General features: G+C 43.9%; 9 protein-coding genes and 1 pseudogene across 32 annotated transcripts; 5 read left to right on the top strand and 5 right to left on the bottom strand.

Annotated features, from left to right (window-relative positions):
- Positions 1 to 182,855: 182,855 nt before the first annotated feature.
- LOC149865571 (U2 spliceosomal RNA) lies at positions 182,856 to 183,022 on the bottom strand (annotated as a pseudogene).
- A 608-nt stretch (positions 183,023 to 183,630) lies between these two features.
- NAMPT (nicotinamide phosphoribosyltransferase) lies at positions 183,631 to 226,938 on the top strand. Its single transcript, XM_090042022.1, has 11 exons — positions 183,631 to 183,790; positions 195,883 to 196,039; positions 198,638 to 198,741; positions 201,520 to 201,648; positions 204,186 to 204,344; positions 204,680 to 204,816; positions 210,479 to 210,704; positions 213,310 to 213,429; positions 216,758 to 216,898; positions 217,074 to 217,208; positions 224,087 to 226,938. Exons 1-11 carry the CDS (start codon positions 183,743 to 183,745, stop codon positions 224,198 to 224,200), a joined length of 1,470 nt encoding a protein of 489 aa, XP_089898148.1. The 5' UTR covers positions 183,631 to 183,742; the 3' UTR covers positions 224,201 to 226,938.
- Positions 226,939 to 302,223: 75,285 nt separating this feature from the next.
- Positions 302,224 to 309,543, top strand: SYPL1 (synaptophysin like 1). The gene is made up of 5 exons (XM_090046299.1): positions 302,224 to 302,292; positions 303,501 to 303,619; positions 304,766 to 304,970; positions 307,760 to 307,948; positions 308,845 to 309,543. The coding sequence occupies exons 1-5, from the start codon at positions 302,224 to 302,226 to the stop codon at positions 308,974 to 308,976; spliced, it is 714 nt and encodes a 237-aa protein (XP_089902425.1). The 3' UTR covers positions 308,977 to 309,543.
- A 42,092-nt stretch (positions 309,544 to 351,635) lies between these two features.
- CDHR3 (cadherin related family member 3) lies at positions 351,636 to 466,625 on the bottom strand. Its single transcript, XM_090041057.1, has 19 exons — positions 466,382 to 466,625; positions 412,786 to 412,988; positions 405,039 to 405,207; positions 398,327 to 398,412; positions 393,729 to 393,823; positions 393,521 to 393,625; positions 386,145 to 386,293; positions 384,091 to 384,280; positions 380,947 to 381,119; positions 378,894 to 378,992; positions 378,652 to 378,750; positions 376,797 to 377,023; positions 372,261 to 372,432; positions 370,362 to 370,606; positions 367,546 to 367,727; positions 365,159 to 365,172; positions 363,308 to 363,339; positions 358,591 to 358,639; positions 351,636 to 352,854 (listed from the first exon to the last, which is right to left on the bottom strand). Exons 1-19 carry the CDS (start codon positions 466,623 to 466,625, stop codon positions 352,463 to 352,465), a joined length of 2,925 nt encoding a protein of 974 aa, XP_089897183.1. The 3' UTR covers positions 351,636 to 352,462.
- ATXN7L1 (ataxin 7 like 1) lies at positions 466,462 to 662,254 on the top strand. 3 transcript variants are annotated; one of them, XM_090042021.1, is made up of 13 exons: positions 467,033 to 467,062; positions 504,334 to 504,409; positions 506,063 to 506,190; positions 535,715 to 535,819; positions 599,318 to 599,540; positions 621,672 to 621,955; positions 631,758 to 631,840; positions 632,752 to 633,008; positions 636,394 to 636,586; positions 642,415 to 642,536; positions 645,500 to 646,433; positions 654,161 to 654,235; positions 659,590 to 662,253. In XM_090042021.1, the coding sequence occupies exons 4-13, from the start codon at positions 535,717 to 535,719 to the stop codon at positions 659,629 to 659,631; spliced, it is 2,316 nt and encodes a 771-aa protein (XP_089898147.1). In that variant the 5' UTR covers positions 467,033 to 467,062; positions 504,334 to 504,409; positions 506,063 to 506,190; positions 535,715 to 535,716; the 3' UTR covers positions 659,632 to 662,253. The 3 variants fall into 3 exon arrangements, with proteins under 3 accessions (XP_089898145.1, XP_089898146.1, XP_089898147.1); XM_090042019.1 differs by lacking the exons at positions 504,334 to 504,409; positions 506,063 to 506,190 and adding an exon at positions 466,462 to 466,738 and having other exon boundaries at positions 466,994 to 467,062; positions 659,590 to 662,254; XM_090042020.1 differs by lacking the exons at positions 504,334 to 504,409; positions 506,063 to 506,190; positions 535,715 to 535,819 and adding an exon at positions 466,462 to 466,738 and having other exon boundaries at positions 466,994 to 467,062; positions 659,590 to 662,254.
- A 1,341-nt stretch (positions 662,255 to 663,595) lies between these two features.
- Positions 663,596 to 667,008, top strand: EFCAB10 (EF-hand calcium binding domain 10). Its single transcript, XM_090042017.1, has 4 exons — positions 663,596 to 663,738; positions 665,372 to 665,536; positions 665,902 to 665,986; positions 666,446 to 667,008. The coding sequence occupies exons 1-4, from the start codon at positions 663,642 to 663,644 to the stop codon at positions 666,480 to 666,482; spliced, it is 384 nt and encodes a 127-aa protein (XP_089898143.1). The 5' UTR covers positions 663,596 to 663,641; the 3' UTR covers positions 666,483 to 667,008.
- A 634-nt stretch (positions 667,009 to 667,642) lies between these two features.
- RINT1 (RAD50 interactor 1) lies at positions 667,643 to 692,831 on the bottom strand. 4 transcript variants are annotated; one of them, XM_090042014.1, is made up of 14 exons: positions 692,701 to 692,831; positions 691,441 to 691,636; positions 682,766 to 683,007; positions 682,004 to 682,177; positions 681,248 to 681,397; positions 679,308 to 679,464; positions 674,507 to 674,617; positions 674,104 to 674,329; positions 672,783 to 672,920; positions 671,763 to 671,962; positions 670,090 to 670,304; positions 668,674 to 668,854; positions 668,457 to 668,575; positions 667,643 to 667,944 (listed from the first exon to the last, which is right to left on the bottom strand). In XM_090042014.1, the coding sequence occupies exons 2-14, from the start codon at positions 691,615 to 691,617 to the stop codon at positions 667,728 to 667,730; spliced, it is 2,307 nt and encodes a 768-aa protein (XP_089898140.1). In that variant the 5' UTR covers positions 691,618 to 691,636; positions 692,701 to 692,831; the 3' UTR covers positions 667,643 to 667,727. The 4 variants fall into 4 exon arrangements, with proteins under 4 accessions (XP_089898140.1, XP_089898141.1, XP_089898139.1 ...); XM_090042015.1 differs by having other exon boundaries at positions 692,406 to 692,805; XM_090042013.1 differs by lacking the exon at positions 692,701 to 692,831 and adding an exon at positions 692,476 to 692,618.
- A 946-nt stretch (positions 692,832 to 693,777) lies between these two features.
- Positions 693,778 to 750,797, bottom strand: PUS7 (pseudouridine synthase 7). 7 transcript variants are annotated; one of them, XM_090042008.1, is made up of 17 exons: positions 750,764 to 750,797; positions 722,467 to 722,547; positions 719,215 to 719,611; positions 715,622 to 715,706; positions 715,419 to 715,520; positions 714,397 to 714,541; positions 705,085 to 705,196; positions 703,228 to 703,305; positions 700,688 to 700,816; positions 700,321 to 700,446; positions 699,980 to 700,041; positions 699,622 to 699,782; positions 698,556 to 698,682; positions 698,252 to 698,353; positions 696,535 to 696,664; positions 696,202 to 696,293; positions 693,778 to 694,828 (listed from the first exon to the last, which is right to left on the bottom strand). In XM_090042008.1, exons 3-17 carry the CDS (start codon positions 719,580 to 719,582, stop codon positions 694,692 to 694,694), a joined length of 1,956 nt encoding a protein of 651 aa, XP_089898134.1. In that variant the 5' UTR covers positions 719,583 to 719,611; positions 722,467 to 722,547; positions 750,764 to 750,797; the 3' UTR covers positions 693,778 to 694,691. The 7 variants fall into 7 exon arrangements, with proteins under 7 accessions (XP_089898134.1, XP_089898137.1, XP_089898132.1 ...); XM_090042011.1 differs by lacking the exon at positions 750,764 to 750,797 and adding an exon at positions 725,445 to 725,579 and having other exon boundaries at positions 722,467 to 722,516; XM_090042006.1 differs by lacking the exon at positions 750,764 to 750,797 and adding an exon at positions 725,445 to 725,578.
- A 4,668-nt stretch (positions 750,798 to 755,465) lies between these two features.
- SRPK2 (SRSF protein kinase 2) lies at positions 755,466 to 1,034,787 on the top strand. Of its 9 annotated transcripts, XM_090041996.1 has the most exons (19): positions 755,466 to 755,652; positions 755,729 to 755,810; positions 850,956 to 851,019; positions 929,656 to 929,739; positions 931,963 to 932,105; positions 943,318 to 943,426; positions 944,023 to 944,110; positions 944,362 to 944,449; positions 955,910 to 956,016; positions 975,873 to 976,038; positions 983,995 to 984,020; positions 988,689 to 988,935; positions 998,041 to 998,523; positions 1,010,531 to 1,010,631; positions 1,010,732 to 1,010,839; positions 1,024,897 to 1,024,966; positions 1,025,665 to 1,025,757; positions 1,026,256 to 1,026,348; positions 1,033,160 to 1,034,787. In XM_090041996.1, exons 3-19 carry the CDS (start codon positions 850,982 to 850,984, stop codon positions 1,033,342 to 1,033,344), a joined length of 2,229 nt encoding a protein of 742 aa, XP_089898122.1. In that variant the 5' UTR covers positions 755,466 to 755,652; positions 755,729 to 755,810; positions 850,956 to 850,981; the 3' UTR covers positions 1,033,345 to 1,034,787. The 9 variants fall into 9 exon arrangements, with proteins under 9 accessions (XP_089898122.1, XP_089898125.1, XP_089898127.1 ...); XM_090042001.1 differs by lacking the exon at positions 929,656 to 929,739 and having other exon boundaries at positions 755,469 to 755,652; XM_090041999.1 differs by lacking the exons at positions 850,956 to 851,019; positions 929,656 to 929,739 and having other exon boundaries at positions 755,468 to 755,652.
- A 2,295-nt stretch (positions 1,034,788 to 1,037,082) lies between these two features.
- On the bottom strand, positions 1,037,083 to 1,127,863 carry KMT2E (lysine methyltransferase 2E (inactive)). 5 transcript variants are annotated; one of them, XM_090041989.1, is made up of 27 exons: positions 1,127,599 to 1,127,863; positions 1,112,308 to 1,112,373; positions 1,107,794 to 1,107,978; positions 1,096,114 to 1,096,228; positions 1,095,017 to 1,095,246; positions 1,092,780 to 1,092,860; positions 1,089,320 to 1,089,378; positions 1,083,388 to 1,083,560; positions 1,081,854 to 1,081,892; positions 1,081,103 to 1,081,315; positions 1,078,257 to 1,078,387; positions 1,077,543 to 1,077,660; positions 1,076,791 to 1,076,900; positions 1,069,050 to 1,069,314; positions 1,066,947 to 1,067,045; positions 1,057,701 to 1,057,865; positions 1,055,458 to 1,055,766; positions 1,053,700 to 1,053,954; positions 1,053,320 to 1,053,464; positions 1,051,386 to 1,051,639; positions 1,050,764 to 1,050,820; positions 1,048,149 to 1,048,709; positions 1,043,127 to 1,043,431; positions 1,040,595 to 1,040,683; positions 1,040,375 to 1,040,494; positions 1,040,137 to 1,040,228; positions 1,037,083 to 1,039,349 (listed from the first exon to the last, which is right to left on the bottom strand). In XM_090041989.1, the coding sequence occupies exons 3-27, from the start codon at positions 1,107,862 to 1,107,864 to the stop codon at positions 1,037,835 to 1,037,837; spliced, it is 5,571 nt and encodes a 1,856-aa protein (XP_089898115.1). In that variant the 5' UTR covers positions 1,107,865 to 1,107,978; positions 1,112,308 to 1,112,373; positions 1,127,599 to 1,127,863; the 3' UTR covers positions 1,037,083 to 1,037,834. The 5 variants fall into 5 exon arrangements, with proteins under 5 accessions (XP_089898115.1, XP_089898117.1, XP_089898120.1 ...); XM_090041991.1 differs by having other exon boundaries at positions 1,112,308 to 1,112,370; XM_090041994.1 differs by lacking the exon at positions 1,040,375 to 1,040,494.
- Between the last annotated feature and the right edge of the window lie 25,570 nt (positions 1,127,864 to 1,153,433).

Raw genomic sequence — 1,153,433 nt, 5'->3', positions numbered from 1 at the left:
TTGATTCGGAGGAGATATGGCCCCATTCGGTGGCTGAATTTCTGAATCTGAATTGAATCAGGGGACCAATTAAAAGGTCTGAACTGATTCAGAGAGCTTTAATGATTTGGACAGTCCCTAGTGGCTACAGCAGGGAGCTGCAGCCAAACTCCAAGCTGGTAAGTAGTGGGTAGGGGAGGCTAAAGTGGTGGGGAGAGGACCATGGGGGGACCCCTGCCAGGCCTCATCCCCTGCCTGCTCCTCCAGCCCCCACAACCTCTGCCTCTGCTCCCCCAGCCCCCCCAACCATGGCTGCCCCACCCGTCCCAGCTTCTGGCCCAACTCACTGGGTGCTGCCAGGCGGGGGATGATCCCTGCTGCCCCCCACTGCCCTGTGCTGCATGGGGGACTCTGCACAAGCCCACTGACCCCCCTCACCCCCCAGCCTCCCCATGGCTGCCCTGCCTGTTGCGGCTCCAGCCCTTTAGGAAAAAAAAACTGAGAAAAACCCCAGGATTCACCACTCCTGCAGTAGCCTTGGAGCTTCAGGGGGCTTGTACAGAACCCCCCATGTGGCGTGGGGCAATGGGGGGGCAGTGGGGATCACCCTCACCAGCAGGAATGGTGAGTCCAGGGGGGGTTCTTGCTTTTTTTTCTTAAAGGGCCAGAGCCATGGTGCAGCCATGGGGGGTGGGGCAGGCATGGGGGGGCTGGGGCAACAAGGGGAGGTTCGGGGGGCTCATTCAAATCAGATTCATCCGAATCAATTTGAGATGGTGATCCAAATCACTGAATTGAATCACTGTCCCCCAAATTGGCCGAATCTGAATCCGAAGCAAATACTAGCTGCTTGGCACAGGCTGAATGTCTCCTCCTTTGTTTATACACTAGATACATAAAGGACAACCCCAACAACTCATGATTCAGCAGATATGTTTAGTTTTTGGCTAATGGCTTAAAGTAAGTGTAAGAGGGTGGAAGGCTTAGTGATGGCAGCACAGCTGCAGGAAGTTAAAAATGATAGTACTGGATCTGCATGCTTGCTGCGGGGCCTGCTGACAGCAAACAGTGTCTGGCCTGGCAGAAGTTAAAAGCTACCAGGAAGAGGAGCTGCAGGAAGAGAGGGAAGAGGGTGGTATGCAGGAGATAAATGATGGTGTCCTTTTTCAGATTCTGAGGATGGACCCTAGGCATGAGTTAACCCTTTGTTCATTATATCGTTAGGTACTTGCTTTGTTATGGATAGTAATTTCCTTTTGGGGACAAATTTGCCTCAGTAAAAAATGAAGAACTAAGTGATATCCCACTATACGTAGTGGAGAACGCAAGCACTCTAAACCCTAACATCAGCCATGCTAACCCTGCTAAAATGTCTGGAGGAGCTGCAGCAACAACAGCAGCAGCTATTTTAGCAGCTGTGAACCCAGCAGCAGCAATTCCAAAGAGAGCAGCAGCAACAACTACAGCAGTTTCAGCAAAATTGGATGCGAGACTGACCCCCACCCACATGGACAAGATACCAGATTCCCCGAGATTAGAGGGAGGAGTCTTCACACTGATGGGACTAGTAGATGATCTGGAGGCTTTTCTTGCCACATTTGAATGGGTGTTAGAGGCATAGCAGTAGCCACAGAACACATGGGCTGTGAGGGTGGCTCCCCAGTTAACTGGGGAGGCCCAAGTCACTTACTAGGCCATGGGAGCAGACCCAGCCCAGGATTATAGGGCCTTCAAAGTAGCTATACTGGACCAGTTGGGACTCACAGAGGAAGCTTATCTCTGCTGGTTCTGGGTGGAGGCTTGGGACCCAAAAGTGCAGCCTAGGGCTGTGGCCCAGAGGTTAAAAGACTTATGCACCTGGTGGCTAAACCCAGATTCCTGGTCAGTTGCAGAGTTTGTAGAAATAGTAGCACTGGAATAATTCTGTGCTAATCTACCCCTTGGTGGTGGAGCGAGACTAAGGTTCAATGGCCCAATGAAGCCAACTGACCTTGAGAATCGATAAGGCCCAGATGGACCCCAACTTCCAAGAACCAAAACTAGGGGCGATATTTCCCTTTTTTGACCCAGAATTTTTCAGATCACAACACTGGTCACACTGAGGTTGGTGATGGGTCAGGTAGGAGGCTTTCATGAGTCAGAAGAAATGCTTTAGAAAAGGAGTTGGGGTGCAGTGTGATCTGAAACCCCCTTTCAAAGGAAGCAGAGGATCAGGAAACCTCTGGCGTTCAATAGGAGGGTGGATTAAGTCAGGTAGGGGAAGGCCAAGATTTCAAGTGGGATCAAGGAAAAGGACCTGATATATGCCCCTCTGCATGTCCAGTTGGGATAAGCCAATGGGGTCAGAGTAGATGCATGTTTAGCATCCCAAGATGCTTTTTTTCAGCTGTAGTGGGAACTCCTGACGAGGGTGACCAAAGACAAGGTCACCAGGGCCTGGTAATCCCAACTGTTGGTTCTGAAACAATACTGCTGCCAGGTAAGTACAATAAAAACTGTGCTATCTGGCATTTTACAAGCTGGCATGCTCCACTAACCAGCATGCCAGCTTGTAAGATAAAGTGAAACCAGAAGAGCCCACTGCGGCACTTCCGGTTTCTCTGAGCCCCCACAGCCTGGGGCAAAGCAGCCTACGCTGCCGAGCCCCCATGGCCTGGGGGCATACCAGGCTGTGTGAGGGCATGCGGGGCCCACCTCCCTGTCCCACTGGGCCTGCAGGGCCCGCGGGACGGGTGCGGATGTGATGGGAGGGGCAGTGATGCAGCAGGAGGGGCAGAGGGATGCCCCAGACACGGTGGGAGAAGCGGCAGCTGGGGCCACTCAATTAACCAGCATATTTTGTTATCCAGCATCCCCCATGCCCAGGGGATGCCGGATAACAGAGCTTTTACTGTACATGAAATAATCTGGGTGGGGAGGACATTTAGGGATGGAAAAGTCCCAAGACAGAGTGTTGGCAAAGTTTTTTTGGCCTGAAATATATAAGGAAATTAAGGAATATCATCTTTCCTGCCCTGAGTGTCAGCTGATTGTTCCCCACCTCAGCCATAGGGCTCCACTGGTGCTCATCCCGCTGGTTGGCATACCATTTGTGTGGCATGGGGTGAACTTGATGGGACCACTAGAGCCCATTGCAAAAGGATATAGGTTTATTTTGCCACCTACCACCTTGAGGCAGTTGCAATCTACTTGGCAAAAGCACAAACAGTAGCCACAGAGTTACTATTGGTTTTCTCCCAGGTGGGCATCTCTAAAGAGGTTTTAATGGACCAGGATATGGCCTTCATGGTTTTGGTTGTTATGGGAGGTCTGGGGCATATTGAAAGTTCACTTGGTAAGGACTTCAGTGTAGCATCCCCAAACAGATAAACTGGTTGAAAGATTTAGTCAAACACTGAAGGGGATGCTGAGGCAGTTCATCTCTGAGGAACTGTGAAATTGGAACTACTTACTACCCTACTTGTTGTTTGCCATATGAGAGGTTCCACAGGCCTCCATGGGCTTTTCACCCTTTGAGTTACTATATGGGACACAACCCTGGGGCATGTTAGACCTCCTGCAAGAGTTTTGGCAGGCCTAGGACACAGCCACCCAAAACATAGTTCAGTATGTTTTGGAAACTGCAGGAAAGGTTAGACCTAATGGGGGCTCTTGCAAGGAAAAATGTTGACGTAGCCCAACAAGAACAAGAACAACAATATAACACAAATGCTTGGCTCTGGGTCTATCAGCCAGGAGAGCAAGTCCTACTGTTGCTCCTCTCATCCGAAAATAAGTCACTGGGAAAGTGGCAGGGTCCTTTTGAGGTCCTGGGGAGGGCTGGCCAGGTGAATTATTGGCAAAGGTTTGCTTAGTGGGAAAAAGTCAGGGGGTGCAAATATATCACGTTAACCTGTTAAAGCCCTGGAAGGTCTGCAAGGCCTCTCTGGTTTCTACATGTTCACTGGGAGATGAGCGGGGAAGTACAGATCCGTTCCCAGATCCGATAACTGGCCTCATGCTGGGGGAAAGTCCAACTCAGCAGGCTGAAATCCAAAGCCTCTTGGAAAAATATAAAGAAATGTTTACAGTGACTCCAGCCTGAATTACATTAATCGAATACCAGATTATCCTCAAGCTGGGCTGGAGCATTCAGAAGGGACACTCAAGAACTCCAGCACAGCTGAGGGAAACAGAAGAAGATGTTAGATGTAGGGGTAATCAAGGAATAGGCCCATGAATGAATGGAGTAGCCCAACTGTTTTGGTGCTGAAGCCTGACCACTCTGTCTGGTTTTGCATGGACTTTCACAAAGTCAACACAGCTTCAAAATGTGATGCCTACCCTATGCCCTGAATAGATGAGATGGTGAAGGGAGTAGGGAACACAAAGTACATAACCATTGTGGACTTGACCAAAAGATATTGGCAGATTCCTTCGGACCCAGAGTCCTAGAAAATTACAGCCTTTGCAACAGCTTGGGGGCTATATCACTTCAACACCTTACATTTTGGTCTACACGGGGCCCTGGTGAATTTTCCAGCATTTAATGGATTAAGTACTCTGTCTGCACAGGGCACATGCCACTGTCTATCTGGATGACATAGTAATATTTACCAACACATTGGCAGACCACCTCCAGCAGGTAAAACAATGTTGCAATCAAGACAAGTGGTGGGTCCCACAGCTAACCTGCCTAAATGTTACCTGAGTCACACAGAAACTAAATAGCTGGTATATGTACTAGGCAGTAGTAAAATCAGGCTGCAAGTAAACAAATTGAAGGCCTTGGTGGAATCACCAGTGTCCGCAACCAAAAGACAGGTGAAACCATTTCTGGGCTTAGCAAGCTATTACCAGTGGCTCATTGTTCAATTTGTTGCCATCACAGCCCCACTAACAGACCTGCTATGGAAGGGAGTGCCACAAAGGGTCCAGTGGGCACCCAGGTGTGAGGCAGCATTTGGGACAGTAAAACAACTGTACTGTGTAGTGCACTGGCCCTGCGCAGCCCAGACTTAACAAAATAATTCATAGTGCAGACCGATGTCTCACAGCAAGGCCCAGGGGCAGTTCTCTCCCAAGAGTTTGAGGATGGAGAACACCCCATCCTATATCCCAGTAGGAAGCTCCTTTCCTGGGAATAGAAACACGCAGTCATTGAAAGAGTGCCTAGTAATTCAGTGGGTGGTTGAGGTCCTCCATGACTACCTCCTAGGGACTGGGTTTCCCTTGGTTACTGATCATGCCCTGTTGACATGGCTCAATGTCTTGCAGGAGACCAACCACTGGTTGACAAGGTGGTCCCTGTCCCTGCAGCCTTTTGATTTTATGATAGTGCAATGTGCTGGGTCTGCTTACCCAAATGAGGACATCTCCCAAGGGAGATGGGTGCATGCAAGGCTTAGGGGACAGAAGCACAGCTGCTGGTGACTAAAAGTGATAGTTTGCGTGTTCTGTGGGGACCAGCTGACAGCAAGCAGTGTCTGGCCTGGAGGAAGTTAAAAGCTCAAGGGGAGCAGAGCTGTGAGGCAAGAGGGCGAGGACGGTGGGCAGGAAATAAGCTGTCTGTGGAGGAAGCAGCCTAGCTGCGAGTTAACCCTTTGTTGATTGTCTAGGTGTTTGTTTAAGTACTTGTTTTGTTATGGATGTTGTTTTCCTTGTGGGGACAAGTTTTCTCCAGGAAAAGTAAGGAATGGAGTGACAACCTGCTACAATAATATATTCTGTTCTTCTATTACTAGTTTTTCAGAGTTATCCCACTGTATGAACAAAGCCATTACTGTACACTGTGTGATCAGTGTAAGATTGCTGCCAGTAGGTGGGGTCCAAGTGGAATTTTTCATTGCTTACTCTGTTATCTTCTAGAGCTTTAACTATTTGTTCTCAGGAGGTAATTGTACCTAACTTGAGGAGGAATTTATGGTGGTATCTAGAGAACAGGTTAGCATTTAGGGATATAACAGCTGAAGAAGGCCATCTGCTTCACTGTCTTAGGGAATGTTGCTTTTTACTGTTTACATCAAAAGTATTTCTCACTAGATATAGCCCAAACACACCTGGACTTTGGAACAGGCTATAGCAAACTGCATGAATAGGGTCCATCTTTGTTTTTGTATGGGACCAGGACATAGGCAGCCTGGCCTAGTGGTTAGGGTGCTAGGGAAGGGCAGGAGCCAAACTACAGGCTCCATCTGGGAGCAGGAATTGGGGACCACGGTATCAGATCCAACTGGAAATCCAAAGGCAGAGTCCAAATGCAGGCTGGGTCAGGAGGCTAGAACCAAGTTACCAGAACAAAGGGGAAAATATGCAAATCAGAGTCCAGGAGCTAAGCAAGCAAGTTCCAGAAACCAAGAAACAGATCCAAGGGGAAATCCAAACCTGGAGTCTAGGAATGGAGCCAAACCAGGGTCAGGAACCAAGCAATCAGAGAGCACAGGAACTGAAGAACTCACCAAAGTCAGGATTGTTGGCTGGCCAAGAGACTGCTGCCAGAGGTAGGACTAAAAGATAACTCCACTCCCAGCAGCCAATCAGGAGACCAGCCAGTTCAAGGCAGCTGTTTCTACCTAGGCAATTAGCCCAGGCTGGCCTGCCTCAATACCATCCCTGACAGTATTATGAACAGTAATCTCAAACTGGACATTTCCAGAGTTTTCAGGGATTGTTATAAATTAGGAATAATAGATTATGGCAAGGCATCCTAAGGTATGACATTATGTACTGGTCACCAAAGGGGTTCTTGACATTGTCTGGAAAATAAAGGACAGCCTGGGCCCGGTGTAAAATGATGAGACTCTCGCTTTACATAGCCAGAGCAGTGACATTTCCGCCTTCTATCCAGAGGGTCTCAAAGAGCTTTTCAAGAGCGCATTGATTAAGCCAAACAATCACCCTGTGAGACAGGTATAATATATATTATCACTCCTATTTTACAGACAGGAGAATTGAGGCACAAAGTTTAAGCCTTTTAGCTAAAACCCACATCAGTGGCAGTGGTGGTGATCCCTCACAGTGAAGTGTGATCACTCCCATGGGTCAAATAAAGGGATGTAGATAAGTCTGTTGATGGCTAAGAAGGCCAATCCTAGAGCTGCACATTCTCTGGCAGACACCACAGATGGTGGTTGAAGGGAGGTTCGGATGATGGATTTACCAGTCTTGTTTCCTTTCCTTCCAGTTATGTCATTTTTCTGTCTCCAGGGCAAGACAGTTTTCCTCAAAGCTGTACCTTCTCTCACAAGGCATCACCATGTAGCTCTGGCCCAGGCTAGTTTTTTTAATTTGTGGTACACTAGTAGTATATAGGCTCACCACCCTTCAATACAAATGTGACAGGTGGGTGGGACCAGAAGTCCTGCTTCCTTAGCCCCACCCCTTTCCCATGTATGGTGTGTGATACCACCAGCCCCACCCCTGACCCCAGTCACGTGGTGCATGACATTACCAGCCCCGCCCCTGACCCCAGTCATGTGGTATGTGACATCATCAACGCCGCCCCCACCCCAGTCATGTGGTATGTGACATCAGCAGCTCTGCCCTAACCCCAGTCACATGGTGCATGACACTAGCACAACATGGTCCATGACCTCAGAAGGCCAGCCCATGCAGATGCCCAAAGCCCAACCCCTCAGGCTGCAAGAACTGCCCTAGATCATGTGGTGTAGTTATGGCCTATCAGGTCCCAGACTGATTTAGACCCCTGCCAGAGCACAGGTGTGGTCTATGTGGTGGCAGGGTGGTGGTGTGACCCCTCTAACAACCCGCCCCACCACTTCCAACCAACTGGCAGAGGTTTCAAGGCCTCAGACCTCCTAAGAACAATGGTGAACCAATTGGAATAAGTAGAGGTGGCGGGATTTGGGTGGCAACCCCACCAGTCTATCTGCTTTCCCAAATGACCCCTCTGTTTATCTGAGACCATGCTAAATAAAGCAGGGGCAGATATGGATTCGTTCACAACACCTGTAGGCCCACTCACTACAATCCCAAGATGGCCTTATAGAAAGTGTTACCATAGAAATAATTTTGAGGAGGAGACACAGCCCCTTGCCCAACAACTCTTTGAGATGCCTGACCCTGTTCGGGAAGACCCAATGAACAGGCAAATGGAGGAGGCCCAGACCCTCGAAGCAGACGTTGAGAATTTGGAAGAGGGTATCTTTGTGCCAGAACCTGCATGCGAAGTTGAGGTCATCACAGAGGAGAGACCAGTAAGGCATTTGGAGCATGTTTGTGGGGGCACTTGGGTTTTCAGGGTATTGGTGTGGGTTCACTCCATGGCACGTGTGTGTTTGGAAGTAGCTAAGGACTGATTAAACAGCAGCTAACTAACTAAGTCCTTTATCTGAACTCCTTTACAGTTAGATGAAGCCTTTTTAATGACTCCAGAAAACCTACTAACAGTACACAAGAAGGAGGTGGATGCTTTTGCACAGAACAAAGACCGGATGAGCCTGAAGAATTCAGAAGCACCTAGGCATTGAATCAACACAAGCTATTACATCACACAAATGAAAAGTCTTTATCAAGTCTCTTGTTCGTGTTTCGTTTTATGGCATAATGAAATACTGCTTGAGTAAGAGACTTTTTGACCTATGTTGGGGGTGTACATTTGACCAGGGGAGTCAAGAAGCCCACAATTGTATTACTTGGTTAGATGAAGACATAAACCAAATAATTCAGGATCTTTGCCAGGAAATATGTCTTGATGGCATTTTCAATGCTGTTATAATCATTGGGTTTGCCAGGAACATTCTCAGAATTACTGTGAAATACTGAATACAGGTTAGAGAGCTTCTAAACACTGTGTATTCTGCAGAAGATCCTAATGCTGCCCTTTGTGATTTGATCACTGAGGAAGATAAAACACTTATACCCCATATTGAACACTTAATTGGTACTAGAGATTATAAAACCCTGCTTAAGAGAAGGGCTTAGCAAAAACTGTTTAAAATGGGGTGGCGGGTTATATCTTTTGCTGATCTTGGTGGGAGGGTGGGGGGTGTGAGGTTGTAAAGCACATCAGCAGTTTTCTACAGCTAATGTACATTAGCATTTGCTTTAGTGTCTTGGATCTTTAATCACATACATATAGACTTTTTTGTAAAGATAAAACCATAAGACTTAATAACCACTAGAAACGATAAAAAAAAAAACCTTCTTAGGAGAAGGGGTAACAAAATAAACTAGTAAATATTGTAAAAGTTTTGCTGGAAATAAAGACTGAATTTAAAAATATATATTCTTACAGCTTTTGTATGGATGGGGGGGGGTGTTATAAAGATAAATCAGACCACACAAAAAAAAAGACCATTGTGTTCAGAGCTCTTCTTGTTTTAAGACTAAAGGAGTTATCTTTTACCAAAAGGCCAGCTGTAAAGATAAGACCAACAAGGCTTAATGGTCACAGGAAATGATAAAAAACACTTCTTAGAAGAAGGTTTAACAAAAGAAATCAGTAAATTATTACAAAGTTTTTGATAAATACAGGCTGAATTTAAAAATATATATTCTCACAGATTGTGTATGGTGTGGAGTGGCGGGTGTGTATCTTAAAGATAAATCAGATCAAAATAAACAAACAAATAAAAACTCATCTCCACATATTTTAAGTCTAAAGGGGTGGAGTTGTCTTTTAGTGGTGACTATTTTAATACAGTTATATTTTACTTTATACGTACACTATTTTGCTTAACCTATAATTTAAATTTTAATACAGAGAACTTACTTATTGTATCATTTCATTTATATTACAGAGAGCTTATCAGGTGGGGAAGCCCCGTGCAATTTTACCACAGCAAGGTAAAAATTTCATAGATTTCATAGACATCAGGGCTGGAAGGGACCTCGGGAGATCATCGAGTCCAGCCCCCTGCCCAAAGGGCAGGAAGTCAGCTGGGGTCATAGGATCCCAGCAAGATAAGCATCCAATTTACTCTTGAAGGTGTTCAATGTAGGCGCTTGAACCACCTCCGCTGGCAGACTGTTCCAGACCTTGGGGGCTCGGACAGTAAAGAAATTCTTCCTGATGTCCAGCCTGAAACGGTCTTGCAGGAGTTTGTGACCGTTCGACCTTGTCATCCCATGGGGTGCTCTGGTGAACAGACGTTCCCCCAGATCCTGGTGGTCACCCCTGATAAACTTATAGGTGGCCATCAGATCACCCCTGAGCCTGCGCTTTTCCAAGCTAAAGAGTCCCATGGCTCTCAGCCTGTCATCGTAAGATCTGTTTTCCTGACCTCTGATCATGCGCGTGGCTCTCCTCTGGACTCTCTCAAGCTTCTCCACATCCTTTTTGAATTGTGGAGCCCAAAACTGGACGCAGTACTCCAGCTGCGGCCTCACTAAGGCCGAGTACAAGGGGAGAATGATGTCCCGGGATTTGCTCGAGAAGCATCTATGGATGCACGCCAGCATTTTGGTCGCTTTACTAGCCGCAGCATCGCATTGGAGGCTCATGTTCATCTTGTGGTCTATGATGACCCCCAAGTCTCTTTCTTCTGTAGTGCTATCCAACGTAGCACTGCCGAGCCTATAAGGATGCTGCAGATTTTTCCTCCCAAGGTGGAGAACCTTGCATTTTTCGGTGTTAAACACCATCAGGTTCTCGTCAGCCCATTTGCTGAGCTTGTCCAGGTCAGCCTGGATCACCCGCCTATCTTCTGGCATGGATGCTTTGCCCCAAAGTTTGGTGTCATCGGCGAACTTCGCCAGTCCACTCCTGACTCCAATGTCCACATCGTTAATGAAGATGTTGAACAGTATGGGTCCCAGGACAGAGCCTTGAGGGACCCCACTGGTCACAGGGCACCACGATGAGTGACTGCCATCAATCACAACCCTCTGGGTCCGACCACGAAGCCAGTTTCCCAGCCAGCGGATCGTGGTGGAGCCAAAGCCACAACCAGCCAATTTCGCCAAGAGGTGATCATGGGATACCAGATCAAAAGCTTTTTTGAAGTCAAGATATATGATATATTTCAAATTATTTTAAAATGGTGAGTTATTTGTGGCTGTGTTACTCTAATCACACTAAGTTTTAACAACTGTTTGTTTTCAGACAGAATCTCTTCTTCTAAAACTGAAAAGCAGAACAAGCACATACAGTCATGTTTTTATCAGTAGTAAAAGGTAATTTTTCTGAAATCAGCTTCTGAATCTTTGTGTTTCTTGTGTAGCGGGTTAAGCAAATTTTCAATTTGTAGTGTGTGAGGAAAGTGAATTCTCAAGGCTGAGATATAAATTTTATATTTCCTAAGTGATCACACGCACCACTCCCAAAGAAGAGCGGGGGTCTGGGCAGAGACCTCTAAAAGCACAAGCAAAAAACCCCCAAAATGCTCAGCCTGCAGATCATAATACCCAAGGATCAGAAGACCACAGGGACAGAGAAGAAGGGTATGATTCCTTAGAGGAAAACAAGCCACATACCTCTGAGAAAACCATATGTAAAAAGAAGGATTCATACCCCCCAAAACAGGTGATCTGGACCCCTTGAATAAGAAACTCAGGACTGATTACTAACACAATTTAGAGAAAGAGGAGAGTTTTTCTCTTTTTTTGAAAGATCATGATTATTGTGAAAAAAAGAGGGTGGATTTTCAGGGTGGGTGTAACCACCTTGTCTTGAAAGATACTTAGAAACCCCGAAGAACTCTTTGGCTACCTCTTTTCTCCCACCTATGAAATTTCATCTGCGACTTTATTGATGATGAGGCAGCCTGCGTGTCTTGGAAACACGCTAAAGAGCGTTACACTGTCTCTGGTAACACAAACATCTTTATAGCCTGTTTCACCACCGCTTATGCACGCTTAGAGTTGTACGAGCTGTTAGAAAGCTTGCAAGACCAGTGATATTTGTGAGCCGTGAGGGAGATTGGAATCACCCCGCCAGGCGATTATTTAGGCAAGCTCACCAGCAAAATCCCACCAGATGAACACATCACAGAGTTTGTGCCGGCCGGGCCAAAAACCTACGGGTACAAGTTGTCCAGGGGAAAGGTTTGCTTGAAGGTCAAAGGGATTACCCTGAATGTGGCCAACTGTGAAAAAGTCAACTTTGAAACCTTGAGAGATCTTGTTCTAGATTATGGGGCAAACCCTGCTATGGACACCCCTACAACAATCATGGTACAACAGCGCTCTATCATCAGGAACAAAAGCAAGTGGACGATAGAAACCAAAACCTTGAGAAGAATGCAGAAAATCGTTTATGACAAAAGGGTCCTCACAGAAAACTTTAACAGCCTCCCCTATGGTTTTTAAAGATGGATATGCATTGGAAGCGCCCCTTTTCTGTGATTTTGACAGGCCCTAGCAACTGTGGTAAAAGTTACTTTATAAAAAACCTTTTGGATCACGCTGATAAAATGTTGTCTGTTATGCCTGAGAATATTGTGTGGTGCTATGGCTGTTGGCAGCCTTTGTATAAAGAACTGCTATGTAAATACCTTTTTTTCACGTTTGTGAAAGGTCTACCGAACAGTCTCAACAACGACTGTTTGTTTCCTCCTAATAAAATAAATATGGTTGTAGTATAGGCTTTTCTCAATGCAGGGCTGCGTAGGGCTATTTGAAACACATCCAGTTCAGATTTGGCGCATTCTTCAGGCCCGCAGTGAACAAAGGCCATGGCAGTTAAAATATATTTCTGTTTCCTCCAGGAGAGCACCCCTTCTTTCTCCCAGGCGGCTTCTTGTTTTTTTGTGTCTGGCTGCCCCATCGACTTACCCTCTTCTTTTTTAAGGGGTTGAGGAGGTCCTGCATGTCTGGAGTCTGTTGCGTCTCTCTTTCTTTTAAGGCTCTTTCTTTGAATATACATGAGATCGGACCCCTCCTGCTTTGCCGGCTTGACCACCTTATCTAGGACAGCTTGGGAGACATAACCAATCACATCTTTGGCTATGTTTTGTGCCACATTTTTAGCGTGGGGCTTAATAATCTCCAGACCCCTTCTCAAAAGCAGAACGGCTTTTTTAAAGAGGCTGCGAAATATGCCTCCCACACCAGCCCTGTACATCACAGGCACCCCCTGATATCTGGGAAGACCATACCTAGCCTGGGCTTTATAATAATTTCTGTACAAATTAGGGTCCCCACGTTTTTTACCATCACCATCGTGCATTTACTTATTTTAAAATCTCAAAGTCTTCCGGGGCATAGGTGAAGCGTAATGATCACCTTACCAAAGCGAAATGACACGTGTTTGTTCTGATCCGTCTTTATTTCAATGCTGATTGTGTTGATGTGGTGCTGGCTGATGGGGACACAATGAGGGTTGTCATATATGATGGTGACAAACTCGTTGTTGCTCCCACAGATAGGGATGCAGTGTAGCAAAGGTACTGAAAACTCCCCGACAAGCTGATGTTCCACAATGTCCTTGTAGACATACAGCGAATTGAACTCACCGGTAATATCAGCAGGGAAGGGTGGTTTTTTTAGCAGAGACTCCGGGTAGCATTCCCAAAATATAGGCTAGCTCAGCATGCGTATAAAAACCATAAGAGTTCTCTCTGGATTTAAGTCTCATTTTCCTGAATGCTCGGTCATAGTGCATAACTAGTTTGGGTAGAGCAGGATTGGTGGTATTTGTATTGTTTATAAGATCCAGTAATTCTGTGATGGTTGTATAATACCCCTGAGGCAGGCTGTACCCCCATTTTTTAGTCCCAGAAATGATTTTGAAAGGCGTGTCTTCGTTGATGATGTTCCAGCTGTGCAGGTATTGTGTTTCTGCTAACCCTATCTCCCAGTTCCCCAGCAGATCCAGAGGTTTAACCAGTTGTATGGTAAAGCTTGAGCTGGTGTTCTGCGGAAAAATGCTGGTACATGCGTTGCTGGGCAAAGTAATGTAAAAGTCGCCATCACACATCTTGGTCTTCTGTTACAAACTTGGTTGGCTTCCACCCAGCTATTAAATTTAGATGGCCACCCCAACCATTGCACCAACAACCGCTTCTTTCTTCCCTTTCCTTTCGTTGCTATAACTTTTTCAACTCTGTCAACTCTGTCCTGTTTGGGGTTCACTTTTTGTAGTTCTTCAGGGTAGAAAGAACCCTCGTTAAGTTTGTCTTCGTAATCTTTTAGGCAGTATACAGACATCTGCACACGTCTAAAGACTTCATCCACTATGAAAATCTCATCGGTGAATGTTTGTTCATAACCTTTTTCAAACCTCCTTTTGGTCCTAGACACTCTCATGTGGTCTCCTTTTCTAAACATGGGTGCTTCTGGTTTTAATTTGAAATAGCCCCTGTACACAGTTTTCCACACCTGTGGAGAGTTTGAGAAGTTCATGTCAACAGGCGTGGTGCAGATAGTTCTGTGAAAACTGTGGTTGTAGCTCTTTATAAACTCTGGTAACACATTAATGTAGAAAAAGGTGTTGCAGGCTGCAAAATACTTCCACATCTTTGATTTTAATGTTCTGTTAAACCTCTCTACCACCACCGCTTTCACTTCACTATTCATCACAAAATGGTGAATGTTTTAACAGCTTGCTTAAAGACTGATTTAAAAATTCTTTTCCCTGATCAGTAATTTTCGAGGTACATGGCCCTCTGTAAAAATGGTTTTAAAGGCCCAAGCTATTTCACCACCTGACTTGTCTTTTAGACCCACGGCCCAGGCATACTTTGATAATATGTCTATCGCTGTTAAGATGAACTTAACCCCACCATTGTGATTGGAAAACTGCTGCATATCCACCAAATCTGCCTGCGCATCAATATCTGAAACAACAGTCTTTTTTCTTTTAAAACGTCTTCGTGCCAGTTTGTGTAGGGTGTAAGCATCCTGATCTGAAAGTCAAGCGGCCACCCCACTTCTGTTCAGAACCTTGTTCTGCCTTTTCGTGACTTCAAAAAGCGTGTTCACCCCGCCAAAACTGCCAGCTTCACCAGGAGAGTAATAAACTTCCTTTAACATAGCATCCTGTGTAGACATGTCTGGTAACCTCTTCCCCCAACACCCACCCCCACACTAACATTCAAACGCTTGAGGACAAATTTAAACCATGGCACAAAGATACCCTCTTCCAAATTCTCAACGTCTGCTTCGAGGGTCTGGGCCTCCTCCATTTGCCTGTTCATTGGGTCTTCCCGAACAGGGTCAGGCGTCTCAAAGAGTCTTTGAGCAAGGGGCCGTGTCTCCTCCTCAAAACTATTTCTATGGTAACACTTTCTATAAGGCCGTCTTGGGGTTGTAGTGAGTGGGCCTACAGGCATTGTGAATGAATCCATATCCGCCCCTGCTTGCCTTAGTACGGTCTCAGATAAACAAAGGGGTTGTTTGGGAAAGCAGATAGACCTGGTGGAGTTGCCACCCAAATCCCACCCCCTCTATTCATTCCAATTGGTTCAGCATTGTTCTTGGGAGGTCTGAGGCCTCTGAAACCTCTGCCAGTTGGTTGGGAGTGGTGAGGTGGGTTGTTAGAGGGGTCACACCACCACCCTGCTACCCCATATACCACGCCTGTGCTCTGGCGGGGGGCTAGATCAGTCTAGGACCTGATAGGCCATAACTATACCACATGATCTAGGGCAGTTCTTGCAGCCTGAGGGGTTGGGCTTAGGGCGTCTGTATAGGCTGGCCTTCTGATGTCATGGACCATGTGGTGCTGGTGTCACACACCACGTGACTGGGGGTTGGGGCGGAGTTGCTGATGTCACACACCATGTGAGTGGGGGTGGGGACAGAGTTGCTGATGTCACATACCATGTGACTGGGGCAGGGGTGGGACTAGTGATGTCACACACTATACAAGGGAAAGAGGCGAAGCTAAGGGGCGGGACTTCCGGGCTCCCCACCTGTCACATTTGCATTGAAGGGTGGTGAGCCTATATACTACTTACACGTCTTAATATTTGCCTTGAGGGTGTCCTTGCAGCACTTCCTCTGGCCCTCACATGTCCTTTATCCTTGGCTAAGTTAGGAGTATAGCACTTGTTTTGGCGAATGTACATCAGGCATGCATGCATAGTGCCTCATTCACCATAGCTGATGTTATATAATCAATGCTTCTATTCTGGTGAGGACACTGGCATTTGTGTGACGAACCTCCTACTTTATGCCAAGCATCTTCTTGGTAGTGAAGGTGATGGCATTCCAGGCTTTTCAGGTGACCCCTGTAGGTCACCCAAGCTTCTCAATCATAGAGAAGAGTAGGGTTTACCATAGTCTTTTACAGTAGGAACTTTGTTTGAGTTCTGATGTTGTGATTGTTAAGCACATGGTGATACAATCTTCTGAAGGCAGAGCTGGTACATTGGACCCTAGACTGGATCTCCTCGTTGATGTTGGCCTTCTTTGAGAGAAGGCTGCCGAAGTATACAAAGTGTTCAACATTGTCCGGTGCCTATCTATCAATAAGGATCTTTGCTGGGGAGATGATTGGCCTGGAGCAGGCTGGTGAAGCACCTTTGTTTTTCCAATGTTATGGGTCAGTCCCAGGAACTGATATGCTTGAGAAAAGAAGTTAAATGTCATTTATAGATCCTCCTCCATATGTGCAATGACAGCACAACCATCAATGTACTGAAGTTCCAAAATCGAGGCCGAAGTAACTTCGATTTTGGCATGGAGGTGGGAGAGGTTGAAAAGATTCCTGTCTATCCTGTACTCAGTGCCAATGCTATGTGGAAGATGGTTATGGATGAAGATCTTGATGACCATAAGAAAGATGGAAAACAGAACTGGAGCAATCATGCAGCCCTGCTGGATGCCAGTTCGAATGGCAAAGGACTCCATAATGGAGCTACTGCATAGGATGGAGGCAATCATCTGGTCATGAAGGAGACCTAGGATGGTGGTAAATTTCCCTGGGGAGTCAAACTTCAATAAGATCTTGCATAGAGCCTCACGGTTAACAGAGTTGAAGGCTTTGGTCAAATCAATAAAGGACATATATAGTTCCTGGTGTTGTTCTCAGCATTTTTCCTGGATCTACCAGCTACAGAAATCATGTCTATGGTGCCACTTGATGGTCTGAAGCTGCACTGAGATTTGGCAAGAGGGAGTAGTTGGTTCAGCAGAGTTTGAGCATGGATCTTTCCAGAGATGGAAAGGAGGGTGATACCTCAATAGTTTCCACAGTCAGATTTATCTCCTTTTTTTAAAATGGTGACAGTATCAGCATTCCTTAGTCACTGGGAATTTCCTCAGTGTTTCAGATTTTAAGAAACAGTGTGTGGAGCTTGTTGGCCATAGCTTCCCGACCAACTTTGAAGACTTCAGCTGATATACCATCAGGCCTAGATGCTTTGTTGTTCTTCATCTGTCTTATCGCCTGGTGGATTTCTTTAGAGGTCAGTGGACTGGTGAGTGCTTCTCTTACTGGATGCTGTGGGATGGAATTGATGGATTTAACAACTTTACGAGCACTCGTTGTACTCTGGTGAGGTACTGGAGGACTGGAAGAGGGCCAACATGGTCCCCATCTTCAAAAAAGGCAGGAAGGAGGACCCGGGAATCTATAAGCTGGTTAGTCTTACCTCGATCCTAGGCAAGCTGTTCAAGAAAATTATGCTGGCACACATCCAGGAGGGGCCAGCAGGGGACTGTATGTTTAGGGGCAACCAACATGGGTTCATTAGTGGCAGGTCCTGTCAGACCAACCTGGTGGCCTTTTACGATCAGATCACCAGATCATTAGATGCAGGGGTAGCAGTGGATATAGTCTTCCTGGACTTCCAGAAGGCTTTCGACAATGTCACTCACCCCGTTCTCATTAAGAAACTGGGGGGCTGTGGTGTAGACACCCACACAGTCAAATGGGTTGCCAAGTGGCTGGTGGGCCGCACCCAGAGGGTGGTAGTAGATGGGTCCTTCTCAACCTGGAAGGACATGGGCAGTGGGGTTCCGCAGGGCTCGGTCCTCGGGCCCGCACTGTTCAACATCTTCATCAGTGATTTGGACAAGGGGGTAAAAAGCACCCTGTTCAAATTTGCTGATGACACTAAGATGTGGGGGGACGTGGGCACACTGGAAGGATGTAACAGGCTACAATCAGACCTAGACAGGTTACAAGGGTGGGCGGACGAGAATAGGATGGGTTTCAACACAGACAAGTGCAAGGTGATGCACCTCAGGAGGAACAACCGGCACCATACCTACAGGTTGGGGAACTCCCCTCTTGTCAGCACGGAGGCAGAAAAGGATCTGGGGGTCATCATTGACTCCAAGATGAACATGGGCTGGCAGTGTGGAGAGGCAGTTAGGAAGGCCAGCCGCACCTTGTCATGCATCCACAGATGCATCTTGAGCAGGTCCAAAGAGGTGCTCCTCCCCCTCTATGTGGCACTGGTCAGGCCACAGCTGGAGTATTGCGTCCAGTTCTGGGCGCCACACTTCAAGAGGGATGTCGACAGCATGGAGAGGGTCCAGAGGAGGACCACTCGTATGATCAGGGGACAATAGGGCAGGCCCTATGAGGAGAGGCTACGGGACCTGAACCTGTTCAGCCTCCAAAAGAGAAGGCTGAGGGGGGAACTTGTGGCCTGTTATAAACTAGTCAGGGGGGATCATCAGGCATTGGGTGAGTCACTGTTCCCCCCGAGCACCGCCAGGAGTGACCAGGAATAACGGTCACAAGCTGGCAGAGGGTAGGTTTAGGTTAGATATCAAGAGGCGCTACTTCACGGTCAGGGCAGCTAGGGTCTGGAACCAACTTCCAAGAGAAGTGGTGCAGGATCCTACCCTGGGGGTGTTTAAGAGGAGGTTAGATGAACATCTTGCTGGGGTTGTTTGACCGCAGTATTCTTTCCTGCCATGGCAGGGGGTCAGACTAGATGATCTGCTCAGGTCCCTTCCGACCCTAGAAACTACGAAACTATGAAACTATGATTTTATTGATAAAGGAGACGAGGTTGATGTTATACACCTAGATTTCAAGAAAGCCTTTGACTTGGTCTTCCATGATGTCCTCATGGTTAAGCTGGGGAACTGTGGCCTCAACCCTCTCATGGTCCAATGGCTGGGGAACTGGTTCTGGGGGTGGACCCAACAAATACTAATTGATGGGAGCAAATCAACATGATGCAAGGTGACCAGTGGAGTTCCTCAGGACACAGTTCTCAGGCTGGTACTCTTCAACATCTTCATTAATGATCTGGATTCAGGTGTCAGATGTGGACTGGTAAACTATGGGGGAAGGCAGCCACACTAGAAGACAGGCTGGGGATACAGACCTACCTGGACACCCTTGAAAAGTGGGTGGACCAAAACCTGATGGTATTTAACATAGAGAAGTGCAGGATGCTCTGCCTTAGGAGGAACAACCAGCACCATACTTATAGTCTTGGCAGTGCTACACTTGCTGGCACCATGACCGAAAGAGACTTGGGGGTTTTGATTGACTACAAGATGAACATGAGCCACCAATGCAATGCCATGGCTGGCAAACCTAACTAAACTCTAGCATACATCCATTGATGCATCTCTAGCAAAACCAGGGACATCATCATCCCACTTGACTTGGTCTTGGTGAGGCTGCAACTGGAGTACTGCATCCACTTTTGGGCCCCCCAGTTCAGGAGAGATGTGGAAAGGCCTGAGAGAGTCCAGAGGAGAGCCACCCATATGATCAAAGGTCAAGAGAGTAAACCTCTTAGGGGGAAGTCTTAAAAAAGATTATCAAAGAAGCCATTCTTAACAGACTGGCCGAAGGCAACATCCTGAGGGATAGCCAGCATGGGTTTGTTGCAGGTAGATCTTGCTTGACCAATCTTATTTCCTTTTATGACCAGGTGACCCCAGCTGACTTCCTGCCCTTTGGGCAGGGGGCTGGACTTGATGACCTTCCGAGGTCCCTTCCAGCCCTATTGTCTATGAAATCTATGAATGTGCGCTGTTTGCTACGTTATATTTTAAATTTAAAAACACAACAAGCTAGGCAAAAAGAGTCAGAATAGTCAAAAGCTATTGTGTCATTAGTCCTGTGGTCATTATAGCTAAATATATGTCTCTTTTTCAGATTCAGAAAATAAAACCTAGCCTTCTTGACCATCTTGACAGATCCTTCAATGCTTCACTGTCAGTCATTTTTCCATTGGAGTTAATGTTACAATACCTGAATTAAGGTTTTTAGCTAATCTAAAAATAGTTTGCAACGCTGTGAAATAGAAGAGAACCATTACCAGGAATGGCTAACAGACATCAAAATTACAGAAGAAAGAATAGCTTAAATAGTGGAACATCAAGATGATTGAAAAGTATAGAACGTCATTGTAGTGGAATGCTGCCTGATGGCCTCTTCAATGAGGCTTTTGCTCCCCAGGCATCTCTCAGCAAGCCTCAGTAATATGCAGTTTTTAAGCCAGCTGGCATTTGCTCTCCAGGGCATCTCTCAGTACACCCTAATAAAAGCAAATCAATAAAAAACCCTTATTGCCCTAGACACTGAGAGGGCTCCACTGTGGTTCTGGCCTTCGTAGAGCAGGCTTAGTCTTCTCATAGTCCAGCAGCCTCCCATTTCTGGTGCTTCTCCTCCATACCTCCCTCTGATTCTGCCTGTTGGGTTTTTTTGGCTCCCAGCAAGCCACTCCCTCATTACCCTTAACACAGCTGCAGCCTGTTAGCCTCAGTCAGGCTGGCAGCCTCCTCTTAAGGGGATGGACCACTCTGTTACAGTCATTAACACGGTGAAGTGGAGAGAGGTTGGCAAGAATCAAGAGATGACAATGAGCCACAAAGTCAGTTGACTCTATCAGCACTGCCTGAATAGAAGTGCTGCTGCTCCTCCTAGGCTGTTGGTTTTAAAGTTTGGGAGGAGCAGGAATCAAAAGGGAGTGCAGCTGCATCACTGCAGCTGCTTCTTCCCCCCAGATCCACCCTGGTTTTGTCTATGTTTAAGTGCACTGGTGGACCTCTTATTTCCACGGGGATTCAATACAGCACTTGGACTGATTGCGCTACCTTTTTCAGTGTTCAGGTTCCATTCTCTTGCACAACTCCAGAGCATATGTTGGCTTCCTTCACCTCCGGTTCTCTCACACTCTCCCAGTTGTTAATGATATGCAAGCCGTGACTGCCCTCTGACTGCCGATTCCTGGGTAATTAATAAAGTGTCATTTGTTTCTTTTCAGGAGAGAGAGAAGGTGATATATAACTTTGTATATTCAGGTCCTTTTTATGGTTAGGGGTTTTCTTTACCTCCAGATACCTCAAGAGATTAAAAAAATGCTCATTGGTCATTGGTAGTCATGTAACTAGGCTGGGGCCAGCGTGGTAGCTGCTGCAGATGCCAGCTATAATGCGGAGTCAGACTCTCCCATCAGGAGTCTTTGCTACTACAGGGGAAGCTCTGGTCTCCTACAGCCATAGGAGCCAGGCAGAGCAGCACTGCACCAGTCAGTATAATTGGGGGCTTGGGGACAGTATGATGACTGGAATGGTGATCCCCTTCCCCCAACCTCCTGGAGCCTTTTCACGCATCAGGAAGCCCTGTGCTGCACCTGCCCAGTCATAGGAACCAGGCAGCGTGGTGCCGCACCAACCAGTGTATTTAGGGAGAAGGGGGGTGAGTGGTCCTTCCCAGAAGGGTCCTTCCCACCCTTGGGAGCCTTTTCCAGAGCAGACACAGCCCTGGCCCCAGTAGGTATCGAGGGAGTGAACAGGGAATCAGGATCCCCTCCAAGGAGGTCCGGCCATGGGAGGGTGGACAGTGTGGATGCTGAACAGCAGGAGTAGCCCCAGCAGGTAAGACTTCCCATCCCTCCACTGAGGCTACACCCCCTCACCCCCCAGTTTCCCCAAATACTGTGGGCAACATAACCTTGTCCCCCCCACCCGTGCTCAAGGAACTCACTATGTCAGTCATTAGTAATATCCCCAAAATCCATAAGATTAAAATTGAAATTGTGGTTCCAGCCTGTCTTTTTATTTTTGAACTCCCAGTGTCCTAAGGCAACCAAATGTTTTGCATTGTTTGGAACAGTCTTAAATTTTGGGGTGATGTCTCAATGTCCCAAAAGAGTCCTTGGACATTTCAACATGCTGCATGTCCCGATGACACCAGACACTGCTCTGTCTGACAGAAATATAGCCAAAACGGTGCTACACCCAGGGTTATTAGGTTTGGTAGAGCTAATTATCCAAGCTGCAGCGTCACACTAAAACTGGTTGTACTAACCAAAGCAGGAAGGGGGATAGACTAACTGTGGTTCCAGAGGTAAGCAGAGAGCCTCAGAAATGTACAGCATCTATGTCCTGTATTTTGTTACCTCGAAACTGGCTGCTTTCCACTGTCCCTGCCCTGAGCGCATGTATATGACAGAGCTGACAGCTCTTTCAGGTATACATAGTAAAATGGCTTTGGCCCACATAGCAAGCCATCTCCCTGGCAGCTGGTTGTTAGAGATCTCCCAGCTTCCCTCCAAATCCCAAGATCCAAATGAATTAATTCTGCATCTGTCCAACTCCCACATCTCCCTCCAGTAACCTGGAATTTATGGTGCCAGGCAGGCTAATAAATTCTGTCACTCAGCAGTGCTAATTAGCCCACCTGCAAAGCCACATAATGTGGCTGCATTGTTTCTAGTTCAGGAGGTAGCCTGCATGGAGCAGCTCATTGTTTCTGAGGGGACTGCTACTTGGTCTGGTAAGTTTTAGGGAGCAATGTCCTCAATTCTTTTCACCTCTTGGGGCAAAACCCTGACCTCCTGGAAGCCAAACTGAGTTTAGTGGCTCCAGGATTTCCTCCTTCAGTCTGTTGTCTCTATAAACTAATATATTACACATGTGATTCATCTGGAACAGAAAAGACTACAATGTAATACTGTTAATAAAAAGAAATATAATTTAGACCCAAGCCTTAGATAAGAATCCCAAAACAGGCATCTGAAATGCATTTCTATTCTGATAAGTGATTCTAAATATGGAATGAAGGCAGGTATTTCATGTTTTAAGTTTTATGTGTAGAAGTCCTGGGAACCAAATGCGAAGTCTTGACCATCAGATCCTTGCCCATTCACCAGTCCACATACTTTCCTTGGCAGAACAAAAAAGTGCTTTACAATATGTTCCCCAGAATATCTTATCTTCCCCATTTGCTCTGTTGGCTAGTGTTCACATGCTGAATTTTGGTGATGCTGTAATGTCTCTCCCAGGACTGCAACTCAAAATGCTATGTTGACCAGTTAACACAAAAGACAATACCTGACATAGTGTTAACTAACATTTAGAGACATTTACACGGACCTGCATAAGGCATAAATCAAACCATAAATGATGGATAGTATTCTGTAAATGTTAGTTATGTATCTCTAACTAGTTCAGAAAAAATAGGAGGATGCAGTCTAAGCAATGGACAAAGAGTGTAGCTTCCTTTATCCCAAAGTAAATACAGGTAGGGTTCAAAATGGACTTAGGAAAAAGTCATAAATATTATCTGTCAAGCACAAACCTGAAAGATGAGCAATTAAAATGTTTACTATACCCACAGATCATTGCCATCCAAGATTGCAGACTTAATTTTTAGGCACTGGGGCACACGGGATGTTCTGGGAACAGTCTGTGTTCCTTATCTGCCACAGCATGCCATGTAAGACTGTGATAAAATGGTCATTCTCCTTGAAGCTCTGCTCTTGCTTGCATTGCTAGCAATCATTCTCACTATTCTGACAATTATAAAAATGTTTTATGGAAGAATCAAGGTCAAGGATTTTCTGGGGGACTCTGTAGCATTTTCTTTAAATGCTGTTATTTTATTACTTAGTCTCCAGAAATGATACTGGTAGAAGCAGTAGAATGAGTTGACATTTAGATTTTCGTCATTTCATGCACCATCTGTTACAACAGCATCAATAGCAAATGAAACAGGCTGTTTCATCTGCACCTCTGAGAGCTACTCGTAGTTGGAGGAGTGTTATGTTTCTTCCCGTCAGTTTTCAACCTCTTTCTGTTAGAGCTCTAAAATAAAACCCAGTACATTTGTTGAGCAGAAGTGGCCATACACTGATGTACTGAGTTCCCCACTATTGTATGAGGAAATACAACCAGTGGGTGAATAATGTAACAAGCCCTGAAACAGTGGGTTATTAAAAGGAATCTTTGTTCAGATACCAGCCCTGCCTGTTTGCTAACCAAAAAGAGGCATAACAAGTAAAGGAATGCACTGAACAACCAGCAGCTAATTAAAGATCCCAGGCCCAGGCTAAAATGAAAACACCTGTAGTTCTAAGGAGTTAAAAGTTCAAAGTACTCTGTAATTTAAGTATAAAAATGTTTATAGGAATATTATAATTATCCCCAAATGAATAATTATAAACCCAGGAAACTCAGGGATAAGCGTACACTTGAAACAAATCCCATGTCAAGATACACAACTGCATAATCAGGCTCCCAAATGATCTTAACTCTGCCCAGTAATGAGACCAGGCAATAGCCATATAATAATGTTTAGCATTGTGGTCCTAAAATAAATAAAACTGGGCACATCTACACAATCAATTAATGCAAAACAATAAACTCTGGAGCTTATTTCTCCAGAGTTTATTGCTCATGGGCATGCCATTTGAACATGCACCTGGGACTGCAGCATGTTGAGCCAGGTTAGAGCAGCCCTGGCTGGCAGGGGCCTCCAGAGGTCAGCCTGCCAACCCAGAGCTGCTTCCCCCTGGCTCAACATGCTGCAGAGGGTCTTGCTGGGGCATAAGGGTGCTCCAGTGTGGGAATAGCTAGTAGCCAGCTCCTGCAGTAAAGTACCCCCATGCCCCAGTCAGCCAGGGCAGCATCTGCACATGCACTGCTGAGGAGTAAAAAAACCCTGCAGCAGGATAGCAACTTTCTGCAGCACAGTTAATTAGTTTACTCCAGCTTAATAGAGATGCATGTAGGTGTGCAACATTTACTGTGGAGCTAATCAGTCTACTCTGCAGTAAATATCTTGTGTAGATGCTCCCACTGATCTTTAAAGATACATAGGGGGAGGGAGCTGTTTATCCTCATAGTGGTAACCATAACCCTTTATTAATTTGATGCTGTGTCTTTTGAATTTCTGTATGTTTTTGATTATTAAACATTAAGCAGTAGAATGGAAGGTAATGCTGTTGTGCACTATTTGTAATGATATCAAGATTTACTATCAACCATCTTTCTTTTTTTTTTTTTTTTTTTAATTTTTAACTTGGAAGGGCAGCTTTGCTGGTATGCCAGAACATCGCAAAGCAGCCAGAGCATATTGGCTATTAAAGCTGGATTTCCAACTGCATTGCACTGCTAGGACTGTGCACAGTAGCTGAAGCATACCAATGAATTCAAACATTCATTTGATTCACTGGTTTATAGGGCTGTGGTGGCCAGACCACCACTACGTGAAATGATGTAGGGGGAATCCCAGTCCCTGCATCTCAGTGTCAGTCTCGTAGGGCAGGGATGTTAAATATACAGCCTCTGGGCTGAATTTGAACTGCAGAGTCATGTCATCTAGCCTGTGGGGCTCCTAGATAGGACAGGTGAGTGGCAGCAGAGCTCTACTGCCACATCTGGATCTGGCCCAAGAGGAGTCCCAAAGTCTGAATCCACTCACAAGGAGGGGCGAGTTTGACATCCCAGTCTTAAGGGACTGGCTGTTCTTCTCCCCCATCAGTGCTGCCTTGCTGCGTAGCAGAGAATTCAGCAATGAGAAGCTTTTCAAACACTGGCACAAGCACAGGGTTTTGGAAGAGCAAATATACTCAGCATAGCTTTTGGTTGCTTCCCCATTTTCTCACCTAAGTATTACCTGGAGTTCTCATCTATAGTCTAGTCCCAACAAAACACAGTGCTCGATTTAGGCTTAAGCTACAGCTTAGGGCCTCTAATAAGAAAAAAACCTTGACTCAATATCAAGTTTTATAATAATCAGTTGGTAAATTAAGGAGATAAAGGAGATATGGGAAAATGACTCTCTAAATATGGACATTTTCATTCTAATATGACAAGAATATACATACATTGGAATATTTTTATTGTTTAGGGCCTCTTAAGATGGTGGGCACAGGACATGGCAGATATTTTGTTCTTCACATAAGAACAATAATACGAAGTAACAGCACCACAATTGGTCTCAAGTAACTGTTTACTAACTTTGAACAACTATTCAGGGCCAAGCTATCAACCCACTGTTTCCCTGGCAAGGTTCAGGGGGCTTGCTCCCCTGGAGACAGCTGAAGCAAGTAGGTCCCATGCAATTCTTGTGAACTGTCTATGCACAGCCACACATGAAGCTGTGCTTCTTATTTTACCCGGTGCAGGGACTTGCATGTTCCCTGCCACAGCTATTAGTGGCAATGTGGAACACTGCAATCCACAAGCTAAGACAGCATTTTCTAGTTAGAGATGTTCTGTTAATGCAAAGGTTAGTAGAGAGGAAGTACATTATCTACTTGTGGAGCTTTGCACAGTCTAATTAAATCCAGTGCTGGCAATTTTCCTTACAGTATTTGTCAGAAGTTTCATTGTATTTGGGGTTTTTCTTTAAGTCCAAGCTTCTAGAGTCAAGTGATTAGGTCACAGTTCATATTAAGAACCCTTTAATAAATACTACACAGAGAGTTAAAAGTTATTAAGAAACACAGCAGGCCAGGATGGCACCTTAGAAACTTAACTGGTTCAGAGAAGCATAAGCTTTCATACACAACAGCCTACTTTGACTGAGTAACCTTTCTCTAAAGCACCTATTATTAAAGATAATTTTATAATCAAAGAGGTTATTAGTTTGTTTCTAAGAACAGCTTATGAAACTTTCTACTGCTGTACTTATGACTCCCCATAACACAGATTACTCTTCTCCGTGACATGATTATAAAATCATTTAATCATTTATTAACCTTTTAGAAGTTTCAGGCAGAATCTTAATATAAAATGTGACCAGTGATTCCAGGAGAAACTCAGCATTCGTTTTAAAAAGTAAGTTTCTAGTCTTCTGGAAACAAAGAAAAACTAGTTCAAAGTTCAAAAGAGAGAAAACAAATAATCACCCCAAATCATTATTTTTTTTTAGAAGCGCCATAATTTTAATTCCTCTCAGGATTTTGATGCCTGATTCATGATTTTGAATGCTTGAGATGAACAACGCTGAATCCATCTGTAAGCACATTACCTAACCTACTAGCTTCTGCAGGCAGGCTTCGTTCCCTGAAGAGCTCCTCAGCCAATTCTTTCAAGTAACTCAGTCTTAGACAACAAACAAACTAAGCAAAACCTTTCTAATCTGTCCTAGGCACTTTAGAACAGGGGCAACTGGTGCCTCCTGAGTCGGGGGGGAACTTGCTGCCCCGGCAGCCCTGAAGCCAGTTGCGCCGACTGGGGGGGGTAGGGATGTTCCTCCATGGCCAATAGCACTGACCGGGGAGGGTGGTTCCCCCTTGGTTGATTGTGCCACTGGCACTTCTGAGCCTACACAATCAGTTGCAGGGGGACCCCCTCCCCACCCCAGTCAGCACGATAGGCCACAGGGAGACCATGGGCATCGCTTCTCCTGGCACCCCCACTCCTCAGCTGGCACTGTCAGAGGGGGCACCGGCACTATTGTCTGCCCCCCTGCCCATCACCTATGTGGGGAATGCTGCTGCTAGGGGGTGCTCCAGTGCTCTCAGGGGGTGCACGTGCAACTCCATGCACCCCCTATGCATTGCCACTGCTTTGACAGTCTGAAGACAGCAAATTTAAGTCTGGCACTCTGTAAAGCATGTATTGCTTTCTAATACGTTACGGTTTCTATTCTTGATTCTTCCTCTAACTCCCTATATGTTACAGAGATCATTGTTGCTGATATACAATGGCCTCCTCACATAAGAAAGAGTCGTATGCAGGCTTCTCCCACTAGATCCAACATCTACCACAATAACCAATCACCAATACTCATAATCTCTACAAAGTCCTGCAGTGATGGGACAGAAGGGTAATTTGGCAGCTGCAATCATGACTGAACAGTCCTTTTTTGGATCCCCTCTTCTCACCCCACATGGGGTCGGGACTTGAAAAGGTGACCCAAACATAGGCTGCCCCACCTTATCTTACCTGACTGGATAGCCGCTTCCAGGGGAATCACTCAAATTATGCTCAAAACACAAAAATGTCCTTTGTGTCCTGGAATGTACTAACCCTACTATATGACCTGAACAGTGACAGACCTGAATATAAAAAAGTAGTCACTTCGAATTTGGACTCAGCCAATTTGTGGGACAGTGATTTGATTCAGTGATTCGAATCACTGTCCCAAATCAATTCAGCCAAATCTGATTCGGAGATTTAGCTGCTGCCAAATCTCCAAATCACCCAGGCCCCATCCCTCACCTCCTCTCCCAGCCCCTGGCAATGGCTGCCCTGTCCACCCCACCCCAGCTCCTGGCAATTTTTGGAGAAAAAAAAAGCCCGGGGTCACTGGGTGCTGCTGGGTGTGTGTGTGGGGGGGATCTCTCCACTGCCCCCCACTGTCGCATGCTGCATGGGGAGCTCTGCACAAGCCCCCAGACCTCCCAACCTCCTGCCTCACCCCTGTTCCAGCCCCTCCATGGCTGCCTTGTCTGCCCTAGCTCCAGCCCTTTAAGGAAATAAACCCCAAACCCCTGAAATCATCAGTTCCTGCCCAGCTGGGGGTGATCCCCACTGCCCCCTGCTGCCCCATGCCATGTTGGGGGCTCTTCCATTAGCCCCCCAAGCCCCAAGGCCACTGCAGGAGCTGGTGAGTTCAGGGTTTTTTTTCATTTTTTTTTCTTAAAGGGCTGGAGCTGGGGCAGGCGGGGCAGCCGTGGTGGGGGGGAAGCCGGGCAAGTGGGCGGGGGCCAGTGGGCTCATGTAGAGCTCCCCATGCAGCGTGGGGCAGTGGGGAGAGTGGGGAACACCCATCCCCCCGCCCGACAGTACCCAGTGAGTAGGGGTGTTTTTTAAAGTACTGGGAGCTGGGGCAGGCGGGACAGCCATGGGAGGGGCTGGGGGAGTGGGCGGGGGTTGGGGGGTGTTCAGGGGGATTGGGGGAGCAGGCAGAAGATGAGGCCTGACAGGGGTCCCCCCATGGTTCCCTCCCCTCTCCTGAGTCCTCCCTCCCCTGCCTCCTACTTACCATCTCCAAGTCCAGCTCCAGTTCCCTGTTGCAGGGGGTGGGGACTGCCAGATCAAATCAGCACCCGAAGCTTCACACAGCCCTATAAAAAATCTATTGTCACCTAACTCTTGCAATACAACATCAATATCACTCATCTCAGTGAGACCAGATGTGCAGATGAAGGTCATCTGAGGGGAGTGGCTAAATGTTCTTTTAGAAAGGGAAATCTGCAAATGACAGGCAAATACATGGGATTTTCACTATTAAGAACCAGATTGTCAGCTGAATGACTGAATGCCCTGTTGGCTTAAAAAGTGCCTCATGACTCTCCGCCTCCAACTGACCAACAATTCATTTGCTACTGTCATCAGCGCATACAACCCAACACTCCATGCTGAGGTAGAATAGAAAGAACAGTTTATGCTTACCTTGAATAAATCTTGACTATCACCCAAAAGAGGATAAGATCATCCTCCTTGGAGATTTCAGTGCAAAAGTTGTCCAGGATTTGATATGTGGAGGGGCACTATTGGGAAAGAAGAAATGGGCAAGGCCAATTCCAAGAGCGTCCTCCTACTCATTAGATGTGCAGACCATGACCTTGTCATTACTAACACTATCTTCAGACAATGTGACAGGTACAAGACAACATGGCAACACCTCTGCTCAAAACAATGGCACCTCTTCAACTATGTCATCATAAGAGTGCATGATCTAAAATACATTTTTATCATGCATGTTATGAGAGGAGTTGATGATTGCTAGATTGATCACTGTTTAGCTGGACTGATCTCATTGCTTAGTGAAATCAATCGTGTCCATTAGGATTGTATTGAAACATTGAAAGCAACCCAAATCAGTCCAAAGACAGTATAATAGCAAATGCCTTCACACCCCTAGGCACCAAAAAGCCCTCCAAACATATCTCAGCAAGAAGCTCACCAATCTTAGGACTGAATATAATAACACTTGTGTTGAGGAAGATTTGAAAGCTCTAAAGAGATCATTCATAAGGCTTGCATGGAATCAATTGGTTTTATTATCCAACGCCATCAGGACCAGTTTGACAAAAACAACACTGAGATCCAAGCCCTTCTTGATTAAAAAAGAAAAGTTTTCTGTGGCTCACAAAACCATCCTATGTCTAGTCAGAAGTAGAGAACTTTTTGACGGCGAAACATGGAGCTCAGAGGAAGATTCAAGAAATCAAAAACAAATGGTGGGTAAAGAAGGTGAAAAAAATCCAATAATTTTTTGACAATCATGACATGTGGAACTTGTTCAGTGCAATCAAGGCTGTGTAAGGAACAAATTCTTCAGGCTCACCCTGCTTTGATCAGAAGATACCAGTACACCCCTCAAATGCCATCAAAAACTGCTGGAAGGAGCACTATCAAAAGCTCCTGAACCAAGAATCAGTGGTGACTTATAGATGTCATAGACATTAGGGGCTGAAAAGGACCTTGTGAGATTGAGTCCTCCCCTGCCATAGACAGGAAGTCTGGGGGGGATTAAATGACCGCAGCAAGATAAACACCCAAACACCTTTTGAATGAGTCTAGAGTAGGTGCTTGCACCACCTCTGGGGGGAGTCTATTTCAAATCCTGGATACTCAGACTGTGAACAAATTTGTCCTCATGTTCAATTTAAATCATCCTTCTAGGAGTTTCTGGTTGTTGGACCTTGTTATTCCTTGGGGTGCTCTGGTGAACAATTGTTCTCCCAGATCCTGATGCACTCTCCTTACATACTTATAAGCTGCCACCAAGTCTCCCCTGAGTCTTCTCTTCTCCAGACTGAAGAGTCCCATGTCCCTCAGCCTTTCCTCACAAGGTTTTTCATAGATTTCATAAACTTTAGGGCTGGAAGGGACCTTGGAAGATCATCAAGTTCAGCCCCCTGCCCCAGAGGCAGGAAGTCAGCTGGGTACATAGGATCCCAGCAAGATAAGCATTCAATTTTATCTTGAAGGTGTTCAACGTAGGTGCTTGAACCACCTCTGATGGCAGGCTATTCCAGACCTTGGGGGCTCAGACAATAAAGAAATTCTTCCTATGTCCAGCCTGAAATGGTCTTGCAGTAGTTTTAACTATTCAACCTCATCATCCCTTGGGGCACTCTGGTGAACAAATGTTCCCCCAGATACTGGTGGTCACCGCTGATAAACTTATAGGTGGCCATCAGATCACCCCTGAGCCTGCACTTTACCAGGCTAAAAAGCCTCATAGCTCTCAGCCTGTCATCATAAGGTCTGTTTTCCTGCCCTCTGATCATGTGCATGGCTCTTCTCTGGACTCTCTCAAGCTTCTCCACATCCTTTTTGAATTGTGGAGCCCAAAACTGGATGCAGTACTCCAGCTGCGGCCTCACCAAGACAGAGTACAAGGGGAGAATGATGTCCCGGGATTTGCTTGAGAAGTATCTATGGATGCAAACCAGGGTTTTGGTCACTTTACTAGCCACAGCATCACACTGAAGGCTCATGTTCATCTTGTGGTCAATGATGACCCCCAAGTCTTTTCCATAGTGCTAGCCAGCGTAGCACTGCCAAGCCTATACGGATGCTGCAGGTTTTTCCTCCCAAGGTGGAGAATCTTGTATTTTTCAGTGTTAAACACCGTCAGATTCTTGTCTGTCCATTTCCTGAGCCTGTCCAGGTCAACCTGGCTCACCTTCCTGTCCTCAGGTGTGGATGCTTTGCCCAAAGTTTGGGGTCATCGGCGACCTGAGTCCAATGTCCACATCATTAATGATGATGTTGAACAATATGGGTCCAACGACAGAGCCTTGAGGGACCCCACTGGTCATAGGACACCATGATGAGTGACTTCTGTCAATTACTATCCTCTGGGTCCGACCATGGAGCCAATTTCCCAGCCAGCAGATCAGCGGACCCAAGGCCACAATTGGCCAGTTTCGCCAAGGGGTGATCATGGGATACCAGACTGAAGGCTTTTTTGAAGTCAAGATATATGACATCAATCTCTTCTCCCTTGTCCAGGTGATAGGTCACCTGGTCATAAAAGGAAATAAGATTGGTCAAGCAAGACCTACGCACAACAAACCCGTGCTGGCTATCCCTCAGGATGTTGGCGTTGGCCAGTCCATTAAGAATGGCCTCTTTAATAAACTTTTCTAAGACCTTCCCCAGGATAGAGGTCAGGCTGATGGGCCTATAGTTTGCTGGATCCACTTTCCTCCCTTTCTTGAAGATAGGCACCACATTGGCCTTCTTCCAGTCTTTGGGCACTTCACCAGAGTGCCAAGAGTTCTCGAAGATCTGTGCCAGGGGCTGGACTATGATGCTCGCCAGCTCCTTGAGTACCCTGGGGTGCAGACTGTCAGGGCCGGCTGACTTGAAGGTATCCAGCCTGTCAAGGTGTTCCTTCACAAAGTCAGCATTGATGGAGGGCAGGGGATCTCCCTCACCCGGACCTCCCTGTCCCGTGGTGGGCATGGGCGTCCCATGGGACTGATGAAAGACTGACACAAAGTACCCATTTAATAGGCTGGCTTTTTCCTGGGCGTCAGTTGTCAGTTGCCCCATCTGGTTTAGCAGGGGTCCAACATTGCCCTTGCTTTTCCTCCGGCTCCCCACATATCTGAAAAAGGACTTTTTATTGTCCTTGATACTCGAAGCTAGTTGGAGTTCAGTTGCAGCCAACAGCTATATTTGGTTTTGCTTTGATCACAACCTGAATAATATAGTGCTAGCTCCCTATCTTATTAGTAAACCTTTTAGTTCCTTTTTTACTGGAGAAAATAGGTGTTGTGTTATATTTGATGATGTACCATGCCATCTATACCCCCTCCTTCAAAATCCTAGGTCTGCCCATGGACAGCGCTTGACATTTGTATACTCTGATGGTTCAAAATGTCCAGTTAAGTATGATTCCCCTTTAAAACATATTTTTGGCAGAAATTGTTGATGCTTTTCTGTAATGTTACTCCTGAGGCCTGGGTGGTTAGCCAGTATTACGAGCCTGGGACTAGGTTGTTTCTGCTACTGTAAGAAATTAATGGTACAAATGAGGTACATTCTTTGGCATCACCTTATCTTTTTATAGAAAAATACTCACACATCTGCTTTCCCTGAACACAGTAGAAATGGGAGGCAGTTTCCTGCCTGAGAACTGCCCATAAGCAATGGGCAATTATCTGCTAGAAGTTCTGCCCCAAAGAAAATTTACATCTGTTTCTTCTCAGGGTCATTCTTGAATCCCCTGCATAAAACAGGACATGGGTAAAGTGATTTATCCCCCTCTCCACCTAAAAACATGCAGTTACTAGCAGTAATGAAATAAAATGTAATGGAATTGGAGAAAGTGGAAAGACTTCAAACCATTAAAGTTCAGGTCCTAGGTGGTGCTGGCATGTGCCTTCTACTATGTTCTTCAGGTATTTACAATCGTATATGCTGCATTAACATCTTAGAGGTGATGGATCTTGTTTGACCAAAAATATACTGTATTTGCCCCAGAGAGCTTAAAATCAAACAGACCAAAGGCAGGGGGAATAGAGCATCATCATGGCAGTAAGCTCCCTTGGCTGCTGACCCATGGCTGTACTGTGCTGTGGCTCCTCTCCCCTCTCTGAGGGAAGCATGGAGCACAATGCAGGTCATGGTCCCTGATCTTGGCTAGCGACGGTTCTCTCTTGTGTAGACAGCACACAGCTTAGAGCAGAACTCTGACCTCTCTTCCCAGCAACCACTCCTTTTACTCCAGAGTTTATCTGTCAAATAGATCTGTTATTGTATAGGTATTCAAAGACCTTCACAGCAACTTCCTCATTTAAATCTTGTTCCCTTGCCCACAGGATCAGAGTGTGATGAAGATGATTGTCATGGAAGGAATGATTTATTAAACCCTACCTCATTAACTAGATCTCCTGAGTCTGCATGAGTCAAAGGCCAGGGTTACTAAAAGTACAGCTATGGTTTGTGGCAAGCCAGCTGGTTTCCCGATTCTAGCTCATTGTTTCTACATGATAAGTTGTGTTAAAGGGCAGATGATCCTACCTGAAATACTTGCTTCATATTATCCAGTGGTTCTCAACCTTTTTAGACTCAAGGCACCCTGTGGGAAATGGCAGCTCTTAGCTTTCACTTGTTTTTTGACTGTGAAAAATAAGAGAGCAATTCTTTTGATACAAAGAACTCAGAAAGAGCACAGCAGGTCAGAATGTGTGTGACACTGTGGCTTCCTATTTGAAATCTTGAGGTTCATCTTGTGAATTATGTGAGTTATTTGCATACATCACAGTGCTCGGGCCCCCTTTAAAAGGATCACAGGGAACCTCAGCAGCACCCTGGTTCAGAATTACTGATGTAAGCCATGTAACCTAAAGCAGTGATTCTCAGCCTTTTTTGGACCAGGACCCATTTGTAAACATTGATGGCCAGTCCTGACCCAGTGCCCCTCACTCCTGACCTGCTACCCCCTGCCCCACAGGGTGTGGGGTGGGGAGGGGTGTATAGGGAATTGGGGGGGGAGGGGGAGCAGCCCCTTGCAGGCTGGAAATCTGACAGCCCACAAAAGAAAAGCTGTGGGTTCCCACATTTTTCTCCTTTAAAAGAGAATCCATTTTTAAAGTTTGCTCATGACCCTTTCATATAGTCTTGCAACCCACTTTTGGGTTGCGGCCCACGGGTTGAGAAATGCTGACCTAATGTATTAAAGGGGAAGGAGAATTTTGCTCCCTCTAGCAGTTAAATGGAGAGGGGGGATAGGGATGAAAATAGCCACGAACTGCTTCACACCTAAACACTACTGATATTTAATCAAGTCCTGATGGACTAACACCCCAATCCTTCAGTCTAGAAGGGTTTTAAAGTGGTCAAGAAGAAAGTTTTAACACTGGGTTTTACAGACAACTTTATGTTAAAAGTGGAGGTGGGGGCAGAGCGAAGTGGGGTGGGGCCTATGGAAATTAAACATACAGCTGTTGGAGGAGGAGGAAGTGTGTGAGGATTTTAGAGAGCTGTATGGGACAGATGGACACACAAAATCTGTTTTAAAACTCAGTGAGACAGGTGGTAAGCAGTAAACCAGAAAACGAGGGTTTTTGTGGTGGAGGGGTATAGAAGAATGAGAAAAAAGAAGGAGTTTAAAAAGCTGCAGTGTAGATTTCAGTGTATTTTTAAGTAGGAAGACTGGGGCTAGGAAGTGAAGGAAGAACTGGATGCCACAAAGACAGCCTTGGAAGAAGAGTGTTTTTTAGCTAAAGAACAAGGAAAGAAGTTTTTAGTGCATGGCACATGGGTAGAGAGGGCTGGTCCAGCTATGTCTCTGCCAGGATGAAGAACAGCAGAGGAGATATAACCACAATGGCGGAGGAAGGGGAAGCACAAATAGAAAGCCAAAAGGAGGTGATGAAGATCCTGAAAGTTTTATGCTGGATTGTACCGGGGTGGAAGTGGAGGACGTACAATTGCAGAGTTTTATGTGGGAGACAGGGCACTTGTACACATGCTGGGGGTTTAGTTCTCCCTAAATTGAAAACAGCGGGTTTTGAATTGTGTTGATTAAAAACCCACCTTTTCAATTAAGAGACTTCTCTCGCTATGACAGAGCAGTGATGGCCCCATCAGCTCATGCCCCCGACATTCCCACCACAGGCAGGCTCCGCCAAAGGGAAAAAAAAAAGCAGTGAGGAGCCTGATCCTTCCTCCCCCTCTACTCCCCACAAGCCTCTCCCGCAGCTGGGGGGCGAGCTGCCAGTGGGCCCTGAGCAGTGGGGGACCTCAGTCCTCCAGTACATGGAGGCATCCCCTTGGGTGGCACCTGGCTGCTAGCAGCTTGCCTGGGTAGTCCTGGGGGTGCCACTGCTGCGGAGGGAAGCACCAGGGCTGCGTGACCTGGTGGCAGCTTGTGCAGGTAGGATCCTCTGAGGGGAAAAAAAGGGAAGAAAATGGTGAGAGGCCTGATCCTTTTTTCCCCCCCAGAGCCTGGCAGTCTCCCCCACAGCCGATGGGTGAGCTGCCAGTGGACTGAGTGGCCCCTGAGCTGAGGGGGCTGGTGCTTCCCTCCATGGCAGTGGTGCCCCCGGGACTACCCACGCGCTATCTGCGCGGGTGCCGCCATTACAGCGGGATGCATCAGGGCTCCCTGCAGCTCAGGGGCTGCTTGGCCCACCAGCCAAGCATCCATCTGACCATGAGAGATGTGGGCAGGTCCCACTAGAAGAAGACAAAAAGCGGGCCCCTCGTCACTTTTTTTCCCCCTTTGGTGGAGCTTGCCCACAGGAGCTGCTGCTGGATCACACGACTCTTGAGCTGCAGGGGTGGATGAGGACAGTGCTTCCCCCTATGGTGTCAGCACCTGCCAGGACTGCTCAAGTGGGCTGCTAGCCGTATAGGTGCTGCCCCAGCTTGGAGGCAGCACCCACCAGCTCCAACCAAGCACCCCATGCACTATCCACCAACCAAGCACCCTGTGCACTTCCAGCACCCTGTGCGCCTGGGATTTTCTGGGAACAGGCTGGCGTGCCCTGGGGCAGTGTGGGAAGGTGGTAGCACGGTGGCAGGGTGTGCTGTTAGCTGAAAAAGGCGGTGGGGATGGTGCATGGGGTGGTGGAAGCCTGCCAAGCCTGAGCTTCCCGAAGCACACCTGGGTTTCCAGCACCCTGTGCACTATTCCCACCACCGTCTCTTGATAGGGCCCTTGTACACATGACAAATATTGCTGTAATTTGTTACATAGCATGCTAAAATACATAGGATGCGTTTTACACTGTTATGTAAAAAAGTCAGTTAAATCGAAATACACCACCAAAGGTGTACACTGTTATGAAATTTAATCATAATATGCCACCGAACATGTATACTGTTACCCAATCAAACTGTTAAAAAGGGCAATTAAACCACTAAAAGGGGCAATTTCATCGCGTGTACAAGAGTCCATAGAAATGAAGATGAGGAAAGAAGATGCAGCAAAGAGGGTGGAGGTGATGGTTTAATGGAAGTGGGGGGATGTTTGAAGAATTTTAAAAAGGATAAACCACAGGGTAGGATGGCCCAGCAACTGAATTTTACCAAAGGTTTTGGGATTTGATGGGGACTAGGCCTGACTGAAATTTTTAAAGAGGTGCTTCAAGGGAGCATGGTGGGTAAATATTTTAACCTGGGAGTGGTTATTTTATTAGGAAGGGAAACAGGGAGTCCCTGCATAACTAGAGATCCACAATGCATTTAAATACCAGTTACAAACAGAAATGCTGCTTCTACATATCTGAAAAATGCTGGCAGAGATGCACAACGTGTGCCGTTGGCAGCTGGGGGGGCATGGCAGTGCTGGCAGTGGTGGGAGCACAGTAGCGGTAAGCAGGGAGCTCCTGCAGACACCGCCAGTACTGTTGGCAGTGGGGTGGGGGTGAGCGCCGAGTTACCACCTGCAGACACTGCTGGCACACCAGTGGCGATCACTGACCGCCCGCAAATGCTGCTGGAGGTGTTGGTAGCGAAGGCTGGCAAGCGGCGACTACCTGCAGGTGCCGCTGACAGTGTTTCCCCCAACATGGAAACAGGCCTTGCAAATTCAAAGGATGAGGTGTGTGATTTTTGGCAGGCCAAGAGCATTTGGCATGGCTGAAACTTTTAAACAGATGCTGGCAGCTGGATGGAAACTCCCAAATATAGGCCAATGTGTGTACACAAACAATATGAGCACATGCTGCTGAGTTGCAGTATGTGAGCATGAAGGGAAAGGAACATGAAGGCTACAGGTTTTACTTCATATTTCACACCATGGCTTTTAAAGATGTGGAAGGTTTTTAAATGTTTGGTTTCCTGAACATTATGCATGGATAAAGAGGTTTTAAAGAAGATAGTCTTGAGGGGTTGGAACCAATGATTTTTAGAAACCATAGGAAAATAATGGAAGCCATGAGGGTGAAGGATAGTGTTTCCCCTGTGGGCAGTCTCCCCTGGAAGATGTCAAAGGAGTTGTAAGAAGGGATCACAGGCAAAAATCTGGCAGGGGAACATGCAGACTTGGTACTGGATGATACCTCATGGCGTCATGCCAGTAAGGAAAATCCAATATGAACGGCATTGGGTAGGACTTCTTGGGTATCTGTGAGAAATAGGGGGAGGGGGAAGAATCCATAATCCATGTGTTTTGGCATTGTTTTATCACAAAAACGAGTTTGGTGTAGGCTGGACAAATGGTTGGCCAAAATATGGTGCACAAAGGCCCTTACAGAAGATATTGTTTTATATGAGCTAGCCCCCAAAGGGCTAGAGAGCACCTTTTTAAGGACACTTCTGATGTTTTAAAATGAGCCTGTGGAAGGCACAGAAGCTGCTGGTTTTTAAGAACCTGTTTTTTGCAGTCAAAGATTGTTTGAAATTTGGATCGAGTGAACTGAGGTTCTATAGCACCCAGGATCAAGAGAGGCTCTGACAGAAAAAAGCAGAGGGAAAAAATGGAAGGAAAAGGACTGGGGACTTTTATTCATGGAGGACATTGGGACTACATTTTACTGGATGAAAGGAAAGGAATGTACTTTACAGATTTTTAAAAGGAAAACAAAAAGCTTAGTGTTTGAGCTGTTAACTTTGAGAATGTCCACCAGGATGTGTGCTTGATACACTTGTGTGTGTAAAGTGACAAGGAATACTATTTTAAGAGCTATATATTTCCTGTGGATTTTAAGCCTTTAAATCAGCGTGCAAAGAGGTGGGATATAGGAGTAGGCTGAATGGTGTGGCCAGTAGGGGCATACGTGTAGTGGGACACTGTGAAACAGAATTTGGTCATGGCAAAAACAGTATTATTAGCCTACTCAGTTTTGAGGGCAGAGTAAGAGGAATAAGAAGAGAAATGGGAGGAAAAGGGGAGGAGGTCGGAAGCATATGAAGAAAATGTGCAAAGTTTGAAAGGGAAGAAGAAAGAAACTGTTTGATATTTTTGTAATTATATTAATAATAAAAAGCCTTCCTGGATCCCATGCTCTCAAACCCTCGCTTGGCCTACAACTTGAACTGCTCTGGAATTGCCCCTTGGCTTGGGTACCTTGGACTCTAACTCCTGTCCCTGATCCTCCCCTGGTGGCCTACCCACTAGGCCAGACCACCTACATCCTGGTCTTTACAGTCTTTAGTGAGCTCAACAATTCTGGTGGGGGGCTAAGGCCCATGGAGTATGAAGTTTAAATGGGCTGATTCGCTTTTTAATCCTGGTCCTTGTTGCTGCTGTGAACGGCATGGCAGAAGGGGATACAGTTTGATTACCAATGAGAGAGGAAAGGGTAAGGGTGCAGTCCAAGCTATGAAAAAGTTTTTGATTTCCCACTCTGCTCCCCTCATTAACATATAAGAACAAGTTTGCCAAAAATGAGGCAAGTGTTTGTTTTTGTTTTTGAAATAGAAAGGTTTGCTGTAACTCAGAACCATGCAACTGATTCACTGGATTTACCTGGAGTTTTGGTACCAGGCCTTAGATCAAAATGGAGCATGGCAATCTTGCTCTTGGCACAGGTGAAATTCAGGTTCTTCTAGTGATATTTTCCTTGGTGTGGCTAGTGTCATATCTCAGTTGCACACTTGCTGGTTGGGGCACAGGCTGGCTGGGGCCTTCCAAAGATTTGATATGTCCATACTTGCTTCCAGCTCAGAGTGGAAACCATGCAGGGTGCAGACAGAGGAGAAACCAGCAATGAAGAGTCATGTCAGCTGGGATGACCTGCTGCCAAAAATAAATCAAGGGAAAGAGTACACATGACATACAGGTATTTCAGTGTGGGTCAGTTGTGTCATAGGCCCTGACCCTGCTTGGATGCAGTATAGCTGATGGGATTTTGGGAATGCACCACTGCACCTCAGGGTCCAATAGCAGTATCAAATCCAATCTGTAAGAGCCTGATTTTTGTGTCTCCTCTGGAGTAATGAGTAGAAGAAATAATCTGAACTCTTTAAGGATATTGGTCTCCCCTGGTATAATACAGCTGTGTGGGTGGAATGGAATGGGTATCTGTAGAACTATTTACCGCGTACAAATGTGATGTCCTGCCAGGCAGTAAAGAAGACAGACTAATCCTAATAAGGAGACTAAGAAGTGATGTTCTCTTTGGTTTTACTCAAAAGAATATATTTTTAAAGAGTCTTTCAAGGCTATCCTTTTTAGCTTCATTTTTTGGGAAAGTTACCTCTTTCAGGTATTTCAACCAACCAAGATGTGAATGGACCTGTCTTCAACAATTTCTGATCTGGTTGTTCTGAGGCCATCCTGAAACTACAGACCAGTGCGTTACATTTCTAGTTTAACCTAGGAAATCGGCTTTGCTTCTTTTGTATGCAGGACACAACACTACTCATCTAGTCCAGTGTGATGGCCAGAACCAGAAGGGTCAAATGGGCAGCTTTCATTGGAGAGATTTGCTTTTTGAGGTATCTGCAGAAGTGTCTGATGGAGCAGTTTCCTGTCTGCCTGGAAGAAGATTTATATATAGCTTTGTGTATTAATCTCCAGACGGCATGAACTTTAAAAAGCACAACTGAAAATTATAGCTGCAGACATAGCTAATTTATTAAATTTTGCTTAGAATTAGTAAAAAACTAACAAATGTAATCACAAGCTATACTATAATTAACATAGGGGGTTGAACTTAGGTGGGGACATGTTAATCTCAGACCCCAAAGTGATGTAGTATAATTTGCTTGTTGGGTAAACCCAAGCTTGGGCAGTGACTTATTGTAATGATTTCTAACACCTTTTAACCCCATAGGATAACAGCTATAAAGTAACACTACTTTTTATACTATATAACTATAAAATTAGCATAAATAGGGTATAAAAGAACACGCACATTAAAGTAACCCTCCGGAAGGAACAGAAGGGTCATTGCTGTTCCATACCCTCACGGATCTCTCTTACTCCCTGAGAGAGCGAAGACCAGATCCTGACTAAGGTGCTTCCCCCAGCTCTCCCCTCCGACAGCCCAGTTCAGAGACCTCTGACATTGCTGAATCAACTTGATGTGTATCTTCTAACTGAGGGATTATCGATAAATTACTAACCAAGTGGGAACTCTTGGTTCATTTCTGTATCTGTTTTATTATCACTGTCAATTTTAATCTGTATTGTTAAGTTGTCTGTTTATTAGATTAATCTTTTTACTAACTGTCATATGTGCAAATTATATCTTTTGTTGTCATAAGTAAAATTTATTCTTTTTTATAAATGAAACTTGTCATTGCTTTCCTTCCCAAAATCACCCCCTCGATCCCGAACCAAAATAGCCCAGTGGCTAATAAAGTTGCAGTGCTCAGTCAGTCTGCAACTAAATTGCTATACTCACAGCGCCCAGCTGGCCTGTAACAGTCCAGCTAAAAACCAATGAGTCTTCCACACAAAAATGGACATAACATAAGCCCTGGATAAGAAATGGGGAAAGGAAGCAGAGGAAGAAAACACACCCCAGGACCAATCTGACATAGAAACACTACAGGTAAATCAGAGAAGACAATTTTAAAGTCATTGCCAGAAACAATCAGCAAGCTTATAAAATGAATTATCAAAATATTTCTGCAGGACACTGGAATACGAACCAGTGAAATGAAATTTGTTCTGTGATGTACTGTATGTAACCTATGCTGGCACACTAGGGCTGGGTGATGAGCTGGATTTTGGGTCCTCAGGGTGCCAGTAGCCCTGACAGCCCCTGAGGCAGACTACTGACTGAGGTGTCCCTTGGAGAGCTGTGTCCCTCACCCTCACCGCACAGGAATTTGTTCTGAACCCAATGAACACGTTATTCTTTATTGTACTCAACCAATTCATATACAAAAAATATAATAAAAATAGTTAATAATAAAACTAACATCTACAATATTAGGTGGATACTTCCAGCACACTGGGTGATCCCCCTGGTGTTAAATAACTTCCATAAATTAAATTCACTTTGTTAGACTCCTTTAAATCCCCCTCATAAGCTAATTGATTTCCTTCGGGTCAGAATCCACTTCCCATAACGAAGTGATCAGTAAAGCTAATCACACTCTATCATGCATTAGCAAGTGCATCACGAACAGGTCTAGGGAGGTGATACTTCCCCTCTATACAGCATTGGTCAGACCGCAGTTGGAGTACTGAGTCCAGTTCTGGGCGCCGCACTTAAGGAGGGATGTGGAAAACCTTGAGAGGGTCCAGAGGAGGGCCACTCAGATGGTTAGGGGCCTGGAGGTAAGGTACTATGAGAAGAGATTGAGAGACCTGGATCTCTTCAGCCTCTGCAAGAAAAGGTTGCGAGGGGAACTAGTGGCCATCTACAAATTTGTTGCGGGGGGAAGCAGCAAGGAATAGGAGATGCTCTGTTTACCAGGGCACCCCTTGCAGTTATTAGAAACGACAGCCACAAACTGACAGAGCAGATTTAGATTAGGCATCAGGAAGAACTTCACGGTAAGGGTTACCAGAATCTGGGATGAGCTTCCAAGAGAGGTGGTGCTCTCCCCTACCTCGGAGGTCTCTAAGAGGAGACTGGACAAGTACCTGGCTGGGGTCACCTGACCCCAGCGCCCTTTCCTACCCAGGGCAGGGGGTCAGACTTGATGATCTACTAAAGTCCCTTCTGTCCCTAAACATCTATGAAATCTGTAACAATAGCAACACAGCTATAACTATGATCCACCACCAGATGGAGGAGGCGAGGCTTCTGCTGCTCCAAGAAAAATGGACTCCTTTAATCCTTCTGGGTAACAGGGAAATAAACAGACTCTGAACAGCTGCTGCAGGACTCTCTTTTGTTTCCTTTATTGACAAGTTGTTCTGTTTAGCAGTTTCCTTCTGGAAATACACTTCCTGCAAACACTAGTGATTAGGTGTTTCCTCACACACCCATGCTGGTTTGTTTTCTCTCAGCTCACTCGCTTTCGGGGCTCTTCCCACTTCCCATCACATCCACCCACAGACAGGGGTTTCCATTTCCCACTGCAGGTCTCTGATTTTCCACCTCAACCCTTCCCTGCTCAGATAGGGACTTCATTCTGCAGGTCTCTGACTCGGCTGCTTCTCCCAGGTCCAGCAAGCCTACCAGCTTTGCTTACCAACCCCTCCCCACTCCTTCCCTGGCACCTGTGTCTCTGGTTGCACAGCTCTGAACTCAGTGGGGAATCAGCTTCTCATGGGATAATATAGGCTCTCCCCCATTCCAGCGCCTGCTCCCTGGGTGAGTTTCATCTTGGTTACCCCTGGCTGTGGCTGAGTCTGCACCCCCTCTCTCCAGGACTGGCGTTTACTCCGCCCAACTTATCTTCTTTTCCCTTCCTCAGCTTTTATGGATCAGCACTGAATCGAAGCCCCCAGTTTGCAGTGTGGGCTCTGGTCACAATTTAAATACTCCAGAAAGAAGCATGCACCTTTGCACTGCATACCCTCCCATCTGGTAAAGCTTATGCACCCTCTGCAAAGTTTTGCTGTCCTTTTTTTGCAGGGGTCTTAAGCACAGCTCACTTGCTCGGCTTGCAGCTGTTACATGTACATATTTACTTTTTTGACTGACATTATAACCTCCTGTTTGTGTAAGTACTATGAATGGCTATGTGCATTAGTATGATAAAGGAAACACTGACTGATAAAGGAAATGCAAGACAAATAGCTTCTACTGACTGTTTTTTGACCTTTGAACATATTTTGGAACCAGAAATCTGTATCCCCTCAATATTCAATGACATCACCTTTGTACTGAAATACAGGCAATGTTGTCTATGTAGGGGCATGTAAAAAGATTTTTCTAAAAAATGATCAGTACCTTCTGTAACATTTACCATGCAGCTATTGTTGAAGAGCGTGGAGAGTCTAACAACATTTCTTTACATTCTAAATTTACTTGGATTTAGAATGCGTCAACCCCTAAGCTAAGCAACTCCTCCCCCTTGTCTGCATCTGTGTGCAGAAGTCTAGCTCGTGCCTGTCCCCATGGTGGGTCCAGGACAGGCAGCTGAACACCTGCAAAGCACATGAAAGATGTGCATATGAGGCACTAGTGAAATAAAAAATGTTACAAGCTGTGGTTGCAGCCTCTGGACTCAAGCTGTACACTGTGGACTCCTGGCACCAGGATCTGTGAGACCGGGATGAGTACCAAAACACAATGTGTACAGGGAAAATGGACAGGCCGGAGGGAGGGGGGGCGGCTTCTATGAGTGCTGCTAAGTCACATGACTGTGGGCTCCAGATAGCCACCCAGTGTTTGTAGGACCACCCCACGGTACAGTGGAGCTGAAAGTCACAGCACCAGGATAGGGAGTTAATGCACACAGTCCTGGACTGCTGGCAGTCGCCCTGTGTGCCCTGGCCCCCCAAGCAGGTCCAGGCCAGTCCCAAAGGGGCACAGGAGCTCTCAGGATGGTGGGGAGAGTGAGGCCCATGAGCCTGCTGAGCCAGGCAGTTTCTGGGGCAGGTTTTGGCAGCACTGCTCAGCGGCCCCAGCTCATCCTCCCACCACCCAATAGACCTGGGAGGGAGCTCTTCTGCTCCCCATGGCCCCACTCCTGGGCCAGGTCCCACTGTGGGGAAGTGGCACAACCTTGGCGGGGATAGGTAGCCCTCTGGCTTGGGCCAGCTGCCTGACACAAGCCCCAGGAATTGGAAAGAACTGTGGATCTGTGGTCCTTGAAGAGGGAGACATGGCCATGCATGTGTGTGTGCACATGCCCACACACACACGGCAGGTGCAGGGTGTGCTGGGTGGCCATGCATGGGATGACTGTCTGGTAGCTTGCGGGCACAAGGGTGCATGCTACAATAAGCTGCTGCTGAATCAGGTCCAGGTAGATGTCTGTGATGTCCTGCAGCCTCCAGAAAGACTCACACAGGATGACCAGAAGGACCTGCTGCAGCTCCTGGGTCTCCCTACTTGCTTGGTCATGCAGGCCTAGAAACAAAGGCAAGTGCAAGTCATGATGGTAGGAGGCTTGGGGGTGCAGTGGCCCATGCCAGGCAGCCATTTGGGGTGCCTCAGCCATTTGGCTCTGTTCAGGAGTCTTTGGCAGCCCAGGGAGCCCACAGGGTACACTGGGAGGCATGCAAGATCCCCTGCTACCTGCTGGGCTTGGCCTGTCCAGACAGGCTCTGAGCCCCACCCCACCAAAGGGCTAATGTCTGTTCTGCTTGCTCCTGACCTAACCTTTAGTGCTTAGAGTAAAACTTGCAAGTTACTTAAAAGTGCCTCAGGCTTCTTGAACACCTGTACTTAGCCTAAGGTGCCACCTGCCTTATCTTTGTCTGACTTCAAACCAAGATGGCGAATCACCTCTGTTGGCCTACAGTCAGTGTTGATGAAATATAACCTATTTGCCTGAGTATGTCCTACTTAGTTACCCATTTACAGCACTGGGTTTCAACTTAGCTCTGCCAGCTGCACATAACTGTTGGCTTTTTGTGAATTGAGAGCTGTCATCTTTATTCCCTTTTAGGCGTTCTTTCTGTACCGAGTCTTGCTCTACATCTACTTGGAGCCCACTACTTGATCTAATCTGTTGGTTTTTTTCCTGCTGCCAAACCTGTCCTTTCCTTAATCTCTTGCCCTTGTGATTCACAGTACTATACTGATTCATTCTTTTGGTCCCATCAATTCAGCTACATATATTGCTGTTCTCCTACATATACCCTCAAGAAAGACTGTTCTTCCTTTATCCTTTGTGAGTCTATGAGCATTAGAATTTAACTGATTTTTCTTGTAAATGCAGAGGCAGTATATACAGAAGTTCAGAGAAAGTATCTTGTGTTTTTCTTGAGTGTGCCCTGTAGTTCACCAAACACACACTTTGGAATTATCTTGACATTATGAAAGGGATGGCATCAAGCCTTTAACATCTGAAGGAAGTGTCACTCAGAGGACTCTGAAAGAAATTTAAGGGTATGGAATGGGAACACTGTAAACATGCCAGATACTTCTAATATACTCAAGTGGTTTGCAAAATTATTGATGCCATTTTTATTTTTAAGAAGCTTTAGTCAGTGCAGTTTATTCATTCATCCTGTACTGATCCTCTTACCACTAGGGAAGTCCTGTATACTTCAGTCCAGGCAGCAGTGATGCCATTTTTTTTCCAGGTCTAAGAATATTGTAGAATTGAACTGCTGCTCAGTCTCCTAGTCTGAGAAGTGGAAAATAGAACCTAATCCATTTTTTTCAGGGTGATTTTCAGAATGTGCTGAGGTCCCTGGTTTATTTGTAGGCCTCGACGTGTTGCTTCTCCTTTAGGTGGATCTGTGCTGTAATGGATAATCACTGACTACAGATCAGGAGCTTGTAGGTTGGGCTCCTGTTTAGCTCACACATAGCTTTCATGGACAAGGCACTGGCTTTCTGCATTAAGGATTGTGCATTCAAGTCCCATCTAGGATGAAAAGGTTCCCTAATCTGGTTTATCTACAAGAAAGCCTCTGAAACAATCTTGCCTTGAACAGGGGGTTGGCCTAAACGATCTCTTAAGGCTTGTGCTAGTCCTATTTTTCTAGGATTTAACAAAGAGAAGTAGGATTGTAGAGAGAGAATATTGAAATAAACCCAGCCTCGATGTTCAGTAACCTCATCAGCCTTTCTGCCCTACATATAACACTTTCATAGACCTGTATTACGCTAAAGTGTATGGTGCAGTCACACAAGGGGATGCACTTCCAGCAACTTGATTGCATTTAGTTTGCACTCTTTCATGTGACGGGGTGGATCATGCTCTTTCTTATGGAGATAGAGTAATTTTTTTCTCCCTCCCTTAGGCCTAGTATGCACTACAGAATTGAACACGGTTGTGAACAGCTGACTCAACTGACACAGTGCTGAACAAACCTTGTGAGAGGTATAGCTTGGAAAAATTCATTTACCATCATGTTGTTTAACTCCATCATTCAAACTTGTGCCTGATATGGTCACATTTTATAATCTATACCAGGCCTTACCAGTGTAACTCTCCTCTCACTTTAAGTACATACTGGGAGAACCCCACTGATTTCAACGAAGCTATTCTTGATTTCCAGTGAGGCACATAGCAGAAGAATCAGGCTCAAAGGAGAGGCAGCATTATTCATGCAAACTGTTTTTATCAGATACCAGTTAACAAGACACCCTCCCTACTAGACTTCAGAGGACACAGTATGGAAGACTTGCCAACTCTATCAACTTCTGCTTCTTATCTGGAGCAGAGGAGGCATATTTTGTTTCTGAAGAGAAGCTTTGTTCTTTGCTGCTGCTTTTTATGGCTGACTGTACTGGAGGACAATTTCCAGCCTGGCATTTGTAGAAATCCCCGCTGGTTGTGTGCATGCTGCTGTGTCACTTGCAGCCTCAGAGCTGCTTGTTTATATTGATAGTCCTTAGAGCCTGTGGGAAAGCCCCAAGGCAGCACTGTGGGATAGTTACAGGGGACCCCAGAGCCTTTTCATAAGCTATATTTTTGCTTAAATGCCATTTCTAAGGTTCCTTTTTTACTTGCAGCCATTCAAATAAAAACTATGACTCTGCCTGCCTAACGCAGCCTGTTACAAACTGAAGGGCAGGGGTATGGGGGGGTATTCATAGTTTCACAGTTATTAGTGGCTGGAAGGGACCTTACAGACCATCATGTGTGCAGGTGTGTGTGGTGCATTCATGCACACACGGTCCTGCCAGTAGGTCGGGCTATTCCATGTCATGTTTGTTTCCTGATGCAGTTCTACTTGAAGAGCATTCAGTAAGGCCCATTTTGTTATACAATGCCTATGGTTGCTGTTTTGCTCCCTGTCTGACCTCACTGGGACAAACAAACCCTGCACAAAACAATCCAAACCCTGAAATAGGCCAGAGGCTGGGCCAGGCCCTATGCATATGAAGTTCCCAAAGGTGCCTGCCATTCTGGCGGCTTTCCACACAGGGTTCCCTATGATGAGCAGGCCTTTCTACCACCCTTAGCAGGTCATTAGGCAACACAGTCCACCTGCTTTGAGTAAGTCAGACACAAGCACAGCTGCTCTCTTGCATCCTGCAGAAGCTGCGGAGGAGGAAGGAGTTCATGGCTGCTACTTGCTCTGCGGTTGTTCCTCTCTTGCCACAAAACCAGCTGGGATCCAGAGAGGAATTTGAAACCACTTCTCTCAGTTCCTCTAGTAGGCAAGTGTCTAAAGGCAACCTGGTATCACTTTCATGGGTGGGTGATTTTTAATTCTAGGGCTCTTTTGCAAAGAGCCTCTGTGCTGTCTCTCAGCATGCGTTCAGCAGGTGGACGTCCACCCCACCCTTTACAATTATGCTCTGGCTGGCAAAAATGGAACCAAAAGGTATCCGTGTTTTATAGATAATATGTTAGGAAGAAGCAGCTGCTATAGTTTGGTGGATGTCTGTCAAATTACACATTTGTTTTATTTTGTCAATACCACGTGGATTAGAACATCCATTTTGTAGTGGAGGCTTGACCCCTAGTGGGCAAAGGACTGAGATGCTGTCCCAGAGCAATAACAGTCATTACCAGAGAGTTACAAGGCTAGAGGTTGTAGCTGTGTTGGTTTAAGGGCATAGGCAGACAAAGAACCTCCCCAAAGGACCTTGTCTGCCTATCAGCAGAAAGTAACTTTCTCAAGGGAACCATGGAGTTTCTACCAGCAGGCAAGGCTGGGAGAGAAGCTGTTATCAAGACCTCCCTCAGCCTGCCTTTAAATTTACACAGAGGCTGGCACTGGCTTTGAAACAGGTGCCTCTGCAAGTAAGAAGGCCATATTGGAAGCAGGATAGTCACCCAGATCAGGAAAGCCAGGGCAGCCTGGTCTAAATGCTCAGCCCAAACCCAGGACTCGCGAAGGGTAGGAATTTCATTCAGGTGCAGGTTTTCCCTAGATCTGTACTTCCTTGTGCTTTTGTAAGAGTCAACTGTTTGTGAATAAGAGCTTTGCTATGGCTGTTTTCATTGTTTTACTGCCTTTGGTTCATGAACGATGTAATTAGGGAGCCAGAACTGCCTCTGTAAGGACTCTGGAAAGAAGGTGCCTAAACAGCAGGGTAGGATGAGCTGGAAAACAAGAATTTTCCATCGTGTGGAAAAACATTTTTAAAAATTTGGAATCTGTCTCCGTGTTGCACTGGAACAGAAACCAGTGTTCAAAGTGACTAATGAAAATGAGAACACACAAGAGCCTGCAGCTCGGGCACTTATCTCGGGTGCAGGAGGTCTCTGTTCTTCCACGTCATGCCGTCCCAGGTCAATGCCTTTGTCATCAGTCTGTACAACCAGATATTCTTTCTGGCCTGATAATTAGTTAAATTTATTCCAAGTGAAGCAGCTTCATCAGAGTTTGAGAAAAAGAAGATCACATGTGTCTGACAGCTTTCTACACAAGACTTGGCTTCTTACATGACTTGGCATTCTACAACAGCAATATGTTGAAATGTTGTTAATTATCTGTACACCTGGGGGCTTGGCAAAGCTGTTATCCTAATTCCAGTGCATAAGTAGCTAGGTCACAGGATCACGCTGCCTGAGAAGTGTGTCAGTGTTCCTGAGATACTGTAAGCTAGGGACATGGGGTTTTGGTAGTGACTAGTTGCATGACCTAGAAGCAGCAGGGTTCAGCAGCTACGTTTCTCTGTAACCTGTTGGTGTACATCCAAAGAGCTGGATGGGGTCAGGCAATGATAGTTGTGTCTAACAGCAACTCAGCTGTGGCACATCATGTCATGCCAGTGTTTCTGTTGTAAACACAGTTTCTCAGAGATGTATTAACTAGGTAAAAACCTTGCTCAGTGATGTAGCTTGGCACATAAGATATTGGTTTAGAAGCAAACTCTACACCTCTGCAAAGTGTGGTGAGTTTTAAAGGAGCACAGTGTTTTTAAAACTAGTACAAATATATTGACAATTCTGGAATTTTTCTTCTTTCAGAGTGTTACTAAAAGGTTTCCACTGCTTCTTGTAAGGTGCCTTCAACATGTGTAGCACAACTATTGCTTGTATGTTGTCAGAGGCTGGGGCCTGGGTAATCTTGACTGATGGTCACTCAGAGCTGGATTGCAAACTGGGTGTCTGAGCCAGAGCTAAGTTTGGGAAGTACTGATCTTCACCTAAGTGAAGGAACTGAGAAGGTGTGGAAGAGAAGCCAGGCCAGGGGGAGAGCTGGTGCAAGAGTCACGGCAGGCAGGAACTGGAGACGTATTAAGGCAGTATTCAAGACAGAAGCTGGAGGCAAGGCTTAGCTCGAGCAAGGCTGCTCATGGTATGGAGGAGACGCATCTAAGCAGGCACTGTCAGGAGTCTGCCTACTTCTTGTATGGCTGACTGAAGAAGAGGCACGTTGTGTAGGGCAGGGTTTTGTACAAGGTGTGGCCTAGAAGAGTTACAATATGCTGAGGATGTGGTCATGCAGATACGGTAGTCCCCAAGCACTCGATTGTAAACATTTAACAGGACTAAAGGTTACTGCAGTGGTTCTCAGCCTTTCTAGCCTCAAGGCACTTCTCGTTGGACTCGAGGCCTCTCCATAACTCTTATGAATTGAACAGCACCTCACTTCAAAAATGAATTTATTCATTATAGGGCTTGCCCCTTGCTGCCTGGCCCCTCTGCTAGGAAGCAAGGAATTAGCCAGGCAAAAAGAGCCTGAACTTGTCCCACTGGGCAATGATCTACTCATTTCTTTATACTTCTGCTGAACCCTTCAAATGATCTTGTGACACCCCATGGTGTCTCAGCACCCTGGTTGAGAACCCCTGGGTTACTTCCTAATGATCCTACTCAGCAAAAAAATCCAGCCAAGATGAAAGGCTTTGAGCAATGGGGTTTGGGGAGGGGAGGGTTCGGTTTTGTTTTGCTTTGTTTTTTTGGGGAGAGGAGGGGAGTTTGCATGTAGTAACTCCTATTCCATGTTTATTATTCATAACTTAGGTCTGCATTTACAGCATGAATGAAACCAGCAAGGCTCTTCATGTCTTTAACAAACAATGGCCCTGACTCTTCACTAGCTTGCGTCTAGATAAAGGAAGTGTAAAAACCCCACCTTATGGCTGCATTGCCTCGAGCTTTCCACAAGTTCCAATGCCGACACAAGATGCAAGGCGATGGGCAGCTGTGTTCTGTAACAATGCGCAATTCACTGAGAGAATGGATCAGATTCTGCAATCTGGTCCATGTGAACACTCCTGTGCCTCTGTACAGAGCCCACTCATAGGGGGAGAGTCATGTCTGCCTGCACCAGTGGATCTGAACTATACAGCTAGGGACAGAAGTTACACGCAAACCAGTTTATGTGATCAGAAACTGATTTAAATCTGTAACATAATGTAAGTTCAGGGCACATAAACCTGTTTCAAAATGGCCAAAACTGGTTTGCAATAAGCGTGATTGAATGTAGTATGAGACTTAACTGACTGAGCTCAAACCAGTTTCTCTCTCAGACCCCTTCCTGGTTAACTTAAACCAGAGTCCCCCAGCATCCCAGCATGCTCTGCAGCCCTGGGTGGGGCTATGCTCTCTGCTCCAGTGGAGCAGGGCTGGCCCCACGCCTCTGCTTCTTAGCCAGAGCAGGGGTGGGGATCTGGCCAGATGCAGGCCCCCCTGAGGTGAAAGGGGCACCGAAAAGGTTTATTCCCCCTTCCCTCCCCTGTCCTACCAGCACGGGCCCCAGAGCAGTCTGACAGGCAGGGACGCAGGAGCCACTGCCAGGCATTTCTCCACTTGCTGATCCGGTGGCAGGGAGTGGCCAACCTCGGCAGTAGCCTCAAGTGAACTGGCAGGGACAGGATTTAATTTCCTCCCTCCCTGTCCCACTGACATGGACCCAAGCCAGGGTCTGCCTGGCACTCCCCCATCGCTGCTGCAGGGGTGGCCAGACACCAGCTGGGATGGCCCCCTGAGGCAGAGGGGGCAGGGAGGGAGGCTACTGAGGAAGGTTATTTCCCCTTCTGCCCCCAGGGGACTGTAGCTGGGGTCTGCCAGCCCTGACCACCGCCACTGCTGGTCACTCCCTATGTGGGGTGAGTGGCAGGATAAGCTCCTTCCTTGCCCCCTCTGCTAGATGCCAGAGGAAGAGGGAGAAATAACCCCCCTTTCTTCCCCCTCACCTAAGGGGGCCATGCCAGCCGGCCTCTGGCCTTGCACCCACCCCTGCCGCTGGAGCAGTGAGGGGGCAGGGACCATGATGGGGGCAGCACCCGCTCACAGTTTCCTGGGGAGCGCAAGCCTCTTCCTGGTGGCGGGGCTGCACTGTGGAGTGAGCAGTGGCACTAGGAAGGCCTTGGGTGGCTATGGTCACCCTTCTGAGTCCCAGTGCCACTGCTTGCCCTGTGCAGACTGCAGCAGCTCTGTCTCCCCTGCTCCACCCCACCCACAGCACAGCCCTCCTCTGGAAAGAGCCCTGAGCTCCCAGAAAACCATGAGAGGAGGTGCTGCCCCCATCACAGTCCCTGCCTCCTCATTGCTGCAGCGGTAGGGGTGGTGGTGCGGGCAGAGGCCACCTGGCATAGCCCCTTAGGTGAGGGGGCAGGGAGGGGAGTTATTCCCCCCTCCCTCTGGTGTCTGACAGACGGGGCAGGGAAGGAGCTTATCCCACCGCTTGCCCTGTGCAGGGAGTGATCGGCAGCAGCAGTGGTGGGGGCTGGTAGGCCCCGGCTGTGGTCCCTCAGGGGCAGAGTGGGGAATAAACCTGCTCCCTACCCCCTCTGCCTCATGGGGCCATGCTGGCCAGCATCTGGCTGCACACCCCTTTCCCTGCAGGGGGGGAGTGGCAGATGGACCCTGGCTTGTTCCTTGCAGGTGGGATTGGGGTGGGGGGTCTCACTGGCCTGTTCACTGAAGGCTACTACTGGAGCTGGCTGCCCCCACCCCCAGCACAGCTCCCCTGCAGCCAAGGGCTGCTTTAGTGCCTCCCAAACATCTGGCCTGAGCCACTGTAGGCCTCTGCCTGCATTTCCTGAATGTCTGTTCACTTGCAAATTGGTTCAATCTGGGCAGGTTAGACTAATCTGCAAAGATTGAATCAATTCAGGCTCCAGATTTTGAATGTCTCTCCCTAGCCTAGAAGCGAGGCCCTGATTAGGTCTGTTTTAGATTTTTTTTCCCTTTTAAATGTCACAGTAACAAAAAGATCAACTGATAGAATAACTTTAAATAGGGGGTTTTTTTTCTCGCTTGAGAGCACGTAAGCAAGCTGAGGTTCTGTCCTTTGCATTGGATAACTTACCTGCTCTCCAAACTGCTGCAAAACATGCTAACTAACATGCAATATCTCTGGTTAAGAATGATTTGTTTATAAAAGATCTCACCCAATTACTTTGTTGAATCCGGCAACCACTACCATAAATGTTAACTGAGTGTTTCTTATAGCATGTACAATAACTGCATTCCCACCCCTGCCAAAAAAGACCATACACAAAGGGAATGTACATCAACATGGCTGTTTTGCTGTACACGTTAGCTTTGTTTCTCTTGACCCTATAATAAATGTTTACTTATTGATTCCTGGGAGCTTGATATCATTTCGATATTAAGGCATTGAATTGTCAGTAATTTGGGTTGAGTGAAAAGGGGAAATATTTCTGTGTTTCATAAAAGACATACCCATCATTTACTGTAGAGGGAGAGTTTGAATTGCACTGAGCGCACAAGTGATTTGTAGGTAGTGTTTGTGTGGAAGTCAGCGTGAAGTAAGGTAGATGGTAAATTTACAGTGCACTAACTACTCCCTACTCACTCCCTGTGCTGCCACCGAGCTTTCGGTGAGGACAGTGTAGCTTATTCCATTTTAAAGACAGGTTAATGCAGGATAGCTAGTGCCCTGCAAATTCTCTCCCCAGCTTACTTTGCAGTAATTTCCCCATGGAAACAAGTCCTTACAGATGGAGATGAGTGGCCTTATATATAGCAGCTCTGCCATTTAGCCAGGAAGTACATGTATGCTCAGGAAAGTGATGGACATGAAACTAAGAATCTGCAATGAAAGACAGTATCATGGATAAGGGAACAGCTGTCACAGCTCCAGCCTGGAAGAGGTCTGCAGTATTTTTAGAGGGGTTGAATAGCTGGGGGCTGCTGTCTGCATGTGCTGCAGTCACGGGAGTCCTGGAACTCACTAAGGACACAGCTGGGTATGTTTAAACTATAGCTCTTTATTAAAAATAGTAAACATCGTGTATGTGCTGTGGTTCAGCCAGACTGAACTCTCCCTCTGTGCACCTTCACATCTGAAATGTTTTACTAGTGGGAGATGTGCCAGCAAATGCATAATTTTAAATAGGTAGCCCATGGTCTGCTACACTATCCTAGCAGCTTTGTGTCAGAAGGGAGTTATGCATAGAACAGTCTTATTCTTTAATTTAGCACTGGATTATTTCCCCCATCTCTTCAGGAAACATCACTAATTTTTCCCCAGGAGTTCTAGGCAGGGAGCTGATTATATATTTGTGTAGTACCTTAATCATTCAGTAATTCAAGATAAGGATACGAGAGCAATAGATTTACTGGCTCTTTTTTGGTATCTTATTTGCAATGCATGCTTCTTTCTTTGTAAACTCCCATTGAGGGATTTGACCTAACATAGCTATCTTGGTGTAACTACTGATAATTGCTTAAAAATGAGCACCCTTCTTCCATAAAGGTCTGCTGTAAGAAAGTGTGTGGTGGGGATTAAACAATGTTGAAACTTTGGAGGTCTTCATCTCCATGCTTCAGTTCTCAATCTGACCTCTATTAGTACTGACTTATAGCAGTTCGGTTGGGGTGGAGTGAGCTTGTAGTGTCAGTCCAGGGCTTGTCTTTGCTGACTCGAGATGTGTTTTGGTGCAGGGTAATTAAAATATCAGCTCTCATGCAAAGACAGTACAATCAAAGACCTTGGTTGTACTCTGAGGTGTGCTAAGTTAGACCAGACACAGGCAGGAGTGTATTGCTGCCCTTTCCTAGCTGCCTCATGGGAAACCTGTATGCATGGAGGATTTAACAGCAAGGTTGCTACTGGCTAGTTGTTACCTCATTGTCCTTGAAGCTTCAAGGACACCCTCAAGGCAAACAAGAAGTGTGGCATTGTCTCCACAAATTAGGAAAAACTAACCTGGGACAGGGCTACCTGGTGACACCTGGTGAGAGAAGGTGCATCTTATTTTGAGGGAAACCATCTCACCCTGGAAGCAGAAAAATGGCAGAAACAGAGGGAAAGGAAACAAGACCTAGAAACTTGCAGTTTGACCCTCCCTTTGGCAAATGTCACAGGTTGTGGTTAGAGAGTCCTCTAATCATCTTTTACCCTTTCAAAACCCCTGGGCTAAATCACTGCCAGCTCTAGGATGGTCCTTCTTAGCCATCATGGACTCATCTATAACCTTTTACATGACCCACGGGAGTGATCATCCTAAACCAGGAGGGACTGCTGCCACCATTGATCTCATTGTAAAATGGCACCTCTGTAAGCAGGGAAGACAAAGCTTCAGTTCCTATCACCCATTGTGGGGTAGATATTTGCCCATGTTGCCAGTCTCAGAATAACTATCCAGATTAGACAGGGCTATGGAGACAAGCTCTTCTGGGCAGGTTTAATGCACCTAAGAATTTATGTTTCTAACTGGTAGCCTTCTTATGTCTTGTTAGGCAGAGAGCTCCAGACTGCAGGTCTGCCAAGCTAGGACCTTTCACTTACTGTAAATTAACTGAAACGATCAAACAAGACTTTTGACTTCCCTGACTATTACTTCTCTCTCTTTTCCAGGGGTCAGGGTGAAATGTCACCATCACGTTCATATTTTGATTTCAATCCCTTGTTTGACTGGAGTGTAAATCAGCAGCTGTGTTCTGGGAAGGGTCTTGCTTATTTTCATCAGGCCTGACCTTATACACACAGAAGCATAAAAACATGCAAGCAAGAATCACAGGGGAGCAAAAGCCAGTAGCAAGATCAAATGACCTCCAAACACCACAGCAGCAACCGAGCCATGTGACAGGTCCAGTGGTGGCAGTCTGCCAGGAAATTAGATGCTGTGGCTGCAGGGATTCACTTTTTAAAAATATGTCACTTCACATCTGTGCAGGAATGCTTTCTAAAAGGAAAGGGAACATAGACCAAGATGGAGTTTGGCCATTCCACCAAGCAGCTGCTGAAAATTGTCTTCTTGGCAGTTCGTCTGTCTCTAACAAAGTTGTTTTCTAACCTCTAGGCTTCAAGGATCCTGTGTTTTGACCTTTGCCCTTCATATCTTATAATGCTGCTTGGAAATATATTTCCCTTTTGGCTGATTTAGTGATAAGTGACGCTTGCTTTCACCTGTTTTTGATTCGCAAAGATCATGGGCAGTCTTTGCAGATGTGACCGGCTAGCTGGCAGTGATTTAGCCCAGGGGTTTTGAAAGGGTAAAAGATGATTAGAGGACTTGGGATTCCCTTTCCTTGCCAATCTGGTAATGATTTGGCCCAGGGGTTTTGAAGGGGTAAAAGATGATTGGAGAGCTTGGGATTTCCTTTCCTCACCAATCAGGCCCTGGAGACTCACCCTCCATGTCCCCTGATTGACCCCTTGGGTCACCTGGAGGGGAATAAAAGAGAGTTGCCCCAGATGCCCCTGAAAAAGTGGGACCTGCAGGCAGCAGCGGGATCCTCAGCAGCGTGGCATGCAGCCAGCAGGAGAGGCTCCCCGCTGGGCTCCAGGATCCCCTGGGAGAGGCTGCAGCCAGCAGGAGAGGCTCCCCAGCTCCAGCAAGGATCTGAGCAGTGACCTGAGAGGTTCCCAGCTCTGCTTCCAGCTCCTCCGATAAGAGGCCAGGCAGCTTGATGTGAGGCCGGGGCTCTGGGAAAGTCAAGGCCCCTAGCAAACTGGAGCAGTCCTAGCACTGGTGGCTGTGTGGTAGAGTGGGAAATCTGAGTTCAAGTCCTAGCTGGGGTGACTTGGGGTGAGTGAGATGACAGGGAGAAATTCTTGTTGCAGTGGGAAGGGGTCATTGTGTTGTCCCCCCTTCCTCCCCCTCCAGGTACCTAGGCCCTATATTCCTTGTTATTTGACATTTTGTATTTTGTGCCTTTTATATTTCACCAACCAGTATTGTTTGTTCTGCTGTTTGTGTTTTATAGTTTGTTAACCCTGTCTTTTGTCAACTACATGAATATGTCTGTGATTGTAAGTATCTAACCTTTGTTGAATCCTGCCCCCTCGGGGCATTGTAGTATCCCCTATGCCCCCTAATTTATACTGGTTATGTTCCCAGTACTGTTGTCTCATTAAAAGGTATATGGTTAAGTCCGCATTGGCAGTCTGGTTCTGCTCTATAGGGGGAGGAGAGTCCCTATTCCTCCCACAGCACTTGTGCACCTGCTTTGATCCCTTCAGTTGGAGAGGGGGTACTGCTTGGAGTACTGCCCGGGTTACACAGCGCTCCCTGTTCTGCCTGCCCCAGAGCTGCCTTTTCATTATCCAGATCATGTTTTCTTTCACATCTTTTTGTATGAGAATTAGTTTCCAGAGGTCCCTGTTACAACCAGCCCAGGTTTCAATTTTACAAATATAACATAGGGAGTGGAATGAATGCAACCTTTTAATGCCATTTTTATCTACCCAGGAATACTTTTCAGCTAGCATGTACAAAGCTTTTTCAGCACCCAGGGCAGTAATGTGTGTGTGTTGGGTGGGGGAGAAATTATACTGACCACTGGGGAGTCAGGGTTTAGGGAATGGTGGAGAAGAGTCTTACCTGCCCTGGATTTCCTCACTTAGATACCAGCTGTTGCTGCTGCAGCTGCTGTTGCTAGAGGACAGGCAATTGTGTGGGCTCCTGGGCACTGTTTGTGGTGCTGTTTGTTCCTGCCCCCAGCACAGAACAGTGCCTTGCATGGCAAAACCTTCTGATGGTGTCATTCCAGCCTTCTCCCACACAGAAACGCTATTGGGCATGGGGTTGTATCTACCTGGCTCTTATGGCTGCTCTGCACAGGGCTGGGCCTGTTGAAGCAAAGACTTCTTGGGGGAAGAGGCCATCCTGATGCCCCCTCTAAGACAGCACGCAGGCCTGGTGCCCTGCTGCACCCCTCCCCTCCACTCCCCTCCCCTCCCCTCTCCCCAGTTAAATCTGCCACTGTGGAAAGCAGTAGTGTAAGATTTATTGGGGACCTGGGCAAATAGAAAATTGGAGGGCCCTCACACACCAGTGGGAACTTCAGCAAGGGAAGGGGCCCTTTCCCCTCCTGGTGCTGCCACTGCCAAGGACAGGGTGCCCTGTGGGGGAGGCTGGGTGGACCCAGCCAGGCTGGAGGAGGGGTAGCACCCACTTGCCTCCCTGCTTCCCTCCGTCCCCCCCCATGGCCAGAGTGGAACAAAGCCAAACACGGCAAGGGTGGATGCTGTGTGCTCAGGGCTGTCTGCCTTGCTGCCTTTGCCCTGGGAGCCCCATGCCAGCTGTACACTGCTGCCTACCCAGCAACAGGAGGCACAAATTGTGGCTCCTACTGTTGTCAGGCAGGCAGGGGGCATGAGCAGCATGCAGCCAGTGTGGGGATCCCAAGGCAAAGGCAGCAGAGTGGAGAGCCCTGAGCCCACAGCAAGCAGCCTGTATCCAGCCCACGCACAAATCAGGGAAGGGGGCATATGCCCCCCCCCCCAGGAGGTGTACACAGTGGTGGGGACCCCCCCCGCCACATCCCTTGGATGAGCAACTAGTGGCTCCATCCTGCTCCCAGCCCCAGGTCCCACACACCATTCTGGGAGGGCAGTGCCTCCAGCCCCTGCCTCTGCCCCACTCCCTCCTTCAGCATTGGGCCTGGGGGCCTCAAACTACCCCTGTAGACTTACCGGCAGGGCACTGCTCTCCATACTTCCCAGCTGCATTCCTGGCCACACATGTACACAGCACCCTCTGCATCCCACTCCTGGCAGCCCCAAGCAGGACCCCCTACAATGCTGCCCACCTACAGGGGGAAACCTGCTGTTTCTTGAGGGAACCCAGGCATCCAGAGGCCCCTGGACCTGGGCCCATATGTTAATCCACCTGTGGCTTTCCGGCCTAGCTGTTACTTTCCAGTCTAGAAGCAGCCTTTCTAGGTGGCTTATTGAAACTTCTTCAGTCCACTTGTGCAACCCTGGGACCTTTCCTGATTTAATTTCTGTGGGATTCATAATACCACACACACGTATGTTTTTGCGAGGAACAGAGTTCTGTTCAGGACAGATACTTGTAGGACCCAAACCATTGTTTTGGATCCTACAATAAAAAGAATGCTAAGAGGAGAAGATAAAAAATGACTTTTCCTCCAAATACATTTGCTTTTCAAGCTGACTTTTGCCTGCTGTTTCTGAAGGGCAGCTATCATTCAGCCTAGGTATTCAAGTCCCTTTTTTGCTTGTAATTGCAGCCACTCTCTTTCTCCAACCTCCCCTCCCTCCCACCACCTTCCTGCAGTAACTCTGGCTTTTAATTCTATAAATAAAAATGTTTGTGCCGCTTTTTTTACGTGTGTACTTTGTAGTACTGTGAACACATGGTGCCATTCACATGGGTCAAAACCCTCTTGGGCTCATGCTGTGCCTTGATCTCCCTCAGCTAAAATCTGGGTTGTTGCCTGGAACCCTGCAGAATGGAAAAGCTGTGCATTTGCCATTATATTTGTTTAGAACTGATCCTAGGTGCTCTGTCTCATTTTTCCTTTTAGCTTAGGTTGGAGATAAACTGCAGTTCCCAAGAACTTCCATTGTATTTGCACAAATAGACATCTATGCCTGCTGCGCTATTGTCCTCCCAGTGAACAGAACCCAAGGACATTTCACCTTGGATATTGGATCACCCTTGGGCATTTGTACATGGCCCAGCAGTGTCACCATTGCCAATCAAAATAATCCTTTTGAATGTAAAGGATAATGAGACAAGTGTAACATTTCCATAAAGCAACTGTACTCAAGGACTGTACTTCATCTGGTAACAAAGCCCTAACATAGCAGTCATGGTGGGTAATGCACCACAACCACTCCTGCAGCACTATGGGAGACAGAATAAGGGCCCTCCCATTCAAAAATGAAGTCTTCTTGCTACTCTACAGCTGTTGGCTGAATTCTCATTTAAAGTCATTGAGGAGAAAAAAGGCACAACAAATCAGGAGGTTCTTATTTTAAAAACCTTACTTTGATAGATTTAAAACCCCATAAAATTTTTCCTGACTTTTCCTTCCTTTCAGGTAACCAAGGGGGTCATCCTTTCAGAGGACTTTTGTTTTTCCCTGAATTCTGTTCTGAGTTGAACTCTAGTCCTATATTCCACTTAATGTGGCCAGAGTCTAGAGACCACATTAGGTGGTTTTGGTTCAGATCAGTATATGCATCATGCCTTTCCTACATTTCCCACTAGAGTTTCCCTTCCCTCACCCATATTGTGTGCATGTATATTTCTATTTAAATAATAAATTTATTACCCAAAGTTTCTCCTGGCTAAGGGCTACCAACCATAAATGCAAAGAGTTACGATAGACAAATACATAACAACTTCCTGCTCCCCGTGGGATGATGGGGTGGTATAGTGTGAGGCCACCAATAGTATTAAAAGTCCCCTTGCACAGCTGAAAATGGGACTTACTGGAAAGCCCTTCTTCTAAAACTAGAGAACCTTCAGACAAGGTCAAATACAGGCACCCAGAAATCAGCATAGGAAAAAAATTGCAGCTCCTGCTAACAAAGTGTGTGCTTCTTGGGGGGGTGCTCTTTGTTGTCCTAGAGCAGTGGTTTTCAACCTTTTTTAATTTGTGGACCACTAAAAAAAATGTAATGGAGGTGCAGACCCCTTTGGACATTTTAAAGGAGGTGCAGACCCTTTTGAATGGTAAGTGTGGCTATTCACATACTTTGATTCATCATAGTAATCTTTTGTGGACCCTTAAGACATAGTCTGTGGACCTCCAGGGTGCCCAGACCATAGGTTGAAAACCACTGTCCTAGAGTGAGGCCTGCTGCTGATCATCATGTTTCAATAATTCTGTCTGCACCACTGAACGACTGTGCCACTGATATGCTTGACTAGCTAACTTTAATGCCATAAAACTGGTTCTCCTGTCTGTGAGGTAGATGTTCATTGTATAAGCTTGTTGGCATATTAGCCTCCATCACAACAGTGAAACAGAGCTTGAATGTCCAGAAAAGTATTTCCCAGGCAACTGAGGTGTCATTTGTTACAGATTTGCTGCTTAGCTGGCAGATGATTTAGCACCTATGACAGCACTAAGGCCAACTCCTGAACTGAAGCTGAAACCTGAAGATGAGGACTTCAGTGAAAACTAGAGTAAGTGTAAGCTCTTATTGGGAAAACAAAAAACCCCAAAACAAAACACTATGAATCCAAGGGAAATTCAAGCTAAGTAACCAGACAAGAAAAAAGGAGCAAAGAAATCAAAGTATTGGAGAGGGGATTTTATGAGTCCATGGTGCTCTTGGTATGTTAGAAAGCTTAGGCAACCAGGTGGGCTTCTAGCAAGGGGAAGACAAGATTGGGTAATAGCGGATGTATCTACATGAGACATTTCCTGTGCAGTAGACTAATTAGCTATACAGTAAATGCCTTGCGTCTACACATGCACCCTTATTCAGCTGAAGTAAACTAATTTACTCTGCAGCAGGAATAAAAAACTTTTACTGATTTTACTGTGCATCAGAATAGTACTTGCAGAGTAAAAAAACTTTGCGGCAGCACATGTGTAGATGCTGCCCCAGCTGGCTGGAAAAACTTCTTTACCATCCAAGTCTCCAGAGTCTGGAATAGATACCCCCCAGAAGTGGTGTAAGCACCTACTCTGGATACCTTTAAGAAACTCTTGGATGCTTGTCTTGCTGGAGGGATCTAACCCCAGCTGACTTCCAGCCCCTTGGGCAGGGGGCTGGCCCTGATGATCTCATAAGGCCCCTTCCAGCCCTAATGTCTATGAATTCTATGAGGGTGCTTTAGTGTAGGCACTGCCTGCTGGCTAGCCCCACGCTGAAGCACCTTTGTGCCCCAGCCAACCCCTCCACAGCACATTGAGCCAGGGGAACAGCCCTGGGCTAGCAGGCTGAGCCCCTGGGCCCCCTGCCAGCTGGAGCGACTCTAACCTGGCTCAACATGAAGATGTGCACCTGGGAGCAGTAAACGCCAAAATGTATTCATGCATATTAATATGCATGAGTAGACTTGCCCTGTTAATTATAGATGTACAAACAAAAGGTGACCAGGTCTGGCCTAAGGAGTTTAGTTTCTCTGGTGTGTGGAAATTTTAAGGAGTTTGATTACTGTACCTTTCCAGTATGGAACATCTGGGCAGAAGTGGTCAAAAACACTTGACAACAATATCATCAGGGTAGAGACTGCACCTAGGGATGGAGTGGTGCTCTTTACCATGAAGACCTTTTCACTGTTTGGCCTCAGATCACTTGTGTAGTTTATTTTTATCTTCATTCTTATCTAGCTGAACTGCTTTTTTAATGAACTACAGAGATATAATATAGGATCAGACCTGGGTCATATCTTAACAGAGCAAGGACAAATGCTAAGGAAAGAGAGAAAATGACAGAGGAATGACAAAGCAGAAAGATCAGGAGAAGTAAAGCAAGCAGACCACTTTTTCTTTTCTTTCACCCCTCCCTCCAAATCAGTGAATCACTAGAGTTGATTTGTTTTGTTTGGCAAGGAAAGAAATGACAAGGGAGGGGAGTGTAATTTGTGAACAAACCTAAGCGAGACAGTGGGAAGCACCCTACCAGAGGCAAACAGAAGAGTTGGGCAAAACTTTTCAAGCAAATTTCTAATCCCCAAAACATGTGCTTTCAGGGCAGCCCAAACTGTTTGCAAATGCAGGATGAATTGCCAGTTTCAATATGACAATGGCAAAATGTTTCAGAAATACAAAAAGAATCTGATTTGTAAATGTGAAATTACTCTGGCATTTCCAGAATTAACTGCCTTGTTTTGGGGCATCTGTAATAACATAAAGGGCTAGATACACAAGGTTTCTGTAGAAACAAGTGCTTTCCCTTTGGCCCAGTCCCTATCAATTAGAGCACCCAACCCAGATAAAGGAGATTTTGGTTCACTTCCTTTCTTTGCCTAAGGGAATATAAATGTCAGTTGTCTACCTCTCTAGGGTGTGTCCTGACAACTATTCTGTAGTGTGTTGTAGACTGGCTTTCTCACAGTCTCTCCTGTTGATGCTGGCCCACTTTTCATGGCCGCTTATTCCTCATGATTTTCTAATCCAGTGGCTGGGGCCCTGTTCTGGGAAGTGGAACATCAAATTTTAAATCCACTCCCCTTGAGTCAGAGGTTGGATGTGTAGTGTTTCCCACACACTCAGGAGAGTGCCCAGGCCACAGAAGCATTCTTCTGGCTCAGTGAATATTTATGGAGTTCATGCAAAATGGAGTAGCGTTCATGGAGATTGGGAGCGTTATCCCTGTCCCGGACGATAGGGTAACCGTGTGATCACTTCTCTTTTGTGAGGTGGATGATGGATATTCAAATCATCTCCGGTAGAAGAAGGAATTGAACCTTGGCTTCCTATAGCCCTACAAGGCTATTGAACAAAAGGAAACCATCATCCTTTATAAATTTAGCCTTTGCTTTTTAGTACAAGTACCCAAAACAAAATGTTTCATCTGTCCTGAAATGAAGTTTATTTGTTGGGGGTTTGTTTTTTGGGGTTTTTTTTGTTTTGTTTTGTTTGTGGGGGGGAAGGTCATTTCAATGAGGGAAAAATATGGTGGGTCACCCTGACCCAATTTTTTCACTTCGATCTTTTCTTTTCCAGTTCAGCAGCAAAACTACAGTACATAATGCGAAGCTGCTCAAAAGATTTCAGTCAAAACTTTTTTTAAATTGAAAAATAGATTTTTACCTAAATGATCAACTTATGTGAAAGTAGCTGCTCTCCTTGAATGTTCTTTGTTACAAAATCAGAATGCCCCAAACTAAAAAAAATCAGTAGTAAGTGAATTTCTTCCAAAAAAAATTCAGATGTAATGAATGGCATCAGGTGTTGGGGTCCCCCCCGACAACTAAATGTTGAAATGTTGAGGTTTGAGAAGAGATTTAAAAGGCTAGGTGCAGAGTGTGAGTTGTGTTGAAAGAGGGTGGCTATTTATTTCTGGCATGATGAAAGTGCAGAATCCCAAGTGGGAAGAGCAGAAGAAAGGAGAATATAGGTGGCCTAAGCTGACAAAGTGAAATGTGCGGGCAGAGGAGCAGCAGGAGATGAGAAGTGACATAAGAATTTGGGGGAAGCCTTGAAGATGAGGATGCAAAACATGGAGCTTTCTGGAGCTGCTGAAACACCCTTGTGAGCGTGTCAAAGAGAAGGAGAAGTTTTTGTAACGAACAGAAAGCAAGAAACTTGAGGTAGTATCTCGTTTCACCATCAGAGTCTGATCAGCTATCAGGTCTGGCATTAGGACACTGTCATATGTTATATGCAATATGCAATGGCAGAAAAGGAAGTCTGTTCTTTAAAGGGTGTATTGAGAAAGTTGAAGGACAACACAAGTCTCTAAAAGGTATTTTAAATACGTGGCTAGTCCCTGAGCGGCCACTAGGTGGCATGTGAGTTGCAGCTGAAGTTTAGCTGAGGTAGCTCTAGCTTCAGTAAATTAGAGAAATTAGCAGTGGCTGCACCACACTAAACATGACGGTGGCTCCACTGGCCTGCAGACTGATTACACTGTGCAAATGTCATTTGTTTTAGGAGCTGAACCCCATAAAGCAGGGGTCAGCAACCTATGGCCCGGGGGCCAGTTCTGGCCTGTGAAGAGTTTGGATCCAGCCAGCAAAGATCCAGTCAAGCCTGGGGAGACGCAGAGGATCAGACATCTGCACCATGACCCCTGTCACCTCTGTAGTGCCCCTTCAAAGCCCTTCCCGTGACACTTTCATGCCTGCAATTATTGTTGCCGCAAAATTTGCCCCTTTCCGTAGCTGTTGGGGATGGGGATTGGTGGGGAAGTTAAGTGCAGATGGATTGGGTGTTCCAGGGGATGGAGACTTGCCACCCATGGTCTGGGCTCAGGTTGGAAGCAGCATCCTGTAGTAGTGAAAGATTGCCAAGCCCTAACACATCACAAAATGTCTAGGTCTTGGGGTTTCCTCTTCTCTTGCCTTTAATGTTTTGATTTTCTATTTTTAGAAAACATAGCAAGTGTGAAAGCTGCTGCAACAACACCTTTGCAATTGACTCCTGCCTCCTACAAAACACTCTGTCCTCGGGCCTCTGTGATTTTTCTGGAGGGAATCTCCCTACCAGAGAGTAGTTCTGTACCCGTGCCCATGACGTGTTTGGACTCTTGCTACACTTACCAGTGAGTGCCAGTTGTTCTGTATTATTTTTTCCCCATGCGTGGATATTTATCAGCTCAGAGCTTGACCCAGGTCCCAATTTATTTGATAAAAGTCACTGATTAGACTGCATCAGCAGTCCACCACTACTGATGGGGGCAGCTTTGAAACAAATAACTAGGCACATGAGGCCAGGTATTAGGGCTGTGCAAAGCTTTGGGTGCTGATTCAATCTGGAGGAGTTTTGGCCCAATTCAGTGGCTGAATCTCCAAATCTGAATCAAATCCGGATCAATGAAAAGGTCTGAATATACTTGAAGCTCTCCGAATCTTCAGAAAAGATTTGGAGAGCTTCAGTGATTTGGACAGTCCCTGCCCACTGCAGCAGGGAGCTGCAGCAGGACTCAGAGCTGGTAAGTAGGGGGCAGGGGAGGGGGGAGCTGGCGGAGGGGCGAAGGGATCATGGGAGTACCCCTGCCAGGCCCCATCCCCTGCCTGCTCCCCCAGCCTCTTCCATGGCTGCCCCGCCTGCCCTAACTCCATCCCTTTAAGAAAAAAAAAATGAGAAAAACCCCGAGACTCACTGGCTCCTGCAGTGGGCTCGGCGCTTTGCGGGGCTTGTGCAGAGCCCCCCCATGTGGTGTGGGGCAGCAGGGATCACCACCCACCCCCGCCTGGCAGGAACAGTGAGTGTGGGGGGTTTTGTTGTTGTTTTCTTTCTTAAAGGGCCGGAGCTGGGGTGGCAGGGCAGCCATGGGGCGGGGGGGCTCATGCAGAGCCCCCCACACAGCATGATGCAGTGGTGAGTAGTGGGGATTGTCCCCTGTCCCCTGGCAGCACCTGCTGAGTCGGGGCTTTTTTTTCTTTTCAAAGTGCTGGGAGCTGGGGCAGGCGGGGCAGCCATTGCTGGGGGTAGGAGAGCAGGCAGGGGATGGGCCTGGGTGATTTGGAGATTCAGCAGCAGCCAAACCTCTGAATCAGATCCAGCTGAATTGATTCGGGACAGTGATTCAAATCACCAAATCGAATCACTGGCCCCTGAATCGGCTGAATCCAAATCCAAAGCGAATACTAGTCATATCGCAGAGGCCTACCAGGTATTGCATCTCCCACCTCCTGAGCCATGTAATCCCCTGCCTTTGAACTTTTTGTACTTAACAAACTAAGATTTCAGGCACACCCAAGTCATTTAAATGAAGTTATTTTATTTCTGCCTGAAGACATGATCAATCATATGTTCAGTCTTTGGCTACTGAAGCCTGAGAGAGAATTGGTGCATCTTGCTTCTGTGCTTGCTCATTCCCGTGTAATTCAAAAATAATTGCACTGAAGTCATTTGAGTTGCCTGAGAACAGAATAGACGTAAACAGGGCCAAGAACAGGCCCTTCACTTCTAATCCTTACAGAGCAGGATGATTGCTTCTTTGAGTTCTTGAGCTACAGGGCTTGTCTCACTGGTTTATGAAACAAAAAAATATTTAGCTTATAAACCAGCTGAAGGAATAACATATATGGCATGGAGTAAAGGGCAAGGAGTATTGCTGCAAGAATGAAAAAACACTTAGTAGAAAAGGCTAAATTTTACCCCAAATATACACATTTGAACTTACTCGCATCTCAAAAATGTAGAGGGAGATTTGCAAAGGCACAATGTCTGTTATCTTGAAAATCAGCTGGAACTGGGCACCAAACGCCTACTGGTACCCTTGAAAATCTACTCTTCCCCCATTAATTCTTAGGATTGGGTTTAACAAAGTAGGTGGCAGGGAGATTCTGTAGGTTTCACCTCTCTAATTTATTCATAAGGATAAGGAACATTGACCAATAATGATAACAAGGACTGCTGGTAAGTGTTTTTACCTTTCCTGTCCAGTACCTGGGATGCCTTATTTGAATGTACATGACTTGTTTTCTATACAGATTTATGATTAGAGGTATCATGAATAGTATGTAGACTAGCAGGCTTTCTACAGCTGAGGCTCTCGATTGTATTTATAAATGCTGTAATGATTTGGAGGCGTTGGAAAGAATGTTCTTGTTTCGGCCATGTATGCGTCCATTGCAAAAACGGCACAGAAATGATTGCTCTTATTTTTTATCTTATTAGGTAAATGTCAAAACTTCCTTTTCTGTAGTTTCCTTTCCTCTGCTGTGTGCATGCAGTCATGATTTGGGTTGATTCAGCAATTCATAAGAGTCTGCAGAAATCCTTATATTGCTTTTACAAAAGCAACCCCACCCACCCATTTAGTGTCTTCTAGCTAAACTTCATCTGTAGCCCTAGTTCATCCTACAGAAAAAGCTGTATGCTAGATGGTGGTTCTCAGCCTTTTTAGACTCCAGACACTCCTCCATAACTTTTGTGAATTGAACAGAATCCCATTTCAAAAACTAATTTATTTATTATAGTATCTATCTCCTTGCAGATGGGCTGGGCAGTGGGGTAAGGGAGTGGCCAGACAAATGAAACCTGAGTCTTCTTCAGTCTGGATGCAGCCTGCAGGACCAGATGAGTTGGATGCCCCTGTTTTAGACAAAGCAGGCTCTTTGTTATAGAAAGTGTTTCCTGAAAAGCTGTGCAGGAAATGACTCTCCTGTTTTAAAAAAGCTTGAGATTTCAAAAAATTTCCTATTCTTTGAAAAACCCAAGACCTTTTGAAGTTTGGACAGGAAAAGTCTTCAGTCAACCTAGTCATAACTACACTGGGGGCTTTACTGACATAGCTGTATGTCAGTACTTTGTTGGCTAGGACTGGGATATTTTTGTGCTCTTAGTCAAAACAGTAGAGCTGTGCGAAGCTTCAGCTGCTGATTCGATTCAGAGGAGATTCAACCCAATTCAGTGGTCAAATCTCCAAATCCAAAACAAATCAGGGGACCTATAAAAATGTCCGACTCGATTTTGAAGCTCTCCAGATCTTTGGAAAAGATTCAGAGAGCTTCAATGATTCGGGCAGTCCCTGCCTGCTGCAACAGGGAGCTGGAGCCAGACTCCGAGCTGATAATTAGGGGTGGCAGGGGGAGGTTGGAGAAGGGGGGAGGGGACCATAGGGGGACCCCTGCCAGGCCCCATCCCTTCTTGCTCCCTCAGTCCTACCCCATGGCTGCCATGCCCACCCCTGATCCCGGTGCTTTAAAAAAAAGCCCCACTCACTGGCTGCTGCCAGGCAGGGGGGTGATCCCTGCTGCCCCCCTACTGCCCCATGCAGTGGGGGAAACAGCTGGGACAGTGCAGGGGCAGTGGGGCACTCATGCAGAGCTCCCCATGCAGTGGGGGGCAGCGGGGATCACCCCCCCACACCTAGCAGCACCCGGTGAGTTGGGGCATTTTTTTCAAAGTGCTGGGAGTTGGGGCAGGCGGGGCAGCCATTGTCGGGGCTGGCTGAGTGGGTGGAGGATGGGCCTGGGTGATTCGGAGATTTGGCAACAGCCACATCTCCAAATCAGATTTGGCTGATTCGATTCAGGACAGTGATTCGAATCACCAAATCAAATCGCTGTCCCCCGAACAGGCTGAATCTGAATCCGAAGCAAATATTAGCCACTTCGCACAGGCCTACAAAACAGCTCTGCCAGCAAGACATAGTATAATCCAAACCTAAATCAGCTGCTTTAGTCTATCTTGATTATTGGAGCAAAACTATAGCCTTCCTTACCACAAAGGAAGAGAGAGAAAGATACTTGGGCAGGCTTATGGTTTGGGCAGATGACTCACCTGAACATTTCTGGGGGCAGGAAAGACTGCTTGGGTCAAATGACCCCAGCAACGTGCGCGTCAAGTCTTTTTTAATCATAAATTACAAATTGTAACATACACAGAAGTAAATATGTTTAATTTACTGAGAGCTTGGAGGTGGACAAAAAAGAATGTCACAACCTAATCTAATGTTCTTTATGTAAGAAAAAGCAATTGAAATTGACCTGTTCATAAGAGAAATTTTGATTTCAAAAGACATGTATCTTTCAGCCAGAAAGTTTTTGGCCATCTCTCACTAAGATTTTAGTAGCCAATCCAAATCCATACATGTACCAGCTATACTGTTTTTTCTTTAGGCTAATTCCCTCAACTGCAGCACTTTAAATAAAAGCTGTGCTGATGCATGGATGCACAGTCTCCTTTGAAATTTGGCTAGGAACATCTTACCTGGAGTGCCTTCTTTTAAAATCTAGTGCTATCATTACTATAAAATAACTCTCTTTTCTTTCATCTGTGACCTACATTACAGTAATTTGCATAAAAAAGCACAAACATCTTCTGAAGTAACCAATAATAAAAATCTCATATATAGCACCTTTTGGCCAAGATCTTGAAGTACGTTACAAACCTTAATGTATTAAGCTTTATTAGACATAACATTCCCATTGTAAAGATAAGGAAACTGAGTCATGGAGGGTATAGGATTGGTTCATAGTCATTCAGCAATAAGTAGACTAACTGACAATGGATCCTAGGAGACTTGACAGCTGGCTCTCTCATTAACCAGGGTAGCACACTTGTCATGGGAGGATAAAGGATTTACTGAAGGGGGTGTGTCCTAATGCCCCTTACACCATGGGGCAAAGGAGGTGAGGTGTGACTGGAGCCTGCTGAGGACAGTGGAGAGCTGGGCAGGGAGCAGGTGCACAAAGAGGGAGGCCCTTCCCTTAACTTCCTGCTGACACTCATTTGTCTCTCCTGAGGCAGCTCTTGGAGACCATAAAGACTAGGGAAGTGGTAGTCATGGGGGACCTAAACTACCCTGATATCTGCTGGGAGACACAGACAGCAAATTCCCACCGTTCACACAGGTTCCTTTCCTGTGTGCAGGACCTCCACCTGATGCAGGAGCTACATGGTCCCTCTAGGGGGAATGCCTTACTGGACCTGGTATTGGTAACAGGGGATGACATGGCAAGGGATCTGCAGATCAGTGGTCACCTGGGGGACAGTGACCAGCAAATAAGAGAATTCACCATGAGGCATAGAGTGGGTAAGGTAACTAGTAGGGTGGAAGTGCTAGACTTTAGGAAGGCTGACTTCAGCGAGCTCAGGCGTTTAGTCAATGATGCACTGCAGAGTAAGAGATTTGGCGAGATGGGAGCCCAGGAAGGGTGCTGTGCCTTAAGGAAATGATCCTTCAGGCCCAGAGGGAGACGATCCCGATAAGGGGGAAAGGGGCCAAGAGGCTTCCTTGGCTGACCAGAGAAATCTAGAGCAGCCTAAGGACAAAAAGGGGGGCATATAAGTAGTGGAAACAGGAGAAATTACTAAAGAGGAGTACACCTCCTCAGCTCGCAATTGTAGGGAGGCAGTTAGAAAGGCCAAAGCTACCATGGAGCTGAGGATGACATCCCAAGTTAAGGATAACAAAAAAATGTTTTTCAGATATATAGGGAGTAAAAGGAAAGGCCCAGGGTGGAATAGGACCACTACTGAATGGGCAAAAGCAATTGGTGACAGACAGGGAGGACAAGGCTGAACTCCTCAATGAGATCTTTCCCTCAGCCTTCCTAAACAAGGGGCAAGACAAGTCTCACAATGAGATCATAGAGCGACAATAGCATGGTGCCAGACCACCAAGCGTTGACCCTGAGATAGTGCAGAGCCACTTGGAAGGACTGGATGCGTTTAACTTGGCCCGGATGAGCTCCATCCAAGAGTACTGAAGGCACTGGCTGACGTCATTGCACAGCCACTGGCAAGAATATTTGAGCACTTGTGGTGCACAGGCCAGGTCCTGGAGGACTGGAAAAGGGCCAATGTGGTCCTTATTTTCAAGAAGGGGAGGAAGGAGGGTCCAAGCAACTACGGGCCAGTCAGTATCACCTCCATCCTTGGTAAAGTCTTTGAAAAGATTATTAAGACTCATATATGTGAGAGCCCAGTAGGAAAAATTATGCTGAGGGGAAATCAGCATGGGTTCGTAGCGGGTAGATCATGCCTGACTAAGCTGGTCTCTTTTTATGACCAGGTTACAAAACACCTGGAGGCAGGAGTAGGCCATTGATAGGCCACCCCATACCGGTGAACAAATTAAGAGGCTGTGACTTGGATGATTACACAGTCCAGTGGGTGGCAAATTGGCTAGAGGGTTGTACCCAGAGAGTGGTAGTGAGTGGGTCGGTATCAACCTGGAAGGGAGTGGGTAGTGGGGTCCTGCAGGGCTCAGTCCTTGGACCGATACTCTTCAATGTCTTCATCAGTGACTTGGACAAGGGAGTGAAGTGTACTCTGTCCAAGTTTGTGGATGATACAAAACTGTGGGGGGAAGTGGACACACTGGAGGGCAGGGAACAACTACAGGCAGACCTGGACAGGTTGGACCAATGGGCAGAAAACAATAGAATGCAATTTAACAATGAGAAATGCGAAGTGCTGCACCTAGGGAGGAAAAATGTCCAGCGCACCTACTGCCTAGGAAATGACCTGCTCAGCAGCATGGCAGCGGAAAGGGATCTCGGAGTCCTAGTGGACTCCAAGATGACCATGAGTCATCAGCGTGACGAAGTCATCAGCAAAGCTGATGGCACTTTATTGTGCATCAGCAGATGCATGACAAACAGAACCAAGGAGGTGATACTTCCCCTCTGTTGGGCGTTGGTCAGACCGCAGTTGGAGTACTGCGTCCAGTTTTGGGCACCACACTTCAAGAGGGAAGTGGATAACCTGGAGAGGGTCCAGAGAAGGGCCACTCATATGGTTAAGGGCTTGCAGGCCAAGCCCGACAAGGAGAGACTAGGGCACCTGGACCTCTTCGGCCTCTGCAAAAGCCTTGTGGCTGCCTATAAATTCATCATGGGGGGTGCAGAAGGGAATTGGTGAGGCTGTACTCACCAAGGTGCCCCTGGGGGGTTACAAGGAATAATGGCCATAAGCTAGCAGAGAGCAGATTTAGACTGGACATTAGGAAGAACTTCTTCACAGTCAGAGTGGCCAAGGTCTGGAATGGGCTCCCAAGGTGCTTTCCCCTACCCTGGGGGTCTTCAAGAGGAGGTTAAATAGGCATCTAGCTGGGGTCATCTGAACCCAGCATACTTTCCTGCCTATGCAGGGGGTTGGACTCGATGATCTATTAAGGTCCCTTCCAACCCTAACATGTATGAATCTATGACACGACTGACACTGTTCCTGGATGACATGGGGTCAGGGGGAGATGGCCCAGAGCCACTCCTACCTTGCTTCAGCCAGGGCCTGTGGGAAGAAGCTGCATGGGGTGCTAGGCTCAGTTGTGGACAGTGGTGGCACAGTTTCCTCCTTTCAGTATCTGCTCCCTGCTCATCCTCCCTCCCCTCAGTATCCTGCATTGGCCAAGAGCAGGTGCTGGAAGGAGGAACCCACCTGCAACTGTCCCCTGCTGAGCCTGGCACCCTGCACAGCTGTAGCCCATGGTTGGAGTGGGGCAGGAGTGGCTCTCGGGCTCCCGCTTCCCTGAGAGCAGCAGAAGTGGGGGTATGACTACACTACCACATCCATCCTGGATCCATTCCTAACAGTCACTCCCTTTAATCCATAATCAAGTCAGATTTCCTTTGCCTTCCCTACAAAATAGATCGTGACAATATTCGCCTGGCGCACAAACTGCAAAACATTTTAATACCTGTTTTATCTTTCCTCAACTAACATGACATCTGTTGGGTTTCACTGTCAATTGCACAGTAATATTTTAGCAACTCTAAAATCACCATCAACTTAAAATGCAGTTCATTTAAAAAAAGAGAAGGTAAAATAGTTCTAGATCCTACACTCATCCCCGAGTTGGCCTACAAAGTTTCATGGGTTTGTAACTATGAGGGTTTTGGGTGTTTTGTTTTTTGTTTTTGTAATTCTTCTCTATCACAGGGTTGCAGAAATGCAAGGGTAAATTAATTGACTCTTCAGAGAAACAATGAAAAAGACTAGTTACAAAATACTGTCAACTGCACAAACATAAGAAACTGAAAGAGGGAGATGATTCTCCTGCCAATCACAGAGCTAACCACACTGAGAGATTCCAGGAAACAATAGAACGCACAACATTTGCACTTAGACTGTTCCCTTTTTAGAAGGTCTTATTTCTTCTCTATAATGAAGTGAGAATTACTTTTTAAAACATAAATATCACAAACAGTGAATATTATGCCATATTTAAGACTTATTTAATAAACAGTATGTACAAACTCCTGAACACTATTTTTTTTGCGTACCATTATAGCATTCACACCTAATAATTAGTATAATTAGTTTTACAGGAAAAGTTTCCTGAGTGTATCTTTTTTTCTTCCTTGATTCCCTGAACTTTAGGAAATGCAGTTGATGATAATAGCAGCAATCATAAACAATAATTAGCACCGTTGCTATTCTGAGTTCAAATTAAGTTCCTTAAATATGAAACTTCTATGGACTGCAAATTAAGGAGAGGCTACATTCCAGTGGGAGCTTTATTGGATTCCTACTCTACACAAAAGGTTGACCAGTAGTGACAACTACAGTTTTCCCATCCATTATTTATCAGGTTTACACTAGTTTAGTTTTGCCCTGTCTGTATCACGTGGCAAGTGGAATAATAAACCACTATACGTGGAGCGTGGCAGTGATTTAACACTCCATGGATTGATGCCAAACTAAGATAGGCCTGCATCAAGATACAGGCAATGTGGACCACAGAGGCCAATTTTGTGGATGAAAGGGGTTGCCAGATGCTTCTTTTGTTGGCAGCGCTTCATTTTATCTTTCCTTTTTAAAACTAGAACATCAACACGCTTTAAATTGAAAATTTCACAGGCAGCTCACTTGCCCATTCCTGCTGGAGAGGCAGGGGACGCATGAGTCAAAGTACTCTGGGATTGTTCCAAGAGGCACTATAACAGCTCTGTGAAGTGGTCCTTCTAGGACTGCTCCTGCAGAGTCTTTCCATGAATGTGTCTTGCTGCTACACTATTATTCTGTAAGGTTTTATTTCTCAGGACACTGTGCGTTCTCACAGAGCCGTCGGCATGGGAGGATATCCTAGTGACTTTTGAGGTTCTTTGTTTCGTTACCCTCTTGCAAAAATTAGCTTGTTCAGATAAAACCCAGGCAGTAACTTCAAGAAAATCCACAAAACTCTGCAGGCTTAATTAAAATTAATCTATTTAAATGGTTGGAAACCCTTAATGCTGATGAAGACTCATGCTGCCGTGTGTGGGTGGCAACCACCCCGTGGCTTGTCAATTTCAATCTGGCTGGGGGCTCTAGGGTGAGTCTACACTGCTGATGTAAGTAATTTTCTCTGGCACTTGAAAAATAAAAGTACTTGTCTAAGGACAGGCCCAAGTCAGTCCTTACTGAAGCAAGTATTAATGCTAATGAAATCAATAGGCAAAGGAAGACGGGAAAAGACCAATACCAATAGAAGGCTGTAATCACCAGATGCAGGAGAGGATCTAAGGCAGGGGTGTCCGACCTTTTTGAATGTGGGGCTGGATCGTGAACTTTTTATCACCCAGTGGGCCGGCGAGCTACATTCAAACACCCTCTGTCCTGGGCCAGAGAGACCCTGCCTGTGCAGCCCTACTGCACCTGCCCCTTACTGCAAGGTGCATGGTAGCGGCTGGTGGGCTGGGCAGGAGGGACCCCTTCTGCATCCAGGCAGCTCCTGCCCCAGAGACTGAAGGGGAGAAATAAATAGCTTCACATCTCCATCCCCCGAGCAGCGCCGCCCCACGACCCGGCGCTGCCTGAGGGGGACTGGAGCGAGGCGGCCGCTGCCCCGCAGGCCCTCAGCGCCGCCCTGCCCCGCGGCGGGGCCCGGCCGCAGCCCCGCTGGCCTCAGCGCTGCGAGGCCGGAGCACGAGGTCCGGCAGACACCGGCTCCCGCTGCCTCGTCCGGCGCAGGTCACGCCAGGCCCCTGTGCTGGCTTCCCCCGTGCTGCTGGGGCCGACGAGCCCCCCGGGCGGCCCCAGGCAGCAGAGGCGGCGACGGAGCCGCGTGCCCCTCGGCACGGGACTGACCGGCGCGGGTGGGGAAAGGCAGCTCAGCCCCGGCTGCTCCGGCCGGGCTCGCCCTGTCCCGAGGGCACGCGGCTCCTGCCCTTCCCACAGCACCGTCCGCAACGTCAGGTGACGCGGGCGTGTGGGAGCCTTGTCCCTTCCCCAGGCCTTCAGCAGCCATGAGGGAGGTGCTGGGGCGCTGGGGAGGGACACGGGGTGCTTTCCTGTCGCAGCACCGCGGGCCACAGAAAATGCTTCGGCGGGCTGCATGGCGGCCGTGGGCTGTATGTTGGACAAGCCTGATCTAAGGCTTTAAAGGAGGAGGCTAATATTAAGGGTGAAATGTGTGAGAGGCCAAGGTGGCTAAATAAATAGATGCAGTTTTCTTATTCCTGGTAGTGGATGGGTGAACTTTAGATGCAGTTAGAGCTGTACCTGCTTACACCACATCTGTCTGAATGTCAGAATCATAGGATTAGAAAGGACCTTGATGATCATGTAGTCCAGCCCCATGTAGGAATGCAAGATTTGACTTACCAGTCTGTCAGACTTGGAGGGGAGTCTTAGCAGAAAGGACCTTCCTCATAGCCATAAACTTTCTAGGTAATATTCCTGGCACAGGGGGTATGAGCTGTGGGAAGGGAAAACCATTGCCAGTACTTATCTGTGCTTTATTATACCATGTTTTCCACAATCTTATAGGGACCCTAGCACCTTTTTCCTTTTCCAGACAACCCTACTGGAGCAGCTTTAGTCGCAGGAAATTCGAGCGATGTAGTAAGTTGGCAGTGGAGCAGCACTGCCAAGAACCTGATGATGGGATTGGTCAAGGATGGAGATAAATCTCCTGGCCCTCCGGAGGAGGCATTGGGGTATTTCTCAGTGGAACTTTTCTCCTATACATTTTCTGCAGAGTTTCTCTCCTGTGGAACAGGGTCGTCTAAGTGATTGTGCAGTGGGGAAATTTTCCAGCCATCTCCTATAAACTACCAAATGGTCCAAATGGAAGCTGGTCACCATGTACTTGTGCAAAGATTCAAAGAGATGCATGTTAACTTCTAAAGAGCCAAATGTGGCTCCAGAGCTGCAGGTTGGTCACTCCTGGACTAACCTGTGAAGACTGACTTGATTTGGCCTTAGGGGTTTTGACAGGAAGTCCAGGGCAAGAACTGGTACACATGCTGTAACCTGTCAGGACGCTATTACCTGTGTCACCCCACCATAGACAAGGAATGAGAATCTTGAGAGCAGCTCGGGATTAGATTTTCAAAATGCAAGTACCAAGATCTTTAACACAGGAAACGACTGATATTCGTGGGTTCAGCATTTGCGGTTTCAAATATTTGCAAATGCTGAACCTGCATTTTAAATACACTTTAAACACTTACCAGGTCTCCTTCGGAGCTCTGCACTTGCTGCTGCCAGGCTCCCATCGCTGCAGGAGCCGTGCCCCCCCCAGCTGCCGGGGGCACTGCATTCATGAATGCAGACTACGTTCGTGAACACAGTGCCCTATTTGTGGATTTCACCATTCGCGGGGATCACGGGAACGTATCCCCCTGAATGGCGAGGGTCGCCTGTAGTGGTGTTTCTATAATGAATGCATTACAGAGAAAATCAAGGTTTGCCCCTTGCAGTTGGTGGCTTCAAATACATTTGACCAAAATTGGAATTGTTTTCATTTTTATGAGACATTTTAAAATGAATTTTTAGATTTTTATGAGACTCTCTCTTACACTCAGACCAGTTATTTAGGCAGGCCTGAAGTGCACACAGTATATCTGGTCACGCTTAAAAAATCAGTTTATAACTTCTTTTTAAATCCCTAAGTAATATATCCTCACAGCCATCTAAGATGTGATTTACTCATTTGTGTTATTTCTCCTTATGAATAATGCTCTGAACCTCCAGGGAACCACTGTAGCTCTGGGGATGCCCTGAAGGAATGAGGGCAAAAGCCCTTCAGGCAAAGTCTGGCTAAATGCCCTATGCCAGGGACAAGCAAAATACGGCCCATGGGCTGCATCTGACTCACCAGGCCATTTTATCTGGCTTGCAGGGCCCCTAAAAAATTTTGAGAAAATTAATATTTATCTGCTCCTGGCTACCTGTCAAAGTTGACAGATGACAGGGGCAGTAGCACCCAGGGGAAGCTGCTGGCAGGATAAAGTTGCTGCAGAAGCAAAGCCTGGCAGCCCCCCGACCCCCAGCCAGAAGCCCTGTGCAGAGCAGAGAGTTCTGCCCTGGGCCCCTGGGGCTGTTTCTGCCTCCCTGCACTGAAGGGAAATTCAGATAAGAAGTGGGAGGGGGAGGACTGTGGGCAATCACCCTAGTCCTCAGGGTTGGGTCAAGTCAGCTGATGTGGTTCCAGCACTGGAGCCAGGAGCCAGGTGGTGCCAGAGTGGCCATGGAGGCAGGGGGAGGAGGTGGTAGAGAGGTGTGGTGGCAGCTTGTGGCAGAAAGCCACTTTGGTTTCTCCCCAAAATCTCTGCCCTGCGACAATGTGATCAAGATGGGCCAGCACAGAGGATTCACACCTCAGCCTGTCTCTTTAGGTAACCTGAGCTGGCTGCATTCCTAAGGGAGGGGGGAAACCTCTGCCTACGTGACTGGCATCAGTTACCTGGGTGAGGGGTTTCTACCTGGTGAGCTGGAATCTGCCCAGTAACAGGTGATGTATTTCATATTGGTTGGCTGACAGCCAACTGGGGCTGACCTTCACTGGACCAGGTGAATGAGGTCACGGGGGCTATATAAGTTAGGACGGGCTAGGGGGCGGTCTCTCTCTTCGGCCATGAGGTGAAGCAGCATCCATGCGGGAGACAGAGAGAAGCCTTACCATCTGAAACTGTCTCTCTCTCACCCCAAAACTCATGAGCAAGGAACTGCCTGCCTCCAAAGGGAAACTGCACCTGCCTTTGGAAGATGCTCTGGTAGCTGGTGCCAACCACGGAGCCCAGGCTGCTTGCAGCAGGGCACACAGCTGAGCCCACCTGACTCCCACCCACTCTGGGCTTCCTTCCACCAGGATGAGGTTGGCACTGCCCTTTTCCAGGAGCACTGCACCTTTTGCCAGCTTAGCAGTGCGGGGTGGGTGGGTGGTTGGGCTTATGGGCAGGCTCCAGGCCGAGGGCTGGCTCCTGGGGAAAGGACAGGGGTTCTTGCGGGACCAGGGCACTGTTGGGTCGGACTTTCTCCAGTGGCCCAGGAGCCCAGCTCCGTGCGCCTGCGGATCTGGTTCTGTGTATTTGTCTGCCCCTGTCTGGTTCTGTGTGCCCACACGTGTCTGGTTCTGGATGTGTGTGTGCATGCGTCTGTTCTGGGTGTGTTCTGGGTCTCTGTGTTTGTGCATGTGTGCATGTGTCTGGTTCTCTCTCTGCTCTCCTTTTTCTTTCTCTTTCTCTCCTCTTTCTCTTATTTGTCTCATTTTTCTCTCTCTCTTGTTGCAACATGCTCAACAAAAAAGGAATACACAACAACAAAGCCAACATTTATGATTATTAAATATACTAATATGCAGTGTGTCCTGTCATGTACCCCCTTCCTGCCCCTATTTTGTTTTTATGGCATGCTGGCACTCCGACACCTTCCAAGGTAGATGTGTTTTTTTTCAGAACTCTGGCCAAAAAACATTGCCTACTCTATGTTTTTTGTAGAGTAGTGCTCTAGGACTTCTTGTTTCTCACAGCATGCCTTCCTGTGAGAAATGGTCTCTTAGGAACTACAGTCCCAGAGTTCCTTAGTTCATGCTAGCATTTTCTGTGCATTTGCAGAAGTGAACAGGGCAGCCAGTTGGCTGCAGCGGAGGGAACAAGCACAAGCAAGGAAAGACATTGATCCCAGTAAGAGTGTGGGCAAGTAGTGAGGGTGAAGCAGATGATCACTTTTTAAATTTTAATGGAGATCAGAACCAGCAGCCCCAGGCCAAGAAGTTGAATATTACTTCTGATCTGTGAGAAACTTATTTGAGTTGTCACTTGCTATGAAAAAACAATTCATCTGTTATAACACAAGCATTCCCTCATCTGTCCGTGTACAGCGATTGTTCAGTAGTGGGGGCTTAGTTTTGCAAGACAGAAGAGGAAAATTGTCAGATGTAAATTTTGAAATGCAGCTTTTGTTGAGGTTCAATAAGCATTTTTAAACAGTTTCTGCTATACAACTGAATGTTCTTTTTCTCATTTAAACTGATTTTTCTTATTTCAGTCATTTCAATTTTCAGATACTGTCATTATTTCTAATTCAGATGTATTTCATACCCTTTTGTTACCTTTTGAGCAATAAAAATTGTAACAACAGAGGTTTTCTGTGGAAACACCTTTCATTTGTCATCTGGTTATGAATTTCTCCTTTCTGTTATTTTGGTATACCTAGATGATGCATTGACTTTTACAAAGTACTTCACATGGAGAGGGTGAGAAGGATCTAACATTACATAGGTATTGGTAAATTGTTATTCTGAAAACTATATGACAAGTATAACATTGTTTTCAGGTAAAGCAGGGTGAGTGCTGAGTAAATGAGTGTGCTCCTGTCAACTTATGGAAAAGAAACCCACTCATTACATTTGAAAATGAAAAATGATGCTAAGAGGCAATTCACTGTGTTTCACACATTTCTCATGAATCAGCTTAACTTTTAACTAGTTATTCTCTTTTTAACTTGCCTTTTAACTTGTTGAAAGTGGAACTATTTAATTTTTAACTTAACTCAAAATGATTTTAAAGGCTGCTACTTTTAACTTTAACTAGTTACATTTTTCATAAACTTTTCCCATGACTGGAGGCTAGGGGTGGGACTTCTGGTCCCAAGATGGCAATCAGGGTGAGGCACCTGTCAAGGGGAGGGGCTACCCATGCAGCCCTCGACTGCTTGCCAATACTCGGTAAGTGTTCCTCTGCCAGAAATAATTGCCTGCCCCTGCTCTATGCAGAAGACAGCTTCCCCTCTTCACACTCTAGCATGGCACCTGCAGTAGCCCTTCTTGCCATGCTGGGGTATGGGTTCAATACTAACTCAGTGGCTCTTCTTTTCAAAGCTCTTTAAAGCCTTTTCAAAGATGGCCATGTTTCTTCTCTCTTTGCCAAACTAGCTTCAAAAGAGCATGACAGGAAAGGAGGAAGCTTCTTAAAAGAGGCTTTTAAAAAAACCTGCTGACAGGAAATAAGGCAAATACTTTTCAAAGCTTCACGTAACATTTCCCCCCCATGACCTAGCTTGTTTCTTCCTGCATTAAAAGCTCTGGGATGCTAGCTCTTTTGTGAGGAACCTCAGTAGGGGTTTCCTGAGACAGATTCCTAGTCCTGGGCCTGGCATTCCTTCGTGGACAATGGGATTGTCTCACAACCCAGAACCGGTGTCTCAGCTCTCCTGAACCCCCAATTGCTTAAACAAATTCCCTGGATCCAGCTGGTTTTGGGAGCATTCTCCAATGGGCACTGAAGCTTGCTGCCCCTCAGCCTGAGATTTGTGGGAAGTGGCCACCATCCTGACCTCTGATTATCCTGACCTCTGATTCTCCACTGCCATTCTGTCTTTACTGTTAAGTGCTTTCCCGAGACACATTTCACAATGTTTGGCATAGAATGGCCACAGTGATTATTTCTGCCATATAGATTCTGAACTTTACCTCTGATAAAATCCGAGAAAAAAAGGGTAGATAGTTCATTGTAACTCAGTGGAAGCTGAAGATACCTGGAAGCGAACAGACCAAAGTAACGTGTGACATGAGGGTTGGGCAGTCTCACCTGATAGTATTCTTGAAGCCAGTTATTTTTGGCAGTGGGGGAAAATCATGTTATATCTGATTCTAATTGTATTAGCCCAAATCTACCCTGAGGACACCGTACTGATTATTTTCATTCTCTGAAGAGTTCCCTAACCCTTGCCAAAAAAAAAAAAAAAAGCAAGAGATGATGAAAATAAAATTAAATGGAAGCTGCCAGAACTTCCTGAATGTGATTCAGTCTGAGAGTGAAGGGGTGAGGGAATGGCTGGCTGGCTGATTTTTTTTTTTTTGGTAGTAGACTATTGAGCAAGACTCAGCCATAGACTTTCACTTCCCATATTTGAATTCAGTAGTTTGTTACTTGTGTTACAATGTTAAGTTGTATAATAGCAAAGCTAGCAGTCCTTATGCTTTACAGTTTAGCTTGGATGAATCACTTGTATGGTACAACATGCACTCTTGACTTTCAAGAAATCAAAACATGAATTATGTGAAAGCTCTTAATTCTTGGAATCTTGATCAGGAACTAGAGCAACATCAAGCTCAAATGACTGTAAAGTAATCAAGGGTATTTACAAGACCAGGAACTTAGGAAATCAATAAATCCTATGAATTGATCTCTGTCCAAAACTGCAAAAACAACATTGGTAAAGTTAAGGGAAGAGAATTTAGATCAATCTAGAGTCAGCTGATAAGAATATACAAAAGTCTGAAGTGTCTAATGATAATGGTACTATTTTTATTGAACACACTATGTACCATGCCCCACATACAGATTAGACTGAAAGCTTTAGACATCAAGGTCAGTGCAATTATTCTGCTTGCAACTTGGCCTGTCTCAACGTATTTAGTTCATACACCACATTCCTTAGCTTTCATGGACTGTACTGTAATGCTCATCTGCTGAAAGGCTGATCTAATCCCAAAATAGCTGTTGGTTTATAGAAACTTCATGGGCTGTCTCCTGGTAGTAGACACAGGACACACTGACGTCACTTGTGGCACTTAGATACCCTGTCAGTGTCTCCTCACCACTGTGCATGCACCAATCTAAAAATAAGGTGGTGAAGTTGATCTGGGGGCACTCACCACTGCCTCTCTTGAGCTTTCTGTTTCTAGTGTTCTTGAGAGCAGCAGCAGGGGGCACCTTCAGGGCAGTATTGATGCCTTACTGCTAGGTTTGGCCATACTAGTAGGGTATTTAGCAGAACCACTGAGACTGTACAGACATGGCCACAGAAGCTAATTGCATTTCTTATCAGCAGCCACAGAATACCTTAAATTAAGTATTCCAAGGTACCATGGACCCATGTTCAAAGACCCTGATTTTATATGGCAGGGGTTTTCAACATTTTTGGATCAATGTATCCCCAGCCAGGAGTGGCACACGGCTGGTGGCATGCAGCTGGATGCGGAGTGGGGGTGGGGGCTGGTGTGCAGCCGGATGCAGAGCAGGGTGGGGGTGGTGAGCTTCCCCTGCCTACCACATCTGGCTGGACAAGTGGTGTCTGCATGGCAGCATGGGATACTACATGATTGCGGTCTGTCCCTGCCCATCTGCATGTACCCACTAGGGCCTTCCCAAGTACCCCCGGTTGACAACCCTTGCTATATGGTCTCACTACTGTTTTTATGGCACCTGCAACATGCTAGGTCAGGGTGTCAAACATACAGCTTGTGGGCCAGATCCAGGAACTGGGGGCATAGCTATAGTTGGGTAATGTCCTGAGTCTTTGTTGGATGTGGCCATCAGCATCAGAAGGGGGCAAAAGAGAGCCTGCTGCTACTTGTGTGCCTCACCCGTGACACAGGTTCCTGGCTCATAGCCATTTGCATGGTCCATGGTGGGTTTTTTTTTCTCTGTGGCTACTTACCAGGGGGGTTGGGAGCACACTGCTGAAAGGCATGAGGAACGATAGGCCTGCTTGAGGAAGAGCACTGGAAAGAGGGCTCTAAAACAGTGTTTTTCAACCCATGAGTCTTGACCCAGAAATGGGTAAAAAGAATATATCAAACTTTAAAAATTGATTCTCCTTTCAAGGAGAAAAATGTATGAAACAGGGCTTTTTCCTTGCAGGCTGTCAGAGTTCCAGCCTGTGAAGGGCAGCTTGGGGCTACCTGTGCCCCACACACATAGGAGGCAGAAGGCTGGGGCTAATGGGGCTTAGCCCCTCCAAACACAGGGCAGCAGTGGCAATGGGTAGGGCCACAGGACAGCCCAGGCATGGGCTCCAGGAGGCTGCAGCAGGCAAGGAGGAGCACACACAAAGACACAGCCAGAGTCTCTAGCAGCTTAGCAGTGTGAGGTGCACTGCCCAGCACACCAGATAAGTCTGTTGTGGTGGGAGGAGGGGGCAGATCAAAGTCCCTTTGGTGAGCGAGAGAGTGGGGCAGAGGTAGGGGCATGGGCTGGGGTGACTGGGGCCCTGGGGCCAGGGTAGGTCATGGGATATTCAGAGCCCAGGTGGCTCATCCAGGGGCATGGGGGGAGGGTAGGCTCCCACCACTCCATGGACTCCAGCAGAGGCCCATGCATGGGGCAAGGGTGGGCTGCCACTGTGTGCTGGGCTCTGGGCCCCATGGATGGCACGCACATGGCGTTGTGCTGCTCTGGGGCACCAGCAGCAGGTTGCAGAGCCCCACACCGCAATGGCAGCCCACCTTCACCCTGCACACAGATCCAGGGGGCATGTGGTTTCACCCGCCAGGGTACATGCAGTGTCGGGAGCCATCCTACATCCCTGAATGACCCACCTGGGCTTCAAGCATCCCACAACCCATCCTGAACTTGGGGCCTCATTCATCCCAGCCCCTGCCTCCGTCCCACTCCCTCCCTCACCATGGGGGCCTTGAACTGCCCTCCGAATGCCACTTCCCCATGACAGACTTACCTGCTGGGGGGAGTGTGTGTGCATGCACAAGCGCAAACATGCTCATAGATTTCATAGACATTAGGGCTGGAAGGGACCTCGGGAGATCATCGAGTCCAGCCCCCTGCCCAAAGGGCAGGAAGTCAGCTGGGGTCATAGTATCCCAGCAAGATAAGCATCCAATCTACTCTTGAAGGTGTTCAATGTAGGTGCTTGAACCACCTCCGCTGGCAGCCTGTTCCAGACCTTGGGGGCTCGGACAGTAAAGAAATTCTTCCTTATGTCCAGCCTGAAACGGTCTTGCAGGAGTTTGTGACTGTTCGACCTTGTCATCCCTTGGGGCGCTCTGGTGAACAGACGTTCCCCCAGATCCTGGTGGTCACCCCGATAAACTTATAGGTGGCCATCAGATCACCCCTGAGCCTGCGCTTTTCCAGGCTAAAGAGTCCCATGGCTCTCAGCCTGTCATCGTAAGATCTGTTTTCCTGACCTCTAACCATGCGCGTGGCTCTCCTCTGGACTCTCTCAAGCTTCTCCACATCCTTTTTGAATTGTGGAGCCCAAAACTGGACGCAGTACTCCAGCTGCGGCCTCACCAAGGCCCAGTACAAGGGGAGAATGATGTCCCGGGATTTGCTCGAGAAGCATCTATGGATGCACGCCAGCATTTTGGTCGCTTTACTAGCTGCAGCATCGCATTGAAGGCTCATGTTCATCTTGTGGTCAATGATGACCCCCAAGTCTCTTTCTTCTGTAGTACTAACCAACGTAGCACTGCCAAGCCTATAAGGGTGCTGCAGGTTTTTCCTCCCAAGGTGGAGAACCTTGCATTTTTCGGTGTTAAACACCATGAGGTTCTCGTCTGCCCATTTGCTGAGCTTGTCCAGCTCGGCCCCCTTCAAATAATATTTTCTCCCTCTGCCCCAGACACCAGGGAGCTGGGGCCTAGGGGTAGAGGGCAGCAGGTCAAGAGTGAGGGGCACTGGATCAAGACTGGCCATTGATGTTTACAAATGGGTCCTGGTACAAAAAAGGTTGAGAATCACTGTTCTAGAGGAGGAGGAGGTGAAAGCATTGGGACAGGGAGGAGATTCCAGGACAGCAGGTGGGGACAACCGAGAATGCATCATTTGAGTGGGTAATACCACAAATGAGGATGTAGAAATGGGTAGCTTGAGCAGTGCAAATGGACACATGTATACATAGAAACCAGGCTGCACCTGGATTTTAGGTGAGGACAAAGCCCAGATTTAATTCCAGGCATGAATTTTGAAGTGGGACTGGTCATGGAGTGATGGGCAAGGAAGACATTTTCCCTGAGGGTGCTCCACTGTATATGGAGTATTTCTTCTGGGACTCTAGCTGGCTAAATGTCTGTGAGCCCCTTGATGCTCCATTGGTGATATGGTTCCATGCTCTTATCTCTCCTGATACTATCACTAATAAAGGAAATGCAGTAAAGGAGCTGTACATGACCCAAAGAGGCAACTCTTACAAATGTACAGTGACCAGAATTTCTGTACCACAGCACTGTAAGACATTTGTTTAAACCAAACAAAAACCTCTTCTGAACTATGCAGTCTGCTGTCTATGTGTATAATACCCTGGCTATTTGTGTGCCCAACCAGCTGTTGTGGTTCAGGCAGAATCCTTATCCACCATGTGGGAGCCCTGGGTTCAATTCCTGGACAGGCATATAACTGCAGCCATGGAGGTACTGAATGTCCAGACTCAGTCTGGCCTTTGGATCCTGGCTCAGTGGTCTGAGGGGGGATGGAACATCTGGGCAGCCTACACTCCTCCATACTCCTGCCTAGGCATACACAGTGAAGGTCCTGGTGACCTCTCATGCATACACCATGATCCAGAAGGACTGAGGGTTGCCTGCTATTCTTTGTGTGTCAAATAAATTGGTGTTCAGTGACAAGCTGGAAGGATTGAGTGAGGGAGCTGGGAAAAGTGTCAGAGTCTGTATAAATGTGTCTGTAGGGTGGGAGCTAAGAGCCTCAAAGGTACCTCCTATATCTGGAATGAGGTTTTCATGTTGTGGGGGCCTTTGGGGGGGGGGGGGGCTGTATAAATTGTATGGCATCAATGGGAGGAAAGGGGGTTGAGAAACTGGGGAACTAATTGATGGAAAGTAGTGAGTATGTGTGGGTGGAAGGAGCAGGGCTCAGAGGAGAAAAAAAAAAAAAAAAGAGGACAGAGGTGATTGTGGGTATCTGGGGGTGCAAGTGGTAGGAAAAGGTAGGGGGAAGAGCAGGGGCCCATGTGGGCACAGGGTATGTGAGAGGGATTGAGCCAAGGGCATGGGTTCTGGTGAAAAGGAACGGGGAAAATGAAGGTGTGGGAGGGCTTGCCATGAGGAGTGATGTGGGTGGAGACAGAGTCTGTGGAGAGGGCCTAGAGAGCGTGGGGTGTGGGCAAGGGGCATGGCAGGGGGTGATGGGAGGTGTGGAAGAAATCAGACTTCGCGTTGTGGTTGAATCAGAACTGACAGAGCCAGTTTTTCTTTATTGAGGGCTATACTGTGATCACAGGGAGAATTCCACACAGCAAGGGAATCACCCACTTGTCTGTTTCAAAGGAATCCTTCCCCTTCTTAAGTTTCTAAGCTTTTTGATACTTACAACAGATAATGAGGAAAAAAATTCGACCTTGAAGGAACTAAAACAAACTTACTTAATTGGACACCTGTGCACAGAGTAATAATGCAGGAATTTTTATTAGTTTTTTAATCTCAAAACATATAACTGAAATAAGCAGTATTAGCACTTCTGGTCTCTGTCTGTTTTTTTAGTCAGAGAGGCCAAAAGCCTGACTAAATTCACTTTAACATTCCCTAATTTTTTTTTTTCAACAAGTTAGATATTTATAGCCATTAGCCTTTCAACTTCTAGTTTTTCTTTACTTTCTGCTATTTCAACATACAAATTACCGTATTTTTCGGACCATAAGACGCACTTTTTTCCCCCCAAAAGTGGGGGGAAAACGAGGGTGCGTCTTATGGTCCGAAGGTGTGTGTCCCGGGGAGACGGGGCGGAGCTTGCCCGCGGAGGCGGCGGAGCCCGAGCGGGACATCCGCCGCTTGTTTACACTGGAAGCCGGCGCCCGTGCCGGTGGCCGGGAGCCGGCAATAAAAATGGCCGGCCACCGGCACACATAGTCTCTCCTGCCATAAAAACTGGGTGCGTCTTATGGTCCGAAAAATACGGTATATACTTTGTTTCTGGTTGATTGGCTATTCCTCATTTGCTTAACAGCACAGTTTAAGCAACATTGGATTATCATAAACCCTAGGCATACTCCAATAAAAACAACAAACAATATCAACAAACTATGAATGACGGTAGAGCCTAAGGAACTGAAAATAGAGCTAAACTAAGTACTCAAATACCAACTATCTGACTCATGCAATTTAGCTGCTGCTTTTCGAATATGTTTACTTAAATCCTGGATTTCTTCAGAATTATCAGGAATATAAGGACAGCATTCTTTACCTATTAAAGCACAGACTCCTCCTTTGCTGGCTAGTATAAAATCTAACGCAAGTCGGTTTTGCGATGTCATTTGTCTTATTTCTTTAATTTCTGTATTTATTTTATCAAAACTATCAGCAGTAGCATTAGCAATCTTTTCTAGAGATGCTGCAACTTTCTTTATCTTGGACATAGCTAAGCCTGCGCCATAGCTGGGGAACATTATACTCCAAAACCTTTTGATCTTCTGTAACTTCACGAACATTGCGAATTCTTCCTTAAGTGAGATTTAATAGTAAAGGCAGGATATGCTGCGGAGACATAGCATGTTCCTCTCCACCCGGAGGGAAGATTTTTATAGGCCTTATCTCCACACACAAAATAGTGACCAGCTAGTGCAGTATATCCACCTGTATTACAGCGTGGGGACATCATCCATTGTGAATAATAGCCTGAAAATTGACCTGCAGAGGAGTCATTAGATATCCAGGAACCACTAGAAAACCAAGCACCATTTATCTTAAAAGTCTACCTTGCACTTACTGACTCCTGCTACAACGCAAGATCTATTACAGGTCTAACAGAACTTTCCAGGGGTGGCATACGCTAATCGTACATAGACTGGTTGCAACTTACATTCTGCCAAGTTTCTTTTCCATGAAAACCTGAATAGTAAGGGGCTAACATCCGAGTTGGATTCAAGGGTAGTGGTATCATGGGTACTCCTCCGGTAGAATAGATAGGGACATGACTACATATCTAACAATGAGAGACATTTAAATCTATCCCAATTTGATTAACTAAAGACAAGAACATATTTTCATGAAATGATCTTCTTTGTCAGTGTGGAAGTGTAGTTTGGTTTACAGAGTTTCTTATAACTGATGAGTCAAGTTCATATAAGATGGCCCAAAAGGAAATACTGAGAACTACCCAAATCATGACTAACCAACTTCACCTCGGGAACCAGGAACTAGGTAGAGGTCTTTTTCTTTTCCTGAAGGGCATTGTCAGGGATCACTGTCCCCTGTGGACCTAACAGAGGCCGCCTGCCACTTGCCTAGGGTGTCATCAGCTATAATTGGGGTCCCACATGCGTACGTTTCACCTGCCATGACTTGATATTAATGGAGTTGGTTCAGATGTCTTAGTGTGTAATCCAATTATGAGTCTCCCCAGTGTCTCACGAGGTCCCGAGTTTCTGAGGGCTCTGCCACCCCTACACCCTTGCCCGTTCCACTGGGTGGTGGCCAACCGGTTGGTCTGGCCACGTATCCTCAGTTCCTCCCAGATAATCCACAAAAGAAAGGTCAATCAAAACAAACATGACAACCAAGAAGGTTCCCCTGATCTGTGTAGCTGCTCCGTCTGTCTGCAGCCGCCTTCCAACTCAAGCTTGACCTTTGAGGGGTCAAGCACCCCTTTGTTGGCTCTCGGAGAGCCCCCTTGTAGGGCTTGATGAGATTCCTTTAACAGCTTAAGTTCACTATTGAACTGTGCTCCTATTACAGGGACTACGGTACCCAAAGCCAAAGGTGCCCCTCTATTAGGGTTATTACGGTACCCTTCTCCTGCAGGGCTCAGCCAGCTCTGGGCCAGTAAACAAACAGTTCTGCTCCCGCAGGGGCCAGCAAACTGGGTTCCAAAACCCCCCTGGGGTTTTGCTCTCTGCCAGAGGCTCCTACCAGCACTCAATGTTGCTTTCAGCGTTCCCTGCAGTATGCGCCGGCGTGCTCCACCTCCTCCTCCTCTTTCCGGTTCTGCATTGCTGCCGCTTTCCGGTCCCGGCCTCTTCTTTATACCGGCGGGGGAAATATCGGCCCCTCCCTTCCCAACACACCTGGGTAAGGGGAATTTCTGCCGGGCTCCTTGGGGCTGCGGGCCTGGGGCCGCTGACCCTCTGCTTAGCCCGGGAGCCTTGGAGCCTGCTGGCTCCTTCTCCCTCTCACAGGCATAGTGGTGTCGTTGACGCACATCCTCTTCTCTCTGTAGTGGCAAATCCTCTTCGCCAGTAGGTGTTTGGCTCACTGCTGGTCTTGAGCTCTCCTGATGGCAGGCGCTAGGCTCACTACCAGTTTGTGGAGGCTGATTACAAGATTGATATGGAGGAGACTCTGGGTCTAACAGGGCTGATGTTTTATTACTGTGTGAAGTGTGGATCCATGTCTGGAGTCCTTGATACTTTATTGCAGTGTTGGTGGTCAGGAGTACCTGGAATGGGCCTTTCCAGCAAGGTTCCAGCAATGACTTTCGTTGATGGACTTTTATATGGACCCAATCTCCAGGCAGGATAGAATGGCACAGCTCATCTGGTTCTTTGGGGAGAGCTGCCTATACCTGTGAACGAAAAGCCTTAACACACTTCATTAGTGCCTTACAATAGTCCAGAATAGTATCATTAAGTGAATGTATATCGCAAAAGTGGGAGGCAACAGGTGGCGAAGCGGGAGCCTCATGGGTCTTCTCATTAGAATTTCATGTGGGTTAAGCCCAGTCTTTTGGTTGGCAGTAGATCTCATACTCATAAGGGCTAGGGGAAGTACACCTGGCCATTTTAGGTGAGTCTCAGCACAAATTTTGGCCAGTTTATTTTTCAGAATGCCATTTTGGCGTTCCACTTGGCCGGAGGCCTGCGGATGGTATGGGCAGTGAAAGTTCTGTTGGATCTGCAGTACTCTGCAGCTTTCTTTCATTATCTGTCCAGTAAAATGAGTTCCTCTATCAGAGTTTAGGGATAAAGGAATACTAAACCTTGGAATAAAGTCTCTGAACAACTTTTTGCTTACCGTGACGGTGTCAGCTTTTGCACATGGGAAGGCTTCTACCCATCCAGAAACTTACATACAATAACAAGACCATATTCATAAGAACAACATTTCTGTATCTGAATAAAATCTAATTGTAAATTTACAAACGGTCCCCAAGGTTGGGGGTGTGCTGCCTTCTTTGTTTTTACAGGCTTTCCTACATTATGGGCTTGGCAAATAGGACAGGTGTGGCAGTACTGTTAAGCCACAGATGAAAAAGTTGGAGCAAACCAATCAAGCTTAACAGCTTCTATCATCCCCCCTTTGCTCACATGTGCCATGCCATGGTGTATGCGAGCCAGATGAGGAAGAAGGACCACTGGGGCCACCAGGCGGCCGTCCGGGGAGCGCCACAAATGGTCAGGGTGTAACAAACACCCAGTCAGTCTCCATGTATGTTTCTCTGGTTCTGGAGCCTGATCTTGGAGGAGGGCAATGTCTTGAAAACTTGCCAATGGAGACCGGTCAGTTGGAATAGACAAAAACAGGGGTAGCTTGAAGAGTGGAAATAGCTGCAGCTTTGGCAGCGGAATCTGCCAGAGCATTCCCACATGTAACATCATCATAAGGTTTCCGGTGAGCTTGGCATTTAATAATAGCAACAGCAGAAGGTAATCGTAAAGCATTCAACAAGGCATTTACGTATGGACCATTTCTAATCTTGGCACCTCCTGAAGTGAGGAAGCCTCTTTGTTTTTAAAGTTGACTATAATTGTGTACAATACTAAAAGCATAGCGAGAATAAGTATAAATATTAACACAGGCGCCAGAGGTTAGCTCTGGTGAGGGCCACAAGGTCAGCAACTTCAGCTGAATACACATTAGGTAAATGATGGCTTTCAATAACATCATATTGGGAACATACTGCATATCCTGCAACAAGGGAACTTTTTGAGTTTCTCTGACACGATCTATCAACATAGAATACTAGATCTGGGTTTTGCAAGGGGTTTGATAGGTGAGCAGTAACAAACATGCAATCATGAGGTTTACCATCTGAAGGGATAGGTAACAGGGAAGCAGGGTTTAAAACAGGGCACCTAGTTAGGGTGACATTTCCAGCAGAGAGAATCAAGATAAGGGGAGAACCTAATACAAGGGTGGAGGAAAGTTCAACAGTGACGGCGGCTGCAGCTACAGCTCGGAGACATGGGGGAAATCTGGCTGCAACTGGGTCAAGAGCAGAGCTATAATAAGCAATGGGACGGTGCTTGTCTCCATGTGTCTGAGTAAGTACCGCAAGTAAAAATCCATCCTTTTCATAACAAAAAAGAATAAAAGGTTTAGTATAATCGGGAAGGCCTAAGGCAGGAGCTTGCGACAGAGCTTGTTTAATAGAGGTGAAAGTGGCTTCGATCTCTGAAGTCCAGGGTAAAGGCTCAGGGGTATTAACAAGAGTCAGATTTTACAACAGCGTGACTATAGAGGCATAGTCAAGTATCCACTGATGGCAGTAGCCAGCCATGCCTAGGAAGGTACGCATTTGGGACACAGTAGTTGGTCTAGGAATTTTAAGAATAGCCTCTATTCTGGAAGAGGAAAGCAGTCGTTCTCCAGCAGAAATATGACCTAAATAGTGGACACGAGGAAGACAAAGCTGCAGCTTTTCTTTAGATGCTTTATGGCCTTTCAGGGTAAGCGAGGTGAGGAGTGTTAAAGAATCAGTTTTACAGGCTTCAAGGGAGGTAGATGCCAAGAGCAAATCATCAACATATTGCACAAGCACAGAATTTTCTTTAAATATTATGTCATCTAGATCTTTCTTCAGAATTTGAGAACGAAGAGAAGGGGATTCAGTATAGTCCTGGGGCAATCGCGTCCAGGTATACTGAAGTCCATGATAGGTAAGAAACTGGCTATCAGGGTGTATAGGAATAGAGAAAAATGCAGAACACAAGTCAACAACAGTAAAATAACAAGATTTAGGAGGAATACAGGCCAAGATAGTAGCTGGATTTGCAGGAAAAATAGCTAAAACTGCAGAATTTACCTCATGAAGGTCTTGTACAAAGTGATAGGTATTCTTTCCAGGTTTTTTACAGCAAGAACAGGCGTATTACAAGGGCTCTTAGTCAGGACAATGATACCTTGTTTTAAAAGGGCATTTATAACGGCGTATTCCTTCTTCAGCTTCTGGACATAAAGGGTATTGAGCAACTTTGGGTGAAGGCTTAGCTGGGTTTAATTTAATTTTTACAGGCTGGGCAGTATGGATTTGTCTTACTTCATGAGCATGCTGGGACCAGAGAAACTGAGGGACAGCTTTTATGATTTCTTCTTGCAACACAGAAAGATGAGGGAACTCAATTTCAGGAGGTGAACTAACTAAAGTAGCAAGTACTGCTATCTCATAAATAAACACCATTGGGAGAGCAATAGATAGTACAGCCGAATTTACAAAGCAAATCTCTGCTTAATAAATTAACCGGAGAACAAAGACTAAGGAGAAAGGCATGTTGATCAGAAACAGGACCAGGAGAAACGTGTAATTGCTGGAAAACAGGATGAGGAACTATTTGTTTTGAAATTCCTACAGTGTTTACAACATCAGAGGAGAGGGGAGTTGTGTAAAATTCTTCAGCTTGAAGAATAGAGCGGCTTGCACCGGTATCTACTAAACATTTTGTAGAGATGCCATTTATCACACAGGAAACAAAGGGATCATCTTGATTAAGTGGGAGAAGCGGGGCTGTGATGATGTTACTATTCCTCAGGCTGACCTAATAGGAGGCTCCCTGATTCGGAACTGAGAACAGAGTGAGAGGAGGTGGTGGCAGGTTAAAGGTCATCCCCGGCTGGCCAGGCCGGTGAGGACATTGAGCGTTCCAGTGTCCTGGTTGGCCACAATAATGACAACTGTCATTATTTTGGGACTGATATCCTCCTTGTCCCATCCCACGACTACGTCCCCTTCCTCTGAACTGTCCTTCATGGAAATTTCTGCCCCTGCCTAAAGTCTGTAATTGTAATGACATGAGCTTAGTTTCCATGGATTCCTTTTTCTTTTCCTGGCAGATGTTACAATGATTTGCAATGGTGACTAGTTCTGCAAGTGGCTTAGTTTCCCAACCTACCGCAATTGTGCACAACTGTTCCTGGACTTTAGAAAGAAGTCCGTGGACAAAAGCGAAAGCAAGTGCTTCTGGGGCAGTTTCAGCTGCATTTTCAATACCAGAATGTCTTTCAAATACTAGTTTCAAATGGTCCATATAGTCTGCTGGGGATTCTCCTTTATTTTGTTTACAGTTAGGTATTTTGGCCCAGTCAGTTTTCCTGGGGCAAATTTTAAGCACAGCCTCAAGGAGGCATCTTTGGGCATTTGTTAAGTGATCTCTTATTCCGAGGTCTTGAGTAGGCCAAGAAGCCTGTGCAATGAGGCGGTTGCAGACCTCAGAGGGCAGAACACTTCTCATTAATTGGTTCAAATCTGCCCATGTTGGATCATAACATTGGATTACAGTGTCTAATTCATCTCTAAATTTTTGGGGTTTCTCTCTGATGTTGGGAAATTGTTTAACAAGGTTTAGGAGATCTCCTGGGGTCCAGGGGATAGGGACTGTGATTGTAGTTTCCCCATTTGGACTGTGCCCTGGAAGTTGGCGTAAAGGCATAAGCTGAGCCTTTTTAGATTTTAAAGAAGGGGCTGGACCATACTGGGTATGAGACCTTAGACAAAAGGAGGGGATTGAGATTTCAGGAGACAGATGCCATGCCTCTGGTGGACGTGGGCATGCCCCGTGGGCAGGTGACGGTTGTTGAGTGATAGTTTTCTGGTGAGGTGGGCTAATCCTGTCAGAAGAGCCCATTTGGTTACTTTGGACTTCTTCAGGTTCAGATTGTGCCTGAGGCTGATATGGGGGTGGCACGTTAAGAAAATCAATTATATCTTCTACAGATTCATTCTCAGTTATTTGTGGATAAAGTTGTTTTGGTGCTGATGTTTTAATTCTTTTATCTGAGATTTCAGTTTCTCTTGGGAGTCCTTAAGATGCCGAACTTTAGATTCTTGATGTCTTTTGAAAGCTTCTTCATACCAATCAAAAAATGTGTCCCACTGAGTCTGTGGTATATTACTACCTCTTAACTCTGTGGAGATGAACAATTTTACTTAAATCAAATGTTCCCTCCAGGGGAAACTGCCAGCTAAAATCATCTCTGGTATACCAATTCCATTTGTCTAGAAACGTACAACTTTTATGGCCATAGTGTGTGTACATGTACAATGCTGGAGTCCCTTTTGGTGGAGCCGGTATGTCTTTAGACTCTCTGCTCCCCATATCTTTAAACTCAATTCACACAGGTCTTTCATACAGGAATGGCTTATTGAGGATGTCCGGTCAGGTTGTGAGATTTGCTAGTGGCACAGAGATGCTGTGGCTAATGTTCAAAGACAAGACTCCACTGCAATAACAGCACACAATGCAGTTACTCACAGTTAGACACGGCTCATTTATGAGGGTGGGGAAAGGGTAAACCTGTCCACTGGGTCACAAGGTTCCAGTTGCATTCAAGACAGCCTGGGGTGGCTGAACCCAACCTTGGTCTCAGACCGGGTCAGTGGCTCATATTTCTCAATTCATACTCTCAATTCACACAGGGGAATTTCTGCGTTGAGGCGCAAGGTTCAAGAGCATTTCTTTAGTCTCAGCCTTGGTCAACACTTATTGTGGAAAACACTCCCACCTTAAGAGTTTCCACCTTGCACCCTTGCTTTCGAAGAGCACGCAGAACAAGTCCGGTGTCCTCGGAGCGGCTGCACAAGGTTTCCACTCCTGGCCTCAGACAGACCTCCTAGTTCTTTAAAGAACTTAACTCAATTCACACAGGGAAGTACTTGCATTGACAACAGCAACACAGAGTCTTTAACCTTAACTCTTTCTACTCAGAGTTACTACTTACACAGTGGGTTTGACAGTTCTGGCAGAAAGTTTGGATAGGGTGAGCCTTAAGCAGTGAATCAGGAAGACACAGAGACAGCCTCTCATTGAAAAGCCCCAGTAGAGATTTCAGAAGGTCTCTTACCTTGGTTTGGTGCCAGGGCTTCAGTGAAGAGATGTCCCTGTCCCAGCTGATCACTCTGGGCATCTCTATCCGAGTCACAGCACCAAATTGTGGAAGAAATCAAACTTCGTGTTGTGGTTGAATTAGAACTGACAGAGCCAGCTTTTCTTTACTGAGGGCCATACTGTGATCACAGGGAGAATTCCACACAGCAAGGGAATCACCCACTTGTCTGTTTCAAAGGAATCCTTCCCCCTCCTAAGTTTCTAAGCATTTTGATACTTACGACAGATAAAGGGGAAAAAATACGACCTTGAAGAAACTAAAACAAACTTACTTAATTGGACACCTGTGCATAGAGTAATAATGCAGGAATTTTTATTTGTTTTTTAATCTCAAAACATATAACTGAAATAAACAATATTAGTACTTCTGGTCTCTGTCTGTTTTTTTTAGTCAGAGAGGCCAAAAGCCTGACTAAATTCACTTTAACAGAGGGAAGGTGTAAGGGTGAGTGCCCAGAGGAGGGGTTCCAGAGTGGTGGGGGAGTGTGTGGGTCTGCCAGGGCCTAGAAGGGGAAGAGGCGAGAAGGCATGGGGCTCTGGGGAGGCAGGAGGGAAGGGTTGGAAGAAGATGATCAGTTTTTCAGTCTTGGTATTTCCTCATAGCCCTGAAAATAATCTGTCACTGGAAAAACCAAGAGACTGGACCAGCGAGGGCTGGTCAGGCGCAGGATAGGCAAGAGGAGTGTCCTAGTGACTTTGCAACTATGTCATGTGCCATGCTCCCCCTGCTTATTTGCATAGCACAGGCCTCTTGCTTGAATTGAGATGATCTATGATTTCAGCAGGGCCCTTTCCTTTGGCAACAGAGTCTGTCACACACCTCAGGTTGCTGGATCTTGATAGGGATCTGTTCCAGGGTGCTGCTCACTTATTTTGTAGGATCTGCTAGATCAGCTGCTAAGCACCCATTGCCATCTCAGTCCTTTCATGAGTCTCCTTCAGCATTTTGCCCAGACTTCCTGAGCTTAGACAAGATAGTTTAATGCAGAGACACTTTGGCTAATAGGGCTGTGGGGTCTCTGGAGCCAACAAGTACAGGCCCCTGCTGTCACAGGTACCACATCAGATAGAAAAACAGGGTTTGGAGCAACCTGGGGAGATCATCTTCTCCTTCTCCCTGCTCAAAGCAGGAACAGCCCTGTCTGACAAGTCTGGGCAAATGTTTGTCTAACCAGCACTTAAGAACATCTGAGGACTGCAATTCCACTTCCTCCTGTGATCCGGCAGGCAGATTGGGGGGCCCACACATCCCTAGGAGGGCTTGTTGCAGTTTTCGGTGTCTGTTTGGGTGTAATTCTCCCGTATGTCCTCCTGGTGGCGCTGGCTGACGTACGGGGGTGGTGACTTGCGTACAGCAGGTGGCGCTGTTGCGGGAGCCCGGTTCCCGGTGGGAGGAACTATACACGGCGTTTTTCCGGAAGGCGGGCTCGGGATGGGTGGTGCTGGGTGTCGTAACATCAGCACTGGTTTTGGCGCGCTGACAGTTTGGTCGGCGCCATCTTGTAATGGTCGCTCGGCCAATTTTTGTCTCACAGCTCTGGTTGCTGCCATGAGCTGGGCCCTAGTGTCAGTTAGCTCCCTCAATAAGGCAACGTACTCCCGGAAAAGAACATTTATTATATGGCCTTTCTTCCAACGGGGTTCCGACCATTTTATTTTTCTGCCATCCCTTTCTGAGCACTCTCGCAGCTGGACCAGGAGCTCATGCCCCCTAGACCCAATGGCAAGGGTCAGGCAATTAAACCCGTCAGGAGGAGTATCCTCTCCACCCTCCTTCACGTACTTTATGCACCGGGCGAATTCTCGGTCCGGGCCTGAGGTTGCCATGCCCGAAGGTTTCTTACGGGCCGGGGCTACGGTCCCGGTCTCCCCCCTTGGGCGGTAAACGGCCCGAGGATCCTGGATAATGCAACCCAGCGCACTTGGGGTGAGCCGAACGGCCCATTCTTCCCCACTTTCTCCCCGGAGGGACAGGTACCCGCTCACAGTTCCTTCAGCCGGTGCACCCTGATGGAAAGCTATGTGGTCCCATAAGTTCTCGGCACCGATGGTCTGCCAGACTCGGTTGCTCCATGGGCAACTCCTTATAATATCCGACTCCAATACGCCTCCCATGTATCCTGTTCGTGACGCCATGTCGGGGAAAACCGAACTGAATGGATCGGGCCCCAAGGTCACGGTGGGCCGGGTTGGCAATCAGATACGGACAGGTGGGATTATTGGCGTAGAGTCAAGAGATACGGACCCGGAGCGGATTGAAATTAAGGTGGATTTATTTGACTTACGCTTCAGGCGTAGGCAGTGATGTCTTCAGTTACAGTTAGGAATGTACAAACAACAAAGGGGTCTGTTGGCCCACAAGGTTCAGTCCGAAGACCTAGTCCCAGGGCTGGTCAACAGCTCATTAATGGGGAAAGACACAATAAAACGAAAACTGTAACACATAAACGATGAACCGCGTGACGCCAGTCCAAGGTGATGGACAATCAAGTGGTCGAAGGAGAAAGCCGAGGTCGGAAGCCAGGAGATGATACAGTGGAGACGTCAGTTCAGAGGGATGAGCAGAATCGTAGTCAGAGAAGAAAGCCGAGGTCGATGATCCGGAACCGGGTTATAACAAAGTCCAAAGGGTGATCCTAAATCGTAGCCGTTAATCAGTACCGAGGTAAATCAGAAGCCAGGCAAGCGTAGTCAGAACCGTAGGGTAACGAGTGATACGAAAAACAACCAGCAATGGAGGCAAAGGAGGAGATCTATAGGCCCTAAAGCCTGACTGAGAGACAGTCCCTGCAGCAGCAGCCTCTGTCGTCAGCTTACACAATCTCCCCCCGAGGGAGGGGTTCACTGAACTTTTATATGAATTTGGTAGCCAATCAGAACCCTCTCCGCAGAGAAATTTCTAGTCAGATTACCTCATGTCAGGTTCTGAATGAGCATGCTCTCAGTCAGAAGCTGACACAATCTGAGCATGTCTGTGGGGAAAGTAGGTCAACAATGATTGACAGGTCCGCAGGTCACCCAGGGGGCAAGGGCTGGGTGAGCCTTGGAACTTTCCACTCACAGAATCAAACCCCGCATGTCAGTCCAGCTCTTCTGTGTTGGCAGCATATACTCAAAATTTTCTCTGACATAAACAAGCTAGTTTGGGTACTAGGAGCATTGTAGCTAGGCAGGACGGAGGTCAGGAGGGCTTCAAGCCAGTCCCAGAAGCTGGATGTGTACCCTTGGGCATAGGGTCCCAGCTCTGGTCCCTGCTACTGTAGCTACATTTGTATTAGCCCTTGAGTCGGCATGGAGAACTCTGTTTTGCACTGCAGACACCTGCTGCCTGTCTGAACAGGTCTTCTCTGCCTCCTCCCACTGTTGACTTGTCAAGCAAGATCAACACTCAGGATCTCAATATTGTGCTGTTAGGCAGGAGGCATGACACAAAATTATATGCAACACACAGACACACGATGCACATATAAAAATTACCGATTCATACACACACAAACAGGTGAACACCCATTTAGGTTACAGTGTGTTAATGTTTGGGGGGTGCTTGGTGACTAGGAGAGAGAAAGAGAGATTCTGGGAGCAGAGCTGGGAGCGGGGTGAGCAGGGAGCATGTTGGGAGCCGGGGTTGGAGGTGGCAGGACAGCTGGGGTGAGAGACGGAACAGGGCCCGCAGACGACAGAAAGAGCTGGGACGGGGGTCTAGAGGCAGCAGAGAGAGAGAGAGACGGGATAGGGGTCAGAGGGGCGGGGAGCAGAGATTGAAGTAGGGCCAGGGATGCAGTAAGACAAAACCCAACTCAGGGTTCCAAATAACAGTTTCATTAGACCATAAAGGGGTAACACAATATTTGGATTACAAGTTATTGATTCCTACACACACACTTACACTCATGCACTCACACAACAGTAGCAGGGGAGAAATGGCTTAGCAGAGAGACAATACAAGATGGAGACTTGACATTACTTTAGCTAACTTACAAAAACAGGCCTGAATCATATAATATCAATATAGGACAGTAAAAATCAATAGTAAGAATAGTGATCACACAATATAAAACAGTAAAAATCAATACCAAAATAACAGAACACTATTTACAGTGATACATGGACAATAGAAAAGGGGATTGTTACAATAGTGGAATACAATGTCTATGCTATCCTATGTCTTATCTTCACTATGTCATATCATAACTACTTATAAGGAATAGAGAGGCAAAGAGAAAGTCGGAAATGGTTGGGGAAAGGGAATATATTTCTCTGTACAAAAAACAAAAAAAAGAAAAACTGAGGGTTGTGCTACACCACCAGCACTTTCTTCCTCTTCTGTCTTGTGGGCCACAAATATAAAAGCTGTGGCACTTGTGATTAAAAGGCAAGAAAATACTAGGCTAGTGGGACAAGCCTGGAGGATTCCCTGTGTGCTACTCAGCAGCAGGCTTGGGGCACTCAGTCACCCTGCAGAAAACCACAGATTAAACCTTATTTTGTGCTACAGGTTCGGCCTATGGAAAGCCACAGCAAGTCCTTCTACTGGTGGCGAGGGCACTTGGTCCAGGGCTCTACACCATTTAGAGTGCACTGAAGAGGAGGGTAGACTTTGGAGAAGCAGAAGTGATTTCCTCAGCACTCAACAGTGCATCAATGAGGGAAGGATCTTTTTCTCACTAAGTGAAGACCATACCAATGCCCAATGCTTTCTCTCAGAGAAAGGACCTTCATTCAGTGTCAGGCCAGATTTCCTTCCAATCATCTTATGGATGAGCTGAGCAGAGCGGACTCAGAGTGGGACTGGATCCCTTGGGAGCTTTGAGATAACTGTCTGATAAAAATTGCAGCTGGCTAATGTTTTGCAAATCCATAAAAAGTCCTCCTACAAAAGCAGTTGGCTTATTCTTGTGTTACACTTAAATCTTGGCTACCTTGACTGGGCACACTGGTTCTGTTTTAATCTGAAGGGGGAAAAATGCAGTCATATGCAGTCAGTGCAGGTTCCATATGGCTCTTTTTAATTGCTCTCATGTATTTAGCTCTCTGTTGGATACTAAAATTTTTGCATGACCTGTATTCTGAAACAACATAGTCACTTAAATCTGAGGGGAAAAAAAACCTTCTGTAGTTGGCAGTGGCTTTGGTGGAGAGAAGTATTCTCCTTGTAAAAGTAAACAGGTAAATTTTATTTGCAAGTTCAGAAGCAGAGGGGGAGAAGTCACAGGAAGTTGGTAGTGTTGCTGCTTCCAGCATTTATTAATGATGTACTTCCAGGAGCCCTACCAGGAGTCCACTGGCGTCCAGGCTCTACGCCAGGGGTGTCCAACCTTTTTGAATGTGAGGCCGGATCACAAACTTTTTATCACCCAGTGGGCCGGCGAGCCATATTCAAAGACCTCCTAGGAAATGGTATCACATCAGGAAGTGATGTCACATGACCTTTGACACCAATGAAATTATAGGAAGTGACAATAAAATGGGTCTGGAAATGTGCCTAGGAAAATTGTGGTTTTCAGAAAGTATGTATGTTTGGTATGGCTTAGGAACAGGACATCATTTTTCTGTGCAGGAGGTTGGACTAGATTAGGGCTGCCCAGCTGACTACCTGCAAGCCACATGTGGCCCACAAAGGGCCAGGATGTCGCCCACAGTCTACACGGGGTCTGCAAGCAGTTAATATATAGGGCATGGGCCTGGGCAGCCACCTCTCCCACTGCTGTGCAAGGCGGAAAGGCCTGTGGGTGTGGAGGAGTGGTCCATGTTCTGATGGGGGTCTGCATGCTGCTGGAGCAGGCCGTGCAGTGAGGGGGTCCTAGAGGCCCACCCCCACAGCGTGCAGCCTGTGCAACACATGCTGGTGTCATCTGGGCCCACAGCCTCACCAGATCTGAGCAGCCCTGGACTAGCTTATTCTTGAGAGCCTTTACTAACTTGATCATGGTCACTGTGGTTAATTAAATAGAAATTGTAGGCATATACTGCAGCAGGCGTGGAAGAGATCTCAGGGATCCCGCACCACGCAGCCCTGATGAGTCCGGCCCCGTGGGGGTAAGCAGCTCCCCTCTCCTTGCTACTACCTGTGGCCTGCAGGCCAGCCCTGCCTGCCTTGCTGCCACCGCCGCGGCTCTGTGCTCCATGGCGGCGGTGGCTCCACGCTTCACAGCAGCGGCTCTGCCGTGGCTCTGCACTTGGCAGCGGCTCTGCACTCCGCGGCAGCAGCTCCACAGCGGTGGCAGCTCCACGCTTCACAGCAGTGGCTCCACCGTGGCTCTGCACTCGGCAGTGGCTCTGTGCTCTGCTGCGGCGGTAGTACCACAATGGGCCAGATAAAATGGCTTGGCGGGCTGCATGGTGGCCCGCAGGCTGTATGTTGGACAAGCCTGCTCTATGCTGTGGTGTTCTTTTGTGCTGTACATGCCTGTTCTGCTTCTTTACTTGTCAAGGAATCAAGAGGTAAAAATGCCAAGGGAGTTAAGTGTTGATTTCAGGGCTGGATATACCATTAAACAGACAGTCAGCATAGAAATAACTTCTTTCTTTTAATTTTTTTAAGGTTTATTCCCTGAGATATTCCTGCTGCTTCCTTATTTCCTGAAGAGGTTCCAGAGTGAGGTATTATGAATGACACAAGATAATACTTCACATATTATATATAGGTGTTTTTTTATAAATCTCAAGGAGTTTTACTGAAGTAGGAAAATATTTCTTTCTCATTTTACAGGTAGGGAAACTGAGTCACAGAGCATGCAAGTGATTTGCTGTTGGTTATAAACAGGGATCTTGGTTTTCCATGATAAAAAATTGCAAATTCTCTGATAAAACACCCAAAATCTGTGATTAAAATTAAAACCCCCTCACAGCCCCCCCAACCCTGCTGGTGCACCTCACTTTCCCCCCATAGCCTCCTCAGACCTGCTGGTGGCCCTCTTTGCCCCCACAACAACCCCCCAGCCCTGCTTATATCCCTTGCCCCCCACCCATTGCCGCTGCCAGGGCTATGAGGCCAGGGACCAAGGCCCACAGCTCCCTGCCCCCAACAGAAGACAGCTGCACCAGGAGCACAGAGCTGGCTCCCTCGCTGCTGCCTTCCTGCTGCTGGCTCCCAGTGCCCGTGTGCACTCCTGGGAGGCCAGGAGCGGGGAGATGTGAAGCTGGCTGGGCGCTCTGGCTGTGAGCATGGAGGTGCTGGGGAAATACACGGAGTGCCTGGCCAGCCCCACATCTCCCCACTCGCGGTCAGAGTGCCCATCTGGGTGCACGTGAAACCGAATTGGCTCTAACAGCCCTTAAGGGAAGCCAGACATGGAGGTGCTGGCCAGGAGTGGGGAGATGTGGAGCCAGCTGGGCACTCTGTGTTGTTGACTCCCAGAGGGCAGGGGGGACCCGTGCCCCCAGATCTGTGCGGTGGTCAGGGTGTGGGCTTGAGTTCCCGCCTTTCTTCCCTCTTGCAGGGACGCTGGTTTTATCAGAGAAAACACAGATTTGAAGACTGTTATCAAATCCCTCCTAAGTCTTCTGTTCTCCAAGTGAAATAACCCTATTTTTTCCAGCTTTTCCTCAAAAATCATGCTTCCCAGGTCTCTAATCACTTTCCAGCTCTCTGCTGGACTCTTTCCAAACTGTCTTCATTGGGGTGGGCAATTATTTCAGCTGGAGGGATGCTTAATGAGTTTTGGTAAATTGTCAAGGGTCACAACCGTGGCCCCACCCCTTGATATCCGTCCTGTCCCCAGATTGCCATCTTGGGACCAGAAGTCCTTTCCCTAAACCCTGACCTTTGCCACCTGCAGTTCCTTCCCTTGCCCCGGGAGTACTCTGGAGTGGGGGGTTGCCATCTTGAAAACAGAAAAAAAAAATATACTAAAAAAATCAAACATTTATTATACTTACTTTAATATAAAAAAATATTTTGTCCCTATTTATGGGTGTTTGTGTAGAAGTGATTACATAATAGCACAAAATACAGTCTTACTTTTGTATATTGTGTGTGGGGGGGGTGTGGAGGATAGGTGTGGAGTGGTATGGGTACAGGGTATGTAGTTGGGGGGGGTAGTGGGGTGTGTGTGTGAGGGTGGGTTTGTGGGAGGGTGTGGGTGTGTGTTGGGGATGCAGTGTGTAGGAGGTGGGGGGGGTGTGGGGGGGGTGGTCCTAAGAGTCCTCAGATTGTGCAAATTCCTGAAGCTGCAGGTGAAGCTGCAGATGGTGGCAGTGAGCAGGGCCAGCCCTGCCTGGCCCTATAGCGTGCAGCTCCTACCCGAGTTCCTGGCCACAGGTGGGGGCAGTGTTCAGGGCCAGCACCACCAGGACCCATAACATGCAGCTCTCACCCAAGTCCCTGGCTGTACACGTCGGCAACATGAGGAGCCCGTTCCACCCAGCCCAATAAATCTCCCACCCAATTCCCCAGCCGCACATGCTGGCAGTGTGCAGGGCCAGTCTGGCCCTATAACGTGCAGCTCCTGCACTCCCACCCTAGTCCCTGGCTGCATGTGGTGGTAGTATGTGGGGCCAGCCCAGCCCAGCCCAGACCCATAGTGCTTGGCTCCCCATGCTCCCAGCCCCTTTCCAGTATGAAGCCCTGGTCACAGCTTGATGGGCCCTTACCTGAATTCCCAGTCTCACAGGTAGGGAGGGCTGGAAACAGCCATGGAGTCACCAACAAAAGCCTCTCCCAGGTGGAAGCTTCTTGTTTCTAGTGCCCCTGGGCTCAGGGCTGGGGTGGGTCAGCCAGGAGGTGGTGGTGGGGTGTTACATAGCAACCAAGGACACACTGGCTAACAGAGGGGGCAGCCCAGGGCCAGACTTACAGAGGGCTTACAGAGGGGTCCCACAGGCCAGATGAAATTGCCTGGCAGGCTGAATCTGGCCCATGGGCCATATTTTGCCTGCCCCTGGTCTATATCCTTGAAGTGTGGTGCCCAGAACTGGACATGGTACTCCAGGTGAGGCCTCACTAGTGCCAAATAGACGGGGGGAAAATACTTCCTTTAATTTGCAAGTGACACTCCTTTAATACAGCCCTGTATGGTGCTGGCTTTTTTTTTTCAGTGAGCATACTTTTGGCTCATATTGATATTATAGTCTACTGTAACCCCAAGTCTTTTTTTGCAGTACTACAGTCTAGCCAGTCATTCCCTAGTCTATATTTCTACATGCAATTATTTCATCGCAGGTGCAAGACTTTGCACTTGTTGTTATTTAATTTCATCTGATTAATTGTGAACCATTTGTCCAGTCTGTCCAGATCATTCTTTATCGTAGCTCTGCCCTCCAGAGTGTGTGAAACTCCATTCAACTTGGTGTAATTCACAAATGTATTAAGCATGCACTCAATCCCATCATCTAACTCATTAATGAAGATGTTAAATGATACCAGAACTAGGACAGACCACTGGGGGAACCCCACTTGGTACCTCCTGCAACTAACCATCAGTGACTACTCATTGAGCACAATGATCCAATCAGTTATGTATTGATCTTACACTGCTTTCATCTAGTCTATTAGCTGGTTTTAGCTTGTTAATGAGAATGCCATGGGAGACTTGTATTGCTGTCCTCTGCATTTGCTAGGGCTGGCCATTGAGTGCTATTGGCCTTTCTCAAGGATACAGTAGGGGTTAGTGTAATTGCCCTCAGATGGCTTTAAGTGAACCTCACAAACCACGAGTATAGACGGGTTCAAGCACTTCAAGAGGGATGTGGAAAACCTTGAGGGTCCAGAAGAGGGCTAGACAGATGGTCAGGGGCCTGCAGGTAAGGTCCTACAAGGAGAGATTGAGGGACCTGGATCTCTTCAGCCTTCACAAGAGAAAGCTGAGAGGGGATCTAGTGGCCATCAACAAATTTGTCAGGGTGGGGGACAGCAAGGAACAGGAGATGCTCTGTTTACCAGAGCACACCTTGGTGTTGCTAGAAACAACAGCCACAAACTGACAGACCGCAGAGTTAGATTAGACATCAAGAAGAACTTCTTTAGGGTAAGGGTTACCAGAATCTGGAATGGGCTTCCGAGGAAGGCAGCGCTCTCCCCTACCTTAGAGCTTTTTAAAAGGAAACTGGACAATCACCTGGCTGGGGTCAGACCCCAGAGCTCTTTCCTGCCTAGGGCAGGGGGTCGGACTTGATGATCTACTAAGGTCCCTTCTGACCCTAAACATCTATGCAATCTATTAACTCTACCTATGAAGTATAGAATCATGCAGATCCTCCTTCTCCAGAGCCCTCACTGGAATCCCAGTGGCAGGGGCAAAATGGACTTTAAGTGTCTTTACACATGTTCCAGGGTGGGAAGGGGGGGGAGGGTGCTTTAGCTATAGCAGCTCTCGGGAGCCCCTCTAATTAAAGCATCTGCAGTGTCTCATGTATTCAGCACCCTGTGCTTCAGAATGGCAATGGGGGTGCTTTAACTAACGCTCGTTCAATGAGCTTTAGTTAAACTCCCCTGCTGCCATTCTGAAGCGTGGGGATGCTGAATATGCATGACACAGACTGCTGAAGTATGCTAATTAGCATGTTTCAGCAGACTCAGTTAATTAAGTCTGCTCCAACATGAGCTAATTATTATGTGGCACGTGTGTAGGTGCCGTAAGTCCTAAGTAACAAAAAGTGATTCAGATGGACCCCATTCGTGCCTTCTGACATGTTTGTAAAGTGCCATGCATGCAAGCAGTGCAATATAAAGGTGCTTGAGTGTACTCAAAATCACTTTAGGCACGTAAATTCATTTGGTGCCTCCATTGTGACCTGATAAATTCCCTAGGCTTAAGTTGCTGAGCATGCTCAGAGGTGATTTGATTTGAGGAAAGTGAGCATCCGCCTCCTATCTAATCTCCACTGAAATCCATATTGGAGCGGGGAGATGCCAGATTCACACCGTTGCCATGAAGTTCAATGCAAAGGTTTGTGGTCAGAGCACTTATCCAGGAAGTGGGAGACCTGGATTTGAGGCCCTTACTGGGTCTTCAGACTCACATCTCCAGCTTCCAAAAGAAGCAAGGCTTGATGGGGCATCCTCTACCTTCTTTTTGAAACTGGGCTGTTGTTGTACAGCCCAGACTACAAGAGTCATTGGACCAAACGGAGAACAAGCAAGAAGGAGCCTGATTCTGTAGCCTGGAGACAAGGTTGCTCCCTTGGGGGTGGGATGGACTCCTGGGTTCCAGTGCCTGCTGCCAGGATTATTTCTGTTTTTTAAGCAATGACTGAGGTAAAATAAAAAAATAATCCTGGGCTTGGGGATGAGAACCTGGGCTTCCTTCTGTTAGAAATATTATTAAAAATGCATTATGAATAGTGTTGTTAGAACAGCACAGCTGCCAGCTCTCCCTGGTGGGAGGAGGAGATTGGAGGAGAAGCTACTAAGGGCTCTTTGTATTAAAGTATCACTCTCTCTTTGTTTTGCAAATTTACTATCTCTTTGTAACACTAAATCACACATACCTTCAAACTCCTCTGCCTCTACTCCTGTAAACTACAAAGGCTGTGATTTAATTGACTGTGTCCTTGGAAAAGGGGGGGGGGGGGTTTGAACTTTTGGTATCCTAAAGTACTTTCTAAGCAGGCGTAATTAACTAATGCATATAAGCCTATCCGCCCCGCATACTTAAGTAGTTAATTATAATACACATGCGACGGATGACGTGACGTCATTTCATATGTTTGTATGAACCGGAAATGAGTTGTAAGAGTTCCTGCTTCTGCACACGTGCTCGGGAGAGAGGGGATAAAGCCTGCTGAGAAGTTGTCCCCGCGGGCAGTGTGGTCTTTTGTCTTCGCTCTGACCCTATTTGCAAATATACCTTTTGTATTGCTAATAGCGTGTGTCTGAGAGTTCTTCGCCTCCCGAGAAACGAACCGCAGCCATTTCTGCAACACTTCTTTGAGGGAAGTGCCCTCCTCGCATTGCCACAGAAAGAGGCTCCTTTGTACTTGCTTTAATTAATTAATCTTGTGCTTTTGGCTGCATAGGGGCCCAGCTTCAACAGGCCTACTTGGTGACTGAGGCCGTGAGCCTAACCAGCTTCAACAGAAGCGGTTAAGGATAGCTCTCACCCAGTCTCACCTATAGCCTGATGGTTAGGCCAGTCCCTTGGGAAGTGAGAGGTGGGTTTGAATCATGTAAGGGATAGGAGTGCTTATAACTGAGGTCTCCCATTTCCTGGACAAATATTGTAACTGCTAAGCCGCTATGCAGAAGGTGGGTAGTGCTATTACCACCATAAATCATGTACATGTCTACCCTGTGGATATCCTGAAACTAGACATGATGGAGGCACAAATGCACAGTCCTGACTCTGGTACCAAAGCTCTGGAGGACCAGAGGTTCTTGATGCTGTTGTGTTTAATGCCTCTTACTGACTTGCTCTAAGTACCTCTAGTTTGAAAGGCCTTTGGAGGTGTCCAAGTCTCCCATTGATTCTATAGTGACCCTAGGAGCTGAAGTCTGTCTGTTTAGATCACTCTTCTGGGGCCAGACACCTGTCTTTTAAGTGTTGCAGTACCTAAGTGGAGATGCCTACAAGGTCAGCCTGTGTATCTACTAATCCCTGTTTAGATGCCTAACTCCTACTGAAACCAATGTGAACTGGGGTGGCCAAATACTATTGAGGTTCTGCTCCTAAGCAACTTACTTAAGGGTAAGAGAAAGCCTTTGTTGGATGAGGGAACTGGAGTCAGGCTCCACCTTGACCTCAAATCCCTTTCCTCTCTCTTGCTGGAGGGAGCTGCATAATATCTATGTAAAATAAGCAAGTTACAAGAAACATTAGCCACAGAGTAGTGCCTTGTCAGGTACATAGATTTTGATTAAACAGGTTCCTTCATTTTGCAGGACAATTAGTATTTGGATGCCAGTTCAAAAATTCCTGGCATTCCTTCATATCTTAAGGATGTGATTTTTCTTTTATTGTGGATTTTGAATTGTTACTGTTTTGCAATCTTTTAAGTCAATATTCTAGATGTTTCACAATTTTTTACCTGTCATGTTGCATTCTGTAGCATCTTTCAAGAAAAAAAGGAACCTTTAACATCTTCTCTGTAAAGAGAAAATATATTGCTTCTTCATAGAATTGCATGGAAGGAGACAGTAAATACTGAGACTTCATGCTTTGCTCAGTAAATGGGCTATTGTATGGTATGTTCTCTTCTGGGCTGACTTATGTTTAATGCATTGCTATTATCATTTCTAAAGCTTGTATTTTGCAGGGTTTTCAAATTATATATTTTACCCTGTGTAACACATCCTTTCATCCACAGACCTTGCTTCCTTTCTCTTCTTTTATTCTTTTGGCAACATAGTTTGCTGTACTTGAAACTCTTGCTCATCCTCGTTAAACATGACAGTTTAACATTGCAATTTCTCACACCAATAGTTGGTTGCATCAACCCATATTAAAACCCAAGCTGCTAAGAACCTATTAGTATGAGTCAGGTCAAATATATTTGTAACAGCTGCTACTGGATTTGCAGCAGGGCTTAGGATCCTTGCAAAGGTAGAGTGGGAAAGTTTGCAGAAAGTTGTTGCTTGCAAGAGCATATGCATGTTTTTGATTGGCTCCTGAAGCAGGACAGGGGCGGGAACTCAGGCCCAGGGACTCAGCCAGGCTCAGGGAAAGGAAGGAGCAGGGCGGGGTTTACAGAGCCTGAGGGGGCAGAAGCAGCCTGGCTGTGAAGTGCACCTGCCCTTAGTGATGGGGAGAAGCTAATCTGGTATCCTTTTTCCCCTCTGTGAGGCAGAGGGACCCGTGTGGAGGGAAAAGGGTGGTAATGGTAGACTTGTCTAGGAGGGCAGGGTGTTGAACTGGGAAGGCTCTGGGGAGAGTTAACTGAGAAATGCCTGTGGCTGGTGGGTGATAAACCCAGGTTTGTTTCAGTCATGGGTGACTGGTGCCTCCCAAGTCTGGGGGGGATTTCTAGGGGGTGCATGTACCAGTGGTTTCAGTTATCAGCACAAGGGGCTGTATCTGGGAATTGGAGAAAGGTGCTCTTGGGGGGAGGGGACAGCGTGTGTTTCTTAGCAGATACCACAGACAGCTGGAGCAGAGGAGAGCTGCTCTTCTCCATGCAGGCTCTAGCCACGTACACGAGCAGGCCTTTCTGAAGCAGGGGCACCAGCCATGGGTATTGTGTTGCCAGTGTGAAGAAGAGCTGATGTTTGTGGTAACCCTGTGTGCTCCTGCTGAAATTCACTGGAGGCTCAAGGTTTAAGCTGGGGACTTGTACTGAGGGTATCTTTGATTCAATTTGTATAGAGTGTTTTAGTTCATTGATACCTGCCTTTGGCAATTATTGATGTTCTGTTCTGCTGTTATCCTCATTCATATGTTGACTGTTTTGTAACTAATAAAGTATGTAAATAGTTAGACTGTATGTACTCCCATGTGTGGGGAAAACACAAGAAAGCACTCCACGGAGAGGTGGCCCCAGCTTTAGGGGCTGGGAGGTTGACCTAGGCTATTTGACATCCTAGGATCCTGAATTCAGACATGGCTGCAGGGAGCACCATGGCTAGGGTTTCATCTTCAGCAGAAGGCCAAATCCAGTAAAGGACGTAGGTGCGTATAGGCTCCTGACCCCTGAAATGGAATCCAGTATCCTGTGTTAAGCCTCTGTGCTCCCCCAAGCTGTGCCTACAGTTAGGCATCTTGGAACAAAATCTGTCCTGACCAGCACACCAATTATAGAGCTGCCTAAAAGGACAATTTCAGTGCACAGCCACCTAGAGCTTGCCAATAGGAAATGCTGAGGACCAATGCAAGTTTCACACCCTGTCCAGAGACATGCACTGTCCTCTTGGGATGCACAATCCTGAGCCCTCTCTTGAAGCTCCTAAGACTTCCACAACACTGAGCATGGCTGAAGGAAGAAGTGGGGGTGCCAGTGACTCCTCCAAGGAACCACTTGAGTTCTCTGCATGACAAATTAAAAGCTACTTGCATGTGATGCCTTATCTAATAGCTTTTCTGAGCATTACGAAAAATACTTTTTCTAATCTGTGTCTCAGATACACATAGTTTCTTTTCATATTCAGCTGAACCCTACTCAGTGATTCTTTGTTTTTATCCTCTAAGGCACTGGAATACTGTAAGGAGCCCCATCCTTCTCTGCATCTGTATTCCTATCAGACTCATTTTGTGAGGAGCCTAATCCTACCATAGGTTGTTAGGTATGCTCTGAGCATGCTTACCAGCTTCAGCCTCTCAGAAACCACAGGTAGAAGAACACCTGGTTTCTAGATCCTGACTGGATTTAGATGCTGAACTGCTGTCAAAAGGAGCAAATTTTGGGCAGACAGAGGTGCAACTTGAGGTCCTTAAGTGTAGGGGAATCATTTCGAAGGTGCAGGAGTAGGAGGCTGAGAAGGCAAACTTGAACTTGGGACTATTAAACGGGTATCACCCCTTGGAAAATGCAAGCTCTTCATGTTTGTTTGTTGACTTCAGAAAAATAATAGAGCAATGTTTCTGTTGCAAAGAAATCAGACTGCAACAGGTCTGAAGGTTTTTAAAATTATGGATATCTGTTTGAAATCTCTAGGTTTATTTTGTAAATCATAGATGCTAGGGTCGGAAGGGACCTCAACAGATCATCGAGTCCAACCCCCAGCCTGGGCAGGAAAGAGTGCTGGGATCAGATGACCCCAGCCAGCTGCCTGTCCAGCCTTCTCTTAAAGACTCCCAAGGTAGGGGAGAGCACCACCTCCCTTGGGAGTCCATTCCAAGTTTTGGCCAGCCTCACCATAAGGAAGTTTTCCCTGATGTCTCGCTCAAATCTGCTTTCTGTCAATTTGTGACCATTGTTCCTTGTTACCTCAAGAGGTGCCCTGGTAAACAGAGCATCTCCGGTTCCTTGCTGCGCTCCCCTAATGGATTTGTAGGCGGCCACAAGATCACCTTTCAGCCTTCTCATGTGGAGGCTGAAGAGGTCCAGGTCCCTTAGTCTCTCCTCATAGGGCTTGGCCTGTAAACCCTTAACCATATGGACCATCACTATGTTTGTTAAGTGGCCATGTTCACCAATCAGAAAAGTTACACAGAGTTATGTAACAGTTGTTAGGCAGACTATAGTTGTTTTTCTGCCAGCAATGTAAGAGATAAGCGGTAGCTAGAACTTTCCACAAGGCAGAGTCCAGCGCCAGTCAGTCAGTGCCGTGGGCCTATCGAAAGATGCCTCACACAAACACACCACTGCACGTCACCTAAGATATAAAAGGAGCCTGCACCTGATCATCAGGGTCCTTTCTGTGTCCAACAGACTCGGAATGATTCACGGCAGATTAATACGGACACGGCTCGGCCTTTGGAGTGGCCAACCGAAGGAGGACGCAGAGACCCGCCTGATCCCGGCGACCTGAACCCCTAGAAACTACTCACCAGCCAGGTTCATCGGTCTCGCGCACCATTAGGGCGCATGAGGCGTGGTGAGTTCTAGCCGCTGCGCGGCTACATTGATAGTCACTAATAAAAGCTACCAAGCCTGTTCACTGTTCTCCCGCCTATTTGTGATCTGTGGTAAGCCCGTCCAGGGAAAGCTCCTGTAACAGTATCCACATCCTTAAAGTACAGCACCCAAAACTGGATGCTGTACTTCAGCTGCGGTCAGACCAATGCTGCATAGAGGGAAAGTATCACCTCCTTGGTTCTGTTTGTCATGGATCTGCTGATGCATGATAAAGTGTGGTTAGCTTTGCTGATGATTCTTCACACTGACAAAATCATATTTGCACACCTAACAGTTCTAACATTTTATGGTATCCCGCAGCACCCTTGTAAAGATCTCAAGGTTCTCCAGTGTGCTCCCTGTGCACCTTAATTGAGAATTATAAACCTATGTGCTTTATTAAAGACTATAGTCAAGCAATAGATACCCCTTTCAAGGATGAAGTATAATGCATAATTCATTTTTGCCTAGCTGCTTTCATGGTTCAGTTAGCAACTAAGAATTTAAGTATATGTATCTACAAAGCAGTGTCAAGGTAACAAAGGAAAAGCGTATGCTAAACGTGCTTTAGTAATGTTTAGCAAGAGTACCTGATGTAGGTGTCTGAAAATGAAGCCTCAAATAAAAACAGTGGCTTCAGGAATTTGGATATGGTGCTGATAGTCTACACAATAGATCTGAGACAGTGGGATTATGGGAAGGGCTTAAACTGGAACACCATTTCATAGTTCATCTGAAATTGCAACACAGGGCCAAATCTGGTTGTATAAGTTAATTAAAACATCCTTTATTAGATGAGGCGCTATAGCAGATCCTCAGCTGATGGAGCTGCTTTGTTTTCACTGGGGCTGTGAAAATTTACATCTGAGAACTGAGGATGATTAGTTAAACTCCCTTTTCTAAAGAGTTTGTTTTCTTCCTTTGACCTCTGTGCTGAGCAGTGTTGCTATTTAGGAGGCGTATCTACACCAGAAGCTTTACTCCGCAGTGGGCTAATCTACTGCTCAGTAAAGCATCACTATCTACACGTGAACCATTTACTGTGCAGTAAATTAGTTAGTAAACTAACTGCACAGTAGACACTGCGCAGTAGTGCATGTATAGAGGCTGACTGGGAGCAAATTTCTTCAAACACTAGGGGGTCACATGTATAGATGCTGGTCAGGAGCTGCCCCACAAGTGGGATAGATCCTGACCAGCCCCCAGCTGCACATGGAAGCTCTGCTGGGCATGAGCTTTGTGCCTGTGTATATGGGTCTTGGGGAGCTCTCCAGCAGCAGCTGTTTCTCAGCCCTGTGCACTTTAGGACCCTTCCTGATCTGCACAGTGCCAAGAGACAGCTGCTACTGCAGCCAGAAGAGCTTTCCTGGCCCTGTGCGTATCAGGACCAGCCCCATGCTTTCTGCCATCCCCTCAGCTAGCACCCCAGGGGAGCCTGGATCTCCCCCTGGTTGCTTCAGGGGGCCAGATGCTAGGAGCAGCCCTGTACCAGGATGCTCTTATGGGGAGCATGTATAGACATTCTCCCAGAGACGGTTTAGTGCACAGTATTTCACTGTGCAGTAAGTCTTTATAGCATTAATAGCACATGTAAATGCACCCAGGTAGTAAAAGAATTCTGTTAATTTCCCAACTGTTTAGTTGTTCTTGCCATTAGGCAGGCAGTGCCACAGATCGTAACTATGCTTATTTGGGTCTCTGATTAAATTAGATAATCACTAGATCAAAGAATGGTTTATGTAGGTTTTATTGTTTTTTTTTTAATCTGATATAGGAATTAGACTGGTGTTTTTTCTTACAAATCTCCTTCTGGATAAGACAAGATGGCTCTGTTGCTTGTATAGTGCCTTTCATGGTCTATAGACATTTTCTTGAAGAGTTGGTGGGTAGTGTATTCTACTTCCAGTTAAATGCAGGATACATTTCATACAAATCAGGGACTTCAAGAAACTGAAGATTCCCAAAGGGCTTGACTGAGTAAGTAGCAGGGACTCAGGTTTAGAAAAAGACAGTTAAATCAGAAAACACAACAGAAAAATCTCTATTTGAAACCAATAGGAAAGCCTAGTCACCGCAATGCTGCAGTGACTGGCATTGCTTCCATCAACAGCAATGTGGCAAGGTTTCCTTTCAGCCTTCAGTGTGACCCTTTACTTCTTAAATGGTCCTGCAAAATGCCAAGGGAGGTATTTGGTATAATATTGGATCAAGCTGTCTTGCTAATTTAATGGAGTGATATGGAATGTAGTTAGTTCAGAACAAATGTTTTAGAGCAGGGGCCGGCAACCGTTTGTGGCATGGGCCACCCTTTATGACCTGGTCTCTGCAAGTCCCCCAGAGTCAGCTGCTTGCACTTCCCTTGCTACTGAACCCCAACTTCTCTGCAGCAAGAGCAAGCTCAGCTATAACAGGCCTTGCAAAGAACTGTGGAGGGGATGGGTGGCAGAGTTGAACTCTATGCCACTGATCCTCCCCGGGCTGAATCAGACCTCTTCACAGCCCATCTGTCCCATGGACCATAGATTACCAAACATTGTTTTAGAGCTTGGCCAACTTATCTAAATACATGTATAATTCTAGACAGTCCTTAGAAATGGAAAGGATCATAGAAGTGAATTTTAGTACTGGATAAGGGAACTAGAGGATATTTAGAGATCAGAAGACTAAAAAGCCACCTTGCAATTTCATTCAGGACTGAAATGAACTGCACAAGCATTAGAACAGGCTATCTAGAGAAGTTGTGGAATCTCCAGCCTTGGAAGTTTTCAGGAGCAGGTTGGACAGACGCTTAGTTGGGATGGTTTAGTCCTGGATGTTTCTGCCTGGAACTAGATGACCTTAGAATCATAGAAAATTAGGGTTGGAAAGGGCATCAGGAGGTCTTCTGGCCCAGGGGTGGGCAAAATACAGCCTGCAGGCCAGATCCATGCTGCCAGGCAATTTCATCTGGTGCGTGAGTGCCCATCAATCAATTGTACCATGCCCAGCCCACACACCTCGCTCCGACCCTCATGCATGCATGGGCCTAGCCCAGCTAGTACTTGGCTTCTGGGTGGTGTTGCTGCTGCCACTGCTACAGCCACTGAAGGACCTGCTCAGCTTTCCCAGCAGCTCCTCCTTGTCTCCCTGCTGTGGTACATGCTCTAGGCAGCAGGTAGGAAAGCGGTAGGGTTGGGGGCAGAGGGGAGCTGCAGCTGGGTGGGGGCAGGAAGCATGGGGCTGAGGTTTCTGGGAATGCAGAGCCCATGCCCGGGGGGGGAGGGTGTGGGTGTGAGGGAAGGTGGAGGGGTGGGGACCCTCCACATACTCTTATCCATGGTGCACAGCTCCCACTGGTGGCAGTAGGCACAGCAGGCAGGGGCCCTTGGGGTGCTCATGGCCCATGCAGGCCCTACTACCCAGCGGTACATGGGTTCAGCCAGAGCTGCACATGGCTGTAGCCAAGCCAGACTGCTTCTATCATGCTGGGCTCCTCATGGTGTACATACAGCTCCTGGCACTCGTGCCACCAGGAGGAAGTCCCATGTGCTGGAGCTGGCCGCCTTCTCTGCTCCCTGCCACAGTGGAAGCAGGGGTCAGGGCTGCCTACTACTTTCAGCAGAGTCCTGGGATCTGCATGAGGGAGCAGGGCAGGGCAGGCAACCAGCTCCATCATGCAGGGCTTCCCCCAGTGGCACGTGAGTGCCAGGAGCTGCACGTACACCATGGGGAGCCCTGTGTGATAGAGGCGGGCCGGTTTGGCTGCTCTTCTTGCTGCCATGTACAGCTCTGGCCAGAGATGCATGCCACAGGCAGCAGTGCCTGCACAGGCTACAAGCACCCTGAAGGCCCCTGCCTGCTGCTACTGATGCCAGCAGAGGCTGTGCACTATGGGGGGGGCATGTGTGAGGGGGTCTTCACATCCCCCACCCTCCCTCACACCCCATAAACCCCACACACCCACACCCTGTCCCCACAACTTCTCTACCTATACATATACCCCACAACATACTCTAAACCCCCCCACACACAGCCACATCCTCTTACAACCCCCCACATGCCCCATCATACACACCCACCTATCTCCAACTGCACCCCACGCACTGTCCCACACAATATACAAAAGTAAAACTTTTTTACTTATTATGCAATTACCTCTATAGACACAATGCAAACACAAGTCATGACAAAAATATTTTTTGTAATAAAATTAAAATGTTATAGTAGGTGTTTGACTTACAGTATATGCTTTGTTTTTTTTCCAGTTCAGAGATGGCAACACCCCCCCTCCCTCCCACCTTCCGCAAAGGAGTACTTCCAGGGGCAAGGGAGGGACTTCCAATGGCAAAGGTCAGGGGTTAGGGATAGGATTTCCAGTCTCAAGATGGTGACCAGGAGTTGGGGCACCTGTCAAGGGGCAGGGCTACCCTGTGGCCCTCAACAGCTAGCCAAAACTCATTAAGCATTCCTTCAGCTGAAATAGTTGCCCACCCTGATCTAGTCCAACTCCCTGCTCAAAGCAAGACCATCCCCAACTAGATCATTACTGCCAGGCCTTTGCCGAGCCCGGTCTTAAAAACCTCCAAGGATGGAGATTCCACCACCTATCTGGGTAATTTCTTCCAGTGCTTCACCGCCTTCCTAGTGAGAGTTTTTCCCAATATCCATCCTAACTTTCTCTTGCTGCAACTTGAGACCATTGCTCTTTGTTCTGTCATCTGCCACCACTGAGAACAGTCTAGCTCCATCCTCTTTGGAACCCCCTTCAGGTAGTTCAAGGCTGCTATCAAATCTCCCCCAGTCCTCTCTTTTGCAGACTGAATAAGCCTAGTTCATCAGCCTCTCCTCATAAGGCATGTACTTCAGCCTCCTAAACATTTTCATTGCTCTCCACTGGACTCTTTCCAACTTGTCCACATCTTTCCTATAGTGGGGGGCCCAAAACTGGACACAGCACTCCAATTGTGGCCTCACCAGTGCTGAACAGAGGGGAATAACTACTTTCCTAGATCTGGCAATGCTTTTGCTAATGCAGCCCGGTATGCCATTAGCATTCTTGGCAACAAGGGCACAATGCTGGCTCATATCCAGCTTATTGTCCACTGTAACCCCCAGATCCCTTTCTGCAGAGCTGCTGCTTAGCCAGTTGGTCCCCAGGCTGTAGCACTGCCTGGGATTCTTCTGTCCCAAGTGCAGGACTTTGTACTTGTCCTTGTTGAACCTCATGGGATTTCTTTTGGTCCAATCCTCCAATTTGTCTAGATCACTCTGAATCCTAGTGCTACCCTCCAGCATATCTACTAACAACCCCCCTCAGCTTGTAGGGTCCCTTCCAGCCCTGCTTTCCTATAACATTCTGTTTCTAGTACACTTGCATTTCAATATCACTTCTAGTTGTGCACTGTTCAGAAAAAGCAGAATACCATTCTAGGTTTATGACTGGCCAACATGTTGAGACCCATTTACTCAGTAAAACAGTTTTTCAGAATCTCTTTGAGGAGGCCTCTCTTTGACCTCTTTGAAATCATGACCCTGCCTATTTTAGACTTTGTCTTAACATCTTTCTTTTTCTTCTAGCAACATGTAAGAGTTAAGCAGTTCCCTGGCTTGGTAGCTTCAGTAGGTTGAAAAGTTGAAGTGGGCAGTTGAAATATGTACTGGACTAAAGTAGCCATATTTAACCTCTGCCTTCTGAGTAAGTTTTGGGCTTGTGATTTGTCACCTCTGAGTTCTGATCTGATTATCTAGGATACAATCAAGCAGCTCTGTGATGGGCTTTGCATTCTGGTGCTTCTGCACTGATCTCTTTGTGACAGCTACATATGAAGACCTGCTAGGCCTTCAAATGGATGCTGCTATTTAGGAAGAGTGTGGTAAACTCCTACCAGCTCTCTCCATGTCTTCAAGAGGCTGAACGCATTTTAAAAGGTGGGCTGTGCTTCAAGAAGCACCTATTAACAGTGTTATGTCTAGAATTTTACCTTTCCTTTGGGTGTCTTTGGAGATGACTATTTGAGAATGGCCATGCTGTTGGAGTTAAAAAGTGTCAAGCTAGAAAGTGTCAAGATAGCGTATCTATTGCCTTGACCTAGAACAGTGGTTCCCAACCTTTTTTTCCTGCACCCCGCTGCTGGGAGCAGAGTGTGGCATCAGCGACCTGGGGGCAGGGGAGCTCCTGGCACACAGTGTTGCTCCTCTTTTCTGTGCGGTGCTACTGGCATTGCCCCCTGCCACCCTCATTGGTTGTGACCCGGGGTTGGGAACTGCTGACCTAGAAGCAGGAAGTGCTGGGGACCCTGCAAAAGAAGAGACCTTCAAGGAAAGCAACTGATTTCACACACAAAAGCCATATGTAACCCTGAGTGTAACACTACCCATGCCCTCACCTGAATAGTAGGATCCTGGGGTACCTGGTAGCTAGTGGCCCTACCCAGCTCCCTGGGTAGCTGCTGCAGGGGCCCTGAGCAGAGGGCCTCCCTTTACAATCAAACAACTTCACAGACCATTATAAAACTATTTACAGGATTTAATTAGTTACAAGGTAACATATAACCAATGCAATAGAACAAATGTTACACCGCATGACCTGGTGATGGTACCTTAAGGGTTAATGCTTTTTGGATACACATTACACTAGGGGAAGGTATACAAATTACCTATGATAAATAAGGAACCAATAAATAAATATACTGATACTCCAACTAATAAACCATCAAGAACTTACACAGTCTATAACTTGTACCCTGTGTGCTGAGGCTCCTGTGTGCACTGCCCCTGGCGGAGTGTCTCAGGGAGCAGGACTGTGTCTGTCCTTGGCACAGGATCTGTGGGTGGTCCCTGGTGCTGGCCCTCCCACAAGCTCCTGAGGTCTCAGTGCAGAAGGCGGTGGCTCCTCCCCTGCAGTCCCTGCAAGACAGCTGATTCCTGCCCAGACCCCTTCTCTGGCTCAGCTGGGAGCAGTGTCTGGGCTGCAGGTTGTAACAGTTTCCCTTGCCCAGCACAGCCTACAGCACCCAGCAAATGCAGTGCCTCCCTGGGCCCTGCCTGGCTCCCTGCTTCTGATGGCTAGAGCAGACCCTGCCCCTCTAGCCCAGGGCTCCCTCCAGCACCTGAGCCTGCCCCTCCCCAGTGCCTTCTCACTCAGGGGAAAAAACAGAGCAGTCTCAAGCAGTCTCCCCCTGGCCCTGTGTTCCCCTCCCTTCCTGTACTCACCCAGCCACACAGGGGTTTGCAGGAGGGTCTTCCCAGGCTCGGAGTCTCCTCATAGGCAGCTCCTTTTTTGTGCCTGGCCAGGCAGGGCTGGGAGGGGAAGGTAGGGAGAACAGACATAGTGCAGCACTCTCAGTGCAGCCTCTCGCTGCTACTTCTGCAGGGCTCTACCAGGGGCTCTTGGAGGGGTGGCCGTGGGGAGATCCTGTCCCTGGGCTCCAGCCTGTCTCTCACCCCCTCTTTCTCCATTCTCCCCCTCTGGAAAACTCCCCTCTTTTAACCAAGCCTGTCAGCCAATCACAGGCCAGGACTCTTCCCAGGCTTTTGCTAATGTCTCTATGATTCAAACCCTGCTGGGGTTACATCACCCCTCCCACTTAAAAGAGGGCTACCTCCAAAACAGCTTCACTTACCCTCAGGGCAAACAGTGTCCCTACCGCACGGGTGGGCAAAATAGAGTCCACAAGGCCATTCTATCCAGCTTGCAGGGCCCCTAGAAAAATTTAGACAATTAAAATGTATCTGTCCTTGGTTCCTGTCAAAGATGGAGAGGGGTCACTTTTCTCCTGCACTCAGCACCAGCTTCTTACCCACCCCTGCTGCCAGCTTGGGCCCCACAGTGGCCCCCCTGCTTGCTGCGCCGGGCAGTGTTTGCTGCTGGTGCCAAGCGCGCAAGTTCTGGGCGGGCAGCACCACCAGCAGCAAACACTGCCTGGCATGGGAAGTAGGGCTGCAGCTGCTGCCGCCATGCGCAGCCCCAATGGGCAAGCCCAGAGGCAGCGCGGGGCCCAGGCTGGCATCAGGGGGCGGGTTACAAGCTGGTGCTGCGCAGGTGAAAAGTGGCCCCACTCCTGTCCCATGGCTGGCGCCCTGCACTGCAGCCCCTCGCAGCCCCATGGAGCCGCCTGTGCCTGCTCAGGACAGCCCTGCATGGGCTGCAAGCAGCTGCAGCTGGGAGTGCTGGCCAGGGGGTGGGCAAGGGGCTGCTTCTCCTGGTGCTCAGCACTAGCTCCTTCCCTGCTGGCGAGCAGGGGGTCAGGGCTGCACGCTGCCCTCTGCCTGTACCGCAGGTCTGGGGGCCACTGAGAGTGAGTGGGTGCATGGGGCTCATGCCAGCATCCCAGGGCCAGTGCCAGTGGGGCCCAGAACATGGCGGCAGGGGTACAGGGTCCCAGCCGGCAGGGGCTCTGTAGAGCTGGGCCAGCTCCCCCCGTCCCTGCTGGTGCAGCCCAGCCTGGCTCCACAGGCCCCTGCCAACCTGTGCCCTGCTCTGGGCCCCACCAGTGCTGGCCCTGGGACACTGGTCCCAAGACATTGGGACATTGGTCCCAAGATGGTGACCAGGGGGTGGAGCACCTGTCAAGGGGCAGGGCTACTCAAGTGGCCCTTGACAGCTTGCCACAGTTTGCTAAGCGGCCCTCCACCCAAAATAATTGCCCACCCCTGCCCTACTGGGACAAACTCTGTTTCTTTGCACTCTGTCCTTCTGCAGGACAGCCCTATTTCTTCAGGTGGATCCATTTTTAATGCTATTACACGTAAAACTAATATAACATTAGTGACTACTTCAAAGTAATCTAAAGTAATCAAAGGGGTTCTGTGCTCTGTAGTGCATAATGGGCACACCATTCCAGCCTTCTGCTTTGGCTCCTTACCCCTCAGTCAGATTTCATCATCTGAACTGTTTGGCTGATACATATCACCCTTGAGAAAAGCCTTCATTTTATCAATGAGTTATCAAAAGCCAAACTTAATTTTAACTGCACTTTTTTATTCTGGACCTCAAAAAATGTATTTGGAACCTCCATCAATTTGTCATCACCTTTTTCCAAACTCTTGTTATTAATCACTTCCAATACATATTCTCCTTAGTCAACAAAATTATACCTTACCTGGTGTCCAGTGCTCCTGATATTCTGCACATTAAAAAATGTTCCTGTGGAAAATCAATACATTTTACCTCTTATTTATTATTGGATTAAGTCTTTTAAATGATATATGACAAATTAAAACATCCAGTAGTACTGTTGTGTGTGATGACTATTCCGGAGCTCCCCCACTTACCACCGCTGCACTCCCACTGCCGCTGCAGCACTCCTGCTGGTGCCGTGTCACCCCAGCCTCCAGGGGCACAAGTCATTCACGTGTGCATGTGTAAATAATTCAAGGGTATGATAATTTTGCAAGTATCTCCATCCTCCTTTATACAAGTTGCCTTTCTAATAAAGCTCTTTAATCATCTAATCCAATCATAATTTAATATCTAAAAAATCCTGTTGCCCACAATCTAACTTCTTAAACTAATACAGGTAGAGTACTAAGTCTTTATTATGAACAGACAAATTTTGGGAATAACATAACCCATGTCACAGCTCTTATTGTCCAATTCATCTTTGGAGTATTCAGTGCAAGCAAATACATCTTTAAAAGATGGTATTCTGTGTAAATGCCATATTTAATATTTTCTCATATATAACATGTAACTTTCCCCCCCATATTGCTCCCCTTTCCCCCCCAGAATTGTGTGTGTGTGTGTTAAGCAGGGAAGCTGGTTTTTTCTCTGGAAGAGAAGCACTCCTGTTTACTGTTAGAGTCCATAATTTTGTTTCATTGTCAGATTAGGTACTTTCAGGTATATCATACAAATACATTGATTTGGATAGATTGGTTCTGTCTCTGTCCTTGTGCCCCCACCCCCCACCAAGGATTTATTATATATGATCAGACATTTGAGCAGTTTACCCTCTGATTGTTTTATTGGTCAACTTGCAAATCTTATAATTGGATTTTAACTTGTGTATATATTAGGTAGGAGATGTGTTTTGGTTCAACCACAGTGGCTGGACGTGGAGCAGGAGTTAATTCAGAAAACCCCCATAGACAGTGTTATAGAGCAAGTCAGACTAAATAATCTCAACAGTGCCTTCTGATTTTAAGATGAGTGGCAGCCAGAAAGGTGGTCTTTGAGTCACTTTAAAACAAATCTGAGTGTGATACTTCATAACCTGCTCACTAATGTGTGAGAGACCAACATATAAAGGGACCTGTAGGGGTCACCTATATTAGTATCTAGCACCCTACTTTATGGAGCAGTGGGTAAGCTAGGCACTATATAAAAATCCAAACTTGGTGCAGTCATGACCCTGGTCCCTTAAACTGCCACATTCATTGCCTCTTTATTAACTCAAAGGAATGCTCCTATCTGTGTGATTCTTTGCAAGCTGGAGAAAGCAACGCAAGCCTGGCTGCCAGTCAAATGTACCTGGGGCAGTTCACTCTGGTTCCAGCTGGCTCTGAATGAAGGCACTGCTCCATTATGCATCACTGATTATCTCCTATAGGCACTAATGTTAGGAGCCAACAAAGACTCACAATGTTTGCCTTCCTTCATCACCTATTTCCACAATCTAGATCACAAATACGCCTGACATTAGTACAGAATCATAGAAAATTAGTGTTGGAAGGGACCTCAGGAGGTCATCTAGTCCAACCTCCTGCTCAAAGCAGGACCATTCCCAATTAGATCATCCCAGCCAGGGCTTTGTCTAACTGGGTCTTAAAAACTTCCAAGTATGGAGATTCCACCTCATCTCTGGGTAACCTGTTCCAGTGTTTTACTACCTTTCCAGTGACCTTTTTTTTCCTAATACCTAACCTAAAACTCCCTTGCTGCAACTTGAAACTGTTGCTTCTTGTCCTGTCATCTGCCACCACTGAGAACAGTCCAGCTCCATCCTCTTTCCAACCCTCCGTCAGGCAGCTGAGGGCTGCTATTAAACCCCCTCTCAGTCTTCTTTTCTTTAGACTAAATAAGCCAGTTTACCTCTGTGAGAGAGTGCTTATGCTAAGCAAGGCCTAGCATTAAAAAAAATGCACTAAAACTCCCAGAATGCTTCAAGGAGGTTGAGGAGTCAGCGATTGACATTCTGGTAATCACTTTCTGACCCTTGGATAAAAATACTGAACTTCTGACCTTTAAACAAATGATAAAAATAGCAGACATGCCGCTTACCCTGTCGAGAACAGGAAACCGCATGGCTAAACCGCAATGACGAAACCCCCCCCTGTATATTATGGCAGTTTTGACATTTTAACCCTGCAAAACCCAGCAAAACATATAGATGAATAATGTATTTAGGTTATAGAAAATTAGCATAAGAAATATAAAGGTCATTAAGAATTAACATAAGAAGCATAATGATTATAATACAAAGCGTATCACCTGATATTATAATATAGATAAGTTAACTAAATAACCAATAAAAGTAAGAATTAGAAAATGCATATGTATAAGTGTTATCATATATAACTAATAGTAAAGTTATGTTAGATGCCTCACTTCCACCATGGGGACAGTTTTGTATCTTTTGCCTAAAAAAAGATAAGGGACTCCTTTTAAATGAGCAGTTGACCAGTTCTGGGACTACTGAATCAGGCAGCCGCACCTAGCCTCCGGGTTAGAGAGCAAGGGCTTGATTTGGGAATCTCGTGAACCAACAGACCTCCTTTAGTTTATGACTTTGTGAAACAATAAAAGTTTTAAATTGAACAGGTCTGAGCCTGTGCTTAATTCAGTCCTATATAATTCGGCATCGAGCTCCCACAACCTCAGCCTTTCCTCATAAGTCATGTGCCCCAGCCCCTCACCATTTTTGTTGCCCTCTGTTGGACTCTTCAATTTGTCCACATCCTTTCTGTAATGGGGGGCCCAAAACTGAACACAGTACTCCACCTGTGGCCTCACCAGTGCTGAATAGAGGGGAATAATCACTTCCCTTGACCTGCTGGCAGCACTCCTACTGATGACGCCCAGTATGCCATCAGCCTTCTTAGCACACTGCTGGCTCATATTCAGCTTATTTTCCACTGTAACCCTCAGGTTGTTTTCTGCAGAGCGGCTGCCCAGACAGTCAGCCCCCTGCTTATACTGGTGCATGGGATTATTTCATCCTCAATGCAGGACTTTGCACTTGTCCTTGTTGAACCTCATGAGATTTTTTTTTGGCCCAATTCTCCAATTTGTCTAGGTTACTCTGAATCCTAGCCCTACCATCCAAGGCTAATACTTTCCCCACCTTGATGTCATCTGCAAACTTGCTGAGGCTGTACTCTATGCCATCTTTCAGGTTGTTGATGAAGACATTGAATAAAACCACCCCAGGACCGATCCCTAGGGCACTCCACTTGATACCGGCAGTCAACTAGGCATCCAGCCATTGATTACTACCCTCTGAGCCCAATGTTTCAGCCAGTTTTCTATCCTCCTTACAGTTCATTCATCCAGCCCATACTTCCTTAGCTTGCTTGTGAAAATCTTGTGGTAGACCATATTAAAAGCCTTGTTAAAATCAAGGCAGACAAGGTTCTTTGGGTAAATCTGATATCTTTTATTAGACCAACTGAAATAGTTGGAAAAATTATTCTTCACAAGCTTTCAGGTACAAATACCCTTCATCAGACTTAGGAAGCATCTGCAGTTGGTGTGTGCCCTTCCTGGATGGAATTAATAGTAAAAAAGCCAGAGGCTAGTATGCAAGACGAGTGGAAACCTGGACACGTCCGGCCCCATGGACGTGTACATGTCCAGCTTTTCTAAGTAGTCCCTAACCTGTTCTTTCAGTACTAAGGACTGTTCATCTCCTCCCTAAACTGCTGCCTGGTGCAGTAGTCTAGGAGCTGACCTTGCCTGTGACGAATGAAGGGGAAAAAAAGCACTGAGCACTTCAGCCTTTTCTGCATTGTTTGTCACAAGATTGTCTCCCCCATTCAGTAAGGGACTCACACTTTCTCTCATCCGCCTCTTGCTACCAACATACTTGTAGAAACCCTTCTTGTTACCCTTCACGTCCCTTGCTAGCTGAAACTCCAGTTGTGCTTTTGGCCTTCCTGACTTCATCCCTGCATGCCCGAGCAATCCTCTTATACTCCTCCCTATTTATATGTCCAATTTGCACTTATAAGCTTCCTTTTGTGACTTAATTTACTGAAGAGTTCCCTGCTAAGCCAAGCTATACTAGGTAGTCTTCCGGCACATTGGGATGGTTTGTTCCTGCACTCTCAGTAAGGCTTCTTTCAAGTACAGCCAGCTCTCCTGGACTCCTCTCCCCCTCAGGCTGGGTTCCCAGGGGAGGAGAAGAAAATGCATGCAGAAACCTTAATGCAGTGTTTCTTAACCAGGGTGCCATGACACCCTGGGATGCCTTGAGATCCTTTCAAGGAGAGGTGCTATCCAGTGTTAACAGTTTTGGGTGTAGAAACATGATTCACAAGATAAACCCAGAGATTTCAAATAGGAGTCCACATTGTTAAGAACATCTTGACCTATTGTGGTCTTTCTGAGTTCTTTGCACCAGAAAAAAATTGCTCTGTTATTTTTCTCTAGTCAAAAAACAAGTGAAAACTAAGAGCTGGCATTTTTCTGAGGGTGTGTTGAGTCTAGAAAGATTGAGAACCACCACCTTAATAATTGCCACATCTTCTGGTGTAGGAGTAACTTTAAGACAGGTATTCTTCACTAGATAAACAGTATGTGGGTATTGCGGTATTGGGATTTTGATATTTTTTGCACCTTGCATTTCATAATTTACCTACTGTTCCAAACCAGCAATTGGTTTGGGATTTCATTTTCCTGCTCTGTACAATAAAACATACACTTGCCTGACACTGTGCTTCCCGTGAGGTCCATTGTTTTACTGTAATTCACACGGTTTAAATATCTGGCCTGTTTTTCTTACTGCTGTGAACTCCGTGTACACAGTCTTGTAAATACACTGCTTGTGAAAGGTACTAGACCAATGGTTCTTAACCTTTTTAGACTCAAAGAACCCCTCAGGCTACACCAGCTCTTAGCTTTCACTCATTTCTTGACTATGGACAAGTAACAGAGCAATTCTTCTGTGGCATAAAACAGACAGACCAGAACAGGTTAGAATGTTTTAAACACTATGGATTTCTATTTGAAATCTCTGGGTTTATCTTGTGAATTGTGTGTAGATGTTTCTATACCTAACAGTGGCAAAAATTGCACAGCACCTCACACAAATCTGAAAGGGATTGCATGGCACCTTGGTTGAGAATCACTGTATTAAACAGAAAGCTGTAAAGAGACAAAGCTTCCCTCAGCCCCACTTCCCCTCCAGCAGTGGCAGCATGAACTTCCTTTCCCTTTTACATCATCTTGACCTGGATAAACAACTTCTTGGTACAGTAAGATACTTAAAAGTCAATTTTCAGTCTTTCAATAATCTGAACTAGATTGGAACAAGTAGTCTATAGAGAAGCCTCGGTCTCTCCAGGATGGTCACTTGAAGCAGCTCAAAACCCAATTTTCCCTTTGATTATTTTAGTTAAAAATTCTCCAAACTCTCCAAAATTCTCACATACTTCTTATACTAAAAATTCAGTACACATTCAATACACATTGCATTTAACAGTAAATAGCCTTAGACTCAAGTTAATATGACTCAAGTTAATATAACTTTGATTGCTAATTTTTAAGACCAAAAAGCCATTAAGCCCCAGAATTAATAGGATTGTCCAATGCCATGGCATGATAGAAATATGCATATATGCAAATGAAAAACCAAATGTCATCAGTGTTCTATTTCGTGATCAGATGGGCATAAACATTAGGAATCCAAAACTATTGGGGACTCAACTTGCTTTCTATTACTTCTGGTTCCTATTTTCTATACCATTTCACATGGCCAATGTAACAGAATTCAACAGATCATTTTCTCCCTTCCTGGCTCAGGCCATTAAATGCTTCAGAATATATGTACTCTTTCCATCACTATTTTTGGATTAGCCTATTCTATTAGCCTAGACACAAAATATATTTTCTAGAAGTGATGAGACTTTCAGTAGAATGAAAGATTTAAAAATGTTTTGATCCTCTGATAGCAGAAGAAAACTTAAATGTGAACTGTTGCAGTGAAATGCCTGGCTTTGTTGTTGACTGTCATATAACATTATTAAGCAAGTCTCACAAAAAAAGGTGCTATTAAGGTTTCAATTTTATTCAATACTATACACATTGAACCATGCTGGTATAAATAGAGTTTAAAATGAGGTCTTTGTGGCCATTGAAAATTACTTTGTTTTGCACTACAAATGATAGTTGCTAGTCAAGTGTTTTGACTTGCATAAATAGGGAAATTGATTAAGACTCTTTAATCCAGTAGAAATCTCTCTTGCCATACATTGGGACCCATAAAAATATAGAGACATAAGCTATTCTTAAATTATTATTGCCATGTGAGATAATTCCAAATGTAGGGAATTGGAATCTGGAAGATCTGTCCTTAATGGGTTATTCAGACATCACAAAAGGAGGAAGAATATTTAAAATGAATCCTTTCAGATCACTCTAGCCCAGTGATTCCCAAACTTTCTGGACCTGCGGGCCATTGTCAACCCTCAAAATTTCTTTCAGATCACTATGTATCTGCCAAATTCTTGAGTTTGGGTACAGATCATTTAGTGATGCCTTGCACACCATGATTTTCACAGGATAGCTTTGGATATTAAACTGCAAGCCCCTTGGAGACCCAGACTAAGTTGTTTTGGGCATGTCTACACGTGCTATTAGCAACTGACAATAAATTCCAGTGCATATCACGCCAGAGTTTATTACTCCTGGGTGTGCTTTTTGAACATGTGCCTGGGACCACAGCATATTGAGCCGGATCAGAGCAACAGTAGCTGGCAGGAGGCCTGTGGGGTCAATCTGCCAGCCTGGGGCTGCTCTGACCTGGCTCAACGTGCTGAGGAGAGGCTGGCTGGGGCACAAGGGTGCTTCACTATGGGGCTAGCTGGCAGGCAGCCCCCACGCTGAAGCACCGTCGTACCCCAGTCAGCTGGATCAGAGTCTACATGTGTGTTGCTGCAAATGAAAAAAAATCCTCAGCTAGTAACTTGTATTTACAAGTACTATCCCACTGCAGAGTTTATTAGTTTCCTGCAGACTAATAGAGCCACATATGTAGACACTGAGACGTTTACTGAGGAGCTAAGTAGGTGGCTTAGTAGTAAATGTCTCATGTAGATACGCCCCCTATGTAGCACAATAGGGGCTTATGGAGGTATTCACTATTTGCTGGCAGAATGCAACTGTGCCTCAGTTTGCCACTGAGCCACACTCTTGCAATGGTTTAGTTCAGCCTTACATCAAAGCCAAGCACATTTCCCTTTCTAGGTAAATAAAGTCCAAATGAAACAAAAAGGGCTGACCCAGAGTGGTTCTTTACTGTTCATTGGCTAGAGCCTTCTCTAGGGTCCATTCAGCATTATCCTTCCCCACCTGTACTGGAGACAGGGGGAAGGCAGACTTCAGCCCCCTTGTTGGCCTCTGTCTGCCTGCATCTTCTGCCTCTCTCCAGCCACTCCACAGCCTTCTTGGGCCACTTGCTGCTCAGCTAGGATCTCCACAGTAGTCCTACCCCAACCCTCACTTTAGTTGACTGCCTTCTAAAAGTCCTTCATTACATTGGGCAAATGGTGCTTCTTTTCCTTCTCCAGGCATCAGGTTTAGTCTCCACCTGCAGTTCTCACTAGCTGCAAACCCCAGAATGCCTTGGATCTGGGTCAGACCCAGTTAACAAGTCTGCCCTAATCAGGGTCCACCTCTCAAGAGCCAGAAGGTCTAGGTATAGGCCCTAAAAAAAATACAGAATAACAAACTATTGCTTATACTTCAGAATATGTATAACTGATTCTGAAGCAGTTTCATGTAACTATTGCTATAATAATTAATTCAGTCCCTGCCAGCACTGGTGCTACACACCTAGTGTAAATGTATTAGAAGTGAGCTGGTGACATGTTAAGGCTCAGGTATTTTCCCCATTTACAAGAACATCCAGGCTGTTACTAGCAGCTTCTGAAATAAAGACACTAATTCTTGTTAATGCAGACAAAGGTGTCTTAGGTGTCTGTATTCCCTGTGCCAGAACGGGATTTAAATCATTCCTGCCTTTCCTTGGAAGTAAATAAAACTGGGATCTTGAGCTTTGTAGTGAAAAAGTGGAAGTATGAACATGGTCTGCCTGCTTTGAATGAAACCTGAACATAGGACAGGTATAATGCTTGCCTGCAAGAACCGTACTCTTAGAGATTTTGCATTGGGGTATAAATTGAAACCCCAGGCACTCTGTCACTTGCTGGAATCAACTGGTAGACTATATGTTACTAAAACAACAGCTGTGGCTCAGGCAGATCTTCTGGAGACTATATGCATACTCTAGATCTCATCATTTAAAAAATGTACTTAAACAGATGGCTGACACTTATTGGAAGATATTAATAGCAGTGCTTTGGACGCAGTTGTGTTGCTTTGGATTCCCTGTGTGGGAAGCCAGAACAGGAAAAAAGGGAAATGTTTGTTTTAAATAGTAAATTTAAACACAGAATCCAATCAGGATTTGGTTTACTTTGTTCCTGGAAGGTGCTCTACCAATGCAGAGGTAGGAATGGTCATTACATTAGAGAGTTATCAATCTAAAATCGGAATAATTTCTCTTAATAGTCAATCAAATGCAGTCTTTCCTAAATAACTCAGATGGCATTACACTAGCTAAAATGCTACACTTCAGCCAGTTGAGCACAGTTCCAGTAGACAGACTGAAATAAGTAAAAAATGAATGCCAATTATGTGAGGAATATGAATTGTCTTTAAATGTACCAAGAAAGAAGTAAGTGTTCTGAGAAGATTTCTGCAAGAGAAGAGATATAAGATGTAAAAGAAAATTCCAGTGCTTAATTAAAAGCAGGACAGGAAGGTACTCAAATTGTCATTAATATGTTGATGCAAAATGAAGCTGAATGCTTGCTTACAGACCCATTAAAAAGTTCAGCAAAATCTTGAAGTTATCAGTGAAAATCAAGCTTAAAAGACTCATTTAGATAAACTAAGATATAAGACATACCTTATAACAGCCTGAAACCTTCCTGATATGGTGGGCTTGCTGGTGGCAGCCCAGTGCGCTGGCTTTGGAAACGTTTGAAATGATTGGTGGGGTATTTCCCTTTACCCCACCAATCAGGTGAAGGCAGAGAAGTGGTTAGCCCCACCCCTACTGCTGGGCAAGGTGAAGAGCTGGACCTAAGAGGGGACTAACGCTCCCCTCTCTCTGACTGGTCCATTTCCAATCAAGGGGAAGAGCCCCCAAAAGGAATAAAAGAGCAGCTTGCCTGCACATGGGCAGCTGTGACAAGGGACAACGAAGAGGACAAAGAACAGCTGGCAGAGCTGGCCAGCGGGGCAGAGCGGTTGCCCAGAAGAGCCTGAAGAGACTCGCGGGATGGGGAGCAACAAGCGTCTTCCAGCCCTACTGCATGGGAGCACAATGTTGGTGCACGGCCCCTACATGGAGGATCCAGGAGGGACCAAGACCCTGGGAGCTGCATGAGGCAGCTCAGGTCTCCAACCCCCTTGCACAAGGCAGGGTGAGTGGTCCACAGCTGGTGCCCAGAGGGTCTGGGAGCGGACCGAGACCCTGGGAGCTGCACGAGGTAGCTTAGGTCTCCAACCCCTGGCATGAGGCCAGGGACATGGTGCATGTATTGGTGCATGGAAGGTCCAGGAGGGACCGAGACCTTGGGAGCTGCAGGTGGCAACTCAGGTTTCCAACCTTGGGATGAGGTCTGGTATCTCCAGTGCATGGGTTGGTGGATGGAAAGTCTGGGAGCAGATCAAGACCCCAGAGCTGCGCAAGGTGGCTAGGGACTCCAGCCCCAGCATGGGGCCAGGTACACGGTGCATGGAGGGTCCAGGAATGGACCAAGACTCCAGAACCGCATGAGGCCGCTAGGGTCTCCAGCTCCTTGCACAAACCAGAGCCTGTTGGTACACGGGGCAGTGCACAGGGCCCAGAGAGGGCCCCAAGCCAGAAGGGCCTTTAGAAACTGAGGACCCCCTACAGAGGGAGGAGACACCTTGGCTGGAGGAACAGAAGGGCCTTGTTAGGTATGGGAGAATCGTGAGTTACCGGAGAGAGGGTTTCCCACAGGGAAGGAGGGTCTTCCCCCCGCATCGTTTGTGGCTAGCAGCTGGAGGGCCAGCCCCAAAGGGGAGAACTGGGTTGAGGTCCCCTTGTGGGTGATTCAAAACAGGGTCACAGGGGCCTATAGGCCACAGAGAAACTTTTCCCTCTTCTTATCCTTGGGGCACTGTTATTGCATCAGGGTAACATGGGCTATGCTTTTGTTTCTTGAAAATCTAATTTTGCACCTGCCTTGCTCTGCATCATATTTTGTAAAAACTGCACCTCATATTTTGGAGCCTGAGCCTTATGCTTTGTAAGCCTTACACCACATTAGAGTATAAGTTTGCATGACTGTTAATGAGACCCTTCTCTGACCTCTTGATCTCTCATCTGTATAATATATAGAGTACCTGTACAGGTATGTGTATAAAATGCTTATAGTTCCTATATTTTGTGCATATATGTATATATTATTTTTTTATCTTATTAAATTTGTGCATAGTTAAGTTTTATTATGTGTCCAAGCCTGACTCTATAGCGGAAGGGGGGAAACTACGTGTAGCAGGCAGTTTCACCCCACAGCGCACCTGCCCTGCTAACATTCCCTTCAGTTGGAGAGGGGAGTGCATAACTGTGTACTCCCTTGGCTACACTTATTTCCTAGGCCTTTTAATATGAGTAGAATAGTGGTTCTTGAGCTTTTTATCCTCAAGGCCCCCTGCATGAATTTTTCTGAATTTTGCAGGACCCCAGTTGAGAATTACTGAGCTACAGTCTAAATTCAGAAAAGATGTGGAGGGAGTCTTGAAGTTAAATAGGCTAAGAACTTCTGGTCTAGCTGGTGGCAGGTGAAGATGGCAAGGGCAAGACCTCATCCTTCTGTGTCCTTTCCTCTTTCCACTGTGTGTCCCTTCCCTATCCTCAGCCTGTACCTGAGGGGTCAAAGGCAGCCTCCGCTGCCAAGGTAGCTCCTGCAGGCTCTCACATACCAATGACTGTCCCTGTGGCCCCACTTACCAGTCCAAGAGCATGGGAGGAACAGAGTAGATGAGCCAAGCTGCAAAGTGCAGCTCCAGCCCTTTGATGGGTGGATGCTCATCAGCCCACCTGCAGCACAGCATACTGCTGGGAGTGTGGGGACAGCTGGCAGGGGTTGCTGGGAGTCGGAGGGAGGTGCCAGACAGGGGGATGAGAGTATTTACCTCCTGACAAAGGGGCCAGGTGGCATGGGGGTAGAGTCCTGTGGTTTAGCTTGGATATTTATCAGATTCTCCTCTTTCAGCAGGATAAACCAGGAGAATCTACTGAGGTAAATGAAATGATACTGGTGCACAGAGGCAGAATAAGCCTGATGGAGTCTAAAGAATTGCACAGTATCCTGTGACACGCCCTTCACTTGCTTTCACAGTATTTTTTAAAAAGTGGTCCTAACTATTTTACATCTTAACATGTGAACCAAACCTTTTCATACCTATTTATTCAAGTTAGCTTGCTCATCTCTTATGACTCCTGATTTATGATGTTGGATTGTAGATGGGGGTGGTTTTGGTTGTTTTGCCAAAATCAGAAGAACAATTAGCACGGAATTTGTAAAGCATTTCATATCAACTAATTGCATCTTATGCCTGTTTATGCTTTGATGCAATGTGTCTCTTTATTCTTCTATTACTCATCATCATTGTGTAACTTAATCATCTTACAGACTTTCATGAGGCTACCTCAGGTGCAGAAGAGTATGTAGGAGTCAAGCATTAGGCTTCAGTTATGCAAGTAAATGATAGTGCCAGCACAGAGACCTCAAATATCAGATTTCAAACACTCGAGCAGTTACAAACATGCTTATATACATAGTCCCATTGACATAAAGAAGGTGGTGGGACTCTGAACATAAGCATTAGACACCTGTTTAAACAGTAGTAGAATTGAGGCCAAGGGCCTGATCTTGCTGTGCTATAATGAGGCACAGATTTCACTGAGCCAGTTAATCATGATCTTTAAGATAAGTAAACACCTTCTCAGAACAATTATCCATTCAGAAACTTACAAGTAATTACAGGCACATCTTTTAGAGGCTGTAAAGTATGCATATGCTAGGAGTTTATTCTGACATACTTTCAAACAAATACTCAGTTTATCTGATCTATTGTAAAAAAATACTCAGCAAAAATGTATGTTTGTTTATTTGTTTTAAGTTGTTAAAAAAATCTAACGGGCATATTTCTCATGTACATCAAGGCCTCTACCCTGATTCCATTTCAAGGGAAGCTGACTCTGCTAGGGTGGTATATAACAGAGGTGACCAAGAAACATCCTGTAATATTTGACTCCTACACACATGGATCCCAACATTTGGTGACTGGGGAAGCGGTGGCATCATTAATTGGTGTGGCATCCAGAAATGATGCAATTAATGCTGCCACCAAATTTCTGGACCTATGGAAAGCCCTGTGGACTAGATGAAATAGATCAATGTGCTGGATCAGGCCTTCAGACTGGCCCTACATCACTCATTCAGCCTGCAGACTGGCTCTACACCACTAGTCCAGCCTCTGGGACTGGATGACTTGAGCCCCACTGGGGTACAGAAGCATTTATGTAAAGATATGTTGGGCCTTACTCACGATCAGTCTAAGTCTAAATGACTTCCCTAAAGCAAGTTTACCTTCTATGTGTATTCAAACACTGCAAAAAAAATGATGCAAAATCAGTGTGTATATATGTAGAGGGAGAGAGTACTGCTTAACCTGGCATGCAAACATCGTGGATCAGAAATAAAACATGAATGCTAATGCAATTTATCACTTTTATACACAAGCTAAACTTTAAGAACATGTTTAAGTGTATTGAGCTGAGGGCAGAGAAAGTTGCATTATATAGGTGGCTTGTTTGCTCAACTCCTATCAAAATGGATTTTAAATCCTGCTGTGTCATTCACTTTAGAGTAAGGAGTTTCTTATGATACTGTAGTATCAGACTCAGATCTTGGACGAGTATGAACCCTAATTTCATAGTACACAACTTGCTAGTTCTAAGGGCTTCTCAAGAAATCTGTCCTTGCCTAGAAGTGTTCTGACTTGTGGAACTGACAAAGCGTTTGGTTTTATAAAGTTCTTAGGCTATTTTTTCCACTACAGAAAAGACAGTGGCAAAGGGTATTTTTAAAACCCTATTTGTAAATCTCTTGTGTAGCTAGTACGGCTCTGTCCCAGAATGTGTAATTTTTTGAAAAGTCATTTCACAAGATTTCAACAGGCCGGGTTTTGAACTAAGCAAATGATGCTCTGTACATACTGGCTCCGTCTACATGAGACGCTGACTGTGCAGTCATTACTGTGCAGTCATTTAGTACTTGTGTAAACAAGGGCTTGTACTAAATGACTGCACATTAACTGGAGTTACTGCATAGTGGTGTTGCTGAATGGCTTTTAGGTGATGCTGACTGCACAGTAGCTCATTACTTCTGCCCAGTAGCATCATGTCATGCTTCCTGCTACATACGCTACTGCCCAGTAGTAACAAGCTACTGTGCAGTCAGTGTCTTCTGTAAACGCACCACTGACCTGCTATAATCAGTATTTTTAGATGAAATTGGAAGTTTCCCTAAAACAGTATTTCCTCTCCCCCACTTTTTTTCTCTGTAGTGTAAACAAACCATCCATCCATTCAGTGATGACTAGTCATTTGCATGGAAAGGATATATTATGTTCACCATGCTATCTATATTAATTCTGGGGAGGGCTGGTGATAGAAGGTGACAAGATTGGGAAACACTTCTTGTGCCAAGCTGAGAATTTTTTGTATTATGTGTATGTATATATGAGGGGCGTGGCCCTTTCAGCCTGCTCCTGCCTTGTGCACTGTGCACCAAAAAAATGTAGTAGCAAATAAGCCTCTGAGTGATTCATTGTACTTCTCTGCCAAACTCTGGATGGGATGAGAGAGCAGTCCTGCAGTAAAAGCATTTCATGTAATAAGAGACTATGACATAGGCAACATGTGCCTCCTGAGGCTGTGGGGGGGATGGTGACTGCCCGAAGGCGGAGGTGGTGGTGTTGGCAGTGGGGGCATGGCAGCAGCGAGCAGGCACCACCCGCAGGCAGCCGTGCTGACATCAGCGGCGATGGTAGGCTGAGCAGGGACCATCTGCAGGTGGTGGTGGCAGTGTGGGGGAGGTCCCCCATGGCTGATCGCTGACTGGGGGGGTGGGGTGCCCCCATGGCCAGACACTAAGACCAGAAATGCCAGTGGCACCTCTTGCGGGGGGGGACGGGACCAGTGCTCCGCTTGCCTGTCCTACCCATTGCCTAAGCCAAGACTGCTCACTCTTAGCAGGACACCAGCGCTCTCAGGGGGTGCATGTGCACCCCCATGTATCCCCTATGCATCTCCTATGGACTACGGGGACATCTACATGAGATGCTTTACCATGCAGCTGACTAATTGACTGCACGGTAAAGCATCACCGTCTTACTGCACAATCAATTCATCAACTGTGGGCTTAATTTGCAGGTAGCAAATTAACCATGCAGTAGTCCATGTGTAGATGGTGGACTGGGAGCAGATTTGCTTCAGGTCAGCCCAGGCAGCATGGGGCAGGAGAATAATCCCCTCCTCCGGGAGCTGCCTGCTGCCAGGGTGGCTCCAAGTACAGAGCCTGGCCGGGACAATCTCCCCCTGCCCTGGCAGCAGGCAGCTTCGAGCACCAGCTCTTTGATTGCAGCCAGGGCCAGGAGATAGCTCCTAGGCACAGTGATCAGCCTGCTACCAGGGTGGGCTCCAAGCTTGGAGCCTGGGCTGGGGCAATGTCCCCCTACCCCAGAATCAGGCAGCTCCTGACCCCGGCTGCTCATGGAGCTGGGAGCTGCCTGATGCTGGGGCAGGGGGACATTGTCCTGGCCTAGGCTCTGAGCTCAGAACCCACCCCTGCAGCAGAGAGCAGGCAGCTCCCAGGGGCAAGGAGCAATCTCCCAGCCGCTGCTCCAATCATGAAGCCAGGGCCAGGACTTCCCTGCACAAGGAGAGTTCCCTGACTAGCTCAGGGCTGACTGGGACCTGCCCCAGAACAGAACAGGTCACAGACAGCCCCAGGCTGTGTGGGGAAGCCCTGATGGGCACAGGACTTGTCCCCATATGCACAGTGTGGGAGAACTGTGCAGCAACTGCTCTTCCACCCTGTGCACATGAGGACCCCTCCAGGAGCAGCTCTCCTGGCCCTGTGCGCCCCGTGCCCCCTGCCAGCCTCTGGGCTAGCACCCAGCCTGGAGCTCCTCCTGGCTGCTGCAGGAGGGCAGAACAGGGTGGGAGAAGCCCTCTCCAGGCTGTTCCCATTGGATGCAAATCTGCTCCCAAGAAGGAACATATGTAGACATGCTCCCCAGGTAGGCTAACTGCGCAGCAAGCCTACTACAAATTGATAGCACATGTAGACGCACCCTATGATAGTGAATACACAGAAGGGCTTATTGGCTCAGGAGCCTCCAACTATAATCTGTTGCAGAGATGTGTTGCATTCAGATGCTGTACCCATAGGCAACTGGTAGGGGATTAATGGGGGTGCACATTCCCCCCCGATGTGGCCGGTGCCCCCCAATGGCTGACACTGATGCTGTCAATAGGGCTGGTGCCCCCCTGACAGGGTTGGTGGCTTCTGTGGGTGCCTTCCCAGATTCAGGAGGCACCAGTCACTCATGGCTGTACCCAACTGAAAACATTTTATGGAGAACTGTGTCCTATCCTGAAGTCTCCTTCAATTCAAGTCCTGTTAAGAGGATTTTTATCTCACCTTTTTGAAGCAATAGAAAGTAGTTTTAAAGGGATTTTTCCTTCTATGCACTAGCTCTTTTGAAGAGAGTATAACATACTTCCGTTTAGGTCTCATGCAAGGATAGTGACTCAACGCAGATGAAAGAAATAGGTTTCTTTCCACTTTCTAGCTAGGATCTCTTTCAACTTTTAAGATAAGATGGACTAAGTCCAAAAAGGGGGATGAACTTTTATTACATCAGTAATAAAAACTAAGCTTTCATGGAAAACATGAAAGGGATTTAACAGGCTTAGCTAAGATTGTGAAACTCTTGAACTGGCCTTTGGATTTGGTCACCCTGGAACAGTTAAGAGGCAGCCGGAAGGCAGTGTCAATGGTCAGATCTACTGTATTCATAAGAAGGAAACTACAGTTAATTTCCCTTAGCAGTTTGCCAATATCAGGAGTTAGTTGTCTCCTGACAACACACAATACAGTTTAATTTTCAGGATTCAACGTATAGCTTAAATACTTGCTGCTTAGCTATTGGCATTACAAGTGAATGTTGTACCTTCATCATCCTAGCCCCTCTGACTTTTCAGTATCATTTCCACAGATACCTGTTTAGTTTTGTGGTGTCAATACCCTGCCTGTACAATCATTCCAGTCCCAGTGTTGGCCTTGTTGCTTTTGGAAAGTTTCTAAGGGATACAACAGAAATAAGAGTCCTGAATAGGCGGAGATATAGAAAGGCAGTGTGAAGAATAGGTGCAAAATTGATAAGCAGATACAGGTAGAAAAGTAGCTGGAAACCCTATCAGGGCCACAAAATTTTACAGGCTTCTTAGTGACTTGTGGGTTGGATGCATGCCAGTGAATAACACGGAGCTTCTATTGGAGAGGCTTTCTGCAAAACAGGTGAAATTTTAAGGAAGCAGAAGTACACGTGGCAGCCATGTGAAAACCATCTACCAAACTGTTAGTGGCTATTCAGTTTCTGTCTAAAAGAGCAGTCCTACCTCAGAATTAAAAAAAAAAATTAAAAGGGCCAGAAATGGTGATGAGAGAAAATCCACCTACTGTCAACAATATACCCCAGTGCAAACAGCAGTAGGTAGTAGGCCTGTGCGAAGTGGCTAGTATTCACTTCAGATTTGGATTTGGCTGATTTGGGGGCCAGTGATTCAATTCAGTGATTCGAATCACTGTCCCGATTGGATTCGGCCGAATTTGGTTCGGAGATTCGGCTTTTTTATTGGTCCCCTGATTCGATTCGGATTTGAAGATTCGGCCACTGAATAGAGCCAAATCTCCTCCAAATCAAATCAGCATCTGAAGCTTCACACAGCCCTAACAGGTAGCAGAGAACAGTTTTCCACTAGGGAGGGTGTGAGACCAAGGCCCTTTTTCAATATCCGAAGAAAATTATAAGAGGATTAGACAAAGCAGGAGCATTTTGACTGAAGTTTCAGGAGAATAGGCTACTGCTCATGAAGCATTGGCTAAAAAGTGTGTGTTTATACTACTGTGTGTTGGCAGAGCCTAATGTGGATTTATTTAGTACCTCTTATATTGGGGGTACTACATTTAATGTACATTAGTAAAAGAGCATTAAGGCATGTGTTAGATGTGCCCAGTGTTTGGCAAAATTATCAGCAAGTGTAAATGAATCTTACATGATAATAAGCATGCCCAGATACTTACTTATATTTGTTAAATAAGAACAGCATCTAAGATTCTGTTCAAGTAAATCAAAATGATGAATAATAATCATAACCGTGCAAATCTTGCCCCCCTCCCCAATATCCTGCAATTACCTTTGATATGTTGTAGTTACCATGCTCCCACCAGAGGAGTGTAGCTCCAGAAAACAGTTGCTAGTTGCTAAGAGTTACAACCATTACCCAGAATCCATAGAAGTGTAAATAATTGTGGTAAACTTGACATTAAAAAACAGACATTAACTTTTCTCCCCCAAAATTGTTGTCATTAAAGGTCTCCACAAATTCTGCACAATTTTTAGATTATAACAAACTACATTTTGGGTTTCAACTGATCATTCTAGGTCTGTAAGAATGCTGGAAGTGAATGATGGCTTTGTTTTTTCCGATTTCAAACAAAGATGTGTGTGTGCCTGTTCTGCAGTAACAAGCATGTCAGGGAACCATTTGCCTTTACTGAGGCAGCTAGGAAAATAACATTTTGTTTAAGAATGCAATTCAAGGCCAGTGCATCATGTCAAATACTGATCTTTGCCTCTGAGCAGACTACTTCTTGAGCTGCATGCTGATTTTCTTTCACTTCTGTTTGGCAGGACTAGTCTCAAATTTTTCTCAGAGGAGAAAACTTTTGACCTAGACTGAAATCATTATTTCCTATAACAGTGATACATATCACATACAAAGAAAGTTAAATCCTCTTTTATTTTAATTTTTCTAATGTAAGCTCTTTGGGGAAGTAGCTGCTGTATACTCTGTGTTTGTGCAGCCCAAGTCCCGTAGAGTCCCAGTCCTGATTGGGGTCTCCTTCCCTACAGCAATATAGTCTCTGAGTCTGCAAACAACATACCATCCTTAAGCTCTTATACATCTGTGAAATTCTGAAATAGGCAGAAACTGCCTTATTCTCTCTTCTCCAGACTAAATAACCTTAGCTCTTTCAGCCTTTCCTTTTAAGTCTGAAACTGAATGTATGCTGACAAGAATTCTCACCCTCCTTGCCCTTCGCTGCAGTCTACGTTCCTCCCCTTCAGCTCCACTCTGCCTTCTACTTCTGCTGATCCGAAGTGGCGCCTTTGGGCACAGTATCTAGAGCCTTTGTGAATAACCTTAAATGTTGGTCTTGGTGGTGAATGGGGCATGCTGACAAGCACAAATAAACCCAGTGAGGCCGCTTTTGGCTGCAGGTATGCTGGGTACTGGCCGTTTCTGCTGTATCTGAGGTAAGTGCTGATGGAGATACTGTGCGGGTATAACACAGGGATGATGTGACAGATGGGCTCCACCTCAGCAGCTTCTTTTATTCATGGAGACAAAACACTGGGCTGGAACAGGGTAGGGTAGAGGGTGGAAGCAAACAGGCCAGAAGTGGGCGGAAGAGTAAAGGAAGAGAAAGAACCTGATTGGTGTGTACAGCAGCGAAGAGAAATTCAAACCGCGGCCTTTAAATGCTGCGGTTTGATGTAGTTCCGGCAATCGGGAGCCAGGAGCAGCAGGGAGAGGAAGGACACAGGCACATGTGTGTCTTACACACGTGTGCCCCCTTACCGGACCCGGAGCAGAGGTGAGAGGAGCAGCAGAGGCAAGTGGAGCAGCAGCAGGGGCAGCAGCAGCTGATCCCCCTAAGGTAAGTGGGGCAGAGGGACCAACGCAGCTGAGCCGGATCTGGAGGGGAAGCCCCCCGGATCCCTCTTAGCTGAGTCGGTACGGAGCCGTGCTCCCGAGCCGCACGAACAGAGCGCGCCGGCGTTTGCGTCGGTGTTCGCGCCGGAGGGAGAGCAGGAAGGGCCCGGAGGCTGATTCCTGAAAGCACGGGCAGAGGCACCACACCCAGCTAGTAACAGGCAGCAACTCCTACGATGGTCTCAACACCGAGTGCTACCAGGGCCCCTGCCCGGGGGGTGCGGCCTTCCCAGGGCTTGTCTGAGGCCTCCACCCAGATAGAGCCCATGGGGGGGGCTGGCGTCCCCCAACCCTCTGGCCTGCGGGAGCTGCCCAGCCGGGCCTGGGGGGGCAGGGACTGGGGACACCCACAGCTGTCCTGCAGGCGCCCGCCTTAGGGCCCTGGAGGCGCAGGTGAGGGAGCTCCAGGAGGAGGTTAGCAGGCTGAGGGGAATCTGAGAGGCAGAGGAGGAAATTGGCAGGTATTTTCTTTCCCTGCAGGGTTGTATGACCAAGGAGGATGCACCTCAAGAAGTGCCCTCCACTGTTAAGTGGCAGACGGTCACCCCCTGTGCCAGGGCTGCTTGTAACACGGCAGCACCAGTTCCTCCAGTCCAGCTGGAGAACAGGTACGAGGCCCTGGCAGCCCTGGAGGAGGAGGAAGGAGAGGACAAAACGGGGGCAGAGGTAACTCCACGGTCACCGTGTCCTGAGCAAGCTGGAGGAGACAAACAGGCCAGGAGGAGGAAGTGTCGCATGATCGTCATTGGCGACTCCATCCTGAGAGGTACAGAGGGCCGCATCTGTCACCGGGACCCCTCGGCACGTGAGGTCTACTGCCTACCCGGAGCGAGGATTCAGGACGTGAAACGGATGCTCCAGACCGTAATCCGGCCCACCGATTATTACCCCATGGTCCTAGTCCATGTGGGCACTAATGATGCGGCCAGGAGCACCTCTGATCGCCTGATGGAGGACTACCACGCTCTGAGGCATGTGCTGAGAGAGATGGGTGCACAGGTGGTTTTCTCTTCTATCCTGCCAGTGAGTGGACGAGGCAGACGGCATGAAACATGCATCGCAGAGACCAACTGGCAGCTACAGGAATGGTGCTTCGAGGCAGCCTTTGGCTTCCTCAGCCATGACCAGCACATCACGACGAGAGACATGCTTGGATGGGATGGGCTCCACCTTTCCCCTAAAGGTAAGCATGTGTTCTCTTCTAGGCTGGCGGACCTCCTCCGGCGGGCTTTAAACTAGGCTCGTTGGGGGAAGGGGAAGATGAGGGCAGAGGAGACATCAGACTGCCAGACCAAACAACACCCACAACTACAGCCCAGCCCAGCCCAATGAGCGAAACGAGCAAACAGGTAAGCAATGGGGGCCAGGGCAATGCTGGGACTAGGGGGGCAGTACACACATCCACAGGAAGCCTCAAATGCCTCTACACAAACACTTGTGGCATGGGAAACAAGCAGGAGGAACTCACCCTCCTGATGGCTGACACCAGCCCGGACATAGTGGGGATCACGGAAACGTGGTGGGACTTTATGCACGATTGGACGGTGAATGTCAAGGGTTATAGGTTGTACAGGAGTGACAGGATAGGAAGGAGAGGTGGGGGCATGGCACTCTATATCAAGGAGGAATACACATCCTCATTAATTAGCAAGGTGTCAGAGGAGGGGCACTCTGAGGTGCTTTGGGTTAGAGTACAAGGCAGTCGAGGGGTGAGAGATTTAACAGTGGGGGTCTACTACAGACCTCCCAACCAGGGAGAAGAGCTTGACCAGGAATTCTTAGGTCAGCTCACAGAGGTGGTGAAGGCTAAAGATGTGGTAGTCATGGGGGACCTGAACTTTCCGGATAACTGGTGGGAGGAGCAATCAGCCAGGTCTGACCGCTCACGTAGGTTCTTAGGCAGAGTGCAGGACCTCCATCTAACCCAGGAGGTGCACAGCCCCACCAGGGGGACGCCTCATTGGACCTAGTGCTGGCCATGGGTGATGACTTGGTGAGGGGGCTGCGGGTGCTCGACCACTAGAGTGACAGCGATCATCACTTGCTGGAATTTACTATCCAGCGCAAGGTGGCAAAGGCATACAGTAAGGCAGCAGCCCTAGACTTTAGGAGGGCGAACTTCAACAAGCTAAGGAGGATAGTTGGGGATATGCTGAGGTCCCAGAGGGGAGGGGAACAAGATGTCCAAGGAGAGTGGTCGCTCCTTAAGGAGGCAATCCTCCAAGCCCAAAGAAAAGTAATCCCAACAAGGATCAGAGACCTAGCGGATCTAGCAGAGACCTAGCGGACCTACTGTGGCTAAAAAGGAAAGCTTACAAAGGATGGAGGACGGGATTCACCTCCAAGGAGGATTACTCCGCGCTGGTGCGGTCCTGCAGGGACCAAACCAGGAAAGCCAAGGCTGCAACTGAACTCCAGCTAGCTTCAGGCATCAAGGACAACAAAAAGTCCTTTTTCAGATATGTGGGGAGCCGGAGGAAAAGCAAGGGCAATGTTGGACCCCTGCTAAACCAGATGGGGACACTGACAACTGACGCCCAGGAAAAAGCCAACCTATTAAATAGGTACTTTGCGTCAGTCTTTCATCAGTCACACGGGACGCCCATGCCTGCTATGGGACAGGGAAATCTGGGTGAGGGGGATCCCCTACCCTCCATCAATGCTGACCTCGTGAAGGAACACCTTGAGAAGCTGGATACCTTCAAGTCAGCTGGCCCTGACAATCTGCACCCCAGGGTACTCAAGGAGCTGGCGAGCGTCATAGCCCAGCCCCTGGCATGGATCTTTGAAAACTCCTGGCGCTCTGGTGTAGTGCCTGAAGACTGGAAGAAGGCCAATGTAGTGCCGATCTTCAAGAAAGGGAGGAGAGTGGATCCGGCTAACTACAGGCCCATTAGCCTGACTTCTATCTGGGGAAGATCTTGGAAAAGTTTATTAAGGAGGCCATCCTTGAGGGACTGGCCCAGGCTAACATTCTAAGGGATAGCCAGCACGGGTTTGTTGCGGGTAGATCTTGTTTGACGAATCTCATTTCCTTCTATGACCAGGTGACCTATCACCTGGACAAGGGAGAAGAGATTGATGCCATGTATCTTGACTTCAAAAAAGCTTTTGATCTGGTAACCCATGATCACCTCTTGGCCAAACTGCCCAGTTGTGGCCTTGGCTCCACCACGATCCGCTGGGAAATTGGCTTCGTGGTCGGACCCAGAGGGTTGTGATTGATGGCAGTCACTCATCATGGTGCCCTATGACCAGTGGGGTCCCTCAAGGCTCTGTCCTGGGACCCATACTGTTCAACATCTTCATTAACGATGTGCACACTGGAGTCAGGAGTGGACTGGCCAAGTTCGCCGATGACACCAAACTTTGGGGCAAAGCATCCACGCCAGAAGATAGGCGGGTGATCCAGGCTGACCTGGACAAGCTCAGCAAATGGGCGGACGAGAACCTCATGGTGTTTAACACCGATAAATGCAAGGTTCTCCACCTTGGGAGGAAAAACCTGCAGCTCCCGTATAGGCTCAGCAGTGCTACGTTGGTTAGCACTACAGAAGAAAGAGACTTGGGGGTCATCATTGACCACAAGATGAACATGAGCCTCCAATGCGATGCTACGGCTAGTAAAGCGACCAAAATGCTGGCGTGCATCCATAGATGCTTCTCGAGCAAATCCCGGGACGTCATTCTCCCCTTGTACTCGGCCTTGGTGAGGCCGCAGCTGGAGTACTGCGTCCAGTTTTGGGCTCCACAATTCAAAAAGGATGTGGAGAAGCTTGAGAGAGTCCAGAGGAGAGCCACGCGCATGATCAGAGGTCAGGAAAACAGATCTTACGATGACAGGCTGAGAGCCATGGGACTCTTTAGCCTGGAAAAGCGCAGGCTCAGGGGTGATCTGATGGCCACCTACAAGTTTATCAGGGGTGACCACCAGGATCTGGGGGAACGTCTGTTCACCAGAGCGCCCCAAGGGATGACGAGGTCGAACGGTCACAAACTCCTGCAAGACCTTTTCAGGCTGGACATAAGGAAGAATTTCTTTACTGTCTGAGCCCCCAAGGTCTGGAACAGTCTGCTAGCGGAGGTGGTTCAAGCACCTACATTGAACACCTTCAAAAGTAAATTGGATGCCTATCTTGCTGGGATCCTATGACCCCAGCTGACTTCCTGCCCTTTGGGCAGGGGGCTGGACTCGATGATCTCCCGAGGTCCCTTCCAGCCCTAATGTCTATGAAATCTATGAAATCAAAGGGAGCAGGAAAGCACACAAGCCTCCATGGCTCACTAAAAGCATCTAGGAATGTCTCCTTGCTAAAAAGGAGGCATATACCCAGTGGAAAGAAGGGGTCATCACCAGGGATGACTATTCTGCATTCGCTCGAGGTTGTAGGGGGGCAGTTAGGAAGGCCAAGGCAAAGATGGAATTAGGACTAGCTTCTCAGATTAAGGACAATAAGAAGTCCTTTTTTAAATATATAGGGGGCAAAAAGAAGGTCCCGGATAACGTGGGGCCCTTTCAGGACGCTTTGGGGAATTTGGTCGTCACACCAGACGACAAAGCTAACATGTTTAATGATTTCTTTGCCTCTGTCTTCCTAAGTAGGGACCAGAACAGCCACCTCCCTGCTGGGCCCCCCTTGGGCCCCAGGGGAGGCACACCTGGGCCAAAGGTTAGCGTGGAACTAGTTAGGGGGCTTCTGGAGGGGCTGGACATGTTCAAGTCAGCCGGCCTGGACGATCTCCACCCTAGAGTCCTAAAGGAATTGGCCAAGGTCATTGCAGGACCCCTGGCACGGTTTTATGAGCACTCGTGGTGCTCTGGTGTGGTGCCAGAGGACTGGAAGACGGCCAACGTGGTTCCCATCTTGAAAAAGGGGAGGAAGGAGGACCCAGGAAACTATAGGCCAGTTAGTCTTACTTTGATCCTAGGCAAGCTGTTTGAGAAAATGATGCTGGCACACATCCATGTGGGGACAGCAGTGGACTGCATGCTTAGGGGCAACCAACACGGGTTCATCAGTGGCAGGTCCTGTCAGACCAACCTGGTGGCCTTCTATGATCAGATTACCAGATCATTAGATGCAGTGCAGGGGTAGCAGTGGATATAGTCTTCCTGGACTTCTGGAAGGCTTTTGACACTGTCTCTCACCCCATTCTCATTAAGAAACTGGGGGACTGTGGTGTCGACAGCCACACAGTCAATTGGGTTGCCAACTGGCTGGAGGGCCGCACCGAGAGGGTGGTAGTGGATGGGTCCTTCTGAACCTGGAAGGACGTGGGCAGTGGGGTTCTGCAGGGCTCGGTCCTCAGGCCCGCACTATTCAACATCTTCATCAGCGATTTGGATGAGGGGGTAAAAAGCACCCTGTTCAAATTTGCTGATGACACTAAGATGTGGGGGGATGTTGGTACACTAGAAGGAAGTATCAGGCTTCAATCAGACCTAGACAGGCTACAAGGGTGGGTGGATGTGAATAGGATGGGATTCAACACAGACAAGTGCAAGGTGATGCACCTGGGGAGGAACAACTGGCACCACACCTACCGGTTGGGGAACTCCCCTCTTGTCAGCACAGAGGCGGAAAAGGATCTTGGAGTCATCATTGACTCCAGGATGAACATGGACTGGCAGTGTGGGGAGGCAGTCAGGAAGGCCAACCACACCTTGTCATGCATCCACAGATGCATCTCGAGCAGGTCCAAAGAGGTGATCCTCCCCCTCTATATGGCACTGGTCAGGCCGCAGCTGGAGTACTGTATCCAGTTCTGGGCGCCGCACTTCAAGAGGGATATGGACAGCATCGAGAGGGTCCAGAGGAGGGCCACTCGCATGATCAGGGGACAGCAGGGCAGGCCCTATGAGGAGAGGCTACGGGACCTGAACCTGTTCAGCCTCCAAAAGAGAAGGCTGAGGGGGGATCTAGTGGCCTGTTATAAATTAGTCAGTGGGGATCAGCAGGCATTGGGGGAATCACTATTCCCCCGTGCACTGCCAGGAGTGACCAGGAATAACGATCACAACCTGGCAGAGGGCAAGTTTAGGCTAGATATTAGGAAGCGCTACTTCACGGTCAGGGAGGCTAGGATCTGGAACCAACTTGCAAGAGAAGTGGTGCTGGCTCCTACCCTGGGGGTTTTTAAGAGGAGGTTGGATGAACATCTTGCCATGGCGGGGGGTTGGACTAGATGATCTACTCAGGTCCCTTCCGACCCTAGAAACTATGAAACTATGACCTGTGACAGTGTTAGGCTGTGACAAGGCAGGGACACAGGGACTTCCTTCTTACAGACTTCTAAAAAGAAATCTTCATTTTCTGTGCTGCTGGCTGCCTCACCTTCCCTGAAACTGTTCATTGTCTGCTACCACATCCTTTTAGAGTCCCCTGTTTGTAATGATTTTCAAGGCCTTATCTTGCCCTCTCCTAGAGCTTGCAAGCACCTTGAAGTAGGGACAGTGTGACAGGCATGGAGCCACAAGAAAAGACTTACCCCAACTGGGCGAGGAGTGCCCCGGAACAGAAGCTCAGTGAAATTGAAACTGTGGCAGGGAAAAACGCCATGTTAAAAGAAAAAGAGGAACAGGAACAGCAGAGCCAGGAGAAGCCAGAGCTGGCTCCCATGTTAGCAGGGGTGTGCTTTATGGCAGCGTGATGGTGCCAATTTGCTGGCTCCCTGAGACTGGGATAAAAGGCCTGGCAGAAGAGCAGCTCAGGGGACTGGAAGTGAGTTCCCCGACAGGCCCAGCCCCACTGAAGGGATGTGGTGGCTGCCCCAGGAAGAGGCCTTCAAAGATAAGCAGAGCCATACAAGGCTCAGTGACTTACCTGAAGGAACACTGTGGACTCCAGATATCTCCAGCCCAGTTTGGATCCAGCCAAAACCTGAAGGGACAAGGAGAGACAGATGTCTGAGCTGCGGCAAGTATAGAGCTGAGAGAGAGAAAGAGAGACGCCAGGGAGCAAGGTAACCCGAGGTTGGGAAGATGCTTAAGTGGGACTAAGTACAGTCAGGGAAAACTCGGACAAGATAACATCTGAATCCGACCAGGATATAGTCAGAGGACCAGAACACCAGAGTCTATACTGTACCAGATCTAGCAGACCAGAAACAACATCCTTGGTTGGTGTTAGGTGGAGTGTAGGGGAGATGGAGACCCAAGCAGTTAGATGGTTGGAAAGACTGAAGGAAGGCACCAGGAAGAGCAGGACAAACCATCTTCCTCCCAATTAAAATAATTTATTCCAGCCAGACATGGGAGACAAGACTCCCTGGGGAACCTTTCAAGATCTGACCCTGTAACAAGCTGTCTCTTTCTCAGGCAATGGCAAAACCAGAAAAGCCCATACGGACAAGATGCACAGGTGAATGGCATGGGAGACTACAGACAGGCAGTTTGGTCTGAACACATTTCTGATACACAGGTGATGTTTACATCCAGTGTTTCAGCAGTTTGATGTAATTGCCTACCATACTGTCCCTTGGAAGAGAACCCTGCTTTGTCTGCTTACCAAGCAATTGTTCTGTTCACATCTTGAAGCTGTGCAGTTAGAAGCTGCTGCTGCTGCTGCTGCCATCTGGTCCCTATGCTCTTCCAGCTCGGAAGACATCCCAAAGATCAAACAGTCATTCTGGGCACGCCAAGGGCAGTGAATCTAATTTTAGTCTGTAGGACTCTGAGGTGGTGAAATGCTGAATTGAAAGTTCATCAGGCCTTTTGTGGGGTGGACTTTGAAAGGGCATCCTATCAGGAGGTGAAATGAGAGCCAGCAGCATTTCTGATGCACTGCACTCAATACACAGGGTAGGCAATGGAAAAACTTGTTATGGCTCAATTGCCTTCAGGTGGAAGGGAACCAGGATAAGGGAGTGAGATTAAAGTGAGTCAGAGGGAATTGATATTTAGCTGTCTTTCTGTCTCACATATGCTGGGATTCTTTCTCCAGCATCCATAGACAGGGTGCTTCTACATGTTTATTAATGTGTTTTTGCTACTGCGCATTAAATTTAATACCTCTAAAGTGAGGTACTAACTAAATGCACATTAAGCTGTCCTAATGCACAGTAGTGAAAGCACACACTTTTTAGTGATGCTTAATACTCTGTAGCCTAATTTTACTGTGGTTTAGCATATTAGTGGTGGTTTTTGCTGTAACGCTTTAATGTACAGTAAAATAGGCTACTGTGTATTAAAGCACACATGTAGATACACTCACAGTGTTACAGCCTAGATGGAAAAACACTTCTTTGCTCAAAAACTTATTTTGCAGCTGCAGGCTTCTGTCTTCCCCCTTTAGCTCAGGCAATGTCTGCATACTACTAAAAAGCAGGAGCTTGCTTTATTCACACATTCACTTTTCTTTTCCTTGCTGGGACATGAAGAAGAATCCTCATGTCAACTTGTTTGCTGGGAATAAGAAGGATGAACAGGGAACAGGGTGTGCTGGTGGCCTGAACTTTCCTGGCTAATGTGCTTGAATTAATTTCCTCCCAACTCCAGGCAATATGATGTGGTGAGCCTTGTGCAAATTCTGCATAATCCCTCTGGAGAAGCTTCTGCTTTTTGAGTGGCGTTCCAGCAGTCCTGCATTTTTGCTTGTTGGGGTGATGCTGGTGACAAAAATTCCAGGTCTGAGACAACCAGGGAGCAAGTTTGGAGCCTGCTCTTATAGAAATGTGGCTGTCAACAGAGGATGCTCCCATTTACCTGTACAGGAACTGTCAGCACTTGTTCCTCAGGGTGCTGAGAAAGGTTGAACCATGCTGTGGGAGGGAGAATTGGTGTGATAAACAGGAGCACGTATGGGATTTTATCATAGTTTCCCTGTCTACTGGTGCATTTCCGAGAGTTGTGTTTAATTGTTATGAAATCTCTGGTTTCCTAGAGCCCTGGAAGGATGTTCCAATGGACCTCTACACCCAATGTGACCCCCTGGGGGACCTCTATGCTAGCATTCACCCTGTTTGCCACAGTCTCTCAAAAGCCTCTTTTGTGACCTAGACCAGCTGGACTTATACATAAGCTGGGCAGTCAAAACTGAAGAGGTGGCATGTCTAGAACTGATCACTGACTTCTGTTCGACCAGAGAATTTGCCTACATGACTGTGGGAATAGGATAGCAAGAGCTTTGTCAAGAGTGATGTAATAGTGAGCTGGTGAAACCAGACCTGTTAGTGACTTCTGCTACCAGCAAACTACTTTAAGACAAGTTTGGGCACCACTATGGCCCCTGCTTTAGCTTCTGTGACTGTAGTATAGACTAAGCTTTCCTCTTATTTGCTTGTAAGTACTACCATGGAATGGTGCGGGGGCTGGGGCACATGACTTCTGAGGAGAGGCTGAGGAACTTGACTTATTTAGTCTGCAGAAGAGAAGACTGAGGGGGGATTTGGTAGCAGCCTTCAACTACCTGAAGGGGGTTCCACAGGAGATAGAGTTAGACTTTTCTCAGTGGTGATAGATGACAGAACAAGGAGCAATGGTCTCAAGTTGCAGCAAGGGAAGGTTAGGTTGGATATTAGGAAATACTTTCTCACGAAAAGGGTGGTGAAGCCCTGGAACAAGTTACCAAGAGAGGTTGTAGAATCTCCATCTTGGGAGGTTTTTTAGGCCCAGCTTGATAAAGCCCTGGCTGGAATGATCTAGTTGGTGGATGGTCCTGCTTTGAGCAGGGAGTTGGACTACATGACCTCCTGAGGTCCCTTCCAACCCTAATTTTCTATGATTCATTCTGTGTTACTGTTGGCCAGGGACAAATACTTGTAGTCTGTGATTACTGCAGAAAGTTGTTGCTCCAGCAGAGCTCAGAAGCATTTAGCATGTGTCTTATCCCCTTTCCCATGGCACAGGGGAGCTGAAGAGCAGGAAGCCAAAATAAGACCCAACCCCAAATCCACAAAAGAAATTAATTCTGTTTGATTCATCAAGGACTTTGAAAGGTCCAAATATGCTTCTTCCATTCCCCGAGACTGACATAGCAACAGTCCCACAAAGCAATCACCTGACTTAATTGAACCAATTGGCTTGTAAAAGTCAAGAGAAAAAGAAGCCCAAAGCTAGTGCTCCTATTAGTAGAATGTTGCGGCCAAACAGTGATTCACCAACTAATCTTATTGTACACTGTGGTTGCAGCGCTTAGTAGCATAAATATCCCAGACAGCTTAGTTGTTTCTAAGGAAGTCTTAGGTGTAGCTAACTAACAGAACAAGTTTAATTGTATGTATCGTGCAAAGTGGTTATAAAGTAATTCCCAAGGTGTATTTCAGAGAGTGTGTACACACAAGATGCTTTCCTGTGCAGTAAACTAATTTGTATGGGTGTGTGAAGCAGGCCCTAATCAATTTGGATTTGGATTCAGCCAGAATCAGAGACAGTGATTCAATTCATTGATTTGGATCACTGTCCCTGATTCAGTTAGGCCGAATCTGAATCTGAAGATTCGATGCTGATTCAGAGAATCAGTGATTCAGACAGAGACACAGCTTTAAATGTTTTTTCTACATACCTTGAGGTACCAGCACGGCTTGTGAATGCTGCGATGCTGGGGTGGATGGAGTGTCCCACAGGACACCGGCCCTCCGCATGCTTGGTGGCAAACCTGGAAGTGGACCAGAGGTATTTCCGGTCCACTTTTAGGTCTGGAAGGGAGCATGCTGGGGGGGCCCCCCCACACACTCCCCCAGCTCAGTGATCAGTCACGGGGGGACCCCTGGTGCCCCCCTCCAGACCCAGGAGGCACCAGTTGCCAAGAGGGTGTGGGGAGGCCCCCAGCGCACTCCCTGGAGGACCCAGAAGTGGACTGGAAGTGCTTCTGGTCCACTTCTGGGTCTGCTGCCAAGCGTGCTTGGGAGCCCGCCACACTTCTGTGGGACACTCCATGCACCCCAGCATTGCAGCATTTACAAGCCACCTGCTACCTAGAGGTACGTAGAAAAAACAGTTAAAGCCATGTCTATGTTTGAATCACCAAATCTTTGTGAAACTCTCCAAATCGATTTGGAGGGTTCTGATTTGATTTGGAGAGATTAAAGAGTCCTCTGATTTGATTCGGATTTGGAGATTTGGCCGCTGAATCTCTGCTGAATCAAATCAGGGACTGAAGCTTTGCACAGCCCTACTAATTTGCTGCACAATAAAACGGCATCATCTACAAGTGCATGGCAATTAGGGCACAGTAGAGTAATTTACTGCACTGCCAGATAGTCTTCTCAGATACAAGTGGTATTTGGCAGCACAGTAAATTACTATGCTTAAACGGACATGTAGACAGTGATATTGGGATTAGTTTACTCCAGCTCAGATGAAGACAGTTTATTCAGTTACATTAATTGTACATGTAAACACACCCAGATGCTATCACAATTCGTTCCTGGAGTGATATGATCAATTCCAGGTGCAATATTATGAATTAAAATCCTGCTAATCAATTTATGCATATATTCTAAACACCCACATTCACAAATTATAAGCTCCTACTACTGTTCAAAAAATTACTGTAAAAATATTTTTACAGCAATCCTATTGAATGATTCATATCATTACACACCTCTATAAATAAACCACTAGTGTTTCCCTTGCCCATAACTACTTGATTCACTTCAGTTACTAATTACAGTAGTTGTTATATAAACTTGAATCAGAGAATTTTTATATTCTCAAATGAAGGCAGTTTGATAAGCAACTGTGTTTCTGCCTCTCAGGAGGGAGATAACACAGTGGCTCAGTGCCTATTAAATGGGGTTCTTCACTGAGGATGGAATATGGGCTTGCTTCACAAAACCCCAGTGATTTGACTGTGTGTGGGGAAATCCAGGGAGAGCACACAATGAAATTCAAATTCCAATCCACACAAAGACTGCATGGTAGCTAATGCTTTTCTGCACACACAGGACAGAGGTTCAGGGCCACTGGGTCTATAGCTATATGCAGAGACGACCGTAGCAGGGTGCAGGGCCTGTGGCAAATCAGCCTGTGCAGGGCCCAGACGTGGCAGGGTAGTGGCCGGCAAGTGGCCAGCAAGTGGCCAGACGCAAATCTGGCCTGGCTCTGCAGGGCCCCCCAAAGTGTGGGGCCTGGGGTAGTTGCCCCAATTTGCCCCCACCTAGGGACAGCCCTGGCTATACGGTATCAAAAACCCTACTACATTTGTATACTCTAAGCTCGTTCAGAGGCCTCCTCTGAACTACATGGCTCCTCCTATGTAGTTGCTCTAAATGTTTCCATTTGGGGTGAGGGTTATGATGAGTGAGAGGACTCTACAAAGCCTGCTACACTGGGCTGAGTTACAGCTTTGTTGTTTGCAGTGATTTCCTTTGAGTTTTGTTCCCAGATTGTCTTCGCCCCTCATTGATTTGTACCCTAACATTTGGCTAATGCTATGACCTGACTCACTCCATCAAATTTACTTTTCTAAATAATATTTGACACCTACATTTGTACTTATCTGCATTTATAAGGCACACTGTCAAGTCCTATACCAAACAGATGCACATGATTCATCTCAGTAATTCTGAGAAAAAACATACAATATGCTGATTTGTTACACTAAATACTGTTATCCTTAGTGAAAGCCAAAGACTTTATTCTGAAGATACTTTTACGTGGAGAGAAAAGTAGAAGAACTTCATTTTAATGCTGATCACCTAATCTTCCAGTAAATCAAAACTAGAAATAAAATTGTCCTATTATACAGTTGCAAAGGCAGTTAATTCTATTTCCATCAGTTGTAGTGGTTAAAAATCTGCTTAATCATAGACATATGATGTCTAAGCAACAGGTTTCTGGGTAAGCGCAGAAATACCAGTATGCACATAAGTATTAGCAAACATTCTGCTTAAATAGTGCCTCAAGACTGGCAGTTAGTAGCCAGTTTCCAAGAGGACTTGAGTGGTAAATACATATACGGTATCTTTAGAATGTGAGTGACACCTTATCTGCAAGAAAATGACCCCTGTCTGGAAGAAATGCCATATAAAGGTCAAAGTTTATCCTCTGACACATTGCGTTTGTTGACTATGATGGCAGTGTCCCTGTTGAATTCCTGGGTCTGTATCTAATCTGGCTCAGCACTACTTACAGTTCTTCAGATAAAGTTTTGCGTGTGGACTTAACTAGCCAGGGACAGTTATAGACCTTTACGGAGGTATAACCCCCAGGTTTCTTGCAAGGAACAGACTATTCTTGAGATTGTTTTGTTCCTTTCACAGAGGGATATTTCTGTTGCTGTAAGCATGCCTGCTACTGCTCAGTAGGGTGCTTTAGGGCGAATTCTGTTAAATGATGGTGGGGTTCATTTCCTCTAAGATGCTAAACCTGTGAGTGGCCTTAAGACCCCACACAAAACCAGTGCTCACCAATACCAACTTTTTGCTGCATCTTCTCTCCAAGGCCAGGAGGGCAGGTATTCTTTGAGGATGTTTTAAGGTACTCTGACAGCAGACCATTAGCTAGTGTATTTTTTTAGAGATCACATTAAATGTCAGCACTACCGGGTGCTAGAAATGACTCCAGCTGCTCTTCTGGATTTGTATTTGTACATTCTCTGGACCTTCTGATGTACTTAATCTAGAAACAAAGGGTTAATTAGTTTTAAGGCATGCACATGGGCCACACTGACATCCATGTGAGTTACTATGTTCCTGTTGACTAGAGGTGCTATGGAACAGCAGAGGTGATATGCTGCTGTACCTTGTACAAGGCTGTGGCTCTCTATTTAATTTGTTGAAGTTTAGATTGGTCGGAGTCACTAGAACTAAAAAGTGCAAGAAAGTGAAAATTGCTGACTTGTCTTACTGAGTAATTGGGTAGTTACTGAGAACTACCCAAATCATGACTAACTCCACCTTGGGAACTAGGAACTAGGTAGAGGCCTTTTTCTTGTCCCGAAGGGCATAGTGGTGTCATTTGGGCACATACTCTTTGCTCTGTAGTGGCAAATCTTCTTCGCCATTAGGCGCTTGGCTCACCTCTGGTCTTGAGCTCTCCTGATGGCAGGCGCTAGGCTTACTACCAGTCTGTGGAGGCTGATTACAAGATTGATATGGAGGAGACTCTGGGTCTAACGGGGCTGATGTTTTATTACTGTGTGAAGCGTGGATCCATGTCTGGATTCCTTGACACTTTATTGCAGTGTTGGTGGTCAGGAGTACCTGGAATGGGCCTTTCCAGCAAGGTTCCAGCAATGACTTTCGTTGATGGACTTTTACATGGACCCAATCTCCAGGCAGGATAGAATGGCACAGCTCATCTGGTACTTTGGGGAGAGCTGCCTGTACCTATGAATGAAAAGCCTTAACACACTTCATTAGTGCCTTACAATAGTCCAGAATAGTATCATTAAGTGACTGTATATCGCAAAAGTGGGAGGCAACAGGTGGCGAAGCGGGGAGCCTCATGGGTCTTCCCATTAGAATTTCATGTGGGCTAAGCCCAGTCTTTTGGTTGGCAGTAGATCTCATACTCATAAGGGCTATGGGAAGTACATCTGGCCATTTTAGGTGAGTCTCAGCACAAATTTTGGCCAGTTTATTTTTCAGAATGCCATTTTGGCGTTCCACTTGGCCGGAGGCCTGTGGATGGTATGGGCAGTGAAAGTTCTGTTGGATCTGCAGGACTTTGCAGCTTTCTTTCATTATCTGTCCAGTAAATTGAGTTCCTCTATCAGAGTTTAGGGATAAAGGAATTTTGGAATAAAGTCTCTGAGCAACTTTTTGCTTACAGTGACGGTGTCAGCTTTTGCACATGGGTAGGATTCCACCCATCTAGAAAACATACATACAATAACAAGAACATATTGGTAAGAACAACATTTCTGCATTTGAATAAAATCTAATTGTAAATTTACAAACGGTCCCCAAGGTGAGGGATGTGCTGCCTTCTTTGTTTTTACAGACTTTCCCACATTATGGGCTTGGCAAATAGGACAGGTGTGGCAGTACTGTTGAGCCACAGATGGAAAAGATGGAGCAAACCAATCAAGCTTAACAGCTTCTATCATCCCCCCTTTGCTCGCATGTGCCATGCCATGGTGTATGCGAGCAAGATGAGGAAGAAGGGCCATTGGGGACAATGGGCGGCCGTCCGGGGAGCGCCACAAATGGTCAGGGTGTAACAAACACTCAGCCAGTCTCTATGTATGTTTCTCTGGTTCTGGAGCCTGATCTTGGAGGAGGGCTTGCCAATGGAGACTGGTCAGTTGGAATAGACAAAAACACAGGCATAGCCTGAGGAGTGGAAATAGCTGCAGCTTTGGCAGTGGAATCTGCTAGAGCATTTCCATGTGTAATCATTATAAGGTTTCTGGTGAGCTTGGCATTTAATAATAGCAACAGCAGAATTGTAAAGCATTCAACAAGGCATTTATGTATGGACCATTACTAATCTTGGCACTTCTTGAAGTGAGGAAGCTTATTTGTTTTTAAAGTTGACTATAATTGTGTACAATACTAAAAGCATAGCGAGAATCAGTATAAATATTAACAGAGGGACCAGAGGCCAGAATGCAAGCTCTGGTGAGGGCCACAAGGTCGGCAACTTGAGCTGAATACACATTAGGTAAGTGATGGCTTTCTATAACATCATATTGGGAACATACTGCATATCCTGCAACAAGGGAACTTTTTGAGTTTCTCTGACACGATCTATCAACATAGAATACTAGATATGGGTTTTGCAAGGGGTTGTCCTTTAGATCAGTGTGGGGCATTGATAGGTGAGCAGTAACAAACATGCAATCATGAGGTTCACCATCTGAAGGGATAGGTAACAGGGAAGCAGGGTTTAAAACAGGGCAGTTAGTTAGGGTGACATTTCCAGCAGAGAGAACCAAGATTTCATACTTAATTAATCTAGCATTTGAAAGGTGTTGGGTTCTTGTTTTTAGTAAAAGGGCTGCTACAACATGTGGGACAGCAACAGTAAGGGGAGAATACAAGGGTGGAGGAAAGTTCAACAGTGATGGCAGCTGCAGCTACAGCATGGAGACATGGAGGAAATCTGGCTGCAACTGGGTCAAGAGCAGAGCTATAATAAGCAATCGGATGGTGCTTGTCTCCATGTGTCTGAGTAAGTACTGCAAGTGCAAACCTGTCTTTTTCATGACAAAAAAGAATAAAAGGTTAGTATAATTGGGAAGGCTTAAGGCAGGAGCTTGCGACAGAGCTTGTTTAACAGAGGCAAGAGCGGCTTCGATATCTGAAGTCTAGGGTAAACCTGTCCACTGCTCATTTATGAGGGTGGGGAAAGGGTAAACCTGTCCACTGGGTCATGAGGTTCCAGTTGCATTCAAGACTGCCCTTCTGGACAGCCTTGGAGCGGCTGAACCCAACCTTAGTCTCAGACCTGGTCAGTGGCTCGTATTTCTCAATTCATACTGTCGATTCACACAAGGGAATTTCTGCATTGAGGCATGAAGTTCAAGAGCATTTCTTTAGTCTCTGCCTTGGTCAACGCCTATTGTGGAAAACACTCACACTCTAAGAGTTTCTACCTTGCACACTTGCTTTTGAAGAGCACATAGAACAAATCTGTTGTCCTCAGGGCGGCTGCACAAGGTTTCCACTCCTGGCCTCAGACAGACCTCCTAGTTCTTTACAGAACTTAATTCAATTCACATGGGGAAATACTTTCACTGACAACAGCAACACAGAGTCTTTAACCTTAACTCTTTCTACTCACAGTTACTACTTACACAGTGGGTCTGACAGTTCTGGCAGAAAAAAAATATTTTGGATAGGGTGAGCCTCAGGTGAATCAGGAAGACACAGAGACAGCCTCTCATTGAAAAGCCCCAGTAGAGATTTCAGAAGGTCTCTTACCTTGGTTTGGCACCAGGACTTCAGTGAAGAGATGTTCGTGTCCCAGCTGATCACTCCAGGCTTCTCTCTCCGAGTCATGGCGCCAAACTGTAGAAGAAATCAAACTTTGTATTGTAGATGAATCAGAACTGACAGAGCCAGCTTTTCTTTACTGAGGGCTGTACTGTGGTCGCAGGGAAGATTTCATACAGCAAGGGGAATCACCCACTTGACTGTTTCAAAGGAATCCTCCTCCTCTCTAAGTTTTCAAGCAGTTTTATATTTAAGACAGATAGAGATAAAAAAATATGACCTTAGAGAAACTAAACAAATTTACTTAATTAGACATCTGTGCACAAGGTAATAAGACATGCAAGAATTCTTATCTCCAAACATGTAACTGAAATAAGCAGTATCAGCACTTCTGGTCTCTGTCTGTTTTTCTAGTCAAGTAGGCCAGAAGCCTGACTAAATTTACTCCTACACCATGGCACAGAAGTATAGGAGTGGATATGGGGCTTCTGGCTTGCCCCTGGGCCCGTCCACAAATTGTGCCCCACCAGAGTCAGGAGGCACCAGTCATCCCTGAGGCCGTACCTCCTTCAGTGGTGGTCCTCTGACCACTTGCCTTTCCCCCAAGCACCTCTGCTCTATGAGTGTCAGCAGGCAGGTGCCAGCTGGAGAGCTTCCCTAGCATCCTAACCCTGTGTCCATGTCCTGTCCATCTGTCCCTCCCCACCCCGTGTGTTCTCTCTTCTCCTGTGGTAAGTACAGAAGATTTCTTCTCTGTTCTGGGACCTGTCCTGGCCCCTAAGCTTCTTCCATCACGGACCAGCTCTAGAGATATCCACCCAAATAAGCCATGGCCAGCCAGGCAACTCCAATCTTCAGACATTTCTACCTACTCAGAAACCGATAACTTCTAGAGGCCAAGGTCTTAATGTTAAACGCTTCTAATAGACATCAAATTAAATGCATTCAACATGATTTTATTCATAAGCTAAGTTACCACATCAGAAGCTACTTCAGTACATGATGATATATAAAGAGCTTTTCATCTTGAAAGTATTTTACAAAAAATAAAAATTTCTTATAATCTTTGCCAGGTAAATTCCATAAGGAAGCATTATCTCAGTTTTTCAGGTGAAAAATCTAGCAGTGATTCAGTGACCTGCTTAGAGGCCATGGAGCAAGTCAGTATTACAGCCAGGATAAGAACCTAGGTTTTTGTGTCTCTTCAGTCCTGTGCCTAGACCACAACATAATTCTGTTTCTTAATGGGAGAGTCTTAAAGCAGCACACTAGACCATTTAGTTACCTCTGACTTTCCCACAGCCCGTAAAAGTTCATGAAAAAACTGCCACTGCCTTAATTTGGCTTTGGATCCAAACTAAGCTGACATTGGATTTGGTTTGCATGCAACATCCAGTAAATCTTGAATAGCTAACATTATTAAAATATATTTATTTACGTAAAATAGCGGTGTTATAGAAAGTGATTGTGGCATCTCATTTGGTACTTGGAAACACTTAAAAACCTTAGTTTCTATGAGAGACCTGTTTCTAATAACTAGGGATCTTTCCAGAACCAGGAGGCAGGTGGCCAATTTCATGGGCAGATCACAGCACCACCCCCACCCCATTCTTCTGATTGGCTGAAGGGCCCTGGCAGTCCCACCCCCCTGCAGATTGGCAGATGGCCTGAAACCATGGGTTAATTACCCTGATTATACCCACGGAAATCATTAATGGAAACATTAAGCAATCTAAACATTTAATTACACTCTAAACTGAAATGTCTTATGAAATTAAAGCTGTACACAACATGAATTGTAATTAATACCATGACTGTACTATAGAACAAATATTTTGAAATGGTCCATTAATGAAAAACCCTTTGTCTTTTATGATAGCTTGAATGAGGCAAAATAAGTTAGTTCTCTTGAAGTATGGAAGGGACTTTTAACCTAAGTTCGCCTGATTCTGTCCTATTTACACAGATTACATCATGTTGCAATACTGACTTTGTAGAATGGAGATTAGAAGAAGGCTCAGGTGGTTTAACTGTACTTCTCTAAACACACTCCTGCTGTTTGCTCAACAAAGATGCATGCAATTATAATGGATAAGGAGAGTGAAAGTTTAAGCTTCAGAAGTGCCCTTTTAACCTGAAAGGCCTGTACTTGCATGATTGTGTTTAGTTACCTGATACTTATTGGCAGACCTGGATGGTAGAAGATTAAATTACTTCACTTACAGTTTCTTTACTCAGTACTACTGTCAAATGTAGGCACTGGTGGATGCTACAAAGAATTTTAACTGAAATATTTCTGGGTTTGGAGCATGTAAGCAAAAGTAGCTGCATGGGGCATGCTCAGGGCAGGCCATCCTGACTGGGACACCTGCTGCCATGGCACAGTAGACTTATCTAAAAAGCCCTGTAACGATGGATGAGTGAGGAGCTTCAGAGTATAGACTCCCACACTCACTTAACTTTTTAAATGAAACCGGATTTATTTTGTTATTATTTTCTTAACATAGGGAATCTTGAAATTTTGATTCTTTATTCCAAAATGGCATTTTTTCCCCACAGAATCTTCCACACAACAGAAAGTTTAGTTTTCAGCTATACTTGCTCCCGATGCATTTATCAGTGTGACAGGAACGAGAAAGGAATGTATTATTTTCATTGTGTGGATGAAAAGGAAATGAAACATAGCAGAGCTCTCACATCTTAGGAGAGTGTTCTAACCACTGGACCATCCTTCCACTCACATGTCTTACCTTCTACCTGATTTCAAGACTCCAACTTAGAAACATCATTTGATGTATTGCTGCTTACACACCAATACCGTACAAGTTCTCTGCTTGTACTTATAGTATGTTTCTTTTAGAAGATCTACACCTGCTTCCACCATCTGGCCTTACAGGGTTTGAACTTGCAAGATGATTAATGATCTCAGTGAGACCCTTTGGAGAGTATTCAGCCCCAATAGGGCCTTGACCCATAGTTAATTTGCTTAAAATGGGGGTGTCAAACCTCTGGCCCATGGTTGGGATCCAACCCATGACATTGCTCCATCTGGTTCATTAGCCTCCTGGGATGTCAGGGAGTTTGAGGAGTGGCCAGTTATGGGCATGGCCTACTTCAGAATTTGGGGCCACTAAAGACATGGCTTTTGGAGGCAGATGTATGAATTAGGACTGTTCTGACACAGCCCTGCTTATCCTAAGGTCAGTAGGCCTGCCACTTGCACCTCCTCTCTTGTTGCCCCTGCTGATGCCTCTGCTGCCATCAATGTTGCTGCCATGGATGGATCTAGCCTTTGGAAAGTGGGGTGGGGGGGCAGATGGTATGGTACATCATCACATATAACACAACACACTTTTTTCTCCAGGTAAGAATAAACTGAAAGCCTTATGCTAGTGGCCTAGGGCTATATTATTCAGTTCAAGATCAAAGCAAAAAACCCAAAACTATAGGAATGTGCATTCATTTGATATATCCTATATTATGTATAATACACAACAAACTAGGCAAAAACAATCAATAGATGTTTCTTTAGTCCTGTTGTAATTAGAATTAAATGTACATCTCAGATTCATAAAACACTATTTAGCCTTCTTAAACATCTTGACAGTGCATCCAACATTTCATTGAAAATTATTTCCACACCTAAATTGATGTTCACCTAAGCTAATATTTTTGCTCCTGAATTAATGTTTTTAGCTATAGTTAAAAACAGTCTTCAGGGCTGTGAAATAGGAGTTACATTAAGAGGTGCAACTAATAACAGAATTGCAGAAGAACGGATAACTTAATTAGCATCAAGACCAGTAGAAAAAGAGATAGGTTTATTAACACCCATGGAATAAAGAGGTTGGAAAAATTAGGTAGATCATAACAAGCCATGAAGCCAAGTGACTCTCTTGCAACTGCCTGAGTAGAAATGCTGCTGCCACTACCAAACAGTTAGTTTTAAACTTTAGGTGGACCAAGAATTAAAGGTGTGGTGTGACTGCATATACCATCCTGGATTCACCCCTGCTTCCTGCCACTGCCATTGCCACCATTGCCTCCACCACTTCAGCCACTGGCCCTCTGTATCTGTCACTTGCCCCACAGATCAGGCCCACAATTAGCCCCACAGTCTGATCCAACCTGGGGCACAGAGTGAGTTTGACACTCCTAACTTAAAAGATAAGTATCTATTCATCAAGTAAACCTCACCAACTCCATACAGCAGCTTGTTTAGCTATGGGGAAAACCATGTTAAATGCATTTTGGGAGTTCAGACAGGTTGGATAGGAGGCTTTCACCCCTGTGAGCTCTGCTTGGAGCTTGAGTTACAATTTGCCTACTTTGCAGTAACCTGTGTAAAATGAGCTAGTGATCTCTGTCAAGTTCCTGCTGGATAAGAGTGCTCATGTAATTGGGAGGTAATGCAGCGACAGTCCTTTCAGTCAGACTTGCCAGGGTGCCAAGTCAGGGACGGAAAACATTAGCAGTATGCTTGGGAACGATTTCCCCACCCCTTCCTGTGCTGCAGCCATTCTAGGGATAAACAGGAACTTCATTTTCTGGAGAACTGGTCCTATACCATGCTTTCTGTTCAGGGTTCCCTGCAGTGGTGACCGGGTTCTTGGGGCCTTGGGCAAGAGAGTCATTTGGAGCCCCTTATAGCAGGGGTGGGCAATTATTTCAGGCGGAGGGCCACTTACTGAGTTTTGGCAAGCCATCGAGGGCCTCATGACAGGCAGCCAGGGGCAGATAAATATTAATTTTCTCAATTTTTTAGGAGCCCCGCAGGACAGATAGAATGGCCTGGAGGGCCACATCTGGCCCACGGGCCACATTTTGCCCACCCGTGCCTTAAAAGATTAATTTTGATGACCTATAAACAAATTGGACATTTTCAATTTCAATTTCACTTTGCCCTATCTATGAAACTGCAATGAAAGTATCTTAATACAATATTGATAATACAAATATTTGGTGTAATTAATTTTTATTTTTATAAAGTGTGGGGCCCTGGGCAGTCACCTAGTTTTCCCTCCCCTAATGCTGCTACTACTCCCTGCCCAGGGTCTCTTGCTGGATCCCTCATTGTAAGCCTTAGACCTCACTCCCACTTTGGTTTATATTTTTTCATGCTCTCAAGCCTCCTACTTGATCTGTGTTCCCTTGACCCCTTGTCTCCAAGAAGTTCTTTGCAGTTTCCAGACATGGGAATCAAATAGGATTGAGGTGTAAAGCTCATTTAAAAATATTTTTTAAAGCTCCCAGTACAGTATATAACTTTTTTCTTCCATAGATTTACAGAAGTGTCATTTGACTAAAAAATTTGCACATTTTATATCAGTACAAATTTGTGGATTATTTAAATATTGAACTGTTTGCTTTGGGAACTGAAATCAACTGATCAACACCAGCCAGAACACCTTTGTGATAACATAACTAAGCAAAAGTGTACACATACTTTTAGATAATAAAAATCCAAATGACATTGCAAGAGGTTTATTTCCCCTTGTAATGAAGTAGATCCATTTCTACCACTATAATTAGTTTATACAAGAGGGGAAAATCTGATATTGCAACAATTTAGCTTTTTTTTTACTCAGAGTAATTACATATAGCAATGCTGAGAACTCAGACAATTTAAGATTGCATTTGGTAGTAATGAGCATGACTGGTATAAATCATTGATTTTTAAAAATGAAATGGCATTCCCCCAGTCATTTAGCATAACCAGGCAGTTGATTTTTATGCTAAAGTAATTTATTATTGATTTTTAGGCCACATCCATTTTAAAAAAATACTTTTCAAAATTTGGATATTAGTCACTTATCAGTTTACAGACAACAAAATGTAAAATGGTGGAAGGGCGATTCATAGGTTGTTAGTGGCTGGAAGGGACCTCGGAAGAGGCTGTCTTAATTCAGAAAAATTAACACGGGCTAAGACTTGTTGTCAATTTTACCTGACAGCAGGTAGTGTTACAGGACAATTACTGAGCTTCCCACATTTGCTAGACACTATTTACCACAAGGCTAGTGAGTCTGAACTAGCACTTGCTTCCTGATCAGTTCAGCCCATTTTTTTTCTGAGCTGCAGAGTGTCCCAATCTCAGGTTTAAAAAAATAATTCTGCAACAAGGATCAAATTGTTTTCTAACCCCATGGAACAAGCCCAGTACTGTGAGAAGCACACAGGTATTATCCCAGAGAGCTTGCAGTCTAAGGGCCTGCTTTCCTGACCTCAAGGCAGCTGGATCAAACCTCAATAGACAGAAAACAAGAAGAGCAATGTGCTGAGGAACCCAGAGGAAGGAATAACTTGAAGGAGGCTCTTGTCTTTATTATTTTGCTGCTGCATTTTTAAACTTTGCATTTCCTACTTATGAATGGGGAAGAAGAAATGAGACTTTAGGTGTGAGTGGAACGTAGAAAGGGCTATAGCTTGGCAAATCAGAGTGGCTTTCTAAGCCTGGTAGTATTCAAATCCACATCTCGCAACTCCAAAAAGTGCTGCACCTACCAAGCTATAGCCTGTCTGTGGGGTAGTGGACAATGTGTTACCAGATTTGCCCGTTGCTTTGGGGTGTGCTCGTTCATCACGGGTATGTTTCTGGGGTCTCTGTAATTCTATCGATGTGCTGCTTGTGTTACTTGTGTTTCTATATGGAGCTGTATCTCTCCCTTCTGCAAGTCCTCACCCCCAGTGGAGCTATCTTGCAGGACTAAGTTTCACTGGGGCTGGGTTCCTCCAACCATCGAATCAGTCAAACATATATATATGCACATACACACACATTAACAGGGCTGCCTGAGCCAGGCTGGCCTGATGAACTCAGTTCATCAGGACAACAATAAAATGCAGTCAGACACAAGCATATGGGTTAACAGAGCGTATCTGAGTCAGGCTTGGTTATTCAGCACTAGCAGGCTGACACCTTCTTGTGCCCTGCACTCAGTTCATCCCTTATTTCACCAGGACAATGATAAATGCAGTTAGACACACATACACACATGCTAACAGAGTATGTCTGAGCAGACTGGGTCCTATCAGCACTTTCAGCTGATACCCTCATGAGCCTCAAAACTCAGTACATCCCACTCTCTTATCACAATGGTCCTAGTAGTAACTCCCTTGATGAACAGATCCCACCATAGTTTTGGGCATTACAGGGATCTTTGGCTGGGGTAAAAGAAGTGTTACTGCAGAGCAAATGGGGAGGTCAGGGAGAAGGAAGAGTAAGTGAGGTTCAGAGAGAAAGTATAGCAACAGCTTGACCACAAAAGTTATTTATTGCCAGGTATATGAACTTATGATAATACCAGTAGTAATAGCCATGCAAGGGAGACAAAACAGTTACAATATTGCATAGTTTCAATTAGGCATTTGGGGAAGTATAGCTCAAGTTTGATCAGCAAAGTCCAGTTTAGAAAGTTGTGCCTGGAATAAGAAAGCAAAAGTTAGGTTCCTGGAGTCAGAAAGAGAGAGAGCAAGAGTTGGGATCTCACCACTCAGCAAAGCTTGAACCAGTCGAGGTTCCCAGGTGTTTGTTGGAGATTGGAGACAAGCAGAGCCCTCAGCATGATTAGTGGAGGGACTCCAGGCAGAAAAGGAGTGGAACTTGTGTAGCTTTTGGATCCAAGCACCAGGACAGAAACTTGAGCTTGGGTAGGGTTTTTTTTGTAGAGAACTAACAATGGCTCAAGGGAGAACACTAGGTTTGTTTATGGGTAAACAGTGACTCATGTGCTGGTTAGTAGGAGCTGATCACTCCTGGCTATGGGTGGCATTACTCTGAGGGAGCTCACAGTACAGACAGGCAGATTCAGTGTTTTGGGTACCAATAAAGGGATCATTACTAGAATTGGTCTGATAAATGCTGAGCTGCGTGTGTGTAGACATGGGTTGATCAGCATTTGGAGCAGGGATCCCCCATCATGCAGTGCTCCCCTGCTTCTCTGTTTCCAGAATTCAGTGTGGTCCTTGCCTTGGAATCTCTGTTCTCCATCCTGAATGCTAATGAAGGTGCTTTCCTGTCCCATTTCCCAAGTAAATGAGACCAAAGGCATTGCTTCACTCCTATCACCCTTGTCTGGAGCACTTTATATGCGTCTCCCATTGCATCTTCATTGTCTTTTGTAAGTCCTTCCTCTAATTAGTTCTTGTTCAGGCTGGGGGGAGGCTACGTATTGTGCTAGGGTTTCCCAAGAACACAAAGCTGACAGGTAACAAGTGGGGGATCGTAGGAAAGTAGGACCAGAAGAGACCTCACAACATCATCTAGTTCAGCCCCCTTCTCAAGGAAGGATCATCCCTGACTAAACCATGCAATCCAAGCATCTGTCCAATCTGCTCTTGAAAATTTCCAGAAGATGGTGATTCCACAATTTCTCTAAGTATCCTGTTCCAATGCTCAACCACTCTCATAGTCAGAAAGCTCCTCCTATTCTCCAACCTAATTTCTTCTGCCACAGCTTGAGGCCATTACTCCTTGTTGTCTCCCCTATTGCCACATTGAAAGCCCATCTCCATCCTCTTTGTAAGTTCCCTTCATGTATTTGAAGACTGTTAACAAATCCCACCCCCAGTCTTCTCCAAACTAAACAACCCTAGTTCTTTCAGCCTTTCCTGATAAGTCTTGCTTTCCAGACTTCTGATCATTTTTGTTGCTCTCCACTGGACTCAGTCCAACCTATTTACATCCTTCTCGAATTGTGGGGGCTTGGCAGCAGACCTGGAAGTGGATCAGAAGCACTTCTGGTTCACTTCCAGGTCCGCCGGGAAGCGCCTTCCCCCCCCAACACACACATACTCTGCTGGTTCAGTGATGGTGCCTCCTGGAGAGGCATGGGGGGAGCTCCCCAGCATGCTCCCCAGTGGACCTGGAAGTACTTGAAAGTAGACCAGAAGTACTGTGGGATGCTCCATCTGCCCCAGAATTGCAGCATTCATGAGCCACACCTAGTACCTCGAAGTATGTCAAAAGAACATTTAAAGCTGTGTCTATGTCTGAATCAGCATCAAATCTTTAGATTCAGATTCGGCCGAATCAAATCGGGGACAGTAACCCCAATCAACGAATCAAATCACTGTCCCTGATTTGGGCCAAATCCTAATCTGAATCAAATATGGCCTTCTTTGCACACCCCTACTCCAGATAACACCTCACCTTTGACACCTTTGCTGAAACTTCCCTTGCTTTGCAAGTGATACTCCTACTATACAACCTAGGATGCTCGTGGCTTATTTTGCAACAAGAGCACATTGCTGAGACTCCAATAGAAACACATTGCTAAATGCTGAGCTGCCTGAATCCTTCATGCTTCGGGAGGATTTTAGATTATTTATCTTGGAGAGAAAGAAAATGACAAAGCAAAAAAACGTAAAGTTCACTCAAATGTACACATGGACCTCCAATGAACATTAAGCTTCTTGCTTTTGGGTTTTATGAAATAAAATTACTCCTGTTTCTTTTCCCTTTCACATGGTGGTAGCCCCTTCTTCTCATTCTCCCATGCACTGTTTTTCTAACCCATATGTTCCTGCATGATAAAAGGGATTGCTTATAATTTATGTGAAGTAGATACTCTTTTTAGGCTGCTGGATATAAAAGAGATCTTTAGTTTTCTCTGACTTGGCAGCTCTTTGACTAATTAAACACAGACCAATATCACCATGCAACATGTCCCAAGGGCCTGATCTGGAATTTGTATTTGCAGAAGAGGTTAGCTACATCTTTATTAGTCCCAGTGCTCCACCATTTTTCTGACCTCTTAATCCTCCATGCCTCTCCACTACTGACAGATGTAGCATATCAGAGGCTGGTTCTAAGGCAAGTTGATCTACTCATTACATAAAGCCAACAAACAAACCCAATCTACAGTAGAGTGGCTGAAATTCATGCCAACTCTTCTCAAAATACAGAAATACTATCTTATACAGGCGTACTTCGTTTTATTGCGCTTCGCTTTATTGCGCTTCACAGATATTGTGTTTTTTACAAATTGAAGGTTTGTGGCAACCCTGCGTCGAGCAAGTCAAGGAATCTACTCCTGGTGAAGATGCTGTGAACATTGTTGAAATGACAACAAAGGATTTAGAATATTACATAAACTTAGTTGATGAAGCAGCGGCAGGGTTTGAGAGGATTGACTCCAATTTTGAAAGAAGTTCTACTATGGGTAAAATGCTATCAAACAGAATCGCATGCTACAGAGAAATCTTTCGTGAAAGGAAGAGTCAATCAATGCAGCAAACTTCATTGTTGTCTTATTTTAAGAAATTGCCACAGCCACCCCAACCTTCAGCAACCACCACCCTGATCAGTCAGCAGCCATCAACATCGAGGCAAGACCCTCCACCAGCAAAAAGATTATGACTTGCTGAAGGCTCAGATGATGGTTAGCATTTTTTAGCAATACAGTATTTTTTAATTAAGGTATGTACATTGTTTTTTCAGACATAATGCTATTGCACACTTAATAGACTACAGTATAGTGTAAACATAACTTTTATATGCACTGGGAAACCAAAAAATTCATGTGACTCATTTTATTGCGATATTCACTTTATTGCGGTGGTCTGGAACCGAACCCGCAATATCTCCGAGGTATGCCTGTACACTAAAACAGTGGCTGTGTAATCTTGGGGCATAAGTGCATTTTGCATGAGAACGCCAACGTGCCTGTGACACACAATGTGGAAGTCCCCCATGCTTGCATATATTAGTTATGGATTACAGTGTATAGACTTTGTGTCAGGAAGACAAATGCGCATTGCTACTACTTTTTAAAAATTCACAGAACTACTGTATAAATCAGATTCAACATTTATTTTAATGAATGCCCTGTCATTTATCTCCCAGATGACTCTCAGCAGTCGCTGGAGTTTTATAGCTAATTCCTGGAGACTCCACAGCAATACTGGATGGTTGGCAACCCTAGAGACTGTCCCCCTTGCCCGGCAAACCCCAGCTGGGGTCTGGGGCCTGGGAGAAGGGGTTAGCACCCCTTCCCCCACTGAAATTTACTGGTAGCTGCAACTGTGGACTCCAAATCTCAGATGCAATTAGAAGTAGGAAGAGCAAATGATGAGCAAACTTGCAAAGCCCTGCTGCTGTAATTCTGGACTACAGATCCCAGAGTCCTCAGGAGCAGCAGGAAGAGGAAGTAAACACACAGCCAGAGAGCCCTGCTCTAGCACACCTAGGCTTTTGGCCTGAGCCACTGCAGGGTTGTGACTGCATTTCCTGAATCAAAGGTAAATGTCTGTTCACTTCTGTTTCAATTTAATCTGTGCAGTTTAGACTAACCTGCAAAGACTGAATCGATTAAGCCTCGGACTTTTTGACTGTCTGTACTTAGCCTTTGTGTTTGTAGGTAAACAAGATGATGGCATGCTGCTACATTCTGGTAAAAAACAAAACCAGATTAAGAAGAGTTTGAAAAAGAAGAAAAACTATGTCCATTCATTCAGTTTGGTTTGGGATGTATTGTGTTAGATCAGGGATATGAGAGGCAGCACAGCAACAGATAGGGCAAGAAGCAGAAGGCAGAACATGAGATGGGCAAGGGAGGGGGATCAGAATGGTACTTGGGGAGGGTATGGAGCTAATGTGTGGTGCACCAGCCAGAGAGTTTGGTCCTCACTATTTTAGGTGATGTATCTGCACAGAAGTAGGCATAGTCCTGGCTCCAGGGGATTGTCATTCTATTGCTATGATTTGGGGACAGCTAGATTACTCAAGAGTGTTGAAATAGTTATTGAATTATGCAGATCATTTTAGACAAGTGACAAAACCCTTTACACTATATCCCCTCATTATGAATCCTTAGTAGACCAAAAACTACTAAAAAAACTTTAAAATGCTTCAAAGTTTTAAAGAATTTATTGGGATGCTTTTTTAATATTGCTTTCTACAGCCAGATGCCTATATTGCCATGAGTCCTAAAGTCTGCTGTTCATTCTGGGCCTCCAGGCGTTGTAATTCAGTGGGGGAAAACTCCATGTTTGAGGCAAGGAAAGAAATAGTTTTGTGCCTGTCAGATGTAAAAGAAAAAGCACCAAATGCTTGAAGCTGCTTATAAGTCTTGAATCTTAATAGCCATATAGGAGATGAATTAGTGGGCAGAGTGCAGGGGAGTCAGCCATAGATTCATGTTAGCTTTAGTTTACCAGGATTTTGCAGTTTTTTCTTCACCAGTTAAATACTAAACAGTAACACTTATTATGTTGTGGGACAAGCAGAGGCCTCTATCATAGTTATCCACTCTGCATGCTAGGAATACATGTTCATGTGATGTGGTACATTATATTAAAATTAACCAAACTCCTCTCTCTACCCTTCTCCCAAGAAGGAAATGAAAGAACAGCCTTACACTATATACAGAGCTCTGGAATAAATATATAAATGTACTTCTGAAAGTAGTGCTTGGAGGTCAAGTCCCTAGAGTGTTTAAGGGACTCCTAATAATGGCTTAGGCTCCAGAGTCTTGCTTCCTGCTGATTCAGGTTGTTCATGCACACTACACAAATGGACAGGCTGCGGATTCTGAAAGTCATACTACATAATAGGGCTGTGTGAAGCTTCAGTCCCTGATTTAGTCAGTGGAGATTCCGCCTGATTTGGTGGCAGAATCTGCGAATGAAATCAGAGGACCCTTTAATCTCTCTGAATCGAATCAGAATGGTCTGAATCAATTCGGAGAGATTCAAAAAGATTCGGTGATTCGGACATAGATGCAGCTTTAAATGTTTTTTCTACATACCTCAAGGTACCAGGGGGCTCGTGAATGCTGTGATGCTGGGGTACATGGAGTGTCCCACAGAAGCACGGGGGGCTCTCCAGTATGCTCAGCAGCAGACCCGGAAGTGAACCAGAAGCACTTCCGGTCCACTTCTGGGTCTGCCAGGGAGCACGTAGGGGGGCCACCCTGCGCCCCCCCAGCTCAGTGACTGGTGCCTCCTGGTTTGGAGGGGGCACCTGGGGTCCCCCCATGGCCGATCACTGAGCTGGAGGAGCATGGGGGGCCCTCCCCAGCACGCTTCCTGGCGGACCCAGAAGTGGATTGGAAGTAGTTCCAGTCCACTTCTGGGTTTGCTGCCAGGAAAGTGGAGGGCCCCCCTGCACTCCTCTGGGTTGCTCCATGCACCCCAGCATCACAACATTCACAAGCTGCACTGGTACCTTGAGGTACGTAGAAAAAACATATAAAGCTGTGTCTATGTCCGAATCACTGATTCTCTGAATCAAATTCAAATCTTCAGATTTGGATCCGACTGAATTGAATCAGGGACAGTGATCCAAATCAACGAATCAAATCACTGTCCCTGATTCAGGCCAAATTGAATCAAATAGGGCCTGCTTCACACATCCCTACTACATAATAGGCAGACCAGAGAGCTTAGTAGACAAGTAAGCAGGATACTCATAGTATATTAGATAATATACACGACTGAAATATTGAAATGCACAATGTATATTTCAATGGACTATTTCCAGAATAAGATACCAGTAGTGTCATGCATTGTGATTGGCTTTGTTCTTGATGTTGGATGAACAGTCCTACTGTTTCATTTTCATTGCATTTTATACAGTTTTTTTTTAATACAGCCCATGTACCAAAACACTTTTAAATTTCCTTTGAGTTATGGTTTAATCAGTTGTCCACCCTTTCTTTTTGATAAACTACAAAAGATTAGCATTATTAGTGTTGCTATAAGAGTACACTTAATGCACTGTTAAAAAAAACAAAACAAAGCCTTCCTAATTGGTTCATTGAAGATGACTAAAAATGACATATCAAGGATTTCTTGTTTATTTCCATGCAAGATAATTTCTTATTTCTTTGATTTCAGGTGAATGTTTGGGATGCTCAACAAAGCCTTTGACGAACACAGTCCAGCTTATGAATGCTGCAAAAGCACCTTGCTTAATTAGCTAGTTCTTATTCACATTTAGGCAGTATTAAGCTCCTAAAATGATGACTGAAATCAAGGTTCTTTACACACTCCTGCAAAGTTAAAGGATGTGCGGTAGAGTCTGACTGAGCTCTCTGCAGATGAGGGAAGGTCACTGTAGCACTGAGATTGAGTTCAGTGAGGATGGTTTTGGAAATGGGTAATATAAGATTTGAGCAGTCTGAGGCCTGTTTTAGGCAACAGACATACATTGATGTGGGCCCCATACTTTTTCTTAGTGGCGGTCCTCTTGTGGTCCAGAACATGAGCTTTCTTTGTAATAGTCATCTGTACTGGAGTAAATCAATGCCATGATTTTTACCTGTATTTGAGGACAATATAGCAATAGTCTGCAGAAGGGATATTGTTCCCATTCATTTCCACACAATGTTATCTTTGACGTTTGAATTATCATTTACATTACAACATTTGCAATTTTACTGCCAGACAAGATATGCAAAAAGGGACAACAGTACTACAAGTAACTGACTGTCAACAGTTCCTTTGGTGGTACAAATGGGTAGAGCCTGGATTGTGGACAAAATTTGAAAGAGCCCTTGTTTTTCTAAATTGACCTAAGTCTCTGATACCACCTCCTCAAAAGCCCACCACAGAGAATTTCTTGAAGAATGAGGAGACATGGGAGGGAGCGGCGTGTAATACCGTATTTACTTAAATCTAGGATGAAGGGGTTTTCCCCATTCAGCATGGGGAATGGGAGAAAAAATCCTTGTCTTAGATTCAAGTATAGGACAGGTAAACATCTCCTGTTGGAGCCAGGGTGGCCCACGTGGCAGGTAGAGGGTGCATAAAGTTGGGCAAGAGCAGGGGAAGGGGCATGCAGTACAGGAGGGATTGTGGGGGGACAAGGCACATGGAACTGAGGGAAGTGCAAGGAAGGGGTGCACAGTACAGGGGAGAGAGCAGGGAAAGAGCACATGGTGTTAGGGGGAGCATGGAGAAGGGAAGTGTGGAGTGAGGGCATGAACACTGTGTGCTTCCTGAGGCTGGGGGGGCAGGGCGAGCTCCTGTAGGTGGCAGCAGCTGTGGCAGCAGCAGGGGCATGGTGGTGGTGAGTGGGGAGCTCCCGCAGGAAGCGGCAGCAGTGTCGGCAGTGGGGGCAGAACATGCAGGGAGCTCCCACAGGCAGCCATAGCAAGGCGGGGAGTGGTGAATGGCGACTGCCTGCAGGTGCTGTTGGCAGTGGCCAATCACAGGATTTTACTGCCAATCTCGGGGTGCACATGCATCTGCATGGACCCTCTATTTCTCACTAGTGAACAAGGGGAATGCAGGAAAAGGGCACAGGGGGAAGGGATGTGCAGAGCGAGGGAAGCACACGGAAGGGGGCATGTAGTGCAGGGGGAACAAGAGGAAAGGGATGCACAGAGCAAGGGGAAGTTTAGGAAAGGGACACACTGAGTGAGGGGAGTATGGGAAAGGGACGTGTGGAGCAGGGGGGAAAGCTCCTGTGGCTTTGAACCCAATCCAGGCTGGAGCAGAACCAGAGCTGGCATCTGTGCCCCTGGTGGAGACAGTCAGACCAGCTGCAAAGGTAAGTGGGTAGGGGGCAAGTGGGGGGGGGGAAGACACTGTGGGGGTACAGGTGGCAAGGGAGAGACATGGGGCATGGGGCAACCCGCCTGTCCCCCAGCCACTGCTTTCCCTGTAGCAGTCATTTGGGTGGGGTAGGTGGCAAGTTGAAGAGGACTATCCAATAGCTAGATTCTAGGCATGGAAAATTAAAACCAATTTATAATTGTCCATGTCTAGAATCTAATCATTGAGGGGTCATTGTGACAGGACTGGCCCTCAGAGGCAGCCTTGATGTCCCTGGTGCCACATGGATCCTGGCCTGCTCCAGCTCCTCCCTTTTCTCTCACCTGCCATGCCTTGATGGAGTAATTTTATTATAAAAAGGAAGGCTCCCCCAGGATCTCAAGAGCAAGCCCTTGTCTGTTCTTCAGCCAGCAGGTCCCTCCAGGCCCCACTGATCCCAGTCCTCAAGCACTAATTGGTGCCCTCCTGGTCCTGTCACCTGTTGCCTTAAGGACTATTCATGGTCTCCTTCTCCCCCTACAGCCACGCCAATGCCTCACAGATATTACTTCATCCACAGCTTCAGTCTTTTGTAGAGGCCTCAGCCCTCTTGGCTTTAGCCCCACTTTTCTCTGGCTGTAGGCTTTCAGCCCTGGCCCATTGATTCGGGCCCAGCTCCCTCAGCCTCAGCCTCAGCCCTCTCTTAGTATCTGGTCTCTGAGTCTTTTGGCCCTGTCTTACACCTTGTCTTAGCCCCCCTGGCATCCCTGACCCAGGGCAAGATAGCTCTTGATTCAACTCCCTCTAAAGTATTTAGGTTGCTGCCCCATGCAGCTCACAGGGTCCCAGACCCTGGAAGGGCTCTATATTGGGTGCCCCTGCAGCACCCTGTGGCCTCCAATCCATCCTTTTCAGCCACACCTGGTCCTCTGATGCTTAATCTATCAATGCATGTCAGGCAAGACCCAGGAAGTCATCCTCCTGCTTTACTCAGCCTTGGTGAGGCTGCAGCTAGAATTCTGCATCCAGTTCTGGGCTCTGCACTTTAGAAAGGATGTGGAGGAGCTTGAGAGAGTTCAGAGGAGAGCTACGTGCATGATTAGAGGACAAGAGAATATGTCTTATGAGGAGAGGCTGAGAGCCATGGGACTCTTCAGCCTGAAGAAGCGAAGGCTCGGGGGGGACTGGTGGCAGCATAAAAGTCTATAAGGGGTGTGCATCAGGAACTGGGAGAACATCTGTTCACTAGGGCACCCCAAGGGAAGACGCATCTAATGGTCACAGACTCCGGGAAGATGATTTTAGGCTGGACATAAGAAAAAACTTCACCATCTGAGTCCCTAGAGCCTGGAATGACTCCCCACTGGGGTGCAAGCGCCTACTCTGGACACTTTTAAGAAACAGTTGGATGCCTATCTTGCTGGGATCATTTGAACCCAGCTGATTTCCTGCCCCTTGGGCAGGGGGCTGGACCCAATGATCTTGTGAGGTCCCTTCCAGCCCTAATGTCTATGAAATCTGAAATCAGAACAAAAACGCAAGCCCCACTGCTTCCTGTCAGATGGCTCTCCAGCCACCCACAGGGGTTTCCATTTTGGTCTGATAGCTGGCCTGCGTTTCTCTGGTGGCTCAGCTGTGCTGCTTGTAGTTCTTTGCTCCCTTGCAACCTAGGTGCCTACCCCTTGTGCAGCTTACTGCTTGCAGCTAGTTCCTGGGGTAGTCACCCCCTACCAGGGTAGCCCTTGTCCTTTCATTATGGGTCTGTTGACTTACTGGTGGTAGCCCTCCAGCACAGGGGAGGGAAATGTATGGCCCGCGGGCCGGATACGACCCATGGAGCGTCTTTGTCTGGCCTGCGGCAGATCCCTTGGTCCTTCTTGGCTGAAGTGCCATCCAGCCCATGGTGCATCCTGCCATCTCAGGCATGCAGCAGGGCTGGGGTGACTGCAACTGGACTGCCTTTCTAGGCAGCCCAGGTGGTGGTGGCTCCTTCCAGCTGCCGCTGCCACTGGCCTCAGCCCCGTGTTACCAGCTGGGACCTGTGGGCACAGCCCCGGACACAGCCCGTCCCACCCCTGCTCCACACTGCCCACCCTTGCTGAGCAGCAGCAGTGGTGGCTGGGCAGAAGCTGCTGCTCCACCCTGGGGCAAAACGGCCCCACCCCCTCACCGCTGCCGGGCAGTTCTTGCTGCATCCGTCCGGGCTGCCCTGCAGCTCCTCTGCACTGTCACTGCTGCACCATGGGGCAGCCTGGTGGCAGCAGTGATAACAGCAGAGAGGAGTCACAGGGCAGCCTGGGCATAGACTCTGGGCAGCTCTGGGCAGCTACGGCAAGAACGACTCGGCAGTGGTGAAGGGGAGGGGCTGCCCTTCCCCTGCACCAGCAACAGCTTCTGTCCAGCCACCGCTCAGTGTGGGTGGGCAGTGCGGAGAAGCTGAGGGCTGGGCTTGGGGCAGGGCTGTGTGCATGGGTTCCGGCTGGTCTGCTTCGGCAGGGGTGAGTCTGGAGCGGGTGCAGGCCAGGTTGGGGCTGGGGCTGCATGGTGGTGGTGGTGGTGGCAGGGAAGAGCGACAGGGATCTGGGCTGTTGGGGAAGGGGTGTGCTGATCAGCTTAAGGGGGCATGTGGCTTCTCCTGGATCAGCTCCTTTGCAACCATCCCTTCTCCCCCACATGGTAAAGCCGTTAGGGCTGTATGAAATTTCAACAAGTGTTTTGTTTTGAAGCCGTTTCAATGCGTTTTGAGCTTGAAATGGTGAAATCAAAATGAAACAAAGGCTTCAAAACAGCTTTGAAATGAAATGAGGGCACTTAAAACGTTTTGGAAGTTTCAAAATATTTTGAGTTTTGAAGCAGCCCCATGGCGGGAGGCCAAGGAGAGCCAGGTCTGCATTCTGCCTCCTGCCACCGAGCTGAGCTCCATGGCGCTGGTGGAGCCGCTCGGAGTGTAGCCCTGGATCTCCCTTGGCTCCTGCCACTGGGTTGAGCTCCATGGGGCTGGTGCAGCCAAAGGGCAGCCCTGGCTTTCCCCTGCCTCCCACTGCCAGGATGCACTCCGAGTGGCTCCACCAGCCCCATGGAGCTGAGCCCGGTGGTGGGAGGCAGGGGAGAGACACTGGCCAGGGCCGTGCTCTGAGCAGCTCTATCACTTGCTCTCCCGCCACCTCCTGCCACCAGACTGAGCTCCATGGGGCTGGTGGAGTCACTCGGAGTGCAGGTGGGAGGCGGAGAGAGGCATGGCTCTGCTCTGAGGAGCTCTGCCAGCCACATGGGGCTCAGCCTGCCCTCCTGGTGCTGCTGGACTCCTCCTGGGGCATGGGCCCCCAGATTTGCATGCAGAATGACAGGAGGCGCTTCCTGCCCAGCGCCAGTCTTGGGCAGCAGCGGCAGCCTCCCATCATCCCGAGCAGATCCAGGGGGCTGCACCCCCAGGAGGAGTCGGGCACAGCCCTCTCAGGGGGGCAGGCCCCTAGATCTGCATGCAGGATGAAAGAAGACTGCCGCTGCCAGCAAGTCACATGAGTTTTGCTTGTCAGCACCTTGAGGTGCAGTTTCCCAGAAACCCCTGCACCTATCTCCTTGAAACTTGGCAGGCATCATACCCCCAGAAAGGGCTACCATCCCTGCTATTTTCATCCAAATGAGGCAAGAAATGACAAAGTTATAGGCATTTTCATTATTCCCCATGATAGCTATGGGTTACGTCGAAACAGCAAAACAGTTTTGAGACAACAAAATGGGACAGTGCTTTGAAACTTAACAAAATGATGAAATGAAACACTGTCCCTTCAAAATGGCAAAACAGAAGTCGAAATGAAACAGTGTTGTTTTGCACAGCCCTAAAAGCCATGCTAATCCCAAGGCTTGGAGGCGGCAGCCCCAGGAGCTCGCGTATATTGCACCCCTCAGCCTGGGCCCTCCAGCTGCGGCTGCTGTTGCAGGGGCTCTTTGGCTTCCATAGCAACAGCGGAGGCAGGAAGCATGGCAGGCCTGCGCCCAGGCATCCCCAGTTGCTAGGGGAAGGCAGAGCGGAGGCTCCAGTAACCGGGGCTGTGGGTGCTACAAGCCACCGCCAACAGCAGCCACAGCCCTAGGGCTCAGTGGGCCCATCTGCCCTTCCTTGCATGCGGGGAGGGCTGTCACCCTGGTGCACAGTCATACACACCCCACCATACCCATACATCCTCCCCCACAAGCCCCACACACAATCAGTCTCACCCCCCACACACACCCACAGCCCACCACACACACATCCAGCTCCCCAACCAAACCCCACACACAATATACAGGATTAAGACTTTATTTTGAACATTTTACACTACACAAACACATAAATAAGGACAAAAATATTTTTTTGAAATAAAATGCTATGTTTGATTTTTAGTATATAATTTGCATTTTTTCTGGTTCCAAGATGGCAAATGCCTCTCCCAAAAGGAGTACTTCCGGGGGCAAGGGAAAGGACTTCCAGTGGCAAAGGTCAAGGGTCAGGGGTGGGACTTCCAGTCCCAAGATGGCAACCAGAGGGTGGGACACTTGTCAAGGGGCAGGGCTACCCTTGCAGCCTTCAATAGCTCTCCAAAACTCTTTAAGCAGCCCTCCACCGAAATAACTGCACACCCCTGCTCTAGCAGGTAGCCCGCTTCCCAGCTGCCAGACCCCACGTAGCTAGTGTAGGCTGCTGCAGCATCCTCTTACAATGACAGGAGCCCTCTGACTCCCTGTTACTGTTATAGATTCATAGATGTTAGGGTCAGAAGGGACCTCAAGAGATTGAGTCTGACCCCCTGCCCTGGGTAGGAAAGAGTCCTGGGGTCACTCCAGCCAGATGCCTATCCAGCTTTCTCTTAAAGACCCCCAAGGTAGCGGAGAGCACCACCTCCCTTGGGAGCCTATTCCAAATTCTGGCCACCCTTACTGTGAAGAAGTTTTTCCTGATGTCTAGCCCAAATCTGCTGTCAGTCTGTGAACAATGTTCCTTGTTACCCCAAGAGGTGCCCTGGTGAACAGAGCATCTCCAATCCCTTGCTGCATCCCCCTAATGAATTGGTAGGCAGCCACAAGATCACTTCTCACCCTTCTCTTGCGGAGGCTGAAGAGGTCCAGGTCCCTTTGTCTCTCCCCATAGGGCTTGTTTTGTAAGCCCCTAACCATGCAAGTGCCCCTCTTTTGGACCCTCTTGAGTATCAACATCCTTCTTGAAGTATGGTGCCCAAAACTGGATGCATCACTACAATTGCAGTCTGACCAATACCACACAGAGGGGAAGTATCACCTCCTTGGATCTATTTGTCCTGCATCTGCTGATGCACGATAAAGTGCGGTTAGCGTTGCTGATGATTTCGTCACACTGATGACTCATGTTCATCTCGGAGTCTACTATGACTCCGAGATCCCTTTCCACTTCTGTGCTGCTGAGGAGGTCACTTCCTGGCCAGTCGGTTTGCTGGATATTTTTGCACCCTAGGTGCAGCACTTTGCACTTGTCCTTGTTGTACTGCATCCTATTGTGTACTGCCTACTTTTCTAACCGGTCCATGTCTGCCTGCAATTGTTTCCTACCCTCCAGAGTGTGCACTTCACCCCACAATTTAGTATCATCAGCAAACTTGAACAGAGTACACTTCACACCCACATCCAAGTCACTGATGAAGATATTGAAGAGTACAGGCCCAAGGACTGAACCCTGTGGGATCCCACTACACATCCTCCCAGGTCAATACCGACCCATCTACTACCACTCTCAGAGTGTGACCACTAAGCCAATTTGCCACCCACCAGACAGTGCAAACATCTATATCACAGCCTCTTATTTATGAGAATGGGATGAGATACTGGATCAAAGGCCTTGCTAAAGTCCAAGAAAAGGACATCCACCTCTACTCCTGCGTCTAAGCATTTTGTGACCCTGTCATAAAACGCAACCAGATTGGTCAGGCATGCTACAAATCCATGCTGGTTTCTCTGCTGCATAATTTTTCCCACTTGAGTCCCACAAATATGATCCTTCATAACCTTTTCAAAGACCTTTCCAAGGATGGAGGTGAGACTGTCTGGCCTATAATTACTCGGATCCTCCTTCCTCCCCTTCTTGAAAATAGGGACCATGTTGGCCCTTTTCCAGTCCTCCAGGACCTGACCCAAGCACCACAAGTGCTCAAACAGCCATGCCAGTGGTTCTGCTACAACACCAGCCAATTCCTTCAGTATTCTCAGATGCAGCTCATCTGGGCCTGCTGACTTGATCACATCCAGTCCATTCAAGTCAACGTTGACAGGTGGTAGGCTGGTGTCCCTCTGATGTCCATCTAAGAACCCATTCGGTGACTTATCTTGAGCCCTGTTTAGGAACACTGAGGCCAAAAACTCATTGAATAACTCAGCCTTGTCCCCCCTTTCTGTCCCTAATTGCTCCTCCTTGTTCAGGAGGGGACCTATGCTGCCCTGCGCCTTCCTATTACTCCCTACAAAGCTAAAAAAAGACTTTTTCTTGTCTTTAAACTCAGCTTTGTAGTTGCTTTGGCCTTTCTAACTGCCTCCCTGCAAGTGCAGGCCAAGTAGGTATTCTCCTCCTTGGTAGCTTCCCCCTGCTTTCACTGCCTATATGCCTTCTTTTTTGCCCTTAGGCTCCCCTGGATTTCCCTGTTTAACCAAGGAAGTTTTTGGCTTCTTTTCCCTTGTACTAGGATAGTCTCCCCCTGTGCCTGAAGGATTGCTGTCTTTAGGAATGACCACCCTTTGTGGACTCCCATCTTGCCAATACTCTTCTCTTGCAGTGCGACATTGACTAGACTCCTAAGCACACTGAAGTTAGCTTTCCTTCCTAAAGTCAAGCACTTCCACTCTACTAGTTATCTTACCCACCCTATGCCATCATCTTAAAGTTGAAGTTGTTTTGAATTTGGGTAAGTACAACACTTACTGTATGGTCCTTTGGAAACAGCTACCAACTGGTACAGATTAGAAAAGCCCCCCACAGTTGCTCTAACCTGCCCTATGCCTAGAGCTCAAGTGCAGGAAGCAGAGAGGCTGGACATTTAGCTGCACATTTTGATAAAAATGAAAGTTAATACCTTCATTATCAGTAGGTTTCAGAGCCAACAGTGAAACAAATAGCTCAGGTCTATGTCAGTTCTTGCTGCAAGCTGCAAGTAGACTCATAACTGAACAAACAACATTTTTAAGTTGAAACTTAAATTCTGTAGAAATCCCTGGTATGAACCGAAATTCTGTTTGCTCACATTTCCCACACCATCACTTGCGACTCTGGTGTATCTTGATTAGCAGTTACATGCTAGAGAGGCATAGCTCACTAGGCACTAGATTGAAAACATTTTTGTGGAATCAGTTTTCTCCTGAATATGGCTGGTAGTTAAATTCTCCATACAAAAATGCTGATGTGACAACTTCAGGCTGAACAGAAATGCATTTATTAACTGAAGTCCCTGGAAAGCAACACATCCCTAGACTAGTGTGAATTCACCTGTTATTCTCATGGGGTCTTCTTCCCCACTTTAAAAACACCTATAATGAATTGTTTTAAGAGTTCTCTCATAGAAGAATAAAATGCTAAATGATGCTTCCTGACCACTGTGGCTAGATTAGCTGGACAAAAGCTGACAGAAACAATTTAGATAGAATCACGTTTAAAGTGCAAGTAAATTTGGTTCCCAGCCCAATGTGGATAGAGGTTATGGCCCTGCCTATGCTACTAATGCAAACTGGTTCTATGCAGTTGTTTCCTCCCCTTGTTACATCCTGGTTTCAGTTTGTAGCATAGACTATTTCAAAGTCTATTGCAGGTATTAACTAACTAGTGCAGCGCAGACGCAGAGCGTTTTTGTCCTTAGATTCACCTCTCTTCTCCATTATAAATATACTCCCATAATTCAGTACGGCACCAGCAATTGTGTTTAATCTTTGCTACCATTTAATCTTCATCTGCTGTTTTTCCCCAGCAAACTGTAATTTAGAATCACTTTGTTTAGCATAGTACTACCTTCTATTAATACTCCAAAGTGTTCTAACATTCCAATATTTCATTACAGATATGACTTCAGATACTTTCACCTAAGCTAAATTAAATCATTATTCAAGCTCTGACATGTTGTCAGATGCAACTGGGGAGCTTGGGGCAGGGGGAGGGGAAAGATGCTGATGATTAAAAATTCTGTCTGAGCAAATCATCATTAATCAGGCTGCTGAAGTTTTGACAATGCACTAGCCAAAGCCTTCGACAGAGAAATGTCATGACTTTTAAAAACTGAACCCCCGTAGGATTTCTTTTTCCCAGCTTGTTTTCCAGTTTTCTGCAACTGTTCAGACAATGTACTTTTTCTTCTTTTGATCATTTATAACTATTCGCTTTTATTCCTGATTGTGCCTACACTACACTAGATAGGGAGAATGCAAAGAAAGATGGAGGCCCTTCCCCAGACATTCTAAAACAGTAACCTGGGGGGTCGCAAGAATATATGAAAGATTTGTGAACAAACTTTAAAAATGGATTCTCCTTTTAAGGAGAAAAATGTGGGAAGCGATGGCTTTCCCTTGTAGGCTGGCAGAGTTGCAGCCTGCAAGGGGCTGTTTGGAGGCCCCCATGCCCCACTCACACTCCACCCTGCCCCACACTCACTTCCTGCCCCACACACTAGGAGGCTGGGGCCTGGGTGCAGGGGGCAGCAGGCTGGGAATGAGGGGCACTGGATCAGGACTGGCCAATATTTACAAATGGGTCCTGGTACAAAAAAGGTTGAGAATCACTGGTCTAAAGATAGAGACGGTGGGTAAAGCAAGGCAGTGATTACTAAGGCTATGTGAAAAGGCGCCGTTCCGTTTCGACTTGCATTTCGACAGAACTGCATTTCATTTCAACTCAAAACCGGTTCTGTTTCGTCAAAACCATTTTGCTGTTTTGACACTTTTGACATTCACCCATAGGCTATAATGGGGAAGCTCAAAACAGCTTATAAACTTTGTCATTTCTGGCCTGGTTTGGATGAAACTTTTAGGAATGGTAGCCCCTTCTGAGGGCATGAAGCCTGCCAAGTTTCAAGGAGATAGGTGCAGGAGGTTTGGGAAAACTGCACCTCAAATTCTTGAAAGCAAAACTCATGTCACGTGTATGTGTTAAGCCACAGCAGGGTCAAAACTGCAGGCTTGCTAGCTCCTGCTGAGGCCACGAAGCCTGCCAAGTTTCAAGGAGACAGGTGCAAGGGTTTTGGGGAAACTGCACCTCAAGCTGCACACAAGCAAAACTCATGATGCAGGTGACACTGTGTTAAGGTGCAGCAGGGTGAAAGCTGCAGGCCTGCTAGGCCTGGCTGCGGCCACGAAGCCTGCCAGCTGTCAAGGAGATAGGTGCAGGGGGAGTCTGGGTTCTGGGGTCCTGCACCCCTAGCTGCTGACAGGCAAAACTCATGACATGGGTGCTTGCGAGGGACCTCAGGAAAGGATGACAGTCACTGGCCAGCTACACAGTCAAAAATGAGAGAAGTCCTTCCCCTTTCCTCTCCTTACTTTAGTTTCTGTTTCCCTGCAAGCAAGCCCAGCTTGAGCTTTGTAACTGAACGTTTCAAAATTTTTTACGTTTCAACTTGCCTCATTTCGTTTCAAGGCTGTTTCAAAGCTCTCCGTTTCATTTTGATTTTGCTGTTTCAAGCTCGAAATGAGTTGAAACAGCATTGAAATGAAATTGCTGGCAAAGTTTCACACAGACCTAGTGATTAGCTGTGTCCTGGCAAGATCAAGTTTTAAGGACATAATAACTAACAATTGTATGTAGCGCTAATCCCGAAGGTCCAAATGTCCCCATACCTATGCTGCCTGTATTGCATTAGGGATGGGCCCTTGGAAAAAATTTAAGTGGAGAAAAAGTGGTTTAGAAAAGGTGTTTCATGATCAAGGGTGATAGGCAAGAAGGTGAAAGGAAGTTCCTGAAGCAATGGTGTTCTGAGACTAGCATGTTTTTTGTTGGAGCACAGCAGGTGCGAGCTGGGTGAGTGATCCTGGTTTTCTGTTTAAAAATCACACATTCTGATACAAACTGCAAATTCTCTGATTAAAAACCCCCAAGTCCATGTTTTTCCATGATTAAAATCAAGTGCCACTATATATGTCAGGTATCAGCTGAACACTGTTTCATTGATATATTTACAATGTTAAAGCAATTTGGAAACCTACCAGTGCCTCAATCACTGTAATACAATTCTAAATACCTGTACATTTTGGTGTTTCATTTTTTGGGTTTTTATCATGGAAAATCAGAGCTCCCTCCGCCCCTTTGCTGACCAGGATGCAGGTCTAGCTGTAACTGTCTTCCCTCCCTCCCCCCACAGCCTCTTTCTGGCACAGAGCAGCCCTGATATGCCAGTGCCCTGCCCATGCCATTGCCCCTCACTCCCAAGCCACAGTCCCCCAGCCCTGCCAGGGACCCTCATTCCCCACCCACAGCTCCCCAAACCCCCAGTCCTGCTGGAAGGGGGCCTCAGCTGCCAGGGCTATGGTTGCAGCCCCCCCGCCAGCCCAGTAGTGGCTCCCCCTCCCCCACGGGCAGCAAGGCTGGAGTGGAGCCCATGGCAAGTGCAGGATGCGGCTCCCTGCGCTGCTGCCCTTCCCCGGGGCCTCCACAGCCGGGGGGGAGCAGAGTGAGGCAGGGAGCCCTGTACCCACATGGCAGCAGCGGCGGCAGCAGCAGCAGCAGCAGCAGCAGCAGGGGGCCTTTTTTTTTTTTTTTTTCCCCTGTTTTTTTGCACCGGTCCTGGAAGTACTGCAATACCAGGTCAATGCATGGAGTGGATGGAGCACGCTCCGGTTCCACCACCCAATACCAAAAAGAATCTGCTCAATATAGACCTCCTATGGAGGACATATCAGAGACAATTACCAAGCCATTGTGGTGATCAGGGTATTATTTTCTTGCCCACCACCAACCCCGCTGCTGCTGCTGCTGCTGCTGCTGCTGCTGCTGGGCAGGCAGGGGGAGCCTCGCCATGTTGACGCGGGGCTTCGGGTTGTGGCACCTGTCCCGTCAGGGCAGGATGGGGCGCCGTGTACTGGACCTCCCCGTCTCGCTCCCGGGACCGAGGCCCCTCTCGCTCGGTCGCCTTGGCTCCCTCCCCCGCCGCCCGGCTTTGATTCATGGCACTGCGAGCGGGGGGGCACCGCAGACTCCCCTTCCCGGCAGCCCTACCCTGCGCCGGAGAAACGAAAGCGGAGCGCAACCAGCGCGCATGCGCACATTCTCCCCTCCCCCCAATCATCTCCCCACGCCTGGTTCATGGGTTCTGCCCAATGGGGGCAGCGCCTGCGGCCGCCACCCTTGTGACGTCACAGTCCCTTCGCCTTTGCCAGGAAAGCGAGTCTCACGAAACAGAACGTGAGCCGTCTACCAGCCTCGGCCCCACCCCTCTCCCGAGCCGAGCATGCGCGAGACGCTGGCCCCGCCCGCTACCTTGCGTGACCTCACGCCCCCGGCCCAATCCAAGAGAGGCCTCGTTCCTGGGCCCGTGATGTCACGGCCCCGCCCCCGGGTGCGCGGCGCTGGGGTAGCGGCGGGCTGTGGGGAAGTCCAGTTGTGCAGTGGCGGCGGCGGCAGCGGCGTGTGGGGCCGGGCCGGGCCGGGCCGGGCCATGGCGGGCGCCGAGTTCAGCATCCTGCTGGCCACTGACTCCTATAAGGTGCGGGCAGGCGGGCGTGCGGGTGGGTGGGTCCTGCCGGGCGCCCAACCGTGCTCCGCAGCACGCGGCCCTCGGGGGGGCTGCCGGGCCCCCGCGCAGTGAAAGTGAAAGCCGCGGGCGGGCCGCGGGGAGGCTCCCGCGGGCGGCGGCCCCGGCCGGGCTGGGGCTGCCGGAGTGCTCGCGAGTGCCCGGCTTGGGGCGGCCTCTGCGGGGATACAGGCGCGCTGCGGACGCGGGGCGGGCGTGGCCGCCTGGCCCCGGCCTGGCCCTAGCGCGCGTGCCGCGGGGCGGCTCCCCCGGGGGCGGCGGCCGGAGCCGTGCAGGTGCGTCTTGAAGCCCCCTGGCGCGACAGGTGCTTTTGCTCCTTTCCGGAGTCTGCTGAACCTGGCTGTGCTGCCTGTCCCGGCACGCTTTGCAGTGGGAACCAACGTGCCTTGTTGCCAGTTTGAAACCCTGTCTCCAGCCACTGTGGGTCCGCGGCTTGTCGTGCTGCCTCTTCTGTAATGAGATATCCCAGGCTGGGGATGTCACACTTGCTGTGATCCCTGGGAGGATCTGCTTCCCACCTGGGTGAGCAGCCTCAGATCTGGCACAGCACAGCTGTGGCTCCCATGGCGTGTCCTGTGTGGCTTGTGGCATCAGCAGCCCAGGAGCTGGGGCCGCAGCAGTGGTGATGGATGAAGTGGCCAAAGGGCAGCTGTATCAGCCCTCACTTGCCATCCTGCTTTCAATGGCCGTATCTACTGAAGCCCCAGGGTTCTTCAGCACTCGCACCCCCAGCTCCCAGTGGCCTGTTGAGAGTCCAGCTGGCCAGACTGAGTTGCTCCATAGGCCAGATCTAACTCATGGGCCTTATGTTTGACAGCCCTGCCCTAACGCTGAAGTTGCTGTCAGAGGAGTTACACTAGTAGCAGCAAGTCTGAGTGCTAACGCACCAAGAGGCCAATTTGTTCCAGCTACTGTGAAATGCTGCTGGTATTGCTTACTGTACCTGTTCCATAAACTCTGACAGCTGTGGATGTTTTAAGGGAAGATTTATGTAGGATGCATCATAGTTTAAAACTCATAGTTTGGATAACACTTCTCACTGCAGTTAGAGCAGCTGTTTCCAATCTGTGGTACAGGTACCACCAGTGGTACACAGACAACCTGTCAGTGGTATGCTTTAACAGATGATTTATTATAATTACTTTATCACAAAAATTTGCTGGTGGTACTTACGGTTGTATCGTTTTAAACTGGTGGTGTGCAATCTGTCAGAGTTTGGGAACTGCTGAGTTAGAACATCCTCTGTTGTCACAGCAAATGCAGTTGGGAGCTGCTTTCCTTCATTATTTTCATAAGTAAGAAGTGTAACTTGCAGATGTGCCTGCATCTCCTCTCTGGTGCCTGTGTCTTTGGATTGTGCTTAAATGATTTCCTGGGTCTTGGTGGATAACACAAGCTGCATTACTTCTCTCCTCCTTGGACTATGCTATCACTTTTCTAATCGATCAGATTTATTCAGTGGAAGCATTTTTGTAGCAATCTCACAAAAACATCTGGCAGTTCATAAAATCCAGCTTTAAAAAAATTGCAAACCCCACTATTTTTAGTACTAGAGTATTTATCAGGGGAACTGTCATGTGCACTACTAACATGTCTGTCAGTAATATAAAGGAATCCTGTAATATTAGATGGATTGGGGAACCTCTGAAGAAGCTGTCTCCAGTTGAGATGTTTACCTCCTAATCCTATCCCAGTGACTGAGTTCTAAGCAATTGCTGTCAGTCACATGTGGGAATGTTTTCTCTATGTTTTGAGAAAAGCCACATACATAGGACAGCCAGTTTGCCCTCACTGGGGCTCAGTTTTCTGTGTGTACCAAGGTGAGATCAATAACTGCCTGTGCTACCTTTAACCACCCATGAATTTGAATTTGATAATGAGGCTTCATTATCATGAGTGTCTTTGAATGGTACTAGCATGTAGGGCTTGGGGTGGGGTGAAATTTGGGAGCTCACCCTTTATTTGTGCAGGAGTTTAATGCCATGAACTATGAAATGAACCCTGAAATAACTTGGCTATCAGGGATTACTGTGTTGACATTAGCAAGTTGTCACTTTCTCCTGTATTTGTTTTTGTACAGCATGGCGGGAAGGTCACTTCTGGTCCTAGGAATGTTAGAAACTAGGAACTGAAGTTTTAATGGTTTTGATGCCATTTGCATGGCATTGTGTTGCCATGCTCACTATCAGTATTTTAAGTAGTTTTAGATGGTGGTTGACATCTGCTGGATGAATTTCAGACCTTTGTAGACTGGACACAGCTTTTTCTTGGTGTTGACCTTGCATTATGAACTGGGTCTGTGGAAATATGCAACAAATGGTACTAGATTTTTAAGTAGATAACTTAGTTACACTGACTGTCTTCCATTGATCCATGTAGCAGGGCACTAGGGTGCCTGCTACTGGTAATGGTAATGGTAACATGGGCTTAGCTGCCACTCAATAGGGCAGCACAGATGTGCATTGCTAAAGCAACTGATTGTGTCAGCTGACCGCCAGGGGGCAGGGCCTGGCCTTGATAAACAGAGGATGCTGAGGCCAGAGTTCAGTTCCCCTCTGGCTTCCTAAGGAGTAAGAGCTCTGCTAGAGTGAGCAGGGCAGTGTTGTGCACCAGCATGCGGATACAGGGTGGAGAGGACCCTGACAGGGATGAGAGAAGGTTAGCCAGGTTGGCTTAAGATTTACGTTGTAGCCGAGTTTTGGGTTGTTGTGATTATTAGACTGGAGGACCAGGCGAGACTGTAGGGGTGGAGGAGGCCTCATCAGGAGCTCTCCAGTAAAGTGGAGGTGCTCCTGGCACCACTGAGGTTGCCGCGATGTGGGGGTGTCCTGACCCCAGCCCAGTGTGGGCAGTTTCGGGAAGAGCTCAGTAGGGTGCAGGCCCAGGAAGGCGGGTCTGAGAGTGGGGGGGATCCCAACCCCAGCCCAGCGGGGCGATATTGAGATGAGCCCCAATTGGGAAGAGACCGAGAAGGTGGGTCTGGGGCCAGGTGAGGCTGAGGTCGCCTGAGCCCCAACTGTGGGAAGCCGACGTTGGGTGCAGAAGGCCCCAGTGCGGGCTGGGGGGTCGGGGGGGGGGGCGCGAGGAGCACGGGCAAGGGGTCCCAGTGCAGGCTGGGGGGGCACGAGGAGCGTGGGCAAGGGGCCCCAGTGTGGGCGGGGGGGAAGGGGGGGCGCGAATATTTTGGAGCAGACCCTGGGAGAGGGCATGTATATTGGACATTGGATAGGCCCCGGGAGAAGGTGCGTAGATTGGACATCAGGAAGAGCCCCAGTGGGGCACGGCCTGTGAGGGGAAAGCCCCGGGGGGTGGGGGGGGTGAGCCCAGTGGAAGGCCCCCAGAGAGAAGGAATGAGTAGATCGAGTAGGCCCGAGAAAGAGCGGGCTACTTAGAACGGAATCCCGGTATAGCGAGACCAGCCCCATGCCAAGGAGGGCAGGAAGGCAGCCTCCCATTAATAATAATAATAATAATAAGATCAAAGATGTGGCAGGTGAGAGAGAGGCTGCACTCAAGACCCAGGTTGGCACGGTAGGCAAGGGCACTAGGGGAGGGCATGGCACCCCTAGGGATGGTCCTGCCACAATCCGTTAATATAAATATTTTGATAACAAAGGAAAAATAGTGGGAGAAATAAATTATTCCTGTGCTTCACATTATTGCATTGTTTTCACTCTCCATGCTGTGTATGACCTGCTTTCTGGTAAACTTGCACATACTTTGCTTTCTCATTACTACCCCTAGTATATAGTCCTGCTCTGCTGACTCTGCCTACCTCATTCTCAAGGTGTGGGACAGCCTCTTAGACATACTGCAGTAATGGGCATTCTGTAATAGTGGGGCAGGTGTCTTGCAGGTAAGTGAATACCATCTTTGTTTTAGCGTGTTGTTCTTTTATTGTGAAACAAAGCTTTCAGGGGTGTCCTAAATGTGTTATTGCACTGAAGAGTCATTTAAAGATGCTTATAGCAAAGAAGTGTCTATTCATTTTTGGCAAACTTAATTGCAAAGTATCATGACTTCCATGTCAGTGCTCTTTTAAGACTTGTTGAAGCAATGATAGCATCTGAGAGTTGATGTGGTGGTGTAGTTATCTGTAGTGAAACACCACACCATGTAATAGCTGAAATGGGTGGAGGGGGGACCCCTTCTAATGTAAGATACTATATTTTCTCATATGACACATGCCCCTTTTCGTTGGGGGGGTCCTAAGCATGGAAGCTGCTTTTGTTGGAAAAGGAGTAAGTGTGGAAGTACTGTGCATGCCACGCAGCTGCCAAGATAGCTGTTGCTTTGGCCTGCTCAATAAATTGAAGGGGCAGAGTCCTGTATTACCCTTGTCATAGCCATAGCTGTTGGCAGAGCTCTGTAACTTGTGCCCAAAGTATCGGTGCTTTCTATAGAGCAAGCTTGTCTAACATATGGCCTGTGGGCTGCCATGCGGCCTGCCAAGCTGTTTTGAGGCCCGAGGTGCTGTGATAAGAATTGAAAGTAAACACTACTTTCGTTTGTGGGGGGGGACTGATGTGATACCACTTCATGTGAGATCTTTGAATATGGCTCGCCAGCCCACTGGGTGATAAAAAGTTCATGATCCAGCCCCACATTAAAAAAGGTTAGACACCCCTGCTGTAGAGGAACCTACATAAAAAAACTACTGACACTAAAGAACTAATAGTCTTGTTACTGCCCTTGCAAGAGTTTGGGGCCTAATCTGGTATGACCTCAAATAAGTCCTCCTGGGAACTTAGGGCCCAGGAAATTTGGAATTGCAGGGGATGGATAGTTCACCACACCAGGAAGTTCCTGATGCTATGGTTCCTGGATACTTTGTTTCCAGGAGGACTTACTCTGTCTCACAGTTGGCCCTGACTGGAAAAAAATGTTTTTGGAAGGCTGAATGTCGAGGGGTGTATGTGCGCGCTGTTTGGGGACATGTTTTTGCAATTCAGTATATTGGCGGGGGGAGGTATGAGAACACTGGTTCTGAACATTTCTGGCCTATGGCAGCACTACTGAATGAGTAATGCACTCTAAGCAACATCCTCCTTTCTGATCAGCCTTAGTTTTATGTCTTCAATTTCCTGTGGCTAAAAGCCATGTCCAAGAGTCTCATGGGCAACATCACCTGTGAGCTGGGAATAGGAGACCACTGAATAAAAGGGTTGCTGGCCTGCCTACTTCTGTAAGTTTCATGCATTGCAAACTGTTTCAGGAACAACTTTTAAGTCCTCTGTTTTGTCAGTGATCTCTGTCATTTTTCCATATCCCTGTATTTTCAGGGCTTCATGCAACACCCCTCTTCCCCCCCCATTCAGTGTGCTTTGTACCGGTGGCTTTGTCTACACATCATCCTTCCCATCCCACTTGTGCTTTCTCCACTATGCTAAAGTCTCTGCCTATCATAGCTTCCAGGTCATGGGAACTCCAGTTTCTCATTTTCCTAGTTCAGCCTTTCTCTGCCACCTGCCAGGGACTGTTTGGATATTCCAGTTCCCCATAATATTGGCCTTTCTTTTCCCCAGGTAGGAGGTTCTGTGTGCCCTTCATTCACCCCTTCCTCCCTTTGAGAGTTTTTTTGGATGCCGTCTAGATTGTTACTCCCAAATTCTGATGCCAGGTGTTCTGGCCTCCTTCCCATTCTTATTTCACTTCTTTTGATGTAAGAGATAAGTCAAAACGCTGCCAGAGATCAGCTGACTACAGATGGAAGGGTCTTGTTATGGTAATAGTGGTTGGCACCTGCTGATTCTTTGCTCCAAACACCATTATAAAGCTAGTGAAACCTGTTCAGGCTGATAAACAAATGAAAGGGTTCCTATGCTTTCCCATTTCTCCATTCTGGTTTTCTAGTTTTCACCAAAATCAGCAGAATTCTGCTTAAAATGTACTTGACCATAGTTTCAGAAAACAGTGCACAAAACATGCTCAGCTCAAAGGAGTTTGAGCTGTTATGCAGCCAGACTTCATTTTGCACAGGTAATTGCTAATTTAGTTTTTACCAGCGTATTATCCTGCTTCTGTATGGAATATTCTGTAAATTAAATCATACAGGGATAAGTTGCCCTGCGAGTACTGCAGAGGCAGAGTTCTTTCACTAGTTAGGCTGCTAATGAGGTTTTTTTTCTTCAAATAGATATTTTTTGGATCCTCGTAATCAAGCTTGTTAGCTATTTTAATCCTTTAATTTTGTATATTAAAAACTCATTGTTGTCTCACTTCTTGGTTTCTATCTACCTACTAACTCTGTACCAATAGTGTGGTGGCATTTGCTATTCAAAATGTTTTATAGGCACTTAACACTCAAGGTGAATGCCTGATTGGTTGAACATTCTTTAGTACTTCATAAAGGAAACATGAGTGTAAAGAGCAAGAAAAAGGTATGTCATTTAGTTTTTGTTTCTTTGTGCTTGCTTAGTAATTATACCCACAGACTATTCTTGCCCAGCTGCTCAGAGGGTTTTTTCCCCCCTTTTCATTATTCTGCAACAGGAAACTTGGATTTTCCCCAAACTAGCCTTTCTTTGAGTAGCAAGTCTTACAAAGTATCTAGTCCCTTTTACACCCTCCCTGTTTTCTACAGTAGTATTTTAAGCCATGTTTGTGCTGTAAACTGTTCCAAACCTAATGTCATAAAGACTAAAGGAACACTGAAACCAATTCCTAAATTATTGGTTTAAATATTTATTTTCTTGTCTTAAGGGATCCATACCCCTATAGGAAACCAGGCAGCTAACTGTTTCCAAAAGAACAGAGTAAGCAAACAGGTTCCCTCCCACCCCCAAATCTTTCAGTACAGTGACGGGAGGTGCTTATAGAATATATGAATTACCACAATGACCTGTGTTGGCAGAGTTCCAGAAGATTAATTTTACTTAATTCAACAAAAGCACTCCGTCTGTCCATCTGTCTCTTTTTTGCTCCATCCCAAGTGAGATTCACACTTGTGCCTCTGAATCTGTAGGAAGTCAGGTCAGCTGTCTTGCTGCTGTGCCCTGGGTGAAGGGTTGCCATTGAATATTAGACTGTCGCTTAATAAAACAGTACTTATGTTATTCTTTAACGATCATAATATTATTTGCTTGTTCTTGACCGCTGTTGTATTGGGCAGGGGTTTTTTGTATCCATAGTGACGCTGCAGTTTTTCATGAGTTTTTGCAGTTAACTTACTGCTAGATTGGTGGTTCTCAACCTTGTTACACGTGGGGTACCCTTCCACAACTTTTGGAAGTAAGCAGCATCACTGCTGAGAACCACTGAGCAAGAATCTGTCTGGTGCCAGGTGAACATGGCAGGGGCAAGACCTCATCCCACTGTGCTCTGCACTTTCCACTCTGCCCCCTCACAGCCCCTTGTCTTTACCTGAGGGGGGCAAGAGTAACCAACACTGCTATGGATGCTCCTCTGGCTACTTGCACACTTGCAACCAGAACCACAAGCATCTGTTGCTCTTCCTGCCAGGTCTGGGGGTGGGGAGGACAAGTGAAGCTGAGAAATGCAGCCCCACATCTGCCTGCCTGCATTATTGCATGCTGCTGGGAGCATAGAGGCTGCTGGGGAGTAGCTGTGGGCACTGCTTGTCTATGGGAGGACGAGTGATCTGGAACAGGCTGGATTGTCACAACACCCTTGAAAGGGTCTCATGACACCCTGGTCGAGAATCATTGCAGTAGGTATTCCTTCTTCCTTCCAGGGAGTATTAGCTTGTACCTGGCGACTGAATTGCACTCGCAATTGTTGCCCATTTCTCTTGCTGTTAATCCTCTGAAGATCCAGTCTTCTGTATTCCTACTTCTCCTAAATAATGTCCGTGATAAAATTTACTGCCTAATTTCTCTCATACTTTTTCAGACTGTTACACATACAAGCCTGTGAGGCACCCCAGTGTTAATACCTCTGTGATGTATTAAACGGAGGCCATTAATTCTTGTTCTTGCTGGTCTCTTCACCAATTTATAATTCATGACAGCACTTCTACCTCTCCTCTTGGGGCTATTGACTTTTCTCAGTCTCTTCTTTATGAGGAGTATCAACAACATTTTTATGAAAATTCCAAATAAACTGTCAGCTCTGGGTTTCTCCACCACTTTGACATTTCTTGGATCTCAGTAGATTAAAAGGGCATCTGTGAGGCTTTCACAGAAATGGTGACAATTTGTCAAATGTTATCATGTTTAATATAAATCGACTTATTGCAACCAGTTAACTTATGGCTGCAGTGAAACTCACATGATTGTGAAGTTGCTCAGAAATGACTTGATCTAATTCTTGGGATTGCTTCTAGTAAAATAGAGGCTTTTTAATGTTTATTGTACTAGTTCTTCAGTGTCTTAACAGGCTTTAACCAGAGATTGAGAGTGAAATCCTTGCTCCTTTTTTAAGTCTGTTGCAATTCCCATTTGTTGCATCAGGATCAGGCTTTTTCCCTCTGAACTGTCTATTTATTTATTATTTTTATTTATTCATTTTTAACAGCTCAGTCTTGTCATTCCTGTGGACCTGGTGCCTTTGGTTTTTATCTGCCCCAGTAGATAAATTAGCTTGTCCTGTGTTGTGGCTCTGCTACTTGTAATACTTGACACAGGAGTGTTGATCCATCGGAAGACTCCAAGTGGTCTTAACCTTGGTGCTGAAATAGTAGTGGTGATGACACTTGTAGAAGAGATCTCTAGTATTAACAGTCTTAGTGGCTCTTCTGTCATTACACAAGGGCTATGTTTAAAAAGTAGAATTTCTTCATTTGACCCCACTTCTTTCCTCATACCATTCGACTGCTGTGGTGGTGTAGTTTCTTTTCTATCACAGCAAAGTCCAGAAACTCTCTAAGACTGATGTTATGCAAATCAGCAGGCAAGCCTGTTGCCTGTGCCAAAAAGGTGAGCTGGAGGAGAAAGGAAAAGGAAGGGATATTTGCTACTATTTTCCAGGGATTCTATGGCAGATCTAGGAACTGAATCCAAAATTCCTCTTGCAGAAAACCAACTTTCCCTTCTGCTTAACTTGTTCCATTTTAATACAGGCCGAGTGATTATAAACAACAGGTAGGAAGTATGAGGTATCCCAGGTTGTAGCTGTATTGGTCTACGGGCAAAAGGAATCAGAACTCATGGTAGAGATGATGTCTTGTATTAGACCAACTAGATTTTTGCAAAAAAAAAAAAAGCTTTAATTGCAAACTTTTAGGAACAAGAACCCTTCTTCAGGCATAGGAGAAAAGATTGTAAAAGTTCTCTTGTAGAAATGGAAGTTCATATTTCATAGGAGAGTTTAGCAGGAGATGTGGGAAGTATGGCATCTCCAGACACCTCAAAGATGCATTCTGTAGCCAGAGAGCTTATAACAGCGATTCTTAACCTTTTTAGACTCAAGGTATCACTCAGAAAAGGCCAGTGCTTACTTTTTACTCATGTTTTGACTATGGAAAAATAATAATTGTTCGGTTACAAAGAACTGAGGCCCCAACAGCTCAGAATGTATTTAACAGTATGAATTCCTGTTTGAAATATCTGGGTTTATCTTGTGAATCATGTGTGCCTAGCCAACAGTACTAACATTGTGGAGCACTCTGTGGCACCTTTGAAAGGACCTGAAGACACCAAGGGTGCCAGGGACACTGGGAAATCACTGGTTTATAATCTAGAGAAGCCAGGGAAGTCTACGATTATGAGTCTTGTAGAAAGTTAAAGGGAGTGCATGGGTTCCATAAGTTAGAAGTAAAGTAAAGATTACTCGGGACATCTTTATATAATCAAAGTATAAGAATCCTTTTCTCTCTAACTGATTTTCGGTGTTGCCTGTGTGGGAAATAAACTTAAATTTTTGAAGTTCAGTTAAATGTCCAAGAATAAAATGTTAATGTCTTTAAATATTTGAGGCAATGATGGTACACCACCATCTTTATGTTAAATCTTGCGAAATGTTTAAGGGTTTAAACTAGACAAGAGTAGCGAATCTAATTGACTTCCGTGCCTGATTGTTTCATTTAAGTATCTTGCATGCCATTCTTTAACCAACTCTGTTAGTGGCTCAGTGCATGTTTTCTTAAAGACTAATTCTATTAGTCTAATACATATTTATTTATATCTATAAGCAGTAAGTGGTCAGCTCCTACATGAACCATTTCAAATTATTCATCCTTTCAAGCTTGTCTACATTTTGAATAATTACTCTGCAAAAGTGGCAGCGTAAGTTCCATGTTGTGCATATCTAGATTCCTGGTAAAGTTTCTCATGCCCCAAATTAAAACTTGGCTTTTTTCCCCTATAAATGTCAGCTGAGCAAATTGAGTTGTATCTGAAAGTCAACTTGTGTTTTTGGTTCTGACACTGCTAATAATAAGCGCTCTGCCTCTGGAGCCGTTGTGTTGTGTTGTTAGAACGGAATTCAGTTCATGCTCCATTAGCTATAGCAGCTCTGCAGTGCTTTGTGCATTTTGAAGTAAATATGTAGATATCTAAAAATACACTGGCAAGCCATGTGAAGCTATCAAGGCCAAAAATAAAGACACATTTTTTCATTATTTTTTCCTTTTTTTGTGAATTTTTTTTAAAATTAAACCTTCCCTTGCAGCACTGGAAACCCAAATGTAACATAAGAGAACCAGAAAGTGATTCTGACCAGTCTAGTTCACTGTCCAAGCTGAGGGAAATGCAAAAAATAAACAGCATAAGTGGTGAAAAGGAAAATTTTGGATTTTTAAAAGCTTTTAATCTACAGTTTTTTAGTAACACAGGTAAGGGGAACATTTCACATGCATTATTTTGACAGTGTCAGAAATACTGGTTAAGAATAATATGGGGGACATTTCCCTAAAAAGATGGCATGACAAACTGGAAAGATGCACAGAAGCTAACATTTATTAGATGGTTTAATAAATTGGTTCAGTAACAGTAATGAAAAAGGTATTACACTACTTAGTGACTGATTTACAGGCTCATCACAGAAATTTACGTCTTCCTCTTATTTTTCTTACAGTATACAGATTATTGGAATTATTTTTAAAAGTTCTGACATCAGAAATCCCATCTTAGAACTGGACTTTGTATGGCCAAGCAGGCCATACTTGTATGGAAGAGTAGAGACAGTAGCCCAAACTTCTGAAAAATAATACTATTATATTCATGCTATTGTGCTTATTCTTTTCAATGCGTAATAATGGGTTGCGTCAGTGTGTGAATTACATATTTCAAGATGAATGCCATGTTTGTGGGTTAAAGCCCAAAAAGGCATGTTTATTGGATGGAAAGTTTGAGCTAAATCTGTTTGAGGTCTGTAATGAGGAAAAATGGAAATGTTCTGTTAAATGAGGAGGATGGGGGGGAATCTATATGATGCCTTTTAACACTACAAGTAGGAAGGTCTGAGGCTTGAAAACTGGGGTGACATAACTGAAGCTTGAAAACTGCGTGCCTCTACTTACCTAGGGTCAAGGGATGTGGTTGGTTGTTTTCTGGCTTGGTGCCATCACCTTCAAAATCTGAATGGGTTTATAAAACATTGTCAAGGTTTATGATGATGGCATCATATCAGTGTGCTTTTTGTAGGTGTGTGGAGGGCTAACTTTTGTGACTCTCCACTCTTTCTGCTGCTTAGCTTGTCTAAGTGATGGTGAAAACTGACCCGTCTTGTTGGTTTTCGTTCCTGGCATCCAAAACTGATCGCTTCACTCTGCTTATTTGGTTGAAGCTACGGTACCTGAAGAAGCCACTTGCTGAGTGGGGAAAGACTTGCATAGGTGAAAGGAAGAGGTAGAGTATCCAAGCTTCCTTGCTCAGTTAGAAATTGGAAGAGTGAATAATCAGTGGATAACACCCCCATACCCTCTCTCTATCTAGGATGGGTAGAGTATGGAAAACTGAGAATACTGCTCTTCAGAGCAGCCTGAAAAACTTGGAGTCATTTTATCCTTGTGTGACATTTGGAGTCCTGCAGTAAACTATAACATGTCTAACTTACTTCTGATCTCTGTCTTGTCTGAGTTGTTGTTGTTGTTGTTGTTGATGATGTATTTCAGCTTTTACTGAGGTTTCTGTCTCTCAACGCAGGTTACGCATTATAAGCAATATCCACCTAATACAAGCAAAGTATATTCCTACTTTGAATGTCGTGAAAGGAAGACTGAGAATTCCAAATTAAGGAAAGTGAAATATGAGGAAATTGTCTTTTACGGGTTGCAGTATATTCTAAATAAATACTTAAAAGGTAAGTTGGTGAGAGAGAGAGTATGCGATTATCTATCTCACTTTCAAGTAAAACCATTATCTGTACAAAATCTCTTCATTTTTTTTTTTTCTCCAATCAAGCAGTCTGAATTATGGTTTGGTGCAGTATTATTTTTCAGGTGTGGAGTGTGTGCGAGTGATGCATTGTATTTACTAGAGGTGTACCAGTAGAGATTTTGAGGGCGGATACAGATGGCCAATAGTTTAAAAAGGCATATCGGCTAATACCGATCTGATTTTTCTGATCAGTTATGTGCAGCTTGTAAGTCTGTTGTGGTGGGAGGGGAGGGAAGGGGCTGGGGGGGGTTGATCAATTCCCCCTCCCCCCCCATGGTGAGGGAAGGAGGGGCAGGACTGAGGCACAGCTCATGAGCAGAAGGCAGCTCCTGCCACTACTTGTGCCCCAGGAGGGTGGAGGGTGCCCCTCGGATCTGCGCAGGGCAGGCAGACTGGAGCTGTCGCTGCGCAGGGCTTTTCTTGGTGTGGGCTGGGCTTGGACCATGTGCCAGTGGCACTAGGAGGGGCTGCAGTCACCCCAGATTTTGTCGTTGCTCTGCCCCCAGCCCTGTGCCACTGGGCTCCATGCCCTGCCTCTCCACCCATGCACTGGGAAGGGTCAGGGCTGTGCCAGGCAGCTAGCAGCAATAATGGCACTGGGAGTGGAGCTGTGGCAAAATTTGGGGTGGATGCAACCCCCTCCCAGCACTGCTGGTGCCCATTCCAAGCCCAGCCCCCCCTGAGAAGAGCCCTGCACAGCACTGGCTCCAGCCTGCCTGCCATGCGCAGATCTGGGGGGCACACCCCCACCTCCCCACCCTCCTGAGGTGCAAGCAGCAGCGAGAGCCACCCCCCAGAAGCCACACCTCCATCCCCTGCCTCCCCAGGCAGTGCCTGCCCCACCCCCTCCTTCCTTCCCTCACCGCCTTCCAATTTAACAGCTGGAGGCAGCTCTCCATGCTGCCCACTCTGCTCCATGCTGCACTGCAGCTACATGCAGCATGGGCATTTATCAGCAAAATTATTGGCCCCATTGGGCTGACATCCAATACAGCAATTTTTTTAATATTAGACTAATGTATTGGTGCATGTCTAGTATTTACTCAGCTCTTCAGGATCTTTTAATGGTCTTGTATTATAAATTCAGTGTCCTCTGCTTTGTTTTATGCATCAATGGGATATAAAAAAAATAAGTTAAAAATGCTGTTTTTTCTTTTATGAAGGGTCATCTTAAATGTAACACACCTTTGAAACAAAAGATGCATTACTTGAAATAAATCAAATTGTAGGAGTTCAATTCTCTTTGAAATTCAGTTAAATTTAGTGTTTTGCATATTAGATTTGGAAAAACTTGAAAACACACACACACCCTTAATTTACATGCTTATGGTTTGTAACTTGTGTTTTAACTTGGTCTTTTATGGATCTTTTACTAGTGCTAAAGAATTCAAAATGTTGAATATAGCACTTGTGTTCACAAGTTTAGGGTTTTTTTTCTTAATTTAGTTAGTTAAAGGCTTTCATCTTTATGTAGTGCTGCTGTTAGGCTCATGTTTAGAGGTGCAACTGTTTGTTTTTCACACTTCAAGTCAATACCACCTGGTTCTTCCTTGCTGTGTGGGTCCTGTCACGCACACAACTGTTTCTGCAGTTTGGTCATGTGGCCTGTTCACCTTTTGTTCACTTCAGGATCTGCAGAATTGTCAATTCCAATTCTTGTCAAATCTTGGAGGTCAAATAAAGCATGTGGCAATCCCGTTTTTTGTTGTTGTTGTGTTTTTTGCCAAAAGCAACGTGTAGGGCCTGAACTGCTGTGTACTGTGCAGGCTCTCAGTAGGAAAACTGTCCTAACCTAAGGGTCCTTTAACTCAATCCATTATCCTTAATTTATTGTCTCTCATTTTGGAGATGGTTGTCAAAGGCTAGTTGATATTAGTAGGACATAAGCTTCGTTAGCACTAGAGAATTACAGCAGAATATTGAACTTAAGTGGATTCAGTGTTTTATGAAAAGTACCAAGTCAACACTACGTCAGTTTCTTAATCAGCACCAAGAAGAGTGCAACTGAGGCCAGCAGCATTGGAGGCTTTCTTAGAGTGCCTAGCTAAGGTGCCAGAGCCCCCTGGAGGAACCTAGCTTAATATCCTGTCTGGCCTTGATGCATGTGCCAACTATGTGCTTGTAATGCTCCTCTAGGAATTACTGAGACCATCAACTCTTTCCCTCTCCCCACAACCCCCTAAAAAGTTCTAATTGGCCATCTGAATTACTGACCTCAGATTATTACCAACCTGCACTGCATTTGAACCACTGAACTAATGTAAAAAATGCCCTTAAATTTCCTAAGCCATCTTTTCCTTGCTTTCATTACAATTCAGAAACAAACAAAAAATGCTTTTAGACATCATTAGTGCATTTGATGACCGGTTTGCTGTCCATAACACTTCCATGTCTGGGAGGGGATGTGTATAATGCTTATCACGTTTATTTCATTTAGAATAATTTAAGTACGAGTTTTTAAAGTTAGAAATAATTAAATAAAAATAACTTCAGAAATAGTAATTATTTTTTCAAATTTCAGGTAAAGTGGTGACCAAAGAGAAAATTCAGGAAGCCAAAGAGGTGTATAGGGAGCATTTTCAAGATGATGTCTTTAATGAAAAAGGATGGAACTATATTCTTGAGGTACAGTTCAGTGTACATGTATATTTCAATTCAGGATAACATTATGAAGGTTTTGTAAATTAGTACATTAGTTATTTTTTTGCCATCTTTCAGATATGCCTGTTGTAGTTTGACCTCTAAACAGAAGCTATTTTAGCCATGACTGTGTGTGAGAGAGAGAGAGAAATCTAGCTTTGAGTTCAGCCTGCAAGGACTAGCAGCTGTCACAGAGTACTCCAATAACTGTAGGTCTGTAAAGGAAAGTTAGTTTTTCATCCTTTCAAAACCCAAATATGGCTTTCCAGGTAATAGGGATTTATTGCTGCCGTCACTGAGCTAAAATGAGTAGGACTTGTTGGCAAAATTCCTTATGTAATACAGTACTCTGGCTGGTTGTGCTATTTTTATTGCTTTCTGTAAATAATCCTAGCTTTTTTTTTTCTACTAGTGTAAGAAGTTGCAAAACTTCCTGCATAAGTGTATGGAAAATAAATCCTAACTGGTATATGAAAATCAGTAGTTTGTAAATTTTGCAGTCATCCTTAATCCGTTTCATTTTGAAACGCGGAGAAGGATTAAGCTTTTGTGAAAACACAAATCTGAATTTAGCTCTGTTCTTTTCTTTTCTCAGTATAAGCACTATTTTTCTGATAGTGGGGAACACCTTTTTCCTCTAAGAGTTAGGCACATGTAAGCAAGTAGTTTTAATAACTTCTGTTCAGGTCCCTGAGGTTGCATGGTGCCGGTATTCAGTCTAATTGGAGCCCACTGCAGGCCCAATCTGGACTTTGCCTGCCTCTGCTTTAAGGGCTTGTCCCACAGGGACACTCGGGAGTATTCATTCAATTAGCTAAAACTGTGATTTTTAAACAGGTTGGTTAAATTGCATTAAACATGGTCTGAACAGACTTGGGATAGAAAGGTCTTTGTTCACCATTAGCTAAAATTAAAGCTGCTATAATCCTGAATAAATCTGTCTGTACTGTATAATGCAGAAATTAGACTTCATAATAAAACAAGTGTCTGCACCAAACAATGGTGGGACTTAAAAAAAAAAACAAAAAACAAAAAAAACTTGCCAAGTGGCCTACACTTGGTGTACATAAAAGTACAATATCAAAGAGAACTGTCAGGCACAACTCTTGTAAAAAGCACTTCTTTGTTCCAAAAATGGCCTTTAAAAACAGCAGAGGGGTCTCCTTAAGTAAGTGTTCAGAGGGTAACACTATTAGTTGGTGCAGTAGTTGCACATTTTTTCATAGTGGCCACTTATGAATTCAACCTTTTAATTCTGAATCAACTTTCCCAAGTTTCCTTGTGCAAACTTATCTTATTTTGATCAGTCTTTATTGCTGAAACAGGATAAATACCCTTCATTGATCCTTCAAATATGCCACCTTGGTTTGTTCCACTTTTCTTTTCTTTTGAAGTGAACCAGAGCTATGGGTGACTTTTTAGAGCAGTGCAAAGCATGTAGTTGCACAGGCCCTTGAGCTGGTTCTTGGTGTTTCTGATATCGTGCGTAGTGAAAAAAGAGGTCTGAAACAGAATCCTCAGCCCCTACCCACACTTACCAAAACCGGTGGCATTTTCTGTCTTTTTCTCTCCATTAGGCTGTCCCTTTTTAATTCAGTTAGCTCATCTGCAAATCCATTTTTAGCCTTTTACAAATTATACTTATTGGCAAATAGTCACAGGCTTTTTTTTGACCTGGCTAAATGGATCATTGTTGTATGTAAATCCAGTCTGTCAGCAAGGAAAGGAGAGAGAGGAAACTTCTCTAACTGTAGCAGTCTCTTGGAAATGTCTGGATTTCTTGGATGCATCTTCGCTTACTTGAAAGCATTTTTCAAATTCAGAATGGCAGGATTGTATAAAGATTAGCTGATGCTGGTACAGCTGGAGTTGTCAAAGAGCTTGAGATGTATTGGGCTAGCCATGGAGGATGTATATTTTTACTGGTTTAAATAATTGCATCATTTTGGTAAAGCAGCACATTTTTGTCATGAATATTTTATTCTGAATACTTTGTGGAAACTCTAAAGATATATTTTTCTTTGGCTTTATGCAAGCTGCTGTTTATCAATTTATCTTATGGTACTATTTCAGAAACGTATACTAGTTATTGTTTTTACAGTTGCTGTCTCATGATTTATTCTACTGCAAACAGGCCCATACATCATATTCCACATGGTGTTAAGTCTTTCAAGCATGAAAGTTAATGCTGACAATCCTTTGAAGTTGAAAGAATAAAACTGAGACTGGACTTGATGTTCAATGAATAGACTAGATGAAATCCTTTTTAAAATGAATGTTCAGTGATTCCCTCTTAAAGAAATTAGACTTCATAATAAAACAAGTGTCTGCACCAAACAATGGTGGGACTTAAAAATAACAAAAAAAACTTGCCAAGTGGCCTACACTTGGTGTACATAAAAGTACAATATCAAAGAGAACTGTCAGGCACAACTCTTGTAAAAAGCACTTCCTCTTTGTTCCAAAAATGGCCTTTAAAAACAGCAGAGGGGTCTCCTTAAGTAACAGTGTTCAGAGGATAACACTGTTAGTTGGTGCAGTAGTTACACATTTTTGTGGGACTAGAGGATTTGGTATATTTGTATTTACAGGCTTTGCATTTGTGTTCATGAAGGAAAAATTGTTCTTTCTTCGGTTTTTAACAATTTTAAAATGTAAATTAAATTTTAAGTTTTTTTAACTGATTTCAGCTTGGCTGAAGTCAGTTAGTAACATTGGTCCAGGGCTTTCTACCACCTAATGATATTGCTGTGTCTTCTACAGAAATATGATGGGCATCTTCCTATAGAAATAAAGGCTGTTCCCGAGGGCTCTGTCATTCCCAGAGGACATGTTCTCTTCACAGTAGAAAACACGGATCCAGAGTGCTACTGGCTCACCAACTGGATTGAGGTTAGTTTCTGAAAGATAAGCTTTCATGGCTGTAAATGTTAATATGTTAAAAATGAAGAACAGATTCTTACTTGTTTTATTAAACTTGGGGTGAAAATTTTTCAACCAACCAATTGGGTGTTGCTTTCAGCACATTTAGAATCATAGAAAATTAGGATTGGAAGGGACCTCGGGGGCACACATGGAGGTATGTGTGCTTTGCAGCAGCTCAAATAGAAGCGGTGCAAATTTGAGCCAGGGCTTTTTGCCTCAGCACTTGTGCCCAGACTTGCACTTTGGTTTGGGGCAAATTACATCAGTTGGGTGTGGGCTACTAGTTAGCCAGGTGGGACTTAAGGCCCACTCTAATTGGGTGTACAGATAGGAGCTTCTGGGGCCTGGTCAGTTGGTACCTGGGGATACTAATCCTTTGTCAGCTCAACTGCTACAGCAACACCCCAAATCCGTTTTTTAAAATACCCCAAAATCCATGTTCTTCCACAATTAGGATAAAAGATGTGTGTGTGTGGAGCAAGATCAGTTTGTAAATATATCAATAAAGCATTGCCTATGTTAAAGCAATTTGGAAGACTATCAGTGTTCCTGTCATAGTAAAATAAATTCTAAATATCTGTGTTGATGTGTGCTTTTGGTTTTCTACTTGCATGATGGGTGTGTGCTGTTGGTGGGGATGTGGAGTTTGCAGGAGGGTATGGGAAGAGGTAAGGGGGGATGCGGGTTAGTATGTGGGTAGGTGTAAGGGGTTTGCAAGGGGAAAGTGTGGGGGGCTGCTCAGGAGGGGTGGGTCCCTCTTGCCAACCTGGCAGGGGTCTCGCCTCTCCTGAGCAGCCCCCCTGACACCCATCCTATAGAGCACATGGACAGCCCCCACCCCCAGGTTCCAGCCACTCCACAAGACCACCACCTCCACCATGCAGGGCCCACAGCTTATCCCCTGCAGCAGCAGTGGGAGTCGGGCACTTAGGGCCTGCTGCTGCCAGCCCTCCTGTGGCCTGTTGCCACTGGCACTGCAGCCACTGGGTGAGGGAGCAGCCATGTGGCAGCCCCTGCTTAAGCCCCTCCACAAACCCACCCACATATGGGACATCCCCTCGGCCACTCCTGACATCCCCCGATACTCCGTGACATCCCACCCTATGTCCCTAACTTACCCTTGACAGCACTGGGGGCAGTAGGAGCACCACAGAGATGCTCTGGCCAGAAACCTAGAGGACTGACTCCTGGGTTGCCTCTGGGCATGGTCTCAAACCATGCCTTGCCCTGCTGTTTCATGGCATATTTTTTTAGATACCTTGATATTTAGGTGTCAGATTTTGCCCCCGTGCTGCAAATATGCAGCACAAGGACTGGTTTTTTTGTTCCCGCACATGTGTGGATGTGCCCCATGAGGTCATCTAGGTCACCCTCTGCTCAAAGTAGAACCATCCCTAACTAGATCATTCCAGCCAAGGCTTTATCTAGCCAGGTCTTAACCTCCAAGGATGCAAATTCCACAACCTCGCTGAGTCTTCTGTTTCAGTGTTTTACTACCCTCCTTGTGAGTTGTTTTTCCTAATACCTAACTTCCCTTGCTGCAACTTGATACCGTAGCTCCTTGTTCTGTCATTTTCTACCATTGAGAACAGTCTAGTTCCATCCTCTTTGGAATCACCTTTGGGTAGTTGAAGGCTCTTATTAAACCCCCTCTGTCTTCTCCAGACGAAGTAAGCCCAGTTCCCTCAGCCTCTCCTTGGAAGTCATGTGCCCCAACCGCATAACCGTTTTGATTGCCTTCTCTTGGACTCTCCAATTTGCCTACCACTGTTCTGTAGTGGGGGCCCCAAAACTAAACGCAGTACTCCAGATGTGACCTCACCAGGACTCAATAGAGGGGGGAAAACTCACTTTTTTTTAATGATTTAACTTTTATTAAAAAAAAGAAGCATGGGGAAATCTGCAGCAAGGCTCTTGTGGTTTGACTCGTGTGCATTTTTCTTCCTTTATTTTCTTCAGCTTCTTTTTTTTTTTATTTCCTTCAACTTGTAAAAGATGATATCTGCAGTAGGCAGTTATTACGTGACCTGTCTTGCAACAAAACAGGGTCTTATTTATGAGGAAGTTTCCAAAAACTAATGGCAATTTCAAAATAACTAGAGTGCAATGTTTGCTTACTGGACCACATCACTTCTCTATGTAATCATAAATGAGGGTTGCATTCAACAGAGCTGCTGTTGCATTCAGCAGTGTTCCTCTGCTGCGTTGCAGTTTCCTGCTCATTGCATGTAAAATAGCTTTATTTCAGAATTGCCATGATTTTCTGAAATACCCTCATATTTAAGTTTTATTCTAAATGGAGTTATTGAGTGGTGCTGAGAGATTTCCCTCCCATGCTCATGTGTTCCACACCTAATCTTTTTGTTCCCTTTTGCAGCTGTGTACATTTTAGAATTCCTTTGTCAAAATGCCTTTATATGAGACTTGGTACCACCTAGGGATTTTTGTGACCTACTCAAACATGGCTTTGTGTTTCTGATAGATTAATCTGATTTTTATTATAGACTATTCTTGTTCAGTCATGGTATCCAATCACAGTGGCCACAAATTCCAGAGAGCAGAAAAAAATTTTGGCAAAATATTTGCTGGAGACTTCTGGCAGCTTAGAAGGACTGGAGTACAAACTGCATGACTTTGGCTACAGAGGAGTTTCTTCACAAGAGGTAACACAAATTGCCTAATTTCTTGTTAGAGCATTTCAGCACATGACTGGTCTGTTTTTGTGATCACTTTGTTGTCAGGTAAAACTATATAAGGTGTGGGACATAACATGCAGTAGTATTTTTTTCTGGTTAAATCCCTCCTTGGGACTTGAACTGCAGTTTGTTTGGATATGTACTTGGAGAGCTTTTCTGTTTGTTGAAAGTATATGAAGTATCTGGAAGAAATCAGAACTAAACTATGAACAAGTTCTGCTGTACAGAAGTAATTGCATAAAGTGCTTGATAATTAAGCTTTCTGATTTGGTTGGATAATAATTTGTGCCTCCATTTCTTAGACCGCAGGAATAGGAGCGTCGGCTCATTTGGTCAACTTCAAAGGAACTGACACAGTAGCAGGAATTGCTTTAATCAAAAAGTACTATGGAACAAAAGATCCAGTTCCAGGATATTCTGTTCCAGCTGCTGAGCACAGGTACAGTTTCCCAACTATTACAAACCTTTTCTTCTAAAGTCCCTTTTTGGTGGGTTTCCATAATTGTATTTTATTGTTCCCTTTTTCTTACCCAGAACTACTACTTTCCTTCCACAGAAAATGGGAAGGTTAATTACATAGTCAGTTTTTCATGTTATACTGGCTCATCTGTTAAGTAAATATGTTCTATGCCAACCTCTGTCTGTACAATGTGTTGATACATAGCAGTAGCATAGTTTAACTTTTTGAAAATGTACTTCTTGATTTTTGAATTTTAAAGAGTCACATCCCATTATTGACAGTCAGGTTATAAAGTCATAAGTAAGCTTGCAGATTCTTGTCAGTAGGCAAAAATATGGCTGTAGAGCCCAATTCTTTTATAAACTTGACAGATAGAAGAGAAATAACGGAAATTGCCAGCCTTGTGATATACAGCAAAAGCTCTGTTATCCAGCACCCATGGGTAATGAGGGTACTGGATAACCAAATATGCCGGTTACCTGAGAGGCCCGAACAGGCATCTTTACCTGTTTGGGCTGCTATCCCTCCTGCCACATCTGGTGCGCCAGTGCTGCTCCCTGGCATCAGTGTGCCAAGGGACAGGGAGTGGGGCCTAGCGGATGCTGCTTTGCCCTGGGCCATGGGGGCTCAGCAGCGCAGGCTGCTTTGCCCCGGGCCGTGGGGGCTTGGCAAAACCGGAAGTACCACAGTGGGCACTTCAGTTTCACTTTTGTTCTGTCAACCGACATGCCACTTAATAGAGCATGCCAGCTTCTAAGGTGCCAGATAACATGGCTTTTACTGTACATTGATTTTAACAGAACTTTTTTGACAGTCTCTCTCCTGACAATCTTACTAGCAAACTAAGGAAATGATGGGTGATCACTGACGAATGAGTAAATTAAGATCCAAGGATCTTAATAACAAGTCTCCAGATGGCTCCATAGCCCAATTTTAGATCCACATGTCTTGTTACAGTGAGGACAGATGTTTCCAGGAGGAATGAGCGCAGTGTTGCTGCATTAGATGTTCTGATGTTCTTTTCAACTGTTCCTCTTTTCCTCTTCTGCCTGTTGACAAGCTGTTGCAAAGTGTTGAGGCTCCTTCCCAAAGAGTCTTTCTCCATTTTGGTTGTTCCTGAGCAAGAGTCTCTCAAATGTTGTTGTTAAACCTCTTCATGTTTGCCTTCAGGGTGTCTTTGAAGTGGTTTTTTTGCCCTCCCATACTTTGAGCTTCTTTCAGCTCTGAGAAAAAGATTCTCTTTGGCAGATGGGAGTCAAACATGCAAACAACATGACCTGTCCAGTGAAGTTGGTTTTAGATGATCATGACCTCAGTGCTGTTGGAATTTCCTTCAGCCAAGATGCTGATATCTGTGCGTCTATCCTCCCAGCTAATATGAAGGATCTTGCAAAGGCATTGGTGGTACTTTTTCCAAGCTCTTGAGATGTCTTCTGTATGTGTTTCAAGTTTCCAAGCCATACAGCAGAGTTGGAATGACAATGGATCAATAAACCAAGAGCTTCATTTCAGCAAGGATGTCATGATTTAAAAAGACACTCTCTTACTTGGATGTCCAAAGGCTGCGTTCGCATATTTCATGCGGTATTGTATTTCCGCATCAATGTCTGTCTTTGATGAAAGATGGCTTCCAAGATAGATGAAGTGATCCATGTTCTCCAGCAATTCTCCATTGATTTGAATGGACGGGGGTGTATGTTTTTCCATTTGGAGCAGGTTGGTAATGGACTTAGGTTTTGTTGATGTCTAGAGTTAGGCCAATACTCTTGTAGACTTCCAAGAGGTACATTAAGAATGGTTTGGAAGTCCATTTCAGATTGAGCAATGACAGCATTATCATCTGCATACTAGAGCTCCATTATGGATGTTGTGGTCTTCGTTTTGGACTTGAGTCTGTTGAGGTTGAAAAGTCTTCCATTCATTCTATACAGTTTCAATTTCAGGTCGGAGCTTTCTGTCAACAAGGTGCATTATGGTGGAGATGAAGACGGAAAACAAAGTTGCGGCAATGACGCAACCTTGCTTCACTCGGGTTTTCACCTCAAATGATTGTTTGACTCCTGTTACTGAGAACCCTTGCTGACATGTCATGGAGAAGTCTCAGAACACTGAATTTGTTTGGGCAACCAGTTTTGGACAAGGTTTTCCGTAGGGCTTTACAGTTTACAGAATCAAAGGTTCTAGAGAAGTCGAAGGCCAAACAAAGAGGTCAGTTTTGCTTATGACACTTCTCCTAGATTTCACGTACTGTAAAGATCATGTCCACAGTTCCTCAAGATGGTCTGAAGTCACTTTTGAGATTCTGGAAGAATTTCTTCCGCAAGTGGGAGGAGGCAGTTGGTGAGGATACGAGCTATGCCGTTGACTTTCCCAGCAGTGGCCAACAATGAGATGCCTCAGTATTTTCTGCAATCAGCTCTGTCCCCCTTCTTGAAGATAGTAATAATCAAGGCATCCCTTAGGTCGGCTGGGATTTCCTTGTTCCAGATTTTAAGGATGAGGACATGAAGTTGATGCATAAGTTGTTCTCTTCCTCCTTTTGAAAATCTCTGTAGGTATTCTGTCGACACCAGCTGCCTTGTTATTCTTCATTTTCCCAATGGCGTTCCCAACTGCTGCCAGGGTAGGCAGCAAACGGAGGTCTTCTCTGATTTGCTTTTTGCGGAAAGTTGTTGATCTCATCTTCATTGACAGTTGAGTCGCAATTCAGAAGGTCCTGGAAATGTTCTTTCTGGCAAGCATTGATGTCTTTCAGGAGTGTTGTTCCATCCTTTGATCTTTGAGGATTAAGGCCTTGAGTGCTAGGGCCATAGACAGCTTTGGTAGCACTGAAGAAGCAACAAGTGTTACGGATGTCAGCAAAATGTTAGATTTCTTTTGATTTTTCTGAATCCACCACTCATTCTTCAGTTCTCCTTTGCACTGCTGATTTTTGCTTGTTGGTGTGCTTTTTTTTTTCTTGATGGCAGAGTTGATGTCATTCTGTCAGGTATAGAAAGTTTTCAATTTCCAGTCAATGAGACCTCTCTGGGGATCACCACCTTGTAGTGGTGGAGAGGCTTGCATGTTCCAATGATCCTGAGAGCAATGTTGTCAGGAGCTTTATGCTCCTGGTAGGGTCACTTATGGCGGCAAGTTCAAGGAGGAGATTTCCTGAATAAGAGCTTATCCAAGAAGGTCTCAGTGACAGGACAGATGGAAGAAAAGTATAACTCCCTTTTCGGTGACTGTGAAGGCGGATGAAGGCTACAGCATTTCAAGGGTCTCCAATCATCTCAGATTCCATGCCATTTGACTTGGATCCCTATTTGTCAAGGACTGTGCAACAATATCCTCACACTAAAAGAAATCATGCATAGACATCTTCCTTATGGGAACTATGCATTTGCTTTGCACAGTGGAAGTCCTACGGCAATCAGCTAGTGGCAAGGGGGACAGGACTGAGATCTGGAAGTTCTTAGTCATGGACCGGCACATCAGCGGTGGGTGTTTGCTTCAGTTGTCTTGTTCGGGGAGAAAGGCAGTATGAGCAGTTCAGCAGCTGCACCCACAACTGAGAAGTCCTATTTAGGATCTACTCTGCTCACTCCACATGGGGAGGGGGCTAGAAAGGGTGCCCCAAACAGTCTGTCTCAATCAGTTCCTGGCTGGATAAGTGTCCAGTGGGATCACCTCTATCTGGTCACTAAGATACAAAAATGTTTTTTGGAACCTGGAATGTATGAACCTTAATGAACTACATGAATAGTGATTGCCCCGGGCGAAGGAGAGCAATCGTCTCTCGTGAACTGTGGAAGTTCAACATCGACATTGCTGCCCTATCTGAAACTTGACGTGCTGGAGAAGGGCATCTGAAAGAAGAAAGTCGAGGATGCACCTTCTGGGGGGAGAGAGAGCAAAAGAGGAAGCACGGACACATGGAGTTGGTTTTGCCATCCAAAAAGAACTTGTGAACAGACTCTCAGAACTCCCAATTGGTGTTAATTGACTACAGGTCCAGTACTGTGTAATGTCTTCACTGATGATTTGGACAATGGGATTGAATGCACACTTGTCACATTCTTTAGGTGACATCAGGTTAGATGGAGATGCAGACGCTGTAAGGTAGAGGCAGGATTCAGAATGACCTAGGTACACTGAAATTGTCCACAATCAACTAGGTGAAATTCAACAAAGACAAGGTCAGAGTCATATACTTATGTTGGGACATTGCAATTATTCCAATCCAGACTGAGAAATGATTGGTTAGGCTGTGGTACTGCAGAGGAGGACCTGGTGGTTTCAGTGGACCATAAGCTGACTATAAGCCAACAGTGTACACTTGTTGCCCACCCCAAAAAGCCAACAGCATCTTGGGTTGTATTAACAGAAGTCTCTCTGAGAAACAGCTACCACATCCAAGGAAGGCAGCAGGCTTGCAAATTACCCACTCCCAACCCAGAGAGGTAGTGATGAAAAGTAACAATACAGAAGTCTGAGGCACTGGTGAAGCCTCAGCTGGAATACTGTGTCCAATTTCAGGCGTTACGCTTCAAGAATGCGGACAAATCGGAAAGAATCCAGCAGAAAGTAACAAAAATGAATAGATACCTGGGAAGCAAGACTTTTTTGCAGAAAGGCTGAAAGAGCTACAGTTATTTAGTCTGGTGAAGAGAAGACTGGGTGGGGGGGTGTTAACAAGCTTTGAATATCAGAAGGGAGATGACTGAGTGGATGGAGATGGGTTTTCTCTGTGGCTGTAGGGGGATAGAGCTAGGAGTAATGGCCTCAAGCTGTGGCAAAGGAAACTTAGGTTGAAGATTAAGAGAAGTTTTTGAACTGTGAGGATGGTCAAGCTACTCGGGGAGGATGTGGAATCTGCATCGGAGGAAGTATTCAAGAGCAGGTTGGATGGATGCTTTGCTGGGATGGTCTAAGTCAGGGATGATCCTGTCTTGAGCAAGGGGCTGAACTAGATGGTCATATGGGGTCCCTTCCAGTCCTATTTTTTTCCTATGATCCTATGTTTGCTAGAATCTTAGATATCAGTGCTCTTTTTTTTTTTCTTCTCTCCCCATTATAGTAGGTTTCACGAAAGTAAAATAAGATTCCCTGATTGTGACAGCCCTTAATGCTGGATTATTTTAACTGCAGATTAAAAAAAAACAACTTAAAAAGTTAATCTTCAAACTTGGTTTTCAAAGCCTCTCCAGGTTTAAACTAGTAAATCAAATTGCTTCACCCTGGCCAACTGCAGGACTGCTGCAGGAAGAAGACATGGAGCTGAGTGTGAATGCTTGTTAGTAATCTCTTAGCCTGGAGATTGAGGGGGCTGATCCTGAGAGAAACTAGGATGCAAGGTTGTTGCGTCGCTCTGAGATGGATAAATAAAAATGCTGAGGTGAGGTAGAATACTTGAAAAGTTTCTTTGCTAAACTGTATTGTACAATATGTAAATCGCTTGAAAAGTCTGAAGAATTAGGCTAGTTTGCATTATAATTGGCTTTATTGGGTACCTTTCTATACACTACAATATAAAACGTAAGTTTTGATGCTTGAAGTCCTATCTAAAATAGCTCTCTAATCTTTATTCCTGTTTTGGTGTGTGTGTGTTTTGGGTTTTTTATTTTTGTTTGTTTGTTTGTTTTTTTTACCCCTCCAGTACCATTACAGCTTGGGGGAAAGATCATGAAAAAGATGCTTTTGAACACATAGTAACACAGTTTTCTTCAGTGCCTGTATCTGTAGTCAGCGACAGCTATGACATCTACAATGCTTGTGAGAAAATATGGGGGGAAGACTTAAGGCATTTAATTGAATCCAGAAGTCCAGAGGCACCACTGATTATTAGACCAGACTCTGGAAATCCTCTTGACACTGTGTTAAAGGTAATATGTTTCAAAATAAATATTTTGTAAAGAGTTTTTAAATGTCTGGCTAACAACTATGGAGAACTTTTTGTATTAATTTTTTTTAGTAAAACTGATAGCTTTTTCTGGGTTGAATCCAGAAGTGTACCTCACTTACACTGGTCTGAGGCAGTGATTCTCAACCCAGGGTGCCAGGGCACCCTTAGGTGCTGCAAGATCTTGTCAAGTGTCCCAAAGGAAGTGTGAGGAGATAAGCAGATAATGGCAGGCTCAGGCTCTCCCTGCCTGGCTGCTCCTGTGCGCCCTCTGCAAGATGGTAAGCACTATAATAACTTTTGTTTTTTAATTGGGGTGCTGCTCAGTTTACAGAAGTTATGGAGGCAGTGCCTTGAATCTAAAATAAGTTGAGAACCATTGATCTAAGGAAACTCCTATCCTGCATTCTAAAAAGTTCATTTCTTTTTACTGGATTGGCTTAATGGCCAAGAACTCTTTCGGAGATATTTGTCTCACTTTAATTCTGAATGCCTCCAAAAGCAGTCAGTATGTATTGTTCTGTAAGTTGCCTTCAAATCTTCAAGTATGATGTGCAAGATTTCTTGGATAGTGCATTCTGTTCTTTGATACCATCACTATATAATAGGCAGTAAAAAGGAGGTTGACTAAATACTAATAAAATGAGAAAATAAAGGAAGCTTTCTTGCTACTTAAGGAAAAACCTGGAGACTCAAAGGCCTGTGATATTGAAAGTATCAGCTGCCCTGAGCTATAGGTGCAAGGAAAAGTTCCAAACCTGTAAGGCTCTGATATTAAACTAGTGGCACTTGGCCTTTAGCAAATGAGCCATGAGTCACCCCACAGAATAGTGGAATGCTTGGAAAAAAATTATATAGATTTCATAGACTTCAGGGCTGGAAGGGACATCGTAAGATCTTTGGGTCCAGCCCCCTGCCCAAGGGGCAGGAAGTCAGGTAGGGTCAAAGAATCCCAGAAAGATAAGCATCCAAATGTTTATTGAAAGTGTCCAGAGTAGGTGCTTGCACACCTCTGGGAAAGAATCTATTCCAGGCCTTAGGGGTTTGGACAGTAAAGAAGTTTTTCCTTATGTCCAGCCTAAAACAGTCTTGCAGGAGTTTGTGGCTGTTGGACCTTGCCATCCCTTGGGGTGCTCTGGTGAACAGGTGTTCCCTGAGATCCTGATGCACACCCCTTATGTACTTATAGGCTGCCACCATGTCTCCCTTGAGTCTGGGATGAAGAGTCCCATCGCTCTCAGCCTCTCTTCACAAGACCTGTTCTCTTGCCCCCCGATCGTGTGTGGCTCTCCTCTGAACTCTTTCAAGCTTCTCCACGCCCTTCCTGAATTGTGGAGCCCAGAATTTGATGCAGTACTCCCAGCTGTGGCCTCACCAAGGCAGAGTACAGTGGGAGGATGACATTCTCGGTCTTGCTTGAGATGCATCGGTAGATGCAAGCCAGAGTTTTTTTTGTTTGCTTTGCCAGCTGCGGTATCGTATTAGTGGCTCATGTTAATCTTGTGGTCAGTCATGACCCCCAGATCTTTCAGCTGTCATGCTAGCAAGTGTAGCATTGCCGAGCCTATAAGCATGATGTGGGTTTTTTTCCTGTGAGGTGGAGCACCTTGCATTTCTCTTGATTTTGAATGCCATCAGGTTTTCACCCACCCATCTTGCAAACCTATCGAGTTCAGCCTAGAACACCAGCCTATCCTCAAGTGCGGACACTTCCCAAAAGTTTGTTGTCATTAGCAAACCTGGCGAGTCCACTTCTGATACCAGAGTCCAGATCTTTTATGAAGACATTAAAGAGTACAGGTCTGAGAATGGAGCCTTGGGGAAGCTTCATGGGACGCCATGTTGATTCGGTTCTGTCAGCTACCACTCCCTGGGTCCGACCTCAGAGCCAGTTCCCCAGCCATTGGACTGTGGTGAACTCGAGGCCTCGGTTGTCCAATTTTTTCCATGAGGACATTGTGGGACACCAGGTCAAAGGCTTTTTTAAAGTCCAAATATATGACATTAACCTCTTCCCTTTTGTCCAGGTGATAAGTCACCTGGTCATAGAAGGAAATGAGATTGGTCAAGCAAGGCCTACCCACAACAAACCTATGCTGGCTATCCCTCAAAATGACACAAGCCTAACTACCAAAGTTTGGATCAGCAGAAAGAAAGGGGAGACTAAATTTTGATCGATTTCTTTAAGTATGCATCTTCCTGGGCCTTGTGGTATCCTGAACCAGGGGCCAGCAACCCATGTATAACAACCCACCAAACAAGCTCATATGGCTGGTAAAGCTGGACTGATGGTGGCAATTTAACAGCAGGAGCAGCGGTGGCCAGGTTGCAAGTTGTGGCCTGTCTTCGGAGCAAACTGTTCTAATACAGCCCTCCATTTCTAAAAGGTTGCCAACTCCTCCTGTTTTTAAACCATTTCCTTGTTGCCAGTCTCTGCAAAATGGCTGCAATACTTTGTTCTTCCACAAGTATGGTTATGTGATGCAGTCATTTTCTTACAAAAAGTAATTCTGTAAGTATAGTAATATATGTCTTTCCTGGAATGGGGAAGTACAAATGATTGCCTCTCTTGGGTTTTTTTCCTACAGGTTTTGGAGATCTTAGGGAAGAAGTTCCCTATTGTAGAAAATTCAAAAGGCTACAGGGTGTTGCCACCTTATATCCGAGTTATTCAGGGAGATGGCGTGGATATCAACACACTGCAAGAGGTATGAATTAATGTATCTGAGTGGAGCTAGCAATTCATCTCTTAATCTGGAGTTTCTTAAAACTAGTTAAATGTTTAAAGCTGCTTTATTGACCTCCACCTTGGCCTTAATTCCAAACGCTGGCAACAACTAATAATATATAAAACTAATTTATTGAAATCCCCAAAAGAATTTACAGTGCGAGTTACCAAAACTCATTTTCTAGTGTTAGTGTTGCAACTCATATGCTCCCAAGCCATCCCTTTTGTTGCATCCCTTCTGTTGAGTGTTGTTTGTATCCTCTCAAGTACACTATATGAGTATATGGTACCTTAGCAGTAGTAGTAATTGGCTAGCTTGGATTGTCAGCTGTGTAATGCCTTAAATGAGTATCTACATTCAGATTTAAAGGGGTGCTTGTAGCTTTGAAGGGGACGCTTTTTTAAGTATATGCAAAGCAGGTTAGAAACTATTATTAATGTAAAAATCTGGTGGAGAAGGCAACTTAAAAGGCAAGCTAAAAAGAATAACTGAGCCATCCATATTTTATTCAAAACCATTACATATTAAACTGCTGGTGCCTGACAGTCTGGTAGGTGAGTGCATAACCTTTTTCTGCTGAAATTGTACTTTTAACATTTATCACAGATGAAATCAAAGCATGTTATTTCAAAAATGCTACATACTGGAAATGGAACGTGCTCTTGTCTGGAATTAAATACAAAGCAGGACTGACTGTACTTGGAGTGATTGTTGCATTGTACATCAAAATATGTGCATCCATTGCTGGCTATAAAGGCCAAGCCAGCACAGAATTAAAGCAAGTCTCTCTTTTTTCTTCTTTTCCTGCTTGAAAAAGTAGTAATCAGCTTTGTCTCAGGGTGTCATCATCTTCTGGCAATTACATTCGCTCTTGCTCTCATATATACATGCACACAACTCCCAGCTTCAAAGATTCTGTTCAACTATTCTTACTTTGTCTATTTCTTAGACAGTGGGAGTAAAGCAATGGCATGCAAGAGCTGTAATTATACAGGTACTTGACTTGATAAATCGCCTGTCATTGATGCATCATTTGTGACAGAGGTTGCTAGTATTGAATTTTAGGATCTTGAATATAGGATATCTAACAAGTGAACCATTTGTGGGAACATTACCTTGCTGGGGAAGATGGCTAGCTCATTCTGTGACTACCTGAAAAGAAAATCTAATTTTCTTGTGGCTTGTTTTAAAATGGTATTGCATTGAACTTCATTCTTAACATGAACTCTATGTGCAAACTTAAAAGTTAATAACTGAGTTTGAAAAAAAAAAAAATCCCCTTTTCAGACATGGCTCGCTTGCTTGCTTGATTTCTTCTATGTCTGTCGAACACAGTTGCTCAAAAGAATCCAATTATGAATTAAACATGTAATATTTTAAGCTGATTTATCCTTGGTATGGCTTGGTGCATGGAGCTGGACCCAGTGATCTTCCAGGGTCCCTTCCGGCCTTACAATCTGTGGATGACTCTATGACGTCATAAAATGTCAGTTGGGCTACTGCCACATGAAATATGGCTTTCTAAATTCATAGTCTTCCCAAAAGCATTCAGGCTACCTTCTGGAACCTAAAGCTGACAAAATTTGGAGATGCATCAATTGGTGTCATTGATTAAACTTTGAGATCTGCTAATCCTTACCAAGAATATTTTGGTGGGGAAATGCCTTGTTTTTCAGAATATGGAGATTCAGTGCTGTACTGGAACTTCAAAATAGGCAGGAAAAGTGGTTCTAAGGATGAACTAAAGAAGACAGGAATGAAAAGGATAAGTCTTCACTTAGCTTAAAATGAAGGAAGATAACTTATGTTGGAGAAGTCAGCACACTCTGGCATGATGGGGTGGTAGTCACTAACCTGTGCAAAGTCTTGATGGGCAAAAGATCTGCGCAGATCCTTAAGAGGTCATAGCTCAGCTGCTGTGGTCTGCCAGTCTTTCACTGGTTACCATCTGTTGGCCTCTCACCTAATAATATTTTATTAGAATGTATCTTGCAAAACCAGTCTAGATGCATGGGGAAACTCTGGGACTCTAAAATCCTTCTATGGATGCAGTCCCTTACTGACCTGAATTTGGCTAGTGGCTTTTCACCCTGCCTGGAACTGAATCGCTTTTTGTTCTGCTCAAGTGCTCCCTTAAAAGGCACTCTAACTTCTCAGTCTGTTTGGCCTTGCTGTCCTCACATTTCCTTTTGTGAACTGAGGCCCTGAAGAAATCAAAGCAATGGAAAATTCCAGAGTATTTGACAAGCCCAGGAAATTGCCAAAGACTTGCTTTGACCGTAGCAGCTTTCGATCTGACACTTCCCATTTAAACTTCTCTCTCCATGCTGTTCTTCCCCCTTCCCTCTTTCTGGATGGCCTGGTATATGAAAGGAAGATAGAAATTTTAAATTTTGTTATGTGCCTTCCTCTTCATAACAGAAAAATCTCCTTGCCTGGAATTTGCTAACAAAAGTAAGACGTGCAGGCATAAGTGGTTGGGGGCTCAAGCGCTGACCAATTCTAGACTGGGGCTATGATGTGCCTCTGCTATAACAGCCTAGAAGGCAGTCCAGGCAAACAGATCTTTAACCACTGTTGTTCTGTGGCCATTGTGGGTAGGGCTATCCAATCAATCTCGACTCCAGACTAAAAGCTTTGTGTATTTAAATTGCCTGTTGATAGGGTTACATTTAACCTTGGTCTTGTAGCTTTCAGAAGAGATGACAAAACAACTGAGTATACCAAAAAAATGCTCAAGAACTTTGAGGGCAAAAATGAATGTTTTTCTTTATGAAGCCTATCCTTCCAACCTAGTACAGCGTTTCTAAGGGTGCACGATCTAGAATTAGATGCATTACAGTTCTCCTTTTTGTGGAGTTGGTGGTTAGTGATCAGTATTGGTCCAAACAGTTGAGGTTTCTTGAATGCTGAAGTCTACCTGCAAGCCTGACAACGGTCTGAACTCTGAGTGCTATGAGAAGCCAGTTAGGACAAAGGATGAATTCTGCTTTTGAGTTCTGCGGCTGTCTGGGCATTGTACTACTGTATCCCTCTGGCTATGGGAAGTGGGGAGAGGTGGCATTCCATGTTCAATATTACAGTGCGGATAATGGAGTTCTCAAGCAGTAACACTTTATAATTATCACAGGCTAAAGTCTCTTAAAAACGTCAAGTATTGACCTGAGTTGTTACATGTATCTTCTTGAAACTTAATGTTAGCTGGTTTAATTGTCAGTAAAAGAACATCTTGTTAAATAATGTAATAAGATATGGGAAGTGGCATGCTCTAAAAATACATTCCTTTATCACTGTTTATCTTTATTAGATTGTGGAGGGAATGAAGGAGAATAAATGGAGTATTGAAAATATTGCCTTTGGATCTGGTGGAGCTTTGTTGCAGAAATTAACTAGGGATCTCTTGAATTGTTCGTTCAAATGCAGTTATGTAGTAACCAATGGCCTTGGGGTATGTATTCTCATTCCGTAGTTCATTTATTCAGATCTGAATTGTGTCCATTTTTTTTAATGCTGCAGTTGGGCTGGTCCCATCTGCATGATGTATATGAGCACTCACTAGAATATTTGCCTTTTTAAAAAAATATTTAAATCATGTTACACTAACTTGTTTCTATGATTTCCAGGTGAATGTCTTCAAGGATCCAGTTGCTGATCCTAACAAAAGGTCAAAGAAGGGCAGATTGTCGCTGCACAGGAAGCCTACAGGAGATTATGTTACTTTAGAGGAAGGCAAGGGAGATCTTGAAGAATATGGGCAGGTATGGATTTTATGGCTTATCACTTTAGCAGAAGATGATGATTTCAATCCCATTTCTAACGCAGAGAAAACGGTCTCTGTGTTTCAGCTTAATTTCAGGACTTGCTTACAGTCTTCTTTGTCTGTTGTCCTATAAACACTAACCTCTACCCATAATCTCAGAAGCTCCACTTATACCAAATTCAATAGAAATAGCACTTAAGTTACCATTTAGTTCTAAATTTCATAATTACCAGTTGGGACTGGGAGGGTAGAAAGACATGAGAAATGCTGTCTGCCGTTCTTCTAAACCAGAAGAGTCTGTTTACAAAGTAAAGAGAGTTTTTACAAGACAGCATGCAGATAGGTCCTCAGCAAATAAAATACTGTTTAAATAATCCATTGCCAACCTCCGTGTATTTAAATTGTTTACAAATACATCCAGGGTCTGATAGAACACCCTTTAAATCGGGGTGGTCCAGACTAAGTGTTATATGCAGCTGTGGAGAGTGGAATACATGGAATGGGGGCAGGGCATTGAGTGAAGAGAGGTGAGACAGGGCCTGAGGATGCAGGGGTCTGTTGCAGCTCTGTGCCTGGGAGGCCAGTAGGAGTGAGGGGGTTAGGGCCCATCGTGCCTACTGTGTTCTGCTCACCTGCTTGGCTGCTCAATGGCAAACTTGATCTGGAGGAACCAGGCTGGCTGAGTCCCATGCAGTTGAGCAGGTTTGCTCAGGGAAGAGTCCTGCTGCCCAGCTGGAGAAAGAAGGAAAAGGCCCATGCTGCCTGGCCAGAGGCAGTGGGGGCTATGGGAATGGGAAGAACTCTGTATTGCCTAGCCAAATGCAGTACAGAGTGGGGGGGGGCAGTAGGGGGGAATAAGGAAAGAACCCATGCTGCCTAGCTAGAGGAGCTGGGTGCAGGACAGAAGCAGCAGCACTCAGGTCTTTGCCTCCAGGGACAAATAAAACTTCCCCTTACCTCTCTGCATTATTTGGCACTTCGGACCATGGTGCCACCCCCACCTCCCCCACACACACGCACAGAGTGTGTGTGGGGGGGTTGTCCAGAATGCAAAACTTGTAGTTTGGCCGGGGGGGTCAGGCCAACTTTCAGGATCTCAATATTGTGGTGTTAGACAGGAGGGTGTGACAATTGCACATATATAAACACAAATCAATTAAGTGCACACACTCACACTGTCTCTACTAGCTCAGGCACATACACATCCAAACCAGCCTAGGCTCAGGCATACCCATCACCAGTTCAAGCACATACACTATATACCCCAAAAGTTAGACACAGATCACTAATTCGTATATCATGCACACAGTGCCATATATATATATGTGTGTATATATACATACACACGGGTAAGTTCCTAACTTGGATGGTACAGTGTGTATGTGTGTGCTTGGGGTACCTGGGATACTTGGGGGAAGGTTCAGGTGAGGGAGAGAGTTACCAGAACTGGGATTAGAACCAGTGGACTACAGAGAAGCTGGCTGAGGAACTGAGGCTTGGGTATACTTAAGGTAGACTAGAGCTGGAAACGGGCAGACGGCTGAGATATTGGGGTGGGGGGGGGGGGCAGATAAGTGGTGGCAAGGAGGAGAGAGCCAGGAAAGAAACTGAGGCAGAAGCCTGGTTGCTCAAGGGAAAAAGAAAATGCAATGGGGATAAGACGGTGGCAAAGAAACAGGGGTTTGGAGGCAGAGAGAAGCTCGGGACAGGTGTTAGAGGTGGCAGTGAGCCAGAAGCAAGAGAGGGAGAAATGAGACAGAAGTTAGAGGGGCGAGGAGCAAAGATTGGAGCAAGGCTGAACCATAGTAAAGCAAAACCCAATTTAGGGGTCCAAAATGACAGTTTTATTACACAGCCCCATAAAGTTATTGGTGTGCACATGCACAATGGCAGCAGGAGAAAGAAACTCAGTGGAAGGGCTGGAGTCTAGGTAGGGAAGAGAAGCAGAGTCCAAGTCCTTGGCTGAAGAGGGAGTAGAGGGTGATAGCTAGCTATCGAGGCTGGAAAGGGGTCCTTGTCCGTAGGTGTTGTCCAGAGGGGGTTGCCAGCAGGGCCTCTGGGTGGATAGGTGGTGTGGCATGGTGCTGGTTTAGATGGAGAGGGTATCCCACTGGGTCTGTCTTCAGTGCCTCTTTTTAAAGGGGCAGACCTTGTGTGACCCTAGTGACAGGAGGCATGCCCAGGCAAGGGTCAGCTCCTGGCATACTGAGCATGTGCGCTCCATGCAGGGATGTGCAGTTTTGGGTGTCTGTAACGGTGAGGTACAATGGTAGAGTTGCTGGTTCTGCAGGGTCTTTTGTCTTTCAAATGCTGGGTTATTGTCTCTGCTGCTGGATGAGGTCTGTGGTTCCTGGATGAATCAATGCGAGTTGATGGCCCAGTCCTTACAGCAGTAAAGGCCTGCTACCATTGTATTTCAATCATTCCCAATCACTCTCATTCATCTGGGAACCAATTTACATGGGATATGTGACTCATACAGTTGAGACAAAGGGGATGCCCAGGCAGAGGACACAAGATGGAGACTTGATGTTACTTTGATTTGCTTACAAACACAGACCTAAACCATAAAATATCCATATGAAACAATAAAAATCAATGTGAAAATGATAATAATATAATATACAACATGAGAATCAATACAAACCTAATAATACAATATAAAACAGTGGATATCCAAAACCAAAAACTTGCTACCAAAATAAAAATGTTAAAGCTTATCCTAGGTCTGAGCTTGCTTATGCTTGTTTACAGGGAATAGAGAGGGAGAGGAAGAAAAGCCAGAAATAATTAGGGAAGGGGAGGGAATGCATATCTATCGCGTGTGTGTATGTGTATTAAAGAAAAAAAACTGGGGGTTTTCCTATAGTAGTTATGCCTTGGCCCAGGCCAGTCTGGCTGTTCCAGATCAGGACTTGCATGCCTACAGCTCTGAGTCTGGGGAGTCCAGAGGTTTGCCCTGTCACTGCCCCTACCCTAGGGACAGTCAACGTTGGATCAGATGAGATTTGTCTGTTTGCAGCCATAGGGAAGACCTTGTTACTATTCAGTCCAGAATTCTCCAAGATTGTTCAGGTTTAAAATTGGGCCATACACATTCCTCTGGCTCGGGGAGAACTGCTGTTCTACTGTGTTCTAGTAGCTTATTTATTTGGTGCCGGGTGGGTGGGTTGGTTTGTTGGTTGTTAAAGTCACTGAATGGGCAGAATGCAGTTGCTGACTAGGCCTGGCTGACTGAAATTGCAGTTCCCTGTGATAGCAGCTATACTTGGTGATCTGCATGACCTTGTTTGTAGTGATATTCCATGATGTGGAGCAAATACAAAATCCTACTCTGTGTGGAATGCTCTGCTGTTCAGTATATTGTTTGTACATGCTGCATTTAACTCAAGGATGTATGCAGAGGGCCTGGTGTCAACAAAACTAGCTGTGCTGTGAACAGAACCTTTCCTCTACCCCTCTAAGTGGGGGAGAATGCCTCTAGTCTCCAGCCACACTGAAATGAGCTACAGATCCTCTTTGCATGTTGTAAACCATAGCTCCACTTAGGAGCAGGTCAAGAGACCTTCCTCTTTCTCTAAGGGTGCCCTAATAGGATATGAAATAACTCTTAGTTTGCACTAGGCCAATCCCAAGAGCATACCAAAAGTTGACTTTCACTTTCTGGGAGGGTTTAGCACTATAAAGAACTAGTACGATATGGCTTAAATTTTGTGCCCTGTTCTATTAATACTCTGATTTTCATAGACTTTTGAGATTAGGGCTGAAAGGGACCTCAGAAGATCGAGTCCAGCCCTCTGCCCAGAGGGCAGGAAGTCAGTTGGGGTCATAGGATCCCAGCAAGATTAAGCATCCAATTTGCTCTTGAAGGTGTTCAATGTAGGAGCTTGAGCCACCTCCGCTGGCAGACTGTTCCAGACCTTGGGGGCTCAGTCGGTAGTCTTCCTTATGTCCAGCCTGAAATGGTCTCGCAGTAGTTTATGACTGTTCGACCTCGTCATCCCTTGGGGCGCTCTGGTGAACAAACGTTCTCCAGATCCTGGTGGTCACCCCTGATAAACTAATAGGTGGCCATCAGATCACCCCTGAGCCTGCGCTTTTCCAGGCTAAAAAGCCCCATAGCTCTCAGCCTGTCGTCAGAGGTCAGGAAAACAGACCATACAATCATGCGCGTGGCTCTCCTCTGGACACTCTCAAGCTTCTCCACATCCTTTTTTGAATTGTAGAGCCCAAAACTGGACACAGTACTGCAGCTGCGGCCTCACCAAGGCCGAGTACAAGGGGAGAATGACGTCCCGAGATCTGCTTGAGAAACATCTATGGATGCAAGCCAGCGTTTTAGTCGCTTTAGTAGCTGCAGCATTGCATTGCAGGCTCATGTTCATCTTGTGGTCAATGATGACCCCCAAGTCTCTTTCTTCTGTAGTACTAACCAACGTAGCACTGCCAAGCCTATAAGGGTGCTGCAGGTTTTTCCTCCCAAGGTGGAGAACCTTGCATTTTTCAGTATTAAACACCATCAGGTTCTCGTCCACCCATTTGCTGAGCCTGTCCAGGTCAGCCTGGATCACCCACCTATCTTCTGGCGTGGATGCTTTGCCCCAAAGTTTGGTGTCATCGGCGAACTTGGCCAGTCCACTCCTGGCCCCAGTGACCACATCATTAATGAAGATGTTGAACAATATGGGTTCGAGGACAGAGCCTTGAGGGACCCCACTGGTCACAGGGCACCATGATAAGTGACTGCCATCAATTACAACCCTCTGGGTCCGACCACGGAGCCAATTTCCCAGCCAGTGGATCATGGTGGATCCAAGGCCACAATTGGCCAGTTTCGCCAGGAGGTGATCATGAGATACCAGATCGAAGGCTTTTTTTGAAGTCAAGATATATGACATCAATCTCTTCTCCCTTGTCCAGATGGTAGGTCACCTGGTTGTAGAAGGAAATGAGATTGGTCAAGTAAGACCTACCCACAACAAACCCATGCTGGCTGTCCCTTAGGATGTTGGCGTTGGCCAGTCCATTAAGGATCGCCTCTTTAATAAACTTTTCTAAGATCTTCCCCAGGATAGAAGTCATGCTAATGGGCCATTAGTTAGCCGGATCCACTTTCCTCCCTTTCCAGCTCCTTGAGTACCCTGGGGTGTAAACTGTCAGGGCCGGCTGACTTGAAGGTGTCCAGCCTTTCAAGGTGTTCCTTCATGAGGTCAGCACTGATGGCAGGCAGGGGATCTCGCCCACCCGGACCTCCCTGTCCCATAGCGGGCATGGGTGTCCCATGGGACTGATGAAAGACCGACACAAAGTACCCATTTAATAAGTTGGCTTTTTCCTGGGCATCAGTTGTCAGTTGCCGCATCTGGTTCAGCAGGGGTCCAATGTTACCCTTGCTTTTCCTCTGGCTCCCCACATATCTGAAAAAAGACTTTTTCATTGTGTTTGATGCTCGAAGCTAGTTGGAGTTCAGTTGCAACTGATGTTAGTATTCAACATTGAAATGCAAGAAGTGATCTCTTACCAGCCAAGGCCCTAGTTCTGCAAACATTTATTTGGCTGCTCACTCTTGCTACACAAATTAAATCCTTCTTGAAGTCAGTTGGATTATTTGAATATAAAGTAAACCCCATGCATAAGTTTTTAAGGGCACAGCACTGGAGCTTAACTTCCTCCTCATTGTGTCTCCAATCCAACCTTCCTATATGGTCTGCTTCAAATATTTTGTGTAGACCACTGCTTCTGGTGTTGGTGTTGCCAAATCTTGTGGGGTGCATGTGGTGGTAATATGGTCAGTAGTGTGGTAGAAAACAAAGCTGTGTCTCAGTGAGAGATGATGGTGTGCAGGTTGATGTTCATGTAACGGGTGATGATCGTCTGACTCTTGTACCTGCCAGTCAATGTCACCTGCTACTTTCCTCTTGATGTAAGGGGGTACTGTGCCAGATAGTGCGTGCATGCATGCAGGCAGGGAACAGGGGTGGGTTTTAGGCAGCCTGTTCTAATTCTGCATGTATCACTTAGGGCAGTATCACTATGTTTCCTGTGACTTGAGCATCCCCAGGTGGTGCAGGCATATTCAGCCACAGAGAAACAAAGCTAAAGCTTTGTGGTGCGTAGGCTGGATGAATGTGCTCCCCACTTGGAATTTGCGGGCTTATGCAGAATGTTGTTTTGTGTGTCAGTCTTGGCTTTGGCATTCAATATGTGCTTTTTTTTAAAGTTAAGTATATGGTCCAGTGTTACCCCCAAGTAGACTGGGTGTTTCTGATGTTTGAGACTCTCATTGCCACAAGTAACCTCTAGGTGTCATTGCACATTCCCAGTTTCTCAGATGGAAAGCACAGATTTGGGTTTTGTTGCAGTTGGGTTTGAGATTAATTATTTAGGTAATAATCTGACATCAGTACCTTGTCCAGGATCTTCCCTGTGTCCTCAATTCTCCTGCTGTGTGGTAATGCAGAGATCAGCAGCATGAATGCAATGGTGACATTTGGCAGGAAGAGGTACATTAATGTAGATACTGAATAGAAGTGGGGCAAATGCACTGCCTTGTGATAAGTTGTTCTTTTTGGGAGCTCCATCTACTTTTTCTGGCCACATAGTTCCAGAGTTTTTTAGTTCCACACAAGTGTCTGTTCTCCAAGAGGCTATGAATGGTCTGGCTTGGATCCAAGTCAGACGTCATGAGGTACAGTTTGTGGATCATGATGCGGTGTTGGACAGTACTGTATGAAGCAGATAGGTCAACAAATGCTGGAGCCTAACTTAAATATATAAACATCTACCAGCATAACTTTGCAAGTGTCTGGAATGTCTCCTTGAAAGACCACCTGATTTTTTTCAGACATGCTAAAATCAAATGGTGTTTTGTTGCAGGATCTCCTTCATACGGTCTTCAAGAATGGAAAGGTTACAAAGTCTTATTCGTTCGATGAAGTAAGACAAAATGCCAGACTGAATAACAGTGAACTACAAGGGACACCTCATTAAGTTTCATTCCACGTCTATGTGTGGTGTGTAACAAGTATGTACTGCATAGCTAATGGGTTTATTGTACAGATCTGTGTGTTTGTGTTTTACGATACATTGCAGCCAAATTATTTGTTGGTTTATGGACATACTGCCCTATTTTTTTGCCAATCCTTAGAAAAGATGCAATCAGGAAATGGTACTTACATTGTCAAACATTCAGTGCTGAAGTGTGCTTTTTTTTTAGGGCCCTTTGCCAGTAGTGATTCAATCTGGTATTGATCTTTTCACAAATGAGATGGAGCTGAGAAACTTTTTTATATATAACAGAATACCACAAAATGGATTTACATAAAATTCTCATGATTGCTTTATGTTTATATTTAACTTGTATTTTTGTACAAACAAGATTGTGTAAAATATATTTAAAGTTTCAATAATTAAGTCTTTCCAACTTTTCATGATTTTTATGAGCACAGACTTTCAAGAAAATATTTGGGGGGAGGGGGAATCCATTGCCTCTTGTCCATTAATCAGCAAATAAAACATGGCCTTAAATTTGTTGTGACATTGTACCATTTGAAAGTTAAATCAGGACTTGTAGCTTCTTAAGACCCCATAGAACTGCTGACCTCACTGTTTCTTGTAGTTATCTGTATTAATCATTCTCCATTAAGGAAAATTTACTGTTCTTACTAGAAGGTTTAGGTACTACAAACTTAGGCCTTGCCAGCAAGGTAAGGTATATAAAGGGAATGCCAAATTTGAAAGAATTCTCTTCTGCCACTTACCTTGTCAAGTGTAACCCACTTGGCTTATGCACCTCAATATTTTAAGAGTAATGTTTTTAAGAGCTCTCCTCTTCTACTAATAAAATATACAGATAAATGTGGAAGTGGTGTATTTTAAAATAATTACATGTCTGGGTTTATTTTCATAGACTGTAAGTGACACGACGTTAAATACTGGAACTGGGTAGTGCACTCTTTTACTTTTTGTATTTCTTCATTGATTTGCCTTTTTGTCAGACTGGATGGGTATATTGTACAAATGTTTTAACTAGTTTTATTAAAACTGTTTAACAAAAAATTACATGAGCCAAAACTTCTACATGATACCAGACACAACCCTATGTGAGGGTTACGATGCAGAGGGTGACTGATAACTAAAGGTGTGAAAGGTACATTTTGGATGACTGCATTTGGTTGTATTCACTCTCTGCAGAAACTAGGTTACCTACAGGAGAACAAGATTGTCTAATTTTGTATGATGAACTATAGTGAGTGTCCATATGTTTGACAGTATTGCAAGGTAGCTTTTATGAGGAAGAAAAATGGTTGGTTTTACTTATGTTAATGAGTGACTATAAATCACTGATTGTTGTACAGATGTTGCATTTTTTTTTTCTAACACAGTAGCAGATAATGTCACAAGGCAAGATGTCAGAAATAGTCTAAAACCTAACCAAAATCAACAAAATGGTATTGCAAAACACTTGTTTCTGTAAAGGATGCTTGAAAAGCCATACTTTGTTTTTCTCACCAAAAAGGGCCACAGAATACTTGTAACAAGTAACCATGTGTTCCCAGGGGGCTTGTAGTAAGACATTCGTGCCCAGTCTTAATTGTTTTGCTTACTAAAAATGATTTTTCCACTCTTACTGTATGTGATCATACGTTTAAGTGATGCATCTAGAAACACTGGCCTTTCACATCAAGGAACTGCCTTCCTGTTGCTGTTTAAACATGATATTTGTTCTTGGTGAAGAAGGATGTATCAAATCCAGAGATATGATTAATAAGTTAAATAGAGCAGACTATTTCACTCATTCATTTGATATGTATTAGGAATTTTATGATGTATGGTTTAAAGAAATAAAGTAAAATGCTGCTTTCATTCTGTACCAATAAAGATTTTGATAACTATTGACTACCCATAATTGATATTTTTGTATTTTAAGAACTGGGGATAAGCTGTGGAAGCACTGTGTTCTTGTGTACTGCAAGATACATGAGTGATTTGTTTGGTTGTCTAACATAAGTTTATTTGGAAACTCTCACCTAAACTGTGTATGTCACTATCAGAAACTTGTCTTTTTTTTTTTTTTTTTTTTTTAAATGTTAGTATTTTAAAGCCACCTGGTGCTAGTCAATCCTGAACTCATGCCTCCCAAGTGTTTAGTGTTTGGCAGTTAAAATCTAGGCATCAAGGGGTCAATATTGATGTCAAATATAACTTACTGCAGTGCTTGAATCTTACAATATCCTAATTCTTCCATACAGAAGCAAACAGCATGTTTGGGTTTGCTTTAAATAATTAGGTTTTTAGCCATCAATATATTTTAATTATCCTCCATTTCATAATATAGGACCGTATTTGTATTTAAAAATAGGAGTTGGGAGTTTTGTGTTAACACTCTCTAAATAATTTGTTTGTAACCAGTATCTAGCATAAGAAATGGATTTTCTATGCCTATTTTTTCCTGAGATGTGTGGTTATGAAACTGATGCTAAATCTTTTTATAACAAGATTCATCTTGAAAGATCTGAGGAGAAAATAGAAAAATATTTATTGTTCTGTTTTGCCAAAATTCAAAAAAGTTAAATGGTTTTTCTATAGTTTTACATTCCTTCTTAACCTGTTGAGTGGAGAGTAAATACTCTTCACTGAAATCTTATGTTAAAATAATCTAATGTACTTGGCATCAAAGACAAATGTGTAATAAACATGGAAATAAAGTTTTAGTTCTGGTAGTGAAACTTCAATATCCATTTGACTTTATTTTAAAGCGCAGGTGTTGACTTCACATGCTGCAATATACCAGGGTGTAAGTGAGGTGCTACCATAACCCACTCTAGGATAACTGAACCAACCCATGTTTATATATTGAACTTGTATTTCACCACCTTTCTAGGGAAAGAGAAGAGAGTTGCATGCATCACTCATTTGTTAATGGGGCTTGAGCAAATCTTTTATAGCACATCATCCACTGTAGTTGTTTGTATAGGCTGAAATGAAGTACTTCCAGGCAAGCTTGATATATACAGCCACTAGAACACTTGGAGCAAAGACTCATGTTGTCCTTTATTTATATTTTATACCATTCAAAATGATATGAAAATTCTCTTTAACATTTTTAATGCTTCTAAAAAAGCTTTTGTTGGAAGTAAATTTTAACCTAACAATTTCAGCTTTCAAAGGCCAACCCACCCCGCTTTGAAATCCGAGCTCTACTAAGGAACTGAATAGCTAGGTATGCCTATCACTTTGCAATGAGCACTGATTCTGCCCCCTACCCCTGCCCCACTCCATAACTGAAAAAATGCTTTGGAGTCGGATGCCTATAAATGACAAGCCACTGAATGAGTAGGGACAGTGGAGCCAGCCAGCCCTAATCCATAGTGCCTTTTGGCCATAGTGTAATCCAAGACTGACTCTTACCTGGCCTGGAGAAGAATAAACACTAATGTGGTGGTGTAACTGGGCATGAAGTTGCAGCTATCTTGGTAAATGTATGGCATAATTAGCTTAAATGTTCCAGGTATCTGATTCTATCAGAGAATTTTTGTGGGTTAAGTCCTTATCTGAAAAGACACTGGGTGATTTGTATTGACCATCTTGTACATTAGTTTGCAATTATAGTGTGAGGAAAACGCTAAACTGAATAATTTTGTATTCAGTTCTAAGATGACTTCAAATTTTAATATGACTCCCAATAATTAGATTTTAGACATGAAAAATTAAAAGTTTGCTTTAATTTTGTGTCTAGAATCTAATTATAGGGGGGTCAGCCTAAGTTTTGTCACCCACCGCCCTCCAACCACCACCCTGCTGCTATGGCAGGGAAACCAGCAAGGGAATAGGAAAAGCAGAAGTAATGAGGCTGGTGGGAGGGGGAAAAGCAGAGGTGTGGGTAAGAAGGTGGGGTGAGGAGTAAGAGGTAAGGAAAGGAGGCATCTTGCCCCTCATCTGCTCCCTGGTCACTACCACCCCGCCATTTACCTCTTCCTGCTGCGTTCCCTGCTGATCAGGGCTCGAGTGGAGCTGTAGAAGGCATCCTGCTGCACACTGAAGGAAGTGGCTGTGCTTGGGAGCCCATCTCAACACTCTGCAGATTTTTCCTTCCCTGCCCTAGTAAGGAGGGATTATCTTTGACTGGCTATTGCAGATTGAGAGATCATGAGAAATGTTTTGAAGGCTTGTCCTTCATTTGACTTATTCAAGAGAAATTTAAGGCTAATGAGAAGGAGGCTTGGAAACTCTGAGAAACAGCTGGCACAACTTCTCTACTGCAGACTCCCACCTGTGCTTCTGGCAAAAATGATCCTCAAAACTGTGAGTACTTTGGGGAAACATCTGGCCAGTGACCAGCCCAGATGCAAGGAAGAAGAGAATGCCAGAACTGGCCTGGTTGCTTTGTTTTTCAGAAGTACATAGCTGGCTGCCCCTACCAGGGAGCAATAAGGAGACAATGCATGAACATGGGGAAGAAGCTGACTGCAGTTCCATAGCTTTTATAGCAGTGAGGTAAGCATTTCTTGAAAAATCTTCTCTTCCAGTTTCACATCCCCTCACTAAACTAACTTGCATAGTAGACATAGTTATTATTTACAGAGCTGAGATGCTTTCTGCCTCCTCAGGACTACCTAGACAGTAATCCTTGCTAACATTAGTATTGAGGCTCGCTTTCTCTTTAAAGCATTTGTTCCATCATTGTTCATGGGTCCTTATTTATTAATCTAACTTATCAGATTTAACACTTAAGAATCCAGTCACCTAAAATGTACATAAAGACAGACATTTATCTTCTATAAACAGTGCTACCATAACCCAAATCGGTGTCCACAAGTCTCTTGTGTCCTTTGTCGTCTTTTTCAGTCTGCCAGTTCCTTTGGTTCTGTCTATGTTAAGCTTTTGTGTATTGTCATCTCAGTGTAATAATTCATCCACTACTTTCCCCTGGAATGCTGCATAATATGAATTTCATTATCTACTAATCTGCTTTCTCTTCTTTTAAATTGTCCAGCTGCATGCATTTGGTACAGACTCCTTTATACAGTGACTCCTTTTTATACTCCTTTAATACAGTGTTCTGGTTACTATAAATGACTCAGTTTCTTTGTGAGGTTACCTGTCATCAGGATGTGGTGACCTCCACCCTGCTGGAACTGTCATACGTTTTTTTCACTTTTTTCCAGTGAAGTCTTTTACGTCCAGCCCTTCTACCTAGAGCCTGGAGGCGGGCTTATGAAAGAGGACACCTTTTACAAAGAGGGTGGCATCTCTGCAGCAAGGCTTTGCATCTGGGAAGCATAGCGAAGAGTTCTAAGTGACAGCAGTGACCAGAAACTAAAATCCTTTTTAAGGAAGTAACAAAGCTGGAGATGTCACATGATTCAAATTTACTGTAATTATAGGGAAGTTTGACTAATCATGATGTTTTTTCTCTTGCCGTCAGTGCAATTAACCTCTTTCTTAGTGGCCTTTTAGCATGAGAGTGCAACGCTGAACGTTGTCTCTTCTCTTTACTTCATAGGAAATGAAGAGGAGCATTTATCTGTGGCAGAGCAGAGCACGCTTGAAAAATGTGTTTCTTGCTGGTTTTTGTAGCAATGTGATCCAGAGCAGCTGAAAATAATCAGCAAGAGTTCTCTGAAGTGGTGTGGTTGGTTTGTTTTCATCTGTTGTATTGCTCTTTAGTCTCTGTATTCAACAGCTACACTGAAATATTTCTGTGCAGTTGTAGAAATCTGTTTCCCACAGAAAAGAGGTTGGATACTGAATTCTATTTGTCAGGAGGGAAATATGGGTGTCCAATCTCTTATCACCTGGGAAGGCAGCATCTCAGTTCCTTTGGAACCTTCTTTTCCTTTCTAACAAAGGGGTAAGAAGGATATGGGCACTTTTCCTGGTCTGTCTGTGGGTCAAATTTGGAAAGGTATGAGTTGATGTAACTTGCACCTGCCAGCTCCTGCTGCATCTTAGGCCCACAAAGGCAGTGTCTGTAGTATGAGAGCTGCTATGACATCAACACTAAGGCAGCCAGGCTGCTTGGTGTGGACACATCTCTGCCAGCAGAATGAAATCTATGAAAGATTCTTAGACATTATGACTGGAAGGGACCTCACAAGATCATCAGGTCCAGCCCCCTGCCCAAAGGGCAGGCAGTCAGCGGGGGTCAAAAGATCCCAGCAAGATAGGCATCCAAGTGTTTCTTAAACATCCAGAGTAGGTGCCTGCACCACCTAAACAGGGAGTCTATTCCAGGCCCTGGGAACTCAGACAGTAAAGAAGTTTTTCCTTATGTTCAGCCTAAAATGGTTTTCCAAGATTTTGTGACCATGGAGTCTTCCCATGGAGCGCCCTGGTGAACAGATGCTCTGTCCTCCATAATTGACCAGCTCCTGTGAACAGCAGAGCTTTGCCCTATAACCCCACTAGAGGTTTTGCTGGCATAGCTATGTCAGTGACAGTCTGTGATTTTTGTCACATCTTTAACTTAGAATGATCATGGTTCTCAATCTTGTTAGGCTCTAGGCATCCCTCAGAAAATGCCAGCCCTTATCTTTTACTTGGTTTTTGATTTTGGAAAAAATAATAGCAATTTTTCTGTGGCACAGGACTCCGAAAGATCACAACAGGTCAGAATCTTTATGACGCTATGAATTCCTATTTGAAATTTCTGGGTTTATCTGGTGTATCGTACAAACATCTTCACACCTAACAGTGCTAATATTGCACCACACCATTAAAAGGATCCCATGGCTTCCCTAGTTGCAGCACCCTGATTGAGAATCACTGGTTTAGACGTAATGTAGGTAAGGTCTATGACTTTCTCCAGATTACTAGACTTCCTTGCACTGATTTTTCTTGCACCCACTAACTAATATATAACATTATTTGCGCTCTACACATTAATGGTTTGGGTCCATTAAATCTGAAGGTCTGATTCTCATTTACTCTGTTCCTGGGCTCTCAGTAGAAATTGGTTGGTATTTTAACTATTTAAGCACTATCACTAAGCATCTTGATCTGTTTTTCAGATGATTCTACTGCAGGTGATCATTTATCTCTTTTTTTTGCAGTCCTATTTCTTCATAGGGTATAGAGTCAAACTGCAACTCTGCAGAGGTTTAAAGAGTAAAAACAAGTTTAAGTAGCTGTAACCCAGGAAGTATGACTGGGCTGGGGAGAAGTTCTATACTATCAGGAGAGATTTGCTGCTCTCCCATAACCCTGGCATTTACCTTCTGTTTGGGGAGGGTGTCAAGGAAAAAGAAAATACTTCTAAAAAATATTTTTAAACATGCTATGTTTACAGTCTTTCTAGCACATACAGTTTACCTGGAAAGCTCAACCTTCTCAGTCTTGCACATCTAAAACTTTTCTTTTACTTCCATAGTTAAAAACCATCTCAGTCTTGCACACAACTGAACAAGCACCTTCTTAAGTAACTGGATTTGGACCTAATCCTGCAAGTTTTATGCAGGCACAAAACCTTTAGGCAGAAGAAGAGCTTGTGAGTAAATGCCACTAAACCACTGCAGGACTAAGCCCCTTCTTTCTCCCCCCCACTCCCCAAGAGAAAATATTCATGCAGCATAGTGGCTGCTATGTTACAGACCCTATTCTTAATGAGCGTTGTCTTCAGTGCATCTTATCTGAACCAAGTATGACACCAACTCTGTTCCTACAGAATTTCAGTGGTGACCGATGTGGCTAAAGAAAACATGCTGTGTACGCTCAAATCCTGACCCATTCTGCACAGTAAGTATTTTAATTATTGAAGATTCTGGAATGGATGTCAGTAGCTTTCCTTTGTTGCAATAGGGCCCTGCCCAAGGGCATGTTAGCACAAAGCCCTGTGGGATGTCAACAGAGATGAGCTGTCCAGGGAGCACAAAGGGTGAGTATACTGGTTCTAATTCCTCCTGTGCATGTACTCATAATGCTAAGCATTATGTTGAGAGAGAAACATTGTCGAAGAAAAGCTGGCATAGACTTTGCAATGAAGAGAAGTTTATCAAGCTGTGGATTGGTGGAGGGTTGTCTTCTGTTCTGGAATGTGTGTGTAGTGCTCTCTTCCACCTGACACTTTTTTTGCCATTAGTCTCTCAAAACATACTTGTGTCTTTTGACACTCCCCTGCCAGGCTACTAAATATGATTTGTCCTTACAAAGAATTTGGAATTTGGAACTCATGATATACAAGATGATGTAGATGATTCTACTTTGCGATGCTTCATATGATACAGGCCAATAGAGACCATTAGATCATTAGACTGACCTCCTGTGTATCCCAAGCTGTTAAATTTCACCCAGATATTGGTGTGTACCAATGTATTGAGCTCAACTCAGGAACTAAGCATCTTGATTATTGTTATTATTATGGTCAAACTGTTGCTTTTCAGTTGTCAAGTGACTAAACTGTTGTGTACTGCAGGAAGAGAACAGAAAAGAATGAGGTAGTCTATTTAAACAATTACATTTTATTTCAAGGCAGAGTCTATCCAACTTGAACTTCTATCTTGCTATGCCTTCTGAGCCTCCCTATTCCTGTGATGACTTGGAAAATGTCTGTGCAACTTACAGCTTCTGCTCTATGATTATGAACTATCTGTGCATGTCAGTGTTCAGGTGTAGGTGGTCTTGCCTAATGGTTAGGCCATGAGGAAAGGCTGGGACCAGAGACTGAGTCAGGGTTTGGGATCTAAATTACCTGGACTAGATGGAGATCTATGGGCAGGGTCTGGGAATCCGATGCTGAGTTACCCGAGTACAAGGGACAATCCACAAGCTGAAGTCCAGGAATAGAGCCGCTCTGGTGTTGGGACCCAGAAGGCTTGCCAAAGCAAACAAGTCAGAACTGTTAGCTGGCCTGGAGTCTGCTGCTACAGCTGGGACTAAATGAGTAGGTGGTGCTCCAGTAGCCAATCGGGAAACCAGCCAGTTAATTAACTGAGGCCAGGCCTGGAGTAGGGTGTCCAGTTCTGGGCTCCCAGCTACAGAAAAGATGTGGATAAATTGGAGCGAGTCCAGCAGAAGGCAACAAAAATGATTAGAAGGCAGGGGCGTGTGACTTCTGAGAAGAAGCTGTGGGAACTGGGCTTATTTAGTTTGGAGAAGAGAAGACTGAGAAGGGATTTTAATAGCAGCCTTCAACTACCTGAAGGTGGTTCCAAAGAGGATGGAGCTGGACTGTTCAGTGGTGGTGGATTACTGAACAAGGAGCAATGGTCTCAAGTTGCAGCAAGGAAAGCTAGATATCAGGAAAAACTTTCTTTCAGGAAAGATAGTAAAGCACTGGAGCAGGTTACCCAGAGAGGTGGTGGAATCTCTATCCTTGCAGGTTTTTAAGACCCAGCTAGACAAAGTATTGACTAAGGTAATATAGTTGGTAGTCCTGCTTTAAGCAGTGGGTTGGACTAAATCAGGGTTTCCCAACAAGTGTGCTGTGGGACAAAAGTGTTGTCAGAAATGAACAGGTGCGCACGGAATTTTGCCATGACAATGAGCTACACTAGGTATGAGGGTGGGGAATGCCTTAACCGGCGTGCCGTGGAAAATTGTTATTAATGTAAGTGTGCCTTGGGCTGGAAAAGATTGGAAAACGCAGGATTAGATGACCTCCTGAAGTCCCTTCCACCCTAATTTTCTATGATTCTTTATGATTCTACCATGCTTTGGGCCATCCTTTTCACCCTTTTTAAAAAATCTTGGAACTATGTTTTCTCTGAAATTTCTCCAGTTTTTCAAGATTTGTCAATAACTAGCAGTAGTTAATTAGTTCCTCCTCAGCTAGTTCTTCTGCAACTCTGAGATAAGCAGGGATCCTGGTTTTCTCTGTTTTAAAAATAGCGAATTCTCCAATTAAAACCCCCCTAATCCATGATTAAAATGAAACACCACTATATATAGGTAGCAATTGAACACCAATGTTTTGTTGATATATTTACAACTTTAAAGCAATTTGGAAGCCTACCAGTGCCTCAATCACTATAATATATTATAAATACCTATAAATTTTGGTATTTGATTTTGGGTTTTTTATCATGGAAAATCAGAGCTCCCCTGCCCCCTTGGCTCACCAGGACACAGGTCCAGGTCCCTCACTCCCACCCCTCAGCCATGCTGGAGAAGGCCCCCAGATGCCAGGGTCCCGGGTCTGCAGCCTCCCGTTCAACATTTCTATCTATCTTTATATTTGCATCTAGCAATGTACCTATTTGCAACATAAGATATATTTTTCTTCCCGGGATGTTTTTAAAAATTGGCTCAGGTTTTTAACTCATTGCCCATTGGCACCTTTAGCTTTCATTATCAATCACCTGTGTATTTCACTTTCAATTTTTATTCATTGCTATTTACTTCCATTTTCTTCATCCTTTATTTGTTCTTCCTTTCAGTACAAGTTTTATTACCACTTCCACATCTTTTAATCTGGGATGCTTCTTGCTCAGTGTAAGTTTGTTTGTGGGGGGGTATCTGTGTCTGTGTGGAGTTGTCTTTTGGGACATTCAGTGGGATTTCTTGAACAATTTCTATTCGTTACTAATGCTTTTCATTAATTGTTCCAATCAGCCATGCCAACAATTGCTTTAAGATTTGGAACTTAAAAAATTCCAGATATGTACTATTATCTCTTAATAATATTTGTTTAACCTCTAATTATATCAGTTAAATGATTGATGGATAACAGTAGCTGGGACACAGCTCCTGCTGGGAGGCCTTTCACTGGGGGAGGAGGCAACCTCAGCCAAACACTACAGCTCACCTGAAGCCCTGGCTGGGAGGGAGGGAGCACCTGTGAACAAGCAGCTAATTGCTTAATTGATGAATCATTAGGTTGCTTGCTGTTTTTCCTCATAGGCTATAGGTACTAGTCCATCCTCACCCACCTGCCCTCCCTCCCTTCCTCCTTGCTTCTTCCCTCTCCTGCCTACCCTGCTGCCTTCTGATCCCTGCTGGGGCACCACATGTCCCTCCCTTCCATGCCAGACTGAGCCTCGCTGGAGCTAAGGAATAACCAGTAAGCTAACCACTTGTCAATGCACTGATCAGTTAAATGATTGATTAATCATTTAACCTTTCACATCCCTAATATGTATGTTACTGATTAGTACCATACTCTGCTGTTTGGGTAAAGTACATTTAACCAGATCATTATAAGATGTACCTAGCAACTGCAGTTTTTACGTCAATGATTAGCTCTTCTTTCTCTGTCAGAATTAAGTCTAGTACTGGCATTGGGCTTTCTATATGAAGACATTTTAATCTTTTTTTGGAAGCCTGAGAAAATTGTTACCAGTCACTGGAGCTGTCTGGCAAATGTCTCCTAGATTTGAAGCCATTCAGTGTAACTACTTTTCTTGAGACAGATACTCAAAGAGCAGTTCATCTTGTTCTTTAGTGAAATGTGGTGGTCTGTTAAAGATGCCCACCCATTACTCTGTTGTCTTAGTTCTGCTATTTAGAACTTTAGTTCTTTAGCAAGCAATGTCCTGTGAGTCTGAATGGTCTGTGACTATAACAGGTAATAGTCTTGGATGTAAAGTACCACCCATATCTCACCTCACACTCTCCTGATGGGGGAGGTTGTAACAAACGCACTGTACTAAATAGTTTATAAGATCTGTCTCACCAGCTTTCAGTATTATCAGACTAATTGTATTTTCTCTTGTTTATGAGTATCTTCCACACCTCCTATTTATTACCAAGGCTATTACCACTGGTATATAAACAACAATATTGCTTTTAAGTCTCTCTAACTGGTAAGTAGGATCAACCTTGAGGTTGTCCTGAAGCCCATGTCAACCATAATTTGGAGTGTAAAACCCTAAAGTAAACCCTGGCAGCTGTCCAAGGTATCTGCGTATGAAATCCATGCTGCTGCTGCTGGCCTTGCATCCTCTCCCCTTTCTGCAGTATGTTTGCACTTACTCAAGCAAGCAGCCTTCAAGCACCAGAAATTTGCCAGCAGCAATCCTGTAATGCTCTTCGTAATTCCAGCCCTTCTACACCCTTCTGCCCCTCTTTACTGCCCCAAGTAAAAACAAGCCCTGAAGTGACCAGAAGCTCTTTGCATGCGGCAGTGAAAATAAGAAAGCAGAGAAGTGAAAAATGCAGGCATTGCATGGAAATTACTGGGGCTGTGGACAGCCACTGACCAGTGAACGTAATGGTGCTAGGCTACTGGGCCTGTGAAGCAAGCAGTGATGGTGGCACCAGATGCAAATCTGACAGGGGCTACAGAACTTTTGGATGGGAAAGACCCCAGTCATGGAGTTACATGCCAAACTCCCCCTTTGAGGATATATTAGAAAGACAGCTGCTTTGCCAGTCAATACAGGTATCATTTGTGCTTTGGAAACCTGCAGCTCTGAATTGCAATTTGGCAGCTGGCAGTCAATTTCATGGTACAAAATCTCCTGTGTGGGGACAGGGATCCAATGGCTTCCTAACGTGTAGTGTGACAACAGTTGAGATGCATATCCAGGTTCTACTTCCCCACAGGCCTCCATCCATACACATTGCTTCTTCATATAAGCAGAAAGGGGTGCATTTCTCCAATTATGAAAGCAAAGTGGATCACAGAGGATGTTTCTCAGGCATTAGCACAGGTGTTCAGGGCAGGTGAGTAAGGCTTATTCTCTTCGAAATCTAGGACTTCTGGAGAAGCTGCAAGCAGCAATGCTTTTCTTACACCAGCGTGTTGGTAGGGTTGAAATATCAACTGATAGTCGCAGGAACTTGGGGTGCTTTTGCTTCCATGACTCATGAAGCCTGAAACTGGGCATCTGGCCAGCAGCAAAGAAAGATTCAACTAACATGTGACCAGGTGCAAGGTGAATGTTTACTGTGCTTTTGATGGATTGAAAGGACATTGGAGGTGCATGGTAATGACTCAGTTGGATCTCAGAGTCGAGTATTCCTATTGGTATTGCTGTTTGTTACCTTTCACATAATATTTGCAAAGCAGACAATGTTACGGTCAGGTTAGAAGGAGAACCAAGAAGACTGTCTGCTGACTTTTGATTGAGTAGCTAGACCCAAAGTGTCACTGAGCATTTTGCTTTGCAGTATCTGCATGTCCTATGGGAGGAGCTGCATGTCATGGTGGATTTCTTCATGTACCTTTTAGTCCTTATGGCTTTCCTGCAGCTTGTGCCCTCCTCTTTGGAGCTCTTGAAGATCATAAAACATCTCTTCCCTTGTTAGTGTCTTTTCTCTCAAGTCATTCAGGTATTTGGAAGAGGTGCCTCCTGAGGATAACCCAGACAGAACAGATGAGGCTAAGATAAATGGACATTGATAGATTTAAAGGCTTATCAGACAGGAAAAGATAATTTGGGAACATTTTCAATATCTTTCTCATAAAAAGAGCTGTAAGTAATATGAAGGGGGTCAAAATTACTTCAGGGCTGCATGTTTAGACTAGTTCAGCAGGTCCCAGTGCAGTGAGTATATGGGCAACTCTTCCAGTGGTATGGAAGATGTCCTACTGCAGTCAGAGAAATGAAGGAGCCCATCCTAGAAATGTGTGGGCAGAGTTTAACAATCACCTACAGAACTGTAGTGAGAATGTATTGGAGGGCAAGGGTGCTGAGAAGAAGGATGGCTTCTGTCACTTAGTTCTGCAAACTAATTCAAAGCCAAGCACCTGAACAAGCAAAAAAAATCTCTAATTCTTCCCACCACTGAATCCAAGCACAGCAGATAAGATACTTATTTTATTTAATATCAATATCAAATTTTAGCCATTTTTAAATGAAATCTTCATGTTTTCCAAAGCAGAAAGCAACTCTGATCACCTGAGACACTGCTGCTGCCTTCATTTCAAGATAACTTGCATCATCACAGATCCTCACAGGAGGCGAGAGGCTCCATACCAGCTTTGAACTGCCTGCCCAGAGGAGTTTTCCATCTATTGACTCCTCTGTCAAATCCTATGAAATATGAACTTTCATTTCTACTCGAACTTTTACAATCTTTTCTCCAATGCTTGATGAAGGGTGTTTGTACCTGAAAGCTTGCAATTAAAGAACTTTTTTTGCAAAAATCTTGTTGGTCTAATAAAAGATATCATCTCTGCTATGAGTCCTGATTTCTGTTTCCTCTAGACCAGTACAGCTATAACCTAGATACAAGATACTTACTTATATTGCACTCAGACAAGAGAAGCAAGGAACAACTATCTTATATTCATTATGTTTATGCACTTTCTTTATACTTCTTTATTTGTGGAATTGAGGCCTCGGTTACTCAATCGCTTGAAAGGATTTCTATGCATCTTTGTTTGTCTGTTTTAGTTGTGCAAGTTTTGATTTTAAATGGTCAGGTACCAATTTTAATGTCTACCTTTTATTTTATTTTTTTAATTTATTGATTTATTTTGCTAGACATTTTCTTAGCCTGCTCTGACAAAAAAATGTGCATTTGGGGAAAGTTATGGATGTTAAGAATATTGTGTTCTCTCTCTCTCTCTCTCTCTCTCTCTCTCTCTCTCTCTCTCTCTCTCTCTCTCTCTCTCTCTCTCTCTCTCTCTCTCTCTCTCTCTCTCTCTCTCTCCTTTTTTATTTTTATTTTGTTCTGACTGCTAGTGCATGTTGTTAAAATAAGCCAGATTCTTAAACAGGCAGTTCCTCTGATTCCTGCCTATGCACATTCAATTGCCATTTTAAGAGGGAGCGGGGGAACAAGGGAGACCATTTCAGGACTGTTCAGCAAACTGTGTAAGGAAAAAAAGCATATAATAATATGGTAATACACATAACCAAAATCCCTTTCTCTTCCTTCAGTTCCACCTCTGGGCTCTTCTGGGTTGTATTTAGTTGTTTTTCTGAGAACTGTCTGCATTCTCCATCCTACACTTCTCCTTTCGACCAGCTTATGGTTGCTGGCTCCTGTGGATTTTTTCCATCTAGGCATACCTCAGCAGCCATCTCTTAAAGAAGGGCAACATCAGTGAGGAGATCCAATATAGCAGGGGTTCCTAAAGTTTTTATGCCATGGCCCAGTAAACCACACAGCTCAGAAATGGCCATGGCCTAGCAAACTGGTTTTTGATGGACTTATTGTCTTTGAATGTACTGCCATTTTCAGATCTAAGCAGGGTGAGCCTGCAAGAATTTGATCTGTATGTACATTCTTGATTGCACTGAAGAAGCTCTGCTGCATGTCATGATTGTTGGATTTCTTTCGCCTTCCCATCATTTGTTTTTTTGATTTCTCTAATCTTCCTCTGGACTTTACCTTTAAGCCATCAAAAAGTTCCCCACTTCTGACTAGATCGTTTTGCCAACCACAGAAAGCTTTTCTTTTCTGCTTTGAAAAGGGCTTTGATCTCAGCATTTTTTTTCATCAAACCAGCCCTGATGGCATTGGGTGATTTTAAAGCCAATTGATTCTGTGCAAGCCTTTTGGATGGTTTCTTTTAGAGCTTGCCAATCCTCCTGAAAATAAGTGTTATTATTTTCAATCCTAGGATTGGCAAATTTTTAACTGAGATGCTTGGAGAACCTTGCAGTATCTAGGGGCCTGAAGGCATTTGTTGTACTGTCTTTGGACTGATTTGGATTGCTTTCAAGGCTTCAGTACAACCCACATGGACATGATGGTTCTCACTAAATGATGATCGATCCAGCAGTCATCAGCTTCTCTCATGATGTGTGATATGGACATCTTTTAGAACACATGCTCTTGTGATGATGTAGTTGAGGAGATGCCACTGTTTCGAGTGAGGGTGTTCCCATTTTGTTTTGTACCTGTCACGTTGTCTGAAACTAAGGTTAGTAATGACAAGGTCACACTCTGCACATTTACAGAGTAAAAGGATGCTGGTAGAATTGGCCCTGCCCACTTCTTCCTTCCAAATAGTGCCCCTCCACATATTTAAAGTCCTGGCCAACTCTTGCATTGAAGTCTTCAAGGAGGATGATCTTGTCCTCTTTCAGGATGATGATCAAGATTTCATCAAGGTCAGCATATAACTGTTCTTTCTATTTGTAGCAGGGCACTAGGGTGCCTGCTACTGGCATGGGTAATCGGGCTTGGCTGCCAATCAGCAGAGCAGCACAGCTGAAGGTTTCTTAAGCAACAGATTGGGTCAGCTGACCGAAAGGGGGCAGGGCCTGGTCTTTATAAACAGCCAGGCCGAGGCCAGAGTCAGTTCCCCTCTGACAGGCTGAGAAGCAGGAGCTCTGCTGCAGAGCAGAGCAAGGCAGAGCTGCCTGAGTGAGCGTCCGTGGGTTGATGGGATGGAGAGGCCTCTATCATGGAGGCGCCCAGGGGGCGTGGAATGTTATAGCCGGTAGGCTCATTTTGTGTTACAGCTGGTGGGCTCAGGGCTTTGTTTGTTGTTGTGATGTTTGTGTAAAACCGGAGGGCCAGGTGAGGCTGTAGGGGAAGGAGGAGGCCTCAGGGGAGCTCCCCAGCAGAATGGGGGGATTCCTGGCGGTGCAGAGGGTGCTGCTTTTCGGGGTGCCCAGGGAGGGCACAGCGATTTGGTGCCAGAGCTGGCACTGTGGATGAGGCACAGTGTTTTGGGGTGTTGTGACCCCAGCCCTGTGAGGGCGGTATTTGGTAAAACCCAGTGGGGCGAAAGACCCAGAAGAAGAGTCAGGGGGCCAGGCACAGCCAGAGGCCACCTGAGCCCCGAGCGTGAGGCATAGGCCCCAGAGTGGGCGAGAGCACGAAAAGGCGTGGGGAGTGCGAGAAGCGCGAGGCATAGGCCCCAGTGAAGGCAGGGGAGCGAGAGCGCGGAAGGTGTGGAGAGCGCAAGGCATAGGCCCCAGACGGGGCAAGAGCGCGAAAGGCGCGAGTGAGGCCCCAGTGAGGGCAGGGGAGCACGAGAAGCGCAAGGCAGGCCATAGAGCAGCTGGGAATAGGGAGCCCAGGTAGGGCAGACTAGGTTCAAAAGCCCCAGAAGGGCGGGCGCGCGGTTGGAAGCCCGGGGATGGGCGGGCGTGCGGTTGGAAGCCCAGAGGGGGCACGTATATTGGGGAGGCCCCGGAGAGGGGGTGCATATCAGAGAGGCCCAGGAAAGGGCAAGCATAAGATTAGAGCATCCAGTGAGGACGAGGATATGGGAGAAGCCCCAGACAAGGGCGAGTCGATTGGGAAGCCCTTGAAAGGGGCGAGGGCAAATCTAAAGAGCCTGGAAGCGCATAGCGTGCAAGCAAGAGCCTGGAGAGGGCAGAGTGCACAGCTAAAGGCCTGGAGAGGGCGCGCATATCAGAAATCAGAGAGGCCCCGGAGAGAGCACGCATATCGGAGAGGCCCCTGAGAGGGTGCATACACAGAGACATGAGAACGTCCGGAACACCGGCGAAGCTTGGGCATGGTATTGGGGGTGGAAGGAGCCACGTGACACCCTAGTGTGGGTGCACCAAGAGAGATCCGTATAGGGCAGGAGCACCGGGTCAGAGAAGCCCAGGAAAGGCAGCCTCCCATTAATATTACATAAACAGCAAAGACGTGGCAGGCGAGACGAGGGTGCTGGAAGGGCAACTTGGCACGGTAGGGGTGCAGGAGAGATCACGGCCACTCCTGGGCCCTGCCCCATGACACTGTTCTTCCTCTGCATTGAGTGTTTGGGTGTACATATTGATGTTGGTAGCAAACAAATTGTTCGTCAGTTGGAGGCAGAAAGCCCATGAGGCACTCATTTAGGCTAACAGAATTCAGTCATTCAGCTGACAATCTGGTTCTTAATGGTGAAACCAACACTATATTCACCTGTCACTTGCAGGTTTCCCTTTCCAGAAGAACATATAACCCCTGTCCACCCCCCCTCCCCACTTGGCCTTTGTCTGCATGTCTGGTCTCTGATGGTAGTGGTATCAATATTGATATCATGAGTTCTCAGGTGACAATAGCTGTTCTGAATTCAGATGTCGCTGTCTGGGTCATCTAGTAGGGTTTGTACATTCCAGGATACAAAAGACATTTCTGTGTTTTGACCACAATTAGAGTGATTCTCCCAGAAGCAGCTGTCCAGTCAGGTAAGGTAAAATGGGGATAGCCTATGTTGGGGGGCACCTTTTCTAGATCCCTCCCCATGCAGGGTGGGCAGAGGGAATCCTAAAAAGGATTTCTCAGTCATGATCACAGCTGCCAAATCACCCTCCTGTCCCATATCAAGGGTGAAGCAACCATCATTTAACCACTGCCTGCAGTGGACTCCTGGCAATGACTTCATCTGTCCCCATCACCACTCCTCTATTGCTGCAGGACTTTGTAGAAGTTATGGGTATTGGTATTGATTATTGTAGTAGATGTTGGATTAGTGGGAGAAGTCTGTATGCGACTTGCTTTATGCGAGGAGGCCGTTGCACATTGACAACTGCATGATTCTTGGTGGAGGAGAAACCTGTGTCCAGTGGCAATGAGATCGAAGGCAACTGGAGCTACTCTTGCACTGCAGTCTTTGTCTGCATTCACAGGCATTGAGAAGTATGCCTTCTACATCTGCCTGTTCCACTGTTGAGGTCTTTTATGTTGTGTTGGACTGCACTTTTATCTGAAACCTTACCACCGTGGGTGACCCTGCCCAGGAGTGCAAGACTCTTGACTCTGTTGCTCTTAATGTCATTACTACACACACACCTCTCCACCCTGTCAAGGTGACATTCCCTGGAGAGGGGTGCCATAATATCCCGTGTGCTCCCAAGGGAGTAAATATAGTTTAGCAGGATGTGAGATGTCCAAAGTTTACTAGAGAATTTTCCTGGCAGGGACTGGGAGGCTTCTGGTCCCTGTGACCTCTGGGCAGCAGAATTCAGAACTGTATCCAGAGCTGTCGTCATTGTCTCAAGGTAAGGAAGCTGAGGAATAGTTACTAAAGGATTGTTTGCATCAATACGGTCAATGCAGCATCCACACAGGTGTTGTATTGGCAGAACATTGATGGTGCACAATGTGTGATGTTGGGGGAGATGGTTTTACTCAACTAGCATAAACTCAGGATTTTCCTGATAATACTGAAAATTGAGTGTGGGTGCAAGGCCAGTGGGGTAGGCCAGGTCGGAGTCAAAAGTAAATCAAGCTTTCAGGGTGGTATTAGGATTTTAGTCTAAAAGTATCATGCCCATGTAATGACCCCAGCTGACTTCCTGGCTTCGGACGGGGGCGGAGCTGGACTCGATCTTCTGAGGTCCGTTCCAGCCCTAATGTCTATGAAATCTGTTTTTCCAAGGGTCTTCCATTAATCCACTCAGTTATCTTTCTACCCCCATAGGAGTGGGTTCTGAGTCCTTCCTGTCTTCTATGTTGGCATTTCTGATGACAGTATTCCCACTGTTCTCAGCCTTTATTGGTACTTGGTATGTTTTGTGGAGTTTATGGTCCATGTTTAGTGTGTCCCATTCCTGTATATTTCAGATGCACATGCTTCTAAAAGAGATGCACTCTTACAAGTTTTTCTTGTAGATTTGACATCTAGCAGTACTGGACTGTACACAAACTAAACTGTGTTATTGCCAATAAAGGGAAACTTAATTTCAGAGGTTGCAGAATCCAGGAATCTTTCCTGCCTTCCTCTACTGGCTGCATTATAAACCACTAGGTCAGAACATTTGTAACTAAAGCCTTCCCCATATTTTTAGCAACTGATCTATGAGATCATTTTGCTATTCTCAGTTGTTTGTGACTTAGAATATTCCCAGCAGAGAAAAATAGAGTTGGAAACAAGTATGTACTTTAGGCTTCCAGCTCAGGCCTGACCAGAAGCTGAGCACCATAAACAAAGCTTGTTTTCTAGTCATGTTATCCTGGTATTCCACTGATGAAACCCAGAGCATCAGCGGTAGCTTCAGAAAGAGCTCCTTTTCTGTTCCTCTGCAAAAGCAGGACACTATCAATGAGGATGGTTGGGTAAACCATTCTTTTTCTCCTCTCCTGGGTACTGGTCATATGACTTTTTCCTCTTGTGGTTAATTACAGGAACTGGTGTATAGCACTTCTGGCCTTTGAGTATGTCATGGGAATGTAAGTGAGTTTAACTCCATTGTAATAGTCAAGAAGTCATTGTGTGAATGATCCTTAGAGCTTGCAAAGTCTGTTCAGTGAAGGGCCCACAGGTAGGGAGAAAACCACAGCCTGAAATCGTGCTGAGTCCCAGCATTTCCACATTCAGATCAGGGTGCAAGACTCATCTCTCTGGCATTGTTTTAACTCACTGTCACACGTTGCCTGGCCAAGGCAGTCTTGGATCCTAGCTGTGGGAATCTGACTATTTTAAGACAGCAGCTGAACTAAGAAAGAGGAAAGGGAAAGTCTTATCTTGGTGTGGGTAACTATTTTGTAATATGTCTGTAGGATGCCTAGAGACCAGAGTTATGGTTAATTAGAAATGCATTAATCAAGAAAAAAACAACAGATCTAGAGAGCCAAGCGCACACATTTATTTGAAGAGATTTAGAGTTGTTAATGGAAATAGATGCCTCAGAAAATGAAATACTATACTGACAGTGAGTAATGAATAAACATTATTCCACACATGCAAAGAGAAGAGTCTAGCTTAGCTTTCTAAAATGGTATGGTGGACTGAGTAACTAGTTGTTGGCCTTAATCACAGCATTTCACATGAATGAAAACTTGGCCACAGTTAATGACATATGGTTTGGGTTGACACTTATGTGACTAAACAGTATGAATAACTTATGTAATGATCCGAGAGGCCTTTTCAGCCTTTGACTACTTTGTTTCAACTATAGTCTCATGATATTGACTCATCAGTGGCATTCTTTTCATGAACAGGGGCAGTCATCTTCTCATTTATTTCTGCAGTGTCTAGCATGAGAATGACCTGGCATAGACTGGGGTTACAGGTCACTACTACAATAAAAATAAATAATCATAATACTTAACTGGAAAAGGCAAGAGGAAGTAGTATCTGTGCATAAACCCCTGTTTTCCTTGATCATCTTAACACTTGTTAAAATTTTAAATTTGCCTTCTCCACACCTGGTTGAAAACCTAAATAGGCTTTTTCTCCTAGTGAAGACACATTGTCTGCACATTGCTTAAACCAGGGCTGTTAATGATTTGGATGCAGCCCCATGCATGGACACTTGGTCCGCAAGTATAACTAGCAGCGGTGCACCTTGTGCTGCCTCTAGTTGTCCCCAGGTAACACCTGTGCTACATGCACCCTGGTGTACAGCAAGTTACTCCAGATGGGGTAGGCGAGGCTGGAGCCAGCACTGGGCTGGCCCCAGCTGCCTTATTTGGGATTCTAGGGATAATCCCAGGGCTGCAATAGCAGCAGTCCTGCTGCATGGAGCCTGGGCAACAGTGGAGCGCAGCTCCGGCCAGCCAGGCTCCAGCGCTGGGCATTGCATGCTGCCACTATGCATAGCTCTGCTTTTGTTTTCCATGGGTTTTTTTTGACCCCTGGATATCCAGTGATCAAAAAAAACCCTCTCTGCTGCTTCATTGTAGTGTGGGGAACAAACTAACGTGTGGTATGTGGCACGACGGACATGTCTGTGATGCTACATACTACATGGTCGTGCTCATCTGGATTCAGTGTGCGAGTTTAATGACCTGGACTGCAGTACTTCCTGCAGGTCCTGCACTGGCCCTGCATGCTGCACTCAGCTTGCATCAGCCCTAACCTCACATCCTTTCTCAACCCTGGCATGGATTCACCAAGGGCATGTCATGCCTGACAAACCTGATCTCCTTCTATGATAAAGTAACTGGCTGTCTGGATTTGGGGAAAGTATAATATACCTTGGCTTTAGCAAGGCTTTTGAGATTTGTCTCCTATAGCATTCTTACAAGCAAGATAAGGAAGTATGGGTTGGATGAATGGACTGTAAAGTGGATAGAAACCTGGCTGGATTTTCAGGCTCATGTGTAGTAGTCAGTGGCTCAATGTCTAGCTGTCAGCCACTGTCAAGTGGAGTGCCCCAGGAGTTGGTCCTGGGGCTAATTTTGTTAATGAAGATATTATACAAATCTGGAAGATGGAATGGATTTGTGGATGACACCAAGCTGGGGGGAGTAGTAGATACACTGGAGGGTAGGGCTAAGATTCAGAGAGACCTAGACAAATTGGAGCATTGGGCCAAAAGAAATCTCATGAGGTTCAACAGGGACAAGTGCAAAGTCCTGCACTTAGAATGGAACAATCCCATGCCTTAATACAAGCTGGGGGGCTGACTGGCTGGGCAGCAGCTCTGCAGAAAAGGACTTGAGGGTTACAGTGGACAATAAGCTGGATATAAGTCAACAGTGTGCCCTCATTGCCAAGAAAGCTACCGTCATCCTGGGCTGCGTTAGTAGGCACAGTGCCTGCAGACTGAGGAAAATTAACTGTTTACTGTTTAGGCCACATCTGGAATATGTGGGACCAGTCATATGGCACTCGCACAAGACCAGCCTTGCATGCCTCATGCAAGTACATCCCACATTGGCCCTATGCTCTCTGTGCAGTGTGTGCACAAGCTCCAGCCCTATGCACCATGTGGAGTGTATGCCAGCTTGCAGCACGGAGGGGCACAGGGCACAAAGTCATGTGCTGCATAGAGTATCTATGCTGGATAAGCCCTGTGCATCTGGTGTACAGGACTAGTCTGGGGGGCCAGAAGAATTTGATACCTCTAACTTAAACCATATCTACTCTGCTACCTGGCTAAAGCCAGGAACACCAATGAGAAACAAGGTCCTCCCACTTGCCCCCTTGCCCACACCTGTGCCTTTAAGAGGTTCTTTAGTGTATGCACCTGTGCCACTCTGTCTTTCCCAAGAAAGAGAAACTCAAACTCGTGACTGCTCTAAACTGTCTACTCTGCTGAGCTGCTAGTCTTGGGTACATGGAGAGAAGAAAAGAGCAGCGTTCTCATTTCTGGGAGGTGGCTCTGAGCTTAGTCTGGAGAGGATATGAACATGGAATTAGTTATCTGCTCCAATGTTAAATTGAATTTTAGTCTCTTATTTTCATTTATGTTTCCAAAGATTGTATTTTTCTTTTATTTCTTTGCAGAACCCTCTGTAGCTTTTCAACTCTTTCAAAATGTGAACATCAAACTACACAATATTTTGCTCATGGCTTCATCTGTCCCTCTACTTGTCAAAATTCCCATCACACAAGGACTGCATTAGCTCTTCCTCACATCATCATGCTGGAAGCATGTGCTGTTAAATTTGCTGGAGTATAACGGTCCCAGCATGTGTTCTGTCAGTCCCACAACCCCCCTGAGCCCTTCACTGGTTTTCAGACTGCAGTTCCACTCTGAAAACTAATCATATCAAAGTTTAGGGACATGGAAGAGGTTTTCTTTTGAATTGACTTCTGTATCTGAATTAAAGTAAATCATCTGAGATTTGTGGATGTGTACTAATGCCCCATAATTTTAATACCAAGGAGCTGAACTTCCTATTTCCTGAAAGGTCAACATGCTTCAGAAGATTAAGTTCAATAAAATATAGTAACATGCTCATTGACCCTCAGCAAGTCATGTAACATAAACCTCAGAAGAGCCTTGAGCTGCAGTACAAGGTTAAAAACAAATGGATCTAGTTTTCTCAGCTCTTGGGAACCTATATTTTCAGAGCATTGTTTTTACCAGTGCACTATTGTGAGCCAGTCAGTTACAGAATTTGTTAAGCTGATTAATTACCATTTGTGCAGTGCTTTGAAGGCGCACAGCGCTAAATAGTATTACTGTTACACAAGGAAAAGGGGTTATCAGGTTTTCTTAGTGGTAGGAGGAAAGGCTTTCCCCCTAAAGAAAACAGACAAAATTCTGAATGTTATGAAAGTAGTGAAAAAATAAGATGGGCAGCAAACAGAACTGGCTGGGATTTTTCCAGTATCTTTTTCTTTGGAAAATGCCAGTTTATCAAAACCAGAACTGTTCATGCTAAAGACCTGGTTTCAATGAATCTCCAGACTCCAAAAAAAATTGGAGGTGGGGTGGGAGGAGGTTCAGAATTTTTTAAGCAACCCATTTGGACTCTTGTCTAATGACTTTTCAAAATGTTAGTTACTATATATCCAGACAGATGGAGTTTTTAAAAAAAGAAATGAAAATGAAACATTTTGAGGTTTTTTCTAAATAAAATGTTTATATTGGCCCAATCCAGAGAAGAAGAAAAACCCAATCTGGATGATCAGTTCTTGAAAATTTTTGAGATTTTGCATTTTTGTCCCCATTTGGCACAAAACAGGATTACCTGTTTCATAGGACAGAAAGTTTCATGCTTGGCTGTAATGGTGACAATCACAATTTGCTGATATAAGTAACGGTTGTACCCTTTTATCTCCATGCTTTAGAATCAATTGATACTTTTATTTCTTAATAGCTATGTATTCCTTCAGATTTCTTCAGCAGAGGCCTGTTTATGTATCTGATTCATGTCAATGGTGGTTTTTAAAAAAATTATGATTGTGACCTTGGTTAGTCATTGTGAATGACATGAATCTTGACTCTCTTGATGAAGCACTACCTGCATTTAAAGCCTTCCCTAAAGAAATGTATATAAATGAATTATGATTACCAAATATGATCACCAGAAATAGGGGCATATAATTGCAAGAATAGTCCAATTTCCAGTACATTTTGACTTTATGCTATTTTAATTTTATGCTATTTTAATGTGTAGTACAGTAATTATGTTTCTGGGTCATCTTGGAACCTAACTGCAGCATGGAGGTTTTGGCTGGTTTTCAGATTTCCTATCTCTTCTCCTCTTGCCGTGGAGACTTTTCCAGCTATCTCCTGCTTCACTGCATTTGAATTTCACTTTCTAATTAGATTTGTTACAAAACCTTAAATCAGCTCCTATGATGTTTCCGTTTCCATTTCCATTTCCATTTGTTTTCTAATAAAAAGTGAGAATTTAAAGTGGCAGGTCAAGCACTGTTGAGAACCCTGCTGATGCCAGAAAAGGATGGAGGATCCAAGAAGCCTGAAGAATGGGAGAATAAATATTAAGATAACTCTGTGTGCAGATGTGCTGACTTTTTCTAGGTAGGCTCTGAGCCCACATAAGTTCTGTTATTGATTTCAGCCTAGGAAGAAGAAATTTTAGGCTGAAATTAGTAACAGACTCTGTTTGTCCTCTGCTCAACAGAGATCCTGGCTGCCCATTTCATAACTGCCCTGTGAAAGGAAGCTGGGATGGGAGGGAGAGGGGAATCATTACCATGGTTTTACCTCACCTTTTTCTTACTACTTTTCCCTGCCTTCCACAGCACAGAGGTCCAAGAAAACGCACAGGAGCAATTACATTAGAACTAATTTTGATAAATGTCTCTCTTTAAATAAGACTTGTAATAAGCCTTTCTAGTGCCTGCATTAAGGAACTAATGGACTTCTCAGCTGTTGAAATTACTCAGTTGTTGGCCTTGTGCCTCAGCAGGCACCCAAAGTGTGAACCATTGGCTCATTAAGACACCCTTTATTGAGTCCTGTGGCTGCAGAGGTGACGATAATGACTTACATTTGTATGGCACCTTTCAGCTGGTATTGGAGATTACAGTTGAGCAGACTGTATGCAGCTGTGCCCTTCTTATTCAAATTCTTAAGTAACAAGTTAATGTGCTATTTCTTGGTTGTTGGCGAAGACATGAAATGGCCCATTTTTTCCTTTATTATTTGATATGACCCCCTGCAGTGATGGCTACTGAGCATGCTGATGTTCATTTTTAGTCTCTAGGGTTTTAAATTACATTTTAAAACTAGCCAGTGTATAATCGCCAAAAACATGCCTTTGATTAGGTCCCTGATGGATCAAGAAACTAATTTTATTTGAGCCTCCCCCCCCCGCTTCTCACTTTCTCCAGCACTCAGTGATTTCTGAACTAGTCTTGCAGAGAGCTCTGTATACAGCGTTCTTACTAGAACTTATAACATCTCTTCAGAAATAATTGAGTGTGTCTTCCCCCTTCTAACCTCAAAAATATACTGAGCTAGGTCTTCTGCTCATATTACCCTTGCTGCCTTCATAGAACTGCTGGTTTATACGACGATGATGAATAGAACCTGTACAAAAGCTATTAAGTGAAGGCAGGCTCGGTGTCTGAAATGCATCCTTTGAATGTCATAATAATAAAAAATGTGAATTTGGGGATCTTAAGCAGCAGCTAATTTTAAAAAGTAATATCCATGCTGGCATCAGACCCTGCTGAAATCTAGCTCTGCCCCAACTTTGATGTTTCTCTTAAAAATTCACACAGTCCCAGGGCATTCGAGGGCAGCAACATCCAAACTGTATTTTTTATATGAATAGTATAATGACAACCATGAGGCCCAAAAGAAACCTGCTGGGCCTAAACAATCCAGATCTCAATGTGTGATCTCTCTCCCCCTTTCCTTTGGCTGTGTAATAAATTACTCCCATAAAAACATGCTTTCCTTTCAGACTAGCAGTACAGCAGAGGAATGTAATGGCTTTCATTGGAGCTAGTTTTGATTTACCCTAGAATGAGAGGAGAGTCTGGCTCACACATGCATGTGCTTAGCTTTATGCCTACAGGATTCAGTGTCCATAAGAGCCAAATGGAGTCTTTCTATTGACTTCTGTGGCCTTTAGATTCAAATCAAGAGTATCCTTATTAAAATTGTTTTAACTTAAATGCATAGAAGTGTTTGTAAGATTAAGACTTTATATTTGCTCTTGATGGGTTTGTAAGTGCCATGCACATTTCTTCCCTGAAGAAACAATAACAATGAAATAAAAATAACATTGCCACCCGTTTAGGGCTTGCTCTGTTTTTACCAGTGGTTTGTGTGAAGGCTGGGCCCTATCTAGCCTCATTCCATCTATGACCATCTCCTCCTTCCTCGCATGCTCATTTGAGAGTTAAAAGTACTATCAAACAGTCTTGGAGGCCTCTGCCTACCTATGTCTAATTCAAAAAGCTAATAACTTAAAATTAGATTGCAATTAGCTCAACTTTTGCACTGTAACCAAGGACATGACTCAGCTAGGGGTTTCCAATAAGTAACTGCCAAATGTTAAGAGTTTCCGAGTCCTTCTCTTTGTAAAGTGCAGTCACTATTTATTTGTGTGCTCTCATAATACAGTAGACTGATACCCATTTCACTCAGATTTAGTCAAGAAATTCTACTGACACCCCAAATTGAACCAATCAGACCTAAAGCTGATTTGTTTTGTTAGTAGGCTTAAAAAGACAACTCATTTGGAACCTGTCGTCTTATTCTGTGCACCTGTGTGTGTCAGATCAGCCATAAGAGCTTCGAATACAGACCTTCCTGCCCGATGGGATGGCAGCTAAGAAGACTGTCTTAGAAGTGAGGGTATCAGGAGCACCCTACAAGCAGTTTCCAAGTCAGAGGTGAGATTCATGATAAGAGAGACTTTTTCAGTGGATGGATAGATATGCAGCCAGACTTCAGTAATTGAGTTATCATAGACTGTTGAAAAAACTGAGCTGGACTAGAGACATGCTGAAATTTCTGTAAGGTGAACTTTGGAACTGAATGAGATCCTAGATTGTTTTAAAATGCAACATAATCTAGAACAGGGATGGCTAACCTGCAGCACATCATCACAAGTGGCATGGATATCTTGATCGTGTGGTATGTGATAGATTGGGGAGTTGGTAGGCAGCACAGTGTCAGGGAGCAGAAAACAGAGCAGCAGATGGGGGAAGACAGGTTCTTATTCTGCTTTTCCAAGCTACTGCATATGATTTAGATGCAAGCTTACTGATAATGGATTTTTTACCAGCTTAAGCATGTATTATTTGTAACTCATGCTTTTGCTAGGTCGGTGGTCTGAACTAGTTAGTGTGTACTGTCAGTCACTGACCATCTCTGATGCTGGTGAGAAACCATGTCAACTCTAGGCGCAGACAGAAGTGACCATTTTTGCCTGATCTGGCCCCTGAAAGCACTCTACAGCCATGACCAAACACAAGTGCATGGCTGTACAGCACTTTAAAAGGGCCCAATCTCATGAAAATCTGAACCCTCAAACCCTCATTACATGAGGGTTCAGATAAAGGCGCTTTAAAATGGAGCACTCTCAGTAACTTTTGTCTGCACTTGCCAGGAGCAGGGCTCCACTGACGCAGCCCAGCCCTGGTCCCGGTGCTGTTTGCAGAATGGGAGTGGGGGGAAGGGAGCAGAGAGAGCTCATTCTGTGGGTTGCCTAGCTGATGCTGGAGGGCAGGATGGGTGGATTGGAGCCCCCTGAGGTGGGGGGGACTCCAGTCCACCCATCCCTCCACTCCAGCATGGCTGGGAAGAACCGAAAATGGACCTCCATCCCCTGCCTTCTCCTTCCATCCTAAGATGGAACTGGAGCTGGGAGAAGGGGGTGGAGCTAGGGGAAAAGGCTGCAGACTCAGCCTCTTTCTCTGGATCAGCTCCAAATTGGAACTCAATTCCCCCATCCTCCTGACCCAACAGCTAACATCTCTTGGGTCAGGAAGATCAGTCTAACTCATGAAGCACCATTAATTAGACCTAAGAGCTGCATTTCTGTCTGTACTTTCTGAGAAGGACTATGGGTGTATACAGAAGTGCTCCATGCATGTTTTACAGCACTAATTTAGAGAAATTTTATAGCACTATAAAGTTACAGCGTTCTTAAACAAGACAGAAGTGCAGCGTTTATGGGTGGGGGGAGGCGGTGGCTGTCCTCTATATATTGTATATATTGATTGTCTCAGTACCAGCTGCCGGTTCCATGAATGATGCTAGAGTCTTCACTACAGAGTCTTATTTCAAGGCTGATTTTTCTTTTTCTTAGTGCCGGATCTCCTTGTAGAGTACCTGTTGTTGGGACCTGTCAGCATAGGCGGCAGAAGCAGGGGAGCTAACAGGGCTTAGCTTCCCCAAACATGGGGCAGCAATAGGGCCACAAGGCAGCCTGGCTACAGGCTTCTGGCAGCTGCACAAGGGGTGGAGAGGAGTGCGCACACAGTGGTGAGGGAGAGTGGGGCTGGGGTGAGGCATGGGACTGAGCCACAAGTGGCTTATCGGTGGTGGGGGGGGTGGTTTCTGCTGCTATGTGAACCCCGGGAGGCATGAAGGGCATGTGTCCCTGGATCTGTGCAGGGTGGGGCAGGCTGCAGCTGTGGGCTGGGGCCAGGGAAATGCTGGGCTCTTGGGGGAGCAGGGGGACTGGGCCACACAGTGCTTGGAGCAGGCAGCAGCAGTGCTGGGAGTGGGGCTTCAATGTAGCCCCCCCAAGCCGCCCCTCTCAGCACTGCTGCTGCCCACGCTGAGCACGGTGCAGCCAAACCCCCCACCCAGGAAAAGCCCAGTGTAGACCTGGCCCCAGCACACAGCAGCAACCCACTCTTGCCCTGCACATATCCTGGGCACATGCCCACCCATGCTTCCCAGCATGCATGCAGCAACAGGAACTGCCACCCCCTCTGTGTGCTAGGCATCCCCTGGACAAGCTTCTTGTGGCTCTGTCCCATACACTGCCCCAGCTGTCCTGGACCTGCCCCTTCCCCTCCCACCACCCGTTCCCCCACAGACTTACCAGCTGGGGGGTGCATGCACATATGTGCACACACACACACTCAGCCCCCCCACCCCAATAATTTTTTCTCCCTTTGCCTATGTCTGTCAGTCAGAGGTGTAGTGACGTCCTTCAGGGCATAAGGAAGGAGTGGGAGAGGGAATTACGCAGATTGTTGGATAGCATGGAGATAGGCAACAGGAATGCTCTCTGTGCTCAAGCAGCAGCTGCTGCTGCTGTGGCAGCCTAGGCTTGCACTGCTGCCATTAGGGGACAGGCTTGCTGCATGTCAGCAGATTCATTGTGTGGGATCCCCAGGAGCTGGCCCTGGTGCCCCATTCTCTTCCTCCCCTCCCACACAGATATACTGCTTGGCTCCCTCCCCTGTCTCCCAAATATGCTACTGGGCACATCAACATAAGAAGTTTACTGTGAGTAGACCAATTAGCTCCACAGTAAACATTTCACAACTACACATGCAGCCCTATTAGGCCACAGGAAGCTAATTAACTCTGCTGCAGATTAGTACTTGTAAATACAAGTACTATTCTGCTGTGGAGTTTTTTATTCTGCAGCAGCATATATATAGACACTGATGCAGCTGGCTGTAACATGAGGGAGCTTCAGTGTGGGCTGCCTGCTGGCTAGCCCTGCACTGGAGCACTCTTGTGCCCCAGCCAGTCTCTCTGCAGCATGTTGAGCCAGGAGGAGTAGCCCCAGGCTAACAGGCTAGTGCCACACTGAAGCACCCTCATGCCTCAGCCAGCCCTTCCACAGCATATGGAGCCTGGTTGAGGCAGCCTTGGGCTAGCAAGGTGACCCTCTGGGCCCCTGACAGCTAGGGCTGCTGTGACCCAGCTCAATGCACTGCAATCTAGGCCCACAAGTAAACTGTACTCCTGAGAAGTTCCCAGGAGCAATAAGCTTAATAGCGGTTCAGTAAGCTCCACAGTTTATTGCTGTGCATTAATGGCATGTACAGATGTGCCTGCTGATCTCTCTCTTATTGATTATAGGAGTAAAAAAAAGAAGGAACTGCAGGCTGGTTGTGGATGCTCAGCCTCTATGCCTGTGGAGCAGTGGCAAGGGCATATATGAAGAAAAATCTCCAGCTTCTGGAACCCTGTTAAGTGAAGAGAAGCTCAGCTTTCAGTGGGATGAAAGCAACTTCATAACCCTCTTCGCTGCAGAGAAGCTTGAAAATGTGACCTTGGTGACTCTTCCAGGTATATGTTTAAATCTCATGATTTTTAAGTCACTCTCAATTTTTTGCAGGCTTTCCTTGTGCTTTAGGAACACTTGGAGTTGGTAATACTTGTGAATATGGTGAACAGTATAAAGAAAAAAAGAAGTCTTAGATCTCTGTCTCACCTCGCTTAGATTGGCATAAATCTGGAGCGATTCCACTGACATTAATGGATACATGTCACTAAGTGGGAGGAAAGAATCAGGCACTTCATATGACTCTTTTCTCTGTCTGTCTTAATAGCAGTTCAAAAAACATTAATTAACTTTTTGGTACCAAAATGTGAGAGTGTGTTAACTTTCTGGGTTTGAAAAAATAGATAACCTCAACAACAATTACAATTGGAAGTGTTAATAGAGCAAGACTTAGCATCTGTTTACATCTACTGTAGGATGTAAACAAAGACTACAGAGCCGTTTTGGTGGGGAACATTGATTTTCCCCCCCCCCCAATCAATTGTTGCAAAACACTTAGCAAATATTCCCTGCCTTGATTTTGTTCAAGGTTAAAATTTACTTGAATTATTGACAACCAATCTGATTAAACATTAGGCCTTTTTTCTTAGAAATATAATGAGAGTAAATGGAAATGAAAAAAAGAAGCAAACGTATGCATCCTTGCCAGGAGGACGGTTTTTAGATGTCCTTTGATCTTGTGCCCAGGATGCCTTAAAGGGCTATAACGTCTTTCTCTGCAAAAAGCTCCAAGTATTTCAAAACTTCCAGGCCGAAGCAGCCTCTTTGACCAGCAACGCATCTTTCTCTGACTTCCCAGAAGGCAGCACAGGGGTTAAGAACTCAAGCAGCTGCTGTCAAGTGACAGAACTGTAAATCTGTCTCAAGGGCACTGGGAATGAAACTGCTGAAGTATTACTGGAAAATCCTTACTTGCTACTTACCTTGTTGAATTGGAACAGACTTAAAAGGCTAATTTTTCTATCCAAAGCTGTGTGTTTTGTAGATAAAGGAAGTTAAATGCTTAGGGATTGATTTCCCACCCCCCACCCCCAACTGCCTGGTATTGTGTTTAGCCCTTGACACTTGTGGAAAGTGAGCATTAAAGAATATTCGTCAGCATGGGAGGGAGGCTTGTTCCTGAGAATCCGTACCTATTTTCACTGAAGTCACTTTTTTTTTGCCAACCAAGGAAGCCTGCAACGTCAACATTACTGTCATAGGAGAAGCATAAGGAAATAAGTGATTTCCCGTTAGGATGCATTTGCATGCCCTGCATTTTATTTCTGTGCTTCACCACAACCATGTACTGAACTCCACCCTTTGCAGTAATTGTTTGCCTGGTTTTGTCCTGCCAAAGGAAAAAGGTATGGAGGAAGAGTGGAAGCAGAAGAGGAGGAACATTCCACAAGATGACACTTATGAAGTTCCTTCCCTGGAAAACCAGTGTTTACTCCAGGCCCCTGGACTTCTTGAGATGCAAGCCAAGGAAGTATAGTGCTGAGAAGCTCTGGGTGTGAAACACAGGTACGAGGGGCTGGTTTCCTGTGCCGGCAAACCTAGTACATGCTACATGATGTTAAGCACAAAGCAGACATTTCACGACTGCAGTCCAGAATCCCATATTACAACTTCCCTGGAACTCCTACAGAAGACCAGTTCAAGCATCAGCTTACATGGAAGAGAGCCAGTCATCTGTTTCTCAAGGTGCCCAAATTACTATCCTTTGAAAGTACTATGCTGTGCTGGTCATCACAGTGTAGTTTATATTACAAGGCCAGTAACATGAATGGTATATAACCAACTACTATTTTAATCTGCCCCCATGAGGTGGTATCTGAAAGGATGGTGGCAATTTAGGTTCGTGAAAGCCTGTGCTCCGTATATCTATCTTTAATTAGTCTGTAAAGGTGCAAATCTACCCTGCCTTCTGAACCCACTCTGCCATTCTCAGAACAGCTACAGGAATTGGGTTTGCTGCTGCACTGTTCTGGCCATGTTTATGCTGTAAACATATGGTGCTTGGTCCAGTGCTTTTCAACATCTTTATCAATGATTTGGATGTGGGGGTGAAGAGCTCACTGGCCAAGTTTGCGGACAGCACCAAGTTATGAGGGAGCGTAGTCATACTTGAAGATAGGCTGCAGGTACAGCAGACCTAGACAGGCTGGCGCGTTGGGTGGATTGGAACCAGATGAAGTTCAGCACTGAGAGGTGTGAAGTGCTCCATCTGGGAATGAACAATAGGACTCTGGGAAGCTTTGGGTGCTAATTCGATTCGGAGGAGATTCGGCCTTTATCTTGGCCTGAGATTCGGAGGCTGAATCTCCAAATCCGAATCAAATCAGGGGACCAATAAAAAGATCTGAATTGATTCAAAGCTCTCCGAATCTTCAGAAAAGATTCGGAGAGCTTTGATTTGGGCAGTCCCTGGTGGCTGCACCAGGAAGCTGTAGCCAGACTCGGAGCTGGTAAATAGGGGCGGGGGCAGGGGAACATAGGGAGATCCGTGCCAGACCCCATCCCCTGCCTGCTCCCCCAGCCCTGCCCCATGACTGCCACGCGTGCCCCGGCTCCTCATGACTCACCGGGTGCTGCCAGGTGGAGGGGTGATCCCCACTGCCCCATGCTCCATGGGGGGCTCTGCAGGAGCCCCTTGGCCTCCCCCACTCCTCCAGCCCCCATGGCTGCCTCGCCTGCCCCAGCTCCAGCCCTTTAAGAAAAAAACCTGAGGAAAAACCCTGGGACCCTCCACTCTTGCAGCAGCCTCAGGGCTTTGGGGGGGGCTCATGGAAGAGCCCCCCATGTGATGTGGGGCAGCAGGGATCACCCCCCACTGGGCAGGCATGGTGAGTGCAGGGGGTTTTCTTTTTTTTCTTTTCTTAAAGGGCTGGAGCTGTGGTGGGCAGGGCAGCCATGGGGGTGGGGGGTGCTGGGATAGTGGAGGGGGGGGCTCATGCAGAGCCCCACACACAGCAAGGGGCAGCTGGGATTTGCCCCCATGCTTGGCAGCTCCCGGTGAGTCGGGCGTTTGTTTTTCCAAGTGCTGGGGCTGGTGGGGCAGCCACTGCTGGGCTGGGAGAGCGGGCGGGGGATGGGCCAGCCTGATTCAGAGATTTGGCAGCAGCTGAATCTCCAAATAAGATTCAGCCGAATCTATTTGGGACAGTGATTCGAATTGTCAAATTGAATCCCTGTCCCCCGAATTGGCTGAAACTGAATGTGAAGCAAATACTAGCCGCTTTGCACAGGCCTAACGAACAACCCCCAACATACTTACAGGCTCACACCATGAATGAAAAGGACTTGGGGTAATAATAGACCATAGAACATGAGCTGTCAGTATGATGCTGTCGCCAGCAGCACAAACAATACTCTGGTGTACATCAAGTGATGCATCTCAAGCAAAACCAAGGAAGTGATTCTTCCACTTTACTCAGCATTGGTGAGACCACAGCTGGAGTACTGCAAACAGTTCTGGGCGCTGCACTTCCACAAGGACATGGAAAAGCTTGAGAGAGTCAAGAGAGGAGCCACTCATATGATCAGAGACTGGCAAGACAAGCCATACGAGGAAAGGCTGAGGGACTTGGGCTTCTTCAGCCTAAAAAAGAGAAGACTGAGAGGGGAATTGGTAACAGCTTACTGCTACATCCAGGGAGTACATTAAGGGATCAATGAACCAGGGCACCATTGGGGAAAACCAGGAGTAATGGCCACAAACTCCTGGAAGACCATTTCAGGCTTAATTCTAGGAAAAACTTTTTCGCAGTCAGGCTGTCCAGACGGTGGAATAAACTCCCTCCAGAGGTGGTACAATCACCTATCCTGGAAATCTTCAAGAGGAGACTGGACTGTCACCTCACTGAGGTACCTGACACCAGTTGTCTTTCCTGCCTAGTGCAGGGGGGCTGGGCCCGATCTTGCGAGGTCCCTTCCAGCCCCTAACAATCTATGAATCTGTGTTTTTGAGCATAAAGTGTTCTTCCTCAGGTCACTTGTCTACCATCTTTCCAAACTATAGATGGTCCAGTGAAAAATACCACCAAAAACTCTTGCTATTCCAATTTAGAAGGCGACCGAGCAGTTAGAACGCATACACTCGGTTTACCATGTAAGGCTAACTTCCAACTTTTTAGTGATGGGAATATCTTCTAGTTTAACCACCATCTGTTTTCAGGTTCCATCAACTCCTGCCTCATTCTTGAATATTTTTTCTATTCTGTTAAGAGAGAGCATCCTGAGAGTCCAGCAATATAATTTCCTGAACTATCTTTACTCCATGCCCTCAGGTAAAGAGAATAAGCAACCCTAATGGCTACTTAACTGTTCTGCCAGCACTGGGGAGAGCTCATTGAGTGGCTTACCCTTTGCATCTCCTTTCTGGGGTCTTACAATATGGTCTTTAAACTACAGTTTGCAGGTATGCCATGTCTTCTATGTGCCCTTGACATGTACATTGATCATTTTTGAACTATCACAAGAATGGAAAATAGGATACCCAGTGCATGCAAAACGTGTGCTCATCAACTGCTCCTTCACAGCCTGCCACCTTTTGCAAGAGCTGTAGATAACAAGCATTGTGCTCTTGCACCAGCTCAAACAGGAAGCATGAGCTGGAAGGAATGTGACCTTCTATATGCTGAAACAACTCTTGCAGAAACAAGTCACTATTGACTTTGCAGCATTGAAGGGCATCTGCAGGAGCTACTCTGTATCCAAATCTCTTTTTCACAGAGGTTCATGGAAAATGCTGTTCTTTTTTGTCAGCCCCAGGTCTGAAGAACCTGTGACAAGAGCTCCCCAAATACATGAGATTTTTCTTTCTTGGCCAAACCCAAAAAATTGGGAGAAGAAAACAAATCTGGACCCAACATGAAACATATTGTCTCGATTTGTGTGGGGTTCTTTTTACCCTTTGTCTTTATTAAATAGGACACATTTCTGCTAGAAACGAGAAACACAAACACTTCATTTCAAAGGTGTCAACATAGATAACAGTTTGGAAAAAAAAAGTCAAAATGTTTACATTATTTTTAGGGATGTGGCTTTTGCAAAATGTGGCTCTAATGAGTTAATAGGTTTGCTCAACTCGCAACTGCACTATATGGTGGTTTGAATTATTTATTTGAAAAATGTAGTCCAGCTTTACCTGTAACTTGCTGTGATTTTACTTCCATAGCCATGAGTATAGCAGCTGGTGGATCTAAATTCACTGTGGGCGAAATTCTGTGCTTCATATAGGATCCCCACAGCGTCTTCTGCATCACCTCAGTGTATAGGTCTTACCAAGCTAGTGCTTGCCCACTGCACCAGCTTGAATTCGATCCTTTAAGCAATCCTCCCTTTTATATTACATTATCTCTGGGTCATTAATCACTACAGGACTGTGCTTTTGTAGGCGATCACTAAAGTGCTGCCAACTCTTGGCTAATGAGTCATGCATTTGGTGATCTCAAAGCTCCAGCTCCTGGAGTCCTGCGATTATCTGAGAATCTGGGCTTTCCTTAAAATAAGCCTTGCTAGATGCAGAGAAAATATAGACTCTAAGGCAAAACTACAAGAAAAAAAATCATAAGAATTTAAATGCATTTAATCTCATGATTTTTAATATTACAGTTTTGGGGAGGGCCTGACTCCTGATTTTAAAGCCCTGACTTAATAGTAATGTTATAAGAGGGTGATTGAATAGTGAGAGAAAACGGTGCCTTTGTCTCATTTCCTCCTTCTTTCCTGCCTCTTCCCCTTTCCTCTTTGTCTCTGGTTTCTTTTTCATTTCTCTACATGCTTTTAAATTCAGAGATGTGACTGGAGTAGTGTGTTGTTCATCAGTCATATGGGATTGGCATACTGGGGATTTTCCAGCATTACAAAACGTTTTCCTTGCATTTGCCAAAGCTAATAACAGCCACTGAACATGTGCCACTGGAAAATCACAGACAGGACCACTGCCAAGTATTCAGAGCTCTTCTGAAAGGGGAGTGTCAGGGTCTTATCAGTGTGAAAGGACATAGCATAGTCGGTGCCAGCAAGACAGAACTTTGGGCAGGTCTCTAGCATGTGACACAGTAGATAATTAGATTTCCATCTAGAGACCTGGGCACCAGCCAAAATCACTCTGTCTCCAGTGCAAGCAGTTGGACTTCACATTTAAATGAGCATTGTGCATTCTCTGCCCACTTGCCATCAGAAGAGCAAGTTTATTTTTACTTGGACGGCTTAAGTGGAAATAGAGTGGGCAGCCAGAAAAAAACAAAACAAAACAAAAAACAATCCCTGTTCATGGTTTGCTGATATTCAGTCAGATTTCAATGGTGAAGAAACCCAGGTGGAGAGCTGTTTGCACCTTTCAAGTCCTGAGGCCCAATGTACTAAGCCATTAAACACTCCTTACACTGAGAAGATGGGAACTGCCAGTAAAGGAATAAAGAGAAATGTGGACAAGAGGTAGCTTGCAGGGAGTCTGCCAAGGAGGGTGTCGTTGTTGCGATATTGGACATTGGACCTTTTGCAGGGGCATAACTAGCAAATTTGGTGCCCTAGGCAGAGATGCTGCTGAGAACCAGAGATCAGGAAAGGAGACCAGCCCAGGAGAGAAGAGAAAGGGAGCGGAGCCACAGCCACAGGAAATGGAGGCTATAGAGCTGTGCTGGGAGTCTACTATTTCCCCTGTCCTTTGAGAGGGAATGGGGGAGCAGAGCTGCAGGTTGCCCAGTTCCTCTCCATGTTGTCCCTGGTTGGAGAGTATGTCATGGCAGGGAGCCACAGTGATTTTGAGGTGCTCCAGCCAGGGGTGCATGACATATGCTGTGGGTCTGTCTAGTGGCTGAAACACTGGGTTGTTTTTTTTTAATGTTTCCAAATTCTTCCATTTGGAAACATCTCAAAAGTTACATCTGTTCACACTCTAAGGTGCAGTTACTTGTACAGATTGGCACTGAAAGACAATGACAGACTAATAACCAGGGACAATTCAGTTGCAATCACATATAAGCAGTGGTTTCTACTCCCCCTTTTTAAATGGAACCATTGATTTGCATGTGATTTATATTACCCATAAATGATTCATGAAGTAGTTGGCACTTTCCATGCCTAATTGGAAACACCCAAAGTTTTATTTTGAGACTTTATAAAAGTTCTGGCTTAGAAGCTTTCTTTTGCTACTTAGTCTGAAATTACTCATACCTCAGATTCCCACTCACATGGCTTGTAGGTTTCTATCACTGGTAGATTTTTCAGAACCTTGGGAGTCCCATTCAGGAGGGTCAAGAAATGGTCTCTGAATAGAGGATTTTCCATCTAGCCTACAATCATAAAGTAGCAAGGTGACAGATCAGTCAGACTAGTTTAATAATCTGGGGAAGCATCTGCCTGCTTCTGACCCTACTAACTATGAAACTATAACAGAAAGAAGGGACCTGAGCAGATCATCAAGTCTAACCCCCTGCCATAGCAGGAAAGAGTACTGGGGTCAAATGACCCCAGCAAGGTGTTTGTCTAGCCTTGTCTTGAAGACCCCCAGGGTAGGAGCCAGCACCACTTCTCTTGGAAGTTGGTTCCAGATCCTAGCTGCCCTGACAGTGAAGTAGCGCCTCCTGATGTCTAGTCTGAATCTACCCTCTGCCAGCTTGTGACCAATATTTCTAGTCCCTCCTGGTCATGCTTGGGGAAACAGGGATTCCCCCAATGCCTGCTGGTCCCTCTGACTAGTTTGCAACAGGCCACTAGATTCCCCCTCACCCTCCTCTTGTGGAGGCTGAACAGGTTCAGGTCCCGTCACCTTTCCTCGTAGGGTCTGCCCTGCTGCCCCCTGATCATGCGAGTGGCCCTCCTCTGGACCCTCTCCATGTTGTTCACATTCTCTTGAAGTGCGGCGCCCAGAACTGGATGCAGTACTCCAGCTGTGGCCTGACCAGCGTCGCATAGAGGGGGAGGATCACCTCCTTGGACCTGCTCGAGATGCATCTGTGGATGCATGACAAGATGCGTTTGGCCTTCCTGACTGCATCCCCACACTGCCGGCCCATGTTCATCTTGGAGTCAATGATGACTCCAAGATCCTTCTCTGCCTCTGCACTGACGAGAAGGGAGTTCCCCAGCCTGTAGGTATGGTGCTGGTTGTTCCTCCCCAGGTGCTTCACCTTGCACTTGTCAGTGTTGAATCCCATCCTATTCTCATCCGCCCACCCCTGTAACCTGTCTAGGTCTGATTGCAGCCTATTCCTCCCTTCTAGCGTGCCCACATCCCCCCACATCTTAGTGTCATCAGCAAATTTGAACAGGGTGCTTTTTACTCCCTCGTCCAAGTCACTGATGAAGATGTTGAACAGTGCAGACCCAAGGACTGAGCCCTGGGGGACCCCACTGCCCACATCCCTCCAGGCTGAAAATGACCCATCCACCACCACTCTCTGGGTGCGGCCCTCCAGCCAGTTGGCGACCCATTTGACTGTGTAGGTGTCGACACCACAGTCCCCCAGTTTCTTGATGAGAAGGGGGTGAGAGACGGTGTCAAAGGTCTTCCTAAAGTCCAGAAAGACTACGTCTACTGCTACCCCTGCATCTAAGGGTTTTGTGAACTAATCATAGAAGGCCACCAGGTTGGTCTGACAGGACCTGCCTCTAATGAACCCGTGTTGGTTGCCCCTAAGCATTATCTCCCCTGCTGGCCTCTCGTGGACATGTGCCAGAATAATTCTCTCAAAAAGCTTACCCAGGATCCAGGTAACTGGCCTATAGTTTCCCAGGTCTTCCTTGCTCCCTTTTTTGAAGACGGGAACCACATTGGCCCTCTTCCAGTCCTCTGGCACCACACCAGAGCACCACGAGTGCTCGTAAAGCTGTGCCAGGGGTCCCACAGTGACCTCAGCTAGTTCCCTCAGCACTCTGGGGTGGAGATCGTCCGGACCAGCTGATTTAAATACGTCCAGTCCCTCCAGAAGTTCCCTGACTAGATCCTCACTGCCCCTTGGCCTGGGTGTGAACTCCCCTGGGGCCTGAGGGGGGCTCAGTGGGGGGACTGATCTGGTCCCTGCTCAGGATAATGGAGGCAAAAAAGTCATTAAATAGGTTAGCTTTGTCATCTGGTGTGACAATCAAATTTCCTAGCGTGTCCTGCAGGGGCCCCATGTTACCTGGTACCTTCTTTTTGCCCCCTATGTATTTAAAAAAGGACTTCTTGTTGTCCTTGATCCGGGCAGTTAGTCCCAGTTGCATCTCCGCCTTGGCCTTCCTGACTGCCCCCCTGCATCCCCGAGCAACTGCGGTGTAGTCCTCCCTAGTGATAGCCCCTCCCTTCCATTGAGTGTGTGCCTCTCTTTTAGCTAGGAGACATTCCAGGATGCTTTTGGTGAGCCATGGGGGCTTTTGCGCCCTCCTGCTCCCTTTGATTCATGTTGGGATTACCTCTCTTAGGCTTGGAAAATTGTCTCCATAAGGAGCAACCACTCTTCTTGGACACCTGGCTCCCCTCCCCTCCGGGACCTCAGTGCTTCCCCAACTATTCTCCTTAGCTCATTGAAGTCTGCCTTCCTGAAGTCCAGGGCTGTTGCCTTGCTGCAGGCCTTTGCCACCTTGCGCTGGATGGTGAATTCCAGCAGGTGATGACTGCTGTCACGCAGGTGGTCGAGCACCCGAGCACTCACCAGGTCATCGCCCGTGGCCAGCACCAGGTCCAACAAGGCGTCTCCCCTGGTGCAGCTGTGTACCTCCTGGGTTAGATGGAGGTCCTGCATTTGGGCTAGGAACCTATGTGAGCGGTCAGACCTGGCTGACTGCTCCTCCCAGCAGATGTCTGGAAAGTTCAGCTCACCCATGATAACCACATCCTTTGACCTAACTACCTCCATGAGCTGACTTAAGAATTCCTGGTCCAGCTCTTCTCCTTGGTTGGGTGGTCTGCAGTAGACCCCCACCATTAAGTCTCTTTCCCCGTGACTGCCTTGTATTCTAACTCAGAGCACTTCCATGTGCCCCTTCTCTGACTCTGTGCTTCCTGGTGAGGATGTGTATTCCTCCTTTAATGTAGAGTGCCACACCCCAGCCTTTCCTCCCTGTCCTGTCCCTCCTGTACAGCCTATAGACCTTGATATTCACTGCCCAGTCATGCGTTGGGTTCCACCACGTTTCGGTGAGCCCCAGTATGTCTGGGTTGGTGTCAGCTAGCAGGAGGGTAAGTTCCTCCTGCTTGTTTATCTTACTGCAAGCATTTGTGTAGAGGCATTTGAGGCCTCCTGTGGATGTGTGCACTGGCCCCCTAATCACAGCATTGTCCTGGTCCCTGTTGCTTACCTGTGTATATGTTCCGCTCATCAGTCTAGGCTGGGCTGTACTTGTGAGTGCTGCTTGGTTTAGCGGTCCTCCTCCCTCGTCTTCCCCTTCCCCCGACGAGCCTAGTTTAAAGCCCGCCGGAGGAGATCTGCCAACCTAGAAGAGAACACATGCTTACCTTTAGGGGAAAAGTGGAGCCCGTCCCACCTGAGCATGTCTCTCATTGTGATGTGTGGGTCATTGTCGAGGAACCCAAAGCCCACCTCAAGACACCATTCCCGAAGCTGCCAGTTGGTCTCTGCGATGCACATCTCATGCTGTCTACCACGTCCGTTCACTGGTAGAACAGAAGAGAAAACCACCTGTGCACCTATCTCCTTCATCACACCCCCCAGAGCGTGGTAGTCTGCCATCAGGTGATCAGAGCTTCTCCTGGCCCCATCATTAGTACCCACGTGGATTTAGGACCATGGGGTAGTAATCGGTGCGCTGGATCACGGCCTGGATCATCCCCATCACATCGTGAATCTTTGCTCCGGGTAAGCAGTAGACCTTGCTTGTCGAGGGGTCCTGGCGACAGATGGGGCCTTCTGTACCTCTCAGGATGGAGTCGCCTATGACGATAACTCGACGCTTTCTCCTCTGGGACTGCTTAGCTCCTTCGGCCTGTTCGGAGCATGGAGAGTGTGGAGTTGCCTCCTCTCCGGTTGCCTCCTCTCCCTCCTTCTCCTCCAGGGCTGCCAGGGCCTCGTATTTGTTCTCCAGCCCGACTGGAGGACCTGGTACTGCTGTGTTATGAGCAGCCCTGGTTCTGGAGGTGACCGTCTGCCACTCTGCAGTGGAGGGCACTTCCCAAGGTGCTTCTTCCTTGGGTGAGTGGCCCTGCAGCGAAAGGAAATAGCTGTCAATTTCTTCCTTCACCCCCTGATTCCCCTCAGCCTGCTAACCTCCTCCTGGAGCTCCCTCACCTGTGCCTCCAGGGCCCTAAAGCGGGTGACTGCAAGACAGGTGTTGGGGCCCCCAATCCCTGCCCCCCCCCAGGCCTTGCTGGGCAACTCCCACAAGCCAGGGGGTGGGGGGAGCACCAGGTCCCCCGTGGGCTCGGTCTGGGTGGAGGTCTCAGACAAGCCCCGGGTAGGCTGCTCCCCCTGGGCAGGGACCCTGGCAGCACTCCATGTCGACACCATAGTAGGAGTTGCTGCTTGTTTTTAGCTTGGTGCAGTGTCTTTGCCCTGCCCTAGTAGGAGTCTCCCTCCTGGCCCTTCCTGTTCACCCACCGGAGTGAACACCGACGCAAATGCTCTGTTTGCGTGGCGCGGCTTGGGAGCGCGGCTCCCTACCGGCTCAGCTAAGAGGAATCTGGGGGACTTCCTCTCTGGATCTGGTTCAGCTGTGTCCAGTCCCTCTGTCCACTCACCTTAGGGGGATCAGCTGCTGCTGCCCCCACTGCTGGCTCCGCTGCTGCTGCGTCCACCTCCACCTCGGGTCTGGAAAGGGGACACACATGCGTGCGGGACACGCATGTGCCTGGATCCCTCCTCTCCCTGCTGCTCCTGGCTACCGAGAGACTAAAAAAGTCCTCTAGCAGCATTAAGTTACAGCATGTTTCTCTACAGAGAAAGGAAGTGCTGCCAGAAAAAGGTGAGAACAGATGAGGGATACCTAGCACTGTTAGGACTGACATTTTTAGTAAGGCTCATTGGATGAATGAAGAGCCCTGTAAGAATGGGCTCTTTTAGTAAAATGAGATGGTCCAAAGAATCAATGCCTTGCATTCAAAAGCTTGTCTAACCTTATCCCAACCATGCAGTTGGTCCAATAAAAGATATCACCCAAAAATCCTTGCTTCTCAAGGAATCAAAGTCTTTTCCCTTTTCTTCTTGTGTCATGGTGCTATCCCAGCCCCACACCTTATTAGTAAAGGGTTCTGTTCCCAGTTTCTCACTTCACTCTGCTCTTCCTCAGGATCTATGAAAGGGCCTCAGGGAGTATACCCTTTTTTTTACTTTAAAAATCTAAGGAGACTCTCAGACAAAGCTGGATTTTGGAATTAAAAAATAAAACCTTCCAGAATGTAATTAACCTAAACATTTGAAGATCTCCATTGACACAGGAGCAGTGCAGCAGACTTCCTTTTCTAGTTCCACTGCAATACTGCCACTTACAGGATAATATAGAGATGCTACCACATCTTTCCAGCTAAGGCATTCCGCTGGCTTTATTTTTGTTAGCATTCTTAATCTTCTTCCAACAATGTGGAATAAGGATGCAATGGATAGGAGTGTCAGTAAGTGACTTCTGTTTCCTGATTGGTCCAGGATACAGAATTTTTATCCTGTCACATATCAGGGGTCAATTTGCACTTAGCTAGGTGCTGTTATATATCAGGTGATGAAACAATCCTGAAGGAAAGTCATTAAATACATATCTGCTGAGAGAGGGAATCTAAAGTACAGTTTGCCTTTTCCACATCAGCTAGGATCTGCCAACCCCCTGGCTTGAATCCCAAACTGAAAATAATCTTGCATTTGGAAGGATTGTTAAAATCTCCTGAACAGTTTTTACTGAGTAGCACTCATATTTAATAGCTTTATATAGATCATTTAGATCTAAAAATACTGCTTTTTTCCCTGTAGTGGCTAAATCTTTAACTCAATCAGATGATATCTGGATTCACTCAGTCACACAAAATATTTAATTTTACTATGCTGTCTAGTTCAGCATTTTATTTTTTTGTTGTTATTGGGAGTCTTATTGGTTCATTTATTCCTGCAAACTGTGATCTATAGGAAGCTGATATATATAGTCTTCCTATTCCTTTAAACATCTCAGTGAATTCCTGAAGAAAACCTATTGCATTCTATCCTGTAGAAAAAGTATACATCCAAATGAGCCTTTGCATTTATGGACAGCAATATGACACAAGCATATACAGGCAACCCCCAATTAATATTTGCAGTGCAAACCCCCAAAATGCTGTTGTGTCATAATGCTCATTTTAAATTGATACCTGATGCCACTTAGCGCTCAGTGAGTTTCGTTATAATGCTCACAGTTGCCATCTTGGGCCATTAAAAACACTTGTGGTCACCATCTTGGGTCATCAAATACCTTCAGTTTCATTTAATGCTCATTTTGCTTAATGCTCAGTTTTTCAGGAACCAATTAAGAGTGCTAAGCAGGGGTTACCTGTAAAACTTCATTCCCTGCTATTTTGAACCATAAGAGGTATGTGTACTGTTAAAGAGATTAATCTTCATTTCTTGATCACAGCTTCACAATGTAGGTTAGGGTTATATAGGTCACTTGGCAGTGCTCATTATCCACTAGTTTCAGGTGCCATTGTTACATGAATAGTTAATATTCACTATTACTAATAACAAAGTGACTTACACAGTTAATGCTCACATCCTGAAGTGCATATATAACTCAGTCTGCCTAAAAACCTTCTAGGGTATGTGTGTTTTAATCAGAAATATCTCATTTCGAACTCAAGATACCTCCATACACTTATCTTGCAAAGTGTTAGAGAAAGGTCATCAGGGAGTATGAAGATTAGGTTTAGCATATGACAGTTATCTGTATTAAGATTATCATAATAAAATATTAAGTTCATCTGGAATGGAAAATCTGTTTACACCCTCAAGGTTTGTTTGTTTTTTCAAAAATCAATATAACAATTTGTAGTTGGATATTGTTTCAAGATAATGCCTCTTGAGCATGTTTCTTTTTTTAATTCCTGAAATGTTTTCAGAGTATTTCCAGCTGGGAGAATAGTCTTGTTTATTCTGGAATGCCTTGGTTTATTTGATGTCTTTGTGTTGCATACCACATTGAAATCATGCAAAACAGTTTCAAGACAATAAAATGACTATGAATAGAACAAAGCCATAAACAACATCACTTCATATTGAAGCCATTAACATGCCCCTTGTCAAGAGCAGGGAAATCTACAACCTAGAAAGGCAAATTTAATGAATTCAATTTAGTCGTATAATGAAATTGTAAATAAACTGTTGATGAGATTTGGTTTGAAATACAGAAAATGTTTGCAGTGATATTGGTCCACTGTGCAGCCGATATTGCATTTATTCAACCTCTAACTTGTTTAAAATACATCCACTTTCAAGCTTTTTAAGCCCCAAAACCAGCGTTTAACAACAGACTCTTTGAGGCCTAAAACATGTATATTTGTAAATCAAATATAAGATACTAACTTTGAAGCTCCTTAGGAGCAGGAGGGGTGGTGTTTGTTATGTGTACATATAGCACCAAATACACTGGGCTCCCAGAAATGGATCGTGCTTGTAGGTGCAGCTGGAATACACGTAATTGTAATACATAATAATACTTGGTGCCCAGGGCCAAATGAAGAGATGCAGCATGTATTACATGTAATGCATTTTAGAAATGGAGAGAGAGATCTTACAGTTCCTTACTGTCAAATGGTAGGAACAAGCTTTCATTGGACTCCCTACTTGCAGTCATACCTTTCAGTCTGTGAAGCGGTAAAATATTGAGCAGTAAGCCTTCCTAATGGGAGCAGCCTGGTACAGGGCTGTTCCTACCCTCCTCTAGCCCCCTGCAGCAGCTAGGGGGAGCTCCAGGCTCCCCTGGGATGCTAGTCCAGAGGCTAGAAGGGAGCATGGCACCAGTCCCCATGCATATGGGGCCAGGAGAGCTCTGCCAACTGCAGCATCAGCTGTCTCCTTGCCCTGTACACATCAGGAGTGGTCCTGATATACAGGGGGCTGACAGACAGCTGCTGTTGCAGAGCTTTCCCAGCTCTACAGAGCTCTCCAGCTCTCTGGGGCTGGCTGGGAGCTGTCCCACCTGTGGGGCAGCTCCCAGCCAGCTCTAGGCTGGGTGAGGATTTCCGTAACAAGCTGTGCAGGGCAGCAGAGAGCCCCCTCCCTAGTCCTGGCACTGCTAGGCTCCCTGCTCTGGGCGTGTGTGTGTGTGGGGGGGGGGGGCCAGGCAGAGTGCTTCCCTGTCCTGGCGTTGCTAAGCTCCCAGCTCCTGGGGGACAGCCAGGAGCTGAGCAGCATCAGAATTGGGGGAGTTCCTCATCCCCTGTGGCCCCTAGTGTTTGGGCTAACCAGGACAAAATTTGCTTCCAGCCAGCATCTGTACATGCATTGTCGCACAGCATCTACTGTGTCGTTAGTTTACTACCTGTATTTATAGGTAATAGCCAGCTGTGCAGTAGATTGATTTTACTGTGTAGTAAATGGTGTGCACATATAGATGGTGAGAATTTACTGCACAGTAGATTAGTTTACTGCACAGTAAAGCATCTTGTGTAGACACGCAGTAAAATAATATGCAGTAAAATACAGAATAGGGTTACTTAAGTAGAATTTCTTTACTATTGTGATGGGTTGGCTGGCAGTGACCTGGCCCAGGGGTTTTGAAGGGGTAAAAAGGTGATTGGAGGACTTGGGATTCCCTTTTTGCACCAGTCAGGCCCCAGAGCCTGGGAACCCTTCCACTCCCTGCAGGGGAGGAAGGATTTGATTCTTGGCTCTCCCATATTCAAGAGATTTTACTGACTTGGCAAATACCTGATGAGGATAAGCGACGCCGTCTGCTGGAGGTCCTGAGGGAGCCTGCCTTTGGGGTTGTGAGAACTGCCAAGCTCCAGAACCCTGCTATCAACACCCAGCAATGCGTGCAGGTCCTTCAGGTTGCTTTTGGCCAACCCACAGGGAGTGGGGGAGCATATTACGAATTGCTGGGAACTTTCCAGCGCAAGGGCGAGACTCTTTCAACGTATGTCCTTTGCTTAGAGCCCATGCTACAACACCTGGTGACCCAAGGAGCACTTAGTCTCACTGACGCCAATCAGATACAGCTCTGGCAAATTCGTATTGGGGCACGGTATAGCTCGAACTTACTCCGGAACCTCAACTTAGCGGGGAGCAGGAGCAGCCCACCTGACTTCAGTCATCTCCTCCGAGAGATTCGTGAAGGGGAAGAGATATCCATACTCTGAGAGACTATGTGGGTCCCAGAGGATGTTTCCCCCTGGAGAGGACCCCAGGGTCAGGTGCTAATGGTAGCTCCCCATGAGGGCACCTTGTTGGGAGTGGAGGAGGAGCCTGTGGCTCCAGCATTAGCAGCTGCCATGTCCAGAACGCCCCCGCAGGGGTCAGCCCTTGCCCCGTCCTTGTGCCTCGGGAGGACCTCAGCCCCATACCTGCTCTAGGGCTCCGGGTTTCTGCTACACAGGTGGGGAGCCAGGGCACATGGCTCAGGAGTGCACCCAGCCTGAGAACCCTGAATTGGTATTTGAAAGGTTAAAAGGGCACTGGGCACCAGGAAACGGGAAGAGCAATGGAGTTGGCTCCGCTCTGGACCCAGACAGACTCCCGCACATTACCAGCAGTAAATTCACTGCCAAAGGGTCTAGTGGGACCCCATGCAGAGGTCCCCATGATGGTGAATGGTCGCCCATGCCGGGCCATTCTAGACAGCAGGTCCCAGGTTACCATCCTATTTGAATCCTTCTATAAGGAACATCTGAGACACCTGCCTTTGCTTCCCCTTATGGGGTTGGGACTTTGTGGCTTAAGCCAGGAACAGTATCTTTACAGGGGTTATGTGAATGTGAGGCTAAAATTCCCTGCTGAAATAGCTGGGGTGGAGGAAGAAATGTCAACCATCGCTCTAGTATGCCCTGATCCAGGGTGGATGAAAGAAAGGGGTCACTCTCATTGTAGGGACCAACTCCAGCCTTTTCCAGGTCCTTGCTACTGTAAACAACAGGCTGGCCCAGATTACCAACAGTTAAAAATGCATGCCTTGTGCTCAGAGGTGTATGACCGATAGGAGCATAGAGAGATGTGGGGTCACCCTGAGGTTGTGGGGACCCTGCACTTCTCTGGAGCAAAGCCCCAGCAAGTCCCTGTGCAGGGCCAATGGGCTTTGTCTACTGTATACAATTGGATTGAGAGGGATGAAAAGAATAAGCTGCTGGTGGTGAAGACCCCCACTGGGAGAGAGAGACCCAGTGCGCTGAGGGTCCCTGATGGTGTGATCGAGACAAAGGGGCTCAACCAAGACCCGGTTACAGTGATAGTGGTTAACCCACAGCCCTTTCGTGAAAGGTCTCAGCGCATTCTCCTTGTGGAGATGGGGGAAGTAAGACATTATCTGCAGGAGCTCATGGACCACCACATGATCACAGAATCTAAGAGCCCTTATGCCTCTCCCATTGTGATTGTGCGGAAAAAGAACGGCCAACTCTGTATGTGTATTGATTGGACTTTGAACGCCCGGACCATCACTGATCAATACACTGTCCCACAGGTGCAGGAGGCTTTGGACTGTTTAGCAGGTAGCAAATGGTTTTCAGTACTAGACCTCTGCAGTGGCTACTACCAGATACTTCTGCAGGACGAGGACAAAGAGAAGACTGCTTTTATTTACCCCTTGGGATTCTATCAGTTTGAACGAATGCACCAAGGGATATCCGGGGCTCCTGCCACCTTCCAGCGACTAATGGAGAAGGTGGTTGGGGATATGCATACGACCCAAGTACTGGTTTATTTAGATGATATTATTGCTTTTGGAAAGACCCTGGAGGAACATGAAGAAAAGCTACTCCGGGTACTTGATCGGCTGGAAACCGGTGGACTTAAGTTGGCCATTGATAAATGTAAGTTCTGCCAGGCTTCTGTGAAGTACATAGGACATATTGTATCACAGGAAGGGGTCAGCACTGATCCGGAGAAAGTAAGTGCTGTGACCACCTGGCCTCGACCCAAGAACTTTAGGGAATTGAAAAGGTTCCTGGGATTTGTGGGTTTCTATCAGCGATTTGTTAAAGACTGTGCTACAATAACCGGACCTTTTAAATGCCCTAACTCACGGACACCAGGTGGGAAGGTCACCCCACAAGAAGAGGCAAAATAATAGCTTAAATGGGCTTCCTGCGACACGAAGCCCTACAGAGCCTTTTGCTCCGCGGTGGGACTCATGGTGTGAAGATGCCTTCCAGGAGGTGATTCAGCGGTTGACTTGGGCACCTGTGCTGGCATATGCTGATCCCAGCTGCCCTTTTATTTTGCATACAGATGCTAGCCTGTCAGGACTGGGAGGCTGTACTGTACCAGGAACATGAGGGACACCGGCAACCAGTGGCTTTTGCCAGCAGGGGATTGTCACCCAGCGAGACGCGCTACCCGGTACATAAGCTTGAATTCCTGGTCCTCAAGTGGGCCGTCACTGAGAAATTCTGGGACTATCTGTATGGAACTACCTTCCAGGTGTGGACAGACAGTAATCCCCTTACCTATGTGCTCACCAGCACTACGTTGGATGCAACCGGCCAGCGCTGGATTGCAGCACTAGCCAACTACACATTCAGCCTGCACTGTTGAGCAGGACAAAAGAACGTGGATGCTGATGCCCTGTCTCGACAACTCCCCAGCAACCCTGGGAGTGTTTGGAGCCCCGAGACAGCGAAGACCATTTGTGACCTGCAGATACAAGACCCTGTGGGGACGAGGGAAAGTACTGTTTGCATGGCTGAGGTGTTGGGGTTGCCCCCTGAGGGGATCCCACAGGCCTGGGTTCAGTACGCCACACTGACTCCCTCTTCATTGCCACAGAATGGCGCAAGAACAGGACCCAGATGTGCGAGAGGTGCCGCGTGCCCGGAGATCAGGGAATACCGCCCCTACACCTCCCACAGCACTTGTGCAATAGGCAGCCAGAGATTCCCAGGCTAAATCTATCTTCCTTTGCTCTAACATATAGCCTGGGCCCGCTCTGCCTACTTTCCTGTGGGTTGCACTGCCCTCCGCTAAACATACCACAGCATTCACCTTACTTTTGCAGCTCCGAGACATCTGCCTGGCTTCTCCCCACCCCAGATATTTTTGTGGTTTACACTGCAGTATTCTAAATATATTACAATGTTCCCTTTACCTAGGTCTGCAGCACTGAGGCTTTCATGTGGCTTCCCCTCACCACAGGAATCTCACAATCAGTTCCCCAAAACTGGGTTTACTACATAAGCAATAATAGAAATTTGTATTCTTTAACTGTACCTGGAAAATCAACACTTCCAGCGCCGCACTATCCTGCTTGCCACTAGATGGCATAACAGGACTCTATCTAGTCAATGATTTTGCAGTTAGTTAAGTTCTCACAAGCTATTGCTTTTCAGTAGCTGACTAAATTAATTCTGACTGGAAAGTTTCAAGATTACAGCTTTTAAATTATATTGTAATGTAATTATTTACATTATATACTTTGTCTTTAATAGTAAAACAGTGTATTCTACTACTCAACCTGTCTTCAATTATAGCACTTGGATACTTTCTTTTTTTTTAAAGGCACTTCACAGTTCAAAGTACTGTACAAACATTAACTCCTGTGATGGAAATATGTATCACCTCTGTGTTAAAACATGGAAAGTTGAGGTGTAGAGAAATGTAATTAATATGCACGAAATCAGTGGAAGACCAACCCTAGAACCCAGGAGTCTCCAGCCTACATCACACTGCCTTTCATGCAAGGTTGCCTCCCACATTTAGTAAAGGACCCACACTTTCCCTGACCCTCTTCTTGTAGCTCTCATATATGAGCAAGATGCAGCAATCAGTCTGCACAGACTTTGTTCAGTCACAGCTGGACTCTGCATTCCCAAAACTCATAACATTTGACTGAACACTCTAAAAACAATGTAATTTGGTTCAAAATGGCCCAGGTACTTTGGATGCTGGTGATGATGGTAGCTGCTGCTTTATTTTCTGCCTCTCACTGAAATGAGGACTTTACTGGAAATGAATGAGGAAAGAAAACTGAGCAAGAGTGCACAGTCAGGTTTGTATGGAAAACTAAGAGAAAGCAGAATTAGTTAATGCTTACCAGTGAGTGAAGGAAGTGGAGAACTTTTGTGAATACAGGGAGGGAAATTAACAATAGAGAAATCAGGCTTACTAACAAGATAATGATCTAAAATAGTTGAGGTAAAGAGTAGGGCTGTGCAAAGCGTCAGTTGCTGATTCAATTTGGAGGAGATTTGGTCAGATTTGGTATCCAAATCTCCAAATCCAAATCGAATTGGGAGACCAATAAAAAGGTCCAAATCAATTTGAATCGATTCAGAGATTTGGACAGTCCCCAAATGTGAAGGCTCAGGCAAATGCAAAGGCTCAGCTGAATGTATACTTTTTCTACAGGACAAAAAAAGCCTGTGAGCTCACCACTGCAGGGAGCTGGACCCGAGCTCTGTGCCAGTAATTGGTGGGGGGAAGAGGACCATGGAGGTACCCCCACCAGGGCCCATCCCCTGCCTGCTCCCCCAGCCCCCCCCTGAGTGCCCCCTGACCCCTACCCATTCTCTCAGCTCCACCAATGTCTGCCCCACCCAGCCCCACCATCCTGGCACTTAAAAAAAAAAAAAAAAAAAAGAAACGAAAACAAGTCCCGCACTCAGTGGTTGCTGCAGCAGCTGTCAGGGCCTCTGGGTGCTCATGGCAGAGCCCCCCATGCCGTATGGGGCAGTGGAGGCAGCAGAGATTGCCCCCCCCCCCGAGCAGGACCTGGTGAGTGCAGGGTTTTAAGCGCCGGGACGCTGGGGCAAGGTGGGCCTGCCATGGACAGAGCTGGGAGAGGGGGTGGAGGGATGGGGCCTGTTTGATTCAGCAGCACCCAAATCAGATTCGGCCAAATCGATTCTGGACAGTGATTTGAATCACTGAACTGAATCATTGTTCCCTGAATCAGCTGAATCCAAATCTGAAGCAAATACTAGCCACTTTGCACAGGCCTAGTAAAGAGCTGCTTTTAGTGGATGAAGAAAAGGCAGTAGGTGTAAAATTCTTGGAGTTTATTAAAATACTTGACACCATGTTTCCCAAAATATTACTCAAATTAAGTGAAATTGGCTGGGCTTTGACAGAGCAATGTTACATGAACTGAAAAATGGCTCAAAGGCAGCAAAGGACAATGTTTAATAGCAATCTCTGGAGTCCAGGAGCAATGGTGAGAAATCTGACAATAGACAACCATCAATCCTCTGGATGATAGGGTATGTGTAAAAGGTCTAGTCAGGTGCTTGATAAATCCACTTGTGACTGATGAGCCGAATTCAAGGGCGATCTAGCTTGTTACAAATTTCACAGATCCATATGTTGCCTAAGTTGGAGTCCAAGTTTACAGCATGCTGCTTCCTTCTTTTCACTTTGCTTCCATCCTCTGGATGAAAGCTGCTGCATGTTGAGTCACACCCCGAGCCAGATGATTCTTCCAGATCAGACAGGATTCAGCACACTATTTCCAGCTTTCTACATTGATGTTGAACAACTTCATTATCATTTTTGCACATGTTGTGGTACCAGCATGGAGGGTGACCCCACTTTCTAGAGCCATCTCAAATCTCACTATTCAAAATATTCTTGGGGATACTGTCTCCTCCCATTCTCCTGAAATTGCTGAGCCATCACAACCTCCTATTCTTTATATAATGGTTTCTAAGTGTATCGGCCCTGTGTGCTCCAGAACCTGTGTTTGGCATTTTGTTTTCCCACTTTATTTTCTGGATCTTGCATGGGTATCTCATGTGAAAGCTGTTCAGTCTATGTGCCTAGCATATATAGTCCATGTTTCTGAACCATAAAGCAGGGATGATAGTAAGCAAGTCTCATAGATTTGCATCTTCACCTTAGTTGATAGTTTGTTGTTATTCCATGTGCATTTCTGTAATGGCCCCAAATCCTTAGCTGCTTTTCTGATCCTGTTAGTCATTTCAGTCTGAAGGTCAAGATTCCTGCTGACTGTAAAACCCCAGTAGCAAAAGGAGGCTAGGATGTGTGCCCAGGATTTATGGCTGAAACTCCATGGTGATATTTAGAAAGCAGCTGACACAGGTGATAGCTGTGGAATGTACGAAGGCATCAACTGAGCACTTGCTCTAGTCAAAAAGGAGACTGCTCCACTGAAAGACTTAAATGGAAATGTCATCACTGATAAACAAAAACAACTTGAACGTTGGATCAAACACTGGAATACTATACTCCAGTGAGACTGAAATCAAATATGAAGGGCATGAAGGATTACCACAGTTTGAAGCTATGATGGATTTGGACAGTGAGCCTACATTAGGAGATTTGCAGAAAGCCATTAAATAGATTCATGGGAACATTGCATCTGGCAACGACTGCTTGCCTACTGAAATCTACAGATGTGCCAAGGATGAATTATTTAGCAAGCTCCATGAAGTTATACTGCTCTGTTGGAAAGAGTAAGCGGTACCATAGGATTTCAAAGATGCTTGGCGTAATGGGCCTCCTCAGGGGTGGTCATAAAGCCCCAGGAGCTCCCTTATCTCTTGTCACCTCTCCTTTCTTTAGGGCCATCTCCCCTTCAACTCACCCCACAAGCCTTGCGGTAATTATACTTTTTGAAAAGGGAGGCTGCCCCAGGGCTCCCCAGGCCAAATCTCATGCTCATGGGTACAGGTATCCCTACTCATTGCCTTAAGAGCTAATTACATGGCCTCCTCATCTGGGGGGTTGCGCTTTATGTTAGGGAACAGTATACCAGTTCTACCTTCCAAATGGGACCAGAGGAAGGCTTAACTGAGACCCTGTGGATCAAACTTCAAGGAGGGCAGGGGGAGAGGGATCTGGTGGTAGGGGTTTACTACAGGCCGCCACATCAGGAGGAAGAGCTGGATCTGGAATTCTCCAGGCAGCTGGGGGAGGCCGTGCGTGCAAAGGATGTTGTGGTCATGGGTGATATGAATTACCCTGACACCAACTGGGAGGAGCAGTCGGCCAGGTCTAGCCACTCATGAAGGTTCCTGACGTGCGTTCAAGACCGACACCTCATGCAGTAGATACTCGTACCCACTAGGGAAAACACCGTACTGGATCTGGTGTTAGCCTCTGGGGACGACCTGGTTGGGGAGGTGCTAGTACAAGGGAGGCTCGGGGACAGTGATCATGAAATGATCCAGTTTGCTATTCAGAGAAAGGTGGGGAGGGTAACTAGCACAGCGCAAATGCTTGACTTTAGGAAAGCCGACTTCGATGTGCTCAGGGCAGTAGTCAGGGAGGCGCTCGGAGCCCAGGGGGTAGCTAGTATGGGGGTCGAAGAAAGATGGTCCTTCCTCAAGGAGGCTATCCTTGGGGCGCAGCAGGACGCAATTCCTCTGCTCAGGAAGGCGGGAAAAGGGTCCAAGAAACCTTCATGGCTGAGCGTGGATATCCAGTCTGGCCTAAAGACAAAGAAAAAAGCGTACTGGTGGTGGAAGCAGGGGGCAGGGACAAAGGAGGAGTATACCTCCCTGACCCAAGCTTGTAGGGATTTGGTGAGGAAGGCTAAAGCAGCTCTGGAGCTTAGATTAGCTTCTGGGATTAAGGATAACAAAAAGTCCTTTTTCAAGTATATAGGTAGCAAGAAGAAGCCTCAGGGTAACATTGGACCCCTACGAAGCAGGGCAGGGCAGTTGGTGACGGATGTGCGAGAGAAGGCAGGACTCTTCAACAAGTTCTTTGCCTCCGTGTTCCTGTCTGCTGACAAGATGGTGCTCTCGGGTGACAGCATAGAGAGGCCCGGGAAGGATGCGAGTCCCCCGACTGTTAGTTCAGACCTAATTAAGGATTACCTGGAGGGCTTAGATGTATTCAAGTCGGTGGGCTCGGATGACCTCCATCCATGGGTGCTGAGGGAATTGGCTGGTGTCATTGCAGAGCCATTGGCACGGCTGTTTGAGGACTCCTGGTGCTCGGGCCAAGTCCCTGAGGACTGGAAAAGGGCCAATGTGGTCCCTATTTTCAAGAAGGGGAGAAACGAAGAGCCTGGCAACTACAGGCCAGTCAGCCTCACTTCTATCCTGGGGAAAGTCTTTGAAAAAATTATCAAGGGCCACATTTGTGAGAGCCCTGCAGAGAAAGTGATGTTGAGGGGTAACCAACATGGGTTCGTGCAAGGCCAATCCTGCCTGACTAACCTGGTCTCTTTCTATGACCAGGTAACAAAGAGCTTAGATGTGAAGGGGGAAGTCGATGTCATCTTCTTGGATTTCCAGAAGGCCTTCAACACAGTGTCCCACCCAATTCTGGTGGGCAAGCTGAGGGACTGTGGCATTGATGAATGCACGGTCACGTGGGTGGCAAACTGGCTCCAGGGGTGAACCCAGAGGGTGGTGGTGGACGAGTCAATGTCGACCTGGGAGGGTGTGGGCAGTGGAGCCCCCCAGGGCTCAGTCCTTGGGCCGGTGCTGTTCAACATTTTCATTAGCGACCTGGACGAGTGTGTGGCGAGCACCCTGTTCAAGTTCACTGATGACACCAAGCTGTGGGGTAAAGTGAATACACCGGCAGGCAGGGACCACATCCAGGCAGACCTGGATAGGTTAGAGAAGTGGATGGATCTGAACAGGATGTGGTTCAACAAGGACAAGTGCAGGGTGCTGCACCTGGGGAGGGGGAACCAGCATTACGGTTATAGGTTAGGGGCTGACCCTCTCAGCAGCACAGAGGCAGAGAGGGATCTTGGAGTCAGGATTGACTCCAGGATGAATATGAGTCACCAATGCGATGAAGCAATAGGCAGAGCCAACTGCAGCCTGTCATACATCAACAGGGGCATCACTAACCGGTCCAGAGAGGTCTTGCTCCCCCCTATGTGGCGCTGATCAGGCCGAAGCTGGAGTACTGTGTCTAGCTCTGGGCGCTGCACTTCAAGAGGGACATGGAGAACCTGGAGAGGGTCCAGAGGAGGCTACTCATATGGTTGAGGGCCTCTGTGGCCAGCCCTGTGAGGAGAGGCTGAGGGACCTGAATCTCTTCAGTCTCCGCAAGAGGAGACTGAGGGAGGGATCTTGTGGCTGCCTACAACCTTATCAGGGGCCACCAGCAGGGATTCGGGGAAAGTCTGTTCACCAGGGCCCCCCTTGGAGTCACCAGGAACAATGGTCACAAGCTGAGGGAGGATAGGTTTAGGTTAGCTATTAGGAAGAACTACATCACTGTAAGGGTGGCCAGAGCCTGGAATAGGCTTCCCAGAGAGGTGGTGCTCTCACTTCCCTGGAAATCTTCAAGAGGAGACTGGATAGGCACCTGGCTGGGGTCTTATGACCCCTGCCACCCGTAGTGCTCTTCCTGCTCATGGCAGGGGGACAGACTCAATGATCTGCCTAGGTCCCTTCCGACTCATTGATTCTATGATTCTAAGGGGGACAGAAGTAACTGTGACCTTAAATATAGAGGTATCGCCCTATTGAACATCATCAGAAAAGTTGTCATGCACATTATGCACCCTTGGCTGCCATCTCTAGGTTTATTTCATAGATTTCATAGACATTAGGGCTGGAAGGGACCTCAGAAGATCATTGAGTCCAGCCCCTGGCCCAAGGGGCAAGAAGTCATTGGGGGTCATAGGATCCCAGCAAGATAAGCTCTTGAAGGTGTTCAGTGTAGGTGCTTGAACCACCTCTGATGGCAGGCTGTTCCAGATATTGGGGGGTCGGACAGTAAAAAAATTCTTCCTTATGTCCAGCCTGAAATGGTCCTGCAGTAGTTTATAAACATTCAACCTCATCATCCCTTGGGGCGCTCTGGCGAACAAATGTTCCCCCAGATCCTGGTGGTCACCCCTGATAAATTTATAGGTGGCCATCAGATTACCCCTGAGCCTGCACTTTTCCAGGCTAAAGAGCCCCATGGCTCTCAACCTGTCGTTGTAAGGTCTGTTTTCCTGACCTCTGATCACGCGCGTGGCTCTTCTCTGGACACTCTCAAGCTTCTCCACATCCTTTTTGAATTGTAGAGCCCAAAACTGGATGCAGTACTCCAGCTGCGGCCTCACTAAGGCCAAATACAAGGGGAGAATGACATCCTGGGACTTGCTTGAGAAGCATTTATGGATGCAAGCCAGCGTTTTGGTCGCTTTACTAGGTGCAGCATTGCACTGAAGGTCAATGATGACCCCCAAGTCTCTTTCTTCCATAGTGCTAGCCAGCATAGCGCTGTCAAGCCTATAAGGATGCTGCAGGTTTTTCCACCCAAGGTGGAGAACCTTGTATTTTTCAGTGTTAAACACTATCAGGTTCTCGTCCGCCCAATTGCTGAGCCTGTCCAGGTCAGCCTTGATTGCCCTTTTGTCTTCTGGTGTGGATGCTTTGCCCCAAAGTTTGGTGTCATCGGTGAACTTGGCCAGTCCGCTTCCGACTCCAATGTCCACATCATTAATGAAGATGTTGAACAATATGGGTCCAAGGACAGAGTTTTGGGGGATCCCACTGGTCACAGGGCACCATGACGATTGACTTCTGTCAACTACCACCCTCTGGGTCTGACCACGGAGCCAATTTCCCAGCCAGCAGATCGTGGTGGACCCAAGGCCACAACTGGCCAGTTTTGCCAAGAGGTGATCATGGGATACCAGATCGAAGGCTTTTTTGAAGTCAAGGTATATGACATCAATCTCTTCTCCCTTGTCCAGGTGATAGGTCACCTGGTTGTAAAAGGAAATAAGATTGGTCAAGCAAGACCTACCCACAAAAACCCTATGCTGGCTGTCCCCCATTATGTTGGTGTCAGCCAGTCCATTAAGGATGGCCTCTTTAATAAACTTTTCTAAGACCTTCCCCAGGATAGAGGTCAGGCTGATGGGCCTGTAGTTAGCCGGATCCACTTTCCTCCCTTTCTTGAAGATAGGCACCACATTGGCCTTCTTCCAGTCTTTGGGCACTTCACCAGAGTGCCAGGAGTTCTTGAAGATCTGTGCCAGGGGCTGAGCTATGATGCTAGTTGGCTCCTTGAGTACCCTGGGGTGTAAACTGTCAGGGCCGGCTGACTTGAAGGTGTCCAGCCTCTCAAGGTGTTCCTTCACGAGGTCGGCATTGATGGAGAGCAGGGGATCTCCTTCACCCGGACCTCCCTGTCCCGTAGTGGGCATGGGTGTCCCACGGGACTGATGAAAGACTGACAAAAAGTACCCATTTAATAGACTGGCTTTTTCCTGAGTGTCAGTTGTCCCATCTGGTTTAGCAGGGGTCCAATGTTGCCCTTGCTTTTCCTCCCACTCCCCACATATCTGAAAAAGGACTTTTTATTGTCCTTGATAGTCAAAGCTAGTTGAAGTTCAGTTGCAGCCTTGGCTTTCTTGGTTTGCTCCCTGCAGGACCAGACCAGTGCAGAATATTCCTTCTTGGAGGTGAATCCCATCCTCCATCCCTTGTAGGCCTTTCTTTTTAGCCTCAGGAGGGATGCTAGATCCCTGGAGAGCCAGGGGGCTGCTGTGCCCTCTTGCTGCCTTTCCTTCGAGATGGAATAGACTTAGCTTGTGCATTGAGGATTGCTCCGTTGAAGAGCAACCACTCTTCCTGAACTCCCCTCCCCCTGGGGTCGTGGTCCCTTAGACCCTCACTGACAACCCTCCTGAGCTTGTCAAAGTTGGCTTTCCTTAAGTTAAGGACTTCAGTGTTGCTGACTGATTTGCCAGCTTTACGGTGAATGGTGAAGGTGATCAGCTCATGGTCGCTGTCACCCAGCTTCCCATTGATTACTAGGTCGCCGATTAGGTCATCCCCCATTGCCAGTACCAGGTCAAGCAGTGCTTTCCCTCTCATTGGCCCATAGACTTCTTGAGTCAGGTAGAGGTCATCCGTGCACAATAGGAAGTTTTGCAACCACTCAGATTTTGCTGAGTGATCCTCCCACAAGATGTCTGGGTAGTTGAAGTCACCCATGACAACCACGGTCCTGGAGTATGCAGACTCAGCCAGTTCCCAGGTGAACTCCTGGTCAAGCTCTTGACTTTGGGTGGGAGGTCTGTAGTAGACTCCCATCGTTGTGTCCCCTGTGCCGTGTTCCCCACGGATTTTAACCCAGAGGGTCTCCAGTCATCCACCCTGGTCACCAACATCTGCTTGCAGGGACGCATAGCTTTCCTTAACGTAGAGAGCTACACCCCTGCTCTTTTTATCTGCTTGATCGCTCCTGTATAGGGTATAGCTATCTATACCCATGGTCCAGTCATGGGTGGAGTCCCACCAGGTCTCCGATATCCCTATGACATTGTAATTATTTGTGTTAAGCAGGAGGATGAGTTCCTCCTGCTTATTCTCCAAGCTCCTGGCATTTGTGTACAGGCAGGCAAGTGTCACCTTGGGGGCTCTTGCCTTGCCCACAGATTGTACCAGGGCTGAGGCAGGGGTGGGCTCCCTTAAGTGCCTTGGTCTGCTGGCTTTGTAAGGGTTGCTCAGTGGGCCAGCAGCGGTTGTAGTGTCCCCCCCCCCCCGTCCACCAACGGGCTTAGTTTAAAGCCTGGTGGAGCAGGTCAGCCAGTCCAGCTGAGAAGAGCCTCCTCCCCAGCAGAGAGAGATGGAAGCCATCTCTTCCCAGCAGCTTGCTGCCTCCCTCGCCAAAGAGCGGGCTGTGGTCATGGAAGCCAAAGCCTTCCTGATGACACCAGTGCCGCAGTCTTTGGTTAAGTACCTGGATCCTCCTCTCCCTCCTAGCCCATACCCCGAGACTGGGAGAATTTAAGAAAACACCACCTGTGCCCCTAGACACTTTAGCCCCACTCCCAAATTCCTGTAGCACCTCATGACCCAGCTGGGAGCGCTCCAAGCCATGTCATTGGTGCCCACATGAATAAGGAGCATGGAATAGTAGTCAGTGGGCTGGAGGAGCTTAGGGATCTTCTCTGCCATGTCTTGGATGCGGGCCCCTGGGAAGGTGACAGAATCTATCCTGAAATTCAATGTATTTTTTGCTCAGGACACTCCACCCTTGATATGATATCTTCAGTCAAGCACCTGCAAGAGAAGCATAGAGAAAAATGAATACTACTGTACATAGCCTTTGTGGATATGAAGACCTTCAATACCATCAACAGACAGGGACTTCTTACTGTTCTCAGGAAACAGGGTTGTCCCTCCATACTATTGAACATCATTTGCTCACAACGTCAAGGTATAAAGGCAACTATAGTGTATGAAAACAATAAATAAGATGTCTTTGACATCAACAGTGGGGTGAAACAGGGCTGTGTTTTAGCCCCCATGCTCTTTAATATCTATTTTTCACTTCTGCTTCTTATGCATTCAAGGACAGCAACAATTGCATTCATCTTTGAACTAGACTAGTGCAACATCACAAGGTTTACCAAACCAAAGTGAAGGAGCTGATTCTGAGAGATTCCCTGTTTGCAGATGATGTGGCCTTTGCTGCCCACAGTGAATATTTCCTGCAAAATCTCTTGGGCAGATTTTCTGCATCATGCAAGAGCTTTGGGTGGACAATTAGTCTTAAGACTGCAATCATATAGGAAGGGGTGGAAGAACCAGTGCCTGACATCACTCAGGAGGGTAAATCTCTTGGCATTGTTGACAGTTTTTGCTACTTGAGTTTTATGATCAACAGATCTGACAAAGATTGGAGTAAAACGGTTTAATTTAGCATTGCTATTAATGATCCAGAAAGGAGGTAAACAGCACATTACATACACACATGATTCTGAAGTGAAAAATGTTTGGAAAAAAGAGTGGGTACAAATAGTACAACGGACTGCAAAGATGTTTTGAAATATAGCTAGAAAAACTAGAGGAAAATGCATGCTAATCCACCTGGGAAAATTGCCCAGGCAAGATGTACTGTATGTGGAAAACAGAAAAGTCAAGAAAAGACCTAGAATTTATAGTAAACAGTATCCAGAGATCAGGATCCCCTGCTATTATTTAAGATGACTTCCTGTCCAGGACAGACCACAGGATTTCTCTGAATGAATTTCTGTTTGCACTATATGAGAACACAGGACTTGAGACTAGCAGGGACATCCTGGATCATCATGTCTAGTCCCCTGATCTCCCAGGGAACTACCTTATATCTTCCCATTCCTCATTTATTAATCTTCATCTTCAAACTAGTTATTTTTCCCCATGTCACTTGTACTGCAGAGCTGTTCTAGTCTTCATCGTCTGATAGCTAAATCCTTCTCCTAATGTTCAGCTTAAATTTATTACGCCCAGTTTATGGTCCATTTGTCCTTGTGCAAAAGTTGTACTTTATCTTAAAAATTCTTTTTCTTGGTTTCTGCCCCCTCCTCCACCTACTTATAAACAACAAATGTATCACTTCTCCACCTTGCCTTTGCTAAGCTAAATAAGCCCCTCATAAGATAGGCTCTCCATTTCCCTGATTGCTCTTCCTAAATTGCCTTTCACTGCAAGTGTTCCAGTTGAATTCACATTCTTGAACATGGGAGACTCGAATTATACAGTTTTCCACAGGAGGTTTTACCAGCCCCTTGTACAATAGAACTAACTTTTCCTTATCTCTATTGGAAATACTTCTCCTTCAACAGCTTCTGACTGCATTTGTCTTTCTCAGGACCACATTGCATTGATTGTTCACAGTCATTCTGTGACTGGCTAATGTACTCAGCTTATACTCTTTCACTTCCAGCTGATAAGTTTCCAGCTTGAAGCAAAAATTATTTTTTATTACTCCTTAAATCCTAGATCTGCAAAGGGACGGAGGTTTCAAAAAGTGGCAGTTAGGGAGATAAATCCAAAATTTAGATCTTCAGAACCACCATTGAACTGCTGTCTAATCCTGCAGTTATCAGAATTCCTTAGCAGATGCCTACGTTTTCACCAACAATTCTGCTTCTTGGCATACACTCAGTTTTTGACCAGATTGAGCATTAAGCCACAGTAGGATTCCTTTGACCATTTCTACTGTGGGGCCCAATCAGGTGGTAAACAATACTTAAATATTCATTGGAGCACAGCTTAGAAGCTAGGTCTCCTACATGAGAACATTAGCCACCCTTAATCTATAGCATCAGTCACTCTATGGCCCAGTGGTTATATATAATTATTTATACAAAGTGGAACAAGTATTTATACAAAGCTAGACAGACCCCTTTCAGAATAGCCTGGTGGTTAGGGAAGTCTTCTGGGAGCTGACAAGTCCAGATTTAAATTGCTGATCTAAATCAGAGATAGGATTTGAGCATTCTTCTCCCTCATCTCTCAGGAGAGTGTGTTGACCACTGTGCTGCTAGGTCTAAGGGGAACAGCTTTCAGCTGTCTTTTTTTTGGTGACAAGGCACTGGCCTAGTTTAGGGGCATAGCTCCACAAGGAATGGAAGGTTCCTGGCTGTGACTATGGAGTGGTCATCACTAGGCTGATATCCTTTTTTGCTGAACTACCCATTTTTGTATTTAATTGTAGGCTGTTTCCTTCCAGGCTAGAGTTAGACATCCAAATCTCTGCAATGGGTTAGCCCCAGTCTTCTCCTTCTGAGTATCATAAATGGTTCCCTACTCAGGGTGCAGGCATTTATGGATCCCGTTTTTCAGATACCTGACTTTCTCCATGCACTGTATAGGGAACCTAACAGTCTAATTCAGGACAATAGATTCCTCTAGGTAGTGGTGCACCTCAGAAATAAGTGCTGTTAACACCAAACTTATGTCCCTTCTGTGAATATAGCCCTAAGTGCACGACTTTGAATTTTGTACTATTACATTTTATGCAATTTCCATTATTTTATTCCTAAAGTTATCCATTTCTTCCAGTATGACGTTCCATCCCTCCTTTGACGCCCACTTTTATGTCACTGGCTTATTTCATTAGTTCATTCCTATTTTATAGCATGTTCTTTATGAAAATATTAAACAATATTCATCCCAAAACTGATGGCTTAAGGAACCCCATTAGTAATCTCTTTCTAGCTGAAAAGTTTCCCCTTCAGCGACAATGTTATCATTTCCCTATTAGTCAATTCCTTATCTGACTTACTGTTCTTGTACTAATCGCCATCTTCTCCAGTTAAACTAAAATTTCCCCTGTGGCACCATATGAACTGTTTTATTGAAGTCTAGATAGATTAGATCTATCAATTTCCCTTGTCTGAAAATCAAAGAAAGCTCTCAGATTAGTATGGCATGATCTACCTCTACCTATAATACATTTGATTCCATCTAACTCCATAGCTTTATTTAAAATTCTTTTCAAATTTGTTTTAAAGCTTTAGTTAGAGGAGGTCAGATTACCAGCTTGGTAGCTGCACAGGGTAGGACAGTAGGAGGAGAAAGGCGAGCGGCCCAGGTGGCGGGGGAGTTTGGCGCAGGCAGCAGCTGGACTCGGCCCCAACCCCAATTTGGGGTCAGAGCCAAAGCTGCAGCAGCTTCCTCCCCCGGGTTAAATTGGTGGGGGGAGGGGAAGGCGGATCTTGGAATCGAGCTCTATACGCTATTTCCCATTAAAATGGTACCATCTCCCATTTGCTAAATGTATTAAAAATCCTTGTTACCAGACTTGCTGTTTCAAGTGCTAGTTATTTTAGCATTCTGGGATAAATATTATCCAGTCCATTCAATTTAAGCATATTTTATGTTCTCTTAGTATTGCTTCTACCTCAGATGAGGTCATTTCCATTTCTATACCCTCATTTCCATTAGCTGTCTCACATTTCTTCCTATGTTCTCCTGTATCATCCTTTCTGAAAACAGAGGTAAAGTAGTCATACAATTTTAGGGCAGCACCTAAACTATTTTCTTAACTTCTCTGTCACGACTTGGCAGCTCACTTCGTTTCTTTTTCTGTTATTTATGTGACTGAAGAGTCCTACTACAGTAAAAGCTCATTAATTCAAAATGCAGGAGATCAAAAAACACTGACTTCAAAATAAACCGGTTTGAAATAAACATGCATATGCTAAATTGCATATATGCACATTAATATGGATATCCACAAGCTTAATTCACCCACCATGAATGCATTTTATCTTTTTGCAAAATACAGCAAGTTTCAGCACAGGTATTCTTCAAGCACATTTCTGAGCAGCACTTTTGTACTTGTTTATACATAATACAAACTTTGCATGATATTAGTTCAAAGCCAAAAAGCTTATGATTTAAGATAGAGTTCATTGGGCTGTGTCTCAGAAGAATCATCAGCGCTTCAAGCCATGGTGACCCCACAACCCAGCATTATTCAGTATGTGTGTATTCCAGATACCTCCTACAAAGGATCCATGTTCTAATTAACACCCCAATCATGACTGGAACAGGGTGTTCTTGACATGAGTGCAAACCTCCAAAAATGTATATGCAGATAAGACATAGGGCTGCCTAGGCTGCCTCTACCCCATGGAGGGCTGGGCCACACTGGTCATACGCAATGGGCCAAGAGAGGGAACAACAGAGCTTCTCATCTCTGTAAACGTTTGGTGACATTTGCTGGACATTTAAGGCTGATGAAAAAACAGAAATAATTGGAAACAGGAAAGAAAGGTGCTGCTTAGTAATGGGAGTAAACAGGAAGTCAAAATGTATTCAGTATAGTTGTTCGCTATGACTTGAAAAACAGTTGGTGCTGAAGGGGACTGAGTGCAATGACTAGTATGTCTTATTCAGATGGGCTGTACTAATCTATCCTAGTGGTAGGTCCCCATCAGCATCTTGGCTTTTTGGCTAAGGACCAGATGCAGGCCTGGAGATCCCCAGACCTGCTAGATCACCAGTCAGATACTACGGACAGCCCTCCAAGCAAGGTATTTCAGCCCAGACATGGTGAGCAATGGTGAACCCCAACAGAGCCCAGGTCCACCAGGATACCCCAAAAGATGGCAGCAGACTCCCAAAAGGAGAAGAACTCCCTGATCCCAACAAAGAAGGAGCCCTGAATGATGAGAGACCCTGTTGGACAGTGAAGAACTCCAGACTGCAGTGGACCCAATGTGATGGAGAATCCCCAGATAACAGAAGGACTCCATCCCTGATGTCAAGGAACCCTGGACGATGAGTGATTCCCCCAGGGCATTGACGGAGGACCCCCCCCAGACATCAGAGGAGGACTCCCTCAGATGATGCGGGACCCACCCCAGATGATGAAGGATCCCCCCCCAGATGGCCAAGGACCCCCCAGACAGCAAGGGACCTTCCTGGACAATGGAAGAATCTCCCCAGACAACCCTCGCAGACAGCCAAAGACACCCCTGGATGACGAGGGACCCCCAGATGGCCAAGGACCTCCCGGAACAACAGAAGAACCCTCTGGATAGAGCCCCCCAGCCACCAGAGGACCACCCTGGATAAGAAGGGACCCCCTGGACAATGGAAGAACCTGCACCCAGACATCAGAGGACTTGCCCAGACAGTCAAAGACCACCCCTTCACCCCCCAGATAACAAGGGACCTCCCTGGACAACCCGCTCTGGACAATGAGCTACCCACCTGATTAAGGGAAGTCACCTCCTGGACACTGAGGGACCCCCCTCTGGATAATAGGAGGCCCCCTTGCAGGATGAGGGACTCCCCCGACAGTGGAAGACCCCCAGACTGCGTCAAAACCCTCTAGATGATGGAGAACCTATCCCAGACAGCAGAGGACCCCACCTGGATGAAGAGAGACCCTCCCTAGATGATGAAGAACCCCTCCAAATGATGGGAGATCCCCAACAGAAGAACTATGGAACATAGCCATGCCCAACCCCCCTGCTGGCAGCCCAGGTAATGGAGCAGAACCACTCTGATCTAACTTATCTCCACTTCCCTTTCCCACAGAAGCCGGTCTGCCCCATCTGCTTCCCTCCCAGAGAGTACAAGACTCACAATGACCTCCAGGAACACCTGAGGCAAATCCACCAGAAGTGCCTGGCCTCCTCCTGTGCCCCCTGCAAGACATGATTCAATGCACTGAAGCAACTAAAGATGCATCAGAATACATGCCAGGGCCAGGGCCAGGGCCAGGGAGCAGTGAGGAGCCCCACGGCCCCAAGGCCCACCACCCCACCCACTCTGGTATGCAGAACATGGCCACAGTGAGAGCACTTGCGAAGCCAGTGACACCAGTGACCCAGACCAGGTGACAAGGGATCCTCCTTCAGTGAGGCCTGTCCCAGCAATGCTGCCTTGTAGGACCCCCACAACTGGATGTGACCCTAGCCTGAAGCATGGAGCCCTAGAGCTGTTGGAAGCCAATGGCCCACCTCTCCAAGATGCCCCTGAGCCACTGAGAGAGCCCACTCCTTCTCAGAAGCTGTCCACACCCTGGCAGGCCATCTGAATGAAGGAGCTCTCCAAGGCTACCATCTTTGACACCTTCGAAGCCTCAGTGACCCAGCTCATCAAAGAGTTGTCGGCAGCCACCTGACCTAAGCAACCCAAGGTGAGCAGTGGATTGGCAGCCAGGCTAGCACTACATCAGCACCACCCCAAATGTTGTCCTCAGCACCAGTGCTATGACCTGGAGGCAACTTCCAGGATCCAGAAGATGTACTAGGCCAACTCTCCTAAGGCAATGTGGGAGATCCTGGAGGGACCCTCAGCATTCTGTCAGATCCCCTGGGAGACCCTGTTCACCTACTTCAATTACATCAACTCTCAGACAGAAGCTGTTACCCCATGTCCTACATCTGTTGAACTCCTGGCTCCCATTGGCTCCATGGAGGGACTCAAGGCAGACTTCATGCACGAGGAAGTGGAGGCCCACCTGAGCAGGACTAGAGATTTTGCACTTGACAATGGCAGCATCAGGTACACCCCACTGAAGAACCAGTACAAGGAGTTCTGCCACATGCCCAGCTCCTGGAAGAAGGTGATGACAGTGCTCATACACAAGAAAGGTGAGCTGGATAACCCAAGCAACTGGAGGACACCATCACTTGTGCGCCACAGTCTACAAGCTCTATGCCAGCTCCTTGGTGGCCCAGATCACCAACTGCATGGTAAGCAGGAAGGTCATCAGCCTGAACCAGAAGGGCTTCCTGTTGAACAAGGGTTGCTATGAACATACCTTTACACTCCAGATGACACTGGACAATGCTTGGAGGGCCAGAAGGTAGTGTGCAGGGGCATGGCTGGACATCTCTGACATTTTTGGCTCCATGACCCAGTGCCACATCTTTGACATCCTCTGGGGGCTCGGGATGCTGACAGAACCATTGACCTCATGTGGGAGCATTATAAAAGCTGTACCACCACCATCCGGTCATCAGAGGGCAAGACGCACAACATCCTCATCTGGTCTGGACTGAAGCTGGGCTGTCTGTTTAGCCCCATGATCATCAACCTGGCAATGGAGCTGCACCTATAAGTGGTAGCAGGAGGCACCAGCAGACTCTACCCCTACAGAAGTAAGATGGGCATCCTGGCCTAGGCGGATGACCTAGTCCTCCTCACTGGTAATGCTGAGCAGCTGCAGAGGATGTTGGATGTCAGGTCCAAGGTGGCCAAGTGGATGGGACTCCACTTCAACATCACCAAGTGCACCTCCCTGCATACTGACTACAGGAAGACAAGCACCATCCTGGACTCCATCACCAAGTAGATGAGAAGCTTGAGAGACAACGAGAGCTACATCCACCTGGGGACACCCACTGGACACCGGATGAAGCAGATGCCGGACAAGAACATTCATGGGATTGTGCAGGATACCCACACCCTTTAAAAATACAAACCTTGGTTACTGGCCTATTATGGTTTATCTTTCTGTCTAATTTAAACTGACAATTTGTGATAAGACAATCCAAGATTATTTTCCATGACCAACTCATTAATATCCTTACTACTAACCAAAAATGGCATCATTATTTGTTGGTTCAACAATAATTTGAAGAAGAAAGGGCAGCTACCACATCCAGGAATAATTGGACCCTAAATAATTGATAGAATTTATTCTCAAATCTACATTTAGGAAGAGGGAAATCTCACATAATGACCAAGGATCCTGGTTTTCTGTGTTTAAAAATTGCAGATTATCTGATTTTTTTTTTTTTTTTTAAACCCAAACCTGCATTTTTCCATGCTTAAAAGTAAAGCCACTTTATAGGTATCAATTGAACACAATGTTTTATTGATATATTTACAATTTTAAAGCAATTTGGAAGCCTACCAATGCCTCAATCACTAAAATAAAATATATTCTAAATGCTTATAAATTTTGGCACTTAATTTTGGGTTTTTTATTAGGCCTGTGCGAATAGGGAACTATTCAGTTCAGATTCAGACTCAGCCAAGTTGGGTGCCAGTGATTCAATTCGGCCAAATCAGCTTTGGAATATTCGGAGCCGATTTGGAGAGATTTGGAGATTCAGCAATAGAGTATAATGGGGAATCAATTAAATATCTATAACTTTGTTGTTTTTTGGCCAATTCAGATTAAACTTGCAGGGGTGGTAGCCTCTGCTGAGTCTGCCAAGTTTCAAGGAGATAGGTGCAGGTGTTTCTGGGAAACTGCACCTCAAACTGCTGCCAAGCAAAACTCGTGACATAGGTGACACTGTGTGTGTGTTAAGGCACAAAGGGGGGTGAAAACTGCAGGCCTGCTAGGCCCTGCTACAGCCACAAATACTGCCAGCTGTCAAGGAAATAGGTGCAGGGTGGTCTGGGCCCTGCACATCTGGCTGCTAACAGGCAAAAGTCATGACATAGGTGCTTGTGCAACTGTGTCTGTCTTGGGATATGGGGGGGTCTACTGCAGGCCTGATAGGCCCTGCTGCAGCCACAAAGCCTGCCAGCTGTCCAAGAGATAGGTGTAGGGGGAGTCTGGGTTCTGGGGCCTTGAACCTCTGGTCACAGGCAGGCACAATTCATAACATGGTTGCATGACACTGGTGCGCCCTTCTTGGTGCTGGGGCCTCTGCACAACATGGCAGTGTGCCCCAGTGAGGTCTCCTACTCCCCTACAGCCTCAGTCTGGTCCACCATTGTAAACAGCAGCAGGTAAAAATAACATAGGTAGCTCACTACCAATAGCACCAGCAGCATCTAAGGTAGCCAAACTGAACTGTCAGGCCCTTCTTTCCCCTCAAGTACCACGCTGGCTGGGCAGCACCCCCAGCCCCAGCCCTACCCAACTCCCTCCCTCACTATGGGGGCTCCTCCCCCACAAGCCAGACTCACCTGTGGGGAGCTGCAGGAGCTGCTCTCATACTACCTGCCCGCCACATGCACGTGTACATGCACGTGGCACCCCCTGCCTGATCCTTCCTCCCACCCCACCCCAGCCCACCCACCATTTCCCAAGTTTTTCTCTTTAAAAGAGAAAATTCATATTTTCTCCAAAATCTGTGTTTTTCCACATTTTTCCATGCCAAACTGAAAACCCAGATCCCTGATAATGACAAAATTCTAGGTAGTATATTTCATAATAGTAAATGGGCTTACAGCCAAATCCTGTACGGGGTTAGGGGCGTCTAACCCCGTAGCAGAATGTTATCACTATCCCAATGAATCCTCTTTTTAATTCTTTGCTGAGGAGGTTTTGACCCATGTTTATATTGTCTCTACCCATACTATCATTTCTTATTTTTTACAATTTACTATATAATTAACATACATCCTGTCCTATCACCTCTACCTTTATTTCTTTCTTGTGTAGTACATATCCTTTAAAACCTGCAGTCCAATTATTCTTCCTGTTTCACCATGTTTCTGATATATTTATGATATCCTATTTCATGTCTGACTCTGCTGTTTGAGATCCTCCATTTTACTGTGCAGGATCTATGCATCATTGCCCTAATATCTTATTTGCTTCTCTGCAGCAATTTCCTAGCTATATTTGGTACAGTCCTTTCAGTAACTACATCCCTTACCAGACTATTGCTCCCATGAATATTACTACTGTTTCCTTCTGTTCTTTCTTATACTACTGCTGTGATCACTATGTTTGTTAAGTGGCCGTGTTCGCCAGTCAGAAAAAAGTTACACAGAGTTATGTAACAGTTACTAGGCAGACAGTAGTTGTTTTTCTGCCATCAATGTAAGAGATAAGCGGTAGCTAGAACTTTCCACAAGGCGGAGTCCGGCGCCAGTCAGTCAGTGCCGTGGGCCTATCGAAAGGTGCCTCACGCAATCACACCACCGCACGTCACCTAAGCTATAAAAGGAGCCTCCACCTGATGGTCAGGGTCCTTTCTGCGTCCAATGGACTCAGAACGATTTACAGCAAACTATTACGGACACAGCTCGGCCTTCGGAGTGGCCAACCAAAGGAGGACGCAGAAACCCGCCTGATCCCGGCGACCTGAACCCCCAGAACCGCTCACCAGCCAGGTTCATCGGTCTTGCGCACCATTAGGGCGCGTGAGGCGTGGTGAGTGCTAGCCGCTGCGCAGCTACGTTGATATTCAGTAATAAAAGCTACCAAGCCTGTTCACTGTTCTCCCGCCTATCCGTGATCTGTCGTAAGCCCGACCAGGGAAAGATCCTGTAACAACTACCTGGTAGTCTTTCATCCCAGTTTAACTGATTATCTTCTTTGTACATTTTAAAATCAAAAGAATCTCTCCCAGTCTTCTTCCTACTTTCTTAATGTAAGGCTGTCCAGCCTTACCCTAAACCTCAATCGCAGCCTCAGCCACAATCCCAGAAGGCTAGCTTAGCTCCCCAGGTGAGAGAAAAGTTCTTTTTCTATGAATGTCACTCAGTTGAATGGCCCAAAACCTTCTCATAGAATCAATCCTTGAGCATTTGTTGATCCTATCCCTATCATGCCTTCACTTCCTTCTCTTGAATAGAAGAATTCAGTAGCTACTACATCTTGAGTATCTTCCATAGCTTGCCACACTGTCATTGACCCATTCTAGTGGGAATTCCAGCATCATTTCTCTCAGCATGAGCAACAAATAGATTTTTTGTTCCTGTCAGTATTTTTTCAGTCCTAGGTTCACCTTTCCTAACCTGGCTCCTGGCAGACAATAGTCTTCAGATTTCTGGATTTGCTTTGGTCACAGGCCCATCAATTCTTCTCAGTAGAGTCCTCAATCTTATAGACCAGGGGTCGGCAACCCCTGGCACACATGCCATTAGTGGCACATGGAGACATTTTTCCCAGCATGCCAGGAGGCATGCAAAGAAATTGTTTAAATTGTTTTTTTCAGTTGCTGCTCAGGGCTCTCCCATGCAGCCGCAAATCCCAGCACTGCGGCAGGCACCTGCCCCTGCCCCTTACTCCCAGGCTGCACCCTCCAGCCTGGCTGGCCCCTGGAGAGAGCTGCAGGTGGACAGGGCTGGGGCTGGGGCAGGCACTGCACAGGGTCACTGCCCAGGAAGTTTCCAGTGGATGGCAGAGCCCTTCCCAAGGGCCTGGCCAGGCCAGCCTTCCCACAGTGACTCCCCCAGTGCCTGCTGCTCCCTGCTTCCCTCTCCCCCTCTCATCACAACAAGCTTAACAAGAAAAAAATATCACAAGTACAAAGGCAGTACATGAAGTTTCAGTTGTTGTCATCAGGTTTTGAATTTTTAGAAAGCCTGGTATTTACTGTAAATAAATAAATAAATAAATTTTAAAAAACAACCTTAATGATTATTAACTGTATTAAATATGCAGTACATCCTACCATGTACCCTCTCCGCCCCAGTTTTGTTTTTGTGGTGTGCCGACTCTCTGGCACCATACAAAGTAGACATTGTGGTCTTTTCAGCACTCTGGCCAAAAAACATTGCCTATCCTGCTATAGACCAAGGATGTCAAACTCATTTTGTGCACCAGGCCAGATCCAGACTATAGGTCACCTTGTGGGCAATATCCAGCCCAGAGCACAGGGCAGCAGCAGTGGCAGCAGCAGCAGTCACTGCATTCCAGGATAAAGCCTCCCACCCCAAAAGTATTGCCTGTATTCTTTGTTCTTAGATGCATGACTTTATATATGATACTAATGAAATGCATATTATTTATTTGCAACCAGTTTTATCAAGTGATGCAGATCACTCTGTGTTGATGATCTGCCTTCTTTGTTATTTAGCATTGTTTCACCAGCATCTGTCATCTACAGACTTTATCATCAATGAGTTTGTTTTCTTCCAGACTGACAAAGATAACAGATTGCAGAACCTAGACCTTTATTCTTGCTGGAAACCATTAGAAACATGTTCACTTGATGATGATGTCCTATTTACAGCTATATTTTGAGATTTAAACATTTTAATCACTGCATACGATATTGACTTTTGCATTCTTTCTAGTTTCTTAATTAAAATGTACAAAGTCAAATGCTTTACAAAACTCCAAGTAGATCATATCAATTCTAGTTATCTTTATCAACTAAACTTAGTCCCAAAAAATTAAATTGACTAAATCTATTAATTAGAAAAAATTAAGTTATTCTCCCTTAATACATCACCAGTTTGAATCTAGATCAGTCAATCTATCTTTTTATCAGGGACCAAGGGCAGATTGACAGGCCTTTCATTATTCCAGTCATCCAATTTATTCTTGTGATGAGTATATCCCAAGGTATCTACATAACTACATCCTCAATACAAGGTAACCTCTTTAAACAAGTACTTGTCTGGGGTGGCTAAGATGAAGATAATCCTGTCGGTGCTACATGCTGTAAGTGTTGATTGCTTTCACTTTCCCTGTCTGCTGCCGGCTGCTTTTCTTCTGACCTCCCCTGCCTAGCACGTAAGGAACCTCAGGGCTTTTGTTAACTCTCTCTCACTCCTTCACAAGGCCTGAATAAGGACAGTACACTGTCTGAACCAGGACTGTGATTAGATGCGGGATAAGGCCCAACCATGGCCGATGGACTTTGTTCTAGCCTTGGTCAAGGACTACCATCATCTCTGGTTGGCTTAAGGCAGGGTGTAGTGGTGGTGGAGCCCTGAGACAGTAATCCAGGCAAGGAAGCCGAAAGAGGGAACCAGGAGAGGCAGGATTCAAGAACATCCTCCCAGCAATAATCTGTAACAACAAAATGTGGCAGGAAAGAACCCCTGGGGACCTTTCAAGGCATCTTACTGGAAGGCAAGCTGTGGACTGGAAAGGGGACAGCTGCGTCTAAATGGCCAGAAAAGGAGAAGTGTTCAAGTGAATGTCACAGGAGGCTATACCTGCTAATCTCACTCTGCTCCACAGGTGTTAATGACCTTCAATCTTTTTTAGTGGTCTTGATGTTCCACTATTCAAACTACCCTTTCTTCTGCAATGTTGCTGTGTTAGCCATTCTTGGTAATGTCTCTCCTATTTCACATTCCTGCAGACTATTTTTAGCTCCAGCTGAAAACCTTAACTCAGGTGTGGTAATATTGTCTCATGTATGGAAATGACTGACAGTGATGCACTGGAGGCACTATTGAGATGCTCAAGAAGGCTAGATTTTGTTTTATGAACCTGAATAAGAGACATACATTTAAGTTTAATGACTACAGAACTAATGAAACACTAACTTTTGACTATTTTAACTATTTTTACCTAGTATTTTTTAAAACTTTATATGTAATCCAACAAATTAGTGTACATTCCAACAGATATATTTGTTTTTTGCTTTGATATTAAACTGAATAATATAGTGCTAGTCCCCCTGAGTATTAGTAAAGCTTCTAGTTTCTCTTTAATTGTAGAAATGTGTGTTGTGTTATACATGCCACACTACTTGCCCCTCATCTTTCAAAATCCTAGATCTGCCCATGGGTAGTGGTTAGGTGAGGCAAGGGAAGCCATCTGGCAGGTGAAGGTGGAGGTGATGGCAGGGGAAGAAAGACAGGGGGACAAGTGGAGAGGGTTGGGCAGCAGCTGCAGTTCCAACTCTGACCCCAACCCTGAGGCCAAGCCTGGGTTGGAGTCAGTCAGAGGCACAGCAGCTGCCTGCCCCCTGCTGCTCCCACCCCAACCTTGTGCTTGAATCCAAGACAAGGAGCTTTCTCCTTGCTATTTAAATGGGGGCAACCCTCATCTTGGATTTGAGTAAATGTGGTCATTCTCAGCTAAATAACAACTAGGAGGTGAGAGGGATAGAAGTCTCTAGAAATATTTGTAGGAAAAGGCATTGTTTATGATGCTCCAACTATAAGTTTTGTGATTAAAAAATGAGTGAAGGAATATTTCATAATAATAAAGTTATGTTAGAATGTGGACTAAGTTTCCAAGGATAGTGACGAAAGCCCTATTGTGAAACATTTAAACAAAACTAAGCTTTTGTATTCAGTGCATATTCGGAGAGTCCTACACTGGTCAGGATAGGGGATGGAGAATGTCGTCAGTAGATTTTTCAGCTCTATTTTTGATAACCAACTTTAATTATTAAGGTACCTTACTATAGCTCCAGAGCAATAAATTCAATCCTTGTTCCAGATCCATGCCAAATCCCATCCCCACTTGTATATAGTTGCCTGATCATTTGGGCTGGTGACTCAAAGGCAGCCAGACGTGAGGCTAGCCATATCACCATTGTTAGCCATATGAACACTGGCCAAATGGGACCTCCAGAGGCCCCTTCAAGTCCTACTTCACTATGATTCTATGATTCTATCTAGACTCAGGCAGACTTTTGACTTAGTTTCACAGCTGATGGGCCTCTAGCTTCCAGAAATGACCTGGATTCATATCGGCACATCTCCAGGAGTTTTGTTTGATTCCTGTTCTAGGTAGCCACTATGGGGTATAGATGCTCTTCTTTACAGAAGTTTAGCGGGCTCATCTACTCTTTATTTAACTGAAGTGTTGTTATATTGGACTGCAATAGCCTGGGTGTTGATTTAGAGGGCACTAGCAGCATCCTGTACTGTTCTACACTCCCTGTTCTTTAACACTTGGCATTTGTCCCTACCCCTTCCTGTCCATCTTGGCAGACCAGAATAGCTAGTTTCACCTTTGTAGGACTGTGATGCATTCTCACATCAGACTGGGCATTTTCAGATTCAAGGAAGGAAGGATCTGCATCTTTCTCACAGATCGAGTACACAGGCTGGAGCATGATTTTACAACATGGCATGGTCCCATCTGCACAGTCGAGATGAAACACAGCTTGCTTCCTATTGATATAGAAGGCAGTGGGAGTTTTGCCATTGACTCAAGTGGGATCAGGAGTAGACCCAATGTATTTAAAACAGCAGCAGCCAGCCCGAAGTAGCACTCCTGCCATTGTGAAATTTGAAGGAAAATACTAGTGTACACTAATATACAGCACCAGATGATGAATGACTCCTATGCAGTTCTCCCTTCATCCCTGCTTACAGAGATTCATAATGGGACTTATTTCCCAAGAAGAAAACAATGGATTAAGTAATATATCCACCCCTGGGAATTGCACTGTGATTCTTAAAAATGTTTTCTCATGTCTTTTCTGCCAGTTCCTGCAGCATTGCAAGCCCATTTTTAAGGACTGGTTTGTCATTACTAGTCTCAGATTCTGCACCTCTTTCCATTCTTGGCCAGAAGCTAGCACCTTTTATTCAAGTATCATCACTCCTCCAGAAGCATTTCAACTTCCAATAAAGGTCACTGTTGTCACTTTTCTGTCCTAAGGTACTAGTAGCCCCCAAAGTGCATCATGACTTAAAAATAAGTACTAAGGGCTCTGAAGGTGTGTTGTGGTAGGTCCTAATATCCTCTCAGACACATGAATGAAGTAAAAGGGTAAGAGGACTTGTGCCAAGAAAGGGAAAGGTGGTGAATGCCCATAGACAGTGGCTATGATTAAAATGAAACGATAGCTGTTCTTATTTGAATCCTTCGGAACAGTCCAACAGGGATATAGAGCTCATCAGGTCCAGTGCCCAGGATGCCTTCTCCTGTCCAATCTTCCATTAGAAAAAGACAGAAGCTTGCATACTTCTGAGCCAGGATCAGTTATTGGTATGCCCAGGCTCTGTTGCATCTGTTGCACAGCTCATGCTCAGGAAGGAGATAATTGAAGTTACAAAGATCAGGGTAGATGGACAATGGGGACAGTAGTTCTGCGTCTAACCAATTAATTCCATAAGTTTTCTTTGGGGGGAGAGAAGAGCGAAAGTTGGTTATCCACATTAGTCTGAATTCAGGAAGAAGGGAAAAGGGGAGGGGGAGGGGGAGGGAGAGGGCACCTTAGTGGTTCAGAAAGGCATGAGTTTTTATAGGCAACAGCCTACTTTGTCAGATACTCTGAATGGACTAGCAGAAAGAAGGACTTTTATATAGTAGGGGAAAGGACATAAGACTTGTGAATAGTCTACATTTTAGGATTTTTTAAGGATCAACCACCTGTCCTTCTTTTCCTTAACTGAAAGTTTATTCTTCAGAAAAAACTAAACTTTTAAAATCTCATAACGATTATTGCTATCTTTTCTTTTCAAAGGGATGGAGGCCATAGGCTGTTCTTAGGGAAGACGGCCACCATCTCTATTCACCAGGTCCTCAAGAAGTTCATCCCTGTGTCCTGGCACCACAAGGGATCAGCAGTGTCCCTGAGAACAGCTTGATTTCACTTTTCTATGAAGAAGTGGCTGTCCTTAGAGAGAGCTCAGTGGAAGGCAGCCTGGAGCCTAGTTCACACTGAAGAAAGTGGGAGGTGATAACCACTATGGCAGAGCTTGATTAACCCATGAGTTTTCTGATGGCATGTTTAGTTCTCTATCTTCTGCTGAAAAATAAACTTTCAGTTTTGACGCACAATCATAAACACAGATGATTAAAAAATCCTAATATAATTGATGCGCACACTTCCAATAACTTAATTATAGAGGTAGTTTAAAGAGTCTGCATCATTCTGTCATCAAGATCATTCAAGGCCAAAATCAAACTATGCCACTGGGTTTGGATAAAGAATCAATTTTCACTTTAACTCCTAAATTAAAAGATTCATTTGTAAAATCTCAGAAAATTCATTCAAAACTCAGTAAGAGCTAAAAAAATTGGGAACAATAAGCTGTAATTTTCATGCAGAAAATAAGAGAATCCCTGCTTTAAGTTCAAAATTTACCTTACTCATAACTATGGAGCTGCTGCTGAAATGCCCAGGAGGGGATTGTATCCTGTCTCTCTTTCGTCAGCATTCAGGTAGATAATCCTCTCCATGTTCCCCCACCCCCTCAAGTTGGATCCTCTAGGGAGGAGCAAGGGGTTGTTTCACTTAGTACATGGCCCAACATACATCTCATCTGATTACCTACTCTGACTACTTGCACTATTTCTCCTCATGTTATCATTAGAGAGCAGTTTCCCTCATCTCCCTTCAAGGGGAGGTGGAAGCAGAGAGTGGGATAAAACAAAACTGAGAACTTATCAGGTCTGCGCACAGCAGCGCTGCTGACCCACATCCCCACATAGACCTCCTGTCTACTTCCTTATTGACCCACTGCCTAGAAAATTGCTTGAAACTTCATACAGTTCTTTGGATATGGTGATCACAACATGATTTTCAGCCATTTTGCAAGGATTGCTTCTGAGTTACAGGCCTAATGAGGCATTCACATCCAGAAGGTGGTCTCTAAGAGTGCTCTCACAACTCCAGGTAGCTCCCTAAATCAGCTGCCCTCACTCAGTGGACTGCAAGCCATAATGGTGCCATAAAGGTATCTGGCAGATTGCGCTCATAGAAATGAGAGCTGCAAATTCTCAGATTGTTGAGGCGGATTTGAGCAGAGGGCCGCCTCCTGTAGATGTAGCTATGAAGGCTGCTGTCTCTATTTTGTATGTACCTCTCCCCCACCCCCCAACTGGCTCTTTGCTTTACCCACACAAGGACAGGCTGTGAGACAGGGAAAGCAGAGCTGCAACGAAGCCTTCCCACCCCTGCAGACCTAGGTCTCCTCTTCTCTCAGCAGCTCACCCAGCCCAGGTGCACCTCACCCCCCTCATTGCACTTGCTCATCTCACCAGCTCCACCTCACCCTCCCCACCTTTAACAGAGATTGCAGCTCAGGCAACAGTTAAACACTGTTCCTGTGAGCCTATCTCTGCCTTCCTGTGTGCCAAGAACCACTGCCCTGAGCCCAGCTCAGCTCTCACATCATGAACATTTCCTTAAACAGTCCATGAACCCCCACAGACACTAGTGCAAGGGCCCTACAATGAAGCAGGCTGCAGGCAGCAATCAGCTTTGCTGCTAGAGGCCTTCAGAGCAGGGCAGCCATGCTGCTCAGGGGAGGAGCCCAGCAGCTGCCCCGCCCCCAGCCCCATTGTGAGGTGATGGGTGGGGGTGGGGCAGGAGGAGTGTGAGTGGCGAGGGCTGTGATTGGATGTGGTAGGACCAGGCAGGCCACATAGGGAGGTGCCCTGCAGAGCCCCTCCACTCAGGGTGGTGGGTTGTCAGGGGAGGATGTTGAGCAGGGTAGGTGGGCCTGCCTGGGCCTCTTTCTTTCTCTAGCCCTTCTTGCAGTATCTTTTTCCAATTCCCCCTTCTGCTTGATTGATTGCTGTCCTTTTTCTTCTCAGAAAATGCACGGGCTCCTGGTTGATGTCAGCCTGTTCACAGAGCCTCTTGGCTTTGTGAGGGTCCTTGAATGGGTGAGTTTTTGATGGGCAGAGAAAAGCCTAGCGGCAAGTTGTTTTCTCCTGTGCTAGCTGGTGGATAAGAGAGGAAGAGAGAAGGGGTCCAAGTCTCTTCCTTGGGGCTGTCTTTGCCTGGGAAGGCTCCTGTTTCCCTGTCCTGCCTCATGGCTGCTGGGCTTGGTTTACAGCGCTCCTTCTGATAAGAGCCAATGCTTTCAGCTGGGTAGTGTTTGCTTGGGCCTGACTTATTTATGTGAATTGTGAAGGTGGTAGTATGCTGTTTCTAACCAAGATGTATGATCCATTGTCTGCTAACCACTATTTCCAAGAGAGCTGTGTGTCCCCCTCCCCTTCTTTACAAAAACAAGGAAAGTAAGTGTAGATTTACTATGCTGCAGATGGGGTTGATTGTGTAGTGGGTGTGTGTGTGCAGGGGGCAGGTTTATTGAGTAAGATAAAATTAAAAGCCTTTCAAACAGTTGCATATAAAAGCTGAGTTTCATTGATATAAAAACTGTGGGTTTGTGGTAGATTTATAAGTGATGCTGTGAGCACCTGCTGCTTCCACTTCCCCCTAACGGGAGGCTGCATGTGTCTGGCACATCTGAAGGCAGGCTTTGTTTCTCTGGGCAAGTGCATGACTAGTCTGCTCTGGACACAAGCAGTCCAAGTTAAATGATAATGCTGAACTCAAAAAGGGGGAAAAAAAGTTCTAAAAGCAGACTTTTATCATTGTGTTACAAGTACCCTGGGTCACTTAAATTGACCCTTTTTATTATTTTTTTCCCCCCTCCCTGTTTGTACTTCTCAGAAGTGGGGAGTGCAACAGGTGCTTTCCACAAATAATCAGTTTCACTTTTAAGTTGACTCCGCTTTTTTTTTAAGCGGCAGTGGTATGTTTAAACCAAAGCATCTCAGTTAACATGAGGAAATGCACATTTCTTGTCAATCTATTTAAACACTGAGTTTGTACTGCCTGCAAAGGAAGAAATCTTGTAAGTATAATGATGTGTATGTGTATCGAAGTTTGATAAACAGGTTAACTGCTTATATCTCTACAGGCTAGTGTTTCAAAACTTGCCTAATGGAGCCCTGCTTTACTGGGTGACTTGCATGGGGAAGCTGAATTTGATGAACAAAAGCTTTGTCAATGATTTATCTTCCTCCTGGTGACTCCTTTGAGTGTGAAAACTAGTACTAACATTTTCTATCCCTTTCTATAGATTTTTTCCATCTTTGCCTTTGCCACATGTGGAGGCTATAAAGGTGCAACTACAATTTTAGTTTCCTGCCAAGGTGCTATAAACAAAACAGCTACAGCTGTTTTTGCCTATCCTTTCAGGTGAGCTCATCCTTTTTGACTTGTTTTAATTACTGTTTCCTATGCTGGTTAATGTTTCCCTAAAACATGCATCTGGTTTGCTATTCAGTAGTCATACAGATGTGAATACTGAAGATGCTAGTCTCCATCCTCTCCAGATTGTGTATTTTGATACCTGAATTAGACTTTTTTTTTTCCCCTGGAGTCCCCTTCATTTTTGTCTCCTTATTGATGTTGTCTTTGAAATCAATACTACTGACCCCCTCACCCCCCAGTGAAGTATGTTTGGGGGAGGGGAGTAAAACTAATTACAGAAGTCTTCTGGATTTTTTTTTTTTCTGTGGATTAGATTTAGTTATACTGAAGGACCCAACTTAAACAAAATGCTTTCCCCGTTATGGAAAAAGTCTAAGGGCTAAATGGGAAAATATACACAGTATTTTCCATAGTTAGTGGATTCTGACTAGTATGGCAAGGTTAACATTGTAATTGTAACAAACTGCAGCAAGAACTGAACAATATTTTCGTAGAAACGGGAGAGGGAGACCAAAAACTAGTAAGGAGACTCCTTGGCAGAGATGAACAAGGAAGGCTAGAGAAATGAAGAAGAAAGTCAGGCCAAGGCCCCAGTCCTTTAAGCATGATTTGGGACCTAGCATGAGCCTGAGGCTCTAGCTGGTGCCTGCTACTGACTAGTAAAGCCTGTAGGATTCACTGCCCCAGTGTCCAGGGCAAATCATCCATTTGGTTGGGTGAGGGGTGGGGAAGGATGGATTTATTTAATTAGTCTGCTTATTGAGTAGTGTTGAGGGTTGTGTCATGTTTATCAACAGCTCTGCTGACTACTGAACTTGCCTTATGGCTGGTGAGTCTTGATCAGCATCTTGTACCTGGGACTAGTATGTTTAAGTAAGCTTGAAATAGCTTAAATTTGGGTCATAATTTTCCTTGACCGCTTGTTTTAAATGTACCTTGTAGCAATTTCTGCACTGAGGTTTTAAATGCATAAACATATTTTAAACTGTATGCAACTTCATTTGGTAGTCAGAAAACTTGGCAGTTCTGAGGAACAACTGGGATTACTTGAGAGCATTTCTTCACTTTAAGTTGAACCATGTTGAGGTTTCCAATTAGGCAACCAACACTAATGAGACCTGTTTTTTCCAGACTGAATACAGCTTTATTTAGTGCACCAAATCCCACACGATGCAACAGCACTTGGACTGACACTTATCTTGTGGGTGACTTCTCCTCTTCTGCACAGTTCTTCGTTGCTGTTGCAGTCTTGGCATTCCTATACTGTATTGCTGCCCTTGTTCTCTATGTTGGGTACATGCATGTGTATCGGAGCAACAGCAAAATCCCACTAACTGTAAGTTATTTTAGTTGCTTGTCTTTGATTATCTTTTGTGGATTTCTGTTTTGGAATAAGTATGGCTGAATACCAGTTTTGCATGGGGTAATTATTCATTAAGTGAGCGGGACTCTATTTGAGTGGATGGGAAAGACTTGTAATAAGAGTCCTAGCTTAAATTATTTTATTGTATGCCTTCTTTGGAAGTACTGGATGTAAGTTCAAATTCCCTTTTGTTAGAGCAAGGAATTGAACCCAGGTCTCTTTCACCCTGGATGAATGTGATAACTTTTTTAAGCTGCTGGATAAAGGAGGAGACTCCATACTCTCCAATGTAGTGTGCAGCCCATTCTGCTATATGCTCTGAGGATATCTACTGGGCTCAACCTTGCAGGTGACGCAAATAGAAGATTGTCTAGTTTGCAAATCTTACTTGATTAACTTTTGGTATGAGATGCCAAACTGCTTAGCACAGTCAAGACTGAGGCACTTTTGAGCAGGCTTAAAAGCAGAACTGCAAGCACCTGCTGGAAAGACTTCATGTCAACCTGGGTTCTTCCAGGTGGTGATAGTTTTTTGAGGGTTTAAATTTTGCATATAAATGCCTGCAGTAGCATTTAGGCTTAAATTCCTTTGTGCCTCTAACCCTGAATGACCCCCCTCCCCCCCTCCAAACAAACAAAACAAAACAGCAAGGCATAGATTCTGCAATGGCATCTGCACATGTGGGCCTGTAATCAGTAGGAATCTGTGAGCCAGGCCCCAAAGATCTGCACTTGCTGCCGCCACCCCTGCCCCCCACCATCAGATCTGCAAGTTAGTACCGCAATTATAAATATATGGTGTAATTGTAGACCCGTTGAATGGATGTGTAAAGGTCACTATTCTTTACCCCCCCCATCTTTTTTTACTGCTTTTGCTTTTTAAAATAAAAATTGGTTTAAGAAAAACTTCTGGTTTAAAAGAATAGTTGATGGGAAATGGTATATAAATATTTCACATGTGTATAAAGGTGGAGTGACTTCTCTCTTGCAGAAACACCCATCTGCAAGAAGCTCTCTGTATGTTGGTCCTACAGTTCTTTTCTATCTGTGGTCATAAACTGCAGAGGCTTTCCTTTGTGGTGGGGGGGAAACAACCTTCAAGGCCAGGAATATTGCCTGTGCAAGTTAGGGGACCAGCTGGATAACATGACATTACTTCTAATTTACAATTTTAAATGCAAGGACTTTTGGAACTAGAGCACTTATGGAACAAAAGTTAAACTTCTGTGGTATGGTAGGTAGCTCAAGAGACCTGTCTGTAAAATCAAGTCCTTGGCCACAACATGTCCATTTCTGCATTGGAGAGCTCTTGCAATCTTTGCTATACCAGTATGATTAAAGAACCAAGTCCCTATCTTGTAGATGGATGCAACTATAATCATAGAAAAGTATTTATAACTTATTCCAGTTTGGGAGGCAAAATAAGAGCAGTTTAAAAATTAATCACTGTTCTAGTAGCCATTATTGTTTGATGTGCAAATAATTGGTGGGTCTTATTCAATTTTAGAATGAAACAAAACAAAATGGTGGTTGTCTAATACAACACTCCAATCAAAAACCAGAGGCCTAGTGAGCTCCTGCAGAGCCTGGGCAGCATACCAACTCCTGGAGGACTGAGGTGGTAGGGTAGGGGGGGATCCTCACCTGCCCCAGCTCTCGGTGTAGTCTGGCGGCGGCGGCTGCTGCTGCTGCTGTAGTACCATGGGCTTAAGCTGCTACAGCTGAGAAGCAGACTTTTCTCCCACCAGTTGTAGCAGAGGGCACTGGCATATCCCCTCCTCTCCCTCTTCCCCAGAGTCTTTGCTATGCTAGGTGCAGTTCTGGGCCATCCAGCCATAGAAGCTGCACAAGCTGTTCTCAGTAGATTGGGGGTGGGGATTGAGCAGAATAGTGTCCTCCCTGCCCCCACTTTTTTGGGTGTTCTTTGCCACTGTCGGTGGCTCCTCCTCACCCAGTAACATATTTGGGGGGAAGGAGTGGTGAATAAAATGGGCACCAAGGGCAGCCCCTGGGGAATTATGCCACAGGGCTGCTGTAGCTGAGGAATAGGGTTGGCACATACTGGCAACAGCAGCCCTGAGGGATAGGGTCCCCAGGGGCTGCCTCTGGTGAGATGGTCACTCCCCACCCCAATATGCTACTGAGTGCAGAACTGCACAAGATGCCTTCCTCCCTGCCCCCTTCCTAGTGTATTGAGAATTACGCTGATAAAGCTTCATGTTTTCTAATACAGCTTTGTTTCACCCCCCTCTCTCCCTTTCCTGCAGCAATTCAAAATGGTCCCTGTATACTAAAATATAATTACAATATAATACTAATGAGTAAAGAAATGTAATGCATTGTTTTTTTAATGTGTATGTATATGTATAATATTTTTAAAAGGGGGTGAGGGAGTGGTGTGGTATTATGGATGGGAATAAATTAAGTTAAGAGCGGTCTGAAATGCTGTTCTTGTTTTAAATAATTACTACTTTGGGAACAGGTACTTGGAGAAGTTCTTTCCTCCCACCTCAACTGCTAGGTTGAATGCTTAGAGCTTGAGCATACAAGAGATGTAAGGGGGTCTGGTGTATACCAATGTTACCAAGATTGCAAGAACATGAAATTTGTCTGCTTTTCTTGTCAATGCCTGATGCTTTCATTGTTTCCCTTTCACATGAAGGTGGCTGAGTTTTGTATGTGTGGTTCTTGTTTTGTGGCATGATTTTTCTGTAAATTAGTAACTGATTTTGCAGTTCTTTTTTTTTTTTTTTTTTTCTGTAGGACTTTGTTGGTACTGTCATTGGTGCCTTTCTATGGCTGGTCAGTACCTCAGCCTGGGCTAAGGCACTTACTGATATAAAAATATCCACTGGTCTCAGCATTGTTCCAGAAATTGCAGCTTGCCAAGTGCCAGGATCAACTTGTTTGTTTGCTTCAGTCACCAGCATGGGAGGACTGAATGTGTCTGTGGTATGTATGTAAAGCCTTGCAATGCTGTCATTCTGCACTAATACAAGCAAGACCTCTTTTTCTGTCTACCTGTAGAATTTCATCCAGTGAAGATTATAGGTGTTGGTGACCACTTCGGGCCTGACTGAACTTCTTCATGGGCTTTGTACTATTGCAAAGCACTTACTAAAATGCCTGCTTCCTCTTATGATTTACCAAGAACTATTTTATTCATGAAATAGCTTCCCAAGTTACTGAAAATACCTCTTCCAGTACCTTCCCCTTTTAGCTTTTTACACCTTCTCTCTTCACAGCCTAGAAGTCTCTTTTGGAGTAATCAGATTTGTCCAGTACCAGTGTTTGTGATCATTGTTTGTCCCAAGTAGAAGTAAATTCTTGACTCCTTTTTATTCTTGGTATTGAGCCTGGTCTTTGTATTAACCACATCTACCAAGTTCTTTAAACCCCAATATAAAGATTCATTTTCTGTGAGTTGGCACAGCAAAAGTTGCATGATAATTTTCCGGTAATGGATAGACAGCTTCCCTCCCACCTCTTGCTGAAGCTTAAGGACTAGTGCCAATAGCAGTACCCACAACTTTGCACTGTAAGAAGTAGAGTTCACATAAGCTGTTCACTAAACCGGTGGGGATTGGAACAATAATATGTTGTTAGGAATACAGAGAGTTCATTCAGTGAATGAGGGAATTGTATAATGTCTTGCATCCAGGTAACAAGGATCTCTGCAGGATGGGTGCTTTCCAGCCATCCTGCTGCGATACTGCTAGCAGACCCTCACAGAAGAAAGATCATTAACTGGGCTATTCATAATTGCAGAGTGCTTCAATGCTATAAGCCAAATGCTGCTACTTGCATTATAAGGAGGTTCTTAATTTTTACTTTTTTTAAACCCATAGGTTTTTGGATTACTTAACATGATTTTGTGGGGAGGAAATGCTTGGTTTGTGTACAAGGAGACCACTTTGCATAATCCACCAAACGCAGCTTCTCAACATCCAGGAATCTATCCAGCTCAATCAGGAATATAACAGATAGGTGAGGCACATCCGTTTTTGTATCCTGTTGCCAACTACTTGGAGCCACTGGGATTATTTTTGTAATAATGGATGGTAGACAAACTCTTGCTTTGTCCTTAAAGCCCATGCTTTGCATAGAAACAAGGATGAAAACTTTGAAACGTTTACTTCATTGAAATGCATACATGGTGCCTTTAAAATGAATGCAGTTTCTTCATTAACTTCTGAATAGCAAAATGTTCAAGTCTTCTTAGGTGCAAACTCTCTCCCCTTCTCAGCAAGGGGTTTTTGCTAAAGTTTTTGGGAAGAAGCTGCAACTTTTTATAGTTAATATAACATTGCTCTTTCTTTAAAAGAAAGTGTGATGATTACAACCTTGTTTAGGAAGTTTGGAATTCCAGTGTTAAAGGTGATCAGTCAGATGTTATGCATGAACAGTTCTTTCAGAGAACAGAAAATAAAAAGCTTTTTCTAAACTTCTGCTTAGCTCTGGTTGCAAGTCTCTCTGGCATACTTCTGCAACCATCTTATTAGGCCTTCCAGTCCAAGGTAGCTTTTTTTTTTTTTTTTTTTTTTTTTTTTTTTTTTTTTTGAAAGAAAAATATAACAAAAGTTCAGTCTGCAAGCAGAATGTTTAGTCTTGTTTAGATTTTGTTTTTCTTGTGTTTTGTTACTATTTCATGCTTGGGACAAATCTCCAAATAAATATGATGAAATTTGAATTATTTTCTTGCCATAATTTAAGGAGAGAAATGGAAGCAAGTTATGCCCTTACTGATCAAATGATTGTGCCAAGTTAGTAAGAAATACTGTGGAGCCCAAAACTCACTCATTAGTAAATTTAGTGCATGTAAATATGTCCAGGCATAGTAACAGCTAATCTTTATAACACACTGTCCGAGGATGGACAACTCTTGATGAATTTTTCAGATGTACTATCTTCTGTTAAGTTACTACTCTAAGTTACCTTATTTATTTCTCTGTCCATGCAAAATGTACAAGAAACATGTTTGTTCTTGATTTAAATTGTATTAAAAAAAAAAAAAACAACTTCAAACTGTCAGTGTCATACTATTTTTAAACAACAAATTTTTCAAGAATCCCCACCCCCCCAACTAAGTATAAATATATTGGCATATTATAATGAAATCTCAATCACTTTAATTCCCCCCCCCCTTCCCGCCGCGCAGTCCTACTTCCATCTTGTCCCTCTTCTAACATTTACCCAAGTTATCTTAGAGGGTGAGGGGGAAGTTTTGTTGCATGTTCCCTGGAATTGCTAGAGCAAGACTGTCATATGATGCATAGACTAAACTTATACTGGGCCTGAATTCAGCTTGAATAGTCAAAGAAGTTCTTTCAAAAAGAACCCAGATTTCTTGCAGAAGTTAAGAAATGCTTAGTGAAAGAGGCAGATGATTGTAGAAAGAGAAACAATGGTCTCATGGCTGAATGCTACCCTGTGGAATGGGATTCTGTCCCTGCCTCTGCTCTCAGATACTTCAAATGACATGAAACAAGTCACTTAAACCAAACCTTTTCAAAGGAGGCTACCAGTTGTTGTGTTCTGCTTGTGAATATCAAGCTTCAACCACCCAGTTCTGTATTACAGAAATGCTGAGTACTCAACAGCTGCAGCTGAAGTCAGTGGAAGCTGTGCTTTGAATGTAGAAAGTGTTGCATATGGCCAAGTCTTCTGAAAAATCAGACCCTAGGAGTCACAGATTGGATACCCCCAAAATAGCAGACACTTGTAGTAACTCTGGCTCTCCAGGCATATGGTCTTTAACCAGGTGAAGGTGATGGATCATTGTGTGTTTTAATATTCACATTTATCTAACTGAGTGTAGATAGCACAAATACATTGCCAATGACCAGGTGAAGGGAGACATGATCAAGAGAAAAAGCTAAGTTGTAAATATGTGATAAGTATGTGTATAATACAGTGCACTCTTTTATGTGGGTAAGTAGAGCTTATAGTAGCTTTTATCATGATTAAAAGCCATGGGCCAAATTTTTTATAATATGTATAACTGGATAATATTGATACATGCTCTAACAGCAACTGTTCAACTGTAGAGAACTATGATTTTCAAAGCATCAGGCTTTCTTTCCACTCCTCATCCTTCCCATCAATTTAAGTTTCCATTTAATAGTTTAAAATTATGGAACCCTCAGCTCCCCTAGAGCCTCACTCCATTCTCCTTCATTATGTGTTTTTCAACTTCAAGGTTTGTAGGCTTTGGGTTTCACTGTATGCATTAGCAGTAGATTTCAGAAGGACAGGAATGAGTACCCCTTGCCTATCTCTGTCTACTGGCATACTCCTTGCCAGAAGTTCATCCATTAGACTGCTCTAGACCAGTCTCCACTCCTGATCTCTTGGTCCCTGGTAGCTCTGAGAGTGCAAGCCAGGGATGAATGCAGAGGAGTATCACAAATTAATTTTGCTTCTGGAGTGCATCAGCAGTCTTGGGTGGGATGTGTTAAATCCCATCCTCTCTGAGATCTTCTGTTGACATGGTATAAATAAGCCAGTGGTTCTTAACCTTTTTAGACTCAAGGCACTTCTCCTTAGACTCACTGAGTATTTCCTCAGAAAATGCCAGCTCTAATTTTTCATTTGTTTTTTGGATTACAGAAAAATAAGCTAATTCTTCTGCTGGAAAGAATTTGGACCACAACAGGTCAGAATGTTTGTTTTTTAAAGCCATGGATTTTTATTTGAAATCTCTGGGTTTAACTTGTGAAACATGTTTGCATACCTAACAGTCCTAACATTACATGGCACCCTGCAGCACCCCTGAAAGGAACCCGAACCACCCTGGTTGAGAATCACTGAAACAAGCCCTGGACTCTCTCACTCTTATGTAGTAGAGCATAAAAACTTTATACAGTGGGTTAGGGAAGTCACTTTATCAAGCCATTTATGGGCCACAATCCCACAAAAACAAACCTATTAAAGTTATTTTCCAATATAGAAATACCTGTTGGCCTTATAGAAACTCAGTGAGAAATTTCTCTAAATTAAGTGGAGTCAAGAAGAAGACTTCTACACCTCCATAATCTGGTAAACTAGCTCAAGGATTTGATTCTTTAGCAGTCATTATTCATGTTGGGACTGAACCTGTATACATTCATTTATATCGCCACCTTTACTCATATATCTGTTAAGCGTTTAAAGCTGAAACAAGACTTTAGCCTACAAAACAAGAGATGTCCCTTCGTATTTTTGTAGCACTAAAAATCCCCATTATTTTTCTTTACAGTCTACAAATAGAACTAATTTTATAAACCAATGTTTCTTGAGAGTCCCCTGTTTGTCTCAAACAACACAGTCCTTTGCTTATGAGCAAAGATCTGAAATAAATTTTCTCTTTATTTTTACGTAATCTGTGACAAGTGTTTAAAAATAAGATGAACAAAAGTGAATTCAACTAGAGTTTTTTGGTGAATTTTTTTAGTTCTAAGCTTTTATTTGAAATGTAGATGAATGGTTTTTTTTCTTGCTCTTTTATGTGCCTAAACCTAAATTTTTGTCAAGTGAATGTATGTGTTTATCATGCAAGGCCCCAATATTGAAACACTTACACATGCTTAACTTTATCCATTGAATTCAAAGGGACTACTCATTTTTAAGAATGTTAATCACCAGCACCTTTGCAGGATTGGGAATTAACAGGCTAGGGACAGACATTACACATAACCCAGTCTAAGTGATCAGAAACTGGTTTAAACCTGTAACAACAGATGTTCAGTGTTCATAAGCCAGTCTGAAAATGACTGAAACCGATGTGAGAGAAATCTGGTTGAATGTAGTATCAGGCTTAACTGATTTGGGTCAAACTGGTTTATGCAATGTCTGTCCCAGACCCCTTCCAGATTTAAGTTAAACCAGACTCCCCCAGCATCCCAGCATGCTCTCTGGGTTGAGCGGGGCACTCTGTTCCACAGCAGAGCTGCTCTCTCCCTTCTGCTTCCTGGCTGCAGCTCTGCCAGAGCCTGTAGGTGTCTGCCTGGTTCCCCCCCACCCCTCATAATTCCCTCTTAAGCAGGGATTTTCCCTTCCCTCTGCCTTGCATTAGCTAGCAGACTACATGCTGGCTATGGTCAGTGCTGTGGGAGACAGGACTGTGTCCACTTACAGCATTTTGGAACTAATCAATAGGTCAACTGCTACATCCCACCTTTTCTTTTTTTGGAATAAGTTGCTTAAGAAGAGCTTGAACTAATGGGAAAGGCTTTGTTTTCTAATGGGATGATGAATGCTCTGTTACCAAGCAGGGGAGGGGGGAGTACCCCTCCCTAATCGGAGTGTCCTGCCAGGGTCTGGCCATACCCCCTCATCTTAACATTGCAGAAGCAAAGAGAGGGCTGCTCTAGCAACCCCTGGCTTCTAGCCTGAGCCACTGTAGGCAAGTGCCTGCATTTCTGGGATTTCTGTTCAGTTATAAACTGATTCAGCCTAGCCAGGTTAGACTAACTTGCAAAGATGGAATCAATTCAGATTCAAGCTTTTTTAATGTCTGTCCCTACCCATAATGAGCAGAATATAGAATATGAATGAATCATTGGCATTTAGGAGCTAACCCGGGGTGGGCAAAATGTGGTCCAAAGGCCAGATGTGGCCCACCAGGCCATTCTATCCAGCTGAGAGGGCCCCTCAAAAATTTAGAAAATTAATATTTACCCGCCCCTAGCTGCCTGTCATGTGGCCCTTGATGGCTTGGTAAAACTCAGTAAGCAGCCCTCCACCCAAAATAACTGCTCGCCCCTGAGCTAACCTGAAGGTGAAACCTAAGCCAAGTCTTTAATTGTCATGAGCTAATTTCTTTCACTGATATGAAATAGTAAACTTGATATCACTTTATTTAAAGATAGGAGTAGTGACTACAAAAGTTATTTGTCATTAGCACCTGCCATTTACCAGACTCTTTTCAAAGAATATAAGAAGGCATGACCAATGCACCAAGGAGCTTGCACTGTACTCTTCAGGCAGCATGGGAAGTGGTGTGTACTTAATTAACAACACAAATACATACTAAAAGACAGACAAAGTATACAGGGAAAGGGCTTCCAAAAAATCTTTATTTTTAGTACAATATGAGGCTTGTTTCTAAATGTCCCTAACCTAGTTATAATCTTGGGGTTGTAACAAAGTGAAATAATCCATTTTCTTCTGTCTGAACACTAGCTACTAAATGCATATACCCCGAACTCTGTTACCAAGCAGTTTTTTCCCCCATATGTTTTGTATTCTTTTTTCTAAGCAAATCTACTCACTTATACTCTGTGCAAGTGAACACAGCAGGATCTACACTGCTACATGCTAGTAAGCCACAGCTCATGGCTGTGGGCTGAGCCCTCCATAGTGTGATATGCATTGCATGGACAATAGAGCAAGGAAAAGGAGGCCTGAATCACCTCTGCTCGCTAGGACAAGTACTTACTTATTCTGCCCTGGTTTCCTTTTGCCTTGCAGAGGTCAGTGGCTGATGCAGAATGCTGCTAGTCCTGTTATCTCTGACAGAGTCCTACAAGACTGAGGTGGAATTGAGGGCAGTGAGCTGCAGGAACAGGCAGCTGCTCTCATTTTGTGCTGGAAGTTCACCAGGTGGTAAGAAGCCTGTCCTTGTCAGCTTGCCTTTGAATTGACATCACCTTTGCGCTGTCAGCTGTATGATGCTTTGTCTTATTTTTGCACTTGCCAAAAAAAAAAAAAACAACAACTCTGTGCTAGCTGATCTAACAGCTTTATTCTGACTGCAGAAGAAGCACTGTACTGGAAAAGCAAAGACTGAATACCTGATTGTGCTATGCCATAGGCAGATCAGTTTAGAAGCCGTGACTGGAGACAGGGGTGACTGCATCCTCACTCCCAGCTTCCCTCCCGCCCCACTGGGGTAGGTGGATCATGTTGTGGGAGCAATAGCTGGAGACTAAGTCCCTGATCAAGTAAGAACCTGACTCCCTCCTGCTCTCAGCACCCCTTCCTAACCCCTCTGTGCTTAGTAGGAAGCACATCCCTTCCCTTCCCTTCCCTCCCCCTGACCACCACTATTGCTGTTCACAGCTGACCTGGGGGCAGTGAAATTTCAGAGCTACTTCTGCCCTGCTCCAGCTAGGCCATGGCCGGAGCCTGGCTCACGAGCAACCACAAGTCAGTTCCCCCTCCTCATGCCTGCTCCCAGGCTGATAGAAAACACCCAAGGGACCAGCTCCCCATGCTGCCCAGCTGGACACAGGCAGGAGAAGCTCTGGCACTCCCTCTATCCCTGTTTCAGCTGGAAACAGTGGTAGCGGTGGGTGGGGTAAGGGAGGGGAGGTGCTGCTGAAGGTGGAAGAGGAGCGGAAGGGAATTCTTATCCGTTTTAGAAACTTACAGATGTCCCCAGCTGTTGCTCCTATGGTGTGGTCCAAAAAGGTAGGATGAGACCATACCACCACATGCGCTTTATATCTGTCCCTGTACCATAATGGTGGAACAGAGGAAGTAGACAAGTGTCAGGTTCCTCTATAGGAGATTCTTTCAGTCTACAGTGTCCCCAGCTGGAAACAATCTCCTGTCAGTGGAGGGGGCTCATTTGGTGAGTGTAGTCAAAATCATCTTGTACTCCTAAAGAAAAAGACATTACTAAGTATTTTTCAAAAGTGAAGCAGAACTGGGCACATTGCAGCCACAGTGAAAACCCTGGGGGAAAAGGCATTTGAGATGGTGGGCAGGAAGAAAGAATCTGAAGAGTCAGATTAATATTAATAGGCTTAAACTTCTGGAAGAGGTTGCATGGTTGTATAAGTATTACTGCCTGTTTAGAGAACTGAGCTTTCTGTGGTTTAGAGGTTTTAGTGATCTGAAAGTCAGTCCTGTCTCTAAATAATGAGGAAGGTATCTGTTGTACTAATTAATTCCCAAAAGAGAGCCCCTGGCCCATCCCCATAGCAGGGCTATTAAACTGGGCCTGTAAATTGCTGGCTAAGGTCTTTGCCACTATATGGCATAAGAAGTTGCAATATTTTAGTTAAGTGATATTTGGGAAGTTCATATTAGCTAATAAAAAGTTACTGTAAGAAAATGAGAAGCATAGCAGAGGCCCAAGAAGCAGTCGTATCTCTCACTCCCTTAAATCAATGTGGGACAAAATCCTAAAATTGAATTTCAAAAAGAATTTAAATACCATGTTTTATCACATACAACATACCCCTGAGTTTAATGCACAGCTTGTTTTGAAAGGCAGAAAGAAGAACAAAAGATTTTTTCCAGAGCTGTCGAGCAGGGACAGAACCTAACCTGGCTCACCCTCCCTTTCCTGCTTAACTGAAGCTCAAACCCCAGCTGCTGCTAAAAACTGAACTCATGGATGGATCTATGATTTTGAAAAGAGTTAAAGAGTTTCCAGGACTTGAAATAGGCAGAGAGACACCAGGAGCACAGCACACAGCAAAATTGCCTGATTAAAGGTCAGTTTGATTTGTGGAACACCAAGACTATTGAAAAGGAGAAATGATTGTTAATACCTGTGGAGTGAAGAACAATGAGCCATTAAGTCAGCTGTCTCCCGTAGTTTCAGCATTTTGGAATAGGAATCAAAGTCACATATTTCTGTCCTAGTCAGAAAATCAGCTTCTCTGCTTACTACACATGCCTGGATTCAGGGAGGTGGGGGGTGTATTTTCTGTGCAAGAAAATATGGTACTTAAGTCTAATTTTCATGTGATCCACATGACCCTTTCTAACTATAAGCACCTGAGTCTGAAGGTGCCCAGTTTTTGCAGTAAAATCATTTAGGGTCCTGCAGCTCTGGTAGTGTGCATGCCTAGAGGTATTGCTATCTTGCCCTGACCTGAACTTCTTACTACCTAAATACGTTTAGGATGCATAATCCAGACCTTTTTGCCTCTAAATTGCCCAGAGGAACCTAATCAGCAGGCAGGCTGGATGTATGTTGACAGCCCGGTGCATCAGCAAAAAAGCACAGCAGCCACAACTGCTTTCGTTTGGAAAGGCGAGTAGTCGTACATGAGAGAGATCCCAGGAAGGACTAATGTAGATTAACCTGGAGATAGTGGGCAAGGCATTGTGTATATCTCCACTATGTCATCTCCTAGTTCCTGGATGTGCTGGAGCCTGTGCCTTTTATCACCTGGATGGAGACGCAGATATACAACCTCTTTTTCCCTTCCCCAAGCTTTACTCGGGATTCTGCCACAGAGAACTTTACCAGGCTGTGTTTCACCACCCTGTGGGTATACAGTGACTTAAGACTGGGGCCCAAACCTAGCTGCAAAGTCTTCAGAAGCTGAGCAGAGAATATGCCCTGGGAATAAGTCTTAATACAGCCATTCTTTGCCTTCTGCAAGGAAATTTCCATCAAAGTTATCATCTGCTTCACTTTTGTGTCAGTATTTAGTGCAAGCTCATTCAAAACAGCTTTGCATGACACTGTTGCCTAAGACAAATGAGTTATTCCCAAGTATGACAATGGTCTTTGCTATTTTATCATCATTAGATAGTAATTTGAATAATTTAAATGATTTATGAGTGTTACATGGAAGGTTGCCTCTTTGCAGGTTAATGTTCTGCTGTAGAATTAAAACGTAGGGCATGCAAACTACCTACCTTTAAGGTTCAATATAAAACAAAACATACACATTTAACAGCAGGTAGTCAAGCACATCATTAGGAACAACTTCCAAATGGGGAATAGATGGCTCCCTTCTCTTTTACTCTAGCAAGTAGTTCAAGTGTGTTTACCATTCCATTGGTAAATCATTGATGTGCAACAGGACTATGAGGCATATGGCCAGTGAAGGGTTAATACGTGGCCCTGGGGCTATTGCTCTGGCTGTTGCTGCAGTCAGGAACTGTAAGCTCCCTCTCTCAGCTTTAGTTTCCTACTTCAGGTCAGGAGGCGAGGCAATGCAGGCCACAGTGCCAAGGGAGCCTGTGGCACAGTGCAGTGCAGGAGACGAGGTGAGGAGAATCTGTGTGAGAAGTGCAGGGGACCCCAACCTTCCTTCATGTTGCACTGGCTGCCTGTGTATGCAGTACAGGGGGGGTAGCCTACTATCTTGCAGTAGTGCAGTGCCCAAGAAGCATGGCCCTTACTAATGTGTCCTGTGCAGTATACAGCACCCCACCACCACCACTTACAGTATGGTCCAATGGGTGCAGAGCAGTTCTAGATGGCAAAATATCTCAGTTCTGCTCTTGAATGGGCAGGTTTCTTTAAGTTCTTTTCACTATGTGGGGCTACCAGCACTCACCCAAAGTCCTCTTCAAAAAGCATCTTGATGCTTATCTTATTGGGGTCATCTGACCTCAGTGGTCTTTCCTACCCAAGTGCAGAGGGGTTGGACCCAGTGATCTGTAAGGTCCCTTCCAGCCCCTAAAACCTATGAAATTGTGAAACTCTAACCAAACATTTACTGGCTATCAAAAGTTTCATTCTAAACCACTCTAGAGCCAGGATATATTGTCTCAAAGCATCTCTGTGCTCATCCAGAGGTAGCAAGAGGCCTTTTACTCTTAATCTCTGAAAGAGAACAATGGCCCACAAAATAGTTTCATGCTAAACTTGATTGACTACATTTCCAGTTCCAACCCCAAACTCAAGTGGCACTTGGGCTGGAGTTCTGTTCTCTGCCTTCAAGCGCTGTTCTGATGTGTACCAAAACACACAGTCTGCTGCAGGAAAAGTACTGAAGATACCTGAATCCCACAAGAACTTGCTTTCTATTGAGAGAGTACATCAAATGCATCCCCCAGGGAGAGAAGGCTTGCACAGAAATGGGTCAAGATAAGGTGTGATTCATTGTCACTCAGCACCTGATTCAGTCACTCAGACCAGATCAAAGTGGGGGTGCAATCAATGTCAGCACTCATGAATGCCACATGCCCCTGCTGAGGGTGGGGGGGGGCACTGAGCTCCCACAGGCAGCGGCAGTGCTGTCAGTGGGGGGGGGAGGAGGGGGGGTGCCAACTGGCGGTCAGTGACCACCCACAGATGCTGCCAACAGTGTCAGCAGCAGCCAGTGGTGATAGGGGACTGCCCACAGATCCCACCAGTGGTGCCAGTAGCAAGGGAGGGGGTGGCAAGAAGGAGTGCACCACCAATCTCAGGGGTGCGAATGCACCCCCTACACATCACCAGTGTTAGCACTGTACACTCTCTCTATGCTGCTCTAACAGACTGCACAAGGGGTAGGGCAAACTGGACCCACAAAACTTACAGTCTGGAGTTTGGTTTATATTTGATGTGGTCTTATGTATTTGCCAATAGAAATGGCTTCCCTGCTTTTACAGGGTTCATCTTGGAAGGCCTGCAGGGGGCAACGTGGCCCATCTGAAACAGCCTGAACTGTCTACTCCTGTTCACATGTTCCAAACCCAGAAATACACCAGTAAAGGCACTCCAGGATTGTCCCCAGAAACCACTTTCAAACACACCAGAGAATGAGGTCTACAGCACAGCCAAATGGACATTCTGGAGTGTCTTTGCTGCCATATTTTCAGATTTGGATTGTGCATGAGAGACCTGGTGGGTGGAACATGTTCATGAACAGTCTAAGCAGGACATACAGCTGCTGCTAGGCTCTAAGCTTCCAAAATGTATTGTTTCACTGCAGGTGCTTTCTGATATTACCAGGGAAACGTGCATATACCGGGCCACAATTTAAAAACATGTTAATTTCCTTCCTTTGAAAATGTATGGAAAACTCTTACATTGCTGCTGTATTGGGTTTTTGTACCAGGTTGCAGGAGGATGCTTTTTTTCACTGCATATTGGTGACCAGATGCTTAGCTGGTGTCAACTGGAATAGTCCATTAAAGTTGAGAAGAAGTGTATGAACTAATACCCACTGGAGATCTGATGAGAAATACTATAGTACACATAGGGCAGATCTACACATGCAAATACTGCTGGATTACTCCAGAGTAAATCCACCCTAGGCAGGCATCTAAATGTGTGCTCATTTGGGAACAGATTTGTTGCTCCTAGCAGCAGTCTGCTCCCGCCCCCTCTGGCCCTGCATCAGCCCCCTGCAGCTGCCAGGGGTAGCTCTAGGCTCTTCCTGGGTGGTGGGCCGGGGCTTCACAGAGAGCCCGGGGCCAGGAGACAGCTGTCTCATGGCAGGGGCTGAGAGATTGCTCTGTGCCCCTACCTGCTGCTGGGGCAGGCTCCAATAGCAAAGCCCAGGTGGGGACAATGCCCCCCTGCCCTGGCAGCAGAGAGCTCCTGGCCCCAGGGCAGGGGGCCTAGAAAGAGCTGAGGGGGAGGGGCAAGAGTTGTGGTAGGGAGCTTCCTGCTGCTGAGGCAAGGGGACATTGTCCCTACCCAGGCTCCGGTGGCAGAGTTTGCCTTGGTAGCAGGCAGCTTCCAGGTGCAGAGAACAGTCTCCTGCTGCCTGGCTGACCAGGAGCAAATTTGCTCCATCAAATATAACCCAAACCCAAATTTGCTCCTGGTCAGCTGTCTACATGTGCCTTACTGCGCAGTAATTGCTCAGCAGTTAATTTGCTACTTACATATGCCGGTAACAAATTAATTGTCAGGTAAAGCAAATTACTGCACAGTAAGGATCTGCATGCATAGATGATGACACTTACTAAACAGTAATTTTCTCTACTGTGCAGTAAAGCGTCTCATGTAGATGTGTCCACAGAGAGCAGTAGAGGGCACAGGCCATATGGTCTGATGCTGTATCATAGGGTGATCTGTAGAAAAATGTGCTACTGTGACTTCAAAATAAAATTGTGCTGTTCTTGTATAAGTGTCCCTTGGAAAGTCATACAGTAGCAACCGCACAGCTCAAAAGACCAAGCACTGTCTTTAAGTGGTGAACAGGCATTGAGCTGTCTGTGCTGTTGCTGGAATAAGATATGTTTGCTTCATAACAATGCATTTTTCACATGAAGGCATGCTGCATTAACTAATGAGGAAGAGACCCCTGAAAGAATAATATTGTGAAAAGAGAAAAAGGAGCAACACAGTAATAAATGCAGAGCAGAACAAGAGAGAACTAAGAGAATGTTCTTATTTAACTTCATACAGTACTGTGTCCAGTAGCACCTACAATATGTCTATCAGCCACACCCAAGGGGAATTCATTGCCAGAGAGCTAGAAGTGGGGTAGGGAGCCAGGATCACGAAGGTCTTTCCCTCCACTATGTTTCCCTATGATCCTGAACTCTGATCATTCTGCAGGGATAAAGCGTGAGTGGCAAAGATACATCCCACAGGCTGGATCCATCCTGCAGAGCCCTAGTATCTGACCCCCAGTATTACCCGTAGGTCTCAGAGCATGTGGGGTATGCTAGATGGTTCTGTGCACTGCATGCAGCATCCACTCTGGTCTCTTTGCTGCCATGCCAGATCCAGCAGTGCATGCCAGAGGGGCCAGCATATGCAGCACAACTGCAGCCCCAGAGCAGCTGTGTGCAGTGTAGTCCCAGAGTGGCAGAGAGGCCACTGCATGCAGCATGGTCTCACAGCCCCAGAGTGGCTGCTGCATGCAGTGTGGCTCCAGAGCAGGGGCGACACATAGGGGGTGCACCTCCTGGAAAAAGGCACTGCCAACACTGTGGGTGGTATCTGCGAGTGGTCCGTGCGGGCTGGCAATGCCTGCGGGTGGTCACTGGCCCCTGGTTGGTGCTTGCCACCCCCTGCTGCCGCCAGTGCTGGCAGCATCTGCAGGAGCTCCCAGCTTACTGCCACCACCAGCACAGTCATGCCCCACCCCCAGCCACCGGGGGCATGCACCGTTCATGCCCCAGAGCGATCGAGCATCTGCCACATTCAGTATAGCCCCAGAGCAGCCAGAACAGCACTTCACCCCATGTCACATCCACTCCAGCTGCTCTGGGACACATGCTGGATCTGGCATGTGTTGGAACCTGTTGGGTCTTATCTGGCCAGTGGACCAGTCCTACACTACTCATCTGGCCTCATGAGCCAGATGAATTTGACACCCTTGAGAGAGAGCATTTGAAAGAAACCCCACTTCTCCTATGGACTGATCTGCTGAGAACTCCAAAGGTGGGAACTCGAGCATAGGGGAAAGGGAGAGCTGCTGGTAATACCCAGCAACAAGTTACATCTTTCTAAAAATAGGTGTGCAAATAGGAACCAATATTATAGCTTTCTACACTGAAGCTTGATTTTTAAAATCTACATATAATTTCACTGCAGCTGCCTGGCTTTGAGGATGTGGGTGCTTTAAAAATAAATACATCCCCTATTGTAGGTAGTTGCAGGGCTTCTGTAAGCATAATGGACTCAGCATTAAACAGTAACCTAATTCTTGATAGCCCTGTGGCTTTTGCAGCCATTCTTACTGGTATAAAGCAAAAACAATGCTAACAAAATAGTGGCATAGTTGACATCCACTTTGCAGACACTATCTGTGACTATTCAAAGTGTACACTGTACAGCTACTCAAGCCTTTTGTGTACAATATAGATTAAACCATATATAATAAGATACCACTAAGAGCAGTAATAATTATATAATCTGGAATGCAGACCCATAAAAGCCTGCAAGGGTTGAGTCCTTGCTGGAGGCCACAGTTGACAGTGTCTTATTTTTGCTGACAAATTTCCACTCTTTTAATTCTGGTGAGAGAGAAGGCAGAATGTCACTACTTTTCATGAACAGAGAAAGGTAGTGAGTCATGTTAGTCTGATGTCAGAAGGCAGGGTGGATTTGTACTTTATGGACTAAATAAATCAGAGATGTGCTACATAAAATAGCCTATGCATCTGATTTAATTAGCCTATAAACACATCTGATTTTAATTAGCCTGTAAACTGCAAATCTACCTTGCCTTTTGCCTACCACCGTTTTTATCACCTCTTTTGGTGTTTTTTAGCAGTTCAATGCTAGCGCATGTTCTGTGCATAAGCAAGTGACATCACTGTATTACTATAGCTCTAGCTGTATGAGGAAATCTCTGGACAGTCCACCTCAGCTCCTGCTTGTGCATCATAATTGCATCAGCAGCGGTGTCTCTTCAGAAAAGAAGCAACTTGAAAAGTTGAGTTGAATCATCTGTGTCTATTTGCCTAGATTCTCCAGACACAGCATAGCAGCAGTGGCTAACAAGTAGGGCAGGCAAAAAGCTTTGGTCGCAGATTTGATTTGGTGGAGATTCAGCCCGATTCAGTGGCCAAATCTCCGAATCTGAATCAAATCAGACCTTTTAATCTCTCTAAATCAAATCGGAACACGTCAAATCATTTTGGAGAGATTTGGAGCGATTCAATGGTTCAGACATAGACACAGCTTTAAATGTTTTTTCTACATACCTCAAGGTACCAGGCGGCTTTGTGAACGCTGCAATGTTGGGGCGGATGGAGCATCCCACGGGAGCACAGGGGAGTCCCCAGTGCACTTGGCGGCAGACCCGGAAGTGGACCAGAAACACTTCCGATCCACTTCTGGGTCTGCCGCAGTGTGAGTGGGGGATACCCACCCCCCTGGCTCGGCAGCTGGTGCCTCCTGGGCCTGGGGGACACCCAGGGTCCCCCACAGCCAATCGTTGATCCAGGAGGGGGTTGGGGAGTCTGCCGCCAAGCATGCGAGGGATCCCCCGCAGTCCTATGGGACGTTCCCACCATTGCAACATTCATGAGCCACGCTTGGTACCTCGAGGTATGTAGAAAAAACATTTAAAGCTGTGTCTATGGCCAAATCACTGATTCTCCGAATCAGCATCAAATCTTTAGATTTGGATTCAGCCTAATCAAATTGGGACAGGGATCTGAATAAACTAATTGATTCACTGTCCCCTGATTCGGGCCAAATCCGAATCGAATGCAGCTCATTTTGCACACCCTACTAACAAGCATAAACCTGTGCTGCAAGGCTTTTAAAGACCTAATTTGTGGAGCAGCAGCAGCAGCTGCCACCCAGAGCTGCTTGAGAGTTTTATGTCAATCAAGGTCCGGAAGGGGAAAGTGTCTTCTGCTGGCCTCTATTGGAAATCAAGGGGAATTAACCATATGAAATTATGCCTCATTTATATGTCTGTCAGGAGATGGTTTGCACTTTGGAGCAATGTTGTCAGGTACAGTTAAGATCTCATGTTAAGGTAAAAAAAAATGATGTTTGATAATAGCTGAGCAAGAGAACTGCACTCCCTGTGCTGGAAGTGGAAGGTCACCCTAACCTGTACAGCCTGTATTAACTAGGCAAAGAAGCTATTGTGAGAAGCAGAAAATTTGTATTATATCTAGAGCTGTTTTCTTCTGTGGAAAAGGGGAGACGTCATGATTACAAAGATGCCTTAGTTTAGGAACTTTCCTGAGCAGGAGCTATGGGGGCATGTGTAAAGATGCCTGCCAAGCTAAACTGCTAAGAAAAGGATACTACAGGCTAGATGTGTATTGGTGTTTGGATTTGGGATTTTATTGGCTAGAAGAATTTAGTGTAATGTTACAAAACATTTAAAAAAAAATAAAAATGTCTTACAAGGGTCTTGGTTTATCACTGATTCCTGTCTGGAAAAAAAATCAAGGTAGAAGCTGTCTGAAACTGAACAGTAAAATTAAAACAGTGTAAAAGTATCAACTGCAGCAGAAAGCCAGGAGAGCAGGATGGTGGCAGTGGAAGAAAGCGTCATGGCTAGGGACAGACATTACACATAAACTGGTTTAAGTGATCAGAAACTGGTTTAAACCTGTAACAGAACAGATGCTCAGTACACATAAACCAGTTTGAAAATGTCTGAAACCAGTTGGAGATGCATCTGGTTGAATATTGTCATCAGACTTAACTGATTTGGGTCAAACCAGTTTATTCAATGTCTGTCCCAGACCTCTTGCTGGTTTAAGATAAATCAGAGTCCCTCAGCATCTCAGCATGCTCACTGGGCTAGGCTGGGCTGGGTGGGATTCTCTGCTCCACAGCAGGGCTGGCCCCTCCCCTCTGCTCCCTGGCCATAGCTCCTGAGACTGTGGGCTGCTCTCCCCCTCCCCTTCACCACTCCCTGCTAAGCAGGAATTCTGCCCTCCCCTCTGCCTTGCAGAGAGGTGTCTATGTATTAGCTAGCAGACCACATGCTGGCTACGGTGCTGAATCAATAGGTAGCTGGTAATGTCCCTTTGTTGTTTTCTTAATGGGGTGATAAACACTGAGTTAGGGATGATAAACACTGTTATCAATTCCCTGATGAGATAATCAGAGCGTCCTGCCAGGGCCTGGCCACAACCCCCACTCAGCTCAGTGCTGTGGGAGGAAGGGAGGGCTGCTCAAGCCCCCCTCCCCCTCCCCCTCACCCCACAAGCTTCTAGCCTGAGCCACTGCAGGGATGTGCATGCATTTCTGAGATGTCTGAGCAGTTACAAAGTGATTTAGCTTAGACAGGTTGGACTAACATGCAAAGATTGAATCAACTGAAGCTCAGGCTTTTTGATTGTCTGTCCCTAGCCCATGTGCTGAAACCTCCCAAGAATAACAGCCTAGAGTCAGATGATGGACTATGGTGAAAGCACCAGAACTGCAATTGCTTATGCGGGGTAGGCAGCAGAGCTCCTAGAACCTGCACAAACCTCAAGATGAGACTCCTGTGAGCCAAGACAATAAATGGGGAATGGCGTGGGGAAGGGGTCAGCAGTAGTTACATCACCAGTGACTTGCAGGTATGTGGGGAGGACTGGCTACAGGATTATTTCCAAGGTTCTGTGGGATGGAAGTTTCATTTATCATGACTTACTCTTCAAGATTGTCAAGTTACTGGCTTCTGGTGCCTTCTTTTCCCTGTAATGAAGTACTGGAACTCACTGCTGGTGGGGGCCCCTGCACAGAGACCATGTCCTTCAGTTTCCCAGGTTTCTGGATGAAGACTTGAGCCTGTGTTCTATAAGTTTTTGAGAGAACTGCAGTAACTGAACCCAGCCCTTTTTCCTGACAGGCATTGTTTGACTGTAAGGAAAACACAACCAGTTGTTGCTCTGGATTCTATGGTTCTTCTCGACCTAGACCTGGTTTAAAGCAGCCCCGAGGTTACACTAATTTGCACTAGCTGGCAATTATCACAAAGAGTTGACCCATTACCTACAGATAGCTGTTCTGTTCCCTTTCTCAGCTTGCCTTACTTTGACCCTTCAGTAGGTGAGGGCCCAGGGGCAGAAAGAGGGCAAATGAGGTGTATAATATGGCTGTTTTTCCACCTAATGCAGATTCCATAGTACCCAGGTAGCCCTCCTCAAGGCAGTTTCAACTGGTAGTCTTTCCTAGTACAGCAAAGAGACTGCCCCAGAGTGGTTTTCTATTGCTATTTATGTATTAATTTATTTACTTTGGGAGATTTCTAAAAAATCTTTATATGTCCCCCCTAACTTGATATGGCACCCTTACACACATGGTCCATTCCTACAGCTTGGCAAAATGCTTTGGGCCCTGCTTGCATGCACACAAGGTTAATATCCAAGAATTAAAGCAGGATAACTTGTACTGTAGGAAATTTACCTTTTTCAAGGAGGAGCATGTTCGATCATATTAAGTAACATGTATTGCATTACCAAGGGATTGCTCCAGAGAGATAATCCACTGATTGTGGGTCCTAACCCCAGGATTGCATGAGAGTCTCTAACTGGCTCTGATGGGTCCCCAGGCTGGGACCAAAACTCAGCTAATTTTCAAGTCAGCCCTAATTGCATCAAAGCTGGTTCAAGACTCTGGTGCAGTACTATGATTTATATTTAGACTGTAGTAAGTATTGATGTGTGAGTGCTCAGGATAAGTCAAATTAATGCTTACTGAGTTCTAAATATAATACATGGTAAGTGTAACAAAGCTCTTCCTCCTCGCATATCGATAGGTTTGCTTTAAAACACCCAGGTTGGGCAAGATAGTCAAGGGAACATCTAGTCTGTGCTCTCCAGGCAGCTTAGATGTGAGATAGGCATCTACCTGCTCAGCCTTGTCAGGATTCGGACAGTTTTGGATCTGTCCAGAACTGGTAGCGAGGGACCTAGGGAACTTTACTGATGGGAACTTTGGTACCTTGGAACTTCAGGCACTTCCAGGGTCAGTTGGTAGTTGATGAGGGGTTTTTGATCTAAACTTTGGATATGGGCGATGTCAATGGCATTTAGACTGCACTTTAGTGAGTCATATTTTTTGTGGCTCCAGCCTCCTCAAAAAATATAATATGGAAAATGTAAATCTCAGCAGAAACTAATCAACTACTATCAGTAAAATCAAATGGGTTGGCAAATTAACTCACTGAAAAAATAGGTAACTTGCAATGAGATCCATTGGAATTATGTATTGCTCTGGATGCACCTGTTATCTTTCTCCAAAAGCGAGTAGAAACCAAATTGATGAGCTTTTGTGGTGTTTCATGTGAAGTTCAAAAGCAGCACAGTTTACTCCTGGTGAAGATGCAGGAGGAGGATGGGCAGAGCCCAAAATTATTGCATGATATAAAAAGATTTTGTCCTATGGAAGCTCAATGACAGTCATTTGCAGAAGCTTGAGTTCCAGTAGTTGTGTCCACTTGAACTTTTTTTCTGAAATCCTGCAGTGTTGTCCCTGAGGATTTATCCTGGGATTTCAGATGCGTTGGCTTTTTTTATATGCTATGCATCCTTCTGCCCACCAACTTGACTGCATGCAGCTGTAAATCTGCTATGGCCTTTCCTGTTAAGCTCAAGAGCGTGTTACAGTGATGGCATAGATCAGGGATGGTGGGTACAACCGACAAAACACAGTCTCTCCAGCCAAACCATAAATACAGCAGTTGTGCTGCCTGGAAATGTAAATGTGGCTGTGCCTCCACCCTGGTTATACATGTTCTTATGTCTATATTAGTGTACTGAGACTTGCACTTAGTTTCATGCATCTCCCATCCATCACAATTATGTCTGTCACATTTAAGGACATCTTACCCCTTAACAAAGATTTATGAAACCAATACAAACTGCTGCCAGGTGTCTTTTCCCCTAGACCAAAGTTGACAAGTGGTTAAACTTATCCAGCCTTTGCTGAAGATAAAGCTCTGTTTCCATGGATTAGTGTGGACACAAAATATTTTTTAAATGCCAAGTGCCTGCTTCACTTTGCACGGTAACTTACAATATTACAAACCAGGGTGTAAAGCTCCACCAGTCTGATCTGGGAACATTTTACCCTTACTCTGTTAATGACTATAATATAAGAACAAGGTGGGCCCTGAACCATGGACACATGCCCAAAGCCCATTGAAGTTCATGGAAAGGCTCTTCTTATCTCTGGTTATCACTGGATCATGCCCTAGATGCTTAACAAGTCTTATTTACCAGTTTGTTGATTAATTTTATGAATGATACTTGAGAAACAGAAGTCCCTTTAATTGAGTCATTGCATCTTGTATTCTCTAGGGTCATAGCATTCCCCTGAAGTGCCACAACCGAAAACACAGGCCAAATTGTGGAAATGGGAATGGAAAGATTATTTTCCTTTCAATATTCAAAAAAAGGGCAATATTAGCATGCAAAAGGATGTACAGGTGGGATGAAGGAGAAATGCCATGGTAAAGTTGGCAACTGCATTGTCTGGTGCTCAAGAAACATTCCAGACAACATTTCATTCTCTACTGTCTTCATCTTTCTTTATGCCTGGGCAAAGCATATGTACTGTAAAACATTTGCACGCTAGTTTTGTACAGCTTTATGCCTGGGACAATGGAAGAAGCTACCTTAGATAGTTGTGGTAGCTCCTTCTTGGGAGTGTTTCAAGAAAAGGTTGAATAGGCATTTGTCTGGGATGATTTAGAAATAGCGTGTCCTGCATCTGTGCATGGAGTTGGACTTCACTAGGTGGTCCCTGAGTTCTCATCAATCCCATAATATAACCTACCATTACTTTGTACAGAAGTCATGAGTAATTGATGGAAGACAACAGAAAATCAGACTTATAGTCTATAGAGACATTAAGAAAGGATTAATTAGATCTGCTGAAATGGAAAGCACAATAGCAAATAGATACGTTAACTGTTTCCATTTTTCTCTATTGTATTGCAGATTAGCCTGGGTACCCCCAGAATAAAATAAATTGTACCAGGATCACCAGCTCACAGAAAGTAGAAGGAGAATCTGTTCTATCATCTGTCCTATCTTAGCAAGAGCCCTCTTTTTGCTAACCCTAACCCTAAGCCTCCACAGACCCCCCACTCCTCTCCCCTGGCTTTTCTTAAAAAATCTGCTAGAACGCTTCTGTTCAAGAGCCATGCCAAGCTTGCAGAATCTGTATGTTCTTTGCTTTTTCCTCCTCAACTTTCCTTCAGACACAGGTTAATGAAAACTTTGACCTCCTCTCTCCCCTGTTTGGTTATCTGTCAAGGTTTTCTTGTGCACCTTTCATATGTAATTGTAAATCTATGCAGTCTTTTTTGAATCAGAAAAATAAGTCTGATCAATTTCTTTCCTCATTAATTTGATGAACCACTGGGGGTCACTGTTGTTCCATAAACTATAAAAGCCTAGTACTGTATTTTGCTAGTCTGTTTTCCATCAACACCTCTCACATTTCTAACTATTTCACTCACACCCTTGGGCTATGAATTGTTAATTCCTGAGAAAACCTTTGACTTGAGCCATAGGGCTTGCTTTGCTTGAAATAACCAAATTATTTTATCTCACACCTCTTATTTCAAAGCACAGCAAGCTCCATAGAACAGAATGAGTTCAGCAATATCTCTGGACAAGATGAATTTACTGGTAATGTTAACTTGCTTTCCCCTTGCCCTGAGGTTGAGCACTTCCAACACGATCTATTTGCTACTGCTTTAGATACTAGAGAATAAATGTGCTATTACATTGAAGTACATGGTGAGGAACATTAATTCCTTTCCAGCTCTCACCTAGCAGTTCTGTAACCATGAAGACGATAAATTCTGAGAGTGCAGCTCACAAGATGCTGCTGTTGTAAAACTGTCCTCTTCTAGCTTTTTAAATAACAAGCCAGTTATTTACAACACTAGTGAATTTTTTATCAAGAATGAGGGGGGGTGGGGGGAGAGCTTGTGCTGCCACCACCACCAAGGAGCAGGGCTGGGGAGGGAGAGGAGTGATGCCAGCAGTGCTGGCCTGCCCCCTTCTTCCCCCCCCCCCATTCTGCCCCTGTTATCCCTGCCATCATGGGAGCAGGACCGAGGCAGGGCGAAGCTAGCAATGCTTCATCCCCACCATCATGGCAGCGCTCCGCTGCACCGCTGCCTCCTGTCAGTAACCAATCAGAGTGCTCCAAGACCGTTACGGACAGACAGACAGACGGACTAAGTCCTTTATTATATTAGATACTCAGAATGTCAGTCTCCTCTAAACTTGGCTTGGGACGTGAACCTTTAAAATGGTGAGAGGAGAGCTAATGTATAGGACATTGCTGAAGGGCCTGATACTAAAAAAGGTTGAGACAAACTCCCACAGGCTGTAGAGGAAGCCGGGTGTATGCTTTGTGCCTCCTAGGAACAGGCAAAGGCTTAGTAAAGCTGCTACTCCAATGGCTGTGGGAAATCTTTAAAGAACTGACAGTGGGCGTGTCACTCAGCACAGAGGATTCTCTGATATAAGTGTCTTGGCAGGCGGGAACGGCATGAGCCATAAAAGGAAAAAGATTAAGGAACCTAAAGGGATGTAATCAAGGAAAGAAGAATTCCTATTTTGGGAAAGTAATTTCCCCTCCCCTACAAGCTAGCCATACTCTCAGATCTGAAGTGGAGTATGGCTGCTGCGCTGGCCTAGAGCTTGGTGCTATGTATGGGTTTAGGTCCTGCGGGGACTGAAATCTAGAGGTTCCTGGCTAAAGGGCCTTGCCCCTCTGCTCAGGGTCAGACCAATCACTGTATTTGGTGTCAGAAAGCAATTTTACCCCATGGTGAGACTAAAATGGACTTTTCTGCTGAAGTACTCTGCCTCCCTCTTTTAGCAAGAGACCCATACTTTTGCTGACCTTTCTTTTGTTGCTGACATACTTGTAGAAACCCTTCTTGTTACCTGTCATGTCCCTTGCTAGCTGCAACTCCAGTTGTACTTTGGCCTTCCTGACTTCATCCCTGCATGCCTGAGCCCAAGCCTAAGCCAAGCCATTTTTGAGTTTCTTATCTGTTTAGTTGCCATTCTTTTATGTTCCTAAATTAATGTGAACAGGGGATGGAACCCCAGGGATCCAAGCCACATGGCAAACGCCTAAAATGTCCCAACAAATGGCGATAACACCTGAGCAGAAAGAGGTGGGGTGTAGAGGAGGAGGAGCTCCACACTAGACACACCACTGTGGTCACATGGGACCCTCAGATAATCGCTCGATCCCCTCCAGGCGAGTACAGGGTTATCTTGGAACATCAGGCATGGCAGGTGAGTGGGTCAACTGTGATATGGTTCAGGGGCACAGGTCACACCCACAACATTGGGGCAGCAGTACCAGGCATGAGCCTGTCACAGGTGGGTAAGTTAAAATGCATTCCACACACTCTAGGATTGTTTTATGATGGATTGTGGTGTGCTTTATTTGGTAGCTTCCCTATTCTATAGAAAATATTGCAGTGTTCCTTTTTAATTATGTTGTTAAGTCATTGGATAGAAAAGCCTAGCTTCTAGCTACATGAACAAGGTATTGTAAAGTGAAATTACGGTGCATGAGCTACACCACAATTACTGCCCATAAGTATGCTTTTACCTCACAATAAATGTGACATAGCTTGCTTTCGGTAAAAATATGTAAGCTACCTCACACTTACCACAAAGTCAGAGCAGGCACATGGACAAGTACTGGAAAGCGCCTAATCTACTGTAAGTTCACACCCTAAATTCCTTCTTGGCAACTCATTTGTGTATTCATATCCCTAGTAACCATCTGATTATCTTATTATATTCTTTTGAAAGGTACTGAAAACAAATGAAAGTCTTCAACTAGTGTACAGCTTTGACCCGCACGTGCCTCCAGTGGAAAATTGCTCTTGATTCCCAGAACTTTATCAAGTTAGGCTTTGTTTTTAAAAACCCTGTTCAATGGTCTGTTAATTTTGAAAGAAACATATAGTACTGGCTGATGTCTCAGATAACTGCATAGTAGGACCTTGTAAGTATAACAAATAAGATGTACTTTGTAGTTCTATAACATTTTCTAGCCAAGGGACACGATCTAAAACTCATTAAAGTCCATGTTAGTCTTCATGGGCCATTTTGCAGATGTGCTCACTATTTTCTAAACAACTTTAACTGATTCACATCACACAGCTTAAATCAAATTTTGATTTAAATGAAGAGTTAATAGAAGATAGAAGGGTTTGCCCCCTTCTTCACAGACCAGTAGCCTGTGTGCTTGGACAGGGCGAGGGTCTTAGTCAGGATACTAACACTTAAGTCATGGTAAGTGGTGTTGGCACATTTGACTTTGTAAAGGTATTACTTTTTCCCTATTAGCCTCTCTCATGTTGCAGAAACCCAGCTGAGTTTCTCTTGAGGGGATTAATATTTTCAATGCTTATCTGCATTCCTAAGGACTTTTTTCCTAAAAGTATTGCCATGTGTACTAGGGCTGTGCGAAACAAGCCCTATTCAGTTTGGATTCAGATTCGTGCTGAATCAGGGGCAGTGATTCGATCTGTTAATTCAGATCACTGTCCCTGATTCAATTTAGCCGAATCCAAATCTGAAGATTCAATGCTGATTTGGTGAATCAGCAATTCAGGCACAGGCACAGCTTTAAAAGTTTTTTCTACATACCTTGAGGTACCAGCGCGGCTGTAATCCCTGCGGTGATGGGGCAGGTGCAGCATCCCACAGCAGCACGGGGACTCTCCAGTGCGCTTGGCAGTGAACCCAGAAGTGAACAGGAAGTACTTTTGGTCCACTTACGGGTCTGCTGGGGAGCATGCTGGGGGGCCCCTCGGCACCCCTCCAGCCCAGCAATTGGCTGCAGAGGGACCCTGGGTGCTGCCCCCTGACCCAGGAGGCACCAGTCGCTGAGCTGGGGGGGGCCCTGGGGACACCCCTGTGTGCTCCCCACTGGACCAGGAAGTGGACTGGAAGTGCTTCTGGTTCACTTCTGGGTCTGCTGCTGAGCGTGCTGGGGAGCCCCCTGCACTGCTGTGGGATGCTGCACCTGCCCCAGCATCGCAGGGTTCAGAGCCCCTACTACCTAGAGGTATGTAGAAAAATCATTTAAAACTGTCTCTATGGCTGAATCTATTCGAATCTATTCGAATCAATTTGGAGGGTTCCAAATCGATTTGGAACGATTAAAAGGCCATCTGATTCGATTCGGAGATTCGGCCACCAAATTGAATCATGGACTGAAGCGTTGCACAGGCCTAATGTGTACATGTTAAGTAATAGCATTTAAATTGCCTCATTTGGACTGCAGTAGTCTGCATTAACTTTAATCCTCATTTTAATGAAGATTAGTTCATTTGGACTGGAGCCAATTTTAATTCAGATTAGACATCCACATGTATATAGTGATGGCTGTAATCTGAATTAAACCAAGGAAAAAAGTAATGTCTATAAACAACCCATTAGGCTTGAGGTCAGGGTCACAAAGCTCTGTGTTATTTCTACGAAGCTGTATTTTTAGGAAGGCAGGCTGAGCCACTAAACAATTGCAGGGTAGACTGAACAAAGACTTTAGACATCTAAAGTAGGATTTGGTTGGAATTTAGCTCCCTAACTGCAAATTTAGACCATAATGTCCCCTTCCCTGCTCACCTGCCCCCTAACTCCAGAGCCATTTACCATTAAAGAGTCTTTTTAACATTAAAGTTCCCTGGGGTTGTGTTTCTGGAAGTAGCCAGAACTGCCCTAGTCTAAGCAGCTCAGTGCCTGGCTCGCATCAAGCCTGCTCAAGAACCAGCAACCAAGTGTTCCTCAGTCTAAGTTCTGTGAGAGACCTGATCCACTGGGCATTCTCAAAGTGCATCTGACATGCCATCAGGCCAAGCTGCCTACAAAATGCAGTTGAGGCTACTTTTCTTTTAATTTTCAACATGGTGCTGCCCTCAAACTTTGATATGGTAGCCTAATGGTTAGGACATTCATCAAGAAAATAGGAGACCCAGGTTTCATAGACTCATAGAAAAGGAAGGTTGGAAGGGACCTGAGGTCATCTAATCCAGCCCCTTGCCCAAGGCAGGATCATCCCTAATTTAAATGATACCAGTTGATTGGTTGTGTCTTCTGCTGCTGAAAACATTTGGAGATTTCAGAACCTCTCTTGGTAGCCTATTCCAATGCTTAATCAACCTCATAGTGTGACATTTCTTCCTAATCTTCAACCCAAATTTCCCTCACTGCAATTTTAAGACTATTGTTCCTTGTTTTGTCCCCTGCAGCCATAGAGAATATTTTATCTTCATTCTCTAGTGTCCCCCCACTTCCACCCCCAGTCTTGTCTTCTCCAAACCAATCATTCTGGTTCTTTCAGACTATCCACATAAGTCATGTTTTCCAAGCCTTTAATTGGTTTTTGTTACTCTCTGTTGAATCTTTCTTATTTGTTTCCATCTTTCTTGAAGTGAGCGATCCAAAACTGAATACAGTACTGAATATATCTGGGGAATCAATTCCCTTGATTGAAAGTGATGTTCCTATTTAATACAGCACACTGTGCTGTTGCCCTTTTTTGTAATTTCTTATCAGTAATAAGAATGTCATGGGAGACAATGTTAAAAGCTTTGTGGAAGTCAAAGTGTATCACGTCCACTGTTCTTTCCCTATCCACAGAGCCTGTCATCTTATTATAGAAGGAAATTAACTTGGTCAGGCATGACTTGCTTTTGATGAATCCATACAAGTTGTTCCTGATCACCTTGTTCTCCTCCAGGTGCTTAGAAATAGACTCTTTGACCTGCTTCATAGTCTTTCCTGGTATTGTTGTTAGAATGGTTAGTTTGTGATCTGCCTTCTTCCCTTTCTTAAAGATGGGCACTATGGGCATTTATACACGTGGTCTGGGAGTGGGGGGAAGGGGGTGTTTCCAATTAAAACAGCTGCAAGAGTGGCTCTAATTAAAGTGCTTGGAATGTCCTCCCTTAGCCCCCCAAAAACTGTGCCAGCTGGCCCTTCTGTACATGCGCACAGTTTAAAAAGGGCTGGGCAAGGGCAAAAGCCTCATTAGTGTCCTGGCTCCAGTGCGAAACACACAGGTGTAAGCCCTCTGTGCCCCCATGAGCCTAGGAACCTCAGCAGAGACTCCAGGACCCCCAATAGGCCCATGGAGGGAGGGACCTAGTCAGCTGGGAGTGGGTTGAGTGGGCCGAGGAGGGTCATGCCCCCCCACCCGGCTCCTACTTTGCCTAGCCCCCCAGGGAGCCACGTGAACAGGCTGCACAAACAGGTCTGCTCCTGGGCCCGATGCATAAGTTAGCATGGGAGTTTGTGCAGGAGGGCACACGGGAGTGCCCGAGGCCCTGCCTGTGAGCCCCCCAGAGTAGGCAGTCTCAGCTGTAGTCAGCCCACCAGCGGCATGACATGGATGGGCACATGCCACACCCCAAGGGTCCCTTTGGGGTCTGCGGCCGCCTCCTCTGGCGTCTCAGAGGCCTGCACCCAGATGGAGCCCATGGTTCTGGGCTCCACACAGACGGAGCCGCTGGCGGGGGCTGCCTGTTGCTTTTTCAGGCTCTGGAGCCCAGGAGCATGGCCACCTCCCCATGTGGAGTCTGCTCCCTTTTGGGGTCTCTGGTGCACCAGCTGGAGGAGCTCCAGGCCACAGTCCAGAGACTGTGTGCCATCAGGGACTGTGAGCAGGAAATTGACTCCTACTGCCAGGCCCTTCTCCCCCAGGAGACGGAGGGCAGACCACAGTCTCCCTCCAGGACAAGGGAGGACTTGGGGACCTCCCTTACTGTCCAGCCCAGGGGTTGGACCAAGGTGGTTAAGGGCCCCAAGGCCCACTGCATCAAGGCCCTGCCCCACTGGAGCTTTGCAACTGGTACGAACCTCTTGCAGCCCCACCAGAGCCTGCTGAGTTGCCAGCTCCCGCAGGCATCACAGGCTCTGCTGTAGCTACTGCCCCCGCTCTCCCCAAGACAAAACACAAAGTGTTTATTGTGGGAGACTGCATCCTGAGGGGGACTGAGGGGGCAATCTGCCACCCAACCCCTTAGTCTGGGAAGTCTGCTGCTTCCCGGGAACCAGATTCTGAGACATTGCAGAGAAGATCCCTAAGCTTCTCCAGCCCACAGACTACTATCCCATGCTCCTTATTCATGTGGGCACCAATGACACAGCTTGGAGCACTCCCAGCCGGGTCATGAGGCACTACAGAGATTTGGAAGCGGGGGTAAAGGGTCTGGGGGACAGGTGGTGTACTCATCGATCCTCCCAGTCTCAGGCTATGGGCTGAGGAGGGAGAGGAGGATCCAAGTAGTTAACCAAAGACTGTGGCACTGGTGTTATCAGGAAGGCTTTGGCTTCCATGACCATAGCCTGCTCATTGGTGAGAGAGGCAGTGAGCTGCTGGGAAGAGTTGGCCTCCACCTCTCTCAGCTGGGGAGGAGGCTCTTCTCAGCCAGACTGGCTGACCTGCTCCACTGGGCTTTAAACTATGCCCACTGGGGGACAGGGGGACCACCGCCACTGCTTGTCTGCTGAGCAACCCTTGCAAAGCCAGCAGACCAAGGCACTTAAGGGAACCCACCCCTGTCCCAGCCCTGGAATGAAAAGTAGGTAAGGCAAGGGCCCCCACGGGGACACTTGCGTGCTTATACACAAATGCCAGGAGCTTGAGGAACAAACAGGAAGAACTTGTCCTCCTTCTAAATGCAAATAACTATGATGTCATAGGGACAACAGAGACCGGTGGGACTCCACCCATGGCTGGACCACAGGTATAGATAGCTATACCCTTGACAGTGGGATCAAGTGAACAAAAGTGGCGGGGGCATAGCTCTCTATGTCAAGGAAAGATACCCATCCCTGCAAGCCAACATTGGCACCCATGGTGGACTTGAGACCCTCTGGGTTAAAATCCGTGGAGAACACGGCACAGGGGATACTATGGTGGGAGTCTACTACAGATCCCCTACCCAGGGTCAAGACCTTGACCAGGAGTTTACCAGGGAATTCACTGAGGTCACATGCTCCAGGTGTATGGTTGTCATGGGAGACTTTAAGTACCCAGACATCTTGTGGGAGGAGTGCTCAGCCAAATCTGAGTGGTCACAAAGCTTTCTCTTGTGCGTGGATGACCTTTACCTGACGAAGGAAGTCTATGGGCCAACAAGACTGCTCAACCCAGTACTAGCAACCGGGGACAACTTAATCCGTGACCTAATGATTGATGGAAAGCTGGGTGACAGTGACCACAAGCTGGTCACCTTCACCATCCACTATATAGCTGGCAAGTCAGTCAGTAATACAGAAGTCCTTAACTTCAGGAAAGCTGACTTTGACAAGCTCAGGAGGCTTGTCAGTGAGGCCCTAAAGGGCCACAACCCAAAGGGGAGGGGAGTTCAGGACGAGCGGTTGCTCCTCAAGGGAGTGATCCTGGATGTGCAAGCAAAGTCTATCCTATCTCAGAGGAAAGGCAGCAAAAGGGTACAGCAGCCGCCTTGGCTCTCCATGGAACTAGTGAACCTCCTGTGTCTTAAAAGTAAGACCTACAAAAGACAGAGGACTGGAACCACTTCCAAGGAGGAATACTCTGCTCTGGTCCAGACCTGCAGAAAGCAAACCAGGAAAGTCAAGGCTGCAACGGAACTCCAACTAGCTACAAATATCAAGGACAATAAAAAGTCCTTTTTTAGATATGTGGGGAGCCGGAGGAAAAGCAAGGGCAACATTGGACCCCTTCTAAACTAGATGGGACAACTGACGACCGATGCCCAGGAAAAAAGCAAACTTGCTAAACAGGTACTTTGCATCAGTTTTTCACCGGTCCCATGGGACGCCCCTGCCCACTGTGGGACAGAGAGGGCCAGGTGAGGGCGATTCCTTACCATCCATCAAAGTTGACCTTGTGAAGGAACACCTTGACAGGCTGGATACCTTCAAGTCAGCCGGCCCTGACAGTTTACACCCAAGGGTACTCAAAGAGCTGGCAAGCATCATAGCTCAGCCCCTGGCACGGGCCTTCGAGAACTCTTGGCACTCTGGTGAAGTCCCCAACAATTGGAAGAAGGCCAATATCGTGCCTTTCTTCAAAAAAGGGAGGAAAGTGGATCCGGCAAACTACAGACCCATCAGCCTGACCTCTATCCTGGGAAGGTCTTGGAAAAGATTATCAAAGAGATTATCCTATACAGGCTAGCTGACGGCAATATCCTGGGGGATAGCCAACATAGGTTTGTTGTGGGTAGGTCTTGCTTGACCAATCTCATTTCCTTTTATGACCATGTGACCTATTACCTGGACAAGGGGGAACAAATTGATGTCATATATCTTGACTTTAAAAAAGCCTTTTATCTGGTATCCCATGATCACCTCTTGGCAAAACTGGCTGACTGCAGCCTCGACCTCACCACGATCTGCTGGCTGGGGTATTGGCTCCACAGCAGGACCCAGAGGGTGGTGGTTGATGGAAGTCAATTGTCATGGTGCCCGGTGACAAGTGGGGTCCCCCAAGGCTCTGTCCTAGGGCCTTTACTATTTAAAATCTTCATCAATGATGTGGACATTGGTGTCAGAAGCAGGCTGGCCAAGTTCGCTGATGACACCAAACTCTGGAGTAAAGCATCTGCACCTGAGGACAGGAGGGTGATCGAGGCAGATCTTGACAGGCTCATGAAATGGGCGGATGAGAACCTGATGGTGTTCAACACCAAAAAATGGAAGGTTCTCCACCTTGGGAGGCAAAACCTGCAGCACGTTTATAGGCTCACAGTGCTATGCTAGTTAGCACTACAGATGAAAGGGACTTGGAGATCATGACTGACCACAAGATAAACATGAGCTTTCAGTTTGCTGCAGCTAGTAAAGTAACCAAAATGCTGGCTTGCATCCATAGATACTTCTCAAGCAAATCCCGGGACGTCATTCTCCCCTTGTACTCAGCCTTGGTGAGGCCACAGCTGGAGTGCTTCATCCAGTTTTGGGCTCCACAATTCAAAAAGGATGTGGAGACCCTTGAGAGAATCTAGAGAAGAGCCATGCACATTATCAGAGGTCAGGAAAACAGACCTTATGACAAGAGGCTGAGAGCCACGGGACTCTTCAGCCTGGAAAAGCTCAGGCTCAGGGGTGATCTGGTGGCCACCTATAAGTTTATTAGGAGTGTTCACCAGGATCTGGGGGAATGTCTGTTCACCACAGCACCCCAAGGGATGTCAAGGTTGAATGGTCACAAACTCCACTGTGACCATTTCAGGCTGGACATAAGAAAGAACTTATTTACTGTCCAAGCTCCCAAGGTTTGGAATAGACTGCTGCCAGAGGCAGTTCAAGTGCCCACTTTGAACACCTTCAAGACACTTTTGGATGTTCATATTGCTGGGATCCTATGACCCCTGCTGACTTCCTGCCCCTGGGCAGGGGGCTGGACTTGATGATCCTCTGAGGTCTCTTCCAGCCTGAATGTCTATGAAATCTATGAAATCCCCATGTTTCAAAATGGTGGTGGGAGCAGTTTATCTAAAGCACCCCCACCACCATTTTGAAGCACAGGGATGCTGGTACATGAGATGCAGGAGGCTGCTGAAGTACAGTAATTGCCACACTCCAGGAGACTCAATTAATCGAGTCTGCTCCAACATGCTGGAATTGCAGCATGTCAGAGCAGCCTCTCTGCTTGTGTATAGGCACTGTATATTTTCCCCTTTCTAATCATCTAGGACCTTACCCAATCTCCACAAGTTATCAGAGATGATCTCCAGTGGCTCTGAAACTACCTCAATCAAGTTCTACCCTAGGGTGCATGCTGCCCAACCCCCTGTGAAGGGGGTCCAACTTGTGTCTCCCTCTTCCTAAAATGCCCTAACCAACAGGCTATAGGCTAAGGTGGGATGGGGGCACTCTCAAGCCTCCTGTTGAAGCTAGGTCACTAGTCCAAAAGGCAGTCAGAATTAATTGGCCAGAAACCAAGCATAAGAAGGAGCCTGACTCTCTGTAGCCTAGTGATTAGGGCACTCAGCTATGAAGCGGGGGACCTAGCTGCTCCTGGGACTGTTTCATATTATGCATTGTGCGTCTTTTTCAATGACTGTTTAAAGTTCTTGGAGCAGAGATCAGGAGTGAGAAGTCTCTCGTCCTAGATAGGTGGAGTAACCGCTAGACTGGACCCCTTCTCCTCCTTCACAGAAGGGAGCCCTGTTCAGTTTCTGAAGAACAGGTGTAGGCACCTACCCCTCAGGAGAGCAGCTAGATTCCAGGAGAACAAAGAAGCATCTTCCTGTAGTCCTCAGTAAGATGCCTAAACCCCACAGAGAAGCAGGATTTTGGACTTGCCTTTGTGCCTGAGGTCCCTATTGACTAGCTTTTAGGTTCATTTTGCTATCTGCTTCAAACCCAATTGATAAGGTGCCTCACTGAGCTCCTCGCTCAGGGTTTGGAATCCAGTCCAGGGGCCAGGATCCTAACTCTGAAGCAGTTAAATCCTTTACTGTTATATAGCCCTCAGTGACTTGCCCAAGAGGTATTCAGGTGAGCAAGCTCTAACCACAAGGCAATGGTGACTGTGCTCTTGTTCAGAAACATTTCCTGCACACCAATAAATTTGTTGTTTGTTAAAGCAACAGGCTTTTTTTTTCTTAAAAGGCTGTTTAGAAAAAACAGATCACAGCTGAAGAATAAATTGGGCAGGGAGGTTAATGTGATCAGTGTTTTGTTTTGTTCTGTTTTGCTTTTTTTTAGACCTAAAAATAAATAGCACGAGCTTTGTGGTCCCTCTGTGGCAACTAAAATGGCTAGGCATGTTTCAAAAATACCACGAACAAATATAGTAAAATCACTTGGGCATTCCTTAATAAATATAATGGTAGTTGGCCAGCAGCTAGCTGAGCCTTATGATGTTTGTATTATAAATAGTATTTGCAATAAACATGAAAGCAAAGGGTTTAAAGGTTATAAAACCCATTTTTTTAAGAGGAAAAACAACAAAGATCTGCCAGTATGACCACAAGCAAACTACGTTGGGGAAATCAACCCCTTATTAGGAGATCTGACTTGCACTCTCCTAAATTAACTCTTGAGACCTTTGTGTTATGTTTGTTATGTACATTTCAAGGTACTTCAGAGCCATGAATTAAATCACATAATATCCTAATGAGCTGTTATGGTGCTTAACATGAAGATTAGCAAACAGAGATAGGCAATGGCGTGGATTTTAAGCCAATGCCAGAATCTGCAGTGATGTCAGGAGAAGAATCTTGCATGTATTCACACAGCAAATGGTGAAGAGTCAGGAGCTTTTGACTCCACATTCCTCGCACTCTATTCATTTGCCTATGCTCCTCATTGTAACATCTTGTAGTTTGCATTTCCAACCAAACAGTAATGTCTGTCATGAATAAGCGACACTTGAACCTTTTTAAACCAAGCAGATAAGTGCAAGAACTAAGGATGCAGATAACATAATATTTGAAACATTTCAAAAGGCTAGCATACAAACAGCCATGTGGTATAAAATGTTTCAAAACATGATAAAAGTACCTGGAAGGAGCAGGTACTATTTTGTACCATTTTGTTCCATTGTATATGTGTGCAGTAGGTTGGTCCTCCAGGCATCCCATAATGTAGCCCTCTCCTCCCAGCTTCATGGTCTTCTCTGTACCTTGGTCACTAGTGCCCACAACCAAGACTCCCAGTAGGGCTGTGCAAAACGGCACCATTCCATTTGGACTTGCGTTTCAAGGCTTCGACAAACAGCATTTCGCTTTTATTTCATCTCAATTTGAAATCGATGTTTCATTTCGCCAAAACAGTGATGCTGTATTGACCCTGTTTTGATGTTTCACCCATAAGCTATAATGGGGAATCTCAAAACAGCCCCTCTCATCCAGTAGGCAGATCAGCGGCCTGCAACCCTGGGAGACCTGTGGGGGCTGTGCCAGTCCTCCCGGGGTTGCGGCCCCTGATCTGCCTGCCAGATGAGGGAGGGAAGCTGGGTGCTGCCGCCTGGGACCAGGGAGCTGGGGAAGGGAACTGAGCTCAATTGCTCAGTTCTGCTCCCCAGCCCTACAATCAAGCTGGGGAAGGCAATGTAACCCAGCTGAGCTGAGTTCCCTTCCCAGGTGCTATGATCAGGCTGGGGAAAGGAAATCAGGCCTGAGTTTCTTTCCACAGCCTGATCATAGAACTGGTGGGCTCAGTTCCTTTCCCCAGCCCCATGTTATCACTGGAGAGGGGAACTCAGCTCAGCTGGGATGAGTTGCCTTCCCCAGCCCATCGCAGCACTGGGGAGGGGAACTGTGTCTGGGCTCAGTGCCCTTTCCCTGAGCTGCAATTGGCTTCCCGCAGCCAGGCCATGGGAGGTAGAGAGCCAGGGCTGCGCTACCTGCTGGGCTGAGCTACATGGGGCTGCGGAGCCACTGGGAGTACAGCCCTTGTTCTCCCCTGTCTCCCACCACCTGGCTGCTAGATGCTTTGAAACTCAAAACGTTTTGAATCTTTCGAAGTCTATGGGCCAATGAGAGGCAAAGCGCTGCTCAACCTGGTACTGGCTACAGGGGATGACCCAATGGGCGACCTAGTGATCGATGGGAAGCTGGGTGACAGCGACCACAAGCTGATCACCTTCACCATCCACCATAAAGCTGGCAAGTCAGTCAGCAACACGGAAGTCCTTGACTTCAGAAAAGCCGACTTTGACAAGCTCAGGAGGCTTGTCAGTCAGGCCCCAAGGGACCATGACCCCAGGGAGAGGGGAGTTCAAGAAGGGTGGTTGCTCCTCAAGAGAGCAATCCTCAATGCACAAGCTAAGTCTATTCCATCTCGAAGGAAAGGCAGCAAGAGGGCACAGCAGCTCCCTGGCTCTCCAGGGACCTAGAAGACCTCCTAAAGCTAAAAAAGAAAGGCCTACAAAGGATGAAGGACGGGATCCATCTCCAAGGAGGAATATTCTGCACTGGTCCAGTCCTGCAGGGAGCAAACCAGGAAATCCAAGGCTGCAACTGATCTCTAACTAGCTTTGAGCATCAAGGACAATAAAAAGTCCTTTTTCAGATATGTGTGGAGCCGGAGGAAAAGCAAGGGCAACATTGGACCCCTGCTGAACCAGATGGGGCAACTGACAACTGACACCCAGGAAAAAGCCAACCTATTAAATGGGTACTTTGTGTTTTTCATCAATCCCATGGGACGCCCATGTCCGCTACGGGACAGGGAAGTCCAGATGGGGGAGAGCCCCTTCCCTCCATAAATGCTGACCTCGTGAAGGAATATCTTGAGAAGCTGGATACCTTCAAGTCAGCCGGCCCTGACAATCTACACCCCAGGATACTCAAGGAGCTGGCGAGCATCATAGCCCAGCCCCTGGCACAAATCTTTGAAAACTCCTGGCGCTCTGGTGTAGTGTCTGAAGACTGGTAGAAAGCCAATGTGGTGCCTATCTTCAAGAAAGGGAAGAAAATGGATCCGGCTAACTATAGGCCCATTAGCCTGACTTCTATCCTGGAGAAGATCTTAGAAAAGTTTATTAAAGAGGCCATCCTTAATGGACTGGCCAACGCCAACATACTAAGGGATAGCCAGCACGGGTTTGTTGTGGGTAGGTCTTGCTTGACCAATCTCATTTCCTTCTACGACCAGGTGACCTACCACCTGGACAAGGGAGAAGAGATTGATGTCATATATCTTGACTTCAAAAAAGCCTTCGATCTGGTATCCCATGATCACCTCTTGGCAAAACTGGCCAATTGTGGCCTTGGGTCCACCATGATCTGCTGACTGGGAAATTGGCTCCGTTGTCGGACCCAGAGGGTTGTAATTGATGGCAGTCACTCATCATGGTGTCCTGTGACCAGTGGGGTCCCCCAAGGCTCTGTCCTTGGATCCATATTGTTCAACATCTTCATTAATGATATGGACATTGGAGTCAGGAATGGACTGGCCAAGTTCGCCGATGACACCAAACTTTGGGGCAAAGCATCCATGCCAGAAGAAAGGTGGGTAATCCAAGCTGACCTAGACAGGCTCAGCAAATGGGTGGACGAGAACCTGATGGTGTTTAACACCGAAAAATACAAGGTTCTCCACCTTGGGAAGAAAAACCTGCAGCATCCTTATAGGCTCGGCAGTGCTACGCTGGCTAGCACTATGGAAGAAAGAGACTTGGGGGTCATCACTGACCACGAGATGAACATGAGCCTTCAGTGCAATGCTGCGGCTACTAAAGCAACCAAAACACTGGCTTGCAGCCATAGATGCTTCTCAAGCAAATCCTGGGACATCATTCTTGCCTTGTACTTGGCCTTGGTGAGGCCGCAACTGGAGTACTGCATCCAGTTTTGGGCTCTACAATTCAAAAAGGATATGGAGAAGCTTGAGAGAGTCCAGAGGAGAGCCACGCGCATGATCAGAGGTCAAGAAAACAGACCTTACGATGACAGGCTGAGAGCTATGGGGCTCTTTAAAGCGCAGGGTCAGGGGTGATCTGGTGGCCACCTATAAGTTAATCAGGGGTGACCACCAGGATCTGGGGGAATGTTTGTTCACCAGAGCACCCTAAGGGATGATGAGGTCGAACTGTCATAAACTACTGCGAGACCGTTTCAGGCTCGACATAAGGAAGAATTTCTTTACTGTCCGAGCCCCCAGGTCTGGAACAGCCTGCCATCGGAGATGGTTCAAGCACCTACATTGAACACCTTCAAGAGCAAATTGGATGCTTATCTTGCTGGGATCCTATGACCCCAGCTGACTTCCTGCCCTTTGGGCAGGGGGCTGGACTCGATGATCTCCCGAGGTCCCTTCCAGCCCTAATGTCTATGAAATCTATGAAACATTTCGAGTAGCCTTGTTTTGTTTTGAGGCTGTTTCGAGGCCCTTTGTTTCATTTCAGTTTAGCTGTTTCAAGCTTGAAATGAGTCGAAACAGTGTGAAAACAAAACAGTCGGTGATATTTTGCACAGCCCTAATTCCCAGGGCTCCCCATGCTCAGGGTGCTGCCAGATGCAGGAGAACCCATACCTCCTTACTGGAGCTGAGAGGCTCTGAAACAGTGAGACCAGAGTCTCTGTACCTCACACTAGAGAACCAGGATGCTCCATTTTCAAATGTCTCAGATCCTGCTGTTCTTTGAAAGTTTTCAGTATTATGTCTGTCTGCACCATGATAAATTAGTGGGCCACAAGGGGCCCAGTCTGAGCTCCTGCATAGAACACGCCATAGAATTTCTACTAGCCATTTCTGTGTCAAGTCCACAACTATTATTTGTGTTGGATCACACTTAAAAGAAATGCCCAATCCTGATTTAAAGACTCCAATCAATGGAAAATCCTTTATGTCCTCAGCTAATTGTTCCAATCATTAGTTGCCCTTATACTTTAATAATTGTATCTTATTCTGTGGCTGAATTTAGGTAGACTGAACTTCCAGTGACTAGTATCCTGATGTCTTCCAAATGGAGCATATGCCAAAATTAGTCCAGCTAGGATCTATCCTCCTCCTCCACATATGGCTAGAAGCCCAAACATGCTCAGTGAATATGTTATATCATATTCACTGAACATGTTTGGGCTTCTAGCCATATGTAGAGGAGGAGGACGGCTCCTAGCTGGACTTTATATAGAAATAGATATAGATAGATCCACACATGTAAGGAGGTTCATTCAGTCTTTTCAGCCTCTGTATTTTTTGCTGTGGAAAAGATATGCTAAAGAAATAGATTTTTTTTTTACTATGTTCAGAAACAGAGGGACCTGCAGTGAGCCTCAGCTCCACCAGAAGAGAGGTTGTTCTGCAGCACTAGGGCAGCACCTACTTGTCCCACTTGCACAAGGCTGACACCTTCCTAGTTCAGGTTGCTACAGGATATGCCTCCTGAGCAAGAGTCATTTTTAGCTTGGCCTGGACCATGAAAGACTTAAAGCTGAGAAGATGGAGCTAATGCAGGGTGCAAGCATTCAGGGCAGGGCTGCATACATTCAGCAGCCAGTGTCACTAAGGAAGTAAGCTGCTATGTGTGAGATCAGCCAGACATTTAAGGTAGCTCCACTTGTTCCCAAAGTTAGTAACTTGCATGAGTCTTACCAAGCCATGACTTATACTGCCTGAATCAATACTCAGCATTAATGAGGTATAACCTCCCAACTGCCACAAACTGAAGATGCTGTTTGGGGCATGATTAGTGCTGGGCTTCCAGAAATGGTGGATCCCTGCCACTTAACTGAGGGCTCTAAAAAGCAGTTGTATTGGGGACAAACTCTTCAGAACTTCTACAACAGTGATTCTCAGCAGGGGTGTTGCAAAATCCTTGTACAGGTGCTGTACAATATTGGTGCAATAGGAATACAAACACATGTATGTGATTCACATGATAAACCAAGACATTTCAAATAAGTTGTGTCAAAAGCATTCTGACCTCTTGTGGTCTGAGTTCTTTGCCACAGAAGAGTTGCTTTGTTATTTTTCTATAGTCAAGAAACAAGTGAAGGCTGAGGGGGGATCTAGCAGCCTGTTACAAACTAGTCAGAGGGGACCAGCAGGCATTGGGGGAGTCCCTGTTCCCCCGAGCACTACCAGGAGTGACTAGAAATAACGATCACAAGCTGGCAGAGTCTAGATTCAGACTAGACATCAGGAGGCGCTACTTCACTGTCAGGGCAGCTAGGATCTGGAACCAACTTCCAAGCGAAGTGGTGCTGGCTCCTACCCTGGGGTTCTTTAAGAGGAGGCTAGTTAAACACCTTATTGGGGTCGTTTGACCCCAGTACTCTTTCCTGCCATGGCAGGGGGTTGGACTTGATGATCTGCTCAGGTCCCTTCCGACCCTAGAAACTATGAAACTATGAAGTGAGAGCTAACAACTGGCATTCTCCAAGGGGTGCCTTGCATATAACAAAGGGAGCCTTGAGACTACAAAGGTAAAGAATCACTGATTTACACCTTTCTACCAAAGTCATTGTGCCTCTCTCAAGCCAAGTTTTAATCAGCTGTTTTTCATCCAGTTGCCAATCCTGGGCAGGGACCAAGATACATGGGTGACAGCACTATTGGCAGTGAAGGTATGGACATACAGACAACTTGACACTGGGCAAAAGGAGAAGAGTTTTACAGCCTGTCAGCTTCTCTGAGGTAATTGTTTATGGACATATTCTTACCTTTTCATGGCTGGAAGCCAACCTACAGTAGTTCAATCTTGTTTCATTGAGGGCTAAGATATTATAGCTTAGTTTCTGCTTACTGGTCAATAAGAGCATACATATGTGTGGTTACTGTGGAGAAGTAGCCACACACGTGGTCCTTTTTAACCTTGCAGCAAATTGTATGTCCATACAGAGCTTGGTCTCATCCGTGCTGAGACGGAAAGCACCATATCTTGCAATCTTCTAGTGAGAGGAAGGGAAGAAGAATCACTTGGTTCAGGCACAGTAGTAGGAATTAGAAGAGCTGTTTTAGTCTCCACTCTTCCATAAGCTTCCTCAGTGATGCTTGGCCCTACCTGTGCCTCGATGTCCCAGTCTATAAAATGGAGATAATTATTGCCTGCTTGTGGCGGAGCACCTTTGGGGTGCTTGCCATGTGGCAAGGGCTGCAGTAGGCTGGGGCAGAGCCCAGCAGGGAAGACAGCCAGGTGAAGCCCCTCAGATCTCATTCAAAGTGGAGAGGTGTGTAGGAGACACCTTTGGGGTGCCCGCCACTTTAGGGCTCTCACAGACTCTGAGGGGAGCCTGCCTGGAGGAGCAGTAGGGGAAACATCCCCCATGTACCATATAAAAGGGGAAGGTCTGTGGCAAGGCACCATTGGTGCCTGCCACTCTAAGACTGGGGCCAAGTAGCCAGCAGGTGCTTAATTGCAGCAGCCATTTTAGAGCTCTGGCAGCCCATATAAAGAGGGCAGTTTGCTGCTGGCAGCCAGGCAGCAACATCACCATAGGGAGGTAAGGAAGGAGCTGTAGGGGACAGCTAGGAAGCTCCTGGTCCCGGGAATGACCTAAAACTGCACCCTGCTGGAAGTGGGTGGCCTGGTGGGGCTCTCAGTAGTGTGGGAGCCCCCAGGAAATGCCAGGCCAGTTATCACCCCAGTGAGAGGCGGGTAGAGGCACCTTAATCCTAGCCCTCACCTTTGGGTGGGTTAAGTAACACTAGAGGTAGTTGGGGGCCAGGCATGGCTGAGGCTGTGGCAGGCCAGTAGGGGGCGCTCCTGCGTTTAGCCGCCCACCTCCCTGCGCCTGACCACCTTCCAGACTCCGAATGCCTCCCTAGGGGCGCCTTATGCTTGGCCGACCCCTCTCCCGGAGCACACTCGCTAGTCTGGGGGTAACGTCGCCGCCACCACCCCGAGAAGGGACTGTCTCGGCCCTGTGTCCTCAGGGAAACACAGGCCTAATAGTCCGACAGGTACTTGACCCGGTACAGGCACTTGGGGCACTTCCCCAAGTCAAGGGGGCAAAAAGTAAAGTCTCCCTTAGTCCGCAGACCTAAGGGGTCTCTTAGGTGTAATTTAGACCCACCCCTCAATAAGTCTCCCACACCAGTCAAAAAAGAGAACTTTATTGATTACAAGGGGTAGGGGAAACTAGGGTACAGGACTGAGCAATATCTTAGAAATCCTAAAGAGCAAGCAGTGTGGCTGAGGTAGCCTTTTGATTACGCATCTGTGTTACTGCCAGCTAAATATCTAATCCGATTGAGTAGCTTACTCACAAGCATCTTCCAGAGTTCTCCAGTTTCCCCTCTGGAGTCTTGGGGTGAAAGAGAGAGCTAGGTCCAGATAGTAAGGCTTCTCTGTCTCCCCTGCTTTGCTGCTGCTTCACCTCATGGCCGAAGAGAGAAGAGCGAGCCTCCTCCCCCTCCCAACCTATATAGCCCCCGTGACCTCATTCACCTGGTCCAGTGGAGGTCAGCCCCAGTTGGCTGTCAGCCAACCAATTTGAAATGCATCACCTGTTACCAGGCAGATTCCAGCTCCCCAGGTAGAAACCCCCCACCCAGGTAATTGATGCAAGTCAGGTAGGCAGAGGGAGCAGGTTTCCCCCCTCCCTCAGGAATGCAGCCAGCTCAAGTTACCTAAATAGACAGGCCAAGGGTGTGGTCCCCTGTGTGCTGGGCCCACCCTCATCAAATGGTTGCAGCTCAGAGATTTTAGTCACAGTGTCACAGGGCAGAGATTTTGGGGAGAAACAAGGTGGCTTTGTGCCACAGAGGCCACTTGAGCCCTGTGGGGTGCAAGACCCCGAGAGACCCTGAGGAGAGAGAGTGGGGGCCAGGCATGGCTGAGGCCACCTGAGCCCTGTGGGGTGAGAGATCCCAAGGAAGGAGAGTTGGACCCAGGCACGGCTATGGCCACCTGAGCCCTGTGGGGTGCAGGACCCTGAGGAGGGAGAGTGGGGGCCAGGCATGGCTGAGGCCTGATGTAGAGTACCTTCAACTGGTCAATGCTGGGCCTAGGACCAGAATGGTCAAAAGAGCCAGGGACCCACCATGAGGGACGCCCAGAGCTGAGGCCCTGGGGTCCCAACTGGCCTTGGAGGTGAGGCCACAGCCTATATGGCCGAAGGTCCTGGGGGGGACCATGCCCGAGAGGGGAAATAACCTCTTCGGGCTAGGTGGCCCGAATGAAGGCTGGGTAGGCTGCCAGCATGGAGGGATCTTAGAGGTGTCTTTGAGTGGACAATTCTGAGGCCCAGTGTGGGGCTGGTGAGATCAACAGCTGGATGCCATCTGTGAGGCATGGGCTGAGGTGTATGGGTGGTATAGAGCCACAGATAGCGCCCCCTGGCATTGGGGCACAAATGGGCAGCCTCCCACCTTAATTAACAACAATTAATTAATTAAGAACAAGGCATGGCAGGTGAGTCAGGTGGGTGGCGTGCCCAAAAGCAAGTGGGGAACCTAGCACTGTGGCTAGGCAGGGAGCCCACTTTGCCACACTACTTTACAAAAGTATTGGGAGGGGCTTTCAGGAACTGGTGAGCAACCATAGGGACATGTACAAGCATAAACCAAAAAGCACGTCTTCCTGGAACAAATATAACGCAACTCAGTTCATTTGTGGATAGAAATTTATAACTGCAAGGTGTGCCTGCAGGTTATTTTGAATGATGGTGAAGAGATTAGAGTTACAATACCAAGACCAAGTTCTGCAGCACCTCCCATTACTCTGTAAGGCCAGTCATGGAAAAATAGAGGATGTGTTTAATTTACCAAAAACCAAAGCAAACAATAGCAGGTTGGAGCTCTGAACAGGTGACTAGTGCTGTGCTAAAAGATCAAGTAACACTAACAACCACCAGCATGGATGCATTATATCGATAACATGTTCAGGCTGTGCAAATCACTCTTTCCAATCTCTAACATTGTGTTCGGGTAAAGTGGGTTACTAAATTGTTCAGTGAAACGTCATGACTGAAGGACTTCTCTCTGCTTCCTCCTTTTTCAGTTGCAATTGATGTTGCAATTGATGTAAGGAAAATGGTTCCTGAGTGAAACCCTTCCCTGTCCCTTAGAATCAGCATACAATGGCAATACTACAAGAGACAGCCCGTCAGACCCCACTGAATTTGCTGTGCATCTCCCCATTAAGTCCTACTGCTGGGAAAGCAGTTCAATTCTTATACATTTTTCCCTGAAATCCTAGAACATTAGACTGGCATTGCCAAATTTGAACCGGATATATAGTCACTGCCCATATAATAAGCTAGAACCTGATATCCTAAAATTATATCTTAGGATCTTCACTAAAATTAAATCCAACCATTCTGTGCTGAGGTTGAGGTAATGAAGTAATTTCCTTGACACCAAACAAAAATGTACTCAAGGAAAGAATCAGAGGATGTTTGAAAATTAACATATTATTTGTAGATATTTTATCTTTAAATCAAAACTGTGTCCTGCAATCATGCAATATGTTTTTCTTGGTTTAGTATTGTATAAGCAGGACTATATATACAGATTTAGTATTTTCAACTAAGATGCTATGAGATCCTTTTTTACAGGTGTTGTGGGGTGCTAACACCTACACACAATTCACAGGATAAACCCAGAGATTCCAAATAGGAATCCACAGGGTCAAAACCATTCTGACTTGCTGTGGTCTTTCTGAGTCATTTGCAACAGAAGAATTGCTCCATTATTTTTCCATAGTCAAAAAAAGTGAAAGTAGTGGTATAATATGGGGTGGGGAGAAAATAGGGGCAACTACCCTAAGCACCAACTGGGGAACGGAGCGGGGGGGGTGTAAAAAAAGTGGCTGCTGCTGGCAGCTGCATAATCGTGATCTGGGCGGCAACTGGAATTCAAAGCTTCCTCTTTGCCTCAAGAACATGGCTGCATCCCTACACTGCTGAGTGAAAGCTAAAAGCTGGCACTTTCTGAGGAGTTCCTTGACTTTAATGAGGGGTTTCTTAAGTCTAACAAGGGTTGCCTTGACTCTAAAAAGGTTGAGAACCACTGGTATACAGCATACATTTCATACATGCTTACACTTGTACTTATTGCAACATATATAGTGAAATCAGTTTCTTTTGAGTATTTTTAGCTTTATTTTGCAAAACAGAAAAGGTCTAGAGAAACTACAGAAAGGAAACAAATTGGATAGCGATAATACTATAAAAACAAAGTAAAATGGATATAGTGTCATAACAAACCAGGTTTTTTCCATTCAAACATTGCATCCCCTTCAATATAGATGTAATTATTTTTGGAAAGTAATCTTGATAAGAACATATTTAAAGAAAGCATTCCTCACTGTTACCAAAAAACAGACTAGTTTACTGCATTTTTTAAAATCTAACTGGTCTTTCTGCTGTCAGTTTTCTTTTTGCCATTAGTATGGTTCTTTCAGCTCCTCTTTCTCCTGTGCATTAAGAAGAGCTGGAGGCTCTTGTGTTCAGGCCTCTATCATGACAGAAGATTCAGATCAAGACACAGCTTGTTTCCAGTATAATTTATAAAAACCTATTCATATTTAAATTCTATGATTTCCTTCCCTTTATGGCTGTCAAAAAGTACAGTTGTGCCTTTCAGGCAGTGGTCCATGTTAAGAGCAAAGTGGAGACCCCAGAGGGAGGCAGACAGTGCCTTCTAGACTTCTCCCCCTTCTCCCAGGAAGAACATGCCAGCTGCTGCACCTCTGAATGTGGTGTAGCATGTACTTCCTTACGAGCCATGGGTCTCACCTCCTCCCCCACCCCTCTTCAGGATGGGCAGTAACAAGCAGCACTAGCCAAGACCTGCCTTTAGCAGAAGGACTGCAGGTATGTTTGGGTCTGGAAACGCATTACACCCTTCCATCCCCCTGCAGCTGCGTGTACCTCCATAGGGCAGGTACAGTATGTTCCTATATCTGTGTCTAATTTACACAGTAGCATCTCTTTAATGTCTCACAGTGTAAGAAATGTAGTAAATAACATGAGAATTAACCGTGAAGTTGAGGGTAAAGGTTTTCTTAACTGGGATTCAGTTGGGAGGCTCCAAAGAGTCTCACAGGTCATTGTTTAAGGCTGATTTTGGTGGCAATTGGGGGTATACTTTGGGAAAAAGGACTGGTGATTTTGGGGGGGGGCGGGCTGTCAAAAGTGACTCCCTGCTTAAAGCTCCCTCTTTTGGCTCCTGTAGTTTCAGATTACCCTGGCCAGAAGTTGTCCCTTCTGTGGGCTTGGCTGCCATGTTTTCCACTTCTGGTGCCTTCTCATCAGCCCCAGCCTCTTTTTTGCTTGGAGTCCCTGTTCCATCTTTCTCTTCCCCGCCTTCGGCTGTGGCACTTGAAATTACCTGTACAACTGGATCTGTTATTTTTGTCTCAGTCAGCACCTTTGTATCTTTCCATCTCCGGGCCCCAGATTTTGAATTGAATTCATACATTTTGCCAGTGACTGGTAGAAGGAAAAGAAGAACAGTTAAAGCATTCCTCCTTAGAGCAGACTAAACAATGAGGGTTTCATCAGTGTGCAAAATTACCAATGGGTAAATTTCACCAAAACACCAGGAAACTTTGGTTAATTTGGAAAGCCTAACTCTACCCCCTAAGGCACTGTCTAAAGGAGGAAGTTTTGCTGTTTGATATTGGCTTATTGAAGTGCCAAAATGACTCTAGTTTGGATCCAGAGCTACCAGCATAAAAATGATCTTCGTGAAAAGTTTTTCATGAAGAGAGATAAATGTGATCAGTGTAAAGCATCTTTATAAATGTATACTTTATAAAATACAAGTTTACAGATAACACCAAGCTGGAGTGAGTAGTAGATATGCTGGAGGTTAGGGCCTCAGCAAGAGACCTTGACAACTTGGAAGATTAGATCATAAGAAATCTCATAAGATTCAATAAGGACACGTGCCAAGTCCTACAGCAAAGACCGACACTTAGGTACAGGCGAAGCACCGACTGGCACTAAGCAGCAGCTCTGCAGAAAAGGACCTGGGGATTACAGTGGACAATAAGCTGAATATGAGTCAAAAGTGTACTCTTGTTGCAAAGAAGACTAAAAGCATACTGGGCTGCATTAATAGGAGCTGGCATTAGTTGCCAGCAGACTGAGGGAAGTGATTTTTTCCCCTCTATTTGGCACTGGTGAGACCACATCTGGAGTACTGAGTCCAGTTTTGAAGCCTTCAGCTATTTGAAGGGGGTTCCAGAGAGGATGGAGCCTGACTGTTCTTAGTGGTGGCAGATGGCGGAACAAGGAGGGAGCAGTGGTCTCAAGTTGCAGCAAGGAAAGTTTAAGATAAATATTGGGAAGAACTTGTCCACTGGGATGGTTGTAAAGCTCAGGAACCAGTTACCCAGAGACGCTGAATCTCCATCCTTAGAGGTTTTTAAGACCCAACTAGACAAAACCTTGGCTGGGGTGTTATAGTGGGGGAATGGTCCTGCTTTGAGCAGGGGGGTGAACTAGATGACCTCCCTTCCAACCCTAATTTTCTATGATTCTATATAATTGTGTCCACACTAAGGCTTATACTGCTCTATCTAGATCAGCATCCTAACCAACCTCACTATACTGTTCTAAATATTTTCCTCTAGACCAGCCCTATGGTTCAAGTCAAAACTTTTTCCTTGTCTAGACTAGAAAAAATTCTGCATACACTTTAGATTTTCAAATCAACTTGGCCAGTTTAAGGTAGTGAAGCCTATTTGAATCATCACCTGGTGTGGAAGTGTAGACATAGCTCAGTACCTTTTGAATCATGGTAGCTGCTCAGAGAACTGGCATCCCCAAGGATCTCATCTATATTTGTTGATTTGGAATTTGGCCTAAGTGCTTTTCTGCTAAGATGCTCTCTGTGTTCTTATGAAAGGCAGGTTACTAACCCAACCAAAGAATGTGCTCTGTTTATATATGAGGTGAATATAGGCTGTGTCTATACAGTAAATTATGATGCCGTTTCCAGCAGCAGCGTACTCACGCACACTGCGTGGCTTCTTGTAGCCTACCTCCTAAACTGGAAGCAGGGTGGCTGCATATGCACAGCATGTCAGAGGCACTAATTTGCAATGCTGAGTGACAGCGCCACTCATCCTGCCTGCAACACCAAGTACACTACTTTCCATTTGCAAGGCAGCCCAGCTGCAGGAGTGCAACATGCCTACTGGTGCCATTGCCAGCCTTGGTAAGTTTGCCATGCATACACAGCCATAGTCACGTATATTGTACTTTCAAATTCTTGGTCCATTAGCACCCAATCCTGGATTACTTTGTTAGAAAGTACTTGTACCCTCTAAAACTGTAATAGAAATGTTTAATTTACACATTGGAAATAGGTTATCTGCTACTTCAGCTCATTTACTACCCACAGATAAATAGGGAATTTGCCTTGTTTCCAGTGTGATTACCTCAAGATCTAAATTCTCCTTACTTGGTAAGTGAACAGGAACCAGGAGACACAGGGGCACCTCCTATAATTAACCATTGTTTTTACTGGATACTGTGAGACAAAAAGGACTTTTAAGGAATGGAGACAGAGAAATGAAGGTTATACATAAAAGTTTATATCAGAATTAATGGATTCTGACACATTAATGTAATTTGGGCAATTAAAGATAAAATTGGACCTCTTCTCACATTATTTTTATGGCTTCTTACAGATGAGGTACTTTAGAGTGTAAAGATAAAGGAATGTCTAATAGTCCCGAATGTACTCACCAGCACTAAAGGTTACTGCAAAGGGCACTAACTTCTGAATCTGGATCCTTATATACCTCTTGTACAAGGTTTAAATAGTGCTCAAATGTAGTTTTGAGGATGCCTGTACCAGCTTCTTGTCTGCTGAACTGAACTTGCATGAATGCAGGTGTTGTAGACGTATATGATACTGTCACCATGTGTTGATGTCAGCTCAAGGAGCACGTCTTCAAGGAGATGTGCTTTATGCTAAATAGCAGAGTGTAGCCAACTGTCCTCTGCACATGCTTGGAAGGTGATTCCCCACATCTCTAAGCCAGTTCTGCTCCATACACCCAACCCTCTTGATCCTCCAAAACTTTGGAGACTAAAAAAGTCTTGTGAATAAGCTAATTGCATAGCTAGTGCCAGTCTTCCTTCTTCAGGATGCATTTCAGACCCATGTTTTGTGAATGTCACCCTCTGCAGATGCCCTTCCATTCTTTCTGCCAACAAACCTTTCTATGCTGTTAGCTCCAGAGTTTTGCATTTGAATGCTAAACAGAATTAGCAGTACTCCCAGGCTTTCTGAACATTAAGTCACAGATGCCATGGTAGCCACTCTTTTTGGCAAAGAACCAAGCACTACAAGTATTGGTTCATTCTGTGACTTGTAATTGCGCCCCTCTTCCTGCTTGACCTACTATGTGTTTTGGAGAAGCAGCCTATCTACGAGGTACCTGCTTCCCAGTGTTACACAGTCAGTAGCTGACACAACAGTGTAGGGGTGTGTGAAGTGGGCCATATTCAATTCAAATTCAGCCCAGTTTGGGGGACAGTGATTCAATTTGCTGTTTTGGATCACTGGCTCAATTCAATTCTGATTCAGAGAATCAGTGATTCGGCCATAAACACAGCTTCATATGTTTTTTCTACGTACCTTGAGGTACCAGGTGCAGCTCACTAACGCTGAGATGGTGGGGCAGATGGAGCATCCCACAGGAGCATGGGGGGAGCTCCCCATGCAGTCAGCAGCAGAGCTGGAAGTGGACTGGAAGTATTTCTGGTCCACTTCCAGGTCCACTGCCAATTACACGGGGGACCCTCCCTGCCCCCGCACTCCCATGGGACACTCCATCTGCCCTAGCATCTCAGCATTCACAAGCCATGCCTGGTACCTTCAGGTATGTAGAAAAAACATATAAAGTTGTGTCTGTGGCCAAATAGTCAAATCTCTCCTAATCGAATCAGAGCCTTCTGATTTGATTCAGAGAGATTAATGGGTTTCCTGATTCGATTTGGATTCGGAGATTCAGCAGCTGAATTGGGCCAAATCTCCTCCAAATCGAATCAGTGACCAAAGTTTTGTACAGCCCTAGTAAGTATTCAGAAGAATATTCTGTCTATTTTCTACCAGGATTCTTAGGGCCCTGGGTGCAATGGGAGCTGTGAATTTTTGAAGCAGGAGGGGAAGGCAGACAACAGGACAAGTGTGCAGGAGGAAGCACCCATTGTGCTTTCAAACGGAGGTTTTGACGGTGAAGTGATCTGTTGTACTATTAATCTATAAGCCATTTTCCAGCCTGTGTGAGAGTTGTCCTAATAGTATAGTGGAGCCTATGGCATGGAGCAGGCCAACTCCCCCCACACCCTGGGAGAAGGGTGTCCTCTCTACCCCACTGGCCTGCATCCCTGTGCTCAATTAATGTATTCCAGCTTGCTCAGTGAACAGGACTTGTCCATCATGTATAAACCAATTATTTATTGTCTTCAAGAGTTTTAAATTTCATAGATTTCATAGACATTAGGGCTGGAAGGGACCTCGGGAGATCATCGAGTCCAGCCCCCTGCCCAAAGGGCAGGAAGTCAGCTGGGGTCATAGGATCCCAGCAAGATAAGCATCGAATTTACTCTTGAAGGTGTTCAATGTAGGTGCTTGAACCACCTCCACTGGCAGACTGTTCCAGACCTTGGGGGCTCGGACAGTAAAGAAATTCTTCCTGATGTCCAGCCTGAAACGGTCTTGCAGGAGTTTGTGACCGTTCGACCTCGTCATCCCTTGGGGCGCTCTGGTGAACAGACGTTCCCCCAGATCCTGGTGGTCACCCCTGATAAACTTATAGGTGGCCATCAGATCACCCCTGAGCCTGCGCTTTTCCAGGCTAAAGAGTCCCATGGCTCTCAGCCTGTCATCGTAAGATCTGTTTTCCTGACCTCTGATCATGCGCGTGGCTCTCCTCTGGACTCTCTCAAGATTCTCCACATCCTTTTTGAATTGTGGAGCCCAAAACTGGACGCAGTACTCCAGCTGCGGCCTCACCAAGGCCGAGTACAAGGGGAGAATGACGTCCCAGGATTTGCTCGAGAAGCATCTATGGATGCACGCCAGCATTTTGGTCACTTTACTAGCCGCAGCATCGCATTGGAGGCTCATGTTCATCTTGTGGTCAATGATGACCCCCAAGTCTTTTTCTTCTGTAGTGCTAACCAACGTAGCACTGCCGAGCCTATACGGGTGCTGCAGGTTTTTCCTCCCAAGGTGGAGAACCTTGCATTTTTCGGTGTTAAACACCATGAGGTTCTCGTCTGCCCATTTGCTGAGCTTGTCCAGGTCAGCCTGGATCACCCGCCTATCTTCTGGCGTGGATGCTTTGCCCCAAAGTTTGGTGTCATCGGCGAACTTGGCCAGTCCACTCCTGACTCCAATGTCCACATCGTTAATGAAGATATTGAACAGTATGGGTCCCAGGACAGAGCCTTGACGGACCCCACTGGTCACAGGGCACCATGATGAGTGACTGCCATTAATCACAACCCTCTGGGTCCGACCACGAAGCCAATTTCCCAGCCAGAGGATCGTGGTGGAGCCAAGGCCACAACTGGGCAGTCTCGCCAACAGGTGATCATGGGATACCAGATCAAAAGCTTTTTTGAAGTCAAGATATATGACATCAATCTCTTCTCCCTTGTCCAGGTGATAGGTCACCTGGTCATAGAAGGAAATGAGATTGGTCAAACAAGACCTACCCACAACAAACCCGTGCTGGCTGTCCCTTAGAATGTTAGCCTGGGCCAGTCCCTCAAGGATGGCCTCCTTAATAAACTTTTCTAAGATCTTCCCCAGGATAGAAGTCAGGCTAATGGGCCTGTAGTTAGCCGGATCCACTCTCCTCCCTTTCTTGAAGATCGGCACCATATTGGCCTTCTTCCAGTCTTCAGGCACTACACCAGAGCGCCAGGAGTTTTCAAAGATCCGTGCCAGGGGCTGGGCTATGACGCTCGCCAGCTCCTTGAGTACCCTGGGGTGCAGGTTGTCAGGGCCAGCTGACTTGAAGGTATTCTTTCATTTAAAATGTCTTGGCGTTCATTATCTATGAAGCATAACTCCTATTTTTCTTGGAAAAAAGCAATCTTTTAAATATGAAGAGCAAATGTCTCCCCATGTTTCATCTCACTAACCTAGTTTATTTTGAGCCAGACACTAGTATTACAGTTTAATTTTTCTCTTACCTGGGTCTCTTGCTTCTCCATCAAAGACGGTGTTTAACTTGGTCATTTCCTACAAAAGAGAAACAAATGTGAAATCCAGCCTATGAATTAGATAAGGAAGGAGAATAAGCAGTGACTTGGAAATTCTGACCTATATGGACTGAAACAGATTGATGTGACCTACATGTTGTATTCTTGTAGGCTAAATTTAAGCAGAACAGGCAACAAAAACCATTCTGGCTACTGAAGAAAATGAAGAACTAATCGGGTCTGACATGCTGAATGACTCCAAATGCACAACTACTAGAAGGATCATCTTCACTACAGAAATAGTTTGGAAATTCCTATCAAAAGCACTGAGGGAAAGTGAGCAATATAGGGAAAGGGTTTTCACACGCACCATTTTTTATCATTGAGAAAAAAAAAGGCGCCTGTGTTTAGGAATAACAAATTGCTCTCCAACTAAATGAATTGGGCTTTGCCAGAACCAAAAGATTTAGAGCCTTATTCTCTTCTGCATTACATTCGTGCTGGTCAGGGACAACTTTTACTGAAATCAAGGGAGTTGCACTTAGTTTAAAAGAGAAAATGGGTCCTTTGTTATCATCCTCATGCTTAGCCTTCAAATGTTCTCCTTTCTGACCCTGAACTGATTCTCTTGGTGTAGAGAGATTGGAGGTGAGCCTAGATTTTAAAAACCAGGGGCACACTGCAGTTAAATTATAGCTCCCATGAGACATTATGACAACATTTATGACCAGAAAAAAATCAGTTTGGGACCCAAATTCCGGAGAGGTCAAGGTGTTCTTTTTTTTAAAAAATAAAAAGTTAAAATTCTTCCTGAAAGCAGATGGGGGGAAAAAACTATTTAGTCAAAAATACTGTATTCCATTGAAGAACAACTTTGATGAAAAATGTTTAACCAGTCCTAACAACAGTATCTTGTCCCTTAATTCTGATGTTTAGTCCGTGCTTTTTTAGGCTCTAATGTCACATGTTGAGCCACATTTATGAAAGACTTAATAAGCCACACTGGGGTGAATGTTTCAGTGTTACTATGTAAGAACCCTGATTTACTTCATCTCAGTTATTCCCTTTCTTCTGCCAAACCTTCATCAAATCACAATTTTCCCAAAATGACTTTTCCCTCCATCCTCTTTTCACATTAGTCCTAACAAACTAGACCAGTGGTTTTTAGACTTGAGGCACACCTCAGAAAATGCCAGGTCTTCATTTTCATTCTTTTTTACTATAAAAAATAATAGAGCAGTTCTTCTGTTGCAAACAGCTCAGATCACAACAGGTCAGAATGATTTGAATGCTACGGATTCCTACATGAAATCTCTGTGTCTATCTTGTGAATCAGTTTTGCACACCTAATAGTGCTAACATCATGCAGCACCCTTGAAAGGATCTGAAGTTACCCTAGTTGAGAATCACTGAACTAGACAATAGAAAACCCCACGACAAATTATACAACTATCCAACCTTTTATATGTCACCATTCAGTGACACTGCCTTACACTCTATCTTGTTTCTTGTCACTAGGGACAGTAAATTCTTTCAGGCAGAGATGTGCATGAAATATTGGACCTACTGAAGTCAAAATAAGGTTTGCCTTTCACTTAGTGTTCATCCAGTTTCTATAAAATATTTAGCATACTGCTGGGATAAAACAGTTTGCCTAGCTCATTGAATAGAGCCTGGTTATAAGACCTGGGTTTGAGTCCCACCTTTATCACTAGCCTGCTGTTTGACCTTGATCAAGTCACTGGTCTCTGTGCTTTAGTTTCCCTTCTAGTCCTTTGACTGTCTCATCTATTTATATTAAAAGCTCTTTAGGGAAGAAGTTGTCTCATCATATGCATATCAGTACTGAGGACAATGGGACTCCAACCTCAGTCAGCAATTGAGTGTTCCTATTATATTAATAACAGCCCTACAGACTTGGTCAGACCAAGCTTTCATCACCTGACTAAGACTGATTAGGACCACATATGGGTTATTTATTCACTAGCTGCTAGTGTCTCTAATGATATGTGTGCATTATAAAAATAGAACCATTCAATATTTATGAAACATTGGGTTTGCACAAAACGTGTGTCCAGCAGCAAGCTTGCTAAGAACTCTTCCTTGAAACCTCTTGTATTAGTTTATAGAATCGTAGGGTGCCTATACGAAAGCAGCAACACTGCTCTGATGTGCTGTAATTACACACATCAGAGTAGACTCGATTAATCGAGTATAATCGAGTCTGCTGGAGCATGGTAATTACTGTGCTCCAGCAGCTTCCAGTGTCGTGTGTATCAGCATCCCCACAATGACAAATGGTGCCGGGGTGCTTTAACTTAAGCTCGTTCAATGAGCTTTAGATAAAGAGCCCCCACTGTCATTTTTCAATACAAGGGACACTGATACATGAGACACTCTGGGCACTTTAATTAGAACAGCTCTAAAAGCTGTTCTAATTAAAGCACAGCTCCTCTCCCCACACACACACACACACACACTCCCAGAGCATGTGTATAAACACCCATAGAATCATACAGAAGTAGGGCTGGAAGGGACCTCTGGAGGTCGTCTAATCCAACCCTATGCCTGGAGAAGGCTCATGGGCGGATCTAGGATTTGGAGAAAGTGGGGGTGCAGATGGTGTGGCACATCGTTACATATAACACAATACATGTTTTTCTCCAGTTAAAGAGAAAGTAGAGATGCTGACAAACATGGGGGAAAGAAATGGCGCTTTACTGGAAGAGGAAGCACGTTAGTTTTACCCAGCTCTCCAGTGTCTGTATAGATTGGGTGCTTCAGCAGAGCTTTTCAGTGCCTTTATCTAAAGCTGGTTCAATCAACTTTTAGATAAAATTGCCAAAAAGCCCTACTGAAACACACAATCTACATAGACATTGGGCAAGCCGGGTCGAACTAACAGTTTTGGGTTTGTTACATCTGTAAGCAATCTCGATCGGGGTGGACAAAATGTGGCCCGTGGGCTGGATGCAGCCCACCAGGCCAGTGTATCTGGCTCGTAGGGCCCCAAAAAATTTAAAAAATTAATATTGATCTGCTCCTGGCTGCCTGTCATGCAGCCCTTGATGGCTTGCCAAAACTCAGTAAGCAGCCCTCCACCCAAAATGATTGCCTGCAACTGGCCTAGATGTTTTACTAATGTGCTATGGGGCTAGCACTATATTACTCACTTTAAGATCAAAGCAAAAACAAATACAACTATTGGAATTTGTATTGATTTGCTAGATTATATATAAAATTTAAAAAGCACAACAAAATATGCAAAAGGTAGCCAAAATAGTGAAAAGATACTCTGGCATTAGTTCTGGAGCCATCATAGTAAGATGTACATCTCTTATTCGGATTCATAAAACAAAATCTTGTCTTTTTGGAGCATTTTTGCAGTGCCTCCAATACCTCACTATCAGTCATTTCTACACCTGAATTAATATTACCACACTTGAATTAAGGTTTTTAGTCAGAGCTTAAAACACTTTGCAGGGCTTTGAAATAAAAGAGGGACATTACCAGGAATGGTTAACAGACAGCAAAGTTGTAGAAGAAAGGGTAGTTTGAATACTGGAACACCAAGACCATTTACAAGGATAGAGAGTCATTAACACCTGTGGAGTGAAGAGAGACTAGGAGGAGTCAGGAAGGTGGCAATGAGCCATTAAGTCAATTTACTCTCTCAGCACTGCCTGAATAGAAATGTTGCTGCTGCTTCTCCCAGGCAATTCGTTTTAAAGTCTGGGTGGAGCAGTAATCAAAGAGGGGTGGAACTGTACCACTGCACCTGAAGTCCACCCTAGGCAGGATCATCCATACCCAAATCATTCCAAGCAAATCCTTGACTAACCTACCACTAAAACTACATGAGCAACCCTGTCAAACAGCCACGAGGCATAGCACTCTAACCTGCCACAGGTAAAGCGGGAGTGGGGGGAGGGGGAGGACAACAGTGGCCAATGTCTTGCTTCTGCAAGGGTTGTTTAAATATGCTCAAGAGATCCAAGGAAGAGGGCCATGCCCCATGCTACAGAAGGCAAAACTCCCACAGTTTGTACTAATCTAACCAAGGAATAGAATTCCTTCCTGACCCCAAATACGGTGATCAGTCTGACCCTGAGTGGATGAACAAGACCCTGTAGCCAGGAACCTCCTGGTTTTAGTCCCAGCAGGACCACTGGTACACCCCAGTCAAAATTCCCGGGCTGGGATGCAACCAACTCCTAATGCTTCTGAGGAAGGCAAAAAAAAAAATCCCCAGACACATGTAGGAACAGAAGGGGGGAGGGGGGGAAGAATTCCTTCCCACCCCCATGCAGCAACTAGCAAAGCCCAGAAGCATGGTGTAGTATAGACACAGCTACATGTAGATCATTCCTGAACATATCGAATTTCCATAGGTCCCACGCAGAGCCATTCCTTGGGGGGGGGAGGCAAATTGAGGTGACTGCCCCAGGGCCTGCGCTTTGGGGGCCCCGCAGACAGTGCTGTACAGGCCCTGCCAAAGGCACCACCACTTTGCACTCCAGTTGCTTGCCATGCCCCCCTCCCCTCCATGTCCCAGCTGCTCACCATCCTCCCCTTCTCCCCGCCCCAAACACAGGCTGCTATGCCCCAGGCCCCCATACCCCTAGGGTCAGCTCTGGTCCTATGACCACACTGTAAGCCTGATGCGGGCAAAAAGCTTTCTTTTATTTTTGTTAGCTGCAGCACTTACCAATACAATTTCTTTCTTGGGATTCTTTTTTTCTGTAGGAAAGAACATACAAATTCTAAGCAATCTGATTCTAAGCGATATTAAGATCCAGTTCTTCAAAAGGGATTATTGATTCTAGCTTCTCAACTCTGGAGTCATTTTAAAGCGGTCTGATTTCCAAAGGGCAGGTGCTTAGCAATTTTGGGGGGAAAAAACCCTGTAAGGTATTTCAGTTTAGGAACCACAAGGTTGCTAGTCACCCTTGCAAAGCTTCTCCTTGAAGAGACATGAAAGAATAATTTGCAGCAAAGAATTTCCTCAACAAGTTTCCCTTTCCATAAACTGTAGGAGAGGGCTCACAAATTCAAACGTGTTCCTTACTCTGAATTTTTTGCCCATTTCTTTTGTGAAGAATTCTTCACTTGCAGGTTATTTAAATGTGAAGTTTTACCATTAAATTTGCTGTGGGGAGTGAAATTTGCCTTTCTACAGGCAGTAATCACTCAGACTGTGCACAAATTAACTGCCAGTCAAGCCATATTCTGAGCCAGGAGTTGCTCCATGGCCTTGTGCTAGCCCTTTTATCAGAAAGTGAATTTTACTCTGAAGGAATTTTCAAAAACCATATGCAGCTTTGTCCAAACCCTTTACTCGTCAAGCTTGTGCATTTGAAGTTCATGGAAGACAAAATGGGAAAAGTGCTGCAAACCCTGTCAAAATTCATATCCAAGAGCAAAGTATATATTTGTAGATACATTTTTCCCATTATTCACTCAGGCCACATTGGTGTGTTTATTGCAGCAGTACCATGAACTGTGCTACAGCAAGGATCTGGAGATGGGATCTCATCTGTTTCTTCAGGATCCTTTCATTCACACTCTGGGCGCCATATTTAATTCCCCTTTTTGATAAAACAGCATCTTCAGCTATCAGTGGTCCTTGTTGCTCAGCATGTCATGGCTTAAAATGTACTACTGTTAGAGATAAGCAAGAATCTGAATGATTCCTTCTAAGGGTCTTCCTTGTCATCTTCACAGCCTCAGTTTTGAGCACCTGATTATTTGAGACAGTGCCAAGCACCAACCTCTGGAAATCACTTAACTGTAAAATTCCTCAAGTTGGGTTCCCCACATAACTAGTTAGTTCTGAAAATCCTGCTCTTCCAAATTGCAATTTCTTGGTCATGTGGGGGCAGGACCTAAAAATTTCACCCGATTGAGTCAATGCAAACTATACACACTAAAGAAAACTAACAAGATAAAAGATATGGAAAAGGCTGACTCGAAACATTTGAGGCGCTTTTTATACAAGTGCTCTGGGAGTAGCGGGGAGAAGGGTGCTTTAATTAGAGTGGCCCTGAGAGCCGCTTTAATTAAAGCACCTGGAGCGTCTCATGTATCAGCATCCCCACACTTCAAAATGGCAGCAGGGGCACTTTATCTAAAGCTTGTTCGATGAGTTTTAGATAAAGCACTCCTGCGGACATTCTGAAGTGCAGGGATGCTGACACATGAGGCACGGGAGGTTGCTGGAGCATGGTAATTGCAACGCACTGGAATTGCAGCATGTCAGAGCAGTCTCCCTGCTCGTGTATAGGCACCCATGCAGCTTCGCCCAGCCATGCCAGAGTACTGGGGGAGGCCAGGCTTGATTTTTTTTCCAAGTGACTTAATAGATTTTTAAGTTTAAAAAGAATTATAAGGTTATCTCATATGGTGTCCTATACAACACAAATCAGAGCACTCCATCTGGGTACTCTTACATTGAGCCCAAGACATTACTTGTCTGAAAACGGAATGCTAAATTTCACTCTGATGAAAAAAGAGAAGTTGCTTTTAAGAAGTGGTAAAAGTGAAGAAAATACATGCATACCTGGGGTTTTTGTCCTGAAATGAAAAATAGAAATGATCAACATTATTAATTACTGCAACATCTTTTATACTTGCATAAAAAATCCATGTTGCGGTTCTAAGCCCAGGAACTCTGTTATTTTACACCTGGCATACAGGGAATATTTCCTTGTGCTTTGGTTAGTTTAGTTTTGCCAAGTTTGCTTTTACAGAGCCCCAGCATTTTCTATTAAGGTACCAGAAGCTGTGAAACAGTCCTAAATATTGCTCCTGTCCCCCATCCCCAGTGGCCATATTTTTGTGATCTTATTTATATATACCTTTATATACACTTACAGTGTTTGATTTTAAGGACTGATTACTCCTCCAAAATTATTATGTTAAAAAACTAGCTGCCTCTTTCTATTCTAGCCTTTATGGCAGGTCAAGTTTTAGATTTCCTGTGCTGAGATAACACCTTGTCAAATACTGGGACTGTTTAAAATGTAGTTTCAAAACATCAAGATTTCTATTCAGTGTGAGAGCCTGACTCCCACTAAATTATTAGCACCTATTAATAAATAACAACAATAATCTCTAGATTGTATGCCACTATGGTCATTTGTCATTCCTACCACAAATTGTTAAATTCCTTGAAAAGGCTTGTATAATAATAGCTTATAGTCATAGTTATTCTCTCTCATTCTAAATTATCTTGGTATACTTTACAAATTTAAGCCCAGATCCTGAAAGCAATAATGCAGTACTTAATTTTAAGCACAAAGCAGAGCTACTCTTAATTCAACATATTGCTACTCTTAATTCAACATATGTTAAATAAAATATCAGTCTGTATAAACTAATGAGCCTGACTTAGGCATCCTAAACCAGAGATATCAAAGATCTGACTCGTGGAGCTCTGTCATCAGTCCCCAGTGCCACCCCTGGCTCTGAGTTGACCCACACACCAGTGGACCAGCCTTGTGTACAGGACCTGGGATGTGTGCTGCACACAGTGCCAACTCTAGCCAGTCCAGGACCCACACTACATGTGGCACCCATGCCAGCTGTTCTGGGACTGCACAATGCATGGTGCCTGCTCAGGGACCCATGCTGCATGCCGCACCCACCCTGGGCAGTCTGGGATGTGTGCCCCACACAGCACAGAGCCCAATCCAACTGGTCTAGGACCTTCATTGTATGTAGTATGTAGCACAGATCCTGGACTAACCAGATCAACCGTCATAAGCACTGCAGGTCCCACAGCAGCTAAGCATGTGCTGGCTCCAGCAAAGGGATAGGGAAGGGAGCACTGGGGCGGGCAGGGGAAAAGTGGTGGGGGAGGTCTGTGGGCCGGTTTCATCCCTGGATCATCCCTGTGCCACTCATCCAGCCTATAGGGCCAGATGAGTTTAACACCCCTGTCCTAAACAAGTGTAAAGCAGGGATTCTCCAGCACAGAAAAATCAGCCATCTCTGGGTTCTCCTTGCACTAGCTTTTGCCTACAGGCAACCTCATGAGTTCATACGAAGCTTTGCATTAATTTAACGGGGTGTATCCTGTACAAAGCTGCCATTAGAATCTATCACATTTTTTTTCTGAGCCAGGAATTGAGGATCAGTGTCAATATTAATGAGGTCCTTTGTGATCCTTGATCCTGACTGCTGCCTTTGGGCCCTCCTATCATTTAAGTCAGGTGTGTGAAATTCATCTCATGCCTCAGGTCAGATCCAGACCACAGGGCTCCTTGCTGGCTAGATGAAGACTGGGGTATGTGGTGGTCCCAACCCAACAAGGCAAGTGGTGACAGTGGCAGCAGCTGGGACTTTGGCACAAGAAATGTGGCAGCTGCTCCAGTACAAGGTGACAACGGTGGAGGAATTTGGGCAAGTGCTCAGGCCAAGCAGCCACAGGGTAACCAGGACTGTTTCACCCCTTTCTTGCCCTCCTGCCACTGATGGCCATGTCAGTCATGGCCTGGGGCCCCCAAATTCTTCAGCACACCACACTCCAACTTCCAGTAGCCCAACAGGCCAGAGTGGCTCCAGGGGCCAGATCCAGTCCACAGGCTGTATATTTGACACCCCAGATTTATGTCAAACAGAAATTAGGTTTGTTTTGGCCCATGGCTTGTAAAGGCTGGTGGCTGCTGCATGAAACCGTATGCAACTCCAGGAAAAATTTCCATTTAATTTTCTTTTGACTTTTATCTCTTTAAAGAATCAAAATGCTATTACAGGTAGCACCAGCAGTTATTCCTGCAAATGCCATATTGCTATAAGATATTCAAAGGCAGAAATTCCATCACCTTTTCTGAGCTCCAAGCTGTCTTTATCAGTAACAGGTATTTCTTAATAGTTTAAAAAAATTGACTCCATTTCTCAAGGAGTCTTATGATTGTATTAGCAGAGTATCATTGGATTACTTACAGTGTGCGTTTATCTGCCTTGGGTTTTGGTGGGCAGTGGGTACGGATATACTTTGCCAGAAGGAAGGTTAGGTACCCAAGAACGCCAAGGAGTAGCATGCTTCCAAGGCAAATGACAAAGGACACATACCAAGCTGATGCAGAAAAAGTGTTTTCTCTTCTGTTCAGAAGCGTAAAGCCAGGCTTTTAAAATAAGAAATAGATGTACATATAAAAGGTTCTTAAATACTGCATACTTGGCATTTCACTGACAAGTAGCATAAAAATACATTTCTGATTGTGACAAAGTGATGTTATATCAATACTTTTGTTTAAAATATTTAGATTGCCTTACACAACTGGAAGATACTACCTCGGAATCTTAACAGAGGGGGGAAATATTGGATACCACTACTACTAATCTAAAGCAAAATAGGGATGTTTTAAAGTACTACCCTTGCATGTAGTTCAATGTCAGAGTAAAAAAGAAAGTTCCCTTCATTCAAGGTTTTGGATATAGAAGAATTCAGTCATAAAAATAAGTCATTGCATAAAAATAAGTAAAACCTGAAATTTTCAATTTTTTACTCTAGAAATGTTTCATTTAACAGCTGTTTCTGAGTTCCCCCAAAATTAATGTGCATTCAGAGTGAGTTTTGATTTGGCCAGCTATTAAAGAGTTAATGGCTCTTTAGTTAGGCTTGCATTTTTAAATCAGCTAAATATGGGGGGAAAATCTATTTTCTTTTCTCTACAGGTAGTGAAATTTCACACAGTATTAGTTTTTATGGTCTTTAGATTTCCTATTTTATTTAATTTTGCATGATAATTTTTAATTGGTCTCTGTACAATAATTTGCCAGCATTAATAGCTATCCAGCACTGATTGATATCTTAAAAGAGTGATTCTTAACCCAGGTTCTGCAGCACTCTGGTATGCCATGAGATCCTTTCAAGGGTACCGTGGGATGTCACACGATGTTAGTGCTGTTAGGCGTGCAAGTATGAGTCAAGATAAACCCCAAATAAGAATCCATAGTGTCAGAAACATTTTGATCTATTGTGGTCTTCCTGTGTTCTTTGCAATAGAAGAATCACTCTATTTGTCCTTAGTCAAAAAGTGAGTGAAAACTAAGAGCTGGCATTTTCTGAAGGGTGCCTGGACACCAGCCTTCCAGCATCTACTTCACCCAGTTCCTATGCCAGGCATTTATGACTAAGAGTGGTGGAAGAGGGTAGTGAGCAAGTGGTGTGTGAAAGGGGACTTGGAGGGGTGGCCTGGTGCTTGTAGGCTGGTATCCCTGGGGAGGCAAAAGTGAAGGTTGTGGCATGTAGTCTGGCCTGTATGGTCTCACAGTGTGGAGGAGGAGCACAGAGTGAATACTGTTAGGCAGCTTAATTTCTCATTTCAGTGGTTTTGTGTCAGATCACATATGCATACATCTTGGGGTATAACCCTTTCACTGCTGGGTGCTTTGTGTGCTAACAGAGATGGGAGTCAGTTGGGAAGTTTGTCTGGCACGTGTAACAAAGCTCTCAGAATTTCAGATGTGGTGTGTGTGGGATTCCAGGGTTCTGGTTTGGGCCTTTCTGTTTGCCTTACTTATGGGTTTACTAAAGGCTAAATTTTTTGTCCTTTGTCCCCATCTGCAACATCCTGGGACGTCATTCTCCCCTTGGGCAGGGGGCTGGACTTGATGATCTTCCGAGGTCCCTTCCAGCCCTAATGTCTATGAAATCTATTCTGATACATGAGGAACATAAAGTGCTGATACCACTAGGAAGGTGGGCAAAAAGTGGGAAGACCATGGGGCGCCCATCTCTCTCTAAGAAAAGTGGTGTGGCATAGCAGAAGGGAAGCATCCAGCCAAACAGTGGCATAAATGTCCTCTCTCTTGGAGTGAGGTTAGGATACAGAAGAAACCATGACTACAAATCACATTTCTTGGTGTGGCTGAGCTGTGGACCATGCAAATACACTACAATGAGCAAAGTTCCATCTGGTGCATAACATTCCTGGTACTTACACTTTTGTGTGTTTTAAAAAGTAATCAGGCATTGAGTGAGGGTAAGGGTTGTTGGAGGTGTTTAGAACAGCTTCAGTTCCTGCACACCCAGTCACTGGGTACAACATTTGGGTGACAGAAAACAGTCTTTCCTGGTTGGTGGATAGTGGGTTTTTAATCTTCAAACACATGAGTTGGTGCCCTGTCACTAGGATGTGCAAATCAGACAAAGAAATAGGTATCTGGGAATTAAAAAACAGTCTCTGCCAAAGGCACAAATTGGTATTAGTGTCTCATGCAAAGTTTAATTCCTACTCTCTCCCTATTAATGTAGCTGCCAAGCCTTTAACTTTTCAATCCTATGTTCTGCATGTGAGATTGTGATGATCTCCACATCACAGGCTGTGTAGCTCAAGCTTGAATGGGTGTGGGGAGGAAATAGACTGCAGAGTTGAATGCAGATAGGGTATTGGTTTTTTGTTGGATTCATGGATTGATTTTTGTCAAAGGGTCAGGCTGCTCTGGGTGATTTTTTGCATTGGAGTGACCTTAATGGCAAGGTGCCCAGACCTTATGAGTGAATGCCTTTGTACTGAAAAAATTGAAAATAAAATATAAATATTATGCAACTGCACCTGGAACCCAAGCCTATAAGACACTGACCACCCACAGTTTCCAACTGAAGTTAGTATTTATCTTTGCCCAAGACCAGACCCCCAGTACTTCTTGTGCCCTTTTATGTGCATATATCCTCAGCCAATTTTAATTTTATTTAATGTTTTAAAATTCCAAATAGTCCTTCAGTAGCAGATTGAGGAGCTCAGTGCACTTACTGTAGTAGGAAGGAGAGTAGTTGGGTTTGGGATAACTTTGATGCTTAATGTCACTGTTCCAGTTTCAACACGGACTGTTGCTCTGTCTCTACCAGACAGCAAATTGTCATCTGTTATGTAGATGCGCAAGCTGTAGGCCCAGGTTGTATCCAAACCATTTTCATAGTCAAACCTGGATGCAAGAATCAACCGAGAGCTGTTGGAGCCAGCACTCGGTGAAAAAGTGAAATGGTTATTCACGTTGCCTAGAAGTAAAAGCAAAAATACTCGTGTAAAGACACATTCAAAATATGGTAAAGAGAACCACTGATTCACTTGTTTCTGGATGTTTGTCATTCCCATTGGCAGTTTGTTACTAATTAATTACACAATGATTTTGCTTTATAGTACTGCATTCAAAAACTGCCGTTAGGTATGGAACGCTCTAGTAAGTTTAACACTGGAGCATTTATGGCATGGCTCCAGTTACTAGAAGCTAATTGTGTGGACTATCATGGATAAAATATTTTGTAGCTACAGAACTATAAATGAGGAACAAATGCCCCTACTGAGCACACATCTCAGGCAGATGATTTTCAGCTGGAACGCTAGGGGCCATTGCAAGAGACTCTCACAGCAACAAAATGAGTTGGCATTTGCCTCAGGTGAGTTCCTGAGGACCACTTCTAACAAAAACAGCACAGGGCTTCTAGCTCAGGGGAGAGGCCTTTAAGCCACCTTTATACCCTTCAGAGTCTAGATTGCTCTGAGCCCCTCTGCGTAGTTTAAAGCAGAGGTGGGCAAAATATGGCCCACCAGGCAATTTAATCTGGCCTGCAGGTGCCTACCAACTAATTGTACCCCATCCAGCCCTTCTGCCCACAAGGATGGGAGTGAGGTGCCCACATATACACCCCCTTCCCCCCCCGAAGGGCCTGGCCCAGCCAACACAGCTTCCAGCCAGGGCTGCTGCTGCCACTGCTGCAGCTGCTGGGGGACGTGCTCAGCTTCCCCGACATCCAACCTGCTCCGGGCAGCAGGTAGGGAAACAGCAGGGGTGCAGGGTGGGGAGCTACAGCTGGGCAGGAGTGTGGAGCATGGGGCTGGGGCTGAAAGCAATGTGGAGCCTGCACCCAGGGGTGTGGTGGGAGTGCAGAGCTCAGGTGGGTAGGGTCTGAATGTGAGGGGTAGGGGTTATGGAGACCCCCCCAGCATATGCCCCTCATGCTGCACAGCCCTCACCAGCAGCAGCAGCAGGCTGGCACTTGTGCCCAGTGCAGGTGCTGCTGCCTGGTGGCAAGCAGCTCTGGCCAGTGCTGCACATGGCAAGGAGTGCAGTCTGGCCAGCCCGCCTCAATCACACAGGGCTCTCTGCAATGCACGTGCAGCTCCGTGCCACCAGGGTAAGTCCCATATGATGGAGCTGGTTACCTTTGCCGCCCCCTGACTGCAGGTCCCAGGGCTCCACCAGAAGTGGAGGAGAGCCCTGGCCCCCGCTTCCCTGCAGAGTCCCCAGACCTGCACAGCAGGGGGTGGCGAAGGCAGCCAGCTCTATTATTTATCTGTAGTCAACAAACAAGTGAGTGCTAAGAGCTGGCATTTTCCAAGGGCTGCCTTGAGTTTTAAAATATTTAGCACCACTGTTCTAGCCTAACACTGAAAGCAGAATTTGGCCTGGCCTTTATGAATGACAACTAAAGTCAGTGTGAATTTTACCATTAATTTAAATGGAAGCAGGATATCCAGCTATGTTTTAATGATTTCTGAAGTATTGGGCACTACAGAATTGAACTACAACCACTGTAAAGGTTAAAATGTTAAATATTGCTTTTTTCCATAAAATCAAAAGGGAATGTCAATGTCTAAGAATTTTCCCAGTGCACATGATAATGAAATTCAAGTATCAAACAAGTACAGTACCTGAGTTGATAAAATAACGGAAAGATCTGGGACTAGAATCAGGATCATGACACAATATACTGAAACCTTCAATATTGGTTCCAACAGCTAGGTCTACTGGAACTGCAAGTGAATAGGAATTGGGTGTACAAACTGGTTTTTCATCATTCACTTCAAGAACATTGACAGTTACCTGAAAGAGAAGAACAGCTGCTGAACTGGAATTCTTCCATGGTGATGTAACAGAATACTACCAGTGCTACTAACTGTTGGGATTTGTTCTTTTACACACATTTGAGCTGACAGTAGTTGAAGAAGACTAATGGATCCTCTGCCCGTCTAGTTTCTACCGTGAAATTGTTGGCCTTCATCTAATTTTTTTTACTCATGTTCCTTTGAAAATATTAGAAACAAAGGAAAGTTTTCTTAAGGTGAATTATGTGATAAAACTACAGTTTCCTGTAGCTAGTGTGTCTGAGTTTTTTAAATGTTTAAATTATGGCATAGTCAGAATGGAATATAATAGTACTAATTTGCTCTTAATACATACAACCTGTCACACAAGGACTTCAGAGCACTTCACAAGGACTAATGTGAAGTATTCATTCCCCACAATGGATAGGAGGTGCTGGAAGAAGAGGGGTACCTGGGTGTGTTGGTCATTCAGAAGTTAACCATAAGTGGTGTCCAAAAAAGGCTTATGTAATTCCAAGGTAAATTAGGTGATGGATATTTAGAAACAGCAAGGAAGCATTAGTGCCACTGTACAAGGCATTGGTAAGATCTCATTTAGAATATTCTATATAGTCCTGGTCTCCTATGTTAGAAAAAGTTTAAACCGGAACAGGTGCACAGACCAGCTATTATGATGATTAGGAGAAAAGTGAATCTATCTTAGGAGGATAGATCAGAGAAGTTTTGCTTGTTTAGCTTACCAAAATGAAGGTTGAGAAGGGATTATGATAACTCTTTATAAATAGTCATAGGATGAATATTAGGGAGGAAGAAGAGGTATTTAATAGAACTGTGTGAAGCTTCCATCCCCGATTCGATTCAGTGGAGATTTGGCCTGTTTCAGCAGCTGAATCTCTGAATCCAAGTCCAATCAGAGTACCCTTTAATCTTTCCAAATCGAACTGGAACCCTCCAAATGGATTCAGAAAGATTCGGTGATTTGGACATTGAGACAGCATAAAAAAAATTTTCTACATGCCTCTAGGTAGCAAGGAATTGTGAGTGCTGCGATGCTGGGGTGCATGGAGCATCCCACAGAAGCGCAGGGGACTCCCCAGCGTGCTTGGCAGCAGACCCAAAAGTGAACCAGAAGTACTTCCGGTCCACTTCTGGGTCTGCTGGGGAGTGTGCTGGGGAGCCCCTCCATGCTCCCCCAGCTCAGCAACTGGTGCCTCCTGGAAGGGGGGCGGGGCACCCAGGGTCCTCCCATGGCCAATTGCCTGGAGGTACGTAGAAAAAATATTTAAAGTTGTGTCTGTGTCTGAATGGCTGATTCTCTGAATCAGCATCAAATCTTCAGATTCGGCCAAATCAAATCAGGGAGTGATCTGAATTAATGAATATGAATGTGAATTGAATAGTGCCCACTTCGTACACCCCTAGGATTTAACTTAAGGGCAAAGTAAGTTCAAGATTAATTGGCTACAAACTGGTCACAAACAAATTTATCCTGCAAATTCAAAGATCCCTAACCATTAGAAGAGTGAAATTTTGGAATGGTCTTCCAAAAAAGTAATGGAGGCAAAGAGCCTGAATTGTTCAGGGGTTTTGAGTATCAGGTGTCCCCTTCAAGTGATGAAGAGAAACTCAAATTTCTGTGTGGGTGGCTTTCATATGTGGGATGGTGTCCTGTAATCCCATACTGCTGTCTTTCTGTAGTGCACCAGGAAATTCTCCCACTCACCCTCCCTGAATGCATTATTTGGCTCCTGTAATATTTTTTTCACTCCCTCTGAAGCACAATAGGGAGACCATGACTAGAGATAGGCAGCTTGGCTTGTAACAGTTCTTAGAAACCTCTTGAAGCTCTGGCCAGTGAGTCTTGTTCACTTACTTCACAGCAACAATCCCTAGATTTCCTGTTGGGAAATAATTTTTCTTTATGTCAGACTGGCAAGTTCTGTGGAAGAGGCGGGGGAGCTGCCTTCCTCTGAAGCGCAGAGTCTGGTTCTCTTCCTAGGAAAAGAACTCCCTATAATTACAGTGATGAGATATTAGTGGCTGGGGACACATCCAGGCTGCGGGGAGGTTGGCTATATCCTTCTTCAATTCCTCTTTCCTTCCTGCCACCTACAGCAGCTGAGGGCCCAGCCCTGCCAGAGCTGGGCTACCTGGCCCCTCTTCCCAAGCCAGGTGGACAGCCTGTCAATCCTGCTAGCCTGGGATGCCAAACCGTTCCCCTTTCCAAAATTCAAGATCTCCTGTTGTCGGTGGCACTTGTTTCTCCTGCTCTTTATCTATGGTACATTATAGGGTTTTTCCCCTTAAAGGCTGGATGTGTGAAAGGGGCCATTTCTGTGAGCCCCTTTGTATGCATGGGTGGTACTGTACACAGGGGATGGGACTCAATGGCCCAGGAGACCCCTTCTAGCAGTGACGTAACTAGGATAGGACAAATAAAATAACTGCCTCAGGTGCCGACTTGGTGGGCAAGAAGTCGCTGCTGCCCCAACTGAGCCCCAACAGCACTGTCCTTTAGTCTTACCTTCCAACACATTTAATAGTAATTCAAGGCCTGATCTGTGCAGAGAGGGAACGCTGCTCTGTAAGTCAGTCCTCCCTGATGTGGAAATGAGAGGCAGAGAGGCAAACACTCCCCTCAGCTTCCTTCACACAACATGCTTGACTGGAGTGGAGAGCACTTCCTTGTGTGCAACGTCTGTGTGTGGCCAGCCTCCACAGCTGGGGTCTTCGTGACAACCCAGACTAGCGATGGCAAAGCACACACCATGTTGCATATCACTGATGACTGCCCATCGACTAAGTTCAGCGGTGGACTACAGGAACTGCACATGGCCATTGAGGATGCTACCACATGGCTCAGCAATTACGCACAAGCTGACTGACTGACTTCTCCCCAAAATACACTGGTGAAATCTAATATGAGGCAGTAGCAGAGCAGAGATACCCCAACCAATACAGGGCACAGTTTGCACACAGTAAGTTTAGTGCTTTATGGATACAAAAGGAGAATTGCAAGCTGTGGAGGGCATAGAAGGAATACTTACTGCCATAGGCGCTGAGTACGCAGAGGCCCAAAGGCCCTGGCCCCTCTTGGGAAGATGGTAGGGTGAAAACCTGTCCTTAATTGAGCAGGACAGTCCCAAAATGAAAACATCAAGTCCTGGTCCTGGGCTGCATGATTCCAGGACAGAATTTGTCCCAGATTCCTATTACTGTGCAGGCATCCAGGTTTTCCATTCACGGTGGAAAAATGTGGGAAATGGTGGGTTTCCCCATGCAGGCTGACAGAGTTCCAGCCCACAAGGGGATGTAGGGAGTGGGACACAGTGGACATGTGTGTACATGCACAGGAATACAGCCCCAGGCAGCAGAGAAGAGCAGCTCCCCCAGCTGCCTGCAGGTAAGTCTGTGGGGGGGAGCAGATAGAGGCCCCCACAGTGAGGGAGGGAGTGGGGCAGGGGCTGGGCCTGAGGGCACTGCCCAGCCAGGATGGTGCATGGGGGCTGGAGTGGGGAGCAGGACAGAGCCATGGGTGGCTTATCCAGCAGGTGGGGGGGCAGCTTCCTGCCACTGCATGCACTCTCAGGGAAAAGGCATGGGGGGGCATGTTGCCCCCAGATTTGTGTGTGGGGCAGGGGCAGATGTGGGCTGCCCTCTGCAAGCTCAGGGCTCCCGCCCTCCTGCCCTCTCCCAGGAGACCACCGCCAGCCATGCCGCCAAGGCGATGCGCCCTCTGCCTGCTCAGCAGCAGCAGGGGTACAGCATGGACTGACATTGCTGCCAGGTGGGCAGGAGGCACCTTGCCAAGGTAGTGCAGCCAGCACAGGCCTCCTTGGGGTGGGGGGAGGGGGCAGCAGGATGGGGAGCCCCAAGCTCGCAGAGAGCAGCCCTCATCTGCCCCCATGCCCCCATGGGCTCCACTCAGCTCTGCTCCAGCTGTGCCAGCAGGTGGAGGGGGACGACGACATCATCTTAGGCCCCCACCCCAACCCTAGCAAAAATAAAAGTCACAGCAATGCTTACTGCACCACAAAATGTCAAGCAGGGAAGACTAACAGGTTGATAAAATAGTATTTTAAAAGCCCAACAAACCATAGAATAAGGCCTTAAATTATTTTTAATAAATCATGGCATCTGTGTCAGAAAGTGAAGGAAGGCTTCATCTTTCCTGAAACCAAGCTCTGTGAAGGGACAAGCTTCAAGGCCTCTGTATCACTTAAATGGGATGTAATCTATGGGGTGAATTTTGTCTCCTGATGACCAATGTGTTTCACTTAATTCACTATTCTTGCCAGGAGCAAGGAAGAAAATAGTAGATAAAGACAGTCAGGCGCAGAAAAGTGGGGCAGATTTACTCACAGAAACTGTAGCAGTCTTCTCATTGTCAGAGGCCTGCACCTCGAGAACGTACCTCTGAGTTGTTTCATAGTCCAATGTAGCTATAATTTTCATATCTCCTTTCTCTGGGTCAATCCAGAATATATTTGTGTAACCAAAAGTGCCACCCCCACCTACAATAGAATATGTGATTCCAGCGAATGGCAAATCTTTGTCTGTGGCACTCAGTCTTCCAATTTTAGAAGTAGCTGAAAAGAAAAGAATTTATGTTATTTTAGTGGTTTTAACACATTGAATACAAAGTAAAATACAAAGAAGATCAGGTTCTCCTAAATGAGTTCCTAGTTAAGATGATGTAGGCAGATGATGTTAAATGAAGGAATGTGTTTAGATTTAACAAACAGGGAAGAGGAAGAAAGACAGCCAGACATTTTCTATATTCTAGAAATATTTTGGGGGGTGGGAAACTTCACATCTGAAGTTCTTGCAAAAAGGTACTTTTTTGCCAGAGTTAAACCAGTTCTGTCCCATCAAACAACTTTCCTCCAACATTGTACTAGCCTAATTTGGGTTTCATAGTTTCATAGTTTGTAGGGTCGGAAGGGACCTGAGCAGATCATCTAGTCCGACCCCCTGCCATGGCAGGAAAGAGTACTGGGGTCAAATGACCCCAGCAAGATGTTCATCTAACCTCCTCTTAAACACCCCCAGGGTAGGAGCCTGCACCACTTCTCTTGGAAGCTGGTTCCAGACCCTAGCCGCCCTGACCGTGAAGTAGCGCCTCCTGATATCTAACCTAAATCTACCCTCTGCCAGCTTGTGACCGTTATTCCTGGTCACTCCTGGCGGTGCTCGGGGAAACAGTGACTTCCCCAATGCCTGCTGATCCCTCTGACTAGTTTATAACAGGCCACAAGATCCCCCCTCAGCCTTCTCTTTTGGAGGCTGAACAGGTTCAGGTCCTGCAGCCTGTCCTCATAGGGCCTGCCCTGCTGTCCCCTGATCATACGAGTGGCCCTCCTCTGGACCCTCTCCATGCTGTCGACATCCCTCTTGAAGTGCAGCGCCCAGAATTGGACGCAGTACTCCAGCTGCGGCCTGACCAGTGCTGCATAGAGGGGAAGGATCACCTCCTTGGACCTGCTTGAGATGCTTGGTGTAAGGTGAGGGAATGGGAGGTTTTATGCCCCGGGGTGGTAGATTGGGACTCAAGGGGAAGATTCAGTGCTCACAGACCATAGGCAGAGAAGCTAAAACAAATATAAACCACTTTTGTATCCTCTTGGTAATGAATCCTCAAAGGGTTGCAAAGGCTGCCAAAGCAGAGATGCAGCAGCCTGCACCGGCCATTCTCCGAGCAGCAGCACTACCTGGGATCTCTGCCATACACTCCTTTCCCACTGCTGATCACATTCACTGTGTTGGTGAGGGGTCTTAGAAGGCAGCTTTATGGCCATCATTTACAATGCTTGTGCCAAGACATTTGCTGTCAGCTGAACCAAGACTTTGGGGACCCATTTATGCTGCTCTAGCCCTCCTTACCTGGTGCAAATTCTGCAGCGTAGGAATGAGGCTGTCACCCAGGAGATCTGAGCAGAATTTTTGGCACTTCCACAAATTTCTTAGATTGCCTGGGGGAATTGTGTAATCTCACCACATCTCAATCCCCCATATGCAGGCTAGGAATAACAATACTTTCTTTCTCCCACCCTTTGTATGTTTTGTTTGTTTGAAGGCTAACTTGTTACTAGGTGCCTGTGCAGTGCAGCCTCAGTCTTTGAGGTGCTACCTTAATACAAATAAATTACAAAAATAAAAATGGACAAAAATGTACCATGAAACATTCTTTTTGTAGCATAGCCTTTACTTACTGTACCTGGAGTAATTTCTGGAACATTAAATACATATGATGAATTGTCAAAAACTGGATCAAACTCGTTCACTGGAAGTATTTTAATGTAAATGTAGATATTATCTGGAAACATAATGGAAGATTAAGTGCTGGTTAAGTGTGGCTGTGAAATTTTTTCTGGAACTTAGTCAAAATTCACATACATCTTTTCCCATGTAATTATAGCACCGGAAAAGTTTAAACAAAAGAATAAAACGGATACTTGCTCATATAATTAGGCCATGCAATATCTTGCACCACAACTGTCAAAGAATATTCATCCTTCATTGCTTGGTTAGCTGCATTTTCAAAATCCAGATCTCTAGCTGACTAAATTAAAAAGAAACACAACTATGTTTACACTTAATTCTATAAAGCCATAGTACACACTTTGGAAATGATTTTTTTAAGAGCTTACTAATTTATGTACCACTGTCCTTCATATTAGTACATGCACTTACAGCCTCATTATAACACAGCTTGTTTATAACAAAACCCCAAGTTTAACAATCCCAACAGCAAAAACCATCTTTTTTTGTTATTTTGCTGTAGCAAATTGACTATCCTATTATACATTCTGGTAGTGTTAGAGTGATATTGTAGCCATGGTGGTCCAGGAATTATGTGAGAGGCAAAGATGTGTTTTTTGTTTGGGGTTTTTTTTGTGGGGTAGGGTATCTTTTATTAGATGAACTGCATGGTCTTAGGGGTCTGAAGAAGGGCATTTGATAACCAAAATTTTGTCCAGTGTTGGCCCAACTATACTGTTGGTTGAGTAAAAGGTATCACAAAAAATCCCTGCCTTTTGAACATTTCCTGGACCATCACAAATACCACAACACTCCAACCCTACTACACCAATGTAGGCAAAACTAAACTAGTTTAGGGTCTGTGTGATTCATCAGCTACTTTTTTATAAAAATATAATGCCAATCACACCATGTAAACTACCATTTTTATGTGTCTTGTGCTTGCCGGTTAGTGTAGTCTTCATAGTTTTTAATCAATGAAATAACTACTATTACACACATGAAGCAACTGGATGTGGATCTTGTAGCTGCAAATGTTGAAACTGATAATGGCACAAGGAACCCATTCTTATTTCACGCAAAAAGCACAGGTGTGAATTGTAGTGTGCATTTGTCAGGACCCTGGGTCTTCCACACTGTCAGAGGGAAGCCTGGGCAGCAGTGCTACCCAGCACCTGGATAAATATCAGCTTCAGCCCAGCCTGGGCTCTCCCGTGAGGTTCCCAGTGGGGGACCAGTTGACCTGGGAAACACAATGGGAGCTATGAGCCCTTGACAGGAGGGCTTTAAAACCCTCCCACTTCCTCTAGGGCCTTGACCCAGCAGCACTGTTTTCAGGTAATCCTGTCTTGGACTCCTTCAGCCTTGTTCCTGTCTCAGACCTCCTGGCCTTGATCAACTGCTGCTCTCACCACAATCTTGTCTCAGCCCTTGTTTGACACCTACCAGTCAGACAGATAGTTGGCTTCTAGTAAACCCCTGACTCTGGGCCTCATATCCCAGGCCCTAATCATTGTTTCTGGTTTCCTCTTCCCTATCCTACTTCCTGAATTCCTAGCTCTCTTCTTGTTCTGGCCCCTGCCAGTTCATCCCTCCCCATCCCCAACTGCCTTGCTGGATCCTGACCTAACCTGGAGATTTCTTACATCTTGGTCATAGGATTGACAGCATCTATATAAATTTACTATTTTGAGTAATACATTCTTATCAGTGGAGTAAGGAGGTGGTAATGAATTTGGGGCTTATGTTATGAATATGGTCTTTCTTCTGAATTGCTAGGACCTTACGTGGCACATCACAAATACAAAGGTAAGTCTTGAGTCAGCCTACAGTATTTAAGTCACTGAGATTTATCTACACTCCCATATAATTGTTAAAAAATGAATGTTAATTTAGTGTTGTGAAGCTCACTCCTGTGTGTCTTACACTCCTTAGGAAAGACATTTCAAACAAGTGTGTGGGTTTGGTTAAAAAAGGGGGGAAACAAACTACTTTCTGATTTTTAGAATAAAAAGCAATTTTGCTTCATCATTTCTATAATACACAGAGAACATTTCCACAGAGGATTTTGTGGTACACTTTCTGTCAAATCAGTCATTCACCAGCCTTCGCTTCATTATGACATTGATTACACTAATAGTTTTTCTTGAAAAGTTAATGAATCCAGGGTGTGATCTAAAGAAATGCCCTTAATTAGATATAACAAGCTGCCTCCTTAAATGAGACATACTAAAATAAAATCATAATTAACTGACCACAACTATTCCTGAGCCAGCTGGATCCAGTGTAAATGTATCACTTCCAAGTCCAGACAATCCTGTGAAGTTAAATTTATTGTTCGGTGGCTCAACATCATTATCATAGCAATAATCTCTCAGGGCAAAGAGATGTGTCCCAAGGGTAGCTGTTTCAGGTATCTCAAAGCTGTTTAAAAGAAACACATTTTCCATCATGCCTTTTTACAGTTTTCCCCTGAATAGCTGCTTAATGGGTTTTGAACTGTACTGTATGTTGACTTCCATTTACTAGTCAAATCAAAATCCCAGGTTCAAACATCTGAATGTGAGAATGGAGCTGGAATTTGTTGCATATTACACTGGCAGTTACAATCTCTGTACTGGGCAGAATGAAAATATGGAGCTGGACAGAAACCAAGGGCCTATTATACCCCTCAACGTGGATACCTGATTCAGGATCTTAATTGCCCCTTTAAGTTTTAACAAGTATCTTTTTTAAAACATGTATTTCCTCCATAGATGGACTATCAACATGCTGAGACATGTTGCTTCATTTGACCTTTAACTGATACATACATGCCTTTGGTTTGCTGTTTATCAAAGGCCCTGAAGCCAGCAAAACACTCAAATACGTGCCTGCTTACTTATTTGAGCAGTTCTCTTATAGTTGATATAGGACCAAATTTCAGTGGGATTATCTGCATGCTTAAATTTAAACATATGCTTGTTTAGTCCTACATAACTCTTAAACTACACTTGAATTCGATTTCACTCTTCCCTGAGAAAACCTTATGGTATATTTTCATAAAAGTATAAGATCATGACCTGTCAATCAGAAGAATATCTAATGCATTAACCAAGGCAATTCTCCCTTATCACATCAGTTTTGAACAGATAAAAAGTGCTTCTTCAGTGAATGGAATATCAGACAACCACAGAGTTGCAGACAGAAGTCCCAATGTTCTGTTACAATTCTTGTCATTGTGCATGCATCTACATGAGGTATTAAAGCAAAGCAATAAACTCTGGCACTTACCATGTTGGAGTTTATTGCTCCCAAGCACCATGTTTACAGGTACTCCCAGGACCACAGCACGTTGAGCCGGGTCAGAGCAGCCCTAGCTGGCAGGGAGCCCAGGAAGTCAGCCTGCCAGCCCAGAGCTGCTCTGATCCAGCTCAACATGCTGTGGAAGGGCTGGCTGGAGCGTGAGAGCACTCCAGTGCAGGGCTAGCCAGCAGGCAGCCCCCACTCTGAAGCAGCCTTGTACCCCAGCCAGCTGCATCAACATCTACACACATGGTGCTGCAGAGTAAAAAAACTCCACATCAGGACAGTTCTTATATTTATTAAGTCCTTCTGTGGAGTCTATTAGTTTCCTGCAGCCTAATTAGGGCCACACGTATAGATATGAGATGTTTACTATGGAGCTAATTAGTCTACTCTACAGTAAATGGCTCCTGTAAATGCGCCCTGTATATTGGTGAAAAGCTCCAGTGCCAGTTACTTTTGTACATTTGTGCTTTACACACAATATCTCCTTTCCCTCTCCCTCCATTCTTGCTCCTGGCTGACATGGAATGGGATCAGAAAAGCTCCAGTCAATTTACCCAATACTGCTTGAGCAGTCAGGTGTTTATATCTGTGTCAAGCACCATGGGAAATATATCCTTGTAACTGGTGCTCTGCCTTGGGCACAGACTCCTTGGGCTCTGAGTGACTCACAGAAGTCAACTGAGTTAGATCCAGGTTAAGGTGGGTGTGAGACAAGAGCAAGGCCCACAGAATCCCACTTGTAATCCTTGTTCAGGCACAACTCCCTGTGACTCGGTTACAAATGGAAGCACTTATAACAGCCAAAAGCTATAGTCATGAAATGGTTAATTAGACTCACGAAGGGTAAAAGAGTCCAAATTGTGAGAAGATTATTGTATCTGGGGTCATAATACTTCATATTCAATATTTGTAAGTTTGGCTAACCATAACTGGTAGGGCTGTAACTTTCCATGCTGTTCATGCTGAGTCTGTTTCAGGCTCAGTCTTTTTTAAAAGTACCTGAAAAAGAATTTAGCCATTTCTGAGAACAAGGTCAGGGGAAAATTTACTGTCATGCAATAGTTAAAAAAAAAATTAACCACCTTCCCTTTAAGAAACTCTAGCGCACTCATAGTTTGGAAGCAAAAATCTGCTATTTCTCAGAGTGGTTAAGAGTATGTATTTTGCTATTCCTGTGAAAATCCACCCAAATTAGGCCACATTATAAACCTATGAAAACTCCCAGTTCACACATGCCCTGTGGAGAGCTCTTCAGAGTACAGCAGCTACAGTCTCTGAAGATGCCCATCCCCACTGAGCATGGCCCAGCCCCTCACAGCTTCTAGTACTGATCACACTGTGCATGTGCCATCACCACCTAGCCCCACTTACAGGACAAAAGGCTGCACTTAGACTTTCCTGTAATTGCTGCAGAGGTCTGTGAGGTGGCTCCAGCCCTGCTGATGACGTGTAAGGGAGGCCAATACAATGCCACATGTCAGTTTTTGTTGTTTGCTTTAAAAATAATTTAAAAAAAACTTAGGGAGTTCATAAAGCAAAGCCTGTTAGCAGAACTTTGTTAAGGTTGCAAAACCAAGCATTCAAAAATTAAGCAATCTCATGGCACAGGACTGAATATAAAGGAAGGGAGGTGGGTAAAGAATGGCAGAAGCTTAAAACAAAACAGCCAGAATAGTTTGACAATTGCCCCTGGAAATCAGCAGCATAGAATTAATCCACTTAATATATTAGCATAAAATGAGAAAGGAGAAAAGTCTTTGTATAGATGGAAGAGATGATAGACAAGGTGATCTGCAGAAGGGCGTGTAATTGAAAGCTTATCTCACATCTCTCCCAACTATACGATGGATCCAATAAAAGATATCACCAAGAAAACCTTGCTTCTCATGTTGCACAGATATTTTTGGGTTAAGATTTCAAACCTGAACAAATCAATGTTCACATCCCATTCACAGTCAGCGTTTACCAGTAACAGCCTATAGTAAATAACCTGCTTGAACACCTGAATGTAGCCACTGGACGCTTCACTGAGGTGAGATGTCCAAGATCGGACAATGGTCTCAATGTATGTGTGTCATACAGGATGGTATGACTAGCTTAGTACCTGAGGGTATACGGGTTGCATTCTGGTGGGTTGTCATTGATATCTTTAATAATCATTGTTATCTCTTTTTCGTTCATTTGTCCACCCCTGGGACTGTCCTCCACACGTATTATCAACGTGATTCTTGGATGTAGCCGGAATGTAGAAGCTTCACGATCTATTCGTTTAGCCACTTGGATGACACCAGTTACTGCAAGGAAAGGTATCAGAGGGTAGAGCCTTGCTGTAGGAAAACTACGAGCACTAGTGTTTGAAGAGCAGATGGTCTCCTCCAGGACCCAGTGGATCAGAGAGCTGGTAATAGGGTAAAGAGCCTTTTGAACAGCTGCAATACAGCTGTTCATCTAACTCTGTGAAAGGAACAGGCATGTTCCATCCCCTTGCTCAGTGAGTAGGTGTCCCCAGCACAAGAATATCACAGGCAGCTTGGCAGAGACCAGTCACTGAATGGGCATGGATATTAGTTGCACTAGCAATACACCCATACCAGAGTCTCCTCAAGTCAGGTTTGAAGCATGTGGGCAGAGCAGTTTTGGGAAATGTACACTACTAATGCTCACACTGTCCCCACTCTGTGGCTAGTGAGATGGTTTCATGTTTTGGTGTCGTCCTTTCAATATCCTCTACCAGCGCTAAATCTCACTTATAATGGAGAAGAGCCATTCCAAGCTGGGATGTCGTGTGTAAATTCTGGTGTTCAGCCATTCTTTATTAAGTTATGTTGCCCTTTGTCAGCCACTTTTGGAAGAACTAGATTACTTGTCAACAGTCCAGGACTATCACCAAAAAGCTAAAAGAAGGTAAAGAAATGGATTTAAGCACACTCTTGGTTGTATAGTGTACTAATGTGGAGTTCTGCCAAAAGCTACAGAAAATCAAAGATTTTTGAAAAAGGCTGAACAGTCAAGGAACCCAATTCTCCATTACCCTGTGTCATAACTAGCAACTTGTAACTGTGGTACTAATTCATGCAGAAGTGCCAAATCCAATGGGTTCAAGGCACAGTGGCTTTCCTTTCTCTCTCATACCTGGTCAAGTACAACTCAACTGACTAATGCTGGCTTGTCCAACATACGGCCCGCGAGAGCCCGCCGAGGCATTTTCTGTGGCCCGCGGTGCTGCGACAGGAAAGCATGCCGTGTCCCTCCCCAGCCCCCCAGCACCTCCCTCATGGCTGCTGAAGGCCTGGGGAAGGGACAAGGCTCCCACACGCCCGCGTCACCTGACGTTGCGGATGGTGCTGCGGGAAGGGCAGGAGCCGCGTGCCCTCGGGACAGGGCGAGCCCGGCCGGAGCAGCCGGGGCTGAGCTGCCTTTCCCCACCCGCGCCGGTCAGTCCCGTGCCGAGGGGCACGCGGCTCCGCCGCCGCCTCTGCTGCCTGGGGCCGCCCGGGGGCTCGTCGGCCCCAGCAGCACGGGGGAAGCCGGCGGGGGCCTGGCGTGACCTGCGCGGGACGAGGCGGCGGGCCGGAGTCTGCCGGACCTCGTGCTCCGGCCTCGCAGCGCTGAGGCCAGCGGGGCTGCGGCCGGGCCCCGCCGCGGGCGGGCGGCGCTGAGGGCCTGCGGGGCAGCGGCCGCCTCGCTCCAGCCCCCCTCAGGCAGCGCCGGGTCGTGGGGCGGCGCTGCTCGGGGGATGGAGATGTGAAGCTATTTATTTCTCCCCTTCAGTCTCTGGGGCAGGAGCTGCCTGGATGCAGAAGGGGTCCCTCCTGCCCTCGCCCACCAGCTGCTACCATGCACCTTGCAGTAAGGGGCAGGTGCAGTAGGGCCGCACAGGCAGGGTCTCTCTGGCCCAGGACAGAGGGTGTTTGAATGTGGCTCCCCGGCCCACTGGGTGATAAAAAGTTCATGATCCAGCCCCACATTCAAAAAAGTTGGACACCCCTGGATCTAGCAAAATCCTACACATTTCTCCTCCGCAAGGTGCCCACAGAAGGACAAATAAAACTTAAAATGGGAGCAAAAAGATCTTCCCAAGCCTGAGTTGCTGCTTTTCTTTGCACCAAAATGCATGGCTAGATTGAAGAAATGCTTTTTGTGTGTATTTTGTCTTACATGGGTTTATGGAGAAATACTCATTAGGAGGACTGATGCTGTAGGTCAGTCTGCTTATAAAGCCTTCATCGTCTGGATCTTTAGCTGTTATATTGACAACAATAGTTCCTGGATGCTGTTCCTCAGGAATCGTGTAATTTATCTGTTTCCTACAATAGAAAAGGAAAGTCAACAAATGGGATGTCCGTGATGCTTTGACAGCTTTGCACTGTACACATCCTACTGCTTGCCTTATACTAGCTCAAGGACTGGTCTGCATGCAGTAGTGTGGTGTTCAGCCCGGTCTGCAAAAGCCTGCCTGAAAAGCACAGTAAACACTAGCTCCATGCTGCAGCAGGTAGACTGCTACCAGGATACAAGCTGTATAGTTCAAGCATGACTGTAGCATAGATGCAGCTGAACAGACAAATAAAGGCATGTCTATACTTTTTCCTAACCATGCTAGGGAGCATAAAGCCTGGCACTTGGCATGTACCAGAAAGCTTGCTGTCTCAAGTGTCCCTATTTGCACACATCCAGCACTGCTCTGATATGGTTATATTACCTGTTTTAAGGGACAGCATATATGAGATGGCATGGCAAGCTTCATTGCAGCAGAAAAGCCCTCAGTGGCCCTGCCTTACTGTTCTCCCCTGCCTACAACCACAGTTAATGGTAACTGTGACTTGACATTCATGTATTCACAGGAGGTGGAGATAGAAGGATCATGTAGTCCTTCTCTCCAAATGCATTAGCTGCTTTACTTCTATCAACATGCTGGATAAAATATAAAAAAGGGCATCAACGGAGCACTGATTCTCACTGTGAATGAATACTGTCAAGTCTGCCAGAACAATATTATTTTAAAGAGCTTTTTTCAATGGTGCAACAAACTCTTAACGTGCTGGGACTTCCTGACTGAGAGTTCTCCATGCTCCCAGAAACATTAGATGTGTTTTGTACAAGATCAGCTTGGTTGTCTTCATCTCTTAGAGTGTCTGTAGGGCCAGACTTCTCATGAAGTGTGGCTTGTGCTGTAGATACTGTTTTGCCTTCAGATGTATATGGTTACTTGTGAAGGCTGCAGTTGCAGGGGAAGTGAGTGTTTTGAGGTACAGTTAATAAATACCTGTTCAAAAGCAGACAAGGGAGATCATGCACAAAATTATCAGAGGTCCAAGGACTATCCAAGCACTATTTAATGAAAATTTGACCAATTTTGTTGAAAAAGCACACAAGTTAGGGAGTTGGATTATGAAGCCCACTCCCTTACAGATCGCATAGGGTTTTCAATTACAAGCCACCTGAATTTCATCCAGCAGCAAAGAGAAAGCTGGTACAATCTATGGAGAATTGGTACAATAGATCACCATCTTATCTCCTGTTGCTTGCCTTCTCCCCCATCTGTTGTGACTCCTTCCTGAGTCACTCAGGAAGAAAAGGATAGCAGCAGATTCCCTGATTCTCCATTCTCTGTAGAGCAGACACCTCTCCATAACACCTCCTATATCTGAACAGGGGTCTGTAGGAGAAACAGCTCCAAGTCTCACTAATTTTGAATGGAGCACCCTATTTCCATCACTCTTGAAGAAAACCGGTAGATCCTGAGCCTACTGTTGGTAGAGCTGAACACTAATACCACTGTGCAGTCATTCCACCCACTTCCAGATGAGATTTATCTAGACTGCGTCCTGTTGATGACCTGCCTACTATCTGTCAGTGACTTCCTATGTAGTGCTTCAGGCAGATCCTTTAGAGTGACAAAGACAACAATTTAATGAAACAGAAAATACAAGGGGGGGGGGGTAAGGGGGTTGTCTTCTTTGCATTCCTCAATTAAATGTTTCCATTGATTGTTAATAGTCAGACTTTCAAAAGGTTGGATACCAATGTAGGATTATGAACACCAAAAACAGATGTACTTGCAAATATTGTGGGCACAGTTAAAAAGGCCCTTTGAAACTTTGGCACTGAGAGCTTTGATTTGGAGAAAATAAAGGTTTGCTAACTGGTTGAGTTTTCCCAAACTTTCACAACACTATTAATCATGACAGAGTCAGTAAATACAAAGCCTGGCAGACAACTCATATTCTTTTTTCTGCATATGATCTGTGAGGAAAAGTGATGAGCAGTGATCTGTGAGGAAAAGTAAAGAAGCATAATTTAGCCTTTGCCATCTCAAGCTCTTTATGAAAAGCATTTTGGTTTGTAGTGCCAGGAGAAATTCCAGCTCATTAAAGGAAGAGACCACTTCCATTAGGGATCTTATGAGATACTAGTGATTCTCTTTCCTTTAATTAATTACTGTTTTTGCACCTAAGATATTTTGGATGCTGAAGTCATTGCTGTTAGTAGGTAACTAAATATTTAGCACAGTCCCTATGATATTTCCAGACATGTCAATAAAATGACAATAATGGTAACATGTGGAGGAAAAAATCAGTTTAGAATACAGTATGGTTTTACAGATACAAGCGGTGGTTCTGGAGTGTCATTTCCTCCTGTTCATGTAACAAATATGATTATATTTAATAGATTTCATAGACATTAGGGCTGGAAGGGACCTCAAAAGATCATCGAATCCAGCCCCTCACCCAAAGGGCAGGAAGTCAGCTGGGGTCATAGGATCCCAGCAAGATAAGCATCCAAACTTCTCTTGAAGGTGTTCATTGTAGGTGCTTGAACCACCTCTGATGGCAGGCTGTTTCAGAACTTGGGGGCTCGGACAGTAAAGAAATTCTTCCTTATGTCCAGCCTGAAACAGTCTTGCATGAGTTTCTAACCGTTCAACCTCATCATCCCTTGGGGTGCTCTGGTAAACAATCATTCCCCCAGATACGGGTGGTCACCCCTGATAAACTTATAGGTGGCCATCAGATCACCCCTGAGCCTGCGCTTTTCCAGGCTAAAGAGCCCCATGGCTCTCAGCCTGTCATCATAAGGTCTGTTTTCTTGACCTCTGATCATGCACGTGGCTCTTCTCTGGACTCTCTCAAGCTTCTCCACATCCTTTTTGAATTGTGGAGCCCAAAACTGGATGCAGTACTCCAGTTGCAGCCTAACAAAGCTGAGTACAACAGGAGAATGACATTCCAGGTTTGCTTGAGAAGCATCTATAGATGCAAGCCAGCGTTTTGGTCGCTTTACTAGCCACAGCATCGCACTGCAGGCTCATGTTCATCTTGTGGTCAATGATGACCCCCAAGTCTCTTTCTTCCATAGTGCTAGCCAGTGTAGCACTGCCGAGCCTAAAAGGATGCTGCAGGTTTTTCTTCCCAAGGTGGAGAACCTTGCATTTTTCAGTATTAACCACCATCAGGTTCTCGTCCACCCATTTGCTGAGCCTGTCCAGGTCAGCCTGGATCACCCACCTGTCTTCTGGTGTGGATGCTTTGCCCCAAAGTTTGGTGTCATCGGCGAACTTGGCCAGTCCACTTCTGAGTCCAATGTCCACATCATTAATGAAGATAATGAACAATATGGGTCCAAGGACAGAGCCTTGAGGGACCCCACTGGTCACAGGGCACCATGGCGATTGACTTCTGTCAATTACCACCCTCTGGGTCCAAGCACGGAGCCAATTTCCCTGCCAGTGGATCATGGTGGACCCAAAGCCACAATTGGCCAGTTTCAAATTGGCCAGATTACAAACAAATATTAAGTATTTGTTTGTAATCCTTCCCAGTTAATTGTTATCTTCATGCATTTCAAGTTTCAAATGAGTAGGAACAAATGTCACAAGCTTCTGTTATAATACTTTGTTCTTCTGTCTCACCATATCTCAGGCTTTACAAATCATGGGCCAGATCCTTTGCCTCAACCACAGCTGTCCTCCCTATTTCACAGAGAAAGCAGCAGCTTGTCCTATAAGGACAGCTGAAATCTCTTCGCATGATGGTGACACAGTGCACCTGGCTCTACACTGTCTTCTCCCTCCTTGCTCTAGAGCAGCGGTGATCAAGATATGGCCTGTGGACCAAATACAGTCCATGGAGCTGTATCATCTGACCTGTAGGGTTCCCCATGGATCCAGAAATTTGGAAGCAGGATGAGTGGCAGCAGCTGGATGAGTTGGGCAACACTGACTTAGGGAGCAGGAACGGTGCTTGCTATACTCTGGCATATCCCCATGGTTTTAATGGCAGAAGGAAGGTACAACAAATTGGCATAAATTAGAGCAACTTTTGGCCTGCCCTCACTTGCACTAGAAGTTGATTTGGCCCTGGGATACCCCCAGGATCAAGAGATTTTTGTGCAGTTGAAGATGAAACCCTTTAATTCTTGCTTTGAGACGTATATGTATTATATCCATTTTATAGAAGTTAAATGATTTATCTAAAGTCATTCAGCTAATCAGAATCAGATCAATCTCTCAGAAGTTCTATCTACCAGGCCATATTCTTACCACTGTAGTCCACATTTCTTTCCTTTGCAAAATAATCCTTTTAGTACCAAGTCTACACTGTCCTCCATTTCTGAGAGTTTCAATTCTATTGCTTGTTCCTGCTTTGAAAAAAATCTGTTACTTTGCAGACTCTATTTCTGAGCCATGTATTATGAAATAGCAATTCCCTGGTTATGATACAGTGGGAACAGCTACACGTGTGCCAGACGGCATAGTTGTTACTGTGCAGTCATTGAGTACTTTCTTAAGTACTTAATGACTGTGCAGTAACCACCATTCCTGTGCAGTCCCAGAGCCACACAAGTCATTTCTGACACTACTGCGCAGTAGCATCAGTGTCATGGTTCACGTCTGCCAATGCTATGTTGCTGTAGCTCATTGCTGTGGCAGCATAACATCATGTAGATACACCCAGGGACACAGTCAGGGGCAGCAAAGATGACTGTAATGATTTACTATTGTATGTGTCTAGGAAGAGAACAAGGCAAATCAAAGTGAAAACCTTTGTATGTCTAGACATGTTGCTGCATTAATAAGCAGCATGAGAGTAAATACACATAGTTATGAAGTGTAAATATTGTATGAGTTTATTCACAAAGGGGGACTCTACCTCTCAGTGGGCGCATCTACACATGCAAATGCACCTGGGTGGGTTTACTCCAAAGTAATTTACTCCTGCCCCACAACCTATACCACCACCTGGAGGGCTACCTGTGGCTATGCTACACGTCCCTGTTTTCCACAACCGAGGTGTTAGAGGACCATGGCCTCCAAGTTGTGGGGGCACAGGCTGCTCAATAAAGTTTTTCACTGTCTCCCACCTCCCTGTATGCTGTGGGAGCAGGGAAACCCAGGACCAGGGGAGCATGGCCAGGCTGGGTGGGGGGCAGGGGCAGAGGCAGGAACAAGGGCAGGGGCAGGAAGGGACCTGCCCCCCGTGCAGGGCTTACTAGGTGGGCTTGGCAGGCATGCCCAGTGGCTTGAATTAGCCCCCATTGGTTGAAAGGACATGTAGTTCCTGGTGATGTCCTGGGATACAGGGGTGCAGCATCTGGCTGCCCAGGCAGGGGCCCCCTCCAGGGAGAAGCTGGTAGATTGTTGTGCCTTGGCTGTCCTGGCGTCCTGGGCAGGGTTGCTTGATTGGAGCTGGCAGGGCTTGCACTGGCCCAGGCATCCAGAGCTTCTGGAAGAGGCCAGGGGCAGGGAGCATGATGGAATGGGTTCCTGGTGGCCTGAGGAGCCCTTCCCTGGTGATGCATTGCCTTAGGTGCCAAGCCACAGCAGAGGGTTGGGCAGGCTGCCCATGCTTGAGTAGACAGCATGTCTCAGGTCCTGGTCCTGGGGTGCAAGGGTGTCATCCAGCTGCCACATAAAGGGCATTACCTTGCAGGCAGCCCCTGACTAACAGTTGTGGTCAGTGACTGTGACCTACTGTGCCTTCAAGACCTTGACCTTTATAAGGCACTGGCACACCAACCAGTCATACCCACACTCCTGCATGCAGCCTGACAGATGTTGATGTTTCATAGTTTCATAGTTTCTAGGGTCAGAAGGGACCTGAGCAGATCATCAAGTCCAACCCCCTGCCATAGAAGGAAAGAGTACTGGGGTCAAACAACCCCAGCAAGGTGTACATCTAGCCTCCTCTTAAAGACCCCCAGGGTAGGAGCCAGGAAGTTGGTTCCAGATCCTAGCTGCCCTGACAGTGAAGTAGTCATCTTGCATCCATGTCCATCATGGAAGAAGGAAGTACAGTTTACAGGGGCGAGGCAGAAAAAAAGGAAGCAGTAGAATATGGGGCTATCATGGTGGTACTGGATATTCTCTGAATCTTACCAGTTACGCGTAGGTGTACATATTATAGGGGCCACTGCACAAACTGGCTAAGGACCTCAGCTCCTCCCCATAGCACAGCCAGGTCCTCAGTCTCCTATTGGGACCATTTGCAGCCCCAGGAGGCAATGTGTGGCATTTGAGAGGATGCCACTGTGGCTTCCTCAATGGGTCACTGGGTCTCCATGCAGCAGTCCCAGTGCTGGTGGGCCTGGGCAGGCACATGCAGTGTCTAGTGCAGGGACATGGCATGGGACAGGCAGGCATATGGTGATGGTGTGCCAGGCACCAGTAGCAGAGTCTGGGCAGGCTTTTGTGGGTGGCCTGGAGACAGCTGGAGTGGGACCTGGTGGCCAGAGGCTGGCTGCAGGTGGCCCAGGGTGCTGCCAGGCCCAGCAGCTGCCTGCAGCACCCAGTGCAGGACCACAGCATGGAACAGGCAGCCATGCAGTGACACGGTGCCAGGGATCAACACTAAGGTGCGGGCAGACTACTGCAGTTGGCCTGGGGCCTCTGCAGAGATATGCAGTGGCCAGAGGCTGGATTCAGGTGACCCAGGGCCCTTACATCCCCACAGGCTTTTAAGGACCTGGGGTTGGGGCAGACAAAGAGCTGTCTCAGCCCTGGGGCTAAGCTGCAGGTGGCCTTCTGATGGTAGGGCTGGCCAGGGGCAAATTTGCTCCCAGTCGGCATCTGCATGTGCATTACTGTGCAGTAACTAATCAAGAGTTAATTTCGTACTTGTGTTTACAGGGAGCTAATTAACTTACAGTTAGACCAAATTACTGCACAGTAAGCATCTGTATGTGTAGACAGTGACACTTATTACCCAGTAATTTGGTCTACTGCTCAGTAAAGCATCTCATGTAGACACGCCCAGTCTGTGCCAGCACAAAGGTCTGTATGCCACTTAAACAGATGTCAAATAGGCCATTGCTTTCATTTCAGTCCTCTGCCTAGGAACAAATTTTGTCCCAAATCTAGCATAAATAATGGATATAGGGATAACAGAAAGAAATGACAATGAAAACTTCCAACAGGAGACTTAGAACACAAGTACTGTTTTAGCAATAGCCAGATGTCATATCAGGTAACGGTTATACTATAGCACACCTGAAAACTATCCATATTTTTTACACTATATTGATGTTTCACTCACGTGGTAAAATACGGTGCTTCATCATTGGTGTTAATTATGTTGACTATCACAGTTCTGGTAGTTTTCAGCCCTAAGTTGTCTGTCACGGTTATATTTAAAAAGTAACTGTTAAATAAAAGCAAGCAAGAATCACTCTTCGAACTGTCAGCATAGCTATTTGTGTTAGTTATGAATTACTAATAACTAAGTGTCCAAAGTTAATTCTTACCAATGCTGATCTTTCTCATAATCAAATTGTCTTGTGGTAGAAATGGTTCCACTGTTAGACACAATGAATAGGCCTGAGGCAGGGGTCAACGAATACTGAAATACAAAGAATCTCAATTAGTCCTTGTATTTTTTCCTAAAACATCTGATCCCACATGTCTTATAGAATGGACATTTGCACATTGATGGGGTATACCCATTTCAAACATGTCCCTCAGATTTGTGTAATGAAACCAACAGGAATCGTGGCCACCAAACATAGGATGTTAAGTCCAAGCCCCTGTCACTAAAACTGAAGGACTTGATGCTGGTTGACAGTAAGCAGCAAGGTGTGCTTCTCATTGGTGCCAACCAGTAGAAGGAGACATAGCCACATAAGATAAGTCAATCATTGTATTATACTGATATCCTAATTATTCTCTGTACCTTATGGTCATCTCTTCTATGAAGAGAATGCAATGTATCTACTGGTGCATGTGTGTGCCTATATCCACCTGGTGGCTGGGCTACAGGAGATAACAAACTCCATGCCCAAGGAGACCACCAGTGCATTTAACTAATATTCTACATGTCATTTAAAGTGTCTTTTGGCACCATGACTATTAGCACATTAGCTAGATCATTTTCTGGTATGAATTGATCATTGACAGTAGTTGGTAACCCAGTGAGCTATTTCTGTTGCACGTGCTTTATACCCTTATCTCCAGCAGGGAGGTAGACATAAGGTAGACAGGAACAAGATTATTGATACTGTGCACTTGTACAGTGATTGTAGGCTTTTAACCAGAGGACTGTCCACAGGACACTTACCACAGGAAATACCATGGACATGGTTCCTCCTTCACCTCTTCCCTTTTAAATGGGGTCTACAAAACAATTCTTCTCTGTGCCAGCAGTCCTGTGAGGAGATCTTTACTAATATGGCAAGTAACTTCCATAAACTCTAGACCAGTGGTTCTCAACCTTTTTAGACTCTGGAGGCACCCCTCATTTGATTGCAGGCATTTCCCCATAACTTTTGTGAATTGAACAACACTTCCTTGCAACAAGTTCTTACCTCCTTGCAGAGCAGCCAGATAGGGTTGAGTTTGAGTGTGCACTTATCCTCTTATACCTGCATATCTACTTACACCTCGAGGCACCCTTCAGAAGATCTTGTGGCACCCCATGGTACCCAGTTGAGAATCAGTGCTCTGGACTACACAACACTGAGTAATCTTACTAATCATACATCATAATCATAATCAGATGATGTGTACAGGCCTACACCCTTATAGAAGACCCATTCCATTGATTCTACTTCCCCAGTGTTGCTTCTTTAGAAAAACAGAAATTAAAGAGTACTGAGTGTAGTCATTTCCTACTGTGATTTGTTTAAATGAAGTTTCTGCAAAAAAAGCTGAGTAATGAGCACAATAAATCTACAAATTCTTATGACAAGAAAACTCTTGTTTCCCTAGTGGGAGTATTATTTTACTAGCTGTCCAACATTTCTACATTTGTAGCCTCTTATGGGGATGGGGAAACAGTAACTGGAGCCTACTCAGGGGCCAATATACAGGAAAGCTCCATTGACAATGAAACCAAGCAAGCCACTCTCACAGGAGCTGAGAAAACAGCTCCCCTTCAATGCAACAGGCAGCCAGTGACCTCAGTAGAAGGACTTAGGTGGAAGGACACCAATGCCAGAAGTCCTCCTGCTTTCCACTGGGCACTGTGATCTGGTAGGGATCATGGAGACCTGGTGGGACTCCTCTCATGACTGGAGCATAGCCATAAAGGGCTACGTTCTTCACAGAAGGGATCAGGTAGGGAAGAGAGGTGGGGGTTTTGCCCTTGATGTGAAGGAGCAGTACACCTCCCTACAGGCTGATGTCAGCCCTAAAGAAGAACAACTTGAAACCCTCTGGGTCAAGCTACAGGGGAGGCGTGGTGAGAGAGACCTGACTGTAGGTGTATACTACAGGCCACCTAACCAAGGGGAGGAACTTGATCTAGCATTCGCCCATGAACTAATGGAGGCCCCACATGCATGGGACATGGTTGTCATGGGTGACTTCAACTACCCAGACATCTCCTGGGAGGAATGCTTAGCCATCTCAGATCAATCACGATTCTTCTTGACCAGTACCAAAGAGCGTTTTTTGACTCAGGAGTTGCACAAGCCAACTAGAGGCAATGCACTTCTTGACCTGGTCCTGGCCAAAGGGCATGACCTGATGACCAACTTAAACATAGAGGGCAGCCTAGGTGATAGTGACCATGAAATCATTATGTTCATGGTCTGTCACAAGGCTGACAAAACAGATACCAAGCTCAAAGTCTTAGACTTCAAAAATGCAAATTTTAATAAGCTCGGGTCACTAGTAGAGAATGCCGTGAGAAACCAAGGACCACAAGTAAAGCAAGTGCAAGAAGAATGGTAGTTCCTTAAGGACACAATCCTTAAGGCTCAAAGAAAATCCATTCTCATATGGAGAAAAAGTAGCAGAAGGGACAAAAAACCCTCTTGGCTAAGCAGGGAAGTTGCAGCCCTCCTACAGAAAAAGAAAGAGGCATATAAACAATGGAAGCTTGGGACGGGCTCTAAGGAAGACTACTTCACAATGGCCTGCAGATTAGGCAAGCTAAGGCAGAAACCGAACTAAAACTAGCTACAAGAATCAAGGACAACAAGAAGTCCTTCTTTAGCTACATAGGGAGTTAAAGAAAAACTAGTGTGATTGTGGGGCCGCTGCTCAATGCCTCAGGATACCTGGTCACTATCACTCAGGAAAAAAATGGAACTCCTAAAAGACTACTTTGCCTCGGTCTTTCACAAGACCAAGGGGAACAACACACCAGGTAGGGCACAGAATGAGCAGGGCGGGATTAACACTGTTCCCACCATTGCAATAGAACTGGTGTACGATCAGTTAAAGAAATTAGACGTGTATAAATCAGCAGAACCTGATGAACTCCACCCAAGAATGCTGCAAGTGTTGGCCAAAGTAATCGCAAAGCCCCTGGCAAAGGTCTTTCAAAAATCATGGGCCTCTAGAGAAATCCCAGAGAACTGGAAGAGGGGCAGTGTTGTGCCCATCTTCAAGAAGGGGAAGCGTGAGGACCTGGGAAACTCTAGGCCAATTAACTTCTATTCCAGGGAAAATCCTGGAAACATTCAACAAAGAGGCTATACATGACACACTTGCAGAAGGCATGATACTGAATGACAGCCAGCATGGCTTTGTAGCAAGAAACCTTTTTGCCTGCCCCCTTCCCCACAGCAAACATGAAGCTCCTCCATATGGCAAAAGCCCCTTTTGCAGTATTTGCCCCCTTTTGGGGATGCTTTCTCTTTTCTACCTTTTCTTCCTTCCTCCCTCTTTTTCTTTTATTATATTATTATTATTTTTATATAATGTGTATTTGTAGTAAAAATAGAACTTTTAGATAGTTTTACAAATGCACTTTAAGTTTAAAAGTCAGTTGTACCATGTAACAATGGTACCAAGGGTAGGAATCTCTGTATGGAGCCAATCCCTTAATGAATCCTGGCTGATTGTGTAACACAGTAGCTAGTCTGGATAAACAAGTTAATGAGTGGCAATTAATACCTACAAAACTACAGACCAAGAAGAGGAAAGAATCAATACAGAGACAGGAACTCCCTGAAACTTAACTGTCAAGGGTGCGGAAGCACCTGTTTGAATTAATCAACACTGGAAACAGACCCTTGGGGCTGAAATACACCATGATCAACCACTTCCAGACAACTAGGGTGTCCAGACTATGGAACAAGCTCCCTCCAGAGGTGGTGCAATCATCTACCCTAGAGGTCTTCAGGAGAAGACTGGATGGTCACCTGGCTGGGATCACCTGACCCCAGATGTCTTTCCTGCTCATGCAGGGGGCTACACCCAGTGATCCTTTGGGGTCCCTTCCAGCTCTATGATTCTAGGATTATAACTGGTATTTGTCACAGGTTCAAAGATTTTTGTATAGAAAATGAAACATTCTCAGCAGTTATGTTTTCTCTCATTGACAATAGTAATCTTTGGCTAAATCTTGAGGTCTTTATTTCCTGCCTTACTTACTCAAATCCACACTGACTTCAATGGGAGTGTGATTGAGCAAAAACCTCAAGAATTCCATTTAAAAAAATGTTCCAAGCTGAAGTGACACCCCAAGTTTCTGTTCTAGATCATGCTGTTTCTTTTTTCTCAAAGCAACAGTTTCTGAAGTGCTGTTATTTTTTCCTTATCTGCAACAAAATTCCTCTTCCAAAATTTTTGCTGATATGTAAAGCCTTTCAAGAAAAACTTGAATTTCCTGCTGATATCTATGAGGTGTCATATTTAATCCTTGCCTTCAAAGCCTGTTGACCTAGCAGTGTTAAAAATTTAACTGATCTATATCCAAATGTTGAGTGGACTTTTATAAAAAACAAGTTCAGTTGCTATAAATTATTATTTAAAATACTGCATGTTAACTGACTATACCTAAGTTTCTTTGTTCCTGCTTAGCACATGTATATGAGAAAGCTGGTATCAATTATGTGAGAAAGCTGCTAGCAAATTCAATGGGTTGCATCAGCTCTTTTTTATTTATTAAACTTACCTTAAGTTCTTGCCTTTCAGGATCTATCGCTTCAATTTGGTAAATATTTCCAGCTCCAGTTTCCTCTAAGATATAGATCATTATAGCTATATGAATAGAAATATAGTCAATGTTAATTTTATTAAGAAAAAGAGGACATACTAGCAAATATACAGAGATACTAACTATGTCCAAACATATTATAACCTGATATATATACTCACTCTATCTAATTCCAAAATAATCAGGAAAATAGACAAAATTAGACAAGCCAGAAGATGTAGCCAACCATACAATTATGAACTGCATGAACGAGACAGGCACCATATAAACCCTGTCTTGAACTGGTCTTTGGTATATGGTTTATATTGGCCTGATTTTTTGCCTAAGAGTGCACTACACCAACTTCAGTTCAGTCCAATGTGTATTATAAGCTGTCAGGGTTAAGATCTCCTGCATGGTATCATTGGGAATATAGGAATCCTGTCTTTCCTAAGATGTACAGAAATCATTTCTAGAATAAGTGGTTAATGAGACCTCAGACCTTTAAATCACATTATTTACACAACACACTAGCATTTCTATTGTATCCTGTTTCTAGAATATTAACCTGCTCTTTGACCTTTCCTGGTTGCTTTTTTCCTAAATGAGAATCCCAGAACACTGTAACAAGTATTCCCAGATGAAAGTGATATAAATATACAGTTTAATGAATGAGATACATTTTAATAACCAGCAAATGTACAGTTAACATTAATTGTAGCCGGCGTTGTTAACTAATGCCAGGCAGTTAGATAGCTCAGATATCCATGTTCACTGATTTATGGTAGCTCTAGCTGAGACTTAAGATGATGGATTTCTTTGCACAAAGCTCCCACGTACAGCATGTTTCATGCTGTGCTGATCCCCTGGAGTGTCTTAATGTCAAATATCATTATTATTTGTTTCTGGTAGCACCCACAATGTGCTAGGAAGTGTCCATGCACAGAAATGACATAATCCCATCCCCAAAGAGAAGTTCATTTTGTCACTGGCACACTGTAGTGTATAAAAGCAGGAACCCCGGAGGTGTTTACTTGCAATATGTTAAATTGGATGACTTTCAAGTAGACTTAGATGTGCACTAAATCTGGCACTAGAACTTTGGGCTGGGTTCAAGGGAGGACTTAGGGATCTGGAGCAGGACTTCGGGAGACACCAGCTACAGGCACATGTTACTTTCATCATGCTGTATTTGCATTTAGAGCACTAGACAATGCAAATGTGCACATGTCCAAGCTATTCATAGCGCGACAGGGATGACAGATCCTCCACAGAAAAGTTCCTTGTGCACAGTGAGGATCTCTTGGCCTCCCACCATCCCAGAGTGCTCTGCTCTCACTCCTTGCTTTCAAGGGGGAGGGAAAGACAGATGGCTCCCTGATGGCCCACAAGGAACAGAGCTGCAGCTCTACCACACACTGTGGCTGCTATAGAGCCATTGCTGCCCTGCTTAGTCAGGATGGCAGCAACTACAGATGGGTGGCAGAGGCCACTGATCAGCTGTTCTCAGTGGGAGAGGGAGGGGTGTTGCAAGTAGCTCCATCAGCTGTTGCAACCCTGTGGTAACAGTTGAGGGGGCTGCTGGCTGCAACACCAGCTAATAGTGTGCAGGAGAACCCCCAGTCAGTGTTATCACTGCAGGAGGCTTGCAGGCACCACAGGGGATGATGCCAGCTGGAGGAAGTCCCAACAGAGATGCAGCCTCTCTGCCTTGGCTGCCGCACTGACAGGTTTCTGCGGGGGCAGGGGGAACAGCTGCCTATTGCCCCCTGGCTGGGAGCATGATTTTATCGTACATGTGCACTCCCCTAGAGCACTTCAGTTTTGTAGTGCTACAAGTTCCTCAGCTCTTAAAATTCAGCACCTAAAACTCATGACGTGTCTCTCTCATTTTGGCCTGGACATTCCTGAGGCATCTGGGGCTGGAGTTCAGAGCATGCACAAAACTGCCGGAGCCTGAACCTGTGGGAATCCTGGAGTGGCATTGATGTCCCCTGGGGAGCCAAACCTGGTGGACAGACTCAAAGCCTGAAACCCATCAGTGGGACTGAGTCCCTCATAAAATCCAATTATAGCTGCCTAATTTTAAAATGAATCCAGAAGAGGTAGTAGCATTGTCAACCTTATATAATAGCCTAGGACATAGGGGACATAGGGGTGCTGAACCAAATCCAGCCCACAAAGCCATGTCATCCACCCTCAGGCCCCCCATGGCTCCAAAAATTTGGCAGAGGAGGAGCAGTGGTAGCATTAACTGCCATTTCCCAGCTGTCAAATTTCCATGTGCATGGGAAGCCCTGCAGGCAGATAGCTTGGCCCTTCGTGCTAGATTGGGCACACAGAGCTGGGGCTGCACAAGACCCTACCCAGGTGGTACAGAGCTGGATCCAGGTGGCACAGGGCTGGATTCAGGTATGCAGAGCCCAGTCCAGGTGGCGTGAGGTGGGATCTGGACAGCATTAGCTGAATCCAGATGCATGGGGCCCAGTCTGGGTTTGCGCTGACCAGCCTTGTGCATGAAGCCCACTCAGGCTTCAGCCTGCAGACTTTTCCCATGCCACTCATCTGGCCCATGGGACTAAAAGTTTAAGGATTACTTACTGGCCTAGGAAATGGGAGACTTGGGCTCACTTCCATCCTCTGCTTGAGGAAGTTCAAGCCCATACCCCTCACAAGAGAGCCCTAACCTCCAAGCTTTGGGAATGGGAAGCACCTCTGGATGAAGCTGTGCCACAGTGCAGAGGAATGTGTGGGGTCTCGAGGCCAGAAAGACAGCACAAGAAAGAATGAGAGTCTATAGGCTAGTAGCAAAGATATGCGGCTTGGGGAGGAGTGGGAGTGGGGGTAGGGGAGAATTTTGGATCCTGGTCCTTATTCCAATTGCTGTTTATATATTTTACATCAAACAGTTACTGGATAAAAAGAGACCAGAAATAATTCAGCTCATTCTCCAACACATTGGCCAACTGCTGGAGGGGATAAGGTGTTCCAGCCTCCCTGGAGGTCTGGAAGGAGGCAGGGGCAACATCAGCTGTCACATGAAAGAGATGGAATCCTTTACTTCTTAGCAGGCACTGTCACAGATCACAACCCCAGGACCTCATGTTTACATTTCTTGCACGTTGGTGCAAATCCGTTGTGTTGCTGTACAGTATCAGTAGAATATTGTTATTGTTTATCAAAAGCTCAGGTAATGAATAAAGTGTTTAAATGTTGTTGTTTCTCCCAATCCAAGTCAGTATTTCACAAACTGCTTGAAGTTACATCTATGACTTAGGGTGCCTATGTTTAGGTGTCACGCATGAACTCATGGCACTTTGCACAGAGCACCATGAGTTAGAGCCCCTTTACAACAGATGTTTGCCTTCTGGGTCTGGGTCTGGGTCTGGGTCTGGGTCTGGGTCTGGGTGGGAGGACGGGGGAGAGGCTCTAGCCTCCCCGTACCAGCCCTGGCCAGCAGGGAGGAGATCTCCAACATCCTCTGAGGAGGTTGCTGAACCACCCCTCTCCCAAGTCCTGCACCCCCAGCTCCAGGGCAGTCAGCAGGAGAGGGAGAGGGAGAGAAAGGGAGCAGCACACAGCAGGACCCAAGAGGTGAGGAGGCTTCCTTCCCCAAACCCCTGCCCAGGCATCTTAGCAGCAGCAGCTTGGCTTTGCCATGGCTGGAGCTGGGTGAGAGGAAGAGGTGGAACAGAGCCCCCTCACCTTGCCCGGCTTCCCCCAATAGCCCAACTGGGTTAGCTGTGGGGGGCCTGCAAGGTGAGGGGGCTCTGTTCCATCCTGCCCCCCATCCAGACAAAGCCCAGCCAGCAGCTGTGTGCTGCTCCCTCCCCGCTGCCAGCCCCCCGCCCCCCCCCCCCCAGGGCTCAACGGGTGCTTGCTGATGTAATCACCAGCCTAAATGGGCAAAGACATGAAAAATTAACCCTCGAGGAAGCACAAGTTCCCTAAGGTCAGGTCCCAGAGGACTGGAAAAGGGCCAATGTGGTCCCTATTTTCAAGAAGGGGAGGAAGGAGGAGCCGAGTAATGATAGGCCACTCAGTCTCACCTCCATCCTTGGAAAGGTCTTTGAAAAGATTATCAAGGATCATATTTATGGGAGTCCAGCGGGAAAAATAATGCAGCAGGGAAACCAGCATGGATTTGTAGCAGGTAGAGATCATGTCTGACCAATCTGGTTTTGTTTTATGGCAGGGTCACAAAATGCTTAGATGCAGGAGTAGAGGTGGATGTCGTTTTCTTGGATTTTAGCAAGGCCTTCAATAGGGTATCTCATCCCACTCTCATAAATAAATTAAAAGGCTGTGATATAGATGTTTACATGGTCCAGTGGGTGGCAAATTGGATTAGCAGTCGCACACAGAGTGGTAGTAGACGGGTGGGTATCAACCTGGGAGGATGTGTGTAGTGGGGTCCCAGACGGTTTAAGTCCTTGGACCTGTGCTCTTCAATATCTTCATCTTGCATGTGGGTGTGAAGTGTACTCTGTCCAAGTCTGTGGACAATACTAAATTGTGGGGTGAAGTGCACACTCCAGAGGGTAGGGAATGATTGCAGGCAGGCCTGGACAAGTTAGAAAAGTGGACAGTACACAATAGGATGCAGTACAACAAGGACAAGTACAGAGTGCTGCACCTAAGGTGCAAAAATATCCAGCACACCTACTGGCCAGGAAGTGACCTCCTCAGCAGCACAGAAGCAGAAAGGGATCTCGGAGTCATAGTGGGCTCCAAGATGAACATGAGTCATCAGTGTGACGAAATCATCAGCAACGCTAACTGCACTTTATCGTGCATCAGCAGATGCATAACAAATAGATCCAAGGAGGTGATACTTCCCCTCTGTGCAGTATTGGTCAGACCACAGTTGGAGTACTGTGTCCAGTTTTGGGCGCTGTACTTCGAGAAGGAAGTTGACAGACTCAGGAGGGTCCAGAGGAGGACGGCTCATATGGTTAGGGAATTATAGGACAAGCCCTGTGAGGAGGGACCTGGACCTCTTCAGCTTCCAAAAGAGAAGGCTGAGAGATGATCTTGTGGCTGTTTACAAATTCATTAAGGCAGGGGTGTCCAACCTTTTTGAATGTGGGGCTGGATCATGAACTTTTTATCACCCAGTGGGCCGGCGAGCCACATGCAAACACTCTCTGTCCTGGGCCAGAGAGACCCTGCCTGTGCGGCCCTACTGCACCTGCTGCCCCTTACTGCAAGGTGCATGGTAGCGGCTGGTGGGCCGGGCAGGAGGGACCCCTTCTGCATCCAGGCAGCTCCTGCCCCAGGGACTGAAGGGGAGAAATAAATAGCTCCACATCTCCATCCCCCGAGCAGTGCCGCCCCACGACCCGGCGCTGCCTGAGGGGGGCTGAAGCGAGGCACCGCTGCCCCGCAGGCCCTCAGCGCCGCCCGCCCCGCCCCGCTCACCGCGGGGCCCGGCCGCAGCCCGCTGCGAGGCCGGAGCACGAGGTCCGGCAGACATCAGCTCCCGCCGCCTCGTCCCGCGCAGGTCACGCCAGGCGCCCGTGCCGGCTTCCCCCGTGCTGCTGGGGCCGGGACAGCACCCCGGGCGGCACCAGGCAGCAGAAGCGGCGGCGGAGCCGCGTGCCCCTCGGCACGGGACTGACCGGCGCGGGTGGGGAAAGGCAGCTCAGCCCCGGCTGCTCCGGCCGGGCTCGCCCTGTCCCGAGGGCACGCGGCTCCTGCCCTTCCCGCAGCACCGCGTCCGCGACGTCAGGTGACGCGGGCGTGTGGGAGCCTTGTCCCTTCCCCAGGCCTTCAGCAGCCATGAGGGAGGTGCTGGGGGGCTGGGGAGGGACACGGCGTGGGAAGGAAAGTAAACCGTAGAAAATGCCTCGGTGGGCGGGCCATATGTTGGACAAGCCAGCATTAGAGGGATGCAGCAAGGGTTCGGAGATGCTTTGTTCACCAGGGCACCTCTTGAGGTAACAAGGAACAATGGTCACAAACTGAGATTTAAGCTAGATATCAGGAAAAACGTCTTCACGGTAAGGGTGGCCAAAATTTGGAATGGGCTTCCCAGGGAGGTGGTGCTCTTCCCTGCCTTGGGGGTCCTTAAGAGAAGGCTGGATAGACATCTGGCTGGGGACTCAAGGATCTGTTGAGGTCCCTTCTGACCCTAGCATCTATGAATCTGTGAAGGCGTTTGGTTCTATAATGCTTTCAGCTAACAGCTGATTTGACAAGGGTTAATTTTTCATGCAATTGGCCATTTTAAAAGCACTCTTCAGCCATGCAGTTGTGTTATGTTGTGGCTGTAGAGGTCTTCCAGAGGCCCAATCACACGAAAAATGTAACTTGTGTAAGCACCCCAAGTGACTATATCCCTGTCAAACTTTGAATTTCTAATACCAACCAGTGATGTACTTCAGCTAATCAAAAATAAATCATAAAATATTTCTAGCACAAATGGTTCTTTCTTTTCACTTTTTCAATGTTTGAAAATGGAAGATTCATATTTTGGTGCATATCTCAAAACACTTTCACCTCCTCAGTAAGATCAATTGTACCAAATATGAACTGAAAATATACAACTTCGATAACAACAATAACCCTCTAAAATGGAAATATTCAACCAGAGGCATTGCTCTACACTCTATCTGTAATCTTTAGCAATTCATGTTTGTCACTATTTCAAGTATTCATCTCCACAGTTCCTTTTAAGCAGTCCTCTTACTTTGTGTTGCCATATTGCCTTGAAACATAGGAGCTTCATTAACATCTTCTATTTTGACAGTAAGTGTTTGCAGGTCAGTTGCCCCAGCTGTATCCATAACATAGATCTGCAGATCAAAGAGATGTGGCATAGCTTCATAATCCAGGATGGGATTTTCAGTGGTAACAACCTGAAATATAACAGATTATTATTAGCACACTATGCAGTATGAATGGATGGATAAGTAGGTAAAAGAACATTTTACTTTGGTAAGCAATGAGTAGACTTTTTGTTATGTTTAATTTGCTCCATAGTATTGTACAAGAGTCTAGGTACTTTTAAGTAAAATGCCATGTATTGTACCGTGTATTCTTTCCCCAATTTTTTCTTTAGGACATGTTAGAGACCAGCAACCAAATGAGAAGATTAACTTAATATGAACTAGGCCTGTAAAAATTGTGAGAGAGATTGAAGTGATATAGTACTATGTTTCATATTGTCTTAGGTTTGAGCCTTCTCTTGTGTCATGCTCTGGCTGGGCTCTGCCAGCTTTGCCCAGCAACAGGTGCCGTCAGCACTCTCCTCACGATCCGGGAAAGTCCCTGTTCAGCCTGCTACATGGCCCCTGGCCATGCGCTGGGAAAACCCCGTCCCCTGAGGAAAAGCCCACGAACATTTTGGCGGGAAAATTCCACCAATCAGGGTTTGAGGTTGGGCTTGTCATCTGGCCTATAAAGACTGGGGTGGAGTTTCCACCTGGGGCGGACGCCAGAAAGATACCGCGCGGAGGCCAGAGCATCCATGGCTCTGAGTCCGCTAGCAGGAGCAGAAGCCAGAGCTTCCACTGCTAAGTGGGTAGGCCTGGCCAGCTTCCCACGGTTTCTTCTGTCTCTGAAAAACTGTTTGTTTGCTGATCGGCTTGTTTTGGTTCTCGGGAAGTCCAGCGGTTTATTGTTTTCACCCTCACCTGACCCGGGAGCCGTTGGTTTACCTTACATCCGTTCCATCGGAACGGGACGGATGCTCAATTATTGATTATCCCCCACCCGAACCAAGATCCAGCGTTTTGTTGTTTTCTTCCCTTCGTCTCTCACCTGAACTGGGATGGAATCCACCCGTGCAGCCACATTCACACCGGTGGTACGCGAGTGAGAGACTTTATTTGTCGTTGTTCGGGACTGAACCAAGTGTAACTGCCTGCGCAGCCACATCTCTATCAGTGGTGCGTAAGTAAGAAACAAAATAAAGCTTTCTTTGGAACAATTACGAGTCTACCTCTCCCTCTTGCAAATTAACACCAGGGGATAGAACCCACCAGGGCAACAGCCACAACCCAGCTCACGCCCCGCACATCTTGGTGCCTGCAATCAGTTGAATAAGTAAGTCTACAAACCAGCACTCCTTGGGAATGTCCTCATTATTTTAATGGTATCTGCAACATGCTGGGCACTTCCCAAACAAGACAAAGTACAAAGCCCCTGAGGAGTTTGTAAACTGAGGAGCATGTAAACTGATCTTGGACATGACACAGCTAGGTGGGAAATAAGATATTCTGAAGGAGAAGAAAGGAAAGAATTGTAATAATCAATTAAATTTGCATAGATAATCTGCAAGGCTTGTGCACAACTGATGGAGCCACTTGGTTTTAGTAGAATTAAAATATTCATCATAGAATAAATAAGGGGAAAAACCTTAACTGGCAAAGTTCTTGTAGGTTCCATAGCAGAATGAGGGAGTGGAAAGACAAGACATTGTGCCTGTGGAAGTGAGTCTCATGCACAGGGGACAGATCAGAAGGAAAAGAGTCTTGAAACACTTGTCCCCTCCAGGACTTGACTGTCCCTCTAAGGATAGCACGCACAAAGTTGCTCTGATTTCTGGCCCTTTTTAAGGGCAGGTGTTTAGGAGATGAAGAGTTGTCATGTAACTGCAAAGTAGAAGTAAGGCCTTCTGAGAAAAGAGAGTACAACTACATAAATGGCTGTCTTTCTCTGGGGGTGAGATGTAGTCTCCAGTCTGCACTATAAAGGCCTGCTACATGGTGGAATGTGTTTGGTCTAGTCAAGCCAAGTAGTAATTCCTAGTGCAGAATGTGTGTGGGCAGGAATTAACAGAGTACTGCCAGCAAGAAATGTGCCACATGATTATGGCATTACAAGAGCACCCTATACCTTCCTCTATGTAAACAAATAGCAAACACATAATAGAGAATTAGGGCTAGAAGGGACCTCAGGAGGTCATCTAGTCTAACCCCCTTTTCAAAGCAGAACCATCTCCAACTAGTTCATCCCAGCCAAAGCTTTGTCTACCAGATTTTGAAAACCCGCAAGGATGGAGCTTCTACCACCTTTCTGGGTAACCTATTCCAGTGTTTTATTACCTTCCAAGTGAAAAAATTCTTCCTAATATGTAACCTAAACTTCCCTTGCTGCAAGGTGAGACCATTGCTCAGGCGCGGTGTGTAGGGGGTGCAAGGGGGTGCATGTACACCCCCTGAGAGCACCGGTGCACCCCCTGTCAGGCTGAGCTCCCTGTTTAGCTGGTGGGCAGGGGGCAGGCAGGAGCACCAGTGCCCCACTGCAAGCACTGGCCAAGGAGTGAGGCCACCAGCAAAAGTGGCTACACTGCTTCTGGAAGTGGCCACTACGGTGAGTGAGATCAGCTGCGAGGGCTCCCCCCCCCGGTTGCTGACTGGTGTCAGGGGGGGCCTATGCCCCCCCTGACTCAAGAGGTACCAGACACTCATGCCGGTGCTCCTTGTTCTGGCATTAGCCACCACTGTAACAGTCCAACTCCATCCTTTTGAACCCCCCTTCAGGTAGTTGAAGACTGCTATTAAGACAAAGGAGAAAGAGGGATTTTTCAGAAAATAGCAGCAGAAGAGGAAGAAGTAGCTAGCAAAAGGGTCAACTGGATGGGTGGAAGATGTTGAGCTAAAGCTCCTGCCACTGCCAGGTCTTCCTCTGCCTGTACGCATGTGAGCTCTGTCCAAGTGAAGTACCAACCACCAAACCACAATCCCAGATCATAGTCTGGCATTCCAAGGCTGCAACCTGACTATTCCTGCTAAAGATGATTCAGGTTCAGGAGGTGTTTGCAGTATGAGTGGGGCCTCCTGATGGATTCTCTCAGAAATCAGGTAAGGGAGCTTTAAGGGGAGGTGGCTAGGCTCAGAAGCATCCATGATCATTAGGTCTTTATCATGTTGGCGCACAATGAATCTTCCAGCATCATGGAAGAGGAATAGGCCAAGAAGGCATTGGAAGACGAAAAAGACTCAGAGTGGAAGGTGGAAGCTGGTAGCTTCTTAATTCTGGCACCAGACAGAACTCCTCCTCTGAACCTGTAGCAGTTCAGGTAAAGAACAGGTCCTCAAAGCCCTAATGTCAGACAAGGAGGAATCTACTCCAGTGGTAGTAGATGCCAAGCCACAAACCCCCAAGGTGTGGGAGGACTGTGACCACTGTCACCAAAAGAAAGCAACAGGTCAGGGGCAATTGGTGCCACCTTAGGGGGAGCACATGCCCCCCAGTGACCAGTCACTGACCAGGGGAGGTTTCCCGCCATGGTCAGTCTCGCCAGCCGGGGGTTAGGGGGCACTTCCACTCCCTGGCCAGCACTCTCAGGGTGGGAACCAGCACTCCCCCCTGCCCATCACCTGAGTGGCACATGCAGCCTGTCAGGGGGTGCACCAGAGCCCTCAGGGGGTGCACATGCACCCCCATTACCCCCTACATGTCACTACTGCACCAGGTGGTGGTGGTTGGTGACTCCTTCCTGCGGAGCACGAGTGCGCCCATCTGCTGGCCTGATCTGTTGGTTCAGCAGGTCTGCTGCCTGCCAGGAGCCCATCTCCAAGATGTCACAGAAAGGTTGCAAACATTCATTTGTCCCTCTGACAATTAATGGTACTGCCAGGGGCAAACTTGAGCAGATCAAAAGTGAGTACGTGGCTTTGGATACAATGATAAAGTGTACAGGATTCCATGTGGTGTTCTCATTGATCCTTCTAGTCAAGGGCAAAAACCTGTGTAGGAGCAGATGCAGCCTGGAGATCAACATGGGGCTGCATAGATGATATCTCCAGAAAGGCTTTGATTTCTTTACCTATAGGGTGATGTTGCAAAAAGAAGGATTACTAGGAAAAGATAGGGTCCATCTGATGAAGATTGTCTTTGCATATAGGATCACTAACTAAGGAGGAATTTAAATTAGGTTCAACAGGGAATGGAGAAAAAAGTCAAGAGGTAAGTAAAGAGGTAGAGCAGAGGTGGCCAAACCGTGGTTCGGGAGCCACATGTGGCTCTCCGACACTGTATGTGTGGCTTGCTAAAAATTGGCCGAAGCCCCACCTATTTCTCACAAGACTGCTAGCTCAGGCACTGGGCTTCCAGGGCAGGGGCTGCAGCTGCAGCTGCACTGCTTACCCCAGTCTGCACTCCCCTTGGGGAAGCTGGAACAGCTCCCAGTTGCTCAGCACCCCCGTCGCCGTGTTCCACTCTGGGTCATTCAGCACCGCCCCCACCTCTCCACTGTGGCACTTGAACTTCCACAGGGGATCAGATGTGGCTCCTAGGGTGAGTAACTCTGGCCAACCCTGAACTAGAGGACCTGAAAAAAAAACCAATAAGGAGATGCAAAATTAAAAGCTTTGGCAATGTGCCTATGGAGAAAACAGGACAATCAGTTATCTGAAATGTTTATATACTAAGGCATGGGGAATAAACAGGAAGAACTGGCAATCCTAGTATATTCTCAGAAGTATGATCTAAGGGATTACAGACCTGTGGTGGGATAGTTCACATGACTGGAGTACTGTCATGGATCAGTATAATTTGTTCAGGAAAGACAGGTAGGAGAAAAAGGAAGAGGTGTTGTCTGATATTTAAAAGAGATGTACATGTGTTCTGGGGTACAGTATGAACTGAAAGGTAGGTCTGTTGAAAGCTTCTGGGTAAAAGTCAGTGGGAACAGCAGCAGGGGGCTGTCATGGCGGGCATGTGCTACAGGCTACCAAACCAGGAAGATGAGGCAGACAAGGCCTTCTTTAAACAACTGGTGAAAGCTTCTAAATCCCAGGACCTGGTTCTCATGATTCTTTTTAATAACCGTGACATCTGCTAGGAGGGAAACAGCAGTACACAGGAGGAACTGGTTAAAGAATGTGAAAGTAGAAGGTAACTTGTGTGATAATGACCATTAAATGATAGAGTTCAAGATCCTACGGGCAGCAGAATAAAGACACTGGACTTAAAAAAATCAGACTTTAATAAACTCAGGGAAAAGGTAGACAGGATTCCCTGGGAGGCAGCTCTGAGGGGAAGGGAGTCTGGGAGAGAAGACTGTACTTTAAGGAGGTCCTATTAAGGCTGAAGGAACAAGGTATTCGGATGCAACAGAAGAGTGAGAATTGCAACAGGAAAATGGCCTGACTAAGCAGCAATCTCAAAGAAACTCAAAAAGAAATACTACAAAAAGTGTAAACTTGATCATTTTACTAAGGAAGACTATAGAAATATTGCACTGATGTGCAGGGAGAAAATCAAGAAGACCAAGGCATGATTTGAGGTGCACTGGCAAAAGTTATAAAAGGCAATAAAAGGGATTCCACAAGTATGTCAGAAGTAAGAGGAAGACCAAAGAAAATGTAGGTCCCTTAGTGAATGCAAAAGTCAGTTTACTTATTGATGATGTAGAAACGGCTAAAGTATCAATGATTTTTTTTATTTCAGTCTTCATGAATAGTCATCTGTCAGATGATGAGCACAGTTGATAGCAAAGAGAGGGAAGGAGATACACAGCCTGGAGTAGTGAAAGAATACTTTAGGGTTTACTTAAACAAACTAGATGCTTTCGAGTTGTCAGGGCTGGATGGGATGCACCCTACAGTACTGAACAAATTGGCTGAGGTAATTTCAGAACCGTGGGGTGTACTTTTGAGAACTCATGGAGATCAGGCGAAGTCCTGGACAATAGTGTAATGAAGGGGAGGCAAATGGGTCATTGGCCCTAGGTGGCAACCCTGGGGGCAGGGTGGAGTGGGAGGCATCCAAAAACAGAAGCAACTGCATTTCCAGTATCACTACCACTGTGCCAGTGTCAGTGCAGTGCATCCACTGATGCCACCCATGGAGCTGCACAAGGGCGCTGTTGCACAAGCTGATTGAAAAAGGGCAAATATAGTCCCCATCTTTAGGACAGGGAAGAAAGAGGATCTGGAGAATTACAGATCAGTCAGGCTATTTTGAATTACCTAGGATCAGGAACAGCCAGCATGGATTCACCAAGAGAAAGTCAACCTGACCAACCTGTTTTCCTTCTATGAAGAAGTGACTGGTTCTTTTGATGATGGGAAAGCAGGAAGTACTTGTAGGAAGCAATTTTTTAATTTAGAAGCATTGGGGATTTCAGGATTGGGTCTGTAGTTGAAAGGTGTATGATTTCTATTATGGCACTTAGTGAAATAGTGTGGAACTGAAGGCAGAGTCCTGTGCACCCTGGTAGGGATGAAAGAATGGGATAAGATCATTGAACTAAGTGAGGATGGTAAGACCATGCTGTCCTAAGAAGAGAGCTCTGTCCAGTAAAGGGAAAAGATGAGGTGGATCAGGGCGGATGACAGCCTGCTGGTGAAATAAAGGACTGAGCATTTTTTTAATTTTATTTTTTAATTATTATTGTTGCTTTGGACTCTCTAATGTTGCTGTGGTAGCTAGAGGGTGGTCCTGAAGTCCTCTGAGGCCACCCAAAAGAAGTCCCAGTGCTGAAGACCAAAAGCAGGGTAGACAAACACTCGACAGAGTTGATCCTGCCTTGAACAGGGGATTGGACTAGATCATAGGTATCAATGATACAGATCACAGACCAGATTTGGCCTGTGGAGCCTCATAATCCAGCCCTTGGTGCTGCGTCTGGGTTCAGAGTGGACCAACATGCAGCACATAACAAACACTAGACCAGCCCCATGTGCAGGGCCCAGAGTATATACCATACATGGTGCCTGCTTCAGCCACTCTGGGTTCCACACTGCACACGGTGCCTCCCCCCACCCACACTTAGCTACTCCAAGGTGAGTGCTGTGTGCACTATGGATCCTGGAATGGTCCTACATGGGTGCTGCATGCATTGGATCCAGCATGGGGGAAGGGGGTTGCAGCTCCATGGACTTTATCCAGTCCATAGGACTAGCCACATGCCATTCATCGAGCCCATGGACCAGCTCTGTACCACTCATCCAGCCCATAGGGCCAGATGAGTTTGACAGCCCTGGACTGGATGATCTCTTGAGGTTCCTTCCACCTCTATTTTTATATGACTCTATGATTACATAGGGCTGTGGTTCCAGCCCATTAATGTGTGTTAGTTAGGTTCTAAAATAGTACCCCACATTGGTTTCAGTGGAGCCTGATTCTGATTTCACAATATCATGATCCTTGGAGACACAGAAAAATTAATTCAAACAAATGTTAAAAGTAGATTAATCAAGACTACACTATACCCTAGCATGGACTCATTCAGAATTAAAGGGCCTTACTTTAGCTTAGTTTAGTTTACTTGGAAACAAATGTTGATTCCCCCCCTGCGCCCTAGAAGCACGTCATGTGTCATACATTTTAAACTTATTGTAATAGGTAACTTGATCTGCTTTTTCAGCTTTTTTCTTATGATTAAAAGGGAAGTGACTCTCTTCTATCCAGATAGCAGCTCTCAGTAATCCAGTGTCAGTCTTCATGACCTAAACATTGCTATACGTAGTCTGAAAACTCACCTTGTATACAAGTTCACTTTCAGGAACAATCTGAAAAGCATTTGTAAGTGGATTTGAATTTATTATGATAGGATATTGTACAGCTACTCTTGCACGAGATGGTGATAACTTGACACTGAACACGTGAACTGAAGCATTGGCTGGAGAATTTTCTGCAATGTTGCCTGTAGTTGGTAAGTTTTCAAGCGACAGAGTGCCTCCTCCTGCAAATTTGGAAAGGAATGTGAAATTACTTTTGTGAGTAAGAGCGTTTATCTTGTACTAAGCACTTTCATTGCTGAACACCAATGGGCTGGTGCTCTTCCTACTTCAGCTGTAGTGAATTGTGGCATTACACTGCTATAGATGCTCTGCAAATGACAGGGAAATCAAACCATTTATTTTATGCTTAAGTAATGCAGTACTTTCATTAAAAAGGATTGATGTTTAAGGTAGTTTCATTATTACACTGCTTACATTCATGCAATATCTAGGAAACACAAGCTGTTTCCATCACCCAACCAATCACCACTGCAGCACCATCTATCACTTTTCCACATGAATCACAATAAAAATAAATTAAGTGAAACAAAAATGTATAGTTAAAAAAGTGATCCCAGTTTCTTTGTGAATTCTGCTCTCAACAGCTCATGTTTTCTTCCTTTCTCCTTTACCACTTTTTCCAACGTGCCTTGTAAATTAAATCAAGAAAGGTAAGGCTAATTCTGCAACATGCTAATTAGCACCACCTGGAAGGCTGAGTGCTCTCAACCCCTGGTAAGTTGAGTGCATTGTGATAGGTTGGTATTACCTTGTAAGCAATTTGGATCCACTACCTGGGTTAGGTTTTGGGGGAGATTTGTGGGGGCAGGGGGTTGGTTTTTTCCCCTTAAAAGTTCATATACTTGGGTTCCAAGTTCATATTTCTTCTCCTAATGAAGTGACCTGCAACCACCAGCGGACTGAAATGTAGGACTGGAAAGGGCCCCCTTGGCCCTCAACTCCAGTAACAAATTTTCAGGCAAGTATTTATCCCAGGGAGTCTCAATAGCTTCTTCTCAATAAGGCCCCAGAAACTGCAAGAACACACTATGCTATGTCATAAGTTAAAAGCAGGAGAGATGAGTATAGTTCCAATGTCCTGCCACAGCAATGCCAGGGGAATAGATAATTGATATATGCTCATAAGATTCTAGCAAGGAGCCCCTACCCCTGCTACTAGAAGTGAGTGAGTGCAGTGCTACAGGGAGGCTAACTGTGAAGTGGTAAGCCTGTTGACAGGAGAGACAGGCAGCAGGTGTAGATGGTGAAGAGGCAGGCCAAGGCAATAAGCTTGTTAATTACAAAGAAAAAGAAACCTGGCCCTGGAGACTACAAGTCTGGTGACTGGAAGATAAGGAAGGAAGGGCTATGAAAATCTTGCCCAGTGCTGGCCCTAATGGAAGGAAGAAGAATAGTTGAGTACTTCCTAGAGATAAGTGCTTTTGTATTTGAATTGTTTATGTCCTAAGACCAGGAAACCTGCTAGTGAGTGCCACATGTGCCTTGGCACTTGATCTACTGTAGATGTGTCTAACGGCTCTTGATATAACAGCATGGCTTATTCTGCAGAGACACCTGCTTTTAGCTTTGGAGGTCCTTGGTTCATTCCTTGGTGCTGGCCAAAATAGAGGCAGCCACCACAGGTCATCTATGGCCATGTAAGGATTGGTGATCTGGAAGGGCCCAATATGAGCCCCTGGTTAGTAGACAGTCAGCGGACAGCAGGATTTCAGGTTATATTTTTGTCTTTATTTCTCCCTTCTTTTCCCCTTCCCCATGTCATAAAAATCTATAGGCCCTTAAGATTGTGGAGAAGAGTCCAGGAAATCAATTGAAAAAGATTGCTAGAGTGGAAAGGAATGAGCAGTGGGACTACAAAGCCATGTTTGTTCAGAATATTTACTATGCCCAGCAGCACTGCCCTGAAGCATGCTGTGCTGCTCCACACAGGCTGCTTCTTAAACGAGTAGTGCAGCTGTTTCAGTACAGGCAGGCTGTTTGGCACATGCAGAGGGCTAGCTGGCATGGTCACTCAGCAGTAGCCTGCCCAGCCTACAATATGAACACAGCTATGCTGCTGGTGGTATAGGACGCAGCCTGCAAGGAACATCTAAGTCTCTGCAGCAGGAGACTGGAGAGGAGGCCCAGAAGTCCTTGTATGCTTTCTCATTAATCTATTAATTTTATACATTAATACAAAAGAAGCATTTTCCTAAACCCAAACTTATGAGCTGATTCTGTGTGCAGCAATGGGAACTTGAGAGGCAGGAATCCAGAAGCATAACTCAACGTTAGTGGCGTAGGCAGATTAGGAAGCGCTGAGCTCTTACCCCTTCGCACAGAGGCTGCTACGGTTGCAGCAGCTGTGGCATGGGCTCTTGCGGCTGCTGCTTTGGTGTGAGCTCCCAGAACATGGGTCGCTGTTGCAGAGGTGCAGGCTTTCTGGGGACTGCCATTCTGCTGTCCCCTCTGAATCAGTGCCCCAGGGCTGGTGCTCTGCTTGCCCACCTCTAGTTACACTAATGCAAGAATCAATTATGTTAGTAGTGATGGTGGTGGAGAAATATGACCACAAAAAAAGCCCAAATGCTGTTAGTATTCTTTCTCTGAGGCTGAAGGGACCCAGCTGTTTTCTGACTCAGGTAGCTGCCATGCTACAAGTGCACCCAGTTGTTGTAGCAGCTGGTCCATGTAGTCCTCACACTCTTTGGACTGCCACTATAGCAGGCATAAGGAAGAGAGAAGAAAGGGCCAACTCTACTGATCTTGATCCTCACCACTGCCTGTATGTGACCATGCCCAGCCTGTACTTGGGAATGAATCTGTTCCTTTATTATTCCCCCTGTACTCTAGAGGAGATTGACTACTCCATCCAGCCCATATAGTCAGAACATGCCTGATCTTCCCAGGTACCAGCTAGCACCACTCCAACAGTAGAGGGGGCAGGTCTGGCTAACTGGCATGCAAAGGTTTTGAGGAAATCCCATTTACATTTTGGCAGGACACCACTGGCACAAGGAAGAGATTCTGAGTGTAAAGCTGTTGTAGAACAGAGAGAATTTTTTTCACAGCTATTTCCACTTTTCCTTAAATTCCCTAAAGCTTAGATGATGTCCTCTAGCTTTTGAGCTCTTCATTAGTGTATGAAACTTTAGTTTTATCACTTCAAAACTAAAATCTGTTATCCCCTTTTCACCTTGCAATAACTTCAGGTCTCACTTTGCTCAGTGTACGCTCCAAGGCAGAATCTATATTCTGTAGGGCAAGAAGTCAGTTCCAGCGCTCTTCAGTGAAATTTAGAGGGGTCCAGGTGAAACTGATTCCATACTCTCTGAAGACTCAATTCCCCTGTATTCTATATCCAGCCAAAATTTATAGTCACTTAGGGATAGCTTATTTTTGGTCCTTGTATAGGTACAGAAATGGCACAGACAGAAATGGCAGTTTTTGCCTGACTTGGCTGCAGAAAGCAGTCTATAGCTGTGATCAAACAGAAAGGCTGCAGACTGCTGTAAAGGGCCTGATCCCACAAAAATCTGAATCCACATTGCATGAGAGTTCAGACAAACACACTCCAAAATGATGCTTGTCACTTGTGGCTGGGGAGCTCCCAGCCTGTCACTGTTTTCAGAATGGCAGAGGGGAAAGGGAGTAGAGAAAATCTGGAGTTTTTTCAGCTGGTGCTGGAGGGCACCACAGGTGCCCCACCCCCCAAGGTGGGGAGCCTCCAATCCACCCTGCCCACCCTCCAGTACTACCTAGGGAATCCCAAGAAGCACTCCCTCTGCTCTGCTCTCTTTTCCCCCCATCCCATTCTGAAAACAGCATCCTGGCTGAGATGGGGAACTGGCACTGGTATGGAAACTGAACTGCAGGCTCATGGCAAGCAGCTGGAATCCCCAGCTCCCAGACCCAACAGTGAAATGCTTCATGCGAAGCATTATGAGTTGCAGCGCGGAGCTGCTGTTCTGTCTGTGTGCAAAGAGGGCATAAGAGACCTATATACACTTACTTTGTATGCCTTCTTTGCAAAGAGCAGGAACTTGGTGGGTCCAGGAGAAGGGTGGCACTGCAGTCATGCTCCCTCTACCCCATTAATCACCAGAGCCAAGTGACTGTGGAAAAGTGCATATCCCCCACTCTAAGGCATGTACATCAACTGTTCCAAAACTAGGAGAGGTAGAATTGGGATAGCTATAAATAAGGTCACAAGTCTGACTGAAATTGAATAATGGAAGTAGGGTAACAACCAAAACCAATTAAAGAACCTCTGGTACACATGTTCCCACTCCCTTGCACTAAAATGCCCTAGGTGGCAATAATGCATTTTGTCACCAGATGGTAGGAGAGAGCAGATGCTGATCTTTGTAGACATTTACTCTAAGCTGTTAAAGACTGACACAGTCTGGGCTCAATATAGACACACCACTAGAATATTAACCTCTGATTTATTAAGATGCATTTCTTCTCTGGATTGGATAAAGTTGCTCTGTTTTAGGGGTTTTTGTCATCTGCCTACAACTTTTCTCCACTGGTGTAGTACTAATTAAACTGGTGTAAACATTTTGTCTTTCTTGGGCCTTAATCCACATTTCCAAGCTTTTCTCTGCACCCACAAGGACCCCTGAGTTAATTTTTCTTTAAATGAAGGTTGAGAGTCTTCTGTAGTGTCCTCATTAGAGTAATTGGGGCTTCAAAGAAAACACGAAATATTGAGAGATGCATGTGATTTGGCAACGTGACACTACCAATATATAGTTACTGTGCCCTTCTGCAAGCACCAGTAAGTGCTCAGTCATCCACTGACCACAGTTTAAGAAGGCTCACCTTTAAGTTACTGAAGTTATGCCTAAGGGGACAGACTGCAGCTCAGAAAGTGTCATGAGTTAGACTGATCCTCCCGACCCAGTAGACATTAGCTGTTTGGTTGGGAGTGTGGGGCACCAAGCTCCAATTTGGAGTTGATCCAGAGAGAGAGGCTGCCTCTCTGCTGCCTCTTCCCCTGCCAAGTGGAGCACCTTCATGAGCTTGTGTCTGAGCACACCTAGATCAGGGCTGGGCAGGCAGGGGAGGGAGGTCCATTCTGGGGTTTCCACAGCCTGTGGAAGTGAAGTGGGGGACTTCAACCCATCTACCCTATCCTCCAGTGCCCACTGGGCAACCCCCAGAATGAGTTCCCTCTACTCCCTTCCTTTCTCTCCCATTCTGAAAACATTGATGAAAGCAGGGCTGAGCTGACAGAAATCAGCCCTGTTCCCAGTGGGTGTGTCCAGATGAGCGGGTATGTGCCTCTTGCCCCATCACAAACCCCTTTGAGGCAGGGCAAGAGGCACACGCAGGAATGAAAAGATGTTCCCCATGCTGCAAACTTGCAGTGCGGGAAGAAAATTAGACTCAGGTCAAACAAAAACCTGGGTCGAAAAAAACAGGTTAGGTGCCCTGAGGCAACTGGAGGTTCAGTCCTCCAGAGATGCTCTGGCACAGTGCCAGAGCATCTCTATGATTGGCCCTTTCCCCACTCCTGAAGCACGCTGCCTGCCTGTGCTGGGCAGGCAGCAGTGCAAGCTGCAGGGACTCAGACCCAGCTTTTGCAGGTAAGCAGGGGGTGGGGAGGGAGGGGATGGAGGATACCTTGGGAGGCTGGAGACAGCAGGGGAATGTCTCCAGGGGGAGTCTCCAGCCTCCTGCTCCCTCCCAAGGCTGGAGACAGCCAGGGAGGTATTCCCCTACCGTCTCCTGCTCTGCCGAGGCTGGAGACAAGCAGGGGAAGAAGCAGGAGGCTGGAGACAGCAGGAGAATATCTTGCTCATTCGCCTGCTGTCTCCGGCCTCCTGAGAAGAGCTCCTTTCCGAAGTGGAAAGGATAAAGAAGAGTACCACAAAGCATCATTTGAGGACAGGACAGGACAGGACAAAATGCCCTTTTAACTAAACAAATTAATTTCTTCAGGAGCTAATCAAAAGAACATCAACAGATAGCTTTATTACTGTGTACAAATAGGCTCACCGGGAGAGAATACCAGGTACCAAAGAGTTCTTAAACCTAGCAGAGAAAGACATGACAAGAACCAGTAGCTGGAAGTTCAAGCAAAAAATGAGGCATACATGTTTAAAAGTGATGACAATTAACAACTGCCAAAATAATTCATTTTCTGTCTTGTGAAGTCTTTAAATCAAGACTGGATGTCTTTCTAGAGTTACTTTAGTCAAATACAAGTTATAGAATGAAATACAGAAAAATCTGGATGAAATTCTGTGGCCTAAATTATAGGACGTTGCTCTCAAAGGGTGCGTCCAGACAAGTGCACACATGCCTCTTGCCCCACCTCAAACCCTTTTGAGGTGGGGCAACAGGCACATGCGGGAATGAAAAAACGTTCCCCACGCTGCAAGTTTGCAGCGCGGGGAGAAAAGTAGACCCCTGGATATACAGGGATCTGAAAAAAATGAAACAAAAAAAAAGCAGGGCAACCAGAGGCTGGGTCCTCCAGGGAGATGCTCTGGCTGCCAGAGCATCTCCATGGTTGGCCCCTCACCCTGGAGCTGAAACACTTGGCCGGCCAGGGCTCCAGTGATGGTGAGTGAGGGGTCAGAAGGGCTGGAGGAGGGGGGAGGGCACCATGGGGGGGGGGCCCCTATGGCCCCACCTGCTCCCCCAGGCCCCCCTGATCCCTTCCCAGCCTGGCCCTGCCACCCTCTGGGCCCCTATGCCACCCAGCGGCAGGGCAGCAGGACCCAGCGCAATACACGGTCCCCATATGCCATGTCGGGTCCTGCTTCCCTGGGCCTGGCCCGGCCAGGGGCCCCGAGGGCTGGCAGGACCCAGCTAGCCCTGTCATGAGGGGACCGCATGCTGCACTGCGTCCTGCCACCAAGGGCGCAGCCCGGCCAAGTGGCAGAGGGGCACCGAAGGTGACAGGTCCTGCCAGCAAGGGCCTGGCCCGGCAGCAGAGAAGCCCCAGGACCTGCCTGGGCCTGGAATGCGGTCCCCATGTGCTGTACCAGGTCCTGCCAGCAAGGGCCTGGTCCAGCTGGGCAGCAGACAGCCCCCAGGGCCAGCAGGGCCCGGCTGAGCCCAGCGTGCAGTCCCCGCGTGCCACGCCGGGTCTTGCCGCCATGGCTCAGAGCTCCCCACTCCTGCTGCTGCTGCTAAAGGTAAGTTATGGGCCCTGGGCGAGGGGTCAGGGGCCCTCCAGGGTGCCTGGGACTCTGAGCAGTGGCCGTCCAGGGGGAGCTGGGACCCTGGGCAGGGGGTCTGGGGCCCTGTTGGGGGGGGCATTGCATGTGCTGTGGGGGGGGCTGCACCCTGTGGGGGCCAGGGGACCCACCCCTCCTGAGAAGTCCCCCCAGCAATCACCCCACACCAACCCACATCCCTCCACACACGCACAGCCCCTTCCTGCAAACACCCCATCCGCCTATCACATACCCATCATGTGCGAAGAAAACCAAAAATACACTTCAACACATATAGACATTTAGAATTTATTTTATCATGATGATAGAGATACGGGTAGGCTTCCACATTGCTTTAACATTCTAAATACACTAATAAAGCATTGCCCAACTGATTGTTGTCTCTCTGTCTAGGGTGTGTGGGTGGGTATGCGTTGGTGGGTGGGTGGAGTGGTCTTTTGTGTTAATTGTGGAAAAACATGGATTTGGGGATATTTTTAAAAATAGATTTGGGATGCTGCTGCAGCAGTCCAGCTGTCACAAGGGGTAGTGTCTCCAGGTACCAAGTGGCCAGGCCCCAGATGCTCGGGAGAGTGAGTAGCCCTGAGCTGCTTGCCAGGGCAGCTTTTTGTACAGATGGGGCCAGGACAGGGCACCACAGGTGCTGGTCCCAGGCTCTAGTTCCCCCTGGCTGCGGATCAGAGAGGAGCCAGCCAGGGTAATTTTGCCTCAAGTGCCACAATTTGATCCATGCCAAAGTGCATGTCCAAGCATGTGTGCTGAGGCAAAAAGCCCCAGCTCAAATTTGCACCACTTCTATTTGAGCTGTTCAAAGTGCACATGCTTGCATGTGTGGACGTGCCCAATGATATATAAAAATATGTCTAATCCACTGTCTTTATTGTAGTACCATCTGTTCTAAGAGTCTCCTTTAAAAGAAGTGAATTAGTGTTCCTGATGGATACATACATGTCTTTTGGAGTTGGAAGCTGGCTGGAACACCTTTTCTTAGGCAACAGGAGAGAGGAAAGACTTTTGTTTCATTCTAGGTAGCTTGGTAACCAATAGCATTGAAGATCTGGCAGCAGGGTCTTCATGATAGGCTACATAAGCCTACTTGTGCCCCAGGGTTCACTGGGATGCAAGCATATGCACTGTCTGCTACCCGAACTGGCTAGATTAAAATTAATTTGGGCATGGTTGCACATAGTACATTGACACCAGCAATTGCAATGTGGATACAACCTGCTTATCAGTGACAGGTACCAGGCAAAAAAATAGTGCTAATAACCAGGGATCCTGGTTCTCTCTGATTTTTAAAAATCCCCAATTTTTGGATTTAAAAAAGTAACACAAAATTTTTCTGTGATTAAAATGAAACAGTAAAGCTCCTGAGGTCAAGTAACCCTGAGCTGGTGGCCAGGGCAGGTTTTTGTACTGGTGGGGCCAGGACAGGGCAGCTTTTTATACTGCTGGGGACAGCACAGGTGCTGACCCCAGGTTCTAGCTCCCCCTGGTTGCAGATCCAGGAGGAGCCAGGCAGGGTTTTTTTGCCCCAGGTGGCACAATTTGCTCCACAACGAAGTGCATGCCCGAGCATATGTGCTGAGGCAAAAAGCCCTGGCTCAAATTTTTACTGCTTCTATTTAAGCTGCTGCAAGTTCACGTGCTTACAGTGTGGGCAGTTGCAAGTTAATGAAGGTGCTTTACTTTGGAGTGCCTTCATCTGAACCCTTGTGAAATCAGGCCCTTTTAAAGCACTCTGCAGCCACACACTTACGTTGGGTCATGGCTGTAGGGCACTTTCAGGGGTCAGATCAGGCAAAAATTGTCACTCGTGTCTGCACCTTAAGTTATTAAGAGCCACACAGGCAAAAACACATGGAGCCAGCAGCATATTTTTTAGCAAGCTTGTTAGTTTGCAAACCTGTTGTGCTTGCTATATTAATGCCTTTTGTTTGACTAAATGATACGGTTAAACTTATTGCTGATATTAAGCTGAAAAAAAGCACAGGGCTTGTCTGTACATACTGTTATTAAAAATTTTGGGAATATCTATTTGAAAATGAGTAAGCTAAACAGGAATAAGATATTTTCTAGTTTAGAATAAGAGTAGGTCCACACATGATGTAATTTACGAATAGATATTTCATTTTCAATTCACTCTTTAATCCAACCTCACTTTCAACTGTACACAATACCTCAGTTCTCCTAGCTGTACTTTTATCTTATTTGCACCTTGTGCAGTCATATACACTTGTGCAAAATGCAACCACAAATACAAGGTTAGCCCCATAAATTTTTTTGCAGGACAATTCCATACCTCAAAAATTGTCACAAGCATTGGCCAAGGTAATAGAATTTTAACATCTCCCTCAAACTAATTCTGAGGTACTCTAAAACTTAATGCTTCCAGAACACATATACAAAAAGAAGTCTGCACCTAAGTAAACCAGTCTTGCTCCTTTGAGAACTCGCCTCTTCTCCCACCTCCAAACTCTCATATGGAACAGTAGATAGTATATTCTGACCCAGCGTATTACTATATTGGCACTCAATTCATCACAGTAAGCCAAATTCTATGTCCATTGTACAACTCCATAGTTGTTTTCTTACTGAAGTACATTGACCTATAACTATAATTTGTTTAATCAAGATTTCTGATTTAAACAAAAGTATATATACATATATAAAATACCCATAAGAAAAACTATACCAGGCAGGTGTGTTCTTACCAGCTATTCCTCCTAACAAAATGAAGAAAAAGAACATGTTCTGCATCTTCCCTGACATCCATACCCCTAGGATGTGAACTAAAGGAAGATTTTGCAATAGCTTCCTCAGTCTAGATCAGCCACACTTAATATTTCCCCTTGTCACTCTGTTGCATGAGAAATCAAACAAAGGTTTTGCTGTAGCTAAGGGAGTTTCAAACACCGTCATTCTGTTTGTTCTTCAGTGGACTGCTCCTTGCTGGCATTCTGTGCATAGGACTGTCATACCTGGCAAAAAACATCTTTAATATGCCTTACATCTGAATTCTCTTAAAATACCAAGGAGACAAAAAATCTAGCTGCTTACAAAATAGCAAACATAGTACTGGTTTGATAAGCTCTGAGGAATGAGGTATACTCTGCAGAGACCAGATATCACGCGCTGATGTATAACAGTTTCCCTGGTTGCTCCATGTTATTTTACACTTATTCTGGGGGGAGGATCACAGAGTTCACTAAGCCTTATATACACTACAGTCAGAGGCATGATAATGGCTCATGTACCCATAGCCAAAGTAGATATGCCCTAATGAGCCCAATCACCCATAGCAATGAAGCTATGGTGTCATAGGCTGCCCAACCCCTGGAGATCTGCAGAGGGGACTAACATACAGCTTGTACCACTGTGGGTTCACTGCTTTTGGGTACCTAAGCTTGATTAATCAGAGCTGACTCTGGTATTACCTACACAGGCTGCTATCACAGCTCCAATGGTTGGGGTTAAAGGGGAGTTTGATGATGCTGTTATATTGGAATAGTTCTATGAGCAAAAACTTCTAGCGTGAACTGAGTTAGAGCACTATATCTTGTGATAGTTTGGGGAAATATAAATATGGTTATACTGCTATAACTGCTTTTCACATGGGGCTTTTACTAATGTGGCTATGTTATTAAAAATCACACTCTTGAAAACCATAGTGCAGATGCCATTATACTGGCAAGAAAGTCCTTTGGCTGGTACAGATTATTCCATTTAAGGAGCTGGTTTAATAGCATCACTCAAGGAACTCTTTGGCAGTTTAAACTTAATCTTCAATTGGAGTGGGCTGTCAGCTATGGCTCTACCATCAAACCCTTTTCAGAAGCACACAAGCCATGCATTCCTTGGTCTTTTTCTGGAGGCTTCCAATAAGAAACTTTCCACTTCTGTGTAGACTTCCAGCCAGGCACAATTAATACCAGCTGTGGTAAAGGGGTCTGTGTATAGACACCTCTCCCGTGAGAATTGGACTGGAACCACCAATTTATTATATATGGGCCACAGAATCTTCTTAAACTTTACAAGGGAGGTGAGTGTAAGAAGGATAAGTCTGTTTAGTACACTTGCCTAGGACATGGAAGACTTGGGTTTAGTTTATTTACTCTGCCACAGATTTCATGTGTGACCTGAGGCAAATCACTGAAGCATCTTTCCCTATCAGTAAAAAAGGGTTAGTAGTGCTTTTCTTATTCACTTACACATTGTGAGGCGGAGTGCAAATTTGAAATGTTTGGTGATCTCCTTATGAAAAGTGCTATCTCAGAGGAGACCAGTGCACTTGGCTTCTGTCATGGGAAAATTTCATAGGACTAAGTGGGAGGAAACAATCTCATGGCTCTGTTCATGGCATTTTCCCACTAATTATTCTGTTGGGGGTACAGGTTTTCCTCCCCTGGTCCCCCATACAGGCTGCAGGATGTGCACCTGATCCTGGGGGTTCCCTGAGATTGGCAAGGTTACCTGTTAGAGACTCCAACTTGGTTTGTGTTCTGGATAGTCTGCCCCTCAGCAAGACTAGCCCTGACTCAGTCAGTCCTCTTCTTTGCTTGCAAAGTCAATGCTCTGTCCTTTGACCCATGAAAATACCTCTATGAAGTGTCATTACAGAGGTAATTAAATTTGATAAGGTCCACGTGTGTGGAAACCCATCAATGGACAGATCTGAGCATGTGAATGTAAATCTGGAACCTTTAATTTTAGTAAAACATCTTGTATGTTTGTTTCATTTTAGTGGTTGCTTATAGTCCTTTCAGTTAAACACAGATGCCTCCTAAACACCCAAGAGAACTATAGGAACTGCTGGGCTAAGGTTTAAAATAACGGATACTTTCAGCTACCAGAGTTTTCATTTGTTTCATTTGCAGTGTGAGAGCACTGGGCTTCCTCCTTTCCTGTACCTGTGAAAAGATGTGAGCAGGACTCCCCCTCCTCCCTGCTCTGAGGACAGAATTTTTTGTCCTTTCTCCTAAGGCTATTTCTTCTATAAATACATATCTCAGACTATTCATTTGGTCTTTCTTATGTCTGAGTGCCCACACAGATCCCATTGGCAACAATAGTTCAGTACTCATGTGCACAATTACATAAATCAGACTTTTCCTCGCACATCAAACCTTTCATATTCTGCAACAAAGAAAAGATAAAAACAACCTCTCCGAGCTCATCTTGTGAATGGACGCAACACTAGGAGACAAGAAACCTGGGCTGGATTGAAATTTGATTTATGCATTTGCTTAAATCTTTATGGTTTTCCCTCATGTATGTCTGTCCCTCAGTACAAAAGCTTATGATTTGCATGTTAAGAAAGTGCTACATGAAAAAAACAAACATCTGCATAGTTGTCTTGTGTTTGTTTGTTCTTTCAACATGTTTCCACCGTCGTCAGGTTGTTACTGAAAAGCCTTCAAGAGGTATGTGTGCTCTGAGCAGAGGACCTGAAGGTAAAGGGGGAGAGAAAAGGAGTGACAAGCATTGCCTGCAAAAAAGGTGTGGTACAGAAAAGGAAATGGTAGGTGAATAAAAGAAAAGGCATGTGAGAGGTTCATGTACAGGAGAAACAGGTTCTCTTTCCTCTACCTTCCCACAGTCCCCAGCAGTGCCTTTCTGGACTCCTTCCTCAATTCTCTCTTCCACTACATTCTTCCACAGAGTATCCCATGAGACTGTTTCATTTGTCTGGAGATGTTGTCAGTTTTGCAGTTAAGTCAGAATTAAAAGAAACCTGAGGCTGTGGGATAACACTGAAAAACAATGAGTAAATCATTGTGTCAAGTGTGGCAGCCAGTTAGAAAAGTATGAATGAAGGGGAGAGACCTCCATAGCAAGTCATGTGGAGGGGGTCACTCATGAGGTTCATCAAAGCAGTTCTGATGCAGTGGAAATAATATTTTATGGGATATGAAGCAGGTGAGAGGAAGTCAAGGCAGAGAAAACAGTGATATACTCTAAGATTTTGAAGATCAAGTGGAGCCGGAAAAGTCCAGGGTGGGGTTATTTCTAATTTTTTTTCTTCATTTTTGCTTTCAAAACTAGATAAAACAAGTGTTAGTTAGAAAAAGAGATGTCTAGGTGATCAGGAGAATTAGGGAAGCGAAAAGTATGAGAGAAACGTCATTCTCCCCTTGTACTCGGCCTTGGTGAGGCCGCAGCTGGAGTACTGCGTCCAGTTTTGGGCTCCACAATTCAAAAAGGATGTGGAGAAGCTTGAGAGAGTCCAGAGGAGAGCCACGCGCGTGATCAGAGGTCAGGAAAACAGACCTTATGATGACAGGCTGAGAGCCACGGGACTCTTTAGCCTGGAAAAGCGCAGGCTCAGGGGTGATCTGATGGCCACCTTTAAGTTTATCAGGGGTGACCACCAGGATCTGGGGGAACGTCTGTTCACCAGAGCGCCCCAAGGGATGACGAGGTCGAACGGTCACAAACTCCTGCAAGACCGCTTCAGGCTGGACATAAGGAAGAATTTCTTTACTGTCCGAGCCCCCAAGGTCTGAAACAGTCTGCCAGCGGAGGTGGTTCAAGCACCTACATTGAACACCTTCAAGAGTAAATTGGATGCTTATCTTGCTGGGATCCTATGACCCCAGCTGACTTCCTGCCCTTTGGGCAGGGGGCTGGACTCGATGATCTCCTGAGGTCCCTTCCAGCCCTAATGTCTATGTCTATGAAATATGAAAAATGCTGTTGCTGTCAGGAAATGGGCACAAGAAACAGACCGACTGGTTGGAATGTGAAATAAGAAAGATGTAGGCTCAGAGAAAAGATAAGGGGCTGAGTGAGGGAGGTGGAAGGTTTGGGCGCAGATAGAAGTTACGTTTGTCATGTGATTGGCCCCTTGAAAGTTCTCTACAGCCATGTCCTTACAGAAGCACATGGCTACAGATCACTTTAAAAGTGTCTGTGACAGGACGGGAACCTCAGGGTCACTGTGCTCCCCCTTAGTTACCCTCTATACCATGCCAAGCCACCTATCCGCACCCCGCAATCTAGCCTGCCACGTCTTGGTCTTATGTGTATTATAGGGAGGCTACCTTTAGTCTTCTTGGCCATGGTTCTCCTGTCCTATATCAACCCTGTTTTCCAGAATGGGGTTCAGGTGCACCCCAGCCTTATGGGCTCTGCGTGGCTCCAACCACCCCTGTACCACGCCCCAAGCCTCACGATCCTCCAGTTGACAACAGCAAACAATAACACAAGCCCCTGGGCTATAACACAAATTTAAACCACTTGGCTAACCTCCTTTGAGTCACACTCTGCGGGTGCTCCATCCTTCACCAGCTTAACAAACTGCTTGTGTTCAGGCCTTTCCCCTTTTCTTATTTTGGCAGCACTCCACCTCCTCAGCCTCCAGCCTGTGCTTTATAGGAGTCAGTCCTGCCCCTTCCAGTCAGCTGACTCAACAGGTGTGGGCCCCTAGCTCCTCCTGGTTGTCCTGGCAACCAGCACCTGGTAGCCATTCCTGCTCTTCAAGTAGCAGGCACCTTAGTGCCCTGCTACAGTGTTCAATCACGTGACAATCTGAACCCTCATTACACAGGGGTTCAGGTGAAGTGCTCCGAAGTGGAGTGCCTTCATTAACTCCTGTCAGGTGTTCCAAGATTGGAGGTGGGGGTGTTGCCCCAATCCACCCACCCCACACTCCAGTGTTGGTTTGGCAAACCCCACACTGAACTCCTTCCCTTCCCCCCCCCATTCTGAAGACAGAACTAGAGCAGGGGTGAGGGTGGGCAGGGCTAGGGCTCAACACTGGAGCTCAATTCTCCCAACCCCCCCAGACCCAACAGTGAATGTCTGTTGGGTCAGAGGTGGGACACTGTAACTCATGGCTTTTCTTGCAAAGCGCCATGAGTTACAGCAGGGAGTTGTACATCTGTCAGTGCCCAAAAACCTTTTGCTAGCATCACTGAGGGAGGGATTTCAAAGAGACTGTTTGCATGAAGGAAGTTGCAGGACTGAGACCTTGACCTTATCTCTGTGGATTTCTTTCTAGTTCTATTTGCAGTCAGCTTATACAGAAGAAATGTTCTCTCCTTCTCAACTGTGTCTAAGGTTTAAGACTTGCCACATTTTCCTGTTAATGCTTCCTTCTTCAGCCAGTGCAACAACACTCTCTGAAATCAGCTTATTTCTCTGTTGCCAAGCTGACCCTGGAGAAAGAAGCCATTTTAGTTGTGCTGTAATAATTTCCTGTTAGAATTTAGGCAGCCACTTCTAAATAAATTAGGAACTTTCACAAATTGATCCATGGCTCAGTCAGAGAATGGTTATTATTGTTGTTATCATGATTAAGTCACCTAAACTATTAGTTTTTATCTTCATCTCTTTCCTTTTTTGATGGTAATAGTTGCCTATTAGATGCTTTGGTAATTTTTCCTAACACATTAAAGCAATTTTCTGACAGCCTGCACCAAGAGGTTATCCGTTATTTCTATTTGATCCTTGTCTAGCTTTAAGGTTCCCCATCTAGCATCTCACATAATGTATCTGTTATGTCAATGAAAGTCCCCTAACTTTTTATATGAATAAATATAGCCACAGATGGTTTCATTTCTTTCATATGTATACACACACACATGGCAGAATGAAAAATGTGATTCAAGAGACAGATGTGATATTCCAGTGATTCTGGATCCTTTCTCTCCTACCCTCTCCATCTCCTGTTCACCTTATCTTTGCATCCTCTCTCAAATTATTACTTACAAGTATAGGCTGGGCTAAATTGACAGATTACAGGGAAAGGGGCAGTTTGGCCAAATTAATTCAGAGGGGACCCTGGATGTGATTGCAGCAGCCCTGCAGAGACTCAAGGGCTAGAGCCAATTAAGGACTTGGGCACCTGAAAGTTAAATAGTGCAACACATAACTTTTAAGTGCTAGTTTCCCAGAGTGGATTCCCAACCCCGAATGTAGGCACTAAGGCTCCTTAGGTTGAGGAAGACCAGTCAGAAATGCTGTGCTGAAAGGTGAGTTGGAAACCCCACTTCCCTTTCCGGGGCTGCTGCCAGGTGCCTCCATTCACCTGAGATCCAGAATCCCAATTACTCCCTTGAGGGTAGGTGCTTATAATTGCTCTTTAAAGGCATGAAGCAGAGCTCCCTTTTTTTTCCTAAAATACAACTGGAGGAGATGCTGGTGCTCCTCCTTTACTGTAATATAGTAGTGAGAGCATTTGCCGAGCAAACCAGAAACTTGGGTTCAATTCTCTTTTTCCTGGGGTGGCGGGGGTAGTATCAAACCCACATCTTGCAGCCCAAGGGAGTACCCCAACCACCAGGTACATCCTGAGCTAAGTGGAGCATGCTTCTTCCTGTTGAAAGGTGGCACTGTGCAGAAGGAATGTGGCCAGAAAGACCGAGGACAAACTGTAGGCTGACTCTGTAGCCTAGTGGTTAGGGCACTTACTGGGCCCCAGCATTGCTCAGAAAATGTATATTAAACTGTCATTGAATTAAAAAAACAACCAGTTCTGAAAGTAGAGGCTATCTTAAATAGTCACAGAAAAGATTAAAGCACCAATACATGCAGCCCTGCCTTAAAAACAAGTGACTGAAATTGCCTATTATATGAGGCCCAGTTCTGTGAACATGTGGTCACTGTGTTCAGAAAAGCCAAGTGAATCAGTCCCCTCAAACCTTGTCATTACTGTAGTGATCATCAGGTTCAATAAATACAGGTAAACAGTGAATGAGAAGAACTAAGCAAGTGTTACTGTGCAGCAGTAGATGAGCTGCTGCAATCCATTGGTCTGTAACTACTGCAACTGAGGGACCATCTTGCAACTTCCAAACCCTGTAGTCTTCCAAGCAAGGAAGTGTTTAAATTATAGCTTCTATCGCTACAATTACCACATCAGCACTAGGCTGCAAGGAGCATGGTCCTGAGCATGTTCCACCCAGGCCCTGCCTGCCTAAGTCTACTGATGCCCTCCAAAGCTAGAAGTTTACCTGTGAGGCTGCTCCAGACTCATCCCTAGCACCTGCTCTCAAGCCCTCGGCCTTCGGTAAGCTTGAGAGTAGATACTGAGGATGAGTCCAGCCTCACAGACAAACTTCTAGAGCTGGAGCACGTTAGTGGACTCATCTGGGTTGAACATGTTCAGTCCTGTTCTCCTGGAGCACTGCTGATGTGAGATAAGCAAGCCCTCAGAACATTTTGGCACCATTCTGCCCAATTTCTGGATCTGGGTTAAGCAAGACTGTGCATGACAAGAAAGAGAACTGCAGGTGCCAAAGGGGCTGAGTGAATTGTAGGCACTCCTAGGATTAGGCAGTTATTGAGCAAGGAGGATTGGATTGCAGTTTTGGATTTAAGCACCCTCAATGCTCTCTTAGGGTCTGCCCCTTGCCCAAGTCCAGAAAGCCAGTCAGCAGCATGGTGGAAGTCTTGTCTCCCATCCCAGTCCAGCCAATGAAATCTGGAACAGCATGCAAGAAGCACACATCCATGATTTCACACACACCAGCTGCTGTGGTGCCCATAGAAAATTATCATTTTCCCTTTTTAATGACCTTTTCAAGAGGCACTGCTGGCATCAGTGATTCAGTGAGTCATGGTTCTGCTATTTGCAATGTATTGTTTTAAAGATAGAATAGTTGTATTACACAATAAAGGTAAGTGCCATATATTGCATTTAGTGTCTACATGGAATTTCCACTGGCATCCCTACCAGTCCCACATGTGACTTGAAGCATGATTGTTTGATTTGTCTTAAAGTCTGAAGGCAGCTAAAGGCCTGATGTAAAATACACTGAAGTTGGTCAGAACCTTCTTAATAATTCCCTGAGCACTGACTGGATCAGGGAATAAATCCATGTGGCAATCCACTATATACCTCCTGCTACTACATGTAGAGTATGTTACTGGTTTATTTGTTACTATAATTGCTTAGCCTTCTGACCCGATAAGGTTGGTAACTATACAAATAGGCACTCAAAGTAGCAGATGATGCAAATGCTGTATAAACACTGTTATGGAAACTCTAAGTTTTCTGTGTACACAATGTGATGTACTATACTGTAAAACGTGTTAATACACCTCAGGGAATGAACTAAAAGCCTGCTCTACTATGAAAATATTTTGCACATAAAATATTAATGAAGGGTGCCTTTACAGGGCAATGTAAGGCAATCAGAATATTTTTCCTAGTCATCTCTATAAAGGTTTGCCTGATATTTAGCAGAAGGGAGCTTGACATAACACAAGACTGGCAATCAAGAGAGCTGGATTCATTGCTGGCTCTGCCACAGGCTGACTAAGGCTCCCTCCAGACATTGTTTTTGTAGCGCTACAAAAAGTAAAGTGCAATTAGACAGCCACATATTCAAAGCCCTCTAGCTGGAAAGCAACAAAGTTGCAGTGATCTCCTTCCAGGGGGCAATAGGAGTTTTTCCACCCCCATGCCCAGGTCTTTACAGGGCTTGCAAGCTGGATAGGCTCACCGATGAGCTTCTAAGTTCTGGCTCATGGGCAACCCAAAAAATTAGCTGAAGCTGGTGTTGAGCAGCCTGAGAGCCTTTGAAGTTCCCAGGTTCCAGGAAGTGCCATCATCCTTGTTGCCAGGTGACCAGGGTGACAGGACTCCCCATGAGTCTCCTAGGATGGCACGGGTTAGTGTGGGTTCTGCTGCCCCATACTTCCATGATGCTACCCCTGTTGACCCATGCCTCATGCAGAGGCATAAGTCCCAGCATGTAGACCCAGGGCGCTAGGGATTCCCCAGTTCCCATGCCCCCTGTGTGCCAGGACCTGATTTGTCCCATACCTCTGCATAGGGTTACCATATTTCCAGTTCCAAAAAAGAGGACACCTGTTACAGGGAAGAGAGGGGAAGGGGGTATATGATCATGGGGGTCAGTGATATGCCGGTGCCCTGCCCCTGCCCATTGTTGTCCCCTCACTCCCAAGCCACAGGCCTCCCCTGCAGTTCTGCTGCTGCCCCTCACTCCCGACCTGCAGACCACTTCCCCTGCCAGTGCCCCTTACTGCCAACCTGCAGTTTTCTGCCCCTCATTCCCAAGCCACAGCCCCCCCAGCCCTGCCAGTGCCTCTCACTCCTGACCTGCAGCACCCTACTTCCCCCCCAGCCCTGCAGTGTCTCCTGGCCGCCCTTCCCCTGCGAGCACAGGCACTGGCCCTAGTGCTGCTGGCTGAGCCACACAGCTCCCTGCTACCCCTGAAGGGCCTCCCCACCCCTTTCTTCCACCCCCTTCCTCCTCTACAGAGGCAGGCACATCCCCCTACCTCCCCTGCCTTGCTGCAGCCCTGGCGGCCGGACAGCTTCCTCCAGCGCTGGTGGGCACCCGACCCCTCACACAGGCACACACAAGCACCCCTTCTTCTCCCCCCAGACAGTCCCCAAGCCCTGGCCCTCCAACCTCCAACCCCCACAGAATTACCTGCATCCAGCTGCTGGAGCTGCTCCCATCACCCTGCCTGGCTGCATGCCGGCCATGTGCATCTGAGCCCTACCTCCAACCGCCCTTCCCCCTCTCGCCCCAGCCCTAAGCAACTCTTTGCTAGGGTAAACCAGGAAAAACTTCAAAGCTGAGCTAAGCAAAATCCCGGACATCTGATCATATTTTAAAAAACCACCTGGATGGAGATTGCATTATGCAAAAAGAGGACATGTCCTTGAAAACCTGGATGAGGCACAGTTCAGTCTGGGTCCCAGCGTGGAGACCTAGATTCATGAAGGCCCAGGGTGCCTGTGTTTCCCCAGGCTCTGTGCCTCCATGCCAGGACCTACACAGGCCTTCCCCACTTGTGGAGGTGAGTCCTGGAAATCCTGGGGTAAGTCTATAAGCAGGGAAACCTGACTTTCCCTGCTTATGCAGATGTGCTCCAGGCATTTCTGTAAGTGGGGAAAGCCAGCCAGGTGCTCTGGGGGCCTGAGAAACCCAGGGTACACAAGCCCCTGGGGCACATGCCTGGGCTGATAGGAAAGTGTGGGCAGCTCTGGGCTGCTTGCTGTCCACTGCCACAGAACAAACAGACGCCTGCCACAATAAAGCAGCACAATTTATTAGTACTGGTTATGGCATAGTATTAGTGGCACAACAGAGTAAGGACATCTATTTGCTCACCATTTGTGCTCCCATAACAGTTGTTATGGGAGCACAAATGTGATGTCAGGCACTGTCTGTTTCTATTCCTGTCACTTGAGGACTCACTTGTGCTTTATCTCAAGCTTCAAACCCAAGCGCAGCAAGATGTTCTGCTCCCATAGTCTGAAGGCAAACCATGCCTGTGAGGGCTCCACCGTTCTAGCCCTAGACCAGAGGTGCCAACTCCCAGCCCACAGGCCTGATACAGCCCTTGGCATCACGTCATTCAGCTTTAAGCACATAGGATGGTGTGGAGACTGATCTTAGTGGGGCAGAGGCAGTACAGGGCCTCTGGAGCCTGATCCCTGAGGGGCAGAGGCTTCATGGAGCCCCAGTCCCAGTGCAAAGGGGTGGCACAGAGCCTGATCCAACCCTCAGACTGGCCCTGTGCCATTCATCTGGCCCACAGAACCAAAACAGTGAGAGCCACTGCCCTAAGCCAATATTTAAAATGTGGCAGGAAAGCAACAGTGATATTCTGGATGCAGACAAGCCCAGTGTATTTTTAGTGCAAACACTGTGAAGCAACCTGAGACTAGAAAAGCTTTTGTAATGAAAGCAAAGTATCTATTGCTAAAAACATATTTGTTCAACAAAGGTTTTGACAGAGATCCATCAAATTCTGAAGCTAAACTGATGAATACACAGAAAGAAGGGAAACTTCTCTGGGCCACATTCTGCTCACCGACTGATGTAGCAGGAGCGGTGTGGGTGTCAATGAGGGCAGAATTTAGCTCTGTGCTATTCACTTCTCCCATGACTCTCCTGTTGGAGCTGAGGGAGCGTTGCCATCTAGTGTCGCACAGAAACCCAGCTTTTCATACAAGGAAAATCATTGTGTGATATGTTCAAGACAAGCTTTACAGATCACACTAAAAGTGTTTTATCACCAGGGATCCTGGTTTTCTGTTAAAAAATGAAAAAAATGCTGATAAAAAATCCAATATGTTCTCATTTAAAAATCCAAAATCTGTGTTTTTCCATGATTAAAATGAAATGACCCCAGCTGACTTCCTGCTTCTGAGATCCCTTCCAGCCCTAATGTCTATGAAATCTATGAAATACTTCTATATAGATACATATCAGTTGAACACAATGCTTTATTGATACATTTACAATTTTAAAACCATTTGGTAGCCTATCAGTGCCTGAATCATTATAATAAAATAAATTCTAAATACCTATATATTTTGGTGCTTTATATTTTTCTATCATGAAAAATCAGAGCTTTCCCCTGCCCCTTCGCTCACCAGGATGTCAGTCCTGCTTTGGAGCTGTTTTGTGGTGCTGAGGAGCCCTGATATGCCATTGCCTCTCACTCCCACGCTACAGCCCAATCCCCCCAGCCCTGCTGATATTCCTCACTCTCAACTCACTGCTCCTGTCTGCCAGGCCCCAGCCCCACAGTGTATGGGGAAGTGGGAATGGGGGTGGGGGTGCTCACTGCTGCATATTCCTCCCCTGGCCCACTGTGCACACACACTGCCCTGGTTGGGTAGTGCCCCTAGCCCCACTTGCCAATCTTGACCCACTCCCTTCCTTACCATATGGGCTCACCACAAGCTGCCGCCACCACCTCAATCTGCTGCCTGGCTGTATTGCTGGCCACATGTGTCTGTGCATGCACACATATGCACTTGGTGCCCCCTGTGTCTGGTCAGCCTCCTCTCACTCCCCCCAGCCCCAAGCAGCAGCTTGCAGGCTGGAACTCTGCCAGCCTGGAAGGGGAAGCCCATGGTTCCTGTATTTTTCTCCTTTAAAGGAGAAAATCCAAGTTTTACAAAGTTTTTCTGTGGCAAACAGAAAACCTGAATCTCTTATTATTGCCTTTTTCATGAGATCTTCTTAGAAATTTAATTTTTTCTCTTTAAAAAAATTAACTGTATAATTGAGGCTAAGACAGATCAGCACATGGCTGTTCAGGTATTCATCATCAGCCACAGGCCACGTGAGGTTTTAAAGCACAAAAATGTCCCTAAAAATGTTAGTATACTGCAGTCAGAATTATGTGAATTAGACAGTTTTACAGTGCATATGCATTTCCTATGCATACATGTCACATGCATGAGACATTTCACATGCTCGTGTCCATTTATTGCACCCAACTTTCCTAAAAACTAATGGAATCAACTGTGTAGGCCCTTACTCATGTTGGTGAGCATTTATTCACACAAGTAGTGCAAATGACTGCAATGAAAAGCTATTCAAATACCTATATTCCTGCAATATTCTATATTGCATTTACCGGTCTTGAGAGCTGACAGAGGACAACATCAGAGCCCTACATCTTTTATATAGTGAAAGACAAAACGTGATAGACATAATTAATTAAAGCTTCCACGCATTGTCCCACCAATCACCCCTAACCTCAAGAGATCCATCGTGGGAGTGAAATGATAGTTCTGTGCTCCCTGCTCATTGTTGGCCTTAGGTGAGCCAATTGTGGTGTTTTTGAATGTGTGCATTTATCTGAGATACTTCACTGAGACCATCAATTCATTTATAGAGGCTATGAAACACATGCCAGATTGCAATGATTTTCAGTCATTACCAGTCTGCAGCAGATTCAGCCTAGATACGAACATAGGTGACACTTAATGCTGCCAGTGTGGGGGCACAATGCTACACCACTTCCACAGTGGAGGGACACAACTCTGCCACTCCCACCATTGCTGCTACTGCCAGGCTCTGGCTCCAGCCAGGCTGCAGCCCTGTACCTGTGCCCTGCCATTGGAGCAGAAATTGGGGTGGGGGGGCAAGTGCCCCTCCCCCCTATCCCCTGAGGCATTACCAGTGGTTGTAAACATATTTGTTACTCTTGAAATAATTAGAATACCAGAGTCATATTAATCAGGCAAAGCTTCCAGTTGTAAACATTATACAATCTTTTAGCCCAATGGTTTTCAGCCAGTGGTCTGCGGACCTCTGGAGGTCCACAGACTATGTCTAAAGGGTCCATGATAAATGACTATTATCAATCAAAAGTATGTGAATACCCACACTTACCATTCAAAGGGGCCCACGCCTCCATTTGAAATTTTCAAAGGGATCCACAAATGAAAAAAGGTTTAAAATCACTGTTGTAACCAGTGCCTCAGTGTTTGCACACGTGCTGCTTTAAATCTATTTCATGATACCATTAGTGTCTCTGGGCTGCTTGCTAAGCTACTGCCAATGGTTATGATTTAAGTCTCAATGGTGCCCCCTAATAACGGAGAAACAGGATTCAATTCAGGGAGGTAGTCACATTCAGTTTTAAGAAATACTGATAATGATATTTTCAGCTTGAAACAAGAATTGCTGTGACACTCAATCTCATTAACCTCACAAAAGACAAATAAACTTTTAGATGCATGATAGATGTGTCTGCAGGATTTCAGGTTTTTCATTCATTTTGAAGGAGAATGGGGCTTTTTTTGCAAAGTGCTCTTCTGAGGTATTTGGGGATACAAAGTGCCATGGACTTAACGGTCCTTAATGTCCCCGCAAGTGGTGAATTAAAATCCCTTACAGTACCTGAATAACAGGCAAGGGAGGCATTATAAAGATGTTCTTAAGCATGAGCAAATTTAACATTCAGAAACCTTCACACTCCTCATGTAATTCCCTAGTGCTTAAGATCGGCAAGACTCTCGAGCTAACAGCCATACACAGATAAAAATGTCATGAACTTGTCATGGGTGGTTATGAGTAAAGGACAATCAATGCTGGAATTCACTCCCTTCCTACTAGCCCAACAGAGCCAGAGTTGATCTTTGGGGAATACTGCTAGGCCCATCTATTTTTTAAGACTTTTTATTGTGGTAATGGCTGGGCTAAAAAGCTTGGGGAGCTCTGAACAGGTGGGGAAGAATTTTTGACATTGGTTCAATTTGAGTTAAGTATTGTGTTTGCATGCCTGTGCATTTTCTCAGGGCCTGATCTAGAGCACAGTGAAGACTTCAGAAAGTTTGGGATCAGGGTCTTGGAGAAATATGGGCAGTTCAGCATAACTGTCATAAGTTTCCTAACATTTGCACCAGCTGAGGATCTATCCTAGGACATGTACAATTTCTTAAAGATCAGAAATAAATTGAAAATGCAAATCATTTTTCTACCTCCAGTGAAAATGGAACAAGATGGAATTCTATCCCTATTCTCAAGTCAAAAGAAGTAGAGACAGCAGCCTGTTCAGACAGGAGAGCAAAACAGTTTAGTGATCAGTCTTAAAACACAGGCAAATAGTTGTTCTGTATGTGTTTAAAGCAGCTATTGTTGTCTAAAGAACATCTGTTTCAGCTGGCACTTGTGCACAGCACTGCTTTTTAAAAAAAATACTTATAAAACCCCCCCAACTACACCAGTAGCTGCAAAAGCACAAAAGCACTTCTATCACATGTGTCTGAAAGATCTGAGGTAACACTGATGTAAGCCACAAATTGTTGCCCTAACATGTTGAAATCCTGGAGTTTACCAATGTGTCTGGATTTAAATTTAATTACATAAAAATGAGTATCTGTAGCTTTTTCCACCAAAATAGATATATGCTGTTCTAAAGGATAGTCAGCTAAAAGTTTTGGTTGATGCAAGTTACTTCCCATTCCGAAAAAAAGAGAATTGCTGCTGTAAAAATGAATTTGTTGCCTAAAATTATTTATAAATCCTCTCTTTTAGGGATGAGTGAGCTTCATGAAAGTTTTTGCCAAACTTTTGACTAAATAATTTGGGGGATTTGTAAAATTTGAGGTTCATTAACTCTTTTCCTCAAAAAGTAAACCAATTTTCCACTCAGTCTAAAACAAATATTTTTCTAAGTGAAGAAAAGCCTGTTTACTGGGGAAAGGAATTTCCATACATACCTCAGTGCCCAAACTAAACCTAAGTTCTAGCAGGGAGAGGGGCCTATACTTAGTACATATATAGGAATCGTGTGTGGGGCAGAACTGTACTGCTATCCAGTGCATCCACAGGTGGCAGACAGGGGAATGACCTTCAGGGAAGATCAGCTGTGAAATAAGCAGAGGTAACTCTGACGAACAAGCAGTTATGGACCAAGCAGTAGCAGCACCACCAGGATGTGGTGAGGACAGCAGAGGCAACAGTTTCCCTCCTGAAAAGCCACATATATCCCTTGACAGTGCTGTAACCTGGCAAATACAGGTTGCCACTGTAATAAGCCTGTCCAGCCCCCAGCCATGGGTCTACAAGTCCTCAAGGCTGGAGCAGGCAGAAGATGTTACAATCTCAATGGCTGTGAAGGCAGATGAAAGCTGCAGTGAAATGAGATCCCCAGTTGCCTTGGTTTCCTTGCCATTGGATCATGGTCTGGTCCTGTCAAGAGTCATGTGGAAGCTGATGTATGGCAGCTTCTCCACGATAAAAGAAGCCATGCCTGAGTGTCTTCCATGAAAACAGTTTTTCCAGTATATTTCTCAAGCCCTTTGGTGACCACTTAATGATGACAGGAGCATGACTGTAAAGTCTGGAAGCTCCTAGTCATGAACTGGCACAAAAGCAACAGTTACAAGACGGTTGTCTAGCACTTGGACAAGACAGGAGTGCAATTCAGCAGCTGTAACTATGACTGGGCAGCCCTCTTCAGGATTCACTCTGCTCACCCCACATAGCGGGGGACTAGAAAAAGTGCCCAAAACATACCCTGTTTAATACAGTATTCTGTATTTCTTCCTGACTGAATAACCATATCCAGTGGGATCACCTTTACTGAGGTTGAAAATACCAATGAAGACACACCAGGCAAGGTTCTTTCATTATTAATTATTATGAATTATTATCAATATCTTTTATTATGAAGACACACCATCATTTTCGGGACCTGGAACATCAAGACCCTCGTGGACCACCCTAAGAGAAGAGTTGTGGAGGATCCTTCTGAAGCATGGATGCCCACTGAAATTTGAGACCATTCTCTGCCTGCTCCATGATGACATGCAAGTGGTGGTTCTCAGTAATGGATCTATCACAGATCCCTTTAAGGTTAAAATGAGAGTTAAGTAAAGCTGTATCATTACTCCAACACTCTTCTCAATATTTCTTGCCACAATGCTACATCTGACCACCAACAAGCTTCCAGCCAGAGTGGAGCTAAACTACTGAATAGAGGGTAAGCTGTTTAACCTCAGCCAAGTCCAAGCCAAAACCAAGATCACACTGAGGTCCAGTACGTTGATGATGCTATAGTGTATGCTCACTCAGAAACAGACCTTCACGCAATTGTCAATATCTTTACCAAGGCATACAAAAAATGGGACTGATACTTAACATTCAGAACACAAAGGTTCTCCACTAGTAAGCTCCTAATGAACAGTCCCCAGCTCCAGTAATCTAGATCCACAGTGAGACTCATCCTCAACTGCAAGGGACTGCTGGAGAAGGACAGAGACAATATTTGTATAATCATTAGAATCCATTTCCCCAGTTTTTTATTTTCTTTTTTCCTCTATATCCAACAAATTTGCATGGAATTTGCAAACCCATGCTATATCTGTGTCTTTTCTAAAGCTATCAGCAGACAAATAAATTGTCCTGAATTAAAAGGCAATGGAAATTTACCATGTGTTAGCTGTTTCAAATTAACTGTTGTGTGAGACCACTCTACTTCATGATAGGTGAAAGCTAAAGTGTGGCAATTTAGTCCTGTTTCATTAATAGCATGAATAAACAGTTATATTGCTTCTAAGGGGAAGGGATTTAAAGTTCTCTTGAATCCACTGTACCTGTTTTGTGTATCCAATCTTTTTTGGAAAGTGTAAGCTAAACCTAAATGAAAGAGAGTTAAATCACCATTGTTAAGCTTTGCCTTCTGCAGGATATGAGTGGACAGGCACAATAGGTACACCAGATCAGCCAATGTGTGTTCATGAGCAGTAAATCCTCCCTGCATCTTTAAAGCGTTATAAAGGTAGGTAAGCAACCTCAATTTAGCTTCCATGTACTGCAGAATAGGAACAGATGCACAAAGCAATAACTATGGATTAACTGGTGTTCAATAGTTATGCCACCCCTGTAAGTATCATGTGCTTTTTGTGGATAGCCTCAGTTAAGAAAAGTAAATTAACTAACAATTAATGTCTATAATGGTGCTGACCAGTAAGCAATGGGAAAAGTCCTTTCATGGGTTCTCCTGTACAGTTTGGGCCAAAAGTGTTCTCTGACAGGCAGTGTGATTTCTGAGCAGGATATTGTACCACACCCATGATCTTTATTTCCCACTAACTTCCAAGAAAAGGCATGTGAACAATAACAACTGCTATATATGTCTTGTACTGACCTGACCACAGGTTTTGATAGAGAGGTGTTGTGCGTTTCCCACAGGAAAGGGCTAAGCATGCTACAGTAAAAGCTCCGTTAACCAGCACCTTACAAGCCAGCATACTCTATTAACCGGCATGCTGGCTTGTAAGGTAAAGTGAAACCAGAAGTGCCCACCGTGGTACTTGTGGTTTCTCTGAACCCTCACGGCTCAGGGGAAAGCAGCCTGCACTGCCAAGCCCCCATGGCCCCGGGGCATAACAGGTTGTGCAGGGCCCGCTTCCCTGTCCCACCTCCCTATCATCCATTCAGTTCAGCAGCAGATGTCCAAGGGAATCATCTGTGCAGTGTGCCTTCTGATAAGGACAGGTGTCACACAAGGAATGTCTACTTTTTACTTCTTTCCTCGCTGCAGTTTTTGCTGAGACCACTAATAAGTCACTGGCAGGTAACTACATCCAGTTGTGATATAGTAAATTCTCCAGCCTGTCATGCCTGAAGGCAAAACTAAAGCTGACAAAGATCCTGTGCTTTTAGGATGCTCTTTGTCTTGCTGAAAGGGCACAGTAGTAGAGCAGTTAAGGTGTTCTGGTAGAGCCTACAGGCCATAAGTCCAAACTGCTCCAAAATCATAATGAAGGTATTTGTCATCCTACCTGGTCATCCTACCTGTAAATGGGTCATTTGGGCTGGGGAGTCGGAGTCAGTTAGACGTGATGCCAGGCACTTCTCTCCCTTGTGCACTGTTGGCTACAAGACCCTGACATGCCTTAACTGTGCTAGCCCAGTGGGTTGCTAGGCTTCAGTCAACCTTTGATTCATATTGCTCAGTCTAATTAGGAATTCCATGTAGTAGATATCCCTGTTAGTACAGCAACAGTCAACACTTCCACTAGTCAGTTAAGAAAAGGCAGCTTTTCTGTAACGCATGCTATTCAATTAAACTTGAAATTTTCTTCTGTGACCAAACTCTTAGAGTGATGTTAGTGGGGAGCATTGCATTGACAAATGCTATTATTCCATGGATGCTGAAACCATGAGCCACATTAACAAAGCGCATGCTGCTTTGGCAGGTCCAAAAAATGTGCCTACTTAAAGATCATGGATTTCACAAAGATGCTAGATTTAAAGAATATGAGGCAGTAATTTAAAACATCTTGCCTTGTGGTTGTAAATCTTGGCTATAAGTATGAAATCAGGAAAACTGATGCTTTCCACGTGTGTTCCTTTAGACAGATTCTCAGGATTACAACTGTTAAGACTTTTGATTGTTCAAGTGTGCCACAAGCTAGTGGTATCCTTAATTAAATTAAACTGTGTCGGGCATATTCTTTTAAAATCATGCAGGGTGCATTTGAATAGTGTCTCCTATAGTCAACTATGTGAAGTTGCATGTTGGCTTGGGTAAGCTTGTCTGTTTTAAAGACAGGCTCAAACATTTGCTTCAAGAGGCTAACACTGCAGCTAACAGCTAGGAAATCCTGGCACCGCGTCCACATGAATATCTTCCTCTGTGTTTGCACAGTGTTGAGCACACTATCAGCACTGAATAACTAATAAGCAAAGAAACCTAAAGTTTTCCAGGAAACAGCAAAGAATGAGGAGCTTATAGGCAAAACTCTGAAACTGGAAACCCTTTTGTTAGGATTCTGGGAAAGCTGTTGTTTTACTTTCCCCTTTCTGTTGTTGCCATATTTTGCTCAATATCATATAGGAATGGTGACGATAAAGGTACACAGAAAGAGTTTCTTCTCTAAGAAACTATGTCCCTGGCAGCAGGGAATTTAAACTAAGATTTACATCAGCAATGTCATACTTGCCTAACTCATGAGATCCTTGAGAGGAGTAGCGTCTATAAGAACTCAAACTTCGACTCTAAAGGAACCCATTACTCATTTAAAAAATAGATATTAAAATGGAGTGCAAATATATCATATGTGGGATGAGTAATTGGAAAATAGCATTTCACTAGACCATCTTCCTTTAGAGAAAATGGGGATGAAAGCAACTTTTTCCTTTTTTGGTGGGATCTCTCAAAACATATAGTGTTGATCTCAAATCTTTGAGTCAATTAATGACATTCTTGGGGGTACTTACAGGAATACTAATAAGGGGGAACACTTGAAAATCAAGTTGATTTCTGCTGACGCTTATTTAATTCAAAGTTTTCAGAAACATCTGGGAGAAGAGCTTTCTTTGTGAAAAAAATCAATACTGTTTCCTCTTCTGTTGAAGAATGCAAAACTTTTGCAGCCTGTTCCTCTGCTATATACAGGGTAATTATAGACTTGGTTTTTTAAGGTACATAAGCTGTTTTTAAAAATGCTTTAACTCTGCCTTTATGGTAATTAGTACAGATCACAAGTACAAAACATTTAGTTTTCTATTTATTTTCCACATTGAATGTAAAAGGGTGCCCGTCATAATAAAATAGCATTCATGTTAGTTGAGGATTATTTTTCAAAAGGTAGTTAGTAAAAAGCAGATATTCAGGGTTATAAGCGAAAAGTATAAACTGAAGACAGAGCATGCCAAAAATCACCATCTGTTGAGATGACGGAGTACTGTGTTCAAAGCTTTTAAGGTGTTACTAGAGTTGTTCTATGCTACAATATTAAACAGTTAATTGTGGTTCATGGATTTTAAGCAAAAGGACAAGAGTCTGCTTTTTACCATAGCAACCATAAAATAGAAAACCTTTTAAACATCTTATTAACATACAACAACAAAATAAGATAAAATTAAAACACTTACCATTCAGAAATTAAACTACAGTATTATTAATTCAGAGAAATTCCTTTTTATATTTGGGACTATCCTGAAGTGGGGGAAAACATTAATTAAAAAGTAGCATGCTGCTACCTTTCCTCGGGTAGGGAGGGGAAAAAATCAATAATCTGTTGCATTTCGGCTCACTCCTGTTAATATTATTCCTACTGTTTAAGAAGACATGCACATGAAGGGAAGAGAATGGATAGGAAAGGAAGGAAAACTCCTGGCTGGCTGACAAGGTTCTTTGGGTAAATGTGATATCTTTTACTAAACCAATTAAATAGTTGGAGAAATTGTTCTTTGCAAGCCTTTAGGCACAAACACCTTTCTTCAGGCATAGGGAAAGCCTGCTGGTGTTTTGTGTGTTCTCCTGGATGGAATAGAAGCCAATAGGCAAAATACAGGTCTGTGAAAATGCAAATGCATGGCAGGGAGGAGCAGAGGCCATGGGAGACAATAAGTGTGAGACAGGTAGATGTGGGGGGAAGGGAGGAATGTTGACCTGGTGATTGAATGTAGCTGTTAACATGTAGAAAGTTTACCTGGGGTTATCAGATGTCATCCAGGTTATAATGTGCCATAAATTCAATGTCTATATTTAGTCCATGGTTTTTTGTATCCAGTAGATTTATAAAGTGAAGTCCATAGGCTTGTCTACAAAAGGTGTTTTGTAAATTCACTTTGAAGACTAAAACTGAGAGATTGGAGAGAAAGTGGTTGTCTGGTGAGAAGTGTGCACCCACAGGTAATTGGATCTTTTTGTCTGTGATAGATTTTCAGTGTGCATTCATTCTGGTACGCCGTTGTTGCTTAGTTTCTCCTACATATTTTCCATCAGGGAATTTAGTTCACTGGTTAAGATATTACATTTCTGGAGGTGCAGGTGTGAGATCCAGGAATGGCAATGGTTCTGTTGTGAATGTAGTTATTGTGGAAGTGGTGGAGATACACTGGCAGGTTTTTACATTTCTTGTCCTGCCATGGTCTGGATCCATTTGGTGTGTTTTGGGTCGTAGGAAGTTTGCTTCTGATGATGAGATTGGCAAAGTTCAGTGATTGTTTAAAAGGCTAGGATGGGTAATTCTGGGAAGATCTGTTTATGACTTGGGTCTTCTAGTATGGGTTGCAATTGTTTGAGGGTCTTCTGTGTATGTTCCAGGGAAGGATGGCATGTCATAATTAATGGTGTGTGATACGTTGGGATTTTCTTTTTGTACTGCAGTAATTCTTTACATGGTATCCAGGTGGCTCTTTCAAAAGTGTGATCTATCTCTCTGGAGGAGTGTCCTTGTTAAGTGAAGGTTCCTTGGGTGAATCTGATATCTTTTATAAGACCAGCTTAAATTCTTGGGAAAAAAAATCCTCAAACAACTGCAACTCATACTAGAAAGAGACCCTATTCTTAAAGAGGTCTTCCCGGAGCCACCCATCCTAGCCTTCAAACAAGTACCGAACCTCGCTAACTTTATCACCAGAAGCAAACTCCTTACAGCCCAGAACACACCAAATGGATTCAGACCATGCCATGACAAGAAATGCAAAACCTGCCAACACATCTCTACCATCCCCACAATTACTACACCCCACAACACAGCCATCAGCATTCCCAGATCTTACAGCTGCACCTCCAGAAATGTAATACATCTCATCCAATACACCAAATGCCCTGATGGAAAACATGTAGGAGAGATGAAACAACAACCGCGCACCAGAATCAATGCACACTGGAAATCTATAAAGACAAGAATACCCAATTACCTCTGGGGGCACATTTCTCACAAGAAAACCACTCTCTCTCCAATCTCTCAATTCTAATCCTCAAAGGTAACTTACAAAACACTTCTCAGAGATGAGCCTATGAACTTCACTTCATCAACCCCCTGGATACAAAAAATCATGGAGTAAATATAGATGGATTTATGACACATTATAACCTGCCTGACATCTGATGCCCCAGGTACCTCTCCACTATTCATCCCCCATCTCCACCCCACCCAGACTGGCTTTCACCCACTGAGTCCTCAGTTTACATCTTCACTGACTGCCTGTCTTCCATGCACACCAGCCCAGCCTCCGGCTTCTTTGCTTTTCATTCTATCCAGGAAGAGCACACACCAACTGCACAAACTTCCTCAGCCTGATGAAGGGCTTTTGAACCCGAAAGCTTGCTTAAATTTTTTTCCCAACAATTTAAGTTGGTCTAATAAAAGATATCAGATTCACCCAAAGAACCTTGTCTGCCTATGTGCTTAGACCAACACAGCTACAACCTACACCCTGGTTGAGTGAAAGCCTTTTTGAAATTTGTGAGGTGACAATCACGGATGTCCTCTTCAGTGCAAATTCGGTGGTATTGGAGGGTTTGCCTGTACATTACAGCTTTCTTGGTTTAGGGTGATTGCTGGTTCTGTGCAGATATGTATGTTGGTCCATGCATTTCTTGTATTTGGTGGTTTGTATTTTACCATTCTGGATAGTGACCATAGTGTCATTGGTGCTGGAGTATTCAAGAGATAGTCTGATGGAGGGGTGATGATTATTGAATTTATGATGAAAACCAATCAGAGATTGCAGGTTTTTGGTCCAAATGATGAAGATGTCATCTATATATTTTAATTACAGCATGGGTGCAGTTCTTAAGGAATTCTTCTTCCAGGTGGCCTGTAAAAAGGTTGGTATATTATGGAGCCATTTTGGTGCCCATAACTGTGCCCATGGTCTGGAGGAAGTGTTGGTTATTGAAAGTGAAGTTGTTGTATATGAGGATGAAGTGTATTAGTTCAGTAATATCTTTAGGTCTGTACTCTGCATTGGATGGCTGATGCATTGCCATCCATGCTGCAGGCAGAATGCAGCACAGATTAATCAGTTGTGATCAAACATGCAGAAACTTCTTGACCTTGACTGTCTTTTCCATATGGGGCATCTGCATGACACATTCTAGAGTCCTTCAACCAGTCCTCCTTCACAGGGGGGAAGACCATTTATTTTGTTTTACCTAGGTTAGCAGGTTAAGGCACTTGTATCATGAGGTTTATTTAATTACAGCCTAGTCAAGATAAGAATCCATTAGATAAAAAAAGAAGGAAAGAATACCAAAATAAAATGGGATGATATGATATGCAAAGAGATAACAGCAATCCTAAACTTTACACCCCAGAAATCACTAACTGCAATGTACCTACTGGCTCAGACCTAACTGGATGTTGTTGCCCACATACTACAAGTTCAAAATTCAAGGCATAGCCAAGCAGCCCTCCCTCTGCCACCTACTGGCAAGGCACTGTAATAGTTGTCTTCTGCACTACACACTTTTCTCTGGGATAGTTACACAGCTGCCCATTCTGGATCCCACTGTAATTTATGTTGGTATACAAAACCAATATAATTTATACTGGTGTAAACTTGTGCTGTGTCGTAGCCTGCAGACAGAAGAGACTCCATAAACACCAAAGCATAGAAACAGGAAGTGAATGAAATCAGAGTACCAAGCTCCAGAGGGAGGTAAAGAAGAGCTGTGGGGGGAATGGACATTCCATCTTGCAAAGGATGTAAAAATCTTCCTTTTGCTGCAAGCAAACCCAAACTTCACAACTGGAGCAAAACTGAACATTTTAAAAGGGTCCACAAAGGGATGTTTTGCTTTTCTTTTCTTTTTTTTTTTGAAAAGGGATTTATTGAAACATTCAATTTCATATAATTAAAATGTTTCATATTGCTTTCAATCTTAATTTTTAACTTGTTTTCAACTCTTAATTTTCTATAATATAAAATGTTAATACTTTAAAATTAAAACATTGAATCCTTTTCTTGTAGAAACAGCAACCCATTTTTGTCAGAATTCTTTCTCCCTGGTATTTTCCTGAAACAAAACTGGTGAAATAGGCCCAATTTTATGAAGTGGTGGAATTTCCATTGGGCTATACATTTTAACAGAATAAATTTCTATTGAACTTTCTGCAGCAACTCTAAGTCCCAAAACAGATGACAGAAGAAGCAGTAGGCTAGACAAGCAGCCTGGGAACGAGCTAACGAGGCATCTTGAGAGGTCAGATGAGAGGTTTGAGAGCTGGAGATCTTGCTGGCAGGATAAAACCAGATGCTATACCACAAAAACCATAGTCAGTTGGTTGCAGGAAGGAGGATAATGTGGATGTTCTCACCTTTTTATCCATGAACTGCACTGGCTAAAAGGCTGGATAAGGAACTGTTTCAATCATTTACTGTAAATACTGAAATCAGTTATGTCTAAGATATTTGCATCATCTGCTATTCCAGTGTAAAGCATCCATTGTAACTTTTAAAGTGTGCACATGGAAATTCAGTGAGTGTTTGGATTACCTGGTTTCTTGGCTCCTGGTATACAATTTGCTACTAGATAGGCAGAGAGGACACTACTACAACTTGTACCATGATATTCTGCAGATGGGATAGTTACATGCAGCCCATCTGATGGTGATGGCTTGGCATTCTCATTTCTCCACTGATGTATCAAAAGAATTCCCTAGTGTTGATAGGCAAAGATAGTTACCCATAGATGCGATGGTGAAATTCCCTGATATCTGAACACTTCTGGCACCCTGTGTTTATTTCTCTTTAACATATGTAGAAGAGGCATGGTCAGACCTTATTGCCTCCATCAGTTGTCCAAGACAGACCATTTCCAGGAGCCCAAATGTAGGCATTTCTTTATAAATCAGGGAATTTACCATCTGTTGTTACATCAGCTTTTGTGATCATGAAACCGCATGCAGGTCTTTTCACAACCATGTTTCATTACATATTCATTCTGCTCTTCCTTCTGTCCTGCATACAAGCAGTGCCTGCAGCTGCTCGCTACCCTTCCTCCTCCCCCTGGCAGCCCCCCACTCCCAGTAGCTTGCTTTGCCATGCACATGGATGGGCAAGGGATGTGGAGCCATCAGGTCACACTTTTCAGCCAAACTCATCCCCTGGTTCCTTCCATGTTCCCAGGGCCAGCAGGATGGGCTGCGAGTGCAAGTGGATATGGTTGCCATCATGTGAGTTGCCAAAGGAACAACTCTGGTGGCCAAAGCAGCTCTACAGAGCAGGGAGGGGGAGGGGGAAGGGGATGGAAGAAGCAGAGCACCATGGGGTGAGGCCCTGCCCACCTTCCATCCCTCACCGGGCACCAGCTACATTCGAGCTCAGTGTTTCTCAACCAGGATGGTGCTAACTTCCAAAAAGTTATGGAGGAGTGCTTTGAGCATAGAAAGGTTTAGAACCACTGACTTAGGGGCAAGATAACTTTCTTTCTGTTACTCATGCTGACTTTGCTGGGGTCCCAGACATATTTTAAAGTCTACAATATTATATAGCTCATTTCAGCATATATTTAGTAAAATGCTACTATTTATTTTGCAGGTGACTTTGATATTACTGTTGTATATTACTATTAGGATAATGCATTATTAATAATATTATTAATAATAAATAACAATAATAATTGTTAAAGGAGTGCATAAGGGCCAACTGAGAATGGGTCTCCATTCTGCTGTACACACTCAGCAGACCACCCAAAGAGCTTGCAATCTAAATATGTATCTTGGAGAAGAATATCTTCGGTTAGATTTACTGCTCACTCTACAGGATGCTTTTCACTAGATTTTTCTGTACTGTGAATTGCAATTTCAATAACATTCTTAAGCAATTAGTAAGTGTGATGCCGAGGACAAAAGTTCCACTAGTGCAGTAAAAGAAGCTGGTTTTGCGTTACCAAATTATTACAGGCTTCTTGGCTAAATAGTATCTAATATTTTACATTTAGCATATTTCAATACATGCAAAATAAGAATTCACTTCCACATAAGGGAGCAGAGGAGTTTGTGTTTGGTAACTGGGCTGAACTTGAACATTTTTATTTGAAATTATTTTTATTATTTAGCAAAATTAAACACATACAGACAGAGGGAATCCACAGATGCCCACTGTCTCTTAAAGGAATAGCATATTTTTGTCTGTCAATAAAAGGAAGATTTTAAAAACAACAGCTAGCACTGCACCCAGGACTGCAACCAAACACATGGGAACAGCCCCAATTGACTTAAAATATATCTGAAGGCAGAACTACATTCAGAGATTTTACTTAAATGGTTATTTTATATGTTTTTTGTTGTTGCTGTATATCTCTATAAGATTGTATTGTTTAGTTTTTCATTAGTGTTACAGTTTCTATGTATACTAGGTGTCACTGTATATATAGAAAGCAAGAATCACTTGTATAAGGTGCTGGTTACTAGATGGTATTATCCTGTTAAAAAGTCTGAAGGCCTTAGATCCAAAAAGATTTATTTAGGCCCAATCTAAGGAATCCGTAAGCTGTCTCAGCTGCCCATCTTGCATCCTTTACCAGCAATATCAGCATACCAGCATTCATTAATAAATAGAGAGCTGTAGTTTTAAGGTGCAAATCTACTTTGCCTTCTATCTTAATAACAAGGCCAGCAGAGGTTGACCTGCTTATATCATATAAAGAGAAATATTTGATTCAAATGTATTATATGTAAACAACTGCTTAAATGTCAGACATATTGCTGTATTTCAGTTAGTTTTCCTTTCAGGAACATAGTTAACTGTGCCCAAATAAACAGTCAGGATTTGGGGTTTCATTCAGATTGACATCTAGAATGCCAGGTGCCTTTCTTAAGATTATTCACAAGCCAAGCACCTTGAATCTGTTAGATTGGACTCACTGGCAAGGCATAGGGGGTGCATGCAGGTGTGCTGCTGGGGGACCCCCCCACCCATTGGCGATGGCCAGTTGGGGCCCCCCTGCCCATCGGCGGTCTGGTGCCCCACCCCAGACTCGGGAGGCACCAGTCGCCCATGCTTGGACTAGAATTTAAAGAGTCTTGTAAATTTAGCACTCAGATATGGGAACCTATAAGATGCTCTATAAATACAATAGATAAGATTCAATTGATTTTTGGCACTTCTACTTCCAGTCTTGGCCAGAAATACAAGAAAAACAGGCTTCCTCCTTCAATTTTGACACTTCGGGTTCTTATACAGGCTGGAAATAGGCGGTACCACAACAACTGTCAAATCATTTCAGAACCTCGAGCAAAATTTCATTTGAGTTGGTTTCTGAAAGTGGGCAAGAACTGGGGAGGAAATGAAGAGCTTTGTTTTATCCAAACCAGTTTGTCTTTCTTTTCTGTCCATTATTTAGGGCCAAAATTTGGCCTACATTGAAGCAGGTGTAATGTGAGCAGGAACCCATATCCAACAACTGCAAACCTTCAGGAAGTTTGAACCCATGTTCAAATCCAACTCTCTCTCCTTGTTTGCTTGTTTTTGTAATGGGCTGAAACAACTCCAGCTTTCCCGAGGCACTGGGGAAGATGGGATCCAAATGCAGGCATTCATTTTGTGGCTTAAAGCTGACTTTCAGCAGTAGGAGGCACCATTCACTCTTCACAGCCTCCCTGGTGTGCCTGAGCCTTGCCTCTGCACTGAGCAGGGACTCTGATGACCTCCAAAAAGCAGGGGGGGTGTTCTGGTCTTGACTTTGCTGACTGTTTCCCACTTGCTCTGAGCATCTTGAGCAAAACAAGGGCAACACCAGCCTTTCCAGCCAGGAGGCCCTGGAGGGGGCCTGTAGCTCTCTATCCCCAGCAGGGAAGGTTCAGGGGTATCTCCCCACAAAAGTGTATGTGCAGGGGGAGACCACGTGTACCCTTTCACTAGCTGGAGGGGGGAAGGTAACAGAATGGAGGAAACTTAGGAAAAAAGGAGGAAAAATGCTGCCAGCCCCTTCTTTCTGTCCTCCCTGCAGGAAGAGGGCAGAGGAGAGGCTGAAGGAGAAGCCAGAAGCCTGCTGGGGGGACCCACTGCTGGGAATGGGGAAAGACACTGAACAAAGGAATGGGATTCCTAATGGACAGGGAACCCAGCGCACAGGAGGGAAGCCTGGAGACACTGGATACTCCTGCCTTCCCATAGGAGGCAGGAGATGAAGCAAGGTCCCCTGGGCAGGAGGCAAGTCCTGAGAGGTCAGCAACTGCAGAGAGACCCATGAGGGGAGACAGTGAAGACATTCTCCATAGGTTGGGAGGTCCCTAAGGAGTAGAGAAGACATAGAGAAAAGGCTTCCCTTGCGGTTGGGGGCAAGAGGGATGAATGAGGGAAGCTGGTGATGAAAGGGGGATAAAAAGGCAGGGAATGCTTAAGTTGCAGCAAGGGAAATTTAGGTTAGATATTAGGAAGAATTTTCTCACTAGGAGGGTAGTAAAACACTGGAACAGGTTACCCAGAGAGGTGTGGAAATCTCCATCCTTGGAGGTTTGGAAGGCCTGGATAGACAAAGCTCTGGCTGGGATGATATACTTGGGGATGGCCCTGCTTTGAGCAGGGGGTTGGACTAGATGACCTCCTGAAGTCCCTTCCAACCCTCATTTTCTATGATTCTCCAGAGGGAGAGGTTGTGAGTGAAGAGAGAGATCCAGAAAGCAAGGGAGAAGGGGAGCAGTCAAGAGAAGTCAGGAGGTGATCTGGAGGGTGATGAGAAAAACGTATGTTAAAATACTTGGGAGAGTGGAGAGAGACAGAAAGCAAAAGCAGAAAAGAGGCAGAACATGTAATCAGGAGGAAAAGACTAAGAGAAAGACACAGGAGAAAAATGTGGAGTGAAAGCTAGCATAGAAAGGAAGAAAAATATCAAGGGGGACACAGTAAGTTACTGTTACTCATTTGTGTATCACCAATAGCACTGTATATGCTGTAAAGACTGCTGTATGTGCAAGATATCAGTCCAGAGAAGTTTACAATTTATGAACAATATGCGAGTGAAGGGAGATGAGAGGCCAGAAAAGCCAGCACAATTGCAAGATGAAGTAGAGTACATAGTTTTGCTTGGATTCCACTCCTCTTTTCCCTCCCATCCCAGTTGAAAAGTTTGATGCCAAAATATTGCCACATGTAGCTGGTTAGATGTTACCATATTTTTTTTGCCTATAACCTGAATCTTTCCCCCAAAAACCAGCTGGTGAAAATTGGGTGCACATACATTTTATGTGAGAAAAATGGATCACCACAGGTCCAGAAATTTGGGAGTGAAGGAGCAGTGGCAGTGTTAGCTGCTGTGGCTCTGGGAAGCACAGTAATTAATGCTGCCACTGCTCCCCTGCCACCAAATTTCTGGACCTGTGGGGAGCCCCCCATGCAGATGAGAGGGCAACACATACTGGATCAGGCCAGTGTGCAGGGTTGGTTCATTGCCAGACCAGGCATGCAGGGTCAGCCCCATTGCATGGCCCAAAGCCAGCATGCTAAGTTGGACCTGGCAAGCGGCTCTGGAGTCAATAGGAGGGAGGCCAACTCAGCGCATAGCCCCAGAGTCAGTGGATGGGGGTCAGCTCAGCATGCAGTCCCAGACTCAGCAAACACAGTCAGACCTGACACATGGCTCCAGAGGCAGCACATGGAGTCAGACTTGGTATGCCAGGTTGGTCCATGAGCCATTTGGTGCATGGGGCTGGCAGCATGCTCTACTTCCTAGCAGCAGCAACTCACTTGCCACAAAAGTTCTTTTCCCTTCAGGCTCCCCTTTGAAAACAAAGAGTGTACTATATACAGGTGCATGTTGCATGCAAGAAAATGCAGTACATAGCAGGAACCTTCCAGATGGGACGGTTGCATGAGCGGCGCATGCCCCTGGCAGCTGGGGGGGCATGGCTGCACTGGCAGCAGCTGGAGCGCAGTCAGTGGCAGCAGAGGGAGCGCAGTGGTGGCAAGTGTGGAGCTCCCACAGATGCTGCTGGCACTGTCGGTGGTGGGAAGTGGAGGGGTGACTACCCACCAGGAGTTGGCGACCACCCGCAGACACCACTGGCAGCATCAGCGGCAGCCAGAGGCGATCGTGGACTGCCTGCAGATGCCGCTGGCGGTGTTTGCAGCAGGATGGAGAGCAGTGACCACCTGCAGGTACCGCTGACAGTGTTGACAGTGCCTTTTTGCAGGGGGTGCACAGCCATGCTCAGGAGGTGCATGTGCATTGTCTTCCACTAGGGGTGCACAGAGGACCCAAGCGGCTGGGAATTAAAAGAGAGAACCTACTTTTTCCGAAATTTTAGAAAGCAAAGCTAGTTTTTTAGTAGCTTTATTGCATTTTTCTATACATGTCTTATGAGAAATGTGTGAAGGTGTTTTTAACAGAGGAAAATTTGGCAAAGTGGCTCCTTATTCAAACATAGACATAAGAGAGCCATCATGTAGGGTGTTTACAAGGGGTTTTGTGTATGTGTGTGTTAATATTTTACAATCCAGAGTACCATATAATCTTTTTCATTTTTTTTCTAGCAAACAGCTGTCACTTCTTTCACTTCTTTTTCTATTTTAACTTGCCCTGACTTGAATGGATGGCTATGAGCCGGCTTCTATATCTTTTTAATTCACCAAGACAATTTAGAACATAGCCACCAGATTGAGTTTAACTGGCTTGAAAAAAATGGTTCATGTATCCATGCTAGCTCTGCTGATCTACCTTAAGCCTTGTATTGTTCTTCACATCTATATTATGTTATCTTAAAATGGTTCAGCTGCAGGACCTTCTGGGCACCTCTCTCAGTACAAGGAAATGGAATCTTATATATGCAAATATCCATGTTTTGTATTCCTCTGAATACCCACGTGATAAAAAAATCCACACATGGTGGTTTTCTACAATAAATATATTTATCTCTCTAGCCCCTGTCCCAAGCCTTCCTGTCACAGTCTTAGTCTGATGAACCACTTGTGTTTTGTCATTTGAGAGTGATGATGAACAATTAGAAGTTTGGGTGTATGATCCACATGGGGTGACATCTTAGGGGATGGATTATATGAGGAGGGAAAGGCCAGTGTTAGTCAGTGAACTTTAGGCAGTTTGCCAGACAGAACAAATGCAGAAAGAGTAGAATTAATAGCCTGGTTCCTGATACGCCTCTTATACAACTCCCTGTCCTCAGACAAGATCAAAGAGTATGTCTACATAGCACAATACAGAGCCATAAAGCTAGCTCGGGCATTTGTAGCAGTCTAGCCAAGGTAACCTAGAGCTCTGTGGGTGCATCTACACATGCAATTAATGCACCTGAATTTTCTTCACAGAAAATTCAGGCTCATTAAAGTGCTCCCAGAAGCACATCTACACGTGCGCCCCTGTCGGGACCAAATTTGCTCCCAACAGGAACAGTTCAGGCTAGGGCTGCTCCTGACCTCCTGCTGCTCTGCCATCTGCAGCAGCCCAGGGGACCTTCAGGTTCCCATGGGTGCCAGCCATGGGCTGGCAGGGGGCACAGGGGCCAGGCCTGGGCTCCGGGGAGCTGGGGAGAGCTGTCCAGGAATGTAGGACAGCTCATAGCAGCACAGAACTCAGGATCATAGCCTGGCTCAGTAGTGCTGGGTTGGGGCCATGTCCCTTGCCCAAGCATGGGAGTAAGCAGTCCTGGGACCAGGGAAGAGACACAGGGGGAAAGCAGCACTGAGACCCAGGGGGAGACACAGTGTGCTCCCCATATATCCCTACTCACAGAACCTGGCCCCAGCCCTGCACTGTTAAGACCCTGTGGCCCTAGGGTAGTGACAGTGCAGAGCCAGGGCCAAAGCCAGGACAGAGCCATGATTCACTCCCTGCACATCCCTGCCCACAGAACCAGCACCTGATGCAAGGGCATGTGGGCAGTGGATCATGGCTCTGCCTCGGGACGAGGACCCTTGTCCCACACTGTCACCGCCCCAAGATCCCAGGGTCTCTCCAGCCCCACATACCTGTCTTGCTCCCAAATGCTACCCCCCCACCAGTCCAAGGCTTCATCTCAGCTGCCTGGCCACATGACCTGTCTGTCCAGGTCCCACCTCCAGTGGTGGGTGCAGCGCAGATGGGCCAGAGTGCCTGGGCAGCAGGACTGGGTCCAGCAGCAGCAGCTGAAGGAGACAGCGCTGCTGGGGCTGCCTGGAAATGGAGTCTGGCCTCCCCACCACAAGCTAGGCAAAATCCCTGCAGGCCAGATTTTGCCCAGTCCTGTGCTACAGCATGCTACAGCCTGAGGTGGAGCAGGGATGACGAACACTAAGAAATCCTCCAAGACAGCCAAATACATTTCAGTGCTGGACCATGTAAGACAGTGTCCTGCAGGGACCTTCCATGCAAGTGGAGACAGTCTTCTTTACTGCCTGCTATGTAACTCTGGATGTGTTGAAGAAAACCAACATAGATCAATGCTTAGGGCATGTGTACACATGATTGTGCTGTGGCCCATGCATTTGTATAAATGGCAAAATGTGCATCCATGCTGAGAAAATGGTGGCGGCACACTTTGGAACTAAAACACATTGAAGGTGTTTTAGTTCAAAAGTGCGCCGCTGCCATTTTCTCAGCACTGACGCACATTTATGCTGTTTATACAAATGCATGCAATACAGCACCAGGCGCACAAGCTTGCGTGCAGAGCAGACTCAATTAATTGAGTCTGCTCTGACCTGCCAGATCTCTGGCACATTGGAGCAGGCAAATGTATGTGCGTGGCAGGGCACTGTTGGTGCCTACTACTTTAAGGGCTGGGTCAGGCATTCAGCAGGTGCCTGATGGTGGCAGTCATTTTGAGACCCTAGGACATAAAGGCTGCAGTCTGTTGCTGCCAGCCAGGCAGAAACATTGCCTAGCTGAGCTGCAGCAGGAACAACCCTGGAGGTAAGGGCAACTGCTTATGGGGATGGATAGGAGGTTCTTGGTCCTGGGCATGACCTAAAACTACACCCTGCTGGGGACGGATGGCTTGGTGGGGCTCCTAGTGGTGTGGGAGCCCCCAGGAAATGCCAGGCCAGTTACCACCCTGGTGAAAAGCGGGTAGGGGTGCTTTAACCCCAGCCCCCACATCCTAGTGGGTAACCTGGCAAGGAGGTCGGCAGGACCAAAGGGGGTCAGAGGGGGGCAAGGTGCCCAGAGCAAATGAGGGGCAAGGAGGCCAGAGTTTGGGAAGGGGTGTGGGGCCCAGCAAGGGGGCATAGAGGCTAGCAAGAGGCAAGGAGCTCAGAGGCTAGGAGCCCTGACTGTGTGTGTGGGGCAAGGAACCCAATGAAAGAGGCCAGAGTTAGGGGCCAGGCTATGGTTACAACATGTGGATGCCATCTTCAAGGCTTGGGCTGCAGTGTAGGGGAGAGCCACAGATAACACCCCCTGGCACTGGTGCAGTAATGGGTAGTCTTCCGCATTATCCCAGCGGTTTATGGAAACAACCAAGTCATGGCCAGGTGAGACTGGGCAGATTGCCCATAGAAACAGATGGGCAGGCCAGCACGAGATCTGGCCCTGAGCTTGCCCCCTGTTACATATGGTGTATAAATGCCTTTAGAGTCTGACAAGGTTCTCTGAAGCACATATGAAGAGGAAGGCTGTTGCAGAAGCAGAAGGTCAGAGCAAGAAACAAGCAACCATGTCCTCAGTCTTTAAAAGGACCACAGAAAGCAGCTTTTCAAGGCAAGAGGTGGTATTTTCCCTCGTGGAATCTTTCACAGCACCAAACATGTCACCGAAGAAACTTGATCACCCTAAGTTAAGGGACTACCTGAACCAAAACATGCCAAACGCTGGCAGTTTTCTGTGTGGCAACAAGCTTCACCAAGACTATCTCCCTGCAGTGATTTCTTCACATGTACAGTCCACAAATGCTGCCTTGACAGAGTATGACTCCTTCTTTATTGTTTCTGATGAAGGTACCAACCTTCAAGATGACAGACAGGGACCTACCTGTGTTTCAAACAGAGCCAGTCCACCTCACATCTGTCAGTTTTTCTACCCTGTCTCAAACCATTCTGAAGGTAATTGTCAGCTCTGGCATAGACTTTGGCAAGATCTTCCATTCCCGTCCAATAACACCATGTACATGTGCAAGACTTTCTCTGATATGCTCTAAGGAATGCTGCCCAACACAGTTCACATCACCTGCAATGCACACATTTTGACATTAGTAAGTGACATCTGATGCATGCAGTTCCCTGATGTGGATAGCCTGGTGTCTTCTTTCAAGAAAGCCTTCAAGCACTGTCCAGGCCATAAGGTCTGGTACAGGGAGTCCATCACCACTCAAAGTGGGGACTTGCATGGCATTGTACTGCTGCGACCAAAGCCTGTGATCACCAGGTGGAATTCATGGTTCATTGTGGTCTGTTACCATGCTAAGCATATGCAGTAATACCAGCAGTTTGGGAGTGAGGAGCTGAAAATCACACCCAGCACACAGTGCATGTTTAATTTTTATGCTCTCTTAGGGTGAGGCAACAGTCAAAATCAAGTGAAATTTGTGGCTGACAATGCCACCTGGTTCATGGAGCTCCTAACCTGGTTTGAAGGCTGGCAGGTTGTGATCCACCACACATACAACAAGCTTATGAATTTCATAAGCTGGGTTGAAGACAGGGCATCACAAGAACTATCAAGCTATCCTCGTGAAAACCAGTGAAGAAGGTTCCAGGCAATACCTGAGAAGCTGAATCAGTACTATAAGTACAACCCACCACTGCCATTGTGGTTCATACCTTCCTTCATGCTGCTTGCATTTTGGACCACAAACAGGTGCCTGTTTCTAAGTTGTGACCCTCCGCTACTGAAAGCAATCCTTGGATGTTAGAAAGAGTGTGCCTGTGAATATGTTGTTTATATGAACTTTATCAAAAAGTGCCAGATAGTTATGCCTGTGCCTGTGTTTTAGGACTCTATGACCAGTTTCCACATCTCTACACCCTAGCAAGATGCTGCTTCATCATTCTCGTGAAGTGAGTGGGGGCTGATCATGCCATGTCAGTATATGGACAAGTGCTCACCCCACAGAGACAGAGACCATCTACAGCAACTGCAGCTGGATACAGCTTGATTGCATTTAATAGCTAGCATGAACTGCCTATCTCAAGATTAGCATTCAGTTTCAGTAAAATCCTTTTTATAATATCCTTTAATAAAGTGTATACAGTTGGTATTAGTTACAATTCATGGTGTGCATAGCTTTATTTTAATAAGATATTTCAGTTTAGAGTTTAATTAAGTCCTTAGATTGCTTAATTATGCATTAATTAATGGCTTCTGTGGGCTTAATCCCCTGATTATGCCAATGGAAGTCATCAAAGGAAACATTGTTAAGCAATTTAAGTGGTGGTTTGGGACCATCAAGCAATCTCTGCAGAAAGGCAGGACTAATGGGCCCCTTGGCCAATCAGAGGCACGGGAGGCAGGGAGGGGTGCTGCATTCAGCCCACAAAAATGGCAGCCAGCCCCTGGATCAGCCTGCAAAATCGGCCATCCGCTTTCTCTAGTTCAGTAGACCCCCTACCTATAAAACGGACTGTGTAAGAACCTAAGAAAAACACATGGGGTGTATCCAGACAAACTCGCACATGCCTGTTGTGGCATCTCAAAGCACAGGTGCACATTGGGAATGAAAAAATGTTCCCCGTGCTGCATATTTGCAGTGCTGACTCTAATGTTGGTACTGAGGAATCCAGGTATCAAAAAAAAAACACCCTGAAAAAAGCAGCGCAGGGCATACTCTTGAAGTGTGCCCTGAAGCAACCAAATGCTGAGTCCTCCAGAAAGACACTCTGGCATCTGGCCAGAGTGTCTCTATGCCTGCCTTGTGCCCCTGCTGCTCCAGAGCACACTGCTGCAACATGCTGGGGCAACAAGGAACAGGGCAAGGCTGCAGTGGTGGATTGACCCAGGCTCTGTCTTGGGTAAGCAGGGATGGGGAGTGGGGGTGCTGTGTGTGGGAGGGAGAGATTATGGGGAGGGCCTGTGGGGGGTGGGACTGCTCAAGAGGGGTGGGTCCCCTTGCACAGTACACAGCTCACCCCGCAACAGCAGCAGCAGCAGCTGTTGGGGCTACTGGCAGAGCCCCAACCTGTGCAACATGCTGCTGTGCTGGCCCAGCCTGCTCGCACACACCTTCGGTCAGAACCAAGCCGCTCCTGCTGTCACCCAGAATACTGGCACCACATACAGGGGCTGCGCACCCTTGCACTGGGCTGGTTCTGACCTGGATGTGCCCTCCCATGCCTTCAGGCCAGACCAGTTCCATGCAGCCAGGACCTGGCCCAGCACGAAGGTGCATGGCCCCTGCGTGCAGTGCTGGGACCTCAGGTGACAGAGGAGTGGCCTCATTCTGGCCGAGAGCGTGAGTAAGCAGGCCAGGCCAGTGTGGTGCCATGTTGCATAAGCGGCGTTGGTTGGGGCTCTAACAATAGCCCCAGTGACCGCAGCTGCTACTGCTGCTGCAGGGTGGGCTGTGTGTCATGTGGGGGGACCCACCCCCCCAAGCAGCTCCCCCACTCCCACAATCCACCCACCAGCCCCACCCCCCAAACCCATGCACAATCCCCATATCCTCTACAAGCCCTACACCTACCCACAAACCCACCCAAGTCCCACAACCCCCACACCCTTCTCCCCCAAACCCCACATCCCCACCACACATCTTACACTCTGCATGCCCAGCCACCAAATGGGATGGGACAAGACCTGCTGGCAGGAGCCGCAACTGCAGGGGTAACTGCCACACTGCGCCCCTGCCCTGTGCCCACACCGGTGCTGGGACATACAGCCCCAGCCGGGAGCGGCGGGGGCCTCCTCATTCCAGAAACCACTTGGGGGATGTGATAAGCTGGGAGGAGGGGTGGAGGTAGCAGCAGGGGTGTGTCTGAAAGAGAGAGATAGATTTCAAGGGTGGGGGAGCAGTCCAGGTAGGAGAGGCCGCCAGAGCCAGGCTTCGAGCCCCACCCCCTTTCCCTTCAGCAGTCTGTGTGGAGGGAGGCTGGCCTGGAAGGGAAGGGGCTTACCCAGTCCAGTCCCTGAGCTCCAGTTGAGGGCATCCCAGGAATGTCATGGGGATTACTGGGGCCTGGGGACTGGCCAGGAAGTAGAACAGCAAGGGCTGGCACTGCTCAGAGCCACAAAACAGTGGGTGGGACAGCAACAGCTGGACTCACGTCCTGGTGCTGGGATGGAGCTACTGCCAGGAGAGAGCTAGTGGGGGCAGGCAGGGGTTGCAGGTCAGGAGTAAGGGGCACCTGGTGGGGCTGTGAGTTGGAAGTGAGGGGCAAGAGTAGGGCAAATACCTGAACCAAGGCCTGATACCCTATTTTCACCAAAAATACCCCAGAATTTTGTACTGTATCAATTATGGATGAGTAATATAGCTACATTAATGTATTATATCGTAAATAGCAATCATACTGATTTGGAAGGACTTCTTTGAGGTGACTTTGCTGGACTTTTTGAAGGGCTCTTGGTTGGATTTTTTGAAGGGTTCTTGGCTGGAGTCTTCTCAGGAGTCTTGGCTGCAAGTTTTTCTGGAGTCTTGTTTGTCTGCTTACTTAAAGAAAGTGTCCAAACAAGGTTGGATAGATGTTCTCCAGCAAGCTAAGCAACACAGCAAACTTGTTTGCTGGCATGGCGTCACATCAGATCAAGCGTTGTAAGCCAAAATTGATGTCATAAAGTTGAAACAGGGTGTCAATTTATAAACGTTGTAAGTCAAGGACTGCCTGTATATCAATAAAACATTGTCCAACTGGTCTCTCTATAAATAGTGGCATTTCATTTTAATAGCAGAACACAGATTTTGGGTATTTTAATAAGAAACACAAATTCTCTCATCAGAGAATTTGCAATTTTTAAACAGGTTACACTAGGATCTCTGCTGGTGAGGCAAGTATTGAAACCCAAGAAGAGGAGCCTGCCCAGGGCCAGCACCGGGGCGCCCAGTTGAAGGCAGATGAGGTAGCTGACCTCACCATTAAGGGCCAAGATAGTTCAAAGAGGGTCACTGCACATCTTCTGGGCGAGAGCTGCCCAGATGGCAGAGTGGGGGCACTGGAAGACATGACAGCAGTGCTGTCCAAAGGCCAACTGTGCAGTCATGGCCCACTGGCTGCTGGCCCAGATATGCAGAAGGCTCTGCTGCAGTGCCCATACCACAGCCCAAGCAGCCGTGCAATCCCAGTCTGGGTCTGGCAGGCATGCAGCTATGGGGCCACAGGTCCAAGACGGGGGATGCTGTTGCAGGTGGCAGTGGGTCACAGCCAGACAGCAGCCTTCTCTGCCATAGGCTGCAGTGGGTAGAGGTGCAGGGGCCACTCTAGGTTAGGGCTGCTTCAGCAGTCCAGCTGGCACAAAGCGCTAGTGGCCCCAGATACCAACTGGCCAGGCCTCAAAAGTTCCTGAGGGCAAGTTGCTAGGACAGATTTTTATACTGCTGAGGCCAGAACAGGTGCTGGCCCCAGGCTCTAGCTCCCCCTGGCTGAAAATCTGGGAGGAGCCGGGCAGGGTCAATTTGCCCCAAGTGGCACAATTTGCTCCATACCAAAGTGCATGTTCATGTATGTGTGCCAAGCCAAAAATCTCTAGCACAGATTTATGCCACTGCTATTTGAGCTGCTGCAAGCACACATGCCTGCATGTGTGGACGCACCCAGGTAGTCTGTCTAAAATATGGCTTTGGACATTGGACTAGAAAGTGTATCTGTTTCACCTCTTTCATACTCGTTGCATAGCTGTTCCTCTTGGGCTGGCAACATATACTGATTCCTGTTTTCCATCTCATGTTTGTGGTCACTGATTCAGTATCCAGCAGCAGTCTGTTTTAGCTTTTCACATCTCACTTTAATGATGTTGTGTGCAGGGATCTGTGGCAGTCTTAGATTTGTTCTCCAAGCAAATGTCTAAGCAAATGTCTGCTTAATCCATTTATCTATCTAGGTTCTCCTATGACAACCATCGCCATGGTATCTGGAATTCCTTCTGAAGTTACGGCATTTATAAATAACTTTCTTGCACTTCTCTTTAAATCAATAGAGACTAGGTTTTGTGGCTGGGGAGGATGCTTCCATTAGAGAAAGGGTGGGTCAGAAAGGTGGGTTTTGCATTTGGCTATGTAGATGCTGAGTTGGCATTCCTGTCTAGTATTTACTTACAAATTGAAAGATGTAGGGTTTGCTTTTTTTTTATTGGAATGTTGTTCACTTTGTGAGTATGGGACACATATTTAACTATTATATAATAGAATAGGTTAGACTGTGCCGTAGAAGCAACTTAGCAGTGGGATTATCAGAGCACATCAAGATTTTTGTGGTGGTTTTTGCATTGTCTCAAGCTTCCCTATCCCTCTCAGCTGAGATGGACCTCAAGTAGGAGCTACAGTACATTTACAGAAAGAAAACCGAAAAATTAAATTCAGGCAGGATATAAATAGAGACCTTAAAGAAAAAAGTTCAGGGAGGTAAAATACATCCAATTGTGTTCCCCAGAAAAATAAGATTGAAGTTCCTATGCTTCCCTTCTGAGAGCTAGCTAGTTTCCCAGTGCTGTCTCTGCATGAGTTCAGTGACTGAACTACAAAGTCCCATGACTCATATTTAGAGTTCCATTCCCACCAGGTGGACACTTGGGCCTCTTCTGTAGCAGATAACCAATATGGCCTCTAAGGAATCATTTCTATCCATACTGGAAGGAGTTGCTGTTGTAGTAAACCCATTCAAAAGTAACATTCTTAGAAATACTAATGAATCTCCTTCTAAACTGCTAAACTTTAATGGTTGTGTTACAAAATGATTGGCTTTACATAGTTCCTTTAAGACATTAAAGGTCATGATATAGCTGTTTCTTTTAATACTTGTACAGATAGTTTGAACTTTCTTACTGCACTTTTATAAAATATTATGTAGACTATGTTTAATTTCTATGTCTATAAATTTTGTAAAATAATACAAACAGGTAAATCTTAACTAGAATCAAAGACCAGAGCATAGAATTGGGCCTTCAAGATTCACCTATACGGATCATTTTACAGAATTCACAGAACCAGAATCTGAACCCATGTCACCGGAGTCCTAGCCTAGAACTACATAAAAGCCTTCTTCCATACCTGATAAATCGATACCTGGATTTAATTTTGCTATACATTTGTTTTACTGGTTTCATTTTGTAGCCATGAAAATTCCAGCAAAGGTGCCAAGTGAAGTCAAAACTTTTAAAATGTCTGTAAAGCAGGAAATATCCCTATAGGGTCATAGTTTAATTATTCGTTTCTCAGTCAAGTCTAATTTATTTGTATTACCATGTTGGTCAGTTATGTTACTATTACAATGTTGAGACTGTTACAGAATAGTTTACTGTTGCTGCTAACACAGGTGTCTACAGGTGTTTGGGCTGAGGACATTTCTACTTTTGTATATTGGGATAATTATTCCATTTGATTATATTTTAAGGAAATTTCCAGGTTAAAGAAATGTCTAAATAAATTTTGGGATATGTTCAATACTTTGTTTCAGCATCTTCCTTAGTATTATCCTGTATACATCATTTCCTGACCTTTGGCTTTTCAATTTTTTTTAATGTCCATGTTGTTACAGACCTAGCCCAGCCTCCCCTCAGGGTAGGATCACCCCTGGCTAAACCATCTCATTCAAGTGTCTTCCTACCATGTTCTTGACAATTTCCAGGGATGGAGATTCCACAACTTATCTGGGCAGCCTGTTCTTCCTAAAGTTCCTCCTAATCTCCAACCTAAATTTCCTCTGTTGTAGTTTGCTTCTAGTCCTGTCTCCTACAGGCACAGAGAAAAGGGTATCTCCATCCTCTTTTATAATCACCCCTCTGATATTTGGGGACTGTTATTACATCCCCCCTCAGTCTTCTCCAGACTAGTCCTAGTTCTTTCAGCCTTTCTTCATATGTCATATTTCCCAGGCCCCTAATCATTTTTTTTTTACTTTTTGTTGAACTCTTTCTAATCTGTCCACATTTTTCTTGAAGCATGGGGCCCCAAATTGGACACAGTACTCTAAATGAGGCCTTAGCAGTGGTGAATAGAGCAAAAGAATCCCTTCCCTTGATTTTTCAGGTGACGCTCCTCTTAATATGATGCAGTATGCTGTTGGCTTTTTTTGCAACAAGAGCACACAGTTAGCTCATATTCAGCTTATAGTTGGCTCATATTCAGCTTATACACCTTCAAGTATAATAACATGTATTTCTAATGATGCATTTTGTGGGAGGAACAAATTCCTTTGTGCATGCCATGGAAGTGATTTGCTCAAAATTGACCTTCCTTGATTGTTGAGGTTTGTTTCTTTCCAGGAAGTAATCAGACATATTGCATCTTCAATTCATGCTAATTTTTCTTTCATATGGTCTGATTTTTGCTTCTGTTAAACCATGGATTGCAGCTCTGCAGTGTGTCATGATAAGCAGCATGTAGATTAGTGCCATGTGTTGAAGTTGGACAGTTCCCTCATAAATTTCTCTTAGTTTATGGCAGCTTGTATCCAACTGTTTTTGTTCCTCCTTTATTTTTAGTTGAAATCTTCCTTTTTTCAGGTTAAGTGCTTAAGAATTGCTTTGCTGCTCTGAGAACTCTGTATCATCTCATAGGGTGTTTGGTCATACATATTTTTCCAGCAACCTTAACTGGGTGTTCAGTGACCAGGATTTACCTGGTTTTCATACCTTTCCTTTGAATCTTGTCCTCAGATGTAGACCTTGAATAACTGGTAGAGGTTTTATGGTGTGATGCTTGTCTGGTGTGACTTGTTTAGCTGGCTGTTGTCTGTCTGACTCCTTTAACTGTTAACATTTATTTTGCATAAGCTTAAATTTATTGTATGATAGTCCAATCTCGCTTATAGCCTTTACTACATGTAAAGCTGTATCTTCTTAAGAGAGTCCAGCTTCCTTTCGTAGTGAGAACACATTGACAAAGGCCTTGACACATACCAAGGACTTTCTTTCCCATTGTGATGACACCAATGTTGAAACCATAAGTGAATTTAAGAGGGGTTTGGTAGGGAAGTACTTCATTTTCAAATACATATTTATTTTCCTTTGTGGAGGTTAAGATTGGTTCATTCCTCATTTCCTGTATGCTTCAAATGTACTTGGATATTTTGATCCATGGCCATGCATGTTGTTTTTTTATGAAATGACATAGGAACATAAGACTAGAAAACACCTTCTGGGTCTTCAATTCTAGATGCCTGCTATTGTAGGCAGCCATGTTAAATAATCCATTTCATAAATTCACCAAGCACCATCTTAAAAGCTAATTGTTTCTTTTGTCACAACTCTTCTACTAGAAACTATCTAGAACCTCACTCTGATAGTTCAAATCTTGTAATTTCCAACCAAAATGTATTCATGGCCAGTTTATACCGATATGTTCTAGTAAGAACCTGGTCTTTTCACTTAAGTAATTCTTCTCCCTTCCTGGTAGTTTTAGGCAGCAAACAAAGCTCCTCTATCTATTCCGGTATGTATTCATCTTTTTTTGAACACAGATGAACTAGTGTCCCAAATGAGGTTTCATGAGGGCCTTGTTCACCGGCACTAGCACTTCCCTACTACCTATTGGAAATACCTCTCTTGATACACCCTCAAATAGCTTTTGCTTGTTTCCCAGGTGCATCAGGTTGGTGGCACTCAGTCATCCTGCGGGCAGCTCATTTTTCTTTGAGACATAACGGGAGACCTGTAAAACATTCCAGCGCCTTTACCCTTTGCTCTTGCTACAGGTCTCGGGGAACGCCGACCAGCCAGCTCTCGCAGCACAGCAGGAAACACTCTCTAAATGCAATCAGAGATTTCAAGTTGGCTTTAAAATATTAAGGATGAGGCTCCTAGATGCCAGCTGCTTCTAGAAAAAAAAGACGTAGTGGATGCCATTTGACAGGGCAGGCGAGGCCAAGGCTCTTTCCTGCAATGTCCACTCTGTTACGGACAAATTACTGCTGGATCTCCTACAACTGAACCTGTCCGCGGCGCTGCCACCACCCTCCCCAAGTGGTGCTGACCCATTTGGAGCCAGCAGCACTGTAAGGTTGATGCTCGCCCAAACCCCCAAGAGAGCCCCTCGCAGGCTCCCAGGAGAGCATGTGAGATGCCTGCAATTCTCCCTATGCCTGATGAAGGGCACTTGTGCCCCAAAGCTTGCAAAGAACAATTTCCCCAACTGTTTTAGTTGGTCTAATAAAAGCTATCCCACCAAAGACGTTGGCCTGCCCATGCCCTTACACCCACAGGCTACCTTCCCCACCCAGCAGGTTTGCCCTCTGGGGTCAGCAACAGCTTCACACGCTGGCTCTGCAAACTCCTCCCAGGGGCACTCCCAAGCCCAGAGCCCACGCGATGGCCGGGAGGGTGCCCGGGGCAGCCCCGGCCCCGCCCCCCCTCAGGTGCGCCCCGCCCCGGCCCGGCGCTACCCGCCCGGCGCTGCTGAGGGCAGTGGCTTCGCGGCGCGCGGCGCGCAGGCGCGGCGCATGCGCGCGGGGGGCCGGGGAGCCCGATCTGATAGGGAGCAGGGGCTGACACTACCCCCGTGTGGGCGGCGGAACGTCCCGAGGATGACGTGCGGCGTTCTCGAATCCCGTGCCTCGCTCGCCCGCTCGCCGCTGCCGGAGGAAACGGGGAAAAGCAACAAGGAGGCAGGAGCCGGAGCGGCGCCATGGCGGCCCTGGAGCGGCCCGTGCCCAGCCCCGAGGCGTTCCTGGGCCAGCCCTGGGCCGCCTGGGTCCGCGAGGCCGCCCCCCCGCACGCGCACGGCGCCGCCCCCCCGCACAGTAAGGGCACCGCCGCGCGCGGCCACCGGCCGGGTCCCCGCAGCGCAGCGCAGCGCACGCCCGGCCCAGGCGGCCGCGGCCCCTGCCCCCGGGGGCCCCGCCCCGCCCGGGGATGCGGCGCCGGGCGGGACTGGGATGCTGCTGGCGGACGGGGGCGGGGGCCCTGCTCGGGCTGGTGCTGGTGCTGTGCTGTGGCGGGGCTCCCCAAACGCGTCCCCTCCTCTCGTGACTCTCCACTTGGCTTCCCCTCTGCAGGTGTCGACGTAGAGGAGCCTGGAAAAGAGGGTGGGAAAAGCCGCGAGGTGATGAGGCTTAATAAAGAAGGTAAGTGCAGCGCCCCTGCCTCGCCCCACCTGTCTGGTCCTCCCCGGCGGCTCAGCCTCAGCCAGGGGTTGTTGGGCCGGATGCCTCCCGTGCAGCAGGTCAGAAGAGGACGTGGGGGAAGAAATGCCAAAGCTCGTGCTGGATGGGGGTCTGGCATGGACTTTTTCAGGGGCAGGCCCTCCGCAGAGGGCAGTGGGGGTGGGTGCGCGGACACACGGTGCGAGCCGTGTAGCGGGTTTTTGGTGTGCTTTGAGCTGCCCAGTGAAGCGCGGGGGCCACTTGCCAGTGTTGGAGGTGGAGGTATGCATATATATTTATTTATAGCTATAGAAATACATATTTTTGCAAAAAAAAACCAGGACGCCATCGCTCCGCACTAGCTTCTGAAGTAGAAACGTGGTGCGGGCTGTGAACGGGGCATCAGGCGACTTGAGGTGAAAGTTACCCTCCGTACAGCAGTGGCCATGTTGGATTTCTTTCTAGGTTTTGTCTACTTTTATGTTTTATTTTTATTTTTTTTGGCACAACCCTTCCCTCATTTCAGTGTGGAAGAGACACACATGTGCAGCACTGCACATTTAACACCTTCACCTCATTAGCAGCCACTGCTGGAAAGACGCCAGTAAGGAGCAGGCTTTGCGTGCTGCAAAAATGAGCGTGTGATAATATTTAAATCGGCTCACATTTGACCGAGTTGTGCTCGGTTTTAGGCAGTCGTGCGGTGAGTGTGATTACGCGGAGTTGTGCGGCCGATTCCTGATCACAGCTAATTTGAGTAATCCTTAGTACTGAAAAACAGGCCACATCAATCGCGTGAAGAAAATTTAGGCGTAAGGCTGTCATTTAAAATATTACGTTTTCTGGTTTCATGAGTATGAACACACAGATAAATCCCAACCTACTCGCATGTGCAAATATGCTATCTTTAACAGGAGACCATAAGTTTGTAAGCAAAGCACCTTACATGGGGGATAGTAAGGACTGAAAAAGACAGATTTGTTTGTGACGTTATTTACTAAGATGAAGCTTGTGTGATGAAATTCATGAACCAGCATTTTGGAAATGTTTGTGTGTGGCTGCAAATTGAGGAAGCTGTGCTGGTCTGTGTTGGTTTGAATGAGGTTTTACAAAGTTTTAGCCTAACTGACACCAAAATATTTTTGTGAAATTGGTTCATAAAGGACAAGCCCGTAGTCGTAAAACTTTTATGATAACATACTTAAGTTGAGAGAGATCCCATTTTTTATACTGGATACTTAAGTATTATAATAACAGTTTTTTAGAATATATATCATGGCATTATGTGAACTAGACTTTTACCGTGTTGTCAATGTCACTGTATTCATGCTAATGTCAATGAATGCGGGTGACTTAAATAAAAGGTAAAGAAAATGTTTCTTTTCAAGATCATTCTTGAATGGAAAAAAAATCTGGTATTCATTAAATGAAAAGACTATCAAGAATGTGTGGAATACTTCAGTGACATTTTTTATTAACATAATTTTAAAATTCATATTTAGATAAACTCCTTAGCCAAACACATATGATGGCACCTGAATAGAGGTTTGTAAAGTTTGGCAAAAATTCAAGGGGCTCATAGCTCAAAAAACTTTGACTTGTACTCTTTCTTGATTTTATAAAGAAGACTTTTGCTCTTTGACCTTATCTTCTATAAAAAGTTTGCTTTGAGATTATATCCCCTCTTGGAAGAGCTCAAATGGCAAATCCATGGTTCAAGAACTTGGCTTCTAGTCATAAGTATCCTCTGTTCAGTGCAACATGCAAATAGCTTAGTTCTTTAGAATACAGCTCACAACCTATATAGAATTAATCTTTTTCTTTTTCATCATCTGCAGCTGTGTCTTATGGACTACTAGGGTAGTTTAGTTTTTTTGTTTTGTTTTCACATATATGCCATCCAGTAAAACACATTACCAAGTATGAAATGAAGGTCTTAAACTTTGTTACCGAAATAGTAGTAGCTGAAAGGTATAACGTATTAATAGCATTTACACGGTAGTACAGTAAAATGCCGTTATTGTCTCTAATCAACCCCAGTTACATTTAAAAATAGAACACTTTAGAAATCTCTCACTGCTTCCAGATAGGAACTTGATTTGGGCATCTTTTGAAAGCATTTTCAACCTGCTTGAATACATTAGCATGTGTTGAAATACTTGTGCCTTATTCATTAAGATAATATAATTTTAATGCCCCACCCATCACTATCACTTTATTTCCATTGTAAATCGTGAATTGGCTTGTGCTGCTCTTGTTCTTCAGGATTCTTTGTACTTTTATTAACAAGAGTCTGATATGTAGAATGTACTGCACACATGTTTGTAATGGTACTTGGGAATGTAATATGATGTCAGATATGCTTGTCTTCTGTGGTTTTGAAAGTGCTGTTTGACTACGACCAGGAGTTGTGAATCTAAAGGTCTTCAGTTCAAACCCCAACTCATTTTTGTTTGACCTGTTACTGTTGACATCCATGTCTTCTGATGTCCCTGCTATGTTTGTTCTTTCTGACCATTTGTGAGGTTACTAGCATGTACATTTGTGGACAGAGGATTTCAAATGCAAATACCAGTGTTCATAGAAAATAAAAATGTGGATGCATGCAGATTTACCAAAAGAACATATTTGCTCATGTGATCAGGAAGCAGAAGCAGGATCATGTGACACTTCTGACAAATCATAACTAAAATAGTGACTGTCAAAGAAGTGGAGGACTGTCTGGGATTTGTATGCGTAGTAAGAGATTGAATAACAAATTTGAGAAAATGAAGATTTACTGGTGGGTAGTTTGTGTACAATATGCTAAATTCATTGCATAAATTATTCATTGTGACACAGTCACTAAGCTATAATTATGTGAGTATGAAGGTGATACTGAAGGATAACCTTATCCACCATAACCCGTAATTGATTTCAGATATATTGTGCAAACACACCAAATATCTTTATTTCTTATTATCTTTCTTATACAAATACACATTGTATAAAATGGGAACATGGTGGGTTTTTTTTAACGCACAGAAATCTTCTTAAAAATGAAAAATATACAGATTGGTAAACAATGTGCATGTTTTTGTACTGAATTATTTTTAGGTAAGTATTGGCTGCATGGAGCTAAAAGACATTTTGTGTTGACTTCAACAGCATTACATCAGGGATGACTTTGATCCATCATGCCCAGATCTATAAGTGGTGCTCTCTGCACAGAAGCTATGTTCCATGGTCCTCCATTCAGAACTGCAATGATTAATGTTGATGCCATAATCAACATGTACATCCTTACTTCAACAGGTTCTAATATTCCAGCTTGAAGCCTGGGATGTTTGCATTTTGTCTTACATTATGCTTTCCCTACTAGTTTCTGACTCAATGGGGTATATTATTTTAGCATATTATGCATATGTTTTTCATTATAGCAAACCGAATTGTATTCTGTTACATTAAAACTTGGGGTTACCTGGATTGATATACTACCACATGCTCAGTCTTTGGGCTCTGATTATGTGACTTCACTTGCATACTGGCTCCTGGAAAGGCAGGGAAGGGTTATCCAAGGGAAAGATTAAATGGGCTGCATGATTACAAATATCCAGAATTTTTCCCCTTTGCCTTCCTGCATCTTAAAGCCATCTTCAGTGAAGAGCTACAGGAGCAGCAGAATAAAAATTGTAGAAGATGCATCAGTTTTACTTTCAGCATTTTTTATGTGTAGGAAAATAAACTGATGATTCTGTTGGAAATAGATAGGATGAGATTTTATCATTCTTGGAAGAGAAGGAAAGGAAAAAGTAGGGAGATGGCAAAAAACATGTTCAGCGGGAAGGGGAATGCAGAATATAGCTGTCTGTGAAGGGGCAAAAGGGGGAAAAATACATGAGGGGAAGGGGCAAAAATATGTATAAAAATTACATGGGGAGAAGACGCTATCTAACAGCCACCAGTTTTATTTTATGGCAATATCAAATAAAATAATGCTCACAAATGTGTGTGTATTATTATTAGTGCCTGCACATTTAGTAAGTCAGTTGTGGTAGGTGCTGTACAATGCAATGTTATAGAAGGTGTCAAGAAGAACTGCTTTTTCTCAGTATGATATTAGGGATATGTGGGACTAAGAATGTTATCTAGTTTTGATTATTTCTGGTCCCATTATGAATATTTCTCTTTCTGGTGAAACTGATCATGGGGCTGAATTGTCCATATTATGATGTTATATGCCTGAATTTCTTAGGGTGGTATTTATTTATTTATTTTTTGGACCAACTATGTACTTGGGATAAAGTTAGACAAACTTTTGAATGCAAGACTTCCATTACAGATGCAACATCACTCTTATGCTACTGTTAAATACCTGATCACTTGAGTTTTTGCAGTGTTTTCAAGGATTCTGCTCTGACATACCATGCAACACAGAGGCTCCTTTTTGGAGTGTGGACAGTGGGATGCATACCTGCCAAGTCTTGGTCCTAGTATTTCCTGCTTTATTTCATACATCTGGATGGAAGAGCGGGTGGTATTTCTATGATGGCACTGTCAGGCTATAAGCATTCAAAAATTCAAAACAGGCTTTCGAATTCATGACCTGAAACTGTTGCTCGAAGGAAAGACTCTTTTCAGAAATTCTGTTTTATACTTAAAAAGAATTTGCCTCTACGCTAAAACAACTTCTTTGTTTTACCTAGGTTGTCTTTGAGATTTGCGAAAGATTCAAGTACAGTGTTTCTAGCAATTTTTAAAAAAAAATATTTGTTTTTAACTTACCAGAGGTCTTTTTGGACAAGATGAACATCCATACTTTTTTAGTAAGTTACTGCACTGAGAGCTTGTGTAAGGCATGTGAAAGAATGAGATAGATAGCAATTTAGAGCTCCAGTACTGTCCAGATTCCATGTAAGAATCAACCTTGGTACAAGTCTGGGGAGTCTAGGTGGCATCAGGTGACTGTCTGTAATATTTCTTTCTTTTTGAAGATAGACTCTGGTTTTTACTGTGTTTCCTTCCCTGATGCTCTTCAGGATAGAGTTCTTGAATTTCTATGGTTTTCTGTCTATTGACAAGCCTTTTTTGACAAGTCTGTCTCCTGCAGTACTCCTTTTATTCCTTATACTAAAATAGGAGTTAGGAGTGAGGGAGTGAAAAGGTAAGGCAGTTGCTTCAGGGGAGTGTTCTACGGACCTTTTATGGGACAAGGGGGAAGAGACAGACTCGTAGAACTGAGAGCATCAAGTCATAGTCTCCAAGAATAGGTCTCAGTGCTGTCTGACTGACTGACTGACATAGCTAGCTGCTTTGCATCACAACTGTAAGCTAAGACAGATATAGGGAAGGGAAAACCAGCTCTTTTCTCCTTGCTTTTGGGGCTTTTGATAATTTAAGGGTGTATTTTATCCTCTGTTGTAGTGCTTATGTGAGGTTATGTTGAAAGTTCCTGGAGCTGTTGTAGACTAGGGCTCCTTGAGTCCTCATGGCCTTTTGTTCAACAGAATCTGAAATGTCTTCTCAACTACTGGGCTATTATTCAGTCATTTTCTTCACCATTTTACTCTCAGTATTGAAGTCCTAAATCGCGTGCTCTTTAAGCACAGCATACCTGTCCGCTTCCTTGTGATGTTTGACAGCAGTTCAGTAGGGTTTAGAATCCTTTGCTTTTACCCCATTGTATTTGTAGTAGCACTGCTGTTCTATTTTGTTTTCATTATTGTGTGTGTTGGGGGAAAAAATGGTGTTTTCCCAGAGCATTCCCTAAATAATGGGTGCAAAACCCTGCAAGCACTGCTGGGTTCTCCACACAGTTCTGCCACTGGTTTACATCTGTTTATCTCTTAACCGCTGAGCTTCAGTTGATCCATTTATAGAGAAGCAACGTTATTGTGATTGAAGGGCACAGGTTAGTCCTCAGTATACAAGGGGTTAGCACTCTGACTTCCATTTTCCTTCAGATTTGTGCACGTGTTCAGGACAAGAGATAAAAGAATGGCTGCTGAAGAAACAGGAAAAGGACAATGTTTAGAGAAAGGCAGGACTCCCTCTCTCAGCTCTGAAGGTGGACTAGATCCCTGTTTTGTGGCACTCCTTATTTTACTTCTGTCAGTTCTTGTTTGATGAAGTATTTCTTCTGCTCAATGATTCTTGTTGGACTTTGTGTATTTTTTATTATTATTATTCAGTCATTCCACCTGTTTTCATGTGGATATAGAGATGGCAGGGAATTTGAGATCACTTGCAAGTTGAGTAAAATTAGTACCACAACAGTGATAGCTGGTGAATAGGTGACAGTGCATCGACAAAAACGCATTCAAGAGCAGTTATACTGGAGTGGATGGAACAGACGTCTCCAGTGGTTAAACAAGGTTAAACAAGGTGACTGGGATCGTGACGTTCTCTTAAATTAAAGGAATTCTGACCAAAATGGGAGCTGAAGTGAACTGTCCTAAGGCATATTTTAATGCATCTGAATCTCTGACAAGCACTCTGGTCTCAAGACAAGTGGGTTGTCTTCAGCTGGCTAAGGATCTCTTTTGCTGGTGTTTCAGACCTGAAATGTTTGTCCTGGGCACAACAGTTCTGGGACTCCTACAGATGGTAATTGAAACCAAAATCTTGTTCTTCTAGAGACTGTAGTCAAATATATAAACCTCATTCACTGTCAGTGAGGGGAAAAAGAGTTAACTGGTATCTGGCCAGTGACCACTTGTGGTGCAAACCATGCTATGGCTGCAGATTAGAGAGGCAGTCAGTCATTCAGCTTGAAGCCAGTCAGGCTAAAGACCAGGTAGCCAGAGGTGCAAACTAAAGACAGCTAGGCTGAAGGCCAACTAGCTCAATTGCCTGCTGACTTAAAAGAGATGACCTAAGGGCAAGCTGAAAGGAGTCAGGTGGAAGACTGGATAGCCTGAGGGTCAAACAGAATCCTGGAAGGCCGCTCACTAGGAAAGACTCTAAGGTTAACAGAAACCAGACTCTTTCCCTTTTTTTATGGTTTAGAGTGATGCTGAGGACTCAAAACCAACTCTAGAGAATGACAGAAAGGGGGAACAGAAGCATGAGCAGGGACCATGAAGATACCAATTAATTAGTACCACTATGGGATTTCTTTTTATTGCTGTTTCTTCAAGGTGAGTGATTTAGCCCTGTACCTAGGATGTGCTCGCTCTGATTCAGTCACCAGTGAGTGTCCCTGACCTCAAGTGTGAAAGGAGCCAACCACATGTAAACTATTCTTCAGTTTTTAGCTCAACAACAAACCAATGCCCTGAAGTAACAGGTGGCTATGTGAGAGCAAAAACAGTTGCAGACATTGGTGTTACAGCTTGTGTAGGTCCACAGAAATAGAGTGAAATGCAAGCTGCAACTCAACAGCAACAAGAGGCCCACACTGTGGCCAGGCCCAGGAACAGTGCTTGCTGGAAGTGATGGCTATGCAAAAAGAACAGTGAACCAGATTGGTACCATCCCTGACAGACAGTATGAGCCCTCCAGTGCCAGGAGAAGGGATGATGGTGGTACCTGGCATTCGTTATCTGGAACTGTCCAAAATAGCACTTGACAATGACCTAAATGCTTTAATGGAGACACTTGAATGTGTGGCAGTCTGTTTTGCCTGAATCCCAATTCTTGGGCTTTTTACCTTTCACGTCTGTTGAGAATTAGCCTGTGGAGCTTTGGATAGGCAGGCTGTCATGAACTAACCTTTGGTGAGCATCACCATCTTGAGCTATTTGGTGATAAATGAACAACTGATTCATGTTTCAAGCAGGAGACTTATCTGCAAACACTGCAATTCTGTCTCCTTCCCAAAGGACTAAATGACCTTGGTTTGGAATTGAAATCTGACTTGCAGGAAGTAGCTGAAGAGGTAGAACTGGAGCAGTTCCTTCCCATACCCCTGTAATGGGTCTAGAGGAATCTGGCAGATTCCTTGTGGCAGCACAGTCCACCTGACTGAGAATTGCCTAGTTATTCAAAAAAGGGGAGCCATTACAAGATGTCTGAGAGAAGTTGCCTCAGTTACCACCTGCTAACTTGGGAAGAGGAAGAGCAGACCTCAGAGTTGTTCCTCCACAAAGAGAAGCTGGGAGCCCCCTACGACCTTTCTTGACTTCATGTCCGTGAAGATTTGAATTCTGTGGCCTTGTGAATCTGAGCAGCCTTGGGGTCCAGATCATATTGATATGGAAGACATAGCTTTCAATATGGACAGCTGGTCCATGGTCAGAAGAAAAACTGCCTGGAAATGGAGTGTAACTTTGGATGTAGATGAGAAAGTAGCAGTTGTAGTACTTTCTCCTCTTCTGGGTGATTACTGCAGCGATCCCTGAAGAGTCCCCTCCTTGGTATATTCCGGTTGTGAGCAAATATCTGTGACAGCCGAGTAGCAGTGCCTGACGGGGATAAAGCCACTTGTCTGTCTACCTAGGGACAAGGTTTATTTCCCTTGCATGGTACTCCAGCTGATGGCAGGTGGCTAGACAAATCTGACCATGGGCAGCATGACAAAAAGGCTGTCGTGGCTCACTGGGGCTTCAAGAGTAGCTGCAAACCCTGACAGAGCCAGAAAGGGAAAGGGTGTCCCAGGAAGTGGACCCAGAGGATTATTTTCCCATTTGTTGATGACATGTCATTTGTCATGGCATAGCCCAAGCCTTCCAAATTGGACAAGAATGGTGGTTGGCTGTTGAGGAAGATGAAAGGTTCACAATAACTAGTACCAATATTAACTGAGGGCAGATCCTGTGGCGGGGGTGTCCACCACTGAACCGCATTCAAATTCCCCACTGAGTTCTCCAGCGTAGTGGGACAGGAGCAGAACTCAGATTTAGAGAAGCTGCTACACTGAGTCTTGAACTGGATCAGTACCACAAGAATGCCTTCCCCAGTGCATGAAGAAAGCTTAATGCATGTAGATGAAATGTGGTTAGATCAAGCTGAGACGCACATCTCCCCACATCCATACTAGGTTGTCCAAGGATAGGTAGGAACAGAAAGGCTCCTCTATAGATTAAAGAAAACCACTCTAGCCAATGGGAATCAGTGCTCAGTCTAGACTGGGGCAGGCAATTATTTCGGGCAGAGGGCTGCTTACTGAGTTTTGGCAAGCCATCAGGGCCGCATGACGGGCAGCCAGGGGCAGATAAATATTTATTTTCTAAATTTTTTTAGGTGCCCTGTGGGCCAGATACAATGGATATGTACTTGCTAGTGCTGAGCAACTTGGGAGGGATTTATTTGAGGTTAGCTCAGGAAGTGTCAATAACAAGGTGCCTTAGGAGGGAGAAGGCATTGTGGCAATCTTTACCATACCTTTTTCTGGCTGAGAATCAATAAAATATCCACAGCTCCTGAGTCGTGCCTTGACTGTCAACTAATTGGTCTAAGTTCATCCCACATAGGCCTCTGGTTCCCTTGTCTTTGCCAGAAATCCCTTTTGATGGGATCATGTTATGTGTAATGGGGCTCATTGAAAATAATTGTACTGGGCATTTGTACATCCAAGTGATAGACTTTGACCCCCTTCCTAGAATCAGTGTGATAGCCACAGACTTACTGAAGATATTTGCCTGTAAAGGTCTTCCTAATGAAACTGTAACAGACAAGAGGACTAATTTCACTATAGAGTCATAGAGAAGTAGGGCTGGCAGGGACCTTCAGAGGTCATCTAGTCCACCCCCTGCCTGAGGCAGGATCATTCCTATCCACACCATCCCAAACAAATCATAGCAGCCAATGTCCTACTTCTATAAAATGTTGTTAATATACCCTCAAGAGGTCCAGGCCATACCCCCTGCTACAGAGGAAGGCAAAAACCCCTACAGTCCGTACCAATCAGACCTCAAATATGGCAATTGGTCTTGCCCTGAGCAGAGGTGCAAGACCCGGGAAACTCTGGCTTTGCTCCTAGCAGGAGAATCAACGCACCTCAGTTGAAATCCCTAGCCTTGGATGTAGCCAACCCCCAATGCCTCGGGGGAGGCTTAAAAATATCCCTGACACACATAGCAGAAAAAAGGTGGGAAGAGCAATCAGCAAAGCCCAAAATCATGGAAAATACCCATGGTAGAAAATAGGCATAGCTATGCCTAGATCATCCCTGACCAATGCCTGTCCAGCCTCTTCTTGAACATCTCCAGTGATGGAGTGTCTGCAAGTTCTGTAGCCAGACTATTCCACTGCCTCAGTATTCTTCTCACAGAAGAAATTTTTCCTGGATATCCAGTCTAAACTTACTTTGCAACTTCAAGCCATTAGTCTGCATCTTCCTTTGCAGCAAGAGAGAAAAAGTGTTTTCCTTTTTTTTATGGCAGAGCTTCAAGTATTTGCTATTGTTTGCTATCATTTCCCCTCTTAAGTGCCTTTTCCACAAGCCTAGCTCTTTCAGCCTCTCCTCATATTACCTGCCTTCCAATCCCTTCATCAACTTTGTTGCTTGCCTGCCTCTGGACCCTCTCTAACTTCTCCATGTCCTTTTTAAAATAGGGAGCCCAGAACTGCAAACAGTATTCCAGCTGATGCCTAACCAGTGCCAAGTACAGAGTCATTATCACCTCCTGTGTCTTGCACCTAATGCTTCTACTGATGCAGCCCAAAACAGTATTTCCTTTTTGTGTGGTTGTACCAGACTGCAGACTCATATTGCATCTGTGGTCTATCAAGCCTACCAAGTCCTTTTCCATAGAGATGCCAGCCAGCCAAGTTCCCCCCATTTTGTATTTATGTTCTTGATTTATTCCTCCCTGAGGTGTAGCACCTTCATTAGTCTGCATTGAATTTCATCCTATTAGCTGTAGCCCAACTTTCCAATATGTTGAGATCCTTCTGAATTGCACTTGCATCCTCCAGTGTGTTTAAGATCCTTTCCAGATTTGCTTCTTGCACTTCCTGGCCTGAAAGAGATTCTGTTTCAGAGGAGGGAAATTTGTCCCCACTTTTTGAGACCCCACGATGTCTCTGGAATTTGCCTGAAGGATGGATGGTGTGGTAGACGCGGGCACAGCTCACGAATCTCCCAGTCGTGATCAGGTTTATTTTATAGGCATTGTAGATTGGAGAGTTCCTAAGGAGTGTTGTGAAGGGCAACAAAGGCACAGCTTTTGTGGCTGTTTATACAGAGTTTCTTCTGAGTGTAAAGGGCAGCTTTGGAAAAAGCATGAGGTGTTTGTTTGAAAGTTTAATAAGTGAAGGCTAGAGGCTTGCCTCATGGGTCACTTGAAATGGGAGTTGACATCTTGATAGCAGATAGGACTGGGAAGACGCCAGTAAAGCCTTGTAAACAAAGATTGCTTGATGCAGGAGAACAGTATGTGTGCATCACTGGAGAGAGATGCTAGTAGAGTGGACAGATCAAAGCGATGGAGAAGGAGAATGATTTTTCTTAGAAACATGAGCAGAACAAGGTTGCATTTCTGAAGCCTAGAGCAAAGAACGTTGCCAACAGGGTGGATTTGATTTAAATCAAATCAATTTAAATCACTGGTCAGGAAACCTTGATTTAATCATTGTTTTTGCATTCTTGTTGTTTGATATCTTTTATTGATTTAACTTCTTGACCTTTGCGCTTTTAGAGAAAGGTAAGGGCTTGAGTGTGTATACATAAATTTGCAGAGACAATAGGGCTGATGGGTGGGTAATCAGGTCTGTTACCTACCATCTCCGTATCCTGCTGTTGACAAAGATGTTATCTCTGGAGATGACAAACTCTCTCTATGCCTGATGAAGGGCGTTTGGGCCCGAAAGCTTGCAAAGAACATTTTTTCTAGCTATTTAGTTGGTCTAATAAAAGATATCACATCTACCCAAAGAACCTTGTCTGCCTACGATCTCTGGAGACAAAAATCCATACTTCAAGAACTGAAACAAAGCATCATAGAAATGTTTAATGGGATTGTCTAGACCAGGGGTGGGCAAAATGCGACCTAGCAGGCGGTTCTATGCAGCCTGCAGCGCCCCTAAAAAATTTCAGAAAATTAATATTGATCTGCCCCGGCTGCCTGGCATGCGGCCCTTGATGGCTTGCCAAAACTCAGTAAGCAGCCCTCTGCCCGAAATAATTGCCCACCCTGGTCTAGACTGAGCACTGAGTCCCATTGGGTAGAGTGATTTTCTTTGATCTATAGAGGAGCCTCTGGGAACCCCATAAGTTTGGGCCTCTAGTCCATGGCCTGTTGTGATTTATTTATAAAACTTCTAAAAAGGTTATATGAATATATTGTCTCAAATAGTATATAATTAGAAGTTATAATCGCTATTCCATGAAGATATAGTTGAGCTTCAATGTATCTTAAAATTATCTTTATATAAGTTTTTTTGGTTTTTTTTTTTTTTTTTAAAGCATCAACAAAAAATTTAAAAATATAATTAAATTAAAATCTGATTTAATGGGGGAAAAAAGGTTTTTTTGGAGGAGGGCAGGGGGTTAATCATTGATTTTTATCCACTGTGGTTGCCATGAGGATGCATAAGAAAGTTTGGGTCTTCGAGATTGCCCAAACAATTGTCAAGATTTAGACATAGCCTGAATCTGAGGATCGAAAATGAGGTCCCAGCTATAGTTGATAAATGTTACAGGTCTGAGTGAGAGGCAAGGTGATGGTGACATTCTCAAGTGCTTGAGAAAGGAAGCAGGGCAGAGGGACTGAAAAGTTGAGCCCCAGCCTCCCAGCACTTTAAAAGGAGGGCTGCAGGGCTGTGGCGGACTCCTCCCAGGCTCCTGGATCTGCACACGAGATGACAGCAGGCTGCCATCCCCCCCCAGAGCACTGGGATTGGAAGGGACCTCAGGGACAGATTGCAGACACTGGCCAGCTACAGATGTCAATATGAGAGCAGTCCTTCCACCCCTCTTTCCCCCTCCCTTCTCTGTTTCTGTTTCTCTGCAATCTCACCTCTGAAACAGTTCCGAAACATTTTGGATGGTATTGTTTCATATCGGAAGCTTTCATTTCATTTTGGATTCAGTGTTTTGGGTGCCAGAATGGGTTGAAACACCTCAGAAATGAAACACCTGCTGAAATTTCGCACAGCCCTACTGCATACGAGTCAGCAGTGTGCCCTTGTTGCCAAGATGGCTAACAGCATACTGGCCTGCATTAGTAGGAGCATTGCCAGCAGATCGAGGGAAGTGATTATTCTGCTCTATTCTGCACTAGTGAGGCCAAATCTGGAATATTGTGTCCAGTTTTGGGGCCCCCACTATGGAAAGAATGTGGACAAGTTGAAGAGAGTTTAGCAGAGGGCAACAAAAATGGTGACAGGGCTGGAGGACCAGACTTATGAGGAGAGGATGAGGGAACTGGGCTTATTTAGACTGGAGAAGAGGGGGGATTTGATAGCAGCCTTTAACTACCTGAGGGATAGTTACAAATAGGATGATGCTAGACTGTTTTCAGTGGTTGCAGATGACAGAGCAAAGAACAGTGGTTTCAAGTTGCAGCAAAGAAGGTTTAGGTTGGATATTAAGAAAAACTTTCTCACTAGGAGGTTGGTGAAGCACTGGAACAGGTTATCTAGAGAAGTGGTAGAATCTCCATCCTTGGAGGTTTTTAAGGCCCAGCTCAACAAAGCCCTGGTTGGAATGATCTGGTTGGGGAAAGTCCTGCTTTGAGTAGTGGGTTGAACTAGATGGCCTTCTGGGGTCCCTTCCAACCCTAATCTGTGATTCTATGAAAGTGTGCTTGGGGTTCTGTGCTCAAGATGAACTTTCTTCAAAGTTAATTTGAAAACTCCAACAGTATGCATTTGTTACTGAGCTTCCAACACATTTAGTTTCTAACAGAGGTAGTGACTTAGAAAAATATTGCACAGATGTTAGTTGTTCATCAGAAAGATAGACTTCCTGTTTACTTCCTGATTGGGGATACAATTTTGTTTCCTTCCTTACAAACACGCACTAAAATTCTTGGCTTCTGATTCCAGTTTTGACAAAACACTTTTGACAAAGTACTGCTAATATCAATCTTCAGAGGGATCCTAGCAGGTCAAATTTTGCTGTAAAGTTAGGGGGTTTTTGTATAAATAAACTCTTTAAAGATCAATAGAAATGTATTCATTGTTTTCAATTTATTTGTCTATTGTTCCAAGGGATCTTGCAGTATAGTTCAGAAACAGATATAAGCAGTAATTATTGTGTAGGTATGAGTCAGAGGTGGCATCTAGCAGTAGCCAGTATTGAAAGACTTTATGGAGCAACTATTTTAAGGAGGAGTTTGAAGGAGGTATGTACAGAATGTTGTTTGGCGTATAGAAAGAACACTGTTCCAAGATGAAGGGGTCACGTGGAAGATGTTTTAAATACAAGGGGGAAAGATTATGCAGCAGATGAATTTAAGGGAGACAAAAACTTCCTTGAAGGGTTAACAATACCATGCTTAATGTGTGAGAACCTGGAAAAAAAACTCATTAGCAGTTGATCAATTAATTGTAATTGTCTAAGCTGAAAAATATAGGAGGAAAAATAAGTATCTTAAATCATAAAGACAAATTTCAACCTCCTTGATTGTTTCGTCCCAAATACCCCTTCTAATTTGCTTATTTCATTAGACTTCAGTTAAACTCCACCCTACCTACTTTCCTGAGTCATGACCTAATTTTAATATTAATTAAAAACTCTAGAGGAGCTAACAGGATGTCTGTGCCACAATAATCCTCTCTCATTCTTTCACTTTTTATGGCCTTCTTCCTTATCGTGCGTCTCCCTTACTCTTTCATTGTCATTCTTGCCCTGCATAAAAAAGTAAGTTAAAGAGGCCCATTCTGACTTAATGCACACACCTCTGTTTCTGCGTACTTTTTCAACCAGTTACATAAATAATGTAATGCAGTTATCAACTGAAAGAAATACACTTGGTTGAATTCCATTCTGAATTTGGTGAGGTGCTAAGGGAGATTTACATGGCCATCCAAAGAATAGGGGGAAGTGTTTTAAGAGGAGAAAGAGCCTGCCTCATGCACAAACTCCCTGAATGACACAGTGGCAAATGCAAATGCGTTTTGGATTTGTGACTCGTGATACAATATTGCCAATGCATATGACCTTCCTGAGATCATTACTGAAATTCTTTGTTTGGTTGTTATCCATACTTTAAAAAAATAATTTTGGAAAAATGTGAAACACTTTAGAAAAGGGCTACATGACTTATTTGAGGTGTAAAAACCTGTATTAAAGTAAAAGATTTAAGAAGCTCAATCTTTAGTTTATGAAAGGGAATGTTAAGAGGTGATTTGATAATAGAATATAAGTACCTAGATGAGGGGATGGTCTCTGACAGCTAGATGATTCTTTAATCTAGCAGACAAAAAGCATGATACAATCCTGTGGCTGGAAGCTGCTACTAGATCAATTCAGGCTAAAAGCAAGAAGCAGATTTCTAACAGAGTAATTAACCATTGAAACAATTTACAAAGGGATGTTGTGGATTCTCCATCTCTCCTAATCTTTTAATCAAGAGTGGATGTCTTTTCTGAAAAGAGGCAGACAAGGTTCTTTGGGTGAATCTGATATCTTTTATTAGACCAACTTGAATAGTTGGAAAAAATTTTTAGCAAGCTTTTGGGGTTTAAAAACCCTTTGTCAGGCTGAGGAAGTCTCTGCAGTTGGTGTGTGCTCTTCCTGGCTGGAACAAATAGTAAAAAAGCATTTTTTTGTGAAAAGATACACTGTGGTCACAACTGTAAAATAGGGGCGTGATGCTGGAATTACACAAGGTATAGAATTTCACCTAGTTACGCAAGGATTATGACTAATATAATGGTTCTTCTGGTCTTCAAACTTATGAAGCCGTACAAAACGCACAAAATATTCTTTTTTCTCAAGCTGGATATGCAAATGAAATATATTATGAAGTGAAAATTTGCCTCCTTTTATAGTATTTTCACTTACTACAAGAAAAATGCATACAATATACTTGAAAGTAATCTTGTGGCTCTAGAATTTAAAATTGGGGTGCTGTCGCATAGCTCCACCTTGATGTTAGTGAAAATGCTAGACTTCATTTACATCCCTCAAATACTCTATGAACTGTGAATTGCAGAAGTCCTGTCTCAATTCCTACGAAAACTTGCTCTGTGGCTAAACCCATTTGACATAAAGAAAGGTGTGATGGTCCTGATCCTATCCCAAAAAGTGACTTTTATTACAAACAAGTTCAGGGAGAGGACAGAGTTTTCATCTGAATTGACTTAACCTGAAGGGTTGCATTACTGCTTGAGAATCCACACAAATATCGTGGAGTTGAGGCCCATCTAACCCATCTGTTGGAGCGTGTTCCACAAAATGTGTTAGCAGTGCCTTTGCCTCATTCCCTGCCCCCCCCAGAAAATCCCCTCAAGATCATCCCCTCTTTTCTGGAACATAATGTATTTCTGGAAAAATGGTGCAGTCAACATGAAGTGACCCTACTGACTACGCCTTGAAGGGTTTAGCAGCAGCGTAGCCGACCTCCTGAGCAGAAGGGTAGCAACCACTTAAAGCTGGCCACAGCAATGACATAATAACAACAGAAACCAATGCTAATGTTTGAATTTCTGTAGAGAAGGTGTGAGCTCAAGTTCCCAGCTGGGTACTTCCTGTCTTAATAGTTTGGGCACTTGTGGTTTACTGTAGATTTCCCACTGATCTTTAGAATAATATCTAAGATGAGATGGGGTAAAGATCAGATGGTTGACCTAAACTGCCCAAGGCAGCTCTGGTTGGTTGTGGCTGTTTCACGTGTTCCAGCAACCCTTTGTGTTCCTGCTCTGCCTCCGACTTGAAGACAGGTAGCTTATTTTCCTAAGCGACCTGAAGACATTTAGCCACTCTAAATGTCCTTCAGCAGTTCGACACTGACCATTTGTTGGCAATTGCTCTGCCCCCCCCAGATCTGTCCAGTATCTGACTAGGTGGGTGACCACCATTTGTATGCAGGAATACTGGCACAAAGTATTCATTAAAGAGTTCAGCTTTTTCCTTATTGTCTGTTATCAGCTGTCCTGTCCAATTCTGCAAGGGTCCCACATTTCCCTTGTTCTTACTCCTGTTCCCTGTGTACTTAAAGAAGGACTTCTTATTGTCCTTGACTTCGGTTGCCATCCCAATCTTGGTTGCTGCCCGTGTCTTCCTTATTCTCTTCGTACAAATATAGGCTATACGTGTGTATTCCTCTTTGGTGTCTACCCCTTGTTTCCACTGCCTCTAAGCCTCCTTTTTCTTTTTTAAGCACTCCTTGACTCCTCTGGTAAGTCAAGAGGGCTTCCTGGCCCCTTTACCACCTTTCCTGCCTGCAGGAATGGACCTTTTTTGCGCTCTGAGGATCACTCCTTTGAGAAACGACCACCCTTCCTGAACTCCCTTTTCCCTCCAGTCCCTCTTCCCATAGGGTCTCTCCCACTATTTTCTTAAGCTCACTGAAGTGAGCCTTCCTGAAGTCTAGCACCTCTGTCCTACTGGCTGACTTCCCTGCTCTACAACAGGTAGTGAATTCTATCATCTCACGATCACTCTCTCCCAGATTACCCTTTATCCTCAGATCTCCCACCAGGTCATCCCCTTTGGCTAGAACCAAATCCAACAAAGCCTTCTCTCTGCTTGGTCCGTTTACCTCCTGTACTAAATAAAGTTCTTCCACACAGGTCAGAAACCTATGTGACCAGTCAGATCTGGCCAAGTAGTCCTCCCAGCAGATATCAGGGTAACTGAGGTCACCCATGACAGCCATGTCCCTTGAACCTGCAGCCTCCATCAGTTTTCTGTGAAAATTCCAGATCCAGCTCCTCCTTCTGGCATGGCGGTCTGGAGTAGACACCTACCATCAAGTCCCCTTCTCCTTGTCCTCCCCCCATATCTTGACCCACAGGGTCTTGAGTTGCCCTTCTCTTGAACCAGTTTGGGTCTCCAAGGAGGCATACCTCTCCTTTATATAGAGAACTACACCTCCTCCCTTCTTCCCTACCCAAGCCCTTTTGTACAGCCTGTAGCCCTCTACGTATACAGCCCGGTCATGCATGACATCCCACCAGGTCTCCGTTATTCCAACAAGATCATATTCCCTATTTGCTAGCAGGACCTTTGGACTTCCCCTCCTCCTCAGGGCCTCATAAAACCTGAGCCTGAACATCATTCAGGAGCGATGTAAGACTTTTCTATTTGGTAAAGCATGTAGCAAGTAAAGCTAACCTGTAGTATTTTTTTAAGGAGATTTTTGTTTTGTATCTTAGTATTCTACCTGCTTTTATAAATGATTTTGTCTTTTACTGTAAGCTTCCTTGAGCCTTTCTTGGGAAGAGTGGCATATACATCTAATAAATAAATAAATAAAATAGCTTATGGAGGCAGAGCAGTCTTACGTGACCCCGATAACCAAGACTAGGCCAACAAAAATCTGGTCTCCTATGCATAATACACGTGGACATCTATAGTGCTGTCCACATGAACTTGTCCATATGTCCAAAAGAACAATGGGTACTTTAAGGTAAGTCAGTAACTGTTCTCTCATATCAGTTCCCTACAGGAATTTGGCTTTTTAAGAAAGACATCAACTATCACAAGACTTAATAAAAATATGAGAGCTGGCATCAGGAGTCAAACCTGTCTTCTGCAGGTCACCTTTTAAATCAACATGCTTGATAAACTGGCTGCAAAATCCAAGGGGAATACAATTCTCCAGGCTGAGGCAGGCGTCAGAATGGTGGATCTAAAGCACTTGTAAACTTTAGAGGGTAAGGTAAATAGTGATATTACAGCTTTGATAATTTTATATACAAGAAATCCATGAACACATTTACTTTACAGCAGGTATCCTAAAAATATTTATTACAGCTTTGTCTGTACTGAAGCAATGTGATATGATGTTGCCTTAATTTAAGAGGTTTATTACCTGAAATAGTAAGCGATTTAAAATAGCGTTTTGCTGTTGTTCGGGTTTGAAGAAATTGCAGGGTCTGACCTAGTGATTTTTACAGCTTTATTTATTTTTACCTGGATGAAAGCTGCTTTTTAGCTTTGGTGCACTAGAATATTGACTGACCTTCAGCTTTTCATGCTTTAAAAATTACAGGAATGATTATGCTATTGTAACTTACTACCATGTTGATCTTTTTAAAGTTGTTGTGCAGTTGTTAGCAAATGTATCTTTATTTTAATAGCAGGTTCTTATAGTAACTGTCTACGTATCTACAAAGCTATACCTAACTACTCTTATATGGTAGTTTCCATTCTTTCTGCCTACTGCATGTTGTGTGCATGTGGAATGATGTCGTAATGCAGTGATATAGGATACACTTTTAGATCATTCTTATTTAAGCTCCCTGATTTTTGTTTTAGATTAAATGTTTCACCCTTAGTGTGAGTAGTTTTTTTTAAGGTTCTTCCTCTAGTCTCGTGGTAAAATACATGTGCAGTAAATAATGATCGAGTAAAAGTTGGTTTGGTAAAGATCTCAAGCCTCCGAGTGAATGTTCTTTATAAGTGAGGTCTAATGCTTTAATGCCATGTATCATCAAGGGTCTAGCATACTGTCTTTAGCAGTTGTTGAAAACTGTTTGCCCTTGTCTCTGCTAGCATCCAGACAGTTTTCAGCCCCCGTTGGGAGATGTGTATGTGACATCTGCTGTCAATTAGAGATTGTTGACAGGGCCTCCCTGTGTAGAGGGCTTCCCCTGTGGCCTGTAGACAGTGAAACTGACTATGCCTATGTCACTTTCACTTAGTGTGTCTGTTTATTTCCCCACCTTTCACCCAATCTAGTGCTGTCTCATAAGGTAGAAATAAATGGAGAGGAGGGGGCAGGGAGGAAAAGAAGGATTGCCCATGATCCTATACTGAAATGAAAGATTAAAGTTTGGAGACTGTTTCCTGAAGATGAGTCAGATGAACACAATATCTTTGTATTCTTCCTGTACAGCCTTATGTTAAAATAAGGCTAATACCCCTTCTTTTATTTCCAGAATCATGGTTTATTTTTTTCAGATGCAGTGCAGCATGTTCCCTCCGGTCTAAAGCACATTGCAGGCCGTTAATAAATCAAGCCTTCCAGTCCTTTGTCCCCATCCTGGGATATGTCTAGCTAAATATTCCCCCATTTTACAGACTGAGAAACTGAAGAATAGAGAGTCTGAATGACTCACTCCAAGAATACAACACAGGTTTCCCAATTCCTACGTTTGTGCTTTTTCACCACTCCCCCGTATTGATTGCACACGCATATCGGGGACATTCAGCTTTGCATGGACATTCCTTGACCATAACACAGTGAAGGATTGTGTATGCCTGCTTTGCATTCACTTTTTGTGATTATTTGTATTTGTACCAAGTGTGGAACGCCAGGTCTCATGTTGCAGCACTAGGGTGTGAGACATGCAATAATTTCATGGTCTTTGCTGCTAGCAGTTTAAGTTCAATACTTCAACAGTGTGTGGAGAAGGAAATACATTTCTGTTAATATCTCTCTTAAAACTTTGCTGGGTCAGGTAAAATCTCTCCTCTGCAACAGTTGTTATAATTGGAGTAAGTGTGTGTTTTTTGTTTTTTGTTTGTTTTTATTGTGTGTGTAGTACTCCAAAGCAGGGTAGGTGCTTCATAAAAGCACAATAAAAAAAAAAAGCCAAAAAAAAAAAAAAACACAACAAAAAAAGCACAACAAAAAAACCCAACACAGGCAGCTTGCAATCTAAAGAATGTTTTATGCTCGGTTTTACTGATATTATTTTGTTTTTAAGGAATGTAACTTTTTTTTCCTAAGTCATGCTAAAAATTCAAGTATTAGATATGGGTATGCTGGTATTAATTCAGCCTGCAGGTATAATTTTCAGTTTCAGTTACCAAACTGAAATATGCACTGATCAAGAATATCTTTATATCAGAGTAACTGCATCAAGGGGAGTGCATTTTTCACTTCTCTAACTATGCTGGTATAGTTAAAGTAGCAAAACTTCCAAGTGAAGGCAGGTCCTCACACAAGCATTTGGGAAAGGGATACAAACAGGGGCAGATGATTGTTGGGTCTAATCCGAGGTGTAACAAGATGGGTTTACACCCTGAGCAAATCCTATGGGAGAGGTGGGGTGGGGGTGGGAGGGACACATGCATATTCCAAGAGCAAGGGACACATTGCTGGGAGCTCCCAAACAATCCCTGGCTGCTGCCCTGTACTCTGTCCAGTTGGTCCACCCTTCATTTTAAAAGCAGCAGTACCTGGATGTCTGTGCATCAGTTGCTTCTGTAAATGCACTGTAGGGCTCCTGCTGCTGTGGCATGGACTCTGTAGGGGTATGGGATAATTTTGGCCTGCAGGGCTCGTGCCCTCTCACCCACCCTTAGTTCTTACTAGTTTGTAGTTTTTTTTCTAGGCCTCTTTCAGAGGAAGCATAAAGGAAGCAGCCTGGGACCATATCCTTTAAATGTCTAATTCAGGATGGTAGACCCAGGAGGGGAAAGGAGAGGGCTGCCTCTGGACTACCTTAGTCCTATAGAGTACCCTATAGAAACCCTTCTCTTTTTCCTCTTTAATTGGTCACTTGCCCATTTAACTCCTATTTTCTTTGCCTTGTCGCTTCACATTGTGATCCCCAGCCCTGCTTTCTCTATTTTATAAGCTAGACAGAGTCCAGAATTATGCTGACTCTGGGTCTTGTAAAACTGAGGGTGTCAGTACCAGCAGCTTCTGGCTCACTTCTCTGAAAGTAAGTCAACATTGTTGGTTGTTTGGAGTATCGTAGTGTCTCTAGGAGGTCTAGTCAACCCCCCTTGTACTGACTAGATGTTATATAGACAGAACAAAAAAGATGGTACCTGCCCCACACAGCTCGCAGTTTGCATAATAAGATAAAACAGATGATGCCATATAGACAGAAATCTGAGGAAACGGTGAGAGGTTGATCAGCATGCATCCCAGAAAAGGATTGTTCTGTGGAGAGCTTTGAAAAAAGCTGAAAGAGAACTCTTCCCAGCTTGAAGAGCAGGATGGGGAGAAGTATAAAGCAGGTGCGGGATTCAATTTCTTCCCTGCCCATACAGGAAACTAGCAGAGGCCTCTCCCACAGAGAAGTTTCCTTTCAGTCCTTTCATGGGACTACCAGGTACTTAAATCTGTGTATAACAGGCTGTAATTCTCACTCCCAGAATACCTTTGTGCTATCATAAGATGATTGATTTCAAGTTCTGTGTTCATAGATGTGCTATCAGATGACAAGTCACTTAACATTTTTGTGCTTCTGTTTTCCCACCGATAGAATGATGTTAATTAATACTTGCCATGCTTTCATGCTTTGAGATCCTTGGTGAGATGATGATGATGAAGTCTGAGGTAGTAAGTATACTCTCTGGTAAATTTTCAGTTTTCTAGAAAAATACATTTCTGTGCCCCTTGAATTTGTCTTGTCGCTCCAACTATTTCCTGGTGTGAGCCTGGGCCTTGGATCAAGAAAGTTCAGTTTCTTTCACTTTCGTATCACTTAGTCCCAGCTTCTCCAGAATTCTCAGACAGTTGCAAGAATCTGAGAGCAGCAGTTTAATTTCACCATTAGTATTCCACATACTGGTAGAGAGTCTGTACATCTTTGTTCCTTTTTTTCATTTTATTTGAGCAAATTGGCCCAACATGTTTTTGTGAGTTTGGGTTAAGTTCAGGAATTCTACAACATGGATCTGAGAATTCTGATAGTAGTGTTGCACTCTCTGACCTAGTTTTGAGCTGTTACAGACTTTTCCTTTATAAGCTTGGTCTGCTCTGTTTCTCTCTTGCCATGATGTATAATTTTGGGGGCGTTCTGTATATTTTCTCCTGTTCCTGGATGGTGTAACTTGCCCTCTTGCCTAATTTGCTCACTTTATGTGAAGGTGATTCACTTATGTTTAATAAGGATGACATGGAAAATTGTATGACCAGGATTTGTTTAGCAATTTGTTAGCTATCTTTGATTTTACAATCATCGACTGTTGAAATGTCTCCCACTTCTCTTTATTGGCAGAGTAGATTGTGGAAGAGTTTTTTTTCTGCTCTGGACCGTCAGTGATGTTTATTTTGGCTTCAGGGAAACCTGTCCATCTGATATGGATTTCAGTACTTTTGCCAATTATTCAGTTTTTGCTTCTCTTCCACTCTAACAGTGTTTATGTCTGTTAGGTAGCCTTTTACGGTCCTACTGGATACTCTCTCATAGTTTTGGTCTGGAATTCCCTTAGGATGCATGTTTGATCCTCTCTCCTTTCAAAGAGGTGGTAAAGCTCTAATTGACCACAAGATCAGGCCAATAATTAACAGCCTCAGTTGCCTCCTCTACCAACAACCCTTTTTAATGATTTAGGATTTTTCTCTTTGGAAATGGGAACTGAATTTTCAAACTCAATTCAGTTCTTGTGAATGTCACTGGGGGTTTTTTTGGTTAGAGTGGTGCACCTCACTTAGAAAATCTTTACTTTTTTATATGAATGTCAAGGTGGTATTGTACTGTTCCTGTCATGAAGTTCTCAAATTGGCCTCCATTTTTGCTTTCTGTAAATTGGATCACATATGATTTCTCAGACTAGAACAATATGTTATTAAAGTTGGAAGAATACTTTTAATAAAAAAGTATATTCATGTTAGTAATGAAAGAGGTACTTATTCATCTTTTTCTCTAGCTTAATGGGTGGAATTTTTGTTGATATGACTCTGCTCATAGCTTCATCAGCAGTTTTGCAATCAGCTTGACATTTTGTAATGCTGTTTCCAAAAAAGGTCTTTGTAAGGTTATTGAAACATCCAGTTGTAAAGTGCTTGTAAATTATCTTGGAATGTGAACAGTGATACTAAGCCAGCTATGAGAGCATTATTTTAGTAAGGAATTCAGATGTATTTTGATACTCGGCAGTTGGGCGTGAATGCTTACTATGTTCAATACATGAAAAAGTGGCTAGCAATATAAGCCATATAGCCTGTGTGATGGGTTTCCCTTTTCAGGGACAAATGGAATTTTATAACTCTTTTTATAATCCATGGTGGTTGTATTATTATTGTGGGACTTCCTCTTTCTAGCCAGACAGCATGAGTTAATTGTGGAAGACTAGACATAGTCAAATGAAAAACATGGACATTTCACTTAGATTCTAGATCACATGGTACCAATCCAAAAATTATTAATCTCTTGGAGTTCAGTTGGTAGATCATTATAGAATTTACCTTGCTGTGAAATAAACATTTTAGGTGAAATTAAATCTTCCCTATTTGTATAGCCACAGTTACATGTTGAGATGTCGGGCACACACAATACAGTTTAATTTTAGATTTGGAGCAGTTTTCTGTTAAGAAAGGTGTTCTTAACAGAATTTTTAGAATCTGGTTTTAGTTCAGGTTGTTAGAGTGGATCATGGAGATTAGCCATTAATTTAAACACACACATGAACAATTAAGTGAGCAGGTTTTGGTTCTTATTTATCAGGCCATAAACTAATTTGGTCAAGAGAAATATAAATAGAAAAACTGTTTATTCCCAAGCATAGTACTGTGCTAAAATGGAGTTAATTATGCCACCTTAAAGTTACTTAGAAGGACTTTCAAATCCCCAGACCAAGTATAGTAAAGCCTGGAATTAATATTAAGGTTAAACTTAAATGAAGTGCAGTGATACCAAAGAATGAGTATACTGTTACAGTTAATGCATTTTGGTGTGCAGTTCCACATCAAAGAGATCTGTTTTTTAAGACATGAGTTTTTTCCCTATTTTTCCTTTGAGAAAAAAGAAATTCTTTCTTAACTGAGGGAAACCGAGTTCAATTACTGTATTTACTTACATACCACACACCTTTTCCCCACAAAATCAGTCTTCCAAAACTAGGGTGCCTGTCTTAAGTGGGGAAGCTGGGTTTTTTTTTTTTTTTGGCTGAAATACAAGCAGGGAAGAAAAGAAGCAAACAGACACTGCCAGAATGGTTGCAAGTTCTCTCTGGAGCAGCAAGCAGCAGGGCAGAGTCCAGTATTAACTTGCAGCAGACAGTGGTGAGGCAGTAGCTTTTGGCTAAGAGCCACTGAACTGGCTGAGGGCAAGTGAGCTGCCTTACATATACACACCCCCACACCTTAATTACTCATATCTAAGACTACCCTGAATTTAAGATCTCCCCCCAGTAATTAGATTCTATGAATGGAAAATTGGTAAATTTGTTCTAATCTTCCAGGTATAGAATCTAAGTATCACAGAGCTGTCTTGAATTCTGTTGGTATGCCAGGGAAAGCAGTGGGTAGGGATACAGGTGATTGGGAAGGTCAGGCATCCTCTGCCCCCAGCACTCTTCCCCTACAGCCTTCCTGCCTCTCTGCCACCTGCACCCCTCCCCTCCACTCCCCAATTTCTCTCTTCCCCCCTCCCCCTCATTCCCTAGTCTCTCCCTCTCCCTCCCCACCTCCCCTCTGCTTACTGTCAAATGCTTTGCAGGTTCTGTTCTCTCCCCCAGGCACAGCACATGGAACAGCAGACCCTGCAGCAGTGTCGGCACTGCTGATTAGCAGGGCAGGGGGTGGAGTTTCCACGTGCTCCATGCTTGGGAGGGAACTCAGCCCCAGCTGGAGCTTTGCTGTGCCTAATAACCAAGGGGGAAGGGCACAGAGGGTGGTAGACTTGAGGCTGCTATGGATCTGACTAGCCCATTGCAGTGTCAAGGCCAGAATGAGAGCCACATCTGCCACCTCTCCCCCCCACCCCACACAAATCTAAGATGAGGGGCTTTCCCCCAATGCAGAGGTCAGGGGAGGGGAACCTTATCTTAGATTCAAGTAAATACAGTATATATTAAAAACATATAACTTAACATATTTTAATTGTTAGAAATGTTAGTATGCTACATTTTGGTGAAATACATATTTCTTATTCACTAGATGATTAGCTTTCTTGCACATATTTTTATCAAGCTGCATTGAGACGACAACTTGAATTTAATTAAGTACACAATACCAGCACTTCAGATTTATTGAACAAAACTTTCGCATTTTGGATACAGAAACTTTTTTAAAGCCAAACACGGTACACATTTACAACTAACTAATTTATTTAAAACTAGTATTAACTGTTATAGTATTAGAAGTATTACCTGTGGTTAGTGAATTAAACCAATTATTTCAGTCACCTTGGGGAAAATTTTCTAAAATGCCTAGTTGAAAATCATGTGAGCTTAAGTTTGCCTAATTCTCTTTAAAATGGGAGTCATTTTTACCTAGACTTTTTGAAAATTTTTGCCCCATTTCTTTCAGTTATTTAAAACTTATAAATATCATCCTGCTCTCTTCTTGTATACATAGAGTGGAAGAGAAAAACAGACTTTCTTGTTTTTTCAGCTCCCAAAAATGTATAATTGACAAATGCTCCCACAAACTAGCATATTCTTTAAATTTTGACCAGGAACATTTTGAAATTCATAAGTAATCCCCCCAAAGTAGCTAAAGTTATTGTCATAAATTTCTTATTTATTAGCATTGTAATGTATGGTAGTCAGCCCAGAAGAATGGTTCAAAAATGGTAAGTTTACTAACCAGTTGATCCAGATGGTTCAGACATGTTCCCATCACTGCCAACTTAGAAGCATATTTCATAATGGTTGATTTGGGCTACCAGCCCCTGCATTTTCTTGCAGTTTACATTTAGCACATGTTCTCTTTCTCAGTGGCACAGGAATTTCTTGAAAATATTTCCCAGATCTTTGTTATGACCTGCAGCCATGGCAATTTTTTCCTTCTGCTTCCATATGTTGAAATGAAAGTACTCTGTTCCATAGAATGTTGCTCCTTTTCCTACACTATCTTGAGCTTGATATTATCCAGGTGGGTTTAGTGGATAATCTTGATCAAGGAGTACACAAGACGGTGTCTGCTGGAGTTAGAGACCAGGTTCCAACAGCTGTGATGACTTTGGTCCTTTGCATCCAGTAGTATAGATCCTGCATCCCTTGCAGGGTCAAGCCTCTAATACATGAAATATTGTGTTGTATTTTTAAGGTTGACCTCAAAAATAGGTACTTTCCCCCACTTTCCTATGTAGAAGAAAATCAGCCTTTAACTCCAAGTTTTTAATGGTGGTCATTGGTGGAGGCAATCCCTCAATTCATTGATGATACCATAGCTCACTCACTGATGGGCCTTGAGGTGACTTAAAGGTCTAATCACTGAGAGACAAATTTGTCTGCAGAAGTTGCTAGTCTTTCCGCTGCAGAGAGTAGGTCATAGGCTAGGATTTCTCTCCTTTTCCTGCCTCTGATGTCTGTCTTCTGCTTTGAGGGCAAGACACTTTACCTTGAAGCAGGCTGCTGCTTGGTTGAGGTTGCAGTACCACTGTAGTTCATTAGCAGTAAGTTCTGCCCAGCTTCTGAGTCAGCATCTGTTTTCTTGAGGCATGTCTTCCATGTGTCCTTGTAGCTTTTCCTCTAGCCACAACAGGCTCTTAGGCAGCAACTAAGCTGAGCGTAGAGCACTTGTTTTGTGAGTCAAAAGTCAAACACCTGCACACGCTGTCCGGTCAAGCAAAGTTGGTGCTTGAGAATCAAGGAAGCTTGTGTTTATGAGGTGAAGTTCCCATCTGAAGCGGGATTTTCTGCAGGTATCATTGCTGATATCTCTCCAGGCTTTTGAGACGATGATAATGATAAGTCACCCATGTTTCATATCTCTAGAGAAGAGTGGTGATGGCATTATAGACCTGGATCTTGGTGTCTTTCCAAAGATCACAATCATTAAAAATACACCAGAGCAATTTCCCAATGGAGCTCCATGTGGACTAGATCTTGTGCTGGTTCTCTTCCTTAGTGTTCAGTTTCTGAGGGAGATGGTTACCCGGGTAAGGAAAGTGCTTGACTAACTCCAGGGCCTTTCAGTGGTCACATTCATGGCCTGGAGCAGGCTGATAGAGCACATTAGCCTTCTTGATGTTGAAAGAGAGGCCCGATGGTAGACTTCTGCAAAAAGACCCAGCGTAGTCTGGAGGTTTTCCTCACTGCTTGCAAAGATGGTGCAGTCATCACTATATTGAAGGTTAAGAATGGTCATTTTGAATATTTTTAGTCTTTAAGTGAAAATGTTCCAGGTTGAAAAGCCCTCCAAGTCTTCTGGTTTTCAGTATCAGTTCCAGAGGGGAGTCAGTCCTTAATGAGAACCAGGATGACAGTCAAAAAAAGGGAGAACAGAATTGGAGTTATGTCACATCTAGTGGACCTCCTGCATCTAAAAAGAAAGACCTACAAAGGATGGAGGACTGGATTGACCTCCAAGGAATATTCTGCACTGGTCCGGACCTGCAGGGAGCGAACCAGGAAAGCCAAGGCTGTGAGAGAACTCCAACTAGCTACAAGTATCAAGGACAATAACAAGTCCTTTTTTAGGTATGTTGGAAGCCAGAGGAAAAGCAAGGTCAACACTGGACCCCTGCTAAACCAGATGGGACAACTGACAACCAACGCCCAAGGAAAAGCCAATTTGCTAAATGTGTACTTTGTGTCAGTTTTTCACCAGTCCCTGCCCATTACGGGATGGGAACACCTGGGTGAGGGAGATTCCTTACTTTCCATCAATGCTGACCTTGTGATGGGGAACACCTTGCGAGGCTGGAGACCTTCAAGTCAGCTGGCCCTGACAGCTTACACCCCAGGGGACTCAAGGAGCTGGCAAACATCGTAGCTCAGCCCCGGCATGGATCTTCAAGAGCTCCTGGCGCTCTGGTGAAGTCCCTGAAGATTGGAAAAGGCCACTGTGGTGCTTATCTTCAAGAAAGGGAGGAAAGTGGATCCGGCAAACTTGCCCATCAGCCTGGCCTCTATCCTGGGGAAGATCTTGGAAAAAATTATCGAAGAGACCATTCTTGGGAAACTGCCTGATGGTAACATCCTGAGAGAGAGCCAGCATGGGTTTGTTGCGGCTAGGTCTTGCTTGACCCATCTTATTTCCTTTTACGATCAAGTGACCTATCACCTGGACAAGGAAGAAGAGATTGATGTCATATATCTTGACTTCAGAAAAGCCTTCAATCTGGTATCCCGTGATCACCTCTTAGCAAAACCGGCCAACTGCGTTCTTGGCTTCACCACGATCTGCTGGATGGGGAATTGCCTCCGTGGTCGGACCCAGAGGGTGGTGGTTGTTGGAAATCAATCATCATGGTGCCCTGTGACCTGTGGGGTCCCTCAAGGCTCTGTCTATACTATTCAACATCTTCATTAATGATGTGGACAGTATCAGAAGTGGACTGGCCAAGTTTGCTGATGACACCAAACTTTGGGGTAATGCATGCACACCTGAGGACAGGAGGACCATCCAGGCTGACCTTGACAGGCTCAGGAAATGAGCAGATGAGAACTTGATGGTGTTTAACACCAAAAAATGCAAGGGAGGAAAACCCTGCACCATGCTTATAGGCTTAGCAGTCTACACTGGCTAGCACTACGAATGAAAGGGACTTGGGGGTCATGACTGACCACAAGATGAACATGAGCCAGCAATGTGATGCTGCAGCTAGTAAAGCGAGCAAAACCTAGTTTGCATCCATAGATGCTTCTTAAGCAGATCCCAGAACATAATTCTCCTGTTGTACTCGGCCTTGGTGAGGCCACAGCTGGAGTACTGCATCCAGTTTTGGGCACCACAATTCAAAAAGGATGTGGAGAAGCTTGAGAGAGTCCAGAGAAGAGCCATGCACATGATCAGAGGTCAGGAAAACAGACCTTATGATGAGATGCTGAGAGCTAAGGGACTCTTCAGCCTGTAAAAGTGCAGGCTCAGGGGTGATCTGGTAGCTGCCTATAAGTTTATCAGGGGTTGCCACCAGTACCTGGGGGAACGTCTGTTCACCAGAGCACCCCAAGGGATGACAAGGTGAAATGGTCACAAATTTCTCTGACCGTTTCAGGCTGGATATAAGGAAGAACTTCTTTATTGTCCAAGCCCCCAAGGTCTGGAATAGACTGCCACCGGAGGTGGTTCAAGTACCTACTTTGAACGCCTTCAAGAGACATTTAAATGTTTATCTTGCTGGGATCCTATGACCCCTGCTGGCTTCCTGCCCCTGGGGCAGGGGGCCTGACTGAAAGATCTTCCGAGGTCCCTTCCAGCCCTGATGTCTTTGAAATCCTTGCTTGACCCCAGTTCGGATGACAAATGGATCCACAACAAAGAAAGGTCGCAGTCTTCTGTACGTGTAGAAGCTTCAGGCTCTTGATGTATTTTTTCAGGGTAGCCAAATCTGGCGAGTACTTACCATAAGGCTTTGTGCCTGACAAGAGTCAAAGGCCTTAATAAGATCAGTGAAGTCCATATACTAGTTAATATGTTGTTCCTGACACTTTTTTGAATCTGGGGGACAACCAAGATCATGTCAGTTGCCCCATTGGATAGTCTGAAACCACACTGAGATTCTGGCAGAACTTCCTCAGGATGAGGTATAAGACAATTCAGAAAGATGCAGTCAAGAATTTTTATCCGATGTGGAAAGGAGGGTAATACCTTGATAGTTCCCCCACTTTATTTCCTTTTTTGAAGGTAGTCACAATGCTAATATTTCTCACATCCCCAGGGACCTCCTCATTGTTCCAAATTTGAAGAATAAATTCTTCTCAGTCCCAGTTCCTCACCACCATCCTTGAAGATTTCAGCAGGTATGCCATCCAGTCCAGTATCCTTGTTGTTGTTCTTAGTTTCTCTGATGACACACTAAACTTTTTTTAGGATATGAGTGTTGGCAAGAGATCCGCTCTTGGGGTGCTGGGGGACTGACTTGATGGTGGCATCCATCACAGCTGACTCGCAGCTCAGGACTGCCTCAGAGTTCTCTTTCCATTTAGCCTAGATAGATTGGTTGTCTTGAAGGACAAGACTTATTTAAAGAGCCATCCTGCAGTCACAGGAAGTTGAACTGTAGATGACTTTTGGTGCTGGGAAAAAATTGTGCATGTCATGATTGTCAGCATATAGCTGAATCTTCTTGGCTTCGTCTTGCCACAACTGATTTTTGATTTCCCAGATCCTCCTTTGAGGAGCTGATGTGTCGTCTTCTGCAGAGATGAGGTGTTATCTTGCCAAAAAGAATGCTTGCTTCCCTTCTGGTCAAGGAGGGCTTAGCATATCACATGAGCCATGCAAGGAACCAGTGAATGAATACTAGACAGATGATAGTCTTTTCAGATCAATTATGAATATCCAGCTTGTTCCAAAACACTGAAAACAGCCAAAAGGAATGTGAAGGATTTTCAGCATCATATCTCTTCAAGGCCTGAAGGTCTGCAAGGATCTCCAACACTGTCTTCATGAAAAGCTCTCTACCCTTCCCACAACTGAAGGCAACATTGAGGGAATTCAGGAAGGGTTTTTAAACTGCCATCCAAGTGGCCTGTGCTGAATCTGTTGGCTTGTACCCCACTCATTTACACCAAGAATGGCTCAAAGAGAGCATCACCAAAGAGTTTTTAATAGAGGTCATTGACTCAACTTATTATTTTATTTAAATTATTTTAATAGATTATATTAAATTTATACATTAGCCTATACTGCATTACATTCAAATTTAATTTTAAGCAGGTTTAATATTTAAACTTAAATATTATTTAAATTAAAACAATTTTAAAAATCTAATGTACATTTTAAAAATGTTTTTAATTTGATTTTTTTAATTATTTGATTTTTATCCACCCCAGCCTGAAAAGTGTGCTAGACTTCTGTTCCAATTATACAATTGGTCCAATAAAAGTATCACAAAAATACCCTTACATCTGGAACAGTTTTATAAATCAATGACCAGATAACTGATATTTATTTTCAGTTTTCCTCTTGTATATTTGGGAAAACTGAGCTAGAGAAGTGAGGTAACATGGCCAAGAGAGCACCCAGTATGCTTGTGAGAGACAGTAGTGCCCAAGTTTTCTGAGTTCCAGGTCACTGTTCCCTCTTTGAGGCAGCATGGTTAAGAATATAAGAAGCACCATAGTGGATCAGACAGTGGGTCCATCTAGCCCAGTATCCTGTCTTTGACAGTGGCAGGAGTGGATGCTATAGATGGAGAGCACTGAAATGGAGATAACTAGAGTGATCTATTCAGTACCTTCCCTGGCATCCACTGCTACAGGTTTAGAGATGTCACAGGAAACATCTCTAGTCATTCTGTTCAACAGCTGTTAATATGTCATCCGTTACTTGATCTAGTCCTTTTTTTGAACCTGGCTATGCTGTTACCACTTCTTGAGGCAATTAATTTCACAAGTTAACTACACATTGTGGGATTTTCTCCTGTTAACTACACATTGTGGGATTTTCTCCTGTTAGTTCAGTGGGTGCTCCTTAGTTTTAATATTTTGGGACTTGGTGAACAACGGTTCCCTGTTCACTGGTCCACACACCTCATATTCCCCATCAACTTTCTCCTTTCCAAAATGAAGAGCCCTAGGCTTTCTAGCCTTTCCTGGTAAAGCAATTGCTCCATGTCCCTGATCATTTTGGTTGCCTTTCTGTGTACCGTCTCTAATTCTACTACATACTTTTGACGTGGGGACCAGAACTGCACACAGTATTCAAGAAGTGGGTGCACCATGGATTTGTATAATGGCATGATGATGCCATTTGTATAATGGCATGATGATGCCCTCCATCTTGTTTTCAGTTCCCTTCTTAATAATGCCCAGCATTTGATTGGCTTTTTTAGTTCCTGGCGCATACTGAGCTGACACTTTCAGAAAACTGTCTAGAAGGACTCCAAGGTCTCTTTCCTGAGTCATAACAGCTAGTTCAGAACCCAGCATTGTGTACTTATACTTGGGGTTACATTTCCCCATGTTCACTACCTTGCACTTGTTGACACTGAAGTTGATCTGCCTTTTTTTTTTTTTGCCCACCCACTTAGCTCAGTGAGACCTTCCTGCAACTTCTGTCCATCAGCTTGGGACACGATTATCCTAAATACAGGCAGTCCTCGACTTACAGGATTTTGTGTTGCAAAGTTTCACACTTACAACATTTATAAATTGACACCCTGTTTCGACTTTATGACATCAGTTTTGACTTTACAACGCTTGATCTGATGCAATGCCATGCTAGCGAACAAGTTTGCTGCGTCATTCATCTTCCTATGGAACATCTATCCAAACTTCCTTGGACACTTTCTTTAAGAAAGCAGCCAAGACTCCTGAGAAGACTCCAGCCAAGAGCCCTTCAAAAAGTCTAACCAAGAGCCCTTTAAAAAGTCCAGCAAAGTCACCTCAAAGAAGTCCTTGCAAATGAATACATGAATGTAAATATATTACTCATCTATAATTGATTGAGTACAAAATCCTGGGGTTATTTCTGGTGAAAATAGAGTATCAGATCTTGGTTCAGGAACCAATCCCCCATTTATAACATTTTCATATGAAAAAATTGGTTCCAGGTTATAATGTTTCAACTTAAGATGCAGTTTTCAGGAGCCGAGGACTGCCTGTAATTTGGTGTCATCTGCAAACTTGGAGAATTCATTGTGCAGCCCCATTTCCAGGTCACTGAGGAAAACGTTAAACAAAATTACACATCTCTGCAAGACCCTGATTTTGACCTCCTGCCTTCCTGAAAGATGGCCATTTAGCCCTACCCTTTGCTTCCTATCTTTTAACCAGCTCTCAGTCCACAAAAGAACCTTCTCTCCAGTCCCATGACAGTAGCTGTTTTTAAAAGCTTTTGGTGAGAGACCTTGTTGACTACTTTTTGAAAGTCCAAATACATTGTCAACTGGATCCCCTTTGTCCATGTGATTGTTAAAATGCAAGGTATCTCAGAGAAACTCCAGCAGATCTGTGAGGCAGGATTTCCCTTTAGAAAGAAACATACTGACTCTTCTCCGACAAATCATATTTGTCAATGTGACTGGTGTTTTCATTCTTTATTGTGGATTCTACCAACTTGGCAGGGATGGAAGTGAGCTCACTGGCCTGTAGTTTCCAGGATGACTTTTGGAGCCCTTTTTGAAGATGGGTGTTATGTTGGCAACCCACCAGCCCTCTGGCATGGAGGCTGTTTCTAACAATAGAGTCTATACTATTGCCAGCAGTTATGAACTTTAATCTTTGAGTTCCTTCAGAACTCTTTTGTGAATGGTTGCTACTTGATACACAACTTTCCTCACTTTTATGGTGGAATGTAGTTAATAGTTGTGCCTGGAAGTGTTTGGAATATGTGGACATGGCTGGTGGGTGAAATCTCTGACATGATCCATGTTGCAAAATCTTGATAGCTTTGTAGTACACTTGCTTACACAGTTGTTATGCACATGAGAGAAGAGCCATGCGTTTCAGCAGCTGAGTTCCACAGGGAATTGATCAGAGACATATTTGATCCGCTAGTGGATGGAAAAAAAGAGAACAGAATGTGAGCTATAGGAAAAAATGAATTATCAGGTAGCTCTGTCTCAGAAATTTCTTGATCAAATGAGCCCATGTTTGGATCACTTCTGTTAACCTGAATGTTCTTGAGGTACACTAAGTTTCAAGGCAATGTAAGTGACCATGGTGGCTACTTAAAGTTGCCCTTTAAACAGAAAGAGCATTTCATCCTTAACTGTAGTGGAGCTAATGCTCTGCTATGGTGCATCTCATTCATCCTGAAGTACTGCAGTATGTTACTTGTGTCATTACTTTATGGAAAGCCAAGTGGCATTGTGCAAAACTATTGCTTATAAACTTGCTTGCGGCTGTCGCACATTTAAGGTAAGATTGGGGGAAGATAAGTGACGTGTTTTGATTTTAAGAAATTTATCCAAAAATGTCCAGAAGGTAAGTTTTCCCAAATCTCCATAGTACTGACTTGAGCAGGTGAAAATGACTGTGTTGTGGGATTTCTGTGCATTAAATAAAAGGGCGAAGTTTGCATAAGCAGGTATCAGAAAATCATTTCACGTGTATCAAATTACGACACCCTATTAATACGAAGTAACTGAACAATAAAGGTTCTTCTTCCTTACTTTAAAGCACGTCTGTTATATTCAGATAAGTTTTTAATAGGTGCTGTCTCATGGAGCAACAATGCTAAATTGGTGATTTGTGTGTTATAATTGCATATCCTGTAGTACAGAACATCTTATCCTGACCTAAACAAGTAGGGCATATGTTCATTTCAAGTTTATTTCCTCTTTTTCCTTTTGTTGCCTCAGAATTACCGGTACTAGATGGGGGAACCTTGCTCGGAATTACTCTTTATATTCTTAGTTTTCAGAGTAAACATGCACCAACACTTCAAGGCTGGGGAGAAGCACCTTTATGATATTTTTTTCTTTCTTAGCCAATAATAAGCTTCATAAGTGACTCAAGACCTTCCCCATTACTTGTTTTCTCCTGCTGAAAAATGAATCCTGGCAGCGCATGCTAGGATGAAGTTCTTGCAGGGAGCATCCTTTCTAGTTCCAGAGTTCTAGTGTGAGCCAAATATTTGTCTTTCTATGGTTCCTGCAGCTCAGTTGATAGGCCAAGTCAGAGAGAAAAGAAGAACATAGTGTGTGTGAAGAATGCCTGTTGCAGAACTTAAGTGCCAGTTACAAACTGGTCATACATTAGGAAGCTCTGCTGAGTTTGGCATGTAGGCTCTTGAGTAATATCAGATCTATTCTACAGGCTTGCTGGCACACTTCCCTCAGAGAGTTATGATTCTGAATGTGTTGGCTGTGTTGGCAGAAGTTTCTCCTGTAGTTGCAATTAGACTCCAAAACTCTGATTTTACCTGTATGGTTTAATTTTTTTTGCAGGGCAAAGAACAGCTATGCCTGTTTAGTTGCATCCATGCCAGGAGTGCTTTGCCAGTATAATATACTGGTATTTCTATACCTGTAAAGTGCTCTGAGTGGAGATAGCTTGAGACAGCATAAAACTTATTGTACAGCTAGAATGTGAAAGGGGGTATGCTTATTCTTTAGATTCCCTAGCTGGAGTATTTGCTCTTTGAACTTTGCTGTCCAAGGGATAATTTGTCTACAAATTGCTTTTAAAACAAACCAAACCAAAATAAAACAACACTTTTTTTATTTGGTGGTGAATAGTCTTGACATGATGTTTGTGTGTACCTGTTGGTTAATAGGAGTTAAAGTCAGCAAAGATAAAAGGTGCTTTTTTTGGATTCGCAGTGATGCCAGAATATGCATTTTATATTGGCCTAAACCTTTTTGGAAGAATCTTTTTTTTTTTTTTAGTGGTCTTCAGCACATAACTTGTACTTCATGCTAGGATAACATCAGGCAGTCAGTTCTATATTTGACATTCCTTAATCTTGTAGTAATGTCATCTGAATTTTAATAGCTGTGTCTGTAATTTTGGGTTTTAGAACCTGCATAGGAAAAATGTCTTCATTACTATTTCCACAACTAGCTTTGGTTTAACAGACTAAGCATTATTACTTCTATTTGTGTAGTTCCTTACAGTGAAGTAAAAGTACAGTTTAGAGCTTGAAAACATGTTGTTTTATCTGTAACTGAGAAGAAAGCGTACAAAGAAACACTATGCCATTTCCAAACTCGGGAACCTTAGAAAAAATATTCACAAGAGGGAAGAACCTAACCTTAATTACAAACTGCCAGCTTCCTGTGTTTTGGTGTGTTGCTCCTAATATAATGTTGTGTGCCAGAACTAAGGTGCTATATCTGTGAACTACAGTTTCTAATATTAATTTGTATTGCAGTGGTACCCACTGACTAGAGACCTGTTTGAGACCAGCACTTTCCTCAGTGCTTTGCAGACACATGGGTAGACAAATATGGTCCCTATCATGAAGAATTTGAAACTGAAGGCCCTAAAACTACAGAGAGATGAGCATATAGTTAAATTTAAATACATCTATAAGTCCTTAACTTTGTTGTTTTTTAGTTCTGATCCTGCCACATACAGAGAGTATAGAGAAGGATAAAATCAAAGCATGCAGGCCTTATTTGTGTACACTTTATGTGGAATAACAAATGAAAATCACCCGAGTGATTTACTTTTTATTTGGTACATGAAATCCTGTCTAAATGACAAGGTGCAATTGTCACTTCGTAAAAATGGTTCTTCAGTGCCATCAGTGTACATAGCATTTTCTGACCAAATACACGAAGAAAAGGTACCTATTCAAAACAAGTTTTCACTCTAAGTCCCAATCTTATAATATATTGAATAAATACAGGCTCCTGTATACGTACAGAAATTTGTCCATGTATAAGAGCAGGGCCTTTGCTGATGCTGTACAATGAGAGAGTAAGAAGGAAATGGAGATAAAGCATATGTGGTGTTGCATCTGTCTATTTTGCTTGTAGTTGCAAGATTTTTTTAAAGTTAGTTGTAAAATACTATTTCATTGCAGGCAAGAGAGAGAGGAGCGCTATTGTTGGAAGGCTGGCTGAAGTGGTATTTTTTAGGAGAGACTGGAAAAATCAGAGGTAACTAAAATATTTTGGACCAGGAAGTTTAACCCAGGCTTCGTGGGGGGGCAGTCTGAAAAACGGCATAGAGTTGTGGGTGAAAGGAAGGGTTAAATGAAAGAACCTGCATGGAAGGAGGAGTTTTACTTCAATTCAAAAGTCAAAGGCCTGGCTAAGTCCAGGTGATCCATTCGGCTAGGTTGGTCAGGGCATGTAGCCAATGGCAGAGAGGGGCCTGGCTGCCTTTGACTCTCAACCTGAATAACCAGACACCATTAATAATGGTTTGCATAGGTGTGGTCTTTGATGCAAGTCTTGTGAAGAGATAGATCCATAATGACAAGTCTTAGCTGCTTTCCTACCACATTCTCTCCCACTTCAATAAACAATAATATACATATTTTTATGTAAGAAATGATCAGACATGCTGCAAGGCTTAATTGTAAGCACATCTGAGAGGATAGCAATGTTTGAAACAAGACCTGAAGATGCTGTTTGTCTGTGGCTTTAAACAAAAAAGGAGCAGTTAAAAAGAAGCAAAACAATTAGAATGCCACCTTTGGCTATGGAAAGTCATAGGGATAGGGAAGAACAAGGTTTCAAGACGAGAGAAGTTTTTTAAAATTTTAAATTGAATTCCGAAGTTGCACAGTGATGGATATCCACTAGTCTACTTTTTGTTTTGTTTAATCTCACAGCTTTCCCAGTTCATGTAATACCTATAGACTGCAAGAGACAGGGCTAGTATAGTTCCAGAAGGAGCTTCTGGTTACTTTGAGGTGCCAAGTCATCTTATGCTCAAAGTTATACTTGTTTTTTAACTTTATGATTTTTAAAGGCAAGTAGTCCTAGAGAAAACTGTAGAATAGATTCTGCACAGCAAAGAAAATTACCACATAGTCTTTTTAGTGTACGTCAACTAGACCTGGAAAGCCTACCTCTCTAGGCAAGTAGATAATTTAGTTTCCTAGTCTTTTCATGGCTGAACAATTGTAGCATGGCCAACAATCGTTTCATGGAGTCAGTTGTAGTAGTATCTTTCATATTGGAGACGTCTTACTTAAATTTATTTCATGCTGGTCACCAAACATCTATCACACCGAAACAGTCATTAGTCAGTGGCAGCCTAGAGGTGAAAGGAGCTGTATCCTATTACCAAACAAACTTGTAATCTCACGCTGCCTTTTGTGAGTGTTATTAACCACATTTTATATAAGACTTATTGTCTCTATAAGAGAAATAACTTAAATGTAAAAATGTATATAATACGCTCCAGGAGGTGGGAATTACGTTTTTATATAAAAGAGCAAATTTGTTGCTGAGATATCATGGTAAAAGTAGAGATGAACATTTTTTATTCCACAGTATTTATTATCAGTCTTTTGAAGTAAAACATGGTCCTTTTTATTCCAACAGAATTTTTAAATGCCCAATTCCCTTTGGACTAACAACCCTCTGTTTTTTGTCAGAGTGTTTTAGTATGTTTTAACACTAGTGGATAAAGCACCCACTCTGTTTTTCCCTCCTCCCTATTTGCTCTACTGCCTGAAGCTAGAATGCAAGAGGAAATTTGAGAAAGACTCAAGATGCTGTTGTCCTGTATTGACTTGGGGGAGAAAACAGATTTTCCTGCTTAGGCAGCAGTGGCGGAATCATTTTCTCTTCTTTCAGATTTAGTCCATATCTAACGTTAAAAGAAGAGGAGAAACTAGATTGAATTTTCTATGAATTGTCTGATGACCGAGTGGTGGAATATAAGGAAAATACTTTCTTCAGCAGTATTGGATGTTCTGACAGCAGTAAGTAAAGGAATCCATAATAACACTTAATGAAATGGGAAAGCTCATGGGTTTACTTCTCCTAGAGACTCTTCCTATACTGGAGAGCATACATATGATTAGGTTTTTGTGAAACTGATGTATATAAAATTAGGGTATATCTTTTTTTAGGATGAATCTTTTTATCTGTGATGTTCTTTGTTAGAAAAGTTGTGAGATTTCAAGCATTAGCCATTGTCCCAGCAACATTCTCTTTTAAAAGTAGTAACTGAGATCAAGGCTCCATTGTGGGGGGTTTTGTACAGATGCATGATAAGGAAACAATGAAAAGCACTACCTAAATAGACAAGGTGGGCAAAAGAAGTATTATCCCCGCTTTACAGATTAGGTACTGGGGTCTAGAAAGACTTACACAGGGACACAGAAATACTCTGTGGCAGAGCCAGGAATTGAACCCCCAGCATCTTTTAATGCTAGTCCAGTGCCTTAACTGTAAGATTTAGAGACTGACATTGCGACTTGCCAAATTAGCTTACAAAAACTGCCCATATTTTGTGTTATGATTTAGAAGAAAAACACCGGGTGAAAATGTAAGGGTTGTCACAAACATACTTGCATGAGAACCTGCACACAAAATAAGAATTAGTGACACATTTTATGCATTCAGCTTCTCTCCTGAAAACTGTTCGACTCTCAGACAACATAAAAATAACATTTTTATTGATTTGTGTTGATGGGGAAATAGGACTAAGAAACCTGCCACCCTTACAATATTTATATTGGTACACAACAGTAGATGTTATGTTCTTAACTCTTAAATTGTGAATTTACCAAAACAAAAGATTACTTATACTCACCATTGAATTGTGTGCAAAGTGTTTCTGACTGTATGCTTACCTGAAAGGTAGATTACACTGTATTATTCCCTACAAGAGATTTCTGAGGCATTGCCTAATGGAAAATAGGGGAGAACTAGAAAACATCAATACACTTTAAGTGGAGCAGCTTTTCAGATGTGTTTAATCTTCCTTTTTAGACTACCTAATCTAAAACTGTAGTTTAAATACAGGAAACAGAAAATATGATAAAAGGAAAGGCTTACCGCCCACAGACTGTCTATAAAGTAGGTGATGGTCATGTACTGCATTTCTGATACTGTATTCACAAGAGAAAAAATAGACTATAACTTTGTCCTGCTTATAGTGCATGTACTTAAAGCTTTACATTTCAAGAAGTCACTTGTAGAAAATTCTTGATAGTTTGGGATTCAGTAGTAGAACACTTGTCATTAGGAAATGCTTATTTATTAAGCTGAACCCTAGGGCAGTTTGTGGCATAATACAAAACACTGATTGACAGTTGTTTGTGTTGCTTCTCACCTCTTCAGCTTGTCAAAGGATAAAAGTGACATTTATGGTGAACTAAGAGCTAAATGAGCAGAGGTATAACAACACAGTCAGGCACCTGGGGCATCTGTGATGCATGGAGGCTGTGTTGACTTCCAACTGCCAGGAGAAAATTGTGCTGCTAGCAAAATGGGCAGCTGGAGCAGCAGCAGTTTTTTTACTGGTTCCCTCCCCAGCAGTATCTGAGACTTTGGGTTATGTGACACTTCTGAAAGTATTTAATGTTTTTTATCTTTTGGAAGGGCTCTTTCCTTTGTTGATGTGTTCTACTCCAGTGTGATCTTATTTAATGGTCATATACCCTCCAGGATCAAAGTTCCTCAAGAGCATTCTTCATGTTTTCCTTGTCATCAGGGACTCAACTTTGACATGGTACTTTCACATTGTCCTCAAACTTACGGCACCTTCCTTTGAAGACAGTGTTTGAGTGCTCAGTACAGAACCTTACCATCAAGACATTGTTTCTCCTGACCATTACATCAGTATAAAGAGACTACAAACTCCATGATTTTATGGTTGGACTGCCGTCAACAGAGCCAAAGTTGTGGTGGTGATAAAACCACTCTCTAAATTAATTCTTAAACTCATTCTGGAATTCCATCTGAATCATGCCTTACCGATCTTTTTATTTTCTTGCCCAAAGTTGTACTCAATGCCGGGAGAAAATTAGCTGTATACTCAGGATGTCCCCAGCACTTTGCTCTTTTACCTCAGCTGTACCAAGCTCTTCAGGATGTCTCTTGCCAACTGACATGCATAAGTTGTCAGGCTGGGGCAGAGGAAGGTCAGGCAGAGGCACTATGGGTCAAACTTCAAGGGGGGCAAGGCGAAGGGGATCTTATGGTGGGTGTCTACTATAGACCACCCTGCCAAGGAGTTGAGTTGGACCAGGATTTCTCAATACAGCTTATGGAGGCAGTTGGGTCTAGGGATGTCGTTGTCATGGGAGGACCTAAATTACCCAGATACCTGCTGGTAGGAGCAATCAGCCAGGTCTGACCGTTCACATAGGTTCCTAGCTGAAATACAGGACCTCCACCTCATCCAGGAGGTGCACAGCCCCACTAGGGCCTTGCTGGACCTGGTCTTGGCCACTCAGGGTGACCTGATGAGAGGACCGCAGGTCCTTGATCACCAGGGTGACGGTGTTCATTGCCTGCCGAAATTCACCATCCAGCGCAGGGTGTTGAGGGCTTATACCAAGACTAAAGCCCCTGACTTCAGAAGGGCCAACTTCAACGAACTGAGGAGATTAGTGGGGGAGGCACTGAGGGCCCAAAAGGTAGAAGATATGGGAATCCATGAGGGATGGTTGTACCTTAAGGGGACAATCCTCCAGGGTCAGAGTGTGACAGTCCCCGAGAGAAAGAAGCGGGGTAAGAGTGCTCTAAAACCCCCAGGGCTCAATAAAGACATTTGAGAATGCCTGAGGGCCAAAAAGGAGGCATACACTCTCTGGAAGAGAGGGGCTATCACCAAGGAGGAATACTCCTCCTTGGCCCGTGAGTGTAGGAAAGCCAAGGCAGGGATGGAGCTCATTCTAGCGACCAGGATTAAGGACAACAAAAAGTCCTGTTTCAAATACATTGGGAGTAAGAAGCGGGCACCAGGTAATGTAGGGCCCCGTTAGACTCAAATGGTAAACTTGTGGCTACACCAGACAAGAAAGTCGAAATCTTTAACAAGTTCTTTACCTCTGTTTTCTTGGACAGGGAACAGGACAGCTCTCCTGTCAGGGGACAGACCATCTTGAGGATAGCACTGCCAGACCTCGGTTCTGCGCAGAAGTAGTTAGGGATCTTCTGGAAGGGCTGGATGTTTTTAAATCTGCCGGCACTGATGCCCTCCACCCATGGGTGTTGAGGGAGCTGGCGGTGGTCATTGTTGTGCCCTTGGCCCGGCTGTACAAACGATTGTGGTCCATGGGCCAGGTGCCCGGAGATTGGAAACTAGCTAATTTGGTCCCCATCTATAAGATAGGGAGAAAGGAGGACCCAGGAAACTATAGACCTGTAAGCCTCACATCAGTCTTGGGGAAAATCCTTGAAAAAATTATCAAGGAGCACATCTGTGAGGGGCCAGCAGGGGAGATCATGCCCAGGGGAAATCAACATGGGTTCATCAAAGGCATGTCCTGCCACACCAACCTGATGGCCTTTTATGACTAGGTAACTAAATCCCTGGATGATGATGAAACCATGGACATAGTCTTTCTGGACTTTAAAAAGGCCTTTGACACTGTCTCTCACCCCATTCTCATTAATAAACTGAGCAACTGTGGCATTGATGCTTACCCAGTTGTGTGGGTCAAAAATTGGCTGATGGGGCGCACCCAGAGAGTGGCGATGGATGGGTCGTACTTGACCTAGCGGAATGTGAACAGTGGGATCCCCCAGGGCTTGGTCCTGGGGCCTACACTGTTCAACATCTTCATCAGTGACTTGGACAAGGGGGTGGAAAACACGTCCAAGTTTGTCGATGACACAAAGATGTGGGGAGAGGTAGGCATGCTAGAAGGGGGGGAGAGGCTGCTATTAGACTTAGACAGACTATAAAAGTGGGTGGATGGTAATAGGATGGGCTTCAGTGTATGGATGAACAACTGTCTGGGCTCGTGTGATCCCAGTGTGTGCTCCAACCAGTGGCGGGGGGTTACAGTAGATTCAGGTCCCTTCTGACCCCTAACTACTATGAAACTATAGGTCACATGATGCTTTCTTATTTCCATCTATTAACTTACAGTTTGTTTGTTTGTAGTTTGTATAGTTTGTAGTTTGGATAGGTATTTTGTTTTTAAATATGACACTTCCATGTAAGCAATTTCTGCTGTTGCCAGAGTAATGTTTTAATTCCACATGGAATGGAATAGCCCATTCAATCAAAATGTGTGAAAGTAGTGATCCATAAGATTATACAAGATGTCCACACAAATAAAAGTTTGAGAACCACTGTACTTTGGTTTGCAGGTCATTATTTTGATGATACCAGTATCATTGCAACCCTTAGTGGCTTGTAATGGCCTCTGTGCCCTCTTCCTCACCCCCATCCCACAGTGTTTGCTATGATACACAAGCATTCACACGTTCATAATGATAGGACTTAACAGAACTAAGCACCATGTCACTGAAATGGTGTAAGTAGTTTTGTCAATGGAGTCCAACAGTGCTCCTGCCTCCCTTTTAGTGACCTTTGTGATCCAGGCACAGGCTCTGTTTTCTGCCAGGCTTCTCCCCTGCCTTCAACATTTTTACTTCGCCTGTCTACTTTCCTTGTCCTCCAAACTCTCCTTTGCAGCCCTGAGAGTAGCCAGTGCAGTTAAGAACTGATCTTTGCTCTGCCTAGGTCCTCTTCTAGGGCCACTGACATGACATGTCCAACCTTGAACTACAAAGAGGATTAAAGAATAACATAAAACTGAATTAATGTGTTTTTTTAATTATGTATTTTAATTTATCTAGCGGAAATTCAGCTGCAAATACAGAAGACAAAAAATTGTCAGACATATTGGCATCCATACCAGACCACAAAATATCTGTCTTCTGTTTAGAATTGCTGTGGTTGCCCTAGTGCTCTCATCTAGGCTCATGATATTAAAAAACAAAAACAACCTTTGGTCAGAGGACACATAGAAAGAGCTGCAGTGGTGCCTGGGGACTAGAAAGCAAAAGAAAACCAGTAGGGCTACGATGCTTCAGTCACTGATTCAATTAGACAGGGATTTGGCCCAATTTGGGGGCCAAATCTCTAAATTGAATCAGGAGACCCTTTAATCTCTCCAAATTGAACTGGAATCCTCTGAATCGATTTGGAGAGATTCGATGATTTGGACATAGACACAGCTTTAAATGTTTTTTTTCTACCTACCTCAGGGTACCAGCGGTTTGTGAATGCTGAGATGCTAGGGTAGATGGAGCGTCCCACAGGAGCATGAGGGGGTCCCCAGCACACTTGGCAGTAGACCTGGAAGTGGACCAGAAGCACTTCTGCATCTGCCAGGGAGCGCGCTGTCATGTGTTTCCCCCCTGCACTCTCCCAGCTTGGCGACTGGTGCCTGCTGGGCCCTGGGTGGGGACCCACGGTCCACTTCGGTCCACTTCTGGGTTCACTGCTGAGTATATGGGGGGGATCCCCTGTACACACTCCATCCGCCCCACCATTGCACTGTTCACGAGCTGTGCCTGGTACCTGTGGCTGAATTGCTGATTCTCCCAATCGGCATCAAATCTTCAGATTTGGCCGAATCAATTTGGGACTGTGATCCGAATCTACTAATCAAATCACTGTCCCCGATTTGGGCCGAATCTGAATTGAATATGGCCCATTTTGCACAGTCCTAAAACCCAGTCCAGTTACAATGTCTAAGTTCAATTCAGTGTAAAAACTGTATAGTGAAAAGCAAAGATTTATAATTTGATGATGTTATCAACCAACAAAGAGTTTTTTAAAATGTGATATTGCCATTCTGACTATATTGATGCAAGATGAATTAATAGTTTTGGCTACTGCTATTTTTATTTCTAAACAGAGCAGTCAGAGAACCACTGTTGTTTGTTTTTTTTTCTGGAAGGTGGTTCTTTGGAGTGAAGTGTTTCTGCATGGAGCTCGGTGTTTCTTGATCTGTCATTCAAACGAGTTCATATAGTTGGGTAGCCAGAATATGGAAGCCTTTTATGAATGGTAGTCATTCATACTTGTCTTTAAAAGACAAAGAACTGAATTTTTGTCAGGATGTTCTTATTTAGTCTGAACCAGCTCCTGCTGAAGTCAATAGAAGGAATTCAGTTGTCTTTAATTGTGATTGAATTAAGCACAAAATGGCTTTTGTCAGAAAGAAAGCTGTGCACTGAGAAATCTAGATTTTGCTCCTCATCCCTGGTAACTTTCCCACTTGCAAGGATTTTGTTTAAATGTTTGATTGGTTTATTTGAAATAAATTAACTACATCTCTGGCCAACTGGATAAAAAGAAGCATAAGATCTCAAATGCTACCTGAAAATAATTGAAGAAAAATAAGAAGGTACAATGAGCAAGACTTCAGGTGAACATGTATAGATATAATATCTGTCAGTGGTGTCAAACAACCCATCAACTTGGTATAGTCCAAATGATATATTTATATGCCTCTCTAGGTATACTCAGACTGTGCATAATTTTAGCTTTTACTTTTAAAGTTTCTAGGCATCTGTAATAGGATTGAGCCCCCAGAGGCAGCCAGGACGGCCGCTGGTGGCCACATGGCTCCTGCCCCACTCCAGCTCTTAGACACCTTCCTTCCTCCTCTCACCTGCCATGCCTTGATGAAATTAGTTTGAATGATGAAGACAGAGGGTGCCCCAGGGTCCCGGAGTGAGCCCTTGTCTTGTATCAGTCAGTGGGTCCCTCCCAGACCTAGCCTCTCAGGTGCTAAGTGAGGCACTCCTGGTCTGTCCATGCTCTAGCAGACTAATTGCCTTAAGGACAAATTTTGTGGCCTCTGACATCCCCTATAATCATGCCCATGCCTTGCAGATGTTACCAGTTATAATAATAATGGGGCATCTTGCCCTCAAGACAGTGTCAGGCCCCCACACCCTTGTTGGGCCTTGGCTTTCCCAGATTCTATCCCTCTTCTCTAGCTGGGCCTTTTGCCCAGGCCCAATATACTGGATCTGGCTTCTGGGCCCATGTCTTGCTCTGTCAGGCTCTGGGCCCTTGGCCCTGGTTTCTGCCCCTCTTGGGCTTTGGGCTCTTGGTCCTGATGTCTGCTCCTCTTGGGCTTTCAGCCCCTGGCCCTGGTTTCTGCCCCTCTCTAGCCCTCTTGGCTTCAGGTCACCTCATTTATTTTTATCTGTCTGGCTTGGATGCTCTCAGTCTCCATCTGCACGCATACTGATTCCTGCCCCTGGCAGGGCCCAAAGTACCCACATGCCCCTGGGGCACCCCTGTGGCTTGTGCCCCTGCCCCGAGGCAGACTCAAGCCATCACATTCCCTCCGACACCCTCTGTGGCCTCCAGACCTTCTCCAATAGCCACAGCTTGTCCTCTGGTTGTAAACTCTATCAAGCAAAACCAAAAAGCAAGCAACCGTTTAACCAAAACCTTCCTCCCTGCTCAGGGTTAAACAGTCAACTATTTGTATAGCCATTCTCCTTCGGTTCTCGCCTCCCTTTCTATAGCGCAGTGGTTCCCAATCTGTGGTACAGGTACCACCAGTGGTACACGTTAACAAGTTTATTATAATTACTTTATATGACAAAAATTTGCTAGTGGTACTTAAGGTTGAACTGAAAAATTTGCTGATGGTACTTAAGGTTGTATTGTTTTAAATTGGTGGTGTGGGTGACAGCTAAAAGTTGTGTCTATATAGTGAAGGTGCTTGCTGAATGCTCTGTGAGGATTAGACCAGATGTTTCTTATCATTTGTTCATGCATTGTAAGCTGTATGTTGTGATGCAGTTAAAATTAACCTTATCAGAAAATTGCAAAAGCTTATACAGCTATTAGTCAGTCATAAGGAAAGTTCGTAGTGTAAGAGTGTGAGTAGCTGAGTCAACAGTGTAACTCAAAAGTTATAAATTGGCTAGCACGTCCGGAAATCAGCAGAAGGAAGATGCAGAATTGTGAGAGAAGCCGATAAGTTGCCAACGCAAATTGTTATCGTTTGTCATTGTTGTCTTGTTATACTACGTGTAGTTGTGTGTTTGTTAAGTCAATAAACCTTTCTTACCTTTTTACTCCCAACCACTCTGTCAATCCCAAACCCTCCCACTGATGGCTAAAATAGTATTCAATCTCTCAGAGTTTGGGACCCGCTGCTCTAAGGCATTTAGTGCTCATCAGTTCCTCACAGGGAGAGCTCCTCCCTGATGGGAGCACCGTTTCACTGCAGAGCTTCACTTGTGGCCAGGCATTGAGCACTCTTTTCCCCACAGCCTGGCAGTGAGGAGAAGGGCTGGCCCACGAATGACCGTATCTAGGTTATTGCAGTTTGCCCCAAGAAAAAAGGTTGCTGACTGCTGACTTAAAGTATAATAGCCCTACTCTGAGACACTTCAGTGCACTTATGAGCCAGGGATGCTCTGAAAAAGCTGATGCTGCAGAGAACCTGGATCAGCCTGTGGGAGGGCTGTCAGCAGTGGTAGGAGCCATGATTCTTCTGCGCATATTGAGGATAGATTGCAGAAGAACTTAATTCATGCTGTCCCTGCATTCTCTTACTCATGTTCTATTCTCCAGTTCTTCTTAACTACTTCCTCTCATTCCCTTGAAGCCTCCATTTTTTCATCTCTATGCTGACACAGCCCTAAGATACCTGACTACTGCTGCACCTCCTCTTCCCTTGCAGCTTTAACAGCATAAAGGAAATTGAGAGTAGCTGAGAGAGAACTGCTGTCTTAAAAGCTGGTGCCACACTAACCTCCATTGTCTGGGAGGAGCCATTGCAGAGGTGGCGCTGCTCATTCTCAGCATTCTTGCTCTAAACCTGGGTATATACAGAGGCTGGAACGAGCCTAGAGAAGTTCTGGAAGGAACTGCCATTTATTTTTAAGATTGTAAACCACGATCAGAGTTTCAGCCTTAACCACAATTTGAGATCATGGCATGTATCAGAGGTGGAATAACAGAGAGAATGTAAAAAGTTCTTTAAAGATAATTAAATTGAAGCTCTTTCCTGAATACTTTAAGAGACTTGTATGAGTTTTGGGTATGTGCCCAGCCAAAAATAAGGAAGTACTAGAATTCCTTCTCTGAGGTAGGATGTGTGTTTAGCTGTCACCTGAGTCTCTCAAATATTTTAAGATGGTGAAGGAGCTGAGGGAGGGAAGGATTCCTGTTGACTGCCTTAAATGTCTGAAGTACATTCTAGAGACGTGTGACTTGAAAACTTCTGTCCAGAATGCTTGTCAAAATTTGAAGTGGTATAGGCACATTTGGTGCTGTGAAGCCAAACAGTTCCACATTTTGAAATGGTCAGACATAATTTGCATTCCTATAAAATGTTAAAATTCTAGAGGACAAATTCCTTTATAGCGGTCTTCCCTATTTTTTTTAGTTTAAAATTCAAATTATATTTCATATTAGAAAGTTACTTAAATAATGGGTAGCCTAGTTTATCACCTGATCCAGTTATTGTTACCTCTGAAAGTGTTCTGGATCTGTGAATCCAGAAAAATTTCCATTACAGCACTGACTTCAATATCAGTACATACTTTCTTTGTTATGCTTGGAAATGAACGCATCTCTGAAACTATGGTACACTCTTTCTAAGTCTCTAGCCCAGTGATTCTTAATCAGCATGCCACAAGGCCCTTTTTAAGGTTGCCCGTATTAGCACATTTGTTGCATCAACACATGATTTGAAAATAAACCAAGAGATTTCAAATCAGACTCCATAACATCCAAAATATTCTGACCTGTTATGGCCTTTGTTGCCGCCTTTCTTGAGCTCTTTGCAACAAAAGCATTTCTGTATTTTGTTCCCATAATCAAAAAAAGAAAGCAAAGATCTGGCATGTTCAGAGGCGTGCCTGGAGTCCAGTGATGGGTTCCTAACATCTAACAAAGAGTGTCTTGAATCTGAAAAGGTTGAGAGTCACTGGTGTAGCCATTCAGTCATACAAGGAGTGTCAGCACTTGACTGTGCAGTAGAGCTAATTACTGTGCAGTAAGTGTTCACGTCTACATGTATAGACACTTACTGCACAGTAATAGGTTCTAATCATGAGTATATTTGCTACCTGAGAACTGTACTCTAGGCTCCCCTTGTGGGACAGCTCAGGGGCCAGGGAGCTTCCACTTCAAGTCCATGACTGGCCTGGACTGGGAGATTTTTATCTCCCAGCATCAGCTCTGCAGTTGCAGGGCTGACTCCGGGAGATTCTGGTATCTCAGCCCAGATCCCCAATTGTGAGGCTCTCCCCTCCCAGGCTTCAGTGGAGAAGCCTGCCCCAGCAGCAGGCAGCTCCTGGGGGCAGGAAGCAATGTCCCGCACCCCACCAGGAGACAACTACCTCCTGACCCCTGGGCTGTCGCACAAAGGGAGCTTAGAGCTCCCCCTGGCTGCTGCAGGGGCCCATTGCAGAGCTGCAGGGAATGGGAGGAGTCTTGCTAGGAGCAGCAAATCTGCTCCCATGTCCCTGCAAATGTAGACATGCGCTCAGGAGAGTTTACTCTTGAGTAGTTTACTCAAGGGTAAACTGCTCCCTGATTATTTGCATGTGTAGGCACACCCACAGTGTAGTATAAAACCTTCAGTCACTGGGAGGAGAAGACTTCCATATGTAAATTATAATTTAATGAACTATTTCCAGCAACTCATGCTACATTTAGTCTGGGAGGCAGCCTCCCTTCTGAATTATCTCTGTAGTTTAAAGTTGCTGTCATGCTCCTAGGACATTGGTCAGGTTTACTGGCTTCCTTTTTCATTCTGTTGGCCTCCATTCACTCCCTTCCTTTTGGCAGCTATTCTGTTTGGCTTTTTGTTGCCTATGCTCAAGTCATTTGTCATCTACTTGCTTCTCTGTAACTATTCATGTAGCAGTCTTTTTGCAGTTTTGATTTAATATTTTTGAATCTGTTGCTTTAGATTTTATCTTTGCTTCCTTGTCTTATTTTGTATTGGTACCCAAATGGCCTTGATCACAGTTGGGGATAAATAATAAAATAAATAAATAGCTAAATACTGTATAAAAACACACAGTTCTTGCCCTGAAAGACTTGGTTTATTCATCTAATTTAATGCCCTTGACTTCTCCCAGTTACTTTAACAACAATGTTCAGCCTTTTTTCTTCCAAAAAAAGAATTGGTTTGTGTGCTTGATGCAAATGTAGTGCTCCTGGTATTGGAATTAACAAAAATACTCTTCACCTAAGTGACTTCAGATGACAAATCCCATTACTTTTATCGGGACTTAAAATCCCAAATTGTCAGCTGAAAAATCCCACCTTGTTTTTCTGCTGGCTAGTGCTAGCATTTCACAGTTTGAATTTAACTCATGAGGGCTACTTTATCTGTTAATATTCTCTGATTTATTTATTTTTGTTCAAGAAAATATGGTCTTCCATAGGGACTCAGTGTTCAGATACTTAAGAACTCTTTCCCTGTGAACTTCTTAAGAATTCCTTTGGATCATCATTTCTTTGCTGCTCTCATCTTCTTCCAGTGGTACCCCCATAACTCTTGAATGATGAAATGTCCTGTCTATGAAGATTAAGTTCTTGAAGTATATCAGGTTATCTAAACACGACACTTGTGCTCCTTGTTTCCTTTAAAACTCTTCATTTTATTAATTTTTTAAACATGCATTTTTGAGGGCAAGACAATTAACTACCTTTTTTAAATTGTGTAATCCTTGAAAAAACCAGGATCTAGAATCTTCAAGAATAATATGAAACCATTATCAGACAGCTAAATGCTGCAGTTAAGTTTGTGTGTTCCTACTTAAAGCTGAATTTAGGTAGCAGTAGTGGGCCTTCTCTTCCAAAGATAAGACAGACTCCATGGCACTCTGTGTTCTGCTGCTCTCTGAATAACATGCTGCAGGGATCTTTATATTGTTTCAGTTTAGGTTCCAGTGCATTTCTCAAATCACTTTGATTTGAGGTATAGGTTTGTCGCTGATGTAAAAGCAGCAGCGACTATAGCAGAAGTTAACTCTAGACTTTAAAAATGTGCTTCAGGTTATGGATACATGTACATCTGGAGATGTTTCAAAATGGGAATATTTCAAGAGCGGCAGCAGCTCATATTTTAATTATCGTGTGGATGATCTGGGAAAGATGCAAATTGATTTATCTATTTATTCATTTATTTATTTGATTTTATATGCCTCCCTTCTCAACAAAGGCTCAGGATGGCTTACAGTAAAAGAGCAGAATAACTTACAGAACAGGAGAACGACAAGAGAATAAAACATCTTATAAAGGAGCTAAAATATCAACATAAAGCAGAGAGCCCCCCCTAAAAAAACAAATCTCAGCCTAGCTTTTTTTGCTAGTAGTAGTAGATAGCTGTCTCTCGGGACACTAAAATTGCACAGAGTGAGGCATCAGCTTGCTGAACATGAAAGATAAAGCAAAGCTGGAGCGACCTCTCCAGGGTGCAAAAAGTCTGGGCAGTATATATGGAGAAACTGAGTTGCTTACACATTAGTGTCACCCTCTTGGCCTTGCTGGCCTAATCCAAAGGAAAGACAAGTGCCAGTGCATTTGGAACCAGTTTGGCTGCTGGAGCAAAGAAGATCATCCACTTGACTGTCCGTCGGGGCTCAGTTCCTAGACTGGCTGCTGACCAGCATTATAAAACCTAATTTTTCCCCTTATGGAGTGGTCTTCAGTTCTACAACTTTTTGGCAGCATTTCCTCAGCCTGGGGTAAAACTGGTACCCCTTCCCCTCTTAAGTGCTCTTCTGTACAAAGCAAACTTCTGTCCAAATAGGGAAGTCTTACAGTACTTCTGAAAGGTATCCAGGCTTGTGCTCTGGCAGGCCTCAAAAGGGAGGGAGTTCCAGCGCTCAGGAGCAACTGCTGAGAATGACCTCCCAATGTAGCAGAACTGCTCCAGTTTTAAACTGAATGACACAGTGTTAGAAGTAGCTCCAAATGTATGTGCCCATACCCTTAAAGAACGTAGGGCATTCATTATTTACTTCTTTTCACATTGTTAGTAGATGTTTTTTCAGCATGCTTCTAATTGCATCTTTGTCACGCTAAAGGAGTATGACTTCAATATTTATGTACTGTGTAGAGTCAGCATTTTCAAAATATAGTATCAGTATCTGTTAAATGGTATAATTATTACAAAATAAAGCATGCACTGGTAAAAGAATGGATGCATTCCTTTCCTGACCTTAATTTTACATTTGGATATAATAGATTATAACAATCTGTTAATAGAGAGGAAGGGTCATGTAAGTCATCTGAGCTTGATCGTTATTAAAAGTAATAACGAGTTTATGTACGTCATGGTAAAAAAATTAGAAATCCTATCTAAAGTCTGCATTTTAATGTTTTTGATACCGTTTATAAAGATAACGTTGTCATATGTTACTGTGATTTCTGTGTGTGAATGAACTTATTACCAAAATAAAATCTGCCAAGTCAGATCACGTTATGAATGCAGCTATCTTATTGTTTTCAAATGTTACAAAAATAAAAACTGTGAGTTCAAGTTAGTTTTATTCTATAAACAGCACAATAAATTATGGTAATAGAAATACTGTTTTACTATTTTGATCTATCAAAGTGAGGATTTTTACAATCCTCTCTTTCCTCCAACTTTATCCATTGTCACGTGATCACATAACGTGGGACATGTTGTTAGTCACATACTTCATTTTCAATTAGCATTATATCCATTTATAAATGCTTTCTGTGGTAATTGTAATAAATGTTCAAATTATACATGCGCAATAGTGTATGAAAGAATTATATTCTGTATTGTTGTTGTTGCTGTTGCTAATCAACAGATTTTTTTTGTCAAAACATGGTTGGTTTTTTAGTTTACCACTAGAGTCGATTTTTAAAAACAATTAAAAGTCTATCATGAAAATTTGCACAAATTTTGTTGTTGAACGGATTGAAAATGGGTAGTGATGAATTTCTGTGTGCTTGAGGTCCTTAGCTTTCTATCTGGACTGATTTTATTATAATGGGTCAAGTGAGTCTTAATGTTTTAGTTGCTCTAGTTCTGCATTTTCTGAGCCTACTCATGTGGTAAGGAGAGTAATGAGAAACAGATTTCCCATAGTATCTTAGAGACAATGGTTATATTTCCTGTGTTCTTCAAGATATTAATATAAATGGGTGGAGTAGGGAACAGATCTACAGTCTTGATTGGAGAGACCATAGGAATAGAAAGGAATTGCTTAATTCCTCCCCCACACCTGTTACAAAAAAACAAAAACCTCACTCAGCTTATTACAGGTATTGATGGTCTGCATAGTGGCCCCTAAAAACACTGAAGTAGAAAACAGTCACTCCACGGTTTTAAATTTAGACATCAGTGCTTACTTAAAAGAAGATAGTGGAAGGAGATTGTGTGGAACCAGTGGGTGGTTTGGCTTGGCAAAGTCATCAGAGGTTTGGATCATTAAAGTAATGTTCACAATTGGCTCTGCAGAAGCTGGGTTAGCATGGGTGGAACTTATCAGTCTAGCAGCGAGTCTTGTGATAAAATGTATCTAGCTGTTTGGGTGCATTTTGTTCCTAACAGGACAGAGACAAGCAACTCACCTGCTACACCACTCTGAGAACTGCTATGGCATCAGCATCAAGCTTGTCTCTCTTTATCTGTGCCCATAATTCCTATTTGTCTCATACCACCTTGCCCACTTTTAACCCTGTGTTGTGTTCAATAGAATCAGTGGCCAGCAGTCTGATAGAATGATACCTGGGAAAGGAAAACCTGAGGACCTGGGAAAGGAAAAATGAGTTTGCAGAGAGAATGGTAATGCAGCAGAAAAAGTCTGAAGGGTAACGTCCTCCATCCTGGTGGATGCCAGAGCTGGATGCGTTATCAGCACTACTATGAATTATACAGCAGTAGATGTTAGATGTTTTAGCTGTGCAAAATTTTGCCAGCTGTTTCAATTTGACACTGTTTCGACTAATTTCGAACTTGAAACAGCAACAACGAATTGAAATGAAGGGCTTCGAAACAGCCTCAAAACAAAGTGAAGCTAGTTGAAACATTATAAAAGTTTCAAAACGTTTTGAGTTTCAAAACAGCCAGGGTGGTGGGAGATAGGAGAACCAGGGCTGTGGTCCCAGCAGCTCCACAGACCTGTGTGACTCAGCTGGGAGTGCAGCCCTGCCTCCTGTAGCGGAGCTGCGGGAAGCCGCTCACATCGCAGGGGAAGGGCACTGAGCCCAGGCTCAGTTCCCCTCCCCAGTTCTAGGATCAAGCTGGGGAAAGGAACTCAGCCTAGCTGAGCTGAGTTCCTTTTCTCAGCCCAATCTAGCTCAGCTGGGCTCAGTTCCCTTCCCCAGCTCCCTGATCCCAGGAGGTAGCACCCAGGTTCCTTCCCTCATCTAGCAGGCAGATTGGGGCCCACAGTCCCGGGAGGACTGGCACAGCTCTTCCTGGGTTGCAGGCCCCCATCTGCCTGCCTCATGAGAGGCTGTTTTGAGCTTCCCCATTATAGCGTATGGGCGAAACATTGAAACAGCATCACTGTTTTGATTAAATGAAACAGAACAGTGGTTTCAAATCAAAATGAAATTTGAAACAAAACACTGTTCCATCGAAACCTCAAAAGTCAAGTCGAGATGGAACAGTGCCATTTTGCACAGCCTTAGTGGATGTATCTTTGTCTCCTACTAAAGGGCCAGAATTCTTTCTATACTTATGGATACATGTTCCCTTTCTGGGTGTTCATATAGCCCTTGATGAATATTGGAACAATAGTCAGCTGTGCCATGGGGTGTGCCTGTGATCTGTGTCCTTTCATAGACGTTAGGGCTGGAAGGGACCTCAAAGATCATCAAGTCCAACCCCCTACCCCAGAGGCAGGAAGTCAGCTAGGGTCAAAGGATCCCAGCAAGATAAGCATTCAGATGTTTCTTAAATGAGTCCACAGTATGTGCCTGCACCACTTCTGGAGGGAATCTATTCCAGGTCCTGGGGGCTCAGACAGTAAAGAATTTTTTTTGTTATGTTTAGCTTAAAACAGTTTTGGAGGAGTTTATGACCGTTGGTACTTGTTTTTCCTTGGGGCACTCTGGTGAACAGACGTTCTCCCAGATCCTGATGTACACCCCTTATGTACTTATAAGCAGCCACCAGGTCCCCCCTGAGCCTGTGCTTTTCCAGGCTGAAGAGTCCCATGGCTCTCAGCCTCTCTGCATAAGGCCTATTCTCTTGCCCTCTGATCATGTGCTTGACTCTCCTCTGGACTCTCTCAAGCTTCTTGACTTGCGGAGCTCCTTCTTGACTTGCGGAGCTCACAGTTGGATGCAGTACTCCAGCTGTGGCCTCACCAAGGCAGAGTACAGTGGGAGGATGACATCCTGAGATTTACTTGAGAAGCATCTATGGATGCAAGCCAGAGTTTTGTTTGTTTTACCAGCTGCGACATCACATTGGTGGCTCATGTTCATCTTGTGGTCAGTCATGACCCCAAGTCTCTCTCAGCCGTGGTACTAGCAAGTGTAGCACTGCCAGGCTTATAAGTATGCTGCGGGTTTTTTTTCCCTCCAAGGTATAGTACCTTACATTTACTGGTATTGAACATTATCAGGTTTGTATCCTCCCACTTACTAAGTTTATCCAAGTCAGCCAGGATCACTAGTCTGTCCTCAGGTGTGGACGCTATGCCCCAAAGTTAAGCATCATTGGTGAACTTGGCCAATGCGCTTCTGACATCAATGTGCACATCATTGATAAAGATGTTAAAGAGAACCAGTCCAAGGACAGAGCCTTGGGGGAATGCCAGTGGTCACAGAGTGCCATAATGATTCGCTACCATCGACCACTACTCTCTGGGTTCAACCTCAGAGCCAATTTTCCAGCCATTGGACTGTGGTGTAGCCAAGGTCACAGTTGGCTAATTTTTCCATGAGGAGGTCATGGGACACCAGATCATAGGCTTTTTTAAAGTCCACATATATGACGTCAATCTCTTCTCCCTTGTCCAGGTGATATGTCACCTGGTGGTAGAAGGAGGTGAGATTAGTCAGGCAAGACCTACCCACGACAAATCCATGCTGGCTAGCCCTCAGGATGTTACCCTCAGCCAGCTTATCCAGAAGGGTCTCCTTGATGATTTTCTCTAGAATCTTACCAGAGATTGAAATCAAGCTGATTGGCCTATAATTCCTGCAGTCTACTTTCCGCTCTTTCTTGAAGATGGGTACCACATTGGCCTTCTTCCAGTCTTCAGGTACTTCACCTGAGCACCATGAGTTTCCAAATATTTTTGCCAATGGTTGGGCTATGACACCTGCCAGCTCTTTGAGTACTCTAGAGTGTAATCTGTCAAGACTAGCTGACTTGAAAGTGTCCAGCCTCACAAGGTGATCCTTTACTAGATTAACACCAATGTTGGATATAAATACGCCCTCACCCTGTCTGTCCCACATCTTGCTAGACAGGATGATCCCATTGGACTCATGAAAGACCGATGCTAACTACCCATTAAACAGATTGGCCTTTTCTTGGGTGTCAGTTATCAGCTGCCCCGTTTGGTTCAGCAGGGGTCCAATGTAACCCTTGCTTTTTTCCAACTCCCTACATATCTGAAAAAGGACTTTTTGTTATTCTTCATATGTGAAGCCAGATGCTGCATGTTTTTAACTTAGGCAGCAAGACCTAGATGAACGTGATTGAGTCCAGAAGTACACCAGTAAACTGCGCTGTTTGCCATGGTCATCATCTTAAACTAGTGATTCTCAAGTACCCCCTGTTAGGTTCAAGGCACCCTACCACAACTTTACTGAATTTAGCAGCGAGGGTGGATTTGATTTCATAGTTTCTAGGGTGGGAAGGGACCTGAGCAGATTATCAAGTCCAACCCCCTGCCATGGCAGGAAAGAGTACTGGGTTCAAATGACCCCAGCAAGGTGTACATCTAGCCTCCTCTTAAAGACCCCCAGGGTAGAAGCCAGCACCACTTCTCTTGGAAGTTGATTCCAGATTTTAGCCGCCCTGACCATGAAGTAGCGCCTCCTGATATCTAGCCTCAATCTACCCTCTGCCAGCTTATGACCATTATTCCTGGTCACTCCTGGTAGTGCACGGGGGAGCAGGGACTCCCCCAATGCCTGCTGGTCCCCTCCGACTAGTTTGTAACAGGTCACTAGACCCCCCCTCCCCCCAGCCTTCTCTTGTGGAGGCTAAACAGGTTCAGGTCCCGTAGCCTCTCTACATAGGGTCTGCCTTGCTGCCCCCTGATCATGTGAGTGGCCCTCCTCTGGACCCTCTCCATGTTGTCCACATCCCTCTTGAAGTGCGGCGCCCAGAGCTGGATGCAGTGCTCCAGCTGCGGCCTGGCCAGTGCCACACAGAGGGGGAGGATCACCTCCTTGGACCTGCTTGAGATGCATCTGTGGATGCATGACAAGGTACGGTTGGCCTTCCTGACTGCATCCCCACACTGCTGGCCCATGTTCATCTTGGCATCAGTGATGACTCCAAGATCCTTTTCTGCCTCTGTACTGACGAGAAGGGAGTTCCCCAGCCTGTAGGCATGGTGCCGGTTGTTCCTCCCCAGTGTATCACCTTGCACTTGTCAGTGTTGAATCCCATTCTGTTCTCATCTGCCCACCCCTGTAACCTGTCTAGGTCTGATTGCATCCTATTCCTCCCTTCTAGCGTACCCACGTCCCCCCACATCTTAGTGTCATCAGCAAATTTGAATAGGGTGCTATTTACCCCCTCGTCCAAGTCACTGATGAAGATGTTGAACAGTGCGGGCCCAAGGACAGCCCTGCCCACATCCCTCCAGGTCGAAAATGACCCATCCACCACCACTCTGGGTGCAGCCCTCCAGCCATTTGACTGTGTGGGTGTCAACACCACAGTCCTGCAGTTTGTTAATGAGAATGGGGTGAGAGACATTGTCAAAGTCTTTCTGGACTTTTGGAAGGGCTATGTCCACTGCTACCCCTGCATCTAAGGATTTGGTGATCTGGTCATAGAAGGCCACCAGGTTGGTCTGACGGGACCTGCTACTAATGAACCAGTGTTGATTGCCCCTAAGCATAATCTCCCCCACTGGTCCCTTGTGGACATGCACCAAAATAACTTTCTCAAAAAGCTCGTCCAAAATGGAGGTAACACTAACTGGCCTATAGTTTCCTGGGTCCTCCTTCCTCCCCTTTTTGAAGATTGGAACCACATTGGCCTTCTTCCAGTCCTCTGGCACCACACCAGAGCACCATGAGTGCTCATAAAGCCATGCCAGGGGTCCCACATTGACCTCAGCCAAATCCCACAGTACTCTGGGGTAGAGATTGTCTGGACCAGCTGATTTGAATACATCCAGTCCCTCCAGAAGTTCCCTAACTAGTTCCTCACTAACCCTTGGCCTAGGTGTGCCTCCCCTGGGATCTAAGGAGGGCCCAGAGGGGGTTTGGCTGTTCCAGTCCCTGCTCAGGAAAATGGAGGCAAAGAAATTGTTAAATATGTTGGCTTTGTCGTCTGGTGTGACGACCAAATTTCCTAGTGTGTCCTGCAGGGGCCCCAAGTTACCTGGAACCTTCGTTTTACCCCCTATGTATTTAAAAAAGGACTTCTTGTTGTCCTTGATCCAGGAAGCTAGTCTCAGTTCATTATTCGCCTTGGCCTTCCTGACTGCCCCCCTACATCCCCAAGCAACTGCAATACAATCCTCCCTGGTGATGGTCCCTCCCTTCCGTTGGGTGTACGCCTCCCTTCTAGCTAGGAGACATTCCTGGATGCTTTTGGTGAGCTGGGGCTTTTGTGCCTTCCTGCCCCCTTTGATCCATTTTGGGATTACCTCCCTTTGGGCTTGGAGGATTGTCTCCTTAAGGAGTGACCACTCTTCTTGGACACCTGGCTCCCCTCCACTCCGGGACCTCAGTGCTTCCTTGACTATTCTCCTTAGTCAAATCGATTTAAATCACTGGTCAGGAAGCCTCAATTTAAACATTGTTTTCTACAAAAAGTGCTTTTTTTTTTTTTTTTTTTTTTGCTATCCTTTATTCATTTAACTTCTTGAAACTTTGCACTTTTAGAGAAAGGTAAGGGGTTGATTGTGCGTACAAGAACTTTCAGAAAGACAGGCTGATGGGTGGGTAATCTGGTCTGTTATCTCTCGTCTCCATATGCTACTGTTAGCAAGGATGTTATCTCTGGAGATGAGAAACTCTCCCTATGTCTGAAGAAGGGTGTTTATGCCCAAAAGCTTGCAAAGAACAACTTTTCCAACTATTTAATTGATCTAATAAAGGATATCACATCTACCCAAAGAACTGCCTGCCTATGATCTCTGGAGAAACAAATCCACAGTTTGAGAACTGAAATTGAGCATCACAGAGATGCTTAATGGGATCTTCTAGACTGAGCCCTGAGTCCCAATGAGTAGAGTGGTTTTCTTTAATCTTTACTAATCTATAGAGGAGCCTATGGGCTCATAAGATTGGGCCCCTGATATAGTCCATGGCCTATTGTGACCTATTTATAGAACTTTCTCTAAAAAGGTTTCATGAATATATTGTTTGAAATAGTATATAATTAGAAGTTATAATCCCTATTCCATGATACCTTTGAGCTTTAACACATGTTAAATTAAAGCTACTGCTTATATGTTTATTTTTTAAAAGCGTCTTAATAAAAAATACAATTAAATAAAAAATCTGATATAAATTTAAAAAATGAAGTTTTAATTTTTTCTTAAATTGTTGATTTTTATCCAGCTTCCTACTTCAAAATATTGTTGAAAAATAAGCACTAACATGTTTACGAATGTGTGTTAAAGGGACTTCAGAAATGGTTTTACCTTAGCTTAGATCTCTCTCTCTTTTTAATCTTTTTTTTTTTTTTTTAATTAAGAGCATGGAAACCAAGCAGAAACACTACCATTAAGGGAGTATTATAGTTGAGAAGTTGTGTACATGAGAAGTCAGAAAATAAAACCCTTCAGAGTCACAGCCCCATAGTTGCCTGAGTTAAAATGCTGTGACTAAATGAGAGGAACCAAGGTTTGCAGTGCACTTGTGAGCAACAGAAACTTCATTTACTTACAGAGACAGCCACATTCTCTTGCATTCTCTTCCCCTGCTGCCAGTTCGGCCCTGCAGTCCTGGGTCTCTTTGCCCCCTTCCTCCCCTTCTCTACTCCCCTGCTCCCTGTTCACACTGCAATTCCTGATTTTTCCCTGTGATGCTTCCTTGAAATCTTCTCTGGCTCAGGGGAATTGCAGTTTATTCTCCATTGGCTTGTCTTCCCTAGATTCCTCCATGGGCACAGTGGCCCACCATCCAGTTCAGGCTGGGTGGACCTAGGCAGCCTCTCCCAAAAGGTGCAGAGACAGGCCACGCTGGGCTGCTTCTGGGACTCTACACATACCCCGTGGTAACCTTAGAAGCGTGTTGCAAAACACTGGTTAAGAACCGCTTTCTTAGATCTGGTTATTGAGAGTTAGAAATTCTGGTAGGGCTGCTAGAGCCTTGAGCAAAGCATCAGAGACCGGCAGAAAAAACCAGTGGTCTTCCAGGAGAGAGACTATTAAATCCCCTTTGGCTTACCTGAACAACAAGAGGTTAAAACTGTGTCACTGCTCCTGGTGGAAGGGGATTTCAAGGCTTTGATTGACTACCACTGGAGGCCAGTTTATATAACATGGGCAGGCATGAAGCTAGTTGTCCCTCCATGGCAGGATATGGCTGATTCTGGAACCGATGACTTTGTCACAGTCTCTTGTGTAGACCTATGTATCCCAGGGCTGCAAAATGCTTTGGATTAAAAATTTGTTCAAGCAGATAATTCTCAGTGGACCACGAATGGACAATCCAAAATAATTGTGCCATCTGAAACGTCTTTCAATGGCCTGGTCAACAATAAATAAAACTGTTCACAACAGGAGAGAACAAGTAGTATCTTTTGTGCTTGAGAGAGGGGCCTAAGGCCCAGATCACTGTGGGATGCATTCCCCATTCTGTGGTTTCTGTGATGATTTACCTTCTTGTTACTCTCATTTGGAAGGTGTTAGAATGAGATTTGGCCATGATGTTCTTCACAGCCGCTATCTGGCTAAGACTGTAATCTCTCTGGACTTTGGAAATGTCTTATATCCCGGCTTCATGCATCTCACAGATTCAGAGTTAGCTGGATAATTGACATGCAGAGAGTCTGCTGTTTGGACATTAAGACTATTCTGATCCAAAGTATGAAAGATTCTATCAGATTAATGTATTTAGCTAAGTGAAAGACTCAGTATTTGGTTGAATGCTGCTATTTTTCTTGTTCTGTTGGCTCCCAACTCCTGTCTGTTCCAAACTATATGCTGACAGCTTAGGACTGTGTCTCCATTTGATAGACATATCAAAACAACTCTGCATTTGGGGCTGGGAAGATTTTTTGCCATCCTGCAGAAGGTACATTTCTAAGGTCTTTTACACACATTCCTTCCAGTTCAGGAACCTCCTTTCCCAGAACCTCGATATTGTCCAGATGGGAGGTTTAGTGGGATCCCCATTAGACTCCCTTGTTCATGAAAATACTCATCCTATCAGCAGTTATACAAGTCCAAAGAATTGGGGAAATACAAGTACTTATGGCAAGTCTTTTTAATATGATACTTTGTAAGGATAGGTCACGCTTGGGACCTGTCTCAAATTCCTGGCTAAGACCATGTCCAGTTTTGCCTTGAACTAAATAATTTGTTTGCTTGTGGCTCTTCCTAAATGATATTTAAATTAGGCTGAGGCTAGATTGCATGCACTAGGTGTCCTCAGAGCCTTAACATTTTACATGTATAGGAGCAACTCATTTAGAGTTTACTGGAGACTCTAATAATTGCAGATGGGGGGAAAAAGACAGGTCATATCAGACTCCAGAGGCTGTCCAGATGTATGGGGAGAAGATTGCATGAACTCTGTCAGCTGGTATAGATTTTCCAGCACAGATTGTCTCATTCCACTAGAACTCGGGCAGCCTTTGCAGCTTCTTTGAGAAGCATACCTATCTCAGAAATACACAGCTCAGTCTGTAATTTATGAGAGATTTATTCCTAGTGAAAGTGTCAAGATCTGATATTGTGAAGTAAGGCTGTCCAACTGGTGGCCTGTAGGCTGCATGCGGCCTGCAAGGAGTTAACTTGCAATCTCTGGGCTCTCGTCTGGCTGCCATTCCTCCTATAGCTCTGGCTTACCACTTCTTGCCCTTACCCTGGGGGTGCAGCAGCATGGCAGTGCAGGAAGCTGAGGGTCAGTCTGGGCCACAAATGGGGAGTAGGGGTGGAGATCCTGCAGCCATTTGGGCTGCTTACAAGGACATGCATTGCAGTGGAAGTGGGGAAATCGCCTACGTGGTAGAGCATTGTGGGGAAGGGTGGTGCGTCTGCATGCAGTGCAACCCCCACTGATGTGGTCCCCGGGTTGTGTGGTCTTAGGGCTTAGAAGTTGGACATACTTATTTTAAAATAGAGCGAGGCTGAAATTGTTAAATACAGTCTAAGGTAGGGGTGGGCAAAATGTGGCCCACCAGGCCATTCTATCTGGCCCACGGGCCCCTAAAAAATTTAGAAAATTAATATTAATTTGCCCCGGGCTGCCTGGCATGCAACACTCAATGGCTTGCCAAAACTCAGTAAGTGGCCCTCTGCCCAAAATAATTGCCCGCCCATGGTCTAAGGTCTCACCTCTGTTTAGTAGGTTTTACTACTTGCGAGTCATCAAAAGAGGAATGTAGATGAAGAGATACTTGGAAGAAATGAGTTTTCGTTAATTGTGGTTTTTCAAGTTGTATGTGCGTGAGTTGAAACATTTCATGATCTGCCTTCACTCTAGGCTTCTACTGTTTGGATTCTGTACTGTCAAAATGACTGAGGAGATTAAACTTGCTGGGTTTTTTTATGCCCTTGCATAGCAGGACATTCAAGATACGTGTACTGGCTGAATGATTCTGAAGCGCACTCAAGAGCAGAATATATATGGAAAGAACCACAGTTATGGAATAGTAATCATTTCTTCCTGGTTATCAAAGGCCTGTTCACAATTTTTGCAGGACTTGGTCATGTCTTTTTGCAAGCAGCCTCCAAAGGGCTCCAGCTGTCATCTGAGCCATTGCCTAGTTCTGCGGAAAGGTCTAGCAGCTGTTTCCTCTTCTCACTTGCACCTCTCCGTATTTTGAGTTTGGGAATGGAAGCAGTGCAGGATCTGATATGGATCACCATGACAATGGAATGGAGCATATGGGATTTAGCTACTTTTGTCTCCTCCTCCAGGAAGGGGTGATGGTACCATTACAAAATATGGCCTTTTACAATCTCCCCCCATTTCCTTTGCTTTGCTAACGATGCCAGTGTTTTAGTCGTTGTATTAACTTACCAACAAAGGTGTCTGCACTGTCTTCCATGCTGTCTTCTTGCATATGGAAAACCTAACCGAGTTGACAAGTAAAGGTTCTGCTCATCTGTAGAGCCTTTAAGCATTAGGATAGCTAGGTAGTTGATTATTGTACAATTATTGCTTATTACCCTAATGAGATGCCTCAAAAACGAGATGCCTCTTTACCTGTGTTTCCTGTTCTGTTTGCATCTAATTGTCATCTTTCAGTCTATACTTGGGCTATCTAGTCTTTGCAATATGTACAGTGTTCAGCATATTGGGAATTCGATTGTGTTCTTTAGGCATTGCCACCCTACAAATATATAATATAATCCAGGTTGTTTTGATAGAAAGGGATGGTGAACTCCTGAGTTTGTATATTTTTGTTTGTTTCTCTGCTTCCTTTTCTCATTTTGCACACTGCTTGTCATATAAAATTGTAAATTCTTTGTGGCAGAAATTATGTTCTGTTGTTATTACAGTGCTAAGCACAATGACTTCTAGATTAGATATGTGGCTGAGAATATCACCAACCAGATAATTACGTACCAACATACAGTACATACAGTTATTAATGCAAATAGTTCATTTGTGTCCAAGCGAAAATGGTTACAAACCATGAGCCAGCCCAACTTTGCTAACTCTTATATGTGCAAGAAGGCTTACTGAAGTTAATGACCCTATTGAGGTGAGTAAAGCCTAGTCACACTTGTGTAGGACTTGTCACTGTCTTGCATGTGTTAATAAAGGTTGTGAGACTCCTGCCTGGGGGAATCAGGTGTAGTCTGTAATACACTCTAGAGTGCATGCCTAAATTAAATAAATAAATCCATACTCATACTAGACCACCAGTAATGAAGATTAATTCTGTGGATTCAGAACTGTTTGGCAGACAATCATTCCCAGTTGAGTGCTCTGATACTTAGAGGGCTTTCTGTTGCCTTTGTGTACCCTGTCTCTCTAACTTACTTCCCCTTTCTTGTCTTCTGCCACCTCGGTATCACCAAAGAATTTATTATATACTTTATTTCCAGTTCTTTCTCCTTTATAATATTTGGTGAAAATGCAAATGTTTCTGTGATACTGTGAGCTGATCTGATTTCTTACTCTATTCATGTCCTTGGCTCCTGTTGTCCATGTCCATGTCATGTTCATGTCCTAATTCTATTCATGTCCTTGGCTCCTGAAGTAATAATTCCTTCTATCCTATAGCCATTTCCTACAACTGGACTTGTACTGATATTAACCTCATAACTGGGCATGTTTTGAAGATATACTATTTGCAACATGTCGTATGAGGTTTGAAAAGGCTTACAGAATTTAAAATGGTAATAGTATTGTTTTCAAATCCTAGTTTTATTTGGAAAGGGGGTAGGTCCAGATGTGTGGTGGGTGCCTTTATGTTTTTTGTTTGTTGTGGGGGGGGCTTATAACTCAAAAATGGTTTTTTTGCTACTCGAGGGTAAGAATATTAAAACACAAGTTTTTGTTTTGAGCTGTTACGAAGTTTATAAAATGACTGAAAGATTTTCATAAGTAATTAAATGGCACACTTGAGCTGAGAGCTTGGGTCATATTTCCTTCTAGAGGGAAAACTGGAACTAGAAGGGAATTACTGGTTTTTAACAGAGGCTTTAACATTGCTGTCTGGGCTGCAGCATGAAGTGATCTGTAATGGACTTAATCTTCAGGTTAGACTTGAATTAACTACTTCCAGAGCTTTTAAAATTTTGAAATGGTTAAATGAAAGGCCTGCCAAATTGCCCCCTTTTTATTGAGTAGAGATAGTAACCCTAAAAATAAAATGGACTTACTGTTCAATTTTGGTCCTACCTGCACTAATCTAGTTAAAAGGCTAATTACCATAACTAGTTAGAAGACCAATTACAATATGAAAGATCCTCATGGGTTGCAACATATGAATTTTAAAATATAGATATTAAAAAAATACAGGAATACTAGGCAAAAAACTTGGACGGTCCAACACTTTAGTATGAATAAAAGGCTATAGTTAGGACCTATGTGAGCCCTAATGATCAACTGTATTGCAGCTACGTCTCCTAACTTTGTAATTATAGATGTATAGACTGGTGGCTTCTGTTTTTCCTGGAGTTGCGAGCAGTCATCCACATCTTTGTTAGAGCTGTTAGTACAACTGGAAATTTGTTACCACTATTTCTGGAAAAGGATAATTGAATTGAGGGTCTTTTGTTCTCCATTTCTCTTTGGAGAGTTGAAGCTTGAAATAGAATTCTACAAAAAGTGGAAGCTTAGCCATATTATAGGGAAGTATATAAGAATTTTACACAGGCATGCACGGAGAGGACCAGGAAATCCAAAGTAGGATTTGAGATGCAACTAGCAAGGGATGTGAAAGGTAATAGAAAAGGTTTCTGAAATAAGAGAAAGACTAAGGGTCAATACTAGGACGTATTATGGAGTAAGTATCAAGGAATCTGTTTCTAAGCACCTGGATGGGAAAACAAGTTGGTCAGCCACAGCCCCCATGGATTCATCAAGAGCAAGTGAAGCCTCAATAACTGGAATTTCTTCTATGGTAGTGTTGCAGGTGGAGATCAGTGGATGTGATATACGTTGACTTTAGTAAGGCTTTTGACGCTGCCTCACGCAGACTTGCAGACTAGATGAAAGTACTGTAAGGTGGATACAAAACTGGTTGGACCATTCAAAGGCCAGGATTCAAAATTACCATGATAAACTGAAGAAAATGGTTTGAAATCTGTCAGGTAAAATTCAGCAAGCACAACTGTAATTTCCTGGACTTGGGATAGAATAATCCCGTGCACAAATACAAACTGGAGAAGGACAGGCTAGGCTACCACTGCAGAAAAGGACCTGAAGAATCACAGTGAACCCTAAACTGAATATGAGCCAGCATAGTGTGCTGTAGTTGCAAAACAGGTCAACAGCGTACTGAGCTGTATTAATAGGAGTGTTACTTGCAAGTCCAGGGAAGTAATTCTCTTCCTATATTCAGCACTGATGAGGCCTTATCTAGGGCATTGTACCCAGTTTTGGGCTCCACACTTAATTTCAAGAAAAATATGGACAAATTAGAAAAGAATTCAAAAAAGTGACCAAATGATTTAAAGGTCTGGGAAAATATGATTTATTTGGATATGCTGAAAGAGCTAGGATTATTTTGTTTGAACCAGAAAAGATTGAAAGAGTATTAGATAATAGTCTTCAAGTACAAGAAAAGGACTTTTGTGGATGATAGAAACCAAGCTATTTTCTGTGGTCACAAGGAACGGCGCTCATAAATTGCAGATAGGGAAATTTAGGTGGATATTAGAACTTATTCCAAGGGTCATTAAGCATTGGAGCAGGCTACCAAGAGAAGCTATAGAATTTCCATCCTTGGATATTTGCAAGGGCAAGTTAGGCATTTGACTAGAATGTTTTTAATCTGAGATGGTTCTGTCTTGAACAGGGATGGACTAGATCAGTGGGGGCCAAACTTTCTGGCAGGTAAGCCCCGCACTGGCCCAAAGCACCTCTCATATCCCCTCCCCCTATCCAGTCTGTTGCTTTTTGCTCTCCCCATGTTCCCTGCCTAATCTGTTCTGCTTTCTGCTCCAGGCCCTATCTGCTGCTGTATTCCCTGCTCCTTTCTTAATCCTGCTGCATGCCACACGCACAGGCTGCCTGTACCACTTATGACGTATGCTGCAGGTTGGCTACCGGAGAACTAGGTGACCTTATGTGGTCCCTTCAATCCTACTGGATGATTCTGTGGACTCTTCGTGGGTGATGGAGGGGATGCTGTACTCCTTCCCTCCTTTCATTTTCCTAGAGACTGAAAATACTTGTCACTCCTAATGCAGCCAACATAAGGCTTTACATTAGTCAAAGTGTGGGATATCTGAGAGCAGTGCAAGCTCACACAGTTTTAATGAAAACCTACCATTCTAATGTTACCACTATAAAGAAATAGCTTCAATAATTTTGCTAATTCACCTATTGAAAAAGCAACTGATTTTAGTAAGTAGGAGTGGTATGTTTGTGGCCTGTCTACAGGTCTTGTCAGAAATTTGGTGTGTGTGGGCGCGTGTATCACTAAAAGCTGTTATTTGTGGGTGTTTCATAGTTTTCCTGGAGAACCCTTTCATTTTTGTGTTGTTGCTTATACTAGATGTTTTTTTAATTTTAAATTAAAAAACAGATTTTGTCTGGATAGTAACATGGGGCTGAACTGAAGGGATCTGCACCAGAAGTAGCATTTGCCAGCTTTCTAAAGGACATCTCGGACATCATATGTAGTACTGGGGTGCCATTTTGTTATTCCTTCAAATAAGTCATATGCCTTAATGGGTAGGGTGTCTCCCATTTAATATTGCATATGTAGGGAGATGCAGCCATGGGCACACTAACTCATTGTTTGGCAAATTACCACCAGTTAATGTTGATTAATTACATGAAAGCCTCTAGATGGTCAATGAGGAATCCTGTATTGCCCATCCTTATTCCCACAGTCAGGAAACCTAACGGGGAGCATTACTTTTAATGCCACCATCTGTCCTAATCAAGGAGACCCAATTCAGCAGCTTTATTTCTTGATATCAACACAGTAGGGGATTGGGGTGGGGAGACCTTAACTCAGGTTTTTTTTCTTTTTTTTTAAGTTGTAGAATCTTTGACTGTGAACAGTATCTCTTAAATAGTCAACTCTGCTGATAATCTATAACAAGCCTAACTCTAAGCAGTTGGAACATGTAGCAACTGTAAGAACTCCTCCTGCTCCCTGTTCACTGGAAATGATCAGAAATTAGAAGTGGAAGACATCTGTTCTATTTTGTTCACACCTTACCAGTGCAGGATTGTTCTTGAAGGCCTTGTCCAAGATTACATACATTTCTAGTTAATATTGAGATGAGAGTCCTGCTTCCTCTATCCTGAGTCTCAGAATGAGCTGTCCAGTTTGTACCTTAAATAATGGAGTGTAGAATTCAGAGCTGGAAAAGATCTATTATAACCTATTTTAAAAGCTACTCTTATAGAGAATTATATAATTTACTCTGTTTTTACAAATATAATACTAGTAACCCTGCACTATCTTTAATTTCTTCTTAATATACTCTTAAAGCAAAATTTCTAATGCTTGTATATATTTTTTAACTTTCCCACAGATATGCACTTATTTGGCCATTATCCAGCTCATGACGATTTCTATCTTGTAGTGTGCAATATCTGCAATCAGGTAGTCAAGCCACAGGTTTTCCAGTCACACTGCGGTAAGTGAAAATTTTCATTCCTGAATTACAGTGCCAGATCAGTGTGTGGATCTAACAAGAATCATTGTATGCAGTCAGGACAGATGAATTACAAAGATTACTCCTCTTTGTATCATATCTGTATTCAGTGCAGAACATCACAAATGCCTGCAAGTAGGTTTTATGTAGGGAAAGTTAAAACAATTATTCCTGAAGCTGGGCTTTTAAAGTTAAACCACTTATAACAAATTTGATAATTTCTGTAATTTACAAGGAAGATGCCAACTACACTAACTGTTTTGATGTAACCTTGGATTGGTCTCTGTAAAACATCACTAGTGGGGTCACATTGTTATTAACTAAAGTTCAGAGGGAAGGCTTTCAAAGCAGAGTTTATCTGTAGGAAGTTTGACATTGGTGACCTGATAAAACAGCAATGAAAATTTGAATGCCAGGAGTTGTAAGTTCTGAATATTTTTTGTCTAAATTAGGCTGTTTACCTTAAATTTTTGTCCTGCAAATATTTCTTGTTTGAAATATGTGGGATGCTATATTTCGCATTAATTTGTTTTGTGAAATTTCTGCAAAGCTTCAGTTCTCATCTTGGCTTATTATTTGTTCAGTATTTTGACTTACATAAATGAAGAAGTGATAGCATGGTTTGTTCAGGATGCTAAGCTGTGAGCTAAAGGTTTTTGTTCATCCCTCCTGTGAAAACTTTAACCAGTTATTTTTGAGAGAGGCTTGTGTAGCAGTGAAAAATAGCTAATACTGAAGAAATTATTGATTTGAAATGCGTCACGAAGCAAAATTTAAAATGGCCTAGCTGGATGCTGTTCATTTATGTTCACAAATTCTATATCTCCATCAGTCTTGTATGCTGCAACGTATTAATTGAGTGAAAAATCTTGAACAAATGTGCTGCAGAAAGGGAAGTATGAAAAATCAGTTTGTCCATTTTAGAGGGAAGCTTACTGGAAGGGAATGCTCTGAAAATCCATCTTTTCAAGAGCAGTGACCAACACCATAATGAAAATCATGCTGAGGGCAGATTTGTGCCATAGGTCAGCATGGCTATTTCCAGCTTAAGGACTTGAAAATCCTAGAGACTAGGGTGGAGAAAGCGGAACACCAGCCCTGGGTATCTACTTAGAAGGGGCACCAGCAGCTTCTCACTTGGCAGCATCTCTGCCCAGGGCACCAAAATTGCTAGTTATGCCACTGCCTGGAGAAGATTTGGGAAGCATGACTTGTGAACTTAATTACTTCTGAAGGACCAATTCTAGTGTAGTAACAAGTTATTTTTCTTAAACATTCATGCTTACACAAATCATGAGATTTCTCTTTTTCATCCAACTGTTGCCTCCCAGCTACATAATACATTCATGTTTTCCCAAGATAGACAAGGATGAGTTAGAGACGATCACTAGAAGTTTAGGTACAATAAACAGAAATACTCAACCTGTATGTTAATAAAAGGCTTGGTGTAGTATAGAAAAAGTATGTATACTGTAGAGTTTCTGTTTAAGAAAAGTTTAAATTTGTTGTAGTTGTAGCATGTGTGATTTATGCCCTTCCGTAGCCATGACATGTTGTCTTGGGGTTCATGTGAAGCCCAATACTGAGACTGATAGTATGACTTCTTTATACAGTCACTAAAGTTAGAACACAATTATGAAAGCAGCCAGTTGCTGAAAGGAACTGACAGTAAATGACATAAATCTAGTCTAATTTGTTACTCCTCAAGAAAAGAGGAAGCTGACGTAAACTAAGGAGGTGATTCCTTCTTTAAAAAAGTAATAATGCCCTCTGGTTTCACCACCAACAGGGGAAGCTGTGTAGATCTTTGGGTATCCTGGCTCAGCAAAACTGTATGGAAAAATAGAAGAAAAAATGAAGGAGAAATCTAATAGTGCCAAATTACTGTAATTAGAATCAGACATTAAGTGACGTGAGCATCCCATGCTCAAGTCAAAGTATGCCTGCTCCTAAGCAAAAATCAGGAAAAATGTGTAGTGGAATGGAAAATGCACAAAAGTATTTTCAGGCCTGAAATATTATCTGTTAAGTGGAAAAACAGCATAGTGAACTCAATAAAAAAGATTGTAAATTACAGGAAGTAAATTGTAAGATGGAAATTAGGAGGGTTAAGAGAGACTTTGTATAGCTAGAGGCCAGTGTCAAATAGCACATAACAAGGATTTATTTAGGCATGTCAAAAGAGGGTCAACTGATTTGGTAGGGTCCAATAGTGTGAAAGAAAAGAAGTACAGCAAAGATGAGGATGTTACAGAGAAGACGATTAGATTTTGCATCTGCATTTGCTACCTGAACCTATTTCTGTGAATATCAAAGATAAGTCTTTCTTAGGTACAAAATGCTGCTAAAAAGGAATTGGAACCAATGTTAGACCCAAAGTTGTACACCCAAAGGGCCAGTGTTCTGGGTGTAACTAGCCTGATTGAAAACTTGGATATAATTCCTGAGCACTTCATTGTGCTGCATAAGTTGAACAACATAGCTGTGGCCTTATGTTTTTAGCATAAGTTTAGCTGTTAAAAAAAAAAAAGGATATTACCAGGCCACGGGCCACCATCAGAAGGGGTCACAAGTAGCATTTTCGTCAGCGGCCATGCTTTGGGAATCCCTGATCTTACAGATCACCAAGACCAGATGGATTATGTTCAAAAGTTGTGAAGGAACATAAGGAAAAAAATGGTAAAGCTGTTCTAATAAAAATATTGTCATTAGAAACAAATATTGTTTGGGAAGATAGAAAGGTAGTGGATAATTGTACCTTTCATTTCAAGAGTATTAGTCATGGTCCTGAGAGCAACAGACTTTGAGAGAAGTAACTTGTACAGAATCAGATGCAACCAGCAGGGCACCTGCAAAATATTATTTTCACATTAGTTTTGAACAGTTTAAGGAAGTCAGAAAAATCATTGACCTAATGGTATTTTATTGTTTAAGACACTAAGTTGATTCAGACCTGTCAGGGAACTGGTGTGTCTGTGGGCAGCTAACTTAACGGTGACCCCCTAAATTGGTTCCCTCTCTCTATAAGTATTTTTGTCACAGAACAGCTGTGAAGAAAAGCTTGATGTGTTATGATTAGGGGCTCTACCCAACTTGAGGAGGCAGCCGACCAATTTTGTGGGCAGATCACAGGGCACCTTCCATTTTTGAGGGGGTGATTTTGGCTCCCCCCCCCACACACACCCCCCACCTCTGGCTGATGGGCCACAGTGGCCTCACCTCTTGCCAGTGATTGCCTGAAAGGGCTGTCTGTCATACACCCCCACCCCTTGCTGCTAATTGGAGAGGGGTGGGGCTGCATGAAAGGCAGCCCTCTTAGCCAGTCAGCAGCAAGGGGCAAGGGCAGCGGTCATCTTGAACTCCCCTGTGTGCTGGCATCCCCTCCCACTCCCCGCCCTACTCGAGGGCTGCACAACAAGGCTGCTGTTCCTTCTGGGGAGCCAGCATTTTATTTTCTGTAAGTTTTTTTCTTCTTTTTGCCGCAGCTTTTGCAGGCAATGCCAGATTTTATGGTTTCTGCAAAATCCGCAAAATCACGAATTTAGTCAGTCCCTACATATGAAGTTCAGTTTAGTTACTATATGAGGTGCTCAGAAAGTATCATTTTCTGTTCTTATATTTCTTAAGGTGACTGTTTTTAAAAAGAAAGTAGAAGAAGCCAAGTCGTGGAATAGAAGGTGAAGTTATTTCATAAAGAGAAGACTGGTTTAAATATGAAAGGAGGCTAACAGTTGAGTGCCTGTGATTCAAAAATTAAGTTCAGTGTTTAGTTTGTTAAGCATCAGGACAGTGGTGTGAAGAATAAAGGTGGCAAAATTTATAGATGGCATGGTTATAGGCTAGTCAACTAGAAAAGACTATAAGGAGCTCCAAGAAGGTTTTAATAAAGCTAAGCAGTGAAATATGATAGTACATGAAATTCTCTGTAGATGAGTGCAAGGCGGTGCTCATTGAAGGGAATGATTTGAGCTCTCCATATCAATAGGTCCTAAATAAATTATAATTATTCTTGAAAGTAGAATTACCATTACAAGTTGATACAATTGGCTACGTTTGCAGCCGTGCTCTTGAAAACAGTATAGATTCCTTTATAAAAGCAGTAGAGACTATTGGAAGTATTGTACTGCTATCAAAATTAATAGTGTCCTTACCTTGAATATTGTATCTGGCTCTAGTCACCTCCATTTCAAGATGGACCTAACTAAAAAATGGAAAATGCGCAGAAAGGGCAACAGTTATGTAGAGGTATGCAGTGCCTCCAGGTGAGCGAAGATTGAATGGTTAGAATTAATTTCATTTAGAAAGGAGACAGAGATCGTTTGATAGAGGTAAAATAAAATAATGAGTAGAATACGGCAGTTGGGACTCTTGCACATCATTATAATAAAAATACGATGCTAAGAAAATTAAAAGCAAAATTTAAATGGATAAAAATACTTTTCTGCATAAGAGTATCAATTAAATCTGTAGTTTCACTACTTAGGTTGAAAATTATTATAAACTTTCACACTGTTGGACAGAAGTCAGCTGTCAGCTGTGTGGAATAGGAACAGTCCTTCTCAGTGGATCTATCATTGTCATATTTACCTGAATCCAAGCTGAACATGAATTTAAGATGACCCCCAGATAATTAGATTCTATACATGTAAAATTAGTTTTTAGGTTTTATATATGGAAAGTTACTGTTGGAGGATCATCTTAAATTTTGTCGCCACCACCACTGTAGTGGGAGAAAGCAATAATGAGGGGGTAGGTGGTTTAAGTCAAATAATGGGGGAGTAGTGGGTGGACAGGTGGGGGGGGGACCAGCTTGCCCCTTGCTACCTGTCCTTCTCTGCCCCTGACCCATCCACAGACTAATTCCCCCTCTGCTTCTGTACCCTGCAGCTTTGGGGCATTGCTGTACTTTCCTCTGTCTCCCCTCTCCCCCACTGCTTATCTTTGCTCCAGGGGTGGCAGGTTCCATGCCCCAGGCAGGAGCAGGGTTGGAGACTCTTGGTGCCAGAGCAAGGGTAAGGGGGGGGGATGTTGGGGCAATGGCTGGAGGCTGTGGGGAGGGGAGGACACAACACCAGGGGGAGGTAAGTGGGGTGGGGTGAAAACAGGTGGGAAGAGGTAAGCTGCTTGCACCCCCCCCCCACACATGCACAGTCTTGGGGCCCCAAGGCTGCCAGGGGAGAGGCAGGGCTGGAGGCAGAAGCTGCAACTCCAACCCCTACCTCATGTTGGGGCCAGAGCTGGAGCCACAGCAACTGTCTGCCCCCCTGGTACTTGATTCCAAGATGAGGGTCTCTCTTCCTCATGTAAAATGGTGGGGAGGACCTCATCCTGGAATCAATTAAATACAGTACATAACAGCCCATTATGGGAAGGGGTTTAGGTTTCTGTAAAGCATCTGGTACTGGGCACTCCAGATAGGAAAGTGTTCATCCTCTCCAGTGTAGATGAAATGGAAATATTTCACTTTTCTGATTTTGTTTTGAGTTTCATCAGCTGGAAAGATAAGAAATTGATTTGATGGATCAAATTTTGTTTAAATGCAGCATGTAGCAGTATACCCTGTTATTCTGTATGTAGATTCAATGATGCTGAACACCTTGGAGGAGAACTTGAAGATACATTTATACCTTCCTACTTAGGCTTACATCTATGATTTTACATGTTTTGAACTACATACAGCTACAAAGTGGTGGAAGAGGTAGAGACAGTGGAAAGAACTAGAGTATTTTGCTGATTTTAATTTTAAGTATAGGTAAAAATAAAACTCAAGACAATACTGGGGTTTTCTGTTTCACCATGCTCCTTTCCTACATCAAATGGTAGACAGTATGTTCATTTAGACCCTACATTTGATTAAGTATTTCTTATTACCGATTGCAAATTTAATCAGTGCAAATTTAAAAATTATTTTCAATTAATGTAATCTGATCACATGGAAGAACCCTGCTATTTTACACACTGGAAAAATTACTTTAAAGTGTCCTCACAATTGCATGATTACTTAAACATCATGGCATTTAAAAAAAAATAATGACTATATTGTTTTAAAGTATTTTAAAAGTGTTATATTAAATTTGATTCAGAGGTTGGAAAAGACCATCTCAGGTGGCATCTTATTAAATACTTAACTGAAATCCAGGTTTGATTGTCTGCATTTCCTTTATATAGAAAACTTAGATATCATTTTTTAAGGAAAGTATTTGTTTATTCACTTTGGAGAACACATAGTAAGTTGTGTTCCATTTTCTGTTTACAGCCATGCTTTTAATTATTTTATTCCAAATTTATTCTAAAGGCTTGTATACTGTTGCGATAAGATTAATAGCTTGGTAGTTGCACAAATCACTTATATCCTCCTCCTTTTAAATAGAAGTACTATATTTGCAATTCTCTACCATACAGTACACCTTTCAGCTTGATCCGTTTTTAAAACTCCTTTCTATCACCCCTGCAATTTCACAGGCCAGTGCTTTAAGGATTCTGGGATGGAAATGATCTGGTTCTTCACTCACCCCTTTCTTAAACACATTATGGTCTCTGAGTTTTGCTTCTTCCTCCGATATAGTCATTTCTATTTCCATTCCCATTAGCCATCTTGCCTTTTTCCACATGCAAAGTATTCCTTTCGTATTTCACCCATACTAAGATAATTTTTAATCTACCCTATCCATGCTGTATAATGACTTTTCATTTCTTGTTCTCTTTATATGGCTAAAGATTATTTTAATATTGGTTTTCAATTTTCTTTGCAAAATAACTCAACTTGACTTCTGGCATTTCTTATGGTAACTATGCATACAGCTTACTTTGTTGATCAGTCTATTTCTTCATGCCTTTTAGGCTCTGCTTGTTCCTAATGTTCTTTTTGAAGTGGTTATTGATCCAGCTAGGCCTGGAATCCTTCCTTACATTCTTTCCCCTCTTTGCTTGGGATACAGATAGTTTTTGTCCCCTTGACTTAAAAAAATAAACTTTGTCCATATGTAAGTCTTTGGGTTCCTCTCACAAGTGGATTTCAATATCTAATCTAGTTCTCTTAATTTCTCAGAATGTGCCCTATGGAGATGAAGAAGCTTAGTTACAGACCTACTTTAGTTTTTTTCCTTAATTTTAACGTAAAATTTATCAGCTCAAGATCACTTTATCCAAGTACATTTTCCATAGTCTTTCTTTAACGTCATTGCCTACCAAAACCAGGACAAAAATAGCATCTCCTCTTGGTGAAAAAATCTGTTGATAGCTGCATTCAGGAACATCTGGGCTTTACTGTTATTAATAGCATTTGTCTCTGATCTGTGTCTGGGAATTCAGTCTTCCATAATGACATGGTTCCTAGCGGTGGGGTTTTAGGGCTGTGTGAAACAGAAGCGTTCCGTTTTGACCACTGTTTTGACAGAACAGTGTTTCGAGTCGAAACAGCTGTTCTGTTTTGTTCTGTCAGAACGTTTTTGCTGGGACTCTTCAGCCTGAAAAAGAAAAGGCTAAGAGGGGACTTGGTTGCAGCTTACCACTACATCAGAAGTACATCTAGTGCTCAGTGAACAACTAGGAGTAATGGTCACAAACTCCTGGAAGATAGTTTCAGGCTGAATATTAGGAAAAACTACTTCACAACTAGGGTATCCAGACTGTGACCATTACTCCTAGTTTTCCCCAAGGGTCCCCTGGTGAACAGTTGTTCACCAAGCCCTAGATGTACACTTCTTGATGCATGCCAGCATATTGTTGGCCCTGCTGACTACAGTACCGCACTCCCAGCTCATGTTCATACTGTGGTCAATTATTACCCCCAGGTCTGTGGTGGCAAGTGATGGGGGATCTTCCTTCAGTCCTGCTGCCTGATGAAAGGCAGCAGTTGTTCAAGCACCCGTGTCATGAGTTTTGCCTGTCAGCAGCTAGGGGTGCAGGGCCCCAGAACCGCCCCCTGCACCTATCTCCTTGACAGCTGGCAGGCTTAGTGACTGCAGCAGAGGCTGGCAGACCTGTAGCTTTAACCCTGCTGCACCTTAACACACAGAGTGTCACCCATGTCATGAGTTTTGTTTGTTCGCAGCTTGAGGTGCAGTTTCCCCCAAATCCCTGCACCTATCTCCTTGAAACTTGGCAGGCTCTGTGGCCTCACCAAGGGCTACCATCCCTGCATTTTGACCCCTCTGTGGCTTAACACATACACGTGATACAGGTATGGCTCTCAAGACTTTGGGGTGCAGTTTCTTCAAACCCCCTGCACCTATCGTCCTGAAATGTGGCACGCTGCATGCACTAAGAAGGGGCTACCATTTCTACAAGGTTTATCAAAATCTGGCTATAAATGACGAAGTTATAACTTTGCAAATTTATAACAAGTTTCAGCCTTCCCCATTATAGCCTCTGGGCAAAATGTCGAAATGGCAAAATGTTTTGACTTGCCTCATTTTGTTTCGAGGGTGTTTCTACCATATCTGTTTCATTTCAATGTTGCTGTTTCAACCTCGAAACAGGTCAAAACAAAACAGGTGGTGAAATTTCGCACGGGCCTAGTATTTTTATATCTGGTAATATTACAGAGATCTCTGCCTATGTCCAGATTCAAACCTTTGGCATTCTAGAGCACATGTCTGTCAGTTCCAGAGTTCTCCATCATGATTGCTACTGTATTTTGTTTATTATCCCTGTAATGCATGGTTTTATATCCTATATCAGCATTCAAACTCTTCCATTTGTATTTAGTAGTATAGTGTTTAGCTCTTACTGACCACATTTAGTTGCTTACCTAGATTAGATACAGTCCTTTCACTAGCTGTACCTCCTACCTGCCTACTGATCCTATCAATAGTAGTATTTTCTGCTTGTTGCCCATCCTCCTGCCCATAAGAATTTCTTTATCCTCTGATGTAGCCTCATTTCCCCCCGGTCTTTCTCCCCAGTTCATCCTGCCTCTTCCCCCCCCCTCCCCCCACCAAATCCCTTCTGCATATTAAAACCAGGCCTGGAGGATGAGTTTCTCCTCTTGTCTTTTAAAGTTCTTATCAGTCCTGCCAGCCTTGATCCTAGATGTTAGTATCCAGGTGCTCAGGTGGAGTCAATCTATTTAGAAGAGACTTCTTTCTGTGAATGCATTCCAGTGATCAAGTATTCCCAAACCTTCCTTCATGGCATCCAATGATCTGATAGCCTCCTTAGCTGCCTGATGATCTTCGTTTGTCTAGTTTTGCCTTCACCCTCCTGTTTTAGGGACTAAAAGAAATCCACTGAGAATGACTTGAGCCTTCACTTCTTTGAACATCTTCCCTAGTTTAGAAGAACATCTTAGACAGGTTAGACAAGTGGGCAGAAAACAACAGAATGCAGTTCAACAAGGAGAAATGCAAAGTGCTGCATCTAGGGAGGAAAAATGTCCAGCACACCTACAGCCTAGGAAATGACCTGCTGGGTGGCACGGAAGTGGAAAGGGATCTTGGAGTCCTAGTGGACTCCAAGATGAACATGAGTCGGCAGTGTGACGAAACCATCAGAAAAGCCAATGGCACTTTATCGTGCATCAGCAGATACATGACAAATAGGTCCAAGGAGGTGATACTTCCCCTCTATCGGGCGCTGGTCAGACCGCAGCTGGAGTACTGCATGCAATTCTGGGCGCCGCACTTCACGAAGGATGCGGATAATCTGGAGAGGGTCCAGAGAAGGGCCACTCGTATGGTTAGGGGCCTGCGGGCCAGGCCCTACGAGGAGAGACTAGAGAAACTGGACCTTTTCAGCCTCCGCAAGAGAAGGTTGAGAGGCGACCTGGTGGCTGCCTATAAGTTCATCAGGGGGGCACAGAAGGGAATTGGTGAGTATTTATTCACCAAGGCCCCCCCGGGGGTTACAAGAAATAATGGCCACAAGCTAGAAGAGAGCAGATTTAGATTGGATATTAGGAGGAACTTCTTCACAGTTCGAGAGGCCAAGGTCTGGAACGGGCTCCCAAGGGAGGTGGTGCTCTCCCCTACCCTGGGGGTCTTCAGGCGAAGGCTAGATGTGTATCTAGCTGGGGTAATGTAGGCCCAGCACTCTTTCCTGATTATGCAGGGGGTCGGACTCGATGATCTATTGAGGTCCCTTCCGACCCTAGCATCTATGAATCTATGAATCTTCCTTGTTCTGTTCAGCCACAATCTGGTTGTGCCGTTTGTTCTAACATGAGGGACAATCAGTGAATTTTTTCTGCTCCCACCAGATTTCTTTTTCAGAATTTGTTTCACATCTTGGATCCGTGCTCTTGGCCAGTAGCATACCCTTTTCTTTTCTGGATCTGTTCTGGTAACCAGCCTGTTGATTCTTCTTTGTAGCATCCCAAGGCTCGCTGACCTGCCACCTCCTGGTGTTGGTGTAGCATTTCCACTTGTCTCCCAAGATAAGATCAGTGAGAAGCCAGGCATCCTTCTTGGTTTTGTTTTTATCTTTTTGCCCCCTGCCCCTCCTCCACGTTCTAGTATAACTTTAAAAAAACAAGTAATAATTGGGTGGGAATCATAGGTAAAGGGGTTTGGAGTTGGTGTTAAGGCGATGGAGAGAAAACACTTCCGTTACAAGGAAAGCTGTCTCTGTTTAGGATGAATGCATATATGAAATGAAGACCCAACTGATTTATTGACAAGTGCACGACGTTATATGGATACATAATTCAAATATGCTTTTGCTGTAACTGCTCAGTGATGCAGGCACTGGAGTTGTTGCTAGTTGTGCTTTGAAGCCATTTGCAAAATGATGCATCAGTTAGAATCTGCTATGAACTTAAGAGTCTGACAGCTTAGCGTCTGCTTGTGAACTTTCCCCTGAATAGCATAGATGCCGTGCTACTGCACTGAGTTACCCAGCCTCAGGGCTGTCCAACTGGTGGTCCCCATGCTGCATGGGACCTGCAAGGGGTTAATGTGTAACCCCCCAGGCTTTCCACTGTTCCTTCAGCTGCAGCCATATTCTCTATGCTCCCCTCCCTCAACTTTTGATTTTTGCTTCAGCCCAGGGGGCAGGCTGGGACAGCTCACAGCATTGGGTAAGCCTGCAGCATGGTGAAGAGAGGGAGATGAAGTGTGGGCTGCTCCTGCCTACCCTACCCCTTGGTAGTGCAGGGGGTGCAGCCTGGAGGTCCGTGACTCGCAGTAGGGTGGGTACTCACTGGTGCACCTTGCACCAGCCCCTTTAGAAACTGGGCAGCTCTGCTTTAAACTATCATTTATATGTATTGCATGCATAAACATCTTGAATTGCAATAGTAATACTATGCTATGGTATCATAAGTTTTGGTGAATGTCTGCTTCTGGCCTGACTGCCCCTAGAGTATTATGTTTTATTTAATAAAAATATTAACAGAAGTGTATTTATAAATTTGGGGGAGTTTGAGAGGAGAGCAAACCCCACCCCCACCCCAAAAAACCCCCAAAAACCAGGGAGTATGAGAGGCTGATTTGAGAAACCGTTGAGTGACATATATTAAACTTGGGTAAGTAGTAACTGTAACAATGGACCATGGGCTTGTTTTGATAAGTTACAATATTTTGAAGACTGATTTGAAGTGCCAGAAAGGTGTTCTGTGTACTACTGGTTCTTTTAATTTTTCTTCTGGTTTTAATTTGACAGGTACTAGTTTTGAGTAGTTGTCCCTGCTTATTTTTTAAGAAATGTAAAATGCAAATTAATTTGCAGGCTGTAAACTCCACACATGAAGATAAGTTTAGGTTAATAAATGGTGATAAAACTAGAAGTTAATACATTCAAATCAAGAGAGCAAACTTTAGTCAGCTTTTGAAAAAACGTCTCCCAGTGTGTCTATGGACAAATTCTAGGGAAGCAACAGAAATCCTGTTAGGATAATTAGAACTAGACTGGGAAAATATTAGTATAATGACAGGTAAAAGACTGCACACCTTTGACTTGTCTTTTTCTCTGGGTTATGAATGCCAGGGTTGCCACACCTGTTTCTTCATGATAGTTTGGCAAGGATAATCTCCCATTTGACTTCTTTGCTGTAGTAGCATTACTTTAAAAGAAAAAACCCAACACCTAAGAAGTCATAGAATAGTCTAAACTATAAATAGCGCTTTCCTCTTTCAGTTAATAGCCCATTGCCCTGAGAGATTGTATTTTGAACGTATTTATGACTGCTTTACATAGTGATGGCAGCTTAGTAGAATTTTATGAATTGTCCTTCAAAAGAAGGAAATTTGAGCTACAAAAAGAGTGAATTATGGTTTGCTTTTTGGAAAAAATAAAACTAGCTGGAGTATTTGCTTTGTAGAAGAGCTTTGGTATTGATATAAATACAACATTGTGTTGGAACCACTATCAAAATTGCAAACAATTTAATCTAGAGCTGTCTAATTGATGGCTGCTGAAGGGTTAATTTACAGCCCCTAGGTTCCCCCCTCATTCTGGTTGCAACAATAGCCATGGCCTCCAGGAGCACTTTTAAAGTGCTTTGGGTGTAGTGGGGGCGGTGCTTCAGTGAGAGCGGCTCCGAGATCTGCTCTCATTAAAGCGCTGCTGTGTCTTGTGTACCCATGTCCCTGTGCTTAAAAATGGCAGCAGGGGCACTGATGCACAAGATGCAGGAGGCTGCTGGAGTGTGGTAATTGCCACGCTTCAGCTGACTCATTCGAGTTTGCTCTGACACACTGGAATTATAGTACATCAGAGCAGCCTCCACACTTATGTATAGGTGCCTCAGGATCACCTTCTCTCCTCCAGCTTCCAGTTTCTGCCCTCGCCCCAGAGAGCAGTGCAGCATAACCCGCGGGGCACAAGGAGCCCGCAGTCTGGAGCAGTCATGTGGGGAGCCTGTGTCATGGGGAGTCATGCGGCATGGGGAGCTTGTGGCCAGGGATCTCAGGGCTGAGAGCCAGGCTGCCACATTCCATGCAGCAAGCTAGTGAGCCCTAGTGGTAGTGTGGCACCTGGGGCTCATACTAGTGTGTCTTGTGCTGTGTAGCTCCTGTTGGTGCATCCCACGTAGAAGTTGGACAGAACCAACTTAATATATCAGGTGTATCTTCTGTATTAATGAAGCATAGCTCTTTTCTGTAAATGTTAAATTTTGTCTGCTGTATTGTGACCTTTTCGTAAGAAATTGCTTGTCTCCTTCAATGGACAGAAAAGGAAGTTTGGCTTCTCATTCTTCCCTGTCTGTGATCATTTAATTGCATCATCAAAGACTGAGTAATACGACATTGATAATCTTAGTAGGCCAACTTTTTGATTGTCATTTAATGGTGGTAGATTTTGCTCCATAAAAGTTTGAAAATGATTAAAATAAGGGTGTCCAACTTGCTTTGGGTTGAATCTAACCACTTTGGTTGAATTCTTGGGCTTCTGCCAGTTCCTAAGTGTTCTTTGTACTTTACTTCTTTAGTGTATTCATTTTTAGTTTTATTTATGGTAGTGTCCAGGATGTATTTAAAGGGATTTTACTTAGTGTTTTTCATTTCCCTTACCTCAAAGCAGGTATACTTAGTAATAAGAGGTACTCCTTCCTTCTTGGTAAGAGTGGGAAGATGAAATCCAGTCCTCCCTGGGGTAAGATATTAGGCAGCAGTGCAAGCATCCCATCCACAGTTCCAATTTTTGGTTACAATACCAGCTATAGCACCTCCAAGATGTGTAAAAGGTATTTAGGATCTCTTACATTATCTAACACCCATCTCTGCCCTTCAGCCTGGTCTGTGTGGAACAGAGGCCACTTACTACCATCCGTTTTCCCCTCCGTCCTTGCACAGTCTCACTGCAAAAGCCATTTACAGGCCATCCACACTGATGTGAATTCCAACTTGCAGGAGTTGCAATGATACTACACTGCCTTTTAATTCATTCTCTCTGTTAGTAAGTATAATATTACAAGTGCCTAATAAGTTGAATAAAAATTGCTTCTTCCCCTTTGTATCTGTTTCTGGACAGATACATTTCCAAATGTTTTCAATTAAGTTTATACAACTCTAACATCTTTGCCCTTCCCTTAATAATCTTCTCCATTAAAATCTTCCCCCATAAATTCCTCAAGTACTCTAAGATTTGATAATGCCCATCCTAAATGATTTTTTTGAAAGATTATTATGGAAAGAACTGCATAAAAAAGTGATAATGACCATAGGCTTTTCAGAAATACTACAACTAGAGTGCTTCATTTTACAAATATTTTCTTGAATTAGAACTTAACTTACCTCTTTATATACCACATTAATTATTAGTATTGTTTAAACCATGTTAAATGATATGATGCGTGTTTGAACTCTGCATCATAACCAGTGCATTGGTTGGAGGTAGGCATCCCTGATAATTTGTGTCTCAGACAGAGCTTTAATTGAGATGTAGTTTTAAATAGTAACTAGCAAGAAGGATTTCTCTCTTAAGGGGTATCCATTTATAGGACTCAGCTGTTGAAGCTTGAGGATAGCATTAGGCTTAAGTTTAATCTCCTGTATACTATAATTTACAGGACCTAGTTTAGAGCATCACACTTCCAACTGTTTCAGTCATATGTCTAGCAGAGGAACTGTTTTGATGAACTAGGAAAACAGAATTTCATTCTCATTAGCAAAAATTGAATGATAGACAGGGAGTAGACTGCTGCCTACTGTTAAGGTTGCCTGATACTTCCCATTGTAAGACCTGTTTTCAATTGTTTGCCAGATTTTAATGGTTGGAGCTGAAATTTTCCAAACCAGTTGTCTGAATATTTTGGAAAACTACAGCCAAATAGTCCAATTGTTCCTAAGAAACAGGTTAGGGAAAACCAAATGCATTTGTCCGTATTGAAAAATTCTAGAAAGCTGTTCTTGGAACAGCTCAAGCATCACCATGCCTTGTAGCAGGGACTTGAAATTTGGCAGAGATGTGACCTTTGCATCAGGGATATGCTCTTTACAGCCCTTGGAAAATTCTAGCCATATTTGGCCACGTTATTTTCAAAGGTTTATATTTTGTGTGTGCATGCTCAATGAATACTTTGATTTTTAGCAGCATAACAAGATCCCTTCAGTCTCCGTTACAGGGAAGAAGGGCCCTTTAAGGAGAAGGCAGACAGACTAGAAACCACACCTCTGAGAGCACTAGTTAAAGGAAGGATCCAACAGCAAAGAAGGCAGGAGCTCTGACGTGCACACCACCGGGCGCCAGCGCCTGCACAGGACCCAAGTGTCCTAAGTGCCCCCACCTGCTGCTGCTGCCAGCAGCAGGGGATGTGTGCCATGTGAAGGAGTGTGGGGGCAGGTCCCCACACCCCACAAACCTTACACACACACATACACACACCCTGCCCCCACAAGCCCTTATACCCTGTGTCCCCTATGCACACCCCACCATACACACACACACACTTACCCTACACCTTAACATACACACCCACACCACACCTAACCATACACACACACACTCCCCCACACCATACATTCACATAATATATGAGTAAGACTTTATTTTTGAGTTATTATTATGCAATCCTCTCTATATACAGCGTACAAACACAAATTATGACAAATATTTTTGCAGTAAGAGTAAAGCATGTTATAGCAGGTGTTTGACTTCTAGTGTGTGATTAGTTTTTTTTTTCTGGTTCTGAGATGGCAACCCTTCCCTCCCAAAAGGAGTATTTCCATGGGGCGGAAAGGGGAGGGACTTACTGTGGCAGGGGGTGGGTCTTTCTGTCCCAATATGGTGACCAGGCAGTGGGGCAACTGTCAAGGGGCGGGGCTACCCATGCGGCCCTTGACAGCTCACCAAAACTCATTAAGCATCCCTCCAGCCAAAATAATTGCCTACCCCCAAGCTAGAGTATCTGAAGATTCGATCTTCACTGAGCACGTTCCAATTTCTTGCTGGTCCTACAACTTACAGTACTGTGCTTGTGCCACCCCCTTAAGCTGACAAAGCCTTTTCCAGCCAGACTTCCTCTATAATGACTGCTCCGAGCTGATGTAGAACTAGGTCCTGGAACAGAGAGCAGGTACCGTCTCTTCTGTGCTCTCAGTAACCCTCCCTGCTCTGCCCCTGCCAGCACACAGGAAGGGTAGAGGAAACAATGAATATCAAATGCAGATGGGATAAAAGCTGGAACTGGGGTACAGGTACAGGGAATGGTTTAGACAAGGAGTCTGGGACTTGAAGTGATAAGACCTGGGATTGGGGTCTAAAGTGAGGTAGGATAGGAAGGTAGGATAGTTTGTATATGTATAGGGATGAGCAGGAAACACTAGGATAGTACAAGTCTTGAAAGAAGTGGGGACTGGGAACCTAAGGCTCCTGAGTTCCATTGTTCCTCTGTCATTGATAAGCATCTGTGAAGCTCATTGGTAAACTGTGTGTCCTTCTAGTGCTGCTCCATATAACACTGGTGGTTTCTTATCATCCACCACTTGCTGCATTAGCTCACACAGCAGAGGTCTGTGGTGGATCTCAAGTTTCTAATCCTGCTTGGTCAACTACGTGGGTGTCAACAGAATGCTGCATAATGATGGGACAATGTCCTTTAGTTTTAAAAAAAAATACTCTAGGAAATTACACTTTTAAAAAACTACATTAAAACAGTTTTATAGCTGTGAAGTCAAGCAGTTAGAAGGGTAGGAGATGCCAGAGTTAAGGTGATTTGTGCAATCTTAATTTGTCCCCTTTCCTCTCCCTGCGTATGTGCATTATGATATTGCATCTAGTTATGTGGTCCCATATCATTTTTTCCATTCAGTGCACAGAGTGCATGTGCTTTGGGGATGAGTCTGTGTTGCGCAGTAGTAGAAGATGTTATCTTCAGGACTTATTTTTTTGTTACAAAACTTGGAAGGCATGTAATGAATGTCAGGATTGCTAGGAGAGGGAAAAGAGGGTCTTGTGGCTTATGCCAGAGGTCGACAACTGTGGACTGTGCGGTGGACTCGGGGCTTCAGTGGCATTTGACAGTGGTGGTTTTGCATGTGCTGTGCTGTGCTGCAACCAGGTGCTTTGCTTATGTTGCACTGCAGCTGGGCAGCAAAGAAAAGTGGCAGTCGAGAGAAGTGCCAGTCCACCTTCCACCTGAGCTGGGTCATTCTGGCCCACTGCCAGAAAACATTGCCCACTCCTGGCTTTAGACCATTTAATGCTATCCTGAAAAACTGGATTCTGCTTCTATGTGATGTTAGCAAGTTACTTAAACCACATTGCACAACCGGTCAGTGCTTGTTATGTACCTTATTTCCTGTGTCCGACTTGAGACTGTGGGGTTTTATTTGCAGAAGTGCTTGGCACTTGTAGTTGAACTGAAATAAATGCAAGCTGTGATTTGAACATAAAATGTTTAGTACTGTGATGAATCTGGTCTTAGACATCTCAGATTAGGCAAACAAAGTTAATAAATACATTTTACCTTAATCCTACTGAGCCTCAGTCCCACAGCTGCAAAATGGAGTAATACCATCCACTCACCTTACAGAGGTATGGTGAAGGCAACATAATGTCTGCAGAGCACTCCAGTTCTAAAATGGAGAGTGTCCTAGAAAAGCTCTCAAAGAAATTAATAATTCTTGAATATTGTGCAAGAAATACTGTCTATTGAACAATTAAGAGAAAACAAAATATTGCATAGCTTTTAATTAAGGCCCAGATTCTAAAGGCACCTAATCCACTACACAGCATTATCACTGCATTATACCAGCTAAAATTTAGGCATGTGTATTCATAAATGCTGTCTAAATAATGAGTTATGCACATCCTGAGTCTCCATGCCATCATAGTCATTGCACTGGGGGGGGGAGGGTAGGCATCCCCGGTAATTTGAATCTCAGACAAGACTTCAAAAGAGGTATAGTTTTCTCTTAAGATGTATCCATTTGTCTGGAGACATTCCAGTGCTCTTTGGTCAGGATCCACACCGCATGCTGTGCAAGGGGATGCATAGGCCATTCAGTAGACGTGCATGTGAGGACTCCTTGCCCTTTTCTGGACTAGTGTGTTTCAGTTACTGCCTGCAGCCCTGAGTTCAGCGTTTCTGTTAATGTGAGTTTCAAAATTCAAAACCTCCAACTAGTCTTAATTACTTAAAGGCCTAGCTGTATTGAAGCACAACCAGGAGAGAGAAAGACCTGCTCCCCACCAACTTGTGAACCCAATGTTATTTTAGTATCTCAAACAGTAGTTAATATAAAATGCAAAAAAAAAAAAAATTCCCCAGGGTCAAAACCCAGAGTTCCCTCCTTTCTGGTTTACACTGACAGGCTCCCTCTTGCTTGTCCTGTCTATGAGAGCAGCTGTGCCTTTGGCTACCAGGTGAGCCAGACAGGCAAGTGGAGGGATGGAGACTGCATTCAGCTTAACTTAGCCCAGCCCATAGTCTGGTGGTGAGGGAAATTTCCTGGGAAGTGATAGATGTGGGTTCAACACCCCTATATCTGAAGTGGGCCTAGAACCCAGGTCTCCCACTTCTTGAGTAAGTGTCCCTGTACCTTGGCTTGTGAACAAAAATTAGGGGAGTCCTCTCCCGTGTTAGATTGTACCTAATAAAGCAGGCCCCTCGGGAAACATAGGCACAGAGTGACTTTGGGAATCCCAAACAGACTTATGCAGGATTCGGGCAGTAATGCCCATGTCATTCAATACGGCTGACATGACATATCAGGTATGCACAAAAGCTATATTTTCTAACACCTGTACCTGTTCCAACCTAAGCAGTAGTAGGCCACATGGAACTACACTGAAATGCTGAGGGCTTTTGATATGCACTAACATTAATGTGACTAGCATGCACACAAAAAAACTTGGTCCATGCATCAACACTTTTACTGTATGCAACTGGGAGTGAAAAGGAAAGAAACCTTTGTCTCTTCCACAACTTCCCCCTCCCCCCACAAAAATCTTCCTTCAGAGGTCTGCAGTACTTCAGGAACTGCTGTCCACCATTACTGTCCATTAGTATTCTGAGCACACTCTCCAGTTCTGCTGTATTTTGGAGTCCATTCATAGTACCTGGCAAAGTCCATTCATAGCATCTGATGAAGTAGGTTGTCGCCTATGAACACTCATGCCTATCAAAACCAGTTAATTTCTAAAGTTCCACCCCCGCCCCCCAGCCTACTTTCTGCCTGACTTCAGATTAACATGGCTAGCTTACCTGCATGGACAAAAGAAATTGGATGGATCAGAAAGCAACAAGCACTTTTCCAGAGAGAGATGTGATTGCACCTAAATCAGAGGTATATCAGAGCTGATGGAGTGTTCAAACATAACATGAAGCACTTTGCAGAGAAGTACTTCAGAGTTGTTCCTGTTTTTCTAGGATCAGTTTTGAAGTGGAAAGGCCACACATTGGGTATATACCTTCTCATTTTGGAGTGCTTTAAAAGGATTTGGAGCACCAAAGTCTATCCATGCTTTGAGGAGATTTCTTAAAGAAAATAAATGGACAGCCACAGATTACATATGTCCTTGCAGAAGACGTTCTTGATCATTTTTGGAAGATTTCTGCCTAACATAGAAACCATTTTACTAATTCACAGCTTCTGAAAAGCTTGGCTTTAAGTAAAGGAAAATGTAATCCTCAAATCCATGATTAGATCGCAGTTTATAAATCGATCGTTTTGTCCTAGTTCATGTGCCCACCATATCACTAGCAGCATTAAACCTTTGGGCTAGGTACAGAAATTACACATAAACTGGTATAAGTGATCAGAAACTGATTCACATCTGTAACACGACAGAACTTCAGTGCACATAAAACATTTTCAAAATGGCTGAAACGGATTTAAAATAAACCTGGCTGAATGTAGTACCAGATTTAACTGATTTAGGTTAAATCGGTTTATTGAACTTCTGTCCCAGACCCCCTCCAGATTCCAGTTAATTCACAGTCCCCCCAGCATCCCAGGATGTTTTGCGCCTCCCCCACAACCCTTTCCCCCTCCCCCATTCAGAGTGAGCAAGCTAGCCTTGTCCCAAGCTGTCTGCTCTCACTGAGCAGGGAAGTGTGCTGTAGCACACTGTCTTCTGGCCTGAGTCACTGTGGGCATCTGGCTGCATTTCCAGAATCAAAAGTGAATGTCTGTTCACTTGCTTATCTGTTCAATCTATGCAGTTTAGACTAAACTGCGAAGATTGAATTAATTCAGCCTCAGACTTTTTGGCTAAGTACAGATGGTCAAAAAGCCCAAAATCGATTCGGTCTTTGCAGGTTAGTCTAAACTGCACAGATTAAATTGAAACAGAAATGAACAGACATTTACCTTTGATTCAGAAAATGCAGCCACATGCCTGCAGTGGCTCAGGCCAGAAGCCAGGGGGTGCTAGAGCATGACTTTCTGGCTGTGTGTTCAGTTCCTCTTCCTGCGGCCCCCAAGGTCTCTGGGATTTGCAGTGCAGAATCACAGCAGCAGGACTCCGCAGGATTACTAATCACTTCCTCTTCCTACTTCCAGGTGCCTCTAGGATTTGTAGTCTGCAGTTGCAGCCAGCAGTAAGTTTGAGCAGGGGAAGGGGTGTTTAACCTCCCTCCCTGGCCCCAGAACCCAGTCAGGGTTTGCCAGGGGAAGGGGGGGCAGTTCCTCCCCTGTAGACTAGGTTGCATCCCCAGCCAGGCTTGCCCCCCTCACCTCCTTGTTATCCAGCCTTCACTGCTCCAGCTAGGGAGCAAAGGGGTGGGACCAGCCCTGTTCTCTGAAGCAGACAGCACAGCCCAGCCCAGCCCAGGGCTGGAAAGCATATTGAGATGCTGGGGGACTTCTGATTTAAATTGAACTAGAAAAGGGTCTAGGACAGTTTCATAAACCGGTTTGACCCAAATCAGTTAAATCTGATACTCCATCCAACCAGGTTTATGTGCACTGAGCTTCTGTTCTGTTACAGGTTTAAACAAGTTTCTGATCACTTAAACCGGTTTATGTGCAACTTCTGTCCCTGGCCTTTAACCATTTGTATTTTGTCTTGGTCATCTGAAAGCTGAGCTCAAAACGAGATATTAGCATGCCCAAAATACTGTGTGTAAAATTTTCAGTATTCCTGATACAACTGACATTGTTGTCTTTGTTTTTCCATTCAAGAATCCTGTAATGAATCACTTAATTGTCTTAATAGTTTAATGCCATTCTGTTTAACTACTGGTATTAATGTAGTTCTTATCATAGTAAAATTAAAAGATATTTAATTGATCGTTGTTCTGAAATATATTTGGTTAATATAGACAGCCTAGAAGGACTGAACTGTTTTAAAGTAAATTTGTCATATGCATCTAGATAGAATAATTAACCATATTTAAGATGACATTTAATGAGAATATGATTTAAAAGATGAGGGGCAAGTCTCCTCTGTTCCATATCAAGTAATGCTGACTTTGTTCAGCATATAAACACGTGCTTTCACTTTATATACAATTTATCATAAATTTATGGTGTTTGTTTATCCCTGTCTGACCTGGGATGTCTTTCTTCTGTTAAATTAATCTGAAACAATGCAAAAGCAGCTTTTGCTGGCTAAAAATCTTATTTTTAGAATTGACTTTGGGGTTGGGGAAGTTTGGAAGTACACCTAAGTGTATGTTGCAATCTGTAGTGTGGAACATTGAGGGCATGTTGTATGTTAGATTTAGAATGTGTTAACTGCTTAAAAAGCAAGTATCCACATGTTCAAGCAGTGAAACATGCTAAATGCAATTGTATCATAGCAAAGCTACGACTTTTCACGAGAGGAGTATCTCTAAATCATATTAAGTAACACAGATTTAGCTATTGTCTGACTGCTCCGCAGAGCTGATATGAGTTCAAGATTCTGGTGCAGAACTGGGGGCTGGGACCAACAATAAACTGACAGCCCCAGCCCCAGGACTACATTGGAGCTAATTTAAGGTATGGGTCCAGCAGCAAGAGTAGCATCCTCTCTTGGGCTCCTCTCCCCATTCTTCACTCCACCTGCGGCTGAGATGTAGCTTGCCCCAGCATGCCGGGGCAGGCATTCCTGGACTGGGTGGTGCTGGGCACATGGCAGGGACAACATGGTCTCTGGGCATGGGAGTTGCATATCGTCATGGGGAGACATGGAAGCTGTGGTGCCTGGTACCGGGGCCAGTGTTGGGAGTAGGGGGAGGAGAAGGAGAGCCAGGTCCAGCCCTGCCAAGAGCAGGCTGGGATCATAGTAAGCAAGTACCCTGTGGCTGCTCAGAACACAATCTAACTCTTAATGCACTATTGTAATTCTTAATTCAGATTAAACATTCACTGTCTCATGTAACAAGTCCCTGAGTCAGAGTTGCATTAATCGGTAGGTCAACACTTGGGGTCAACATTCAGCAGACAATAATGAAAAGATCTGTCCCTACTTATTTATGTTTTAGTTTGGCTTTAACCACGGTGGAATCATTTCAGTAGTTTTCAACACATTCTTGCATGTACATTCTACATATATTAGCCAAATTCAACACGAGTACCTATGCATAGTACTGGAACTGGGACCAGGTGTTTCCTTCTGTTAACAAAGACGAAGATGGAGAAGGGCAGAGGCAGTGTTTTTCAGTCTTGGTCTAGGGCAACAAAAAAAATAATCCATCAGTGTTTAGTTTAAATTTTTATGTCACTACCTACTACCAAATGAATTCACCAGAAATGTTGAAATGAGACTTAAATCTTTTGACACTCTGTAGAAGGGCAGGAAAGGCACATTTAGAGTCTGGCATGCAAATGTAGAAAACAGTATGGTGCACAAGAACATACTGTGAGATATAGTGTTTCACTGTCCATTAACTAAAGACCTTGTATGTAGTCATTTCAGATTTGATGCAGGAAGTGACTGCAATAAAACTTGGACTTGTATAGAAAGGCTACACTTGAATGAAAATAATCTTGTAGGATTCTAAAAGCTTATACTTGTAATGAACTGAATTAGATGGAACTGCTTGAAGTTAAGGTCCGTGTACCTGTCACAAATCACTTTTAATTTGATATAATTTCTTCTGCTACTTACAAATTAGAATATCCCAATAGTTAAAAGTCCTTTTAGATAGATATGGAACAGGGGTGGGCAAAGTCCAGCCCATGGGCTAGACTGGGCCCACAATGGACTCCATTTCCCAGCAGCCCCTGCCTGGGTTGCTGCAGCCAGTTTCCATGGAGACCCCAGCAACAGCAAAGCCATGACCCTGCAGGATCAGGATTTCCATGAAGACTGGCCCCAGCAGTGCTGGCAGGCGTGCAGCTAAGCAGGGAACCGCTCTGGGACCAGGATTTTGTGGTGGTGACAGCATGGTCCAGAGCCGGGACCAGTCTCCATGGAAACCCTGGCCCCATGGTGTCGTTGCCCTGCTGCTGCTCTAGTCTCCATGGAAACTGGCCGCAGCAAGGCAGGCAGGGGCTGCTAGGAAGTGGAGCCCAGCTGCCAGCCAGATTCACCATTTTGCCCACCCCTGATAACAGAACCACCATAATGAAAAACAACCTTGAAAACGTCTAACATATTTTAGGCTGGATGCAGACTTGGAATACTAAGTTCATCCTACACTTTTCATTTGCAGTTAGAGTACAAACAAATTAATTTTATAATGAAAAACATGAGGACTTGGTTACACCTCTAGTGTAAGTTCAGTATCTTGATTCCAGTGTAATCTAATGGAGTGAGGCATTTTAGAAAAGAAATTCATCATCTTGTTTTCTTTCAGCCTCTTTAAAAAGTTCTTTTGAGTGTCTGCCTGTTTCCTTAGTGCTGTATCCTGTCCCAGAGTAGAGGAGGGCCTCTTAAACCCAGGAATTCAAACGGTGCCATGGTATGTGTACAGACAGGAGGCATTTGAAGAGGGGCAAATTGTGTATTATCTGCCCTATTTGTCCACACTCACTAAATACATTGAAATTCAGCTCTGCCAGGTCTGGGAGAAAAGCAGTGGATTCTCATATTGCCTCAGGTGAATTGAGAGACTGAGGGAAATGCAACTAGCAGGGCTGGATGAGTTCCACTGCTTCTCCTCTGGGGGTTCTTTGAACAACTGTGAGGGGCTTGGGTTTTTTTTTAAATTGGCTGCCAAAAAAGGAGACAGTTTGGTTTGGCTCAAACCAGCTGAATAGTTTTTCAGATTTTATCATCAAAACCATAAAAGGAAAAAAATAATTTTCTTTACAGGAGGTTTCTAAGCTGTTCTCCAGTCTGTGGAAGAAAAAAAGGAAATGCAGGCCTAGAATCTCAAAACTGCTGATGGCAACACCTTCTACTTACTCACTAGTTCAGTGATTAGCACTCTGACCAAAGGTATGGGTCACCTTAAGCAGGAGATAAAGTAGCATATTTTCTCACATACCATATGCCTCCAAATAAAACATGCACCTTGTTTTTTGGAAGGCAGAATGCTGGAAAACAGTGACAGAAATATGGAGTGCCCAGGAAGTGTGACATCCCAGGCGACAGTTCTTTCCTTATTCCCTCACCTCCTCTCATTGGAGCTATTCTGCTTCATATGAAGTGCATGTAGAGACAACGAGAGAGAGAGAAATAACCCTGCTCCATCAGACTGCATAGTTATGTTGTCACTTTCTCTTCGTGTGTGTGTGATTAAACAGCAAGGTCCAAAGAGATCCCAACTCTCAGGTGAATAGCTTGCTGCTGGGCAATAATATTGGGTTAGCTGATAACTCAGTTACTATACATGTATCCTTGATCACATCTCATCACTTCTGAAATAACATTCAGTGAATCTTAGATGTCTAGCCTTGTATATTACATACATTTACTGAAGCATGCTAACAAAACATTATAGGGATTCACCAAAAAGTGACTTTGGCTTTTAGGGCTGTGCAGAGCTTCAGTCACCAATTCAATTAGGTGAAGATTTGGCCTGATTCGGTGGCTGAATCTCTGAAGGGGTCTTCTGATTAGATTCAGATTTAATCTCCCTGAATCGAATTGGAACCCTCCGAATCGATTCAGAGAGATTGAATGATTCGGACATAGACACAGCTTTAAATGTTTTTTCTACATATCTCAAGGTACCAGGTGGCTCATGAACGCTGCAATGGTGGGGTGGCTGGAGCATCCCGCAGAAGCACAGGTGGGTCCCCAGTGCGCTCAGCGGCAGACCTAGAAGTGGACCAGAAGTATTTCTGGTCCACTTCTGGGTCCACTGCTGGGTACAGCACCCCGCCCCCTCCCCGTCCACTTCTGGGTCCACCGCCAAGCACAGCACCCCCCCTCCCACCTATACTCCTGTGGCATGCTCCATCTGCCCCACCATTGCAGCATTCACTAGCTACTCCTGGTACCCCAAGGTATGTAGAAAAAACATTTAAAGCTGTGTCTGTGGCCAAATTGCTGATTCTATGAATCAGCATCAAATCTTCAGAAGTCCGATTTGTCCGAAATTGAATTGGGACAGCGCCCCAGATCAACAAATCGAATCACTGTCCCTGACTCAGGCTGAATCTAAATCGAATACAGCATGTTTTGCACACCCCTATTGGCTCACATAAAAGAACAGGAACTTTTCTCTCAACATAAAACTTTTTTGTCTTCCCCAGGCCCATAGGGGATATGTAGCAAAACACTGCAGACATATGTGCACACTCCCAAGAACCCTAAAGCCACAATTCAGATTCTCCAGTTTGCAGTCTTGCAAAGTTTTATCCAGCACCTGCATCTTAACTGCCCCAGCATTCAGAAGCTTTTAGCATTTTTGGGGCACCCTTAAATTCAAGAAAACTGTTTTTACCTAGTCTTTTTTTCCCTGTTTGGCCCTAGACTGTCCTCTTCATTGCAAGCATCACTTGGCCTTTCAGAAGTGAATCAAAGCACTTGACCCTGGTCTTGTTTGTCAGGCCACAGTCTCAAACCTGCAGCCTTTGCATGATAGCACTGCTACTCATCTCAGCCTGACATCCTAGGCTGCTTAAAACTGGTGTAAAGCCTCCAATATGACCTAACCCTCTGTCCACTCCCTATCACCAGAGTGGCCAGCTGGGGTCAGTTGATCCTCCACTTGCTGCATATAAACCCCTAATCCAAAACAGAAAGTGTTTGGCCAACAGGGCAACTTGACCCGAAAACTGCTTCACCCTCTGATCTCCTTGGCTCTTGAGTTGACCTGTCCCTAGACTTTACTCTGTTTGATCTCCTGGCTTCTTGACTCAGCTTTTCCCTTGGACTTCACTATTGGATAGACTCCCTGGCTTCCTGACCTGGTTTGTTCTTGGATTTTATTCATCCATCCCAGCCCCTGTTGGTGAGCAGCCCTAGACTTGTCTGCCCACATCCGAGTGTGACATTGCTAGGACAAACCAGCTGAGTTTTTGAAAGGCAAACTTCAACAAAATACAGCATAAGACAAAAGAAAAGAAAAAGCAAATCTGGATGATCTTCCATACTTTATCATGTTCACAAACTCAGTTATATCACGTGCAACTTAAATTTGATAAACTGCAGAAGTGAATCCCCTAAGCACCATGTCATACAAAGACATTAATAATTCTACTGTAGTGGCAGAAACAAGTCATGGGTACCTATACAAAGACCTTGACTGTTGGATTATGAATCTTAATTCTCAAGACTGTTAATTTAGAATGAAGCATGTACAAGTGCAAATTCTACCACTCCAATTTCTCAGTGTAGGAAATTGCATTAAATTAATCTGCTTCCACATGTCACAGACATATGCACACACACATCCAGAACCAAACACATGTGCACACACAGAATCAGAGGCATGGGTGCACAGACCCGGGCTGCTGGGCCACCAGGCAAAGTCTGACCTAACAATGCGCTGGGTCTGTTGGAGCCCCTGTGCTTCCCTGGGGAGCCAGCCCCCTGGCTGCAGTGCAGCCAGCCGAGGCCCTGGCCCAGAGCCTGCCCATCAGCCCAACCACCCACTCCACACAGCTAAGCCTGCCAAGGTGCAGCACTCCTGGCAAGGGGCAGTGCCAGTCTCATCACAGTAGGGGAGCGAGCCAGCCCTGGGCTTGGAGTGGGTGGGAATCAGGCGGGTTCAGTTGCAAACCCTGCTACAAACAGTCTGGGCTCTAGTTGGCAGCAGCTACTCAGAGCTGGTGCTGGCTGCAGCCAGGAGGTTGCAAACGTGCCTTGGAGCAGACAATGGTGGGGGCCTGAGGCAGCACAACCCTGGCCTCTCCCCTGCTGCCAGCACAAAGATCATGACTGGGCTCCGGAGCCCAGAGCAGCTGCTTGTAGCCACTCTGGGCTGCTGCAGCAGCAGGCAGGCTGCAAACAGCTGTGCCAGGCTCCAGCATCAGCTGTGTACTGGTGTGTGCACGTGCGCCTCGGAGTGGGCCTGAGGCAGTGCAATCCCAGTCTCTCCCCTGCTCCCGGCAAAAAGATGATGGTGGGCCTCTGGAGCCCAGCTCAGCTGTTTGTAGCCAGCCTGGGCTCTGAACAGCTGCAGCAAGCAGCGGGCAGGCTACAAACAGCTGTGCCAGGCTCCATAGCACCAGCTCCATGCTGGCAGTGACTCCAGTGACCTTGGAGCGGACAGTGGAAGGGTTGCACTTCCTCAGGGCCAGGCCCTATCCCCGCAGTCCGCTTCGAGGTATATGCACAGTCACTGCCAGCATGGAGCTGATGCCAGAGCTGTAGACAGCTGTTTGCAGCCTGTCTGCTGCTTGCTGCAGGTGCCCAGAGCCCAAGCTGGCTACAAACAGCTGTGCCAGGCTCCAGAGCCCCACCATCATCTCTGTGCCCAGAGCGGGGGAGAGACCGGGATTGCGCTGCCTCAGGCTCCTCCCACCACCCGCTCTGAGGTGCACGTGCACACTCTGGTACAGAGCTGAAGCCGGAGCCTGGCACAGCAGTTTACAGCCTGCCTGCTGCAGCCAGCCCTGGATCTGGGTAGCTGCTGACAGCCATGGAGCCCAAGCTGCTTGCAGCAGGGCTTGCAGCTTCCCAGTCACCTGCTGGGAACAGCCCAGGCTCCGTGGTTGGCAGCAGCTACCCAGAGCTGGGGCTGGCGGTGGTGTGTCGAGCAAAATGGCCTTGTGTGCCATACTTGGCACATGTGCCAGAGGTTGCTGACCCCTGGTCTAAGGCAAGGTTTATGTTAGGGGAAACAGAAGCCTTGAGGAGGGGGAGCCATCTCCTACACAGCTGTATTCTTCTCTTGGCCGTGGGTAGGCTTTTCTCTGAGCCAGTACATGGGCACACCCATTGCCACCTCATTTACCAGCATGCAGTGCTTGAGCATGCCATAGGGAGGTCAGACCAGGTCCTGGCAGTCTGCTCAACTTCCAGCTATTGCCCCATCACTGAGGCAAGCCCCAGCTCTGCTGCGCAGCCAGTCACAGAGCCTGCTGCCACCATGCTCACCAATGGCAGGGCCCTGTCCCCATTGTATGGATATCCCAACCTGATCAACCTAGCACTGCTTCCATAGGGAAGACCTGGCTGAGGTGAACGTCTCCTCATCTACTGTGTCATAGCAGCAGCAGTGTTGATGACAAGTGGGAAACCATTTATTATCGCCTCATGGATCACAGTTTTGAGAGCCTTTGCTTTATATTGGTCTACTGAGCAGTAAGTGAATGTTTGTTTATATAAAAAAAACTGGCTTTAATCAGGAAACTTCACTTTGTAAATAACTGCACTTCCAGAAACACAACAGAATGGAGTGCCATATGGATCCATTCATTGCTATATTTATCCTTTACTGCTATATTTTCAAGTCACTGCAAGTTTTTTGTGTATGTCTCCAATTAAAGTGAAGATGGATCATACAGCTAAAATACCACACAGCTGTTTTTAAGTATAGAGGTTAATGTTTCTTTAATAGATTTTTCTTATTTTAGGCCTTTTTTTCAGTAGTAAGACCATTTTGGAGTTAACATTTAGCCACTGTCATAAAGTAGTTGAGAAATCAAGATTCAGGTTAAGTCTAGGTTTTAGTGTACATGACTGTTGACCTCTCTCATGGTGCAGCCCCTTCCTGCTCACTCTCTCATTTGCCGCTGAAGTTATATTGGGGTTTTGATCAGATGAAAGCACTGAAAAATTTTTAAAATGGTGTGTTGATATTAAAGTACTGCCTTCTTGTCGGGGGCCATACGTGTACTAGCCTTTATGCAGAACCTTGTTTGTATATGCAGTTCAAATTTTTGACCAAGTGATAATTACTTTAATATTTATATATTTTCATAGTTTACATCACAGGAATAATGGACTGCTCAGTCAGGCATTTCCTACAAATAAAGACCTCTGCTTCACTGAGGGGCACTCATTTCTCCAGCTGATCATGAAGTGTCAGGCATTGTCCCCCTTTTTTTGAGTCATTGCCACCTATGTCAGTGTTTCTCAACCTTTTTAGACTTCAGGGACCCTGAATGAACTTGAGCCATCACTTGGAATAATCCAGCTCTTTGTTTTCACTCTTTTTTTGCCTATGGTTTTTCTGTTGCAAAAAATTCAGAAAAATCAAAGCAATGGATTTCTGTTTAAAATTTCTGGGTTTGCTAGGAGTCGTGTTTACACACCTAACAATGCTAGTGTTATGTGTCACTCCATGGCACCATTGAAGGGACCTCATGGCACCCTGGTTGAGAATCAGTGCTGAGCACAGAAAACAGTTTTTAGCAGTCATTTCTAGTTCAATCTATTAAAGATTATTCCATTATCCTCTATTGTACTAGTGCCTTTGGCCAAGTATTTACCAAAGTCCAGGTTGTTAAACACAGTTATTTTTACATAAAGATAAAAAATGCCTTAGAAATAAAATACGATTTAAAACTAATTTGATAAAATGTTCCATTATTTCTTTAGGTATTGCAAAAGAAATGTGTCTTTCTGCTTATTAAAACTCCCCCCCCCCAAAAGCAGATACATAAACCCTAATTAGAGTTATTAAAATTATTCTGAAGCTTTGAGTTTATATTCAGCACTGGCTACAGTTGTTTTCCAAAATAAAAATAGTATAAATCAGTGAAAATGATCAACATACACTGATCGCAGAGAAGACTAAACAATTTTAAATGTAATTTACAACAATATTATATTAAAACAGAAGAGATTGCAACAACTTAGTCTTAAATTGTTAATCCAAGTGTGAATAGATTAATTAATATACTGTACCATACCATTGTATCATAGTTAATCTTTTAATATGTAGTACCCGTGAGCTTTAAAGCTGTTCAAATCACTTACACAGGTTTGGCTGTAGTTCTTTGCAGTAGGTTTCCCCATTTCTGTTCCTACAATGAATTATCTCACCATGTTGTTTTTAAAATGTAATATGTCCATATCTATGAAATGTTTTCAGAAATGTAACATTTAATGTTTAATGCATTCAGTGTACTTGCATTTTAATGTTTAGCAGTATGAGATCATCTGAATACATGTGCAATAAGGTAAAGAAAGCACCTACCTGTAGTTGCATATCCATGGCAAAATTCCTGGTTTCTGCTAGGCTCTGATGTCATGCTGCAACTAGTGGCAGCTTCCTCTAAAATAAGTGGTGATATGACCTGAATGATCTTTAATGACCTGAGTGTGAAAATGAATATAAAAATATTGTGGCCCCTGTTAATTTTGATTTTAATTTTTCCCCTCACACTTTGAGTGTATAAAATGTATTTGGGACTGTATCATAGAAGTTATTATGTAAGCTTTGAATACCATATTTACTCAAATCCAAGAGAAAGTTTTTCCTCCTTCAACATGAAGGGAAAGCCCCTCATCTTGGATTCAAGTACAAGTAGGGGGCAGGAGTCAGGGATAAGTGGCTCCTGCATCTCCCACTCTGCCCGCAGTTTAGGGTCAGAGCCACAGCAGTCACCTGACCCCTCCACACCCAGCTTCCCCCCTTTCTCTCTCTTACCTTTAAATTTGCATAGATCAAGGATTTTTTTCTTATGTGGTATGAAAGGAATTTGTGCTATAGTTACTGTCTGTTCAGTATAAAGAACAGCAGCATGTCTCTGGTGTGCACTGATCACATTATAGTGGCAACGTCATGTTGTTTTAAAATGGGGCTGCCCAACTGGCAGCCCGTAGGCTGCATGCACACCATGTGCAGTTAACTTGTAGCACCCAAGCTCCCACCCAGCTGCCGCTAGCTACCCTTTGGTCCAGCTGTACCTAACAGCCCTTCTCTCCTGGCTTCTGTGGCTGACCCAGCCCAGGGGGTAGGGTGGGACATGTCCACAGTGCCAGGTGAGCTGGTAGGCCAGAGTGCCCATGTGGCACAGTGCCATAGGGGGGCCCACAAGAAACTGCAGGTGAGGCAGAGTATGGGGGCAGTGGATGTGGGAGTACCTGCCTTTACATGGTGCAGACAGGTAGGGAGCACTTGCACCTGTGTGGTGCAGTGGAATGTGGGGAGTGTTTGCCTAGATGTGTGCATGGCATGCATCTGGGAGGTGCGGGGGGACGTGGTCCTCAACTGTGCATAGTTTCATAGTTTCTAGGGTCGGAAGGGACCTGAGTAGATTATCTAGTCCGACCCCCCCGCCATGGCAGGAAACAATACTGGGGTCAAACAACCCCAGCAAGATGTTCATCTAACCTCCTCTTAAAAACCCCCAGGGTAGGAGCCAGGACCACCTCTCTTGGAAGTTGGTTCCAGATCCTAGCCGCCCTGACCATGAAGTAGCACCTCCTGATATCTAGCCTAAACCTTCCCTCTGCCAGCTTATGACCGTTATTCCTGGTCACTGCTGACAGTGTACGGGGGAACAGTGACTCCCCCAATGCCCGCTGATCCCCCCTGACTAGTTTATAACAGGCCACTAGATCCCCCCTCAGCCTTCTCTTGTGGAGGCTGAACAGGTTCAGGTCCCATAGCCTCTTCTCATAGGGCCTGCCCTGCTGTCCCCTGATCATGCGAGTGGCCCTCCTCTGGACCCTCTCGATGCTGGCCACATCCCTCTTGAAGTGCGGCGCCCAGAACTGGACGCAGTACTCCAGTTGCGGCCGGACCTGCTTGAGATGCATCTGTGGATGCATGCCAAGGTGCGGTTGGCCTTCCTGACTGCCTCCCCACACTGCCGGCCCATGTTCATCTTGGAGTCGATTATGACTCCAAGATCCTTTTCTGCCTCCGTGCTGACAAGAGGGGAGTTCCCCAACCTGTAGGTATGGTGCCAGTTGTTCCTCCCCAGGTGCATCACCTTGCACTTGTCTGTGTTGAATCCCATCCTATTCACATCCGCCCACCCTTGTAGCCTGTCTAGGTCTGATTGAAGCCTGATGCTACCTTCTAGTGTGCCCACATGCCCCCACATCTTAGTGTCATCAGCAAATCTGAACAGGGAGCTTTTTACCCCCTCGTCCAAATCGCTGATGAAGATGTTGAACAGTGCGGGCCCGAGGACCGAGCCCTGCGGAACCCCACTGCCCATGTCCTTCCAGGTTGAGAAGGACCCATCCACTCCCACCCTCTGGGTGCGGCCCTCCAGCCAGTTGGCGACCCAGTTGACTGTGTGGGCGTTGACACCACACTCCCCCAGTTTCTTAATGAGAACGGGCTGAGAGACAGTGTCGAATGCCTTCTGGAAGTCCAGGAAGACTATGTCCACTGCTACCCCTGCATCTAATGATCTGGTAACCTGATCATAGAAGGCCACCAGGTTGGTCTGACAGGACCTGCCACTGATGAACCCGTGTTGGTTGCCCCTAAGCATGCAGTCCCCAGCTGGCCCCTCATGGATGTGTGCCAGCATGATTTTCTCAAACAGCTTGCCCAGGATCGAGGTAAGACTGACTGGCCTATAGTTTCCTGGGTCCTCCTTCCTCCCCTTTTTGAAGATTGGAACCACGTTGGCCCTCTTCCAGTCCTCTGGGACCACACCAGAGCACCACGAGTGCTCATAGAGCCGTGCCAGGGGTCCTGCAATGACCTCAGCCAATTCCTTAAGGACTCTAGGGTGGAGTTCATCGCGGCCGGCTGACTTAAACACGTCCAGCCCCTCCAGAAGCTCCCTAACTAGTTCCATGCTAACCTTTGGCCCAGGTGTGCCTCCCCTGGGGACCAAGGGGGTCCCAGCAGGGAGGTGGCTGTTCTGGTCCCTACTTAGGACGACAGAGGCAAAGAAATCGTTAAACATGTTAGCTTTGTCATCTGGTGTGACGACCAAATTCCCCAACGTGTCCTGCAAGGGCCCCACGTTACCTGGGACCTTCTTTTTGCCGCTATGTATTTAAAAAAGGACTTCTTATTGTCCTTAATCTGAGAAGCTAGTCCTAATTCCATTTTTGCCTTGGCCTTCCTAACTGCCCCCCTACAACCCCGAGCAAATGCAGAATAGTCATCCCTGGTGATAACCCCTTCCTTCCATTGGGTATACGCCTCCTTTTTAGCAAGGAGACTTTCTCGGATGCTTTTGGTGAGCAATGGAGGCTTGTGTGCCCTCCTGCTCCCTTTGATCCTCATTGGGATTATCTTCCTTTGTGCTTGGAGGATCGCCCCCTTAAGGAACAACCACTCTCCTTGGACATCTGGCTCCCCTCCCCTCTGGGACCTCAGCGCATCCCCGACTATCCTCCTTAGTTCACTGAAGTTTGCCCTTCTAAAGTCTAGGGCTGCTGCCTTACTCCATGCCCTTGCCACTTTGCGCTGGATGGTAAATTCCAGCAGGCGATAATTGCTGTCGCCCAGGTGGTCGAGCACCCGCAGCCCCCTCACCAGGTCATCACCCGTGGCCAGCACTAGGTCCAACAAGGCGTCCCCCCTGGTGGGGCTGTGCACCTCCTGGGTTAGATGGAGGTCCTGCACTCTGTCTAAGAACCTACGTGAGCGGTCAGACCTGGCTGATTGCTCCTCCCAGCAGATATCCGGAAAGTTCAGGTCTCCCATGACTACCACATCTTTTGCCTTCACCACCTCTGTGAGCTGACCTAAGAATTCCTGGTCAAGCTCTTCTCCCTGGTTGGGAGGTCTGTAGTAGACCCCCACTGTTAAATCTCTCACTCCTCAACTGCCTTGTACTCTAACCCAAAGCACCTCAGAGTGCCCCTCCTCTGACACCTTGCTAATTAATGAGGATGTGTATTCCTCCTTGATATAGAGTGCCACGCCCCCACCTCTCCTTCCTATCCTGTCACTCCTGTACAACCTATAGCCCTTGACATTCACCGCCCAGTCATGCGTAAAGTCCCACCACGTTTCCATGATCCCCGCCATGTCCAGGCTGGTGTCAGCCATCAGGAGGGTGAGTTCCTCCTGCTTGTTTCCCATGCTACGAGCATTTGTGTAGAGGCATTTGAGGCCTCCCGTGGATATGTGTACTGCCCCCCAGTCCCAGCATTGCCCTGGCCCCCATTGCTTACCTGTTTGCTTGTTTCGCTTGTTCATCTGGGCTGGGCTGTAGTTGTGGGTGTTGTTTGGTCTGGCACCCTGATGTTTCCTCTGCCTTTATCTTCCCCTTCCCCCGATGAGCCTAGTTTAAAGCCCGCCGGAGGAGGTCCGCCAGCCTAGAAGAGAACACATGCTTACCTTTAGGGGAAAGGTGGAGCCCATCCCATCCAAGCATGTCTCTCGTCGTGATGTGCCGGTCATGGCTGAGGAAGCCAAAGCCCGCCTCGAAGCACCATTCCTGTAGCCGCCAGTTGGTCTCTGCAATGCACATTTCATGTCATCTGCCTCATCCACTCACTGGCAGGATAGAAGAAAAAACCACCTGTGCACCCATCTCTCTCAGCACACGCCCCAGAGCGTGGTAGTCCTCCATCAGGCGATCAGGGGTGCTCCTGGCCGCATCATTAGTGCCCACGTGGACTAGGACCATGGGGTAATAATCGGTGGGCCGGATTACGGTCTGGAGCGTCCGTTTCACGTCCTGACTCCTTGCTCTGGGTAGGCAGTAGACCTCACATGCCAAGGGGTCCCAGCGACAGACTCTGAAGATGGAGTCGCCAATGAAGATCACACGACGCTTCCTCCTCCTGGCCTGCTTGTCTCCTTCAGCTCGCTCGGGACGCGGTGAGCATGGAGTTACCTCCGCCCCGGTTTCGTCCTCTCCTTCCTCCTCCTCCAGGGCTGCCAGGGCCTCGTACCTGTTCTCCAGCCGGACTGGAGGAACTGGTGCTGCCGTGTTACAAGCAGCCCTGGCACGGGAGGTGACCGTCTGCCACTTAACAGTGGAGAGCACTTCTTGAAGTGCATCCTCCTTGGTCGTACAACCCTGCAGGGACAGAAAATACCTGTCAATTTCCTCCTCTGCCTCTCGGATTCCCCTCAGCCTGCTAACCTCCTCCTGGAGCTCCCTCACCTGCGTCTCCAGGGCCCTAAGGCGGGCGCCTGCAGGACAGCTGTGGGTGTTCCCAGTCCTTGCCCCCCCAGGCCCTGCTAGGCAGCTCCCACAGGCCAAGGGGGTGGGGGGCGCCAGCCCCCCCATGGGCTCTGTCTGGGTGGAGGCCTCAGACAAGCCCTGGGAAGGCCGCACCCCCCGGGCAGGGGCCCTGGTAGCACTCGGTGTTGAGACCATCGTAGGAGTTGCTGCCTGCTGCTAGCTGGATGTGGTGTCTCTGCCCGCACTTGCAGGAGTCAGCCTCCGGGCCCCTCCGACACAAACGCCGGCGTGCTCTTACAGAACGCGCCTGTTTGCGCGGCTTGGGAGCGCGGCTCCCTACTGGCTCAGCTAAGAGGGATCCGGGGGGCTTCCCCTCTGGATCCGGCTCAGCTGCATTGGTCCCTCCGCCCCACTTACCTTAGGGGGATCAGCTGCTGCTGCCCCTGCTGCTGCTCTGCTCGCCTCTGCTGCTCTGCTGCTCCGCTCGCCGTGGCTCCGGGTCCAGTAGGGGGGCACACGTGTGTGTAGGACACACATGTGCCTGTGTCCTTCCTCTCCCCGCTGCTCCTGGCTCCCGATTGCCGGCAGCAACGTCAAACCATGGCTTGTAAGGCCGCGGTTTGAATTTCCCTCCGCTGCTCTACCCACGAATCAGGCACAGCCTATGGGATGTGTGGCCTGTGGCTACTGAAGTTGGACAGCCCTGTTGTAAAGTTAGTAAGATTCTGTTTCAAACAAAAAGCTTCTGTTAGCATTAAAATCTCATCACCTATCTGTTTTTGGTCTACTAGCCAGGATGCTGTCCTTTTTACTAAAACATTCTTTACTATAAACATGTTCTATTCACGAATAGATTTGATGAGAGTGACTGGAGGAAAAGAAAACAGTTCTGGATACAAGTGTGAATTCTTTTACCCAGCAGTGATAGTTTGGTGTGCTGAACTGGTTCAGATTTGAATACTTTCTGCCTGGCTGCTCAGAATCAGTATAGACACTAGAATTTCTCCAGATTGCTGGGTGTACCAATGAAGAAATGACAAAATGGATTAATTTACTCTCATGGCCATGCAGAATGTATGCTGCCTTCCTCTAGCAGCATTAGGTTGGCGCTAAAGGTGCCTGAATATGTGTGCTGCCCCTCCCTATCTATATCTCACTTTGTGGTCCACATTACAATTCTTCACATTGTGCTTCCTGTTCCTCAGTCGGAGCCCTTGTAGGAACCAGGTTGCAAATCACTTCTGTCTTCTTTTCTCCTTGCTTCTGTGTACAAGCTGTAGGGACTGCAAGTGGGGAGGGAGCAATTGCTGGCAGAAGGGCCAGCAATCGGGCACAAGCAGTTGTGGAATTGTTGATGGCAAGGCTTCCTGTGCTTACAGCCTGCAGAACCCAGGGACGTCCAAACACATTGCAAGTAGAGGCAGGTTTGACTTCAGTCCCATAGTTCAGCAGAGCTCCTGGGGTCAGGCTGGACTTCTGTCAAGGGTTAAACTTGGGGGTTCAAAGTAGATGGCTGGTGACTGTGGCCTCAAGGTCAACCCTAACTAGTAGTGGAGACATCCCCTAAAGGTAGTGGTGATCAACATTCTGGCCCTGTGAGCCAGAGGAAGGGGATGGGGCCTGTCCGCACCCTGGGATTGGGGGTTTCAGGCCCTGAGCACCTGGTCTAACATGCAGGGCTCCATGGGCCAGAGGAGCCAGAACTGACTCTGGTATGCAGATCAGGAGTTGAGCATCCCTATCTTAGAGTGCCTTAAGTAGATAGATCACAGGTATGAAATAACATAGAGGAACAAGTGTAGAACATCTGAAAGCTTGTGGGATCCTGGGTATGGCTGCATCAGATATCAAAAAGGAGGTTAACTTTAAACGAAAGGAATAAGGAAGGAGTTGAAGATTTAATCCAAAAAAAAAAGAGGGGGGGGGGGCAAGAGGCTTAGAAAAAAACAAAGGTTCAGCAGCATACTCAAAACTTTTAATTGTTTCAACACTATGTCAAATGGGTTTGGCTAAAGACTGCATTTGGCCATCCATTAAATGAGTGACTATATCAAGCAAGACAGTACCAGAGATCCTGTGGGGGGGCGTTTCTAAGTCAAGTGATCCGAAGAGGTCTTTGATGGTACCTAATTAGCAAGGAAGGGATATAGTGGGATTGATATAAGTTCTTAATATTTGTTGGTTTTAAAATAAGTCTGTGGATTAAATTTTCTGGGAATTATATATATAAGGAATGCAGCAAAAAAAAATATTTTCTGAAGCCTAGAGGCAATTCCTACAATGCTAAAAGAAAATGATGGGAAAAGATTGCACATGGTTTCTGGAAGTAAATGTACAGCAGGTGATTGTATATTTGCTTAGAGGTCATGAATTCACTTTTATACATCTAAATAATAAATTCTGAACTGATCTTTCTGAGCAGGTATAAATATACTTTCCAGCACAGTAAAAAGGAACCAAAAGCTGAATACCACTTAGATAATTTGTTTAATAGTATAGTAATACATAAATTTATATACATCTTCAGTACCTAATAACATTTATATAAACAGGTGGCTTACGAATTTTAGATGAAATAAAATACAAATAAAACCGCTGGCTTTAATGCAATATTAAGAGCCCAGGCCAGCAACTCTTATATTGATGGTACCCTTTCAGTTAGAGGAAATACTGTAATTAGGGTTGTTGAATCCAGACTTAAGGCCAAGAAATTAAGTGTAAACTTTGGGAAAGTGAAAAAATAAGGTTCCTGCAGAAATTTAAATGCTACTTTGTTGTACATGTCCCATAGTTATATTTGAGACATGTCTAACAGCATAAAAGGTAAAATGCCTTTGACACATACTGTATGCTCTTGCATAATTTTCTTGCTTGTACTTTAAAGAAACGTTAATGAGGGCACAGGAACGAATCATCCCAATGTGCAGGAAGACTAACAAGTATTGCAGAAGACCAGCTTGACTTAACAGAACTCTTCAATGAGCTAAAACACAAAAAGGATGCCTGAAAGTGGAAACTTGGACAAACAACTAGGGAGCAGCATAAGAGTATTACTTGGGCATGTAGGAATGAAATCAGGAAGGCCAAAGCTCAATTAGAGTTGCAGCTAGCAAGGTACGTGAAGGATAACAAGGTTTTCTACAAATATGTGATCAACAAGAGGAAGATCAGGGAAAGTGTGGGTCCCTTACTGAATGGGGGAGGCAACCTAGTGACAGATGATGCGGGAAAAGGCTGAAGAGTTCAGTGCTTTTTTCACCTCACTCTTCACAGGCATGGTCCGCTCCCAAGCTACCGCACCAGGCAGCACTGTTTGGAGAGGAGATGAGCAGCCAACAAAGGCAAAAGAACAGTTAGGGACTATTCAGAAAAGCTGGACATGTACAAGTCCTTGGGGCTGGATGCAAGCACCTAAGGAAGCTAAGGGAGTTGACTGATGTGATTGCAGATCTGCTGGCCATTATCTTTGAAAACTCATGACAATTGGGAGAGGCCGTGGATGATTGGAAAAGAGTGCTAGTGAGGTCACACCTGAAGTATTGTTGATGGGCCCCCCACAGCAGAAACTATGTAGAGAAATTGGAGAGACTCTAGTAGAAGGCAACAAAAATGGTTAAGGGGCTCGGGGCACATGATTTATGAGGAGAGGCTGAGGGAACTGGGTTTATTTAGTTCGGAGAAGAGAAGACTGAGAGGGGATTTAATAGCAGCCTTCAGGTACCTGAAGGGGGTTCCAAAGAGGATGGAGCTAAACTGTTCTCAGTGGCTGCAGATGACAGAACAAGGAGCAATGGTCTGAAGTTGCAGCAGAGGAAATTTAGGTTGGATATTAGGAAGAATTTTCTTACTAGGAGGATAGTAAAGCACTGAACAGGTTACCCAGAGAAGTTGTGGAATCTCCATCCTTGGAGGTTTTTAAGACCTGGGTAGACAAAGCCTTGGCTGAGATGATCTAGTTGGGGATGGTCCTGGTTTGAGCAGGGGGGTGGCCTAGATGACCTTCTGAGGTCCCTTTCCACCCTAATTTTCTATGATTCTTTGATAATATACCCCCACCCTCCCAAATAAGACATGCACCTTGTTTTTAGGAAGTCAGAATGAAGAAAAAAGGATTTTTCAAGAGTTGTGGCCACATGAAGCAGGGACAGAGCCTCATCTTCAGCTCACTCGCCCTCCTTTTCCTATTCAGTTTTAACCCTTTCACAGGTGAACTATCAGCAGCTCTTAGCTGCTCAGCCAAAAGCTGAAACTGTACCTGTTGCAAAAGGCTGGACTTTATAGATGGATATAGGATTTTGAAGAAAGCTAAGAGCAGTGCGTGGGAAGAGAGAGACTAGCAGTAGCTAACAGGAAAATTATTAAAGGGTAGCTTGATTAGTGGAACATCAAGACCATTAACAAGGAGAAAGGGTCATCAACACACATGGAGCAAAGAGCAGTTATCAGGCGTCAGGTAGATTGTGAACCATGAAGTCAGTTGATTCTCTCAGCACTGCTTTTATAGAAATATTACTACTGCTATGGGGCAGTTGGTTTAAAATTTGAGAACAGGAATCAGCTAGGTGTGACTGCAGTACTATATTCCCCCCTGCCCACCCTCAGATCTACTCCTGATGGACTCCATGCACATGTTGAAGGGGAGAAGGAAAAGAAGCAGCAGCCCTCTTACAGCACCTCCATGTTAATTGGCTAGGAGGCAAAACCGTAGTTTTAAACATGCTACAGTTTTTGCCTCCTGCTGCTGATTGGCTGAGGGGCCCCGGTGGCCCTGCCACTTGCTACTTATCTGCTGGGAGGCAAAAATTGCGTCATATTTAAAATCTCTGCTAGTCCTGATCTTGACTAGGAATTTTGGGCACTCTTCCATAATCTGGGAAATAACCCAGAACTTTGTGTTGAGTCATCAGCCATGTCTTACATTGTCCTATGCAATTTGTCAACTGCTAGACTCTCTTAGATAAACTCTGAACAAAGAGTTACTTGAAAGCTTAAAAATCTATGCTTAATGTTAGTTTTATATTTGTTGTGCCTGTTAGGCCATATCCTGAAGTATTCAAGTCAATTTTCAGTTCTCAGACAAGCCAAGGACTAATAAACTAAGCAAAGACCTTGAGATTAAAACCTTCAAATATTACTTGGTAATTTCAACTTTAAACTTTTTTTGGTTTTTAAACATCACTCTGAGTGTAGGAGAAAAGAATGGGTCCCAAGTAATAGGAAATGTACATTCCTTCATATATCACATTTAATTACTTCTTCATTCTAGACAAGCATCAATGTTGTCAGAGTACTCAAAGTAGCTGTTGAAGCTGATCATTTGTATAGATCCAGTAGAGGGAGCTCACAGCCTGTTTTGTCAGCCTTAAACTCGCACTCAAGATGACTAAGCTAAGTTGGTTTTTAGGGTTGTTTGTTTTGTGTGTATTTTGGGGGGAGGGGTTGTTTGGGTTTTTTAAAATCTAGAACCTGAAGTGTATCCTGCAACAGCTGGAAGGGAGCATGTGTTCTCCTCTGTTCCTACTGTCAGTAGGGGAATCTGTCCACTGATAGTTTGGGGAATATCAACACTTACAGGTAGATTCAAGTGGGGCCTAATCTGTTGGAGGGTTTGTTTTTCTGTTGTCCTTCGCATGAATAGAAGTGAATAATGGTGGTAAAATTCTGAAGGTTAAATGGCTTTCTAATATGGGTCTCGGTACTTTTATGATGCAAATGAACAAATGCCAAATTAAATATCAACTAAGCCAACAATTGAAGCATTTATTGCCTGTGAAAATAAATACATTTATCCTTTTCTTTTTCAGGAAATAACCCAATTGAGATTTATTCACGTCTATCCTGAATTTAGACCCCTTGTTTTTTCTGTTTATTTAGACTGGGGTACTCCACCTCTGTATCATGGGCCAGATCCGGCCCATGGAGCCATGTCACCTGGCCCACAGGGTTCTCCATGGATCCAAAAATCTGGCAGCAGGGTAGTGGTGGCAGCAGTAATTGCTTCTCCCCTACTACCAAGTTTCTGGACCTATGTGGAGCCCTGCAGACCAAATAACGTGGCCCTGTGCGCTAGATCAGGTGTACAAGGCTGGAGCAATGCAGAGCCCAGTCTGGGTAGCATGGGTAGGTGCATGGGAGGTGCGAAGTGGAATCCAGATATTTGGGGCCTGATTGAGTTGGCACGTAGCAGGATCTGTGTGGCCAGTCCCAGAGCAGGATCTGGGCAGCACAAGACAGAATCTGGCAGTGTAAGGCCCAGTCCAGATGATACAAGGCCCGATCTAGGCAATGCAAGGGTGGGATTTGGGCACTTATTCTGCAGGCTGGCCCCCCACCACTCACTCAGCTCACAGGGTCAAAAGGTTGAGCACCACTGGCCCAGATGATCATAGTGTTGCTCAAATACTATAGTATAGTTTTCTCTTAAAATCTTACATATGTATATGGCATGTTTGTAATTTCTAGTTTTCTGACTACTCAAAAATTAGGGAAGCTGTTTTAAAGTATATATAATTTGTCAGCAGCCAGAAATTGCTTCATGTTCAGCCAGCACCACAGTGGGTCATAAACATTATTCAAGAGCAGAGGCAAATAACTGTAAAGGCAAAGGAGCAGCAAATATAAGTGGTCAGTGTATTCCAGCAAACATTCACTGTTGCACACTCACAAGCAATGTGTAGTCATACCTCCTGCACAACAGTGGCATAAATAGGGCAGGACAACTGGGGCAATCACCCTGTGCACTGAGTAGAGTTGGGGCAGTGATGCCCCCTGATGGCCAAGTGATTCCTACCCCACTCTGGCTCCTTGGGGTACCCTCCCTTTTTACCTCACCTGCTGTGCCTTGGTGGAACTTTTATAATGTTTAGAGAGGCTGATGCAGGGTTCCAGAGTAAGCCCCATTTTGCCTTAGGTAGCTGGTACTTCCCATATTTGGGTAAGTTCTGTAACCTAGGGGTTCTCAACTTTTTTCTTCCCAAGGCCCCCCTTGCATGCTTTAAAAACTCCACGGTTCACCTGTGCCACAACAACTGCCTGGCTCCCCAGCATTGCCCACATGGCCCCAGGTGCAGCGGCCAGGGCTCAGCAGCAGGGTTTACCTGAGCAGCCTCTCCTGCCCACCTGCAGCACCGCCTGCAAGGTGGAGACTGTGGGGCCTACCCCCACACACACCCCCTTTCCTCAGGGTTCACCTCATCCCTGGGGAGCCAATACGGCTCCTTGTGCCAAGCCACGCCAGGCAGACCCCCTGAAACCTGCTCACATCCCCCCAGGGGGCCACAGACCCCCATTTGAGAACCACCTCTGTAACCTGTATTATGAAGGTAATCAAACTAGAGGAAAGCAGTAGACTTTTTGGCTTTTGATTCTGCAAATTACACTGTCCTCATAATTGTTATCTCTAAACCCCCTCGGGGCTCACATTCTGTTGGTGATTATTTCAGTCAGGGGAATCAGAAAAGGGGTGAGAGAGTTGTTGTAGAGAGAAAATTTGGAGATGGGAAAATTGGGAGAGGAAGTTTGAGCAAATGTGGATTGGAATGTATTTAAAAACTGTACACTTATGTTAGCTAGGAACAGCTGATTAAACTTAGTATGGCAATAATATGCCATGAGGAGAAATGTCATGGATGGCATTTGCTCAAAGTTTAACACTTGGCCAAGACACTAAGGTTGTTTAATGGTCTCCTTTCTCAGATATTGAAGTCATGGACATTCTAGCTGTTGCATAGCTGTTCCTTCTGGTCTTCTGCCTGCTGTAATAAATTTGAGTTGACAGTTTAGTCTATTTGCTTAGCAGAGGAGGAGGAAATGTAGTTATTTTTCTTTATTTTGTACTTCCCTGCATCTGCTGGAAGTGGTCTTAGAGGGTCTGAGAAGTGAGGTGGGAAGTCTTTCAACAACGTTCCTTTGAATTCATCCTTTTTAGAATTAAATTTAAGCTTCTTTTTCTCGTTAATTCTCATCATCTGTGGTATTACAAAGAAAATGGGATCTGTAAAATACAAGCCAACAAAATTCTTTTACATTCCCTTAAAATCTCTGATTTTTAGATCTGCAATAACACCCAAAACATGCTAGATTCTCAATACCATGATAAAAGTCACTACTCTAAAGAAGCTGAGCAAAATTGGCAACAAAGCCATACCTCCACCCCTTTTCAGGCTTTCCTTAAGGTCTGAGGAGCATCTAATATTCCTAAAACTTCCAAACTCCTCAAGCTGAGAACTGTGGCAGTCATTTTCTTTTTTCACTGTTGGATATAATATACAGTTTGTAAAACATGTTTAAGGACAAGGGACAATAAGGAAGTAGCCTTGAAATCTTTGACTTGCTCTAAATATTGCAGTTGTATTTGTCTTTCTCTGTTGCTCCTGACATGACTTTGGGTAGACCTGCATTACAGACTGCAATGCAGCATAGATACCTGGCATAGGTGTGTAGGGGATCATAAATAGGTTCCAGCTTTGGTACCCTAAGTGGTTTAGTCATGACAACATGGAGCCCAACACAAGCCCATCTTGCTTACCTTACAGAATTATCCCATACTCAGCTTTGTACTGCCATAGTTAGATTGCTTTGGGTACCCAGCCTAACTCATCTGTCTGTGTGGTCTGCAGTCTGTATGTATATTCCCTTGGTGTCTAATATAGGAGGTGGATGTGACCAGTGTCAGATAGACAAAAGGCAATATCCAGCTGTGATAAGCTTAACTATGGCTGTCTCTTGGCTCTGTTGCCCATTTCTGGTTAACTCAGCTGTAGTTTCTGGCTACCAGCTGGACAACTTAGCAATAAGCTTTATAAAACTTGCTCTGTGATCCATCTGCCAAATGTAGACTTCAGTTCCTCCTCTGTAATTAAGCAGGAGCCAGCTGATCCCAGCTGGTATTTTTCATGCCCACTATCTCTGCATGTTGTCCTTTCTCTGCCTCCAACTGAGTTACTATTGTAGCTGAAAAGCAGTCAGTTAAACCTTAAACTCCTTTATTCCAAAAAGACCCATAGCTATCTGAGCAATCTGAGGTCCTTTTCAACTGTGGGACCATTCATTTAAGGGAGAATCTCCAGAAGGGTCCGAAGAGCATAAAAATCTCTTCTGGTATTTGCTGCCTCTAGACTGACAACAAGGACTCAACCCTACAGTCTTTGTTGGAATAGCCTAGCTCAGAGAGAGGAAGTTAACAGGTAGGAAACTTGTTTTGACTTCCTGCCTTGTCCCTTTTTTGGATTTCACTGTGAAATTTGTATGATGTTGGCACAGTGACCAAGCTTAAGTGCCTCAGTCTGCCTTGTATTGTCTTCTGCCTTGTTTTCCTTTAACTGTAAAAGCTTTTCTGATAAATCTTTTAGTTTTTTAGATACCTTAAGTTAATGTTATGGTTTGGAGCTCTTTCACACTAGTTAATACTATATGCATCTTATTTTAATAGGGAAGTAGCACTAAGTTTTCCACTGTATTATATCAATTGAAGGACTTGTCATTTAGGGGTAGGGGAAAGGATGTTTCTTTAGTTAAGGCAGTAGCCTGTAACAGAAGTGATCCAGGTGAAATTCCACACTCTGGCAAATACTCTGTATGACTGAGTTGCTTCAGGTAACATTTGCAAAGTGATTTAGATGACATGACACTAACCATTCCCATACCAAAAAGCTGGGCATCCAGCCCTGGGAGTGGAATCACAAACTCAGTTAGATGCCAGAGTTCCACATACATTGAAATGGAGAAAGCTATGCCTATAGGAATGGGATTCTCAGACATGCATCCTGCTGAGGAGGAAAGAAGGCGTGTAATCCAACCAAGAGAAAATGCAGAAGGGAGGGGTGCGTCTGAAAGCATGCCTCACTCAGTGTTGCAGTTAGGCATTTATGTGAGATTGGGATTCATAGCTCTAAAACAGCAAATAGACTGAGGTATATAAATCATTGCCTTGTTTACCAGTGATTCTTTTTTCTTTGAAATATGGTCATAGGTTGTAGGAGTTTTGGTAATAACTTTTATGTAATAGTATAATGGCTGGCTGGGAAGTGAGAGGCCTGGATTCTAGGCTGTGAGTGGGTATGTATTCCCAGCCTACAGCTGTAGTGTAGTGCCACTGATCTCTGTCACGCTCTCCTGCTTGCCCACCACGCTGTGATGGCTTAGTTCTCTTAGGCAGGTTAGATGAGTCTTCAGGAGAAGATCCGTCAGGGTCCTGGTTCTTCTGCAGGGCTCTACCTCCCTACACCCTGTCCCTTTCCTCTTAAACTCTGGTGAAAAGTCCCTGTTGGTCTTGCATGGGGAGGCCTATCTGGATTGAATCTCTGGGCTCCTGTGTGTCCCTTGGTCCATCGCTCTCTGGCTCTTGTCTATGCTCCTGTGAAATCTCTCCTGGGGGCTTGCTCATCTCCTGGGTTCTCCCCAGACACTTTTTCCCAGTGCACCGGCTATGCACAGCCCTTCCAGACCTGCCCTGGTAAGTCTCTTGATGGCATACCCAGCCCCATGGGTCCGTGGTAGAGGCTTGCCTCCAGTCCCTGCTACTTAGGCCCTTATCTTGAGGGGGTTCAGACTCCTCTCAGGAGTCTGCCCTGATTACTAGGCTATAGAATAGACTGGGCTAAGGGTTCTTTCCACCCCTCCTGGTGAAGCTGGGTCTCTGCAGAAAAGACTGCTAGACTTGTGGAGGGATGCTTCTGAGTAAACAGGGAAACTGAGGCAGGTGCTTCCAAGTCTTGAAGGGAATTCCTGGGATGTGCAGAAACAAGCCCTTTCAGCTTGCAGAGCCCCAGTCCCTGGACAGCTTTGCACTGCCCATGGTCTCCTGCCCATAAACAAACAAATGTGGACTGCAGTAAAGCAGCCCAGTTACTACTACCTTCTGTCAGAGCCACAAATTTGAGCATTTGAAGCACAACAGAAGGTATGGGCATCTATCTGCTTTCACTTTGTGCTGCCATAAAAGTGACACATGCCCCTTGCAGGCTTCTCTCCCAGGCCTACTACACAGGAGTTCTGGAAAGCTGCTCAGCCTAGGTTACCTCCTATCCCTTTCTTAGCTGTTTGTCCTGCTCTTTAGTAGGGCTCTCACTCCAGCTATCCTTGGTGTCTTCCCTTGACTGACCGCAAGCTGCCCTTATCTTCCAGCAAGACTAGTTCTTAGTTACCACCATAGACCTTTGTACATTCGTGCCTTCTACCTGAGGAGTTGGATCAGTCCTGTCTGATATGAGGCTAAGTTCCAACTCCATGAGAAATTAGGTCACCCCATGACATACTGTCTTAATACAGAGTTGGCAACCTGTGGCCTGTGCGCCAGTTCCGGCCCACCGAGCCATTTTATTTGGCCCAGGGACCTGGGCCGCTTCAGTGGAATTTCTGCAGCAAGGTTTTGGCCTGAGGCAGCCAGATAGCAGGGAGAAAGGGCAGCTGCTGCCCTGTGGGGAGGAGTGGTGATTGTGGCTCCAGCTGGCCAGGTTGGAAGTGGTGCCCCATTGCAGAAATGTTGCCAACCCCTTTCTTAATGTAACTGTTCATCAACATTGTACCCTAATTCTAGTTGGTGGCACACTAGTATAAAGCTCATTTAGAACTTGATACCATTGATCCATTCATTTATTGCATGTCTGCCTTAACATTATATTAGAAGCTGCTGTTCCTATAACACTGCTGATACCAAGTCATGTGGCAGAACCAGTGATGGGCGAACTTTCCCATGGGTCCCATATGGGAGGATTAATGACTTGCACATGGTCGCACAGGATGTCAGTGGTAGGGCAGAGAACTGAACCTGGGTCTCCCAAGTTCAAGGCCAGTACTTTTATACATCTTGCACGTTTAGTGTATAGGAAAGAGTGCTGCTGCACTTGTGCATGCATGTTCTGGCAGCAACTTGCCAGTATATGCATCAGTCAAATACCCAAAGGCAGAAATTAATCCCTGTCCTTTGTGTGGACCTGCTTGCAAGCCAGAGTTTCCTCTGAAAATCGCCAAGCTTGATTTGACTTTCGTGTATGAAAAAAATGTATAGATCAAACAAATTTAAAATGAGCATGAAGACTTACTTCTGTCCATTTTAAAAGCCACTGATGATCTCTCCTCATTGAGAGATCAGTTGTTTTGAAAAGGAATAATTTTACGCTTAGCTTACAAATCTCAATTCAGTTTTAATGAAGTTGCTTAACACAAGCATAACTGTAATGCACACAAGCTTAGAACACATTCTAGTGTACTCTGAATGACATTTTCTGTAGTTGTGGTGAATATTTGTAACTTTATATAGTCCCTACAATTCTTCTTACAGTTCTTTAAAATATTGTGTCAGTCTTGCCTACTTTCCAAAACTAGGAAACTTGGTTATCGTATAAGTAAAAAGGTTGACAAAATGAAAGTTTGAAATAAGTGTAGTAACTTTTATTTTGCATAAGGTCAGGAAAATGAATCGATTGGTGATTGCTGTTGAAAGAGACCAGAGTCTGAGTCATCTTTGTTAGTGATAGGACACATCACAGCATTGCTATGCCATGATTTTTATGTAATACAGTTAAAGTTTCATATTTTCAGGAATATATTCAGCTGAGTTTTTGTCATCATCCTCAGTTTACCAATTGCTTGAAGTCTCCTGGTACAAGGCCGATTCAGGCTTCTCTGTTCCTAACAGCTTGTTGTTGCAAGATATACAGGCAGTCCCTGACTTACAATGTTTCAAGTTGCAACCTTTTGCACTTACAACATTTATAAATTGACACCCTGTTTCAACTTTGTGACATCAGTTTCAACTTTACAGAGCTTGATCTGATTCGACATCACACCAGCGAACAAATTTGCTGCGCCACTCATCTCCGTGGAGAACATCTGTCCAAACTGCCTTGGGCACTTTCTTTAAGAATGCAGACAAGACTCCAGAAAAACCTGCAGCCAAGACTCCTGAGAAGACTCCAGCCAAGAACCCTTCAAAAAGTGCAACCAAGAGCCTTTCAAAAAGTCCAGCAAAGTCACCTCAAAGAAGTCCTTGCAAATCAATACGATTGCTATTTACAATATAAATACACGAATGTAACTATATTACTCATCTATAATTGATTGAGTACCAAATTCTAGGGTATTTTTGGTAAAAATAGGGTATCAGGCCTTGGTTTAGGAACCAATCCCCCATTTATAACATTGTTTCTTATGAGAAAATTGGTTCCGAGTTGCAATGTTTCAACCTAAGATGCAGTTTTCAGGAACCAGTTGTGTCGTTAAGTCCAAGGACTGCCTGTAGAGGGCTCCAGACAAGAGAAGAGCATGTGGTATGGAGGCTCTGAATTCTAATTTCTATTGGTCCACTAATTCAGCTTTAACCTTGGAAACTTACTTCTTCTCCATCCCAGGCTCCTGCCTGTACAATGCTGAATTGCCTAACCCAGGTTTACAAATCTTAATTGTATTGCTGCTTGTTTGTACAAACTTTGAAAGTAAATACTTTGGTACTCTCCAACCAGAATCATTGTATAAATCAAGAGTAGACAAAATGTTAAAATCATGACTAAGATAAAACTTTGCCCTTCAGGCAATGACAGCAAACTGCCTTAGGAAGAAAAAACACCAGCATATACATGGACAACTATAAGCAATGCTTGTTTTTAGTGTGTGAAGTTATATGAAATATGTTTGTGGCCAATTCAGGGTCATCATGGAACTGCTTTGCACTCTGACTTCTTGCATCTACATGAAGTCACTGTCATAATGGGCAACTGGGTCTAAGGTGTAAATTGCACTTTTGAAGTAGGAAATTGTGCAGGGTAAAGCAGACATCACCTTCTGGTCAACTTGCTGGTGACACTTTTGCATTTCATGAAAGCAGGTATCATTATAACCGAGGAAACTTTAAAAAATAAAAAAGTTGAGTGAATGTAGGCCTGAAGATTTCCCTAAACTATTGTGGTATGTAATGGGAGGAATCTGAAGAAGTTGCCTACAAAGGAGTAATTGCATATGCCCATTGAGGCAGTGTCTGTATCTTCATCTCTGTTTAGAAAATGCTCGACACATTGTGGGCATTTGAAATAATGGGCTTTTATTGAGCCCTGTGAGTCGTGCTAAGAGCGAGTGAGCTCATAGTCTAACATATATGAGAAAATACTGTCTATATATTGACACCTAAGTTGATTTAATAGCTCAGTGGATTTGTACAGAATCACACTTAAACATAAAACTCACTTAAGCTTTAAAAAGAGGGAAACCTTAGCTGAGCAGACCGGCTCTTTTGTATGGGAAGGCTAATTCAGAGAGATGAACACTGGGAAGAGTCTGGGTGGACTGTTGTTAGGCCTTTGGTTAAATGTGACATTACATTAGATGACCTCTGTGGTTGACTGCAGTCTGTTCTCTAGAAAAGAAAAGATAAAATCTTGATCGGAAGTGGGGTGGGATAAAAGTGTGAGATATGGAGAATGTGGACTAATGTGTGTGGTAAAAGATTGCATTCTTCTAAAAGGTGTTGCCATGATACTAAATGGAGGGCATTTAGGGTCATGAGAAACATCTAATCATGACAAATAACATGAACAAGAAAACAAATGAAAAGCATAAAGTATAGATTTTAATATTAATGTAAAAAAATCTAGGTTGTTTCACCTAGGCTTACTATACATCTGGGTTTTCCTGAACATGTCATCTTTTTGGATTCTCCGATCTCCATCCAGGCAGTTTTTTGAAACATGATCAAACGTCTGGGATTTTTCTCCGTTCAACAGCAATGTTTTTCCTGGCACTTCTAGGTTTGCTCTAGCAAGGACTGGTGCTTGGGGCTGGGAGAAGCAGGGAGAAGGCAATTGCAGGTAGGGGGAACCACATGTGTTTGCACACGCACATGCACGTGGCCGGCATACAGCCAGGCAGGGTAGTGGGAGCAGCCCCAGCACCTGGATGCAGATGAATCACCTCCTTTCACTGGATTCTTGTGGGGACCTGTGAAATGGGGTTCTGATGGGGGTGATGTTAGCGTCTGTCATTGAACAAAACTGTGCTGGATGTTACTCATGAAAGTACAACAAGAAAACTGTCTTCTAAAGAAGTGTTAAGCTTTTCTCAGTCATAGTCTTGGACTCGGTTTAAGGTGGAGTTCTGAAGTATATTTTCCATCAGTTAAACTAACTGAGTCTATGGTGGGTCTACTTTCCTCTGTTTGTAGCAATCCTTTTTAAGGACTTGTAGGGGCAGGGTGAACACTGCCCAATGCTGCATGCAAAACGTACATTTAGGCAATAACATAACATCCAGCACATTTGCCTGAGAAGTTGTTTTGACTACATTTCAGTGAAGAACCCGGGTGCTGTTCTGAGAGCTTTGGTCTGATGCAGTGAAGTTCTCATCTTAGGTTTTCTGAGTATCCTTGAGAAAGCGACTTTTACTTATTCATTTTAACATGTCATTTTAATATTTCTGCAGCTCAGATAACCTATCTGTGAAGTGGGAATAGCACTTGCCTGTTTCATGGATTAGTTAATGCTTTTTAAAAAGCATAAATACCAAATTCTGCTAAGAGTATTACGGTAGCACTGTGGGTGAGGTGCAGGAGGAACGTTTCTTGCCTCCCACTGAAGGTCACCCCCAGCTGACCCAGCTGTAAGTGAGCACTTAGTCTCTTAAGATGGTGGTTGTGGGAGGGCAGCGGTGGTTAGCCATGATACTAGCCATATCACCGGCTTCGTCTCTCTCCCTGTACAAATAAGCATGCCTTAGTAGTGTTAGTCCGGTAGACCACTAGGTTTAGGTGAACGTTTTTACTTCTGTCATCAGAAAGTACACCAAATGAAACACACCAGCTAATCCAACAACCGTTTACAAGTCAAATTAATATCTTATTGCCTCTTAGTGAATAGCTGTTTGTTAGCAGAGTTCCAGGGAGAAAATGCATGCAAGTGTAATCCCTGCCAGCAAAGTCCTGAAAAGAAAACCTGTGTTTAATTTTGACACTGTACTGGAGCGAGGTGTGATTAATCATGGTTTGCTACTGGTAGAAATGAAAAAGGAACTCACTTGCCCACAGCCTGAAACATCTCTCTCTAGTCACCTTTCCTTTTGGATTTGACACAAACTTAAGTCAGTGTCTGAAATAATCCTCTGAGCATGTGAGATAAACATTTCTGTAGTCTTTTTCTTCACTGAAATGTGGTCACCACTAGGATGAAACTGTTAACAGGTATATCTTAACAGTTTGCCAGAAACCAAACACCCTGTCCACCTGGAAATATAGGAGGTCTTAGATCTCAGACAGTAGCTACCCAAATTGTTGCTTTGTTCTTGCAATCAGTATGCAGGGTACTTAATTTACAACTACTGATCACCAGGGATCCTGGTTTTCCCTGATAGAAAATTGCAAATTCGCTGATTTAAAAAAAACCAAAATCTATTATTATTATGAAAGGCCCCTCACTCCCCCGTCACAACCTGCCCCCAGCACCACTGATACTCCTCACTCCCTCCCATGGTCCCCTGGCCTTGCTGATGTCCGTCACTCTCCCTCTGCACAACCCCCTGGCCCTGCTTGTGCCCCTTACTTCCCCTCCTTCCAGCCTCCTGGCCCTGCTCATGTCCCTCACACACCCTCCCCCCTGCTGGTGCCCCTCACTCCCGGAGGGGCAGAGGGGACCCGTGCTGCCCAGATCTATGCTCAAGGTGGAGGCAGGGTGGGCTGCCCACTGTCGGCTCAGGTGCCTGCCTTGCTGCCCTCCCCCAAGGCCTCCACAGCCCAGTGGGTGCAACCTGGCACTAGAAGGAACAGGGGGGCCACAAGGGGAAGTTCGTTGCTGTTATAAGCTCTGCACTGCCCTGGCAACACATCCCCTGCATGCACAACAGCAGTGAGGGCCACAACCCCATGCTGCCAGCCCTGCTGCCACCACGTGGGCAGGGGATGCATCGCCAAGCTAGCATGGAGCTTGCAGCAGCAAGGAGATTCCTGCACAGCTCTGCTGTTTCCTGCAGTGCTGAGTCCCACCCATTGGGCTGCAGAGGCAGGGTGGGGAGCCCAAACCTGCAGCAGGCATGGAGCCTGCTCCTGCCTGTGCCTCCCTAACCCCAGGAGTGCACACAGTGGCAGGGAGCCAGCCCCCTCCCCCCCACCTTCCAGACAAATCATCCGTGGCCCTGTCCTACTCCCCGCCAGGGCCCTGCAGCCATGCATTGCAGTCCTGGGGTCCCAAGCCCCATGCACTGCCTGGCTGAGCAGCAGCCCCTGCCCCAGCTAGTGGTGACGTGTAGAGGGTGCACATGCACCCTGTGAGATCGCTGGTGTACACTGTGACAGACCGCAATCCCCGCTTAGGCAATGGGCAGGGGGGCAGGCAGGAGTGTCGGTGCCCCCCTTGCAAGCGCCAGCTGTGGAGTGGGAGTGCCAGATGAAGCACCGTGGCCACTTCCAAGAGTGCCGCTGCTGCTTCCTGGGTAGTGCGATTGGTCACTGACTGGGGCATGTCCCCGTCCCCCCCCCCCCCCCCCCGGACTAAGGTAACACCAGTCACCCATGGCCCCAGCCCTGTCCACCTCCCTCCCTCCCTCCCCTGACTATATAGAGGCCTCAAACCCTGCCTCTTCCCCCCCCCCCCCCCCCGCCCTTACTCACGTGAGCTGCTTTCCAGGCAGCTTGGGCCCATGTGCATATACAGGTTTCCCTCGCTTCATGCTGTACATGCATGCCTGGAAAACGGTGCATAACCACTTTACAATGTAACAAATAGGGATATGTCCCAAGACCTTGACTGTACTGACCCCCAGACCCATTTCTACCACTTTTACAAGACAATCTTGGTACTCACCAGCAGCAGACAGTATACACAAGCGTAGGGTGGTGGTGAATATTATCATAATGGTAATGGTAACTACAGAAACACGTTGCAGACGACAAGTGAGGAGAACAGATCCACACGGGAGTCTATATTTTGGTGCACATCACTCCCAGAATGCACCACACAAAGGAGCTGACTGCAGGCTTCCACCATATCAATCCCATAAGAGTGAATTTACCTCGCATATAACGAATTTTTTGTATAAAAAGCGTCATCGCGTAAGAGTGAATTTGCACACATAGAACCCGCATAAAGCGAGGGAAACCTGTACATGCACATGATGCCCCCCTGCCTGACTGCTCTTTTCCCACTCCATCCCACCTCCCTGCAGGCTGAAACTCTACCAGCCTGCAGAGAGGTCTTTGCAAAACTGCTTTCTCCGGTAAAATAAGAAATCCGCATTTCCCTCCATTAAAGGGGGAAATCTGTGGTTTTCTCTGTTTTTCTGTGGGAAATGGAAAATCGATCCCTGCTGATCACAACCTTGATTCATATGTTTGAAGAAAAGATAACATAAATACAGTGTTTCCCAACACCCCTCAGAAATATAAGTGAAATTTGAGTAATAACCTTGATGTGATGATTGTTTTCTAAACAGAAGACATAAAACCAGACAGAATCCTAGGGCAGGGGGAGGGGACAGGCAGCAGATACAGTAGGTAGGAGAGCAGCAGATTGGGCAGGGAAGGGGATCAAAATGTCACTGGAGGAGGGTTTGGGGGCAATTCATGACCTGCCTGCTAAAATGCTTCGTCCCCACTGTCCTAGAGAATCATGTCACACCTGAGGAGGTGGTGCTCTCTTCTACTGTGGATGTCTTCAAGAGGAGGCTAGACAGATATTGGCTGGGGTGTTATGACCCCGGCACTCATTCCTGCCCAGGGCAGAGGGTTGGACCTGATGATCTGTTTAGGTCCCTTCTGACCCTAAGAACTGTGAAACTGTTAGCCACCTGAGTTTTCCTTGGAGATCTTGTATTGAACTACAAGCCCATTTTAGATTATGAAATTTGTTGAGAGAACTGCTCAGCATGGCGTAGCTGCACTCTATAATCATCATGTGAGACATTGCCAATTTACACATTTGTATGTGGTTAGAGGAGTCTCAGATTTTTGCCTGGGGATTTTTTTTAAATCTCCTTACCACTCTGAGGGTATAAATAGATGCTGCCGAATGAAAAGGATCAGCTGAGTTGGGATGTATCAGCATAGCTGATCCATTTTATTGGGTGAAAGGCACATCACCTGTTGTGCTGCTTATTGATCCTGTAGGATGACAGGTGACACGGTCCCTCTTTACAGGAACAAATGTCCAGGGAGTCCCAAATGGGGTAGCCCAGGCAGGTGTCCTTAGAGCTTCATGAGCCCAATCCTTTGTGCCCTAGGATTGAGAACTCCTTCTCCATTGGGCTCTCCAAAGTGCCTGCCCTGGCAGCTGGAGAGTGCAGGCAACTTTGGGCTGACTGATCTCCTGCCATAAACTTAAGAGACATCTGCCGCAATAAAGCAACACAAATCAATACTACCTATGCTGTGGTACAGATTTTGGACATTTGTGTGCAACAAGAGGTCTAGATGTCTGTTTGCTTGGCCTTTGTGCCGCTATAAAATTTTTATACCAGCATAAAGACAACATCTGTTTCCACCCTGACACTAGTGATTTTCTCCCCTGTGTGAAACTATTGCTGCCTTTCTAAAATGCCATATATATCCTTTGTAACTTTTGACATATCTGCACATTGTTCTAGGCAGACTATCATAAATGACAGGTTCAAAGTGTTTTTCCTCCCTCTCAAAAATGTAAATATGTAGTGCCCAATTATGCAGTCTTACTCAAACCTAACCTCCAGGTGACATTACAGAGGTTTGCTTGAGTAAGGACTGCAGAAACAATGGGAATTGTGAGGTAAGTGCTTCAGCAGCTGTTTCTAAAGACCCCCAGGGTATTCTTGGAAGATGCTGAGCATATATTCTTTATCCCTTTTTAAAGGAATTTTGCTGTTTCCAGTAATTTTATTAGTGGTTTTCTATACATTATCCCTGATGGCTAGTGTATGGTTAGCTTGGCAAAGCTTCAGAATCATTCTGTAAATTAAAAAATACTCCAAGGAAGTTTGAGGTTTGACCCACTCTTTGCTGAAAATAGTCTAACCCCTTTCTTCCCCAAGAATGAATAAAGTAAAACCTACCTATAAAATCTATTTGTTATTCGTGCTGCCTGCGATCTTGTTTCACCATTTTGCAGTTACTTGCATTGTATAAACAGTTAAAAAAAAAAAAAAAAAAAGCAGCAGTCTTCAGAGCTTGTTGTTCTTGGCACAGGATCAGTTGTGGTGTCCAACTGGTAGGACCTGAAACTTGGTGTTTAACAAACGCCTGTAGTCAAAACAGTTGGTGTGTGCAAGCACTGATCTGGTATTTGCTGCAGCGGGTCATCTGCCCAATTTTTAACACATGCAGAATACCTAATCACGTTGCTGTATTGCTCTGACGGCATCCATGGTAATGTGAATCATTTCACGTTCCAAAAGTACAACATGTTTACAGTCGTCGTAGAATCAGATTAAGTTGGCAGCGTGTTCCTCTCTGTAAGTGGTTTTGGTTTACATTTCTTCTTTTAGCAGGATGTTTTGCATAATTTTGCTGATACTACTTTATTTATAGACTTTTGGAAAGAGGGAACTGTTTTAGCCATTTAGTTTCAGAAAGTGAAGCTTGTATTCGTTGCAAATAAACATGTGCAGCACGGTGGTTATTTTTGCAGTTGATCATTTCCCAATTATGTCACTTGACCTAGTCCGAAGCATACACTTCTTGTACTGTCTTTTTCTCAACTATATTGATACTCTCCTTTGAGTTGGCAGTTTATTTCCTTTGTCAATTTACAAAAAGGATGAAAATGAAACTGACTGTGCCATTTCCTTTACAGCGCACAGTATAAGGGTGGAAACAGTTTGCAGATATTGTTTCCAAACTTTTCAACTGGACTTGGAACGGTTGTTTTGTTATACTTGCTGGTATTGTTAGCTTTGGATCCTAAAACGGTGTGCTGTAGTTTGTTAGCATCAAATCTACTTTAACTTAATATCACATATTTGGTTTTGTTAGTTTTTTTAGATTGTGGCTGCAAAAAGAAAGGTTAAAAAGGTATTTATGAACTCCAACTATGAAGAAACTGCCAGTTATTGCAAGATGACATATTTTGCCAGTCCTTCAGTTTTCTAGTTGCTAACTATAGTTTTGTTTTTAATTGGAATCTATGCCAAATATATTTTCAAACTTTGAACTGGAATTAGTACAGTGCAGAAAGTGTCATGTAATAGTCACTGAAATAGTAGGCTGTAAATTGCTCGACTTTGCACAGTGAATGGCTGTGCAATCAAATTGTTTTGACGTGTAGAGTACCTAGAAATCATGTGCTATATGTACAAACTGTATGGAATCATCATAAGTAATATGTTCATCAATATAATGGCTACAGTATTCGTTTACTAAACTAGAGTCAGACTGTAAATGAGATAATACATTTAATCAAAGCCCTGGTTAAATATTTTAAACAAAGATAGATCAACAGCATTTATAAAATGCCAGAAGTAATCTGATTATATTTTTGAGCCACAGGAAGTAATTTGGTGTTGAATCCTGAAAAGAGTAAGACAGACCAATACTACACATCTCTATTAAAAACTTAGAAACATTAAGATTAATTTTACTGTATTGTAATTGATTGCTGATTGCAAAATATTTGCATACATTTCTTTAATTAATTCAGTATTGCTTATTCTAATCTAGTATAATGCAGAACTACAAATCAGAGGGCTGGTCTCACTGAATTGTTCATGAATCAAACTTAATATGAGCAATGCTATCTTCAGCTCTTCAGGAGATTATTTTATTTGACTTGGAGGATTATAATCTTGACAAGAGAAAGTTTAAAAAAAAAACTAGAAGATTTTGCTTTAGGCCCTTCTTGCAGAAGAAGCAGAACTGCTAAACTAGAATTGTGTCCTACCTTGTCTTCTCTGACTAGGGGTACTGATACCTACTTGGAGAAGATTGGAAAGAATGAGAGTTTCTCATTTTTCCACCCCTCTCTCTGACCTATCCCTCTCTGCTCTCTCCCTTTTCGACCATTCACAACACTTAGTTATTTCCTGCGATGCAAAGATGATGGAGTGTTTTTGTTTTTTCTCAGAATTACTTACCCTGCTGACACAAAAGAATAAAAAGGTTAGAATGAATGATGAAAGAGTCATACCTGTGTTTTCAGTTTTGTGAAAAGCTGGTTTTAATGTCAAACTAGGATCTGTTCAGAGTAGATGAAATTGCCAGGATGATCCACCTAGAAAAATATGGTTAGCACATATAATCAGCTTTAGTGAGCATCAAATTAGTTCATTTGTTTTTGACTCATATTTTGCATGAGGAACAGATAGTATATAGGATTTTTTATCTTACAGGCATAGTCAGATGTCTAGGGACAAGGAATTAAAAGGAGGGCTTTTAGGCTTGGAGTTTCAGTATTTTTCCCTCTCTTTTCCCACCTGTGCTGGTCTGGTGGAACCTGAGTTTGTTGGCCTTCAGGGCATGATATTTTTAATTCCTTATGCTTTTTCTTCTGACAGCTTTCTGGAGCGCAGCTGCAGCTGTACCCTAATAACTACCTGATTAGGACCCAGTGGAAATAAAGATACAAAGACCAGATCATGAGGTCTGGGGCAGCTGCAGCTGAAGATTCAGGAAAAGTTGCAATTCCCTTTTTTGGTGATACAACTGGAAAAGTCTCATGGGTTGGGAGAGCCTCATGAGAGATTCGGGAATCATCCAGTCTTACTTCCCCAGACAACATAAGGACTTCACATCTGGCATGCACAAAATTCAAATTTGGCTGAACCTGTTGGATTACATCCATGTTTCCATGGGACATGGAGAGTCTCTTGGAATAGTTCAGTGATCATTTGCTGTGCTATTCAGAAGGGTGGACTTTGTTATGTAGCAATAAAAGGAAGTTTCAGATCAAAAATAGAAAATACAATGAATACCAAGCTGAACCTGGTGATCCTTTCAGTACAAAGACAGTTAACTCAGTAGGGGAAAGTTGAATTTTGTTTTTGAAAATTAATGCCACTAAGATGTTAACTCCTTGACACCAGGAGCCAAACTTGGCTGCTGCTAAGTCAGTTGTCACAGTAGATGCACCAAGACCTGCAGGCAGGCACAAAAGGATTAATGTGACAAAGAGGATTGCAACCTCAGTTGCATTCAGTCTGACAGATCACAGAGGCTTGTGGGTTTGGCAATAGTTCTTTTAGAAACCAGTTTTATAATATGTAGAATATGTCATTGTGGATGCAGAATAGGAATGTATCATTTTAATAACTTTTCCAGTAAATTTGTGACATTATCTTTTCAATTCTGTATCTGCCTGAGTGAACAAACAGAATTGCAAGATGTCTGTGGAAGTCAAACAGGTGCAGGATTCAGCTCAGTATATTAATTGCTTAATTGGACTTATGAGTGATATTTCTGTGACAGTCTAATCACCTTCCAAGATTTTTAAGCAATAGTAGTATTCTGGGATGAGTAGGGTATTGGGTATATGTGCAGAAGTTGTACTGTTTCTTCTGTTAACGTAAAGAAGCTCAACCTGATTTTCAAAAGGTTGTGTATGTATACATACTTGTATACACTTTTGTACCTAACTTGCATGCACAATTACCTCATGAATGTAGAAGTAGATTACCATCTATATGTAGAAATCCAACATTTACATGCATAAATACCAGATACATCCTTAACAAGTTATTGTGTGTACAAATGCCTAATTTACTTGCTCAAGAAAGGACACAGCTGTTCTATTTAGGTAGCTGACAGTGATAATGGATGGGCTTTTGATTTCTGAAATGTATTAGAGGGAAATGTCTGTCTCTAGACATTTGGATCAACACCCAAAACTCTTAGACCCTTTTACCCATAGGATTTCCAGCAAGTCCAATATCTCCTACAGAGGCAGGCCCCAGCCTGTGTCCAACTTTTCCCAATCTCCATACCTTTTTCTAAGGAAATTGTGTCTCGTTGTTTCTCATTCAGTAACGTTCTCTTGGTGCTCCTTCAGCATCTCAGACCACCTGGATATTACTTCTCCTTCTGCTCGCCTGCGGTGAGCTGAGGCTGGCTTATTTAGGCCCTTGACCCTTCCTACTTCCAGCAGCCCCTAGGGAGAGTAATGGTTAATTGGAGCCAGCTACTTAGGTTTTCCAACCAATATCATTTCAGTCTGTTACAGTTTCCTATAGGCTTCAGGGACATTTCAGCAGTCTCCAAATTATAGTACTGATCATTCTCAAAAATATCTGCTTAAAATATAGGATGTCGTTCATAGCCAGGTTGGTACTGATCACAAGAAAGACACCAATTCTGTTATGCTTTATGTAAAACACTAAAGTTGTCCTGGTAGCTTTTCATCCCCCATATCTTATGTATGTGCCTTCTAAAAATGTAAGGATGAACTTTATTGTACATCTGGATTGGATTTCTTATTTCTTCTGTTTCCTTGTCAGATTCAAAACTCCAGTGTGAATGTTTGGAGTTGTTGAGTGGAAGAAGGGTAGGAAGTCCAAATTCTGCTTGCATTTGCAATACAAGTAGTGAAGGCTACCAAAAAACCCCCGAGGCATCTAAGGCATGCGGTTCTTCAGATGACTAAAAGATTTATAAAATGGTCAAGTGTCTGTCTCTGTAAATGAGATGGAGAGTTGTGTTTCCAGGTTAATTTTAATTGCTTAAAATTGAAAGGTATCTTCTTCGAATACAGTCTTATATATATGATGCTAAAAGTATTATTTGCTGGTATGCAGTCAGTTTTGACAGTACCATGACTGTTGTGATAGTCTGCAAAGTTCATGCTGATTACTTAGAGAAAAAGACTACTAAGTTTTACTCTACTGTCTTGCTTAACTTTTATTATGGGGTGATTGTTTACGTAACTATTGCTCATTATTAATATATCAAGACGCCAGTGTTAAAATTTAAAATATCATTTATTATGTTTTGTAAGGTAATTAGATTTAAATATTTCTTTTTGTTACTATGGTCCAAAACTGGGGCAAATAGAAAAAAAGTTCATGTGGTTTAAATAAGGAGACTAGAAAAGAAACTGTTCACTTAAAAGGGGGGGGCGGCGCTTACCACAGCTAAAACTGTGGTTGTCAAAAGTTTGGAATCCAAAAGTCATAAAACACAACTGGTTACCATTTAGTTGTGTCCTGCAAAAGATTCTTTAAAATTGAAGTTTGTGCTGTTTCTTTCTATTGAGGAGTAAGGGAAGGCTAAAAAGTACTTTAGATTTGTACATTTTTTTTTACAGCTTGTTTGTTGCCTTAACAAGTTGGGAATGTCAAGTTTGATTTTCCGAGGGTTATAAGAAGGCTGTTAGGAAGTCTGAGGCACGTTCATGAAGTTCTTACACCTTACCGGAAGAGTTTGGAGTGCCATATCCTAAACAAAGATTTATTTCAGGGCTGTCCAACTTTTAAGAACCTGGGGGCCAAGCAGGCCACACAAGTCGAGCCATGGACCACTGGGCCATGCAGATGCTTCCCTTTCCTTCCCCCTTCTTCTCCCTTCACTCCACATGGGCCTCCCCTCCCACCACTGCACCCAGTGCCCCACCCCCGCTGCATCACGTGGGCACATGAGCACAACTCCCCCACTGCAGTGCATGGGCACGTGAGTGCGATTCCCCCCACACACAGAGCAACTCAATACCTCACAGGCACTACCCAAACACCATTGTTCTACCTCGCATGATTCCCACCGACCCCTCACCACATTGCTCATGCCCCCCACATGTAGCCTCATGGTTCCCACCCCCCCCAGCTCCCTGTGCTGCTCACCTCGCTGTCCCACCCTGGGGGCAGGGGCAGGGGCAGGGGCAGGGGCAGGAAGCAGCAGCTGGAGGAGGTAGGGGTTGCCCAGGAACTCCAACTGCTCTTGCAGCCAGACCTGTGGGGGAAGTGGGAGACAAGCAGGAGGCTGCCGTTTAGCCCCACTCTAGGCCCCATATTAAACAGCCCTGACTGACTTAATTTGTGATGATGTAGGTCATCAAAGCCATTCACACAATTTTAAGTACCCCAAGACAGGATATAAATTGCTACTGTTTTTAAAAAAGCAAGAAACCTGACAGCAGACATAAATCCTTTTCTGTCACCTTTACACATGAAAGGTCACCTTAAGCATTCGTGAAAACTGTACGCATTGATTGGGACCGCTGTCTGTTATGGATGTTGTGTTACTCTTTGCTGCTTCAGTAGAGAGCAGATTAGAGAAACTGGCACTATGCAACAGCTAGGAGTTGAGCTAGGCTTCCAGCTGAAATCAGTGTTAAAACTCCCATGATTTATTTGGTAATAGGATCGTGCTCTTAGAGGAGAAGGGAGTGTGGCAAGGGATGTGAAGACGACTTATTTGCTATGCTTATTGCATTCTAAATCATGGAAAATAGTTCCTGCAAAGAGTGGCTTTGACTAGAGCACATGCCAGCAAAATTGTTTCAATTACTTTGACCCTCTTTTAGAAAGTATTAAATATCCTTAAAAGCACCAAAACCAGAAAACAAAACTGTATATAGGCACAATTAATCATTCAAATGAAAAACTTCTGCTTTGTGCACCATGATGCTCTTGGCTCTCTTCAGTGTGCTTTTGGTTAAAGGAATGGCATTTTATAGCAGTGGAAAAGGGTAGTACTTGATTTTTTCCTTTTTTAAACTCCTTAGAATAAGGGCTCAGACTCGATCTATTGCCATGCATTGTGACCTGAAACTTGACTTAAACATTCTCAGAGTAAATTCTTCTATTTACAGCTTTCAGTTAAAATTATTTACTACTTTCATTGGTGTTGAGATGAGGAAATGCTTTTTGCTGCATAGTATGTAAAAACAAAACATTAAAATAATTTAATAATATGCTAATTAAGATGAATTATGGTCTGGGCACTGGAGTTTGGGGTGAGGAGCCTGCCGTAGTAGCTTTGTTCACCTTATTCTCCTAACACTGCCAACCTAGGGTTCTGCTCAGCTATAGGAGTTGGTTAGGCAGGCCTTATTCAGCCCTCCACATAAGTCTGTGGGCCACATCTTACCTTTGTCCTCCAGAATCAGTAGTCTCGTCTCCCTTCTGTGGGTTTCCTCCTCCTCTGTCTAGGTCTTCATGACCCCTAAGTCTTAAGTATAATCTCCAACCAGGAAAATACCTTCCCAGGCAGTTGTCCAGATGCCTAGAAGCTTCTGTAGCTTTAGTTTCTAACCTGGAGTAATGCCTCCTCCCTTCCTCCCAATCTTTGTAGTCCCAGAGAGAGTGGAGCTGGGAGTGGTCAGTCACCTGAATCCTGAAGGGATGTCTGCCAAGGCTTTACCTGAAGTCCTGCTCTTCTGTTCCTGTTTGGGATTTACAGATTGCATCACTCTCCTTTGGCAGGCTGTATTTTTGTCACTCATAGACTAGACCCAGGACTTCAGTACCCAGTACCCTATGTATCAACCACACAAATCCAGCAGGTCTGGCTGGGTTCAGCACCTGTGGGTTTTCCCTTAAGGACTTTACCTGTAATGGAATATAGTGACCCAACAACCTTCATAAAATGATGTAGTATTTAATAATACTTTAGAGATGCATTTAGGGAAAAGAATGTTAAGCTAAGCATTTGTGTGCAGGCCTGTCTTTCCTGAAGCCCTTCCTTGTTTTCTGTGACCAGGGGCTATCTTAGCTTCTTCAGACACCTTGATGGGCCCTATAGCTCAGTGTGAAAACAATTGCCTGACCTTTGAACATAGTCTTACAGTACCCAGGATCGGCCCTGCATGGTGAGCAGTTTTGTAACAGCTGGAGCCTGCAGTTAAAATTATCACAGTTCACAGTTCTGGCATAGCTTCTTTGCCACGGTGGAGGTTGCTTATTTTGAGCAGTTTTGTTATTTTTGCTTGCTTTTTCTTTAAGTTACTATATGAGCATGTTTAATAATGAGCAGCCAGACAACGTAGAGCTTTCTTCAGGTATTGCTAAGTATGCCCGTAAGCAAGCCCTTCCTAAGTCATCTGTGCACTGGACAGTTTCCCGAGGTTAACTTTTCATTGCCTCAGTTTCCCCTTTATTCTAAAATGTAAGGACAGTAAAACAAGTCTGCTGAGCCATACATAGATGTTGATGGATAGTTAATGTTTATAAAAGGTTCTCATGAAACCTGGTGAAATTTCCTGGGCAAGTGTTTGGTTTTGCTACTTAGGTCTTATATGGCATCTTGTATTTTCAAAGCACTAGACAGCATTGGTTTTCTGTGTAATAACCTGGTGATACCAATAGATATTTATTTCAACAGTGATTAACTGGAGTAATGTGGAGCGCTGAAAGCTCTTATTTCAGCACTGGCTGGCCCAACGTCCTGTTTTCTAACTGCTTTTGTTTACTTACTTTTTTGCCTGTGAAGTGCTATAAGTTCATTTTTTTCCCTTTGCAGAACGAAGACACGGTTCAATGTGTAAACCTTCCCCATCTCCAACTTCTCCACCCTCCAATCCCAGGACATCACTAGTACAGATGAAACCGAAATCCTGTATCAGTGGCCATAACCCTGTCAGCAGTAACTCAAAGCCATTCAAAACGCCCAAAGACAATCTACTTACCTCCAGTAGCAAACAGCACACTGTCTGTCCTTCAAAAGTATCACGGGATAAACCCTGGTAAGTACCATTGCTGTGGATAGCTGAACTGTTTGGTTGCGAAGCAGACTTCTGAATATTTATCTCATACAAACACACATTCTCTTCTGCATATAAAAATTAAACTCTTGCAATTCCTCTGGGAGGAAATGGGAAATAAAGACTATTAAAAGCAAAGCAAAAAATAAAACAGTAGGATGAAAAAGGAAGACCAACAGCTCACCTATATGACGTACCACAAAAGGTATGCTTCTTTGAAATGCATGGAGCAAGTGAGATGTCTTTTGAACTCAGTAGCTTAGTTCCACCTAACACCACAAAAGCAGCCTTTAAAATTAATATTGCTAAATATTGACCTAACCAAAATCAATGAGAGCTTGTTTACCTACTTCCCCACCATTTATCTTGGGCACCAGCTGCCGTTACACCTTATTGTTTTGGTGATGACTGCATGTTTGAATACACAGAGAGAATGTAGTACAAGGAAAGGTTAAGAGAACTAGGCATGCTTAGCTTGCAGGAAAGGCAAGTAGGGGGATATAATAGCAGTCTTCAAATATCTGAAGGGCTGCCATTAAGAAGAGAGACTACAACTTTTGTCCCTTGCTCCAGAGTGCAGAACCTTCAGTGGCTTCAGATTGCAGCAAAGTAGATTTATTTTGGGTATCAGGAAACAGGTCCTTGCTGGTAGAACAGTGGCATAGTCTGCCCAGGTAATTTCCTTGTGCAACCTCCATTGGAGGTTTTCAGGAAGAGATTGGATAAACATTGGATAGAGGTTACTTAGGAATAAAATTCCTGCAATTTGAGCAGAGGGTCCTCCAGATGACCCTTGAGGTCCCCTCCAATCATGTGAGTTTTATAATCTGTAAAAGTCGCTGTTCTCTTGGTCTTACAGTGCACGTGTATGTTTAGGCTATGCAGTTGCTGAGAGAGTACTCTTATGTCTTCAAAGCACAGTTGTATAAATGTAAGCAAAAGTAAACTATCTTTGTATCTTAACAAATGAATTAGTCTTCAGTTACACAGAGAAGGGAAGCTGTTTTGATTATGGTGCTAATTTGTTACTTGCAAGATCTCAGTTCAGTTCTTGGCTCATACACAGGCTACTTGTGTGACATAATGTCTCTGTTCTTAGTTTTCCAGCTATAGAATTAAGTTAATAGCACTACTTTTCTTATTTGTCTTGTCTCTCTATTGTATGCATTCTTTGGGGCAGGGACCTCTCTTAACAATATTTATGTCTTGTATCTAGTATAGTAGGGTCCTGATCCATGTTAGGGTGCCTAGGCACTATGGTCATACAATTAATAAATAAGCAAATAAGTAAAATCTAGAATGCCAAGTTCTCTTAAAGAACAGGCCACATTTTTCTCTGATACAGTATGAACTACAAACAGAGTTTAGCTTATTGTAATTGTGATAACAGAGCTGATCCAGTTATGACTTTTTACAAACAGTCAAATCCTCCAGTTCTACATGACTGAATGCCCCAAACAACTATGGTAAAAACTGACAGAAGATACATCTCCTGACCTTTAAAACTGGTAATAAAAAGATCTGAAGTAGATTTTACCCAGTTATAATGTAGCTCCTCTCACATACTGTGCAGTACTGCTACTGACCGCAGGTCCATTTTTTTTAACTAAGACTTTTTTTGTTTAACCTTGCTCATGAAAGTAAAAAAAAAACCCGTATAGGATTTCAAAACATCAACCATGCTGAGCTTTCCAATCCCAGGAACCTTCACAGCAGTTTTTCATCACACTGACACCCATGTGGTGCAAGTCCTTCTGCTCAGTGTCATGCACATCCTTCGCTGTGCCAGCAGATAGCATTCCTTAAGTCAGCAAACGCCCAGAGTTCAACAATGTGTCAGTGCAAACTGGCTCTGAATGGCTTTATTCAGAGACTTGTAAAACAAAATAACCATTTCTACCAAGAAACAAATTAGGAAATGTTTCTTAGTCCTAATAAAGAAGGTAAGTTATTTTGTGCAGTGAGCTAGTACAGCCATTATTAACTTAGGGGTTCTGTCCACAAAGCATTTGATGTGTTTACAAGTAATCCTCACAACTACTTGCAAAGGGTGGTAAAGAAGTCTTGTTGGATTCCCATTTTACAGATGGAAAACTGAGGCACATTTTGGTCAAAGGGCCTGTTCATGAGTTTATTTGTCACAATCTGATACCTGGAACTCTTGAGCCATACTGCTTATTCCCAAAAAGAGACGGGAAGATCTTTGCTCTTCTGTGGGCGTCAGCCAGTTTCACGAGCCTTAGAAGAGGAAGGATAGTATTCATGGCTGTGTTAGGTTTTCTCTTTGGAATCGTGCAGAAGAAAGTCTGCTTATAGCGTGTTGTAAGTTACTGAACATTCAGTGACTTGGGTGTTTTTGATTCATTTTATATTTTTTAAAGCCCAGAAGGTGCCCCACTGATCACAAAATCATAGAAAGGCTGGAAGGGACCTCAAAAGATCACGGCCACCCTCCCCTGCTCTGGGCAGTAATACTGCTGAGATCAAATGATCCCAGCAAGATGTCTGTCCAGTCTCCTCTTGAAGATTTCCAAGGTTGGGGACTGCACCATCTCTTTGGGAAGTCTATTCCAGATTCTGGTCACCCTTACTGTAAAGAAGTTCTTTCTTGCATCCAACCTGAAAACATCCTGTAACACAGGGGTTTTCAACCTTTTTTAAGGAGTGAATCCTTTTTAGTGGGTACCCCTCCTGGACTGTATCCCCTGGATAAGTGGGCGAGGGTCCACCAGTGATGGGGTGGGGGAGGTACTTGGGTGGCAGTAGCGTGCGACGGCGGCAGGAGAAGCTGGGGTACTTGAGAAGTACACCCCTGCCGCTGCCATGTGGTAGCACTCTTCCCAAGTACCCCTGCTTCTCTGTGCCACTGAGTACCCCTGGGGCCTTCCCAAGTACCCCTGGTTGATGACCCCTACTCTAACAGTTTATGGCCATTGCTCCTTGTCCTCCCTTGGGGCATCCTAGTTGAACAGTTTTCTCTCAGCTCCCAATATTAACACCTTATATACTTACAGATGGCCACCAAGTCCCCCTTCAGTCTTCTCTTCCCCAGGCTGAAGAGTCCCAGATCCCGTAGTCTTTCATTAAAATGCGGTGCCCAGAACTGGACACAGTACTCTAGCTGGGGTCTCACCAGTGCCAAGTAGAGGGGAAGTATCACTTCCTTAGCCCTGCTTGTGATGCATTTGCTAATGCATCCTAGTATGCTATTAGCTCTGTTGACTACAGTATTGCACTGGCGGTTCATATTCATCATGTGATCAACCATAACCCTGAGGTCTCTTTTAGCCATTGTGTTGGCCAGGACATCTCCTCCTAACCTATATTCATGTCACTGGTTATATCTGTCCAGATGAAATACTGTGCATTTATCTTTATTGAACTGCATCTGTTTCTGCTTCTGCCCACCTTTCCAGCTTGTCCAGGTCTGCATGGATCCTCATCCTATCCCCTAGCTTGACTGCTTTTCCCCATGACCTAGTATTGTCTGCAAACTTGGACAGTGTGCTTTCCGCATCCTCACCTAAATTGTTGATAAAGATGTTGAACAGCATGGGGACAAGAACTAAACCCTAGAGGACACCACGGGTCACCTCCTGCCAAGACGATACAGTCTCATCCAATAACACTCTCTGGGTTTGACCCCTAAGCCAGTTCCCAACCCACCTGACTGTGGATTCTGCCAGCCCACAATCCCCCGGTTTTTTTATAAGTGTGTCATGGGAGACCATATCAAAGGCTTTTTTAAAATCCAAGTACATGGCATCAACCGTGTCTCCCATATCTAAGCAGTTTTTTCTTGATAATAGAGGCTAGGGACAAAAGTTACACATAAACCTGTTTAAGTGATCAGAAACTGGTTTAAACCTGTAATAGAACAGAAGCTATGGGCACATAAACCAGTTTCAAAAGGCTGAAACTGGTTTAAGATAAACCTGGTTGAATGTAGTTCAGACTTAACTGATTTAGGTCAAACCAGTTTATGAAATTTCTGTCCCAGACCCCTTCCTGGTTCAAGTTAAATCAGAGTCCCCCCAGATCCCAGCATGCTTTATAGCCCTGGGCTGGGCTGGGCTGTGTTTTGTTATCTGCTCCATAAAGCAGGGCTGACCCTGCCCGTCTGCTCCCTAGTTGGAGCAGTGAGGGGTGGCTGACAAAGGGAGGGGTGCAACCCAGCTGGGATGCATCCCAGTGTATGGCAGGGGGTACTGCCCTCTCGAGGTAAATCCCGGCTGGGGCCAGGGAGTGGGGTTAAACACCACTTCCCCAATGCAGACTTATTGTTGCCTGCAACTGTGGACTACAAACCCCAGAGGCACCTGGAAGCAGGAAGAGAAAGTAATGAGCAACCCTGCAAAGTCCTGCTGCTGTAATGCTGGACTGCAAATCCCAGAAACCTCAGGGGGGCAGCAGGAAAAGGAAGTGAACACTCAGCCAGAGGTCTGTGTTCTAGCGCCCCCTGGCCTCTGGCCTGAGCCGCTGTAGGCATGTAGCTGCATTTCCTGAATCAAAGATAAATATCTGTTCACTTCTGTTTCAGTTTAATCTCTGCAGTTTAGACTAACCTGCAAAGACTGGATTGATTCAGCCTTGGGCTTTTTGACTGTCTGTATTTAGCCAGAAGGAGATGAGGTTTTTCAGACATGATCTGACCTTTTAGTCTGACCTCCTGCATAACATCAGCCAGAGAATGTCTCCCTGTAATCCCTGGGTAGGGTCTATAAGTTTTAACGAACATATCCTTTAGAAAGAAATAACTTCACATTAAAATATAAGCCTGATTTCTAGTCTGAATTTGTCTAGCTACAGCTTCCAAATATGGTATACCTTTGTCTCCTAGATTAAAGCTCTCTGTCAGAAAGATGATCGCTGATTTAACAGCCATAGGATCATAGGGAAGGAGGACTGGAAGGCACCTCACAAGGTTATGTAGTCCAGCTCTCTGCTCAAGGCAGGATCCCCCTGACTAGAGCATCCCAACAAAGTGTCTATTTAACCTGTTCTTAAAAACTTCCAAAGATGGAGATTCTGCAGTTTCTCTAGGTAACCTGTTCCGATGCTTGGCCACAGAAAGTTCCTTCTAATCTCCAAGGTATATTTTCCCTGCTGAAGCTTGCAGCCTTTGCTCCTAGTCTTGTCCCCTACAGCTGCAGAGAAAAGCTCATCTCCATCCTATCTGTAATCATCCTTCAGGTATTTGAAGATTATTATCAATCCCATTCCCCACCCCCTCCAGTCCTATCTTCTCCCTCCGAGGCCCCTAATCATTTTTGTTCCCCTGTGCCAAACTCTTCCCAAACTGTCCACATCTTTCTTGAACTGGACACATTACTCTAGGTGGGGCCTTGCCAGTGCTGAATAGAGTAAAAAAAATCATTTCCCCTGATTTGTAAGTGACATTCATCTTAATACAACCCAGAATGCCTTTTGCAACAAGAGCACACTGTGGGCTCATATTCAACTTATGGTCCACCTAACCCTCAGGTCCTTCTGTGCAGTACTGCAACTAAGCCAGTCATTCTCCAGGATTTTGCATGTGTCCTTGTTGTATCTCATCTGGTTAATTGTCATCTATCCAGATTATTCTGAATCCTAGCCCTGCCTTCCAGGTTTTCTGCAGCTCCACTCTACTTGGTGTCATAAACAAATTTGCTAAGAGTGCACTCAAGTCCCATCATCCAAATCATGAATGAAGATATTAAAAAATGTCGGACCTGGAGAGCAGCTTTGATACCTCCTCCCAACTAGACATTGAGCCACTGATGACTAGTCATTGAGTATGATGATCCAACCAGTTACGTATCCACCCTACAGTACTTTTGTCATCTCTTAAAAAAACTCAAACATTAACTTTATTCAAGAGTAAATTAAGTCTCTTACTATGAGGCATGAAACTATTTTTTAAGAATGTGTCATATTTGGTCAGACCATGGGTCCATCTAGCCTAGTATCCTGACTCTCTGTGACAGAGAGTGAATGCTAAAGAAAACAGTATTTAAGTAGGACCTATCCAGAACAATCCATTCCTTTACCCTCTCCCCATTCAACTTCTAGCATTCAGAGACCTAAGAGGAAGTCCTAATTTTGAGGTTGGACCCCTTACTGTCAAGCTTGACACCTGCTGATTAACCTATCCTCCATGTATTTGTGTAATACCCTCTTGGACCTGGTTCACTTATCAGCCTCCACAACATCCTGTGACAATGAATTAAGTTTACATTGTTTGAAAAACACCTTTATTGTTTGTTTTTTTAATACCTGCTGCATAATTATTTTATTGTATGTTTTCTAGTTCTAGTTTTTTGGAGCCCTTTCTGTTTTGTGACATCCATTTTTAAAATATGGAGCCTGGAAGTCGACCTTATAGTTGGTCTCTGCTATGACCTGGCCCAGTAGATTGCGTTACTGTCATCAGTGTGTTACTGGTGTACGTAATCACTGGCCAAAGGGCTTCCAAAATGCTTTGATTTTTTGGTAAAATCTAATCACTGTTTCTAGCATTCGGTCTACAGAGCATACTCCCAGGCTCTTATATGAATCCCTTCTTTGGGACCTGAGGCATTACAATCTAGTTACCATAGTCCAGTGATTCTTAACCTTTTTAGACTCAAGGCACCTCTTGGAAAATGTCAGCTTGTAGTTTTCACTCGATTTTTGACTACAGAAAAATAATAGAGCAATTCTGTTACAAAGAACTGAGAAAGACCACAACCAGTCAGAATGTTTCTAAACCTATGGATTCCTATTTGAAATTTCTGGGTTTATCTTGTGAATCACGTTTGCATGCCTAGCAGTGGCTAGGGGTCAGCAACCTACAGTGCATAGGCCAGATCATTGGAGTGGGGGACAGGATGCTTCAGCAGCATTTGAGAGCAGGGGCTTCTCTGGAGCTGTGGCAGAGAGAATGGCTACAGCAGCCAGCTCCTGCCTCTGACCCAGGGTAGGTCATTACAGCTCCTAGCCTGAAAAAGTTGTCAACTACTGATTCAGGCCTAACCCTTTCTGGGACTTTGTGGCAAGAATGCAAGGAATACAGGCAAAGACATTCCTTAATTACAAAGATATAACTCTTCAAGCACTCAAAAACTACACATCTTTGAAAACAACACAGGTTTGGATGCACCATTGCCTAGTCTGATCTCACCCCTACAGCAAAGCCAAAGTCCATTGGTGCTTTGGGCTCAGCAGTGTCCACCCATTCTGTCTTAGACGTGGTGCTGGTTTCCCCTTTCCTCCCTCCTGCACAGAGTAAAACTCTGCTATTAAGAAGGTCTCTTCTCCGGTCATTTCATCAAGTGACAAGCTCCAGCTCCCCCCCTTGTAACATATGCCCCATCTGTGAAGTCTGAGATTTGTTCTGGGGAGGGAAAGGAATCATCAGTAGAGCCAGTATTTGAAAAATAGTCAGAGTTGGCAGGCTTTAATTGCTATCTTGATGACTCCCCTATGTTACTTGATCAATAAACTGTGAAGCACCTGTTCTGGAAAAGGCAGGTGTCTGGAATACACTATGTTAGCATCTCCTCAGGCAAGTTTATTCATCCGTTCAACACAATGCTAAAATGGAGTTCACAATTAGATAGACATTTCCCTCACTGCTACAGTCATATTAACATTGTATACAGAGGTAATACCACACCACTACTTCTGTTTTTTGTAATCTCCTGCTTATACATCCAATGGTGAGGTTAGTGATTAGTCAGAATCACCCCTGAAGCTCATGTTCAGATTTTTATCCACAATCTCCCCAGCCTTTTCAGAGCCATTGTGTTCAGTGATAGTCTCCTGTTCTGAAAGTGTGACCTGTATTCTTTGTTTCTGTATGCTGGGTTTGACTGCTTTAAGACACATGTTCAGATGACATCAGTTTTCCATGCAACGCTCATAGTTTCATAGCTAGTAGGGTCGGAAGGGACCTGAGCAGATCATAGAGTCCAACCCCCTGCCATGGCAGGAAAGAGCACTGGGGTCAAATGACCCCAGCAAGGTGTTCATCTAACCTCCTCTTAAACACCCCCAGGGTAGGATTCCCCAGGGTTGGAAGTTGGTTCCAGATCCTAGCCACCCGGACCGTGAAGTAGCGCCTCCTGATATCTAGCCTAAATCTACCCTCTGCCAGCTTGTGACCATTATTCCTGGTCACTCCTGGTAGTGCACGGGGGAACAGGGACTCCCCCAGTGCCTGCTGGTCCCCTCCGACTAGTTTGTAACAGGCCACTAGATCCCCCCTCAACCTTCTCTTGTGGAGGCTGAACAGGTTCAGGTCCCGCAGCCTCTCCTCGTAGGGCCTGCCCTGCTGCCCCCTGATCATGCGAGTGGGACCCTCTCCATGCTGGCCACATCCCTCTTGAAGTGCAGTGCCCAGAACTGGATGCAGTACTCCAACTGCAGCCTGACCAGTGCCGCATAGAGGGGGAGGATCACCTCTTTGGACCTGCTTGAAATGCATCTGTGGATGCATGACAAGGTACGGTTGGCCTTCCTGACCTCATCCCCACACTGCCGGCCCATGTTTATCTTGGAGTCAATGATGACTCCAAGATCCTTTTCCGCCTCTGTACGGACAAGAGGGGAGTTCCCCAGCCTGTAGTTATGGTGCCGGTTGTTCCTTCCCAGGTGCATCACTTTGCACTTGTTGGTGTTGAATCCCATCCTATTCTCGCCTGCCCACCCTTGTAACCTGTCTAGGTCTGATTGTATCCTATTCCTTCCTTCTAGCGTGCCCACATCCCCCCACATGTTCGTGTCATCAGCAGATTTCAACAGGGTGCTTTTTACCCCCTTGTCCAAGTCACTGATGAAGATGTTGAACAGTGTGGACCTGAGGACCAAGCCCTGGGGGACTCCACTGCCCACATCCCTCCAAATCGAAAATGACCCATCCACCACCACTCTCTGGGTGTGGCCCTCCAGCCAGTTGGTGACCCATTTGACCGTGTGGGTGTCAACACCACAGTCCCCCAGTTTTTTAATGAGAACGGGGTGAGAGACAGTGTGGAAGGCCTTCCTAAAGTCCAGAAAGACTACATCCACTGCTACCCCTGCATCTAAGGATTTGGTGACCTTGTCACAGAAGGCCACCAGGTTGGTCTGACAGGACCTGCCTCTAATGAACCCATGTTGGTTGCCCGTAAGCATAATCTCCCCTGCTGGCCTCTCACGGACAAGTGCCAGGATAATTCTCTCAAAAAGCTTACCCAGGATTGCTCGTCATTCTGCAAAATGCAGTTTTTCCAGCATTTGTCATTCATCAGTTTTTTTCATCATCACAGTCTTTACCAGCAGTGATTTTCAGGGATCCGGGCTATCCATTCACCAAGGAAAAACGTGGTAAAACCCGGATTTTCTCCTTTGAACAAGAAAGATGTGGGAAGTGGGTTTCCCCTTGCAGGCTGGAAAAGTTGGGGGGTAAGGGGCACCGGCAGGACCCAGAGGGAAGTGGGTAGGGAGTGAGGAGCACTGGCAGGACCCGGGGGGCTGTGGGTAGAGAGTGAGGGGCAATGGCATGGGCAGGGTACTGGCATATCCAGGTTTCTCAGTGCAGGGGCAGCCACAGCTAGACCCATGACCTGGTGACTGAAGGGGGCAGGGGGAGCTCTGATTTTCCATGATCAAAAACCCAAAATCAAACACCAAGATTTATAGGTATTTAGAATGTATTTTATTATAGTGATTGAGCACTGGTAGGCTTCCAAGTTGCTTTATAATTGTAAATATATCGATAAAACGTGTTTAACTGATCTCTCTCTCATGCATGTGTGTATAGATAGATAGATAGATATAGTGGCATTTCATTTTAATCTCAGAAGAACATGGGTTTTCGGGTTTTAATCAGAGAATCTGCTATTTTTATAATTGGAGAAACCCAGGATCCCTGATTTTTATATTTTTCTTCGTATTATTGAAAAGATATTGAACAGTATTTGCTTATAAATGGATAGAAAACCCTATGATAGGATAGTTTTCCAGTTACAGTTATTTTTTCAGTTCCATCAGTTAGACATTTTTATTCCAGGTAATGAGCTGCATAGATTTTTGTAAAGTGATGATTGTTTAATCAGAATTTCTTAGGGAATAGATACTCTGCAGACCATCTAAAATTCTGTGTCAGACAGTTACCTTTGAAATTACAAATCTGACTAAAACCAATATTGATTTTCATGTGACAGGGTCTCTCTTTTCCATAAACTTGATTGGGTTAATTACACTGTTATCTTTTAAGTCCTTATTCCAGGACTGGCCAGCAGATATTCTGTGGGCTGCATTCAGCCTGTGACGGTTTACAGTGCGGCCTCTGGTGACCCACCCAGCTACCACCTCCCCATTGCTCCAGCTGCATCAGCTGCTGGGGTCTCCAGCTTTTACTTTCTGTTCCAGCCCCAGGGAATAGGATGGAGTGTTGTAGCCCAGCCCATGGTGCTGCAGAGGAGCCTGCGTTTAGGGAGGTGACAGTAAGGCAGTGCATTTATGCATGGTGCAGCAGGGTGTGCAAGGAGCCAGCCTGTAACCCCCATTGGTGCAGCCCTCCAGCCACTAGATGTTAGCCTTATTCATTGGGACTGAATCTGTGTCATGCTAACAGTTTAGTGTTACATGGGTCATCCCATTTACCCTCCTAAATGTTGGCACATTTGATTTCTCTCACAACCTTGCAGCTTTTCCTTTATTCCAATATCTGTTAAAATCAGTTTCAGTGATTCATACAACTCGTTGGTCAATTCTTTTAAAACTCTTAAGTGGAAATTATCAGGCCCAACAGATTTTAAAATGCTTACCATAAGTAGTTACTGTTTAATATTTTCCTTTGTTACTGTTGGAATAAAAAGTATTTTGTTACTATTGTTTCGTTATGTGAGATCAAGAAACCCCATCAACACTGGAGCTCAATTCTGTTGTACAAACATAAAATACTTATCAGAAAATCTCTCCAAAGCCTACCATCTAGATGGAGGCAGTAATAGGAAGACTTGTTTGTAGTTTTTGTAGTTTTTATATGTTGGCTTCTTAGTTTTGTTTAATCAAATAAACAAGAGATACTGTATTAATGAATCACTAACCAGGCACCTTCTAGCCACTCTTATTAATAAGCATTTTACTGTTGGGAACATGATAGAGCTGTGTCTTAAGAAGGAATTTGAGAGAGAACAGATAAGTGGCTCTTTTCTCCATCTGCTTCAACTACATTTTCAAAAGGCATCTTCGAAAAATACATATTCTAAGAGGAAAAATTACCTGCCTGCTGCTCAAAAATGTTTTCATCAAGTGTGTCCTAGGTGCTTTCTTCTGCAAAATGGCTGAAACATTAATGATAGGGATTAAAGCTTAGTGCCCAGGTTTCTACTCTGACATATAGAAACTTTATCTGGAATCTTTATCATATGTTCCCGGGGTTGACATGGGCCATAAGTTAGGTGGTGGTCACCTTATCTAACTTAAAGCACAGTGATGTGGCTCATCAGAACTGTTTACAAAAGGATGAGAGAAAAACTATAGCCTCTGTTTTCCTTCAAGTGATTGCTCATATACTCATTTCACTATGAATGCTATGTGCTTCATCATGCACATGGGCTTAAAGACTTTGACTACCAGTAGCTACAGGGCACATGTGCCCTAGTTATTCCCTGTTACCTCTAAAGAGATTAATGTTCAAGTGTGTTTGAATGTTTTGTGTGAAAATAAATGGAGCTTCATGTTAAGAAGATCAGAGTGAAAAATCAGGAAATATATGCCAGGGAGTAAGGTAGAACATAAGAGGGCAGGTAAGGGACTTTTTGTAGACAGTCAGGAAGGAGGGGGAGTTTGGTAGAGGGCAAAAGGATTTCTGCTCCCCTGCCCTCACTAGGCAGCAGCACAGCAAGGCTGGGGGTAAATAAAACCAGGATTACAAAACAGGTTTTTGGAAACCCTGCTGGGAGAACGAGACTGTGCCTCAAAGGCTGGAGTTCGGGGTGTTCTGGGACAATTAGTCACATTGCTTGCTAGGGAGAGGCTAGAGCAGAAAGCAGGCCTTGCACAGGGTGGTGTCTGATGTGCACATGTTCAGCCAGCTTGTTTCCCAGGCAGCTGTCCAGTAGCTCTTTCACAAGTGGTGTCTGACAGGGTTACAAAAACCGAGACAAAGCAGCATTTTTTTTTTGGTAAAAGTAACAGGAACACCCAATTAGGCCTAGTTTTTCAGCACTCAGTATAGCACAAAAACAGTGGATTGTCCTGTCTTCTCAACCCTAAACCAGGTACTAAGACTCTCTGTAAAGGAAGAGAAATCTTATCCAGAAGGAAAGAGCAAAGACTGGATAGGACTGGCAAAGATGATAACTACTTTTTATCATTTATAGCCAGTCTCATGTAGCCTAAATCTAGGCTATGAACCAGCAAGAGAACCTTTCTGAATTCCAGCCCAGAACTAACTCACTTTGGGCTATATGAAGAAAGCAGCATGTGGTTTGTGAATGTCAGAATACTTCTGTTCTTTAAAGTAAGGTAGCTGCTTACACTAGAAAGGGAGGATAAATATATCAGACATATTTCAAGAAAAATGTATGTCTAACAGAAAAACACAAAAGGAATTTACAGAAGATATTGTCTCTTGTTGACAAAGCAGCTTCTATTATGAAGAACCCATGTTTTCTGTATCAGAGCTGAAGAAGGATTATCCCTTCCACCAGAGCCTCTCTCCATGATGGAAAGAAGCAAGGCGATAACTAAACCCATTAAATTATACACAGCAAGAAAACGCTGTGCACCCGCAGGTCTCAAAAGAATTTGTTCCAAGTGACTAAAAACAGCGTTGTAAAAACAGCAAGAAATAGAATAGCATCCACCAACTTTCTCAGTGTTTTCAGTTTGAACAAAGGAAACCAGATTGACATGCCCAGGGAGGTATGGAGAGCCCTGTTTAATTTGGAGAAGGGAATGGTTGGAGTGTAGTTTAATGCACATAAGAACTACTTTCTGGGGAATTACTAAAACAGAGAGTAAAACAGTAATCTGCTAAACCAAGAAGTTAAGTAATGCTGATCACTTAATTTTTAATTATTTTCTTAGGAATATTTAGTAGTAAATAATGAGACTCAATTTTTAAAAAAATCAAATAAATATACCAAGATATGTGAAAATACTATTTTCTATGGTTATTTTTCAAAGCTGTATGCACCATAAGACCCTTTTACAAACTTCAGTTTGTGGCTGGTCAGGAGGGCATAGTGGGAGAGTTGTCAAAGACGATAATCAAATGCTAAATAGACTTTTTAAGGTCTGTGATCTTGCAGTTGGACAAAGAATCAAATAAACCCTGTTATTGCCACATTCCACCTCAAAACATACGTATATGCAGGCTCATTCCTCTCCCCTTGACACTAACTGCAGCTACGAGACTGAGCTGTTGTCTTCCTGTCTTTCCTTGGCTCCTGTTGGGTGCTCACCTTTCCTGCTTGTTGCTGGAACCATATCAACTGTAAATTCTCCTGACTCCTGTTTTATAATCCAGCTCTGACTTAATTGAATGGTGTGCTGGTACCTGCTTTCTATCCTGCTTTGCTCATGGTTGACTTGCACCAGTACGCTCTTGTAGCACCTCTAAAGGATACTTCTCTTCTTGCAGTGCAAGCATGTGGTAATGTGGAGCAAAGAAAGGTAATGCTGATGCATGAAAGAACAGGAAAAGTAGCTTTCCCACTCCTCCAATTCAGGAGACATTCCAGTACCCAGTAAAGGGAGCTGAATATGAAGAAAATGTGTTGGAAATTGGAGTCTGTCGAAATGTAGGGAGCTGGCAACCTTGCTTTAAATAGGAGAAATGAGAAGAGATCAGAAAGATGCCCAGAGTTGAAAAAACCGCATCTGTGGTATAAACATAATGCTGAATAATTAGAATTTATAATGTTACTTTCAAAAGATTCCCAAATCACGGAACAGGAAATGGAAGACTTGCTACTTTGTCATCTATAAATAGCTTGATCCCCACTTTAGAGATTGGAAACTGAAACTAAGCAAAATTCAGTAATAATGTAACACAGCAGATCAGAAACAGAGTTGGGAATAAAATGCATAGATCCCTCTGCTAGCCACTAGACCACCAATTGTCAGCTGTTCTGGCAATTGTATTACATGGATGCTACAGACAAATCAAGAATTGCAGAACCAAATAACAGCAGGATAACATTCAAACATTTTAAGATGCATGTTAGGTGTTTGGGGACTCCTGTTTCATTTTAAAGAGATGCGGTTAAACATTTGAGATGTGATTGAAATTGGAGAATTAATCCAGAAATTGGTGACACAACAGAAATAATATTGTGCATATATAAAGTAAAAATAATTTAATAGGCAAAGCCTAAAGAAAAGTGGACAAAGGTGTGATATGGATATTAGTCTACAAATATCTGAGAAGTATTAAGGTGTACTGGTCAGTTCTGTTACTTGAGAATGACAGGAAACGATGCAGTGGCATAGAAGTAAAAGTCCGATTACGTGTTGGAGGGAGAAATTCTTAACTGTTAAGACAGTTTGTCCAAGTTCTTTTAAAGAGGTACCATCAGCTAGTGTCTAGAAGTAGGTTGGAAATGTGATGAAATAACGTAGAGAGTTTTTTTTCCCCTGTTTCTTGTCTTGGGGTGAATTGAATGAATCCAGCCTCCTTCCCTTGGTAGATTGTTGCACTGCTTAACCTTCCTCATTGTAAAAAATGTATGCTTTGCTTCAGCTCCCAGAGATGGTTTCCTTTTATGCCTTTCTTCCTAAGGGTATGAACAGATACAACAATTAAAATATTTCAGATACCTTTTAATGTTTCAGAGGGGTGGCTGTCCACAGATACATGCCCTTTGAAATGACCTAGAAGTATCTGAAACACTCCAAAATGGTACCTGTTTACATGAAGTGCTATTTTGAAGCATTTCACTTTTTTTAATTATGGCTGAATGAGTACTTAGGACCCATAGGTCCTCCAGAATCCCACAGTGCTCTTATCTCCTCCCTCTCTCCCTGACAAAGGAACGAGAGCTGGGTGGACCATCTGGCAGTCTGAATGAAAGTTTGCCAGCTGTCCAGCCAGCCACTGAGTCCTGCTTCTCAGACCTCTACCAGTGCCATGTGCTCTGGCCCCCGGCACCTCTACCTCTGTGCTGGAAGGGGAAGGGAGCAGGAGAGGGTCAGGAGATTTGGGCCTGGGATTCATGTGGGAGCTTCTCGCCACTGCCACAGACCCCTGCTGACCTGCACTGGGTCTCCCCATGTGGGTAGCATTCCCCACCCCCCTTCCAGACCCTATGCTCAAGCTGTCCCTAAGAGCCTAGCTATCCAGGCCCTAGCTCCTTACTCCCCTGCACCTCTCTACTTCCAGGAGGGGACAGAAAAGTGGCTAGTGGATTGACAGCTGGAACCAGCAGTAGGGCACCCCCAGCTGCCCCCTCCCCTAGACTCCTGCTAGATGCAGCCCTCCCTATCCCCTGCTAGACCCCTGCATCCCCACCTTAGACCCTTGGCAGACTCTTGTGCCCCCACCACTGCCACTAGACTTGGGATTTCAGCTCTCCATCCCCTGGTCCTCCTACCTCTCTGTCCCTTCAGCCTTCTGTAGCATCCCCCAGCAGGAGAGCAAGCAGCTGCATGCAGCAATTTTGAATTGTTTCAGCTGGGGTCAGGACAAGAGCTGCACATGTGTTACCCATCTGAAACAATTCCTTTTTTGAAATATTCCAAATGTTTCACTTGAAAACATTTCAGTAGTTATGTCTGTCCACACCCTAAGCTAAAGAGGCCTTTTAGCAATTGGTATTTTCTTCCTGTAAAGATGCCTGCATATTGAAATCAAGTCAGCTTTCTTGTTATTTTTTTTGGAACAGCTAAGCAAGATGAGATATTGAAGCCTCCCACTGTAAGGCTTTTTTTCCTTTTCTTTTTTTAAGCTTTCGAATCATTTTGTAAACTCTTCTTTGAACTCACTCTAAGTTCTCAGCAGGGATCCTGGCTTTCTCTGTTTAAAAATTGCAAATTCGCCAATAAAAATGCAATTTATCTAAGTAAATAACCTAAAATTGTGATTAAAATGAAACATTACTATAAGTATATATATGTATCAGTTGAATGCAATGTTTTATTGGTGTACTTACAATTTTAAAGCAATTGGAAGCCTACCAGTGCCTCAATCACTATAATAAAATACATTCTAAATATCTATACACTTTGGCATTTGATTTTGGATTTTTTATCATGGAAGATCAGAGCTCTCTCTGCCCCCTTCACTCACCAGAATGCAGGTCCCGGCCCCTCACTCCAAGCCACATCCCCCCCACCCCTGCTGGTACCCCTCACACCCTACCCACAGCCCGCCTGAGCCCTGCCAGAAGGTGCCTCTAGCTGCCAGGGCTACAGGGCCACAGACCTGTGTCTGCAGCCCGCTGCCCGAGCAGACCTGGGTTTGCAGTGCCTGAGCCCCGGTTGCCACCTGTGGAAGGCTGTGGTTGCTGTGGCAGAGCAGGGCTCAGAGCCAGGCAGCCGGGGGGTGCTTCGCCATGGCTGTGTGGGACTTGCAGCGGCAACAGCAAGCTTCCCTGCCCCTGTCTGGCCTGCCGTGCTGCGTCCTGCCCTCTAGGCTGCAGAGGGCCTGGGAGGAGGGCAGCAGGGCAGGGAGCCTAAGTGTGCCCCAAAAAAAAACGGGGGGGTATGTGCCCTCCATACCCCCTCCCGCCCAGGACTGTACACAGCAGCAGGGAGCCAGCCCCCCTCTGCCAACCTACAGTTGAGTCACCCTTGGCTCCACCACGCTTCCCACCTGGGTCGTACGGCTGCTCATGGCCCCAGACCCTAAGCCAGCTGGGCAGCACCCCTAGTCCTAGCCAACTAACTCCCTCCCTCACTATGGGGGCCTCAGTCCCACCACCTTCCCCCACCCTGCAGCTGCCAGACTTACCTGAAGGAGCTGCTCTCCTGGCTGCCTGGCGGCTATGTGCATATACATGGACGTGGCACCCTCTGCCTGACTGACCTCCTCCTGCTTCCCCCCCAGCCCCTTGCAGGCTGGTACTCTGCCAGCCTGCAAGGGGAAACCCAGAGTTTCCTGCATTTTTGGTTTTGGTTTCTCCTTAAAATTAGAAAATGCAGGTTTTATCATTTTTTTTCTCATGGCAAGCAGAAAGCCTGGATTCCTGGTTACCAGTATCTTTCTTGAAAGCTGGATGCTATGATTGAACCTGTAGCCCATTATTAGGCCTACTACCATGCAGAAGAAAAATAAATTCCCTACTTCTGCTGACTTTGCGTGCAAAGACAGGATTTTGGTTGTAATATAACACTGTGAACCCATTATATTTGGTCACTATAACCCCTATGTTCTTCTCAGAATCACTGTTTTCCATGATGCAGTCCCCAGGCCCAGTAGGTAGGCATGGTCTGAGAAACATTGTCTATTACTGTGTAACTTTCCATTCATTTTGAATGGGTACGTTTTGCAAGGTGATCCAGAAGGACTTGTACAGTAGCCCTGTTCTCAGACCACCAATCTCAGTGGCATCCACAGATTTAATCAACAGTAGTTTCCTGTTTATTTCCCGATCGTTGATGGCAATGCTGAACGTAATCATATCAATCCTTCAGCATCTCCATGCACTCAGTGAATGATGATTCCCAGCTGACAGCTACTTTTTGTGATCTGTCTGCCAGTTCTTAAACCATTTAATATTTACTTTTTGATATTCTACATATAGTGCTAATTGTTTAATCAGTGTCGTGCAGGGGTAAGCGACATGCTTTTCAGGAACCTGTCACATGAATACAGTTATTTTTATCAGCCAAACTTGTAATGTCATCAAAGAATGAAATCAGATTTGTTTGACAAAACCCATTTTCCTTAGAACTGTGCTGGCTGTCAGCAATGATACTCATACCCCTTAGTCCTTATCCACTGACTCTTTTGCTTTTCTGTCCAGGAGAGCTGTTGGAGGCATCCTGCTTACCTTTTCTGACTAGGAACACAGTATTGGCACTCTTCCAGTTTTGCAGAATTTTCTCAGTATTCCCAAATTTATTTTAAAAACATCTTCAGGAGTACTGACAGCTCTGTAGCTAACTGTCTTTCAACTCCTGGCTGCAGATTATCTGGGCCTGTTTATTTTAAAATGTTTATCCCTAGCAGAAATTGTTTAATGTCTGGCTTAGTTATTAAGGGTCTGGAAAGTATATCATACTCATGTGATATTATATTGTCTTCCTGCTTCTTTGAAAATACAGAAGAGAACTATCTACTAAAAGCTTTCTTTTTTGTACATCATCATTATTAATAATTTTACCCTCTCCATCTAGACAGGGAATTACAAGTTTCTTAAGATTTTAGGATTTATTTTGTTTGTGAATACACTTTAACTTCTTACTGTTCAAATCCCTGCCAGCCACAGGTTTTTCCCTAATTGTCTTTGGCAAGTTTCTACACAGCATGATATCTCATTTAAATCAGTTCCTGTCTTTCCACCTTCTTTTTATTTGTTATATGTTGTAGTTTATTTCTGATCGTTGCTTAGGAAGTTTTCCCCACTGAACAGAGTGGGCTTTTTAACCAAAATTTTCCCTTTGATTGTGTCTTTTTCATCATCAAATAAGCTCATCCTAACATGCAGCTTTCATTGATGTTTTTGTCTAAGTTTTTCCTCCCAGTTAATTTCACTCAGAATTTTCTCAACTTCTCTTGAGGCACCAAGTAGATATGCTGCCAGTTGTAACTGTTCTCTTACTTCCTGTATTGACTATAAATAGGTCAGGATCACTCGTGCTTGCAGCCCAGGATTAAATTCATCCTGATCTGTCAAAATGAGGTCCAAAATTTAGTTTCATCCTGTTAAGCACAGTACTTTTATTTTAGGAAGTTATTGTCTATAATTTATAGAGACATTAATGATTTACTAGCTGCTGCTTGAGATTTCTAGCATGTCTTCTAAATTGAAGTCTCCCGTAACACACCGATTTTTCTTTCCTCACGTTGCAGAAAGGTACTCGGGGAGTAATTCTTCTTCGTCTCTGGTTCAATCTTGTTGTCTGTAAAGCCCTCATCTGCTGCATTGCCACCTTTGGTCTTTGTTAGCACATTGTTTATTCCAGAACCTGTGTTATCCATAACTCTAAATATGTTGTCTTCCATTACTCTTGCATTTACATTTTTTCAATACTGAAATATTGTCTGTTACCAAATAAAATCTTATTATTGCACATCATTATTTTTAATTTAAATATATATTAAATTTGGATGGAAGAGCTCAGCTTTATTTACATAATAAGCAAAACCTCCCTGATTTGGCTTCATATTGGCTATGTTTCCTGCTGTTCAAAATTATTGCATTTCAGTCATTTGAAAAAAAAACATTTTCTCTGCAAGTTTGGTGATGTTATAATTTGTGTCCTGTCTTTTCACTGAAAAAATTCAAGGGAGGGAAAAAATTCATGCAGACTATCAAATTATGTGAGATAGTTGAAGTGAGACTGTAGCAGGAGAAGCAGGTATAAGTACTCTGCTTTATCTTGCACAACTCTGTTGCTAAGGGTAAAGTTGGGATGTAAGTTATACTGCAAAGTTATTTTGTAAAATTATTGAATGCCAAAAGGGTATAAGTTCTACATTGACCTCTGTTTCTGAACAACTTATTTTAATGTTTATCACCAGAGAATTTGTCCGTCTTGGTTATAGCTAGCACACACCAAATCTAGATTTTGCCCTGGCGCACAATTTTTCTTTTTCAGTTGATATGTGTAGCATTTTTCTATATTGGTTTATGTAATTGATCAGTGTTCTAGATAAAAAGTCAATTACATTGATCAAGCTTAAAAATAACTTTCCAACATTGGGAAGTGGAAGAGTGAGTCTGGTACAGCCACAGATCTAAGAACTTTAAACATCCCAATTTTCTGAGCTCTGTCCTCAGAAGCCCCAGGAAAGAATGCCTTTGAGCATGCCTTCAAGGTCAGCAGACTTCAACTATTTTGGATCTTGACTCCAAATTGCAGAGCCTCTCAGAGAGAATATCCTGTCAGGATTTCATTTGCTTTCTAACTCAGGGAATCCCAGCCCTAGCACTTCCACCCACTCTGGCAGTGGTACTTGGACATAGGTATTTTTTTTCAAATAGATAAGTCTCAAGTTAACCAGAGCTTTGAGAGTGAAAACAGGTGCCTTGAACACCATTAAAACCACCAAACAGCCACTGCAGATCTAGGAGAATGGCTAACATTGACTCCCGACAGAAATTCCCTTTACCAGACATATTTGGCATATTTCACATCCCATGTGGATTCCATAGTAGGTGCATAATGAACAATGCGACATACAAAAAACTAGAACTCTTGGTTCCAAAATGATGCCTTTTATTAGACCAACTGGAAAATGGCAAGAAAATTATCCTTTTCTGCAAGCTTTCGGGATCAAAGTGCCTTCATCAGGCTCTGGGAAAAGTGTAGATAGTAGAGGATGGTAAACAGTCCCCATAGGTAGGAAATAAACTTGATTTTTGCACAGAGGGAGCTGAAGATGAAAGTCTGTCCTGCTGGGTCCATGAGAGTGTCTAATGAACCATGCTAAACTTTGGAGAAGTAGCACAACTGTAAATATCCTCTGTACTCTTAAAGTGTTTGTAGTGATGATTTCCTTAGCTTTTTGATGTTTCCTTGAAAGAGTAGTTTATTAAGTAAAGTTTATTAAGTTTTGGTATGGAGCAATTTGTGTTGCACAAAGCCAATTAATAAATTTTCTTCTGTTTCAACCATGATGTGTATAACAGCTTAAGTCTGTTAAACAATAACTAAACATTTTCGTATTTTTTCAACCCATCAGAAGTGTTTTTGTCTCAAGTGATTGTAGCAGAGACACAATACATAGGTGTTAAGCATAAGCTTAAAAGGCTGAAGAGGTGATCCTTGTACTTCCTGTTGAAGTTCGTGATTTATTCTGCTATACAAACAGCACCCTGCATTCATATTTAAGAACAGTTCTTGAGTTTTGGAGGGAATCTGTCTTTTTCCTCAGTGTAATACCCAGGGAATCGGTTTGGATGTGGTCTAGGTATTTCTTGCTAGAGAGACAGCTCAGAAACTCCTCAGAGAGGATAGGGAAATGTGGAATGTGAAAGATGTTTTCAGTTGTGGCTTTCTGGCAGATCTGAGCTTAAAGCTCTGTCCTGCTATATCCCTAAAACAAAAGTTGATATTTCTGGACTGACTTCCCTGAGGGTCTGGGGCAGCCTGGAGGAGTAAATGTACTATGAAGTGGGAGAATGACAGGAACTTAATGAAAGCTATGTTAAACTGGGGGAAAAAAGGCTCGATTTCCTATGTATTTGTTCATTTGAATGTCAGTCAGTAAAATCAAAACATGTTAGGATTAAAATAAGCTTCTATATTAAACTTAAAACATTAGTTCTAATCTTGCTCCTAGTTGAGAATGTCGCATTTGTTAGTTGCATAAACTTTGCTATAAAGTTGAACTAGCACACAGCTTGTTATTGGTGAGCCTATTTAAAAAGAGCAAATTAAGCTAGTAACTGCACTGTGTATGTAATGCTTCATATAAGCTTTAATTAAAACACATTTTAGTTTGGCTAAATTCTACAGGAAGTACTCTCTATTTAAAGGGGCTATCTTAAGTTTGCAAGATAGAAAATTTATTTTTCTTTTGTTCCCAAAATTCATAAAACCTTTTGGGATACTGCTGTGCAAGTGACTATTTTATGGATATTAATTTATTAATTAATATTAAAATTGTTAGTAAGCTAGCATGCAGTAATGATCAGCACTACCTATATTGATGAGACCAAGGTTTATATAGAGAGACTTAAGTTTTGGTCTAAAGAGGAATTATAAACAGTGGTGAAAAAGCATCTTAAAAAAGGAAAAATATATATATTTCATCCCTATAGTTTGTTCTCAAAATGTTCATGCTTTGGAAAATAGCCATTTATATAAGCAGGTGATCTAACCAAGTATTAAAGATTGTTACAAAGTTTCTAATGTTAGTCTAGTGACTTAATAAAGTTTTGATCACTGACCATAGTGCCTAATAAAACATGGAAGGAAGTTGAGAAACTGTAAATTCAGTGATACAAAAAATACAACTTGAAGACTTTTTCTTTGGTTTTGCAGTGTTCCTGTTCCTGTAGTCAGTCTAGAGAAAATTCCTAACCTAGTGAAGGCAGATGGTGCCAATGTTAAAATGAATTCTACAACCACTACCACCATCACCTCCTCCTCAGCCTCTTCATCCACCATACCTGCTCCAACTTTGGTTAAATGTGGTTTGACATCTAAGTCAGTGCCACCATCACCAGAAAAGATTCTGAACGGCAAAGGAATTATAGCTCCATCAATAGACAAGAAACATCAAAATGGCACTAAAAGCAGTAACAAGCCTTACAAAAGAATCTCAGGTGAGTAATGTTGTAGTGCAACTTTTCAGACAGCCCATCATTCTTTATTAATAATTTTTGTAGCTGGGGAGTGATATCTTGGAACATGCTGTAGGCTGTTTTGCTATAAGATGCTGTTTTGAAATTGCAAATCATTACCCTAATAGCTCTTACTGTATTTGTAATATCTGTCCTTTACAAATACAAGTTTGTTTTGTGTTAGTATTAATGTGAGTTAAAATGTGAAATATTTAGGGGAAAAACCATTAAAGTAAAAAGACGGTGATTCTCTTAAACTATTGTTAGTTGTATAAATCAGCTTCCTGCCAACTAGTATACGAATAATCAGATTACCAATGCCCATGTTCTCCAGTCTCCAAAACTATTCTTGAAATTTGAAATTTTAATTTATAATAGATTTAGTTAGTTCAACTGAGAAATGTAACTTCTGCCACCCAGCAAAGTTCATGTTGTTAAAGGGGAGCGGGGTTGTTTTGGTCTTTTTAAGAAAACTGTTATTATGGGTCCAGTGAGTTAGTTGCATAAATAAATGTCACTCTAATCTGAAGGGATTTGTCCCTGTCACATCGTAACATTAATACACACACCCTCAACCTGGAGGCTGGTTTCTCTGTGTGGAGAAAAGGAGGCAGGGCTTGGGGAGTCTGCAGTAGCTGTGGGCCTGCACATCAATAGCAGTTAAGGTGAGCTAAGGTTACGGTCACTTAATCTGTCCCTGTACAGGTCAACCAAGTATTGTGGAAGCATTTGTAGCCTAAGGACATAGTGTCAGTTAGATGGTGCCTATTCCTCCACAGCCTGTCAGGAACATTTCTTCCCAGTCTTCCTCTTTGTCCCCTCAGAGCTGAATCAGGCCAGTTGCTGGACTGTGGGCAGGGAATTTGCTCCAAAAGTAAAACATGCATTTATGTTCTTAAGGAAGGAAAACAAAATGTCTGAGCTCACGTTTTCTAGCAAAGGTAACTGAATCAAGTTTACTGCATTGGAAGCTCTGTACAGAGTCTGTTCGTCTGTTGGCAGGATTTTAAGACTTGGGCAAGAACTTTCTCGCGTGTTTTGAAAGACTCATTTTTGTAATGGTAATGCTATCCAAGCTGTACCATCCATTTGATAGAAAATTGATTGATTCAATTTTATGGGAGTGTATGAGTTGCACAAGATGACTGCCATTATTTTTAGTTCTTAAGTGTGACTTGTTTGTTTGAGACTGAATACAAGTTTGTTTTGTTTTTCATTTTCTTACATTTGGCAGCCAGCTCTGTGGCACAGCTAACATGGCTTGATTCCAAAACAGTGAGATGCGTTTGCAAAAACTGTGTGTGGCATGGCACAATGCCATTCCTCTGAAGCATCCAATACAGCGACTTCTTTCTTAACTAGTTAAACATGGCTCATAGGAAAATTAAGCAGTTGTCTGTGCTTGAGTTCTACAAAGCTGAAAATTTTTAAGAAAAAAATCAAGGATTTGGCTTGTTTCAGCCTAACATTTTGTTTCCAGGGGTTTGATTTACTATCCCAATGAATAAATACAATGCATTACAATTCATAACATTTGAAATAAGCTTAAAATAATGGGGCGGGGGAAGATTTACAAAAAACATTCACATTTTGAATGGCTTAATTTAGAGAACCAATTTACCGCTCTTCCTGGGGCACGTAGAGTTGGTAAACTACGTCTTTGAGCTGCCAGGCTTTCCCCCACATCACCCTGTACCAAAGGACTGGAGGTTGTGTAGACACTGATTCAATACTTGATATTTACTGCATTAGGCCCTTGGCAGACATAATTTCTGTCAACAGGTAATGTTGCTTGATGGAAACTTGCAGTGTGACTTGCTTCATGTTCACAGGGGAAGCTATCCACAAGGAGGAAGTACCCTTGGAACTAGCTCTAACAACACTTGCCAGCAAGGAGAAGCTGTCTCTCCCCCCAGTCTTGTATGGAGCAGGCTCCTACAAAGGGTAGAGGTGGTGGGGATAGGAACAGCAGGACTGGAACTCCCCCGGGACACCTTATAAGATGCTTTTATATGTGTGTTTTTCCTCTCTCCACAACTTTTGCCTGTAGTTTTCTGAAGAAATCATTGAATCATAGAAAATTAGTGTTGGAAGGGATCTCAGGAGGTCACCTAGTTCAACCCCGTACTCGAGTCAGGACCATCCCCAACTAGATCATCCCAGGCAAGGTTTTTTCTAGCCAAGTCTTAAAAACCTCCAAGGGTGGAGATTCCACCACCTGTCTGGGTAACCTGTTCCAGTGTTTTACTGTCCTCCTAGTGAGAAAATTCTTCTTAATATATAACCTAAACTTCCCTTGCTGCAACTTGAGATGGTTGCTCCTTGTTCTGTCATCTGCCACCACTGAGAACAGTCCAGCTCCATCCTCTTTCGAACTGCCCCCCTTCAGGTAATTGAAGGCTGCTATTAAGCCCCCTCTCCATCTCTTCTTCTCTAGACTAAATAAGCCGAGTTCCCTCAGTCTTTCCTCAGAAGTCATGTTGCCCAGCCCCCTTTCCGTTTTTGTTACCCTCCTCTGGACCCTCTCCAATTTGTCCCTTTCTGGAGTGCAGGGTACAAAACTGAACACAGTACTCCAGATGTGGCCTCACCAGTGCTGAAAAAAGGGGAATAATCACTTCCCTTGACCTGCTGGCAACACTCCTACCTATGCAGCCCAGTATGCCGTCAGCCTTCTTGACAACAAGGGCACACTGCTAGTTCATATTCAGCTAATTGTCCACTGTAACCCCCAGGTCCTTTTCTGCAGAGCTGCTGCCCAGCCAGTCAGCCCCCAGCCTGTACTGGTGCATGGGATTGCTCCATCCTAAGTGCAGGACTTTGCACTTGTCCTCATTGAGCCTCATGAGATTTCTATTGGCCCAATCCTCCGATTTGTTTAGGTCACTCTGAATCCTAGCCCTGGCCTTCAGCATATCTACTACTCCCCCAACTTAGTGACATCTGCAGAGTTGCTGAGTGTGCACTGTATACCATCTTCCAGGTAGCTGATGAAAACATTGAACAAAACTGGCCCCAGAACTGACCCCTGGGGCACTCCACTTGATACTGGTTCCCATCTAGACATTGAGCCATTGGTTACTATTCTCTAAGCCCAAGTCTCCAGCAAGTTTTCTATCCACCTTACAGTCCATTCATCCAGCTCATACTTCCTTAACTTGCCTGCAAGAATGTTGTGGGAAATCGTATCAAAAGCCTTGTTAAAATCAAGGTACACCACATCCACCAGTCTCCTCGCATCCCCAGAGCCAGTCACCTTGTCATAGAAGGCAGTCAAGTTGGTCAGGCATGACTTTCCCGTGGAAAGGGAATTTCCAAGGCCTGAGGTGAGGCTGATTGGTCTGTAGTTCCCTGGATCCTCCTTTTTCCCTTTCTTAAATATGGGCACCACTTTTGCCCTTTTCCAGTCATCCGGGACCTCTCCTGATCGCCATGAGTTTTCAAAGATGATGGCCAATGGCTCTACAATCACATCAGCCAACTCCCTCAGCAGGTGCATCCCACCCAGCCCCATGGACTTGTATATGTTCAACTTTTCTAAATAGTCCCTAACCTGTTCTTTCGCCACTGTTGGCTGCCCACCTCCTTCCCAAAGTATGCTGCTGGTGCAGTAGTCTAAAAGCTGACCTTACCTGTGAAGACTGAGGCGAAGAAGGCATTGAGCACTTCAGCCATTTCTGCATCCTCTGTCACAAGGTTGCCTCCCCCATTCAGTCAGGAACCCACACTTACCCTGATCCTCCTCTTGCTACTGACATACTTGTAGAAACCCTTCTTGTTACTCTTCACATCCCTTGCTAGCTGCAATTCCAATTGATCTTTGGCCTTCCTGACCTCACCCCTGCATGCCCAAGCAGTGCTCTTATATTCTACACTAATTATTTGTCCAAGTTTCCATTTCTTATATACTTTTTATGATTTAGTTTACTGAAGAGATCCTTGCTAAGCCAAGCTGGTCTTCTGCCATACTAGGTAGTCTTCCTGCGCATCAGGATGGTTTGTTCCTGCACTCTCAGTAAGGCTTCTTTCATGTACAGCCAGCTCTCCTAGACTCCTCTCTCCCTTGGTCTGGCTTCCCAGGGGATCCTGCCCATGAGTTCCCTGATCGAGTCGTATTCTGCTTTTCTGAAGTCTAGGGTCTTTACTCTGCTGCTCTCCACCCTTCCTTTCCTCAGGATCCTGAACTCAATCACCTCATGGTCACTGCTGCCCAAGCTGCAATCCACTACTACAGCAATTCCCAAACTCTGTGACAGATTGCACACCACCAGCTTAAAACAATACCACCTTAAGTACCACCAGCAAACTTTTGTCATATAAAGTAATTTTAATAAAACTCTTAATGCATATCACGAACAGGTTGTCTGCATACCACTGGTGGTACCTGTACCAGAGTTTGGGAATGGCTGCACTACCACTTTCCCCACCAATTCTTCCCTCTTTGTGAGCAGCAGGTCACAAAGAGCATGGCCCCTAGTTTGCCACTCCAGCACTCTCCAGAAACTTCCTGGATTGCCTGTGAATTGTTGTATTGCCCTCCCAGCACATGTCAGGATGATCAAAGTCCCCCATGAGAACCAGGGCCTGTAATGGGGAAACTTCTACTAGCTGTTTAAAGAAAGCCTCATCTACCACATCCTCCTGGTTTGGTGGTCTATAGCAGACCCCCACCACAACAATACACTTGTTGTTCTCCCCTCTGGCCCTAACCAAGAGACTTTCAACTGCCCTATCACCAGTTTCATACTCGAGCTCTGAGCAGTCATATGCTGTTTGACATAAAGTGCAACTCCTCCCCCTCTTCTCCCCGGCCTGTCCTTCCTGAACAGCTTGTACCTATCCATGGCAGTGCTCCAGTCATGCGAGCTCCCACCATGTCTCTGTTATTCCAATCACGTCACAGCTATGCAAGGACTTCCAATTGTTCCTGCTTGTTTTGCAGGCTCCGTGCGTTTGTGTACAGGTGCCTAAGGTAACTAGTTGATTGCCCTGATTTTTCTCAGGAAATATGAGAGCACCTCCCCTGTTTCTCCCTCCTGCTTGCCCTTCCTCTAGATCTCCCACTTCCCCACTTACCTCACAGCTTTGGTCTCCATCCCCCAGCAAACCTACTTTAAAGCCCTCCTCGCAGGCTAGCAAGCCTGTCTGTGAAGATGCTCTTCCGTCTTCGTCAGGTGGATCCCATCTCATCCCAGCAATCCTTCTTGGAAGAACATCCCATGGTTGAAGAAGCTGAATCCCTGCTGGTGACACCACCTGCTCAGCCAGGTATTGATCTGCAGGATGCACCTGCTCCTGCCCAGGCCCTTTCCCATGACTAGAAGAACTGAGGAGAACATGACCTGAGCCCCAGACCCCTTCACCCTTGCACCCAGAGCCCTGTAAATTCTCTCCCCCCTTTCTGAGATTCCTGTTGTGTGCAAGGAAAGCATGTTGTGTTGAGTGTTTGTCTACCCTCTGCCTGTCACAGGGAAGAGGAGCTAAATGGCTCCTTAAAGAGGCTGCTCTGGAGCCTGGTTGGGGAAAGGGAGGTGGGGCAGAGAGTCATGATATCTCCTTCTGAGGCACCCTGGCGCAGCAGAGTTCAGTGTCAATCACAGGGAGCTCCCTTGCAGGAAGGAGGTGGGAAGGGAGATCACCCTAGGATTCAGGAGGATCTGACCAAACACTATCACACTCTGTACCATACCATGTATTCAACTTAGAATGAGATGCAAACAAGCTGCTAAAATAATGTACATTTAATAGGTAACATTTCTGAGGAGGGATCACTATTTATTTTTTGTGGCTCTTTATCAGGTGATAAATTGTTTGAGCACATGGCATGTTACAAATGTATTAGTCCACTAACACATTAATAGCACTTTATTTGTAACATCTGCCAAGGACCATAGAGAAAAGCATTCAGGTAGATGGGGGTTTTTTTTGCAGAGATTGTTATGGGGCCTTCCTTCATATTGCTCAGCCAAGGCTCTAGTGAGCAACCCCACATTGGCACCATTTCAGCACATTTTGCCAGTAAAACATATCTGCCAATGAGACAAAAAAAATTCACTGGGTAAAAAAATCCAGAGACGATGGAACTCTGCTCTACAACTGCCTCGGCTGTAGTCGTTTTTCCACATGAATACCTTGACTATCTTGCTGTCTCAGCCTCTCTTGCTGATGTGGCATCACAGTACAGTTTGTGGATATTGTTTATTCCAAAGATTTAAAATACTAAGCTGTGAAAACATAAAGAACTTTTAAATGGTGGATTCCTGGCCAGCATTACGCACATCTGTGCACAGGCTAAGCTAAGATGCTCGTATGATTCTTTGGGATAGATCTCAAATACAATCTGTTTGTATTAAAAAGTAAAGGGATGGGGGGAAATGGAATAAGCAAGGGAATTGTTAGATTCCTCATCTCCTGTTGCAGGTGCCCAGCCATTTGTTTTTAAAACCTTAGCAATGAGCTTAAACTGGTCTACATCAACTTTCCATCCTTCTTAATCCTCAACTCTCTCCTCCCATGCCCCTGAATGGGGCTAAAGCTGTTTCCTTTGCTAAGAGTTGGTGATTCTGATGCATAATGAAGGAGGCTGTCTGCTTTCCTGCAGTAAAGATCTGAGCCAGCTGGGAAATATCAAAAGGCAATCAGACTTGCAATGCCCACCACCAGTAGGTCATTGTCCCTAGTGGCAAATAGAAAAAACTTAGCACAGAAAAATATAACATCTTCAGTCCCAGCTTTCTTATGGAAAAGCTGAACAACTAGAATACCCCATTTAAATAAATTGTTTCTGCTAGTTTGCAACCACTGGAGCTTATATTACATGTTTTCAGTCAGTCCAGACTGTCATGTTGCTTACAGCTACCCAGTGGAGCTGCATAGAAGAAATGCCTACACTCCCCCATTCTAGAGAATTGGAGCGTCGTGCTTACAACATGAGCCAACTGAGTGAAAATCTGTAAGAATCCACCTTTACTACCTAGGACCCTTTCCTATCATGGATACTGGTACTCCCAGGGAATCCAAAAGCTCTGTTCTATCACAGATCACCAAGAAGGGAAAAATCTTTCATCTTATATGTGAGTCTCATCATAGATACTCTGCCTCGCAGTTAGGACTACAGGGCTACTCTTAAAGGAGCATTCAGACTTCAGATGGAAAAACAGGCAAGTTTCCTGCTTGCTTAGCACTGGTGTTCACATTGAGTATAATCTTGTCATTGCTCCCTAGACTGTGCAGGCTTCCAGTTTTTCTAACTGCAAATCATGAAATTAGCTTTTATCTCTGCTTATACTCCGTTTGCATCCTAAAACTTGCTTCTTTTCCAGCTGCATTGACCAGTAGTTCCTCCTTTTGTGTTTCCTGAAGCTGGAGACGGAATGTTTTCAGGGGTGCACTCTTGATTTGTAGACTTTGTTTGATATCTTTAGTTTCAGGTGTGCCAGTTCGGTTTGGTTTGGTTTGCTCAGATAGGTGTTATATATGTGACCCCAGAAACCATGATAGGCACAGAAACAAATCCAGGATTTTATAAAGCAGGGTGTGGTCACAGCACCCAGTACTGCAGAGGTGGCTGGCTGTACCCCCACCCTCAACCTCCTCTCCCTATACCTCCCCCCCACCCCCAGCAGGCAGCACTGCAAGGACTGAAGTCCCAAGGAAGGTAAGTACTGCCCCCTTCCCTTCCCCTTTGCTCAGAGGCATGTCTCTGCCCCCTTCCTTCCCTTCTTATTCCCTGGTCCCTGCCTGTTGCTGCTGGTGCTGTCCCAGGCCCAAAGCTTCTGTCCCACTCCAGCTGGGCTGTGTGGGGACTGTACTGAGCCCAGGACTATGGCAGGAGAAGGCAAGTTCCCCTTCCCCACACCTGCTCCCAGGCCTCTAGGGAACACCTTGGGGGAGCAGGTAGGGAGTGGGAATGCTCCTGCCACACTCCTGTGGACCCAGACTTGGTGCAACCCAGCTGGAGTGGGCAGGAGCTCCCCTCGCCCCCAGGACAACATGGATACAGCAGTGGCAGACTGGAGGGGGAATGGGAGGGGAGGAAGATGAGAGGGGAAGGAGTGGTCTGCCTTTGAGCACAGAGGGGAAGGGGTGGGGGGAGTGCTTATTTTCTTCAAGACTTAAGTCCCTGGCTGATCCTTTGGCATCATAGTCAGAAAGGGGGAGTGTGGCCATACCACTGCACCCCCTCTGGGTCTGCCTCTAGATAGGCACATACTTGGAAAAAGAAGTTGAAGAACCACCTCCTTCATCTGGCCCGTAGGACACAGTGTATTAAATACTCCTGCCTTTTTGGATCTACTTACTGGTTGTACGTATCTTTTACATTCTGCTGTGCTTCAAAATCCACAGTAGCTTCCACTTCTTGTGACAGACTTCACTGTCATGGAAGGTTTTCCCAACAGTGACACTGCAGATCATTAGTTCAGATATACAGTTCTTGAGTTCAGGAATGCCTTGCATCTTAGATATGATCAAGAGAGTTTCCCCTTTTCCATGGGTTCAGTAGTGTTTTATCCTATCTAGTGTTTTTAAAAAAAAATCTTTTAACAATTCCTTGTAACAGTACTCAGAACCACCAATCACCTAGGACATGCAGGAAGCAGATGTTGTTTAGTACAGAGCACTGGGCATCAGAAGTCGTGCTGCTTCTCCTAGCTCTGCCACTTACTCACTCTTTGGCTTGAGCAGGTCTCTTAAGGTCTTTGTGTGCTTCAGTTTCCCTGTCTGTAAAATGGGGATAAAAATGCAGACCTCTCAACAGGGAATTTTTAATAGCTTGTAAAAATTTTCAGATCCTCAAATGAAAGGTTCTGCATAGGTGTGAAGTATTAACTAATTGTATTTGAAGACTACGCCATTCTTTCACAAATATAAGCCCAAATAAATTATTAAATAGCTGTGTTGCTTATTCATTATTATCTTAAGGAGGCACAAAAGACTATGAAAAAATTACATAGATGTAAACTAAAGCATCCATTCTGCAACATAAAACTGGAAAGCCATTTTACATGCAAGTTATGGGTGATCTAAACAAAGTGCACAAATAAAATTTAAATTGATGATAAAATATGTAAATTCAGTGCATTCAGCATGAAATACACTCACCTTTCTCTATAGGTGGTTACTACTGCTTCTGATAATTAGAACTCATGTAAATCTTCCTTGAAATGCACTACACACAATTAAGTTTAATGTGTCGTTGAAATAGGGTGATAATGATTAGATCCTTGTTTTATACCTGATGATTCATTTAGATCAGAAATTTCAAGCATATTTTGTACTTTTGTGTATGACTTGAGACACCAGTGCATGATTTTTTCAGAAGATCTGAGCTGCTGTAGCTTTCAGTTTCCAGTGGAAAATTGGATAATACTTCTAAAATTCAGTGCACAGATCTGTTAAGACCAGCACCCCAAATCTGACTCGGCTCATTATACAAAACTCACCTCTCTGGTCCAAGCCCCTAAATAAAACAACCTGAAACTGCCACCCCCAAAAGACTGTTTTCCAAGTGTATTTTTTCCCAGCATAAGAGCAGGTTTTGTGAATTCTGTGAAATTCTGCTCTTAATGGTGGGAGCCATGCCCAAGGACAGGAAAGAAGCCGGATTGCATAGCTGTGCATGTGATACATGTTAAAATGTGCTGGCACTGAGCCATGTAAATAATACTGTCAGGCAGAGCTTATTGAAGTTTCTGTAAAGCTGAATATAGTGAGGAAGCAATCTTAATTCACATGTATTAACATGTATTTTGAGACTTTCTTTTCTTTTCATTCCCTCAAACAGAAAGAGAATTTGACCCAAATAAACACTGTGGAGTACTGGATCCTGAATCAAAGAAACCTTGCACAAGATCACTCACCTGCAAGGTATTTTTCTTAGAAGATAAAATAGCAGATGCTATGTTGTAGTTTAAATGGCACTACAGTAATATGAGTGCACTCAGGACACTCCTGTCTTACAGACAGTGGGTATGGTATTCAGACACTCACCACAGGTAATTCTTTATACAGTAATCATATTCTGTTTCTTTGGTGAATCAGGGCATCTGCATTATTACAGTAATATTTTTGACAGAGGTTTTTCATGCCACTTATGTAAAAGGTATTAATGTTGTATACAAACACTAAAGAATACTGTTTGTAAATGATACTTTTTTGTTCATGTGTATAATAGCACTGATGCCTACTTCACTTTGATTTAAGATGAAAGTAATTTTCTTATTAAATAGCTTTAAAGGTTCCCACTTGATAAAGTAAGTCTCATACAAACAGAAACAAGATGAGACATTTAATAAAGACAGACATACTACTGCTTGTCTGTAGAGGTGAACAGAAAGGAAGAAACCGTGTGCAAAATCACTCGCCTTTAAAAGCATTTCATCTGTATGTTTAAAAAATATCCACTTATATACATTTTTGGATATAAATCAAACCAAATCAAATTATTATTTGTAGCTTAAGAGCTGTAATGACTAAATTCTAAATTTTAATAACACTAGTACTACTCAGGTATTATTTTCTGTTTTGGAAAAGGTAAATAAATAGTTTCCATTGTGAAATTTGTTTCTAAAAGTATTTCTAAGCTAAAAGTGAACATTTCTGAAAATAACTATTTAACTTACCAAAGGTGGAATAATAGCTTTTAATTTGCCTTGGCTGTATCTAAAGTTTTTTTAATGTAGATTTTTACCTCTTAGGGTTGTATGTCAGAAATTTACAGAATTCACAAATAATTTTATCCGCACACAAACCACCCTTTTTATCCACCCTGTTTTTAGACTCATTCACTTAACCATCGGCGAGCAGTTCCAGGCCGTAAAAAACAGTTTGACATCCTTCTAGCTGAACATAAAGCTCGATCCAGGGAAAAAGAAGGTGCAAAAGACAAGGAGCATCCACAGTCTATAAGGGAAAGCCATCAGAGCCAACCCACACCAGCACAAGATTCTCTGTCAGGATCTTCAGTGACCTCTGGACAAGAAACAAAAGTAACGTCTCCTGCAAAATCTAAACCACCCAATTCTTTACTTCCTAGGTGAGCAGTGCTCAAATATGTGTAAACTAAATCCTGAAGCTGCTGTAGCAAATGTTCCTGTGCCTTATACACAGCTGAAGTAGGATTTTCTTTATCCTTCTCTGAATTATTCCCTAAGTAAATATTAATATAAAGGTTTTTTCTCTTGGTACCTAGAAATAACCAGTGTCTAGTTGGGAGGAGATCAAGTGGGGTTCTCCAGGGGTCCATCATGAGTCTGGTACAGTTCAACGTGTATCATTAATGTTTGGGATGATGGGATTGAGTGCACACTTAGCGGCTTTGCAGATGACACCAAGTTGGGTGCAGTTACAAATGTTCTGGAGGGCAGGGCTAAGATTCAGTATGACCTGGATAGACTGGAGAAATGGTCTGCAGTCAGATGAGAATCAACAAGGCCAAGTGCAAAGTCCTGCACTTGGGACAGAATAATCACATGCACAAAGAAGGACTGGGGAATGATTGGCTAGGCTGCAGGACTGCAGAGAAGGACCTGAGGGTTAGAGTGACCAAAGCTGAATGTGAGCCAACAGCATGCTTTTGTTGCAAAAAAGCCAACAGCGTACTGCGTTGTATTAACACAAATGTCACTTGCAGATCAAGGGAAGTGATTCTTCCACTTGATTCAGCATTGGTAAGGCCTCACTTGGAGTACTGTGTCCAGTTTTGGGCCCAACACTTCAAAAAGGATTGGAAAAAGAGTCCAGCAAAGATCAACAAAAATGATTAGGGGCCTGGGAGGCAAGACTTATAAGGAATGACTGAATAAACTACATTTTTTTAGGAAATGAGGAGACTGAGGGGCCATTTGATCACAGTCTTCAAATACCTGAAGGGCGATTACAGAGAGGATGAAGATGGGCTTCTCTCCATGACTGTAGGGGACAGAACTAGGAGCAGTGGTCTTAAGCTTCAGCAAGGGAAATTTACTGACTCCAAGACAACTTTGAATTTAAGACAGCCACCCCAGTAATTAGATTCTATGCATGGAAAATGTATCAATTTGTTTTCCATGTATAGAATCTATTAGAGGGTCTTCTTAAATTCATGCCCCTCACACCACTGCCACCACTGCAGGTGGATAGACTGGGGATAGGGGAGGGCAAGCAGGGAGCAGAGGAGTCAAGTGCTTGACCCCTACCTCTTGCACCCTGCTTCTGTCCCCCTTTCCACTTACTCCCACATGCTGCCTGCCCTCCCGATGCCTGTGTAGCACCCGCCCCACACACTGCCTGCTCCCCCATGACTTGCCTCACTTCCTGTCAGTGCCCCATGCCTGCACCCTGTGGCTCCTTCCCCCCTTTACTCACAGATTCATAGATGTAGGGTCAGAAGGGACCTTGTAGATCTTCTAGTCCAGCCCCCTGCCCTGGGCAGGAGAGAAAACTGGGCTCAAATGACCCCAGCTAAGTAAACATCAAGTCTCCTCTTAAAGACCCCCAAGGTAGGAGCCAGCACCACTTCCCTTGGAAGTTGGTTCCAGATCCTAGCTGCCCTGACTGTGAAGTAGTGCCTTCTAATGTCTAGTCTAAACCTACTCTCTAACAACTTATGGCTGTTATTCCTTGTTACTGCGGTAGGTGCTCAGGGGAACAAGGTCTCTCCCAATCCCCACTGGTCCCCCCTAGTAAGTTTATAGATGGCCACCAGGTCTCCCCCTCCATAGTCTCTCCTCGTAGGGTCTGCCCTGCTGTCCCTGGATCGTGTGAGTGGCCCTCCTCTGGACTCTCTCAATGCTGTCCACATCCCTCCTGAAGTGCAGTTCCCAGAACTGGACGCAGTACTCCAACTGCGGCCTGATCAGTGTCACGTAGAGGGGGAGGATCACCTCCTTGGCCCTGCTTGTGATATGTCTGTGGATGCACAACAAGGTACAGTTAGCCCTCCTGACTGTGAACCTCACATTGTTGGCCCATGTTCCCTTTCTGCCACCATGCTTTCAAGAAGGGAGTTCCCCAGCCTACAGATATGCTGCTGGTTCCTACTGCCTAAGTGCAGTATTGAATCCCATCCTATTTTCATTTACCACCTCTGTAACCTGTCCAGGTCCCACTGTAATCTGTCCTTCCCTTCTAGCTTGCCCATCTCACCCCAAATCTTGGTGTCATCTGGGAACTTAAACAGGTTGCTTTTCACCCCGTCATCCAAGTCGCTAATAAAGAAATCGAACAATGCGGGCCCAAGGACTGAGCCCTGGGGGACTCCACTGCCCACTTCCCTCCAGGTCGAATATGACCCGTCCACTACCACTCTCTGAGTACAACCCCTCAGCCAATTTGCAATCCATCTGACTGTGTAGGCATCAATGCCACAGTCATCTAGCTTTTTAGTGAGGATGGGGTGGGAGACGGTGTCAAAGGCCTTCCTGAAGTCCAGAAAGACTACATCCACCACGACACCTGCATCCAATGATTTTGTGACCTGATCATAGAAGGCAATCAGGTCAGTCTGACAGGACCTGCCCTTAATGAAACCATGCTGGTTGCCTTTGAGTATCATCCCTGCTGCTGGCCCATCACAGATGCTCTCTGATAATCTTCTCAAACAGCTTTCCCAGGATTGAAGTACAACTAACAGGCCTATAGTTGCCCAGGTCTTCCCTTTTTTAAAGATGGGGACCACATTGGCCTTCTTCCGGTTGTCCGGCACCTGGCCAGAGCACCACAAGTGCTCGTAAAGCCGTGCCTGGGTTCCCGCAATAACCCCTGCTGATTTCCTCAACACCCTGGGGTGGAGAGCATCTGGACCTGCTGATTTGACCATGTCCAGCTCCTCCAGAAGTTCCCTAAATTGGTCCTCCCTGACCGTAGGCCTGGCGAAGTTTCTTGCTCTCCCTTGCCTACACCTGTGCCCCTGCAGCTCCCCCCAGCTACCTGCTCCCCTGCTACCTCTGCTCCCTCCTTGCCAACAACCCACATCATGTCTGCCACCTCCCTGCCACCAGCCTCCCTACCACTGGCTGAGCCCAAGTACCACCACATCCTCCTGACCCAGGTTCAGGTGCCACTTGTCCCCTCCCCCCACCCCCAGCAGGCACTGCTTACCCTCCATGGCTCTGTCTTCAGTGCAAAAACAAAATGTAATAATACTTAAACTCATCATTATGAGTCTCAAGTGTAACACAATGTTACACAAAGTTGTACAATCCAACACAAAGTTGATGGATTCCCACTTTTATTACTGTATAACATTGGCAAGAGGGATTGTGAAGGTGATGTTAATTTTTAATTGGATATACTTCCTCCACACAGGTTTTGTTATTGTTTGGATTATAACAATTTTTGTGCCACTTGCTTTGAAGCTTAGACAGTTGTGCTCAACACATGAGCTTTGTCACATTTTTTCAAAACATTGACAGTATAAATCTTTTTTTTTCTCCACTTAGACCATCATCTGCAAACAGCATAAATAGCAACAGTTCTTCAAACCATAGTGGGTATGCACCAGACCTGCCACTGCCTTCTGGGGGAGGAGACATCGCTAGTAGATTGTCCAGTGATGAAGGAGAAGTGGATGGTGCTGAAGAATCTGAGAAGTTAGACTGTCACTTTTCCAGCCACCATCCGAGACCTCTTGGGGTATGTCTCTCTCTCTTTGACATTGCTACTTATCACTGTCATATACAGGCAACCCCCACTTAGCACTCTTAATTGGTTCCTGAAAAACTAAGCATTAAGCAAAACGAGCATTAAGTGAAACTGACCAAGATGGTGATCACAAATGTTTTTAATGACCCAGGATGGTGACCACGAGCATTATAATGAAAGTTGCTGAGTGCTAAGTGAAATCAGGTATCAATTTAAAATGAGCGTTATAGTGAAACACTGAGCAAAACAGCATTAAGCGGGGGTTGCCTGTACACAATGCCATACAAGTGTTTGACATTCTGCAGACGTGTAAGTAGGGCTCCGTGTCCAAAAGCATGCAGCCTAAGTAAGATAAAGTTGTCTGATGTGACAAAAGACAAAGATTGGTAGGAAGAAATGAGACAGGTTAGTGTATATGACATTAAAATATTACAGGATTATGGGCACAGGAAAGGATCAGCTGTTGAAATCAGAATTTTAGAGCCAGATTCCCCTCTGCGACAGTAGTAGAAATTGGGAGCAATTCTGTTTAAGTGAATAGTTATGTTGGTGTAAAACTGCCATGAGAAGACAACCAGTCTTTCATGTCTTACTTAGAAGGTTAACTGAAAGCTTCAGAATAGCCTTGAAAATTGTATGGCAACAAAGATGGTACTAAGTGATTGAACTCTTTATGTTCTTGAGGATTTGTAACCCACCTTTAAGCAATAACAGTTGAGAAGCACAGTTTGTACAACAGTACTTACATTTTGAACTCGTCGTCTCATTCATTTAACATGGAGTGTCCTCTCCTGAGCACAGCTTAGCCCAGCCACTATGAAACCACTTTGTCCAAATGTGCTAGTCTGGCTGCTCCCATGTTGGTTTTAAGTTTTATTGTTATCAGTAAGTGCACCCTTATGGCACTGGATCTGAAAAGTGTGTTTATTTATGTAATACAATGTAAGCAGTAATTGGAGAACTCTTGAACTCCTGAGCTTTTATACACTTTAAGCCAAGGAAATGAACAGATGACAATTAGATGTCTCCATCAATATATTTTCTATGTAGTATGCACAATTAAGAGAATGTGTTTGCATATTGCGCTGTATAGATATATTGGAACAGTGAAATTAGTGCAGTGTCGACTAATATGGTAGCCTTAAGTGGGTAGTACGCCCATGGGGGGATATTAGAGTTTATACCTGTGTTACTACTCCAAGAATCAATGCTAAATTCCACAAAAATTAGCATATGCTTACAATAATTTCAAATTAAATTTAAATATAGCTCCATTTATGTGTTAATTTTCCCAATGTTTTAAAGAATAGTCTATTAGAATTTATCCTCCTTTACTTCTCACATCTGGAAACAACCAGTGCTTGTTTGCTCCATGCTACTATGTGTTAATAATGCAACATTGTAGATGGCCATTTGTCAGACAGATTATACAAGCTATTTGAAGACCTGAAAAGTGAAGTAAACTAAAATTATTTTAAAATAGAAAAAACCCCTCATGTAAAAGAAATAGTTATTCTAAAAACAAAGTATATACTATGGTGTGATTCCTCTTCTTTTATTAATTTGGGATGGCCTCCAGTTCCAATCAATGGCTTTCTTTCATCTGTGCAAGACAGTGGATATTGTAGTCTATCACGTAGATGATTTGAGCCAATTCCTTTCATGAACTTTAATGCTGCGGTGGAGACGATGGTGCCGATCACTTGCATGTGTCTTTATAACAAAGCTTGGGGCATCCTGCTGTTCTTGTTTCCTCCGATAGTTCTCCGTATAGCATGTCCTTGGGTATACGTCCATCTTCCAATCTATTCAGATGGCTTCGTTAGTGCAGTTGTCTCTGTCTGACTAGGACTGTCACATTGGTAGATTTGCCCTTTGAAGAACACCTGCATTGGTAACTTTATCTTGTCGTTTGATGTTGAGTATGCGGCATAAACAGCACAGGTGGAAGATGTTTAATCTTTCTCTTCATATGCATAAGTTGTCCATGTTTCCCCACCATATGTGAGTGATGAGTACACAAGCTTTGTACACTAGCATTTTGGTCTTGATGGTAAGCTTTGAGTTGTCCCATGCTCTTTTAGTTAGTCTGCTGAAGGTGGTGACAACCTTTCCAATGTGAACATTAAGTTCTTCATCCAGTGAGAGGTTGGTGGTCACTGTGGAGGCTAGATAGCTGAACTCTTGAGCTACTTCTAGCTGGTTCTCTTTAAGGGTGATTGATGGATCTTATGGAACTCCCTGGCCTAGCACAACTGTTTACTTTATGCTGATAGTGAGAGCAAATGCCTGACAAGCTTTTGAAAGGCAATCCATGAGTTCTTGTAGTAGCTCTTCATTGTGGGCTATAAGGGCAGCATCATCAGTGAATAGAAGCTCCTGATGAGCACCTTTCTCACTTTAGCCTTTGCCTTGTGTCGTGACAGGTTGAAGAGTTTCCCATCTGATCTTGTGCGAGGGTCCACTCCACCTTCTGTGTCTTTAAACTTGCAGTTTAGGAGTACCGAGAAAAAGATTCCAGAAAGTGTAGGGGCAAGAATGCATCCTCGCTTCACTCCGCTTTTCATTGCAAAGCTGTCCGAAGTGGACCCATCAAACTGAACAGTTTCTTTCATGTTGTCATGGAAGGAACGTATAAGACTTAACAGGATTGGTGGGCAGCCTGTCATTTCTAGAACTGCAAATAGGCCTGCTCTGCTGACTGTGTCAGATGCTTTGGTTAGATCCATGAAAGTGATGTGCAGTGGTTGGTTTTGCTCTCTACACTTTTCTTGAAGTTGACACAGGGAAAATATCTATGTCTATGGTTGATCATCTGGCCTTGAAGACATAACTCACCAGCTGTTACAGGTGCTCCAAATCCAGAGACTCTATAAAACGAAGTTACTCTTAAGGTGGGATCCCTACCTTTTGAAAATATTAATCCTGTCACAGTGCCTACTCACCATCATTATATTTGAGTTTGCATAAGAAAGCATTAACAGTAAGTATCATGTGTTGTCTGGGCACTGGTATTTGAATATTCTATCAATGGGCATTACTGAGAAGTTCAAGTAGATTAGATTGTTTGTCTCATTTCATTTAGAACAATCTTGTTTGTCACACAAAGCAGCACAGAAAACAACTACAGGAAAACTGCTACAGGTAGCACTGACTACACAATAAAGGAACTGCTAAACACTGGGCATCTGTGGCCCCATGGCAAGCATTACATTTGTTGTGTTATATGTGAGCATCAGGGAACAAATCATAACATACCAATAGGCCACACGTTAAAATTATCACAGGATACTTCTGCAACACAAAGAAGTTTCTGTGCAAAGATCAACTTCTTTGTGGCTGATCCGAGATTTTTATCCAAGGGTATATATGGTTAACATCTGGCAAGTTAGTTTGTCATGTATTACTCATAGTTAATGTACAATAAATGTAACTAACATTTATTGGGGTCTGCATGTATATCTGCAGAAATATCCAAGCTAGACCGAGTGTGTCAGTTCTGGAACAGGCAAGATAGCCATGTTAGCATAGCTTACGCCCAGGTGAAAAACCACATATCTCCACTGAGCTGCATAGCTGTATACAATATACCTCTACCCAATCTGTCTAGCTATCTTGGCAGTGCCTTGTGGGAGTCCCATGTTGAATTGGTTTCTCAGCTTTTCTTTCAAGGGCTGCCAGGTGTTTGGGGAGCAATGGAAGTGGTACATTCAGTCACTGGAAAGGCAATGCACTGTGTAACTGAATAGCAGCCGCCTCCCCAGTGTAGGAGCTGCTCAGTAATAAAGTATGTATACTGACTGACTGACTGACTTGGCTATTGGGATGTTTACATCAGGATTGTCTAACTGGCAGCTCACAGGGTTAATTTACACCCCCAGGCTCTCACCCAGCTGCTGCTCTTCCCACAGCTGTGGCTGCTGTCAGCTTGCATTTGTAAGCATCTTCTTCCTCCCCTAGGTGCTGCTTTCTGTCCTGGCTCCAGAAGCTAAGGCGAAAAGTGCAAGCAGCTGCTTGTTTGACTGATTAATTACTTCTGTGAGGAATTAGTGTAACTAGTCTTAATTAGGTGCTAACAGGGAGATGGCCTGTGTGGGGTGTGTGTAATGTTCCAGAATCAAATAGCAAGGCATACTTAATTCATTTTAAGCAATGTGTTTCATATAGAACAGTGGTGCTCAACCTTTTGGCCCTGCAAGGACAGTCTGCAGACCAGATCGGGCCCTGCACTGCCTCCACCCAAACTACACCCCTGGCTTGGGCCCAGCACCGCCTCTGCCCAGCCCTACATACTCGTATCTGGCTGTGCATGCCAAAATCAGACTGTGGCACCCTGCACTGCCCCTGCCTGGCCCTGTGCACGGAAATCAGGCGCCATGCACTGTAACTGGACCCCACATAACCCCTCGCACACTAGGATCAAGCCCCATGCCACCTTCCATGCCTGGTACAGCACACAGACCCATGCTGTCTGGCCTGTGGTGCTCCCCACAGGTTAGGAAATCTGGCATCAGGGGAGCAGCCACCAGCTGCTGGGGACTAGACTTGACCTGGGGCTCAAGGTTTGGGCACCCTGATATAGAAATTGATAGGATTTGACAAATAGCTTATACCACTTGTACCATTTTAACCAGCTGCCTGTGTTACTGAGGGGTGTGTCTCGGGTGGCTTTTACTTACTGTATTGGGTAGTTCAACCTGAAAATGGATATGTCAGCCATCTAGTCCCAGCAGATACTTGCAGTTAAGGGAGCATGTTAGAGCTGTTCAATGAGGATCCTGGTTCAAGCTTCTGCTGAGCCTTACAGGAACCGTTTTAAGTAGAAGAGTCATGGCCCACAAGCTCTAAAGAACAAAGGCAAGATTTAAACGACACCCTCTTCCAAAAAACAAGCAGCAATTATTCTGGGAAACTAGTGTGCTACGGGGACCAGCCAAAGCTATGTGAGGAAGTTAGGCTTTTCTCTCGTACCATTGGGGAATTATAAGTCTTTTAGGTAAGAGAGCCAGTATAAATTTGTTACTTACTTTTTTTTCTCTAAAAGCTGTTTACTGCCTAAGTGAACAGTGCTTTGATTTTAAGAGGGCTGTCTGATCACAGACTGTGGAACAGAAGAGTCAAGAGTGCCTAGATTCAAACCATTGTGCTAGATAAGCACAAGTGAGACACAGGATACAGTGTAGGAGCAGGGGAAATGCAGAATTCTTCCCTAGCATATGTAAATACAAAAGATATAATAGCTATGGGCTATTATCCAAGGGTATTATCACTCAGAGCAGAAAGAGAAGAGTACAGCTAATATTGTAAACATGACCATGCTTGTTTCAGAGATAGTCATACAGTCATCCTTATTCAGGAGAGTAATAAAGAGAATGCATTACTTCAAGTGAAATAAACTTTGTTTTTGTTTAAAGAGAAACCTAATCATTGATCTTGGTCTGTTACAACCACCCTGACACATGGAATCACAATATTTACTGTGCCCTGAGAGGCAATATAATCTAGTTTCTCTCTGCCACTTTTTCCCCTTCTCTTTAGCAATGAGTACCAAACAGTACTTTGTTTGTCATAGGCATGCCATTGGTAAGATGCATGGAAGCTGCACAGGCAAAGTAGGAGAGTTACAGGTGTAACTGTATGTGTTTCATAGATAATGCACGAAAGTTACTTGGGATGTTTTCCTTTGTCAAAGGCCTTTCTTTTTTTTAATATGTATGTGTCGAGCAAGTATAGGTGTGGGTGTGTGTGTGTGTATTATTTGCTTTGGAGATTATAACTTAATTTATTAGCTGTAAATAAGATTGAAATGTCTCTTTCAGTTTTGTTCATTTGGCAGTCGTTTAATGGGAAGAGGCTACTATGTATTTGATAGAAGATGGGACCATTTTCGATTCGCACTAAACTCCATGGTGGAAAAACACTTGAATTCACAGATGTGGAAGTAAGTGAGAATTTTGCCCATATGAATGTTTTTATTCATTTTAATGCTCAAGGAGGTTATTGTTGAGATAAATTAGAGAATGTCCTGATGGACGTAATGTTCATTTCTCAGAGTATGCAAAGCCCACAGTAATATTCTCCCTACTGAACTAAACCAAGGGATTACAGAAGGCTATCCTTTCCACTTCTGCTTTGCTAGCAGCCTGATCTTTGGAGCAACTTCGAGGTCAACTTTAGATGCTGTTCCTTTCTTTCTCTCACAACTGAAAGGAATACTATGTAATTCTGATGTGCAAAATGGACCGAAGGTGTTTTGAATAAAACAGAAAGGGGTCAGTACAATACAAACCCTTGACATGAAGCATCAAGATCACCTAAAATAATCCATGTCAGCCTCCAGATTTCATAAGACTCATTGGCATGAATGTCTTAACATATCCAATTATAATGCAACATTATTATATTTTACACCAAGGTCCTAAGTTCTGTATATGGAGATTGTATTTTTCCAAAGTGTAGCTGTAAACAAAAACAACTCGAGCTACTGGTGTAGATAAGAGTGCTGCCATGCCATCACTGAATATATTTTGAACAGAAAAACTAGAAATCAGTTGCCATCAGCAAATTCAGCTAACACAAAATAAACTTAGATTCTCATATGTACATTCAACTTATACATTCAGATATCTCACAGAAGTGGTTTATGCACAGACATTAAAATTAGACAGCACTGCTAAAAGAAAATGAAATTAGGAATTTTGAAATCAATTTAAAAACGACATTTCAGACTTGAAGATGTGGTTTTAGAATTCCACTGTGCAACATGCAATTCCTTCCAATGCAGCTATATTCAAGATAAGTGTTTCATGTCACATCACTTTTAGTATTATGAAGACTGCATTATACTAACAGAATGGCAGCTGTTAGATAAAACAGGTTTGGTATTATTTAAATGTATTGCTACTGGCTTGTCTGACTAACCCAATAGCTTTGAAATGATGCTACTCTGCCAGGAGAGCAAGTTTGGAACCAGTGGGTTCATTGCACAAGTTTCTAGAATAGGTGGGGTTGGAAGGAGATAGATGCTTGATACACAGGTGCAGCTCCTCTTCCAGGAGCTGGTACAGTAGTGATACCGGCTGTAAAAAAGGCAGTATGGCTGTAGCTCCATGATACTTGTCATCCAAAGATAAAGCGCTAGTTTCCTATAATAAAGAAACAAGGATTTGTCTGTCAATTACTTTTGTCAAAGGATAGAGCACTGAGGTGGCTGAGACCACATCTCCCAAGTGAACAGACCATGTTGCAGGGTGGTGATTTTAAGCGTGTAGTGCTGCTCTGTGTGGATTATTGCTTAATCCAGGAAGCTAATGAGCATTGCTGGGTGACAAGGCTAATTTTCCTGCCCACCCCACCTCATGGATGGGGCTGTCCTTCTGGTTTAGGATGCCGCCCTCCTGCAGTATGTTTAAGGCCACTGCTCTCTGGAGCACAGTGAGTTGACTGGGCTGGCATGGCCTGAGAAGGTGTCACTGGCACCACCGTTAACAAGAAACGTATAAATAATCCCTAGACATCTCAGTACTGTGGTAAAGTAAAAGGCTGTATCCTGCTCTCACTGAAATCCATGAGACAGATTTCAGTGAAAGCAGGATCCAACCTAGTTTTTCAAAATACTATCTTAGGCTTTACAAGGAATTAAATCTCTGTGTATATTTAATGTTTCTTCTTTCTACAAATTTCATCCACACATCATTTCCCTACATAACATGGAAAATTCATGACACTTGCTCCCTGGTTGTACACATTTCTTATCCTCAACCCTCCTCCCCTTCTTCTGGATTGATCTTTTCTTATCTTCAGCCAGGAGAGACATGTGTAAAGCTGCAGTTTTATACCTGAAGCTAGTGCAGCTCTGTAGTTCTGGATCATCCAGTCAAGATGAGGGATGGGGAGATGCCCTGTTTTATTTCCCTAAACAATAATATATAGTGCTTTTCAATCCTCATTCTTGAAGTTTCTTACAAACAGTAATAATTTGCTGTCCCCATTTTGTAGATGGAGAGATGAAGACAGAGAGAGGCTAAGCAACTTGCCTGAAGTCTGCATTAAATTGCTGGCAGTGTAGAGAATAGAGTTCACTAATTTCTGGGCCTCTCCATAATCTCATCTCCCTTTCTGCGATTAGTATTGCTCTGTTTTAGGTTTTTCAATCCTAGAATGAGAAGAGGAAGTTCAGTGAAGAACAGAGGAGGAGAATTTAGGCATTTGGGACTGATTTATGGAAAAATACACTAGTGAAGAATATTTATGAATATTTGTCCAAGTGACAGTTGAACAGTGAAGTGATATCGTTCTGTAAAACGTAAACAGTTATAAATAACAAGATAAAGAGGGTTCAGTTAGGGTGATACACAGGAGCGGAACTTTCTTTTGAAACTCACAGTTCCAGTGTTAGGTACTTGGGAGTGTTGGATCAGCTCTATAAATAGGTTGAACACTAGTCCAAAAATATATTATTAAATTTATGTGTTTCATCCAGACTAGGTTAAAACAACAGTGCGTGTGTATATAGCTGGTTGTACGTAAAAAAAAAACGCTGTGTTGAATGCATTCAGCTAATTTCAGTGGTAATTGTTTAATAATATATTTTCAGAATAGTAAGTATTCAACCCATTGTAGGGCTGCCCCAACACACCAGAGCACCCAACACTGGAACTGTGATTTCAAAAAAGATATGAAACACAAAAAACGGATATCAAATGCAGAACTAAATGTGCATTGTTTGAGGTAAAATGTACGGGATTGCAAGGTGTAAGAGAATTAAAACATCCTTCATTTGCCTTTTTCCCCAATTAGGTCCTTCCAGCTAATCTCTTCCTGTCTGCATTGCTCAAATCAAACCTTCCAGGTAGAATAATTAGTAAAAATCTGAAACTCAATGTTTTTCTTTTTCATATTTAGGAAAATCCCTCCTGCGGCAGATAGCCCCATGCCTTCTCCAGCAGCACATATCACCACCCCTTTTCCGGCATCAGTTTTACAGCCTTTCAGCAACCCCAATGCAGTGTATATTCCTTCAACACCCATCAACTCAAGAATCACTTCTTCTTACATAATGACATCAGCCATGTTATCAAATACAGCCTTTGTGACAACGTCGGATACGAATTCCATTATGTCACACACCACAGCTTTTCCTCATGTGGCCGCGAGTTTAAGTATCATGGACTCAACTTTTAAGGCGCCATCAGCTGTGTCACCAGTGCCAGCAGTCATCCCTTCCCCATCCCACAAGCCATCCAAAACAAAAACCAGCAAATCCTCAAAAGTCAAAGACCTGTCCTCACGTAGTGATGAGTCTTCAAGTAACAAAAAGAAAAAGCCGCAGTCCTCTTCCTCCTCATTATCTTTGCAGACATCCTCGTCTTCATTTTCAGGTTCCCACAAAAAGAACTGTGTCCTGAACCCTAGTTCAACTTTGAACTCCTATCAGGCGACATCTTCCTATAACAGTATGTCTGTGCACAATACAAATAATGGAACAAGCCCACTCAGTGCCAAATCGGAGCCCTCAGGACGGACTTCATTATCAAGTAGCTCAACAGACTCAGTAAAGCATATGAGCATGGTAGTAAACAGTACTGACTCCTCTAATTTGTCTGTATCCTCTCTTGTGCACCATTCAGGGGACCACTCCCTTGCAGCACACAATGCAGTGTCTTCTCTACCCCTTTCTTTTGACAAATCAGAAGGAAAAAAACGTAAAAACTCTAGTTCTAGTAGTAAAGCCTGTAAAATCACTAAAATGCCTGGTATGAATAGTGTTCACAAAAAGAGCACTGCCAACCTTATTTCTACGGTGCCAGATCCTACAAACAGCTCCATCTCTCGGCAGGTAAGGGACTCTTCCAGTTACTACATTGCAGCTCTTGTTTGTCTTGAAATATCTTGTACTGGGGGGGAACAAGGTTTACAGTTGCCTCAGACTCAGTGTTACTTCATTTAACTTTTTGTTTAGGCTCATTTAAAAACAAACTTCATTTCCGCATGGAAAAGTGGTTCAAGTACGCACAGGAACTGTCGTGATACTGTCCCTAAATAGTTCTGTTTTTATTTTGTGGCAGTTTTTATGTGACTGTAAAATGAATCATTTATATTTTGAAAATCAAATTGAGAGGGAGAGGTGAGAAAGGACTGAGGAAAATTAATTTCTGCTCTTCTTGTTCATGTACTTGATACAGTGATTGCAAATTCAGTAGCATCAGTCTCATTCTTCAGGTCAGGTGGGTATACAGGCTTTCACTTTTGGAGTGGGATTTGTTTTTTCTTGCATAAGAGTAAACAAAATAAAGACCAAACCTTGAGAGGTGAAGGGTATCAGTCACTACTGTCGATCCAGTAGTGGTTTTGTGTGTTCAGCACCTTTTCAACTCCAGATAGAAAACCAAACTCACTATTTTTCCATCTTGAGCTACTCAGGTACTTGAGTTACTCATCCATTTTAGAAGTTTATCTCAACATGAACTGTGGAAAATGAATGGCAAATTCTCTGAGTTAATGTCCCTTTTCTTGAACTATGTCTTCCTTCTGCTTTACACTTTTTAGTTTGGCCAAGCTCAATCACATTAATTCAGCTCAGATTTAGTTCATATTTTGAATCAGCAAGATAGAAGTATGATACACAGATCTAAAACAGCTCTCTAATTTGGTGTTTAATGTTCATGATTTTTTTTTAATTATGCATTATCCGCTACACACCATTGTGACTGTTTTTCATCTCACGATTGGAAAATTCACATCAGCCTCCCAGAACAGGAGCGCTCAACCCCTAGCCCATTCCTGCCCCTGGAGCCCCACAGGCCATGGCCCCGCATGCTAGATCGGGCATCCAGGGTAGCATGAGGCCCAGTCCTGGCATGCAGGGGCAGCATGGGGCCCCCAGAGCCCAATGCTAGCCAGGCAGGGGCAGCCCAGGGCCCCACACCTGATCTCAGTATGTGGAGAGCAGTCTGGGGCCTGATCAAGCCTGCAGACAGGCTCTATGCCATTCATCTAGCCCGGAGGTCCACACTATGAGCAGAACTGTTCTAGAAAAGAAAGAACTGTAATTTTCACACAATACAGAAGAATTTATTCGTAGGACAATCCATAATGCCCTCGTTATAGAAAGCTAAGTGTTAATGGATTTAAAGAAACTTACTCAAACCTGTAATTTGCTGTAAACTAATTAATGGAGTCTTACAGAGAAAGTTCCCCAAGGTGATAGCCAGCCTCCCTTTCTTCATGCTAGATGGCAGTGGGAGAGGGGAAGGGAATGTTAGCCATTGTAGAGTTAACAATATTTATAAAGGTAATAATTTCCTTTGGAATTATCCAGCATCTTCATTTGATTATACTTGCTTTTACAAACAGCAGTGCTTAGTGTTTTCTCATTCCCCTCGAATTTGATGGAAAAAACCTGCCATAACATGCGCTGAAGCAGATTGTGTCTTTGGTAGAGCTGGGAGCTGAAAGTCATCACGTTACAGACTCGCTTTGTAATCTTAAGCAAGTCACTTCACTTCTGCTTCATCTGGAAAATGAAGCACGTTTGCTTTCTTCAGCAGGGACCTGTGCTGCTTTCACCCTTGGAGCCTTTGGAGGCTTTTCCCCAACCGGAGGTAGAACAAATTACATTAGAGTAATCCTAGTCCGAGTTCTGTGTGCCATCTGCGCTTGGCTAATTGTAGTTTCCACCTTCTGCATGATTTGGTGCCACAAAATCTAGCACAGGTTTCCCCATGTGTCCCAGAACAGCCCCTGGAGGCCTGGGAGGGCACCTGCATTTCGTTAGCATTCTGGCAGCAGAGACATGAGGCAGTTTCCGAAGCTTATTTTGAACATCAGGTCATTGTTTAAATGTGCGTGTGCTGGGAGCTGCTTTTAAATATCTAAATAAATAAGGAGGTTATAATACTTCACCTAAATCTTCACAGAAAGTCACCACTAGTTTTAGAACCTCAAACCTCTTGCAGAAAATGTCACTGTATAAGGGCAGAGTATGAATGAGTACATAATGGCCATATATGGCCCAATAAAATCTTTATTATTTTGTAGCAGTTTTTATGTGACTATAAAATGTATTATTTAGCACCAGTAACATGCTCAGAGCTGTACAGTGCACAAAAACAAAGCTAGTCTCTGCCCTGGAGAGGGCTATACTCTAGAACAGCGATTCCCAACCAGGGTGCTATGAGAGATCCTTTTAAGGGTGTTGTGGGATGCTGCACAATATTAGCACTGCTAATTATGCGGACACCTACACATGATTCACAAGATAAAACTAGAGATTTTAGATAAGAATCCATCGTGTCAGTCATTCTGACTGGTAGAGATCTTTCTGAGTTCTTTGCTGCAGAATTACTGTTAGCTTTCTGTAGTCAAAACACAAGGGAAAGCTAAGAGCTGGCATTTTCTAAGGGGTGTCTTGAGTCTAATCCTAGGTGTCTTGACTATAAAAACATTGATATCCACTGCTCTCAAAAGCAGAAAGAAGTAGAAGACAGGATATACTGGAAAGTCCAGAGGTTGGGGATAAAAGTGAGGCTTTTTTGGTTTTGTTTTTAGGTAACAAAGCTTACAGATATAGATATATATGTGTGTATATGTATATTTTTATAACTTAGCTCTATATACGTATAGCTAAGTTATAAAGCAGGGGTGGGCAAAATACGGCCCATGGGCAGCCTGTGGGGCCCCTAAAAAATGTAGAATATTAACATTTTTCTGCCTTTGGTTCCTATCAAAAGTGACAGGAACCAAGAGCAGTAGGACCCAGGGGAAGCCTGGCAGGTTTCAACAACAGTGGGGCCTACCCCCCAGTCCAAAGCCCCAGACAGGGTTTCTGAGCTGGGAGCACATGGCTGCCCCGTGCTGGAAGCTCAAGTAAAGGGAGCCAGACCCCGGGCAAGGAAGAAGTGTGACAGGAGGAAGCGACCCCACCCCGTCCATGTCCGGTGCCCCACACTGCAGCTGCTTGCAGCCCGCGTGGGGCTGCCTGTGCCTGCTCCAAACAGTCCCATGCGGACTGCAAGCGCCTGCAGTGTGGGGCACCAAGCATGGGGCTGAGGAGGGGCCACTCCCCGCCCCCCCCCCACGCTCAGCTTTTCCCTCGGCTCCTTCCTTGCACAGAGAAAAGCAGCCCCTCACCTGCCCCATGGCCGGTGTTCCCCACTGCAGGTACTCGCAGCCCATGTGGGGCTGTCCGGAGCAGGCACAGGCAGCCCCAGGCAAGCTGCGAGTAGCTACAGCGCGGGGCACCGGGCATGGGTCAGGGAGGGGCTGCTTTCCCCATCCCACTGTGCTCAGCACCACCTTGTAACCTGGCCCCACTGCCAGGATGACAGTGGGGCGGGTTACAAGCCAGTGCTGAGCGCAGGGAAAAGTGGCCCCTCGCCCCCCATGGCCAGTGCCCCATGCTGCAGCCCACATGAGGCTGCCTATGCCTGCTCCAGACAGCCCAGCCTGTTGCAGGGAGTGCCAGCCATGGTGCAGGCAAGGGGCCACCTTTCCCCGTGCTTCTTCCCTGCTAGCGAGCAGGGGGTTGGAGCTGTGTGCTGCCTCCTACCTGTACTGCGGGGCTGGGGGGCACTAGGTGTGAGTGGGCAGGGCACCAATGGGAGCACAGGGCCCGCACCGGTCTCCCAGGGCCAGTGCTGGCAGGGCCCAGAGCAGGGTGGCAGGACCGCGAGGTCCCAGCTAGCAGGGTCTCTATGGAGCTGAGCCAGCTCCCCCCTCTCCCTGCTGGTGCAGCCCAGCTCCCCAGACCCCTGCTGGCCTGCGCCCTGCTTGGGCACCGCTGATGCTGGCCCTGCAACATTGGTCCCAAGACATTGAGACATTGGTCCCAAGATGGTGACCAGGGGGTGGGGCACCTGTCAAGGGGCAGGGCTACCCATGTGGCCCTCGGCAGCCTGCCAAAACTGGGTAAGCAGCCCTCTGCAGAAAATAATTGCCCGCCCCTGTTAAAAAGCCTCCATGTCATGAGGACATTGCAGGAAAATGGTGTTTGGAAGGGCCTTGAATGGAAAGGGTGCTGTTGGATAAGGATTTCCATGCCTAGGAGCAGCACTTGGATTGGGGCAGGGTGGAGGTCCCCAAGAAAGTCCAAGCATGTATTTTTCTTCTCCTGGCTGAACAAACAGGGAGAAATGATTTACTGGGCTTTAAAAAAATGTTAATTCTATGTATTGGAGAGGGATATGGACATTGTTTTTCAGCTGTAGATGATCTCACACAGCCCTGTAAATCTGTACCATGTGAACAAAGCTGTGCTCTCCATCCCTACACAGCCATTGGAACGCTGTATGAATCAGCCATACCTTTGCATCCCTGCTCAGTGGTTTTGAAATATATACCCCAAATATGACTTAGTCATCTGAAACACAGGAATCCTTAATGTCTAAACAAAGGAAGAAGAGCAGACTCTGAATTGTTACTTCAATACAGAATGCTGATACTTTTATGCCCGTGGAATTGGGGACCTGTCACCTTTGTCCAAGACACAGGAATAGCAAGGTCTGGAGAAACAACTGTTCAAAGCACAATTGAGATATTCCAAGTGCTGGTCCCTGCCCTCTCACTGACTTGTTCTGTGACCATTGGCTTTCAGCTGTTTCAGTCCCCTCATCTGTAAATTTAAGGGGCCTGGCAAACATAACATGTAGGCCATTATTAAGGTGTTAATTGCATCATAAATAGCAACCCTGCCGCCACATGTTAAAGCCAATTTATGGGACAGTAATATATCAGACAAGGTACAAATATATAATGTAGAATATCTTTATGGTTTGTTTATATCGTATGTTAAATTGAACATGTGGCCTGCCAGGACTGACCTACAACAGATTCTGGGGCTCAGCTGAGCATCAGGATGGCGTGAGACAGCTCCAGAGTCCAGGAAACAACCATTCCCTACCTGACAAATGAGATCCGGCCCGGAACAGCGCTGGGTCCTGGACTCAGTGCCCTGCTCAGTCCCAGCTGGGAGGACAAAGGGGTTCCGTGAGCCCAATATCAGGAAGAAACCTCCTGTACCCCAATATCAGGCTCATTGCACCGTGGAGAAAGCGTTTGTTGCTCACCCCATTATGTCCAGATGCTGGACATCACCATACACAATTCAGAGGCCCCTGATACAGTCCAACACAAAGGAGAGACGATTTAAAGCCCTTTCTGTAGCCCTTTTGCTGAGGAGGTATTCTAATGTATGAGTTAAAACCTGTGCTTTCATAAAATAAACCTATCTTGGGAGGTGGGAGTATGCAGATACCCGTGTCCCTGAAGCTAATATGTGTGCATGCCTGTGTGTGTATACATATGCATACACACACCACTTCTTTTACTATGTAGAGAATCTTGCCTGTCAGATTACAAGAGAAAAGCTCTTCCAACCACCCAGCAAAGAGAATGGTTTGCTTTAAATCAGTGTGTGTGTTGTGGCTTGGATGCTCAAACACAGGGACACATACCTATAGAAAAAAATAGATGTGACCGTCCCTTTGGGTCAGAGACAATGAGGAATTGTTAGAAACTGAGTGACTGCAAGGGACCACAAAGCATCTAGGGTTCTGAAATAAAAAAGGAAGAGATTGCAATAAACTGTTTATGACAGTAACAGATTTATGAGGTGAATAGTGAAGCTAAAAGGCCAGGAATTGTAAAGAGATTGGGAAGCCTTTCTCCACAGAAGATATTTAGGGTGTTGAACAAGCCATGTAAAAGACAACTGTAAAAGTTGCAACCTTGTATATATTTTACAGGGGTTGTTCAGTAATCGTGGCAAGAAGAGGTGCAAACATAACTAGGGATGCAAAGTATTTTCCTCTATTCATTCTAATATCCTACAGTATTATCAGCCAGACGTCTCAAGCAGTTAAAAGTAATTGAGCGTTTCCATTTGACCTAGTGGAGCCCTTGGCTCCTAATAGGGTTATAAATACACCAGGGACAAGTACTGGAGATGGACAGAGACGCAACACAGAAGTTATGAGGTTGAGGCCAGAAATCCAGTTGCCTGCTTACAGGGTTGCCAGCTGACTGTAAATTTATGGATAGTCTGTAAAATAAAGGTTAAAAATGTTGGTGTATAAAGTCCATAAAATAATTAAGCTGTCCAAAAAAAAATTAAGAAACCATGAGCTTGACTGAAGATCCACGGTTGTCATGAGGCTGGGCATAAGTGTTGATGTTCGGACAAAGCAGAGTAACATCACCTTGTATCTGAGCAGAAGTGCAGGAAGGTCTCCATCAGGGCTTTGTTGCCTAGGGAGTCTCTGTGGCTCCCTCTTCTCCCCACTGCATCAGCTGTTGCCTGCCTGTAACAACTGCTTGCCTTGAAGACAGGCAGGGCCATGTGGCCCCAGGTAGTCTGAGGTGTAAGGCAGGACAAGGAGAGGGGCGGTGTGGCTGGGACAGAGCTCCAGAGCTGAAGGGAGGAGAGGTGGCAAGTTTGAGTCTGTGCCAGGACAGGAGGAATGGGGCCAGGAGGAGTGCGGGTGGGTGTGGGGGTAGCAGTGCAGGGTGCAGTCAGGGGTGTTAGGATGTGGGGGGGGAGTAGGGAGCCCCTGGGTGGGGGCAGCATAGAGTAAAACCATTGCTGCAGTCAAGACTTCTCGTCAACTCGTCATCACTCACTCATGTTAGTGCCAGTAAAAAAAAAAAGGTTTGGTTGTCAGCAAAATGTTTGCAGGTTGTCAGTAAAAGACTTTTCTTGAGTTGACCACCCTGACAGCTCGAGGCCTTTGCAGTCCTGGGCATCCACTTGTAAGCTGCCTGTAGCAGCATGGCAGAGTCTGGCCACAGAACGGCTAGACAGATGGACTGCTGGAATTGGGATTTTCCATGCCATACTGTTACTGTTCTTCTATGCTTCTGAAATATAATCTTTGTTACCTGCTTTGACAAAACCCTCAGGGGTCAGGGTGCTCCCAAAGATACTCTGGGTTTGGCTAAACCTGTTGGTCCCCCATTCTGCTGAACAGGTATACACAAGTTACATATTCGCCCAGAAATTATGGTTTGCTACAGGCACTTTGGTAAAGCAACAAAAAAACAAAAGGGTTTACTACGAGGACAGGTGACATCAAATAGAAAGTGATCACATGCTTTGACAACAGAGTACTGTAAAATCAAACTGACAAAATCCTTTCCCTGTGTTCAGACTATCACTTAGCCCTGCAAAAATCTCCCAGGGTCGATTTCCACTCGGCCACAGCTAGCTCCTTCACCCTCCGTTCCCTTTCCTCCTGTCCCAGGGAGCCCCCCTCTAGCGACCCCTAAGGGTCACTGCCTCCAGAGTGTTTCACGTAGCTTCCCCCACCTCTCTTCAGGGGAGCCAGAGATCCCCTAGAGATTCTGCCTGTGGATCCGAGACACCTGCCTTTTTAATAGCTTGGTGGTTCAAAAAGATCACTAGGAGTCCATCTCAAGGAATGTGCATAACTGCGATGGCAATACTACTTCTGTCTTCTAAATATAAAGTTAATACCACTTTAGACTTGAAAGAAAACCAGACTCCAAGTAGCTTCTGCATTCACCTGCCAACAATGTGTGTCTCAATACTACTCCATTGATGTCTTTCAGATTGGAAAAAATAGCAGTGTAGCTTTGTCACAATCCAGTCCTTCAAGTACGTCAAATCCAGTACACAACAGACAAGTAAGTTGCTTTATTTTTTAAAGTACCGGATACTCTGTCAAGTAACATTTAAATTGTGTTGTGCATTAAAGCTTATAAATATAATTTACCCTTTATACACATAGCCTCTCTTTCTTTTACTAACACTAGAATTTTTTTGCAGTTGTTTTGCCCTCTGTTTTTATGAATGACACACTTTCTGCTTATTTTTGGCTATCCACAGCATTTCCGAATAAGCTTGTCTGCCTGTCCCATAGACACTGGAAAACCTCTCAACAGAAGTAGTCACTGAAATGATGTTTTACACGTGGCACCAACTGCAAAAGGAAACTGCATCGGCCAATGCAGCTATATCCGATTTCCCTAACTGGTTGCCCCAGCAAAGTCCAAAATTGGCACAGAAGAGGGAAAAGAATCTAAAAATGGGCAAAAAGTAAAATTGGGGGAGAGAGAGAGAAAAGACAGACATATGAAAGAAAAAAGCTGGCCTCCAGAGAGAATTTGACTGGTAATTCTGGCAGCATAAACTAAACTGAGTCCTCCTCTGGCTATCAGAAGTTACGCCCATCTTTGCCATCCCTCCTGTGCCGTCTGCTGGAAAGGCACTTTCATTTTTATGAGGACAGGTGATTGGCCTGTGATTCATACCCCAGCCTGGAACAGCTGGAGGAGTAACAGACTGTTTTATGCCTGGTCCTACCCTTTAACCTCTCTGGGCTGAGTGGCCTTACCTGCTGGTGACTGGAACACAAAAGCCTCCAACTGGATTGTGGCGCCGTCTCCGCAGAGAGATAAGCGTTTCACAGCAGCTGTTCCAGGAGAACTGCCTGTGTGGACACTCTTGTTCTGGAGTAACTAAAATATACCAGCAGAGTTATTCCAAATACGTATGCTGCTCAGTGTCCCTCATGTCAATGAGGCAAGAGATAGAGAAAAGAAATAGCAGTGGCCCTGATATTGTTAGCTCACTTCATTTCCCTCCGTTGAGAAGAATCTGAGTTGCTTTCCTTAAAAAATGAACTACCAAATTGTGACCTATAATAAATCAACTTATTATCCAAATCATTTTCCCTGTTGCTAGCTGAGGTATGGAGGTTGTATACATGGGGAAAATAACTAGCTTAAGAAAAATTTCATGGAGAAATCTGTCCCTACCTGCATGTGTCTCAGAACTGGCTTTTGCTGTATTAAGACATAATATTGTCCAATTACAAGTAGCACCCAGAGGAGACAGCTGCTCCTGGACCTTGGCAGGATTTAAGCTGCTGGAAAAAGCTGAAACAGCTGTATAATCAGTTTCTACAGGGAATATGATGATTCTCACAGTAGAAACAGAACATCTGTATGTGGCCTTAGGACAGGAATTTTAAGGGGAAAGAAAAAAATATATATTATTGGGCTCAGAAAGGATGTGTGTGGTTTTGTGGTTGGGTTGGGTTGGGTTGGTTTGCTCAGTTTTGTGATTTTCAGTGGCTTGAGTAGAGGTTTTAAAATGTGGTGGTGTCAGTGCTGGACAGCGTGTGCTGCAATTCATATCTCATCCTTATTCTGTGTACAATATTCTTTGATAAGATTTTTGTCAGTTACTTAACATAAATTTATCTGGAAGTTAGTTGTAGCAGCTGATACTGTTTTGGGCAGGCTGAGCTGTGTGGTCCTTAAATAGTAATGGAGTTGGTACCGTGATATGACACGAACATACCCATTTACTTACTGCTGTCAGCTGTGTATTTAAAGTACATCATCAGAATTTTGTCTCCACATTAATTTATAATGAATTAAATGGTATTGCCTAAGTAACATTTTAGGTAACTGACTTTTTTAATATTTTAAGTGCTCAATGTTAAGGTTTTTAAATATGAATATGTAAATTAAGAGGAAGTGACAATGCACTGCATGCCACTTGGGCTTTGAGCAGTGCTTTGAGCTCCTGGATATGCTGCGTAAGGAAAAGATACATCCACCGCACCATCTCAGCATTCACAAGCCATGCCTGGTACCTCAAGGTACATAGAGAAAACATATAAAGCTGTGTCTATGGCTGAATCGCTGATTCTCTGAATGGGAATTGAATCTTCAGATTCAGATTTGGCTGACTCAAACTAGTACAGCGATCCGAATCAGCGTTTTGAATCACTGTTCCCTGAACCAGGCTGAATCCAAATCAAAGCACTCTGAAGTGCTTTGGGTTAGAGTACAAGGTAGTCGAGGGGAAAGGGACTTAATGGTGGGAGTCTACTACAGACCTCCCAACCAGGGAGAAGAGCTTGACCAGGAATTCTTGGGTCAGCTCACAGAGGTAGTGAAGGCGAGGGATGTAGTAGTCATGGGGGACCTGAATTTCCCGGACATCTGCTAGGAAGAGCAGTCAGCCAGGTCTGAACGCTCCCGTAGGTTCTTGGCCAGAGTGCAGGACCTCCATCTAACCCAGGAGGTGCACAGCCCCACCAGGGGGGACGCCTTGTTGGACCTAGTGCTGGCCACGGGTGATGACCTGGTGAGGGGGCTGCGGGTGCTCGACCACCTGGGCGACAGCGATCATCGCCTGCTGGAATTCACCATCCAGCGCAAGGTGGCAAAGGCATGCAGTAAGACAGCAGCCCTGGATTTTAGGAGGGCAGACTTCAACAAGCTAAGGAGGATAGTTGGAGAAGCGCTGAGGTCCCGGGGTGGGGAAGGGAGCCAGGTGTCCAAGGAGAGTGGTCGCTCCTTAAGGAGACAATCCTCCAAGCCCAAAGGAAGGTAATCCCAACGAGGATCAAAGGGAGCAGGAGGGCACACAAGCCTCTGTGGCTCACCAAAAGAATCCGGGAAGGTCTCCTTGCTAAAAAGGAGGCTTATACCCAGTGGAAAGAAGGGGTCATCACCAGGGAGGGCTATTCTGTAGTGGCTCGGGAATGTAGGGGGGCAGTTAGGAAGGCCAAGGCAGAGATGGAACTGGGACTGGCTTCCCAGATTAAGGACAATAAGAAGTCTTTTTTTAAATACGTAGGGGGTAAAAAGAAGGTCCCGGGTAATGTGGGGCCCTTGCAGGATGACATGGGTAATGTGGTCGTCACACCAGACGGCAAAGCTAACATGTTGAACGATTTCTTTGCCTCCGTCTTCCTAAGTAGGGACCAAAACAGCCACCTCCCTGCTGGGCCCCCCTGGGGCCCCGGGGGAGGCACACCTGGGCCACGCGTTAGCAAGGATTTAGTTAGGGAGCTCTGGAGGGGTTGGATGTATTCAAGTCAGCCGGCCCAGATGATTCCCACCCTAGAGTTCTAAAGGAACTGGCCGAGGTCATTGCAAGTCCCCTGGCACAACTTTACGAGCACTCGTGGTGCTCTGGTGAGGTACCGGAGGACTGGAAGAGGGCCAGCGTGGTCCCCATCTTCAAAAAAGGCAGGAAGGAAGACCCGGGAAACTATAGGCCGGTTAGTCTCACCTCAATCCTAGGCAAGCTGTTCGAAAAAATTATGCTGGCACACATCCAGGAGGGGCCAGCAGGAGACTGCATGCTTAGGGGCAACCAACATGGGTTCATCAGTGGCAGGTCCTGTCAGACCAACCTGATGGCCTTTTATGATCAGATCACCAGATCATTAGATGCAGGGGTAGCAGTGGACATAGTCTTCCTGGACTTCCGGAAGGCTTTTGACACTGTCTCTCACCCTGTTCTCATTAAGAAACTGGGGGGCTGTGGTGTAGACACCCACACGGTCAAATGGGTCGCCAACTGGCTGGAGGGCCGCACCCAGAGGGTGGTAGTAGATGGGTCCTTCTCAACCTGGAAGGACGTGGGCAGTGGGGTTCCGCAGGGCTCAGTCTTCGGGCCCGCACTGTTCAACATCTTCATCAGCGATTTGGACAAGGGGGTAAAAAGCACCCTGTTCAAATTTGCTGATGACACTAAGATGTGGGGCGATGTGGGAACATTGGAAGGATGCAACAGGCTACAATCTGACCTAGACAGGTTACAAGGGTGGGCGGACGAGAATAGGATGGGTTTCAACACAGACAAGTGCAAGGTGATGCACCTTGGGAGGAACAACCGGCACCATACCTACAGGTTGGGGAACTCCCCCCTTGTCAGCACGGAGGCGGAAAGGGATCTGGGAGTGATCATTGACTCCAAGATGAACATGGGCCAGCAGTGTGGGGAGGCAGTCAGGAAGGCCAACCGCACCTTGGCATCCATCCACAGATGCATCTCGAGCAGGTCCAAAGAGGTGATCCTCCCCCTCTATGCGGCACTGGTCAGGCCACAGCTGGAGTACTGTGTCCAGTTCTGGGCACCGCACTTCAAGAGGGATGTCGACGGCATCGAGAGGGTCCAGAGCAGGGCCACTCGCATGATCAGGGGACAACAGGGCCGGCCCTATGAGGAGAGGCTACGGGACCTGAACCTGTTCAGTCTCCAAAAGAGAAGGCTGAGGGGGGATCTTGTGGCCTGTTATAAACTAGTTAGGGGGGATCAGCAGGCATTGGGGGAGTCCCTGTTCCCCCGAGCACCGCCAGGAGTGACCAGGAATAACGGTCACAAGCTGGCAGAGGGTAGGTTCAGGTTAGATATCAGGAGGCGCTACTTCACTGTCAGGGCGGCTAGGGTCTGGAACCAACTTCCAAGAGAAGTGGTGCAGGCTCCTACCCTGGGGGTGTTTAAAAGGACATTAGATGAACATCTTGCTGGGGTCATTTGACCCCAGTACTCTTTCCTGCCATGGCAGGGGGTCGTACTAGATGATCTGCTCAGGTCCCTTCTGACCCTACAAACTATGAAACTATGAAATACTGCCTGCTTCACACATCCCCAGTGTGCAGAATTGTAGGGCATGTGGGTTTGCAGCTATCGGGCAAGGCAAGTGGATTGGTTCCTCCTGCTCAGCAAATTGAAAGCTGCACAATCCCAGCAACCAGCTGCCAAGCATGTGGCTTTCAGCTTGCAGAGTGGGGAGAGCCAAGCAGGGGAAGCTTCACACCTAGTACTGTAGTGGAAAAGGGTTGTGAGGCAACCAGGCTGCAGGAAAAGCCTTAACATGCCACATGTTCAAATTAGAGAAACAGACAAATGAGCCACAAAGATGTTCCACGTTAAATGAGGAACATCTTTGTAGCTGGTTTGGCATTTTGGGTGAACATGTGGCATGGCATGTAACTTATCAGACTATCAACCGATGAGTCGTGTAGTAAACGTAATGTCTGCCAGGGACCTACATTTTGCAAAAGGGATTCAACTTCAGTTATTACAAGACCTAACAAGAGGGTTTATTATTATTATTCCTTGCAGCATTAGTTGCATTATGAAAGTAGTCACAGTGTTGACTATTAAATGCATATACTGAAAAATGTAATTTCTTGGTTTTGAAACTGGCTCTGATTTCTTTTCTTAGAAGACGTCAAACCGGACTGGCAGGATAAGGACTCTTCCATAAGAATGAAATGGAACCAGCCGATGATCTCTAGCTCTCAGCAGCCCTACTCCACAGGGGGGGTTTTTCTGTCCTGCAGGTGGATTTAACCTTTTATCAATTTGTGGTTTTAAAGAAAATTTTAAATTTACAGAAAACTGTACTAGTGCTTTGTTTAGTTTCTTACTTAGTATTTGCCACTGATCTGTGCATTCTGCTTTGTTCTGTTTCACGACTTTTCAAGCTGTTAGTATTGCATTGCTCCCTTTGTTTCCTACAGCACTGACAGTGGACATTCCAGAATAATCAAATTTATGGTTTGAATTTATTTTCAGTTGTTCCCCAAACTGCTTGTCATTACCTAAAAACTACAGTAATCCCTGTATTTATGCTTGTCCTATGGATAAGAAATATTACTGAGTGCATTTCTTAGCAGTGTGTAACAATTGGGGCATTGTAACTGTAGAGAATAATCCTGGTGGGTGCTTAACACCTCAGCTCCCGTTGACTTCAGAGGGAGATCCAAGTGCTCAGCATTCAGAGGATAAATGTCCTAAGGAATCTGTACTCCAGTCAAGGCATAGTCGATTTATGCATTATTGTTAGTAGGAACTCGACATGAAAATTGGCAGGAGTCTAGACCCTTAAGATCAAACTAATGGTTTGCTTCATTAAAAGATCTGGATGCAAGGACAAGAGTTAAACAGACTGGTTTGCATCAGTAGAATTGCACTGACAGTATTTTCTTATAGGATTACTGAATATTTTTTTTTTATAAAATGTAGATTTTATAATTGGAAAGTTGATACTAGGTACTGGAACATTAGTTCAGAGGAGTTAATTTTTATTTCTACAGTGTTAAAGTGCACTTATGCTGGTTTATTTACATCTTGGGGAAAGGAGAGAGACTGCAAATAGGGAGATTATTACTACTTTCTTTTTTAAAAAAAGAAGGCTTAAGGCAGATTTTAAAACTTATAAAATGTTTAAGCAATTATAAACAAGGCTAGACCCTTTGAAAAAAGTTTAGAAGATATTCTTAAAGTAAATTTTTATAGTGTTAATTTTGTAATAATTTATGTTTTGCTATATTTCGGAGCTAACTGACCAGAATAGTTTCAGAAACAGTATGAAACTTAGGAAAGTTGAAGCAATGTTTATATTTTTAAGATGTTCTTTGAATTATGTTTTTATTGTACATTTCTTCAGACTGAAAAAATGTGTACATATCTTTGTTATTTTTGCACAATTTTTGTCTTGTTTAGTTTTAGGAGCAGTACTATGTTGATTTTTTTTAATTTATTTTGAGTTGTAAAACTGCAGGATTTAAAAAATCTCAGTAACAAAGTCACACTCTAATTAATCAACTGTCACTTCACCTTTGGAGGGAAAACAAGTGGTTGTGAGATTCAGTGGCTGCTTCTGAGAAATAATGCTAGTCAATGACTGAAGGAGTGAGCAATTCAGTAGTTTTAAGAAGTTTTAGCTCTTAACATGCATCTTTTAATTGGAAAGCTGGAATATGGAGACTGTCCTTTGAATGCTGCTTTATATGTATTTTTGAACTGGCTTAGACCTGACAGCATTTCGGGAAAGCTAAGCATCAAGTGAAAACCCCATGGTATTTCTTCCTTCATACAGAATCATTATTTAATTTTCTATGTATTAAAAAATCAGCCTGAAAAGTGAAATGGAAATAAACATTAAAAAAATGGATATAAACTGGACCAGCCTATAATGCATTCTTAGTGTAGCATTCACTCAGCAGTTCTTTTTCTCCCCCATTTGCCTGAAGATCTTGTGATTCGTTTCCAGCAATAGAGGCTCAGAAGCTTTGGTTGTTACACATACGCAATGCATAGGCCCGTCAGCCATAAAAAGCGACTTGGATAACTTGTATGCCTTCTTTTGTATCAATGTAACGATTGTAAATAATGCTGATCAACCTTTGTAGAGAATAGTTTATACAGCATATTCTATTACTGCTGATCTCAGTGAACTCTTGTTTTAAAAAAGAAAAAAAGAAATTTTTCTATTTACACCTTATATTTTGTTATGCTGTTGACCCATGGCACTTTAACAAAACTCTGTGGGTTTTGCATAGCTGGTCAGTCATGGGGTATATTAAATAACTGTTGTTGCACAGAAACAAATTTGCACCTGCTCTATTGTGCTTTCCTACTACAGATTTTAGAACCTTTTCCAGAAGACTTTTGAAGAAAGCATGTCCAATCATTCTAAAGAAAAAATGCCATACTTGTACAGTCAATTTCTTTTCTACAATCCATATTTTGTAACACTAAGTATTTTCATTCTTTGTCCTGCACCTTTATGTATTAGCAGTATCAAATAGAGTTCATTCCATGCTTGTGATAATTGTAAGCAGAGTAAATGTCTAAAGTAGGTGTAAATAGTAAATTCTATGGCTTACAGTTTAAAAAAAGGAAAAACAGAACAAACCCGTATCTGATTGATACTGCCATGGTTCAACACCAGGCCTGGAGATATTCTCTAGTGAGCGATTGTATTTTTTTGTTTGTTTGTTTGGGGTTTTTTTGCTTTATTATTATTATTTTTTTGTAACATGGCTTTGTAAATAAAATAATTTATATGTTTGTAAGAAATAAATTTGCAGTGTTGTTTATCTTTTTGAAAACAAACGTTTGTAGGTATAGGTTGAATTGTACTCAAACCCTGACTGTGCAGTTGGCAGGGATCATGGAGGTCAGCTGGATTTCTGTGCTGAAAAAGTTCCCTGTGTTTTCCTTTGCTGACTTTTACACGCCCCACCATCGCTGTTCATTTTGCATTGGCTTTGCCAGCACTGCTAGGTAGGTGCACACACTTCCCATTCCTTCCCTCTGGGCACACATGGAAGTAACATCATCTCAGCATTGCTCTTTGGGAAAGCTGCCCTGCTAAACTTGGTCCAGATTGACTTATGTTTTTGTTTTTTCTCAGAAACATTGTTTTGTATTCAGGAACATTCAAAGCCTATGGAGATAGTGGAGTCTCACTTTCCTCCTTAATTCAGTCAGTTTCCAACATTCAAAACAGTGGGAAAATCTTATCTGAATTTAACGTTATTTTAAAAAACAGGGAGACGCAAAAAGACGTTTTGCATCCCTTGCACTGCCATAATCCAACCGCACTTTTTGGCTACGATTCAAGCTCAGCTAACCTGCTGGACTTTTTAAACCTAGTGGCATGGCAGCTGAAGTAAAATCTGTGGGCTTAAGATGTCTCTCGGACCACCAAATTAGAGCTCTTTGTCTTCACAAGGCTCAGTACCACTTTAATCGCACTTAGGTGATATTTTAAGAAGCCAGATGAGATTTAAACTGGTTCGAGGCCAATGCAAGCCTTTGCATTGATATGGTTTCCACCTACAGCAAATCTGATCTGCAGATCAGGAGAGAAAATGGTGGAGGGAGACGCCTGGGCCAGAGCGGGATCGCACCAGGTTTGTCCTGGGTTTGAAAAAGTTGAGAAGCACAGTGGTAGACAAGCCGGCTCCCACTTCCCAGAGGCTTCGGCTCTTTCCCTGGCGGGGTTTTCTTTCCTAGAACTCTGCAAAAGATCAGAACAAGGGCTTGAGACCAAAGCGGTTTCATACTCTCTCGATAGAAAACACTTAAGTGCAGTTGCCCAGGTTTTGTTGGCCCACGAGGGTTTGTTCAGGATTGAGCGGTCTCTGTGTTTGGAAACGGGTTTGTTGAGGGGCAAAACCCCCCTCCCTGGCGGCTTGATGCATTTTTTTTTTCTACTCCCTTTACCCAGGTGGTGCATGCTTGGAAATCCCAGGGCCGCAGGATCTGGACCACCGCGTCAGCACCAACACGGTACTGCCGCCGGCGCCGCCGCCTGCGCGCTCGGATCAGCTGCAACTGCCAAACCCCGCCCCGCCCCCGGGGCCGGACACGGGCGGGGGGGCGGGGCTCTGCGCGCGCGTCCGGCGCCGATACGGGGGGCGGGGCCAGGGCCGAGCTGCCGCGCATGCGCCCCGAGCGCGGGCCCGTCTCCAGGCAACGCGGATGGCGGCGGAGCAGAGCGGCCGCGAGTACCTGGCGCGGCACCGGGTCGCCGAGCTGCTGCACGGGCTGGGCGCGCTGCTGCTCCACCACCGCCCCGGTGCGCCCGGGGCTTGCCCCCTCCTGCCCGCCCCGGGACTCGACTGCGCGTCCCAGGGGCCGCTGCGCGCCGCCCGGGAGGGAGGTCAATGGTGGGGCTTCAGTGCGATGAGCGTCAAAGGGTGGAGCCGATGCATACAGCGGTCCCGGCGCTCTTCAGATGTACAATCGTGTGTTTGCTTCCTGAAGGGAAGTCTGCGCACCCTATTCCCTAATCCGTGCACGCGGCACGCTGGCGTTGTCATGGGCGCGTCAGGGGTTGTGTCGGGCGCATTGACCGCCAGGCGTAGATTCAAGCAGAGCTGGCAACCCCCCCGTGGGATGCGATGCCCTTGGTGCTGCCGACTCATTTTTTACTTTGAGACCTGGGGCAGGGGATGCTTTCATCAGCCCTTAGAGGCTTCGGTTTCTGTTCACCGACACAGGGCTGTGGTGCCAGGATCCAAGAGCCATACGTCTGTCTGGGCCTGCAGGGTATTCGTCATGGGCATGCAAGGTTCAGGATCCTGAAGCAGCATCTTTACATGGCTCTTCACGCTGATGTTTCACTTTCTTTTTCTCACTTTATGACTGCACGCAAGCACCCTGGCAGGTTCAATGCTGGAAGTGTAGCGCTGGCATAGCTTGTAACAACCAACATATCTCCTGTTGCAAAGGGAACTTGAGTAACACCTTCCGGAGCAGAGAGGTGAAATCCAGGTCCTCGTGAAGTCCATGTGCAAGTTTTGCCACTGACTTCAGGAGGGCCAGGATTTCACTCCCACCTCAAAGTGATTAACAAAATAAGGTCAGGCACTATAATCAGTCAAATGTGCCAGAGAGCAAGCAGCAGTTACTCAGACACCTTCTGTTGTACTTGTAATATGGACCATAATCTGACAATAGAGTTGGGTCAGTTATGTGTTTCTAGCGCAGTTTGGCAACCCCCAGCACCTGTTTGCTTGGCACGCATGCCTTGAGGCAGACAGCAGGAAAGGGGCTGGGGCTGCACTGCTGCAAGGATCAGGCCCCTCATGGCTCCCCCATCACCAGTCCATAGCACACCAACATCTTTCTTTCAAGTCGAAGTTGCAGGTGTTTTTGACGCTTCGCCCAAAAACATTGCCAACCCATTCTAGCACATTTTGCAGGTCAGCATAGGAGCCTCTTATTTATTCACTCTCTTTTTAAATAAATACTGGTTAAATTACCCCCTTCCTACATGACGTGCCCAAATAGCCAACTGTTTACTATATATACACATAAAAGGAGACTGCCTTCAATGACTCAGCTGCTCCTCAATAGCTTGTTAGCACTGAATCCCATGAGACATCAACATCATGGTCTAGAGCCACACACGACGGTGTTTTGGCCATAACTGGAGACTGCAGTTCCTATCAGAAGCATCATGTAGATTAGGAGGAATATTTTGTGTTTATGAAATTGAAGACTGAAGTAGTAATTTAGATGCATTAGATTTGATTGTCATTTCACCAACCTTATACTAAAACAAAGCCAGTCGTCTTCGGTAACTGGAGTTACTTTTGTGGTACTGTAAAGGCAAAGTTGGAATCCAATCAATCACAGACCATATTTGGCAGTAGTTTAGAAATGCATAAAACTAAAACGTGTCATTCTCCTTTATTCTCTTACAGAAAGACCAAGAGAGTTTTTGATCCAAGCACTGGAAAGAATAAAGCTTGCAAAACGAACTGGTGTGGATTATCCCTATCTTATGGACGAATCAAATTTAGAAGCTATGTTTGAGATGTTAGACACTGCAAGTCAAGGCTATATAACACTGGTGCAGTACAAAGAAGGTTAGCCCTTATCTTTTACTTAAGAAAAAGCAGTATTTTTATTTACAAATTAGAACCTTATTATATATTTGATGGTATTACATGCAAGACAGTTGCTGAAAAGCAGCTGAAATTGTTTCATTCAAGGAAAATTCTGACCTCTATAGACTCTAGCTTTGACAAAAAGTAACTTATTGCAAAAAAAATCCCTAAAGGTTTTTAAGCAAGCCAAAACGTAACACCTTTTGACATGACACCTAACATTGAGCCCAAAAGGTCGAACAGTTCTCATTATAGAGTTCAGCACTTTTTTCCCCAACTTAGTTACAAAAGTCTAAGGCTATTTTAAATGTAAAATTAAAACTCATTCTTTAAAATCTTTGTAGCTCTTAAAACCTTGGGGCTAAGTGCTCAAGATGTGTCTTATGAAGATGGCACAAATATCACACTGGAAGTATTCAAGGAAGAAGTGTAAGTGATCGTTTTTGTCATTTGGGGTTTTTTTGTGGAGGAAAGAGAAACCTGTGGTTAATCTGAAGTTCACCTTTTTTCAAATGCATACTTTTTTAACTCCATAATGGTATTTGTGCATTTAAAACTATATTCTAAAAAGGTACTCCATCTTTTCTGGCAGTGGTCAGATTTCCTAGGACAGGTCAGCTGTTTTGCTTGTTCCTAGTATAGTGTGTGCTTTCTTTTGTCATCTGTAAGGGCATAGGCACGTGAACACATTACCATGAAGTCAGTAAGTGCAGGGACTCGCAGAATAGACTTTGCTCCATGGTAAATACCGATGGGGCAAGCTCTTACCCCATAGTAAAATGACAAGTAACCTGAGGTGGGATCATCCACTAATCACAAGGCAAGAGAGAGATAAAACTCCAACCAGAGTTTATGTAGAATATCAAATTTGTTTTTCTTTTGTTTCAGGAAGAAAAAGATGCTGGCGAGCTGGGTAGTATATTAGTATCAACAGCTATCAGAAATATTTCCCTAAAGTCTCATTCTTATGTTTTCGATATAGATAATCTCCCTCATCCAAAATACATTCTTGGGCTAATAGAGTAGCATCAGTACAGTACACAAGAGGTTTTTTGTGCCAGCTTTAACAGTGGAGTCACCAAGACAAATTTATCCATCCTCACTGTACAGCTGAAAGCCAGCTTTTCAAGGCTCCTTAGTTTGAAAGATATTGTCAAAATAGGTAGTGTATAAAAACATCTTTCCCAATAAAGCTGTTGTTCTGAAGCCTCAATGATAACCAACTCCCCTTTGACAATTACTGGCTCACCATATATAATCCTGCTCCTATACAGAAATTTTTGCAGCATGCAACAGCAGCAGTTATATAGCAACAAATAATATTCAGCTTTTAAAAATGTCAAATTTCTTTCAAACCTCTTGTGTAGAAACAAAAGCTGGTTTAAACATAAGGAAGATGCCCACATTTGAACTTAAGCAATTTCAAATAAAAAGATTATTAACAATTACAACCGTCTTGAGGCTTTTTCTTAAACAAGGGGCAAGTCACAAAACACACAGTTATAAACAAGCCTGTAGAGACCTTGGACACTTATGGAAGCAGGTGGTCAAAAATGCCCAATGACAAGGCTTAATTTGAAATCATCAGAAAGCAAACACATGACTCCACCTTATGAATAAGTCTCTGCATGGACATATGAGTACGCAAGATCTATGTATACAATTCCCAACCCGTAACTTTCCATGCATCAAACCAAATCACGAATTCATGTGCAATGTCTCTATCCCTGTACACAGTACCATATGTGCTGTCTACTCCATATTCTTTGCTAAGCCATGAAAACATCTATATGACCTGAGAGCAATTATCTACTATAGAGACCTCTAGGTTAACAAGAAATATATTCTCATCCCCATCAAGTAGATGCCTCTACCCCAGGGCAGCTATACATGGAGAACATAGTCAAGTCTGTTTTAGTTTCTTTGAACTGTACTTACTGAACTAGAAATTAACTCAGTCGGTTTTTAAATATTGCATATATACTTTTTCCCCAAATTTTTCAAAATTAAGGCATAAAACTAGATCGAGCCAATGTCCTGCAAGTGTAGAGTAGCAATTCTTTAAGAGTAATGCAAAAACCAATATTAACATAATATAGTTTGGTTTAATTTTTATTTCAATAAATAATCTGGACTAAACATTTTAATAATCATTTTATAAGACATTTACTTATTTTCCTGTATTTGGCCAGTTTGTTTTCAAATTAAGCAGTATTTCAACATCCTGCTGTGCTAATTTATAAACTCCAAGTTCATTTAAAGCTGCTGTGGCAGATGGCTGGTTTGGATTTAAGATGGTTCCATTTTCTGAGACTGACTCTAGTACATCCTTCAAAAGCAGGGCAGAGCCAATATTTAGATTCAAGATAATGCAGGCTTCTTTTATGCTTTGGGAGGGAAAAAAATACAAGTTTTACACAATGACACAAGAAATGTTTATTTAACGGGATCACAGAACAAGCTACTTCACTAGTGTGAGCGGGATCATTAAGTAATGACACCCTCTTTTGACAGCAAGAAAGAAGGAATCTTGAAGAGGAAAGATATCACAACTTATGTCAAGGCAAATAATAGCAGTCATTCATCCTCCCCATTACTGGTACATTGTGGACCAGATCCCATTCAGTCTGTTACACAGTCAAACCTATTCAGCTGCTCATTCAAAAAAGATATGCATCTTGTCCCAGCAAAGAAGAGTGATCCTTCTCTATCTAGAGAAGCACATTTCTTACATTCTCTCATAGGGCAGCTCTGTGCAGTGTCCAGAGCCTGTAAACACTGAACATGGAATATCCTACAGGCTACTAACAAGAAATGAATGACACAGAATATGTTTGCCTCCCAACAGATTCAGAGCCATATGTTGAAATATTAATGCTTTATAAACTTGCATACTTACTGTTTGAAATAGTTTTCTGGTCTCTTGCAATAGTGTGAAAATAAAGGGAACAGATTCCTACTCATATCAAACTGGAGTTGTGCTGCTCCTCCTTCATTGAAGTGATTTGCCAAAATTATCTACATTAGTAGATGAGAAAATATATCTATTAACTTAACAGTGCAAGTCACTTTCACCTTCACTGTACAGCACAGATTACATCTCTGCAGAGACTTACTTCCTGATAGATGAACACATCCACTTTCTCCACAAGCATTTGCCAGAAGATTTTAAACAGTGAGTGACACAGCTGCTGTTCTAGCTGCAGCAAGCGGTCTCTTAATGTCAACAACATTGGGCAAGCTGTGCTGGATAAGGACATTACTGCCTGCTCCGCCTGGGATGGCAAAGATAACCACCTGCACAAAACAGGTGTACAATGAAAACTGTGTTATCATAAAGTTATTTCTGGGGAAGCAACCAAGATGAATGAAGCCTGTCTTTTACAAAAGTCAACTGCACACAGATTTATCCAATGTGCTCAAATCCAATGCAAGGTTTTTTACCCTGTTCAACATGGAAGGGGGAAAGAAACCTCATCTTGGATTCAAGTATTATCCTGGGTCAGGCAGCTTGAGCTCCAGACCTGAAACCAGGGCCAGAACTGTCACTGCTTCTACTGCCTGGCTGCTGGCTCAAGGTAGGAGGCACACAGTGGGAACAGAGTACAGGGAGACCACAAGTGGTGGAGTGGGGAGCATGGGGGAGATTGTAGAGCAGCAGAGGAGCTGCTATGCATCTGGCCCAGCCTGGAGCTCAGCTGGGGCTGCCACCACTGCCTGCCCCAAACTGGTGCCACCATGTGCATAGGGTAAGCAGCAACAGTGGGGGGAAGGCAGGCAGGCAGGCACCAGGGGGCAAGTGACAAGAGTTGAAGAGTTGGGCTATCCATTTGGTGCCAGTTCTTTCCATACCACAGCAGCAGTGAGGGCATAAATCTAAGATGACCCTGCAATGATGAGATCCTATACATGGAAATATATAAATATAACTAATGCATAGGTGTCCATGCACCAAATCTAATTGGGGGTGGGGAATCTTGTATTCAAGGTAATTTTGGATTTAAGCAAATACGATAATTTCTTATGCTTTTGCCTTCTTCTGCTGAAGTATTATTGTTTAGCACTATGGACAAATACTCCTCAAATTCATTCTAGTAGTATCAAGAACTCAAAGGCCATTCAGAAGGAGAAAGAGCAAAAATGTTTAGCATCATAAAAAAAAAAAACAAAAAAAAAAACTAGCAAATTTTACCCCAGAGCAAACACCCATAGTCACATTCAGGCCTTCACAAAACAGGCAGTCTGCAGACCCCTTTCCATATTTGCTGCTTAATATTCCAAAGGGAAATAGTGCCAAAACAGGAGTCAGGCAGGGGTTTCCAATAAAGAGACTGCCCTAATTCTTGCAAGGCTGTACTTTAGAAACTGCTTTGATGGAACAGGGAAAAATTTTTTCAAAGTCTACTACACTGATCTCAGCTTATTCACAAAGCCACATCTTAGCCGCTATTTGCCACCCAAACTAATGTTAACTCAAAATTGTGTACTAGAAATAATGATCATCAATATTCCAAATAAAAACAAAGAATCACCTTTCTTTTCTGTACAGCTTTGCTGCATCTTTGACCTCCCTGAAGACATGATCTACTTGACGGGTCAACATGTCATGCTTTAAGCGTTCTAGGAGGTTAATCATATCATCAAAGACAGAGCTCTCCATAGAAGCCAGTTGCCCTAGCTGTAGCTTACTGAGTGCATTACTATCTGCACACACCTCGAGAGCTGCTTGTTGAAGCTGCAAGAAAAACTACAAAAACAAAACAAGCAAGATTTAAATACCTCTAAGCAGATGACAACCTTTTTCTGATACTTTAATACATGTAGGTCCAGTGATAACACAGCTCCTTAAGACAGCATTATAGCACAAGTGGAGAAGGGGGCAGCACATCAGGCCCATCCGCATGCAGATGATACCACCATCACAGGTTGGATCTCGCTTGCAGGCTGTATGTTGCACATCCCTTGTCTACATAGCTAATATTCTGCATGCTGCACATCCCTTGTCTACATAGCTAATATTCTGCATGCTAAGCTGTGAATGTTACAATTTCTAATGACTCATTAAGCATTTACGTCAAGGGAGACTACTCCTGAAACTGCATACAGGCTTCCCTCGCTTTATGCTGTACGTGTGTTCCTGGAAAATGGTGCATAACTTGAATTTGCATAAAGGGAACCCACTTTACAATACAACAAATAGGGATATGTTCCAAGATCTCAACTCTACTGAATCCCAAACCCATTTCTACCACTTTTACAAGACAATTGTGGTACTTACCAACAGCAGACAGTACACAAGCACAGGGCACTATCATAATAGGGATGGTAACTACAGAAACATGTCACAGACAACGAGCGAGGAGCACAGATCCACACAGGAAACTGTTTGGGTGCACATCACTCCCACAAAGCACTGCCTAACACAGCTGACTGCGGGCTTCCACCACACTGATCACCTAAGAGTGAATTTACCTCACATACAACAAATTTTGGGTATAAAAAGCACCACTGCATAAAAGCGAATTCACACATACAGAACCCACATAAAGCGAGGGAAACCTAGATTGAAATATACAGAAACCAGCCCCAATTCTGCCTCAGGACTTACTAGTGCAAACCCATGTGCCCATATAGTCTAAGTGATATACATGGAGCTCTGCACAGTCTGCACAGGCTCATTAAACCATGAAGGCAGATTAACCCATAAATGTACCAGTTTTGCTATAACCTGGAAGTGTATGATGCTACACTTCAGAAAATTAGTTTGGGAGTGTTGCTTCCTGGCCTGACTTGCAAAGAAAACTGATTAAATTTTAGCAGGATCTACATCTGTAGCAATGGTGAGGTGTTTGCAGGTTTTATTCTGTTTTTTTTCAATCTAAGTATCCTTAGCAGATCTATTTCTGTAAGAGTTTGTAGGATAGAATCCAGGTAACAAAACAGTCACATTACACAACTAATTTTCTGAAGACCCCTCAGCTTTAGGCTTTCCAGTATATTGTGGTAAACTGTGGCATTTAAGCACTGCTTAGACTCTGGCAAGGAACTTAAACATCTGTTATTAAATCTGAATCTAGTTCTATTTTTGTCATGATTGATTCTGTATCTTAAAATATTAGGATGAAGTGTTTTTTATTTTCAGCACCGCTAATTATACAGCACATGACAGAGCTAGTTCATTTCTTTATACAACAATAATACTTACAACATTGTCAGCCCAGTCTGATAATACTGTTGCTATGTAGTTAACAGCATTAAGAATTGCACAGTATCGGAAGCCTAAGAAAGCTCTAGTCTCTTCCTTCATAACCTGAGTCAATCGTATCCTGAAATCATCAACTAAGTCTTTTTGTAACTCCAAGAACTGCAGTTTTCTAGAAGCTGTAGGAAGGTTCTTATATCTGTCTGGAGAGAGGATTGTAAGAAGTTTTGATTTTCCAGAGCTAATTAAACTTTTAAAAGATAAAGATTTGCAGTTGAATTATTACTAAAGCCCCCATTCCTGCAGATTTATACACATACTGACACACTACATACTTCCACTGAAATCAAGGGAACCATTTACCACATGTCAAGTTAAACACGTGTAAGGTTTTGCAGGATTAGGGCCTACATGTATGAATCTCACTAAAACAAAAAGATCAAATTTCAGAACAACCTAAGAACACTGTGTGGACCCCCAACATCTCCACAAAAGATAAGGTAGACAAGTTTAGTATGCAAATAAAAGTCACCATATTGTTAATCTGCTTTATGCCGCATTATGGAACAGGTAAAATTACATTATAGCAGCTAAGTGTGCAGGAATTCAGAGCTGACTTCCTGAAAACAAACAGGATTTATTTTATAATTAATTCTAATAAATACATTGGATTTTTATTTTTTCTTTTCTTTCAAATTTTAAGGAATATTTCTAGTTATGAATAAAAAAATATTTCTTGATAAACATTAGCACTTCAAAAGTGTACCAATTTTGGCCAAATATGAAGGCCTGATCACTCTCACTTGCATTATTCATAAAGTTCAATAACAAAGAAATAAATGCCTGATAATTGATTTTGTTAAATGCAAACACCACAACATTTCTAACTTGCTATTCCTTTGATGAATCCCAAACCACCGACACTTAATTTGGATTTCCTTGTTAAATATACAAGTTAGAGCTCCTGAATTATTCAGAATTCATTTCAAGTAGCAAGCTAAATATCTCAAATTATTTAATTACCTGTGATAACAAATAACAGTGTCATAAAAGTTTCCGCACAGCCTGGGACTTTCATTTCATCTACATCACTGATATCTTTATACTGTGAAATCCAGGCAGCCTCAGAGGAAAGCATGGAGTCCATTTTCTGAAGAGCAACTGACAGGCACAGGAAACATTAAATAATTTAAAGTTTAGATGCGTTACTTGCAGTTGCTTTAGAGGTTACAAATTTTTCATTTCTTCTAACAATTCAGTCAATTGCAGCTTTTAATAAAAACTTAAAAGGAATCCTAAATGTTATGATTTACTAAAAGTATCACTCAGATTTAAATACAATAACATTTGCAACTTCTGACATTAATTGCTTCAATAAGAAGTAAAGTGATATAAGCTTGCCTAACCATCATTACATGTTAATCTTTTTTGGAGTACCAATAATGTTCCAATTTTTCCTTTACTAGAAAAAGCATACAAAAACTCATGCCCACTTCTGCTGTTATTATTCTTTAACATTTTTATAGCATTTAAAAAGCCACTATTATTCCTACTATTAACCTGGCTTGATACCCTGTCCCTACTATCCTGATGATTAGCCTTGCTAGTCTGAGTGTAAAGCACTTTGTTGTCATGCACTCAAAAACTAAAACTTGCCATATGTAGGAACAGACACTGGGTATCGTACATTTTCCAAACCATAACTTCTACCCTTCACACTGTAGCTTACTACCCAAATATATTATTTAATGTCATCCCTTTCTGTCAGATTTGCCAAATGGCATTAAAAATTATATAAAGTTACTCCAAAAACCTATTTGCCCAGCAAAACTCTGATTAATATTTTTGAAAGCCAAATACATTCACTGCACTCTATTCAGCCAGGTTATTTGCTTTTTTAATTCTTTTACTTCCTGCCTTCATACTGCTTTTTTCCTACAACAGCTTGTAGTGTGTGTTGTTCTGTACACGTGTTCTTTACTTGCACCCTATATTTTCACTATTTCATTATTCCTTTCCTCTCCACAAAACTAATCCCCCTCTTTTTTCCCTTTACCATATTTGGGTTTTTTCTGTCTTATCCTATAAATTTAAAGGCCCACCGACATGCACTTAAAATGGGAACTTTACCAGAGGAATAAAATTACTAAATCCTACAGAACTACAGGTTGTGGTAGAATCGTTAAATATTGCTTTAATATTAATCAACAGTCCTACAGTATAAAAAATTAGGGCCCTGATGTAATATCCCCCATGCATGCAAGTTAACCAACCTCACTGGGACTGAGTAAGCATTGCACAATTACGCCTTCTGTATTGTTTAAAACAATCATAAAAGCCTTACATTTCCTTTCCACAGTTAACCACCTCTGAAAGCAGGTTTCTTCCGACAGAATATGCATACAGCTGGGAAAGGTGCTGAGGTATCCATGAACAATGTACAGCTCTCTCTCAAACAGAAGCACTTCATCCACAAGATGACAGAACAGGTTATCATCATACAACAGGCAAGGAATATCAGCAGCCAACTTCTCCAAAATTAGCATTACTAGAGCACGGGAGAATTCAAGCTTTTACAAGAAAAAAAATTAGAAAAAGGTCAAAGAACTGAAATGTCAGTATTTATGTAGTTTTAAAACTTCTTTTGGGAGGTCAGTTCAAGCTAATCATAAACCCACTGAAATCAATTCAACTTGCTAACTCCATAGCTAAAATATGGCCATGTAAAACTGAACATATTTTCTTACCCTTGCATTCACTGAATAGCCTGCCTTGTCCAAGATTGGCTGGATTTTTTCATCAAGAAACTTAGCGTGATTTCCAATCCACATGAGGACCTGGGTTAGGTACCATTCGGGCTTCAACGTAAAAAGAAGTGTCAGAACATTAACCCTACCCAGATAACATTTGTTCATCTGATACATGAATGCAAATACAGATTTCACTTGTGTTATCTATTGCAAACTACAAGCAAAAAGAAACAAAAATATGGTTCAAATAACTAGTTAGAAAATGTACCTTTAGTATTGTTTATAAAAAAAAAACCTCACAAAAATTTCAAAATTAACTAACAGAAGCCATAATAGACTTGTAAAACTACCCAGTGTTTTCAACTCTTTAAAATACTGAATATAAGAGCAACCAAAATATGCAAAACAGTAAGGAAGGTCCAGGGAAGACAGTTAAAGATTGCCAATTTATATATAAATATAGGAATTGTGAATTGTTTTCCAGCCACAATACTGTACTTAAAAAGGTTCAGGAGAGAAGGTTATATTGTTTAGCATGGGGGCAGAGGGGAGATGGTGGTGAAGAACGAGATACAGAAGTGTATGTTTATGCCAAAACTACTGACCGGTCTGCTCTGTGGAGTAAACAAATCTTCTTTTGTTTTTAAAGCACAGATCATCCTTTCCCACTGCAAATATTGCATGTATTTACATGGAATTATTTATGTACCTGTAGCTGTTTTAATGAAAAATTTTGTCCTTTGCTTAAAACCGTCACGGAGAACACACTACCTATTTTTGCCCTTCGTTTCATCTCCCCTTTCCATTTTTCCCTCTGCAGCATCCGCTTCCGTGCCACTGGATTCCTCTCTCCCTTGTACAGGCTTCCTGACTGCACCATATACTCTTTTCCAGGAGACAGAAGAAAATACCATGCTGAAAAGATGGCTGACAGAAATACCAGTTGTCTCATCTTTTACACAGTATTCAATGATACTGGAAACAGATGGCCTGGAAGCACTCCCAGATATTTCATTTTGTTTCTTTACAATTAAAAGCTTGCAGAAATAATTTGAGAACAAAAGCAATCACTATGGGTGCCTATACATGAGCAGGGAAGCTACTCCGATGCACTGTAACTCCAGTACGTGGGAGCAGACTCAATTAATTAAGTCTTCTGAAGTGTGGCAATTACTGTGCTCCAGCAGCCTACCACATCTTGTGTATCAGCATTCCTGGGCTTCAAAATGGTGGCAGGGGCACTTTATCTGAAGCTTGTTCAACAAGCTTCAGATAAAGCACCCCCACCACCATTTTGAAGTGCAGGGACGCTGATACACGAGATGCTCTGGGCGCTTTAATTATACTGGCTCTAATTATAGCACCTCCCTCCAGCCCCAAAGCATATGTATAAACACTCTACTTGACCAGCCAGGACTCCCCACAAACCCAAGTAATACGGTCTTCATATTCACAGAACAGTAGAACTGGGAAAAGTCCTACAAATGTTATCTAGTCCATGCACCAGCAGGATGAAAGACACCCAGGCCACCTTTGTTCTTAAAAACCTCTCATGAGGATTCAATAACCTCGCCAGGCAGCCTGTCCTCGTGTTCATTAGATTTAGAGTTTGAAGGTTTTCCTAATATATAACCTAAAACTCAACAGCAAATTAAGCCCATTCCTTTTTGCCCCTCCTCTCAGTGGACCTGGTGAACAACTGATCACCACCCTTTTTATAACATTCTTTTCATAGTTTCTAGGGTCGGAAGGGAACTGAGCAGATCAAGTCTGACCCCATGCCATGGCAGGAAAGAGTACTGGGGTCAAACAACCCCAGCAAGGTGTACATCTAGCCTCCGCTTAAACACCCCCAGGGTAGGAGCCTGCACCACTTCTCTTGGAAGTTGGTTCCAGATCCTAGCCACCCCGACCGTGAAGTAGTGCCTCCTGATGTTTAGTCTGAATCTACCCTCTGCCAGCTTGTGACCATTATTCTTAGTCACTCCTGGCAGTGCTCGGGAGAACAGGGACCCCCAATGCCTGCTGGTCCCCTCTGACTAGTTTGTAACAGGCCACAAGATCCCACCTCAGCCTTCTCTTGTGGAGGCTGAACAGGTTCAGGTCCCATCGCCTCTCCTTGTGGGACCTGCCCTGCTGCCCCCTGATCATACGAGTGGCCCTCCTCTGGACCCTCTCCATGTTGTCCACATCCCTCTTGAAGTGCAGCGCCCAGAACTGGACGCAGTACTCCAGCTGTGGCCTGACCAGCGTCACATAGAGGGGGAGTACCACCTCCCTTGACCTGCTTTAGATGCATCTATGGATGCATGACAAAGTACAGTCGGCCTTCCCGACGGCATCCCCACACTGCCGGCCCACGTTCATCCTGGCATCAATGACTCCAAGATCCTTTTCTGCCTCTGCACTGACAAGAAGGGAGTTCCCCAGCCTGTAGGTATGGTGCCGGTTGTTCCTCCCTCGGTGCAGCACCTTGCACTTGTCAGTGTTGAAACCCATCCTGTCCTCATCCGCCCACCCCGTAACCTGTCTAGGTCCGATCACAGCCTGTTCCTCCCTTCTAGTGTGCCCACATCCCCCCTACATCTTAGTGTCATCAGCAAATTTGAACAGGGTGCTTTTTACCCCCTTGTCCAAGTCGCTGATGAAGATGTTGAACAGTGCGGGCCTGAAGACCGAGCTCTGAGGGACCCCACTGCCCACATCCCCTCAGGTCTAAAATTACCCATTCACCACCACTCTCTGGGTGCTGCCCTCCAGCCATTTGACTGTGTAGGTGTCAACACCACAGTCCCCCAGTTTTTTTTTTTTAATGTGAACAGGGTGAGAGACTGTGTCCAGGAAGACTATGTCCACTGCTACCCCCGCATCTATCAATTTGGTGACCTGGTCGTAGAAGGCCACCAGGTTGGTTTGACAGGACCTGCCACTGATGAACCCGTGTTGGCTGCCCCTAAGCATAATCTCCCCTGCTGGCCCCTCGGGGACAACTGCCAGGATAATTCTCTCAAAAAGTTTACCCAGGAAGGAGGTAAGACTAACTGGCCTACAGTTTCCTGGGTCCTCCTTCGTCCCTTTTTTGAAAATGGGAACCACGCTGGCCCTCTTCCAGTGCTCTGGCACCTGGCCAGAGCACCACGAGTGCTCGTAAAGCTGTGCCAGGGGTCCTGCAATGACCTCCGCTAATTCCCTCAGCAATCTGGGGTGGAGATTGTCAAGACTGGAAGATTGTTACGTCCTTCTTTAACCTTCTCTTTTTGTACGCTACAGAAAAACAGCTCCTTTAGAATAAGTCAGCCATGAGGAAAGTTTGAACTTCTTACTTTATTTGTTGCTCTCCTCTTGGAGCCTGTCTGTCTACATCTTAGTATGATGCCCAACACTAGGTACATGCTACGGTTGCGGTCCTACCAGTGCCACGTAGGAGGTAATTCTGCTGTCTTACTTGTGACACTTAACATATATCAGACTGTCCTCTTCTAAAATACAAAACAGCACCCCAACATCACACTGACAACTCATTTAATTTGTGATCCACTGTAATCCCCAGATTGTTCCCCATTTCATATTCTCCTTCTTATATGTAGCATTTAGCAAATGTCTTTACTACATTTCATAATGTTGGTTTCCAACCATTTATCCAATCTGTCACGATTAATTTGAATTCTGATCCTGTCCTCCAAAAGAACAGGCAATAAATACCTTCCACGTTGCTGTTATCTATCACTTTTTACTCTCCCTATTTCATCATCCAAGTCCTCCACAAAAATTCTGACTATAAGCAAACCGGAAGATTCCTGTGGGATCCAAAGTACCCTACCTTTGATAGTGAACCTCTAATAACTATTCTTTAAGAGCAGTTTTTAAGCCAGCTCAGCACTCACCTTATGGTTATTTCCCTAGTTTGCTTATGAAAATTCCTTATAATCTGATTCCAAAATGTCACATCATCATTCCACAATTATCCACAAGTAAGCAGGAAACACATTCAGGGGTTACTGTCATTGTGAAAATATACCTACAAATTCATCCAGTAATGTCACATCCAAGCACATGGATAACAGAATACCTATTCCTAAGGTAACTACAGCAGATCTGAGAACAGAATAAGACCTGTTTTCTTGTAGAAATGCACCTAAATCATATACTGAGCTGAAAAACCCCTTGAACACTGATGGCACTGAAAAGAAAAAAAAAAAAAAAATCGAAACAAATCTTTTTTTCCAAATATGGGATGTTAACTAAAAACTAAAAAAGACAAGCTAAAAAAAAGACTAATTATATAGTCTTGGGCCACTAAAAGTATGGCCATTTTAATGGCAGAATTTAAGACTTGTAACCTTTGGAAAATGCTGAAGATAGTGACATTAAACCAAATATACTCTTTTATACACCAGTGACACCAAGCAGCCAAGAGAGGTGAAAAAGAGCTTCCACATAGAGGGAATAAATCCATACTCCTCAAGTTGTGGAATCTGTCTAATGCTACAGTAGGTCCTGCATCGGTCCCCGCACCTGATAGAGGGCAACAGCAAGTATAGCACAGGAATTTCCCATTGCCCAGGCAGGCAAACTGTACAGTGCACCAACTTGCCATGTGGAAAGCATGACCTGTGGTTCTTCTCCAAATTGTGTTTTCCCTCCACACGCACAAAGTAAATGGTCGGTGAGCCCCAAGCATTCCAGAAAAAAAAAAAAAAAAAGCAGCCACAACCTTTAATGAAGTATGTGTCACCATAGTTAGAAATGTTTAGTTTTCAGTAAAACTGTAATGAAATCAAGACTGCTTTTCCCCTACCTTGCTTAAAACATTAGTTTGTCTGTTCCCAGTGAAATGATACCTGAACCTTTTCTGAAGAGGATTTAGCATGATTTGCATTGGTAGAATAATAGGTGGTGATGAAGGTAGAGAATACTTTTCTGGCAGTTGTTTTGGTTTGGTTATCAGTTCATCTCTAAGGTTTGAGAGTTAAGGATAAAATATTTTATTGATAGACCATTTATAAAAGCATTAGATTATCTCAGTAGCATAATGTCACCGGGCACAAAGGTGCCTGCTCCTATAAGAGCAGAAACTGCCTATGGAGAGTCCTAAGAGCCAGACAGAAGCCCACAGGTGCGGTTTACTATGGCAACAGGCTAACAAGTAAATTAGCCTGCACCTGCACCCGGTCAGCTGACCAGAAGAGGCAGGGCCCTGGGCAAATATAAACCCCAGGGCCGGGAGTAGCCAGGGGGGAAGGAGTTCTTGGAGAAGAAGCTCACCAGAGAGGCTTGGCTGCCGGTTTCTACTCTGGGTAGGATTAAGGGATTCCAGGAGCTCACTTAAGACCCTGGCTTATAAGGCACTTAGTGCTGGGAGAAGTTTGATGTTCTAAAGGGACAAAGCACACCCAGAACTGCTTATATTATGTTATAGCCCAGGGGCTCAGAGTTTAGCTGCTGTTTGACTGGTGGATTGGGTTGAGGCTACTGGGGAAGGAGGCAGCTTCATCGGAGGCCCATGACACTGTGGGGACCCCAGCGCCAGTGTGGGGCACGGTGATAAGGGGCTGCGGAGAGCCTGGCACCAGTGTGGGGCGCAGTGATACCATCTACAAGGCTTGGGGTATGGTAAAGGGGTGGTTTTGGAGCCATGCATCTAGCCCATAAGGCTGGGGGTGTCCTGCGAGTCACCCATTTTGAACGGGGATGCCAAAGGGGTCTAAGAACCCACAAGGTTCAGTGGAGTGCAGCAAGACCATGTCCAGAATACAGACTTGAGCACAGCCTCCCAATTTACTAAAATTACCAGCAAGATGTGGTGGGCGAGAAAGGTGCCTGTTGGGCAAGACTGGCACGGTCAAGGAGCCCTAGGGGTATCACAGCCATTCCTGGGGACCCCATCCCATGACAAGTTCCAGATGTCCCCAGCCCAAGGATTCTCAACCAGGGTGCTGCTCAGTATTAGCACTGTTAAATGTCCAAACACCTACATAATTTGCAAGGTCAACACAGAAATATCAAACAGGAATCCACAGTGCCAAAAACTTTCTGATATGTTATGGTTTTTTTCCAATAGAAGAATCACTCTATTTTTCCCCGTAGTCAAGAAATGAAAGACAAACACTGGCATTCTCAAGGGATGCTCTGAGTCCAACACAGTTAAGAACCACAGTTCTAGTCAACTGAAATCAATGTTATACATACCATATTTCCAAAACGTTGCAAATATGTTAATATAGAACCAGCTAATTATGTATTTAAAACAATTCAGGTTCTTGAGAACTGATTTGTCATATTAAGTGACAGCAAGTCAATTTAGTTAGGATATCTACTTTATCAGTGTTTCCAAAACATGTAGCCCTCTAACAATCCCACATATATATTAACACACTGACAGAACGCAGCAAGAGCTCGGGGGATTAATAGTGCAGAAGAAGAGCATTTCACCTTTTGGTCACCAATTTATGTGATACAAACTAGCAAAGAACAATTTTATTTATTTATTTATTTATATCCACTAAGGACTCTTCAGTGGAGTATGTGAAAAGTATTAATGATCTTAGTCCATTTCTAGGAAACAGATTGAATGCATAAATTCTTAAGTACCAAATCTTCAAACCCACTTTAGCTTGCAAAAGCAGCATCAAGTTTAATATAAAAATTTTAAGTAATCATACATTTCTTCTTTAATGTTTGTTCATTGTTTCTACTAAAATTCACCGTGGGGGGAAAAAATTAATTAAAAAAGGATACGAGGTTTGCAATTTCAGAAGCTGAGAAAACAGCATCTCCAAATTATTGTATACATCTGAAGCACTGCCTGGTGCAGCAAGGCCAAAAGCCTGAGACTGTGGTGGCCCAATAAATGGCCAGTGAAGCTGAGTTAATATCGCCTCAAAATCACTGTAACAGAAAATATATCCATTAACATGAAGCTATAATACAGTGGTTCTCAACCAGGGTGCAACAGCACAGGCATGGCTGTTGGGGGGGGCAGCAGCCAGATAAAACTGCCTCACACACAAGAGGACTGGCATGTGAGCACTCCTGCATTAGGGTTCTCTGATCAGCCTAAAGCAAGCAAGAAAGCCGGCTTATGCTGTTTCTTCTCCTCTACCCCCCACCCCTTACACGTATCCCCTTACCAAAAGAGAGTCATATGGAACAGTTCTACCTGTCCCACACACCTATTTCTGGGAGATGCATGCAGGTCAGACCAAGAAAGATTGCAACATGAGCCAGCTCTCTTGCCTGCTTTAGGCTGATCAAGAACCCTAATGCAGGACAAGCATGCAGATGTGCCAAAGCCCTTCCTAGTGTGGTTGTGAAGCAGGCACTGCCAACACTTAAGTGGTTCTTAACTAGTAAGTTGAGCACCAATTGTGGTTCTCAACTGGGGATGCCACCACATTCAAAAAGAGTTGTGGAAGGGTGCCCTGACTCTGAAAACATTAAGAAGCAATGCTATAGCAAAATGTAAAAATAAGAGAATGGTAGTGCGTTCCCTACCTTGAAAGTTTGTCCTTAAGAATTTTATGCCAGAATTGAACAGTGGACCTCACAAAAGCAAGAAGATGAGAACAAGATGATTCCTGAAGCCTAATATCCAGTTCTGCCATGGATGCTAAAGTAGTGGCTGCCTCTGGGACATTATTGGTCATCAGATACTGCTGAATATTATCACTATAAAATAAAGCAAAGTTATGGCAAAATTCATTACATATTACTCATCTTATTGGGTAATGAATTAAATTCAGCTTTTTTACAATACTGATTTCTGAGCAGCTATATCAGTACTGTAAGTATACATGAGGCACCCAATTACACTTTTGGCTCAGACCAAAGCCAACAGAGCCACTGAAGAGCCACTGAAGGGCATAATATACATGCCCTTCTTTCTGTTCAGATATCCACTGAAGTTGGCATTTCCTCACCATTAACCTGTTAGACGCTGGTTATATCATTTCCTATATGGCAATTTACAACCAAATAAATACATTCTTACTGTAAATATTTCTTCCTACTTACCCTTCACCAATCCCTTCCCATGTACAAAATAAGTTACTACTGTCAAAGAATCAAGAAATTAGGAAGTCAGAGTAACAGCTCAAATGAGATATGAATTCTCAATCATTAGCCATTAAGAAGCATTTACAATTCCAAGAATGTTCTTAAACTTGATTATTTAAGATTAAAGCTTTAAGTAAGATGCAAAATTGCCAAAATAAGGTATTTAGAAATATAAATGGGCTTTTTTTCTTTTTTCTTAACCTTAGTTCTTCTATTCGTGAAATCCACTTTAGGTAAGCGAGGTGTCGTTCCATTTCTTCTATTTGACTAATCAAGACATCAAGAGCCTCCATCCATGGCTGTGCTTTCAATAGGTGATTATCAATTGATTCAGACAGGAGAGTTTCTTCTTCCAGGAGTTGACTAAGAGTCTTCTCAGAATCCTCTGCATTCTTTAAGGCATTTTGAATTCTTTTGGGAACTTCTGATGAAACAGTAAGTACCTGTATTAATGGAAGAAAAATAGGGCTCACAAAAATGTACTGCATTATAAAAAAGAAAACGAAAACATAAAATTGTAGAAAAATAGGGCTCAAGACCTCTCAATGTCATCTAGTCCAACCTTCTCCTAAAAGTAGGCTCATCTTCGTCTAAACCATCCCAGACAAGTGTCTGTCTAACCCACACCTCAAAATTTCCAATGACAACAATTCTACAACCCTTCTAGGTAATCTTTTCCAGTGCTTACCCAGTCTCAGATTTAAGAATCAACATTAAATATCTAATTTGAATCTACTGCAACTTAAGTTGTCCATTGCCAGTAACAGAAAAAGTGATCATCTAAACTGATCACTGGCTTCTTTAACAAGCTATTTCATATTTGAAGACTTATCAAATCTCCTTTCATTTTTTTCTTCTGTAAACCAAGTAGTCCCCAGTCTTCAAACCTTTCCTCAGACATCTTGTTTTTCAGACTTTTAAACCCTTTTTTGCTATCCTCTGGATACTTCCCAGCTTGTCCATACCATTCTCGAATTGTAGTACCGAAAATTAAACGCTGTACTCCAAAGAAAGTCTCATTGTTGCCAAATTAAGTAGAAGAATAGCTTCCTATGGCTTTCATGCAATACTCCAGTTAATGCATCCAGTATGCTATTAGCTTTTTTGCAGCAGTATTATATTGTTGACTCAATCTTGCCACAGACTACAGCCCCCAATCATTGCCTAAGTTTCAGTACTGTAGGGAATCATTCCCCATTTTGTATCTACGCATTTAAACTATTCCTTCCTAGATGCCGTACTTTGTATTTGTCTTTTCTCAATTTCATCCATATTGTTTTTAGAATATTTTTCCAGCTTTGCTAAGTCATTTGGAATCCTAATCACAGGATCACAGAATCTCTAGAATCAGGCCCCAGGGGAGGCACACCTGGGCCAAGGGTTAGTGAGGAACTAGTTAGGGAGCTTCTGGAGGGACTGGACATATTCAAGTCAGCCAGTCCGCACGATTTCCACCCTAGAGTACTAAAGAAATTGGCTGAGGTCATTGCAGGACCCCTGGCTCGACTTTACGAGCACTTGTGGTGCTCTGGTGTGGTGCCAGAGGACTGGAAGAGGGCCAACGTGGTTCCCATCTTCAACAAGGGGAGGAAGGAGGACCCAGGAAACTATAGGCCAGTTAGTCTTACTTCAATCCTAGGCAAGCCGTTCAAGAAAATTATGCTGGCACACATCCAGGAGGGGCCAGCAGGAGATGTCATGCTTAGGGGCAACCAACACGGGTTCATCAGTGGCAGGTCCTGTCAGACCAACCTGGTGGCCTTCTATGATCAGATCACCAAATGCTTAGATGCAGGGGTAGCAGTGGACATAGTCTTCCTGGACTTTCGGAAGGCCTTTGACAGTTTCTCACCCTGTTCTCCTTAAGAAACTGAGGGATTTTGGTGTCAACACCTACACAGTTAATTGGGTTGCCAACTGGCTGGAGGGCTGCACACAGAGAGTGGTGGTGGATGGGTCATTTTCAGCCTGGAGGGATGTGGGCAGTGGGGTTCCACAGGGCTCGGTCCTCGGGCCCGCACTGTTCAACATCTTCATCAGCGACTTGGACGAGGGGGTAAAAAGCACCCTGTTCAAATTTGCTGATGACACTAAGATGTGGGGGGATGTGGGCACGCTAGAAGGGAGCAATAGGCTACAATCGGACCTAGACAGGTTACAAGGGTGGGCGGATGAGAACAGGATGGGATTCAACACTGACAAGTGCAAAGTGATGCACCTGGGGAGGAACCAGCTCCATAACTATAGGTTGGGGAACTCCCTTCTCATCAGTACAGAGGCAGAAAAGGATCTTGGAGTCATCACTAACTCCAAGATGAACATGGGCCGGCAGTGTGGGGATGCAGTCAGGAAGGCCAACCAACCGTACCTTGCCATGGATCCACAGAAGCAGCTCGAGCAGGTCCAAGGAGGTGATCCTCCCCCTCTATGCGGCACTGGCCAGGCCACAGCTGGAGTACTGCTTCCATTTCTGGGCGCCTCACTTCAAGAGGGATGCGGACAATATGGAGAGGGTCCAGAGGCGGGCCACTCATATGTGTAACCATTTTTATTTTAATTTTTTTCTCTGTATAACTGCCGCGCGGCACTCTCACATTTATGTAACCTTGAAGTCTTGACTGTTAATCAAAATGAGCAGTTTGTACTTTTCTCCGCCAGCATTAAGCTATACATGCGCATTCTGTAAATTTCATTTCTTATCTAGAAGTGTCATTTCTGCAGAAACAAAACTTATGTAGAAAATCTGCCTAGCAATTACTGTGCAAAAGAAACTATCCTATCCCTGTATGCTTAGCTTATATCATAGTTAGTGTCACAGAGGCAGTCCAACCAACATCTATAAAAGAGGCAAAGAGGCAGGAAGTAGCAGAGATGACGACTGGACGATCCTGTAGGTCTGATCACCCTGCAGCCAGTTCTCAGCCTCCCTGCCTGGGCGTATCCCAGCGAAAACCAAGGTCTCGAAAATCCAGCAATCGACAACGATTCACCGTGTTACAGTTTTATATTCACCATCCCATTTATGAGCTGTTGACCAGTTCTGGGACTTAAGGAGCAGGCAGCCGCACCTAGCATTGGACTGGTTCCAGTGTTGGAATGCAAGGGCTTGCTCTGGAACCCCGTGAGCCAACAGACCCCCTTTGTATCCGGCATACTGTAACTGAAGAAACATCGGAGACTCCACTTCTCGACTGCTTCTCTTCACAGCTTAGACAGCATATCTACGCTCTCTATACTTATATTTACTGCAACTTCGTTCCAGCCGGCCTCCCCTCTTATTCATAAGAGGATGAGGCCAGGTGAGTGAATAAAACCTTTTGTTTTACCTTATATCTGCTCTGTAATAACTTCTACTACTAACATCCCATCTCAATGAGCCGCTGACCAGTTCTGGGACTTAAGGAGCCGGCAGCCACACCTAGCATTGGACTGGTTCCAGAGTTGGAACGCAAGGGCTAGCTCCGGAACCACGTGAACCAACGGACATCCTATAGACTTATTACAAAGAAACTAACAACTTGCTCTAAGTCGTCTACTTGCGCCAGCTCGGCGAACCTCGAGGGCGGCTATAAAGCTACCTCCAATCCCGCCCCACAAGCCGCGTGCTCGCCCGCTCCACAAAGCCCGTGGCTCCCCAAGCAGTGCCGGAATCGCAAGCCCGGCATTCCGCCACAGTATGATAAGGGGGCAGCAGGGCAGGTCTTATGAGGAGAGGCTACGGGACCTGAACCCTCCGGAAGAGAACGCTGAGGGAGGATCTAGTGACCTGTTACAAACTAGTCAGAGGGAACCAGCCTGCACTGGGGGAGTCACTGTTCCCCCGAGCACTGCCAGGAGTGACCAGGAATAACGGTCACAAGCTGGTAGAGGGTAGATTTAGGCTAGATATCAGGAGGCGCTACTTCACGGTCAAGGCGGCTAGGATCTGGAACCAACTTCCAAGAGAAGTGGTACTGGCCCCTACCCTGGGGGTCTTTAAGAGGAGGTTAGATGAACACTTTGCTGGGGTCGTTTGACCCCAGTAATCTTTCCTGCCATGGCAGGGGGTCGGACTAGATGATCTACTCAGGTCCCTTCCAAGCCTAGAAACTATAGAAAATTAGAGTTGGAAGGCACCTCAGAAGTCATCTAATCCAACCCCCTGCTCAAAGCAGGACCATCCCAACTATATCTTGTCTTCTGACTGGGGTAGCAGGCACTTTAGATTGGTGTCATCCTTAAATTTCATAGACATTTGGGCTGGAAGGGACCCTGGAGGATCACCGAGTCCAGCCCCCTGCCCCAGGGGCAGGAAGTCAGCAGGGATCATAGGATCCCAGCAAGATAAGCATCCAAACGTATCTTGAAGGCGTTCAAAGTAGGTGCTTGAACCACTTCCAGCGGCAGTCGATTCCAAAACTTGGGGGCTTGGACAGTGAAGAAGTTCTTTCTTATGTCCAGCCTGAATCAGTCACGTTGGAGTTTGTGACTGTTCGATCTTGTCATCCTTTGGTGCGCTCTGCTGAACGGACGTTCCCCCAGATCCTGATAAGCACCCTGATACATTTATAAGTGGCCACCAGATCACCCCTGAGCCTGCGCTTTTCCAGGCTGAAAAGCCCCATTGCTCTCAGCCTCTCATCATAAGGTCTGTTTTCCTGACCTCTGATCATGTGTGTGGCTCTCCTCTGCACCCTCTCAAGCTTCACATCCTTTTTGAATTGCGGAGCCCAAAACTGAACGCAGTACTCCAGCTGCTGCCTCACCAAGGCCGAGTACAACAGGAGAATGACGTCCTGGGATTTACTTGAGAAGCATCTGTGGATGCAAGCCAGCGTTTTGGTCGCTTTACTAGCTGCAGCATCACACTGAAGGCTCATGTTCATCTTGTGGTCAATCATGACCCCCAAGTCCCTTTCATCTGTAGTGCTAAGCGTAGCACTGCTGAGCCTATAAGCATGCTGCAGGTTTTTCTTCCCAAGGTGGAGTAACTTGCATTTTTTCAGTGTTGAACACCATCAGGTTCTCATCTGCCCATTTCCTGAGCCTGTCAAGATCCGCCTGGATCACCCTCCTGTCCTCAGGTGTGGATGCTTTACCCCAGAGTTTGATATCATCGGCAAACTTGGCCAGTCCGCTTCTGACACCAATGTCCACATCACTGATGAAGATGTTAAACAGTATAGGCCCTAGGACAGAGCCTTGAGGGACCCCACTGGTCACAGCGCACCAAGACGATTGGCTCCCGTCAACCACCACCCTCTGGGTCCTACTGCGAAGCCAATATCCTAGCCAGCGGATCATGGCGAGGTCAAGGCTGCAGTTAGCCAGTTTAGCCCAGAGGTGATCATGGGATACCAGATCGAAGGTATTTTTAAAGTCAAGATATCACCTGGACAAGGGGGAAGAGATCGACATTGTATAAGTCACCTGCTCATAAAAGGAAATGAGATTGATCAGGCAAGACCTATACCTGCAACAAACCCATGCTAGGTATCCCTCAGGATACTGCCCTTTGATAATCTTTTCCAAGACCTTCCCAGGATAGAGGTCAGGCTGATGGGCCTATAGTTTGCCAGATCTACTTTCCTCCCTTTCTTGAAGATAGGCACAACACTAGCTCTCTTCCAATCATCGGGCACTTCACCAGAACACCAAGACCTCTTGGAGATCTGTGCCAGGGGCTGAGCTATGATGCTGGCCAGCTCCCTGAGTACCCTTGGGTTTAACCCATCAGGGCTGGCTGACTTGAAGATATCCAGCCTGTCAAGGTGTTCCTTCATGAGGTCAGCTTCAATGGAGAGCAAGGAATTCTCCCTCACCCAGGCCTCCCTGACCCATAGCGGGCAGGGGCCATCCAAAGGACTAGTAAAAAACTGACGCAAAGTACTCATTTAGCATGTTAACTTTTTCCTGGGCATCAGTTGTCCCATCTGGTTTAGCAGGGGTCCAATGTTGCCCTTGCTTTTCCTCCAGCTCCCCACATATCTAAAAGAAGACTTTTTATTGTCCTTGATATTTGTAGCTAGCTAGAGTTCCATCACAGCCTTGGCTTTCCTGATTTGCACTCTGTAGGTCCGGACCAGAGCAGAGTATTCCTTCTTGGTGGTGGTTCCAGTCCCCCATCCTTTGTAGGTCTTTCTTTTAAGATGTAGGAAGTCCGCTAATTCCCTGGAGAGTCAAGGGGGCTGCTGTGCCCTTTTGCTGCCTTTCCTCTGAGACAGGATGGACTTTGCTTGCGCATCCAGGATTGCTCCCTTGAGGATCAACCACTCGTCCTGAACTCCCCTCACCATTGGGTTATAGCCTTTTAGGGCCTCTCTGACAAGCCTCCTTAGCTTGTCAAAGTCAGCTTTCCTGAAGTCAAGGACTTCTGTATTATTGACTGACTTGCCACCTTTGCAGCAGATGGTGAAGGTGATCAACTCGTGGTCACAGTCACCCAGCTTCCCTTCAATCATTAGGTCGCTGATTAGGTCACCCCTGGTTGCCAGTACAAGGTCAAGCAGCGCTTTACCTCTTGTCAGCACATAGACCTCCTGCATCAGACAGAGGTCATCCACACATTAAGAGAAAGCTTTGCGACCACTTGGATTTGGCCGAGCACTCCTCCCACGAGATGTGTGGGTAGTTATAGTCTCCCATGACAACCATACACTACAATTGTGTAGCCTCAGCCAATTCTCTGGTGAACTTAAGGTCTTGACTCTGGGTAAGGGGTCTGTAGTAGACTCCCACCATAGTATCTCCTGTACTGTTTGCCATGGATGTTAACCCAGAGGGCCTCAAGTCGTCCATCATGGGTGCTAATGTCAGCTTGCAGGGACATGTAGCTTTCCCTGACATAGAGAGCTACGCCCCCACCCTTTTGTCCACTCGATCCCACCTGTACAGGGTATAGCCATGGTCCAGTCATGGGTGGAGTCCCACCAGGTCTCTGTTATCCCAACTGACATCATAGTTATTTGCATTTAGCAGGAGAACACGTTCCTCCTGTTTATTCCCCAGGCTCCTGGCATTTGTGTATAGGCATGCAAGTGTCCCCTTGGGGGCCCTTGCCCTGCCTGCATTTTGTTCCACAGTTGGGGCTGGGATGGGATCCCTTAAGTGCCTTGGCCTGCTGGCTTTGCAAGGGCCGCTCAGTGGGCCAGCAGTAGCAGTAGTCCTCCCATCCCCCAGCAAGCTTAGTTTAAAGCCTGGTAGAGCAGGTCAGCTCATCTGGCTGAGAAGAGCCTCCTCCCCAACAGAGGTTGTCCTTTCCCAACAGCTCACTGCCTCTCTCCAAAGAGCGAACTGTAGTCGTGGAAGCCAAAGCCTTAATAAATTTAATAAATATACACATTAATGACTTGGAGAACAGTGTTAAGAAGCTACTGAACAGTACTCCACCCAGGGCAGACCTCCGGAAAATCCCAATTGATACCTTCTAGCAGTTTGACATTAAGACATTAATGACTGCTGTTTGAGTACAATTCTCCAAACAGTTTTACACCCAACTTATATTAGGTTCATCTAAACCAGCAGTGTTCAATTCACCTGGTCCCACAAATCTGGATCCATTGCATTAATCCAAACATTAATCCAAAACATTAATTACAACTCTGAAGCTGCCAAGCTTGCCTATTGGCATCCATTACAAATTTTATGAAACAATGAATTTTTAGAAATGGAAAATTTCCCACAGAAAAATAAAGCACTGGAAAAATTTCCACCCTACATCTGAGCTTAGCTAGTTCATGAGAATAACATAATATAAAAGCCTAACTTACTACTATCTCCTATTAATTGCTAGGTGCTACTAAATTAATGACCTGAGGATATGTTCTAGTATTGTTCCAGATATCAAAGTTAGACTGACTGGCCTGTAATTCTCTGGATCCTTTGTTTTCCCTTTTTTCAGTTTCTGGGACCTCAGATAACATATATGAGTTCTCAAAGACAACAGCTAGTGGCTATGCAATCATTTCAGCCAATTCCTTCAGTAGTTAAGCATTTTAAACATCCATGGCTCCTTACTTAGGAAACTTCTAACTTACTCTTTCCTTCCTATGTGCTGAATATATACACATGATCGTTTGCTTAAGGATGTAAAAAAAAAAAAAAAAACACCAACCCAAAACTACTAGTTTTTCTGGCATTACTTAAAATGTTGCAACACACTATTTACCTGAATCCAAAATAACCCTCAATTTAAGACAACCCTGCAATAATTAGATTCTATATATAGAAAATGTATACATTTGTTTTAATTTTTCATATAAAGAATCTACTTATTCCATCTTAAATCTGTTCCCCCCACACACGCTGCTGCAGCAGGGAAAGCAGTGGTAAGGATGCAGGCACTAGGGGCAGGGGCAGTAGCAGTAGCTGTGGCTCCAGCCCTGACCCCAGATCAGGGCCAGAGCTAGAGCTGCAGCAGCTGCCTCCCCCATACCTCCCTGTACTCAAATCCAAGATGAGGGGTTTTTTCCCACCATGTTAAACAGGGGGAGAAAGCATCAATTTGGATTTGAACAAATACAGTAAGTACATATATGGTTTGGCAATATACAGTAAAATCCCTGATATCTGGCACAAATGGAGAACAGGTGGGTGCTGGTTCTGTAAAAATGCAGGTTACCTGAGGGCACAGGGTTTCCACCCAGCAATGGAGCTGGGGTGGGTGGCAGCAGCCGTATGCAGAGCAGGGGTTGGTAGCTGCACATGGAGTGGCAGTAACGCAGTGTGGTGGGTGGCAGCCGGCACATACAAGCTTTCCCCCATGCTCCTCTGCATCCGGCTGGCCAGTTGGAAATTCTAGTTACTAGAAATGCCAGTTAGTAAAATCCTGCATAACAGAGATTTTATGGTACTATTTTTACTATATTAGTGAATATGAGAACTGTGAGAATGCTTACTTGCTCCTCCAATTGCCTTTTGTTTTCTGAGAGCTCTTCTATTAGCATGCCAAGTTTTGTTAGGGAATTACGATCATTTCCAATTTCTCTTTCCACAAATTCAGATACATAGTAGGGTATATCACAGTGATCTGGATCTCTAGCAACTGGTTGTCTTCCAATTTTAATGGCTGCCATTTTTTCTTCACCTGCAGCACTGAAATTACAGGATATTTAGTTAGCTGCCACCAACACAAAACTACTGACCAGAGGGAAATAGGGCCAAAGAAAATTCAGTTCAAAACCATTCTGTGAAAATACTGCTTCCACAGGACTGTCTACATGCATAAGTCTTTGAGTAGATATGGCCTTTAACCCACAAAGTATGACACAAAGTTTGCTGATGAGTGTCTAGAAGAACAAAAACACAGCTACAAGCAAGAAAAGGTAACCAGCTTTCACTCCTCTGGTACTATATTTCTAAAAGCTACCTGATATTTGGACAGGCATTTAGTAAGCAATCCTACTCAACTTACTAAGATGAGCTGTTTGGGGAGTTAATGCATACTGTTGATATATGGGGGGGAGAGGGTGCGTGCATGTATGCGCGCGCATGTGATCTGCTTTTATAAATTATTTTTTCTGTAAGCCACCCTAAGCCTTTTTTGGGAAGAGCTGCAATGTACATCCAGTAAATAATTAATTTTATTTCTGGTTTAGCACATAGAAAAATAATCAAAAATGTTTTACGGTCCAACTCCTGCAACATTCTTCAAAACTCAGAAGCTTCGAAAAAAGTGAAATTCATATGTGAGCTGTCTGGTCAGGTTATCATCCTTACGTCAACAACCGGATTAAAAATGCACAAAACGTGTCAAATATTTCATATGTGCAGCTGAAGAAACCCACGGTCATTTGAAAATTACTTTAGCTTAAAACTTCTTTGAAAGAAACACGTGGAAAAGGGGGGGAAAAACCGCACAAACCATTTATACTTGTTACTCTGGTCACCGCACCAGCAGCGGGCAGGCTTGCCCGGGAAGCTGCAGTCGGTACCTTTGCCTTGGTGCCTTCTAGCTGCTTCAGTCCTGCACAGCCGCAGGGGAAAGACGGCAGAGGAGGGGAGCGGACCGGGCTGCTGTCCTCGCTGTCGCTGCCGGCAGCCGCAAGTCACCGAAGGCCCGTTTGCGAGAGAAGCGGCCAGGCCCGTGCCCCACAAACCCTGCGAGGTCCCACGACTCGCGCAGCAGCCGCCCAGCGGGACTAGTATCGTCGCAGTACCTGCAGTAGGCCCGGCCCGGGCTCGACTAGCCGGTCCGGGCCGCGCTTCGCTCGCAGCAGCCGCCGTCGCACCGGTCGGCCGCGTCAGCAGTCCCAGGTCTCGCGAGAGGTGGCGAGGTCGCCCGAGTGCGCGGATCACGTGCCTACAGCGGCAGAACTGAGAACCCGAACGCGCATGCACGAGGCTGTCCCTCTGGCGGTTGCCAGTTATTGCAGCGTTCCGCCTCGCCCCACCCCTAGTGAGGGGCAGAGCCTGGTACTCCGCCCCGCGCACCCTGGCCAATGGGAGAGCGCGGTTGGGCCCCGCCCCGCCTCTCGACACAGGGCAGTGAGGGGCAGCCAAGTCCGCGCCCCCGAGCTGCCCTGAAGCGCTCGGGAGGCGGGGCATAGCTTGAGGGTGGAGGGTGCAGCCGTGCTGGTCTAAGGACTGAAGCAGGCGAGGTTCCGCGGGTAAATCCCAGATCTTTTATTGGACCAACTAATGCTGCTTAGTTGAATCAAAGAGAGCCCGGCCTCAGCGCTCCGATGAGTCGCAGGATTAACCCAGGGCTTTCACCCAGGAAATCTAGCTGTGCTCTTCTGCCACAGAAAACCTGCTCTACCACGATGGCTGTAGGCAAAATGAGCGGGACCTAGGAGTGGGCATTGTCCAAGGGCACCTCTAGGGAAGCCTGAAGTCTAAAAAAGGTTTGGAAGCAGCTACAATAGTGTGTGCTGAGATAAGGAAAGACCCATGCCCCCAAAGGCATCTCCCTCTGCTCCCAACTAGAGTCAACATTTCGGAAGTTTTCCGTTTTACTGAACACTGTTCTGCAAAATGCCATGTCGGTTTGGGTCGGGTCACCAGCCGGCCCAGGATGTCACCTTTAAGCAACTGAGAGTTTGTTTGTTTTGTTTTTTTTGAAGAAATGAACCAGTCACCCATATTAGAAACAAAACTTGGCGTCCACCTACAAGGACGTACTGCGCGTCTCCACAAATGCTTCTGGAAGTTCATTTTTTTCCTCTCTCAAGAAAAGATACTTAACTTTTTTCTATTGTTTGCACACAAACCCAATGCTCAAAAGACAATGCAAATAGCTTGCACTATTTACATGATTTATTAATTCAAGCAGCAGAAAACAAGTGTGTTTGGTTGGATTTTTAAAAATTATAACATCAAAATGCAACAGAACTGCTGTTAGAATGGCTTTTTAATCCTCTGGTGCCAGGAGACTGGATTTGCCCAGCTCATCCACTGCCAGCAATGGACCCACCAAATTTCTGGTACCCAGGAATTAGCTGCTATTCATGAATACTCATCTGGACTTCTTGGTTAATTTGTTTTTGTTACCTGTCCTTTTGTACTCTTAGAGATGAAAACATGCACAATATTTTTATAATAAAATTTAGAGCTCAAATAATTAAAAATGGCTGTACCTGCTTACATCACATAAATAGGAATGAAAAGTTTTGCCAATCAATTAATTTACCAATCAATGCAAATGTTACTGGTATTCCAAGGCTACTCAAATGCATTCCTCTGAAATAAATATTAATTATTCAGTCTTATTTAATACATTTTTCTCCTCTGTAATATTAGCATGCTTGCAGTAACTTTTATTCTGTGCTGACCTGATGAAAGTATATTCAATGCTTTCTGTACTTATAAAGAAAAAAGTAATTTAAAAAAGCAATTTAGTATTTCCAAAAATATGATATTGCTGTCCTAAGCCCATTTCTTCTTAAGTTGTAGTTGTGCTAGAGCTTAAGTATGTTATTGGCTCAGGTAATTAAAAAAGCCAAAGCATTAAGATTTTCTTTTTTTTTTCTTCTTTTTTATAAACACCCATATTGCAAATAATTATTGAATTAAATGCTTAAGCTAAAAAAAAAAACTTAAAAAAATACAAACTTTTTTCTTCTAAAAATATTCAATCGTTTGCACAGGACAGGAAAATATGAAAACTCATTCATATTTTAAAATCTTTACATCGTTTTACAGCATTCATTCAGCGAAGCCATGTAGTATTCAGCTGTGTCTGGTTTTTTATACTCGTGTCCATTTTTAAGACTTCTCGAATTGCCATGGTAGCGTAAGTAGAAGGAGGAAGAGAGAATTCCATCTTCAAGGCCCTGAATTTACCCTCTGTTAGGTAAAAAAAAGCAAATAAACATTTCTGATGCTGTTCTGTCATCACATCATTTGTCCTATTCTAAGTATTTTCTCAAAGTTGTAATCTTAGCATGAGGTTCATAGATTGTAGGAGGTTGGAAGGGACCTTGCAGATCAGGTCCAAGCCCCTGCACTAGGCAGTAATGACAACTGGGGTCAAGTGAAGATTTGTCCAGTCTCCTCTGAAGATTTCCAGGGTAAGTGATTGCACCACCTCTGGAGGGAGTTTATTCCACATCTGGACACCCTGACTGCGAAGAAGTTTTTCCTAGCGTTAAACCTAAAACAGTCTTTCCGGAGTTTGTGGCCATTAGTCCTGGTTTTCCCCAAGGGTGCCCTGGTGAACAGCTGTTTGCCAAACCCTTGGTGTACTCCCCTGATGTAGCAGTAAGCTGCTACCAAATCCCCTCTTAGCATTCTCTTTTTTAGGCTGAAGAGACCCAGGTCCCTCAGCCTTCCCTTGTATGGCTTGCCATGCAAGTCTCTGATCATACGAGTGGCTCTTCTCTGGACTCTCAAGCAAAGCCCCCACAGCGAGGGAGGGAGTTGGGTCAGAGGCTGGGGTGAATCGGGCCCCAAGGGGTCATGGGAGAGAGCTGCTGGGAGGGGGGCATAGCTCACTGCTCATGCACCCTTTGGGGAGCCATGGGTGGAGGGGCTAGTGCACCCCAGATTTGTGCCCAGGGCAGAGGCAGGCTACCTGCTGTGGGCCAGGGCTCCATGTCCTGCTGCCTTTCCCCTGGGAGCCGTGCATCCCTTGCCCGATCAGTGGCTTGTGTGGCTCCCGGGGCAAAGGCAGCAGGGTGCAGAGCCCCAGCCTGCAGCCTGCCTCTGCCCCAGGCACAAATCCAGGGGGCACATGTGCCTCCTATGCCTCCCCCAGGAGGCACATGCAAGGTCAGGGAGACTCCCACCCCTACCCTGTGCCTCTGGACAAGCCTCCTGCAGCTGTCGCACAACCCCTGACCCAACCCATCTGCCTCTGCCTGCCTCTCTTTCTGCCTCTGTGCATTTAGTCTGCCCCTCGCTCACAAGCCACAAACCCCCCCAACCCCACTGCTGCCCCTCACTCCTGACCTACAGTATACCACATCCTGCCAGGGTATGCAGGGACCCTACCCCTCCTTGGTCTCCAAACTCTGCCCCCAAACACCCACAGCCCCCCACACCTTCACAAACAACACCCTCCCCACTCCCCCACTTCAAAAATAGCATCTCACATTCAGATCTCTTGATTTTGAAGAGTTTGTCTCAATTTTTGATCGGGTGGGGTTGGCAATACTGTTCTAACAAACTTTATACTACACCAAGTCTGTAAAAATCCATAAAAATAGTTTCACTCTTACCTTTAGGAAGGACAGGTAATGGTTTTTCCTCCAATTTGTCCAAGTCCGTATTAAATAATGGGATTTTAGGATCATCATATGCAACAACCTCCCTTTATAAAACACAGGACAAGACCTTTTATATTTAATTTTGAAGTATTCAACACTCATAAGTTTTAAACACAGTTCCTTAGTTTGGGCATAATATGCAAAAAATATAAAAGATTCACATCTATCATGCTAGTGAACAAGCTACAATATTGACCAGGAAGTGGATGCACAGGAGAACAAGGCCTGTTAGCATTTTTGCAATCCTATTATTTCAAATATGTTTCCCTGTATACTACTACTAACCAGTTGACATTCTGAGGTCGAATGATGATCTTTCTGTAAGCTCCAGACAATGAATAATCTCTAATTCTGTGTCTCATGTTGTTGATATCAAGATTGTCAGCAGTTAGCATTTCCTTGTAGGCATCACCAACTGCAATAAAAGGTAATCTTTTTAATAAATGAAATATTAAGCAAGTTTAGTCTTAGCAGAACACTAAAAAATATTCATTTACAAGCAATTATTCCCATTTTCAAAATTCCTCAGATCTCAGAAGAAATTTAGCACAAACAATGTAAACACCTCCTGCAAAATATCATTTTTCATAAAGCCCCACCTGCTGGAGTCTTGTGATCATGCAAGAATCTGTTTCCATTAAAAATATTTTTCTAGCCCTGATCAAGAAAGCAACTGTAATCTGTGTTAAAAACCTCATAATACGAGAACCATACATTTACTTTCTTCTAAAAAAACCTTATGGTTTTTGGCATCTTACTGCACAATTCCTGAATGTTTGCAAAACCACACATATTAAAAAAAGGAAAAGAAAAGAAAAAGAACAGGAAATAATTGTTCCTCTGTTGTTGGAAGTGACAGGAACAAGCCAAGTGGAAAAATATTATAAATGCACAGGAATAAGCTGATAAGGAAATTTAAATTAATGCCCTAATAATGCTAAACCACGTTTTAACAGCCTTATACCTCCTTTAATTCAGGGATGTCAAACTCAAGCCACACTCCTGCAGGATCCAGACTGCAGGGCTTCTCAAGGCAATGGAATGAGCAGTGGTGAGCCAAGTAGCTCACCCCTCCCCTCCAGCCTGCCAACACACATACCCAGTGGGGGCTCTGTGCTCTGGATTTCGGTGGCAGAACCCTCTTCCAAATTCCTGCTCCCTCTACCAACTCCTGAGGCCCACAACATGGCTCCACAAGGTAGGTATAGTGTGTAGGCTGTAAATCCAACACCCTTGCTTTAATCATATAAAAACAGATGCATTGTAATGGATTAAACTGGTATTTAAAAAACGTTACTATGTATACTTTGCACATTTGGTTGCTGAAACACTGTTCAGTCTCTCTCTCTCCCCACACAAATGGCATCTGCTTTGTATTTTAAAACTTACTAGATCAAATTCATTGCCAGCATGTAACTTCCACATGGTCAGGAAGTTATAATCAGGAATGAATTGCCTCAATAGTGAAATAGAGTTGTGTGCAAGAAAATATTAGTGCTGGTCTGTCACCACTGAGCACACTTTGGTTCTAAAGTATGCTACATATAGAAAAATTAAGGATAGTATTTTTAAGAGCTTTTATTTAAAAAAAAAAATTAAGATATATTTGGACTAAATTTGGTTTCCTCTAGTGGATGCAAATTTTTGCTTCAATAGAAGTACTTTAAAAAGTTATTTTTAAAACAAACATTTCCTGAAGATAAACTTCTTTCTAGGTTGACTGTACTTTTCATCAGAAAGATTTGGCTTTTTTCAAAAGCCTCTTCCTATAAAGTGATATAAAACAGGTGCATACAATTAAACAAATGATGCAAACTTTCTGCTGCAGGTAGGAAGAACTGAGGGGTGGACTAGGCTCTTCAAGCTTTGCCTTAGCTCTTTCCCCTCTTCCACTGCTAACAAAGTTATTTTTTTCCAAAATGAGAATTGGTCTATTTACAAACTTATGCTGAACTAAGATGTTATATAATAATACATATGAAAAAGAAAAAGAAGTACTTACTTTTATGCTTTGGGTATATAACATCAAACCCAGGTAATGGCATCACTACATCATGGATAGTATAGTCCTCAACATCTGCTTCCTCAATATGAACAGCTGTGGCTATAATTCAAGCAATTTTCTGATTAACATGAACACGTGTTGTGTTTTTTAAACTGTCACAGCCATTTGTTCTTGACTTATTTTAAAGAAGTATTTGATTTAAACAAGTTTGATTTTAAATAAAAGTTAATACTGACAACACTGCGTGCCATAAAAGGTACACACTTGAATAAAAGATGCATATACCAACATTTAAGTTTACCTCCTTTAAGGACAAGATCTCCTGGTACAGCTTTAAGCCCATATTCTTCTATTCTTTTGCTTACACTGTTATTCCATACATAACTTTGATAGCTGTGAATATACATCAGACGATTATTCCTTGGTATCTGTGATGAAAAAACAAACAAATGATGTTACACCCAGCAACTGGAATTTTACTTATTGTCTCCAGTCAACAACATCTGACAAATAACACAAAAAGAAACAATTATTTGAGGTTTATATATGATTTCTGGACTTAATTTAGAAGAAATTACTTGAAAGAGAAAAAAAATGTGAATCAATCCCTCCACTCAAAAAGCTAGTATTTTCACCTTTGGTATAACAATTTTTCAAGTACATTTCTGATGCAGCCACTAGTTCTGCTGAGGCTCATTTTCAACATCGTAAGAGAGTACTTCACTTCTAATAAGCTTATAGATATTATGGTCATTTGGCCAAGTACTCTAACCTCTTGTATAACACAAGCGAAAGAACTTTATTCACTACAGCAAAGCACCAGCTGCAATTGAACTATAGCTGGCATATGGAAAGACCTAATACTAGTTTTAAAAGAACCACAATAAAACCAGAAATATCCCCACAAATGACAAATTAACGGTGAATCTATTTCCTTTGACAAGTTCTTACAATAGTTAAGTTACCTTTACTGTTAATTTGATTTGATTCTCTAAAACCACAGAAAGATTTTAGATAAAACTTTTTTTCCCATGTGATGTGCACATAACCATACAGACACAACTGAGATTAAGTAACTATGCAGCTTCCATATTAACATGCAACCAAATTTAGGATTATGTTATTCAGTGTATACAGGTTATACTTATAATTCACTAAGCATCAATTTGACTAGAGAGTCTCAAGAATAAGTGTTCTCTTTCTCGCTCTCTCATCCAGAAGGACCCAAGGGGGTATCCTAAGACAAACACATATAAAACATGAATATGAGTGTCTTAGGACAACCAAAAATGATTAATACATTATTAAATCTAATGTTAAGACAAAAGAGCCCAAACCCACTCATCCCACAACATTTTCACACTCACTATGGCAAATGCAGAGATTATATTCTTCATTCCATACTTTGAAAGTCCCCGTAGAAGCTGTCCTTCCACACACCTTTTTACAGGTAGTTTTTTGAGGGCCGCTGATGGATCTTTAGTCCTTGCCCACTCTTCTCTACATTTTACTAAATACCCTTTTTCAGCTGCAACAATTTAAGATAAATTATGTTAGCTGCAAAACAAACATTTCAACTCAATATACATTAATGAAGTTGAAAATCTTAAGTGTAACTAAGAGCATTCACATATATACCATCCTATAACAAAAATCTGAAATCCTTCTCCATCTATGTTGATCCACCCAAACATGAATATACAACAAGTATTTCTTAGTACATACCTCCAGGTCGTGGTTTTAATATTAAATCCATGACTTCATTCCAGTTATTTTGTAAAATAGCTCTAAAATTCAACAGAAACACATGGGGGTTTTATTGCATTTCATTTTTTAGATCTGCTTCTTTGAAGATCAAATATTCTGTAGATTTACATTTCTTCAGCTATAGCTAATATCATGTAAGACTATTGTCGCTACTAAGAGATTCTGCTCCTGACTCACAAGAACGTGACACATACAATATGAGTGAACTTTTTGATTTAAAGAAAAAAAAAAAACAGTAACATACAAAGATACAGTTCTTAAAATATGCACACAGAAAATAAATGAGGAACAAAACATACCTTCCAATCTGATAGGTAGGAACAGCTGTGGTTCCAAATCTCTGCATTCCATAATAATTAATGAATCCAATTTCCTTGAGAGATAGCATTGCTTGTTGTACTTGTTCATCAGTTCCTGTTATATTTCTAATATAATAGAAAGTTGCTTTTAAAAACAGGGTAAAGTCTCCACAAATAATAGCTACCAGATCAATCTGAGCTTCTCATTTTGCACTCCTTAAAACAGTTGTCAGTCTTAAAGTTTAATGCAACTGTATGCAGATTTTTTTTTTAATCCAGTATCTTTTTTACTCATTTATAACTTCTCAGATGTGAGCTGAACACCCTGACCCAATTAAGGAGGTAGTCAGTGGCACAACCCCTTTACCTGAGAACAACTGTGAAATGGTTTCCTTGCAGTTCTCCCAATTTCAGTGGATGGCTCTTGTAACTAAAATTTCCCAACTTAAAGTTCATCAAACATTTGTTCAAATGTGCAAGCCTTTGTGCAGTAATTCTAAAAAAAGCAAGAGATTTACAGTGACCAAGCCATTCTAAGAAATACTTACAGCTAACACTGTGTGGGGATGCCAGTCTTTCAAGAAATACTACAATAGACCATTTAATTCTCCAAATTTCTTCTGTTTTTAACTAACCTAATACATTTTCTAAGTGAAATATCTAAAAGGGAAGGATAGATTACTTTCAAGACACATCTACATAATCAGCAGGTCTCCCAGAATCTAATGTTAAAACATTCACTTGCAAACAAAAGCAAAGTCAAGGCTGCCTCAAACTTTTTAGAATATCAAGTTTGGCCATATAATAGCACAGAAGTTCAACTACAGAAGATCAAGTTTAATTGCATTTTAACTTTGCATTTCTTAGTCTTCAGAAGTTTTAGCACACAGCACCCCCACAACACAAGTTTAACTCCACCCTTTCTTAACAATGTCTCCAAGTACCAGCCAACACATTTTAAGCGCCTGCCTTTATATAATGGCACTTATCTCAGAAAATCCACACCCAAATTAACCAGAGTCATGGCATGATCAAAAATGCCACAAAGCCATACCCAAGTTACTATTTTATCCATGGGAGAAGGACCCATGGGAAGGCACTGGAGAACTATCAGCATTTGTATCTTTAGCCTGTTTCCCAATTACAGGTCATGTGGGGAACAACTCACTCAGGCTTTAGCTCCAGTTGGACTAGTGAGTGAGGGTTGCAGGTGGGGACAGAAAAATGTTAGAACAACACTAAGAACCACAGTTAACCGCACAGTGAAGACACATACCCTACAGAAGCTGCTGTGTACTTTGTAACACTTTAGGAACCAAGCACAGCAGCACTGTAGAACATAGAAAGTTAGAGTTGGAGGAACATCAGGAGGTCATCCAGCCAAGTGATTCTCAACCATTTTTTGTACCAGGGCTCATTTGTAAACATAGATAGCCAGTTCCGACTCACAGCTCCCTTGCCCTGCGGGCACCCCCCCACTCCTGACCCCCAGACCCCCAACCTTTCCTAGACCTGCTGGTGCCTCACTCCCAGCCCTCTGTCCCCCACACCAGGGCCCAGTGTGTGGAGCTGGGGATGGGTATGTGGGGTGGAGGGATATGTACACTATGAGGGGGGGCATGTGCCCCCCAGATTTGTGCAAGCATGGGGCTGCAGCCTGGCCAGACCAGCATGGGCAGAAGCCACCCCCATAACCCAGTGGGTGGGTCCCAAAATGGGAGGCTGGACCAAGACAGCAAGACTAGTTGCTACTGCTGCCACCATGAACCCCACAGCAACCAGTGCCAGCAGCACAAGATGTCATGAACTTGGGGGGGGGGGGGAGGTGACTCACCCTGCCTTCACTTCCTCCCACTGCCAGCCACTTGTGTGCCAGGCCACGGCTCCACCTTGCCACCATGGCCCGGCTGCCAACCATTAGTCTAGACGCCCTGTACTGCAACTCACCTGCTGGACCACTTAGGCAGCTCCAGCCTGTGCCTGTGCACAGTGAGCGTGAAAATGTTATGGGATGAGTGGGTGCAGGGCTGAGGTGGGGCAGAGCTGGTTGAGCCTTGCTGCTGCTGCCCCCCCGGATCCTACTGCTGCTGGTGCCTTGTCAGCTTAGACAGGCAGATAGAATGGCCTAGCAAGCTGGATCCAGCCTGCAGGCTATATTTTGCCCACCCCTGAGCTGCCCAAGTATTGCAAGGACACAACAGCAACACATAACTTATGTTGTTGGACATTAACTAATGCCATATTATAAATGTAATGCCAAGGATCTTCATTGTTTGTGATTTCCAGCAGCACATCTCCTTTCCTATCTTCCACGATATTTCAAGGAGTATGTCAATGAAAGAGGAATAGGAGGAGGAGGAGGAAAGTGTGTAAGGAATAGTTCTTGCTCTCCTTCCTGACTCCTTTACAGGATATTTGGTAGGAAAGGATGGCAGGACCCTCATGGTGGGATGCAGCATGTCAACAGACTAGTGACTTCTGCACTACTATTAAGTACTGCTTCTGCTGTCTTATGAACATTCTGCAACATGGCAGTTTGCTTGCGATTAACCTGCTGATCCCATCAGATCCATGGACTCCACACCTCCTACCTACAATTCAGAAGCTGCAGCTTCAGTAAACTGATTTGGAAAACTAGAAGTCACCAGGGAACCCCTGTTCTTACAAGAAGTGTTATACAGAACCTAACTGCAAAAATCATGATTGAGCCCTTTACTGAATCAGGAAGCAGAAAGTACTATTTTGGTCTTATATGCAATAGTGTCTTCCAAGTAAAGCTAATACATCTGATGTGAAGACCATGCCATGAACAACAAAATGAAATGCACATGCTATATTTAACGATCTACAGGAAGGTAGGCAAGCAACCTTAGTCTGAGAAGAAAAATGCAACACATCTTTACTTACCTAAGAACAGCAATCTCTTGAACTGTTATAGCTCTTTTATCTTTGGTTCCCATGTAGGAAAATATGTTTGGCTTAACTCTTTAAATAAGAAAAAAAGAGTGATGAACGTATCAGTTTGAGTTTAAAATTAAAAAGCCTCATAAACCCTGCACAATTAAAGTCAGTGATTCAATTAACATTAGATACAAAAACTTAAATTTATGAAACTTCTTGGTTTAATTAGATCCACAGAAATCAGAGAAAATGTAAGTTAGCATGTTTAGAAACAGTACTGTAACTTCATACATTTACAGTATTTCCTAATACTGCATATTATGAATGTTAATTCATACACAAATACCTAGACACTGTACAAATGTACAATGATCAAATCACCATAAGCCTGTATTTCTTCACATACACTACAATCTAAATCATGTAGATTGTAAATCAATGGGCAGCTAACTGAATGTATACTGTGACATTCAAGTTAGCACGATAGATGCACCTATCTGCCCCATTCCCATGACTGTTGCCTTCCCCCTCAAATTTTCTTTGCCCTGCGCAGCTAAGAAACATTCCCTGCTATCCCACTTGTGGGCAGCAGGTGGCAAGACTACTGCCAATTTAGAGTCCTCATCAAGCTGGATACATACCTCTTAATTAGCAAGTTTCCAGGAATCCTGTTTTTCAAATGCCATTACCATTTTTACTCGAATCCAAGACACCAAATTCAAGCCATCTCCCCAAGGCTTAAATTGTATGCAAGGAAAACTATAAATCTGTTACAAATTTCCATGTATAGAAACTAATTATTGGATGTTTGTCTGAAAATTCATCTTCCCTACCACTACAGCAGGGAAAGCAGGGACGGGGGGGGGGACAGGTAACCAAATCCCTGCCCTCTGCCTCCCCGTCACCTGGGTCTCATCCTCCACTACAGTGTCTGTGCCCCCCCCATTTGACAGCTCCAACTCTGACAAGGCACCAGAGGCAGCTTGAGCCCTATCTGGGAAAAGCTGCGGCTGTGGCTCTGGCTCCAGCTCCAAGTGAGCATAGCAACCTCCTCCCATAGGCCAGTACTCAAATTCAAGATGAGGCTTTTTCTGCCTTCACACTGAATGGGGGAAAAACACTTTTCTTGGATTTAAGTCAATATGGTACCACTACTATGCTAAAGGAACCAAGCATTCAGAAGTTAAAATATGGACTGGATACAGCTAGAGCTGCGAAGTGCTGCATGAATTCTAGTGGGGAGAGAACAAAAAGTACTCCTCTGGCTTTGCAAAGACAGAAAGATCTGGGCTAATGCAACAGCAAGCAAAAGGAGGTTGGGGATCACCTACCTTTGACAGAAAAAGGAATCAGTGGTTAGAACAGAACAAAGATCAATAACTGCAACTGCTACAAAAGCCAGTTTCTATGACCATAATATTTATTAGTGCTTTTTGTAGTTGTATATTTTGAAACCTACATGCCTAAAACCCTTGAGATAAACAATACTGCAGCTTTCTTTCACTGGGGAAAAGGGGCGTATTCTTAGAATTATTCAAATGGAGACTATAAACGTTTGCTAGCATAGTGCCTTATGGTAAGTTAATTGAACTAAGAATACATCTAACAGTTATACTATGCCATTTTAATTAGTCAGGACTATTTTACTTCCCCTTCTCACTCCCCAAACTTAACAAAACATTTCAAATTTGAACTCTGAAAACCAAATCTGTTGCAATTATCAGGCATACTGAGATAAACGTTTCCTGTGTTGCACTGGCAAACTGACCTTAAAAGATATTTACAATATCATGAAAATATTTGGCTTTTACTGGAGGTATGTGCTGTTGTGTGCAACTCAAAACAGTAAAAGAATTTTCTTACCTTAAAAACTTTGACAGCACATTAATAGCATCCATTGTATCCTTGTTTTCCTTATATAATACAAAGTGACAGTAGTTTCCCCTAGATTTTGGCCAAGAGTGTTTTCTTGGATCTTTAAAACAAAAAGTGAAAAATGTGTTACTCAGTCTGCTAGTGTTATTATTAATTTTTTTTGTAAATATAAAACTAATTTACTTGCCAATGTAGTCTCCATTTAAAAAAAAAAACCTTCTAGAGTTAGTCATTTCTAGTAGTCTCCATCTGCATCTTACTTAGAAAAATATAGCATTGATTGGCAGTTTAACTGAGATATATGAAAAAATGGACCGTCTCCAAGTGACCAAGTTGTAAATCTTCACTGCAATGTACAAGGTTATTAACCATGTGACTGCCACAAATATTAATGAAAACTGCATGACAAAAGGAAGCATCATTTTATCTGAAAGCTATGGCTATTTATTTAATGTTATACTGTTTGGCCCTGCTCCTACAGTGAAATCAGTTTTAGCCTTGGCTTCACTTTGAACAGTTAGGCACTTTGGATCTGGGTTTGCTTCACTGCTTCCTGAAATCAATAAAAAGACTTCAGTGACCACTGGGTTCACCCCTTAGTGTATGTGAAGAATATTTTAAGGCTAGACTTAATAAGGTGCGATTCATTTATGTACTATAACTGTACATGTAGCAGAGTTCGAGTTGTACTGAATACTTATTCCCAATTTACCAATGCCTCAAACTATTAGAATTCTCTTTAAGGTAAGGTGTAATAATGAGGCCCTACGTGGGGAAGACACATTTTGTAAAGTATAAAAATCAATAAATAATTCAAACTCACTTTTGGCATTCTAAGATTACATAACTGAAAAACAATTACCAAAATTTGGGGTCAGATTTTGAAAAGGCTGGATAGAGAGCATGTTTAAGCTTCTGTAGTCTAAAAGCTGTTCATATAATTTTAACCACTACTTTCAGAGGTCTGAAAAAAGAAACAAGACTGTCTGAGCCTGTCAGATATTTTGAAAAGTTATTATTAGACAGTGAAATTTTCAATGATAAATATTATTTTTATAGTCATTTGTCATTTTGGAACCAATCCTCCATCCACTGAAAGCAAAGAGTCTGTCAAAAGACAGCAGTATATGGACAAGAAGGACCTCTTTTTTCGTTTTAGGCTCTTTTATAAATAAGTAACTGAAGACATTAAATACCCTCAGAATTTTTAAGTAAATTTCTCCCTGACACCTATAAGGAGTTTTCTGTAAAACAAACAGCTTGATCTGGTCCATGTTCGGTCTGCTAAGAGCTACTGCTTTTTCTTGTAAATCACCAGTCCTCGTTGGTTTCAATTTATTCTTACAAAATTAAATTTTAGGTTAGGTGATAACTGAAGTAGCAAATTCATTTTAAAGAACAAAAGGTATTCTCATGAAAAATATATATCGTTAGAGTAGGACAAAGGAGAAAGGGACAAAAATGATTCACAAGGAGAATACTTTTAAGTTTCAAGTTTTTCCAAAATGTATCAGTTAGTCCATATTGTACCCAAGAGGCCTGATCACAGCCAGATTAAGATCTAGGCACACTATACCACAGGATCCCTCAAGGCTTTACCCCTACAGCCCTCAATTTGTGCTACCCTGTTCCCCACACAGTGATGATAGCTATAGACCCAATTTTTCCCTGCCAGAAACGACAGCGAGAGCCTCACGAGATTTACCCAAGCGGATGGAAAGGACCTAAAAAGGGTTAGTGAACAGGGTGCCTGCCTTAAGGTGATATTAGCAGGGCTTCCCAGCACAATGGGTCTTGAAAGTCAATACTCCATTGCAATGAGCAGAACAGTTCACATCTTTCAGAATATTTCATCAAGTTTTGTGACAACGCAGGCAAGCCCTACTGTATCAGTTACATAAACTCAGTTAATATTTTCAAGCTTTTTACTACAAGCACAAAGTCAAAAAACGTATGTGCAATAACATCTTGGATCCTGATACAAATCATCTTAATCTAGTAGCTGGGGCCCTAAACATCTGCATATGCCATTGATTTCAGTGAGACCAAAAGTTTCCCCATTATCTTTAATACAGAGATGTCTTGGTCCTGTAAATCACTTGTTATATCTATTTCTCCATATATTTTAATTCTTGCTACTTTGGCCACAGTCTTCCCTATTTAGTGGGTCTGACTGGTTGGCATTTCATTTTACCAACATGAAATGCCAACATCTCTTACCTGTTGCAGTTCTGACCTCTGTCCCAGTGCATAGCATAAAGAGCATAAAAGAGCAGTGTTTAATTTTTAGACAACTGAAGGGGTTTAGAGGTGAACATGCAGGTTTATGGTTACGTGGTTCATTATGCCGTAGACTGCTATAGCATCCAACAGTTATGTGGCAGATGACAGCAATTTAGACAGTTATGCAATGGAATCGTGCAGAGGCAAACAGTGAATATATGGAAAGCTTCAATCCAAGATGCAAAGAACTTCACTGTGGAAAATGGTGGAGCAGCATCGCTGACAATTTACTGACCTAATAAGCCCAGGCCCCAAGTACTCTAAGCACTACACTTATAAAAGCTTTGCAAGTTTTCATAGTTTAGAAACTATTTTTGTAACCATTTACATCATAAGAATAGTTCATCATATGTGTCAGCTAACGTCAATTATTCAATCTTTAAAAAGTCTTGCTCACCCAGGGGACCAATTCAAGATTTAGACCTCATACATTACTGCTGTACAAACACAAAAGACAGAGACTGTCCTTGCCCACACCCTGACCCTGGAAGCATTTATGCATACCAAGTGTTTCTCTCACACATGACCCTCTCATTGAACTGAATTTCAATGAATGTACATAAGTAAGTGCTTTCAGGATCAGGGTCTAAGAATCTAAGTTTAAAGGCATGAAGTTCTACTGCAGCATTTGTAGTTGCTCCGGAAAAGATGTTCATCGTAAAGAAATACCCTTAAGGTATTTCTTTTAAAAACAGACACCAATTGAAATCATCTTCACATTCTATTTGCAAGCTGCCTTCTAGTTATAACTGTTCAATTTACTACAGACACTTCACTGTAAAAAATGTTTAAGAATATAAACCTCAGTGGGGCAAGGTGAAAGGTAATTATTACAACTCAATAGAAAATAAAAATGGTTTGGAGATTACTTTTGTGTTTGCAAGTATGCATACTCATGCAAAAAGCATGCAAATATAAGATAGCCTAGAAAACGTTAATGTGCTACACACGACAAACGTAATGATAATATGTACCAAGTTTTGATGCTTAAAATACTTCATACCATGTAGCACAGTATTTCTACATTTGCTTTGAAAAAAGTCTCAAAGTAAATCTATAGTTCCTATTTGATCACTATTTATTTTGGAGGCCATCAACTGGCAATGATATGATTTAATTTACTCCTAAATGACATAAAATTAAATTGAAATATGCCCAATTTAAGCCAAAAAAAAGTACTCCTACGCCATTTCATCCCACTTCAAGTAAAATGGTTTAAGAAAAAAAAAAATCGCATTTAATTAAACTACTGGCATTCTGCATTTAGATAAACATTAAACTTTAAAATCAGCTTAATTTATCAAAGATATCAGATATGCAACATGCTGTTATACACTAATACTGGTGCACCCCCTACCCCAAATTTAAACTCGGTAACACTGACTACTTGGTAAGTAGTGAATATTCCTTTTTTGCTCCAAATCTCATCATTATTTTTACTGTCCAAAAGCAGTTACTCTAATCTATGATGGACAGACAGTTTTTGCATATATACTCAATTTTAATAAGGAACAGGCTTACGATTAAGCTGAAAGCCTAAGCATGTTCAGCAATTTTTTTTTTAAAACCACTACTTCAAACAAGGGTTGTTACTGAGGAATAGCTTAATAAAGTATTGAAAAATAAAACTGTGGACAGATGCATATTTAAAGGCAGGACAGGATTCAATCCCTGATCCCAATCACGCCTCCTGCCATGCCACACATGCATGGCTGGATGCACTATTTTTAGAGGTGCACCGATACATTGGTCTGATATAAAGAAAATTTGCTGTATTAGATATAAGCCCAATGAGGCCAATAATTTGGCTGATAAATGCCTGTGCTGTGCGCAGCCACAGAGCAGCACGGAGCAGAGCCAGCAGTGTGGAGAGCTGCCTCAGGCTGTTAAGTTGGAAGAGGGGGGGAGGGGGGGAGTGATGTTGAGGGGTAGATCAACACCCCCACAGTGAGGGAGGGAGGGGGCAGGAGTCTGCTTGCACCCTGAGAGAGTCTGAGGGGGTGCGCCCTGGATCTACACAGGGCAGGCAGGAGGGGCAGGCTGGAGGCGATGCTTCATGGGGCTCTTCTTGGTGGGGGCTGGGCTCAGAGCGGGCACCGCAGTGCTGGGAGGCGCTTGCAGCCACCGCAAATTTCACTGCAGCGGCCCAGCTCCATATCCTGCCTTCACCCCCAAGCTGGGAAGAGCCAAGGCTGTGCCCGGCAGCTGGTGGCAGCAGCATCCCTGGGAGCAGACCTGTGGCAAAATCTGGGGGGGCTACAGCCCCCTCCCAGTGCCTCCTTAAATAAGCTATCGGTATCAGTCCCCAAAATCCCTATCGGCGCACCCCACCCCTAACTATTTTGGGATTGGGAATCAGATCTCAATTGCATCCTACTTCTCAGTGCAGGGAGAACCCAAGATCATGATGCCACATTCCCCCTGCACTGGCAAGCTGAAAGCCAGGTGCCCAACAGTCAACTGGCTCTGGGACTACATTGGGGATCAAAGAGGTCCAGTTCAGTCTCCAGAACTGATGGATAATCAACTGATCATCAGCTGGTTCAGGACTACAACGGAGCTCAAACTGACTTGGGTATAGTTCCAGTCCAGACAACAATCAGCAGATCATCAGCCAGCTCCAAGGACTGCGCAGGGGGTAGTTTGACCTCCAGTGAGAAAAGGTAAGTGGATCAGCCAGCAGGGCCAGCTGAAGCCCTAGATTGTACACAGACCTGGCTGACACCAATTGTTGGCTGGTAGGGATTGAACTGGAGCCAGCTGTAGACCTCAGTGTGGTCCTGACCCTGCTACACATTCAGTTTAAGGCACAATGGAAACCAGCCACAAAAATTACACTTTCACTGAAAGTGTAATATTTTTGTGGCTGGTTTCCCTTTCTCTGGCCAATAATTGCCTAACATGTGGCCAGGTTACTAATTACATTTTATGTGTAACATCCATCAGATGCCTAACAAACACATCGGGCTCGGTTTCATAGTTGGTAGGGTCAGAAGGGACCTAAGCAGATCGAGTCTGACCCCCTGCCATGGGCAGGAAAGGATGCTGGGGTCAAATGACGCCGGCTAGGTGGCTGTCTAGCCTCCTTCTGAAGACCCCTGGGGTAGGGGCAAACACCACTTCCCTTGGAAGTTGGTTCCAGCTCCTAGGTGCCCTGACTGAAGTAGTGCCTCCTGATGTCTAGCCTGAATCTACTCTCAGTCACCTTATGGCCATTGTTCCTTGTTATTCCTGGTAGTCCTTGGGGGAACAGGGAGTCTCCCCCTGCCTGCTGGTCCCCCTTTGCAAGTTTATAGGAGGCTACCAGATCCCCTCGCAGCTTTCTCTTGTGGAGGCTGAACAGGTTCAGGTCCCGCAGCCTCTCCTCATAGGGCCTGCCCTGCTGCCCCCTGATCATGTGAGTGGCCCTCCTCTGGATCCCCTCGATGCTGTCCACATCCCTCTTGAAGTGCAGCGCTCAGAACTGGGCGCAGTACTCCAACTGCGGCCTGACCAGTGTCACACAGAGGGGGAGGATCACCTCCCTGGACCCGCCTGTGATGCATCTATGGATGCACAAGGTGCGGTTGGCCTTCCTGACCACGTCCCCACATTGGCGGCCCATGTTCATCTTGGAATCAATAGTGACTCCAAGATCCTTCTCTTCCTCCGTGCTGACAAGAAGGGAGTTCCCTAGCCTGTAGGTATGCTGCTGGTTCTTCCTCCCGAGGTGCAACATCTTGCACTTACCCATATTGAAACCCATCCTATTCTCATCCGCCCACCTTTGTAACTCATTCAGATCTAGTTGTAGCCTGTCCCTCTCTTCTAGCGTGCTCACTTCTCCCCACATCTTAGTGTCATCTGCAAACTTGAACAAGGTGCTTTTCACCCCCTCATACAAGTCACAGATGAAGACATTGAACAGTGCAGGCCCGAGGACCAAGACCTGGGGAACCCCACTGCCCGTGTCCCTCCAGGTCAAAAATGACCCATCCACCACCACACTTGGGTGCAGCCCTCCAGCCAATTTGCGACCCATCTGACTGTGTAGGCATTGACACCACAGTTGCCTAATTTTTTAATGAGGATGGGGTGAGAGACAGTGTCGAAGGCCTTCCTCAAGTCCAGAAAGACTACATCCACCACGATACCTGCGTCCAAGGCTTTTGTGACTTGTTGATAGAAGGCAACCTATCCGGGTTCCAGGGACGACTGTAGCGTCCTCTGGAAGCTCTGCAACCATGCCCACTCCATCCCTAGGGTGCCTTCCTGTCTTGCCTGCCACATCTTGATGGAAATACGTAAGAGGGGGCTGCCCTGATTTTATTATGATGACCACCCAAATTATGGTCATGGACTTGTGGGTCAATTGCATGGCTTCATACCATACCTACACCGTTCCCCACGCCTGGCTGATGGCATCCTTGCAGATGTCCTACTAGCCATAGACGCAATCCCTCTCTAGGACTTCTGACCCCTTGGCCCTCGCTCAGCCACATTCTGGCTCTCAGACCCCTCAGCCTCTCTCCTCACCCCTCTCCAGTTGCCAGACCCTTCAGTCTCACCCAACCGCTCTGGGATACCAAGTCCCATGATCTCAGCCTGCCCCCTCTCCAGGGAGTCAGCTCCTCTGTACTGTCCTAGCTGTTCTCCAGACCCTCAGCCCCATCCAGCCCTGTGCTCTATTCCTGGCCCCTCACTGGGCCTCTGAACCCTCCTAGTCCTGGTCTTCCCTAGTCTCTCACTGGGCCTCTGGACCCACATGGTCCCAATCTTCCCTGGCAAGTGCTTTTCTGTTGGGGTGCACTCCCCCAGCCTTCCCCCTCCATGGGGTCACCCCACAAGGCAGTAGGAACTGAGGCTTTCCAATGCTCCATTCTTGCTTTTCCCTGGAGTGGCCCACATATGGCATTTCATGGAGGCTGCCCCGCCACAGGCAGCCCCATCAGACCAACAAGCTCCAGTAGGGTGCAGTTTTAGATCTTGCCCAGGACCGGTCTTCAGGCCCACCTAATCTTGTTTGCCCCTGTCTGGGTTTCAACACCCCACCTGGGCTGCTAACCACCAGGCCCCCTGGCTCTGGCTCCATCTCCTACCCTCTGAGTCCTCCATCTTGGCCCCAGGTCACCCTAGGCCCCACCTGCTAGTGTCATCCCATGCTTCACGCCCCTTGGCCATTTCCTCTTTCGGCTGTGCCCCCTCCCCCCAGGACTTTTGGCCTCTCCTAGGCCCTGGCTCTGACTCAAGGCCAGCTGAGAACTCCAGGCCCACCTGGCTCTGGCAGTCTCCCCTGTGGTCTGTTTCACCCTTCAGCACCTCCTGGGCCCTAGCCCCTGCACAGGCCATTCAAGATTCTCAAGGTCAGTCCTCTAGCTGGCAGCCCCCTCATCTCTGTGCGTCCACCTTCTCAGCCTCACCTGGGCCTTCAATAGGCCCTCCAACTCTCAACCCCTCTCCCAAGACTTGCCTGGTCTCCCATTAGGTCCCTGTGCACTTGGCCCCTCTCTCTCCAGGCTCATCTAGTCTCTCAGCAGGACCCAAGCCTCTCTTAGGGCTCTCCTTGTCCCTTCACAGGCCCACAGACTCGCAGCCCCCTTTTTAGGGCTCTGGACCCCACACTGGGTCCCTAGGAAGCTCCTCCATCCCTTAGTTCCTACCCAAACCTCTGAATGTCATTCTCCTTGCTGGCATTCAGGAGCTGCAGCCTTCCTGCTGGGTGATATTCCTGTACCTGCTTCCAAGACGTTACTGCCAGCCTTGCTCCAACTAGAAGACTCCCCCACCATCAGGTAACTCCCTTGCTCATCCTAGCCTCACCTGCCTGCCCCCTGGACTCTACAGTTAGCCCTGACCCCCACCTGCCAGTGGCTCAACAGGCTGCCAGAGCAACTGAAGTGGCAGGCACATCAAGTGCCCTGCCATAGGCTCCGTTCAAATGAATGGGAAATTTTATATTAATTTTGAAAGTTTTAACCATGAGTTTATCTTTAATCCCACAATTCCGTGATTGTACAATTCCCTTTAGGTCCACTTACATTCATATAGACCAAATTAAACCACTACCAAATACTGTATTTACTCACATCTAAAATGACTCTGAATTTAAAACAATCCCCCAATAACTAGATTCAATATATTGAAAATTTATAAATTTGTCATAATTTTCCAAGTGTAGAATCTAACTATTGGAGGGTTATCTGTAATACCTCCCTCCCACAGCTGCAGGGGGCAGTCAGTTGGGGAGAAGGGGGAAAGAAGGTCAAGCAGCTTGTCCCCTGCTTATGCCTGCCCCTTTGCCACCTCCTCTCCCACCCTCTGCTCCATGCCACCAGGCTCCATCCCCATTCAAGCATGAGGCACAGAGCATGGAGCACAGCCCCAGTCAAGCCCCTATAGCAGCTGTGCAGGCTATGCACCACTGCTGCTGGGCCAGGCTGGGGCTGTGCTCCAGGCTGCAGCATGCACAGATTCTACCAGCATGGAGCAAAGATGGGGGGGTGGGCAGGCAGGGGAGCAGAGGCTGCATGTTGGGGAGAGATGTAGGAAAAGAGGGTGCAGAGACAGCGGGGAAAGGGAGGCAGCAGCCGCGACTACAGCCCTGACCCCAACAGCCTCCTGCTCCCCAACTACCAGTTCTAAGATAAGGGGGTCTCCCCACCAACACGCATTAGAAGGGGGAAACATCATCTTAGAATCAAGTACATACAGTAATACAAATAATCTTATATTGTCTGTTTCTGACTCCCAAGTTATCAATACCTCCCCATTTACTATGAACCAAACAAAACAGTCTTACCTTTCCTACCTAAACCTACCCGCTTTGGGAAAATAAATGATTTTATATCATATCCTATAGGATTTAAGGGTAACATTATTAGATGAGTCACTATAGAGAGCTGCAGCTGCCTCCAAATTCCAATTATAAAGTATGCCCTTGCTTGACAAATTAGTAATTTTCAGGTTTTTTCTTTAACTTGTAGTTCAACTTTAACTGTGATTTTACAAAAGAATTGATAGTGAAAGTAATACACTCACTTGCCAGTGCCTTTTTCCCAGCAGCATGATAAGCAACAATATATTTTTTCCCATCTCGGTCTTCTGTTTTAGTTTCTAACCCAGGAAACAAGGACTTCACAGCCTGGTGGATAACTGTTCTTTTCTCTTTGGTGTCTTCAATGACCTAGGTTTAAAAAACAAACAAACAACAAAGAGCACACACAACTGCCATGAAACTTTTGGTCCCATTAAAACACACCTATCACAATAAAGTACGATCACATCATACTTTAAAAGGCCTACCTTTTACTGTTAATATGCACAGTAATACATACTTATGCAACTATAAATCCTGAATTTGTCATTTGGAAACTAAAACCACAGTATTTTTAAATTCACCTGTTGTTCTTATCCAAATTTCACTTATCTGAATGGTGAATGTATCCAAACCATGTCTCTAAGGCACTTGAATACACTATTTACAAATAAATCAGATGGCTTTTTGAATGTAGGAATGCTTACTTAACTGTGAAATTGCCAATTTTGAACCAGCTCCAAACTTTCTGCCCAAATTTAGCTAAGCAGAACCTCATAGTATTTCAGTTACTTAAAGATATCCAATAACCCTTTATCCTGTATACTGCTTTTCTATCTTTGTTACTGTGAAAAATGAAATTCACCTCTTTTCTATTAATTCCTTGGAAACTTTCTTTCATCAAGAGATTTAATTCCTATTATATAATAACGCTATAAAACAAAATACCTAAATACTGCAATAAAATCATGATCATACAAAGACGAGTAACATATTTAAATCTTATGCAGGTGGTAAGTCCTATTGAAACCCCAAGTGACTTATCTTGTACATTAAGTTAAATTCATCTTTACACCCTTATAGGATTGAATCCTAAATTTGCAAGTTTTGGCATCACCTATTCTTATGTCAAGTTCAAAATTAGTCTTATATCTTGCATGTAAAATAGGTCCTTTTCAACCACACACCTCTGCCACTTCAAAAAGAATGAGTTAGCCAAGTCCTTAGCATTGTTTTACCACTTTACCTCTATGGCAACACTAGTTTCTTTATTCTTAAAAAGCTGGAGCTCTTCTAAACGTTGCTTGTCTTCATCTGACAAAACTGTAAATACTTCCTCCGAAGGATCCTAATATATACACAAAAACAACAACAACTCACAAAGTGACACTTTTTTTTTTTTTTTTTTTTTAATTATCATGGTATTGCTGAGAGCTATTCAAAATTCACCTCATTATCCACTGGAACAGTAAAGTCATCTAAATGGCTTACACGCCCATCTTTTCCTATTTCATGAACAACGAAGTCAGAGTATCTGACAAAAAGAAACACAGGTAGGTCAAAAAAGGAAAAAGCATCCTATTCACAAGTCATTTTTAGTACACTTTATTCAATCTCTAAATTCAAAAGAGTAGACATTATTTATCAGAAATTCTCTCCTGCAAAAAGTACCCAAAGATAATTTAGATATTCTCTTGCATTATCTTTAGCCACAGATTAAAAGCTCAAAATTAAAATAATTCTTTTTTTTCCACAATTGCAAAAGCATTTTTGTTGCTATAGGATTATTAATGAGTACAAAGCCATCAGTATTTAACAAAAAAAAACAAAGAAGAAAAAAGTTTACCCATAATAGGATATTTACTCTTTCAGGAGCAAGAAGAATAAAATAAATTATGAATAACTTAAAATTATTGGAACTTTGCAAGAGAACTTAAAGGATAAAAGTTAGATCTTTATTCTCAGGGACATATTTGGTAGCTGTGTTGGTCTGAGAAAAAAAAGAAGTGCAAAACTCTAGAACTCTTGGTTCAGAGAAGATACCAACTAAGAAATCTCAAGATAATGTTTTTGCAATTTCTTAGTTGGTCTAATAAAAAAGTATCATTTGAGCCAAGACTTCTAGAGTTTTCCATTTCTTTTCATCTCAGATCAACACAGGTACCAAATACATCCCTGAAACATGGAAGATGCTAAATTTTAGCTGATTTTGGACTTAAACTTCATTGCTGAACAAGACAGATTTCTACACATCCTGCCTTTCTGCCATCTGACACCACCAGGGAAGGAATCCTGCCTTATCTGCACATCAAAGAGCAACTCACGAAGATATTCTCATGGACCCAGAGGAACAGCCTTCCACCTTCAGCTTCCTCTGTGCAAAAATGAAGTTTATTTTCTACCTTTGGGGATTTTTTACCATCTTTAATTTTCCCTGAGCCTGAGGAAGGGCTCATGTGCCTGAAAGCTTGTAGAATAATTTGGTTTTTTTGTGATTCTTAGTTGGTCTAATAAAAGGGATCATCTCTGAACCAAGAGTTCTAGAGTTTTTCAAATCTTTGTTCTGGCATTTCAGCGTTCTTTTGCCTAATTATTTTACGCATATCCCAGTTTTCAAACTGGTACCTGGAGCTTGCTAAATTGATTTCCTTGTCATTCACAAGAAGCCAAAATCTTTCACAGCTTCCCAGGAAAGATATAATTAGCAGGTCACTGCTGTAATCTTTGATGTTACTAAACCTTTTTTTTTCCCAATATAGCATTAGTAAAACTGGTTATCTATATAAGAATCCTACAATATTTACTGTATCTTCTGAATCGTTTCCTTGCCTACTAATTTACAAATCCCTCATTTACATTCTTATTCCTACTCATTACTGAAAATTATTAAGATTCTACCATGTTATTTCATGAAGGGGTAACATGAACTTTATCACTACAACCACCTTATCTACTGCCAGGTGTAAGCTGGAAATCAACTACCCTTTACCTAAAAATATCAGATCCAATTCACTTCTCAGCTACATGGGTAAAAATCCAGAGAACTCTACTAAAGTAAGAGTAACTCTACTTCTCTAATCATTAAAATAGCAAAGCAACTAAAAAAAAAAAAAGAGCCTTTTCTAGAGCAAATGGTTGGTTAAGGGAAAGTTCTAGACTCATTTTGAGATTCACAAGTATAGACAATGTTACATTTATATAAAAATACTTAATCTAGAAAGTTGAAAGAAAACTCTCTGATTATGTGACTCTGAAAAGGGAATGAGGTCTCACTGTGGGGATCCTTTTTTTTAAGTTACATCCAGATCCACATGGATTTGATATATCACGCTTATGCGTAGTCATGTTAGCTTGGCAAAATTCCTTCCAAAAGATGTGACATGCTTTGCCTATTATTTGTGCCTAGATACTGTGATGACGGGCACGTAACTTTGATCCGAATAAACCACATGGGCCAGAAAAGAAAAAGGGTACTGTGAAGACAACCTACTTCTCCATCAAAACATTACATTAGGGATATGGCTGACCAACTCATTTTAAAGTACAGATATGATTAACCTACTACTATAATTTTGAACCAACCATCCAACAGCCTTCACTGTCATTCAAAGAATGAACCGAACAAGTATCATGATCATGCAAGATCTCAAAAGAATCTTCCACGTATATGAGGTGCTGCTGCCACTAATAAATAGGGATTGTGACATGTGTTTTGGGGGGTTTGTTATATCTGAAGTTTAGCAGGAAAAGCACATAATATTCTCTATTTATACTAAAACTATATGACTATTTACATTTGAAGCAAATAAACACATTATCAAATAATGCACACAAGTCATGTCCATATATTAGCCCCAATTGAAAGCACAATATAGTTAAGAGCATTATAAAGGATTCAACAGTACATTTGTGTCTGATAATAAGTTTTACATTTTTAGCTACCAGATTCCCTTTTTATATACAGCCTGGAGACTGTAAACATTACTGCTAATTAAATTAAGTACTTTTAAGGCCAAAAGGAATATTGCCATTTAGCATCTTTTAAAAAAATATTTTTGAATTTGAGTTCATAAATATTCAGTTGCATAATTTAGTAGTTTTTTCAATGCATATATAGTATATATTTTAATTGATGGTTGATTGTACATAGTTGGCATATTGCAAATCAGTATAAGATTTAGGAGTACACCAATAAAGATTTTTTGGGCAATACCAATGGCCAATTATTAAGAAGCCATATTGGCAGAGACATAGCTGATTGCTGATACACAAGCCCAGTAGTTTGGAGAGCAACATCCAGCTGACAAGTCTGTTCGGAGAAAGGAGCATGGGGTGGCAGATCAAAAAACCCCCATGGTGAGGGAGAGAGCGGGGCTGGGTCAGGTGCTGCACACGTAAGGCAGGGCATGGAACGGGGCCTTGAGCAGTTTGTCCAGTGGGAGGCAGCTCCTGCCCCTGTGCACACCCCTGGGAGAGGCATGTGTCCCCTGGATCTGCTCAGGGAGAAGGCAGGCTGCTGCTATGGGCTGGGGCTGGCACCAGGCTCTTCTTGGAGTGGGGGCTTGGCCAGGGTTGCACTTGGGGTGGGGCAGTGGCAGTACTAGGAGGGAAGCTCAAGGGGGGAGGGGGGCTATGGCAAACTTTGGGGTAGCTGTAGTACACCTGCAACCCCCCTCTCAGCCCCCCTCAAGCACAGCCCCAGCCCAACCCCCCGCTGGAAAAAGCAGGCCTCACCCCTGGCCCCAGCATATAGCAGCAACCCACACAGCCGATACAATATGGACCAATGTATTGGTTTACCTCTAATAAGATTACACTCAGAGTCCCTTTTTCTCAAAGTTTCATTCAACAGAGTAAATACTAACAACACACCAATCCCATATAAACAACCCTAACATAAAAAGAAACAAAGCCTCTATTCGCTCTCGTAGATAATGCTATTTCAGCTTGCTATACAAGGGCTAGACCGAAATGAACAACATAGGATAATGACTGCTAGTGGAAAAAGTTAAATTACATGGGTTCACACGATGAAGATTTACCTCTCTTTTAAGATTCCAGAAAACCCTTTGTGTGAGCTAACAAATTTGGTTATGCCAACATCACACTCTGTTAGCCCATGCTTCATCATGTCTGCAAAGCTCTCTGGGTCCCCATCGTCATCACTTTCCTCCAGTTCCTCATCTTCTTGCTCCTCACCTTCCTCATTTAGGATTACTTCATCTTTTGTGTCCTCAAGCAACGATTTCTTTGATTTTTCAGTCACAGTATCAATTTTCAGGTCAGAACCGTCTACAGTCTTAGAAGACTCCTCTGAGATTTTCTGTCTTTTAATTTCATCCAAGTTAGCCTCTCCATCCTCACAATGAGGACGTTTCAATGATACACCAGTCATGTCTACAGTTTCCATGTTTAAGGCACAGTGTAGAATATAAGGTCCTGAGGAACAAGAAAAAAAAAACACTTCAAAAGGTTTATTTCCCATATTTTTCAAACATGTAACAAACCAAAAGTTTTCAAACACAAAACATCAAATTCTACATCACGTTACACTAGAGTGATTCCCAAGTCAATGCAATTGCACAGATATAACCAAAAATTAAACCAAAAGTGGCAAACATTACTTTCAGGGTGCTTAAGGGTACTACAAATACATGGTTTCTTCTTCCTAATTACTTTATGCTCTGCAATATTTCAAGCTTAGGAAATAACTGTGACTCTCCATTTTATACTGCCACTAGATGTCCTGACTGACCCTCTTATTTAAATAAACCTGTATGTAAATGTGTAAGATATCATATGGCCACCATGAATTTGTCAACCTCAGATCTCTGGAAGAGGCAATAGACAGGAAGAAGGAGCAAAGAAGAAAGGGAGATGAGACAGAAGCATGGACCTGACAAAGCATCAGGCTCAGTATAAAAAAAGGCTTGTTAGGAAAGTGCCAAGAGTGCTAAATCCAGAGAAGATTTTAAGTATGCCCATACTGCAGTCCCTGCTGTGAGTGGTCACTGTGTCTGCAGTGTAGTGTAGACATACTTGATCAAGCTTGAAATTATTTAGTGCAGATGCTTATAGCAGTCTGGCAATCACAGCGTGGAGTTCAGCCGGCAAACCTTGGGCTGAATATTCACCTAGCTTCTTGGGTGGGTCTCTGAAACCCAGAACTGCATCCTGCCACTACAATGCTAGCAATACTTGAACTAGCTAAAGTTGGTTCATATTTCTAAGCCAGGGGTTCCCAAACCTTTTTATGCTGCAGGCAAGCAAACTGCAGACCAGAAGTGACAGTGGACCAGCATACTGCAGACGAGCAGTGACCAGGATACTGCAGACCAGCAGCCAACCTTTTTTTATACTGGGCCGCTGGCCAGCAGTATGCCAGTCACTTCCGGACTTCTGGTCCAGTAGCAAACCTGTGGTCCGGGGACTGGAACCCCTCCTCTAAGCTACATTTCAATTGCTATTACAGAGAAAGGAACAGGGGACACTTGTTTAACCATATCAAATTGAAAACAGACTTTTAGGGTTGCCTTTGAGACATGGAAAAGGTTTCACATTTAGACTACATCAATTTGAGTTTTTCAGAATGAGTACTCATGAAATCTTCCTCAGCCAGTTCCCCAGAAGCAAGATTCAAGACCTCCAGCAAAGCCAACCTCTTTCTATGCTATATTCCCAGTCTTTGTCATGTTCAGTTACTACGGTAGTGCCAATGTCCAACCACCATATAGGTGTCATATAGTTATGCTGCTGTATTGATCCAGGAACTAAGGATCTTCTAATTCAGGGGTGCTCAGCCTGCAGACCAGATCCAGCCCACAGAGCCGTGCGATCCAGCTGGTGGAGCAACTTAAGGGTCCAGAAATTCTGGCAACTAGTGCAACCATCATTTCCCCACTGCCAAATTTCCAAGCCCTGCAGTCCAAATGACAAAGCTCTGTGCACAGTATCTGGCTGGCACATGCATGGCCAAGGCCAGGGTTTCAGGCCTGATCTGGCACACACAGAAGTCCTGACCCTAGGCATGCCAGATTGGGCCCATGGACTGGATCCAGCCCACAAACCAACCCCACACCAGTCATCCAGCCTGTAAGGCCAAGAGATTGGACACAACTGTTCTAATTCTTTTCCCTCCACAGACAAATACAGCTGTTTCATAGTTTCATAGTAGTTAGGGGTCAGAAGAGACCTAAATTGATCATCTAGTCTAACCCCCCGCCACTGACCAGAGCACACATTGGGATCACACGACCCCAGACAGGTGTTCATCCAACCTTTCTGAATTTACTCAAGATAGGAGCAAGGACCACTTCCCTGGGAAGCTGGTTCCAGATCCTAGCCACCCTAACAGTGAAATAGCGCCTCTTAATCTCTAACCTGAGCCTATTCTCCAGCAGCATGGGGCCATTGTTCCTTGTCACCCCAGGTGCTGCTGGGGGAATAGGACCCTTCCTATTTGCTGCTGATCTCCCCTAACAAGTTTGTAGGCAGCCACCAAATCCCCCCTCAGGCTCCATTTGCTATGACTGAACAGGTTCAGGTCCCTCAGCCTCTCCTCATAGGGCCTGCCCTGTTCCCTTCCAACCAAGCAGGTGGCCTTCCTCTGAATCCTCTCAAGGCAGGCCACATACTTCGTAAAGTGCAGTGCCCAGAACTGGATGCAGTATTCCAGTTGAGGGCAGACCAATGTCACATAGAGAAGGAGTATCACCTCTCTGGACTGGCTTGAGATGCATCTATGGATGCACACCAAGGTGCGGTTGGCTTTGCTGGCTGCAGTCTGGCATTGGCCGCTCATGTTCATCAATAATGACTCCAAGATCCCTTTCTGCCTCTGTGCTCTCAAGGGGGGAGCCCCCCAGCTTGTATGTATGCTGTGGATTCCTTCTCCCCAGGTGCAGCACCATGCATTTATCTACATTGAAGCCCATCCTATTACCATCTGCCCACTTCTGTAGTCTGTCTAAATCTAATTGCAGCCTCTCTCTCCTTTTGAGCGTGCCTACCTCTCCCCACATCTTGGTGTCATCTGTTCTATCCTTACTTCTCCAATATTTCATCCTTGGTATATCAGTAATTCAGGCATAATGGTTCACTGTCCAATCCAACAATAATTTTATTCTCAAAAAACTCTTGCTCTTTATTCTTAAAAGAACAATCTCCAAATAGAGCTGTAAAGAACAGCATGACTAGGATTCTTCTACCAAAGCAAGGTAAAGAGTCCTTGAGAGGAGAGGGACAAGCAGAAGTTTATGAAAAAAATCTCTGCAGAGAAAATGATAACTACTCACAGTTAAGGAATGAAATGCAGATCCTCTGCACTGGCTGCTTCAAGGTCCACCTGTGGATCAGCAAAGACAGATTTTCAGGAGCTAGAGAAGAAGACAGGAAAATTGTCTGAAGTCAACACTAAAAAATATCCAAAAGGATAAACGAGTCATGAGTACTCCAACCCTTTACAGAGGTCTCAGGACTTGTGGGATGTCCCCAAAGTCTCTTGGGCTGCAGTGATTCTATAGGAACTCCATGACCTGAAACAGCTATTCCTAGCCTTTTTGGGAAACATTCCCACAGAAGAAACAATGCGACTCAATTTGTGGCACAGAATTTATGAAACCTATAAACTCCCTTTCCCCAATCATAAAAATAATACTAATAACTCCTATAGCTATAGCTGAACATCATGAAACCTAAAGAAATCAACAGCTGCAGCAGTTAGGAAAAGCCAGATATACGTAGTTAAGGAAAGGAAGGTTGGGGGGGGGGGAACATTATACTGTATATATACTACCTAAGTAGGGTGTCATGGAATTGTACTGGCCTGACTATTGTCTGTAAAAAATAACCTTTGAATGTATTGCAAAGTCAGTAGCAGGTGACCAGCTGCTACTATATAGTAAAGCTAATTTCAGGCAGAAGGTGTAATTTGTTTTAAATTTTTCCTTAAGGGATTTTTGTCATAAAGTTCATGAAAGGTGCCAAAGCAGACCAAGATGCCCATAACTACATCCTCTCCTTTCCTACATCAACCCATCTACTTGCAGGCAGGTTTTTTAATTGGAAAACTAAAATAAATTTTCTGCCAAAAAGGAGCTCAATCAGGGCTCAAAGCAATAACCTTTGATCTGCCTCCATTATCCTGTTTCACTTTCCCAGCTACTAGATAATCTCTCATACTGGACATTTTAACAATTCATAGTTTAAAAAAGACTCATTACTGGTTATATCTGGTCACATGCTGAATTGTTAGCTGCGTTGAAACCATATATAAGTGTTCCATAAACTCTAGAATGGCAGTCTACTTATGCAGCCACTACTTGTTTCTCACTAATTAGATTTCAAAAATTTTGTTAGCTGCAAATGTAAATGTGGCTGTAAAAACAACCAACCAGACTGATTTGATTAGCTTAACTGTAAAGCAGAGAGAAAACTGCGTCACCAACGTTTGGAAGAGCCAACTTGAACTAAGAACTTTAAAAAAAATGAAATAACTCGAAGTGCTGGGAAATAACCTACAACAGAAAGAAAATAATCTCCATTTAAACTTTATTTAAAAAAAACAAGGCTTTATAACTGTATAACCAACAGAAACAATTCCAGAGCAGCTCTCTTTACCTTCACACCCCAAACCCATGCAGCACCAACTATATGGTACTCATGTGGAAAGAGAGAGGACACACATTGACTCTGATCCTTCACACACCCTTTGAGGGACAGTGATGTTGTGCAAATTATTTACTGTACACTAAAACCTGGCAGGGTTACAATTCATTGGGAAGCCTGCCAAAGGAAATGAAAATATTAATGCCTTATGGGTTTCTAAGCCCTCTGCTATACATTACATATATTTTGCAGCGAACTGGTTAATCATAAAATAAGTTTAGACCTTGCACACATGCAAAATACTTATCACACGATAAAAAATGACAATCCAATTATAAAAAGATATAACCATCTATAAAGTTACGGTACCTACAGGTGTCTGACACCTGCTCCAATGCCTCGGCAACATGTGTATTCAGCATCCCTGCGCTTCAAAATGGTGCTTCAATTAAGGCTTGTTCAACAAGCTTTAGTTAAAGCGCCCCCCCCGTCCATTTGAAAGCAGTTGCTGAATACATGAGACACTGTGGGCGTTTTAATTAGAAAGGCTCCCAAGAGCCACTCTAATTATAACACCCTTCCTCCCCCCAAAGCATGTGTAAAGACACCGTTAGTGCTTGAAAATGTGCAACAACTGCATAGCTGGTTTCTATCCAGCTTTAATTTGAAGATGTAGCAGGGCCCTAAAAGGTGCCATTACAGTAGAAACAGGGGATTAAACTGGGTTCTGACACCAATTTAAAATGATACAGCCTTAAGTCCCACCAGCAAATTTTTGTCATATAAAGTAACGATAATAAATCTCCTAACGTGTACCACTGACAGGCTGTCTGAGTACCACTGGCGGCAGTGGCAACGCATAGGGGGTACACGGGGCTGCACGTGCACCCCCTCACAGGCCGCCCTCCCTGCTTAGGCAAGGGGCAGCGAGGGCAGGCAGGAGCACAGGTGCCCCCCACAAGCACCAGATGAAGCACCACGGCCACTACTGGGAGCGTCGCAGCCCCCGCCCCCGCCCCGTCTCCAACTGGTTGCTGGAAGGGGCACATGCCCCCTCCCCGACCGAGGTGGCACCAGTCGTCTGTGACTGGCGGTACCCTACCACAGACTGGGAACCACTTGGGTATAAGCCATGACAGAGTTAATCCCCCCACCACACCCTCTCAGAGCAGCTAAGCAGAAGGTAACACCTGGAAAAGGCCCGGGTCAAGCAGGGGACCCCCTAAGGGGCAGCACGTGAAGAGCGGGTTACTTCAGACGGCGACGCGCCGGGCCCTGCTGGGCGGCAGGGAAGCCGCCTCCCCCTCCGCCAGCCGCTGCCTCCGGCCATTTTCCAGGGAACAGGCCACGGCGACCGGGGCGGCGGGGTCAGCAGCGGGACCCGGGGCCGCCACGGGAGACCGAAGCAGCCAGGCCCCATCTCCCCGCGGCGCCCCTACCTCGTGCCAGGCGCGCTCCGAGCAGCCGGCGTCGCCGCCGCCCCGCAAGCGACTGAGGGAGGCGGGGAGGGGAGCGGCCTCCCCCCGGGCCGTCGGCGACAGGCAAGGCCAGGCCGGCTTGGGCTCTAGAGCATTTCACCTTGCGCAGTACGGGCCCCGGAAGACCTGCGGGCCACGACAGCCACATGGCGAGGGGCCAGGCGGGCGGCGGGGAAGGCGGCGCTTACCCGGAGCAGGGGGCGGTGGCCCGGGCCTTCCCAGCCGGCGCGGCACAGCGCGGCGCGGCGCCCACACGTGTCCGGGCGCTGCTCGCCCCGCCCCGGCAGCCTTGCGGAGTAGTAGGCCTGCGAAGGGCGCCCCTGAGTGCGAGGAGGTGCCAAGCGCAGGCTCCGGCTTGTCCCCCCCCCCAGCACCGCCGGGCCCCGCCGCGAGGAGGCCGCGCAGGTACAGAAATCCGCCTCCGAAACGGAGCAGTTGAAAGAAGGCAGGGGGACCTGGAGGCTTCCGGGGCTGCGGATTGCAGCGCCTCCCGGGGAAGAAGGGTCTGTCCCCGGGTCCGGTCACCCGCACCGCTAGGAAGTTCTTCCCTACATCCGTCCTCCCACAGGGTCTGGCCGCTGCTCCGCGACCTGCCCCCGGGTGCCCTGGTGGGCAGTTTTACTCCCACCTCCCGATATTCCCCCCTTACATACTTATTGACGGCCACCAATTTCCCGCCCCACCCCAAGTCTTCTCTTCTCCAGGCTGAACAGCCCCAGATCCCGTAGTCTTTCCTCATAAGGTTTGTCCCCCAGACCTTCTGGCCCTTCCCTGGACCCTTTCACGATTCTCTGTGTCTTGTAATGCAGAGACTAAAGTCACCCAACTAAAATGTTACAGGGAAACAAGCAGGGAGTAGTCCCTGGGCCCTGCTTCTAAGCCCAGACTCCCCTCAGGTGGAAAGGGCATACAGGTGTCCTGCTTATGAAACTACCATATCTACAGGAATGCATTACAGCAAAGCCTGCTCACGCTGAGCCTGCAGCATCCCCCACTAGCACTCAGCCACTTTGGCCTTTTCTGTCATATCCCAAGAATTATGACTGGGGAGAAAAATACTGTGTACACTCCACTTTGCAAGAGATTACCTGTCGTGAACAGCCTTATATGAAGATCTGATGAAGAATGTCTTGTATTTGAAAGCTAACTTTATTATTGGTTTAATACAAAGGTGTCCCATCCCCCCCCAAAAAACAGTCCTTCCCTTTTCCATAATTAATGGACCGTCACAGCTACATCACTCCAACGCTGCCAGATCTATTTATTAACGTTTTCGCTAACAAATTATTAGGCAGGAAGGATTTGGTGCATGCTGACAATCCAACGCCCAGGTCAATAGAGATGCACAAGGTGGGCAAGAAGGGCACTGGCCCCAGGTACCTACTTGGACAGGGTGCATGGTTAGTGGCTGCTACTGCGAACACCACTACTGCTGCCCTAACTGCCCAGGGTGCAAAAACTGCTTGTTAGGCCTCTGGGCCAGATCCCTAAAACTGACTGTCCATAGCCCAGGATCACCGATCTTGAAGCTGCTGGATGCTGATCAGGTTCTAAGATGCAGTGTAGAGTAAGTGTTTGAAGTACTAGTATTTCCCAAAGGCAGGCAAGTAGCGCCAGCCATAGAGATGGCATGACAGTGCTTTCTGCTCCTCCTCCCCCAGCAGATATCCTGTACCACAGCTTGGAAAGAGATACATAGGAAAAACACACTCTGGCTCTTGGCCACTCTACCACAAGGGACATCTTCGGAGGGCTGGCAGATGGATTTACAACTGCTTTTCACCACTGGACTACAATCGGGTAGCTACAACAGGCTGAGAATTTGACTCAGTGTATGGCCTTAAGAAAATGAACCCACAGCAAAACTATTCAGTGGTGTACACTAGGAGAAAATAACTGGAAATAGTTTTAAAACCTCATCATCTGTGATAAAGTTACACTGAGAGATCATTTAATAGCCCTACAGGAAAGATAACCATAAAAAGAACAAAAAAAACCCAACTACATTACAAAAAATGAATTGCTACAAATCTTTATAGGCCTGCCAAAGTCCTAATATGAGATATGATGTGAGAGAAAGATCCCAAGTGAGAATTCTGAAAAAATTATCAGGCATGCAAATTTAAATTTATATTAGATTAATTTCTGTAACAAAAACAATATTTTTTGTATGAGTGGCTCCATATTTAGGTGCAGCAATATGTGGGATTTCCTTCCTAAGGACAAGTTTTCTCTCTGCCTTTATTTTGAAGCTTCCTCAGTTTTTATCTCTCGTTCCTTAAAAGATTTTCTATTTACTTTCCTTTTCACTTGTTAATCCATTTGCTCAGTTAAATACTTTCTCATACTCCTTTTGGCCTAAATCCAAAGACCCCATAGTCAGCCAAAGTATAACTGGCTGGACTTTAGACATCCCTATTCAGAAATCAGAGAAGAATCCTCTCTTCAGAGACACTGTTTTTAATATTATTCAAATCATGAATATTGAACAACAAAACATTTGAATAAAAGCCTTCACAATTGTCTCAATTTTTTCTGTTTGATTCCAAATTAGGCTTTTAGTTGAGAAGTAAATAAAGGTCCATTTTTTGGAGCAGAAAGAAGTGAGAAAGGTCCTTGCTCCTAGGCATTTTCTTCAGTAGGTCAGGAAATGAGCCAATGGCAGGTGTTTTCTAGGGTGATCACCTGTCACACAATGGGAACCTTGAGTCTTGGTCCTGGGCTGCATGACTCTGGGACAGCATTTGTCCTGGATTTGCAGCCTCGTGCAGGGAGCCCTGGGAAATAGCAGGTCCCCTTGCAGGCTGGCACCATCCCAGCCTGCAAGGGGCTGCCAGGAGTGGGACACAGGAGGCGCTGCATACATGTGCATGGCTGGGAACACAGCCAGGTAGCCTGGAGAACAGCTTCCTGCAGGTAAGTCTATGGGAGGGAGGGCCAGGGCAGTGCATGGGGCCAGAGCAGAAAGCAGGACAGAGACATGGGCGGTTCATCCAGGGGATGGGTGGCATGGGGGAGCTTGTGCCCCACAGATTTGTGCATGGGGCAGAAGCAGGTGCAGGCTGCCTACTGCGGGCCCAGGGCTCCCTACACTGATGCCCTGCCCCCAGGAGCCGCATGCTGGCCATGCCACCATGGCAAGGCACGCTTTGCCTGCCTGGCAGCAGTGCAGAGTTGTGCTCCCTGCTGCTCCTGGGTGGGCAGAGGGTGGACAGCTAGCAAAGGGCTCCCAAGGGAAAGGCAACAAGGAGGGGAGCCCTGAGCCTGCATCCACGCCCTGCTCCACTTGGCTGTGGTCTGGCCTTGCTAGCAGTGGATGGGGAGTGGGCATGTGTCCCACCTTTCCCTTTTGAAAAGATGGTCACCCTAGCTTTTCCACTTTCCACTGAAGGAGTAGAGCAAGGTAAATTGGACACCACATCTTTGCTTAGCAATTGGGTAGATTAGTGTTAGAGGGTCTTTTATTTCTCTTCCAGTAAATATTGTAAATGTTATCTTCTGGCCATGGCCTAAGGAATCTCCTCCATTTCTATTTCTACTATAACGTTCTGGAGTGCTCAGAGACCTCAATCAGGATCAGGGACAGGTTGTGCTAAGGCATCATAAAGTCATGCCCAAAAAAGGGGAGGGTGGTCACAAGAGTCTGTAAGCCACAGCCAAAGACTTAGACTGACAGCAGCACAAGGTGTCTACTCCAATTATTAGATGTATAAAATGGAAGTATTAACCCTGCCTAAAATTATATTGGAAAAATGTAATGGCTTGGCTTTATATTGCTACACTTTTCCATGTCTTTATCATCTTGGTATTAGATGACTGCAATGTGTTCTGTATTGATGACATCTTAAATCAATACAACATTTGAAACATGCAGAAAGGTGGCCCACTAGTTGAGAGTTACAACTCTTAACTGAAAGCATATGAGAACGATGCTCTACCATATTGGTTAGATTACAGGACACATGAAAGGACACTAGTTTAAACCTACAAAGGCTCAAATAGTCTGGGAACTATCTTCTTTAGAAGATGCAATCAGCAGGTACATAGTCAGCAAGGGCCCTGGAACATCCTCTACAGAAAAGGCAGGGTACAAATGGCCTACAAACAGCCTCAGCAAACAGGAAAATTTGTCTGGGAGTTTGGGAAGCTTTTCTTCTCTAGAGCTAAGGAAAAGGAAGAGGTAATGATGACAACTGAGGTAGCACCGGAGTGATCTGAAGAGGAGAGATAACAACAAAGATCACTAAATGTAGAAGCTACAGGATGTACATTGTCCTTGAGGAAGTACCTGAGAGAAACTATTTTATTAAAAATTTCACTGAACTGCATGGGCGACTGGTGCCACCTTAGTTGGGGGGGGCACGTGCCTGCCCCCACCCCCAGTGGCCAATCTTACTGACAGGGGTGGGGTCCCCCATGGCAAAACTCACTGACTGGGAAGCAGCCATGGCACTTCCAGAAGCAACCGCAGTGCTCCCAGAAGTGGCCACGGTGCTACATCCAGTGCTCCCACTCCCTGGCCAGCGCTCACATAAGCAGGGAAAGTAGCCTATCAGGGGGTGCGCCAGTGCTCTCAAGGGGTGCATGTGCACCCCCTACACATCGCCACTGGCCAACAGAGCTCCTAGAAGATGAAAGGACTAGAGATATAGGGCTAGAGATGATGTTGAAGCTAAGTGAAAAATGAACAAAAGATAGCTCAAACTTTGCAAATATATGCCAAATAAGGGGAGCTGCAGGTAATCACTAGATGATGAAGAGAATGACCAATGAAAGAACATCACTAAAAAAAATAAGTACCGGAAAAAACAGCTGCTGGCTAAGAAACACTGGAGAACAAGTCTGCTGCCATAGCAAACAGGCAGGAGAAAGAAGCAGAAATAGAAGGTAGGGTAGTCAAGGAGAAAGAAAGTATTTTATGAGTAGAAGAGACTCTGGAGATAGCCAAAGACTGGAGCCCAGGAAAAATTATTATGATCTATAAAGAACAATGAGAAATAACAGACAAAATGATCTGCAGATAGAAAAATGAACAGAAGAGAGAACCTGAGATTTATATTAACACTTGGAAAAGGCATCTCTGTGTGGCTACTCTGTCACTAAGCAGATACAAAAAGTAGAAAGGTATATTGCTTGCCAAGGATGTGGCCTTCAGACTTAAAAAGATCTTCATGGGAGCAGAGAAAATTTGTGGGTCATAGGTTGCCAACCCCTGTACTAAGGGATAAGAGCACCGAAGAGTAGGAACATGAACAGCAACATGAAAGTAAGTACTGTACTAGAATTGATGACAGCAGCAGTCAGGTAGATGAAAGAGTTATGCCTAATCCAGCTAGGAGGTTGAGTTAGATCAGAAACAAACAACTGAAATATTTGCAGACTAATGCAAGGAGCCTTAGCCTGGGCAACAACATGGAAAACAACTAAAGCTGCTGGAGCAGAATGAGAACCTCTATGTTATGGTGATTAGAGAAATATGATAGAATAGCAAAAATGACTAGAACACAGGTATTGCAGAGTATGAACTGTTAGAAGAGCTAGAAATAAGATAAAGCTTGTGGAGTAGTATTGTACAATAGTGATGGAGTAAGCTGTAAAGAAATAGGAAATGATAGGATAGAACAGAATTGTTTCAGGTCAAAATCATTGGGGAAAGATTGTAAAAGCAGGTTTACTAGGTTAGTATTAGATCTCTGGTAAAGACCTGCAGGGTTAGTTTTGGACATAAGTAGGGGTAATTTTATTAGTATTTGATATAAAGTATGCATACATTACACAACTGCACACTGTAGGAATACTCAAGCTAGTTCTGAGTTGAGAATCAGGATAAATTATCTTACGGACTTTCTTCCAACACAGATGTGCTATGTCCAGTGCATGAGCTAGCTTATTTAGAGATTGGTCAGGTGTCCCAGTAGTGTAGACATGTGTAAATACTACAGGACTAGTGTCATCATGGGAGATTAACTTCCTACATATAGATTGGAGAACCAATGATACTAATAGCATTAGGGCTCAAATTCCTGGATGTGATAAGTGACAGATTTCTTTACCAAAGCGTCACACAGCCAACAACTGTGTTATAGAAATGGTTATAGGAAATAATCTGAGACTGAGTAATCATGAAGTGATTCTGCTTCGGTTAAATAAAAGAAAGTTTAAGAATGATTAAGAATAAGTTCTATTTAAAATTAGAGTTGAACTTAAAATTATTATGCAATTTTTTTTCTCCATTTAGTACTGGTATTTTAACTGACCTGACCATTTGTAAATATTTTTCTAATTGCTTTAGAAATTGGAAAATTTATTGTAACTGGGATACTGTAATTATATAATATAAATTACATGTTATAGTGTGCCATGTCAAAACATTTTAACTATTAAAGTTGAAATGAAACACTTAAACCTAATACAAATTAAACGTTATAAGATTGAAACAAGATGCTTCAGTCTTCGAAATTTTTTTTTATTATTTCAGCAAAATTTTAAAAAAAATCAGTACCTTTCTGTGGGATGTTCTGATTTTATCTAATCAATATTTCTGATGGAAATCTGTTCTACTGGAGAAATTTCAACCACTTCTGGTTGTGGCAACAGTCAGCTCAAGTTCAAATGGTCTTCCCAAATCAGTGTTCCAACAACAGATAACCTAATGGTTACATTAGTGCATTGGCAAGCATGAAAATAAAGCTTTGCTAAGAACGGGGCTTGCACAAGGAATTTGTTAAATGAGTCCCCTGGTGGGATGCCCTTGGGAAACCATGGGCGCTTGTCCACTTAATCAGCATTTACCCACTAAAAATGATCCTGATTTAATTTTCTTTTCTTAGTTTATGATGACTAAATATGTAATGTGGACATGATTTATCATGTATTGGCTTTTAACTAGTAAAATGCACTAGGGAGCATGTCAGAACAATTTTACTCTCCTGCCCTTTCAGTCCTACTTTACTGCCAGGAGGCATTTTAGGACAAGAAACACCCAGGAGAGTTCTTCCAAAGAGGATGGCTCTGTGCTGCAGCACTTCTTCCCCTCGCTTTTTCTGGGGATTCGTGGGCAAAATCTTTCCATGCAAAGCACCTCAAGAGGCTGCCTGCCTCACCTTCACAATTATACCTTGCCCTTGCTTCAGGCACCATGGCTTCCCCGCACTTTTCTGGGTGCTTTTTTCACCGGGCGCTGGGCGTGGGGTACCTTTAGGGGTACACAAGGGTACACATGTATTGCATCTCCCACCCACTTTGCAAAGCTGCACCCAGCAATTTTTCCCCCACTATTTTTTACACAGGGAAGAGTTATGTTTTGGCGCTTCTGGGGGGCTAAGCTTTTTGTGGGCTTTCCATGGTAAGGGCCTAGAAATTAATGAAGTGGGAATCGGTGTCCGTACGCTGTATCCGTGAACAGGAGACTTTTGAGGCAGGTGAGAGATGGCAGCACACCAGAGGCAGTTAAAAGGACTCACCCAGTGGGATACTTGCCCCTGGGAGGAATACGACCCGTTTGATAAGAGTGCAGCCTGCTGCTTGCCAATGTTGGATGCCGTGCAGTGTTCCAGTGCAGAATAAGACTGCTTTTGCGACACTTGAAAGAGGACACCGTGACCTGTTCAACAACAAACCAGGACATTTACGCATAGGTAAGTAGTGAGACCAGACACTTGGCTGTGCCCTGAGGGAGGGTGGCTTGCATTGTTTACTTCAACTTGCATGTAAATAGGGTTTAATTGCTGTGAAGGAGGCTGCAGGGTATCCCACATATGCAAACTATCTGCTCACAGTGGAAAAAAACAAGGGAGGAAAATACCAGTAATATCATCTACCTTTCCTCAGCTTTAAGCTCCTATGGGACATAAAGTCAGTCTAGGGAAGTATAATTTATACCTCTCTATATGAGCTACTGTGAATTAGTCTGTTTTTCACCTGTGTAACTAATTACACCTTGGAGAATTAAATCTGAAAGATTAAGAGCATAATATACTTTTTATATGTACTGTAGGTTGTTTGATTACTTTTTGCATTTGTAATGGTACTTCTTGGGAGTCCTGTATGACGAAAAAAGTAGAGGTGATGATTAATTATTTTGCAAAATATCAGAATACATTATTATGGGAAATCCTACTGTTGGGAGCCAGAGAATTAGGCTGCCATTCTGTCTCCTTCCTGGTCCCCTAAGTGTCTAGGTTTGGTCATCTATATGGCATTTTGGAACTTATGCACAGGTAGGAATTCTATTCCTGGACATGCAGCTGTGCACAAGTGGACTATTACATATGCATGCAGACTGGGTGCACACACTGGTGAGAGAGAGCTCCTGTCTCTTGCTCACCAAAAACTGAATGGCTAAGGTACTCACTTGGGAAGTTAGAGGCCATGGGTTCCAGGTTCTCTGCGCCCAGAATCTTTTTGACTTACTAGGGCACTGCTCTAACCACCGTCTCACAGTTCAAGAGTTATCCAGGCTCTTCTCTGGTGCTCCTTTTGAAGTTAAGCTATTAATATAGACATGGGAAAAATGGCTGAAGAACAGTAAAGGTGGGGGAAGCTTCTGGCTCATTGTGAGCAAGGGCCCAACTAGGAGCCAGGGTTCCCGCTCCTCCAGGCCAGCAGCCACTTCACTGAGCTACACATTATCTGGCTTTCCCTCTTCCTTTATGCCTCACAACTCTCTCACATACCTCCCTCAGATGGCTGCCTAGGAGCCAGCTTCAAAAGGAACACTGGAGATCTACCTGGATAATAGCTGGTCTGTGGTGTGGTTAGAGGACTAAGGGTATAGGTTGTGGCTGTGTTGGTCTAAGGACATAGGCAGACAAGGTTCTTTGGGTAAATATGGTATCTTTTATTAGACCAATTCAAATAGTTGGAAACATTCTTCTTTGCAAGCTTTCAGGTACAATTGCCCTTCATCAGGCAGAAAGAAGGATCCACTGGAGGACTGGAAACTTACAGTGATCCATGCTCATACCCTTTCTGGGTGAGGGGGGCCTTAGATCCCAGGTTCTCTGGCTTCCTAGGCAAATGTCCTAACCACTCTACTGTTAAATACAAGACACCCCTCTAAGTTCAACTAGACATGGATTTTGGTTGATTAAATTTTGGGGTATCTAGTACATTCACTATGGGTGCATGTACATGTCCCAGCTACTACCTCATATACCAGTATGTGCATGTCTATAGTTGTCTATAGCTATCCATAGTCATCCACATGGGCAGGGCTATTCTTCCAATAATAACATGCCTTCAGGCATGTAACTGCCAAAAATGCCATATAGGCAACTGAAAAAAAAACCCACTTTGATGACCAGGAAGAAATAGACTGTTAACTTTAATGAACAATGTAAGTAATTTCAAGGTGGTAGGTGCAAAACCTTTTAGCAAATAAGTCCACAAATAATTATGGAGCTTTTCAAAATAACCATGAAAATAATTTATTTAAAATTCAACAGCTAACTCAAATTAGGAGTGAACAGACCAAGTCATTTCTGAGAATGTGTTCCCCCCAAATATTACTTTATAAAAAGTTATCTGCTTTTAGAAATCTCAAACTCTAATTTCCAAATTCCTTTGCCAATTTATCTGAAACATAAAGTATGTGTCTTGTGGGAATATACTAAATAGGAAAATTTAAAGTAGTAGAGCATGCTTTCTCCCTTTCCTTTTTTAAAAAAAAGAAATTAGGGAGGTATAATTGTGAAAAAGCAGACTCTCAAAAAAAGAGGTACTTATAACCTAGATAATCAGATACTATGGTGACAGATATAGTTTGAAGACCTATGCAGAGGGACATTAAATTAAACTTTAATTATGGTGCCTATGGTAGTTGCATAAAGTACATTTTGTTTTTATTCCTTTTTTCCCTTTCTTCTATTTGTTGATTAAAGGTAGAGTTTTACTTGTACTCTCTCTCTCTGTCTTAAAACGTCTTTGAGTTTTATATAGCATTCGGATTAAATAAAAATCAGCAACCAAATTCCCATTGACTTACTTGGGACAAGTTCTGGTCATGGTCATGCTGGTGAACAGGGATCCGGGTTTTCCGTTTCCCACGGAAAAACAGAGAAACCACAGATTCCCTGTTTTTATCAGAGAAAATGCAGTTTTCTCTTTTTAGCAGAGAAATCTGCAGATTTTCCACTTCTGCAAATAGCTCTTGCAGGCTGGCACAGCTCCAGCCTGCAAGAGCCAATTGCAAAAAGGGTGGGAAACCCCCAGCCCTGGCCGAAGGGGGAGGGAGCAGGGGGGAGGGCGGAGCCTGAGCCTCTGAGGCAGCCAAAGCCGTGCTCACACTCACACTTACCCTTTGCCCCTGGAGCAAGTGGGGCTGTGGGGCAGGGCTGGGAAAGATGGTTGGAGGCCGGGGGGGGGCACAATCATGGGCCTATGCTGCCTACAAAACCTCCTGCTGCTGCCGCACAGCCATAGTTTCATAGTTTCTAGGGTCGGAAGGGACCTGAACAGATCATCTAGTCCGACCCCCTGCCATGGCAGGAAAGAGTACTGGGGTCAAATGACCCCAGCAAGGTGTTCATCTAACCTCCTCTTAAAAACCCCCAGGGTAGGAGCCTGCACTACATCCCTTGGAAGTTGGTTCCAGGCCCTCGCCGCCCTGACTGTGAAATAGTCCCTCCTGATATCTAACCTAAACCTACCCTCTGCCAGCTTGTGACCATTATTCCTGGTCACTCCTGGCGGTGCTCGGGGGAACAGTGACTCCCCCAATGCCTGCTGATCCCCCCTGACTAATTTATAACAGGCCACAAGATCCCCCCTCAGCCTTCTCTTTTGGAGGCTGAACAGGTTCAGGTCCCGTAGCCTCTCCTCATAGGGCCTGCCCTGCTGTCCCCTGATCATGTGAGTGGCCCTCCTCTGGACCCTCTCGATGCTGGCCACATCCCTCTTGAAGTGCAGCGCCCAGAACTGGACGCAGTACTCCAGCTGCGGCCTGACCAGTGCCGCATAGAGAGGGAGGATCACCTCTTTTGACCTGCTTGAAATGCATCTGTGGATGCATGAAAAGGTACGGTTGGCCTTCCTGACTGCCTCCCCACACTGCTGGCCCATGTTCATCTTGGAGTCAATGATGACTCCAAGATCCTTTTCCGCCTCCGTGCTAACAAGAGGGGAGTTCCCCAACCTGCAGTTATGGTGCTGGTTGTTCCTCCCCAGGTGCATCACCTTGCACTTGTCTGTGTTGAAACCCATCCTATTCTCATCCGCCCACCCTTGTAACCTGTCTAGGTCTGATTGTATCCTGTTGCTTCCTTCTAGTGTGCCCACATCCCCCCACATCTTAGTGTCATCAGCAAATTTGAACAGGGTGCTTTTTACCCCCTCGTCCAAATCACTGATGAAGATGTTGAACAGTGCGAGCCTGAGGATCGAGCCCTGCGGAACCCCACTGCCCACGTCCTTCCAGGTTGAGAAGGGCCCATCCACTACCACCCTCTGGGTGCGGCCCTCCAGCCAGTTGGTGACCCAGTTGACTGTGTGGGTGTCTACACCACAGCCCCCCAGTTTCTTAATGAGAACGGGATGAGAGACAGTGTCGAAAGCCTTCTGGAAGTCCAGGAAGACTATATCCACTGCTACCCCTGCATCTAATGATCTGGTGATCTGATCGTAAAAGGCCACCAGGTTGGTCTGACAGGACCTGCCACTGATGAACCCGTGCTGGTTGCCCCTAAGCATGGATGTGTGCCAGAATAATTTTCTCAAACAGCTTGCCTAGGATCGAGGTAAGACTAACCGGCCTATAGTTTCCCTGCTTGAAGCTGTGCAGCCAAGGGCAGCAGTGCAGCACAGGGTGATGGCGGCCAGGCGGCACACAGCCATTACCACCCCCACCACCGCACCAACAAAATCAGTTGAACTAATTTTTAGGAGCTAAGAGAGAAAGTCTCTAAAGGAAGTGACTTAATGGGCTGTAAACAAGCAGTGTACATGCATGAGAATTTTTTGCATGCTGCGGGCATTGTCTTGCTTGGAATCTTGCTATTGTTTCTATTGTTTTCCCTTGTTATCCACATAAAGGAAACATAACTAAACAGAAACCCTGAGTATTTAATAGTGTGATTGGCGCTATCTGCCTTTCTTTCCAGACACGCTAAGATGTTGTCATTGTCTGAACAATTGCTTTTAGTTTAGTCAGCATAAGGCCAAGTGCTCAAATGTGCAGAACTTATGCTCTGGTTCTTTCTGACTGTTTTCAGGGGGTGAACTATTCACACAGGCTTCTGCAAATGGTCAGGCCATCAGTGCCCTGGGTCACAGAAAGTAGAGGGGTTGGAGACCAACTGGGAGCACGAATAGTGGATAATCCAGTAAAGGATGAGTATGCCCACTAGTTTATTTCTGAAGGTTTTTTCTGGTCTGGTTTTACCAGTGATGTGGCTCGTTTCCCTTGTTTTGTGAAAAAGGAAGGTCACTAGGTAACTTGATTGCAGTCTTTAAGTACCTGCACAGGGAACCAGAAATTGGTAAGGGATGGGTTCTTCAGTCTAACATGGAAAGACCTAACCATATCTGCATGTTGAAGGTATATAAATTCAGACTAATAATCACATGCATATTTTTAAAATTATAGATAATCATTGCAACCAGTTGCCCAGTATTCATAAAATACTGCAGTCATCTTGCTTGCTCCTTAACTAAGCTGTACATATATACTAGCCTTATTCTTTCCTCATGTGGCCCTTCCATCTTTCCATATTAGTTACTCAAATGTGAAGGAATGTCCTTGGCTGAGGATGTCACCCAAAGCTGTATTACAGCCCCAAGCTATGACCTTGGCAATGCAGAGCTCCTCCAGACACCAAAGCCCAAAGCCTCCTGTGACCCTTTTCTTTTAGAGTGGAAAATATTTTACCAAGAGGAAGAGGGTTAGGAGACTGACATGGAGGAGTCTCATAATTCAGCCATGGCTATGATGCCACCGCCCATGGTGAACACAGAGCCGCCTGATCTACACATTCTTCCTCCAGACTTGCTAGGGCAACCTATTTGGCAACAAATTTTTATATACTCCCTCTCTCCCCTTACCCCCAGTCCAGCAATGGTTATTGAGAAATCAAAGCTTTAGCCCTGCAGGTTGTGCCACTGTTGTTTTGAAGGTGCAGAGGAAGTAGGATTTCCTGATACAGCCAACCAATGAGTGTTGAGAATTTTGCCTTCATATAGGTGTGGTCGCTGTTGCATCAATGTCTTCTGTAGTGGTTTGCTCTACCTGCCTCCCAAACCACATGTTTACCAATATGACTATTGGGTGGGGGAGTGTAGAAAGTCAAGCCAATCAGAAAAATCTCACCATATCATCTTAGCAAATCTACCATCACATGGTTATACATCTCTACAGACTGTAGAACCATGGAGTTTATATATTAAAAGCCTTATGGAGATCTTCCTCAGCAGGAGGTTATTAATTACCTAATAATTTAATAAGCTCCTTTTACTAAATATTTGCTAATGTGGACAGACATCAAAAGTCAGTCCTGCCTGCATTTGTCTATTTCTGTGGAAGCTGTCCTGTGGTGCCAGGGGTGCATTTTTCTGCAAAGATAAGTAAGTGAAGTTTTCCATGGCAAAATCAAAACAGTTCTTCCCACTACCCTGTAAAGTTCAGTCCTAATTTGAGGGGCGAGGACTGGAATCCAGTTCATAGGCACGATTCAACCAACAATTACTCTAGCAGTTTATGAATATTTTCCTGATCTCTAGCCATTTCTGGGAGGTGATGCTTGAAACTTTTTCATGCAGCACAAATTCTAGATGGCAGGTTAGGTAGGCAGCAGGACAAAAATTGCTGGACCACTTTGGTTACTAACAAGATATCTCCGTTTAGTTATATGCAGTGGAATCATCAGATTTTGAGAAGTGTCTGTGCAAACTCTGAGTGGACACCTCATTGGCCCAGAGCATCACCCTTCCTTTTCCAACTAAGGAACTCCAGAATGTTTATGGTCTCAATGGTTTCCTAGACTGAAAAAACAGGCATGGGGCCCAGCCTCATAAAACAAGCACTTTAACCCACCTGCCTGCACCAGACAGCTGGCAGGAAAATTGTTGCCGGCTGGAAACATGTTGCAAAAATTAACATACATCCACATACAGAAAGAAAAACTACTACAACATGCTCTATGCTTGCTTTGACAAGCCTTCACCTGCAGCTTTTGGTTTGCTGACCATCAGTGATATACTAAAACAACAGACATTGTAAATTGCAGCCTTATAACACATAAATATTAAATAATGTAATGGAAGTCTGTTTCTAGCATTTCAAAACCTAGCAACAATTAGCCTTCCTGAATGTCCCATCACAGCCACCTTCCACCCAGCTCTAGCATGTATGTTTTACCAAGAGGACCAAAGCCAGGTGTGCCATGGATGACGTGTCTGAAACGCAGCAGGGAGGCATGGGATTTTGTGCCCCAGCATGGGGCAATAAGAGAGAGAGCCATTTCACAAGAACAGGACTAGAAGTATGGGGAGAAGAATATGAGCAAACAGGAGTGGTACTAGACCAGGGGTGGGCAAAATGTGGCCCAGGGTCCAGGTGCGACTGGCCAGGCCGTTCTATCCGGCCTGTGGGGCCCCTAAAAATGTATACAATTAATATTAATCTGCCCTGGGCTGCCTGTCATGCAGTCCTTGATGGCTTGCCAAAACTCAGTAAATGGTCCTCTGCCCAAAATAATTGTCCGCCCCTGGACTAGACACTTGGTCAAGCACCTGTAACCACCTCCAGTCATGAGTCTTTCTGAAGAATTCAGCAATGGTACTGACAGTAGCCAGAGGCTGGGGTCACCTGTTGATAATGCCACCCCTGCAGGTCCAGGTCCCTGTGCAGAGTCATGTGCTTCCATGAACACAGATGCCACCCTAGGTTCTCAATGAGGTACCACTGAGAACTCATGCCCTTGTTTTTTCAGCCTCTCCTGTGTGCTACAACAAAAGAAAACCAATGTAGAAGCTTGAACTAAGAGTCATCCCGTGGCTTGTGAACAGAACAGGGAACAGCAGGTCCTGGCAGTCTCTTCTCACTCCAGACCTGTATTGCACTGCACCACACATGCAAAGGAGAGAGTGGGGAAAAAAGAACCAGGTGAAAACACAAGCAGTAGATAGCACCGTCACTGATTGTGTCTTCATGCTCTCTAATGCTAGTTTGCACTTTAATTTTGTCTGGCTTGCAAACTTATCTACTGCTTGAAAAAAAAATCACACACAGTTTGCAGATGCAGGTTGGCAACATGCTTGTTGAGCTGCTCACCACTCATGTTTGTGAGGTTAATGTAGTTCTCTGTTTAGCCTCTAACTAGTCTCTGCTCTGTAATAAAGACGGAAACTGTGGCCATGAAAAAAATGTGTTGAAGTACAGTATAAAAACAGGTTGAGCTATCAACAGCCTAGGTACCTCATTACCTGAAAGGAGCTAGCAGAGAAAGGAGTCACAGTTATATTGATACATATGTCAATAGACAAATTGATGTTTTAGTGACCAGCATTTATCAAACTAATCAGAGACAAGATACTTCATTCATGCGAACAGCTCTTTTACCTTAGAGGTTTACAAATAATTGTAACAGGCAATTTCACAACATGACAAGCTCAACAACACATACTAAGGTATCCCACAACCAACAAAATAACCTGAGTTCTAATGACCTATTCAGACTTCCACAATTTGCAAGGATATAAGGACACATAGCATTGCTCATTTTCCTTTTTTAACTAAGGGCCTGTATTTCTTCTACAGAGGTAAGGGATGGGAGTTTTCTGATTGCAGGAATCAGCTCCAAAGTTCATCAGTATACAATTTCTACTCTGCAAAATTACTTTCCTTTAGCTTTGGAAATACTATGCAGTAGGCAACAGACATATGTACAGCATTTGGTACACTGTCAAATTAAATGATTTTTGAGGCAGTGCCATCTTGTCTTCAGTCTTCCAAGTGTGCAGTCCACCACAATGCTGCAATTACCAAGAGTGTAAGGGAACATACTATGTGGCCCATGTTGTATGGGTATGGCTCTATAAGCCATGACAGGAGAGGGCACATGGGATCCCCAAAATAATAAATTTCCTTTGATGAAGATTGAAGCTGTTGCTCATAGCCCTGTTTCATACAGTTACAGAAAAAAAAACCTCTCTATCCTCTCTGTAAATCACCATGACAGTATTCAAAGACTGTTATCAATTCCCCTTCCATCTTCTTTTCTCCAAAATAAATAACCCTAGTTCTTTCAGCCTTTCTTCTTCATAAATCTTGCTTCCCAGGCTCCTAATAATTTTTGTTGCTCTGTATTAGATTTTTTCCAAACTGTCCACATCTTCCTTGAAGTGTAGGGCCTGAAACTGGATACAGTACTCCAGATGAGGCCTCATCCATACTGAAAGTGGAAGAATCACTTACCTTGATCTGCAAGTGATACTTCTTTCAATACAACTCAGAACGCTGTTAGCTTTTTGGCAACAAGAGGAAACTGTTGACTCATATTCAGTTTATAGTCCACTATATCCCCATGTCCTTCTCTGCATTAGTGCAGCCTAGCCAATCATTCCCTATCCTGTATTTGTACATGACGTTATTCTATCCCAACTATGGATAATTTTTCCAGTCTATCCAGGTCATTCTGGATATTATCCCTACTCTCCAGAGTGTCTGCAAGTATACCCAACTTGATGTTGTCAACAAATTTGCTAAGCACGCACTTAACGCCACTCTCCAAATCATTAATGAAGATGTTAAACAATACTGGACCCAGGACAGGCCCTTGGAAAACCCCACTTGATATCTCCTTCAAGATAGACACTGAGCTACTGATGACTACTTAGTAAGCACAATGATCCAACCAGTAATGTATCCCCCTTCGATGTAATTTATATTGCTATCATTTGTTCATGAGAATGTTATGGGAGATGGCATCAAAAGCCTGCTAAAGTCAATGCATAATAAATCCACTGCTCTCCCCCATCTACAGAGCCTGTTGCCTTTGTGGCAGAATACCATCTCCGTCTCTCCCCAAACTCTGCTAGGTGCCAGTTTGGTTACCATGGTCACTGCAGAAGGCAGACATCCCATGGGCTCCGGGTAACCCTGAGTTATAACCTGAGCTGGCTACATTCCTGAGGGAGGAGGAAAACATGTTTCCTCTGCCTACATGACTGGCATCACATACCTCGGTGAGAGGCTTAAACTCCCTTTTGTTCTAAGCAATGGCAACATGCTGGGAGGGGGCTAAGGACCCTGCCAGTCTACCTGGCAACCCGTGATGCACTTCAAATTGGTTGGCTAGTAGCCAACAGTTGCTGGCCTTGATTCAGTCAGGTAAATTAAGTCATAAGGTCTATGTAAGTTAAGGTCTGCCCAGGAGGAGGGGGATGAAAAACTCAGAGAGAAGCTGAACCATCTGAAACTTACCCTCTCATGAAACTCATGCTTCATGAACTGCTTGCCTCCAGAGGGAATCTCCAGCTGCCTTTGGATGATACTTGTGAGTAAGCTGCTTGAGATCTAACTAGATATATAGCTTGCAGATGCGTGATCAAAGGCTACCATGCCACTTTGCTGTAAGGGATTTCTCTGATATTGCTCTACCCTGTACCCTATTCCAAACCTACTCCTTGTAACCAATAAAGTTCTCCTTTGTACCTAGCATGGGAGACTTACTGGGAGAGGGGCTAGATTATGCCCTGGGGTTCCCTTGGTTCAGCTGACTAAAGACGACCACTATTTGTGCTTCAGATCGAGGGAAGCACCCTAAGTTCTTGCAGTGGGTCAAGTGCCCTCAAGGGCTAAGAAGCTTGTGTTTCCCAGAGGGCACAGGTCCAGGATCAGTCCAAACTCTGGGTGGTGCCCAGGCTAATGGGTGTGCTCCAGGAAGGGGGTCGGGCAGATATGAGGCACCCCCAGGGAGATACTTGAAGCCTGGAAGGTGGTCGGGCACAGTGAGGTGAGTGGCTCAGTGAAGAAGCACCTCCTACTGGCCCACCACAACCTTATCATAGAAAGAAATCAAGTTGGTCAGGTGGTACTTGCCCTTGTGAATCCATACTAGCTGTTCCTGATCACTGTATTTTCCTCTAGGTGCATCACAATAGATTCTTTGAGGACCTACTTCAGTTACTGAGGTCAGTTTGACTGTTTTTTAATTACCTGGATTCTCATTCTTCTCTCTCTTAAAGATGGGCACTATATTTGCCCTTTTCCACTCATCTGGGATCTCACCCTCCACAGGTTCTTAAACTAGATACCAAAAGGCTCTGAAATTACCTCAGTCAATTCCTTCAGTACGCTATGGTGTCATGCCATCCAGCCCTGCCAACCTGAAGGTATCTACTGTCTCTAAATAATCCCTAACTTGTTCTGCTACCACTATAAGCTGTTTGTCTCCTTCCCTGTATTTGCTGCCAACTGCAGTTGTCATCTGGTAGCTGCCCCTATTTGTGAAGACGGAAACAAAAAAGGGATTGAATACTTGAGCATTCTCAACATAATTTGTAACTAAATTGCCTTCTGCATTTTGTTGGGGACCTGTGGTTTTTCTGGTCTCCCTCTTATTTAGACATACTTATAAAATCTGTTTTATTTGTCCTCTATGTGTCTTGTCAGTTGCATCTCAAACTGTGCTTTTTTTCCTCCTAATTTTCTCCCTGGATGGCTGTGCAATGTTCTTATACCTTTCCCTAGTACAATGGACAGGTTTGCACTTTTTATAGGATTCCTTTTTTGAGTTTCAACTCACTGAAGAGATAGCTGTCTAGCCAGGCTAGTCTCCTGTTGCACTTCCTATTCGATTAATCCAGTCTATTACAGAAAGTTCTGCAGCATGGCAACCACAGAAAGGCTAGGTTAATCTAAGAAAATTCTGCAGTGAACACATACCTTTAATTACAATATTTAACCCCTTAAACAGTGCTGCTAATAGTATATTGCAGTTCTAAAATTAAGAATATATGCATATTTCTACTGCCTTGCACCTTGTTTGGTTATCTAGTCAAGTCAGTCCCAAGGCCACTGTGACCGTTGGGACACCTTAGATGCTGTAACAATCCTCCTAGGTTAGTTGAGTTGACTTGCATCATTGGTGATTTTTTCAGGCAGAGTGACCTGGCAGTGCCCATCTCCTCTCCAGGTGTGGATAGCTGTTGGTTTGCAGCAAGCTCATCTGGACTTTGTCAGGTCTTGTTTTTAGTCCTGCTAGGTGTCCACACACACCCTCCTCACCCAGGCAGGTGCGCCCATTTAGTCAACCATGGAACAGGCTGCACTGGTTTATGTGGTACCAGATAGCAGACCAAGAGAGGCCTGGCCATTGGCCTGACAGGAATGTGGTCATCTACAGCAGGATTTCTCAACCTGTGGGTCACGATGCAAAAGTGGGTTGCAAGAACATAAGAAAGGATCTTGAACAAACTTTAAAGTGGATTCTCCTTTAAAGAAGAAAAACATGGGAAACTGTGGCTTTCCTCTTGCAGGCTGGCAGAGTTCCAGCCTGCAAGGGGCTGCTTTGGGGAACCCCCTGCCCACACACCCACCCCCTGCCTGTGTGGAGAATGAAGGGGGACAGGAAAGCCCAGAGGCAAAGGAGTGGGAAGCATTTGCCTCCAGTGTGGAGAGAGCCTGACAGTGAGAAAAATAAGCTGCTAAGGTTTATTGGACAATGCCGTCCTTCCAGAGTGGTGAGGTGAGTGACTGGGACTGGCAATTCCAGCCCTGGAGAGGGTCAGAGGATAAAGGAGCCACCACAGATGGAGGTGACCGGAGTCAGAAGTTTTTGCAGCAGTCAGTCTCCTGCTGAGGACTGCAGAGAAGCAGCTGGACTCCCAGATCACGGGATCAGAAGAGCACCAGCTGAGCTTAAAGAACCCCACACTGGGGAGTGTGACTGTCAGGTAAGTCAAGCAGAAGTCAGGAGGCAGAGAGAGTGAAAGGGTAGAAGAAGCCAGCACTCAGGAACTGTGAGTTTTAAAGGAGCTTTGCCCTTTTCAAATTAAGCTTTCCTTTGTTTTCAATTTTACCTTCCTTAGCTGTTTTCCCTACCTGTGGGGTTAGTGCTTGAGTGGGTTCTTGCCTGATCCAGCAGGGAAGGTGGCCAGAATAGAAGTTCTCTCTGAGAGGATGTGTTGACCCTGACCCAGGGGTTTAGGCCCAGGGTCACCCCTGCAGAGCAAAGACTGTAAGTCAGTTCAGTAGATTGTGAAAGGATGGATATGAACTGATTGATAAGCATGTCAGGAGAGGAATTGATTTGAGTTGGTGTCTTCATTGTATTTTCTTTTCTTTTGGGTTTGTTTGTTGTTTTTTTCCAGTCTGTTGGGAAACATGAAATGACCCAAAACACTAGGGTTAATTAAATTAACGGGGCTACTTCATGGATCCACGTATGGACTAATTTAAATTGATTGATTCATACTCCAAGGGAACAATTGATTTAGGTTGATCTTTATTTTGACTTTGGTTGAACTGACACAAATTGATTGACAAGTGTACTGAGAGAGATTGCCTAAACTGATTGTTGCACAGGCTTACCTTAACCATAGATCATCCACAGGCTGAACTAAGTTACAACCACAGGAGTCAGTCAACATCCCAACTAGCCTTAATAAAAGCAAGATGTGGAGAATCCATTTGGATGTGGTAAAGGTGGGGTGTAAGAGGAGGAGGAGCCCCACAAAGAAGACCTATTCATATGAACAAGGAAGGTTATTATCCAGTCTGCATCCATCTTCCAACAAGCAACAAGAAACATTAAGGTGTGTGTAAGCAAGGTTGTTAATCCAATTAAATCATTTGCTTACATACTGGATAAGTTGTGCATTAGTTCCTAGGTCACAGCTGATCTTCTAATTATGGTCTTGTCATGGCAGAAGAGAGAGGGTGGATGTGCTAAACTTCTTGTAAAAGAAAAAAGGAGGGAGGCTTGCTATTCATCCCTGATGTAATAATATTGATGTAGTAATCAGGCAGGAGGCTACCCATTTTACACCCCAATATTGGGGGATACTATTCACAGCTCCAGTTCTACCCCTACACTGTGGCCTACGTCTCACAGATGGCATCTCAGGCAGCCAACTCAACTGTCCCTTTCGCCTATTTGCTGTGGTCTCTTCCCTGTGACCTTTGGCTTCCCTTCAAGCCCTGGCCTTGTCTCAGGCCAGCCAGGACCCTGAGCTTCTCTGCTTTATATGGGCATCCCTTGCAGTGGGCCCCTGGCCTTTTTGACCACTATCTGAGTCCTGGCCCCAGCATAGACCTAACCGAGGGACCCGACTGGTCAAAGTTGCTTACCTGCACTCAGGGATTGGGGTCCCCCATTCCTAGCTCAGGTGCTTCACAAAGCATGCCTGGCCCCACAGGGTTACTGACCCCAGCAGGCTTGGGTGCTTCAAGAAGCTTACCTGGCCTTCCCTGGATTAGGTGGATAATATAAGCCACCTGAAGGTGAGGACTGAGGTTAAGGCACCCCTACCTACCTTTCACCACGGTGATAACTGGCCTGGTATTTCCTGGGGGCTCCCACGCCACTAGGAGCCCCACCAGGCCACCCATCCCCAGCTGGGTGCAGTTTTAGGTAATGCCCAGGACAAGAGCTTCCTTCTCCTACCTGCAAGACGTTCCCATACAGCAGCTCATCCAAGCAATGTTTCTTGCCTAGCTCCCAGCAACAAACTGCTCTTGTTTATATCAGCAGCCAGAGCTCTAAAATGGCCACGACAATCAAACACCTGCTTGATGTAGCCCTTAAAGTGTCAGACACCACTGGTGCCCTGCCACACTCTCCCAGGGCATTGTCCCTGCTTTGCTCCCTTCTGTCCTCTAACTGACTCTCTCCTCATCTCTCTCTTCCCCTCAGTTGTGATTTTAAACCGCTCTCTGTTCCATGCCCAGCCAACCAATACTGACTGGAAGTTACAAATCTTGGTGTCTTTGATCTTCCCACGTCTTGTTTTCTCCCTTCTTGTTTGTCGTAAGATAAGGAATTGTGCTCAGAGCAACCTGTCAAGTACACCTCACAATCTTCAGAACCCTTCTCCCAGGTCCCTGGAACATCTTCAGAGTGAGCAGCATAATCCTTGCTGCCACAGTATGGCAGGCAAAAGATGGGAATCACAGGCTGGGTATTGGCAAAACCTTCCAGTTCTTCCCACAGTTCCTTTCAATAAGGTGCCAGGCCATCAGGGACCATAGCCATATAGCACCTGTGCTCAACAGTGCCCCACACACTGAAGGGCTGAGGTCTGGGGGTGGGGGGGCAGTGGGTCAGGAGTGAAGGGCACCGAGTCAGGACTGGCCATTGATGTTTGCAAATGGGTCCTAGTACAAAAAAGGTTGAGAACCACTGATCTACAGGAACATAAATAATACAAAGTAAGTATAAAGCACTGCTAAATCAAAATAGAAGAATTAAACCCACTCTTTTCATTTATAAGAAACAACTGTCCCAAACAAAATTGTAATGATTTACTACTTTGTACTTTTGGACATGATCAAAATACTGTTTTCAGTGTTTAAAACATTTTCACTGTTATTTGATTTTGCAGAGCTTGCAGTAGGAGTCCAGGGAACTTTAAATGCCTGGAGGTGGGCAAATGGTCTTTATCTAGTTCATTCATAAGTGCTCTCTGTAAAAATTATAAAAAAAGAGTTATTAATGCTGTTCTATTTCTACTCTAAACACCAGTTGTGTGCTCATGTGACAAATGTTTACTTCTGCAAAAATTAGTTGTATTGTAAAATGGAGCCTTATTTTTTTTATCGTTCACAAATGTTGTATGCATGGCATCACAGCTGGATGGGTTTGGTCTCATATTATAGGTAGACCTGGTAGCATTTATTATTAAAGTAGTTAGGTGCTTCCTTTTATAATACTTTGATTTCAGTTGCATGGAGATTTGGGAAACTATAAATCATCCATGCTGCAATGTTCCATACTGTGTGACTGAATTGTTTGGAATGATTTCAGACATTTCCAAGACAGAGACAAAAATATGGGAAAACTAAGCAGATTTGATCATGTTAAAAAGTTCTTGCAGACTTTCCTTTTAAATTCTCAAGCAGCCTGAGCTTTGAAGCTGGGTTTTGAAATCTGGCTGGGAGTGGCCCTAATGTCAAGGATGTACTTTTTGTTATCTCTGTGAAAATATCCCTAAATCTAGCCAAACCATAATTCGGGGGGGAGGGGAGGGAGTTTTCATATGCTCAGTAGAGACTTACTAGAGCTTATGCAAAATCTCCAAATATTCCATCCACACTGAGTATGTCTGAGCCTTCTACAGCTTTTGTGACTGCACTGAGCATGTACCGGTCTCACTGAGCAACTGAACACATTCCATTCAGCTCAGGAATATGGCAGTTCATAGAAGCTGTCTCTAGAATGGCAGCTCCCAAATGCTCTGGGTCAAGGAAATGAGAGAAGACAACTCTTTGCTGTGATCTTTGTAACCACACCAGCTGGCATCCGAGAAGCAGCTGTCTGATTCAAAAGGATAAGGAACAGAAGATTCACTGGGGGCAGGGAAAGGCACAGATTAGGTCAGGGAGTATAGAATACTGGGACCAAAAAAAAAAAAATGTGCAAGAAGAACATGCTTTGACTGGTAGGGCAAGGAGGCTAGGAGCTTGGGAAGGAGCAGGCCAGAAATGGTTGGGAGCAGAGTAGAATCTGAGAATGTTATATATATAAAAATGGACAGACCATGAAGGTCATGAAATCAAGCACTGAAATATACAGAAGTGTTAGAATGAAGGTTGCTTGTGTGTCTTTAATTCTCACCTCTCGTGTATATGCACAATAACACAATTCTTAACTACATGATCTCATATGCCACTTTCTCACCTATAACACACACCTTGTTTTGGGAAGGCAGAATGAAGAACAAAGGTGTTTCCTTCAAAATACCAATAAGTACCTTAAAATAAATTTTAAAATGCAATAAAACACATGTGGGCTTTGCAAGTACCTTACATCCCTCATCACAATACTGTGGCAATACTGGGCAAAGATAAGTCTTTATCTTTATGTTTAAATACTAACTAGCAGAGCTCTTTTGAAATGGTCTTAACCAACTGCAGTGATTTTAATTGATCTTTCCAGTTTGGGCCATGCTTTTTCTTCAGTACTACCTTTCATCTCATTTTGGTCTGCAAGTAGCCTTGGTCAACTATGAAGGATGGATTTCAGTACTGATGCTTGAGGATTTATACTTTGAACTCTGGTCTTTGAGCTCTACTTACAATCTGCTTGCACATGCAGTCATTTAGAAACTATTTCCATATCTTATTCTGTACTTTTTCACTCCTCTAACTATAATGCCTTAGCACTCTGGATAGTTTCCTCTGCCCTTATTAGTCAATTGACATTTGCATAGCAAATTACTTATGAGGTATTTGTTACAAATGTTTAATTAACTGTGCAGTGTGGGTGCAAGAGTCAGACAAGTCATGTAACATGCCTAAAGAAACCCCCATCAGTGGCAAAGCCAAGGTTTGAACTTGGGAATTCCTGGTTTCCCCGTTTTAATCCACTGAATTCCATTCAGCATTTTTTTTGGTAATTTCTCTTTACTTGCATTCCTAAGAGAGCAAGTTTCCATGTTTCTAGCTTAAGCATGTGTAAATTCCTTTTTAATGTAATTTGGTATACACATGCTTTGAAGGAATCACAGTTTCCTTAGCTTTGATGGTAAACCTAAACCATTGGCTATCTTAATCCTTCCTACCTGCAGGTTTGTCATGGTGTTATCAAAAATCAAGCTAAGAATTGTCCCCTCTCATTTGTTTACAAAGCTATAAGCCAGCAAGTGTAGCCAGGAAACCCTGCCCCCCCCCAAACCAATTTAAACGAACAATAAACAAAGAACAGACTCTTTTTCAGTGTATGTGCACAAATATATCAAACTGTTAAGAAACATGGAATGTATGTGGGAAATAAAGGGAAAGGAAGAAAGCACTGAGGCGAGGAGGAGAGAGTGGTACTTGAATGCTACAAAGAATTCTTCTATCTTTAGCAAATTCTCCTCTTCTGTATTATTTTTCCTTTTCACAACCCCTGTATTCTCTTTTCCTCCCTACTGTGTTCTTTGTTGTTAGTTCCATTCTGTGCAAGAGCAGCAGCATGTCAGTGAAATTGGCTAACATCCTGATTTTTGGGAACATGTGGTTCATAGAGCATAATATTGCTCACTGAGAAAAGCAGTACAGAGATGAATGGGAACATAAATTAGAACTGCAGGCCAAAGTCTTCAAGGGTCTCTTTTGCTCAAGAAGTGGTCTCTATTATGTTCAGAAAAGAAGCAGACAGCACCATATTTACAAGACCACTGCTAGATTTGCCTTTTTTTCCTTAAAAATGCATCCCAGTTTACATATGAGTAGCTGAAACCTCCCATGTAAGCAACATATTTCTAGGTCAAGTGAAAAGGAAACAGCTAAGACATTTTTGAGGTCAGGGCTCTGCTCCAAACTGCACTGTAGAGCATAATAATAAATAGGTAAAAAGTGTCAGCTCACCGTTTGTATGTTTCTCCTTTTCATTCCCCTTTGCATTCACAGCCACAAAATGAAAGAGTAACTCTTGCCTTCTATTGTCCCTACTGATTGGTCAAGTCATACCACCTGAGCCTAGAAACTTGGCCCCTACAGCAAATGAGCTCCTTGATAATCCAGCAAAACCAGACACATCTATTGCAGATAACTCTGTTCAAGGAAAGGCAGCCAGTGAATGGAAAAGTAATCCTGTTATATCCCATTGTTGCAAATTTACTTTATCTATTTGTTACAAATACTTCATGCCAGTCTGTGCATCCTTTTTAGCACAGTATTTAATTTAAAAACATTCTTTTAAGGTAACAAAATAGAGTGGAAGGAAAAGGAAGCAAATATACACTTCACTGAAGTAGCAAAAGAAGTTAATTAAAACATACACGTAAGTATTTCTGTACACATTTGTGTTCAGGCTAGCCCTATAAGTGATTATGAATACCATTTTACCTTGTCTGCAATTTAATCTCATATTTTTGGCCTCCTTTCTTTGTCATTTCCAAATGTAGGCCCTAATCCTAGCAAACACTTTATAACTACATTATGTGAGCAGTTCCTTTGATACAGCTGAACTACTTCCATAAGTATCATTTTACACATGCTTAAGCATTTGCAAAACTAGGGCCCTAATCATTATCTCAACATCCTTTGTGTTTAGATTGTACAGCTATTATATTTACTTACTAATTTAGTTAAGTGCACATAATAATCCTTTGTGCATGTGTAAAGACTTTCTTGTTTATTTTATCATCTTTCTCTGTGAGCATATTACACAGATCTTTTGAGTAGCCACTTCAGAAAACAGAAATACAGAACAGGAAAAATGCAGTCCATTTCCTTGGAACAGGAATAAATTGATTGTATAATAAATACCCACCTAATCCTAAGAAATAATTCCTTCTCTGTGCAATACCAGACAGTTCTCTCATGCTGCTTATATTGCTGACATTATACCCTTAAGGGAAATTCCTTCTTGACTCCAGATTTGAAAATCACTTTATCACTCTGTTCATATGAGTAAAGCCCTTTGTAGCTGCGCATCTAAGACCCGATTGTCCCATACACAACCCCCACCGAAATAAATGGGAGTGCTCATGAACAGCTGACAGTGTGATTGGACCCCCTGATCTATTACTGAAATATCCTACCATCACCCCTGAAAGGACTTCCCAGACATTTCTAAGCCTGATTAGTGGAGCCAGGCCTCATTTGCATATAATATATTAGTTGCCCAGCCACTATATAAGCTTGAAACAATTGTGTTAAACTTTGGTAATTACCATATTTTCTAATTGCAGTAACCTCAAGCATTAAAAGCATGTGTGTTACTCTCTTCAGAATGATGACATTTAAAGCAATAATAAATCATTAGTAGTTCTTTTTCTTTGGCTTCTGCTATTGGAGTCTTCAGGGTTAGCAATTTCATGTTATTCACTGCAACCATGAGATGTACAGAAGTATATTGAAATAGACTTTTAAAATTAAACCTGAAATCCTAACTGAATGAATCCAGAGGCTTTAAGGAAAACAACAAAGATGACTTAAAATCAATATCCAGGAGTTAACAACATGGCATCAATCTACATCTAGAGGCTTCTCACTACTATTTAGTATTGTAAAAACATTCACCAAGAAATGTGGTGAGAAACCTTGCTTTACTGATACTGAGGAGTGCCGGGGGGAGTGCTTGAATAAGTGTCCAAAACCTCCCTGTGGAAAGAAAGAAAGAGGGGCACAGGAGGGACTCCTTTAGATTTTATTAATATTGGCAAAATGTTAGTAAACACAGTTGACATTATTAAGGGTAGCTGGTCTTTTTGTTAGCAGGCACCTGGCTGTTGTCCATTCCCAGAAGCTCATTGAGCCATGCTGCATGAAGTATTTCAGGAAATGAGGCAGAACTCCAAAAGGAGACTGTAACAGGGAACCCTAGCCCTCTCACCAGAAAACATATCCACCCCTTTAAGGCCAGAACTTTCTGGGCATGGAGTGCTGGTAAGGAAGGGGTTAAATGCTGAGCCTGGCCAGCTAGTCAGCCGACTGGAAGGGGCAGGACTATAAAAACCCTGGGCAGAGCCACAGTGAGGGGGACAGTAGTTGAATGGGAAGGAGTGTTCTTGAGGGTCTGGGTGAATAGGCTAAAGGCGGGAACTATGGAAGCTGCAATGAGATAGCAGCTGTACAACAGCAAAGACTGTAGCTGATGGAAGGGAGCTGAGGCATGAGCCCTGCAACTATAAGCTGACCTGGTGCTTTGCTTGATCATGTTGGTTGGTGAGTTGTTATTCTTTCCTCTTTTGATTATTGAATTATACTGGTGGCTTGGGTGAGGCTATTAGGGGAAGGAGGAGGCCTCATTTTTGGGGACCCCAGTGCCAGTGAGGGTGTAGCTTGTGGGGGCTCAGACCCTGGCAGCAGTGAGGGTACATTCTTACAAAGGCCAGGGATGTCTGGTGTACCTGAGGTGCAACTTTATTTTGTTTTGGACTGAGAGGGTGTGAGTTTGGGGTTGTCCCTAGTTTTGAACTTGTGACCCCCCCCCCAGCTGTAGGGCCTGGACCTCTGGGCCAAGCTCCAGATTGGAGTAGGAAAGGGGGCCCCAAGATGCCAGAGAAGGCTAGTGCCTTGGAGTCAAACCCTATTTAGTGGATTTAGATGGGCCTGACCCCTGTTTTTTCTTTTAGCTAGGCACCCATGTAGGTGAAAGGCCTCAACATACACAAAACAATAGGCAGTCTCCTACTTGTATGAACATCATAATTTCCATCAAGGCATGGCAGGTGAGTACAGGGAGGGACATAAGAACTCCACAGAAGGCTCCAAAGGTGCCCCACGTAAAATGCAAATTACCAGGGAAGATGGTGCTGGGGAGGGTGACCTGTTGTATATCTGTTTAGGGTCCCTATAAGGAAGAGTACTGGAGCACGGAGAATTAAAAACTGGCAGTTTTAAATGCTTTAAGTGCTTAGTGTTTGACTTCTTATAACAAACATGCCATTTTTGAGACTATTATGTACTACTGCCACAATTTCCCACCCTCATGCACTTGCAGTGTCTGAACATTGAGCCTTCTGGGTTGCAGCATGGTGTTCAAGCACTTGACCTACTAAACCAATGAACACTGGCTGACAACACCTTCCTATTGTCTTGTGTGTCTAATACTTCCTCAGCCTGACAAAGGGTATTTGTACCCAAAGCTTGCAAAGAAATGTTAGTTTTTTTTTGTTTTGGTTTTTTCCCCAACTATTTGAGTTGGTCTAATAAAAGATATTGGATTTACCCAAAGAACCTCATCTGCCTGAAGATGTCTAATGCACTGGTGCAGTAGATCACCTATACTCAAGCAGTAGAACTGATTGAAAAGCTTATTATGCTCCTGGAGAACATTGAGTCTGGGGGTTTTTCTCTTTCACTGAATGTTTACGTTCAGGAATGCCATGGTAGTGCCACATGGGAGTTGTGGGCTAAGAACCCCATGTGCCCTTTCTTCTCTACTGCAGCAGTTCTCAACCTCTTTCTTTTTGGTACCAGGGTAAGGGTGGCCATGAGGTACCTCAAAAATTAGATGTCCCTACCACCATGAATGCTGTGTGTGTCCAGCGGGTATGGTGAGGTCTTGCAGGCAGCAGTGTTGGGGGGTGGTGGTAAGTGGCGAGCCCCTGCAGGCAGTGGTAGCAGTGTCTGTGGTGGGGGTGGTCCAAGCAGGGAGCTCCTGTAGGTGGCAGCAGGTGTCCCTGGTGTTGGCAGCAGGGAGGGGGTGGGGCTGAACAGTGAAAAACAGGATGTAAAGGCACTTGGCTCTCATATCAACAGAGGACCGGAACACCGGACTCTCCTCTATAAAACCGAACAAATGGCCACCCTAACCAAGGCTCACTTGTAAAGATTGGCCAGTGGCCCTCACTCCCAACTCCCTGCCCCCAGTGTGTGGGCATGTGGGGCAGGGAGGGCAAATGCACAGGGGTCCCAGGCAGCCCCTTGCAGGTGAGAACTGTGCCAGCCTAGGAGGGAAAACCCACAAGTTTCTCCCCCCCCCCCCATAGACATGAGGGCTGGAAGGGACTTCACAAGATCATTGAGTCCAGCCCCTCCCTCAGGATCATAAGATCCCAGCAAGATAAACATCCAAATGTCTCTTGAAGGCGTCCAAAGTAGGTGCTTGAACCACCTCTGTTGGCAGGCTAGCCCAGATGTTGGGGGCTCGGACAGCAAAGAAATTCTTCCTTATGTCTGGCCTGAAACAGTCATGGAGGAGTCTGTGACCATTCAATCTTGTCACCCCTTGGGATGCTCTGGTGAACAGATGTCCCCCCAGATCCCAGTGAGCACCCCGATAAACTTTTCCTCCTTTTAAAAGAGAATCGACTTTTACAGCGTGTAGATCCGTTTCCAAAAAGCTAGTAGCCCCCTTTCCTTATTTTGGGCCAGGGGTTGAGAAACGCTACTGCAGGGTGAGCTCCCCGATCCGAGCAGAAACAGCGGGGCCACCAGTGCAAAGCGTTCGTCCCGCCCGGGGCCGGGGGAAGGCGCCGGCTGGAGGCTCCCGGGGCTTGGCCTCGTGCCTGTCCCGGGGACACTGCGCCAGGCCCTGCGCTCCCACTCGCCGGGTCTCGGCACTGCGAGCCGGGGCCGCGCTCACAGGCCGGGGGCAGGAGGCGCCAGCGCAGCCCCCGCCCCGCCCCGGTGCCGGTGGCCGCGCCTGCGCAACGCTCGCGGGGCTGCTGTCCGTGGCCGGCGCTCCCACTCCTGCGCCTCCGCCTGCTGCTCCGGCTACGGCTCCGACTCCGACTCCGCTCGTGCGGCAGGCGAGGGGCGGTCGGGCCGGGCCCAGCGGCGCAGAGCGATGAGCTCCCGCAAAGGTACCGTGGGGCTGGGCTGGGCGTGGGGCCGGGCCGCTCCCCCCCCCCCCGCGCTAACCCGCCCGTGTCTCCCCAGTGCTGGCGCTCCAGGCCCGGAGGCGGCGGCCCAAGCAGCCCGCGGCGGCGCGGAGGGACAAGCAGCCGGCGCAGCATAAGAAGTGAGTCCGGGGCCCGCGGGGTGGCCCGCCGCGCTCGGGCGCCGGGGGTCGCTCCGGCCCGGGAAAGTTTCCTTGAGGAGCGGGGCCCGCGCCCCAGGCTCCTCCCCCAGCGCCATCGGTGCTCGGGGGCCCCTCGCACTATGGCAGGGGAAGGGGTGACAAGTGCCCAGCGCCCCTCAGGCGAGTGCTGGCTCTTTGCCCCGCAGAGTTGGTACTTCCAGAGCCGTTGCCTCAGGAAACGGCAGCAGCAAGGTGGCCTGGGTGCTGTAGGTGACAGAGCCGCCCCCCCCCCTTTTTTTTTTTTACCTGTCAGCTCCTGGGCCCCGTCTGCTTTCTCTCTTCCTTGTCTGTCTGACTCTCCTGAACGCTCAGTTCTTTGCGGGAGTGTGAGAGAGGCATCCTTTTTTTTTGAATGATATAAGGAATGGTCTGTGGCCAAAATTTAATTGACATTGGTATTCAATTGGATTAGAAAGAAAATCAGTCTTTTAAAAACAAAACAAAGGTTTATGTTCCCTTGCCTTGTTTTGAAGCCAGATGCTGCTGTCTTGGGCTGCTCTTGAGGGACAAAGAGAAGCATGAGAGGAACAGAACAAAATCATGAGATGTCAGGGTTGCTTTTAGCTTTTAATCTTCTGGGGTTGGTATTTGGAGTAGGCACTTGCGTGTTCTGACTCTAATGTTATCACTTGAACTTTATTTCTGCCGGGGGACTATCCTTCAGTCACGCAGGAAGGGTCGGCACAGCAACCAACATCCGTTGCTTCAGTTAAGTCACCTTCAAGGGAATTGCATGATTGCCTGGTAGAGTTTGTTGCATTGTAACTTATTGGCAGACTGGTTGCATTGCTTATTAAGGTAGTTGCACAAACTGTACAAAGCAAGAACTTTTTTACCTCCACTTTTTTTTTTTTTTTGTTTAGTTTAGTTTTCATCATCTTGATAGCTAATGTAAGGGTGTGAAGGGTGCTTAGTGCTTGCCATATGTAGACCTCTTCAGTTGATAATGAGAGCTGGTAGAATAGAACTAAGATTTTTGTGGTGTGGAGAAACAGAAGGTAAGTAAGTGATTGTTGTAAGGAGGGACCCATGTTATGACATGTAGGATTTCACAGACTTCATCTTGATTCAAAGGTTGGTGGTCACGCCTCAGTTGCATCCAGTTGCAGAGATGGCTGGAAAAGCATTATGTAGTGCTACTATTGGCAAGTTATGCCAAATATTTGGTTCTGAGAATAATGCATGGATTTACCATGCAGTGTATACAAGTAGCTTTTTATGAGTCCTAGTCTGTTGGGCAAAAGATTAATCAAAGCTGTTAGGACAATTGCACACAGACGTTGTACCACTTAAACTTAAACTGCAAGTCTACCCTTTGAAAAGTGGTCTGTGAAATGAACAGATCTCTGCACACAGGCTGTGTTCAGAGATATACTTGCTTTGTAGTAAACATGCTGGTTTGTTATTCTTTCCTTGGTATTCCAGAGCACAGCCCTGGAAAAGGTAGCTGACTCACTTTTTTTGGCTTTTGTCTACATGCAGACTTGAACTTTAGAGTTAATGCAGAAGCCAGGAAGAAAACAGATTTCCCCCCCCGCCCCAATCAAATTTGCTTGCAGATGTGGTTGTTGTTGTTGTTACTTGCTGTTTTGTTTGTTTTTCTTGGTTTTTATTTTTTTTGCAGCATGTAACATTGGAGCTCAACTTCTTGAGGTGTTTGTATAATACTACAATGTAAGTGAAGGCCTATTCATGCTGTTGTTTCCGTGCAGTGGTGAGGAATACAATTGCCAGGGAAAATAAAGTACCTATATTTCCCTACTGTCCATGGGTGGAAATGATACGGCTGTTCTTGTGACAAAAAATATCCAGACAGTTAATATATTCTTGGACTTTTCTATATTGTATAACTTGATTTTATGTCTACACATGCCTAGAAAATGGCATGTTGCTGCCATTTGTCAGTATTGTTGTTTTGTTATCCTACAGTGAGTGAGCCTGTCTGGGCCACCTAGTGTCATTTTTGTGTGTTTACTCGGAATATGGTGTTGACATGAGACACTGCGTCCTATGAGTAAAATTGTTAAATAGTTGTCTTCTGAGGTTGCGGTGCTTTGGATAAGCCTTCATCATTTTGTCTTCATTGCCAGCCTGCAAGACCATACAGTTCTGTAATGTATTAAGCTCAAACATTTTAAAAACTTGGATATCTAAAATTAGCTAATCGGGGTAACTTCATGCCCCTACTTTGAAAAATTAGGCTCCCCCGAATCAGTCTAAAAACTGATCTAGCCTGTGGTTGATTTCCCTTCCTCTCCGCTTCCTCTTTCTTCTGTGGAGGAGAGGAATCGTCTTCATACTCCTAAGATTATATTTAACAGAAAGTAATTGTATTTCAGTCTTAATATATGTAATTGGTAGCTCCTGATATGTTTGAATATCTGAGACGCCTCTTCATCTAATGTTTATATTTTTAATGTTGATGCCAAAAGGTTTTGTGGAATTCATTCAATGTACAGTAAATCTTATACTGTAAAGAAACAAATATAACTTTTGTAGTGTTGGTTCCTCTGTTAACTGAGACTAGCAAAAATCTCATGCTGGGAAAGCGTCTGGGGTTGTAACCATTTACTTTGAAACAGAAAGAGCTTCCAGAACTTCTAATATTCCATATAGGACTATGGTCAGGTTGGCATGCTGAAAGTAAGAACCAGACTTGGGCAGCAAGCCATCAAGGAATTGAGATAAATGGAATTGGAATTTCTTGACATCTGGTACTGTGTTGGGTTGAGAGAATCTGCTCATCAGGTATTGAATAGTTAGAGGTGTTGTGCAAAATCTTAAATCTGAACTGTTATATATGTATTAAACTGTACACCATCTTTAGGACTGTTGCTTATGAAAACTACAGTTGGGTTCAACATGGGCTCACTAAAAAGGCTTAAAACATTATTAGTAAATATAAAAAATATAGCTATGTGCATGGCTTCATACAGTTGAAAGAGAATTGTACAAGCACCAGGAAATGCCCTTTTACATTCCAGATACCCTCTAGCCCAGCTGATGTTATGAATTCATCAGGGTAAGGGTAGGTACAGTTGTGTGTTGCAGTGCATATCCTATGTTTTTATTTATTTATCTGTTTTTACTCTTTGTTTTCTAATGTAAATAAAATAATATAAGCCAGATGGCCAAAGATTTTTGGAAGGGGATATCTCCCATCCAGCTCTCCTCCCATTCCCCACTAGCACTTTGTAGCAGTAAAAGTATCATGGGATGGGATATAGATAGCATGCACATGAAACCTAATAAAAGAAATCAGGAGGTTATTAACAGCACACTTCTTAACTCTTGGATGCAGAGGGATTTCAGGTGGTAAATATGCAGTTGATGGTTGGGGAAACAGCTGGCACACTAGAAGCAGCCCTGGCTTTCTGGCACTATGCAGCTGCTAGAGAGAGAGCCCCAACCCACTCACCCAATTGGGTTAGATCCATTCAGTTGGTGGCCTGGTTCCAGCCTGCAAGCAATATTTTGCCCACCCTGGCATAACCACATACAAATGCAGTGCAAGACGAAATGCAGGGACTGAGATCTGGAGGGGGACTGCTTCCTGACATAATAGTTTGGCGACTTAAATTTTATTTATGTTTTGTAATCCACAGTCTTGCTATAATATTTTTGCAACAAATTTCAAAACTGAGTCATGCTATAGAGAGCATCCAGCATACAAAGAATGGATATTTATTACTAAGTTAGAGGCTTTTTTGTTTTGTTTGTTTGCTCCCATCTCTGTACTATCTGGTTAGACTAGTTCAGTGCCATTGTGCTGTTCCTCCTGAAGCTGCTGCTTCTCCATTAATTATATACTGGCTCCAGCCCATGAGTGATATTAATGATATACTTAATAATAAATAACATCCTTGCATTTATATTAGAACTTACTTTTATTTTTAAAATATCCTTAACTTTGTGAAAATGAACATCATCTTGGGTGCTGGTCTCCATTGTGCAACTGTGTTCACCTAACAATAGCTAGACCATACATCATGTAACAAACCTTATGCTTTCTTAGCTAATTCATCATACAGCAATAAGTAAGAAACATCTGTGCAATAGGAAAAAAAAAAGACATTTCTTTACTGAAGTGTGCTTTCCTTCCACTTCTCAGTTCTCATTGCTAAAATCGCAGTGGTGGCTTCTTGGTCATATAGGATACCTTGTCTTTTACTGGCCTCCTTACTCCATCTTTTGTGATGTCTGACCTTTTATTACTTACTGTTTCTCTAAGGGTTGCTTGAAGGGGGCCAAGTTTTAGTTTGTGGTAGGGAAGATTAGATAGCCAAGTGGCGGAGCTAAACCACCAATATGCATTGCACTTCATTAAAAGGGTCACTCTCTACATTTATGTGCAAACCAGTCTTTGTTTCTCACCTTAAGAACCTAGTATTTTAGGCCATTAGGTCCTTGTTCTCTTCACTAACCCTAGGGGAAGAAATACGTGTACATCATTCAGGACTTTTCCCTTATCTTCACAGCCACAAACTTAAACCATAGGCAGCCTTGTGAGACCCTTATTTTGTGACTGTTAATGTGAGAACAAGAGAACAGTGTAATTGAGAGGCAAATTGGTCTTTTGTGTACATAATTGTACACTTTAAAATTTGCTGTCAGAATGGGCCTTCTATTATTCGTGAACACATGCGCGCGTGCACACATACCCTTCCTCCCTCTTCCCCACACTTGAGCTAATGCGACAGCTAGTTTTCTGTTGTAAATAAGCAGCAGACTTCTCTATCTTCCCAGTTATGCCTAATCTTGTGATGCTAGTCCTTTTCCACAAACAAGTTTGGGGTGTGCTTGCGCTCTCTGCCTACAGTTTTCATTCATACCTCAATTCCAGCTCTTTCCCAAAAGAGAAGTGTGTAGTATGGGTATATACAGGCTCTTGAACGCAGCTTTTATTCTTCATAATTATGCCCATACCAGTTTTTCTGAAAAATATCACTTAAACTAAAATCAAATACAGTTCCCTGACTTATTCTGTCAGGTAAAAGATGGCTCTTGCCACATGCCCCATCATTGCGTGACCAAACAGATGGGTTCTAGGTATAAGTAAAGGCTGTACAAACGTAATAAGGGATGTTCCTTGTTCTGAAGAGCTTGTATGAAAAAGATGAAGACAAATGGAATTCATTGTACAAATAAAGTGGCTGTGGGATACAGGCTACTGTGGCAATATGCCAGGAAAGACTGCCGCATAGTCTTAAAAATAATTGGTTGAAGGCTTTCTGGAAAGTTAGTATTTAATAAATCTGGGGAAGCTCCAGAGACCTGGAAGTTCACATCATCTGAATATTTTAAAAGTACAAATGGCTTGATCATGGATTAATAGGTTGGTTATCCTGATTGTTGAGTCTGTGGAAGAAGGGGACAGCTGATATGGGACTGTCATTAAGGATAGAAACATGATTAATGTCAGTCAACATGGTGTCATAGAAATTAGCTCTGCGATTCACTCGCTTGCTTGCTACATATCCTTCATAATATTCCCCCACCCCAAGAATATGATTGGTTATAACACTTACGTTGAATCCTACAGGACTTGTGAAGTCAAATGAACTGTTAAGAAGATCTTATAATGCATATATCCAATGTGAAGAGAGATTAGGAAAAAAGAAATATTAATTTTCATTTTTTACCAGTGTACTTCTCATTATAATTTTGTCTGGCTCTTTCTTTTTTGCAGTAAAGGTATGCCCATTTGTGGAACCTTGCTTTCTAGGCTACTTTAAATAATCGTATGACTTTTTTAATTCTATCCAGTCATAGTCCATATACTGACTCTTTTTTTTTAACTTTTTAAAATTAAATGTTTAATATACAGTTGGCTTGAGCTTCTGCTTACTCAGAAGTGTTAACTGTTACTAGTTCTCTATTTACTCGCTTACTACTTCACTCCTCTTTGAACTCTTTTTTTTTTTTTTTTTTCCTTATCAGTCTATTCAACAGTCATTCCACTATATAAATAAATGAATGAATGAATAAATAAAATAAAAAGGAATGACTTTTTTAATATTGTTAGCTCTGTGCAGGGAGCAACTGTTCTTGCATTATCCTAAATTTTACAGAGCCTCTCTAGTCCATGGGAATTAGATTGTGCCTGAGGATTTCCACTGATAGATGCGCTAGATAAGCAGAAACGATTTAAAATATTGTGATATATTACTACATTACAATAATCTTTGTACTACTGAAACACTGGATAAATACAGAGGAAGCAGTATGCCAGTTTTCTGTCTAGCGGTGTGATTGTTTAGATGAAATGCAAATGAAGTTGACTGGGGAAAAAATTATCTTTAAAGTGCAGTTATTTAAAAAGAATACTTTAGCAACTTGTTTCCACGCTGTGTTTGCAAAATATTGATGCATTTAGCTAAGGGCTGGCCTTAATTTTTAGTTGGGGTCAGGGTCAGCTTAAGGAAACAACATGGTAACAAATATACTCCTATATGTTTTGTTCAGAAAACAGATTAGCAGGCTTTTGATTTAATATTGAAACTCTGGTTAAAAAACAATGTGTTTTGTCTAGGGTGTCATGCTTAGTGTTGCTTCTGAGATGCTTATTGAAAGCATCAGTAAAATAAGGGGGGGGGAATCTACAACTCTTGAGAAATGAAATTGTTCGTTGACAATGTAGTTTCACAAGTTTTCTCATTTTTAAAATCCATGTATAAAGACACTAACTTAAAAATATGAGAGACAGTCTTTGTCCTCAGGGATAGGAAAATAGCATTGACCTTTTTAATGGAGTTGTTCCCTATTTCTACCATTTTAGAAAACCTAGCAAACAATAAACAAACCATACATTGATAATAGCCCAAGGCTGCTGAAGTCCTTGTATTTTTAAGTCTTTCTGTGGTACTTGTTTTGGGTGGTATAGGTCAGAATTTATACACACACATTTTTGTAGGATAATTTCTAATGCTGGAATCACAAAGTTCTTGAAAATTTTTTGGAAAGTAGAAAACACAATAATCCTTAATAAAATGCACACGGTTACAGTACAATCTGGTCATTGCTTAGAAGTGACATTTTTCTTTGTGCTATACTTCTTTGTGTTTTTTATTTTGGATAACTTTTTTTTTTCTTTTTTCTCTCTCTTTCTCTTCATGCTCTTCTATGACTATTTGTATGTGTATTATTCTTTTCTTGCTTTTCTAGTTTGGTTCTTTTTCCTTTTACTCACGAAGGTGGCATTCATAGAGCTGCCACTGGTGGTGTCTTGGGCTGGGTGATATTTTTGAGGTTTGCATATAACAGAATCATAGAAGAAATCCTGCCGGCATGTTTCTTTGTGCTTGAGGTTTTTTTGTTTTTTGTTTTTTGTGGCAGGCTACCTCAAAGCTTGCCACAAAAGCTAGGAAGACATTTAAGCGTGTTCATAGAGCAAATCCTGCGTGGTGCAGTTTTTTTCTTTCCCCTCAATGTATGGTAGCTCTCTCCCCTCTCTCTAAACTATTCAAGCAAGGCGTTCCTTAATTATATAACAATTTCTATACATATGTATATAGGAGAAGAATTTAATTCTTAATTCTGATTTCTTGACTTTTTTTTTTAAACATCTCGATCTAATCGGTGATACAGCATCGGTTTTAGAGTTAGTCCTGTTAATCTGAAGTCAGGCAGAAGGCAGGGCATGGTAGCACGTTTTAGGCTGTTTTATAGATGTTACATTTTCTACATTTAATCCGGACTACAGCTGTAACCATATACATGTGGAAGCTTGTGGTCCAAATTAAACAGGCTATCAGGCATGAAGAACACCTTTACAAAGTCAAATGTTCCAGCACCACTTCACCCTGCTAAGTGTCGGGTAACTTCAGCTTCTGGGACAGCACTTCAGATAACTGCCACAATGTAGCAGTGCTTACACGGGTTTATTATCGCCTCCTAATTACTTCCACCTTATGTTAAGGTGCTGTCAAGTATATAGACTATGCATAGCCAGTGCTCCCTGCTGTGATGGTGGATGAGCATCTATTAATCATTATTTTGAATTGAAATTTGATTCAAACTGCATGATGCAAATCAGTTAGCACGGTTTAAAAATGCTGAGCACATCTACAAATGGCCTTAGAGACTGATTCAGAGAGGTATAAGTTTTCCTAGGCAACAGCCTACTTTGTTAGGTGCTATGAATGGGCCATTGTAGCATCTGACAGGCTGTCACCTACAAAAGCTTATTTTCTGAACCAGTTAGTCTCTAAGGTGCCCGCCCTGCCCTGCCTTCAGGATAGGTCTTGTGTATCATTTGTTAAAGAAGTAAATATTAGGAGGCATCTAGAGGAGACTAAATAGAAGCCTCCAGGCTTCTCTGAGCAGAGGGGCAATATAGGTGCAATGTAACAATTTCCAGAATAATTGTTTTCTTGAGAATTGAGTTGGAGGGATGGATGGGGTATTACATTTTAAAATAATTACTATTGACATTCTTTTTTTTCTTTTGGGCAAGGTTGCTTTGAATCGTCTGTTGTGCCTTTTGGTGTAATGTACATTAAAGGCTGACCTAACCAGGCTAAAATGCTTGCTTTTTTTAGAGCAGCATTCACTAGGTAACACAGTGTAACTTATTTTCAAGAAATAGATGCAAATCTTAACGTTTTCTTCTCCTTTTCCCTCTTGCACATACTGCACTTTTTTTCAGAACTTGAAATAATACAATCTTTCTTTATCTGAAGCTCGTGCCTTTGAAAAATTCAGATGGATTTAAAAAAATCCATTTTAAAGTATCTGTTTTTAAAATGTTGTTGATAAGATAAATGTTTTCTTTAAAGATGGTTAAAATAACATATGAATACCATACATGAGATGTTAAGAACTAAACTTACTTAAATGTTTTAAGAAGTTAGAGTAAGAGAAGTACGTAGAATCCATAAGTCTCTACCAAAACCGGAAATTAAAGGGGAGGGAGGGAGAGAGAGAATTTTTTTTATTATTTTATTTCTTTTTGTATAAAGAATTGCGGGGGGTGGGGGGGAGGGAATCTAACTTCTGAACTCAACAGACATGCACTATATTAGTCATGGTCCAGAGCTAAAATGTAAAATGGATGAAAATTTAAAATATTAAGAAATAGAATTACTTAAGCAAATATATTGTTGGTTCTTGGTGTAAAAAAGATGTACCAAATATAATGTAAAGGCTTTAGTTGTAAATATGCACACTTTAATGGCAATATCAACCAACTATAATTCATGTTTTGTTAGAAAATCACTGACACACAAGTGGAAGAATTGATTAAAATCAGTTATTTAATCTGAGGCTTTCTAATCAGTGACTGAAAACTATTACAAATCAGTTTAAGCTGATCAGATTAAATCTTCAGCTCAATTCTTAATTATCATTCATGTCATGAGTCCTTATCTCCTGTTCTGCTTTGCTGTTTCATTTCAGAACTTGTACACTGTTTTACAAAGAACATGATACAAGAAATCATGTCATGTTTCTTGATGTTCTAGTATCAAGAAATAAAATACCATATTTACTTATGGTAATAAATTATAAGACAACGTAGGGGAAGTGGGAGAAAGAAAGAAGAAGAAAAAAGCAAGCATTGTCTTATGATCATCACATACAATTTGCCTGAAACCAAAAAATGCATATGGCTAGCTGGCGGCGGATTCACAAGCTCCCCTCAGTGTTCAGGATCACTCCAAGTTGCTTTGGCGCACGCTGGCTAGAAATCCACAACTTGAAATAGTGCGGTGCCTGCTGAGTTGTCTCCACAATGTACGTGGTTTCAGGCCAGCATGTGCTGAGTTTCTCAAAGCAGTTGCCTCAGTGCCAGGTGCTAGTGTGAGATGGGTACCAGTCTTTGTTTTTTTTGTTTGTTTGTTTGTTTTTTTTCCTTTTGTGGAATCTAAATTATGAGAAGAGAGAGTCTTGCATTCAGGTTAGTCTTAGATCAAGTAAATATGACAGCTTAGCACCCTCACCAATTGCCACTCCAGTCTTCTTCCTGTCTCACCTGCTGCTCTCTTTGTTTCCTACTCTGTGCTCCCTGCTTTAATTTCCTGAACTGCTTTCCACCATATCTGCTTCTGTGCTGCTTCCTCTCCCTGGTCTGTCCTCTGCCCCACAAAGGCTGCTTGTGGCACTTTTGCTGCAGGTTGGCCACCCTCTGACCTACAAGATGGGGCATAAGTATTTAGCTTTCTGTACAGCTGGTCCCTCTAGTTATCCATCATATTTAAAACTGAGGGGGCTGGAGGGGGGAAGGAAAGCCTGCACTTAAACCCCTGTTCAGCCCTTCCCCTATTATAGTTGCTTGTTAAGGTCTTTTGCTTAACTTCTTGTTGAATATGATCAGCACCAATACTTTTGCTTAAAGACATTAAACAGAATAAAAGGCCAATATTATTTAATGTTAACTAATATTATTCTGTTTTCGGTTACTTTTTCTAAGTGGGGGGGAAAGTTTGTGGGCTATTTAAATGCTAACATTAAGTGGGATTGATATTTTTTTCTTTTGGATCAGAGGAGAAGAGAAGCATTGAGAAAATTAAATAAAAAGAATATATGAGTGAAGTATATTGTATATCAGATAATTACTCAGTTAAGTAAACTGCGCAACATGACACTGGTCCCAATTATTTGCATATTGCTTATGTTATAACAGATAAAGGTTGTCCACATATTAGTTATATGCAATATGCATACATTGCCCAAGTACATAGGAACTCTTTGGCCACACTGTCTACTTTATACCATAATTGTATGCTATGTAGTTGCATAGTTGGTGATATCAACTAGCAGCTATCAGTTTCAAAGCTTATAATAGTAGTCCTTAACTGACTAGGTCCTGTCAATTTGTCTCTTTTTAGTATAGTGGTTATTACAATTGCTTCACACCCAAAAAAGTCCTGGGTTCATAACTGGACAGACCCAGCCCTCTCAATATCAAGATTGGCATTAGAAGCATAAATTGTACTAAGAGTATGGATACATGTATATTTTAGAGCTGCTGCCCTTTTGAAATGGTTCCAACTGCTAGCTGCAGACCAGTGAAAGGTGGCCTCTGTCAGGCATGCCACAAATTAGCCCCGTACCTTCTAAGTGCCACTTGAATCCCTTTTCTCTACCCAATCTGCTGCTCAGATGGGTGGATCTAGGATTTTGAAAAGGGAGGTGCAGATCATGTGGTGCATCATCACATATACAAACTTGGAGAATGTATTTTTCTCCAGATAAAAAGAAACTAGAAGCTTTACTCGCATGATACAGGCTTGGGGCTATATTATTCAGCTTGATCAAAGCAAAAACTAATGTCACTTCATTAGAAAGTACACTGATTTGCTATATCATGTTATGCATTAGAAATGCAACACACTAGGCAAAAGCACTGTGCTACCTGTCCCCTCCCCAGTCTGCTGGGGGGCACATAGGCTGCCTGTGCCACTTGGTGCATCAATGCACCAGGTTGGCACTGTGATGTAGATACAAGTGTTAAAACGTGCCATCTTTAACTTTGGATAATGCAATTGATGTAGTTTTACTACTTTTCTATCATTCCAAGCTTCTGATCTTTCATTCTGTTTCACAACCCTGAAAACATGTTAATTTTTAAAAATAATGATGGATCTACCCTTGGAGACCAGTCTTCAGGAGCAGATAGGGTTTGAGCTTTAGTTAAACAGAAAAGGGAGGATGAGTAAGCTGAAGGTTAGGCTCTGTCTTTGCTCTATGCAGCCATAACTCCTGGAAAAGTCTTGTTTTTTTTTGTTTTTAAAAGGCAGAATGAAGGGGGGAAAAAAAAAAACAAGTACATGTATTCTGGGGTGTGTTGTATGCAAGAAAATACTGTACTTGTGTTAGTATGAGCATCTTAATTTCCTCTTTCCATTAGAATTCTTAGTATGCAAAATTCACAGTATGCAAAATCTAGGATGGTGTGGTTGATTATAAATAATTTATTAAATGAAATGTTCTCAAAGTAGTTTTAACTTGAACAACTTACACTTCTATAACAGCTTTATATGACATCTGAAACACCCCCATTTTCTAGCTTGTTTTATTAGCATCACAGCAATAAAGATTAAACCACACCCTTTGTAGGTTTTTCTTCCGCAGTTGGCTTCACTGTCACCTTTACCCTGTATTAGTTTCAGCCTACTAGGCATGCACGCACTTCAGTTTGGCTTCACTCCACCAGGTCCTACCCCTCTTGCCCCAGCTTCAGTCCTTGGCTTTCAACCTACTACCCACTCTCACCCTAACTTTGGCTTGGCATCCTTGGCCTTAGACCACTTGGTCCTATCCCTACCTCACCTGCAGTTCCTCATGTACAGCCTACTGGGTACCCTCATCCCAACTTGACTTTGGCCCCTCAGCCCCCCAGGCTCTAAGCTCATATCTCCTAACAGTGGACTCACGGGTGGATCTAGGATTTTGAAAAAGGGGAAGGGGTGCAGATTGTGTGATACATCATCACATAACGCAACATACATTAGTAAAGCATCTAGTTACATTTTTCTCTAGTTAAAGGGAATTATAAAGCAATATTAATATATTAGGGAGTTAACACTTATGTAGTTCTGTTAAAAAATCAAAACAAAAACAAATAACTATTGCAGTGTACACTAACTAGCTAGATTAAATATGAAGTTAAACACAAAAACAAAAAATACCCTGCTAGGCAAAATATATTTGAAATAGTCAAGAGAGTGTCATTAGTGGTCTTTATTGTTAAATATCTGTCTCTTATTCAGATTCATAAAATGAAATACAACTTTCTTAAGCATCTTGACAACAAAGCATAGTCAGTCATTCCTACACCTGAGTTAACATTACTACACCCAAATTAAGGTTTTTAGCTACAGCTAAAAACAGTCTTTGGGACTATGAAATGGAAGAGAGACCTTGACAGTAATGGCTAATACACAGCAAGCCTGAAGAAGGTGATGAGCCATGAAGTCCATTGACTGTCAGCAGTGTCTGAGTGGGAATGCTGCTATTCCTCCTAGGCTATGTGTTTTAAAGTTTGGAAATTTAGAGGAGGGGGTGCAAGTGCATCCCTCTAGTCTGGATCTACCCTTTACTGGACTTCTAGGTCCTCTTTTTAGCACTGCTGGGCCTTTGGTTCACAGCTCCAAACTGGAGTGCCTCACTAGCACCCCACTGTGGCCTCCTTTTCCCCTTAAGCTACTCCTGAATCTTGCAGCCATTTCCTGAATCAAAGCTACACACAAATGGTTAACCCAAATATCTGGCCCATCTAGGTATGGCCAGCACAAAGAGAATCCTCCCCCATTCCTACCTGTTGGCTCTACCAGCTTCCTGCATTACCTGATTTCTCTGTAAACTGTTAAGTCGCCCACCTTCTTTGCTGCCTGTTTCTACCCCAGACAGATGTCCCTTTCCTCTCCTTAAGTAAAGGTTGGGACTAGTCTTCTGTGTGAGAATCTAAGTGGTTTAAAAATATTAATAAATCAAACCTCTCAACTAATTTGTGAGCTAAGGTAAGTATTATCTGCTTTTTATCACTTAAGAAATTGGTGCACATGAAGAATAGCTAGGATTTGTACACAGACTTCCCAGTGCCATGTTTTAAGTAAAACAAGTTTTTCAGTGTGCAATTTTACAGCTTTGTCTTAGTTGCATTCTGATCTCATAAGATTAAAAATGCTGCTAAAATACTGTGGAGTATTTAAAGGGACAGAATCAACTTTAAAATCAAGTTTCTTTGTGAAAACAATGTTTGCTGATTTCATATATTGACACCTAATATGACAAGCAGTTGGCAAAATGTTGTTCTTTTTTTTCCAGTTTGTGTATGCATTTGACAGCACGTGTGTAATAATTTTCGTTTGCTCACTCTTCTTGATGTGAAGGGAGGAAAAAAAAAAAAGCAGTAGTGAGGAAGAAAAGCCTTAAAAAGATTCTTTCTGGAAAAAAAAAAAAAAAATTACTTGTCTTTTAATTTTTTTAAGCAACTCCAATTTCTAATTTTTTAACTATTAATTGATGGTATACCTGTAAATCCAAACACATGCTTTGGATTAGGATTAAAACATTTGGAGCTATTACAGTCTGTCATGTTTGTAACTTTTATATATTTTAAAAAAAAGCCCCCAAAACAGCTGAAATGATTAGCCTTCAAGCAATCTGATGGTTTCTCCTTACCTGGCGGGGGGGAGTACAAAGTAGCTGCTTGATGTGTTGCTTTCTTCAGTTTTGTTTTGTTTTTTTGTAGATACGGTTACCTGTTTGGCCAGATGGCTAATGTAATGAATCCTTTCATGCCTTCTGAGTCTGTTAACTTCTGTGCATCTTTTCTGCATGGATAATTTATGTTGTACTTCATTATTCTTGCTTAAATGATGCCATTGGGTATTCATTAACAAAATGACATCATAGGATATTTTGTTTAGTTTTGGTTAGAACTTTTCCTGTACATGAGGGGTGTCAAAATTATCGTGCCCCATAGGTTGGATGAGTGGCACAGGCTGGTCCAGGGCCTGGATCAGGCTTGCAGACTGGCCCTGGCCACTGTGTGGTTTGGACTGGCTCTGTGCCACATGAGCACATGGCAGACCGGACTTCACAAGCTGTGTGCAGCACACCCACTGGACACAACCTTGAGTGCTGTGTGCAGTGTGTGTGTCAGACAAGTCCCACATGTGGTTTGGCCCCAGCCTGCCTGGTTCTCACCACCTGCAGCATGTGGATGCAGTCTCAGACCCATATGCAGTACTGTTGGGCAGATGATAGAACTCTGCAGGCTGCATCTTTGGGACCTCTGCTCTGCATATTTCAACCTATGCTTGAAACGGCAGTCACTAAGAACTTGTATAGCAACATGGGCATTGTCATTCCAGATCACAGGAAAGCTGGGCTGGAAGGGGCTTCACAACATCTAGTCCAGCTCCCTGTTCAAGGCTGGAGCATCCCTGACTTAAACCATCCCAACCAAATGTCTTTTCATCTTGTGGAATTTCTCAGGATGGGGATTCCACAGTTTTGCCAAGTAACTTGTTCCAATACTTGACTACTCATGGGCTAAGTACACAGTCAGAGTCAGAGACCAAATCAATTCAGTCTTCACAAGTTAGTCTAAGATGCATAGATTATGCTGATACTGATAAGCAAGCGAATAGACATTCACTTTTGATTCTGGAAATGCAGCCACAGGCCTAGAGTGTGTAGGTCAGAAGCTGGGTGTGATAAAGCATGTCTCTGTTCAGCTGGAGCAAACAGTTTGGGCCACGGCTAGCTTGCCCACCCTGCTGGGGGTGGAGGGTTGCAGGGTATGTACCAAGCATCCTAGGATGCTGGGGGACTGAGAGTTAACTTGAATCTGGAGGGGATCTGGGACAGAAGTTCAATTAACTAATTTAACCTGAATCCATTAAGTCTGATACTGCATCCATCCAGTTTCTTAAACCAGTTTCAGCTATTTTGAAAGTGGTTTATGTGCACTGAACTTTTGTTCCAGATTTAAATCAGTTTCTGATTGCTTATACTACTTTGCGTAATTTCTGTTCAAAGCCACATAGTGAAAGCTCCTCATAATCTCCAATCTAAATTTCCTCTCCTGCATCTTCAGGCCATTGCTTCTGGTTTTATTCTCTACAGCCACAGAGGGGGGGAAAAAAAAAAATCTCCATGTCTGTGTTTGCATCTATTTGATTACGGACCTTTTTTTTTTTTTTTTTTCCTCCAGTCTGTCCGGGTCACTTCTGGATCCTAGTCTTGCCCTTCATAGTGTCTGTAACTCTACTCAACTTAGGGTTGTCCACAAATTTGTTTAAGTGTGCATTCACTCCCATAAATCAAATAATTAATTAAGATGTTAAATGATATGAGATCCAGAATAGACATCTGAGCAGCCCCTCTTGATGTACCCTTCCAACTAGACACTTAGTTCTTGATGACTACTTATTGAGCATGATGATGAGCCTATGCTTCTGGGCTTGATGATTGCCATATGGGGCTGGGTTGTTGTCTTCCTCTGTCATTGGGTGTTGGCAGCAGCCAAGACTGGGGATTTTGACTGGGGTGTGTCACTGTTCCTGCTGGGACTTAAACTCAGGGGCTTCTGGCTAGAGGGTCTTGTCCCTTTTGTTCAGGGTCAGGCCAACTGACATTAGTCAAGAAGAAATTTTACCCCATGGTCAGATTGCTATGGATTATGGCTGCTTTTTGGCTTTCCTCTGTAGTGGGGGAGTGTGGCCCTCTACCAGGGATCACTTGAGCATGTAGTAACAACCTTTACAAAAGCAGGATGACTGCTGTAGTCCCCTGGTTTACCTGTGGCAGGTTAAGTTGTTAGGTCTTGTGTTGTGTCAGGGTTGACTGTAGTTTGGTTAGACAGTGGATTTGTATGGGATGATTTGGATTATTCTGCCTCAGGAAGGGGGTTGGACTAGATTATCTATGGAGGTCCCTTCTAGTCCTGCTTCTCTCTGATTCTGTAGTAAAGCATCCAACCAGTTTATGCATCCACTTCTGTAGTATTTGAGTCTAGTCTATTTTCTTAGGTTAATGAGGATGTCGTAGGAGATAGTGTTAGACTTGCTGAAGTCAGTAAATAATACATTGTCTGCTCTCTACCCATCCACAGAGCCTGTCACCTTTTTATTATAGAAGGAAACTAGGTTAGTCAGACATGACTTGCTCTTAATGAATCCATGCCAGCTGTTCTTGTACACCTTGTTTTCTTCTATGTGATTCACAATAGATTGCTTGAGGACCTGTTCCAGGCATCAAGGTCAGTCTGACTAGTTGATAATTCCCTGGCTTCTCCTTTCTCCCTTTCTTAAAGGTGGGCACTGTATTTGCCTGTGTCCAGTTATTTAGAACCTCACCTGACCTCCATGAGCTCTGAAAGAGGATAGCTGATGGTTTTGAATTATCTCGGTCCACTCCTTTAGTACCCTAGGCTGCTTCCCATTTGGCCCTGCTGACTTGGAAGCATCTAGCTTCTCTGAGTTAATCCTTGACCTGTTCTTCTACTACTCTAGGCTGTTTGTCTCCTTCCCTATCTTTACTGCTGACTCTGCTAATTATTTGGTAACTGAGACTGAAGTAAAAAAAAAAAAACCTTCAGCCATCTCTGTATCATCTGTAACTGGATTGCATTTTGCATTCCGTAAGGGACCTGTGGCTGCTTTAGTAATATTTTTAGAATTCCTTGTTTATTGTTGTTCTTTTTCCTTGTCAGATGCATCTCGGATCATGTCTTGATCTTCCTAACTTTCCCTGTGCATGCCTGTACAATACTCTTAAACTTTAGTACTATGACCAAGTTTCCACTTTTGTAAGATTTCTTGAGTTTCAATTAAGTGACTAGCTGCTTAGTTTCACCTCCCATTCTTCTGTTGCATTGAGAACTTGCTTATATGCCCTTAAAAGCGTCTCCTCAAAGTGCAGCCTGCTCTTCTGGACTCCTTTCCCCCTCAGGCTTGCTTCCCAGGGGATCCTGCCCACCAGTTTAAAATCTACATTGCCAGTGTCAGTGACATGTTGGTGTTTCTGACAATTTTGTGTCTGACAATCAGTGACCAGTACTAGATGCTGCAGAGAAAGATGCAAGCAGTGAAGAGTAACAGAATAATCAGGGCATAGTAATGTTCATCCTTAACCTGTGCTTGTATGGCCTCTGATATTATAGTGTCTGGGCATCTGCCTAATCTTTTAGAAATGGCAATAACCATAATAGTTTTCTTTCTCACTTAAAGTTTTTGTAGAAATAGACTATAGGTGATTTCCCCCTTCCTTGCTTGTGAGTAGTTGGATGTGGCATATGTAGCACACCCCGACTTTGGGTTTGGTTAGATGCACCTTTGAGATGCCATGCCTGGGGTGTTCTCACACTTTCATGGGTATTCATCAGCTTCAAAAGCCCTCTCTTGCTTGTCTTCTGAGAACAGACTGAGGTGCTCCGAAGGTCACCTCCTTGACCAATGGAGGCCAGTTCTGACTGTCTTGCCAGCTCTTGGAAGAGGGAGTTATGCCAGCTGGATGAATCACACCCTTGTCCCATCATGTTTAATAGAAGCTGCCTGTCTGCGTAGTAAAATGTTCTGAAATCACATTTATCAATGAAAACAATGAGCTATAAAGGATAACGAATAGATTTATTATAAAAACGAGCAATTGCGGGAAGTCAATAACCATATATTGAGATGCCAACAGAGTTATAAGAATAAACAATAGAAAACATCAGAATGATGACTTTACCTAATCCTTACATTTTAGCTCTAAGAATATAGCTTCTACTTCTTAGCTCAACAGATTAAAAAGCAGATGCTCCTTCTGACCTTCTTGCCAGGGCTTCAGGTTCAGCTAGCTGACGGAAGTTGCGGGAAGTCATTTCCTGTGTCCAGGAAAACTAAAGACAGACTTGCTTCCATGACGAAGCTTAAGTATAATTTCTTAACTTGCCGTTTACATGCATTATCCATTGAATTCTTGAGAGGCTCATGCTACTCGCATGACTTCCTGCCCCTAAAGGATGCATCTGTCTATTAGACCAGAACTCTGTCCTGTCCCAGTTATGATCTGGAGAGTATTTGCATCCTTTAAGACATACAGATTACTGATCCAATAGCCTATCACTGATCCCATAATTCTCTCACTTACTGCTCCAGCAGTGAGTAATGTCCATTCCTGAACAGTCAGGTCATTCCAGTTGCATGTCTCTCCTTGTAAATGTTGTCATTTTCTGGAAAAGCCTGACTCATGGTGCCTCAGCTCAAGACCACAAAGGTCATTAAACATACCCATGTCAGATGCTAATTCTCAGTGGTTACTTCTTTCAGCCATATAGGCTGTGAATCCCAGGCACAACACCTGATTGTTTAATGAGTAACACCTAAAAATCTTTAGCATGTTATACAATCCTGATCCTACTGTAAGAAATGCTTTGATATCAAATACCACAGTGCATACAAACCTAAAGATAAGGCAAAATAGAGCTTGACATTGTCTATATGTAGAGATCACACGCACCATATTGGCAAAAGAATTCAAGAAAATACTGTATGAATGACATTCCACAAACACCTCAAAATATTGTGAGCTCATGACATGTAAATCAGCTGAGAATCGGTCAGTTTGTATATGAGAAGTTCAGGTGATTAATTCCCATGTGCCATTACTTGACGTATGTTGACAATGATGTTTATTAGCTGTTGTGTTGCTCAGTCATCTAGTTTTAGTAAGGCCCTCTGAAGTTCAGGACACTCTTCTCTGGTTATGGCTAACTTGTATAATTTTTGTCATCTGTAGACTATGGCCTTTATTTACTAACTTTTTTTCCAGATGACTAAAATGGCATTTCTTGCTGAACCACAAACCTTTGGTTTTATAAAGCACCACAAGGAGGCATCACCCATCCTTGCTGATGTAACTGTAGATCTTTCCTCGAGAGGCAATATTGCCACTGCCTAGTTGATGACAATATATGTAAAAATAGTACCAAGAGGGTCAGTGCTCTTTTCTGTAACTAGAAAGGAAAAGAGATGTTAAAGGAACCAAGTTCTGAGTTAAAATGTAAACTTTCTTTAAAAACAACTGTCTGGATAGTGACCCTTAAATGAGTTCAGTGATGGTACCTGCAATGATAAAGAGTAAGAAGATGCATGATTTTCAAATACTGCTGTAATTTAGCTTTGTAAGCTCCTGTGTAGATCTAGAATCGTTGAAGATTGATGCTGGAGGTCTTCATGATGGCTTGTGGGTTAACTTTTTATTTAATTTGTAAAGCAGCTAGGTGGTACTTAAGAGAATGAACAGTAATTTAAAAAAAAAAGAAAGGTATCCTTTTTTTAAAATCTGTCTTGGTAAATAAAGGATGACAGGTTTTAATATAAAAGTGGATAAAGGTCTGTGTTACACATTGAATAAAAATCTTTTGCAAAAAGAGAAATGAAATTGTACTTGAATAACATGTATACTCTAAAGCTTTAAGTACTCTTCTCAGAGAAATAAATAATGTTTATAAAATTAGCCAAGGAAGCTGCAGGAAACAACGCATGCCATTAACAGAATTGTCAGCTTTTCTATATAGTACTAGTTTTAACAAAAAATAGTGTGATCCAGAAATCTATGCATGTATCAGGGGAAAAGGGGTGGTGGTTTTTTTTTGTTTTGTTTTGTTTTGTTCTTTTTTTAAACCTTACAACTAAAAATCAATAGCTTTGTAGGTAACAGCTTTTCAAGTATTTGGTATTACACAAAATGGACAAGTTAGTAGGAAATGTAATTCTCTAGTTCCACCCTTGCACTGCTATAACAATGACATTGTAATAAAGGTTAAGATAAACATATGAATGGTTAAGACATTAAAAATCTCAAAAATGGCAAAGTCTTATTTTGGAGCTATTTAACTGGTGCCTGGTGGGCTGCATGCAGCCCTTAAAGGGTTAGCATGTGACCTCTGGACTCCTGCCCAGCCTCTTACCATCCTCCCACAGTTGCTCCAGCCCCAGCAGCCAGGAGGGGGCTGGAGTGCCTAAGCTGCAGGTGGGCAGTGAATGTGGCTGGGAAAGTGGGAGTAGGTGCTGCACATACGTTTGGTGGGGGGGTGGCTGGGTCTCTGTGGTCCAGGGGGAGGGGAGAAGAGTGGGTGGTGTAGGTCCCAGCTGTTGGGAAGCTGGACTGCACTGTGTTTCTTGACCATGATAAGAAGCACAGTTTGTTTGTTTTTTTTTTTTTTTTTTAAATTGGAACTACTGGATCACACGTTGGTTGTATGTTTTCCTTAAATTTGTTTCATTTTGTATTTGCATGTTTTTATTTCAGAAACGGCATATGAATATAATCAGTAAGCTGCCCATTCTTTCCTGTCAGAATGAGATTTTTAATGGGTAGAATTTGGCTTGCTAATCACTACAAAAAAGGAAAGTGTATCAACAAAAAGGGGATAAGAAATGCCACCCAAACTATGTAGTTGGCTGTGTTACTGAGACCACATAGTAAGTCTCTGGGTTACCAAGAGATACCAAACATAGATTTAGCTTCAACAAAAGAACAAACAGAGTATTCAACAGAAGCAGTGCTCCATTGCTCTACTTGAGTGTTGATTTGGACCAGAATTAAAATGCCAACTTGCACGACATGCTCCAAAGGTAATTAAAAGCCCTGTAAATATTTTAAGAAAACTTTTTCCAGTTTGTTTGCTCTTCAGCTATTCAACCAAAACTGCTAGTAGAACCATCTAACCATCTTTGCATTTGTTTCTCTGGAATTGGATAAAAACAAAACAAAACAAAATTGCTACACATTGGGCCCATTTACATGCAGTGATGATGCGTAGTGGGTGCACGTGCCCCCCCCCCCCCCCCAGAGCACTGATGCACCCCCTGACAGGCCACACTGCCTGCTTAGGCGACAGGCAGGGGGGGCAGGCGGGAGCACTGGTGTCACCCCTGTGAGCCAGGGAATGGGAGCACCGCAGCCCCTTCCATTTGGTGTGATTGTCTGCAGGGGGATCCCCTCCCCTGGTCTCTGGCCGCTGGGGGGGCATGTAGCCCCCCTGACTAAGGTGGCACCAGTCGCCCATGCCTACATGAGATGCTTAATGTGTAGAAGACTAATTCTATTGGACATTAGTACGGTGGTCAAAAACCGTACTAATGTGTTAAGGCACAGTAGATTTAGTCTAATGTTTGTTAACATTACTAAAAAAAGTGTTCATCTGTGCTAATGCACAGCAGCACTGGTTTTGGTGCATTAAGGTAGCACCTGTCATTTATAGGTACTAAATTTTAATGCACTGTAATTATGACACAATGTATAGATGTGCCCATTCTGTTGTTTGTTTGTTGATCCTTAGGACAGGGGTTTTGCAAATGGATTTGAGACCTATGCCACTTGGCTGACCAGAAATAGAACAAATACTTTATGATGATTTACTTTTGAGTTTAGGAATCAAATTTGTTATTGTTTAGACAATCTGACAGAAAAAAAATTGTCGCATTTCCTATTTATGCGACATCTAGGATTATGCTAAGAAACCATTTTTAAAACGAAAGTGTAGTTTTTTTTGTCTCTAGACTAGTTGGATTGTAATGTGCTGAAAATAGTTCTGGAAAACTGTTAAATATGAGGTTTGTTTCTTTATTGTTTTTTCAAAATCATTTGGTGACATTTTTCTTGTTCTGCCCACAGGAAGGTTTGTTTGTTTGTTTGTTTGTTTGTTTGTTTGTTTGTTGATCTAGGTACTTCCTGGCTCTTCTATTTGGCTTTTTTTTGCTGGTGGATAGAAAGGAATTCTTCTTATTTTGTTGAGAACAGAAGAAATATTGTGGGGGGAAAAATGCCTTTAAATTGCTTCACCTATAGCTAGTGCAGTTGTATTGAGTTATTAAAATGCTTAATAATATTGAAGTAAACCACTAGGTGGCAATACCTCCAATTTTAAAAACATTCTAAAAGGAACTCTAAAATAAGCTATTGAATAAAACTGGACAATAATACAGTACATTCAGTAAATATAGAAACAAGCAGCCTTTTTTTCTGTTCAAGGAGATGTCCAAGAAGTGGCACAGGTGAAATTCAAAACTAGTTATATACACATGCTTTGGATGAACAACAAGCTTTGGCTTTATTCTGTGGAATAATGTTTGCACCTTAATTTGCATGTGTGAAAACATTCAGTGGGTTTTGACATCATTTTCTTTGGTGCTATTTGCATAAGCCTGCCAGGTAAGTAAGAGTTAAACAACATACAGCTAGGCTATGTACAGACATTCAAAAAGCTCAAGGCAGAATGGATCTGTTTTGTGTTTTATGGGGGGGGGGGAAGTGGTGTAGTTTAGATTGGTAGTGAACAGAACACACATTTTACTCTTTGAGGTGGGGAAGACTTAGACTGGATTCTGCCATTTTTAAATAAGTCTTTGTGCGCCAAACTTCTGTTATGGGTATAGACCAGTTTCTGATCACTTATACCAATAAAAATATGTCTGTACCTGGGCCTAAAGTCTTTTAAAAAGAACACTCTCTCCCCTGCCCCAAAAACTTTTTTTTAAATAAATGGGGAAAAGTCAATCCATTAATGAAAGTATAAGCAATTTAAAACCACCTGTTTACAAAAACAAACAAGGCAAAATTAATAGATATTTAAATATGTTTATATACGGCATCCGTAGGCATTTAATAACTTGTCTTGTCCCATAACTGCTTATTAGTAGAATAGCTTGCATTTTTCTTGTTTTGTCCGGTCACAGGAATGGAGATACACACAGAATAGGATAAATTATAAGCAGGCTTTTTATTAAAATGGCTTTTCAGATGCATACTTTGCTTTTAGCAGCTCGACTCAAAGCATGCATGCACATGGCTGTGTACGCAACGGTAGCAGCATTACCTGGCTTGGCTGTTCCCAGGCATGTCTTATTTACCTGTGCTTGGAAGCATGCTCTAAATGTAAATATGCTGGTGAGACTGCTGTGGGGTATCATTTCTGAGACTTCTTTTAAGACCTCAGTTTGTGCTTAATAGAGGATACTGAGGATAATCTCGGGAGTGGCCTCAGTGGTGAACTGGGTTTGCACTGTGCTAGTAGGCAGGGTGGGCTTAAGGGACCAGGAGTTGGCAGCGTATGGCCTCGGGCCATTCTTGACCCTTGAAGGGGTTGGATCCAGTCCAGAAAGGTCTGATCTGACATAAGGGACCAAGCGGCATGCAGCTGCCCAAGCCTCCCATCTGCTCTGCAGCACCCCTTCAGCAGCCTTCCCTCTTGCTCTTCCCTCACTGTAGAAGAGCCAGTTATTAGGCCTGTGTGAAGGGGCAAGTATTCAATTTTGGATTCGGCCGATTTTGGGGGACAGTGATTTTTTTGAATTGGTGATTCAGATTACTGTCCTGAATCTTTTGTCCAAATTTGGATTTGGAAGATTTGGCAGTGATTCAGTTATAGACTATAGTGAGGAATCACTAAAATACCTATAACTTTTTCATCCAATTCTGCAAAAAAAAATTGACAACAAGGGGGATGGTAGCTCTTTCTGAGGGCATGAAGGCTACCAGAGTTTAAAGAGAGTTGCAGGAGTTTTGGTGAAAGTGCCCCTCAAACTGTCAAAAGCAAAAAGTTGTGTCACTTGTATGTGTTTAACTGGGCTTCTGGTTGTTTGTGTGTTGGTTTAAGGAACAGTTAGGCAAGATTCTTTGAGTAGATGTGTTTTATCTTTCTGTTAAACCAACTGAATAGTTGGAGAAATATATCTTGGCAAGCTTTTTAGTTTTAAGAACCCTTCGTCAGGCTGAAGAAGCATCTGCAGTTGGTGTGCGTGCTCTTCCTGCATACAGTGAATAGTGAAGAAGCCACAGGCTGGGCTGCAGGCAAGAAAGCCGCTTGGTGAAAATGTAAATTGAGGCATTGGGGTGAGAGGCGGGCTGGGAGGGGGAGGGGGGGCATAGCCACCAGGTAGAAGTGAAGAGGTACCTGGAGAGCCACATGTCAGACTGGATTTATGATGCAGCATAACCTATGTCTATATTGAGTCCATTAGTTTTTTTTGTATCTAGGAGGTTTGAAGTGAAGTTCACAGGCTTGTCTGTGAAAAGTGTTTTTCACATACCTCCTGCAGGAGTGCACAGGAGCAGGTGTCCCCCTCCCCACCTCATGCCCCTCAAAGTCGCCTGTGGTTCCCACTGTCTCACGATCTGCCCCAGGGCCCCATTCACCCTTGCTTCTGCCCCACTCCCTCCCTCACCATGGGGGCTTCAATCTTGCCCCCCCCCCCCCCCCATACCCATTGCCTTCTCCACAGACTTGCCTGTTGCACAGTGTTCCATATGCTGCCAGGCAACGTTTCTGGCTGTCTGCCGGCGGTGGTTGTCTGTGCACCCCTCTTCCCCCCTGCAGCTGCCTGGCCTGCGCAGCAGTCTTCTGGGCTGCCATTACTGCCCTGCAAGGTGTCCCAGAGATGGTAGCAGAGCGGAGTCTGGGCATGGGCTCCAAAACCATGTGCACGGTTAATGCGTTAAAAGAAATTTATGTGAACGATTTAACATATTAACCACAATTAATTGACAGCCCTAGTTTTTCCTCTAACTGATGCATAGGTCCTTTGAGAGGCAAAGATGTTGACTATAAGACACTGCATCTTGCTTCCTCTGAGTTCCTAAGAATACAGTGTATGTTTATTAAAAAATCTTTATAAAAACCTTGTTTAATTTATCTCATCCTACGTGGATCTTCGTTCCTGTGAACAGTCTAAACAAAGACAGAACAGTGCTTATTACCATGACTACTCCCATTGACATAAGTGGCGCTACTCCTGGTGGTAACTGCTCCCCGTGGAGGTGTTTACAGGATAAGATCCAGAAGTATCACTGCTGGTTTTATATACAGGCAGTCCTTGGACTTGCGGTACAATTGGTTCCTGAAAACCGGATCTTAAGTTGAAATGTTGCAACTTGGAACCAATTTTCTCATAAGAAACAATGTTATAAATGGGGATTGGTCCCTGAACTGAGGCCTGATATCCTATTTTCATTTAAAAAATACCCCAGAATTTTGTACTCAATCAGTTATAGATGAGTAATATAGCTACATTAATGTATTTATATTGTAAATAGCAATCATAATGATTTGGAAGGACTTCTTTGAGGTGACTCTGCTGGACTTTTTGAAGGGTTCTTGGCTGCAGGTTTTTCTGGAGTCTTGTCTGCTTTCTTAAAGAAAATGTCCAAGGAAGTTTGGACAGATGTTCTCCAGGGAGATGAGTGATGCAGTGAACTTGTTTGCTGGCATGGCGTGGTGTCACATTGGAAACTGATGTCATAAAGTTGGTGTCAATTTTTATAAATGTTGTAAGTGCGAAACATTGTATCTTGAAATATTTAAGTTGAGGACTGCCTGTACAGCCCTCTTTGGAAGCAAAATCAGATTCCATTTTTGGTAATTGCAGTGGAAAAATCATTCCTCTTGTGTACAGCACTGCTATTTTTCTTTACTTATTTTTGTTTGATGTTGAACAGAGTGTAGCTTGGGTTCACAGAACTGAATGACTCTGTTTCATATTCCAAAGAAGATAAATGCATATCCTTTGTTCACTAGATAGAAAGTATTTGCAAAGCCCATACTTGAGAAGGGTCAGGACTCTTCTCCCCAATCTATATGACTAGCCTTTCTCTGGGAATATATTTTTTCCTTCACAGGTGGTGTTAGGTTTTGGTCATACCCACCCTTCTGTTTTTATTCTATGTATTTTTGTTTTGTTGTGGGGGTGGGAGCAAAGTGACTTTAAAGCGCTTGTTTTTAATCTGAACATTGTATCAGTTGAAAAGTTCTTTTATCTTTCTCTTCCCACATTTTAAAGTCTTTTGATTGCTTGTTCAAAACTTCCCTGTTAACACACTGAAAGATTAGCTACTGTGCATGTCTAGGGACCCATGGACATTTTAATGAATCTGATAACTAGATGTGGAATGAGGATGATTATGGATAGATGCAGAGTATCTGATGTGTACAAGTAACTGTTATAGAAGATTTCTTCCGCCTTCAGTGGGCAGCTTCTGTTTATGGAGTCTAAATGGCTTCAAGGCTCGTAAGCCTTTTAAGCAACGTTCTTTTCTGAAAAGAATCTTGGTATACACTTATGAAATTTCATATGTCAAAGTTATCTCTTTTTAGAAATCAACAATACACTGTTAGACTGTCAACATGGTAAACTTGCTAGACCATTACACCATACCAGTTTAAAAAAAGCATGTGTGTTCTCAACCTTAATTTCTCTTTGCAAGTGATTTATGCAAGTTGTTGATCTTGGGTTCTTTTTATTGCCTCTTTCTTATATTTGTATAATACAGGTAAGGGATTTGTGTCCCATTATTTTTTCCTTTTCTGTTCTTTACCTTTAAAAATACTTATAAAAGTTGATTTTAATATTCACTTGGTTGAGGAATTATGGTTGATCAGAAATAATTTTATTATGAACTTTGACCCTTTTTTTAAATGAATGGGACGAGTCTTTTTAGCAAAGGCTTTTTCTAATTAGTTTACTAATCTAAACTATCAGTCAGTAAAGTTAAACAGTTAACAGAAAGTGTTTAAAAAGAAAGTGTGTTGGACTAAAAATCTCTCGCTCCTCTTCATCTAAGATTTGTCAACTACTCTTTCCAACCAGCATATTACACAGAGCAGAAGCCTAGGAGTCGATATTTTTTTTTTTTCTTCTTTAGTTCACTATTTTGCCATTTTATAGAGTGAACTTTGACAAGTTGTTTAAAGTCTTCTGTATCTCAATCTCTCTTTCAGTAGGAAGAAAAGGTAAGTTAGTCTGTTACACCTATGAAATTCTGTATGTTTAGGTACAAAGCAGTTACTTCAAAACAGTGTTTAGGTGGTAACCATCAAACAGGTGAGGGAGATATTTGAATGACTTATTTCACCTTTGGAGAAACTAAAATGCAGGAGTTTCCTTGAGTGCCCCAATGTGTCATATTTTACTAATACCAGGCCTGGGGTATGATTGAGGAGTTGTTGGCATCCTGCCTTGTGTAAGGGTGTCTGTCTAGGCTGTTAACTACAATATCCCCCAACTTCCTAGACTGAGCATCTTGAGAAAAATGTATGGAAAAAGTAAATAGGTATATAGAAGAGATGCTTAAATAGTATACTGTATGCCAGAAATGAACCAGCAATCATGTGAAGCCTTCTGATTGATTGGTGTTCTTGTTTTGGGTTTTTGTTGCAGTATTTGTCCATAGAATCTAAAATTGCAAAAGACACTTAAAAGGAAATACAGGCTTCTAGTGAAATGTGTAGATTAGCTTATATGCTGATAACTTGTTTCCATTTTAGACAGTTTTGCAGCAATAGAGGGGGGAAAAACCATCCAAAATCTAGGACATGGAATCTCTCCAGTCCTACTTGCAGAGTCCCCAGCAGGTGATGACTTAATAGTGAGACCTTGAAAAATAAGGAGATGCAGTGCCTGGCTTCTGGTCATTGGAAACCTGACAAAGAATGTCTTGCATTTGAAAGCTTGTCTGACTTTTTTTATTCCAGCTACTTTGTTGGTCTAATAACAGATATCGCCCTAAGAAATCCTTGCCTCTTGAATAATATATTTGGTGATGCTGGCTTTGTAAGAACACACTCATTAAATGAGTACTGTATACAATCCTTTATGCTGTTTTGCTAAAATATCTTTTTCAAATTGTAACTTACTTTGGTAATATGAGAAATTTGTTCTATCCTATCTCCAGTATAGCATTCTCAATGTAAAGGATCAGCAACATTCATTTGTCCTTGGTTAATGCAGACTCTAATCTCAGATATCTATGACTACCTCCAGTTCATGTCAGAGGCTGAACTGTATACTATTTGGACCCATCTTGCTCACCACAAAGTCATAGTTTGTAGACTTTTAGGTACTCAACCTCTTTGGCTAGCCTTCTTTCTAGAACAAAATTTGAACTTATTTTTGTATGGTGCTTAGATGCATAGGTATCTAAATATATATCTTATAGGCTATACCTGCACAGAAATTCTAAACCTACAGTATTATTACTATTTTTGATTGCTAGAATTATAATGTAAATTACAACTTGAAAACCCAGTTTAAAAAAAAAATCAAGCATATTTATTGCCAGTGGGGAAAATAAAAACATAATAGACCACTAATCTTTGGAAGAATAATTTTGTATAAAATGGGACCTTGAGTGATAAGTTAAGAGTGATCATGTGACAACACTTAAATCACAAAACTCATTTCATTGCAGTATTATTTATTTTATATGTACTAGCAGTTGCATGCTAAAGTTACCAGATTTAAAAAAATTTTTTTTTATGATACCTGTGCTGAAAAGGCTAATAGTTGAGAGGAAAAAATAATTTTTGTATTGTAAAAATAAGAATTTTAAGTATTGGAAAAAATATTAAAATAACTAGGGATGTCAGTATCATTTTAAAATATTCATTTAACCTTCTCTAATTATATCAGTTAAACAATTAACTGATAGTAGCTGTGTCCAAGCTGCTGTATTGCTAGGAGTAGCTACTGGTTCCTGGAGCCCTTTTATTTGGGGAGGGGGGAGTGGGGAAGGAGGCAAGCCCAGCCAGACAGGGCAGCCCAGGAAGGGAGGGAGCACCTGTGAACCAGCAGCTAATTGCTTAATAGTGAGCAGAATAATGACTCAACAATTTTCCTCTTAGGCCAGGAGGGTTTGTCAGCGGGGGGGGGGGGGGGGGGGTATGCTCACCTCCCAGGGGTACTCGAGTCAGCCCTAGGTGGTACATATGGGTGAGTAGGGAGGGAGCGCCACCATGCAGCATCCTGCACTGCCATGCAGGTGCCACCCACCCAGCCAGATGTGGGAGGCAGGGGAAGCTCACACATGGTGGCTGCTGCTGCTCTGCATCTGATCACTTGTCACCACACACACCCCCTTCATCTCCGCCCCATCCTGGCTCAGCAGTTGAGGGTACACTGTTCTACATCCAGCCGCCGGGAGGTAGAATGATGGGGGGAAAAAAGGTTGTAAATCTTTGTCTTAGGCTATGGGTACTAGTCCCCATCATCCCTCCTCTCCTCCTTGTTCTTCCCTTCCTCTTGCCTGCTTTGCTGCCTTCTGATTCCTGCTGGGGAACTACGTGACTTCACATCACCACTACCCTGCCAGACTGCACCCACCCAAGTTAAAGGATAACCAGTAAACTAACTGATTATCACTGCTGATTTAATCATTTAACCTTTCACACACTAAATAATTTATTCTGTGCTATTTTTAGGGATGTCAAAGAAAGACTCAAGGCTTTTACAAAAATGAAAATATAAAAATGGCAAAGTACTCTAAAGGTATAAAATAGTATTATTTTAATAACCTGTGTAATCCCATAATAAAGACTGCATTGTATTAAAAGAATCATAGAAAATTAGGGTTGGAAGGAACCTCAGGAGATCTTGTCCAAGCCCCTGTTTAAGCCAAGACCATCCCCAACTATATCATTCCAGTCCCAGTTTTGTCTAGCCAGGTTTTAAGAACCTTCAAACCATCCTCTTTGGGAACCCCCTTCAGGGGGTTTAAGGCTATTTATTAGATCTCCTCTGAGCCTTCTTTTCTACAGATTAAATAAACCCAGTTCCCACAGCCTCTCCTCAGAAGTCATGTCCCCCAGCTCCCTCACTACTTTCTGTGGCTTCCACTGGGCTCTCTCCAATTTGTCTACATCTTTTCTGTAGTGGAGGACCCAAAACTGGTAGTGCAGATGTGGCCTCACCAGTGCTGAATAGAGGGGAAGAATCACTTCCCTCGATCTGCTGGCAACACTCCTACTAATGCAGCCCAGTATGCTGTTAGCCTTCTTGGCAACAACGGTACAATGCTGACTCATTCATCTTATTGTGCACTAGAACCCCCAGGACCTTTTTTGCAGAGCTGCTGCTTGGCCAGTCAGTTCACAGCCTATACTAGGGCATGGGACTGCTCTGTCCTAAGGGCAGGACTTTACACTTGTTATTATTGAAGCTCATGAGATTTCTTTTGGTTTAATCCTCCAGTTTGTTAAGATCTCTCTGAATTCTAGCCTTACTCTCCAAATAAGTATATCTACTACTCTCCCCAGCTTGGTGTCATCTGCAACCTTCTAAGGGTGCAGTCTCTACGCTATCTTCCAAGTTGTTGAGGAAGATAATGAACAAACTGACCCTAGGACTGACCCCTGGGGCACTTTTAAGACTGGCTGCCAACTAGGCACATAACCACTGATTACTACCCTTTGAATCTGATGATCCAGTGAGTTTTGTATCCACCTTACAGTCCATTCGTCCAACCAGTACTTCTGTAGCTTGCTTGTGAGACTCTATCAAAAATAAAGGTATATCACCTCCACTGCTCTTCCTGCATCCACAGAGCCAATCATCTGGTCATAGATGGCAGTCAGGTTGGTCAGGCATGACTTGCCTTTGGGTGCTGACTGTTCCTAATCACCTTCTCTTCCAAGTGCTTAGAAATGGAGCAGATCCTCAAGGAATCCATGATTTTTCCAGAGATTGAGGTTAGGCTGACTGGTCTTTAGTTCCTAGGATCTGCAGTTCCCCAGATTTATCCTTCTTCCCTTAAATGGGCACTAGCTCTTTTCCAATCTCTCCTGACCCCAACAAGTTTTTAACGATATTGGTCAGCAGCTCTGCAATCGCATTGGCCAACTCCCTCTCTTATCCTCAGGTGCATCATGTCTCACCCCATGGACCTAAACACATCTAGCTTTTCTAAACAGTCCCCTAACCTCTTCTTTCACCACTGTTGGCTGTTTCACAACAGCAGAACAAAATTTAGGTTATAAATGTCTTTTAAAAGTGTTAATAATTATTGGATTAGCTTTCACTGATTAGTGGATTGAATTTTACTTGCTTGGGATTTACTAGTATTTTTGTTTGCCATGTTTTAGGCCATAGAATTTTTAGGTTTTAGAAGAATTATAGGAGCTTTCTTAGTGTTCTTTCAGTACTTTAAATTGATAATTTTTCCCCAACTTGGAGGCTTTTTCATGAAGACACTTCACTTTTTTTTTAATACTAGGACTTAACAACAACTTGTCCTCATCAGGTGGACTTCCCAGCTAAATATAAGAGTCTATTAAACAAAGTACTAGTAAGTTTGAGGTTTGCATAAAATCCAGTTGTAGTCCTCATTGTTGTTACCACCCCACAACATAAAGATTGATTCTTCTAATTGAACTTTATTCATATGATTTGGATGAAGAAGTTCCGTCGCATAATCAGAATATGCTGATTTAAGGAATCATGAATAATAAATTTGATAATATAGAATCACAAATGATTATTCTAAGCATATAGATAAAATATTTAGCTTTTGTTGAAGAAAAGATTAATTTAAAATAAATGCATTTAATTGAAAAGTATTATGAAATATGATTGTTTTGTACAGTGTTACTTCTTGTCATAGGTAGGAGGCTCTGCAAAATGAATCATTCAAATAAGCAGGGGTTACTGGAGGTCCCAAGGAAGGTTGTTTCTGGCTGTGGATCTTTGTCTTCAAGACTTCCTTGAAATAAAAATACAATGTTTTATATTTGAGCCTTTGACCTTAGGTTTGGTCCTGTTTCTTGGTTGCACTATGAGGGCTTGTCTAAAAATGGAACTGTTCCTGATTTTAATTCATGTGTGGACTTTGTAATTGAAACAAGTGTTTATCCAGATTGAAAGATGTTTCTGTATATATTCTGTGTCATCTTCAGAGATTTCATAGATTTCATAGACATCAGGGCTGGAAGGGACCTCGAGAGATCGAGTCCAGCCCCCTGCCCAAAGGGCAGGAAGTCAGCTGGGGTCATAGGATCCCAGCAAGATAAGCATCCAATTTACTCTTGAAGGTGTTCAGTGTAGGTGCTTGAACCACCTCCGATGGCAGGCTGTTCCAGACCTTGGGGGCTCGGACAGTAAAGAAATTCTTCCTTATGTCCAGCCTGAAGCGGTCTTGCAGGAGTTTGTGACCATTCGACCTCGTCATCCCTTGGGGCGCTCTGGTGAACAAACGTTCCCCCAGATCCTGGTGGTCACCCCGATAAACTTAAAGGTGGCCATCAGATCACCCCTGAACCTGCGCTTTTCTAGGCTAAAGAGTCCCATGTCTCTCAGCCTGTCATCATAAGATCTGTTTTCCTGACCTCTGATCATGCGCGTGGCTCTCCTCTGGACTCTCTCACAATTCTCCACATCCTTTTTGAATTGTGGAGCCCAAAACTGGATGCAGTACTCCAGCTGCGGCCTCACCAAGGCTGAGTACAAGGGGAGAATGACATCCCGGGATTTGCTTGAGAAGCATCTATGGATGCAAGCCAGCATTTTGGTCACTTTTACTAGTCGCAGCATTGCATTGCAGGCTCATGTTCATCTTGTGGTCAGTGATGACCCCCAAGTCTCTTTCTTCAGTAGTGCTATCCAACGTAGCGCTGCTGAGCCTATAAGGATGCTGCAGGTTTTTCCTCCCAAGGTGGAGAACCTTGCATTTTTTTGGTGTTAAACACCATCAGGTTCTCGTCTGCCCATTTGCTGAGCTTGTCTAGGTCAGCCTGGATCACCCACCTATCTTCTGGCATGGATGCTTTACCCCAAAGTTTGGTGTCATCGGTGAACTTGGCCAGTCCACTCCTGAGTCCAATGTCCACATCGTTAATGAAGATGTTGAACAGTATGGGTCCCAGGACAGAGCCTTGAGGGACCCCACTGGTCACAGGGCACCACGATGAGTGACTGCCATCAGTTACAACCCTCTGGGTCCGACCACGGAGCCAATTTCCCAGCCAGCGGATTGTGGTGGAGCCAAGGCCACAACTGGCCAGTTTGGCCAAGAGGTGATCATGGGATACCAGATCAAAAGCTTTTTTTGAAGTCAAGATATACGACATCAATCTCTTCTCCCTTGTCCACGTGATAGGTCGATTGGTCAAACAAGACCTACCCGCAACAAACCCGTGCTGGCTATCCCTTAGGATGTTAGCCTGGGCCAGTCCATCAAGGATGGTCTCCTTAATAAACTTTTCTAAGATCTTCCCCAGGATAGAAGTCAGGCTAATGGGCCTGTAGTTAGCCGGATCCACTCTCCTCCCTTTCTTGAAGATCGGCACCACACTGGCCTTCTTCCAGTCTTCGGGCACTACACCAGAGTGCCAGGAGTTTTCAAAGAACCGTACCAGGGGCTGGGCTATGACGCTCGCCAGCTCCTTGAGTACCCTGGGGCGCAGATTGTCAGGGCCAGCTGACTTGAAGGTATCCAGCTTCTCAAGGTGTTCCTTCACGAGGTCAGCATTTATGGAGGGTAGGGGATCCCCATCACCCGGATCTCCCTGTCCCATAGCAATCATGGGCGTCCCATGGGACTGATGAAAGACTGATGCAAAGTACTCATTTAATAGGCTGGCTTTTTCCTGGGCGTCAGTTGCCAGTTGCCCCATCTGGTTTAGCAGGGGTCCAATGTTGCCCTTGCTTTTCCTCCGGCTCCCCACATATCTGAAAAAGGACTTTTTGTTGTCCTTGATGCTTGAAGCTACTTGGAGTTCAGTTGCAGCCTTGGCTTTCCTGGTTTGCTCCCTGCAGCACCGGACCAGCGCAGAATAATCCTCCTTGGAGGTGAATCCCGTCTTCCATCCTTTGTAGGCTTTCCTTTTTAGCCGCAGGAGGTCCGCTAGGTCCCTGGAGAGCCAGGGGGGCTGCTGTGCCTTGCTGCCTTTCCTCTGTGTTGGAATAGATTTGGCTTGTGCATTGAGGATCGCTTCCTTGAGAAGCAACCACTCTTCTTGAACTCCCATCTCCCTGGGGTCATGGTCCCTAAGGGCCTGACGGACAAGCCTCTTGAGCTTATCAAAGTTGGCTTTTCTGAAGTCAAGGACTTCTGTGTTGCTGACTGACTTGCCGGCTTTATGCCGGATGGCGAAGGTGATCAGCTCGTGGTCGCTGTCACCCAGCTTCCCATCAATCGCTAGGTCGCCAATTTTAGGTCGTCCCCCATAGCCAGTACCAGGTTGAGCAGTGCTTTGCCTCTCGTTGGCCCATAGACTTCTTGAGTCGGGTAGAGGTCATCCACGCATGAGAGAGAGCTTTGTGCCTGCTTGGATTTTGCTGAGTGATCTTCCCACGAGATGTCTGGGTAATTGAAGTCACCCATTACAACCAAGGTCCTGGAGCAAGCGGCCTCAGTCAGTTCCCGGGTGAACTCCTGGTCAAGCTCGGGACTTTGAGTGGGAGGTCTGTAGTAGACTCCCACTGTTGCATCCCCTGTGCTGTATTCCCCACGAATTTTTACCCAGAGGGTCTCTAGCTGTCCATGCCGGTCGCCAACATCAGCTTTCAGGGACATGTAGCTTTCCTTCACATAGAGAGCTACACCCCCACCCCTTTTGTCAGCACGATCCCTCCTGTACAGGGTATAGCCCTCTATACCCGTGGTCCAGTCATGGGTGGAGTCCCACCAGGTCTCCGTTATCCCAATGACATCATAATTCTTTGCACTGAGCAGGAGGACGAGCTTGTCCTGCTTGTTGCCCAGGCTCCTGGCATTAGTGTACAGGCAGGCAAGTGTGCCCTTGGGGGCTCTTGCCTTGCCCACAGATTGTGCTGGGGCAGGGGTGGGCTCCCTTAAGTGCCTTGGTCTGCTGGCTTTGCAAGGGTTGCTCAGCAGGCCAGCAGTGGCAGTAAGCCCGCTGGGGGATGGGGGGCTAGTTTTAAAGCCCGGTGGAGCAGGTCAGCCAGCCTGGCTGAGAAGAGCCTCCTCCCCAGGGGGGAGAGGTGGAGGCCATCTTTTCCCAGCAGCTTGCTGCCTCTTTTGCCAAAGAGCGGGCTGTGGTCATGGAAGCCAAAGCCTTCCTGATGACACCAGCTCTGCAGTCTTTTTGGTTCAGTGTGTGGATCCTCCTCTCCCTCCTCAGCGCATACCCCGAGACTGGGAGGATCGACGAAAACACCACCTGAGCTCCCAGACCCCTAAGCCCTGTTCCCAATTCCCTGTAGCGCGTCATGACCTGGCTGGGGGTGCTCCGAGCTGTGTCATTGGTGCCCACGTGAATAAGGAGCATGGGGTAGTGGTCTGTGGGCCGGAGGAGCTGTGGTATCCTCTCCGCAATGTCTTGGATGCGGGCCCCCGGGAAGCAGCAGACTTCCCGGGCTAAGGGGTTGGGGTGGCAGATTGCCCCCTCAGTGCCCTGCAGCTCCTCCAGCTGGCGCACCCAGAGATCTGGGTTCGTCATGAAAAATGCGGTAAAACCCAGATTTTCTTCTTTTAGGGGACATAAGTTCAGGAAACAGTAGGTTTTCCCCTTGCAGGTTGGTAGAGTTTTGGCCTGCAAGGGGCTGGGGGTAGTGGGAGGAGAGTGGTAAGACATGGTGCTATTGCACATGTACACATGCACATGGCCACCAAGCAGCCTGGAGAGCAGCTGCCCACAGGGAAGTTTGGTGTGGGGGAGGGAATTGATGCCCCTGGAGGGAGGGAGTCGGGTAGGGCTGGGGTGCTGCTCAGCTGGGGCAGTGCGTGGGGCTTGGGATTTGGGGCTGGAATGTGTGATAGAACCCGGGTGGGGAGCAGGTAGCTTGTACAAGGGGAGTGGGGGCTAGGTCCCCACTGCTGTACACATTCCTGGGGGAGCATGGGGGGGCATATATCCCTCGGGTGTGTGGGGTGGAGTCTGATGTGGGTTGCCTATTGTGGACTTGAGCTCTCCACCCTGCTGCCCTCCCCGCAGGGCCTCTGCAGGCCAATGTGGCAAGGTAGAGGCAGGGCTGGCTGGATAAGCTCCTTGCCGCTGCCTTGAGCCCTGTGCTGCCATAACAAGGTGCCCCCTGCCCACTGAGCAGCAGTGGGGTGGCAGTGCAGATTTGTGCCCCTTGCTGCTGCCAGGTGGGCAGAGGACACCTTGCTATGGTGGTGCAGAGCTCCCAGTGGTGGTACTGAGGTCCGTTGCTTGTTGTGCCTTTTACTGTGCCTAGTCCTGCCCACTGGGTCACAGAGGCCCTGTGGGGAGGGCAGTGGTGTGGGGAGCCTGAGCCCACAATGGGCAGCCTATGACCTTCCCTTCCCCCCCCCAACCATAGACTCTACTTTGGCCATGCCCCCTGTGGGGCAGGAGGGGCTGGGGGATCTGTGCTTTGCTGCAGCAGCTGCCACCTCCCATGCGTGGCAGCTGGAGCTAGTCGACCAAGTCCCTGGCTCTAGCCCATGCAGCTGTGGGGGGTAGGGGTTGTGGGTGGGGAGTGAGGAGCAGTGGTAGTCAGGAGGCTGTAGTTGAGGAGCAAGGGACACCAGCAGGGCCAGGGGGCTGTGTGTGGGGAGTAAGGGGCACCAGTAGGGTCTTAGGGGTTGTGGCTTGGGAGTAGTGAGGGGCAATGGCATGGGCAGGGCACTGGCATATATCGGGGCTGCTCGGTGCCACAAAGCAGTGGGGAGGGACATGAGTGATGTCTTTAGCTAGAGCCTGCCCCCATTAGCCATTGAGCTTGGAGAGGCCACTGTGGATGCAAAGCTTCAGTAAGAGCCACACTAACATGCTGGTGAATTTAAAGAGCTCATTGTATGCTGCTACATGACTAAAAGGGATGTGGTTGCAGCCCCTTACTCCTTTCCTGACTCATTTTAAAGTTTGGCCTGACTGGTTTTTAAAGAAAAAAGATTTGTGTACCTCCTGAGTTGGACAAGCACTTGTCTAGGGTGGTTTAAATAGGGATGTTCCTTCCCTGAGTGGGTGTGTAGAGTAGATGACCTCGTGATGTCTCTTCCAGTCCTACTTTTCTGTGATTACACAGTACTAGTTGTATGTGATTATAAGAAATAATCTGATGAAGAGAAGGAAGGTGTACTTCAGCCCTTTGTTTGAATGATGGGGAAGGAAATTGAAAATATTTGGGGGCCTAATGGGATCAAGCAGCAGGCAAAAAAAAATTCCCTTTTGAGGGAAATTTTGCTGCATAATATTTTGTCTGACCTTCATGAAGGAAACGTGGACAGAGAAAGGAAGAGGGAGCAAGAGCGTTTTCCTCATATATAATTTTTTTTTTTAACTTTTTGTAAGAATAAATTTGGCACCAAATGAGGTGGGCAGGATTCAAAGTATAAGAGACTAAAATGCCACTTTCACAACTGAACAAAGCACATTTTGAACCCTCTGTATAGTATACAGTGAAAAATACTATCCTCTCCCTATTGTCATCACTTTTCATGTTGAACATGCATATTATAGGTAGACTACCTTGCATTCCTGAAAAAATTGATGAAAATATCAGAATGTTTGTGTGTGGTTTTTTTTTTTTTGGTTTTTTTTTTTATCTCAAGGTTAAGTGTCTGGCCTGATGTACATTTTGTATTTCTGGTCTTAAACTCTAAAATGTTATTCATGGGATCAGGGTATCTGACACGTTATGAAATGCCTCAGTACTGTCTGAGTGAAATCTCAGATTTGTACTTCAGTGGCTTTTATTTTCTACATGAAGCAGAACGTAAGTTTTTTGCATTGGAATCTTGTTTCTAAAAAATTGCTTTTACTAACATTTAGTGAAGGAAAAATTAGTACTGTTTTTTGAAATTCTCAGACTTTATTTTGCGGCCTGGAAGGGAGCTGAGGAGACTGGGTTCTATTCGGCTGTTAGACTTTTGCTGAGATAAGTGGAGATTTAACTGGATTTCTATTGCGGATAGGGGAGATTATAGAAATCTATTGATTTTTATATTTGTATTTGTTCTTCAGTCTTGGTCAAATACCCTCTAGTAACATGATTATCTTAGAAATTTGTTAAATGGGATTTGAATTTGATTTTAGAAAAAGAAAAATGCAAAATAACTGCTTTGATTTGGGGAAAGTTGGAGCTTTTGTAAAAGCACACGTTCAGTGTTTTTTGCTTTTTAAGTTTTTAATTTCGCCTAGAGTTTGCTGTCTAGTTGCATCAAGGCTTTGAGTGAACGCTGCTGTAAGTTTGCCTTACCTATGAAAGGGTGCTGCACTACTGTGTAGAGTATCCTGATCCTACAGTCAAGATATACTGCCTTGGAAATTAGAAATCTGTCTAAACCCTACATTATGCCTTCTGTGTAAACAGAACTGGTATATGGGAGAGAACTGCGTTGATGTGCATCATTCAAGGCTGTGCTTGGGTTGTAATGGGAAGGGAAGCAAATCTATAGAAACGGTCACCTGAGACTCTCTAAAGTTGGCTTGGATGTGATCATGTAAGCTGTTGTTTAAGAGTTGGATTAATATTGGTTTATTTTGGCTCTGGAATTTTACAGATTTTTGCAGCTATCTGACTTGAGTATCTCAATTGTAAAGGTTAGCTGTGGTTCTGGCTTTGTTTGTTGGTTTGGTGTTCAAGGACTGAGTTTGCTTTTGTTCTGTATTGGGTTAATGTTTTAAATATTGGTAGATTATGTACTGTGGTAATTACTAATCCTGTACAACACCTTATTTTGGGTAGTATAACCCTTTCAGATATATTGAAATTGGCGCATTTACAAAACGGTCTGTGTATAGGCTTGGGCATTGTTTTTACTAGTTGATTTTGTTTTTTGTAAGAGAGTGTGTGTGTGTGTGTGTGTGTGTGTGTGTGTGTGTTTTGTAACATTCTGGATATGTCAGGTTCTTTAAGAGGTTTCCTGGCATGGAACATCTGGCATTAGCTTTTGAGGCCGGGAGTATACTAATGGGGCAGGAATATTTCAAAGGATCATTCTTGTAGGTGGTGAAAACAAATTTTCTCTTGGAGAAGAACAACCAAAATAGCAGTTTTTGTATATCATTTAACAACTGTAAAAAGTACAGTGGGGCACTGCTTAAATATCATAACAGAAAAACAGATGAAGGAAGCTAATTTAATACAGTAAATTCAATCACTGAAGAGGCTGCTTGGGAATCATTTAAAAATAGTTTATAAAGGTAATGATGGAAAATGGCACATTACTTTCTTGGGTCAAGTTTAAAAAGGAAGATTTACAACAGAAATTAGAGCTTGTATTCAAATAAATGTTTTATACTTGTCACATTTGCTGGAGGGGATATGTATGAAAACAAACAAATTAAGAATGCTTACTTAGCTTTTCATTTATTTAAAAACAAAAAACCCCCAAAACCTTGGCAATGATGGGAGAAGAAAAATTCTAGGGCACTTTTTTATATTTACAAAGAAAAACATTGTTGGGAGTTCACAGGTAGCAAAAATGTTGCATGAATTTCTAAAATGTTTAATTGGAATGAATTGTACCAGAATTTGCCTAGTTCTGGTGTAGTTCCATTTTTATGATTGTGGTATTGAAATAAAATAACCTTTTGGTAATTTAGCAAAGTCAGCACATAACATCTAATACATCTAGATTTGTTTTTCTCCAGTGTGGCTGATGTTAAACTATTCTAACTAATGTAAATAACAGACTTATTTTTTTCTTTAATATTTCAATAAACATATTCAAGAATATTTAAATCAAATAAAACAGTATTATTTTATATTTGACATCCATATTTAATTCAGATGCTTCAAATTCCTTATCCTTGGTGTGTTGTGTGTATTATGTAACATACATTAAGGCAGGGGTTCTCAAACTTTTGTGATATTGCGACCTACCTGGCAGATGATTGAGCTGGGGGGTTGCCTGTGTGGTGGCAAAAGCGGAAGCAGTGCACGGCTGTAGAAGTGCTGATGGTGTGCAGGTTCGTGACCCCCTTTTTAAGTTGTTCATGATCCCTGGGGCATTCACTACCCACAGCTTGAGAAACCTTGCATTAAGGGAAGGAACTTTTAAAAGTTTATCTTTTGCATGTAACACATGTTCATTTATAGTTCTCAAAGTCCTTAACAAAGGTCAGTAAGCATTATTATCCCCATTTAGCAAATAGGAAATTAAGGCACATAATGTTTGTAACATGCTGATAGCTACTAGCAGAAACCAGCTTTTGGGTAGGAACTTCTTGACGAGTCCAACGCAAATTTTACCACATTTACTTTGATACAAGACACAGGTTTTTGTTGTTTTTTTTTGTTTTGTTTTTTTGTTTTTTCAGCCCCTCAAGGCCAACTCAAGTCATGATGAGCTACTACACTGAATACATATAAACGACTTCACTCCCACAGCTGAGCTGTGCCTTTTTGTTTCCAATTTCCAGTTATGCCTGTTTCTTCACCACCCTTATGTCTGGCAACCATCACCAAGCAGGGCTGCAAACAGGTCACCCAGAATCCCTCTGTCACTTCCTCTCTCTTAATCTGTTGTCAGGGCTGTGCCTTGGGGGTGTGAATTGGGGCTACTGCCCCAGGCCCCATGCTTTGGAGGGCCCTGTAGAGCCAGGTGGAGTGGCCGCAGCACTCCATGCTGCTGTTGGCTTCATGTCCTGCTGCTTGGAACCCTACCCACACCCCCTGCCACTGAATCCACTGCTGGCTTTCTTGTGTATGGGGGTGAGGCCTTGCACAGTCTGATTTGCCCCAGGTCATCTCTGCCTGTTGCATGTGGCTGTGTGGTTGTGCCATCCACAAGGAGGAACTGGACCAGGCTTCCTTGCACCTCATAATTTTATTGGAGGATTCCAAGTTCAGTTGTGAGTGGGGAGCTACTTAGCACATGGATCCATGGTTTGGGGTATCTGGAGTACGCAAATATACTGAGCAAAAATGTAGGCTGAGCTGTGGGGTCACCATAGCTTGAGAGACTGACTCTGCAGGGGCCCAGCTCAAGGAACTATATGTTAAATCATAAGCCTTTCTGGCTTTGGACAAATATCATGCATAGTTTCTCCTTTAAACAACACTTCTACTTATATAAAAGTGTGTTTATGGATTTACCTGTGCTAAAACATGCAATAGTTTAAAAAAAAAAAAAAAAAAAAAAAAAAAGGTAAAATGCATCAATTCTGATTGAACTAAATTACTACAGGCATGTTTATTTCCAATCAAATTTGCCCCTTTGCTTCCATGTACTCAGGGGGAGCAAGGTCTGACAGTATGTGGGAGGAGGAAGGGGCTGCAGGGGGTAGAAGGCAGGGGGGCACTGACCCCCCAGATTTATCTTTCCTGATGTAGCAGTAGAATGGGACAAATTTTAAGACTCCTACAATAATAATTAGATTCTATACCTGGAAAGTTATAACAAATTTGTTTTCCATGTATAGTCTATTTTTTGGCAGTTGTCTTATAGTTGAGTAACTATGGTAACTTGGTAAGCTATTTCTTACATCCACATATCCTTTTTTGACACTTAATGTTTAAAGTGAATCCCTGGGATGCTCTCATGTGCCCCCAATGTAACTGTATACAGTGATCCATTATATTTGCCAAGTTTATTTAAAAACCTGGCAAATGAATATAATAGACAAAATTATAATAGAAATGGAGAAAGCAAGGCTTAATGTTTTCTGATTATTATGAATAAAAACAAAACAAGCAAAATATGCCAAACTGTTAGAGAAAAAGCAAAGTCTTCATTAAAAAGTGAAATAGTACCATATTTACCTGAATTCAAGACTACTTTTGAATTCATGGTAACCACCTAAGAATTAGATTCTATACATGGAAAATTTTGTCATTTTTGTTATAATTTTCCATCTATCAAATGTAATTAATGAATTAATTACATTTGATAGATGGAAAATTATAACAAAAATGACAATTAATTATTGGAAGGATATCTTAAATCTAGCCTTCCTCCATTGTTCCAGTGGGGAAAACAATGGTAGAGAGGCAGGTGGGGAGACAAGTAGCTTGATTCCCACCTCTTGTCCTCTTTCACTTCTCTTGTTTACCCCCACCACCACCTCTCCCCTTACTTGTGAGTATACCTCCAAGCCTGTGCCTCCCATGGCATCTGCCCCACTCAAGCCTCTGGCCTCCTACATTACCCTCCCCCCCCCCACTGCAGCCTCTGCCCCTCTTTGCCGCTTACTGTTAATTACCTTTCTATCTGTATTTTAGCTTATGGCATGGAGAACAGGGTAGCTTTTGATCCTGGCCCAGCCACACAACAGTGGTTGCAGTCTTGGCAGCTCTGGTCCTGAGTTGGGACTGGAGTTGGAGCTTCAGCAGGCATCTGCACTCCCCTTTACACCCTGCTTGCCTTGTACTCAAATCCAAGAAGAAGGGATTTTTTTTTCTCCTTGATGAATGGGGGAAATCCTTGTCTAGTATTCAAATAAATATGATATTACAGTCCTTTTTTTCAGGGAAGCCTGCAAATGTATAACTATCCAGTATCTAGCAGACATGTCTAGAATTTTGCTGCCAGGAAAAACTGATGACTAAGGATGAGATCCAACCCATTAAGTGATTTTTATGTGACTTGGGAACCTTGAATGTTGGTGGCAATTCAGTGGTGACAGAAGCTATCGTGCCTTTGAACTGTGCTCTGCTTAATTCATCCTGTTCCTCCTAAAAGGTTTGCCATTCCTTGACGTAGATGATGTATAAGACTCGTGTGAGAGACCCTAGTATAGACAGGCTTGGATCAAATCTCTTGCCTTTGTCTCATTGTTTTGTAGCATTGACTTTCTCTTCATGATGCACTAGGATAATAACTAGGGACCTGCTTAACTTGCAGCAAAAGAAAGCAATTTTAATGGTCTGGTCATGGCCCAAAGAGCTGATTTTTGTGTGTGTGTGTGGTCATTTTGCAGCAGTCCCACCCCTTGGTGCAAGAAAGAGGGATGAGGGAGTGGCCACCATCTTGACTGCTGGCTGCCCTTTGTGCAGCTTCTGTCCTCGGCACTGGTTGATGGAGAGGCACAAGGGGGCAGCTGTCATCTTGGGTGTTGCCCTTCATGCCGCCATGCCAGCCAGAATCTTCCCCTCTTGGACAGGCTGTGAGGCTGGGCCATGGTGGCAGCAAGGACTGTGGGTTCTCATTGGGAGCCAGCAATCCTCACTTTTCCATTGGAGGGCCAGCATTTTATTTTTATTAGGTTTTTTTCCTTTGGTTGATTTCTTGGGAAATGGTGGCCAATGTCACTTTTTTTGGTACAGTGGTATTTTTCATAGTTCCATGAAAATGGTGAAACCACAACTTAAGCAGATCCCTAATGATAACTTCTGAGACTACTTCATCCACTAATAAGGAAACCTTTGTGTTGTCTCTAACTTTAAAGGCCTGAGACAAGGTGATGTTTCTTTAGACAAGGCAGAGATGTTTCTCAGCCAGCTTACTTGCAATTGTAGCCTGTCGCATACAAAAAAATGCATCTACACTTTGGGAATCATCGTTCTGTCAGTGCATCTCCTAAAAAGTACTTAAGAGTTTTTTTGTTGCACTATGGATGAATCTAAGCCTCTTGACTGTGTAAGATATGCTTATCAAAAAGGAATACTCGAGTGTTGTCCACATGAAAAGGGAATAGTTCATATAGCTGTACTCCAGGGGTGAGCAGTTAATTGGATTGGAGGACCACTTGAGTTTTGGTGAGCTGTTGAGGGTTTGGGGGAGGGGGTGTTGACTTGGGCTTGCCCCCTGTCATGGCTGTTTATAGTGTCTGGTGGTGGGAGGAGGGAGTTCTTGCTGAGGAGATGCCAGTTGATCCTGTCTGCCCTGCACCCACTGCCAGGAGCACCAGATGGGAGCTGGTGGGCTTGTGGGATCTCCATGGAGACTGGCCTGGGACTCCTGTGGTCAGTGCGTGCTTATCTGGGTGGATGGGATGGGGATGCAGGGAGCGGCATTTGGGAGTGGGATGGGTAGACAGGGCTGGGTCAGGGTTGCGGCCAGGTGGGGCAGTGACTGCATGGGGCCAAGAAGCCTGGGGCAGACCTACAACCCACTTCTTGCATGGTGGTATCTCTGCTACTTTGCTAGATGTACTGCAGCTAGTTTTCCAGTAGCAAAAATCTAACATGATAAGTATCTTTTAGACAAAAGAAAATTGGCCTGTAAATTTTTGTTCTTTTCTGAAAATAATACAGTACATCATAACAACCTACCACTTACTATTCTCCCCACAGAGCAGAAGATTCCATATCCTTGTAAATTATATGCTCTTGGTATCATTCTCTTATTTTTCTTTTCCCTAGTAAGTAACTGATAGTTGAAGGTGCTAGAGGTTACTCTGGTTGTTCCTCAGGGCTGTCTTATGAAACCATTCCACAAGAACAATGTCTGTGAAATTATGTTCTGTATTTTCCCCACTTGGGAATACGTGTGAAATGTAAACCCAAGAATAGGGATATCATGTTATAACCCGTCTTCACATAAAAAGAAATGCAGGTAATTCAGTTTTACCATTATTTGCCAGATATAATTTTATAAAGTTCAGCAGTTCAGTCCATTGTAATTAAAGTAACTGCTGTATATCTTGCTTTGAAAACTGAGGTTTCAGCCTTGACTTAGCATTTTTCTATTGATTTGTTCAACAAGCGTGGCAGTCAGAGATTACTTTCCTATGACACCTGTAGTTACCATGGAGTCTTCCCCTCCCCCCCAGGGGGTCCTTGCTCAGGACCATTGCAGCCTTGTCTCATCTCTGTGAGTGCACCCTGGAGCCAGCCCAGGTTTAGCCAAAGCCTGGGTCCTTTCCACTCTGAGACCCTGGCCTTTCAGTCCCTGAGGTTCCCTGACTCTATGAGCAAGGAGCTATCTTCTAATTTGGGTCCTGAGAACAGGACTTTCTCTCATTGGGAGTCCCAAGCTGGGGACTCCAAGCTGGGGGAAGCAGTAGATATGCTGGAGGGTAAGGGTAGGATTCAGGGAAAAGAAGTCTTATGAGATTTAATAATAACAAGTGAAGTCCTGCCCTTAGGACAAAGCAGTTCCATGCCCTAGTACAGGTTGTAGACTGACTTGCTAAGCAGCAGCTCTGCATAAAAGGTCTTGGGGGTTACAGTGCACAGTAAGTTGAATATGAGCCAGCATTGTGCTATTGTTGCCAAGAAGGCTAACAGCATACTGGGCTGCATTATTAGAAGCATTGCCAGCAGATCAAGGGAAGTGATTCTTCCCCTCTATTTGGCACATCTGGTGTACTGTGTCTAGTTTTGGGTCCTCCGCTACAGAAAAGATGTAGACAAATTGGAGAGAGCCCAGTGGAGGCCATAGAAAATGGTGAGGGAGCTGGGGGACATGACTTCTGAGGAGAGGCTGTGGGAATTGGGCTTATTTCTTCTGGAAAAGAGAAGGCTCAGAGGGGATCTAATAGCAGCTCTTAACTCCCTGAACGGGGTTTCTAAAGAGGATGGAGCTGGACGGTTCTTGGTGATGGCAGATGACGGAACAAGGACCAATGATCTCAGTTTGGGAGAACAGTGCAACATGAAGTTTAAAGTAGCAAAGCAGACAAGTCTCTTCAGTAAATGCCTTTTTACTGGGCCAAAGGATACAGAGTAAGAAGGCCCTGTCCCCTTTCTGTCCCCATCTGGCCTACACAGCCCTGAGCTCCACAGATTTCACTGAGCTTTCTCTCTCTCCAAAACTGCTTTGGTCCTACTTCCCAGACCTGTCTCCTTCATCTTGTCTATCCTTGCTGTTATGTTTTTTTCTCTTCCCTGGATACCTCCTGTGTGTTGCCTACAGTCCCCACCATTGTGATGTATCAGTAGAGTGATTCAGGTGTCTGTAGATGGATATGTCACATAGGCCAGGAACTCTGGCTTCATTGTAAACCATTCTTTCCCTCTGTACTAGCTTTAAGTGCATAGCATTATAACAACATGGACCCATTTAAAACAGGAGTATTACAATTAGGGGTGCACCAGTTAAAGATTTGTTTTGGCTGATACTGATAGCCAATCGTTAACCAGCCATGTTGGCTGATACCAATCTGATAATTGATTTACAGGAATGTGGCAGGGCAGCTTGTAGAGCAGTGTCTAGCCTGTAAGTCTCTATGGGAGGAAAGGGATGTGGGGGGGCCCCCATGGTGAGGAAGGGAGTGGAACAGGGGCATGTGCTGCTCAGCTGGGGCAGTGAATGTGACCTTGGGGCTGGGAGCAGGATGGAGCCATGGGAGAGATCTTCTTGGGGGCATAGGAGGGATGGGTGGCTCCATGCCATTGCACACCTTCCCCCTTCCCCACCCCCACTGCACAGGAGGGCAGGCTGGTTGCTGCAGGCTCAGGGCCAGGGGCTGTGTAAGCCTTTTCCCAGTACGGGGCCTGTCTGGGGATAGAGTGGGCTCAGTTGTGAAGGGCAGATGGTGGCAGCAACACTGAGAGGGGTGGCTATGGGAGGCTATGGAGAATCTTGGGGTGGCTATAACCCCCTGCCCTTCAATCCCCTCCCTAGCACTGCCCCTGTTTGGGGCACTCTGCTGCCTGTCTGTTGGGAGCTGTTCTGCGCCACCCCTCCCAGTGTTCTTGCCCCTGCCCTGCCCCCCTGCTGGGAAGAGGCTGATGCAACCCCTGGCCCTGAGCCCGCAGTAGGCAGCCTGCTCTTGCCCTGGGCTCATGCCTCCCCTCAAAGTATGCACAGTGGTAGGGAACTGCCCACCCCCTCCTGCACAATATATGCCACAGATATATTGGTGAACCTCTAATTACAATAAAACCCATAGTCCTTCACACTAGGTCATTAACATTCTCAATAATTTTGTACAGGAAACCCTCTCTGTTCATGGGTTTGGCATTTGTGATTTCAAATATTCGCTAATGCTGAACCTGAATTTTTAAAATATATTTTATACGCTTACAGGAGCTCCTCGGGAGCTCCATGCTGGTTGCCACTGTGCTCCCACCGTTGCTGCCAGAGCGGTGCTCCACTCTCCAGTCGGGGGCACTGTGTTCAGGAACACAGTGCCTTATTCATGGATTTAGCCATTCACGGTGATCACAAGAACATATCCCCCACAAATGGCGAGGGTCGCTTGTAATCCATTTCTGTTTAGTCTCTCTCCCCAAGTTCAAGAATCTGAAGTTTCTTCCATTGTATTTATTTTCAATGCAGCCATTGTTTGTATCATATAGTTGCATAACATAGGCTACATGTAGTACATGAAATTAAACTGCTCACAGTAGTCGGTGATCACAGATGATCATTTTATTACCCCATGGGAGCATATAAACAAAGATCAATGACCGTCAAAATAATCTTGCATTGCATTCTGAAGGTGAGTTCTATAGCTAAGAGTTTTGTTTTCACTGAAAACGCTGTACTTATGGTCATATCTAGGGACTGTTTTTGGTAAAGCATCTTTTCAGTGTTAGATAGAAGTGATTCTTAAGGGAGCCTTGTCCCAAACCATGTATCCCAACTGGATACTCAGAGTCTAGGAAATATGGGCACTGGATGTGAGAGTGCTGTATGACTCCAAGTTCACTTCCATTTGTGTGACAAATATGCTTAAGACTGTGAGTATAAGAAGTGCTGATGCATTTAAAAACCACCTGGTTTCCACCCTTCTCTTATGGTGCCAGCTTATACTGCTGATTGAACTGCTACCTCAGGAAGTAACACTTTAGCTCAAGTTGTTATATTTGGTGACACTTGCCTCAAGCCGTATAAAGACAGTGAAAAAGTGCATGCTTCCCAGCAGTGGCATAACTAGGGCAGGGTGACTGGGGTAGCTGCCCTAGCTGCTGACTTGAAGGGGTGGCAAAAAAAAAAAAACTGCTGCTGCACAATTGCAGTGGCTGCAGCAACTGAACGTTGCCACAGTTCATGTGTGGCAGTTGTCTCAGACACCTAGCTTCATTGTTACACTCCACCTTCCCAGCCCTACGAAGTACACACTATAGAGAGCCTTTTAGGAATATGAAGCAGGGGCTGGGGAGAGCAAGTAACTTAGTAAAAAGAATAAAAACTAGGAATCCAGAAAAAGAGTAAGGTGAGAAGCAATGTTAATAACATGACCCTCCTTTTTTTATTCCTCTGTCTCAGGGAATGACATAGGAGGGCAGGGGGGCTTAGCATGGGCAGTATGGGTTCCAATAGTTTCATAGTTTCATAGTTTCATAGTAGCTAGAGTCGGAAGGGACCTAGGTAGATCATCTAGTCCGACCCCCTGCCTTAGCAGGAAAGAGCACCGGGGTCAGATGACCCCGGCAAGGTGCTCATCTAACTTCCTTTTAAAAATCCCCAGGCTCGGAGCCTGCACCACTTCCCCTGGAAGCTGGTTCCAGGCCCTAGCCACCCTGACTGTGAAGTAGCGCCTCCTAATATCTAATCTAAACTTACCCTCCGCCAGTTTGTGACCGTTATTCCTGGTCACTCCTGGCAGAGCACGGGGGAACAGGGACTCCCCCAATACCTGCTGATCCCCCCTGACCAGTTTGTAGCAGGCCACAAGGTCCCCCCTTAGCCTTCTCTTGTGGAGGCTAAACAGGTTCAGGTCCCGTAGCCTATCCTCATAAGGCCTGCCCTGCTGACCCCTGATCATACGAGTGGCCCTCCTCTGAACTCTTTCCATATTGTCCACGTCCCTCTTGAAGTGTGGCGCCCAGAACTGGACGCAGTACTCCAGCTGCGGCCTGACCAGTGCCGCATAGAGGGGGAGGATCACCTCCCTGGACCTGCTCGAGATGCATCTGTGGATGCATGATAGGGTACGATTGGCCTTCTTGACTGCCTCCCCACACTGCCGGCCCATGTTCATCGTGGAGTCAATGACGACTCCAAGATCCTTTTCCGTCTCCGTGCTGGCAAGAGGAGAGTTCCCCAACCTGTAAGTGTGGTGCCGGTTCTTCCTCCCCATGTGCAACACCTTGCACTTATCAGTGTTAAACCCCATCCTATTCTCATCCGCCCACCGTTGCAACCTGTCAAGGTCAGCTTGTAGCCTATTGCATACATCAGTGCTTCCTAAAGAGGAGGCTTAACCAAGGTAAATTGCAAAAAAAACTAGGAATCATTGATTAGAACTCCGTAGCTTGCATAAAATATTTGAACTGCACTTTCTAGCATATGGAAAGGCTGTCTTTGGGAAATAGCCATGGTCCAAGGGATAGGACACTAGGATAGAAAATAAAACTTCATTACTGGCTCTCTCATGTTGACATATATTTCCATCTTTTGAAGAAAATAACTTGGACATTTGTGCTCTCCTCATGTAGTCTCTGAATTCAAGGAGTTGGAAATATTTCATACCTCAATTACAACCTTTTTCCTTCTGGTATTCAGACTTCCACAGACTCATCTAGGAGAATTCTTGCAATGCTGGAAGCTGTGTGAGGGTGAAAATAGTGAAAAAGGAACAAATCTTGGGAAAAGCCTTCTTTTAGATAGCAGCCATGGAAAAAACTAACACTAACATGACTAACAGTCACCAAATTACTACCTGTGGGGAAATATGCATTGTGACTTTTAGGGTTTATGGTTCCATATTGATCAGTGTGACTTGAAAGATCAGTTTAAATTTTGATTAAAATCAATTATCATATTTTCCCCCTCCCCCCCATAGCATCACCATAGGGAGATTGCCAAGAAAACCCAGACGCTACAGGATAAGATTGATCACTGATTTGTAGGTTGTCTTACCTCTTACGTTGCATTGAGGCAAGATATTCTTAACTGCATTTTGCTACCAAAGTCGCCATTTCTTTAGTCAGACAAAGCGAGGTACTGGCTAATGGCTTGAGTTCTGTTTTTAGGATTCTATACAAATCAAAAAGTTTAAAAAATGGGAACCAGTGAGCTTGACATAATAGCTAGCATGAAATACAGACATACTTGGAAGAGAATGCAAAACTTAGGCTGGGACTAAGAAGGATTTTTATATCACTAAAAACTTAGCCTCAGAAAGGAAGGAAAGCCATTGTGTTCTATCAGGTTGATTACTGCTGCCTCCAATCTTCCAGCCTGCACAAAATGCAGGTAACCCAGAACATATTTTCTGCCTGTTGTTCTCTGTGAATTGCTCTTTTTGATACCTCCATTGACTTTTCCTGTTTTATTGCGTCAGGGTCAAACCTTTTTTTTTTACAGTCAGGGTCTTGGCAAACTCTGCCCCTCCCTCCTTAAGCACTCTTATTTTATTGCAACTCTTCTTCCTCTTCTTTCAACAGTGTCAGCTGTGCCTGCTTGCCTTGCTTCTATCACAAATGTGTGTGTTTCCTTCTGTGCTGTCCTCTGAATTGGAATTACTCTTCCTGAACAGATTTTAAGGCTGCTACCCTCTGTTTCAGATCTCTCAAGGGGTTTATGCGTGTAAGCTGTTGGACAGTCGGTGATGGCTAAATTGAGGGGCAGATGGGTGTATTTGGCAGTTGCATTTGTATAATTATAAATAATGTGTGAATGTGTAATTGTATCATTTCCCATCTTTCTTATAGGTTTATTTCTATTTTTAGACTGTAAGCTCTTTAGGGAAGTAACCAATGTCTTTGCTTGTGCTTGTATAGCACAACAGGGTTCCAGTACTAACTGGGATGATAGCAATATAAATATTAAATAATAATGAAACACTAATATGCAAGATGGCTTTCTGATTGCTGTGATAATGAGCAAAATCATAGACTTTCCGAAGTACAGTGATTGGGTGGCAGAGCTAAGAGCATGGACTCTTGGGGGCTCTGACACCAGGCAGGCCTTCTGACAAGCTGTAATGCTAAGATAGATGCATGATATGAAGCTAGGGGCTTAGGTTGCAAGTGCTTCCTGTGCCACAGTATTAACAATATGGTTTAATATTTATTTAGAAAGCACCTATCCTTGCTATCTCTAGCTGCCTCTACAATACCTGCATAAAAGTATAAAAAGGAAAAAAAAAAGAGAGAATTTGACATCTAAATCCTGAAGTGAATCTTAATCAGAAGGCTATATATGCTTTCAGAAATAAATAAGAACTGCTCTCTTGGGTCCTGTCCCCCAGCTACGGTTCTCCTCAGTTGTCTGGAAAGATGCACCTGACATGTGGAATGATTTATTTTTATTGCCGTGTTGTTCCACAAGCAGGAAGTGTATGTTTGTCTTACCTTGGATGATACAATTTTGCCTATTGATAGTGATGTGAATACATTGTTGAAGGGCTTCATACTGTAAAATCTTCTCCTAGCTGTGACAAAAGCAATGCTTCAGCAACATAATCAATAGTTAATATCCTAGCCAGTGTTCTCTCTATACAGAGACATGGTTCAGTATTATAATTGGTATAGTGCATTGAGAAATGTCAAATGAAACGACTATAACTAATGATTTTTCTCAGATAGTAAAAAGAAGAAAAAAAACCCACAAACTCCTAAGGTCAAGACTTGGTTTTTCCTTTTAATGTCTTGACTCTGCAGTAAGAGAGTGGTTTCGACTGTGGTAATATTGAAAAGGAAACATGTACTTTGCATAAATTAGTCTGTGTAAAACAGAGCTGACATTGTCAGCATTAAAGATGACATCCTCCTCCTCCTCCGAGAACAAATCCGTATGCATGAGTATAAGAAAACAATGTTTTATGTCTGTGTGTATGGACATATCTTAGTCCATACCTGCTTGTATATCCTGAAGCTTGGAGAAAGCAGAACTGACTGATAGGGTCCAGAGAAACTGAGCTGAAGTCACAAGCTCTTTCAATTAGTACCTCTCCTAGTAAGTGAAGTAGGCTGGTAGGTACTTTGGCTTTTATGTGATTTATTTTTAAGTACTGTAACTTGTCATTTTAATTTATTTGATTTTTTTTTTTTTTTTTTTGAATATCCAGCTGAGTGCCATTGTTTGTTTAGAACAGTAGTTTCTTTGTACTTACAATGGCAGCAAAGGTAACTGAGGAACCAGTGCACCTTGAGAACATGTAGCTTTGGAGGAAGGGGGTATAAAAAGACTGCTTTTGCCCAGTTCTTAAGTTTAGCTTGTCCCTGCTAACTGTCTGGTCCTTCATAGACTTGAGCTTCAGCTGCAATGTTTGGAAATGGGGTTTTGGCTGAGGCTCACATCTAACTTTGAATTACAATTGCTGCTCAATCTATGTTCCACTTTTGTGGGGAGAAAGGAAACAGACTTTCAAACATTACAAAGAAAAAAGGAATGTATTGGGGAGATTGTAGCCAAAGTACATTCTGGCCCTGCAACTAGTATCATATACTAATGGCCAGGATTTCATAAGAAGCAAATAGGCAGTTTTTAAAACAGGGTGTGTAATTTTCAGCAGTATACAAAAAGGGTCTTGATAATGAGTAGTTTGATATGAGTTAAGAAGAAAGTAAAAGAAATCCTTGTTTATCTGTACATATTTATTTTGTACTCAACAAAGGAAGACTCTTCCTTTTGTGATGTTTTGAGAAGATTGGGGTATTTCTCTGATTTTGGGCAAGACGGACCTCTAACCAGGCATTTTTTATATGCTGTTTGATCAGGTCTTACATGTGTTACTGTAGCACCTGTAAGCCTTAGTTGTGGATCAGGACCCAGTTATTTTAGGTGCTGTGCAAAGATGGAATAAGATGTTGGCTTAGCCTCTAAGAATTTATCATAGCATATAAGACGGGGGTGGGCAAAATATGGCCTGGATGCTAGATCCAGCCCAGGAGGCCATTCCATCCTGCCTGTGGGGCTCCTAAAAATTTTTTAGAAAATTTTAATATTGATGTGTCCTTGGTTCCTGTCAAAAATGACAAGAACCAGGGGCAGCCTGGCCCTGCCCTCCACAGCTGGAAGCCCCAGGAGGGGCTTCTGGCCTGGGACCATGTGAGTGCACAGCACCAGAAACTCATGTAAGGGGAGGGGGGACCCGAGGCAGGGAAGGGGCCTGGGGGAAAAAAGCTGATCATTGGGAAAAGTGGCCCCTCACCCACCCCATGGCCTGTGCTCCCTGCTATAGCCACTTGCAGTCCATGCAGGGTTGTCCTGAGCAGGCACAAACAGCCCCAGGCAGGCTGAGTGGCTGCAGTGCAGGGTGCTGGCCACAGTAGGAGAGGGGCTGTCCCCCCCCCCCCCCCCCCCCCCACGCTTAGCACCAGCTTGTAACCCACCCCGGCTACCAGCCTGGGCCTTGTGCTGGCTCTGGGCTAGCCTGTCAGGGCTGTGCTGTGGCTTGCCTGTGGTGGCAGCAGCTGCGGCTCCCCCACTTGCGGCGGGCAGTGTTACCTGCTGGGAAGCGCAGGGTTGGGGCTGTATGCTGCCCCCCGCCTGTACCAGGGTGCTGGGAGTGAGTGGGAGTGTGGGGCCCAGAGCAGGGTGGCAGGGGCTCTAGGGAGCTGGGCCAGCTCCCCACTCTCCCTGCTGGTGCAGCCCAGCCTGGCTCCACAGGCCCCTGCCAGCCTGTGCCCTGCTCTGGGCTCCACTGGTGCTGGCCCTGAGACATTGGTGTGAAGACACTTGGATATTGATCCCAAGATGGTGACTGGGGGTGGGGCACCTGTCAAGGGGTGGGGCTACCCATGCAGCCCTTGACAGCTTGCCAAAACTGGGTAAGAGGCCCTCCACCTGAAATAATTGCCTGCCCATGGTATAAGACAAGAGATGGGTGGGGGACTACAAGGAAACAGTGAGACAGTATTAGAAACATGAAAGGCAGTAGTTTCTGCACAGCAGTGGTCTTTCAACAAATTTGTTTTGTAGGACTGCTGCAGAGTTTTAAGGAGGGATTTGAATGGGAATGGTGAGTTAGCTTTGGACCTTTTATAGGAAAGATCTTCCTAAATGTGAAAGGCAGCATGAGAGGAAGCAGAGATGCTTGTTTGAAAATTTGGCATTTAGGCAATGGAGACTGGCAGAGGCTGACTGCAGGTAGGAGTTGACCTCCTGATACTGGCTAAAAGGAGATGCATAGCAGAGCTGTCTACTTTCTTGAGCAGCAGGGCTGCAGGCTCCCCTGCCACATGGTCCCAGGTCACATGCTGTGCTGGTGGGCCTTTTCCTGCTTCACTGTGCGGTGGTCAGCTCCCTGCTTCATTGTGCCAGCACCCTCCCATTGTGCTGAATTGGTGCTCCCTGGTAGGGGTGCACAGAGAAATTTTTGGGGCTGATATAGCTGGCTGATTTTATTAACAAGTCATGTCAGCTGATGCTGATCCAATTTGCCAGTATGCAGACCTGCAGCTTGGAGAGCAGCATCTGGCTGGTAAGTCTGTTGGGGGGGGGGGGCATTGAGCAAGAAGGAGAAGGGTGTGTGGGGAAGGGGGGCTGATTTGAGGCCCCCATGGTGAGGGAGGGAGTGGGGTCTGGGGAAGGGGCAGGCACTGCCCAGTCAGGGTGGCTTGTCTGGGGGGTGCAGGGAGGGGTGGCTCCCGTGCCTAACTGCACCCCTGGAGGAGGCATGGGGAGCATGTGCCCCCTGGATCTCTGCACAGGGCAAGGGTGGGCTGCTGCTGTGGGTTGGGGCAACACGGGGATCTTCCGGGCAGGGGTTGGGCTGGGGTTGTGCTTGGGGTGAGTGGGGGGGTTATGGTGAGTTTTGGAGTGGCTATATCCCCCTCTCCCAGTACTGCTGCCCAATCTGAGTGCAGCCCTGGCCCCGCCCCTGCTGGGAAGAGCCTGGTGTCGCCCCTGGCCCCAGCCTGCCCTCAGCCCATGTGCATATCTGAGGGGCACATGCCTCCCCTGAGGTTGTGTGCAGCAGTGGGGAGCCTCCCCTCCCTGCACACCCCCCACCCCCAAATGAGTTGCTGGCTCTTTCCCATGCTGCCTCCCCTCCCCCCAGCTGGGCAGCACCTGCCCCTGCCCCACTCCCTCCCTTGCTGTGGGGGGCCTCAGTCTGCCACCTCCCCCCACCCTGTCCCTTCCCCTAACAGACTTTCTAGCCAAATGCTGCTCTCCAAGCTGCCAGGCTGCACTCCTGGCCACATGCATTCTGCGGCTGTGCCCATGCATGCGGCATTTATTGGTGACACGTTTATCAGCCACATCAGCTTCAAAAAAAAAAAAAAAAAAAAAGCTGATTGCTGATAACGTCAATTTTCTTTCTGTCGGTGTTGATGTGATATGGACTGATGTATCAGTGCACCTCTACTCCCAGGTCCCCTGGCCACACGCTTCCTCTGCTTGGTGGGCTGTAGCGTGCTGCCCACAGTGCAGGGACAGAAATCAGAAACTGGAGGGAGGGATGGGGAGCCCGGAGACCCTGGCGGTAGCAGCAGGAGGAGTGGTGCCCAAACTGGGAGCCTGGGTGGGTGCAGGTTAACCCCTTGGGAGCCTTGTGGCCTGTGGGCTGCCATTTGGACAGCTCGGATATAGGGTAGGGTGGGGTAGGCTAGGCTGTAAAGCACTTTTAAAAATGTATACTGTTAAGTGGGACAGAAGTGGAAGTCAGTAGAATGATGCATGGAGGGCGTGGTGATGTGAAAAGAATGAGTTCTGAAATGCTAATCTGCTCATTACTGCTTGCAAAAATAATTTTCTCAGCTGAATTTGAAAAGGGTTCCTAAATCAGGTGGTTTAGGAATGTGTATGATTTGATGGCTTATTTTAGGGTTTATAGCCTAATTTTCCATTCTTAAGCCACTCATTCCAGGGAGAGCATATCACAAACAGTCATGTGGGTCTGAACCCTGCCATGAACTGCAAACCTGTATCCTTTCAATCTGAAAAAGTACTTACAAATTGGAAACAGTTTTAGGTGGTAAATTTCTAAAACTGCTATTGCTTGATATCGTGTCTGTCATGTGAGCTGAAAGGTCTTTTATTTAATGCTTATATTAACAATGTATAATTATTTTTTCCCTCAGGCAAGAGTTGTGCTATTCAGATATTTAAATTTTAAGTATAATGTAACTAACTATTTAAAAGCTTTTTTACTGTTTTTAAAATGTGTGTATGTGTATATTAAATATACTTTTTCTTATATTTGGTAGACTTCTTAGGTAATTGTACTTCAGAAAAACAAATGTTAAGGTGCCAAAATTAACACTTTCACTGTGCTTAATTGTCTTTTTTCCTGTGTTGGTGATGTTCTGAACGATTTTGGTCTTTCACCTAACAGACAGGATTATACTTGTGGAATCTTCCACACCTTTATCCGTTTAAAATAAAGACATAGTCTGGGAGGAAAAAAATCAATTTTTTTGTACATGTAACTAATTTGATCATGTTGTAAAACACAAAATTGTATTAATGAAAGGGCAGATATGTGGGCAGGAAAAATACTATCACACATTGTATATGAAGGTGGATAAATCTTGTAGATACTTTTTTAAATAAAATAACTTGTGATGAATAAATAATATGATGGTACTTGTCCACAACCTAGAACTGTACTTTAGCATCTGTTTGGGCAGCTCTGCACTGCAGACTGCAGTGCACTATAGAGATACCTGGGCTGGCTGTAAATAACCTACCTCAGCTACCAGAAGCAATCTAGCTCTAGCAGAAGAAGCAAATTAATTTGCACAGAGATTTGTACTGATGTGGCTAGACTGTTGCTTGTAGCTGAGCTAGCTTGCTTGTATAACTTTACACTACACTGCAATCTGCGGTATAGATATAACCTTTATCCCACTTTGTGACCTGATTTAATAATGCAGGCTGACTACAAGCTAACAATTTTTCTACTTTTATCCAGCAGTAAAATTTGGCACCAATTTAAACTGCATGTTATACATATTTTATACTTTAAGCATCATTTACTTCCATATGTATGTTTTATATGGGAATACTAAAGAAATAAAATTTGAAAGGAGCTGTCTGATTCAGGAAGAAATTTTGTTTTATATGCAATGCACCAATCCATATTCATTGGGGTATTTCTCCTTCACTTGTCACTGGGCAGTCTCCAGTAGAAGATTCATTTTCAGTTGTCTTCTCTCAAACGGCCACCTCCTGCCTAAGCTTGTTAATTCAAGCCTCGTTTCACCCATGAGTGGCAGCAGCATTTAGCTCTTCTGTTGATTAGACTTTGATCTTGAATAAAAATAACTTCTTTGTTCAGCCATTTTCTTTGATGCAAGATTGCTGTTGAGGAAAGGCATAAATGCACTTATGGTGGCAGCATAGTTTAGCCATTTTATGATCCATTTCTTCAGCCTGTACAAGTGTAAACACACTCCTTTCATGTTTAATTTGTGTGCTCATTTGAGACAGAGTAGCCACAGTTGTGAGATCTACTCATAGATTTTGTGTAAAAAAAAAAAAAAAAAAAAAAAAATTAAAATGCTTGCAGAATAGTGAGCCCCTCTAGACAGCCCTGAGGTAAAGGCGTGATAGGCTCTGATGCATGATCCACACAATCTCACCTTTTACCATGCCACACATGTATGCAAGAGACATAATTGTGGGATTGAGCATCAGATCCTATCATACCGTATTGCTGGTGGAGTGGGAGCCCAGAATTGTGATCATGGGCTCCCTCTGTACCGGCTCCTGCTGTTGCAAGCCCCATAGCTGAGGAGGCTCACAGTGGGTGCAGCATTTTCATGCCATGCTCCGTTGTGAGCCATGTCAGCTGTGGAAGCTTGCAGTGGGCAAGTGTTCCACGTGTTCGAACGCTGCCCCTGCATGGGAGCTGCATCACCTGACAAGCATTGAACCCTGGCCCTGCTGCAATTTCCATCAGCTGGCAAGGCTCCCAGCTTGGGGCAGCATGTGGAACCCTGGCCTCACTGAGACCTTCTTCAGCTGTGGGCTGGCAGTGGGTGATGCACTCCTGTGCCTGAGAGCCCTTCGGTTGAGGGGAGCACCTGGCCACACATTCAATTTATGGCATTATAGGAATGAACCACAAAGTTATTCCACAAAAAACATGAAATAAATAACTTTGTGGCTTATTACTTTATTTTTTCATGCCATTACTTGACTAAACATGTAGCTGGGTCACAGCTGAAGGCACGATTAAATGGTTTATTACGTTTCTGATTTAATTTCCATTTGAGATTGGCTCAGATTTTGTCAAAATTCAAAATGCTTGCAAAATAGTGAGTTAGAAACTGTTGTTTGTATTGTGATGGTGACAAGAAACCCCAGACAAGATATGGATCCTGTTCTGTCAGGGATGGGGAAAATATGGTCTGTGGGCCAGATCTGGCCTGCCAGGCAATTTTTAATCCAGCCCTTGGGAACCCACCAACTAATTGTACCCCCACACCCTCACCCCCACTCTGCTGCCCACATGTCTAGTTCCTACCATCATGTGCAGAAGGGCCTGGCCCAGCAAGCATGCAGCTTCCAGGTAGGACTGCTGTTGCCACTGCTCCAGCCACCAGGAACCTGTTTAGCTTCCCTAGCATTCAGTGGCTCCTCCTGTCCCTGCTGCAGCGCTTGCTCCAAGTAGCAGATAGGGAAGTGGTAGGGGTGGGGGAAGGGAGCTGCAGCTGGACAGAAGCACGAAGTATAGGGCTGGGGCTGGTGGGAGCACAGTGTTGGCGCCCAGGGAGCAGTGGGAGCACAGATGGGCAGGGTGTGTGGGGGTTTGTGGAGCATGAGAGAGGATGAAGGGGTATGGGCACAGTGGTGGGCACCAGGTGCTTAGAGTGCTTGTGGCCTGGTGGTATGCAGCTTCAGCCAGCACTGCACATAGTGGCAAGGAGCACAATAGACTGGCCTGCCTCTACTGCATGGGGCTTCCCATGGTGCATGTGCAGCTTCCAGCACTTGCATGCCAACAGGGGGGAAGCCTTGTGCTATGGGGCCAGCTGCCTTCTCTGCCCCCTGCTGTGAGGGTTCTGGGATTCCACTGGAAGTGGAGGGGAGTCCCACCCCTTCCTTCCCTACAGTCTTGGGACTTGCACAACAGGGGGTGGGGAAGGCATCTGGCTCCATCACATAAGGCTCCCCCTTGGTGGTGAATGGGTGCCGGGATCTGCATATGCACTGCGGGAAGCCCCGTGCAATAGAGGTGGGCTGGCATGACTGTGCTCCTTGCTACCACATGTAGTTCTAGTTGGAGCCACGAGTGCTGCCAGGGCCATGAGCACCCCAAGTGGCCACTGCTATGGACTGTGGGTGGGTTCCCCATGCCCTCCACCCTATCTTACACCCCAATGTACCCTATGTTCCTTTGCAAACAGCCACACCCCCACACACACCCTCTAATCCCCCCCATACATGACCCCCCACATACAATATACAAGAATAAATCTTTATTTTTGAGTTGCTATGCAATTGTGTTCTTATTGCCTACACAAATCATGACAAATATTTTTTGGAATAAAATTAAAATGTTATAGTAGGTGTTTGACTCTTAGTATATGATTTTGTTTGTTTGTTTCTTTTTCTGGTTCCAAAACCCTCCCTTCCCAAAAGGAGTACTTCCCGGGGCAAGGAGAGGGACTTCTGGTGGCAAAGGTCAGGGTTAGGGGCTGGGACTTCACGTTCCAAGATGGTGACCAGGGGTGGGGCACCTGTCAAGGAGCAGGGCTACCTTTTGCAGCCCTTGACAGCTAACCAAAACTCTAAGCAGCCAAATTAATTGTCCACCCCTATTTTATGCAACTTAGAGATGCATGAACACAATAACTGCTCTGAAATGTTGAGACTCTAAGATTAACATGATGACTAATTAGTAGGTCCTTCAGTAGGATTATCCCTGGTCTAAGGGTTAATTCTTTAGGACAGGGAACATGAACTGTTTAGCAGTAATCTCTATTTCATGTCAACATTTGGAATAATTAGGGGCTTGGGTTACCAGAATTTTCAGATGTACAGAGCCTTAGGGCACCATAATGCTGGATCTGTTCTGGCAACTCCCAGGAACCATATCTGGAACCTTTGGTTAACCTGAAGTTTTCATTTAATTAAAGTTTTAATTAAACAGGGTTCACCTATGAATATGCACATTTGCACGTGTGTGTGTGTGTGTGCGTGCGTGCGCACATTTCAATAAACAGAGCTAATGGTACAAATCATGAACAAAAAATTAATTGCTTGTCATTAAGCAAAATACTATTCACCATTTTCTAATGCAGCAAAAATGTAGGATTCATCTGAAAATATTAAGATCTATAATTCCTTAAATAAATATATATCATTATAGTGTACTTTCCTAAATGGCAAAAAGGGGGACTAAATGTAGTATAAGGGTTCTGTATTATTAAATCTGCATATTTTAATTATTCTGTTAAGTAGTGAGACTGCATCTTTATCAAATAACTGAAATACCAATGGAAAAGTTTGATTTTTATAATCGGTGATTTAAATAGAGGTTTCCACTTGAAGATTTAAATTGCTGATTTAATTAATCTTTATTTAAATCAATCCATTTTGAACTTCAGCCTTAATTGGAGGTACACCAGTAATTAATTTGTCCCATTCTGTTAAGCATTCTGTTGTGTATTTTAGCATAATGTCTCTTATTTTTGTAACTTGGTTGCATTTTTTTTTCTTCTCTATTTTCCTTTCCATGTGCTTTCTTTTTACTTACGTTGTACATCTTACGTACTGAACTGTATCCTGCTTTTTTCCCCTCTATCCTGTTTTTCTGTAATTCTTTTATTATCCCTCTAGAACATTCACCTTTCTGTTCGTTCTTTTCCTGAGTAACCTTTTTACCTTTTTCATTTTTATAACTTTATTTTTCTCAATCAGTACCATTGTCTCTTCCCGTCATTTGTTAATTTTTTTTTCTCTATATAGTTTGTCTCTAAATTGCCTTATGTTTTCTTATCTTTAATCTGCCAAACTTAAGGCATGGTAATGAGACTGATATCTTGTCAGTGCAGGGTTTTATGCGCTCATAGCTTCCCAAACCCCTGACGCCCGGGGTGTACTTCTTCCTTTTTTTTTTTCTGGATTGAAAATTGTGCCATACTTCACATGCCAGTCTGGGCTGGATCTGATCCATAGGCCTCATTCGGCCATGTAAGACTGGCTCAGCGGGGCCCTCATCCAGCCCATTTTTTCCTTATGGAACATTTCTGCCCCTCTCTTGGTGTGCAGTAATGCACCACGGCACATGTTTTGAGAATCACTGCTGCAGTAGACTGACTGTATTGGTGTAAAAATTGTTTAAACTGGGATACAAGACACTTACATGCAAGTGGATACTTCATTGCAAAAACAAACTTCTGTATACAGATGCCCTTAGTTGCTCTTTATATGCAATTTCTGTATGCCAGAGTATAATTTGTAGTTTGACATGCACCAAATGGCTGCTTTAATTCCTGTTTTCTTCCTACTCTTGGTCATTATTGGCACTAGAGTAGACTTCTAGTATAGATGACTTACATCAGAGTAACACAACTAGCACTTCGTACAGCTAACCCCAGTTGAAAACTTACAGATTTTCTTATATGCTAACTTGAAAACTGGGGTACAAACTGACCAAAGTACAATTTGAAGTTTGAGTGCGTCCCATAGTAAACAGAATTTTTCCTTCTCTACCCATTGGCAGAGTGGGTTTAAGTACCTCCATGGCACTTGGAATGTAAAGCAGTCTAAATTTTCTATTTAAAAAAAAGGCATTTGCATCATCTTCCACATCACTTCTGAATGTGGCCCTTCTTGCTCATTTCTATTCCTTCATATTACCATACCATTTCTTCCTGTCCTTATCTAATAATCCCTTCAAAAACTTGTAAAATCATAGAATAATTAGGGTTGGAAGGAACCTCAGGAGGTAATCTAGTCTACCTTTCTGCTCAAAGCAGGACCATCCCCAGCTATATCATCCTAGCTAAGGTTTTGTCTAGTCAGCTCTTAAAAGTCCCTAAGGATTGGGATTCCACAATCTCTCTGGACAGCCTGTTGCAGTGCTTTACTATCCTCCTAGTGTGAAAGTGTTTTTATACTATCTAACCTGAACTTCCCTTTCCACAACTTTAAAATGATTGCTGCTTGTTCAGTCTTCACAGTGTTGACAAGTAACAGGAGCAATCTAGCTCCATCCACTTTGGAACTATCCTTCAGGTGGTTGAAAACTAATATTAAATCCTCCTTGGTCGTCTTTTCCAGGCTATATAAATAAACCCAGTTCTTTCAGTCTCCCCTCACAAATTATGTGCTCCTGCCCCTTAACCATTTTTGTTGCCCTCTGCTGGACTCTCTCTAATTTGTCTGCATCCTTTCTGTATTGGAGGGGGGGCCCCCGAAACTGGACACAGTACTGCTGATGTGGCCTCATTAGTGCCAAATAGAGGGGGAATAATGACTTCCCTCAAGCTGCTGGCAACACTGGCAGTGCAGGCTAGTATGTTGTTAGCCTTCTTGCCAAGGGCATACTGTTAGCTCATATTCAGTTAAATGGGTACTGTAACCCCCAGGTCCTTTTTTCTGCAGAGCTTCTGCTTAACTAGTCAGTCCCAGCCTGTACTGGTGCATGGGATTGTTCTGTCCTAAGTGTAGGACTTTTCACTTGTCCTTATTGGGCCTTATGAGATTTCTTTTGGTCCAGTCCTCCAATTTAAGGTCTCTAAATCCTAGCCTTACTGTCCAGAATACTTACTACTTTACCCAGCGTGGTATCATCCACAAACTTTCTGAAGGTGCACTCCATCTCATCTTCCAGGTTGCTGATGAAGGTATAGGACAAAAACCAGCCTCAGGACCAACCACTGGGGTACTTCACTTGACACTGGCTGCTGACTAGACATCAAGCCATTGATTAATACCCTATGAGCCTGATGATTCAGACAGTTTTCTATCCACTGTACAGTCCATTGATTTCAACGTGTACTCCCTTATTTTGCTTGCAAGAATGTTTCATAGATTTCATAGACATTAGGGCTGGAAGGGACCTCGGGAGATCGAGTCCAGCCCCCTGCCCAAAGGGCAGGAAGTCAGCTGGGGTCATAGGATCCCAGCAAGATAAGCATCCAATTTACTCTTGAAGGTGTTTAATGTAGGTGCTTGAACCACCTCCGCTGGCAGACTGTTCCAGACCTTGGGGGCTCGGACAATAAAGAAATTTTTCCTTTTATGTCCAGCCTGAAGCGGTCTTGCAGGAGTTTGTGACCGTTCGACCTCGTCATCCCTTGGCGCTCTGGTGAACAAACGTTCCCCCAGATCCTGGTGGTCACCCCTGATAAACTTTATAGGTGGCCATCAGATCACCCCTGAGCCTACGCTTTTCCAGGCTAAAGAGTCTCATGGCTCTCAGCCTGTCATCGTAAGATCTGTTTTCCTGACCTCTGATCATGTGCGTGGCTCTCCTCTGGACTCTCTCAAGCTTCTCCACATCCTTTTTGAATTGTGGAGCCCAAAACTGGACTCAGTAGTCCAGCTGCGGCCTCACCAAGGCCAAGTACAAGGGGAGAATGACGTCCCGGGATTTGCTTGAGAAGCATCTATGGATGCAAGCCAGCGTTTTGGTCGCTTTACTAGCCGCAGCATCGCATTGCAGGCTCATGTTCATCTTGTGGTCAATGATGACCCCCTAATCTCTTTCTTCTGTAGTGCTATCCAACGGTAGCGCTGCCGAGCCTATAAGGATGCTGCAGGTTTTTCCTCCCAAGGTGGAGAACCTTGCATTTTTCGGTGTTTAAACACCATCAGGTTCTCGTCTGCCCATTTGCTGAGCTTGTCCAGGTCAGCCTGGATCACCCGCCTATCTTCTGGCGTGGATACTTTGCCCCAAAGTTTGGTGTCATCGGCGAACTTGGCCAGTCCACTCCTGAGTCCAATGTCCACATCGTTAATGAAGATGTTGAACAGTATGGGTCCCAGGACAGAGCCTTGAGGGACCCCACTGGTCACAGGGCACCACGATGAGTGACTGCCATCAATTGCAACCCTCTGGGTCTGACCACGGAGCCAGTTTCCCAGCCAGCGGATCGTGGTGGAGCCAAGGCCACAACTGGCCAGTTTGGCCACGAGGTGATCATGGGATACCAGATCAAAGGCTTTTTTGAAGTCAAGATATGACATCAATCTCTTCTCCCTTGTCCAGGTGATAGGTCACCTGGTCATAGAAGGAAATGAGATGGTATCAAAAGCCTTGCTGAATTCAAGGTACATCATATCCACTGCTCTCCTTGGACCCACTGAGCCAGTCATCTTGTTATAGGCCCCCAAGTTCATCAGGCAAGACTTGCCCTTGGTGAATCCATACCGACTGTTCCTAATTACCTTTTCCTCCAAGTGCTTAGAAATGGATTTCTTAAGAACACGCTCCATGATTTTCCCAAGGACTGAGATGAGGCTAACCAAGCTATAGTTCCCTGTATCCCCTTCTTCCCTTTCTTCAATACGGGCACTGTATTTACCTTATTCTAGTAGTCCAGGACCTCTCACGATCCCCATGGAGTGAGTCCAAGTTTGTTTGTTTTTTTTTCCTGAGGTCCAGTGTTCTTACTGTGCTGCTCTCCTTTCTTCCCTCAAGATCCTGATCTGAATCGCCATATGTTTGCTGCTGCCCAAATTGCCATCCACTACTTCATTCCCCACCAATTCATCCCTCTTTGTGAGCAGCAGGTCAAGAAGAGCATGGCCCCTGGTTGGCCTCTGAAACACTTGCACCAGGAAGTTGTCCCTAAGACTCTCCAAAAATTTCCTGTATTGCCCTCCCAGCAGATGTCAGTGTGATTTGAAGTTCCCCATGAGAACCAGGGCCTGTGATCAGGGAAACTTCTACTAGCTGTTTTGAAGAAAGCCTCATCCTCCTGTTCCAAAGCAGACACCCACCATGACATCACCCCTGTTGCTCTCCTCTCTGATGCTAACTCAGAGACTTTCAGTAGATCTATCTCCAGTTCCATACTAGAGCTGTGAGCTATCGTACAGCTCTTTTACATAATCAGCAACTCTTTCTCCTTCTCCCCTGTCTGTCCTTCCTGAACAGCAGAGGGTAGGTTTAGGTTAGATATCAGGAGGCACTACTTCACGGTCAGGGTGGCTAGGGTCTGGAACCAACTTCCAAGAGAAGTGGTGCAGGCTCCTACCCTGGGGGTTTTTGAGAGGAGGTTAGATGAACATCTTGCTGGGGTCATTTGACCCCAGTATTCTTTCCTGCCATGGGAGGGGGTCAGACTAGATGATCTACTCAAGTCCCTTCCGACCCTAAAAACTATGAAACAGTTTCGTCTCATCTGTGACGGTGGGATAGCTTGTATATCCAGAACACTAAGTCTCTGTTATTTCAATTTACATCATAGTTCCATGATTGAAAGGGCTTGCAATTCTTCCTGCTTGTTTCCCAGACTCCATGCATTCATGTGCAGACCTCTGAGGTAGAGGTAATGAGCCGATTTGTGCTACTTTCTCAGAAAGAGTGAGAAGGTCTCTCCTGTTGCCACCTTCCGCTTGTGCTTCTAAGTTACATGCTTCCCTATTTTACATCAGGGCTTTGGTCTCCATCTCCCAGGGGGCCAGCCTAATTTAAAGCCATCCTCACTAGGTTAGTGAACCTGTCTGTGAAGATGCTCTTCCCTCTGTCAGATGTCTCTTCCTAGCAGTTCTTTTTTGGAACAACCTGCAGTCAAAGAAGCCAAAACCATGTCAGCGACACTGTATGTGCAGTTATGCATTGATCTACAGGATGTCTTCTCCTGGCAGGCTCTTCCCCTTGACCAGAAGAATAAAGGAAAATACCACCTGAGCCCATCCCTTTTACACCCAGAACCCTGTAGGCATTCTTTTTAAATCTGCTTTGGGTCCCCTCTTGCGGTATCATTGGTGCCACATGAATGTACAGCATGGGATAATAGAGGGCTGGATATTTCTGTGATATTTTGGGTCCAGACTCAGGGCAAGCAGCAGACCTCCTGAGACAACAGGTCACGCCAGTAGGTGGATGTCTCAGTCTTCAGTAGAAGGGAGTTGCCAACTACCAGTCCCCATTGCTTCCTCTGTGGCAGTGGTCTTGATCTTCTCAACCTTGGGGAGGCTTGGCCTGGGCTCTTCCACTGACAGAATGTACTCTGTTGTTAGGGCTCCACGTCTGTTCTCCAGCAAAACCACTGCAAGTGGTCAGAGCTTCCAGCTTCCACCTTCCTGGGAGTCCATGCCCTCTTCCTTCAGTGCTGCCTCTGGCAGTCCTTCCTCTGCAGTCCTACAGGTCTCCTTCAGCATGGAATTGATGCACTTCTTCAGACTGAGGTTGCTTCAGAGTCTCGACACCACCTCCTCTACTTCTCATACCTGTTCCCTGAGGGATGCCACCAGGAGGTACTGCTCACATTGCAGGCCCTCTTGTATCTGGCTGTCACGGGAAGGAATCTGCAAGCTTCAGTCCCCACAGCAGGACCAGGATGTGGTTCGAAGCCTTGATGGTGAGCAGTCCTGCCTGGACAGGCACAAGCAGAGGAAGAGCTCATAGTGACAGTGGTTCTGGCATTGTAGTGTCCTCCAGCCATCTCTTGGTCTCTTAAATCTGCTGCCTACCTCTTTCTGCCCCTCTTTCCAAGCACACCTTCCCTAGCAAACTCTCTTGTAAGCTGGCCTGTTCATTGCTCCTTGGTTCTGAAAGGTTCCCTTTTCTGTGCTAACCTGCTTCATCTCACCAGGCTTACAGCAAAGGAGAGAGTGTTTCCAGACAAGTTTTCTAGTGAGCTTGCTACCTGCTCTGGTCTTTAGTTAAAGGATTTAAGCATTAATTTAACAGCTAATTTTTAGCTATTTACACTAAGTATCTAGGGTTTATACTCTTTTACAATAAGGAACTTACTTTAATGCTTCAGGTCAAAGAGAGGAAGGGGTGGGGGGCAAATTGATTGCCATGTTTGCTGTCCCTGTTCCTCAGGGAGTCTCCTTTTATGATTTCCTGGGCCTGGACTGGCTCTGCCCCTTGTTAAGGATTTTGTCAGACATAGGCGGCAGTCACTCAGGTAGCAGCACTACCATTTGCTCAGACCACATGCCCAACCAACCAGACACTCACAAAGTCAAACACCCAGATGGCCCTGGCTCACTTACTTCTAGGAGCAGGATCTTGTGCCTGGTCTCTGACTCCTCTTGCTCCTACGTTGCAAAGTGTCCTGTTTATTGTCCCTGTTCTCTTGCTTGCTTTGCTGTCCCCATCTGCTGCTGCTTTCTAAAATATCTACCAGCAAAAGAAGAAAATAAGGATTTTATTGGTTCCTTAGGGGATAAAAGAAGCTTGAGGGTTTTATACTCTACAGGCACTCTTTCCTAAGAGAAAATAAAAAAGGGCTATCAGGAATTACATTTTTCCCCCTCCCCCTTATTTTTCTTGTTGGAGGACTGATTTGATGACTTGCATGCTAACTGGGAATTTTTCCAGCCTTAATTGAAGAGGTGGGAGTGTTTGAATTGTTTAACAAAGAGAGTTTGTCTCCCAAGAGTTGTAGTTAAAGGTATTTAAAAAAAAAAAAAAAAAACAGCAAAAAGAAAAAAAGAGATTTTAAATGATGGAATAAAATTTCATTCCCCTCTGAATTGTTCAGGGTTGCTTTCTAATTTATGATGTCATTCTGCTATTTCATTCACAAGTCCTTTTCTGGAATCTTCTACTGCAAAATATTAAGAAAACTTTTTATTGGAAAACACTATTACATGTGCCAAGATGCATAAAAACGTCTGAGCCTGTATGTCCTTTGAACGTGCTTCCTCTCTGTTCCAACTGTCAGAATTCTAATACTATAAAACCTTGGTTTTGTTTTTTTTGTCTGTATGCCTGTCCATAACACTATTAGCACTCTGATTGGCTGACTGAAATAACCAATTTGAGTGCGAAAACAGCTTTGGGACAGGAGATGGTGGTGTGGTGGAGTGCTGCCTTAATGGTAGGGATGGGGGGGGGGGGAGCAGCTGACCTTGTCCCTGCCCCCCCTGCTCCCTGGAGGCGGCAGCAGCAACAGAGCAGACTGAACAGGGGGGTGAGGCGAGGCCTGGCCTGGCCTGCCCTGCCTCCTGCAGGTGGTGATGGTGGAGTGGGGGGGGGTGAGGCCACCAGAGTCTGCCTCATTGCCCTGCCCCCCAGCTCCTTGGAGGTGGTGGTTGGGGGGGAATGGGGTCAGAATGCTGCAGGGGGGAGGCCACCAGCGCTGGCCCCAGCCCCCCCTTCCTCCCCTCCTTCAGTCATCACCACTGCCTGCAGGGCTGACGTGGTGGTGGGGGGAGAGGAGCGGGCCTGACACGGAGACTGGGGAGGAGCGGGCCAAGTTCTCCACACCCACGCTAGGCACAGGCCTGCTTCTCCCCTCCCCACACCACTGTGGTGGGAAAGGGGGGAGTGTGCTGGGGGGGTGGACATGGGGCTCTGTCCCCACCTGTGCCTCCCATCATTCTTGATGGGCAATTGGCTAGCATGTTCTGTACCCTCCTTATCTCATCTCTTAGAAGGTTTATTCTTGTGTCCTGTCTTTCTAGTCAAGGCTTCCATTCTTTCTTTGTTTTTCCAGAGGATCCAAGCTTACCTTTCAGCACTGCCATTTTCTCTCTCTCTCATCTCCTCACCAAAGTAACTTGTTTTTTTGCTCCTATGTAATAACTCCTGTGTTTTTCTGTTTTGCTTCCATGCTGAGTCCTCTTCAGTCTCCTTCAGAACCCTTTTTCCCTTCTCCAATTTTTGAGAGAATTGGAGGTAATATGATACGCAGGTGGGTACACAGGTATCGCTTATCTCAAGTAATGTTTTGGTATTCTTAAATATACATTTAATATTTGAAGAGCTAACATTTTTCTTGGTTCAGATGTCTCTTTCATATCGTATTTTATTACTGATGATAAACGCAGTAAGATTTTTTGTTTTTGTTTTTTTTGGTTTTTTTATCTCTTTATCCAACATTGAGGAATCTTGGTTAAATAGAACATTTAAAAACATGCATAAATAAAATCTTTAGAGCATGCTGCCTACCAAATAGAGGGAGTCAGAACTGTTACACTTGGCCATTGCCTAGACTAGAGTTATAGTCCTGTTTTGACTTGAATAATTTGTGCGCCAGCATTATATTATTATTTGACTGGAAATGCGGATATATTATGAGCTAGGGTAATGGAAGAAATTGTGACTAATACAGATGTCACTTGTTCAGTTTTTCCTCACTTTGTTTTGCAAATAAAGTTTTGCTTCTACTTTTTAAAAAATGAAGTGCTATTCATTAGGAACCAAAGTTTTCTTGTTTTCCTTCTAATGTGGAACATGGAAAATGGGGAACTTGCCATTACTTTGCATTTCTTTGTTTTTGATGGCTTTGGGGCTATCTGTGTTTTTAGTATGTTTACAGAAACCCTTTAGATTTTGTGGTAATTTTTATGGGGGCACCAGTGTATCAGTTGGCTATCAGATTGGCACCAATTAAAAAAAGAAATTACATTATTGACTATTGGCTTTTTTGGTCGTTGTAGCCAATAAATTATGACCACATGCCCAGAGCACACTGGCAAGTATAGTCTGGGCCCCATATGCTATTGCTGGTCTGAGCCCATGGCAGACTACAGGTCCCAGCAAGCAGTGGGAGGTGCCAGGGGTGTCAAGGACCAGCTGCAGGGTGCTGCACTCAACAACAAAGCGACCATTACTGGCTCCTGCTGCTGCCACTGCCGTGGTGATGCCACATGCACAACAGGGGCCTAAGTGCCAGGGCTTCCACAGAGATGGGGTATATGTGGCCAGGGTAAGGCACCATACAAGGGACATCCCGCTCCACCAGGCATTGGGCTCCTTTACAAAAGTGGCTTTTCCCCAGTGGCCTCATGAGCTCAGCTGTGCAGGGCCCACTGGCTTTGAGGCAGTGCCATGCTCTGAGCCTCCAAATGCACCCAGTGCCACTGTCCACATGAGGGTCCACACTGCCTGCCCAGGACAGCTGCATGGGGAGCAGGGCTGTGGGTAGGAGCCATTGGTGAGGGGGCATCGTGTATGGGGATAAGGTGGCCACCACTTTCCTCATTGAAGGCTGGAGCAGGCAGTAGGCATGCACGTGTGTGTGTGTGCGTGCACTTGTTAATGCAAAACAAATAAACAAAAGGTTTTATATATGTCAGTAGCTTAAAGTGCCTTGCACTATTACTAAACATCAGTTCTTGGGTAGGTATTGGCTGATATGGTTGGTTAATCCTGAACTATTGGTATGGGCCAGAATGATGATTATCAGTGAACCCCTAGTAATTTTTCCTGAAGATGTCATTGTCACTGTAGATATGCTGCCAAACATTTTGCATTGTTTAAAATGAACCATTTAAAAAAGATTTGCACACTCGGATCTTACCAGTTGCCAAAACGAGGGCTGCATTTTTAATAGGCATTTTATCAGCAGGAAATAGTCTTTGGTTTGTCTTTATAATCAGGAAGGTGTTGGAATGTACAAGAATCCCAACTTCATAGTGCTTGGAGAAGGGATTGGATGTGTGTGGACATGCTCATTTGACATCACTTGCTGACTCAATTTTAATCAGTAGCATTATTAATTGAGGAAGAATTCAGGGTAGAAAGGAAGCAAAACAGTGGAGCTGAGTGAATTAACTGTAACACTTACTCAGCCAAAAAAACCCTTTTTATAATGTAGGAGACGAGATAATGAAGTGGGGAGGGATTTACTATTTAATGCCGCTAGGGGTGCACCTATAGAGAATTTTTGGGCTGGTACTGATAGTTGATTTTTAACGAGCCCTATCAGCCAATACTGATCTGATTCAGATATGCAGCTGGGCATCGCGGAGAGTGGCGTCTGGCTGGTAAGTCTGTTGTGGGGGAAGGGGCATGTGGGGAGGCAGTTCAAGGCCTCTGTAGTGGGGAAGGGAGTGGGGCTGGGGCAGGGGCAGGCACTGCACAGCCAAGGTGGAGTGGGGGACAGAGCTGCCAACAGCTTGTCTGAGGTGCATGGGGAGGGTGGCTCCTGCTGCTACGCATATCCCAGGAGGGCATGGGGACATGTGACCTGGATCTGCACATAGGGTGGGCTGCTGCTGTGGGTTGGGGTAGTGCCAAGCTCTTCCCAGCAAGGGCCTGGGCCAGGCTGCGCTGAGGGTGGGTGATGGTGGCGGTGCTGGGAGCTGAGGCTATGGAGGGGGCTGCAGCCAGCCCAAAATTTGCCATAGTCCACCTCCCAGCGCCACTGCCACCTAACACCATGCACATCCCAGCTCAACCCTGCCCTGCTGGGAGGAGCTCAACACGGCCCTGGCCCCAGCCTGCTTTTGCTCCATGTGCTGCTGCCCCCCCCCCCCCGCCATGTCTTCCTGGGGTGCGTGCAGTGGCAGGAGCTGCCCCCCCCCCCCGCCTCCCTGATGAGCCATTCATGGCTCTGTCCTGGGCTCTGCTCCAGCCCTGCTCCCTCCCACAGTGTGGGGTCCTTGATCTACCCCCCCTGTCACACCCCTTCTCTCAGAACAGACTTACCAGCTGGACCTGGGTGCTCTCCATGCTTCTGGGCTGCACTGCTGGCTGCCTGTGTGCTGTGCCGCGTCTGTGCGCATGCACAGGGCATTTGTCAGTGGCGTTATTGGCCAAAAAAAGCTAATTGCCAATACAGTCAATTTTACTTATATCGGTGCCAGTTGGATATGAGAACAGTGTATTGGTGCACCTCTAAATGCCACCACTGCATTTAAAAGGTGTGGGGTGGGGAGGGTTTCCACTTCTGATGTCACAGTATCTATGCTGAACAAGTACCTGTTTCTAGGTAGCTGTTCAGACGAGGACAATAAATAGTCGCTCAGAAGACTGCTGAAGATTGGGATGGAAAGGGGGAAGAAGAGAGGAGGGAAGGGGCATGGAGAAGGAAACTCGGAGGCATGGGAGCAATTAGTCTCAGAATTCAAGAAGCACAGAGCACTTGCAGAACTGAAGTGCCCTGTGAAATGTAGGATTAAATATAATACATAGGTTTTACCAACTGCAAAGCTGAACCCCACAGCATATCTTCTGTGCAGTATGTCTTTTTATCCAGACTGTACACATCCCAATTAAGGTGGTTTCCATCACACTTTTCCCACCCTCTTGCCTGTGGAAATTATTCCACAATCTAGTATCTCACTGTCAAGAATTTTTTTTTTTTCTGGTACCCTATTTTTTTCCTTTCTTACATTTGTAAGCTAATAAACCCTTTTGTTAGGACCCTTTAATAATTTATCTCAAGCCTAGTAACAGAATTTTTTTACATCTGATTTCCTCCTCCCCAGCCATTGCATTGCTGAGTTGTATATAGCTTTTCTCAGAAGTCAGTATCCTATGCTCAGAAGAACAGAGCAGAGGTAAAAAAGAACGTTGAGACATGCAATTGCATGCTTGAACTGCATGCTTGTTTGTGCCTGCAGTTCCAAATTATAACTTGTTTGAGACTTAGAGGCCTTGACAGTATTCTCTTAATTAAAAAAAAGTCATTGTTTTTGCTTCTATTTTTGCTGAGTTCAATACAGAATGTTTCATTTACATGTATTGTTTTAAATGATACTATTCAGAAATTTTCATTTTCATGAGAAATAGAAGTAATTTCAGTTAATTCAGATTTCAATGAAATGTTTAAGTAAATTACAGAAATAATTTTGTGGACAGTCTTTTTGGCTAGATGCCCTTTTCAGTGTGCAGAAGGCACCTAGCTAAAATTAAGTGAAATCTTCTGTTTCCCCAACTACTTACAATATAACTTTACAAATTGGTCTACCATGCAGAAAAACCTTTAGTGGCTTCTATTGGTATATGTAAAACCAAGGTTTTTACCTCAAGGAACTTGATTACAAAGCAGTTAGAATGGTGATTTTCTTTTTTGTTCCAAGACATTATTTACATACGCTATTTTAAAATTTGCCACTAACTCAGATACAGCTTTAGAGAAAAAAAAATGTCTTGGAATCATCTTGGACCAATAATGTACTTTCTACCATAACAATTGTTTTCTTACAGTTTGAAATATAGCCTATCTATTTATTAGCTCTTTTTTAAGGAAAGGAGATAAGTTAGTTAAGAGGTAACAATGAATAGCATGTTAGTGCTCAGGTACTGTAGTGATAATTAAAATATAAAAATTTAGAATAGGTGGGGAGAGGTGGAATTAGATCATATGCAAGGTTTTTCAGAGCTAATCTCTTAATCTTTGAGGAGAAAGCATATACCTGGCTCAGGTAGTTTGGATGAATACACGTTACATTTTTCAAAAACTGGTAATTCTACAGTATATGTTTAGCTTAAATTTGTGTTTGCGTTATGAAGGAATAAGCCAGGATGGTCTTAAGAAAATGAAGTAAAAAAAAATTACGAATGATTTAAATGCTTATATTTTTATCAGTATTTAAACAAATTAAAAACCTGAAAAGAAATTTTACAGAATCATAACATTATAATGGTGTGTGATTTTGAAGATTTATCTATGATGTGTATTTTATGTTCTGTTTTAGCTAATAGCTCAGCTTGCTTTTTTTGATGTATTTTTCTTAGCAGTAGACTCAACTGGTTACAATTTTCTCAGCATGGAAGATTGGGGGATATGGTGTATTTTAATAAACTGATCCATATTGCTTTTGGCCTTCAGAAGAGTAAGTAGAAAGTTGGAGTATGTTTTCTAGCATCCAACATCTGTGAAAAATTAAATCGGCAGTTTCCCAATTTTATTTTCTAATACAGTGATACTCAACCTTTCCCCTGCAGGCGGGATGGTGGTTCTGATCCAGTGCCTGAGGCTGGCAGGTGGCTACCATCTGACCAGATGATGTGGGGGAGGCCAGCCTGATCCCGGCCTCACAGAGGGGGAAGGGGGCTCCACTTGGCTCCATAGAGGGAAGCAGGGAGCAATGTGACTTGGCCCCAGAGGAAGGGGGGGGAGGGGTCTTGATCCAGCCCCATGGGGGAAAGGCGGGGTGACCCAACCCAGCCCTGGGTGGGAGGGGGTGGGGCAAGGCATGCCACATTTGGCCTGCAGTCTGGAGGCTGACCACCCTTGCTGTAATTGAACTGTAACTTCTAGCAGGAGCAAACAACAGGACAATAACTATGCACCAGATGTGACATTTGAAATTATAATTTATTTTTTCTCAGTGTATTTCAGAAACACTAAATCCTCAAAACCAAACATGTGTAGGGCTTGTTGAAAATTTCTAGTCACATTTTTGATGAAACGATGGCTTTCTGCTCAACTAGAAATTAAAAAAATGTCGTTTTCAATTTAAAAGTTTTTTGTTTAAGATGCACTCTTCCCCAGCTCCAGATTCATGTTTTATTAAAATATACATTTAAAAAATGGATATCTTTGTCCATTCTGTTAACTTAAATTCTCTATTCATTCCTTGTCCTTTTGTCATAAAACTCTAGCAAAATAATGAGACTTTTCCAACATAAGTGCTGGAAGCTTGTGTTCTAGACATTCTTGACTGTTACTACATAAGAAAAAAGTCAGACTGTGAAGTAACCTGACCCAAACTGTTAGGGCTTTATAGATTAAAACCAAAATCTTAAATTACAACTAGAATAATCATATACATTGAAAAATGGCAATTATAAATATTGTGCATACTTTTTTTAGAAAATTCTTAGTTATGTGGATGCTGTATTCTGCACTAATTCACTACAGAGCCTCTGACAGTTTCGCCTGCTGGGCTTAGGACAGTGCTGGGTGGTGATACATGAAATCACTCTGTCTGCTATTTCCCAAACCAAGAGCAAAATTGCATGTTAGTGCAGTGCTGCATCCAGGGAAGTGAGCTTGCATGCCTGTACACTGCACTGTCCTGTGCTAGGTAGGCATACCCTTAGAATTCAGAAATGATCCTCTGGTTTATCCCCGAGTGAGAACACCACTTTGCAATTATTTAACCTAGTTGTTTAAAAAATAAACACAAGTTTTGAGGATTGCCATATTTACTAGAATAGAATATGAGGTGTGGCCCTGCCCCCCTTCCCCATCATTCAGCATTGGGGAGAAAAGCCCCTCATCTTACATTTGCATACAAGGAAATCTCATTAAATATATTGTCTGTCTTTAAGTTGCTGCCAAAAGCAGCATGTGCTCAGTAATGAAAACTGACTATGAAGATGATTAAATTTTAGCCAACACCAAGCATGACTATAAAATAAATGGCCCATATGGAGTAAACATGCTGATGGAAAACCTACCGCAAGGATAGATTAATGCAGCCCACCTGAATAAGATATATGGTATTACCCAGTGAGCTCATTCCTGTGTGGTGACTCTCTTTTTCTAGTCATGGTGAGGCACTACATTGAATATATTTTGACTTCCACTTCTTCACTCCCTCCAGCTGAGCTTTGCCTTTATTTCCCACTTCCAATTATTTCTGTTTCTTCACTATCTTTAAGTGTCTGGCAAACATCACCAAAGAAGGCCCCAAACAGTTCACCCAGAAATCCTCTGTTGCCCCTTTCTGTCTACCACATATGATTTAGTGTGGCCCCACCATCCGTGAGGTAGAGCTGGACTAGGTTTCCCTGTGCCTCATCTGCATATACATTTTTGGAGGTTTCTAGGACTCATGATAAGAACACCTGGTTCCAGCCATAAGTGGAGGGCTTATGGTTTAAACCCCATTTAAAGTGGTTTAAATATTATGTCTGTCTGCACCCTATATCAACACATTGCCTTGCATTGAAACAGCCTTATGCAGACAAGACAGCGATATTTGAAAAGGAAAATAGGCTGGAATAGAGTTTAGATGGCCAAAATCCATTGCCCTATCTATTACACCGGTCTACTTAAAACATGGTAGAAAAAGGTAAAATTTCCTTGAGCTAACCCCTCCAACCTAATGGGTATGAGGAGCTGAGGTGATTTCTGATGCCTCACTTTTCCCCCTCTCATTTGCTGTACCCTCTTCAACATTTAGATAATAGCTGTGGTATTATATATTGTATAAATGTATCTAAAGCAATGGTTCTCAGTGAAGGTCCTATGAGATTGTTTTAGGGTTGCTGTGCACACTTAGCGCTGGTAGATGTGCCAATGCCTGCTCATGATTTGCAGGATAAACCCAGAAATTTTAAAAAGGAATCCACAGTGTTGAAACGATTCTGCCCTGGTGTCGTCTTTTGTGTACTTTACAACAGAAGACTTGCTTTATTGTTTTTCTATAATAAAAAAAAAAAAAAAAAAGTTTTCACTCATTAAGTGCTGCTTTTACCAAGGGGTGCTTTGAGTCTAAAAAGGCTAAGAACCTTTGCTATAAATGTATAAGGACCCCACTGTGCAGGGGTCCCTTAAAGGCTTATAATAGTGTTCTTTTGTATCGCATGCAGTCAGGGCCGGATTAACACCTAAACAAATTAGGCATATACCTAGGGTCCTGAGCTGCGGGGAGGCTTGGTCCTTCCCTCATGGCAGCATCATGAGTGGGTCCATCTGCTTCCCTTCCTTTCCCTTCCCCTCCCTTCCACTGGCATCACCATGGCTGTTTTCTAGTAGTGGCACCGAGCTCTGCTCCCTATCACAGTGCTACCACCCGTGGGGAGGTGGGGTCTCAACTGGCCCAGGTCCCATGAGTTTGTTTGCTTAGGGCCCACGAAAAAGTTAATCTGGCCCTGCATGCAGTATGGCAGAGCTCTGTCACCCTTCCTTTTAAAGGATTATGTGAAGCTACGGGATGGTGCAGTTCTGTTCCTTTTTATGTTCTTTTTGGACATTATAAAATAGTTTATCATCTTGCTCAATATCTATGCGAGGCTACATTTAGATGATACATTTATTCTGAAGTTATACTGGTATCTTAAATTGAATTGGAAGGAATGGTGGAACTGATAGAGGTTTCCATACTTGTGTTGCAAAAAGCGGTTCGTTTCTCTGGAGGCTCGCAAAAATCACAGACACGCGGTCATCAGTCGGCACAAAAAGTTGTATTTGTTTGCAGACAAGGTCAGAGTGGGGCATTGATTTCCAAATCAGCTTCTGACAAACTAATTGTTTGCAAGCGGAATTTATCTTCTCTCTCCTGAGCACGTGTGCAGACACCAGAACTCTTACAGCTACTTCTGTTTCATACAAGCATACATGTAGTTACATCATTACATACATCGCATGTATAGTATAATTAGCTACTTAAGTATCCAGGGTGGAGAGGTAAATATGCATCAGCTCATTAAGCATGCCCAGAAACTACAACAGTTCGCCAAAAGTTCATACCCCAAGGCCACAGTCAATTGAATTCCAGCTTCTGTATCAGCATGAGAGAGGCTAAGGCAGGTGAAGGGGAGAAAGGAGCCTTGGGCAGTATTTCTTCCTTATCAGGTGCAAGATGCAAGCTGTGCATTTCTAACACTTGAGAGAGTATGTCTGCCTTTTACTACTCCAGTTTGTGACTAGAGGGCTGTAATGCACCTCAACCCTGGATTTGGTCAGGTGCACTTCTGAGAGAGACTCTTGGGGTGTTCTGATACCTTTTTAGGGATGAACCTTATCCCCAAACCTTCTGCTTCTCTGCCTTCTGCTGCTTGGCCACTGAGAACTGATGGAGATGCTCCAAAGGTGCTTCAGTTTTGCCTGGCTCCATGACTAATGGTGCTTCAATTTTGCCTACCTCACCTAAGTCTTGCCAATTCTTAGCTGAGGGGTTTTGCCAGCAAGAAGAATTTACCTTTGTCTGGTAACGTGCTCAGGAATAATAGATCCCCCTTTCCTTGGAAGAGGCCTCCCTGTGTGGTGAAATGCTCTGAAATGGCATTTAACCACTGACAGTAGCAAGCTATAGGAGGGAATAAAAGGAATTATTATAACACCAAGATCAAACATAAGAAATAAGTTGCCATATATTAAGATATAGAGAGATAAGTATAAAAAAAACAATATCAGAACAATAATCTGAATTTACCCTGCATCTTAAACCTATGAATGCAGCTTCTATCCATTTCAACAGGTTAGAAAGCAGCTATTACTGCTGACCTTCCTGCTGGAGCTTCAGTTTCTCCTGTCAACTGGTTTCACTCAGCCCACTGGCTAAGGGCCTAAAGTCATTCCCAATGTCTAGGAACAAGCTGAAGACAAACACTTGCTCTCAAGGCAAAGCTTAAATATGGTTTCTTACCTGGCCACTTACATAATCATCCATGGGTTCTTGGGAGTATACTATGTATATAACTTCTGCCCCCCACAAGAGTTTATCTGTTTTCCAAACCAGAAGACTCCTGATCTAATTGTAGCTAAGAGAATATTTACATCCTTTCAGATATAAAGACTACTAATCCATTATCCTGAAGATACTGCCTCTCACTTAATTTCATTACAGTGAGACGCATCCTTCCCTGAATACCCTTTTCTCAGGTGTTTATTCTTATAGGATTTTTCTTCTAAAATATAAATTCATGATTGTCTGGAAGGGCCTGGCTCAAGTGCCTCAGACCAGGTCCTCAAAGGGTTGGTTTAATGAGTAAACATACTCATGGCAGATGCTGGTTTTTTTTTTTTAGTGATTAGCATCCTCAAGTGTGAAATGCCCTACTAAACAGTCTTGGCCAAATCATAAGGGTGTATCAAAATTACATTTATATAAAATATCACAATTCTTGCGCACACAAGGCTAAAAACAGCTTGATGCTACCTATACTTAGAGACTACACATGCCATATCAGTAATACAAACTCAAGAAAATATTCATGACATTCCATGAGCACCTCAAAATATAATGGGTTCATGATAAGAGTTTTATTGGATGTTTCGATTACTTGTTAGAGGTGCAGAAAATATTCTTAACTACCTATGTCTGGGTAGGGATGTGGTCCTTGCTACAGCAATCTATGCCTTTTTGTTGCTTCCAGATTGGGATACTGCAGTACGTTCTGAACATCAAGACTATCTGGAAACCTTCTGTAAGTGTAGAATGCAGTTGCTTGCTTACTGAGCAGAAATGCTTGTCGAGAGCCTCTTACACCTATGCACTCTGATCGGTATTAAGATATAATTAGTTTATAAATGCCATATAAAATGTTGTTTTTGACCTATGAAGTCATAACTGGTTTTGCTACAGAATATCACAGGCATTATCTGTCTTTTGTGTCTTAGCTGTCAAGATCATCCAGTGCAATTGAACTGACGGTCCCCTAGAGTAAATGGGAAAAGGTTGCAAGTGATTGGGAATTTTCAGTAAGAGTGCTCAGTTCTGGATCTTAGTTTCCTCCTTGGGTTTGCCAAGTTTGCTACTTATTTTTTTACATAGCAATATTTTTCTATTCTCCTAGGCTGCATCTGGAAAATGTGGGTCAGTGGATGGTAAAACTAGATTTAGACACTGGAACCAATTTGCATGCTTTGTTAAATTTTGTTCACATGCTTGGGGGTCTAGATATGTAATGTATAAGTTATCAAAATACAAGGATGGTGACCCTTTCTACTATGGCCTAAAAAGTAGTCATTAGTGAAGCCAAATAGTTTTTATCTTTGTCGTTCTGGTACTGCTGCTCCTTCTCTAATTGTATTCAGGAGTGGTAACATCAATATCATCTTGAGAGGGCAGAGTGGATGTGTGGGGAGTGTAGACACAAAATTCCAGAAAGAATGGGGGAAGTGAATATCATCCCAAAATCCCAGATGGTGGAACAGAAGGAGCAACAAATCCCCAGATGGGGAGGGTTTTTGGAGAGGGCAGAGTGTCTGGGGAGGAGAAAGTTGCAAAGAAAAGAAAAACAAATGTGAATGACTTAATTCACAACAAATTATATAGTTTTTTAGCTACCAGTCCAATTAATAGTACTAGTTAGTTGGCAGTCAAATTTAAAGCCTCTCTTCAAAAATCTTTGAATTCTCCTGAATGCTGCGTTTAAATGGGGAAAAAAAAACCTTATGGCCAAATTAAAATTTAAACTATACAAGAATAGTTAAAGAGCAAGACAGCTGCTTTGTGTACCTCTGATCACCAGGGTTCCTGGTTTTCCCTGTTTTAAAAATCCAGAATTCTCTGATTTAAACCCCCAAAATCCATATTTTCCCACAATTTAAAATGAAGCACTATATATAAGAAAAAATAGAAAATTTTTAATAGAATAAATTCTAAAACCTAAATTTTGGCATTTGATTTTGGGGTTTTTTATCGTAGAAAAATCAGAGCTCCCTCTACTCCGTTTGCTCACCAGGATGCAGGTTCAGCTGCAGCTGTTCCTCCCCGCTGCTTTCTTGTGTTGAGCAGCCCTGATGTGCCAGTGCCCCTCACTCCCAAGCCACAGTCCCACCAACCCTTCCGGTACCCTTCACTCATGATCTGCAACACCCCCCACCCCTGCTGGTGCCCCTCCTAATCTGCAGCTCTCATTCCGCAGTCCTGCTGGTGCCCCTCACTCCTGTGCAGCCAGCAACATGAAGAGTAATGGAAGGAGGAGGTCTTGCTGTCAGCTGCTTGTGCACCTCACCTCACCTCCCCACCAGGGTAGAGCTGCAACCTAGCACATGTGTGGTTGGCAGTGGGAAGAGGTGAGGGTGCAGGCTGTTACTCCTCATGCTGTTTGAAGCGTGGCTGGTCTGCCCTCCAGCACTGGGTCCTGTGTGCTGGACCACAGAGGCAGCTCCTGCCAGTGCTGTTCCAGCTAGGCTGCAACCTTATGCCTGCTGTGGGTGCTGGAATCTGGGGGGCATTTGCTGTACCCATAATGCCATGACACATTGCCTAGTTCCTCTTCCACCTCCCCATGCCTCATCTGTGTCCCTCCCCATAGACTTACCTTCAGGGAGCTTGTGGAAGCTGCTCTTTGCACACAGCTAGGCAGCATGGTCTGTGCCCAACACATACTGTGATTTGCCCTCCTCATGCTCCCCCCAGCCTCAAGCAGGCCCTTGCAAACTGGAACTCTTCTAGCCTGCAGGATGAAACCTCTGGTCTCCCACATTTTTCTTCTTTTAAAAGAGAAAATCCACATTTTTCCACAGCAAACAGAAAACCTGGACCCCTGCTTATCACCCAGTAACCTGAAGTTTGAGGCAAAGCAGCTCCCATCTCAGCCTTTGAAAAACTTTTTGTAATAGATTTTCAACATATTCCATTAGCACAAAATAGGTTTCAGAGTGTATGGGAAAGAGAAAGATATTGTGTTTGGATTTCATAGATTTCATAGACATCAGGGCTGGAAGGGACCTTGGGAGATCGAGTCCAGCCCCCTGCCCAAAGGGCAGGAAGTCAGCTGGGGTCATAGGATCCCAGCAAGATAAGCATCCAATTTACTCTTGAAGGTGTTCAATGTAGGTGCTTGAACCACCTCCACTGGCAGACTGTTCCAGACCTTGGGGGCTCGGACAGTAAAGAAATTCTTCCTTATGTCCAGCCTGAAACGGTCTTGCAGGAGTTTGTGACCGTTTGACCTCGTCATCCCTTGGGGCGCTCTGGTGAACAAACATTCCCCCAGATCCTGGTGGTCACCCCTGATAAACTTATAGGTGGCCATCAGATCACCCCTGAACCTGCCCTTTTCCAGGCTAAAGAGTCCCATATCTCTCAGCCTGTCATCGTAAGATCTGTTTTCCTGACCTCTGATCATGCGCGTGGCTCTCCTCTGGACTCTCTCACAATTCTCCACATCCTTTTTGAATTGTGGAGCCCAAAACTGGACGCAGTACTCCAGCTGCAGCCTCACCAAGGCCGAGTACAAGGGGAGAATGACGTCCCGGTTCAGGTGCAATACTTGGTTCAGATGCAATAAATAGAACATTTAAGCCATTTTTATAAGCAATATGGGTTCCTTGTTTTCTCTGCCCAGTACCCCATGCATTCCTCTTGTAATTTCCATCTTTATCAACTTATTTAAAGTTAGTCATTTACACCTGTGTCTGTCTGGGTAAAAACAGACATTGTGTTTGGGGCAGGATCAGCTCTTCTGAGATGTGTTCCTGCAGAGAGGTTCCTGAGGTATGGTAGTGACAAACGCATGGCCCAGGAAATGCATCCCAGGGGGTCCTCCCCTCTGCACTTGCATATGCCTGCCCCTGGAATTCCTTGCAGGGTGACTTCTGGGGTGCATGGGACTGGGCCTCTGAAGCCCCAGGAGTGCCTGCCTGAGGCAGCTTGCAGAGTGTAGGCAGCCTTAGGCTTTCCGTGCTCTCCTGCCACAAGCAAAAAGATGTCATGAAAAGGTGGCACTGAGTATGACTAGAAATCATTGTGCTTACAGATTTGGGCATTTGTGGTGCAGTAAAAAGCTAAGATATCTGTTCCCTTTGGTTTTGTGCTGCCATAAATATTTTTATGGTGGCATAAAGGTAACATCTATTTGCAGTCTCTATAATGTAAATATGCTGCTGTTCTGTTTCTTTAGTGTGTTGTCCTTTGGATTGCATTGCAAAGATAATTTTTTTTCCTTGAACTTTGTCTTAGACTGGCAGCTGAATAGGTGGTGGAAGAAAAGTCCTGGTTTAAGAGTTCCACACTTGGACAGCATATGTGGAAATTACACATTTGAAAACTTGAGCACAGTTTTTGGAATCTAGCTTTCATGGGGAGAAAATAATTTTATCTTGCAAGCCAATATTTTGAGTGTAAATAAGTCTGTGAACAGACGCAGTGCTATCTGCCTGAGTCTGTAGGCAGCTTGAGAAAAGAGTTTGAGAGTCTGAGCTGCTTCCATTTATTCCAAATGAAATTGACTTGGATTCTCAGTGTTACTGGTTTAAAAGTTAACATGGTTAATAAGTTTGGTAGGAAGAAAATCTAATTTTATGTACCTGTGACTAGATACTGTGATAGATATTTTGATATTTCGTTGGTGTCAGGTGTTTATAGGTGATGAAAAATTATTTCAGCTTCCTTCTACTGAATTGCCACTTTTTCCTTCCTCCTCCTGAGAAGGTTGAAAGAGAAATCTCCCTTCCCAGCATGAAACACTTCAGCTGCATCTTTTGTACAAAAAATGCCTCTTGTACTACTGGGTGCCAAATGTCCCAACTTCCCCCTGCTCAACTGGCAGAACCTCCATTTTTCTTGTCCTCCTCCTTCTATAAAGTTACTCATTTTCAGTACTGACAGCTTAATGTGTCTACATGCACATTCAAGCACTGTAATTATGGTGCGTTAAGTTTAGTACCTGTAATAATGGGTAATAAACATAATGTGTCATAATCGGCACTACTATGCAGTTTTTTTGTAACACTAATGCGCAGTAGACTAATTCTACCACACATTAGCATGGTGGTTCTCCTGTTCATTACTGTAGCAGGCAAAGTCTACTGAGCATTTAGTGTCTTGTGTAGACACGTCCACTGTTTCATAGGAGGTGGGTGCATCTACACATGCAATTGGAATGCCTGAATAATAAATTCCTGTGCAGTTCATGCCAGAATTTTTCTCCCAGGTGCACAGTTTCCATGTGTGCCTGGGATTGTAGCATGTTGAGCCAGGGCAAAGCAGTTCTAGCTGTCAGGGGGCTCCTCCTCTGACCTGGCTCAACAGCCTGTGGAGGGGCTGGCTGGTGCACAAGGTTGCTTCACTGTGGGACTAGCATGTGCAACAGCTTACCAAAACTCCTTATGTGGCCTGGGGCTGAGGTGAATGTGGAGCAGTGTTCAGGAGCAGGATGGGTGGGCAAGGCTGGGATCATGGGGTAGAGACAGTGCAGGGCCCAGGCCCAGGGTAGAGCTGCTATCTTCTGCCTGCATGCCCCTGCAATGGGTGCAGTTCCATGGACAGTCATGCAGGGAGTGGACGCAGCTCAACCCTGGCCCTGGCTCTGTACTGTCGCTGCCCCAAGATCCCAGATTTAGCCCCAGACACAGCTTCCTATCCCCCTGGCCACACGCCTTGCCCATTTGGCTCCTGGCTAGACTCCATGGAGAACCTAGGGTCACGGGGTGGTAATAGTGCTCATTTCTGCCCACAGAACGGGAGCTCCAGCTAGGCAGATGGGTTGCTGGGTCCAGGATCTTGGGGCAGTGACAGTACAGGGCTGGAGCCAGGGCAGAGCCTCAATCCATTCCTCACATGCCCCAGGCCACAGAATGCCATCTGTCACATGGCTCTGCCTTGGGCCCTGGCCCTTGGCTCTTACAGCCCCAAGATTTCTGGGGTCTCCCTGGTCCTACCTGCTTGTTTTGCTCCTGGATGTTGTTCCCCACCTGCCTGCTGGCCTCACCCCAGCCACCTGCCCAAGTGCTCTGCCCACATAGGTTCTGCCTAGAGTTTGCTGGGGCCAATGAGAAATGGCATCTGGCTGCTGCACTGCCTGAGCCCTGCTGTGCACTTGGGGGTGGTGGGACAGGTGGCATGTGACATGGCCTGAACTACCCACTGCAGGCTGGACAGAATCCCTTGGTGGCCTAGATCTGGCCCGTGGCCCATATTTTGCCCTCCTCTGATCTAGAACCTCAGTCCTCTGAGTTTCTTGTCTGTCACAGAAGAGTGGTGCTCTACAAGATAGCTAATTACATCAGTTTCCCTTATGACTGCAGAATCAACTCTTACTGTATACTCAAATGTGTGCAGCAAAGATTTCCTACAGGAAAATGGACTTCTCCAGAACTGGGGAGAGATGTAAGATTTAAACAAAGCTGCGTAAGAGGAAAGAATGCATGTCAGTTTGTGCATCTTAATGCTCTCTAACAGCTCTGTCTGCATAATATGATTAATGCACACATCCTTAAACAGGAGGAGGGAAGGTTGGTATTACTGGGGATCCTGCCCTGTGTCCTGTCTGAAGTGGATGAATGTAGTGGAATAGCTAGGGAATTCTGAGCTGAGAAAAGGAGCAGCTGAGGCATATAGAAGCAGATGAAAGAATTGAAAGTATAGGGCAAACACAGTTGGACAGTTGTTAGCTTCCCAGAACTCTGTCTTCACTACCAAAATAGGATGCTTTATGACAGCAGGTTAGCTGCCACAAGTTGTGCTTGATTGAACAATGGTCCTGGACTTGTTACCTTGGTGTAAGTATTTGTGGTCAATGCTATACCCCTATCGGAGCTGATTTTTAATTGTTATGCTTGATTACCTGACATAGGATCATAGTATCTTAGAAAAGTAGGGTTGGCAGAAACCTTCAGAGGTCATCTAGTTCAGTCCTCTATCTCAACCATCCTATACAAATCTGTTGTATAACCTATTAGCAACGTATAACCTACAGTCAACCCTGACACAACCACAGAACGTAACAAACTAACCTGTCACAAGTGCTTATAGGTAAACTTACTCATGACTCAATGATTATGAGCAGCAGAGTATGTGAGAATGAAGCAGGAGGTAGAGGAAGACATTAGAAACATTTTTTCCTTAACTTGTGCAATATGAAAACTAACAACAATTTGATTTGGCAAACCAACTTTTTTCTGAATTCTCTGGGCAGGTAAGATCTAACAATGTAATCTGTTTCACATGATTGGTTAAGTAGCCCTTGTTTCTTCAAGGTGATTTAGTATCTTAAACGTGTTGGTAAATTCTGAGAATTCAAATAGGCAATTGCACTTTGTCTATTTTTTAATATAAAGAAAATGTTTTTTTCAGTGTTCAGAAATATCTAATTGACACTTTGAGCCTCCTGGATGATTTCATAATCAGATGCTATCCTACCTCCTTTGAATTTGAGTAATCTGTTACTTTCTGTGTTTGTACTATTTATTTAAAAACTGATGCTGTATTTAATTAGTGAAGTTTTGGGGGTGGGGGTTTGAATGGATGTTACTTTTTTTCTGTTTCCAACACATTGCCTATTTGATTTTTATGAGCACCTAATATTACATAGAGAAAAACAGCCTTTATTACAAGAATGTTATGGTTGCAAAATCAAGTATTTGGTTAGAAGAAGCCATCCAACTTTTAAGTGGCTGGGGCCCACATGCTGCACAGGCTGCACCAGCCGCTAGGGCAACACTAATGGAAGTCCCAGGCTCCCTCAGGTGGCACACCCTACATACACATGGGTGTGGGCAGGCACTCCTTCACCCTGCTGCATGGCGTGGCATACCACCACACTTTCAACTCCCTGAAGGCTCCCCTGTGGTACCATGGCGTACTGTGGGCTGCACCATGATGTCTTGCCCTCTGGGTTGGGGGCATGCAGCAGAAGCTGGGATAGGCAGGGGGCACCCCAAGACCACAGCTACTGCTGTAGCTAAAACAATAGTGGCAAAAGTGGCTGGGTGGGAGCCTGAAGGCAGTACTCATGGACAGTCCTGAACTACAAAAAAGCTAAATTTGAAGGTTGCCCATTTGACATTAATTCAGCCTATTTGTGCCTATGCATAATATTTTTTTATTATTAAAGATTTTAATTTTATGATCACATATTAAGATATTAATCTTTTTTCCATCGGTTTCCTGCATCTTTCAGCAAGTAAGAAGTTATTCAGTATTTTTGTCCTTTTTAATGTGTGGTGCTCATCGTGGCACTGGATACAACATAAAATAGCTTTCTATTGTGCATGTGTCTGGTGCTAACACGAAAGTATCAGATTTACTTTACAAAACGAATTGGTCTTTACAACATCCCTGGTAGCAAAGCAGGGCCTGTTTGATTTGGATTCGGATTTGGCCCAAATCAGGGACAGTGATTCGATGTATTGATTCAGATCGCTGTCCCTGATTCGATTCAGCCAAATCCGAATCTTCAGATTCGGTGCCGATTTTCAGAGAATCAGCAATTTGGACATAAAAACTTTTAAAGCTGTCTCTCTACATACTTTGAGGTCGCAGGTGCAACTCATGATCACTGTGATGCTGGGGTGCATGGAGCATCCCAGAGGAGTGCGGGAGGGCCCTTCCACGTGCTTCGTGGCTCCCCGCTCACTGCTATGTGCACACATTCCACCACACACACTCGCACATCCCCATGCACCACACACACCCAGCCACCCTCCCCTTCCATGCACACCTACACATCCCTACAAGTACCCGCCACAAACCCCCATACCCACCTACCCACACACATCCACACATACCCCCACATGCATACACATCTACATACAACCCCCCCACAAACCCCATACCCAGCAACCTATACACTCTCACACCTACCCCTGCAGTGTATGAGTAAGACTTCATATACAGCTATTATGCAATCACCTCTATATACACAACACAAACGCACACAAATCAGGACAAGTGGTTTTTTTTTCAATAAAATTAAAGTAAGCTATTGTGGATGTTTTAATTTTTAGTATATAATTTGGGTTTTTTTCAATTCCAAGATGAGACCCCCTTCCCAAATGGAGTACTTCCGGGGTGAGGGAAGAGACTTCTGGTGGTGAAGGTCACGGCTTAGGAAGCTGAACTTCTGGTCCCAAGATGGTGACCAGGGTGCGGGGCACCTGTCAAGGGGTGGAGCTACCCTTATGGCCCTTGACAGGTGGCCAAAACTCATTATGTGGCTCTCCAACCAAAATAATTGCCTGCCCCCATACTGTCCTCACTGGTGGCAGAACAAGGAGCAATGGTCTTAACTTGCAGCAAAAATATAGGTTAAATATTAGGAACAACTTTCTCATGAAACCACTGGAACAGGTTTCATAGTTTGTAGGGTCGAAAGGGACCTGAGCAGGTCAGCTAGTCTGACCCCCTCCCATGGCAGGGAAGAATACTGGGGTCAAATGACCCCAGCAAGATGTTCATCTAACCTCCTCTTAAACACCCCCGGGGTAGGAGCCTGCACCACTTCTCTTGGAAGCTGGTTCCAAACCCTAGCTGCCCTGACTGTGAAGTAGCGCCTCCTGATATCTAACCTAAACCTACCCTCTGCCAGCTTGTGACCGTTATTCCTGGTCACTCCTGGCGGTGCTTGGGGAAACAGTGACTTCCCCAGTGCCTGCTGGTCCCCCCCTGAGTAGTTTATAACAGGCCACAAGATCCCCCCCTCAGCCTTCTCTTTTGGAGGCTGAACAGGTTCAGGTCCTGCAGCCTGTCATAGGGCCTGCCCTGCTGTCCCCTGATCGTATGAGTGGCCCTCCCCTGGACCCTCTCCATGCTGTCGACATCCCTCTTGAAGTGCAGCACCCAGAATTGGACGCAGTACTCCAGCTGTGGCCTGACCAGTGCCGCATAGAGGGGAAGGATCATCTCCTTGGACCTGCTCGAGATGCATCTGTGGATGCATGCCAAGGTGCGGTTGGCCTTCCTTACTGTCTCTCCATACTGCCGGCCCATGTTCATCTTGGAGTAGGTATGGTGCCGGTTGTTCCTCCTGAGGTGCAGCACCTTGCACTTGTCTGTGTTGAAACCCATCCTATTCTCGTCCGCCCACCCTTGTAACCTGTTGAGGTCTGATTGTAGCCTGTTGCATCCTTCCAATGTACCTACGTCCCCCCACATCTTAGTGTCATCAGCAAATTTGAACAGGGTGCTTTTTACCCCCTCATCCAAATCGCTGATGAAGATGTTGAACAGTGCGGGCCCGAGGACCGAGCCCTGCGGAACCCCACTGCCCACGTCCTTCTAGGTTGAGAAGGACCCATCCACTACCACCCTCTGAGTGCGGCCCACCAGCCAGTTGGCGACCCATTTGACTGTGTGGGTGTCTACACCACAGCCCCCCAGTTTCTTAATGAGAACAGGGTGAGAGACGGTGTCAAAAGCCTTCCGGAAGTCCAGGAAGATTATATCCACTGCTACCCCTGCGTCTAACAATCTGGTGATCTGATCGTAAAAGGCCACCAGGTTGGTCTGACATGACCTTCCACTGATGAACCCATGTTGGTTGCCCCTAAGCATGCAGTCTCCTGCTGGCCCCTCCTGGATGTGTGCCAGCATAATTTTCTCGAACAGCTTGCCTAGGATCAAGGTGAGACTAACTGGCCTATAGTTTCCCGGGTCCTCCTTCCTGCCTTTTTTGAAGATGGGGACCACGTTGGCCCTCTTCCAGTCCTCCGGTACCTCACCAGAGCACCACGAGTGCTCATAAAGTTGTGCCAGGGGACTTGCAATGCCCCGGCCAGTTCCTTTAGAACTCTAGGGTGGAGATCATCCGGGCCGGCTGACTTGAATGTGTCCAACCCCTCCAGAAGCTCCCTAACTAAATCCTCGCTAACCCATGGTCCAGGTGTGCCTCCCCCAGGGCCCGAGGGGGGCCCAGCAGGGAGGTGGCTGTTTTGGTCCCTACTTAAGAAGACGGAGGCAAAGAAATCATTCAACATGTTAGCTTTGCCGTCTGGTGTGACGACCACGTTACCCATGTCATCCTGCAAGGGCCCCACATTACCCGGGACCTTCTTTTTACCCCCTACATATTTAAAAAAAGACTTCTTATTGTCCTTTAATCTGGGAAGCCAGTCCCAGTTCCATCTCTGTCTTGGCCTTTCTAATTGCCCCCCTACATTCCCGAGCCACTACAGAATAGCCCTCCCTGGTGATGACCCCTTCTTTCCACTGGGTATAAGCCTCCTTTTTAGCAAGGAGGCATTCCCGGATTCTTTTGGTGAGCCACAGAGGCTTGTGTGCTCTCCTGCTCCCTTTGATCCTCATTGGGATTACCTTCCTTTGGGCTTGGAGGATCGTCTCCTTAAGGAACGACCACTCTCCTTGCACACCTGGCTCCCCCCCCCCGGTACCTCAGCGCTTCTCCAACTATCCTCCTTAGCTCGTTGAAGTCTGCCCTCCTAAAATCTAGGGCTGCTGCCTTACTGCATGCCTTTGCCACCTTGCGCTGGATGGTGAATTCCAGCAGGCGATGATCACTGTCACCCAGGTGGTCGAGCACCCGCAGCCCCCTCACCAGGTCATCACCCGTGGCCAGCACTAGGTCCAACAAGGCATCCCCCCTGGTGGGGCTGTGCACCTCCTGGGTTAGATGGAGGTCCTGCACTCTGGTCAAGAACCTACGGGAGCGTTCAGACCTGGCTGACTGCTCTTCCCAGCAGATGTCCGGGAAATTCAGGTCCCCCATGACAATTACATCCTTAGCCTTCACTACCTCTGTGAGCTGACCCAAGAATTCCTGGTCAAGCTCTTCCCCCTGGTTGGGAGGTCTGTAGTAGACTCCTACCGTTAAGTCCCTTTCCCCTTGACTGCCTTGTACTCTAACCCAAAGCACTTCAGAGTGCCCCTCCCCGGCTCCTTGCTGATTAACGAGGATATGTATTCCTCCTTAATATAGAGCGCCATGCCCCCACCCCTCTTTCCTATCCTGTCCCTCCTGTACAGCCTATAGCCCTTGACATTGACCGCCCAATCATGCATTTCATCCCACCACGTTTTCGTAATCCCCACTATGTCCGGGCTGGTGTCAGCCAGCAGGAGGGTGAGTTCCTCCTGCTTGTTGCCCATAGTACGAGCATTTGTGTAGAGGCATTTGAGGCCTCCTATGGGTGTGTGTACTGACCCCCTAGTCCCAACGTTACCCTGGCCCCTCTCTCTTACCTGTTTGATTGCTTTGCTCGTCAGTCTGGGCTGGGCTGTAGTTGTGGGTGCTGTTTGGTCTGGCAGTCTGATATTTCCTCCGCCCTCATCTTCCCCTTCCCCTGCTGAGCCTAGTTTAAAGCCCGCCGGAGGAGGTCCGCCAACCTAGAAGAGAACACACGCTTACCTTTAGGGGAAAGGTGGAGCCCGTCCCACCCCAGTATGTCTCTCGTCGTGATGTGCCGGTCGTGGCTGAGGAAGCCAAAGCCCTCCTCGAAGCACCATTCCTGTAGCCGCTGGTTGGTTTCCGCGATGCACGTTTCATGCCGTCTGCCTTGTCCACTCACTGGCAGGATAGAAGAGAAAACCACCTGTGCGCCCATCTCCCTCAGCACGCACCCCAGACAGAGCGTGGTAGTCCTCCATCAGGCGATCAGGGCTCCTCCTGGCCGCATAGTTAGTACCCACATGGACTAGGACCATAGGGTAATAATCGGTGGGCTGGATTACGGTCTGGAGCATCCCTTTCATGTCCTGAATCCTTGCTCCAGGTAGGCAGTATACCTCGCGTGCCGAGGGGTCCCGGCGACAGATAGGGCCCTCCGTACCTCTCAGGATGGAGTCACCAGTGAGTTACCCAGAGAGGTGGTGGTATCTCTGTCTTTGGAGGTTTTTAATACCTGGCTGGACAAATTCTTGACTGGGATGATCTAGCTGGGGATGGTCCTGCTTTGAGCAGTGGGTTGAACTAGATGACCTCCTGAGGTCCCTTCCAACCCTAATTTTCTGTGAATCGAAGAGTATTTACCTTGGTTGCAGGTGTTTCACACTTGGCACTGAAAAGATGGAAAACCCACATTTTTAAGCCAACAGAGAATATTTTGGTTTAAGTGATTTATTCATCATCTTCATCATCATCATCCTCATCACCAGTGTTCCCTCTAAGGAGTAGCGGTCCGTGAGCGCAGTGCTTTGGTCCCGCCTCCCCCTTTCAGCATGACACAGTCTGCTGGTAAGTGTCCCGAAGTAAGTGTCCAGGTGGGAGCGGCAGGGTTCGGCCACCAGACGAAGGTAAGCTTCTCCTTCATGCAGGGCAGGCAGCGGCTCCTCCCTGAGGCAGGGCTGGGGCTGGGGGCTGGTGCAGGCTGCTCTGGCTTTGGGGAACTGGTCCATGGGCTCCACTGGCTCCAGGAAACTGCTTCGCAGCCCCGCATCGCCTCAGGAAGTGAGGAGGCACATGGAGTCAGGTTTGGGGGGTAGAGCAGTTCTCTGGAGCTGGTGGAGCCTGCAGAGTAGTTCCCCAGAGCCATCGGAGCCTGCGCCAGTCCCTAGCCCCTGTCCCTGCCTTGCCTCACCTTGGGGAGGAGCTGCTGCCTGCCCCGCATGAGGCTCTGCTGGCTCCAGGGAACTGCTTCCTGGGCTTTGCCAGCTCCAGAGAACTGCTACACTTTCCAGCCCGGACGCCATGTGCTTCCTCACTCCCTGAGGTGATGCGAGGGGGCAGAGCAGTTCCTCAGAGCTGGTGGAGCCTGCACCAGCCCCTGTCCCTGTCCCTGCCCCCACCTCGGGAAGGAGCTGCTGCTTGCCGCACTTGAGAAGTAAGGAGCTTACCTCTGGTAAGTGTCCCACGCCGGCCCCAGTGCCTCTGCTGCACTCCGCCTCTCTGGCCAGGTGCGCAGCCTTAAAGTTTGTGCGTGGCAAGATTTTAACTTGTGCACAGCCATGCACACATGCAGCTTAGAGGGAACACTGATCATCACACAAATTTCACACACAGATAAAATCCATGTGCAGGGACTTTAAACTTCCTTAACCATGAGAGCATCCTTCCTTGCAGCCCCCTGCTTTTTTACCACATGCCTTCCAGCTTCTGCATCAAGATTCAGAGGTTTTGTGTGCTACTGTAACTCGTTCGAAAAGTACTGCTTTTTCCGTCCCATAGTCAAAATAGTGTGTTCATTAATTAAAGACCCCATCAGAAAGCATATGCACATGGGGACTGAATTGATTGCACAGGTAACCTTAGATATGGCATTATCTGTGCAGAGAGGTTGACTTGGCATTCTTATTATTCCTTTTTAATGCTGGTTTTTTTAAGTTATTTTTTTCCATATACGTTTTACTCTGAAAAACAGAAATTCTGTCAGGCAGAACCATATTGACTGCCAGCTTGAGTCGTCAACAGGTTTAAGACCTCTGGATTGTCAGCACAGACCATACTGCTTGAGCTAAGGGTGATGATAGTAGTTGGCTGTTACCCCTTTATGTGCGTAGCAGCCCCAGAAAAGGATGAGATGCGTGCTTTGCTATTGTGCTTCATTCTTGTTTTGTTGACAGCAGAGGGCTATAGAGATGCAGGACTCCAGGGTTCAAGTCCAGATTCTGTAAGGGAGGTGTATGCTTCCCTTGAGTATACACTCTTCTGCAGCACCCTGGCTTCTCAGTGTCACCTTAATTCTTGCTTCTATTTTTCCTCTTATCCTGCGTACCCTGGTTACAGTGTCCGTCTGCTCTTATCACCTCTCCATATACCCAAGCTCCTGCCTCCAGTTTTCTCTGTGCCTCTCAACCTCTATCCACTATGCTGACCCTCTGATTTCTGTCTAAATCTACTCCTTTTTGGCTGCCCTCCTCTGTAGCCCTACCCTATCATTTCCATCCTCTGGTTCTTGCTTCTCAATCTTGTAATTGAAATAAATGTCTTCCTTGTCCTTCCCTTTGTTTCTTGGTGCAAAGGTGGGCAAATAAGAGCACTTTTTTTTTCTTCCTGTCTCTGCCATCACAGGCTGCCCAGTGGCTAGAGTAGACAGTCACAGAAAAGTCTGGGTCAGTCCCTCCAGCCATGAAGGGGGAGTATGGTGCCATATGAGGAATTTGTTGCAACAAACCTGTGCCTAATATATGTGAACTGAGACTCTCTTTGAAGGCTTACAACATAGCCATATTTGTGTAGTTAGGGACATGACTTTTGCTTTTCCCCAGATACTAAAGTTACTGACCCTGATAAATGTCAAGCCCTACTCCAAGCAAGTTGATTCTATGTTTTTTTGATGAAGTGGTTATAAGAGTCAAGTGACACCTTTTTAGGACTTGTTTACTGCACTTAAAATGTGAGTGTCGTGTTTAAACAGTGAAACGCATGCTAAGTAAGATCATATGGTACAATGTTTTACAAGATGCATATCTTTAGATCATGTTTAATAATGTGTCAGCTATCATTGGAATGCTCCATGGACATAATATGAGTTCTGTGGAGGTGTGTGGAGCTGGGGCCAGCTGTGTTTCAGTCCTACTCCCAGCATTGCACCAGTGCGTAGATCCAGTGGAGGGAGTGGCACCCTCTTCCACACTCAGTTCCCCAATGGGGGGAACCCTCTTGGGCTGGACAGTGCTAGACATGTGGCAGGGAAAGTGTGGGCAATGGGCTGCAGGGGTTGCACATTCTCATGGGCAGGTATGTGAGCTGTGGCGCCCTGTGCCAGGGTCAGTGTTGAGGGGGGCAGGTGGTACAGCTGGTTCCAGCCCTGGTAAGAGCAGGCTGAGATCCTAGGAAGCGTTACTGTGTGATTGCCCAGAACAGGTTCTAACTTTTAATACACCGCAGTAATGCTTACTACAATTTAAATAAAACATGTACTAAGTGTCCTGTGCAACAAGACCCTAAGACTCTTTTCCTTCAATATTGACAAAATAAAGTATTTTTTTTCCTTAATCTTGTTTTTTAAGTGCCTGAATCTTTTCAATTTAAATGTCTTTTTTAAATAGTCAGCATGAGGCAGATCCCTGCCATTAGAATATTTCAGCATAAATAGGTAGAGCTAAGGAAACTCATAAGGAGCTGAAAATAGGGTTTTATAATGAGAAGCATTGGACAACATTAAATATAGGTGGTATTACCAGCTCCATTCATTATAGGATCTTAAGATAATTATTCAGCCCTATGAAATCATAGTAACTTTTGCTTTTGATCTTTCAAAGATCATAGCTCCTGGCAACATGATAATTTAATTAATTTATAAAAATACCCCTGTGTATATGGCTTTGAGATGATCTCATCAAATTGAAATCACAGATGGTATGGGGGTATTTCTCCCTCCACCCCCACTGCTGTAATGGGAATAGTCAGTTGGTAAAATTGATCTGCCTCTCAACATTTCTGTTCTAGATGGCATTGTCAGGCCATTTCTTTTTGGACAAGTATAATATATCAGCTCAGCTCTGCTAATGGGTGTTGCTGTTCATTGGTTGTGAGCATTCAGAGGGATAAAATAAATATGAAGGAAAATTTAAAATTTGGCTTTCAAAGTGTATTTGAGACAGTATCTTGCATATCATTGAAGAAATTCGGGTATTAGGAGTGTTTTGTTTATGATTTCTAATTCGTATATTAAAGTAATGATTTAATACTTCATTCTTTGTGACAAAAATGATTCAAAGAGCCATATTTCTAGGGCTTTTTAAATCAAGGTTTCTAAGGGTAGCAGAAATGCTTGGGTAACACAGCTTTGGAGTAATTAAGTCCATGATCTATTTGCTTAATTTTTTTCATACAAGCTGGCATTTGTACATCAGTTTGTAATTTACAGCGATAGGAAACATCTGGTAAATATGTCAGTTCAGCCTCAAAAGAGGAAACACCCCTCTGCTTAAAAGAAATGGTACTTCCTGCTTTCATAAACAGTCATGTGCATAGTTTAGCAAGGCCTGATGCCTCTTGAGCTTTTTCCTTTATAGCACCATTGAATCCGTCTCTACAGAAGTACTGTGAATTTTGTGGCCTCATTTTGAACAAAACGGATTAGGAAAAAAAGTGCTTGCTAATAAAACTGTGGAAAGCAAGGACAGGCAATCTTGGTTGTGAATATTTTCTGATTTTTCCAGAAATCAAGCAGAAGATTGAGCTGCTGATGTCAGTTAACTCTGAGAAGTCGTCCTCTTCAGAAAGGTACAGCTACATCTCTTGCATGAACAATTAATGGTGTAGCATTTGCAAACAAGCGGCACAGGGCATTTTTCCTTGTCAAGTATGCTAATATTGTTGATGTATTGCATGCTTATTATTGTAAAGTATTAATTGAATCTGTGTTTTTGTTTAAGCTTTTGTTTTTTTGCAAAGGGCTATTGATTTTTTTTTTATTTGTAATTAAGTCTAATCAGCTGCAGCATGCAAATCATAATACAGCAGAATACTTGTGTGTGTGTGTGTGTGTGTGTGTGCTGTTGTTGCAGTCTGTTCTATTTTTGTTTTCACCCAAAAAGCATCTTGATTTCTAAATCCAGTTTTAAAGATTAAATTTTTGTTGTTGTATTAAAAAAAACATTCCGCAGTTACCAAGGTTGCTGTTAAATTTAGTTAATAGAAAATGTAACTGGGCTCAGCATAAGGCATCACCCAGTTATGTAGAAAGGGAGTGTCCTTTGCAAATAGCTCAGGAATTGCAAACCCACAAATTAGTCACATTCTGTAAGATAGATGTGATGCTTGTTCAAGTCTGTGCTAGGAAATGGAACAGTCACTGCATGCAGTAATGGTTCATGCCTGCAGGTAAGGACAAAATGACTCAGAACTGTTTTTAAGGCAATTATTTTATCTGTCAGTCAAATTATTATAAGTAGGCTGTTTTGTTTTACATAAATACTCTTTTATTAAATAAACCTTTTAGCTTTTTTACATGAACTGTCCTTCTAGTGACTGTTTTTATGCTTTTAATATCCAAACCCTTTTGCTCATGGCTTGCTTGAGAACGAATTTTGACAGAAATGTGCTTTTGAGAATTACGTCAATCGAAGGCAGTTTAAGATCAGTTCAGATTAAAACGTTAGTTTAATTATTCATTTCTTCTAGGAGAAGGAGAACATGTCAGTACTATATTTTGGATGCGAGTTGCTGGTTTGACATTGGCCACTGGCAAAAATTGTACTATTATTAATTTAGTGTACCTAAACATAATATAGCTGGTACGTTATTTAAAGTGTACTTTTAATGAATGGCTTGGCATAATAAAATATAATGGCAGTACACTGAATCCTAACTTAAAGGAACACAGGATAAAAAGACAAATAATTCAAAATGAACAAATGCTGTGTAACATGCAGGGCTTTAAAAAACAAAATGGGCAGTTTAATTGTATTTCTAACTATAGACAGGGAAGACATGTGGCAGTAAACCATATTGCTTTTTGCTAGCTCTAGTATGACAAAATATCAGAGCTCTGAGATACAGAAAATGGTGGGGGGGGAGTGGGTTAAGACACCTTTCCAAAATGGAGAAATGAAAGAAAAGCTTTGGGTTTTTCTGCAAATAGGAACTAAAGCACATGATGAAAAGCATTTGTTTACCTCCACCTGGCCTCAGTATCATAACATTTGTAAATGTTATGATAATTAAATTGTGGTAATGGAATAGAGGATGATGGGGGTAAAAATGGTACGGAAAACAGGTGTTAACTGTAATATTAGGAGCTTCTTTTAAGGGTTGCCACTGATGATGGGGCGATCCTAGTTACCAGATATTTTTAGCAGCATGAATGCCATAAAGCAGCTGATCAAAATATCTTCCTATACACTACTGCATCTAGGACTGAATTTGATTAATATGGCTGATTAATAGGAATGTTTCTACAGAATTATTACACATAATTGTGAAAGGGGAAAAGGATTGATGTGTTTTAAGTCTATGATCCATTTAAAAATGTCCTTTAATTTACAAACTAAAATTTGGCAACTGCAAAATTCATAAGGTTGCCTTATGGTCTTAAGGGTTTTGGAGGAAAAGACAAATCTTAAACACACAAAAAAGATTAAAACTGGGTATTATGCATTCACACACGTTTTTTTGAAGTCTTTATAGAGATATCTAGTTTTGTGTGAGAGATTCTGTTCATTTATTAAATTAACATAAACTAGATAGTTAACGATAGTTTATAAGACTAGTAATTAACAAAAGTAACTTTCATGTAGTCTCACGTATATGATTATTTTTAGAAAATAACCATCATTTCCCAGTTCTAAAATTACATTGAATTTATGTGCTGTTCAACAGGAAGCAGTAATATTTGTCCTATTAGCTTTCAGATTCTTTTTAACCTGTTTTAAAATACTATATGAGAAGATATTTGGAGAAAAAAATCAGTGACATTTAACTACCTGATATTAAATAATCAAATTAAGAGGACTTAAAATAATGGGAAAAACTCTATCCTTAATCTGTGGTGCAGAGACCCACATAATGTATATTTATTGCAGATATAAATAATATTTATATGTAAACATGCTGTTTGGTGCACATTCAATCGTACAGGAGTTCATTCACACTTACAAAGGTGGTATTTCCAAAGGTACCACTTCCTTAGAAGTTTGTGTACTCCGAGTTGTCAAGTGGAAGTGAGAGTCCATGTTTGGTCTCTTGTTTATCAGCTTAGCAGAATTTGATGGATGAAACAAGTTACAATTTTTGCACTTGCACATGAACTGTCTGTCTCTGAATATAGGATGGTGATGGAGAGTTCTCTAAATAGAAGAGGATGCAGCCATGTTTGCAAGTATGCCTTGATAGGAGAGGATGTTCTTTTGTTGGGTCACCGTTATTCTGTCAGAGAGGAATGATTCTTAGATGAAGGACACTAGAATGAAATGAACAATTGGCTTTCTTTTAAGAAAGCTTAAAGTCTCAAAAATCCTGTTTGCATGGGCCTGTGATAGTCATTGCTTCATGTTTACTTCTTTTTAAGAGGCTGTTACATGAAAAGAAACTAACATGGCTGTGAGTTGATAGAGGCTATATCTCAGGGAGGCTTTCAGGTTGGTTTGGGGGTGGTTATATCAAAAACGGAAATTAATAAAAATATTAGGCATTTTTCCCTATGAAGTTCAGTGAAAAATCTTTGAAAACACTTTAGTTGCAAATGTAATGTTTTGTTAAGTAGACTGAATTAGGTAGAATTGTGGAGTAAAATGGTGGGAACCTCAAATAGTGAGGTGTTTCATTACACTTAGTGTCATATTGTCTTTATTTTGCCTAATGTTATAACATTAACGAGACAAATATTTGATAATCATGTAAATTGCCTTGGTAGTATGCAGCTAGAGAGCCTGAATATTCTTTAGCTTATTTAATGATGGACATATAATATTGCCTGTAGAGTTCATACTGAATCTAGTAGAGAGTAGACTTGACCATAACTATCTCACTTTTTCATATTTCAAGTGTTCTGCCCTCTTACCATTCATTTTGCATTCAGAACTTCTGAATGTGGTATATTTTAAAGGTATGTCTGTCTTGAGTGCATGCTTGTTTTTCACCCATGCATACTTTTATATAAATACTTTGTGGAACTCCTTGTTGGATTTGACTGCATTATAAATAAAGTGTTGTTTTATAATCACTGGAATGTTTCTTAACAAAATTAACACACAGTATGCTATTCTTTCTTGCAAATTAAAACGAAGAGCTCAGTAAATTATATTTACAGCTGTTATTTCTGGATCTGGAATTGATGTTCTGTTTCAGCGATACGTAGTTTGACACTAGATGTTTTTGATAAAGGTCATTGTGAAATAGTAAACAGCGACGCGGCAAAAAGAGCTGGAGAACACTGCTTCTGGAGCTATTACCATATTAGGATAGAAGCTCTGGGAAAAGAAAAGAAAGAGGACAAAGGAGTCTCAGAAAGGGAGAAGAAAGAAAGAGCATCTGAAGGAGAAGGTGAGGGAGAAAGAAGATCTCGAGGAGATAAGATGCTTACCTCAGGATTTTTCTCACCGCTGGAGAGAGCGGAGCTCTGAGAGAGGGGCAGATCCCTGAAGAGGCACCGGAGACCCGGCTGGCAGCCGCACTGAAAAGTAAACAAACAAACAAACAAAAAGAAGAGTGAATTGACTCACTCCCACAGGCTTAGTGAAAACAACTGAGTGCTGACCACGAGGATTCAAGGCTTCAGCCATGCGTCAGATGAAAGGTACACACTCAGGATAGCAAAAGTAAAGAGAGAAATAACAAGGCTTGAAGAGAGAAAAGACTGCTCTCTTGTTTTAAAAAAAAAAAAAAAAAAAAAAAAAGTTAAAGGGACTTTGTTTATTAACACTAAGTTCAGTCCAACCAAACTGATAAAGGTTAAATAAGAACAGTATGTAGATAGAATTACAAAGTTGATATAATTGTTGAAAAAAGAAAAGGGACCGCTTCTGTTTAAAAATAATGAAAGTTTGTATAGTGTTATAAAGAATAAAGATAAAGACAAGTGTTAATCTGCATCTGATTGTGAATATACGTATCGGCAAGTGTGTGGGAATAATCGAGTGAAGTTTTCCTCTATAATACCGAGATTTGTATATGTATATGTATATATGCAGAACAAATTATAATAACCAAGACGTGGCAGGCGGGAAAGTCAGGGTACTTACAGCTCTTTGGGAGATTATAAAAGGATACAGAGAGGCAAGGTCCACCATCACAGTCATCCACAACGCTGGTGGCCCATATGTAGCTTTTGTGCATCTTTTTGCAAACCCTGCACATACATTTTTTTTTTTTGTTTTTATTTTAAGATGAATGCGTGCTTCAGTGATCTCATGAAAGAGAGAGGGAGAAAGCAAATAATCAATATAAGGCCAGCATTCTTGAGCAGTGTCAGAGCAGCTGGCCAATGTATATGTATGATGAAAAGAAGGTGATTACATTTTCAAGGTTCCAAGGGGTTTTTTAAATAGCAGTGAGGGGAAAATATTTTCAAATGGTAAAATTAATTTCTTGACTGTCCCTTTTGTTCCAAATGTGCAGCATGAGTGTTGAGGGTTATATAGGGATGACTTGCTTGTTCTTTCTGCTTTTTTATTTTCAAGTCTGTAGCCTTGAGCCCTGTATGCTGCTCTCTCTTTTTGTAATGATCTTTTCAGAGCAAATTACATGGATTCCTTTTCTTGATGCTTTTACATTTTCAGTCGTTTGGACCATCTGCACAAATTCAGTGAGGAAGAAATCTTAAAAAAGATGGAGGACTTCCAGTATCTCTGTCTTTTTAAGAAAAAAAACCTTATGCTAGTTATGAAGAGGGCTGGGAAGCTGTAAAATTCCTTCATAAATAGCAACTTAGATGTTTAAATTTTGAGTTTAGGTTTTGAACAGGTACAGTATTGAGGCATTGGTGTCATTTGGTTCTAACAAATGGATAAGACAAATGCTGGCAGAACAATATTCAGCTGATTATCTCTAGCACAACATGGCATTACTGTGTAAGATAGATATGTTTTGGAATAACTGGTAGATAATGGTTTGTAACAGGGCTATACGTGTGGGTATTTTGTGACAGTAAAATTGAAACTAGAATAATGTCATGTACCAAAATAATGTGATTGGTTTATTTGATCTTTTTTTCTAATTCTATTGTATGTAATATAAAGATACTAAAAAGAGATTTTAATTTTTCTTGCCTCTCTTTTTTTTCCCCCCCCTCCATTTATACTTTATTTTCTTTTAAACTAATAATGGCTAAAATAAGTCTTGGTTTAGTTTTTAATTCAGAACAGTTCAAACTGATTTTTAGTAAACTTCTCTTGCTGCTTTTAACTTTCAGTTTGTTATTAAAAGTAGCTCAGAAGATGTATACTGCAATTATATGTTATAGTTTACTTTTTCGTTTTCAAGAACAGTTAACTAACTTTGCTTTTAATAACATGCTTGACAATGGTTACATTTTTAACATGCAAACAGTGAACTTACATGGTTTCATAGTTGGTAGGGTCAGAAGGGACCTGAGCAGATCATCAAGTCCGACCCCCTGCCATGGCAGGAAAGTGTACTGGGGTCAAACGATCCCAGCAAGGTGATTGTCAAGCCTTGTCTTAAAGACCCCCAGGGTAGGAGCCAGCCAGTGTAAATTTAAAGCTTTCTGGACATCACATATCCTCCACCAGTTACAACTTTTTAGAGTGGCAGTCACTCCAAAAATGCATTATTTTTACTGTTTTAAACTTTAGAGATTTGGGGTATTTTGGGTTTGCTGTTTTGTAGACTTTGCTTTTATCTCTGCTCTGTCTAGAATAATATTTGAATTTAACATCAATTTGTAACTAATCTTTTTGCTATACCTTTGTAAGAAGAAAATACAGAATGATACCTTTTGTCTTTGTAGAATGATACCCACTTTGTAGTTACATTTTCTTTTGATGTGTTCTTCAACATAAACTTGTTTTTGACGTGGTTTAATTGTAGGGGACCACAGTTTTTGTGTTTTTGAGAAGTACAAAGCACAGATGGGATATTTATCTGCATGCGTAGTTGGAGCCAAGATGACAGATTATCTGGGAGAATGTCAGGGGCCTGTACAAAAATGTTTTTCATAAAAAACATTCTTCATTAGGTATTTATGCTGAGCACACTGGTGGTAACAGTTTATGACTGCAAATGACAGGAAGGGAATAATTTAAGTGGTGTACATTTTCCTTCCCCTTTTTTTGATAAATGTGTCCATCTGATTCATACCTGTTGCACTAAGGTAAAAAAAAAAAAAAAAAGGGGTAGGGAAAAAACTGATCGGTAATTTAGGAACCAGAACTTGTATACGGTAGATTTAACCTATTTTTATAACTTGAAACTTTTAGCTTAATGACTGACATTGTTGTTACTTGACATGAATATCTACATTTGTGGCCAAGCAATGTTTAGTGGACTATTTTTGATATAGTGTGCCTCTAATATAAAATTGCATTTGTATGTAGATGCCCTGTGTAGTTGCTAATATTACAAAATACATCATGCTGAAACCTTCTGTAATTGAGCTACTATCAAGCCACTCAAAAACAAATATAAGAATGTTTGTGCAGTGCAACTATTTATATTATACAATGATCTGATGTAAAAGCTTTCATTGGCATGCATTTGAAATAAATGGATTAATCATAAGTCACAAGTAAGCTATGCAAGTCATTCCAAATGAAAGCTGATAAAGCCATTACACCACTCCATTCCATCATGTATTCTGTAGAATATCTTATGAGTATACTGTCTTAAAGAAAATGTTTTGGAATCTCTATATTTGTGAAGTCCAGTTTCCTGAATTACTAGAAATTTGATTTAGGGGTTCAAAAGAAAAACTATATGGCATTTACATCTGACATCAAATAGCTTTTTGCTACCTAAACTTTTGTGACTGTAAAGTCTCAAGCAACTTTATCTATCATTTTCCCTCTTAAATTCTTCTGTACTTCCTTCCAAGTAAGCTCTCCTTAGGTAAATACTTTGAAATTCAGACAAGATTCATCTTATAGATGATGCCTACAAACCTCAGCCTGCTGACCTGGCTAGACAGGTGATGAGTTATTGCTTCCTCTTTCCTTACTTTCCTTTTTCAGTTGTTTTTAACTCCAGTTAAAAAAACAAATTCATCCATCACAAAAACACACCCAAACCACACCCACAACATGTGTAACTAACAAAGTATTCCAAATTCTTTTCCCTATCTTTGTATCCATGTTCTTAGACTGTGAACTTGTGTGTAGGGATTGTCTCTTGACTGTGCTTGTGGATTGTCAAAGGAAACTGAGGCCGTGTCCAAATTGCAACTGTTTGGAGTGTGAACATTAGGGCCAACATGTTTATTAGGATTTTAAGACTGAGTACCTTTTTTCTGGATATCTAAATAATTTGCCTTGGCATCCAATATTATGCAGTCTTCCAAATCTACAAATAAGCATGTGGATAGCCTGGGATATCTATTTTCTAGTGATTTTAAAAAATAGTGTTTTCTAGCTTAAGCTTATACGATATCCATATTTTTAAACTCGGTGACCGCAAGGGTTTTTATGACCCAAGATGGCGACCACCAGCGTTATAATGAAACTTGTTGAGTGCTAAGTGAAATCAGGTATCAATTTAAAATGAGCGTTATAGCAAAACAGTGCTAAGCAACAGCATTAAGCGGGGGTTGCCTGTACCTGGTCTAGGTCTTGAGACAGTGTATTTTTGAGGTGGGAGATAAAGGAAATTACTTCAGGTCCTCCATCCCAAATTTATTTGCCTTTTGGCAGTAGCATAGACCATATCCAGACTTCAGGAGAGCTTTGAAAAACAAGCCAAGCAAAATCTTCATCTTTCTCTGTAGTCCTTCCTTTAACTAATTTCTGTTTCCATTCCTGGAGTGTTTAGACCAGGGATGGGCAAAGTATGGGCTGCAGGCTAAACCTGGCCTGCCAGGGTATTTTGTCTGGCCCATAGCAGGTCCCTTGGCCTCTGCCTGGCTCAGGCACAGGGGACAGCCCAGGCCATGGTGCGTGAGGCCTGTTTCACTGCCATTTGAGCATGCAACAGGGGTAGGTGGCCTGGTGGCCTGACTCTTTCCCAGCAGCCCTAGTGGCAGTGGCTCCACTGACCTACTACCTGGGCACCCTGGCCCAACCTCCCTGTGCCCACCACCAGTTTGTGACTGTTCAACCTTTGTCATCCCTTGGGGCGCTCTGGTGAACAGACGTTCCCCCAGATCCTGATGAGCACCCCTGATGAACTTATATGTTGCTACCAGTTCACCCCTGAGCCTGTGCTTTTCCAGGCTGAAGAGTCCCAAGGCTCTCAGCCTTTATTCATAAGGTCTACTTTCCTGACCCCTGATGTGTGTGGCTCTCCTCTGGACTCTCTTAAGCTTCTCCACATTTTTTTTGAATTGTGGAGCCCAAAACTGGATGCAGTACTCCAGCTGCGGCCTCACCAAGGCCTAGTACAATGGGAGGATGACGTCCTGGGATTTACTTGAGAAGTATCTATGGATGGAAGCCAGCGTTTTGCTTGCTTTACTAGCAGCAGTATCACATTGCAGGCTTATGTTCATCTTGTGGTCAATCATGACCCCCAAGTCCCTTTCATCTGTAGCGCTAGCCAGTGTAGCACTGCCGAGCCTATAAGGATGCTGCAGATTTTTCTTCCCAAGGTGGAGAAACTTGCATTTTTCGGTGTTAAACGCCATTAGGTTCTCATCTGCCCATTTGCTGAGCCTGTCCAGGTCAGCCTGGATCACCCTCCTGTCCTCAGGTGTGGATGCTTTACCCCAGAGTTTGGTGTCATTGGCAAACTTGGCCAGTCCACTTCTGATACCAATGTCCACATCTTTAATGAAGATGTTAAATAGTATAGGCCCAAGGACAGAGCCCTGGGATATGATGCTAGTTGGCTCCTTGAGTACCCTGGGGTGTAAACTGTCAGGGCCGGCTGACTTGAAGGTACCCAGCCTCTCAAGGTGTTCTTTCATGAGGTTAGCATTGATGGAGGGTAAGGAATCGCCCTCATCTGGGCCTCCCTGTCCCGTAGTGGGAAGGGGCATCCCATGGGACTGATGAAAGACTGACTCAAAGTACCCATTTAGCAAGTTGGCTTTTTCCTGGGCATCAGTTGTCAGTTGTCCCATTTGGTTTACCAGGGGTCCAGTGTTGCCCTTGCTTTTCCCCCAGCTTAAGTCTCACTCTAAACAAAGTAGAAAGAAATAAACTGTTCACTCTTCTATTCCAAATTGGCTATCTAATGTAACAAGAGAAAGTTAATCAGTTAAAACAGGGGTTTTCAACCAGGGGTATGCATACCTCTGGGGGTGCTTGGGATGGCATCAGAGGATACTCAGCAGCAGGCTGCTGTGCCTCTGGCACTTCCGCCACTGCTATGCTGCCAGAACTTCCTGCCTTCTGCGGGTACACTGACCCCGAAAGGTTGAAAACCCCTGAGTTAAAACATTGCACATTCCAGTTAGAGGCAAACATTAGAATCCAAACACTTTCCTTACACGTTTAGTTTTATCCTTACACATTTATTTTCATCTCATTGCTTTCCAAATAAGGAATATTTCAGTCTCAGTGGTCAGAAAAGTAAGTCAAAGAGAAGGAATAAGATGATCATCCTCAGAATGTGTGGATTGTACCAGGGGTCAGAAAGGAAAGACAAAGAGAAATAATCAGTTCACAAGAAATGAATCCTTTTCTTCACCATCAAAATTATAAAGGGGGGGAGCATAAAATCCAGAAAAGATTCCTTGACTGCATACCATTAAAACAGACGACTAACTGAATAAGATATAGAGATATGAAAAATAGAACACAAGCTTTTTTGAACCTGAGCTTGTTTCATCAAATGCAAAAAACAAACAGCGTAGAGCGATGTACAATTAAGCTAGAGAGGCAACAATCCTCATTAAGAAAATAAAAAAGAGCTTAGTGTTATTTTTTACTGTCTTGGAGAATATAATTAAATTAGTGAAAGTGGTTGGGCAAACAAACATGTTAAAGAAATACAGAAATGTTATGCTATCCAATATAAAAGCAGATTGACACTTCCAAAAATTGAAGCAATGGACATTTCTTCCATGAGGAATACAGGGAACCTGTGTTCTTTTATCTGAAGGGCTCTTCTTCCTAAAAGCCCATTCAGAGAAGGAAGGATGCCTCTGTACATGGTTGCCTCCTGGTTTGCTAGCCTGTGTGAGAATCTAATGCCCTTCCTGTGATTTAAAAAAAAACCAAAAAAAACCCATTTTTTAAAAAGATCCTGCACACACCCACCTTTTGTCCATTGTCTTTGTGTCAAACTCCTTTACTTTCCCTTCATTTAAATAGCAAAAAAGGTAATAATTGAAACAGGGTTGTCCAGCTTCCCAGCAGGAGCTGTACACTTCATGGAGCCTGCACCATGACACGCTCCCCCACCCCCTCTGCATTGTGCACCCATGTGAATGCTTGCATCCTCCCACATACTGCAGGACCTTCATGAGTGCTCCATCACTGCACTGCATGCCTGCATGTGTGCTCTAGCTTCCCCCACTGATTCTTCACATACCTCATGGGCTGTCCCACTGCTGCTGCACATGCCCGTGTGGGCGCTCCCTTCCTGCACTGCATGCCTGGGTCTGGCCTCACCTTTTGTTTCCTGTGCTGCTGCACCATCCTGTCTCCTGGGGCAGGAGCTGGAAGTGGAACCTAGAGGAGGGAAGGGGAGCCTGTAGACTTTGGCTGCATTTGCAAATGGAGCGATTTGGAGGAGTGGCAGCTAGCCTAGGGGCTGCAATGTAACCCCCCACAGACTTTGTGTAGTCTGCGGGCTGCCAGTTGGACAGCCCTGAGTTACAAGACCACTGCAGATGAAACTGTAGAAGTCTTCTGGAGAAGTCAGATATTTTATTTTTCAAATATACCTCTCTAATTAGCCTATAAGGTGCCATTGTGCCCTGCCTTCTGCCTTACCCTGAAGTGTTAGACAATTCAGTGCTCCAAATCAACTTGAGAGAGAGATCTGCATGCATACTTGGTCTTCCTTTACTTTCCAGACACCCTGAGTTTGCGTTGGATGTTAGACTTATGTATAGATTTAATAACTTAGGCAGATTTCAACATGTGGTGACCACAGGCATTACTGCTTACCCACTACACCAAGTGCTTGGTTATGTATCTGTAGTAAAATTTCTGTTCACTAGGAAAAGGTCTTGTTTTTAGATTAGTTTATACTTCCAAAGTTTGATTTAATTTAAGATATCCTTGAATCAGCAGTGCAAAGTTCACAGATGTCACTCCTCCCTTTATGATGAGAAACCTGTTCAGACTCATAGAGTAAAGGGTATTGGTATTTGGTAGAAATCCGCAAGTGTGAAATAGGCTAGTGCTGAAGGCCATGAGTTTAATTCTTCTAGCCTAGTCCTTTAGAGAAAAATGGGGGAAAAATCAGGTTGTCTTGGTAATGGCAATCAACAGTATCGCTGAAGTTTGTGTAAAGAAGCAGTAGGACATCAGAAACACCCAATTTAAAGGGAAACCATGCCCTCAAGCTGAATGGAGGAGTCTATTTTCAGTCTGAACCCTGATTGTCAAGGGAAAATTTAGCTGTGTGGCACAGTGAACAAGAATGTAGAAAGTAGGTCTAAAGAATGTGCTAACTAGAATTCAGCTGACCTCAGTATTTGGAATAGCAGTTATGCATCTCTCTTGTGTCAAAGAAGTGTCTTTTAATTTTTTTTCCAAGTATTAGAAACAGGGAAGTGTTCTGTGGATGTAGATTATCAATTTTAGCCAAGAAATTTATTGTATTAATTTCCTGTCCAGATTAGTGAAAAATAAAAAATGTGGTATGAGCTTTCCTAATATAGGATCATACCTTGCAGTTGTTGCAGTTTTACTGCTTTGGGACTTCTCACTGCCCCCAGATTCTTGGGTAAGTTAAGCACACCTCTTTTTAGGGCTGGTCCAAGCTGTTAGCCGATATTTAGACCTTTGCCAGCCTGTTGGGTGGAGAATTTGATTATGTGAGCTGGATATTTCTTTTAATATGTTCCTAGTTGTTTACAAATTTATATAGAGTTCTGTTTCCCTGCAGAGAATAGAAACAAATAACAGCAGGCAGTTTCCTCTAAAATTGTCTTTTCCAACAAGTCCTATGCCCAGAAAAATTTTCATCCCTCAGCTTCTTCACAGGGACTTTCATGATTTTTTTGCTTTTTTAATAGCAGTTTTCTGCTTCTCAGGCTTACACTGCTTGCAACCAATCCATCTGGCCTGTGTGTTTTATAATCAGTCCCAAAGAAATCCCTAGCCTACGCAGATTAGGTTCTGAATTCCTGACAGGCCATGTCCTTAGGCAGTGGCTTCTTTTGCTTCTAGCTAATATTGAATAAAAGGGCATAGTTTCTTACCCTATGTATCCTGCAGGAAGAATATTTAGCATGCTTACAAGCTTTGATCAACAGACTGTCACAGATCTCATCAGAGACTTGTTTGCTGGCAGCCATTAACAGCTTTCAGCATAACAACAGCATCACAGTTCAAATACCATCTTAAATCAAAACACACTTTTCACTACTCAGCAGTTTCCTTAACTCGTTGCTGACTGACCAGTTCTTTTCCAGTCTGCTGCCTGTTGTTTCCTCTGTTTTTTAGTGGAGGTAGTTCCAGTGCAGGCTTTCTTCTGGCAGGTATGCAGAAGTCCTTCTTCTCTTTAAGATTTAGACTGCAGTGTGCTTTCAGATCCCTCTGAGCAGGGGAGCTCTGCCACTGCTGTTCTGGTTTTCTCTAGAGAGATGTCCTCCAGGTCACCCCTAGCTTGTTTTTTGCCCCCCTCTCACTGACTGAACTGCTTTGCTTTTATAGGAAACCCTATTCTAGTTTACTGCATTGCCTGACCCTACCACTCTTCCAAGCCGAAGTCAGTCACTTGCAGTTAAATAGGTAGCTTGGCCACTCTACCCTGTGACAATAGATTCCGGCGACCCTGGTGATTTTTTTTCCTGCCTATGTAGATTTGTGACTTCTCAAGACTAGTAATTCTGTACATGCAACTATCTTCACAAATATCTTCATACCTATGGAACGTGAATCACTCAGGTCAAGATAGCCTTCAACTAGCAGCCAAGATGTTGGAAGGAGACAAGTGGTAGAAATAAGATATTCTGATATGGAAATACATTCACAATACTCAAAAGACGAGGCAAAATGAACAAAAAAAATCTAGTGGTTTAAAATATATATTTTTTTAATTGGATCATTTAGGTGCTTGGTGCAAAGCTAGGAATCTAAAATTTAGATGCCCTAACATCTCTCGCATTTTAGATTTCACAAATATTCTTTCCCCTTCCAATTCAATTGCTGTACGAGTGTCTCGATCTTCTGTGTTATGCTTAATCACTGGCTCTAGAGATCCAAATGTTGACTACTTTTCCAGTTTGTCCTCACTTCTTTCTGTCAAAGTGATCTGCTCCCATTGTTTGTAATTTATTGTAAGAGCTATTAATTCTTGCACAGTATTATTGCTCTGGCTTTTCCTTTGTCTGCCACAAGGTTATGGCTTGTAAGAATGGTCTACTAAGAGATGCTTAGCTGCTCTGTTATATCATCTTAGTTGTATGCCTTGCTCACTGCAGTGTGGAGTTTAATTATGTTTATTGTGCGTGGTTTTTCCTAGGTCTCAGACAGGTCTTGTTGTATCTTATTCTTCACATGTCTTGCTTCCTTAGTGGACACAAAATTCACCTCAGTCCTTTATATTTGAAGATATCTCCCTCACCAGTTGTTTAGAGTGAAAATTCTTTGCAGAGAATAGTAACTGGCATTCTTACTTAGTACCTGTACTTTTTAATTTCATTCCTCACCAAATTAGCAAACAGCATTCCTAGATATTTAAAATTCTTAATTTGTTGATATCTATGAGTTAACTTCTAAATAAACGTGTTTGAACTCAGTTTACAGCCTTATGCCTGTTAAATCCTATTTTTATCTTACCACTTCCTGCGAATTTCCAACCGTTTTTGAATCGTCTTTTGTGTGATTACAAAAATGTGTGTATTTTATGCAACTGACCTGGATCATTTTGCAGGCCATATGAATTCATTTAATCTTTTGACTTCTACAGTGTGTATACCATTTTTCCATAGCCCTGTTGAAAAGTACAGGGCATATTATATCTCCTTGCCTTAATCCCGGGTTACTGTCAAATGGAGTAGGGGTTTCATTTATATATATAAAATCAAAAGCATGCAGTGGTTCATGTCTCTTCTTATGATTATATTATATACTTTAAGTCTATACAAATTGTGAGATGAAGAAAAGTGAACAGTAAATGGCCATTTTTTCCATCAGCTGAGCCATCTGCAGAACAACTATTTTTTTAAAGAAATCTAAAGGTGGGAATCAGTATGTTTAGAAAAACAGAGCACTAAGAATTGACAGTGTTGCCACTAAATCATGAGGACATGCACTCAATTTTGATTCTAATTTTCTGATAATGGTCTCATTTTCTGAAGGAAGTGATTTACTAAAAACGCTTGATCTACAATGATTTTCCTCTCCCCTGTATAAGAAAGAAGTCACATATAGGTTTTTATAGTTTTAATGAAGAGGGAGATGATATGATGGTCCTTATGTTAGATTTTGTTCCCTCTTTTCAAAATTGGGTGCATGTCCTCCTCCTTCCATTCTGGATTTTTGTAAACCTCCAAAGTAGAAAAAAATGCTCCAAAGATTTTGAATAAACTAATCTCTTACTTTTGATCATCCAGTGGCAACACTGTTAATTCTTAGCAGTCTGTTGTTTCTGAACATACTGATTCCCACCCTTAGATCTCCTAAAACATACTTCTTCTGCAGATGGCTCACCTGATGGTGAAAAATGGCCACTTAAAGGTCACTTTTTTCATCTCACAATTAAGAAGACATCCTGCCATCTTTATATAACAACATTCTTTGCAACTAAATACTTTTTCCTTTTAGACTCTTATCAGGTTCTCTCATTCTCTTACTTCATACATAAATATCTCTTCAGGATGCTTGCTTATGATTAGTACATCACATATGATTAGTACTTCTGCCTTGGTCTATGTTTTCCACCAAGGCATTATTTTATGTTATCTTTGCATTCTTCTGGCTTTATCATAGTCCTTGGTATAAGACTGTTTCTAGTCCATTTCTGAAGGCATATGCAATCCTTGGTATACCTCTGTTCTCAGTTGCTTTCTTACCATTAAACTGTCACTTTGTTCTTTATTCTTTGAGTTATTCCTACAATCTTTTCTACCCATTTCCCTACTATAGCTTTGATAGCCTCTGACTTAATTGGTAAGTATCCTCCAGTACAGTTCCCACAGCATCTTTCTAAAAGTTAAAGATACTATGTTGTATCTGTGGCTCATTATTATTGTTAAAATTGTACTATTATAGGGGTAAAAACACAATTAACTTTGTTTAACCGTCAAATTAAAAAATAATGGGTAACTTCTGTATCTCGGAGAAGATTATGGAACTGGACATTGGAAGTTCAGTCTTGTTCTATAGGCACATTAACAGAATCTTAATATGTGAGCCCTTTCATCTGTATCTTAATATCTTTATTTCAAGCGTTGTATTTTTAGTAACCATTAACCCTGAAAAATCTCCAAATTGGTAGCTTTGACAGGCAATTATTGTAAAACTTTGCTAAAATGGAAAGCTTTAATCAAGATTATTGTTCTATCATTTTGTCTATTGTTTTTATTTTCTCTTCAGCTTTTCTAAGTGGACTTTGTTTTAGTATTCTTGCAAATATGTTTCTTAATGATCAGAAGCTCATTCTTGGCAGCAGACTGTAGAACTATCATGTTCCATGTTCTGAATGGGCTGCACAGGAGACTAGCAGTCAATGGATTTTGAGTTTGTTAGCCAAAAGACATCATCTCTTGTCTATGTGGATTTTTTAGGGCAGCAGCACCTGACTGTAGTGCATTCTTGCATGTCTGAAGATTTTTGAGAGATTAATAGGGGATGCCCAATGAGAGCTACAGTGTTTTTACCCAGCACGGATGGAACTGAATATTCCTCTAAGGCTCCTGCTACATGTTACATGCATTATGCAATTAATTGGTTTTATTGTGCGATAAATCTAGACCAGCCACACATGGAAAGTAAGACTGGCCTCAAGTGAAAAGTAATTATCATGCAATTAATGGGTTAATCACATAATATATTTGGACCAGCCACATGTGCAAAATAATTATCACACCATATAAATGACTATAGAGCTATAAAGATCTAACCACTACAAAGTTAGTGCTTGGAAATGTGTATAGATGGCTTCTATCTAGCTTTAATCGGAATATGTAGCAGGGCCCTAAGTGATGCTTAATATGGCTGCTGGTACTTGTTTGTTTTTGAAAAGCTTGACAAAGCTTTTAAGTGTTGATGCATGTAATGAGCAGATTGTCAGATCTCAACATCACAAATGAAGAGCTGCATCACATGGGCAGCACATCCATAACACAGAAGGTCTGCTTGCTTATTTATCAACAAAGCTCAAGCAGTTTTCATATTAGCAACATTGTTAGTCACAACCAAAAAAAATCTTTGATTATCTTTTTTTTAAATGACCGGCCATATATCTGACTGTCTAGTAGCGCTCATTTATGCTTTGAAATGAGTAAAACATTGCTTTTGCAGTTGTTACCATGAAGTTGATGATATCCTCCTTGTGAATGTTGCTCTATACATCAGATGCTAGAGACGCCTGAAGAGCTTGTGCAGTAAGGAAATCGGCTGTCTTTCATGTCTTCCATTTCAGTATTTAGAAGACTACTGCAAGCCATTTCTGCAAGCCATTTGGAACTTTATAAATTGGATGCAATTTTTGAAAAAATTCTAACGTATAAGAGACTTTTCAGTTTATTTGAAATGATTTTATTACACATCGGGAACAGATGATCAAGTTCATTTTTCTGGTCATAGGACATTTGATTAAAAAAACACTTCAAATTCTTGATACTGAAGTACATGGAATAGTAAAATCATTATTAGATGATGTAGAAATGGAATATATATAAAATATTTAAAAAGGTAGTGCAACAGTCTACTACAGAAGATTTTTTACATACATACATACATACATATATACATACATAGTATGTACATGAGTGTGTGTGTGCATGTCTGACTGTCTGTTATAATGAACCTTTTTGTATTGAGATATCAGAATGTGTTCCACAAGCATTAATGAATTCATTTTTATAATACTCCTATAATGTTACTATATAGTATGACCCTTGTTTTTACACTTGGGAAAACAGACACAGAAGGTGCAAGTTTTCATAGTTAGCAGGGTCGGAAGGGACCTGAGCAGATCATCAAGTCTGACCCCCTGACATGGCAGGAAAGAGTACTGGGGTCAAATGACCCCAGCAAGGTGTTTGTCAAGCCTTGTCTTGAAGACCCCCAGGGTAGGAGCAAGCACCACTTCGCTTGGAAGTTGGTTCCAGATCCTAGCCGCCCTGACAGTGAAGTAGCGCCTCCTGATGTCTGGTCTGCATCTACCCTCTGCCAGCTTGTGACTGTTATTTTTAGTCACTCCTGGTGGTGCTCGGGGGAACAGGGACTCCCCCAATGCCTGCTGGTCCCCTCTGACTAGTTTGTAGCAGGCCACTAGATCCCCACTCCTCCTCCTCTAGTGGAGGCTGAACAGGTTCAGGTCTCATCGCCTCTCTTCATAGGGCTTGCCCTGCTGCCCCCGATCATGCAAGTGGACTGCCTCTGGATCCTCCCCATGTTGTCCACATCCCTCTTGAAGTGCGGCACCCAGAATTGGATGCAGTACTCCAACTGCGGCCTGACCAGTGCCGCATAGAGGGGGAGGATCACCTCCTTGGACCTGCTTGAGATGCATCTGTGGATGCATGACAAGGTACGGTTGGCCTTCCTGACTGCATCCCCACACTGCCAGCCCATGTTCATCTTGGCATCAATGATGACTCCAAGATCCTTTTCTGCCTCTGCACTGACAAGAAGGGAGTTCTCTAGCTTGTAGGTATGCTGCTGTTTCTTCCTCCCCAGGTGCATCACCTTGCACTTGGCAGTGTTGAATCCCATCCTGGTCTCATCCGCCCACCCCGTAACTTGTCTAGGTCCAACTTGTAGCCTATTCCTTCCTTCTAGCATGCCCACATCCCCCCACATCTTAGTGTCATCAGCAGATTTGAACAGGGTGCTTTTTACCCCCTCGTCCAAGTCACTGATGAAGATGTTGAACAGTGTGGGCCCAAGGACCGAGCCCTGTGGAACCCCATTGCCCACATCCCTCCAGGTCAAATAAGACCCATCCACCACTCTCTGGGTGCGGCCCTCCAGCCAGTTGGTGACCCATTTGACTGTGTAGGTGTTGACACCACAGTCCCCCAGTTTTTTAATGAGAATGGGGTGAGAGACAGTGTGGAAGGCCTTCCTAAAGTCCAGAAAGACTACATCCACTGCTACCCCTGCATCTAAGGATTTGGTGACCTTGTCACAGAAGGCCACCAGGTTGGTCCGACAGGACGTGCCTCTAATGAACCCGTGTTGGTTGCCCCTAAGCATAATCTCCCCTGGTGGCCCCTTGTGGACATGTGCCAGAATAATTCTCTCAAAGAGCTTGCCCAGGACCGAGATAAGACTAACTGGCTTATAGTTTCCTGGGTCCTCCTTCCTCCCTTTTTTGAAGATGGGAACCAAATTGGCCCTCTTCCAGTCCTCTGGCACCACACCAGAGCACCACGAGTGCTCGTAAAGCCATGCCAGGGGTCCTGCAATGACCTCAGAAAATTCCCTCAGGACTCGGGGTGGAGATTGTCTGGACCAGCTGATTTAAATACATCCAGTCCCTCCAGAAGTTCCTTGACTCTAGTTCCTCACTGACCCTTGGCCTAGGTGCGCCTCCCCTGGGGGCTGAGGGGGGCCCTGTGGAGGGGCTGATTTGGTCCCTGCTCAGGAAAATGGAGGCAAAGAAGTAGTTAAATAGGTTAGCTTTGTCGTCTGGTGTGACGACCAAGCTTCCTAGCATGTCTTTCAGGGGCCCCGCATTACCCGGTACTTTCTTTTTGCCCCCATGTATTTTAAAAAAGGCCTTCTTGTTGTCCTTGATCCGGGCAGCTAGTCCCAGTTCCATCTCTGCCTTGGCCTTCCTGACTGCCCCCCTACATCCCCGAGCAATCGCAATATAGTGCTTCCTGGTGATGGCCCCTCCCTTCCATTGGGTGTATACCTCCCTTTTAGCTAGAAGACATTCCTGGATGCTTTTGGTGAGCCATGGGGGCTTTTGCGCCCTCCTGCTCCCTTTTGATCCGTTTTGACATTACCACCCTTTGGGCTTGGAGGATCGTCTCCTTAAGGAGCAACCACTCTCTTCTTGGACACCTGGCTCCCCTCCAGGACCTCAGGGCTTCCCTGACTATTCTCCTTAGCTCATTGAAGTCTGCCCTCCTGAAGTCTAGGGCTGCTGCTGCCTTGCTGCAGGCCTTTGCCACCTTGTGCTGGATGGTGAATTCCAGCAGGCAATGATAACTGTTGTCCTGGTGGTTGAGCACCTGCAGCCCCCTCACCAGGTCATAGCCCGTGGCCAGCACCAGGTCCAACAAGACGTCTCCCTTGGTGGAGCACCTCCTGGGTTAGATGGAGGTCCTGCATTTTGGCTAAGAACCTATGTGAGCGGTCAGACCTTGCTGACTGCTCTTCCCAGCAGATGTCTGGAAAGTTCAGGTCACCCATGATGACAATGTCTTTTGACCTAAAGTAGTCAAGGTATGTGAAGTAACTCCGAAGTGAACAGATATCACCTCTGTGCAACCATAAAAATATTTATGGTGGCATAATGGCCAAGTAAACTGATGTTCATGCCTCTTGTCAGGGCACAAATACCCAAAATGTGTGGCTGTGACGTATGTGGCATGAATTTGTGCTGTTGTTTTACGGCAGGTGACTGTTTGTTTGCTTTAAGGCAGGTGAGCAGGAGAGCCACCCTGAGCACTTGCTCTTAGAGTTTCAAGGGCCTTATTCTGCATGGCTTGGGAATTTGAATGTGTGATGGGAATGTTGTGGGGTATGCCGGATAAAGTGCCAGGAGCACCTGCCCAGGGTGGCTAGGGAGTGCAAGCAGTTCCGGGCCACCCATGCTGCCCTGCCATAAAGCAGACAATCATCTGCCCCAAAACAATCTCTACAAACAGGAATCCCCAACTGCTCCCCTGCTAATGGGGCAACCTGGGGTTTCCCCGTTTGCAGAGATGTACTTCTGTGCAATTCCCAGGAGATGCAGGGGTAACAGTGGATATAGCCTTCCTGGACTTCTGGAAGGCTTTTGACACTGTCTCTCACCCTGTTCTCATTAAGAAACTGGGGGTCTGTGGTGTAGACACCCACACAGTCAAATGGGTCGCCAACTGGCTGGAGGGCCGCACTAAGAGGGTGGTAGTGGATGGGTCCTTCTCAACCTGGAAGGACGTGGGCAGTGGGGTTCCACAGGGCTCTGTCCTTGGGCCTGCACTGTTCAACATCTTCATCAGTGATTTGGACAAGGGGGTAAAAAGCTCCCTGTTCAAATTTGCTGATGACACTAAGATGTGGGGGGACGTGGGCACACTGGAAGGATGCAACAGGCTACAATCAGACCTAGATGGGTTACAAGGGTGGGCGGATGAGATTAGGATGGGTTTCAACACTGCCAAGTGCAAGGTGATGCACCTTGGGAGGAACAACTGGCACCATACCTACAGGTTAGGGAACTCCCCTCTTGTCAGCACAGAGGTGGGGTCGGCATTGACTCCAAGATGAACATGGGCTGGCAGTGTGGGAATGCAGTTAGGAAGGCCAACCGCACCTTGTCATGCATCCACAGGTGCATCTCGAGCAGGTCCAAAGAGGTGATCCTCCCCCTCTATGCAGCACTGGTCAGGCCGCAGTTGGAGTACTGCATCCAGTTCTGGGCGCCACACTTCAAGAGGGATGTCGGCAGCATGGGGAGGGTCCAGAGGAGGGCCACTCGTATGATCAGGGGACAACAGGGCAGGCCCTATGAGGAGAGGCTGCGGGACCTGAACCTGTTCAGCTTCCACAAGAGAAGGCTGAGGGGGGATCTTGTGGCCTGTTATAAACTAGTCGGGGGATCATCAGGCATTGGGGGAGTCTCACTGTTCCCCCGAGCACCGCCAGGAGTGACCAGGAATAACGGTCACAAGCTGGCAGAGGGTAGGTTTAGGTTAGATATCAGGAGGCGCTACTTCATGGTCAGGGTAGCTAGGGTCTGGAACCAACTTCCAAGAGAAGTGGTGCAGGCTCCTACCCTGGGGGTTTTTAATAGCAGGTTAGATGAACATCTTGCTGGGGTCATTTGACCCCAGTACTCTTTCCTGCCATGGCAGGGGGTCGTACTAGATGATCTGCTCAGGTCCCTTCCAACCCTAGAAACTATGAAACTATGAGTAGCGGGGTCTAACCCTGCAGGACACATCTGGGTACAGCTGATCCACTTCATTGGATGATGTCTATTCATATCGGGGGGGGGGCAGTTATTTCAGCTGGAGGGCTACTTACCAAGTTTTGGCAAGCTGTTGAGGGCCACATGGGTAGCCCCGCCCTTTGACAGGTGTCCTGCCTTCTGGTTGCCATCCTGTGATGAAGTCCTGCCCCCTAGCCCTTATTTGCCACCAAAAGTTCCTCCCCTTGCACCCAGAAGTGTTCCTTTTAGAAAGGGGTTTTGCCATCTTGGAACCAGAAAAATACCAAATTATATTCTAAAAATCAAAGATCTACTACAACACTCATTAATTTGATTTAAAAAAATATTTTTGTCTTGATTTACAGGTGTTTGCAATAGTGTACATAGAGGTGATTGCACAATAACCTAAAATGAAGTCTTACTCTTGTATATTGTGGCGGGGGAGCATTGGGGGATGGGTATAGGTTTGTGGGGGCTGTGGGTATGTGGGGTGCAGGTATGTGTGTGGGGGACTTTGTGGTGGTGGATAGATGTGGGGGTGAGTGTGGGGTGAAGGAGCATGTAGATGTGTATAGATATGTGGGGTGTGGGTGGGTATGGGGCTTTGGGAAGGATGGCTGGGGTGTGTGATTGGGTCTGGTTGTACGCATCTGTGTATGGCAGTGTGAGAAGGGGTGTGGGTGTATGTATGTGAGACTCGCCTTATGAACTCACTCACTCACTGTATCCCTCTGTCTCTTGCCTGCTGCAGCGCTTTGGCACCATGTAGTTCCTGGCTGCATGGCCATGACTACAGGAGCGAAAGGTCCCAGGTCAGAAGCCAGAAGCCTCTACTAAGCATGGGCTTCTGGCTGGGGGGGGGTGGTGCAACTGAGCAGGCCATGCTTCTCTGGCTGCTTGGTCCTGCTATAAGCATGGGCTTCTGTGGGGGGAGTGGTGCAACTGGGCAGGCCATGCTGCTGTGGCTGCTTGGTCCTGCTGCCAGCTTCCCCTTGGTCCTATGGCCCCTGGCTTCTGTCATCTTTGACAAGTATCCAGGGGCAGATAAATATTAATTTTCTAAATTTTTTTAGGGGTCCTGCTGGCCAGATAGAATAGTCTGGTGGCTGTATTATACCCACCCCTGATTTATATTGTCAGTACACATGTGAAAAGGCTGGGAATTAAACTCTCATCTTTTGATTTTTCTGGTCCATGCCTTATTTGTAGCACTACCCTTCTTTTCAAATTTTAAATTTGATAACTGTATACATATTTCCATTTCACAGGCAGTTGAATGTATCTAGTGTATTGCCTTTCAAGCCAATTTGTATATTGCTACCAAAACGATGGAGGTTTTTCTCATAAACTAAGTAATCTGAGGAAAGAGACACGATTGCTAGTTATCATCAACTTTGAACATTTTGTTGCTGTTTTGTAATATTGTTTACAGCTATTAAGATATATAGAGTTCTTCATCAGAACTAGGGCTCAGTGGTTTTATCTAATGATCTCTCTTTTTTTCTAAAACAACCTTCTGTTTTACATTCACATCCTTAATTGTTGCAGGAAGACTTACGCTAAATTACATGAGATAGTATGGATATATAACCCCTTTAAGCCCACTATACCCAGTTCAACAGAAATCATGCCTTTTCTGAGCATTTTCATCTTTGCTTACTGATAAGAATAGAGTTTAAATATCTCTATAGTTTTAGTTTCTATGGAAACTGCCACAGTGAGGTAATAGGCAAACCACAATAGGAATTTCGTAATTATGTACATAAAAGTAAGTGCTATATCCAGTTTTTATGAGCTTATAACAAATAATAGAAAATAAAGTGCATGCTGACTATTTAAAAAAAAACCCAGAATTCTCAGTTTAGTTAAAAGATTTTTAGTTAGCATTTAGTCATCATAAATGTTGACTTTTTAGCCATAAGGTGTAAAGAATAAATATTTTTCAAAAATCTTTCTTAAGTGAAATCAGTATTGTATTGTTTACATAAGTCATTGTGCTGTTTCTTTTTTGTAAGCAACACTCAGAGTTAGTAAAAGACACTAACCATGATTTCAGTGCCAAGGTTACCATTCTAGATTGGTTGCTCAGTGATTTTATTGATTAGAAGAAAAAGATGTTGGTACATCTATTTTAATAAAAATGGTTTTAATCAAGTACAATGGAAAAGGGTATTCAGAAACTGGGAAATAAAATCTTCATTCCCAAGTGCAGGCAGAGACTAAAAATCTGCATGGTAATTAGTGTTTTTCTGGTTGTCTTGGTGGATTTTCCTTGTTGCTGTTAGTATTCATTCATTGCTTGATTTGGTTATGTGACATAAGAGACTGAATATTCAATTAAGGCTTTACTTACAGCCTGTATCAGGAATTTGGTTGGGAGGACTTGTAGAGAGAAATAGGAAATGTGACTCTTCATTTCAAACTGGTATTTATAACACTTTGGTGGTAAAGGGCATGTGTAGACTAAACAATATTTCCCATTTACTCCGATGCAACTGCATCGTGTGTTTGCATGACCCGGGATTTCCCATCGCTCCAGAGTCCATATAATGCTGCCTTAAACTAACACTACTTAGAGATGTTTTTAATTTGTGGAGCTCTCCATTTTATGCCGCTCCAACTGTGGATTTTTTCGTGCAAACAACCAGAGTCCAAAGACTTCTAATTAATGCCCTTCACCATAAGGGGCGCTGTGTTCTGGCCTTTAGCCAGTAGGTGCCACTGTGTGTTCTTTTTTACCCGTCCTCACTCCTCACTACTTCCTCACAACATGCAGTTCAGGTTGGGACTGGTCCGCTCAGACCAATTTATTATTTTAAAACAAGGGAGACAAATAATCCCTTAATTTTCTACCCCCCCCCCCCTTAATTTTTCCACCCCCCACCACATATAATGTATGTCGTCCCTCCCACCCATGTACCCTCCTGTCCTCCCCCCCTTCCATGTATGCTCAACCTGCAGTCCCTGCACCCCACATCATGTGCTGCTACTGCTGTGAGCATAGTTCGTGATGACAGCTGCAGCATCACCATAATGGTAAGTTTTATGCAAGTAGTTTGAAATTTTGGAGTGAGTGGTTACATGAGTACCTTTAATATTGCAAACCTTCTGAACTTTATCACATTCCATTTCAGAACTAGGGCCAAAAATCCAGGGGCAGGATGCTGCCTGCCAGACCTAATGCCCAGAGTATGCAGTGTCCCAAGTGATATTTAGGTAATATGTCCCACTGACCTTGTGTGTGTGTTGGGGTGGGGAGGCTGGGCAAAAGTCTGTTTTTTGACTGTGCGCCAAATCCCCTTCCACCTCTTCTTCCTTTTTCCTCCTCCTCGCAGAAAACTTTTGTGCACAGAACTTGCCAGGGGTGACATACAGCCCCACAGCCCAGTGACAAGGAGAGTAGAGTGAAGATAGTGGAGAGGAATAGAGTGAAAATACCTTCAGTTTTTTGTTTACATTTTGTATATATTCTACTTTGTTGCGTATAGGTATTGTTAAAGCTGCAGCATTTTCAGTAAAGTGTTTTATTTTTGCTCTGAATACGTGTCATGTTTTATTTGGGGTGGGTGGGTGGTTGGGTTGGTTTTCAGAGACCCCACCTGCCTCAGCGTGTTGGGGATGCTCTGTTTGGGTGGGGAGGTGGGGATTATGGAGTCATGGCATTACTGGAAAGAGTTGTAGGGTGGACCATTATTGGAAGGAGGGAGGTCGAATACTTAAGTGCTAGCTAGGGTGCAGTGCAGCCAGCATGTCTTTTAAGAAAAAAAGGCTAAACAACTCCACCCACCCCGCAGTGGCAAGCAGGCAATCTGCAAAACTTCTCCATGCATGGATCTCCCAGGGCCTTTGGCAAGTCTTTTGATGCATTTTGTAATGCATTTAATTTGCATGGTTGCCGAGGGGGGTGAGGGGTTGGGGTTAATGCCCATTGCCACAGCTCCAAAACAGCTTCTTTTTTTTCTGAGTTTTTTCTTTGCAGGCTGTACTGCTATGGGAAGTGCGATACAAAATGATTTTTTAAAATGTTTTCTTCACAAAATCTGCATGCAGAACCTTTCAGAGCCGGATTTGCAGACACCTGACCCTCCCCCGGCAACCCACTCTGCCCTGGAGAGAGCTCATCAGATTTTGCTCAGGATTGCTTGGTCCTCCCTTGCCATATCTCTCCTCTCAGTCTTCTCAAAGGACAGGGAGAAGGTGAGAGGGGAAGCAAGGAGCAGCACTCCCAAGGCAGACCAGGGTAATCTCTTCAGCTACATCAAGGCCTTTGCAGAATCAAGTGTATTCAAAGAAAGCATCATTGTGGGAGAACTTCTTTTCATCCAAATTCAAGAAATTTGTAATGCCTCTTCCTATACTAGGTATTGGCATGTCCTCGTCAAATGGGTCTCAGCTAAGCAGGGAGTTGCTAATTAGTCAAGGCCAGGGTTTCAAAAAGCACTCTGTTCCCTATAGAGAGGCCAGAAGTGTTATGCAGCAGATGGCTATCCCCAGACATATTACTGAGGTGCCTGGAGAGGAGGCCAGCCATTCTGAAGTGTGGGCTCTTACCAGCTTTGTATCTAGCCTGTGAAACTGCTGTACTGACTCCTGCCCTTGCCTGGCTGCAGACTGCTCCCCTGCTCCCAGGTCCATGCAGGAGCAAGTACAAATCAGATTTTTTTTTGTGCTTCACATCTTTATTTTTTCACAATAAATTGAATTACAATCAATTCAATTGAGCAATCACAATAAACTTAAAACAGTATAGATGGCTTCCTTTGTGGTCAACAACGATTTGAAAGTTACAAGGCTGCAATGGAGAGGTGGAGAAGTAGGCAAGTGGGGCAAAGAGCCCACAGGCCTGGGCCTACTACCTGGATGCTGGGAGATAATTTACCAGCGGTCTTGGCCAGTAGTTGGGAAGAAAGCCTCCATGTTTGTGGCCAGCAACAGTTTTCTAATTACAATTCCATAATATGCTCATTAGCAAACAGGGCTAGCAACCAGGAAGAAGGCTAGAATAATATGAAATGGATCGGCAGAACTTGTGCAACATGGTATGGTAACATACTCGAGCTGATGCTCAAGCAAAAGTCTGCTAAGAAAGTATCCACAATTCAAGTAGTACAAGAAGAGAAGCCTCAGCAGTACTTGTGGCCAGCAACCAGGAGGAGGAAGTAATACAAGTTCAGTAAGGGTAGTGTGTAAAGCAGAAGGGTATATATTTCTTTTCCATGGGAATAGAGGGACCTAGGGAGGAGCTTGAAGCAGGAGGTAGGCATTTCCTTCCCCCCCACTTCCCATGGGGAAAGAGGCAGGGAGGGTGCATAATCACCTGCTTTATGCTCAGTATCTGCTTTTTCATAATAAGGAATTGAACTGTAATTATAAGTGTATAACATAAGTCTATATCATACATTGGCTATCTATATATGGTTGAGGCCCAGGATGTGTGTGATGTGTGCAGGGTGATAAGGCAGATCTACCAGCTTTGAAATGCTGTGATAAGGAACCACGATAATTATTATTGACCATTAATAAATCATCATTAATATTAATATTACTACAAACTCTTACTAATATATTAATGGAAGTAATAGTAGTATTGACTCCGATTATTAGTATTACTTGTTATTATAAGTCTGTATAAGTCGGGATGGAAGTCAACTATAATTATAATGCATAATAGTTCAGTTGTTAAGAGAATCCTGAAGGAAGTGTTGTCATCCTCTTCATCTTCTCTTTCTGCCTCTTGTCACACCAACAGGCATCAATCAGCCTGTGGCTAGCGGTGGAAGATCTAGAAGCCGGAGGGAGGAAGGATAGAAGGAGCATCAGAATTTGTATTGGTGCCTCTTGTGCAACTTGTGTACTTTCCTTCATGCCCATAAAATTCTACCGTCCCTGTTTACAATAAAGTTGAACTAAACAATGTATTCCCTCCCTCCCCCCCCCCCCCCAACCAGAGATGACCCTATCAGTGTGCAGGGCAGTGGTGTACCGAGAGCGGCACGGCTGCCCTGGTACAGACATGAAGGGGGTACCACCACTCTGTGCTGCTTGCCCCCTTCCCCCCCCCACCCCCACCACCATCAAAACCACCACAGAAGGCATCTTGTCCAGGGTGCATGTGGTAATGAGGGTGGCGGCACCCTGGGCCCCTCTCCCGGGCCCCTGGAGACCCACAGTATACCACCGGTGCAGGGCCTTGAGCAAATTAGCCCCCCACGAGAGAAGGGAGCTGGCGAGCGTCTGGATGCGAGGCCGGTGGTGGTGCTGAGGAGTTGCCTTGTCTGGGCTGCCCATCTCTGCAGGGCCCCTAAAGTGCTGTGCTCAGGGCAGTTGCTTGTATTTGTGCCCCTCTAGGGATGACCCTTCCATCCTCAGGACACAGACAAGTGTCAGGTATCACTTACCAAAGGTGGCGTGTAGCACATCACCATGTCCTCTTTCGAGTCACGTGTCATAGAGGTGTGGGCATCAAATAGCACTCAAAGCTTCACTGCACCCCACTTGATCAGCCTGCAGTGTTCTTGAACCCTGAATTCTCATTGCTGTGCCCCCTGGGGCAAGTCTCGTCCTTCACTCACTTCAAACCTCCCTCATGGATAAAGCAAATGCACATCCTGACCTGCTCCCTTAATTTATAGTGCTTGAGGAAGGCAACTCTCCTCCCCCCACCAGCAGCCTCGTTTTGGTGTGGAAAAAAAAGCCAGACGTACTGGCTCCAGGCTGGAAAAGAGTAAGAAAAGGCAGAAGAATTTGGGTTTGTGTGCAATCAAAGTAGGTCTTAAACCCCATGCTGCCCCCCCACGCATAGCCTCGCTTTGGTGTTTCAAAACAAAGGGGACAGTGCCTGGCACCTGGCTAGAAAAGAGCACAAAAAGAATCTTGAAAAAGCATATTTTTAAAGTTTCTGTCTAGGGAAAATGCAAGGAAGAATTGTGAAGGGTGAGCCAAAGAGCCTGGGAAGGCATGAGCTGCTGTGGGCCACTTTTTAAAGTGGCTGATGGCTTTGAAAAAAACAAGCTAGGCTGCTGGGGTATGACACACCAGCCTTTGCATCTTTTTGGCTCTGTAAAATGGTGATTTCAGGAACTTGATCTTGTACCAGACCTGGGTCCAGTCATGATTGTGCCCTCATGTGTGCACGCCTTTTGCGATCTCAACATAAATAGATTTATTCCTCCTACTTTCAAGCCTGTCTATGATCCTTTGCTCCGACCAACTGTCAATGAAGCCCTCCAATTCTTCCCAGGTCCAGCTGGGTCCACGGGCATTGGTGGTATAAACCTCCTGGGCTTTTGGCTCCATACTGCTGGCCTTGGCTATCTGAGACATGGCGAAGCAGTTTATGGTCAACAGCACAAGGGATTTGTGAAAGGGGGCTTGCAAATGTTGTGGTGGAAGGGGTGCATTTATACTCAGGCTATGCTTGCGTGAGGGTCTTGGAAAATTCCAAGGATTGTAAAGTCATTATCTCTAAATGTCAAAACACCCAAAGATGATGAAGCACCCAGTGTAACAGCAAAAAAGACCTGGTGATGAGGTAAATAAGGCCATTTTACTTTCGGATGGCTGCTCAATGGCCTGGAATGTTGCAAAAATCGATACCTGCCTGCTTGTGCAAAATCATTTTATTGCAGAAGCACAGCATGCTTTTTGTTAAGTGGAAAAAGTTTCGAGTAGCCTACATTACCAGGAGAGGGGTAGGCAAAACATTTTTTGTTTGCAAGTTTGATTACATCAGAACACTAGTGGCTGCTAAGCTCAGGATGAAAGGATGTGTAAAAGCCCCAGTGCTCTGGGGTGCTGGGGTGAAGAGATGAAAAAGCAGCTACACCAAGCTCCAGACCACACAAGAGCCTACAGTCCCTGCCTCCTGCTTGGTGCAGATGGGTAAGAAGCCGCTGCTGATGGGGAGGGGCAAAATGGAGAATGAGGATGAAGGTGGCAGTACTGCTTCTGCGAATACTGTTTACCTGGGGATTACTGCTGGAATGCTTGAGAAGGATAGGAACTGTGCTACAATGTTCAGTGGCAGGTTGTGTTCCTGGTTTAACAGCATTAATGACAGTAAGAAGAAGATGCAGGTACCCAGAGGACTTGGAATACACAGAGGAAAGCGAAGAAGTGGAATTTGACCAGGCTCTTGAGAAATCTGAGGAGGACCAGAATCTGCATGTTGTGGGCCCACGAGAGCAGCTTGGATTGGTAGGAGCGAATTGTGCTGACGACTTGGAATGACCAGCAGTGGCTGGAGATGTTCCGAATGAAAAGGGAGGCGTTTTGTCATATTGTCTCAAGGCAGGACAGTAACGTGTCAGGCTACCCCACCAGACAAGAGGGTTGCAGTGGCCATCACGAAACTGGCCAGCCTGTCCAGCTTCTGCTACATTGCAAACCAGTTCAGCATGGCTGCCTGCATGGTCAGGCTGGCAACTTGTGAGGTATGCCAACTGCTTCAGGAGATCACTGCAAACAAAATTATCCACCTGGCAAATCCGCAGCAAGTCGTAGATGGCTTTAATGAGAAGGGGTTCCTGAACTGCGTGGGAGATTTAGACAGCACTCACATCCCAGTACTGTACCCTGTGGGGAGGGAGAAAACTTTCACAAACAGGAAAGGATATGCCTCTGTGATCCTGCAAGCCATGGACCACTGGGGCCGGTTCCCGAATATTTATACCAGGTGGGCTGGCAGCGTGCATGATGCACACCTGTTCAGAAATTCCCCTCTGCTTTGCTTTGTGGAGAAAGGAAACTGCGCAGCTGGTGTGGAGGAGACAGTGATCCACGGTGTCCCCATTCCCCCAGTTATATTAGCGGACGCTGCCTACCCCTAAAGCCCTGGCTCATGAAGCCTTATGGAAGGAGCATCACCAACCCACAAAAGCTGTTTCTTAATTACCGTCTGAGCAGTTGGAGGATGGCTGTGGAATGTGTGTTTGGCCAACTGAAAAAATGATGGTGGGCGCTTACATGCTGGCTCAAGATGGAGCAAAAAAATATCATGGCTTTCATAGTGGCAGCCTGCATGCTGCACAATATCTGTGGGAGCCGTGGAGAGGCTTTTAAGGTGTTGTGGGAAGAAGCAGCGCAACAGGCAGTGGCCAGACAACACAGACGTGTCTGAGCAGCAGCAGCACAGGGACTGAGGAGACATCCTCAAGGAGAGGCTGGTCAGGTGGCCCTTGTGCTGGTCGGGCAGCCCTTAACAACAACACCTAGGAGTGCTTTGTTCTTTCTCTTTGTTATGTTAAAATATATTCATTTACACTTTAAATTTGTGTCTGTCTACAGGGTTGTGGGGTGTTGCAGATAGGAGCACAAGGGAGGACAGTCAGGGAAGGGGCAGGAAATCTGGACTGGGCTAGGGGTTTGCTGCTTCCAGACTGAGTGGTTTGGGGGAGGGGGGGCATTACGCACTGTCACCCACATCTGAATGAGCCCCCTCCACACACGTGGGTGAGAAGGCTAGGCTGGGCGGGGGGGGGCGTTAAGAGAGAGGACCCGGCTGAACAGCAACCCACATTTTCAAAAACATTAATAAAACTTTTCACAATACACCTCCAAAAGCTGTATGTGACACTACACAAACAGATTGACCATGTACCTGGACAGGGAATGGGAGGGTTCCAGTGGGAGCCCCCATTGGAAACTGTATGAAGATCAATGAGCTCAGGCATGCCGGGAAATGTAGTCCAAAACAAACAAACACAAAAGCCAGAAGAGCTTGCCACCACCACCATCAACAACAGCAATTGCCAATCGGCTGGGTGGCAACAAACACCTACCCACTCATGCGCTACTCTAAACCCTGAATATTTTATGATATCATGGCAGTTATCATAGAAGCTATAGTAAATGAAAGAAAAAAACCATATATTTGTAACGTGGTGGGATGGGAAGGTAAAGGAACAGGCGGGGAGGATTCAAGCAACTTGTCCTTGGGATTCGGATGGGGTCTTTGAGATCACATACTGATGGAGAGAGATCAGACTGACCGAGCATAGGTGGGTGCAAGTGACACAGATTTTGGGGTGACCATGACCGTGCCCAGGGGAGACTCCCAGTGAGAGTCAGGACTGCCCAGTGAGAGACGGGGGAGCCTAGGTGGTTTACATGGACCTCCTGCTGTAATACATTAGGAAAGAGATTACAGGGGGTAAACTGGTATTTGACCTCCCCCCCCCCCACTGAAATCTGTGGGGAACGACACACGAGGTTTAACTTGCTTGAAAGTGCAATTTGTGCAAACAAAAATGCGCCACAACAAAAGACCTACATTAAAATTTTCAGGTGCTCTACATTAATGCCTGTGTCATCTACATGTGCCCTAAGACCACGTTTAACTGTGTATAATGGGATGATGAAAGGATAGTAACTATTTGCATCTATTTTTTACGTTTCCTTAAGGCAGACCCTTAAAGGCTTGTGAACTGTCCCAATGGAATATCAAGGGAGATAATTATTTTTCAGAGAATGATGAAATGATTAGTGGTAGTAATGGTTAGAAGGAAGGTTTTATATGAATATGTACATTTAGACCCCACCACTTTTATTTGCCCTCAAAATGTCAAAATCTAAGCCAAGAGGTAGTTGATACAACTTTTAGCAGACATGTAGACACAACTGAACAATATTCTCATTTTCTAACTATCACAAAGCATTTCAGTATCAAGCATGGGCAAGAAGTTTAAAAGAAATAAGTGTGGCAATAGATTTGTTTTGTAGCTGACTTTACCCCTTTAGAATGTGAACTGTACCAGGTAATTAGATTAGAAATGTTCAAATGTGGTGCAAATGTGACTTTTAACTAGATTTTGGTAACTGCTCCTTCAGTATACCTGGCATAAATAGTTGATTTTAGCAAACTTAGTGAAATAGTAATTTTTTTTAAAGCTGTGGTATTTAATGATTTTTCAATTTCATTATAAACTAATTTTTTCAAACTGTAGTTTTTCATATAAACTTTATGCAGCAGAAATTATTTAAAATAAAGTTGAAAAAATAAAAATTGGATCCTGATGATAGGGTCTAAGGAAAGCAAGGCATACCTCCCCATAGAACTTATCAGCACTGTATTTGAATCCCTAGAAGGGCTTTCTGCAGGGCAACGCAAGACACCATGTTCCCTCAGGGCCTGATTGTGCTGTCTCTGAATAACCCCTGACAGCCCAGAACAAAGATCTTTGTTTGAACCTCAAACACTTCTGTGTGCATACGACAGCATTATGCTCTTACTGTACTTCTAGGCAAAGATGTGCAACTGACTATCTATAAATCACATGCAGCCCACAAGAGGTTAACACGCAGCCCCCATGGGCTGCCAGGCCCTGCAACATTCTGGCTGCAAGTCTGCAGACTCCCACCTTCCTCTGCCTGCCGCTTCCTGCTTTTGCTCCAGGGGGCAGGTCAGTGTGGGGAGCTGAGGGGGAGCCTGGGGCAAGAGAGGGTGGGTGGAGAAGAGTGTCTTCATGGCATGTCTGGTGTGGTGGTGACACCAGCCCCTCCTGGTGTGACCCCGCAGAAACTGGACAATTCTGTTGTAAACTGTTCCACCAATAGTTAAACCAGGGTGTCCAGTTTCTAAGTGGCTGATGGCTGAAAACCCAACAGGTAACACTAGGATGAACCATTGGCTCCCTAGACTGCAGGACTTGTAGGTACCCCACTGCTGCACCATGCATATGTTCAGATCCCCCCCCCCACCATTGCTGCACCATGTGGCCACACAGGCCTAGGTTCACCCTCAGTTCCTCATGCTAAGCCACACTGCCCCCCACTGTGGGGTGAGAGCAGGAAGCGCAAGGCAGAGGGAGAGTCCAGAGACTATGATTGCTGTTCCAGTTAGTGATGGGGGGAGCTGTGGCTGGGCAGGAGCCCAAGAGCTGCAACTTAACCCCTTTGGGCCTTAATGTGGCCTGTAAGCAGAGGTGACCCGAGCAGGGTGGGGGGTCTGGGGCAAACCAGCCCATGTGGGGCCGTGCCCCTGCTCCGATCCCGGACCTGAAGAAGCTGCCACCAGCGCTTGCGGGGGGTGGGGGATGTGGCTGGACTCTGCTGCTCTGCCCAGCTCCCGGGGGTCCCAAAGAGCAGAGCCTGAGGCAGTTGCCCTGATTTCCCCCCCACCCAAGGACGGCTCTGCCTGTAAGCCACCAGGTCGATAGGGTTAAGTTAAATTAATCTTATTTGTTTATGTGTATATAAAGTCAGAGGTGATAGGTGGAAGGAGGTTTAGTAGCAATTATTCCTTCCGACCTTTTAATGTACCCATAGCTTGTACTTTCCCAGACTTCTCTACCAGTGTTGCAAAGGGTAGCAGTGGTTCCAAGACTTTTGGGTTTTTTAACCTCTTTCATATTCAGTATGCTTTCCTGGCATGGTACCATGCTATGTAGAGCTACATGGCATTCTGTGGACCATTGGCTTGAAGATGCAGCAAAGTAAATTTAGATTGGACATCAGGAAAAACACTTCCACCATTAGGACTGTGAGACAGTGGACTAGATCATCTGGAGAAGTTGTGGACTTTCCATCGCGGGAGGTGTTCAGGAAAAGATTGGACAGCTACTGTTTGTGGATGGTCAAGGTGTAAGTATGCCTATGTTCTACTATGGCAGGGGCAGGCCAGATCTGGCCCTCCAGGCCATTCTGTCTGGCCCACAGAGACCCTAGAAAATTTAGTAAATTAATATTTATTTGCCCAAGCTCCCTGTCAAAGCTGGCTGGAGCCAGGGGCAGTAAGATCCAGAGGGAGCTCTCGGCAGGCTTGAGCAGCCCAGCCCCACCCCACCCCACAGCCAGTTCCCTGCTTTCCTACCCCTGCGCTGCTCTAGCACCACGTGGCGCCCAGCTGTATCTGTGGAGCACAGGACCGCACTGGTAGGGGGGGTGTGTGTGTGTGTGTGTATGTATGTGTGCGCGTTGAGTCCCACATGCACACCCCACCATACACATGCCCCCATGCCTCCCATTACACTTCCATACACAAACCCCAGCCACACTCTGCACATACCCACACTCCCCACAAACCTATACCCACCCCACACAATATATAACAATAAAATGTCGTTTTAAGCTATTGTGCAGCCACCTCTATGTACGCTACACAAACACATGTAAATCAAGACAAAATATTTTTTTAAATCAAATTAATGAATGTTGTAGATGATTGCTTTTTAGAATGTAATTTGGTATTTTTCTGGTTCTGCGATGGCAAAACCCCTTGGTGAAATGAGTACTTCTGGGGGAAGGGGAGGGACTTCTAGTGGCAAAGGTCAGGGGTTAGGGGACTTCTGGTTACAAGATGTTGACTGGGGGATGGGGCATCTGTCAAGGGGCGGGGCTAACCATATGGCCCTTAACTGCTTGCCAACACTCAGTCAGCAGCCTTCTGCCCAAAATAATTGCCTGCTCCTGTACTATGGTTATTTCCCATGATTGTGGGCTTTGCTAGTTTTTGCATGAGCAAACTGACTTGAATGTACAAACCAAGGAGATACAGAAATAAGGACAGAATTCCTGATTACTTTCAGTTCTGAGTTTATATATGTGTGTTAATTATTTCTGTTAAGGTATGTACAGGCCTCAACCAAGTTTGGACCCAGTTACGCTAATATCTGAGAACCTAAAATGTCTAGGAAAGAGACACAAAAGGTGTAAGTCATTTATCTATCCCACAGTTGCAACTGAATCCAGGTTTCTTGACCCTAGTCTAGGCCACAATCACAGGGACATTTTTTCTTCCCTAGGCGATATTTTTCTTTGCTTGTGAAAAGACTGAATGAAGCCAGTAGCAATTATATTCCTTTGAGTACGGAAGTGGTATATTCTGGGTAGTAGCAATGCAGATTTTTCCAAACAACTTTGTCTACGTACCTCCCACCTACCCAGAAAGGATAAACAAATCGGTCTCATTTTCATGCATTTGTTGGGTCTTCTGCACACACAGGTGCCATTTATGTTTGTGGCTTTTTTGATGGGTACGTTTTCTGGGAGGGAAAAACTGACTGACACTACTAGTTAATATTGTATAATGTACCAGCAGGTTCTCAGTGGTAACAACCTTTGGTCACTAGTGACCTAAAACTGGCTGCTGCTTCCCTCCAGATGCACACTCTTCCATGAAATATGCAGGGTTTTTTTGTTGTTTTTTTATATAGTACCTTGCATATTTGGATTTTTTAAACTTAATTCAGAATTTCCTTGAGCTTGTTTAATACTCACACTTAATAATACTTTAGCATTGTTTTGTGGGCTTTTATTATTATCCTCCTCCCACTGTTGTTATAATTACTGTTTGCAAACATTAAAGCATTTTCTCTGAGCTAATGTTGTGATCAAAATTTAGTACTTAGCAGAAAATTCTGGCAAAAAAGGGATGTGTTAATTTTGGTTAATGTTTGTTTATTATACATGATTTAAACTCCTTTTCATTTCATGTAATGTATTTAAACATCAAATAATAAGTGAGTGGGCTGTCAGAAACCTTGGCTATTTAGTCCAAACCCCACCATTTTTTATGATTTTTCCTGTGACAGTAGTTGTTCAAATATTTTATTTGAAAGCCCTCTAAAAATAGGTACTCAACATTTCCCTCTGGTAGATCATTTTATTGCCTTTAATGATAATGGTGCTTTCAGCTGAATAAACGGTTTAAGGGAAACAGATTTTTCCAGCCAATTTAGTGCATATTAAACTGAAACAAGAGCAGTGAGAAATAACTGTCATCAGACTACCATAGACAGCGTGTATGTGTAATTACACAGGTTGGACAAAGTTCCTTAAGTTCCTGCTACTTAGAGTTAAATATGAAATGTGAAGATTGGAGGTAAAGAGCAGAACCCTAGTAGAAGGCCAGCTTCTCTGCTATCCAGCTGCTAGGATTAGGTGGGGAGGCTTGAGGGTTTCCATACTGTACATCATTTTCTGTCCATAGCATTGACATATTTGAAGTTCTGTCCTCTTCCAGAGGAAAGAGAGGATTTTTGCTTGTTTCTTCCTCATTCTCTAATGCCAGCCTCCCTTGCTGTTGTGCTGTTGGAGGTGAGAGGAAGGTGAATCTAAGCTGCTAAAATTCTGCTACTTATAGTGTTCCAAAAGCTTCTATTTTGGGAACCAGTGTGCCTCTCTTTCTGCCTATATAGCAAAAGCACCCATTAATTGATAGATTTTGAAATGATTAACTGGTTCCTACATGCTTCATTTAGTAGCAGTGTAACAGTTAAGTTTTGTTGGCTTCATTCTGCTTCTGCCTAACAAAGCTGTGAACAAAACAGAATCACTGTAGTTTCTGAAGGATAAGAAAGGCAGTAGCATCATTAGTTTATACTTAGCTCATATTTGAGAGGCAGTATTTGCAATTATGCAGATGAGAAACTGTAAGAAAATGAAACCTCAAGTTTCATAGATTTTCAAGTTACTGGCTTTTAGATTCCCATACTAATGAAATGCACTTTGGTTTTTTCATCCTTGATATAGCATTGTTTAGTTTCCTGCGTAGCATTTTCACTTAGGACAGGTGCATATACAGCAGACATTCTCTCACGCAGTAAAATCTCCATCTTTAGAAATAAATACATAGGCAGAAACAAGGACTGGGAATTCTATAAAAACACATATTAAGTAATGCTGTATGCACAATTAGCATAACATCCCCCTTAGTTGATTATGCATAGCAACAAATAGCTATATGTGGAATGAGATAAGGTATTCTGGATTGGATTCAGTGCTGCAGTTCTAGACAAGTCGTGGAATGGAAAATTCCCCAAAACATCAACCCAACTTTTCAAATGCTTTTAAAAGTATAGAGGTTGGAAAGATATGTTATGAATTGAAATAAGATACAGAAAATAACTTGATAAGTACGTTTTCCTATTTCTGTGTCCTTGGCACTTCAGTAGAGAACTGGAGAGCTAAATGCAGTCAAAGAAATATTTAAAACATGAAAGTACTGCTTGTAGATCAGAATGACTGTTTTAAGACCATTGTGTCCAAAAGCTGTGTTCATTGAAGCAAAGTTGTATAATCTGTGGTGCCAGAAAGAGCAAGGGACACAAGTATTAAAAGACATCTGATCTAAGGCTTATTAGCCTCAGGAGACAACATTACCATTGGTGATGGAATCCTATTCAGAGATGGACAAGAAATACTTTCAACTCAGCAAGCCTCAGAAAGGTGTCATCTAGTCCTGGTGATATGGTTTCTTTCCCATATAACAAAAAGATGGCATCAAAAATTAAACTATTAAAACAACAACTTTGTTCAGGATCTGTATTTGGATAAAGATAAGTTGCAAAGAAAAATATATTAATATGAATAATAGTGAAAAGCTTTCATTCTGCAATTTTTTCAGGCCATGTTAGTATGGAGATAATGTCTGCACATCCTTATAATGCCTTAATGTCTATGGGTAAAAAATAATGCAGGTACCATGCATTGTTGCTGTTGTTCATTCTTACAACAGCATGCACCTAAAAGCACACTTTTTTTGCCTGTCTATATGTGGTGTAGACCCTTAAGTTAATCAGTCAAATTAGTATAGTTAAAATGGTGAAAAAACTTGTCCGATAAATCTCTTGAATGCTGCTTTCTGTGTACTCCACTCACCAAAACCCCAGGAAATTTTGAATTGGGAAAACTTCCACCGTGTCTGTGTGTTATCCATTCAGTACTTTGCAAATTGCACAGTCTTTTCTACCATCTAACAAGCTCCTAACCAGCAAAAAAAGTTTTGTTTTATTCTACATATTACCATATTTACTTAAGTACAAGATGAGTTTGTCCCCCCAGTAAGCAGGGGACAGAGGAAGGCTCTCATCTTACATTTGCATACAAGGTAACCTCATTAAATACATTGCCTATCATTAAATCACCTCTAAAAGCATCATGTACTTATTAAAGTAAACCAACTATAAACTTGATTGAATGTAGCCAATGCTGTACATGACTATAAAACACGTGGCCCATATTGAGCAAACATCCTGAAGGGAATCTGCTACATGGCTAGGTCAAGGCAGCCCATCTGAATAACATGCATTATAGTGCCCATTGTGCACCATCCCCCTCAGCACTGTCTCTTTCAGGTTACGATGAACCAATACATTGAATACATTTTGACTTCCTCTTTACTCCCACAGCTGAGCTGTGCCTTTCCTTCCCAGATCCAATTATGCCTGTTTCTTCACCAGTGTTAAATGTCTGGCAAACATCACCAAATGAGATCTAAACAACTGACTCAGAATCCCTCTGTTGGGCCCCTCTCTCAGCCTGTCGCGTATGATTAGTGTGGTCCTGCTCTCCAGGAGGTGGTTCCAGACCAGAATGCCCTGTGCCTCATCTGCATGTAAATTTTTGGACAATCCCAGGACTTGTGACAAGAACATCTGGTTCCAGTCATGACTGATGAGAGGGAGCTAATTAGTACATGAATCCTTTGCTGAGGGTACCTGGAGTATACACACACACTGAGCAGTACTAAGCTAGGGGTTCACAATGGCTTGAAATACTGTTGACTTGGCTGGGTCCCAGCCCAATGAACTGTATGGTAAATCATAAGCCTTTTGGCTTCAGACTAATATTGTGCATAGTTTGTCCTATATATAAGTAGGTATAAAAGTGCTGCTTAAAAGTGTGTTTATGGAGTATAGGTTTCCCTCAATTTATGCTGGTTCTTTATATGCGAATTTGCTCTTGTGCAATGAGCATATTTAGACCCATAATTTGTTATATGCAAGATAAATTTGCTCTTATATGATCAGCATAGTTGTCCCCCCCCCCCAAGCAGGTAAGTTTGTGGGGGAGGGGAAAGAGCCGTGGCCCCATTTACCCTAGCTCCAGCGGCCCCCGGAGTGGCCGCCACCAGCTGTCTGCAGCTGCTGGGCTGCACTGGGCTCACTCCAGTTTCAGGGCTGTGCTGTGCCCTGGTGCAGGCAGCTGGTGTTGACTGCTCCCAGGCCACTCCAGCATGGGCAGGGCTGAATGCAGACAAGTGGAGCCCTGGGTGGTGCAGGCGCAGCACTCGCTCCAGCCCCGGCTACAGTGGCCCCAGGAGTAGCTGACACCAGCTTCCTGCACCAGGGCATGGTGCAGCCCGGGAGCAGAGGTTAGTGAGGACAGACAGAGCACGATGCAGCCCAGTGGCTGCAGGAAGCTGGTGCCAGCCACTTCCAAGGCCGCTATAGCTGGGGCTGGGGTGAGTGCTGCTCTGTTTCCTCTGCCTTGTGCAGCCCTGGGAGTGGCACCCTTCCCTAGTCCCAGTCTCACTCCCTCTCTCCCTCCCCACCATGGAAACCTATCCCTATTTGTTACCTTGTAAACTGGGTTTGTTTTATATGAATTCAATTTATGCACTATTATCTGGGAATGCATGTACAGCATAAATTGAGGGAAACCTGTAACTGTGCTAAAACTTGCAGGAATTTAAAAAAAGGTCAAATTAGAGGTGTACTGGCACATCAGTCCATATCATACTGGCACTGATAAAAGGAAAATTGACATTACCAGCAGTTGCCTTTTTTTGGCTGATGTGGCCAGTAATGTTGCTGATACATGCTGTGTGGAAAGCAGTGTCAGGCTAGTAATTTTGTTGGGGGAAAGGGGTGGAAGGGAGGGAAAGGGTGTGGGGGGCAGATTGAGGCCCCCATGGTGAGGGAGGAAGTGGTTCTGGGGGTGGGGGAGGGGCAGGCACTGCCTAGGCAAGGTGAGGTGGGGGACAGAGCTGTGAGCTGCTCAGTTGGAGGAGTGCAGGGGGGCAGTTCCCATGGCTGCATGTACCCTGAGGGCATGTGCCCCCCAGATCTGTGCACAGGGCAAGGCTGAGCAGCTGTTGTGGACTGGGGCCGGGGCAGTGCCAGGGTCTCCCGATGTGGGGGGAGGAGTTGGGTTGGGGCTGTGCTCCAGATGGGCAGCAGTGGCACTGGAAGGGGCGGTTATGGGGTGGGCTAGAACCACCCCAGAATATGCCATGATACCCCTCCCAGCGCTGCTGCCAAGTGTAGCCCTGGCACAGTCCCTCCTCTACTAGGAAGAGCCCTGTGCCATCCCTGACCCCACCCCGCAGTGGCCATCCATTGTTTCCCCATGCAGAGATCCAGGGGGCACATGGCCTCTGTGCCTCCCTCAGGGTATGTGCAGTGGTGAGAGCCGCCCCCTACATGAGCGACTCGCAGTTCTGTCCTGCGACCTGCCTTGCCTCAGCCCCACTCCCTACCTCACTGTGGGGGTCTCAGTCTTCCCCCCATGTCCCTTCCCCCCACCCCTTCCCCCCCACAGTCTTACCAGCCAGATGCTGTTCTCCAGGCTGCTGGGCTACATATTGACAATTGGATTGTTAATGGACGATATGGCTCATTAACTGTTGGCCACCAGTATCCACCCAAAAAATCTTTATTGGTGCACCCCTAAGTAAAATGTTTCAATTCTGGATGAACTAAGTCTATGGGTACCTGTAGTGATTTGCATATTTTTATTTCAAGGTCCATGTTTTCAAATTTTCTCCCTACTTCCGTATGCTTCAGAAGAGCAGTCTGACGTCAAGAAGGGCCAGGGGAGGGGAGGTACAGGGTAAAGGGCTTGTGACCTCCCCCAGATTTATTTCTCCTGATGTAGCAGCAGGAGGGGGACAGATTCAAGCAAACCTCCAATAATTGGATTCTATCCTGGGAAAATTTTAAGAATTCAAAAAATTTCCATACGTAGAATCTAATTACTGGGGAGTCATCTTATATTTGAGTAAATACAGTATTTAAAATATAAAAGGAACCAATTGAAGTGTCAAGTCTATGTAACCCCAGTACTTTTCTTAAGGAGTGCTGGAAGGCCAAGTAGAGGTTGAAGCAGAGCAGAGGTTGGTCACTTAAACCTTTTTAAGTAAATATGTGTATTATTTAAAATTCACTGGATGTTTGCTCTTGCTTTGTTGACCACTTAGTCTAGTTGTAGCACATCTTTTGAATGTAGGTCAGCTGACATCTGGGATTATCTAGTCACCCATTTTTTAAAATAATTTAATATAGAGGGCTTCTTTACCTTAAGTGAATAATCTCAAATCTGTTGGGACAGCAACATAATAGGCATGATTTTGGAAATGGAGAGATCCAGGGGTGAAACCTGGAATAACAGTAAACTGATTTTAGAAAATACTTCACCTGTAGTGCAGCAGTTCCTGACTGTAAAGATTGTGTTTTGAAATGATGGCTGGTAAACTGATGTAGCCATTTCAAGTGCTAAGATGTGGTCTTCCACTCTAACATTTTGTGTAACTGTTAATTTATTACAGATGGCTTGTAAAGAAGAAAAGCAAAAAAGAAAATTGTATACTATTTTTTTTCTTCTTCAAAATGTATAAAGTAATAGTTGTGAAGCTTCTGATCCCTTTCCCTCCTACTCTCCAAAATGTGTTTTTAATTCTCTCATCTGCTTTTTTTATCTTTTAAATAAAATATCAAGTCTGGTCTTCCCTGTTTTGCTGGAAGTTTTTCTTGGATGACTCAGAGATACATGGTAGCTCTCTTACTTTTAACTGGTAGAGTTGTCGAATTCTTACCAAGACAGCCTGAATAAAAATCCGATACCATCTTGACTATCAAGTTGATTATCCAGGATATCCATAAAGTCATAATCACATCATCTTTTTAACCATCCATAGAGTCTTCTAGTGGAGACAATAGTGACACATCTAAAATAAAAACAATGAGGGGGCAGGGGAGGAATATTTAAAAAAAGATGCCAAAATGAAAACTTGATGGTTTTCATACATCATAAAAGACACAAATATTCTCTGGCAAGCAAGTGCAAGATGAATTTTATGGTGTATAGTTGGAAGACAGTAGTCTTATACCCAAGTTAAAGAAAGAGAGTGAGTAATAGATATTACAGGTAACTAGACAAACATTTTCTTTATTTATTCACCTATTGTGAATATAGTACCAAGTTTATATCATTTATTTTATTACACATTTAGATAAATAGTCTAATAACTCATATATTACCTCTGTTGCAGTTAGTTTTATTTGTACAGTATTGCTTGAGTGCAAACATTGAGAGTATCAATTACTGCAATCATCCTTTCTAAATTTCTTGTATATTTCATCAGTCAACATGTTGAGGAGAAGCTGTCATCGTTGATTTGTATTAATGGTATTGGCTTTGCTTTTATAAGTTAATGGAAAGCCCTTAGGTGTTTATAACTTGAAAATGTATCTAGGTTTACTTCCAGAAAGACAACACACTGATATATGGCTAGGCAATATCGCATACCTAAATCAATGTTTTTGTTGTACAGATATGCTTAGATGAATTCCCTGTACTTATAGTCTAGACTGGATAGACACTTTTTTGCATGCATAATGCTCCAAGAACTGGAACAACCCTGTATTTTGTGTTTGTTTCTAACATTTCTTTGGAAGAGTGTTGAAAGGTGTGTGAGTGCTTTCAACAAAGATAGGCTTGTTGTTTTGACAAGATATTCTACTTTTACATAAAAGACGAACAGGAACCAGAGACAAGAATTGAGATAGGTCAGTCCATGATGACCCTTCTAGTGAGAGAAGAGGACAGGATAATTTAGCAAAAAATGTTTTGGATGTACTGATGGTAGATGGGAGGAGATTAAGAAAGAGTGAGGTCAGAAGAAGAAGTGGTATTAGTCAGTTTCCTTTGGTTAACTGTGGAAAGATGAGGAAAGTGTTAGAGGTGAAGAAAAAAGAAACATCAGAGTTGATGTAGATATGAAGAACAAGTGAGATTTGATGAAAACATAGATGAGAGTGAGAGAGGAGTCTGAAACAGCATTAGTGTTGTGAACCTGGATGTTGGGGAAGACGGTGAGAGAAAAAAGGACAATTTTAAAAAAGTTGTTTTCACCATGGTTAGTTGAGCTGACGGTGGGTTATTTAGGGTAAGAGTGGGAGAGGTGTGATTAATGCTGAAGAATCACATATGCAGAGATGATGGATGAAGCCACGAGAAAGAATGAGGTCACAAAAGAGAAAGAGAAGGGGATCAAAGTCATAGATTTTTGAGGAATCCCTATAGCAGGGGTTATCAACCGGGGGTACACATACCCTGGGGGGTACTTGAAAAGGCCCTAGGGAGTACATGCAGGTGGGCAGGATTGGAATGCCGTCATGCACCAACCTGTGCTGCCACACAGGTGCCACCCACCCAGCCAGATGCAGGGGGCAGGGGAAGCTTGCACATGGCGGCTGTTGCCCATCTGCATCCAGTGACATGCCAACTTCCCCTCTCCCCTGGCTCGGCGTCCAGCTGTCCCCCCACCCCCCTCCACTCTGCATCTGGCTGCTAGGGGTACACTAACCCAAAAAAGTTGAAAACCGCTGCCCTGTAGGATGCAAGAGAGGACAGAGTAGGGAAAGGAGGAGGAGCATCCATGGAGCACAGTTCCCTTCTGCCCACACGTCAACCGGATCTCCTGGTTGTGAAGAGAAGAATACCTGTTTGTACGTTTTCTAGAAATCAGTACTATTTTCTTCCTTATTTAAACACTGTTACACTATAAACACAGGTCTCAATATCTTAAACTCCAGATTGAAGACATGGTTTTCAGTTGTTCTAGTAATTTATGCATACTTTTTAAGATGAATTTGCAACAGTTGTATCTTACCCTCTATTCACTAGCCTTTGGCCTCTATGATTGTTAATGTATAGCACATCAGATGCACTGTTTCTGCTGATTTTAATCTTTTAAAATCAGTTTCTATATTATTTGTAGATGCCCCATCTTTTTAGTTAACTTCCCTACTCTTTCTAATGTGCTTATGTGTGATGTTTGGCAGCAAATGCAATTTTTAGAATGCTTCTGGATGATTGATCATTTGGAGAAAGTTTCAGTGTAGTTTCCAACCAGCTTATACCAGAGTCATGAAGGTTAACAGCAGCCTTCATATGTCAGACAGTTATACTGTTAAGATTCTTTGGGTGTGTCTACGTACGTCATTAAGGTGACGTGATAAACTCCAGCATAGTTTGTGCCAGAGTCAGCTGCTTTTCAGTGGCCAACCCTTCTTGGCTGGAACAGACTGCCCAGCCCAGGGCTGCAGAGCATGCTGGGATGCTGGACGACTCTGATTTAACTTAAACCAGGAAGAAGACTTGGACAGAAGTTCCATAAACTGGTTTGACCTTTATCAGTTAAGTCTGATACTACATTCAGCCAGGTTTATCTAAAACCAGTTTCAGCCATTTTGAAACTGGTTTATTTGCACTGAACTTCTGTTTTGTTACAGGTTTAAACCAGTTTCGGATCACTTGCACATAAACCAGTTTAACTTCTGTCCCTAGCCTAGGATGTATGAAAGCCTGATCCATTCAGAATTGTGCAGTTTAATTCCCACTCACCCATCCATTTACACTTACTGTTCTTATGAAATTGTTTACCAAAGGAAGCTGTTGCTATATGATATAAGTGAACAGGAGAAAGATCTTAAAAATCTGTGAGGAAAAATTATTCTTAATACTACTTCACACCTGTTACTTCCTCATTCCAAAGAAAGATTGTAGGAACATATTGTGGGGCAAATGCAGCTAAAATTAATGGAACAAAAGATTTAGATTCTGTAACTTCATTTAAGATTTTTTTTTTTTTAACACAGGATTTGTTTTTAACTCTTGTCTTAAAAAATGTGTATTTTAATATTTTACTCCAGGTAACCCAGAGAAAAAGCTTCTGGTTTGTGCAGAAAGAAAATCATAATACATAGTTTTGCTGTTTGGCCTTCCCATTGCGTCCACAGTTCTACAAATATCTAGGTCTGGTAGTTGTACGCTTTCATAAGGCTGGGTATTTGTAAGTGTATGTACTTGGCAAACTTACAAACAGAAAATCAGTCTCCTCAGGAGATCCTAAATTCACTTCAGATTGCACATTTTGTCTTTCTGTGGATGTTTTGGGCTTAGAATGAATGCACAGAAAGCTCTGTTTACTAGACCATAGAAATGAATTTTGATGGGGCACTCCATAACTATCTTTTATGGCAAAGAGCTTTAATTCTAAGAGTTGACATCTCACTATCAGATCAAAATCTTTGCGAGTCATTTCTATTTTTTGTAAGTTCTTTGTATCTTTAGGGTGTTATGTCTCCATTTAATGTCTTTTATTCAGCTAAGAATTAGACCTCGCTTAGTGTCCAATGTGTGCTCCTTTTTCTAGATCACATGCACTGAATAAACCTTGGGAAACATTGTAAATCTTACTGCTGACAGACTCTTCCAAGAAGAGATTATTTTAGCTGGGATTTTGTACACAGCCTCCCCCAGTTGTAGTGGGGATAGTTTATGTAGTAATGGATAGTTTAACTCTAGACAAGAATTGTCTTAATTCCATGAGGACTGTGGCTAGACAAAATAAACAAAATCTTCATATAAATAGTATCCTGAATTATGTGGCCTTAAAATATTTTCTGACAAATTTGAAAACTGTGTTTTGCTCAGATATACTACTATGGAACAGTATGTCAAAAGGAAGAACCTACTTTCTAAGCCTTCATCTGTCAAGTGTCAGATTGCAAATGGTTCATGATTTTGTTAATGGCTCTTGAGCCTGGAGAGAGGTAAAATATATTGGCTGAAGACTTGAATATCATAGTTCATAGTTTTATAGTTGGTAGGGTCGGAAGGGACCTGAGCAGATCATCAAGTCCAACCCCCTTCATGGTAGGAAAGAATGCTGGGGTCAAACGACCGCGGCAAGGTGTCTATGTAGCCTCCTTTTGAAGACCCCCAGGGTAGGAGCAAGCACCACTTGCCTTGGAAGTTGGTTCCAGATCCTAGCCACCCTGACAGTGAAGTAGTGCCTCCTGATATCTAGCCTGAATCTACTCTCTGTCAACTTATGGCCGTTATTCCTTGTTACTCCCAGTAGTGCTCGGGAGAACAGGGAGTCTCCCATTGCCTGCTGGTCTCCCTTGACCAGTTTATAGACGGCCACCAGATCCCCTCTCAGCCTTTTCTTGTGGAGGCTGAACAGGTTCAGGTCCCGTAACTTCTCCTCCTAGGGCCTGCCCTGCTGCCCCCAATCATGCAAGTGGCCGTCCTTTGGACCCTCTCAATGCTGTCCACATTCCTCCTGAAGCGCGGCATCCAGAACTGGACGCAGTATTCCAACTGCGGCCTGACCACTGTCTCATAGAGGGGGAGGATCACCTCCTTGGACCTGCTTGAGATGCATCTGTGGATGCATGACAAGGTGCGGTTAGCCTTCCTGACTGCGTCCCCACATTGGCAGCCTATGTTCATCTTGGAGTCAATAATGACTCCAAGATCCTTTTCTGCCTTTGTGCTGATGAGAAGGGAGTTCCCCAGCCTGTAGGTGTGCTGCTGATTCTTTTTCCCCAGGTGCAGTACCCTGCACTTCTCAGTATTGAATCCCATCTTATTCTCATCCGCCCACCCCTGTAACCTGTCCAGATCTAATTGCAGCCTGTCCCTCCCTTCTAGCGTGCTGACTTTTCCCCACATCTAAGTGTCATCTGGGAATTTGAACAAGGTGCGTTTCACCCTCTCGTGCAAGTTGCTAATGAAGATGTTGAACAGTGCGGGCCCAAGGACTGAGCCCTGGGCGACCCCACTGCCCACATCCCTCCAGGTTGAAAATGACTCCTCCACCACCCCTCTCTGGATGCGGCCCTCCAGCCAGTTGGCAACCCGTCTGACTGTGTAGGCATCGACACCACAATTTCCTAATTTTTTAATGAGCATGGAGTGAGAGACAGTGTCGAAGGCCTTCCCAAAGTCCAGAAAGACTACGTCCACCATGACACCTGTGTCCAAGGATTTTGTGACCTGATCATAGAAGGCCACCAGGTTGCTCTTACAGGACCTGCCTCTAATGAACCCATGTTGGTTGCCCCTAAACATACACTCCCCTGCTTGTCCCTCGCAGATGTGCACCTGGATAATTTTCTCAAAAAGCTTCCCCAGGACCAAGGTAAGACTAACAGGCCTATAATTTCCTGAGTCCTCCTTCCTCCCTTTTTTGAAAATGGGGACCACGTTGGCCCTTTTCCAGTCCTCTGGCACCTTGCCAGAGCACTACGAGTCCTGTAAAGCTGTGCCTGGGGTCCCGCAATGACCTCTGCTAATTTCCTTGGCACTCTGGGGTGGAGTTCATCAGGACCTGCTGATTTGAACACATACAGTCCCACCAGAAGTTCCTTGACTAGGTCCTCTCTGTGGGCCAGGCTGCACCTTCCCTTTGACCATTGGGGATCCCAGAGAGTGGGATGATCTGGTCCCTGCTCAGAAAAATGGAGGCAAAGAAATTGTTAAATAGGTTAGCTTTGTCATCTGGTGAGATCACCAGATTTCCAATTGTGTCCTGCAGGGGCACCACGTTAGCCAGAACCTTCTTTTTACCCCTAAGTATTTAAAAAAGGATTTCTTGTTATCCTTGATTTGGGTTGCTAGTCCCAGTTCCATCTCCACCTTGGCATTCCTAACAGCCCCCCTACAATCCTGAGCAACGGAGATATAGTGCTCCCTGGTGATGGCCCCTCCCTTCCATTGGGTGTATGCCTCTTTCTTAGCTTTGAGACGTTCCTGGTTGCTTTTGGTGAGCCATGGGGGCTTTTGAGCACTCTTGCCCCCTTTGATCCGTGTTGGGATTGTCTCCTTCAGGAACGACCACTCTTCTTGGACTCCCAACTCCCCACCCCTCCGGGACTTCAGTGCCTCCCTGACTAGTCTCCTTAGCTCAATGAAATCTGCCCTCCTGAAGTCCAGGGCTGCTGCCTTGCTGCAGCCCTTTGCCACCCTGCACTGGACAGTGAATTCCAGTAGGTGATGATCACTATCGCCCAGATGATCAAGCACCCACAGTCCCCTCACCAGATCATTGGTTGTGGTCAGGACCAGGTCTAACAAGGCATTTCCCCTGGTGGGACTGTGCAAATTCCTCCTGCTTGTTCCCCATACTACGAGCATTAGTGTATAGGCATTTAAGGTCTCTTGAAGGTGTATGCACTGCCCCCCTAATCCCAGGACTGTCCGGGTCTCTTACCTGGGTATTTCTTGTGCTTGTTGTCAGTCTTGGCTTAATCAGAGTTTAAGATCAGCATGATCCCATTCAGTGACACAGTCTGTATTCTTAAAATGTGCAGACCTGTTCAAGTACAAAACAAGGCTATACATTTTATTGTTACTATGTTGAATTTGAATCAGTTTTCATATTACTTTACTTCTATGACTTTTTAACTCTCATTACCTTAAACAAGTTTAAGAAGGAACAAACCTAAATGCTTGAGCTGCAGCTTCTCAAATATTTTGACCATAATGTGGCAACTTCTGTTTAGTCTACTAGTAGAACTAAATGTGTTGTCTTAACAGTCATAACTTCATATTTAGGTTGAATCCAGAATTTGTAGCTCTGTGTGCGTGACCAAAAGAATCTGTTAGGCCTTGACGGGGAAGTGTTCTTCCAGAGCTCAGCAAATTACATTGCAGATTATCAGCCAGCCCTCGGGAACTAAACTTTATGTACTAATAAGAAAGCTTTTTGTCAGTAGTGAGTTAGGACAAGGCATTTTTTTTATTGCTTCTTTGATACATTGTACATACTTTTTCTCAGTCAAGAGTGGATTTTAGTTAGTTTCATAGAAAGTGCATCTGGTAATAATTTGGTACATCTTTATCTGTTCAGATATTTGAAATATCTATTATTGAGGACTACATTTCTAAGGTCTGTCACAACTGCTTGGACAGTCAGCTTCACATATGAGACTGGGTCCTCCATTTACTGTACTGTGGGCACACATTTCTCACAAGACAATCACTCCCTCTCCAGTCTCTTATTTCTAATCCTTAAATGGAATTTACAAAATACCTTTTATAGATGAGCCTACGAACTTCACTTCATAAATCTAGCAGGATACAAAAAATCATGGACTAAATATAGACATTGGATTTATGACACGTTACAACCTGCTGGTCATCTGACAGCCCCCAGTACCTGTCCTCCCCTTCTCCCCCTCCCCATCTCTACCTATTGTCTTCCAAACTACCACTCATTTGCATTTTCACAGACCTGCATGTTGTAAATTGGCTTCTCTTCTACTTTGGAGAACTTAAAACACCAGCAGAGTCTTCCTATGCCTGAAGAAAGGTGTTTGTGCCCAAAAGCTTGCAAAGAACATTTTTTCCAACTATTTTGTTGGTCTAATAAAAGATATATCCCATCTACCCAAAGAACCTTGCCAGTATATGTTAACACTTTAATCAGCTTTCTGTCATCTATTCAAAATATTAAAAATTAGCTTAAAATGTCCAATTTGTAGATAAATTAGCAGCCTTTTGAGTGTTACTATTAAAAAAAGAAAGATTGTTGAAATTTTTTTCAATGTTTTGCCTTTTTTGATAAGTTGGTAGAAAGTGTCTCCCATCTAAGGGTTTTCTAAACAAATTAGATTTTGCAATCAGATGTGTTGTGATTGGTTACACTGCTTATCATGGGTGACTGGTACCTCTGGAGTCTGGGGAGGCACTCGCAGAAGCCACTGCCTACATAGCTGGCAAGCTTCTGCAGATGCTGTGTTGGTGGCAGGGCTGGAGCTGGTGAGCATCCGCAGACACTGGTGGTGGCAGCAGGGCCAGAGCTGGCGAGCATCCAGAGATGCCACCAGCGCTGTTGGCAGTGGAGCCGGAGCTGGTGAGCATCTTCAGGCACCACTGGTGGTGGAGACAGGCCTCAGGAGGGGCACATGCCCCCCCATGCCTTCCCTATGCATTGTCTGTGCTCCTTATTCTGGTAGGTTTGGGGACACATTCTACTAGGTTGAAAGCCAACTTGCAAAATTGGTTCTTTGGGTAAATCTGATATCTTTTATTGGACCAATGCAAATAGTTGAAAACATTCTTGTTTTCAAGCTTTCGGGTGCAAATTCCCTTCATCAGGCAGAGGAAGTGTCTGCAGTTGGTCTGTGCTGTTCCTGGATGGAGTAGTAAAGCAGTCAGAGGCCAGTCCATTAGTAAAAAGCAGATAGCTTACCTATATTCATTCCCTCCCCCCGTCCATCCATTAAGTACAGATACATTCATTCCCCTCCCCCCATCTCTTACTTATTGAACTACTTACATTTACATTTTCACTGACTGGCTTTCTTCCATACGTAGTGGCCTCTGGCTGCTTTACTACTCCACCCAGGAAGATCACAGACCAACTGCAGACACTTCCTCTGCCTGACAAAAGCTTGCAAAGAAGAATTTTTTCAATTATCTGAGTTAGCCTAATAAAAGGTATTGGATATACCCAAAGAACCTTGTCTGCCTATGTCCTTAGACCAATATGGCTATAGCCTTCCCTCCTGACTTGCAAAATTGTCACTTGCTTTTCTACTTGTATATTCGTGCAGCATTTTTTAAAAATCTGACATCTCATCTGAATGCTTATTTTAGGAGATCAGTTTTGTAAAATGCATTCCTTCTGTTGGACTGTTGATAAATCTGTCAAAGTGGGATCTGCAGAAACATCTCTTCTTTTAAGAAAGAAAGATTTTTTTTATTAGTTACTGGTTTTTGGAATATGTTTTCTCCAGCCCACATCTAGACTGTCTTAGCATTTTGATTGAGAGGGAAAAAGAAGCAGGTCAATTCTACCTTTGATGTCTTTGATGTCAAACATTCAGTTCGTCCAGCTCTGATAGTCACTTTTCCAGAAGGCTCCTAACCAGTAGTAGATCAGATATTCAGAGACAAAACACTCTTAAGACTGTAATTGTTAATGAATATGCTTGCTTTTTTCCATTGTGTTTACATTTTAAATAAACATCTGAAGAAGCCTGAATCCTTATAGGCTTATTTGGAGAGTAAGCTGCAATTTTGTAAATTGGAGTGCTGGCTATTTTTTTTTGGTCGGTTTCTCCTTTCCACTACTTCATTTTCAACCTTAATTTAAGATTGCAATCCTCTCAACACACCAGTTTTTTAAAAGTATACTTGGGATATCACCTGGGAACATGTGTAAAGTTATAACTACTTAGACAGTATAGTCATTTTTATAGAGCTCATCCTTCCCATGAGGGAAAAGGGGAAGATATTCCATCTCATTAAATTACATTCAGTATTTTTCAAAGGTCAGGGTGGTTTAACACAGAAACAAACATCTGAAAACAAAGAGCTTTGTGGGAGCCTTTTAAAATCTGTCTTTTTGGGGTAAAATTTGATGTAAGTAACATTTTTTTTAGTTGTAAAATTGTAGGTTCAGCAATTCAGCCTCACAAGACTTTGAAAAGTTTGACCAACTTTGGCTTTAAAAAAAAGGAGCTAGTTTTACATCTGCATACTGGCTTCTGCATGCTTGATGATGATGTGAAGGGTCTGGAATACTGTCTTTGCTCTCTTAGATTCTACATCTTAGGGTGGGGAGTGAAAATAGTCCCTTGTCTTAGATTTGAGTATAAGACTGGGTGGGGGAGAAAGGGGTCAGGCAGCTGCTGCAGCTCCAGCCCTGGCCTGGGGTCAGGGCTGGAGCCACAGCTGCCACTGCTCCTGTAGCCTCTGGCACCACAGAGCCTTGGGCCCCTTTTTCCCCACCTTCCTAACAGTTTCTAACCTTTACCTGCCCTTCTCCTGTTGCCTGTCTTTGCTGTGCTCTGGCAGGCTCTGGCTCTGCTCCAGCATGGGGAAAAGAGAATGGCTCCAGTCTGGCCTGGTAGAAATTCAGTAGTGGGGCAGGTTCAGCCCCAGCTCTGAGGTTGTCTTGGATTTGGTTAAATACGGTAATGCACTGAATTAACTGCCTTAGTTGTAGTTATAAAACAGGTGCCCTCCTGAGATCAGTTATCCACATTCATGAGTGACAAACAGGCTGAAAAATCTTAATGCTTTGTTAGGTTTCTTTGGATTAATGTAAATTTGTGGGTGTGAAACTAAGAATCATAAGCTAGTATCTATGTACCAAAGCCTCCTCCCTGGTATTGCACAGTCTTTATGTTAGCAACAGTGTTTCTTACAAAACTGACTTTTTTGTGTACAAACCAAAAGCGATTCATTAGGGAGAAGTTTTCAGTTCTATACATTGTTTCATCTGCAAAGGTAAGGACACCTTTTTTGTATGCTAGCTTTTAAACACATAATATTTTCTGTGTGTATAAAATCTGCATTTTTAAAAAATTTAAATGATGTATTGCAAAGCAGCAGTCTTGTTTTTGAAGCTTTTTTCAACATTGGTTACTTCTAGTTAATACAGGGATATTCAGGACAGGAGTCATAAGTACTCAAATTCGGGGGAGGGGAACAGAGCATATGGAAGTTATCTTTCTTGACTTCTGAAAAACTAGGTTTGATTCTAATGAGTTCTCAGGCTTACAGCCCTCTGGTGTAGCCACATTTAAAATGTAATAGTTATTTGATATCACCAGGTCTCTTGGGGCACATATGAAAAAGTTTCCACAGCAATATAAGGAATAACTTTCCATGTATTTATGTCCAACTGTCAGGCTACAAATATGGTATGATTTTTCTAATTGCACCTGACCTTATAGAGAAGTGGAACATATGCTTGCGGATAACTTGAACTCTGGACTTTGGGATCAGCAAAAGTGCTGTCTGATATATTCAAGGCCACAGTCTATGTTCAGAAAACTTCCATTTCAGAAAACTTGCATGGGATTTGTATTTCAAAGGCAGAATTTCAGAAACATTTCTGGCCTTCTGCATTTCCCGTTGGCTAATGGAGGCCTCCACCTTTACAACACATTGAGTTTTTCAAAGTCTGTTTGAGATGCTTATTTGCCCTTTTCATTTGATAAGGAACTCAGGCTCACAACTTGGAGCTGTGAATTCTACTCCCAGAGCTGGGTGCCTAAATGATCAGCATGGTGATGCTCACTGTCCTGAGCTTAAGTCTCTTGTTTAGTGCTTGTTCACTCTTGCTTTTGTGGATCTGAGCGTAAGGCTCTGTACACATGTTCAAATCATCTGGGAGAATTCTCCCAGGTTTGTTCTCCTGGTAGAAAAACTTTCCCAGAGATACCTGGACAGACATTGGAATGCTGAGCTCTTGAAGAGCAGAGGGGTGGCTAGAGGGACCCCAGTGCACATATCTCACTGTGCTCTGCAGTGGGTCTCTGCTTGTCTAGAGTACTGGAGTCCAGCAAGTGATGCATTGTCTATGGGGGCATGGGGATGGTGGGAAGGAGCAAAGCACCTTGGGATGCTAGAACAGTGTTGTGGCTTCTCTCATAAGAGAACATGGACAGACATTCAATCTGGGAGTGATTTAATCCTGGTTGTTTCTGGGTTTGGATTTCGATGAAGGTGTGGAGAGCATTCTCTCCAAGTTCTCAGATGATACCAAGTTATGGGGAAAAGTTAATACACCAGAGGACAGGCTGACCTGGACAGGTTAGATCAATGGGTAGAACGAAATAGGATGCAATTCAACAAAGATAAATGTAACGTACTCCACCTAGGAAGGAGGAATCCCCAGCACACAGGGGGGGATTTAGTTTCCTGTTACAAACTAGTCGGGGGGGACCAGCAGGTATTGGGGGAGTTCCTGTTCCCCCGAGCACTACCAGGAGTGACTAGGAATAACAGTCGCAAGCTGGCAGAGGGTAGATTTAGGCTAGATATCCGGAGGCACAACTTCACGGTCAGGGCGGCTAGGATCTGGAACCAGCTTCCAAGAGAAGTGGTGCAGGCTCCTACCCTGGGGGTCTTTAAAAGGAGGCTGGATGAACACCTTGCTGGGGTTGTTTGACCCCAGTACTCTTTCCTGCCAAGGCAGGGGGTTGGACTTGATGATCTGCTCATGTCCCTTCTCACCCTACTAACTATGAAACCTACAGGTCCTGGGGGATGACCTCCTCAGCAGCTCCAAGGCTGAGAGAGATCTTGGAGTCATAGTTGACTCTAAGATGAACATGACCGGGCAGTGTAACAAGGCCATCAACAAAGCCAATCGCACCTTGTCATGCACTTGCAGATGCATGACCAACAGATTGAGAGAGGTGATGCTCCCCCTCTATGCGGCATTGGTTAGGCTGCAGTTGGAGTACAGTGTCCAGTTTTGGGTGCCACACTTCAAGAGGGACATGGGGAATCTGGAGAGGGTTCAGAGGAGGGCCACTTGCATGATTAGTGGTCTCCGTGAAAGACCCTACGAGGGGAGGTTGAGAGATCTGGATCTCTTCGGCCTTTACAAAAGATGGTTAAGGGGTGACCTTGTAGCCGCCTATAAGTTTATCAGGGGAGGACAGCAGGGAATTGGGGATGCGCTGTTTACCAGAGTGCCCCAGGGAGTAACTAGGAATAATGAGTGCAAACTAGTGGAGAGTAGATTTAGGTTAGGCATTAGGAAGAAATTTTTTATGGTAAGGGTGGCCAGAGTCTGGAATGGGCTTCCAAGAGAGGTGGTACTATCACCTAACTTGAAGGTCTTCAAGAGGAGGCTTGACAGTCACCTGGCTGGGGTCATCTGACCTTGGTCCTTTTTCCTGCCAGGGCAAGGGGCCGGACACGAAGATCCATTGGGCCCTTCCAACTTTATAATCTGTGAATCTATGGGTTATTTTTTTCCCGAAATGGCCATTTTTGTTGAGAGAAAAAAATACTGAACATTTGTACACCAGTGATTTCTTGTAGGAGAATGGCAACTCTGCCAGGAGAAACTTTAAGTCTTTTCTTTCTAAGTCTTTTAACTAGCCCTTCTAATTCTTTTTAAGAATCTCATTTTTGCATGTCATGCTTATTGTAGTGCATCCTGGAGCAGCTGGAATGGGCACTGCAAGTGGTGCAGTCATGTCAGTGCAATAGTCACACTGCATGGAGTGTCCTCCTTAGCCACTCTGCCACATGCAGTGCCCACCCCAGCACTTCCGGGTCAGTGCTGCACACAGCACCTGCTCCAGCCAATCCAGGACGTGCACTGTATGTGGCACCTGCAAAGTTCTGTATGCAGCATGGGTCCTAGCTGCAGCCCTGCTGGGGCAGCCACTGTGTGGCATGGCTGCAGCTGCAGCCAAGGTGCACCTCATGCAGCACCCTTTCTGGCTACTCTGGGATTTCTGCCTCATACAGCATCAGTCCCAGATTGGCTGAAGCAGCCACCAGGTCAGGTATGCTGGAGGAAGAGAGGGGGGTCTGTGAGCCTGATATGGCTTGTGGACCGGCCCCATGATATGGGTTTGCATCTTGCCTTGTGTGGGTCTGATCAGACCCAGGGACAGCACCAGAAGCCAAACACATGGTTCCATGCAGCACCAGGGGCCAAAGAGCAGGACTGGATCCAGCCTGAGGGCTGTATGTTTGATACCCCTGCTGTAAACTGTTGCTGTTTTCTTCCTCATGTTACTGATTAAATTGTCTTTGGTTCCTAGGGTTCAGTGTATATTTGGGTGTTAATGCAACAGGGATATTGTTGATAAGATAACCTCAGAATATGCAGGCATTTGCCTCACAACACAATAGACAAAAAAATAGAATTGTTGAACAGGTTGATAATAAGTTATAAAAATGCCAATTGGTAAATGGAGATGCCTTTAAAAATCTTGGGAGTTCATAAATCCACCATCAGCTCTTAGGTGATGAAGATGTTAAAGATACATACCAAATGCATAGACACTAGAGAATGTTAAAGGAAAATTCCTGCAAGTAGTTACCAGAGATGAGGCATGTTTTTGTTTCTTTTAGAAGAGTCGGGCATTTAACCTTACGTTCCAGTCTGTTCCCATTCCCAACCTAGATGTGTATTTGCCATGGTGAAGAAATTGCATCCCACAATTTGACATTTCACCAACTGTCTGAACTCCAGATAAGTGACCAGAACATAGCAGAAGCTGTGACATAACTATAAATTAATTTACTTTACATTGGCATTTTGCATGCAATTTAAATAGGAGGTATTTTGAATAAATTCCTTTTCACAAGGCTAGTTTATACTTGCACAAGAGAATAATGTACGACTTTCACACCCTCTGGAATTTCCTGTGTCTAGAGAGTGTTTTGCAAAGTTTATTAATTCTAACATCCTAACTGGTAAGATATATTACAACTTCGTATTGGGGTGCTGCTGGGTATACAAAAAATAAAACCTAAAAAAAAAATCAAAACTTCACCTTTTGACTTAGGACAAAAAGAGAGGTGAAGAGGAGAGAAAAAGAGGAAAAGTTTTCTAAACAACTTTCATGTGCCTGAAATAACTGAGCCAACCTCTTCTGATTCATAATTAACTCATTATTGTTTGACCCAAAAATTTCAGTGTCTCTTGGGGGGAATGTGGTAGCTGTGACTGGCAATCATAATGCTTAAAGCTTGAAAGCAAAAAATGGGTTAAATTTTGTTTCTTCCTACACCCTTCCTCCTCCCTTATCTCTCCTAAATAGTTTTCTGTGTTTTCAGTTGGTAATAAATCATTACTAATTGAAATAAATATTAAAAAGTTCAAAAGTAAGATACTGGAAAAGTCAAACATCCAACCCAGTAGTACAAAAAGGAATGAAACTACAGCATGTTGGATTATTACATTTATTGTGACATTCAGAATTTAGTTTCTGTTCTTTCAGCTTGTCAGATGCAGTCCTTTATAGTATAGTTCTGCACAAGTTTTGAGAGGGAATTCAGATTTGCAGTGAAACTCTGGAGAATGTTGCATATTTCCCATACCTCACAAACCATCTCTTGCAGAAGGCTGACAGATGAAGAATTCCAACATAGCTTCAAATGTGCAAGTGTAGCCTTCAGACGCCTGAGGAAACAGGTGTTTGAAGATTGCGACATCAGATCCAAAACCAAACTCATGGTTTATCAAGGAGTTATAATCCCCACTTTGTCCACATCTCAGCTCTGTACAATAATGTACAGGAGACCTCAAGCTGTCAGAGAAGTACCATAAATGCTGAATGCAGAAGATCCTTTGAATCAAGTGGAAGACAGACATGCCAACATTAACATCCTTTCTCAAGCAAACTTCGAGGCCATGTCATCTGTATGTCCAACTCCAGATTCCCAAAGCAAGTTTTTAATTCTCCTATTTCAGTCAAGGCACACACGTAAGAGGAGGAGAGAGAAAGGGTTTCAAGGATGTCCTCAAGGCCAGCTTGAAAAATGCAACATCAATATCAACTCATGGGAGATTTGCCCAGGGGGGAGGAAGGGTCTGCAGCAAGAATCTCAGTACTTTGAAATCTTACAGTGACAACAGAAAAACAGGCAAAACAGTATGCCATGGACCAGATTAAGAACCCAGAGCCACTCACCTCACATGGAAATGTGCTTGAGCTCTAACAGAGTCTGTTGATCCCTGATAGGCCTCATCAGCCATCTTCTGACCCACAGAGAAAACAATCTGGAAGACGATCACCCTTAACTACAAGGGATTGCCGATGATGATGATGATAAGGATGACCCAAGTTCTGTCTCTTTGTATTCATAACTTCACTTTCAGTCCTGAGCATTCCATTTCCCTCATAGTGGAGATACATACACATGCTAGCCGTAGAGTTTAAAAATAGAAAAGACTAATTAGTTTTTTGAGCATATCCCTTGAATATGGAAAGAATGAAGTAGGCTGATTTGATAAATATGGCATTACTCATGCAGATTAAATTAGATAGTTTACTGTGATGAAGAACAGTAGTTAAATTATTACATTTTAGAGGTTCAAATTTTTTTTCCTGAATATTTTGCAATTAGCAAGCAGTTTTGAGACCCCAATAACCTTGTCTAGCACGTTTTTCCAGTCCAGCAGGCTGAGTATTATCAAACAAAAAGAGAGATTTTTTTGATCTGTTTTGTTACTCTTTTGTTTTAAGGTAGTACCTCGAGGAATTTGAAGTGTTCAGGACAGCAGCTCTTACTAGAATAGGGAAGTATTAAGAGTTGTTAGTCTCAGGGGGAAAAAAATGCATTCTTGCATCTGTACTGGCCTCTGGTTGCTTTGCCACTCCATCCAGAAAGAGCACAGAAAAAGCACAGATCACCTGCAGATGCTTCCTCAGCCTGACAAAGGGTGTTTGTGCCTGAAAGCTTTGCTAAGAAGAATTTTCCCAACTATTTGAATTGGTCTAATAAAAGATACTGGATTCACCCAAAGAACCTTGTAATTCGGCGTTAGGCAGTTTTTGTTTCCAGCAATGACTTGCGTTGTAAAAGTATACTTGATGATATAAAACCCCTTAACCTTTGTGACTAAAACTCTTTCAGCACTCTTTTCCTATTCTTTTTTCAGTTTTCAATCCAATTGCCTTTTGCTGCTTTTGATATTGATATAAAGAAATTGATAAATTGTATTTATACTTTATAAGAAAAATAACTCATCAAACTGTTTGTTACTGTGGTTTGGCTCTGCAGAATTGCCAAACTGGAACCATCTTTTGCACAAAATTTTGTGAAGTAGATTGACTTTTATTAGGTGTTTTATAGTTACTGTAGAAAATGTCTGTCAATGCTTACACAATGACTGTAATTATAGTGTAAGAGAGGCTTTCTATAATACTTGAAAACATGTTCTCACATTTAAGACTCTTTACAGATATTATTACCGTCTTATTTATTTTAGTTTGTTGGACTCAGTAAATACTGTATTATTCTCTTCATGTAAAAATGGCATTTTGGAAGTTTTTTGAGTGATCAATTAGTTCACTGATTCTTACAAGTAAGTAGCTCATAACATAGCTACATTCTTAGATTAGAAAAGAAAGAAAAGAACTTTCTGGAGAGTTACTATTGTATGAGCCAAGTACACAGATAAAATATCATAGCCTCCAGCAGTTTGCTTCTTGTTTTTTGTGGAGATGAGAAGCTTTAGGTTATGGGACTATATCATCTGGTGGTAGCATACTTAAATCTCTGATTTTCATATTTATTATAGTTTTTACTAGTGATATGTCTAATCCTGTTCCCTGTATTCAAGCAATTAGTAGTACTAAAACTGTTGAGACCAATTGCTGTATGGTAATTTAATTCACTGTGTTTTCCTCTTGGTTGTTAGTAGAGCTATCTCGAAAATGGCATTTTTGTTTCATGACAACTTTCAACAGTTTTTTTTGATTTAGGGCTTGCTTGTTGAAGGGATGCAAGAGAATGACTGACTCTCATGCTCTGTAACCTGTGGTTAGGGCAGTAGCCTGGGCTCTGTCGGGGGTCCCAGGTTCAAGTCGGATACTTCGCATGAATCAAAGCAAAGTATTTCATCCTAGTTCTTTCTGTATCAGTTGGAGCAACCACTTGAGCCTTCAGGTCCAAAGTTTTTGCCTGAAGTATCAACCTGTGGAGTGTGGGATTTTTTTTGTGTCAAATAAACTTTCCTAGCCAAAAAAAATTGTCAGAATTTGATACCGCTTTACCAAGTGATCTAGCTTTGACAAAAATGTCCTGACCAGCTCTGATAGTTAGAGTTGACAGAAACAGGATTTTCCTTCTAGTTTTCTCTTCTGTTTTTAAAACCTTTTATATTAGGAATTGGCAACCTACAGTTTGTGGGCTGGATCTGGCTTATGGAACCTTTTTATCTGGCCCACAGAAAGGGTCTTTGGTTGTGGGTGCTCTCCCTGTTCCATTATGGGGAGAAGTGGAGGAGGCAACAGGATCCTAGCATCTGCCCTTCTGCCTGCCTCCGACCGAAGGTGAGTCATTCCAGCCCACAACCAATAAAGGTTGCTTATCCCTGCCTTACACTATTCATCACTCACAAATGAAAAGCAGTTTCTGTTCTAATAATTCTTTTCAGTTGTCCTTTAAGTTAAAGTCCATGTAGGGTTGAAAATATCTTTTTTTTTTTTATATTAGCCAAGGGGTGAATTGCCTTTTGAAAATTTGAGTTAACTTCACTTCCAGATCTTATGCCTGAGGTGATAGCATATGGACTCATTATACAACTATATTCAGACAACCAGAGTTTCAGGGAAATATCTAAATGTATTTAATTGCATTGGTTTTTGCAGTCAGTTTACTTGAGGGATAGGGCCAAAGTAAGATGTCATCCTATGAATTCTTTAAGATTGCAAATAAAGCTGCCACTCTGTGGCAGTTAGTAGCCTTTGTAATTCCAAGAATGACTTTATGTTCTTATATTTTGCATTTTATCGGCGATGAAGCTTGGGGGTTATTTCATTCCCTAGTGAATAAAATAAGCCTCTTTTTGCCCTCACCGTTGAATGCAGGACAACTCAAGCTTACTCACTTACACAGTACTTGGTTTGCTTGGTTTTGTAGCTGAAAGTAAAACAGACAAGGGTATTACCTACAGCAAACATATTTCCCATGCTATGATTTTAAGCTTAATAATGCAACGCTCTTAAGAGGTGGAGATAGAATAACAACCCGCCATTTTAACTCATGTTTGCTATTGGGTCCCAAGGGTTGGGGGATTCAGCTACTGTTTAGAGTGGCTACAAACCTGCAGCTGCCCTCCCTTAGCAGCACCTCTCCCCCGTCCCAGCCCTGTGAATGGGAGGGGGGAAAGGGAGCAGGGGGAGCCCATTGTGAGGGTTGCCCAGAAAGCACTGGAGGGTGGTGGAGGTGGATTGGAGTCCTCCCATCTCAGAGGGGCTCCAGACCACCTGCCCCCCCCTCCAGTGTAAGCTCGGCAGCCCCCAGAACGAGCTCTCACCATTCCCTTTCTACCCTTCCGTCCTGAAAACAGCACTAGGAGCAGGCAGCTCAGCCCTGCTCCCAGTGCATGCAGATATATAATGAGGATTCTGATTTTCACAGGACTGGGCTCTTTAAAAGCACACTGTAGTCAGGCACTGGTAATTTGGTTGTGGCTGTAGAATGTTTTCAGGGGCCAGATCAGGCGAAAATTGTCACTTCTGTCTGTGCCCAAGACGTTTGATAAAAATAAGATGAGAAACCTTTAATCAGAATGTAAACCTCCAATACATTTTAGCAAACAGAAGGTTTATGGTTTTTTTATTGTTATGTATTATGCAAATATTACTTAAGCCATTTTTCTGCTTACATAGAACCTATCCTGACAGTTGGTGACAGCAGTACAAATCAGAGCCAGTTGCCACGGCAACAGTAGGAGGTACAGCGAGAAATGCAAATATGGCACAGTGATGGGTATCTTTGGACACAGAGAAAAACCAGACCTACGGTTTTTAAGCAAAATACATTGCAAGGAACATAGATAAAAATATTTTTAGAATATATTTTATAAAGTATGGTATGAAAATGTTGGGATTTTATAATACATAGGCTTAAAAATCAAGCTAATCACTTCCATGAAAGATCAGCTCTTATTAAGCCACCACCATTATGTAATAGTGTCATGGATTTTGCAGAAGTTCTTGCTTGAGACCACAAGCCTTTACGCAGTCTCCTTTGAATCCTGCTTAATGAACCACAGGAATAGCTTCTAGTTGGGATGAGCCCCAAGAGTTTTTTGGCTCTGTGACTGGGTCTTTAGGTCACAGCAGACTTTGTTTCCATGACCTTGTTTCCAAGCCCAATTAGCTTCGCACAGTGGTTTTCACATGGTGTTCCATGGAACCCGGGGTTCTGCAATAGGTCATCAGGGGTTCCACAAAGACATTTCGGGATAATGGTGGAGCAGGGCAGGAGTCAGAGCTCTGCCATTGCCATACTGGTTTGCCTGGCTCCGTGTCAACTCACATAGCCTGCAGAGTTCAGAGGTAGGGGCAGTACAACAGAAAAAGTGATATGAAAGGGTTCTTTGATTTTAGGAAGTTTGAAAATGACTGGCTTAGCATTTGATAGGAGCTTTACCCCTCAGGTGATGTAATATAACCAGAAATGAACTGTCAAGCAACTCAGCTCTTGTAAAACATGCCGGTATTCAATACCGGGTATTGAGGGGGCAACTGGAATGTAGCAGTCACAATTCCTGGCTCAGGGTTCAAGTTGAACATAAAGTCCACATGAGAGAAGGTGAAAGGCTTTGTTGGATTTGTCTCTCTGGAGTGCATGCTGTCCTTCCCACTTCCCTCTTGCGGTCCTTTTTTCAAGCCAATTTCTCTCTTCTGGAGCTCTGTGGTCCCAGGTCATGAGTCCCAGTTGTTAGAACTTAATCCCTAGTCATTGCAGATTTCTGTTGTATTTCCAAGGTGTTCCTTCCATGTCTAGATTGTCCTATTCAATTCTTGATGCCTTATTTCAAACCAGGTCAGGCAGCAAAATGCCATGGCCTCATATATCTGCATACAGTGAGGGCAGGGAAACAGGTATGTACCATTTCCATAGAAATGTTATCAACTTGAATAATATACTGTCACAATTGGTTGTAATTAAACAAGAAAAGAATTATAGTAGAATCTGGTTAAAATCTGATTTGTTATTCCAAGAGGTTGGTAATAATGACTAATTAACCATGAATGACCAATTATCATTAGCTAGTCATTTTTTAAACTTTTCCTGAGGCATATTTTACATCCTGTATGGAGACATGGTCAGGAATGATTGTTGATGTTTTGTAACTGATAAGAGTATATTACAAAATTTCCAAGTACATCCTAGTCTGGTTTGAGTAGTATATTCTTATACAAATAAATGCTTATTTTGTAAATTCTTACTACAGACATTCAGAGTGCTTACTATGTAAGAATTGCATAATTATGAGGGAATAAAATAGTCAAATATTTTTTGGTTTGCATTCTCAAATGCACTCATCCACAAAGTAGAAGATAATTGTGTAAGATGGAACTGTTTATCATCTGTGTCTTGTTAAGACAAGAAAAGCTGCAGAATATGCAATATTTTGTGAGCACCACAGATGTATGGATAGGAGGAACCTACATGCTGGATTGGCCAGGACAACCCTGGATTTCATATGCTATCTCAGAGTCCCAGCTGTTGGAGAAAATTGAAGCAAAAGCATGTGCTTGGCTTCTGACTGACTACTTGGGAAGCGACTCCCGGCTTGAAGCCCTGCGGAGTCAGGACCAGGGAGTGGCCACTGCTGCAGCCCAGAGCCCAAGTGAAGATGGGGCTTTCCTGGGGTAGGGTGCAGCTTGAACCCCTGCCCTAAGGGGAGTGGGATCCCTCCTGGCTGCCACTGACCTGAGTTTGGGGTAGCGGCTCTGGGACTGCACTCCAGGCCGCTGATAGCAGCAGGGAGAAGTTCTGTGTGGTTGCGCAGCATGAGCTGGTGGTGCCCAGGGGGTGCTGTACAGGGGCCGTTCCCAGCCAAGTGCAGCTTCTGCACATGGGGATGGAACCCAACCACAGGCCTCTGCGCTGCCCCACTCCGTCCTGTTTCTGGGAGCTGCGGGGTTGAGGAAACAGTGGGTGGGTGGGGGTATGCATGTGTAAAATGCACTGTCCTGCCCAGCCCCACTCCTGGGAGCTGTGGGGTCAGGTATGTGTATGCCATGCTGTCCTGCCTGGCTCTGCTTCTGGGAGCCTCGGCATTGGGGCTGTGTGGTTGTGCATGCATGCATGTGCTGATGCCTCCTGTTCCGGATTTCCTTAAAATTATTATGGTCACCCCAGTTTGGATAGCATAGATCAGTTTTTAGATGACTAATTATGAGGAGTAGATTACACTGTAATCTTGAATGTGTGTACATTTGGAAAAGAATTCCACTTTAACAGATGATGAACTAGCCAGTGTCTTATATACAAATAAATAGGACTCTGACAGAGATTCAGTGCGTCAACTAATAGAAGAACTATAAAAATGAGTTCTTCCAGTGACTGATAAACTAGGTTTTATTGTATTTGTAATTCAGCTCTCTTGTTGTCTTTTCTGAAAAGTGTCAAAAACATTTTCATAAAATCATAGAACCATAGAACCGGAAGGGACCTGTAAATCCAGTTCTCTGCTGTGTGCAGGGAGTTATAGGGCTCACACAAGCTTGACAAGGTGCCTGTCCAGCCTCATCCTGAACACCTCCAAGGAGAGTGACTGCACCACCTCTGCTGGGAGTGTGTTCCAGATTCTGGTGACCCCTATAGACAAAAAGTGTTTTGTTATGCCTCACCTGAATTTACCCTCTATTAGTTTATGCCCTTTGGTCCTTGTCTTCCCTTGAGGTGCCTTCCTGAAGAGTTGCTCCCCTAGTTCTCGGTGCTCACCTCGATGTTCTTGTAGGCGGCTATCAAATCACTTCTCAGCCTTCTCTTACTTTGACTGAACAGGCCTAGTTCCCAGAGTCTCTCCTCATAGGGCCTGCCCTCCATGCCCTTAACCATGCGGGTGGCCCTTCTGTGTACCCTCTTAAGATTATCCACATCCTTCTTGTAGTGTGGTGCCCAGAACTGGGCACAGTACTCCAGCTGAGGCCTCACCAACGCCAAATAGAGAGGAAGGAGCATTTCCCTGGATCTATTGGCCACACATCAGCTGATGCACACCAGAGTTCTAGCTGCCCTTTTGGCAACTCATCACACTGTTGGCTCATGTTCATCTTCCAGTTGATTGTGACCACCAGGTCTTGTTCAGATGCTGTGCCACCCAGTGTACTACCATCCATCATGTAGTTATGGTGAGGGTTCTTCCCACCCAGGTGAAGAACCTTGCACTTCTCCTTGTTAAATCTCATCTGATTTCATTCTACCCATGAATCTAGTCTGTCAAGGTCATCCTGAATCTTTCCTGAACCTCTTATCATCTTTCCGAGTTCTTTGTAACAGAAAATTTGCTCTTGTTATGTTTTCCATAGTCAAAAAATGAGTGAAAGTTAAGAGCTGGCATTTTCTGAAGGATGCTGTGAGACTAATGAGTAGAGGCTTGCGTCTGAAAAGGTTGACAACCACTGGTATAAGTCATCACCATAATTCTGAATGATCTCTGTTGTCACTGAAGCCCACGTCTGGGTATTATTTTTGACTCCTCTCTGATGTTTACTCATTCTTCTTGGCCATATTCAAATCCTGCTATTGCTTCCTCTTAAGTTTTTCCAAGATCTGTCCTTGTATTTTCATTTCAATATCCCAGTTTCTCTATTAGGCTTTTATTTTATCTTACTTGGATTGATGCAATATTCTTTTCTCTGTTCTCACAAACGCACACAATTTTTTCCATTTACTCCGTAAAGTTCAGCCATTAAGTTTGGTTATGTTACTAGTTATTTTTGAATCCCTCCACTAGGCCTGCTTCAGCTGTTGCATCAAATTTAACCTTCCTGTTTGCTCCTTTTTATTTGTTCTCACTTGTTTTGGCCCCCAACCTCACCATTTGGTCAGTGTTCCCCTTCTTGTTTACCCATATCACCTTGTACGGTTATCTCCATGCTTACTTGCATACTGCTCATTGTACTTGATAGGACTTCTTTGAGCTCTTTTTCAGGCCTTTAGCTGGTTCGTATTTAAGTCTCTGTAAAAGAGCTTCCTTTGGTAGGTTCCCTATAATGAGTCAGGGTTGCCAACTCAAGAAAACTTTCTTTACTGACAATCTGCAAAATTTGTTTTTACTGACAACTACACTTTTTTACTGAAACATGTTTTTACGTGTATGTTTTACATAATGTAAATATAATTGTATTGCCAGGCCCTACTGTGCTGCCAGGCCCAGTTACAAGGGATGGTTCGAATTTAGGGTTTTAGCACCAAGCACAGTGAAAAAGTAAGACTGTTTGGTTGGCAGTAAAATGTTTCCTCTTAAAAAAATGTTCTTGAGCTGGCAACCCTTTTTGACTTTAGCAATGGTTTTACACCATGTTGCCCCCACCCCAAGGGTCCCTTACTCACCCCCACACCCTAATGCTCCCAACCATACCCTATATTGCAGGTTGTCAACCAGGGGTATATGGAAAGGAGCTCTAGGAGTATGCATGGGTGTGCAGGGACAGAACACTGCCACCTACCACCCTGTGCCACTGCCTCCGAGGAGCAGGAGCTGGGAGGGAGTGAGGGCAGTGGCTTCCCTCTGCAGGCTGCATAGGTGCCGCCTGGGGGTAGGGGGGAGCTTGCACGCCGCTGCCGTCATCCACCACCCTGCGCCGCTGCTGTGTGCAAGCCCCCTGCTCCATGTCTGGCATGCAAGCCCCCCCCCCTCCCCCCCCGGCCCTACCCGCTCCACATTTGGCTGCTGCCCCCCCACCGCCAATTCCATGTCCAGCTGCTGCCACCTTCCCCCTGCTCCCTCCCCCAGCTCTGCCAGAAGTGTACCCAGAAGGGGTACACTCCTTAAAAAAAAGGTTGAAAACCCCTGCCCTATACCATGCTGCTGTTCCCCTCATCCCCCTGGCCTACCTCTCAGCCCCCACTGGTCCTGCTGGCCCCTGTCTTGGCACCAACTCCCAAAGAAGCCTACCTGCAACACAGCAGTGTTACAGGACTGGATATACAGCAGCAACAGCAGCAGCAGCAGCACAACTTGACTAGAGGGGAAGGAATCTACAAAGCCTGGAGAGAAGGCTTCCTGCAAGGTGTTGCACTACTGCTCTGTTTTCTGCATGGCGGTGCAATACTCTCTGTCCTTTAATCAAGCTTCAGCTGTCCAGCGTCTTTCTGAGAGAGATCTTCAGTCAGTCACACTGAAAGATTTGTGTTTTTTGTTGATAGCTTAAATTTATTTATAGATTTCACAGAAAGGCATTTTTACATCATGGTTTTTTTTTTTACTGTAAATTTACAGACAGTTGCCAACTCTGTGGCAGCCTAGTAGACCTTTTAAAATTTAAATTCCTGTTGGTTTTTATTCCCCAAACTCTAGCAAATTATACACTTTTAAATCATCTAGCTTCATAATAAAAGTCTACTCTGTTTTCTTCAGTCTTTGTTTTGCTTTGCTAGTACTAAAATATGTGGGATTAATCACGTCATCTATAAGGATTAAAGGAAAGCTCTTAGTATTGTTCATGTGGATAGCCTAAAAGTTGAAAAGATAAAAAATCCTGTTTAAAGGTGAAAAGGCTAAAAAAGATTGGGATTCTACTTCTGTTGCACAATTAACCTTGAGGGTCACTTGAAAAAACTTCTAGTTCAGAATTCAGCTGTGAGCGTCTTAACTTACTTCTGTGTTAAAAAAGTTATTCTTCTCTTATAGCAGGCATCAAGAACTGGTACTGAAGTACAAGCTAGTGTGGGGTTGGGACATGGAGTTGGTCCACAGGCATGGTCTTGTGCACTGGCCCAGCACTGTTTGCGAGGATCCAAATGTGCGACCCTGTAGCTTATTTGGTCTGCAGAGTTCCCATAGAAATTTATCAGCAAGAGAGCAGTATTTAACAATACCATGTTCTCTCTCTGTCAAATGTCTAGACCCATGAGGAGCTCCTGTGGGCTGGAGCTTGAGTACCATTTGTGTAGACCAAAATCTAGCAACTTTTCTTGACGTTTTAGAAACTCTGATTTAAAGCAACTTGTTGATTAACAACTCATAAAGGGGGTGCTGTGCATATTGGGAAGGGGACTATGTACGTGGTAAAGATTGCTTTCTAATTTCCTACCCTTCCAAGGGCTAAACTTTGCAGACTTACTGTTCTTTTAAGTATTCTTTTGTTATGAAATAGGATATTTAAGTTAATATTAAGAAGTGATGTTTATATAGACCCAGAGTAGATGTGGTAATGTATTTTGCTGATTTCAAAATATTAAACCTTCTTATAAATTGTGCCATTTTGTAACTAACCTAAAATATTAGAATATTCTACAAAATCGTCCCTAAAATAGAAGAATGTAAACCATTTTGGAACCTTGGCAAAATTACCTGGTGAGCGCTCGGTATGTAACTGACACTGACTATTTAGGAGAATGGATTAATCCATTTTTAGATAACATGTTATTGGTTTGATCATCAAGTTTATTTTGCATTTTGTTTCAAAACAAAAGGCATTTTTCTCCAACTTCAATTTTTTTAGCTTAATAGAAATAGTGAAGAACTTGGATAAAACCCATGGAGAATTATATAGATAAAAGCTAAACAAATTCCCAATTCTCATTTCAAAACATTCTAAAGCTTTTGACTTACATTTTTCTCCTTCAAAATTGGCCTACGTTAAAGACCAGGAATTATTGACAAGTTCAGAGGCCCATGTGAAATGTGGGCCTCTTCCAGTTTCCAAAAAATGGTTGTCCATATTCAAGGTGATATTAATAGACCACTCTGGGTTTTAACTGCCATCTATCACTGTTGTTCATTATCTGTACATAAACTCTAGTTTATGATAGCTTTTTCTTTGATTATTTTTTCTTTCCTGCTAACTCTTTACCCAATTTGGATCCATTTAACATGCCTTCCCTAGCTCTCTGCTCCTAGTCAGAAGTTTCTTTTGATAGCTTCCCTGCTTACAGGTGAAGCCTTCTCTGCTTCCCTCATTGCCTGTGTCTTCAATCATGTTAGCACTCTTATGGCTAAATACTCTTCCAGCTTCCATTACTTGGTCTGCGAGCACTCCTCCAAATTTGGGGGTACCTCCCTACAAAACATCCTTAAAGCTTGTCCATCCTAACATGTTTTTACCATGTAGGCCATCCCTCTCAGACTCTTTTAGATGGGATCAGGCATCTCTGCTAACAGCTAAAGCAAATACTTCAAATGGTAATTCAACTTGGAAGAAGAAAATGTTTTTTTTTTCTTTGAGTTGGTCATCTGATGTCAAGGTTACATCCCAATCCCTGGTGTCATTTGGAGAAGAGGGCTAGATGAACGTCTGCTATAGACTCTGTTTGTCATAGGTGAAGGACTGCATGTTCAGTATGTTTGGTCCTGTTGTTATTAGATCACATGCGGTGCGCACCAGTGTAGGCCAGGGCTGTCCAACTGGTGGCCCAAAGACCACAACCGGTTCCCAAAAAGTTAACATGCAGCCCCCAGACTCCTAGTCTGGGCACTGCTCCTTCCATTGCTCTCCTGCTGCTGCCACTGGAGTATGTGGCCTTCCCTTCCCTGTCCTCCTGCTCTGCGGTAGGGTGGGGCAGCCTGTGGGCCTGAGGAAGCCTGTGGCTAGAGAGCTCTGAGAACCAGGGACCCTGCACAGCTTGAGGCAGGTGGAGAATGCAGCACAGTATAATGTAGCAGGGTTGGGGTGTTCATGCCAATGTAGTGTGCAGCCCCCAACCACTCAGAGTGTGGATAGCCATGGCATAGGCAAAGAGGGGACTTGATTAATGGTTCTTTCCTTTCTTTCTGTTTTTCAACCTGGCAGTTGTTTTGAGATGCTTGCAGTAAAACATAAATATAACACTGGGGGGGTATCAGTGGTAACAATATATAGTTGAAGTAATAAGAATAAAGTAGGACTAAAATCCTTGTATTGATGCATTTTTAAATCTAATCCTTTGGTGCAGTTTTTAGTGAATCTTTACTATCTTTTGCAGGGTAAAATACTTTTTTTTGCTTTTTTCTCCCTGACACAAAATATACAGCCTTAATTCCAAAAACGTCCCATCAGATATTGAAGAAACAAAATTCGGCACCATGCTTCCTTGTTACATTACCTGAACAACAGTATTACACATCTTAAACTGCAACTTCATGGAAAGAAACACTGTTATAAGCTGCTATCACTTAAAGCAAAAATTATTTCTATTAAGAGTCATCCAGCACAGAACTTAAGCATAAGCATCAACAAGAAATTTATGCTTTATACACTAACCATTTCTTTCAGTGCTTCCAACAAGCTGGTCTCCATTTCTAACTTTTCTCCCTACTCAGTTCCTAATAGTTGACCACTACTGAATTATGGGCCATTCTTTACATTCCCCTTGGAGCAGGGAATTAACTGGAGTTTGCTCCAAGCTGTGAATTGTGGAGCCAGCTCAGAGAAAGTGAACAAAGCACTTATATTTGTAGATTGCAGGATTGCCTGAAGATTTAATTTAAAGAGTTCCTGTTTTTTTAATCATTATAATGATGAATTATTCCCTGGAACAAGCTTATCTATTGCTTAAGTTTTTTGCTTTTGGATAATTTACTACAGATATACATTTTCTCTTGTTGCTAAACAGTGCTCTATGATCAGTTCAACCTGTATTATTTCTCCTTATTATCCAAACATGGGGGCCTCTCCTTTTTACTCCTCTGGCAACCTTAGCTACACATTTTTCTTAGATGAGGTGATTCTCTGGTTTGGCTTGAACTTTCTGTCCCTTGACATTTTTTTTTGTTTGAACCAGTCTACTTGCTATCCTTGTTTGCTAAGCCTCTTGGTAACTAGGAGAATCAACTACACACTTTTGATGTGGTTGGGTCATTCAGCTTCTGTTTATGCAAAATTTGGTTCAAACAGGAAAGGCATCCACACTATTTTAGATGGAGAAATTCAGTTATTTGTCAGGCTGACAATTTTTTCACAAAAATCCTCCTCCTCAGTGTAGCATGCTGTTATTTTCCATGCAGAACAGGTTTATTCAGGCACTTTGGTTGTATGTCTATAACGTATTCTTCTTATCCAAGCTCACTTCATCAGATGCTGTGAAAGGACATACAGAGAGCAATGTATACTGTATGTACCCAAATCCAAGATGACTTGAAATTTAAGATATCCTCCCTGCCAATAATCATATTTTGTACATGGAAAATTATAGATTTGTTGCACGTTTCCTTGTATAGAATCTGATTCTTGGAGGGTTGTCTTTAACTCATCCTCCCTCTACTGCTGTGCCTGGGAAAGCAGCGGTAGAGGGGCAAGTGGTGGCTTGATCCCTGTCACTTCTCTCCCCACTGTTCCCTCCCCCGTGCCTGCCACTTGCCTCCTCTAGTAGCTGCTCCCCTCCCTCCTGTTTCTCCCTGCTACTTACCTCCTGCCATCTGCTTCCTGACCACTTGACCCATCTTCTGCCTGCCCACACCTGCTGCCCTGCTGCCACCTGCCATCCTCCCCCCCCATCCTCCCCTGCTTATCCAGTGTGGTGGCTTTGGTTCTAGCTTGGGGCATTAAGTACACCATAGCTCTGGCACCATCCCCTCTGCTATCTGTCTCCCTGCTGCTTATCCCTCCTGGTGCCTGCTCTCTAGCCTCCTGTCCCTCCTGCCATTTGCCTCCAATGCCTGCCCCTGCCCCCCATGCTGTCTGTGCCCTGACCACTTGCCCCCTACCCCACTGCCTTCTGCCTGCCCCACCTCCTGCCCATCCTGCAGCTACTTACCTGATGTGGAAGCTTTGGCTCTGGTTCCAGCCCAGAGCACAGAGCATGTGGTGGATAAGCAGTGGCAGCTTCTGGCCCCTGGTTTGGATCAGGGCTTGAGCTGAAGCCTGAGCCGTAGCAGCCCCCCTGCTACTGCCTGGTCTCCCCTGCAGCCACCTGGGCTGCACATTGCACAGTCTTCTCCATGATCTGCCGTGTACCACACAATCTCCCCTCCCATTTTGAATGGGGAAAAAACCTTGTCATGGATTTAAGTAAATGTGGTAAAATGGAGACCTGTGATTTGAATACAAAAGACAGGAAGGGGGGCACTGCTGGGACAGGCAAACAAGCAATAAACTCATAGTGACAAAAAGGTCACAAAAGTTAATCCAGGTAATGGGATAAGAATTTGTGGTCCTTACTTAGACCATATTTAATACAATTCAGTCTGTGGATGAGTTCTTGTTCCATAGTTCTTGTTCCAATTGGTTTCTGTCTCTTGGTTTCTCTAAGAACCACTACCTGAGATCAGTGATGAAATGTCTAGGTAGGTTAAATTGTTCAGCCACACAGGCTTGTGTGTCTTTTTGGAGCTGATGTCACGTCTGTGTTCATTCATTCTAACATGCGGGGATTGCTTCACCTCGTCTGTCCAATGTAAGCAGCAGAGGGGCACTGTAAACAGGTGATGGTGTACACAGCATTGGTACTGTTACAGGCGAATGACACTTAGATGTTATAATCAGTGTATTGGTGAAGGGGCCACTCTGGCATTTGGGTCTATTGCAAGGCTTGGTACCTCAGAACAGGTGTTAGGTAGTCTGTTGCTTGAGAGATGCTGTGCGAGGTTGGGGGGGGGGGGAACAACAGGACTGTCTGTAAACCAGGACAGGTTTGTCCCTAATGGCTACCTTGAGACAGTTGTCCTTTTCTAGGAGGGTTGGCGGTCATTAATGGTGTGTCCAAGGGGTTCAAGCTGGGGGCTGTAGGTGACAACCAGTGGGATTCTGTTGTGCTTGCCCAGCGGTTGGTGTTGTAGAAGTCTGGAGTGAAGTCTTTTGTATTCAAATCACTCTCTTCATTTGATGTATTGCTCTGTGCATGTCCTTTCACAGCATCTGATGAAGTGAGCTTGGGCTCATAAAATCTTATATATCTTTGAGTTAGTCTGTAAAGTACAAATCTACCCTGACTTCAGATTGACATGGCTAACTACCTCTTTCTTCTTATCTGTCACTTTGTCATAGGTGTCTGTCTTTGTCTGATAAAATGTTTGGACAAAGGTTTCTGCCATCTTCCTTCTGGTTTTCCTTTATAAAATTTGCATACAGTTAGAAGAAAAGTGAAAAACAAAAAAAATCCCTCTATTAAGAGCTAGTTTTCCCCTTCATTCATTTTTCCAAATATTTTAAGTTCTTTATTGAGAATGATTTTACTGTTGGCTAATTCCCAGTTATAAGTAGGGACTACGTAAGTTGTGGTGGAAGTTAGCGGCACCTTTAATCTTGCTCTTTTTCATAGTTTCATAGATGTTAGGGTCGGAAGGGTCCTATTAGATCATCGAGTCCTACCCCCTGCCCTGGGCAGGAATGAGTACTGGGGTCAGATGACCCCAGCCAGGTGTCTGCCCAATCTCCTTTTAAACACCTCCAAGGAAGGGGACAGCACCACCTCCCTTGGAAGTTTATTCCATATTTTGGCAACCCTCAGTGTAAAGAATTTTTTCCTGATGTCCTATCTGAATTTGCTCTCTTCCAGTTTGTGGCCATTATTTCTAGTTACCCCAACAGGCGCCCTGGTAAACATTGTATCCCCTATTTCTTGCTGCCCCACCACCCACCCTCGATGAGTTTGTAGGCGACTACGAGATCCTCTCAGTCTCCTCTTGTGGAGGCTGAAGAGGTTCAGGTCTCCCAATTGGTCCACATAGGGTTTTTTCTGTAGGCCTTTAACTAGACAAGTGGCCCTCCTCTGAACCCTCTCCAGGGCATCCACATCCCTCCTGAAGTGTGGTGCCCAAAACTGGATGTAGTACTCCAGCTGTGGCCTAACCAATCCCGCAAAGAGGGGAAGTATCACCTCTGTAGACCTGTTTGTGAGGCACCTACTTATGCAAGAAAGGGTGCAGTAGCTTTACTTATTACCTCATCACACTGGTGACTCGTGTTCATTTTGGAGTCAACTACAACTCCAAGATTCCTTTTCGCAGCTGTGCTACTTATAGTGGTACCTCCCAGGCTACAGGAGTGTTGATGATTCTTCCTCCCCAGGTACAACACATGACACTTATCCTTGTTAAAATGCATCCTGTTCTGTTCAGTCCATTTCCCCAGCCTGTCTAAATCAGCCTGGATTTGCTGCCTACTGTCTGTCTAGTTTGTGTATCTCCCCCCATAGTTTGGTGTCGTCACCAAACTTGGACAGGGTGCTTTTTACTCCCTCGTCCAAGTCACTAATGAAGATACTGAATAGTACCAGTCCCAAGAAGGAGCCTTGGGGGACTCCTCTGCCCACATTTCTCCAGGTAGTAACCAACCCATCAACCACCACTCTCTGGGTGTGTCCCATAAGTCAATTTTCTATGCATCAGACTGTGTAATAATCTACATTGCAACTGTTTAGTTTATTTGGGTGTGACACTGTGTCAAAGGCCTTTTTAAAACCTAAGTAAATAATATCTACCCCTGTTCCTTCATCCAAGCATTTTGTGACCCGGTCATAAAATGAAACCAGGTTAGTCAGGAAGGATCTGCCTGCTGTAAACCCATGATGATAGCCCTTGGCAACATTTTACCCACTGGTCCCCCACAAATGTGATTCTTAACAATTTTCTCAAAGGTCTTGCCAATGATACAGGTGAGACTAACTGAACTATAGTTACCCAGTTCCTCCTTCCTCCCCTTCTTGAAAATAGGGACCACATGGGCCCTTTTCCAGTCCTCTGGAACTTGTCCTGAGCACCATGAGCGCTCGAACAGTTGTGCTAGTGGCTCTGCTATGACTCCAGCTAATTCCCTAAGTACCCTAGGATGAAGATCATCAGGACATGTTGACTTAAATACATTTAACCCCTCCAGGTGCCCCTTTGCTAGGTCAGCTCGAACAGTTGGTGGGTCAATATCTATACTGGTCTTACCTAAGGTCCAAATGGGATGCGTATTTGTATTTGTGTCCAGGAACATGGATGCAAAGAAATCATTTAGAAGCTCCGCTTTGGCCATCCTATCTGTTACCAGTTGCCCTAGTTAGGAGCCCTAAGTTACCTTCTTTTTGCTTCCTGTGTACTTAAAGAATGACTTTGTTATCCTTAACTTTTGCTGCCAGCCTAAGCTCCGTTTCCACTATGGCTGTTCTCACTTTTTCCCTGCAAGCTTGAGCCAAGCAGTTATACTCCTCCTTAGTGGCAGCCCCCTGCTTCCACAGCCTGTAGGCCTCTTTTTTCCCCTCCAGGCTCTCCTGGATTTCCCTGCTCCACAAAGAGGGTTTCTTTGCTTTTTTGCCTCCTTTTTTGTGTACTGGAATGGTCCTTTTCTATGCCAGCAGGATTAGTCCCTTGAGAAACACCTACCCTTCCTGGACTCCCATCTCTCCAAGGCTTTTACCAGTCAGTCCCTCCTTAACTAAACTCCTGAGCTTGTTGAAGTTGGCCTTCCTGAAGTCTAGCACTTCCACCCTACTAGTTATCTTCCCCACCTTTCTCCAGATAGTGAACCATATCAATAGGTGGTCACTGTCCCCTAGGTTACCTTGCCCCTGCAGATCCCCCACCAAGTCAACCCATGTGGCCAGTAACAAGTCTAGTAAGGTATTTCCCCTAGTGGGAACATGTACGTCCTGCGGTAGGTGAAGGTCTTGTAAGGAGGTTAGAAACTTTCATGAATGGGCAGACCTGGCTGCCTGTTTCTCCCAGCAGATATCTGGGAAGTCTAAGTCCCCCATGACAACCAGGTCCTTTGGGCACACTGCCTCTGAGAGCTGTCTCAAGAATTCTAGGCCTAACTTGCCCCCCGGTAGACTGTGTAGTAGACCCCCACTATCAAGTCCCTTTTACCCCAATCCCCCCTGTAACCTGACCCATAGTACCTCAATTTGCCCTTCTTCCTGGCCCAAATTAACTACAGAAGATGTATATTGCTCCTTAACATAGAAAGCAATGCCTCTCTCCTCCCCCCCTGCTTTTTCCCCACTGTTCTGTCTGTACAGCCTGTAGCCCTCAATGTCGACTGCCCAGTCATGGGTAGGATCCCACCAAGTTTCTGTTAGCCCAACGAGGTCGAATTCTTTATTTGCAAGCAGGAGTACACATTCCTCCTCCTTGTTCCCCATGCTCCTAGCATTAGTATAGAGGCATCTAAGCCCCACAATACATGCCCTTGCTACTTCCCCATTCTGATGCTTAGCGGGACCCTTGGTACTTACATGGACTGTTCCAGCACCTGGCTTGAGGTTCGTCATTCCTGGCATTTCCCTGTTGTCAACATCCCCATCCCCCGACAAACCTAGTTAATAGTGTAGTACAATAACCAAGCAGCTGAAGAGAGAAAATGTCATACCTGGTGATGCGTGATATTTTGTAATGTTTACTAATCAGCATTTAAAATTTGCAGTTCATATATTCATAGATATAGGGTCGGAAGGGACCTTGCAGATCTTCTAATCCGACCCCCTGCCCTGGGCAGGAGAGAAAACTGGGCTCAGATGACCCCAGCTAGGTAATCTTCAAGCCTTCTCTTAAAGACCCCCAAGGTAGGTGCCAGCAATACTTCCCTTGGAAGTTGTTTCCAGATCCTAGTGGCCCTGACTATGGTAGTGCCTTCCAGTCTGAACCTACTCTCTAACAACTTATGGCCATTATTCCTTGTTACTCTGGGAGGCGCTTGGGGGAACAAGGTCTCTCCCATTCCCCACTGGTCCCCCCTAGTAAGTTTATAGATGGCCACCAGGTCCCCTCTCAGCCTTCTCTTGTGAAAGCTGAACAGGTTAAGGTCTCATAACCTCTCTTCGTAGGGTCCCTGAATCATGCAATTGGCCCTCCCCTGGACCCTCACAATGCTGTCCACATCCCTCCTGAAGTGTGGCTCCCAGAACTGGACGCAGTCCAACTGCAGCCTTATCAGTGTCGCATAAAGGAGGAGGATCACCTCCTTGGTTCTGCTTGTAATGCAATTAAAGCTTGAAGAATCAGAGAATCAGTCAGTTCTCTGAACACTTAATAGTCTATTATGAAGCCAGGTAGAGGTGTATATGTGCATTTTTATTTTCTTCCTCTGTGCTTGGAAGATGAGAAGAATTAATCTAGGTGCAATATGCCATAAAGCAGAAATTTTCAACCTTTTTGGTTTGGTGTTACTCCCAGTGGCTGGTTGAGAAGGCAGGAATCCTGTGGCCAGATGAGGTGGGGGTCCCCCAGCAGCCAGTTGATGACCAGGGGTGCGGAAGTGGTGGTGGCCATACACGCTGCTGAGTACCCCCTGACGGCATCCCAAGTACCCCCAGTTGAAAACCCTTGACATAAAGCATCATGTACCTACTTCAGGAAAGGAAAAATTACACATGAGTAAATCTTTGCTGTGTATGTGTTTGTGTACACATATTTAAAGCACATATATTTATCTTAACTTTTAGAGGCAATAAAAGTACAACTGTGTGAATAGTCTTCAGTTGTTAGAAAGTTGATTTCAATAGTTTTTGATAATTCTAGGTTTAGGAATATGGCAGTTGTATACATGTTTACATGTTTAAGAGTATGGAGTGACATACATTTTTATTGCTAATTAAGAATTTTAGTATCTCGACTTTTTCATGTGAGTGATGCTTTATGGTCCACTTTACAAAAGCCAAGATTAAAGAACTGATATGATTACATATTTATTTCATGCATCTCAAAAAGGATATCAGATTGGCTTTCATTGCATCTGAACTTTCAAGTTCAAGTAAGAGGACTACATATAAAGTAATCAGGTTATTGCTTCTCCATAGATCACTGACACAACTCTGTACCTTGAAACAGTAAAGAAACGAGCATTAACGTTGATACAATAATGGGATATTATGATGAAATCTGTTTGTAAAGTTCAAGCAGACAAATGTAGTGTTAATCATTAGGTTTATGTGACCTATCTCACAGGTCCAATTAAAAAATGCCCACAAAACTGGAGCAATGTTGGCATAGCTAATTACTTCCCTCATCTCCCCCATCTTCTCAGCAGCAAAATCTAACACCTTCAAAAGATCCCAACCCTTTAAACTCCATAAAAAGAGAGCTCTCTCATTTAAAATCAACACTTCAGTCTTTGCAAATACAAATGAATAACTAAATACTAATGTAACATTCCTCTTTTTTCATAACACATGAAGACCAATAATGTGAAACTGAATTGCCATTTAGCAAATATAACAAGGATTGTAGGCAGGAAACAGTAGCCTTGGAAACAAATCAAAGATAGTACCTTGGGGAAAGTATCAGATGAACTCTCATTTTGTTAAATGATGTCCCTAGAAATATCTTTTTTAAATTCTAAAATTGCTCAGTCCTTTTGGGTAAGAGATTCTTGATATCCCTAGATGTTTACTTCAAGATGAGTGATAAAAAAGTTTGAATATTTGTAAGATCACTCAAAGCTCTCTGAAGCACACTCTAAATCAGAAAAAATAACCAGTAGCTCCTTGGTAATAAATCATTTTAGTAGATTTTTTTTATTGCTGTAGCATCTTGCTCAAGTCTGCCCTTCAGAAAGATGGTCTTACTGGATATTTAATGCCGTGCTCTCTGAAGTGGTCAAAACATTATCAAACATGTAATCACATGTCTGAAGTTAAAGTTACAATAATTTCTAGAGTCATGCCATCCAAAGTGATCATTCCAAACATTCATAAATATGCCCATTTACCTGATTCACTGTTTTCAGGTATGTCAGCCAAGTACAGGTTCATGACTGTGCATTTGTTTTCTAGCTCATCAGTCTTAATGTTGAACTGTTTACAGACCTTGATCAACATATCCAAAATGGCCTCATGCCCAGAAGATCAAGTTTCAAGGTTTGTGTCATGGAACCTTACACTTCTAATTTTTTTAAATGGATTCAAGCTTGTTGTCAACATCCAACTGGGCTTGAATGCTGTCAGTTTATTTATGAGGTAAATCTAGGGTTTTGGAGATAATAGATTTCTGGCTCATTTAATTCAGCTTGTAGATTGACCATGATAGGGCTGAGGAGGTGATGCACATTCCTTAGAATATGGGTTCTTTTCTTATTTTTTTAAAGAAGCTAAAGTTCAATTTACTTTTCACCCTAGACTACACTGCAGAGAAACATGACATCTATGGGAATTCAATAATAAAGGGGAACAAAAAATGTAATTTCAGGAAAGAAAAGTGGTTAAAAAAGCAGTTGCTATATGATCTATGCATGCATCCCTCCTTTCTCCATTAGTGTTCTGTAACCATTTCTAAGCCTTGCATGGTTTTCTTTTTTGGATTGTTGATTCCTATCCCCAACATAGCTAAACATGATTAATGTAAGTCTCAAATATTTTAAATCAGAGCATTTACTGTAATAGCGAATAGCGTTCCCTTCCACCCTCCATTTTCCTGGAGAAACTGGGAGGAGGATATAACTTGCATAAGTGCAGACTTGGAAGAGAAATTTTTTTGAAGAGTGGTTCAAATTTTTTTTAGTCTCATGTTCCTCTTTTAAGTTCGTTATGATGCTGTGTGTCCCTGAGCTGCTTTGCTATGGATAATTTAAAAAGCAACAGTTTTTATCATTATAATCATATTGTGCCCTCAACAACATAAAAGAGACTATAGAGTATGTTTTGAATTTTCCCTTTCATATATATTTCCATTCTTTTGCTCTCTCATTCCTTCCTTTCATATAACCTCTAGAACTTTCTTCCCATATACCCTTAAAAGTTAAAAGTTTAGGAAGTACTGGTTCCTATATACTGTACCCCACTACTCCAGATGCTGTGTCTTTCCCAAAAAACTGCATATTGTGCAAAAGCGTGGAGAGATAGGACATTGTGAAATGGATACATGTAGGACTGGGATAACGCACCTAAATTATTTTCGTCCATAATCAAGGTAGTATTTGAATGCATGTTTCCAGAGCTAAAAAGTTAACACCAAAGTGCTTACCAGTCCTTAACTTGTGGTTTGATTGGAATGACTCTGCTGATTTACATTACATTTTCCTAATAGCTGGGATTTTAAATAGACATGAAAATAAATGCAGACTATTATACCTGAAGAGGGGGCACATTTCCTTTCCTTCTAGTTTTTTTCTTTACAGAGTAAGTTTTTCTTTCCATGTATATAAGCATGAATACACAAAATACCTGGACATCAAATTATCAGAGAATATTTTTTCCATAAGGTTGAGCAGATAGACATGCCTCAACCTCCATTTTCTTTTCTTAAGTGTGTTGCTTGCGACAGTCAAAAATAAAAATATGTGAAGGTTATAGATTTTCAAAGATACTAAGTGTAATACTTCTAATTATAGTATATGAGATGCATTCTAAACCTCGAAATCAAGAAGACATTTCACGAGTAGGGCATTTCTGATTTCCAAAAGCCAAAACAGTTATCAGAATACCAAATATCTTCAACAATTAACATTCCTAAAACGTAAGTGGTAAAATTCTGTTGGATTGCATGACTTGAGCGTAATTTAGCCAAGAAATTCACAATCTCTTCTGTTTACTAATACTCACTCTCTCTTTCCTGGATTGAGATGATTTTCTGTGTTACTGATAGACATTACAAATGAAAAACTTATCGAGTCATCTAGTTCACTTCAGTGAACAGCATGTTCCTGCAACATTTTTTTTTTTCTGTCACAGAAGAAATTTTGAATACCTTGTGTACCTCAGCAGTTACTGGGGAATATTCTTTCTTGATGCCACAAGTAAACATAAAATCTAAAACATAAAATCAACATTTCATTCACTCATTGGGAATGTGTAGTATTTGCATATTTCTGATTAGTCCTGATACTGTAAACCTTTTATGAGCTGCTTCAATGAAAAAGATTATATTCACTTGAAAGTTTTGGGGTTTGTTTTTTTGGTCTAGTCAGCTTTTATCTGTCTACGTATTTGGAAACCTCTGGGCATTACAAAGCAATATTTAAGAATGACATTAAGAAAAGATACCAGACATGTTTCACTAAAATTCCAAGTGCTTTCTGTGGCTAAATCCTCAAAGTGCTTCATGACCAAGGATCCTACTTAAATATGCGTTCTCCTTGTTTTTAGGCCAGAGCCTCAACAGAAAGCCCCTTCTGCACCTCCACCCCCACCACCTCCACCTCTGCCAGAGCCAACGCCACCAGAACCGGAGGAAGAAATTCTGGGATCTGATGATGAAGAGCAAGAAGATCCTGCAGATTATTGTAAAGGTCTGTATAATCAAACCTCATATAAAAAGTGTAACATTCAACAGCAAATCTTTCTATAGCTGCTACAGCTCTGGTTCTTGGGAACGGTTTGACTTGCCTGCACGGAGTGTGGTTCTTGTGCTTGTGTATATTGATTTTCTTAGGAGCTGGTCCTTGACTATGGAGTTCACTTGGCAGGTGCTAAGAATAACAAGAAACATCATCACTGCTTTCTAGACCAAGTGCAAAATGATTTTTGAATTTGTTTTCACACATAGCTTTACTTGTTTTATTTATAATAAACTTTCCCCTAGGCAGAGACATTAATGTAAGTAGAGACAGGTGAGTGGGGCACGAGGCCCTGGTGCTGACTTAGAAGGTTGCTGGAATGCTTCCTCCAGGAGCCAGGTGTAGGGACACAGCAGCAGCAGCCAGGGTCTTTGAGTCTCTGGGACAGGTAAAACTGATCACTTCCTGTCCCCTGCTCGCTGATGCTTGGAAACTCCCTCCCCCCACTCCAGACACAGGGGAGTTTTGCCTAAGGCATAAAACTTGTTAGTTACACTTCTGGGTAGAGGAATAGATTAATATTCATTGTTTTATTTATTTATTTATTTAGGAAGACTTTCAAATACCTTGGTGACTGGGAAATACAAGAACCTACATTTAGAATAGAATTAATTTCTTGGTTTCCTTTCTTCAGCTTAGGTTTACCATTCAGACACTCATTTTCATTACAACCTTCTTATCCTGACTTAGGGTACCATGTGGAAACTTTTCTTTGTTGCTTTTTCTTATTTGCATTCCAGTCTGAGTTACAGTCATCCTGAGCTAACTTGGCCACATTTTATAATCCAACTGTTCTCAACTTCTGAAAGGAGTCTTGGCACCAGATTTGATATTGGAGCAGTGCATCACACCACCATATACCTGACAAAAAATACAAAATACTTCAGAGGAAATGGCAAAAACTTAGCTAAACCTCTATGAAACACTTCAGCAGTTCACTGTGTTTATCAAATGTTTGCATTTTTGTTCTCAAGGCAAGTGAAATAAGCAAATAATTAATGTGAGCCTGGCATTATGCAGTAAGAAAAATCAGATTTCTTAAAATAGGAAGAAGATCAACCTATAAGTAAAGGACTCCTACCTTGAAGAAGAAACTGAAATATAAAATCATATTGGTTTTTTGAAGACCTGGTTAATATCATCAGACAGTGCAACAAGGAAGCATTGTAAAATTAACTGTACATTCTGTATCTCTGAACTGTACAAAGACTAGTGGGCCAAGACTAGAGGGACTGTATGTTCTGGTTTAACCGGGACAGTCCCAGATTTAAGAGGCCAGTTCCAGCTGGCTGAGGAGAATTATAATAGGTGCCCCGGAAATGCAGGGGCACAGAACCAGGGAGTCGGAGTGGCACAGACAGGTGTGACCCAGCTTGCAAGCTCCAGGCAGGCACAGCTGCCTGCCTGGAAGGCGGCCCTCCCCCTTGCTGGCTTGTGAGAGTGCAAAGGAAGGGAGGGGGCAGTATGTCCTGGATGTGAGGGATGAACGTCCTGATTGTCTGGGATCTCGTTATGGTCAGCATAGCTAAAATTGATGTGTTTCATAGATTCATAGATTGTTAGGGGCTGGAAGAGATGTTGTAGATCATCAGGTCCAGTACCCCTGCATTGGGCAGGAAAAGACAACTGGAGTCAAGTGACCCCAGCAAGTTGACTGTCCAGTCTTCTCTGAAGATTTCCAGGGTAGGTGACTGAACCACCACTGGAGGGAGTTTATTCCACAGTCTTGACACCCTGTTTTAATGGTTAATAATGTTTCATGCAGGCAAGACCTTATTGGCTTACAGTTCTGAGGCTCTTGTTTCCCAGCACAGAAAAAGTTTTGTGCTTTAAATTAAAATAATAAGTGAGACTTTGTTCAACTATCAAAAATTACATTAATTTATGGGATTCAGATAATGTGCAGCCTCCCTGTACAATTCTGGCATTGAAAAACAACCATTAAAATCAAGACAGATTTGAAGTGCAGGGTTAGGAAAAGGTAATGGAAAGACTATTTGTTGCTTAATTCTGTTCATATTGCAAACAGATAACATCTGTCCTTGAAGATAACTTTTGTTGCTGTAACATTAGTCATTATTGAATTTCAGTTTTTCTTTTTTAAGCTTCTGTTTACCATTTGTTACAAAGATAAAGCAGTCCTATGTTTTCACCCAGATGCAGTAACTGAGTTTTACCTATAACAAGATTATTTTCTATGTCCCAGGATCCTTTCCAAAATGTCATAATCTGCCTAAGAAGGCTCAGTCACATAATTAGAAATGTAAGAATTTAAAGTGAGAGTGCAAGAGGACCAGGCCCCAGAGGCAGCCATGATGCCCCCTTGTCACCAAACAGCTCCTGCCCAGCTTTAACCCTAAGCTACCCTCCCTTTGCTCTTGCCTGTCATGCCTTGGTATTATTAATAGATTTGGAAAGGGAAGGTTACCCAAGGGCCTTAGAGTGAGCCTGGACTTATCTTCTGGCTATCAGACTCCTCTTGGATTCCACCGATCCTAATCTGTCTCTATGCTAGGTGGGCCATCTTGGCCCATATGTGCCCCCTATGACAGTATATGCCTTATGGGCTATTCATGGCCTCCAACTTCTCCTGTAGCCATGCTCATACCTCACAGGTGTTACTAGTCACTCATCAATAGGTGCTCAGCCCCCAATTTCCACTCCAGCCCATTTAGGCCTCCTTGCCTTTTCTCAATCTGTCTCTCCTGGGGCTCAGGCCTCTGTGCCTCTGTCAGTTTCTGCCCCTTGTGGGGTTCAGGCTGCTATATCTTTGACCACTTTTGCTGCTCCTGGGCTATAGACCTCTGGCTCCAGGTCTTGTCTTGCTTGAGCTGTGATTTCACCCCTTGGGCACTGTTCCAGGCTCTCTCTTTGTCCTCTAGGCTTACCCTGATAGGAATTTATTCTGTGTCTTAGACCCCAGCCCCTGGTGAGATTCTCCAAAACAGTTGCATGCGACTCTGGCACTGCTGGGACATCCAGTCTTGCCTGCTAGTCCCTTACTGGTCCTCCAGTTACAACTATAACCAAAACATAAACACCCAAGCTGCCACACAATCTGTAAGCTTACTGGCTATATAACTAACTTACCCCTGTAAGCCTTTGATCCCTTACTTATAGTTTTCATTGTAGACAGCTTCCCCAAACCAGGCACTGCTCATCTTACAGGTGTGACTTGGGCTTTGCCTTGCTACTCCCTTCCCGTGCTCGACTGGTCTGGGAGGGGAAGAGAAAAGTGGGACAAACTCCCCCCACCCCCCTATCTGTTCCCCAGACTGAGGACCCCATTATGAGGAGTGGATGGGGAACATGAGCACCTGATCCTTCACTATGCTCCTACTTTCAGCAAGCAGAAGAGAGAAAGCAGCAGTGGAGGGAGGGCGCAGCAGCTTCCCCTCCTGCTTCTCACACTGGGACTCGGGTGTGAGAAGCAGGTAGGAGGTGATGCTGCTTTCTCCACTCAGCTCCTGGGCACTATGAACTGAATGCATGGAGCCCTTCAGCATAGCTCCTGCCTGCTCTGCATTCCTGGGACTCCAGTGTGAGGCTTTGCCCCACCACCTTTGTGAGAGTCTCCCTAAGCCTAATCCCTGGCCCCACTGACTTCCCCTTTCTGTCTCTACCACCCAGATGGGCAGGAGTGGTGCTGATTTAAAAGCCAGCGAGGCCGGAGACTGGGCTTGGGGAGGTTTTCTCTGAGCCCAGTCCTGACCCCACTGGCTTTAAAATTGCCATCCTACCACCCAGCTGTGCAGCACAGGCAGGAAGGGGAAACCAGTGGGCTGGCAAAATCTCTACTTCTTCCCGAAACTGGGGACTGTAGGGATGCAGGAAGCAAGGACTGCTGTTCCTCTCATCTCCTGGACTGGTCTGGGAAGGGAGGAGGGGGAAGAATTGGGGCAAAGCCCCAAGCCTGCTGCCTGGTAGCCAAGTGGACAGAGCAGCACAGCAAAGCCACCTGCCTGCTTCTCTCACTGAAATCCCTGGAGTATGAGGAGCTGGCAGGGAGCAGCTGGCAGCTTTTCCCTCTGCTTCAGGGAAGGGCTGGACCAGTTGCCCTCTGGGCCTTCTTCAGATCGTGGAAACCCCTGGCTCCATTTGTCCGAGTCCTCATGAGAAGTTAAGCTGGAAGAAAGTCAACAAACGTTCAGTCTCCCAGGGCTGACTTCAACTTGGTTAGTGTCAGCTTATTTTTCTTCTGAACCACCATTTTTCCAGGAAGAAGAACATGAATGTTTGTACATTTTTGGTTTTACTGGGAGAGTGGCAGTTTATAAATACAAAATGGGACTTTAAAAGGCTGTTTGTTTAGGTCTCTTCTTAACTACATCCCCAAAACCCTCTGAAAGCTCTCCAAGATTGATTAAACTGCTTCACTTAAAAAACAGTGTTTCAGGGGTGTTGGTGATAGCCATGTTGGTCTAAGGACATAGGCAGACAAGGTCCTTTGGGTAAATGTGATTTTTTTTTTATTAGACCAACTAAATAGTTGGAAAAACTGTTCTTCACAAGCTTTCAGGCACAAACACGCTTCTTCAGGCATAGGGAGAGTCTTCTGGTGTTTGTATGCTCTCCTGGGTGGAATAGAAATTTAAACCAATATGTAATATGAAGGTCTGAAAATGCAAATGTGTGGCAGGGAGGATTCAAAGGGATGTAAGCAAGATAGGGGGGCGGTGGGGGAGAAACTGGGGAATGTTGATCTGGTGATAGAGTTTAGTTGGTAAAATGCAGAGAGGCTACCTGGGTTTATTAGATGGCAGACAGGTTATAAATGTGCCATAAAACCGTGTCTATATTTAATCCATGGCTTTTTGTATCCAGTACATTTATGAAGTGAAGTCTATAGACTCATCTGCAAAAGTTTTTTTTATAAGTTCCCTTTGAGGATTAGAACTGAGAGATTGGAGAGAGAGTGGTTGTCTTGTCAGAAATGTGCCCCCACAGGCAATTGGGTATTTTTGTCTTTGATAGATTTTCAGTGTGCATTTATTCTGGTACAGGGGTATGGGTTGTAGCCATATTGATCTCAGGACATAAGCAGACATGTTTCTTTGGGTGAATAAGATATCTTTTATTAGACCAACTTAAATAGTTGGGAAACATTTTTTTAGCAAGCTTTTGGGTTTAAAAACCCTTTGTCAGTCTGAGGAAGTCTCTGCAGTTGGTATGTGCTCTTCCTGGATGGAATGAATAGTAAAGAAGCCAGAGGCTGGGCCGTATGCATGTAAGACAGGCAGTCAGTGAAGATGTAAATTGTGGAGTCAGTGGGTGAGAGACAGGCTGGATGGTGGGGAAAGGGGGATGAATGTAGCAGTTAAATAGTGGAGAAGTACCTACGGAATCAGAAGTCAGGTAGGTTATAGTGTGTCATAAATCCAGTGTCTATATTTAGTCCATGATTTTTTTGTATCCAGGAGGTTGATGAAGTGAAGTTCATAGGCTCATCCCTGAGAAGTGTTTTGTAAGTTCCCTTTGAGGATTAAAACTGAGAGATTGGAGAGAGAGTAGTTTTCTTGTGAGAAACATGCCCCCACAAGTAATTAGGTATTCTTGTCTTTGATAGATTTCTGGTGTGCATTCATTCTGGTACACAGATGTTGTTTGGTCTTTCCTATGTATTTTCCATCGGGGCATTTGGTGCACTGGATGAAATGTATTACATTTCTGGAGGTATAGCTGTAAGATCCAAGAATGCTGATGGCTCTGTTGTAGGGTGTAGTAATTGAGGTGGTGGAGATGTGTTGGCAGGTTTTGCATTTCTTGTCATGGCATGGTCTAGATCCATTCAGTGTGTTTTGGACCTGAGGAAGCTTGCTTCTGGTGATGAGGTTAGCGAGCCCTCAGATACAGCCAAGCCCTCAGATACCACCAAGTTGCACTGAGGAGAACACCCGAGATTGCCACCTCACCAGTCTTAAGAAGGCTTTCACCCAAAAAGGACACTCCTCGAAACAGAGATCGCACATTTGAAAGAGCCACCCAGATACCACATGAAGAATTGCTGCAGTACAGAAGAAAACCCTCCACAAATTACACACTGCTGGTTATGACATACCACCCCTCCTTTGAACCCACACGGATAGTTCTCAAAAAATTTCAGCCCATACTAGAAAGAGACCGTATTCTTAAAGAGATTTTCCCAGAACCACCCATCCTAACCTTCAAACAAACACTGAACCTTGCTAACCTCATCACCAGAAGCAAACTTCCTCAGGCCCAGAAGATACTAAATGTATCCAGACCATGCTATGACAAGAAATGCAAAACCTGCCAACACATCTCCACCACCCCAACAATTATACCCCACAACAGAACTATCGGCATTCCTGGATCTTACAGCTGTACCTCCAGAAATGTAATGTATCTCCTCCAGTGTACCAAATGCCCTGTTGGAAAATACTGCAGTTTTGTTACAAGAAAAATACTGTTAGATCAGGCCAACTGAATTCAGTAGAAAGGCTCCTCTTGACAAAAATGGGTTTGGGATCAAGCCTTTTTTTAAATGTCCACTTGTCTAAGAAATGCAATTAAATGTCAGAATTCCAGCTACCTGATTTTTCAAGGGTGCATATAGCCTCTGAAGCTGTTTTTATTTTTTTTCTGAGAAGTCATAAGCATCTGGACATTAATTTCAAGAGACTGTCATCATTCTGTGGATGTAATTGGAATTCTTTGCCTCTCTGATCAAGTAGTTTTCCCTCCAGAGATATCTCCTATTCATTCAGGTCTCAAAGGGAATAATTCCTTACACAAACATGGAATTTGTCAGCTATGTTATGAATACATTCAAGAAGCACGCAGGAATAATGATCTCTCTTATTTTCTGCCCCTCTCTCTTAAGTACATGCAATAGTTGTATCAGAGATATCATTATTTTCTGTGCTGTACTGAATAGTACAACAGAACTTCTGTTATTGATACCAATGCTACTTATATCATAAATGCTACTTATATTGTAAATTTTAAAATACCAGTATTGTTTTCTTTCTTATCCAAATGGGAGAGGCCCTGTTCCCCTGAGCGCTACCCTGGCCACAAGTTGATTGAGAGTAGGTTCAGGCTTGACATCAGGAGGCACTACTTCACAGTCAGGGCAGCTAGGATCTGGAACCAACTTCCAAGGGAAGTGGTGGTTGCTCTTACCTTGGGGGTCTTCAAGAGGAGGCTAGATATACACCTTTCTGGGGTCATTTGATCCCAGCCTTCTTTCCTGCCTGTGGCAGGGGGTCGGACTTGATGATCTGCTCAGGTCCCTTCTGACCCTACCAAGTATGAAACTATGAAATAGCTTTTAAAGTAACTAGGAAGATGAATACACTTGAATCTTACTAAATTTGAATCTTTCTGTGCAACTTTTGGCTAAAGTCTGTTAACCAAGGAACCTTACTTCTGTGTTGGAAGAGACAAACAGATAAAAAAAGGACATTGCAGAGATGCTATCAGGAAACTAGCCTTCAGCCACTGCTGCCCACTAAGGTTGGGGGTTGCGGCTCGTCCGGGAGGTGCAGGAGGGGGTGGCTCCCGCCACTGTATGCATCCCAGAAGGGCATAGGGGCTGCGTGTGCCCCCAGATCTGCGCGGGGTGCAGGCGGAGCAGCTTCTGCTACAGGCTGGGGCTGCCCAGGGCTCTTCCCAGCAGCGGGGGGGCTGGGCCAAGCTGCACTTCGGGCGGGGGGCGGTGCTGGGAGCAGGCTACAGGGCGGGGCTGCAGCCACTCCAAAATTCACTGTAGCCCCCACAAAGCTCTCTCCTAGTGCTGGCACCACCTGCCCTGAGCGCAGCCCCTCCTATGAGGTAGGAAGAGCCCGACCCCAGCCTGTAGCAGCAACCCACCCTGCTTGTGCAGATCTGGGGGCACATGCCCCCCACCCCGTGCCCTCCTGGGGCATGTGCAGTGGTGGGAGCTACCCACATCCACCCCATGCCCCCACCCCCGGATGAGCCATGGCTCCATCCTGCACCCACCCTGCCCCACCGCAGCTGGGCAGTGCCTGCTTCTGCCCCACTCCCTTCCTTACCACAGGGCCTTGATCTGCCCCCATGCCCCCTCCCTTCCCCCTCCCTGTCCACCACAACAGACTTACCAGCTGGTCGGCTGTAGTCCTCACTGCCTTTGTGCTGTGCTGTGGTTGTGCACATGCATGAGCATTTATCGGCCAAATCCATCAGCCACATCAAGCCAATTTCCAATATGCTCCATTTTCTTTATATTGGTGCTGAGCCAATATTGGACCAATGTATTGATGAACCTCTACTGCCCACTTACTACTGTCTTCTGGGCTAGAGACAGTAGTTGCAAATAAACTGGTATAAGTGATCAGAAACTGGTTCAAATCTGTAACACAGCAAGTCAGAAAACCTGAGGCTGAATCAATTCAGTCTTTGCAGATTAGCCTAAACTGCACAGATTAAATTGAAACAGAAATGAACAGACATTTACTTTGATTCAGGTAATGCAGCCACATGCTTGCAGTGGCTCAGGCCAGAAGCCAGGGGGTGCTAGAGCATGGCTTTCTGGCTGTGTTCACTTTCTCTTCTTGCTGCCCCTGAGGTCTCTGGGATTTGTAATCCAGAATCATAGCAGCAGGACTCTGCAGGGTTGCTCATCATTTCTTTTTCCTGCTTCCAAGTGCCTCTTGGATTTGTAGTCCACAGTTGCAGCCAGTAGTAAGTTAGAGCAGGGGAAAGGGTGTTTAACCCCCCTCCCTGGCCCCAGCCCGCAGCACCATCCAGGGTTTATCTTGGGGGGGCAGTCCCCATAGACTGAACTGCATCCCCAGCTGAGCTTGTCGTCCGTGTCGTCATGTCCTCCCCCCACCCCTCCCCATCAGCCAGCCCTCGCTGCTCCAGCTAGGGAGCAGAGGGGCCAGGGCCAGCCCTGCTCTCTGGAGTAGACACCACAGCCTAGCCCAGGGATGGAAAGCATGCTGGGATGCTGAGGGACTGATTTAACTTAAACCAGAAAGGGGCCTGGGTCAGAAGTTTCATAAACCAGTTTGACTAGAAATAACAATCTCAAACTGGCAGAGGGTAGATTCAGACTAGACATCAGGAGGCGCTACTTCACTGTCAGGGCAGCTAGGATCTGGAACCAACTTCCAAGAGAAGTGGTGCTGGTTCCTACCCTGGGGTCTTTAAGAGGAGGCTGGATGAACACTTTGCTGGGGTTGTTTCACCCCAGTACTTTTTCCTGCCATGGCAGGGGGTCGGACTCAATGATGTGCTCAGGTCCCTTCTGGCCCTACCAACTATGAAACCATGAAGCTATGACCCAAATCAGTTAAGTCTAATACACTCCATTTTATCTATATCCAACCAGGTTTATCTTAAATCAGTTTCAGCCATTTTGAAACTGGTTTATGTGCACTGAGCTTCTGTTCTTTTAATGCTTTTTAGGCCAGTTTCTGATCACTTAAACTGGTTTATGTGTGTCCCTGGCCCACATTTGGATGGGTAAAAAATTGGCTGGTGGGATGCACCCAGAGAGTAGTGGTGGATGAGTCGTACTCAACCTCGTGAGATGTGGGCAGTGGGGTCCCCCAGGGCTCAGTCCTCGGGCCCGCACTTTTTAACATCTTCATCAGCTACTGGGACGAGGGGTTGAAAGCATGTTGTCCAAGTTTGCTGATGATACTAAGATGTGGGGCTAGGTGGACACACTTGAAGAGAGAGAGAGGCTGCAACTAGATTTAGACAGACTACAAAAGTGGGCAGATGAGAATAGGATGGGTTCAACGTAGACAAATGCAGGGTGCTGCACCTTGGGAGAAGGAATTCACAGCATACATACAGGCTGGGGAGTTTGTCTCTTGAAAGCACAGAGGCAGAAAGGGACTTTGGAGTCATTATTGACTTTAAGATGAACATGAGCTGCCAATGCCAGACCGCAGCCAGCAAAGCCATACCTTGTCATGTATCCAAAGGTGCATCTCAAGCTGGTCCAGAGAGGTGATACTCCCCCTGTATGAGACTTTGGTCAGGCCGCAGTTGGAGTACTGCATCCAGTACTGGGCGCTGCACTTCAAAAGGGATGTGGCCAGCTTGGAGAGGGTTCAGAGGAGGGCCACCCACTTGGTGAGAGGGCAGCAGGGCAGGCCCTATGAGGAGAGATTGAGGGACCTGAACCTATTCAGCCTCGATAAGAGGAGGCTGAGGGGGGACCTGGTGGCTGCCTACAAATTCATCAGGGTAGATCATCAGCAAATAGGAAGAGCCCTATTCTCCCCAGCACCACGTGGGGTGATGAGGAACAATGGTAATAAGCTGATGGAGAATAGGTTTAGGTTAGAGATCAGAAGGCAATATTTTACAGTTAGGGTGGCCAGAATCTGGACCCAACTTCCCAGGGAAGTAAGTGGTCCTCACCCCTACCTTGGGCAAATTCAAAAAGAGTTTAGATGGTTACCTGTCTGGGGTCTCATAAACCCAGCATTCATTCCTGCCTGTAGCAGGGGGTCAGGCTAGATGATCTAATGAGGTCCCTCCTGACCCTAGCTACTATGAAACTATGAAACAATCTATGCAACTTAGACTAACCTATGAATATTGAATCAATTCAGCCTGGGGTGTTTTGACTGTCTGTACTTAACCCTATACCCAGGTTCCTTTCACAGTTCAGCATGCTTTGATTCAAGGTTCAGGTCTGGGAAAAAATAAATGGCCTGGCAAACATCAGGCATGTGGGCATTTCCCAACTGCTAGCTGAGAGCACTGTTTTGCTGAGAGGCTTCTGTACTTTCTTGGAAGGCATTTTATCTGTCATTGTTTCCTTTCCTGTTTGTTTCTCACTAACAACCTCCACTGATTTAACCTGGTACAGTCAGGTAAAATATATTGACTAGGTAACAGACACATAATATTCAGATAAATAATATAGAAATGTCCCATGTTTTCCACAGTGTATATGAAAATTAGGAGTTCAGTTAGAAAAAGAAAAGCTGGCAATATTATATGGGACAGTAAGGTAAATACAGAGCAGGTAAATACAAGACGTTTTTCTCCAGAAAGTCATGAAAGTTATTTTAATTACAGTATATTCTGTTATGGTTTTCTCATTTATAATTTAGGACAACTTGAAAAGAAACCTGGTATTAAATTAATAAATAGGAAATCAGAAGTAACTGCTATTTTCTAAGTATATTGTTTATATTTTTCATTAAAGGTGGCTATCATCCAGTGAAAATTGGAGATCTTTTCAATGGCCGATATCATGTTATTAGAAAGCTAGGATGGGGACACTTCTCTACAGTTTGGCTATGCTGGGACATGCAGTAAGATATCTACTTTTATATTTATTCTCCTCCTTTTCCATTTCTAATTAGAGTAAAGGCTGCTGCCATTTTGTGAGTAGTCATTTCTGCCTTAGAACAAGAGTTTGTTACATCAGTGGTTTTTTGTGGTTTTGTTGCTCTTTGTTAACCAGCTGTATATAGAAATAACGACACTGTTTTTTTCATTTTGGTCAGTGATATACTTTATAAAACTTGTCAGGAATAAGTTTATTTTTAGTTTCTTTGTCAAATTATTAATGCTTATTGAATTAACATGTTCTCTTAAACAAGCTAATGTTTTTATTCATCCTGTATCCTTAAAAGGAAATATAATTATATTTTGACTGAACGGTAAAATATAGACCTAAGTTCCCCTTTTAAAGACATTAGCATTTGAAATAAATTAAGTCAGCCTGTCATCTGAATGTTTTTGATGTTGCTTCAAATATAGGTAAAAAGGAATTGTTCTGTGTCAAAACACACTGCATTGTTCAATATTACAGTATGTGACCAAACTGGAGTATATAATTGCATAAAGTATGCTTCTTAAAATCTGTTAACTGGATATTTGTTGAATAATTATTATTGTTTTCAAGGGGGAAAAGGTTTGTTGCAATGAAAGTTGTAAAAAGTGCCCAGCATTATACAGAGACTGCCTTGGATGAAATAAAGTTGTTGAAATGCGTAAGTATCATGATGGCAGTGCTTTACCAATCATAGTAAATTCCCATTGTCTCTTTGTTTAAATACATGCTTTTGAACTTCATCTTTTTCCCTAAATCTTGTATTCCCTAAATATATTGATGTTTCATTACTTATTCTCGTAATTTATAGGACCCCCATAATGCTGTTTAGATTTTTAAAAAATAAGAATTTGTATGTATCTTAAAGTTAAATTATTACCTAATATATTAGTATCTACTTTCTTTGCTTAGGTTCGTGAAAGTGATCCCAGTGATCCAAACAAAGACATGGTTGTACAGTTAATTGATGACTTCAAAATTTCAGGAATGAATGGAATACGTATCCTTTTATAGTAATTCTACCTATTTTAGAACTAAAATAAGTGATAAATGTTTTGTTTTTTTACACAATTTCTGTGTATACACCAAGCAAGACTTTTTCAAAGTAACCTGCCTTTTTTAACCCTTTAAATTAGAATATAGAACTACTAATGCCATATTAAGACATGAACATCAGTAGCATTGGTAATTCATTTACGCTAGTGAAAAACAGGGCAGGTCCAAATATAAAAAGAATAAAAGATGAACATGTTTATGATGAGCTGCCTGGCCTAATAGAATACTAGATGACAGGGATTTTAAATGCAACTTTTCTGAATAATATTGTTTAACTTATCAGATGTTTATCAGTGTATTGTGTTTCATTGTAAATACTGTGGAACATTAACTTATTGTGGGCTGGAGAAGATTTTTTTCTAAATGCAAGCAGGCAGCTTATGTTGAAAGGATTTGAGTTTAGATTCCATTATGTATTACTATTGTAATGTGGAGGGGGAAACCCTCAAAAGAATGAGAGAGAATTACTCATATTTCATAAGGTGTCATTAAAGAAGTAAATGCTTTTCCCTTTAAACTTTACAAAATTAAAAGTTAAAGTCTTGTTTGGGTAGACTATTCCTTAAATTCTGACGACTGTTAGAGGACAGATTCTGAGTGACAAAACAGGCAGTAGCATAATCTTTAACACCATAGAATTGTCAGGTGTAATGATTCAGCTGAAAAGTCATATAATAAAATACAGCAAGTTGACAGCTATTAAACATGAAGATTGGATAGTTTTAAAGGATTTATAATAGCTCAGACTAATGGTGAGCATATGTTCCCTCCTGCCTGCTGAAGAATAGAGATCCTGACTTGTAAAATAATATAGTTTCATAGTTTCTAGGGTTGGAAGGAACCTGAGCAGGTCATCGAGTCTGACCCCCTGCCATGGCAGGAAAGAGTACTGGGGTCAAATGACCCCAGCAAGGTGTACATCTAGAGATATAATATGGTTTATATCTCATTCCTGAGAAGTTTTGTTGAGATTTTTCTGTTGCTAAATGATTATCTTGGCCAATCAGTGACCAAATACAGGTGTTAACATTTTGGAGAATGGTTATTGATAAAAGCAGAGCCCCCTGCCAACCCCCAGCACAGCCGGAGGCAAGTGGGGCCTGTGGTGGGAGGGGGTTAACCCCTCACTGAGTGGGAGGAGGCAGCTGCATGGAGCCAGGCCGGTTCAAGCCCTGCCCAGGGCCCTACTTTGCCAGCCCCCCAGGGAGAGAGAGAGGTAGGAGGGGGTACTCACCTGTCCCCCTCCAGTAGGACAGAGCCCCCAAATCCCAGGCAGGGCCCCCCCTTGCCTGACAGCAGCTTTCCCTGCTGGCGGGCCCACTGCACATGTGCGCAGTTTAAAAGGGCCCACCAACAGCAGCAAAAAAATCCCCAGTTAGCCTCTGAAGCAGCGAGAGACATGCGGGTGAAAGCCCACTGCATCCTTGCTTCCCTCCAAATCTCCCAGACACCCCCCAGCAGTCGTGGAGCCCCCCGCCGACCCCAAGCACAGCTGGAGGCAAGCGGGGCCTGTGGTGGGAGGAGGTTAAGCCCTCACTGAGTGGGAGGAGGCAGCTGTGTGGAACCAGGCAGGGTCAAGCCCCGCCCAGGCCCCTACTTCGCCCAGCCCCCCAGGGAGCTACGCAACCAGAGCAGTGTGAACAGGCTGCACAGACAGACGTGCTTGTCTGCCAGTGCGTGAGTTAGCATGGAGTTCACGCAGGAGGGTGCGCAGGAGGGCCCGAGACCGTGCCTGCGAACCCCCCAGGGTAGACAGTCCCAGCCATAGCCAGTCCACCAGAGGCATGACACAGATGGAAACGCATCGTACCCTGAGGGTCCCCTCGGGCATCTCAGAGACAGCCACGCAGACGGAGCCCCTGGCTCTTGGCTGTGGGGGCTGCCTGTCCCTTTTTCAGGCTCTGGGGCCCAGGAGCATGGCGACCTCCCCGTGTGGGGTCTGCTCTCTTTTGGGCTCTCTGGTGCGCAAGCTGGAGGAGCTCCAGGCCATAGTCCAGAGACCGCGTGCCATCAGGGACTGTGAGCAGGAGATCAACTCCTACTGCCAGGCCCTTCTCCCCTGGGATCCAGAGAGTAGACCACCATCTCCCTCCAGGACAAGGGAAGACTCTGGGACCTCCCACTCTGTCCAGTCAGGGGCATGGACCAAGGTGGTCAAGGACCCTAAGGCCTGCTGCACCAAGGCCACTGCCCCACCGGAGCTTAGCAACAGGTACGCACATCTTGCAGCTCCAGCAGAGCCTGCTGAGTTGCTAGCTCCCACAGGCAACACAGGCTCAACTGCAGCTATTGTCTCTGCTCTTCCCAAGACAAAATGTGAGGTGTTTGTTGTGGGAGACTGCATCCTGAGGGGGACTGAGGGGGCAATCTGCTGCCCCGATCCCTTAGTCCGGGAAGTCTGCTGCTTCCTGGGGGCCCACATCCAGGACATTGCGAAGAAAATCCCAAAGCTCCTCCAGCCCACAAACCACTATCCCATGCTCCTTATTCATGTGGGCACCAATGACATGGCTCGGAGCACTCCCAGCCGGGTCATGAGGCACTACAGGGATTTGGGAGTGGGGCTAAAGGGCCTGGGGGCACAGGTGGTGTACTTGTCGATTCTTCCAGTCTCGGGCTATGGGCTGAGGAGGGAGAGGAGGATCCACGCAGTGAACCAAAGACTGTGGTGCGGGTGTCATTGGGAAGACTTTGGCTTCTATGACCACAGCCCGCTCTCTGGCGAGAGAGGCAACAAGCTGCTGGGAAGAGATGGCCTCCACCTCTCTTCCCTGGGGAGGAGGCTCTTCTCAGCCAGACTGGCTGACCTGCTCCACTGGGCTTTAAACTAAGCCCGCTGGGGGACGGGGGGACTACCGCCACTGCTGGCCTGCTGAGCAACCCTTGCAAAGCCGGTGTGCCAAGGCACTTAAGGGAGCCCACCCTTGCCCCAGCCCTGGTACAATCTGTGGGCAAGGCAAGAGCCCCCAGGGGGACACTTGCCTGCCTGTACACAAATGCCAGGAGCTTGGGGAATAAGCAGGAGGAGCTTGTCCTCCTGCTCAGTGCAAATAATTATATGATGTCATAGGGATATAACGGAGACCTGGTGGGACTCCATCCATGACTGGACCTCGGGTATAGATGGCTATACCCTGTACAGGAGGAATCGTGTAAATAAAAGGGGCAGGGGTGTAGCTCTCTATGTTAAGGAAAGCTAAACGTCCCTGCAAGCTGATATTGGCGACCAGGGCGGACAACTGGAGACCCTCTGGGTTAAAATCCGTGGGGAACATGGCAAAGGGGACACAGTGGTGGGAGTCTAATACAGACCTCCCACCCAAAGTCCTGAGCTTGACCAGGAGTTTGCCCGGGAATTGGCTGAGGCCGCATGCTCCAGGACCCTGGTTGTCATGGGTGACTTCAATTACCCGGACATCTCGTGGAAGGATCACTCAGCAAAATCTGAGTGGTCGCAAAGCTTCCTCTCGTGCGTGGATGACCTCTACCTCACTCAAGAAGTGTATGGGCCAACAAGAGGCAAAGAGCTGCTCAACCTGGTACTGGCTACTGGGGATGACCTAATTGGTGACCTAGTGATTGATGGGAAGCTGGGTGACAGTGACCATGAGCTGATCACCTTTACCATCCGCCCTAAAGCTGGCAAGTCAGTCAGCAACGCGGAAGTTCTTGACTTCAGAAAAGCCGACTTTGACAAGCTCAGGAGGATTGTCAGTCAGGCCCTTAGGGACCATGACCCCAGGGAGAGGGGAGTTCAAGAAGAGTGGTTGTTCCTCAAGGGAATGATCCTCAGTGCACAAGCTAAGTCTATTCCATCTTGGAGGAAAGGCAGCAAGAGGGTACAGCAGCCCCCCTGGCTGTCCAGGGATCTAGCAGACCTCCTGAGGCTAAAAAGAAAGGCCTACAAAGGATGGAGGACAGGATTCACCTCCAAGGAGGATTATTCTGCAGTGGTCCAGTCCTGCAGGGAGCAAACCAGGAAAGCCAAGGCTGTAACTGAACTCCAACTAGCTTCTAACATCGAGGACAATAAAATGTCCTTTTTCAGATATGTGGGGAGCCGGAGGAAAAGCAAGGACCCCTACTGAACCAGATGGGGCAACTGACAACTGATGCCCAGGAAAAAGCCAACCTTTTAAATGGGTACTCTGCATCGGTCTTTCATCAGTCACATGGGACGCCCATGCCCGCTACGTGACAGGGAGGTCCGGGTGAGGGAGATCCCCTGCCCTCCGTTAATGCTGACCTGGTGAAGGAACACCTTGAGAAGCTGGATACCTTCAAGTTAGCTGGCCCTGACAATCTGCACCCCAGGGTGCTCAAGGAGCTGGCAAGCGTCATAGTCCAGCCCCTGGCACGGATCTTTGAAAACTCCTTGCCCTCTGGTGTAGTGCCCGAAGACTGGAAGAAGGCCAATGTGGTGCCTATCTTCAAGAAAGGGAGGGAAGTGGATCCAGCTAACTATAGGCCCATCAGCCTGACTTCTGTTCTGGGGAAGGTCTTAAAAAAGTTTGTTAAAGAGGCCATCTTTAATGGACTGGCCAATGCCAACATCCTAAGGGATAGCCAGCACGTGTTTGTTGCAGGTAGGTTTTGATTGACCAATCTCATTTCCTTCTATGACCAGGTGACCTATCACTTGGACAAGGGAGAAGAGATTGATGTCATATATCTTGACTTCAAAAAAGCCTTTGATCTGGTATCCCATGATCACCTTTTGTCAAAACTGGCCAATTGTGGCCTTGGGTCCATCATGATCTGCTAGCTGGGAAATTGGCTCCGTGGTCGGACTCATAGGGTAGTAGTAATTGATGGCAGTCACTCATGATGGTGTCCTGTGACCAGTGGGGTCCCCCAAGGCTCTGTCCTTGGACCCATATTGTTCAACATCTTCATTAATGATGTGGACATTGGAGTCAGGAGTGGACTGGCCAAGTTTGCCGATGACACCAAACTTTGGGGCAAAGAATCCAAGCCAGAAGACAGGCGGGTGATTCAGGCTGACCTGGACAAGCTCAGCAAATGCACGGACGAGAACCTGATGGTGTTTAACACCAAAAAACACAAGGTTCTCCACCTTGGGGAAGAAAAAAATACCTGCAGCATCCTTATAGGTTCGGCAGTGCTATGCTGGCTAGAACTATGGAAGAAAGAGACTTGGGGGTCATCATTGACCACAAGATGAACATGAGCCTGCAGCTAGTAAAGCGACCAAAACGCTGGCTTCCATCCATAGATGCTTCTGAAGCAAATCCCAGGATGTCCTTCTCCCCATGTACTTGGCCTTGGTGAGGCCGCAGCTTGGAGTATTGCATCCAGTTTTGGGCTCCACTATTCAAAAGGGATGTGGAGAAGCTTGAGAGAGTGCAGAGAAGAGCCACGCGCATGATCAGAGGTCAGGAAAGCAGACCTTACAATGAAAGGCTGAGAGTCATGGGGCTCTTTAGCTTGGAAAAGTTTATCGGGGTGACCACCAGGATCTGAGGGAATGTTTGTTCACCAGAGCACCCCAAGGTATGACGAGGTCAAACGGTCATAAACTACTGCAAGACCATTTCAGGCTGGACATAAGGAAGAATTTCTTTACTGTCCGAGTCCCCAAGGTCTGGAACAGTCTGCCTTCGGAGGTGGCTCAAGCACCTACATTGAACACCTTCAAGAGCAAACTGGATGCTTATCTTGCTGGGATCCTGTGACCCTAGCTGACTTCCTGCCCTTTGGGCAGGGGGCTGGACTCGATGATCTTCCAAGGTCCCTTCCAGCCCTAATGTCTATGAAATCTATGAAAAGCATCTACTTGCAGACTTGGCTTTTTGACATCTTTTAGTGACATACTGAAATGAAAACACATACACACATTTATATATAAATGAAAAATACACATATATGTGTGTGTATATGTATGTATGTTTCATTTTATATATATGATTGGCTGTTTGTCAGTGTTATGGACAGACAGATAGACTTAGGCTTTTATAATATTAGAATATGTGTGTGTATGTTGTTATGATATATTTGATCTGTGACTGGTGATGAATTAAAATGAGTTATCCTTGATGATCTTGCTAGATATTGCAGTAGCTTTAGATGTCATTGAACTTTTATCATTATTATTACTATTTGTTTATGTTACTGTAGTGCCTAACAGGATGCAATTCTGTTTGAAGCTCTATAAATTTAACAGGGGACGGGGGATCTTTATCCTAAAGAGCTTACAATTTAATGTGATGTTTGTGTTGAGGCTGCAGTTGTTGATAGTTGTGAAGTTGCTCATTATTCCTTGAAGGGAGGACTCAAAACATTGTTTGGACGAAGTCTGTCTTTAGCTGGAGGAGTGTCTTCAAGTATATAGATAGGTTGAACTTTGTGCCATCTACTTTTGACATTGTATGAGATTTCTGGGGGTGGCACATAGAGATACATGGTATAGTAACAATAGGTTTATATGCAGCTCTTGCTTCCTTTCTTATTGACCCCTTATGGACTGTTTCTTGACTGTTGCACTGTCTAGCCAACGTTATTGGAATCAGGGACAGATGATTAAAATTCAGATAAGATATGGTTATGCTGGCCTACATTCTGTTTTATTATCATATAGTAGCCATTGCAACCCTAGCTAAGTTGGTTATGAACATAGACTACTGCTTGCAGTTACTTTATTACCCGTCTACCTTGTCTTGTCTTGCTATCGTGCCTTGACAGCAGGTGGTAAGGACAATTGGACATTTTCTGTCTCTTTGCTTACATGTTGTTTAGAACTTCTAGGTGGTACTGTAATACAAATAATTTATAATGTTCTGTATTGGTTTTATTGTATAATGCTAGATATAGTATTAAATAATGACCAAAGCATAACTCAATTTATCTTGGCTTAGGGGCAAGGATCTTGTTGGTCCAATAAGAGAGATTTATCCACAAAAAATCTTTATGTTTTTGCATATTTGTTCTATCTTGCAATTGTTATTTTTGACATTTGAAAAGATAGTAAAATATCGTCTAGAGCTGACAGCTGAGCTAGGTGCATGCTAATTTAAATTATTTTTAGTAATATGAGTCCTACAGTTAGTTATTGCTTCATTGTTAAAATTAGGTTTTTAGAACCATTTCACTGTTGGAATAGAAAAGAGACAAATTGCTTTAAAATTTCTGTAAACAGGTATGAATATTTCATTTTGCTTATCTGTGTAGGAAAAGGTTTTCCCCAGTAATATTTTGACACTAGTACTGACTTGCAGATGCAGGTAAATCCACTTTAAAGAGGAAAAGGTGATAAGTATGTATTTTATTAGTCATGTTAGTTTGATAGAATGTCCATGCTTCATGTTTTTTGTAAGAATCATAGAAGTAGGGTGGGAAGGGATCTTGTAGATCTTCAAGTCTGACCCCCTGCCTGGGCAGGAGAAAAAAACTGGGCTCAAATGACTCCAGGCAGGTAGGCACCAAGCCCCTTCTTAAACACCCCCAGGGTAGAAGCCAGCACCACTTTCCTTGGAAGTTGGTTCCAGATCCCAGCCGCCCTGACTGTGAAGTAGTTCTTACGGATGTCTAATCTAAACCTACTCTCCAACAACTTGTGGCCATTATTCCTTGTTATACCAAGAGGTGCTAGGGGAAACAAGGTCTCTCCCAAACCCTTCAGGTCCCCCCTAGTGAGTTTATAGACAATCACCAGGTCCCCCCTCAGCCTTCTCTTGTGAAGGCTTAACAGGTTCAGGTCCCACAGTCTCTCGCTGTAGGGTCTGCCCTGTTGTCCCTGGATCATGCGGGTGGCCCTCCTCTGGACCCTCTCTGTGTTGTCCACATCCCTCCTGAAGTGCGGCGGCCAGAACTGGACACAGTACTCCTCCAACTGCAACCTGACCCGTGTTGCATAGAGGGGGAGGATCACCTCCTTGGCCCTGCTTGAGATGCACCATCAGAAGACATTTTGAGATGGCGAGATGTCCTAGAAATCTTAGATTAGGAAACAACATTGATTTTCTTATACGTATGGCAGTTTCCATTCAATAATTCTGCTTATTTATTAAGTCATTAACTTCTCTTTATCTTCCTAGATTGTTTCATACAATACCAATAATGTTTCATGATGACTGTTTACCTACTATTTATTCTAATTTTTTTAGATGATAGTGTAGTTTAGGAACGTTTTGAAAACATAAGGGAATATAGAAGAGTTAAAGTTAACCTTACCACTGGCCCAGATCCCGTCATTTGCTTTGTATGGGGCACACCCAGGCCTGTGAGAAGCTACATTATGAATCGCAGGTGGGCAGAGGACTCTTGAGGGTACAGAGCCACTTGCAGGATCACACTTTTTGTCATTAATCTATAGCTGAATAAAATCATATTTCTTTTAATGTTTATGATCAGTACTAATATAAATTGTGAAAAAGTGTAGTTTTAGTAATACTTTCATTACTATCCATGTATTTTAAGGGGCTGAATTTGTGGTTTTTATTAGGAAAGGCAAGTGAGTTTCCTAACTTTGGCAGGTTGGTTTTCTCAACCATAAGGCTGTATTATATTTTGCATGAGTGAGTTCAGAATATTTAATTTATGTGTGAGAACCAGTTACTTACACAATGAAACATATATGTAGAGAGATAAATGTAAAAAGAAGATCAAACAATCCTGAGCTATCACTCATTAAAGCAAACATTCAGTGAAGGTGCAAGATTAAGTTAGTACAGCCAGCATAGGGGTTGCTGAGGGGTTGTTCAGAAAATTGCATCTGAGCAGCAGGCCTATACATTGTGTAGCATAAAGGGGCCTTAATAACTAGCTAGGTATGCTACCTGTCATCATAGTGTAGTAATATTTTTGCAAATAAAAGCAGTTAATTCTGTCAGTTGATAAGTGCTAGGTAAACTATCAGACACCTTGATAGAGCTGTACTAGGCTGCTAGGTTTTGGCCACTGTCCCTTTAAGCTTCCAAGTCTGAGTAGGTTTCAGTGATGTCTCTTCTTCACATTTCCAGCAGATGGGCTTCGTTTGCTACTTTTCATGAAAATAGGATTTTGTAGTCCATCTGTCACAAGCCTTTAAGGCCACTGCTAACTTCCTGTAGACACCCCAGTTGTTCAAGCATCCCTGCTCTCAGAGTTTTGTCTTGTGGCAGCCTCAGTTTATGGTTTACGTTTCATCTCTTCAGTTTCATCGTACACAATGACACAGTTTATAAATGTTTTGAACCCAATTATTGATTCCTTCAGGCTGTACAAGAAATGTACAGTTCTAAACCCAGCAACAGGACATAATGCACATTCCCCTGTCCCTCCTTCACTTTCCCTCCCCAATCTCAGTTTCCTCTGCACAGCTCCCCTTCCCACAAAGACAGCATGTCACTTGATTTGGACTCCAGCTGAGCAGGGAGCAAAATACATCCCCTTCATAACCCTACATTGTGCTGCAGGGAGACGTGGGAGGACTCTGAGCAGTCTGGATCAGCCAGTCAGGGCTGCCCTGTACACAGGTGCCATCTGTTACTAGGCAGACTGAGGGAGTCTACATAGCACTCTGGAATATGTACACAGGGGCCCCCTGACTGCACAGCATCAGCACTGCAAACTCTCGTAATGGGCTCAGCATTTGAATGTCTGTTCAGGTGTCTCTGGGTAAGTTTTTCTACCAGGAGAATTCTCCCAGTTCAGTTGAACGTGTGTATGCAGCCTATGTCCCAAATGGAAAGCAGTAATGCCCAAATGGTAGGTTACTAAATGAAAGGTCACATCACATCTACACCCAACTATTAGGAAGTAGCATGAAAATGAATCTCAAAATGTAATTGTTATAAGAATTACAGTGCCCAAAATAGAGCTTTTATGTTGAAGCTAGACCAGGGTAGGCAATTATTTCAGGTGGAGGGCTGCATAACGAGGTTCGGTGAGCTTTTGAGGGCTTCATGGGTAGCCCCGCCCGTTGACAGTTGCCCTGCCCTCTGGTCGCCATCATGGGACCAGAAGTCCCACCCTCCCAGCCCCTGACCTTTGCCACCGGAAGTCCCTCCCCTTGCCCCCCACAAATACTCCTTTTGGGAGTGGGGGTTGCTATCTTAGAACCAGAAAAAAAACCAAATCATACACTGAAAGGCAAACATATCACATTTTAATTTAATTACAAAAAATTTTTTTGTCCTTTTTTTGTATTTGCATAGTGTGTATAGAGGTGATTGCATAATAACTCAAAAATAAATTCTTAGTCTTGTATATTGGGGTTGTGGTTGGGGGTATATGGTGGGGTGTGGGTGTGTGTATGATTGCATGTGAAGGTGTGTGTGTTGGGGGCATTGTGGGGGGGTGGCTGTGTGTGTGGGGGGCATAAGGTATGTGGGGCCTGTGGGGGCAGAGTGTGGGGGTGTGGTGTTTGTGGAGGGTGGGGGTTGACCTGCTCCAGCAGATATTCTGTCCCATAGTTCAGATTGCAACTGCCTCTTGCTCCTGGTTCCCCAGGTGTTAGAGTCCTTGATGCAGGTAGAGCTGCAAGTGTGTGTGCCCATAGTGCCGTCTATCTATCCACAGTTGTTACCTCTGCACCCAAGCAGTGGTGAAAGGGCCCTATTACATGCAGCTTGCCAAGTATTATACAGGATTATGTATTACTGATTTTTTAAAATAAAAACTTAACCATATTCTAGTTCCATGCAGCTCCTGGATTTGAGACAGGAATTACTTGAGGGAAGTCCAATGACCCATGTTATACAGGAGGTCAAGGAATCATAATGATCTCTTGTGGCTTTACCATCTGTGAAATAACACTATCGTGACCTCAGTTTCAGTAAACTTTTCTACATCCTATTTATTGCTAGTTTCTCTACACAAACTTGAATCTTTAAAATGACACTGACGCCCTGTAGACTGAATTGCAGTTACTTTTTCCAGCTAAATTAAAGAGAGTGGAAAATACTTTGACTTTATTATAGCTAATTTCCTAAACTATTTAATTACTCTAATCTTGATTGAATAATCCTTAATATATGCATAATAAATTAGAGATTACTGGAAATTAGGGATACTTTTAGAACTTATAAACCTTTTTATAGTAGGGGAAAAACCCCCAGGATGAATTACCTTTAATTTTGTGACAACTCTTCCATTTAATTTTTTACTGCTTCAGCATATTCACAACAGATTAGTGGTGCGTTATTTTTCTGCCAGAAGTAACTGGCAAAGATCACATCATTAAAAATGTTAATTTAGCTGTTTTCACATTTAGATCCATGTCTTGCAAATGTTTTTGAACATGCTTTTAAAGCGTGTTTTTGTTTGTAGGATTGAAATATACATTATTTTAATTTTGTTTGTGAGTTGCATTTTCATGGAAGGATGACGAGCACTTTAGCTAATGTGTAAAAGAGTGGAACTAAATAGCAAGTTGCTTTGAAAATTATCCTTAATTAAATCCCAGATGTGTGTATGGTTTTTGAAGTACTTGGACATCATCTTTTAAAATGGATAATCAAGTCCAACTATCAAGGCCTTCCTATACGTTGTGTAAAAAGTATAATTCGACAGGTAAGAATCACTTAATTTTTTTGTTAGGTAGAACAATATTGTGGGAAAAAAATTACCTTGGGTGATAATATGTTCATAATTCAACTGCAGATCTCAATAGGAAATAAGCAGTCTTCCTACAACTGGCTGGGGAGAATATCTTTTCAAGTAATTGGTGTTTATACATAGGTTACTCTATTGAATCCTGAGCTGCTTCCAAAGATGTATGGGTCAGTCAGTTTCTCACCAATTTAAGGGTTTTTGAAAATAAACTTGATATTTTTTAGTTAATGACTGGATTGGTATTTCTTCTTTTATACTGAGTCACCCTGGGAAAGTATGTTACAGTAACAGTAGATGGTAATATTACAAGTTTTTTTTATAGAATGTTTGTAGTAACTACATACCTTGCTGAAAAAAAATTGTAAAGGTGCATGCTTAAAATCCTAGGATGGGATTTTCCAATGTTGCAAATGCTTTGGAAATGTGAGGCCAGATGTGATTAGGAATGTCTGAAAATCCTGCCACTGGACTTTGGAAAAGTGCATTCCTTCATTGTGCAGTACAAGGCAAATTACCTGGGAGGTGCTCATACAGGAGAAATCAAAGAAATGGTGCGTCTTCTTTTGGATATAAGATTCTTTCAAGATCAATGAACAATATGCAATATCTTGCTGATTTCAAGGAATGAGCGGAATATGTGGCAGCACACCATTTTACACATCTGCAAGTTTATCTCTTAAATTTCTTTCCATATCTAAAATGAAGAGTCAACTTTTTTTAATTAAACAGATTCTATCAAACAAAATCATGCAGATTTTTGCGTACAAGTGAAAATTTGTGCTTACAGGATACCAGCTAGCACAGTTATTCAAAGCAATATAACTGTTTTAGGGCAATCCTCTACCTGGTTATGAGGTTAAGATGGCCAGGGTGGAGTGCTGTAGTAATGAGGCTCTGCTGAATCTGGTATGTGTGCTGCTTCATTTAGAGCTAGCTCAGGTATCTCCACACAGCACTACAATGTGTCTTATAGACCAACTCACAGAGTAAATTGTAGAATCGGAGCCAAATTTGTTATATTAAAGAGAGGCTAAGTATGGTTAGGTGAAGAGTGCTCCTTTTTAAATCCATCTTGCAATATTTATTCTATACAGGTTCCTAAAAGAAATGAAAAGCAGTAATTCAAACAACACAGTTATTTTTATTACTTGACAGGATTTAAATAAGGGAATGATGCATAATATTTCAATCAAAATAAGCACTGTACATATAAAGGACTGTAAACACAAAAAAATATTAGCGTAGTTGAATTGTACAATGTATTTGGAAGAAAAGGAATCCAGGGCAAAAGACAGAGAAATTGTTTGCAAGGGAGAGGAGTTTTAAGACTCTGTGTAAAAGTACTTTCGTAAATAGATCACCTGTGTAGGTTTCTCCTTAGTTGGACTTAACTTCCTAATTCAGCTCTTGTAGGACTCCCTAAACTATCCAAGTTACTTGCCTCTAAGGGCAGAAATAATGGCCAGAGGCATCAACTACTCTCTTCCTTGGCAGAGGTCATGTGCCTCTGAACTTCCATTTGCTGTCCCTTGTATGCTGTAGTCAGTTTTTTGATGCTGGTTAGCAAAGGACTCTTTATGTGAGTGACTTCTCTTCTGATGTTTTTCCATCTCTGTTTCCTTGCCTTACAGTCTGATAACTGTTTTGTGCCTCTCAGGATCCAGGGGCATCAGTCTGGTGCTAACCTTTGTACCATTGGTTTTGCTCTTCTCAGCTTGATTTTTGAGCTTTGGCTTTTTAGTCAGCATCTTTGGAACTTTGGCCTCTGAAACCTTACTTTCTCTGAGGCTTTGGCTGCTTTTGATTTCAAGGGTTTCAGGTTTTCTTAGCTTTAGGATGCCTTAACAGAGCTTTGCTCTAGTGTTTGAAACTGCTCAGGTGCTAATGGCTTCTACTTAATCACAGAGCAACCTTTGGGTTCCTTTAACACTGAATAAATGTTTTTAGTGATTAGTTTTTCTCAGAGTGAGATTAGGGATATGATAGGATTTTTCTTTCCCATATGTTATGATGCTTTGAACAGAAAGATGCTTCATCTTGCATAATGCTGTGCGTTAGAGCCCTGAGCTTTGATCCTGGCTCTCACTTCACTGGTGAAGTCTCCAGTTCAAAGTTGTCATTTACTACGCTGAAAAATTTTTCCTTGCATAGAGTAGGGTTGGAAGCTTTGCAAATGGCCCAGAGGACTGTTGAGACAAAGCAATAGGTATGCAAAAAAAAAAAAAAAAATCCTTCGACAGGTTAGCTAGTCTCCATGCACATTCAGGTGTACTGGTCTGCATCATTGAGCAGGCAATAGCAGCTGACTTATGTGGTCTTAGTAAAATGCTAAACAAATTAATAAAGACCATTCTTAGTTTTAGGAAGTTTAATTCAGAGGCCACACTCGTGTCTACCATGTTCAGTACCTATTGATGGACCTTTCTTCCAAGAGTTGGTTCAATAACCTTTTGAACCGAGGTTGTGGACAGCTGTTTATTTCTAGCAGTGCAGATTTCTGGGAAGTTTTCAGTGGTAGAAATTTTGGCAAGTGAGGCATTACAGCTTGCAGCTATTTCCTTTTCGTTGCTTCACACAACCTCCCCAAATTAGTCTCACCTTGGTCTGGAGAAGGCATATGGAACAGTGACTACTTGACTCCTCTTGGGGACTGGGAGGGTCATGCCAAGGTGTCAGCCACAGGTATATGTGTCTGTAGCTTACATAGGGGTTATGCATAAGCTGTTATTTTAAAATTCAGTCTTTCACAAGTATTTTTGCATTGGTGTCTCCGTTCTGCCGTTTTTCCATTCTGGGGAACCAAGATTTTCCCATTCCCTAGAGCAGGGGTTTTCAACCTTTTTTAACAGGTGTGTCCCTGGTGGCTCCCTTTTTAATAAGTGTACGGGGGGGTGGCCAGACATGGAGCGGGGGGAGCGGATGGTGAGCGGCCAGATGCAGAGCAGGGGTGGGGAGGGTGAGGGTGATGAGTGGCAGCAGCATGGCATCTGTGCGGCCTTGCTTCTGTGAGGCAGGGCGTGGTGGCACTCTGTCCCCGCCCACCCCCATGTAGCCCCTGCGACCTTCAAAGTACCCCCAGGGGTATGCATACCCCCAGTTGACAACCCCTACCCTAGAGCATTGGTGTTCAACCTTAGAATCATAGAAAATTAAAGGTGGAAGGGACCTCAGGAGGTCATCTAGTTCAACCCTCTACTCAAAGGAGAAGCATCTCCAACTACATCATTCCAGCCAATGCTTTATCTAGCTCCAAGGGTGAAGATTCCATAACCTGTGTGGGTAGCCTGTTCCAGTGTTTTACTAACTTTTTAGTGCAAAGGTTTTTCCTAATAGCTAATCTAAACTTCCACTGCTGCAACTTGAGGCCATTGTTCCTTCTTCTGTTGTTTGCCACCGCTGAGAAGTCTAGCTCCATCATCTTTGGAACCACCCTTCAGGTAGTTGAAGGCTGCTACCCCCGCCTCAGTCTTCTCTTCTCCAAAGATTAGGTTCACACTTTGTCAATGATAATAAATGATCCTTGTCCTAGAGAGCTCACAACATTTAGGTTTATAATCTAGGTGTCAGATTCTTTCACAAATGGCATCTTTAGAGAAAGGAAAATTACCAGTAATTCTTATTCCTGAAGATGGTATTGTTTGTGATTCTCACGTATCCCATCACCCCCTCTAGGAAACCAGCTGATGATGATGATTTTTTGTTGTTGCTATAAGTGGTAATAGATCTTGTTTTTTCTGTCTTACAAGCTGCTTCTTCAGCACTGTTTTGGTGATTGACTTCACTGGTTCTTTCCATATGTCACTACTGCTGTTCTTTGGGGAAAAAATCCTTAAGTGTTCCTTTTGTGTCACATTAAAAAGCTAATACCCAGGAGTAAAAATACTTTAAGAGTTAAGGTAATCAGTAGTTCCTTTTTAATGTGAAGTGAATTGTCTTCATCAGGATTCAGTTATTCTTCAATGTATAATTAATATTGTTCACTCTTACAGCAGTTATTTCAGATAATATTGCAATTTTTTTCTTTCCTTGGTTTTGGGTCTAATTTCGTTTCATTTGGATCACTTAAGTTTATTCTAAAGATTCTTCAGTTGAGTTTCAGTGGTCATCTCTACCATCTAATATACAAAATTCAGTCCATAATAAATATTATGCGATTGATCTAATGGTCAGTTTTCTTTGGCATGTAGTCCTTGAATCTTTTTTAGGGTGTAGCCTTCACAAGACAAACTTTAGTGAAGCCTAGAAGCTCCTAGTCATGAACTGGCATGAAGACGACAGTTCCAAGAAGGTTGTCTAGCAATTGGATGAGGCAGGAGTGCAGCTGAGCAGCTGTAACTGTGACTGAGTAGCCTGCTTTAGGATCTGCTCTGCTCAACCCACATGGGGAAGGAGCTAGAAAAAGTGCCCTAAACACAGTCTTTCTAGCTTTTTCCTGAATGGATAACTGTGTGCAGTGGCACGTCAGAGAGCAAGGCGGCAGCAATACCCTCTTCTGGAAGGGTAAGCAGAAAGAATACAGACTTTATAGAGTTGGCTTTGCCGCTAATAATGAACTCAAACCAATTCAATGAGTTCCCTATCAAAATTAATGAGCACCTTGCGACTCTCCTCAAATTGTCAAGGAGTCAATATGCCACTGTCATCAGTGGCGGTGAATCCAAGGAGAAATTCTATGCCAGCCTTGACCAAGTCCTTTCTGATGTTCTGGAGAGAGATCAGCTGCTTCTGCTTGGTGATTTCAATGCCAAAGTCGCAAGGGACTCAAACCTCTGGAACAGAACCATCATCAAGGAAGGAGTGGGAAAGGTTAACTCCATTGCATCCTCCTCTTAAATGTGTGGAACATGAACTTACCATCACCAGCATCCTGTTCCACCAGAAAAACAGGCACAAGACTTAATGGCAACACCCATGATCTAAGTGTTGGCCCTTGAATAACTACATCATCATTTGTGCCTGGGATTGCAAAGATATTTGCATCACTTGAGCATCAGCTAGAAGCTGACGATTGCTGGAACGGTCACTAATTCATCTGCTTGGTTATGTCACTCAAACTGGATCCCAAACAATGGCTGTAGCAGAAGCAATGCTGATAGAAGGTCAGTGTTGAAGGACTTAAAGAAGTAATCAAGTGAGACCTCTTCTACCAGGAGCTTAATGAAAAACTGGCAAATTCCAGTCAACAACAATGGGGAAAAGTCTGCAGTGCCTGGGGTGCCTTCAAGTACACTGTCATCAGTGCCTCTGAAGCAACACTTGGATTCTCTACCAGGAAAAACCAAGACTGGTTTGATGAGAGTGACTAGGAGATCCAAGAGTTGATGGACCACAAGTGCAAGGCCTTTAGTGATTGCAGAACTACACTAGTTCCAAGCAAAAGAAATTGAATCACAAACAAGCCAGGGCAGAGGTCCAAAGAAGGAGCTGTGAATGAAGAACAGATGATGGGAAGACAAGGAGAATGAGATTCAGGATCTCACTGACATTCATGATATGCATGGTTTCTTCAATGCCACCAAAGCCATTTAAGGTCTGAGTATTCATGGACCAACCCCCTAGAGACCTAGGGATGGAGGAGACCTGATCAAGGAAAGAGGAGCTGTCAGTGCCTGTTGGAAGGAGCATTTTCATAGATTTCATAGATTTCATAGACATCAGGGCTGGAAGGGACCTTGGGAGATCATCGAGTCCAGCCCCCTCCCCAAAGGGCAGGAAGTCAGCTGGGGTCATAGGATCCCAGCAAGATAAGCATCCAATTTGCTCTTGAAGGTGTTCAATGTAGGTGCTTGAGCCACCTCCGCTGGCAGACTGTTCCAGACCTTGGGGGCTCGGACAGTAAAGAAATTCTTCCTTATGTCCAGCCTGAAACGGTCTTGCAGGAGTTTGTGACCATTCGACCTCGTCATCCCTTGGGGCGCTCTGGTGAACAAACGTTCCCCCAGACCCTGGTGGTCACCCCTGATAAACTTATAGGTGGCCATCAGATCACCCCTGAGCCTGCGCTTTTCCAGGCTAAAGAGTCCCATGGCTCTCAGCCTGTCATCGTAAGATCTGTTTTCCTGACCTCTGATCATGCACGTGGCTCTCCTCTGGACTCTCTCAAGCTTCTCCACATCCTTTTTGAATTGTGGAGCCCAAAACTGGACGCAGTACTCCAGCTGTGGCCTCACCAAGGCTGAGTACAAGGGGAGAATGACGTCCCGGGATTTGCTCGAGAAGCATCTATGGATGCAAGCCAGCGTTTTGGTCGCTTTACTAGCTGCAGCATCACCCTGCAGGCTCATGTTCATCTTGTGGTCAGTGATGGCCCCCAAGTCTGTTTCTTCTGTAGTGCTAACCAACGTAGCACTGCCGAGCCTATAAGGGTGCTGCAGGTTTTTCCTCCCAAGGTGGAGAACCTTGCATTTATCGGTGTTAAACACCATCAGGTTCTCGTCCGCCCATTTGCTGAGCTTGTCCAGGTCAGCCTGGATCACCCGCCTATCTTCTGGCATGGATGCTTTGCCCCAAAGTTTGGTGTCATCGGCGAACTTGGCCAGTCCACTCCTGAGTCCAATGTCCACATCGTTAATGAAGATGTTGAATAGTATGGGTCCCAGGACAGAGCCTTGAGGGACTCCACTGGTCACAGGGCACCACGATGAGTGACTGCCATCAGTTACAACCCTCTGGGTCCGACCACGGAGCCAATTTCCCAGCCAGCGGATCGTGGTGGAGCCAAGGCCACAACTGGCCAGTTTGGCCAAGAGGTGATCATGGGATACCAGATCAAAAGCATTTTTGAAGTCAAGATATATAACATCAATCTCTTCTCCCTTGTCCAGGTGATAGGTCACCTGGTCATAGAAGGAAATGAGATTGGTCAAACAAGACCTACCCGCAACAAACCCGTGCTGGCTATCCCTTAGAATGTTAGCCTGGGCCAGTCCCTCAAGGATGGCCTCCTTAATAAACTTTTCCAAGATCTTCCCCAGATAGAAGTCAGGCTAATGGGTCTGTAGTTAGCCGGATCCACTCTCCTCCCTTTCTTGAAGATCGGCACCACATTGGCCTTCTTCCAGTCTTCGGGCACTACACCAGAGTGCCAGGAGTTTTCAAAGATCCGTGCCAGGGGCTGGGCTATGACGCTCGCCAGCTCCTTGAGTACCCTGGGGCGCAGATTGTCAGGGCCAGCTGACTTGAAGGTATCCAGCTTCTCAAGGTGTTCCTTCACGAGGTCAGCATTTATGGAGGGTAGGGGATCCCCCTCACCCAGATTTCCCTGTCCTATAGCAGGCATGGGCATCCCATGTGACTGATGAAAGACTGACGCAAAGTACCTATTTGATAATTGGTTGGCTTTTTCCTGGGCGTCAGTTGCCAGTTACCCCATCTGGTTTAGCAGGGGTCCAACATGGTAGCCAGTACCAGGTCGAGCAGCGCTTTGCCTCTCATTGGCCCATAGACTTCTTGAGTCAGGTAGAGGTCATCCACGCACGAGAGAAAGCTTTGTGACCACTCAGATTTTGCTGAGTGATCTTCCCACGAGATGTCCGGGTAATTGAAGTCACCCATGACAACCAAGGTCCTGGAGCAAGCGGCCTCAGTCAGTTCCCGGGCGAACTCCTGGTCAAGCTCAGGACTTTGAGTGGGAGGTCTGTAGTAGACTCCCACCGTTGTGTCCCCTGTGCCATATTCCCCACGAATTTTTACCCAGAGGGTCTCTAGCTGTCCATGCGTGGATCCTCCTCTCCCTCCTCAGCCCATAGCCTGAGACTGGGAGGATCGCCGAAAACACCACCTGAGCTCCCAGACCCCTAAGCCCCGCTCCCAACTCCCTGTAGCGCCTCATTACCTGGCTGGGGGTGCTCCGAGCTGTGCATTTTGAGGACCTTTTCAATCAAGACTTGGTTGTTGAGAGTGTTCTCAATTCCATCCCGCAACACCCAGTCAACTGTCTTGAAATGCCTCCAACCCTAAATGAGGTGAGGAAAGCCATCAAGTAGATGAAGAAAGACAAGACGTGAAGCAGATGGAATCCCTGCCAAAATCCTCAAGTAGGATTTTCAACACAGCTCCATGCCCTCATCTTAAAGATCTGTAATGATGAGGAAATCCCAGATGACCTCAGGGACACCATTTCAGTGACAGTCTTCAAGAAAGGGGACAGGTCCAACTGTAGAAATGAAGAGGGATTGCTGTGCTGTCCAGCACAAGAAAGATCATTGTGAGAACCCCCTGAACTGTCTCCTTCCACTTGCTGAAGAGCTTTTCTCAGTATTTCAAAGTGGGTTTAGGGCATCAAGAAGCACAACCAACATGAACTTTGCTACTTGCCAGCTGAAAGAAAAATGCCAGGAACAACAGAAACCTCTCTATATGGCCTTTTTTGGCCTCATAAAAGTCTTCAACTCTGTCAACCAAGAAAAAGTGTTGTGGAGATTCCTTCTGAGGTATGGATGCCCACAAAGATTTGCCACTGCTCCATGATGGTATGTGAACAGTGTTTTTCAGTATTGGATCTAATTCAGATCCCTTTGAGATTAAGACAGGAGTTAAGCAAGGCTGCATCATCACTCTTAACACTTTTCAGTATTCCTTACTGTAGTGCTACATCTGACCACCAACAAGCTTCCAGTCAGAGGGGGCTAAACTACTGAATGGATGGAAAGCTGTTTAACCTCAGCCGACTCTGAGCTAAAACCAAGACCATCCTGACCTCAATCATTAAGCTCCACTACACTGATGATGCTGTAGGCAGGCAGTTATTTTGGGTTGAGGGTCACTTAAAAAGTTTTGGTGATCTGTTGGGACCAGAAGTCCCACCCCTAAGCCCTGGCCTTTGCCACCAGAAGTCCCCCACTTGCCCCCCAGAAGTACTCCTTTGGGGGGAGGAGGGTTACCATCTTAGAACCAGAAAAAAACCAAATCATACACTAGAAGTCAAGCACCTACTATAACATATTTTAATTTTATTACAAAAAAAATTGGCATTATTTGTGTTTGAGTAGTGTATATAGAGGTGATTGCATAATAACTCAAAGATAAATTCTTAGTTTTGTATATTGTGTGGCAGGGTGTGGGGAGGCACCTCATGGGTAGAAGGGCTGGGCAGGGCACAATTTGGTGGTGGTAGCTGTGGGCCAGATGAAAGTGCTTGTTGGGCCAGATCTGGCCCACAGGCCATATTTTGCCTACCCCTGCTGTAGTCTGTGCTCACTGGGAAGCAGGTTTTCAGGCAATTGTTGAAGTCCTTACTGAGGCATACAAGAAAATGGAACTCATGCTTAACATTCAAAAAGACTAAGGTCCTCCATCAACAAGTCCTTAATGAGCAGTCCCCAGCTCTGGTAATTCAGATCTGTGGTGAGACTGAAGAATGTTGAGTAATCCCTTACTTCAGAAGGCATCTCTTGGAAAAGGCTGACACTGACGAAGAAATACAACAACTCTTCAATGTGCAAGTGCTGCTTTTGGTTACCTGAGGAAATGAGTGTTTGAAGATCGCAACATCAGATTCGAAACTGGGGCGGGCAATTATTTCAGGTGGAGGGCCACTTACTGAGTTTTGGCAAGCCATCGAGGGCTACATGACAGGCAGCCAGGGCAGATCAATATTAATTTTCTAAATTTTTTAGCGGCCCCATGAGCCAGATAGAATGGCCTGGCAGGCTGCATTTTGCCCACCCCTTCTCTAAACCAAGCTCATGGTTTATCAAGCAGTTTTGATCTCTACCTGACTGTATGGAGCTGAGATGTTGACAACATACAGGAGACACCTCAAGGCACTGGAGAAGTACCATCAATACTGCCTGCAGAAGATCCTTCAAATCCAGTGGGAAGATAGGCACACCAACATTAGCATCCTCTTACAAGCATACACCATGAGCGTCAAGCCAGTTGTCATCTGACATCAACTTTGCAGGACTGGCCACATCATCTGGATGTTTGACTCCAGACTCCTGAAGCAAGTTTTATTCTCCCAGTTCAGTCAAGGGGTATGCTCAAGAGGAGGACAGAGAAAGTGGTTCAAGGTCAACTTTAAAAAAATGTAACATTGACAACAATTTGTGAGAGACTATTGCCCAGGACTGCCTCAAATGGAGGTAGTGTATGCTGCAATTATCTCATTACTTTGAAACCTCATGACAGCAATAGGAGATGGAGAAGCAGGAGAAGCATAAACAGCGTGTTGCAGACTAAACCAAGAATTCCAAGTCACATACTTTGCATGGAAACATATGCCTGAGTTGCTGTATAACCTGCTAATCCCAGATTGGCTTTGTGTCAGCTATCTTCCGACCTGCAGTTGGAGGACAGTCATGGAGGACAATCATCATTGACTGCAAGGTATTTCTAGTGATGACAGACTTAACATAGAACATGTAGGACTCCTGCTAATTGTTTATTTACATTGTATCAATTTTCCATGCATTGTCTTGAACTGGTTCTGGGGTATCCATTTATAATCTCAGACAGGTATAGATTAGCACATGTATTCCTACTGTAATTTCCTTCTGGTCTTTTTATGTTTGATATTTGCTTAATCTTTTATTTTCTTGATAGACTATCTAGGGATATTTGAACAATTCTGTTAACATGGATAGGCAATATTTGAATGAAGTGATTTTTAAGAGTAATTGACTATTAGAAGATGGTTTTCAAAAGTTGAAGTTAAGTTACTTAGCTTTTGAGACTAATGGTTAGTCGTAAAATCTAGACTTTGTCTGAAAAGGGGACAAATCCATAGATTATAAAATATGTGGCTAAGTATGAGGGTAAAAATAGCTACAAAAGCCAAACCACTAACAAAATAGAGAAATACAAATAAAACTAATAACTCCAAAAAGTTATATAGCAAAGGTAAGGGAGGAGAAAGTCCACACACTTTTATTAAAAAGGAAAGCAAGTCACAGAAAATGGAGGAATGGAAGATTTAGGACGTAGATGAATTGGATGGAATTGGTTGGCTGTCAGTATGAGTGGCCAAGCTGAATGGAACTGCTATGTGGCTTAGACAGAACTTGTAAAATAAATATACTGGAAAAAATTATACTTGGTAAGTGAGTATACTTGATACTAAAATAGATATGCTGGATTAATTTTGTCATGAATCAATGTTTTTACAATAAAAGTATTTTTTATAGAAAGCCAATCCTGTTAGTGATTGCTATAATCTGGGTATCATGGGATCCTAGGCAAGTAGGGCTGGATGGGACCTCACAAGGTCATCTAATCCCCTTCCCTGCTGAAGTTAGGATTACCCGATCTAAACCTTCCCAGCCAAGTGTCTGTCTAACCTGCTCTTGAAAACTGCTAAGGATGGAGATTCCAAAATTTCTAAAACCTTTTAAGCGTATGGTTTGCAAAAAGCTAAAACCTTTTAAGCGTGTGGTTTGCAAAATACATGGTCAAGCCTAGAATACAGTTTGAAAATCTAGCTAATTTTACCCAGTGACTAAATTCTACTGTTAATCTTTAACTGATTGATTGAGTTAGTTAACGAGTGATTTCAGTTCAGTGTCAAGCAGCATTTCATCTGTTGTTTTTCCCTTGGGGCAGATTTATATGAAATGTCATATAAGAGCTGTTTCTACAGAATAGAAAAATGGGAGGTAAGACGCTCCATTGTCACAGTAAAAATAATGTTGGCCTACTAGGCATGACTGGAGGTGTCAGATTTTATTGACTAATGGAACCTGTCTTTTGGTTAGTAAAATGTAAAACATTATCCTAGTTTAAAGGGAATATGCTCTGACATTAAAGTTATCCAGATGTATATCTTGTATTCTATGAAAATACTGACTTTTACTTTAAACAGAATATAATGGTAATATATGCTAAGTAATATATTCTAATAATGCCTCCTGGATGAAGGAAAGGTCAGCTGTTAGTGAGAGAGAGTTTTTTGATGTGGGCAGTCAGACTGTGATACAGGTGATCTTTCCAAGGGAGCAAGCATACTACAACTGAGATTTCCTTTAAAATGTTTCTGTTGAACCATTAACAGAATATTTCCTATCTTAATTTTTTTTTGATGCCCAGGAAAATTCCACTTCGTTGTTCTTCCTTTCCCAGAAAATGGCTAATCAAAAGTTCTGGGTATTCTGGCTATTTTTTTTCCTCACAGTTTGATAAAAATTTGGTACCTTTGTTCTCCAAATTTAGCACAGCATCTTACCTCCCAAATTTACATTATACCTATAAATTCTAATAGCTGTACAATTCTTTATTATGAATCATGAAAACGCCTGCAATTTTGATTGTGACTTATGCCATAAACAAGAAGTTGAACCTAAAATCCCCCTGATAGATAGGATCACTGTTCCACTAGCTCCATTAAATCTGTTTGATATAATAAAAACTTTTGGAACTATTTGCAGGCATGCCACTCTGTTTTCTGTTTAATGTTGTATGTATCCATCTACTGCTGCAGAACAACATTTTCATATTTTTCATTTCTTACCAACAAACATTCTGAAATAATTTTGTTCCGCTTGAATCTTTCAGTTTCTGCATCAAAAATGTAATTTAAATGAGTGAATATAAGGAAACAAAATTTTAAAAAATCACTGTTTTATACAGTAGAACTAGTTAAAATCTTTTATTTTAAAATATACTTCAACCAAAATGAAACGTTAACAATGCAGTGATCCAATAAAAGTCTGAGTGTTTTGGCTGTGTTTTTTTACTCCCATACTAAGTGAAAATCCTTGATTTTACAGCTTTGTTTGTTCTTTCCTACAATAATGTCTCATAATCAGTTGCTTAAATTTGATTCATTCTTTGTCTCCCTATAATACTAAAGAAGATTTTTTTTCAGGAAGACAAAAAACCTAATACACTCAGAGGATCTTTACCTTAGCCTTGGTAATATAGACATCTTTTTTTCCTGGGCAACTGTTGTAATATGGCAGTGGAGGAGAGGAATTATGAGCTGTCTCTTGATGTGGATATTACTTCAGCGTCCTTTTTCTGAAAGTTTTCTTTTGGAAAATTTAGCTCTATGTATTTTTCAAAGTATTTCTAGCCTTCTAAGGCTATGGAGACATGTGGGAAAAGTCAAGTGCTATGGAGGTGCATGCATGTACAGGTGTAGTAATTGTGTCCCTGGAGGACTGTGATAGTTTGCTGCAACTGGATAAGCTGTCAGGAGCCAGCTGCTCTCCCTCCTTCCCCTTCAGAAAGTCGGGGGAGGTAGAAAGGGCACTGTGGGATGCTAGGTGTCTGAGAGACTCTCTGTAATGCTACATGTGACTGGACAGATGTGATGCTACAAAATGTAGCACTACAGAGAAGTTCCTGTTTTGTGACAGATCTACCATTTTTGTAGTGCTACAGATGACAAGAACATTTGCACACTTCCTTTTTGGTAGTGCCACAAGGACATACGCCTAACATTGCTACAAATGTAAAGTGTGTCCATAGTTTAAATTCTGTGCTTCCAGTAGGTTTGCTTAAATAGCCAAATAAATCTTGAGACCTAATAGGCCAAATCTGCATTTCCAACATTCAGATTATGTGCAAATTAGTTAATTGTGTGCTTATTAATATAAAAAGTTCAGTTCATTTACAAACATTGTGCATGATGTTTTGGATTTTATTATTAGAATTTTGGTATGGGCCCACATATTTTTCTTTTAATATTCATCAAAGTGCTTGTATTTTGAATTATGCGATGAACTGGATAAAGAATATGCTTTCTGGTATTTTAAGTGATTCTTAATTATGGTGCCCTGGCACTCTGATGTACCCTGAGATCCTTGCAAGGGTGCTGTGGGTTGTTGCATAATATTAGCACTGTTTGTTGTGTGTATACAATTCCCAAGATAAACCCAGAGCTTTCACATAGGAATTCATAGAGGTAAAAACATTCTGAATTTTGATCTTTCTGAGTTCTTTGCAACAAAAGAAGTGCTCTATATTTTTTTCTGTAGTCAAAAAATAGTGAGAAATAAGAGCCGGCATTTTCTAAGCAGTGTCTCAAGTCTATCCAGGGATGCTTTGAGTCTAAAAAGGTTGAAAACTCCTGCATTAGAGGAATCGGGTGTTCTTGTAGCTAAACCATAGGTGGTTACTGTTCTGGTCCTTGCACTGTTACAGAGGCTTCTTGAGTGACATAATGTAGCTTTTCTGTATGTAGAGGTGTTGTAAGGCCTACTTATTTGTAATTATAAAGTGGTTTAAGATCTGATACACAGCTATGTAAAAGAGCATGGAAGTGTTACAAGTACTAATATTTAGTTGGTTATACAGCTGTCTGAGTGCTAACTTGGTGATGCTTCCTTTATTTAACAAATAATAGTTTCCTGGCCAAAATAATCTGCAAATGCAAAGGCTTTCCTTCAGATAATAGTCTACGTAGAAATTCTCACATAAGTAGGAATCCTGGTTTTCTCAGATAAAAATTGCAAATTCTCTGTTTAAAAAAAACCCTTCCAAATTCTCTGATAAACCCCCAAGATCCGCAATTAAAATGAAAGGCCACAATTTTACAATTTTTAAGCAGTTTGGAAGCCTATTAGTGCCTCAATCACTATAATAAAATAAATTCTAAATACCTATACATTTTGGTGTTTGATTTTGAGTTTTTATTATGGAAAATCAAAGCTCCTTTTGCCCCCTTAGCCATAGCTAAACCCCCAAGCCATAGCCTGCCAGCCCTTCTTGTGCCTCCAACTCCCTCCCACGAACCACAGCCCTGCTGGTGCCACTAACCCTCACCCAGAGCCCCCTGTCCCACTCAGCCCTGCCAGAGGAGACCCCCAGCTGCCAGGGCTATGGGGCCAGGGACCTGGGTCTGCATCCCCCTGCCCCCCACAGCAGTGCCCAAGCTCTGACTGCTGCCTGTGGGAGGCAGCAGCTGCTGCAGGAGAGTGGAGTATGGAGCCTCACTCCCTTTCTCTGCAGGCAGCATGGCTGGAGTGTAGCCCGTGGGAGGGTGGGGTGCAAGCTGCCTGCTGTGGCCTTGGGTGGGGAGGCAGGGGGACCCGTGCCCCCCCAGATCTGTGCGTGGGGTTGGGCTCTGGACCCAGGCTTCCCACCCTGCTGCCCTCCCTGGAGCCTCTGCAGCCCAGTGGGCAGGATCTGGCACTACAGGGCAGAGCAGGTCTGGGCAGAAAAGCTGCTTGCAACTGTGCACTCTGTGCTACCCTTCTGATGTACCCCTTGCCTGACCCAGAGCAGTGAGGGGCACAACCCCATGCTGCTGCCCCCACTGCTGCTGGGTAGGCAGGGGGCATGTTGCCAGGGCAACACAGGGCTCACAGTGGCAAGGACATTTCCCACCTGGCCCCATTCTGCCCTGCTGCACCGGGTCCTGCCCACCAGGCTGCGGAGGCCCTGGCAGAGAGCAGCAGGGCAGGGAGCCCAAGCCCACAGCAGGCAACCTGTCCCTGCCCACAGGGCACACAGATCTGGGGGGCATGGGTTCCCCTGGTCCGTCTTGGGAGTGTGTGCAGTGGCAGGGACCTAGCCCTGCCTCCAGCCCCCAGACAAGCCCCTTGCGGCCCCATCCTGCTCCCCACTGGGGCCCTGCAGCTGTCCATTCCAGCCCTGGGCACCAAGCCCTGCACACCACCCACCTGGGCAGCAGACCCAGTCCCAGCCCTGTCCAACTCTGTCCCTCCCTTTGGGGCCTTAAACCCTCTCCACCCCAGAGTTACCTGTAAGAGCTGCTCTCCAGACTGCCTAGTGGCCACTCCCTGTCTGACCACCCTCCTCCCACTCCCCCCAGGCCCTTTCAGGCTGGAACTCTGCCAGCCTGCAGAGAGCTCTTTGCAAAACTGCAAAATCTGTGCATTTTGCCTTTAAAATAAGAAATCTGCATTTTTCTTGGGTAAAGGGGGAAATCCAGCTTTTTCTCCCTTTTTCCGTGGGAAACGGAAAAATCGGATCCCTGCTTATAAGCATGCTCATTCTCTGAGCCTTTTACCAGAGACTTTTTGTCTTAGTGGTACCCATTGAGTATGCTGCAACCCCTCTTCCTCATGATCCCCCACACAGAAGCAGGGGAAAGCAATCTGTACTTCCTGCCATTCACTTCCTCTCACCCACATGACTGGGAGAAAGCACTGTGCTGGTCTGCCTTTGCAATGTTAACTTGAAGCTTAGCATCTGTTCCTTGTAGTGTATTTCTTATATATTTAGTCATTTTTATTACCTTTTCCTCTCTTTCCCCTAATTTTGAGTTGTTGGGTACCCAGTTTTTTGTTTTGGGGGTTGGGGTTTGGGCCTCCCTCTACTTTGTTCAAAATGATTTTCTCCTGCACTGTTCTCTTTGTTGCGGCCATCCTGCTGCAGCAATGTGGGGAATGACTTCAAGACAGTTCTTCAATAATTAGATTCTGAATCTGGAAAATTATAATATTCCTATAAATTTTCCTTGTAGCCCCAACTCTGACTTGCTGCAAGTGCCCAGGGCAGCAGGTATCTACTTCACCTGATCTACCTTGGGTCTTATAGATTTGATCTCACAGGTCCTAGGGGAGTTTTGAGAGATGGGGAGTTGGCATGGCCGAGCTGCAGAGATGGGCAGGCAAGAAAGTAGGGGCTGTGTTGTGGCCTCAGTGCTTACTGCTCCAGGGGAGCCTACATGGGCTCCTCTGTTTCCCAGGGCAGATGCCACCTGGACCTTCCAGCCAGGCAGCCTAGCCTAACACCTGAGGGCACACCTTACCCAGGACACTAGGAGAAGTGCAGGGGCTGATTCTCAGCCGGAGAAATTGGCAGTGGAGTCTAGAGTGGTGCTGCTTTACCCTACCTGTGCAAGTGGCACCTACAGTATTGTCCCACTTCCCAGAGACAGAGGGCCTAGATACGAGTGCGGAGGCTGCTCCGATGTGCTGTAATTAGAGCACGATGGAGCAGACTCGATTAATAGTGTCTGCTGGAGTGTGGCAATTACTGTGGTCCAGGAGCCTCCTGAGTCTGATGTGTCAGCATCTCTGTGCTTAAAAATGGCAGCGGGGACACCTGAACTAAAGCTTGTCAAATGAGCAAGTGCCCCCACTGCTATTTTTAAGTGTGGGGAAACTGATACATGAGATGCTGTAGCGCTTTAATTAGAGCAGCTCTCAGAGAGCTCTCTCAGAGCTGCTCTAATTAAAGCATTGCCCCCTCTCCCCACCACCCCTGAAGCACATGTAAAAGTGCCCATTATGAGTAAAGCTGGCATCCTGGGTCAGTGTTTCTTAAACCTGGGGACACTGTCACTCCCCACCTCCATCATGGGTCCACTCCACCTGCTGCAGTGCAGCTCATCCTGGCATGTCCCCCTTCCCTGATTTGCTCTGTGCATATATTCTGCAATCCTGGGCTACCTGTTGTCTCCCTAGTCCTCCCTGACCTGTGTGGAGGGCCACTCTTTGGACCCCTACTACAGTCATCTTTTACTCTTGCTATAGATTCCTCTAGACAGCAGTGATGGTCAGTGGAAGGGAGACCTCTAGGGGGGAACAAGAGTGTCCACTGGGTTTGGGATATGCTGGCTCAGGGCACAAGCTGACTGAGGTGACTTTTGGGGCTCCCCCTCTAAGTAGACACCTGAGTCATGTGCTCTCCTCACTTCCCTTAACTATACCACTGGGACCTCACTTCAGGCCATGGTATAGCAGAGTCCCCTCCTACAGCAGCTGCTTCCCAGGCCAGCTCTAACCAGTGTCTCCTGGAAACAGAGGCGCTGCAACAATTCTACCTGGCAGTGGCAGTGCGGCTCCCTGGGAAAGGTCTCATGGCACCCTGGGATGCTCAAGCACCCATGTTGAGAACCACTGCTGTATAGCCTCTTGGCTCAGAGTCTTCATAACCTGCTAAGGCCTCCAGTGATGCTTGAGCTCAGTGAGCACTAACTTAGGAACAGTACAAATTAATCTCCTGTACAGAGCTTCTGCCCCAGCTTCTGGCTGATCTTTCAGCTCTGCAGCTACCAGCTACTGTCTTTTGAGCCGGGTTCTGTGCGGTAGTGCATCTCTCCATGATGCACTTGCTGAGTGTCCATAATGCCATAGCAGATCTCTAAGCAGTTATCTCTGTGCCACAAGGAGAAATCAGGGACTCAGTCTGCTGGATAGACCTCTTTGCAACTCAAATCAGCAACTAACATCCCTTCTTTTTCCTGAGGAGGCTTGGCCTGATCTAAATGCTGCCTCCTTACCCCCGATGAGTCAACCTGTTCACTTGATGTGAGAAAATTGAACTCCCTTCACCTCACAGCCTGGTGCTAGATGCCTTTCACAGGAGCCATCTTTCCCATAGATCAAGGATATTCTCAGAAACAGATGAATCTACAGTAGGAAGGATTCCACCACATGAACTGACTCAGCTAAGTGATTCATTCTTTCAAGTTGGCGCACCTGCAGGCATCTTTCTTTGGTTCCAAACATTTGACAGTGCCTATTATAATTTTAAAGTGTTGGTCTTTCCATGAGCTCTATTGGGGTTCCCCAAGGAGTCTGCTTGTCACACCAATCCCTGTGGATGTCCTTCCCATGGTCTTGCATCCCCTTGCCCTGAGATTCCTCAAGAATCTATCAAAGGTGTTTTCTGTCATTAGAAAGATTAGATCAAGTCCTTCGTACCCACCCAGAATTCTTGCTTAAGGGGTTACTGAGTTGCATTTGAGTCAGCAGTTCTCTTGTGCTAGTTTTCTTCCCAAAATCATAGAACTCGAGCTAGGTCTTTAGTACACGTGTTTGATGTTAAGTAGGCATTGGCCTATTACTTGCATAGGATTGAGTGCTTCTTGAAATCTCTGTGGCTCTGTGAGACATAAAGGCTGAGTGATATCAGCCCAGCAGCTATCTGACTGGATATCAGGTTGTGTGAATTCTGCTGTGGATTGTCAAAATGATACAGCCCATCAGGGCCCTCCCTCATCTTCATGCAAATTGAATATAATATTGGACTCTGCTGTTGAAATAAAAGTGAGACCCAGGGGGAGAGCTTGTAAGTGGAGTGGCTTGAGGGAAGCAGGTTTTTGAAGCACAGTCTACAGGTACTGCCAAGGGAAATAGTCTCTTGTCAAAGGCTCAGGGGCTGAGCATACGCACAAGTGAGAGTGTGGAAAAATACAGCTTAAAGAACTCCAGTTACTGGTAAGTAACATTTTTTAAATTGAAGTTTGAAAACCAAATGTGTATTGTTCGTCACATGCGCTGTCATTTTTCTTTTGTGATGAAAAGGGAGGAACTTTTTTAAAATTACAGTGGGAATTTATATTGTATACCATAAGTACATGTATTCACAGAACATGTTCAGGCTTCAGGTATGAATGTACAATATGAGCTAGCAGAATGTCATCTATTGATAATATATTATGCCTGTTAAGTTACTTCATTGAGTACCAGAAATAAGTGGTGTAATACCATGCTACCCTGGTTACATTGAAAATAAGACACACACTTATTTAATGTTTTAAACAAAATACATCTAACTTATTAGAAAAAAAGGGATTTTTGGTGTTATCTTTTATTAGACCAACTATATAGTTAAGTTAAGAGCGATGTTAGACCAGCTCTCAGGCATAAAGTGAACTTCTTTAGGTCTGGGCTGCTTTGTATCTGTAGCCTTGTCTAATATCTCCCCACTACACTTAGACCAGTAAAATATATCACCAAAAAAACTTGCTTCTGGCACATCTGGACCATCTACAGCACTCCAACCCTTGTCTAACTTCTTAAACATTCAGGGTAATAAATTATAAAATGGTGATACAGAAACTTGATCTTACTATAATATATATTATTGCATTTGTATTTGAATAACCAGCCTTTAAAGAGTAGTTTTCTTTGATCCAGATTAACAGAATTACTTTTCAACTGATTTTATGTAACCAGGTCCTTCAAGGTTTAGATTACCTACACAGCAAGTGCAAGATCATCCATACGGATATTAAACCAGAGAATATCTTGATGTGTGTGGATGATGCCTATGTCCGTAGAATGGCTGCTGAAGCTACAGAATGGCAGAAAGCTGGTGCTCCTCCTCCTTCTGGTTCAGCAGGTACAGTAATAGATTTAAACATGCTGTGACAAAAAAACCTACTTAAAAACACTGATTAGAATAACATACTGTTTTCTAGTTAATAAGAGAGAGATATTTTAAAATGGCCAAATTAAATGTGTAAATGTTAATAACTAATTTATTCTTATTTAATTTACTCCTGTTGCTTTATTTTTTCATACTTGTATATTCCCATAATTTTGAGTTCTCTATAATATAAGAAAAAGATGTGTTGAAACAATCTGTCTTGGCTTCTAAGATGGGAACTTTAATGATAGCTTTTAGCAGGTCTAGAGCCTTGCCACTCTGCAAGATCCCTAAAAGCAAATAGCCTTTTCTGAATTGTTTTCAATTCTGCTACAAGTTCATAACATTACATTTGAAATTGGCTGACCTTTAATAATCATAGTTTGATTTAGTGATGCCATGGAAGTCTTGGATAAGTAGAGATACTTATGGTGTGCCTATACCATATTAGCTATTTATCTGTGTGGGTCTGCTCCTGCTTGCTACATGAGAAACCCAAAAACATAGTGATGAAGCCACTCCAGGGGCATCCCTTCCCATTGCTCTTGAGCACATCAGACACAGCTATCTGGAGAGTATCTGTAGCAAGATGCCCCAGAATGTCTTCACTACTGTATTTCTGGATATGAAGCATGTGAATGGCAGTGGGTAAGCAGGGCATGCTCAGAAGTATCCTTCCAGGGGCACACTGGCAACACGGTTTAGAGATGTTCTGAGAGGAAATGTGGTCGTTCTAAAAATTGTCAGTCCTGTGTCCTGGTCATTTGTTACACCAGCATATCACAAGAGGGAATGGGGAAAGGCAGTATTGAAGAAAGCAGTTATATTGTAGAGAAAAGTATAGGGACCGATAGATATGTTGTAATAATAACCTCTATTAGAGCAAGAATCCAGCTGCCTGGATTGTTCAATTTTGCAATATATTCACTTTCTGCATGAAAATTTTCCAGACTTAGACTTCCCTTTTTTTGAGTGTTATATGTGGATTTGTATTTCTGTGTTTAAAATACTAGGGAAATATAATGTATTGTTTTGGTCTGAAATAATGTTTGATTGTCTATTTAATAGACATGTAATAATTGGAAAAGGAGACGGTTAAGATTATGCATGTAACCTTGATAGTTTCCTGCCTTTGGAGTAACAGACCATGAGATTGTAGTGTTCTTTTAAGGAAGATGTTTTATGGAATTATCTCTATTGTTTGTTAGCTAATTATAATGGTTACTTATGCCCCTTTCCCCAGCACTAACTGAGAATGAATTGTACTCTTCAGCTTTTCCAGAAAGTCCACTACAAAGTCACACTTGTGAGACAATGGTGTGAAGATCCTAATGTTGACCACCTTTTAGAAAGTAGTGCCCCTACATTGTATACAACCAGTCATACAACCAGTCTGCTATAGAACTAAGTGTTCAGAACTGAAACAATAAATGGGCTGTGAAGCCTCAACTTTCTCCTTTTTTTGTAAGCTGCAGTGGACCTTCTCTTTATGCAGAGACAGATTTCCATATAGCTTTTCTGTGCTTTTCTCTCCTGTAGTTATTTACTTTTTTTAGGGTTTTCTGAAGGCTCTGAGGTTTTGGTACTTTAGGGTTTTCAGAGACAGACAGACAGACAGACAGACAGACACACACACACACACACACTCTCTCTCTCTCTCGCTCTCGTGCTCTCGCTCTCTCTGCATAGATATATTGTTATTCTATGCAGTTGCACAGTTAATAACTCTGACAAAGCAGAGTAGGCCATATGGCTGATCCACTACTCAAAAGTCTGTCAGGAAGAATCTAAAGCATATTCTTTTCTTCTAGGCTTGTGATATAAAATGTGCAAACTTAGTTTAATTTGCTTTGGGGGGAGACTCACTCCTTGTTGAGTGCTTTTTATCACAGGTTTTTCTAGTTGCCTAAGGCATTTGCTTCTCAATAGATTTAAGGCCATCTACTCTGGCTTCAAACATGAACCTCACTCGTAGACACTGTAAAAGTCTGTTCTCAGGCAGACAGTAATTTTCTTCCCCCAACCAATCAAACCCTTTAATTATTTTTGTTAATTTTCCCTGAACTATTTCAAATAGTCAATATGTATTTGATAAGTTTACCAAAACAGATCTTATTATTCCAGCTGTGGCACTTTCCAGGGCTAGATTTTTTCTTCTTTGTGTTGGTGACCCACTTTCCTATTCTGGCTTTATTCTGCCTTCCTTCATTGCCCCAGTATGCACACACTTTTCCAGTTTACTGCTAGCTCCACCCAACTCCTGGTTCTTATCTGGTTGAATAAGATTTAAGCAGTCCCTGGGGTTAAGTGGCATATGTGGGGGTCATTGTCAGTGTCTCACAATAAGACAGAGAACATAATAACTGCCATATACTGGGTTAGGTCATAGGACTATCTTGCCCAGCCGCCTGTGGCCACCAGAAGGCACGACCACTTCCCCCTGGCCACTGCTAGAGCTGCAGGGCCCAGGAGCACTAGGAGCCGGATGAGCTAATGCAGGCTCCTGCTTTTCCCACCACTACCACCACCTTGCCTGTACCTACAGCCCCCCCTCCCCTTCTGGCAGCCACCACCTGCTGCCTCCGCTGCCTGCAGCAAGAGGGGACCCACAATGCCAGTGAGGCCCGTCCACGAGAAACCACCACCTGCTGTTCTTCTAGCTGCTCCAGCAACACCCCTGTGTTTATTGTCCTGTGCTCCATTCCCCTTCTCCCAAAGTTTTATGAGTGTCTAAGGAAGCCAGCAGCATGCTTTCCCTCCTGTGTATCCTTGTATCTTTTTGTGTTTACCTCCCAGCCCCTTACATACATCCCCTCATCCCCCAAAACAACCCCCCCACACACCCAGTGCAGCCAGAGGAGGCACCCTGGACTTCCCTGGAGCAAGCCATCCACTTTCATTATGGCAGAGGGGGAACATACAGCTCCCTCTCCTGCACCCCACCAACCTCTTCCCACCTGGCCTCCCATGGCATGGCAAGAGCCCCCTGAGGGGGCTGTCGTGCTGGTGGCATCCAACCAGAAGCCAGCCAATGAGATGGGGGAGACCTCGGAGGGCCAGGGGATTCCTGCTAGCCAGTCTCTCTTGAAGGGGACTACAGGGCTCCCTAAACCAAACAGAAGAAGGGAAAAGGCAAAGGCTCCTTGTCCTCCTCCACAGGGGATGGGAAAGGAAAAGGGCTTGGGAACAAAGCCAAATCAGCAACACCTGCAGAGATGATTTTTTCAGCTCTGCAAGCCTGGCTGCTCAGCCCAGCAGCTGAAGCTGTGCCTGGGTGGCTGCAGGGAAATGTGCAGCCTCAGACCTTGGGCCCTCCACCTCCTCCACCCACATCACCTCAGACAACTGGGGCCTACTCCCCACCTTCAGCAGGTGCCATGGGGTACTCTGTAACATGCTGTCTCATGGGGAACTTCAGTCACCCTGATATCTCCTGAAAAGGCAATACAGCAGTGTGGTGGCAATCCAGGAAGGTTTTGAAGAGTGTTGGGGACAACTTCCTGGTGCAAGTGCTGGAGCAGCCAACTAGGGGCCATCCTCTTCTTGACCTGCTGCTCACAAACGGAAGAGTTGGTGGGGAATATAGTGATGGATGACAACTTAGGCAACAGTGACCACTAGATGATTGAGTTCAGCATCCTGAGGAAAGAAGGGATGGAGAGCAGCAGACTAAGGACCCTGGAATTCAGAAAAGCAGACTTTGACTTGCTCAGGGAACTCATGGGCAGGATCCCTTGGGAAGCCAGTCTGATGGGAAGAAAAGTCCAGGAGAGCTGGCTGTACTTTAAAAAAAGACTTACTGAGAGTGCAGGAACAAACCATCCTGATGTGCAGGAAGACTAGCAAGTATGACAGAACCAGTTTGACTTAGCAAGGAACTCTTCAGTAAACTAAATCACAAAAAGGAAGTTTCTAAGAAGTGGAAACTTAGATAAATAACTAGGGAAGAATAAGATCATTGCTCAGGCATGCAGGGATGCAGTCAGGAAAGCCAAAGCACAATTGGAATTGTAGTTAGCAAGGGATGTGAAGGGTAACAGGAAGGATTTCTACATGTGTGTTGGTAGCAAGAGGAGGATCAAGGAACGTGTGGGTCCCTTATCCAATGGGGGGGAGGAACGTTGTGACAGGATGCAGAAAAAGCTGAAGTACTCAGTGCCTCTTTTGTCTCAGTCTTCACAGATAAGGTTAGTTCCCAGACTATTGCACTGGGCAGTAGTTTGGAGAGGAGGTGAGCTGCACTCAGAGGGCAGCAGCAGGCCTTTCCCTTGGCCTGGAGATGGTGGGATGTGGGAAGGTGTGCATCAGATAGTACTATCACTGCTACAACCAGGGGGCACACCAAACAGTGGGAGGAGGCTAGAGAGCTGCTTGAAAAGGAAGTGCTGGAGAGGTGCCTGGCCACATGACCCGGACAGCCTGTTCCTCTGAGGAGAGTGTTGGGAAGAGCTCAGAGCTACTGAGCTCTGGATGACTGCTCCACCTGCAGCGTGTTTGCCCTCTTGTGTGTCCAGCTCCTCTGGGAGATGAGCTGTGGCTCCCACTTCTTCTGTGCCCTGGAGAAGAGGAGGAGTGCCAAGAAGTATATTGCTTGCCTCTTGGCGGAGGGCAGCAACCCCCTCATGCATCTCAGTGAGCAGTATGAAGGGGCGAGGGCTTTCTACGTGGCTCTCTTCTTGCCTAATCCAACTGATGCCAACACCTGCCAAGTCTTGTGGGTGGGACTGCTGTTGGGAAGCATAGGTGACAAGGACCAGCTAGAGGATCCTCTCACCTTGGCTGAGATCTCAGGCTGTCTCCATCTGATGCCCACCAACAAAGCACTGGGCATCGATGGCTGACTGTATAGTTCTACCGCACTTTCTGGACATCCTTGGTCTGGACCTTGCTGTGGTTGAGTCCAAGGGGGACAGAGAGTTCTTTCTGTCATGCAGAAGGGGAGGCCTAAGAAAGAGGACCCTAATGACCTGAGGAATTTGTACAGTTTCACTTCTTTGTATGGACTATAAAGTCATAGCAAAAGCCATCTTGCTATGCTTGAAGTCCATGGAGGCGGACATCTGATTTACCCTGACCAGACATGCACAGTTTCAGGAAGCTCCATTTTCAACAACCTATAGGTGGTGCAGGACCTGCTCGAGTTCACTCCCAGGGTTGGCCTGTCATTCAACCTCCTGCCTCTTGACTAGGAGAAGGCATTTGACAGAGTGGATCATGGGTACCTCACAGGCATGCTGAGGGAGTTTGTCTTCAGTCCCTGCTTTACATAATTTCTCCAGGTGCTATACACCTTTGCAGAGTGCATGGTCAAGGTTGACTGGACACTGATGGAGTCCATCCTGTTTGGGTGGGCAGTACATCAAGGTTGTCTACTGTCAGGGCAGCTCTACACTATTGCCTTGGAGCTGTTCCTCTACCTCCTGTGCAAATGGATGCTGAAGTCATGAGGCTAGTCACGGGGGTGGTCTTACTGGTGTATGTCAATGATGTGCTCCTTCATCCAGGGCCCAGGTGACCTGAGGCAGGTGGAGGCCTACCAATCCATCTACTCTTCAGCCTCCTCTGCCCATTCAGCTGGATCAAGAGCTCTGACCTGATGTTGCATGATGGGTGGCAGGTGGGTTCACTCCCATCTGCACTCCAAAACACCCAATGAAGTGCAAGATCACTGCTCTATTTGGGGATCTACTTGTCCCCCAGTCACCCCTTCCTGCTGGAGAACTGGGACCAGCTAGAGGTCAGGGTGTCTGAGCATCTGCAGGCATGGGTATGCCTGCTGCGGTATCTCTCCCTTCACGGGAGGGCACTGGTCATCAACCAGCTGATCCTGTCTATGCTCTGGCACTGTTTCAACACACTGGCCATGCTCCCGGAGCTCCTGGCCCATCTCTAGAGACAGGCACTGAGGTTCTTCTGGCTGGGACAACACTGGATCTCTGCAGGTTTTCTGAGCCTCCACTTGTGGGAGGTGAGCAAAACCTGGTCTGCCTCTGCAGCCAGGTCCACTCCTTCCACTTTCAGGCCCTACAGAAGCTCATGTAAAGTGCCGATAGCTAGGCAATGTTGTGCCCGATCAGCCACAACTTCCTTTGCTACCTTCAGTGGTATTGATATGACTTGTAAATCTTTGACCTGCAAGCTGTCCCCAGGCAGGACCTGGAAGAGCTGCCAGACTCCTACCAGGACCTCCTCAGGACTTGGAGGCTAGTCTTCCCATCCACGTCCCCAGACATGGTTGCCTGGGGTGCCGACCTCCTTGCTGAATCCCTGCTGAACCCCCCCACAGCTCATGGTGCCAGTGACAGAGGCTCCTTGGGTGCACCAAAGAATAGTTCTGGCCAATATCACTTGTATCAGGGACCTGCTGAATGCTATGTGTTCCCTGCCATTTACTCCAGGATGTAAAGGCTGCCCTGTTGCCCACTGCCTTCACCTATATGAGCCAGGTCCTGTGCAAGGGCAGTCCCTGCTCACCAGTATCTCTCAGGCCTCTGAAGCTAATCATGGGATTGCTGCCTTGGCAGGCCTAGTGGTGATCCTTGCCTCAGCATCTTAGCAGGCTGGGAGATACCAAGCCAGTCACCCTCTAAACAGTCCACCACTGCCAGCTCTACAAACTCATGCTCTTCACACTACACCATCCTCCCTTGTGTTTTGCCCTGATAACAAGTGGCAGAATACCATAGGTGAGGGTGGTGGAGAGGGTCCCTGGTGGATATGTCTGTATTCTACCCTGAACCCACAAGCCACCAGAGATCTGGCAGCTCCTTCATGGGACCATCACCATAGATGTCTATCTGGTGTGATTTACAGACATCCTTGACACTTGCCCCTTTTGCTAGCAGAGGAATATGCTGGTGCACACCTATCTTGAGTGTGCCAGGTTGCAGCCCCTTATTTCTTCCTTAGAAACCTCCTGCTGAGGTTTTGGCTGCACTTCTCCCTGCACCTTTTTTGTAATGCACGCCCCGTCCACCAAGCCCCAGGACCTCCTGGTCAACTTCTTCCTGGCTCTGGCCAAGCTGGCCATCTGCAAGACCAGGAAGGAGGCTTGGGCTAGGAGGAACCCGGGCAAGTGTGGAGCTGTCTTCCTGTTACTTCTTCACCCACATCGCCAGGCAGAATTTCACTGGCCAGCACTCACAGGCTTCCTCAACTCTTACAGGGGGCAATGGGTACTGGCTAATGCCCCCTTCTTTGTTATTAACTTATGACCTCACTCCCCTTCCTGTTTTCTCTTTATTTCTCCTTCAAAATTAGTTGATATGTCCCCAGTGGCCTCCCTTATTAAAGGAGGTTCATAGTTTTTTGTGATGGGAAGAAGACCATGGCCTATGGCCCATCAAATAGGCCTGTGTCACAGTACCAGAGCTGATGTTGAAAGAGAGGTATGACCAGTGTTTTTTCCCCACTGCCTCTTGCTCTTGCAGCCTCCAGCATTTAGTCTAGGAATTTCTGATTCAGAGGCTGTACCCTTAATTCCCATGCTCAATAGCAACCGATGCACTAGGGAGGCAAGGCAGTACATACCCAAGAGTCTAGACCTGACCCGGCTGCAGCACAATTGGAATTAATTTTCTGTCAGCCATTCACTTCCAGATATGACAGGTTGGTTTATTATTCTTTTCCTTATATGTAATACACCTTTTAGAGGAGATTTTTTTTTCCAAATTTCTTTTTAAAAAGGAATATGAGCAAGTGTTCTTTACTTATTTCTTATAAGATAGATAATTTTCTGTGGAATACTTTTTTATCCTTTTTTTTTTTCCAAAGACAGCTAATTGTTTTAGGTCTATAGACATTTTTAAGGAGTCAAAATACTCCTAAAAAGTCATTGAGTTGCAATAGCTTATTGTAGTTTAGAATGCTTTTGTGAAAATGCACTTAGATTCTTCTCTGAGTTTGACTTTTTTTTCTTTTTTTTTTTAGTGAGTACTGCCCCACAACAAAAGCCTGTAAGTATGGTTATATAATTCATGTTAAGTCTCTTGTTATCCTGTAGTTGATATTAACTGTTAGAACACTACCATTTTACAATCCATGTAGAAGCTTCCTTTGGCTACAGATTTTGCCCTTAAATGAGCATTTTGTGCAGTCTTGTAGTCTTCACTTATTAAAACTGACTTGTTTTTCTCACATTTTAATATGTCAAAATCAATCCTGAAATTCTGTTTTAAGAGTTGAGAGGTTTTTTTCTCTCGTAGTAAAGATGTATTTATTTAAAATAGGATGAAATGTGGTCTTTAGGCACTACCAGTTTTAAATAGTGTTTACCCAATGGTAAATTGTATACATGTTTGAGCAGTTCATAGCTGGGATAATGGCCTCATGGAAGGAAGTTACATTACTACTTTTCATCTTTTATATGGAATAATTAATTAGGTCCTATTCTTGCCAAAAATGTATGCATGTACTTTGTGGTATTTCTTGTATAGTATACCAGTCCTTGTATTGTATTATATACCATATTTACTTGAATTCAAGATAACCCAGAATTTAAGACGCGTTCCCAATAATTAGATGCTATATATATGGAAAATTTATAAAATTATAACAGTTTTCCTGGTATAGAATCTAATTACCTGAGTTTTGTCTTGAATTTGACCCTCTCCCATTGCTACAGCAGGTGCTGAGACACTCAGACAGCCCCCTTATCCTGTGCCCCCCCTCCTCCTTTCCTCCCCCTGCAGCCCTTCTCCTCGTTACTGTCAGACTCTGTTTGGTCTGTGTTCCCTCCCTGAGCACATGGAAGTGAAGGGCAACTTGAAATATAGGAGGCGAAAAAATACTGACTTTGAAATAATCATACCTGTAGTAATTTGCATATAGACAAATTACTATGGATACTATAGACTTAGATCATCAGAATTGGTGCATTTTACCTTTTATGAATACTGCTGCAAGTTTCAGCATAGGTACTCCATAAATGTACTTTTTGAGTAGTATATACCTACTTATGCTATACTTATGCCAAACTGTGTATGATATTACTTCAAAGCCAAAAGGCTCATGATTTATCATATAGCCATTGGACTGGGCCTCAGCAGTCAACAATATTTCAAGCCATGGTGACCTCACAGCCCAGCACTACTCAATACACGTGTGTACTCCAGATACCTCTCACAAAGGCTCCATGTGCTAATCAGCTCCCCACTCAAAACTGAAACTAGGTTTTCTGGTCATAAGTTCTGGGATCTTCCAAAAATTGAGATGCGGATGAGGCATGGGGCCACCTGGTCTGGCTTCACCTCGTGGAGGGCAGCGCCACCCCAGTCATATGCAGTGGAGTAAGAAAGGGGGTGACAGCCTCTCATCTACTTAGGCTGACAAGGTCCTTTGTGTGAATCTGGTATCTTTTATTAGACCAACTTAAAGTGTTGGGAAACAATTTTTAAGCAAGCTTTCAGGTTCAAAAACCCTTTGTCAGGCTGAGGAAGTTTCAGTAGTTGGTGTGTGCTTTTCCTGGATGGAATGAAAAGTAAAGAAGCCAGAGGCTGGGCTGGTGTGCATACCAGATAAGCAGTCAGTGAAGATGTAGATTGAGGAGTCAATGGGTGAGAGACGGGCTGGGGCGGGGAAGAGAAGGGGGATGAATAGTGGAGAAGTACCTGGGGAGTTAGATGTCAGGCAGGTTATAATGTGTCATAAATCCAATGTCTATATTTAGTCCATGATTTTTAGTATCCAGGAGGTTGATAAAGTAGAGTTCATAGGCTCATCTCTGGGAAGTGTTTTGTAAGTTTATTTTGAGGATCAGGACTGAGAGATTGGAGAGAGAGTGGTTTATGACACATTATAACCTGCCTGACATCTGACTCCCCAGGTACTTCTCCACTGTTCATCCCCTTTCTCTCCCCCCAGCCCAGCCTATCTCTCACCCATTGACTCCTCAATCTACATCTTCATTGACTGCCTATCCTGTATGCTTACCAGACCAGCCTCTGGCTTCTTTACTTTTCAGTCCATCCAGGAAGAACACACACCAACTGCTGAAACTTCCTGAGCCTGACAAAGGGTTTTTGAACCCAAAAACTTGCTTAAAAAATGTTTTCCAACTATTTAAGTTGGTTTAATAAGAGATATCAGATTCACCCAAAGAACCTTGTCTGTCAATGTCCTCAGACCAACATGGCTACAATCTACACCCCTGTCTTATGTACTTAGACATTTGTTGATGTTTGCCAGATATTTAAGGCTGGTGAAGGAATGGACGTAATTGGAAATGGGAAAGAAAGGTGCTGATCAGCTGTGGGAATGAAGAAGATAAAATGTATTTGATGTAGTGTTTCACCATGAGCTGAAACATAGTGCTGAAGGGGACTGGGTGCAATGGGCATTATATCTTACTAGCCTGTTGCCCATCAAGAGTGACGGGGGCAGAGCAGGCGGGGATGGAGCCCCATGCTCCCCCTTCCCCCCCCCCATCTGGAGAGAAGCAGGGCTGACAGGGCAGGGCAGGGGAACAGTGGGCCCAAGCCCACCTAGTGGCAACAGGGGAATGGGAGGAGTGGGCTCAGGGCTGACACAGGGCAGGGGGGTGGGGGAGGAGTGGGCCTGGGCCTGAGGTGGGGAGGAGGCTTGCTCCTCCCCTCTCCCAGCCACTGCTGTGTCAGGCCAGGCCCATTGCTTCCCTCCACACTGCTGCGGTGCCCTGGCTTCTCCCCCTGGTCAGGCTTGCTGCTTCTCCTCCTTCGCCCCATCAGGCCTGGGCCCACTCCTCCCCTCCCTGCACCACTGCCATGGTGCGCCCATACCTCCCCCCACCACAGTGGGCCCACTCCTCACCCCCCCCCACATTGGCCCTACAGGCAATGACAGAAGTGGGGGGAGGGGGGGCCAAGGCTAGCGCCAAATGGCCTCACCCCCCCAATAGCATCCCAACCCTGCTCCCCCACCCCCGCACTGCTGTTGCCATCATCTCCAAGGAGCAAGGAGGGAGGCGAGACCAGCTCCAGTGGCCTTGTTCCCCTTCCTCTGTTCCACTGTCACCACCTGCAGGGAGGGCGAGGCCAGCTGTGCTGGCCTTTCCTCCCCCGCCCCGCTCTGTCCCCTGTATCGCCGCCATCATGGCAGCACACTGCCACCTGTCTAAACACTTCTTAATGCAAATAAAGCATTATGGACAGACAGACAGATTAAGGCTTTTATAATATTAGAATTCCAGTGGGCTGCAGTAACCTAGCCTTGTGGTAGGTTCCCATCACTGAGCATATGCTCAGCAATTTAATGATAGACTGTGTATTTAATGAAGCTTTCTTGTACATGAATATAAGACAAAGGGTTTTTTTTCCTCTTGCTGATTGGAGGGAAAACCTAATCTTATATTTGAGTAAATATGGGACATGGACTATATTTGGTCCCTTTAGTGTAAGGGCCTTGGACATTAAACAGAAGTATCTTTTTTTCAAAAGCAGTTAATTTACTTTAAAAGCATCTGCCAAACAATCAGCACGGTTTAGTGATATCACAAAATGAAGCATATCTAAATTCTTATCTCCTTTGTGTATGCCTTTTTAATAGGCCCATCATCCATTTACTGGTTTCTGACTCTGCTTGTAATTTCTTTTAGAAATTACGAATATTCTATGAGAGCCCTAGAGAACAGAATTTTTTTTTCTTTGTTCCTGCATTTAACAGTGTATTTCTGAATGATCAGAAGAGGAAAACTTAGGGCTCTGCTATGTCTTTAAATTAAAGCTGGATAGAAGCTAGGTATAGAGTTGTTGCACATTTTCAAGCACTAACTTTGTAGCTGGTTGCCTCTGTATCTAGGTAGTCATTTTTATTGTATGATAAATTCTTTGCATGTGTGGCTGGTTTTAAATTTATTGTTCAGTTAACCAGCTAATTGCATAATATATGTAAAGTGTAGCAAGGCCCTTACTTATTTATTACGGGAGACTCAGTAGCGTAAACTTGAAGCCAAAATGAAAAAAAAAAATCCACTGTAGTGAAACTACCTCATCCTGTTAGCTCTGTTTTAAATTTTTCTCTGTTGTTATTGTTTCTGCATTTTTTATTGCTTATGAGGTATAAAATTGGGGCTTATCATCACCACCTCCTACTGTCTGCTAGATTGTGGCAAGTAATATATAAGAAACTTCTCAGTTTCACAGAGGTATAGTTAAACCACTGCGGGTTGATTTCAAAATATTTTTTCACCATTTGTCAACCATTTGGGTTTCTTGACATTGCATCTTACTTTTGTTGATCGTTACCAACTATGTTTTATTAAGCTGGACTAGCAAAGGAGTAGTAACTGACACATGTAGATTATACTAGCCAAGTACCTTCCATGTGCAAAAGCATAATCAATAGTTGGTTAAAGTTTAAAGATGTTGCTGTTAGCAGGGTTATATGAATCGTGGGAACTGTACCTCATCATCTTATATGTACTCTCCCTTTTTATTAATTTAGAAAAGTACTCCTTGCATGAGGTTATATAGCATTTTTCCTTTGTGTAACACAAAATGCTTTTTATATTGAAAAGAAAAGGGAGAACACAGATCTTAAATATGGTACGTTACCTCCAGAATTTGCAATAGTTATTGCACAATACCTGAATTTTAATATGAGACACTTGAAAGTAAAACTGGTTGAGTTTTTAATAATGTTTATTGCAGGTTGGTAAAATATCGAAAAACAAAAAGAAAAAACTGAAGAAAAAACAGAAGAGGCAAGCTGAGCTGCTAGAGAAACGCCTGCAGGAAATAGAGGAACTAGAGCGAGAAGCTGAAAGGAAAAAAATAGAAGAAAATGTAACCTCAGCAGTACCATCAAATGAGCAAGAAGATGAATACCACCCAGAGGTCAAACTAAAAACAGCTGATTTAGAGGAGGTAGCAGATGAAGAGCCTGGGAATGATGATGGTTAGTAATATCTACTTTATTGAAACTGGAACAGTTTCATAATCTGAAATGAAGTTTAATTGTTCTCCCTGCCTGGTATATTTAATTATTAATTAAACATACAACATTTCCTAAACTAATAGGCTTTAACACATCTACTTGATTGTTGCACTATAGATAACATTGCACTTTCATGGGAGAGAAATGGAGGAATGAAGGTTTGGGGCAGAATTCTGTTTCCTTTTGCACATCCAAATGACAGTTTACTAGCTAGCTATATGGCAGCTGGCTGTTTTGGGCCTTTGCTTTATGCTTTGAAAGTGTAAACCTCCATACGTAGACTGAGTAGGAGACATACTAGATACAAACGCACGTGCGTGTATGCGCACACACACACACACACGCGCACACACACACACACACCCCGCCCTATGGCTTTGTGTACACACATAACTCAGGTACACGCATAAGTTCTGGAAGAAATGGGGGATATGGGCCTCCTATGTTTCAGCCCTAGTAGCTGAGTAGTTAAAAGTGTTCACCCAGGTAGTTAGAGACTTGGGGTGCCTGTAGACTTGTGCGATGCCTGCCCTGATGTGCTGAAATTACAGCACATTGGAGCAGACTTGATTAATAGAGTCTGCTGAAGTGTGCTGATTAGCATGCTTCAGAAGCCCAGCGTCTTGTGTATTCAGCATTCCTGTGGTTCAAAATGGCAGCGGGGACACTTTAACTAAAACTCATGGAATGAGCTTTAGTTAAAGTGCCCCCACCATCATTTCAAAGTGCGGGGACATTGGATACACGAAACACTGTGGGCACTTTAATTAGAGTGGCTCCCGAGAGCGTTTTTAAAGCACCCCCACCCACAGAACAAGTATAAAGATGCCCTTTGGTTTTAGGCTACCTTCACCTAAATGGTCTTCAAGCCTGCATGGCTCTGACTTCTAGCACAGTGCTCTAACAGCCTAGCCACAGGTTATACATATCCCTGCATTCATATCCCTGCACTGTAAATTACTGCAGGGGGCGCCACATAACCCACCCCTTTAATCTCTTTGTATTAAATTGCAGCAGGGGGCCCCGCACACCGTTAAACACTGCTATAGACCAGTAATGCGTATCTCTCAGCTTGCTGCAATGTACAGGTGACAGAGTGGTGCAATTTCATTCATTTAATTGTCATTTAATCAATTTAATCAATTTCATTATTTCTTAACCCATATTTTTGCACATTTTAAAATTTGTTTTGAATTTTTTATACCAATATTTTTAATTTTTTTATTCTTACTTTATTCTTACACTTTTCATTCCCATCTTTATTTTTACTCTTATCTTATATTTTATTTTCCTATTTCTATGTTGTTAAGTAAACTTTATTTCATGTGTAAATCTGCCTGTTTGTTTTATTTCACTCAACCACCCCTAGGATCAGGGTGCTCGAAATTCTCTAAGCACATATAGTATGCGTATAAATCTGTCCCTATAAATTTCTTCTATACATCTTTGTGCGGATATTGGAGTGCTGTGGTGCACTAATTGGAAAATGCATTTTCTGATTATCTCACGGGGGTCCCAATCCCGGAAGACACCTGGAACCCCCCCTTTTACACCCACATTCCTGCATTCATATCCCTGCACTGTTGGGAGTCATTGTTTTGTTTAGTGTTTCCCTTCCATCCCCAGACACTACTCGTCATGTCTCTGTTTCCTCAGGCTGTCCCCCATGCTTTGCCTGCCAAATTCAAAGCCACATACTAACCATTCAAGCTCCACCTCAAACCTGTATTTTGGTGACCTCCACCATGCTTTCAGACAGCGAAGGGCGCCTTGTAATCGTTGCTCTGTAGGTTGATCCACAGAACCCTGTCAGCCTTGAGATCCAGTTTCTTCTCGGTTCTCTGACTCCAGCTCACGGCCCATTGACCAGTATAGCAAGGCCTGAGAAGCTGCTACCCTGCATTGGCGCCCTTGAAGAAGGTCCATCGTAGCCTGATTGTGTTCAGTAGCAGTATCTCTGCATTATCAAGTGCCTCCATTCTCTGGTTGGATACCTCCAGGGCATCCAACAGCACCTGGTTCTCTTTGCAGATTCTGTCAGGATTCATCAAAGCCATGTTGTTATGCAGGACACAACAGTTACTGTTTTGCTCAGAGTGCCACCTGCTTGCCCTAAGGGGACTGAATAAGTAGGGCTGTTGAATTTCTACACACCTTAGGTTCCTGCAACCACCTCTCATCTAAAAACTTGGGGCATCCAATGACCCCAGACCCCAATGATCCATCTAAGAATAGCAGTTAGTGGAACAATGAACAGACCCATCAGGAAGTATCACCCCAGAAAACACCCCTGACCTGGCGGAAGCCAGGGAATAAATGTGGATGTGGACGCTCTTTTTGAATAGGTCCCGTTAGCACATCAAGAACTATGCCAGACATTGAGGTGCCAGAACCATGAGGTAATATTGCAGTCATAAATCTCCCAAATCTCCTCACACCTGGTTTTCAATGACGTGACTCAGCAGAAAAAAAGCAGGTGCTGAGCAGAACACTGAAATGGCTGAACCCTGAATTAAGGGTTGTTGAATAAGAAGATTATCATTAACAGCCCTGTTCTTTACATTTCAATTCCTACACACCCCAGCTTCCTGTAAGCAACCCTCTTCTAAAAACTTGGGATTTTAGGTTTTTTGCTGATTACTGCTGAAATCCATCAAGCGCTGAGCAGAAAAAAGGCAGGTGCTGAGCAGAAGACTGAATGGACAAACCCTGAATTTCTCCCCCCACCCTCCCCAGACCAAATAGACCCCCCCCAGGGGTACAGTTGAATGACTGATAGGACAGTGTTGTTTGGGGGGGGCGTGCTTGAAGGGACAGCTTTAGTCCCTTCAAACTGCATCACAAACTGCCAGGCAAAGAATTTTTGGTGCATGTGGCAGCGAGCCATTAACAACTATCCTTTTGGACAGTGGGTGTTTTGGGGGACAATTTGGGGCAGGCTTTGAATGTCACAGGTGTTCTGTTGGGAAAGGTCACATGAGCAGATTTCTGAGAGTGCCGGTACTGAGACACAGCTCACACTTGCATAGTTATGCATATGAGGAAACTCAGACCTGCATGACAGAGTTCCAAACACGTGTCTATATAACTCTGCTCAGCTGGGGGCAGAAAGCATCTCACAACTCTGGTCAAGGTATATTGACCCCTCGCTCAGTGACTTGTTTTGGCCCCGAAAATATACTCAATGGAGGCACTGAAGAACAAGCCATATCTGCCGGGCTTGGAGTAGCAGCCAGATGTACCCCTACACCGTGGTCCCAACTGGTCCCAGGAAGAACTGGCAGATGTGATTGTTATTTGGTGGAAACAAAAGGTTCTGGAGCCACTGGAAAATCTATGAAATAAGCCAGTCTTTGCAACCATTGCCCAGGAAATGTAGGTGTACAGCCACAACCAAAACTGGGCACAGTGCCACAGCAAGATGAAGGCCCTGAAATGTGCTTTCCATTGGGCCAAGGACCAGAATTCTTGTTTGGGGGCAGGATGCACAATAGCCCCATTCTATGAGCAGCTGTCGTGCATTTTTGCGAAGGACACAAGCAACGCTTGCCTCCTATCCTTTGGGACGATGAAGGTGCAGGAGGCCACAGCATCACCTAGCCCACAAGAGTCCACAGACTGCCCTGCCACTGTAGCAGGCAGTGCAATATGCACTGCTCAGCCTTCAGGCAACCAGTTGGAAGCCGGGGGGGGTGGGGGAGGCAAGTGCTTGCAGCAGCAGAAGAATGGGGACAGCTGAGACAAAGTTGTCTTGACCATGACCCCACTCTCCCCGATGTCTTGCTCACATAACTCAGAGGAGGAGGATGCATCAGATTCCATGATGATACTGTCACTGGACTTGTGGGACACACCAGAAATTCCAGAGACCCAAAGATCGGTGCCAGAGAAGCATGAGGATCTGCACCCGGGGACTTGTAAGTTACAGGGAAGGGGCATTAGATGGGTTGGACAACTAGGGCTTGCGTGAATCTAGCTCCACTTTTGTGCCAAGGCCAGGCGTGGCGAGGCATGAGGGAGGGTGTTAATTTTGTAAGTGGCAAATATGTCCACTACTTGCAGTTGCACAATGTTTCGCTTACATGGGGGTGTACATGCTGTGCCCTCTCTTAAAGTTGCTTGGGGGGAAGTGCTAATTCATTTAGCGGCAGGAATTTGTGCTGCTGAAATGTACAATGAACTGTTTAGTGGACAGGAAGACGTGGGTTCCTGCATAATCATTTTTTGTGGGTGGCTGCATTACTTCACCAAGTGGCAGGGATGCTGCTTGGCGATCGCCAGTAGTCTATCCGCTACAGGGAGTGGCGACTAGATCTTTGACCATGAGCACCTTTTATTTTTCCCATTCCTGTTACCAGCTACCACGTCCGTTGGAATTTTAGGACATGTGCCTGAAGTGTGAACACCAGCACAGACCAGAGCTGAGTGACTGCGTGAACACTGCTGCAGGCAGCGACAGTAAAGAGAAAGCATGCAGGAGACTTTAGTGGCAGCTTCAGAATTGCAAGTATGGTCTGCGGATGAATGGCAGGGAGGTGTATAGAAAGACTGAAGAGCAAGAGGCAGCAGCTCCCTGGGAGATCGTGGCCAGTACAAGGGAATTCCTTGACCTGGCCAGACAGTGCCATCAGGATGTTGTGGAGACCCAGCAAGTAGAAGGCATGTTTAGAGAGGGAGCTCCTTAGGCGCATGATCCTGGCCCCCATTTGCCCTCCACCAGGACCACCCATGTGACATCCATTGTGCATGTCCCTGTCCATGAGCTGAACCTCACAGAGATCCCTATACATGATCAGCCTCCCATAGGAACAACCTCAGCAACAGCCATTGTGCCTGTGAGCAAGGGGCACCCCTACTCTGGGAGGCCAAGGAGAGCACCACTACACTTTAGGGACAAAGGGGAGGATGAGAGAGGGGCACAAGGGGGGGAGAAAAGCCTATAATAAGTGATATGTTTTTGGTTGTTAGTGCTGTTGCTTCTGTAGAAAATTGGGGAATGGGCATTGTGTTTCTGCTTTTTTTTCAGTTCTGCTTCAGTTACTGACAATAAAATAAATGCTTTGGTGAAATTAAAATGAATTTGATCCATGTCTGTCTTCTGTCATAGGAAAGGCTGTAGAGGAGTGAGTAGGGAGGGGGAGGTAAGCCAAACAAAAGAAAACCAGGCTTGTTTCAGACGCATTGCACTAATGAAAGAGGACATGTCCACTTCTGGACTGAGGTGGGGAGGAGGGTGTTTGCCCAGAATGTGCGTACTGTGAGGTATGGTGGTAAGCAGTAATCAAGGGTGCTCCACTGCACCCATAACATTTCCTCTCAGTGCATGCATTCTCAGCACTCCCCAACTGCCCCATCTAAGGGAGGAGCTTGTGGGGGGAGGGGCTTTCAAAGCCTGGGCTTTTATTATTTGGCCCAGCGGCCAAAACAAGGCCTGGTGGTGGTGGGATGGCCCAGAATTTTGTTAATGCGGGGAGCCGTAATTGGGTGGGTGCTGTACAACGCACATAATATTTCCTCTGAACACACACAGCTTCTCAGGAGTTCAACCAAATGACTGGTAGTGATGGAGAACAAAGCAAATTCAAAACCAGTCAGGCACACTTGAGTAAGTGCTAATTGCCACAATAAGTCAGCAAATCCCCTCCCCCACCCTTCTATATTCCCCCTCTTAAAGGGAACATGAAGTGAAAAATCGAACAAAGCAAAATAGCCCTTTATTTACAAACCATATATTAACCGTAATTAAGCAAACCAGAGAACAGCATTTATAAGATGATGCTGCATAATTACTACAGAGGAATTCCTTTTTACTACTTTAATAATGCATGAGTCATGAAAAAAAATCAATCTAAGCAATAATCATTTTTAACTAGAAGACATTGGCTCTAAAGTGGACTTTTCAAGCCTGGTTGTGAACTGTTGGATGGTAGAGCATGGCTCTGTACTGGCCTGTCCCGCTCCGGGCAAGAGCATGGCTGGCAGAGTTGATGACTGGCAGGCATAGAATCGTCGGAAGGAGCCCGTTCATTATTGGCTGATCCTCCTTGGTCTGAGAGTGCCTCCTGGACTCAGTGCGATTCCTGCCATACTGGACAGCCATGAATCTGCTCATAGCCAGACAGATCTGTCTCACCATCTCACGGAACCAATACTCACAGTCCCTGAGGACGTTCGTGATCCTGTCTGTGTGTGCATGGGTGGCAGCCTGCCTTGGTAGCCTGGATGTCCCTGGCTGCAGCATTGCAAGTGGAGCCGAAACTCAAAAAATGCAGGGAAAAGAGTGAATTAAGGCTGCTTGGCACTCTAAAAAGACACTTGTCAAATCTTGGAAGTTGATAAGCAGTCGGCCCAAAATGACCAAGAAGGGGGTGCCTGGCCACAGGTTGTGGCAGGCCCTGAGTGGCTAAAAACAAGTACCTACCTGCTTTGGCCACCGATGTACTTCCCTGCACTGCCCACTAACTCCCAGGGTCTTTAAAGCATTGTCCTATGCTGCCCCCTCTCCCCCCTTTGATTTCACTACCCAGCCCAATCACACCTGGCACTTCCGGTGACAAGTGACTTAAAGGGCTTCACATTCTGAGTGTGGAGGTCGAGCTCCATGGTCTATCCTCCGTGGAGGTAGTGGCAGGTGACATGGCTGGGACCCTGCTGTTGTCTTCTCCAGTGGAGCCCCCAGAGGCCTCTGTCCTTGTGCATTCATAGCACTCCAGTACCTCCATTAGTGGCTGGAGGTATCTGTAATGGGCCATGTCACGCAGTGGGGTGCCCTGCCACTGTGCTTCGGTGACACCCCTGTGGAAAGCAGCCTGCAGCATCTTTGCCTTGACATGGCAATAGACCGCTGTCCTGTTGTGCCCCCACTTGCCCATTCTCCAAGCAACATCAAGGTAGATGTGCCAGTTGGCCCACCGGCTGCAGACAAAGTGGCGTACAACCTCAGGTTCCCCCAGCACCCACACCAGGCTGTTTGTGTTGGTGAAAGTCCAACTGGACCCTGGTCTGCTCCATTCTCTCCCGAACGTCAGACATCTTGGATCAATAAGGGGACCTGGGGAGCTGTGCACTCAGTTTATAAGTCGAGGTGACAGACCCAAGGGAAGTTTACCCCCCTCCCACCCTGTTGTGTCTGGGCAAAGTTTGGACAGCAGACACGTTCTGCTACTGTTGCAAATTTTGGCGCTCGTCAGCGGCGTTCACCTAGCACATGCTGGATCCAGGCAGGGTCTGCACCAGTGGCAACTTTTTGTATCTTATGGGCCTGCTTGTTCTGGACATGTTTTAGACCTGCTATGTCCTTTAGTACTGTTTATGCCGTGGCATGGTAGCAGGCTACCTACTGACCCGTGTGTCACGACACCTCTCCCAGTGGGACATGGTCTGAACTGCTGAGTTTAGACATCGTCAGTGAGGGAATGAGTGCTGACACAACTCACCCACTATTCATAAAGCAGGCATGCTTAACACTCATGATCAAGCTCACAGAACTCTACTTGTTTATGTAAAACCAGCAAGTGAATTAATAGCATTAGGAGGACTATTATGCTGGAGCCAGCTGAAAGGGATGTTTTAGCTGTGCAGGGGTTCCTCATAGTTGTTGCCAGGCAAAGTGTGGGGATTTTTGCTATGCGTGCAAGACCTAGGCTCTGTGACTGTTGCAAGTTTTGGTGCTAGTCAGGGGCGTTCACCTGGCACATGATGACACCTCAAAGCACGGAGCAGTGGGCGTCTGCACCAGTGGCAACTTTTTGTATCTTATGGGTATGCTTGTTCTTTAGCCCTGTGAATACCATGGCTGCCAGCAGGACATGGTTTGAATTGCTGAGCAGTTTAGAGATAGCTGGTGAGGGAATGAATGCTGACAGAGCTCATCTGCAATTATTAAAGTGGGCATGCTTATTGCTCATGCAGGCCAATCATTGGCATTCAGGTCTCCCCCTGGGTGTCCTAAAACATTCACTACACACAAATATCTGCAAATTGTAGTGGCACTTGGTGGACAAGGGGACTCACTACACAAAAATTGTTGCAACACCTGATAGACAAAGGGGCTCACCACATGTCATTCAGTGAATTACTTTGTACACATGACAGATTAATGGCTGCACCTTTCCAAGTTGCATCGTCGCAAACTAAAATACATCCAGATGGGGGTTAGTTTATGAAGATGCAACTAATTGAAATCACCAAAAACTCACGTGTAAAGTGGGACATGATTAAGCCACACAAAAGGGCAATTTTTGTCATGTCTACAAGCACCTGACATCATATGTACAAGTGCCTCTGGGCAGCAAAGAGGAAGACGAGCCTATATCAGATGGTGTGTGGCTCAGTGACATGGCTGCTTACTGGCAGAGAGGAGGTCCCAAGTTCTAGCCTGGATCCCTGCTGATGCTGCCCCACCTCTATTTTATCCACTGACTATTAAATGCAAGGACCAGTGGCTTTGGCTAAAGAGTGCTGGAGAGAGAGCTGGTGTGTGAGAGACAGTTTCAAACACCCTCAGGAAAGGAGGTGTCTGGAATTTGGGTCTCTGGTTTTCTGGCTTTCTTAATACAACCTTCTCCACCCTTTCTTTCTTGTTGATTGTTATGCTTGCTCGTTGTTTCAGAATTTGGCTGTGCCCCTGCAAATGGTTCTGCATGCACCTGTACACCCATCCCACTCTTTAAAAATCAGTGGGACTCCTGTTGCCCTTGCACTCAGAACAGCTTGCAGGGTATAGTTTGAACTCTTTAGGGGTGAAACTCGCTCTTTTAGAACAATAGAGCCTTTGGGCATTACAAAAATGCAAATCATGGATGATAATAATTTCTTAACTCTGCTGAGAAATAACTTTAAAAGAAGATTAAATGAGCAAGAACCAGAGTTCTAAAACAAGGATTTCCAAATAAAAATACATTGAAAACTTTAGGTATAGATTAATTTCTTTGTGTATTCAAGTAAAATGCAGTGTTTCTTTGCATATTATTTCAGAAGTCCAGTATTTAAGAGTTAAACATTATGAGATGTCATAATTTTAGAAAGATAAATTGACATTTGGTCTAATATATTCATTATATTAAGGCGAAGCAGAAGATCAGGAAGAAAAAGAAGACACAGAGAAAGAAAATACTGAAAAAGATGATGATGTGGAACAGGAACTTGTCAACACTGACCCTACAGACTCTAAGTGGATAGAATCCCCCAAAACAAATGGTCATATTATAAATGGTCCATTCTTATTGGAACAACAGATTGAAGATGAAGATGAGGAAGAGGAAGACTGCCCAAACCCTGAGGAGTATAACCTCGATGAGTCAAATGCAAAAAGTGATTATTCCTATAGTAGCTCCTATGAACAGTTTAATGGTGAATTGCCAAATGGACGTCATAAAATTCCTGAGTCGCAGTTCTCTGAATTTTCAATGTTCTCTGGAGCACTAGAATCTGTAGCTTGTGGTTCAGCCCTTTCTGAGGGATCAACAATAACGGAAAGAGAGGAAAGCAGCCCATCTCATGATAGGAGCAGAACAGTTTCAGCATCTAGTACTGGGGATTTGCCAAAAAGTAAGTTCCTGCCTTACTGTATAAATATTTTGTGTGTTTAGAATGAAACATGGAAGGAATAATGGGGTCAAACCTTATGTGCATGTCTTACTGCTGTTCTCTGAGATGTAAACTCAGAATTTGCTTTTCATTTTGTGCCAGTGAGATGGTTTGAAACTAGACTTTTTGCTTACTGCATTGTGTTATGTGAGTGTGACATCTTAACTGTGATTATTTAAATTTTGTGTTTTATTACTGTTGGTGCCTAGAGTTGTTAGGTTAGTTTTAATTATAAATTCCAGCAAAAGCAGAAGCCAAAATAAGCAACTTTCTTTAACTCCTTTGCATATAACATATCTTTAAGAATAATTTAAATCATTTCTATGCTCAGATACAAAATGTTGGGGAACCATGTAAGTGTCTTAGTAGATGTGTATTACGGGTGCCGTGTTCTTTCAGCAGAACATAAGCATAGGTATCTGTATGTTTAGCAATCTGTACCTCTTTGGAGTGTGTATTAGTAGAGTCAGTACTGTGTGTAACCTTAGTGCTGCAAGTTGATTTTTGAAGAGACCAAACGATTGTCCAGCAGTTTGAATTCATCAGTCTTCTGGATATTAAGTTGGTTTGTGCTTTCCACAAGGGCAGAAGGGAGTTTGTAGACTCCCTTAGTGATGGGATGCCAGCAGTCCAGAATGCAGCTTCCATTTAAGAGAAAGAAAAATATTTTTCCTCCATTTAATTACACAGATTGCCCTGCCAAACCACAATGCACTACATTGCAAGCAGGGGAAGAACTATGGTTGTTCTTTTTGCTTTACTTCTAGAATCTCCCTTGCTATGCTATTCCTTCACTTGCCTTTGCTCCTCCCCCTGTGCTTGGGGCTGCAACAGGTTTTCTATATGAACCTTCTTCATCTCCTGCAAGAGGTTAGGGGAGGAGTATAACTTTTCCCTGGACATCTGCAGTGCCTTTACAGCTCTCGAAACATACATAAGGAGCAGAGCAGGGAGCAGAATTGACCCCACAATATTTTGCTGCCACTGAAGCGGAAAGAAGTGCTGATCCAAGAAACAGAAACATAATAGCATTGGAGGGTTGGATTATGGATGTTCTTGGATGGAGTGCTTTTTCTGTGAGCCAGTGGGTACAAAGAGTGGAGCCAAACCAAAGAAGCAACCAGTAAAGCAACACAGAGAAATAGCTATAAGACAGTGTGATCCTGAAGTAGAAAACTAAATTAGGAGAGTGGGGGAGAGAAAATACTAAAGAACATCCTGAGAGGTCAGCTGAGTGAATTGCATCTGAGTTGGAGGCTGGAGCTACGTGTGTGAGTGACTAATAAGAGTACAAAGTAAAAACAATCCAAAGAAAATCAGACTGTTAGCAGGGAGTAGGAGAGCTCAGCTGTGCTCCTCAGAGGCTTGAAATAACAAGCATAAAGTCTGTGTTTTCAGTGGTGAATGGCAGAGACAAAAAATGCTGGTTTGGTGAATTGTTTTTAGAGGTAGCTAGTGACTGTTTAGCAGGCTTTGTTTAGAAACTGTGTATGGGAGCTAGGAGAACAGCTGGAGACTTATGAATGATTACAAATGAGGGTGTGGAGCAGAGCCAGGCACAGCATTCATAGAATGGTGAATTGCACAGAAGTGAGTTCCTGAGAATATTCTGTACTTGAGTTAGAAGATAAAGAGATTGAGATGTAGGGATCACCAATTGATTTATTAAATTGAAACAAATATTAAGAGGAGCTGGCAAATGATTTTTGACTGATAATTTCACAATGAAATCTTCCATTGGAATTAATGCTTAAATATTACAGATCTGGATTTTAAAATAGAGCTGTGGATCACCTGATCCAAATCGTGACAGTGGGATAATAGTCTGCTTCTGCAGTGCTAGGACAAAAGAACTACAAATTGGACAAATATCTAGTATAGAGGTGGACAGGATGATCTAAGGATCTTTTTTCCAGCTCGGAGTTATCTATCTGGTCCTGAAGTAGATTAGTGAATTTCCACTTGTATATATGGGAATAGACAAAAGAAAAAGAAGGTTTGTTCTGTTTCTGTCACATATCAGGGAAGCGCAAACAGTAGTATGGACTGATAGGGTTTCCTGTCAGTTTTTCTTTGGGTGGTAAGGATGATGAATAATAGAGAGAGATGAATTCATGAAGGCCAGGGGATCAGAGGGGTGGAGTTTAGGTTTGAGAGTGCTCTGTGATGTCTTCTAATTGAGGCAAAGCAATTTAATTTACATGGTCTTCACTGAAACTAAGGGGGTGTTATTTTCTGGGTTTCAGGACTGAGTGGTTATTAAACTATGGTTTGGAATGAAAGACAATAGGGTTTTGCTAAACTCAGACACTCCAGCATGTACTTTCAGTTACAGCACTAAAGCTAAGAGCAACAAAAAGGCATTCTAAGCAGTATGAAGTTTGATAAATTAAAGGAGTATTAGAAATAAGTAAACTAAACTAAAAGTGACACTCTGTGAAAAGTATGACCCAGCTGGGATGACTGAAATTTAAATGACAAGTTTTTGTGGCAGAAATGTTACTACTGAGTGGGCCAGTTTGCATAGGAGACATAGGGAAGATATAAGTAACCATTATTCATAAATTTGTAGAGTTTAAGGACAGAAGGGACCATAAGGTCATCTAGTCTGATCTCCTTTATTCCACTGAATTTAATTTCTTTGCTGTTATAAACACAAGCTTATTCGCTAATAAACGTGAGAGGCAAAAGCATATGATCCAGTTTTGAATTGAATACATTAAGAGATGGAAGATTCATCACTTCATTTGGTCATTGCTTCAGTGTTTGATCACCCTAACTTAAAAGTGCTGTGCTTAAATGACATTTGTCTGGCTTCAACTTTCAGCTTTTAGTACCTGTTATGTCTTGCTCAAGTAGATTAAAGAGCCTTTTACAACGAGGTATTTTTTACCATGTAAGAGCATCAAGTCAGTTTTTCAATCTTCTTTTGATAAGCAAAGCTGATCACTCTTTATCTGTTACTGGAGGGCATTTTCTCCTGCTCTCAAATATTTTGTTTCCATTTTTCTGCATTGTCTTCAATTTTCAACCTCTAAAATGGTTAGCCACAATGGTTAATCAAATATCTAGTCATAATGTTAGGTAATACTAAGATAAAACAGTATACAGTGTTCTGGTCTCATCAATGTTGTATAAAGAACTAAGATCCCCCTCCCTATCCCTATTAACTTATATACATCCAAGTATGGCATAACCAAAGCATCACACCAGAGGTCATGTTCAGTTGCATTTTCACTGGGTCATTTCTGGGTCCTCTGCTTTCAAGGGTATAGTACCCACTGACTTCTGCCAGCATGGGTCACCTCCTCTTGCTGTATAATTTTTGGCTTTATTTGAAATGCTTGGGTTTGCAAAAACTTATCCCAATCCCAGGCTGAATGGGTCCACCTTACCAGATGACTTAGATCTTTCTTTAAGACTGAACTGTCCTTATTATGTAGTAAAAAAAAAAACAACCCTTGTATATTTTATCAACAGTGACTTTGTTTTCTTGCAGCTTATTGATTCATTTAGAGTCCCTTTAGGAATATCTCCTTTCCTGATAATTCCCCCTGCCAGCTGCTTTTTGAGATCTGTTAGCTGGCTTGTAATCCATTTAAGATGTACTTTATCTAGATTGTTTAGTGCAATTTTTAGTCATAATATAATCTAATACTAAGTGAAATGTCTTATAGAATGTATTTCTTCAGCAGCTAGCTTTATCAACCAAATTTGTAATCTCCTCATTAAAGAATGAACTCGGGTTTTATGAGATCAATTTTCCATAATACCACATTGACAATCATTAATTATATTCCCATGCCATAATTCTAATTCTTTATTGACTACATTTTTATCAGATTTTTATCCTACATCAACACAATTTATGACATTTCATAATTCAGAGAGTAGCAGAAAAACACTTTGCTTTCCATGTCCTTTGTTCTAATCCAAAGTAGGTGCTGTGATGGTCAACTTTAGCAGACCCCAGACAACAGTCTTTAGATTTCTTCTGTTGGAGATTCATAAGAAAAGGACTTTAGGTGCAATCTGGGTCCTGTTGCAATCAGCAGGAGTTTTGCTGCTGAAATTGGTGGCACCAGCATGTCACCATTGGAATTCCTCTATGGCAGCTACCAAATCGTACATCAACAAGTCTTTTAAATTCTGATAAAGTAACAGAACAGATATTAAGAGGAAACATGCATAAGCAGGTAGAGGGGAATTGTGAAAATTCTTGCTGACGAGCATTAGGTTTGTATAAGCGTCATCTTACACATAGCTACTAGATATAAACATCAATCTAATCAAATATATCATCTAAAGAAATACTTGTCTCAGTGTACTAGGATGCTGTTGTACAGTAGGTAAACTACCTTTAGATTTTAGTAAGCCAGTTGGTAGAGTGCTTCACTAAATCTTACTTAGTATATGTAAAAATATGTCTGGATCTCAGAGGCAAAACCAGCAGCAGCAGAAAGGAGGAGTCTGAAGGAGGAACAGGAAGTGGAGGAGAGTTAGAGAGGCTGGGGGAGAACAGCAGGACCTGTAACAGCTCTGTAAGAAACTACTATAATTAAAGACACTGTTTATATTAAGTAGGGAGCTGCTCCTTGAGTACCCAGACAGGGTCACGTGAAACATGGTGGCAGCAGAAAGTCTGTGAGGAAGCCGAAGAGAAGAGAGAGACCTGGGCCCCAGCAGTGATTCAAACAGATTGTGAGAAGCATGGCGGGACTGCAGCCCCCAGGACAGCTGGATTTCAACACATAGAGGCTGGCACAGGCTTGGACACATGGAAGTTTGTATACAGAGTTAACCATGACTGATAAAGAAGAGAAAATGAAGGTAAAGCTGTTTTACTATCTAGTGGGGGAAAAAGGCCGTGAAGTAAGTGCAACACTGATGCCAGGAAGCCCTGACACACTAAAACAGCTAATAGAAGCATTTGTTGCATACTGTGACCCCTGGAAAAATGAGACTGTAGAGAAATATCAGTTTTTCACCTGAAATCAAGAGGAAGAGGAAGGAATAGAGGCCTATATCATATCACTGAAAACTCTGGCATCCTCATGTAACTTTGGAAACATAAAAGACTCCCTAATCAGGGATAGGATTGTGTGTGGTGCAGAGGACTCTGCCCTGAGGGAGAGACTACTAAGAGTGTTAGATCTAACCCTGGAAAAAAGTGTCACCAAATTGTAAGGGCAGCAAATTTGTCTAAACAAAGGATCAATATGATATTAATAGCCATATGTACAGAGCAGGTTCACAGGCTCAACCTAAAAGACTCTGGAAAGCAGGAACCTGACAGGCCAACTGCAAATGCTGACAATATGATTCTGTGCATGCACTGTGGGAAATTACATGAAAGGCAAAAGGACAAATGCCCAGCCTATGGAAAAAGAGTGCAAAAACAGTGGAAAAAAGAATCATTTCAGGGGTCAGTGCCATAGCCACCCAAATAGAAAAAAAAACCAGTTCACACAGTGATGAGGGATCAGGAGACTACAGATGAGGAGGAAGCTTTCAGTGTAAATTTGACAGATTCACAGACTCACAGGATCCACGCATTACAGAAAAAAACAGGGAACAACTGTATTTGCAACAATAATACTAGAACAAAAACCTATTAGATTCCAGGTGGATTGTGGAGTCACTTGCAATGTCCTTCATGTGAATCTATTGAGTGGAAGCATCAGAATGGAAAAATGTCACCAAGTGCTGTTAATGTATAACAAAAAAACAGTGAAGCCACTGGGAAAGTGCTGGCTGACTATAATAAATCTACACAAGAAGAAACATTACCGCCTGAAATTTACAGTGTTTCTCGCTCTCCTCCTTTACCTGCCTATGACGAGGCAAGCTTTCATGCCCAGAGGAAGCACCGGCCTGCCTCCTGTCTACGAGTTAGCTACCCGCCTCTCTCACCTGCCATGCCTTGATGTAATAATTAGGCAGGAGGCTGCCCATTATACACCCTGATATTGGGGGGCTATCCACAGCTCCATTCCACCCCTACACTGTGGCCAAAGCCTCGCAGATGGCATCTCAGGCAGCCAACTCAACCGTCCCCTTCCCCCATTAGCTGTGGCCCCTTCCATGGGACCTTTGGCTTTCCTTTAAGCCCTGGACCTGTCTCAGGCCAGTCAGGACCCCGAGCTTCTCTGCAATACTTGGGCATCCCTTGCAGTGGGCCCCTGGCCCTTTTGACCCCTATCTGGGTCCTGGCCCCAGTGTTGACCAGTCAGGTCCCTTGGGTTAGGTCTTAGCCTCCTGCCTGCACTCAGGGATCAGGGTCCCCCATTCCTGGCTCAGGTGCTTCACATGGTGTGCCTGGCCCCACGGGGTCACTCACCCGAGCAGGCTCAGGTGCTTCAAGAAGCTTACCTGGCCTTCCCTGAATTAGATGGAACATATGACCCACCTGAAGGTGAGGGTGGGGTTAAGGTGCCCCTACCCACCTTTTACCGGCTTGGTAACAGGCCTGACATTTCCTGGGGGCTCCTACACCACTGGGAGCCCCACCAGACCACCCACTCCCAGCAGGGTGCAGTTTTTGGTCATGCCCAGGACCAGAGCCTCCTGCTCCTACCTGTAAGATGTTCCCATGCAGCAGCTCAGCCAGGCAGTGTTTCTTGCCTGGCCCCCAGCAGTAAACTGCTCTTGTTTATATAGGTCGCCAGAGTTCTAAAATGGCCACTGTAATCAAACACCCACTGAGTGTTTGCTCTAGCCCTTAAAGTGACAGACACCACTGGTGCCCTGTCAAAAATGGTCATTAGGTTTACTACCTAACATTTTGTTAAGAAACAGAGACATATTCCAGGGCACTGGACCCTTTGAAGGGAAACTGAAGTTAGAAATAGATCCACAGGTGCAACCAGTATGACTATCAAAACACAGAGTTCTGCTAGCTCTGCTGGAGCCACTGAAGAAAGAATTGACAAACCTGCAGAAAAAAGGCATCATCACACCAGTTGAAAAAATCACTCACTGAATCAGCAGCCTAGTAGTACTAAGGAAGCCGTCAGGCAAACTCAGTGTCTGCATTGATCTGAAACCATTTAACAGGGCACTCAAAAGAAGCCACTACCCACTGCCAACAATTGAGGATGTACTGCCTGACCTGGCTAGGGTAAAAGTGTTCATAGTTTGTGATGTCAAGAATGGATTTTGGCATGTGGAGCTAAATGAATCTTCCAGCCACCCGACAACTTTAGTACATCCTTTGGCAGGTATCGCTGGTTAAGGATGCCCATGGGGATCAATTCAGCTCTGGAAGTTTTCCAGCAGAAGCTGAACCAGGAGCTGGAAGGTCTTCTAGGTATCAAGATTGTGGCTGATGATATTCTTGTCATAGGAGAAGGGGATGATAAGGAAGAGGCAATCTGTGACCATGATGCCAAAGTGCAACAACTCTTTCAGAGAGAAGCGGAACATTAAACTGAATGCCAGCAAAATACAGCTGAGAACAACGGAAGTACCCCACGTGGGACATTTGCTGACTTCAGAAGGACTGTGGCCAGACCCAGAGAAGACGAGAACCATTATGGAGATGCCCAGGCCACAGGATGTCAAAGGAGTCCAGCACCTTATTGGGATGGTTAACTATCTGTCCAAATTTTGTGCACACTTGTCCAACACTTGTGAGCCACTCAGGTTGCTAACACACAATGATGCAGCCTGGGAATGGGCACAGATCCAAGAGGAAGCATTCAAAAGAATTAAAAATCTCATCAGCGAAGCCCCAACACTGAAGTATTACAACGCAGCTGAGCAACTAGTACTACAATGTGATGTGTCAGAAAGAGGTCTGGGAGCAGTACTGATACAGAACTGGCAGCCTGTAGCTTTTGCTAGTACAGCAATGACTGAAACCAAAAGGAGATATGCATAGATAGAAAAGGAATTACTAGCAGTATTGTTTGGACTGGAACGGTTCCATCAGATCACCTTTGGCTAGAGAGTAAATGTGCAATCAGATCACAAACTGTTAGAGTTCATAATGAAAAAAACCTTGCTGAGTGCTTCTAAGAGACTTCAACGTATGCTGCTGAGACCCCAGGCCTATGATGTGAGTATAAAATACTACCCAGGGAAGTCCCTGCAAGTGGCAGATGCACTAAGTAGGGCATACCTTCCGGAGCGCAGCACAGATGGATCTGTAGAACAGGAGATAGAGTCCATTAATATGGTACAAGACTTGCCCATCTCCAAAAGCAGTCTCAAAGCAATACAGTAGAGTACAGAACAGGACGGCATGCTACAAGCAGTTAAATGAACCATCCTTGAGGGTTGGCCACAGCACAAGGCACAAGTACCACCAGAAGTTACCGCACACTACCAATGGAGGAATGGTATTCTGTTCAAGGGAGACAGCATAGTGATCCCAGCAGCTCTGCGGTGAGACATCATGAACCGGCTCCATGCTTCACACATGGGAATAGAGGCATGCCTGAGGAGATGCCTGAGGAGTGGCATCTGCTGGCCAGGCATGAATGCCCACTTGAAAACATATATGGAGCAGTGTGAGGTGTGCAAGGAATACAGTGACAAACAGCAGAAAGAGACATTGAACCCTTGTGACATCCCCTCTCAGCCCTGGGAGAAGGTAGGGACTGACTTGTTCAATGTCACTGACAGAAACTATATGGTCACCGTAGACTACTATTTCAATTTTTGGGAGGTGGATTACCTCAAAGACACTCAGGCAAGAACAGTGATCAGGAAGCTGAAGGCTCATTTTGCGTGGCATGAAATACCTGACACTTCTCAGACAGTGACCCACAATACACCTCAAGAGAATTCAAACAGTTTTGCACTAGATGGGAATTCCAGCACAAGACATGGTCCCCTGTGAACCCACAAAGCAATGGGAAGGCTGAATCATCAGTAAAGACAGCCAAGAGACTTGTTGAGAGCAAACAAGAGTGCAGGATATCTCTACCTGGCTCTATTGGACCATTGCAACACACCCGCCCAAGGAATGGACGGTAGCCCAACCCAAAGATTAATGGGCCAGAGAACTAAGACATTACTCCCCATGAGAGACTAAGCCCAGGGGGGAAGGGGTGACAGTACATAGAAGCAGCTAAAAAAGCAACAGTTTCAGCAAGTATCACAGTATAACAAGGGAGCCACGGACCTGAAACCACTGTGTAGAGGGGAAAAGGTCTGGGTACAGCCAGTAAGTCCACATGTGAAAGAATGGCAAAAGGCCATCTTTGAGGGTGCAGTGGGAGATAGATCCTACGAAGTTGTCACAGATAGTGGACAGTGACTGAAACATAACCAGAAGCAGCTGCGGTGAGCTGGCAGAGCAGAAATACAAGTGAGCAAAAGATGCCAGGATCAGAACCAAGACAACTTTGACAACTGGTTGGTCATCAGTGAGCCCCAGATAGGGGAGAAAGATGCCATGGACTCCACAAAGGAAAGAGAGACACAAGCAGAGGCCAGCTGGCAAAACAAAGACATGGACAGAACAGAAGCAGGTGTAGCACCCAGGAAATCAAGCAAATGAGAACTGGGAGGCTGGTACAACAACCAGCACACCTGGGTGGCTATGAGCCCTAAAGAACATGGCAGACCAGCAGTCAAGGCTCAGTCTCCATGGTGGGCTATGTGCTGGCAACCTCTGCCCCAACCAGAGGAATAAGTTAATCATCAGTTTTGAACAGTTGAAAGGAAAGATGTAACAATATGTCTGGACCTTAGCAAAACCAGCATCAGCAGAAAGGAGTCTGAAGGACGAACAGGAAGTGAGGGGAGGAGACAGGAAGTGGAGGAGAGTTAGAGAGGTAGGGGGAGAACAGCAGGACCTGTAACTGCTCTGTAAGAAACTGCTATAATAAAGACACTTTATATTAAGTAGGGAGGTGCTCCTTGATTACCCAGACAAGTTCACATGAAACAGTATAAATCAGGAGTGTCAGACATAGCCTGTGAGCTGAATGTGGCCTACACAGTCATATTGCCCAGGGCTTCTAGAGGGACTGGGAATTCGGGGGCAAGGTGGGTAGAAGCAGCGCCTGCCAGGGAATAACCACCACAGAGCTCTGCTTGGGCACGGGGGTAGTAGTGGAGGATGGTGGAGTAGGAGTTGTGATGACTGCATTAAACCCTGCTACTTTGCTGCTGAGTCTGCATCTGGCCTATGTAATGACTTGTGGGTCCAGATCTGGCCATGAGAAGTTCCTGACATGAATCTGGATGCAACCCTGGGAGCACAGGTGAATATGACACTTGTGGAATAAAGGATTTGTCCATCTTCCCTTGGGAGCCCTGTTGGAATCCAGTTCTGCAAGGCAATGGACAGATTTGGGATCCAATTCTGCAAGGCAGCCTTAAACTGAAGCGCTGCCGTCTCTTCCTGCAATTCCCTGCCTCGTGTGTGACAGCAGTTTCAAATTCAGCAAGACATGAGGTGAAGTCTGGCTGAAAACAGCTTTCTTGACTGTACAGCCCTATTCAGCCTAGGTGCTGTGTGATGTAGCTTCTTGTGTTTTTTAAAAGAACGTATGTGGCTACGTAATGAAAAATGCTATCACAATGCACATGCACAAGGGAGCTGAAGAAGGGCTTTACAGGAATCCCCATTTTTGACGTTTCCTAAATTTTTTAATGTTGGACTCTAAAATGTTTGTTTTCTTAACATGTTTATTGTGTGCAATTCAGGTTTTTGGGGTTTTTTAAAGCAAATTGAAAAAGCCCAGAAATTCCACTCTGTGGCTCTATACTATGCTAACAGCTGCAGGGTTCATTGGTAGGTTTGGAACAGTTAGACCCACAACGCAGACCTCTGCCACTTGAGCTAATGGGGTAATGGATAGCAGCAATAGGCTGTCATCCACTGAGTTTCACAAATAATTGCTCAAATAATTGGTCTCAGCAGAGGGATGCTGAGACGCGAGACACTCTTCCAGATTCTTGAGGGCAGTGTACTCTACTAGTCAGTGATCTGTCACTTGTCCTTCTCCCAGGTCTGTTTGCCCCCAGGTCAGAGACCCAGTCTCCTTTTCTAGCCAGTCCCAATCATATCCTCAGGCTCTGCAACTGAGTGCCACCCTCCCTGCATCCAATTGTTAATCTCTAAGCACTGGCTCCATATCCCACTCTCTCCACTCTCGTTGCCTTGCCAGCCCCAGATCCAATGCTCTGAATCTTTGTTTAGTCTCAGTCTCCCCCACCACTCCTGGTCTACTCCCCAGGCTTTTTGTCCCAGTGTCCGAACTGCCTAACCAGTCCCAGTCCAGTCCTTCTTCTCTAACCCAAGCATCTCTCTCTCATCCAGTCTTACTTCCAGTCATCACCCCTTCTCCCTAGTGAATTTCCAGTCTCCTTGTTCATAGTACTAGCGCCTCCCTCCTGTCCCCCAGTTCTTGATCTTGTGCTTCTACCTGCCCCTCCCTAGCTCTTTGTCCCAGTTCTTTTACTGTGCTGCCATCTCTTACCCTCTCTCTGGTTCTTGTCCCCTGCGCATTTGAATTCGTTTGCTTTCTAATTGCTGGCTGGCTGCCAGCTTGGGGTATGTAGTGATCCATCAGTCCTTGTGCCTCCTGTCACAGAAGCCCTCAACAGCTGGTAGTAGCAGCAGCAGAATAAGTCGTGTTCAGCTTGTATTCCCTACTTAATACAATTCAGAGAATTTATCGGAGTTCAACTTCTAAACTAAAGCCTACACCAAACATGTGCATGCTAAGATCTTTTATAGTCTTATAGATTGGCCAAGTTTGGGTGTATATTTTTTATTCCGTAGGACAGTAAAAAACAAACAAACCCAAAACCCAACATATCCCAGTCTTAGGCACGTAGGTAGGGTATCTTGTTGATGCCCCTTAACATTCTTATAATATTCAGAAAATGATTTTGATGTCTCCAGGTCTCTAAGAAATTGGATGAATTGCCAAGCCAATGTTGTCTATAGATAATACATAACTTGCATGCAATGGATACTAAATACTTTGCTTTTTGCTTGTACTAGCAAAAACTCGTGCTGCTGACTTATTGGTTAATCCCCTGGATCCAAGAAATGCAGATAAAATTAGAGTTAAAATTGCTGACCTGGGAAATGCTTGCTGGGTGGTAAGTATAAAAATCTAATTTTAAGTATTTAGCCTGCGTTGTTTGGCACAGACCCTTTTATTGTTCATTTTTTCCATTAATTTAATTCTTTCCATTTTAGCATAAACACTTCACAGAAGACATCCAGACAAGGCAGTATAGATCCATAGAGGTTTTAATAGGAGCAGGTTACAGTACACCTGCTGATATCTGGAGTACAGCATGTATGGTAAGAATAAAATATGCTGTTCTATTATCATGTCAAGCAAACCTTTATTTTACAAAAAAAGTTTATAAATTACAGAGCAGTGGGTCTAACAAAATAATTAATTTCATATTTTCTTATTAATAAGTCTTATTTTTCTTTTATATCAACTTATACACTTTCATACTAAAACTAATGCATGGATTTTTGGCGAAGAGAAATATTTTTGATAAAGTTTTTAATTGGACAAAAAAATTGAAATGAGTTTTGGAGGACATGTGCTTTAATTTTCCAAATGTCTAACCATATATCTCATTGAAATGAGTCTAGCACTTATTTCTGTTTGTATTTACAATTGACAAAAAAATACGCTTTCTCCATTCCTTTTTTCCTATAGCAGAAAAACCTAGAAAACATTTTGAATTCTCATTTATTTCTGATGCATAAGGTTTTAGGATCAGTGCCTTGCATGTAAACTCAGTGCAAGGATCTTGTTTTGGAGAAATCTCCTCAAACACAATGTAGGAAATCAGTTCAGAGGTATTCATCCAACCTTTTTCAAGTTTATGTGCACAAAGTCTCATTGACAAAAAATATCTAACTAAATCTTTATATTCTGTTCAACATTATTTTTGAGGTAGAACATCTAAGAAAATCCAGCAGTGGAGAGAAATCAAACAGAACTGTGCTACGCTCATCTCACTTAGATCCACTGAAGAGGGTGGACTTTAGGGACCATATTTTCTTGCATACCATACCCCCTCCAAATAATACATGCACCTATTTTTCTGGAGTTATGGCTATATAGAGTAGGACCAGGGCCTAGTCTTCAGATCACTTACCTTCACTTTCCTGCTTAACCAGAAGCTAAAGTTCTAGCTGCTGCTGAAGGTTGGTCTCCATGGTTGGCTCTATGATTTTGAAAGAGTTGTAAGAAGCTCCAGGATACCTGAAATAGGAGGAGAAAGACCAGGAGCAGCTAACAAACAGCAAAATTTCTCTGAGAAGGTTTAGTGTGATTTGTGAACATCAAGACCACTAAAAAAGATAAATGTTTGTCTGGAGTGAAGAACAATGGGCCATTAAGTCAGTTGACTCCCTCGGCTGCCTGAATAGAATTGCCACTACTGCTGCCTGGTGGAGCAGGAATAAAAACAGGTGCTTCTTTTCTGGGCAGAAAATCAGCTTCCCTGCTTAAGATGCATACACAAATGTGGTGGGGGGCGGGAGCTGATTTTTGGGGAAAAGGTGTGCATGGCATGCAAGTAAATACAGTAATTTATTCTTTTCTTTAAATATTTTGGCTTCTTGAAAATTTAATCCAGTCTTTGAATTTCTTGCTCTTTAATGATTATTCTCTTTGTTAACTATAAAATTTTTGTAGGGATATTTATACATATATATATTCTGATATTTATATACATCATGACTTTACCAGAATTTTTTTTTAGTTTTGCCTTTGAATAGTCTTTATTCTTTTGCCATAGGGAATGAGCATAATTTGCGGGTGCTATGCACATTCTACTAAATCTGTGGTCAGTTTCGTAATTGAGTTTTCAGATTGCCTCAGACTGTGCAAATATTGAGTTACCAGGCCCATGCTGGCATGCTGTGCTTCCTGTTCTGGACTCCTTATTTCATGCATAGCTTTGGTCTGTGAACAAGATCTTCAGCATAACATCTTTGTATCTTGGAAGTCCTCTAAGAGCTCAGCTGTGATTCACAAGATTTTAAAGCTCTGCATGGTCTGACGGCATCTAAAGAGCTCATGAGTTCTGTAAACTAAGTGCTCCTGCAGCAGACATTTAAAGTGGTGCTGTATCTGCCTAATGCTTTACCAGCTATCAGTGTAAAAGCTATCTTTTAATGAGTGCTGAGCATCAGCAGTTTCCATTGAAGCTAGTAGGAGTTGTAGGTGCTGCTCAGCAGTTTACTGCATTCAGCCATCAATAAAATACAGAACGGGGAGATGAGAGAATGGAAGAAGCCTGATATTTCAGAATTTTTGATTGTACAGGGTAATGAATGCTGTCTGCAGGTACTATGTTGTTAAAAATAGCTTTTATATAGAGTCATTAATATTTTACTACACTGGGAGTTTAATGGAAGAAAACAATCTGATAAAAGAGAATTTTACGAAGGATTAGAAGGAGGCCGTAAGGAAACAGACAAGAGGAAGAATAATTTTAGAGTAAGGAGTTGAGTGATTGTTGTGGTGAACAGTGAAGTAGCCAGTTGTTCCTATTTCTAACACATGGTATAAAATCTAGCAAACTTCATTCACTGAAAATGAAAGTGGATAAACTGCCTTAGAGTATATGGTTAGGAGTCATATGTATTGTCAGTAATCCTTCTCTTTCCCAGGATGTTTATCCCTATTTTAAAACATACAAAAGAGCTGTAAATTACTTTGTGATTATCATCAGAATGCTATATTTCATAGGTGTGAAATTGTTGCTCATTAACCAATTTTACATGTAACGATAAATAATATGTTTCATTTGTTCAAACTCCTTTTGTGTCCATCTAGCTCAGTCGTAGCTGTGCTTTCTAATACATACTTTTTGTTTATATTATATATACTAAGTTGTTGTGGTATTTCAAAAAATAAGAAAGCCAATCTATAGCATTCTCCAGGACTGGGCAAATATGTCTTTTCTAGAAACCAAGCAACCTCTCCTGTAAAGTATATCTGATTTTGATTTTGGAGATCTTTCATGTACTTGTAGGATTTTAAGGGCAAAATTGGGCTGAGAAATCCCATATTTTGGTTTGGGTTTTTCCAGTTTTCTCTGGACATAGCACCATGTAACAAGGTAAATGTGTCCAAGATTCAGGCACTGCCATTCATGTCAGACTGAAATGCACTCTGATGGTGGGTTTCCATTGTCTTTTTGGTTTAGACGAAGGGCACTTAAAATACATGTAGTACCTGCAGAGTTTTCACTGTGGGAAGAAATTTCAGAGATCACCTTACTGAAAAATCAGTACTTTGATCTAGGCTATCCTGGGCCTGCATTAGAAGTGCCCCTCCAGCTCTATTTGCCCCTCAGGCTATGGACAGACATCTACGTAAAGCATTTCATATTCTGCTTCTTTTGAAGCACTTCTGGTTTGGATTGAGTCGATACCATATGGGCTGAAAGGATAGTCAGCTTGTCTTCCCAAATGTCTTTACCACCATTCACAGTCCTGAACACGAGGAAGGACTATGAGGATCTTCCTCGACCTCCTGGAGCTGTTCCTGGTGTCCAGGTTGGGCCCAGGACCTCCTGCCTGGTGTCATTGCTGTCACTGGACAGCTGAGAGCCCCCCTTCACAAGCAGCCGTAAAGCAAGCGTTGTTCCCTCCGTTCAGGTGAGCCGTTGCACAATGCTGTGTCAGGAAGCTGTCTCTGCCGTTGCCGTTGCTGTTGCCATTGCCACAGACCTTGTGTGTCTCTTGAAGACCTTGTTGCAGCAAACAACCACAGGCTCAGTTCTATAACAGAGTGTCTGCCAGGTTTATTACCTGTGAAGTGCCTACTCGCTGACATGCATGGCCAGTAGGTCACAATGTGTAACCATAGTTTCATAGTTTCATAGTAGCTAGAGTCGGAAGGGACCTAGGTAGATCATCTAGTCCGACCCCCTGCCTTAGCAGGAAAGAGCACCGGGGTCAGATGACCCCGGCAAGGTGCTCATCTAACTTCCTTTTAAAAATCCCCAGGCTAGGAGCCTGCACCACTTCCCCTGGAAGCTGGTTCCAGGCCCTAGCCACCCTGACTGTGAAGTAGCGCCTCCTAATATCTAATCTAAACTTACCCTCCGCCAGTTTGTGACCGTTATTCCTGGTCACTCCTGGCAGCGCACGGGGGAACAGGGACTCCCCCAATACCTGCCGATCCCCCCGACCAGTTTGTAGCAGGCCACAAGGTCCCACCTTAACCTTCTCTTGTGGAGGCTAAACAGGTTCAGGTCCCGTAGCCTATCCTCATAAGGCCTGCCCTGCTGACCCCTGATCATACGAGTGGCCCTCCTCTGAACTCTTTCCATATCGTCCACGTCCCTCTTGAAGTGTGGCGCCCAGAACTGGACGCAGTACTCCAGCTGCGGCCTGACCAGTGCCGCATAGAGGGGGAGGATCACCTCCCTGGACCTGCTCGAGATGCATCTGTGGATGCATGACAGGGTACGGTTGGCCTTCTTGACTGCCTCCCCACACTGCCGGCCCATGTTCATCGTGGAGTCAATGACGACTCCAAGATCCTTTTCCGTCTCCGTGCTGGCAAGAGGAGAGTTCCCCAACCTGTAAGTGTGGTGCCGGTTCTTCCTCCCCATGTGCAACACCTTGCACTTATCAGTGTTAAACCCCATGGATGCTTGTGGTAAGCTACAGGCATAACTTGCACATGGTGTCCCTAAGCCAAGAGTTTCCAGACCCTCCTTTGTACATTGATCAAAACAACTTCTGTTTACATCATATATATCCTAGTTCTCACCAAATGCTAAACTGTGTTAACTAGGTCATCTTAATCTCGCCAGCCTTATTTTGATGTCGTGTACTGGTCTTATCAGCCATCATTATCCAATAGCTGCGTGAAAAGTGTAATTATTTCTGCATGTTCTAATCTAAACCCTAAATCAGCGAAACACTGTAATACCTTCCCGCACCTCCAGTGAGGCCTGCATTAGTTAATTCTTTTCGGAGAGCTTTTCTGTGAGCAATATGTGCTCTGATCAGTGGTTGTATTAATCCATAACCCAGCAAAGCTTACCATAGTGTTTAATGGTGAGGACGCTAAAAACATAAGGAATGCCATTGACTATGATCAAAGGCCCATCTAGCCTTGTGTCCTGTCTTGCACAGAGGCAGTGGTGATGCTGAGTGGGGAGGGTGAACAGAGCATGCCCAGAGTCTCCCGTCCCTGTTCCTCTCCCTCTCCCTCTGCAGCTTCCAGCATTCAGATGATGTCCTGATTCAGAGGATCCACCCTATCTACCATATTCTCCAATCTTACTGCCTCATAGTTCGCTCTGCCATCAGGCTTCAGTTTGACTCCAGCTAGTTGTGTGTTTCACAGCCCCAGATATTTTGTATGGTCTTTCTTGGATGTCTGGTGGGTAAGTGACTCTCAAGAAGCCAATTTTCCAGGTTGGGGAGTGAGTCACAAAGAGGCCACCTCAAAGAGATAGAAAGGAAAGCACTGTGGGATGCTGGCGGGTTGACCAACTCCCTCTTGCACTATGGTGGAAAAGATAAATGTAACTTCATGCACTTTAGTGAAGTGCTGTGGGGTTTTTTCCTTATAATTTCGGGTGATTTTATATGATTTAGGCTAATTTTATAGTGCTAGAGAACTATGCTTTACTTGTCCCTTCATTTTTGCAGTTCGAGCCCCCTCCCTGCTCCAGCCCCTTTCCATGAGAGCTCCCCTACTGCCACCACCATGCACCATCCTCTCCCTTTCCCCACATTGGTGCTGTTACACAGAGAGCCAGCTTGCTGGGCCTCCCGCTATGCTGTCCTACCCTAGAGACTTCAGCCACTGTAACAGTGGCAGGGCAGGAGCCTTGGGGTCAAGTATTAACCCCCTGTGGACTAGATGCAACTGATTATCTGTGTGGACTGTGGGCCACCAGTTGAACAGCCTGCTCTGAGAAAGCTGAGCCTATCTTTGTTCTGGGAGCTGCAAGGGAGCTTTTGTCTGAGGGAGGCACATTACAAAATTAAGTCTGAGTTAAGTCCTGTGAGGGCTAGCATTTTCAGGGAGATTAAGAGCAGTCAGAATGGCAGGACTGCCAGCACTGGATCTATCATGCCTGGTGCTCTTTCCTGAGTACTGCTTTCAAGTAAGGATGCAGCAGGGGCAGTAAGTGCTGAGTCATCTGCCTAAATGCACATTTGACAAATGCTGGGAGACAGTCAGGGGAACCTGGGACAAAGAGTTCAATAGGAATGCAGCCAGGGACAGTCTCTGGGTGAATTTTACTGCAGCATTTGAATAGCAGTCCATCCAAATAACTGGTCCAGTCACTGTGAACAAAAAGAAGGCATTACTTTATGAAAATGGAGAACAAACCTTGATAATATAGCAGGTTCTGCTAGAGTTCGCATTATGCAGAGATCTGAGATGCATGATGTACACACTAAGTGCCCTTGAAATAATAAAGGCTTTGAAAGCTAGAGGGGGTTTCCAAATAGCAGAGCTATTGTTGGAATTCCCCAGCTTGTTCTGTGCCCAGTCAAGGATGCAATGAAGATGAACTAAAAATGATTGCTGTTTCTTCATGACACGAGCTCTGGCAGAGCACTTAGGTTATATGCTGACTGTTTAGATAGTTGTGTCAAGCAGATCTTAGGGGTTATGAACTTCTAAGAACTTGGCTCTGTTTGAGTGAGGGTAGGAAACCATACTCCTCTTGTGCTGGACACAGTGACACTCCTGTGACAGCATCGCCACCGCAGTTGTAGGAGAATATTCCTTTAGTGCAAAGCTGTGCGACTGGTGTTCTGTGGCCTGCATCCAGCTTGCACGGGGGTTAACACATGGCCTGTGGCCCCCTCTGCGGTTACCATGTCCCTTTTACTCCTGCTTGCTGCGGAAGCTGGGGTCTCTGGAGCAGGGTGTCATGGTGGGAGGAGGCCATGGGGCCCATCTGGCTTACTGGCTTGCGAGCCACATGGCATGCAGCCCCCAGCCCCTCAGAGTTTGGACAGCCCAGCCTTGGTGTGTGAAACTGCATCCAGAGTGTGCCAGCAGGGAGGAACAGCCCTTTGACTGGCACGCCGTCGGGGCAGAACTGTGGCTTGTTGACAGCAAGTCTTCTGTCATTACAAAGTCTGCAAGAGGAGAGGTTATAGCTTCTAGCCATGTTGGTCTAAAAAGCAGAGGCAGACAAAACTTGGGCTAAAGGCAATATCTTTTATTAGATTAACTAATAGCAAAAAGATTCTTTCTTTGCAAGGTTTTGGGGTCCAAACCCCCTTCTTCATGTCTGCCTCTGCTTTTTAGACCAACATGGCTACAGCCTATATCCCTGAAACATGAAAGATATCATAATTAGCTGTTTGGAAATGTACAGTTCATTGCTAAACAAGAAATAAGCAAAATTCAACTCCTTGCCAGACATCTGACACCTTCAGGGAAGAAGCCTGCAGGAGCCTTGTCTCTGCCTCAGCTGTAGAGTCACAGAACAACTTTTTCACAAAATGGACTTGGAAACCCAGGGGATCCGCACCATCCTTTACCTCTCCTGTGCAAAATGAAGTTTCTTTTCTACCTGGGAGAACTTTTAGTCTTTGAATTCTCCTCCACCTGATGAAGGGTGTTTGGACCTTAAAGTTTGCTAAAAAAGAATATTTTTTGCTGCTATGTAGTTGGTCTAATCAAAGATATCACCTCCAGCCCAAGAGTTTTTTGTCTGCCAAGAGGAGGGGGGAAATTTTCCAGGGGGAATAGACTGAGCAGGCGCCGAGTAGGACTGTCCTACTGGTGCCAGTTCCAGGAGAAGTGCCATGCTTTGGGCTGCCCTCTGCCTGTACTTTGCATGCACTACTGCTGGGAAGGAGAGAAATGCGATTCCACTGCTTTTCTTTGTTTATGTTGTTTGGCTTGAAGCCCAGGGAAGTGTCTGGCATGTTGATGGCCCCACCATCTAATACTCTGGGTTGCATTTCATGTTAATTAGATGGTGGTTAGCCCTGAGAGGCAGATGGTTAAAATACAAAGCTAGCCCTGTAACAGGGGAGGGTATTTTTCTGCTCTAATTTGTGGATCTGTTTTGGCACACAATAAGAATGACTTTCAGAGAGGTTTGTGACCATTCAGGAAAAACAGTGTTGCATTTTTAAATCCCAGTGTTTTTAATAAGCAACATGTAACAAAGCATAACTGGAGGCTGGCAGGAGGCATCAGAGAAGAGGAAGAAGCCTATACTTGTTTTTTTGCCATCCCCAAACGGAATATGGGTGAAAGGAAGGGTATTCCTGTGGGGAAGACACTTCTAAACATGAGAAGAGAATGAATACTGAATAATGATACTGCAGTATATTAAGGTTCCAGTTCAGCAAAAATTGCACCTGTGCTAAACTTTCTATGCAGACATGACCTTTGACATGAATAGGCCAACTCTCAGGAGTCCAGTTACACAGGAGCACAGTGGGGCCAGGTAGAGCAATGAGGCAAAGCATGAATGGAAATGTCTGCAGAATCAGGACCAGATGCTTTTATTTCATAGATTTTCATAGACATTAGGGCTGGAAGGGACCTCGGGAGATCATCGATCATTTGTGTTCTGCGCACAGGGCAGCACCTCTCTGATGTGCTCCCCCATCGAGTGAATGGGAGAGAGTCAGGCATCTCCCCAGTGGTGCCTGAATGTGATGGTGTATGTCCTCATATGGTGCATCTGAGCAGCACAGGCCAAGCAAAGGTTGACAGATCTTTTCAGCTTGCACACGAAGTTGTATTAATGAAATATTAGAATAATGTAATGTAACAAGTTGGTTTGAAGAGCAAATGTGACCTTGGAAGTTTCTAAAGCAGCAATTGCACAGTTGCTAAGGAGCAACGACTTTTATCAGCTATCAGATGTGACACAGTTAGTATTGTTCTGCGAGAAGAGGGCAGCTGAGAGAATGATGCTGGCATCAGAGGAGGAAACTTGCCTTGTTTTTCAAGATGAAAGGAGGATGCTGTGATCTTAATGTCACTAAATTTAAAACAGTTCAAAGAGTGATGACACAAAAACACAAAGGGCTTTAGACTACAGTAAGAGTTTATTTTCAGAAAAAATATTTGCTCACTACGTGCACTTTTCTTTCAGTAGAGATAGATGGTGTGAGATGCTTTCATTAATCACTAAATGCTGCTTTGCTCTGAAGAATGCAGTGTACATGCTGAAACATGCTAAAGAAAACTGTCTTCCAAGAGTAGTGGGGTGCTAGACACAGCATAAGTAAATGAAATAGAACAAAGTAGAAAAGGATGCTTAATGAGCAGCTACTCAGGACATTTATGTGGCTCTAAGAATAGACTGTAGGGATAGTAGACATCTTTTTTGCTTTCAAATACCCCATGACTGGCTGCGCTTTGTGCATTTGGTCTCTCTATCACATAGTGATAAAGCAAAATTCCTTTTGTGTTTTTATGTGCTTTTTATTTCCTGAAGTTGTAGAGGGAAATTTTGCAGGGAACAAACTGCCAATTAATGCACTTTTGTCATATGTCTTTTTGCCTTTCATCCTTGCTTTCCATTATTCATGGAGTGTCTTCTAGAATTAGTCCTTTTATAAAAGCTACTGAGATTGTTTCCTTCAAAATCTTTCATCTAGACCTGGTCCTCTATGATATTTTTGGGATATTGCCAACAGAAAAGTCCAGGTATATATGGTCAGGGGCTGCCTGTGCAAGTGTCTTAACCTTTCTCTGTCTCAGTTTACTCAAATATTACATGAGGATATAAACTTGTCTATTCTGTCTTTTTGGCTTTTATCTCAAAGGCATATGGGAATTGAGAAGGTTGCGTAGGGCCTTCTGGGATAGAGGAAGCTTTGCATCCACAAGTGAGGACCATCTTTCTCTGCAACTAAACCAAAGGTTTCAGATGTAGCCACTGTCTCTTTGTTCTTAGCGCTGAGTCATCTAGGTCATCCTAGAAATCGAAAAAGATTTGAGGCCCAAGTTGCAGTTCTCAGAGGCCTCTGGCTCCATGTAGCTCATGGCTCTATGAGAAGCAGCTTCTCTTTAGCTGCATTAGAAGAGAAAGGCAAAAGCAGCATCGCAGTAAGAAGAGAAACAGTTGTAGGGTTCCAGTTGTGGTAGGCCGTAGTTATGCTAAGCTATGCTAAGCTACAGTACCAAAAAGCAGTATGGGAGAAAAGGGCCTCCTGACTATTGGATGACATAGGAAGAAAAAACCCCCACACTAACCAGCATTAAAGGAAGTATAAACACAGCAGATACACATGTAAAGTTGGAACTTACTAGTGCGTGTGCAGGTGCATGAATTTGGGAAACAGAACAGATAAAGATGAACTTTTCGACAGAAAGAGAGAGAGAGAGAGAGAGAAAGAGTTGGCACAAGATGTGAGGGGTATGCATGTATGAACACAGGAGTTGGGTAGCCTGTTCCTTGTAGAGACCTACAGGAGTGTGTGTACAGCATCTCCACTTGTCAAGGGTAAGCTTTGCTAAGTTGGACTGATTGTTAATTAGATCAGTTGGTGTATTGTCGAACAACAAGAAACCATTCTGAGCTTTTGCCACTGAACATGTATTGGAGTTGTTTTCTGCGTTGCCTTTAGGACCTGGAAGATGGCTTACTAGCATCAGACTTCCAGAGCGTACAGACTGCAGTAGTCTGTGTATCAAAAGTAACACCAGCCAGATACCATTAGAGAAAACTCTGCATGCACCTTAGAACAACAGATTTATTACAGGTGATCCATTTTCAATTAATACTTTGATACTTTGAATTAGGTTGGGGCAAGAAAAAAAAATTTTGAAGGCAACAACAGCCGTCATGGAGTTGGTGAGCTGCTAGGATAGAGCTCGCCCTGGACACCAAGACAAGACTGTCAGACTCATGGAGTGGTGTTCTTTGCCTTGGGTGCCTTGATAGGATGGAAATTGATTTGACTTGGATTAAGGTTTGGTATTTGATTGGTCAAAAAAACACTTGATCAATTGACTGGTCAAATAGTGGTCAAATATTTTAAGCATTAGAAAAGTGAAGAGAGAGACTATAATCTTCAATAGGTTAGATACTTATGCTAATAAGAAAAAAGTTAACTTATGAAATATTTAAATTATTTACAACTATCAGTGTTAGGTAAGTGTAAATATGAATCATATTCAAGACTGAAAAGTTATTTCCTTGTCTTTTAACCCCAAACCAGCCCAAACAGTTATAAAATAAATTAAAATTAAACAGAAATAAAACACACAGAGCAACTGTGAGACAAAAGTCATTTAAAAAAACCCAGTTGTACTAAGAACACTTCAGGCTTTTTGTTGTTGGCCAGGAAGAGCAGCTTTTCTTATGCTGCTGGTTTTGTTTCTTCTCTCAGCAGAGTCCTGCAGCCCAATGTGGCTCAGTGGAGGGAAGGGAAAGGAGCCTGGAAATGCTCAGGAGAGAAGACAAGGGCAGGGGGTTCCTTCTCCTAAGTGGTGGGTGGATGGACCGGGTGCAGTGGGGGGGTATCCATCCTGACTTAAGCAGGACACTGAGGGACAAAGAGCCATGACAGCTGCCCTTGCTAACAGATAACACTATGATGCAATAAAAAGGTACATAAGGGTATTTTTTGCTTCATGGAATATCTGACACTTTTTGGCTGTGGTCAAATAGATGTTCAGTTGACCAGTCAGTTGTCATTATTTGACTAGTCAATTGAACAGTTTCCCAGACCCAACTTGGATGTATTGTATGTAATCAGTTCAGGTGGGTTTTTTGTTTCAAGAATTCAATAGTTGCTTCAGTATTCAGCAGGTTGGATTCTCTCTTATTAGGCTTGCTTTTGATATGGGAAAGATTGAAATGCCTGCTATTTCCCTCCTTGGGGACAAGGATTTGATTAATCCACTTACTATTTTGGAGTTTTAAAAAAATGCGTGCCTTTCTTCTTTTACCGAGAGCTTCATGACAGTCAGGTTTGACAGGTTGACATGATACAACTTTTGATTCTCAGATCTCCTACCTTAACATAGGAACTTCTAGCTCATCTTCCAGCTCTGGGTTTCCTAATGTACACCCAGGGCCAAACGATTAATCCAAACCTGAAATCCATGAACTCTATGAATAAAAGGGGTGTGTAGGTGTTTGGAGGAGAATTTGTTTAGTATTAATATTATCCTTTTAGTACTGTTCACTCTGATTTACATTATTCAAATGAGAGTACTAAGTTGTGGATTTTTTTGGTGGATGACTGCTAACATTTTTGTCATGAAACTTCTCTCTCAGAAAAAGTCAAACTTGAGGTTGCATGGTTCCTCCAGCATTTGACTGCTATCATTAAAGCATTTTGGAGTCTGATACCATTACAGTCAATTTGTAGTGGTATCTACCTACTGACCTACAACAGGGCTGTTCAATTGGCGTTTGTGGGCTGGATGTGGCCTGCAAGGGGCTAATATGTGGCCTGTGGGCGTCTACCTGGTTTTTACTCCCCTCATTACTTTTGCAGCCACGGTAGTTGGGAATGGAGCAGTGGGCCAAGTTTCTCATGATGGTAGAGGAGCAGGGGAGAAGGCTGGGCATGTTGGAAGATTGAGGCCCCTGCAGTAAGGGAGGGAGTGGGGCTGCCACTGGGGCTAGGGCAGGGGCAGGTGCTGCCCAGCCATGGCAGGGCAGGTCAAGGCATGGGATGGAGCCACGAGCCACTCGTTTAGAGGGCACAGCTCCCGCAGCTGCACACACCTCTGGAGGGCATGGGGGCATGTCCCCCCTGGATCTGCATGTAGGGCAAGGGTGGGCTGCCACTGTGGGCTGAGGCCAAGGGTGGTGCCAGGCTCTTCCTGGCAGGGGGTTGGGCTAGGGCTGTGCTCAGGGCAGGCGGCAGCAGCACTGGGAGTGGGGTTACGTGGACGGCTGTGCCTACCCCAATATTTGCTGTAGCCCCCCATATTCCCCCTCCCAGTGCTGCTGCTGCTGCCACCCATCCTGAATGCAGCCATGGTCCAGCCACCTGCTGGGAAGACCGTGGTGCTGCCTCTGGCCCCCAGCCCGCTGCAGCAGCCCACCCTTGCCCCGTATGAAGATCTGGGGGGCACACATCCCCCATGCCCTCCTGGGATGCGTGCAGCAGTAGGAGCTGTCCCCCCTTGCGCCCCCGACAAGCTGTGGCTCTGTCCCATGCTGTGTCCTGCCCCACCCTGGCTGGGCAGCGCTTACCCCAGTGTCAGCCCCACTCCCTCCCTCACCTTGGGGGCCTTGATCTGCTCCCCACATGCCCCTTCCCTCCCCCCTTGGCTCTTCCCCCACAACAGATTTACCAGCCGAACGCTGCTCTCCATGCGGCCGGGCCGCATATTGGCTATTGGATTGGTATCAGCCGATATGGCTCGTTAAAAATCCGCCATCGGTATCGGCCCAAAAAATCTCTATCAATGCACCCCTAGTGTGGATATTTGGAAGGGTGGCATTCTGTTCTTTTCAGGTACCCGAGATGACCAGATTGCTCAGGTTTGCATTCTGTTTCTGGATGTGTACATAGATGTTCACGTGGGTAGGACTCCACACCCAGGAGCAGAGTGCCATTCTGTGCAGGAGAGCCATTCTTAGGGCTCAGACAGTCATGTCAACAACCAAACTTAGTTGTAGGGCAAGAAAGGGATGGGATGCCATCCTCAGTGTTGAAGAATATCTATTTTAATGGTTATTACTATTAAAAATGTTTGTCTTTATTGCCATTTTGAATTGTGGTGAATCTAGTCTCTTGGATCCAAATGCATCCTTCAGAGGAAATGATTCTGTCTTCTGAATTCCAGATGGAAATTAAGTGCACACATTGACACAGCTTTATAAGGGTTTCAGGTCTCATTAGAAAAACATTGACAATTTTTCTTTAACTGGCTTTCTTCAGTCAAGCTCTCTCAGGGATTACTACCCTTAGTTAATTTCCCAACAGTGGGGATCTGTACTGATACTAACAGATGACGGAAAGATTTCTTAGCTTGTCCATTCAAACCCAAGAATTACCGTGTAGATTGACAGCATAGATTCACGTGCCTTAGCTGACTATCCCAGTTCGTCAGAGTCAATGCCATAGATTCTGATTTAGTAGAAAGAAGTGGACTGGGGTTGAGGCTTCTTGCTCTTTGTAAGGCTGTTGATCTGAGCCTTCAGCGATGCAAGGGAACAGATCCTGTGGTGGGTTCTGACTTTGGTACCGAGAGCACGGGAACTTTCTCCAAAGACAGTTGCTCTGTGCTGTCAGTTTATTCAAGGAACTACACTACTATGTAAGTACACTTTCCTTGAGCACTTGCTTTGAGAATAATTCTCTCATTTATAAAAGATTGCTTTGGCATTCGTCAAAAATGTAAGTTTAATATATTTATTTCTGAAATACCCATAAGTGTGTCTGTTGTGTTGCAGGCATTTGAGCTTGCAACTGGAGACTATTTGTTCGAACCACATTCTGGTGAAGACTATTCCAGAGATGAGGGTATGTATCTTTTGAGATGTTACACAATTTCCCAGAGATAATCACACCTTTGTAAAGTTTTTACTAGCGGGGTTAGTTTTTGGATTTGACTGAACTGTTCATCAACACTGTGTTCTGGTTCCAGAATATAAATTCACATGTTTTTCTTTTTAGTTTTAAGTCCCATGAATAGCAATAGGTGGGCAAACCTCCTTCAGCAGATACACTACTCTTGCTTAACAGCATCCTGAAGGAAGTAAACTACCTCCTTGTAAGATCTGCATATGTGTGAAAACCTGATTGAGAATGTTTCAGTTACAAAAGCAACACAATCAAGCTCTATAGTTTTCTCTGTTTTAAGATTGACACTGGAATAATTATTCACAATTGTGTATATTTGATTTTAAGTAGTGAATTACTAATTTTTTTAAAACCAAAATTAACTCCTGCTTCCATCTGTGTACCTGTCCATTTCCATGCTTGTTTGCTTGTAATGCCCTTTGCAGTGGTAACGTGGGCATCATTCATTGTTCCTAAGTGCTACTAATGATGCCAGAGCTCTGCTGATCCTGGAAACCTCTGCATGGGTTTGCTGCAAACATTGTTAATTTAAAAACTATTTCTGATTTTTTACTAATTCCAGTTTCTTTCCTCTTCTTTTTATCCCATCCTTTCCCTGCCCTTCCCACTCCCGTGTCCTTTTTTTCTCTCCTTCATAGACCACATAGCACACATCATAGAGCTGCTAGGCAATATCCCAAGGCACTTTGCTCTGTCTGGAAAATATTCTCGGGAATTCTTCAATCGCAGAGGTAGTACCTCTTCTTTTTGAAAGGCGCCGTGATGCAGACAGAAGTGGAATGGCAGCTGGTGGTTATAACACATACCACTAAGAAGCATTTTCTCAAATCATACATGCAAAATTAGCCTTGAAGAACAAAAATTAACAAATGAAAAAACAAAAACCCATAAAGCATTCCATTGCCTTTGTTTTGCCAACTTATTGAAAAAAAAAATTGCATATGTATTTTAAATCAGTTAATTGGCAAAATCTTATCTTTTAACTGTCTTTTTGTTGGAGAAATTTCCCTGAAAGCACATTTCCAAATTCCCAAATTTGGAAATTCCAAATTTCCAAATTAACCATCCCAAGTGGAAAGCCTTGTCTGTACACTCAGTGGTGTTTATGGCTTTTTTTGAGGAGGACAAATCTATTTCTGTCTGTACTGGGCCAGCATTAGTGTGTGCATGCAATGTACTGATTAAACTGTTGTATGTTTCTGTTTTGCTGGCAATATTCTCCAATGCAGACCACATAGCATTGATCATTGAACTGCTGGGAAAAATCCCTCGAAAATACGCTATGTTGGGGAAATATTCCAAGGAGTTTTTCACCAAAAAAGGTAATGGTATTTATGCAACACTAATTTAAAGCATAACGCTAGCCAAAAGGATAAATTATACATTCATGTGTGGGTAACGAAGAAATATATCCATTTAAATGAGAAGATCGTGTTAAAGAAGAGTTTTATAAGTGTGAACTCACCTTTCCGTGAAGAGCAAAAAGTTGCAGAGTAAAAATGATTTCACTTACCATTTATATTGTGAAACAGTGGATATTAAAGCAACATTTTCATAAAGCATTATTTAAATGTATAGATAGCACCAAATGCATCCTAATGTAAAATTAGTTTAAATTTATATTCTCTGAAATTTATCATCGGATAATGCAGTCTGACAAACATTGAAAGGATTTAAAATACTCTTGGGGAAAATAACTGTTGTTCACTTTTTACCTTATGCTGTTCAAGCAGACTCTCTTTCTAAGGGGTAAAACAAATAATAAAGAGAAACACAAAGGTTTTATGTATTTCCTGCCATTACCTTCCCATTCTAATAAGGGGAAAACAAATACAGAAATAGTAGTTGTGTGACACAGATATGGACAGCTTGTGTCTTCCGTCTCAATAGCATTATTTCACTTTTAACAGTATCAGTATTATTTGTGTTGTGGTAGTATCTGGGAGTCCTGTTCGTAGCCTGGGTCTCCATCATGTTAAGTGCTGTACAAATATGAAATAAATTTAATACTAAACCTGTATGTGATGTAGTACAAGAACTGGTTTTGGTCAAGTTTCTTTCATTTTGGCTTCAGTTAGGTTAGCAGAATTAAACTAGTATATGTCTCTCTTTATAACATGGTGAATTGTTCTACTGTCAGGCTGTAGTACCTTGTCTCTCTGTTACTTGCTCTTATTTTGTTGATTAAATTCTTCTAATTGTAATCTCTTACACTCTAACAATAAAAGTTAATGTCTTGAGAATTTCTCTCTTCGGTAGATGCAGAAATCAGGCTAGCACCAATAACAACTCAGCATTATTTCAGATCTCATAAGTGAACTCATTGTGGAAAGTGGTGACGTCTGGTGGTTAAGCAGGGATAGGGATTCCTGGGCGACGTTCCTAACTTCAACACTAGCTCACTGTGATGGTCAATTTAGTGCACACACAAGGTCCTTTTTTGTGTCTTCAGAATGGCTATTCAGGCTTAAATACTAGCTTAGCACAGACTGACCAGCATTTTGTAAAAACATAGTAAAAACCTTGACATGACATCAAAATTAAAAACGTGTTGCAGTGCTTCTGGTGCACAGACAAGAGGATTTTATCACTGAGGACATCTGACTATTCTTTATCCTTGGGCAGTTGGTAAGATTAAAATAAAGTGGTAGTAAAGATTTGTTTGTTTCCAGTGCGCGTCTCATTCCCTTCTGGGAATTCCTGCTGCAGATTTATACCCCTGGCCTCTCTGCATGCCCCTCTTTGGCTCTGGAGTCTTAGAGCAGGTGTAGATCAAGAACCAGCCATGACTTCCTTCATATCGTGGTAGTGGAAGAGGAGTGATGTTGTACCTGTGGTGGGCCAGAAATAATGCAAGAGGCAAGGATTTTTTAGGTTGTGTTTTTTATTGGATCTACTATGTAGCTGGGGCAGAGTTAGACAAACCTTTTCATGGAAAACATTTTTCCTTAGGTCTGATGATAAGGCACAGAAAACCAGGCACCTTAAGAAATTCTTACCTCTCTTGCCTCATTGTCATTTATGGTAGAATCCTTTATTGCTCTTCTGTCTAGCTAATAAGGTTGGTCTGTTGGAGTTCACATTAATACTAAAAAAACCCCCATAGTTGTTATAGCTTGGGGGAGAGGAGCTGTTTATTTTCCTTTGCAGGGAGGGAGGGGACATGGCCCTCTTCCTTGGATCTCTCAAGTGCATTTTAACAACCACTGCAGCTGTGGGGCACTGACAGTCCACACCCCCTGCTCCACTTGTGGCAGTTTAGGGTGCTTTTGGCATCTTTCCACATTATTCTTGTACAGCAGGGTTGATTGTGGGTGAGGACATGAATGGGATGGTTTGCATAGGGATGATCCTGCTGTGAACAGAGGACTGGACTAGATGACTTCCTGAGGTCCCTTCCTACTCTGCTTTTCTGTGATTCGGGGTATTCTGGTGGCAGTTTTTCTAGGAGCAATGGATCTAATATTGCATCTTTATTAAGCTGTTCATTACCAACTGGTCATTCTGTTTGTATCAGTTACTTTTGTTAAATCTGATTCTGGCAGGAAATTAGGCTTTGGAAATGCCATTGGAGAATAATGTTAATTAAAAAATCAGAAGCCATTTTTAATTTAAACATTGTTTAATTTTTTTATTTCAAATCAGAAATTTTATTTTCATCCCAGATTAATTATTTATGAACTTTTTAATGTATAGCTGTAAATTGCTAGACTTGGGTTTACCCACTAGTTTTAGTTTCTTACAGATTGGAGGCAAGGATTTCCTTGGGTGATATCTGTTATTGGACCAACTGCACGGCTGGGATAGACTTAGACAAACTTTTGAATGCAAGAGATCCTTCATCCCAGATTGGACACACAATTTTTTTGGTTTTTTATGAAGTTTACACTTAAAATGCTCAGGATAAAACATCCAAATTCAAAGCTGATGAACAGCTGTATTGTGAGAAAAGCATGAATTCAACAGAAGACTGATAAGCAAATAGACATGCTGCTGTTGTGCCTAGCACCCCCTGCTGATATGTCAAACCTTCTCCAAGTTAAGAAAGCTGAAATGTGTTGGCAAGGATGCACACAAATTGCAAACTCTGCTGGAAGAGGCTTTGGGGCCTACGTTAATTAGGTGCTTTTGGAATATCTCATTAGGTGCTGAAATAAGGGTTTAGGACTATACATTTAGACATTTTAGAAAACATTGCCCTCTGTATAAAAAAAAATTACAGTCCAATTGATAAATGTATTGAAGGTATACATAATTTCTCATCACTAATGGGGGAACAATTCTATTCATCGTGTTTTGAAATACCAAGTTTTGTGCCCAAAAAAACGAATTAAAAAGTAATAAAAATGTGGTAGCTGGTGATGGAGCAAACAGAACTTTAAGCAGCAAATACTTTCAGGGAAGTGTTCAGTGAACTACTTGTCGATCATTCATGTGAGCAAAATTGCAGGCTCCTAGTTTTCAGTATTTTGGGTGAAATTGAATTAAAAGATAGTCCCAGTAATGATATTTTTATAAGCATTTATAATTCAGGTCATTATCAATTTAGAACTAAAGGCACAGTAGCACAAATATTCAAATCAGTGTCACAAAGCCTTAGCCTGAGTGATAGCAAGGATTTAAACAAAGAAAATCTCTCGTCCCTGAAGCTGTGATGCAAGGGATTTGCAACAGGTCTGTGCTCTCCAATGAAGTGCTTCCTGCTGTGGGCTTTATCACATTATCATTGCTGCTTAAGGTGGTCCCTAAGTTGCTACTTGTGGAAGAGACAATGAAAAGACAGCTCAAAGATGCCCCCAGGAGCCTTTCCTTCAGACATTAGGCTGCCACATTTAAGGGATTTGACTACATCTAGACAAGCCATTGGAGGGCACTGTTGAAGCACTCTCTGAAGCTCTTTTGATGAACAAAAGGGCATGGAGAAAGCTGGGGAGGCAGAATTGTAGTTGAGGATTCAGTTTTATAAAAAGGGAGTTTGCTACCAGTGGCCAGGAGCGTCAGAAGAACCACGGGTCTTATGCAGGTTCAGTGCCAAGTTGCTGGGTGTGGAAAAGTAGGGTCTGTAAATCAGAGTCCACTTGGAATAGCAATACTTATGATTTAGTTGCCCAGACCTAAAGAAAGGCACTTTATACCCAAAAGCTTGCCTAGCATCTCTCTCAACTACATAGGTGGTCCAATAAAAGATATTACCAAAAAAATCCTTGCTTCTGACAATAAGGACTTTTTTGCTGAGAGTAAATTGAACCTGCTTTGCTGTAGTTTAAACGCATTATTTCATGTTGCTCTGTGTTGTGAAGTGGCTGCACTATTTTGTATGACTGTTGAGGGGTCATCTTAATTTTTCAAATGTAACTATTAATATATTTCCTTTTGTATGCTTAAATTGCATATTTGGTGTTACTTAGAGATGGGTGAGGGTTCCACTAAATAAGGAAGAGTTACTAACTCCTTTGGAGTCAAGGCTGAATTCCTGGTACAATATACCATTTTTCAACACCACCTTTTCCTTACCAAAACCAAAACACTCATAGACCACATCTCTTCCTAGGGTAAAAAGGGAAAAGTTTAGTGACTATCCCGTAAATTATGTCAGAAATGTGAGGATTTAACTTTTTTCATAATTCACTTTTTTTCAAAGTTTTTTCTAATTTTTTTGGCTTATATCCCTGAGACATTTACAAATGAACTTCAAAGTTCATCAGTTAAGGGCGTTTCTAGATTTGGGGGGAATATATAGATATTTAAAGGTATTATAATGGGACTACAAAAGCATGTCTATAGATAGCTGTGTGTGTTTGGAAGTTCATCAAGCCCACAGGGGTACTGCACCAGACTTCCAGTTCCACGTGCACCACATCTGGTGATACGCACTTCAGCTGTTGCAGTTAATGCCAACTGGCCAAAGGGCTTGTTAGCTAGGACTGGCCAACAAACAATCACAGTGGGTGTGCGGACTCTGCCCTCAAAGGAGCAGAAAAGATGAAAGCACACAATGGAAAAGGGACTGCTCTGACAAATGACAGTGAGGAAACCACATGGAGATGAGAGGTGGGTGGGATGGGGTCCGTTTGCCTGCAGGTAATTCACTGCACCAGTCACTTCATGGGTTGCTGGCTGTCACTGAGCAAGTTGCAAGCATGTGGGCCTGGAAGAAGCCTCCTCAGTCATCAAGTTGTTTCCATCAATAGAGTTTATTCATGGCCAATTTATACCATTTGTTCTTGTGCCAACATTTTCCTGACGTAAATGGTTCTCCTCACTGCAGCATTAACTTGAATGCATCACATTGACAGCTTACAACGGTCACGCTGATAGCTTCTCCTCAGCTGTTTCCATGCGATGAGCTCCCAGTTTGTAGAATAATAATCCTGAAGTGCATGACCTTATTAGACTTTGTAGTATTGAATTTCATCCCATTTCTTTTACTCCGGTCCTCAAGGACATCCAGTTTTGTGTACAATACCTGAATTAACTTGGGTATTAGCCTATATTTGCTAATCACTTTGTGCTAGTTGCTTTACTGAAGGCCTGGCAGAGGATGTCTACCTCATTTCCTGTCTACAAAATGAGAGATCAGGTTATCCTGGCATGTTCTCTCTTCGGTAAAACTCTAATTGCATTTCATCTCATTTTCTATTTACTGACTTGCATTTAATTATTCTTACCTTCAAAATTTGTACTATTGAGGGCAGACTGAGGGGCCTATAGGTGCCCATATAATTCCCCTTTCCCCCCCCTTTCTTAAATATAGCTGTGTGTTTGCTGTTTCCCATCTTAGGGTACATCCACAACTTGGTAAATTTGTTAAGAAAACTTGCACTGGACTTGTGGCTTTGTTTGAGTGAACTGAGTCGGAGTTTTGTTGCCACCTCAGCTGTGGCAATTTACACTGTCATACCCTCATTCCCCTTGTCCATCCTGCACTTACCCCCACAGTCTACTTCAAAAACTGAGACAAAGTATTCATTTACTTTTGGGGCCTACACTACCTTTGCTTTTATTTTATTTCATCATCCGTTAAATATTTTAAGAACCCCAGAAGAATTTTTGTAACCCCTGCCAAACTTGCCCTTAAATGTAAGGATCTATTTAGCCAGCCCTCCCAAGGGGCTGTTATATTTTCCTCAGAACATGCTAACCCTTATTTGGAAATTCAAGTTCAGGCTCTACTTTGCAACAAATAAAACATTCAGAATATACCGACAATATTAATTTAGCCTCTGTGGTGAGATCTTGGGAAAAGCCAGGACCTTACCCAGAGACTTCACGCCTTTTAGACACCGATGTGATGCATCTGTGTAAGAGATGGACGTGGCATCTCAGGAAAGCAGAAGGGCAGAGGTATGTTGTTTGGAGGACCACATTTGTAATCAAGTACGTGCCCAAAAAAGTCTGGTGGATCCCAAGTCTGGAATCTCTAGGCTTTGGCAGGTAGTGGGGCTGGGCATTCATGGTCCCTGTGGGGAAAATGACAACACTGGGAACACGTTACTTGTTTCTTCCTAGGGGTTCTGCTAAGTCTTTTTCAGCACTACGGTGAAAACTCTCGTGTGTCGGTGGTGGTGATGGCAGCATTTCTCACTGGGAAACTTCCCTTATCTTTAATCTCATGACTCAGGTTTTCTTTGCATATGGTCAGCTAACAATAGGCTGTGCCACATTCAAGGCTAAAGTAGTATTTGATACAAAGACTTATCATTTCACCACACTGCAGTTTGCATTTCTTTGTCCTGAGTAGATCCTGCTAGCATTCACATTTTAGTCACCTATCTTGCAGAGGCTAGATCTTTTCAAAATTAATCTATTATGTAGATTGGTTAGGGTTGAGATCTGAAAATAATTGTACGAAGGACACACACGTATGTGAATTGCCAGTATAGTGCAGCTAATTTAAGAGGAACCATGCCTTCAGAATATGTGCTTTAAGAATAATTTTTCATTTTTGATAATGACCTAAAACATTTGCTGGGTTTATTTCTAAGGGAGGACTGCAGTAAGTTACACAAAGCTGCTTTAGTAGATATTCTGTGCAATGGTGTTCTGGATATGATGAATGGAAGTGACTAAATGACATAAGCAGAATAAAATTTATAATTGGCTTTTTCTAACATAATTCATTTTTCCATGCAGGAGAACTCCGGCACATTACCAAGCTGAAACCCTGGAGCCTGTTTGATGTACTTGTGGAGAAGTATGGGTGGCCACATGAAGATGCTGCACAGTTTACAGATTTCTTGATCCCCATGTTAGAAATGGTCCCAGAAAAACGAGCTTCAGCTGGAGAATGCCTTCGGCATCCATGGTTGAATTCTTAGCAGCCTCAACATATAGTGCTAAGCCAGCAACCACTTTCCATTGCATCAAACCTAAATGGGGACTATCACAAAACAGGATCACAAATGAGCTGGCTTCATCCTCAGACCTTTATTTTGCTTTGAGGTACTGTTTGACATTTTGCTTTTTGTGCACTGTGTTCTTGGGGAAGGGTAGTCTTTTTGTCTCCAGCTAGTAGTTTACTGACCCACTTTCTTCAGAAAACACTTACTGTGTCTTTAAGCATTGTTTCTTGTGTTGTGTGGCATTCAAATGTCAATTTTTTGAACAAAAAGTACTTTTTCCCCCCCAATGTGTTTTGCCAGGTTTTGTAACTATTTATGAATAATATTTTAGCTGATGAGTATTATATAATTTACAAGCTTAAGAAATTATCAAATCAGTACTGAGAAATGGCAAGGAATTGTACAATTTTATCTTCTGGCAAAGGGACATCATTCTTGTATTATAGTAAATGTAAATGCACCCTGTAAATGTTTATTTCCATTTAAATATGGGATGGGGATTAAATTTCAGAGTAAAGCTACTAAGTTTTAGAGAGCATTGTAGCATACAAATTGCATGTAGTGAACTTCAACTGCTTTAAAGAGCTGTGTAAACTTTCCATCTGCAGCAGTTCCCATTCATTGGATTTTACACAAAGTGGCTCTGGTTTACAAGATTTCATTCCCCAAATGGCACTTTAAAGGAAGGCTAGACTTCTTTCTACTAAAGTATGCATTATCATTTAGCACTCCCTTTTAGAACTTTTGCCTATTTTAAGTGCTTTTAAAAGAGAAAATAGCAATTTCCCTTTTAATGTGATAGTGAAGATATGGTACCAGATGGTGTTGCCTTTTTTTAAGCACTGTAAGTTGTACTATACCAAGAGATTAAAAGTGAGCATGGGAAACATTCTCTGTGTAGAGTTACTGATCTTTTACAAAATGTGTGCTTGGAGTCAGAGTAGATACAAAAGCAGTTTTGGTACAGTGCAGTCAGCACAATTATCTGACGGTACGGAGAGATCATGCTCATTCCATTCATAGCTTTACATGTTTTCTAAAACAAATTGCACTAGCTTAACTTTTTCCCATGAATTAACATATATAGAAATAAGATTTCCCTTTGTAAATTGCACGCAAAACTTTTAAATGTTTCCTAGAAAAAGGCTAACTAGACTCACTCATAGGCAATACAGATTTTAGAATGTAAAATATGGAGATGTATTTTGGCCTCTTTTAGAAGTCAGTGGGATGAATGTAAGTTTATTTCTGGTTTTACATGTTAATTATGGTGCCACTTTTTCTTGACTCTGTCCATTTAAAATTTATTCACATGCCTTTGCAATAACTAGATTGTGAGAAGGTAGCCCTGTGTTGTAACAATAACAAATTGTTTGAGGTGCTTGCAGTTGTCTAATTAAAGTGTTTTGTTTTTTCAGACATTGTGCTAGTCATTGGAATGTTTGGTAGAGATAAATCCAACTGCGCTGCAGTCCCATTTCCCATTACAGCTAGCACAAATTAAAAGAAACATGCTAAAATGGCAGTAGACAATTCTTTTGTAAACTTAAGAGTATTTTGTTAACATTTTACCTACTGTCAGTGACAGCAGACTGTACAGCAGTGGAAACAGTATGTCTCACACTTAGCTCACCGCTTGTTCAGACATGTCAGACTTGAGAAATGGCATTCCCTAGGGCTTGCTCCAATTAAACAAACATTCCTTTCCCATTTCCTTATGTGTCTCCCTCCAGTATATTTAAAATGAAAACTGTTAAAAACCTCTTAGAGTGCAATACTAAATGCTACTATTTAGAAGGAACTCAGCCACAGCAATGTCAACAGTTGGGTTTCAGATCAGATAGCCCATGTTCATCCGCTCTTCAGCCACTTCATGCTGGAACATCTTTTTAGAACAGCAAGGATGATGATGACAAATGCTGCACTAGAAGCAGAGAAGATGGAGGTAAAATCATTTTCAGCTTCGCAAGTGGAGTTAGCTATTATTGATTTGTAGCTGCTGCTCAAGTGAACACGTATTCTTTGAGTACAGGAGGGAAAGAAAAACATAAGAATCAACAAAGCCCACCATTTAAAAATGCACCAAATTAAGTATTAATACATTGCAACTCTTTGTAATATTATACCTCTCAAAAAAATCCTGTGGTACTATATTCAGTCAATGACTTAGTGCTATCTCAGACTTAGTTAAGCTCCTGCTCTTCTATTTTTCAAAAGCTCTAGCTGTTCACGTTAAAATGACAAAGATTGCCGCTTGCACAATGAAGATTTTTGCTCTGAAGCTAGGTGATGGACACCTCACATGGGGGGGTGGGAAGAGTTTTTCATCTGTCTCTAAACATCATACTAAAAGGTGTAGTAGACTGTGACTATTATGATGCATGTCTTAGGATATGTCAGTCACTTTTTCAACGCTGGGCCCTGGCAAATGGTCTCGACTGAAAACTGTTACTTATTCGGGTTTGGTCAGCTCACCTAAATGCTGATATTTTTGCAACTAAAACATCAGTTTAACCTCTAGCCACAGGGAAACACATAAATGAGAATGTTCCCAGATGAGCAGGGAGAGCATTAGGAATTGATCTCATCAATCCAGCACCTTGGATCAGTAGTTATTTTATGACAAAATATCACCTGCTAAACTATTTCAGTTAGATAAGCCAGGTTTTTTTTAAATCAGTAAGAAGTCTTCGATTCCTTGGAAATATAGTGTTAAAGAACATGGGGGAGAGGGAGAAACTGTCACAGCCCCAAGTTAAAAACAGTGACATGAAACACCTTGTCCTCCCACTAGGCTTCCATTTAAAAAACAAAGTGGGAATCCTGCCTTTGGGTCCTACAGCATAAAACATTAGCACACATGGCAATAACATCTTTACTGCCACTGAGTGATATTATGCTGCTTATACAATAAAAACAAAACATTGAACTTACTGTATAAAAATAATCTAAACTGTCTAGCTGTATGGTTCATTCCACACGTCATATTCTATTTTAGTTACAAAAACACACCCATCTTTTTCTGGTAATAACAATATGTAACCCTCATAAACAAGTGGACATGGATTTTAAAGTATGGTGTTCTACACATCTGAGCTCATTTTAACATTTCTAAAACAAATTTAACAAAACCCCACTTCAGTAATGCATGTTGCAGGAAGATTTTTTTTTTTTTTTTTTTAAACCTTTATCCCTTCTCAGCCTCTTCTAGGCTTCAATCAAATGTACTAGTGTATATGTGGATATTACAGTGGTCAGTCATCAAAAGTGAAAGTAACAAATATTAGAAACATGTTTGGTATAGATTTAGTTGATAACTGTACCAGTGTATGAATATTCATACACAATACAAACTGGATGGATTTAGCTTTGTATAAAGTGACGTTTCAGTAGACAGACACTACAATGCAGTATTTCTAGTAGCTTCTCTCATCACTGTAGTGTATCCCTTATGATTAGAAGGAAAAAGACAAGATAATACCCCTCATGGACACCTTCAAATATAGTGCAGGAAGATGCAAAAAAAATTGCAACTGGTCAGTTTCTTCATGCAGGGAGAGTGAAATATTTGCAAAATGGCAACATTTTTAAAGGCCCAAAATTAGTGCCACAACTTGCAGCTGTAACACAGTTATGGCAGTTATTAAATATTTGCACACAGATTTGCTGCGAATTGTTTACCCTTAAATATACTACCATCTCAGGACAACTGTATTAAAACTGACATAGTTGTGATTTATTAACATGAATTAAAATGCCCAACCAGTGCTGCAATGTGACAGTATATTAAAAAAATTAAAGATCATATACTGTACTACTTCCACAAAGATCACACATTTTTTGCAAAAGAGACCTGTCATTATGTACAATACTATATCAAATGAAAGAAGCCTTAAGCAATTTTACATGCAAAAGAAATACAGTATTTACAGCACTTGTCAGACATTAGAAACAGTCTATACATTAAATTACATTGTCTGCAAATAACTGATGAAACAAAAAGCCATGGCCACACCAAACTATAAAAGTCTGTATTGCATTGTTTTCTATCTATTTGCACACAAAACTGTTGACAGAAGAAAATGAAAAACCTGTTAGTGCCATCACTTAGCTGTGTACTTATTTAATTACATATGTATAAAAAGTAATATAGAAAACATTCACTAAATGAATTTAACTGCAACAATAAAATTTAAAGATTATGCAGCATCAAATCTACTGCCAGAAAAAACAGCTGGAATGTTCACTTACAAAATAAAAAGAAATACCTAATACTGGCTTAACAGCACATTTTCAGGAATTTTAAAAAGCAAAAAATGGAAAGAATACAATGAAAGAGCACTGGTGTTTGCTTTTATACAAAGTATCATGTACAAGCTTTAAAAAGTACCTTGAACAGGTACAGATGAAATATACAGTTTATCTTACAGAACATTTTAAAAATGTTTAGAATGAAGGGGTTTGTTTTAATGCCATCCTGAACCATGGTAATTGTTCTGAAAAGTCGGTGGCACCTGTGCTCTGTGAATTGGAATTTGTCCAGGCACTGGTGATGCCTGCTGAGGTCCCTGCACTCCGTGGGGCAGGGTAACAGAGCCAGGATGAGGACAGAACCCTGAAGCAGTAGGCGTTGGAATACTGTTTGGTCCTTGAGGCTGGATATGAGGACCTTGACCTGGTAGTGGACAGTGGGGTCCTGTTCCAGCAGGCTGATGTTGAGGTCCAGGGCCCAGGGTTGTATGATGTGGGGCTTGTGATGAATAGGAAGATACACTTGAATGAGCATTTGAAGGAAAATGTGGGGGTCCTTGATGAGAGGTGTGATGTAACCCTTGTGCTGATGCTGGGTGGTGCCCAGAGCCTAAAACGTTGGAGGGTGGGGGTGGGGGTGGAGGAGGAGCTGAATTCACTACATGCTGGTGTTGTGCTTGCAACCCTTGGTGTCCTGTTGTGGGATGAGGAGGCTGATGGTGGGGTAGCGGACCTGGTGGTGGAGGTGGAGGTGGCAAATGGTGACCAGCAGCTTGAGAATGAATGTGCGATCCAGGAGCTACCGCCACTGCATGAACTGGCCCTACAACATGTGCTACAGAATGCTGCTGATGGGAACTTTGCTGCTGTACAAGATGAGGTCCAGGTGCAGGTGGTGGTGGCGGTGGTGGAGGAGCAGCAGATGCTGAAGCCTGATGATGAATACTGGGGTTCTGAGATGGCAAAAAGTGCCCTGCAGTTACATGGTGTCCTGGAACTGCTTGCTGGCCTGCAGCACCAGGAAGTGCTTGATTTGGCCCAGATGAAAACACAGCTTGTTGGGGCATGTTACCCTTTAGCTGACTATAATTCTGAAAGTTTCCAGAGGGCTGCTGGTTTTGATAATAGGTAGAGGAAGGAGGTGGAGGTGGGGGCGGAGGTGGTGCACTGCTGTTCAGATTTTGTTGATTAAACTGGCTATAAGAAGCTGAAGATTGTCCTGAAGATGTCTGAGTAAATAGCGGTCCACTAGCCTGCTGCTGATTACTAGGTTGCAGGTTCTGTGTGGCTGGATAAAAACTTCTGTGGGTCTCTCTCTGAGGTGCTCCAACTTGAGGTGACTGGGGATGATGAGGTCTGTATGGAGATCCCAACTGCTGAGAATGAGGCTTTGGTGACAGATACCCATGCTGTACAGGTGTGTGGGGAGTAGATGACTTGGGAGGATTTTCTACATGAGGTGAAGGGGGACAATGCAGCTTTAAAGGTGCAGAAGGCAGCTTCTGTGAATGTGAAAGTTGCTCACTTGAACTGCGCAAATGTGACTGCGACGGGTGATTTTTTGAAAGTGCTTGGACATTATTTGTCAGCTGTTTCTGTTGCAGCTCAGGTTTTGGATGATTCAGGTTCTCAGCCTCGGGTGCATTAGCAGCAGCTTCCCAGTGGGGATCTGGCTTTGTGGGGGTTTTCCCAAGTGACTGAGTTGAAACTCCAGAATTTGGTGAAGAAGGCTGGATGAAGAAGAAAAAACAAATCACTGCAACTCCTATACAAAGACACACTTGAAGACAGATGTATGTATAAAATAATTCTGTTTGCTTCTTTTAAGAATTGTAGCCCACACATTGTCCCCCCCCCCCAAAAAAAAAATAGCAGTGCTGGAAGTTATTTGCAAGTAACAAGATTGTACAGATTTGTTTCCTTTCTGTGGCATGAGGATGGGTTTTATTTTCTCATTTATACAGTCAGAGACAGTAGCAAGATTACATTTAAGCAGAGATATCACTATTACTACTACATTTTAACAGAAGGCATTGTTGTTTATTATTCTCAGCTTTCAGTGGCTGATAGCCATTTTAAAGAATCAATAAAAGAAAGATGGTCCCTACCTGGAAAAGCTTGCAATGTAGGCTAGTTATAAAATCCCTGCACTACTGAGTCGCATGCAATTATTTACAAATATGGAACAATTTAAAGTTCCTCATCACAACTGAGGAATTGTGGAACTGTGTAAATAGACTGACCATGACAACCACAATTCCTCCACTTAATATTGTGCAAGTAGCCTCTATACCAGCGGTTCTCAACCTTCTGCACCTTACGTCCCCACCTACCTACCTTACTCTCGATGATTACCCAAAGCACTTCAGTTACCAAGGTCAATATTCTCAAAACTGCATAGTACAATCTAGTCAGCTATATATTAGCATTATTTTTTAAAAACAAATTCAAAATATACTTGTGTGTGTACTTTATTTATGAGTATACATGTACATCTATCTGCACACTAAGCGTTACCTTGCTCAGCTTTGAAGGACTCTTGCAAGTCTTTTGCGAAGTATCTGGAGATGGACATTCAGTTGCAGGCTCTGGATTTTCAGGATCGGGCTCTACAAAAAAAAGGTATATATATGTATTTAAAAGGCTTTTGCAAACTACTAAGCAATTTAAAATTCAAGTCTACATAATTACTTTAAGTTGGTCTACAATACTAGTCAATACTGCAAGTGTCATATGAGGTCATCTGCTTACTGACCTTCCATAAGTTCAGTGAAAGAAGGGACCTTAAGTTGCAACTGGGGAATGATATTTGAGTGAGATGAAGGTGGAGACTGAGCATGAGACGGTGAGCATGGGCTACAAGGTGATTCTCCCCCTACAGACGAAGCAGACCCAAACATAATATTAGAATGGCTAAGAACTCCTGTATGGATTTGTTAGATGAATCCACTTTCTATGATAATGAGTCAACTTACCACTGTCCTTATCTTTCCTATGATCGCTGAGAAGTAAAGCTCTCTGATAACTTCGTTCCCTCACTTGTTCCACTGATGTTGAAGCGGTCCTTTTTTTTTTTTTAAAGGAAGAAACAAAAACAGTTTTAATCTAAGAGGGCTATTCTACACAGGCTGCGTTTAGATGCACACAGTGTTAGAAAGCAGCTCTCTGGTACACAAACAATCTCTTATGCAGATACTTTTGGTACATTTTGTTTACTATTCAATCAGTTCAGTTTCTGCAACATTTTCATCTGAAGAGCAAATGTGCGCACACAAATCTGTAGAAAAGGAAAGTATGCTCTAGGTGCTAAACTTATGCCAGTGGCAAAATTAGTGGACATTTCAGTAAACATAAAAACCTTAACTTTTGCCTCAGACTAAGCATTTGTGAAGCACAGACAATAGCAGCACACAGGGAATTTTAAAAACTACTTTTTTACTATTTGAACTTGGGCAAACTTTTCCAAGTTTTGTAAAGCCGAGCTGGAGTCCTCCTGGTCAGCAGGGACAGTATGAACATCTGCTGACTGGATGCACCTCACTTAGCTTCTCAGCTGAAGATCTACTTACAGGGCTTCTACTACCACAATTGAGCATTTTGAAGTTTCCCACTGTTGCTAAAAGTCAGTTCACCTCTACCTGCGCTAGCAATGCAGAAGCCCATGGTAGAGGGACCGCTGCCTTAAGTGATCTGTCCTGAAAGTAAAGCCAAGGTACTGAAGTGCAGGCATTAGGCAACTTCAGCTGTTACAAATTGCATGTGGCAATTAATGTGCCAAATTGCTGCTTGCACACTCAATACAACTGCATGCAAGTAAGGTGAGAATTTACTCGTGCGCAGAGGAGTTATGCAAATGATTACCGTAACTAAGCAGCCTACCTCAGCACTGGTGCTAAGTAGCATTACAGCATGTTGCCTGTACAGCTGTGCTCAAGTGAAAACATGGTAACCGCACAGGACATGCTAATTAGCCCTCAGCATACTCCTGGAAACATGCCAGGCAGGCACCACTACATCCTAAACCATGTCAGTGAGATGAAGCTCAGGGCACATGGACCTTTCCAAACCATTCTGGATTCTACACTGGCCTCCTTGTATTGCTATATTATACCTGCCCTTCTATTTCAAAGGCCTCATTATAGCACTTTCCATCTCAAAACATTTTCTGAAAGGAGGGCAGTATCATGCCCATTTTATAAAAGGGAAGAAAAAAAATTATTAAGCAACAAGCAGGAAAATTACTTTCTTGGCTACATGGCAGATCTGGGAACTGATGCATATCAACTTTTTAATCCATTTTACCATCATGCCTATTTTGAACTCCAGGAACCCCTTCATAATTTTTTTGAATTTAGTAGCACCCTATTTAAAAAACTAACGACATTTATTATAGTGCTCACCTCCACACACAGGGGCCAGGTACAGGGAGGAAGAGCAATTTCTTACCTCCATGCACATTAAGCGGGGCAAGAGTGAGCAGGCACTTAACTCCTCAGTCCACATTACCCTTAAAATGATCTTATAGCACCCGGGTTGAGAATCACATACACTCCTTACATACATACACACTGTATGCAAGGCTACAGTTCAGCCTTGACTTACATGCCTGTGAAAACTGTGCATACTCAGAAGTGCAGAACTTCAAATGCTGGGCTGCAATCTTGTCTGTGAGTCTGGGTGAGTTAAGTTTATTATTTTCTGTGGATTATAAAATCAAATGTATATGTATATCAAATGTATCTATTGGATGGCAGTAGGGAATATGCATGGCATGGACAAACGTACACTTGGAGCAGCTTCAACAGGGGAGAGGGCACTGCTGCTCATCCAGCATCAACGTTTAGGGGATTTAGCTCACTAGTATCACTCTTGGATCGGGCACATAACAGTTACAGCAGTGGTTCCAAGTCTACACCAGTCTTACCCTGCATCTTCCCTCCTGCCACAACATATATTTGATTTTGTACTACTGAACTTACTCACCCAAGCTAAAACATAACTATTTTCTACCACAGCTCCACTCTTCACTGCATTTGAAAAAAATACAGAAGTTGCTGAATAAATCTCCAAAATAAAGCTTCTAGTAACAGGATGAAGTGTGCATACATCTCTCTAATCATATCCTGGAGGACTTTTTTCTTTGATTCTAAGAAAAAAGTATTAGAACATCTGCCCACTCACTTGAAAAAGAGCTTATGGTGAAAACTTACTGTCCAGAAATGCAGTGTAAGTTTTTAAATATAAAAATTTAAGAACTTAAGTGGTATTTCACTGCTGTAGCTCATGAATTACCCAAGCACAGCATTTCAAACTGCAAGTCTAAAAGGTTCTTTCAAGTACTCCTGTGTCCATTAATGTAAAGGTATTAGGAATTCAAGGTATCTACAGTTTTGCATACGTAGACGGAATTTTCTTGGGCGCTCTGCTACACTTTCATAGACTGCTTTGCCAGCTGTCTACTTTACCCCTCAAGTTTTCAAACTTGTGAGCTGTACTGAACGGCTTACCATTGAACTTCTGGATCATTCTTCTCACTAGAAGCAGCTTCTTTAATTGGACAATTGCTGTTAATTTCTTCTGGAGCTGCATTATAAACAGTAGCTGGCAGTGGCAAAGGTAGGTTTGTGGTGTTTTCAGTTTGCTCTCCGTTTTCACCACCACTGTTGTTATATCCATCGCTAGCACCACTATTACTGCTTATACTTCCTCCACCAGCAGCATGAGGAGACATAGTAACCAGGGAAAAGTTTTCTGCCTTGGAGCCACTTTTTCTAGCTTCCCTTTGTCTCTTACGATATTCTAATAATGATACCTGTGCAGAGGAAGGGATTAAAAAAAAAAGAAAAAAAATCAGAGAAAGTTTACTCGTGTTATTGAGAAGCTTTACTATGCCAAAGGAAGACAGAAAAGTTGGGCTACAGAATTTAAGTTATTTCAAATAGGCCTACCACTCGCACAGTCTCTAAAAGGAAAGAAGAGATTAGTTAGATGACAATGCAATGTATTTTGAAAATGTACAGAACACTTTTCCTTAGTTTTCCCCTATAGTATCCAAATAGCAGGAAGGCATGAAGCTGTCACACCCTTACTAGTTCTCATGAATTTGTTCTTTCAAATCATGATAATTTGAAGAATGTGTAATTTAGTGTGTTTTGTTTTAAACCTTTATTGTACTTTAAAAGGCAAAGATTTCAAATGTATTTTGATATTTATTTAAATTGATTTCATGTTCTTGCACCACTGAAGAACATGTATTAAAATGTTATATAAAACAGTAACTTTCCAAAATCTTATAGCAACCACTGAATTAAAGTCAGACTGTTGTTGTTACACTCCCTGTAATTAGGGGGGGCAGCAGAACAGTGTGTCAAATCTAACTCAGGCTGTATGATATGAAAGCTCATGGCTCTCTGAACATTTCATCAAGTGCTATGAATGGACTTGCCAAGAGCAGGGATACTCTTATGCAAAGCCGTCCCCACAGTTTAACTTCTGGGTTTTGAAAAAAAAATACTGAAATACTGAACTTCAGGTCTGGAGAATTTTGAGTAAGAAAGCATCTTTCTGAGCAATTTAGATTTAACACCTTTATCTCTGCAACTTCATTACTACAACCTGCTTTGACCCTTATCTTGGTATCCAAGCACCAGGGAGCAACCCCCACCCCTCCCCCCCTTAAAAAAGGGAGGGGTTGGAAGAAGAGATAGCAGGCAGATTTTCAGCTCAAAGTGTTATAGGGCTACAAAAATCAAATAACTAAGATTCTGACCCGCCATGTACACAGCATCTGATGGGAGTGCTTAGTGAATATCACAGCTGCCTACATCCACACTTGCCATGCGCTAGATTTTCAAAAGTGCTGCAAATACAACACTTGCCAATTAAATGGACATGCAAGAGGAAGAAGGGATGGAACTATGGACACGTGTGTTAGAACTGAAAATTAGGGCATTCTTGGCTAACACGACAGTAGAATTAGGGTTGTTTTATCCTCTGTCATGTATTCTTTTGTGGATTAACAAAAATGGTGGAAAACTATAGGAAAGATTGTAGCACTGATGCAGTAAGGCAGCCATCCAAAGGAATACAAGCCATTTTCTCAAAAAATATTAAGATAAATCTCCATGTTTAATTGGCTTGCACACAAATTGGTGAGACTCTCACAGTCTTAGATTTTACCTTGCTTATTCAACCCAAAGCAAAATTCCCTCTCATGTTGCTAAAGTTCTTGATGTTAAAAGTTTACATGGAGGCTATAGGTTAGAAAGATTTTGGCCCAAGGGGGACAGGATGGAGCATCCTGTCCATTTGCTGTTTATTGGTATCATGCTGCTGCCAGGATTAGTCTAAACCAGTGTTTCTCAACCCATGGGTCACAACCCAAAAGTGGGTTGCAAGAATATACGAAAAGATCGCCAATTAACTTTAAAAATGGATTCTCCTTTAAAGGAGAAAAATGTTGGAAACTCTGGCTTTTCCCTTGAAGGCTGGCAAGAGTTCGAGCCTGCGAGGGGCCCTCCCATTCTCCATACAAGCCCCTCCTGCCCCAACACACAGGGCAAAAAAGGTTGAAAACCATTGGTCTACACTGACTGGGAAAGTTGAAGACTGACTTTCTGAACATTTGGGAGACCTAGACTACTATCCATTCTGAAAATGCACTCTTAGTTTCAACTTCAAAGATCATGTGCCTTCTAGAATAAATTCTAGAGAAGAATTTACTTTAGAATATTCATTGTCTATTTGTAGGCAAGCCCTCAGACCTCTAACTTCTTAACTTACAGGTAAATTATTGCTTTGCTGAATAAAGCATGGATTAGCATTGTCTAAGGAAGGGCAAAAGCATCAGGACCCTGGGCTCTTTAGCTATTTCCACCCAAGTGGAATTGCTAAATGCAGATAAGAGTTCTAGAAAGGCCCTTAAATCAGTAACACTTATGACCACAAGTGAACCTGAAGAAACTGGCTGCAAGACTGCCAAACTGAAAAGGAAAGTTATATTTTTGCTTTCTATGTGAAGGGGATACATGGTGGTGGGGGAGAGATTGGTTCACGGGACTCTGATTCAATTCCCTGTGCCACCAAAGTATTTATGTGACCAGAGACAAGTTTTAGCTTCATTATACCTAAAATTCACCATCTGTAGATCTGTATTTCACAGAAGGATTGTGAAGACAAACACTTTAGGCACTTCAAGGTCATCACAACATACTAATGTGGGGTACCAAAAGATGCTGAAACAGTATGTAAAAGCCACCAAACAAAACTACCATACCCATGTTGAGACCTTGAATAGTAGATAACATCTGACTTTCCTTTTAGATGGAGAAACTGGATCATAGCTTCCAAACCCCTCCCCAAACAAACAAACCAAAAAAAGAAGTCTTGTTCTGAAAAAGTTACTTTGCTCCTATAACAAAGAAAAATCTCTTGAAGAATCAAAGTATTGTTTTAAGAAAAGTTTAAATGTCTAAAGTTTGATAAATAATTACTCTGAAAGTACACCAACTCCAGAGGGAATATTCCTGCTGCACTGCGTAAAAGATCCATTAGGCTAGGGTAGAATTTTGTATAAAGAGGAGAGTAGAGAAAGCATAGAAAAAAGAAAAATATTAAGTCTAAATATTGGCACAAACCATTCCTGTTATCTCAAGAGGAGAGCCTGTAGGTATTTGGGGAAAAAAAACAACTTAAAAGGAAATGGACCTCAATTTTCTCTCAGCCACAATTTGTGGTTTCAGTAGTTGAAATGCAACCATTCAAGCTTCTATTTCAACCTGCTGATAAAAAGACTATTTAGAGAAAAAAAGATTCGAATTCCCTTTAGTTATGTTATAGTAGCATGCAGATTGGAGAGAGAGGGAGAGACAGGGAAAAACAGAACTACTAATCTGATTCATCTTATCTGATGCCATCAGAGTCCTCCAAATAGAGAAGGACCTCTGAATTTAGAAGAGACAGTTTGGATTATTCAGCTGTAGTTGAAATATGCAGCAATGCAGGCGCCATACCAGAGAAACACTGGACTTAGGATTCTCCCGGACTGGGTAAGGCTGTGGCCTGGAATTTGCAATCACAGAAGTACACACAGGGCAACATCATCTGTAAATCAGGTGCTTAGGACTTGACATGTCTTTGAGTTCCTTTAACATAATGTTGAGAACTTTCCCATTTGGAGATGAATAAAGAATGTTCTAATCGTATAGAATTTGGATGGCAAACAAAACTTTGGAAGTTGAATACTGAGCCGAACTTCTTTTCTGGAAGCTCAATCTGGCATGATACCCAGTAACAACATTTTTCTTTTCACGATTTCAACTTTTTTAGATTGTCAAAAATCTTTTTTCTGTTTTTTCTTTGTTTCTAAGAACTCCTTCCTCTACAAGAGCAAGGAACAATAGAAATCGGGGGGGGTGTTCAATTTTTTGGTGCCACAGGACTTTTTAGACTCTCTACGATTTCTTATCTCGTCACAAGAAGATGCAACACTCTCTGCTTATTTGGATACTTTTTCTTACGCAGAGATTTTGAGTGAGAATATTTTTATTCTCTCAGAAGATAAGTAAATGGTGCTGTGGATCTTAAATCCCCCAAATGGCATTTCTGAAAAAAATTCCTTTGCAGCAAGGAAAAAATGGTATCAGCCTAATTGTTTAAATATAAGAATGAACGCAGATAAATTGTATATATTTTTAGCTATTTAGTTGGAGCCACAAACAAGTCTATGGGTATCAGAGCCAGACAGAACAAGAACAAAGCTCAGTAACTTGCTAGAAAGTAACAATAACATCTCAGGCAGGAGAATTTCCATTTTGGTAAGAGCTGAGAGTTACAAATGGGCCCACTGTCAAAATGTGTCCAATAGCTTGTTCCCTCATTTATTTAGAAGAGAGGGAGTTTTAAACATCAATACTGAGCTCAAGAACTGCATTTAGAATATAAAACCAAGAAAAAAAGTTTCCATGAATTAAGGATTCCTTTACAGTAATTGCGGCACTTAAACCCCTAACGTAAAACAAGCACCAGCCAGCTTTGTTTTCTAATCTAAGTTGGAACCAATAGGTTAAATACTGAAAGGGAGATATGATTGTGTGCATCAGTATAAATAATCTTTATAGTAGTAACATAAATCATAAATTACAAGCAAAAATTTTTATCAAACTGGCAGTATCCAAGTATATCATTTTAGTACTTGGGGGCATGAGCAACTTTTTTTTTTTTTGAGTGATTAGTTTCTCATTTACATGAAATGACTGAATAAATGTGACAGGCTTTACACTGCAAATAGATCCGAGGCCTATTTTCCCCTAAGCAAAAGTCTGTTTTCACCTAATCCTTTAATGCATAATTTAAATGGACTTATTAGGTTTTATAGCCCTATCTACATTGCACAAAACAACATCTTTTTTCTGTGTTAAAAATGTGTCTTAAGTTAACTGTTTTTTATTAATGTGGATATTTTATAATTGGTTTTCATGTAGTAGCCCATGTAAAAAAATAAACAATAAAATTATTCTTAAAGTTATAACCTTTTTCTTTTGTGGAGGATTCTGGGGAGTGCAATTTCCATCTATCAAGTTGTCACTATTGACAGTCCTTCCAAAGCCAGATGGAATTCCATCTTCTGTAGTACAAAAAACAGATGCTTCCATGAACATGCCTCTACCGTCATCTTGAATTAGGCACTTTGACTCATTTATTCGGAATCCACCTCCTACTTCCAACTGATGCGAAGGTGTCAAGTCCCTTAAATTAGAATTCATTGAGAAATTTACACCTGTCCTATCGGGACTTTTTACCCAGGAATAAACTGTGCCCCGTCCACAATGAGCTGTTTCTAACTGGCTGCTTGAATCAGTCCTATCATGTGAGGGGGCTTCCAGGTTTTTATGCAGTGCACTTTGCTCAATTACTTCGAGTCCCAACTGGAGGTCTGACACAGATTCTTTTTCTCCAGTGCACTGCCTGGTGACATCGGTCCTGTTCCTTGGACTGGAATATCCAATCGTCTTTATTTCTTGCAGGCTCATTTCTGTCAGGTTGGAACTTCTGAAAGAATTCAGTGCTAGAATCGATGATCTCTCATATCCCTGTATGAAGAAAACATGCTTCAGTTATTGGTTATTTTTTCACAGCAATATTATAGTATTTGGAAGGAATATTAATAAATATATTAACAAAGCAATGTTTTTTCATACGTAATGTTACCACCATTAACTGTTGGAGGCAAACTTGGTATAAAATAAAAAAAAAACCTCTATGAAATGTCAGAGATGAAGTTTATTTACATCGTGGTTAGCACAATACAACATAATAAGCATTTACCTTTTATATTACACATGCTGGTTAGAACATTTTAATTCAATACAAATGAATTAGTTCATAATGTCAAAATTCTGTTTTTAAATGTTGAGGTCAGTTTTTAGGCAGACAGAAAAGAAAGCCTGACAAAAAACAGCGTAGGTGGTTCTAAAGAGCTTAGAAATAGTACTCAACCTACTGAGTACAAGAAGGATCAATCCATCCCTATAGACAAGTGTCTTCAGAACAAGGATTGCACCTACATATAGTATACAAATCTTTGCATAGTAGGGAATACTTCTTAAGCAAGTTCTTAAAAGCCCTGAGTAGCAGAAAAGTTTGTGGATTCAAGTTTTTCACATGTCTACAACATTACCAACTCACCATGGTATTTCCCCCCCCCCCCCCCAAACCAACTTGTTTTTAATTTATGGTTTGTTCTTTTTTTTTTTTAAAGGAATTTGATATAAATTAACTAAACTTTTTAAAGTCAGATGACATAAGTACAGTCTAAACTTGTTAATGTAATTTAAAAATAAATATGCTACTTATGGCTCTTTCATGCAATTGTCAGTACTGATGAACAGACGATCACCATATGCATTTCAAATTACCTCCATCCTTACCTACAAGGACTAATTACCAGAAAAAAAATATTCACTGATGCATGTTAGTGTTAAGAGTGATGCTAAAGTTGTGGCAGTCCAGGAATTACACAAGAGGCAGGGATTTCTTTGAGTGGCGATATCTTTTATTGGACCAACTGCATAGTGGGGATGGAGTCAGATAGGAAAAAAAAAAAAGTCTTGCATTCAAAAGCCTAAGTTGAGTGTCTTGCATTCAAAAGCTCATCTAACTCCATCCCCACTCTACAGTTGGTCCAGTAAAATACTAGCCAAAGAAATATTTGCCTCCTGCATAATTTTTCCTTGCATTCCTGAGCATACTTGAGTCATTCTTATAACTGGCACTGCAATAAGTAAAGTGATTTTCTCAAGAACTGACATAAGCTGAGCATGTAGTATCCAAGGGCATTAGAATGTTCATATAAGTTACCTTTACTGATAGTTTCCAGACATTAAATCTCAATATTAACATTTAAAATAACAAAACCCAGTTATTAATCATTATATATAAGTCAGTGAATGTATTCATCCTTATCTCATATCTTACTGTTTGGAAATGTATCATGCAATATTTTTCTATTCTCTTTTGGAAGAAGTTTCTTTTTTAAGTTTTACAAAGCTTATGGATCAAGTTGCCCTCTAGTGCTTTAGTCTACTATAACTCTAGATCAGTGGTTCTCAGAGCCTTTTTAGGCCCAAAGCATCCCTCATTAAACTCAATGCACCCCTTAGAAAAAGCCAGCTCTTAGCTTTCACTCCGTTTTTGACTATGGAAAAAAAAACACAGCAATTCTTCTGTTGCAAGGAATTCAAGAAGACTGCAGCAGGTCAGAAAGTTTCTGACCCTGTGGATTCCTAGCTGAATTCTTGCAGATGTTTGCAAATACAACAACAATACTAATACTGCATGGCACCCTGGTTGAGAATTACTGTTTTGGATTGAAGCTCTTAAGGAAGCGGGACCAAAGGGTGCAGAAAGGAAGGAGAATATGGATAACAGGGAAAAGAATTAAGACATCTGAGCTGAAGAAATAGGGAAAAGACAAAATTATGCAAAAAGCTGAGGCAAAAATTACCAATGACATTCACCAAAATTACAAATTTTCAGTGTATTTACCAAGAATTTTGTAAAACAGAAGATAATCAATATTTCTTTCTGCTAATGAAGTTTTATAGATTGATCAGACTCTTCTATAGTTTCTTGCAAAGATCCTTACCTCTTGACTATAAGCTCGCCTCTTAATTTCTGGAGAACTGTCAGGTGAGGAAATATTCTGTGCAAATAAAAACAGTTAAGAGTCAACTGAATTCAGAATAACAGAAAAGATTTCAGTAATAAATGAGTTAAAGAAACAGCTTAAGAGTTCCAGTCTTTAAAATGAATTGAAGCGGAAGTGTCTTTTACATCTGAAGGGGCAGAAAAGCAACTGTTCTCATATTTTTGTTGACAACCACTATCTAGACAACAATTACCAGGTAATTTTAAAAAATAAAATGTACGGTGCAATAAATACAAAGAAACACACTGCTTAGTACCAGTAACAATACAATTTTTTAGGCCTGAATAATACACGCCCACACATAAAATACTGTATGTCATGGGGGCTCAATCCAGAACCAAGAATCTACCACCCTCATTAATCCAACTGCAGATACAGGCCCTAACCTAAAAGGAATATAGAAGTGCCCACTAGGTTTGCACCACAGACTGGCACTGGATGAACTCAGTAATAATGCAACTGAGTGAAGAAAAAAAAGAAAAAGAATTTAATGTCAGAAAATCTTTCTAAATAAATGTATTTCCCCATATCTCTTAAAACATTCATAAAAAAATATCACCTCAAAGTGCATGGCATTTCCATGTAGAGATGGAGTTACAGGGGTAACTGGTGAATATATGGGTTTGTAACCATTTCGACAAGTTTCGTCTTCTGCTTTTATCCTAGGAGGAGTAGCAAACAATGATGAGTCTGTGGCAGTAATATCAGCATGAGTTGGTGTGGCATATGGAGATGGTGTAGGTGTTGAAGTTTCTGAATAAGCAGGATCCAGCAATTGATACAGTCTTCGTTTTTTTAATGGTGTGGTTAGATCTGTGCAATAAATAAACACAAAACTAGGTTACTTAAACTAATTTCTTATTTATGTGAGGAGGAAGTACATTTAGAACAATTAAAATCACCATCAGAAAGTCAAATAAATACACCATTCATTAAAATGAGTTCCTCAGTAAATTTTAGGTTTTTACTGCTAATGTTTTCATGCTAATTATGAAGGTGGAAGGCATTATATAAAACTCCCCCAAAATTGCAAAACACACCAACTGAAATGGCAGCCCCCCAACTGCAACAACTAACCACAACTCCTTATGGGGTGTCCGCCGCCGCTGCCCTCCTCCCCACGACAACTTGCCAAAACTCCTTAAGATCCTCTGGATGGGTGGGGAACGGTGTTTGGGAGTGGGATGAACAGGTAAGGCTGGAATCATGGGGCTGGGTTGTGGGGCAGTGACAGCTTGGGGGGGTTGGGGCCAGGGCGCAGGCCCAGGCTAAGCCACAATATGCTTCCTACACACCTTGCCCTATAAAGGGGGGAATGGGTGTATGGAGGCATGCATGGGAGGGATAGAGGACTGCCTGGGTGCTACGTCCCAAAGGGAGCCAGCCAAGGGTGAGAGAGGGAGGGGGTATGGTGGGGCGCATACATCAGCAGAGCTTGTCCAAGTGGTGTGATCCACAGCTGCCCCCACATGGGGCCAAGGCCTGCCTGGGACAGCTCAAACCTTGCTCCTGCCCACATCTCTCAGTTCAGTCATGGCCAATGCATAGCTTCTGGCAAGGCTGTTCTCAGTGTGGCTGCAGTTGTCTGGGTGGTACTCTACTCCCCTTGCCTCCAGTGGGAGCTGCATGGCTGAAACTCACCCCCAAACAGAAGTGAGGGAGGAGCTGCTGCTAGAGGCAAGGAGAGCAGTGCAGCACCTGGCTGGCTACAGCCACGCCAGAACAGCCCTACCAAAAGCTATGCATGCTGGCTGGGCCCTGGCCAGTGGGGCTGTTCTGCTCCTCTCACTTCCAGCTGTGGCTCCTCCTCCTGCCCCAGCATGCAGGGTTCCAGTTCCAGCTCCAGCTCCAGGCTGCTTTCCCCCTCATCTCCAGCTGTGGCTCCCCCCATATGCACTGTTGCGGACAGGTGGGCAGGGAGGGGGAAGCTTCAGCCAGGCAGCACCTGCTGGAGGTGAGGGAAGCAGAACAGCACCAGGAACTGCCCCACTGGAAGTTGTGTACACTGGTTGGGGCCAGGGCCACTAGGCATGGGTGGAAACATGATGTGGGCTTTGTCCAAGGCAGAGCAACGCAAAGGCAGCTACAGCCTAGATCCAGTCAGTTGGCGAGCCAGATCTGGCCCTTGGGCTGTATTTTGCACATCTCTAGTCTATAAACCGAAATCTCAACTTATTAATATGAAACGCTGCCTACACACTGTACTTTCAAAAACAAATGAAACTTAGTTCCACAGAACCACTATTAGGGGGATGACCTATGTACAGATTTCCATTGCCAAATAAGAAAACAGAATACAACAAAACCACTGTCAACCCAATACCAGTGTCAGGCGGGATTCTCACAAACTATTTGCAGGATATTATTTATATGGATTATGAATATTTAAAAACCCTGTCTCTATATATTTAAAAAAAATTAAGACACTATAATGATGAGAACCCCACTCTCGCCTCGCTGCCTTGTAATAACACTTGAATAGTAAAGCATCACCTGTTAAGGAACAGCTGTCACTTAGTAATAATGGACTTTTATTTTCACCATTGATTGCAGGACTTCTGGATCTCTCTCGAGATGGTGAATTATATTTATCAATCATCGTTGAATTTTCTTCTTCCAAAGCTTGCTTCAGCCAACGCTGAAATAAGTATTATTATTATTATTTTAATAAATTAGATGCAATTAAGTTACTAATTAAAAACAGGTCTCCACTTCTGAATGGACTACAAGTGTTAGGACTTATTCTACCAGCACTGCATTTTCAGCCAATGAGACAGACTGTTTCTAAATCACAGCAACTGGGCAGAGGACAGTCTACAAACAAGTTACCCCCACTTTGATTTAACAACAGGATACCGCAAAGGATCAGTTACCTTCTTACAAGACCCAGTTAGGTTTTCCACGGGTTCTTTTCTCCTCCTCTTTTCTGAAAGGAATGGTGAAGTAAAACGAATATAGTGCTTAGGAGTAGAATATACATGTGGACTGTAAGTGAGACCTGGTAAAGAATTCAGTTGTGTAGCCAGAACTTCAGGATCTGTAGTTATGCGCAGAGGCCTTTCTGAAAGGCTGTCCATAGGCTTTCCTGTCTTCTCATTCTTCTCACTTAACCATTCACTGACTAAGTGCTAAATAAAAACAGAGAAAAGTTTCAATACTCATAAATGTTACAGACAAGGTGTTATTTGTAAATTTCTTCGTAAATGTCTACAGGAAGTTTGACTCCAATCCCTTCTACCATTGATGAATCAATGGAGCTTTCTGGCTCAGACAACAGATGGCTATTTAGTTTGTAGATTATAGTATAGTATTAAATATAAAAAACTGTCACAATAAAAAGGAGTGTTTAAGCTTGTAGCAAAGTTATGCACCAAAAAAAGATCTACCTAGTTATTCATTACTACTAATGAATTAGTAAAGCAAAATTAAATAAATCTCAGTTTTAAACTAGGATTATTGTGAGAAGTCTTATTTAATTTAACTAATTTGTCAAACTTGTTATTTGCACTGCATCATCTAGGTCAGGGTTGAGAAATCTGGGGGGCTGGACGGTCACCTTAAGCAGTACTGGTGAGCTGGGTCAGAACTTTCCCTGCCCAAAACAGCTCACTAAAACTCTGCAAGTGGCAGATTACTAATCCAGTCTGAGGGTGCTGGACAGAGCAGAAAGGGTCTCCATGGAGACCAGCTTGGGACCCCTGTGGGCAGGGTGCACTCACCTGGGTGGATGGGCGGGGCTGTAGGTGGGCATGGAGTGGCATCTGGGAGCAGGACAAGTGGGCAGGGCCAGGGTCACAAGACTGTGCTGGGAGGCCTGGGTAGCAAGGCTGGGTCCAGCAGTGCCAGTGAAAGGAGCCACCACCAGGAATCTGAGCCTGGCTGACACCCCAACCCTGCTGTGCGCGCTGCGGCTGGGTGGAGCTGAGGGAGTCACCGTGGGCCACTGGCAGACCAGGTCTGGCTCACACACCGTATTCCGCCCAGCCTTGATCTAGGTGTACAACTGTAAAGGCTAAGTGTGTCTCCTCAACAATTTTAAAACGCACATTCAAAATGGCACCTGTGCTAAGAGAAGCTGTTTTCAGTCATGTAGGATGATTCGACATCACTCCACATGTGCCCAGATTGCTCTCTCAGACCACTTTCTCAGCTGTCTCTGAACTAAGCCTTTTCACTTTACAGTATCCCACCGCTGTTCACTTCAGTGCAGTTTTACTGGGGCATCAGTGGGGTAAAGGGTAATTCTATAATACTGACCAATATCACTGGACCATTTAGCCCTGCAAACAACAGCTTTTTAAATTAAATCCAAAAGATTTTCCCATAACCAGAATGGACCGATTTAAAATAACTGATTCTAGGCAAAATTTAAATCATCAAGTAGGAATCCCCAATTTAACCTTGCTTTGCAGTTGTGCTTTAAGCAAAAGGCAGGGCAGGATAGCACTTCAAGACTGACTAGTTCAGAGAGGAATAGGCCTTTGTAGACCACAGCCTACTTTGCTGGTTCCTAGCAAATGTTAGTGTAATCAGTGAAGTCAATGGAATTAGACATTATGCACAGAGAAAAGATAGAGAAAGTTTAAGAAAAGCTGTTATTTGTCTTGATTTTCATTTTTAAAGGGACATACCTTCTTTGTTTTAGGATACTTAGTAGAGCATTTATTAAGTGCTGGAGCTTCCATTTCAGCAACTATTTCTGCAACAGCAGTTTCTGTTTCAGGCTCAGTTGCAAGTGCAGGGTTCTCTGTTTCATTGTGTTGTGAAGTAACTTCCACATCAGGAGAAGAAGGCTGGATATCTGAGCACATGCTCACAGTTCTGTGTCGTCTACGCTGCTGTCCAATATGAGTCCTGCTCCGAGAGAAACTTTTTCTCTGTTTAGCTCTATTGACTTTGGCAGGGGCTGGCTTGGTGGCAGTTTCTTCTTTTGCTGGTTCCTATTACAAGATTTAGTTAAATAAAGTAGTTATATGAGTTACATCAATTAGAAAAATTAAAATGAGATGGATTCTTTCTTAAAGGTTCAACAACTTTTGGATCCAATTCCTACCATAAAATACAAATACTTATAATTAAATTACTATACCATCTCCTAAAAGCATGTGTAGTGTTTCCTATACATACTTAAGTACCAGATGCTGCTACTTGTAAACCAAGATACTGGACTGGATGGAACAATGGTCTCATCAGCATGGCAATTCTTAATCTGAGCTTTACCATAATAATTCATTACATTCAAATTCCCTCATCCTTACTCTGAATCATTCATGTTCAGATCACATGATTTTTTACATACAATAACCTTGTTTCCTTATTTGTCTGCAAAGCCGTGCCCATTTCAAGTGCTAATAGCAACACTTAGAAGTGTTATTTTGAATGATTTATATAAGCCTGTGTTATTAAACAGGCAAAGAATTATAAAAAATGTAATACATTCAAAAGACCATTTATTACTTCCTCCTGGTTGTTAATGCAACTAACTATGCTGTTTATATTAGTTTAAAAAGTACTCAATTTTTACTGTACTCAAAGTCACAGAAAGTTATTGCAAGTCTCCCTTAAAGTCAGAACAGCTATAACAGCAACCATAATATTTAGCATATATTTAAAAGTATCTTCTACATGAGGAACTGCAGTGTTTCAAAGATACCAACCAACTAAACCTCAAAATACATGCTAGTATTAGTTTCTTTTTAAATAAGGAAACAGATACAAAGAATTTATGTAACTTCTCTGTGGTCCTAAGAAATGAACAATCACTACCACTATCAGTATTACAATGAAGGTTAGTTCTGCTAGGCTCTTTGAGTAGATGTGTTATCTTTTATCAGATCAACTGAGCAGGTGGAAAAAAGTTCTTAGCAAGTTTTTGGGCACAGACATCCTTCTTTAGGCATAGGGAGTCTCTGCTGTTCTGAGACTCCAAGAAATGAGAGAAGCTACAAGTGTGGCAGGGTGTCAGTGAGAATGCAAATAGGTAGAAATGAGAAAAACAAAAAGATAAAGCAGAAGGGGGGGGAGAAGAGAGCAGGGGGAAAAAAAAGGCTGAAGGGAGACATTACAGTGACAGAATACAGGGTGGAAAAGAGGGTGTGGAAAAAAAATAGGAGATCAGGAAAACAGGAATGAGACAATCTCTAAGTGTGAGAAGATATAGTGTAAATATAAATAGGCAGAAAGGAGAAACAAAAAGATAAAGCAGGGGAGGAAAGCAGGAGGGGAAAAAAGGCCAAAGGGAAGCATTACAGAAATAAATATACAGGGTAAGAAAGAGGCTCTCAATGAAGAAGGAAATAGTAGGAAATCATGGAGACAAAGGGCAGAAGAGTAGGGGAGGGGAGAAAAGGTGGGGGAAAAGAAGAATGTAAGAGGTCAGGTCAAGCAGGTACCTGTAGAATCAGATGACAGGCAGGTTTAAACACGTCATAAAACCAATGTCAATATCGAGTCCATGATTTTTGTATCCATGATTTTTTGTAGCTTGCTAAGAACTTTTTTTCAGCTACTCAGCTGGCCTAATAAAAATATATCCACTCAAAGAACCTTGCCTGCCTATGTCCTTAGACTAACATGTCTACAACCAAAAATCCAGTAACTTAGTTTTGAACTCTAACTAGTAGACAGCACAGGCTAACATAAAAAGTATACATGTATAATTTAAACCAATGTCTTTAAACATCATCATACTATTTATTCTTGAAAAACTGAAAACTAAACTATGCTATAAAAAGAACTGCATACATTTTGGTAAGTTAACATCAAAACAGAAAATATGAAATTGTCTAATCAATTTTAGATGCATTTTGAACTCCAGATACTGTTTTTAACAAGGTTAGGATTAAATAGTGCAGATAAAGTTATAGATTGTTACCTGAATGAATTCTGTGTCATTGATAATCTGTGCTTCCTTGCATTCTGACTTAACCTCAGTTTTAGCTGTGCTGATTCTTTCCAAAGCCTGCTCTCTTCTTTTTTCTCTTTTTTCTAGTCTAGCAAAAGCTTGGAGGATAGCTTCCATTTTCCGTTCTTCTCTTGTCTGAAGGATTTAATGAGAATGTTATCAAACACTTATTTTATAGTAACGCGCGTCTATGTTTTTTAAAATCGCATAAAAAACTTAACTAGATAAATACACAAGATGTTGACATGCTGGTCAAATTCAGCAAAAGCTCAGAGAGGAGGCAGGTACTATAATGATTGCAATTAGCAAGAACATCTTATCAACATTTGAACTCATACTAAACCTACAACACATGATTAAGCAACGCTTCCTGTTTTGAGTTAAAACCAGAGATTTAAAAATAACAACTTGCCAGTAAATAATTACATATGAAATGTAAAAACAACATATAACTGCAAAACGTAAGACCCCTGGCTGTTACTTGCATGATTCTCCAAGCAAATTTCGTATAACTGTTTAAACGCTCATGGCCAAGAAAAAAGATAATTATCCAGAATGGCACAAATAAATGCTGAAGACAGGTTTTCCACTTTTCAAGCGCCACAGAAAACACTCCACATTTTTAAGTACAAATATATCAAAATAAATCATCTGCTTGGAAGAATGAGTATATCAACATCATTATAATCATTATGTTATTCAACAAAACTGGATTTTTGTTCTGAAGGCATGAGCAATTCAGATCTTCATCCCTGTGTACAGTCAGACCTCAGTACACACACACAGCTCCATTAAAGTCAATGCAGGAGGTACAAAGCCAATTTAGATCACAAACTCTTGAATACAGGTGCCTGCATTGTGTTATCTGTGAAAGGCCATGCACACCTAAAGGCAAGGCATTTTTATCATTACAGATAAATCTTAACTTCAATAAAGATTAGGCACGACAATGACAACAGTACTGCTCAGGCTAGTAAAACTGAGGAACTAAGTTAGACTCCAGATCTGCAAATTTTATTAAATGCCTGAAGGTAAAACCTTTGAATTATCTGTATTACAGTGATAGACTTTAATTGGTTCCTGCTTAAGAGTTAAAGTTGCATTAACATTCAGCCTTAACAGCAAATTTAAATCTTTTTTCCCCCCTGAAAAAAATAAAAATTTTATGTTTTTGTTTTACTAATTCAGTATTACTTGAATTTTTCATGGTAGTTTAATGAATTATAAATTGATATAGAAGAGTTAAAAAATTAAGCCTTCAAGTGGTCTTCAGAGCATTTTATAACCTTCCAATCATAATCAAAGGATGTATACTCAAGTGAATTTTAAATTTGATAACATTCTACCATTAATTCAAGCAGTTTGAAAGGTCAAACTTGTACTCTAGTCGGTAACAGGAACTTAGAATACTTTTCCAGTGTGTGGAAAGTTTTGGGTTCGAGTCTAAGCTCAAGGAACCCAGGATACATATTGCTGTCAGGTACCGGAGAGAGAAATGGAAGTGAAAACTTTATGGAAAGCATTACTTTTAGCTACAGGCAATTTGAAGACAAAAAAAACAAGTCCATCCTTAAACTTCTATCTATTCTTTTAAGGCTTGGAGGCCTGCTACCTTAAATGCTACAAATTGCAACTTTGCCACTGAAACCAGAGTCGGGTATCAGATCAGGTTCCACTGCAGAACCTCCCCCCACCCACACAACTGACTGTTTTTTTTGCAAAATATGTAACTGACAGTATTTTTGAAGTAATAACAGATAAAACACGGATATTATATAAACTAGTCTTAGGGCAAAGAGATATGGAGCAGTAAACAATCCCTGCTCCGTCTCATCGAGGAGGAAATGATATTACGACTCAACAAATATTTTAACTTACAGCAATTCTGTCTATAAAGTCAATAAAATAGAAAAGTTTAGTGATTAAAGAATTAGGCAACTGCTGTAACAATACCAGTAACACTGGCTGCTATGCTATTCCCTCTTCACCAAGTAATTTAGAATTAAAATGTACTTAGTTGCTTTTTATTTCCTTTACTGGAGCCTAAAAAAAAGAGGCTATTAGCTCTCTTACTACATCTTATAAATTTGAGAAGTCATGCACATTAGCTTTGTAGAAAGCAAGATAATGCAAGTACACTTGCTAGACAAGCATGCTTTACTGTCTCCTTAATTTTAAACTTCAAATAAAGTATTTATTTCTTCTTACCTGTAAAAATCAATAGCAGGAGACTAGACCTCAAAAACCTATTCACTTGTAATCCTCTTTTTGGCAAATGTTAAAATAAATAAATAAAGCAAAAGACCAACTATTAACAGCTAACAGATGATTGCAATACAGCTCAAAATAACCACCACCATAACAACAAAACAGAGCACAAAGTGCCTTCAGAGACGCATTCCATCTCTGTACTGCCTCACTGCCAAAATCTGCAACTACACTAATACATCCAACTCAAGAGTTATTTCAACTTATACAAGTTAAATCAACAAAGTAAAAACTGTGTTTTAGCGTAAAGGTCTAGTGAGAGGACAATAATATTGTACTAAGTATAATTTCTTGAAATTCAACTGTAAGCAGTAAAAGCAAACTTTTAATTGTGCCTACGACACTGCAGAATTAGTCTTCATAATATATGCTGAATTGTTTAGTCCTGTATAGTTTTAAAATGGAGTTAAAGGAGTAGAGTCACCATCATCTCTCTCAGAAGCCTACTGCACACTTTAAAAAATATCAAGAAATGCTACCTTGAAATTGCTCAGGATGTGCTTTTTCATACTTAACTCCTATGGCTTTTTATCAGATTACCTTAAAATATTTAGGGCAGAGCTGCTGGCATATACCTCATCTGTTAGGTCATGATTTAGTCAATTCTTTCCTCATTAGTAATTCCATGGCATTTACCCTTCCTGTAGAGTTATTTTCTAGATTTTTAAGTTTTCATGGTCTTGTAAGTTATGTCTCCAGCTCTGTTGACTGTAACTCTAACTTCGGAAACGTGAACATGGTGGAAATCAACATAGCTTTATGCTCCCTTGAAGGCAGTCCAAAGGAAATAAAATTACGAAACACGTAATCTCCAAATATGCCAAAGAGATTTACTAATGCCCAGCAATGACAATCTATGTCTTAACCTTGCTACCAAGAACATAAACAAAAAAACATATACAAAGTTCCATCTAAACGTGTAACCTACTAGTGTAACGTGTTAAAGCTAAGGTTACTATAAAAGAAATATGGAAAAATCTGTTTCTATTTCTTGTGTATTCAGTTACTCTTTGCACAGTCAGCTTTATTATATTTAACAGTTACTGTATGAAACCATATAAGTGAAAAAAATATAGAAAGTAGTATGTTATTGTAAAACCACAAATGCTGATTACTGCTTCTAACAGGATGGTGTTTATTAAGATTACTTTTAATTCATTATAGTATTTGACTAGATTCGTATTCACTGGTTACCAACTCTCAGAAAAGAGATTACAAACATGACTGACATTGATTTACTGTTGCTATACCTGAAACTGGCACAGCCCATAACCAAATGGGGTCCTGGTCACATAGGACTGTTAGGTGCGACAGTGACAAATATAGGATTGTGACAGATGCAGTTACCGTATCGACTTGAACACGAGGCAGGGTTGTCATCTCCTCCCCCCGCCCCTTCAGTATGGGGAAACAAAAGTCCTTTGGTCTTACATGTGCATAAAAGGAAACCTCATTAAATACACTATCATTAAACTGCTGGCAAAAGCAGCGTGTGTTCAATAACAGAAAACAACAATGAAGCTGATGGAAATGCAGCCAACACTAAGCTTGAAGTTAAAACACACATGACCCATACTGGGCAAACATACCGATGGAAACCTACCACAATAAGTTAGTACAGCCCATTTGAAGATGCATGCTAGTCCCCACTGTGTGCAGTCCCCCTCAGTGACAACTCTTTTTAAAGTCATGGTGAGCCACTGTACTGAATACACTGAGACTAGCTCTGCACTCTCACAACTGAGCTATGCCCTTCTAAATAATTCACCCAGAATTCCCTTCAGCCCATCACACCAAATCAAAGAAAATTAGAGTAGGAAGGGACCTCAGGAGGTCCAACCCCCTTCTCAAAGCAGGACCATTCCCAACTAGATCATCCCAGCTAAGGCTTTGTCTAGCTAAGTCTTGAAAACCTCTAATGATGGAGATTCCACAATCTCTCTGGGTAACCTGTTCCAGTCCCCTCCTAGTGAGAAAGTTTTTCCTAATATCCAACCTAAACTTGCCTTGCTTCAACTTCAGACTATAGGCTCCTTGTTCTGTCATTTGGACAGAAATGTACTCCACTGATTCAGAAGAAATTTAATCAAACAAAAGTCAGGTAACCTTCACTCTGTGTGAAGATATTGCCTAGTTAAGGTGAAAAAAGATATGCATTTATAAACAACAGATTGCATCAATTACATCTAAAACAAAGATATCATCTCAGAATGCTCTAATGAGGGAGAGGGAGGTAGAAATGAAGGTGATAAATTCCTGGGGACAAGTTTCAAGAGTGTCAGCAGTAGCAAGAGGGGATAAAAGCTGCAGTAAACTCATACACAGTGTGCAGCTATGAGCAGGCCTGACTTTTGTACTTGCAGTATTTTTATGCCTGTGGTAAAAATGTTGAGTCATATGTTTTTAGTGCAATGTTTTGGGTTTTTTGTTTTGTATATTTTTTGTGCTTGTTAATCCTTTGGGTCCTCCTTTCCTTGGCTATTTGATTCCAGTGGGAGAGATAAGGTCCAACAGTAATTTAAGGCCTTCCTCTGCAATTACTGATTTATTTTCAGGGAAAAGATATATTTCCTAGAATTTAACCAGAAAGTATGTAGTCAGCTATATGTGTGGTGAACTTATATTTAGGTTCAACTTATAATCAGAACAATATGGTAAGTTGCCAGAGTAAAGATTATAATTTAGGAGGCAGGTCCAAGGGAAAATTTTTGAAGGTCTTAAGATAGGTAAGCCAAGGTATATTTTGACTAGACAAATGAAACAGAAAAAAGGTGCCTATATTCCTTGTTCTCTTTATTACTAAGCAGCTCTCCATCCTTTGCCACCCCCCCAATTAGAATCAAAGCTGGCATATGGAGAATATAATAATAAAAGGTCCTTAACCGTGTCCTGCTCTAGCATGATCCCAATCTCTACGTATTTTTATAGCTAATTCTCAAAGTCCAGCTAATTCATCTTTAAAAATCCTCTCTGATGACTGGACTCCTGCCTTATTTCTTGTTTTGGTTTCTGTACTCTTGATTCTTGATCATTCTTCTTTCTCTAGTTATTTGCCCATTTCCCACCCTGCCCCTGCAATCATTTATTTGTATGATTCTTCCCCTTCCATCCCATTGTGCTCAATCTCCTATTCTTAGCCCCCACCCACATTTCTCCCATTCTCCTCCACATCATTCTATGAGCCTCTACATTCCCTTCCCTTTCCCCAAAGCAGGTTCTTTTTCCTGTCTTTGCTTCCTACATTATATTTGATTAAAGGGAGATGAAGTGGGGAGTCCTTCCCCTTAGGGCTACATATTCCCACCATGGAATAAAATTCTGATTAAACTCATATAAAGGCCTCTGACTTATGCTTAGCAACAAGACAGGCATCGCTGATCTCATTTTCCTTCCATTTGCTCCTGCCCATTCTGATCGCCTGATAGGTTAAATATGAACACCTCAACAAATGTGAGCCTAAAACTTCATATGTTATTATACACCTGTACTGCACAATCAACTATGAGATTTATTGGGTGCTACACCCATACGAATCCAAAAAGTACAAGATTATCATATGTAATGTGACTACAGTCAACACCATATTTTCTTGCATACAACACCCTCCCCCTCAAAAATAATACTCACCTTAGTTTTGAAAGATGAAATTACAAAAAAATATTTTTCCAGAGTTATGGGTGCATAGAGCAGGAAAAGAGCCTGATCTGTAGCTGACTTAACCTCCCTTTCCTGCACACTAAACTGAATTCTTAGCTGCTCCGAGGGTTTTGAAAAGAGATAAACAGTCTGTGAAAGAGACCAGGAGCAGCCAGCAAAATTGCCATAAGGAAAGTTAGTCTGATTAATAGAGCATCAAGACCACTAAAAAGGAGAGGCTATTGGCCTCTCTAACATCTAGAGAGTTCAAACAATAAACCATTAACAGTTAACTGACTCTTCCCTCAGCTACCTGTATAATAATACTACAGCTGCTCCACTGTAGAGTACTAATCAAACCAGAGTGCTTCTAACCCCAGGAAGAAAATCTGCTTCCTGGTTTAACACCTGTTTAATACATATACTCCAATTTTGGGAGACTAATTTTTTGGGGAAGGTTTATATTGTAGATGGCAAAATATCTTAATCTAAATGATCACAGTTCTCTATTATGTTATTCTATTGTCAACAACAAAACCTTCTTGTATTTATAAATACAGGAAAAAAACTATCTTTAGCATATTCATAAAATAGGATTAAACAGAATGAGGGCTAAGTGCATAAAAGGAAACTTTAATTTAATATGGCAAGGAGAAATGTGTTTACATTGTCTCATTATAAAAGACTGCCATTAACTAGCTGATGTATATCTTTAGGCACCACAACTGTGTTTAGCATTATAGAAACTGCAGTTGATATTATTTTCATTTACAGTATCTAATTACAGTGACCCATTATAATTCTTAAGTGTCACAGTCAAAGTTGTTCATAAAAAAACAAGCCATATGAAATTCAGTCCACCTCTTCTCCCCATTATTTAAATTTTAGCAATGTTATAACCAAAATGTATTAGCAATAGCCCTAGCTTCCCAACCTCTTTCTTATAAAGAATTTGAGCTGTTACCAGCTCCCTGAAATATTGACCTCCCCATTTCATGGGTTTCTTAAATACTGACCCATACTTCAGATGTTGCAAGTACCATATTATAGCAGTTCTGTGATCTAAAATTACAGGTTGATTTGTTACTTTTTTAAAAAGAAAAGACTTCTATATAGGGAAAATGTTATCTATGCCTTTTAGGGATCCTACTTCAACATTTAAAACAGGGCTGGGCAATTATTTCTGGAGGAGGGCCACTTAAATGAGCTTTGGTGGGCTGTTGAGGGCTGTATGGGTACCCCGCCCCCTGGTTGCCATACTGGGACTGGAAGTCCCATCCTCTAGCCCCTAAACTTTGCCACCGGACGTCCCTCTCCTTGCCTTCCTCTCCCCCCTCATATTCCTTTTGGGAGGGGGGGGGTTGCCATCTTAGAACCAGAAAAAAACAAAATCATAGACTAAAAGTCAACACCTACTATAGCATTTTATTACAAAAAATATTTTGGTCATGATTTGTGTACTCTATAAAGAGGTTGTTGCATAATAACTTCAAAATAAGTCTTACTCTTGTATATTGTGTGGGGGTATGTGTGTGGAAGGGGTATTGAGGTGGTATGGCTGTTTGTGGAAGGGCACAGGGTATATTGAGGTGCGTGTATATCTGTTAGTGGGAATTGCGGGGTCAGGGTGTGGGTGTGTGAGGGAGGGTGGGGAGATATGGGGACTCCCACACACTCCACTACATGGTGTGCAGCCCCTGTGGCAGGCAGCAGCAGCAGGCAGGAGTGCTCAGGTTGCTCATGCTTGACGCAGGCACTGGCACCAGGCATCAGCACCAGAGTACCCCCACCAGCTGCCACTGCCAGCAGCAGTGTCTGCATGTCATGTGGGGGAAGCGTGTGGTGGTTCCCACACTCCTCCACCTTCCTCACATCCACACGCTGCCCACCCGAGTTCCTGCCCCATCTGGGCATGGGCTATGTGCTGCTCTCCATGCTTCTGCCCAGCTGCAGCTCTACCACCCCCACCCTGGCCCTGCTACTTCCCTACCTGCTGCCTGGAGCAAGCTGAATACCTGGGAAGCCAAACAGGTTCCCATGGGGGTGACTGCTGCAGTAGCAGCAGCAGCCGTCCTGCCCAGGAACTGCTGCTGGCAGGGCCAGACCCTTCTGCCCATGAGGGTGGGAGGGAGGCACAATATGGTATGTTGAGGGGTATGCGCATGCATGACTGCCTCGCTCCCACCCTCCTGGGTGGAAAGGCTAGGTGGGGTGCAATTTGTTGGTGGGTGCTGTGGGCCAGATGAAAGTGCTTGGCGGCCCAGATCCAGCCTGTGAGCCATATTTTGCCCACCCCTGATTTTGAATATTATCCACAGTCAAATTATGAAAATCCCATATTAACAAAAGGTCTTTTAAGAGTCATAAAACGCTCAACTGAAGATATACATTTTTAGTAGTACTTTTTTTAACGGTTAAGATTTTGCTTATGCAAGAAACAAGCTTGTAAACATACTTTATCTAGTTTGAAAATAAAAACCTGGTAGATAACTGACCATATATTTGAGTGAACTTCATTCTGCCCACCAAATTTTTGCATGCACAAAATCTGCAGATTCAAAATCCATTTCACAAAATAAAAAGCAAATTTATTTTAGAAACGTATTAATTCTTTTGTATATGCAAAGACTTGAAAGAAAATGTTCACTCAAGCTTGTATGTCACAGATATCACTAACATTTTAGAAGTCACTTTTGTCTAAAAAGATTGTATATATAACAATGATAAATATGACAACAAGGATGAATTTTCATATGACAATTAACAGACATTTATTACTGTTGTAAATCCTGATCAGTGTTTTCAAAATCAACTAGTAATTTTGGGCACCTCAAATTCTGGATGTCCAACTCTTTAAAATGGACTGTCTTCAGAAAGTGTTGAGCAACCAACCTCTGAAAACTAGGACTCTAGAAGCTGGGCACCAAAAATACTAGTCACTGTAGAAAACTGCTCACTTATTATACCTTACAAATGGTCAGCTTGTGGTGCATAAGTGATAAAAGCAATCTTAAAGCCACATCTAAGTGTTTTCTACAAATGACACCCATGCAGAGGCAATAGAAAATTACACACATTTAAAAGCAAAAGCAATTTGCATGTTTTTCAAAAGGTGATGATCCAGCCAAATGGAAATGCTCTCACTCAAATAGCAAGCCTTCAATTTAAAATGAATTGCATATACGGAACCATCTTCATAATAAACTCAAGATACTAAAGGCCTGTAAAAGGGCAGCAACATTAGCATGGGAAGAGCAGGTGTCACTAAGCCCTAGTGACAGCTTTAAGCAGCTACTTGCTTCCCAAACTTACCATCTTCCTTTTCCTTTCTGCAATCTGCTCCTCTGATTCCATTTCTACTTCATTGCTAATAGGAGTTTTTTCTTCTATATCATCAATAAAATCTGGCTCCTGAAAGATGGAAATGACTGCTTTACAGAAGCTCCACTACTACTCTTGCAAACTAGGGAAAACTAAAGGCTACACAGAGCTAAGAATCCTCAGGTCACTACTTCAAAAGCAACTAGCCAATAGACTAATGCAACATGTAAAAAGCTACGCATCATCATCCACTTGAAACCTTGTATAACCCTAGATATAACCTCCTGACAAAAGTATCTTCTCCAATCCAAATATATAAACTTCCCCATCATTTTCTTTAATATGTCAGTATCACTCAAGTTTTTTCACCCAAAATTATAAGAATTAAGTTTGCAAAGTAATAGGAGCTGCTAAGTGCTCCACACTTTTAAAGATCAGGCAACTCATAAGCAGCTAAAAAAAGGAACCTAAGGTAAAACATCCATTAAAAAATAAATAAATAAATAAAAATATCTTTCTACTTTTTTTATTAAATATAAGGCATATCATCACAAGACAGGTTAGCTGTCATACTCGTATAAAATTTACGATCAACTCCAACCTCTGTACCTACAAAAGGGAGCTTTTCCAGTGAAGCTCTCCACTATAATCTAACAGCAATACCTCCAAATGGGAACACTAAAAGTATTTTATAAAAGGAGAATGCTTCTGACTCTTTTAGGTCTCTTGTAACAAGGATAAAATTAAAAACTCCAAAGTTAAAACAAGTGTGTATTGTTTTACATTTTACATAAAAAACAAACGATCTGTAACCAAAAGTTCTACCAGTTCTCTTATTTCTGGTTGCCTTAGATAAAAAAAAGTTTAAATTATATTTTCCTTTAGTAAACTGCTATAAAGAAGAAGTGTCACAGCACTTAACAAGCATTACACAGTATTCTAAAGTGCCCAGGAACAGGTTCCAAATACCAGTTATTACTAGGGACTAATTGGACAAGAAAATGTACTTACTAGTAAGATCAGTTTGATCATATTGCCTTGACAGATCAACACCTGTAGGAGTCACATGCCACGCCTTCTAAACCCAAAACCATTCTAAAGCAGGTTAGGTATTTGGGGCATTGTGGCAGGCTTGCCCATCAAAAACTGGCAAATTAATTCACATAAATTTTACATCAGCTTCATCATCCTGACCTCCATTCTCATTCTGGTCACTCTTCCTTTACTGTAAGGGGGTGGCAAAAATTTGAAAATGGCTTCCACCCAGTAATACATGAACAACTTACACCTCATTTACAACAAAATAGATTATTCATCAGTATAATATATGGATCAATTTTTGATCTCTTCTGCTCTGCTGTAAAATTTTTCTTCACTAGATGTGGTTTGCAGATTTTCCCAAATTAGCGTCTATGAAAGTATTACTATGTTATTTACCTGCTCTTTCACGGCAATATATTTAAAAAGAACCATTCTAAAAATGACTCCTGTATTTACTAGACCTGCCGCCACCACTCAAGATCAGCATATGCCTTTTCATCATTACATTCCAGTTTCAAGCTTTCAACTCATATAACAGCATACAAGAAAGGCATACGAAGATATTACTGTAAAAACATTTCTCTGGTAAAAACCTGACAGCCAAAGTCATTATGAATGCAGGGTTACTAATACCTGGGGCTAAATCATCACATCCATGAGAACAAAGTGAATGCAACTAACAATAAACCACTCCAAGATGTTTTTGGGATCTTGAGACATGGCATGAGGCTTTTACATTAGAGATCTGAAAAGAATTTCTTGTTTATATGAATATGTTTCAATGAGGGACAGAGAACTGGTTAAGGGAACCAAATGCTTAAAAACAAAAAAAGAAAAGATAGTTTTTTAAAGAGAACTGGAAAGAGTATGCACATTATAAAGCAGCTTATTCACCATTAACAAATAGTAAAAACTCTTTCCAATTACTGATAAGCTCTACAGTTTTTTGGCTTGTAAAGATTAATTTTTGCTTTAATATACCTGGTTACTGCAAATGGACAGCCTGAGCAGAAAGTTTCCTTTGCTTATTATAATAATTTTTGTTTAATATACCTGGTTATTGGAAATGGACAGTCTGAGGGGAGAGAGTTTCCTCTGCTTATTATCTGGGAGTTTCATTTTAGTAGCTGCTCCTTCACAATCCAGTGTGATATTCTGATTTTGGGTTTCTTTCTCTCTTGAAATGTCTTTCTCTTTCTTTCCCTTTTTCCTTCTGGTCTCATATCCAGTATTGATATTTTCTGTAGGCTCAGAACCACGTTTAAGAACTGGACACTCTGGATTTTCTTTGAGGCAAGCACAATCCACTTTATATTTACTAAAAAAAAATTAAAGGCGGCAAAATTAATGTTAAAATGATATAGCAGTTCAGTCTTCTAAAGCTAAATCTGGTTTGTACATAGTAAATTAACATCTGCTATGACAAGAGATTCTATATCTTAGTCAAATAAAAAAGAGCTAATTGGAATTTTAAACAAATTGTAAAGGTTACATTTTATTAACTCTCAGGCCCTGGCTGTTGGCAGCAAAACTTTTTCTTTCCCGTTCGCAGCTTGAAGAGCACATAAAAATCTATTCTATCAAATAAAATAAAAAGGAAAAAGTAAGGAAAGAAACACTTTGGTTGGGAATTAACCACCCGCCAAAATGCAATCATTTATTTCTATAAAAAACAAAACAAAACTGAGTTACAAAAAACCCTGTATCTGCCTAGATGGGACACCGCTGGATTCTATTCCTCATATATATGTAAAAACCAAGTGAACAACTCAAATGAATGCAAGACAGCTTGACAAGTATATAAATTTTAAGAAATACGAAGATACTAGCATTTAGAAAAGCAAGATAACCAGACTGGCACAGAGATGGCAGAAAATGGAAGACTGTGAAACAAAGGAGGAACAAAAAGGAGCCTCAAGTTGTCTTGCACAAAAAGCCTTGATACCATGCTGTACGAGCAAGCTTCTTGATAGATTCCCAGACTGCACTCCTGAACCAAACTGAAGAGGTTCTGCATTCTGTAATAACTGCAAATACTCTTCGAAAACATGGTCTTTGTTATGTTGTTTATTTAGTAAACCAGTCAAAATGCTAAAACTATGTTACCTTCATGTACATTACTAACTTCGAACTCCGGACTGCAACTAGTATTCAGTGGCAGCAGTACTGATCCAGTCAACAAATGATAATTCTTTGCTTTGATTTCTTCCTAACTTATGAGTGGAGATGGATTTAGTTTCTCAAAAATGAATGACTAATTGGCCTGAAGCTGAGGAATGTGTGACATAAGTTCTGACAGTTGAACATTTAGAAAGTTCTGCATAGAGCCTGGGTGCAATGTTACCCTGCAAATCTGGCACGTGGCTGGCTGGTGGCACAGGCAGCCTAGCCTGTGTGGAGCATGCAGCAGATTGAGAAGGGGCAACACACAGGAAGATCAGGCAGAGGAAGAAGACCGGAGTGGCACTAAGGGATGACAATGCTTACTTTTTTGGCACAAGGTAGGTCTCCACTGATTTAACATTTTCAATTATCACTTTCAATAACTGCTTTCTTTTGCTTTTTTATAAGCTTTTAAACATCACCACACTTTTCCACTTGGTTTTGATAGAATGCTCCACTTACCAATTTATTCATACCATGTCCTTCTTCCTGCTGCCTTTTAAATGCTGGGCTACAATAAGAATAGTTTTCACTATTTTTTTAAACAACTTTTGCAGATGTTGTTCAGTGTGCCCAACTTCATTAATTCACTAAGTAGCCGGTTTAACTTACAAGTACTACACCCTATTTCAGTAATACACATTTAGTTGTCCTTTAGGGTATCCCATGCTGCTTTCATATTACTAGTATTGTCAGTCAGTGAAGCAAATAATTTCATCCAATCTTTTCTAGCAATTCACGTTTTACTTCTAAAATACCCTGCAGACAGTATGTTTTCTTGTTTCAATACTGTAGTTAAAACATGGTCAAGGTTTCACCAGGAAGATTCCTTTCCTGACCTGTAATTTATCTACCCATTTGTAAGTTCTGCCAAAGTGATTTGCTGATTTCTTATGTACAGTTTCCATTCCACATGTTCATATCCTGCTGGTGGGAAAGGTCTGTTTAAAAGACTGTCTTCTGCTTTCTGCTCTGAAAAGTATTCTTTTCAGAGACTGATAATGAAACAGCAGAAGTACAGGTAGATCTTGCAAGAGCTTGGTCAGCATTTTGAAGATATTCAGGTGACATCTTGTCTATAAATTATTTAGTAGTCTCATATATAGCTAATTTTGGAAGACTCTTTATGACTGAAGAGCTGAACTTGCACATGTAAAGCCTCCAGATGATAATTACAGGAGTAAAAAGACGTCTGGACCAAGAAGTGCTTGTTGAATGTACAAATCATTGTCAGTGTCATCTACTTAATGTTCTTCTTCACTTTGAGTTCCAGTCAAAGACTTTTTTTTAAATGTCTACAGGCCATTTTCATATATGTAAGGACAGTCATCCTAGTGGCATTTGGAAATAAACATTTCATTTGGCAGTATTTACAAAACATAAGTCCTTTTCTATTGAACAACTTTCACCCTGAACATGCTTCCATTTGTTACAAGATGATCAAACTGCACATTGACATCCTCTGTCCTGTAGAAGAATAGACAGTCTGTTACGTGCCCATCTACTTGTTTCTTTGGGCAGACTCAGTGATACAGATAGCAATGAGCTTATGTCTTTTGGGCCTTGGAAGATGACCCAGAGGGGCCAGACAGAATAAATGAATTTTTTCCATGTCCTGACAGAATAAATCAATCTCCACTTCCAGTGGCTTTGGACAAGGTCCTACAGGACCTTCTCATTAATAAATTGAAGGAAGGAATGTGGACTGGACAAAACTACTTTAAGGTGGATAGACAACTGGCTCAATAGGCACAAGCAAAGGGTAATTCTAAATGGATCCCTATCAGAATGGCTAGAGATTTTCACTGGAGTCCCAAAGGGATCTGTGCTCTGGATCCAGTGCTGTTCAATCTGTTTAAGTGATTTGGATGCTTGCACAGAAGCTTCTTGAGCAAGTCTGAAGACAACATGAAACCAGGAAGAATTGTGAACACACTGGAGGACAGAAGTGCAATTCAGAGGAACCTCAACAGACTAGAAAGCTGCACTGGAGCCAACAGGATGAAGTTCAATGCTGATAACAAATGCAAGATGCTACACTTTGGAAAGAACAATAAAAAAAACCAAACACAAACTGGGTGATACCTGGCTGGATGGCAGCACTATGGAGAAGTGTCTGGGAGTTTTCATAGATCACAGACTCAATACGAGTCTGCAGTGCGATGCAACTGTATATGAGGTTTTGGGATGCATCAGCAGAAGCATTGTGTGCAAGACACAGGAAGTGAAGTGACTGTGCTGCTCTACTGGTTAGGCATCATGTAGAGTAGCATGTGCTACATTTTTAATGATTCTGGAGATGTTGGAGAGGGTCCAAAGGTAGGTGGCAAAGGACTTGGAAGGCAAGTCATACAAGGAAAGGCTGAATGCAGTAGGCATTTTCAGCTGGCAGAAAAGATGCTTAAGAAGGGACACAATGGTAGTCTTTAAAGACATCAAGTGCTATCATAAAGAGGGCAAACACATTCTCTCTCTTGTTGCAGAGAGTAAAATATGGACTAATAGCTTGAAGGTGCAGCAAAGTAGGTTTAGATTGGATACTGAGAAAACTTTTTTACTGTTAGAACAGTGGGATAGACTGTATAGGGAAGTTATGGAACCTCCATGCTGGGAGGTGTTCAAGAAGAGGCTGGGTAAGTATTGATCAAGGATGATTTAGAAACAGTTATGCCTATGCTCTACTATAGATCTTTTTTTCACCTTTCTTGGAAGCACTGGGTGTTTACTGTAGTCAAGGCTGGGATCTTGACTGGGGTGTGCCAATGTTCCTACTGGGACAAAAAGTCAGAGGTTCTTGGCTGGATGGTCTCACCCCTATGTTTAGGGGTCAGACTGCTTGTTGTAACTTGAATAAAGAAAGGAATTTTACCACCTGGTCAGATGTGGGGGCTTTTGTCTTCTGTTGAAGGGGTGTGGCCCTCTTTCTTGAATCTCTTGAGTGTATTTTAACAAACCTCATAGTAGCAGAACATTGACCACCATTGTCCCCCTGCTTTACTTGTGGCAAATTAGGATGTTATGGTCATGGCTGTCAGGGTCAACTGCATAGTTTTAGTAACAGGGTTAGACAGTGGATTTGTATGGGATAGTTTGGATAGGGAAGACTGTGCCTCTACCTAGATGATCTCTGGAGGTCTCCTTCCAGGTCTATTTTTCTATGCTTTTATGACTGGGACTACAATAACATGCCCCACAATTTATGCTGGTATACACAGTACATGAACCTAAAATATAAATATTATAATTACCTAACATTATGTTCTGATATAAGTAATAAATATTTTAAAGAAAATTACTTTATATCAGAACATATTTTGAAGTACTTAAGTGCTGTAATATTTTAAATATTAAATTTAAAAATCCTTCCTTGTTCATGCAGACAAAAATTGTCTTTTCAATCTTCTTCCAATTGCCAATATCTTAATAGCAGACCTAAAAAATAATGGAGTAAAAGATTTTTTCCTCCCTCTCCCTCAAAAGTTTCCAGGTTTGTTTGTTTTTTAAATGATCCTCCCATGTCTATGATAACTGAGGACCAATCTGAAGATGGAAGACATTCTCCATGCACAACAGAAGAACATTTACCCTGAATTCTTTTCAGATAATACTGAAACCTTCCAGGTCTACCAGCAAGACCTCGACCAGAAGTTCACCAGGGAATTGGCTGAGGCCACACATTCCCAGTGTATGGTTGTCATGGGAGACTAACTACTCAGACATCTCCTGGGAGGAGTGCTCAGCCAAATCCGAGCAGTCGCAAAGCTTTCTCTCACGTGTGGGCAACCTCTATCTGATCCAGGAAGTCTACGGGCAGACAAGAGGTAAAGCACTGCTCGACCTTGTACTGGCAACCGGGGATGACCTAATTGGCAACATAACAATCGAAGGGAAGCTGGGTGACAGTGATCATGAACTGATCACCTTCACCATCTGCTGTAAAGCTGGCAAGTCAGTCAGTTGTACAGAAGTCCACAACTTCAGGAAAGCAGACTCTGACAAGGTAAGGAGGCTTGTCAGAGAGGCCCTAAAGGCCACAGCCCGATGGAGAGGGGAGTTCAGGACGGGTGGTTGCTCCTCAAGGGAGCAATCCTGGATGTGCAAAAAAAGTCCATCCCAACCCGGAGGAAAGGCAGCAAAAGGGCACAGCAACCCCCTTGGCTGTCAGGGAACTGGCGGACCTCCTGCATCTTAAAAGGAAGACCTATAAAGGAAGGAGGACTGGAACCGACACAAAGGAGGAATACTCCCCTTTAGTCCAGACTTGCAAAGAGCAAATCAGGAAAGCTAAGGCTGTGATGAAACTCCAACTGGCTACAAGTATCAAGGAAAATAAAAAGTCCTTTTTTAGATATGTGGAGAGCTGGAGGAAAAGCAAGGGCAACATTGGACCCCTGCTAAACCAGATGGGGCAACTAACAACTTACGCCCAGGAAAGAGAACTTGCTAAATGGGTACTTTGTGTCAGTTTTTCATCAGCCCCATAGGACAGCCCTGCCCACTATGGGTCAGGGAGGCCCAGGCGAGGGAGATTCCTTGCCCTCCATCGAAGCTGACCTTGTGAAGGAACACCCTGACAGGCTGGATACCTTCAAGTCAGCTGGCCCTGATGGGTTACACCCAAGGGTACTCAGGGAACTGGCGAGCATCATAGCTCAGCCCCTGGCACAGATCTTTGAGAGCTCTTGGAGCTCTGGTGAAGTGCCCGATTATTGGAAGAGGGCCAATGTCATACCTATCTTCAAGAAAGGGAGGAAAGTAGATACGGCAGACTACAGGCCCAGCCTGACCTCTACACTGGGGAAGGTCTTGGAAAAGATTATCAAGGAGGCCATCCTTAAACTAGCTGAAGGCAGTATCCTGAGGGATACCCAGCATGGGTTGGTTGTGGGTAGGTCTTGCTTGACCAGTCTCATTTCCTTTTATGACCAGGTGACTTATCACCTGGACAAGGGGGAAGAGATGGACGTCATATATCTCGACTTTAAAAAAGCCTTTGATCTGGTATCCCACGATCACCTCTTGGCTAAACTGGCTAACTGCAGCCTCAACCTCACCACGATCCGCTGGCTGGGGAACTCGCTCTGCGGTAGGACCCAGAGGGTGGTGGTTGACGGGAGCCAATCATCTTGGTGCGGTGTGACCACTGGGGTCTCACAAGGCTCTGTCCTAGGGCCTATACTGTTTAATATCTTCATCAATGATGCGGACATTGGTATCAGAAGCAGACTGGCCAAGTTCACCGACGATACCAAACTCTGGGGTAAAGCATCCACACCTGAGGACAGGAAGGTGATCCAGGCAGATCTGGACAGACTCATGAAATGGGCGGCCGAGAACCCGATGGTGTTCAGCACCAAAAAATGCAAGGTTCTCCACCTTGGGAGGAAAAATCCGCACCATGCTTATAGGCTCAGCAGTGCTACACTGGTTAGCACTACAGATGAAAGGGACTTGGGGGCCATGGTTGACCACAAGATGAATATGAGCCTTCAGTGTGATGCTGTGGCTAGTAAAGTGAGCAAAACACTGGCTTGCATCCATAGATGCTTCTCAAGCAGAACCTGGGATGTCATTCTTCTGCTGTACTTGGCCTTGGTGAGGCCGCAGCTGGAGTACTGCATCCAGATTTGGGCTCTGCAATTCAAAAAGGGTGTGGAGAAGCTTGAAAGGGTGCAGAGGAGAGCCACGCACATGATCAGAGGTCGGGAAAACAGACCTTATGATGAGAGGCTGAGAGCCATGGGGCTCTTCAGCCTGGAAAAGCGCAGGCTCAGGGGCGATCTGGTGGCCACCTATACACTTATCAGGGGTGCTCATCAGGATCTGGGGGAATGACTCTTCATCAGAGCCCCCCATGGGATGCTCCACTGTGACCAGGTCAGGCCGGACATAAAAAAGAACTTCTTCACTGTCTGGACCCCCAAGGTTTGGAACAGACTGCCCCCCTGAGGTGGTTCAAGCATCCACTCTGAACGCCTTCAAGATACATTTAGATCCTATGATCCCTGCTGACTTCCTGCCCCTGGGACAGGGGGCTGGACTCGATCCTCCGGGGTCCCTTCCAGCCCAAATGTCTATGAACCTATGAAAGCTTTCATGGACTGTCCAACTTAAATAACCTTGGTTTATCTGTAAAGATATTACATCCCCCTCCCCCCCAACTGCCTTCTAAAAAATTGTGCATTTCCCCAATAGTAAGATTTTATGGGCTATGTTCTGCCCTAAATTACTATTACACATCTATATTTAAATCTAATAGTAGAGTACAGACTTAACAGGGCTTTATTTGGCTTGCAGAACATTTATTTCAAGTGATGTTGTACAAAAAGCAACAGAATTCCAATGCAGAGTCTGAAACACTACAAACTTCTAAAAAACAACATGGGGGAAAAAACCCCAAAACAAACAAAGAACACTACACTGAACATTTTCCTGGAAACAGAATATCTTCCATATACAGAGAGTCAGCAGACTGCAAGAAAACACCGACTCCATTTAACGCCCCCCCCCCCCAAAAAAAAACCCCAGCCAGTTAACAAGTCAGTTTTTCAAGGATATGGGAATGCCGCTTACTTTTAAAAGTAAACCGTCTCAACACATGGGATGTTTTATACACACTGAAAATACTTACCAATTTCCATAATCAAAATCAAATGCTATAGTAATTTCTGTTCCCTTTGGAATGTTTTGGATGGAGTAAATATAAAGATGAATCGTGCCATCTTCAATTATATGCCTCACCTAAATCCAAGAGCAAAACCATTATTTTATAATGTAGTTAAAGCAACTTTTTAAAACAGATCTACACTTGACTATTTTCTACGTATTTTATAGTCAAACTGGGAGACTGATGAAAGCAGAATTAAAAAAAAAAGAGAACAGCTATGTCCTGTATAATAAGCAGAAAGTACATCTATTTCTTTATCATGTCCTTCAAAGAAATAAAAAATTATTCTTGAAAAATGCCCTGATGATTAGGTATAATCTGTTACTCATGACTTCTTCCTCATTCTGTACTTAGGAGTTGAGGTATTATTGAAAATATTTTATTTCAGAGTAACATACTAAAGGTTTTTTTACGTTTGGTTTCTTTTAAGTTTTAATTTGCAAGACTGTAATGGTCATTTCCACCACTAGAGGCAAGGCATTCAACAACCTAATGCACTCGAGCTGTGTGTACAGATACTTTACAAAGTAACAATTATATGAAAACAAACTTGTAACGTCTTAACCAACAGTAATGCTTGAAGACTAACCCAGCATTATACAATACAAAATTCTGATAATAAATCTTGTCAGTCAAAACTATAAAATGTGGACTGTTCATCACATCTAGAACCCCCCTCCCCCCCAAAAAATTATTTCATAAGGCCACAGTCCTACCTCAGCATTTGGCGTACAAGAACGTCTGATGAAACGAGCTTCATTTCCAAAGGTTCGTGCATCAACACACATTTCTAGCCCATGGAATTTTGAATAGAACAAAACAAAAGGGTATGGCCTAGAAAGACAAAGCAACAAATGCTTAGTTTGTAATATTTAAAAATAGTAATTATATTTTTTGTTCTAAATTATTAAAGCCTGTTTTATTTTACATCATTATATTTCCTAATACAAGTCCAATATAAAAATCAGTACAGGTTAGCAGCTACGATCTTTCAAGTCCACATCTATCTGAGCTTTTGAAGACAAACATATAAAATATTCAGAAGAGTTTTTCAGATCTAAAATGTGGTTTTACAAATAACTCCTTGTCAGAGAGTTGGCAGGGAGCGATATGATTGTTACTAAACGTCAAAATTAGAAGACAAAAGGTCAATAATCTGACTCTTGTGGATAGTCTTGAGCAGATCACTTAGTTATTTTGGATTCCAATTCCTCAATTTGTCTGATTGATTGTGATAATAATTAAAATGTCACTAGGCTGTTCACAGATATTTACAAACCACAAAGATGTTCAGATGAAAAATGTATACACATTTAAAGATAAGAAAATGTTCCAGTAGTTGGCATAAACGCCCCAACAAGCCAACTACAAAAAGTAGCAGCTTGTCGGTAAAACAACACAGTTAACAAAAGTTATTTGAATTATTGTACCTTTTAAAGAAATAGCCATTAGCTTCAAATTGTTCTCTCAGCATGAATTTTCCTCTGTATTCAATAATAAGTGCATCTGGAGACAAGTCTTTGGCAGCTTTCAGAATTTTCTTGTTTTTTTGCACATAGCTCTATAAAAAAGACAAAACAAATTTAAACAATATTATTTAACGGGTCATACTTCTGTTATTAAGCATAAGATTGTACTGTTGAAACCTTTAAAAGCAACAAGCAAATGTTAACTCAAACCAATCCTTACAATTAAAAAAAAAAAAACTTGTATAATCTTATTAACCTTTTCCCCCTAAAAATGCAACTTCCTATGGACCAAGACTGCAGAACTGTCAAAATAACTATAGATCTCTACTACATGGCTGTGAACCAGTGTAGCAATGTCTTCAATTCTGGTATTATCATCATAGGGATTGTTCAATACACCTATGCATTCTGAGGACCACAGGGCAAAAGTTAGTTTGCATAACGGATTTTTTTCTAGGAAGTGTAAGGGGCACTGATCAAAAAGGGAAAAATGGGAAGATTATGCATGGTAGCATCTTTATCCTATTGAGAAATAGGATGGGAAGATATCACATAGGATGAATGTTAATAAAAATTTTGATAACAGGAAAAAAATTAAGTTTTGTGCATTTCTTTAAACTTCAGATGGGCAGATCCCTTTTAATCAAAACCTAATATGTACTCTGACACAACAACTAAGGAACTCGCACCTCTGGTAATTGTGTCACCTCTGATCAAAAGTGAATTGGCCTATATCTAGGCGAAGGTCTCTGCAAGCAGGGACATTCCTCCAAGGATTGTGTCACATGCGCCATGCTGATGCTAGAGGGAGAGAAGCAAAGATGCTTCTATTACAACACCTGATGAGATAACTTTTCCTTAAGATTAGTCTTTCCCTGTCAAAAGTTAGATATCCAACAGCTTGAGGATTCCTTCAATAGATCTTGATATAACAACTGATAGTACCTACTTACCTCTCTCTTGTAATTTAGGTAATAAAAGAATATTTATTTGGATTATAATTTAACTGCTGTGGGCAGTTAATTTCAGGAAAATAATACAGAATGTCCCTGTATGCTACTGACATTGACCTGAAATAAAGTTGTTTCTAGGTTAAGAGTCACAGAGAGATGTAAGGCAAAATGTGCAAAAGTACCACTATTAGGGAATCACAAGTACATGAGTGAGCTAGTTGTTAAAAAGGTAACAGATACTGTTATGCTACCCCAATTTTTTTTGTGCTTTTTATTAGAAGATGGATTTTATTATGGAGAAAAAAAAAGTAGGGGAAGGCAGTAACTAATATAAAATTATACAGATAAGGGACCAAACTATTTTTACCATGTCTGTTTTCAGATACTTAAATTACTTGAGCTTTTTTAACCCTTCAGAGATGCAAACAATAAATAATGACATATTCGTATTTATTTTATTTAAGTTAATACCACCTGGATTCAGCTGATATTAAGTGGATGGCACTATGCATTACAACTCCTTTTTAACTAAATAGTTCAGTTTTGGTATTGGCATTCTTACACCCAGCTCTGGGACTTGCTAATGTGCAACTCAAGTAAGTCAGTGTATCCCATGGTTAGTTTTTTTGTTTTATTTTGTTTTTTTAAGAAGTACACGTTTGGGGCCTAACTTGATTTCCTCTGACCAGTAAGACAAAATATTCACAAACATTAAAAAGAACAACATTCCCAGCAGCATGCTACTTTATGAATCTGGATCCTCTGAAAGTTCTATGCAGTGCATTAATCACCCATAGCATTCCTCCCATTAGAAATTTTCAAGCAACACATACCCCATAACTTTTTTTTAAACATACTTCTTACAGGTTTCAGTGAGAAACTTAAGTATTAGCAATCCTACAGACATTCATCTCAAAATTCTCAAGTAGTACAAAGAAGTATGCAGTGTATATCATTTTGCTTTCTTCAGGACCCATAGAGAATGGGGGGGAGTGGGGAAGGAGTGGTGGGGAGGAGTGCATTTGTTTCAGGAGGCCACTTTGTTTAATTAAACAACATTATTTGAAATATTAGGGGTAACATTTCTTCAAGGGCATAAGCAGTTCAGGACTGTGAATTATGGTATACTCCTAAAGTCTTAGTGAAAGACAAAACCACATACCATATTTTCTTGCATACAACTCACCCTGGAATGGAGTATGTACTTTGTTTTTGAAAGGAAAAAAAAAATCTTTCCACATAAAAAATAACAAAGTAGCCATAGCTAGGGAGTCAAAACCACTCATTTTGTGGGTTCAGTCAGTAAGTAGCAGAATCTGCTTCAACTTCTAGCAGCTGGCTTGTTTTGGGGCTTTTTTGTTTGTTTGTTTGTTTTTTGGGGGGGAAGGTGTATGTTTTAAGCACAGAAACATGATAGTTCTCAAGAAGGATCTTGAAGCTATGTTACACACAATTCTAATTTTGTGGATAACATATGATTTTAATTTGGATAACTGAGTCAAATTGATAATAAAGAAAGTAAGCTCTATTTATTTGATTCTATAAACGAATAGGGTAAAATTATACACACTTGATAACAGTACGGAGCTCAAAGCATGTTCAGATTATCTGCTATGTCACCTTCTTCTTATATGAAAGTTATGAATTTACACTAACATATTTTGTCTCTCCACAAAATTTGACAGCAATACAAAAAGTTGCGGTGGGAGGAAAAAAACAAATTTATCTATTGTTAAAACAAGCAAACACACCTCCTCAATACAAGCCATGCATGCAAACATTGCAGACTACAACACTGTATGTATTTGTGTAGATAACAAGATACAAGTTTTGGTGTTCCTGTCTCTCATTTACCTCTACTGGAGGTTTGAAGATGAGATTGCTGGTGTTGACTTCTTTTTTGTCATTTCCACTGCCTGATCTCAGAGCTATTCTTTGAGCCTCTCTCTGAACACCTTCACTGTACTGGTTGTTATCTGCTTCTTCATAACGATCCATCCATGCCTTGATTTTAGTTTCCCATCCAAAGTTTGAAATATCAGTAGGATCAATTTCTGGAGCTGAACCCTATGAATCATAGTAAGTAACCAGAATTAAAAAGTAAAACACGATTTTCAAAGAGTTACCCAGAGCCAAATCTAGAATAGCCTATTTAGAATATGTGACATTTTGTACCAAATTAGTACAAAACATTAAAATGCATAATTCTTTTTATAATTTTAGAATTCTTGTCATGGTTGTATTTCATATATATATACTACATTTACATGCTTAGACTTTAGTACCATTTACACAAAAAGTTTTAAAATTCTACATACTATAAATAATTGGATTTAAACTGCTTAAACTCTTACAAAACAATACAACTTTGCAGGAAGTCACCACACTCAGTAAATTTCACGAATGTTAGTTTTTAGAGGCTTAACAAGCATTTTTTATGCTCTGGGTACCTTTTAAAACTGTTAATCTTCCCTCCTTCCTGAAGACAAAACCCAGGATGGAAACCCTACTTTCCTACCCCTAGGTAAGCTACTGTTATTTTTTTCCTGTAACAATAACCTAGTGTCATCTAGTTGAAAGATATTTTATATTACATCACATTTACCTTTACTCTTGAAGATTTCCTAGATCCTTCACGGAAAGCCTGAAATAAATGTAAATGGCAGATTTTTATTTTTTAATGAGGAAAAAAAATCTCATTAAAAAATGTTTAATTGCTAATTCAACTTCCTCTGGTGTACAAACTCTCTCTTAAGGAGGAAACAAAGCAACTCTGGAAAACCAAGGAGGAGAAAAGGCACTTGTATTTTCTGTAATTTTAAAATTATAAAAAGGCACCTTAATTCAATTTTAAAATGTAAGCTTCAAACATAATAGTCTAAGGGCCTTTGGTGATAAAGAAGTGTGCTGTTTCCTACCCCAACAGGTTTACAAACTCTTTGAGATTTGTACCAATGAGTCAAAATTAACATAGGGTGCTCTGTAGGCATACAAAGACACCACAGATAGTGGTAAACATACTGAGCTTATGTCCTATAAAATTATGGAAACCTTTGCAAAGCATTCCACAATGAACAGAGCTTTTTCATTCATCTCCTTGTACTCTTTTAGCAGGTAAGCACATAATAACAGCATAGTAAAGGTCAGTATATGCTTGGGACTAGGTGTTCAAGTTTATGGCTTAATATGTGCTCATATATCTTCACAACTGCATTCCAAGTTATTTTAGATTAAATTAATAGCCCTAAACGTCTGCAGCTCCAAAACATCTATTATGGAAATTCTGGTTTTCATTTTCAATTTATTTTAATGTCACCAACTAAGCCATGTGACATAACAGGAAAAGGGGCTTGTGGGATCATTTAATTTCTGCATTTTACAACCATCCAAAAAAAAGTTTAATTTATATGCGAATCCAGAAAAGCAAAATGACACAGTCCACAATGCCAACTCAGTATCTGAAATCAAGTAGTTCATCTATGGAGAGCTATGGCTGTATGTTCATTTTGCTTCTTTAAATAAGCATTAATTTATTCCTATTTAGACATTATATTTTCAGAAAAATGTTGGAATACAGTAATCACATTCTGTGTACTGAACTGGCTGAACAGTGCAGTTCCTTGCTAGTTTTCTGAGAACTACATCTCAAGGGAATAGAATGACAAGTCATTTGGGGTACAACTGAAAATACCGACAATCATGTCTGAACGTTAGTGGATGTACAGCAATGTAAAAAAAACCAAATCCACTTGTTAGCTAGGAAAGGGGAAATAAAAAGACTACTGCTGATGTACTATCAGAAGGCAAAAAATAGGTCTGTATACATGTATGAATAATTGATCCCTGAACCCAGCGCTGGAAGGACCAGTTATAATCTGTACAGCACTTTCAAGTCTTAAGCGACCATATAAAAGTTGCTGCTTGATATGATAGTCTATAAAAACTCCTATCAACCTGCTTTCAAATGGGATGCTGTCATTAAATATAGGGAATTATTAGTCTAACGCTCACTATGGCTGCCTACCACATTACAATCTAAATTCAGAACTGAATAAACCTCTCCATAATATGGAAGTCAGAAACAAGCTATTCTACTACATGCAAGCTAAAAGCAAGGAAAATCATTTTAGTTCACTCACTTTTTTACATTTTGCAATGTTCTGTTCTTTCTCCCCACTTTTTTTCCTTTTCTTGTCATTGACCTTAGTAACTCTGGTAGCAGTTAGAGTAATTGTAGTTGGTGTGTGTTGAAAAGCTGTATACAGTTCTACAGGAACCTCATCACCACTTTCTGTTGCACTGGTATCCCCATCTTTAAAAGACGATTAAAAAAATCACCATCACAATGTAAACAAGCAGAGGGAGATTGTCAGCTATTACTAGAGTTCTGGATTTCCAAAATTCAGATGTATTCACACACACAACCCACCAAAAACAGGAATAAAATGAAATTTCATTACAAACAAGAAGTTATTAATAGGTGCCCATAATGCCAAATTAGAGAAGAATACTGTGCAACACAACTGACTTTAAATGGGACGTACTAGACTTCAATGAGACTTGCACTATTTCCCCTTCTTACTCTGAAGCATTGTGCTATGTGCTTATTTCTTGGTTTCTCCCAGAGGTGAATATCTGATAAAAATACCATAGGTTGGTACAAACTGCTAAACATAGCCAGTAGCAGATCCTGAACTTGGGTAAGGGGAAGGGGGTGTATGACCCCTCCACTTTGGCTGCGCCATACATACACAGCGAGTTCCAAGCTCATTGCCTGGTTAGTGCAGGCTCCTGCAAGAGTTACACATGAGCAGTGAGCTCTGACCTCATCAGCTCACTGGGTTAAGGTATGAACAAAGCTCTGTGTGGCTCCAGACCCCAGAAAGCAAACACTGCTGCTGTTTACCCTTCATCCCCCTACCCCACTCAACTGAATTCAGTAGCAGTGGAAGACAGGGGATGAGCTGTGGCAGCAGCAACACTCATCCCTTACGCTCCAGAGCTGAACACAAGTAGGTGCTGTAGGCAGCTCCCACGCTGAGAGCTCACATGCAGCAAAGCCAAAGGGGAGTTCAACTGTACTGTTGCACCCAATGCTTTGGCACAGATATTTAGGATTCTTCCAGATAAAAAGTACTCTTTAAGGCACAGAGTTGGTAGCAGCAAATATTAAGGTTACACAGCACTTTTTTCCCAGTTCTTGTTTCTGTGTTGCCTAGCTTTATTAAAGTTTTAGGCTGGAATTTTTTTATGCTGCAGCCATGGCAAAAAAAAAAATTCCTTCTTAAATCTCAGCCAAAAAAAAAAATTTGAGACATTTCTGAGAGTAAAGCAATAGGCAGTTTTATCCTTGCTAAAAAATTCTGGTGACTTTTTTCATCAACAGCTCTATAAGCCCCCATGATTTGTAATAGGAAGCTGAAATCCACCGGAGGATGGCCTTTGTATCAAGGATGTACTTTCTGCCATCCCTGTGAAAAAAATGCCCTATTCTGGCCAAGTTAGAAGACTCTGTGGGGGAAAAATATTTTAGTTTACACAGGCTCAGTGATGACTCCTTAGCCTTTTAGACCCAAATTCCCCCAAAGTATGCACTTCATGTGGTGCCTATACCGGTCCAGCCCTGCAGATAGATCACCCATGCTAGATCCAGTGCACAGAGCCAGTCTCATGCAGGTGCCGTATACAGGGTGTGCCCTGAAACAACCTCACGCACCACAGGCAGGGCCAGTGCTTGCTGTATGCATTACGCAGGGCGACCCATTTGGGGCATGTGTACTGCATGCAATGCATCTGGCTGGTCCACACCATGCAGTGTTCCAACAACCCCTCCCCCAATATATATACACACCAGATCGAATACTTTAATGTGAGGAGTTAAGTGACAAGGAAAGGATTTGTAAAAACAACTGAAGAATTTTAATCTGTTCATCCTAACTCAACTGCTTTTGTGCTCACAAGTCACCCAAAGTAGAGACTAACGCCTTTGAAGGGCTGAGGCACTTTTATACGACAAGGATGAATACGACGAGGATGAATTCTTCCAAAACGGGTTACAGATTCCCAACAGGACTGAAATATATTTCTAGCCAAATTTTTTTTTAAATTAGGCAAAAATGGTAGACGTTTTGGACAATGAATAAAGCAGGCACAGCTATAAAGTAGGTTTAACTACATGGCAGTTAAGAGAAAGGTTCTTCAAGCTTTTAAAGAATGAATCATCTAGGGCTTGAAAGATAAGCACACAAGGTTTGGAAGGTAAGCTTGTGATTACTTTTTAAATAGACTGTCCCAGCAGCAGACTACACAATAAATAGGAAGGCATTAACCAAAGAACTGTTCTGAAACAAATGTATGTTTTTCCATATATAAATGCCACTAAAGTACTTGAAACAGTTTTCAGATGCTAACACACAGAGACCTATTACAGGATACTTGGGAATTGGCAGGACAAGTGAGTACCAAGACTATTCCACCTGGTGATAAGCAAGGGTGGGTGGATTCTTCTTGCTGCTTTTTGTGGCTTAGTTTTAAGGCTAAGAACTTATAAAAATACTACAACAGATTAGGTTCCACATGATGTTTGAAGTTAAAATATATTAAGTGGGCACACTTCATAACTAATAATGTTAGGTAAGAGCTGACTAATGGGTATGATTATGCAACTATTCTTTGCTTGCAATCACAAAAACAAGAGTACTGCAAGTATCAGAGGACAAGTCAACGTAACCTTTTAACATTTCACACATCAGTATTAGGTCATTTTTGGATGTCAAATCATGAAACAGAAACATAGATGTCCAGAAGAGCAGCAAGTTTATCATTAGTCTGAGAAAAAAAAGCTACTAAGAATGTGAACAGAAAAGCAGGGAGGAAAAATAGTCTGAGTCTCCTCCCCAAACTTGTTAAGCACTTAGCTTCACAATACTGCTTTCCCTTTGCTATTTAAGTTCACAGCTGCAAAATTGAAGCAATTCTCTGGAATACCATCCTTATATAAAAAGATTGATCAGACCTAAATTCTATGACTTTCCTAAGAAGGTTCTCAGAATTTGATGATTGGATATACCAAGAAAGAGTGGATTTACCACTGTAATTTACATTTGCATGCCAAAGAAAGAGACTAGAGTGAGAAACTAGATGAAGAGTTTTAATGTCTTGTAAGAACATAAGAAATCCTGTACTGAGTCAGCCTACAGATCCACTTAACCCAATATTCTGTATCTCAAGAGATTCTGGGTGTCTACCACTTTAAGTGAAGAAGCAGCAGCAGCAGACACAAAAAAGATGGTCATCTTTAGCAAAAGCTCTAGTTTTCTGCTTTCCCCATTACTTCTGGGCTGGCTGTAAGGCCCCCAATTAAATGTCAGTCTGTCTACTGGGTCTCTGCAAAGTCTCTCTCATAAATACTTTGAGGAGTAAAGGTGATATTTCACAACTCCATTACATCTTCTAATCTTCTGCCAAAGCTTCCTGAAGCTAAACGCACTTGATGCAATTGACCAGATGGGCATAAATCAAATGACGTCAATTACAAAAACAGAGAAGATTACCGTATCTTTCATGGATCAGGTTGATTCTTTAAGTCTCTGGAGATCTTTTAAGATCACTGGTCTATGTAACTGACAGCATACTAGTGTCTCTTTTAGTATTCTTTCCACTGCCTTGTTCCATTTCCACAAAGAATCCAGATTTAAATTTTCTTCCTTGGGCTTGGAAAGCATAGCTCTCCTTCCTGAGACCCAGCTCCTCCTCAAAGACAAAAAGTGGCATTTTACCTAAGGGTTTTTCCATCATTTTTAATTGTCCCTAAGCTTATCTTTCTTCCTCTTTTTCAAGAACATGTTGGAAGAGAGATGAAAAAGTTATAAGACGATGTCCTAAAAGATTCATACAAAGAGAGCACACATAAATACCGTAGTCCTGCAAAAGGCAAAGAAATGCCTGAAAACTCTGCAAAGATGAAACAATACTGCTTATCTTCACTCCTGATAGAGATGTAGTGTAGCACTGAACTTGCCAAGAACATCAGCTTCTCCAACAGTTACAAATACATCTAAAGGTACTAGACAGAACAATATTTGTGACAGACTGTGAGTTTAGTTCTTGAACCCAATACAAGTTTTTTGCCTTTCTTAATGCCTTGCTCTTGTTCCCTGGGAGAAAAAATGTGGTTTACCTGCACCTGGTTGTACCCTATTGAGGAAAACCACTTTCTGGTGTGAGCTGAAACAAAAGCCATCCTTTACTGGCAAGTCTGGGTCAAACTCTGAAAAACAGCTAAGGAGGCAAACATCTCCCTGAAAAGAAAAAGCACATATGTGCAAGACTTTTTTTCCTCTTATTTCAGAATAGGTTGGCTCTTCAAAGCCTGACACATTAAACTTCCCCAAAAAAGAATCTAAATTGGGGAAGCCCAGAGGTCAGGGCAGAAGAGACAGCAAGTGGGAAAGAGAACAAAACAAGGCAAAAAAACCACATCCAGTGGTCTGACCACTGTTGTCCTGCATGGTTAATTTAAACTTATGGAGCATTCTCACCGAAGCAGAAATGAAAAGGCTGCAAAAAGATTTAATGTCACCTTGTCGCTCACTACATCAGCCTAAGCCCCAACTTTTGTAGCATCTCAACCCACACCACCCTCTGCTGCAGTGGTTTTTCAGTTATCCCCACACCCATGCAATTGCAATCCATCAATCAGTTATGGATTAGGTGAAGTTTTGTGACAGTTCACACTCATTTTTCAGCATAGGTCCAAAGATCCAAAAAAAAAAAAAAAAAAAAAAGCAAAGGAAAAGGGACTTGGGCTGAAAAAGTTGGAAGTTATGTCAAACATGGCTGTTTGTGAAGATGCACAAGAAGGCAGCACTGAAGAAATAAATATCAAGTACATGTGGTTCGATCCATTATTTGCAGGTCCAGGTCACAAAACGCAAATTTATTTTAATCATGCTGGATATAACCCAATGCACAAGGAGGGAGGGAGGGGAAGAGAGAAAGCAAACAAATGCAACTAACTCATAAGGGACTGACAACACACGCCCCTGTTTTTTAATGTCTTGAGTTATTTAGGAAACCTTGCCACTTCTTTCATAAGAAGCCTGAAGGATTTCTTTTATGATAAATTCATAGTTTATTGCTTGAAACTATTCTTGAGCTAGTTATAACTTTGCACAAAACAATAAGCAAAATAAGGACTATTTTACATAAGCAATTGTCAGTCACTCTTCACTTTTATTGAGTAAAATTCTAGAACTCTGTACAGTAAAGCAAATGGAAACCCTAACTAAAAGCAACTAGAGCAATATTAATTTTAAATAATTCAGAGGTTGGGTAGCTGCTAATTTCTTATAGGAAAAAATATAACTGTTCCAGTTATACTAGAACACTGAAGTAACCAGTAAACAACAACAAATTACCATTACCAAAAGGAAAAGCAGTACAGATAATGAAAAAAAATAAAGCTGGGGTAGGGGGAAAGGTTGAAGGTGGACAAAGGAAGACATATGTTAAAACAAACGCTACCGAACGACTGGAAGGAAAAAAAAAAGCAAACTCAGTGACTGGTAGAGAGAAGATGTAAGGTTTACCAACAATAATGATTCAGATACCTCTTAAAAATGTCAAGGTAAAATACAAAGTTCAATGCAAATAACTTTTTAAAGTACATTGCTTCCTTTTTTATAGATAATTTTACAGCAAACATGGAAGAGGCTCCAAACACTCAAAGTGTATGTACCATCACTTAAAACAAAACACTAGTTTTTGCTTCCACCACAAAGTCCATGAAAGGCATTCTACACAAGCTACAATATAGTTAAAATTTGTGCTACTTTTAAAAAATCTGCCACCATTTCTGTGTACATATCAACAGAATACAGAAAGGAAACATTTCTTACAGTTTCATGTACCGACTAATAAACATACCAACTAAAAACATACTTTGGTTGTGACCAGAAAACACAATTATATAAAACAGGCACAAACATTAGTTATGTTATCCATCTTTATACTTCACTGACACAATCATATATTTGTTAATAGTTTTTTTTAAGTTTTCTTTTTACCCACCTGACATATTTTCTCTTTTTCTTCGCTGCAACAGCACAGCCCTTTCTTTATCTAAACTCCTGCATAAACAAAAAAAAAAGATTTAATTTTTAACTAGTAGAAGTTTGGTATGAATGGAGGCAAACACAATTATTAACTATTAATAATTAAATATTAACTCAGACTTTCACACAATTATATAGTTATCAATACATGCATCTAGTTTATTTTGCAATAGTCTCTCACTAGTGGTATTTTAATACCAACTGCATGTATATAAAAGTAACTATTTCATTCTGTAATAGTATGACTTGAGCAGAGTAGCATCAGCAAGTGCTCTTCTCAACCTTCCTAGAAAAGGCAGTATATGTCGTACTTATATTTAAGACCAAATCTATGCTGATTCATGGAATTACAAACGAAGTCCTACATCTTTATTGGTATATTTGTCAAAGTCATAATTAAAGACAGAATAAGACAAGGGCGGGTAAAATGGTGGATCCGGCTGACAGCCAGACTCCATTTCCCAGCAGCACCTCCTGCCTACATCACTGCATCCGGTTTCCATGGAGATCCAAGTAGTGGTTGGGGCCAGTCTCCATGGAAACCCTGGCCCTGCGCTGTTATAGCCCTGATGCTTCTGGGGTCTCCATGGAAACCAGCCACATCAACATGGGGAGGGGCTGCTGGGAAGTGGAGTCCACTGTGGGCCTGATCCAGCCTATGGGCTGGACTTTGCCTGCCCCTGGAATAAGGGATCTAGAAGGTTATTATGAGAGATGCTCCCAAAAAGGCATTATTTCTGCAAAGAAAAGTAATGTTTTGCTAATTAAAATGTGCTGCATGTCAATAAAACAACGATAAAGGAGGTGATAAGTTGCTATGTGATGAGCAGCAAAATATTCCTATGCCCAGAAACTGTATAAAAAGAACAGGAGAGGCTCACTTCTCATCATAGAAAAATGGTAAACAACAGGTGTCTGAAATATTTGTTCTAGCACTGGTGCTACATATAAAAAAAGAGGAAGCATAATAATGGAGGTAGGAAAATTTACAGTTGGCAAAACATGCATTTTAGGTGAACTCAGAGAAGACTCTGGAATCTCAATACGACCAAGCCAAGATGATAGATGGAATCTGGTATCAAAGACTAAATAATAAAAATGGGAAGGAAAAATATAATTGCTTGAATTTTTTCATAAAAATAAATCAGAAATGTCAAGTCAGGTTTTCCATGGTCTAGTTAAAGATTATGTACTAGGTCCCAGTGCATATTCACTGCAAACTGTAGCACCACAAATCAAAAGTCTGGAAGCGCTTAAATATTATCTGAGAGATAATATTTAAAGATTAAGATTACACTGAAGATGAAAAAAAATGTTAACAAAATATTTTAGGACAACTTCTAAATATTTTCTTCACCTTCCCTCTTCTACTCCACTCCCCACAACTGTTTATCTTTCAGTATCTTGACTTCCGTGATACGACTTCTTAAAAGTCATCACAGATATTCCAGCATAGAAAGGATCTGAACATTTGATGCAATGAACCCTCCTCTCCCCCACCCATTCTTTTCAGAAAAACAGAGCCCCCTTTTTTTGGAAAAAAATAAAATTTGGATATATTAGCAAAAAGTACATTGATAAAAAGGGAACTGTTCAAAAAATAAAAGTATTATTGGTTTAGTTTGAGAGGAGAAATCAAGCAAAAACAAGGGAGAGCAGCCCTCTGAATAAGTAGTGTTGAGGACAGAAAGAAAGCTGGGAAGTACAGGAAACTGCTCTGAAGGAGGACAAACATGTTAGCTGACCTATGAAAGAGAAAACCCAGTTATTTAGGGTTTCCAGGGCCATAAGCTTGTAATGAAATGATTTGCCATTACACTGCTGTCCTGTGAAGGCATGCAGTACCCCACGCTATTGAAATGAGGACTGAGTGATTGCTTACGCTGCCACCTAGTGGCATAACTTCTATAGAGGAGGAGGGCAGAGGAGCTTGGAAGGGACTAGATAAGAAAAGCAAAAATGCAGTGTGCTGGAACAGCAGCTGTGAAAGGGGGGGTGGAAAGGAGAGGGGAATAATGGCCAAGACTCTTGGGAATGAAAAAGTATACACAGCATAAGCCCACATGGACAACACTATTTGTTACTGCACCTGGACTTCTGATATCCCAGATGGGATTTCATGACTTTTCATGACTTGACTACAACAGGGCTAAAATCACTTTAGCTACTAAACCAAGATTAGAGAAAAGCTTCACAGGGCACATCAGGAACCAAACAGAAGAGGTCCCTGCTACATCTAGGAACACCTCTTAAGTTTAAAAGATAGGTGCAATATTGTTGCAACTTATTAGAAAAGTAGCTACTTTACCTGGAACTCTTAGGTCTATGACAGCATTATGGGCTGTAGCTCTGTTGGTCTTAGGATGTAAGAAGACACAGTTCTTTGGGTAAATCTGATATCTTTTATTAGACCAACTCAAATAGTTTAAAAAAACCCTTCTTTGCAAGCTTTCAGATACAAACAACCTTCGTCAGGCTGAGGAAGCATCTGCAGTTGGTTTGTGCTCCTCCTGGATGGAATGAATAGTAAAGCAGCCAGAGCCTGGCATGCGTGCAAGAAAGGCAGTCACTGAAGATGGCAGACAAGGTTCTTTGGGTGAATCCCATACATCTTTTATTAGATGTAAATTGAGGAGTCAGTGGGTGAGAGAGCTTGGGGGTCTGCCTAGGCCTATGACAGTGATTACCAGGCTACCACAAGTTCCTTTTAAGGATGCCCCACAATATGAACACTGTTAAGTGTGCAAGCACCTAAAATTCACAAAATAAATAGATTTCTATTTGAAATCTCTTGAATTTGAGTCAAAAGCATTTTGACCTTTTGTGATCCGAGTCCTCTGCAACAAAAGAAATGCTCTACTATTTTTCAATAATCAAAAGAAAGTAACAGCTGGAATTTTCTCAGTGGTACCTTGAATCTAAAAGGGTTGAAAACCACCAGCTGATCCCATCCTATCTTGGTTATTTGTTGCTTTTTCATTAATTCATTGTTTCAACATCTCTTTTTGCTTTCTGACTATGCTTTATTTTATTACACAAAAAGTATTTACCCCCTGCAACCTCTACAGTGGTATCTGATTAAAAAAAAGCCCAAATAGCTTAGCTACTCCAAAACACTATTAATTCCTCACTTTATTTCCAGGTAGTCCAACAGATTCATCAATTCTTTTGCAATCTTTCTTCTCAGTACTTTGGGAATTTGCATAGTTGGTATGGCTGGCATATTTATTTTATAATCTAGAAATCTACTTACTACTTTGCATTTGATTTTTCCGTAAAACTTTAATAGTAAAAATAATTTAACACCTGATTAAAGGCAAATTTCACATATTACATAATGTTCCCCAAGTATTACATTTTATCTAGTATTTATAATTCTAGACAGAGAACAAATATATTGGCTAACTACTACTTACCTAGGTTGACAACGCTCACACAAGTATATATCAGGAATATGCTGCCTGTCGATCCCCATGCAGTCGATGTGCTGCCAAACACTTAAAAATAAATGTATTGGTGTTATTAAACGTATGACATCTTCTGAAATCAATGTATTTAATGTTTACGCTATTACATACACAGGACATATTCATTCAAAACCAACTTATATGGCTGCTGTTCTCCCTAAATTCCTATGTAAACTTCTTTCAATGAGCCACTATCCCAATATTTCACTGTGCATGTTCCACTGAGTCCTATATAATTCCTTTCCCAAAAATTGTTTCTTAACATGCCTTTACTCTAGAAAATGTTCTTTCAACACTTGAAAATATACAGAGCAATGAGAATTGTTGTTTACAATGGGGTTAAGACTGACAAGTATCCTTAGCAAGCCTGACCAACCCATTTAAGTGGTTTTTACAATATCCTAAAAAACCGAAATGAATGTCATTTCATTACCACTCTTCTTATGAAATATTACCTATAATGGTCACCACCAACAAAAGTACCATGCAGCAAAACTAGATAACCAGACTCAGAACTAGGAAAAACACAACAGACTAAGGCTGAGTCAATATTTTGTTTTTACTTTATCTTGTGCATTATCCAGACCAAAGGACAGATTAGATTAAATCAAAGGATTACATCAAATCAGCATATAACAAGAGTGACCTGCGTAGAGCCTCACCACTGACAGGAGAACGTATTACTAAATCTTTACCATATCATAAAGTACTATCAACAGAACAATGGTCACTGAATATGTAACCAAGACAGTTTAGACAGCCAGAAGAAGCCAAACCCAGGCAAAACTGTCCTTAGTAATGATGTTCGTGTTACTCTAACAGTAGTTTCTACTGTAGCAAATTTATCCAAGTTGATAAAACTGGCTAAGATATTCAAGAACAGCAATCTAAAAGCTATCCAGGCCCCTTTTCTCCTCTTGTAGCCCAAACTACTCTCTGCTTTATTTCTGTATATGGTGCTAAGCCCCTACTGACCTTAGGCAAGATCAACCACGTCTGAACAAGGATTTAAAAGTTCAACTGTTTAATTTTTCTTTCCAAATCTTGGGCCACCATTTCTGCTATAAATTAGATTTCATCTGTAAAAGGTTTAGACATTTTAGTGCAAGAGTACCTGGCAGGGAGGAGGGGAGGAAGCAGGGAGAGAGAGTGGTAAAGACTATTTATATAAATCTGGTGTTTAATGTAAGGGTATAATTTTGCTCTAGGTATTGGGATTCTCTTTATCCCAAATTACTTCCTCTAAATTTATTTTATTGAGCTGTGTAGCTTCACAGATTTCATAGACATTAGAGCTGGAAGGGACCTCGGAAGATCGAGTTCAGCCCCCTGCCCCAGGGGCAGGAAGTCAGCTGGGGTCACAGGATCCCAGAAAGATAAACATCCAACTGACTCTTAAAAGGAATCCAGAGTAGGTACTTGCACCACCTTTGGCAGCAGTCTGTTCCAGGTCTTGGGGGCTCAGACTGTAAACAAGTTCTTCCTTATGTCCAGCCTGAAACAGTCTTGGAGTAGTTTGTGACTAAAGCTTGTTAGTCTAAAGCAGGGGTTCCTAACCTTTTTAGGCTGAGGACCAGCAAACCACATATCAGCAAACTGCAGACCAGCAGTGACCGGCATACTGCAGGCAGGTAACCAGTCCTTTTTTATGTTCAGTATAAAAAAGGTTGGCTACCAGTTTGCAGTATGCCGGTCACTTCCAGTCCACGGTTTGCCAGTCTGTGGTCACTTCTGGTCTGGCAGCCAGCTCTCCTTTGCAGCCCAGCGCCTGGCCATGACCCAGGGGTTGGGAACCCCTGGTGTAAAGTACATGTTACTACTTGGTGTACCCATGTTAGGAACCAACTGCCACACATTCTTATTCCACAATTAAAGGAGGGAGTGGGAAAACAGCAGAAGAGATATCTTTCTGATAAAAAGGTAGCACGTGAGAGAATCTAATAAAGGAGTGAACAGAAATATATGTGGAGTTAGGAACAGTGTGACATCCTTTCCTGATTGAATCTGCTAACCCTTCTGTTAAGCCAGTCATGGATTTGCAAGAATCTGTTTCGATGGTAGAGTTTCTCAACTTAAAAAGTTAACATGAGCTAAAACGATAACTAGTCATTTTAGAACAGCTTATTCCTGCAGTCTAAAACATTAATATGCAAATATATAATCTTTAACATTTGAATTCATTTTACCTGCATTTGTCACAACAGATCATGTATCCATCATCATGGGTAAAGCCACAAATACACCTGGTAATATCAGTTCCATAGCTTCCATCCTCTGACGTACTGATGGTAGTAGCACTGGAAGTTTCATCAAAATTGGGAGTTGTAAATACGCCTACTTCATTCTTGCTAATAAGAACGGATGGAGGAGGAGATGCTGGAGGTGTTGGAGGAGGACGAGCACCATAGTTATGGTCCTGGATGATTTTTTGAAAAACCCCATAAAAAAAACCTGTTATTTTGACATTGTTCTAAAACATGAAGCAGAATTTCTCTCTTTAGACTTTTGAGAAGTTAAGTAGTAAGAGTATGAATCCCACTCCTGACTTCTGCAGAAAGTAGTTCTAACTTGACCCAGATAAAATCAGTACTTGGGTCTTCCAGACTGGAGAGCTGGAGGTGGCTACATGCAGCAGTCTCTTATGTCTTGTCAGCTTTAGAAATTATCTTAACTATACTAACTGGATAAGGCATTAGGTTTAGATAAGCCTCTAACCTGAATTCTTTAAATGCCCCTCATGCCCCATTCCCACTTCTCTGATACGTGGTTTCATAGCCTAAATAGAATTTTAAGAACAGGATCCTAAATTTATTTTTCTAAAATCATACAGGCACCTATCTAACTGATTCTACTGAACTTGTGAAATTTACAGCAGTTACCCCTAGGCATTTATAGTTAGTACATATAACTTCAACTGCTCTTTTTCCCCATTTGTAATATGCTTATTTATCTTTTTATACAGCTATAATAATACTACTGTGGTGCATTTCCAAAAACATTTTGGTATTATTTTTGTTACAAACATAGATACTTGCTAAGAAGCCAATTTTAGCCAAATAATTAAAAAATGGTAAAAAGTTTAAAGACCGGAGAGAAAACAGTATTTACTGACAGAAGATAGAATCCATACCACCCCTGCAACTAGAATTGAGTACTTAAATAGGCCTTTCTTAAAACTCCCATTTTGTATATTTGGTTTTCAAATAACATCCCCCAATACAAGTTTGTCTCAAAGATAATTGATTTAAAAGAGATAGGCTTTCAAACAAGGTACGAAACTTACCGCATAAGGCAAACCAATGTAACTGTGTGAATGATGAGAGCTGCTGGTATAAAACTGGTGTGGGTAACTGTTTGATTTTTCAACTACCACTGGGCTAGCTTCTACAGATTCTGGTCTGAAAAGCAAGATATATTATCATTACACTCAAGAATATTTCACATACGTTTGCTCTTTCTTCTATTATTCATATCACAACTAAATATGTATATGCCTTTCCTGAAAAAAGACCTATTTTCATTCTCCAATCCTAAGCCACCCTGACCCGCTATTGGGACAGGCAGCATATAAATCAAGTAAATAAATAAAATCAAGTGGACCCAAAAAGAAGTTTAAGATCTGTATAACCAACAAAGTATGAAATACTTCCCATGCATGGATCTTCTACAAAATCTTATTATAGGTCCATAATACAAAAAGTCAATACTGGAGCAATTTAAATACCCTAAACCAGCAGTTCCCACTCTATTTCTATGTGGTATTCCTAATTCTGACTTTGCACAGCATGATTACCATCAGGTTACATTCCACACCAAGTTGCTAGGAGTATACTAGCAACATTAATGATGACAGAAGTAACAAGAAGCAATATCAACAGAGTTGCAGGCATCTGTCAAGATGGTCTTCACAACACTACCTGCAACTTTAATACGTTCCACAATGACATCTAGTGGTGGAATTAGTGTGGTGCCATTATATTCCTCCAGACCTGTTACCCTCAGCTATATGGTTTTGGTGAGGGACAAAAAGACGAAAGTCTCATAGTAAATCAAGAGGTGTAATCCACATGTTTAAATGAAAAAAAAAAAAAAGATGACAGTGTGAGGAATGAAAAATACATAAAGGTGGGGAAATAAATTTGTGAAAAGGACAAGAAACAAGATATTCTATTGCCTCTCTCTTAACAGTCATTACAGATATACCTTGAGTATAATATTTCCTGGCTCCCCTTTTGGAATTAACCACCAAATTTCATTTTCGTAGTAGTAACAGTATCACTTGTTTTCCCCCAATTTATGGCAGGACTACACCATTTGGACACATTTCAAACCAGACTATAGCTCAGAATGAAACTTTTACATGATGGCAAATCACTGCAGGGCCACAAAAGGTTTCATAGACATTTTTTGCCTTGTACCATGAAAAAAAAAGAAAGAAAAGACTTTAAAATGAAGCTGATGTAGTTAAAGGGACGCATGATTTCAGTTGTTAACTTCTGTTTTAAAGAAAAAACTATTAACCAGGATTTAGAGAATAAAAAAAATAGAGGTGACAGAAATATTATTCAACTTGGTTTCTTTGACAAAAACTCTCTACTCCATGTGTATTTAACCTAGTTACTCACTTTCTCTTTATTTGAGCAGATTTACCTTAGCAGGAAAACAATTACAAAGGACAAATGAAAAACCAAAACAGTCAGTAGAGATCATCTGGATAAATGAAGATTAAAGACTTGCATAATTATTTTTAATTAAAATTTACATTCTTTTAACCTATCAGCCAATAGGGCTCTCTCTCGCAGCTACAAAATAAATCCTTCAAAGTGGAGTGATCTATAAGACTGGAGTTACAAAGCTAGTTTACATTTTTGCTTCATGCTAAATAGTTGTTTTGGCCTTTTTTAAGGAGGTCAAAACCTTTAGTGCAGGTTATCTTTTTTATCCAGTCTACAGCATCAAGTTTACCCCAAACCACCTAGTATCTGAAACTACACACAGAGAATTCTTTCAAAACTTCTGTTATCCTGAAAAGAGGAATACTGTATTTTCTTTATTGTACCAGAATTTTGTTAGAGAGCAAGTCTTGCTTCTGAATAAATGGTGATGTGAAACATGTCAAAAACTAATAAATATAACCTATGATAAGAGAGTGCAAGGAACCTGCTCAACAAGCCAAAAGGGTCAGAAATGCTTCTCAAATTTTTGTATACAATGACTCATTAAACAGAGGCAAGTTTTGAGAGCATCCTTCCCACCAAGGAAGGAAGATCAACTTTAATTCTCCATACTATCTGAACCCAGGATCTAGATTCTCAAAATTCTAATGCAACAGATGTTGAATATCCACCCAGCATTGTTCAGCTAAATTTCCAAAACTTAAAGCTACACATTAAGCAACCTCTTCCTTTCTCATTCACAACTGCATTGCCATCAGTTATTTTTGATGTATAATTTATAATAATGTTTGATAGTGAAATGTAGCAGCATGGCTATTCTGGCATTCACTAAATTGACAATTTTTCTTAGGATTATCTGGTTCATACTTATTTTTTTCCTAGTATCTGAAGAACGTCTTGGCCTAATGCGGTGGTTCCCAATCTGTGGTACACAGACAACTGGTCAGTGGTACACATTAACAGATTTATTATAATTACTTTATATGACAAAATTTTGCTGGTGGCTCTTAAAGTTGTATAGTTTAAAATTGATGGTGCACAATCTCAGAGTTTGGAAACCACTGATCTGATGGCCCACTGGAGCAGAAAAACCTGAAAAAAAAATAAATAAAAAAAGTGCAGTCTTTCACCTTTGTAACAAAACACACATAGAAATATCAAGTCCTTAAATAAGAGAACCCAAGAAAATTCTACCCAACTGGTGCATAATCTTTTGAAAGCCTAGTCACCAAGATTACAGAATATATTTGTTCTTACAAAATATATCCTGAGGATGGCAGCCTACACATTTTCAAATTTCTAAAATTTGAGACATTCACAGTCTCAAATGGATTCCAAGATTAAGGTGATGCTGTAAAGGATTTAGAGCGTCTCTTCAAGGCTGTCAATAAACCGAACTGCATGGGAGGCACTGGCTACAGTGTAGTGCTCTGTGGCCCAGTTCAATAAACTTGATCCCCTCAAGGCAATTCTCTTGAGAAGTGAATATACACATGGCTGTTTTCTGTAGAAGAGAATTACCAAAAGAAACCGCATCTTACTTAAAAATAAAGAAATCCAAGTATTATCAAACACCCAGATTTATATTAATATCCAAACTCAGGACACAAAGCTAAAGAGACTGAGGAGGGGAAAAGTGCAAATCTTTTCCAAACACAGAGATAGCTACAATTAAAGCCAGAAAAAGAGCTGCCATTAAAATCAGAAAAAGCCCATTTCAAATTTTGGCTACCCTTACCATGAAGAAGTTCTTCCTGATATCTAACCTAAACTTGCTCTCTGTCAGTCTGTAACCATTGTTGCTTGTCACCCCAAGAGGCACCCTGGTGAACAGAGCATCTCCGATGCCTTGCTGCATGCCCCTAATGAACTTGTAGGTGGCCACAAGATCATCTCTCAGCCTTCTCTTGTGGAGGCTGAAGAGATCCAGGTCCCTCCGTCTCTCCTCATAGGGCTTGTCTTGTAAGCCCCTAACCATGTGAGTGGTCCTCCTCTGGACCCTCTCAAGTCTATCAACATCCTTCTCGAAGTACAGCGCCCAAAACCGGATGCAGTATTCCAACTGTGGTCTGACCAATACCACACAGAGGGGAAGTATCACCTCCTTGGATCCATCTGTCACGCATCTGTTGATGCATGATAAAGTGTGGATAGTGTTGCTGATGATTTTGTCACACTGACCACTCATGTTCATTTGGAGTCCACTATGACTTCAAGATCCCTTTCTGCTTCTGTGCAGCTGAGGGTCACTTCCCAGCCAGTAGGTGTGCCGGATATTTTTGGGCCCTAGGTGCAGAACTCTGCATTTCTCCTTGTTGAAGTGCATCCTATTATGTAGTGCCCACTTTTCTAACCTGTCCAGATCTGCCTGCAATCGTTCCCTACCCTCTGGAGTGTGCACTTCACCCCACAACTAAGTATCATCTGCAAACTTACACAGAGTACACTTCACACACACATCCAAGTCACTGATGAAGATATTGAAGAACACAGGTCCAAGGACTGAACCCTCTGGGCCCCACTACCCACATCCTTCCAGGTCAATACCAACCCGTCTACTACCACTCTGTGGGCATGACCGCTAATCCAATTTGCCACCCACCGGACCATGTAAACATTTATGTCTCAGCCTCTGAATTTATGAGAATGGGATGAGATACTGTATCAAAGGCCTTGCTAAAATCCAAGAAAACATCTACCTCTACTCCTGCATCTAAGTATTTTGTGAACCTGTCATAAAATGAAACCAGATTGGTCAGGCATGATCTACCTGCTACAAATCCATGCTGGTTTCCCTGCTGCGTTATTTTTCTCACTGGACTCCCACAAATATGACCCTTTATAATCTTTTCAAAGATCCTTCCAAAGACGGAGGTGAGACTGTCTGGCCTATAATTACTCAGATCCTCCTTCCTCCCCTTCTTGAAAATAGGGACCACACTGGTGGTCCTTTCCAGTCCTCCGGGACCTGATCCAAGCACCACAAGCACTCAAACAGCCGTGCCAGTGGTTCTGCTATGACACCGGTGAATTCCTTCAGTATTCTCGGATGCAGCTCATCCGGGCCTCCTGACTTGAACACATCCAATCAATCCAAGGGACTCTGCACCAAGTCAGTGTCAACAGTTGGTCAGGTTTTGTTGCTGAAAGTCTTTAACTGCCTAAAAAACGTTAATAAAAATACAACTTCCAGCTGTTAATAGGTGCTCATCAAAACTAATGCATTAAATAGCTTCCAACATATATATTCTGATCCATGTCTCTGGTTCAAATGTGAAACACCATGGATGACATTTTATTTCCTTGTGGTCATCTAAATAACAAGTGTTTTTAATTGCCTAAATGACATTTTCAGTACTTTTCACAGGCAACTACTTTGTTTCCGCAGTGTCAGTGCATACATGGACATATGTACTATATGTGCAAACTGAGCATACACATTAGGTTGCAAACTAAACTATAAAGTTCTAGGTTCCCCCAAACCTTCTAACCCAGAAGATTTGAACCTGCATTTTGCTGGCTTCCTAACACAACACACTAACCACCACACTACAAGTCATACATTACCTACCCTTTCTTTCAGCATTCCTGTTGAAGCTGGGCCCCTGGGAAAACCCAAGGAGATTATGTGAGGCCAGGAAGAACACAGAAAACCAGAAGGTACATGGCTTCGTGTGGTAGCTGATGCTCTGGAAAGGAACAAACCCTACATTCTAGCCTGAAGCTTTGCTCCTAGGGAGGCAGACCCCACCTCCCCAACCCCATCCATTTTAACAACGGCTACTAAATACAAGGAGCAGACACTCAGCTTCAAAAGGAGTACCAGAGAGGGGCCAGACATGTGGTGTGATGGGACCTCAGAGATGCAGGTTCAAAGTCCATCCCCTCTATCATTTTGCTTCCAGGACTTTCCACCCTGCGTGCATATGGAGTTCTCCAAGCACATGGGGCTATGGGTGTGGGACATAATGACTACCTTCTCATAAGTGTCAAAAAATAAATCACAACTCAAACAACTAAAAAACTGTCGCTTACAATTCTACTCCACATGCTTCCCTTGCCCATATATTATGTTGTTTGAAAAGTCAGTAATTATACAAAAAAGAGCGAGCAAATGCTTTGATTTCACTACCAGAGTCAAACCTCTGAGGGCGAGAACATTTTTTTTTATGAGGGGGAAAGAAGCCACAAATGTGTTTACCAATAAATGGACCTTCCAGAACTTGTGTACTTTTGTTTCTGAAGGCAAAAGTCTAGAAGTTCAAATACAATATGCCACTTTTATTTAATCATTTTATCGCATCTATAGTATGTCAGGTACTATTCAGGAGGTAGCGTTATGTTCTATAATCCAAAAAGCCCATAATTTTAGGGCCCAATCCTCCTATCTCTTAGGCCTTCACATCATGAAATTGTCTGCTGACTTGCAAGCAAGTCCAGCAGGTGTGCAACTTCAGGAACTGAGCTTAGGTTTTACATACAACAGAATAAGAGAAAAGATGCAAAGAAACTCAAAAGTTGCATCGGTACAGTGACAAGGTTATTCTGCTAAGGAATTTGTACACCTTGAAAACTCAATTAAGACTTTTTCCTACCCATACTTCCAGTGCTTTTACTTCTTTGAATGAGTGAATTTTACTGACTTTTATTGGCATCCTGGAAAAAAAAAAAAGTTGTCATTCCCCCTGCAACAGACAAGGATAGTGGTCAGCTCTGAAAGAATAAATGTCTATTCTGGAAATAGTTGTATATATTTTCTGCACTACTTGTAGCAGTTTGATAGATTATGTATGGACTTTTTAAAACTACACTACATGATCAGGGTTTAGCAGAAGTTCAAAACAGGTAAGAAATAGAGTTTTAATTTTGTTTTATGCTATATTTAATATGAAGTATAAGACAGTTGGTATTTATGGGCTGAATCATTTTGAGAAAATTATTGGTTGGTGATCAATTCCTATTCCTAGGTGATCAGTTCTGACTTAAGATCTGAAGTATAGCTCACTGTAAACTGCTTCTCAGGGTAAGTTAGCCTCTGCAGACCTCCATAATACTGCAGCAATACTTATTCCAGTACCTGAAGCAAGTTGGATATTTCTACAACAGGCTAGTATGCAGCACAGACATATCTGTAAGCCAACACCATTTGCAGTAATTAGTTAGGACTTTATTTATTTAGTCTTAAATAATAACCTGGATTTTCAAGTGTGTACTTCCAGTGTATTTTAGTTAATTTCATAGCAAAGTGGGAGGAAAGGAAGCAACGTTCATGGAAAGTTTGCCACAGATGTTTGCAACAGCTAAACAAACTACTATATGTCCCTATTGGGGAGCACAGCTTCAAGGAAGTTGGTAGTTTGGAGAGCTAATGCCTTATTCTTTCCTATAGGCTAAAATTCCTGTCTGACCTAGTCTCCCATGATCCCAGAGATGCAAAAGATGAAAAGACAGCCCTGTAGTAATGTGGTACCATAAGGAAATACCCAATTGAACACTAAAGGTAAAAGTACTGAAGAAAATTCTTATTTTCACTTTTTTCCCCTGCTGAAAAAACAAACAAACCCAAAACATTTTCCCCACATTCTTCATTCTGAAGCTAATTTATATATGTGGCTTCATTCATGTGTGCTGTTCTAGTATCTAATTACATCATTCTTCTTTTTTGTTGCTTCACCCCTCTGCTTGGATATTTCCATGTCTCCTTTATCAATGCCTTATTCTCCTTTTACTGAGTGTGCTATTTTCACATTATGTTTTTCCACACACAGCATCTTAGAACATGAAACCAAATCACTATCATGGGAAATTGGTCCAATTCACCCCTCATTGGAAAGGTGCATTTAGTAAGGTACTTTTTTGGTTACTGAAATCACAGAGAAGTAGTGCTGAAAGGGATCTCTGAAGGTCATCTAGTCCAGCCTGCTGCTTGAGGCAGGATCATCTCCATTCAAACCATCCCATACAAATCCTTGTCTAACCTATTACTAAAACTACAGAGTTAACCCTGCCACACAAATGAAAAGAATAGATAGCACCCTAACCTGCCACAGGCAAAACAAAAATACAACTGCAGCTAGTGTCCTGCTGCTACAAGAATTAAAATGTTCAAGAAATCCAAGGAAGAGGACCACACTTCCTGCTAGAGGAATGCAAAATCCTACGTTTAGATCAATCTGACCACGGAGCAAAATTCTTTCCCGACTCCAAATAGAGCTATCAGTTTGACACTGAGCAAAGGGACAAACCCTCTAGCCAGGAATCTTCAGGTTTAAGTTCCAGCAGGAACACTAGCACTCCCCAGTCAAAATCCCCAGCTTCAGCTGCAGCCAACACCTAATGCTTCCAAGGAACATCACCAATGATGGAGATACCACAGTTTCCCTAGTCAGTCTAGCCCACTTTCTCACCTTTTTAACACTGAAGAAGTTCCCTCTTACCCCCACACCTAATATCCAATATCTACATTTTGCTGCTAGAACTAAGTCAATAGTCTACATCCCGCAGCAAGATAGAAAAGGTGTTCCCTATCTTTTTTATGGCAGCCCTTCACATATTTGAAGACTGCTGTCATGCCCTCTCTTAAGCACCTTTTCTGCATGCTGAGCATACCTATTTCCTTCAACATCACCTCATATGGCTTGTTTTTCAAACCCTTTATCATTTTTGTTGCCTGCCTCTGGACCCTCTACCGTCTCCATCTGACATGTCAGTCTCTGAGAAAACAGAGATGGGAAATTTTAGGCTGACATCACCAGGGATTCTTATATCTCAGTAAATTCATGTGGCAATTACGCTTTATTCCTCCCCCTCTCTCCCTCCCACCTCCACCGGTCATATATTGAAATAAAACAACTTAGTTTTTAGCCCACACGATTTCCCCCAGCAGGACTCAAGACAACTAAATGAAACTGTTGGCTTTTTCCCCTTTTTTCTCTACATTTAAAGCTTTTCCCCCCTTGTGTAAAGGATGAGATGGTAAAGCAGTAAAGCTGTAATTGCTAGAGCACCAGAAGTTAAATTCAGACTTTGATCTGGTCACCAATCCAGCTGCAAATGGGTACCAGTCATTCAGGCTAGAGAATCAAAGGCAGGCACCAGACATGGTTCTGGCCATGTCATGCCCATGCTAGCCATTGGCTGGAGGGCCTCAACCATGTGCGCCCATTGGGCCATCTAGTCTTGAAGCAGAGCTCTTCATGACTTCTTTCATCCATGAATTGTTCATCTGATGACTCAATCAAGAGATCAACAACTGCAAGCCAGATCTAAGTGGCTCTCAGATTTGTTTCACCCAGAGTACACGTACTACCTTTACAGGAGGGAAATCTGCTGAAAGAAGCTACTGCCTAATTTTTGTTAAGTTTTCTCAGATGGGGAAGACTTTCTTCCACTTTTTCTTGAGTAACTTTCTTCAAGTGTAATCATTGGCAAATTTAGAGCCAATAGCATTTTCACGTTCTGATCAAACACTAGCAGGTTTTAAGTTATCCGAGGTGCCCTAGAAAGCAACTGACAAACAGTTTACAAATCTTGTCCTTCAACTTTTCCAGCCCTGAACTCCATAATCAGGGATACTGATTTTCTCTGATAAAAAAAAATAACTCCCCAATTTTCAAATTAAAAGTAGTAATTCAAAATCCACATTTTTTCTGTGGTTAAAATGAAACACCACTAAGATAGATCTATCTATAGCAGCGTTTCAGTTTAATCACAGAAAAATGTGGATTTTGGGTTACTTTTTTTAATCTGAAAATTGGAGGGGTTTTTTTAAAAATCAGAGAAAACCAGAATCCTTGTTCATAATTGTACCAGCAGTTAGTGATGAAACACAGTGTAGATGTTGGTGGCACTATCGATGAACTTCTGTAGGAGAGCAGAAAGAGCTGTAAAGTTATCTTCAGTTCCTTAGAACTTGTTCAGCACCAGAAAAGCATTTCTTTTCTGGATACCTACTAGAAGCCTCCCTTTAAAAAAGAAAGAAAAAGAATTCTCCTTTATTTAAAGGAGGAGTGGGCAAAATATGGCCTGCAAGCTGAATCCAGCCCACCAAGAGAGTCTATCTGGTTTGCAGTGGGCCCCTTGGCCCTGCCAAGACAGTGGGGCTGTGGCATGAGCCATGGTGTGTATGGCTGGCCCTGCCCATGGTCCCATCCTATCTGCCCAGCCAAACATATCCTGCTCACAGGGGTCCTGGACTCAGCTTCCCAGCAGCCCCCATAATGGCAGCTCACTCTGCTCAGCTGCCAGCGTCTCCACTGCTGCCAGGCCAAGCCCTGCCGTCCAGGCAACCCAGATAGATTCCTGGGGGTGCCAGACAGAGTGGGTAGGATCTCCACAGACACTGGTCTGGGACCCCTGTGAGCAGGATACACTTGGCTGGGCAGACGGGATGGGCAGGCAAGAAGTCACATCCGACAACAGGGTCCCTGGAGCGGAGTAGCAATATGCTTCCCACACATCCCTGTCCTGGCCCCATGCTGTCATTGCCCCACAATCCTGACCCCACCCACCCAAGGCCCCGCCCCATCCCATCCACATGGCTGAGAACACCCTGCCTGTGGGGGTTTTGGGTCTGTCTCCATGGAGACCCTGCCCACCCACTCTGTCTGGCCCCCCAGTGGTGGATGCAGGGTAGATGGGCCCATATAAGGTTTGCCAGCAGTGGGTGGGAGGCAGATGGGCTGGAACAGTTCCCCCCCACACCCTTCTTGCAACAGCTCACCAAAACTCCTTAAGTGGCCCTCCAGCCCAAATAACTGCCCACCCCTGATTTAAAGAGTGATGCTAAAAGGCTTCACACAAAAGCCATTTATAAAAAGTTTATAAAGGTAACCATGCAAATATTTTCTTAATACTATCCAAACACATGAAAACTTGAATGTTTGTTCAGGAGTTAAACAGGGTGGGGAAAAAAGACTAAAGATGAGATTAAGAATATTTTATATTTCACTGTCTCCAACAGATTCTACCAAGAAGTTTTAAAAAAAGTAACTCTTTCAAAAGCAAAGGAGATAAAACAGGTTTAAGTCCAAATCTTAAGCCTCTTACTGGATTTTAACTATGTTTTTCATAAACAAATTTTCACAAATAAATGATCTGATGACCAAAAGGTACTGAACCATTCCATTTTCTTTAAATCATGGCCAATATGTATATGGGTAGGCAATGTTTTTTGGCTGGAGTGCCAAAAAGCCACAATGACTACCTTGGAAGGTGCTGGAGTGCTGATGTGCTGGAGCCCAGAGCAGCTGTTTGCAGCCTCCTAGCTGCACCCAGCCCACAGAGCCCAGTATGCTTGCAGGAGGGATTGCAGCCTTCCAACCACCTGCTGGGAACAGCCTGGGTTCGGTGGCTGGCAGCAGGTGCTTAAAGCCTGGGCTGGCAGTGGTGTGCCAAGCAAAATGGCCTTGTGTGCCATGCTCGGCACACGTGGCAGGGGTTGCTGACCCCTGTGCTACACTGTGGGCTAGAGGAACTCACCTCTTATAAACTAGAATATTTCTGTGCCCTCAGAAAGACATGTTAAAATGTTATAAAACCCTGCTAATGCTAAAAAGTGACAACAAAAACTATTTCTAGACATACCAAGATGATTATATATATCTATATCTATATATATATATATATATATATCTATATCTATATATCACGTACACTTCTTCGTACCACATGGAATTTTTTTTTTTTTTTTTTTTTTTACTGTCTTTAATCCCAAGCAGTACCAAGCAATCCTGACAAAATAGTTTTCCAATCTGGCACCATTTAAGCTAACCACTTCAGCTATAAGCCAAAACAATGGATGCCAAATTGAAAAACAAATATTGGGAAAGAAAAAAATGTATTGTCAGCTTTTATACTGGTGCATTATTGCAAAAATGGGAGCTTAACTATGAACATTTAATTTGAACATGCCCCTTCATGATTATCACCATCTCTCATAATTGTTTCTTCTTTGACATACTGAATTGTATTATGTCTCTAAAATACAACCAAAAATATCACTGTAACCCTGAAGGAAATAAAAATGATAAGCACTAACTATATGACGTAATAAATTATTTTTCAATAAACCAAACTGTGTTAAAATACTGTTCTTTCACTAGTCCTTTACTCACCAAAGGAGGAGCCATTGAACTTCAGACATGAAGCTACAGTAGAGGAATATAAATAACTGTTAAAATTCAGATACAATTAAGAAGCTTTTGGAAGTCATGTTCAGTTCTTTTCAAAGTGTCCCCACACAAAAATAAAAAATAGTAAACTTACCAGTTATATTTAAATACTTACTCTGAGCCTGCAGCCATTTCCGAATAAGAAGGTTCTGCTGTATCAACCCCCAATGGGATCACTATGCTCATGACGTTCGTTTCTGATAAATTCGATTACTACGGAGTCCTATGCATTGGTATCCAAAACACTGGGGCATGCCAGCCACAGTGCTCATTGCAAACATCTAAGTGCATCCACAAACCCTGTTTAAAAATAAGACAAGTAATTAAATCAAATAATTTTAAGAAGGCAATTCCGTATTATAGTATATTTAGATAATCTTGCTAAGGGATTGTTATGGTACTTTTTGGTTCCAAGTTACACTGGAAAAAAAAATTCAAATGGTACATATTTGTTGCCTACATTTGAAAGAATGTTAAAGCCTCGAACTAGCTGAAGTTACTGGATGACCACCTGGAAGCAGGGTTTAAGTTCTACATCAGCTGTTGAAACCAGCAGTCTCTTGTGCAAGTGAAGAGAGAATGTTTTAAATTTCAGTTTATTTAACTAAATTCAGCTCAACAGTATATCACGCCCCTTCCCCCCATGTACGAACTACAGTTAACATAGTTCTGTTTAAGTTATTAAAAAGACTGCTTTTCTGTGAATTAACTGAATTCTAATTTCCAGCTAAACCCATACCACATGTTAAAGAAGCCAAAAAGACTATACATTTAAATTAAGGTTTGCTGCTTGGTGATTTGAATTGGTAATTAAAATATGCAGTAAAATAGCTCTGGTTAGATGCCTTTTAAAATACTTTTCACACCTTAAAGTTTTTTTTCTATATTTCAAAAAGGTCTGAAGCAAAAACTGAGCTTGACTATACACACTAGATGATCAAACTACAAATTACAGAATAAATGGTAAACCACTGTATGCAGAGTCTCATAAAATAGCTACTAAATGAACTTAAGCCACCTTGATTTTCAAGGAAAATCATACCAGTAATACATTATAAGAATTATAGAAACCTAGTTTCAATCATAATTACCCTTCTTTAGATGAGACAGCTCATCAAGAGACAGAAAAATAAAATGGCCACAATTCTCATTTTGCCCACTCAATTTTCAGCAAATAAGCTAAGCAACGAGAATGTTGTTATGATGGTTTAATTTTCTTCCTACACCTGCAGTGTAATTTAAAACCCAAATAAGCAAAACAGAATTATAGGATTATATTTAAAAGTTGTTTTAATGAAAAAAAGTTTAAGTCATTCAAATATAAACTTCGTTTCTGATTATACACATGTGAACACAAACTGACTGTTGATACTTCCAGGAATGTTCTTCTACTTAATACTATTACTGTACTTTTTTAAAAAGCAAAAAGATACAAAACAGAAAATGTAAAGTCGCTTAGTTAAAGATTCAAATGGATTTAATTGAAAGAAGATAAAAGTTTGAGAGGGTGGAATATAATAACCTACACCTGCTTAAGAACAAAAATTTTCATAATAAAGAAGGATGACATTTATTCAGGTACAACTCTGAGTGTTATTTACTGTGCTATATTATCATCAATACTGTATATACCAACGAAGACAAGCTTGCTACTTTTTATCCTAACACTGGAGAGCCAACACAGCTATGAGCGGTAAGTCTCTATAAAAGACAAAGACTTCTACAGAAATGAAGTCCTGCTACCATGCTTCCAACATCTTCATTACTTTCCCTCACCTTCTCCCTCTTCCTTCACCTCCATACCAGGTGTTCCAAACATTCATGTGCCCAAGGGCACATTCAAATTTACAAGAAAAAGCAGCAGGCGCCAATATGAATATTAAAGTTTAGAATTTAGAATCCTGGATATGCGCATACTACTCCCTCCCCAAATGAAAGTATGCGCCACTCTGTCACTGCATCTTTCAGACTGACTTGCTCTCATTTTGGCAGCTATTGCATACAGCCTGTGAAGAAAAGAAAAAAAAAAATGCTAAAATGTTGCTGTTCTGAGTTCAACTGGCAGTGACAGTATTTTTTGTTGGAATGATGATTTTTATTGCTTGTGAAAATGCGTGCAGGCACCTGAAATAAACCTTGGGGGGCGGCATGCACCGTGGACACCGCATTGGGAACAGCTGGATTAGAGGGAGCTGGAGAGACATGCACAAATAGCACTGTGCACCTTTCTCCACTCCACAAACTGCAGTAACAAGTGAATGTATACCTAATGACCATTAACTTATCCAGCTTCCCTTGGTGGAAGAAGCAAGGTACAGTATTCAAATGAATATCTGTGTTTACTTGCAGGGGCATACTTCAGATCCATTATCTGCAGCACTTTCATACTGAGTAAGTGCAGTATAGTTTATTTAGCTGTGCTTCTTGGATGAAGCATAATTCCCTGGTGACTTTACTACTCACTTATTTACAGGTGAAGCTGAGCTGTTGGTTTTGAGAAGTTACCACAGCATATCTAGAAAACTTAATAAGAAATAGTGGCTGAAAAAGAGCACCTCACTTGTAACATTTTATACTTCTACTCTGGGTGGAATTTTGCTTTTTCAATCAGTTTTGGTGTTACCGATCCAGACGGTCAGAAAATAAATCTGAAACATCTGGAAAGCCTGCATCAGCAAATGAAATGCAGAAAGAGTAAGAATGCACGGATAGAGATTTTTTAAGCCAATACTAATAGCCAATTTTTAAGGAGGCATATCAGCTGATATCGATTTGATTTCCCATACAGAAGCCAGCAGCTTGAAGAGCAGTGGCCAGCTGGTATGTCTGTTGTGGTGGAAGGGGAGGGGCAAGGGAGGGGGCATTGGGGGGGAGCCACATCGAGGCCCCTGTGGTGAGGGAGGGAGTGCGGCTGGGGCAGATGATGCCCAGCGGGGTGGGGCATGGGATGGAGCTGTGGCTTGTCCAGGGGGCATGGGTGAGGGGGCTGCTCCCACCATTGCATGCACCCCAGAAAGGCATCCCATAGATCTTCAAGTGTCAGTTGGCTGCCACTGTGCCAGGATCTTCCCAGTGGGGGCTGGGCCAGGCTGCGCTCGGGATGGGCAGCGGTACCACTGGGAGGAGGGGACAGGAGAGGGAGGATGAGGGGGACACACTGCAGCTACCTCAAAATCCACTGTAGGCCCCCAACCCCCACTCCCAGTGCTGCTGCCCGCCCCGAGCACAACCCAGCCTAGCTCCCAGCAGAAAGAACCTGGCACAGCCCCAGCCCCCCAGCAACAGCCCACCCTGCCCTGCACAGATCTGGGGGCACATGCCCCCCATACCTTCCCAGTTTCCCACATTTTTCTCCGTTAAAGGAGAATGCATTTTTAAAGTTTATTCCCTTTCATATATTCTTGTGATCCACTTTTAGGTCACCACCCACATGTTGAGAAACACTGACCTAGTCCAACCCTCTGCCTCAGGCAGGATTCATTCCTATCCAAACTATGCCATATGATCATAATCTAAGCTCTACATAAGACTACCCTCAACTCTGAGAACACAGGCCTAGCACCCTAACCTCCCACAGGTAGGGCAGGGAAGCTACAGCAGCCAACGTCTTCCTTCTATAAAATGATGTTAATATATGCTCAAGAGATCCTGGGTAGGTGGCTATGCCCCCCACTAGAAGAAAACAAAAACCCCACAGTCCATACCAATCTGCCTACAGGGTAAAATTAATTCTTGACCCTAAATACGACTTGCAAAAAAAGCTCAAGTTATTCAATCTTTTAGCCAAAAAGTGAACATTAGTGAGTCTGCCTGGGCAATATTATACAGGGAGGAAAACTGGTAAGCCACAGAATCACAAAACTAATTAACTACCATTCAAAGTGTTTACTAAAGAAGGAAGATAGCCTATTAATTTTATGAAGGTATATATAGATTTTTTTTTTATTACAAATGTGTGGCTTAGAGTAACCTACTCGCATACTACCGGGTGCCTAAGGTCTGGACTGAATTCACTGCCACAGCCACAGGAAGTCAACCAGGAAGCACTCAGCACAAGAGTGCAGAGGGGTGGAGGGACAAAGGCAACAGCAGCACAAATTCAGTATTAAAAATGTAAATAGGAGGCAGCAAAGTCAGTAGAAAAAGTGTCCATTTTCTTGCCTTTCCCATAGCAAGCAATTTACATTTTAGGTCGTCTAGTGGTATGGTGGTTCATTTAGTTCTTGGCCAAATTTCAACCATTTTGTATAAAGCAAGAGAAGTGATGAACCTCAATGCATTTTGCCAGACAACATTACAACAGAGGAATTTTCTTTTTAAGGGAAGGAGAAAGATCTCAGTTACACAAAGTGTAAAATATATCACTCTGACATTTGACTTTTCAGAAAAAAAAGCGATCATAAAGGATTCTTCATTTATTATTATATTACCACAGGGGTGGTGGTAGGACAGTGCCAGCTCCAATTCCTTGCAAGGGGCTACTAAAAGGGGCCCCAGATGCATTACAATTATGCTTTGGTGTGGTTATCTAGTAAAGAGTATGGGGGCCCAGAAATGAACCTTTGCACAAGACCCTCAAAGGCTTGGCCTGCTACTGATTACCATCTTAAGATTTCAGGACATACCAACCTTCTTTCTTCAGCAAAAAGACCAGGATGCAGAACCCTCCAATGTTACTCCAACCAGGAACAGCTGCTGCAAAATAATGTGGTATTCAGTCACCAGCAGCTAGCTCAGAGAACAAAATTTGTGTTGCTTGCAATGATATTCTTCAAAGAAGAGGGTACCATATTGCCAATATTTTGATATTTCTCTTTTACACCAAGCACTCAACCTAAAGGAAAAAAAAATCTCAAGTACAGGGTCCATCTGCACTAGACAAAAGTGCACTGTTGCAGCTATGGCTGCAGGCTACATCCCGAAAATACCATAACATGTTGAAAACTGTCATTTTGGATAGCGGGCAGTGGAATCTCAAGGAGAGAAGGGAGGAATCATTTACGCCATGTCCAGACCCAGAAATGTCCCATGTGTTGCACTGTAATATTCCCAAGGTGTCCATCTTATGGTTCTTTACACAACTCTCCAAAGCAGGTGCTTGGACTACAGGAATCGCCATACTGGATGAGGCTAGTAGTCCAGCAGATGTAACAAACCCTGTAGAGAATAAATAATGAATAGCCTACCCACAGGGAAAGGCTCTTCCCAATCCCCATTATTTAGTAATTAGATTATTATCTAGTCTCACAGTAAAAGCTCTCACATTGTGAATGTTTTCATGTTTAAATGTTTTCAACCCAATTTTCCCCAAACATAGCATTTTAAGTTAAAGAGTTCCACACGTGAATTATACATTTTGCTATTAAAAAAAAAGAAGCTGGGGAGAGGGAAGAGTCCTGTTGAAACCCAAATACAATACACAACATATAATCCCACTATTTTATGCAGTATTTTACTGCAACATTTCAAGTAGTAATAGACTGCTCAGTCATTTTAGGTTATCTTTTTATTCCAAATGAACCTATCAGTCCAACTAAATTACCCAGTACTAAAAAATAACTGGTCCACATTTTCTAGAACCATGCTACGTTTCTCCGTTAGACAAGTAAAATGTTATGTGGAGGACTAAAACATAATAGCCAACAAAACAAAGCTCTTACAAAAATTACACATTTAATTATTATTACAATTATTTAATTTGGAAGTTCTCAGTAGTTGTGTCTAATTTACTAATTTGTTCCAACATTTCCTCGCTGCTATTAGCCTGTCAGTACCCCATCTTTATTTCATAAAACAATCAGGCCCCTCAAATATCCTATTTTCTGAAAAACTAACAAAAGGAAGCCATTTAGCTTTTATGAAGTTTCTCTACCTTCCTTTATTACCCCCCTTTAATATTAAAAAACTGTAAGAGAATTGATAGGTCTTATAGATTACTGGGCTAAGAAAAGGGTTTTTTTTCCTAATTGTCTTTCAAATCTCCTCTTTGACCTCCTACTTCAAATTTTCATATTAAATTATGCAAGGTAAACTGCATGCACTTCTTTTACTGACTTTATCTGGACTGGATTTTCAGCCTTTGAAGGATTTTAGTTTATTAGAAATAATCTCTTTGAACCTTATCATTCAAGCATATAAAACTTTAAGTCTTGCATTCCTGCATCACCAGCTCTTCTTAATTTAGCATAAATGCATGAGTTAAGTGACTTAACTATGGCATTCTTATGCAACTTCCATAACAAGTCTAGAATATTAGTTTCCTTGCATCTGAGTCTTGTTATTTTGAGATCACTCTCCCTTAAGTTTAATCACAGTGCTATGTTTTTCTTTTTGGAATCTCCTTTCCTCCAAAAGATGAAAATGGAAACGGATCAAAACATGTTTAGATTGCAAATTATTAACTTTTTGAGGCTTTAAAATCCATTTAAGCTTTAGCTTGGTGACTCATTGTCACCAAGATATTCTGCATACACAATATTATTCTTGGGATCTAATGAAGTTCACATGCATCCTGTGGTTCTGTGTCCTTTTTAATACCAGTTTGTGACAGTAGAATCCATTTAGAACCCTCTTCTCCCACCTTCACTTTGCCTGGCACCACATGGAAGTGGAAGAATTCAAATGCAGCACATATGCAGGTCAATTAGTTTTAAAAATACGAAACACATTAACATTTTTTAGTCCCAATCCTGATGCTCCTTTTACTTCGATGGGCTGTATAAAACAGGGAGAGGAATGTGTATGTGTGGAGAGGGGGAAAAGGTTGGAGAACTGGCTGAGGCCTCAGGACTGCTTTTTCAGTAGAGCTAGCAGATTCTTCTTCCTCTCATTTTTTTCCAGGACCAAAAGGGGACAGAGAGGAGAGAAGGAAGTCCAGTTTCTCACAAGACAAATGCTGGATGAAACAGCTATGGGTTATAAATTTGAGATGGAAAACTAGAGGGTACCATATATTTTGCTAGCTAGTCTGTGTGTGCCATTTCCATAATGTTCCTTAACCACTTCCAGGTGCCTGATGGCTGGGAAATTCTTCCCTTCTACAGACAGACAGCAAACAGGTTTTAATGGTTTTGTATTAACTAGATTTCTATTGCCTCTATGTAGTTTATTCCAAAATTCTGATTTCCTTTATTATATTAAATAATACACAGTATTTCTGAAGCAGAGATGGAACTGAAGAGAAGATTTTGCACTAGTAAAGCTGCATGAAGGCAGTGTAAAGGACTTGCTGGTGCACTTTATGAACAGCAACAACAGGGCTCTCCTCCTTCCAGTGTGTGCATACAGATGCAAGACTCGACAATCATAGAAAAACTGCTATTATATAACAAGAGAAAAAGCATGGAAAATTTATCATAAAACTGGGAGAGGGACTTACAGAAAGGTGCGACACAAGATCTTAATGGTGGATTTCAAGCTGATGTCCCTTCAAAGTGGTAATTTCTAGTTCTAGATGGCAAAAGGCACTCAAATGTAACGACTCTCCAAACAGACGCATTTTTCTTACATAGGCAAGACATCAGAAAAGTGTATCACACTTCTCATCCCTATTTTTGTTGAAGGGCCATTTAGATATTAAATAGAAACTCTGAATCTATGCAAAGTTGACAAGACCAGAAGGGACTACCTATAAAAGGTCAAACAGCAATTCTTATAGCAAGCCCTCTACTGATCCTAACTGAAGCAGAATCCTCCAGAAAGACTCAATCTAAAAACTTTAAAAAGACAGATTCCACTACTTCCCTTAGTTGCTTGTTCCAGTCATTTTCACCTTGTTCGTTACAAATCTGTGTTTTATTTCTACTTTAAAATTTGTGACTTATTTTTACTATTTATTCTTATGCTTGAGGGGGTGGAGAATAATAGCCTTAAAAGATAACTTATGTCATTACCTTAGTTAAATAAGAGTAAAAACTGAATAGTTTAAATAAAGTTCACATATATCTTTAATCAGGTTTCATGTACTTAACATATTAGAAATTCTGTCATTCTCCAGACAGCCATATTTTTTCAGATCATGCAAGACCTGAATGTCTAACACATATACCTTTTCAAACATGCCATTACTTTATAGAAGGAAGGACAAGGAAACAAACTAAGTTTTGAAATGCCAATTTGGTACTCCTTCATTTACATATAGAACAATGAGCTTTTGGCCACACACAGGACTTTGGAGACTCAGTTGGTAAAAATCTGCACAGCAGGACAATAAGGATTCGAAGAAATTGTATTCTTGGAAAGCAAATGAAATCAACAGTCTGTTAGCAGTTGCATGCAATCACCACTAATAGATCTTTTGATTGCATCAAAGAAAATCTGAAAGAGCTATACTTTAGTAAAGAATCCCTGATTTGCTCCTATAATGTTCCATACTGTAGAACTTCATACCTTCTACAGTAACTGATCAATCCATAATTTGAGAAAAGAACTTGGAGAGGAGGGCCACTTGCATGATCAGGGGGCAGCAGGGCAGGCCCTATGAGGAGAGGCTACGGGACCTGAACCTGTTCAGCCTCCGGAAGAAAAGGCTGAGGGTGGATTTAGTGGCCTGTTACAAACTAGTCAGAGGGGACCAGCAGGCATTGGGGGAGTCACTGTTCCCCCGAGCACTACCAGGACTAGAAATAACGGTCACAAGCTGGCAGAGGGTAGATTCAGACTGGACATCAGGAGGCGCTACTTCACTGTCAGGGCAGCTAGGATCTGGAACCAACTTCCAAGAGAAGTGGTGCTGGCTCCTATCCTGGGGGTCTTTAAGAGGAGGCTAGATGTACACCTTGCTGGGGTCGTTTGACCCCAGTACTTTTTCCTGCCATGGCAGGGGGTCAGACTTGATGATCTGCTCAGGTCCTTCCGACCCTACCAACTATGAAACTATACTAACCTCTAACAAGCTAGGTGGATAGCAAGAAATATTCCAGCCTCTTAATTAGGGAAGGAAAGCCCAAGAACACCGAGATGATAATTTAGGCCAGGGATGACTAAGACATAGCCTGCAGGCCAGATGTGGCCCATGGAGCTGCATGAGGCAGTTAGCCATGTGCATCTGAAGTCAGTCAGAAGGCAGGGGGCATACGCACCTTTATAAAATGCTGCCACTGCTAATCCTGCCACCAAACTTCTGACTCATAGGGAGCCTTATGGGCCAGATCCACAGCATGAAGTCACATCATCTGACTTGCAAGGGTGCCTGCAGGGCCAGAAATTTGGTGGTGAAAGAAGCAGCAGCTGCTATGGCTCTGGGAGTTGCAGCAGTTAATGTTGCCACCAGATGCCAGACGACAGACTGTCCCCACACCACTCATCTGGTCCATGTGGCCAAATGAGTTGAACACTACCGGTTTAGACTACAATGTACAGAAGGCAGAACCAAATGAAGGTACTGAAGGATGCAGCTTTCTACTGGAAAAAACCTACATCTTCTATAATATACTATAAACAACTAGGCAGGACCACATACATTTTACGTATTTTAAAAGCATTAGAATATTTAAAGTAATTGAAAGATCTTATCTTAAGATCTTCTGCAGTTTTCAAGAGGGACTCATAATGCACTGTATTACTAGAAAGTTCTCTCCAAGAAATATAAGGAAGGGCCTAGAGGGAGAAAAGCAATAATAGTTCTGGTTATATGTTTGAGGGGGGGAAGTATGGGATGGAAACAGAAGAGTCTTAAGTTCCTCTACACAAATAGGCATGCACCTAATTTATGCCCTAGCATCAGCACCATTTGAAGACCTGGTGACTTGCACATCAATTTGCCATCCTCATTCCACAGCCGACTTGCATCTTTTCAAAACAGAGAGTATACACTTTATTAGCTGAAAAGTGACTTGAGGAAACTGCAGCAACCATACCCTTCAGGGTTCCAGATATATCTAATATCTACAACTTAAGGAAAGACTGTCAGGTGGCTGAAAGAGTACAATGGCTTATATATTTCTTTAACTGAAGCATTAATAGGCTTATTCATACTTGGTAAGCCAAACAGACATTTTAAGTGTTCCAATTTTAGAATAATATTCACTCCTAAATTTTTTGTGAAACACACATTGTTTCCTGACCTCTACAAAACGCAAACTGCTTAATGGAACATCCGACCAAAGCATATCATCTTCCTTCGCACATGTTCTCAGAGGAAGTTAACTTGCAAGACTGAAGAAGCATAGGTAAAAATTACATGTTAACTACAGGGAGAGAAGATGCAGGTAAGTGGGGTATAATTACCTGGAGTAATCTATTTGTATAATAGGGAGTGAGCAAAGAACAAAAGCACCTTTATAGGGAATGGAGATAAACCCAAAGTTAAATGTTACTAGAAAAGATGGGTATTTTTATTTCCTCCTTTGTACAATGCTTTTTCTATTCATCAGCATTGGAGAAGCAAGCTGCTGAGACGAACTGACTTTTTTCCAATGTATTTGTACATTATTTTCAGACAGTTGGCATTTAGACCATACTTCTTTGTTGTTAAACTACACAGCGGGCTGGTGCCTCCCTTCCAGCTTTAGGACTTATAATTTGTTTTCTTTCTTTCTTTCTTTCTGAGGGACTCACTGCTTTGTATGTCCCACAGATGGGAGAGGGGAAAGGATGCAGCACACCTGCTGGAGGATGCTCCACTGGGACTGAAACACCCCCCTGGGGCCAGCTGGGGAAGGCCCCGTCAGGCAGCACAGAGGAGCTGTCCATATCCAGGCCACTGCAGCACAGGTGTGGAAGGAGGTACAGGGAGTCTGTCACCCTGCCCAGGCCCCACCATTGTGGGGACTGGAGGTGGGGGCTGAGCAGAGCAACCATGGGGCTGAGCAGAGCAACCATGGGGCTGAGAGTCTTGCTGCTGCACAGCAGTAAGGCACAACAGAACTCCAGGAAGGGAAGGGGAAGGCAGCACAGCACCAGGCACACAACAAAGACATAAGAGGCCAGGGCTATTTCTGCTGGAGGTCACTAAACTAGGATTGAGCTATTGTTTAACCAAATATAATTAGAGGAGGTTAAACTGATCATTTTTAAAGGATACTTACATCCCTAACATATGCACACAAAGCAATAGCATCACTATTGATTACAGAATGTTACTAAGAAGTTGCAAGACCCTTAACATGACTTATAAGCAAGTCAAAAGCAAAATGACTAATCCCATCCTCAGAAGCCTACTCCTGAAGAGTCTTTTACCCTCTTCCCCCTGCAATCTTACATCAGTTATTCAGCTGTTAATTAATCTAAGCAACTGGCATAGAGGGAAGCTAGTTTCCACTAGGCTCCAAGGCCCACTTCATTATCATCTAGGCCAGTGCAGGCAACTTTTTTGGCAAGCATACCACAAGATAGCCCCACACCCTTCCAGTGTACCACTCCAAACCCCTTTCCATGCGAAATCAGCTGCTCCGCCTTCTGCTTTCTGCCATGTGCTCCCTGTCTGATCTGATTTGCTCCGATTTGCTTTCCGCTTCATTCACCATGCTTCTCATTTCAACCTGTTGCTCTGTTTTTTGCCCCCTGCTCCATCTGCCACTGTGTTAAATGTCCCCACCCCAGTCTGCCATGTGCCCACACAGAGGCTGCTTGCACCAAGAGTGGCATGCATACCACAAATTGGTCACTCTTCATCTAGACCAGGGGTTGCCAACCCCCACAAGCCACAGCCTGGTATACCAAGTTTAAAAGGATTGGCTGCCTTCCCGCAGTGTGCCAGTCACTGCTGGTCTATGGTCACTTTCAGTTCACAGTTTGCCTGTCTGCAGCACGAAAAGGTTGGGAGCCCTGATCTAGGTATCCAAGGGCCCCTCCATTAGACATGGGACTAATGCAGGAACAGGTGAAAGGAATTAAATACGTATTTCTCTAGAGATTTCTACCTGTCCATTAGAAGGCTTTCAGGGTTTCCCTTTATTTTTTCTCTTTTCTTACTTCCTCCCCATTCTCCCCCAAGAAGAAGAATGACACTGAAAGAAGCTAAGAAGAAGGGGGGTGAAAGAGTAGTGGAGGAAAAAAGGGAAAAGTAGAAAGGAAATAAAAACATGAGCTATGGAATGAATGAGACAAAGTGAATCAGCTCAGCAGGGATCAAGGAAGGGACAAATAGAATGAAAAAGAGTTCAGAGAAAGAGTGAAGGTAATTGAAGAGAGTTGGCTCTTTGATTTTAAAACCTCAGTTTATTGCCACTCATTCTCGCAGAAGCCAACAAAAAAGAAAAAAGGAAAGGGAATATAATCCCAATAGCATGTCTCCAGCTGTAACTTCAAGCTCCCTAAAATTGTTAAGATTATTAAATGTCTCAAGGAGGAAAAAATCCCACACGCTCTTTGTCTCTCAGAGAAGGTCCATCTATCTTGAAGCTCCATCCAACATTCAGAAATCATCAAGAAAAGAAGTATAAGAGTGTTCATTCTTGTGTGAGAGTCTTTAGCAAAGAAGATCTTCCAAGTTGACAGGCAAATTTATCCTGGAGGGGATATATTTCCCCCCCATGATAAATTCATGGAAGTGTACTTCTTGTAGTTTCTAAGAGGAGAGAACAATTCTCCCAGTAGATACATAACACCTGAACGGGGCTTAAAACCACAAACAGGTGTTATATTTCTACTGGGACAATCTACTGGGAGGGAAAATAAATATAATAAAATGCATAGTGCCAAGCGTTGTTCTTTATTAATTTGCAGAAAATACCAATTGATTAATATTAAACTTATCTAATCTCTCACAATAAACTTGGTGTCTCACCTCTTTTCTATTACCATTAGATGCAGAATTCCCCTAAAATAAAAATTTCTAATAGTCAACATCAAGCTAATCAATTTAACAATCTAATAAATGAAAAAAAGTTACTGATTTCATTCCAGATATAATTCTCACATCTCAGTGAATTTGTTGTCTACAGGAGAACAGTTTAAAGATATTCACAAAACTGTTCCCTAAAAAGTTATACTATACATTCAGAAACTTCTCTAGAAGTAAAATTAACTACATTCATTAGTATTTATTGTTTCTCATTATTCACAATTAACATTTGAAATCAGGCACTTCAACAGCCATCTTTAGGCAGTGTTCAATAAGCAGGCCCAGTTAAGTTACATCTCTTATTACTCTGCTATTTTTCATAACATCTACCTAATGCTCCCATGGAAGGGTCTTAATTACAATAAACCTCTGAAAAATTATATTTTAAGTATCAATTTTCAAATGCCTTTTTCCTACAGTGAATAGCTGCTGATGAAGAATGTATTCATATTAATGTGACAGGAGAAAATGCAGGTTTTTACAATATTCACCAGCTAGCTACAATTAAAATTGGCTGAAACACAGCGTAAGTGTTTCAGATCTTGTGAGCAACCAATGCGATTTGTTTCAATATATTAGTAATATATTATGCACATAAAATAGCTTAAAACCTGACCATTCAATTAAATCTTTTTCTATTTTGCGTTACAGTTTTTTCCACTCATGCAGATCGCTACACATAAAGTTTTCCCTTTCTTTTAAGCAGCATTTTACTTGAATGGATCCTGGATTGAAACTCCCACTTTCATCTCATCAGTTTTCAGAAGCTGGAGGACAGCTTAATGATTAAACTAGGAAAACTAAATTTTTAACTCTTCAAAAGTTTTTCATCTTTCATGGCTGTTTAAAGCTTCCTCTCTATTTTCAGCAGCTAAACTATGGTGCCAAATAGCTCTGAGTTATTTCTTGATAGCCATATACTGGATTGGTTATAGGCTTTTTTGTTGTTGTTTTTAAATCAACTGTGGAAGCATCATTTTGGGCTGAAATCATTTCATCATAATCTCAAACAGTAACAAAATTTATTTGAGAGTAATAACACAAGCATAAACTGCAACTTTTAACATAGGGAACAGGAAGTGAATGACTGCTCAAAAGTGAAAGTAGATAGCTTTTCCTCCAGGGATTATTTTTAATTTTCCAATTATTGTATGTTAGATGAACAGTTTCATCTGATGCTTACACTTGAAACTGAAAATTGAAATCCCAGCTCCAAAAGAGGAACTCTATCCCAATAAACTTTGAGATAATTGCTACTTTTTAAATAAAAAATAGAAAGATATAAAGAGGGGGGTTTTTTATTCTCAGGTCAACAAGCTCTTATTTCAAAGTTGCATTCTAAGCAAAGAGCAAGCCAAAAAAACTAAACCCAGAGTTGAGGGGAAGAGCTGTAACCTCTCTCCATTTTTTTAGAACAGGGTATCTGTCACATGTAGCATGGGGAGCCTCTGGGTGTGGCACACAGCAGACTGGGGAGGGAACAGGCAGCACTACAGCAGACAGGGCAGGAAGCAGCAAGCAGAACAGCAAACAGGGCAAGAGCAAGGGAAGTAGAGTGGCATTTGGGCAGGATAAGCAGCTAATTTGTAGCATATCTGCCAAAAAGGTTGGCTTCCAACTGTTCCGGAACAATCGAAACTTCTGTGAATCTGTGAAACTACCCACAAAAATACTTCTCTGCAATATTACAATCCTAATTTTCAAATTAAGTAGCAACAGCAATAAAATATTTTCACAGTAGTGAAAGAGTCCATCTAAACCAACTGTTAAGGTATGATCAGCTGTCTAGGCATGGAATATCAGTTGTCTAGTTTAACAGACAGATGGCTCTAAACATGGCTCCCTTACAACCATACACTTAGTAGTTAGGCATAATCTCCCTCTGACTAGCAGAGACAAAATGAAAGTTAAGAAAATTCACAATTAAATGCAGCAGAATATTGCCTGAACTGGTCAAATTGGAGGGGGCGGGAGGAAAAAACGAAAACAAAAAACAGTATTACAACCAATTCATAACTATATAAAATTATTTGAAAATATTAAAACCTTGCTTCTAACTGTTTCAAGTTTTTATTTGAAAAGTATATTGCATGGTTTTCATTATCATCTTGCTAAATTTATGGAGCTACTTACATCTATTTTAACATAAATTAATGTAGTTGCTATTTTTAATTATACAACATGAGGAAAAAGCTCATTAAAATTAGTCATACCCTGATCTGAGTTAGTTTTCACAATAATTTCATTTATGGAGTCAAAAAAAGTGATCAAAGATGACCTAAATTACATTTTACCCAAGCTCCCCAGAAAAGCCACTGAGGCCACAGGAATAATGAAAACACCATCTTCATAGCAGAACTTTTGCTGTGACAGATATTAAAAGTAAATTAAAAATATCTTTGGAAATTCTTGTCTTAAAACTGGACTTCATGCCTGTATTTTGGTACTTGTATGTGTAAACTGACTTTCAAAAAAACAAACAAACAAAACAAAAATACTAACTACCCAGCAATTCCCAGGTAAAATTTCTACCCAAGTGAAGGAGAATATTTAAAAATGGTGGTTTTCCCTTTAAGTAATAGACGTAAACCATTAAACACGCTTTGCTTGTGCAGGGTTCAAAGTACTTCACCTTTTCAAAACATATAGGATGTATGTCAAAAAGTTCATTTGGACCATGGAAGAAAGTACTCTTTGAATTTATGAAGGCCTTGGTAAGCTACTTTCTTACACTCTTATTTAGAAAAAAAGAGAAATAAATAAAAATCCTGAAACAGTAAAAATATAACATAATAAACTACAGTCTCTATGGTTCACTGAAATAATAAAGATGACTTTTTACCATTTTATAATGCAATAATAAATCTATGCGAATATTCCGAGAGCTCCTCCAACTAATTATCAGCACAGAAATCTTAAAAAAAAACCTGTATAAAAATTCTGCAAGATAACTAAAATGTTTATGTGATAGCCAGTTCCTGTTTATGAAGGCCCGTGATTATTTTTCAAATACATTTTTGTTGTACTCCATCTTAATCAGGCTCTAAAGGTAGCAGGAGAAATTATTATTACATTTTTTCTATTGTAGTTACAATTTTTTTCCTGCACATGATTATGGATCTGCAGATGTTATTTCAGGAGACAAATTTAACTTCTGCTGAGGTACCTTTTAGTTTTCTGGCTAGTAAGAACAGAAATGAAACAACATTAATATGACTATAATTCTAGAGAAGCCTACATTGTATGTGTATGGAAGGTCCAATGAACTTGACATAGCTTTCCAAGTCTAGAATATAGTGATACAGACTCTTAGGAGATCTAGTCAGCAACCAACAGATGCCCAAATAAGGAAGAACATCCCTATAAAACTGAAGGTTCATTTAAATCCTGGTACCATTTTTACCACACTGTTACCCCAAACAACTTAAAAACAGTACCTGGTCCAAGGTCACAACCTGATAAAAATCTCAAAATGTTGAGACCAGTACAAATACAGGTTACGCTGGCATCACAAAACCAGGAACCAATTTAAAAGCTGCAGTCTGCTATTTAAGTCAGGATGCAGGGAAGCCCCTTAAGAATTTTTGTGCATCCAGACTTTTTTTCCTGACCATTTTTTTTGGTAGAGTGTATTATATAACACTTAACTCAGTGGTTAAAGTTTACTTGGGACAAAGACCCCCCTCACTCTTCCAAGACTTGCCAGAGGCACTTAACTTTCTGCCCTACAAATAGTTGAAACATCAATATTAGTATGTAAAATTAGCATTTAATTTTTTGTGGGATTAAGCTTAAATATATTCTTCAAACTTCAGAAGTCTTAACTTTGAATCTAGGCAAGAATTTAGATTATTTCCAAACAAAATACTAATTTAGTTCTATACATGAAAACCTTACCACGGATCATATACATATGATCTGAGTCCATGAACTATGACAAATTCTCAAAGCAAAATTAAAAATATTATTGTTCTCCTTCAGATTAATGATCAAATGTATGCTATAGAAATCAGCTACCCAGAGGTAGAGATGGTTTTAGGATCTGGAACCCAGATTACTAAAAAGATATTAATTCATCTATTAAGTCTGCCATTTGGAGAATACTGATAAATTTCTCATTCACAATTGGACATTTCCCCAAAATGAAAACTTTTAAAGATTTCGGTACATAACCCACAAAGGCTCCCTTTTTGATAAGGGGAAAAAGGGCATAAATATATTTCTTTTTTTCTTTAGAGACTTTGTCCTGAAAATCATTAACATGATACCTCAGTGCCTCAAAACATTTAAATTAATTTAAAGAAAGGCACTGAGCCCTGTAAGGTAAGGAAGCATTACTATCTCCATTTTACAGATGGAGAAAGTGAGAAATAGAGAACTGAAGTGACTCACCCAAGGTCACAGAGGAAGAATCTGGAAGATTTCCCAATTTCCAAGGAGGTCTTATAGTACAAAAATAATTACGGCTAACAAAGACAATGCTGTGCATTTTTTGAAATTTCAAATTTTTGTTTCAGCTGTTCAAATTACTTCTAAATCTATTTTCGTTCATTTTAAATGAAATGTTGCCAGTGTTTTCTAATTCAGCATAACTAGGGTCACATAGATAGGAACAACTACCTAGAGAAACAAAAACCAATCAGACACTTCATATTTTCACAGAAACCATAGTACTATTAGCAATTTATGCACTTGATTTAAAAATAGAAACCTAGAGGGGGAAAAAAGCAGAAAATCTCTCTAATCTAGAAACCCCCAGAAGTTTACCACAAGTCTTCTAACAATCCCTAGTTGTTTTTTAAAATATATACTGTGAAATAAAACATGATTTTAATTTTAAAAGATCCTATCATCATGGGACTAAAATATGATGGCGCATATGATGGGGCATGCATTACTAGATCATTAACACATTACTTGAAGTGTTCAAGACACTCAGTCTTTAGCCTCAATACAAGGAAGGTGTGCATTAACCTGTAACGCAGGTCTTACCCCCAATCTCACTGTTCAAATGATTCATACCTAAAAGAAAGACTATCAACTCTCCTAGAAATAACACTGCTCAATTCTTTAAGTTAAAAGAAAAATGTCATTTTAACAGAAATTTTTGTTGTTGTTGTTTCTCTAGATCCAGAACATTCCAACGATATATTATAATGGAAACTTTTCCTTCATTATAGTGGGACAAAATTTACAGACCAGTCCAAAAGTGACAAAATTTGCATTTATCTTTTTAAAACTGAAGCTTACCCATACTAAACCCCCAACAAGCTTCCATATTTGCAATAAGATCTGGAGATCACAACTGTGCTCAATATATTGCCTACCAAAGAACAAGTCCCTGCCCCATCCTGCCCCCCCTCACTTCCCACACACGCACACTGTAGCATATTTATAGTGGTGATACTAAAAGGCTCGTATTTCATTTGGGAAAGGAGAGAGAAGGAATGAGTTTCACTTTTTCTGTATGTCAAAATAGGACTTTAGTGAATTTAAAAGATTCTCATCCCACATAATTACGTATATGGAAACTTTAAACCCAAAGCAGCAAAGTAACAGCTTTTAATTCTGTCTGCAAGCCTCCTTAAATATTAATTCTCAAAATAGCATTCTCATATTCCCAAACTATCAGCATTGCCAATGAAGACCACTGTCTCCCGTAAAGAAGGTGTGTTACTGAATGAAAGTGAACATGACATTCACAAACAGGAGATCTAAGAATCTGGTGGTTCTAACTTTGTCTTTATTTGATAAATATTAGCAGTCTTTGTGTTAGCACTAGATTATACTCCCAGCTAGCTTTCAATTAATTAGTAGAGACAGGAACTTGTTCAAATTATTTTTAAAACAGAAAGCGAGATTAGCATGGCATGCATATAACCTCAAGGAAACGCACACACCCCAAGAAGCTGCTTGAGTCTGTCCTCTCCCCCCCCACTGCAAAAGTGGTCTCGTTCATTTGCCTTTCACACACACAACCAATAAAATTAATCAGCTGGAACACTACATTTTAATCCTAGTAAAGTCAAGATATGTTTTGTACAAGATTGGAAAAAAACTGGGCTTTTCATTTAAGCATAATAAGCTTGTAATATGCTGCAGACAAACGCACTGCATGGGGTGTGGAGGACCCAAGCTGATTAGATTACCACAACATCAGCCCGAGGCCGCCATTTTTAGAATCTCTAAAGGACAAAAGAGGGAAATTACAATTTTTACTCTACATTTTCAATAAGTGACTCCAAAAGTAGCACGTTTATGGTCAAACACTTATGTCTACTACCTACGGCCACAGACCTGTCTTTCCTTTCACTGAGGTGGGTCTCAGGAAGACAAAAACCGTTTGGTTATTAATGCTTTGAAGAGGATGTAAATAAACGGAGACTAAAAGCAGTCTGAAATGCAGACGCAGCCCTTAAATTCTGACTTTAATCTGAGGGAGAGGACATCATTCTGGAGACCTCAAGGCTTGGAGCCACCCTCCATTTCCAAGCGACTGGGCACAGGGGAAATACAGGACCTTAATAATCCAACGAGGTGAGATTTCTTCTCCCCTCTTTAGTGAACCGTTTATTTCTCCTCCCCTGTCTGCAGCAATAGGGAGCACTCCCTCAATCCCTCTCCAGAGGAGATTTGACCTGCGCCAGGCAGGGCGCACCGAGAGAGACCAAAACCCAGCAGGCAGGGGCATCGCAGATTATTGCCTTCGGCTTCTTCCCAGGGAGGGGGATGGGAGAATCACCCCCTTTCACATGGGCACAGAAACTCTTCCCAACTGTTTTCTGATCGCCCAGGTTACAGCCCAGTGCGGAGAGCAGCACGGGGCGGGGGAGGGGGGTGTGGAAGGCGATGGAGATTAGGCCCACAACGAGCCATTTTAGCCCCACAAAGCAGTAACGTGCAAGCAGGAGCGAAGCCTGCCTCCCCCGCAGCGCCCGGGCAGCCCGGCTCCCCTCCCGGCCCGAGGGACGGCGCACAGCTGGCGTGACCGCCACCCCCTTCGGCTCCTCCGCGCCCACAGCCCGCCATATTCACGAGGGGCAGCGGCTTTTTCGTGTCTCGCAGCGTGGCGGGCAGCCCCGGGCACTGCCGCCTCCACACGCCCCCTCCCCGGCCCGGCCCGCGCGGACACTCACCGGGAATGGTTGCAGGCCAGGCGGCAGCACGGGCGAGCCAAGCCCCTCTCCCAGCCCGGCCACAACAATGCAGCAGCCCCACTGCGGCTCTCCCCGGCCGGGTAGTGCTCAACCCCGCACACCCCGGAGCGCCTGAAGCCTGCAGGGACCCGCTGGGAAGCGCCCGTGCCTCAGGACCCGTGTACCAACCCCGCAGCCGCCGCGGCTCCCGTGCCTCCCTCCTTTCAGCCGCCTACGCTCCCTATGTCACTGCCTCTCTGGGAAAATGGCGTCCGCTCTCCCCTCCCTCCCTCCCCCCCCCTGCACGGGCTCGCCCGCCCCGCCTGGCAGGGGCAGGGTTACCAGGGCGAAGCCAAACAGCCGCCATTTTGCTTGTGGGCTGAGGCGCCGCCCGGGCCCGCGGAGGCCTCCCCGGGGTCCATTTTACGCGGGCGCCGCCCTGGCTTTGTTGGGCAGGGCGGGCCGGAGTCGTCCCGCACGACATCGGGGCGATTCTTCCCGACAGACGAGGCGTGGATGAGCCCGGGGGAGGGGAAGGCTGCCCGGGGAGCTCCTAGGCCACGGAGCGGGACGCGTGGCAGCGCGAAGACGGGCGCTCCCCGTGTGCGCGGGGCTGCGGCGGTTCCTGGCGCTCGCCCAGGGGGCAGGGACGGGGCTTCCCTTATTTGGAGCCTCCGGAGCTCGGCACAGGCGCAGCCCCCTCCGCCCGGCTCCGGCCCCTCCGGCATGAAGATGGTTGCGCGAGGGGGGAGGGAGGCGGCCGGGCTTTCACTCGACGCCCACCAGGGGCCGAGCGAGCCGCTCGCAGTGCGCAAGCTCGGCGCAGCCGATAAAAGCGGTGCTGGCAGCGCTTCCCTTGCCTCGATGGAGCCGCCGCGAGCGGGGGACGGGAGGAGAAGCAGCAGCAGCAGCGGCACCGTAGCCTAGTCCTGCCTGGGGGAGAGGGAGAGTTGGGGGTTTCGCCGCGGCAGCAGGGAGCCGAGGTGAAGGGAGCTGCTGCTGGAGGCAGAGGCGGCTGTAATGGGCGTCGAGCCGGGGGGAGGGGGCGATTAAACGTCTTGTGACCCTGGCGGAGTCTGTGGGTGTTTTTTCCCTGTCTAACCCGCGCGTGTACGTGTGCATGTGTATTTCTCTCTTTCTCTCTCCCTAGGGCGCTCGCTCGGTTTCTGCCTGTTGTTGCGCGAAATGGCGGCCGGCGTCCCGGTGGGTTTGGTCGTCGCGTTCTCTTTTTTTTTTTTTCCCCTTTTTTTTTTTTTCCTCCCTCTCCCTTCCCCCGCTCGGCCCCGCAGCGAACCGCGGTGGAGACTGGGCGGGGGGCGCTGCAGCCAATCGCTGCGCGGGCTGGCGCACCCCGATTGGCTGGCGCTGACATCATCCTGCAGCAAGGCCAGCCGCAGCGGGGCAGGGCCGGGAGCTGCCGGGGGAGGCTGGTGCAAAGGGAGGAAACGGGCGCCATGATGGCGGGCGCGAGGAGACACCGGCGCGAGGAGCAAGCGGGCGGGCGGCCCGACGCCCTGTGCCGCGAGGAAAGCCGGGCCGCGGCCAAGCGGGAAGGAGGGCGGCGGCAGCGGCGGCGCCTGCCCGCGCCTGTATTTGTAACTGCGTCAGTCCAAGATGGCGCGGGGGCTCCCTGGAGAGGGCCGGGAGCCGCATGTCCGCCGGAGGTCATGTGACTGCTGCATTCCTGCGGGGCTGGCGGCGGCCCAAGCCGGCTGAGGCGGCGGCCAGGAGCGGCCGCGCCGCGCTGCGCTCCCCTCCCCCTCCGCGCCTGCCCTGGGTGTTCCTGCCCTTCCCCGCCCGTCTGCCTCGCGCCTCTGCCTCGGGAGCGGCTCTGGGCCCGGCCCTCTTAGCTCGGGGCGGGATCACAACATGTGGCTCCGGCTGCAGACCTCTGAGCTGCGCCCAGTGTGCTCTGGGCTTAACTCAGGATGTCTTTTTTTTTTTTTTTTTTTTTGTTGTTGTTGCAGTTTTAAGACCCAACGTCTTAAACTAGACTGGCCCAGGGATACCTCTGGAAGCAGCTTGGGCGATGGGGCATGATGTGCTGACCCTCGCCACTCTGTCATGGCTTGTTGCTTATTTCTCACAGTGGTGCATGAGGCAGGGCACTGCAGTGCAAGTGGTCTGAATCAAGAGGCTGCATGCTAGATGGAAACAGCAGGGTGGCACAAATCAGTATCTAGTCCTGATCTTTGGCTGGAGGGGAGACTTCAGGTCGGCCCCAACCCATCAAATTGAAATGGTTTTGGTAGCAGACAATCTCAAGCTGCCGTTCAGTAATGTATACTACCTTTTATTAATGTATCAGCTGCTAGTGGTTGTGCTATGTTGGCATAGCTAGGAAACCTTGCTGGGTCAAGGGTGGTCAGTGAGAGCTTATGCTTCTGTAATACTGGGGTATTCAACTGATGTTGAGGATAAATTATACCTGTGGTGACAGTGCCTATGTTAGCACAATGAAAGTGTTTGAAGAATGTAGCTTAATATTTTAGGCAACTTTAGTGAATTACTTGGTGCCTATTATGTAAGTCACGTGGTCTAGGTGGAGTCTAGTTGCATAACAGCAGCACATTGGGACTGCTTTTTCTGAGAATACTCTAATTAGGCTTGTATAGTTTCAGATACCTGCAGAAGGCAAGAGGGTTTTCTTTTTAAATTTCAAGCCATGTATGCAATTTGAAATAAAGGCAACAATGCAGAAACTGAAGCTCGAAGCCTAGTTAATCTGTTCCTATGACTTCTATGCCACAAGGTTTTGTGATTTTAGACTGTCAGATTTCCTTTAGCAGTATACAATAGGCTGCTGTAACTTTTGTAATGTTGGACTCTTTGTGGAAGTGTTTACAATCTCTTGTATGCTTTGAAGGGAGGGAGTCTACCAAAATTGAGTGGCAATGGAGTTGGGCTGTCTTGAATATAAAGCTGAAGATACTGAAGTTTTACAATTTATGTACCTGTTTTTCGAGACAGCTGCTAAGTAAATTGAAGTTAATTAAGTTGTTGCCCACTGTGTTGGTTTTCTTTTCTAAGCTTATCTGTATCTACAGAGACTTAAAGAAAGCTACTGAATTCTGACCTTTTCAACATAACATTTTGAAATTAATTTTTAGTAGTATAAATGTATTTGTACCAGTATCGTGATATATGTTAAATACCTCTGCAGGAATTGCCAAGGCTTCTTCATAAATATTAGAGTTTTTTGGATGATTGAATATCTTGCACTTTTTTTTTAAAACTTAAACTTAAATTTTAATTTGACCAAATTTGGATTAAATGTAATCTTAACGTGCTTTTACAAAACTAGTCATGCTAAACAGCAGTTGACTTTTTAAAATGAGCTTTCCCAAAACATACAATACACCTGAATTCGGACCTCAGCCTTGAGGGAGTTGCAGTGGCTCTCTTAATATGAAATGGAAATCCATTGCTTACCTTTTTATTTGGCGTTTGAATCTTGAATCCTTCACTTGTAAAGAACCAATCCCGCCTTGTAAGAAAGGCATAGCAAAACTGAAAATTGTAATCCTCATAGTCGATGGCAAACTTAATGTTCAATGCGATTCTTGTCAAAAAAGATCTGGTTTTCTTGCCCCCACCACCACCCCAGTTCAGAAAATGTGAAACTAATTTAGGGGGCTGGACTCAATGATCCTCTGGGGTCCCTTCCAGCCTGAATGTGTATGTAGTTTACCTTAATGATGTTCTGTTACAAACAGTAGTTGAGAATTGGCCTACCAGTGTTCCTTTGCCTCCATTCCTACTACTATGATAATGGAAACGTTTATATCGCCTATTCATTGTACATGTCAATACCTGTTTATTTGATTCTGTCTGTGGAGCAGGCACTGGGGAAAGGAAAGAGGGAGTGCCATAAAGAAGGTGTGTAGGGACAAACAAAGCATGCTCTAGGAGGGGAAAGGTAGAAAACTGGGGCAGGAACAGTCTTACAGAGGTTAAAGACTGATCCAGATAAAGAGAACTGGCTTCTCCTTGAATGGTTTCAATAGTGATTTGAATAAACTAAAAGAATCTTCATTTTGTATATATTTTTTTAATTGTACTTTGTATTAAATGGTGCACACTAACAGGAAATAGTTTTGGTGGATCTGTTTTATTTGGGTTCCTAGGGCTAACTGGTGCTGCTTAAATTGCATGTTGAAGTTGGGAGTTGCTGAACTGGTCTGGTGGATTTCCTGCGATTTTATTGCCTACATAGTAGTATGACAGTCCTTTTCCCTTCCACTCTTCTATTGTTTTTCTAGTGTGGTTTTTGTTGTATTTTGGGTACCCCAAATTAGAAAAATATTAAGCTGCAGTTGGGATGAGGCTGCAAGTACTCAAAAGGAACTATGCCACTAGAGTTGTGGCTTGATTTTTAAGATGCAAACAGTTGAGGCATTTAAGCTCCTTACAGATGTGGGGGAACAAAACAAAATAGTGCTTTAGTTTCAGCTTGATACACCCCTGTTCCAAGCATAGCACATGCCCAGAGGAGGCATCCTATTAGTTTGACCTGGGTTGGTCAACATCTCTATAGATTGGGGTGCTTCAGCAGGTTTTTTGGTGCTTTTATTTAATAGCTGATTTGAATCTGACTACACCAAAAAGCCCCGCTGAAATGCCCAATCTATACAGATGCCAGAGCTGAGATGAACAAACACTTCCTCTTCTAGTAAAGCATTAGTGGTTTGTCTCTCTTCTGTTTCGGGGTGGGGGAAGGTAGGGTTTTTTCCAGTGGCCAATAAATGCAAAATGAAGTGCAGCGGTTACAGTTTGTTCATAGCTTTCTCTAAAATAATTAAATATTACATACGATTATAAAATCATGTAACTGCATTTATTGGTAAAATCCGTATGTTGGATTATTGTGCCAATTTTAAACAGTACAAAATAGAATATAATATATGATGACACAAACATGCTATATGAAAGAGTAAAAAACAAAAAACCAAGCCCTGAAAATGGGGAATTCCATTTGTGTGTTTTTAACACACAACCTGTCCTGTATACCTTAGGTGTGAGTTGTTAGAGAGAAGCCAAGTAGTGGGGTTTCTTCCTTCAGTAGCTCAGTATTTAATGTTTTTCTCCTAATGGAGAAATCCTTCTTATACTTCTTAAGAAAATCACTAGTGATCCTGTTCATTCTTGGAATAAAATCATCTATCTCATTCTTCCTGTAAGAACATATCCTGTCTCTAATGGGGTCTGATACTACCTGGCCATGATGACTGCCTAGCTCATTAGTGAATTGTAACAGTTTGTAATCCTTGGCACTATAAAAATGTGTGATTTGTCTCTTATTCCCCTTGGTCCTAATGCAGGCTTTTGGTTTGGTAGCCTTAATACAAACAGCAATCTTACAGTTAGCTTCTATGTTCCTAAACAAACAAAGCTGACTTCTGATCGTTAGGACTACAGCTTGAAAAGCACTGGTTTACACAAAATAAACTAAACTTGACCAGTCTAAAATGGAGTTAAGCTGCTTTCCCATATTAGAAATGCCTTTTGAGCCTGGCTTGCTAAATACTTACTTCTGTGGAGTGGATCACTTCCAGCTACCTCTACTATAGGGTACCCAGTAGTAGGGTTTGTGCCTGAGAGATGGTAGACTGTCAGGTCCTGCCTCTGAATTGGGTAGAGCGGGGACTTCTTGACCTATGGCATCTTAAAGGCAATCATTCAATATAGGATTGCCAGTATTCTGTCTTTGACAAGAAGTTCTGTCTTCTCAAAACTGAGAGATTGAGTTGTTGAAACCAGGGTTGGTGTGGTATTTTTCTGTTTGCTTCTAGCAAATTCACTTTGTTAGGGGAAAAAAAAAATCTTATCTCTGCTATTAACTTTCTATATTTAAAACAAAAATGGCCACACTGCCATCCAGGGTTTACTTTGACTGCTGTTAAGCTCAGATTTCAGATGCTAAGGGAAGGAGGGGCAATTCAGATTTAGGGAAATGTTGAAGGAAAAAAATGAGTAGTAAAACCTGGTGGGAATTATCTGGTGCTTCTCTGCATTTCCTTTCTCCTTTGTTGGTTTGTTTCTTTGTGTCTTAAGCAATTCCTTTCCCTTCTGTACAAGATGCTTGGCCTTCAGGGACACTGTAGGAGTGCTTGAATAAACAACCTACCAGCAATTATCTACTTACAGTAATTCTGGTCTGATGAAAAATTGCTGTTGATCTAGACAGGGCTCTTGAGCTTGCCTCCAGTGACATGGGAGAGAAGAAGGAACAGTGTAGTTGAACTTCCTATTCAGGCTTGAGGTGCCACTTTACTGTGGCTCCTTACAAATGTTTATTTTTACTGGAAGACATTTCTGGTAGAAAAATAGCCCAGGGGCTAGACTGTAAACTCTTCAGCCAGGTGACACTAAAGGGCTACTCTCTGGGTCAGCCCTGCCCTTGAGGGAGTCCATTAATTGATAGCTACCCTCTTCCTTTTCTGAGAACAGCTCGGGCTAGCAAGTGGCAGTTGGCAGCTGCTGGAAAGCAGCAGCTGCCACACATTGCAGGGGATGATTCCTGCCTGGGGAGAATGTTCTCTCTCTTTCTGTTTCTTTCCCTGCCCCCCCCCTTCCTGCTGTTCAGCTGGCTGCCAGAAGAGGGGCATTCTCCTGTGGCAGAATGCTTCTCTGTTCTCCACTGCAGCAGAACAGCCCCTGCTCCTTACAATCTTTTGGGCTGACCTGTGAGAGTAGTTGGGGGGGGGGGGAGAAGCACTTGGACACTGCAACAAAGCTCTTGGCGTGCTGTGGCAAGGGCACAACAGCATGCCTCATCTTGTGCTGATGGGAGGCAGGGGTGTTTTGCTTCAGTGGCAAGGTTCCCTTGGTTTGCAGCTGTGGCACAGTGGCCTGCCTGCCTGTCTTGCCCTGCATTGCTCTGGGTCAGTTGGCTGGCAAGTAGAAGCCAGGCTGGAGAAAAAAAACAATGCTTTATGCCTGGTTCCCAGCTGCTCATGCTTTCCCTTGCTTCCATGCCTCTCAGATGAGTAGTGAGGATGGTGACTTGAAAGCCAGAAAGGTCTTCCTTGATGTTCTGGCATCCAGTTGAGCATGGGGAGGCAATTTTAAAAGCTGAAAGTGGGGTGGATCTCTTCCCACTGCACTCTTAATGTCAGCCTGGATTTAGACTATCAAGTGAAGCTCTTCTGTGCTGCCTCTTGCTTGGAGGAGCACTGGGCCAGATAAGAGGTGTACAACTTCCTGGTGCTGAGTAGGCAAAACAAATGGCTTTAAATGGAGTTAAACTCTGCAGAGAATGGAGCCATCAGTATTGCAGTGACTCTTTACAGTTCAGTATGCTATATTTAATGGGCTGGCTTGTATTTAAACCATTCCAGTTCTCTCTGTTTCCCCACACTAAGCAGAAGGGGAGAGACTTTCAAGAACTAGAAGTCTCCTTACCAGAATGTCTAGGGTTTTTTGTTTTTGTGTGCTGAGTGTTATGCCTCCCATTTGCCCTTCTGGCTCCAACAGGCTCTGGCCCTACTCCAACATGGAGCAGAGTACATGTTATTTCTGAAGTATGTTAGAGGCTTAAGATGTACAGGGAGTCTGTTAGATGCAAAGAATGCATTTAATTTCTCCACAATTGCCCTGTCATCCTTTGGATGATTGGGGTGTAAGAAGAACACTAAAGGCCTATCTTCAGTGTTGAAGATGTTACAGATATTTCCTCACCAGACCCACACTCTAGGGACAAGTCTATGGAGCTGACCCAAATAGAGGCTTCAGTAGATGAGGTTGTAGAGGAAACTGATAAATTAAATGGTAACAAACTATTGGGATCTGATGGTATTCACCCTATGGCCCTGAAGGAGTTTAGATCTGAAACTGTTTGACTCCTAACCATAGTATGTGATCTGTCTCTAAAAACTGTCTCAATCCCAGAGGACTAGAAGGCTGCCAATATGACCCCAATATTTAAAAGGGCTTTCGAGGGGACCCAGGAAACTTGTTCCTGCTATGGGCAATAATAAAAGAATTGCTTAGTGCTGGATTAACATTATTTGCTAAGGAAGAATTGATATGACTTTTGTCACAGGGAAATCGTGCCTTGCCAACCTATTGACAATATCAAAGAACTCCAGTGAGCAGGTAGATCAGGGTGATCCAGTTTGCTTAGATACGGACTTGCAAATAGCCTTTGGCAAGGTCCCCTATGGAAGGATCTTAACATTGGGTAGTAATGGGATTACAGGGAAGGTCTACTTGGGCATGGATTAGTAATTGGTTTAGGGGTGGGGGGAAAAAGAGCAAGTACAAATGGTCCATTTTGGGGATGGAAATAACTAAACAGTGGGATGTGTTAGGACAGTTGCTGTCTTCCAGATCACTTATGTTAAAGGGAGTGAGTAATGAGATGACCAAACTTGTTGACAACACATCTTATCTGAAGTAGACTAGAGAAGGATTCTGTGCTATTGAGCAAATAGGCAACTAAATAGCAGATGAAATTTAGTGTAGATGTGTAAAATGATGTACCTGGGTATACCCCCCCCCACCTCCTCCAAATGGTATCTATGTTATGATAGGCTCTAAGTTACCTGTTACCACACTAGAAGAAGATCCTGGGAGTCATTGTAGATACTTAGCACTGAGCCACTGCTTTTAGCTAAGCAGCTGTGTTTAAAAAATTCTTTTTTAAAAAAATGAAAAAAATTGGGAATGGTAAACAACTGACAGTATTTTTATGCCCCTCTGTAAATCCATGGTGCATCCATATCTTGAATACTGTGCCCAGTGTTGGTCCCTACACCTCCTAAAGGGATGTGGAAGAATTACATATGGCATGGAAGGGCAACAAGGATGATTTAGTGGTATGAAGGAACTTCCATGTGAGGAGAGACTAGAGAGGCTAGGCCTAGTCAGTTTAAAAAAGAGACCTCTTGAGTGGGGACATGTAATGGCTTACAAAATGATGAAGAGAAATCTAAATGGGGACTGATTACTTACTGTCTCCCAATACAAGAACTAGGGATCACAAAATTAAACTAGTTTTAAAATTGATAACAAATGGAAGCTCTTCACACAACATGTAATTAAAGTGTTGAACTCATTGCTACAAGGTGTAGAAGCTACCAATTTATCTAGATTCAAAAAAGGATTGGACAGATTCTTGAAGGAAAGGCTTACCAATAGCTATTGCACATGAGATAAGCCTTTGTATCAGAATTTCCTAGACCTTAAATGCTGGAGGCTGCAAGAGGGAAAAGGAATGGGGGGAGGAATCTCTAGTCATCTTGTTCATTCTCTCCTTCAGTACTTACTTCCTGCCACAGTGTGACAGGATACTGGGCAAGGTAGACCTGTGGTCTCATCCAGTAAATGGCAATTGTTCAACAAAAGTTTTTGCTTGGAGAAAACTTGCTACTGGGCCTGATCTAGCTCTTGTATGCAAATCAAAGAGCAGTGGATTATTGGTGAGGGCTTAGTATCTTTCCTACTGCAGCTGTATTTTTATCCAAGCATGTAGAAGCATGCTTCCAAATAAGCTGACTTATCTGTAACTTGGTTTGATAAGACTAAAAAGAACGCCTTTATTTTTATTAAAAGTAATTTTTAACTTTGATATTACAAAGGATAGAAAGCAAGATTCACTCTTCTTAACGGGTCAAAGCATGCAAAAGATTTCTATGCAACAATCTCTTGAAATACTAGAACTAGTACACACTAGGTTTCTTTTTTCAAGTCTTAATTATAGGCAGTAAGGCAAAACTATTGTTTATAAGGTGGGAATTGTGAACTACTACTTTTGACTCTAAGGAAGTAATTCCCCTTTGTCCCTAGACTAATATACATTCTGCTCTGAAAACACCACTCTTGTGTAAAGGCTAAAAGTAGGAAAAGAGGATCATATTTTTTTAATTGCTTTTTTTTTTTTTCATACCTGCTTTTTGCATGTTCCAGTACATAAAGTTTAGGATTTCTAAAAGGGTAGCAAATGGCTGCTTGCTCTGTGTTTTGGATTTTTTTTTTTTTTTTTTTTTTTGGTCGGTAAAATGAAATTTTAAGTGCCAGTTAGGAAGCTAATGTAGCCAGTAAATGTACAACCTATTATAAACAGAATGCAAATCTAAACATGGGTAATAAACATCTACCACATGTTCCTAGAAGCGGCTTGTTACAGATGTTTCTTGCGTACTTGAACTTCAGCTATTCTGTATTTATTTTATTTTTATTTTTTTTTTTAATGATACAGCAACCTTTTAAAAGGTTTCAGGCTTTATTTTTATAATGGCTCTACAGAATTTGTATCTGGCTTAAAATAAGGTGGTTCTTCAGTTTTGGAGATAACTGAGATTTGTACTCCACCTTGAAAAGGGTATGAGGGGAACTAGGAATGGATGAGCCTGGTGTTATGCATTCAGTTGGTATGAGTATGCCCTTTATCATTCCTGCACTTATCCTAATTTTAATAGTGTGTATCTTAAAAGAAGAAAGGCGTCTTAATAATGCTTAGTGGACCAGTGGTAGTAAGAGAATGCATCACAAAATGAATAGGTGATGCTCTCCTTGTTCACCTCCCTTGCCCTGACCCAAACTCTCTTAATTAATCCAATGATGCTTAAACTCTTGCCGCCCCTGGGGTCAGATAAGTGGATGAGGCTGGACCCTGAGCCAGGATTAGGCCTTGTGGACCAGCACTGCCCCTTTCTGCTCCAGCACACTAGGACTGGTCCTGGGGGCCTAGCCCTACCCTCTCCTACTGGAATTGGTTGCCAGGGCCCTGGTCCTGCCCCCATGCACCTCAGCATGCTAGGATTGGGTCCCAGGGGCCTGGCACCATCCCCATTATGCTCCTTGCACTGGGATTGGACCCTGAGGCCTGGCACCACCTTTTCCTAGCCTATGACCAGGATCCATTGCCTGATTCTAGCACATGAGCCTCTAGATAGCCTATTGGTCTGAAAACTTGGTGGTAGGAAAGTGGTACTGCTGCTCTCTCACTGCCAAACTTTGCAGGCCCATAGGAAGCCCCTCCAGGCTGGATGATAATAGGTTGTGAGCTGGATCTGGCTTGTGGGCTGGGGGCTGAAAACCTCTGGTCTAATCTAGCAAAACTGCCACCCCCCTAGGGGGTTATTGGAACCCTCCCCCCAACATGGGGGCGGGGGACTCCACACCCCCCCCAGCCTTCAGCAGCAGCTAGAGTCCAAAGTACAAGCTCCCTCTGCTGCCTCGCCCCCCATTCTGAAAACAGTGGGCACTAGCAGAGAGCTGTGGCCATTGGTATGGGAACCCAGCTGTGGCTTCCAGATTCCCCTCCACTCCCTGGAACCAGCAGCGAACTTCTGTTTAGTCTGAGGTAATGCTGTAACTTGGAATGCTTTGCAAAAATTGTTCTGAGTTACAGCTGGGAGCTGTACTTCTTTCTGCACCCTTGGAGGTTTTTAGACCTTAAATTGGGAGAACACAATAGCCATGTAGTCTAAAAGAAAACTGACTTAAAGGTTGTGCCTGTAGATTTGCTTTGTGCCATTGCGATCTGGAAAGCAGGACAGAGTTTATGTAACACCTTGGATCATATTTTTTGTCTAATGATAAAAGATTTGGCAAGTGACCCAAAAAGTTAATTTCCAGCTTACAAGGTTGACTTTATCTTAAATTATTTGCTAATCACTTATTATCCCCACGGCAGTGAGCTTTAAGTAGCAATGGGTGCTGCTACATACACTCTTCTTCCTTGCTTCCTCAAAACCATAATTTCATAACTCCGGCAGGTAAATGGGTGATGCTGGATCTTGCAGCTGACTGGTAGCCACAGTTAATAGCTTCTACAGGAGCTATGCTACTTAAGTTAGCTCTAAGTATCTCCCAACTGAATTTCTTTATTCAGTAATTCTGGCAATTAAAGAACATGTTGCCCTGTTTCCTCTTTCCCCAACTTGCTCTACTTAGGGGTGTGGTGGTAAGATTGTACTGTTGGTAGGGTCTCCTCAATACAAATCTGACGGACAGTGCTGAAGTGAGTAACACTAGTAATGTGTCCCTCCCCAAGTCCTCTCTTGGAGCAGGTTGTGTGTGGTGTTCTTGTTTTGTTTTGCTGTATATATGGACAGTGTTTAGAAAGTGGGGGGATAGGTAAGACTGAAAGATGCTGTGCTGCTATGGTAGATTCAATTCAGGACTGAAGAACTTTGAGGGAACTTCTGGGTAGGGAAATGCTGGCTGATATGGGAAACAAATGAAGTAAACAGAAATTTTCAAAGTGGGGAAATAGTGACAATTACAAAGAATTGAGCCACATGTGGAGGGGATCCTTGTGAGTGCATATGCTCATATGTTCCCCCTTGCCCCTTTCTCATGATTTAAGTGGGATTCTAGGTCCCTTGCAGCAGTTTCACTCCAGATTGGGTGGATGCTAATTAGTGATGCCTGACACATGTAGGCTGTGTACTTCACTGCCTGTGACCGGAACACAGGAAGGGGGGAAAAAAAAAAAGTACTACAAACTGGGTCTCTTCATTGCCTCTTCTTGCATGAAAATCCTGAGAGAGAGGAGTCTTGTGTACAGCCTTAGTAGCAAGATTACTTTGGTGCTAAGCTGGCAAAGAGTTGAGCCAGGGTCACAGCAAGTTTTCTGTGACTGGGTTGTGTTGGTCTCCTGCTCATCTCTTGCAAGCTGATGAGGTGGACGGTCCTACAGCTATAGCCTGTTCTGTGGAAAGGGCTGGGAAACTCCTCTCCTTCCATGAGAGCAGAAAAGGAGGGAACTACTTTGGTTCCACTTTGTGCATTTTGTGTTTTTTATTCTGAGGCTGGCACAGTTGTGTATCCTGATATAATGGACCTTTGGGTTTCTAAATGGAGCTACTGTTCAGTTCTTCTAAATATCAAACTAGCACTCTTAACTACCCTTGCTAGATGTTCAAAGGTACTGATGATGCCTAGAAGCTATGCACCCAGCAGATGGTGCCTTGGGAAGTCTAGGAGTGCTGGAATTCCTATTGGGTGTGACAAGTCTGCCCTGTTGTCACTTGAATTTATGAAACCATAACTTGGTTCTCTTTGCTGATGTCACCTACCTGGTACAGGTAAGCATGTTGGTAAAAGATGTACATTGTAAGAGGTGAGTACCCATGGTTTTCTAGTAATGTGCATCATCTGTTCAGGACTCAGGGTTTCAGCAACTGACCATATGTCTGCCCAATTTTTTTTTGGTAGAGAGGATAGCATTTTGGTTTAACTCTTTATTATTTCCTCCTCCTCCCCATCCCCCCCCCCCCCCCCCCCCCCCCGGTCACTGGAAAAAATCAAAGTATTAAAATAATTTAAAAATATGTTTCAGTGAAATGTTTCTTTCTTCCTAAAATATGCTGGGCCTCTTTCCCTTTTCCACTGTCTCTCTCTTTCATTTTTCTGCAGTGTTAAATGAGACTACTGGTATAAATGGATTTATGTTGGTCTGAGATGAGTGTGCGAGAAGTGGGCATCCTAGTCACAAGCCGGACTGAGTCCCTGATTCTGAAGCATGTAACATCTTCTAAAAACAGCCTGAAAAAGAAATTGCTATAAACAAAAACTTCTGTACATCCCCTCCCGCCTTGCCTGACCACCAGCACTCAGGTGTTGGCTAGCTTCAGTTATGAAGACGGCTGTGGGCCCAGCATGAAATGTTTCTACTTTTGAAAAACAAAAGTTCTCTCACCTGACAAGCCTTTTGTGATGAATTTCCTTCACTTTGTAATTCTTGTTGCAATGTACACAATGAAAAATACAGAACCACATTTACAAAGCACTTTATAATATCTTTTCTTAGAAAGTATTGGTGTACAAAACGTCACTGTATCAGGGAAAAACAGATGGGAAGACTAGCTTATGCTTGTGTAAAGAGCATTGTAAACATGTTCCCCACTTTAATTTTTTGTATCACCTCATCCTAATGTTCTGGTGTGTGTAGTTTCTGGTGCCTCTTGTAGCCCCAACAGAACACATTTTCATAATAGCAGAGTGTCTGGGTGTTTTTTTGTTTTTCCCGCCCCCCTTTTGGTGGCTGTCAAGTGACTGATTTGACAGATTAGTTCCTGTCTTGGGAGAGTGGTGGTGTGTGAGGCTTATAATGTCTGTGGAAGAGTAAAAGGACCAAATGCATCCCAGCACTCTCAAAATTCTTAAACTTGCTTCCATACAACACATACAGCCTAAGAACATAGCTGTTCACTAAATTAAAGACCCTCTTAATTCTGACTTCAGTCACTGATGACCAGTACTCTTCAAAAGATGCCCATTGAAGGTGACAGTCTGGCAGCAGCTTCCATTTTTTGTCGGCGCCCACCCCCCATAGCTGACAGGTTCTAGCAGTTGGAGAAATGCAGCGTTAGATTGCTGCTGCTATTCATAGCTGTAACTAGTGGAAGAAGTCTTGGTGAAACTGAATACTCCAGTTCTGCCTGAACATGATGTTTATAATGACTTGGTACATAATACCCATTGCTGTCTGAAAGTCAGATGCTGCTTTTACTGACAGTATTTGCACAATTCTCCCACTTGCTGACCTGTGTGCACCTCCATTTTACAAAGCAGGAGTAGCATGCTCCCAAGAGCCTTCTAGAACAGCAACAATTAACAGCATGAATTTTGATCAGAACACGGTTTAATGTGGTTTTTCCATTAAAAGTTTACAAGTAGTAATTTTGGTTTGGTCTATGGGGCAAAAGGAATCTGTAAGGTTTTGTTTCCTGAAGGAGTAACAGGAGATGCTCCTATCATGTTGTTTCTCTTGCAAAAATGTGGTTAAGAATTATTCAACATCACGTTGTATTGTAGCTGAACGCCAGTGGGCGGGGGGAGGAAATAAAAAGAAGCTATTGTGTAGGGCTTTATCATTCACACACTACCTCTTAATGACTGTGTAAGTACTACTGGAGTCCATAACCTCTTGTATTGACTTAGCAATCTCTGTGACAACCCGTCTCAAATTACCAGGTATGTATGGGGGAGGCATGGGCATTGATAGGTATGTACACCACAAGCCTTGGACTTGTTCCCGCTACAGGCAGACATACTTGCTTCAGCATGCAAGTGTAGCGTGAAGGTGCCAGACAGCAGTCTTGTCCTAACCTGTTCCTTCCTTACAGCAACTACACACACATCAGGAATGCTCTTATGACTCTTATCTTTGGGCTTATTTATCAAGTGTCCCCTATATGATCCACACACATATTAGGTCTAATAGCTCCTTCTACACTATCTGAAGGCACTGTGTACAATTACTACTACGAAAATAGGCCCCTTTTTTTAGTTAAATACTCAAAAAACCATATTCTGACAAATAAATGCCTTTTTTGGTTTGGTCCCTCCCAGGTCTCGCCAGAACCTGTACATCTTACTGGAAACTCAGAACTCTTGAAAATCTATTAGTACCCTGTCTTTAATGCTGTAATGACTTGAAGTACATCTCTTCTAAAAATAAATCATCATCATCATCATCATCTTGGCTTGTTAATAGAGTAAATACTTTTAATATTACTAATAGACAAAAGTGCAGGTCTGTTTTTAATGCATGTTTGTATATAGGCTCTGAAATTAATAACTGCTTGAGCTATGCTAGTGATGTTCAGGTTTAGTTTCCCCCCCCAGCAAAACTTGTGCTGCTGTACTATAGGAGCACTCTACCTCCCAGCCCACAAGCCAAATGCAGCCCATGGGACTGGCCACAAATTGGGAAATTTGGCATTGCGGGGGGGCAGTAGTGCCACTGCTTTTCCCCCAGCATTCATAGATTCATAGCTGTTAGGGTCAGAAGGGACCTCAGTAGATCATCAAGTCTGACACACCCCCCGCCGCAGAGGCAGGAAAGTGTGCTGGGTTCAGATGATCGCAGTGAGATGCCTATCTAACCTCCTCTTGAAGACCCCCAGGGTAGGGGAAAGCACCACCTCCCTTGGCAGCCCATTCCAGATTTTGGCCACTAACAAGTTCTTCCTGATGTCTAGTCTAAATCTGCTCTCTGCTAGCTTATGGCCATTATTCCTTGTAATTCCTTGTAACCCCTGGGGGTGTCTTGGTGAGCAGAGCCTCACTAATTCCCTTATGTGCCCCCAGGATGAATTTATATGCAGCCATAAGGTTGCCTCTCAACTTTCTCTTGTGGAGGTGAAGAGGTGCAAGTGCCCTAGTCTCTCCTTATGGGGCTTGGGCCTGCAAGCCCTTAACCATACAAGCGGCCCTTCTCTGGACCCTCTCCAGGTTATCCACATCCCTCTTGAAGTGTGGCACCCAAAACTGCATGCAGTACTCCCAACTGTGGTCTGACCAGCGCCCAAGGGGGAATATCACCTTGGTTCTGTTTGTCATGCATCTGCTGATGCACGATAAAGTGCTGTTAGCTTTGCTGATGACTTCATCGCACTGACGACTCACGTTCATCTTGGAGTCCACTAAGACTCCAAGATCCCTTTCGGCTTCTGTGCTGCCGAGCAGGTCATTTCCTTCCCTAGGTGCAGCACTTTGCATTTCTCCTTGTTAAATTGCATTTTATTGTTTTCTGCCCATTTGTCCAACCTGTCCAGGTCTGCCTGTAGTTGTTCCCTGCCCTCCTATATGACTGCTTCTCCCCAGTTCTGTATCATCCACAAACTTGGACAGAGTACACTTCACTCCCTCATCCAAGTCACTGATGAAGATGCTGAAGAGTAGTATTGGTCCTAGGACTGAGTCCTGTGGGACCCTACTGCCCACGTCCTTCCAGGTCGATACCAACCCATTCACCACCACTCTTTGGGTATGACCCTTTAGCCAATTTGCCACCCACCAGACTGTGTAATCATCCAAGTTGCAGCCTCTTAACTTGTTCACTAGTATGGGGTGGGATACTGTATTGAAGGCCTTCCTGAAGTCCTAAGTAAACTATATCAGTGTTGGGGCTGGGCTGTCCCTCTGCCCTCTATACGGCTGGATGGGACCCTGCTATGACTGTCCTGGGGACCTGATTGGGTCTGGTGGCAGGATCTGGCCTGCAGACTGACCAGGCACTGCCCATCTGGTGTGCCAGCCAAAAAAGTTGAGTACCACTGCCATACTGCATTTTTAAGTGCTGTCAAAAGAAAAGCATTTAAAAATATATCTGTGTTGCTTTTAAAGATCTGTGAATGGTGGTTGGACTTCACTTTGGTTTGTATTCAAAGCCAGTAGTGGAATTGTCAGAGGTTAAGGAAGAAATGTTGGATAAACTGGCAAGAAGATACCCAGAAAGCACCACTGCCTTAATCCTAATGACTCTTCAAGGGACAAAACTCCATAAATTAAATTTCTATCAATTGACTGCGTGCACTATATTGCTGTGGCTAATGATATATTTGAAGGAGGGGGGGAATATTCAGACTATGCATTTACCCTAATCTTGATCACGATATTGTTATTTAAGCACTGTGGGAGTTGGGCATATCAAATACCTCATTATCTGAGCTTAGATATAAGGTAAACTTAACTGTTACATAGTTGGCCAGTCCATTTCTTCTGTTTTGTATGGGCCTCTCACAGAGCAACTGAGGAAAAAACAAAAATTATAAAAACCAGCACTTGCTAGGGAGGGGGCAGTGAGATGATGTACATGCAATTGCTTTTTAAGTCTCAAACTGACTAATCTGTCTTGAATTACAGCACACATTTTATACACTGGTATGCATTGTACAAGTTCATTCCCTTAATACAAGGAATTTCTTGCACGTATTTAGCAAATGTTATGCCTTTGAGTTTTGTTCTTGGGTGGGGGGGAAATTGAATACCTTTTTAGTTTTGCAAGCACTTCAGGGAGGTGGTTGTTTAAACATTAGGTACACGATCAGTATAATCTTAAGTATGCCCACAATTGATAGTTAAGATGGGGTCCCCAGGTGAGAGGGAAGGGCACTGTCCACTTCATGTGTTTGAGCATGTAAAACTGGCAAAGTCAGAAGACCAAAAACTTGCTGGGAAATGTTTGGAGTGGTGTGGCTTAATTTTCCCCCACATTTAGGTGTATGTAGGGGTGTTAAATCAGTCATGTAGGGGGAGTATAATATAAAATTAGTACCAGATCTACTTAAAATCAGATAGCTATACTTTCATTGAGCCAGAGAATAAAAGGATTTGAACACTTGCAGATTTTGATTCTTGTAAGATGCTAATCTTTCTTTTTTTTTTTTTTGTTCTGGATTGGAGCCATCTTGCTAATCACCCTGGATGATCAATTACATACTCTATAGAATATATCTGGATCTTTCATAAATTGAATAATTTTCCTAGTTAGACCTGTCTAGATGTCTTCTCTTACAACACAAAAAGGGCTAGATAGCGCCTGCCTTCAAAACTGGAAGTAATGTTTAAAGACAAAATGCCCCATGATGATTTTGTGCATTTTAAAGAGAGCGAAATCTGTTCACCTGCATTCAGGTTACCAAAGCATTAAGTAGTTAATCAAACAAGATACTGCTTCAGAACATGTTTCTCTAAAATATGCACACAGAATTTGAGGCAAGCAAGGAACCACTCTAATAGTCAGTGGAAGGTGAGTTCATTGTACCCACTTACTTTTATTGGCAGGAAAAAGTAAATTATTACTCTATTTGAATCCAAGCTGCGTGCAAGTAATTGAGAGTGTATTCCGAGCTAGCTTGGATACTAGCTAGCATTAGGGCAGGGGGCAGCACAGAGCACCCAGCTTCTTGGGTGAACTTTTGCCTGTAGTTCTATATCTACTCTGCTAACTGTACCCAAAGCTTGCTAGTTTTAAAGGTAGTTCATGAGCTGCAATTGTTGCATTTTTGTAGACAGCTTCTCTCCAGTGTATCTTGCATACTCAGGATCAGATTGACGTTCTTGTAATGGCTGCTTTCATTGCTTCTAGGCCAGAGGACAGAAACACAGGTAGCTTGGAATGCCTGTCTAACATCATCACTGTCCTAGTTTGCATTATTCCAAACTCAATAAAGTAGAGTTTTAGGTAGGATTTGGGATTTAATTATCAAATGTTTTAAAATACTGGTTTGGTTTATTTGGAGAAGGGGGAAGAACTATGACACTTGACTACAAAGTTTTACATTATCTTATACAGTTAACGGTTCTAAGGCCTAATCCCAAATCCTTTACTATTAATGGAAAGATTTCCACGGGTTTCAAATGGCTTTGGATCAGGCTCATAAGACCATACTCTTCTGTGAGCAGAAACAGGAGTTGGAGGGGTCATTTTACTGCATTTCTGCCAAATGTGTGTAGGGTAGAATGAGTCTATGACTATGTAAGGATCAGACAAGTGTCACTTAAACATTCCTCCTTCCAAATATGTAATATCGGTAGGATTATTTGCATGAAAACCAGACCTTGTTTAGAAATTCACCTGCTTGTCCTGCTAATCTTTCTGTTGAAGTCTTAATTCCCTGCTTGTATCATTACAGTGAGCTGCTGCAGAGATGTTTTGTTCAAATTTCATAGATTTCATAGATATTAGGGCTGGAAGGGACCTCGGGAGATCATCGAGTCCAGCCCCCCGCCCAAAGGGCAGGAAGTCAGCTGGGGTCATAGGATCCCAGCAAGATAAGCATCCAATTTACTCTTGAAGGTGTTTAATGTAGGTGCTTGAACCACCTCTGCCGGCAGACTGTTCCAGACCTTGGGGGCTCGGACAGTAAAGAAATTCTTCTTTATGTCCAGCCTGAAACGGTCTTGCAGGAGTTTGTGACCATTTGACCTTGTCATCCCTTGGGGTGCTCTGGTGAACAAACGTTCCCCCAGATCCTGGTGGTCACCCCTGATAAACTTATGGGTAGCCATCAGATCACTCCTGAGCCTGCGCTTTTCTAGGCTAAAGAGTCCCATGGCTCTCAGCCTGTCATCGTAAGATCCGTTTTCCTGACCTCTGATCATGCGCGTGGCTCTCCTCTGGACTCTCTCAAGCTTCTCCACATCCTTTTTGAATTGTGGAGCCCAAAACTGGATGCAGTACTCCAGCTGCGGCCTCACCAAGGCTGAGTACAAGGGGAGAATGATGTCCCGGGATTTGCTCGAGAAGCATCTATGGATGCAAGCCAGCGTTTTGGTCGCTTTACTAGCCGCAGCATCGCATTGCAGGCTTATGTTCATCTTGTAGTCAATGATGACCCCCAAGTCTCTTTCTTCTGTAGTGCTAACCAACGTAGCACTGCTGAGCCTATAAATGATCCTCTCTTACAGTCTGTCCCTATCTGTTTGTGTTACACATTCAAAATATAGAGCCAATGCAGTTCTAATTAGAAGTATGTTGCTACAGATATAGTGTGAAAGTTGTGGCATTTTTATTTTAGAATAAATTATAACTACAAAATGTATTAATGTGCTCTTTGATTTAAAAAAAAATATTGTGGTAAATTGTTTCTAATAATGGTAAGGATTGGTAGTGCCCTACTTCTGTTAAGGTTTAGTTAGCAGCTAAGTTTAATGTTGGAGTGTGGTGATTGTTATCTCCAGATGTCTACATACATTTCTGAACAACTCTGCTTTGGCACTGGGACTGTTCTGCTTCCAAAAGTGACTTTTTTTTGAGATTTGATGGACGTTTCTTATGACTTTAATTATGGGTAGCTTAAATACTGTTCTGAAAAATATGTATGGTAAGATTATAGTTTTGTCTTGCTAATGACTTAATTATGCCTCTCTCTCAATTTTACTTATGGTCTCTTCTACTTTTTCTTTCGGAATATGATTAGCAAACTACTCCACTATCCAAGTTATGGATTAAAGTGTAACCATTCAACAGTATTAGATATGGTACAGACCCCTGCTGTATTCTACTCAATGCTGCCTCACAGTTTGACAGTTGGAGAGTATTACATTATAGTACTAATAACTGGTTTGCTTTGTTGAATCCTTCACCTTAGATGAGATCTTGTCAGAAAGCAAATACTAAGAGGAGACTTATCCTAGGAGCCCTTAGATAGAAGAACTGGAAGAAAAATCCAAAGACTGGAGGAAGGTGACCTTTGTAACAATAGGTTACATCCTTCTTTCTGAGGTAGAAATTAACAAATATGTGCAGAATATTAATGGCATAAGACACCATCTTTCAGATAGGATGTAAAATCTGAGGTCCTGTCCACAGTAAAAGTCTTGTGGACTGTTTTGGAATACAGTGGTTGATTCCAAGAGTTTGACCAGCGTTATATTTACTTAAATTCTCCCTGTAGCTTCATTTGGTTATGGATCTCTTAATTTTTGTTCCTAAACTCATGATATCTGCTGTTCAGCAGCTAAAACACTTCATTCTGGAAGCAGCTGCGTTTCAGTGACTGATAGAATAATATGTCTATCGCTTTGACTCGGTGATCCTCAGATTTAAAAGGTCTGTTATCAATGCAACCTCTATTCACTGTAAGAACAACTAAAACAGTAAATGTTGCAATTTAAAATGGGATACTTAGTGCTTTAAGAGGATTGACACAACACTTCCATCAATATTAAGCAGAAGGGCTTTATTAAATTCAGTAACGAGCTTGATAAAAAAATGACAGGCTATTGCAATACACAAATAAAGCAAGTTATAATCAAGTCCAGTGTAGCTCCAGCTGTAAGTGCTTTCTCACCAATCATGGGCAAGGAAGCAGTTCTGATGGTTGCAGTTTTCACAGGGTGTGGATCTGTTGCTGAGATGGTCAGCTGTGCGCAGGTTACGGGGTTCTCCCCTGGGGTGACTAGGCTGTGCTGGCAGCTGAACTCTTCTTTTGTACTCATTCTTTGAAACGTGTGTTCTTGATGGACTGATGACTACAGCCTGGACAAAGCCAATAGGCTTTGGTGACTAGACTGTGGAGGTCATTGTTCTTTGATTGCATTGTAGATGTTAACATTTCCAATCCATCCCTGGTAGTTGTTGGTAAAATGGACATGCACAAAATTCTTGACCACCCTGCAGGTTTTTTTACTTAATTATAACAGGACTTGATTACTTGAGTTTAACACCTTTAATTAGATGGTAAGCCTCCAATTTACAGCAATGGGACTTGATTAATCAAATCATGTACCTCTGACCATGAGTGGGAACTATAGCATAATTGATCTTGAGTTTTTAGATATGGGGTGTATTCAATACTAGAAGCCGGAGATGGGATTTACTATGTTGTATTTCAGGTGGTCCCAATCACAAGCTTGCACTTCTGTGCAAAAGGCACTTCTATTATGAGAGATCATTTGCATGTTGCACGTAGGTTGGGACAAGCTCTGTGTCTAGCAGTAAATACTAAAGCAGAGTCCTCTGTGTATGTTAGTACAGCCAGGGTTTATGGGAGTTGCCCTGACACACTGAGAAAAGTGTACATAATAATGACTGGGCTGGAGCAAGATATGAACTAACTCCAAGAAGAACAAGGAAAAACAGAACTTTGTTGACATCACAGACCGCAAACAGAATTAATTCCATGAAGCTCCCTGCAGCTCACTTCTGCTTTTAATTTGTCTGAATACAGACCTTAGACTCTTCTAAAGTTTCAAAATGTTGTAGTTGTAAACAGTAATCCCACTGTCGGCATGGCTGGTAGCTCAAGGAGTACTGGAATGACAGCAAAAAGCTAGTTATGAAAGCTTCCTCAATCAATAAACATTCATTTATCCATTAAATGAGAATATTCTGAGAGATGTTTTGTTGTATTTCATATTATAGAAAGCAAGATTATGGAGTCAAATTTTACCTAGTCTGTGTATAGTACAGAGATGTAAAAAAAAACAAAAAAACCTCACCTATTTGATAGTCAAAGTCAAACATGCAGAAGTTAGGAAATGCCACAATCAAGGTTTCCTGTACAATTCAGTTCCCAACTGTGCATGCATCTTAACTCTTTAATGACATGAGCACTTCCTGTTGCTCTGATGCACACCCTGCTCTGTTATCTGTAGGATCCCTGCCATGGTTTCTTTGCACTACATGTAGTACATAAGGTAGGGATGGGATTGCAAAAAGAGAAAGGAGAGTCTTAGGGTTAAGGTAGGTAAATATTACCCTGGTTAATTAAATTCTGTCCCTACCTCTACCTCAACTCATGTGTGGTATTATACAAATTTAAGATAAACTTCATGGGTTGCTAAGTTTTTTTTGTTTGTTTGTTTGTTTTTCTTTTTGTATTTCTCATCTTATGGATGCTTCATTTGAAACACTATGGTCTGATTTGAAGAAGTACTGAGTACTAGCAGATTCAGTTGAAGTCGATTAAAGAGTAATGCTTGAACATGTGTCTAGGATAGGTGCATTCTGAATCTGTACAGGGGATTGAACTAGATGACCCCCTGATGTCCTTTCCTACCCTAGGCTTCTACATCAACTGCTCTATGATGCTTTGTACTCTGAAAACTCAAGTTCTGTGCAGGCAATGTCTCAAAATGGGCACCCAAAATAGTGAATATTCAATCTCTGCTCCTTGGCAGCATATTTTTCAAATGGGAATAAATGAGGGCAATATTAATCCCTCTACCTACTGCCCACTTAAGTCCCTTGCTATACAGATGAACATCAAAGGAAGAACCAGGAGGAGAGTAATAATTCAGTCTTTGGAGCAGTGTTGGGATGACAAGTAAAGGAGGCTTGAGGCCACAGTGAACAAGAAAAGCAGGGTAATTACTAGCCAAGAGTACCACCCATCTGCTGCACTGAAATGAGGCATAGGTCCTATGGAAACCTGATCTATAATAATGTAATTAAGGTTCTGTCAGAATACACATGCCAAGGGCAGTAAGGCTACACAGGCATCATCAAATGTGACATTTGCTAACTGTTGACAGAATTGATTTTACAACCTTAATAATGTTCTTTTAATATTTGTTTTGTGCATCAGTTCCTTGGTTTCTTTTTCTTTTTAAATCAAACTGAACCATCAGATTGCATTTTGTGGCAGCATAAGTTCATCCACTGGATTAGACTCTAGGTGAACTAAACAGATTCATGCCACTTAAGCTACCAAAGTAAGTGAGAGCAGTAGTAATCTGAATGGACTGAGACATGCTTGCTACTGGGTTTCATGGGTGTTTCCTTACAGCAGAGAAATGGTAGGATTCCAAAATCTTGGGCTCAGTTTCAGGCCCTGGTGAAGAATATGCTACAGTACAAGCTCTTCTAGCCTTTCTTACAAACTTGACCTTCTTCCCCATCCCTTCTAACCTGCCCCAGCATGTTTCTTCCTACTCGCAGGTCCTTGTACCAGTCACAGTCTTGTCTACTTATCCTCATTTCTCTTTCCAGCTCTCACTGGATCTGTCCCCAGTCACAGTCTCCTTGAGCTTTTCATTCAATTTCACTGTCCCATGTCATTCCCCTTCTGTCTCTTGGCCCAGACTCCCTCACAACTCCTTGTCACTTTGGTCTCTCCTCTCTGCCCTCATTTCTTTTTCTTCGCAATGGTTTCTACCTATTTCCTTGTCTAGCTAGTCATCTTTCTTTGATTTCAGGGGCCCCTCATTTCCCTTCTCTTGCCAGTCAGTTCCTCACCCATTTAGTCTCACCCAACTCCTTGTGCTCATCTACTCCTTTCTCTCTTCTCATCCACTTTGATTCAACAGCAAAAAAAGTAGAGACCTTCTTCCAGTGACTAGGGACACATGCATGTGGAGTAAAGAGCTAAAGCAGTGGTGACAAACTCACCTTGTACCCCAAGCTGGATCCAGACTGCAAGATGTCTTGTGGGCTGGATCCAGCCTGGGATGCAGGATGGCAGCAGCAGCTGTGAGTTGTTGTTGTTGTTGTATGGCCATTTGTTATGGTGGAGGTGGCACAAGTGGCAGCAGGCCTTATGTCAGTGTGGCAAAGCAAGGGCTGTATGGGCACAGCAAACTCCCCCATCAAGGGTTATGTCCACTGGGTCTTCAGGACCCTAGATTCTGCAGCTGTCCATGCTCCCAAACTCTGTGTTCCACCAGTAGCCTGGCAGGTCAGCTGGAATATCTCTGTGGGCTAGATCCACCCCACAAGCTTTATATGTTGACACTCCTGAGCTACAGGTATCCAGTAAAAAATGCTGAGTACAGGCATGTCTGTGTTCTGTGGCCCCTTTCCAGAGCTTAGGCACCTGACTCAGGGCTTTACATTAGGTTCCTCTGTCCACTCAGGATCTAGAGCCCATAGTTCTCTCTTGGGGTGAGCACCTAATGGAGTGAAGGAGAGGTAGGTGGTATGATAGTTTTGTGGATGGAGCCCTTGTCCAGAAACAGACTTGGGTTCTAGGCCTTCTTCAGCCTTTCAGACCCAGGCCAACGTCCCCAGCTGGGACCACCACACTATCGTATATGCTGGTGGGGGGAGCTTTCCATCTGTCTTGTTGGAGCAGGGCTACTAGATGGCCGAGAACACAGGAGTCCAGGGACCAGAAGGAAAACAAATGGGAGCTTGATTCTACAGTGTAGTCGGTAAGGCAGTCAGCTGAGCGGGGAGGTCCCTGCTCAAAACTATGGATATATTTTTGCATTAGAGAGCCATTAGATAAGGAGTAAAATCAAAACCCCAGGAATAATTATGAAACCAAGGATCAGAACCAGTGCCCCTCCTCTCAGATGACTGCTGTAGAGAATCTCTTGTATGATCTTTTAGTGGCCATGTGACTCCTGCATTTTTGCTGGCCCAGTGGCCTAGCTTCATGAGGAGAAATAGAGGGTGCCCCAGTTGATATGTTCAGTAATGTGTTAATTGCACTCTCCTGGGAGGTGGAGCATGAGAGTTTAATTGCCCTCAGGCTAAGGAGGGCCTAGACAGCAACTCCCCTACTACTGGGTAAGTGCTCTATCCTATTATAAAAGGGGCAGGTGAGAGCAGCAGCCTCTCTTCTTCCTGGCTGAAGACGGTGACAGTGTCAGTGTCTGCTCTGCTTTATGTTGGACTCTCTTTGCTGGGATGTAGTAGGCATAAT

This window comes from Crocodylus siamensis, chromosome 4 (genome assembly GCF_052110815.1).
Source record: "Crocodylus siamensis isolate JL-2025a chromosome 4, ASM5211081v1, whole genome shotgun sequence".
Lineage (NCBI taxonomy): Eukaryota > Metazoa > Chordata > Crocodylia > Crocodylidae > Crocodylus > Crocodylus siamensis.
The sequence above is the reverse complement of the archived record's forward strand: the minus strand, read 5'-3'. Positions and strand labels throughout refer to the sequence as shown.

Bases quoted from the DNA above. Each gene is read 5' to 3' on its own strand.
- NAMPT (XM_090042022.1), top strand. From the start codon at position 183,743: ATGGCGGGCGCCGAGTTCAGCATCCTGCTGGCCACTGACTCCTATAAG. The intron at 196,040-198,637 runs GTAAGTTGGTGA...TTCAAATTTCAG, and splicing joins TCTAAATAAATACTTAAAAG to GTAAAGTGGTGACCAAAGAG. The intron at 216,899-217,073 runs GTATGTATTCTC...TATGATTTCCAG, and splicing joins TAGTAACCAATGGCCTTGGG to GTGAATGTCTTCAAGGATCC.
- SYPL1 (XM_090046299.1), top strand. From the start codon at position 302,224: ATGCACGGGCTCCTGGTTGATGTCAGCCTGTTCACAGAGCCTCTTGGC. The intron at 302,293-303,500 runs GTGAGTTTTTGA...CCCTTTCTATAG, and splicing joins TTGTGAGGGTCCTTGAATGG to ATTTTTTCCATCTTTGCCTT. The intron at 307,949-308,844 runs GTATGTATGTAA...TTAAACCCATAG, and splicing joins GAGGACTGAATGTGTCTGTG to GTTTTTGGATTACTTAACAT.
- ATXN7L1 (XM_090042019.1), top strand. From the start codon at position 466,624: ATGGCGGCCCTGGAGCGGCCCGTGCCCAGCCCCGAGGCGTTCCTGGGC. The intron at 599,541-621,671 runs GTAAGTACCATT...TTGGTTTTGCAG, and splicing joins GTATCACGGGATAAACCCTG to TGTTCCTGTTCCTGTAGTCA. The intron at 636,587-642,414 runs GTATGTCTCTCT...TGTCTCTTTCAG, and splicing joins ACCATCCGAGACCTCTTGGG to TTTTGTTCATTTGGCAGTCG.
- CDHR3 (XM_090041057.1), bottom strand. From the start codon at position 466,625: ATGGCGCCGCTCCGGCTCCTGCCTCCTTGTTGCTTTTCCCCGTTTCCT. The intron at 378,993-380,946 runs GTTAATTATGAT...TAATTTAGTCAG, and splicing joins CTCAGGAATAGTTGTGGTCA to CTAGAGATCTGGATTTTGAA. The intron at 372,433-376,796 runs GTGAGTAAATCT...CTTCTCTTTCAG, and splicing joins AGAAGACTGCTACAGTTTCT to GTAACTGTCAATGTTCTTGA.
- EFCAB10 (XM_090042017.1), top strand. From the start codon at position 663,642: ATGGCGGCGGAGCAGAGCGGCCGCGAGTACCTGGCGCGGCACCGGGTC. The intron at 663,739-665,371 runs GTGCGCCCGGGG...ATTCTCTTACAG, and splicing joins GCTGCTCCACCACCGCCCCG to AAAGACCAAGAGAGTTTTTG. The intron at 665,537-665,901 runs GTTAGCCCTTAT...AAATCTTTGTAG, and splicing joins ACTGGTGCAGTACAAAGAAG to CTCTTAAAACCTTGGGGCTA.
- RINT1 (XM_090042014.1), bottom strand. From the start codon at position 691,617: ATGGCAGCCATTAAAATTGGAAGACAACCAGTTGCTAGAGATCCAGAT. The intron at 682,178-682,765 runs GTTAAGAAAAAA...TTTATTTTATAG, and splicing joins TCACGAATAGAAGAACTAAG to TGATAATATTCAGCAGTATC. The intron at 674,330-674,506 runs GTAAGAAAATAT...TTCTTGTAAAAG, and splicing joins GCTATTCAGTGAATGCAAGG to CTTGAATTCTCCCGTGCTCT.
- PUS7 (XM_090042008.1), bottom strand. From the start codon at position 719,582: ATGGAAACTGTAGACATGACTGGTGTATCATTGAAACGTCCTCATTGT. The intron at 700,817-703,227 runs GTAAGTAAAGAT...TGCTTTTTTTAG, and splicing joins CAAGAGATTGCTGTTCTTAG to AATTACTGCACAAAGGCTTG. The intron at 696,665-698,251 runs GTAAGTACTTCT...CTTTTATTGCAG, and splicing joins TATATACCCAAAGCATAAAA to TTGGTGATGCCTACAAGGAA.
- SRPK2 (XM_090041995.1), top strand. From the start codon at position 851,579: ATGGAACAGTCACTGCATGCAGTAATGGTTCATGCCTGCAG. The intron at 944,111-944,361 runs GTAAGTATCATG...TTCTTTGCTTAG, and splicing joins AAATAAAGTTGTTGAAATGC to GTTCGTGAAAGTGATCCCAG. The intron at 1,026,349-1,033,159 runs GTAATGGTATTT...TTTTCCATGCAG, and splicing joins GGAGTTTTTCACCAAAAAAG to GAGAACTCCGGCACATTACC.
- KMT2E (XM_090041989.1), bottom strand. From the start codon at position 1,107,864: ATGAGCATAGTGATCCCATTGGGGGTTGATACAGCAGAACCTTCTTAT. The intron at 1,081,316-1,081,853 runs GTAAATGTGATG...TATGATTCATAG, and splicing joins GGAAATCTTCAAGAGTAAAG to GGTTCAGCTCCAGAAATTGA. The intron at 1,067,046-1,069,049 runs GTATATTAAACA...TCCATCTTTCAG, and splicing joins TGTCCATTTCCAATAACCAG to GAGCCAGATTTTATTGATGA.